The sequence below is a fragment of the Lemur catta genome, chromosome 4, assembly GCF_020740605.2.
Source record: "Lemur catta isolate mLemCat1 chromosome 4, mLemCat1.pri, whole genome shotgun sequence".
Lineage (NCBI taxonomy): Eukaryota > Metazoa > Chordata > Mammalia > Primates > Lemuridae > Lemur > Lemur catta.
Window position 1 is genome coordinate 15,013,731 of NC_059131.1, and position 1,153,433 is coordinate 16,167,163.

General features: G+C 37.4%; 1 long non-coding RNA gene and 1 other non-coding gene across 2 annotated transcripts; both read left to right on the top strand.

The window, feature by feature from the left end:
• The first annotated feature begins 201,998 nt into the window (after nt 1-201,998).
• LOC123636425 lies at nt 201,999-203,842 on the top strand. Its single transcript, XR_006734529.1, has 3 exons — nt 201,999-202,018; nt 202,153-202,274; nt 203,689-203,842. It is a non-coding gene; the product is annotated as an uncharacterized LOC123636425 (long non-coding RNA).
• A 105,970-nt stretch (nt 203,843-309,812) lies between these two features.
• LOC123637671 lies at nt 309,813-309,974 on the top strand. The gene has a single exon (XR_006735018.1). It is a non-coding gene; the product is annotated as a U1 spliceosomal RNA (small nuclear RNA).
• The last annotated feature ends 843,459 nt before the right edge of the window (nt 309,975-1,153,433 follow it).

Sequence of the window (1,153,433 nt, forward strand, 5' to 3'; positions counted from 1 at the left end):
CTTAACGGATCTCACTGGGCTAAAATAAAGATGCTGGCAGAGCTGAGTTGCTTCTGGAGATTCTAAGGGAGACTCCATTTCCTTGTCTTTTCCACCTTCTGGAGGCCACTTACATTCCGTGGTTCTTGGCCCCTCCTCCATCTTCCAGGAGACCTTCCTCCCTCGGAGTCCAGCTGAGTCCGTCTCACACTGGCCTCTCTCTGGTTCAGACCTTCTCTTCTGTCGCTCTCTTCCACTTATGAAGACTTCTGTGATTACATTAAGTCCTCCCGAATAATCCAGGATAATATTATTTTAAGGTCAGTGATTAGCAACCTTACTTCCTTCTGCAACCCCAATTCCCCTTTGCCATATAACCTAACATAGTCACAGGTTCTGGAGATGAGAACGTGGGAACTTTTGTAGGGAGCATTATCCTGTCTACCCCAAGGGGCCTATGTTCTTTTAGTCTTCATAACACAGGGCAAGGGAAGAATAGAGACTTGAGCCCTTGGGTCTGCTTTCCCAGCATTGGCCATTAGGTCTGGCCCTTGGCACAGATATGAACTCAAACTTGTTTGCTCTCCCAAAATTTCAAACAATGCCTACAGGTTGAGGTCTCCCAAATCCTGACCTTTAAAGCTGACCATCTTTCTGTGTTTCATCCCCTTGATCCAACTGTCTACTAGATACATTTTCTTGACTATCCCAAGATGCCGTCATTATTGGATCTGCTCCTTTGTCTCTTTATATCTACCTCCTTCTCTCCCCCCCCACCCCTTGCCACTACTCCCCTGGGCTGAAAAAATCAAAGTTTTTCTTTCACAGATCACCTACAGTTACTCACCAAATTTTTCAAGAATTATTATTGTTTTTAAGAGTAGTAGGAAGTGGGGATAAAGAGGAGATGGTTAATGGGTATGAAATGCAGTTACAGAGTAGGGATAAGATTTAGTGTTTGGTAGCACAATAGGGTGACTATAGTTAACAATAATTTATTGTATATTTCAAAATAGCTAGAGGAGTGGATTTAGAATGTTCCCAACACAAAGAAATGATAAACACTTGAGGTGACGGATATCCCAATTACCCTGATTTGATCATTACACATTGTATGATTGTATCAAAATGCCACATGTACATCATAAATATGTACAAATATTATATACCCATAAACATTAAAAATTAAAAAAAAAGATACTTGAGCTCACATTGTCTTCTTTTCTCATTCTCACTGTGCTGTTCACCATCTTTTCCTGGTCTACCATATTGACTATGGCCTCTGACCAAGCCTGCCTGTCTCAAACCCCCATTCCTTATGTTAAACCTTTGCAGATGCTGTCAAGGCAATTATATATAAATAAAGAGCTCTAATTCTATATTTAAAATATCCAGTGGTTCCTTGCTTCACAAAAATAGAAGTCTAACTCATCAACCCATACCAACATCATTTATCTTTAAACTATCTTTCCATATTTATTTTGTGCCACTACCTTTAGTTCCATCCAAGCGATGCTGTCATACTTTACTGTCTAATTACTCATGCATATGTCTGTCTGTCTTTCTGGTAGATTGGAAGCTTCTCAAAGGAAGGTGTGGTGTCTTATTCATTTCAGTATCCTTCTCATGTCAAATGAGACCATTCCATAGATGCTCAGCAAATATTAAATCAACCACTAAATTCTCCCTATTGTATTAATATTTACTTTTGTGATCCTCCAGATAGCAGTAGTAACCAAGTGGGCAACATGGCCCAACTGTTACACCAGCCACAGCCTTTTGCATCTTGGCCATCTCGGGCCATTTAAGGCCTTTCCTCCTCGTTGCTCTGGGTGAAGCTGCTCCCAATGTGACCAGTACTACTAATGAAGGTCACATCAGAGCCTTCTAGTTTTCAGCACAACAAGAAGTGGCTCTCAGGCAATGTCTCCTGCAGCTCACTGTCCTTTAGAGTTTGCTCTCTTGAAATTATCCTTGTCTGTTGCTTTGCTCTTCAGTGTCACCTGGCACAATTCCCTCAATGGCAGATGAGCAAACCGCAGACAAAGGCGGAGGTCAGGTGTGTCCAGGGTGTGGTAAACAGGAAGGGACCTTGACTCAGAGTCCTTTGTTCATGAATCTCACCATCTCCTACTTACTCTTAGGTACAGTGACAATTCTAAGAGGGAATGACAGCTTATTCTTTCCAAAACTCTTTTCTCACTGAATTAATTCATCTGGCCTCATCTTTGCAGGGGTCATAAGCAACTTTAAGCACTATTAACTCTTACTTTGGCAATAGGAAACTTTGAAATAATTGTTTTTTGTTTCTGTTACAATTTTTAACCCCCCCCCAAATGTCCATGTCCCACATATGTCTTATAAAGTATCTTTCAGTTAATTATGCTTATAAGAAGTGCCTTAACATTTGCATTATTAGTCACCCATCTTCAAAATATATTATGTTTTTGGCAGATTTTTGTGTGGTGTTAAGATGGTTCTGTGAATATGCAGATTATATCATCTGTGGCATAGATTTATGTGACAACTTCTGACCACAGGCACTTATAAAAAAAAAAGTGCCATAGAAATAGCTTATCGAGTGGAGGGCGAGTGACTGAGGGGGGACAGGGTTCCTCCTTGTTCCCGGGCAGAGCAGGTGTATGTATCAATTACGCTTCTGTATTCTCTGGGCCCATGGTCAAAGCAGTGGCTGTGTCTGGGAAAAGATCAATAGAGGAGCAGGGAAGGTTAGAACAGAGGAAGGAATGATGTTTTTTGAGACAAAGTGCCGCAGGCCAGCAGAGGCTTGTCAGCCACCCCCCACATCACTCATGTGCTTCTTCTGGTTTATGCTAAGAAACAGTGTAGAAAAGGACATTAAAACAAAACAGCAGCACACAACAGCCTACAATTCTCCCACAAGGAAATCTGAGACTGAAATATGGGCTGTAAACCTCAGCTCTGGAGATCAAGAGGCAGAGTTTGCAGATCTCCGTGCTGCCCCACATTTCTCTTCTCTTTGAAATGCTGAAAAATACCGGGCCCAGCAGCTGTTTGCCTGTGTACTCCGGGTCATGTGGGTGTTCTGGGAACTTGGCCTCCACCGTGTCCTCCATAAAAGGAGCTGAGTCAGGATTTGCCTGTTAGCTGGACAAGAGCAACAGTTCGAAGTTGAAACCAGAGACTAGACTTCTGCAAATACTCCTCCCATTTGAAACCCACTCTGTGCCCTGAGCCCCCATCTCTTTTCCTAATGATTGGAGGGCCCTAAATTTCTGTTGGCAAAACCAGCAGGCGTCTGAATCGTCGGGGACATCTTGGGCACTCAGCGACATTTCTCCCATGCTCCATTGGTCAGACTGACTTCTTTAAATACTCTAAGTCATTCCCAGCAGCTTGGACTTGTTTAAAATCATGATTCAGGTTTTGCTAAATTAATGCTTAGAGAGCTATTAAATCCCTCCCCAAAGAGAAAAAGTGATGAAAAATACATGGCAAAGGAGTTTTAAAGTATCCTCTGACTGTAGAATCACATTTGAAATTGGGTTCTTAGTATTTCATGCATCCAAATCCAACTTACTTGGTCCCACCCATTTTTAAGAACCCCAGAATAAAGAAAGGTGTCAGTCAGGGAGGCCTGTTGAGCTGTGGGGAATCCAGAGGGAATGCTTTAGGTTCTGTGCACCCCCTGGCTTAGGAGCACGCTGGGTTGACAGTGAAGCTAAACCTGGGTGGCTCTTTGTGAGGCTCTTCTCAGGGCAGATATCATATTCCCTCTCTGCCCAGCCCCGGGTGCCTCTATGCTAGCGGGTTGTCTCCAGAGCATGGGTAGGAATGTGGTCATATTTTTCTGGCAGTTTAGTGATTCTTCTACAATGCAGCTGGGAGCCCTTTGGATGAAAGGCAGTAAACAAATCACCTGGTGATGAATGCTGCCCTTCCGACTGACTGGAACCTTCTCGCTTGCAGAGCTGCCTACAGCCTTTAGGGAAGGCAATGAATGGGGCCTGCACAGGAGGCATGAATAATCCCAGTCTATTTACTTACAAATGTGTAAAGGTCTCACGCAGCTTAGGATGGTTTTGAATAAATATGCTGCTATATCAAGACCAGCAGCCCTATAGATCTGGAGACAGAGGCTCACGGCTCCCCAGTGCTCAGCTCATACATAAATAAAAGACGCTTGCTGGTTCAGCTGCCAAATGTGACATGGTGATGAATTTCTAAGGGTGTCACTCAGGAAGGTGACAATTGCAATGCTGATGGGCCTGGGAAGGCAGACTACAGGCAAAGAATCTGTGTTCGTGGGTCTTGTGCTAGGGTCCCTTGTGGGGTGGGTGACCTAAAATTCTGGTCACCAGCACAGCCTGGGCTTGCTCATGTACCTCACCTAGCACATGCTGTAAAAACGAGGTGAAGAGGCTAACAAGACCTAGTATAACAGACACAGAGGAGAAGGAATGATAGTGAAGACTCCATCCCAGGGCTGAGACAGCAAAGAGATAGTATCTGTGAGGCCATCTTTCACTGCCAACCATTTTGCCCCATCTCATCTGTCCTCTATTTGGAAGGTTTCAGGGAGTTTTTCTAACAGGTGTGGTAGTGCTTGCCCAAAATCTTTCAGTGGCCCCTATGCACTTATAGGATAAGATCCTACCATGGCCCACAAAGTTCTTGATAACGTCAATCTCCCTCATGGCTCCATCTCCTCCCACTCTCTGCACTTCTGCTACAATGAATCTCTTCTTCTTGCCTAAGCACCTGTTGCACCTGGTGTGTATCAGTCAGAGTTCTCTGGAGAAACAGAACTAATAGTTTATAAAATTGACCCTTGAATAATACAAGTTTCAAGAGTGTAGGTCCACTTATACTTGCATTTTCTTTCTTCCATCTCTGCCACCCCTCAGACAGCAAGACCAACCCCTTCTCTTCCTCTTCCTCCTCAGCCTTCTCAAGATTAAGCCACTTGATGAATAATACATATATTTTCTCTTCCTTATGATTTTCTTGATAACATTTTCTTTTGTCTAGCTTACTTTATTGTCAGAATACAGTATATAATACACATAACATACAAAATATTTGTTAATTGACAGTTTGTGTCATGGGTAAGGCTTCTGGTCAACAGTAGGCTATTAGTGAAACTGCCCTTTATAAAATTAATAAAGGGCCACCAGGCAGGAACTGTGGTAGGGGATATATATATATATATATATGTATATAACCAGCCATTGTTCACTAACTTGCTTTCCTATAACTGCTTGGTACTCAGGAGCATATAGCTGATGGTCATAAAGATTCTTAGCTTTCTTCACTGCTCCCATAGATAGCATCACCCTTGTGAAACCTAAGGCTAGTTTTTGAGATATCCTCCAGGCTCTGCTTTTCGGTGGAATGGCATACCCAATGGCTATACCAGGGAACTAGGTCAACTGGTCTTGCAACTCCCACCCAAGAACTGACTCAGCAAAGAACACAATTTCTACACCCCTATGATTTTGCCCAAAACCCAACAAATTATCAGACCCAATTGCCTATCTCTTTGCCTGCCAAACTATCTTAAAAACCCTTTCTTCCAAATTCCTGGGGAGATGTATTTGAGAACTTCCTCCTGTCTCCTTATGTGGTACCGGCGATATTAAACTCTTTCTCTGCTGTAACACCTGCTGTCCCAGCGTATTGACTTCCTCTTGAGCAGTGGGCAATGAACCTGGTAAGGCTGTAACATTAATACTTAAGTTTTGGGGAGCCCAAAATTATGCACAGATTTTCAACTGTGTATAATGAGGGAGTCAGTGTCCTTAACTCCTGCATTGTTTTAGGGTCAATTGTATATTCATAGATTTATTTTAAGGAATTAGCTTACACAGTTGTGGGGGCTGACAAGTCTAAAATCCGTAGTGCAGGCCACTGGGCTGGGAATTCAAGCAGGATGTCTATGTCACAGTCTTGAAGCCAAATTCCTTTTTCTCTAGGAAACATCAATTTTTGCTCTTAAGGCCCTCAACTGATTGGATGAGGCCTAACCATAGTATGAAAGGTAATCTCCTTTACTTAAAGCCAACTGATTATAGATATTAATCATGTCTGCAAAATATCTTCACAGCAACATACAGACTATTATTTGACCAAACAAAGGGGCACTATAGCCTAGCCAAGTGGACACATAAAGTTTAGCCAGCACATGATGTCTGTCTGCTCTGGTATGTACTGTTCCGATTGTGTAGAACCCCCCAGGCCCCCACACATAAGATGCACACTCTTCTGCCTGTTGAATGCCTATTCATTTTACAAAACAGTTCAAACATCTCTTCTGTAAAGCTTGTTCCTTATAGATGAAGAGTCTGACACTCACATCTTCCTTTTCCCAATTGTCCTTTGTCTTCCTTTATAGCACTCGGTGAATATTATAGCTCATTTATTAAGCTCGTCTCTGAGCTAGATTACCTGCTTCTTGAGGCAGGCATTTTATCTCATTCATCTATGCATTTTCTACTCTTAGCACAGAGCTTGGACCTACTATAGCTACTACAGTAGGTGGTCAATAAATATGGGTTGAGCAAAAGACTTATTATTACAATCCACTAATAAAACCTGCCATTTGGCAAATTTGTCAGACAAACAATCCGTCTGTTGCTTTGGCTTTGTGTTTTACCAGGAACAATGTAAAACATGAAGCACTTCTGAACTAATTAGAAGGTATTGGCCACTCAGTCTGGGCAAGTTTGAGATCAGTTTGTATCCAAGCCCTGCCCCCTCCCCTTAGCTTGCTCCTAGCTCTGCAGAGAGAGAGAGGGGTCTCTCTAATCTCCCAGTGTGCTGCTCACTCACCCTCAGGCCCCCATCCCAGCCATTGTTTTTCTTGTTGGAGGGTGACCAAAAGACCCTAAGACCAAAGACACCTATATAGCCCCTAATTTCTGAAAGGGTACTTTCCTTTTGATTGAACATGATCTCTACTGGAGAGAAGGAATTTTCCAAGTAATTATGGTGTGTGTGTGTGTGTGTGAGAGAGAGAGAGGAATGATTTGGAAAAGACTCATTCTGATAGGTCATTTCTCTGGTTAATTGATTAAAAGCTCAACAAGTCCCTTTGCTTAAGTAGTCACAGCCTTGCCCCATCACACAGTTTTTAACACTGGTGAATCCACAGATGCTGAATCTGTTGTCAACTCAACATCACCACTTTCCTCTTCCAGAGAAGCTGCGAGCCACATTGCACAGGCTCCCCTTGCTCCTGGGTTTTGGGGGAAGAGTCTGCCAAGGACTGACATTCACATGACATTTGGAAGGCAGAAGAGAATGAGAGGCCAATACTCTATGGAGACAATAGCAGGCAGTTGCGGGTGCTCTCTGTAAGCCTCTAATTTCCAAATTAATGCCCTTATGGTAGAAACAGAGCAGCTTCCAGCTACTATTTCCCTCGTGCTGCCCTGTCCATATTATTGTTTATGCCAGATCTTGATAAATCATTTGTTTTCATACTAGCCAGACAGTGGAAAGGATCCCAGACTAGGATTCAGGATTTCTGGTGATCTAACAATCATGGCAACCCATTGCCTGTCTTTAGGCCTCAGTTTCCCATCAATAAAATTAGAGGTTGAATTAGTTGCTTTTTAAAGTCTTTTTTAAACTTAAAAACAAAATAAAAATCTTTCTAAATGGCATAAAATGTGACATCTTGAATGTATTGCAGGTCGACTAAATTCTACCAAAGATAATGTTAGAGCAGTTCAATACAGAGGCACACCTGATTCCCAAAGCTTTGGAGTCAAATGCATCATAGTGGAAGACTGAGAACTGGAAGAGAGGATTGTTGGGTCCAAGGCAGAGAAGTGCAATAAGGCTTCCGGGAAAGAGCATTTTTCAGGGTGTGCCCCCAGAGTCTCCTTTCAGTGCCCAGTGCACAGTCCTGTGGGCGATCTATATGCTAAGAACACAAATTAAAAAAAAGCAGTGCTCATCACTCAAAGATAGCCCATCCCTCAGACTTGCAAATGAGGGTGTCCTAGGCAGCAGGGATGCTGAGTAAAATCAGAGTTTCCTGTGCTTTGGAGTCTTCCATCAATACCTGCTCTCTGCCCATGGAAACATGCCTTCTCAAAATAATCTTTGAAGACTGTCCTGGTCCAACAATAGCGTGTGCTGTTTAGAATGAAATCCTATGAGATGGATGTAAGGTCAGAAACCTTCAGATCAGGCACAGGACGTGGAGCTCAGCGTGGGTGTCTAAGCCTTCTTGGTGGAGTATCTGTGAGGACACAGCCTCTGCTTTGCCCAGGGCTGGCTGAAGCATCTTAAGACCCAATCTAGACTTTTTGCCTTGTCCTTGGTGAAGGTAAGGAGTTTCTTTCAGGTTTTCTTACTTACATTACCTGAAAACCAACCAAGATATACCTTATCTCTCTAAACCACACCCCCAAATCTCTGATAGAAGTACCAGGGTTTAAGTTAGATGTCACGATACTCTCTCCCAGGAACTAAAATGGCAGATGCTTAATAAGTGGTGACTATTAGCATTGTTTTTTGTTTGTTTGTTTGTTAGCTTTTTTTTCCTTGCAGAAGTAGCTAATGGAATGGCTTATTATACTTGGACAAAGATACAATTACTAAACCCACTTGACGAGATATCTAGAAACTCTCTTTGATTGTACAATTTTAAAGAGAAAGAATCCACCAGCTACTAGTTTGCAAGATTCCTCTGGGCAGTGAGTGCTCTCTGATTCTTTATTTCCCTGCAGCTCAGAGCTCCATTTCAAACACTAGGTGTTTAATGAATATTTGTGGTTGGTGCATTCTAAATGGGTTTCCAAAAATCTCCCAGAGGTATTCTTCAATGTGTTTTCTCCTATCCACCAGAGAGTCATTGCAGCCCACAGCATCACACAGTGTAAAACAGAGCCCCTTTGGAAGGTGTTGATTTTTATGCATAAAGCACAGGGTTTATTAAGAAGAGAAGGGGTCTCTCCCTTAGGAAACCCTCACCCCCTAGAGATAGGCAGATGTGAACGCAGGAGTTTAAGGAAGCGAGCTCCATCATTAGTGCTTCTTTTTCAGTACCTAGGTTGAGACAATCAGTCTGTCTCTCTGTGTCTCTAGAGAGAAGAGCCTCTGGTGATATTGCGTTGGTCTGAAGAAAACCTTAGATGCATTTGTTCTCATGTTCTCTTTCTGTGTTATTCCTCTTCTGACATTCCACGCTACTGTCATGTTGGCAGCAATGAATGTTATAATGGAAAACGCATCTGCACTTCCTTTCAGACCAACACTGTTTTCCCCTTAGGTGAAAACTTTCCAAAATTAGACTCTTTTGGTGTGATAGTTCTTGAGATGGAACTAAACTCAGTAAAGAATGAGGTTTGAACTTTAGATTGTTTTCGAGAAATATACATTTTTTTAAAAATACACTTTTCAACTGTCACATTTTATTCATTTTGTGAATGAACAAATACAGTGCTTGATTTTTAGATCCAATTTGTAATCAATTATGGCAAAAATATATATTTAGTTGTAAATATTTTAGCCTATGATTTGATTGCAGCTTAAGTATAAATACTGATAAATACTGTAGCTGGAAGATTATTTATCTAAGTTTTAAAAGTGTAAGATTTGATTCCCAAAGATGCCAATATAAGCAGGTAGATTCTATTTTAATGAATTCAGGATTACTGGTAAATGAACATATGTTTGCATTTCAAAAATTATGTTTGCATTATACAAGAACTATACTTAGTACCAAGGAGTTGAAATCAGCAAATCCTTTTATGTGTTATTGACTGCCGGCCAGATGACTATCTTTGATAATAGGCATGCAACGAGAGGGAGATGAATGATGCTATTGCTGTTTCACGATGTTAATATTGGATTTCCTTTGATTCTAATTGTGCTAGAGGCATTTTACAAACACAATGTCACCAAAGTTTCTGCTCTTATCTCCTCTTCCCCCTCAACCAACTTATTCTTCTGGCTTCCGTATTTTTATCAATTTTATATTGATACAATATTTTCTTATTTAGTGTCTCCAAAATCTGAAGTCATTGTAGGCTTTCTTTCTACTATTCAACCAATAAATCCTGAAGTTCAAATTTTAGCCTTTAGATATTTTAGAACCATTTAAGATTAGAAATCTATTTCTGAGGAGTTGGGAAGTATGTTTGAAGATATTATCCTTTTGATATAATAAATTGAATTAAAAATCCACATGATTTCTGATATGCCAAAGGATTTATACTATTATTTTGTCTATCTGATGCCAACTGCTTTTTGTTTTCTGGAACCCCAGGCTGTCCAAAGCATCTTTAGAAAATAATGAGCATGTTCATTTCATTTGGTCATGCACAAGTCTGTAATGATAACTGTCCAGCCCTTCTAGCTTCCAGCCCAGAAAATAAAATATTTCAAATGGCTGATGAGCCCAGAGGTCTCTTTCCTTTGTGGGGGAATCCTGGAGAAAGTTCGCTCCTGGGCAGGGCACTGTCGTCTTCTCAGGGACCCTATTCCCCCACGGTCTGAGCAGGCAGAGTCAATTCTAGCGCCCCCACCTTCTCTGCCACACCCAGCCTTTCCTTCAATTCAACCTTGGTAGCATTGCTAAGCTTAAGGATGGGCAGGAGGTGGCAGTTGGGGGAGGGAGAGAGAAGAGACTTCGAAAGCCTCTGGGAGACATTCTTTGGGTTTAAACAGGCCTGCCCATAACTTTTTCCTAACTCAGCTTTGCTGTCCCTCAGGAGGGGGATGGGGACTGCAGTGGGCTCCAAGAGGTGTAGAAGTCTTAGAGCCCAGGGGAGGGGGTGGAAGATGAGTAAATAGAGGACAAGGCTGGGCTGTGGTGTTGGGAGCTTTGGTGGGTGAGAGGGTTGAGAGGCCTGGGGAGGTGGAGCCTGGGCTGGGGGCATGGGCTGGGCAGGGGCAGGTGCAGGGCTGGGGACAGAACAAGGGTTTGAGATCAGGGAAAGTGCAGAGGCCCAAGGTGAGGGCTTTGTATATCCCCTCCTTCCCAATGTTCCCCTGGAGGAACGTTCACCTGCCGTCCACCACAGGGTCCTCCCTGAGGCACAGGGTCTTTCCACAGGGCACTCCCGATATTCCTGTTTAGGACCTTCTCACTATGGACTGCTCCCTGCCTGACCTCTTCTCTCATCCTGAGTTACAGCTCAGGCTCCTGTTCTTGGAAGCCATTCCTGGTAGACTGGGCAGTAGGGGTTCACCTCTTCTCTATGACACTGACCTATAGACCACAGTCCTGTGTTTATACGGATCCTAGGTTCAAGTCATTTATGCCAAACAGAAAGCCCGGGAGAACAGAAGTCTCTCTTTGCCATGCATGTAGATCAACTGGCAATAAAATAAAATAAAATCTCTCCTGCCTTGATAAGGGCCCATCTAGGTAAATACCGGGAGCTGTAAAATGTCTCCCCAAGACCAGGACATAATGCTCTAAACCAGGGCTAAACCCTGATTCACTGTGCATAGGAATTGTTAAAATAGAGATTCTGACTGAGTGGGTCTAAGCTGGAGCCCAAGATCCTGCATTTTTTCCAGCTAATGCTGAGGCCAAAGACCACGCTTTGAGTAGCTCTGACTACTTTTGCACCAGAAGCCCCAAGCCCTTAAGCTGACATGCTCATAGATGTGCATTCCAACCAGCTCTCACCACCATTCCAGTTGCTGGTGGTGTTAGGTTTTCTCTGCTCAAAAAGAGACTGATGATTCATCAGTGACCTAATTGCTCTGGTCAGGAGAAGCTCCTGGAAACTCTCACAGCCTCTGCCTTGCCCACCGTGCCTCCTGCTCAGACCCCTCTCTTGCCCCCTCCCTGCCTGGAAAGAGGGACAAGTGTGTTCATCATTCTCGTGGCCTGTTTGTGTTTCCACTGCCTGAGGCTGGGCTTTTGAATTTTTCAGCAGAAACACACACACACACACACACACACACATACACAAACAAAACAAAAGAAAACAAAACAAAACCAACAACAAAAAAACTTGCACTGGCAAATAATTTTCCTGTTGGTGGGTTCTACAAAGGTTATGTATGACAAAAGACATGCCACACAGATACTCCAGTTAACAAAGGAGACATGTTTCTTCTGTTGCTGACCTCATTGCTGGCAAGTGATGGTGACCAGTGACCCTTGGTGGCCTTTCCTACAGGACTCAGGACTCCCTCTCTGGCCATGATTAATTTTATGCTCTGAACTGAAATGACAATCATTTATTATTCTGTTTTACATATGCACCTCCAGGGAGTCCAGCTGAAAGCTATAATTTTCTAGTTCAATTGTAACGCTGTTCTTTAAGAGGCATTGACTGCAGAGATGCTAAAAGGATGTCAGTTCGGTGAATTATTGAGTTTTAGACGGAATCATATGCTTGTATGGATTCAGGTGGCGCTTACTGAAACATGATGCAGATCTCCCATTTGCCCTGGGCCTGGGTGTTCACAGGAAGAGCAGGGAGCTTGGGTGGGAGTGACCTATTAAGGAAATCAATGAGGTTGGGCAGCCCGCTGTCTGCCCACGGTGCCTGGCTGTCCTTCCACACAGCCACAGTTGTCAGTCAGCTCTGAGCAGACCTCGGCCGCCCATCTCCTCAGCCGTCCCCCAGCTCCTGGCTGTGGCAATGGAAATCAAGGCAGTTTTCTGCTTATTTAAATGCTGTCATTCAAGATTCCATGTATAAAAGTGTTTTAACAACATGAAATCTCTTAATCTCCTACTTAAAATGATGACAGAGCTTTCAGAGCAGCAATTTGGGGGCCAGTTGGATTCCCTGACCATGCACAAGATCGCAGTGCAACTGGTGAGCCGTCAAGTACTGGGAGCCATCAGTTAGGTGACAGGAGAGCTTTTCTACCTCAGCCTCATCCCTGAGTAGGCTTTGCTTTTACGTCAGCCCTCAGAAGGATGGAAATGTCCAGAACTGTGGTTCGGGTGATGAGCATATTACCTTGATATTTTAGAATGCTTACGTGTGCCACAGTTTGGGTTATTTATTCTAATAATAAATAAGATTGTGCACTTGTGACTTCTAGGTAGGAGAGTGAAGCAAGAAACAAATTTGTAAAGAAATAAATGCAGAGTCTTAAGGAGGAAAGCAACAGCAGGCAAGCGGGGATGAAAAGTCCTGAATAAAGCTTAGCGAACCCTCAGGGAAGTGAGGGGGGTGCAGGTGCCTCCCAAGCTATTAACAGGAGTCAGGCTTTAGCCAGGAGGGGGCGCCAGACCTGGGAACGGGCATTTGTAGGGGGTGGGGAGAGAGGCGGGAGCTGCCCTTGGCTGGGTCTGGTGGCATTAAGGATGGATTTTGACTAATAAAGACATATCTCAGGGGGGAAAAAAGGGCTCTGAAAGAGGTCACAGCATCTAGCCCATGCACTTTGCTACATTTCTGAATTTTGGTGTCTCCATCAAATTTCACCTGTTGAAGCCTAATTCTCACGGTATTAGAAGGTGGGGCCTTTGGGAGATGATCAGGTCATGAGGTGGCACCTTCATGAAGGGGATTAGTGCCCTTATAAAAGACGCCCCAGACAGCTGCCATGCCACTTCCACCATGTGAGCACACAGAGAAGGTGCCGTCTATAGAACAGAAAGCAGGTCCCCACCAGACACTGAATCTGCTGGCACTTGATCTTGGACTTGTCAGCCTTCAGAAATGTGAGCAACACATTTTTTTTAAGTTACCCAGTTTATGGTATTTTGTTACAGTAGCCCAAATGGCCATGCTTAGATCCACAAGGAGAGTCCATGAGGTCTCAGAATTGGGCATTGATATTGTACCATCTCCCTAACTCCCAGTGCTTCTGGGGCAAAAATGGGAGACATGCAGTGTGGCTTTTCTGTCCAGGCCCACCTCATGCATGCAGAATGACCCCGATACAGTGTCCATGGGTAACAGAGACAATGTGTGTGCAGCACTGAGCATGGCACGTGACCTGTGATGGGAAGGCCATAAACATTAGCTCTCACTGCTCATTTATCCATTTGGTGAACCTAGATCAGGAACCTACCCTGGTACTTGGAAATGCGGCTACAAAAGAAAAAAGAAAGTGTTTTCTCTGTCCTTTGGGAGCTCAAAGAGTTATGTAACAATTACTCCGAGGGAAGGATGTAAGTGACCAAACAGTAATGAACAGAGAGCCATGAAAACATGGCACAGGGGACACTCACTGCTCAAAGGGTCAGAGGGCATCAAGGAGGAGGTGACATTTGACCTGGTACATGAAGGATAAGTGGGTCTGTATGAAGTGGATGAGGAAGGGGGAAATACAGTCTTTGGGGGGCATTCCAGGATAACATGTCACCACAGGTGAATGACCCTGGAAGTTAGAAGTTCTCACACATTTTAGGAACAGTCAGACATTTGAGATGATTGAGGATAAGATGCACACAGAAAATGCTGGGAGATAAAGCTGAGAATCAATTAAGAAGAGCTCTGTGGCCCTAATAAACCATTTGACTGTATTCTGCCATCAATAGGAAGCCAACGGGGGGTTATTAGGAGGGTGTGGCACAGCCGATCATGACATGCCTCAGTTTGCCATCAGTGTGGCTGGCAGGGACAGTCTTGGGAATTGCCTGGTCACCTTCCTTGCGGGCTCAGTAGATTGGTCCTGCTGAACATGCACTTACTATTCACCAGGTGTCTGAGGAAAGGCAGGGTTACCTGCTCCCAGGACACCAGGCTGAGCGCAGTGCACTTCCCTCCGTCTCTTGTAACTGAGCCCAGCAACTTGTGCAGCAGCTGGCTCTGAAATGAGTCCCTTTATCAAAATCAAATTTAGGAACCAAAGATTTTTTTTTTTTTTTGGTAGTTGGAACTCATTCTTCCCTAGTTAGAATTTTGCAGCCAACCATGTATTTGTCACTTTACATGCTCTCAGCTGTGGCCCTGATCAGGCAGCTGCCCATCACTTGGAATCATCCCTGGCCTGAGGACCAGGATGACACATTAGGCGTAGCTGTCAAGAATCAGTCCCTGCCCTGCTGCCTCCATAGTCCAACAGTGTGAGAGTGACTGACTCTAAAGATTGCTCATTGGAACGATCCTTCAGGAGGCTCAGTGATGTTTTTGTCAAGCTCAAACCAAAGGCAGGTGGTACAATAAAGATTATACCGGCGTCCATGTTTGGAATTAGGCCCAAAACAATGTTGATGATTTAAGTCCATTCTCTCTTAGAGTTTTCATATTCATTACCTGTAAAATGAGGTGGTTGGCCTGTAAGACACCTTCCTCTCCAGAAATCTAGGGCTTCCTGAAATTCAGTCCCCACTAAAATAGACCTTTATGAGTCTAATGGGTGTGTAACACCAAGAGGTAAACGGGACCAACAGAATACACCCACAGAATGTTCTGGCCACGCTGGCAACTGCTCAAAGGCTCAAGACCCCCCAGGGGACAGGTCCTGTGGGCCAGAGCATTCAGCCACTCTCGGCATCACAGGCCTCTGGCCTGGAGTAGTGCAGAGCACAGTGCACTGCAGGGACAGGGCAAGCGCATGTATGGGTTACTCCTGGGAAATGAAGCCAGGGTGGCAGGATGTCAGGACCCAAGAGCTGGGATTTGGCACACTCTATGATTTCCTTGAATCACTTTCAGACAGACAGACAGAAAGAGACTGATTTTTTGATAATGACCAGCAATCAAAATTCCAGTAGTAGAACGGCCATTTAGGTTGCCAAAGGGCAGGGAAGATATTTGTTAAGACCAGAATTCCCAAGGAGAGTTGGATAATTTTATTAGTGTTTTGTGTAAGTAGTTTCATACATTTCAAACCATGTATACCAAATAATGGTGGCTATCTACTACGTTTTAGTTACTGTTCTAAGCATTTTTTTGGTAAAAGCAGCCCTATAAATACTACAGAGTATGTTGGGGATAACGAGAAACAGAAAGGGCATGAAATTTGGCTGAGGCCGCACAGTGCTGAGAGAGGAAATGAGAATTCACACCCAGGTAGTCCGGCTCCAGTGCTCATTCTCCTAACCGCTGCGTCATGCTGTTTGTGGTGGTTTCTCACAGCTGCTGCAGCCAATTGTTGCAAACTTACTCTCTTAAAAGAATACAAATTTATTCCCTTTTAGTTCTTGAGGCTAGAAGTATGAAATGGGTTTAATAAAACCCATAAAACTACAGTTTAATAAAACTGAAATTATAAATATAGTGCTTCCCTGAGTTCTGTGAGTCATTCTAGCGGGTTATCATATCTGAGGGGGGTCCTGGGAGCCCCTCCCTGTCTTTGTAGCAGTTAGTCTGAAGTGAGGGCGGGCTTATTGTGGACTGTGCCCTTTAACTTGTGGGGTCTGCAGTAACTCTCGGTTATTAGTAACAGAATTGAATTGCGGTTTGCCGGTGGGTGTCAGAAGACTCCCCATCTCAAAATCTCACATTTACAAAATCCCTTTTGCCACATAAGGTGACATAGTCACAGGTTCTGGGGATTAGAACGTGGACATCTTTGGGGAGTCATCATTCCACCTATTGCACTATTTCAAGGCATTTGTACTTTATTAGAAGACCTACATCTAATGGATTAGCTGTAATGTCCAGCAACCGTCGGTCGGCTCAGCAGGAAGCTGTGGACTCGGGGCCTCTCTGTCCAGCTCCTCCAAGGACTTGCTAGGTGCTCCAAGGGCATCCCACCTGACTTCTTTGGCCTCAGTTTCTTCATATAAAAATGGGAATAAAATTCTCTGCCTTCCACTGGACAAAATTCTGTAGGAATTCAATGGGATATATATGAAAAAATATTTGTAAATGGTTAAAAAGTATATTCTTATTCCTTATTTTCTGCCAAGTGGTAAGTAGAGAAGTTGGTTGGACTGTTTTTAGTTCCAGATTTATTTATTGAACCAATGCACTAGCTCTTGACAACATTCAGAGATTTAAGTTATCATAGTACCCTTTATACATAGAACTGTCCCATTAAGTAAGAAAATGTCACACATCACGAACTTGGTAAGTGCAGAACCAAAACTCAAACGCAGGCAGTCTGGCTGCAGAGTCCAGTCCCTTAACTGCTCCCTGTGGCCTGACCCGGTGGCAGGTGAGGTGGGTGGAGTACAGGGAGAACGTGGTCCCGCTCCACCTCCGCCAGTGCCAGGGAATCACTTGGAAAAACCCACAGCATCAGGGCCTCCAGCAGGACACTGCAAGAGCCCAGAGGGACACCTCCAGGACCACGGGCCTGTCCTGGGCTCTGTACATCTCGTCAACTAGGTGGCCAGAAGCTCAGATTGCCGGACGCTGTCACGCCCACAGCTGACGCACACTGAAGTGGGTGGAGAACTTTCTCCCAGGCGCCAGGGCATCTCCTCACCTCCTCATTTCCTTTCATCGCTGTGCTCTGAAGTGGCAAATTCATCAGGCACAGAAGGTTCTGACTTCGAATATTTAAATTATCCTTTTCTCCTCTTGAAATTCTCTTGAAATAGAAAAGAAGATAGACAAAACATTGACAACTGCTGCTTAGAACTGAGTTTCGTTTTATCTGTCTGTCAATCACCTTGCCTTGGACACCACTGCGAGCTTTGGTTTCCTTGTGGTCAGATAGGGTAACAGGTGGTTGGCAGGACAGATTGAGGAAACATTCATATTTAACGTTTCTCACACAGAGCTCAGCTCTATTGAAGACCACCAAGTCCTGCTTCCTACCCCTCCCTTCTTGCTTCGCTGCCCCCTCCCCTGGGCACTCGCCTCTTCCCTTCACTGCTGCCATTTATAGGCTTGGCCCTGCCCCTCCATGGCTCCAGCACCCTTTGCTCCCCCCTGCTCCCCAGTCTGGCCTCTCACCAGTTATTCCTCTGAAACATGCCTGGGTGGTCACCGGTGACCTCCTAGTTACCAAAGCGATTGTCTCTCCTTGATCTGGAGCCTGTTTGACCTTTCAGAAACACTGGACACCTAAGCAACACACAGCACAGTTGCCTGCAGTCTCCCACCCACCCACTCGTGGTGTGATCACTCCGCTGGCCTCTCTGTGGCTTCCTTCTGTGTCCTCTGTGCTCTGGGCTCCCACCTGGCTATCTGCATCTCTGCTTCGGATGAGCCCCTCTCACTGGCTTCTCTTCCTCTCCTGACCTCGAAACACATGGATGTTCCTCAGAGTTCTGGTGTCAGTACTGCTCTTTGCTGCACGCTCTTCATTCTTGCCCAGAGCTTCCACGTCACCCGGATCCTGCTGTACACCTGTGACTCCACAATCAAAGTTTGTTTTTTTCTTTTTTTAATGTCAGGTACATCTCTTCTCATCTCTAGACCCTTATTCCCAATTACCTAAATGCTGACAACTCCACTCCTGTTGTCACACTGGACGTGTGACACACCCTGGTCATTATCTCCACAGTACTTCGCAGATGGGCGCTTGATTTGACTTCTTCTTGGTTAATGGCCATTCACCCCATCCCCTCCCCAGCAAAGCTTCCCAGACCCCTCCTTCCATCAGCAACTCAGAATAAATAGCTCCCTCCTCTGAGTTGCTACAGCCTTTTGCTCTAGAGTAATGGACAGGCCAGGTTATAATTGATTGTCTATGAACCTGTTCCTCCTCTCTAGACAGTGAGTGAGCTCTTTGTGGGCAGAAACAAAGTACCATCCTACCCAGGAAAAATCTAAGTAATCCATAGCCCTCACCACTCATTGGGCTACTCTTTAATTCTTAATCTTTCCCATGTGTAGGCCTAATTTCACCAGAGAGTCTGTAAATTTATTAATGATACAGTCTATGTATTTTGGTGTGGTCAATAATATTTACTTGGAAGGGTAGGTACAAAAAATGTCCCTTAAATAAAATTATTTTTAGTTCCTTTACTAGATGGTATGCACTGAATTGTGTCCCCACACGCAAATTCAGATGTTGAAATCCCAACCCCCAGTATCACATGATGTGACTGTATTTGGGAATAGTGTCTTTAAATAGTGAATTAAAGTAAAATAAGGTCATATGGGTGGTCCCTAATCCAAAGTGACAGGTATCCTTACAGGAAGATGGGATTAGGACACAGATAGCACATTCCTGAGGGAGCAGCCCTGTGAGGACTCAGTGATGAGGCAGCTGTCCGCAAGCCGAGGAGAGAGGCCTCGGAAGGGACCAGACCTGCTGACACTGTGATCTTGGACTTCCAGCCACCAGAATTGTGAGAAAATATATTTCTGTTGTTTATGCCACCCAGTCTTTGATATTTTGTTATGGCAACACTAGCAAAGTAATACGCTAGTTAAATGCTACTCACCAGTTTTGAGGGTTGAGGGCCATGCTTCCTTTGGATTTGGCATTTGAAAACACTATTTAGTAAAGGAACTAAAAATAATTTTATTTAAGGGACATTTTTTGTACCTACCCTTCCAAGTAACTTTTATTTCTAGAGATGGACCAAATCCACCTAGACAATGGGTTAAATGGGTAAGATACTTTCCCACATAATCTTAAGCCAAGGGCAGAAGTTACTGACACTGAAATCAAATGATTCCTTCTATATATTTCTCCTTTTCTCTCCCCTTCCTCTCCTGTGCCTCCTCCTAGTGTTCCTCCTCCTCTTCCTGAACTTCTTCTTCTTGTACAAATTGGACAGAAATTTGCAATTTAAGTCACAAGATAGCCTATATTGGTGATAAAACAACCTGGAATATTTGGGCCATGAAAGATTCGCAGATTGATATTAAGGGAGATGGGAATGCCGTGTTCAATTTCTGTCCCAAAGTGGTTCTGCATGTATAACAGAGCCTAGAGACTGAATCATAGCTTTGCTTTAACAAAGGACCTGTCTAGGTGTGTACAGTAAGAATCTTTTGAGATGCTCTTGCTGTTAACAATCTGGTTTTATATACCCAGATGATTAGATGTCATAGACATCAGAAGGAGGTCAATAAAATTCAAGCTTTAAACTTTTGACAATAATTTGAGCTGAATAATAGTTGAATTTCAGAACTGAGTTGTCATGGTGAGAGCCATTGAAGAGAAATAATTATCTTATAATTCAGTTACTGTCCTGCTGAACTCATGGCAATATTCCTAACCCCATTTCTAACTCACCAAGCCCAGATCATATTAAGTCATGCTTAGGAAGATTATTTTTATATGTTTTTATGTGTATATTTGCACTCATAGCCAAATATATATAAAATACATTTGAATAAATATGCATTCAATGCAGCTAATGGAAAAATGGTACAAGTGGTTTGGTAGGCTATAAATTGCATATTCTGAGAAAAAATACTAAAGTACCATTCAAGTACTCTCAAGAGCCAGGTGGTAGAGAGATGTTAGCAATAATTCTTTTTGCGGTTGAATGTATAGGACAATCAAGCAATTATTTTCCATTATTTTTGTGGGCTAAAATTTTCATTTCATTTCTCTTGGGTAATACCAAACATTTTCCCTCTTATTAATCCATAACAACACTATGGTGTTCTTTGCTAATCAGAATTGCACACTGCATAATAATTTCCAATCTAATAACTTAAGCTTCTTCTCCATTTCATCAACTGCAGATGCAATTACTAAAGGATGCTAAAATACTAGGTATAAATTTGAACTAAGAGGAATTTTAGGTGCATCCAAACAGTAAAAAGTCAAATAGTAACTGATCTTATTTTAAATACAATTTAATCAATTATTTGAGGAAAATTCCCAGGGTGTTTTCAGTGTGAGTAAAGAATGACAATCTTTCCACTAAGGAGATTTTTTTTCAGTGATGCTAATAAATAAAGAGCAAAGAAAGGGAATGAAGATGACTATAACTACCCTATTTCTGATGCCAATGAAATGAAAGAAAAGTGAAAATTAAGAGTTAATGACTAGGAATCCCATTCATGTTCAAGACATGATGGTTTATCTCCCCTTCCCCTAATGGAATAACCAGTAGAAAATACAAATTATGGAAAATCTTTCACCAGCTATGGAAACAAAGAAAAAGGTGTCAACCACATGGCAGGAATTTCAAGGAATTTCTGCTAACTAAAGTTAACATGATACCATACTGAAGAAGTTTGGAGGACTAGTGTGTGGTCCCTCTCTGGGAACAAGAGGTATGCTCAGAAGAAAATAAATGAGAGGGTGTCAGCAGGCCAATCTCACTTCATCTGAGCTGGGAGAGAGATGGACATAAGGCAGCAGGACCCTCTGGCTGCCAGACCACCTGACCAGTGGCATTGGAACAGCTACAGGTTTTCTCTCAGGTATTGATGTCCAAACCCTGCAGAGGGATGGGAACACTAAGGTTTGTGCCTGGCCTGGGCAGCTTCCTATAATACAGGGGTGTAGCACTGAGCTCCCTCAGATCCAGCTCTGGCACCACCACTCTTCTGACACTGCTTGAGCTATAACAGAAGAGTATAATTTATTTTATATGTGATTCTTCTCCTCAACTTATTCCAGAGCCTAAGGACTCAGCCAATGACACAAATCTCTGACAGAGGCCAACCCAACTCCTCCTTGGCTAAAAACTAATAATACATAAACTCTATTCTCTCTTTCTAAGAGAGAACAAGGGAGGGGGGGCAGGAAAGGAAGACCTGTAAGCAAATACTACAGATTTAAACAGAATGGAACAAAACAAAAAGCAAGCTACCCTTGAAAACTAGAACAAGAGCCTTTGATGGAAATATACTTACTGCAATAAATAGAAAATTTGTGTTTTCAACAAGACAAAAGCAGATGCCGCAACCACGATGGCATTAGGGTAGAACACAGGCAGACTGTGGGGGTTTGTGTGGAAATGAGAATCCAATTCGTCCAATTAAAAACTCAGCGGGGTCAGCTAATGGCAAACTGGACACTGTATTAAGTCAGACTGGTGAATTAGAGGAGTGAATGAGAGACATTCTCTAGCTCAGAAGAAAAGGACACATAGATGAGAATGAGATGAATGATGAGACAAAGGTGGAGAACAGATTCACTGTCTGTATTGTAGGAATCCCAGAGAGTGTGAACAGGGAGAAGAGAAGCAGTAAGGGGAACATATGATCAAAGATGATGACACAGAAAAGATCTGGGGCTTCAAATTGTTAAGCGATGTTGTGTTTCAGAAAAACATCACAAAAGGGACACCACACACAGACATAACCTCATGGGATTTCCCAGTTTCAGAGCAGACAGACACAATGTTGTAAATTGTTCAGCAAATGTTAGTGGGGGCCACTGAGCTTGGAGATGGATGTTGTGCTCAAACTCTGGCTGCACAAGGTAATAGTTTTAGGATCTGGGGACCTCAAGTGATGTATTGAACCTCTACGAGCCTCAGTTTTTCCAACTCTGGAGTGGGGATAATAATTACTACTACACAAGGGCTTTTGTGATGATTGAACAAGAGAAAACACTTTGCTAGAGTGATCTGAAGTAATGCTGGCTGTGAAGCCATGCTTTTATAGTTTGGGGTAAAAAATGAAATAAGCTTACCCACTCTTCGTCATAAAAGTCAGACATAAGCCCATAGGTTGCCAGTCACGATGTCCGATAGCAGACACCACGATATACTCGAATTGTGCCTCTTTTCAATGGCCAAGGTCAAATTCACTGGTACTCAGAATTTGAGCATTTGGGAGCTCAGTCCATCAAGGCTGCTGACACGTCTCGAAATGTATGAATATATGCTAAGACCAAAGGTAGCACCCCTTCTACTCAAGAAATATTATATATATATATGGTTTAATAGAAAGTCATTTAGTAATTTGGAAGTACATTTGAAAGTATTGTCTGAGAAGGCAAAAAAAAAGGTCAATATTACTTTCAGAAGATATTATTATCTACCTGAAAAACCTAAAATAATTAACTGAAAAAAATTAGACACATTAGAACCAATAAAAGTTCACAATATGGTCAGCTTAAAATCAGTAAAGAAAAATTAATCTGTTTTTTAATATAGCAAAACAACCAGCAATATACTACAATAGAATATATCAAATTATAAACTTAATGTAGACTGTGGGACACAGGTGAGGAAAACTATGAAACTATACTGAGAAACAAAAAAGGCTCAAAAATTGGACAGCAACAGTCAATATCATGAAGCTGTAAATTTTCCCCAACCAAAATATCAAATTTTTCAGTTTTTTAAAAAATGTTATAAAGTTCATCAGGAAAGATAATAATGTCAGAAAAAGTCATAAAAATTTCTGGAAGAAAAATACAGGAAGGAGACTTAGCCTTGCAAGATATTAAAATATGTTTTCAAGCTATAGTAGATTAATCAGGGTGGTACTAATGTAAAAATCAGCAAACAGACAATGAGAACAGGATTAAAAGCCCCCAAATATACTTAGTTATATATTTTAAATTTCAAGCATGATCAGAGAGGAATGCAAAAGTATCAGGAAAAAGATGGTTTTGAAGAATTCTTGGCAAAGATATGCATTCTTATTACTGGGGAGAGTGTGAAAGGAACATGGATTCTGAAGGGGTGTTTGTTTTAGACATTATTTTAAGAATAAAACAATCATTCTGGTTTTACCAGCAATTCCACCTCTTGGCATATATTCACTTATAGGAATATACTTTTCAAAAAAGGACAAGTGGAAAACTTCTCTTCTGAGCACAGGAGAAAATATTCATCACACTGAAATTAAAATTAGCAAATATTTAGAAATATCTATTAATGAGTTTCATAGTTAAATAAATTATGCAGCAGCCATTACAATGAAATCCTATGTAGTCACATTGAAAATGATGACATGAATCCATATTTTACATAGATCTATGCACATGATAAATGTATAAAAGCCCACTAAACAGCAAGCATGATGCGATCCTATTGACAAATAATATAGACACATACACTTAGCAAATTGTGGAAATGTATGGTCTCACCCCAGTGGCTTTCTCTAAGTGGTAAGAGGATCACTGATGAATTTTAACTTTCTTCTCTGTGCCTTTATTTATTTATATTTATTTTTCTAAGTAGTTTTTGACAAATAATTGAATAGTACTTTTGAACATTAGATAAATAATACAATAAGTCTATTTCCATAACGAAAAAACATAGAGGAGAGCAAAAAGTGGGCCCTAATTCTATTGGTCCTTCCTTTACTTTGTTAAAGGGAAATAATGCATTCCAGAAACAGAAGGGTACAAAATGAAAAGTAGAAGCCCTATGCCCTTACCAACCTTACCCAAAGGTGGTTACTGGTAACAGTTTTTTATGTAGTTTTCCAAATTTTTACATCTGCATCCATACCCACAGACATATACCCACTCTCCCTACAAATCCTTTACTCAAGGGAGCATGTACGGTGCTCACACTCTTCCTCATCTCTCTCTTTTCACTTATGTATCTTGGTGATCTTTGCCCAGTTTGCTACATATGGATAATCTTCATTCTTTATCACTGCATGTTCTTCTACTGTACGTGCAATACAGTTTAATAAACACATAATTAATAGGCTATTTAGAAATATTTTTATCTTACAATTACTACAATAAATATATTTTTGAGATACTTGTAGTAAATTCCAAACAGTGGAATTTAAGACAAATAAAATTATAGTTTTTAAAATTGATACAAATTGATAAAATGCTCTACAAAACAATGCAACAATGTATATACTCAGGAACTATATATAAGGTTTGTATATCTTTGCCAGTACTGATTAGCATATTAAATAATTTACTTTTTATTAAATTAATGAGTAAGAAATGATATATTATTTTGATTTGATTTATTTTAATTGGGAATTGAGTTGAATATATTTTTGATGTCTTTATTGACCATTTATATTTCTCTTCCTATGAAATTTGTCAGTTTTTCTGTTGTCTTGTTCACATTGTTCATTAAATTTCCTGAATTTCTTGTATGTGAAGGAAGTCCTCTGTCTTGTGATATATATGAATTTGTTTAGTTTATTTTTTCACTCATTTTTTTTTTTTTTGCCATAGAGAAATCATTAATTTTTTCTCATGGCTTCTAGTGTTTTATCCTGCTTTAGAAATATTTTTATGACTTGGGATTATAGTAATTATATACATATGCTTTCTTCTAGGACTGTATTGATTTGTTGATTGATATAAGAAGTTAGGTATAGGCAATAAAGCTTTTTTTTTGTTCCCCCAAAGCATTAGCCAGTTGTCCCAATGTAATTTCTTATAAATTATCTTCAATATAAAATAGTACCAAACTGTTTTAATCATGATAACTTCATAATGTTTGAATATGTGGTAAGGTTTGAATCCCTTCATTACTATACATTCTCAGAATTTTCTTGGATATTATTTTATATACAGTCTTCAAGAAAATCTTTAGCAGATTTGTCAAGTTACTAAAAAAATCTCATTGGTATTTTAATTTGGACCATATAAAAACTATATATTAATTTGGGAAAAATTTATATTTTTTAAAATATTGAATCTCCACTTATGTCAGGACATGGCATGAAATTCCATCTTATTTCATGTTTCCCAGTAGTTTTAAAATTTGTTTCAATGGATTCTACAAATTTCTCAAGTTAATTTTAAGTTCTTTTATTTTTTGAAGTGGCATTGTGAATTAGATCTTTTCTTCCATTATATATTCTGGTGGTTATATTTTGTATATAAGAAAACTTTTAATATTAACTTTATGCATTTGTTAAAATGTTTTTTTATTTTTAATGGATTTTGTCTGAGCTATCCTGACTTTGGTAAAAAAAAATTATCATCCACAAAATAATAAAATAATAGACACATTTCTTGATTTCAATCTCACACCTTTATTGCTGCCTTTTTTCCCCTAATTGCATTGGTTTGTACTTGTTTAAAGATAAGTATGGAAATGGCGGACATTCTTGTATTGTCTCTGACATTCATGATAAGGCTTTTAGGGTTTCCATTAAGTATATTTCTAGTTTTCAATTTTAGATATATATTTGCAGTCTTAAGAAGTGTCTATCTATTTCTCTACAAAGTTAATGTCTTACTCCAGGTTAAAAGTGAGGTTTGGAACTAAAGCTGGAAGCTCTTTACCCCTCAGCCAGTGGGTTTTCCCAGAAATAGCCATTCTGTTCACTATATTCTAAATGACTCATGCAGACAGTTTATGGGTCAAAATCTGCCCTCCATCTCAAATGTTCTTACTCTGTCTTCAGCAGTCCAGATGGCAGCAAATGCAATTACACAAGAAGAATATAAAAGCTAATTCAGCACTTTTTATTTTCTGACTGGGAATTAAAAGAGTATAAGGCCCAAGCTTGGGCATTATGCTGATGAATACATGAAGATCCATGGTGAGTTTCTTTCTGTAGAAAATAGCTTTTCCTGTGCATGACCATCTCATCACAGCTACAAAGGGTTGCTCCCATAAATAATTTTAAGGGTACATACATTTTTTTAGCATATCCTGAGATATTTTTTTCAACTTGTGAAAGTAAAACCTTTAAAAATGTATAACCATATGTCCAGATTTGAAATCCAGTTTCAGTAAGAAGCCAAGCTTGTTGGCTATTATAATGATAAAACAGGCCAATTTCTATGTCATGTCGTGGCTAAATTGAAAATACGTGCAGTCCTCCCCGGATGGAATTATTTTGCGTGTAGGTTTTTAATAGCGCCTGCATTTTGTGCTCAAATAAGCTGATCAATAGTAGCTTTGGGAGCAAATCTTGTCTGTGCCCATTTCTCCTGCATGATTTTTATGGACAAATTAATACTAAAAAGACACTAAAAAGATAAGTGATCTTCCTGCAGCTCCTGGGGGCAGGCACTGAACAGAGGTGAGTAGGAAACAGATTTATGCAAACAGCCATGGCCCCTCAGAGAGAAACCAACCACATGGAGACAGTGACAGCCTTCATGGAGAAGGATCAAATGAGGCCCCTTCGCAGCCCCTCCCTCATCTTCGCTGTGGGAGACTGGGCAGAGGTCTCTGGCTGAGGGAAATATCAGTAACACAGGCCAGGCACACTTGTCTCTTTTTCCCCCTCCCCTGGGTCCATCCTCCACAGGCCCTACTGTGGGGAGCACAGGCCTCTCAGCATCCTCGTGTTACAGTCACTAGCTGTGCAGAGCTCCATGGGGCAGCCCTTCCCTGCAGGGAGCAGGGGAGGGATGTGGGACCAGTGGGAATTCAGTGTGTGCAAAGGTAGTTGTCTGTGGAGGATGTTATGGCTAAAACTATTCAAGACTTCATGGTAACCCACCAAGCATAAGGCTAAGTTGAGATACCCCTGCTGACCTGCCTGACAGCTGGGAGCAAGCTAAGCCTTGTATGATCAGGCCTGACCCCAAACTACATAAAACAATTACAATACTTCAGTCATCCAGGTCCTGCCTCTCCCCTTATCCCCTAGCTCCTGTCCTAGGAACACCATTTATCAAGCAAACTATACCCTCTATCTCTAGTGTATCACGTTACAGACAGGTAAGGGAGGAGATGCTCTGGCTGAAACAGGGAAAGACTGCATGATTCTGGACAGATTACTTCTTATGGATCACTCTCTCCTGGGATTCCTTCCCCATAGGAATTTGCACATGGTAAGTAAGTAACATCATTTGTTCCACGAATTAATGAACTTGCCAATAAATTGTTACAGATTCTGTAAACATGTCAATACATCAACAAGCATTTATTAAACTCTTATGGCATCTACCCCTGTATTTTATGGGTATGCGGAAGGAGTAGACACAGGCTGTGTCCTCCATGAGTTTTAGTTTAGTCTGAAACAGTAATTATCATCACCCAAAGCATAAGCACTAACTCAGTTACTCTGCCCATCAGTACCGTGTGGTAGGTCCCATCATTCCGCTTATACAAAGAGGCTAAGGAGGTTCTGAGGTGTGAAGCAGTTTGCTGAAGCCCCCTTAGCTGGAAGTGGCAGAGCTGAAGCTTGAACCCGTGTCCCTTAGCTTGACAAGCCTGTGTTTAATTATGTGGTCTGTCTGCCTCGCCAGTGCATGAGGAATAATGGGACCATACCGAGTGCTGGGTGGAGGTGGTTTTGCTGGTCGAGAGCAGTCATGGGAAGGGAGAAAGGACCGGCTCCTCCAGGCCCCTGCCTGGGACTCTGCCTGGGCCATGCTGCTGGGTGGCTTTTAGATGCAGTTTCCGCCCCATTGGAATCAGTCTCATTTTAATGTTATTAAAGCAATAAATCATCCCTGGCTGGGTTCCATGGGATTATGGCCACTTCTGACAGTTCCTGGAGAAGACACGAGCTTGTCCTCTGGGCACCCATGGGGAGGGTGGGTACTGCTGGGGATGAGTGATCAGCTCACTTTTCAACTGCTCATCGTTGCAGTGTGATTCCTCCTCTGCAAAGCTTCAAGCATCTCAGTCCTGTGGGCTGTGACCTTAGTAAGGTGTGGATATGTTAAACTGCTGAGAGGAGGGAAAAAGGGAGAGGAGAGGTACACCAAGCCCTTCTCTAAGAAGCCTTGTTGAGAACAGGCACTCCGAACACGTCACTTAATGATCTTCCCTCTGTGGACCTTGGGGCTTCCATCGAGCCATGACGAGGGCAGGCAAGGCCCCTCTGAGCCCCTGTCCCCCATCTGTAGAACCTCTGTTCATCAGCCTAGCCTCATGCAAGTGCCCTGCTCAGTGTGAACTGACTAAATTCCAAATGCTTCCCTGAGTTTAGATCCCACGGTATTTGATACATTTCTATCTCTTGCCATGTTTCGTGTCCTGCTGAGGTGAAGACACACTGGGTACACAGAGGCTGTGGCATCTGCCAAAGGCTTGCTCGGGGACACAGTCATGGACTCAAACAGCTCCCTCCATGCAGAGAAGCAGCAGCCACATCACCCTGAGCAGCCGGCTCCGCGGAGCAAGCAGCTGCCTCCGAGAGCCAGGGAAACGGGGATCACCGGTGCTCAGGGTTCTGTGTGTGCTTAAGCACGCACGAGCGCACGCACGAGCACACACACAGCAGCTCCGATAAATACATCTGCACGTACGTGAACAGCTGTGAGTGCAGATGGATGCATTTAAACACATTCCCACATGCATATACACCTTCTCATACAAATAGGAGAAAAATATAACTTTTCACACAGTCACCAGAATTACCTTTCTAAAACACAAACTCAACCATGCTACTTGATGATACTTAGCAATTACTGTTAGTTTTGTTGAGGGCGACCATGGCATTGTGATTATGTAGGAAAAATCCCTATTTTTGAAGATGCATACTGCATTATTAATATTTAGTAAAATTTCATATCTATAATTTACAGTGAAGTAGTTAATCAAAAATGTAGATGATGCAAATTAGGCAAAATATTAAAAATTGTGGGTTTTTTATTGTTTTGTACTCTTTCCGTTTCTGTATGTTTAAAATTTTTCCTTATAAAAGTGAAAAAGAAGAGGGAGGAATTCTGAATCTGCTTGTGCTACCCGTCCCTGCCATGGTTGTGAACTTCGCTACTCAAAGAATGGTCCTTACCCTAGCAGCTTTGGTGTCACTTGGGAGCTTGTTGGAAATGCTGACTCTCAGGCCCTATGCCCGAGCTACTGTGTAAGAGTGTGTGTTTTAACAAGATTCCCAGGTGGTTTGTATATACTTGTTATGGACTGAATGTGTCCCCCCAAATTTACAAGTCAAAGCTCTAAGCCCCAAAGTTCTAAATACCAACATGATGGTATCTGAGGTGGGGTCTTTGAGATGTAATTAGGTTTAGATGAGGTCATAATGGGATTGGTGTCAGTATAAGAAGTGGAAGAGACCAGAGTTCTCTCTATCTCCCTTCACCCTGGGAGGACACAGCCAGAAGGCAGGCAGCCATCTGTAAGCCAAGCAGAGGGCCTGCACCAGGGAGCTGGCTTGGCCAGCACCTTGATCTTCGATTTCCCAATCTCCAGCGCTGTGAGAAGTGAATTCCTATTGTTTAAGTCACACGCAGTCTGAGGTGTTTTGCTGTGGCAGCTGGATCAGACTAAGACAAAACTCAACTTTGACGAATACTGGCCTGGAAAATAAAAGTCAAGTTCCTTGTCCTGGTGCACGTGGCCTGTCATGACTGCACTCCCATCTGTTGCGTGGACTGTGTGACAACGCGGCCTGGTTGTCTGAGCCCTTACTTTGTGTGAAGCATGAGTCAAGCACTTTGCAGTTCCTGAACAGGCTACATTTGCACAGCTGCAATTTTGTTTAAAAAGTTTGCTCTGCCAGGAATGTCCTTTCATTGTATTCACTTACTTAGCACTGAATTAAAAAAAAAAATACCAAAACTGTTTTATCTATTAAGCTATTAAGCTTTTCTTGCCCTTCTCAGCAGAATTGTGATCTCCACATTTCCATAACACCTTGTGCTTATTCCTGATTAGAGACTTACCATCCTGTATTATTACAGCCTGCTCTCATCTCTTTCCTACTTCAGACTGAGTTTCATTAAGTGAGGGCCTAAATCTTATTTTAAATGCTTTGCCTAATACCAGGAAACTTATAGCCTTATAGATGCTCAATACGTTTGCTGAATGAATCAACAAATCAATGAACCCATGTGATATATACTTGTAAAAACAGTCACATAAATAAATGCAAACAGACAAACGTACAGGCATGTACACATGCAGCCTAGTTTCACTGTAAAAAAGGGAAAGGGGGTGGGAGGACCTTGTGAGCATACAGGTTGGAGAGCTGATCCCCTGACACCAGACAGAGCAGGGTGGTAGCACCTGGACCTCTGGCTCTCCTCTCGTGGGGCCCAAACTCAGCTACACATTAGAATCCTCCTGGGAGGTTTTAAAAATACCTTGGGGCCTCCTTGAGACAAAATAAATGAGAATTTGGTGAAAGGGGGCCCCAGGGATTGGTATGATTTTAAGAAACATTCCGGGCAATTCTAATTTGAGGCAGGGTTGATAACCTCTGATTGCTTTCCCTAAGTCTCAATATTATGACCAGTGAAAATAATTTCTACTTTTGTATAACTAATGAGATGAGAATTTTCCTCCACAAATTAACTTTGGATGTTAAACTGTGATATGGACACTGTATTTTCATTTTCTGCTGAAAGCAAAGTCTTCTTAAGACCTACACTTAGAAGGCTTGGTTGGCCTCTCTGGCAGACTTTTCATCTGCATTTTCATGTTGGCTGTGGTGCTTTGGGTTTGGGGACCACTTTGCTGCAACTCTGATGTTAACTCCGTGTCACTTCGTTTGCTAAACCCCACACATGTCTTTTGGGGCTCAGTGGCTTCTTCTCTGTCTCCTTTGTCATGTCACCTTTTTTCTCCTGGGCTTTCCATCTTGGAGCTCCTGGACTTGGATCCTCTCTGCTCTATGCTGAGATCTCACCACAGCCTGGCATCAGTGACCATCAGTTGGCCAATGACTGCCTGTCTTCATTTCCTGGGCTGCTATAACAAAGTACAACAAACACTGTGGCTTAAGACAACAGAGATTTATTCTCTCACGCTCTGGAGGCCAGAAGTTTGAAATCCGGGCATCTGTCAGGCTGTGGTCTCTCTGATGTCTACAGGGGAGGGTCCTTCCGTGCCTCTTGAAGCACCTGGTGGCCCCAGGAGCTCCTTGGCTTGCAGCTCCTGCAACTCCTGCACCACAATCTCTGTCTCGGTCTCCACATTGCTTTCTCCTCTCGTGCGTCTGTGTCTCTGTCCTCTCTTCTTAATATAAGGACACCAGTCTCACAGACACCTAAAATGCCACAAAAATAGAAGTAAACCCATCCTTTCCCACCCCTGGCCCTCCTCCACAGTTACCTGTCTCAGTGAATGGTGTGTTAAAATCTGCCTAGGTGGGCAAACCAGGATTGTGGTTGTCATCCTTGACACCACTCTCTTCTTAATGCCAATCATTCAGACAAATAAATCCAGAAACTTCTAGCTCCTAAAACATCTCTCAAATATCCTCACTTCCCATATTGACAGTCACCATATACCTTTACCCCACAACACCTCTAGCTCGGGCCACTGATCATTCTCTAGTGGCCTCCCACATCCAGTACTGCCCCCACCAATCCATTTCCTGCACAGTGGTCTTTCAAACACTAATTTTATTATATAATCTTCCTGATAGAACCCTTAACTATTTCTTGTTTCCATGACATAAACTTGGAATCCCTAACGTGGCCTGAGAGATTAAGCGCCAGCCACCTTGTCATTCGAGCTTTCCCTCCGTCCTTCCCACACTCCGGCGCACTGGCCTTCTCACGGTTCTTTGAACGTTCATGACCTTTCTATACTAGGGACGTTACACGTGATATTTTTATTTTCTTGAATATTTTCTTTCTCTATCTCTCCTTTTCCCAGCTAGCCCCTCCTCAGCCTTGGGATCTCAGATGAAATTTCATTTTCTCCAAGCAGCTTTCCCTGACTTCTCAGTTTGAGTCAGGTCCCCTGTGAAATGCTCTCTCACTCCTCGGTACTTTCCCTTCAGAGCGTAATTGTAATGAAATACCTAATCATGGAATTTGCCTACAGTCCATTTCTCCCACTGAAACACAAGCTCCTAGAACTATGGACAGAAGGATGGTGCTTTCTTCACTGCTGTAGCCCTAGTCCTTAGAACATAACCCAGCACATAGTAGGTAGTCCAGAAGTCTTCGCTAAATGGATAATGAATAAAAGGCAAGGCATGTTTCAGTTTTGCTTACAAGTATATCCCTGATGTTTGTGTAGCCCCGTGTAGAAGGCATTTTGTAAATATTGGTTGAATAAAGTATTGGATGAGCCCTTTCCTCATCCACAGAACTGGAACATGCATCTGTGGGACAGCCAGGGGCAACCACTCCGGAGAGGAGGACGTCAAACAAGCAGGTTAGTGAATGGCAAACAAGAGCAGCATCTTGTGTGAATATTCTGAAATTCCTAGGCCTTTGCTCTTGTTTTAAATTACAGGTTCACCCCGACAGCAGCTAATGAGTCATCCTGACAGCTCCCATCTAGCTGCTACAAGCAACGACAGGTTCTCTTGAAAACTCTCTTCCTCACATCAGACCTCTGTAGGGAAAACAGCAGGCAGGGGCTTTTTGGGTCAAGGTCCCCCATACCCAGTGTCCCACTCTGCCCTTGGAGGAAATGGTTTACAGTGAATACATTTAGACTATTGGCCATAAAAACTTGTGCTTTGTTGTCAGTGCAGATGTGGATTACCTAAAAATAGATACATTATATAGTAAAATAGAGACAGCCATATGTTTTTAGCCTTAATACCCCCAGGTGTACAGCTGCTGGGTTTGCTCAGTGTGCAGAGTGCTTTCACATGCATTCTCTCCATTGATTCCTACAACAAACCCGGGGTAAGAGTTCCTATTTTCAAAATTGTATACATTTATAGACTTAAGACTCAGTGTAAGGCAACTAGCATAAGTGTCTGGAATACAGTCAGAACAGAATGCATGGAACGTTGCTGGAAATGAAAGCCAGGTTCTCCGACTCCCAGGCAATTCTCCCTCCCTCTCTGACTCCCTTCCATGGGGAGGAGGATTTGGTGCACGTGGGTAGGTGTGGCTTGGTGCTCTTCACTCAGCTCCCTCTTAGGAAGGGGCCCCGGAACCTGCTCCCAGGAGTCCCTCCAAACCTGTGCCCTTCCCACTGGCACTGGCTAGTCATGATGGGCTACTCTTCTGAGTGGTGTATACCTAGTCTCTCTTCTGATACAACATGAATTTGAAGTGGAACTATCATTGCCTCTATTGTACAGGTGAGGAGACTTGTACAGAGACAAACTAGCATTTCCAGGGTTACACAGCACATTTTAGAGCTAAGTGTCATACTCAGGCAGTCTGATTGCAGAGCCTGAACACGTAACCATTGAGTCACACTTGCCTTCTGTACCGTGTGCAGTCTGTTGCCTTTGTGTTGCCATCTGGACCCTTCTACTCACTGTCACCTTCTTCCAGGGAAATCTGAGTTTATTTATACGAAGATTTCAGTTTCTCTCATTCCTTTTGTTTTCCTATAATAGGAAAGGAAGCAAAAATATATTCCTTGGACTAAAAGGAAAATATTATAAAAAAGTGCCTGTGATGTTCTTGTAGGATATTAGTGCTTACTCACTGGTAGTTCTTAGTGGGTGATTATAATAATTACACAAAGCAAACAAATTAGCTAAGTTAACTTCTCACTAAAGCTCATTTCAATGAGGTGTACAGGAGAAAATGAATTCTTCCACATATTGTTCAATTGAATGGGAATTCTAAAAGGAAAGAGCATTCTAACAGGGATAATTAAAAGAGACATCAAATTTAAAGTGTACACACATGCACACACACATAACTGCCACTTAAGACCTATGTGCAAAGATGTGGATTTGGAGATGGATTTCAAGGTGGCTTATTTTAAATAAAAGCAGTGAAAACTTGTGATTGAGAACTGCAGCAGCACCTTTAAAATGCTCATATTTCTGAAATAATGAGCTACTTTGCAAGATGACAGATTTAAATGGTGAAGCATACGCTTCAAAATACTTGCTGTCTAGGCAAGCTTGTGATATTTCTACAAATGGGGTTTTCATAGTCTGGGGGGAATTGGGAAGGGTACATTGAACACTTCTCAATTTTAACAAGCACTTTATATTGCAAAGTTCTTCATAATCACTTTTAATAATTGTTCCTTCCAACAGCTCTGTTATTCCCATTTCATAAATACAGTAACTGATGCAGATAGAATAAAAGGAATATTTTGAAGCCCACTTCGTAGTCAGTATCAGGGGCTTAATGATCTCACCCAGCTGAAAATTATGAGAAATCAGACTTATTACTGCAGGGTGGATCTATGGGATTCTGTCTGAAAAGGGGCTCAGAGGTGGGAGTCACTGCTGCATAGACAGTTCTGGCTGGACCTGCACTGCAGATAGCCCTGGGAGATTCAGTGATGTCCCTTGGAAGACCACAGGTGGGAGGGGTCACTGCAAAGCACTAAGGAGCTATAGTGGCTCAAGTCCGGTTTACCAACTGACACGCAACCTCTCTGAAGTAATGTATTTTCAAAGGAATCACTCATTATGCAGCAACTACTTAGTATCAACAGAGACTCTATATTAAAAGTCTTCTAAACAAAAAGCGACTTGGAAATCAGACTCTGCATCTTGCCATTCAACTCTCATAGACCAACCGGTCATGCTCACAGTACTTTGTACTTGCACTGTCTCAAGTCAGATACAATTTGGACATCAACTGAGAGGTGAAATCATCCAGGTTTTATTGACCTTGGTTCTAAAGATGTCATAAACCTTAGAAAATATTTGCCTAAATGTGTTCAAGATCAACTGATTTGTAATCTTGCCGATTGTCCAAAGCCCAGGATGAACTCACCTTCCTCTGATCTTCAGCCCTGGGGATTGGTACTACCACAGGCTTTCATTTCACTTCAATTCCATTCAACACTTGTGTGAGCATCTACTGTTCGTGAGATCCAGTGCTGGTTTCTGGGAATACCGCATCATATGTTTTATGGCATTTGTTATTTTTTCTTTCATGTTTTGACCTTGCTTTACCCATGAGATCATGAGCTCCCAAAGGACAGGATGCAGCTGATATTTCCTCCTAGCACAGCCCAGCACAGTATTAACACTTTGCACAAAGGAGAGGTGAGAGGATAGTAGCCAGTTGACTGAATTGCATAAGTAAATTTCAGTGTCCTTTACTGATTTACTAATATTTACCAAATTTCTATAAGCCAAAGGGAAAGATTGCATCTTGTCTTCTAAATGAATCTTCATTTCAAATTTCTTAGAGCATCCTTTTGCATCATAGAAACCCACTAAAACTTCTTTTTGGCTCCAATTATTACCTGGCATACATTACCCTTCTTTTTTCCTCTTTTTCACTGACCTTCTGCATAGCATTTACATTTGCGCAGATCTGTGATAAGACAGGGAATTCTGCCACTCCTTGACAGACATTCTGTCATTCCATGCATTTCATAAAGACAGAAGAGGCAGTAGAAATTAGCAATGTCACCTCCAACGTCAAACTCAGTTAACAATCCTTTCCTGTTCATTTTCATACTCCACTTAGCTCGAAGTTTTTACCGTTGTCTTCTTTTTTGAAACTGAAGAAACATGTCTGCATTTGCGAGGAATGGTGACAGGAGATGCAGCCGATGTGGAAAAGCTGATAGAGGGAAAAATTGTTTTAAAATACATAGTTTATTAGAGTTATAATATCGTATTTGAGAAAAAGAATTCAGAATTCAATACCCACTATTTGCAACAAGGAACTTAAAACACAAAAAGTAAGTGATTTTTCCTGGTCACCTAGCAAGTCAGTGAAAGGTTTTGGGTTGTAATCTGGGTGGGCAACCTTTGGACTGGCTACTCCGATTCATTTAACATAAAATCCCACTGTGAGGAGGCACATTCTGGGATACTGAACCCACCCTGTTAAGCTGCCTCTGGAGAGACATATATCATAGTAGTTTAGAGCACAAGATTTAGAGTTAGGTGGCTTTGGATTTTCAAAATCAGAGTCATGAAATAACCTTGAGCAAGTTACATTGTTTCTCTTAACGTCTATTAGCTCCTCTGTAAAATGAAGATAATGATAGTGTCTACAGGGTTGTTGTGAGAATTAAATGAGCTAATGGCCCACAATCTGGCATGCTGTGAGGCTCAAATCATGGCTCTTACTATTACATATACACCATTTAGAAATAATTGTGGAGCACACAGATGAGTTCTTTGGCAGAGAGCAATCCAATAGCACATGTTATTAAATCTCTAAAGTAGCCATTGGTGACCTATTAAACTAGGACATTACCCGCTTGCCGCACTTATTCATTTGCTTGTTCATTGGGTGCCTACACAAGTATTTAGTGGGTGCCTACTCAGTGCCATATACTGTGTTAGGGACCAGAAATACAGAGGTGATTTTGATGTGGTCTCTGTCCTTGAAATACGCTCACAGAGAAGTACTTGCATTAAACTGGATAAGGTTAACAGTAGGGGTGCATACAGGGTAGCCTAGAGAAAGGACTGAGCCCCATTTCTCTAAAACCAAGTGGGTTTTAGCGAGCCAGAGAGCACTTTGATTCACTGAACTATATTTATTTCCAAGGTTTGTGTGATCAGGCTCATGATGAAATAACACCAGGAAAATCTGTTCTCTCCTAATATGTGCAAACAAATTCAGAAATGACATATTGCAAAGGTAGGTCATATCTGATTTAACATGCTTCTGGCTTCCACCTAAGGAGTCATCCCTTTCCTTGTTTTCTCTGTTTCTTCCTTCCCCAGGGCCTGCCGAGGAAGTTTGCATTGTGAAGTGATGAATACATATAGGACACTCACTCTAGCAGGGATTCTATTTTTGAAGGACAATGAAGGGGAGTTTTAGGCTGAGTTTCATTTATGATTTTGCTTTTGAGTTAGCTCAGGTAGGAGTTGGAGTCAACTATGTACCATATGATATTTTTACTTATCAGAAATTGAAGAAGTTTTATGATGAAGATGAAAAGGAAGATGTCTTTGGGGAATAGAGGATGAATGTCACTAAGAATGTTATCGGGGTAACAGGAGGTATGCAAATCACCTTCTTTCTTGGATATTTGGGAGGACTGAGTCTGAGGAGGGTTTGCTAAGGTCACATAAGCTGATGCCAGGACCCAGGATTATTGCACGACTCCGTCCACTCCCCTTTGCACCATACCAATGCTTTGCTACCTGCGACCTGTGCTTCGTGATCTGAGAACACTTTCACTAACCTCTGAGGACCTTCAGGACATGTGGATCTATTTGATTCTGCAGTGCTTTTCAATGAAACTTCTCTGTCAAGCTTGTTCTCCATCGCCTGTTTCTCAATCACCCATTTTATTGCCTTGATGGACGTTAAGACCGACTCTTGCAAACACTAACATCCAGGACTCAGATTAGAACCTTGAGCCAGCACTTCCCTCCCCAGCACTGTGCTTCCTCCCACATGTTGTTCTTCCTCTTTCCTATCTTCACTTCTGCCTTTACCCAGTCCCGGTTAGCATGCAGCAGAGTACTATGGAACACGGAGCATTCAATAAATATTTGTTAGATTAAGCAAAAGCATGACTTGACAGTAGACAAAACAAATAAGCGTAATGGAAAGATAATGTTACACAGCACAGAGGATAAAATGGATCTTAGCAGCAACACAGAATTAACTGAAGCATCTTTTTGATCTGTTCTGTCCAACTTTAAAGGAAACAAGCTTCACTATAAAAGGTTAAAATTTGTTCTTTATTGCCCTGATTTAGTTTCTTCCTGTGTCCCTATGTCTTTGTAAGTGTCTCTCTCTGCTACATTTCTGGGGCAGTAAGCTCTGCAGCTGCTAATTGTGCCTTCATGGATCCACAGTGCTTCTCATGGCCTTGATAGACGACTGTTCCCTTAACATGTTTACATTTCCAAAATACTTTGTGCTTTTCCTCCCTTGAGAGTGCCTGGGATAGGTAGATAGGGATGGCTTTGTGCATAGCAGACTTCCTCTGCCCTGCCTTAGATTCAGTGCAGGAGCCTGCAGCCAAAAATTAGAATAAGGCTTGCAGAAGCTGCTTTGAGACCTGTGGTTTACTAAGGGGAGAGGAATTCAGTGGGAGTGGGGCAGTGGGGTGGGGCAGTGAAAATGGGGCTTCTGTGTGACCCAGCTGGAACTCTTTCTGAAAGACTTTTAAAGACTCCTTTCTCTTCAACTTGGGCTGGCATCACCTTGAAGTTCTGCATCATCTTACCCACAGGCTTCTGTAGGTTCTAACCTTTCTATATCTGATGCTTGCATGGGCTCTCTCATTGCCAGGGTGTGGTTGTCTGGATTCCAGACTCTACCTGTTCAAGCCCCTACATTTCATTTAGTGCTAGTCCTGTCCTTCTTGTTTTCAAGTCCTCTCCACATCATCCATTACACATCCACTGCCACCTGCCTAGGTTATGTCCTGGAAGGCTGTGATCCATTGCACTGTCTTCTAACAGGCTTTTCCCTCTAGCTACCAACCCACCATCTCCATAAGAAAGTAGCCTTTTCCGTGTGCCAGTCATCTGGTCAAGGACCTTCTGTGGCTCCCACTGCCTTTAGAACAGGCCCTCGTGGACTGTTCCTGATTGATGGATTGTTTTGCAAACTCTGCACAGTGCCTAAGTTTACGAGGCCCTGACACAGCTTTTAATGACCACTCACATTAATTGTGCTCTCCAAAAAGTCTTCGGAGCTATTGAATGTGCAGCCTTTGTCTATTTCAAGTAGATGGCTATGCCTGAGAGGTGGAAGTACCTCTAGAGAAACCGTTGAGTTTAAACAACATTCTGAATGACATGCCTTCTTTGGGGAGATTTCTCCAAACTGATCAGCTTGCTTGAAAGCGGAGTCTGCCTTCATTTTTAGCATCACACCAAATTTGAATGCTGTTGGTGTCTCTGAGTGCTGCGATGTTCCTTGTGACAGCTCAAGCAAAGTCTAATTATGGAAAGATAAATATGAGTTCCAACTTCTTGCTGTTCCCCTGGATGTCACAACCCTAAATGCTTTGTGAGTTCAGATTTTTGTGAGTCACTAGTATTGTGCAGGAGAAAAGTTTATATTATTAAATCTACTCTTCACTGTACAATTTCTTCAAAGACCTGGAGCTTTTCCTGCCTTTACAAATCTGAAGAAATTGGATAAAGAGACAATAACCTGAACGTTCCTGGAGACATTGGATATTTTGATCTATTTTTACAGTAGCCTATTTCCAAGGGCAACACATCTCTGATTCTTTTAATCAAATGGTGTGAATGGAAAGTTGCAGCCTGACCTCTGGAGCAGACACCGCAGGATGTCAAAGGCAGCTGTGAACAGTGTGAGCACCAAAAAGGAGTTGCCTGGGTCTTACTATGGGGAAATAACCTTGACCCTGCACAGAGGCAGCAGACTACCCTCTCAAAGAGCAGGAGGGCTGAGTTACATTTGGGATTGCTGCATTTTGCTCTGCTGTTCACTATCGACTGGGCACTGGTTAAGTCTGAGCCAGGAGGGCTCAGTACAAGAGTAGAAAAGTCCAACTTCTCACTGCTGTCAACTCTTTCTTTACTGAGTGTTGCAGGTAGATGCTGCTGAGAAATCTCAATGGAAAGGAGGGATAAGGGCAATTGATTGTAAAGAAAAATCACATTTTTATTTGTTTTTGAATAGCAGGGATAACAATAAGAAAATGTATGAATTAAGTTTTGTTGATACTTCTATTATAACTAGGATCCCATCTCTTTGTTCTAAGGTAGAACTTCTGAGTTTCAAATCTAAGAATCTCAATGCCTAATGTAGTTCTGGGCACACTATATGGAGTATAAAACTATTTGGTGTTAATAAAAAATAGGAAGAAGCATTGTTGAATATTCCCCCTTCCCCCAAGATTAGGCTCATCTCATGGGCTCTTGTAGCACCCCTGTTTCATTCCCCAAATCTATGCAAAATCTACAATCACTAGTCCTCTCTTTGTCTTACTTTTCCTTGATGAGTTCTAAGAGGGTGGGGATTTTACCTGTTTCATCATGTTCTGTGTAAATATCTAAGAAATGTGCTGCATGAATAAATGATGTTTGAAAGTGATGTGTGACACATTTGGCATTTTGGTTTCAGTCAATACTCTTCATTTGCGTAAACTGCATTAACAGGTATCACAGTGACTATCTCTGAGAGCCCAAGTGTAAATCTCTATCCTATTTTTACACTACATCACTCTGCCCATCAGCAAGGCACAAGACCTTACACAGCTAAGAAGACCTCCCCCTGCCCTGCCACACACACATTCCTCCTATCCCAAAGAAAAAAGGAAAAGAACACAGCTAAATCAGTTATCACCCCTGAGCAGGAGCAGAAGTTAGCTGACAGCTCTGGTGGCCCACAGTAGGTTAGCAGCTGGGGTGAAGGATGGAGCCAAAGACTGGCCATGTGGATCCTACGTCCAGAGGCAGGAAGGGGGCTGGCTCAGGGAACTGTTTTGAGGACACATTGGAGAAACTAAACAAATGTATAACCAAAGACCGGATAGGACAAGTTATATCTTAGTAGACACCAATTGAAGTCATAGGATAGTTTCCGATGAGGGTTATTCTTCCTAATGATTTCATGACACTGAAAAATCCCCCAGAATTTAGTTTCCACTCAAGAGAAAAATGGTAGTGGGAAAAGACTCTTGCTTAATGCTGTGTCTCCAAAAAGACCAAAAATGAATAAATGCAATGTCACAGTCACTTAAACATGATTAAAAAAACTTTCCTGTTCCCACTTGCTGAGAGATTGAAAGAAGAAATAAATTAATTTAGAGAAAAATAAAGGAAGTGCTTGAATTTTCAGGTCTAATTATCACAAACTGATCAGTGGACATTTTTGGAGAATTTAAATTAAAGAAAAAAACAGCTTATGGAAATAGGTGGCTGCTTCTGTTGTTAGAATAAAGAACACCTTAATATTACTTTCATTTACTAATCCACCTGTTCTTTTTAAGCAAATCCTCCCCTAATTTCACTGTATTATCTGCTAAGGGATGAATGATGAAGCTTAAATGCAGTATATGACCTCCAAATAATTAAACCTATTTCCTTTCAAAAATGGAATCTCTCTAAGAGCATAAGGTCCTCACTGCTAAGTTCTTTTTTATTTTTCTTTCTTTCTTTTTTTTTTTTCTTCTCCTGAAGAGGAGAAAGGGAGAGAGAAAAGAGCCTGCTGTGGCTGAAATTTTAATTTTTAGAGTAGGATGTTTCCAGAAGCTTCTCAATAGGACTTTTGAATTCATGTTCTTGAGGAAACTTTCTACATCCTGCTGGGGTGTAGAAAGAAGCTGTTATCCACTGGATACTTGAGAGAGAGGGCATAGAGCCTGCTGTGTACAATCTCAGACCTTGAAATAATGACTCATTTTGGTATGAAATTCATCCAGGAATTTGATTTTTAAAGCTTTAGTATTAAAAAAAGATCAGTTTCTATAGATTCTATTTATCTACATGTGAAGAGAGCAAAGTTTACAGTTGGATTGTTAATTTTCTTGGAAATGTAATGGTGGGTTAACTTGAAAAATATGTAACAATGCCTACTCTTTGAAAGAGCCAGTTCTGTTACCATGGATTGTAAAAGTTTGTTTTTGTTCCCAAATATTAGCATATAATCTGTCTTCGACACCTTGCCATTCCTTTCTTCCTCCCTTCCTCCATCTCTCCCTTCCTCTCTTCATTTCCCCTTCCCTGCTCCTCTTCTTCCTCCTACTCCTCTCCTCCTTCTACTCCTCTTCCCTCCCTCCCTCTCTCTCTTTTGGAGGTATGATTTGCATACAATAAAATTCACTGATCTAAATTGTTCAGTTTGATGAATTTTGACACTTACTTATACCTATCTGGCCAGTACCCAAAATGTGATACAGGATATATTCTTCACCTCGGAAAGATACCCTGTGCTCCTCCCCAATCCATAGGCACCCAGTATTTGGATTTTCATCATCACAGTGTTGCCTAGTCTTTGATTTCTTTTAAACATATGGTATGCATCTTTTGTGCTTGACTTCCTTCTCTCAACGTTTTTGAAATTCATCCATGTTGATAAGGAATTTGATCCTTTATATTGCTGAATGGTATTCCATCCTATGAATATACTAAATTTTGTGTATCAATTTTCTTGTTGAAAAAACATCAGTATGTTTCCAGTTTTTGACTCTTATGAATAAGGCTGCTGCAAGTCTTTTTGTGGACATGTGTTTTCATTTTTTCTTGGTAATACTTAGAGATATAATTGCTGGGTGATAGGATAAGTGTATGTTAACTTTTTTCAAAAGTGAACAAATAGGTCTTCACAGTTGTTGAATGATTTTATACTTCCACCAGTATGAGAGTTCACTTGCTCCAAATTTTCATTGACATTAGATTTCCCTCCCTCCCTCCCGTCCTTCCTTTTTTCATTCCTTCCTTCCTACCTGCCTCTTTCCTTTCTTTCTTCAAGTTCAGCCATTCTAGTGGTTATAAAATGGTACCTCATTCTTTTAAAATTTGCATTTCTCTGTTGAGTAATAAATTGAGTATCGTTTCATGTTTATGGGCTGTTTGTGCATCTTTTATTTATAAAACATTCAAGTGTTTTGCTCAATTTTTTATTGCATTGTTTAATTTTTTATTGCTGATTTGTAGGAGTGCTTTATGTATTTGGGATACAAATTTTTTGCCAGATACATATAATAGTTTCATATATAATATTAACATTTCATCCAATCTGGGGATTGTTTTTTCATTTTCTTAGCCATATCTTTCAAAAAGTGAAAGTTTTTATTTTGGTAAAGTTCAATTTATCAACTATTTCCTTTTAATGTTTATATTATATATTTTGGTGTCCTGTGAAATAAATCTTTGCCTAGCTTGAGATTGCAAAGATATTCTTCTATGTTATCTTCTAGAAGTTTTAAATTTAGTTTTATGATCCATTTCAAATTGACTTTTATGTATGGTGTGAGATAAGGATCTCAGTTAATTTCTTTTTCATATAGATATCTTGTTGTTCTGGCACTAGTTATTGAAAAAGTTACACTTTTCCTAGTGAATTGCCTTGATGCCTTTGTCATAAACCAATTTAACATATATGTGAGGACCTCTTTCTGGGCTATTTTATTTTATTGACCTATGTCATTTATGTATATGATTTATTTACAAGACATTAATACCAGAGTTTCTTGATTATTGTAGCTTTATAGCATGTTTTGAAATTAGGTACCCTAAATTCTCCAACTTTGTTCTTTCCTTTAAAATATTTTTTAACTTTTAGTTTTGAAATATTACCAGACTTACAAAAAGTTTGTAAAAATAATACAAAGAATTCACTCCATTTTCTAGAATGTTAATAACTTACATAAACAATACCAAACTCAGAAAATTAACACTGATATAATGATGTTATCTAATATATAAATATTATTCAAATTTTATCATTTCTTTTTGCTCATTTGAGTTTCCATCTGTTATTATTTCCCTTTAGCCTGAAGAAATTCTTTTAGTAGTTCTTGTAGGGCAAACCTTTTGAAAATAAATTATGTTAGCTTTTTTTTCTGTGTATAAATGTCTAATTTTACAGAATTTTTTCATTCAACCCTTTACAGATGCTTTTCCTATGTTTTCTGGCGTCTATCATTTTAGGTGACAAGTTAGTATTTTTTTTTGTAACAGTTTTCCCTTAGATATAATCTATTGCCTCTGTCTGCTCTTAATATTTTTTCTTATCTTGAGTTTTTAGCAGTGTAACTATGCTATGCATTGTTCTGGCTTTCTTTTTATTTATCTTGTTTAAGTTTCAATGAGCTTTTTAAATCTGTGATTGAAATCTTTCAACAGTTTTTGAAAATCTCATCCAGTAGCTCTTCAGCTACTTCCACATATCTGTGCTCTCTCTCCTTTTCTCTAAGAATTCTAATTATACAAATGTTAATCTATTAAATATTGTCCCACAGATCTTTGATGCTCTGTTCAAAATTTTTCACTACTGGTTTTTGTGTGGTGTGTGTGTGTGTGTGTGTGTGTGTTTCAGTTTGGATTACTTATATGCCCTAGTATTACACTGCTTTGGTTCTTTCCTGTTGTATCAGTGACTGTTAATACCATTAAATAATTCTTAATTTCTAACATTGTATTCTTCATTTCTAGCTTACTCATTTATACTTTTTTTTTGTATTTTTCATCTCTGTACTGAGATTCCTTATAACTTCACACATGTAGTTCTACTTCCCACAAGATTTTTAAACATATTTATCATAGTCATTTTAAACTTCTTGGAAATCTAACATTTGGGGCATCTATGGCCCTGTTTCTATTCACCATTTTCTCTCTTGACAATCCAACTCATTTTTTCCTTATATGTCCCATAACTTCATGATTTTTTATGAGTAATTTGTAAAAAAGAATATTAGAGTCAGACAAAAATATTATTTATTCCTAGAAAAGGATGTGCCTCATTAGCTATCAGGTTGTAATTGTAGGGACTAACTTAATCTAATGTGTTTATGTGTGTGTTTACATCAACATCAGCAGAAGAATTGGGATTTTAGCACAGATGCATTTTTGCCTGTCTCTTTGTGTTTGCATCCCAGTTGCCAGCTTTTTGGGTCACTGTGGCATTCCCTTTTTCTCCATTTTCATCTTTAGCTTTTTATATATCAGTAAATATCTCTCCTTTCTTACATTCCATCCACAGTCCTTGGTAACTGATGCCCTATATTTAAGAAAGGCCCCATTCACTCATAGGGACTATCTCTCATGTTCCCCACTCTGTTGACAGGTAGGTACAGATTCACTCCCTGAGGCAGCTCAGAATTCCGATTGGTTGAGGCAATTTCCACATGGCCATTAGACCTGGTTCAAGGTTGGCTGTTTTCTCCTTATCCTGACTATAGCGGATGCTCCTCCCTGCTGCTGTTCCACTAAGAATGAAAGAAGCCACAGTTTTCCAATCTTCTAGGAAAGGCTTGCCACTTGTAAAATTTTGTGTAATTACATTTTTCTGTGTTCTCAGTTGCCCAGTGAATTAAAACAGAAACAAAAACAATGGGTTCTAAGTTGTCCAGTCTTTCCTTATTGTTAGGGTGGCAGTAACTGTCTTTGTGATTTCTTTTCAGCCTAACCAGAAGCAGAAACTGACCATTCTGCCATTCTCACCCATAACTTCTGTTGTCTGAGTTTTTTATTTCCTACTTATAAAACTGTACTACTTTTTATTCCTGATTCCTTATAGAGATCTGCTGAGGTCATGATGTTTGAGGGTCTGCTGTCTTCATAATATCAGTATTTTGAGGTGGAAGGATTCCATCCTCTTTTCTTCTTTTATGGACATGGAAAATGTCCTTGTTGGGATACATTCCCTTGCAACCAGACTCCTCTCAGTCAATGGGAATTGGCAGTTAGCTCACTTGAAGCCAATCCCAGGAATGATTTCCTTTCTTGTACACTCCTGGAATCAAAGTCCTCCTGTACATTGGAACAACTGACCAGACTTAAGAGGCACTTCATTCTATTGCCAATCCTTGAAATGCCAGTTACTTACAAGTTAAGATTCAGGTTTAACTTTCAGTAAACAAACAAAAAACAAAAGCAAAAAAATGGACACATTGGCCTAGATTCTGTAAATAAAGTAGGAACTCTTAGATTCTTGACAATCCAGGTGGAGATGATGTTAGTGAATTTGAAGGGTTAGCAGTACCATGCTTGGTTCCTTGATCTGAGGGAGCTCAACATTTGAAAATTATCTGTACAAAGATGGTGCATGGTAAAACGGTCTTGTAGAAACCTGCAGACTCCTTGCTGCACATAACACTACAATCTGTGCATGACTGAGATGCACAGCATGTTCAAGGTACACATCTGTGGTCCTCAGAGGGCTTGTACATGATTCAAGGGAAGATAGAAACTAGAAGTTTATTTCAGCTTTGAGTCAGATGGTATAGGAAAAATATATATAAAAATAATTTAAACAGACATTCAGTGTAGTTCCCCCAGAGTCTATTTTTTTTCTTTTAGAAGAATTACTCACTATCAACAAGAAGTTCAAAATTTCCTTGAACTTAAATAGCAGGTAGAGACAACTAAACAACAAGCTTGTATTGAGTACTTCCTCTGTGACCAGCATAATAAAGTGATTGTAGTTACATGATGTGCTCTCTTAAGTAAAGGAGATTATACTCTAGATCAGGAAACTCATACATATAATTAGCCAAAATATCAAGCATTATTTTGTTGCTCTTTTTTTTGAAATTTTAATTGACAAATAATTGTGTATGTTTATAGGGTACAATGTGATGTTTTGATCTATGTATACACTGTAGAAAGATTTAGTCAAGCTAATTAACATATCCATCACCTCACTAACTTATTTTTTTATGGTGATAACATTAAAAATCTATATTCTTTTCACAATTTTTTGAGATATACAATGCATTATTATTAACTGTGGTCACCGTGCAGTGCAATAGATCACTGAAACTTATTCCTTCCGTTTAACTGAGACTTTGTACCCTTTGATCAACATCTTCTCTTTCCCCATCGCCCCCACCCACCATCCACTGGGCTCTGGCAGCCACCCTTCTACTCTCTGTTTCTATGAAATTGATTTTTTCAGATTCCACGCGTAAGTGAGATCACACAGTACTGGGCTTTCTGTGCCTGGCTTATTTCACTTAGCATAATGCTTGAAAGTTGTCCAACAAATGGTTCAGACAATGCAGTGAAGGAGCTCAGATGAGGAAGCAGATAGAAAAGTGCTGAGAGACAAAGGGAGATATCTCAGGGAGATGTCACATAGCAAACGGGACTTCAGCAGGGCTTTAAAGCACCGGTAGTGGGTTTAGACACAGAGACAACTTGGTGGTATAGTTAGTCACGTCGAAGAGTTGGAACTAGTTTGGCACTCGATACAATTTCACTTCTCGTCAGTCCCTACAGAAAGGCAAGAAGCCTGAAGTGTCAGACAAATGAACAAAATTGTGGAGGGAGCCTATTTATAAGGTCTAAATATGAAATCGAGACATTTGGCTATAGTGGTGATAATTTTCAAACAAATCTATGCACTTACTTCATTGGCATAGCGTATGTTAAAACTGTCTGTGGAAACTAAGTCCTAGGAACAACTCTTCCAAGCCTAATTTAGAGTTACTTGAAATCTCATTTCTCCAGAATAGTGGTTATCAACTCGAAGTCTCTATTAAAAACTCTTGGGAGATTTAAAAATGCAGATGCTCGGGTTTTATCTCAGCTCTACTGTATCTGAGCATTAGGAGTATATATAAGAAACACTTGCATGTACATGTTATTTAATACCTTAACTTGATATATACATACAGGCATTTCTGATATATTGTTCTGGGTATGAATCGTTGTTCTATAACAAAGTTGACAAACTTTAGCATGCATCAGAATCACCTGGAGACGTGTTAAAATACAAATTGCTGGGCTGAAACTTACAGAATTTCTGACTCAGTAGAGGATGGGCCCAAGAATTTGCATTTCCAATAAATTCTCAGATGATGCTGAGAGAATGTGGCTAGTCAAGAAACCACACCTCGTAGGGGTTGGAAACAATTCAAAGCTATCAGAGCCAATTGAATTATATAACCACACAGCTTGCACACCTGTGTTACAGGGTCTCTGAAAGGAGGGGAGGGTACTGGATTTGGAACATGGAATCTGGGGAGACTGTGTTCCCCATCTTCGCTCCTCTGTACACAGGGAGGGTTGTGACCTCTCCCAATCCCCTGCTGGGTACATTCTGGGATAGCAAAGAACAGTCTAGATTTCAGCATCAGTTGAGAAGACTGACTGAAGGCAGCTCCTGTAGGGAAGTTCCTGAAATGGTCTCTGCTTTGCCAAAATCACTGGGATAGGTCTGCACCCTCCCTCGGGGGCTCCTCTGAAGTGAGCACACAGGCATAGGGGCAGGGATGCACAGAGTTCAGGGTGACAGGATCCAGTGGAAAGGAATATGTTAACACTGACATTGTTCAGAAGTCCTGGATCAGCGTAATAATGAAAAGCAGACTGATTTTTTTTGGTCTGTTTTATTATTGTTTTAAAATTCTCTAGAGACAACATTCTCTTTTATTATTTGCACCTGCAGTGGACCCTGCCCATTGTTCTGGCCTTGGTGCGCTGCTGCTCAGAGGCACAAAGGTCCTTTTTTGTAAGTTATCCACTTTATTACGGTCATGGCCACACATCACTATTGTTCAAAGGATCAAACAGAAATAGACTTTCCAGAAAAGGAATTTCCACAAAGTCCCTGGAGATCAAAGATATTTAATTCGTGGGCATTGAACATTCTGTCAATTCTTCTCTGAGGGGCACCATTTAATTGAAGCAAAACAGCCTCATTTTCTCAAGACAGTGAGAAGAAAAGAAAAAGGAAACCTAAGATTCGAGCTAGTGTTGTCCTGCTAAGTCTGAGAGCCTCTTACTCCTTGCTCCAGTGTGTCCTCAGATACGCCGTCTCCTTTTGATTCTTGAGAGCTGTGTTTGATGCTGGGTATTGCTGGTAAAACCCAACCCAAGCAGGCAGAGAAATTTAGGCAGAGAGAATTTTAGAGCATTATGTGTTGGTCTCTGGCAAGGGAACACTTGACTGAACAAGAACCAGCCAGATGTAGTGTCTCCAAGGTGAATCTGTAATATTAATAACTTAGGTGGCTGTGATTTCCTAGGAGGCTGGCATAATTATACCCAAACAAATTGCCTGAACAGCCACATATTTATTAACATGAGATTAAAACTCTCAAGTCTGAACAAACCTGGAGAGCAACAGCAGTAGCACAAGCAGGAAGGGCCATTGGCACTCCCTCTGACACCCAGCACCAGAGAGCTGAACAGGAGGTAGGCCAGGGGTTTTCACCTGCTGTGAGGCCTCTGAGGACTCAGCCATGGGTTCCTGTTTATTGGAGCTGGAGATTCAAATAATCTGGTGTCAGAATTTGGAATTTGTATATCAGTTAATGAACTAATGTGCAACAAGTCACCCTGGAACTTAGTGGCTTTTAACAACAACCAAATAGATCATAATTTAGGCTGCATTCAGTAGTGGTCTCTCTTTAGCCCACTCGTGTGTCTGAAGTCAGGTGCAGGGGCGTTGAGCAGTGGTGATTCCGGGGTTGGCCAGCTGTTGGATGGGGTGTCAGGATGATTGGGACAAGTGCTTTCAGGCCTCCAGCAACTGAAGCCAAACTTGTCCTCATGGTTGTTAATGGTTCCAAAAGTGAGCAGAGCATGCAAGACCTCAGGAAGCCTCATTCAGAACCAGAACACCATCATTGCCACTGAATTCTATTGGCAAAAGCAAGTCATCATGCTAGCCCAGAATCAAAAGGAGGGGAAATAAACTCCACCTCCTGGTGACAAGAGCTGCAGTCACATTACTAAGGGCGTCACATTACAAAGAGGGATGAAGGGCTGTGGGCACTTTTGAAAACTAAAACAAAATTCCTAATAAAAACAAAAACAATCTCAGAGGTGGTGCCAGCAGAAGTGAACACTGAGCATTCAAGTCAGGGGTCTTCTTGATTCTGTATTTTGGACCAATGAAATTAGGCATGCATTTATTAAACAAGTTTTATAAGCAAGGTACTATGTTAGGCACTCTGTAGGGAAGACCAGTTTTAACAAAAGGGAAAATAAAGATATTGTTTCTGACTTCTAGGAGCTCACACTGTAGTGGGAGGGACAGATACATAGATAAATATGTATCACACAATGTCTGCAAAAATAGCAATACTGTGATATTTTACAATAAGAAATATGAAAAAGAGGAAGGGTTTAGGTAAGGGTGATAAGGGTACCTTGTTGTTGCTATAAGAGGTGGACAAGCACAGATTGGTGGAGTTGAAGCACCCCGCTGGTTGAGTTGTGCTAAGGTGAGTTAGGGAAAGCTGGATTGGAAATGTCTCTCTCGTGAGCGTGACATGTCAGAAGCAGGCCAATAGAGAAAAATGTGATTTAGCCTGTCACAAAGTCACCAAGAAGTCAGGTGAGCTCAGGTTTTTGATCAATTGGCTTAATTTACCATCCACCACCTGCCTGGTGGTGAGATGGATTTAGAAGATTGGAGGACAAGAAGCAATACAACTGGTAACAGCTGAGATGGCGGTTTAGCCAACACTATGGAGGGCTTTGAGTAGCTGAAAATCAAAGAAATACAACTTAAGATCCTGACTAAAGAGTAGTTATCAGGGTCCTGGGATTAAGGCATCAAACTGTGGTAGCTTCTTAGATTCTGGCAAACATGTGCTTACCTTTTGCATTGGTTTCCTGTGCCCTCCATAGACATTTATTGATTTGTCATATTCTAAGATATTAGCATTTCCATATGGATCACCCATGGCCTTTTCCTTCCAAATATTAATAAATATCTGTGTACTTTTTATAACTTTAACAATTATTCATTGGCTGATTTTATATACGTTAGACCTCATAGGTTCAGGTCATGAAAAATCTGCAGAAATGTTAAAGATATATCCATTTTGGTCCTGTTCTTGACATACCAAGATTCTGTGGCCATGCTGTGAGATTCACTCCTTCTAACTTGTAACAGAGTTTGATTCCTTGAGCAGTTAGTTTTCCTGATGTCAAGTTCCCCATCTTTGGCCTTGACGGGGTGTTCACGGTGAGGAAAGCACGTCTGTGGTACGAGGACCCTCGTGTTCCAGTATAAGGAACAATGTAGTGTGAAAATGAGATCAGCATTTCTGGATTTTGGCTTCCCTACTCAGATGAGGGCTCTCTCATTTTCTAGTCTCATAGTTGAGGGAGAGTTATTTGGCCTGTCTGTGCCTCAGCTTTTCATCTCTACAATGAGGAAGATAATAGTGTATTGTCCTGTAGGTTCTTGGAGGATTAAGTGAGATGATGCATATAAAGGCCTTAGAACAGTGTTTGTCAAGAACTAGATAAATATCTGTGATTCATAGTAATGATAGCAGTATCCATTCATTTACTGCCTCTCAGCATGCCCTGTGCCAAGTCTTTTCCATGAAAATTGACTAAGCACTTACAGTGTACCTTGCATTACCTATAAGTTACAGGGATAAACAATGTGCAGTTTCTGTTTTCAAGGATTCATTAGGGGTAAAAAATACATAAATGAGACCAATATCAGGCAGATGTGCTACGTGCTTTAGGGAGGTTGAGACAAAACGCTGAGGCAGCAGAGAGCAGGGGAGGAGCAGATCTAGCAAGGCTAAGGATGTGGCATTTGAGCAGGAGGATGCTTAGAATTAGGCAGGCTGTGACGAGTCGGGGACAGACATGGGGATGGGAAGAGAAAAGTCGCCTCAATGCTTCTAATTTAAAATGAGGAAATTGGTCCATGTAATTTTCAGTTGCATAAGAGCTCTAAAATTCAATTCTATGAAATCATGCTTTCATTTCTTGATGAATGTATGAGAATTCTGTAAATGAGTTGTTGCATCCAAAAATTTTGGCTGCTGGGCATGAAGTTTACCCAGTATTCACAGCAAAACAGATTACTAGTGGAAATTTGAATTAGAAAAATGCTGACACATTAGAAAATATAATTTGTACCCAATGGGTTGAAAAAAAGTAAAACTACCCAGTAATTCTGCAGTTACTAAATGGAGCCTAATGGCACTTTCGTTTTTCATGTTGGCATTTCAAGGTTGTTCTGACAAAGCTCACCTGGGAAGCAGGGCTTTTAGTAAAATGGCAAGACAGTGCTTCCTCTGACGTCTCAATTGAAACCAGTGCTTTCAAATCATTTAGATACCATAAGTGGCAGTGCCCTTATAAGTTAAGGTAGTGGTTTGCCAATTTCACTGTCAATAAGTAATACCTGGGGAGTTTGTAAAACAAATGCAAATCCTGGGAGCACTACCTTTGGAGATTCTGATCCAGTAGGTCTGTGACAGATCCCAGGAATCTGCAATTTAGCAGGGATCATTGTGGCCTCTGAGGCAGGTGGTCTCCAAGGGGCACTTACTGAAACGCTGCGTTCGTGTTTCATTTCCACCGTGGCTGGAGTTGCCTCAAAAGCAGTGGCAGAGGAGTTCCTGAAAGGAACTGCTCCAAATTGTCCCAAGATGGGTCAGTTGGGGTTCCAAAGAAAGAAGCAGGAAATGCCAGGGTGATCAGTCTGAAGCATTGATTAAGGGAACTTACATACAGATTGCGGCAGCAGACTTCCCAATCGACAGCAAGAAATGAGATGTTCTACCCCGGTAAGTCCACAACAAGGGGGGCAGGTTATGGAGTTTGTATGAAGGTTTAAGAAATTTGGCTCAGGGCTGAGGCTAGTTCCTACATGTTTGGTCTTTCAGTGTTTTGGACAACAACCTAGACAGGTTTTATCAGTGCCCGAGAATGTGCAAGGCTGCAGTGGGAATCGAGCAGCTGACCAGGCCACAGAGCAGCCACGGCCCTCTGTGTTTCTTGCTCAGGACAAAGAACAAAAGCGGGGGGAACTGGAGTCCTCTACACCAAGTTAAGAAAGTGGAGTGACTTCTCCAAGGTCACACAGAGTAGCCATTAAACCAGAATGCGTGCTCTGGGAGCGGCATCATTTCTGAATGCCAAAGGCAAACCTGAGAACTGAGTCTTTCTGATAATGACCCTTGAAGAGAAATAAATTTGAAGCTACTAACCCAAGACTCAGGAGCCAGCAGCGGCCCAGTGAAAAGCCCTGAGGCCAGCACTCGGTATCGGTCGCCCCGTCTTCCTCCCTACCTGGTGTCCCTTGGCCACTCTGTGAGGCCGTTCCCCATCCCTCCCTGGAAATCTACCCTCCACGTCTCCAGCTCAAGTGAACCCTGGTTTCCAGGGCTTCTCTCCAAAGGGGACTGACCTCTCAGAGTGATTAAGAGGCATAAAATAAAGCAATGACTTAAAAAAAAAAAATCCCAGAAATTGGCTAGCATAGAAAGATGTGGAAAACAAAATCCCAGAAATCCCAGCGCACCATGCTTTCCATAATAATGAGAGAAAATAGAGTCTAGAAGAAACATTCCCAGTGAAATCCAGTTTCAGGCTTCTCATCGGGCTCTAGGACAGCGTGTGCACGTGAAAAGCTCGCTGGGCCCAGAATGTGCACCTGTGCTGTGCCAAAGGCAGGCACGTGGGCCGCGGGGCGAAGCCTAGGGATGATCATCGGCACCTCCCCAGAAAGGCGAGGATGGGCGTGGCTTCTGTTTCAGCAGCGTCCCTTTTAATAACTCAGTTAATTTTAGTGGCAGTGCCTACAAAGTGCCTTATAAAACACTGTCGAAGGTGCCGTATAAAACCTACAGTTTAACAGACAATTTAGAATGGTGAGAAGTTTCAAAGCAACGCGCAGGGTCATTTGGGGTCTGGAAAAAGGGTAGTCTGTGTCTTTCTAGGCGTTTCAGCTGCAGGCCTATAGGAGAACGTGTGTGTCTGTCTGTTTGTCCAGGCTGGTGCTTTATGAAAGGGTCGCCAAGGGTTAAGGGGACAGAGCAGGAGCAAGAGGAGAAGGCAAGAGGAGGAATGACCACTAGAGGGCAGAGAAGAATTTTTTTTGGGGGGTGGTGGGGAGCAGGGATATATCTTAACCCCAAATCCCCCAAAAGGCAACGGAGAAAACCTCTGGGATCTGGCTGCTCCAGTGGCAAATCCAGACCGTGCAATTGCTCAGGCTGCTTCTCTGCCCTAGCGGCCACTCGGCCAGCAGCGCCATCCGAGACCAGGGAAGTTTCAACACGCGGTTGACGGCTGAGATGTCTTTGCCTTGAACAAAGCCGTCTCCAAAATGTCCATGTAGAGACAGCTTTTAAGAGAGAAAAGAGAGAGGGAAATGCCTAGATTGGTAGTTTGAGACCCCAACTCATGGTTGTTCTAAATAACTTTAATGCAAAAATTTAAGATAAAAATATTATTTTCCACTGTAAACTCACTTTATAGAAGTATTTATGTTACACACTGTAAGGAGATGAAGCATTATTTTAAACTGGCAGGACTGCCGGGCAGAACACAAGCAAGTGTCTGAGCTAGGCCCATGAGGCTGGACGTTTTTACAGTGTGAGTCCTAGAATCCTCCTGCCCTCCTCAGGCTCTGTCTCCTCACCTGGCGGAGTATCCAGCGCAGAGAGATGCTTAGCAGATGGGCAGCCTGACAGAGTGAGCCCCACTTGAGGGTGGTGGAGTCCTCAGGTTCTTTCTCCCAGCCCCAAGGAAAGCCCTGAGGATAAAACCCTGGGAGAAGCAGCAGTGCAGACCTGTCTCATTTGCGAGATGACATTCCTTTGCACATTTTGCTGTTCTCTCACCCACCTACATCACCTCAGACTTTCCAACTGTTTCCCATCGTTCAAGATCAGCTTGAAGCATTTTTAAACATCTTTTTTCACTGTCTTTCATTGTCTGAAAATCCTACAGTTCCTGTTGCTGGCACCCCACAATTAAAATTATATTGTCTGTGGTTATATATGATTCTCTGGTGGCTCCAGATGTGAAATCCTGTTTCCTTAATGACACTGTAACTGTCTCCAGCAAATCGGCATCTGCTCTGCTGGGCTTAGTCAGGGCCAGGCACATGGCTCTCAATAATTTGCTTTTTGGTTCTTATCACTCATCCAGGGACTGGGGTTTGTCAGCCAAATCAATCAGTAGACAGAGAGACAGCATGTTCCAGTAAAAATACCACTGGATAAATGAAAGGGGTTATGGGGTCTCCTGCTCCTATTATTTAACTAGATGAGGACCTTTGGTTGGACCACCGAACTGTGTGTGCTTTTTTTCTTTAAAAATAGAATGTAGTTTGTTCTGATGCCTGTTTTGAAAATTAAAAAATAGAAGTCACAGAGATTTCCAGAGAAGCAAATTATTATATAAATGGGAAGTATTATTATACCAACTCAGCACCATAGAGATGGTCTGACCACAGCCTACCCTGATCTGCATTAAAGAAATAAGATTTCGCATTTGGAGCCACCAGTGAATCATGTACATCTATAGGTAATATGACTGTTAACTGTGTGAGGTGACAGCTATAGGGGCTGTAGGCTTTTCAGAGAATGAAAGCGTGCTCAGAGATACCTAAAGACCCCGGAGAGGGGATTGGGGAGCACTGAGAGAGACACCTTCATGACAGAGGCTGTATCCCTCTGAACCTCAGGGCTTCCTTTGTTGGTTGGTCCCCCTCCCACTGGTTGACTGATACCTCCCTCTGGGGAATAAGTTCCTTGTTGCCAGTACTGAGGAGTCTCTAGCATATAAAGGTAAAGAATTTCACTTGTGTCACCTGCTTTCTTCAAGCCTCTTCTGTTTCCAAGTGCCTTGGTTAAGACTATTGGCATGTAAAACACAAAGCCAGAAAACTCCCAGAGCCTCCTGCTGCAAAGCAGAAATGGCAAGCGAGACCCGCTACTGTGCTGGCATGCACATCCTGCAGGAAGTAGATGGGAGAAATGTATTCACTGTGGGTTCCAGCAGTCTGGAGAACAAAACCTCAGATCTGGCCTAAATGTCAAGTTTTCTAAAAAGGTCCTGTCATGAAGGCAGCCAACAGTGAGTGGCAGCCTGTAGGTTACCATGCTTTGGCCTAAGGATCTCACTCAAGGAAATGTGGCCCCTGGGGCCACAGTCAACATGTGGGGAGTGGCCTTAGGAATCCCTTAGCTCTCTGTGCACAAGGAAACCTAGGATGCTTTTGGGACTTTACAAACTACAGAATATGAAGTTGAAAGGTAGCCAAGTATAACCAGCTCTGTGCCTCCAATATTACCCTCTTCAGCCCCTCCTGGTAAAGTAAAATAATCAATATTTCCTTACAACACCACAAGCATTTTGAAATAAAGGACCCAATGAGATTCATCTTTGTGTCACACGGATCATCTAGTACAATGCCCTGTTATAATGTGTGTTCAATAAATGCTTTTGGAATGGTGTAATTAGACACCTCTCTTTCTTCAATAATCCCTTCACTGGCTTATAACAGTGATACTTCTACAGGACTGTGGGCTGTCTGGTCTTTACTGGGCTTGGCTTGGTGGTTCTCTTTCAGGCAGAAGGTGAGCTGGCCTTGGCTCTGTTTCCTCCATATGTGGTTCATCTAGGATATAGGCCTATAGTCAGTGGCCACCTAGGACATGTCCTTCACATAGCGTATCACAGAGTTCAGGGACGATAAGCTCAACTCTGCAAGCTCATTTCAAGCTTCTACTTGGATCATCTCTGCTAATATCCCATTGGCCTAAGCAAATCATTCAGAGAAACTTAGTCAGTGGGCAGCTGCTCTTGAGGAAACCATGGCAAGGGTGTGGATGACTAGTCCTGTCACAGAGAAGTAGAGAATTGGGGCCAACAACATAAGCTATTACAGCATGGTCAGATTTTGATCTTTATTCTGAGTAAGATGAGAACCATGGGAAGAACTAAGTAGACAAAGCAGCAGCATCGTAATTCTTGACCTACAAGAGTCATTCTTGCATTAAATCTATACTCGTGTTTTTTGCCTTTGTTGAAAGATGCTTTGTCTTCTTTTCTAATTGAGACAAGAATAAAAAAAAATCGAATAAGGTAGCCCAGAAACAAATCGATGCATACAGAAACACTTGATTTATAGCAGAAATAGTTCTCATTCAGGCAGCTCACCCACAGCCTGAAAGGGAACCACCCAGCCAAGCCCAAGCAGAGCAGCAGAGGAAAAGGTGGTCTATGTATGTAATGGAGCTGCTATATTTGCATATCCATATGGAAGAAATGAAAATTGACCCACATGTTTTACCATGCTAAAAGAATCAACTCCAGGAGGAATTTATACCTAAGTATGAAAAGCCACACCGAAAGCTCTTAAAAGTTAATATAGGCGAATTCCTTCATAACTGTAGGTTAGGAAAAGATTTGTTAAATAGAATATAAACTATATTAAATTTAAAAACCTCTGTTCATCAAAAGGCACTATTAAGAGAGTAAAAGTTAAGCCATGAAGTAAAGAAAATTTACAGTAAAATATAACTATATTAATCTATATTTATCCATTGATGACATACTTATTTTCTATATCATCCCTCATTTGGTAAATACAATTCTGATTAGTTTAAATAGTTTCTGAGATATTCCAGTTGCTAAGGCTTACTATGATTATATATTTGCCAACTTTTCTTAGAATTTTGATGATTTTTAATTTATATATTTTGATATTATGTTATAACATAATGAGAAAAACTAACTAGCACTGATTTTATTTAGTTATTTGTGTTTGTTAATATTACAATGTCAGGGGTCCTGTAGTTGGCTTTTGCTTTATCTTTTTCTGTCTTTTAACTTCTATTGCTTCTGTGTCATTATTATGGAAGTGAACCTGATAAAAAACATGCAACTGAACTTTGAGGATTAAAAAATTCATCTGTCAGTTTTTCTTTTAACTGGCAAGTTTAATGTTTTTACTTATTGTGATTATTATTATATGCATTTGGCCTAGTATTTGTCAAGTTATTGTTAATTCTAGGTTAGTTTTAGTACCAAAAACATAGTCATTATAATGCTTATAATTCACAGTTTAAAAATATTTAAATGTATGAACTTGTTTACCAATTTATTGCATCATAATTGCTTCTTACATATCTCTTCTTCCTTCTGGATGTAATTTTGCTCTTACTGAAGTACACACTTTATTGTTTCTTTTAGTAAGGTTTGATGAATTAAGTCTGTCTGAACATGCCTGCTGTGCCCTCTTGAATGATAATTAATCTGGGAATAAAATTCCTCAAGTAATTTTTTTTCATTAGTATGTTGAGGATATGAATTTGTTTTCTTTTGACTGTTACTTTTGCTAAGGATAGGTCTAATAGTTAATTCTCTGTAAATATTCTGCCTTTTCTATTTGGTTGTTCCTAAGATTCTCTGCTTGTCTTTAGGATTTTGCAATTCCATGGCCATGTGTCTAGGTGTGGATTTTTTTATAGGTGTTCTGATTATGTTGGGGCAAAATTTTAATCTGAGGATTCACACATTTAATTGTGGAAAATCCTAAGACATTATTATTTCAAATGTTGACTTTTCAACATTCTCTCTAATATCCTGGTAGAACATTTATTAGGTATATGTTGGATGTCTCCTTCTACCATCCGTGTCTCTTAAACTTTGTCTCAGATTTCTCATCTTTTAATCATATGTGTTGCATTCTTAGAATTCCCTCAGCTTTAACTTCCAGTTCCCCAATTCAATTTCCAGCTGTGCCTACCCACGGAATGTTTATTCTTTCTGAAAATATTGTGTTTTTGTAATTCCTAGGCATTACTTTTAAGTTTTATTTCCAAAGCTGCTAGCTTTTTTCTATAGTCTTCCATAAAGTTTTCCTTTTTATTTTTTCTCTTTTTTTAATCTCTGTATTCATTTTGAATGTATCATTTCATGGAGCCTGATTTTTCTATTATCTCCAGTCATTTGGATTCTAATATTCTTGTTTGTCAGTATTTTCCTTACAGAGATCATTTCCTCATGTGGTTTGTGATTTCACTTAAATTATAGGCTTATGTTCACAGGCATTGTTTTATTCCAAGGGGATCTGGTCCCATAAATCTTGGTTATAGACATGTTGCTATGAAATGTTTTTATGTTTGTTTGGTTTTTTAAAAAAATTTTCCAGGTAGCCCAGGGGATTTATTGGTCTAGAACAATCTTTTTAAATTCACTTATCACTCTGGTGATTTGAATTACATATTGGTAGAATAAATTTAGGCTTTACAACTTTACCTAATGTGGGTTATATTACCTATTTTCTGTGCTAGATTTTGGTTTGTATTTTTTCCTTTATGTTTTCGTATATTCCTCCTTTTTTTAAGTTTCTAAGCTAGTGGATATACTCCTTCTAATCTTACAGTCACTGGGGTATCTAAATTCCAGCATCCTGCTTCATGCGTGCAACATATCACATATCTTCTCCTTATACATGTTACAAAACCCAACCCTGCAGCTCCTTTGTTCAGTATGCTGTGCAGTATTTCTTGGGCCACTATGGTTTTGACTTGTTAGCTTACCACTCATCCTTCTTTAAGTTTCCTCTATTTTGTGCTACCTAGGGATATCCCTTTCTTTCCTTTGAGTTCAAATGTAAATCACATTATAAAGTATATGTAATAAAAAAGTGCATTTGTTTCTTTGTTGGCTGAGTCTACCATGTTCCCAGAATTTCATGTTCTAGAAGTTCAATTGGAATTTTAAAATGCAAATTTTATTTAGAAAATATGTAAAATGAGAGACTTCTGGTTTCTATATTAATTACAGGCATACCTCTGAAATATTCTGAGTTTGAGTCCAGACTATTACCATAAAGTGAACACCACAATAAAGTGGTGAGGCATATATATATTTTGGTTTCTCAGTGCATATAAAAGTTATGTTTACACTATATTAACTGTGCAATAGCATTATATATAAAAATACAATGTATATATCTTAATCAAAAATGCTTTATTGCTAAAAAACACTAATGATCATCTGAGCCTAAGTGAGTCATAATCTTTTTGCTGGTTGATGGTCTTGCCTTGATGTTGATGACCTCTGACTGATCAGGGTAGTGGGTGATGAAAGCTGGGGTGGCTGGGGCAATTTCTTAAAATGAGACGACAGTGAAGTTTGCCACATCAATTGACTCTTCCTTTCATGAAAGATTTTTCTGTAGAAAAACACATTTCTCTCTTTACCCAACCACAGTAGAACTTCTTTCAAAATTGGAGTCAATCCTCTTGAACCCTGCCACTGCTTTATCAACTAAGTTTATGGAATATTCTAAATCCTTTGTTGTAGTTTCAACAATGTTCACAGCATCTTCACCAGGAGTTGATTCCACTTTAAGAATTCACTTTCTTTGCTCACTCACGAGAAGCAGCTTCTCATCCATTCAATTTTATCATGAGATTGTAGCAATTCAGCCACATCTTCAGGCTCTACTTTAAATTCTAATTTTCTTGATATTTCTACCACATCTGTAGTTACTTCCTCCACTGAAGTCTTGAACCCTTCAAAGTCATCCATAGAGGTTGGAATCAACTTCTTTCAAACCCCTAGTAATGTTGCTATTTTGACATCCTCCTCTGAATTACAAATGTTCTTAATGCCATCTTGAATGGTGAATCCTATCCAAAGTTTTACAGTTTACTTTGCCCAAATCCATGAAACATCTATGGCAGCTATAGCCTTACAAAATGTGTTTCTTAAATAATAACTCTTGAAAGTCAAAATTACCCCTTGATCCATGGGCTGCAGAATGGGTGTTGCATTAGTAGGCATAAAGACAACATTAATATATCTGTACATCTCTATCAGAGCTCATGGGAGACCAGGTGTATTTTGAAAGGAATCTTTTATTCCTTAGTAGTAGGTCTCCACAGTGGACTTAAAATATTTAGTAAACTGTGCTGTAAACAGATGTACTGGCATCCAGGCTTTGTTGTTCCATTGATAAAGCACAGGCAAAATGGATTTAGCATAAGTTTCAAGGGTTCTGGGATTTTCAGAATGGTAAATGAGCATTGACTTTAATTTAAAGTCATCACCTGCATTAACCTTTAACAAGAAACTCAATCTATCCTGTAAGGCTTTGAAGCTAGGCATTGACTTCTCCTCTGTAGCTATGAAAGCCCTAGATGGCATCTTTTTCCAATATAAGGCTGTTTTGTCTACATTGAAAATCCATTGGTTAGTGTAATCACCTTCATTGATAATCTTATCTATATTTTCTGGATAACTTTTTGCAGCTTCTACATCAGCACTTGTTGCTTTACCTTATACTTTTATGTTATAGAGACAGCTTCTTTCCTTAAACCTCATGAACCAAACTCTGCTAGCTTTCAGCTTGTCTTCTGCAGCTTCCTCACCTCTCTGCCTTCATAGAATTGAAGAGAATTAGGATCTTGCTCTGGATTAGGCTTTGTCTTAAGGAAATTCTGTGACTGTTATGATCTTCTATCCAGACCACTCAAACTTTCTCCATACCAGCAGTAAGGTTGTTTCACTTTCCTATCATTCATGTGTTCACTGGAGTAGCAATTTAATTTCCTTCAAGAAGCTTTTCTTTGCACTCTCAACTTGGCTAACTGTTTGGCACAAGAGGCCTGGCTTTCAGCCTATCTCGGTTTTCAACATGCTTTTTTCACTAAGCTTAATCATTTCTACATTTTGATTTAAAGTGAGAGATGGGCCACTCTTCCTTTTCACTCGAACACTTAGAGGCCATTATAGGGTTATTAGTTGCCTTAATTTCAATATTATTGTGTCTTAGGGAAGAGGGAGGACTGAAGAGAAGGATGGAGACAAGGAAATGGCCAACTGGTGGATCAGTCAGAACACAACATTTATCGATTGAGTTCACCATCTTATATGGACAGGGTTCATGGCACCCCAAAATAATTACAATAGTAACCTCAAAGATTACTGATCACAGAGCACTGTCACAGATACAATAATGAATAAGTTTGAAATGTTTTGAGAATCACCAAAGTGTGACACAGAGACAGGAAATAAACACATGCTTTTGGACAAATGGGGCCGATAGACTTGCTCCATGAGGGGTTGCCACAAATCTTCACTTTGTAAAAAACACAATAATCTGTGAAGTGCAATAAAGTGAAGCACAATAAAATGAGGTATGCCTGTACCACTAAAGTAACTCACAACAGGATAAATTAAGACTGACAGTAAACCTATTGTGAAATCTAGAAGGAATTTCTACTATTAAGTTGATTGAACTAGATTGAAAAGTGTAATTGATGGTCCATTTTCCAAGCTCATGAGAAATCTGCTAACTCCAATGTAGTTAGAAAATCTCTCCCTCCCTCATGTATTCTCTGCCCTCTTGTTTATAAACACACGCTCTCTCCTAACCAGATATCTCTCCCTCCACTGTACGTGCTTTTATTTGAGATATCTAGAGAGCTATTCTCTTTCACCTCCCACTTGCCTCCCATATTTCAACTCCATCTCCAAACCACACCTGTATTGCTTCTCCTTCAGCATCTAGCAAAAGACTGAAATTGTCAAAATGCAACTGTGTGAAGTATGTGGAGAGGGAAAGGGCTGATAACGACAGGCTGAATTTTGGGAGTCAAAAACCTTCAGGAAAAACATGCAGGATTGATTCGGCAAAAACACTGATAGCAGTGTATTCTAAAGATTTCAGTTGATGGCATCAATATATAGCATAATATATGGCAAAGCAATGGAGTTAGGAAAAGTCTTGAGATACATAAAAGGTGTCATCCAGTGGACATCCAGCAATCTAATGGCGTGTAAGAACACTTAAGATCTACCCTCTTAGCAAATTCCAAATATACAATACAATATTGTGAACTATAGTCACCTTGTTTTATATTGTCTCTAGAACTTGTTTATCTTGCAAAACTAAAACTTGGTATCCTTGATCATCTCTTCATTTTCCTCTCCCCCGACCATTGGCAACCCCTATTCTCCTGTTTCTGTGAGTTTGACTATTTTAGATTCCGCATAAAAGTGAAATCGTGCAGTATAGTATTTGTCTGAGTCTGGCTTATTTCACTTAGTATAATTGTCTAATGTTCTCCACGTTCATCCATGTTTCTGCAAAGGTCAGGATTTTTTATGGCCAAATAAAATTCCATCTCTCTCTCTCTCTCTCTCTCCCTCCCTCCCTCCCCACCCCCTCACGTGCGTGCGTGCGTGCGCACAGACACACACACACACACACACACACACACACACACACACACACACATTTTCTTTCTCCAATTATCTGTTGAAGGACATTTAGGAATGCACATTTAGGTTGTTTCCATATCTTAACTTTTGTGAATATTGCAATGAACACATAAGTGTAGGTATGTCTTCAAGACATTGATTTCATTTCCTTTGGGTATATTAATATATCCAGAAGTGGGACTGCTAAGTCCTATGGCGGTTCTATTTTTAATTTTTTGAGGAACCTCCACACTGTTTTCCATACAGCTGCATCAATTTACATTCCCACCAACAATGTACAAGGGTTCCTTTTCCCAGTTGTATGGTTTTTACACTCAATATTTAAAGTGCCAAAAGCGATTTGAAAAGATTTTTGGAACATATTTTGTTGTTGTATAATAAGATACAGACACATCATAAAGTGCATTCTTTAGTAACCACTACCTGGGTTAAGAAGCCTCATACTAAAGACACGAAGCCTTCAAGCCTTTTCATAATCACTATATCCTCCTCCTCTTCCTTTTATGATAATAATTACCTTTTCTTTACTATATAAGCCCTCATCACTAAATAGTATAGTTTAGGATTGTCTATTTTTGAGTTTTCTATAAATGTAACCATACTGTGCAAATTCTGTTGTATCTTTATTCCTTCATTCAACATTATGAGGTTCATTTATGCTGGTTATATGTAGCTGTGGTTCTTTCATTTTCATTGCTATTTAGTGTTTTTTAATGAAAACATTACAATTTATATATACATATATACATATATATATAAATTCTTTGAATGTTGCAAATAATACTTCTATAAAATTGCTGTATGTGTCTTTTGGTGATCATGTGTACATAACTCTGTTGGTTATATGCCTAGGAATAGAATTAAGGATAACAGGCTAGTGGTATAGGCTTCACCTTATCAGACAATATCAAACAGTTTTCTAAGTTTGTTAAAACAATTGGTAGTCTCATCAGCTGTGTATGAGAGTTGCATTTGCTCCAGATCACCACCAACACTTGGTATTATCAGCTGTTTAGATTTTATCTGAGCTGTTACATGTAAATGGTATCACATTTCAACTTCAATTTGCAATTCTTTGATGAGTAAAGATTGAACAAAATTTCCTGGTTTTATTAACCATTTGATCTCTTTAATAAGTGTCTTTTCACAACTCTTGCCTATCTTTCTTGTCTTTTCTTAATTGATTTGTAGGAAATCTTTCTGTATTTCAAATAAAAGCTCTTTGTTTGTATGCATGACAAATATATTCTCTGGCTTTTGTTCCCCTCTCTTTTTATGGTACCTTTTAAGGAACAGGTATCTTTAGTTTTAATTTACTTATATTTATCAATCTTTATGATTATCACATTTTTGTTTTATTAAAAAAACACTTCATATCCAAATTTATAAAATATTATTGTATATTGACCTCAGAAAGCTTTATTCATTTTCCTTTCAAATTTACATTTATGATTTACATGAATTTTATATCTTTTGTATGGTGGGGATCAGGGTTCTAATTTTATTTTATTTTTCTTATGGCTTATCCAATTATCCCAGAAACGTTTATTGAAAACATGTACCTGCTCCACAGCTCTGCAGTTTCACTTCTGTATAAGTCAAGTACGCATACGTGGGTAGATCTCTTTTTAGACTCCGTTTCTCTCCCATTTATCTATTTCATCATTATCAAAGCTTTATAATACTATTTTATGTCTGGAAAGCAAATCCTCCCACCTTGTTGTTCTTCTTAAAATGAATTTTGGCTATTTATTTTCCATTTTCTTTGAAATTGTACTACCCACTTGTCAAATTACATGCTTGAACAAACTTGTTGGATTTTGAATGGTAATACATTGAATCTATAGATTTATTTAGGAAAAATTGACTTTAAATATGAGCTCTCTCAACTCGTCAACAGGTATTTCCTTAACTCTCTTTTAATGCATGTCAATACAGTTTTATCATTTGATTTGTAGGAATCTTGCACATTTGTCATAGAATTATTTGATATTTTATAATTTTAGTGATAGTACTTTTGATAATTCTACTTTTAATTTTGATTTATTGAAATAAAAACAATTTTTGTATATTGACTTTTTTATGTAGAAATATTGAAAAACTCAGCAATTTGAATAAATAATCTGTGAATCATAATTTTTTTTCTTTTTTTCTTATCCTTTTCCCTTACATTTCTGTTTCTTGTCTTCCTGTTTTGGTCAGGACCTCTAGTATAACATGGACTAGAAGTTGTGAGAGAGTCCATCCTTATCTTTTTTTCTGATCTCGCTACAAGATTTTTATGCATATGCAGTCATGCACCGCATAACAGCATTTCAGTCCATGATAGACCAATATACAATGGTGATCCCATAAGATTATAATACCATATTTTACTGGATTTTTTTTATACATGTTTAGATACACAAGTACCATTGTGTTACAATTGCCTATGGTATTCAGTAGAGTAACATGCTGTGTATGTGTGTAACCTAGGAGCAATAGGCTATACCATATAGCCTAAGGTGTTTTGTAGGTTATGCCATCAGTTTGTGAAGTACACTCTATGATATTCACATAACTATGAAATCGCCTAATGATGCAGTTCTCAGATGATACTCTGGTCATTAAATGATGCGTCACTGTATTTTACTTTTAATCTTTTTTTTCTTTTTTCAGCTTGCTAAGAGATTTTATTTTCATTATGAATGGATGCTGAACTTCATCAAGTGCTTTTTTGTGTGTCATGTGAGGTTATAAAATTATCTTCACTTTTACTTTGCTAATGAAGTGGATGGGTTGCTCATGTGTTCATGGGGAGAGGCCAGAGCCCAGGATCTGCTGCAGTTCTGAATTGCCACTCAGGGTTTTCCTCCACTTAGGCCTGGTAGTTTCTTAGTATCTTTTCAGGTCTTTCCTAAACTTAAGATGATTGTAAAATAATTATTTAATGGAAATGTTGAAAGAATATTTTATCATTATCTGAAATATGAGTAACCTTGCATTGAAAAAATGGCAAAAATGTATTTTGTTTAAAAATGAAAATAGCTACTAAGGGAAAATATAACATAATACTTAAGCACTAAAAGAGTTAATGTAGCAGAACAAATGTTTTTTATAATAAAGGACTAAGGACTGGCTGGCTCCTAATTGTAGCTGAACCAAGAGACCAGATGCCCAGCTGTGGTTGATTTTTCTCTTGTACCCTCTGCTGCAACACAGACTTTGGGATCAGGAGACCGGGGTATTATTCTTGGCTTTAACTTTGGCTATGGTACTGCTTTTTTCTGGGATTCCTGGGTCATTTCTTCCAACTTTATCTTGCTGTTACCTAGTTTGTATCATGGCGTCAGATTACAGTTTTTTCCTCTGTTATTTTCCATCTGAAAATTTCTCCCAGTGTCAGCACACATCCTCTGTTCAATGCCTTTCCCTGTGATTTTCCATTAGGTCACACTCATTTCATCCAGTTTTTAAATGTCTCAAGAAGTCCTTTGGGATCCATATATTAATAAATAGCCACAGTTGTTTTTAGTTTGCAGGAGAGCAGAGAGCGACCTGGGAATATTGCAGCCATTCATTTGCAAATGATTTAAGAAATACTTCATCATGCTTTATTGTGTTTCATGTGATATAAACACACCTCTCAATTGAATTATGCTCTATATTCAAGTGGGAGGTTAAATTACACTGCAGACAGAAAGAGAAAAGTACAGTTATTTTAAACACAGTTGGGAAAGAAGGAGAAAAGTAGTTCAGGATTTTTTGTCATTAGTAAGAATGTGTAGATATAAAACTGTGCACCAAATCCTTTAGCTTCACAGCTTGTATATGGTATTTCAAAACTGAAAATACAATTTTTCCCCAGTAACAATGTAGGCTCTCTCTTGATTCCTGGTTACTACCTTAACTAACACAAGTGGACCTAACAATTTTTGATTTGTAGTGTTGGTATTGGGAATAGAAGTAGCTCTTTAGAATTTCTAAGAAGACAAAGAAATAAAAATTGAAGTTAACATATTAACAGAATGGATCTCAAACAAGATAAGAGATAGCTTCTTAAGATCAGGAAGAGGACATTGTTCCATTATGTTAGAAGGGGAAGATGGTGGTTCTTGTTGTACTCATGTCTCCACCAGTTGTGAAGGGGAGACATGCTTTCCACAAGGCAGTATATCAGACCAGCTCACCCTGGTCTGAAAGGCCACCCATTCTCAAGTTCAGGTTCCATCTCTTACTAGCTGAAATGTGAGGACCTAGAATAATCATTGAAACTTTGAAAAAGAACATAGAGGACTAGCACCGTCTGACAAATAGATTGTTTGACAGAAGAGAGAGCCCAGAAATAGTCACACACATATATAGGCAACTGATTTTTGACAAAGGTGCAAAGGCATGTCAGCGGAGAAAGGATAGTCTTCAACGAGTGGGGAAATGGTGCTAGAACAATGGGATATCTATGTGCAAAACAGAACAAAGAATTCTGTATACCTCACACAATACACAGAAATCAAGTAAAACTTGATAAATAGACCTATTTGTAAAGCATAAAGCTATAAAACTTCTATAGGTAAACACAGGAAAAAAATCTCCATACCCTTGTGTTAGGCACACATTTTTTTTGTATATCACACCAAAAGCATAATATGTAAAAGGAAAAATTTGATAAGTTAGACTTCATTAAAATTAAAAACTTGGCTGGTGTTGTGGCTCACACCTGCAATCTCAGCACTTTGGGAGGATTTGTCTGAAGCTAGGAGTTCGAGACCAGCCTAGGCAACATTGCAAGACACTTTCTCTACAAAAAAGTGAAAAAAATTAGCCAGGTGTGGTGGCACATGCCTTTAGTTGCAGCTACTCGGGAGGCTGGGGCAGGAGGATGGCTTGAGCCCAGGAGTTTGAGTTGTAGTGAGCTGTGATCTCACCACTGTTCTCCAGCCTGGATGACAGACTAAGATCCTGCTGTAAAAAACAAAAAACAAAAACTAAAAATTTGCCTTTGAAAAATACTCTTAAGAAAATGAAGAGACAAATTAGAGAGTGGGAGAAATAATTTGCACATCACAAATCTGAAAAAGGTTTTATATCTAGAATATAAAACTCAATATTAATAAAATAACCTAACGAAAGGTAGACAAAAGATTTTTAATAGGCCTTTCACCAAGGAAGTGAACGATGATGGGCAAAAAAGCTCATCATTAGTTGTTAGAAAAATGAAAATTAGAATCACTTTCAAATACCACTACTCACTCACTAGAATGACTATAATCAAAAAGACAGACAATATTAAGATCTGGCAAGGATGTAGGGAAACTGGAACTCTCATACTATGTTGATGAGAATGTAAAATGGTACAACCACTTTGCCAAATAGTTTGTCAGTTTCTTAAAAGCTTAACATACACTGTATATAAGATCCAGCCTCTCCATGCCTAGAAATTTGCCCAACAAAAATATAAGCATACATGCATGCAAAGACTTATATATGAATACTCATAGCAGCTTTATCTGTAGTAGCCCTAGACTAGAAATAATCCAAATGTACATTAATAGGTGAATAAACAAACTGTGATGTATCCATACAATGAAATACTACTCAGCAATAAAAGGAATGAACTATTGATGTACCCAAGAATATGGATGACTTTAGAGTGAGATCTGTTGAGAGAAGGAAGTCAGACATTAAAGAGTACCCACTGTGAATTCCATTCATATACAATTCTGCAAAATGCAAGAAACTCTGTTGTGATAGAAAGCAGGTTCATGGTTTCCTGGGGATGCAGTGAGTGGGTTGTAGGAAGGAGGGGGAGGGAGGGAGGGATGACAAAGGGACATGAGTGAAGTTTCCACTGGATGATGGATCATAGGTGTACATGTATGTCACAGCTTACCAAATTATACAGTAATTCTTTCAGTGTTTGTTTTATATCTGTTAATTTTATATCAGTTATACCTTTAAAAGCTGCTTGAAAAAGTAAACATTAAAAAATCTATTATGCAACCCTCAAATAAATAAGACCAACAGCCATACCTGCTTCATAAGGTTATTGTGATTATGTAATAAGATAACCTATAGAGAGTGTTTACCATTGTACCTGGCAATAGTAAATCCTCTTTAAATATTAGCAATTTTTTTATTATTGAATTACTAAAAGAATTTGTCTCTGAGAAGAATAGACAGGGTGCTTTTTGAAGCAATATTGCAGGCGGAGACTGAAGGGCAACCCCTTCCCCCTGTTATGAGCTAAATTGCATCTTCCCCAAATTCATACGTTCAAGTCCTAAAGCCCCTGCACCTCAGAATGGGACTATGTTTGAAGTCAGGGCCTTTAAAGAAGTAATTAAGTTAAAATGGGGTCATTAGAATGGAACCTAATCCAATATGACTGGTGTCCATATAAGAAGAGGGGATTAGGACACAGAGACACCAAGGATGTGCACATATGGAGAAAAAGCCACGTGAAGACAAGGGGAGGAGATGGCCATCTGCAAGCCAAGGAGAGAGGCCTCAGAAGAGACGACCCAGCCAAAACCTTGATCTTGAACTTCCAGCCTCTAGAATGGTGAGAAAATGCATTTCTGTTGTTGAAGCCACCCCTCATCCCCATTGGTGGTATTTTGTTATGGCAGCTTGGAGCAAATTAATTCACACCCAGGGACAGAAGGTCTCTTGCAGGAGCACTTCCCTGTCTACCAGGACAACGACTACTTGACATGCCTGTCTCTGCAGAGCACCCCGGTTTTCTGCCCAGAGCAGCAATAGACTGTTAATCCTCTCAGGGCAGAATGTGATGACACGCCTCTTAGCATCTAAATCCAACCAGGGCAGACCCTACAGCACCTCTGTGAGTGCCTGCTATGGTGGGGGCACCTGCTGAGATTGGGGGCACCTGCTGAGGTTGGGGGCTATCGTACCTGTGGGCTCCAGGCTCCTACTTGGTGCCATGGTCAAGTGCAGCTGAGCCCTGGCTTCATATAAGCAAGTGCTCTGCACAGTGAGACGTAAAAAAGCAGGAAACAAATGAAACTCACAGCATACTTCACTCGTGGGGATTTTATTTTCTAGTTCATTTATGACACCTTTCATCTGAAATTTTTATCTTGAAACGTGGAAGTTTAAATATCTTCAATGGAATTATTACACATTTTCTAAGACTCTGGTGTTCTTCTTTGTATAAAGTAAGGTCTGCTCTTGCTCTCTCTCTTAAGATACCATGTCCTCATTTATTTCTGTGCCTTTAAACTTTTCTTTCTATATAACAAGCCCCTTGAACACCTCTTAGGAATTTTTTTTTTTGATCATAAACCAGATTTTTCATTCTTTGAATGCTTGTTCTCTCCAACCCTCATATTAAACTTCCTGCAGAGTGACTCTGCAAGTGATCTGTCATACATAAGCACAGAAACTCCTTGGAGACAGAGACGTAGTTTTATATCTTACACACAGCCTTCTGGGCACTAAGTGTTCTTAATAAATCCCTGTAATGGCATCCTCAGTGTCTAAAGCATCTTGCTTCTATAGAACTCAACAAGTTTTCACATAACTCAAATTAACTGAAAAATAGTCATTCACTCATTTATTCACTGGACATGAATCCGTTGATGGGGCTGTGAAGTTGAATCAGAAACACTGTTGGCTCTAAGGGGGTTTTCAACTTAACATGGGGACTCAAAAAATGTAAATAAATGTGTGTTTATAAATAAAAAGTATTATAAATGTTAATCAAAGGACAAAGCAGACCCCTTTTTGTACCCAGATAGACGTACAATTTTTTGTAACTCAGAAAGACAGTCTGTCCAACTTTACTGCAGATACCCTCAGATGTGTGGGACAGGAGGCTTTTCCTTTAAGGAAACTTATTTGCAGTCTAGCTGGCACGTTTTATGACATCCCTGAATATTTTTTAAATATTTCTCATTTATAAACATGTATTGACCCACAAAGATTTGATAGAGAAATTTGGTCCTTAAAAGTGTGCTAAGCTGAGCAAAATATGTGAATTTATTTGTAGGTTTGTTTTTTCTTTCAGTTATATTTGACAATTTTGTCCTAGCTTTCTGAAGTATAGTCTACCTTTCACTAAAAGTGAGTATCAATTCTCTTGAAACACTGGCAGTTTAGAAATACACCACTTTGAAAGCAATCAGCTCCTGGCTGCTAGCTATTTCCAGAAGCCTCTTCTGACATTCCATATAGCAGTGATCTTCCTTCTGTTCAATTCTGAAATCCAAAAAATGCAGATTTGTAATGCAGCATCCAGTTGTTAATTACATGCTATTATGTTTTATTGTTTGCTTTTTTTATTAGTGTTACTCAGAGTTAAGGTAAGTTTCTGGAGAGCAGTGGCCATGTTTGTCCCCTAAGATTACCTTCCAAATGCCTGGTACTTGACACTGGGTTGTAAAAAGGTTCAGTCTCTGCTTGAGAAGGCCTTTTACCACCAATGTGGCCAACAGCTTTCTGGTGGATGGTTGCTTTGCAGTGAGAAGAGTAGTCTTACCTTGAAGAAAGATAAATTTTTTCCAGACACCTATCATGGAGTGCTTTGGTGCCCACTTTCTCCAAGGAAGAGATTTGTAGTGAAAAAGTTATGGATTTTGAAAGCAAAGAGATGTTGAAGTTAGGGCTAAATAATGACATTTTCATAAAGAACAGTAAATTCTCAGAGTTGTTGACGTCTCCTCCACTTCCCTTTGGCTCATTTTTCCTCTAAGATGGTCATGTCACCCAAAGTTCATTGATATGCTATTGTCAGGCTTATAATAAATGGCGCTGCCTTCCCCCAACCTTACTTTCAGGCCAGGAGAAAAGCAAAAATAGGCATCAGTTGAGATTCTGTTGCCTGTATCTATGAACTGGCACATGGTATACACAGTATAGCCACATGTTTCTTACCTATTTATAAAAATGGATATTCATTTTCTAGCTGAATACTGCACAGATCACAGTTTTCAATATCATTACTAATGAAGCTCACTGTGATGCTTTGATTGCCATCGGAATGTGAGCAGCTAATTAGATTGATTGTCTATTTGATGCCTGCTGATTAGCTTATGAAAGCCCTCTGAATTCCTGACTTTGTGAGAAAATGCCCCTGACTTTATGATTACTGATTGATGCTCAAATTTCTGATTGCCATGTGAATAGACACTTAATAGCTCTGTCACCTTGACAGGGGTTTTGGTATTCATCTGATGAGGGAAATAGAGCAGGCTTCTCTGTTTATCATTGTCTGCCCAACATTTAAAGTTCTTTAGAGTGTGAAGACTGCTATCAGTGGCATCTGTGGCCTCCTGACAAGGCCAAGTAAATAACGTCATGTGGTTATTGAGAGCAATGAGGAAGGAGGTAGGCTGGCAGGTGGCCCCTGTAGTTTTGCTGTTCCCCAAGACAAGTTTTAAGAATAGGATTAATCTGTGTGGCCTAGGAATCTCCAAGATGACGATTCACTTTCAGGAGTGAGTATGCATACTGTGGCCTTAGCCTCTGTTGCAGATGCCCCTGATTCTGCATTTGTATACCTAGGGAGATACCCAAAAAGAGAAATTACAAAAGCAACAAGAATTAGTACTGATTGTTGCATTATTGCTGGCATCTAGGAGAATTGTCACACTCTGTGGTATATAAAACTAGAGTGTAAAATGGAAGCCCCGATTTGACTTGATGATTTTTTAAACTAGGTAAAAAACTTCATCTTTCCTACTCTTTGTGCCTGGATTCAGAATAGTAAATTGTGCTCCAAGCAAAGCATCAGGTAGCTTTTCCTCTGCTATGTGGGAGCTGCTTTTTGAAACAGGTCTAACATCTCATTAATTGCTTCCATTTCTGCATTCAAACAGAGAATATGACATTCAGGCCTACAATTACCCTACATCATGTAAACACTCATTCCTGTTAGTAAGTGTTCCAAGACCTAAGAGGAGAGGATGCACGTCCACTTATAAACTGAAAGAGAATGAGAAGAAGAATATAAGGTCAATATTTAAGGGGAAATGGGAACAGAAGACAAGTTGGCCTCCTTTAACATTTCTCTTAAGGGCTAATATTGGTGATGACTCACTGCTATGGCTTGGGTGTTTGTCTCTTTGAAATCTCATGTTGAAATTTGATCCCCAGTGTTGGATATGGGGCCTAATGGGAGGTGGTTGGGTTACAAGTGTCCCTCTGAGTGAGTTCCCACTCTATTAGCTATTGCAAGAGCTGGTTGTTAAAAAGAGCCTGGTGCCTCCCCCCTCTTGATTCCTCTCTTGCTAAGGGATCTCTGCACACACCGGCTCCCCTGTGCCTTCTCTCATGAGTGGAAGCAGCCTGAGGCCCTCACCAGGAGGAGATGCCCAATCATAAATTGTCCAGCCATCAGAATTGTGAGCCAAATAAACCCCCTTCCTTATAAACTACCCAGCCTCAGGTATTCCTTTAGAGTAACACAAATGGACTAAGATACTCACCTTCAATGTGTTTAATACATTCCTAAAATATGTCAGTATTAGTGAGGACCAGACGGAATGCTGTCAGAATCAAAATAAAGTCACTTTAATTAAAAAAAATAAAAGGCAGACGACAAACCGGAGAAACAGAACCAAGAAAGGCCATGAAGGGACAGTTCTCACACATGAATGTCTGTTCCACGTAACTTTCTCCATTGCTGTTAAAGTCTTAGGTTATCATGTGGTTAAATTCATGCCTATTATTTCACAATGATCTCTGATACTGTTTTGATCAGATGTTAAACCTTTTGGTGTCTTTGGTAGGATTTCCCAGTATCAAAATTCTAAATTAAGTCTTTTTGACCTAGAATTAACTTTGGGAATTTCCAGCCAGGCCCCTAAAGAGTCCAAAAAGACACATCTCTCATCTCTTAGAGATATTCAATGATTAGGCATATTTTGTGAATTGTATAGGGTGCACGGTCAAATGATCAGTGATGATAAATATCCTTTCAGTTATATTTATGGATATGGTATTGATATGAATGTTCTAAAATTATATAAAACATTCAGAAATTCAATATATTTTCAGTAATAATTTTGGGTATTATGTTGTATGCCACAAAATAACTGAATTTCCTCCTCAATTTTTGGTTATAGTGAATTTTCATCAGGTTTTTAATCGTGGTAATTCCTAGTTTTTGTCAACCCCTTTGTCTCTAAAGGATCTGCAATCTGATTTTGTGGAAAATACTCTAAAAAATACTCTTGAATGCAGGTTTCTCCTAAATTTTAAGATCTATGAACTAAAGAAAAGTTTTCAGAATTCTAATGGAGAAACTGATGAATTCATAAAACTGCTAACAAGAACAAAATTTTATTATGTGATATTAAGTAATTGAGGAAGATAATGTTTTATAAGATGTTTACTTGAAAAACATACTTTACTAAATGTTTTGTTTTCCACATTTAAGGAATTTTTTTCTCTGAAGCTATCTGTAGTTTACAGTTTGGTGAAGTATACTTCTGTGATCAAAGGTGGAAGCATTTGCTTTTTCTCCTTACTTGATTCGTCCAAAATTCAAAAATTGTCCATGAGTATTCTTATTTTTATGGTAATATGGTTCTTTGCATAAATTCAGGAAGAATATTTTCTCTTTACAACAGGATACAACTGGAAGCATTGGTTATTAGCAAGACTTTGACTGAAATAGCATCTTTGAGAATGTGCATAGCATGCAGGGCTTCAAGAGTTCCAAACCTTACAGTGAGCTAGTAAATATTGTCACTTCCTGGCAGGTCCAGGAACCTTAAGGCTGTAGGTAAAATCTAAAGTCTGCCTTGGTTTGGCTTTCTGGCCCCAGACATTTTTAAATATGAGATTCCTTGTGATCAATATACAGAGAAAAAGTTGTGTTTCTAAAAAATAGCTATAATACACTGTCATTAGATTGTAGCCCTGTGCATTATTTTGGAGTTTTTATTATCTACCTGTAGACTAGACTAGATCATTAATTCTTCTAAATTCCTCCAATACAATTTTCTTGCATAAAATTACCAAACATGGGAACTGCTCTGCTCCTGGAGCCCTCAAAGCTGAAACTTGATGAATTTAAGGGACAAGTCCTGTGCCTGATGTATAAATCACACAAAAAGTTCACCAAACCACTCAATGACATAATCAGAGACATTAAAACTGCAAACTAAGACAAGAAATTGACAGTTTCGTGCTATAGACAGCTTTTCCCAAGATACTGAAACAAGATTCCATACCATACCCCTCCTGATACCTACCTTTTTTATTTGGTATCATAATGATGAATTTGAAATTTCATGATCAACAACTTCTGCTGGTAACTTGACAGAACCTGACCTAAGAGATCCTTTGGTATCTATTTGTTGAACAAGGAAATGTCTGTGCTATTGCTAATACTACATGCTGTACATGGATAAATTCCACTGGGAACACTGACACCCAAATACATGAAATAAAGAAACAAGCCACGTGGTCACACGTCTTACTTAATTTCCATGATCATTTGATTCATTTAATGGATTGCCTTTAAGCCCATGTTCATGGCTCAAAACTATTATGCAAACTGAGATGATCATTATACTTTGTGTTTTCTTTTTTAAACTTTGTACTGGCTACTAGTTAAATTTCTGCAGAAGTACAACTCTTAACAGAATAATGCTCTTCCAGCACATTGAGATGATGGCAAAATATTATGAAACAGACAAAATTGAACTTAATAATTGACTCCAGGTAGACTTAACCTGAGAGTCACTTTCTTCAAACCTCCCTCGTTGCTCAGTGTGGCTAGCTAAGATAAATTCCACTGGGAACACTGACACCCAAATATATGAAATAAAGAAACAAGCCACGTGGTCACACGTCTTACTTAATTTCCATGATCATTTGATTCATTCAATGGATTGCCTTTAAGCCCATGTTCATGGCTCAAAACTATTATGCAAACTGAGATGATCATTATACTTTGCGTTTTCTTTTTTAAACTTTGTACTGGCTACTAGTTAAATTTCTGCAGAAGTACAACTCTTAACGGAATAATGCTCTTCCAGCACATTGAGATGATGGCAAAATATTATGAAACAGACAAAATTGAACTTAATAATTGACTCCAGGTAGACTTGACCTGAGAGTCACTTTCTTCAAACCTCCCTCGTTGCTCAGTGTGGCTAGCTAAGAGGGTTTTGACACTGACTTCTAGTCAACAGTCACTCCCTCTGACATGGGACCAGAACAGTTCCATCTTGGCACTGAGAGCCAATCAAAACCTAACTGCAGGATGATTGATCAGTGATGTTTTTGGATAAAGGTTTTGATCAAAAGGGGAAATGAGAAAGTTGTTGGACTCAAAATGGAGTCACTTGTGTTAAAACCAAAACCAAAACCCTGAAAAATGGATCCAGGAAAGGCCATGAAAGGCAGGTTCTCATGCATGAATGTCTGATAACAAAAACCATCATAAAGGACTCTGCAAAAACCATAAATTTTCACCAAGGCCATCACAATGTTACTAAAAAACATACTTCTGCAAGGACATCCGCCCAAACTTGGATGGGTGTCACTCTTGTTATTGATCTATGTAACCAAGGATAATCTTCTCAAAATAATCATGTAAAATTCCTCCTTTGTCCTATAAAAATTTTATGTTTGTTATTTAGATTGACGAGATCAATACAACTTCTCATAGGTGCAAGCTGATATTTGCATGACTGGAATACTACTTTAAAAAACAGTCTGGCATATTTTTGTAACATTGAATAACTCCCTTGCCACACCCTCCAAACTAGAGGCCAGAAATAGCAAGAAGCACCATTGTGTGCACATCTGTGACTCAAAAATTCTTCTCTCGTAGCAATAAGCAATGAAAATGCACAAGTGGATGGGCTATATTTGAAGATGCTGAGGAAGATTTGAAATAGCATCTCGTGTGGATTTAATGCCCATTCACCTATCATTTTCTCATTCATGAATGCCTGATAACAAAAACTATCACAAAATTTTAATGCTGGCAAAGTAGTTTATCTTTTACTTTAGGGATAACACTTTCTATGTTTTATCTGAGATGTTCTCACTACCTTAAAATTCTAATGATTTCAGTGATTTTTTTCTAAATATTTTAAGGTTTTGTATTTACATTTAAGTTTTTAATCGATCAGGTATTGTTTTTTGTGTCTGAAAAAAGGCAGGGATTCAATTTCTTTCTTTTTCTATATGAATATACAATTTTTCAAGCAAAACTAATTGAAAAATCCATCCTATCCCTATTGAATGGCAATGCTAGCTCTTTAATGTACCCTCTTTTCATACGTATCTGTATGTATGTGTATTCTGTTCCAGGGATCTCTGTTGAGAATTTGATTAGAATTGCAATGAAGATATTGATCTATTTGGACAGAATAATTGCACTATTTAGAATTTTTATGTATGAATATGTTATGTATCTTTATGTAAGTCTTCTAAAATTTTTTAAATTAAATTTTATACCTTCCTACATAAGGGATTCAAATATCTTTTGTTGCATTTACTCCTTATTTTTTGTTGCTATTTAAAAGATTTTTTCAAAATTTGCATTTTCTGTTCCTGGAATATAAAAATTTATTGACTTTTATATTTTTTTCTTGTGTCCAGGAACGTAATTAATGTTCTGTTAATAATAACTTATTTATAGATTATTTGGGGTTTTCTATGTAGGTAGCCATATGATTGGCAATAATAATATATTTTTTTCTTCTCACTATACTTCTGCCTTATGCTTTTAGCTTCTTTTTGTCTTACTACACAAATCAATACTACGTTGAAAGTAAAAGGCAGTGTGGATGTTCTTGTTTATTCCTACATGTTAAAGAGAATGCTTCAATGTTTCATTGTTAAGAATTATGTCTATTCAATTTTTTGTAGATATTCTTTGTCAAGATATGGGAGTTTTATTCATAGTTTGCTATGAATTTTTTTATGAAGACTAGGTGTTAAATCTTTCTGAATATATTTTCTGCAACTATTGAGTTAATCATAAACAGATTTTTTCTTTAATGTGATTATGTGGTAATTACATTAATAGTTTTTTAAAATTATATTCTTGAAGGTTCCCATATTGATCATAATGTTTTATATTTTTAAATCCATTGCTGAATTTGATGTATGTGTATTTTTTAAGGATTTTGCATCTAATTACATGAATGAGATTGTCTTATATGTTTTCTTTCTTGTGTTGTCTTTTTTATGGTTTTGATTTCAAGATTTTACTACCTTCATAAAAAGCGTTAGAGAGTAACCTTCTTGTGTTCTTTAAAAATGTGTAAAGATACCAAATGACCTTTCTTACTTTTATGTGTTCTTTTAAATTTTTTGGAACTTGTCTCTAGAACCATGGAGGCCTGATGGCTTTATTTATGGGAAAATATTTTATTTACTTGATTGAATTTTGTTAATGTTTAAGAAACAATTCAGATTTTCCATTTTTTATTAGGTAAGATTTGTAATTTGTGTTTTTCATAGGATGCCTCCATTTTAACTAGGTTTTCAATTTCTTTGGCACCAGATTTCATAATAGACTAATTTATTAAAATATATTGTTGCATTTGTAATTTGAATCCTAATATTATTTGTGTGTCTTTACTCCTTTTTTCCATTATCAGTTTTGCCAGAGGTTTATCAATTTTATTTTTTCAAAGAACGTGTTTTCAATATGTATCTTGAAAACAAAATATAGTTGGATTTTTTTCAAATCCAGTTTGATGAGTTTTGTCTCTTACATAAACATTAAGTGTGAATTTCATATTTGTGGATTTATTTCTACTACATTATATTGGTGAATCTAGTTGTCTTACCTTTCCTGTTTTTGGTCTCTCTTTCTCTCCACAATTTGTTTTAGATTACCTTATTTTCTTTCTGATTGTATTCTTTTTTTCCTCCACTAATTTGGTATTGATAATCTCTTTTATATTTTTTGTGCAGTCACTATATTGGTTTCCTATTGCTGCTGTGACAAATGACCACAAACTCAGTGACATAATAAAAACAGAAATTTATTGTCTTACAGTTCTTAAGTTCTGAAGTCTGAAATGAGTCACACTGGTCTAAAATTAAGTTGTCAGCAGGGCTGTCTCCCATTTTGGAGACTCTAAGAGAGGATCTGTTTTCTTGCCTTGTCTAGCTTCTGGGGGCAGCCTGCACTCTTTGGCTAACAGTCTACTTCCGTCTTTAAAGACAGCAATGGCTGGTAGAGTCTTTCCCACGTTGCATCACTCTGACACCAACTTTTCTTTCTACCCCTTCTACATTTAAGGATGCTTGTGGTTACATTGTGCCCATGTGGATAATCCATGATAATCAACCTACATAAAGGATAGCACATTGGTAACCTTGAATCCACTTGCTTTCCCAATTCCCTTTTGCCATATAATGTAACATATTCACAGGTTTCTGGGATTAGGACATGTACATCTTTGGAAGGACTTTATTCTGCCTACCACAATCACCCTAGCATGCATATTTGACTTAACAGATCTAATGCTAATCTTTACCCTTCTCCCAAACAAGACAAGTCACGAATACTTGTTAATTTTTATCCATACCCCTTTTATATGCAATTATCATTCAAGATTTTAGTTCTATCTTGATTTTTTTTTCCATATCCAAAATAGAATTCACTGTTAATGTTTTCTAAAGAGAAGAATAATGTGGATGTACGTATAAACAGGTAGTATTCATTGTTTACAGTTCCTTCTTGGATATCATATCTTCCTTCTGGGATTGCTTCTCCCGTGTTTTTCTCCTTTACATATTCTGTTAGTGAGGGTCTGTTGCTACTGACCTCTTAATTTTTGTTAGACTGGAAATATCTTTATTTCACACTATTTTTTTAGATTATATTGCTAGAAATACAAGTCTAGATTGAAAGTTATTTTCTCAGTAATTCTGCCTTCTATTTTTCTGCTGTTGAAAAGTTAGCTGTCAGTCTAATTGTCCTTTTTCTAAAAGCAAACTATATTTTTTCATTTGCATGCTTTGTCGATTTGGAGCTTCTACAGCTTTATTAAGTGATGGTCTTACTTGATTTGATATTAGTTTCTTGTTTATTCTGCTGGAGATTTGTTGATTTTCTAGAATTTAAGAATTATGTCTTTCATCTACTCAGAAGATTCTTTGCTATTGTATTTCTAAATATTGCCTTTTGTGGGGAGTATTCTCTCCTAGTTCTCTGACTAGATATATTGGGTTGTGTTATTCTATGTCCTCTGTATCTTCACATCAATGTTATACTTTTTCTATATATTTTTCTGTTTTTGGATAATTCCTTCAATTATATTTTTCAGGACCTGAAAAATACCTGATGATTCTACTATCTGCAGACTTTGGGGTTGATTTTATATATTGTTTATATTTTTTCTGTTTTATTTGTATGTGAATTGCTTCTACACTTGTTTAGTGATTTCTTATTGTTAGTTCATGTTTCTTGAAAATTTATGTTTGAGAAAGGATGTTTTTGCTTTCCCTAGTTACTTGGAGGCCCAATCAATCCAGGACCATGTGGTTAGAGTTTTTCAGGCCATCTAGGCAATGTGAATTATAGCTACAAACCCATGCAATTCAGGGTTCTAGTTTAGGAATGCTCTGAATTACTTTTTCTTTTTCTCTCTGTTCCACACATTTACAGCCAAAATCTATGCAGCAAGCCTTCTATAGGGAGGAAGTTTTTATGTTCCTATTTCGTTCACTGAGAGTATTGCCCTTTGGTGGTCTAAGGTTTATTAGGGACTTAATACTGGCACTCTAGGCCTTGTCTACTTCTCTTGATTTTATGTGGCCCATTAAAACTCTGAATCTATCATATGTTTATGGGAGCATTATTCACAATAGCCAAAACATAGAAACAACCTAAGTATCCACCAGTGGATGGATGGATAAACAAAAAGCGGTACACATATACAACAGAATTTGATTTAGCTTTAAAAAGGAATGAATTCTTATGATGGTATTATATAGATGAACATTGAAAATATTATGTTAAGTAAAATAAGCCAGTGACAAAAGGGCAAATATTATTTCATGTATATGAAATATTCAAAATAGGCAAAATTTTAGAGACAGAAAGTAGATTAGAGGTTATCAGGGCCTGGGAAAGAGGGAAATGGTGAGCTACTGCTTTCTGTTTGGGATGATGGAACAGACTTGGAGGTAGATAGAAATGATAGTTGCACAACAGTGAAAATGCAATTAATGCCACTGAATTGTACACTTAAAATGCTTACAATGGCATATATTTTATGTTATATATATTTTAATCACAATTTTTAAAAAAATTTAAATTAAGCTGAATCTCAGTCCCCACATATAAACAGATGCCCTCCTGGCACTCTCCGGCTCCATGTTAGCTCTCCCACAGCGTCCAACACTTATGGCTTCTGAGTTGTGCCCTGTGTTTACCTCTGTCTTACTCATGTTTTAAAATAATTTTTAATACCTGCCCATCTTACCCAATATTGGGGTACTCAGTTAGAATATTTTTTTAGCAATAGTATTTCTCTGTGTAAATCAGAAAGCACATATAGAGTGTTGAGAGCAAGGGAAAGAGGTATCTATGATTTGCACCGGGAGCACACATCCAAAGAGTGTTGGGTGGGTTTGCCCAGTCACGTCATTCAATCTGGCCCCATAGCCCAGATGCCCCCAACACTGTGCCTAGTCAGAGGATTCAGAACGGGATGGCTACAATTAAAACCCACTCATCTCCAGCTGCCTGCTGATTGCTCTGGCCATTCAGGGGGAAATTCAAAATCTGCTCTTTTGTTCCTCTCTTTGGCTCAGTAATTATATTTCCTTGCACAAAAGGCTGACTGAAGGCAAAGTCAGAGATTTGTGTGGTGCAAGATGTCTCAGACTGTTTTCTGTCCCTAAATGGGAGATGAGGATTAATTCCTTTATTTCTCAAGTAAATCAATGTGGATCCATTGGCATGCTGCTAGCAAAAGTTCCTTGATCAAATACATTTTTCACAATGTACAGACTGCCAACTGTTGTTACAGCACTCTGAAAAGCACATTTTCTTGACTTCAGTGTCAGTTGTGTTGACTTTGAATTTAGAGGGGGGAAAAAAGCCATTAACCTCCAGAAATTAGAGAAAAATGGTATAGCTGTATGGTATGGCAAAGTAATGGATAAACAATTATATGCAAATGAATGCAGATACTAGAGGTCTCAGAGTGCAGACTCTAACTTCTCAAATGATTCCCTTGCCATAATCTTGTTAATAGTGGAGCACATGTTGAGTCCTGGTTGGCCTTTTAATACTTTAGTAAGGATGTAGTAGGATTAACAAGTCAGCCCAAACTATGGCTTTTTCAACTGTGTTCCTAGGAATAGTCATTTGTGTGAGAGTCCAAGATATTTTAAACAGACTGATTACATGCATTGATTGATGATTGGATTCAGAATAATTTTCTTTCCTTGGATGAGAAAAAGTGACATTATTGACCCTGTTTGTTCAATCAAAATGGTAATGCAACGTAAAGCATGCCTGCTTGCAGCAGTGGCAAGGCGGGGGGGGGGGGGACTCTGAATTATGCAGGGTCTGCCTCTAAGCTGTGTTTATGAATACAGTTGATTGACATTGCCTGTTGCCCCTCCTCAACACGCATGCATCCACATGAGCTCCTCTTATTATAGATAAACAAGACTCTGGGATTGCAGAAATGCTTTTTACTCCATATTTCATTGGGAAGATAATCACTACTATTCTTTATTTGTGGTTAATGTGCCATTATGTGTAAAAGGGAAAAAAATGATTAAATGTAATGTATTATCAGAAGCACTCAGAGCCTATACTTGGTAAAGAAAGTTGATTACTCAAAATATCTGTCAAGAGAGTGTTGTGTTCTCTAGATCACTGTAAATGCTACTCTAATTACAAAACGTGTCATTTTGCTCCATTTCCTCCATGTTTAACTAGCTACTCCAGAATTGCCTCCTTGGCCTCCCTGGGCAATTCAACCCTTTGTGATCTCTGTTTTAATAAACACTCTCCAAAGAGCACAGAATCTAGAAGGCATGTTGCCATCTGTGTTCACAACTTGATTTTTAAGAACAATTTCATGTAGTGTGGGTGGAGAGAGAGGGGAAATTTGCTATTAGGATTGACTGGAGATGGGGTCAGAGCAGGATTCAAGAAATGTGCAAAAAGATCAGAAAGGAAAGCAAAAACAATATAGTGGAAAAGTGTTATTTTTTCTGTTTATACAGAGCTGGCCGTTCTTCTGAGAAATGTACCCTCTTACTTTTACAAAATTCTCTTCCAGACCAATAACCCAGGGCTAGTGTGGGGACTTTATATCTTTAAGGACCCCACACTGTTATCACAGTTGATTGGTCCAGGGATGTAAACCCACCCACATTGCAATCATGTGTCTCTAGATATTGACTCAGGTTCATAGAGCGCAAGTATCATTAGTTCTTTTCTCCGTAGAGAACCTGCAACATGTAAACTTTGAAGCTACCATTAGGTATGGTTTCAGTTGTACCCTGGAAGCCCCTAAGGAAGAAAGAAACTGTCATACAGGGACAAAGGGAGGTGAAGAAAAAGCCTGGGTGGTATTTGAGAGCACATAGGCATCTGGTCGTCTCTGAGGCCCAGAGGCAACCCAACCCCTCTTGAAGCTTGTCTATTTTGTTGAAACTATTTTGGTTTATATTTCTAGCACTTTCAGCCAAAAAGGTCCTGATTATTAGCACAAAAGGAAATTTTCCCTGGAAACTGCATTGCTAAATCATCTCAAGGTTTTTATTACTATTCCAAGGTTTGCAGAATTTTCCTTGATACATAAAAATTCTTTTTGATAGACTGAACAAGAGCAAGACCCCCTCTCTAAAAAAAATAGGAAAAAACTAACTGGTGGTAGTGCCTGTAGTCTGTAGTTCCAGCTACTTGGGAGGCTAAGGCAGGAGGATTGCTTGAGCCCAGAAGTCTGAGGTTGTAGTGACCTGTGATGACACCACTGTACTCTAGCCCGGGCAACAGAGGGAGACTCTGTCTCAAAAAAAAAAAAGAAAAAAAAATCCTTTTTGATTGCTGGAATTTGTAAAAATTGGATGGTGAAAGCAGGAGTGATTGTATTTCCTTGTATGTATTCCCATTTTTGCATTTCTCACATATGTAATTATTTGTTAGCATCTATATCCCCTATACATTTGTGAGTTTCTTAAAGGAAGGTTATATTTTTGACTCTATATCTTCAGATCCTAGAAGAGTTATATTTGGGCTCAACATTAGTTTACAAAAAATATTCATTCATTGGGGTTTAATTGAGCATTGGTGTCTCTCCTCAGGATTTTGCACTGTGCCCTTACTGAATTACTAGGTATTTTTCTCTCTCCCCTTCCTAGGATCTTTCACTTCTGTGTGCACTGCAATTCCCAGCCCGGGAGTTCTGACTCCTGGGAATGTCCAGGAACCCCAGATATTTTTGTGGCTTTGGGAGGACCAGCTCCTTGACATTCTGTTGTGCTCTCTTCAGAAACAAAGCTCTAAATTTGGAAAGCAACAGTGAAACTCCACAGGTAAGGAATAATGTCAATCACTATTCATTCTACTTACCTAGTTGGACACTTGGATGGTTTATCTCAGCAGGTTTCTGTTCAAAGAACATCTGTTACTTTTTCTGAATCCCTGTAATGAAGGCACCATAAAGGTGCAACTCTCTGGAAAAACACAATTATTTAAACCACAAGACTACACCTTCTTAGCTTCCCATTTATTTTAGAAATGTAGCTTGGAGGAAACATTTTTTAAGTGTCTACTATAGAGTTCACATGTTTTCTCATTTAATCCCTCCTTTATAGAGAGGGGAACTGGCACTCAGAAGGGTCAAGTGTTTTACCCAAGGTTCACAAATAGTACTTAGTAGAGCAGGACGTCTTACAGAGGCCTAATTTTGTCACATATAAACCCTCAGAATGTCCACAGTCTTCATCATGCATTAGGTTCTCAGTGAATGATGCTAAAGTGAACCAACCTAGCTTTGAATCTAGCTGTCTCCTATTACCTTGTATCCTTCTTTCAGGAAAAAATAAAATGTTATTTAAATATTTACGGGCATCTGCCAAGTTCTTATTTGCATGGTTTCAAATAAGGGTGATTTGATTGGCACCTGCTACTTTGTTTTTTTCAATGTTGGACTTAAATTTCAATGTTACTGAGACATCCTTTTGAAAGTCTAACTTTTTGCCTTTGTGCGAGTTCACATCTGGGTACTTCAGTCTTAATCCATCAAAATGAGTTAATGATGGGCTTGAGGAAAGGGACTGTTTTTTATTTATGTATTGTAAATATACAAATCAGTATTTATTGAATTTATAGAGTTGCATAACTGTCACCATAATGCAGTTATAGAATTTTCTATCACTGCATCAACTTCCCTTGAGCTTGTTTGCAGCCTGTCTACACTGCAACCCCACCTGCCCTCATCTAGAGGCATCCACTTGTTTGCTTTCTGTTTCTATGAATTTGGGATTTCTTCTGGAAATTTCTTATAAATAAAATCATATGGTATGTAGTCTTAGGCATCTGGCTTCTTTTACTTAGTGCACTGTTTTTGAGGTTCATACATATTATATGTAACGTGTATCAATATTTCATTCCTTTATATTGCTGGATAATCTATTGTATGGATATAGACCACATTTTGTCATATTATCCATTTACCCCTTAATAGATATTTGGATTGTTTAGTTTTGGGCTATTATGAAAATGCTTCTATGAGCATTTGTGTATAAATCATCATGTGGACATATTTTCATTTCTCTTGGGCAGATTACTGAGAGCGGAATTGCTTGGTCAGATGGTAAGTGTATATTTTATGTTTTAAGAGACTGTCAATCTGTTTTCCAAAGTGACTGCACCACTTTACGTTTCTACTAGCAATGCATGATGGTTCTATTTTCTTCATAGCCTTGCCAAAATTTAGTATGGTCAGATGTTTTCATTATAATCATTCTGCTAGGTTTTTAATGGTATCTTATTATGGGTTTAATTTTATTTTCTGAATGACTTATAATGTGCAGAAACTTTTCATGTGGCTATTAGCCATTTGTGTGCCTTCTTTGGTGAAACCATGTGTACATCTTCCTTGGTATATACAAGCTTTCGGCAGTTTTAAAAATAAGTCATTTGTTCTCTTATCTTTGAGTTATGTTTTATATCATGCCATATTATGGTATTATGTTATTAAGTTGCAAACTATATATTATGTTTTATAATATATATTATGAATTAAAGCCCTTTATCAGATATATGTTTTACAAATATTTTTCCCTAATCTATGCCTTGTCTTTTTATTTTCTTAATGGTATCTTTTGAAGTAGAAATGTTTTTCATTTAATTAAATACAGTTTATCATATTTTCTTTTATGACTTCAGCTTCTGGTGTTGTATCTAAGAACTCTTTGCCTAAGTCGTGCAACTGTACCCCTATGTTTTCTTTGAAGAGTTTTATAATTTTGAGTTGTAAAATGTAAACATAGGTCGATGATTGACTTTGAGTTAATTTTTGTTTATGATCTTACCTAAGCATTTAAATTTATCTTTTTACATATGGATATCTGATTACAGCAGTACTATTCATTAGGAAGACAATTGAATTGCCTTTACCTAAAACAATTGCCCATAAATATAAGGGTTTATTTCTGAAGTCTTAATTCAGTTTCATTGACCTATGTGCTTGTCTTTAAGCCAATACCACACTTATCAGCTATCCTGTCATTCCTGTCATTTTATTCTAAGTTTTGAAATCTGATAGTGTCAGTCTTCTACATTTCTTCTTTTTTTTTGAAAAATTGTTTTGACTATACTAGGTGTTTGCACATTCATATAAATTTAGCTTGCTGTTTTCTCCAAAAATAATTCTTGCTAGGGTTTTGATAAGGATTGCTTTAAATTTATAGATCAGTTTGGGGAAAACTGTATCTCAAAAATATCAAGTCTTCCAATCCATGAGTATGGAGTATCTCCTCATTTATTTGAATTTAACTTATCTCTCTCAGTAATTTATGGTATTTAGTATAGAAATCTTGTTCATCTTGTGTTAAATTTATTCCTAGGTGTATTATTCTTTTTTGTGATTTCTGAATGGAATTGCTTTTTATTTCCTGCTTGCTCATTGCTACTATATAGAAAATATGTTATATATACAATATGTATAATTTGTGAGTGTTAATCTTGTATCTGCTAAACTAATTTACTCATATTAGTAAGTTGTGTGTATGTGAGTCTATTTCTTAGGATTCTCCATATATGAAATTGATCACCTGTAAATCAAGACAGTTTTATCTCTTTATACCTGAATTGCTTTAGCCCTCTATCGTGTTCCCTTCCCCTGCTCTTCCACTGCTCCTTTTTTCCTTCTCTTCTGCTTCCTCCTTCTTTTCATCCTTTTTTCCTTTTTCTCTTTCTTTTTCTTTTCCTTCTCTTCCTCCTCCTCCTCTTCTCCTCTTTCTCTTTGTTTTTCTTCTTCCTTTTCCTCCTCCTCCTTTTCCTCTTTCTCCTTCTCCTTCTTCCTCCTCTTTGGCTTAATGTACCAATTAGAGTTGTCAGTACAACGTTGAATAGAAGTGGAGCAAGCAGACCAGAGCATCCTTGCCTTGTTTCTAATCTTTGGGGGAAAGTACTTAGTCTTTCACCATTAAGTATGATGTTAGATGAGGATTTTTTGTATTGTTCGATTAGGGACTATTCCAACTTTCCCTAATTTGTAGTGAAATTTTATTATGAAAGGGTGTTACATATTTTTTCTCATAAGCTTATCCTGCACTTATGGGGAAAATCATGTATATCTTTCCCTTTATTTCATTAATATGGCTGGTCTATTATAGTATTTGATTTCAGACGTTTAACAAATCTTGCATTCATGGTAGAAATTTCACTTGGTCATGATGAATAATCCTTATTATATGTGGCTGAATTCAGTTTTCTAATATTTTGTTAAAGATTTTTGAATTTGTATTCATGATGGCTACAGGTTAGTAGTAATATTTTCCTGATAAAGTTTTTGGTGTCGAGATAAAAATGGTTTCATGTAAAAATTTGTGAAGTGTTGGTTTCTATTATATTTTTGGGGAGAATTTGTGAAGGAATGGTATTAGTTCTTTAAATGTTTAGAATAATTTGCCAGTGAAACCACTTTGGCCTGAAATTTAAGAGTATTTTGTATTGTTAATTAAATTTCCTTACTTGTTATAAATCTATTCAGATTCTAATTTTTGTTCTTCTAGGTGGATTTTGATAATGTGTACCTTTCTAGGAATGTGTCCATATACTCTTAACTTCCCTAATCTGCTAGAATAGTTAGGCTAATATATCCTCATAATCCTTTTAATGTCTGTAGAGAAGGTAGTGATGCCCCTTTTTCATGACTAATTTTCATAATTTGTTACTTTTATTTTGTTAGTCATTCTTGCTAAGAGTTTATAAATTTTGTTGATGGTTTAAAAGAATACATTTTTGGTTTGATTGATTTTCTCAGTGTTATTCTGTTCTCTATTACATTTTTACTCTAATTTTTATTATTTAGTTCTTGCTTTAAATTTAGTTTGCTTTTCTTTTTTAATTCACTAGGTTGGAAACAGGATATTTGATTTTTGATCATTTTTTTCTTTTCTGATATAGGTATTTAAAGCTACAGATTTTCCTGTGAGACATTAGTTGCATTCTGTAAATTTTGATATGTTATGTTTTCATAATTTCAATAGTTTAAACTATTTCATGTTTTTTCGTTTGACCCATTGGTTGTATAAAATGTATTGTTTAAATGCACAAATATGATGGTTGTCTCAGATTTGCTTCTGTTGTGCATTTTCAATTTAATTTTGAGTAGTCAGAGAAAATACTTTGTATACTTTCACTCTTTCAATTTATTGAGAATTGTTTCATGATCCAGAAACTGGTTTATTCTGGATGTTCCATGTCTGTTTGAAAAAAAAAAAATGAGCATTCTGCAGACTTTGGTTGAAGTGTTTTATTGATGTTGGTTAGGGCCAATTTTTTGATAGGGTTATTTACATCTTCTGTGTCCTTGTTGATTTTATTTCTAGTATTGGTATTAATTTTGGGGAGTGGGGCATTGAGATTTTCAACTATTACTATTAAACTGCCTATTTCTTCTTTCAATTCCATCAGTTTGGGCTATTTTGTAACATTTTTGTTAGGTTTACATGCATTCATAATTTTTATATTTTCTGATGTATTGTTTTCATCCTTATGAAATGTTTATCTTTAACTGTAATAATTTTCTTATCTTAAAATCTATTTTGTATAATATTAATATAGTCAGTTCAGCTTTTATTGTTATTGTTTGCATAATATATATTGTATTTCCATCTTTTTATTTTCCATGTATTTATGTCTTTGAATCTAATATACTTGTCTTGTAGACAGCATTTAGTGGGGTCTACTTTTTCTCATAGGTCTCCAAGACTCTGTTTATTTTTATTCATCCTTTTTTTCTCCATTCTTCAAATTAGATAATTTTTATTCATCTATATTCAGGCTTATTGATTCTTTCTTATGCCATATAATATCATTATATGTCTTATGTCATTATAACATCTTATTTCATTTGCTTTTTTACCCAGTCTGACAATCTGTACTATTTGAATGAGGTTGTGTAGACCATTCATATTTAATATAATTATCACTGTGTTTGGTATTGCTTGTTTTGATGCTTGTTTACTATTTATCTTATTTTTTCCCTTATTCTTTCTTTATTGTCTTTTTGTTAAGTCAATATTCTACATATGCCATTTAAATGCCTCTAATGATTCTTTACTATGTAGTTTTAGTGTTTTCTTTGCAGTTGCTCTCAGAATTACAATATGTATCTTGACATAACCCAGTGTACTTCAGAATAGTACTATTATAAACACAGTAAAATATCATCTTTGTTCTAATATATCTCCTATTTATTGCTCCTTTGGATTGATATATGTGTTACATCTATATTTTATAAACATGAAAACTATAATTTTTCTTAAATGATAAAATATATATTTATAGAATTTTTTTAATTTACCCAAAGCACTTACCATCTAGCATTCTTCAATTCTTGATTTGGAATTGAGTTACCCTTTGGTATCACTTCTTTGCAGTTTAGATTTCCTTTAATACTTTTTTAAGTCACATCTAATAAGAACATATTTTTTCAAGCTTTGTTTTTCTTGGAATGTTTTTGTTTCACAATATTTGAAATTTGAATATTTGAAAGATAGTTTACTGAATATAGTATGCTTACTTGACATTTTGTTTTTCAGCACTTCGAATGTGTAATCCCCGTGCCTTTGGGTCTCCCATGTTTTTATGGGAGTCAGCTAATTATCACATTGTTGTTTCTCTTTATGTGATGAGTTGTATTTCTTTTGCTACTCTTAAGATCTCTTTGTCTTTCAATAATTTGACCAAGATATGTCTAGTGTGACTCTTTGTAAATTATTCTACTTGATTTTGTTGAGCTTCTTAGATTTTTAATTAATGTTTTTCATCTAATTTAGGTAATTTGAGGCTATTATTTGTCAACTATTTACCCTTCCTTACCTCTTTACTCCTTCTGTGACTCCCATTACACACATCTGTTGGTGTGCTTCATGTTGTCTTAGGTCTCCAAGTCTTGGTTTACTTTCCTTATCTTTCTTCTCTGTTCTTCAAATTGGATAATTTTTATTGATCTATATTCAAGTTCACTAAATCTTTCTCATATCATATCAGATATAGTGTTAAGGCCCTCTAGTAAAATTTTAATTTCAGTTATTCTATCTCCAAAATTTCTATTTTTAAAATATAATTTCTTATCATTTTGTTGGGATTCTGTATTTATTAATTTATTGATATACTCTTCATTAATTATTAAAACATGATTTCCATGTTATTCTTTGAAAGAAATTATCATAGTTGCTTTAAAATCTTTGCCTGCAAAATCCAACATCTGGGGACACTCAGAGAAAGTTCCTATTGACAGTTGTATTTTATTTTCTTTGTTTTCCTTTTGAGTATATGTCATACTTTTTTTTTCTTTGTACATATCATGGTATTTTGTTGTGTACTGGGCATTTTAGATGTTATATCAACTCTGTGTTCTGATACACCCCTGCCCCTGAGAGTTGCTGTTGTAATTTTTATTTGCTTATATACTAATAAACATTGAAATTACCTAGACTAAATCTGAGAAATCTCTTTCCCCACAATGTGCATGTACTGATGTCTCTACTTAATTTTATTTTTTCTATTTTAAGTTTGGATTCATAGGGATTGGCCTATGTCTTCATAGGCAGATATTTTAAGAGGTTGTACTCAAATGCCTCTAAGTTTTTCGTTCTTTGTTAATGGATCTGTATGTGGACTAAAGACCACAATCATAGTTTAGACCAATTTCAACTCTTCCTTGCATTAATTTTCTGATACTCCTTCTCATGTCCTCTCTGAGCATGCACTTGGGTGTGTCAGGTAGGGATATGTCAGTGGCTTGAGCCCACTCTAGACTATACTGCATATGATATCATAGACCCAACACAGCCTTCCCAGAGTATGTGGAGAAATTATCATGCCTCGCATGGCTACCTCATCTTCTGGAGCTCCCTTCTAATACCCCAGCTAGTTCATGGGTCAATGGCTTATCGTAAACAGAACCACGATCTCAGACTTGTAGCGCTATTGGCCCTCACCTTTTGGTCGTCATAAAGATCACAACTTTAATGGACAGTGCTCCAAATCAAGTGAGCTCTACCCCTTCCCCCAGCAATAACAAAAAGGCTACTGGTTTTCGTGGCCTGCTCCACCCTGGTTGAACTGTCACACTTAGGGGAGCAATAATGGTAGCAGTACTGGGAAAGAGCATCACAGAACCCCATTGTTCTTACTTGCTGTTCAATAGTTTTCATAAATAAATACATACCAAATTTCGGTCAATTTCTAGATAGCTAAAATTTTTTTTTGACAGTTTTATACACTTTCATAATTACTTATTGAGAAGGAGATTTATTTTAACCTCTATCCTGACTTTATCATACTGGACATTCATTTGTTTTTATCTTCTTAGTGTCACTGGCTCATAGTAAACTACTAAATTTTATTGAATTAATAAATAAGCTAAGGGAATAAGAATGGAGTGTTATCTTATGCAGCTCAGGGATTCCCAAATGTAAGTTGATGGCTTTGGTATGTTTTTGCAAGAGTGTACAAGAAACATAATCTGGGGATAATTGGTCTTCCACTCAGAATAATTAACAGAACTAATGGTCCCTAGAGATAAAGTGGAACAAGTTGTATCTAAATGCCTATTTCTGACAGTTTCTATACATCTATAGACCTCATGTTGCTTATGACAGACTCCAGTTGTTATCCAAAGTAAGAGAATTGTGGTTAATGATTTAGACAGCATTTCCATTTAGATTTCAGCTCCCAGGGCTAGTTATTGGGTTGAAAGGGATTACTAATTCAGGATGTTTATAGCATACCAGAAATCTCTTATTTCATACCAGGAACTCACACCTAGCCAGACCATTTTAATATACTTATGTCTCTGAACAAGAAAAGATGCTGAAATAAATAATTGGTCCCATAAAAGACCAAATAGAAGAAATAAAATAGTTGTATTTTGTTTAGCTTACCCATGCTGCCAGTTTAAATTTTATAGAAAATTTTCCAAAATAAAAATGCTTAAGCTTTGCAAGAAGGCGAACAGAAGCTGAGTTACCAGTTTCAGAAGCTCTCACTAAAATTGTCTGCATAGCCATTTTCTTCTCACATTTCCAGCTTCAGAGAGAACATAACATCCAACCACTGTCAGTGGTTCATTTAAATCAACATGTAGTATGGTCCTGATTTTTTTCCAAACTCTTCAAATCTCTCCTTTTAGTCTGATCCCAAATATCTTCTCCCTCATTTAAACTCATCCACATAGACACACACACAGACCCATACACATTTCTATGGACTGCAGCATTCATTTATTTTCCCAGGATAAGTGCCCTTGAGCAAGATTCTCCCATATTCAAGTTCTAGCTCTGCATAACCATCTGGTGGAGCTCTTCCAAGTTTCACTACCGGAGCAGATGAGACTGTAGTCGGCTTTATACCTTTGAATGGCACTGGTATAGTAATAGTATCTCTATCACAAGGCTTCTGAAGACAAATATTCAACAAATAGTTATTTATGTTGTGGCTGAGCATCTACCATTTAGCTGAAAGGCTCCAAGATCAATCCAATATGACAATGAAATCAAATAAAATAAGAGCATCTGCCTTCATGATCAATCTAATGTGACAGTCAGTGCAAATGGCTTAAGAGTATATCATTGATCAGCTAAAATAACATGGACTAAGCAACCTCATAAACTAAAACAAGACAGAGAAAATGTCTTGATATCCAATAGGATAAGAGACTCTTCTTATTTCCTCATTTGGCTATGTCCATTAGGATTTTAGTGAAAATAAGAGAGATTTTGGTATAAATTAAAAAGCAGATCTGAGAGCCAAAGGAAATAGATGCTGCTGTTCACCCAGAAGTCACTATAGGTACTCTACAGGGGATTATATATGGAAGGCTCCCATTAATTTCCTTTGCTCCTTGCCCTTTGGTTTCTGTGTTATCTATAACTCTTAATCATACATAGTATGCATTTTTATGTCAATAAACCCCTTTTCTAAACAATAAGCTCCTTTAAGACAGGGACTCTGTTTTTATTAGTCTTTGAATCTCCCGTGCCTAGTATGGTGTATGATAAATGGCTCTCAAATGTGTATTGATTTAATGAAAGAACAAAGGAAGGAGGTGGGGAAGTGAGACCATGTGCTCACTCATATTTGGTTCACAATAATGCTCAGACACTTGGTGTAGAGTAAAGTGATAAATTGCACTTTTTAGATAAGTGGTGAGTGACTTTTAGTATAAACTATGTTATGGGGACTAATTCTATGATTCCAGAGTTCACCTTCTCATCTTCTTGCCTTGCTAAACTGCCTGTGTTATTTGGAAACAATTAAGGATCTTGAAAAACCTTAAGAACAATTATGAAAATAGAGATAGTAGCAAAAATGAAGATAGAAAGGGTATTGAATAATGGTTATACTGTGAACAAATTTTAGTTTTGGAGATTCTTTTAAAACTAAATTCTGATATAAGCAAAGATGTCTTATTTCTGTAAAGATTCTTCATTGTTAGCCTGTGGTACTATGTGATCACACTACGTATTTAGAGGAATTATTCCCTGAACATGCATGCACTGAGCACTTATTATGTGACAGGCATGGTACTAAGTGCTAGGAGTATAAATATGGGTGCAGCCTGATTTCTGTCCTGAAGGGTCTTGAAACCTAATTGGAGGAGAACCAAGGTTAAAGATAAATAAAGGCAAAAAGAGTATCACAGGTGCTATGTTTGAAGTATCTTCAGGGTTTTGAATTAGTTTAGAGGAAGTGCTCCAAGGGAAGATGTGGTCAATTGCAAAATGAGTCTCAAGGTCAAAAAAGCTTGGTAGAGGACATGACTTTGAGCTGAGCATCAGTGATAAATCAGGTCAGCTACGGAGATGAGAGGAAAGGCACAGGAAACCATGTGAGTATAGACATGACAATGTGATAGCCCAGAAGGCACGTGCAAGTGAAGAAGGCAGCTGTGGGTTTCATTGCAATGAGATCTGTACCATCAGGTGCTGTCAAGTGGAAATGGCAGGGTAAGTAGCATATTTGATAGCAACCAAGATAAAGCTTCCTTGCAAATTGAACTTGAATCAAGCTAGATATAAATACAGATCTATTAAGGCAAAGCGCTTCATGTGTCAGTATCTATTAACTTCTTGATGCTGAGATGTATTTGTGCTGAGTGGCAGGAGCTGGTGGGCCTGCCAGTCCCAGTAGGGTATAAGACAGAGAGGTTTTTCCCTAAAAGAAGTGTTTGCTTACAAGTACACACAACCCCTGTTGTATTACAATGTGATTATACTTTAGGCTCTGCTAACAGATAAAATTGTCTATGATGGGAATCAGAGGGAGAGCACACTGCAAGGCTGGAGGCTGGTTGGCAGCATGCAAGATCAGACTCTTTTAACTTGTAGACAAGGGATTAACATTGGATTTTGTGATATTTGTGACTGATACTCGTATAGTTCCATTAAGAATAATCTTGGGAAATTATCTGAATGCATCTACTTAAATGATAAGAATAGATGGCAAATTATATCTCCATCCCTGTCTTTAAAAAGAGAGGAGGATTCCATTGTTAGACACGAGGGATTAGGCTTTGCTCTGTCTTTTTACAATTACCTTATTTCCCTATCTCAAATTAATAAAGTGGAGCTGATGGATTTCCCTGGTTCCATGGAGAGCAAGCATATCACACTATCAGGAACCCAGAATTCTCCTTCTATTTTGTCTAAGTCACCTGTAAGATACCATGATACAAACTTTCCTTACTGTGGTGGAAAAATGCACATTTCTAAGAAGAATTATATCTGATTCAATGCTGTGTTTGTGTTTATCCAGTATACCCCTGTTGAAAGGACAAACACATGCATTTCATTTACCATCTGATCTTTATTTTATTCTAAACCTGTCTTAGTATATCCATACAGGGCCCTGTAGCTTCCAGTCAAGATTTATGAGATAATAGACCGGTACTGTTGCTGCAGGGATACGGCGATGCAACAATGAAAGTTCTCAGTTCAATAAAACTTTAAATGCTTTTTTTTTTGGTTTTTGTTTTCCAATATTTTTTATGAACTTTTACTGAGTTTCATGAAATCCTGTGGCTCTTTCAGCAATAACCAATTACAACTCTGTCCTGTTGCCCAGGGTTAAATTTGATTGAAGTAGAAACCAAGTCTGAATGTCCAATGACCATTTTAAATTTCAGAAAAATTAATAATGTTGCTTTATCTATGAAAGAGCTTGGGAAGGTTTAATTGTACTGATTATGTAGAAGTTGCAATATTGTTATTACACTATTGTAATTCTCATGCTCCAAGCTATACTAGTTTGGAGACAAAACATAGCATTTCAATAACAATTAAAAAACAATTGCATACTCACCAGTCTTTCTTCTTACTTCTCCCAAATAATTTTAGGATACCCCAGAATCTCTTATGTGATCCATGGACCAGTTAGTGCTTTTAGCAACCTCAATAGAATAAGCTATTTTCCTCCTATGTTGTGGTTTGTTCTAACCATGTCTATCATTTTAATATTTAGTCTTACTTTCTCAATTAAACCATTTAAATGTTCCAGAAATGTTAACATCTTCATTCAGGTCACATCATCCTAGCTTCTTCTTGCCCTTGAAAGCAAGATAAATATAAATATTCAGACCATGAGCTATACTTTCAGATTGGAAATACTGTCACAGCTTGTACCATCAAGATTTCCAGCAGGAAGATCACTAGTTGTTACTTGTAAACCCTTCTCCTTTTCAGATTTTGTATAAAATAGGATGTGATCTATAGTCAAACGAGGCAAATCTATTCTGGTTATTAGGTTTCACTGTCCATTGGGGGAATCAGGAAGGTGAGAGAAATACTCAGGGTTTGACAATGCTGTGTAATTTACCCATCCAGTGAAATATCCTCTCTGGGTCAAAATAAAATGAACCACATTGTCAATTAGCAAAGTGTCCTCTCCAGTAAATAGATCTGTCTCTCTGCACTGCTTCATTGTGTAAAGAAAGAGGTTCCTAAAAGTAAGCATTCATTGTCCTTTACAAATCTTTAGTTTTGTGATGGCTGAATAGTTTAGATTTCTAGAACAAAGGATCATCCCTTTAAAAACTATTTCCCTGGGGGTAACTGATTTCTCAGAAAATATATGGCAGATGAGATGGTTTGGGCAAACATTTATACAATAGGCATTCCAGTGGAGCTAGAACTAAACTTCTGTTAGTGCTAGAAACATCCCCTCCCCAGCAACGATTACATAGCCTGATTTATATGGGGTTGAAATATCTTTTGGGAAACGAACTTAAACAATAATGAGATTCAGGCATGTCTGAAAGACTGGAGGACAAGTAGACTCAATGGGAACCAAAATGCAAAGAGAGGGTAAATTTATCATAATGGAAGATGAAGTTTGGCTAAAGGATCAAGATTCTGTAACAGGACATGGGGGTGAGGAGAGGCGGTTCTCTTTATAACTTGTTGACTGGTGAAAATAACATTAACTGGACTGTAACAGGTGACCCGTGCTAGCTTTTTCATCTGTTTCTACCAGTAGTTACACATATGGGCAATATTTTCTTTCAAGTTAAACTAAAAATACAAATGCATATTTACACACTTATTTGTATTACAGATTAAAACCTCAATCTATGTATTGGAGCAGCATAATTACATCCACATATAAGCATTTGCATATGAAAGTCCTTGATTTGCATGGACAATTAATTATAAGTACTCTTTTTTTTGCTGATGCAAATGAAGAAACACCTTTGGAAAATTGGCCTCATAATTTCTAATCATATATCATTGAGTGGTGTACACAGTTTCAGGAAAGGAATCGGCATCATTTCAAGAAGAAGAAGGCATTTAGGCAGCTTTTCTCTGGGAAGAAGTGCTCAACAGAATAATTTTTCTTCCTATAAAAATAATGTTTAAAGACTGAGCATTCAGTAGTCCAAAGTAGAAAGGGAATCATTGAGTTGGTGGTTCTCAGATAAACATAGAATTGTATACTCCACTGCACCTTACTCATATCGAGAACTTTATAAAAGTTGTATTACAAGCAATCAGCGGACTGTTTGTTTATTATCTTTGCACCACCAAGGACTGAAATCCCTGAAAGGAATGAGTGGCAAGAAGTCCCTGGTAAAGCAGAAAGGGTCAATGCTCTTGGTCAAGCAGGTAAAGAACTACGCTAGGCATTTTTCAGTCATATTTCCCAGGTTTCTGTCTCTTCAAATAAATTTCAATGTGAGTTAAATATTTCCTAAGGGACAGTGAAACTCACATCAGGGTTTCAGCAGCTGTCAAACAGCCCAAGATGTCTGATTATTTAACATGATCTTTAATGTTGACTTTGTATCCAAAGTGTTTGGTCTGTTTTGGGGTGTTCCTACCCCGTTCTCAGTTATTTAGATGTGTGAAATCCCTTCTTGTCATGAGCATGATCAGGAAGAGAAATTTTCAGTTCTATCATTTGTGTGCTTTCAGTAATTACACTTCATTTATCGGGTCATGAGAAATGACATTTTGTTTCTAAGTGAATAGAGGTATAATGAATTCACCTCAGAGAGTTAAAGCTTGAGTCTGTAACTGAGGTGACTCTGCCCTTACTATCACTCTGTAGTGAGCCTTTTCTCCCCCTGTTCATCTAAGAATATGGCCATTTTGAACACATAAAACAGACACCCCTTCGATAGCAGCCAACTTCTCTTTCCAAAGGGAGGTTGAAAGATCTTTTCAAAGAGCACTGGGAGACGATACTGGGAATGCAGTGCAGGGACTCGGGGTCCAGGTGGGATGTATTCCAGACTGGGCCAAGCCATGTCCCCTCACTTCCTTCAAGGTCTACATGGATTTGTGCCTCTGCCAGGAAGGACACTGGGCATAATTCTTTCCATATATTTCATTCTTGCATTCAGGGTATGGTGCGTGTGTGTTTGTGTGTGTGTGTGTGTGTGTGTGTGTGTGTATTCAATGGAAGAGTTCATCCATAATAATAGTAAAATTTTTTTTCACTCTCATGAAAGTAGGTTTTGAAATCTGAAGGATTTCTGAGAGCACTTGAATACTTGCAAGAACTTTTTATATCTGTGATAGGTCTTATATTTACCACCTTGTTATGGAGGTGAGGCCAATATAATGACCCTATTTTGTAGTTGAGAATACTGAGGCTGAGAGAGTTCAAATGATCTGTTCAATGAGGTAATAAGAACCAGGGCTGATCCCTCCCCCAAGGACTCCTAGTTTGGTGCTCTTTCTTGCACCACGAGGCCTGTGTCTTCGACTCTTACACATTCAGTAGCAACTAGTATGGCCTTGAATAAAGCATAGATTCTAAGCTCATACTTGTCAGATTAATAAATATTTCTTCCTTAGGGATCACAAAATGTACCCAAAACTAGTATGCGTAATCTTGTCAGCTGTTAGCCCAACTATTAAATATATAACATCTTGAAAAATGATGAGAGAAACAGCTACAACTTAGAAGATAAAAATGGTCATTTTAAATACCCTGAATACAATAATTATATTTATATCACTTTGTATAAACACATACTTTGAAATGACTATGATCAATTTTAGGGTGTTACTATCAATCAGTATCTCATTAAACAACAACAGTAAATGCCACCACACTAGGGTCTGGTGTCATAATTTGCAGCTTCTCTTCTGCTTTTGCAAATTTCTTCAAGGGGCGCTTCAACTTCCAAATCTGCCATGCAGCCTTGTCTTCCTCTCCAACACACACTCTTTCTGTCTTGTCTGGTCTCCTCCAGGACTCACGTCCATTATTACAGTCTTTTGCACATATTTTTCTAGTGCTTCCCGTGTGTCTCTTTTGTCCCCACAACCAGATTATGAACCCTTGGAGTGAAGAGATGGAACCTTTTTATTTCCTTTATATTTGCCTCAAAGCCTACTGGGTTCTCAGTACATATATATATATATTTTTTGGATAAGTAAGAGAATGTGATAAACAGCTTTTCTGTTGCATTTGCCTGCCGTCTGTAAGCATACCATATCAACCACAGGTTAGGAAATATAAGAGGCTATGAAAGAGAAGTAATTATGATGAAGTGGACTAGAAAGGATGTCTTGAAGCAAGGTTAAATACCTGAAATAACAGCAGGTGTGGGTGAGCTTGTGTGGCATCTTGACACGCATATTTCTACAACAGATTGCAAGCTTTTGGAAGGTACCCGTGAAGCTTAACACAATGCATGGCAAAGAGTATGTACTCAGTTCGTATTTGTCAATCTAATTAAGAAAAGATATTTACAGACAGGTAAAGAACATTCCTCCACTCCTACTTTCTCCTTTGAGTCATCAAAATTCACCATTTGGTTAACCATCTGCCTCCTTTGCCCATAAGCTTCTAGTTTCGTGAGAGAGAAAACTGAAAAGTAGAGCACACAGATTATGCCACACAGAATGGGTGACCTGCAAGGTTCGTGCCTGACCCGCCTTCCTCAGCAGTCAAGGACTACATGGCTGCTGCCTCGGAGCTGAGACACACGTACTGTCGGCAGAGTACATGGAACGCTTGGTACAGAGACGGCACGTTTCATAGCACGTAGACAGGCCTTCGACCCACACTTGGGCAATGCCAGGACACCGTCTCAGACCCAGAAGATGAACTCTGTACTTACTCTGCTGTGCTAAAGCTTTGAAATATATTTAGTGGAGGATACATTTCAAAAAAGCCGGAAAAGCTACATTTTTAAAAAGGCACATGAAGGGGAGAAAGATGGTGCCAACTTACCCGTTTAATAAATCCCGGATGATTTTCAAGCACTACACCCTCATGTGGATTCCCCTTTCCCATACACAGAGGTCTGGAGACCACACTGGCTCCTTCTGGAAGCAGCAATTCCTACTGATATAGCCTCATAAGAAAGGGAAATCAGGATTTTCCCACATCCTGATGGAAAGCGGCCATCACCTGCCCCAGGATCTGACTGGTCAGACTGGGCCAATCACTGGGATTCGCCTGGGATGATCCTTAGAAGGATCTGGACCCCTGATGCTCCCACATCCCATCTTCTGCTTCAAAGACAAGTGAATAATGGCTGTGCACACAGAATCCTGGGTTTTAGCAGATAAGAATTCAGACTTAATGTTGCCCAGGATGTTCAAAATCACATCAGAGAGAATAATTTGACATGAGGATAAATAAATAATACATTTGCTAGTTATCCTGCAAATAAATGATGACTCTTGAAAACTGCACCTATTCGAATCCTATCTTTCTGAGCAAAATTGGGCCCACCATACAGGCAGAGCTGCTTCTCCCTTTCGAACTTTAATATTCCTGCTTTGGCACAGGTATTCCTTTTTCATTAGAGCTTTTCAACCAGAAAAGCTAATATCTGAATATATTATTCTACATATTTACTTCAAACTTAACAGGACTGAAGCTCAGTGAAGCAGTTTGCATGCATGGAATACTAACAGGACTGAGCAGAGGAGTGGCGTGGAAGACACAGCAATAAGATGGCTGGGGACAGTGTCCCGTATAGGAAAGTCATGGAAAAGGCAGGGCAGGCATCTCCCACAGTGAAGCTGGTCAGAAGCAAAGTATTTAAAGACGGATTAAAAAAATAGCAAGAAGTCTTTATAGTAGACATTTTTCATAACTTTTGCCAGATAGCATGTAGGATTGAAAAAAAAAGACACAAATATAGGTGAACTGCTAAGGACTATTAATAGAAATAAAAATTGACTAATGGATTCTGATATATCTGAAGACATATAATTAGACTCTGGATTTATAAAGAGGGGATAAGGGATACATCTTGATACTTCCAAACTAGAATTTACAGAAGATTAATTTTTGCTATGTATATATATATATATATATAAAATAAAATCACCTGTAGTATATCCAAATTCACTTGAGCAGTTATGTTGCTGATTCCTTTGCATGTTAGCAATTTACCTTAGAGTAGAGAAGCGTAATGTTCAAAAATGGCTGTAGGACAAGAATTGGTGATTTTCGTTTTATAATTCTCTTGTGGCTTTGAACTATGGTTTTCATGGTGTATTGCTATATAACTTCCTGGGTATACATTTATATTGTTATACCAACTAAGCTGTCAGCTCCTTAGGAGAAATATATTATACTTTTTATTCTGCCATATAGCACTTAGCACAGTGCTGGTCATGTTAGAACACACACATATACACAAGATAAACAAACGAACAGAAACATTCTCAAATGTGGAGAGGATGGGCTTGGAGCTGAGTGGTGGGCGGCCCCTGCAGTGCTGTACCCAGACACGGGGGGACTGGTGAAGAACACTCTTCTGAGAACACTTGAAGGACAGGGGCTTCTCAATCCCTAACATCCAGCATGAAGCTTAGCCCAGAGTGGGCAGCTAATAATTGGCAAAATGAAGAGACATGTTTGTTTGCAATTCTATTTAAGGTACGGACTCTCTTTGTAACCTGCATCCTTACAGCCCTTCCACTCATCCTTCTTTCAAGGAATCATTAGGCAAAAGATGGAACTAGAATTCAAGAGAAGAAATTGGGTCAGATAAGCCTCAAGTTTTGAATGCGACAGGAAAAGACATGTATGACTCCCCCTAGCTGAGAAACTTGAGGTGTCCTGAGATGAACTGGGCAAAGGAGGGGGGAGATTGACAATTTTGCTAGGAGGATGGAATAGAAACAGAGGCAGTGATTTGAAAATGGCCCAGATCCAAGATTCAGGAGCCCTTGTGGAAGCAGAGATGATTTGTGGAGCTATCTTAGTCTCCAACAGAAACATGGAAGGCAGTTTCTGCAAAGAAGTTTAAAGGGATAGAATATAATAAATCATAGGAAAAATAAATATGCAGACAGGCATACACATGAGCATAGTAAGCATGCTTTCACCTTGGGTTGCTGTCCAGTGTGCTCTCCCTCTAGAGAGCTGCATGGCTCCCTTCTTCCCTTTCTGCAGGTTCCAGCTCAGTGATCATTTTATCAATGAATTTTTCCTTGACCATCATAGTCAAGACATTTCCCCACCCCTCTTTATATCTACTTACCCTGCTTCTCTACATAGCATTTTTAACTTCCTAAAAATACCATTTATTTACTTATTTATGATCTGTCTCTTTCAAGAGTAACATACAGTGTATAAAGGCAGGAATGTTCTCTGTGTTTGTCCTCTGCTGCCTCCCCAGCACCTAAAATGGTGCTCAGTAGCAGGCACTGAAGGAATCAGTGAAGGGACACTCATTGGAGGAAATGTGCTGAGAACTGGGCTGTGCAAAATTCTGGATCCAACACAAATTCTTAATTTTCTGGATAACCAGGTTCTCTTCGTGGGCTTCAATGTGTCATCTGTAATATCGGGTGAATTAAGAAAGGTTGGGAATAGGAATAACATGTTTCCTCAGGGAAGTAACTGGACTAGTCCATCTCTTTGAATTTCTTCTGGTTGATAGTCCTATGACTTTGCAATTCTAAGATTTCATCATCTAAATGTTCTGTTTTCTACAGTGAATCCTCTGTCTTAAATCAAGTGAATATCTCAATTTTACATGAGATCTAGAGATGAACTTTTTTGGAAATATCTCTCTCCATATACATATACACACATATGTATGTATGTATGTGTGTATATGTGTATATATGTATGTGTCATGTGTGTGTATATATGTCATATATATATGATAAAAGAAACCAGAATGGTTTTTTGACTTTCTTAGTCTACCAGTTATTCTATATTGGCAAATTGGTTTCTATATCCAGTTGAACTAAGGGGAGAAACATTCAAAGTGGTTGTACTGATGTATTTCCTTTTTTTTCAATGTGTTATTTAAAGAAATTGACCAAATACAGTAGACAATTCCTTGGTTGTTATTTAGAAAAAGCTTTGAGCTTGAATCAATATGGTATTTTGTTCTGTAAGTATTGAAAATCATTCTACTGTTGTCACTAATTGCTTTGGTATTCTGCAAAAGTACAAAGTGTCATCTATTTATTAATAAATCTGTTTTTGTAGTAGGGGGTGCACTGTTTATCATGTACCAGCAGTTAAAAAAAAATACTAGAGCCTTGAATAGAGCATGTAATGAAGGACTCTGTCAGCGTGCAGCATATCTGTTGATTAAAAAGCAGGTAACGGATGTGCGAGTAGGACAACACATACACAGTGCTTCAAAAGCCCCCAACGCCAGCGATCACTCTTGTTTGGATTAAAAACTGTCAGATATAATCGTTTATCAGGTAATTATAAAATGGGAAAATATAAAATTAAGAAGAGATATTTGATGGCCTGTCACACTTAGCCATTGGACTAGGCTTGTATAGAATTAAATAGATGAAACACATATTCATTTGATTTTTCTGGTGCAACTAAATTGAGAGGTGGTTATGCAAGACAGATTTTTCATCTCTTTCACACAGCAGTGAGTGTAGAGAAGGCAGTCCTCTGTCTTCGTCTTTTCAACAGAGCTCTTCTAGAGACACAAACCATAGCTCGAAAGCATTTGGGAAAACAAGATTGTTTCCTCAGACAAGGAAGAGTAATGGAAGAATACAGTCCTCTATCATTGCATCATACCCATGCCATTGTATGTTCATTGAGTGCTGTATGTCATTATGCCTATAAAGCATAATTTGGGGTGCATAAAACCTTCTTAGACCCTAAGGATCATTTCCCCAGCTTACTCAAGTTTCAGAAATCATCCACACTGTTTGCCAATCCTAGGAACAAAAGTCTCCTGGATCATATTTTCCCCTGGTCCAGTTTAGGGATGGCACTGACTACTGAACTGTATTAGGGTGAGAAATAGAGACCCTCCCCTGCAACCTCAGAGGATCTAAACATGCTTGTGGATCCTCCAGCTGGTCCAGATAGACAAAAGTACTCTCCTTTCTGCCAAAAAATAAGTTAATTAATTAAAAATCAAAAGTTTTTCAAAACACATGAATTAAATGCTTAATACTGTGTGCCAAGCAATGAGGGAATGACTTCTGTTCTTGGCAGGAGGCAAGTATATAAATAAATAACTGCACATATGGAATATGCCATTTGAGGAACACATTATGTTGCTTGAGGTTTATTGAGAAATCAGTGGCACATCGGGCTTGAGAAAGCAGTTCAGTAAGGCTTTACAAAGAAAGCAACTTCAGAGCAAGACTTCTAGAAACATTAAGAGGTCACCAGGTGGACAGGCAGTTTAAAATATTGCAAAAGTAACGCAGAAAGTTACACAGTGCCTGCCTCTTCTCTTACCATGGCTATTTCCCTTCCTCCAGCTCAGTCTGCCTCATCTCTTTTTCTATTCTGTAGCAGCTTTCATTCATATAGTCCCATATAGTGTAAGAATATTTCCACATATTTCTTCATTTGATCTCTAGATACCTTCTGTGGTATGCAAGTATAGCAAAGATTGGCCAACATTACAGTAAGTTATTTGAGTGATGTTTTCTCAGTATTCCTAAGGAGAGTATATAGATTGTACTTTTCTATATCCATAGGTGAAAAGTTAATTCATTACATGCATGGGTGTCTTGGGACATTAAGACTTAATTCTCTGGTTGAGAAAGGCTAGGATAGACACTAACCAAACATATTACCTTTTTGTCCTGACCACAAAGATAGACTACATTTTCTAATCACTCTAGAAGCAAGGTGGGGCCAAGTGACTAAGTTCCAGTGGATAGAACACCTGTAGAATTGATGTGTGCTACTTCTCATCCAGCCGATAAAACACCCCCTGCATACTTCTCTATCTAGTTTCCCTATTCACTGGCAGAAATAGGGGGGACTCTGAGGATGTAGAGAGGTATAGAGCCACAAAGTGGAAGGATCCTGAATTCCCAAATTGCAGTATCAAAACTCACCTGCCAGACACCATTATTGGACTGTTATGCAAACAAGAAATAAAGTTTTATTGTGTTAAGCCATTAAATTTTTGGAATTGTTTCTTAAAGTGATTAACCTACCTTCATTAATATAGCTGAAAAGCTATTTTAACAGGTTTACAATTAAGAAAATAATTATTAGTATAAAAGAAAACTTGGTCCAAGGCAAAATGGCAGGCAGATAATGAAAACTCCACTTGAACTCAGGTTGTGTGTCACTCTAGAGTCACTGTTTTTGCCATTCTCCATAATATATCTCCTCTACATAGAGGGCAGAGGTTGACTCCTTGCCCCATAAGGCATAGGTCCAGTGCAAAACCTCTGATCTTCTTTAGTAACCAGTGATGGCGTGAATAAAACCAGCTGAGTATACCCTTTAGCTTTGGGGACTAAGCCCTGTGATTGTACTCCCTTCAAAAGCAGGCTGAGCATTTGCCATTCTGGTTACTGCTAGGGGACTGGCATGACTCCAGTTTTCTCTGATCCAGTGCCATGAAAGGCACATTTTTCTATTTGATCTAGAACTCTGCTGCTCAAAGCACGATCTACAGGGAAGCAGAGTGAGTATCCCTGGATAATTACTAAAAATGCAGAATCCCAGGCCACCCTCCAAAGAAAATCTGCATCTTAACCAGCTCTCCAGGTGATCCTTATGCATGTTAAATGTTGAGACATGTTTGATATACCCTGAAATTTGCCTTCTTGAACTAGAGGGCCCCCAGCACCTGTTGTCTCTTCCAACCAGAATCCTCTTCATCCCAGTAACTCTCTGTTGCATTCTCCTAACACACTTGCACTTTTATCTGGTTGCAATAACAGGTATGCTGACTTCTAGAGACCTGTTTTGACTTATAACTAACCTGACTCTGACTTTCCTTCACATGATCTAGTCATCCCAGACTGAGAATCTGGGGCCATGAACAGACATAAGCCCTTAAAAATCGGGTGTTCACTTTAGAAGAAATATTATATTTTAGGTGCTCTATAGTCATTGACAACTTAGTTTATAAAAGTGTCATATTAGCTTCAGGTACTCAATCTATTGGAAATGACCCCTAGTCAATTACTTTATAAGTCCCTGTTAGAGGAAGAAGATGAGAAGGAATTATCTTTGGAGCACCTAACTTATTGGGTTCCTATTTCTGTTCATTTATGGGCTAATTAGTAATTGATAATCCACCTCCTCCATATGATATGTTTGTTTACTTCTGCTCTTATAGAACTGTAAAAATAAAAATAATAATATCAGCTCTCTACCTTTTCAATGAGAGTATATCACTGTTTTTAACTGAAATCCCTCATGCATTGGCAGGAATGGGTCATAGCATCCTTCTCCCGTCCTCTGCATTTTATGGATACCCAGGCATCTTGCTCTGAGAGGCAGCCCAGGTCAGCCATTCACAGGTTCTACTCTGAGGTAACACAAACAGCTGTAGTCTCTGAACTGGGTGGCTCAACTATTTTAATGGGTCAAATTTATAGTCTCGGGACCTGAAATTCAATTACTTAAAATAATTCTGGCCACTAATCTGTTGGGAACCAGAGCATATGACACATTGTCCCCCAACTGCTAACAATATGGGATTTTTGGTGACATCATCGAGGAGCTGTGCTTGGAGTGTGGTGGAGAAGAGTGGGGTCCTTGGGCCGGATGCCTGGGTTTCACTTCTGGCTCTGCCCTCACTTGCTCTCTGAGCTTGAAGAAGTTGTTTAGTCACCTCTCTATGTATCAGTTTCCTCATTTGGAAATAGATTCATGCCATTCTTATGAAGTTAAATACGAAGGACAGGGAAAGCACTTGGAACAGACAGACAGCAGGACATGATCACCAAGGAAAATCAGTCCTGGTCTATCACGCCTATTTATGCCAGTGTTGTCACCCTCACCAGGTGTGGGAAGAAAGGAATTGAGATAAACAATCTTGTCCTTATCATTGGCTAAGATATTTCCCTGTTTCTTGACTGAAAAACATATTATGTAGGGGGTGGAAATGTTTTGGATGACAACAGCACCATAGATGGGGTGACTAAGGGACCACAAAAGAGCGCTGGATATGGAAATTTAAATAGTAATTGCCTAACTCATTTTGTGGAATATTGTGCTTGCTGATAAACTAGCTTTTATAAGACTTCCAGTCTGATTTCCCACATGGTTGCCATCATACATGGCCACAGCATTCTTGAGTTGATCCACGACATAGAAACAAAACTTTGTCTCTGAGTGCCTCTATCAGTCCCTGGCTTTGGGAGTTCTGCTTTGAGAGCAAGCTTCCTTACAGTGATCATTATTGGCGTGATGAAGGGCGATGGCTTAGTTGTCAACTATCATGGTTCAGATGCCTCTTAAGACGTTAAGTGTCTCGCGCGATTCCAATATTCCCTCTCACATTTCCCTCTTCTCTGTTGTCCAATCATCTTTTAATGATACCAAAGTGTAACCCACTTACACAGGGTGTTGTGTCCTCTTCACGTCTTTTCAGAACTGAGTTAATACCATTTTATGGGCCTGTGCAATTCATCCGAATCCTTAAATCATTTTTCTTTCCCCAGCTTAAAGCCTTTCAATTCTATACCTCCACCGATAAGGCTTAACATTCTAACAGTTTAAGTCATTCTTGCTCTGAGACGCGTAAGGGGAAATAACTGCTGTGTTGTTGCCAGTGTTTATCATGAGATTTTTTTTTTCTTTTGGAGGACATCAACAACCAACATTTACCAAATTCTATTTTCATATTTAGAAAATGTCTTTGAACAGGAAATGACAATTGTGGCCAAGTTAACTGTGACTCGCTTCCAGTATATTTTCAGCAATGTTATTTTTGGACTCACATTGCACATATTACTTTTCTTCAAAAACAAATATTGAAAAACAAACAAAAATGTTTTCATTATTCCTTGCTTATAAAACAAATTCAAAACATTTTATCTTTTTACTGAAAGTTATAATCTTCCCTAATCTACTCCATTTCTGTAAACACAATATTTTTCTTCATTTGGTATAATTACTTTTCTAGTTTTTGCCCTTTAAAAGTATCAGTCATGACTCATTTTCCCCTCTTCCTCTAACATTCTTATCAGTGTGGCATAATTAATAATATTTTGGCACCTCCTATATTCCCTGCTTTTTTGAGGATAATTTCCATGTCATATTCATTATTGCAGCCCTTCCTATACCTGGTACAGTGACTTGTATATAATAGATACTCATTAAACATTCCCTGAAAATGGACTGAGTGCATAAACGAAAAGAGCATTTAATAGAGACTGAAAGCACTGGGTTAGCATTCTGGTTCTGCCTCTAAAAATATGCCTTTGGGTAAGTGTGGCAGACAAACTCTTAAGGTGGCCCTGTGATCTGCATTTCCTGATGTTCATACCCTTGTGAGATCACCTCTCTTGGAATGTAGGGACCGGAGTACTTGGAACAGAACAGACGGCAGTACATGATCACCAGGAAAAATTAGTCTCGGTCTATCGTGCCTATTTAAGCCACTGATGTCATCCTCAACAGGTGTGGGCAGAAAGTAATTGAGACAAACAAACTCATCCCTCTCTTTGGCTAAGACATTTCCCTTACTTGTAATCAATATAATTTGGCAAGGTAACAAGATGTATGTGATCACATGATTACATTAGATGACATCGTAGTGCTCACCTTGCTGGGGTTTCTTTCTCCCTTGTTGACTATGAGGCAGCACGTTGCCATGTTGGGGCACCACATGGTTAAGGGACTGTGATGGCCTTTAGGAACTGAGGGTGGCCTCCAGACAACAGCCAGTAGGAAATGGAATCCCTCAGTCCTACAACTATCAGGAACTGATTATTCCAGTGCCTGAATGAATTAGAAGGTGTGTCTACCATAGTTGACCCTCAAATGAGGCTGCAGCCCTTGATTATATCTTGGTGACACCTATGGGAAGACGCTAAAGAGAGAACCCAGATAAACTGCCTAGACTCATGACTCACAAAAGCTGTGAGAAAACAAATGTGGGTTGTTTCAAGCTGCTAAGTTTGTAGTATTATTTTGGTAATAGCAATAGAAAACTAACATCACTGAGTATTGGTCTCTCTAGTTGTGAAATGTAAACAGAAATGTCTGTCCTACTTTAGCCATAGGATTTTTTAATAGTTGAAATGAGAAGACAATATACATAAGAGAACTTTAAAATGTTAAAACACTACATAAGGGTTACATTTTAACAGAAACACTTTATAAATGTGATCATATTTATTCCTCCAACAACACTTTGAAGGATGTAATACTATCATCTCTATATTCTAGCTATGGGAACCAATACACCTATTTTACAGATGAAGACTCTGAACATCAGAGAGGTCAACTAATGAATTTAAGTCAACATAGGCTGTACATGGTGGGGCTAAGATTTAAACTCACAAATATTAGATTCCAAACCCTGGGATTTTTCCACTGATTCCTAGTAAAATAGAGCATGTTGAAAAACTGTGTCAGATCCATACCTAAGTTTGTATCTTTTTGGGGGTCAATTGGGCAGATTCAGCATTTTATAATGGTAGTAATATTGAAATTCTTAGGTTTAATGAAGCAAACTCATTCCCCTAAAACACTGTCACAAGTGCTACATCCCTGAACAAGTTTCATTCAACAACAACAACAATTTATCTGAGCCTTAATATATGTGCATCTTCTAAGCATAGAACACATATTATATCAATTAATAAGATACAGAAAGTAAAATTTTTTGACAAAACTTTCAATTGATCTTTTTCAATAAACTTGTAACCTTCATGTAGCATTCTTTAGTCTTACAAAGTGACTGAAATAAACCTTGAAATCCCATTTTTGTTCTACATTATGCTAAGAGCCGGTTATTTTTTATGGAAACTCTCAATGAGCATCAAAGAAGCACAGAGAGGCTTGTGCAAATAATGCCAGTAGCAAACAATGTTAATCTCTAAATTCTGTTTGGTTTGTGAGTAAACGCTTGTTGGAAGGGTTACTTCTGGCCTTTTGCTATTACTTACTGAGTCTTTCCTAGGGGAGAACTTGACATCCATTGGGCCATTAAAATTATGATGACAGAAAAACAGGAAACAGGCCCCATTCTGTTTCTCTCTATAGACGCCTAACTTATTGATCGATTAGAAGGGCCAATGCTTTATCCATCCCTCCTCAGAAGGGACAAAGAGACTAGGACTGGCAACCTCTTGAAGGCCCAGATGTATTAAGATCAGGTGAGTCCTTTACCTGCGTTGCATTATCTTCAACCCTAATAGGAAAGGAGCAGGAATACCCACTTTGGCATCAGGTCTAAATTTCATTCTTCTATTCATTGCCTTCAAAACAATTGATATGTTAAGTCCTTTGTGTCTGTGTGTGCAGTTCTTAATCAGTTGGGATATGGAGGGCAAGAGCGATCTGCATCCAGAATTGCCAATAGTATTCTTTTATTTATTTATTTATCTTTGGAGATAGAGGCTTGCTGTATGGCCCAGGCTGGAGTGCAGTGGCCTGATCATAGCTAACTCCAGCCTCCAACTCCTGGCCTCCAGGGATTCTCCCACTTGGGCCTCCCAAATTACTGGGGTTACAAGCATGAGCCATTGCACCTGGCCACCAATAGTACTCTTGAACTATTAGAGATTCTGTCTCCCTCGTCTCCCTTCAGGGAGTGCCTTTATTGAATTCTTTTTGAAAATATATGAAAATGACTCCCAAACCTGTATCACTTCTTGTTTATTTAATTCTAGTCCAACTGTCTCCAACTTCCAACAGTTTACAAGGTATTTCCAGTTGAATGCCCTGTTGTACCTTGAAATTAAGGTTTGATGGATTCCTAAACTTTGATGATGAGCACCACTTGGAGAGCTTGTTAAACCTCAAACTTCCGAGCCCCTTTCCCAGAGGATCTTGATGGGATCCTAGAATTTGTGTTTTTAATCAGTCCTCCAGGTGATTCTTATGTTACAAGAATGTTTAATAAAGTGCTTGACTTGAGGGGCTGAGAGAACTCTCAATTACTCCTTGGCACTCTCTCTCCTTCCTCCTTAATGATCCATAGTGCACCAAGAAAACCATCCTAGACTCTGCACCTAGGGACCCATCTTACCTGCAGCCGTCTTTGGTGTCTTATGTCCTACTAATTCCTACTCTAACAGTGGTTTTATAACAAGCCTCTAGATATATCAGTACCTTGCTTCAATCTAACGTCCAAAATATTTTTAAAATTAATTATGGACAATTATAAACATACACAAAATTAGGGAGAACAGTTTAATAAAACTCTATATGTCCACTGCTAGCATCAACAATTAACTATGCATAGCTAATTTTGTTTCAGCTATACTTCACTGATTTTCCCTCACTCCTGATTTTTTTAAACAAGTTTCAGATATCATATTTCATTCATAAATATTTCAATATTGCTGCCTAAAAGATAATAAATCTTTTTTAAAAAATAAAAACAATACCATTATCATATATATACAATAAATAATAATCCCTTTCTTTTACCAAATTTCTGGTCAGTGTTCAATTTTTATCAAATGTCTATTTATCATCTATCTATCTACTCTATTATCTATCTTTAGTTTGAACAATCAGGTTCTGAATAAGGAGCATACATTAAATTTGGTTGATATATCTCTTAGGTCTGTTTTAAGTTCCCTCGCTGTATCTTTCTATTTATTTGTTGAAGAAACAAGGTTATTTTTCTTCTAACATTTATCGTAAATATTGCTGATTGCATTTCCTCTGTTCCTTTTATTTCCTGTAAGTTGATGTTAGACAGTTGATCAGATTCAGATTCTTATCTTTAGCAAGAATATTTCAGAGGTAGAATTGTTTATTTCCACTAGGAGGCATATTATATCTGCTTGTCTTTCTGTGATGTTAGTAACTATTGATTATCAGCATCTGGGCCTATTATTTCATTATGCTGCATTATATGTGATATGATGATATTCTGTTTTTTCATTCCCTCTTTATTCAATGTCTAGACTATTTCTTATAAGGAGAAACTTTACTGCATCAACTCCTTGTTTGCCCTGAGGTATATTTCTTTTGAGAAAGGCAAGACAGGTACCTGATTTTTTCCCTTTACCAGTTTTCAAAATAATAATTAGGTTTCTGAGCATCCTTCAAAGAAGGCCTTGTTTGTGAATTTTTAAAAATATCATGACAGATTTTTAGGGGTTTAAGCAAATTTGAAATTCTAGCATCGACTGCCATTATTATCCTTAGTGGTGCTCATATTTTTTTAAATTTTCTCTCTCAGGTATTTTTGAGTTTCTTGATACCTTTTTGCCTTTCAGTCTAATGTGTACAAAATATGATATGTGAACCCTGTACTGCTCTGAGAGCTTTTGCTCCTAATGTCTTACATGGTGCAATGATGCCTGGAAGAAGAGTGGGATTAAGTGTAAATTCTGCTCTGTGTCAGTCATGATGCTGATGTTCTGTAGGCAGTCCGAGTCTGAGTTAACAGAGGCTGAGCTTGGAACTAAAGGTTCAGAATTTACTTTCTTATGAGTAGTATTTAAAGCCATTAAAGACAATGAGATACCCCAGGGAAACTGAAGAGATGAGAAGAAGGTCACAGCCCCAGATTACACAAACATGTAAAGAGTGGGCAGAGAAAATGGAACAAGGAAAAGACACAGAGAATTGCATAAGAGAAAACCTAGAAACAAGGACAGGGCAATTTAAAGGAAGCCAGAGAGGAGGAAGGAAAGCACTTAGAGGATAACCACTGAATCAGGGCTTATAATTCTTTTGATTTTTTTTAAGAGGCATCAGATGAATAGAATAGCTCAAATTAATCAGGCAACATGCCCCCAAATTATAGAAGATAAGTAGCTGAGTGAGGATACAAATCCTGGCAGACTCCAAATACTCTGCTCTGGCCACGGTGCAATGCTGGTCAATCAACTGCATTGTAGTTTCCATGGCAGATTGCTATTCACATTATCCCTGGAGGTCTAATTCTTTATAATGGAAGCCTAGCTAAATGGGATGTAGAGTCTACTTGAAAGTCCCTGATGGCTGCAATACAGAACTGAAATCTCCACACTCCTGGCCTCATACAAACTATTAGAATGGAGGCATCCTCTAATCTTCTGACATTACTATCCTCTGCTCTGAAGTAGAATCCCTTGGACCATAGCTGGCCTAGAATAAACGAGTATATGCGTGTGGTAGGGTGTGTGTTGGGGAGAGGGAGCACCCATATGAGTGCATTATCTGTGTGAATACCTATGTGGCTGCCATTTCTCTGCACAGGGACTACCAAACCCTTTTCTCAGTACTCATCCACAGTTCTAAACACCTTGTAGGCTAAAGGACCTGCTCTTACTTGAAGTCAGAGCTCTGTAAGGAACACTAGGCTTGACAGAGAGAAGGCTTGGTTCATTCCAGCCTCCTCAACTCTGATCTTACAATAGCTTTATAGGTCAGGAATAATGTGATCCAACAATCCCACTACTTGGTATTTTTCCAAAGGAATGGAAATCAGTATAGTGAAGAGATATCTGCACCCTCATGTTTATTGCAGCACTATTCACAGTAGCCAAGTAATGGAAGCAACTCAAGTGTCCATCAACATATGAATAGAAAAAGAAAATATGTGTGTCTACATATATATATTCCATTGTGTATACATATATATATGTGTGTGTATACACATACAGACACACTCATATACATATATATACAATGGAATATGTTCAGCCATAAAAAAAGAATGAAATTCTGCCATTTGTGACAACATAGATGAGCCTGGAGGAAATTATATTAAGTGAAATAAGTCAGGCATAGAAAGATAAATACCACATGTTCTCACTCATATGTGGAAGCTAAAGAAGTTGAAGTCATAGAAGTAAAGAATAGAGAATAGAAGTAAAGAACTAGAGGCTGGGAAGGGAAGCGGGGGATAGGGAGAGATTTATTAAAGAATACAAAATTACAGCTAGATAGGAGGAATAAGTTCTGCTATTCTATAGTACTTTTGAATGACTACAGTTAACAATAGTATAATTTTCAAATAGCTAGAAGAGAGAATATTGAATATTCCCATCACAAAGAAATGATAAATGTTTGAGATGATGGATATGCTAATTACCCTGCTCTGATCACTATACATTGTATGTATAGAAACCTCATAATTATGTACAATTATTGTCCATTAAAAAAATTAAAAATTTAAAAAAATAAAATACAGATTCACAGAAAATAAAAAGAAGAAAGGAGGAAGCAGCGCTATTTCAGAAACAGGCTTCTAATCAGAGAGTCAGAACTCTAGACAATTTTCCCAGTCAACCTCTCTGCCTTTTTCCCTAAAATTCCTCTTCCTAATATTTCTAATATGGTGAAACTTGACTGTATTATCTGCTCTCAAATTATGTTCCTCTTATGGATTATCTTTCCCCTTCCAAATTCCACTCATTCATTCCTTCATTGGTTTCTCAGGGGAAGGAGTGTAAAGAATCCAGAGGAGAGAGATACTACTTCAAAGTTTAAAGGTGCAACTTTTGCTCCCATCCCCTTTTTATGTATTTGGGTCTCCTTGTATTGAATGTTTATAATATTAACTTATTGTAAGGCCCAGTAGATACTGGAATGAGCTTTTTCATATTGAGATTATACTAACTTTGTGCATTTTGAGCTACACTCTATGCAACAGGAGGGCCAAGGTGATGTCTTATATTTATGTGTTGCCCTCAAATTTCTAGACTGGAGTTGTCACATAGTAGAAGCTTAGTGAACTCTCAAAAAGGGATGGATGCTTATGGAGACCCCAAGTACCTATATCATATTAGTCTAAACAGCATGCAGACTCAGGGACAAAAGGCAAATGCTTTCTACTGGGGTTACTAGAATGTGCTGAATCTGTTCCTCAAGGAAAAAGAAAAGCTAGTATCTCTTCGGGTTTGGATTTTGTGCCCAACGTTTTTAAATCATAAACAGCCAATGGAAAAAAAGATAAAAAAGGAAAAGTTCTCTGAGGTCTTTCTCACAAGATCTCAGTGAAGCAAGATGATGGAATACTGATGACTGGATTTTTCAGAAGAAGCTTATCAAGCTCTATGAGAGTTTAGATGTGCGTGTAGTGTTTGAAAGACTTTTCAGATATGAAGAGAAACATTCAGCAAAAAGTCATTGTGTCTTGAATAATTGTAACACCACCGACAGAGACAAAAAAAAATGACCATCTATTTATATATCTAAGAATTATTCTTTTTCATTGTGTTGATGAAATGTGGTTTCTTGAATGTCCAGAAGAAATGTCATCCCTAAATATTTAATAATATTGGGTTTCCAACTTAAAACCAAGAAAAAATTGGAAGAAAAAGAATATTTTCAGTGACAACTCTTTGAATTTTTGATACCTGCTTCCTTTTCCAAAGACAGTGAATGCTTCATAAATTAATCTGGCTGTTACATATTAAGCTTTCTGGATAGCCTTTGCTGTTTTCATCTGGTGGGGTCCCTTTTTTAAATTTGTGGAGTCCCTTTTATAAAACTTGTGGGAATTTACCTGGTACCTTTGGTATTGGTATATCTTTGTGTCTCTTTCTACTTCTACCCTGTGAATAGCTCTCATTCCCCTAAAAGGGCAAGGACCAGTTTTAATAATGTAGAATTATGAGTTGTGCCTCTTTACTGACTGCAGCTTATGCTGTATTTAGGATAACAGACTAGGTACTCAGAATTTTAAGATCATAAATCTTAAAATCATAAATCAGACAAGATAACGTGCTAGTATCTATTTTATGATGCAAAGTAAACACTAATGGTGCTATATGAATGTGATTTTCTCTCAATTGAATGTAGTATGCAATTTTCATGGCTTTGTTTTAAAATGTAATATTTTTGAGGATTATCATTTTATTTACTGGGCTTGAAGACTAAATGCATTTAAGGTGTGAAAAAAAAGTTGCTTTGGTGCCTGGTGAGTGACCAGGTTCCTTTCTTTCTTCACTGGAGGACAAACTTCTGAGTCATTGATAGACATTTCAGTCCTAACAAAAGCTACACTCATAATTGTTTGATCAGTCTCTGTGAGATTCAATATATTGATCAAAACACTTGTTGACCATTTTCTCAATCTAATTGGTTTGTAGTCGTTTTGTACCTTTTTGCTACTGTTGCTGGACCATCACTGGCCACTGGACCAATCTCAAGTCATGTTTCAGTGTCTTCTCTTTGGAGAAATCAAACCACTCCATGAATATTTCCACCTGCATTTTGCCTTTTCCAACAAGTTAGCCATTGGTAACATCCAATTCTAATTCTGGCTCTAATATTTTGTGATATTGACCAAGTTGCTTGACTGCTCAAGGCCTCAGTTTTCTTATTTATAAAATGCAGGTCCCCAAAAGACGTTTTCTAAAATCCCTTCCAGCTCTGACATACTGTGGTTTTACATGAGCAAATTAAATAATATTAATTAAGCACCATATGAATAAAAGGGATGTAGATGAAGATGATTATATAAGAGGGTAGGTTGATATTTTGCATCAGTTTATCCAAAAAAATTATTTATTGGACCAGGATTCCACACACTGTACTCTCTGCTGTGAGAAAGGAGTGATCAGGGAGTGATCTTGCATAACCCGGTTTTATGATGCTATTCATTTTCTATTATATATTTAAGACCTGTGTGGATATTTCTGGCATTCTCTACCAAAAAGAAGGGAAGGAAGAAAGTTAGGAAAGGAGAAAGAAAGGAAAGGGAAAAGATATCCAATACCTAGTAGAGACTAGAGTTAAAAGATGTGTTGTCATTGGGTTTATTTTTCTCTATAGCTTTATTGTTGTTCCACGTTACAAGGCTATTGTGGCCAATGTTGGCTTTTATGCTTTTTCCTTTGGGCTGTGTGCCTGGGTCTTCGTACTATAATGTGACAATTCTAACTGTGTGCTTAATGTTGTCAAATTAATTTCTTTCAAGGTCTATTGTTCTACTCTAAGTATGTATAACCTGGAAAAAAATTACAATGTATTTTTCCCTTTCCCTCCTTTACTTTTTTCCTTCCTTTCTCTCTTTTTTTTTTTCATTTTTCCTGTCCCTTCCAACCCAATAAATTCTTCTGCTTTTGAATCAATTTTTATTCTAAAGACATCTATTGTGAAAATAAAGGGAGCCTTTAAAACCTGCAGGGCAGTGCCTGGCTTGGGTTAACAAGGACAGTAGATTATTAGAGGCAGGCTAGGGATAATCCGGGGAGAGAGAGAGTGTCAGACACAAGCTGTACCCAATTCATTCATCTCCTGCCTACTCCCACCCATCTCTGCATTCTAGCCATCTGGTTGTGGAATACCTCCTTATGCCAGCCTCAGCCCAGGACACTCAACACCCTGAACTGTTGCAACACATAATTCAAGTATTATAAGAATTCCTTCAGAAATTCTAATCCATGGAGGTATAAACTCTCTCCTTCTAGAGGATGTGATTAAACTCTGTTCAATGACAAGAGGCATATCAATGAACATAGAAATTCTAAAACTTATTCAATGAATATCATTTGAGTACCCACTAAATAATTTTACCTGATGTAGCAAATTTTCATACATTTTTGGTTGCTTAGCATCCATATCTCTTTTGATAATCATATTTTAATTTTCCACTAGGACACTGGTTTTTAACATTTTCAAAAGCAACCCACTATAAGAATGTATTTTACCCTGCAGCCTAGTAAAAACTGTATAATATGAAACAAAAATTTATAAAGTAATATTTACCTTCATTACTTGTGATGCTCTATTCTCTTTACATTTTTCTTTTCCATACCTTCCCTTCCTATTCCATCTACTTATTCTGTCTATTATAAGTAAAAATAAGAAAAACATGTAAAATAAAAGGAATGCTTGGTTGCATCTCACTAAATTGATTTCACGATTCACTAATAGTGTGTCCCAGTTTTTTGAAAAATTGCCCTGCAGAAGCATCCTTTTCTCTGTGCTCAACACATGTGCTTCTGGTAAAATTGACAAAACTCCTAGATTGAATCGTGGAGCACATGAAGTAACACAGTCGGCACATAATGTTCCCCGGCATACAGGGTTTGTTCAACTATGGAAATGTGACTCAAGCCTCTTCTATGGCCCTGAATGTTTGTTATGTGGTAGGTCATCCTCTCCTTTGTGCTGGACTTGAGTTGGTGACGATATGGTCTGGGCTGTGGACACGATCTCATACAAAAGAGAAGAGATCTGTCTGAGAGTGAAACTTACTGATGGATAAGAGCAAAGCCTGTCTGAAGCATAGAGGAAATTGGTCCTCAACTTGAAATTGAACCAAGCATCAAACTATAACTGAAGCCAGCCAGCCTGGTTCCTGGACTTTCCAGTTATGAGAACCAATATAGTTCATTTTGGCTTTAGTACAGAGTCCTAACTGAATTACCTCCAGACAGTGGAGGAGTAGACGATATGGTCTCCATTTTCCAAGTCTACTTTTGAATAACACCATACTGCTGCACAGGTAGTGCAAGTACCTTGTAACAGAGTACTGCTAATTCCTCCCTCCCACACCTTATAATATTGTCTATTCATCTCACCATGGACACTATACTCATCACACACACTGTTTTTGCTGTCATTATTTTGAACAAATTGATATTTGTTAGGTCAATTAAGGTTAAGAAAAATAAAATATTTTATTTTACCTTAATTTATTCTTTCTCTAATGCTCTGCCTTTTTTTCAACACAGATCTGAGTTTCTGACCTAAATACTTTTTCTTCTCTTCTGAAGAACTTCTTTTTAACGTTTCTTACAAGGTGGGTGCACTAGTGATGAATCTTCTCAATTTTTGTTTGAGAAAATCTTCATTGTTCCTTCACTTTTGAAGGATAATTTCACCGAATACAGAATTCTAGGTTGGTGTTTTCCTTTGAACACCTTAAATATTTCACTACACTTTATTCTTGCATGGTTTCTAAAGAAAAGTTCTATGTAATTCTCATCCCTATTTCTCTATAGGTAAGGTGCTTTTCCCCCTCTGGCTTCTTTCAAGACTTTATCTTTGATTTTCTGCAGTTTGAATATAATATGTCTAGGTATAGATTTTTTTAGTATTTACACTGCCAGATGTTCTCTGAGTTTCCTGAGTCTATGGTTTGGTATCTGTCATTAATGTTGGAAAATTCTGTCATTATTCAAATATATTTGCTGTTCCTTTGTGTTTTCATTTTCCTTCTGATATTAACATTACACATACGCTGCATCTTTTGCAACTGTCCCACAGATTTTTTACTCTTTTATTCTGTGTTTTTTATTCTTTTCTTCTCTCTTTGCATTTCAGTTTGAGAAGTTTCTATTGACATATCTTCAAGCTCATCAATTTTTTTCTTTGGCTTTGTCCGATCTATTATTGAGCCCATCAAAGACATGATTCATTTCTGTTACGTTGTTTTTAGTTTCTAGCATTTTCTTTTGATTTTTTCTTAAAGTTTCCATCTGTGTGTTTACATTATGCATCTGTTCTTCCATGTTGTCCACTTTCTCTATTAGAGTCACTAGAATATTAATCATAGCTGTTTTAAATTCCCAGTCAGATAATACCAGGATCTCTGACATATCGAAGTCTGATTCTGATGCTCATTCTGTCTCCTTAGGCTGTGATTTTTGTCTTTTACCGTAGCTTTTCATTTTTTTGTGGGAAGTCAGACAGGATATATTGGGTAAATGGAACTAAGGAAGATAGGCCTTTAGTGTGAGGTTTTATGTTTGTCTGGCTAGGGATTAGGTCCTGTTTACTATTTGCTTTAGCTGTGGTGTCAGAAGATGAAATTTTCTCTAGTGTCTTTGTTTTTGTCTCCTCTGTTGTCTTTGGGTGTCCCTAGAGACTCCCCCTTAAATAGTGTCTGAGGCTTGCAGTTTTCTTAGCTGTAATCCCCTGTTATTATATAGGAGAGGGAGCGTTCTATAGTCCTACGATTAGGTCTCAGTCTTTTAGTGATCCTGAGTTGGGTTTCTTTTCTCCGTGCCAAAGACTAGATGGAAACTAGAATTGGATATTTCCTTCCTCCAGGTCAGTTAGGCTCTGGTGAAACCCTAGTTATTTAGACTAAACTATTTAGGTTAAATAGTTTCCCTCAAGTGGACTCCTTAAAGTGCTTCTTAAAGAGAACAGAATTTGCTCAGCAAACTTTAAGATAGTTACCTTTCCCCTCCCCCTGCTGGATATATGAAGAGATTTTTCTCCAGTCTTCACAGTCAGAACTTGGTAGGGTTCCTGTAGGTAAAGCTCCAGTAGGGGACTTCTCTAAGAATGAGCCCTCCCAGAGGTTTTAACTCTCATGTTAGTCCACACTAAGCCTTCAACAAATCATCTACTGTTGTTTTAAAGTGTCTCTATTAATACTGGCTTTAGCTGTTGGCTTCTGCTCCTGGGCTCTGCCCCTAGTAAGCTGTGTTTCTCTGTATCTGCTTGTCTGTCTCTCCAGTTCGGGGGACAGCAACTGTAACTTCCTGTAACCTCCAGTCCTCTGACGGATCTAAGAAGAGTTGTTGCTTTTCAGTTTGTTCTGATTTTTTCTTATTATAAAAATGGGAGTGATGACTTCCAAGCTCTTTACATGTTGAACCAGATACTGGAAGTCCATATCCCTCATTCTCAAGAGGAAAAAGACTATCTTGTTCCAGGTACTTTAGATATATCAAGTAAGAGTAACAAAATACTTCTACATAGATCATCCATGTTTTATAGGATAGAGAACTTAGGTGGAGGAAAGTTAATCAATTGGTCCAATATTACATATGTACTAAGTGATACAGCTAGAATTAGCATAGGTTTGTTTTATTCCAAAGATGATGCTTTTTGTATTCTATTACCTTCCAGTAAGGACCTTACAATAATGCAGAATCAAGGGCAGCATACAAGCATTGTTGTGAGAGGAGAGCAGTTCTGGTGAAAGGAATATCATCATACCAGGGAAGGTGGCAGAGACATGAGTGTGGGTTCCTTCAGCTTAAACAAGGAGTTTGCTTTGTGTGGTGGAGCAGAAGGTTGAAGGGGTAGGATTTGCCTGGAAGATCATGGCATTTACTTGTTTAAGGTAATTTTACTTTATTTTTAATTAAAGGGAGGGCATTTTATGAGTCTAGAAAACACTCTCCTTCTCTAAGCCTAACTGGATAATCACTTATGCATTCAATTGTGCATGTCCCCAAAGAATGAACAATATTTAATGAACTCCAGGTGCATAAAAAATATCTTTCATTTTGGCAACATGTGTCCTCCAAAAGTGAAGATTTTCTGCAGTGTAAGGTGGGTTGCCAGTTTTGTAGGGTTGCATGTTTTGGGGGAAGGTGAAGAGAAGAGTATTGTTTCTCATTTAATTTTCAGCATTATAAAAGCTTATGTCTCCATTTCCTCCAAAAACATCTGTTAAACTACAAAGCTAATTCAGGCAAACAAAAGAACTTGAAAGAAAGACCAAATGCTCTGTCTCCAAGAAGACATATTTAGCCTGGCTCTAATTGACATTCATATGCATTCAAAAGCAATTAAACTCTCACAAAAGCATCACAACAACAGGAGTCTGGAACTCTCCTTGTTTTCAGGCATTTTAGAACTCCATTTCAGGGGAAGGAAGGCCTGCAGAGCCTGTTCCCATTAGCAGTATTTCTAGCTCTGTAAACAGACAGCCTTCTCAGGTGCTATTTTGTTTTTGTGAAAGTTCCAGATTTGATTAAAAACTATAAAAGAAAAAAAATCTTATCACTTCAACCACCAATCTAAAGTAGCCCCCACTTCCAGGGGGTTTATTCCTACATCCTAATTCCTTCCTGGCACTTAAAACTGTCAGGAATTATTTGTTTACTTTTTTATTGTGTATGTCCCCCATGATAATGTACATTCAAGGAGGGCAAGAACCTTGCCTGCTATATACCCCAGTACCTTGCCACTTATAAGCCTGCAATGAGTATTTTTAAATGAATGAATAAATGAGTGGAATTTCTGTTTCAGAGTAATAGAAATTATAGCCACAGCTTGCTGGAGTCTTAAGTTCCCATTATATTTCAGTTTACTGTTTTGCTTCTTGACATCAAAACTCTTGGCTGTGGTAGACTGATTGATGAATTATAATTTTGGTCTATGTTATACTCTTCCAACACTCCTGCTTTAGCTGCTCATAACCCTTCCAGCTTTGAACTATCCAGAGGAGAAATAATAAATATGCTATATTGTTAGTGTTTAAGTTCAAAAGGCATTCCTAGATATAAGGCAGCAAAAATTGAAAATGAAAATAGAGTGGTAGATCTAATTTACTTTTCCCACCCAGGTCCCTGAATAAAACCATTTAAAAATCTTATCAGGGAAAGGAGAAGAGAAAGAGGGAGGACAACTATTGGGTTTCTGAGACTGTTTGCATCACTCCTCCCTCCCCAGGACATTGTGGGTAGGGATGGGGGTGACAAATATGAGCAGGAGCAGAGTGTAGATGGGCTTTGCTTGTCCAGCCTGAGTCCCAGTGATAGCCAGGTGACAGTTGATATGTCTCTTGCATACAGTGGTGTGAGGATTCTAGAGAAGAGAGATGTTCAGAGACTTGTTAGGGGCAAAGTGAGTTTCTGCTGGCAGCCCAAAGCCTTTTAGGGCCACAGCATGGGCAGAAGAGGTTAACCTTCCCAGGGCTCATGAAAAAGATATAGAAAGGCTGAGGGAGGGCTGAAAATGCCTAAAAATCCTGAGGATATAAACAGGAAGACCCTAAGTAACTACTAGGCTACAACCTAAAGACGAAGGCAGGACTTCAGACACATAAAGTAGCAGGAACACAGACTATCAACCAAAATCCTTGACCCGACGACTGGTCACCTGAGTGGGTGTCAGCATGAAGGGATGTGTCTGGAGACCATATCAGACAAGATGCATCTCACAGAGTGCCAGCAAAGGACATAACCCTAATGAGACGTTGAAATACAGGTTCTTTCTCTCCATTATTGCTTTTGTAATGGCGGTTGTCTTAGTTTCCTAAGATTTGAATCAATATGGGGGATAGGGAGAGAGAAAATACAATCTGAGAGTGATTTTAAAATTAGAATATGGCTGCGTTAGAAACTTGAATTGACTGAGAAGTGCCTAAATGGGAAGAAATTTACCTGAAAGTAACTTGGTATCAGTTTTCTGCTACTGAGCAGAATAGGAGCTTAATGATTGAAATTATATTTGACTACAGAAAAATAAGTTACATTTTTGCATATATCAGTTTGTGACTGTAAGTCTGAAGCCATTATATAGTCCTAGCAATTTAATTTTTCTTATATGGTTTCAATTCCCAATGATTTGCTTTTTTTAAAAAAAAAAAAAAAATCTAACACTAATTTGTATGTTCCACCTTTGTTTCTGGGGCCATTCATCACTAAACTAGTTCAGAGATAGTTTTTTTTTTTTTTTAAACAATGCAGGAAAGTGGAGAGTCAAGGAAGTGTTTATGCACTGTAGTTAAAAGTATTTTTCTCTCTGGTCCTCTCTCCCTGGCTTTGATTGTGTTGTTTCCCTTGCTTGAAATATCCCACTTCTACCTAATCAAATTGTATTGATCAAGGCTTCATTCAGATTTTACCACTTCAATTAAGGTTTCTCTTGCTGTTCAAGCCCATACTGTAATCCCCTCTTCTAAACTCTGGAAGGATATGCAGTTTCTACTTCAAAGTTAGGAGCTGAATTATAATAGCCTGTCTTCATTGTTTTGTTTAAAAAGGATTTTTAAAAATTATTTTGTCAGTTAGACTGTGAGCTCCCCAAGATCTTCTTTATGTGTCTTTGAGTACTGAGTCTTGGGCAAATGGATAAGAGTTGTTGACTGATGTCATGCATAGATCCAAAGTAAGATTTTGATTTAGAATGAAAATTTAAGTGGGCTTACATATCCTGGATTGTTCTGTGTAAACCCAACCAACCAACCAACCAAGTACTTTCAAAGGAGGTGACCAATATGATCCCAATCTGAGATAGCATGACCCATACTGAATTTAAAGCATGCTTTAATCAGTTTAATATATGATATGCTTTCTAAATGGCATATTAGTGAGTGGATTTTTATGGCATTAGATATGTGGATAGAGTTTACAACCTAAATTGATATGATTTTTGTTCCTGATTCTAACATAGCCACGTCAGTCCAGCAAAACTCTGTCTTACCCCTATCTAGTTCCTCCCTCTGGCTTCTCCCACCACTTAGTGTTAGCTGTAAGTACCTGAGAACACATTCAGATCCAAATCCATTCAGAGAATGGCATGTATTTAATAAAAGTAGTAATGCAATTGCTCTGCACATTGCCCTCAGGGGAGTTTAAAGGTTGTGTTGAGATTCAAATCAAAGAATAGAATAAAAAGAATACTTCTTGCCTGGTCCTTAATTCTGATCTGAGGCACAAAGTTGAGAATGTGTTTGAATTCACATCAGCTTTGCTGATGTCCTATTCTTGATGCTGTATCTAGTTTCTTTGCAATCTTTTATTGGCATATGTGAATTAGATATTCCTACAAGTCACTTTTCATAGACCTCCAGGTGGGTGATGGAGATGGATTTGTACCCATCATCTGACCATCACTTTGGCTCTTATTTGACTTGGCAGCTTTGATGAAGAACTGTATTTACACATTGGCAGATTCTTTGATGGGCCCATTTTTTATATTGACAGCATGAGGTGACTTTCCCAGTTTGAGCTTTTTGTTTACTGAAGTTTGTCCTCCATCTTTATTTTCATATTCATAGTCCTTTTTCCTCTTTACATCTTCAGTGTTGGCAAAACCCCCAACAGTTACTAAACTTATTATTATGATGTAATCTTTGTTACAGTTCTAGTGACAAACATGTCTTTTGTTTGTTGAGAAGATTCAGTGGTTGTGACGTAAAAAAGGATGCTTCCATTTAAGTTGCACGGTGTCATCGTGATGCCTCCTTAATTTAAATCCTCAAATACTCTTCCTCTTCCTTTCCATTGTCTTCATTTAAAGGAGTTGCAAAGAAACCTTTGAATAGTGACATTAATTCTAAAGAAAACCAAATCAATGAATTAGGGAATCAATTTGAGGAAGTTGCCTAGGAATTAGAGAAAAGAGACAAAAACAATGAGAGAAAATATGAGATTGATGCAGACAAATTTAGGATATCTAATAAATGTAGAATGGAAATTCTAGGAAAAGGAAAAAGGATAGCAGGAAGGGAAGCAATAATGGACACAATAATAGAAAGCACAACTGCCAAAGAGTAAAAAGCTAAAATATCATTTTGGTGAGGCTTCTGGAAACAGATTTCCCCACAATACACTGGTGAGATTATAACTAATTCTAACCTTGGAGAAGAATGATATATTTCCCAAAATTATATATTTCTCTAAACATGGGTTTATGATATATCATATGAAATCCATGTCTAGTATTTAAGCCTAAAGAAAAGATGACAACACACATAACTTTTATATGATGAAGTAAAAATCTTATTATCAAGTGTTATATATGAGGGCAAAAGAGAAATTTAGATCACCAAAGGCAATATAGGGGAAGAAGTAATGTTGCATAATGATTAAAGATGGGGTTTCCAGAGCTGGAGTACCTGGATTTAGATCCTAGCTCCACTGCTTACTGTTAACAGCTGTGTGACACTGGTGATTTCTTAACCCCTCTTGGTTTCATCTTCTACATTTGCAAACTGGGGGTGGTGTATTCATATCTAACTATGAGGGTTGTTTTGAGGATTAAAATATATAACACACATAAAGCATGTAAAAGGTTACCTGGCAGCTAGAAATATTATCTATGTTTATTAAAGATGTGAATCTTGACTTCTGACAATACTCATGTCTGAATGATGAGATTATTGGTAGCTTTTATTTTCTAATGTTTGCTCAACTGTTTTCTATTCTGCTCCTGGAATGAGCCTCCTCACATCACCTTACATGTATCAGCAACAGCCTAGCGATGCGACTGCCTGGGAGGTCTGTGCCCAGGCTGCTCTGAGATCCTTAATGCATTCACTTCCCAGGCAGTGTTTCCTTTTCGAGATCTGACCACCAACTGTTTAAGGCCCTTCTCTGAGCCTTGGGTTCTGTCTGTGCCTACCTCTTCCCTTTTGTCCCTGCAGCTTGCACTGTAGTAAATATCTTCTGCTGTTATTATCTCTGGGTTACCTCAGTTTTTCTTCTCCTTTTTCCTGTATTAAATTCCCTGTATTGAAATACACAATGTAGTTCTTGTTTTTCTGACTGGACTCTGATGTTTGTGAATTTGGAAATTTGATTAACTCCTGAATGTGAAGGACATGTTGCATTTTTCAGAAGAGGAGATGAATTAGGTTTGATTTCTTTTCACATGACACCCTGCTGCAGTAAACAGTCTGCACCATGGAGTAAAAGAGATATGAAGTTCTTAGACAAAAGACAAAGGGTTCATAAGTCCTTTGTGTTCCCTATCATGAAGGAATGTTTCTGCTGTCAGGAACAGCAGAGCTAACTAACAGTTACTTAAAGACGTAGGAGGCTATGCTATGCACTGTGAGGGCGGGCCTGGACCATCCAGGGTTTGTAAGGTGAATCAAAGTATAGCATCAAAAAATCAGGCCTCTTCATCTTCGTCTTCCTGCCCTGCCATCTTCAGCATGTGGGTTTTGTCTCCCTGGTCCCAAGTACTCCTACGTTTCTTTATTTCCAGGTAGGAAGTAGGTGGAGCAAAGAGTGATTTCTCCTTCTATTTCATTGGTCAGAACTGTATCACAGGGCTTCACCTGAAGCTGCAAAAGAAGATGGGAAACTATGTGTTTAGATTGTTTTAGCTCTCTAAGTAGAGGCCGGTGAACAAGAAGGACAATTACACTACTCATGCGGATACACAGGCCCATTATATTTATTACATGGGCGCCCATGGTAAACTGCTGCATCCAAGCCCCAAGACCCAGCATTTATATTACTGATTCAAGGGGCTGATTATATATTGTTCGTTTAAGTGGAATCTTCAGTTCTTCATTATTGCTTTCTATATTTGTACAGAAAGAAAATTTTGTGAGTTCAAAGGGGCAGAGAACAAAGCCAGCTCCTACTAGCATACTCAGCCACCCATTCAGTAGCATTTGAACTTTCCTGATGATCGTTTACCACGCAACGGTGACTCTCTTCTGTACTTTCCCCATTTGCTACAAGGTCACTCTTGAAGAGCTGCAAGGCAAACGCTGCTGTCTTTAGAACAGTGCTTTACCCTCCTTCTTAATTAGCTGCTGGGAAGGAGTGAAATTGTTTTGCCATTCCAGTGTCCCCATTTAACTCATTGGGACTTGGCTCTGCTGGTGGAGAAGGGGCTGGGAACAGCTCTTGATGGCACAGCCTAATGAAGCTATCAGTAACACACTGATGCGATTAGACCTCAAAGCATCTCAAATATGTAAGGAGGCAACCTGCACAATACTAGGAAAGCCTGGAGCAAGAAAAGGATTTAGTGACTGTGTTTTATTTAACTAAGATGAAAGCAGCAATCTTCCCATCAGGAAGTATTTATGATTAATTAAGATAGATTTTGCAAAGCAATCTATGCTCTTTGTGCTCAAATGGAGGCACGCTAACAAGAGAGGACAGTCATGAAGCTCTACATTCTGAACAGTGATAAGCCTGGCTCCAGCCCCACCAGCTAAATTTCATCTCAGTGACATTCAAGGTTTGGCAGCCACCTCCAAGCTTCATCACAGATGCTAATAGCAAATCAACTGAAATGGGTGATGTGAGTAATGCCAAGCCTACAATGATTGTATCCTTTTACAAGCTCTCTTTCAATTTTCTAGAGATTTTCTAGGCATGGATGAACATGTACGTGACATCCATGTGGGTGCAGAGGGAGGGAAGCAGAGGCAAGATTACCACTCATCAAGGTGGGCTTCACAAAACAGAGGGAGGGGTAGAAGAGAAGGGATGCACCTGCAGGGGTGGGTCAAGAATTCATAGAGGGCCAAGATTTTCAAGTATACTTACATATTGATTGACATCTATGAACATCTCGTAGCATCCCTCAAAGTGACAATTCTGATGACGTTCAAGATGTTACCCTTAGTTACCACATTTGGCGAGACAATATATTTCCAAGTCACTAAACTAATCTAGAAAACAACAAAAGCAATAACAATAGCTGCACCACAGTGACTTTCTTGGTAAAATCTCCTACATATCACAGACCTTTTAGTTTTTTAAGTTATTTCAAAAGATTTGAGACTGTACATCAGTTACTTACTTAAAAAAACTGTGGCATTGATTAAGCTGTGCCAATTGGTAAAAGAAGGGAAAAAAGACTTCATTCTTCCATTTATTTTATATGTATTTATTGAATGGCAATGATGTGCCAGGAGATGTCATGGGTTTGGGGGACATATGACAAACCCGTACTAATGAGTTCTGACTTCATAAGACATGCGAATTACATGGGATTTAGAGAAGGAAGTAAGCAATCAAAACACAAGGTGATCCACGCTGTGAGAGGAGAAATGCAGAGTCCCAAGGGAGAGTCTGCAAGACCCATAACCAGGACATGATGGTGGCAAGGAAGGGGCAATGCCAGAACATTTCTTAGGATAAAGGGATGTCTAAGCAGTGACAGGAATGATGAACATGTCTGGGAAACTGGCTGGGAACAAGGGTAGGGTTTGGGAAGGAAGAGGGTATTCTGGAATGATAAAACAGCCCATGAAAAGGAAGGGGAGGCTAAAGAGAGAAAGACATATTCAGAAAACAAAATTCTTCCATATGGATACAGGCTAGTGTGTACAAGAGAATGTGAGATTTGGGGATGTGGCGAGAGGAAGAAGCAAGACATGGGTCTGGAGGTCCTGGATCACAACATTTCTTTGAAACCATGTTGAGTAGTTTGGACCTCTGCTAAAGTATTTTAAAGCAGTTGTATTCCTTGATCAAATTTGCATTTTAGAAGGAAGAATGATCTACAGTGGGTAAAACTGAGGACTAGGAAATCATCTTAAGAGGTTTTTGCAGGGATAAAACCAGGTAGAAGTAGTGTTAGGAGAAGCAAGGTAGAAGCAGGTGCAATTATGAGATGTGAAGGTCTTTGGGAACTCCTTAGGAAGTAAAATCATTTCGCATTGGTGACTAATTCTACGACAGATATTCTGGATAAACCAGAGGACATGGTGGATGACGGTGTTGTCTGAGGTCGGAAATGCAGTGTGAAGGACCTGGGGGCTGGGAAGAAGGGCATTAGTTCTATGTTAGGGATATTAACTTTTTCCCGTCTGTGGCCTAGTCCAGTAACTGTTGGCAACATATAATTATAGTCCTGGAACTCACCAGCAATGTTAGATGGGGAAATGCTGATTTGTCTATGATAATCTTACAGGTGATATGGAAGTGAATGAGCTCATTCAAGAATAGACAGCACTAGAAGACAACCTAGGTGAAAACTTGGAGAAACACTCACATTTAGGCAGAGAAAGAGCCCCCAAAGGAGACTTGGTATCAGGAAAGTTATCAGTGGTAAAAGTAAGTTTTCAGTGACAGAATGTAAATGACTTGTTAAAGATGTTTGACTGTGAAAGGGAAGGGAAAAGTTAGTTGATATTTGAGGTGAATCTGGGGGCTGAGGAGTAATTTCTTTTTAAGATGGGAGAAAGCTTAATATATGCACACAGATTTGGAGGTTATGATAATCCAACCTGGGGATAAAGTTTACCTTTGAGCAGCTCATGAAAAGAGGATTTGCTAAGCAAAGGAAGGATGTTAACACATTTGTGGAGAGGCATATTTAACCTACTAAAGAGAACAAAGTGTCTCTCTGCACTCTAACAGCAGCTATTTGCATAGACACGTGTGATTAAAGATCGCTCTTACCTTCTCCCTAGAGTCAGACTTGTCTTTGACAATACGTTGTTAGTAATGATTTTGAATATCAAAGTTTGTGTGTTCTCGTGTTGTTTCGTTCATTCTCTAGCTTTCCAGGTACTGTTCTAGGTTTTAAGAATTCAAGGAAGGCAAAGTCTTATTCTTCCCTCAAGAACTGAAGTGCTTGGGTAGGAGACAGACATTACAGGGCAGGGAGAGCAGGGAGGGAGGCTGTGCACAGGACGAGGAGCAGGCACCTGGCACCCACAGAGACGGTTAAACACTTCCCTCCCGTCTTTGTCCTGGGAAATGGCTTACTGCAAGAACCACCCTACCTGGTACCTGTGACTTAGATAGGTCTCATGGATTCTACCCTTGCTTATTCATTATAAGGCCAGACATAAACCCTCCAAATTCCCTTTTTTTTGCCTCATAAATAATTAGCTGAACTCTTTTATTCCCACTGATGACTGGTAACAAAATGTGTGTTACGGAAGCTTTGGTTGATCCTTTTCTTTCCCCCAGACCTCTGAACTTTGGCCTCACCCTCAACCTTGGCCATCATACAGCCCCTCCTTAAAGGTTGCTCCCTGAAAGTAGGCTGGCCTCAGTGTGTCCCATCTGCTGTGTGATCACACTTCCCTTTTAACCCACTTCCCCACACTAGGTTCTTTCCAGCCGTGGTCATTCCTCTCTAGAAAAGAGAATCCCTTTGTACCTCACCCTAAGACTCTTGCTAATCCTATGGTCAGAGCCTTTTTATTATATTATTATTTGCAATAGTCCCCCTCTCCCAACTGTAATGGTCCCCCACTCCTTCTTCCCTTGCAGTAATCCAATAAACTTTCTCTTTCCTAAGTCTGGATTTGTTAATAAAAATCCCCATATTGATACTGTGTTCCAATATAACACACTAAAATTTGCATTTTATACAACTTTGAATTGGCACAAAATTGTACTTTTCTTTTGAATATTTTTCTCAACCTTTTAAAAATGTAAAAATCATTTCTAGCCTGGCTGGGTTTGACCTGAGACCTGTAATTTGCGAATCTTTGCTTTATATTAAAGAGACTTCAGGTTTAACAGAACCTGATTCATCTGCCTTTTAGAGAATTACCTATCAATTCAATTCAATAAGCACTTGTGAGGCGTCTACTCCATGCTCAGCATTATTTTAGACCCTTGGAGATCAAGTCGTGAACAAGACAAATATTGTCCTACTTTCAAGGAATTTAGAAAGGTGAAATAAAAATAAACTCCTAAGCCTTTTGACAGGCTGAATGGACACTTCTCGGCCAAGGAGACCCTAGAAAAACTTTAAAAACTAAGTTTCTTAGTCATGACAAGAAGGGAGTTTGGTCACACCTCAGTACATCTCCCTCGCCTTCTTCACTAACCATCACCAGACACTCTTTCCTAAAAGTTCAACAGAAACCAGCCCTGAAAAGCAAAGACTGGAAGTCTCTTCACTGACTTCAACTGACCACTTGCCAACACAGCCAGACTCTCCTACCTTTTTGCAATGTTGACATGACTGCTGACCGGTTTTACAAAGCATTTCTTCCTGATAAATGACCGCCGACCGTGAACTGGTTCTGGCTGGTTTACAGAGGCTGCACACAAAGTACCTTTGTGTCACGTGTTTCGCCTTTGGATATACAGAGCCTAGTTCTGCATTTTGTCTCCACCCCACAGTGAACATGAGACATATGTAACATATATGTTTGCCCATCATGTATGCTCAAAATCCTCCTTCATGAATATGCATAGATCCTCTCATAACCTGTTAAATATGCATATTAGCCACACAGTTCAGCATAAAACTCCTGTCCCACCCTTCCCCTGGCAAAGTGCCTATTTTGGGTTTCAACCAGAGGCTTTGCTTCCCAGCCTGCAGGTTGGAACCACGTATAAGAAATAAAGGTCTCCCTTCCAAATTTATAGATTTCATGATTTTTAAGGCAACAGAAATCAAGACATAGTATTTAATTTCATATTCTCTACTGGCTGTTATAGGACATGATGCTATTTAAATACTGTAGATGTGTTACAACTACAAGGTGTTACTATACTGACTGCCTTGTTAAACTTACCCCACATTTTAAATCTGATTAAATGTTTTTGCCTATGTAAAAATCAACCTGGATGACTCTGCACTAATTCCAATAATACTGTAATCATGCAAAATAAATATTTAATCCTCCTTGAAAATTGTCTTCAGACTCTGCAACACATTCTTCAATTTTTTTTCTATATTAACCATTTTTTGGGTGTTAGAAACTGCAAAGGTTATTTGAAGCCAAGTCAGATGAGTAAGTCAGATAGGGAAGGATGAATAAAGAGGGCAAGCAGAACACAAGGTCTCTTACTGAAAGGCGATCCAGTGAAAATTTATGTGATTTTTCTTAAACTGCATTTTTATCTTGAGTGTTTGTATCCCTCCCAAAGTTATGTGTTGAAGCCCCAAACTTTAAAGTGATTGATTGTATTTGCAGATAGTGCTTTTATGAAGGTAATTGAGGTTAAATGAGGTTATCAGGATGGGGCCCTGGTCTGTTAGGATTAGTGCCCTTGAGCTCTCTGGCTTTCTTCTCGGAGCTCATGCATAAAGAAGAGGTCCTGTGTGCACGCAGTCAAATGACACAGTCAAATGACAGCTCTCTGCTCACTGGGAGGAGAGCTCTCATCAGAATGGAATCAGCTGGCACTTTGATCTTGGACTTTCCAGCCTCTAGAACTGTGAAAAATTAATTTCTGTCACTCAAGACACCCAGTCTATGATACTTTGGTATGACAGCCTGAGCTGACCATACATGGCTCTTGAGAAATTTCCTAAAGGAGGACCTGGAAAATTCTAATATATGTCAATATTTTTAGAAAGATTTTCTCCTCACCAAAATAAAAGTCTACTGAAGAGAAAGGCACTCATTCGCACCTATAAGTTCTTGTCAGTTTTTAAAATCACAACTCTTATTTTTTAGACCTCATTGTGTTTCCTGTACATGTGTATATGGTACATATCTGATTAGTCTCCCACTAGACTATAAATTCCAGGCCTGTAGTCACCTGTACACATTAGGAAAATAAGAGATACACCTATGGGCTGTGGCCATGTTGGAGTCTTTTTTGTTTAATGTCCCCCAGAAAAAAACTACCTAAAATTTCTTTAGAGATTAAGTGCTTATCTAAAAATACAAAGTGAGAAGAGGAGGAGAAAGAGATGTACCCACGAATAAAACCCAAACCTGAAATAACTTGTTTTCCTTGAATAAGAGGCTCTTTCTGACACAGTTCTCCCCTTGGGCTATGAGAGAGGCACTGGGTGATGCTTGCCTATATAACATACCAGAATATTTGTTACTTCCCTGCATGTAGAATCCCCAAATATGGCATTCCCATTGTAACTGGGAGCAAATGTACTACTAATAAAAAAAAGTAAGACCTAATGAACTAACACTGACACTGATTAGAAAAATTGATTGAATCAGTGAATAATGTATAAGACTGAGATTTACAGCTATCTGCTTTTTGGACAAATAGTCACTAATTATTGTATTTATAAGACTCAATAACTCTCCCTTTCACATAAAGCATTTTTGTTTCTTTTGCTAGCCATAGCATAATTTGATTTCCATTTTTTCTTTTATTTATTTTTCTTTCATCTCTTCAGAAAAAAAAAAGTTTCCAACGTGTCAGTATGTGATTGAAGCTGGGAATATGAAAATAATAAAATAAATAAGATTAGGGCCCAGGCTTAGAGAAATCAATGGTCTTGAGAAGGAGACAGCATATAAAAAGGATGTCAGGGTAAACTAAGTGCTATAATACAACATTGTCAAAGTGCAGTGGGGAAAAAAACAGAGACCTGAACCTTTCTCCGAGTACGGGTGGCAGAGTGTTCAGTAAACAAGCCCGAGTATTACTAGAAGAGGTGAGGCAATCATTGCATCCCATTTCTTCCTCATTCCATTCCTTTAATAAAAAGTACAGGGTTGGATAAGTTCAGGAGCAACCAAAATCAATTTACCAGGCAAAAAAGGAGAGGATAAGAATGACACTTTTTATGAACTCACTACTTTAGGAGGAAGACACATTATTTTGGTGGCAGTGGGCAACTAGGTAGAGAGAGCTTGCTATTAAGTGAAAAATGAGCTTCCACAGGAAACCACGACAATGAAAGTAATAATTAAATCTTCCCCTAACTTAGGTTGCATTGTAAGTGCTTAGCTGAAAAATGTGTCTGTACCTCCGGGCCTGCAGCAATGACATCTGTTATATTTTAGGAACAGAAAGCTAATGAGGTGGAATCTGGAGTAGTGAGCTTAATTGGGCTTGTTTTGATTAAGTGTATGTGCTGGGAATATTCTAATCACTTGTCTGAATTGCAAAACAGCCAACGTAAGCCCCCAAATTTCTTGCAACCATTTGTGAATCAGTTTTAAAATAGATAAGGAAATTGTATGGAGGAAACAGTAAACTGTAAAGCAAAAATTATCTAAAGTTCAGATTAAGTAAAATGTATGTAGTGTTCCTTGACTAATTAGCGACTTTCGGCCTAAATGGCAGCACAGTCAAACATGCCTGCTGTTCACTGTAAGTTAAGGCATCTGCCCTGAGAAACATGAATCTCAGAGCCTGAAGGACCACGGTAAATATTAGACCTTTCCATTCCCCCCACTTCTAGTGAATTTGAGACACAGAGAAGAAGGGGCTTTCTCAAGACCAGCATGGAATCTGTGGCAGGGTCTAAGCAGGAACTAAGGTCTCCTGATTCCTAGTCTGTGACTCTTTTCTCTCTCTGACTTCCCAGAGTCTTTGAAGTGAGGGGAGTCCTGAGGACAGGAGGGTTGGATGCCGCATTTCTCAACCCAACAGCCAAGATTGCTCATAGATGCCTTCGGCTTTCAGTAATCACTATAGGATTTTGTGCCCTCTGTTACATTCTTTTTTTCCACTCTGGTATTTTTCTCTGTAGAAGTTAAATTAAATATCTCCTTGTATAAATATTTGTTTAATATTTGTCGTCTTTTCCTGACTGCATGTTTCATGAGTGTGGCTCTTCTCTCTGCATCTCTAGAAGTAGTGCAGTTCCAGGCACATAGCATGTTTCCATACATACTTGCCAAATGGAAGGACAAACCTATGCATAAATAAAGGAACATCTTGATCTAGCAATAACGCAGAGGAAAAAGACCCAAATCTAAAAGGGACACTAATGAATACTCCTATGAGAGAGGCTTTTCTACTTTGGAGAAGAGAGAAATAGAAAAATAAATGTCCGTCTTGAAGGAAGAAAGGAAAGGTGGAATTAGAGTAAAGAAAAGAGCTCCTGGACCTTGGACAGATAGATGCCTAAGAGAGCTTTGGAATATTGAGCTTCAGAGTCTACCAGATCTGATTCACTTCTTCCATTCAATTCACATCAGTTCAAACAGCATTTCCTGGACAACTATTTAGTTTAGACCCATGAGCCCTTGGGAGACAAGGATAAGCAGACTCATGTCCTGACTCTCAGTCCTGCTCTCTAGGACCTCAGAGCCAAGACATGATCAACTATGACACAACTATGGCTTCTTATCTAACACAAATAGTGGTGGGAAAATATGATGCATAGATGGAAAAAAATGTTATCTTGAGATACTGAGACTATTAAATGAATGAGGTCAGAGGCCAGAGAGATAGAAAATAAAAACAAGAATGAGAATGAAAGCAAGCAAGCAAGAGAAATAATATTCCAAGGTCAGCAATGAAAGTAACTGGAATAAATACTCTTAATAAGGAGGCAGACAAGTGAAAGAAAAAAAATATAAAAGCGATATAGCCTTTGACTCAAGCAGCTGTGTCTGTGATAGAATTTGCAGAGCTGAATTTAAAAATTATCTTCATGATGAAGAGGTCCAGGCCAAACCTCTGCCTCTTCACCCCACCTTTACATTATTGACCCATCTCTCCTTCTTGCCACTTGCAAACCTATCTTGGGGTGCTCTTTGGGTGAAGCAGGAATCAGAAAGGTATGGGAGCTGAAAAGGTTCACAAATGAAGGAAAATAAGAGCAGATTATATGAAGCCAATTTCCCTTAACTGCCAGCATCAAGGGCCAAAAATGCAAAAGGAACATGAACAATTGAAGTAAATTTTAATTAGTTTTAATCCTTCCTTGTTCTCCCATAAATAGGGTGGGCTGTTTCCAAGGATCTGACTATTACCTTGGCATGTATGTAATATTTACTGGTACACAGAAACACTATGTAACAATTTAGGATAGATATTAAAGAAAAATGCCTTACTCAATGTAAATTGCAGAGATAATTTAGGCTGGCAGAATGTAATTACCCAAACTGGAACACATTCCTCAAGGGAGCAAGAAAGCATGAGAAGACAGTATGCTATTGCACCCCGTGATGAGAGCGGCAGTTTTGGAAAATGAAAAGAAAGTGAACTAGAGATGAAAAGTTACACAAGAAGACCTGCCCTATTTGGTGACCTTCAGTGAGAAGTGGGGACTTGGGGAAACTACATGGGAATAATTGCTGTATTGGGGAACCTTTAATTTCATTCCATCTGATACTATATCCTCCCTGGGTGGATGTTCAGTGTTTACTTGAGCACCACTGTAATGAGGTGTTGACGACCTCTCTACAATGGTCAAAATGGTCTCTTTTATGGAGTCAAGAATTTACATCCTGCAATGTCTACCAGCTGGACTTTGGCCTATTGGAGCCATCCAATATGCCCATTCCCTCCTCTACCAGATCACTTTCAAACATTTCAATACAATTTCCAGTAACTCTCAACATTATTCCCCTGGTTAAACATCTTCTCAGCTTTCAGTTGTACCCTATATAGTACATTGCTAGACCCTTCATTACTTTAGTCCAGCACCTCAAGACAGGCCATCATTATTTCCTTTTTTCCCAGTCTTATATCTAGAATGGGATATATTACTCTAGTACATGAGAGGGCTGGCTACCACCTTCATGGATCTAGAAATTGTAGTTCTGTTAATTCTTCTAAAGGAGTTTCTTTGGTAGTCACACCACTTTATTTAGTTGGGATCAAAAACTCTACAAATTCACTCCTTTTCTGATTACCTTAGTGAGGATCAGCCCTGAGGTTTTTTAGATTTTTCTTTTTTTACCCATTTTTAGATAGACCCTTTTTATGTGTCACCCCTTTTCTTAGTGTCTTAATACTTAAAGTTTCAAATATTTCCATATTATTAATGGTTAGTAATAATAATATAATTATGCTCACAAATAAAAGATAATCCCCATTCTGCCTATGCAAGCCAGGAACCACTTCAGAGCTACGTGCAGCAGTGCTTGAGGATTTGACCTTGCAAAGGCAAAACTAGTTGAGTGTGGTGGATAAAGAGGAGGCATCTCACACCCTATTTTCGGTAAAATGACAGGGTATCATGCAGTGGGTTGCATTCTCGTCTTTTCTGTTCTCCTTATCACACAGATAAAGCTTATAAGTGGCAGCAGTGGCCTAGCCAAAAATTTAGAAAAGAATTCTATAAGTCTATCAGTTTTCTTTTGGAATTTTCTCTGGCTTTGGTCCAAATTCTGTTAGTCTCTCATCATCTGTATTCAGATAGCAAAAATATGTCATGATTATGTAATAGAGACCTTGCTGATTAATCACCATTGACACTATTTACTATGGGTGAAATGTCATTACATTGATGTGAGGCAAGGTGTCAGGGTGTGAGGTTGGGTGGAAATTTCTATGGATGTCTGTACTGTCACTTGTCACAGAAGCAAATTTGTTATCGCTTTGAGCTTGTATCTTTGTGTGAACAGTGTTTTGCTATACGTTTCTTCCTTTCTGCGCTAAGTTCAAGAGAGACCCTCTTTCCCTCAACTGTTGTTTTTTTCTGTCAGTTAACAAATATTTATTGACCTCCTATGGGCACAGAACCCTTAGCCATACCCTGGGGGAGACAATCTGGTTGTGGCTTTGTTCATCATAACCAACACCAAGGTAGGGCCAAGCCCTTGAATGCCTCTCTGCCTCCAGCTAGGACTACGTGGAACACCACATCTGATGGTGATTCTTTTTTTTGAACTTTCCTAGGACTTCATACATGCTCTGGAGAGAAACCGTTACTAATGAGTCATTTTAACACACATCTGGGAGTCTGGCACAAACACTGGCTGTCAGTTGTTTTCTGATCACAGCAAAAGTACAGATTTTGGAAAGGAAGCTGTGTGAATCTAATGGTTTTAGTCCATTCTGGAGGTTCCTTGAGTGGTATGAGCCATCATTGTGCATATTAAAAAAAGACAAATGAGTGCGTCAAGGAGCCATACAGATGTATTTTTATAAACAATGCATATTTCAGTAAAGTGTCTTTTGGGATGATGGGGATGGTCCCACCAAGGTTTCACCAGACTCGCACACCACACTGCTCTACTCCACATACTCCCCTCACACCACACCACCTCCTGCCATCTTACTGCCCACCTGCTGGTATGGAGGAGTCAAAGGACAGAGGCTCTGCCTTTGCTGTTTTTCTCCTTCCAGGATCAGAGTCCAAATTTAAGTCCTTTAGGTTATTCTCCAGGCTAAAACATGCATTTGATTTTTGTAACATCTGATGGTCCCATGAGAATCATGATTTTCATGAATTTATCAAGAAGTCAATGGTCATCCCTTAAATAGGGCGAAGAGGCTCCTCAGTAACACAGTTGCCCATCCCGTGCGTCAGTACAGTGCAGAGACCACTATCACCAAGACTGAAAGGAAATCGAGCCGGGATGTCCTCTTCAGGGAGGATTACTCCGAATTAGAGCTTATGCATTTATTATCCAACATCTTTCCCCAGCAAATGTTTCATTTCAGAATTTCTCCACAGTTTACATCTTGATTTTGTATTCTCTGTTTTACCTTTCACTTGTTTTGGGTGTAGAAGTGATATTAAATTAGAGTAATTGTTATCCAAACACTGAGAGGAAAAAAAAAAAAATTATTGTCTCCAACTGGAAAATTAGATAATGGAATTAGATTTCTTTGCCTTTTTTCATTAACAATTGCTACTCTTGTGCCATTCTGAGGGAAATCAACAGCATTTAATTTCATTGTTTTTGGTTTTCTTTGCACTTGCTAAAGAAGAAAGAGGCAAATGAGATTGCAATTCTAGGCCTCCCTCCCCTTGGACAGCATGAGAGACTGAGGACACGTACGTACTAAGTTTTGCCAAACACAGGAGCCCAGGGACCTCTCCTGGCTCCTCAGGCAGACCCTGTTGCTACTGCCATCTGTGCCACGTGCCTGGCTGGCAAGGGAGACACAGCCTTTACTTTCAGGCAGTTGAGAGAGGGACTCAGTGACACCTTGCAGTTGCTCGCTCCTGGTGGCACACCTGGAATGTGAGTAGCAGACCAACACCTGGGCATTGCTATGTCTGCCTTGGAGAATGTCTCAGATCCAGCCTCAGTTCCTTGGAGAGGACCTTGGTCATCTTCCTTACGTTTTTCTAGACAGAGCCCCCTCAGGACAAAGGACCTGAGCTACAATAAGCAGACATTCTCACCTAGGTTTTAACCCCTACCTCACCCCACCAGCCCCTTCCCCACTACGCACCCCTGCTCCTCAGAAACTACCTTTCTGGGTGGAGCTGCAGCCCTTTGTTTTGCTGTCCTTAGCGTTACTGGAATTGCTTAAACCTTCATGACAGTCTTAAAAAGAAAAGGACTACCAGACATATCTTTTGGTTCCTAACCTATAGGTAATTATAGATAATATAATATAAAACAAATTTATGTATATTTATATAATTATAGATAATTGTAACTGAAAAAGTGAAAACAAAATTTATTTCATTTTCAACAATTTTCATGTCTCATTTTCATCTATTTAGATAACCTTTGTGACTCTCTACTGTGGCATTTAAAAATAAACCAAAAAATTTGTCAACCCATTACATATGTGCACACACCCCCCCACACAGACAGGTGTGTATACACCTATATCTACGACTATCTGTCTATTCCATGAAGCAATCATTTCTTGGTAGAAATCATTGAAAGATCACAGCACGATGAGAAAAAACATCATTATCATGTGGCATATCTAGCACAGAAAATAGTTGGAAATGCTCTAACCTTAAAGTGTTAAAAAGATTCCAATAAAGCAATAGTTTGAAGTCACAATAGTTTCCTTTCTTCTCCGTTTGGTTACTGAGGTGAATTAAGAATGCCCCACAGGTGGATATTTTAACATTTCCTGTGGGTTCTGACTCAGCCTCTTTCATCATGGCTTCCCCTGCTTGCTGAGGACTGACGCCTGAACACAGCTCTTCCAAAGTCTGAGCTCGTTCCTGGCAGTTTCTGCCTCGCTTCAGTATCTCCTCACCCAGGAATTTTAGTGTCCATACCATACCCAGCATGTGGCCATTTTCAACGAGGATTTGTTGGCTGAAAAACTGCTGATGAGTCAGACCCCAGCGTATATCTCCCAGCCATTTCTGGTCAGTCACTGCCATAGTGCTACTTCCTTCTTTGCTTTGAGACTATTTTCATCCTATCAAGTACTAGAAGGTATTGTTGTTTGAGCTGATTTCTAGGAAAACGAGCAAGTGTTTAAGCCAGCCAGTTCTACTAAGCTTCTAAACTCTTCTTTCTTCCTTTCCTTTCTTTAAAGCCAAGGATCTCAGGCTTCATCACCTGAGGGGTAACTTTATCACTTTGCTTAAATAATTATAATTTCTTTCTCTCTCTTTTTTTTTTTTTTTGCTATAAATGGATTTTGAAATCTTTATAAAATTTCAGCATAAGTGAAAAATACAATTCTGTCCATAGAAATGCTTTCACAGTACGTAAAATCTTGCCTGCAATTTGGGAAATAATCTTGTTATAAAACTGGCGCGTAAGATTAATTAGTGTTCACCCTCTTTTCCTGCTGACCTCTGGCAGACTGTGCTCCCCAGGAAACCCCAGGGACAGAGGAGGCAGCTTTCTAAAGGCACAGGCCTGGGGCCCATGATTAACTTTTGGCTTTGAATTAGAAATTTCTTTTTCTGAATAAATAGAAGCAACTGGATGTATGGAGGCTGCAGTGTGGTTTAATGATTGGAAAACATTGGAAATGTCACATTGCCTCTATACAATCCTGTTCATCACTTTTTTTTCTTTTTTGAGACAGGGTCTCACTCTGTTGTCTGGGCTAGAGTGCCATGGCGTCAGCCTAGCTCACAGCAACCTCAAACTCCTGGGCTCAAGTGATCCTCCTGCCCCAACCTCCCGAGTAGCTGGGACTACAGGCAAGTGCTACCTTGCCCAGATAATTTTCTTTTTTCTTTTTTGTAGAGATGAGGTCCTGCTATTGTCCAGGCTGGTCTCAAACTCCTGGCCTCAAGTGATCCTCCCACCTCTGCCTCCCAAAATGCTAAGGTTACAGGCATGAGCCACTGCACCTGTCCCTGTTCATCTTTTTACAATGTGTTGAAGTGCCGCCTCTTCCAGGAAGCCTTCCTTAATCACTCCTCTGGTACTGTGCTGTTTCTCCTCTAAAGTCCTATGGCACTTACAGCCTATAACACACAATTTTCCTCTGTTGGATACTTGGCAGAAAGGTGTACCACCTTTTCAGGCAGTTCCCTTCTCTCCTGGATGACATTGGGCTCGCTGAAGGCAGGGCTGGGGCTTTTTCTCTCTCTCTCTCTTTTTTTTTTTTTTAATTTACTGAAGCTGGCACAGAGCTTTACACATGATTAGGTACAACATAAATAAATATTCAGTATACATTTTCTAACTGGCTTTTTTCAGAATGTATACCAGGAGAGGCTTGGGTAGCAGACATAGATATGTGGAAATCTTTGAAAAGAGAATTCTAAGACAGGATCTGGAAGCTGTGAGTGGTTTTGTTGTTTATCTTCTAATGATGACTCCACTAATGCTTATAAGTTGTGTGTGCATATGTGTGTGTGTGTTTCATTGTATTGTTCTCAGTAACATGTTATCTAACAGGAAGCTTTAAGGATGTGACTCTAAAATAATATTTCAGATTTTCACATGTGCAAGGATTCCATATTTTGGGTCCCTCACTTGCATTCCAGGACAATGGACCTAAAAGCAAGGTGGGGAGCAAAGCCCAAGGATATCAGTTGGCTCCAAGGGCCAACTTCCACTTAAATTTCACAAGACTCTAAGGATGGTCTCCTGTCACTACTTTCGTCCCTTGCAGGGGTTAGAATGAGGATGATGTTGAAGGAATACACTGTGCTTGCCCTCATGTTGCTCGTGGTGTTCTTGGGAATCTTAGATTCATGCTTGAATTATTTAGAGACTGACACAAGACATTCTGGAATTAAAGTAAAACATGGTGGCTCTGCATCTAGCATATAAGCTTATGCCTGAAATGCAAAGCTTACTGTGATAAGCCATGACCTGCCCAGAGGCTTGTCTGGGTATAGCAGAGCAGCAGATGGCTCCCTTGATCTAAATTTTTAAATATCCCCTCTATCGATTGGAAGACAGATAGTTTTGCCTTCCTGTAGTAACACAAGATACAGGATATATGTCTGGTGGCAGAACAAGATTGTATCTTTGCACAATGGCCCACTAGCACATTAGCTGACCCACTGAGAATAAATTTGTAGGGAAGGAGAGAGTGAAGCTTTAAGGTATATGTTGTAGATTCATTTATATAAGTGATTGAGCAAATGCATCAAAAAGTGTGAATCAATATGTCTAAGATAACTTGGATCCGAGCCCTTGTCTTTTCTCTCTCTTCAATCAATGCCATGTCTGAAAACACTAGAGGCAGACTAATTACATTTTTATTTGGTCCACATTTAGGAGGGTCAGTTTAATAAGCTGTTTGACAGATAGGGCTCAAAGAATCTTTCCAAACTAGAATAATAGGCTGAAACATATAAACATTGTAAACATTTATTTAGTGTCTACTCTGTGCTAGACACAGAAGAAAGGGTTTTAATGCACAATCTCATTTATTATGTATAAAGATACCTATAAAATAGGTACTATAATTATGCCTAATCTATAGATAAGGAGACCCCTGATGTTAAGAAAAGAAATGTAACTTGCCCAAGCTAATAGGTGGCAGAACCAGGATTTGAACATGGGCAGTTAGCCCTTATGCTATTTTAAGTGTTTATGTCTGTATTAGAACTAGTTTTTGTTTTTCAAGGTTGGAAAAAACATTACTATGAGAAAAGGACTTCAGATTTCAGTAACTATAAGGTCAGCCTGAACTAAAGGCACAAGGTAACTATTTGAAAAATCAAATACAAATCTGAGCTGCCTAATGTCCAGCTCAAGGGAAGCAATAATCCCACTGTGTATCAAGCCCCCATTTGGAGTGGTATTGATTTTTTTTAAAAGATCCTTTAAAGATGCATTGTGTTCAGAAGAAGACAACAGTAAGATTCATGAAAGATCTGAAAAACATCATCAAAGTAATTCACATTAATCCAGTACTCTGTGATAGATATTACTGTATAGAAGAGGTAGCTTGAGAGTAGGATCAGGTATGATTCAATTATCAAAAACATTTAAATACCTGTTCTGTGTCGTGCATTATGCTGGGGACTAGGGATATAGCGATGAATAACTACATCACAGTGTCTGCTCTCAGGAAGACCACAGTCTAGGGGCAAGAGAGGTCCTGTACAGCGAACTGTGGTCCGATGAGTGGTATACAGTCACGTGCCACTTGACAATGGGGATATATTCTGAGAAATGTGTCATTAGGTGATTTTGTCATTGTGAGAATATCAGCGTGTACTTATACAATCTAGATGGTATAGTCTACTACCCAACTAGGGTATATATAGTCTGCTACCCAAATAGGGTATATAACCTATTGCTCCTAGGCTACAAAACTGGACCATGCTGAATACTGTTGGCAATTGTAACACAATGGTAAGTAGTTGTGTATATAAACATATCCAAACATACAAAGGTACCCCCAAAATATGGTGTTAAAATCTCATAGGACCACAGTCAAATAAGCAGTTGGTGGTTTACTGAAGCATGGTTTCACAGCACATGACTATGCTAGTAATATACACAACAGAATAACACGCTGTTATTCTGCACAAGGGAAGTCAGCAAAAGTGCTTTTGTTTGGGGAGAGGCATGAAAGGGAGTCATTTGATAGCTTTCTGCTAATATTTTAGGAGCTGCTATTTGGTACGGGAAACTTTTTTTGTTTGTTTTTAAGGAAAACCTCTGGAGGAACCATAAAGTTTGGAAATTGCAGGGAAAAAATATTTTATTAATAGATGAAAATTTTTTCTAACAGTAAAAGATGAGACAACAAAATAGGTTATCTTAAAAAAAGAGTGAGCTCCCCCTCACAGCCTGTGTCCAGACAGAGTCTAGCCCCCTACCCTGCAAGGCTGTTGTGAGCAAGATTCCTGCCTTGGTAAAAGGTTGGACTGAATGAATTTTAAGGTCACTCCAAATTCTGAGAGTCTGTTATTGGCATGAGCAACTTCCTAAATTAGGAAAAGATGCTTACAGGAAATGTTGATTTGGCTTGTTCTCTAGATATTTAGAGGCATTAGCTTTTTCTGACATAAGCCTAGCAATGCCTTGTGGGTAAGACTTTGCACCTGTATCTTCATATTGTCTGGCCTGAGCTCATTTCAGGACTGAAGCCTACCAATTGTATTATCCAGTAATTAAGTAAATGATTGTTGTCCAATAAGCCTGTATTCCAAAGAACAAAGCCAGAGATGGAGCACTGTAATTTCTAACTCGAGCAGTGCTGGTTTTCATAGTGGCAGCCTTGAAAAGGGTGCTTCTTACCTAGCCCTGGCAATCTGTGATCAGGAATTACACATCATATCAGCTGGGGACATCCACACTTTCCTGAGGAGATTCTATTACTCTAAATTTTTCTGGGGCCATTTACAATTCTATATTCCTCTCTTTTTGGAGCACTAGGAAGTACAATGTACCAGGACACGGGAACGCTGGATTCGGTTCTTTGCTTTGTCAGTTAATATCCATATGAATTCTCCTTTCTGAGATTTAGTTTCCTCTTCTATAAATCATGAGAGGTGCATTAAATCAGTAGTTTCAGACATGAGTCTGGCTTCTTTAAGGTTTTTTGGAGAGCTTTTAAACTACCCATGCCGCAGTCTTTGCCTCAGGGAGTCTGATTCAGTGGATCTTGAGTTGGATCAGGAAATTGTATTTTTCAAGTTCTCTCGAGGATCCTGATGGTACAGTCCAATTTGAGAAATAGGTTAGATAATTTCTCGGTTCCTTTTCAGTTCTAACATTCCATTAGTTTGTGATACTGTTGTCCCTCCTCAAAACTTCAGTGATTTTATTTATATATATATATATGTGTGTGTGTGTGTGTGTGTGTATGCTTTTAGATATATAAAAGTCTTGAAAAGACTTTATGCACCACAGCCCATGTGGAAAAATCCAATTCACCTGTGATTGTATGTGACATCATTTTATTTTAACAATTTCCCCTTCTAATGCAGCTCATGTAGTTGGAAGAACTGTCTGAAAAATGAAAAATTTGAGAAGAATTAAGTCAACATTTGGCCAAGTTAGTGCATAACCTCCTCCTAGTCTGCCCCCCATCTGCCCACCCTTCTAATTCCTCCTCTTCTTTCTGGTCTCAAACATTTAAGCAACACATAAGAGAAAAAAGCTCTCCCTTAAGCCCATTTCTGAAATGGTTCTATTTTTAAACACTGCAGTTCATCTCAATTGTGCTCAAATTCAATTCACTTGTGATTGCCTGCTATATTATTTTCTTTATCAATTTCTCCCCAGACTCAGTGGGGTAGTGATTGAAATTTGAAAGCTTATGGGGGGAATAAAGTCCAAAATAGTATTGAGGAAAATGTGTCTTGAGTCTGTTGGCTGCAAGAAGCACTCGCTTTCCTTCAACACCCAATCCACTTTTATCCACGGTCTCTTGATAAACACCATCCAGCCAAAATGACTTAGAAATAAGTATAAATCGATTCTTCCATCATCAAAATGCTTCTTCTCTCCTTAGCCTTGAAATATTTTATTTTCTATTGTTGCCTCATATGCTTAATGCTTTGCCTAAGATTGTCTTGCCTTCGGTTGCTAAATTTTTGCTATGGTTTAGGTGAAACAAGCGATAGCATGTAGCCACGCAAATGTTAGGGATGTTGGGCTTTGGAATCTTCTCGGAATGGAAAGGTAACACTCGTCCTGTTCCCAAACTGGTTTGGCCTCTGAACACAAATGAGAACTTATTTCTAACAATAATCCTTGTTAGCATCATATTTGCCAAAGGTATGATTTCATTTAGTTGCTAATTCCATTCTCATTTCTCTTACCTAGGATTCAATATAAGAGCAGCCACCAAGTATATTAAGGGTGGTGAAATGAGCAAATATTCACAAAATAAAGATGTGCAGTTCAGTGTAAGAATGTAGGGTTCTAAAACTTATTCATGCATATCCATGACATAATTCTTCTCCTTCATGTCCAAGATTCCCGTGTGATGGTAGAAATGCCCACACTCAGGTAATTATTTGCTATCTCCTCTGTAATGCATCTCAGTGTTTACCTGTGACTTCCTCATTGTGTGCTTTCCTAGCCCGTTCTTATGTCTCCCTTACTTTTAAAATACCTTTTTTTTCTTTCTCTCCCTTTCTTTCTCTCTCTTTCTTTCTTTCTTTCTTTCTTTCTATTAGCCACTTGGGTTTACTCATATCTGTGTGTACATAGAAGTTGGAAGAGAACACAATGATCCATTGGAGCTACAGAGGCTTATTTTATGGGTGTGTGGAATGTAAGAAGCTGATCCACTTTGTTCCAAATACATTGAACATATCCAAATCTTTGATCTAAGTAAGACCCTTTATCTATCTTCATGCTCACCCAACTCCACTTGCATGCATTTCACTCCTCTTTCCCTCCACCACTTACAAAAATCTGTCCTTTCTTCAGGTCTGCCACCTTCAGGAAGACTTCTCTGACCACGTACATTCCCAGTAGTGCACACTTCCCTTGTGTTCCCGTTTGCTTCTCATGCTATGTCATGTGTTCAGTAAATACTTTGAGAATTGTCTCATGCACTGATGGAGGCTGAGAAGTCCTATGATTTATCGGAAAAGCCAGTGGTTTCATTCCCAATCAGAGTCCTAAGTCCTGAGAAGCAGGAGCACCGATGTGATGTCTGAGAGCAAGAGAAGTCGGATGTCCCAGCTCAAACAGAAAGAATAAAGTCACCCCCCCTTCCCCTGCCTTTTTTTTCTATCTGGGCCCTCAGCTGATTGAATGATACCCACCCACATTGCTGAGGACAGTTTTTCTTTACTCAGTCTATTGATTCAAATAAAATCTCTTCTGGAAACACCTTCACAGACATACCCACAAATAGTATTTCACCAGCTATCCTGGGCATTTTTTAGCCCAGTCAAGTTGACACATACAATAACCATCAGGCTCCCCAGTAGACTATCTGTCCCTGCATGGCTAAACCATGTCCTGTCCTCATTGTCAGTGCCTGGCACAAAGTATGGCACAGCCCAGTTGCTTAAGCAATATTTGTGGGATGTAAGATGAATAATAACGGTTTTGTTGAACACTTATGTGCTAAGCACATTATACATGCTATCTCATAATAACTCTATGTGTTAGATACAATTAGTATTCCAATTTATAAATAAGGAAATTGAGAAGTTGGATGGTTTAAATAGTACACTAAGTGTCAGAGCTGGGATTTGAAGTGAGAGTCTTATCTCGGAGCAGATGAACTATGATGTGAGGAGCTTTCTCTCCAGGGCTTCACTTTGTGATTTATTCTCAGTTTCTTCTCCCCATAATCACCCCCTAGAGGGGGTGAGGGTAGAGAGTGGTATGGTTAAAAGAAGAGATGTGTGAGTGGCCAGAAATTCTCCGAGGAAGGGCTTATAGGAACGTGATGTTAGGGACAAGGAGTAAATAAATCACCGTGACTACACAGTTAGCTAAGATCCTTGAATTCCAAGTGATTTATTTTCATAATGATGGTAGTATTTCTAAAACATAACAGGGGAATCAAAAGTGGAGTTTTCACTCTCAGTACCACAAAAGGAGCAAGAGACTATGGAGTTTGTTGATGCTGATGAATCAGGTTACTCACCTGGACCTACTTGATACACTTGTGCATTCACAGCAGACAGAAGTAACTGCAGTATGTCGCCTCTCGCAGACTTGAGTAATTGTAAAGCATCAATGCATCAATGATGCCATTGCTTTTTCTTTTCTTGCTTTTTTTTTTTGCTGTTTCAAAATGATTGTTTTGAAAATAATTAGCTACTACAAGTCCCAGAATAAAATACATTTCCTGCCTTTACAAATGCCTGGGAGCAAAGACAATGGGCTAGAGAAACATCTGAGAGAAGCAGGCAAACATCTGCTAGATCAATAGCCCTCCCACAATTACCCTCCATGGAATGCAGACCTTAAAAGACCCAAAGCCAGAATTTTATTCATGCAGAGACTGATTCAAAGGAAGATGGTATATTTAAAGTACTTTGAATATTATAAGGAACTGTCCAGATGTGAGACATACTGTTTAAACAATTCATCAAAAGACTTACTAGAAAGGGTCTTTAGTACTTGTAGAATGGTGAAAACATGAAGAAAGATGCCTGTAGTTTAACATGTATAGGGAAGACCTGAGACCTATTAAAATAGAAGAAAAAATTGCATTGACTGATATATGCTAATCTATGATTATCTTTAGAATGTTCTGCATATTGAACACGTCTCTAAAATGGACTAATATTCTCTGTAGTCTTTGACAAGTGCCTTTGGCAGCCTCCACTATCAGAGTCCTTTGTTCTTGAATCCTGAAGTTCAGGTCATAGAGACAATCTAGTTTCAGGAAAGAAAATATCCTTTCCTAGTCCTGATCATTGGAAACCCACAAGGAACTCAGCTGCACATATTGAACCTAGAGAGGGTTCATGAGACATGGTTGAGAGATGTAAGTAGCAAGAGTGGCAACATTGTCCTGCCACTGTCCCTCTAAATTGGTATTGTCATGCCAAGAAGAACAGTGATGTCCCCTGAGTGGTGTGAAGACACTAAGGACATGCAGTTACCAGGACGTGCAGTTACCAGTTAATTTTCTAAAACAACTTTGTTGTGGTGTACAGAAGTGGTTTGTAAACACACACACATTTAATATTCGCTGAGCAGTTATTATGTGCTAAATGCTTGGGAACGTATTTCCAAAAACTGAGGATATTAAGGGTCCAAGTTGAGGCTAAAAGCTGAATGGAGATGGAGAGTGGTTCTGTTATATATCACTGTATAACAAACCACTCCCAAAGCTTAATGGCCTAGAACTATGACCATTTATAATCTCTTGCAATTCTGTGTGGGACCAGTGTCAGCTGGGCAGTTCTTCTGCTCTATGGGGTACTGGCTGGGGCTGCAGTCTTCCGAAGGCACAATGAGCTTGTAATGTCCAAGATGGCTCAATTACAAAGCTGGCAGTCCGTGCTGGCTATAGGGTAGCACTCGGCTGGGCTGTCAGCCAGAGCTCCCTGAATATCCTCGTGGCCTTCTACGTGGATTCAGCTTCACATAGTACAGTGGCTGGGTTCCAAGAGTAGAATTCCAACTTTGAGCAAGTGAAACATGAAGAGGTCAGCGTTGGAAATTACACAGTGTCACTTCTGATGCATCCTGTTAGTCAAAGGGAATCCCAGGACCAGCTAAGATTCAAGGTGAAGGGAAATAGGTTACATCTTTTGCATGAGCAGAGGTAAAAAAAAAACCAAAATGAAATTAAATAAAATATGGCTATCTTTAATCCACAATGTGCAGGAAGGAATATATCTAGAATGAGCTTTAGAAAAGAAAGTAGGCTTATCAGTAGATCACTGATCAGTGTTTGATTTTGTATATATATGTGTGTGGGGGGTGCGAGTTGTATTTTTTAAACATCTTATATATTTCATGGGAAATTTAAAGGCAGTGAGAGGTCAGTGGTCCATGTCTACAAAATCAAAGTCACCTAGGCTCCATTTTCAGAGAGGGCCAGAGTATCCTATCCCTTGTGGACTGTGGTTGGGGGCTCTCAGGGCTGTGGGTCCTCCTCCAGCCTTTCTTCCATGCCAAAGCTCTAGGCAATGTCTCCATCATCTATAGGGTATCTATAGAGTATCATGGTGATTCTAGCACAGGCGATACACAAGACTTGAAATAAATATCTCAATTCTCTTTTTCCTAATTTTAGTTCTTTCTGTGTTTAATTCTTTATTACATGTGAAGACCATGTTCCCAATTCTTCATAATACTAGTCCTTGCCTAAAACCTTATATACCATGAGAGTTTAATCAAGACTTTTAGATTGATTGAATAAATGTATCCTCTTAAATCTGAGAGCAGTTTTTGCCTTTCTTTAGTTATTGTGATGTCTCTGATTATTTATGACAATACAGTCTCAAGGTACATATAAAATCCACGGTAGAAATAATGTCAAAGTCACAATTTTGTTTAGGTACAAGTTCAGTTTGTTTTGCTTGGATATGACATCTGGTTTTTGATAGCTATTATGAGCTATTACTATAACTGTAACCATTGACCCAAAGCTGTAGCATTGGTTAAAAGGGGAGTCTGGTAAGAAATGAATACCTGGCTAAACAAAGATCCTGGTATTTTCTGGGAAAGCCTCAAAATGTCACAGTGGAATGCTTCTGTCATATTTGTATTCAAAGGAATATATGCATATTCAAATAAATATATACTCATATATGTATATATACTGATCAATAGATAGATATTTACATAATGCCTTGAAGATAATGATAACCCAGGAAATATTTGTTATCTGTACTGAGCTACTCATTTGCCTTCAGCTAACTCATATCACAAGAAAGGCGATTAACCTCTGATTCAAGAATTAGAGCATTGAGCTCTAGATCCATCTCTCTCCCTAAGTCATAAAGAAATGCCTCATTTGCCCATAGGCCATATTTCCAGCCACCCTATCCACACAAAGTAGTTGAAATTAGTTAAAGAGATTTCTAAGTAAAAGAGCTCTCACAAATCCTGTACCCTTTTGCTCTTTGGTGAGATATGACACTACCATTAGAACAGAGAAGACTTACCATGGTTTGTAAAGTTAAGCTTTTTAGGAGAGAAAATTAGAGGTAGAGGAGCAGTGAGGATTTTTGCATATAGACAATGTAGTCTATATGCAAACGTCTAAGGTAACAAAGTGCATAAGCAGCAGTTCCAAGTCTAATTTGCTTCACCTCCCTGGACTCAATTTCCTTATGTGCAGAATGGGGGTGGATACTTTGTAGGGTTGCTGGAAGTCCTTACATCACATAGCATAGTGCCATGAAACATAACAGATCAAATTGCACCTAAATTACACAGAAAGTCATGTATATGAAATAGGTAATTTCCTAATAATACTGGAAAAATAAGCCATCACTCTATACATGTACACTTCTGCATTTTATGTAAAACATGGCAGGAAGATGCTATTGCCACCATACCAATGATATGCATACAAGATGAATAGATTCAGCTCATTTCTGAGCTCCATGAAAGAGGATATATCAAAAATGGAAACAAACATACTCACATACACATGCACACACATGAAATTGTCACAGTCTCAAGAAATGTAAAAAGAAGGAGCCTGGAAACTTTGTTTACTCGTGAGTTTTGTTGATTTTCTGCAAACAGAATGATTGAAGAGAGGCACTTTTACTGTGCTTCCTGCCTGAAATTCTAAAGCCTGGAGGCCATCTGAGTTCCTTCTTTTAGGTTTTGGCAGTTATTTAAGACATGGCATGGGAGAGTAAGCTATCACAGCAGGTTCTGGGAAAGGGAGCATCACCTAAATTGCTATTCTGAGGTAGTAGACAGGATTCAGGCAACTTCTGAGAGTCAGACAACTTCTAAGAGGGTAAACCCAGGATGGAAACAGGATGTGGAGTGTTTACCTGTTCTATGTGCTTCACTCTGATATATAGCTGACTGATTTATTATTTTTTCTTTGGAGGGTACATAACATTCCTGTTTTTTGAGCTAGATAATTTTAGGCTGCATGTTGCAGAATCAAATTAATGGAGAACTTGCCTAAGGTTAGAGGTCAGGGTGAGATAAAAGTAAATTTGGGCTTCAGTGTCGAGACAGAGAGGTCAGGATTAGCTAAGTTACTGGAAATTTTGCATTATTGGTGTGCTCAGTACAGGCAGTGGTCCTCATGTCATTGGCAGATTTGTGTAAAGAAAAGGCTCAATCATGTTTTCAGTCCAGTCTATACTTGCACGCTCCAATATAGTAGCCACATGTGCCATTCAGCACTTAAAGTGTGGCTACTCTGAATGCATGTATCTGAAAGTGTAAAATACACATCTGATTTCAAAGATTTAATATTAAAAAAGGATATACAATATCAGTTTTTATATTGGTTATTGACATGGTGATATTTTGAATGTCTAGGGCTACTAGGTAAATTATTAAAATTAATTTTACTTGTTTCTTTTTATATTTTAATGTGGTTACTAAAAAGTCTAAAATTACACATATGAATCACATTATGCTTGTATAAGATAGTGTGTTCTGGATAGTGCCAGACTCAAAAAATAGGTAGTAAATCTACTACTAGCATGCCACTGCTCTTGTAGGAATGTGTTTTTACAACTGTAACATAAGGAATACTGGTAGTAGATAAAAGCAAGAAAGAGGGAAAAAAGAGATGGTGAAAAAGGAGGTAGGGAAAGAAGTAAGGAGTAGTAAAGTGGATAGCATAGCAATAACACATTTTTTTTTTTTTTGCAATATAGTCTTGGAAGTGGGAAAAGAGAACAGAGACCAAGCATACTCAAGGTGTCTGTTAGCAAAGGGGGATTAAGATATAGATGATGGAATGATGGATTTGTGTCAACATGCTGTGCTATATTTCAAAAGTATAACTGGCATAACTGAGATGGCATATTAGTGAGTGGTTTCAGTATCAGATGCAGGTAGAATGCAGACAAGAATGACCTACTCCCATCTCAACCAACGCCCAAGTTATGCTGAGCTAAATGAATTTATAACAGTTAAACCTTCCTGTATCATGAATTGAGATATTTTGTATCTCTTGATTCACTGAAAAGCCGAAAGCATTTCATACACTGGAACAGATCATTTCTGAACTTATTTCTAGTTCCAGTAACCTCTGGTCGATTTCCTTTGTGCTGGGCTGCAGATGGCATTATGGAGAGATCACTGGGAGCATGAGTGGGGATAAAAGGCAGAGATCCCTTCCACAAAGAACTACTCTTAAAAAACCTCATCACAGATAACTCAAGTTAAAAAAAATAGGGGGACTATAAAAATTGGAGAAAAGAGGAAATAATTTTTTCCCCCACTTATGTCTACTTTCTGTTACACTTCCATGGGAGACATCACAGAACAATTTAGTTATCCCAGGCTAATGGTTGAGGAAACAGAGTCTTAAAGATTAACTTTCCTTAGTTCACATAAAGAAGACAAAGGTAGACTTGAGATTTTGCTTGTAAGGTCCAGACTGTCTGCTTACTAAAATGTATAGAGCAGAGAACATTTTACCTGGAGAGAGCTCTCTTGTGGCAAACTTGTCACCATCTTAATGTCCCAGAGCTATAGAAATTGCTATTTTCTTTGAGAGCTCTAGTGAGGGAGTGAAGAGGACAGCTCTAGTGAGGGAGTGAAAAGGACAGTTGTAGACAGATTAACTTGATGAATGTATCAGGTTAGCTACTTGTGAGCAGTTTGACCATGACAAGTTACTTAGCCTCTCTAAAATTTAGTGTCCTCATCTTGGACATGACAATGGAATCTACCTATAATATTGTTACCATATATACACAAAATAGGTGATACATGTAAAATGCCTAAGAGAATAACTGACACATAGTAAATGCTAAGTGTTAACTGTTATAAACCTCAAGGTCTTATGAGGATTTGGCTTTGTAATAACATATTACTCACTGTTGAAGGTTGAGTTATTTGGGAAGCAAATTCTGAAATGGAGGGAACTCTTCATTCAGTTTTATTACTGAGAATTGTTGCAATCAGCTCTTGCTGAAGGAAGCAGAATTGGGCAGGATTGGAAAGGAAGCAGGATTTGCCAGAGGGAGAAGTTATGTTGGGATATGGTTTCAATCCAGATTTCTGCTGACTCCATAGGGAACTCTGAAGCTAGAATGGCTTTTCAGAATTGTCTGTAGTTAGAGTGAGGGCTGGGCCTTGACATCCCTATGTTAACCAGTCAGTGGATGTGGTTTGTTTTGGGGAAGGATGTGTCTTTGGTCAAGGTAATTCATGAAGACAGCAGTTTGAGAGCAGCACTCTCACAGCTGGGAATTAAGCTCTTGACTTCTGAAAGGAGCACTGGGCAGCACATGGCAGCATCTACTATACTCCCCATGACCTGAGTGGTATTATCACTTGTCAAGGAGCTCTCGGCACCCAGGAAGGCAATAATGCCTCTTGGGTTTTGAGTGAGGGAGTGATCCAATAAAAACATCCTATTTCTTTTCTCCTGAGTTTGAAGCCAGTTGAGAAGTAATATAAGAATCATACACATGGAGTTATAATGTCAGTTTTCTTATTGATGAAACTGAATTGGAGTGTGAATTGAACTCATTCCATAATCACTCCTATGCACTACACCTTCCCTCCGGAATTGAACATATCCCTCGATCTGCAGGCCTCGCTCTGCAGGATCAGGGCCGGACGCTGTCTGGAGCACAGCCCCTGGACAAGCAGAGGGGGCCTGTGTCCTGAGGGCGAGGCACGCAGACAGAAGCAGCATTCTCAGAAGTAACTGAGTCTCATACACTCAGTTCCTTCTGCTAATTTCATCAGAGGTCACGGGAGAGCACAGAAAGTGTTTTCCTGGCTTTCTCTCACAAGGAGTAGAAAATTTTTCATTCTCTAAAAATGAGAAGTGGGATTTAAGCATTCCTGCTTAATTCTGCTACTTCCTCTGGCTACTTTTGGTCTTCCTGAGAGGCTTTGTGTCCTCAGAATAGCTCAACAGAAGATGCTATGTTCATTGGCATCTTCTAACAAGGTCCTTCTGTCCCTGAGGCTAGCTGTAGGCTTCTAAAGAGAGACTGTGTAGCTATGATTCTGAACTTCACAGACATGCAATACTTTTTTTTTCCACATAGCACATAAAGACGAAAATAATTCTACAAGACTAATTATAAAAAAGAATGATTGCCTTCCTACAGCCCTTTAATTGCTGCACTAGGAAATGGCAATCTGAAAATAGTTTTGCTTTCCTATGGTATCTACCTTCATGTTTCTCAATATTATGCTTATGTTGACACTTTTCAATTTTTCTATTTAAGGGATTATCTATCGACTTATCATTATGGAAGAGAAAAAGCTAGTTCTATTTGCTGTTTACCTGCTACATGTACACTTCTCATCCTCTATCCTACCACAATAACCAGGACATAATTTTGGTTAGATCAGAAGTATAATGCATCATATTATGACAAATTTTTCTTTCTTGTAAAACTTCCTGGTTTCCTTGGAATTAAAAATACTCTTTTCTTCTGTATGTTTTGTGTTCCATGAATTACCACCAATTCATCTCCAAATTCTTATCTCTGATGCCTAAAATCTTTTCTCAATATATTAAAACTTGCCATATATTTGATCAGTTACATCTTCTTGAAGAATCTTTTTTGGGTCTTTCTGACCTGGTCAGCTCTGAACTGGTTTGTCTCTAGGACTCTTACGTATTAATAGTTTTTTGTCTAATATTTCCTTCCATTGTCAAATTAGGAGATTTCCTGGGTCTACCTTGATTCCTAGATCCCTAATGTTTTGATGCTCTGGTTTACTTCCTTATTTTGGTGTAACAATTCTTCCATTACTTTTCTGAGAACAGGTGCCTGGGAGGCAGATCTTTTGTGATAACTACATGTTTACAAATGCTTTTATTGAGTGTTTGCCTGAGTAAATAATTCTAAATTGGAGAAAATTCTTCCTTAAAGTTTTAAAGTCATTGTTCCTCTATCTTCTAAATTCAAGTAGTACTATTGAGAAGTCTAAAGCCATTCTCATTTTCCACTCTTTAAGTGGCTTGCTTTTTTTCCTTTAATCTTTGCAATTTTTAGTTTTAGGTTTTTCTTTTTATTCCAGTGTTCTCAAATTTCATGATGTTGTACCTTGTAGTATATTTTTTTCAGTTTTCAAGGAACTTGATGGCACTGTTCATCTTGCGAACTTGTGTAATCATTTCTGGGAACCTTTCAAAGATTATTTTATTTTATTTTTATTATTTATATATTAAACCTCCTGAACTGTTAGTAATGTTAATTTTTTGTTTTTATTTTCATTTCTATTGTCTGACCTCCATTGTCTTTTGTACTTTTCTGGAAGATATGTGCAACTGTTCACAACCATATGAGCAAATAGTCTCTTATTGAGCTTTTTCATTTTTACCTTTTTGTGTTCATTTCTAAACATTATTTTTCCTACAATTATTCTCTTTTCATTACACTCTGTTTATTTCACTAAGGATATTATTAAAGCTTTTTTTTCTAAGTTTTCCTTTCCTAGATGATATTTTTGTTTTGTCCAAGACGTTTCTTCTGTTTGTTTTGTTCTGTGTCTTTTGCATGCTATCTTCCTTGGATTTCTTGTGATTCTCTTTCTTTGTGGGTTTTTTTTTTTTTTTCTGCCTGATCATTTAAGATGATGACATAAAAACAGTGATTAGATGTTCTGTGTATATTGGTAGGTTTTATTAATATTACATTTGGAACTGGTTAGGATTTTTACTGTGAGCTTTAAGTTCGTTGGATTGCAAATTTTCTGCCTGTAGGGTGTAATTCTGGCTGCCAACATTCTTAGAGCATTGTGGAAGAAGGGTACAATATCTGTGCTCTCAACTCTGCCCAGTCTTTTACCCTATCCTCAGATGACACCTCTTGCTCCAATCTACTAACATGGTGTGAGACAAAAGTTGCCCATTTGATCCAAGAGGAGAAGGAATCTCTGATGTAGCTTCATAAACACACCTTTGCTTGATCTTTTTCTGTCTAGTAGCAACTTCATATCCACTGCTCTACATACCTGATAGTACCAACTATTGAGCTTATAGGAGACTTGGGGACTAGGGGGTAAGTTGGGGGGCTCATCTGTTTTCGCTACTACCAGCTGAGTGTTCAAAATGCTCACATCTGATAAATCAGATTCACTGACTCTTCTGCTATCTTGCCTGCAACATTTGGTTACTATGATCCTTTCTCCCATTCCTTTGTGTTCATGATACCAACAGTCCTCTTGCTTTGGCCAGGTTTCCAGAGAGGTAGCGGAGGAAAATATGTTTCCTAAATATGCCATCTTATAAAAATACCTTCTTTCAACATATCTGGGCTGTATTCACTCCAGATATAAGCATTTTCTCTTTCCTTTATCTTCCATATGTTCATCTCTCTATGTTTAGTAAATATGAATTTATAAATCTGAGAATCCTCTGAATCTTTTAAAATTAATATAGGAAACAAGACTTGATTTCCAATTGCTATCTCCCCTCAAACTATCCAGAACAGGTCTCACACATTTCATCTTAATGACTACTTCAGACCCAAAATAATTTTTATTGATAACAGTAATATGGTAATTCATTACGGTATGCTGTTACCCAAGTGCTAATTAAAAGGAAAGATAGTTGAAGGATAAAGGAGAGCTTGAAAGCATATCACACAAAAGTTCCTTCCTAATATATTTCCTGTCTATCACACTTATTACTGCAGGGTGGGTTGACAGGTTAATTATGTACTAGGCAGGAGAGTGAGTACAGAGGATGTTACAATCTCAAAAGCAAACACTTATAATCATTTTATCTAAATATACGACAAACTTACCTTGATGAAGGAGTGCATTTAGGATTATACGTAAGGCTACCTCCCCACCTATAGATTGCAGATGTCACCTAGTTAAATTTTACACAAAAGAACTGGTACATAAATGTTGACCCTGTGAATTAGCTATGACTCATATCTAGAGTTTCTGGATATTTGCAAATTTGCCTTATTCTTTTACTGCTAAGGGTTATGCTTTCTCTGTTTCCTTCTCAAGTCATAGTTTTCAATAGCAAGTCTCTCACATGGTATTTGTAAATACATAATGGAAAAAAGACTATATCAGTTGCTTATATTTAGTTTTAAATGGTGAGAATTTGTCATTTCACTTAGGAAGGATCTTTACCCCATGATGAAATCCTTTGTCAACATCCTGCTTGTAGCCCCATCCTCTCCTGTTCTGTCCTGAAACCTATCTGGTAGCAAGAAGGTCACCTCCACCTTGGACAGCCCATTGAGCCATTTGAGAGTCCCATTAAAAAGTTCTGGTTGCTGTCGTTTTATTTAGTTTTATAGTAGATTCAGAAAATGCATCCTTGTAACTCTTCCACTGGTATTAATTCTTGCATTCTGGACTTATAAATCTCTGTCAACCTTGGATATAGTGAACATATCTCTTGAAAGTACTGTTTTCTCTTTTGTACCCCTACTCAATTTCTTTGTTTCTACTTGTCACTTTTTCCTAGAATCTTCTTTATGTCAGTTGCCATTATCTGGACAATTTGTCATGCTCCTCCAAATGAAGAGTTTATAACAATATAATACACCAGATGTATGACTACACAGATTAGAGTGAACCTATTAAAGGTGTCTTTTTTTCCTTTTTCTATTTTAATAGATTTAGAGGGTACAAGTTGAATTCTGTTATATGTATATATGGTGTAGTGGTGAAGTCTGGGCTTTTAGTGTACTCAACACCCAAATAGTGTACGTTATACCCATAGATAATGTTTCATCTCTCCCCACTCCCCCTTGTGAATCTCCAGTGTCCGTTATAATATTCTTAAATTTGTTATTATGATCATTATACTTCTTGGTGCAAACCTTGTGCCACTGGAGCAGCAACTTTCCATTGTATTGATTTATAGGAATCACAGAATCTTCCCTGTTCCCTCAACTTACCCACAGATTGCTCCAGAATAAGCATGAGTTACCTAATTCTGATCAATATATTTTCAGATTTTAGAAAACTACAAATAACATACTGCTTTGTAATATTTTCAATTTATTTTCTCTCCCCAAATCACATTTCTTCTCAAAATGGATATGCTTTTCCAACATGCAGATTGCACTTAGTATTTTATTTTGAGTCACTCCTCTTTTCTCTTTGGCACCTAGAATATGGTAAATGGCTAATAATACTTAATCCATTTCAATTTATCCATGAAATAAATATTTATGGGACAAATCCAGCCTCAGGTACTGATTTAAGTTTTGCTGAGGCACATATTTGTAAACCAAGTAGGATCCTATTTTGGGGGGAAAGATAGAATATAAACAAATAGCTCTAACAGACTGACAACTGCTGTGAAAGGTACAGTGTAGATGTAACACAATGACAGTGAGGCAGAATGATTTCCCAACCTCCCAGGCTATTCTGGATGTGCTGTGTTTTGTGGTGGCCAAAATTATGCTGCAGGACCATGAATTGATAACTTTGCCTAGCATGGCAGATTGTGAATGATAATGCCATATCAGTAAGTCTACTGGCTTATTTATATTGTTTTATTAGTATCAGACACTCAAGTCTGAGAAAAATAGTAATCCACTATGAGCAAAACCAAGTGCAAGTTATTTATATTTATTAGTACATCTTCTCAGGAAAAAAATAAAGAATAATGTCATTCTCTTTCTGATAATCCTTCACCGAAGTACAATAATTTGATTCTTGCAAACCATTTTCACATATGCAATTCTATTTGATCATGAAAATAACACGGTGAGGTAATTAGAAAAGAGATTGGTGTCACCACTTTGCAGATGAGAAAACTGAGGAGATACATCCTGCTTGGCTAAAGTTGTAGGACCAGTATGTGACAGAGTGACAGGCTTCTGAATCTCAGTTTTTTTTTTCATTTTATCAAGAGCTGGTCTGACTAGAGAGTCATTTCCCTGTCTCTGCCTGGTGCATATGTTGGCAGAGAGACCATTTAGATGATGCTCAAAGGAGGTCACATATAGCTTGTGAACTTACTAAGCAACGCTCAGCACACATCCAAAAAAGCAGAGGTGTAAGAAGAGATGCTAGGCCAACCTAATTTAGACCTTCTTGTGAAAGCTAAGCCAGTGAAACCATGTGATGGATTCTTTTTAATATGGTGTTATTGTCAGGGAATAGCTTCAATATGCACCGTAAGCATTAAATGCTAAAAATAATAACAGCAGTTATAGATTGTTCTGACACCAGAAGAGCAGAATTATACTTCTTAACTGCATTGCCTTCAGCCAATAAAAATGCAAAATCACTTTTCTGGAAACTGTTTTCCTCTGTGCTAGATTACCAAGAGATGGCAGCATTCCATCCATCATTCAGCAACTATATATTCCTTGATGGAGAACTAAGATTTCTTCTTTTCCTAATGAAGTGCTGAGAACATAGAGTAAAATTTAAAGCATGAATCCTTTTCATAATCGCCTATTGTCACACAGTCACGTAGCTGTAGATTGCCTGGACCTAAGATTAGGTGTGGATGACACATAACTGTAAAGATTCAAATGACTCATTTTAAAATAATACACAGGATATAGTTGGTGGTAATGTACAAAATCAACTGAGTGATGATTCAAGGAAAAGAACGGTGATGTATGATTCCTTCTTGGATGCACTTGAAGGTTTCCATTTGCAGGTTTCTCTTTTCCACAGACACTTGGTAATCCAAAGTCAAATGTACTATTCATAAAGACAGGGTCACTCTCTGTTATCCAGCTTGGTAGTCTGTTTGGAGTTTGGCATTTGTCTGGCAGTGGAACATTTTAGTAAATGTAACATCACAGTCCATCAGTACATGCTAGTCAATGCATAGAGCCCAGATATGTGATCCTTTCTAGGGAAAGATGGAAGGAATTATTTATTTGGGAAGATTCAAAAATAGTATGAGGTTAAATATTTCAGAAGTTCATGTTTCCACTGCTCAGTTAGTCATAAAAACTTTCCTAAGATTTTTTTTCATAATTGAGTTATTATTTTTTGACAGAGGCCAATGGAAAAGTAATTTTGATACATTTCCCATAACGAAAGTATATGGATATATTACTAGTCTCCTTTTCTCTTTTCTTTTGATAACTATATAGTTTTATTAATACCAGTCTTCAATTGTCAAATATCACAGAGTTTTCATAGAATTAAGTTATCAACCCATGACCTCTGAAAGCGAAACACCTTAGCCACAGTTTTGGAAACTGCAGATTCTCGCTAATGTATCTCATCACTTTCTGCTTTAATGGTATAGTCATGGTAGCCCCACGTGATCAAAGAATCATCAAAATAGAAAGCATCTGGGTTATTTATCTTCATCTTTCCCAAAAGATGATTCATTTATTCCAGAGAGTTGAATGGAAGTACCAAAAGTCACACAAGTTAGTGGGATGCCGGCCATGGCTAAACCCTAACGTTCTGACTTCCAAACCAGTGTCTTTTCTACTAAATCATGATACATAAAAAATGTCCACAAAATGACACCTTTGGTTTTTAAAGTGAGCCAGTGCCACAGTCCCCTTCAGGCATCCTAGTTGACTGGCATGGTGGAATTGGAGCCATCATTAACAGCAAGGTTCTGAGCAGAGGAAGCAGCAATAGGAACTAATTGATCTCTGCATGGCAAGGGAAGTTGCTGGTAGGTTCTGGGTACTCACAGGAGGGCACAGGTTCTCTATCATAGGGTAGAAGTTGGGAATCCTTAGTATTTCTCCGCATGTCTGGAGGCAGGAATCTTTAGCTCTTGCAGAAGACCCCTCTGCTCCTGTGTCTATACACTTTTAAGAGAGAGGAACAACCAAGGAGGACCTCAGAGAAATCTCTAATTGTTTTCTGTGGATGGGGCATTTTGCCTAAGCCAAACTGAGAGCTTTGAGAGGGGAATATATTCTTTCCCCTAGGAAGATCCAGTGCTAAGTTTCACGCAGATCAAGGCCTAGGTAGAGACTTGCTGAAAAGCGTTACATGTGCTGCTGCGGTCAGAGACTGGGAGGCCCTGAAGGATGGCTCCTCCGTGGATGGTGATCTAATGGAATCAATATCTCCTTCAGCTTCTTCCTTCAGGGCCACAATGTCCCAGGTGGAAGACTCCCAGGGATGTGGAGTTTGATAAAGCACAGAGTCTTATCTCTTTGGTTTCCACGTACATCCCTTTAATACGGATCCAGGGAACTAAAATGAGCAGAAAAACCTTGAGCAAGGAAATGCTGTCTCCAAGGCTCTTTTTCCTACACATAACAAAGCCTTCTTGGGAGTCTGATTATCCAAAGGCCTGCAGAAGAGGACCCAGTTTTCATTTTCTCAAGTCCAAATTAGGCGGGAAATAGAGCAATTCTTGATAATAATGACAATATTGTGTTACATGTTAGCTATGATTCTGGGCATTTTTTGTATGTTAGTATTTATTTCCTTCACTAGCCCTATGCAATTCCTGCCATTATTACCTCCATTTTGCAGCTGAAACTGAGGCTCCGAGAGATTAGACAACTTCTGAGGTCATGTAGGTAGGAAGTGCTAGGACTAGAACTTGAAACCAGGGAGACTGAGATGCCCATTTTTACCCCATCATGGGTAGCTTTTTTTCTCTTTAGAAAGTCAAAACAAAGCTAGTTGTGATGTGGCCTATTCCTTACCTGTATTTCCAGGGGACACAAAGATAATTGGGGTAGGAACTTTGGCAAGGGGAGAGTTCAGTCCCAGCTGGGAAGTAGACAGTTTCCCTGACATGACCATAGATGGTGCTTGAGCCTGAGGACAGCAGCCTCCTGGCTGAGGTTGTCCTTCAGATGGCTGCAATTAATCCACTGAGAGCAGAGATGCTACGGACCAGGCCCAGGAGCTGACGTGGAAGGGTGAACTACCATGCCTTGCCCTGGAAGAAAACAGTTCTTACAGGAATTTATTTTCCTACAAGCCCCAGAGTCATCTATGGACCTGCTTTACCTGTTTGAGTCCATCAAGTTTATCTCTCTCTCTTCTGTTGCCGGAAACAGAAATATGACTCTGATTTATGCTTCTCACAGAAAGTAAACTTTTCAGCCATTGGTTTCCAAAGAGCTTTCTAAGGGAAAACAGAAAGGAAGTGCCCTAGTGGAACTATTTCCCCAAGGACTTTTCTACACCTCCCCACTTCATGCAGTGGATAAAGGTGGACAGCAACACACTTCCTTCTCCTGCTTTCCTCTCTGGAGCTGCTCACCACTTTTTCCACCCCTGAAGTTTTGATTCAGCCTCCACTTCAAGGTCTTCCCTCCATCAGATTGAGTTCTCTGTGCACCTGTTTGTGAATGCTTTAGCTGAAGAAGCTTGCCCTGATAAATTTTGCTATCTTTATATTTCATCTGTTGACCTTGTTTGGAGATCCTCAGAAAGAACCCATGCCCCCGTCCTGTCATATTAACAACACAGTTTATCTTCAAATAGGTAAAAGCTTACAAAAGGAAATTTACCACTGTGAAAAGCTTCTAGAGATATAGGAAATAATTTGTGGCAAAAGTTTGATAAAAATTCTTAGGAACCTCTCGCTCACTAAGTGTGGACAAAACAGTAGAAAATAGTGCATTTGTAGGAATAAAGAGTAGAAACCACAGACTTGGACAGGAGTCAAGATGACTAAAGGCATGAGAGCAAGTGGCTAGGCCATAAACACTCTACCCACCTTCCTGGTCTCTGTGTCATTGGACTCAGCAGCTTTCAGTCATGCTGTGTGCTGGACATTGACATAGAATAGTCAACATTTGAATCAAATCTATTTCTAAGATATATTTACTTTCTTGGTCATTATGGGGGGGGTTCAATTATAAGGTTTACTGTGTCTTAGTAGCAGTATCCACTGGCCAGAAAAATATATCCAATCTGTTAGATTCTGTTATCTCATAGGTGACTGTAGTTATCATTTCCTGGGAGAAAATGATGACAAGAACTCTATTAGGCTATATGCTTTATTATAATAGAAGAGCAATATCACTTACACTCAATATAATCCAAGAACTATACTAGAGTTGTAATCATATCATCTCACTTAAATTGAAAAATAACCCTTTAGGGAAAGTATTATTCATTATCCCCATTTTACAGATGAGAAACCAAAGGTTTAGCAAGATGAAGAAACTTGCCTAATATCACATTGTTAGTAAGTGACTGAAGAAAGATTTGAATCTAAGAAGTCTGACTGTGAAGGGTGCACTGGAAACAATTATGCCTCTCTCAGTGTCTCCTGAGGGCTTTCACTTGTGTCCCCGAGTGCAGGCCCTGTGTGTCTGGTTCTGCACATCTTTGGGCCTGAAGCATGGAGGAAGGTGCACAGGGGACAACAATGTCGACAGATTGGACAGATTGGCCCCTTCCAATGAAGCCTTGCCTGATTTACCTGATACGTATTTATGAACAAAATAATTTTTAGAATACATTCTGCTCTTTTGACTCTGATTACCTAGATCCTGTCCCATATTTGTGCTTTCTGTATAACTTTTTTCTCTTACAGATTATAAGCTCTCTAGCAGGAGGGATTTTTTTTTTTTTTGCTTCATTTTCTAACTAAGTTATTTGAGCAGAGATAACCTTATTTTATTTATATATATATAGTGTATATATGTATATACATAAATATAAAATATATTATAGTATAATATATTTAACATTATAGTATAATATATCACTGAGTCAATGTCATCAATAGAAACATCAAGAAAGAAGACATCAATGTGAGACTGAGGCATGGCTTGGAATGTGTGACTTGCTCAGGTGGAGTGTGTGGTCTGCCATGTTCTTTCACTTCACCCTGTATTTGCCTCTCAAAGTCCCTAGTACCTGTCACAGTGCATTTTACAGTAATTGTGTCTGTTCAGTTTTCTGTCTTTCTTGCTGGACTCTGATCTCTAGGAAGGCAAATACCATTTATCCCTAGAACCCAACATATGGTTGCTTATTACGTATTTGAAGAGTGATAGAAAATGCTTATCTGTGGTTATCTACACCTTCAAATGCCGAATACTCTGCATGAGTCATTTGAACTGGATGAACTAAAAGCACAATCCTGAGACTCAGGGATGGCAAACGCATGAGCGACTTTCAAAAATAGATTTAAAAAATGAGGTTTGTGGCATTACTCAACAATGAAACTGAATGAATTTAGTTGTATGTGGAAGAGTTTTGGATGCTCATTGTTTGATTCAGTTCTTATAAGCAGCGATTAGAGAACAGGCCAAAAATCAGGCATGTGACACTGATGTTGAAATTATCCACAGGCAGTGACCTGGGCCTTCTCGAAGGTGCAGGTCCTGACTTAATAAATACACACAAGCGAGACAGAGTGTGTGAGTTTTGAGGGCCCAGGTTAAGGTCCCATCACCAGAGGTACAAGAGGTAAACTGAGTTTCACAGACACTAGTGGCAGAATCACCTGCTTGATTCCTGGGGTTCAGCACTTAAGGGAAAAGCTGAAGAATCTCGTCTTATTTCCAAGGTAACAGCAGATGAAGGGTTTAATAGGCCTCTTTCCATCTATACAAAACTCCAAGCTGTGAGTGGCTTTTCTCCTCTAACACAGATCCCTGTGGAAACAGACTGATGGCTTAGAAATGGCAGCCCCAGAAAAAAAAAGCTGCTCTAGGCTGAATAATTATTTCATGTCTGATCCCTAGGTCTAATACCAAGTGAGCGAAGCAAACCCTTTAGTAAAACAAATACCCACATTACGCCTATAGGAGCAAAGAGACAAATAGGAAGAGGCAGCCAATTCTGTTGCCGAGGCAGGCGCCAGCGAGGATTGCCAGAGGGCATCTGCCGTGGCTAACAACAAAGCCGGCTCTGCCTTCGATGTGGGGTGCTCGCTGCCCGCGCTGGCTGACTCCTGCAGGGAGGACACCCTGCTTAGGACAGCTCTGCTTCCAGCGTGGACGTGACGTTTGGTAAATTGATTCCCATTTCTGCTAACTGAAAGCTAGTCGCTGAAGGGAGAGTGATGTCTGGGTACCATATGGGCCCATGGATATTTTCTAATTTAGTGGCTTGAATATTAACTGTTCATCTTTATATTAAGACATTTTATTATAATTATTTATACTGCCCCTAGCTGAAACAAACAGAGCTATTTGTTGAAAGGTTAAATGAGGAGAGTTGATGACTCCGCTCATGCTTGGGGAATCAAAGAAGATATGACACCCACATTATTTCAATTATGTTCAGGAAGCACAGCATGTCAGGAGACAGCATGGTCTGCAGCGTTGATCAAAGGACAGCGATGAAGCTCCCAGCTCATTTACAACCCTAGCATCATGGCCTGACAGAGCTGGAAAGACCTTAGAGATCATTTATGCAAAACCTTTTGTTTTGGAAATCGAGAGCCTGGAAAAGTGAAGTGACTCTACCAGGATCACACAGCTGTTAGGAAGATTTAAGAATGTTCCAGGTCTTCTGAAACACAGTCTTGTGAGATCTCTGCTTAACCCCGTTGCTTTTCCTCCCCTTCAGGTGGCTTTGGTTTGTTTCTTAGATGTGACTTAATGATCAAGGCTGGTTGAAAAACTGTTTCTTTTCTAAAGCATATATATAGTTTAGAAAAACTTTCAAAAATACAAAATGTGCATATATATATAGTTTTGGGAAAATAACCTACTACTTAGGAGGATGTGGTTGATAAAGCTGTTACGGAGTACAAACCATTCCAAATGTTCAATCTACACTTACTGCTGAGTTTTCCAAGACCACTGAGTCCTTGTTATGGTCTGAATGTTTGTGTACCCCCAAAATGCATATTTTAAAATCTAATCCCCAGTGAAGTGTTGGGTGGTACATCCTGTGGGAGATGATTAGGTCACAAGTATGTCATCTTCAAGAATGGGATTAATGTCGTTATAAAAAAGGCCTAGGGAGCTTGTTTGTCCCCTCCTCCATGTGGGGACACAGCTAGAAGGACACTTGCTTGAGGCAGAGAGTGAGCCTGAGGTATTGTATTATATCAGCATTAATGGTGCTTTGTTACAGACAGTCCTCTATCTTGCTCTGTGGGCTGCTGAGAAGTAAAAGAGATGTTAACACCAAGTTCTTGTCTAATGGGTCAGACATTCATCTACCTGATCAGGTTAAATTCTTGTAGACATACAAAACAACTTTATCTCCTCTTTCTCATACACACATATTTGTGCACACACACATACACGCATATGAATAAGGTATTATTTGACAATTGCTATATAACTGACTCACTAAGTATGGTATAACTTAAGCAAATGAATAGATTTCTTTCCCTGGGAAAGGTTTATCAACATTGCTGGGATCTTGGATTGTGAAAGAAAGGAAAATTTCAATAACAAAGGAAGGAAGAGGGAGAGAACATGATGTAGTAGGACTGGGCATGATATATTGGCGATGGGCTGGGGCTGGGATTAGAAGTGACTGGAGTTGGCTTCACTAGCCTTGAGCATACTGGCGAAGTGGAATGTGCTTTCAGAGAGGCCTGGTAGATTAAGACTGTAGAGAAGACACACTAAGACAACACACTAAAGAGCTGGGACCGAATATTCAGTGCAGGTCCATGAGGGTTACATGTACAATTAGTTGATGCCAAGAATTAAAATAAACTTGATTATATGTAAGAGTGCAGTCACTCTCTTTCATTGGTGACTTATGGAGGAAGCTATCTCTTCCCCAACTCCCACATCCATCTGGCCCTAACCTTATTCTCTGTCAATCTAAGTCAAATTTAAAGCAAGGAAAAAAAAATGCTGTAATTGAAGTTGTCTATTTTTGCTAGTGATGTCTATTTCCTCAATGCTGTCTATGATTAAATTAAATGCTCAAATAAAGTTAAATGAAAACTTTTTAGTCTCATTCAACACATATTTGTCAAATATTTATTAAGGCTTACTGTGTGCCTGAAATTAGGCTGGCACCTGGGACTTGGAACAAGAACAAAATAGGGTCTTATTCCTCAAGCAGCTTGAATCAATAAGGGGAAATAAGTGTTGGAAATTATTCCAGATGTGATGTTAGAAATCTGTGCCATGAACTTGGCGTGTAAGGAGCCTGTTTTAGGTCTTGGATCCCATTTCTCTGTCTTAAGTACTTTTCACTTGATCATAATGTAGAAAAAGAATCTTTCTTGCTATTTAGGTCTCATCTGAGCTTAGCGACTCCTCCCTGGGATCTTCTTTGAACATCCCATATAGTTACCATTCAGTGATTTCTACATCCTCCAACATTAACTCTCTCCATAAGACCTGAAGCTTCTGGTGCTCACCTAATGTGTATATTTACTTACATTCTGCCTGCCTCACTAGTATGTAATCTCCATGATTACAGGGTCCTTATCCATCATGTTCACAGCTGTCTGTACAGTGAACGCCACAAGCAGTGCCTAACACACACCAGATGCTCAACTGGAAAAACAAATCAATGAATAAAATAACATTTCCAGCACAATTGATCTCTGCTTGCTTACACAGTCTTTGTAATATCCAAAAAGTCAAATTTCTCAAACAAAACTTGTTTTTCTCCGTTCTGCCATTTTGCAGTCACCCATTTCCTAGCCTACAATGCTATACCTGTCCCTCTGCTCGCTAAATATCAATATCTCTTTACCCTACAAGGCTCCAATCATGCTCTTGCTTTTAAGAAGTCTTTTATGGTCATTCTAGACCATGGAGTCCCTCACCTCTGAAGAACAGCAGTGCATTTTAACTGTGTATGTCCCTGGTAATTGCTAACACACTGCCGAGTAACACCCCATGTTACTCTCTTGTCCTACGATTTATAACTTGTATTTTCATTTCATGTTTTCAATGCCCACATAGTCTTTCTGTCATTTGACTCTAAGCTCCTACAGTTGCACTATAGGCTTGCAGTTCCTTCAGTGTCCACTAGGATTCTTGGTGCCATTGCTTGGAGATGGTGCATGTTTAGTAAATGGATTTGTTTTACAGAACTAGTTTTGTTTCTCCTGTACATACACTCTGCATTCTTGTTTATCTTGCTTTGTGCCCTGGAAAGACTGATATGCATACACTTTATCAAGGAGCTCTCCTTCCTCCTGGCTGGGGTGTAGCTGAGCCACGAGCAGGAGCATGAATCTAGGAACCCGTGGGAGGAAGGAGAGTGAGGGCAAAGTATGCACTCCCTGGTCTCCTCCCCTCCCTACGTGCCCATCATAATTTTGCTTCACCTTTGGTGGTAAAGCCTCAGCTCTCATCAGGGCATTTCCCTACATAGCACCCTTGCTCTGGGTTCCAGGGTCCCCTGAATCCTTCTAGCCTAAGGGCAGTTTTGAACATGACCACTTGACCTGTGGTACTTCACCATTCCTTGGGATTTCTATACACGTTGCTCATACCTTTATAAATAGTCTCTTTTATTGAACTGTATTCAAATTACCCAATTTGTGGGTGCCTCCTGTTTCCTGCTAAATCTCACACAAACTCCCTCCCTTTTTGTAGAACCTAACCCATTCATTGATACATAGCTTGGGTCCTTCCCTTCCTTTCCAACTTTCTCTGATTACTTCTGATAGAAATGAGGCTCAACAAATGTCAGCTCAATTGTATTTGTCATGTCACATTTTTATATATTCAAATTCCCCTCCCTGTGACAAAGGAATTTTATGAAAACAGAGCTCATTTATGTACCTAAATATCTCTGTTCACTATCTTTATCACCTCCACCCTAGGATAGGCTGCTATCATCTCTCACATGGCTCATATCAAAGACTTTTCTCACTAACTTACCTGCATCCTCTCTGGATCTTCTCAAATCTGTTCTCCACACTGTGACAGAGCGATGTCTAAAAAGTGCAAATCTGACCATACTCCACCACTCACATCCAGAACAGGCACACACATGTCTGCCAGCAGTCCTTCCATGGCCTAAGAAAGAAAACAGAGCTCCTCATCTCGTCTCATAAGGTGTCTCATGGTCCGGTCGTCACCTGCTTCTCCCGTTGCCTCTGTACTCTGGCTGTTTCCACTTCAGTGACACAGGCTTTCTTTCAGTGTCCCAGATGCGCTATGTTCCCTCCTGATATGGAGGCTTTGATGTGCAGCCTCCACTCCCTGGAATGTTCTTTACCCCTCGCTCTTCCTCAATTAATTCCTGCTTAGCTCCAGATCTCAACCAAACTGTCATTTTTCTCCAGGAACTATCCCTGACTTTTCTAACTCTTCATATCTCTTTATTTCCCAATTTCTTCTCTTTAGAGCACTTTCATACTTGCAACTTCACATTTATTTGGGTAATTATTGACATAGCTACATCCTCCACCAGCTCCTGAGCTCTATACACACGGCGTCCAGACTTGCTCACTCTTGTGCCAGGAGCACCAGGTAGTTCTGGGCATTCAATAAGTGTTCACTGACAAACATGTGATCCTAACCCAGTTGTATTGGATGCCTCATACGTACTGAATTTCTCCACAATTGCATTTGTTATTCTTTCAATAAGTGTTTCCATTTTAATCAGACAGGTAGACAAATCATCATGACAAAGAGGAGTAAGTTTTTATAAAACTACTTAAATAGTTCAGGTTCATTATAAAGTAGTGGTAAACACAGGTGAGTCAAAGAAAAAAATTCGGAAATGTAATTAGGGAAGGGAGCTGAGTTAATGCGGAGTTAATATATTGGTGTACATTATTCAAGAATATATTTCTGGTTATTCAGTAGTCCTTTGGATACAAGCAACAGCAAGTGAACTAAATAGAGGTTGGATAAGAAGTGGATTTATTGGAAGGACATCTAGTCAGGTCACATAATCAAAGGAGAGGCTAATATTCCAATTATAGGAAGGCCAGGAGAGTAATTGGAACCCAGGTTTCAAACTCCATTAGCGGTCTTGCTCTTTGAATCTCTAACTGTCCCTTCTATCTGGCTGCCCAGTGTCATTATTTCTTTCTGCAGTTTGGCTTCCTCCATGGGGGTGGATTCTGATTCTGGACGAGAAAAGACTTTTCAATTTCCAGTTTGAAAAGAATTCTGAATCTGGGAAAAAAAACAATTCTGAGTGGTGTTATTATCTTGAGTCAGATTCTGAACGAGGGTGTTGGCATCATATGAGAACATGGCTGGACTTGGGGGAGGGACAATTACAAAAAGAAAAGTTCTGAGGAAGGTTGAGAGAGGTACCCACTACAACATGTGTGCAGAGTCTGTGTGAGGCTCATTGTTTCTGAGCCTCTGACCTCAAATAATGACATGACACGAGCACCTTTAAAAGGACGGCTCTGACGTTGTGGCATTTCTGTCCTCCCGACAGCCCAGACAAAAGCGGAACTTGGCCTAGGCTGGGCAGGGGAAAGCGGTTTTGCTCGTCATTTTCATTCTTTCAGTGGGAGCATCAATAAATAGGAATAGAAGGAGGTGAGGAAACCACAGGGCAAAGGGAGAGGCCTAGAGGGAGGCTGAGCAAAAAGATCCTGGATTTAGGCCACAAGGAGGAAATGTCATTCAAAGAAAAGGCAAGCAGCCCAAATGAGCTCATTTCTGAGAGAGGAAATGGGAGTTAATGAATAAAGATAGAACTAGGAATCTAAGGAGATAATTGGCCTTACTAGATATAGGGTCTCTTGCCAGAACAGCACATCCTAAAAATGCTAATTCAGAGCCCCAGACGATTGGAGCAGCGGCAGGTAAGAACAGACTCCTCAGCCCTATTTGCAGGAAAGTCAGGAGGGCCTGGAGAACAGGTAGAGAAATCAGTATCTTGAGCAGGAGAAGAAAGATGTATGTCGCTCATTTTCCTCTGGCCTGGCCGCTTCCTAAAATCTCCTGGGATTGCTGCTCCCGCACCCAGGTGGAGGTGATGGGATCAGGTCTTCCCGGTGGTGTTGTCTTCATGTGTCCTTCCATCCTGATGCAGCTGTGCTCCCAGAGCTCTTCATCACAGAGTTTTCTAGAAGTTCTGTGTGTCTGTTCTCAGCTGCCTGTGCTAATCCTTTAGGGACGCTTTCTCCCCCAGCGCCCTGCAACCCTGACTCTTCGGATTTGGGCAATACCACCTACCCACTGTGCGCTATTGGCATTATTTAAACACCATTTCACATTTTACACTCTCATGGCAGGTAACATGATCTCAAATTCATGAAGCATCTGCTCTATCCTCATCCATCTACTCTGGAGATAATTTTTAAAAGATTTTTTTTTTTTTCTAATGACTCTAAATTTAAACCTTTTTTTTATGTGGAAGTTTGGGAGACTTTGAAAAGTCATGCTCAGCAAAAAAAAAAAAAGTAATTTATACTCTCTCTAGTTAATAACCTCTTATGTGCTTTAATAATTTAAACCAATTATCAATGGGAAGGTCTACAGTGTATACTTCAATGATTGCTTTTCGTATATTTCCTCCTTTCTTTCATGCCGTATGCCACTTGTCCTCAATGTGTCTCCAGTGCCTATTATCTCAGCTACACACATAAAAAACTGCCTTAGCTAGGAGAACATGACCTTGACACTGAGATGAGAAAAGCAGTCCTTTAAAGGATAGCTCAATTAAAATCCAAGGCCTCTGCTCCTGATTGGATTTCATTACTATTCATAAGACCGTGCAGTGCCGAGCCACGTGTTCATAGGGTCCTCAAGGCTGGTTTTGGAGAAGGTGCATTAAAAGTTATAAGTGGGATGTACGCCTGGAGCCTGCCAGTGCTGAGTCACCAAAAAGCTCATTAGCCTGACTTGGCTCCCGGAGATTTCGTTCCCCTAAATGAACACACGTGTCTCTCTATTAGACTGGGAACACCTTGAGGGAGGCTGTGAAGTGGACCAGTTAGGATCGTGGGTTATTGGATTCATACAGATCTAAGTTTGAATGGAAGGTCTGAAATTTAAAAGCTGGTGATATTGAACGTCTTATTTAAATTCTCTTGACCCCAATTTACTCATCTATAAAATGAGAAGAATAATATGTTCCTTGCAAAATTGAGAGGGTACATATAAAATGCTTAGCACAGTTCTGGGCCCATAGTAAGCTCCAAAGCTATTAGTAATGATAATAATAACAACAACACAAGGCGATGTCTTACTTTTCTTTTTATATACCCAGTGTTCTTAATGACCATTCATGGCTGAGATAAAATTTAGATAGTCAAAAACCAGCTAACGCAAGGTGGGAGTGTGGGGAGGATGGTGCTCAGAAAAAGGAGAGGAATGCAAACTGAACAGTTAGAAAGGCTTCCTTGCAGAGGTGGGGTGTGAAACAAGTCGCAAAGGTGGGCTGTGGACATGAAACTGCTTAGAACATAAAGGACTAATGCTTTGTGCCAAGTCAAGAGAAAGTACTTCATGAGTGAAGCATACCTAATGCTAAAGATAAGACATCTGCACTGATCAAGAGGCCAGAGAGGGTATCATCTCTAGAACCCGTCCATAAATTATCTGAAGGCTTCAGAGAGGAAGCCCAGTGCTGAATTATGTGCTAAGTTCAAATTAGTAACTGTAATACTTTAAAGGCAAGTCCTGATCTTTACTCTCCTATGCAACTGGCCCTCCTGCCCCATTAACAATATTATGGGAAGTTGAGCATACCTAGAATACATGTGTAGTGCAAGTACATATTACAGGATGAAATGGGGACCTTTGTCCTAAGGGTGATGTGTCAGTGAGGGAGAGGACTGGAAAAAGGATAAAAACCTGCCATGTTAGATAGGTCATGCTAAGTATTGTGTTATGCTTCCCAGCTATATCTTGAAAATCTCAGTTCTACAATATTCTCATGATGCTAGGTCAGGGTTTCTCAACTTTGACACTATCAACAGTTTGGGCTGGATAATTCTTGGTAGTGGAGGGTGTTTTGTGCACTGTAGGATGTTTAACAGCATGCCTGGTCTCGCCTACTGGATAGCAGTAGCAACTTCGCAACAGTGACAATCAAAATAACTCCAAACATTGTCAAATATCCCTTGGATGGAGAGCAGTCACCACAGTTGAGAACCACTGCGCTATAGAAGTGATAATTATCAGGGGAAACAGGTGTGTCTAGACACCTGGATGACTACTGTCCAAAATCTCTGATCTGGGCTCTTAGCTGTAGCATTTCTGAGCCTGGTTGCCTGTAGTCTATTGACAGACAGGTGGGCAGTTACCTGATGTGAAGTTATGTGCTTTGGCCTAACAGAGGCAAGGTAGAACTGGTTACATATTTAAAAACTTTCAAATGAAAAAAGAAAAATCCCAAGCTTAATTTTTGCTCCCAGAATTCATTGTAGGCAAATAGCAGCAAGACTGTCCCATCTATACGACCCTATGTTGGGGCCAAGCCTGTCTGCAGTGGAGTTGTGCTGGTTTCAGGACATCCCAGCTTTGACTGCATCCCTGGATCTTGTGATCTCCTCTGCTCCATTCAGACTATGCAGAACTCACCTAAGTTCAGAGGCAATCATGTGTGGAGTAGAGTGTGGGGTAAAAAAAAAAAAAAAAAAAAAAAAACCACATTCCAACAGCACTGGATTTAGGCAGTGTTGCAAGAGGTTGAATATAAACCTCCTGCAATTGTTCTAACTGATCCGCCTTTACTGAGGCCATTTGAAACCAAGATTCTGGCATTTTCTTCCAACGTCCAGGTCCACAATTGCACACAGGTGAATACAAGCCTCCTAAAATGCTTTTTGTCAAAGACAGAGTGGAGCAAAATTCTAAAATCTTAATCACTTTCTAAACACAAATCCCGTCATCCCTCCTCTTCATATCCAACTCTTCAGCAATTGTCCTTCTCACCCAGAAGCTTTTGGAGGGTGTCCTGCCTGCCTTCCCCAGCCAAGTGCCAGGGTCAGCTCCATCACTCTGGTGAAATGTGACAGAGTCTCCAAGCTCCTTGGCAGCAGCACCAGCTACCAGCTCTCAGGATGCCCATTAGTCTGGACCACAACTAGAAGGCCAGGCACAAAACAGAGAGGCAAACCAGCTTCATTTTATGGAGCTGAGATCATACTTTGTGAATTGCTCTCTTGCTCTTAATTCATGTTTTTATTTCTCCCTTTCAGCAGACTGTTTTCCCAATGTCTCCAACACTCCAGTCTGCACTTGGCTTTCTTCTTAAGCTCACTGTCTTAGCCAGTGACCAAAATTTTTATTCAACAGCAAACGTCAAACCCAGCAAAGACTACAGGTGAAATAAAGTTCTGTAGCTTGGTCTGTGCTTTGCTGTAGCCTTGTCATTTTCTTATATTCCAAGTTCTTTAAATTAATTTCTCTCCCTTTAGATTTCCAACCCAGATGGGATTCTTGAGACAAGAGCTGAAACTCTAAGAGACACATTTTCATGAGTTACTTAGATTTCCAGATGGCAAACTTCAGAGTGACAAAATATTACAATGAAGTACTATAAAGAGTTCCAGTGTTCAAACCAAGTACAAACTTTGAAGTGCCGGATATGTTGTTCTTGAAATTTGAACTCCCAAAGATTGGAGGATGGTTGACACTAGATAACTTCATTTTTAGCTTTAAAAATTGAATTTTAAAATTTCTTACTATTGCCAGAGATAGACCATTGATCATCTTAGAATTTAATTGCTTTAGTAAGTTTTGATGTAAAGTTTTCCTTTAACATTGCTGTTGTTTGGCATAAATAGAATTAGAAATACAAGTCCTTTCTTCTGATTGATTGCTTGACAAGACCTACTTCTGTCTTTTGCTGTTTAATATGGACAGTGGCAAAGCCTAAGTTACTGTAACACAGAAAAAAAGAGTGGTGGTCATAAAAATTGTGAAGTTGACCGAGTACAAAAGCTCATCATAAGTGATAGAATGTCTTCCGGAAGAGGACCTAAGTACTCCTCATATTATATATGTGAGTAGATCTAAGCAAAGCAGTTTCACTTGCTTCCTAGTCAGTGTTTTCTTACATCTAGACATTGATTTATTGGCAGATTGAGAACATACAAGCACCCTGATGGTGAGAAGTGGGCTGTGAGAATACATACATCACCAGCCTTGCAGAAGGTGCTTGTTACTAATCACCATGTTGCTGGTCACCGGGTCCAGGGGAGAGGGTAACTGGTGGTCAGTGTTAAGCCATATGGCTCAAGAGTTCAAAAGATGAAAAACCACAGCTGCTTCCCTTATAAATTGTAAAGGCAAGACCGCTGCAAAATGCAACTTACGAGAGTTAAGGGAGGACTAAAATGAACATGGAAAATTGGAGCTGCCTTAATTTGCTGAGCCAGCATATGTTGCAGAATAAATAAACTGCACAGGCAAAGCCCAGGGCACACAGAGGCTCCCAGCCCTGGCCAGGCAAGGGTCTTGAAGAGAGACCCACACATCTGTTGGACTGGCAGCTGATGGTCTGAGCCCACGGGGGTTCCTGCAGCTGGAGTATTGGCATGTGGCTCTCTCTAGGCAAAAGCATCTCCCTGGGCTGGGGAGGGAGACAAGCAGGGGACCATCCCATGGGCAGGACTGGGCACTACAGGCCCAGAAATGTAATGGGCTTATCTCATGCTCCAGACGCCCATGAGCCTTGTGCTTCTGCCAGCGTTTCTTCCTTTTGTTATCATTAATACACAGATTATCACTTGCCAACTCCCATGAGCTTCCCGACTATAAGGAAAACGTTTCTCTCATCATCAGCTAATGAGGACATTTTGTCCCTGTAATCCCTAAAGAAGTGTACTCCTCTCCTAATTAATCAACAAATATTTATTGAGCAGCTTTGGCACACAATCCTGCTGCCATCCCCTCAGAGTCTGTCCTTCTCTCCGCGGAGCTCTCAGAGAGCTCACTGTGCCTGCACTTTTGAGGCACATTCACTGCACTGCATGATCGTGCCACACCCACGTGGCTGATTCTCTCCCAGGGCTGAGAGCTCTCAAAGTCAGCGACCTCATTTCATTCATCTCTGTAAGTCTAATGCCTAGAATAAGTCCTAGCACAGAGTGGGTGCTCCATAAATGGTTAAGGAATAAATGAATGATGGATGCATAGATGGTTCTCAGCACCTTAGCACTGTGACAGACATAAGAAAAGTACAAGCCTTGCCTTCTTGAGGGATTCAGTGTAGATATGGCCCTAATGAGAATAAATATAGCACACAATGAATTACTAAATAGATTCATGTAGTAAGTATTACAGGGGTTTAGAGGGGGTGATCAGGACATTCTAGAGAAATCAGGCAAGGTGCACAGGGTGGTGGGACTTGACTCGTGTTTGGAAATTGGAGATTACAGAGTTGTATTCCTAGAAGATAAAGACTCCCAGCCCTCCCACCTTTCTGGGCATTCCTCCAAAGCAATCAGAAATGCAGAGCTTATATCTGAAATGAAAAATTTGTGATGTTCTTTTTAGTGATATACAATCTTTTGGATTGGGGAAGGGCAGAGAAAGAATGAAACTGTAAGTTCTATTAGGGAAAGTTGTCCCCCCTCATCTCCTAAAAGAAGATAGCCGCCAAGTCCCTACAAATGTTCTCAGAGCATTTCCAGGCTCTGGCCCCCTCTGTAGACCAGCCAGCTGTCTGGACAAGGAGCTGGACTAGCTACTGCCCGCTCCAGGCAGGGGGAGTCCCAGGCATAGCTGCTCCAATTCCCTGGCAGAACCTGCCGTCCTCGTCCCTTTCCCACATCACTGGGCTGGGGAGACACTGAGGGTGCCTCTGGCCAGACATGCTCGGAACATAACCATGTGCATGTGGAAGCCCTGAGGGTGGGAGAGAAAAGACATTACAAATGGGAAATATGGCAGGCAGTCCACGATTTCAGTGGAGGCCAAACCTTAGGTTTTTCCTTCTCAGCTGCTCCTGCTGTGTTCTCCTTCCTCCTGGGGATGACACTTAAGTGAGTGTTCCGAAAATCCTCCCCTCTGAGATGTCCACTCAGAGCCAGGGTTTCCTGTGCTCCCTTCTGTCTCACATCTGGGGCAATGGCCGGCCTGCCCCACCTGACGGTTCCCTTCTGTTTTTCCTCATACGGGGACTGTCCCCCTGGCCCAGGGAGTTCGTGGTATGTAACAGGCCACGTCAGCCATGCCTAGAACCCTATCACTCACCCAGGCCTGGTGTCACCCGGAGAAAATCACCTCTTGTCTTTCTTTGAGACTATGATGGGTCCTATGGGTGAGACATTTGTAGAAATCCTTAAAGAAAGGAACTTGAGAAAACTTAAAGAAACTCACAAAGAACTGATTAAAAGACAACAGACTTATTTCTTGCTACTACTCATGGCTGCCTTCCATGGGACTCCTGAAGATGACTTGAGGGACTAGGAAGGATACAGAGGACCATCCTCTGCTGGCTGCTCCTCCTGCAGCCGGCACTTTCGAAGTTGCCATGTGAGAGTGACTCACAGACTGGCAGCCAGAACGGCCACCCCACCACGAGGTGTGGTTCTCAGACTTGTGGGAAAAAACAAACTTTCTAATTTTGCATTGCTTTTTAACCAGAAGAGGTGAGTCTCTCTTCACACCACCTGGCTCAAGCTTTTTTTCCGGGCTGCCCTATATTCCAACTGTGTACTTAGGCACTTGCAGGAATGAGGGCCAGATTAAAGGAAGTCAGGCAGGAGACTGAACTGTCTGAAAAGCTGGCTGTGGACCTAAAATAAGATATATGGACTCTGTTTTATGGTCATTTTTATGTGGTTTCTGTGGGGCTTATCATGCGTTGGATGGCATCATGAGTGGAATGACATCATGAGCGGGATGACATCATGAGTAGGATGACATCAGTCATCACCAGCAGATACCACTGTCTTTTAGCTGAGGGCTGGAGTAAGCATGAGGGCAGTGGGCTTGAGAGGAAAAGGACGGAGGCAGAAGAAAAGTCCTCAGGACAGGAAGGGAACTGATGGCCCTGACAGTCTTATGGCCCCGGGAAAGTCCATGCAATGCTTGTGAACACAGGGGACAGCCCCCCAAAACGAAGATGCAGCAGAGGAAGTCCTGCCATGGGGCTGATCCCCCTCCAGAGCGGGGCCTCCTCACTCTTCCCTCATCCGGGGAGAAGGGGACAGTGGTCTCTTTGTTGTTCAGAAGAAGGGAATGATCTGGTAATTCACAATAAGAGCTCCTGTCTAGAAGTCAGCAACCCTGGGTCCCAGATGACCCATCTCAGTGTGACATTGAGTGGGCTCCATTCTCATCTGCTGAGTCTTGGCTTTTTTCATATGCAAAATTAGAGTCTTGAAGAAAGTGGCCTCTGAGGAACTTTGTAGCTATGGTGATCTGTGAATTGATGGTATTGCATTAAGTCGTTAAGGAGAGCATTCTGGTGAGGTGTATTTTAGCTTTAAGTGTGGATTCTCCAACAGGGTAGTCCAGACATTATGGAGGGATAGACTTCTAAGCAACAGCTACTCCAGTTCCTTGTCAGGACAGCTGGCTGGACATGAGGCTCCTGGTGGGGTCCCATCCACTGGTCTTGGGCCCTGCACATCAGTGGGGAGATGGGCATGTGTGTTGCATCCATTGACCCATCTATTCCACAAATGTCCTTGAATACCTCCTACCACTTGCTCTGTGCTGGGGATGGAAGAGAAACAAAAGCCAAAACAAGACATGGTCCTTGCTCAAGGAGCTCTTTGTCCCGTGAAGAGGGCAGTGATAACACAGGAGGGGCCCAGCCCAGGGTGGTGGCCAGTGAAGCCTCTTGGCCACGGATTTTCAGAGGTAACCTTTGAGGACCGGTTAGACTTTGACAAGGATGGGGATGACTGTGGGGAAGCGAGTAGGGAAGGAGGATGCTGAAGACAAAGGGTCCTGCTTATTTGATTGCCCCACTGGGAGGGCGCTGGAGCCAAGACAGAAGGAGAGGAAACATGAGACACTCCCCCCTCAACTCCCCTACCTTACACAACAGACAAGACAAGCAGTGAGACTTGCACTGCAGAGGATAAAGAAACCTGAGTCTGGGATCCATCCCCGTTCCTGCCGTGCTTTGTGGCTTTGTGCATCTTGCCTGGGGTGCATTCTGCAGCTCGTGGACGCTTATTATCCATAATAATCATAATAATTAATAAAACCTTTTAAAGGGGGCTTTAATCATGTTTGTGCTTTGCTTCCAAACACATAATAAAAAAGAATTACTTATAAAAGTGACAAATTTATTCCTAATTATACCATTATTTTGTTATGCAATACAAGTAAAGCAATCTTTGAAGCTGGAAAAATGTCTCATGCAGAATTAATTAGAACAGTACACAGTTTGGAATTAGGCAATTATTTTATTGATATTTCACAAGTAGAACTTTGTAAGAGCACCTCAAATATTTTCATTATTGCCAGTAAATAGTTATTTTAAACACTTACTGGTATGAGTTCCAAAGATAAACTTTCGGACTGTTTTTTGGACCTTATAAAACTGTTTTTAATCTGAGAGAAAATTTGTAGGACACAGAAGTCACCGTGGCCCCAGGGAAGTTTTGAGGCAGCAGATGGCCACGTTCAGGGAACTCACTTGTTGTCTGACGTGACACAGCAAGAGAGGGGCTGCAGAGGGTCCCACCCACTGCTCGGAGGGAGTACAGATAGCACCGCTGTGCTGACAGGGAGTCCAGGGACGGAGAGCAACAACAAGGCCACTCGGGAGATCATGAGCCAAGGTCATCGTTCTCATCCCTGGACTCTCATTCCTATGTTCTCACTTCCTTTTAAAAATATAAGCTTGTTTTTCATGTTATAAAAGTAATACCTATTCATATCCAACGCTCTTTCCTACTGCCTTCTGTCCCAAGCCCACACTGACTCCTTTATTTCATTTTTGCTGCAGATTAAATAGCCCATGAGCACTGTCATGTGTTCTTGCTTTGCCTCATGCATGTAATACTTGCCTCCTCCCCCATCTACTCCAAGTCTGGGAATAAATCAAAGGCTAAGTTTACTTTTAGTCTCCTGCCTTAACCAGCTCTTGCTCAGGGTTGGGCACATGACACAGGTGCTAGGAAGGCTTATCTAGAAGCATCACCAAGCTCACACACCTGCCCAGTGTGTAGGAGACACTACTCCTCATGAAGGTCCTATGGGTTGGCATGTGGATGCCAGAGAGTTTGTGGTTTGGCACTGAGATGATCCCCAGCATTCCCGGGCCTCTGCGAGATGTGGATGCACTAATGTAGTGACCTCATCCTGAGCCCCGGTATTGCAACCCTCTACAGAACAGAGGGCCTCTTAGTTCCCTGGGTTATTAGGAAGAAAACTTCTTTTGTACTGGATGCATATGATTCTGGGAATATGCAGGCAGAGAAAACACCTTGGCAGTCAAGTGCACAGGTAGTTGGTTCAGTTGGGTCCACACTCCAAAGGAGGAAGAAAAGAAAGAAATGGCTGGAGAGGCAGAGAGAATGAGCAAAAGAACCACGAGGCCTCTGTGGTTCCCAGGGCAGACTCCAGGCACTGTGTGTAGTGCCCTCAGCTCTAGCCAGAGGGATGTTACTTACTCCCTGTGTGACCGGAAGTCAGGCAAGTTCGGTTTTGGGCCTCAGTTTCTCAAATTCTAAAATGAAGGTGTTGGGCTAACAGGAGCCTCCGGCTTGGGTGAGGTGCACTGGGGTTATCAGCCCCACCCTGCTGGTGGCTTTTCTTTTGCCAGAGGCACAGGCACAGTGAGCTTTGAGTAGTAAAATAATAGAAATGTTCTTCAGTCTCCCATGGCAGCTTGCTCTATCATTACAGCTCTCTTGCAGCTCAGATTTGCTACCTAATATTTAACCTAAACCTTTTCCCTGCTTTTGTTTTAGTTCATCATCACTTGCTCGGTTCTATCAATCTACCTATGCATTTCTATGCCACCTCTCACCAGAGTGCTTAGCACCTGTCCTCTCTGAGCAATGAGGTTAATATTGAAGGTAAAATCCATTTCGTAGAGATAATGTACTATAGACCTTTCAGAAAAGCTCTCTATGATAATGAGGAATGAGTTACCATGCTGAGGTTGTTTAAATGTCATTTATTTTAACAAGTGACACTCTGAATTTATTTAAAGTTGACTACAATGAAGGAAGGGTGGAAAGTTTTAAAGTTTCATGAAACAATAATAGAACTGCAAAGCAAGGAGCCCTGAAAGATAGATCTGAAAGGCGATTCTGATTACAAGCTCCCTGGGAGGGCTGGTTGGGTTGAATGTTTCCTGAGGCGTGTGAAAGACTCCAGGGATGTGGAGAATAAGGATGTCACAGAGAGAGCACTGGGCTGGCCCCTGAGCTTCTCTTTCCTTTCTGTTGTGCACCTGTGTGTGTACGTGTGCTCACGTGTACACAGAAGTCTCAGCAGGTGTATGTTTGCAAGTGAGTGAGCTCAAGGGGAAACAGTCTCTTTCCCCCTTGACTGTACTATTTAACTCTCCTCCCAGCAGCAAATCTGGATCTATGAGTCCTGAGGCAGCTGTCACTCAGTTGACCCTGCTCTCTTACTTGGCTGGAGCAGCGTTTGGCTCTCTGAGAATGAAGACCATGTTTTGTTCTTATCTTCACCAGCAGGGGCGCTGCCAGTGTTAGACATAAAGATCGATGCTTGTTCTATGAAAAATGGGGTTTAGAGGGCAGGCAATGGGCAAAGACTGCAGAGTCTCCTTAGGGAAAATATGGTCTGGGCAGAGGAATTTAGTAGCCTTTATCTGAATGAGCTAAGGGTTCTCAAGAGTGACGGAGGAGATTCTTTTGATTGCAAGAAACAGAAACTATGTAAAACTGGATTTAAGAAAAACAGGTGGGTAGAAAGGAAGTGGATGCTGGTGTACCTCATAGGACATAGAGCAGCCGAGCTTCTCAAGGGCATGGAAGGAAGGAATAGACACCATGTCTTAGGGAATCTTTTTCTCTCCTTTGTCTCTGTCTCTCTGTTCATTTTCTCTTCTTCATTCTTCCTCTCTCTGAGAATAGCTTCTTCTGTTTCTCTAGATATGCGTTGAGAAAAAGATGGATGCTCAACAACTTCCCAAGGTATATCCTGTGCATTCCAGCCATGCACAGAAAATGTACTGGCTAAATCTGAATCCTAATTCCATACTCCTAGGAGGGGGAATCAGATGGGTTTGGTTTAAGTCAGGAGTGTACCTCTAAGAGCTGACTAATTCTGTTCCTTCCCCTTGCTTCTAATGGCTCCTGGTGTAGATTAACTGCATCTCCCCATTGGTAAATAGTAATAATAAACATTTTTAAAAAGATAATGAAAAAATAATGTACTCTTGGTCCAATCGTTTTTAGTTAGGTAAGGTCAAAAAACGAATAAATAAGCAAACAAAGAAAAACCACAAATGTGGGCTTTTAGGGGCTTGTTTCTGTGTATGGAGGAGACAGTTTTTTCTTGGAAAGCAGCCATTTTGAGCTGGGGAGATACCACAAAATATTTCTAATACATGAGAGAACATTGCAGCATGCATAAATCTGAGCTCAGTACCAACTGCAATCTTGTCTTCCCGGAGTTGGGAGATGGCATATGGTGCTTTGCCAATCTAAATGAAACGCCGTCTGAAGGTGGGTGACTTTATGAAGAATTAGATCATAACAACATTTTTAAAGCTAAATAAGTTATTTTCTTTTCACTCCAATCAATTTCTTTATTCGAACATTTAAGATAATTATAGGCTACAGGTAAATTATATATTATCCACATGCTAAATTATAACCCATCTCCACCAATTAATATTTATTGAGCAGTGAATGGGCCAAATATGCTAAGTTAGGGATTCAAGACCTGAGTGTAATTAAGCATTTCGGCTGGGAAAGATTATAACTGCATCTTCCCAAACATCCCTCCCTTCTCTCCCCAGTGTATATGAAGGGAAATGTAAGGATAATATGGTAACCCTTAGCTTATCTCGAAAGTTGTTTACACAGGAAAAAAAATCAATTACTTTAAATATTTTAGATCCTATTTCTTAGTAACTAACCAATGACAATTTATGATGGTCTTAAAAGACAGGCAGAGGAGTCAAATTTAATTGCATGTATTTTTTCATTCCCTGGGGCTGCTGGTGGGTCTCTCGCAGGCAGGCAGAAAGGAAACTACAGTGACCCTCAGTCTGGTGCTCATGAGTTTGGGATCCAGTGAGGTTGGCAGACTAGAAACTAGTCTGCTCGGTACTGCTGAGTGTGCGGTAGAGCTAAGCAAAGCAGGTTATGGTTGGGCAGAAAATAGAAATGACGATATATCTATGGCTTGGCAAACTGACTGTGAAAAAATAAAGCACTTTGAAATTCAGAATTTAATTTAGACCATGGAGAAGATATTTATTTTATAAGAATGACTACAATCATGCAGGAAAATAGGATAGTGCCTGGCAATTTGGCGTTTGCCAACCCCCACGAACATCCTCTTCTCAAAATGGATTGACACATAAACCTTAAGGATGATCTGAGTCCTTGCGAACGCCCCAGGCAGGAGGGTTGGGGAGGGCAGAAGGGGGCAGAGAAGGGTCGTTCCTGGCAAAGGTGACAGAATGTGGCCTTGGGGAGAAAGCACATTGTCAGGGATATATGACAGAGAACAAATTTCCTGGCCTGAATCTGAGACATCTAGAGCCCTGCGGACAGTAGGAGCCAATTTGCACAGGACGTTTTCCGTTAATGCCTGTCTGTATTTGCATGATGAATTATTTCCTCCCCCTACTCATTACAGGCATCAGCTCACACAAAGGTTTCAGGAACCACCATTTGTGATGAATGAATCCATGCTTCAAGCCGTATGTGTTGGTGGAGTCCTTTCTAAGCCTTGTATGTTCTGTGTTCAGCCTCATGCTTGGATTCCTGGCAGCTCTAAATATCCCTGTAACTGCAGATTATAGGGATACTCTATAGCATACACAGATACTCACTTTTAGAGTGATTCCTACTTTCCGAGCTCCATTCTGTGTGTTTTCTCCTTTGAATCTCATGATTACCCAGAGATGGGCAGAGGCTGGGTTATTGTTGCTCAGGTATATTAAAGTACTTGCTCAAGGTGATCATGGTTGTCAGAGGCAGAGCCTGGACTACAGCTCAGATTCCCCAATCTCCAGGCCAGTGTTTTTCCTGCCGTACGAATAGCAAAGCCAAATACACACTGAGATCTCTCACCCACCTGGGTCTTCTATTACCCAGCACAATGCCTGGTATGAAGTCAGTGTCTCTGATGCTTAAAGAACCAGGGCAGAGAGGACAGAACTACACAGGAGGCCAGGTGGACTCTAGTTCTGCCACTAAGCAACTGTGTGACGTTGCCCCTCCCTCCACCTTTAAATACATGTGTGGGCTTTTATTTCTCTCCTATAAAGTAAGGGAAATACGATGAGCTCTCTCTACTCAGGAGTTATAACAATAGACATATATGGAAAGTGTGGGATAATATTTAGAAAAAAGAAAATACACAATGTTCAATATTTAAAAATAAGTAGATAAAAAATGTAATGGATTATGATTCCCAGAAAAGGACGTCAAATGATTTTAAGAGAGTGGTCCCTGTAGCCTTTGTTTGACACACATCCATGTAGGCCCCGAAGCCCTGAGTGCTGGTGGTCACCATTGTCACATCTCTGCATGTGAAGTGGAAGTGAGGGTGTGCCTGGCCACTTCAGAGAAAAAGGAGAGTGAATATGAGATGCAGCAGATAGGAGCCAGCCAGGCTTGGTCCTTTTAAAAGAAAATTGAAGGCAAATCCTAGGCATAATGTCCATAATTCACATTTTGGAATTGGGAAAGGCATGTTTGTGCTTATTACACCATATACAACCTTGCTTAACTGGATGTGGTTTTTCCCTTTCACTTCCTCACTGGAACTGTTGGGTGTGCTGCTGTTTTGTATTAGAGAAGGCATATCTGAGTCCAAAGGAAATGCTAGCAATTTAATAGGAGATAAAGGGATCCAACACGGCTCACACACACAATAAATGAAATGAGAGGAGACAGACTTGTAATGTGTCTTTAATGTAATCACAACTATATTCCAAGGATGAAGGTATAATCTCCATTTGTATGGATGTACACGGCTTTCTTATTTGCAATCATCATTAGCGGGTTGTGTGCACCTTGGTGTAATACGAGTCTGCCCGGTGGAAATCTAATACCCCCTAATGAAACGAGAAAACATCAATTGTGACAGAAGGGACCTGGCTGAGTCAGGCCACCCACGCAGCCCAGTGGCCTGATTTCCAGCAGTCAATACCAAAGATTCTAAATTCTGCCTCCGATTAAGAACAATGCAATACAATTCCTTCAAAACACTCATGTCGGAGGGAGAGAACCAAGCTTCTATCTGTGGTGACATTAAGGAAGACTGACTGCTCCTCTAGACCCTGGGTGGCTTGCCCAGGCACATCTTGGGTGGGTTCCTGGCAGCCACTTGACCCCTCCTGTATATCTGATTTATAAAGTGGATTCGGTCCTCATTCCTATCCCTTAGCAAAGGAAAGTTATTTACATTTTAAAGGAGGTTTACACTGCTGGCATTTCTTACTCCCCTAGATTAGCATGGCTTTTTATCTGTTTCTTATCACATTCAACCTATCTCGTAGTTATTTGTGCCTGAGGTTTATTTTTCCCAGCAGACTGTGAACCTTTCGATATGAAGGTCCACTTTGTAATCATCTTTGTAATCCCTCCTCACACCTTAGCACGGAGCCTGGCAAAGAGGTGACTAGAGTTGTGCTCGGTGAACTGAATTCTCTTATACCTGCAAGCAGGACTATTCCTCTGGATAAAAATCTGTTCAGGACTTAAATTAATCAATTTTTTTCCCATGTTAGCTCAAACCATAGCATGCTTACTAGCTATTAGTGAATTCTAGGAAAATAATCTCTTGCCAGATTTTCAACTTAGTTTACAAATAAATTTTATATTTGCCAAATTTTGCAAATATTTCAAACTCTTTAATAAATTATACTTATAATTAAACATAGAATATCCTTATCCAAACTTCACTGCTAGCTATAACTCAGAGATGTTTTGAGGATCAGTGTCATAAAGTAAAGGCTTAAGAACTAACACATAGCTGAGCTCAGTTCAGATTGTGCCACTCAAACATCATACAGCTCTGGGCAAGGGGCAGCTTCATGGGTCTTAGTTGCTTCATGATTAAAACACATTGATACCTGTGATGTGTATCCCATAGAGATATAATAAAACTAATGAAATGATTGGTGTCAAAGTACCTGCTAACCTGCAGAGCTGTGTATACAATAAAGGGATTACAGGAAATAAATGGGAAAGACTGGAAGTGCTAATGTCTTTTCATCCTATATAATAAAACAGGAGGCCATGTTCACTCGAGGATTCAAATGCACATAAGTGAGAAAGGCAAGCACATTAGGCAGGGCCAAAGAAGATCTAGTTGTGCAAATTACCCAGGAGTTCCCAAGGGGGAGGGGCAATTATAAGTAGGTGACATATCCAGCCTTTGGTCCCCACCTTTTCCTGTAACCTCCTGACCCCAGGACTCTTTGGGAAGAAGAAACTACAACAAAAACAAGGAATAAATAATGAAAAAAGAAAACTAATTCCGCTGAAATCTCTGCAAGACTATGTGGTGAGGCAGCTCTGTTCTGATTCTCGTGTAACAAAGCATAACTCCAGGGAGAGTGGAGGCCCTTTCCTGCTTCCGTGTGGGATATGGAATAAGCTGGAATGCAGCGAGAGTTCCAGAAGACAGAACCTGGTTTGGTCACATTGAGAGTCTCACACTCCAGTTTGCGCAGTGGTGCCCAGAACCTGTCATGGCAGTTGTGGCCCGTGCCTCTGGAAGCAGCACACACCAATAACTGTGGGAGCAATGGGAGCTAATGTCTTTGCCTGGGACATTATTGCACCCTCCCTAAAGACAGAAGGCATCAAGGTGGTGCCATTGAATGAGAGGCACTAGCGCACTGTGGGCTTAGTATTATGGAGTAGTTTTGGCATAATTGACAGGGATTTGGAGGAGTGACAATGACATCATCTAAGAGGATTGGTGTAGCACCGTAAACATTGGAAAAAATCCCATGAACTAATGGAAAAACACCAGGAATATCAATTGCAGAAAACTGAAGGAAGCCACTTGTTATGGTACATGTGGTAGCGAGAACCAAGTTTAGGAAAACACAGATAACACAGAACCAGGAAGAATTGAGTGTTGTTCAATTCTCATTGCTTTAAATAGGAAAGGACTACTGGCCACTGGCCAGTGTAGCTCCAACAGCATCCATGGTTCCAAATTAAGTAGGGGACCTATATGTAGCTAGTGTGCAATAAATGCTAATAAGGAATACTGGAGCCTTTAGCCCCTCGGGGAAAACTATCCTCAGCTGTAGAGGATGAGAGAACGCTTTACTTGTTCTTCCATTTACCATTTCACAGATTCACAGCCTTCCTGAGCTCAGGCAAGCACCTCCTCCTCATCCCTCAGAATTTACATTTCGCAATGTTAAAACAAGATCTGTTATAGATAATTTAGCCCCGGGAAGCTTAAGCCAGGGACAGTCAAGCAGGGCTTCAGTAACAGGGAACACCAGGCCTCTTTATTCCTTTACCCTGGGACTTTTATTTCTGAGCCAAGAAGATAACACATCTTAATAGCAAGCAGCTGAGTTAACTAGATAAAAGGTTTCATAAACAGTTAGTGAAATCTGGAAATCAGAGAAACCGGAGATTCACAGCCTTCCCTTGCTCGACTGGATCTAAATGTACATCACTGGGAGTGGCTCGGAGGCGATGGCGAGATACTCGCCACGCTCCCCCGAGCCGAGACGCAGCTCCCGTTCAGTCGTTCACTCCACAGATGTAAACTGAATTCCACCGCAGTTTCCTCTTGGCTTAAGTCTGAGGATAAAAGATGCCAAAAGAATCAATCAGCTAAAACGGATTTAATGATCTACACAACAAAGATTACATTAAACCAACGAGGACACGGAGCTAATGAAAGGTCATCTTTATATACGAGTTGACACTACAGAAATAGACAACCTAAAGAATTTAGGTCCATAGGTAAATAATGGTACTGGGAGTTAATAAAAAAAAAATGTGAAAAATGAGTTCAAATGAATAATACTGAAATGTAGCAAAAGGATCAGGATTATAAATTTTGGTGATTCTATGGTTAAAGAGGAATGATGGGCAAATAAAAGCAGAAAAACTGAACAAAAGGGTATGAAACCTACTTGGAGAGAAGAAAAAACTCAGGAAGGCTTTTAGGGGATTGATTTTGGTGGAGGAAGGGGCCTAAGAGAGCCTGGCGTACTAGATTAGGAGCCTCGGATTTGTGAACAGCTAGCTCCCAGACTGACCACCCACGAGCAAAAGATTTTAAATAAAAGTACAAATTCAAGAAAATTCCAATTACTGTGGCAGCAGTAGAAAAAGGGAATATCAAAGGAAGTATCGAGGGGAAAAATGATTGATTCTGAACAAAGAAAAATTAAAGATCAAAAGCAAGAAGATAAAGGACATCATACTGGTTTTGGACAAAGACTACATGCATTCAAAACCTATAAATAGATAAATGGGGAGCAATTTTCTGAAAAAAGTTAATGAAATGGAGCAACAACTGAGATATGGAAAATAATGATTATGTGATGATGGGAATAAAGCCAGTCAAATGCTACCACATCAATTAAGGAAACAGCAGGCCTCCAGAGTAGGGACAAAAATAATACAACTTCTGAAGACCCAACATTTACAAGACAACATAAAAGAACCAAGAGAAACATGTGCCTTTCACTACTAATCTGCCTTTACATGAAATATTAGGGGGGAAAAACTTAAAAAAACATGAGTATGATTGAAATTGCAAAGCAAATGCTTCAAAGCCGTGTGTGCTCCATCAGAGTCGCCTGTGTGATCTCTAAGCCATGTGCCCTCATTTTTGTAGGTGACCACTCCACAGGTGATGTCACCGGCTTTGTAGATGTTAAAACCCTTGAGTGGGGGCAGAAGGGCTCTGTGGGCTTGGTATCGTGGCACCGTTTTGGCATAACTGACGGGGATTTGCAGAATGCCTCTGCCTTCTCTGAGCTCCTGCGTTCACTCTCAGCTTCCTTTAGAGCCAGAGGGAATGTTTTTAGCCGTGACTTTTCTGTCTTCCCCCTCCCAATTTCTGACACTAATGAGTAATCTGTCCATGCAGTCAGTCTTCAGATACACCTGCTGAGCACACAGTTGGATGAACAGTTGGACTGAAGGATTCAGTGTCCCTAACGACCTCTTTCTTCCCAGTTACCAAACCAAGGTAGATACTAATGTTCTTTCTGATGTCATTAATTAGCTGTGCTTGGCTGGTTGTGGATGGCACCACCGAAAGTTTGTTCTCAGATGTTCTCTGTCTTCCTCTTTTCTCTAATGTTTGTTTTGACATCTGTTTATTTTTTCTGCATCTTCAGTGCCTAGTAAAGTGCTTAGCTCATGGTCAGTGCCAAGAATGAAAGAACTGTCACACACTCACCTTGTTTCATAAGGAGTCCACACACCTACCCCTGCCTCCACTGTCCCTCCTCTGTCCACTTTTCTGGCTCTCGATCCCTCATGCTCCAGCTCCAGATCGTGAGGGTTTCATCTTGTCCGACTTTGTTTTTCCCCCCTCTCTTACTTCACTTTCCCTTTTCTTTTAGAAAAGAAAAATAGTTCATTTCAAGGCAGTGGATAGAGCATCAAAGAAAAAAAGCAGTACATGCTATAGTGTTTCTTGTCTTTTTTATTTTAGTAGGATTGTCTTTGTAAAGCCCAAACTCAAGATCTTATTTCTCTTCTCCTAGGTTCTTCTTTGAGTGTCATTCCCTGGAAACAGGGTTTCCCACAAAGCTTATTTAAAAATAGCAAAACACAAACATACATATTTATAAAACTTATATAAATCCTTATAAATATTTATCACAATTTAAACAAAACTGAAACACAAATCTTAGTTACAATAAAGTATGACTTCTACCCATTTATAACTATTTCCAATAATGTCATCTCAGCTTTCCCTTCATGCTTCTTGTCATTTCTTTTTTAGCTCATCCTAAGTTTTTAAAATTTGAGTTATGGTAGTGGGTTTCATAGCTCCTAATATCTTATATAGATTTTGTATTTTTTAAAATTTTTTTTAAGGTTATACATGAACATAATCTGAGTTAAATATTTCTTCAAAGTTTCTTATGAAAAATTAGTCTCCCTCTCCTGCCATTATTTCCCATTTTTCATGTGTGTTAGTTTTCCATTGTTGTCATAACAAATTACCACAAACTTAGTGGCTTAAAACAATATAAATTTATTATCTTATAGTTCTGTAGGTCAGAAGTGCAACACGGGTCTCGCTGAGCTAAAATCAAGGTGTCAGCAGGGCTGATCCTCTCTGGGGGAGAATCTGTTTCCTTACTCATTCGGGTGTTGGCAGAATTTGGTTGTGTGTGGTTGTAGGACTATTGCTGGCTGTCGGTCCAGGGCTGCCCTGAGCCCTGGTCTTTGTATAAAGTCTCCTGTCACTCAGAACCAGCAGCAGGACATTAGCTCTTTCTCACGGGGCCATCTCTTTGACATCATCTTCTGCCTTTCTCTTCTACTTTTAACAATTCAAGCGATTGCTCTCAGCTCAGCCTGATAATGCCCCTGTTTCAAGTTTTTAACCTTAGTCAAATCTGCAAAGTCACACTTGCAATGTCCTTTTGCCATGTAAAATGGCATTCACAGGCTCCAGGAAGTACTGCTTGGGCATCTTTCAAGGAAGGGGCGTTATTCTACCTACCACACTATGGTACACATATTCAGCTCTTTTAGATATTTATTTGATATTTACCCCACTATCTCTAAATAGCATTCTGAATTAAAACTTGATGTTTTTTAGTTTTTATAATTATTTTTTTCTTACAATTATAGAAGATAATGATTTAACTACCTTTCACATACAATCTCCCATAAAAGATGTCCATTTCTTGTCCCTTTGTCCTCCTAATATGGTCACATTAAAATTAGATCAAATACAGTTCTTATACTACTATTATGTATACACTGTCCATAAATGAATTGTGTGTTATGCTATAACTTTTTCTTTTTTTTTCCTGGCAAAACGTTTTTGTTTGTTAAATTTCTATTATATCCATCTCGGTTATCCCATACTCTCTCTCAGTAATGTAAACTCTCCCTCATCTTCCCGAAGAGCTCTCTCTGAGAATGTTCTGACCTGTTCCAATCTGAACTTGTTGATTTCTAAGTGTGCTGCCCAACTGCATCAAGCGAATCTCCCTGTGACTTCCAGCCTGCAGGTTCCTTTCACCTCTTAGTGTTCGTTCCCTGTCATTTCAATTGAGCACATTCTTCAGGAGCTGCTTGATAAAGGAAGTATGGGAGGTAATATATTTTAGACACACACACACACACACACACACACACACACACACACACACACACATATACATATTTTTTTTTTTTTACATGCACGGAAATGTCTTTTTCCTCTTCTCATGCTTGGGAAAGAGTTTGGTTTAGAATTTTAGATGGATATTATTTTCCTTCAGAATTTTGGTCTTCATATCAAATCCACTCTGTTTACTGGGCCTTCATAATTCTTGTCCTTATCTTCTAGTCTGGAGACATTCTGTTTTGTTCTCTCCACAGACACACCCTTTCCGTTTCTCCTGTGGTGAAGAGTGGGAGGAGGTGCCTGTGGTCTATTGCTTCATAAAAAAGACTTCCCGTGAACCCTCCTGCTTTTGACCCTATATTCCACCCTCCAAACAAACTCCTTTCCTGGGTACCCTGTTCTTCCAATTCCAGGCCTTTGGGGACTTGGGGATGTAAATGAAGATGTTGCTTGCCTTCCCCAGATTAGGATTTAACATTCTGTCTGCTAAGGCAGGTAATGTTGAGTATTTTCAAGATTTTGTTTCTGTTGTCTCCACTTCTGCTCTCTTTGCTATTATGTGTATGACCTTTTACAATCACTGTTGCTCATTTCTTTTTGGTGATAACTGAATCCAACTCGTATGGTCAATGAGCTGTCTTTAACTGGAAGTCTTCATAGATGCTAAGAGTTCAACATTTTTTATTTTGTTGTTGCTGATATCAAGATCAAAGTTTCTAGATATGCCAGCTCATTCATGGTCTACTTTTAAATGGTCAGCTCCCTGCAGGACAACTTTACCTAGCTATCCTGCCAGACTGTAGCTAAAACCCAACTGGAAAATGCCAAAACATTCCTTCCAAAGTGGTGCTTCTTTCTGGCCTACCCTTGTAGCCATGGGTGGCACCATTTTTCTGATCCTCAAACTGTTCTACTATGTTTCCAATTTGTTTCTCAGATCTAATCTATTAGTAAGGCATATTGATTCTCTTCTTCATGCCATCTTTCAAATATGCCCTTCCTGACCCTGACCTTTTCTTTCTTCCTAGTCTAGGCTCTCGTTATCTCTAAATAGGATTATTGTAAAACAACCTATTGATAAGTTCTGATCACCCATTCCCCACTTCTTATTTTCCATTCTATTCAATCTTCCTGAAGATCACTCTCACCGTGATACTGTCTAGCTACATATATATATAGGGCTTCATCAATATCCCTCCATTTGAACCAAGTATTTATATTTCTCCCCCCTTTTTGGATCAAGTTTAGACTGAGCTTTGACCACTTGAATATAGAGAGCATTCAATAAAGGTTCAGAGAAGGAGGAGCTGGATGACATTCAAGGACTCTATCAGAGCCTTTTGCCTTATCTGACAGCAGTTTCCCTTCCTGCCTGTCACGATACCACCCCCCCCAACACCCCTGCATTTCCAATGTAAATCCTCATCCTGCTTTGGTCCTTGTGTTACTTCCTTTAAGGCTTTTTCCCTCCCCACATAGATCTACATTTCCTCAAGGATCTACTTTAACTGCTTCTGGAAACCAGCCCGGACTGATCCAGGCTACACAACCCCCATCTTTCTGTGACTATCAAGACTTGGAGCTTGATGTCTCAAAGTCACTTGTGTGTTGTTTGCTCTTTTCCTTGTGTGTGCATTTTTTCCCTCAAGCTCTTTGAGGGTAGGGATTAAATATAACATTTCTCTCAAACTCTTCGTTGTGCTGGGCACATGACTTGGCATACACGAACTAGTATGGTTTAAGCTTTTCTGTAAAAAATATCTTTAAGCAAAGAACAATAAGGACCTTACTCTGACTGACATAGAAAGTTCACCATTTCCTCAAATTCATGTATAGCATCTTTTTATTTTTTTGAATTTTGCATTTTAAACCATGATATACCTGTGTCAATAGACTGAGTCCCAAATTTGACTCCATCACTTAATAGTGTACAGCCTTGGACCAATTACTCAGCTTCTCTGTAAACAAGGATTACAGTTGTTCCTATCTTATTGTTCAGGTGAGCAAATGAATTCTTTAATACATACAGAACAGTCTAAACCATGCTAAGCAGTTAGGAAATGCTCAAAAATATTAGCTACTATTTTAATAAAAATATTTAGATTACTTTTCCTCTAGTAGTCAATATTCAGGTTGCTCCAGAAGCATGTGCCATATTTATCCTGTGGTCTCAGAGTACCAGGATGAAGCCATGCCGCAGACCCTTATACGACAGATTTGGGAGCCAACAGGAGAATCGCAGTGTGTCCCCTGTTGCAAAGGCTGAGTTCTATCAACCTCAGCCCTGTCCCACCTCACACAGGAGCTGAGACTGACACTCCTACTCTGTGGCACCCTCATGCATGGCCCCTGCAATACACAGACCTTCTCCACGCCTTAAAACACGCAGATTTGGATGATCTGTGTCTCTTGAAGATTTCATATAATGAAACCTCCACATGCCTAGATCTGGTTTTTGTTTGTTTATTGACAGAGTGCCCATAATAAAGAAGAAACACTTCTGTCCCAAGATCAGACGTGGCTCTTTTTCTTTACTGTTCCTTATGGGCCTCTTTCAGTCCATCTCCAAATTATGGTACACTTTTTCCCTCCTGTGATTTTCAGGGGAGACTGAAGCAGGGTAGTTTTAAACCAAATCTGGGCACATTGGTATTATGGTGAGAAGCGAGGAAAAGAGGAAATAGAGGGGCTAAAAAAGGGATTAAGACGTGCTGAGATTTAACCCAGAGTGCTGTAAATTACTTCCAGTTTGTCACTTGGCAGATTTGCTTCTCAATCCATGTCTGCTCTAAATATAAGTTCTCTGGGTTCCCAAAATACTTCTCCCTTCTCACCCCCTTCGATAATTTCATTCTCTGGCAGATCGCAGACTGGTATGAATCAGTAAGTGTCCATTTAATTTTCTAAGGCTAGATTCAGTGATGTTCTTTCAGCAGATGGAGAGATATTTTAAGCAGTGCTGGAGGTCTTGTTGCTTACTCAGTTATGACACATAGGAGACCACTTGATTATGAAGGCAAAGAATGATGTCTTCACTGTGGGCAAAAGCAAGTGCTATATACACCTCTCTCAGCACAATGCCCACTTGGGTGAAATACTCTGCCCTGTCTCTGCCTATGAAACTCATGAATAGCCTTCAAGGTCCCTCTTTCAGGAAGCCCACACTGGTTCTCTCTTTTTTGTTCCTTCAGCTTATTACTGGTACTGATTTTGTGATACTAAGGCCTATCTTGAAAGTGTAATGGTTTAGAGATATGGCAGGACTCATTACCAAATGATGAGTTTGGGCAAGGAATGTGCCCAATTCCCATTGATTTTCAAAATTTCATAGCAAATTGCCTGAAGCAATGAAGGGTCAAACGTAACTTTGCTAGTCAGTGGCCAGTGTAGCTTGTTTAGAGAGGAGACCCACTTGCATGGATGTTCTCTCTGGGTGCTCAGTGCCAGAGCCCTTCTGTGAGGCCAGGCCTTGAATTTAGGAAGGGGGCAGCTCTTCGTGGTACTTTTTCTTCCCTCTGCAGTCACTGGTGCCCTAGTGATCTCACCTCCAGCCCAGCCAGACTTGATCCCAGATCACCTCCCAACCCTACTTGGGCTCTTCTCTCTACGAATTATCTTTTATGGGGAAGAGGCTGATCCTTATTTGTTTTTACCAAAGGGGTTTAAGGAAGTAGATCAAACATTCCAAATGATTTCCTTTTTTTTTGGTACATAGGGGTCTTTGTCTAAGACATTTCTGCCTGCAATAAGGTGGTTGTAAAAGTGACAAAACATAGAACTTTGGTAGTTGCTTTTTTCCCTTGGCCTGAAATTCATCTCAATGCCGTTTTTTTTTTTTTTTAGTAAAGCATTCCCCGTTTAAAATTGGTTAACAATAGGCAGCATTAAGAGCACACCTGAAGCCTCTGTGCATATGAAATCAATGGAAAACTCACAGCAGCCTCCAAGGACTCTTTTTAAAATCACCTTGGACCCTGTGTCTCAGAAACTAAAAGAAGCAGCAGCTAAATATCATTGCCATGCACAAGGCATTTCACGATTTGCTACTTTAATTTCTAAAAACTCTACAGCTCTATTATAAGGAGCACATAGTCTATTATCTCTTGATAATAAACCTTAAATAAATGCCAAACACAGAGGTCTAAAATTATTTCTGGCCTCATGCATCACTTAGGTTGTAATGGCCCTGAGATTGACTAAAAATAATGAAATGTATTCATTATGCAGAATTTGTGTGTGTGTGTGTGTGTGTGTGTGTGTGTGTGCATGTGTGTGTATGTGTGTTTCTCAGACTCTTCCAGATGTTAGTGCATGGATATCCCCTTTGATAATACTGAGGCTTTGCAGAAATGCAAGGGCCCCTAAGTGAGCCAAATTGTAACAAAAATGCCTTTGTCTCCCTTTTTTCCTTGATTTGCCACTTGGAGTTGTTTACCAAGTCCTCTTAATTGATCCTCTTATCCATCCTACCTGAAATCCATACACTCTCTTCATCCTATCATCACCTCCCTCCAGATCCTCAGACTTCTCAAGTGAATTTCTGCTACAGTCTAACTCCAAGTCTCTCCATTGCTGCTGTCAGAATAATTTTTCTACCCTGTAAAATTGGGCTTTTATATTCCTGTTTACTTTTCCAAGGTTAAAGCTATACTTCGAAGTATTTCAAACAACAAACTTGGGTGATACTGCTCCCGCCTAGTTCTGCAAAGCTGTTTGGCAACACAGCCCTATAGACACACCCCGCTTCAGCCATTGCTATAATCTTGTAGTTGCTCAAATGCTCAATTCTGTTTCATGTTTCTGGACTTCCCGTTCACTCTATTTCATTTGTCTGGAGTTCCTTCCTTTTCACTGTTTGGCTGGCTAACTCCCAGATACCAATCCAAAGTGATCAGTTGTCATCATTTCCGGCAAGGCCACCAACATCTTCCCTGAGACTCCATTCTTCCCTTAGCATTCTCAATGTCCTATGTATACACCAATCCTGAAGACATCAGTACTTTTCTTTCTTTTTCTCTGGCTGCATTTAAAATTCCTTATGGGAAGAGACAGTGTTTGCATCCTCAGGATTTAACATGTCTTTAGGACTTCTTGTACCAAATTGATGTCTTTAGGCAAATTAATGTCTTTAGGCAAATTAATGAGGTTGACTTATGTTTTTAACAAATAAATGGGAACTCGTGACTTCAAATAAATGTTCTGTTTTCTGAGAGCATTTTCTTGGAAGTGTAGGCTGCATCTAGTGAGAAAACCCAAAACTTCATGGAAACTCCTCTTTGGGGACAGCTTTTGGATCCCATTTACAAGTCTTGCAAGGAAATTGGGCTCAGTTTCATAGGCACATGGCTGTGTGTGACACAAATGAACTCTTAGCTTCATCATCCAGCTTATTCATCAGACTTGACTGTGAATGACTTCTGATGAGGGTGAATTTTATTTTTGGCAACAAAAGACACAATTTTCTATCACTGAAAATTAAACAAAAAAAAGTTCACCAGCTCTGAAATTCATGCTTAAAGAGGAATTCAGATATATCCTGGGCAGGCAACATCTTTGAGACATATGTATTATCACCTGTTGGGACTGTTTGGAAGAATGGCTCTCAATTTTTGCTGATGAACTGGCTTGCTTATTTAATCAGGCTCTGTGACATGGAGGCAGCATGGGCTTAGTAATAAAAGAACAAATTTTAAAGTCAAATGATTTAAACTTGATTTCTTGCCCTGACTCATGCCACTTATATGGCCTTGGACAAGTGACTGACTTGGGGGGGAAATGGATTTCAGGTTATTGTGCTAAAATGAGGTCATAAATGTTCAAGAATGGTGATACTCATTACAGAATAACTTATAAAATTTATTTTTATTGAATGTCTACTATGTGCTAAACTGAGCTAAAATATTCATAATAATTTTATCATATAATTCTCTCAAATAATTTATAGGTAAGAAAACTTAAGCTCCAAGAGATAAGAATTTTGCCCAGGATGACACAGCTATTCAAGGGTAGAAAAAAATCACAGTTTGCACTCAGGTAGTTTGACTCCATAGACCATATTCTTAATTACCTTTTCCCCATTTCTTACAAAGCTCTCACTACATCCAGACTTTCTAGCAGTAGGGACTCAACATGTTGATGAATTTGAATTTTGGACTGTTTCCTTATTAAGCTGTATTCATATAAATGAAAGATTTTTGGTGGAGCTCATTAGAGAATATCTCACCTCCAGTACATATAAAATTCAAAACCGCATGTATGTGCACGCATGCGCACACACAAACTCTAAACTATTCAAGAGACACTATATAACTTCCCTGGGGGTTGATTGAAGATCACTTGCCAGGCATCTTTTTGGTAAGTGATGTGTTTCCAAACAGGAAGAAAATCTTTCTGAAGGGCTGTCATGTGTAAGAGGGTACAGACTGTTTGTGTGGCCTCCAAAAGGCACAATCAAGACAAATAGATGGAACGTACAGGAGACACGATTTCAGTTTTTTGTGAGAAGGAAGCAGGTGACAATCAGGGAAACCCGACAACAGGGTAGGCGGCCTTGTAGGGCACAGCACTCCCTGTCACTGAGGGTGTTTAAACAGAAGGTGAAAGACCCCTGTCAAGGATGCCATAGACATGAGCCCTGGGAGGCTGTTGGGTCACATGTCCTATAAAGTCCCTTACAGCCTTCAGGGGTTGAAATTTCATAAAGAAGCCAGGACTATGGTGACCCTCACCCTGCTCAGTGGACCACAGAGCTGCCAGACCAAACACTCCATAACTCAGAGTGAAAGGGGCTCTGTGCGGGTCTCTCAGGACATGAATGATGGCAGAGATGACATCTCAGTGCCCTTCTAGTTTCTGTCTGATGCAGAAATGTCAATGTTTAAGTCTGTGCACAAATTAATCATCAAGTAGAAAATCAGTAGCTCATGCTCTCATTGATAATTTTTACTTTAATGTTTGCATATCAAATGAACAATGACTGCTGGAAAAGTTGTCTAAAGATGTGAATGACTATTTTTAAATAAGTACTTACAATACCAGTCATTGTGTATAAATTGACTATTTAATCCCCTCAACAATACCATGGACAAGAGGTATTATCTTCATTTTAAAGATGAAGAAACTAAACCTTAGAGAACCAGGCATACATACCACGGCAATGAAAGGATGAAAAGTTTCTTTGATAAAAAGAACATGGAAATTTACTGCATAAAGCAATATGTGACATGTCTCCATCTGTAGGAATGGCTTCTCAGGTGTACACATTCCAGATGTTGGGATTCACAGTTTTTTAGTCTTAGCTTTCCTTCCCAATCACTCTCTTGATCCAGTGGTTCCTTGGTTTAAATTCCTGCTGAGACCCTCAGTGTCTCAGCTGCTTGGTCTGGGTCAATAGAAGCACCCACAGAATTACAAATTTGACCAGTTTATTTCAGCATATTATGGGGGTACAAATGTTTCGGTTATGTATATTGCCCTTGTCCCACCTGAGTCAGAGCTTCAAGAGTGTCCATCCCCCAGATGGTGTGCACTGCACACATTAGGTGTGTGTATACTATCCCCTCCCACCTGCCCGACATCTGATGAATGTTACTACAATATGTGCACTTAAGTGTAGATCAGTTAATACCAATTTGATGATGGTGAGTACAGGTGGTGCTTGTTTTTCCATACTTGGGATACTTCACTTAGTAGAATGGGTTCCAGCTCTATCCAGGATAATACAAGGGGTGCTATATCACCATTGTTTTTGTCGCTGAATAGAACTCCATGGTATACACGTACCACATTTTATTAATCCACTCATGGATTGATGAGTACTTGGGTTGTTTCCACATCTATGAAATTATGAATTGTGCTGCTATAGACATTGGAGTGCAGATGTCTCTTTTATAAAATGTCTTTTGTTCTTTTGGGTAGATGCCCAGTAATGGGATTGCTGGATCAAATGGTAGTTCTACTTGTATCTCTTTGAGGTATCTCCATATTGCTTTCCACCAAGGTTGTACTCGTTTGCAGTCCCTCCAGCAGTGTATGAGTGTCCCTATCTCTCCGCATCCACGCCAACATTTGTTGTTTTGGGACTTTTTGATAAAGGTCATTCTCACTGGAAATAAGAGATATCTCATTGTGGTTTCGATTTGATGATTAGAGATGCTGAGCATTTTTTCATATGTTTGTTAGCCATTAATCTATCTTCTTTTGAATGCTGGATTTGCAAAAGGCATTAGGCTAAGGTCACTCACTCAGCTCAGAAGTGGCTTCCATCCTTTACTTCCATGTTTTCAAAAGTGTGTTTCTTAAAACACTAGTGCCATAGGATGACAATGGATGCCCCAAAACACTAGTGCCATAGGATGACAATGGATGCCCCAGACAAAAGGGTTCCAGAGACAACTTAATATGTGAAAGGCCATGTTGCAGAATGCTTCATACACTGGTTTATGTCCAGGGGACTTGTATTGAGACTCACTGCATCTGATAGCCTTGGACCCTTTAAAAGCAATCTTAGTTACCTTGAGGGCTAGGAGGGAGGAAGCATAAACACAATGCATAGCTTTGTCCACATCACCAAATACTAATTTAATGTACTGGAAATTCTTAAGGGAAATATCTGCCATTGGTTGAATCAATTGAGAATAAGCATGTCAACAGAAGTACCAGAAGAACAAAAAATAAGTTTATAAATCAAATACTTTGGGATCAAATCCCAACTCCGTCACTTGTTTCTTATAAAAACTTTTCCCTCTTCCACAGATAGTTGCATAGTTTACTCTCTCATTTCTTTCAGGACCTAGCAGAAATGGTACTTTATACTTGAGCCTCTTCTATGAAATAGAACTCCCATCATTACTCTCTATCCCTTTGTCCTGTATTTCATAGCCCATAGTGCTGATTATCTGCTTATTGTCTGCCTTTCACAGGAAGAAAGTGAGTTTTATGAAAGCAGGGTTTTTATCTTTTTCCCTGACTACCATACTCTAGTGTATAGAACAGTGCCTAAATATTTGAAGTGCCTTTTAAAATAGAAAATGTTTGTGCAGATGTATTAGCATTTAGTGCTGGTTATTTTGCCTGTTTATTCTCTCTGGCTATAAGTCTGTCTATTCTTGAACTTTAGCCAGGACCGTTTGCCCTTGAATTTGCCAGGGTCTCCCGTGTACCATTTAGCCCTGTCTTATACCTTCGGGCTTTTGCAGCCAGACTGCATGATACCAGGGTAGACTGGCACAAACAACCTGCTGTGGTTTCTAAGAGTCTGGCTTCAGTAAATCATCTCAGCCCTCTCATAAGTGATCTCAAACCAGAGGCACTTAGCATGTTCTATGGGCCCCTCCTACATTCACAGCCATTGGAGGTGAATGACTTCTCTGGCAGAGAAATACATAGTAGGGAATCTAGAAAAGGTGGCCAGGATACCATCCCAGGATTCTTCCTTAATGAACGCATCAGGAGCCTTTCACAGATTTAGCCAGCCTGTGTTATCCTCAACATATTCTTCTGCTACCAGGAAACTGCTGGAAGAAGCTACCTGTGGCTCACAGTGAGTAATAGCTGTAGGCCTGGAACAGAACTCCCAGTCCCAGGGAGTTGTAGCTGGCTCAGAGGCTGTGAGCCCAACACACAGTTTCAAATTACTCCCAGATAATACTGTTTGTCCTTGTGCTTTGTCTTTAGGGCCCTCTGACCTGAAGCCTGGTTGCATGGACCATAATAGTCCATCTGTCCAAGATGGGTTCCTACAGTTTGGAGTAACAGATGGATCAATAGAGGAGTTCCTCTCACCTTTTCATTCTTAGGTATTGATTATGAAAGTCATGATAAAGCAATTCTAAATGTAACTGGGTTATCTTTCCTTCTAGGTTGGGGTACTTATGCTTCTTTCAATAGCAGAATCAAGCTGTAATCCTTACCTTTTGAGATTAATAGGAAGTCTTATCCACAGGACCAGTCCCTTTCTTCCCATGAGCCCTTTGAGCTCACTGATGTCCAGGTGAAGGTCAGGAGTCCAGTGGGGTGGGCTCTGCTCTCATATAGATGTATCAGTTGGGCCTGATCAGAGAAGCAGAACCAATAGGAGCATAATAAAGGGATTTATTATGGGGTTTTGACCTTATACAATTACAGAAGCTAGTTGAACAGTATTCGAAAGGTTATTGCTCCCATGTCTAGCAAAGGGGTCTGAAGTCAGCATGGCAGAAAGTTAAAAAGGAAAGATTGATATAAAGTAGAGCAGAGCAAGAAAAAAACTGAAGCCTGTGAGGATGAACCAGAACTCATGAAGACAAACTGGAACCCATGCAAGGCTCTCACTATCTCCAGACCTTTAATTTCAGTGATGTGGGTGTCCTACAGTGGAAGCTGGCCCCTGAATTATGATGTTACGCACACATGGCCCAGAAGTCAGAGTAGTTGAAGGAAGGCATGATCAGAAGCTGGAAGAGCAGCAAGTCTGGCTATTATTCTATGTCAACCAGGTGAGCCCAGCAGGAAAGTGCCTACCTGGCAACAGGTGCCCTGCACTGACCACTGGAAACTGAAAAGAATATGACAGCTGCTCCATTTCTGGTTTCCAAACCTAATGAAAAATATCTCCAGTTGCATATACTGACATAGACTTATGTAGGGTAGGGAATTCTAGGAAACATATATATAATTTACAAATAAATACAATAACAAAATCATGTTTCTCCTGGTCAAAACACAAATACATTTTGTACAACCTAAAACAAGCTGATTTTTTCCCCCAAGAGGAAACAAAATCTGTGATATATTCATCGTTTAACTTAGTCGTAATTATACTTTTGCAATCCTCTAGCTTAAATAGTGAGATATAAGGTTAACTACTTGTGACAGAACAAAAAAATATGAATTTGGTCTCTGTCCCCAGTTCCTGGCACAGACCTTTAAAACCCTTGTGCTGGGTGCATCCGTGTTCTAATCTTTGGTCTTGGTTTCTACACAGAACACACAACTCCTTGGAATTTTCCAGGTGATAGGAACAGATATTTTTTTTTTTTCTGACAAGGTGACTATCAATGGGGGCTGATCATCAGAAAGACCAAGCTATGATAAGAAGCTTAGCACTTTCAGGCACCCTCCAGGAAGGGGAGAGGAGCTGGATAATGTATCTATAATTGAGCATACTTACATGATGAAGTCTCCATAAAAATCCCTAAAGTCCAGGGTTGGTGAATAAACATATATCCACAGGCCAAAAGGGAGGAACATTCCAGCTCCATCGGAACAGAAAATCCTCTCCTTGGGAACCTTCTGAACCTTGCCCTATGTATCCTTTTATGTGACCGTTCATTTGTATCCTTTATAATGTATTGGCAATAGTAAATAAACTATTTTCCTGGGTTCTGTGAGTCCCTCTAGCATATTGTTGAGCCTGAGAAGAGAATTTGTAGTGAAGTCAGACAGATGCTGTGGGTTACCTACCATTGACAATTGGCATCTGAAGTGGGGAACAGTCCTGTGGGACTGATCCCTTAATCAGTGGGGTCTATGCTAAGTTGATGCTAGCCAGAATTGAATGGTGACATCTAGCTAGTGTTGAAGAATTGGTTGGTGTGAGGAAAAAAAAAAAAAACCCACACATCTTGTCACAGAACTCTTCTGCATTTACTCTTCTGTGAGTAAAGAGAAAAAGCACAGTTATTTCCTATTGACTGCTATTAACATATATCATGTTAAATGGTAGAAAAATGGAGAAGGAAAGGCAATATAGGATATAAAAACCAATATATTGATACCAAGACAAGGAATAAATTAACCATACCTGTTGCAAGTCTCATTACTACAATTCCTCACATGATCATAGTATTTATATAATTACCTTCCTAGATATCTACCTACCTAGGTAGTAGACTACCTACTGCATATTCACTTTGCCTTCAGCAAGATCCTTGGCTATTTTTTGTTCTTTTCCTAGTGAGGTGACTCAAATCTTCATAACTGAAGAGTCTGGGTCGTTAGTAGTTCTGCCTATTGAAGATATTTTAACAATACTTTTCTTTTACTTTAATCAAAGGACATGAAAGTACTAAGAGGACCTCAGTCTGCATTATATACATAGTCTTCCCTCACCCCATTGTGGAGTAGTTATTCAGTGTCCTCTTGATAGGATTAATCATTCATGGCTATATGTAACTCCCTTCTTTGCCAACTGAGTCACTAGAATGTGGACCCCCTAATGGCCCAAAGGCAACGTTAATTTCCAGTTTAATAAAACCACTTCGAATCTCCCTGGTGGAAATAATCACCATTTCACACTAAGACTTCTAGACATCTAGACTAGCAGAACCCAATGTTGTGAGGAAATGAAGCAAAACTTTTACTGTGAATCACTAGGAATAATAGTGAGAAACTTTAATTTCTACCCCTCGATTCTGGAACCTGTGAATACTGGCAATGGGAGAAACACACCATTTATTGCTCACAGATTTGGTTCTATACTACATTCTGGAGGCCATTACCCAAGCTGGTACCCTAAGTTTTCAAAAGGTCATTTCAGGAAGATTCTGGGAAAATGGCAAAGCAGAAAGCACTAGGAATCTGTCTCTTCAATCAGACAACAATAATGTTGGCAGAATCTATCTGATGTACTGTCCTGGAACATTGGAGACTATTAAAGTCTTACAACTTCTAGGAGAAAGGCTTAAATGGTAAACTGTGGTTACGCTTAGTTAATTTCAGTTCTTAGCTAGGTAGTGCCTACTGATCCCTCACTCCCCAGCACTGTGACAGGCAGTTGTGCATGTGTTCCCAGAGCAGTTTGCACATACATAGCCTGTGGTAGCCAGAGTGAGCAACATGGGGGATGGATGTTCTGATCACCTGTTGCCTCTAATCACAGTTACAGACACAAAGTTGGGGAGACACTGGTGTTACACCTCCTCCCATTGTTGCAACCCTCTCCCTACAGTTGATGTAAATTTCAAGGGATTTAAAGGATCATCACCTTTTTTTTTAATCCCCCCTTCCTTCATTTATTTATGTTTCTCTTTTTGGGAGTCAGTCAGACATTAAAGACTAAACTATTCAAAGCAACTGAATATATGGGGCACATTAAAAAGTTACCATGCATATCCAAGGACTAGTGCAGGATCAGAAAATGCCTAAAAAGACCTTGAGTTTATACCTACAGCTTAAAATCAACCTAAATCAAGCAAACAAAAATTAAAAAAAAAAAACCAGCAACCCCCTGGGAAGGGGAAGAATCTTATTTCCAGAGTTAACACATTATTAAATCAAAATGTCCAGTTTCAACAAAAAATCACAAGGCATACAAAGAAACATTCAAAAGAGAAAAAGTAAACAAACAGAAACTGTCCCTGAGACAGAACTGATGGCAGATCTAGTAGACAAAGACATTTAAAAAACTGTCTTAAAGATGTTCATAGAACTAAAGAAATACATAGAGAAAGTCAATAAAGCAATGTGTGGAAAAAAATGAACAAAAAGAAGAAACATACAGAGAAAACAACAACAACAAAAAAACCCAAAAGAGGTTCTCAAGCTATAAAGTATAATAACTGAAATCTAAAAAAATCACTAGAGGTTCTCAAAGGTAGATCTCATCAGGAAGAACTAATCGGTAAATGTCAAGAGAGGATAATGGAAATTATCAAGTCTGAGGAACAGGAAAAAAAAAAAAAAGATTGATGAAAAGTGAACAGAGCCTAACAGACCTGTGAGAGAATCATGCCAACCAACATAAGCATTGTGGGAACCTCAGAAAGAGAACAAAAAGAGAAAGGATTTGATGAAATGATGACCCCAAATTTCTTGAAAGATATGAATGTAAATATCAAGCTCAACAAACTTGAACTAAGATGAAATCAAAGAAACTTAGACACAGTATAGTCAAATTGTCAAAAGTCAGAGACAAAAAGAGTATCTTGGAAGCACCAAGAGAGAAATGATTCATCACATACAAGGGATCCACATTAAGATTATCAACAGATTTCTCATCAGAAATTTTGAAGATTTCCAGAAGGGAGTAGGATCATATATTAAAAGTGCTAAAAGGAAAGAGAAAACGAAAAACCCAAGAATCTCATATCTGGCAAAACCATCCTTCAAAACTGAGGGAGAAATTGAGACATTCCCAGGTAAATGAAAGCTGAGAGAGTTTGTTACCACTTGTCCTACTCTGTAAAATATTGTCATGGGAGTTCTTTGGGTTGAAATGAAAGGACACTAGACAGTCCTGTATGAATAAATAAAGATCTCAGTAAAGGCAAATACATTGGCAATTATAAAAGCTAGTATTATGGTACCTTTCGCTTATAGCTCCACATTTTGTTCTCTACATAATTTAGGAGATTAATGCAGTAAAAAAGTGTTTATAAAGTTGCAATTTTCGATTTATTTATAGAAATGTAATATATAAAGATGCAATGCTGTGTTAACAACCAAAAGGTGTAGGGACAGAGCTGTAGAGGAAAAGAGTTTGTATGTGGTACGGTGGTATAAATTCAAATTAAAGTGTTATAATTTTAAAATGTTAAATGTAATACCCATAGTAACCACAATGGAAATAGCTATAAAAATATACCCAAAAGGAAATGAGAAGGGAATTAAAGTATTTCACTGCAAAACATCAGCTAAACACAAAAGAAAAGGGATGAGAGTAATACAAGAAATAAGGAATAAAAAACTATAAGGCATAGAGAAATAACAAAATGACAGAAGGCCCTCCTTATCAGTAATTACTTTAAGTGTAAATGGATTAAATTCTCCAATCAAAAGACAGACATCATGAGAAAAATGATCTAACTATTGTGTCTACATGAGACTCATTTTAGATCCAAAGATACAAATACATTGAAAGTGAAAGGGTAAAAAAGATATTCCATGCAAACAGTAACCAGAAGAGTGGGAGTAGCTTTACTAATATTAAACAGAATAGGCTTTTTTTTTTTTTTTGGAGACAGAGTCTCGCTCGGTTGCCCGGGCTAGAGTGAGTGCTGTGGCGTCAGCCTAGCTCACAGCAACCTCCAACTCCTGGGCTTAAGCCATCCTACTGCCTCAGCCTCCTGAGTAGCTGGGACTACAGGCATGTGCCACCATGCCCGGCTAATTTTTTCTATCTATATTTTTAGCTGTCCAAGTCATTTCTTTCTATTTTTAGTAGAGACGGGGTCTTGGTCTTGCTCAGGCTGGTCTCGAACTCCTGACCTCAAGTGATCCACCCGCCTCAGCCTCCCAGAGTGCTAGGATTACAGGCGTGAGCCACTGCGCCCGGCCAGAATAGGCTTTAAATTAAAAAAAAAGTTTACAAGAAACAAATAAGGACATCGTATATTAATGTTCAACAGAGCAAAAAGATATAATTATAAACATTTGTGCACATAATAGCAGACCATCAAAATGAGACAGAAACTGACAGAATTGAAGGGAGAAATAGAAAATTCTGAAATAATAGTTGGAGATTTTAATACCCAATTCTCAATAATGAATAGAACAACCAGACAGAAAATAAGTAAGGAAATAAAGGACTTAATACCAACTGGATCTAAAAGGCATTAAAGAACACTCTACCCAAAAACAGCATCATACACATTCTTCTCAGGTGCACAAGGAAAATTTTCCAGAATAGACCACATGTTAGGCCACAACCTAAGTCTTAATAGATTTTTAATAATATATTTTATTCAAAGTATTTTCTCCAACCACAATGCAATAAAGTTAGCATTCAAAAATAGAAGTAAAAGTGGAAATTTCTGAAATTTATTGAAATCAAACAATATAATCTTAAACTAATTTTTTCCAGATTAAAGAAAGAAATCACAAGAGAAATTAGAAATTACTTAGAGACAAATTAAAACAAAACTAAACACAACATACTAAAACTTATTGGGTGCAGTCAAAGCAATGTTAAGGAAGAAATTTGTAGTTATGAATGCTTACTTTAGAAATAAGAAAGTTCTCAAAATAAGACCTAATTTTATGACTTCAGAAACTAGAAAAAGAAGAACTAAATCAAAAGCTAGAAGAAAAAGGGAGATAATAAAGATTAAAGCAGAGCTCAATGAAATAAAGAATAGAAAAACTATAGAGACAATCAATGAAACCAAAAGCTGGTTCTTGGAAAAGATGAACAAAAAAGCTTTGGGTTGATGAACTACAAAAAAAGTGAGGTCTCAAAAATCTAAAATGAAAATGACTACTGACTCTAGTAATAAAAAGTATAATAAGAGTATTATGGGCAACTGTACACCAAAAAAAAAAAAAAAGGGATAACATAGATGAAATGGACAAGTTCCTAGAAACATAAAACCTGTCAAAACTAAATCACCAGGAAATAGAAACTGTACCCACCTATAACAACTAGTAAGGAAACTGGATCAGTAATCAAGTCTCCCAACACAGAAAAATCCTAGACTTGATGGCTTCACTAGTGACTTCACCAAAACATTTAAAAAAGAACTAACATTATTCCTCCTCAAATTTTTACAAAGAATTGAAGAGGAAATACTTATTAACTCATTCTATAAGTCGAGTATTGCCCTTGTAACAAAGTCACACAAAAACACAAGAAAACTACAGACGGATATTTCTTAAGGACAAAAAAGTACTCTCCAAAATAATATCAAATTGAATTCAGTAGCATATTAAATGGATTATACACTATGACTAAGCTGGTTTATTCCTGGAATGAAAGGATGGTTCAACATATGAAAATGCATCAATATAATACAGCACATTAACAGAATGAAGAAAATGTATCAATATAATACAGCACATTAACAGAATGAAGAAAAAATAAAACATATGATCAACTGAATTGATGCAGAAAACACATTTGACAAAATTCAACACCCTGTTGTGATAAAAACATTCAATAAACTATGAATAGAAGAAAACTCCCTCAATAATAAAAGCCATATATGAAAAACAACCACAATCATCATATTCTATGATGAAAGAATGAAAGCTTTTCCTCTAAGATCAGGAACAAGGTAAAGATGCCACTTTGAGTACTTATATTCAACATAGTATTGGAAGTTTCAACCAGAGCAATTATGCAGTAAAAATAAATAAAATGCATATAAATTGGAAAAGAAGTAGTAAGACTATCTCTATTTACAGATGATATAATCTCATATGTAGAAAATCCTGATTTCACAAAAAGAAAATTGTTAGGACTAATAAGCAAATTTAGCAAAGTAGCAGGATACAAAGTCCACACACAAATCAGTAGCATTTCTATATAGCAACAATGAACAATCTGGAAAGAAAATTAAGAAAACTATTTCATTCATAATAGCATAAAAAACTACTTAGGAATTAACCAAGATAGTGCAAGACTTGTGCAATGAAAACTATAAAACTGCTGAAAGAAAGAAGACATAAATAAATAGAAATGTACCACATGTTCACAGATTGGAAGACTTAATATTAAACTATCAATATTGCCACCAGCAATCTACATATCCAATTCAGTTTCAATCAAAATCCTAATGACACCATTTTGCAGAATTGGAAAAACCCATACTAAAATTCATATGGAGTCTTAAGGGTCACCAAATGGCCAGAATAATCTTGAAGAACAACAAAGCTAAAGAACTCACACTTCCTGATTTCTAAACTTATCACATAGTTACAGTAATCAAAACAATGTGATACTGCCATAAAGACAGACATATAGACTAATGGAATAGAATGGAGAGCCTAGAAATAATCCTTAAAATACATGGTAAAATGATTTTTGACAAGGGTAGAAAGAACATTCAATGGAGAAAGGAGATTATTTTATTTAATAGTAAATGTTGCTAGGAAGGCTGGATATCCATATGCAAAAGATTGAAGTTGGACCTTTACCTAACACTATATACAAAAATTAACTCAAAATGAATCAAAGACCTAAATGTAAGACCTAAACCTATAAAACTCTTAGAAGAAAACGTAGTTCAAAAGTTCCACGTCATTTGATTTTGAAATGATTTCTTGGATATGACAACAAAGGCACATAAAATAAAAGAAAAAATAGACAAATTGGATTCCATAAAAATGTTTAAAAATTGTGCATCAAAAGGCACTAACAATGGAGAAAGAATTTAATCTACAGAACAGAAGCAAATACTTTCAAATCATCTTTCTGATAAGTGATTAATATCCAGAATATATAAAAAACTAAAACTCAAGAACAAAAACCCAATTTGAAAAAGGGCAAAGGACTTGAAAAGACATTTCTCTAAAGAAGTTATACAAATGATCGATAAACATATGATAAGATACCCAACATCACTAATCATTATGGAAATGCAAATCAAAAACCTCACCTATTGGGTGGCTACTATTAAAAAAATGAAAAAACATAGCAAATATTGGTGAGGATGTGGAGAAACTGGAACCCTTGTGCACTGTTAGTGGGAATGTAAAATGGTGCAGCTGTGTGGAACAGTATAGTGTTTTTATCAAAATATTAAAAATAGAAATGCCATATCAGCCAGCAACTCCTTCTGGGTATATACCCAAAACAATTGAAAGCAGTGTTTCTAAGAGACATTTATAGACCCCTGTTCATAACAGCATTGTTCAAAATAGCTAAAACAAGGAAGCAATTCAAGTGTTCATCAAGAGATGAATGCATAAGCAAAATGTGGCATATACATTCAATGGAATATCATTCAGCTTTAAAATGAAGAAAATTCTGACATTTACTACAGTATGGATGGACCTTGAAGACATCATGCTAAATAAAACAAGCCAATCACAAAAATACAAGTACTGAATGATTTTAATAATATGAAGTACTTAGAATGCTCAAAATATAGAGACAGAAAATAGAATGGTGGTTGCCAGGGGCTTTAAGGTTATTATTTAATGAGTATAGAATATCAGTTTTGCAGTATGAAAAGAGTTCTGAAGATGGTTGGTGGTAATGATTGCACAATGATATGAATATACTTAATACCACTAAACAGTACACTTAAAAATGGTTAAGATGGTAAATATTCTGTTCTGTATATTTTATCACCATAAGCAAATTGAAAAATAAGGTCATTCCACAGTTCCTTCAGGCCAGCTACTTGAAAGTGATAGAGAAGAAGGTAACTCTTATGGATTTCATACAAATGAGACCATTGCCATGATTTATTTGCTCTCCAATGAACTCCTTTGTCAAAAGCAATTCTGTGTATAATGCAATAATAGTGAATAAGGATGGTGATTTTGGTAAAAACATTGCAGGTAGTATGGAAGGCAAATCTATTTCTTCAGTAGTAGCAAAGACCTGCTACAGCCTAATCTTTATATCCCTTCTACTTGATGTGAATAGCCACATTTTTGACTGTATAGGTCAGAAAACATCAAGTTCATGATGGATTGCTCATATTCTATGATAACTTAGTGGTCCATAGTTAAATATTCACTCTCTACTAAGGCTAGAGTAGCAAGTCAGAAGCTACTTTTCAAAAGGACAATAGTTATTGTCAGTGGATGGCAAAGTTTTGCTCCAAAATCCTAAAACTCTGTGCTCAGACTCATAGGACAAAGCTCTTTAACACCATTCTTATATTACAGGCCCTTCAAGTACTGTAAGATCTAGGTCTCATGGCCTAAGTGGTTGAGAAGCTTGCATGGATATCTGGACCTATTGCAGAGCCTTCCTTGTTCTGGAATTTTGTTCTGGCAGATTCTTAGATTACTTGGAAAATGGGATTGAGTAGCATGCTCGAATGAAGTATATATTATCTGTAAAATCCGAAGAGACTTATGAGCATTGTGAGTCTTAATGAAGGGACAAAGAACAAGATGCAGCAACTTGTTTTTGGAAGAAATATCTTGATATACCCCAGACCTATGGGCCCCTAGAAATTTCACGGAAAAGGTAGGTTCCTCAATTTTTGTGGAATTTATATTCTATCCTCTGGCATCATGCACCTTTCAAGGTAAATAACTAACATTTATTTAGCAAAGATTATGTATCAGGCACTATATTTATATTTATATTCATTATCTCATTTAATCATCTCAACTACTCTAAGGGAAGGGTTATTACTATCTTTATTTTTCTGTGTAAGGAAAGTAAGTCTTATTAAATTTGTGACTTGACCCAAAGCTTTGAAGCTAGTAATTCTTTGTGTGGTAATAACATAATAAACTCTTATGTCAAAAGCTAAAATAGTTGCATGGTCTGAGGTCAGAAAAAACTACCACATATTCCTACTATACTACCAGGTTCTAGTAATAATATAATAGATCTACATAATGTACTCTGGAAAGAAAAAGCTAGCAAAGACCCTGGGGACTAGATTATAACATGGGGCTGATAGGTTAGTCCTTTGTGGAGCAGTAAAGATGTATGGTTGGCCCTGCCAAATGAAAGTCAACTGTTTTTATCAGTCTTTACTAACTGGTATAGAGAAAAGCATTTATGAGATCAACTGCTGCATAGGCATTCTCAAAGAATGTGTTGATTTGTTCCAACAATGAAACAACATATACAGTTGATGATCAACACTTAAGTGCACATATAGTAGTAACATTCATTAGGTGTCGGGCAGATGGGAGGGCGCAGGAGAGGATGGTTATGTACACACCAAATGAGTGCAGTGTGCACTATCTGGGGGATGGATACACTTGAAGCTCTGACTCAGCCAGGGCCAGGGCAATATACATAACCTAATCATTTGCACCCTCATATCATGCTGAAAAAAAAAAACTATCAAAAAATATACAGTTGATAAGTTTTCAATAATCAACTGTCATTCTACAAGATCATTTGGTCTTTTGTACAGGCAAGTCGAGTGGGGATGTAGACGGAATTGCTCTCCCCCCACACACATCTTTCAATCCTTGATGGTGGTGCTAATCTCTGGAATCCCTCCAGGAATGTGGTATTACTTTTGGTTTGCTATTCTGGCAGGAAGAAATCATTATAGTGTTTTACACTTGACTTTTCCTATAATAATAATAATGGTCTACATTCTACAGGACAGGGAACCAATGTGGAGATTCTGCCAGATATTTAATGTATCTATTTTAATTTTATACTCTGAAACAGGGAAAATGAACACAGGACATGATTGGTGACCCACTGGGTCCATTGTTACGCAGAACCCAGCAAAGTTCCATTAATTGTCCTACCTTCATTGCTGTTCTGATTAGTGGACCAAAGTAGTGTTCTGGGTCTCTGGGAATTAAAGTAAATTCACTCAAGTTCCAGTAATCTCTAAAAAGGGTGATTAGTTTCCCTTCCCTAGTGTATTTTCACCCTGGTAATATCAAAGTCACAGGTTCTTTAGGAATAGGGTAAGAGAGAGATGTACAGTATAAATTTTGGCAATATGGCAGTATCTTTGCTCAAGGGTCTCAGACACTCCTTCATTCAAGAGGCTTACACATGTGTGACCTGGCTCCAAACTGGGAAATAGTTGATGAACCATGACTGTCTTTTGTACTTATTCAAGTCAGAATTCTGCTTCTCAGATCTCGAGATTTTTACTAAGACAAATAAAGTAAGATTGTGATAGTCTGCTCATCTATTTCATTTCTAGAGACACTATTATTAATGAACCAACAATAAAACTGATGACTGCTTTAGCTCTACAATTTGGTATGGTTATGACTCTGACCTTGATTTTGGTGATTAAGATGACATCACTTGGCCCGAGCTACTCTGAATCAACCCCAGTGGATTCAGAAAGCTCAGCTCAATGGCAGCAATTTCCACTGTCAACTCCAGTGCACACAGAGTACTTACAACAGAGTTCTCCAAGGATATTGGGGTCTGCTCATCAATATATTTCTCATAGCATTAGTGAAGAATGTGTTGTCTGGTGTATATATTAATAGGGTGTGATTTTACCTGAAAAATCTATTCTCACATTCTAATTTCCATAAGCCAGTGGATATTTTCCTTTACAATATGCCAGGAAATTTTTTGGCACTTCAGTTTTATATAATTTAGGTCATTTTCACACCCAGCTTTCAGTCAACCCATCAAACAAGATAGTAGGCTCACTCCTAGATTCTCAACCTAACAATACAATCCAAAATCCCTTTAATAAGTCCATATCCATAAATTTGGCTCAATCCAATATTATATTCCTTTCACCATTATCCAACAGCCTTAGGATCCATTCCCACACTCATGGATGCTGTTGACATAAATTGAAAAAACTGTGAAATAATTTTGTTCTGTATTATGATTCCTTACAGGTTCCTCTGTGCACCTCACCTTCTGTGAGTCACTTGCTCAGACTTGACACTGGTTAATGGTTATTGCTAAAGAAATGAAAAACGACAGTGGGGATATGTCCTTAGGACAACCAGAAGCCCTTTGTATGGCTACTGCATGACAGGAGAGGCCATTATAAGTCCATAAGAAAGAGGAAACTAACCTCCGCAGACAGGGAGAAAAAGCCACTTATACTGAAAAGGAGTCTTGGCAAAATGTAGGCAAGCACTAATCTCACTTCTGTCACTGTATTTTTCTGGAGTTTCATATAAAATGAATCAAATAATACGTGGCCATTTGTGTTGGCCTTCTTTTAGTTAGTATAATGTTTTGAAGGCTCATCAGTGTTGTAGCATGCACTGGTACTTCAGTCCTTTTAATGGCCAAATAATATTCCATTGTATTGATGTACCATATTTTGTTTATCTACTTATCAGCTGATAGACATCTGGATTGTGTCCACCTTTTGGATATGTGTGTGACTAATGTTGCTATGAACAGTCATGTACAGGTTTTGGTACACATTTTGCATATGTTTTGTTTTCATTTCTCTTTGTCGCTATCCAGAAATGGAATTGCTAGGTCCTGTTTCTAACAATCCTGTGAGGTAACTAGTATAATCTCTATTTTACTGATAAAGAAACTGAGGTTCAGAGGAGTTAAACTATGCACCACGTCATAGAGCAAAGAGAAGGTGTGATGAAAACTTGGGGTTAAGTCCTCAGCTCACGTTTCCCTTATGCTTTTGTTAGGTGTAAGCACTGAAGATGCAGCAACATCTGTGTCTGCTATGCACGACAACATACAAGTACAGATACATGCAATGATTGAAATGACATCAGTTGTGGTTTAAAGCGAACCTGACATCATCATAACTATTCCCCCCTGCCAACCCCAACTCCCCTGCTGGAAACATGTGCTCTAGCTGGGTCTACCTCCCTTCTATGAATTTTTCACAAAATGAACTCTGGCTTGTCTTTAGGGAGCAGAGTCAGAATTACTTTTTGTATGAACCAGCCTCAGAGGTTGTGCAGGGGACGGCATGGCAGCTTCCCTAGCACTGGAATCTCTGAGACCCACAAGGAATGAACATGCCTGAACGCTGCCGGAATGTTGATCTCCTGATAAAGAGATTTCCAATAAATCATCAGGAAACTTGCTCCCCAGAGTCCCTGGCTTTATTTCTCAGCCTGGGCCATGACCTCTACACACACACTCGGGGGACTGAGGTCTCTTAACCTGAAATATGGCTCTTTAGGATTGACCACCATCTCACCAACTAAGGTGCAGAAATCCTACAAACTTTTATATATTTTTTTAAGAGCAAGCAGCTCAAAATTGGATTACCTTTCTCCATTTTCATACAAAGTGGATTAATGTGCCTCTGTCTTTATTACATTTTCCACCCTTGTCATTTGTGATTAAGCCAACACTATGAAGATGTATTACAGATCAGTATAAATGAGAACATTAAAACACTGGCTATATATCAAAGAAGCTCAAAGCAAGTTGATTTGTGCTACACACGCCCTTGGCACAGTATTTTTAGAATATTTCACAACTCTTTGGACAGAACAATCTTTCTATGGTACCAAAAGAAATAGGAGATATTAAAAAAAGAAGAAGAAAGAAAGAACAGTGCCAATTTTTGTTCTAGGTAATGGAGGAGGGAGGGCTACACTCCCTGCAGCAATCTGAATGTGGATTTTTTCATAGATGAGGCTTTCAAACAAAATCATCACCTGGGACAGAGAAGAAGGGAAAATGTGCACTATAACCAAGATTCCTAGTTCACATGAGGAAGAATGTTTGACCCCTACCTTATTCCCCTGAGCTTATGTTCCACCTCTCCAGAGTCATTTCTGCATTGAGGACACCTTCATGGCTCAGGTTTCCTGTAGAAGCACATGTCTGCACAGCTGCCACCTCATGCTTAGTTACATGAGGAATGAACTCAAGACTCAAAGATTCAGGCCACAGGATGAAGCAGTTCTGGTAAGAGGAGAAAGGGAGTAACAGCCACAGAAGTGCTGTTTCTGAGCAGAGGATGATCCTACTGCTCCTCTAAAAAGACTCCTCCCTGCAACACACTCTTGCCTCCACCTGATAACTTTTTCCCAAGTGTGTTCATGGGAGCTGGAGAGCTCTGGGGCCTGTGGATGCAGTACCTTCCCAGGATAGGCTGCCCAGGCGGCAGACCCAGGCTCTTCCTGGCCAGCTCCCACCTCCTCTTCTGCCCTTCTGACTCCCTTGGGCCCTTAAAGGGAAGAGTTTGTGAATAGATCAGAGCAATTCTCCACCTTCTTGTCACTTTCTTCACTCTAGGGAACCACCCTACAGGGAAACCTGTGACCTAGGGGCCACACGTGGCTTTTTGGATCCATGAGCATGCATGGCCTTTTGACTGAACCCAAATTTTACAGAAAAAGTCTTTTTAATAAAGGGATTTGTTCTATGAATTTTGGACTTGGTTGAGGGGCTGCACTTGGGGATCTGGATGGCCACATGTGGTGTTGAGCCTGCAGGTCCCCACCCCTGCACAGTTGATGATGAGGTGTTTCTATACCTCTCATTTGAATCTGGTCCAATCCAATTGTGATATGTGCAATACAGTGAAAACAAGAGAGGTAAGCTCCTTGTGGTCAAGAAGTTTGTGGAGGAGTCAAACAAGTATTAATAATAAGGAACCGATAGATTATGCTAATTACGAAGAAAATAAAACAGAGAGATATGACACAGTGCGTTGAAGAGGTTAGTTTATCAATGTCAAGGAGGTGGCTTTTGATATGAGCCCCAACTGGATCCTAAATTGATTGGGGGTATTGGGCAGTAACCTAAGGGAGTTGGCATTCTGAGAGGATAGGAGTCTTTAGACATAGTCATTGTGGGCAAGGCCAAAGAACGTTGTTTCCAGTATAAGCTAGGAGTTGTAATTTTTTATACACTAAGTGCTGTCTCAGTGAAGAATAAGGGAATCAGCTAAAATTCTACTTGAAATGTGGGATTGAATAAGGAATTGTACACTTTAACCTGCTTTCCAACTGCACATCTGAGAAAAAGACATGGAGATCAATTATCAATTCAATAAATGTTGATGAAACAGACACAGTCACTATGGCATGGAGATTTTAGTTAGATAAAATTAATTGATAAGCAAATAATGACATGAGTGTAGTTATACCTTGTGAAATGTACTATAAAGGGATGTAAGAGTACAGCCTAGGAACAGGTGGGAGGGGGACTAACTACTATCTAAAATCTCAAGAGAGACCGTCCCAAAGGATGTCATTTGAGCTGACAGATCTGGCAGATTTGCATGTGTGCATTAACAAGGTTATTTTGCATGGGGCAGGGACAAGGAGCTTTCAGGCAGAAGAAACAGCAAATGCAAAAATCCTGTGGCAGGAGGGAGCAGGTTCTGATTAAAAACCTGAAAGGGAAGCTCAGGGTGCCAGATGAGTCTGAGGATTTGAGCAAGTGCCAGGAAAAACAGAATCTTGTAGGTGATGTGAAGTTAATCTCTTTTTTTCCCCTAAGAGCAAAGGCAAGTCCTTGAAGAATTTTCACCTGGGGAGCCACAAGTTCATTTGCATTTTTAAAAGGTCACTTTGGGTAAGACAAGAGTAAATGTAGGAAAAACAACTGGGAAACTAGACAGTCTAAGTCAGAGATCATGGTGACTTGAACTACTGATATGGCAGCACATAAATGAAGAAGTGAATATAGTAATGATATATTTATTGGGTTAAACCCACAAAACTTGCTAATGCCCCAGAATATAGCAAGAGAGATGGAAGTGTCAAAATTGATTTCTAAGTTTTTGTGTGTGTGTTTTTATACAATTACAAGGATAGTGATTCTTTTCCCTTGCTAGAGAATTGGCAGGGATAAACTTTGGTGAAAAGAGACAAGTTTCATACTCTTTTGACAAATAATGACTATGAATTATTCTTGACTGGCTTAAGGATGAGAAGAGAAGGGATGGATTGTGGAGGGTGAGGCAGATTCTTCATGTGGCCAATGAAGAAACAACTTTTGACTAAGGGGAGACTAGAGGAAGATTTATGAAAATACTGTTTTATGTTTCAGGAGAAAATTTCAGGGCACTGTTTGGCATTCTTTTTAGAGTGAGAGGTTATTCTTTATGAAACAAGAATGAAAACTATGAGGGAAAAAGGACAAAGGGATGTATTGGAAAAGTAACAAGGCAAAATGAAAAGAGATGAAGGAGAATCTCAGGTGGACTGAGAGCACTATAGGGTGATGAGGCCAGTGGAGGTAGGCACAACAATGGAATAATTTAATCCCTGATGTAGAGGACAAATTTGGAAAGATCTCTCAAAATGCTGACAATAGGATAAAGTAATAAAATAATAATAAAAACATGACAAATATGGTGGACAGAGAATGGTTACACAAGACTAATTAATTACCAAATAAATAGCTGGGGGGAGGAATCAAACATACATTATTTTCCACTTGACAAAAGACCTAGATGTAGGTTACAGTGTCTCACAACACTGCAGGCACGATCAGTTAAAGAAAATACCGTGAATTATTGTAACTATAAATATACTCTGTATCTTATAAGCATTTAGCAAGGGAGAAAACAAAACTAGAAATATAGTATCTTAAAGGGAAAATATTCTTGATTTTTTTTTGTTCTGTAACACCAACAGTCAGAAGATAATAGAGAAAAATCTACAGAATTTTGAAGAAAATTTTTGTGATTTGAAACTATTTTATCTAGCTTCCCTTTTATAATGCAAAAAGGTAATAGGAAACCATTTTCAGGTATACAAAGTTCAGATCATCTACCAGCCAGGTACACTCGAAGCACAAACATGTACACATATGCACTCTTGAAGATACAGTCTTCTGATAGAGTAAGATAAATGAAGAAGGAATTAAAAGAAGCCAAAGCTCAAGAATGCAGATATTATGGCATAGATGGAATATAGCCCACTTCAAATAAAAGCAAGAATATGTATATTTTATAACTAGTTATAAAACTGAATATAAATTTTAAAAACACATTATTAAATTAATAATTTATTAAGAATAAAGCATTTATAAATTCCCAGATTATATTGACAGAGGAGGACAGGAGTATAGGAGAGAAGAAAACTTCATATTTTAAAAGAGTGAGGAACTAAACACATTCCATTTTGTCTGAACTCCAATACGAAAAATATGATTGAAGTGATAGGGCTTGATTTTATTTTCCCCTCTCTCTTTTTGAGAATAGAAGTAACACTGCCCTTCTCTTCCATTATATTCCTCTATTTATATCATAAATTAAACTAGACTTTTAGGAAGTTCTTGACTCGCATTGAGCTGTACTCATCAAAGCTGAAAGGGAAAAGATACTAGGATACAATTTATACACTGTGAAGACCAACACAAGCACAAGAGCTTTATATTGCTAATAAAAAAGTTATCTTCACAAAATTGCAGTGAAATGAAGTTCCACAACCCTGATGCTTGGTATGATGCTGTTTTGTACCTAAAATGTAAAAATTTACATTTATGCTATTTTAATTTATTCTTGTTAATTTCAGCCCAGCGTTGCCCCCCTCCATCAAGGCTCTCTCATCAGACATTGGCTCCATCCCTCCCAGCTTTGAACCATCTGGAGATTTGGCCAAGAGCCACTTATGCTTTCATCTAAGCTCATGTTTGGCAAACTTTAATCATTCAAGGACCAAAGTCACAATTTTGACACCGTTTTTGACATATTAACATGTAATAAATATTTTTCTTTAAATTATTTTTTACTTGTATAAATCCATTTTAAAAGAAATTTTATAGCATGGGTTTAATGTATAAGATATATCTATATAAACCCATATTGGCCTGGTATCAAAAGTCTCCCGTGAGCCCCCGCCAGTAGTACAATACCACCGTTTAGGAACCCAACGGTTCTGGTCATCAACACAGTGATAGGTCGGACAATGATCAAAGGTACGTCTCACTTGTGATGCCACTTTCTGTGCTAGTGTCTAAGACCAGAGCTTGGATGATATAGAAAGCCCTAATCTAAGCACAGTGACTGAAATAGTGAAGGCTGTGTGAAAGTTCTCTCACTCAGAGATACTTTTCAGCCTTGACGTATTTGCATTGGCTTAAAAAAGTTCATATTATTTTACATAGTTTATTTGGCTCTTTGGTTAGTGTCTGACACTAAAATTATCCCAATCCAACTTACATCTGACTTCACATTTCAACGGTCTTTCCGGAGCCTATACATTTTCTAATTTAGGTGTAAGTGTGTTCGGAGTACATCATCAGAATCTCTTTGCATTTTCAGCTAAAAATTTCAGATTCAATCATTTGTCAAATTCAATAGTGGTTTCAACCATATGTGTATCACTCCATGCAATTAAACAGGATAAAATATATTTTAATTTTTCATGCCATCAGTGGCCTGGAACAAAGAGATTGTGTTATTTGTTTGCTTTAAAGTCTGTCTTTTTCACACCAAACTATCCCATATATATTAGGCTACAAGTTATTATTGAGGCAAATATCTTTAATGTAATTTCCTTAAAATGGTTATAACTCTTTGATAAGGTTAGTGATGGTAATTTTCAATGAAGATATCAAAATGATAAGAGTTAGTCATCTTCATTCTGCAGGGCGCCAATTTGATCACCTGCTGGGGTCAGGAAGAAATTTTTCTTGCCAGAGAAAACGTGTCATATAATTCACTCCAATTGGTGCCTAATGCAAATACTTTCCTCTTTCAGACCCAGCAGGTGCAGCCTTTCTTGACAATGCATCATCCTGTTCTACAGTGATTTTTCTCCATCACTTTATTGATCCTTCTTCTATCTACTCCCCATTTCAATGTCTCTTTCTTTCATTGAGCCCTGCCCTTTGCCTCTTCCCCTTCACTAATGAATTGCATATGTATCTGGGCTTGGGAACTCTCTATCTGTCCTTTCACCCCTCATGGTGTGTTAGGCACCCACACCATCCTGCCATAATTTCTTCTGCCCAGTCATTATTAGGGCATTCACTAAAATTCTCGTGTGAATTGCAGAAGCCAGCTGCTGTTTTGACAGTGCTGCTGATGAGGGTGTAAGATGGAAAATGGCAAGTTCCACTCTACCTTAATGGGAGGTGTTAGCTTAAACAGGGTTTTCAGGATCTTGAATTACAGGTCAAATTCAGGGAAAATATTTTCTCAAAGGAATTAATATACTTATGGAATCTAAAATAAATAGCCAAGGTTCTATATATATGCTATAGAAATTTAAATCCATTTTAAGATAGACTACCATGTGTTTCATTATACATCTTACATAGCACTGAGAGATTTGGAATATTATATTTCATAGATGCCATTTCAAATATCATTGATGGAGAAAAATCATTAGGATAGTAGTAGTAATAGTAGTAGCAGTATTAGTACTATTAGGTCATTAAATATAAAATGTCTAATTTTGAATCAGAAGTGTAGGTTATTATATCTCAAACAAGAACCAGTACAATTAATCAAAGTATGTGTCTAAACTATTGACAGAGTTTTGCCATCTTAATGGTAGCTTGTTTATGCCAGCAGTGAAGAAGCCTGGAGAGTGAGTGACAATGAAATCTCCAAAGGTGTTTTCCATACCTTGTTGAGAATGAAATATTTTTCCTTGCAAGAACTGGTCCAAAACCTGGAAGAAGTGGTAGTCAGTTGGTGTAAAGTCTGGTGAATATGGTGGATGACAGAGCTTTCATGTCCACCTTCTGCAGTTGAGCAGTTATTTGTGTAACATGGGTCGAGCATTGTCTTGCAAGAGGATTGACCTGTCTCTGTTGATCAATCTCTGCTCCCTAATCACAAGCATCCTCATCATTTTGTCCAGTTGGTTGTAGTAGACAACCGCTGGAATTGACTGATCAGGTTTCATGAAGCTGTAGTAGATACCAGTGCTGGACCACCAAACAGACACCATTAACTTTTCTTTATGAATGTTTGGCTTTGGACTATGTTTCGACACTTCATCCTTATCCAATCATTGTGCTGAACACTTGTGATTGTCAAAAAGAATCCATTTTTCATCACATGTAATGCAGTGTAGAAATTGTTCACCTGTATGTTATGACAGCAAAGAAAGGCAAGCTTTGAGACAATTTATCTTCTGATGCTCATTTAATTCATGCAGAATCCACCTATCCAGCTTCTTTACCTTGCTGATTTATTTCAAATGGTCCAATATTTTTGGAATAGTAATGTCAAACCTTGCTGCTAATTCACACATAGGTTGAGAGGGATTCGCTTCCACTACAGCTTTCAGCTCATCATTATCCACCTTGATCTTAGGTCGCCCACGGGGCTCTTTTCAAGATTAAAATCACCAGAGTGGAACTTCTCAAACCATCAACGTACCGTGCATTAATTAGCTACATCCTTCCCAAACACTTTGTTGATATGTTGAGCTGTCTGTGCTACATTGCTTCCACGACAGAACTTATATTTGAAAATAACATGAATTTTTGACTTATCCATAGTTTCACAAAAGTTGCTCTAAAAAATTTTTGAAAGTTAATCACAAGCCAAAATGTGCATTTTGAAGACTGAGGATGTACCTTCACAATAAAAATAACACAAGAAGTGTCCAAGTAAAATGTCAAAGATATCAGGTGTCAAACTTAGTACTTAAGAAAATTGGACCCTTCATACTTAATAACCCAATAAGATAGTGATTTTCCTCTCCTTTTTTTGCAGACCTTCTTCAACTTTTAACCTCTTATATTTAGTCAACCAATATCCGATATGCACTTATTATAAGTTTGGAATTGTCCTAGGTGAACCATTTGATATTGCTCTTTTTTTTTGGTACATCAAAAATGGTCAACTATTAGGCATTTCATATGATTCTACAATTTCCCATTTAATAGTCACAACAAAGGTGTGAAGTAAATATTATTCCTGTTTGTATATGAAGAAACTGAGGATCAGATAGACTTCCATGGAGAGCACATGGCAAAGTAGGGCTTCAGATTCAAGTCGTGTGCATTTTCCCGACTGCCACACAGAGTCCTTCCCAATCTCATTTTGTTATTTGCATGCCTCGGTTTGGTAAGCTGAAAGTTTCAATAAAGAACCCAGTGTCGTCAAATTGCTGCTGACTCAGCATCCTGTGCATCATGAACATGAGCCTATTTCATTGGTTCCTGAACCCAGGAAGTTTTTTTCTCCTCTTGAAAGCATGAGTTCTATGTATCCATGTTCCAACAATAGGAAATTTACTAGAGCCATTGCACTCTTACTTTAGGGATCCCTATGAGAAAGAGGGACTATGATGAGAACAAGAGTGCTTGGTCCCCTTATGCTAAGTGGGCTGTGGCAGAGAAGGCACATGTCTACCTGCATCACCTTTAATGATGAGATCCAGAAGCTCAGGTACATACAGATCAAACCCGGACTGGAAACTATCAATGCCTAGAAACTATGCCGTAAGTGTTGGAGATTTCAAAGCGGAGGAAAGACGTACCCATATGTCTAATTATTCACCTTCTAAAAGAAGCAGTCTTATTAAATTTTTTTGTATTATTTAACACAAGGTCCCAGGCCAGATAACTACAATTGTTCCACATTGCCCAGCTCTTCATCCTGGGTGGATTGGGAACTCTAAGTTTGCCAAAATCTCCTTCTATGACAGTCTCAATCATTGCAGCTGAACACGTTAGAACCATTCGTGATTTCTGTAGCACACTCAGTTTTCCAAATGAATAATAAATATAATTCTGTCAACTATTTTGGGAACCCATGTATTATTTTTATTCATTTTTTTTCTGAGGGAAACAAGAAATCTATTTGCTTTTGCACAGTATATGGCAGTCAGAAGTACCTCATTCATTCACTTTTTATTCATTTGATGCATGAAAAAAAGGCATTAAATGTATTTCAGCGTGTCACCTCAAATTCTGTGCAGCCAACAGTGATGAATATGCTTGGTTCGTCAGCTGGGGTACTGTTTCATTTTTTTTTGTGACAATATCATTTGACAAGGCGATTCTGCATTGGCAATATTGTATCATATTTTTGTCTGCATGTAAATTATGTTGACAGTCTCATAAACCTAAATTGGCAGGCATACTGTCCCAAAGCAATGTTTGTTAAAATACACTAATGGAATAGAATAAATAAATTTTTCCAAAGCATTAATAACGCAGTGGTGTGTCACTACATTGTGCAAGAAAGTCTACAGGATATGTTACTGTCTATGTTAAATTAATATAGCATATATTTCTTAACATATATTTCATTTCACCTCATGCTTATGTTTATTGATCAGTCGTCACATTTCACAGAGCTCTGTGTAATATGGTCACACATTTGTGATACATTTTAAGAAGTCGGTGTTGTTTGTCACAGATACCTCTAATGGAACAAGCATAAAGTGCAATTCCAGGCTGGCATTTTATATCGCTTTGTTCCAGACTGGGCTTCCCCTTTCTCACCTGCCACCCTAAGGACACACTGTAGCTGGCCTCTGCCCTGATGGAGCAGGCAGATTCCAGAGCAGGCTGATGTAGAACAGGTCTCTAGAATACCAAGAGGACTGGGCATAGGATTTATTTATTTTTGGACCACAAAGATGAGACATGTCCCTTCCAGTGTCTGTGGACGGACAGCATGGAAGGTTGGCGAAAGTATGGACTATTTCATACTTTCAGTCCTTTCACTTACTAGAATGTGACCTTTGTCAAGAAATAAGATCTCTTTGAGCCTCAATTACTGTACAATGGGAATAATCACAAATAACAATAGGTGTTATAGGGATTGATTACACAGAGATGAATGTAAAGCAATTGGTATGATGTCTGGCTCATAAAAGGCACTCACACAAAGTATCTAAAAAGAATAGATGGAGGAAGATCAGACGACAAAGAAACAAAGAAAGAAAATGAATTTAACCATTTTCTTTGATGAAACAGAGGATGGAAATTTCACATGCTGTGTCCCAAACATGTACGTACTGGGAGCATAGAGAAATGGACACAATTTTGAATTTCTACAGATAGAGTCAAATCAGAGTGTACATTGGATTCTGCAGGTACCCTGACTCATATACTTCCTGAATAGCAGTGCACATGCCCCTCTTTGGGTTCTTTAAGTATCATCATTCTTATTAGCAGATGACTTGCATGGCTATGGCTTCTGATCTTTGGAAAGAGCTGAAGAAGAACTGGGATGTACTGAGAAAAGAATTTAAGGAAGAACAGTCAGGTTGGTTTCTAAGGGTCATACTTCTTGATCAGACTTGGGCCAGATGCTTGTATGGCTGTTGCCACCAATGCCTGTTACTCAGCTTTGTCTAGTCTCTCTTGGATTTTACCCTGAGACTTTGGATGAAGCACATTGCAAACTATTCATCTGGAAGACAATATGCTTGGACTTCAGTGCTAAACAAAGAGGGTTAGGCAGACACAGCTCTTGCCATCAGATGCATACATAAGTCCAAAACAAATAAATATGCAGGTCATACAGAAGGAGAGATTTCATATTTAATGCATGGCTTCACTTATAAAATATTGTATTCAACGTTAAACACCACATTGCTTAACCATAAAGAGAAAATCCACCATCTTTCTGCTAAACCTAAGGGATTTTTTGAAATAGGTAAAAATATAAGAATTGGTTAAAATGTAAGCAGTAGTCCCAGAAAGAAATTTTGAATGTTTAGAAAAAGATGGCAGCTATAGGCGAGAAAATAAATGCAGGGACAGGTAGTGCTTTGTAAAGTTAAGAGGTAGGATTTTGTCAAATTAAACAGCAGGTATTATTGAGCATCTTGTATGTATGAAACATTATGCTAGACTTTTGGGTAAGCAGGAGAAGTTTCATATACCTTCTCTGATCTCAGGAGTTTATAGTTCAGTTGGAGATAAAAGACCCATATATAAGTGAGTTACTGATGTGCATTCAAGAACTGGACCCCCATTCAGTAATGCAAGTTAGCTTGGATGCACAGTAGATTCTGGGGCATGCCTTCCCAGATTCTGCCTCTTCAGGACCTAGGTACTCATTTCTCAAGAGTGCTGCCTTTTGACTTCTCACAGATGTGTATTCTCCAGGAATTGCCCTTGGCCTGAGGTAGTTGCCTTATCCAAAGTCACTCTCTCTCTCCGTAGGGAAAACATACGTTCAAGGACTGGTCCATGGGGAGGTGCAAAGGTCCAGCCTCCTTGCCTCAATTGGGTCATCTCTGAAGCGTCACTCTAGCAACAGAGCACTTGTGGGGTTGGCTAGAGCCTGTGTTGCAATACGTCACTATTCAGCCTCTCTCTGTGCCCCATATTACTTTCCTCCCTTGGTTAGATTTGGTCTTCCCGAGAGCACTCCCCAAAAAGCCACCTGCACGCAAATCTCCATCCCAGAATCTGTTACCTGGGAAACCTAATCTATCTACCATAGCTTGCGTGTTTTAAGGTTTAAAGAGCGGGACACATGATAAATGCTATAGAGATATTGAAGAGGGGAAAACCTCTATGTTTTGTATAATTGAGCATCCCTTTCTTTCCAAAAACTTTCAAAGTGCTTTTTGAATGATTAGCCAATATATTTTATAGAGGAATGGCTCATGTGCTCAGGAAAATTGGCTGAATGGTGACAACTGGCAGGAGGGAGAATAAGTATAAAAGGATTGGCTTGTGTAGAAAGAATATTGTATCATTCTCAAAAATAAATGAACCAAGAGAGAAAATGTGAACTGATTGTTCTTTGTTATGTCCAGGTTGAGGACGTTTAATAGACTGGAATTTATGGAACTGAATTAAGGGTGAGTTCAGGGTTCATTGTATCTGTATGATATCTGCCTCTCACAGTCTCTGAAGGATGATTATAGAAAAGTCACCTATGGTCCCAGTTCTTGGACTCTGAGGTGTTATAAATCCTTCTCTCTCTGAGAATCCTAGGGAAGAAAGTAATATTATTTACCCAGTAAATCAATGCTAGATGAATATTATTGACTTGGAAAAATAGTCACATACATTTTTTTTTTCTTAATTAGAGATGGGGTCTCAGTCTTGCTCAGGCTGGTCTTGAGCTCCTGACCTCAAGCAATCCTCCTACCTTTGCCTCCCAAAGTGCTAGGATTACAGGCATGAGCCACTGGACCTGGCCTCAGTCACATACATTTTAAAAGGGCATAAAATATTAGCTACAGTGTAATATCATTTTTTGCTTGCAAAATAAATATATATATATATAGTGTGTATGTATATGTTATATATATGTACCATATGTGTATGTATATGTATTTGTATATATGTACATATATGCATATAAATATATCTATATATCTCTATATAATTTTTAAGGACTCAGAGGAAATACACCAAAGTATAATACTGGTTGTCATTGGATAGTGGCATTGTGAAATTTTTTTTATATTTTTCTGTTTTACTATTGTCTTTCTGTCTTTCCCTTATATTCTAAGGTTCCTCTCCATCCAGATTAGTCTCTGTTCTTTTGCTTTAGCTATTTTCTTACCAATATTTTAAACTAACTTGTGATTATTATATATTCCTGGCAGAATCTCAACTGTGATTGAATCTAACTATGGAAATGTATGGTTCTATGTCTATCTCTAGGCTGCTAATAACAGCTTGGCAAATGCACCCCAGGTCAGCTGGGTGTGCTGTCAATGCAGGGTCGTGCTCATTAGCACCCTGCACCCATCTGGCTTGTTTACCCTCACCGTTCTCACTCCCATTCCCCACAGCAACCGTTTCCAACTTCCTCTATTGTCTTCACATCTCTCATCACCTTGACCTCCACATTATGATACACTTCTCAATCTTAGTAGTCACCCTGGGCTTCAGATTTATACAGAAAATAGAAAACAATGGATGGAAAACTTCTCATTCTAAATGAGACAAATCTGTATGTCTGCCTGTATCTTTTCCTTTTTTCTCTTCAATTCCACTCGTTACAAGGGAAACCCAAGTCTTCCAATTCCTTGGGTCCAAGCTTTTACATATGATCAAGGGCAGTGCGCAACATGCTGTCCCCTTTTAATTTCTCTTCTGTATATCCTTCTCCAGGGACCCTTTACCTTCTCGTTTCTTGCCTTAATTTCATCATTCTGTTCACATTTAAAAAAATATGTTTAGGTTATAGGAAATATCTTAGATTTTATACAAGGTCAAGTATGTAATGTTTTCTTATGGGTAAAAAAGTACAGAGGGTAACATAACAACATTCATGCACACATTGACTTGTTTTTACATGTTGTCACATTTGCTTTAGATTATTAAAAAAATGAAAAAAGAAATAAAATATTAGCAGTTTAAAGGCTTTTCTAATCTCCTTCCATCTTTTTACCCCCACAGGGACAACTATTATACTGAAGTTTGCATGCATTATTCCTGTTTGTGTTTTTTATACTTTCTAGGACACATACTCTCTCCATTAAAAGGATAAATAATATTTTGTGGTTTTAAAATTAACTTAATTAAAACTAATTGAGAGTGGTAATACTGTATGCATCTTTCTACTAGTTTATTTTCCTATTCAGCATTGTTTCTGGATCTATCTAATTTATACATTTGGGTCTTGCTTATTAATTTTAATTGTTACACAGTATTCCATGGTGTGCATATATTATAATTTATGTGTCTATTCCACACTCATGGGCATTTAAGTTTGTTCCAATGTTTAGCTATTGCAAACCATAATACAGTTAATAATATTGGACATGTCTCCTTGTCAATATAGTACAAGTTTCTCCTTGAAGGATTAGATTTCATTTACAGACATCTGAGATATGCATATGTATATATATATTATATAGCATTTTTCTGCTGTCTTACTTGTATTCTCCATTTATTTCATTTTTTTTCTTCTCCTCCTCTGCTTACAGTTGCCCTCATAGACTTTCTGAAGTCCTTTTCTTTCTCCTGGCTGATTTGCAAGTTATGCATGCTATTTCTATTTTTCAATGACTATCCTTGCATTTTTAACAAACCTATTTAGATGATATATATCTAACAATGAGTGCTTGGCTATTTAATATCTCTCTCCTCCCCCAAAATGAGACAAAGTTCTAAGCATAATTTAACTTCCATCCAAAAATGCCACCTCTCCCAGTCCTTTCATTCTACTGTTGTTTTGTTGATGACTGCTTTTGAATCTCTTCAGTATAACCTTGTGTGGATTATGCTCAACTAAAGCAGTAGAACTACTTTCTCTTTCATATTATTCAAGATGAACATCCTCTTCTTAATGTAAAAGTTAGAAAATGGAAATAATGGACAATCCTATTTGTATAACATTATAATAAAGAGTCTGCATTTTTTTTTTTTTTGATGCTTGACTGCTGACAGCTTTTAAGTCTTACCCTTTTTTTCCCCCTTATGCTCCAGATCTGGGAAAGCTCATACAAAAGCCCTGTTGCTCCCTCCTTTGAACATCCAGAGGGAGGTTCAAACTATGTAAACCCCTTCCCTTGTGTGGGAAACTTCACTCCAGTCCCACCCCCCGAACCACAATAAAAAATTCAAGCCTGTTTGATGCCGAGTACATGTGGTGCCTATTCTTCCATTCCTGTGATACCTCACTTTGGAGGATAGGCTCAAACTCTATCCAGGAGAATATAAGAGGTGCTAGATCACCATCATTTCTTATAATTAATAGTCCATTGTATACATATACCACATTTTATTAATCCACTTATAGATTGACAGGTGCTTGGGTTGTTTCCACATCTTTGCAATTGTGAATTGTGCTGCCATAAACATTCAAGTGCAGATGTCTTTATTATAGAATGATTTTTTTTCCTTTGAGTAGATGCCTAATAGTGTTATTACTGGATCAAATGGCAGTTCTACTTGTAGGTCTTTGAAGTATCTCTAAATTCTTTTCCACAGAGGTTGCACTAATTTGCAGTCCCACCAGCAGCGTAAGTGTGTTCCTATCTCTCCACATCCTCGCCAGCATTTGTTGCTTTGGGATTTTTTGATACAGGCCAATCTTACTGGAGTTAGGTGATATCTCATTGTGGTTTTGATTTGCACTGAAATAAAAAAAAATTAAAAAATTCAAGCCTGAGGACTGAGGCATTTCCTGGCTCTCAAGTCATTTTCAGATCTGCTTGAGAGCCACCTGCTTTCCCTTGAAAGCTTTCCTTTGAAAGCTTTATTCATGGGAGTGATAAACCTTCCCATGCCCTCTTGTTGCTTGTGTGGCATCATCAATCTGGACATCCAAAGCAAATCTGAGATGGGGTCCATCCTGCTTCTCTGGAGTGGTTGTTACACCATGTAAGCCCAACTGAGCCACACCAAATTTTCCTCCCCAATAATCTCTAGAAATTATACTACAACTACTCATAACACCTCATCTTTCACTTTTAGGACAGAGCTACAAGAAGCCTGCATCTTCTATCTGAAGACAAACACTTGTGATAGATAAAACTTGCACTAAAAATATAAAATATAATGTAAAAATAACATTATTAAGATTCAGAAGCAAAGGGTACCATTGGTATGGATTACTGTAAATAAAAGACAAGGACATTCTGTAAACCATTATTCTTGAAGCTAATTAAATAAGAATATTTGAGAAATATAGGAGACCTTTTTGAAACTAAAGCATGACTTTATAAAGATTAAACAAGGTGAAATGAAAAGGAAACAGTTTGAAATGAAAGGCTCCAGCTGAGATGATGATGATGATGACAGCAACTATGACAACGATACCAACAGCAAAAATGATATCTGTTCTAAGTCATCCGGCACATGGTAATTTGTTATAGCAGCCCAAAATGACTAAGGCAGACACCAAGAATAATGCTCACCATTTAGATTGAGTACCATAAGAAGTTCAAGACGATCCAATAAATAACGCCCTTCTTCTCCACCCAAGTATGAGCCAAGTGTTAAATTAATATGTGTGTATGTATGTGTGCGCATGTTTTAATTTAGATAGGAGGGCAAAATATCACCTTTTTTACAGATATAACTGATAACTGAGAATAGTTTTCATTTATAGGCAGGTATATACTAATACTGATGCTGAATCTCAGAGTTAGACAGACTTCCCCAGCCAGTAGTGCGGGGCACAGGCAGACCTGCAAACGCTGACATTACTGCATGACAGTGAGCCTTTAAGAAGGTGGTCATCCCAAACAGGCATCTTCCAAAGGAAGAGAGTAGGATGGCCATGCCAAACTCCTTATTCCTAGCTCATAAGTAAGGTAAATGTCTCTTCTTCCCAAAAGATCAGAGTGACTGAAGGCCTGGAAAGAGGCCAGAAGTGTTACTGTTATTGGTGGTCCTCCACAGGGAAGCAAACTTGTGCTGGTAATACACATTTTCCCACTAACACCTGTCATGCCCATCAGCAATCACAGGTGTGGCCATCCCTCTTATGGGAAGAGGTCAACAGTTGTGAAAGTCACAGTCACACTTTTATGAGGGCATTCGTCCTGTAACAGACACTGTTCTTTGGATACTCTTCTGGGATTACCGGTGGGAAATATCAAATTTTACCCCCATAAGGCACTGAAATTCATCAGAAGATTACATACATTTATTAACCTAAAGTCTACTCTGTATTTAACATGGAAAGCTTAATTTCTATAATTTTTTTTCCAACCTAGGTATAACTAGGTTGCCCAACATAACCTATCAGGTTCTGCAGAAAAATAAATAAAATAAAATGCCCACATAGAGTTGTTTCAAATTTGAATTTAAATTCTTTTCAACATCAAATTCCGAGCAAGAAATTAAATTTCAAATATTAAACCCCCCTTGCATTTTACAATTCAAAGGAAATAAAATGTTTATTTTGCAACTGAGAAAAAAAATTTCCAAGGAGACTAAAACTTAAAATGTAACCTTAAAAAGGAGTATGGTAGAGTCAAGAAGAATATGGACTTTTGGGTCAAGATACTTTGGTTTTAATGTCTGTTCTACTGCTTAACAGATGTGAAATATGGGACAGTAGAATTTTCACATCAGGTCTCTGTGCTTTGCTTTCCTCATCAGTAAAATGAGGATAATTTTACTCCTGATATTAGTTTGAGGATTAAATGAGCTAACATAAATCAAATTGTTAAGGTAGTGCCTGACATTTATAGTATGTGAATGGTTAATATTATGATATCCTCCTAAATTTCTTATGCCACTTAATTTAAGCTAGAACAATTCTTGAATACTAGCATCTAGATTCTTTCGGACTTGTGTTAGCTCAATTCCAGTATCTCATGTGCTTCATATTTTTTTAATTGTGGGAGACACAAAATTATCATCACATTAATCCCAAGCAACTGAATTATACAACAAACTAATTCCTGTCCGCTAGAATAATTATTCCAATTTAAAATATTTTTCTAGGACACAGTTGTGTAAATCATCAGGGTTTTTAATCAAACACACACCCTTTCCCTTCCACCCCTGGTATGCCACTATTTTCTACCATCCAGGTTATCAAATAGTTGATTCCAGTTGTCTGTAATTCATAAAGAAACTAAGTTGGGAGAATTTAGAGGCTAATTTTGGCTGCTGATCCCAATGTGTTACCAATACTTGCAAAGGTAACTAGATTTGCCACCTGAAGAGATTTCTAGGGAATTTCAATATTGCCAGCTGCTCACTATTACTTTCTCATATATTTTAAATGCCCTAATTCCTGAGCTCCTTATATATCCTCCAAATTTTAGCTCATCCATGTCCAGTAATAAACTCAAATGGAAAAAATTTCTCGGTAGAAATTGATTTTGGCATTATGCATTTACTATTCTCATAATATCCCTTTCTCTGAAAGTAGCATTTCAGATATTGCTGCCTTCATAGTAAATTCTGAAATCTGCAATAATATCATTCCCAGTCACTGGGGCTTATCTGAGGTACATTTGTTTCCCAGTGAATATATTCAAAACTTCTTCAATTCTATTTTTCTTTTGAGCCCTGAATTGAAGGTGGGCTGTACCTAGTGACAGAGCATCCACCTCCCCCTTTGAATAGGCATCTTCAGTCTTGTGCCACACTCTTTCCTCTGCCTTCTGGTATAAATTTCCTTAGCCTGAAGCCACTTGAGTTATCTCCTGGGGAATCTCCCTCACATATACTGTATTAAACCAGACCAGAGAGAATTTGATACTAGCTATTGAGTAGAACTCTTGAGTCTCTGGAAATGTCACAGAAAGTTCCCTTAATGATTTTGATCCCGGATGCAGAATGGAATTTGGCAGCTGGTCCAGCGCTACTGACTTCATCCTGATCTTAACGTTATATAGGTAGAATGTCACTAGTATCCAGAAGCATATGAAAAACTCAGTTGCTTCATTGTTTAAAAGCAGCAATTTTTGTCATTTTCATCAATTCAAGCAAATATGTGCCAATTAGCCTGTGATACCACACCTACTGCACCTGTATAGTTCAAGGTCAAACTTCACAAGGACCATGAGGCCACATGAGGCTTCTTGCAGCTGTTGGAGCCAGAAATTCATTAGGTAGTGTCCTCACAGGCCACAAGCCTCGTTAGCACTTGGCTGGTCCCCATTGTCTACCCTGTGCCCTGTGCCATTTCTGAGCTTATGCATTCTGTTCAGGTTTGCTGAGTAATGTGTTGCCTTGCACAGGGCCTGATGCATATAGCTTTACTTCTATAGAAACTACCATTTATCCTTTTAGATAAAAAGCTTCAATGACCAACCAAGGTTAAAAATTCTCCAAATGTCCATAAGCTAATGAATGGATAAACAAAATATGATGCTTATACTCTCAAATATCATTCAGCCATAAAAACAAATAAAGACCCGATTTATTTTACAATATGGATGAACCTTAAAATATATTATTCTGAGTAAAATAAGACACAAAGGGCCACATATCATATGATTCTATTTATATGAAATGTCTTAGGCAATTACTTAGGGATAGAAAGTAGACTAGTGGTTGCCATGTCTAGGTTAGAGCAAATGAGGAACGACTACTAATGGGTACAGGAGTTTTCCTCTAGGGTGATGGAGATATTCTAGTAGTAATGGTTGCACAACTTTGTGGATACACCAAAAAACAATTGTGCACTCTGAAAAGATGAATTTTATGGTATGTGAATTGCATCAGTAAAAAGAAGAAAGGCTTAAAATTATATCATACTGCTAAAAACCTTCTAAATTGATGAGCCACATGAAAACCACATTTACAGAGGCTTTTCCATCCAACATCTGGCATTCTTCATGGGTTAAGCCATTCCCCAGCACGTTGGCAAAGGCATAAAGCATAGTGACTAGCTCAAGCTCAGAGAAATTCTCTTTACTCTTAGTTAGGTGGGTCCGAAGAACCAGAAAACAATGTATGCTATAAGACATATCATCTTTACTCATTGTTATTCAAATGTCAGCAAGAACTATAAACAACACAATAAAGACAACAAATATTTGAACATGGAATAAAAAATAGTGTTGTATTCACGTGAAACAATAAATCATTTCTTCCAATCTTGGAACTCTTAGTTTACTCTTAGAAGTGTTAAATTCTCTTAGAGTTTAGAAGCATTCATAGAGCTTGCTCTTAGAAGCATTAGAAGCATTAAATATATATAGTCACCATGAAAAGCAAATAAAGGAAAAATTCCCATGCGGCCACCACCTAGTACCGCCTCTCCCAAGCTGACAGCCGTGCCTCAGACGTGCTGTAAGCTTCAAATGCCAGCCATCATTTGACCTCTCAGAATACATTCCAAGTTCTTTTCCACAAGATTCTCAGCCTAATAGAGCAGACACCAGGATTTAAGGTGCCCCAATAAACAACACTCCTTTTCCCCATCAGAGTTTGAGCCAATTCATTAGTAAGAAAAAGCAGTAAAAAAAAAACAAAAACAAAAAACAGTAAAGAAACCAAATAACCCATTTATTAAGAACTTAAAAGTTTGGCCAATAGCAATCAAGAACACATGCTGGTCTCTTTAACTAGAAAGGAGATTTTAAAAGAAAGAGAGAAAAGGAGCTGAGAATTTATCTCTACCAACCCTTGAGGTAATTAGAAGGGAGGAAGAAAGGTGGGGAAGACAGGGATGGAGGTATTCCTCTATTGTATGCCTCTTTATGTGGAAGAAAACATCAGCAGTGTGGAATGTATGTTCTTTCCTGGAACATTTCCTACAGCTTTTTAAATTTTGCTTCATTTAATCTTGACAATAACCTTATGAGGTAGGCACTATTATTTTTTGCATTTTGCAGATGAGATAAGTGAAGCTCAGTGAGAGCAAATTATTTGCAAGGGGTCACATACAGTTGGTCTCTCTACCAACAAAGAAGTCTCAAAAAAAAAAAAAAAGTCTCTCTCCAGATACAATTTATTAAAAAAAAAAAAATCTAAACATTCTGAAAAAAAAAGGAGCAAAATTAAAATCCTGATAAGAAAGAATAAAATACAGAACTTCTACTGCACAAAATCAAATTAGGGTTGTATAAGTAAAAATTAGAATGTAAAGTAAAAGGTCACAGGAATGAATATGGAGAGAGAAAAAATAGATATGAGGGCAGAAAGCAGATAGCTAGTATATGAATAATAGGGATTTTAGAGAGGAAAGCAGAGCAAATGAAGCTGAAACAAAGAAATGAAAATAACTGAATATTTTTCTATGCTATGAAAAAATTGGAGTTTTCAGACAAAAAGGTCTTACAATGTTTTGAAGCTAAAAAACCCAACAACAACAACAAAACAAAAAAACCCAATACCCAAAAACCACCACATTACATTCAATAATATTTAGTGAGCACCTAATATATAGTAGATATATTGCTTAAAAAAAAAAAGAAATAACATTTTGCTGAGGATGGAGATAAAAGAGAATGCTTATACACTGTTGGTAGGAATGTAAATTAGTACAACTTCTATGGGAAGCAATATGTGGATTTCTCAAAGAACTAAAATAGAGCTACCATTTTAACCCAGCAATCCCACACAAAGGAAAATAAATCATTATATCAAAAAGATACCTGTACTTGTATGTTTATTGCAGCACTACTGCAATTGCAAAGATATGGAATCAACCTAAGCGTCCATCAGTGGATGACTGGATAAAGAAAAAGTGGTATATACACACAACAGAATACTATTCAGCCATAACCCAGAAAGAAATCATACTTTTTGCAAAGCAGCATGGATGGAACTGGAGACCATTATCTTAAATGAAACAGGTCGGATACAAAAAGGCAAATATCACCTATTCTCACTTATGTACAGAGTGTGGGATGACAGATAATGCAGAGCCTTCAGAAGGGTGAGGGTGTAGAAGTGGGGTGGATGATTGGAAATTACTTAATGGGTACCACACATGTTATTTAGGTGATGAACACCCTAAAAGCCTTGATTTCAATGCCATGCAATCTATGCATGTAAGAAAATTACACTTGTACCCTAGCAATTTATAAAATTAAAAAAAAAAAGAAAGAAAGGGACAGCAAAATATAGTTCTTTTCCTCAAAGTCTATTGGAAGAAACACACACAAAAAGGATGATTATTTAAAATATGGCAAAATCAGTGATAAGCATAATAATGATGAACACTGTTGGAGCAACAAAGCAAGGCAAGTGTTTGGTTAAGATGCTCATGGTGGGTCTAGTGGAGCAGGCTTCCAAGAAAATATAGGATGTAAAATATTATTTAATTATGTCCAAGCACTTGATGTAGGGAGATGGGAGTTATTTCAATAGCAGGACAATATTGGGGAATAAATAATAGTGAAAAAAGTAACATGTTTATGGGAAAATATACATAGTTTCTTGTTTCAGCATCAAAGGAGTATCAAGGTAGTGGCTAAGAAGCTCGGGGCCAGAAAAGTGGACATATGTGAGTTAAAAGGACTTTGTATCCCATATTAGGGGGTAAACACTTTATCCTGGCGTGAAAGGACTTCACTGAAGGGTTTTATGCAGGGTAAAAAATTGTCATGTTACATAAAGCACTTTGGCTACTTCTTAGAGGAAGCACTAGAGACAAGGTAACGAGTTGAGAGGCTGTTGCAAAAGTCCAAGTGAGAAATAACAAGGACTCGAAATGGTGAGAGGGAAATAGTTCTGGGAGAAAACAGGATGGATGTGAGAAATATTTAGATGGAAAAATAGAATTTGGTGATTTATTAAAATGTAAATGGGTAAGAGAAGGGAAAGGAAGCCTTAGTGGTACCTTCCATATTTCTGGCTTGATGACTTGGTTGGAAGGGTGGAAAAGGGTGAATTAAAATATCCCACATTAAATTTGTAATCCTCCCTAGGAGGAGACACAAAGTTATTGGTTTATTCCTATGTTTGATAATTATGTAAACATAGGTTCAACTTCCATGTTAAAAATTCTGAAACTAGTGACTAGGAGAATTACAAGTTTGTCTGCATCCCAAATTCCCATAGAAGGTTAAAAAAAAAAAAAAGTAGTCCATGCAGTCAAAGGCAGAGCCAGAGGAAAGAGCAAAGTGGCAAAAACAGAACAAACATACCCAGAAAGCATGAAACGGGATGACATAATCCAATATAGGCAGAGTTTTGGAAAGAAACATACTTTAAACACTTTTATTAAAGAAAAAGATGCTCTTAAATTGGGTCAACAAAATGGGACTTCTTGGATATTATGGCAACAGCCTGGTCATGCCTGACTTACTTTTCATGGCTTTCAGTTAAACACTCCAAAGTGTCCAGCCTAAGATAAAAGCTGACAGCAACACAGCCACTTGCTGAAAAGAGAGGCCCATATTTAAATTCTAGAACTAAGCCTGCTGCCAGGACGTTTGATGAGACAATGCCAGAAACACAAGCCTGAACTGAGCACATCCTTCTCTCTGGACCAGAAACTGGTTGCCTAAGTCACCTTCCACACATGTGCCTAACCGAACTTATGAACAACCCTGACTACCTGTCAACCACCTCTTCGTCCTGGGCAAATTTCAGTGTTCCTGCTCTTAGTCTATGGCATAATGATCCATCCAGTTCTTATAACCAATTCCTAACACTTTTCCTTTCCTCGTGTCTCCTATCCAATCTGTCACCAGTTCTGATGATTTTATGTCCAAAATATCTTTCACATTTGACTGCTTCTCTTTCTCCACTACCATCACTGTAGTTCAAGCTACTATCACTCTTTAATTTCTTAAGCAATTCCCCACTATCTCTATTTCTTAATCTTTCACTTACAATGGTTTTCCTTGAGTACCAGGATTACATTTTATGTGTCTGTCACTCTTTTTGGCACAGGACATGCAGCAGTGCCAAATAAGACACGATTTCTGCTCTGATGGAGCCTAAATTTTAGTTAGGAAGACTGACAGTTAGTGATTGTATAGCAACGCCAGGTAGCTACCTCCTGAGAGGAAAACCAAGCAGGGTGGGGCTGGTCCTTCCTGAAGAAAAGACCTTGGTGGGGAAAGTGGAGTGGGGAAGATACTGCAGAAAATATCAGAGGGTTGGCTTGGGGGTGTAGTGGAAATGGTAAGGAAAAGATCCATGCAAGATGCATTTTCAGAGGAGAAGCATAGAATTGGAATTGGATGTCAAATGTGAAGAGAAAAGGATTCATTGTTGAATGAAAGAGCATTGATGCTAAACTGGTGGAGCCACTGATGAAAAGAGAGAGACTTGGGGAAGATGTTTGTTGCGGAAGTGGAAAGAATTAAGTGGTATTTTTGAATTTTTTTTTTAGAATAGAAGGACATTAATATTATAACTTGTACATATCAACTTTCACAGGAAAAGTCTTTTAAAATGTCTTAATCCACTCTGCAATTTATTAAGTGGAGTCTAACGAAGAAATTGAATGCTCTTTTCTGCCTGATGCTCTTGTAGGTTATTATCATCATCACTCTGAGTATCAGTTGTCACTATTGAGGGCTCTGACCTGAGGCACAAAAGATGAAGGAGACGCTGCGCAAACAGAAGGACCACAGTGCCTGGATTAGATATTTTCTAGTAAAACCACGTGCATGTTGTACAGTATGCTTGCCATGAGTGAATTTTATGTAATTTTTGAGTGATTATTTTTCTGCTTTCTTACTGTTTTGCGCGTCTAAATTTTCTAAATGCAGTCTTCCCTTGGTATCCATAGAAGAATGATTCCTAGACCCCCACAGATACCAAAATCCACAAGTACTCAAGTCCCTTATATAAAATGGCATAGTATTTGCATATAACCTATGCGTATTTTCCCACATAGTTTATTAATAAATCATCTATAGATTGCTTAAAATACCTAATGCAATGTAAATGCTATATAAATGGTTGTCATACTATACTGTTTAGGGAATGATGACAAGAAAAAAATTCTGTACATGTTAAGCACAGATGCAAATATGCATTTTTTTAAAAAAATATTTTCCTCCTATGGCTGGTTGAATCCATGCATGTGGAACCCATGATTACAAAGGGCCCACTGTAGTATAATAATTTTATTGTTTTTATCTAGATATGATATATGAATACATTTTCACCATTTAAAATCCAGACACTACTTAGTCAGAATCAAGAAATTAATGTGCTCCCTGAGACTTCTCTTAAGGTATACAGGTCAGAACATTCAGAATTTAACATGTCACTATATATTATACTGTGTTTTTTTCCTATGTCTTTAAAGATGTTTATTGTATCTTCTTCTTGAGTTTTTCATATCTATATATCTATTTATACATATACACATTTTTTAAAAGATTATGTTATATGCATTAATTATAAAACTTGTATTTTTCACTTAATAATATGTCTGGATTTTGCTTCCACATTGAAACATATAGTTATTCTTCATTATTAAATAAAAATTAAAACAAAATAGAAGAAAATCTGCCTCATATTCCATATAATGGGTGAAACATCATTTATATAACTATTCTCCCATTGATTTACAGTTTTTTGTTTTCCGTTATGTGCTAGTAAAAGTGGTGCTACAAAGAACATTCTTAACTATATAATATTTCTACATTGGTGAGTGTTGCTTTAGGTTAATTACCTGGACATATTAGTATTAGATCTAAAGGTATGCACACTTTAAATCATTATAGATATTGACAAAGTGTCCTTCTTAAAGATTTACCAATATAAAGTCTCATCAATAGTACATGAGAATGTTACTTTCTCCAAAGCTGGTCACTATAGACTACTTTATACTATACGTTTTTGTTTGTTTGTTTTGGGAGGAGGCATGAAGGAAGGTATAAGAGAGAGCAGAAATTTAGATTTCCGTAACCCTGTTAGGATCTTCAAACTTGCTATCTGATATGAACAGAGATTTTTCTCCTTATATAAAGTGCTTTGCAAATACAGTTTTCAAGCTCTCTCTTTCTAACCAGGTCGATGCTTAGATTGCCTTTTCAATCTAATAGTTATTTAAAAGACAGTATAAAGTTTCCCAAGTTAATAGATTCTATGATGGTGTAATTTATATTTAATTTTTTGCTGCATGTGGTTAAAGAGCATGATTACAATTTATTGAGCTATTTTTATAGGCATCATGTATGGGAATATGTTTCACGGGTATTTGCAGGAATGCTTATTTTCTATTTAAATGGTATGGTGTTTTGTTTTGCAGGGTAGCACTTTCTATTTGCAATGCTGTTGTTTTATATAATCCTTGATACCCTTATTTACTTTTATTTATCTGTTTTTTTCCCAATATAGGGAGAAGACACTAAATTCTCCAACAATGCTATGAATTTCTCACTTTTTTGTGTTTAATGAGGTTTGTTTTAAATATTTTAAATCTATGTAGCAATTATAAAACATTTTAAAATATTATAGCCTTTTGTGTGAATCAATTTGTATGTTTTACTTTGTCTATTTACAGCTTTTTCCCCTTTGCATCCTGTTTAACCTTATTTGAACTCTATCTCATCATCTTTTCCCTGCCTTATTCTTTGCTTGACATCTTTCTCTAAACCTTCATTTTCAAGACATTGAAGTATCTATTATACATATGATCTTTTCTTAAAAAAAATATCTTGTTTGGTCTTTAAATCAGAAGTTGTATATCTTTAGGTTATTTTGTATGTGTGTGTCTGTGTGTGTGTACTTTTCTTATTCTATTTCTTCTTCTCTTTAGCTAGAATATCTGGATCTCTTCTCCATGTCTTTTAGTTTCAGACTTTCTATCTATTTTTCCTGAATCAAGGAGAATTCCTTGGCTATAAATCTCTCATAACTAATTTTATTTTGTATCTATGTACATTATGCTTCTTAGCCTGAATGCTATGACTGATTATGGAAGTGGTATATGGTGATACTCCAACAAGACCCACCCATTTGAGTGTTGAGAATTCTCAGAACTCAGCCAAGGAATAGTGCTTTGCATTTGCATTTTGTAGACTTTGTGAGTATCAGATTACCACAAAAGGACCTCAGCTTTATGGTTGTTTTGTTGTAATATATGCTTACCTAAAAACACTCAAAATTTCACAATCTACTGCAGTGAGAATTTCATGCAGAATGACCATTATAATAAAAACTTTTTTGAAAGTGTGATATCATTTATATTACTTTCATTGATTCATTTCATCCTTTTAAAATTGATTCTGAATTTAATGAAAGTGACTTCACCAACTTTGTATCAGATGTTTTGTTTGTGAGTAGTTCTTAAGTGCAAGTGTCTAATATCTAAAAAATACTTTAAGGAAAGTAAGTAACCAGCCAAATTATAGAGTAAAAATACAAGGAAAACACATTGATATATTATGTAACAATAGCTAATTATTGAAGCAATTTTTTCCATCTTAATAGAATTTGGTGCCGTTTTTGCATAAAGGTATGTCAAATTGGAGGCTTAGGAATACATACTTTTTTAAATGATCGAAACAAAAAAAATTTCCTAAATATATTTTTAATGAGATAATTACTGTCATAAAGTGGGGAAAAGTATTTTCTCTGGTTGTTTTCTCACTTTTGTTTGATTTTGTGATTTTTCCTATGCCATTGAGTGAGGGATCATTTTGAAAAACCTGGTCTGCCTTCAGTAATTCCAAGGGAAATAGGAACTTGCCAGAGGTAGAGAATAGTGATCACACCAATACTGGGTATGCTGACATCTCTCTGGGGATTAGGAGCTACCAGGGACAATGCCCTGTTCCTAGAGCAACACTCTCCTTGCCTTGGTAAGGATGGAAATTCCTCTGCATCCCTCTGCTGCACACAAGTCAGAAAGAGCAATTGGCCTAGCTGTTCTGCTGAGTTCTCCACATCATTATCCTTTTTAAGGCCCAAGATCTGTTCTCCCCTCTTCCCTCTTGCTTCTATTAAGTTTAGGGTTAAAGTTCCCCAGAACTGTCCTTGGCTCTGCAGTAGGATTCACCTGCATGTTTGATTATATTTTCTCAGGGATGCTTTTACACAGATCTAATTCTGCTTGCTTGTTACCTCTTAGGATGTTCTGAAACCTTCTGGTTTGTTAATAGCACTGGTATAGTCATTTATTTCAGAAATACATTTCCTATCCTTTCATTTGATTTGATGTGGTTGGGGTACGGGTAGACACAAACGCTTAAAGATCATCTAAGCCAATCTCCTCTACATAAGTATGTTTTACAAAAAAGAACACTAGCCTTATCAAAAGATTGGTATAATAAAAAAAATCATAATTACTATTCTCTTCTTCAAAAAGTTGAGTAGACTCTAACTCAGCCAGTGCCTGCTCTCAGGGAGGAACCTGGCTCTCTGTGTAGAGCTGATGAATATTTGATACTTGTGATGAAGGTTAAAATGCTTTTTATTAATAACTAATTAATGACTCCTCTGCCATTGTCATCCTGAGCAAGTAGAGAGCAGTGAGAAACTAACCTGAGTGAGTGTGAAGAGAGAGAATATTTGGAGGTGACAGCTTTTATTTTTAGGCTTTCTCTGTGCTTCGCAGCACTGCAAATTATAGCCACTGCGAGGTGAGCTGCAAAGGGCTTGCTGGACCCACCTTCCCCGTTGTACTTTGAACAAAGGCGGCATTAGGCAGAGCCGGCTGCATTCTCTGTGCTGATTGTGCACGAGGGCCTCGTAATGGCATCGATAGCAGCTCAGAAGCACAGGGATTTTTCCTCTTCTCTAAAATCTGTCTCAGAGTCAAGGGAAACTTAATGCTTGATATTCTCCAGGTCTTGCAGGCTGCTTTTTCCAGGCATTATTAATTGTAACTCCTATAATTTTTGTTAGGCAGAACTTCATGGGAAATCTTTTATTTTGTTTTCCCAGTATGTAGATTTCTGTCAACTTCGATTAACCAGAATTAAATGAAACAGAATTTTGAGTTCAGCGGTTCTGCTTTTGCTTTTAGCCATCTTTCCATCTTAAGATGAAGAGAGAGTCTCTGCAAAAGTGCCTGATTTAGTTCAACACAACACACACAGAGACACATTAAAGCAACTGATGGAGCGTGTCAGTTAAATTTCTATGAAGACTTCTATGGTTTTTGTGCCTTGAGCAGTAAGAAATGATGCTCAGAATGATGCCTTTAAGAGTATGCAAGATAGTCAACTGATCAAAAAAGAAATATTAAATATTGTTCATTAAAGTCTCCTTACCCAGCAGGGATGTGAATAAAAAGAGTTGTAACTAGGAGAAGTTTTGCCCAGTAGGAAGTCGAGTCATAGTAACACTGCCACTAGCAACTAGTGACCTGGCAGGAAGCCAGCCAGGGGGAGAAATACTTTGACCTCTCTCTTCTTTGCCCTTTGGTTTCCTGCTGGTGTCTTACAATAGTGGAAACCAACCAGAAACTGGAGGGCAAGGGATCCTGGTGTTGCAATTCAGAGGCCAACATCTCAGGGCCTAGCGCACAGTGAAGGAGTGTGGAGAGAGGGTCTGCTGCACAGCAGAGGGTACCCACCTCAGTACGGGAGGAGCTGATGGTCTCTCCTCTCTTCTGACTTCAATGCTTGATGGGGTTGCTGGTGCCTGTCAGTTCTGTTGGTAGCATTTCTTGCTTGGATGTGACTCACCCCAACTCTTGGTGGTTCCCTGGACTTAGCCTGGGATACATTTTTTTCCTCAGCTCTGACCTGGAAACACAGCACATTTCTCAGTTTCCCAACCATGTGACAATATCTATTTGCTAGTGTGGAAATCAAGTTTCTGCATGGTTAGTAAATTCAAACCAGGGCCCAGCTAATACCTGGTAGTGGAGCAGGAATTAAAACTGAGGTCTATTTGGCTCCCAAGCAATTCCTTTTTCAATGGTCTTAACAGTCTTTCTATTTTATCTACTGAACTTGGTTTTTATGCTCTTTATTTTTTCTAGGGTCAATCCCTTAAAATTTCTCAATGGAGTGTCCCACTCCACATTCTCCTGCCCTTCCGCCCCATCCATCTATGATATTTTAGTCAAGGCTTCTCCAACACCCTCAGGTCTTTTGACCGCTTGAACCTAAGCATGTGCCAGATCCCCAGCCTGGGGTCATTAGATCATCTTTCTTCTCCAAAAGCAAGTCATATAACCATACATAAATGCTCCACTCTACAGCAATGCTTTCTATTCTCAGCTGGACATGCAGAGCAATTTTAAATATCTTTTTTTCCATTTCTTTTTTAGATTTGTTTTTGTATCCTCAAGAGCCAAACTCTTACTGATTTCCTTAGGAAATAAACATAATTTATGTTTTTCTCCCCTACAACATATGACTTTGCTTCCTATCACACTGAGAAAATAATGACCCTCAGACATGAAATTTCTTAACTACCTTCATTCTGCCTAAAAGTCATCAATATTTTCATCTGTTCTTGTCTCCTTGCCTATGGATTCCATTCAATGAAATCCAATAGACCTTCATTTGAGCACCTACTGTGAGCCAATCAATATGCGAGGTGCTTGGGATATAAAGATTAATTGCATACAAAATGGCAGCAACAGTCTCCGTTTGTTCTCAGTCTGATTTGTGTATAGCAGAGGAAGAGGGAAGACAAAATTGAAACAGATCTAGATACAGAAAAAGTAAAAGTAAAACACAATACACTAAGTGCTGTTATGGACACATGGGCAAGGCACCACTGATCCAGGGCACTGAGCAGCTACCTTGGGGGAGTAGCTGGGGACTCTCCACCAGCTCCAGGTGACTCCTTCACCTGGGGGAATCAAGGGATGCCACAGAAGGGACGCTTTCCTGGTTACCCTTGACATCCCCTCCAGCCTGTCTCATTTCCTCCCCTACTCCTCTCATGGGAGTTATTGTTTCATTTGGAAATTGTGAAACCTCTACAATTTCTGTAAAATGACGTCCATACTCACTGGCATGCTTTTAAGAGGCATTAGAGACTTCATTGAATCTTTACTTTCCACCTTACTCCTTACCGTTTCCTTCTTGCATTCTGCACTCTAGCCATCCTGCAGCACTCACAATCTTTTAAACTTCTTACCGTCTGCACAATATCCTTTGCATAGAATCCTTTCCTCCCAATTTTTCTACCTGTATAAATCCTTTTCTTCTCCCAGGGCTAAATAAAATACCTCAGAAAAGATTTACCTGATTTCTCACCAATAGGCAGAGCTACTCTAGGCCTTGTCCTGTCTTATCATACTTTATTTACAGCTATTTCATAACAGGTGTGACTCTGAATAGTGATTGTTTACTTGTTTTTCTCCTCAATCTTCTAGTCAAAGTCCACAACTCATGCGTTGCTTCTCCACACATCACCTGGTAGGTACAATGTGAGTGTTCAATAGAAGCACACCTGACTGATATTGAAACACACACATTTGGAAGTAAAGGGTGGACTCTGTTATTGTTTGAGTAGTGTTCAGAAGATTTGCGAATGCTTTGACTCTCAATTTTCTCAGCTGTAAATGGGCATTGTAATGCCCTACCAACTTTACATCACTGTTGTGGAAAAATCTATGTGAAATTGCTTTTAAAGAAGGTAATCCAATATAAATGAGCATTCTTATAAGAGATGATGTCTGTAGTAAAAAAGAAAACTTAGTGAACCCAGAAATAAGGCTTCATTAATTTTATGAAGCGTTCTCCCTTTTACTTATTCAAGAGCTACATGGAAATGCTGCCTGAGCTGCACTGTTGCAATTGCAAAAAGGCACAGCGGGAGAAGCTCAAACACATTTGCTCCTGAACAATATGGCTTTGAATAAGAGCACGGCATTTTGGTTAGCAAAAATAGAAAGGCCTTGGAAATGGAAGGGTAACATAACTCTAAATCTTTCATTCATTCACTTCTCAAACATGAAGTAGGACAACCGCGTCTCATGCACTGGACAAGTTATTTGAATAGCAAAAATGTGCTGGTTCACCAACTGAAAAGCGAACTTTTCTATTAGCCAGATATGTATTAGTTAATGATATGCACATGAATACATGTACACTTAGAATGCATTTTACATGCAACAAATCTACCTGCACCCACACAAATATATATGTGCACACATGTCCATATATTACTTATTTGCTGAATATGAATGGAAGAGTAGTTAGGAGCCAGGGCTCCGGGGTCAGACGTACCTGAAGTCTTGGCTCTGCCTCTTCTGAACCATTCTATTCCGAGAGTGTCTCCTCATTCAAGAAATGGATGTAGAATCATTTGTTGATTTCGTTGTAAGAATTGGAGGAGTGACATAAAGTACTTTACTTTGTATCTGCCTCGTATGATAGATTATTTGATGAGGTCTGGATCAGAACCAACCTGAAAACTTCATACTCCTGACTCAGGCTCCGACAGCTGCCCTGTCCAATCTTTTTGCCAAACACAACCAGATTCACGGCCAATTCACAGCCCACGTGAATTAAATCGAATGTGCATTTCCCCACTTGTTCATCACTGTGCTTTTGATATAAATCCCATTTCCATTAATTTGTCACAGACCAAATTCCCATCCCATGTAACCAGACTGATTAAACTGGAAGAAGCCAAGTTTAGGATTTACCGGGTTTCAGCTTTGCACCAGGGCCCCTCGCGAGATTCGTGGTGCGTGGTGCGTGGTGGGTGGGCCTGCCCCTTAAGGCCAGCCGGAGGCAGGTGCTTCCTGTCTCAGGACTCCAGCTGCCTCCTGTAGAAGGAAGGTTTGAGCCCCGAGGGTATCTGAAACTCGTACTTGCTGTGCTTCATAAATCTTCTCCTGACTCCCCACACTTGTGAATGCTCAGCTTAACTTGCTGTGACTGGAGTTGATGGAAACCAAAGAGCAGAGGCAATTTACATCTTGTAAACCGTAGAACACTGGAAACACCCCCATGGCACATCTGGAGAGACGTGCATTATTTACAGCCTCTACCCTTCCTCGCTGTCTCTAAAGTCTTCAAGCACACAGAGCAGCTGTCTCTTAGACTTGCACCTGATTATATGCTGTCTTTTTACTCTTTAATTGGGGCACGAGACTCACCCCTTCCTCCCTGCAGATTATAAACCTCCCCTGGACAGGGCCTGGGTCTGACGTTTCTTTCACTATCTACTGACAGCGTTAAATTCAATGCCACCAGCAACTAGGTTGATATTGGCTGCTTAATCAGCCAGAGTTATTATGTAGTAAGGATATAATATGCTTTAAAAACTTAAAATGTGTCAATTACAAGAACTTCTCTACTAATTTAGCCTAAAGAAATGGCAGGTGGCCTTAATCTGGGATTTCTCCCACCCTGTCTTGGGTGGAGTTGCCTCAAAAGCAGATACTGAGGCAGACTTGAGAGCAGGTACTTTCTTTAGCTGGCATAAATGAGGCATAGCATAGATGAGGGAGGTGACAGGAAAGGTGAAAAGCCAGTCAAGGATGCATTAATGAACTGGTTACCATTGAGGACTCAATCCTGTCTATTCATTCCTCTGAGGAATCACACAGAATGCAACTCAGTATTGTCTCATCAAGGGACAGGGCACTGAGATGCACATCAATTGATATCCATCCCTCCCTGCTTAAGGCTTACCTTTGGAGGGGAAAATTTCCTAGTGCTCTGGGCTGCAAGATCTGGGCTGTGGAGAAAGCTCTCATGCAGAGCACCTGGGAGCTCACTGTGCTTGGAGTAGGCAGCTCTTTGCATGTTTAAAACGTCTCCCAGAGATTGTAAGTGGACTGACAGGTGAGCTGAGGGGCCATGGAGTGGGATATCAGTGCGTCTGCCACTCACCACCCCTCTACGGAAGAGTCAACATTCACAACAATCCAAAACGTAAAGAAATAGCAAAGAATGTTCTAAGCTCCATATAATTCCCCTATCTGCATTTTCCCAGAGCCTGCATTTTGTACATTTGCAGATCCTCTGTTTCTTCCCAAGATGTCAAAGGCAAGTTTGCCTTTCTCTTTTTCTGAGCTCCTTGCAACCTGTGCCCTGCACCCTGGGCACGGGTGATGTCTGCACTGGCTTAGGTGGCAGAGGAATGTCCCTATGTCTGCCTTTGCAAGGGGCTCTTGGGGATCAAGTACTAGGTTTCAACCAAACAAGTAAAATTCCATGATGCTTTGTAGTTTGACAGCCTTGGGATTCAGTCTTGGTTGTGCTACTTATGACTGTGTGATCTTGAATGCAGGACTTGTCACTTTTAAGCCCTGTTTTCCTTATCTGTAAAATTATGATGATTATATTGCAGGAATATTATTGGCACTCAGTGAAATAATGAATGTGAAGCACCCATTGTGTGCCTGATACACAGTAGATGCTCAAAAAACCATAGCTGACATCATTCATCACCATTTTTCATTTTACCCCCTTCACATAATAGATCTCAGAAAAAGATTTGCAGACTCAATTCATTTAATCAAATTCAAGCCAACTGCTGTCGTTTACTGTTGAAGACATGGTAAAAGTTGGTGATGGAGTAAACTCTAAGCAGTAGAGGAGCTGCTAGGTAGGGATTTCAGACCTCCAGGTAATCCTCATGTTCTCTCAGGATCATCGGTGGCGTTAGTCCTGTACTGTCTAGGGGCTGAAGCCCTATGCACCTCTGGGGTTGACTCAGCGTCCTTGTGGTTCTAGCATCTCTCAAAAAAAGGGGAGGTAGATGGGGAACAGGAAGTCATTGGAGCAGGACAAAGACTCATCACTTAATATGGTAGATAATAATAACAATGTTCTGAGTGCCTATTCTGTACTAGTAACTGTGAGGTACTTTAAATGTATCATTTAATTGTTAAAACAGACTTGTGAGGTGGGAGCTTGACTTGCTTGCCCAGGCCACGCAGCTACTTACTGCAGAATTGGATTTGAGCCATGTCTTTTTTCTTTTCTTTTCTTTTTTTTTTTTTTTGGAGACTGATTCTTTCTCTGTTGCCTAGGCTAGAGTGCAGTGGTGTCATCATAGCTCATTGCAACTCAAACTCTTGGGCTCAAGTGATCCTCCCGCCTTAGCCTCCTGAGTAGCTGAGACTATGAGTATGTACCACCACCCCTGGATAATTTTTGTCTAATTTTAGTAGAGACGAGGTCTCACCCTTGCTCAGGCTGGTCTCAAACTCCGGACCTCAAACAATCCTCCCACCTCTGCCTCCCAGAGTGCTAGGATTACATGTGTGAGCCACCACACCAGCCTTGAGTCATATATTAAAGAGTGCAGAAGTCCAACACACTTGGCCACTACCCACATGGGATAATGAAAAATAAACAAAACCCCTTTGGAGACAGCCAAGGAAGTTTGATCGGTACACCTGTCTTTCCTAGCAGATACTTATTCCTGTGTTGAAAACCTGCACCAAAAGCCAGGAGTTGTGTCTTGAACTCCTCCTCGCTACTAGGCAGCCATGTGAGAGTGCTTGGGGTAAAATGCTTCTGAAGAGCATAATCTGGCACGAGACTGCCTGGGCTTGAAGACCACCTCTGCATCTTATTAGCTGCACTACCTGGGAAAGGAGCTCCGTTTGTGACACAACTGTTTCATTTTTTCACGACAATGTATTCTCCATGAAGTCAGAGAGTTTTCTCTGTTTTGCTCACTGCTATATTTGAAGAACTTAGAATAATGCCTGGCGCATAGTGGACATTCAAAACTTTCAAGTCTCTGAGCCTCTGTAGACTCAACTGTGATTTGGAAATAGTCTTAATAGAGTTCACCACTTTGTTGTAATAGCCAGATAAACTGCTCGCTGCCTGAAGCCCTTTAGGAAAATCTCAGGAGCCTGCTAAATGGGAAGCTCTGCAACCTTTGTTTCGGTTACTTTCAGTAGAAAGGCTGGCCCAGGAGAGAAAGTGTTAATAAGAATGTCCGGAAGGTACAGATGGTGCTTATGAAGAAAAAGCCTATTTTTCAATTTGCAAAAATGATTAGCTAGGATCCCACTGAGTTCACTGCATGGGCCACTGCTAGTTTTAATTTGTGCCAATAGGATGGAGGGATGGACTTTAATGAGGATCTGTGTTTTCTAATCATGGGCAATGTTAGAGGAAGTGGCAGAGGGGGCAGGGAGGGTGAAAGATAATTGGGAGATTCAGAAGATGGGCTGTTTATCGAGGCTGGATGGATGCTTTGCTACCTGCCCAGCTAGAGTTCTATCATAGTAGTTCTCACCTGGCTGGGGAGGTGGGGGAGTCACAATTACCCAGAGAAGCAGGTGGCATGACGTTTCCAAGTACATACTCCAGAGTCAGATGTCTGGGTTTGCCGCTTTCCTACATGAACTTTGGGTTCTGTTTCCTCATTTGCAAACTACGGAAAACAATTATATTTGTCATAGGACTGTTAAGCATGATAATACAAATAAAGAGCTTAGAATAGTACCTTGCATGTATTAAGTTCTCAATACATTTCTTTAATATAAGTTTGTGAAATTATTTTAGTTATACATGTCCACCCATCCAGAGATGTAGCACAGTATCTCTTCACTTTAGAAAGTCACTTTGTTCAAGACAACAACCCCCATTCCTTAAATGTCCCCTTCACATGGAAGAAGAGAGTGGGGTATGTGGACTGTGATAAAAAGCTTCCTAAGTGAGTTTGTTATTATTTTCCACCCCTAATACCAGTTGAGAGTCTTTCCACATGTAGCATGGAGGAGTCTGTGATGAGGGGATTGCTGGTGCAATAGCAATTCAAACCACCAAGGAGAATTTCCTGCAGAAATGATTTCCACTTAAGTAGATGTCCAGTGCTGCCCCCATGTCGCTACACACGTCTGTCTCTGTGGTTCGCACAGTGCTCTGTGTGCTGGAGCAGCTTGTGTGCTGTTTTCTTGTGAATTTCAGAAATAAATATCTGAAACCTGAAGACAATGCCTATAATTTCCCTAGGGGATTCAAAACAACCAGAGTTTGCGGTACCCCACCAGAACTCAGATGCAAGACCATGGTTGCTTTTAATTGGTTTGCTTATGTCAGAAACTGAAGACCATTTTGGGGAATGGGAGCAGGGGAGAAATAGTACAAAGCTTCTTCTAGGGTAAGTGTCTATGTGTTTTGAAGGGTAAGGGGAGTCTATAAATTTCTTAAAATTTTATGAAAAAAATTACATATATATATATATATATACACACACACACACACACATATATATATATATATATATATATATGTGCATCTCATTTGGGAGGGAATCAATAGACTCACTTGAGTCTGAGATCCAGATGGTTCGAGGACCACTGACTTAAAGAACAAGTAAAATATTTTCATATGACTTTCTTTCAACTGGGTATAGAGATTGGAAGATGAAATTATACCTTCCGATAATGAGATCCTAGTTTAGTAGGGGAGACAGACATATCAAACACATATTGCAGCATAAGTAAAATATATGCTATGGGAGCACAGACTCCCTGGAAGGTCCGAGGAGAATTTAAGGCATTTGAACACAGCGTGAAGAGGTTTTGGGACAGGAAAGATTCCACAGATATTCTACTCCAGAGATGGAGCAGATGGAACCATGGAGCTTGGCGGTGCTCTGACTCTGACATAATCACTGGAGGGCCCACTGTCTCCCTACAGCATGGCTATCTGTATGCCTAAACTGAGGACCTATATAAACTTCATTCCAAGCCACATCAAGGAAATGTCCCCTCAACAGCCTCTCTCAGTGGTTTTTACCCTTCAGGGCTCTGAGTTTTCCTTTGAGGACACTTCAATTCATTTGTTCTGGAGACAAGGGTGAAAAGAATATAAAACAATTCTCTGAAACACATCCCGGAAACATATTGTTGTGCAAGCTAATTAGCTTTTGAAAAAGCAGTACTCTAATCAAGATTTCTATATACCGTGCATGGCCTAATTATAGCAACAATAATACCCTGGATTTACAAAGAGCCTTTCAATATCTATCTCTGCAATTATTTCAATTATTCACCAAATATCCTTAGGGAAGAAAAAGAGGTAGATGAAAAAGCTGAGTTTTGCAGGGGCCAGTGTAGTATACATTATTTTCATGGTTGGTGCTAGAGTCTTGATCCTTTTTCACCCTCAGAGTCTAAAACCCTAGTTGCTTAATTCATTAATGTTTACAAAAGAAAAGGAAAAGAAAACATGATAATATTAGCGATTATAATAGCCTTGATTATTTTTGTTGCTGGCTAAAAGATTCCAGGTATATAGTCCTGCTCATGCTTATCTATTAATTATTTTATGAATAAATGAGTAAATTAATGAATGATTTAATGAATGAATCCTACAGAACCATATGTTGACAGGAAAATCCCATACCGAGGTAGTGGTCCAGGCGTCCAGGGCGGATATGTCAGATAAGAACCAGTCACAAAATGATTAATGTTCAAACTGGCTTACATGATAGTTTAGAAAGGACTTCTGGGAGGAGAAGGAGCTCAAAGAAGACAGTACCATGAGAAATGAGTGGAACATTGCTTTACATATTTAAAGCTACAAAAAAACTGTGAGCAATGAGTATGAGAAAATGAAGGAAAATAGTCAAGCACCTAGTAGGCTTTTAATGAATGACATAGAAATTTAGACATATGCCTTTTCTTGAATGACACCAATGCAATTATTGTCTTTTTTTATAGTTTTTTTTTAAATTGGACAAATTTGTTTCTTAAGTTTATTAAGCTTGCTTTCTTTTTATTTTTTTTTTTATTTCAGAACATTTCGGGGGTACGAACACTTTGGTTACATATATTGCTTTTGCACTGCCTAAGTCAGAGCTACAAGTGTGCTTGTCCCCCAGACATCATGCACCATACCTGTTAGGTGTGAATTTATCCATCCCATCCTCCCCCCCACCTGCCTGATGCCCTATGAATATTACTTCCATACGTGCACATAAGTTTGATCAATTAGTACCAATTTGATGGTGAGTATATGTGGTGCTTGTTTTTCCATTCTTGTGATACTTCACTTAGAATAATGGGCTCTAGCTCCATCCAGGATAGTAAAGCTAGTATTAGTTCATAATTTTTTATACGGCTGAGTAGGACTCCATGATATACATATACCACATTTTATTAATCCACTCATGGATTGATGGACACGTGGGTTGTTTCAACATCTTTGCAATTGTGAATTGCACTGCTATGAACATCCGAATGCAGATGTCTTTTTTATAAAAAGTCTTTGGGTAAATACCCAGTAGTGGAATTGCTGGATCAAATGGTAGTTCTACTTTGAGTTCTTTGAAGTATCTCCATATGACTTTCCATAGAGGTTGCACTAGTTTGCAGTCCCACCAGCAGTGTAATAGTGTTACCATCTCTCCACATCCACACCAATATTTGTTGTTTTGGGACTTCTTGATAAATCCAATCTCACTGGAGTTAAGTGATATCTCATTGCGATTTTGATTTGCATTTCCCTGATGATTAGACACATTGAGCATTATTTCATGTTTGTTGGCCATTAGTCTCTCTTCTTTTGAAAAGTTTCTGTTCATGTCTTTGCCCACTTTTTAATGGGGTTGTTTTATTTTTTTCTTGTTGAGTTTCCTGAGTTCTATATAGATTCTAGTTATCAGCCCTTTATTGGATGTGTGGCATGAAAATATTTTCTTCCTTTCTGTAAGCTGTCTATTTGCTCTGATGAGAGTTTCTTTGGCTGTGCAGAAGCTTTCAATTTAATCAGGTCCCGTTTATTTATTTTTGTTGTTGCTGTGATTGCCTTTGGGGTCTTCTTCATAAATTCCTTCACTAGGCCAATACCTATAAGGGTTTTTCCAACATTTTCTTCTAGAATTCTTGTGGTTTCAAGCCTTAGGTTTAAGTCTGTTATCCACCATGAGTTGATTTTTGTGAGAGGTGAGAAGTGCAGATCCTGTTTCAGTCTATAGGTGGCTATCCAGTTTTCCCAGCAACTTTTGTAGAATAAGGATTCTTTTCCCCAGTGTATGTTTTTGTCTGCTTTATCAGAGATCAGATGGCTATATGAGGATGGTTTTATATCTGGGTTCTCAGTTCTGTTTGTTCCATTGGTCTGTGACTGTCCTTGCTCCAGTACCATGCTGTTTTAGTTACTATAGGCTTGTTGTATAGCTTGAAGTCTGGTAAATTGATGCCTCCCAATTTGTTCTTTTTGCTTAACATTGCTTTGGCTATATATGGTCTTCTCTGGTTCCAAACGAAGTGTAGAGTTAGTTTTTCTAGATCTGTGAAAAATGATGTTGGTATTTTAATGGGGAATGCATTGAATCTGTATCTCACTTTGGGTAATTTAGACGTTATAACAATGTTGATTCTGCCAATCCATGAGCATAGTATGGTTTTCCACCTGTTTACATCTTCTGCTGTTTAACTTCCTCTGTGTTTTGTAATTCTCCCTGTAGAGGTCTTTCACCTCGTTAGTTAAATATATTCCTAGCTATTTTATTTTCTTTGCTGCTATTGTAAAGGGTATTGAGTCTTTGATTTTGTTCTCAGTTTGACTGCTGTTGGCATATATGAATGCTACTAATTTGTGTACATTGATTTTATAACCTGAGACTTTGCTGAAATTGTTTATCAATTCCAGTAATATCTTGGCAGAATCTCTGGGATTTTCTAGATATATATCAGATCATCAGCAAAGAGTGACCTTTGACCTTTTCTGCCCCCATTTGGATGCCCATAATTTCCTTCTTTTGTATGATTGCTCTGGCTAGTACTTCTAGCACTATGTTGAATAGAAGTAGTGATAGAGGGCAACCTTGCCTGGTTCCAGTTCTAAGCGGGGATGCTTTCAATTTTTCCCTGTTCAGTATGATGTTGACTGTGGGTTTGTCATATATGGCTTGTGTCATTTTTAGGTAAGTCCAGTCTATTCCTATTTTATTAAGTGTTCTTATCATAAAAGGGTGCTAAATTTTGTCAAATTCTTTTTCTGTGTCTATTGAGAGGATCATATGGTCTTTGTGTTTATTTCTATGTATGTGGTGAATTACATTTATAGATTTGCATATGTTGAACCATCCATGCATCTTTGGGATGAAGTCCACTTGGTTGTGATGGGTTATTTTTTCGGTAAGCACCTGAATACAGTTGGCTAGAATTTTATTTAGAAATTTTACATCTACATTTGTAAAGGATATTGGTCTGTAGTTTCTTTTTTTGTTGTGTCCTTTCCTGGTTTTGGTATCGTGGTGATGTTGGCTTTGTAAAACTTGTTGGGGAGGATTCCTTCATTCTTAATTTTGTGGAATAATTTCTGCAGGATAGGCACCAGTTCTTCTTTGTAGGTCTGGTAAAATTTGGGTGTGAAACCATCTGGTCCAGGACTTTTATTTTTAGGAAGATTTTTTTATTGCTGCTTCAATTTTGGTACTTGATATTCATTGGTTCAGGAATTCTATTTCTTCCTGATTGAGCCTAGAGAGGCTGTGTACTTCTAAGAATTTGTCCATTTCCTCCACATTTTAAAGTTTATATGAGTAGATATTTTTATAGTATTCATAGATGATATTTTGTATTTCTGTAGCATCAGTTGTAATTTCTCCTTTTTCATTCCTGATTGAGCTATTAGAGCCCTTTCTTTTTTGCTTCCAGTTAGTCTTGCAAGAGGCATGTCAATTTTGTTTATTTTTTCAAAGAACCAACTTTTTGTTTTATTACTCTTCCATATAGTTTTTATTATCAATTTCATTTAGTTGTGCTCTTACCTTAGTTATTTGTTTTCTTCTACTGGGGTTATGTTTCTTTAAAGTGCGGAGTCTTGGTAGTTTCCAGAAGAGTTCAAGGCGATCCATGTTTAATGAAGTATCTCATCCAGTTTGCACTCAGAAGGTCTATAGTAATTTTTTTCATGATTTTCATTTTAGCTATATTTATGATTTTGAGGAGACTTAATCTTTTTAGTTGAACATTGGGCACAGGAATACAGGCTCTTCATTTTCTGATCACCATCAAAACTCATGCTCGCAGGAAGGCTTTTCTTGATTTAATACAATTATTAAGCCCATTTTTTTTTTCTGAGTTGCCATCACATGGGTGTATATGAGCGGGTGGGGCCAGACACTTGTATTGAATACTATGCTAGGTAGCAGAGTCCAGTCAGCAAAAGCAGAAAAGAGAAAGCAGTTGAAGTTTCAAGATTTATCCATGGATAGCAACAGGGATCAGGCTAGGATCAGCCATTATGAAAATTGAGCTCCTGCATTCCTTATGATATGTGTTGGTGGATATAGGCTGGAAAGTATACACTAGCAACCAAAGCATGGAATGTGCTTCAGTGCAGTAAAGTTGCTCCTTGTTACATCATACACAGTCAGCCAGTCCCTCTTGAGAATCTAACAAACATCCTACAAGTTATAGATAACAGGGTAGAGATTATAATGTGTCAAGAAGACCAGTCTTGGAATGACGGTCGTGGCATGAGGGAACCTGTGGCATTTTAAGACACTTATTATTCTTTCCTGGCAAATAATCCTACAGAAGCCTTTCTATTTTCCACTCATAGTGATTATATCCTAGTTATATTCCTAAATTCTCTATTCAGAAGTGTTCTTTTAAATGTAAACAAAAAATAATGTATCCTTTCATAGTGTCTATTCAAAATCAAGTAAAAAGACAAATGAAGACTATGAAATGGGTGAAGAATTACCAAGAAACTTCAATAGAGACACTCTGTTATAGAATGAAAATGCCAGCAGAGAAAACTGTTCATACATAGAGTGACTCTGAGAATGATTGATGGGTCAGCTTCCCAGATATTTGGGGCTCTACAAACTGTTCAGAAAATAAATTTCAAACGAGTACAAATTTTATGGATTCTGAGCTTGGAAAGTAAGCTTTGATTTTGACTGTTCATTAATGCCAAGAAATAAAATTTTAAATTGTAAACAATTCATAATACCAAAGGATTTTCTTCCAATTAAACTCATAGTAAATGTATTTTGCTCTAGTAGATAGATACATCCCTTGTAAGTTGTTCTGTGACATTTGACTTAAGGGAAGTGATGCAAGGTAATCATGGGCAGAAAGGCTGCCAAAGGGAGAAGTAATGTGATCAATAGGCTTCTTTTGTTGCTGGCAAACACTGTCAGGGGATGATCAGCGTCAGAGCTTGGAGCCAGAGAAAGCTAATAAGATGAGTGGCATGTTTCCCACAATATGCTCCAAGTATTTATGTGCTGTTCAAAGCAAGATCTGTAAACACAATGAGGACAAAGAGAATACAACATTATTGATGATATCCTCCTGATTTATGTTTACAGCATCTGTGGATAATAACTCCATTTGTCAGGGAGCCCTTTATGAATACTAATTTGGGGTGGCAATTCAACCATGACCAGACTGGCTTTGGGTGATGCTCTTCTGCTCTTATGTGTTTTGCTGAGACTGTAGTACTTGGAGTGTCCTTAATCTCTTAAAAAAAGCATACTTGATTTGGGAGAATTTAGGTACAGTAATTTTGCAGACGTTTGCAGGTGCTCACAAGGACACATTTAATAGAAAAATTAGAGGCTGTACAGCATCTTTGAAATCAAATTTGTGTTCCCTGAAAGTGATTTTGAGCTAAATTCTAAATGTCTCTAAGTCCAAAAGAAGAAAAGGCTGAATTCCAACTTTTGTTTTGGCTGAAATATGACAACATAGCAATGTCCTTAAAGTTGCTTTGTTAAAGTATAAATAAGCGATCTTGTTTTCTCCTGATGTTTGCTATAGTACTACTTGTAGTCTTGGATCTCAGGAAGGAACACACTGCAGAGATAGAATACGGAATTAGTAGGTCATTGGAGGGGTGAAATGAGCCATTTTCTGCACTGCTTGTGAATCCCCAGAAGATATCCATTCTGTTTGAGAATCTTAGCCAAAATTCAAGTAACCTAATATACTATCGGTGGTTCTGAAAATTCCCCTAGGTTTCAAGATTCTCAATCCATATTGGAGAGAAATGGCTCTACAGTGAATGCATATTTTCCATTGAAAAGATTCCTATGTCCATGCACAAGTGCACTACTGCCTCTCGCTAATCTTACCCAAAACAGATGGTCCCCTCTGCACATGCCTTTGCCCTGTTCCTTGGTACACAATTATGTGAGCAAAACGCATGGATCTTGTTGGAGGTGGAGGAAAAACAAGATAGGAATATAGACCATGTGCCTCTAGGGTGGCAGCCAAAGAGGATGCCAACATTTGGATGCACTGGTTTCCTGGGCTCTTGAGTGGGTCTATTCACTAAAGATATAGGTTGATTTTGTTTCTCTCCTAAGCTCACTCAATAGAGTAATTTTTACCACAAACATATTTAATAAAAGATGCTGATAATCACTGCTATTCTTCATGCATTTTACATGATTAAGTTTCTTCTGAGGTGGAGTTTCCACCATTTCTCTTCAGACAAATTCTATTTAAAACTTTCATAATGTCTATTCACTTTACCACATCACACCTATTGACCACTTGCACCTCCTTCTCTGGTTCCCCTGCTCACTTTCTGGGAACACCCTCGACAAACTGAAGTGCTCTGTATTCTTGCTAGTATCTCTCTATGGGGAATTTTACTGATGAAGACAGACTATGAGTTGCTAAATGTGAGCATTACCTGTTGGACCTTCTAGTCTCTTGAATAAGCTTCCAAATCCTAAGTCAAGGGAACCAAAATGCATTCTTATAATAGTTACAGACATCTAGGCCCAAGTGAGATTATTTTCCATTCCAATCACATTGGAGCACATCAGTAATAGCCACCCCAGAGCATACTCCATCCAGGCCTGAGTTCAGACTGAGCTTGTTTTGAAAGCTGCTCCTCACTGCATCACCACAGGAAATAATGATGCTCAGAAAACAGAAGGATTGTTCATAATGCTGGGCTGGGTGATCTTGAGCCAGACTGTGAAATGTCATTTCCCATCTTATCTGCTAAAGAAAGGGCCTTAGATAATAATGGATATGATATCTCAAGTACCTTGGCTGGGAAAGGAAAGCAAATTACATGTTTTCTGAAGAAGGAAATCTTATTAACTCTATTATGTAAAACTCAACTCAGATTTTAGTAACTTCCCCTGTAGTATCTCTGTATCTTTCCTGCTTCCTTCTATTCCATCTTAAGAACACTTCTTGTGCCCAGAACTGTTCAGCACTGACTTACCTCAGTTTCTGATTTACCCAGTTGAATGGGTGGCAGCTGTGATTGTCTCACAGCTGCCACAACTGTTGCTACCACAACAGAATGCGTTCAACTAACAGCTAAAAGCCAGGAGGGGAGAGATGTTAACCTAAAATGGCCTAACTGTCCACAATTGCTAATATCTTAGAAAACAACTCTATTCCAATTTCAGAACCAACAACAGTCCTGTTCTCTTCTTCTCCTGACCCTAAATTACATTGTAATTGAGTCAAAATCCCAGAGACTTGGGTAGTACATTGAGAAAAGAAAAATGAGGGTATCACTGGCTTTTTGTTGAGCTACATAGACTTTATCTGACCCTAACTGAGTAAAAAGATGATATATTATTGTCTGTCTGGGGCTTGTGTTTAGTCAGGTGTGGAAATAGCAATAGAAATATGATCTGTCTTCCCTCCAACAGTTTCTAAGCTGGGAATGGGCCCCTGGAACTAATTCTATATTCGTCATCTCAACCTTCTTTTAAAAACGTGTATTACACTGAGAAAGTTGAGTGGTCCACAGATTACTCATAACTTCCAATTTTAGAGACTGAAAGGACCTTGGGGTCTAGTCCAACCTCCCACCAAACATAGGAATCCCTTTTATAGCATGTTTAATATAAAAATGTTCAACTCTCTGAGAACGTCCAGCAGTAGAGCCAATTCCCTTAAAAATTAGCCCTACTGTAAAAAGATTTCAGAACATTGTTTTCTTACTAACACCAGTTTTAAGCCATTGCAATGATGAATGGGAGTTTAGTTTGTAAAGGGAGAAAATATTCAGTTGTTAGGGGGTGGGTGGGACAATCCCACTGGGGTAGACATTTGAAAGTGATTTGGAGGTTTTCCTGGTATTACTGACTTTTTGGAGATTGGAGAAGTTTCCAAAGTATATGAAAGAGGGACATAAGGTGTGGTTTGAGGGACCAAGAAGAAACAAAAGAAAAATTTCATATTCTTAAAATCTGCCATGAGAGAAGATGTACCTCACTCTGCCTAGCTCTTCGGGGTAATTAACAGCAATAAGATGAGAGGACTCTAGGGGCTTTACGGGAATAGCTATGATGCCTCAGTGGGTTGTTACTAATGCTGAAATGCTCTCTCATGGCATCATTGAGTCCAGGTAGGAACTAGATCCATAGGGTAAGAGAGAAGTGTTGGTCTACATTAACAGATTAATTGAAATCAGGCTACATATGCTGGGATCTATGGATGGCTTCCACCAGGGAGGTAAAGATGAGTTTTAAACCTTCCAACTCCTTTTTCAGATTGGTCATGTATTTATACAATTCTCTTTATTCCACTATCTCCTGTAGAAAAGAATCACTCCAAGAAATGAACTGCATAGGCTGTAATGGTTTCACTTTGGGTCAGGTCCTCTGCAGTATTAATCATACCTAAGGGCTGAGTTAGGTATCTACACATACAAAAGGCTTTTAAAATTACATTTCATAAATTTCTATTTATCTGAATTAAACGAAGCCTTATAACAGCATTGCCTATGGTGAGGACGTGGACCAGTGTGGTCAAATTCTATTTCCCAAAGCCTGGTTTCCTCTCTCCTGCATCTTCATCCTATCTCTCTTTTAGTTCATTATTATTAATCTGATTCTTTTATCTCTGATTTTAAAACACGTACATGGCTGTACACATACACACACTCACATACACACCAAAAATCTCACACTTAACACTGCATCTTCTTCCAGCCACGTTCTCTGTTCCTATTCCCCTTTATAAAGTCATATCTCTTAAAAGCAAGAACATCTACACACTGACATTTTTGCAGTTCTTCAGCTCACCCTTTCTGCATAAACAGTGAGTGTGTGAGGAGTGGGGCAATGGTACTAAAATTGGAATAGTAGCTAAAAATGGAGAATAATTATGCAAAAGACTGGCCAGACTAAGGCTGCAAATAGTTATAGAAGTTATGTCTCTTCTGGTTGCACAAAGTAGTTATTAGTATGATAACCACTGATTTAGAAAGCCAAAAATATGTATGCTGGAAAGGAATAGAAAATTCAAAGCCCTCCTCTAAAGCTAATTATCTGGGAACATTAAACTAGACAACATTTCGGTGCTGTTTTTTGTTTATTTTTGTTTTGTTATTTTGTTTTGATTCTATGGTATGGTCTGGCATTTCTTCTGACTGGCAGCACTTAGGGTCCCAAGCAGTTGTGTCTTTGGTAGACTTTGGCCAATGGGAGAGCAGGGCCAGCTCAATGCTCAGTGCATTTGTTCTTTGTTCCATCTGCAGATGCTTGATTATGGCCAGACATAGCTTGATGTGAACTTTTTGGAGCTTTTACAGAATTTTTTTTTTTTTATTTTCTTGGTAACATGCCAAGCTATGAACTTAATGTTAAACCAAGGTCTCAAGCCCTTAGGTGGTCAAATCAGGATAATGTCATTTTTAAAAGTTCTGCTGTAATTTCTAAAACGTTTAAATTAATTCTGTTGTATCAAAATCAATGTGAGTAGTTACAATGGAAGGAGACAGCCTACATTTCTGATGTAAGGAAGAATACTCAGAGCCAAGTACTTATTGAGAAAAAAACACATTGGTATACAGATTATATTATGGAAAACAATATCATTTTTGCAGTTCTTTGGAGTTTATCATGACTTAAATAAAGAGATCACGTTAAAAATTGTAACATGAGATTTTAAAACATTTTTGATTATATTTCCTCATTTTATAAAAATGCATTCAATGATTATTAAATATCCTTCTAATATACATCTTTACCTATAAGAGATAACAGAAAATGGATATTAACAAGTTATTTGTATATATGTGTGCTTTAACGTGTATATTTAATGTTCACTGGATAATGCCTATTCCACCAACCTTGCCTTGGGAAGGGCTCAGTTGCAGAGAATGTATCAACTTTAGCTAATTTAAGAAGACATAGAGTTATTATAGGTCCTTAAATGACTTACACAATTGTTGATAAGGCTAAAAGGACATTCTAGGATTGATTCCTGAAGTTACACGATAGAAATGAGCCATCAAGGGGGTTGATTATTCTGCCACATTCAGGAAATTTGCCCTTACAATTGGGAGTCCACTGATGCAGCTGCTAGCTTAGAACCCTGCCCCCTGCCACTTCTCTTATGACCTAGACCAGAAAAATCGATGTTCATAGCTTGCATCCTTCCGTTTTAGTCCTAATTTCAGCCTCTTGCTTGCGTTTCTGATTAATAGGACCAAACCATCTCAGAAACCACAGCTGCAAGAAATTTGGGGGAAAGTAAATTTAGTTTTGGCCTTTATATTATAGAAATAGATGTTGTGTGAGCCAACCCAGAATGACTGCCATGGACGCAAATCATCTCTGCAACTGAAAGCCAATAGAAACAATACAAGTAATATATATAATTTAAAATTATCTGATAGCTACATGATGAAAGTAAAGAAAAATAAGTTAAATTAATTTCAATAATGTTTTACTTTTATTTTTAATTTTTTATTTCCCCATATTACGGGGGTATAAATGTTTAGGTTATGTATATTGCTCTTGCCCCACCTGAGTCAGAGCTTCAAGCATGTCCATCCCCCAGATGGTTTACACGACACCTATTAGATATGTGTATACCCATCCCCTCCTGCCCCCTCCCTTCTGCCTGACCCCCGATGAATGTTATTACTACATAAGCACTTAAGTGTTGATCAGTTAATACCAATTTGATGGTGAGTACACGTGGTGCTTGTTTTTCCATTCTTGGGATCCTTCACTTAGTAGAATGGGTTCCAGCTCTATCCAGGATAATACAAGAGGTGCTATGTCACCATTGTTTTTTGTGGCTGAGTAGAACTCCATGGTATACATATACCACATTTTATTAATCCACTCATGTATTGATGGGAGCTTGGGTTGTTTCCACATCTTTGCAATTGTGAATTGTGCTGCAATAAACATTCTAGTGCAGATGTCTTTTTTATAGAATGTCTTTACTAGACCTACAAAGAGGAGCTGGTGTTTATCCTGAAGAAATTATTCCACAACATCGAGAAGGAAGGAATCCTCCCCAACGCATTTTATGAAGCCAACATCACCTTGATACCAAAACCAGGAAAGGATGCAACAAAAAAAGAAAACTACAGACTGATATCCCTTATGAATATAGATGCAAACATTTTCAACAAAATCCTAGCAAACTGAATTTAGGTGCTTATCAAGAAAATAATTGGTCACGACCAAGTGGGCTTCATCCCAGAGATGCAGGGATGGTTCAATATATGCAAATCTATAAATGTAATTCACCATATAAATAGAGGTAAAAACAAAGACCATATGATCCTCTCAATAGATGTAGAAAAAGCATTTGACAAAATTCAACAACCTTTTATGATAAGAACACTTAATAAAATAGGCACAGATGGGACTTACCTAAAAATGATACAAGCCATATATGACAAACCCACAGCCAACACCATAGTGAATGGGGAAAACTTGAAAGCATTCCCACTTACAACTGCAATCAGACAAGGTTGTCCTCTATTACCACTTCTATTCAACACAGTGCTGGAAGTCCTAGCCAGAGCAATCAGACAAGGGAAAGAAATCAAGAGCATCCAAATGGGGGCAGAAGAGGTCAAACTATTGCTCTTTGCTGATGAAATGATCTTATATCTAGAAAATTCCAAAGATTCTGCCTTGAGACTACTGGAGTTGATAAACAAATTCACCAAAGTCTCAGGTTACAAAATCAATGTGCAGCTATCAGTAGCATTCCTATATGCCAACAACAGTCAACATGAGAATCAAATCAAAGACTCAATACCCTTCACAATAGCAACAAAGAAAGTAAAATACCTAGGAATATATTTAACTAAGCAGGTAAAAGACCTGTACAGGGGGAACTTTGAAACACTGAGGAAGGAAATAGCAGAGGATGTAAACAGGTGGAAAACCATATCTTGCTCATGGGTCGGCAGAATCAACATTGTTAAAATGTCTGTACTACCCAAAGTGATCTACAGGTTCAATGGAATTCCTATTAAAGTACCTATATCATTTTTCACAGATCTAGAAAAAATAATGTTTTACTTAATCCAGTATATCTCATACATTATCATTTTAAAAATTAATCAGGCCGGGCATGGTGGCGGCTCACACCTGTAATCCTAGCACTCTGGGAGGCCGAGGCGGGTGGATCGCTCAAGGTCAGGAGTTTGAGACCAGCCTGAGTAAGAGCAAGACACTTTCTCTGCTAAAAAAAAATAGAAAGAAATTATCTGGCCAACGAAAAATATATATAGAAAAAATTAGCTGGGCATGGGGGCACATGCCTATAGTCCCAGCTACTCGAGAAGCTGAGGCAGAAGGATCGTTTAAGCCCAGGAGTTTGAGGTTGCTGTGAGCTAGGCTGATGCCACAGCACTCTCTAGCCCGCGCAACAGAGCGAGACTCTGTCTCAAAAAAAAAAATTAATCAATGTAAAATTATAAATAACATGCTTTACATTATTTTTTAATACTACGTCTTCAGAATTCTATGTATATTATACACGTGCATCAGGTAACAATTAAAAGTAGCCACATTTCAAGCACTCAATAACCACCTGTGGTTAGTGGCTACCCTATGGGACAGCACAGATATACAATTACTCAGTTTTGCATTTTGCATATACACTCAGTGGAGTAGTTCTGCTAAGTTCCTCTAAGTTTGATGCTTTTTCTGTCTTTAAATCTGTTACTTAAAGCAATTACCTTCTGTACATTGAATTACTAATATGTATGCCCTTGACATGTGCAGAACCTCAAAGTCCTTAACATTAAAGGCTATAAAAGCAACATGCACCTTATACACCATCATGCCTATAATAAACATTCAATACCTATTTTTACTGCATAATTGACTGAATGCCATGATGGATCGATAAATGAATGGAAATAAGTTAACAGTGGAGATTGGTTACTATTGTTGTTCTAGATGAAACAGTTAAATTAAAATTATGCAACTTGGATGATACTTGATAACTTTGCAGAGTGACTGTCAATCGCTCCAACTTCATGAAATTCTTGTTGCTTCTTGTTTCTGATTCTAGCCCGGCATAATGCAAATGATTCACACAATATGTGACATTTTATTTCTTCAAGTAGAGTGCCTACAACTAAACATAGAAACATTAAAAATGAGGTTTTCTGGGTGGGATTTAGGTTTCTGAATATTTGAGTTGATAATGATCTTTGAGGGGTAATTTTTTTCACATGGTTTAACAAAGGCTACTGATTCCCATGTGACTTATCAAATGTACTAGTTCTTAATTACAAGGTAACTAAAAGACAGCACATTGAATAATTTTCTTCATCATTCATGAGAATACAGTGCCTATTATCAAGCAACAACTTAGGAAGAACAGATGAAGTATAAAATACCATAGATGCTAGAGCCAAATCTGACAGTATCCCCTCTCAGCCACACAACCCTTGGCTTACTGTTCACCTATTTCCTCTATGAAGATTACAGAGAGAACAGTTTCTAGAAAAGTGTCAGTGAATTTTAAGAGACCTTGAGCCTCATGAATTTACCGCTGATTGGCAGTTAGTTTCAGAGATCTTTTAATCTACTTCTATGGATGCAAAAAATGCACAACAAAACTGACATTTTAAAAATACTTTCTTTAAAAAACAAAAAAGAAAACTCAAAACACGCTCCACAATACATGAAGTGACAAGACTCATAAACTTACTTAATAGATGACTTGAATGTCTTTTCTAATTCTGTGAGTTCATAGTTTCCTGACTCTAATAGCAGCCAAATTAACAGAACCACCATTTAGACAAACAAACGTTTCATCATTTCCATGGGGAGAAATCAAACCATTTTTATTTGTTTTCCATTGAGAAAGCATAATGCACTCTTGAGATAGTGCAAGGAGACGCACATTTGGAACTGTTTACATGGTATGTATGCTCCTTATACCTCAACAAAAGGAACGTTGCTGAATGAGCAAATGAATTGTCTTGTGAAATCGATACCTTCTATGGCCAGATACTCTGTTGGTTGGTGGGTATAAAATAATGAATAAGATGTGATTTCTTATCTCAAGGAGAAAACAGTCTAAGGGGAAACAGATAACTATATAGATAATATAGTATGGATGGCTTATTATAGACGGATAAATTTTAATTGATGGTATCCAAGATTAAAAGAGTATAAAATTTGAAATCTAGGCAGGTCTTGCTGAATAGATGTCATACAAGATAGGTGATAAAGAATGTGTGGGAATCTGTGGGTGAAACTGAGGAAAAATATTTTAGAGATAGTGACAGCATGTGCTTGGGAGTATTGTAAAGCACTTTGTAAGGAAACCTAAGACCGTTGATATTAATGAATATAATGTACCTGCATGGAGATGGAGAGGTTGAGAGAGAACAAAAGAGAGGTAAGTAAAGATGATCAAAAAACTATACTAAGTCTAGAACATTTTCTGATGTGCCATTCCAAATATGTCCATGTAAATTTTACTATAGATGCCTCAAACTACTCTATAGAAAATATTTTTGGGCACTCCATTAATATAAAATAAAATATAAAATTAAGTTAAATGAAAATGCCTAATTTCATAGTCAAATAAACTTGAAAATCTCTGGTTAAATGAAGTACGTAATGTTTAATGCAAAATTTCTCAGAGGGCTTAATATACTAATATTACATATATTATAAATCTTAAGTGGAACAAATTCAAGAAGCATTTCCAAAATGTATCTGACCACAGAGAAACACTGCTGAGCATACTGATTAATAATCTAAAAGTTCTAGGATTCCACGGAGAACCATTTAGGAAATGCTGCTCTATAGGTATCTGTCTATCTACCTATCATCTAAGTTCTGTTGACAAAGTACAATATGATTTGTATGAACAGATTAATTGCCAGAACATCATAATTTTCCAAGTCTACAGTTTCTACAGAGCACAACTTCTGTGGATAAGTAAAGCACTGTAAAAAAGTATTTTATATTCAAGTCAGTTGTGAAAAGATGGGATCAAGGGCTTTGTTATTGCGGTTCTTCTCAGAGTGAGACTGATGACTGCAGAGAGAGAGGAGAGGACTGTTGGAGGCAGGGCCTGGGATAAGGGTAGTGCCCTGGATTAACATGAGTGCCCATGGTTAGATTATTCTCACAAGGAAGGACCCACTTATTCACACAACATTGAAGGAAGAATATTCACAATCAATAATTCTGTGATTTTTTGGTCTATTGCTATTTAGACCAGTGAGACATTGCCTGGCCTCACTTACAGGGTAAGGTAAGACCTTGGCTATTTAAGTTGCTTCGAAGAATTTTGAGAAGGAAGTTAGACATAAAAGCCTGTTTTAAAATAGATGGCTACTGACTGGATAGATCTTGCAATAAAAGTTGACAAGAGAATGAAATATGGGCTAAAAGGCAGTGTAATTTGGTTGATTTGTAACTGGTTGAAAGACTATACCCCAAATGTAATCACTCATTCTTTCATTTGTTCATCATTCATTGATTGGCAAGGAAAATGAACAGGTGCTTCAGAAAAGACATACTCTAAAGACCAAAAATCATACGGAAAAAGAATTTAACTTTGCTGTTGGCTGCATAGCCCATATTCTAGGAGAAGTCTGTTCTTCCCTATCCCAGTCTATACCACTTCATCTTAATCCCAGTCCCCAGGAATTCTACCCCAGGGAAGGAGGAGCATTGCTGCTGGACAGGAATATGCTTTAGTGACAAATTGGTCATAATATTAAGTGTGATTGTGTGTGTATGTGTGACAAAGAAGATAAAGGACATTTAGGGACCACGCATTTTTGGAATGGTATGCCTGATGCAGTATGATGGGTCTAGAGCTGCATTCCATTTGGAAAGTGTCATCATCCTAGTGAGACCAAGTAAGAGAAAGACATTTTTAAAAGCACCTAAAGTTACCTCAAGACTAAGAAAATAAATCAATAAATAATAAATAAATAAATAAATCTTTTCTGTTTATAGACTCACCAGGGACAGATTTTCTGCTTCAGGCTTAGTAGTGTAAGTGTACATTTTCCTGGCCTTGCCCTTTAAACATATATCTCCTTTGTGGACTTATCAGAAAGTGGTTTTATGGCCTCAGTAAACATTGAACAAGGATTCAAGTATTCAGGGCACTCTTTTTTGCTATTAATCCAACAAATGCAAATTAAAACAGCAAGCTATCTTTTTGGTCTATCAAATTGGCAAATATTTAAAATAAAGACATTATGCAGTGTTGATGAGGGTGTGGGGGCATAGATACTCTCATACTGCTGGTAGGAGTGTAAATTAGCTCAATCATTTTGAAGAGTAATTTGACAAGCTGTATCAAAAGCTTAAAAAAAAACCCATGAGGCATTCCACTTCTAAGAATTTATCCTAATAGGATAATTCTAGGTGTGCTCAAATATTTATCTATATGCATATTCATTGGAACATTGTTTAATAGGAGAAAATTGGAAATAAGCTAAATGCTCAATAATAAATGCTTGAATAAATCATGCTATGTCCGTCAACTGCAATATTGTAAACCTTTTGAAATTTTCCTGTAAAGGAATGACTAGAGGAGAAATAGAACGAGATGGGGTGATTATAAGAGACAAGGGAAAAAAAAAAAAACAAATTCCGTATGAAGACTTTGGATGCTGATTTATAAAACCAACTATAAAACAATCATTTATGAGGCCATCAGGGAAATTTGTACACTGACTAGATATATTTGACTATATTAAGGAATTCTTTTAAATGATGTGGGGTAATAATGACATTATGTCATTGTGCTTTCTTGAAAAATTCACAATTCTTAGACACACATACTGAAGTATTTATTAGTGGAATGATATAATGCCTGCAATCTGCTGTAAAGAGCCCAATGTGGGAGTGGAAAAGTGGATTGAGAAATAGAAAAAACATAATTGGCTAAATGTTTATTATTGAAGTTGGGTGGTAGATACATTGGGATTTATTATGTAATCATATATATTTTGCATAGATCTGAAATTTCCCTAATGAGAAAAATAACTCTAATAAAATATTTCCATGATATAATGCAATTTAAAAATACATCAAGCAGAATGCATAATATAACCCAATGTTTTGATACATATATGAAGTCCACTCAAATATATTGGTTGGGTGAGGTGATAGACAAATACTTGATTTCTCCCTCAATGACTCTTTTCCATATGGCCAAAGAAGAAAATATTCCAGAAGAAGGTTTGTCAAAATAGTGTTTGGGAAAAGATTATGGTTGACATTGAATGACAATCCACTAGAGAAATAGGGAAGATTTAATTCAAAGGGGTTTTCAACAACAAAAATTTTCAACAAATGTTAATTTATTTCAAATAAAATAATTTATAAAATACTACTTTGATTCTCTTTAAATATGCCATCAGAATGACTATATTTATTTGAAAGATTGGGATACCATAGCATCAAGAAATAATTCTCCAATCTTCAGAATGTCCCAAATCTTGAGTAAATGAAGTATGGTGGTGATGGGCATATCTCCATCCAGTGTCTTTGTGAGAGATACATTCAATAACACACTGGTGGCAATAAGGACCAGAATGAGTAAGGACGAAGTTAAAATAATTTAGTGCAGTATTAATGATGGGCTAGCCAATATGTTACTTACTTGAGTTAGCAAAACCTCATATTTAATCTTTCTTTCTGTAAAATTTCAATGTGTTCTTTAAAAATCAGAGGAAATACATATGCATACAGAATAGATTACACCCAATTTCCCATCATATTGGTTTAGTTTTTCATAATAATTTATTTGTGCAATTCTCCTACATATCTCTGCCTAAATTATTGGCTACTAACCTTTCTGAACTTCATTTTCCTAATGTGTAAAACATGTTCATAAAAGTATGTAAAACAATGAGTTCACATAAAAATAAATTATATTCAATTTATGTAAAATTCCTTAGCACAATGCCCAATGTTCTTTCTCTTCCTTCTTTCCTTATTCCTGTTTCTCATTTTTTCTCCCTTTTTTATCCTGTTCTTTCATATCAAAAATTTACCATTATGTGGTCAAATGTCTTTACCATATAATAACTGGACATTAATTTTTAAAATAAGCATCCGAAAACAAAGAGAAAGGTATGCACTCAACAAATGAAATAGAGAGCATTTACTATAAGTAAGAAAATTAGATTCCCTCTTCATGTAATATAACAAAAGTTACCAAAAGATCAAAGAGTTAAATGCAAAAGAGTTAAATGTTTTTAAAAATACATAAATTACTACAAGCTATTGCAATATTTGATAGTAAGAAGGGGAATTTAAAAGCCTTCTGTGCAGAATTGCCATTAAAATTTGCAAAATGTTTATGCAGATTTTTGACTACATAAAAGTATGCATCCTCAGTTATTTCGGACACCAGTCTTTAGAAGTTCTTCCTTCTACATTTGAAAGTTTGCAAAGTTGTTTGCATCCAAGCTCCTCTTCTAAAATGGCAGTTTATCCAGAATTGTTCACAGAGCTTTAGTATCATTCAAAATAGTTAATTCAAAGCCTTGATTCAGAAGATCTGCTTCATTCATATGGCCAAAAATATCTTCCAAAGATTCTATGAATAAATCTCTCTCTCATAAGTGTTCTGAAATGGGCTTTCCCTTCACTCACATAAAAGTGAAAATTTTTCCTGAAGTTCAGTGAAGTACTCTAAGTATCTTTTTTTTTTCTAGAAAGCCAATAAAATTCTGCATAGTAGAGAGTAACTTAATATCAGGTTTTTTACTTTATCTTTTTGTTTTTGTTTTTTTTTTGACAAAAGCCTATGTGTAAGCAGTAATTTAAGACCCTGGGTTTGATAAAGCTCATCAAACTTCATGGCCTTAAGCACTAATTCTACCAGGACTATGCCAGAAATTTTGCCAACCATGAATACTAAGAAATAAAGCAGTGAGTCAAGGTGAATCACTTAGCTCCATTCTTTACCAACGCAATACCATTGCATTGCAGTCAAGAATTAAAGTTGTTCCACACATGCCGAAAATAATAAAATTTTTCTACCAGTAGAAGGTAAGTTGGTACAGGATATTTTCCATAATTCAAAGATTTCAACAACCGATGCAATTTTCAAAAGGACCTCTTAATAGACCTAAACTAGGAACTTGCTGCTCCAAGAACCATCCATAGTTTTACCCAGTTGTGTATTAATCACAGATAGTGTGGCTGCCAACCCTCCAGTACCTTTTACACAATTTTAAAAGGATGTCATTGATTCTGAACAGTGATGGAAGAACTGATGCAGATTTGTTTATTCTGAACAAAGTGAAAACCAGCTCCACAATTTCTAGGACATGTGGTTTCGATAAACCTCAATATTCATTTGTTTGTCTTGGCAATGTGATAAGAAATCTTATAGACTGTTTCAAGACCAAACGTTGTGTTGCAGTAATTTTCAGTACATGTCAAGCTCTTAAAATCCAGGTTTGAGTTCATGGAAAACATCCAAACTGTCAGCTTCCTGTTTTAGATGGAAGAAAGTAAAGCAATTTTTTAGGTCTATAAACTTCCCCTGATATAAAGTTGCTTTATCAAAACTACCATAATTTTTGTGTCCCAAGATTCCAGTTAAAATGAGAAATGCACACTCTTTCTAACTACTTGTTATTAACAAAAAACAATAACCATAGTCTTAACGGAAGGGTATGTTTTCATTGATTTTTAACAGTGGGAAGATGCACCATACATCAATATAGGGCAAGGCTAGTGATTCCATGTTCTCTAATCATGCAGACTATAATCTTATGCCTTCATTTGTTTATTGTAAAATATTCAACAGTTGTATAATTTTATAAGGACCAGGAGTCTTCTTATATTTGGTGGTTGAGAATCTTTCAACCAACTGACATTGTACTTGTTTGTAAACACACATAACTCTGCCAAGTTTTAGTTCTAGACTCTGAGATCTGGCTCTGTCAAGTTTTAGTTCTAGACTCTGAGATCCTGGATAGCTTTGATTGGGCATTATTCTTGTATCTGATGCAAAGCTTAGCACAAGCTCTGAATCACAGTAAGTATCAATGAGTATTTGAGATGGTGAATCAAATTTTAGTGCCAAAAAAAGAAGCCACGAGAGGGCTTCTAAAATGATCATGGTGGCCACTTAGTTCTTCATTTTCTCAATTTTCTTGAAAACTCCAAAAATGCACAGAAAGTGAAATTAAACAAAAAGAAGACTCATATTCAGCAAAATTAGAATACATAGAAAACATATACATGCCATTATAAAAGCCCTGGAGTCAGCGGAGACAGGCCATATATATAACTTTTGGGAGAAGGAGAAATGTGGGGCAATGAGAGAAAAGAGAGAAAGGACAAGGTGTCTGGAGGACAGATTTCAAAAATAATTTCTCCAGAAATTATACACTTCTGTAAAGAGGACTCCACTCTAGGTGGAAACTACCATGAGAGGAGCTGAGATTAAGCAAGGTTTAAGTGCTGCAGAAAGTAGAATGATGAGTGGCAGATCTCATACGACACTGTTAAAATAATATATAAGTACAATAAATGACTGGATAATTTGAAATTCAGGGGCTGCGTCCTTGACTGCAATTGATGTTGGAATCAACGATTATAAATGAATCATAGAACTAATGTTAGAGTCCTCAGAAAGTTTGATTTTAAAATGCAGATAAGGGGTAATTACACAGAGGGACCTTTTAAAAGAAGAGTTTATTCCCATAGCAGCTGACATGGGTAATCCTTCCCTTCCTTGCAATATTTCTCATCTACTGAAAGTAGCTAATCCAGTGAAAATCTAACTTATTGTTTTTTTTTTTATTAAAGGAACCAGCTTAACAGCTATACAAATATGTTACAAGAAGAAATGTGTAAAATAGCAATAAATTCTTCCCCATCAAAAGAAAAAGGAATAACACAAACACTTAAGGTAAAGTGTAGCTAGAAAGTAGAAATAAATTTATTGTTTGGTATTCCAATAAGAATCTTAAAATACCAAATGAAGAATCTTAAACTATCAAAGGCACCTATGAAGGAAAATACTCAGCAAAAGTAAAGAACTCAAGGAAGAGAAGGCCCAAGATAAATGCTAAATAACAGAAAGAGATTAAATCAATACTAGAAGAATATAGGAGGGAAAAGAAAGAAAAATAAAAAATCATTTAAGAAATGAAGGTTAACTTTCAAGGAGCCAACAGGAGATGGTAATTACAGTAAAGAATTCTCTTATCTATTGTTATATAACAAGCCATCTCAAACGCTAGTCATCCTAAAAATGATTATGCATTTTCCCTCCATATCTTTATATGTTGGCTGAGCAGTTCTTCTGCTGGCCTTGCCTGGACTCCTCATGAAGCTGCATTCAGCTGGTGGCTTTTATGGGGCCTGGGACTGGCTGAGATGGCTGGTACAGCTGGGTCATTCTCTCAGCATGGTCTTATGCCCTTAATGAGTCTAGACCAGGCTTCTTGAAATGGTAATGATAACATTCAAAAAGGAAAGATCCAAATATACAAGTACTTATTATTCCGATTATGTCATATTTTCTAGTATCCCAGTGGCAAGGAGGAGGAGGAGGAGGATTAAGAAGAAGGAGGAGGAGCTGAAGAAGAAAAGAAAATAAAAAAGCTCCCAAAATCACATGGCCAAGCCCAGAATCAAGGTGGGAAGAGCCTACTCTGAGGAATTCAGGAAGGTGTGATTCACCGGGAGCCATTAATATAAATATATAACACAGTCTGTCATTTGGCCCTAAAGATCTTATGTTGAAGTCCATTCAGGCTCAAAGGCTAGGGACTTTGTGCACTACATCTAGATACAGAAAATGCTCCTCAGGTGTAATTCCTTTATCCTGATATCTAATTCAAAGTTTAGTGCAAGCTCAGCATGACAGTGTGTATCTATGAGTGTTTGTGATGTTGAATCAAATCTTAATGCCAAAAAAAGAAGCCTTGAAGAAAGGATTTCTATTATAATCAGCCTCTATTGATCCAGAGACCCATAAACAAAAAGACAAGTTATCTGCCCCTCTTAGTCCCACAGACCCATAATAGAATGGTGAGATAGGAAACATATAGCCACAGTAGACATTCTCACTTAGAAAGAGAAAGAACTGGAGGTGTACAGCAATCACTGGTTCATAACAATTCTGAAATCCAGCCGAGTACATGTTATCGGGAATCCTCACTTGGCAGGGAATGCTCCTTGATTAGTTCTGCTCCCTTGAAGTGGTTTCCTAATCTATTGTTGCCCATGACCTTGGTTCTTCCCTGTGGGCTCTGGGCTCAGTTCTCTTAGAGATTTTTATTTTTCTTTAAGAAATAGCTGAGTTTTATCAGGCAGTTTTCTCTATGTAAAAAGATAGAGGCCCAGGACTTTTTTTCATTTTAAACTCTCTTTTTTTTCAGTCTGAACTGATACAACTACCTTAAAAATTCTAATGATTTCTTGCGAATGTGACTGGGATTCACTCTGTGCCTAAAGATCGCATCCATAATTCGTTTAAAGATAGACCTCACTCTATTTTGGGTGTGTCAGAATGCTGTACAATAATGTTTTTAAAATTCCTAGAAGCCCTTTTGTCTAGCTGAGAGAGTCTGCTAGAACTCACTTGAATTCTTACTGAGGTTTTGCAAAAGGATTTTACATTCATAATATCGATTTGATCTTTTCCCTAAGGCCATTTATCACACTGAAAATATTTTGCCAACTGGAAACACTGGAAATATGAAGTCATTTTATTTTCCAACTTAGAAATGTCTGACTCTCCTTCATGTCTAATTTCCTTTTGCAAACTAAACAGTCATCTTCTTAGCATATGTCTCTCTTACTATGCATTGACATATGCATCTAGAAGAAGCCAGTTGACACTTTCAATATTCTATCACAAATAATTCCTTAGCCAGAGCCACCAGTTCATCAGGTATAATTTTATCTTCTGTGTAAAGCCAGGTGACAGGTTTGGCAAATGTTCTGCTATTATAAAATATGGGCTGCCATTTTTTCTGCCACTAATAATTTCCTCAACCCATTTCTAGTTTGCCAAGTTTGTTTTGTTAGTTTGGTTTGGCTTTTTTTGTTTTGTTTTTGCCATGCCTTCAGCCTTTACCAATACATCCCTTACAATTCTCAAGCATCCATCTGCTGCCCAGTTCCACAGATAATGCCACGTTTCTGGTTTCATTACAGCCATGCCACATGTCTAGGTAACAGTTTTTCTATCAGTTACCTAATAGTGCATAACAACCCTACGATTTAGTGGATTCAAACAATGATTTAAAGTTTCTTATAATTCTGTGGGTTGGGTGGACAATTCTTCTACTGTCTCATCTGGGTTCACTCAAGTGGCTGATTGAGCCTCTCTCTACATGTGATCTTTCATTCTCTGGAAATTTAAACTAAGCTTCTAAACATGCTGATGTGATGGTAGCATTCCCAGAGGGCAAGTCCCTGTGGGCAAGTGCTTATCAAGACTCCATGCTTGTCACATTTGCTGATGTCCTGTTGGCCAAAACAAGTCACGTAACTAAGCCAAGAGTCAGTAAGGAAGGGGACTATAGAAGGATGTGGCTATCAGGAAGCATGATTAACTGGGAGCCATTAATTAACAATATGCCACGTGAACAATAAAGATAGAAATAAAAAAATAAGAAGAAATAGAGAAATTAGAGAAAAAGTGATGGTTTTAGAATACAGGCAAAGGAGAACAAAGAAAACTTTAAAAAAGAAACAAAACAGACATTATAGATATTTAATAATACAATTAATAATTTTTTTCTGAAATAAAAGGAAAATGAATCTACATATTGAAAAGTCACCAAGAGAAAACTGATCAACAATTATTAACACTGAGGCATAATTTAGATAAAAATGAAAGAAAAATATTTTTATTTAGAGGGAAGATGAATGTAAGGTAAGATAAAGAATACAACAGAAAAGATGATTTTTAGAAAGGCTATTCTAGGCAACCAAACCAAAAGATCAAGCCATATGTGGTTGGGGAAGCCATATGGCTTGGTGACCCAGGAACAAGCACAGTTTATACCTGTCATTCTAAACTAAACATAAATAGTGACCTCCTTCACTCCCAAAATGTGGTTGGGATAAAAATTTATAGTCACTATTGTTTTAGGGGAAAGACAATAAGATTTCTAACAGACGTCTTAATACTAATATTCAATGTCAGTAGACAATGCAGCAATATGTACAATATATTCCAGAAAACAGTGAGCCAAGATACTTAAATACAATCAAACTTTTCTTCAAATTTAAATATTAAAATAGATTTAACCCAGGGAATTTTTAATGAAGGAATGATGTCTTTTTTATTATTTTACTGAAGAGATGATATCTTCCTGGGGCAACTAATGAAAGATCAACTCTAGCCGAAAGAAAGACTTCAGGGGGAACTTTAGCAAAAGGACTTGTGGTGACCATCGAATATGCACAACTGTGATTAAGTTGAATAAAAATGTGTCATAATTGGATGTGTTACAGGTTCTGGTAAAGCAGAAATGAAAAGTAATAAAAATACAGAGAATAATAAAAAGAAAATATGTAAAGTAGAATAAGATTGACAATGGACTCACCTGTGCCTCATCTTAAAATTAAAGGATATAATTTTAAGTGGATAAATCAAACAGTAAAAATTTAGGCAAATTTATCAATACAGGGAAAGAACAAAGAAAGATAATTCTATGGATTAAACTTAGAGGGGGAAAACAGGAGAGATGGGTGGAAGGGAACATAAGCATAGTCAGTAGCTGCTCATGGTGAGGAGTTAGTAGATGCTACAAAAAAGAAGGAAAAAAAGTATTGCATAAATATATAAGTTAAAAGTAACCACTATAATCTAAAATACTAACCTTTATAAATATTAAAAGAACTACATAAAACACAAAGAAAACTTACTCTATAAATAAACTTAAATGTAAAAACAAAAAAAAGTGAAATTAAAAGGGAACATCCCTGTCATATTAATAAATGTAAAAGAGCCTAACTGACTTAAAGAAACAAGATTTGTACACAGAATTGTAAAGCAAATCAGAAAACTACAAGGAAAAAGAAGGCAAGTAGGGTAAAGATTTACCAGGTCAATGCAAATACAAAGAAAGCAGGAGTCTTGATCTTAATTTCAGATAAGATAGAATCCAAAAAGTAGTATCTGCCATATAGAAGAAGAATTTAAAATATTAAGAGGTATAATTCACAATGGAGATAAAACAGTTGTGAATACCTATGTACTAAAAAACAGCAGTAATTTTTATAAATCAGAAATTATGGGAGATACCAATAATAGACTTAAAAATAATCAGAGACTTCTATTCACTACTCTCAGATGAAGATGGAACAAATGGACAAAAACACTCTTAAGAATATAGTATTTCCTAACATAAGCAAGAAGATACATATGGAACTCATTACTATAGTAATATGCCCACATGATGCTTAAAAATACTTTTATATATTTCTATAAAGAAAGCCTCTATAAACTAAAAAATAAGGAACAGTGCAGAAAATAACACATTTTCTTATTCTAATGTAATAAAACTAGAGATGATAAGAAGATATTAAGAAATACCTAGGGATAATTAAAATTTTTTTCAAATATTCTTGTATTTAATAATTTTTTCAGAATTTCCAGAAAACAATACCCCAACCTGTGCAACAGAGTTAAAACAGGGCTCAGAGGAAAATTCATAGCCCTAAATATATATTTGTATACAAAAGAAAGATTCAAAATAAAATAAACACCTGAATAGATTTGTTTAAAAAAGAAAAAAAGTTTCACATATTTAACATTTTATATTTTTAAAATTACAAATATCATTTTTTAACAAAATACGACGGGTTAGGAATTCTCAGAATCTAATCAGAATAGACTGATCTAAATTGGAAAGTCAGTGGGCCTGGGGAATTTTAGGGGGAGGTTAAAATATTGAAAATACTGCATGTCTGTTTTCTCTTGTCTTTGGAGAAACTCACTAGAATTAATTTAAAAACTCCCCAATTCTCATTTGTAATTAAAATCCTGCTTTGGTATTATACTTTAATAATTCAAAGGCAAGTCAAGTTCTTAAACTTTATTACAGTCAATCAAATACTGTATTAGGAGGCAATCATGAAAATGACCAAATATCATCAGTGTCTCTGTGTGTTTTGTATGTTAGATAGATTTTTAACATGGGAAAACATTTAGTTAAAAAACATTTTTTTCCTTTTTCATAAATCAGAAATCTACTGTGAATCTACATTGAGCATTCTGAAAGTAATCAAGACATAAAAAAGATTATTGATAAACTTAATATGTTTTAATTTAAATTATTCTGGAAAAATAAGTTGTCCTCCATATCTGCCATGCTTATTGTTTGTATTTGTTGTTCCTCTGTCAGGATCCCTCTTCTCTTCTCAGCAGTTCCCTTCTCTCTGATTATCTAAATCATATCCCCTTTTAAAGAACTATTCAAATCTCTCTTTTTGCAGGAAGCTTTTCCAGACTATTTGAGGTTACGCTGGTATGTTTATTTCCTGACCTTCTATGCTTCGTAGTCTTTACCCTAAATTCTGCCATTTTATTCCATACCATTATTTTCCATGCTTCATATTCTGCAATGCAAAATCCTGACATTTTATGCCTATCAGAATAAGCATTATACATACATGCAGTAGGCAGTGTGACAATGATATGGAGATTTTATAATTGCAGAAGATCTTCTTTGCAAATGGTTGCCTGTGGGGTCTGAGGATCCACTGGGAACAATTATTCCACTGGGTCACTAGAGTACTTTTTCTGTTTGGTTCAAATGGAACTCATGTAATGTTAGGGAGTATAACACATTATTTCCTTGTATTGATTCATTTCTTCCCTCACAGTGAGGGTGACTGGAAGTTTTGAGTAGCATTGTTATTTGTTGATTGGGATATTGTCATACATAATGAAGAGAGAAAAATATACTATAAGAAAATTAGAAAAGAGTACAAAAATGGAATTTAGAGAGATATTAATGACAGTCTTCATCAATTTCAAAATTTCCCGGTATCAAACCTATCTGCTTTTATGTATATAAACAACATTTTTTATTTTTTCTCTCTACAAACTTGAACACTCTTTATAGAAAAGAAATATATCCAAAGATTATATACCTATTATAGTATCTCATATGGTCTTAGACATAGAGAAATTTCTGAGACATGACTGTTGTAATAAAATGTTTTCCATCATTTCTATTTTATTCTATAATGTAAAAAAGTTTAGTTTTTCCAAATTAATATAAATAGTTTATATAATTAATCTTAATGTGGCTAAAATTTAAAAAATAGAGGGAAAAATACAAATTGTATAAAGAATAAGAACAGCAAGATCTATATTTGGGCAAGAATCTGGGAGATCGCGCAATGTCAATATCTGTTCAAGTAACATTTTTATAATGGCTCTACCGTGCTGATCAAGTCTTTTTTTCCTCTGACTTTTATGGTCAAAAGCATGAGGGGGAAGATTGGGTGTGCTCTACATTTCTAAAGTTTTTGCAATTTAAGTGATGGGGCAGGAGAGAGCATTGGTAATGAATTATTAATAGGAGTTTTCTATGTGGCAATTTGAGTGCTAAGCCTTGGGCTTCAGTTGATATTGTCAAGACTACCCTGCTAAAACTTTTATTTTATTTTGAAAATTCTCCCCTTGGCAAGAAACAAAAGAAGAGGAAAGAACAACTGAAAGAAACAGCCAAAGCAACGCTTTCCCTTTTTCCTGGCATGTTTCCCTATCCCTTTACCTTCCAGGGCTTTTCATTCCTCCTTTTTTCGCATTGTCACTGTGCCAGTATCTACCTCTATAACAGTACTTATCACATTGTATTACACTTACTTGCTTCTGTCACCCATATAAGGGAGCGTGCACCTTGAAGTAAAGGCTACATTGTATTTATCTCTATATCCTTAGCACCGAACACAGGACTTGGAACAAAGTGGGATCGTTTCTTGAGTAAATAAATCAATGTTAGTTTCTTGAATAAAAAAGTCAAAGTCTACACAGAGAGCTTAGATGGATTATTCACAGAAATACAGGTTTCCTCTTTACCTCTCAAGGGTCGCTATGTACTCTGTGAAAAGGATTCAGAATTCTGGGGTTTTAGGTCCAGAAGTATGCAGGAATTAAAGACTAAGAAAGTGAAACACAACTCCCCATCACATTGCGAGTAGTAACTTTCACTCTAAGGAGTGGTGCATAATGAAAGAAGGTTTAGGGAAATTAATGGTGGTCCATACATAGTTATTTAAAGACCATTGGCATATTCCAGAAATAAACTTATCTCTCTACTTTAAGGTCAGCTTCCCAAAGAGGAAACATTCTTTTGAGCCCATGAGTGCTGGGCTGTCTCTGCTTGGTAGAGGACTCAGATCTGGGAGCAGGTTTTGACTCTAGTATAATCTTTTTTATTCTTTCCATTTTTTTGTGTTAAATGGTCTCTCAAGAGCTGCTCTCTCTCTATTTCTGATTTTCTTTTTCTGTGCTGTTATTTCAGAGTTAGCTCAGTGCAGTTCATAATAGTTGTCAAGATGAGAGAGAATTACTCTTTAAAAGACTTAGATTTTTTTTCTCTTAACCTTCCTTTTCACATCAGCTATTTCCACAGCTAATAAATTTTAAACTGTGAAAATTGCTTTGATCAATTATGTATTTAGGTTTTTCATAAACATGCTGATTTTATTACTTATGGAAACGATTAAGAACACACTTGTGTAGGATTTCTCTTGTACTGTCCCCAAGTGAATTCTTTATGTTTGCAGAGATTGTCCTATTTACTGATTTTATGAGGATCTTGCAGATATTTTTATTTTCATGAAATAAATAAGGATGTAGGTATTGTTTAAAAAAACATTTTCAATGCACAAACATCCACGCTGACAAATAATGGTTAGAAATGCAGCAAAATCTCCACTTCAAAATAAACAGGTAATTCTACACCTGCCCCCGACATCAGAGGTGGTTCTCAGGGGGGTGCCTGTAGGTGGCAGCAAAAATGCTGCAAATTGTACCTACAAAATAATACCAACAGCATAATTAAAATGAAAGGACAAATTAAAAATAGCTTCATTGTCATGTTCAAAGTACTGTATATTTAGCTTTAGGCAACAAATTTAAAGACAGAAAAAAAAAAGAGCAGGCATGGTGTGCATCTGGGAATGGAAATTAGATAACCTTACCACATAAAGAGCAAAAGGCGTACCCTGTTACTGCATATGACTGGATTTAGAAAGCAGGTAATAAGAGGTTCTATAAATGATTCAGCTGGCACCGAGGGTGGCTCAAAGGCAAATGGCAAAAGCTTGACGTTTCAAATTGCATTATGCCTGACGTCATTTCAGTTTCATTTTCCACAGCAATGAATTCAGAATGCTGAACACACACCAGCCACAGATTTGGGGTACTCAGTACATTTTAGAAAAATCAAGTGCACTATGAAGAAAAAAATACCCTGTGATGTTTTTTAAACTTGATTTTTGGCATCGGTATTGTCCATAATTTTAGTCCAGAAGGAAACAGCCTTCATCTTATAATATATGTCAGGGATGGTACATCCTCTGGGTGCTAAGAGACTAACACAGCCTCAAGCCTTGATTTCTATTGACCAAGTTGAGCTCTCTGAAAAGTTAGGTGTGGGGTAAGCAGGGAATGTTAACTCATAATGGCTAACTTCAGAGAGGGATCATGGTATTATTTTTTGCAGACTCGTTGGTAAGTTGTGAGAAAACTGACTTGTGGAATGGTAAGGTAGAAGAAGAAAATGTTGCTGAGAAAAAAATTCCAGAAAGAAGAACTATATTAAGCACTGGTAGCCAGGAAGTGCAATCATTCCAAGGAACAATATCTATTGAGCATCAATAATATGTGCACATTGGTATGGAAGATATGGAATAATTTAAAATTCATATAATAGGGGGTAAAATTAACTCGTTGATTTCAAAGATGGCTTCCCTGCAATTTGCTGAATGTCAGCCACTGATTCTGTAGTCAAATTGTATACCTTGTAGGATAATTGTTGATGCTACTTTCTAAATTGCAATCCAGAAATTGCTGTGTTCTCTCAGATAGTTTGAGAGTAGCTGCTTAGTCACTATAGATCTCATTTATGATGCTTTTCTCACTTGATATTTACCATCTTTGGGATATTTTTGATTACAATAGAGGAAATAAACAGGAATGCTTGTGAATTCTGAAAATGAGTGAGAAAGAGCTCAGGGGAGCAAGTGTTGGCAGACGCTGTATATTTCATATCCCCTCTCCTCTTTTCCAAAAGGTTGAAATGGTTCAAGAACAAATGACACCATTTTTTCCCTTCATCTTATCTTAATAGATCATTTTGTTCTTAATAAGGTCCTCTCTGTTTTGGTGACATATATTGAAAAGCAGGATTAGGGGACTGCCAAGTGATACAGGAAAAATTGAAATCAAAGTTGGAGGGGAGATTCAGTCAGGTAGAGTGGTTTATTTTCTTTTCATAACTACCATTGATACAATAGAGGACAGAAAATGGCATTCTAAACAGAGAAGGTGGATATAATTCCTCTGTGTTATCTGGAGAGAGCAGCCACAGCAATGTACTGACAAACACATTGGAAGCAGAACTGAATGGTAGAAAAAAAACGACACCCAGTTCCTATCATGGTAGGTTGTCTCGCCTTGTCTTGTTTTTGCATTTGTTAAGAATGATCCTGATGTATAATTGATATACAAAGAACTGCACATACTCAATGTGTACAGTTTGTTGATTTTGAACATATACAAACACCCCTGATATCAGTATCACAATCAAGGTTATAGGTAACAAAGCTGTTAAAAAAGAGAGAGAGAGAACTAAATTGACATTTAGCTCTGCCTTGTAGCTTCTCTCCTCCTTTCTTTCTACATGAACATTTTTTAGTAAATGTCAAATGTTCTATTTAAAATTAAAAAAAAAAGAATCCAAGTGTCTTAGTCCATTCCGACTACTATAACAAAAAGACCATATACTGGGGTGGCGTACAAATAGTAGAAATTTATTTCTCACAGTTCTGGGGGCTAAGAAACTCAAGGTCAACATACTGGCAGATTCTGTGTCTGGTGAGTGTCCCCTTCCTGGCTCACAGCTAGCTGTCTTCTCTCTGTGTCCTCACATGACATAAAGGTTTGGGGAGCTCTCTGTGGTCTCTGTTATAAGGGTTTCACCACCACAACCTAATCACCTCCCATAGGGCCTACCTCCTAATACATCACATTGGCAGTTAGGATTTCAACATGTGAATTTGGGGGGAACTCAAACATTCAGTCTATAGCACAAGGTTATGAGAGCCTGATAAAAAGTATGGAAGAATTCCATTTCTATTTTATAAAATAATTTATAAAATTTTTGCTTTATTTCTTCTGTAATTGTAAGTATTCACCTGTCTATCCATTGAACATGGGATTTTCTTCATGGGGAGGATATTTTTTAATGGGTGACCTTTAAAATAGATGAATAAAGGAAACATCATTCAAAAAACAAATTCCAAGAAGGACATGGCCATGGCTTTATACAAACTGTTGGTGCCAGGGTTTGATTTCTGAGACTATCACAGTTAAAGTAGGGTAGGAGAAGAAGGCTGGGACCAAGTTCAAGCCAGAGTTTGATAGGGTGAGTTGCAAGTTATATGCTAAATAGAATAAAAGCCCAGAAGGCAAGAGGGATTACAAAGTTTGAAGGGTGCAGCCAGGAGCTCTGAGTTGGCAGAGACAGGAATTGAAGAGAGAGCAGGTGAGGAGCAAGTGAGGAGGGCTCTGAATAATCACAGCAAATAGCTTTGGGCAAGTGCAACTTGCTTAATCAGCTGGTGGGTGGTGCTGCAAGAAAAGAGTCTGGCTGCCTGAAAAGACCAGATCCCCCCCCCCCCAAGCAGCAAACACATTAACGTCACATGTTGAGCTGAGAATTTCATCCACTTTTGGGAACTGTGGAATTGCATTTCCACCTTGGCACAGCCTCCTATTTTTGACAAGTAGTGATTTGATATAAATTGTCATCTCCTGGAGACAACCTGACAACAAATACTGCTAATCATTTCATTCTGAACTGCTCCTGGATGGTGGGGAGTAATTAGACACAGGCCTGTTGGAGACTTTGCATTATGAAATGTACGGGAATTTTCTTTGAAGGGAAGAAGCAATTAGAGATGGAGATTTAAAGAAGACTGTAAGAAGCAGGGGGTCTCTCATGTTTAGTTCATAAAGCCAAAAAAATTCCTATAAAATCCCTACTTAACTTACATTCTTAAGCTAGAGATCAAGCCTTTTGAAGAATAGGCATACCTTAAAATCAATCCACATGGCATTTCTAGGATCAAAGAAAAGATAATGCTCTAGGGGCCCCGCTGCTTGAATTGTTGACCCAAGTAGACTGCAGCTGACTTACAGGAGTAAAGGTAGTCTAGAAAAAATGATCTGCAATCCCTCCTCCTCCTTAGATACCTTTTGGGGTCAAAGAATGGAAGTCCTTCTAGGGTTGACCCCGGGACTTCCCAGATTCCTTGAGTCTTATTCAAAGGAAAATGCATAGAGGTGCCCATGTGTCCATATTATAACAATTATATCATGAATGGCATTCAAGGAAGTCATCATTTGGAAAAAAATACTTGCACTGCTTTTTTCTCTGATAAGGCAAAATCTGTTATGTGTCTAAGGAAGGACTTGTGCAGGCAGTGAGGGAGCACCTTTCTTCCTGCTCTTAGGCATGGGTGACAAACAACTCAGTGTCCCCAAACATACTTTAAATTGAGACTTCATTAACTGCTGTCCTTTTCTTAACAACACATTTGCATGATGCCATGGAAGGCTGCCCACAGAATATTTGTATGTTCTTCAAACTCAGAAATCATGTTTTGTTTTGGTATCAGTATTAATAAAGAAAACTTGAAAACATGCAAGGTTTTTGACCTGGCATCACTCTTTCCTCCAAAATTCTATTTAAATGAGTCTAAATCCTATAGGACCAGAAATTATTATGTTACTAAAATTATTATATATCCCTCCCTTAGTATTTCTGGGCATTCTGGAGGGAAAGCTCCCATGTCCCGGTTGCCACCTGCCACCTTTCGCTCTCTCCTGATGTGCTCTCTTCCCCTTCTTGATCGCCTGCTCTGGTGATCTCTGGACTCTGTCTCATCCACTTTGCTTCCAAAACATGGAGAGAGGCATGATAATGTGCTTCCAAGCCATCACTAATAAAAGTTGCTATGTTTAATTTCTAAGGGATGAAGATAAAAAAGGGAATCAGAATGCAGAAAAGATATTAAAAATTTATATCATTAGATACAACAACTCCAAAAATTTGTCATCTACTCTTCTTCACAGGGACCTCAACTGTCATTTCAATGACGTAGGGCATAGAGATGTCATTGAACAGGCTTCGCCTTAAATTGCACCTTCTTTTTCAGTCTCTTTTTGCCATTCTCTGTAGTAGAATACCCCAAATATGTAGCTTCCCACCTTAAAGCTAGTATAGTGTTTAGAGCATTTTTTCTCTCTCCCTTGTGCTGGCCTTGGTTGTTTTAGGGTTGTTCTTTTGCATATGCAAAAGGCCCATTAAAATATTTTTCCAAAACAGGAGAATGAAGCTAAAGAATAACTCTGATCTAGGGAATACTTCTCCAGCCCAGTTACTTGTCTGGTTTGTTTGGCTCCAAGCACAAGCAACGACCACTGTTAAGCACAAGGGGGAAAGATGGAATAGAATCATGGGCCTCATTATTTCAACACAGTTCAATTTTAATCTTCCTGCCAGTTATTGCCAAGTAATGTCCAGCTCTTTATGTCACTTGATGCTAAATCTGAGTCTCCTGTGCCTGACACAATTAGTTATCCACCTATCAGTTTTTGCCCTTTATTTCTTATTATGAAAAATTCATTTATTGGGGATCTGCTGTGTGTGGTCCCAGAGTTCAAATGATGATTGGTACCTAATCATGACAGGCTCTGTTGCCTTTGTCTGTACTTGTTCAAGAAGTGAAAATGTAGCCCAAATCTGGCTGTAGAGAAACATAAGATCCAAGGAAAAGAATGCTGAGGTCTCCTGGAAAGATTTTTCTTCTTCTTCGTTATACAAGAAAGAGTTACAGAAAAAGAGGTCTTTCCTCTCTCCTCCGTTTTTCTCCCTGCTTGGGAGATTTCATGTGAGGAGATGGTGTTTGGAGGTACAAGAAAATTACTACAACCTTGATAATATGAAGATGCTAGCAGAGAAGCAATATAGCAATGGCTTGAAGGTCCTTGATGTTGTACTGAACCCACAGAATCAACCTTGGAATGGTTCATATCCATTCTTTGTTGTAGATGAGCTGATGCTATAATTTTTTTCCTATTCCCTTATTTGCAGCTCAAAACTCACTCCACTACACTCACTGACTCTCTATCAACAGCTCTTCCTTTTCTGCACATGTTTTGGGCTGTCATTAAGTTTCCCTGTAGATCTGATTTTTATCTTTCATCCTTGATCTGATTGGAGTACTTTTTTATGTTTTCAGTCTTTTTACAGATTTTTTTCTTAATAACAATTATATAAAATTTTTTCATGCAGTTCTTCTGATATGGAAGGGGTTTGGAACAGAATTGGACTGCATAGAAATAATGCCCAGTCTATGTCATTCTACTTCCATCTGCTTCTAGCTTATGTTTACCCAAAACATAAGTTCTTGCCCTTCAAAATTCAGCTGTATTGTCATGGATTCTAATGATATTCCCTTGATGTCCCCAAATTTCTATTGTATCCATTGTGCACCCTGATTATTGTATTTACCACACAGTATTGAAATTACCTTACCTATGCATGTCCTTCCTTTGGGTTGTGAAATTCTCCTGTCACACCTTAGGTGTCATGAATATTTTAATTTTTGCAAAATGGCTTATTCATTGTTGACCCTCAAAACTTTCTGTTGAATTTAACATATTCTAATTCTTGATGGGCTTATTTTCTACAAGGAGCTTAGAATCTACAATGATACATCTTAACAAATTCTAAAATTTTCTTCTGAACTTTATCTTAAATACTTGAATCTAAGAGATTTGAACTTAGATCTTCAAGATAAACCTACCATGGAGAATTTCACGAATACAACTATAAAGTGACCTTCTTTCTCTCTCCGTATTTATCTTACTTAGCCCCTTTTGTGTGTTCTTTTGTTTATAAATTAGATTTTGTCTGAACATTCTTATTGGTGTCATATTAAATGATTTGCAATTACATCTTCCAGGTATCTATATTCAATTTGGTTAAGTTTTGAATTCAACTAAGTTCACAAAGCAGCTATGGGAACCCAGTATATGATAAGCTTTATGCTAAATTTGTGTACAGATATCAATTTCTCTTTGTTGGGGGACATACCTACATTTATATCTACATCTACATCATTGCATAGATATTTGATTAATATATATATGTATATATATTTCAGGACTTTGGTGCAAGTACTTTCAAATGTGATTGTGTGATTCGTCTAAATCTTTTTCTAAAAACAAAAAATTCCATGTATCCCATAAATAGCTAAAATCTATTAAGGGGTATATATTAGTTAAATTAGCACTATCTATGGTAAAGACAAGTCTTGATATTTCAGGAGCTTAATGCATAAAAATTTACTTCTTGCTCATTTAAAATTCAATCAGTGACTTTATTTGGCAACATGATGTGGTGATTTTCATGAAGTCATTCAGAAACCCAGTCTAGAAAAGTCTACGATATTTGATATGTGGTTTATAAGTCACCATGAGCCAACAAATTTAGGAGGAAAATGAGATATATAGAGAGACAGAGAGAGAATGAGAGAGAGAGATTCATATCAGATATGAAATGCACGTGTTTCATTGCTTGTATCTGAAAGTAGCACACATCATTTTCCTGAGCTAGATGGGAAATGAAGATGACAGCTGTTTTCATGGAAGGCCGGGAAATGCTGAGTGCAAGAAGGCAAAGCCGGGTTTTGGTGAATGCACTGCAGTCTGCCACAGACCTCCACCAAGTGGTCAGCATAATCTGAAAAAGATTGTCTGGGGGGTTCAGGCTCAGCTTCTGTTTTTCTCTACTAACTTTAAATCTCATCTTCATTTGTTTTATTAAAAACTTTCCTAATCAGGCCAGCGTGGGGAAATTGACCAGACTAATACATTAGAAGTTAGAAGTGAAAATGGACACTTACTCAGTAGGTGGCTCTCCTCGGATTCTCTGAGCTCCAATGATCAGTATATGAGAATGTATTTTCTCTCATTAGCCTCTGTAATGAGCCACCAGTCAACAAGGATGCAGTGTATCAGTTGATATATTTTTTCTCTTCAATTTAATGAGGAAAGAGAGAGAAGTTGTTTTGTTGATGTTGTAACCATTAGCCAACTGAAAAGGTTTTCCAGGATAAATTGGAGAAGACAGGAGGAGGTGGTGGTAACTGGCTGTGTAAATTTTCTAAGCTCTCCTTTTTTTTTCTAATTTTTAATAAAGTGAATAAAAGTTAGGAAGTATTGATAGAAAAGTACCTTGGTAATGAACATAGCACTTGAAAAATTAGGAGTGGGTTTCATTAACTCTATATGCTTTTTCTTCCTAGCAGAGAAGACAGGATTTTTTTTTTCTCCTCTTCTCCAGTTGCATAGCATGGTGGTGTGGGTGGGTCAGAGGTTTGGCGTTTAAGATATAGTTAGATCTTGAAGCCTTAGTTTGCTCCTTACCACTAATATGCATTTGGGAAGCACCTTACAGTTCCTGAGCTTCAATTTCTACATCTATTAAATTGGTATAACCACATATGACATATAGTATATTTACATACCAAGACCCTTTGCAGGGTTACACACAATTAGTTGGAACATCTGGCATGCACCTGGCTCCTAGTAAGCACTCTGGAAATGCTAGTTGTTTTTGGCTAGAGAAATAGGGTACAGAGTAGCTTTCTGGAAAATGTTCTCTGTGAAACAACAGATCCAGCATGTGAAACCCCTCAGACCATTTCTTCAACACTTATGGAACTACTCCCACATCCTGCAGGCACTCCAGCCTTGGTGATCCCAAAGCACTTTGAACATACTTTTCTTAAGGCACTACCACATGTATGCATCAGCCTTTGAGCATTGTGTCTCTTTAAATAGATTGTGAACTTCTAAGTGAATAGATCACATGTTCTCTTGTTTGCTTTTCCCTCTTCATCAGTGACTAAAAGTGACAGCCTTAATTTTTCATTCTACGCACCACAGGGATCAAGAATGGAAAGACAAGGCTCCACTTTTACAGAGTTTATACTCGAGAGCACCTTTGGCTCAACTCTGCTTTCTTAGTTATGCTTAAACCTGGCCCAGAAAAGCAACGATCGTTCAAATATATCTGGTGAAAGGAACCATATTTATGTTTAACCCATGAGGACAGAGAAGATAGAAATGAATAGAAGATTAGGCCCCACTTCTTCATTGTACTCCACCAAACCTGGATCATGGTGAAAAGGAACAAGTGGGAAGGGGACAGTTAGCCTCCTAAATTGTTCCAGTGCAGAATAGCGGTGCTCATGGCCCGTTACTTCCTGTCATAGCTCCTGATGTACCAAGACTTGGCCCAGTGTGTATGCTACGGCAATTACTTTTCATACTACTAGTTGGTAAAAAAAAAAAAAAAATCCAAAATGCATCAAGGAACATCTTTCATAAAAAGAATGGCCTTTTAGGAAAACTTGTGAAGTGGGACCCAGTGAATATTTCTACTAAAAAATACAAACAAAGAAACAAACAAAAAAACTCATCATATTTTGCTTAAATATGGACATTTTAAATGTGTCTGGAACAGTCACTCACAGGTTGTGCATGGAGTTTGATATAATTTTGAAGCACACCCCTGTAGGCACCTGTATGAGAACATAACAAGGAAACGGGTTGGCAAATAGAAAACAAGAACTCAGAGGTAAATCAAGACTGTGCTCAGGCCCAAGCAGTAGCAGTGGAATATTTATATTTTTGAAGTTAATTTTAAAAAAAACTGCTTGTCTACACATTAATTTGTAGTTTCTGTCCTTTTTCTGCACCACATGCACCAGATTTAGTAATTAACTTTTTAAGCCGAGTTCAGCAATTTATTGGGCTTAGTTTGCAGTCCAGAAACTGATCACATACCTACCCTGACAAGACAGTCTTAATGAGTCTGAAACCAGGAGCTGAAGCCCTGGATGAGCTAATTCTGCAACCCAAGGCCCTGAGCCAGTTGCTGGAAATTATCCCAAATGGATTCTGAGTCTTGCCACCTGCAGCAAAATACCCCCCTCCACGCATGTCCTTTCCCAGAGGTTGGATGATGTGGCACCACTGAAATGTCTTCAGAAAACTTTTTTCTTGTATTTTAATTGCATTTTAGGATAAAAAACGTACAGCTCTGCAATATTTATTGCTGTTCAAATGGAGAAAGAACCCTACATAATATTGTAGCAATTACAAAGGTCAAAAGATTCTCTCTCCTCAGGCTGTTTTATGGTTCAGAGAAGCAGCACTTCTGAACACATAATGAACACCACAATCTCCATTTGGATTGGGAAGAAACCCCCAGTTCCCAGCAAAGGTGTTCTAATGAGATACTGTATTAGTATAATACTGCTTTCAAAGCAATCACCGGCATGCTGATTGTTCCCTGGGCAGGGCTGATCCATGAGCATTATTTGTAACAAGATGAAGGCATGTTTGACAGGAAAGATTGGTTTTCAGAGAGGAAGAAGCCGCTGGGATGTGCACCACTGAGCCCAAAGAATCACTGCCCCTGCCTGAGGCTTTTAGCAGCTTTGTAATGGATGAAAAAAAAAATGTCAGAAATAAGAAATATAAAGCAAGATACTTTGACAAGTTTCAAGATACGAGCACACAAAGGTATCAGTTTTTCCTGTGATTTGAATCTTTATGAACAAAATCACTACAACTGGGACAGAGGTTGTTCTGGATCCAGGACCACCTTTGGGGACTGGGAACTTTAACCTGGTAGCCTCACCAAAGATGTGCACTGCCTTCTCACTCTACCCCCAAAGGGTTGGAAGTTCAGACTGGAGGAATCCTTTCTTAACACCTTCTGGTACATCTATTATTACTCCAGAGATTGTTGAAGATTTTTTTTTTTTGGCAATAATCAAGTAAAGCATTGATTATTATGAATAATTGATTAATAATAATAATCATTATGTTATTATGATTAATAAAACAATCATGTTGAGCATGATAAAATATTTATACAATAAACAAATAACTTCAGTGAGTCAAGAATTTTAAATGTTCCACCTAGTTTCGTGGCCTTCATCAAAACATCTCAGTTTCTATTCTGCAAAATGAAAGAATAAACAAAAAATGGGATACCTACTAACGTTCCATTTAGTCCTCAAATTTTATATTCTAGTTTAGTTACTTTAGACAGCCGGGAAGTCCTTTATAACTTACTTGTTATCTATAGTACAAGGATCTGCCACTGCCATGAAACTGAATCCACGTTAAGATCTATTACCTCCAAGAGTTTCAGTTAGAGCTGCTGCCTCCTGTATATAGAGGGCAGAACAAGTCTAAGAAATAGGAAATGCTCTTCCTCAGCTTGGGCATACCTGCCAATCAGAAAGACCATTTGGGGATTTGATGCAAAGTTATTTCTGGTTGATGACTCCACATGCCAGAATTCTCGCTGATATTTTTAAAACCCTGCAATAAAGTCTCAGTAGAAGAAACCACAAGATAAATTACACATGCTTATAGATCTGTCTCTGACAAACTTCAGGGTTTTCATTCATCTTCATAATTTCAACATTCGGTGTCCCAGTAAATCTTTGGGGAATAGAATTGAGAAGAAAAGCAATGATCTCACCCCACAAGTGATAAAGAGCAGAGGTTAAATATATTGTTTTTCTAATTGGAGGCAGAAAAAAATGTTTCTAAATCCTCTACAACAGTTTTTTTTTTTTGCTTCCCTTCAATTCCCTTAGGTTTCAGTTGATGAATGATTTTCTAAAGAATTTCCTTTGGAGATGCCTTTTCATTTACTGAAAAGAACTAATTGTTTTCACAGCTATATGTAAAAATATAGTGTGCTCAACTCACCATTTTGTACCAAGGCTTAGAAAAATATTGTTCTCAAGGCACTGTCTGCTCTGAGGAAATTTGCTTTTATAAAGTGTTCTCACAGCAGAGCTGTCCCTATTTAAGCAACCATTAGGAACTTTTCTGTATGTTAGCAGAATCGGGTTGATTGTTCACATCCTGAAAATAGTCAGGTGGAGCATATGAAAATTCACATCCACGTGTTTAACCATGCCATAACCGGTGCTCGTTATTGCTCTCCAGTCCTTGCACACTGAGGTCAAGTGTCGCACATTTATTACTCAGCCTATGTTTAACCCTTCTTGCATCAGGCAACTCTCACCTGGGGAAAAGCATTGTGTAGCTTAGAAGCAGCTTCCTTCCTCCCTTGCTAGCCTAGCTCCGCAGGTGCTGTTGCTTATCTGATTGTTCAGATACCAAGATGCTAGGGAAGCTCTGTTTACTAATAGGCAAGGTCAACTTGTGTTAAGAAGATACATATGCAGGTGCCCTATCCTCTTTAAGCCGTTCAGCTCAAGGCTCAAGACAGATACATTGCTCACTTGTCATTTTCTTTTATCCTTCACTCATGAGGTGTTGGGGTCCTTGCTTTCCAGGAGATGGCCTGGGATGGTAAGGTAGGGGTCTTTGAGTGAAGAACTTGGCCAGGCCTTGAGATTAAGCCAGTGGTCCAGACTCAGAAAGTCCTGTGTTGTGCAAAGCAGATGTTCGACTTATATAATAAAGTGCCATGTTGATTTCACATCGCTGTTGTCCCTTAGGCTTTTAAGTTCCTTTAGAAACTAATGAAGAGAAGGGATAAAAAGCCTTGAACTAGTACAAATGACAACAAACAAGAAAAAACTGTCTTATGAAATTATCAACAAAAAATAAAAATAGGGAAAAATCTGTAACAGCACGGTAAATTAGAAGGGGTGGTCTCCTAGTAACTTAAAAAAGATTACCCTATGTATAGCACACTTTGATCAGACTGAAGGAAGAAAGAGGAGCTCTTCACAATTCCAAGAAAAAGCAGCATTATCAGGCAGTCTCCCAGATAGCTATGATTTTTAAGTCCTTTAGCATTCATCATGTTCTATATTTATATTTTCTCTTACTTGTCTTTTATTAATATACTTGATGTGTCTGCATAGATATATTATTGATGTTTTATTTAAAAAGCTTTCACATGCATTTGAAACTTTCACTATTTTCTAATTTAATACTCACTAATTTATTAGGTTTGTTTTGATGCGACTTTTCTAGTTTCTGGAGTTGCATATTTATTTCATTTACTTTCATTCTTTCTTATTTAATGAAAAACATAATTAAGTAATGAATTTTGCTTTTTTGTAAGGCTCAACCACACCTGGAGGTGACTAAGCAGCTACAATGAGATCACTGCAATACACAATAATCTTATTGTTGTTAATTTTAATAACTTGTAACAGGAGCTTTGATTTAGGTTTTGATCTAAAGATTATTTAGCAGAGGTTTTTGTTTTTATTTCCAAGTGATTAGATTTGTTTTCTTTATCATTTTGTGATAAATTTTTGGTTTTATTACATTGTGAATATACCATTTATCATAACTACTATTTTGTTTGTAAGTGTATGGAAACACTATTAGGAAAGTTCTAATAATGTTTCTAAAGTTATAATATATCACTATCTATTCCATATCTTGGATGTATACATATGCATTTCCCCACTATCTGTCCATCTCTTTATTATTATAAATAATAATGTGTTATTTTGATTTCAGTGTGACTCTTGCAAAAGTTTTAAATCAAACTTTAAAAAAAAAATCTCAGTTTTGGCCTTAATGAGGAGGATTCAACCTTTTTTCATTTATTTTGAGGATAGGGTTGTTTTATTTGTTTAACCTTTTTTAAAACTACTAATAAAAATATGTAGAAAATTGTACAAGTTATAAGTATACAACTCAATGAAATATTTCAAAGTAAATATATAATTAAGATATATTACTTAATGGAACTTCCCTCATGCCACATTTTAGTCATTACTTAGCCTGAATGTAGCCATTCACATTACTATTACTATTACTACAGATTACTTTTCCTGTTTGTGAAGTTTATATAAAAGAAATCATACAGTATATAATTCTATCTGGCTTCTTTTATTTGTTTTCTTTTTTGTGTGTGATTCTTCCACGGTATTGCAAGAAGCAAGTTTGTAGTTTCATTGCTATATAGTGTTTGTCTCTCACAAAACATGTTAATCCATTCTATTGTCAATGGACATTCATTTGAGCTTTCAATGTACATTTCTTTTGAGAATACAGATAAGGGGAATTGGTAAGCCATGGGATAGATAGATAGGTAGCTCCTTAGTAGCCTTGTCGATTTTTTTGAAATTGAATTCTTGACACTGAGTACTTGCCCAGAGAGAGTTTTCCATGAGAGTTTCTACTCTAGGCATAAATGAAAATATGTCACCTTATTCTCTTATTCCAACCATACACTGATTGTGGTTGGGTTCAAAGGCTCACTCTACCTTTGGTTCATATGTTCTCCTGGGGTGTAGCTCCACAGGATTCCCAACCGAGAAACTGAGATGTTTTACCAGGGCCTCTATTCTTGGCAGGCCCTGGACTCCAATTTTTTCTCCTTTGCACAATGACGCTGCCAAAAACTCAGCTCTAGATTGCGGTGGATTTCTGTTTAGCCTTTTAACTGCTACCCTGCATAGCTTTAAATTCACCAAGTGCCTTATGAAGGAGGACCACCAGTGTTGGGCTAGTGCTTCTGTACCTCTCTTTCCTCTGGAATCTTGACCGTTCATGTCCAGCCTTTCACTGTGGCCCCAACTCAAAGGATTATCTCTCTTGTCCTGTAAGGTTGCTAAATATTAGTCTTTTAGCTATAGCCCTCTGACTAGTTTGCCATCCTTTTCTCTCCCCTATTGCCAAATTAGGAAAGACCCTGAGGAGAAAAGTGGCTTATAGAATGCCAACTCATTCACTCTTCTTTTCTCTTCTCTTAGACCCTCAAGTGCTGACAGCTGCATGAACTCACATCCCTTCATATAGATGATTTTCCCCTCTTTTATCCAAGTTTCCTAGTTGTTCTTCACAGAAACAACTAGCTGGAATTGGAAGTCCAAGTCCAACCTATGCTTTGCTTTCTGTTTTTATGCTTTTTTAGAAATCTCCTTTACTATCCCTATACTTTTAGTTCAAATTTTGTTCTTCCTTATTTTACCTTCTATCTTAAAAACACATCTCAATTGTTGTGGTAGCATCTTTTATGTTTTATGCACACATACTTAAGCCTCTATTTCTATATTTATTAGTGTCAACAAAAAGAACATTTATAGAACTCTACCCTTCTTAATATCTCAAAAATCTCTTGGCATTTTTCAGTACTTTTAAAATCATTTATACCAATAACTAACATTCTTTCTTCCTTTCTTTCCTTCCTTTCCTTTCTTTGCTTTTCTTTTCTTTCTTTTCTTTTTAACATAAAATTTGTTTTCCCTGTCTGGATGCTTATAAAATATGTTTCATATAAACATAAAAATTTCATCTATTTTGTATAGACCTGGGCCTTTTGTTGTTGTTTTTGATATTTGTTGGTTGGTTTGGTTCTTCTAGTTTTCCCAGTTTACTTGACTAATATTATAGTGAGCAATGTCTACATTAATCTGGTTGTCAATTTGAAACATTAAGTCATCGTATGTGTGAATGCCTCTATATCTAAGCTGATTCATGTTTAATTTAAATGATTCATCAGGTGTCATGGGCCAATTCCCTCCTGATCATAATTAGAGAAGGCAAATGAGACTATAAAAAATCTTTAAATGAAAAGATAATGTGAAAGAAGTATCAAAGTCCCTGCTTTCAAGGGACTTGTAACTGTTTAGGTAAACATAGCCATTAGTTGCCTGCCCGGTATCCATTTACCCCTTTTTCCTGACAAATAGAACCCCAGCCTCCAGTGTCATAAGGGTGGCCATGTGACACAGTCTTTCCGTTGAGATATAAGTGAAGTCTGCCGGATGTTCTGGGAAGATGTTTACTTTCAAGAACCAATGTAAATGAATGCAATGGGCATAGTTTCCCTCAGCCCCCAGCCCTCCAGCCTGACATGAGCATGAATTCTGCAGTTGCAGAAACCTTAATGTATCCTTAGAAAGACAAATACTAACAGAATCATGGAGTAGGGTAGGAGGAGTCCTAGAAATGTGTTCTGAATAAATACCAGAAGCTTCTTGCCTTTCCATATAGACTTCTTGAGATCTAAGAGAAACATGCCTCAACTTGTTGAAGCCACTGTAAGTCAAGTCTTCAGTATATGTAGCTAACTGATAACACTGGAGAAAATTAATTTAAATACCCACGCAGGACATACCTTGCTGAAGAACAGAATATGTGAGACGGCTGAAAACGGTTGTGCATTTCCTTGGCTTCCTCACATGCAGGTAGTCTTTGCGTGTATCTATGAGAAAAGCTCTGTCTGTCCTGCACTGCTGCACAAATGCATTTCCAACTGCATGCAATTATCTAAGCAGCAAAACTAGAATCAGGGGCCAGGAAGCACCTTTTGTGAGGTGCTGAGAAAAATTTTTTTTGCTTTGAACCATTCAATAAAGTGCATTGAGAGATCTTTATTTTCCCTAATGAATCACCATAGTGAAACACAAACGGTCACAACTGCTAGAATGTGCCTCCAGATGTTTTCGTTATGAAACCAAAAATATCCTGACTGAACACTAATATGTAAGAATGGAAAGAGTAAATCCAGGAAAATAAATGAATGTAACAATTCAAAGATCTCTGGAACTTCAATTTTTCCTCCTAGCACTATAGAGTACTAACAGCACAAGAGGAATCAGCTTTAAGTACTAAATTATTTAATTACATTAATTTTATCTTAATTTATTGTAATTATTGGCCTATAATGACATTAGGTACTTTGCTGAACATTTTAAGGAAAACAAATGCATAAACTGGATACAGATGTCTTGGTCTTTATGCTGTTGGAAAGTTCTATTATCACTTTGGTGATAAGAAATGACAGGAAAATTGTTCTGTAAAGTCTATTTGGGAACTACCATGAAGCCCAACTCATTGGAGGCACTTTTAATGCAAATGAAATTCATAGGAAAAAGTCAATACTAATCACCTTGTACCTTCCCCATATATATACCATGATGTTTCTCATTTTTGAACCTCTCATTCATTTATTAATTCTTTGCTCTGAGCACATAAATATATTAGATGCTGCTTTTTCTAAATGAATTAACTTCCTCCAGTTTATATCCCATACCTAGTAGCTCCGACTTACCATGCAATATGTGCATTGATCAGATCTCTTTAAATTTCAAGTGTAAGAAATCAAAGTTGAATTAGTTTAAGCATAGAAAGAGATTTCTTGGCTTGCATAATATAGAAAAAGTAAATGTTCATGGCTGAAATGAAATGGAGTCCACGGCTCAATATTCACCAGGAGTTATTTCTCAAGCCCTCTATCACCTCTCTCTCACTCAGAATTCTCAGTGTATGGCTCTGGGTTAGAATTAGCCACTACGAAAGCCATTTTTTTTAATGAACGGAAGGCAGGTGTAGGTTCAGGTGCTTTTGAAGTTAACCCATGTCATCTTAGGTCTGCTGGCTCACATTGGTGGTGAAGGGCATTAGCCAGGCCCACTTTTCCTCTGACAACCACTGGATCCCGTTCTTCTGGGTCCCCAACTCCTGGGTCACATATATGTTTAGCTCCATGAAGAAGGGCATAGCTTCTGTAAGTTAACTACCTCAACAAAGTTGAAGGCTTAGAAGCAGTGAGAAATTGATAAGGGCTCCAGCTCATTATCATGGGTTCCAGCATATCCTACAATGCCTATTTTTGCTTTTTCTTTAGAGCTTCATAGTCATCTTTCCTTTCTGAATTCCTACCATGTGGACTTCAGGCCCCAGCACCACATGCAAAAGCAACAGTCATACACAGACTGTTTAACCGGAGTGTGACCTTGTAGTCAATTCTCTATAATCAACCCCTTAATCTATTTTACTCCAAGCAGTTCTGATTCTCTAATTGAACCCTGACTGATAAATTGCCCATCTGAAATTTACAAAAAAGGAGCGTTTTGCTTTCAATGATTGCTGAATGAATAAATGAATGAATGTGATACATGCAGTTATTCTTGGTACATAACACTCATTCATTCACTTACCTACTTATTATAGGTATATAATATCCTATCTATCCATCTATACAACTAAGTACCTTTTTTAAAATATCCATGAAAGAAACTGTAAATAACGTACAGGACTCTCTTAAACATGCACCTGCACTCAAGTGGAAGATGACAGCAGAACTGGGTCAATAACATTTTGCTACTGACTTCTAACATGGGGAAATGAAGACTAGTTTTTCCAGCTGAAAGTACTGGAGAATTTTAGGTTGATGAAAAGTAATTACCTGGGCAATGAAGCAGCATGAAGCACTATAAATGGCTACATTAGAACACTGATTGGGAGTCAGCTAATTTCTCTGGTGAATTTTTCCGTGAAATCTCAGCTGAAATATAACAAAATTTAGGGCAATTTTCTTCTTTTCCTCCAACCAATATCCTTCTGAGTAATCTTTTATTTATGTATTTTTTCTATTAATGTATCCCTTGTCAAACTAAATATATGCCTGATCAGATTTATCCATCCTCATCCTGCTTAACTCCCCATCTAAAACCTCATTGCAAATGTTTGCAATGATGCCTGGGCCTTAGTTCTATTTACCTCTGGACTGTAACTCACGCAGAAGTTCCACTAAGGCTCAAGGTCATAACGTACGAGAGAGGGATGAGTCAGTTTGCTGCAGTTTCTCTCCTGGCCTCAACCGCCAAGTCCCATTCACTCTTTTTATCAGTCTTTGAGCTGCTTTTTCTTGCCAAGCACAGTGGAATAATGCTCCTACCCCATGAATATCTTTCTCCTATATCCTCTTCAGAGATCGCTCATACTTCCTATGGCTCCTGATATCTCTCTTTGACTTGCAGGCACATACCTTTGAGTAAAACTGCCGGAAGCAAATGTCATCCTTTTTCTTTTATCAATAGTCTTTCTGAGTTTGCACAAGTGACTTGCTTCTCAACTGCTACTGAGCAGTAGAGAGAGCACCGGAGGATTTTACGTGGAAAGAGCATTTCAACTGCAGAGAGACTCCACGACTCTCTGAAACACGATTCCCTGGGTGTGTAGCCTGGGAAGCTTGTGCTAAGCATGGAAATGAAGTTGTGGCAAGTGGAGTGGCTGCTCTCTGCTCTGAATAACAGTTCTCAGTACTGCGTTAAAGAAGAGAAAGGAGAAAGAATGACCTCTTTGAATCGTGTATTCATTAAATAAACATTGACTCTCTAGTCATCTGGGGGATATATGGAAATGACTTCTTCCCTGACCTCATGATGCTTACAATCTAGAAGAAAAGACAGTTAGAAATCAACTAAAATGACAAGATAATTACAAGTCAACTAAAATGACAATAAGATAATTACAAATTTTAGTAAGTTCTAAGGAGGTATAGAAAGAGCAACTGGGGGTCAGAAGAGAAAAATCTGTTTCAGTTAGAGTTGCCATGGCTAGCTTCTATAAAAAGGTGAAATCTGCCAGAAACATGACAAATCAGTCATGTAAAAAACATTAGTCCTAGCTGTTCCTCATCTTCCTCTTTTTTGAGCCTGGGGAGGGACCATGTAATACGGATTCTTCTAGGCCTTCCTGGAACCTGGCTGTGATCTCTGTCTTCTGCCCCATCTGCTAGGCCAGCTGCTCACAGCTAGAAAGCTGTAACAAAGTGTGAATTCTATTTTTCCAAAGACACAACAACCTTTATCATTATTGATGTACATGCTGTGGACCTACTGTGCACAAGTCACTGAGCTGGCACATTGATAAATGGATCAGAGGCATACAATGCAGATCCTGAACTCAAGAAACGACCTTGATTATTCCATAGGAGGAGGAAAGGGAACCAGGATATCTTTGAAAGGACAAAACTTATGTTTTGTTATGGCTTATGAATAAAACAAGGTGCTTCCCTAAGAGGACACCACTCACTTGGAAGCTTGATAAAATATATAATAGTAGCATCAATTTGTACTTTCCCAATGGGTAACCCTTTCAGTTCAAGAAATGTGTATGGACTGACTACTCTGCACCTACTAGTATGATTGACACTTGAAATAAGAGCATATTTGAGATGATGCTTCTACCTTTGAAAGAGTTATAGATGTACTTTATTAATGGCAAATGATTCCACAAAAGCACAGCATTACACATATGTGGCTTCTCTTGGAAACTTACAGATTCACACACACACATTTATTTTCTGTGAAGTCTCTGCATAACTTTCTTACCCTCCTTGTCCCCACTACTTTTTCACTTCAAAGTAAATTATTGTTCAGAGTCCCTAGTGTTACAAAGCAGTGTGCATGCTGTGACATTGATCGCCTGAACACAATAGGCAGCTTAGGCAGAAAATACTGAATAAATAGAAAGTCAGTGAGAAGGGAAATAAGGTGTTTATTAGACACTGTTGAATGAGCAGAGAGAAAGAAGGAAAATCAGCGAAAAGTGGTGCTGCTTGCACCACGCATCATGATAGCACCATGCCTTAAACACTCTCTACCTATGCACCTATGCACAAACACATAAGCAAGCACCCACATGTGCACAGACACTCACACAGCTCTGCACCTCCTTTAGGCATTGGCGCTTCTCTGTAGACTTTATTATTGCTCATGGAAGAGTGTTTGACTTACTGTAAATGGGCTTTGGAGATGGACAAACTTGGTTTCAAATCTTGGCTCTGTCAATCAGCAGAGTATTCATCAGAGTCATTTGTCTCCTCTGTGTGTCAGTGTTCCCATCTGTGAAATGTGGACAGCAATGCCCAACCAGTAACAAGAGTGTCAGGAAAAGCCCCTGGCCCACAGTTAGCATTCATTAAATGGTCATCATTGTATCAGGTGAATGGAGAGGCATGGTTCTTAGAAGTTGCTAGATTAAGTTAACTATGAAATTAACGTGAAACAAACATTTTAAAAAGCTAGATACAAGTTAACAAAAATGTTACTAAATATTTTAACTATATAGATGAACTCCTTTTTGTTTGTTTGCTTTTATTTGGAGGTGGTGTCTCACCATGTTGCCCATGCTGGCCTCAAATTCCCGGGATCAAGTGATCCTCCTGCCTCAGCCTCCCAAGTAGCTGGGACTACAGGAAAGCACCACTGCATTTAGCTTAAAGAAATTATTTTCCAAGAATTTTATACCCAAGTGAAAATGGAACTGAAATTAGGCACAAGAAGCACATGATTTTATGCTTTGGCCATTCGGGGAAAGGAACAGAAGAGGAGGATGCTGTGAAGCTGAGGGCACATGTCACTTTTGGCTTTTGAAGCCTCAAATGGGAAGGTTGATGCGACCCGGGTTTGGTAGGAATTGCAGAGTTTATGTTAAGGCCCCTTCACAGATGCAGTGACTCGTACAGGTTTCACTCTCTCTATAAAGTGAAATAACAAATACAGCAGTCTACATAAGAAAAGAACAAAGAAGCACCACATGCCTCTGAACCTGGAGGTGCATGAGGAAAGGCTAAGAAAATAAAGACTTGGTAAAATCTGTTGAGCATGTAGATGCCCTCACTTACTCCATGGCTTTGGGCAACTAAGCCATCCCTATCCCCAAAAGAAGTCTGGCAGTTTATTCTCCAGGGATGGTACAATGAATGGTCTCTGAAAGGGGGAATCCAGGCAGAGTCATGGACGAAAAGGAGCTTGTCCCTAATGAATGCTAAACCTGAGTCCTCTGGCTACCTCTCCCAGCATGGCTTCCAGAGCCTTGGAGGCCATGTCCTTGCCCAGGCAGAAGACTGGGAGGCCTCAGCCACCGAGCCAACCCCAGAGGAGAGGACTGGAGATACTGTGGGTGACATGGCGGGGCTGATTCCCAGCAAAAGGTTACCCAGATCACCCTATGCGAAGGTGAAGTCCACACCATGTCCTCACTCAACAGTTCTTTTCAGCAGTTTACTAGTTCTTCACCCTTATACTCTCAATTATAAGAAGAAAATGAAGAATCACCAGATATTGAGAAGATCTGCCAACAAGGAACAAAAGTACCAAAATAAAAAGAAACAGGCAACTTGGAGAAAACAGGGACTCTATGTAAGGAGGGGAAAAAAAGCCACTTTTATTAATGTCCTCAAAGAGATAAGAGAGGATCCTTGAAATGGGAATAAATTGCAATAAATAGGAACATGAGATTAGGATAGAGTGAAAAAATAATAATATATTTTCAGAAAAATAAAGACTGAGAGATTTTATCATTCACAAACTCTTATGGAAACAATTTCTAAATGGTTGTACTTCACAACGAATAACTGAAAAAAATAGATGGATGAAGTATAATGCAAAAACAAAAATGATGAACAAGGAAATTAGTCAGCATGTGTTTAACATGTTAACTTTTTAAAAAAACAAGAGTAAAATTAACTTATTTGATGATGTAAAAATAAAGTGAAATTATATTACTGCAAAATGATTACAGGAAAGCTGGAAGGAGGCTGTTCAGAGTTAAAGCATACTGAGGTTTGTGCATCATTCCAGAGGAGGGTAATAATGTGATTAACTTTAGATTTTGATAAGTATGCATGCTACAGAACAGAAAAAAAATAAAAAATAAGAATATATAACTTTTAAATTAGTGGATGGGAACAAAGAGCCTAAAGAAACTATAATACAATGGAAAGAGGAAACTGAGGCAAAGCTGGAGCAAAGACAAATCATGATAAATGAGGAGCACAGAAGAAGAGGGGATAGATTCTGAGCACGCCCATACATGTGTATGGGGTGTGTGTATGTGTGCATATATACCTACCCTGAGTTTTATGCAGGAAAATCAACTATAAAAAGACAAAGAGAATCAACCAGAATTTGGAACAAGAACAAAAAATGCCAATTAGAATCAATATAATATTGCATCTATTAAATTTATAGATATTTACAACCTGATAAAATGAAGTTTTGTAAAAATTATGTGGAAATTGGCAACTTTAGGCATGTGAGAATAAATTGACACAATCACTTTGGAAAGTGATTTGGCAGTATCTAGTACAAATAAAAATGTACATACCCGATACCACAACAGTCCTAATGACTTCAAAAGTATATTCTTGAGAGAAATTCTCACATATGCATAAGATATAAGTTGTCATACTGTTCACTGTAGAAATATTGGTGAGAGTAAAAAACAATGGAAATAACCTAACTGGTTCACAGTAAATTAATTAATAAGCTGATTTATTCACATATTGGAGTATTCTATTCTCTATTGTCATTAAAATGCATGACCTATATCTGTATAAACCAACAGAAACATAATTTGGGATTTGGCTGTGGGAAAAATTTGGGTAGTGTGGTAAATATGCAATACAATAGTATATACTTAGTATATGTACTTATGTTCATAAAAATATATATTATATTACAGTGTCTTATGTTATATTATGTGTAATATTTATGAATACATAAAGTATAGTAAGACTGTAAAACAACAAATGATCTACATCTCACCATAGGAGGCTAGATGTCTCTAGTGGGATGAGAGGAAGGGAAGAGATGGGGAAAGAGTTATTTTGCTAAATCTGAAAGATATCTTTCTTTTAAAACAAAAAGAAGAACTGAAGCAATTTGGCAAAATATAAATGTCTTTTTCATCTTGGTATTGAACGTACAAATGGCAATGGTATGATTTTCTGTGATTTAGGTATTTTTGAAATAATTCATTATTTAAAATTTTAAAAAATACATAAGTGAATGAAAAGGTAGACAGATGGGTAGAACTGGCATCATTTGAACATGTAAATTTCATATTAAGACTATTTATTATACTATTTCATAATAATGTAATTAAAATTAAAACTGTCTAGTGATACTTCCTTTGCCATGTTGTTCTACATAAAAAGAAAGACTGTCTCTATATAAATAACTTATGAAAGCTTAGTGTAGATGCTATCATCCTGGAATTTAGGAGATAAACAGGATTTTCTGAGTGTGATCTGGAATTCTTTCCTAACATGTTATGCTAAGAGACACTTGAAAGTAAAATTTTCTTAATATCACTTATACATTTATTTGTGGCTTAGTTTTTAAAGGGTACATTTAAAATTATTCTGAATGAGATAGTGCAAGGCAACTCTTTGGAAGGAGTGAGAGGAATGCAAGTTCTAGGGTTTCTGTTAAAAACCATAAACACAACTCTTACATTTGTTGATTACCCTGGCATGTCTCTGTCTTAAATAGGTTCTTAATGCAAAAATAGGAAATGTGCATGGGTTCCATATCAGGACAATCATGATGCCTAGTGTGGTTGGAGCATCCTTTCTCTGAGTTTCCTTGCACTCTGAAAGGAGCTCTACCATAGCACTGACCACAAATACTCTTTTAAGGGTGCTTTATTTACCTGAATATTTCGTCAATTGTGTAACGCATTGATTGTCTTAAAAAGCAATTTTATTTATTTAAAACAAACATTTACCTAGAATTCACAGTGTATGGGCCAGGAGTAAATAAGATAGAATATTTGCATACCATCATTTTACAATTTTACAGTTTAGAATAATCATCTTTAATTCTACGTGCAAACTGAAAATCTTGTGGAAGGTTTGTGTGCGTGTGTGTGTGTGTGTGTGTGTGTGTGTGTGTGTGTATGTGTATATATATATATATATACACACACACAGGCATACCTTAGAAATATTGCAGGTTAAGTTCCAGACTACCACTGTAAAGTGAGCATCACAATAAAGTGAGTTACATAAACTTTTTACTTTTCCAGTACATATAAAAGTTATGTTTACACTATACTGTAGTTTATTAACTGTGCAATATAGCATATGTCTAAGAAACAATGTACATGCCTTAATTAAAAATATAGTATTGCTAAAAAATGCTAATAGACATGCTTGAAGCTCTGACTTGGGTGGGGCAAAGACAATATATGTAACCTAAACATTTGTACCCCCATAATATGCTGAAATAAAAAAATAAAATAAAATCCCTGCAATACCAAAAAAAAAAAAAAAAGATGCCAATGATCACTGAAACTTCTGTGAGTTGTAACTTTTTTGCTGGTGGAGGCTCTTACCTTGATGTTGATGGCTGCTGACTCATCAGTATGGCGGTTGCTGAAGGTTGGGGTAACTGTGGCAATTTCTTAAAATAAGACAACAGTGAAGTTTGCTACATTGATGGACTCTTTCTTTCACAAAAATATTTCTCCATAGCATGGAACGCTGTTTGATAGCATTTTACCCACAGTAGCACTTCTTTCAGAATTGGAGTCAATCTTCCCAAATTCTTCCTATGCCTTATTAACAATTTTATGTAATATTCTAAATCCTTTGAAGCCATTTCAACAATGTTCACACTATCTTCGTGAAGAGTTGATTCCATCTCAGGAAACCACTTTCTGTGTCATCTGTAAGATGACAAATTAATATTTTGTTATGAGATTGCAGCAATTTAGTCTTATCTCTAGACTCCACTTATCATTCTAGCTCTCTTGCTATTTCCACCACATCTGCAGTTACTTCTTCCATTGAAGTGTTTAACCCTCAAAGTCATCCAAGAGGGTTGGCATTAATTCTTCTAAAATTCTGTTAATGTTTTTTGGCCTTCTCCTATGAATTACAAATATTCTTAATGGCATAGAGAATAATGAATCCTTTACAGAAGGTTTAAATTTATTTTGCCCAGATCCATCAGAGAAATCGCTGTCTATAGCATCTATAGCCTTATGAAATGTATTTCTTAAATAATAAGACTTGAAAGTCAAAGTTACCCCTTGATCTATGGGCTGCAGAATGGGTGTCATGTTAGCAGGCATGAAAACAACATTAATCTCTTTATTCATCTCCATCAGAGCTCTTGGATGACCAGGTGCATTGTCAATGAGCAGTAATATTTTGAAAGGAATCTTTTTTTCCCAGGAAGTAGGTTTCAACAGTGGGCTTAAAATGTTCAGTAAACTATGCTATAAACAAATATGTTCTCATCCAAGCTTTGTTGTGGCACTTATAGAGCACAGGCAGAGTAGATTTACTGTAATTCTTAAGGGCTTTTGGATTTTAGGTAAATGAGCCTTGGCTTCAATTTAAAGTCACCACTTGCATTAGCCTCTAACAAGAAGGTCATCCTGCCTTTTGAAACTTAGAAACCAGACGTTGACTTCTCTTCTTTAGCTATGAAAGTCCTAGACGGCATCTTCTTCCAATAGAAGGCTGTTTTGTCTACACTTAAAATCCATTGTTGAGTGTAGCCACCTTCATCAGTGATCTTAGCTAGATCTTCTGGATAATTTACTGCAGCTTCTACATCAGCACTTGCTGCTTCTCCTTGCATTTTTACATTACGGAGATGGCTTCTTTTCTTAAAACTCATAAACCAACCTCTGCTAGCTTCAAACTTTTCTTCCGCAGTTTCCTCACCTCTCTTGGCCTTCACAGAATTGAAAAGACTTAGGGCCTTGCTCTGAATTAGGCTTCCATTCAAGGGAATGGTGTGGCTGGTTTTATCTATCCAGACCACTAAAACTTTGTCCATATTAGCAATCAAGCTGTTTTGCTTTCTTATCACATCACTTGGGAGTTCACTAGAGTAGCACTTTTTAATTTTCTCCAAGAACATTTCCTTTGCATTCAAAACTTGGCTAACTGGCCCAAGAGCCCTAGCTTTCAGCCTGCCTTGGCTTTCAACATGCCTTTCTCACTAAGCTTAATCATTTCTAGCTTTTGATTTAAAGTGAGAGATGTGCCATTCTTCCTTCACTTGAACACTTAGAGATCATTGCAGAATATTTTTTAAATTTTTTAATATTTTTTTATTTCAGCATATTACAAGAGTACAAATGTTTAGGTTCCATGTATTGCCTTTGCCCCATTGGAGTCAGAGCTTCAAGCATGTCCATCCCCCAGATGGTGCAGGGTTATTAATTGGCCTAGTTTCAATATTGTTGTGTCTCGGGCAATAGAGAGACCCAAGGAGAGGAATAGAGATAGAGAAATGTTCAGATGGTGGAGCAGTAATGACACACTCATTTATCTATTGAGTTCACCATCTTATAAGGCCACAGTTCATGGCATGCCAAAGCAATTACAATAGTAATATCAAAGATCTCTGATCACAGATCACCGTACAGATATAACAGTAGTCAAAAAGTTCAAAAATTGCTAGAATTACTGAATCATGACACAGAGACATGACATGAGCACGTGCTCTTGGAACAATGGCACAGATAGACCTGCTCAAGGCAGCTTTCCCACAAATCTTCATCTTGTAAAAAGTGAAATATCTGTGAAGTTCAATTAAAAGGCATATCTCCGTATATATGTGTGTGGGTGTGGGTGTGTGCATACGTTCTACTTCTTATTCTAAAGATCACCCAAGTTTGAGAAAATTAATGAATTAAAATAGAAAATAAGTGAGAATGGCCAGGATTTTTCAATCTGCATTGAAGTAGACAGTGTCCATTAAAGGCTAATTTCATTTACACTGAATATACTCACATATATAATTTTATGAAGCTGAAATATAATAATTTACCATGTATTGGGCACTGACTCACAAAGATAGTGAATCATTCTGCAGCATTGCACAGGAATCTAGGGAATAAGAGAACATCTACTCCATATTCTTGCTTCCAAGCATGACGATTCTTTAAACTCCCCAGACCAATGACTCTTCTTTTATTTTAGGCCTTACAGTTCTGTGATGATCCTGTCTCTCTCATGCAGCTGGGATTTCTGGGAGAAGAGCAATGATCTGAAAAATGAGCCGGTGGGACTCAGCCAGAATGACTTCATCTTCCCACACACGGTGGGTAACTGAGATGCCCTCCTTTTTGTTCCTGTCCTTCCTCCACCTCACCTCATCATTTTCACTTTCCCCTGTTGTCCTCCAGATCCATCCTTTCGGGATCCTTCTAGTACAGTCAGCCTGCCTCCTTCTCCTTCCGTTTGCCAGCCTTCAAAGGCCTGTGCATTTGAAATAGGTGGCTCAGGGGGTTTCTGTCCCTTGTAGAGACCATCCAAAAGGCCTCATTCATTGATTTTTTGGCTGGGGCATGGCTGACCCAAAGACCTCTTGAGTCCAAATCTGTTCTACTTCCAATGTGCTTTCACAAAACAATGTTTTCTCTCTTTTTCTCTTTCTCTCTGTCTTTCTCTCTCTTTTTGTTTTCCTGTGTACTTACTAAATGGGTAGCATGCAATAGGATAATTAATCAAATGTCCCTTCTCTCTCGAGGGCTAACACCTATGCCTGCACAGCTGTGTACTGCACGGCCCCAGGAGAGCCATTCACACAGACTCTGATATGAACAGTGTCCCTGGAGTTGTGAGATGCAGTAGTCATGCATGGAGGCTATTGGAGGGGCTTCTGCCAGATTTTAATTATCTGCAAGCATGTCTAGAAAATTCAGACCTTTTGCATTTTCACATTTTTTTCCTGTTCATAGCTTTCAAAAGAATAAAATGGTGAACTACCTACTAGCATTTGCTTTTTCAAAGTACTTAAAGTGATACATTCTTATTCTACCTTAAAATCCCATAACAATAGAATATACGGACTAAAAAATCTTGGAGATTATTTGGCATATTCTTATTTTCTAAATAAAGGCATTGTTATAAATTGCAATAAGTATCTTTTTTTTAAGTTATAAAATCACAATGCCGTACTTCCCTGGAAGGAGAGATACCATGATCATGAAGATGATTTTCCAAGGGTGAGGCTTATCCATTACATTCCTGTTGTGCTGACCCCTGCAACTTCCCCAAATATGGGAAACTCGACTGCATAATTTGTGGTGGGGGGACTGCGTTCGTGCTCTCCTCTGTTTAAAAAAGAAATCACAATACCTAGGACCAATGTGCTCATTTCTTGTCGGGGTTTTGTGTTAAAATGTGGGTTTGTAGACCATTTTGAAGTCTTAAAATAAAAGCTATAATGCAGAGCAAAACCATTTCTACCTGAAATAAGAAATAACGTAAATGTGATGGAGTTCTCATAACTGTAATGGCAGTGTAATATGGAAGGTGTGTCCTTGAGTTATTCTGCGATGGACTAACGCTGAACCTACATTCTCTGTGATTTCTTTTACGTGTTAAAAAACTGACCCTAATTTTGACTAGATACTTCATTAATATTCATTTGTATATAATTGCCTTAATTTCAGTGATAATGACTTCAGCTACCAACTGTTTGATTGATGGGTCTTGCGTCTTCTCTGGGAAGAAGCTAAGATATAAAAATCACACCATTCATGCATGCCTGGTATTTTTAGCTGCCTTTAATTACTAACCAGCTAAATAAGCATGCAAACCACGCTGTGATTGATAGGATCTCTTGGTTGAAGTGATTTTTTTCCTCAGAATTTGGAAGATGCTTGAATCAATTGAGTACTAAAAATAACCTCTGAGAGCTGAATCTTCCAGAATCAGGATGCTCTTGAATAAAAGCATCTAACAGGAAGGAGGGATTAACCTGCAGTCCTTAAGACATTCTGACTGGAGAAAAAGCAACAGAAAGTTCTCACTGAATACAGCACTATAAAAAAACCCCATAGTATATCGAAATCTTTATTTACTGAAGACTCGCTAAGTAGCACCATGCCAGAAACAAAAGGAAACATAACTTCAAGTCAATGGGGGCAAAGAAAAGAACAAGACAGAAAGCACAAAAGATGCAATTGAGCCCCATGACCTATGGCTAAGAAGAACACGTTTTAACTCAGAACCATCCTCTACGCTGGGTGGATGATAGCATTTCCCCTATCGTAACCCAATGCTGGTGAGTAAAATGTTGAGGAAGGAGGTTAAAGATCTTTGGGAATATCAACATGTGTGAAAGGAAAAATGTTTTCAAACTAAGCTCACTTACTAATATATAATATATAAATATGTATATATTTGTTTATATAAAAATACATAATATATATTAATATAATAAAGTAAAATGCGACAACCAAAAAAACATATAATAAATCTGGAGGAGATGGCTCTAGCCAAGAATCCACTTAGCTAGGAAGTGTGTCTACACACTGTCTTTGTTAATAATAAACAGAATTATCCTAAAGAAATGTGGTGATCAGAATGATGCCACCCTCTGAAACTGTTTTCATTGTACTGAATATCTAGCATCGGGTAGACTGAGCAGTTGGCTTTTGGTACCTGCTGTATTCCTTTATGTCCTCTCTCTGCTGTCTGACTTTTGTTCATCACTGGGGGAGCTCTCTCTGTCTCTCTCTTTATTCTTGGCTGAAGTCCTAGACTCCAGTGTTCTTATCCAAGTCCAAAGTCTCCAAAATAACCCCCATACCATCATATTCTTTCCTCCAGCCATTCAAAACTTCTGTCCACATGGGGCTTTTGTAAGAGTTAGGAGGAAGGCAATCTGATGATTTAAATTCAAACTCTGGCTATCTTTCTCTTTCAACAATATCTGGACTTTTAAACAAAATATTTTATAATATATGAATCTTCAATGGATACGTCTGGGAGATATAAAAGGCAAGACAAAGAAAAAAGTTTGAGATAATTTTTTTTTCTTAAATATATCACCAAAGTGACCTAATTAGGTAATGAAGGCAGGGAGACAACAGGGAGAAGGTAGCTCCACTTGACATATTAATCCCCATTTAAGATGTATTAGTTGTTTATTTGTGCAAGTCTGTGGCCATTTGTTAGCTTTTGGGGAACCTCTCTAAAGGCTGGTAGACAAACATGATAATTAGGTAGTTAAGGCACCATTGGTTTTCCAACACTGACTGTCCTCTCATCCCTGATTCTATAAAAGTCAGAGTTATGTGCCTTTCTCCTTCTTAGAGCCTTACAGAAACTATGGTGGGGAAGAAAGCAGGTAACAAAATAAAAGCAAACCGAACATCAATAGTGAAAATGCATCTCTGATGCTCTGCATGTGTGGTTTTCAAGGCTTGGTTCCAAGGAAGCTGACCCAGGGAAAGAGGCCCAGGCGCTGCTCACTTCGCACACAGGATAAGGGACTCTCCCAGAGACCGCTCAGCAGTGGTTTTATGTGTCAGACATGTTCACTGGCTCCCTGCTCCTTCAACTGCGTGTCTGCTTTCTGTGCACTAAAAATAACTCTACTTTCTCCTTTTTCTGTAGCATATACTAGAAAATAAACAGAAACAGAAACAAAACGGCGAGATGTTGCATTTTAGAGTCTGAAGGCCATGTGGGAAAGGAGGGCAACTGCGATTATGTTAACATACGGGGGAAAGTGAGTTGCTAATGCACTTGGTTTCTTTTATTTATATTCCTCCTTCTGTTACCAAATAGCCTCACTGGGCTGTGTGCACCTGATGACACTCTCACGCTGTGCCAAGGTGTGATCTTGCTGCAACCGGAGCTGGATTGTGCTGATATTTTCAAGTGACAAATAAAAATGAGAAATTAAATCCCACGGCCAGGGTCTGTTGTCTACATTAGCTCAGAGCTGGTTAGGTCCAGAAGCTTCTAGCCCTACTGTGCTAAAATGGCCAGAAGGTGCCCACTCATCTCAGGGTGGGCTTCCTGTCTTGATTCCCTTGTTTACATATGACAGTCGCTAGCATCTGCCTCTTCTGCAGGTCGCCAATAAATCCTAACTCATGACTACTGAGACACTCAGAACGAGGGAAGGCAGCAAACGTAATAGTTCTCTGTTCCCAAAGTAATTACCACACTGAACATATGAGCAGTAGATGTTAGGGAAGAAAGTGAGTGATATTGAAGGTGAACAATAAATATTTGTGGAATAAATTAATGAATGGATGTAGGCTGAAAGTCTTCCTAGATGTGGTAGAACGGGGTTTGTTAAACAGAGAAAAGTGAGTAGACTACAGGAGAAGAAATGATAAAAGCTCCACTGGCCAGACCCTGTGCTAAACACTTACATATATCACTTAATCTCCAAAACAAACCAATCAAGGTCAGTTTTATTATTCTCATTTTACATGGGAAAAATTGAGGCTTCAAAAAATCAAGTAAACTTTATGCTGTCCCCTTGTTAGACAGCAATGGGGAAGGATGGGAACGCAGTTTTGTCTGACACCAGTTCTTGCTCTTTTCCCTGCTCTCTTGTCTCCACACTGACCTCCTGAGCTCATTCACAGACTTCCTTTTGTGCATTTGAAATTATTTCTCCCCATCTTTATTTATGGAAGTTCTTTCTATTCATTTTCCCAGGTGAAGCTGAAATATCAACTGTATATGAATCCTCTCCTAATTCTCCAAATCATACATAAAATCGCTCTCTTCTAAATCACGTGACACGTGTGATCTGTACCTGTCATAGGCACAGGTGATCTACACCTGTCATGCATCACTAACCATATTTTGCCTTGCATCAGCCATTCAGCTATGGTCTTATATTCCACAGTAGACTGTAGCTTCCGTGTGAAACCATGCTCTATTCCTCATTGCCTCCATGTCCCTAAAATGACTACTACTAAGTTGTACTAAGTATATTTTGAATTGAACGAAGATAGGAAATCTTTGGCAATTTTCTTATTGCTTACATCATTTGCTTATTAGATTTGTGGTTTTAAATATTATAGCCCATTCCTCTGATTTAAGTACAGATTATAAAATTATCCCAATTGATCTATGTCCATAAATTTATGACCAATATGGAAACAATATCTTTAGGGAACACTTTTATTCACAAAGCTCATGCATTACCTGTGTCTGCTGGTGCCATGTGACAAGAAATAGGGAAATCAACCAGAGGGTGCTTTTCAACACTGTTTTGAATGAACAAACAGTTGCAAGAGCTTCGTGAAAGCATGGATGATATATAGCTATATTAAATATAATGTTATCGCCTCCTATTTAAAATCTACTATACTTTCATTCATACAGTAATACTTAGTCACGCTATCCAAGTAGAAGGAAGACAAATGAAGACTGACTTTTCAGGGGTAAGAGAAGGTCATTTTGATTGAAGTGTTTTATTCTTTTTATCTACATCTCCCAATATCAGTTATGGAGGACAATAAATTTCCTTTCTGTCTCCAGGAGAATTATTGGCATAGACATAATATTACCCTTAAAGCTCCCTAACACACGAAAAGCTAAACAAGTGTTTCACTCTCTCACACACTGTATTCTTCCCAAGGGGAAAATGTTCATGTGAAATATGTTCTCCTATAGGAGTGGAGATGGAAGGAATCTTGGAAGACCATTATTTCTTCTCAGTGATGGGCTGTTGCCTACAGATGGCCTAGGGAGCACGTGTGGATGATCCACTGGGGAACACGAGTCTCAGTGATGTGGAAGGTACACCCAGTGTAATGGAGGAGGGGTGACTCCCCTCATCAGTCAACTCACAGGAATCCAGTGTGGTACATCTTGGGGTGACTGAAGGCACCTTTAGGATCCTCTCATGTACACCAGGACAGCTGACCATCTCCAGAACCTGAGATATGTTCATCTCCTTCTGTTACTTTCTCAAGATTTTGTCATCTCTAAAAGTTGAAATCTACCCTATGCCCCCAAAATTACAATACACTTTTTTGATTATTTGTGTTCATAAAGAAACATTCCCCTACATTCCTCTCATACAACCTTTTTGTTGTTATAAAATTAGTCATTTCTAGTGAACAGAAGTGATGCATTTCACTTTGATGCTTTTATAAGGCATCATATCTCTAGCATCCATCTAGCTGACACTCTTTGGCCTTTTGTCAGTTAGATGGATGCAGAGGTTGATGGGCACAAAGGAGCTGGCTGACCTATGTGATGGAAAGAACCTGGATGCCTGAATCACTGCATTGAAGAAAGCTACTATTGATTAACCAGAAACAATGTACTGGACTATTACAAGTGGGAGAAATAAACTTCTATTTTTTTTTTAAAAAATATTCATTTCTGAATTTCTATCATCCTTCATTTGTCTTTCCTACAATGTTTATCAATTTCCATTTTGAGTTATTGTTATTTATGTCCCTGGCTTAGCTCCTTTTGTAGGCAGCATGAATACGACTCGTTCTGAGTCAGCTTTATATACCTCAGAGTTGCTCAAAATATATTACAAAGAATGAAGAAACATTTTTTATAAAAAGATAAAAGAAAAAAGAAAATAACAGGTGATCAAGTGGAACCTCTCTAAACATTCTTTTTACTGGGCTTATTAGCCTTGGAAATAAGATGCAGAAAAAGAAGTATCTTAAGTCCAGCATCCCAAATTCATATTTCAAAATTGTTAATAAGTAGCTGTGATCTTGGACAATTTACTTAACTTCTTTGAAAAACTTCATAAAAAATGGGTTTAATGAATCCTAAGTTGTGGGGTTAAAGATGACAAGATTCTGGTGCCTTATAAAGCACACAGGACATAGGGTTAGTAGGCGATAATGTTAAGCATGTTGCCTTAATCCCTTCTCAACAGACCTGCTACCTTTCAAACCAACTAGTTGATTTCCTCTTTCTCCAAAGCATACTCCCGTAATAGAAAGACCTTTCCCAATTCTTATTTCTAAGAAATAGAGATTGCACATACTTTTATTACAGTGTATATGATAAATGAAGTAAGCTTCACAATACTGAAACATGACTTTGTTTTGAATGTCACATTTTAGAGCACGTGATCATTAGACTCTGACATTGGATTTTTTGTGAAGGAAGGAAGGAGGATCATCCAGGTTTTCTCTTCAGGTTGAGCTAATTCTAAATAATTAGGATAATCCTTTTGAAAGGGTAGACTCTCGCCTCTTTCCTGAAAGCAAAGTGACTCACTTATCTTTCTTCTCCTATCTTGCTTTGCCCCTTAAGACATGATGTGAATAGAGTAGCCTTTAAGTTTCTCCAAAAAAATAAAACACAGTGATTTTGTTAAAACCCACTGTGGCGAGTAACAAATGATCCCAACTAAAGTTGGCTTTAACAATAAGGAAAACCATAGTCTCAAATAACAAGAAATCTAGAGGTAAGTAAGCTGTGTGCAGGACGGGCCATGGATCTGGGTCTGAATCTCTGTGTTACTTGGTTATTTTCCCAAGTCCTGGCCTCACTTTTGGATAATATTGTGACTGCAGCAATTTCAGACATCAGATATGATCCAAATAACACTGGGGGCAGGGGAGAGCTTCACACATCTCATTGTGTGTTTTCCAAGAAACCCTCTACAGGCCTGTCTTTAAAGCTCATTGAGCAGAGTCCTGGCGTGGGCCCGCTCCAAGCCCGGGCCTGGTGAGCGGCAGCGGATGACCATGATTGGTGCAGACCAGTCAGGCTTGTGCACCTGCCGCCCTCGTGCTGCGTGAAGTACAGAGGGGTAACTGAAGCAAAGGAGTTTTCTTTAGGACCAAATATATAAAAGAATATGGGACAGGCAACCAACAGAATGGCTTTAGTGGCTTTTTGAGTATAAAAATGACTTTCTTCAATTTTGAAATTGGAGTCACTTGTTCTTTGATGAGATAATGCAAAAATCTATGGGAGGAACACATTGTTTTTAGTACATAAGCAAAACATAGGTTAGTTTAATTCCCTTTGTGAGGAGAAAATCAGGCATATTTTATTCCAAATATTTTTTTTCCCCACTTTGTAAACAAATGCTGGGCCAGACGCTTTAACTGACCTAATAGATATGGGTGATAAGAAGTAATTATTTATATAATTAATTCAGTGATATTTCAATGTTTAGAGATATCTTCAAAATCTACCTTAATGGCAATTGTGAACTGTGCATGACTTTCAGGATTTCTTTTTATCTGGAAAAACAAATGCACAGATCAGGAATTAGCATGTTTTGCTTCTCCCTAGCTTCTTTTTGTGCTCACATGTGTATTTCTCATTTTGTGTTTTAGCTCCTTAGAATTTAGATATCCTCTTCTGAAGTCATTGCCTGTTATGGACTGAATGTCTGTGTCCCCCTAAATTCATATGCTGAGCCCTAACCTTCAGTGTGGCTGTATTTGGAGATGGGGCCTCTAAGGAAGTAATTATGGTTGAATGAAATCTCAAGGCTGGGACCCTGATTTGATGTGATTAGTGTCCTTACAAGGAGAGACTTCAGAGAGCTCATTTGCTTTCTCTCTGTCTGTCCATCTCTCTCTCTCTTTGTACAGGGAGGGAGATAAAGTCATGTAAGGACATAGAGAGAAACTGGTCATTTACAAGCCAGGAAGAGACCTTCACCAGAAATCAAATTTGCTGGTGCCTTGACTTACAGCTTCCAGAACTGTAAGAAAATAAATTTTAGTTGTTTAAACCATTCAGTCTATAGTATTTTTTATGGCAGCCCAAGCACACTAATACATCCCCTAAAATGTAATTCTTGTGGAAGGCAGGGCCTATTTCCCTTTACAGAAGCCTAAAGAGGCTCACCAGTCAGCCAACACAGGGACATGTGGTCTGGGCTCAGCTCAGCTAATACTCCTGTCCGGGACTTTGAACCTGGAAGAAGCAAGGGGAATATCCAGATGGAGCTGGGAAATTATTCACAGGTAGTAGAATGTGAAGATTCTAACAAATGAGTTGTCAAGGACATGACATAGGCTGTCCCCTGCCACCTTGTTTTTCTTGATTCCTCCCTGTTTTCTGATCTGGTCCTCCAGACGTTTGTTCAATCTGTGAGTTGCCTCATATTCTTTGTTACTTAAATGAGCCAGATTTTGTTTGTGTGCCTGCATGCATGGATACTTTCTAATAATGGCTCTCTGCATAACCAGGAGACCCAGGGGGGTATTTAGAAACAAAAGTTAATGATCACATGACTGCTCCTTTTACTCTTTGAGGATCTGAAAAATCATGACTACTTTTGAGCCACACCTTCTCTGACTCCCAGGTTGGATCCAAACCATTTCTTCCCCTTCTGGAGCTTTTTCATAGAAAAAAAAAAAAAAGGATCATAGCTAAGTGTCATGAGGGCTCAGATTACAGTCCAAGGAAATAGTTACCTTGGATCAAAAATCTTCTTTTAAAGCTATTCTTATTCTGGAAAAAAAATAAAGAAAAGATTAAGAGCTGCAGTTATTTTGTTTTCAGAAGTCTGTTCTTGGCAGGAGAGACAAACCTGTCTGCTGGAGGAGAACAGAAGCCTGCTTGCTTTGCAGAAAGCAATAGTGTTTTGGTCCCTATTGAAATGTGTTTGTTTTGTTTATAAACAAAGCAATAGTCTTATAAATGAGGCACTTCATTTTTTTTTTTTTCCTGAAATGGAAATAACTGGAAAAAAACCTTTTTTTCAACCTCCTCTGCCAGAGTGGTACATTTGTTACAACTGATGAACCTACAGCAGCACATCGGCACCGCCAAGAGTCTACAGTTTTCATCTGAGTTCACTCTGGATCTCTTTATTATTTTATCAAGTTCTTTGGCCTATAATGGTTAAATATTGTATTCTTCAAGAACAAACACAAACAAAATCTTGTGTAGTGGAGACCAAAAAAGAGATATCTTTAGTATGTGAAAATTCATGCCATCTACATGTAATTTCCTGCACCACATGTTCTTCATGCACTGGCTGGGAGGGGAGGGGTAGGAGAAAGCTCTGGCTTGTGGCATTTGCTGATGTCCCTGGTGTAAACACTATACTTCTATCACCGTGGCTGATCTCAAGCTACCAGCTTCACTGAAACTGGAGTTGGGAAGAGCTGTGTATTATCTCCAGCATACCGCTCGAGTTCTAATTTTGAGAGTAAGAGAAATCACATTAGCTGGTAGTAACAAGGAAAATTTCAAAGAGGAAATAATTCTTCTGGGAAGGGTAAGAGTAGGTAAAGCATGATATGTAAGAGGATCTAGAAGAAGGTGGTATGAGTATCAGGCAATGGCAGGAACAGAAGGCAGTTGGAAGGGAGCTGTGGGGTAGGAAAACTGGGACAGGCATGTGTTAGGAAAATGGGGGTGATAAGGATGGCAGCAAGAAGCACCCCATCAAGGGGTAGAATGCTGTGTTGGTGTTCAACATATGGAGCCCCATGTGTATTAGGGCCTGCATGGACAGCACCTCATGCAAAGTAACAAAGACACAGAGCACATTTCTTGGGAAGGACACCAAGGCAGTAGCAGAGACATTAAGCATTAAGCTATCCAAAGATCATCCCATCAGCATTTGCCTGTTCATGAATTCAGCATCTCTTGGCTTTCATTAGGTTAAAGCTCTTTTGTGTCTATGAAAGTTGCCAAGATTTGGGTGCAAGAGCCGCATCAGTATCCTTGAGTCTGTGCTGTAATTGGAGGATGTGATGTTGACGGAGATATTTCACTGGAGAAAAACAAGTCTAAATGTCTAAATTTTTCTTAGTCATTTTGGACCTACCCAGGCAGCCAGTCTCCCTGCGATGCCGAGCCAGTAATTGTGTGGGCCCAGAATCCCCAGACAGCAGACATTCATCAGTGAGGTGCGTTCTGAGACACAGAACTCCCTGAACAGGGGAGACTGTGTTTCCAGGATCAGTTATCTCTTCTGCTTTGGAGAATCACATTCACTGGGGTAGAGCAGGATAATGATGATGATCTTATGCTCTCTATGGAGCCCAAGCCTCACGAGGAAACACTGAGCCTCTCCTTCATTTTCCCTGCTTGACTGCGCCTGAAGACACAGACAGCTTCACGGCGCATCACGTGTTTACCACCTCTTTTCTCTTTCCTCCCACTCCCGTGCTGCACTGACGTCGGGCTGCTTTCTTATTATTGTAAAATTAGATGCTATCTTTGAATCGATATTTCTTTACAGTTTCCCTGGAAGGGGTCTTACTCCATCTGCCATGTTCTCAGGCGATCTCATAGAGAGGAGCTAATGCCCAGAGAAAGTCATTTGCCCATGTTTAAAAGGCAGAGTTGGGATTTATTTATCACCTTTAACTGCTCCATCCATAAAGGGTCCTAACTCAGGTATTCACCATAAGGAGCACAGGGGACTCCACCTATAAGACATGGGAGGAACTGGCTAGGAGAGAGCCCAGGTGGAAGCACCTAGCAGCTCATAACAGAGCAAGTACCCATACAGGTGAGGTGCCTTCCTTTGCACGTGACATTTTTATTTTCAAACATGACCAAAAGCACAAACAATGAAGCAAATCTGTTTGATGTCCACTTGTTACTGAAAGTTATACTGTGGGGTCCTATCTCGTTTGTATTCAGCTGTTAAAGAGGAGGACCTTGACATTTTATACCATGTCTCCTTAGCTTTTACAATAGCAGTAGGTTTGTTTGGGTGGTAGAACCATGTTGTCCTGCAGCTAGTTCCTGGAGCATAAACTAAATTCAGGGTAGAAGATGATCATGACCAATGCAGTCTCTCTCATTTTCCTGCTGGTGTCTATGAAGGAAAGTCCACTTGACTTCCTGTAGCAACAGTCTCATCCCCTCAGTCATATTCACTTGTTGCTAAACACGGGTTCTTCCTATCCAGAGGCTCTAGGATCACTCCCCTTCCTTATCTGGGAAGTTTTGTTGAAGTCAGGGATGAGATCTCTGTCCAGGACTGCTGTACTGAGTCCCTCTGAGCTGATTCCCCAGGAGAGCATACTGCTCTATGGTGGTACTACATTGCCCTGAAGTTCTCTGCTTACATGTCTGTCTCTTCCCTATGGGCAGGGAATGTGGCCCACTCATTCTGTACACCTATCACCAAGCACAGCATATGGCAGACATTAGGAGATTTAATAAGTGGTTGGATTCCATTGCTATGACTACTACTAGGAACAAATACATACTGGATTAAGGCTGTACCTTGCAATATCTCTATCCTAGTCTCTCAGTCCTAGGCAGGAAAGGGTGATAATGAATTAAAGGCCTGACACCTCTATTAAGGACCAGCTAACAGCAATTCCCACCCAGGTCAATAAGTCTAACCCCTGCCCCCGTATCTCCCTGTTGCCCAGCCTGGATAGCCTCCTTTGTCTGTTGGAAGTTGTTCTCTGGTTGCCTGTACCACATGCAGACCCATGGAAACTCTGGGTCTGTCCAGCTCCAGTTGGTCCCATCATTAGATCAGCCCAAAGATGTGTTTGGGGAAACTTGAACTCCAAGACCAAACACAAGCAGAAATATGTGGGGTTTACTTGGTTGCTATTTGTCATTTCTGGCCCAGTCTGGCATTCTGTCTTCAAAGGGCCTGTGTGGAAAAACAGGAAATAGCTTTCTCAAGTACTTTGAGGCAGTGTTGAACAGTGGGGAGAAAAGGCTTTGGCCATTGAAGGCTGAAAAGCTTTTAAATATTGGCTTCAGCTTTCCCCCAACTAGCTGACCAATTGAACACTTAACTGTCTCAACCTCAGTTTCTCCATCTTTATTTACAAGTATTAATAGTGGCATTAGATAGTTTTTATGGTTTCTATAGTTTCATATCATGTAAGCCTTAGATTCTAGCTCTTCTTCTGGCATCAATGTAATTGGTTATTTAGGTTTAAATGAGCCCATCCTGACCTATCTTGGGCAAATGTCTTAATACTGACAGATTTTTTTCCCTGAAGACTATGAAACTAATATCTTCTCTGAGTCAAGGATACTGGTGTCTTACAGCCTAAATACAGATTTATTAGATGTTCCACTAAGATACACTGTGGTCATCTGTGCCCCAAATCAGCCATTATTATGGTCTAAAAAAGAGAATTGAGCAATGCAAGTTTGCGGTGGCCAAGAAGAGAGGACTTTTGCCCGCCCTTTAGAAAGTGCTCGCTTACATGCCCGTATCTGAAGTTGCTCTTTCCACAGGGCTCCCAATCTCAAGTAGTATTTTTAATTCACAGAGTTAAATCCAGCTGAGTTTGAAATCTGTTGCAACAAGTCACCAGAGGGACTATATATCTCTCTCTTTCAGAAGAGAAGCCAAGCACAGCGGTTCAATTAAACTAGCACTAAGTCCTGCACTCCGAAGACTGAAGGGCCTGAGGGAAAGGCATCAAGGGGAGAGTTATATGCTCCTGTTCACCCTTCTTGGCTAAAAAAAGCATGGTGCTTGTGACCAGAAAATTGAGACGGAATGAGATCCAAGATGGCAGCCACGGCCTCCTTTTCTATTAACCTCCAGGCTGGACTACTCTGCAGAAGGAAGGGTGACCAAGATGAATTACCTCTTGATTCTTAGCGCACTGTTTCACTGATATAAGAAGGCTATCTGAGAAGTTTTCGGTTGCCACTAAAACATGCCTAAGATTGTAAAGTCATTAGGACAGAGGTTTTTTTTAGCCCAGCCAAGCCAACCGGGGGCAAAACAAAACAAAACAAAACAAAACACAACAACAACAAAAAAACAACACCAAACACACACACACACACACACACACACACACACACACACACACACACACAAACACGTATTTCCAGGTTTTTAGAATAAATGAGAGATGAAATGGTAGAACTGCTATGATAATTATTGGCTCTCGAATTAATAGTAATAATTACCTTAGCAAATTGCTATGTAACTGTTCAGTGAACAAGTTCATAATCTAATCCTGTATTGTTGGCTTTTTTAAAAACCAGATTCTCTCTATTTTTATGCCATGAGGATAAAGCTTCTTGCTTGAGAATAATTCTTTCTTTAATCCCTGCTAACCTAAGCCCTTGTTGTGCATAATGAGAGTAAAATGGTTGAAGAAAAGTATTTAATGAACGTCAATCCTGTGTCCTGCACAAAAGGATCCTGAACAGATCATCCAACTTGTCCCTGCACTGGTGTGGAGGCATCAGTTCTTTAAGAATTAAAGAATTAATTGTGATCCCTGGGTCCCATTTCAGACTTCTATGAGCCCAGCGAAGGTGGCTGATATGAAGCACAGCTGTTTCACTTCACTGCATGTGATGAGGACCAGGTGGCTTTTTTTTTCTCAGCCCAAGCAACAGTTTCCAGTTAGAGGAGTTTTTCCTAATGTAAAAGAACTATTGACTTTATTCTCCCCTGGACTCTTTATGACTCCTTATGTTCTTATTGGAATTGTTCTTTTGGCTTTGACATAAGATACCATTTTCCCAAAAGATTTCAAATCTCTCTTTTTAAAATTATTATTATTTTTATTTATAATTGTCATCATTGTTATTTTAAGTATATAATCTTTCTCTTTCGGTTATTTGTTTAATCAGCTGATCCGTCAACAGGAATTTACCAAGCTGAAACTGTATACCCAATTTTGTACTCAAGGAAGATATTAACATATATTCCATGTAGCATTACAACCCAGCATGGGCAAAAAGACATCTGGTTCAAATAGGTCATTGCCAATGAAATGGTAAAATCTCAAATGTGGGAGAGATTTCTGTAGGTTTGGGTAGTAAAAAGAGACTCGATGCTGAGATGAGACTTGAATTTGTCTTAGAATAATTTGTTGTGGCTCAGTTGATGAATACATGGAAGAATGGAAAAATAAATATTACCTTAAATAACAAGAGACAAGGACCAAGAACTGATTTTTATAGGGAACCTGCTCAAAGGTTACTGATAACAGACAAGTGGAATTAAATTTCAAATTATGAATGTATATGGCTGTGTCTGAAGGTGGGGCTGTGTGTAAAGTTGCCAAGTACAGATAGTTTGGAAGTCATATTGCATAGTACCTGATACACAGTTACTCAACAAATAGCTGTTGGATGAGTTAATGTATCAGGTCACACTATGGACTGGTTAATAAACGGGTTTTAGAATAAGAGAAGTTATACTTTGGAGTCATTGCTCTGCTATTGATGGGAATTTGAGCAAGTTACCCAACCTCTAGGATTCAAGTTTCTCATTGGTAGAATGGATGTAATTATTGTAGTGTTATTTATCAAGTTAGATTTTTGTGAGGTGTAAGTGGGCCAATGTATATGAAATGCTTGATAAGTTGCTTGGACATTGTAAACATCCAATAAATACAAGTTATTACTGTTATTTTTCTTTTACCATTACAGCAAAAATGATCATACAGATACAAGAGGTTTGTGAGTGTTTGCATGTTGGTGAGTGTATATATGGGGTTGGTGGAAGAGATATATAAACAGGGTAGTATGGAGGTAAGTATGTGTGGATAGGGAGGTGGTAGGTGGTAGTATCAGTCAGTAGAGAGGGGAAAAGCTGATATTTCTTCACATTGAAATGTTCAGGAGCCCTTGACTTAGCAACTTTGGCTTTGGGGAAGCTTTCTTGTTATTAAACTATGCCAGTAATGCCACCAGGTTTGGGCTTACCCCATGCATCAATATCCTGACTAACTCTTTTGCCAACAATTGTCATCTTAGAGCCATTTTCACTGAACTTACCCAAGTAGTTGTCCGTGGAGATGGGATCATGGATTAGGGTATTATTTGTCTCAAATCCATTTCCATTTCCCAAATGTGTTATAAAGAGGAACAGTCATTCTGACAAATGCCATATTTGCTAGATAACCTTAGACTTGCAGGTCTTTTAGACAGCTGTAAACTTCTTGTACTATAATTCTAAACAAGTTTCTTATCTTTTTAACACAAGAGAACCCTCAACTGAAAATTAATTTGGGAAATTGAAAGTCCTTTTTCTGTGTGCACCTGTTTGTAAATGATAAGGGCCATAAACAACAGCTTTAATAATTCGGTCCTTTGCCCAGGAGCAGCAGTTTATGATCCCAACCACCATCTCATACCCACAGGAGCTGATCCTCCATTTCAAGCCAACGCTCACTTTCTGTGATGAAATGCAAGGGCTCATCCCAATTTAATACATGGCTTCCTTCATATGGAACATGAGAAACAGAATATCTGCTAGATACCCGGGCTGGGAGTGCTCCTCTCTCCACCAGACTGCAAGGGAGAAAATTAAATGGGGAAAGAAGTTGAACTTATTTGTGTTTTAAAAAAAAATTTAAGTGTTGCTTTTTTTAACTTCATTTTATGGAGTACCTTTTGCTAGAAGAATGTGAGATGCAGTAGACAGCAGGCAAAGGAACCAAGAACAGTATCCCCGAAAGGACACATGAACAACTTGAAGGATGAAAGCAATACAGAACCTGTGCATGGAAGCCATTTAGGCAGAAGTCTAATGTTACCATCTTAAGGGACAAAAAGTACATTCCTTCATAAAAATGAAAACCCAAAAGAATCAATATTTTACTAATATGCACATTCAAGCCCCCATACATCAAATTTTCACCAGAGGCTGGAAAGCTCTAGAAGCAATGCCTGGGTAGGAATTCATTTTATCAATCCTTTTATGCCCCCACCACTTTCTATGTCTTGGGATCTTTCAAGCAAGGTGATATGGCAATGACTGTAACCTGCCCATGCTGGCCTGGCCATCTTTGCAGCCACCCCAGCCTAGTGCTGCTTGGAACACTGTTCAGCCTTTGAGGGAGATTATATAGCACTTGATTTCCAGCTCAGGGAGAAATAACCTATGTTAAAATGAGTTCATTTTAAAAAGTAATGTCATGGGGCAGTTTAACATGGAACACCCTGGACAAAGACAGAAGAACTTGCTGAGTTCAGAAACAGGGGTTCTTCCCTATGGACTTGTAGGAGATACCTAATGATTAAAGTTACCACTGATGAAAATAGCCATTCCCCAATTTCTCTACTAAAGTTCCTTAAATCAAAATGTCTATCCTTGGAAGAAAATCATTCCATTAGTTATGTTTCTGCCAGTTTTATTTTTAAAAAATCTTCTGAGAATTAATCAATGTAATTTTTATTAACAAAATCAAGAGGAAAAATCAGATAATCACCTTAATATATTCAAAAAAGATATTTGAAAAAGTTCAACATGCATTCATGATATGAATTTTAAGAATACTACAAATAGAAGGGGAATTCCTTGACCTGAAGAAAAGACATTCATCAAAAACCTATAGCTGGCCGGGTGAGGTGGCTGAAGCCTATAATCCTAGCACTTGGGAGGCTGAGGCAGGCGGATTGTTTGAGCTCAGGAGTTCGAAAACAGCCTGAATAAGAGCGAGACCCCATCTCTACCAAAAATAGAAAGAAACTATATGGACAGCTAAAAATATATATATAGAAAAAAAAAATTAGCCGGGCATGGTGGCGCATGCCTGTAGTCCCAGCTACTCGGGAGGCTGAGGCAGGATTGCTTGAGCCCAGGAGTTTGAGGTTGCTGTGAGCTAGGCTGATGCCACGGCACTCTAGCCCGGGCAACAGAGTGAGACTCTGTCTCAAAAAACAAACAAACAAACAAACAAACAAAAAAAACCCACAAACCTATAGCTAACATTATGCATAGTATGAAAGAATAAAAGTTTTCCCCCTGCTATGGTTTGTATATATGGTTTGTTAGACCCCACCAAGTCTTATGTTGAAATTTGATCCCCAGCATTGAAGGTTGGGGCCTGGTGGGAAGTGTCAGGCTCATGGGAGCAGATTCCTCATGAATGGCTCGGTGCCATTATCATGGGAGTGAGTGAATTCTCACTTTTAGTTCCCATGAGATATGGTTGTTAAAAAGAGCCTAGCACCCACCTCCTCTCTCTCTCTCTCTCTTGCTTCCTCATTTGCCAGGTGATCTGCACACACTGCCTCCCCTTCAGCTCCCATCATGAGTGGAATCTTCCTGAGGCCCCGAAGCAGGTGTCGGCACTATGCCTCTTGTACAGCCTACAGAAACATGACTCAAATAAACTTTTCTTTATAAATTACCCAGCCTCAGGTATCTTTTTACAGCAACAAAAACCTACAAAGACACCCCCTAATGTCAGAATCAAGGCAAAGATTTCCTCCATCAGCAATCTTATTCAGTCTTGTACTGGAAGTCCTAGCCAGTGCAATAAGAAAAGAATAATGAATGACATAAGGAATGAAGAAATAACACTGTATCTATTTACTGAAGACATAACTGTCTTTAACGAAAATTCCATAGTGTCTACAAAAAAACCTTCTAGGACTAACATATGAGTTTTGCAAGATCACGGTATATAAACAATATGCAAAAATTAACTGAATTTTTATATAGGAGCAATGAACAATTGTGATTTAAAAAATTTTTAGAAATACCATTTACAATAGGACCAAACAAATGAAATAGCTATAAATCTACAAAATATGTGAAAAATCTATACACTGAAAACTACAAAATGATGAAAATTAAAGATAAGGTTTGATTAGTTGTGTGGTTTTGGGTAAAGTTGCTGACCTTTCCTTGACCTCAAAAACCTAAACCATTAAACAGAGTCCCCTGCAATTTTACAATACACCACTGCTTTTGTGCAATGTCTATAAAAGATGATAATGACACTTAACATTTACTGGCTACTTTACTAGATGGCAGGTGCTAAACTAAGTTGTTAACATGCACTATATAATTCAATCATTGCAATGACTCTAGGAGGTTGATATTATTATTATCTCCAAAACACAGATTAAGCAACTGAGGCTAAATTAGATTATGTAATTTGCAAAAAAATTGCACAGTAAGTATCGGAACTAGGAATCACATCTCTATGTTTCCAGTCCTATGTGCCCAGCTCTTAGTGTACATCATTTGCTTGGTGAGGCAGGCTGGCAAGAGAAGGAATAGGACAATTTTACAGCATATATAGTCAGAAATACTCCTTCTGCCATCTTGGGGATCATTAGATTTGAAGTTACTTGGCATTCTTACTCCTTTTGGCACACTGGTTTGGGACCATTATCTGCTTCTATATTCTGCCTCTTCTGGGAAAAATACCAAAGGGCCTTATTATCTTCAGGAGATGACATGGTATTCATATGTATCTCCTTTGAATGGTCTTCATGATATTTTCTCCATTAGGTATCTGACTCACTGGTTATCCCACATTCTCCCAATCTGCCTTCATTCCAGAACTTTAGAGTTGAAAGGAGTTGGGGTCATCTCTCCTCTTACCAACAGGTTTTACATCTGGCATCTGGAGACTGAGCCTGCCACTGGGATGGGATTATCTGGGCAGCCAGCTATCCTTTCTCCCTATGACCCACCCCAAAGCTTCACAGATCCCCCAGATAGCGGCATGAGGCTACTGAGCTGCATATATAGCCCAGCGAAGACTCCTGAGCCCATATTTATTGTACCTCGCTGGGTGTTTGCAGACTATTTCCCAGCCTTGAAATGCGAAGTGTGTTTTATCTAGAAACTGACAAGTAAAAATTTTTATTCATTTGCTGTGTCTTGTGTGATAGCACAAGCACTGTGTTTTGTACTTAAAACGCAAGCCGGTTTTACATACAAATGCATGCAAGTAGAAAGCTTGGGCCTAGGGAAGCTAGTTGATGAATGCATCCTGGTAGGCAATTAAGAAAGGGACAAGATAATGCAGGAAAATTATATTTCTCTCATTTTACACAAGATTCAGTGCTTTTCCCTTCTAATATATCACTATCTCTATCCTTGTGCCGCATTAGAATTTTCCCTGTTGAAATTTATGGGTGCACGTTGGCTATGTATCACTGCTCTTATTTAATTTCATGGCAAACACATGCACTTGCACACTCCCCTCTAAGCTGCACCTTGCTGCAATCTACAAATTGAAGAAACATATGCCTTCTCTTGGAGGATAAGACAGGGAATAAACATTGTTCCAAGGTGGTGAAGCTTCCCCAGATCCCTCTCTCTAGATCTCACACAACAGACACACAGCTAACCAAGGCTTTCTGAGCCAACAGGGCATCTACCACAACTCTGGTTACTGGAAGATTGCTCAAAAAATGGTTTCTCTCATTATTCTAATACATACCAAATTTCCAAGAGGCTAGCTATGGTCTGGAAATTCAGCTACCTTTCAACTACAGTATATGTTTGTCTCTTTACAAGTACATTCCAAATCCCCTAGTCTGAGGGCTCTCAGGAGACCCAGATTTTAGACTTGGTCCTAATGCTTTGTGAGTAATCAATCACATCTTTAGTAAGCAAAGGTGGCTGACTGCAGGGTAAGCACCTCCACCCCAAATTTCTCACCACTCTCACACTATTTCTGATATTCCTATGTGCAATGGTCTGAATGGTTATGGTTTTCCCAAATTTGTATGTTGAAATCCTAATCCCCAAGGTGATGGTATTATGAGTTGGGCCTTTGGCAGAGCCCTCATGAGTAAGTTTACTGCTTTTGTAAGAGAGGTTCCAGAGAGCTGCCTTGTCTCTTTCATCATGTGAAGATACAGCAGAAGGTGCTATCTATGCTGTCTATGAACCAGAAAGAGGGCCCTTACCAGACAGTAAATTTGCTGGCATCTTGATACTGGACTTTCCAGCCTACATAAATGTGAGAAATAAATTTCCGATGTTTATAAGCTACCCAGTTTGTTATTTTGTCATAGCAACCCAAATGGAGCAAGACACCATGATATTCCACAGCTTTGTATCCGGGTTTCAAGGATCCATACTAGGACTTAGCACATGTGTTCGCTTAGAGTTGAGTACAATACTCTACAAAGGTGATAATAAGCAATGATCACAGCTAACATTTATTAAGCATTTATTTTTCACTAAAGCATTCCTAAGCATTTAATGTGCATGACCACATTTAACTCACAGAGCAACTTTATGTGGTAATGTGTTGGATGATCTGTTTTAATTTTATTTTTTTGGAAACTGGGTCTCACTCTGTCACTCAGGCTAAAGCACAGTACCACAGTTATAGGTTACTGTAACCTTCAACTCCTAGGCTCGAGCCATCCGCCTGCCTCAGCCTCCTTAATAGCTGGGACTACAGGTGTCTGCCACCACCCCTGGCTATTGGAACTCATGGTCTCAAGTAATCCCCCCAACTCAGTCCCCCAAAGTGCTGGAATTACAGGTGTGAGCCACAGCACCCAGCCTTTTAGATACTCTCAATGTCCCCATTATACAGTTGAAGGAATTGAAAATTGTACAGATGAAATTACTTACACAAGGTCATTAATCTATTAAGCAGCTGGGTAGGACTCTAGCTTGGGTCTTTCTCTTACTAACTTCTGTATTTAGTCAAAGGACTACTACCACCCCAGCAACTGTCCCAGAGCACTAATTGTTGTCTGTCCCAAATTAGACTTCTGGAATCTGAAGGGATCAGAAGAGATCATATAACCAATGGGAAGCTCTGATATGTGAAGATAAAGGAGAATTGCATGTCAGCAAACCCTTGCCTTACCATGATTAGAATATCTCATGTCTCAGCTAGAGAGTAACATATAGAGAATTCTAATCAGATAAGAGAGTAAGAAACGGTAGTGTGTGCCGGGAAAGGGCATGGGCTCTGTCGGCATGGAGTTTAAGTCTTGGCTTTTGCAACAGTTTCCCATCGGTCATATCTGAAATGAGAGCAGATTTTGCATATTCGTGAGCATCACTGGGACCTGGACCAGGGCACATTGTTCCCCAGAGCATGGGTGCTATGATTTGAATGTTTGTATCCCTTTAAAATTTATGTTGAAGCTTTATCCCAATGCAATAGTAGTAAGAGTTGGGGCCTTTCGGAGATGACAAAGCCATGAGGCAGAGCCCTCATTAATGGGATTAGTGTACTTATAAAAGGCTATAGGGAACTAGATGGTCCCCTTTTTTGTCCTTTCATTTACCTTCTGCCTTGGGAAGCATTTATGCCTTCCTCTCTGTGAAGACACAGCAAGAAGGTGCCATCTTGGAAGCAGAGAGCAAGCCCAGTCCCAACACCAAATTTACTGGTGCCTTGATCATGGACTTCTTGATCTCCAGAACTATGAGAAATACATTTGTAGTATTGATAAATTACTCAGTCTAAAGTATTTTGTTATAGCAGTAAAAATAGACTAATGGGGAAAACCATCATTCTTAGGGGTGATGTATAAAACATTTAAGAGTTTTTATAGCACATCCCATAGGACAGACATCGGCCTGGGTGCTGCAGAGGGGTCCTGATTGGTGCCTGGCTCAGTCCCGATAAAGGAAGCCACAGTCCAAGCAGATTTAGAGACTTCAAGGAGAGTTGTGGGATCAACCTTCAGCCCTCAGTCTGGAGTAGAGTGGGTCCCTGCCATGGCCTCTCTCCACTCACCCTTGCAAACAAGCTTCATTTCCATGACTCTACTATCTGTTTAGAGTTAGGCTCCAGCTCTGCATCTTAAATATGCCCTCAATCTAATCTGGTCTATTGGGTCCCTGCCCCTATGTGCAATGGTCCCTTCTGGCCTAACTTCAGTAGTCCCTGGAATATATAAACAATTAACAATTAACAATGGATAAATAAATGAATAAATTAAATTGAGGTTGTACATATACTGATTAAGCTACATGGTTCCAGTCCTGGCTTTGCCACTTTCTAGTTATTTATCTTCAGGGAAGTTACATTTTTTTTTCTTTTTTTTTTTTTTATTTCAGCTCATCATGGGGGTACATAAGTTCAGGTTATATACATTGTCCATGTCCCGCCCATCCCCCCGAGTCAGAGCCTCAAGCGTGTCCATTCTCCAGACAGTGAGCCTGGCACTCACCATGTAGTCATACCTCCATCCCCTCCCCCCCACCTCCCTGAGTCAGCACCTTCAAGCATGACCATTCCCCAGAGGGTGTGCAACGTACTCATCATGTAGGGATACACTCATCCCCTCCCCCCACCCCCCATCTCAGTCTGATCACCTAAATGCACATCGGGGAAGGACACCAATTTTTTTCTTTTTTATAAACCATACCACTCTACTTTCAGAATGAGCTGTGGTTTGGGAAATAGTGCATTGTTTCCATCATGTACCTACGATAGTCACACTTTAGTTAACTATCCCCTGGAAATCAACTACCAAAATCTAGTTATGGTGGAAAAAATAATGTGTGAACACTTTGCCTTGTTCCCTTGAATGCTCATTTATCTGTTAAAAGATGCTTGCCCTCCATGATTCTCCCCCAGCATCACTTTGTCTGGAAAGTCTCTCTGACAACAACCTCTCCGTACCACCTCTGCTACACCACACGGGCTGCCCGTCACCTCCAAGCTTAGCCCTGTCTCAGTGCACTTTATGTAGACAATTCTTTCATCAGGTTGTAAAGTCCTTTGAGATCAGGGTTTGTGTCTTTTCTTTTCTAATCTCTGTTTTCCAAACACTCCACTCATAATAATGGCTGACACTCAGTGCTTATTGGAAAAATAAATGAATAAATGAAAAGAAATGAATTATTTTAAAAACACTCCTATTTGATCTTTACATGAATCTTGTAAACAGAACAAAAATTAGCTTCATAGCATAAAAAACAAAATAAGGCCCAGATAGGTGAAATGATTTGCTTGGCCAAAATAGAATAGAAAAATACCTGCAAGTTTCTGGGCTAGAAACTATGTCTACTAAGAGTCAGGACTATAACCTGGGTCCCATCTCCCAGTCCTATACTCTTTCAATTATATTTTTCCGCTAGATAAGTTACCTGAAATTTGTGTTTTCTGCTTCAATAATACTTTACTGATCTGCAATATTACCTTGAGCCAGATATAGGTCCTTGATGTCATGAAGTGATAATTATTGCAACATAGGAAAAAAAAGTGTTCACTGTGTTTTTGGAGGCTTGCTCCCTGTTATTAATTCAGGTGCTGAAGGTTGTGACACTTGTCATCTGAAAGATAATTTTCCTCAGATTTAATAATTGCAGTTAAGTCTCAGATTTGATTTTAATTTCAGACCTTGATGTCATGAAGTATTAATTATCTCCATTACCTACTGATAATATTCCTGCAAACATGCACACGTTTGATTGGCAGGAATTTTTATTAATTTACAAGGATGAACTCAATTAGGAAAGCTCATTTATCGGCACAATTCTACTTACATACATACAATTTTGAATGGAACAAAATCCTAGCCAACTCACAATTGCAAATATAGAAGGTCACGTCACATAAGTAGGGTGGCCACAGCTGGCTGACTCTACCAGAGATTGATTGACATACATTTCATTGTGTGATCTACCTGATTTTGCTTTAAAATGAGTGGAAAAAAAAAAAAACCTTTTGGGACTAATTAAGATTCTTATAGCAGAGTAATAAGAGAAATTTTCCATGTCTACTTAACTTTTTCTTCCCCTCCATTTCTATGCCTAGGGTTTTTCTTGGGGGTGGCATAGTCATACTTCATTTAAGGGACTACATTTATTTCCACAGTGCTTTAATCACACACAGTAAAAAAAACAAAAAAACAAAAAAACAAAAAACGTCCTGGTGAATGCTAATATTTTATGTTAAGTGAATTGGTTGCTCGTAGCTATCCACCATACACCCAAGAAAGGAAAAACTACATCAACGAAATGTCACACGATCACTTGATGGGAAAGGGACCTTGGGATTTGAGGAAGCCAATCCTGCCCTGCCTGTCACTTACAGGAGTAACATAGTTCAACTCGGATAAATTCCTCCTGATGAAATTAATATTTATGAAATTAACGAGGAGTGATTCAGTTTGAGCTGTATTCTCCAACATGAGAATATGGTGGAGATTGTATCTTGAACCCTCCTACTGAAGCACATCTTTGCTAAATGACTGTGTGAGAGCAGTGCATTCTTGTTCTGCATCAGCAGAGAAAACTCTACACTTAGGCTTGGGGAATAGCAATGCAGAATAATAAAACAAAAAATACCAACAATGCCTTTTACATTCATAGTTCCTCCCAAAGGGTTGTAGCTGCACTGTATGGCTACACAGAGCCAGGCAATACAACTCTAGATAGTGCTCAGAAAAAAATAACAATAATTCACTCCTGCTCTGTCATCTACAGGGCAATCTGGAGTTTGTGGGACAGAGTACAGCTGGAGTAAAAATGCTATCATAGAGGATCCTAAATCAATTTAGAAGAAAGAACGATTGTTTGTGATTTGGGGCTAAAGCAAACAACATATTTTTACTTTAAATATTTGCCTTCAGAATCACTTTAGCCTCTGCTGTGATAAAAGGAGTCCAATCCTTTTTGTACAAAAATAACTGTATAGGCTTTACAAAAAAAAAAATACATGTTATTAGAGTCATTTTAAAGCACCTTTAAAGACATTTAAAAGGGAATTGCTGGAAACATGGCCCCTGAACACAGCTGTGTGCTCTTCCACTCCTCCTGTCTATATGCTTGCTCTCTTGCCAATCTGTTGCTTAGATCTACCAGATACTGGGTACTATTGCTTGAATGTTTCTGTCTTCTCCAAAATTCATGTTGAAACTTCATCCTCAATGCAGCAATATGAAGAGGGGGGGATTTAATGGGTGATTGGGCCATGAGGGCTCCACCATCATGGATAGGATTGATGCCTCATAAAAGGTCTGGAGGGAAGTATCTAGACACTTTCTTGTCTTTTTGCCTTTTCACCTACTGCCATATGAGGACACAGTATTTTCCTCTTCAGCCATGTGAGGAGGCAATGATCTCATGAGTGCCAGCATCTCGACCTTGAACTTGTCATCCTCCAGAATTGTGAGTACTAACTTTCCATTATTTATAAATTACCTAATCTGCGGTATTGGTTATATATAGCAGCAAGAATGGACTGAGACATTGGTCAAGAGCTATCTTGGACCAAATGTCCCCACACAAAAATAACGTGTCTTACTCAACTCCTGGGTAGACTTGAGACCAACACTGAAAAATCCCAAGAAAATGACCTGGAGGTAGAAACTCTTGGGAGGGAATTACCATGTAGAGATTCCACCTCAGAGAACTTGGTGTGTTGATTCTATAAAAGATTAGAAAGAGCTAAAATGGTAGATTTCTTTCCTACCGCCAGAGCCTTGGGAAAAGAGCTTTCTGTTACTATTAGTTTATAAACTATGAAATGTCCAATTTCCTTACTAAGTTTGACAATTGATATCGCTGACATTTCACTTTGACTTCTTGTTTTATTTTGATTGTGAAAGTACATCCTCAGTCTTTCAAATGCATGGTTTGGCTTGTTATTATCTTTCACATTTTTAGAGCAATTTTTATGAAACTATGAATAAGTAAAATATTTGAGTTATTTTTGAATATGAGTTCTGTCCTGGAACCAATGCAGTGCAGACAGATCAAAATATCAATGAAAGGTTTGGGAAGGATGTTGCTAATGAACGCACAGAATATCTATGGTTTGAGAAGCTCCATGCTGGTGATTTTAATCTTGAAAATGAGCCACATGGGTGACCTGAGACCACAGTGGATAATGGTGAGCTGAAAGCTGTAGCGGAAGCGAATCCATCTCAATCTACGCGTGAATTAGCATCAAGGTTTGATGTTACTATTCCAACAATATTGGATGATTTGAAGCAAATTGGCAAGGAAAGAATGTGGATAGATGGATTCTGCATGAATTAAATAAATGACAGAAGAGAAATCGCTTTGGGGCTTGCCTTTCTTTACTGTCACAACATAAAGGTGAACCATTTCTGCACTGTATTGTTATGTGTGATGAAAAATGGATTCTTTTTGACAATTGCAAGGATTGGGCACAATAGGTAGATAAAGATGAAGTGCCAAAACACAGTCCAAATCCAAATATTCATCAAAAAAAGCTAATGATGTCTGTTTGGTGGTCCAGTACTGATGTTATCTATTACAGCTTCATGAAATCTGGTCAGTCTATTACAGTGAATATCTACTACAGCAAATTGGATGAAATGGTGAGGATGCTTGCAATTAAGCAGCTCAGATTGGTCAATAAAGAGAGATAGGCCAATCCTCCTTCAAGACAAGGCCCAGCCACATGTTGCACAAACAACGCTGCTCAAACTACAGAGGCTGGACTTGGAAACTCTCTGCCATCCACTGTATTCACCAAACTTTGTACTAACTGACTACTGCTTTTTCCAGGCTTTGGACCATTTCTTGCAAGGAGAAATATTCAGTTCTCAAGAAACTGTGGAAAATGCCTTTGGCGATTTCATCACAACTCACTCTCCAGGCTTCTTTGCTGCTGGCATAAACAAGCTACTGTTAAGATGGCAATACTGTGTGATAGTCTAGGCACATGCTTTGATTAATTGTACTGCTTCTTGTTTGAGATATAATAAACTATACTTTTGATTCAAAATCGGTCATTTCATATTTAATGACCCATAGTTGGGGAAAATGTAAAATAAAATAAATATTTTCCTAATGCTCTAGAGGTAGGAAGAAGATATTAGGGAGGGTTTGTTTATATGACTCATCAAGGAAATAGCCTTTCTCTTTCTGTTTTCCCGGCACATATGGATAGCGATAAACAAGGAACCTCTTGCCACCAGACTAGCTCTTCCAGAAATAGGTTCCATGGAAACGTAATATGTGAGAATTTAATAGATACTATAAAGAAAAATAGTACCATGTTTATATAAATATAAAATGCTCAATAAGATAAAATTAAATGTCTCACAATTATAGGATTTCTCAGTGTCTTTAATGTAGTAATTTTTCATTGTTGTAGATATCCAAGAAGGATAGGTTGTGCACACATCTTCTTAAACTTCTATAGCTACAGATTACTCATAATTTGTTCAACAACAGTTTGAGAAATGTCGCAATCATTACTATGCTATTTCTGCAAAATCTAGGAATGGTTATGTCTTGGTTTAAGGGAATGTAAAATATTTAAGATGAATTCCTTTTATTACACTGATTGATATAATGTAGATAGATTAAAGCAACATTAGGTGTCCCAAATCACATAAAATAGAGATTTAGTTCTTGCCCTAGCGAAGCTGCCAATCACCCTGAGGAAAAAAATTATATACATAAAAGTAAAATTCAGTGGATACTGAGAGCTCTATTTCACATACTGGTAAAATAGACAAGACTGGACAAATAGAACACCATGTTTTAACTCTCTAAAAGAGATCTGATTCTACAAAACACTGTTGGCCTAAATTAAGGTCATTAGGTTTCTTGCTACTCCTTGACCCTGAATTGGATTAGCTCAGCTACCACATAGCTTTTATCCATCACCATGATTCTAATATACCCTTTCTTTGGATTCTGGAATAGTCAATAAGCATTCAGGTGATCAAATTTGGTTTCACACTTAAAATCTACCTTTGCTCCTCAATTTCACATTGCCAATATACCATCCTTCTTCTACATCAGTGCTTGTCCAATAGAAATATAATACAAGTCATGTTTACAATTTTAAACTTTCTAATAGTCATATTAAAAAAGTAAAAAGAGGCCGGGCATGGTGGCTCACACCTGTAATCCTAGCACTCTGGAAGGCCGAGGCAGGCGGATGATTTGAGCTCAGGAGTTCGAGACCAACCTGAGCAAGAGCAAGACCCCCATCTCTACCAAAAAAAAAATAGAAATAAATTATCTGGACAACTAAAAATATGTAGAAAAAATTAGCTGGGCATGGTGGAGCATGCGTGTAGTTCCAGCTACTTGGGAGGCTGAGGCAGAAGGATTGCTTGAGCCCAGGAGTTTGAGGTTGCTGTGAGCTAGGCTGATGTCACGGCACTCTAGCCTGGGCAACAGAGTGAGACTCTGTCTCAAAGAAAAAAAAAAAAAAGGTAAAAAGAAACAGGTAAGATTAATTTTAACAATGCTATACTTAAAGTGTCCAAAAATGATATTTCAACATGTTATCATATAAAATTATTAATATGTATTTTGCATTCTATTTTTGTACAAAGTCGTAGAAATACAATATGTATTTACACTCACAGCACATCTCAATTGCAACCAGCCACATTTCTGGCACTCAATAGCCACAAGTGGCCAGTGGCTACCTTATTGGACAACACAGCTTTAGAAGAATGGTTTTCAAAGGTGGTCCCTGGATTAGCAGCATTCAAATCACCTAAAAGTTTTTTAGAAACACAAATTATTGGTCTCCATCCCAGGTCCACTGAAAGAGATTGGGGCTGGCAGTCTGTATTTTTACAAGCTGTTTAGGGGATTTTGAGTGCCTGTGAAATTGAAAACCATTGCTCTAGAAATTCAGAAAAACTCATTGTAGGTAGGGTGCTTATGGGATTTATACAGAAAGGTCATTTTCATATTATAATGGTCTCCATAAGATATTTCACTAACAAGTGAATAACATAGGTATTCTACAATTTACAGAAAAATAAACGGAATTAATAATTGTTTTTGAGTGAGAAGTAAGCCCAGCTCAAAAGTAAGGAACATGTGCATTTGTGGAAAATGAACAAAACTGGGCTGGATAAGACCTACACATAGAGGGTGGGGCATGTCCGGCTGAAGTATTTGAATTTTGTCCTGTAGAGAGAAAATGATACTATTTCTGCTCCAGTCAGTGGTTTCTTGATCTCTGCCTGACACCAACTCCCTCCGAGGGGCAAATTCTCTCCTGGGAAATGCAAATAGCTTTGTTTTCTTTAAGATAATTGCTTATTTTGAATAATATATGCTATACATAAGTAATGAGTGGAAAGACAGTGTGCAAACATGCCTTTCTTCAATTCCTCCTCCTTAGGCACTGGAAGAGTGACGCCAGGGTGGACAAGCCCACCTTCCCGGCAGAAGTCTTGTTCGTCTTTGCACTAGCACATCAGCATTGCCACCAGTCTCTCTGCTGGGCTTGGGAACAGCCAGTTTCAACCTGCTGTCTTGTTTACTAAATGGAATCAGTAGATAATTTCACGGTGGTATAGACAGCATGAAAATCCCGTTCAAGATTCATAAATCCTGCTTTAAATTTGGCCAGCTTATACACAGGCTGCCCTCTGAGTCCTGTCCTATTGGAAGCTGCCAAGTCACCCCAGCAATGGAAGATGGAGCTTGGGGAGGAGAAGTACATGTCCAGTCTCACTACTGAGTCCCAGGGAAGAAGGGAGAGTCTAAGATGATTTGGACCAGATGAGTGGGGAGAGAGGCATTCATCACAATCCTCCGTCACAAAGTGGAGGAAACGCAAGTCATAGGGCAAATAACTCTGATCTGCGAGCCAGGATCACCGAGGTCTAATTGGATAAACCTTCCACAGACCAGGTGCCTCCAGCCAAGAGGAGGTTAAGTTCATCCTCTCCTCGAAATGTATTTGACCTTAGGTTCAGAGAGTATCCTATAGGCTTAGATGAAAGTTCTGAATTTGGGAAGGAAAGAGGAGAGAGGGGTTAGGGGGAGGCAATTGGAATGAGACACCCAGTGAGAAGAAAGAAATCTAATTCTGACTGAGCTCCTGAAGTGTGGGTGGCTCATCTAAGAGCATTTTGGATCTTTGACTCTGCACAGTTTCCAGCATACAAGATGTTTCATGAATGCTTAAAAATAATAATTTCAATGAAAGTCTTCTACTCTGCATGAAACACACACACACACATGCACATAAACACACATCTTTAAAAAAGACATGAAACTCTATATCCTGAATCATTATTAGTATTTAGGCATGGTTTTCTAGTTGTTTTCTTGGACAGAATGGACTTGTTTATTAAATAATAATTGAAATTGACATGGGTCAATTTTGCTGTAAAATTTCTTGAGGGGCTGTGGACAGAGTGGCCACAGAAGTGGCTTGGTTCCTGCTCTATTCTGTGTGTCTACTCTTCTTAGCCAAGCACAGCCAGCCAGCTTTGTAGTCTAACCAGCCTAATGATTGAGCTGCATACATTTGGAAAAGGCTTGGTTACAAAAAACATTAGGGAATTGATTAGTTTGACCAACGTAAAAGTGAATAGAGAGCCCAGGCCAAGCAGACTGCCATCAAATCCTTACCTTGGCAAGATCTCATGAGCTGTGTGATACTGCCTCAGACCAGTACAAGACCACTGATTGGGAGAAGTTTCTTTTTCTTTGCTTTTTACCTGTTTTACATTTATTCAGGATAGTTCAAAGAAACAATCTTCAAGATTTAGGGACAATATAACCATGAGTATTTGCCTGAAGCTGCTAAATACAGGACCATGCATCCACATGGATTTACTTCTCAACTGCATAATTTCAGAGATTGTATTTTTTTATGTGGAAAATGAGTCCAGATTAATCTGTGATTTCTTTGGAAAAACTCCAAAAAGGTTAAGAAGGTTACTAGAATGTCTTATTCTTGTTCATCTGCATTAGTCTGTTTGGTTTAACATAACAACGTACCGCAGACCAGATGGTCTAAACAACAGAAATGTATTTCCTCAGAGTTCTGGAACCTAGAAGTCTGAGATCAGGGAACCAGCATTGTTGATTTCCAGTAAGGGCCTTCTTCCTGGCTTGCAGAGGGCTGGCAGCCTTCTAGCTATGTCCTCTCCTGGCCTTTCCTAAGTGCCTACATACACAGAGAAAGAGAATGAGCCCTCTGATATATATTTTTATAAGGACATCAATCCTATAAAATCAAGTACCCATCTTCTTTCCAGGCCCTATCTCCAAATACAGTCATATTAAGAGTTAAAAAGCTTCAACATATGAATTTTGGGTGTAAACAATCATATAGTCCCTAATAGAATATATCCATTGTGTCAGGTAAGAGCTTCTTCTAACACCACACATTTTAGGGTAGGGATATTCCATGGAGTGAAGATCATGAATATTCATCTAGGGCCTCAGTTTCACAAATCTCAGTGATGGCATATAAGGACATAAAATCTGCTGACTGTGGGAAGTGATTTCCAGTGGGAAATGGCTGCACCTGACCTCAGAGTAGAGGCTGAGCCAGACTGGATTTCAGAGTTTCTATCCACCCTGTCTTGGGATCATACTATCGATCAAATAATCCTTGCTAGGAGAAGCAACACTAAGCCCTAGCAAGTCTGCAAAACTCTAATCATCAGGGAATGGATTAAGGCCAAAAGATGAAGATTAAAAGAGAGCATTATCATTCTTAGAGATTCTTGGATAAATTACAAAATTCAATTTAGAGAGACTCAAGGGCTGATTGTCACCTACCTAATGGTTACTGAACACTCATCTTTGTGGCAGAGAAGACTTCACTTTGCCTCAAAGGGACAGCACGAATCATGCATGTCCAAATTTGGTTGCCTAGTTTGTAGGCAAACGAAATTGTCTGCATTCAGCTGCTTGGACTAGAAAAAGTGATGTGTCTCATTCACATAGCAAAGGGAAGCAGCAAGGGTCTCTGTAAAAGGTAGGTGTTACTGTGCCCAGGTCTGAGTGCAGGAGACAAGAAATAGATGTGACTGGTGATAAGAAATGATAAATACTAGGTGAAAATGTCATTTATTTGGAAGATACTCACTTTCAGAAAAAAGGTCAGTTTAAACATCTGAGTTAATGTACTGTAAATTGTTAACTATTATGTTTCCTAAGCAAACTGAGTGCATAAATGGCACATTGATTGTTTTTGTTTGGTGCATTGTGTGTTTTGGGTTACAGCTTGTTTGCAACTGAAAGTAAACAGTAGCAATGTGATGGATTTGCCTATGTGTGAAATGGATCTTCAACAAGGGAATCACAAAACGTTTACACTTCTAGACATGAGCACTCCCAACACACCATAGCCAGCCTTTCCAATTTCATCCAACTGTGATAGAAGGAAGAAAAAATTCCATAACATCAATGTGCACTTAATTGTCAGAGAGAAATAAAATTACAAAGTTTAGTAATACCATAAAAATCTGTGCTGTTATGCAAGAACCTAAAATTACATGCTCTCTAAAGGAAAATCATTACACTATAGGGACTCACAAAAGCTTTCCAAACAGAGCTGCATAATCTTACAGTTAAGAGCAGTTCTTTCTGGTTAAAAAAGACTAAAAACAAAACAAAAAAAGCAATCATTGTCAGGTTTTAAGGGTGGACAGATTCAAGGCTACTGCGGGTCACTCTGCTGTTCAGAGCCTGTGGATTTGGGGGTGTGAGGGTGAAGATAATTTGTTTTATAATTATAAATTTAAACTGTGTCCTAGCATTTGATTTGAACTCCAATTAGCACATTCTTTTACATTCTAATAGGTGGTTCAATCTTCTAGTGAAAAAAAGCAATTGGATTCTCTTAAAGTGGCCATAATTTAAGGAAACAAACAAACAAACAAAACACGAATAATTAGCTCATATAATTAGGGTGATTTTCCTAAAGGTAGGAGACCTGTGCCTTCTCAATAAAGGAGGGCAGGTGGAAGGGCACTGGGTTTTGTTAATGGATTCTCTGATTGAGAATTTGAGCTTTGTGTGTTCTATATGTGGTGACGAAGGCCAGGAGATGTAAGTCAACATATTCTGGGTCTCTGGGTATAGAGAAACGTTAATGAGGTTTCAAGCTGCTGCCTTGGGTTTCTCATCTGCCTTTATTTCTCTGCCTAAGGTGGCTCTTTAGTGCTGGATTCCCAAGAGATTTCCTATCAGAAGCAGCAGCGTGAGCTCAGCTATGCAACTTACAGAAGTCCAGGCACCACCATCCCTCTGGGGCAGCTCAGGGATCCCCAGATCATTATCTGAAGTTCTTTGAGATCATGTATGCTACCTCTGTCGAGGCTCCTTAATCTGTGCAAATCTGTGCCCTGCTTATCCATCGCAGGGTGGGCAAGTGGAAAGAGAATGACTGTGCACACGGACTACCCTGGATGCCAGGACTGACTCCACTTGCTAGCTATATGATGCCAGGTACGGTTTTGAATTTATATTATCCTCAGTTTTCTCCTCTGTAAATTGGAGATAATACCTACTTCCCAATTTTATTAGAATTAAAAAAAAAGATGCACATCTCTTTTGTCTTGGCAGCAGATTTAAGCAATGAAAAATTACCAAAAGGAGGAGACTCAATTCTGGCAAGAGTGAGTGGAAGTAAAGAATGCTAAGTGTCAACAGTCGTGACATTTAAGGTCAGGCTGATGTGGAATCCCCAGTAGACTTGCCAGACTTTTGCATAAGTCTATCCTATGCAATATTGGCGATGTATTTATTTTTCAAAAATTGTTCTGTATCTGAAATTCAAATGTAGTTGGGTACTCTGTATTTTACCTGGCAACACTAACCACAAAGTAAGTATCAGGAATGTGTGGCCAATGGGATCAGCATGCCTGCGAAGTGTGCCTAGAGTACTGCCAGCTGGCTGTTACTGGGCTGGAGAGCACTGGGTAGGGAGCTACAGGCTGAGGTTCTTGTAAGAATCAAGTTTAACTAATCACTATGGCATGCTAGCAGTTAGCCAAATAAAGAATTGAGAACTGCTAAGAGACCATAATTATCATATTGTGCTTAATTGGAAATTAATCTATAGTAAGAGATTACTGATGTTGATTTGTTGTACCTAGTTACATGATGTATATGGATTACCTTGAACAAGCTGTTTATGTCTTAGGAAGGGAGAACCCACCGCATGCTGGGTTTACTATCCTCTTCGGAAATAAAACATGAGGAGGAGAAGCCACTTAATCCTAGGACATTGTTGGGCAGCATTGGAACCTGGGGACTCTTAGAAGGACAGGTTCTGGGGTCCTCAAGATAGTCTTTGCCTCTGAAAGCCTGCCCTGGTGTAGGCCTCTTAGCCATTAGGGAACTAGGGGAAGCCTGCCCTAACCCCTCTCCTGTAGGAGGTGGGACTTGGCTCACTCACCCTCTCTCTCTGCTAGATCTAAAGTGCACACTATTAACAAATGCCAGCCCAGGGCACCCAGGACCACCTTTTGAGAACTGTGCACTTACTGTATCTCCCATCGGGGATAGTGCCCTCCTTAGAGGGTTGCTGCAGGGAGCCTGGGTAGCTTTTGGACATTGCATTCCCACTTGCAGTACACAAGAGGGAACATTTTCCCCACACATGATAGTCTTTTCTTTTTGGGCTTTCTTATAGATATAAAATTGTATTTCATTATTTTCATTTCCATTTCTTTGATTACTAGTGAGTTTGACAGGTTCCTCCTATGCTTATTAATCATTTTGTCCTCTTCTTTCTGTTACCTATTAATATCTTTGCTCACATTTCTGTTGGGGCTCCTGACTTATATTCTACATATTGTCTTAAGGTTTTTTTTTTGCATTTACATAACACTCTTTATTTTATTATTATTATTTTTTTACACAGAGAATTCTTTAATCAAGGCAAAAATGCAAAGTCTAGGCTCTAACACAGAAGCTTCTCTTGGCCTGAGGAGAAGCTTTTTTTTTTTTTATTCTTATTTCACCATATTGTAAGGTTTTAAACATGCTACGTACCTTCTCCCAGCTATCATATTTCTCTGTTTTCATTGTGCCAACGTCTTTCAATGAATAGATATTCTTAACTTCTATGTAGCCATATAGACTAATATCTCTATATTGTATATGCATTTTGTATATTGATAAATATGTTTTTCCTCACTTCTGGGTATCACAATTATTTTTCTTTTTTTTCTATTGCCATCTTAGGTATTTTTGTGCCACACTATATCTTTAATTCATCTGGACTCCACCTTTATATATGATATAAGTCAGGTCACATGATTTTTCTCCTTACTGTAAATTCGTTTCCGTTATATCATTCTAAACCAATGTCCTTTTCAGTTTTATTATTTGTCAATTAATCATGCTGTTTCTGAGCTTTCTATTTTAATCTGTTGGTCTCTTTGTTGCTGTGCCAACATCAGACTATTTTTAATTACTATGGTCTTTTAGTAAGTCTTAAAAACTGGAACATTTAGTGTTCTATTTTTATTTGATAAAATTGTAATAGCTGCTCACGGGCCTTCATTCTAGTATAAACATTTTTAAAGTGAGTTTGAAAAGTCTCCCCAAAACTCAATGCAGATATTTTAATAGAATTTATTTGTATTTACAGCTTAATTTGGAGACTTTCTCTATTTTTTTTCATTTCAGCATATTACAGGGGTACAAATGTTTAGGTTACATAAATTGCCTTTGCCCCACCCAAGTTAGAGCTTTATGAATGTCCATCCCCCAGACGGTGTGCACCGCACACATTAGGTGTGAATATAGCCATCCTTCTTCTCCCTCCCACCTGCCTGACCCCTGATGAATGTTACTACTATATGAACACATAACTGTTGATCAGTTAATACTAATTTGATGGTGAGTACATGTGGTGCTTGTTTTTCCATTCTTGTGATACTACACTTAGCAGAATAGGCTCCAGCTCTATTCAGGATAATACAAGAAGTGCTATACCACCATTGTTTTTTGTGGCTGAGTAGAACTCCATGGTATACATATACCACATTTTAGTAATCCACTCATGTATTGATGGGCTCTTGGGTTGTTTCCACATCTTTGCAATTGTGAATTGTGCTGCTGTAAACATTTGAGTGCAGATACCTTTTTTTACAGAATGTCTTTTTTTCCTTTGGGTAGATGCCCAGTAATTGTATTGCTGGAACAAATGGTAGTTCTACTTTTAGCTCTTTGAGGTATCTCCATATTACTTTCCACAAAGGTTGTACTAGTTTGCAGTCCCACCAGCAGTGTATGAGTGTTCCTGTTTCTCTGCTTCCACACCAACATTTATTGTTTTGGGACTTTTTGATAAAAGCCATTCTTACTGGAGTTAAGTGATATCTCATTGTGGTTTAGATTTGCATTTCCCTGATGATTAGAGATGTTGGGCATTTTTTCATATGTTTGGTGGCTATTGGTCTGTCTTCTTTTGAAAAGTTTCTGTTTATATCGTTTGCCCATTTTTTAATGGGCTTGTTTGATTTTTTATTGTTCATTTTCCTAAGATCTATGTAGGTTCTAATTAACAGCCCTTTATCAGATGTGTAGCATGCATGGGAATATTTTCTTCCATTCTGTAGGTTGTCTGTTTGCTCCCATGATAGTTTCCTTAGCTATGCAGAAGCTTTTTAATTTGATCAGGTCCCATTTATTTATTTTTGTTGTTGCTGTGATTGTCTTTGGGGTCTTCCTCATAAATTCTTTCCTTAGGCTGATGTCTATAAGAGTTTTGCAATATTTTCTTCTAGAAATATTATGGTTTCATGCCTTAGGTTTAAGTCAGTTATCCACTGTGAGTTGTTTTTTGTGAGAAGTGAGAGGTGTGGATCCTGTTTCAGTCTTCTACATGTGGCTATCCAATTTTCCCAGCACCATTTATTGAATAGGGATTCTTTTCACTAGTGTATGTTTTTGTGTGCTTTGTCAAAGAGTAGATGGCTATATGAGGATGTTTTTATACCTGCGTTCTCAGTTCTGTTCCATTGCTCTGTCTCTGCTCCTGTGCCAGTACCATGCTGTTTTAGTTACTATAGCCTTGTAGCATAGCTTGAAGTCTGGTAAACTGATGCCTCCCAATTTGTTCTTTTTGCTTAAGATTGCTTTTGCTATACAGGGTCTTCTCTGGTTCCACATGAAGTGTAGAATTATGTTTTCTAGACTTGCAAAAAATGATGTTGGTATTTTAATAGGGATTGCATTGAATCTGTAGATCACTTCGGGTAGTATAAACATTTTAACAATATTGATTCTACCGATTCATGACCATGGTATTGTTTTCCACCTGTTGATATCCTCTGCTATTTCCTTCCTCAGTGTGTCATAATTGTCCCTGTAGAGGTCTTTCACCTCCTTAATTAAATATATTCCTAGCTATTTTATTTTCTTTGTTGCTATTGTGAAGGGTATTGAGTCTTAGATTTGGTGGTTCTCAATTTTGATTTTGTAACCTGAGACTTTGCTGTATTTGTTTATCATTTCCAGCAGTCTTATGGCAGAATCTTTGGGGTTTTCTATATATAAGATCATATTGCCAGCAAAGAGTGATAGTTTGACCTCTTCTGCCCCCATTTGGATGCCCTTGATTTCCTTCTTTTGTCTGATTGCTCTGGCTAGGACTTCCATCACTATGTTGAATAGAAGTGGTGATAGAAGGCAACCTTGTCTGGTTCCAGTTCTAAGTGGGAATGGTTTCAATTATTTCTCATTCAGTATGATGTTGGCTGTGGCTTTGTCATATATGGCTTTTATCATTTTGAGGTAAGTCCCATCTAGACCAATTTTTACAAAATATGAATTAATTCTTTCATAGAAGTTTGGTAGAGTTCACCTATAAAACTAGTTGGTCCTAAAGCTTTGAAGAGGATGGTCTTTACCTTCTATTTCATTTCTTTAAAAGTCTATTATCAGTGGAAGTTTTCCATTTGTTTTCTACTTTTGACATTTATTCTAGAAACTTATTTCATCTATCTTTTTTACTACTCTATAAATTTAATACAACTATTTTTATCTATTTTTGTCTTTTGGGATTTCATTTTTTTCATTATATATTTTAAAAATTTATATCTTCTCTTTTTTCTTCATTGATCATACCACCATTATGTATTATTTTCTAAAAATTAGTTTGGGATATTACTTAACTTTACTGTGTTTTTGAATTCACTGTTTCATTGAAATCTGTACTTACATTTCTTCTTTCTTATTTATTTGATTTTATACTGTTGCTCTTTTTCCAATTCCTTGAGTTTTAATGTTAGCTCATTTTTAAATGTCTTTCCTGACAACTGCAACTAAATTTTTACTAGCATGACATTTTGTTTCCAAAAATATGCAATATTTAACATTATCTTTTTATTATTAATTTCTATTTTTGGGGGAGAGGCTCATATTAATAGATAATGGTCTATATGTTACTGCTTTGTTTCTTTTTTCTTCATTTTTTTTTCTTTTGTTCTCTCTCTCACCCCTCCCTCTCTCGCTCCCTCTCTCTTCCTCCATGTTTTTCTTTATCTATTTATTTTTTTAAAATGTAACTATGTCTTTTTCTTTCTCTAATCAAACAGAAGGACTGTGCTAAATTTAGTTTCATTACTTACCAAAACATATTCTAAGGAACCTTTTCCCTAGAGTCCTAAGGGTTGTCCATATTCAAAACTAGTGCTGGGGTGAAGGGATGTGCACTGTATGAAAGAATGAGAGATAAGCTCTCTTTTGGAACTTTGTAACAGATTTTAAAACTTTGTAGCTTCTAGCCTATGGGCCTTACCATGTACTCTACTATACACATTCTTTTAATTCATGATTGAAGTAAAAAAAATAATAATTTATTTTACTTTTATTTAATAATGTGCAGTCAATTTTCTAAATGTATATATACTCACAAAGAATATGCATTCTATTGTTTCTTAGGGGTACAACTTTCAATTTATTCCAAAGATTATTTGGATTTATTCATATAATTATCCATGTTTTCTAAGTTTCTATTATTTTGCCTTCCGGGTCTATCGAATTCTGTGAAACATATGACAAAGTCTCCAGAAACAATTGGTCATGTATTTTATTTCTCTCTTTAGTTTGGCTTTATGTATTTTAAGACTGTATTATTATAATTATGACTATTTATGGTGTATTTATTTTCCTGTTCAGTTGTATGTTTTATCAGCATAATGACACCCTTTTATCTTATTTTTTTAATCTCAAATTATATTTTGCTAGATATTAAGCAAACTTCTATTGATGTGTTTTGGTTAATATTTGCATGACATCTTTTTTCATCTTTTATTTTCAGTTCTTAGTTTATTTTAAAATACTACAAATGATATAGTTTTGAATTGTTTTTTAGTTCAAGTTATTGTCTTTTCTTTGGTGAGTATAACAATTATATTATCATAATTATATTAGGATTTGTTTCAGTTGTCTTAATATTTTCCTTTTAATGTCTTTTGTTTTTGTTCACTTTTTTCTTCTTCCATTTATTTTAATGAGTTGTATTAGGTTTTCTTCTGTTGATTTCAAAATGATATATTCTACTCATGTTTTTATGTTACTTATCTTTATATACAGAACCCTTCTCTTGTTTATATTCATATTGGTTTCTTAAATTTGTTATTATCTATATGTTTACCCTAACAAATCAGAAAATTCATCACACTCTCAAGTCCTTTTGCTCTTTTCTCCCATTTATCTCCACTGTATTTTAGTTGTAGGTTTATTGTACAATAGAGAGTTCTATTCTCCTCTTTCTTCCTAGTATCAAGAGGCAGCTGTAATCTTTGCTAAAATAGTTAATCATCGTTACTTCTTATACTCCTTGCAGCATCCAACTGTATATATTTTTCTTCTTGTTTGAATGACTCTCCCAAGAGGATCCAAGTAGATTTTTGTATGACTAATCTTCTAAGGTCAATATGCTTGTAATATTTTTATTAGCCTTCATATTTATATGACAATTGAGCAAAACAAAAAATTGTAAAATATAATGTTTATCTCATTCAGTTCTATTATAGTCAAGCTGCATTCTTTCTGGAAATGGGTCTGTGTGTTTGGTATTTATAATATATTTAGGTAGAGATATTTCCTTACCTATCCTACTGGGTACTTTCTGGGCCCTTTAAGTCTGAAGTTGTACAACATGTTTTTGATTCTAGAAAGTTTTCTCTATATTATTGTTTGCAAATAGTTCCTTTCCTGTGTTTATTATTTTTTGTTCTTCTGAAACTGCTACAGAGGTTGACACTGCTACTTCTATCTCCTGTATTGCCCAGCGTTTCTCTTTTATCTTCTATTTCATTATCCTTTATACTGTGTTCTGAGAGACACTCAGTCTGATATTTCAGCTTGCTCATTAACTCTTCAGTTGGACTCATCCTTTTAGACCATTGAAATATTCTCACCTGCTGTACTCTGCATACTCAACATTCTCAACTTTTTATGACTTCTTGCTTTTGCTTTATATTAATACTTTCCCTGCTATCTTTGAGAATATTTACTTTGCTTATTTTATATTCTTAGGTGATCTGTTCCAATAATTCTGCTTCATGTAGCATACTCTGTTTACTTCATAGTCTATCTTGTATAATCATAGTACTCTGCAGGTGTGTGAAAATTTGGCATGCCAGCTCATATTTTCATGATAGTTATCTTTTATGGTAATGGCCAGGCCCAAATTTGAGTCCACATTGGGAGTCTAAGGTGGGAGGCAATAAGTCTAAATGTGGAAAACCCTAATGCCTTGGTGGACACACCTTAGGTGACCTTATTAGTATGAGTCATGAGCAGAACCTATGACTTGCTTCTAACCAATAGACCATGGAAAAAGTGAAGAGATACTGCTCCTCCCACCCCATGACAGCATTTTGTTATATTACTCCACCTTGCAGACTGAAGAAAGAGATTTTCCTTCTGGTCTTGAAGAACCAAGTAGATGTTGTGAAATGCCTACAGAGAAGGTTACATAATAGGAAACATCAAGTCATCTTTAGAAATAGAGGTCAGCCCTGGATGACAACCAACAGGAAAATGAGGATCTTCATCCTACAGCTTCAAGGAGATGAATTCTTGTAACAGCCTGAGGGAACTTGAGAGTGTATCTATCCCCATTTTAGCCTCTGATGAGACTGCAGCCCCAGGCAACCCTGGATTGCCACCTGATAAGACTAAAGCAAGGGCCCTAGATAACCTACACCTACACTGCATATCATGCAGAAATTGAGAAACAATAAATATGTGCTGTGTTAAGCCTTTACATATGTGGTGATTGGTTATGCAGCAATAGAAAACCAGTGCAGCACTCATCCACTGTTGGGTACTCCTCTCAGTTCTCATACCACACAGCGACTCTTTTGGACATGTTTTGCCTTTCAATCATTAGAGAAAAGCACCATTATGAGAAGGAAGTTGTTTTAGATTGTAATCCACTAGCCATGAAGGTTTGAGAAAAAGGGAGATGGAGTAGATGTTCCCAGATGTTTAGCAAACTCCCGTCTGTTCTTATAATAACCTCCAATCAGGTATGAATTCTCTAAGTTGTCATCATGTTCTTCATTTTTAGACAACAATAAACTTTACTGAGGTATTTGATTACCCTTATTTCTCAGATTAAACAGAGCATCTTCTAGGATTCATTACTCCTTAAATTTTTTTTCTCTTATGGTATTTAAAGAAGGGTTTCATTATTCATGGCATCATCTGCACCTTAAAAATTAAAAAATATATATATTGCTTGATATAGGGTTGAAATTCTTTTCATTCAACACTTTGAAAATGCTATTCCTCTGGCATTTTGTTTCTAGTTTTAACATTGAAAAACTTTATATTAGTATGAATTTGTTTTCATTTTAAATAACCACTCTCTGGAAGCATTTGAAATATTTTCTTAAATTTTCCTATAATGCACATATGTGTGGCTTTTCTTTATCTATGCCGTTTTGTACTTTTTAAGTTCCTTTAATCTTAGGTGTTCATATTTTTAAATCTTGAGAACTTTCTGTGGATTATAGCTTTATGTGGTTCCACTTCTCAATTTATTTATTTTTTTTCTTTCTTTCTGGAACTGCTATACATGGTTGGTGACAGTTGTGTTTCTATCTTCCATATTTCTTAATTTCTTTTTTATATTTTCCATTATTTTATACCTTTCTGATGCCTTCTAAATAAGTGCCTAGATCTCATCTTTCTGTTTACTAACTTAAGTTGTAACTTTATCAGTTCTGTTAATTATCCATCTTGTAATTTATTTTATATTATTATATTTTATATCCAGTAAATTTATTTGCTTCTTTTTGATAAGTACTTATTGATTAATGTCATCAGTATATTCTACCCTATCTCTTTTAAAATATTTATTATGTTTATTTTTAAAATGTTAATCTCTGTATTACATATATTCAGAATCACAGAGTATACATTGTTAGGTTTGTTGCCATTCTACTGTAACGATTGTGCTTGGATAACTTTTGTATCTTTCTCTTTAAGCTCATTTACCTTAGTCAGTCATGTTTCCTAGGGTTACGGTAAGGGCTTCTGCTCTCTCCTACTGATTTTACTGTTGTTGGGTGGACCTGACATACACATTTGCTGTGTCCTCACTAGCCTACCCTTCTCCTTTGGAAAACCCTGGTACTGTATGAAGAATTTCTTTCTCTTGGCTGTGACTATCCACACTTGGGGTTTAGAAAAGATGAATATGCCCAGCGGCTACTGTGTCTCCAAGCCTTGTATCCACTCCTCACTCAGCCAGGCTTCCTCTCTGCCTTGTTGGTGTCTTATGAACAGAAAAAATGTTTAGCCTAATTTCTGAAGTCCAACCACCTGGCTTGGAATTCAGCCTCCATCACATACCAGCTGAGGGACCTTGGACAATTTTCTCAACTTCTCTGTGACTCAGGGTCCTTGTATGTTAAACAGGGTAGTAATAGTTGCTAACTATTAGGATTGCTGCAATACTTAGATAATGTAGATGAAGAAATTATAACACTACCTGACACAAATTAGGGCAGGGCCTGATAAACATTAGCTATAACTATGTTTACAGTACCTAGTGCTTGTGCACATTCAATCAGTGTCATTCATTGTTGCATACCAGTTACACCTATCCACAGGGCCCTTTCTGAATCTGTGCACAGGTTACTACAAAGATGCACCAATGTTTAAAATCCCCAGAAAACCCAAGTTTTTCCATCATGACCTCTGCTTCTAGCCATCCTGAAAATATGGAAATTTTTCCTCTGGGGCTGTTCAGGCAAGGGCATGAGAGCAAATATTGATAGAATAAAAAACATATGTAAAATCTGTAGCATAATATCTTATACCCATTAATTCCATCCTATAACTCTTTGCCTCAAAGGCAACGTGTGAACTCAAATTCCCTGTGTGAATGTAACACTTCACAGGTTATAAAGAAGTTTTCCATCCATTATCACACTTAGTCTCACATAATTTTTCACAAAAGGTGAGAAAGGCTTTACTGAACTTATTTTTAAGAGGAAACAAATTCTCAGACTGGAGGAGAAAATGAACTGAATTCTAACAGCCTGAGTGAGGCAGACATGTGAAGTCACTTAAATGTTTTAAATTCTAGTGCAGTGAACATCTCCCCTGCTTCACTGTCTATAGCGGAACCCAGGAGAAAGAGCCAGAAACCTGGGGCTTCTTTAGAAAACACATGTGTGGACAAACGTGAGTGAAATTTTGGATGTTTACCATTTGATCCCATTCCATCAGCAGCTGGAGCTTGGGTTCCTGCTGTCCCCTGCCTTTTCTGTAAAGGAAAATGCCAGTGCTAAATTGTTTGCCTTTAACTGGGTGTGTTTGGTGCTGGGCAATGATGGTGGCAATGGCCATCAGACACGGCTTCAGGTTTCAGGGTCCTTTCCTTGAGTTCAGTCTCTGACCAAAGCATCTAAATATGTGTGCCCTGCTGTGAGTCACAATACACTTTCTAATATTTTCTAGTAGTCCTTGGGCTCTGATGCCCAAGTTTGTGCTTAGTTAGTCGGGTAATGAATACAATGCCTCAGAGATAAACTATTCTATTAGCATCACATAAATTAGCCCACTAGGTTTTATATGCACTGTTGAGATCAGAGTGTGCTGTTTGTTTACTGGAGAGGTCAGATGTGGACACGTGTGGAGAAAACATGCCATTGAGCATCAGCAAGTGTGTACTAAGCACTAACTCTGTGCAGAGTCCTATGCAAGACATTGTAGAAGAGAACAAGGAAGACTGAGACACATGAGGTCATCAGCAAATATGTATACATTAAATATGTTTCTCAATGTGTGAGTACATGCTAAGGGACGTTGAAGAATTCATAGCTCTTATTCTTTCATTACCTAGACAATTTGTCACACGCAGTCAACGATGAATGTTTGCAGAATAAAAAAGGCAAGATCAGTTTGGGCAGATAACTGTAGCTGAGTTAGACTTTCTGGGAGAGATGGGATTTGAGATATTCAAAGAATGCATGGGTGGAGAGAGCAAGCATCCCAAGTGAGGTGCAGAAATGAAAACAAAAGGAAAGTTTAGAGAAGAGTAAGGTGAATAATGTGGGCAGAGTATCATCCATTATCAGAATATAGACATTGTATAAAGCTCCATTAAATTTACAGTAGTCTCATCATAACTGCATTGAGTCTGTAAGCCATATCTATTCCACTTTGATGTTTCAATGAATGAGGAAGCCCTTTTGTGCTGACAAAATATGGTCATTTCTTTTTCATCTTTGAAAATCCAAACTAATCCTTTTTATAGCCATGTATACACACTATTGGGAGATGATTTACTTCCTTTTTGCCCCCTGCATATTCTATTACATAAGTTGAATCGGTTATTTTGGACAACATTGGCATGTAATAATATATATTTCCTGACCAACATTTCTTGAGCCTAATATTTTACCCATCCAGGGCCACTCTAAGTTTGACATTATAAAACAGGTTGACACTTATCTAAGGGTATGGTGTCTTTGGTAGCCTCTGGAAGAGTGGAAAGTGGAAAACAGGACAAAGTTTTCTGCTGTAAGGAAACCTAGTAATTCATAGAAGGGTATCAATTGGGATGAGTGTCTGGATAATGGGATTCTAGGTGTTCTAGTTAAAGTAATTTGAGTTTAGTTTATCTTGAAGAACAAATCAGAATGCATCCATGGTCTAGGTCAGATAAGGATCTACTTCAATTGTAGCAGGGACATGTTTGATCTTCACATGCATCTGGGATAGGAGATTGTTGGAGATGCTTACAGAAGGTCTGAGAGCCTTGTGACATCATCTGAGATTCAAGCACGGGGAAGAGAGTTTAAATCTGAGAAGAAACTATCATCTTATGACTTTGTGGTCCCTGTCACTTCCAACATGTAGTTTCACATGCTTGGAAATTCAGAAGGAGAGCCTTGAGAACTGATGAAGAATCAGACCATCATGAATATAAGTAGGGTGTACTATTTTATTTTGTCACTGTTAGACAAATACTGAAAAAATCAGCGCTGGTTTCATTTGGCTTCCTTTAGACTCTGTTTAATACTTACTTTCAAATCCCAGAGTCTTGTCCCACTTCAAGTGGTACCTTATTTTAGTGATGAATTTTTGGGATGTAAGTGGCCTGAATCAGGTGATTTTTTCCTGCAGCATGGTACATGGAGCTGGGTGAAGGTGTAGAGGCACTGAGGGATTTTAGGAATTGTTCAGGGTAGAGGAAAAGGTAGTGGGAGACGTGACACTGGCTCAGGGATTCTCATTAGCATTTTAGCCAGAGCCCTCTGATTTTGTTTGTTTGTTTTAATATATTGGCTTTTAGAGGATTATTTCAATAGAAGAAATGTATCTAAGATGAAACAGAGATAGAAAGTCAGTGCTTGTTGTGGATCCATTTGTTGATTTCAGACATTATCAGTTCAATCATCCAGTGGGTCTGATATCTAATTTGATTTTTTTTCCATTTAATTGGTAATACTGACCAATTGATTTGGCAATATTTAGGAAATGTGTGTACATAGTATGTAGGCTAAATTTGCAAAGATTACCTGAATAGCTGAGTTAAGGGAAGGTTGGAGGTGGTATTTTAAACTTAGTGTGCATTTTGCCAATGATGGAATAACACTAAGTGGAAAGAGAGGCACAGATACATCTTCTCTTTAGGCCTCCATAGTAATATACTCCCATCACAGTTTACATTGAGAATTTACCCAGCCTGTTTTGGGTGTTTTTTCCTCTTGAGTCCTGAATAAGGTTGGCTCAGGGCCTAGAAGCTATGAATTTTTTCTTGTTCTGGCAATCTAGGAAGAGAAGGTATTTTGCAACTTAGCTCAGTTGTGTCTTAATGTTTGGAGAGAAATATGTCTTCTTGTAGATTTTTTTAAGAGTTGAACAGAAACATTTTCTCAATGTATAGAAATGCCTATTTCATATTCATATAGATTTGCATTTGAGTCCAAAAGCAATACAATGATTTTGTTCTCCGATAATTCACAAGAGCAAAAATTAGTGTGAGCCATTCTCCCAGTGGGATTCCAATGAAAATTGGATTTGTAGTAACTAGGGGGAAACACAATAAAACCTTCAATGTAGAAAGAAAAGATTTATGCTCCCTATATCCCTTTATTGTATGTCCTGGGGAATAATCATCTTTGACATTTGTAAACTACCCTTCATTCTACAGTCCCACAGGTCTTCCCCATTTGAGAGTTGCTCTCTGAATGTCACGTTTCTACTCAGTGACACGTTATTATCCTATGGTGGGAGGCCAAAACCTTTAAATGGGAAGGAACAATATGATGTGCTTAATGCAAATCTGAAAAAAACATCCCTCAGGGGAGAAAACTTTGGTACTGGGAGTTCCTGTGCTTATAAACTATACTGCCAGCCTGCATGACTGGTTGGGAGAATGTGCCTTGAAGTATAACTTCACACCTGGGAAATTGTTAAATATGCCTTTGGGTCATTTCAAGCCTTTGGGAAAAGCCCCTCAAAAAACCTGGTTAAGGTAAACTTCAATATTGCTGGTAGGAGACCGACACACTGGTTTACAATAGAGCAAGAGTTTCTTAAAATCATAACCCCCTCTTGAACATGAATCACACATAGTAACTGTTACCAACAGTTCTATTTTTGGAGCAGCTTCCAAAGTGATGAATACAAATGACAACAACCATTATCCTAGCTTATCCGTAGTATCATACTGTCCTGAGAAACAACGGTTATGTAAATTAAGGAAATACTGCTTAATATTACTATTAATAAATTACATGCAGAGCAGCAGTGGCAGTAGCTCACCAAGTTGATGTAACAGAATATATAAGCATGCAGATGATTCATATTCTACACAACCCAATCTTACTTTTAAGTTATTTGTAATAAAAGATGTCCAATTATAATTTTTCCTTTTATATACTTTCAATTATACCAGCTTAACTATATGTTTTCTAATTCAAAAATACTTCATATACATATATATATATATATATATATATATATATTTTCCCCCTTAAGTTGCTTTAACTGAACAACCAGAAATATCTACTTCCAGGTTCTCATTTTTCATTCTGTAGCAACCAAGACAGCAAAACTATTCTATATTGCCTGTGGTTTCAGGGTGTGGAGAAAGAATCATTTTTCATCTTTCACTCAAATTCTCAAACTTTTTTAAGGGAGGAAAGTTGCTTATTTTTTTCTTTTGGAAAAGAAAAGATCATCTAAAGCATATCTTTAAGGATATCTTTCCCTCAACTTCTTTAAAATCTGACATGCACCTGCTTTTTTCCTCTCCTTAAAATTTTCAGTTAGGACCAGTTCAAATGTACCATAATGTTTGATTTACTGCTTGATAAATACACCCAAACATCTTATATTTTTCTTTTAATACAATGAGCACAAAAATGCTGTTAATTTTTTAGAAAGAATGTTTACGGAATTAAAATTGAGTCAGGAAAAATCATTTTAGCACCTGGAGTCAGAAAGTAGTAATGATTTTTAACTTAATTTGAACTGATTGCTTTTCAATTGTTTGAAGGTGGTTTCAGAATTAGTAATGGTTTTCAAACCCCAACTAAATTGAGACAGGTCAACTAGGTCATCTTGTTTTGGATTTTTTCACATTTGGGATTTGGAAAGAACTAAGACCAATATTTTAAAATCCAATTCAATAGCTGTCTAGTCAAATATTCCTCTTTGTCTGTCTCTAGTATTGAACCAACAGTATTTATGTAGCTTAAAGTAAACATCTTATTCTATAAGGAATGGAGAAGTAATCATTCAAGTAACTGATACTAATTTCATCTCCTATATCCCATTGAGCCATTTACCTGAAGGACTAACACTGTCACTGGAATACCTGCCGTAGATTAGATAAATTATCTGTTTCAATACAGCATCAAATCAGGCCCAAGGCTTTTCTCTTGCTTTGAAGTTAAAAATAGAGTCTGAGACCACAGAAAGAAAGCATAATTTCAAACCCACATGATGCTTATAGTCTTTGAATGAGAAGTTGACCTTGGGGTAAAATGCTCATTTGCAAATGATACTCCTGGATGTGAAATGAATAAGTTAATACACTCATTTCATTATTTGCCGCACAATATAGTGAACTTCTTTAGGTTCCAGTTGAGAGATACTAATAATAGCAAAAGTTCAAGAAAGAGAAATAAGAGAGTTTATGCTCTTAATGCATTAATGATATAGAGTATAAGACCGAAGTATGAACACGTAATTAAATTTCAATATAATACTTCCACATTTGGTCAAGATAGAGTAATAGTAACTAGATGTACCCAGCAAATTCAGAAGGAAGATAAAAAACACATATTGAGCATCAGACATTAAAGTACAAGATTTCCTGAGATATATAAAAATAAGTGAAATCAAAATTCTAGAGACGGATACAATAATGTGTGATATGGAAATACACTGGATAGGGTAATGGAAGATTAGACATGAAGAACATAAGATGAGTGACACTGAAAACACAGCAATAGAAGGTACCCAAATTAAAACAGAAAAAACAAAAATGAAAACAGAATTGGTGATTTGTGTTACAGTTTCAAATGGCCTAATATATATGTAATCAGAGTCAACAAAGGGCGGATGCAAGACAAAAATATTTAAAGAAATAATGTAAGAAAATGTTTGAACTTGAATAAAACTATAAACCTAGATATCTAAGAATTTCAGAAGAACCCCCAAAATAAGAAAGATAAAGACAATCACATCAGGATATATCATAATCAAATTGCTCAGAACCAGTGAAAAATGTAATACATTTGGGATAGAAACACACACACAAGAAAGATAACAGATTTCTGGTCAGAAGCAATATAATGAAGATGATAATGGAGCAACATCTTTGGAAATAAAAATGTCAATGTAGATTTTCATAAACAGTGAAAATGTTTTTAAAAAATGAAGGAGAAATAAAAAAACACATTTTCAGACATATAAAAGCTGAAAGAACCACCATCAGCAGGCATACATTACAAAAAGGGTGAAGAACATCTTTCAAGCATAAAAAAAAATAACAGCAGAGAAATAAAGAGTATAAAATATTAAATATTTGGATTAATATATAAGATTTTTCCCATTTAAATCTTTTAAAATGATAGTTGATTGTTTTAAAAATTACAAATCACTATAGGGTGTATAATATGTTTAAAAGTAAAATATATTACAGCAATAGTATGAAGATTAGGAAACAAAATAGAAATATAGTATTGTAATTTCTTACATTTTACATGAAGTAGTACAATGTTTCTTGCAGGTAGTTTGGATAATTTTAAGGTAGGTATTACAAATCCTAGAGTAACTAGTTAACAAAAATACACAGATTTAATAAAAAAATAAATAAAATGTAATGTAATCTTAAAAATTATTCAACTAATCACAAATAAGGAAAAAAAGAAAAACAATACAGATGAGACAAATATAAGTCAAATAGCAAGAAGATAAACCTAACCATATCAAAATCACATTGAAGATAAACTGTATAAAAATTCCAATTAAAAGTCAGAGATTATCAGTTTGAATAAAAAATCAAGACCCAACTAAATGCTGCCTACAGGAAATATATTTGAAATATAATAAGTGAATTGAAAATAAAAAGATAGAAAAAGGTTTACCATACTAACATCAATTAAAATGAAGCTGGAGTGGCTATATTAATATCACTAAGTAGACTGCAGAGTAAAAAATATATTTTGGGACAAGAGGAGGTAATTATAATGACAAATGTGTCAATTAATCTAGAGATAATAATAATCTTAGACATTTATGTTCTAAATAAGACAACTTCAAATATATAATACAAACATGATAGAACTGAAAGAAGAAATATACATGCCATAGTTAATAATATATTCAGGTATGTCAAGACTCCTATATCCATAATAAATAAGTAAAAATAAAATTATTAAGGATATAAAAGACATAAATAAGACAACCTAACTGAACTTACTAATATTTATAGACTATTCTACCCAATGAAAGCAGATTATACCTTCTTTTCAAGTTCACATGTAACATTTACCCAGAACAAACATATTCTGGCCTTAAAACAGGACTCAATAAATTTTAAAAAGTCCAAGTCAAATGAAATGTGATCTCTGACTATAAGCAAATTGAATTAGAAATCAATAATAGAAATATTGCCAACAAATCCCCAAATATTTGTAAACTGAATACCAAGATTCTAGATAATCCATGTCAAAGAAGAAGCAAAAGAGAAATTAGAAAACATTTTTACCTCAATGAAAGTAAAAATGCAATATTTCAAAATTTATGGGATAAATCTAAAACAGTAGTTAGAAGGAAATTTATAGCATTAATGTCTGTATTGAAACACAAGAAATGTTTCAAGTCAATAACCTCAGCTTTAACCTTAAGAAACTAGAAAATGAAGAGGAAATTAAACACAGAATATGTAAAATAAAAGAAATAATAAAATCAGAGCAGAAATTAGAATACTAGAAAACGAAAACAGAGAAAGGCATTAAAACCAAAAGCTGGGTTTATTTTTGAAAAAAATCAATACATTTGATGAAATTTTAACCAGATTAATCAGAAAAAAAAAGGAAGAAGACAAAATTGTCAATATCAGAATTGAGAGAGATAGCATTGGCACAGATTTTTATGCATACTAAATGTTAATAAGATAATACTATCAAAAATCAAACAATCCTATCAAAAAATGGGCAAAGGACATGAATAGAAATTTTTCAAAAGAAGACATAAGAATGGCCAAAAAACGTATCAAAAAATGCTCAACATCCCTAATCATCAGGGAAATGCAAATCAAAACCACAATGAGATACCACTTAACTCCGGTGAGAATGGCCTTTATCAAAAAATCCCAAAACAACACGTGTTGGCGTGGATGCGGAGAGACAGGAACACTCATACACTGCTGGTGGGAATGCAAACTAGTGCAACCCCTATGGAAAGCAATATGGAGATACCTTAAACAGATTCAAGTAGACCTACCATTTGATCCAGCAATTCCATTATTGGGCATATACCCAGAAGAACAAAAGTCATTCTTTAACAAAGACACCTGTACCCGAATGTTTATAGCAGCACAATTCACAATCGCAAAGATGTGGAAACAACCCAAGTGCCCATCAATCCACGAATGGATTAGTAAACTGTGGTATATGTATACCATGGAGTACTACTCAGCTATAAGAAATAACGATGATACGACATCTCTTTGGTTCTCCTGGAGAGAGCTGGAACCCATTATACTAAGTGAAGTATCCAAAGAATGGAAAAACAAGCATCACATGTACTCACCAGAAAACTGGTTTCCCTGATCATCACCTAAATGTACATCAGGGAAGGATACCAATTGGATATCAGACTGGGATGGGGGGGTGGGGGGAGGGGATGGGTGTATGCCTACATGACGAGTGCATTGCGCACCCTCTGGGGAATGGTCATGCTTGAGGGTGCAGACCCGGGGAGGTGGGGGGGGGAGGGGATCGAGGTATGAATACATGGCGAGTGCCAGGCGCACTGTCTGGAGAGTTGGGAGCGGACGCGCTTTGGACTCTGACTCGGGGGGATGGGCGGGACAGGGACAATGTATATGACCTGAACTTATGTACCCCCATGATGAGCTGAAATAAAAAAAAATATAAAAATAAAAAAATAAAAAAAAAATAATTTAAAAAAAAAAAAAAGATAATACTATGAACAACTTTATGGACATTATTTCTACAACTCAGAAGAAATGGACGAAAACTTGACTGATTCAAACTGAAAGACCAAACTCAAAAAGAAATATAACAACTCTGTATCAAATGTATTGATGTAATTTCTAGTAAATGGATATTACCACACAGAAAATTCTGAACTCAGATCTCTTATTTGGTGAATTATACAGTAAGGAAGAAATACTGAAAATTCTATAAAACTCTTCCAAAAACTGAAGGGAAGGGAATTATCTTTAATTCATGTTTTGAGACCAGCACTACCCAGATACAGAGACTAAGAAAAGGTATTACAAATAAAATGAAACTATAGTCTGATATTTCTCATAACTTAATAAGAGGAAAAAATTCTTAAAAAAAATAGTAAATTCAACAGAATATAAAATGAATAATACATGATGTCCAAGTGGTACTTGTCCCAGTAATGCAGGAATGATTAAAAATTAAAAAAAAATTAGAGTAGAGGATTTTTAGAGCAATGAATATACTCTGTATGATACTATATGATAAATAAATTTCATTACATATTTGTACAAACCCACAGAATGTACAAACCAAAAGTGAACTCTAATATAAAGCATGAACTTTAGGTGATTATGATGTGTCAATTTGGGTTCATCAATTGATCCAATGTACCACTATGGTGGAGGATGTTGACAATGGAGGAGGCTATGAATTAATAAGGTTAAAGGGTAAATGGGAAATATCTGCACCTTCTCCTTAATTCTTAATTTTACTTTATATTTAAAACTGCTCTCTAAAAAAGTTAATTTTATACATACACACACACACATCTGGAAGTCAGACTGGGAGGGGATTTCTATTATTATTGTTTTAGGTAATTTAAAACAAGAACAAGTACACATAGTTTTGTAAAAGTAATAAAGTTTAAAAATTAAATGATGTCATGCTCAATATCTTTCATCATTAGAGAAATGCAAATCAAAACCGCAATGAACTATCACGTAACCCCAGTGAAATTGGCCTCTATCTTTTAATCCCAAAACAACAAACGCTAGCAAGGATGTGGAGAGACGGGAACACTCTTACACTGCTGGTGGGACTGCAAATTAGTACAACCTCTGTGGAAAAGAATTTGGAGATACCTCAAAGAGCTAAAAATAGAAATACCATTCGATCCAGTAATAGCACTATTAGGCATCTACCCCAAAAAGCAAAAGTCATTCTATAATAAAGACATCTGTGCCCGAATGTTTATGGTGGCACAATTCACTACTGCAAGGATGTGGAAACAACCCAAGTGCCTGTCAATTCATGAGTGCATTATTAAAATTTGGTATATGTATACAATGGAATATTACTCGATTATAAGAAATGATGGTGATCTAGCACCTCTTATATTTTCCTGGATAGAGCTTGAGCCCATTCTCAGAAATGAGGTATCACAAGAACGGAAGAATAGGCTCCACCTGTACTCGTCATCAAATTGGCACTAACTGATCAACACTACGGTGCTCACACTACAGTAATATTCTCCAGGCATTAGGGGGTTGAGAGTGGGTAAACTAACAACTAATGGACACAATGAGCATTGTAGGGTGGAAAAGGCACACCCCAAATCATGGTTTGGGTGTGGCAAAGTCATAACATTTGTCCAAAATGTTTGTACCCCCATAATATCTTGAAATAAATAAATTAAAAAAATAATGTAACTCACTATATTAACAAAAAATTAAAAAACACATATTATCATGTGTTTGAATAGACATAGAAAAAGCATTTCACAAAATTCAGTGTCCATTTCTGATAACAAGTCTTAAAAAACTGTAGAAGAAAACTCCCTTATTGATAATAAATGGAATTCATAAAATCCCTACGATTAATATGATACTTAATTGGGAAATATACTCCTTAACATCAGGAATATTACAGGTTGTAGCCAATAAATCAGGTTAAAAAACAAATAAAAAGCTGGAAAAGGGTAGATAACATTGTCTGCAGGAAATATGATTATCTTTTTAGAAAATCTAATGTTATTTAAAAAAAAAAACTACTAGAACTGATAGGTGAATTTTCAAAGGTTTCAGGACACAAGACGACTATACAAAATCAGTTGTATTTCTATATACTAGAAATAATCATAAATTGAAATTAAAATAACATTTATGAGGACAGAAAAGATGGCTGACCAGAGACACCAGCTGCCAGATCATCTCAGAAGACAAAGTTTTAGATGGAAAGGGAAACAAACATACATAGATCGGGTGTAATTGCAAGAGAAAAGTGCCAGAACCTACCAGAGATTCCACAGGAAGAAGTTTTGGTGCAGAACAAGAAGGAGCAAGATATTGGCAGAGATCAATCCCTGGGAGGCTTGGAGCCCTGGGAAGTCGGGGTTGGGGGTGGGGGTGGGGGACTGAGGCTTGTTTCTCCCTCCCTCACATGCTGGCAGTCATACAAGCCCCAAAGCTTCTGGGGCCAGTGAACTGGGAGCTTCCTGAGCAAACAGCACCAGTTTGTCAGCTTCCCATCACCAGAGAGACCGAGCTGAGACAGCAGGCTCCATATTGCTTCTCCATCCACTTGGGGTCCTTTGTCCTCTCCAGGGGGCTTCAGCACCTCAGTTTTTGTCTCGCTCATTCCCACACAAAGATTTCCCATATTTGGCCCAAACTGTGGGAGCCACAGGGGCCGGTGGGTCCCAGGGAATCTGTGTGACTCCAAAGCCTGGACATTCTTGTCAGGCTACCTTCTGGAGAGAGGGACAGAGACGACCATTGTTAGCCGTCCTCCATTCAGACTATTTGCCTCCCTTGCTCCTCCCCAACCTGCAGCTGCTGAGAGAGATGATTGAGCCAGGGTTCTCAGAAGCAGCTGCTTCCTCTCTGTTGGTGTGTCCCCCACAATGAGGCTTCCAAAGAGAGGGGGTTCAAACCTTTCTGCTTAAAGACCTGCAGCGAACTAAGGAGTGCTTGGACTGTGAGCTCCCTGCCCCCTCGCCCTTCCTGGTGCTGTTTGCCCTGCTGCTCCATCAGAGCAGGGGAGACCCTGAAGTGGAGGGACTTGAAACCTGCTTGAGCGTCCCCCAGGCAACTTGAGCATGCCCCAGGCAACTTGAGCACCCCCCAGGCAACTTGAGCACCCCCCAGGCAACTTGAGCACGCCCCAGGCAACTTGGGACCAGCACGCTTCTCTCTGGCATGGCCAGGGACTGATCTTCAGGGACCAGGGGACATGCCTGCAGGCCAGATCCCGTATCCCCAGGACTTGATCATGTTGCTTGGGGGCATGGAGGGGAGATTTGTGAACTAATCTTGGGGGAATTCCAACTTGGAATAGTTGTTGGATTTTCTCAAGTGTTTTTTTCTGCATCTATTGATAAGATCATGTGTTTTTCTTTGTTATCCTGTTGATGTGATGGATTACATTAATAAATTTTTTAATGTTGAATTAGACTTGCATACCTGGGATAAATCTTACTTGGTTGTAGTATATAATTCCTTTTATACATTTTTGGATTCAATTTGCTAATATTTTATTGAATATTTTTACACCCATCTCATTAGAGAAGTTATTATGTAGATTTCTTCTCTTATAATGGCTGAATCTGATTTTAATATTAGGGGAATGCTGGTCTCATAGAATGAGGTAAAAATCATTTCTTCTGCTTCCATACTCTTAAACACATTGTAAATAATTGGTATAAGTTCTTCCTTAAATGTTTGGTAGAATTCATTAGTGAACACGGCTGAGACTAGCACTTTTTGTTTTAGAAGGTTACTAATTACTGATCCAAATTTTTAATAGATTTAGACCTTTTCAGATTGTCTATTCCTTCTTATGTGAGTTTGGCAAATTATATCTTTTAAGGAATGATACATTCATTTAGGTTATCAAATAGGAGGACGTAGAGGTGTTTATAGTATATTTATTCTAATTTTAATGTCCATAGGATCTTTAGTGATGTCCTCTCTTTCATTTCTGGTATTACTAATTTGTGTCCTTTCTTATTTTTTCTAAGTTAGCCTGGCTAGATGCTTATCAATTTTATTGATCTTTTCAAAGAGCCAACTTTTGGTTTTGTTGATTTTATCTATTAATTTCCTATTTTCAATTTAATTTATTTCTGCACTAATTCTTATTATTTATTTTCTTTTCATTACTTTAGAATTCACTTGTTTTTCTTTCTATGTACTGAATGATTCCAACTGTGTGGCATTCTAGAAAAGAAAAAACGTCTATGGAGATAATAAAAATATTAGTGGTTTCCAGGGATTGGTAAGAGAATGGTTCACTAGGCAGAGCACAGAGTATTTTAGGACAGTGAAAATACTCTGTATGATGCTATCATGATGGATACATTTTATTAGATATTTGTTCAAACATATAGAATGTACAACACTAAGAAAAATTTTTTTTTTCTGAGTCACCAATGACCTTCTAATTGTCCAATCAGTCACCTCCTCTCAGCCTTGATTTCAATCTATTTCACCTGAGGGCCATCTCTTTTTACTTTTCTTTTTTTTTTTCCACTTAGTTTGTTGAGAGTGGTTTTAGATTTATGGCAAGAGTAAAAGGAAGACACAGAGATTTCCCACATACTTCCTATCAACACTAATGCATATCTTCTCTCATTATCAATATCTCCCTCCAAAGTGGTACATTTATATCAATTGATGAACCTACAAAGATACATAATAATCACTCAAAGTCCATAGTTTACATTAGGGTTTACTCTTAGTAGCATATCCATCACTTCAAACATTTATCATTTATTTTTGTTGGGAACATTCCAAATCTCTTCTATCCAATCTTTATTTAATTTTTACTTAGTCTCTCATTCCATTGCTTTCTTTAATGAGGACTGTCACTTACTTACTAAGGTGCCAGGTTTTCCTTTATTTATTTATTCATTTTTTGAGACAGGTTCTCACTATGTCACTCAGGCTGGAGTGCGACGGCACGATCATAGCTCACTGCAGTCTTTTTAAAAAATTTTTTTATTTCAGCATATTATGGGGGTACAAATGTTCAGGTTACATATATTGCCTTTGTCCCACCCAAGTCAGAGCTTCAAGCATGCCCATCCCCCAGACAGTGCCCACTGCACCCATTAGGTGTGTAAATACCCATCCCCTCCTCCTACCTCCCATCTGTCTGACACTCAATGCATGTTATTACTATATATGCACTTAAGTGTTCGTCAGTTAATACCAATTTGATGGTGAGTCCATGTGGTGCTTCTTTTTCCATTCTTGGGATACTTCACATAGTAGAATAGGCTCCAGCTCTATCCAGCATAATACAAGAAGTGCTATATCACTATTGGTTTTTTGTGGCTGAAGAGTACTCCATGGTATACATATACCACATTTTCTTAATCCACTCATGTACTGATGGGCAGTTGGGTTGTTTCCACATCCTTGCAATTGTGAATTGTGCTGCTATAAACATTCGAGTGCAGATGTCTTTTTTATAGAATGTCTTTTGTTCCTTTGGGTAGATGCCCAGTAATGGGATGGCTGGATCAAATGCTAGCAGTCTTGAACTCCTGGGCTCAAGAAATCCTCCTGCCTCAGCCTCCCAAGTAGTTAAGACTACCAGATAATAACCTTTACCTTTTTGTTTGCCACTAGGATTACTACTGCAACTATCAATGCTGCTAAGAGTGTGGCTTATCAAAGCTCTTCTCCAAATTATGAGAATCCTCTTCATCTGCAAAGCTGTTGATTTTCATGGATTGCCTCACCCTGGCAGAACTACCATACTGGCCAAGTCAGGAGTGGAGTAGGGATGGGAGCAGCCTCAAACAAGAACATCATAGATTTTCACTGCTCTAACTTAAAGGTCCATAGTTTTTCAGACTTCTGAAATTCTCAACTTGTTGTGTACCTTTGGTTGATTCCCACAGCCCTGAAATTTTTGACAATTTTCCCCAGTTTTAGTGTTCCTTTTTTTAGGGAGAGGATTTCTTGACCTTCTCACTTTAATAAATTAGATATCTGAATCTCTGGTGTTTTAAGTAGCAGGATTATAAGTTGTAAATGGGAAGAGTTACTATTAATATATATTATGTCAGTATTTTTAAGAGTAGTTTTAGAAAAATTATTACTCTGTAGTTTGTTGTTACTAACATTTACTCTGGTTGAAAGGAAAATGGTCATATTGTTTTTGTTTTAATAGATACAAAGAGTATTTCTATTGTCTGGAATTATTGGAAATGGAATTACACTTTTCCTGATAAAAGATTCACACAGAAACATTTTTTTGATGATCTATTGTTTCTAACCCCCAGAGAAGACCCTTAGAGTATTAAACATCTAAAGATTTTTCTCCACCTTCAAGGCTGCAGAAAACAATTGTCAGGGTACCTTTCTTTCCATGTCAGTGTCAACTTAGCTTTCCTGGAGCTAATTCAGTTCTTAGTAAGGGGTTATGTTTCTTTTGTTGGAAATATTCTTTCTAGGGCCACTTCTAAAGACTTTTGAATTCAACCATTCTTCTGGTTTCAGCATCCCAGGCTCATATTCTATGCTCCTCTTCTGGGAGATGCAAGTTATTATTTTTTAACCACTCGACACTTTCAAAACCTGCCTCCAAACATCTTAGCCTAATACACGTGGCTTTTAGTAAAACTGTTGAGATTTTTAGTCCAGAATGTTCTTGAAAATGCTACAGAACAATAGGATACTCTTCCATCTTTGTATACTATGCATTCTCATGGGCATACGCTAGGATATTGTTTCCAGGTACCTGGTGCTTTGAAAGGAGACTTTTTTTTATTTGTGGCAGACGTCTTAGTCTCCAGTTTACCTCAATGCTCCATTATGATTGTTTCCTCTCAGATATCCTTATTTCTAGGTTATAACCTGGATTCATTGTTAAACTATCTTGGAATTTTGTTTATGGCTCTTCTGATCTTAACTTTTATTCATTTCTCTCTGGTCCATCAGCTGAAATTATATTATTACAAACAACATAGAAGAACTATTCCTGTGAATTACAGGCACTTAGAGTTGTTCTGGTCCTTTTCTGCTTTAGCTTTGAGTCTAATTATTCAGAAGATCAATTACAGAGGAAAAAAATGAAGCAGGGCATGACCTAGGATTTCTATATTTTAGGGGATCTAATTTCTTGTAGTCCATAAGCAATAGTTTTATTAGTTATCATCCATCATGTTCCCAAAAAGGAAATATAGTTATTAAATACACAATCACATGCACATGCTCACCCTCACTAATCACATATATAATGCATTGGACACATGAGTGTGTATAGAGAGCACATCTCATTTAAATACTGGGGTCAATACCAAACCCAGTTTGTAGACACCCTGCCATATCTGAACCCACACAAATGGAGCCATTTTGGAATCACACCTCATAAAATATCCCTACTTTAATCTGAAAGAGTCCAATATTCATCTCTTTTTTATAACTTTATACCTATCTCTTGAGTGTTTTCTTCAGCTAAGGAGAGGAGGAACGTTTTTAATTCTACTGCTAAATAACTAGACAGAAATTGACAGAGTGACTCATTAGCTGAATCCATTAATCCCAGCTGAATAGAAAGATCCAGATGGAACTACACAGGTAAGATGCATTCTTTTCCCAGAGTTAGTGTACGACTACTCAGCTCAGGCAGGCAGATTCTATATTAAATTTTGGCTAAGGAAGCAGAGGTCATATTTATGTTTCTTTTGGGGATTACTAAAGAAATGAACACTGCAGAGACCATTTTCTTAATTCCCAGAAACATAGGAAGAATAAAAAAATCTCAAAATCTGCAAAATGTACCAATATTTTCCTATTTTTTGTATTATAAAAGGGTGATAACTTATAGTAGACTCAGACCTACAAACCCTTTTTTCCTATGAAATTCTTATTGACCTCTTAGCAAAGCTCTCAGAATTAAATTCTATAAGCTTTCTCTAAGAGAGTTGAATGTGCCTTACCTGAGCCTGGCACTATTCCCTTTCCGTGAGAAACAAAAGGTTCTAGTATGTTTAGTGCAAACAACATGAGGCTAGGTTTGATACAATTTAGTTGAAAGTTTTAATGGTTGGCTTAATAAAGAATTGCTCAGACAATTCACTTAATCTCTCTGAAACTCAGATTCCTTATCTGCAAATGGAGAATAGTAACAGCTAGTTCAGTGTTGTGAGGATTATATTAGATAATGTCTATAAGCTGCTAGCCCTTTCCTGGCCCTTGTGATAGATGTCCAAAAATGCCTGGCCCTTTGTTTCTTTTTCCATCCCTGATGGAAAAGAGCATGAAGCTGAAAGATGGGGGCTTTAAATGAAGAATGTTAAATCTCGAGAAGCAAGACCTTTCAAGATGTAATAAACCAGCTTTCATCCCATGGGAGTTGTAGAAGTCACGGAAGGGTAAAGAGAGTTATGAAAACGCAATGACCAGTGTACTGGGAACTGAAATGGCTAATAAGAAGGTGATGTGTAAGCTACCCCAGACCCCAGGAAAGGAAGGAAATGGGGCCTGGGTGCCATGTGGTGAAGATGACCAGGAGCTCAGGGCCCCCAATATGATTGTCCTCTAAGCCTCATGCATTCTGTGGAAGCCAGAGGAAAGTAGTACTAGAAGGGAAGAGAGTTCCCTTTTATTTTTCCACATTTAGTCCCCTGAATCCTGAGGCAATTCCTTAGATGGTGGTTCTGACACGGCTGGGAGTGGGCAGCGGATAAGCACTCACAAGGCAATTCTAACCGATATAGGATATAACCTGCTTCATGCTGACTCAGTCCAACAACGTGTCCTGCAACATTTGACTTCAGGCTGATGGAAAAAGTCTGAATTCAGGAGATAGTGGATGGCAATACCAGGGAGGCAATTGTCAGAATTTGCTTAAAATAAACCACTTAAAATATACATATAATATGCTTTGGTCTATGCATGTCCATTAATGTATTTATATATCAGAAACTGTCTACCAGCTTCTCCGATACGTACACAGCTGCTATTTGCCTCTGAAATACACCTTAATTGAGCATGGAATCTGCTCACAGCACCATTCTAGATTCTGTGAGAGACAGTGAAAATAGGTAAGCCTTGACATATTTAAAATACCGATAACAATAAGTTGCATCCTATAATTCGATCTTAATTATGTCCAGTGCAGCAGATGTTTTTTAGGTCATAGATGCTCAGTAACATTTGAAGTTGAATGGAATAAGCTATTTATGTTATTTATTATCACAATGAATGTAGTAGCATTTTTTTCCCAAATAATTATTACATCATAGAAAGCAAAGACAAAACATTATGTTCACTCTACATTCCCAGTTCTTGGAGGTGGATTGCATATTAGATGCTCAATAAAGACTTTTTGTTTGGCCCCAAGGGAATAAATCCCCTGGAAAGCAGAGCTATGGAAATGTCTATTGCTGGCCCTGACCCCTCTGAAAGTACAAACACGGGTGTTTTCTTAGTTTTCATAAGAACAAAACTCTAGGAATCTTGGTCCTTTGTTTACCATTCATCACAGCCAAAGTTATTCTTTATGTGTTTCGTTCTATATTTTCCTCTGGAGAAAAAAAAAAAAAAAAAAGAAAACAAATTCCTACCAAAGTCACACCCTAAATGACTTACCCATCTCAGAGAGTTATTTATCTTTCAGAAGGAAATGGAAATCATGAAAATGTAAAGTGACTAGCTACTCACAAGCTCAATCAATGATTGATTAATTTAATTGAATGATTCATAAGCACTGAAGGTGAGTGAGGAAAGTTGTCTTGCTAGGATTAAGCTCTGCTATAATACATGCATTGGGTGTAAAGAGGACATTCCATGTACCAGGAGAAAGCAGGGTTGAAGCAAAGACTTGGAAGCAGAGATGCACATACATATTAATAGGGCAATGAGAACTCCTAGCCATGTTTGTAGAAGCAAACGCGAGAGTCTTTTATAATCATTATAGAATTCATAGTCACTTCAATTTTTAAATTCCTTGTTCTGCTCTTCTCTCTCCTTTGTCAGACCTTGCCCAGTTTCCACTTGCTCCTAGAGAGACTGTGATGGATTCAGAGATATGTCTCTATTTTCAGGTGACGGTCATTTTAATTTTCATTGAGCAGCTACTATGAGCCAAGCACTGGGCATACGAAATAAGAGAAAATGCCCGTGTTATACGAGGGAGTCTACTGGGAGAGATGGAAGCAAGATGTCTTCAGCATATTAACTAAAACATGGTAAAGACGTTTTTTACTGAAAGGGAACAAAGAAAGCTGTGTGTACATGTGTTTGAGGGAGGGATAGAGGCGGTAGTTCTTAGAAACACCCTGGGTTTGATGAAAGAGTTTTGAGAGTAAAGGTTAGTACAGGTGTTAACCAGGCTAAAATAGGAGAGAACAGTATTCAGGAGAAGCTTAAGGACAAGCAGGTAGGAAGAAAATTGAGAGCTAGGAGTGAATTTCTTTCTCTTTAACTTTTAAAATTATATATTGGGTAGATACATATGGATTTATAAAAACACAGATAATATATAAAGAACAACGATAAAATGAGGACTCTCTATACCCTGCTGCATTTTTAAAAGGGGCCATTACTTTTGAACCCCATAGTGTGTTCCTCCCTGTTCCAACTCCTTCCCACCTGACTCAGGGAACGATGTCCTATTCTTTGTGTTTATGATTCTCTTGATTTTCTTTATCCTTTTTTTATTACCACACATGTTCCTATCTTTTAATAATGCATCATTCAACTTTCTATGCATTTGAATATTTATAAGAGTGGAATCGTACTGTATATTTCTGTTACCATTTTTTGTTTGTTTCAGTTTATGATTTACCAATATTGTTGCATTGTATTAATATATCATAATGGGGCCAGGCACGGTGGCTCACGCCTGTAATCCTAGCACTCTGGGAAGCCAAGGTGGGTGATGGCTTGAGCTCAGGAGTTCGAGACCAGCCTGAGCAAGAGTGAGACCTTATCTCTACTAAAAATAGAAAGAAATTAGCTGGACAACTAAAAATATATATAGAAAAAAAAATTAGCCGGGCATGGTGGCGCATGCCTGTAGTCCCAGCTACTCGGGAGGCTGAGGCAGGAGGATTGCTTGAGCCCAGGAGTTTGAGGTTGCTGTGAGCTAGGCTGACGCCACGGCACTCTAGCCTGGGCAACAGAGTGAGACTCTGTCTCAAAAAAAAAATATATATCATAATATATTTATCCATGTTAATAGGCTGCCTATTTACATTGTTTCCACTATGGGGCTATCACATATAGTGCTACTATGAATATTCTAGGACACATTTCTTGGTGCACATATATAAGAATTTTCCCTAGGGAGCATGGGTACAAGTAGCATTTGGGCTCCAGTGTGTGTGCATGTCCAACTGTCCTGAACTGGCTAATGCCAAATTTTCTAAATTGGTCATACCAATTGACACACACACTAGTAATATGTGAAAGGGTCTATTGATAGGAAATTCATACTTTTTTGTTTGTTGGAAAATGTGTTTATTATGCCTCATTCTTGAAAGATGTATTCACTGTGTATACAACTCCACACTGACAGTTACTGTCTGTCAGACATTGAGTATTATATTACACTGTACTCTGGTTTTCATTGTTGCAGTTCAGAAATCAGCTATCATTCTGATAATTTATCCATTGTAAGTAATATCTCTTTACTGTGCCTATTTCTAGAGTTATCTCCTTTTCTAGTATTTAGCACTTTCCTGTACAAAATACATATGTGATTTTTGCTAAAGCTGTTGAATTTTAACTGTTAACAGTCCTAGAAAATTCTTGGCCATTATCTCTTAAAATATAGCTCCTTTATATTCCTTTTCTATTCTCATCCCGGAATCAAATTAAATGTATATGAGATAGTCTCACTCTATGATCATGTCTCCTGCCCTCTTTCTCTTACTTGCCATCTCTTTGTATAATACTTTGGATAATTTCATAAGTTACTTCTTCAGCCACATTTTATTTATCTCTAACATTTTCATGATATATTTTCCAAAATTTCTAATACTACATTTTATTTTTAGAAGACATATTTTGCTCTTTTTCAAATATGCCTAGCATTTTATAATTTCTTACATTTAAAATTTTCTTCTGGAGTATATTAAAAATACTCATGTCTCATGATTCCCACAATTAAAGTTTTTGTACATCTTATTCTATGATCTGATGTTCTGCCTGTTCTCATTCATGATGCCTTGTTTCCTTGTTTGTGTTTTGTGACCTTTGACCATGATATCATAATCTAAAAATTATCTTTTATATTCTCTGAGGCTATAGTTGAAGGAAGGTTCTGAGTCCAGATGGTTTGTGTTTGCTTTTGTGAGTGCTTGGGATATTGTCAAACTGGGAAGTTTTATTATCTAGTATGTTGTACTATAGAAAATAAAAGTTTTCAAAATGGTAAAGTTCATAGCAAGGAGAGTCAAAGATCAAGAGCAGTAGAAAGGGTTATGGCATGCTGAAAATCTGACACATTATCCAGCAAGCAATCAACAGCATTTTAAGAGTTTTAAAGAGGAAATAAATGGCAAGGTCATTATTTGTGTTTTAGATAAATTTTCTTGATGAAAGTGTGGACAGTGGATTTAAGACAGGGCAAAGCCACAGGCAAGATGGATGAGATGGCTCTTTCCTGCAATATTTCAGGCAAGAAATGATGAAACCTAAACTAGAACAGCAGAGATAACATTGTAGGAGGATGGATTTAGGAAATATCAGGTGGTAAAATAAACAAAATTTGCTAATGGATCGAAGGAGGATGATACAGAAAGAGGATGAATGGAGTCTAGATGACACACAGATTCCTGGTTTGGGTAAATGGCTGTATATTGCCATTCACAGAGTGACAGTAGGAATATAGATGAGAAGCTTCTGCTTCTCCTCTGAAACTTCTCCTTAGAATAGTTTTGGCCTTTGAGGCAGGTCTGGGACATTGAAATGTTGTGACTAGTAGGCATTGCTTATTTATTTTTCTACAAATATGTATGATGTTAATAAGTGCCAGGTTCTGTGCTATGTTAGTCTGATGCTCAGGGGATAGGTTCAGGCACATAGACACCGACTGGGAAGTTATCAATAGAAACATTGTAGGTAAAACCAAGAATATTATGAGGTTCACTAATGAGCATTTTTTTGAGAGAGATAAAAGCAGTACTTATATGACAGGATCTTGGGGAACCTGAAATTTTAATGGTTGATGGGGCAGGAATCTGACAAGGAAAAGGTAGTAGAATGTTAAGTGTAGACAGAAAAATGAGAGTAGAATTATAGAAACCAAGGAGGTATAGATTTTTAAAATGAGACAATGAAGAAAATAAATATGAACCATGTAAAATAAGCCATTATAAAATTGTATTCATTTTAATAGAGAAGTCCAGTAATACAAATCATAAAAAATATTCTCTGTTGATATAAAGCTAATTGATAACTTTGTTAAAACATTCAAAGGAATGGCCTGGTCAGAAACTATTTGGGGTCTATTGAGAAATGAGGACGACAGAACAGATGGATGCAACAATCAGAAATTTAGTTGAAAATGAAAGAAGAAAGACCAGTAGCTTGAAGTTTGGAAATGGTCTGGGGAAGATTTTCCTTTTCAAGGAATATTAGAGATTTAACATGTTTTTAACCTCTGGTGGAAAGATCACTAAAGTATATTGGTAGTAAATGAAGAAGAAATAAGGGGAAATATGGAATATTATTCCAGATCAGAAGGGAAAGGAACAATAGCACAGGTGGAATGGATAAGAAGTAGGATACCCTGTTATCTGAGATACAAACAACATTTGTAGAAAAGAAGGTAGAAAGTTGGGGAAGTTTACACCTGATCAGTTCTACATGTTTCACCTATATTTAAATAATACCATAATATTTTCAATATCATAATCATCATTGAGAAAACAGCTAACACATTTGGGTACACAGAGTATGACAAGTAATGTATGAAAGTGCATTTGTTATTGCATTTAATTCTTATACCAACACTTTGAGGCAGCAGCTCCTTCTCCTCCTCTTTTTCTTCTTCTTCTCGTTTATATGATGAAGTGATGGAGGCACAGAGATTTTAAATAAATCACCCAGTGCCACAGTTAGTAAGGGGAAGAGTCAGAATTTGACTGCAAGCAATGGACTCCAGGGATAGCACTTCCTTATCTGAGGCTTTCCGTACCTCATCTCAATCAACTCTCAGATCAGTTCTAGAGGGCATCTATTATTGTTAATCTAAACTTTACTTTCTACTTCAAGTATGACTCAGGGCAGGAAGCAGTTCCTTGTGAGCTTATGGATCTTCTGGAGTCATGGAAGAGATTGCAAATCATGCCTGGACACCAGCCCATCCCAGCTGTGGGCTTTTCCCACTGTCCACGAATCGGCTCTTTGAGGGCCAAGGAGAGTCTGACCACTCTGGAGGGAAGGTTCTGGAAGGAAGCAAGAGGAAAATAGGATTTTGAAGATGATCCTGTTAAGAAGAAAGCAATACAATGGGAGGGAGAAAGATGAAACAGAAATAGAAAATTCTCGCTGATAAATGCTAGTGAATTTGTGAAATGACATATTTTAAAGAATGAATAATAAATTGTATGCTTTGCCTCCCACATACAGATGGTATAAATGTTTTAATTACTGAGAAGTTGATGTGGTAATTAAAAAAAAGTTTGAATAAAGAAATTATCTGTCATTTTAACATCTCAATAAAGCAATTGCTTGCATTTGTCGTATGCATTATACATGTATAGTTTATGTGAAAGAAATATTTTATTGTCTACTTGTTTTAAAATGGTGACAGAACTATTTCCATGTAGCAAGTTAATATCTTTCTAATGAGTTTATAATATCTCATCAAGTAAATGTAAGTTTAGTATTGGGCATTTTGGCTATTTTTTCACTATTATAGCTAATGCTGAGATGAACATGATTTTTATAACATTTATCTCTGATGAATGATTTCCTTAGGATAAATACTCATGGAAAGGATGATTAGGTTAGAGGGAATTAACCTACAGATCAGATAATTTGTAATGCTTAATTTTTTATTCAATTTTTTTCATCTTTTACACCTTCTTGGAAAGACTTTATGTACCTTCTCCATTTTTAGGAAGTCAAGAGTTGAGAGTTCAAGGGTTAATGTGTTACTATAAAGAATTTCTATGACTAAAGCAGAAACAAAAGAGAAACCAAAAGAGACAGGACCTTTGTGTACATCTCTGTTGACACTCTTGCCTTCCTGTGTTCCTCTATTCACTGTGCCCCTCACACACACGCCCGCCTCCAGTACCCCCAGTGCTCTTAGGCATGGGAGCTGGGTTGGCCGAGGCTCATTGCCAGCTCCTACACATGAGGAGGAGCAGGTGTTCAATTCGTAAGTCAGTGGGTGACTGGGGGAATGGAAGGATGGGGAATAGTTATCCTTTAGAATTTCTTTGTTGAAATAATAATTTCCTTTGGAGATTTTGTCACATATTCTACCATTATTCTCTCATTCTCTTACAAAGGATTTTGTAAAGTTAAACACAAATCAGTCACTTTATGTAGCAGAGACTGGCTCATCAATTCTGTTTTTCCTTGTTCCATGATGATGTCCTTCTTCTCTTTCCTAGTTGGCAGAGTGAATGCAAACAATCCAGTGGAGGATGGAGGGAAGGCCCTCGAATGTGGGGGCAACACAAGATGGAAGGAACTAGGACTCCACCCGAGGAAAAGCCAGCTGGACTGTGATTGCAACAGGACGACGCCTCCAAAATGTCAAACCTTGGAGACTGGGAGTTTGGTTGTTTCATATCTGGTGTTCACTACCAGATTGACAAACTTTGTACAGTGATGAGAATAAATCCACAAGACCTTGCTGAACACCCCAAGATGATCATCCCCAAGCTAGAAGATTGAAGCAAATCTTTAAGGAGCTCAGAATCTGGGACCGAGTCTCTGGCTTTTTTGCTGTGAGAGCCGAGGGCACAGAGATACAAGCCTAATGAGGTTGTCATTTATTTCCAAACTACCTGGAAGATCTGGGTTGTAGTATTCTGAATATAAATTGATAATTCTGCTTAGGTAAAAGGGCATGACAACTTTGTCTGCAGTTGTAAGTCTCTGTTCTAGGAGGGTTTTGTTTGTTTGTTTATCAGCACTCTCTGGCACAGTTACATGGACAAAGTGATTAGGTGCTAAGAGTGTGAGTTTGGTCTGTAGCTTATTAAACCACTACATTTGTGCAAGGTGAATAATCTGAATTCAATATCTGTAATGCCATGAGACATAAATGACTGTAAGATCTCCCATGTATGGTTGTTCAGATGCGACTCTGGGGAAAGCCACCTCACATGGAGAGATATCTGCCTGAGGTGATTAGGCTGGAATTTAATTTTATTTAAATGTGTGAACACTTTTAATAAGGCTCTAGGGGTATTATGAAGTTTGCAGAATCCTTATATTTGAAAAATGTTTTATTTTGCTTGATAACATGTAGAAAAGCCCTTATTGTGATTAGCATTTGAATAGCAGGATCATCTTAATACTCTTGTTATTAATATGACAGATTTGATTTTCTCAAAGGTGACAATTGAACCCAATTCTCAGATCAGTTAATCCATGTATTTATGTAAATTGAACTTTTCTACCTTGTAATTTGGTTCTGGAGTACATTGGATTTCTTCCTGCCCTGTGGGGCTCATACATCAATTTAAATCCCTAAGTTACTGTCCTACTTTCCCCTGTATATGAAGACTTAGGTTTCTTCCCTGAGTTTTGATGGTTGTCCACATGTTTTATGCTGGCAAAAGGCACTCTCACATCATTTGTGAGCTTTCGAATCTCTTTGAAGCTGCATCTGCTTCTGAACCTCATGCTTCAGTTGGGTCCACATGTGCTTTAAATTACTGATGGTGCCTGGGCACTCACTGGTGCCTTTTATGCAAAAGAAAGAAGTCAAACCATGGGGAGAAAACGATGAGGTTAGCATTTTTTTTTTTTTTTTTACTTCTCCTTGTACTTACCTTGGGTGTTAGACTCTTCAAGTTTCCTCCCTCTGAACATACAAACCATTTCTTTTCCTTCCTAAGAATTGTCCTACTCATTTCCATGGACTTCAGCTTCTTTCTTGCATTAGTCCAGGTTATATTACTTCTATCTTCGCCTGGGACCATATTCCAGAACATCTCTGGAGGCTAAGTCTGTGGTTCCTAAGTATGAGCCGTGAGTTACTGTTCAGTCAGTGCATCTTGCTTCTCAGAAAAACCACCTTCCCATGTGGGACTGTCAGCTTTGTTTAGAAGCCACAGGCAATGCATTCACCTCTGAGTATGGCAAGAGTACAAAATTCCTGACTGCTACTATGTGTCAGATAGAGAGCTGGACAGAAATTCAGAGTCTTAAAAAAATGCCATAGTCTCTCTGATTGCCATGGATCCTGTGCCTTGGGCATTCGTCTAGGCCAGGTCTCAATGAGTCCTTCACATTTAATCAGCATCTCCTCTGCTGTAAACTTCCAAGAGCCCCACATTTGGTCCTTCTGAATTCTCCAGCCTTTTGTCGCCAATCTCTCTCCTGTATACAGTGGTATGCTTACTATTCCTCAAAAGCTTCCACTCCTTTCTCTTCTGGGACCATTCTTTGAACTGTTTGTTCTCTTGGTTTGCCTGAATTTTATCCATTCTTCAAAGTTTAACTCAAGTTCCACCTGCCTTAAAACAGGGTAGAAATCTTCCTAAACTTCCTAATAAGAGGTATCTAGCTACCGTGGGAAATCTCTAGGAAGACAAAAACACAGCATTTCCAAGGTCTAGCCATCTTTCCATGTTATCTGTGAATATGGACTATGTTGTTAAAAACCAATTAGACTGATAGCCAGGCATTTGCAAGATGAGAACAGAGAAAGAAATGAGCTAAGTACCAGGAAATCTGGATTGTAATCCCCCATCAGTCACTAATGCAATATATGATCTTAGAAAACTTAATTCTCCTCTTTGCATATCAGTTTTATTTCTCTGCAAAAGAGAATGCTATATGAATAAATTCTCTCTTATATAAAGTTGCAATCAGAAAACTGAATTTGTTATAATTTTAGAATAGTGGCATTTTATATATTTTTTTTACCAGATCTCATATAAAAATCACAGTGTGTCCTCCAAAGTTAGTGGACATAGTTATTAGCTGATGTACATTAAGAAAAGAATAAATCTGTAAGGAGGTATGTGAAAACTACACTTGATAATCAGCATCATTATTTTAGAACCACACCACCACATATTCATCCTTTAAATATATGGCACTTTTCTATTATTTTGATAGCATCTTTTTTTTATTTTTTTGAGACAGATTCTTGCTTGTTGCCAGGGCTAGATTGCAATGGCATCATCATAGCTCACTGCAACCTCAAACTCCTGTGCTCAAGTGATCCTCCTGCCTTAGCCTGCTGAGTAGCTGGGACTACAGGTATGAGCCACCACACCCAGCTAATTCCAGCTAATTTTTCTATTTATAATAGAAACGGGGTCTCACTCTTGCTCAGGCTCATCTTGAACTCCTGGCCTCAAGCAATCTTCCCACCTCAGCCTCCCAAAATGGTAGGATTACAGGTGTAATCCACCGCACCCAGCCTGTTTCCTTAATTTTTTTTCAACAAATGGTTTCCTGCTATGCCTGTACACTGTATATCAAATGAAATTGCACCTAACTATAAAATGGTACAAAGTTTGTATAGGTGTTATGTTGGCAGATCTAGGTTTTTCCAAGGGAAATTATGGCATGCCCATCCAAAACTCATAGAAAAAGACTACAAACACTGCAGGGTACTATTGAGAACTTCTGTTATTTTGAATATTTCAGGGTCTGAGAGCTGGTGGCTGCACTCTCCAGCCTCTCTAGGGTTCATTAAGTCCCCCTGAGAATACGGAAGCAAGTTTTGGTGCAAGAATGATAGCTGAGTGAAAAAGTGAAGTCTTCGCAGTGAAGTTTTGATAAGGTGATTCTTGCAAACACCTGGCAGCGATTCTGCTAGGCATGTGGAGCAGTAAGTGTATTCAGCTTTCAAACATTAAAGAAAGCAAATTCTTTCTTCTAGGCCAGTCTGAAAGGAGAGTGAAATGGCCCTGGCAGGGCTGGAGAGGTTGGATCACAGTCTTCTGCTGACAATGACTGCTAACAGGCTGTAGCTTTTGTCACGTCACACTGCCAGCACGCACCCTATTGCTGACAAAGACATTGACCTTTGGTAGATTTGATTCACTAAAATGAGAGACCATGAGGAAATGCATTTGCATAATGTAAAGAGTGTATGTGCTACTGCCAGAGATGAATGTCATGTATAATAAAAATGCTAAGCATTTTGTCCTTCCTAACTAAATGCATAACCCTAGGGTCAGTCACAAACAAAGTACAAAACCTCGGAGCATAAATTGGATGAAGATCTGGTGGAGTTTTCAGTCTTTTTAGACATCTCTGAAACTCTGCTTGTACAGAGGAGGGAATATGACAATTACAGTGAAGAAGTTTGGAGTTAGAAGGCATATACTGATTTCACACTTGCTTATTGTGATCATTAACATAAATCATTTATTTTTTCTGAACCCCAGCTCTGAATGCAGAAAATGGGGACAAATCAGCTAGGGGAGCTGAATGATGCAATAATATACCAATTTTAAAATTATGATCAGTCCTATTTTTAATTTTTTGAGAAACTTCCAAACTGTTTTCTATAATGGTTGTATTGATACTAACTTATATTCTCACCAGCAGTTTGTCAGGTTCCCCTCTTCTCTGCATCCTTGTCAATACGTGTTATCTTTTGCTTTTTGATAGTAGCCATTGAGACTGGAGTGAAATGATATCTTACTGTAGTTTTGATTTGGATCTCCCTGATGATTAGTGATGTTGAACATTTTTTCATATATCCATTGGCCATGAGTATGTCTTCTTTTGAGAAGTGTCTATTTATGACTTTTGCCCATTAAGTAATCAATTTTATATTTTAATTGATTCTTAATAGATGTACATATTTTCATAATACATGTGATAATCTAATATATTGATATACTCTTAAAGATTAAATCAGTGTAATTGGGATATCCCTCACCTTAAATATCTGTCTTTTCTTTATGCTGGAAACATTTGAGTTATTCTTTTTAGCTATTTTGAAATATATGATAGATTACTGTAATTTTGTCCATTTTTTAATCAGGTTACTTTTTGTCCTTGTTGAGTTGTGTGAGTTTCTTATATATTTTGGACATTAACCCCTTATTAGATATATAGTTTGCAGATATATTTTCTCATTCTGTGGGTTGTCTCTTTGCTTTTTGATTGCTTGCTGCACAGCATCTTTTTAGTTTGATGCAATCCCACTTGTCTGTATTTGCTTTTCTTGCCTGTGCTTTTGTGTTTTATTCAAAAGATTCTTGCTTAGATCAATGTCATGAGACTTTTACCCTATGTTTTCTTCTTGAAGTTGTGTAGTTTTAGGTCTGATGTTTAAGTCTTTAATTCATTTTCAGTTAATTTTTATACATGGTGAGACATAAGGGTCTAGTTTCATTCTTCTGCATGTGGATATCCAGTTTTTCCAGCATCATTTATTGAATAGGCTGCCCTTTCCCCATTTTGTGACTTAGCACCTTTGTGAAAACTAGGTGGCTATATATGCTTGGATTTATTTCTGGGCTTTCTATTCTGTTCCATTGGTCTATGTGTCTGTTTTTATGCTTGTAATTCTGTTTTAGTTACTACAGCTTTGTAGTAGGTTTTCAAGTCAGGTAGTGTGATGTTTCCAGCTTTGTTCTTTTTGCTCAAAATTGCTTTGGCTATCCAGGGTCTTTTGTGGGTCCATATATATTTTAGGATTGTTTTTTCTATTTCTGTGAAGAATGTCACTGGTATTTTGATTGGGATTGCGTAGGACTACCATATGATTCAGCAATCCTACTACTGGGTATATATACAAAGGAAATGAAATCAGTATGTTAAAGGGATATCTGCACCTTAATGTTTACTACAGCACTATTAACAATAATCAAGACATGGAATCAACCTATATGTCCGACAATAAATGAATGAATAAAGAAAATGTAGTATATATACATGGTGAAATATTATTTAGCCATAAAAAGGAAATCCTGTCATGTACAGCAATATGGATTAACTTGGAGGACATTAAGTGAAATAAGCCAGGCACAAAACGAAAAATATTGCATGACCTCACTCATATGCGGAATCTTAAAAGCTGTTCTCATAGGAGTAGAGAGTAGAATAGTGGTTACCAGATGATGGGAAAGGGGAGATTGGGACAAGGGGGGAGATTAGTCAATGTGTACAAAGCTACAGTTAGCTAGGAGGAATAAGTTCTGGTGTTCTACTGCATAGTAAGATGACTATAATTAATAATAATGTACTGTGTATTTCAAAATAGCTACAAGAGAGGTTTTTGAATGTTCTCATCACAAAGAAATGATAAATATTTAAGGTAATAAATATGCTAATTACCCTGATTTGATCATTCCAATGTATACATGTACTGAAATATCACATTGTACCCTGTAATCACGTACAATTATTGTGTGTAATTCACAAATTAAAAAAACTATGATCAGTCCTGCACATTTTCAAAATTACTAATATCACAGGATCAAATATATATTATTTTAGTCTGGATCCTCCAAGAAGCAGACACAAAGAAGAGTTTAAGAGTGCATGGGTTTTACTAGGGGAAATCCCTGTATGGGAGAAAATAGGAGAGATTTGGGGGAGGCTGGGAGAGCTGACAGACCTTGATGCAAGTGTGACCCTGAGTGAAGAAGAAAGGTTGGACGAATGGGTAATAGACTGCTGTGCACTCTAGGGTTTGGCAAAGTGGTCCATGAATCTTCAAACCAAAGATGCTGTCAGGGAAGTCCTGTGTCTCCTAAGAATGAGCCTTCCTTAGTGTCTCTGCCATGCTTGTCTGGGAGAGGCATGGTTTTGGTGCAGTCACAGCAATGGATCCCAACATGCAACAGCTGGGTCAGTTGTGCTCTTTACAGTTGGAAGTCTGAGAAGAGCATTCTCATGGCCACATATATTGTACACTCAAGGAAGGTTTCTCAGAAGAAGCAACCTAGGCGATAAGAAGGAACCAGCCATAAAGAGATGTAGGGCACAGTGACAGGCAGAGCAAAGGTCCCAAGGCCAGATGAGCCTCACCATGTTCAAGGAGGTCAGTATGGCTGGAGCACAGCAAGTGAAGGGAGACTGCAGAAGGTGGTGTCAGGGAGGCAGCCATAGGTCAGATGATGTAGGGCCTTATAGGCCATGTGAAGAATTTGGTTTGGGGTTTTTAGGATAAAATGAAAAATCTTTAGAATCAGGAGATAGCCTGGTTCTAATCCATTGTTTTTAAATTTAGTTTGTCTAAAATGTGAGAAATGGATAGTATGGGACAAAAGTAGAAGAAAACGGACTAGTTAGAAGATCTAGTCCAGGTGAGAGAAGATGAATCAGGACTTGGACTGGGATGGTAATAGCCAAGACAGAAGGGAGTTACTGATGTGGGATATGTTTTGAAGCCTAGTCAAACAGGACTTTCTGATAGATTGGATGTAGGGAGGAGGAAAACATCACTCAAGGATTATGCCTGTATCTTTTGCTTTTGGAATGCTGTGGATAGCATTGTATTTACTTAAAGTGAAAGACTGAGGAGAAAACAGATTTTAAAGAGGGAAAATCAATTTTTCTGAGTTGGACATATTTACCTTGAGATGCTTATTAGATATTCAAGTAAAATATGTAAAGAAGATAATTGGTAAAAAGGTTTGGAACTTAGAGAGAAGATGAGATCTGTAGTTACAATTTTGGGAATCACTAACATATAGATAATATTTTAATCTGTGATACCAGATAAGATTATATACAGAATAAATATAACTGGAGAAAGGAAGATGTTCTAACACCAAGTCTTAGATCAGTCCAACTTTGAGAAATATAAAAGATATAGAAAAAATAGCAAAAATGTACTGTGAGGGGGCAGCCAATGGAGTAGAAGAACAAGAGTATGGTGTTATGGAAATTTTTTGAAGAGGAAGGGAAAAATCAGTGATATCCTATGACACTTGAAAGTTAAATAAAAAGTTGAAAATGTGGCCATTTAATACTGGAATACAAAATTCACTTTGATCCCCCTGCTGTAGGATTACAGAGGTTTAATGACTGGTCAAGGGCCATGCTGCTAACATACAGCAAAACCAGAGTACATATGCAGCTCTATTATTAAATGTATAATGTATATGTTAGCATTAAGTCAGTATTCATTCCTTCATGCGTGTTATTATTGATCACTCTATGTTAATGATACTGAAATTTTAGTTTTATCCCCTCAACTATGTTGTGAATGCTAAAGAAGTGACAGTGTCATACACACCTGCTGAATCTACCTTAGCATTTAACATCGTGCTCTATTTAGAAAAGGTGCTTGGAGTTAGCTAGTTGGTTGGGCAAGAGTTGCATCATGTGGTGACAAGCCATGGTGACAGTGCAAGCAGGAAGGGCAACAGCCAATAATTGCCACCCTGTTCAACCCATGTGAATGCTTCATCTCACTAGTGAGAAGAAATATTTTCCTTTTTTGCTTCAAGTGAGTTCAGAGGCTGCTTCTGAAACAAGCAGAAATTAATTGGGGAAACTTGGTATTGTTTGGGTCTCCTAAAGCAATTAATTCTTTGGCTTTACTTCAGTGAATTTATAGGATACAAGTGTTTTTTGTTACAGGGATGAATTGTGAGATGCTGAAGTCAGGGCTTTTGGTGTACTCCTCACCATAACAGTGTACATTGTACCCAACAGGTATACTTTCATCCCTCACACCCTTCCCAACCTCCCCCTTCATTATCCATTATACTATTTTATGACCATAAACACCCTTTGTTTAGCTCCGACTTATGAGTGAGAACATATGATATTTGTTTTCCATCCCTGAGATACTTCACTTCTTTATTCCCAAGTTTTCTAAGGTAGAAATTAGGAGTACAAATGTAACTTAATTCTGTGACAGAATATGATCTTTAAACACATTTGCTATATCTTGGTTCAGTTCACTTGACCTACAATGCTCATAAAATCAGTGTTTTATAATGGGTAGTTAACAATCATGAAATTATAATTCTTTAAAACCAATATACACATGGAGTGTAAAGTGTATTTGCTGCTTGTACAGCAAAGATGGAGCATGTGCCTATCAGTATGGTAGGTATGACTTTGGAGATGAATCATTTGCTTCTCCATATGCAAACCTGTCTTCTTATATGCCAGGGAACCCCAGGTGTGAATGCTTTCCAAGATTTTATTTATTTTACTAACATTTAGTATGTGAAACAGGTGTTGGTGGCTTTGAAAATGAGGGATACATCATCTGTGTTGCCATACTCCATCAATTCTGAGACAGCAAGGACCTAAGGGAGTTCGGCCTGGAGAAAACACTGATGACATGTGAACTGTCAATACATATTTGATGTGCTGTCATGTGCAACAGGAAGCAGGCTTGTTTTGTTTGTCTCCAGCAGGCAGAATGAGGACTAAGATATGGGAATTATGTGGAGGCAGAAGTGGACTCAAGATTAGAAAGAACTTTCTAACCATAAGGATTATTTGAAATTGAAGAGGGCAATGGGATGAGGTAGTCAGTTCTTTGTTGCTTGGAGCATTAAAGAAGAGACTAAAAGATTTCTTTTCAAAGATATTTTAGCAGAGTTCTTATGCTGGGTACATGTGGGGAGTAAGTGATCTCCATCACATCTTCCAGATCAAAGTAATTGAGGCCTTTTAAGGTTTACATAAGATTGGAGGTATACCATGAAGAAAGGTTAACACTTCCTCCCATCCCACATGCATGCCTCTATTAGTATGTGCCACTATTTTCAAGTATATTGAAAAATATGTCCTGTAAACTGAATAATCAAGGTCCACTCACAAGAATTTAGATATCCTCATTAACTCAGTTATCCTCGGTTAGACAGGTTAAGTATTGCTTATCTGAAATGCTTGGGACTGGAAGTGTTTGGGATTTTGAATTTTTTTGGATTTTGAAATATTTGCATATACATAATGAAATATCTTAGAAACAGGACCCAAGTCTAAAGACAAAATTCATTTATGTTTTCATATACACATATCCTGGAGATAATTTTATACAGTATTTTTTAATAATTTTGTACATGAAACAAAGTTCGTGTATATCAAACCATCAGAAAGCAAAAGTGTCACTATCTTGGCTATCATTATGGAAAATCTGTGGTTGTTTGGAATCACCATCATTCCTGACTCTGAATTTATATATTATAAGAAATCACTTTCTTAAACTTTTTCACACATGTGAAAAATAATGTGTTCAGGACAACTTGTGGCATCTAGTTGGCACTCAAAGTTTTGAATTTTGAAGCATTTCAGATTTTGGATTAGGAATAGTCAACCTGTATCTAATATTTTTAGTTCATTTGTTTATTCACTTTTTCTATAACCTCTTCTCTTCTCTTCTAATCCTACTTTCTTATATTCTTCCCCTTATCACATCTTTCAAAAATATTATGCTCTCTGGCATCCACTTTTTTTAATGGTGAAAAGCATTTTCTATATTCCTAAAGGTATCACTAGATCTGTCTTCTGTGTCCCACTATAACAAAAATATAAACCTGTCCTGCATATTCCGTTTGTTTTGCATTCTTCGAAAGTGAGGGATACTAATTTCTTGCAACACATCTGCCAAATTTTGGGGAGATGCAATCTTTTTCTCTTTCTTCCCACAGTTTTAATTCCAAATCATTATTTTTATCACTGTTATTTAAAAGTTTGTTCCATGCCTCATGCTACTCTATAAAATTTCTCAGCAGTGTTATCTACCAAATCTTTCATTCCACTCTCCAGTTCATTTTAGCTCAAAATCTTTTTCAAGTTCTGCCTTTATGTGGAGGTCATCTGATATTCATTTACACAATGATTCTATTTTCTTAGGATATATACCCAAGAGTGAAATTGCTGGGTATTTCAAATGATAATTCTAGTTTTACTTTTTTTGAGGAACTCCATAATGTTTTCCAGAGTGGCTATACTAATTTATATTTCCATCAACAGTGTACAAGATTGCTTTTCTTCCATATCCTCTTCAACACTTTTGTCTTTTTAATAGTTGCCATTCTAACATGTATGAGGTAATGTTTCATTATGATTGCATTTCTCTGATGATTAGCAATGTCAAGCATTTTTTCAAATACCTATTGGCCATTTATATATCTTCTTCTAAGAAATATTGGACAGGTCTTTTGTCCATAATTTAATTATTTGATGGTTTTTGCTATGGAGTTATTTTTCTTATATATTTGGAATATTAACCCATATTCAGAGGTATGATTTGCAAATATTTGCTCCAATTTCATAGGTTGTTTCTTCACCCTCTTGATTGTTTCCATGGCTATACAGAAGCATTTTAGGTTGCTGTAATCCCATTTTCTAATTTTGCTTTTGTTGCATGTACTTTTGAGGTCATATTTAAAAAAAATATATTGTCCAGACCAACATCAAGATGATTTTCTCTCCTTTTTCTTCTAGTAGTTTTATAGTTTGATATCTAATATTTAAGTTTTTAATTCATTTTGAGTTGATTTGTACATACATTGTGAGATAAAGGTCCAATTTCTTTCTTTTGCTTGTGTATATCCAGTTTTCCCGACACCATTTATTGAAGAGATTGTCCTTTCCCTCTCACGTGTTCTTTACAGCTTTGCTAAAGATTAGTTGACCATAAATGTTTGAGTTTATTTCTAGGCTCTATATTCCGTTGCACTGGTCTATATGTCTATTCTTATGCTAGTACCATGCTACTTTGATCATTATTGCTTTGTAGTATATTTATAATCAGGTATTATGATGCCTCAAATTTTGATGTTTTTGCTAAAGATTGCTTTGGAAATTCAAGGTATACTGTGGTTCCACATACATTTTAGAATTGTGTTTTTCCATTTCTATATAAAATGTCATTGAAATTTTTGTATGGATTGCATTCAATCTGTACACCACTTTGGATAGTATGGAGTCTTCAGATCCATGAACACAGGATATCTTTCCATTAATATGCACCTTCTTCAATTGCTTTCATCAATGTTTTACCTTTTTCAGTATATAGATCTTTTAATTCTCCAGTTAAATTTATTCCTAAGTTTTTTTTTGTAGCTATTATAAATGTCATTTTCTTGATATGGTTTTCAGAGAGTTTATTGTTAGTATATAGAAACATCATTAGTTTTTGTTTGTCAATTTTGTATCCTGCAAATTAAAAAAAAATATTTATTAGTTATAGGAGTTATTTGGTGGAATCTTTAGAATTTTTCATATATATGGTAATATCTGTGAACAGAGACCATTTAACTTCTTCTTTTCCAATTTGGATAACTCTCTCTCTCTCTCTCTTTTTCTTCTCTAATTGCTCTGGCTAGGACATCAAGTACTATAGTATATATAAATGGTAATAGTGGTCATTCTTATCTTGTTCCTGATCTCAGAGGAAAAGCTTTCAGCTTTTCATCATCAAGTAGAGAGTTAACTGTGAGCTTTTCATATATAACCTTTATTATGTTGAGATATAATACATTCTTTTTAAACCTAATTTATTGAATTTTATCATAAAATAATGTTTAATTTTGTTGAATACTTTTTCTATCTCTTGAGATAATCATAGTTATTTCTTTCATTATGTTAATGTGGTACATAATATTTATTGATTTGTTTATGTTAAACCATTCTTGCATCCCTGGGATAAATCGTAATTGATTATGATGAATGATACTTTCAATGTGCTTTTGAATTTGGTTTGTTAGTATTTTCTTGAGGATTTTTGCATCTAGGTTTGTTAGGGATATTGGTCTGCAATTTACTGGTAGTGTCCTTGTTTGGCTTTGATATCAAGACAATATCAACCTTGTTAAATCAGTTTAGAAGTCTTACATTAAGTTTTTTACAAAAGTCTGAGAAGGAACTGGAACTAACTTTTCTTGAAATATTTGGCATATTTCACCAGTGAAAACATCAGGTCCTGGAAATTTCTTTGTTGGGAGGTTTTTTTATACTGATTCAAGTGCCTTGCTTCCTTTTGATCTGTTCAGATTTTCCATTTCTTCATGATTCCATCTTAGTAGATTCTATATTTCTAGTAATTTATCAGTTTTTTTCTAGATTATCCAGTTCATTGGTATATAATTTTTTATAGTAATCTCTTATGATCCTTTGCATTTCTGTGGTCAACAGGCTCACATATCCACTAACTCAGGTACCTGCTGCCCACTTGAAGACTCATGCTGCAAGCCTGTTTATACATTCTGCCAGATGACCCACTCAGAATCTCTGGATGGGCTGAGTAATGGTAAAGGGCTTTTCCTACTGTAACAAGTTTGTAAAGGAAGGAAGAGGTGCCTACTTCTTTAAATGAGCAGACACCAACACAAATCCACAAAGATCACAAATATTCAGGGGAAAATGACACTATCAAAGGAAAAAAATAAGGCACTAGTAACTGACCCTAAAGAAAAGAAGATGTACAAATTGCTTGAGAAAAAAATTGAAAATAATCTTTAAAAGGCTTAATTTGCTACAAGAGAATACAGGTAGACAAGTAACTGAAATTATAAAAAAAATGAACAAAATTAGAAGTTCAATAAAAACATAAAACCCATAAAGTATAGAAATTCTGGAGCTGGAGAATGCAATGAACTGAAGAATTTAATAAAAATCTTCAGCAGACTCAATCAAGCAAAAGAAAAAATTAGTAACCTCAAAGCAAGTAATTTGAATTTATACAGTCAGAGCCACAAAAGCCAAAAAAGAGAAAAAAATAGAAATGAGTAAAGAAAGCATATAGGACCTATAGACATCATCAAGCAAACCAATATGTGCATTATTGGTCTCAAAAAGAATAGAGTAAGACAAAATGGAAGAAAATTTACTTAAAGAAATAATGAGAGAAAACTTTTCAAATCTGGAAAGAGAAATGAACATCCTAGCCATGAAGCCTAAAGAACCTCAAACTTATTAAATATAAAAAGATCCTCACTGAGACACATTGTAGTCAAATTATAAAAAGTCAAAAGCAAAGAGAGAGTTTTGAAAGTATCAGCAAAAAGCAACTCATCACTTACAAGGGAACCGCCTCTATAGCTCTATCAGAAGAATTCTCAGCAGAAACCTTGCAGGTAAGGAGAGTGGGATGGTATATTCAAACAATTAAAAACAAACAAACAAATAAAAAAAACTGTCAATAAAGAATATTATAACCAGCAAGGCTGTCTTTCATAAATGGAGAGATAAAGTCTCTCAGATAAACCAGAGTTGTGAGTGGTCATCACCACTAGACCTACCTTACAAAAAAGAGCTAAAGGGAGTTATTTAAATCAAAATAAAAGAACAGTAACCAACAAAATGGAAACATATGAAAGTATACAACTCAACGTAAAGGTAAGAATCTAGTTAAACTCAGAATACTGTAATACTGTAACAGTAGTATGTAAATCACTTTTAACTCTAGTATTAAAAGTATTAAAGGCCGGGTGCTGTGGCTCACACCTGTAATCCTAGCACTCTGGGAGGCCAAGGCGGGTGGATCGCTCAAGGTCAGGAGTTCGAGACCAGCCTCAGCAACAGCGAGACCCCGTCTCTACTAAAAATAGAAAGAAATTATCTGGCCAACTAAAATATATATAGAAAAAAATTAGCTGGGCATGGTGGCGCATGCCTGTAGTCCCAGCTACCCGGGAGGCTGAGGAAGTAGGATTGCTTAAGCCCAGGAGTTTGAGGTTGCTGTGAGCTAGGCTGACGCTACGGCACTCATTCTAGCCAGGGCAACAAAACAACACTCTGTCTCAGAAAAAAAAAAAAGTATTAAAGGCAAAAGCATTAAAAGTTACTATAGCTATAATAATTTTATAATAGGTACACAATATATAAAAGATGTAAATTGTTATATGAATAACATAAGGTATGGGGGAAGGGAAGTTTGTGTAGAGTTTGCATGTGGTCTAATATAAGTTGTTATCAGCTTAATATAGATTTTTATAACTGTAAGATATTTTGTGTAAGTCTCATGATGACCACAGACATAAAACTTGTAGTGGATACACAAAAGAGATAGAGAAAGGAATCAAAGCATACCACTATGAAATTCATCACATGACAGAGGAAGACAGCAAGAGAGGAAGAAAAGAAGAAACTACAAAAATGTCAGAAGTCAGTAAACAAAATCATAGTAGTAAGGCCTTAGCTATGCTCTGATTTCTTTAAAATATTATTAATACTTATTTTATAATCTTATCTGTTAACTCTATTATCTACTTCTGAGGTTGGAAAACTTGTTCTATAAGGGGCCACATACTAAATATTAATACTTTAGACTATGGGCCACATGACCACCATTATCAATTCTTAACCTGCCATTTTAGCACAAAAGCAGCCATACTTTAACACATCAGAGTGGTTTTGTTAAACAAACAAACAAACAAAATAATCCAACAACTTTATCTACAAAAAAGAGGCTATTTGCCTTACAGGCCATAGTTTGTCAATCACTGACCTGATTCATCTTTGGGTTGATTTTTATAATCTTGTACTTGTCTTGATTACATAAGCAGTCTTTCCTCTTTATTTGTCTAATAATTTTTGATGATATATTAGACATTATATATAAAAGAATTATAAAGGCCTTCTATGATTACATATTTCATCTGAGATTGTTTCTGTTTAGTAGACAAAGTATGGCTCTGATTGCTCAGTTTAGTCAAAGTTTTAGCTGCATTTGGTTTTATTTTAAAGAGCCTCAATCTTTTCTGGTTTACTTCTGTTCCTGTGAAACTATTCTCTCAAAATTGTTTATTCAAAGCCTTGAGCATGTTTGTCTTCTTGGCCCTGAAAAAATGTAGAGATTCATTCTTCACCTTCAGAAGTTTACAGCTCATATCTTTACCTTCCCACTCTGAAACAGTTTTAAAATTTATAAAATGCCTTGACTTAGCAGAGTGGTGATGTTGGACATAGGTCCTTTCCTGTGGAGGATCTTTTGTTTTTCCTAAGTAAAATGAGATGTGGATAATTTTATTCTGCCTTTAAAGGCTATCATTCTTAGCTCCCAAGACTCCATTTAGCATCAATATTCAGTAAATATTTTGTGGAGAAAAGAAGCCATGCATTTGAAGTCTCTTGAGTTTCCAAGATAGTTTTCTATTCTTTTGTAACTTCTAAAAGCTTTTCTTGTTACTCTTTCTCATAGTAGAATCCCTCTCCTTGTCTTAATACTTAGCAGATGCCCAGAACTGTCAAATGCTCCCAAGAAACAAAATAAATGCCAACCATCATCAGTTTATTACAACATACTTCTTCTTATTTTGGAATCTTAGTTCATCTAGTTATTGTTGATTCCATGTACACTAATATCTTAAAAAGTATAATTTTAAATACACAAACACATATATTTACCCAAGCTTGTAATATACACATTTATGTTGGTAGAACTTTTATTCTAAAAGGTAATTTCTGTAATTGAAATTATTGAGACAAAATATATGAATCTTTTATATTTTATCTTTAAATGGATATTTGAAAAATTTATTCAGAAAGCTTAACTAAGTCAGCACTGCATATTAACAAATATTTTAGTTATGCCAACCTAATGAGAAAAAACAAGATAGCAGATGGATATGTATTTGTTTAATTATTGATTGATTGATTCAATCCATCAGTTATTTATCCACTTAATCAAATAAATATATCCCAGGAATTAAACTAAGTTGTAGGATATTTTGATGAACAGGCTGGAAATCATTCTTGCCTTCATGAACTTTAAATTCTGATGGAATGAACAAAATATTTTCACTTGTTTCTTGCCTACTTTTATTTAATCTATAAATTGACTGTTTTTTGCCTCTTGCTTATGTTGCCACAATTACTCCATTTTTCCTTAGTGATTCATAATGCATGTGAAGTCCTCATGAATTATTTTCTCCTCTCTGTGTTGGGATTATGCTTAGAAACTTCTTCGCTGTGGTAAGATTTAAAAATCTAGGCACCTATATTTACCTCTGGCACTTTTATGTTTAAATCATATATTTAAACACTTAGGAATAATTATGATAATGATCCAGATTTCTTTCCTCACCCAAATAGCTAATTATTCCAACATAATGTCTTAAATGTAATATTTTTACTCATTGATTTTAAATGCCTTTATTATTACTATGTATTAAATTTAAATATGTATTAAGATATTATTAAGGCCCCTGTTCTTTTTATTTCTACATTTTTCAGTATCTTTAAAAATATACTTAATTATAATCAATTTATGATATATTTAATATCTGGAAACCTTAATTTTCTTTTTTTGGCCAAATTATAAAAATAAATAAGGGTTTTTAAAGGTTATTGCATTTTGATTCAGAATGATACATTCAAAAAGTGATAATAAGAAAAATGAGGAGAGGTAATATTCCAAGTATAGTTGGCTAAATATTTTTAGATGTTGATTAAGGGAACAACATTAATAAAACAATACAGGTGTAAAAATTCATGGTCTGTATGACTGGAGATAAGACTGCAAAAGTACGCTAAGGTTGAGAGAGAAGAATCGTGTTGGCCATTTGTCAGTGAACTCAAAGCTGGTTATTCTGACAAATTACCCTAATATTAGCATCCTTGCCAATAAAAGTTGAATCTTTATTCAAGAAAATTTCACTGTGGGTCACATGGCCCTTCTTGAGAGTGTTCCTCTAATTGGTGGACTTGGCAATTCAAGTTTATTCCATTTTCTGATTTCACCCTGTTAGAGTCCTTCAGCTGCTCAGATAGGGTGAATGAGAAAGAATATGGGGGAATTCATGAAATATTTTAAGGATCAAGTGTAGAAAAACCACATATCTGTGATCCTTAAGGAGTTACTACTAGAAACGATAAAATGAAATTAAGAACACACACAAGTTCACTTTTATATTTTAGATTCAATAACACATAAAATTGCTGTGTTAAATTGATAAAAATTTTAAATCACTCCTCTCAATTTCTACACTTATGTCATTGTGGACCAGTAAGAACTTCACAGACAGGCAATGTTTCACACACTACATTTTGAGTCATACTAAAATATAACCCTTTGGCACATTTCTCATTGTCCAGAACACAATGACATCATCTCAGCCTTACTGCAAGAGGGGCTTGGAAATGTTTCCTCTTGTGCCCAGGAAAAGGAAATAGATTGATGTGCATCTAGTCCATCTCTGCCATAGAACTTCAATTTAAATTGGATTTATGGCATGTATTAGTTAATGCCGTTGGCTGACAAACTATTGCCTAAATAATACAATCTGAATACCTTAGCATGACAAATACCTTAGTCACAATTTGATGTGCTTTCCTAACCCTTTATTTTTCTAATTAAAGCACTTAATATACTATAATATAAGTACTTTTTATGTATCTAACTGTCCCACTAAATTACTAAAGGCCAGTGTCCTACCAATTAATACTACAGTCATGTTTGGCTCATAGAAAACTTTCAATAGATGTTTAGAATTAAGCTGAATTAATTAACACTGAACATGATGTTACTGATATTGAGCGTGATATTATTTGATATTTTGGATAGCTCCCTCTATCATCAGGTTAGAGGAAGGACTGATAAGGAAGTTGACAAGACTGGAAATAAGAAGATCGTTTGGGACATAATTTTTAGTAGTCTCAATCAAATACAGCAAGGGTCTTAATGAAGAGAGTATGTATGGCGATGAAAGTGTGGAGTTAGATTCAACAAAATTTCTAGAGTTTGAGTAAGTAAAGACTTCTTTACTGATTGGTGATGTAGAGTGAAAGATAGTTCTCAGATTTCTAGTTTTTAGGGCTAGTTGCATTTGATCTCATTGACAGAAGAATACAGGAAGATATGTGGGGTTTTTTATATATGATCTTCCTCCTTATTAGAAACATTTCCTTTATTTTATATATAAAAACAAGAAAATATGACAAAACTTTTGTGGATGAATACACTGATGTTTGTGACATCATTGAAATTTTTTTTTTATTTCAAAACATTAAGGCAGTACAAATCTTTTTGATTACATGGATCATTTTGTAATGCATGAGTCATGGCTGTAAGCATGCCCATCACCGAAACAGTGTTCATTATACCTGTTAGGTAGCGTTTTGCTCCTCCCTTACACCCCCCCCCCCCGACAGTTCTGGAGCACGCTAGAGTGTTTGAATTGGGTTTTGTGGTTGTGTTGTTTTTTTTTTTTTTTTTAGTTTAGTTTTTTTCATCCACTACAGTATATATTGACAAGTACTTTTAAGTTAGAACTTAATGTCCCTCAGGTCTGGAAATATTCTTGATTTATTTCTTTAATAATTTCCCCTCTATTTTCTCTGTTTTTTTTCTTTCTCTACTGTATAGACCAATCCCATAATTTTTTTGGCTATTCTCTTTATTACCTGACACTTTGTCTCTTTATTATACATTTTTAGCATTACATTCCAAAATAAGTACTGATGTTTAAACTTTGGTTTTCATATTTTTGATTAATATGTGATTAATCCTCGATTAAAAATTAACACTTAATTTTCTCTGAGTGTTAAACCTTCTTATATACATGCCCTATCTTCTCTTTACTTCTTGAGATTATAATATATTATTGGGTTTATTTTTGTTGTCATCATTTTGTACTATACTCTTTGTTTTCTGAATATTCTCTGTTTCCTCTGATTTCCTTTTTGTCCTTACTTTAGACATTGTGGAGATTTTGAAAGACAATACAGATTATCCTTTTATTCTTCTATAATTTCAGACATAATTGAGACATAAGACATAGGAGGCAGATAAATGGAGATCAAAGTGATATTTATAATGCTGATAAAAGCAACCAGATAAGCCTTTGTACCTTCAGCCAAGAGGATTTTCTAATACAATACTGCCTGCTGCCTCCACAGACTGCTTTTGAGTCTACTTGAAACTATGCTTCTCCAGGCTTTTTGCTTTGTCCAAGTACAGACCAGTGGTGGAGAAGGAAGGGGTATTTCTTGGTGACTACCAATGACTGGTAGATCAGATCCTCTCAAACTATAAATGAGGACCAATGGATATCACTGTCCAATTACTCCAATTGTCAAGAGGCCAGATGGCAAGAAGTTCCTAGGCAATCCTTCCCCAAAGCAGTTTTATAACTAACTCATGATCTTTGGTTTCTCATTCCTGTTTATGCATAAAGCACTAAGATATTGATTGAACCTCATAAGCGTGGGGTTTGGGTTTGGTTTGGTTACAGGTGAACTTGATCCTGAGGTGATATGTTAGGCCAAATCTGGGGGAAATTCTCATTCTTACATTATTGTTTTAGTTCAACCTGCTACCACAATGATTAAATCCTCCACCATTTTCAATTAATTCTGCTATTTATAAACACAAATGCATCTGACTTTTAGAACTATTTAGTACCTAAACTTTTAGTTTTGCTGGAGTTCTATTATATAAATGAGCCTACCCCTGGTTTTTCCCCACTACTGGCTCGGATTTGAGCTATCTCCCATTTGCGGATCTGTTATCCCTATCCATCTGTTTCCTAGCTTGTAAAATTGTATTGCTGCTGTTTTGTCACTCTTTGTCTGTTTGTCTTATAGAAAAACCATTTATTGTTGCTGTGTTCACATTTCAGAACAGAAGAAGATGCATTTGTTCAACTCATCCTGTTTAACAAGTTTGACCTCAGCATTTAGAATGCAGAGACTTTCAGGATATTAATCCCCAAGCATGGGGAGATGGCACCCCTCTCTGAGTTCATTCCTGCACAGAATACATCTATGTAAAGTATTCTTGCTGTGTCTGCTCATTGTTTGGTTCTTATCAAAATGACTGGTCCTATGGATGTAGTCTACTAGTTTTTAGAAAAGATTTCCTGAAGGAAAAGTTTGGAACAGCACAACCTGGTTATCTTTAAAAAGAGGAATTGATAGGAAAGGAGGATATTGGTGGTGATAGGAAACCCTCACTCTTTCTTGTGTGTGCGTTTATTGCAAATATTGCATATCTTTATGATTAAAAGTGCATCTATATGATTAAAATAATTAAAAAAGATAAATCGAACATTTTTTTCATTAAAAGCTAGGAAGGAAAGCAGGAAGAAAGGAAAACAAAAATGAAGGAAAGAAAGAAGGACCTCTCGATAACACAGAGCCACACTTAGGCGCCTCAACAGCCACTTCATCCATAGTGACAATGACAATGATGATGATGATGATAATGTGATGTAATGATGACAACAGGGACACAGACCACTATTGCCTTCAGTTTTACTTTGGATTTGAATAGCATTTGGGTTTTGCTGCTTACTGCCCCAACGGCCCACATTTTCTCTCAGTTCTAACTAATCTTTGCTCACACTTCTTTGCTAAATACCAATGAAATTCATAGATCTTTGCAACCTTAAGATGTAACAAAATTCACTGCAAAAGCCTGGCTTATATAACTTTGAATTCAGACCTTGACAACCAGACAAGGATTTATCTCATGCATATGTATTAATTTTAAGTGCTTTTCTGTAACAGTCATTTGACATTTAATATACCATAATTGTATTATTAAATTTAAATGCATATTTGCAATTCTAAAAGCACTACTGAACTTTATGGGTGAAAAATACATTCTCCTTCACCTTGGTCCCTTCCCAACCTGCCAGTTCCTCTCTAGGCTTTATTTTCTCTGCTACCCTTACCTTGAGGGAGTCTCTTCTTCTTTCCTCAATCTCAAATTCTCGACTTACTTTCTTTTTCCATTTCTTAACATGTTTTCCTCCCCTCTCTCTGTGATTCATGTTCCTTTACTCTTAGCTTCATCTTTCTTCTTCCGGTGCAAGAATGTCCATTGCTTCTGTTTTCTGCAATCAGCCCCTCACAGTCAAATCCATTACTCCCCCGCGGGGCCATTGCAGGATGCTGCAGTGACTTTCACTCATCTACGAGCTTTCAGCATAGTCTGAGGGAAGCTTTTTCCAAACATGAAAGTGGCTGTCACTGAAAAAGCCTGCTCCAGTGGTAATACGCTCCCAATCACAATCCCTTCAGGAAGGGGACAGAAGCAATGCTGAGTGTGGGAAGTCGGGGAAAAATGACCAGGGCAACCTTGGAGCCCCTTTCTTCTTTAGGACACAGCATCTCTCTTCTTAATTCCTTTGTTCTAACACCTAATTTAAAAAGTGCTACCAGATCTCTAGCTCTCTACTAATAACTCTTTATTTAGACCTTTTATAACGTTAGATGTGAAATGAGTCTTAGACATCATTAATTGGACATTAGCATTTTGACCACAAAGAAAACAGAGGCCCAGAGAAGTTAAGTCTTGGCTCAACTTCCAGCTGACCAGTGGTAGAGTGGATACCAGGACCCTCGTCTGTGATTCACACTTGAGTGCTCTCCTGTCACCGTTCCCCCATTTCTACCAGCTTAAGCCACAAGGGTCTTATAGTGAGTTTCCTGAATATGACCTCCCATCGCATGCCCCTGCTGTCTCTAAGAACTTGCATCTGCTCTTTGTGCTGCCAAGTACAATGTTTCCAACTTTCCCTCATCTAGGTAAGTCCTAGTTATCATTTAATAGGAAAGTCAAGCTTAACCATTCCCAGAAAATCTTTCTTGATCTTCCTCCCTACTTTCCTTTTTCTTTTCTTTTCTTTTCTTTTTTTTTTTTTTTTTGGTGGTTCAGTGGAATAGAATTTATTCTTTTTTTTTGGGGGGGGGGCTTCTCTGGGTCTCTATGACCTTATTTTTTTAATTTCAGCTTATTATGGGGGTACAAAAGTTCAAGTTATATATATTGCCCATGTCCCGCCCTACTTTTCTACCTCTGGCTTATGTGCCACTCCTCTGCAGCCTGCATGTAGTTCTTTTGGCACTAAATCATATAGTAATGAATTGCCTGTTTATTAGCTATTGCCCCTACTACAATATAAGCTCATTGAGGTCAGATTCTGTGCATTATTCAACTTTCCATTCCCCAAACATGTCACGGAGCCTGCCACAGAAAGATTAGAAAATGTTGAATTGAGAAATTAATGTTGCTAATCTCACCACTTCTCATAATGACCTTGTAGCGCTATGAGGATTTATCAGTTAAAAAGAAAAGTATTCTCCTTTGCTTGGTTCGTGACCATCTGCCAGTTCTCCAGGCTTTGGTGTGCCTGCTTCTCTCATCCTGGTTGGAATCCCATTTTCATTGTTCACCTCCGACTCCTTAACTTACTTCATTTTCCCATTTATTAGTGTTCTCTTCCTTCTCTCTCTGTGATTTATGCTTACCCACTCTCAGGTGATGCTTTTCTTTTTGAAAGGAAAGAAAATCTCCATTCTGTATGGAAATGCCCAGTGCGTCTGCCTACTGGAAAGCACGTTCTGCCATCAGCCCTCACTCCCACCCCATGGTCATATCTCTCACTTACCACCATATCTCTCACTTTCCCACGTGGGGAAATTTCCTACTCGAGAAGAATACAATCTTGCTATTTTCTGATTCTCAGGCTGGGGAAGGGTTGATTTCAAGCACAGCTCAGGTTCTCTGATTTTATTGATACCTATCACCCTTCACAAAAACTATTCTGGGAAGATTCTCTGAGGGTCTAACCGTTTAAACTAGTGATTATCTCTTTCTTGCTCTGCCAAAATTCCTGACCTGTAAACCTAATGAAGATGCAGTAAATCAGTATTATTGGTTTCCTCCTTCTTTCTAGAAATTTCCAGTTTTTATGTTCATTTCAGAATAGCTTTTTCCAACCAACCCCTCACACAGACACTTAAGTTTTAGGGTGTTGCAGTACCCACCTTATTCCTGCTTCTTTGAGTATTCAACATAGTATGAGGGATCTTTTCTCTTTAAAGTTCTCTGATATAGAAAATATTTCATTTTTCCTCCCAGTGGTGCTTCTTCTTAAAGGAAAATTATATTTTCCATGTGCCTTGCTTTGGCTAAAAAAATATGAGCTGAGTGATGCATGTCACCTCTGAGTAGATATTTTCACAGTTGACCATTATTCCTTTTCCTTCTTCCACAAGACTAGTAAGAGTCAAGAGAGAAGTTAGTCCATGCACGTGGTCCTAGGAAGGGCTGTGAAGACGACATGAAACAGAGCTCCAGCTGACCTACTGCGAACATGCAGCATCAGCAAGAAATGATATGTGTTAACATAAGCCACTGTGATTGTGGCTATAACCAAGCCTATCCTGACAAACCCAAGTGGAAAGAACGTGAGTGCACTTGTAACTGAAGTGACAGGTGGAAACAGTTGTACAGTGTGCTTCCATTCAATATGTGTGATTTTCTGTAGTCGTGGAAAGGCCAGGATACTTCACTGCTGAAAGTGCTTGATCAATTTGCTCCTGTAGCCATCCTGTCTAATGGTATTGTCAGAGAAAGTCCTGGAGACATACTGGGACTTCTGTCTGTGGTCTGCTACACTGAGTCTCAGGAAAGGAAGACTACTCTGGGATGACAGCTGATTTGAGTGATGGAATAAAGAGCTTCAATATGAAACCAGATCAATAATGATTGAGGCTAAAGGGTTGGACCAAAAATCTAATAAGCACAGTCTAATTTCCCCAGGCTAATTTTCATATAACACATCTTCAAATGTCAAATACATTTTTGTGGGACAAATAGAAGCAGCTTGATATTATATACCACTTCCCCAGCAGGTCATGTAGAAGGAAAAATGTAAAAAATGTATAGAGCTTTAATAAAGCTTGGAGAAGTTCATGGATGACAGGCCAATAAACAGTGATAAGAAAACAACAGGCCACCTCAACCTGACACTGATTTTCAGAGATCAAGGACAGGAAAGACAAGCTCACCATGGGAACCCCATCAAAGATGGCACAGTCTCCAGAGGGTGGACATAGAGTTGAAGCTAGGGTGGGATTTATACTCTTCTTAAAATAGCAAAAGAGTTTGTCACTCAACTGGTAGCAGATTTTCTTTTTGCCTTTACACTTGCCACGTGAAAGCTGCCTTTATATGAGTGTCACTAGCTTGTCATTTTATAAATCACTGCTGCTTTGGCAAATAGATATGTGCATCGGTAAGACTGTCCTTTTTTGCATAAGTCTCATAAATCAACATCACTGAACAATTTCCAGCACAGGTAGTCTTTTAAATTTAAAATTGGGAAACATAAAAAAGGAGACTGTGATATGGAAAAAAAATCTCTTAAGAAATTATATGTGTTTGTTTCAGGGAGTGAGAGAGAGAGATTGAGACAGAAAGAAAGTTTCCCTCATTCAGATGCTCTGAGTTATGTGCCGGAAGGCACAGCAATGTTTGGACGATAAGTAGAATTTTCCTTTGTCATGTGGCAAAGGTTTGCATTTTGTGACTCCTGAAAGGGAGGTCGTTTTAATTGTTACCTCAAGTGTCACTGGACTCACTGGTCTTTCCTAAAATGCCTGTTTGTGAGAAAAAAGAACATGATGAATGTGATGTCCAAAGAAGGTGACAAATGGATTAATTTCAACTAAAAATAGTGATAACTTTAGCATATTGAGTGATTACTCTGTTGAGTACTTTATAAACACTATACCTACAAGAGCAAATTCAATCATTGCAGGAAATCTCTGACATAGACACTATTGTCATAATCTTTTTTTATAGAAAAGAAAACTGAGGCATACAGCTATTATTAAGTACCTTGGGCAAAGACACACAGCTGACAAGTGGCAGAGCAGAGTTTGGACATGGACACTATGGCGCCAGGGTCTATGCTTCTCCAGCAGCAAAATTGTTATCTACCTATAGATACTCTCAAGTTGAAAAATGAACTTCATGAGTAGGGCTCTGTTTTCTTTGATGATGAGTATAGATGTTCTTGGAACATGGTCTCAGATTTGAGATGTCCTTGACTTTGCTTTCAAGTTCTTTCCAAAATAGGTTGTATCTGTTGTGAAATCCTGAAGGAGACAGGGTAGACCATGACTCACAAAAGGGATACATGGGGTTGCCCAAGTTTAGTCTAATAATTTCTGGACAGACCTATGGCTGACTCAAGGGTGCTCCTGAAAGCCTGAAACCTGGGTAACACAGTGGTTCTGGGAACAGGTTTTGAAAGGAGCCCATGACCAAAGTGCTCTCTATCATCCAATTGGTGTATGATACATGGAGAAATTGTTTCTCCCATCCTTAGCTTGATTATTCACCTCTAAAACAAGGAAAATAATATTGGTCTCATAGTAGGCATTTTGGGTAAAATTATACATTCTTGGCCCTTAGTAAACATCAACAAATGGTAGATAGTCAGTATTAAATCGTGGACTGAATGCTCTTTCACATCTTTCGTTCACATGCTCTGAATTCTAGGATTAGGTTTTTAGAGCTTTACTAAAAGCCTCGTAGTGACGGGATGGAGCATCACTAAATTTTCCACTCAAATCATGAAAGAGAAGAGGATTTACCTGGAAGGACCACCTAAAGAAAGAAGAAACTCTCTGTACTCTTCTGTTCTTTAAAACAAGAACTTTTGGAGTCAAACTAGAGATGCACATCTCAGAAAAAAAATATATTGTTATAGTGCTCAGGGCAGTGAGGTGGAACTAGGATATTGCACACCTTAGTGAGACAGAATGAACACAGGATATGGGTAATGTTCGAAAGTATCCTGAGAAGGTCAAATATATCTTGCACATCCTGCCTGCCTAGTTTAAGAAACAGCCAGGCTGTTCCAGTGGCTGCTGTGTTTCTCCACCTCTTCCGGCAGAGATTCTCTTGTAGGGAGGGACATAGAAAAGGAAAGTTTATTTCACTTGTATTCTGGAGAACTGATCCCTTACAATTATACTCTTTCAATCAGGGTTTTTCTGGTGGGTGGGGAGAGCTGACATCTTTTCAAAAATCCCCCGTGCTAAGTCTGAGATGTAATTTTCTCTAGCGGGGCACCATTGTGCTCTAGGTGCCTTTGCATACATGTACAAACACATGAGCACATGTTTGTAGAGATAGGGTGGTTGTCAGAGCCACCCACATAAATAACTCCAAAGACTTTGTTCACTCCTCATGCATATATATCTAAACAAAGGTATTTAAATACAGTGAAGCATATTTTAGCACTCACTTCCAGAAAAATATTTGTTTCCCTCCATTAAACATGATGCTACTTCTCAGCCATTAATAATTAAATGTCTTATAATATTTTTGCTTTGGCTACCAGGAAGCTAAACACAATGATTTGTTGCTATAATAGTTTAGATTTTTTGGTATATTTATATCCTTTTCCATCTGTGTTATTCTAATTATTACCTGTGACTATTATTTCACAAGGTCTTTTTTTTTTTTGTAAAACATCTTGAGTCGTTATTAAAAGTAAATTATATATAGTTTTTGAAAAAGAAACAAAGATGTTTATTCTCCAAAAATGCATAAACCAGATTATATGGTAATTTCATATTCAGCTCTCAGATTTCTGCCTTCCTCTTTCTCCCAGGGCCCCACAGGTAAGTACCCTGGAGCTGCCTCCCTACTCATCTTGTGATAATAGCATAAAACACACATTAACCCAGAAGGTCCCTGTCTAGTATTAGAATGAATTTTTCAAGGAGGTCCATTTGAAAGGGCTCGGATGTTACGTGCTATGTCATAGCTTTTCACATAACAGGCCTGACGATAATCATTTCTGAGAAAAGATGAAAGGGACCCAACATGTAGGGCCTGGAAAAATAATGACAAGTCCAGAGAGCAGGCCAGATGAGAGGGAGGAAAAGGGCATTCAGCATGCCACACGGAGGCTTCGGTTCAATCGGAACTTGCTGGAAAAAGTGATACAAATCACACAAAGAGCACACCGTGCCTCTGTTCTCCCGCGGGCCTTGGTAGACGGTGGGCAGGGAGATGAAGGACCCCTCTCCCCAGAGCGAGCCACGCAGGTGCGCCCCTCTCCCTATATTTCCTGCTCCCTTCCCTGTCTCTCTCCTCAGCTCCTCTTCATTTCTTTTTCACATTCTCCGGGGCATTAGCACACTTTCTTTTCTGAACACCTTTGAGATTTCTATTTCGCCTCAACCCTGCTATTCACGTATCCAAATTTTTAGCGAAAAGTTGCTGTGTTTCGTTCAGTGATTTCCTCTAGTAGGGTCTGGTCTCAGGCTTGCATACTTCAGAAGCAGCTCTGCGTGTTTCAGTTTCTCTTCCCCCGGTGCCCCCAGGACCATTCCCTGCCACCCGCCCCAGACCTGTGCCTGAGCCCCAGTCCGGCCCGGGCTCAGGCTGCTTGCGCATGACAGGTATGAGGCCAGCATTCTGTGATTCACCTGGAAAGCACAAGTCCTCGCTCCTTTCCCATTTCTGTGCCTCTCTGGAGGGAACCCTGGCAGCCCTTTGCTCAGTTTCTGGGACAATCCAGGCAGCTCTCCATCACTGGAAAACACCAGATGGGATGGATGGAGGCAATCTTGCAGAAAGTGCTTTAAGAGCGGCTTCCTCAGTGGTCTTTCCAGCTGGAAGCAGAGTGGCCAGAAAGCACTGCGTTCTCAGCCCTGTTTCATCGCCTCAAGAGCTACAGATGGCTTCCCCGAGCACCTGAAGTCTGTGCCGCTTCCCTGGATGGAATAAGCTGCAAGCTGCGGAAACTCTTTTGTCTTTCCACAGTGCAACTCAGACTCCAGTTTCCTTCTGCCTTGAGAGTGAGAGAAAAGGAGAGGACACAGAGCAGGAAAGAGCCAGAAGGTGGGGAAATTAATGTTTAATGCTTCATACTCCCTGGGCTTAGCCAGCTGCTCAAAAAAGGTACATCAGGGGATATTTATAATGTTGCTTCCTGTGGGCACGTATAAGCAAGACTTTGAATACGACCCAGGTCTCTTGCTCCAAAAAGATGTGGGTTTACTAGTTGAGTCTGAATTGATTGCATGATTTTTCCATATTACTTAAGTGTAGCAGTTTTTCTTCTTTTCCTTTTTTTTAAAAATTTTATTTTCTTACTCTCTGACTCTCATTCCATTGTTCTATTAACATCAGCAGTGGTCAAATTGGTTGGGATGAAGGTATTGGCACAAAGAGCCATTGCCATTAAATACTTTTGGCTACATTAATAATTCTTCATTTGTTTTCTATTTTTGCTGAGCATTGAGGGTTGGGGCTGTGGGTAACTGGCAGATCTGGCATGGAAAAGGTTTTATAAGAATAAGAAACCCTGGGACAGCTGTCAGAAAGACAGGCAGAAGTGATCTTTGGTTTTGCAGAGCTGCTTTTAGGAGGCCACCAGTGGTTACTTGGAGCTGGGTCTAAGATAATTCCACTGTCAGTCAAGACCTTGCAGTTGCTGTCTGTTCTCATAACAATTATGTAGAGAAATTAAATGTTTTTTTCCTGATTGACATATGATTCACATCTTTTTTTCTTATTCACCCATCTAAATACAAGTTCCAAGTTCTGTGATCTCCCCTTCTGCATTCCACCTGCTTCCTAACCCTGCTAAATGCAGGCAGGCACCAGGACAGAATCTAGCTAGCTACGTATGAACCATTTCAGGCAAGGCTTGGCCTCTTCCCTATATCACTTCTCAACCACTGGGGCTGAGGAGCAAGGGGAAGGAGTCGTGTTGATGATCTTAAGCTAGAGATCCCCTGAAATCACTGGCGGTATAGTGATTACATTGGAGCAAGCCAGCTGGGGTACTGAAGCCCTTCCTTCTTCAAGATGGCAGCTGTAGGAGGATGCGGATTGCATGTTCCTGCCATGGCCTACACAGTGCCAGGGAATTCTGTTGATGATATCACATGCAACTCCAGTCTAAAGAAAAGTGCAGGGCAAGCCAGATAATAGGAAGGAGTGATCTCTGCCCTAACATAGGAACAACCAGTGTACAATAAAATATCTTTATATTAAAGGCCTTGGAAATTGTCATAGTACATTTGTATTTGATGATTCATTTCATTCCTGTATGAAACCTCAAGTATGACAAAGCAAACCTATTCCAGAACCTATTAGTTTTCTGTCTAAACCTGGTAGGTGAGCCACAGCTCCAGTACTTAGCGAGCAACTCAGGACTGAGGCTGAAGTCTTTTTGTATTGTGTGGATTCATTTGAGGGGTTCTGGAATGTGCAAAACAGAGCACTGTGCACTTTTTAAGTCCAAGAGATCAGTGACAGACATATGTACAAATAACAAAATAAACTGTGATAAAGAATGACATTGTGTGATTTGCTTCCTGCTATATACTCAATGATGGGTCCAGCAATTAAAATACTATTTAATTTAATGCCTACAAAAACAATCCTGTCTTAGCATTAATGTGAAGACACTGATGGACAGAGACAAGTAATTTACTAAGGCCACAAAGTTAGTGAATGATAATGCCAAAATACAGTTCTAATAGGCTACAAATTATATATTATATTTCAAACACTCAGCTTCCTCCAAATAATCTCTAACACTTAAACAGTGCTTTGACACTTATAAAAGATGTTCACACACTCAATTGCATTTGGTCCTTATCACCCCTATTTGAGCTAAGTTACATTATTCAGGAAGGAATTACTGTTCAAATAGTTAACTGATTTTCCCACATCACACGGCTAGCTGGTAGGATTAGAACTCAACTCAATTTTCCTTTTTCAAAATCTTTTTTACTATTTTACCCTGCCTTCCTGATAAATAATACCAACAGCCATCATTTCTGGAGCGATTAAATACTTCCTCCCAGACATTCTTCAAAGTGTTTTGCTTGACTTCTCCCACTTAACCTTCACAAAAAAAAAAAAAAAAACAAGTGAGGCAAATACCATTATTACTTGAATTTTTTAGACAAGAAATTTAAAGAATCTTTTCCAAGATTACACAGCTTGTAAGTGGTAAGACCGGGATTTCAACCCAGGTACTCTAACTTTGGATCAAAACCCTCACCACAGTACCACACTGTCTCTCAACTTGACACTTTCTGCATACCTCCTCCTATATGCTGTACAATACACTAGTGGTGCAATAGTTCTGTGGGAGGGTAGAAGAAGGAAATATTGATTCCAGCTAAAGAGATCTCTAAAAGCTTTGTGAAAGAAGTGACATTTGAGCTAGCTTTAAGAGATTAAGTATCTAAGGGATGGATAGGCTTAGTGACGTGTTTAAAATTTCATAAGTTCTTCAAATACAAGCTTTCTTACACTCAGATTCAGACTCTTTTCAAGAATGTAAAATATAGACCCATGTAGTTGTTTCTTTTCCTTTCCATGCACCTTACTTCCCTTTCCTTGAGCTACAAATAAAGAAATATAAAGAATTTGGAAGGGCCAGAGCCTCAGATTCTTCAAAGATTATGTACAAAAATATATCAGTGTCATTTCATGGAGTCGAATACAAATGGCACAAATTGAAAGCATATATTCATGCCCAAACTAATTCAGATCCTCTTGGTAATAAATATAGCTTACATTTGCTATATGCATATGTGGAATATAAAACAAACCAGTTAATCCAAAAGTGAGAAATGCCCTAGCAAGGGTTTCATTCGTGAAGTGATATAAAGCAGAAATAAAGCCTGACTGTATAGTCAAATTCGTAAAAGCTATATTTCCATACAGTTTTCAAACACATGTAAAACTCTTTTTCATGTAAAATAAATATAAGTCCTGAGCAGTTTTAATTAGCAATCTCAGAGACATGATGCACCTGTTCAAATTCATCTGCAGAGATGAAAACCCTTCACCCTTTTCATTTGCTGACAAGTTAATAGACATTTCCAACACATGCCGGCACACAGAATTTTACGGCTTTCCTGTGACAGGTGAGTAATAAAGTCGCACAAGAATATGGCAACTGTGCGTGGAAAACCCTCAGCAAGTATAAATTCCTGACCAGGGAAGATAGGTCCTCCCATTGTTCTGTGCATGTGTAGCTGATGCATCTTGTTGTTTTTATTAACAGATTTATTGAGCTATAATTTATATAGCACAAAATCTTACCATTTAATATGCACAATTCAATAATTTTAGTATATTTACAGTATGATGCAACAATTATTACAATCTAATTTTAGAACATTTCCATAAACCCCAAAAGAAAACTTGGCCCACTTACAGTAATTCCTTGTTCACATCACCCCTCACCTCTGAGCAAGCACTATGATGTTTCATTTTTACTACCTTTCAGTAGAGAGGATACTGACTCTTTCATATACTTCCTGCTTTGTCTGTTGGGTGAATGAGTAATTGAATGGCACATTTATGTATTACAGAACATGATATAGTATGGCTATTATATGGCTACATGTGTGCTATGTGTATGAGCACCTGTTTTCATGTATCCAGGCACATAGGCTAAAGGGAAACACAAGAAGTCACTCACAAAGAGAAGCAGATTGGAAGTCAGCTTACACTTAGAGAGCAAAGCTGTCAGTAGAGACATTCAAAATGGGTACAACCAGATGCATTTTACTGAGAAAAGAACAAAGACACAATTACAGTGGATTCTCATTATTTGGAAATTCTCTATTTGCAATTTGCCTACTCACTAACATTTATTTGTAACTGTAGAATCGATACTTGTGGATGGTCACATGGTTACATGCTCAGAGCAGTAAAAAAATTTAATTCCCATCCCCTGCCATGTTCCTAGCTGAGATCAGTGAAGATGATGCCCTGCGTTCAGCGTGATACAGAGATGACCAGGGGATGGAGAAGGTTGGGGGCAGTGCAGCAGAGTTCAAGAAGCTCCAGCTCAGGGCCAGTTGGATGGGATGGGATTTGAATTCAACTCTCTCACCTGTTAGTGGGACAGCTTCAGGCAAGTAACTTAAAGCTTCTCAACTTTGTTTTCTCTTTTGTAAAATAAAGAAAATAGAATTTACCAGGATGAGTTGTATTTAGGATTTAAAAGTCTAATCTATAGGAGAGTGTGTGTGTACACATGTGTATATACATACATACATATATGTATATGTATTTATATATATGTGTGTATATATGTATATGTATTTATATATATGTGTGTATATATGTATACGTATTTATATATCCCCTAGGAGCACTACTTCAATATCCACTAGTGCAGTGTTCATTGGATACTGTACAGGACATAATTACCATGGATAATGAAAATCAAGTGTCCATTCTCAAAAGTATTGATTTTGAGAGTGGGGAAGTGGAAGCTTTCCTCACAGAACAAAAATTTCCAGGGATGTTTTATCCTACAAACTAGCTACAACTCTCTCAAATTTCATTCTTTCTTAATACTCCACTATTGTATGCAGAAGTCATCCCTAAAGTTCAAAAGTAAGATAGAGACAGAGAAGAAATCTTTGAAACCATACCAATTAGGAACTTGTTTTGCTGCAAGTATTGTAAATCTGACTGGCAGGATGTGAACACAGTGGTTTGTTATTTACAAACAGCAAGAGATTTGAGGGGTGAGATATTGGTGTTTGCTTGGCTGCTCAGGGTAGAAACCGAGGCTCCTACTATTTTCATCTTCCAGTATTTTCAGTCAATGGCTCTCAGACTCATGGTTTTGCCTGATACTCAAAGAGGGCTGCACCATGCCCTAACCTCAGGGGCAATGAGTGGGGGGAGTAAGGCCAAGGAACTATACTCATTAAGTTTGTCCTCGCCTACCAAAATCAGGAAAGAAACATTTTCTCAGAAATGACTCTCAGTGACTTCTCCATAGGTCTTAGCTAGAAGTATCCTATATTGCCATTTAAGACTGATTTGGACTAATTATAATGCGTAAGTGGGGTAGGCATGTTGCTATCCCAAACAAAACCAAGATTTCATCAGCCATAAAGAAGAGGCAATGGGTATCAGATGCTCTGGAGACTAAATGGGATTGAACACAATTTCTGGGTATAAGTAGACTAGTGCCCTGTTGGCTTTCTGATGTGGTATCCTATTATGTAGCTCAGGGGCAGAGATATGGTCTGGCTTTAACCCTGTGCCATAGAATAAAAAACTGGTTTTCCAGGATTGGGATCTAATTTATCCTTCATCCCACTATAGCTCAGGGAGCTTCCTTTATGGCTATTCTGTGAGAAATTTTGTTCTCTGGAAAAAATGTAAGTCTATTGCATAGATACAAAGTTGAAGAATTATTTTTACAAGTTGAATATCTTGTTAAAAATAAGAAAAGAGACATTTTCAAATATAAATGTCACTCAGTCAGAGGATGAGAAGTTGAAAATCTTCATTCAGTTTCCCATGTGTATTTATAACTCTTGAGCCAAAGTAGGATATAAGGGCTGCCCTGTGACAATGGATTAGTCTTAGGCACCAGAATTTCCCAACCAGATTTATGAAAACTATTCCCACATTGATCTAGGGCCCGTTTAAAAACCATTTATTATTTTATTAAAATCTAACATGTTTAATAAAAATGTAATTATATTAATTTAATCAAACATAATACATGCATTTATTTCTTGGATCACTAATATTTTTATTGGTGCTCAAAAAGATTAATTTTCAAAACATTTAAATATTAGATATCTAGTTAACATTTTAATATACATGCTATCACTAAATAGAGCCTCTTACAAGTTCCCATAAAAATACCAACAAAATTATATAATTTATGAAAACCCAATAAACGTCTGGAACTTAAGAGCAAAAGAGAACTCAGACCAAAATATGGGAAGGGTATCCTCTAATGATGAGACTAATAAGTTTGGCTTGAAAAAAGATTATGCTTTGCCTATGGGGTGCTGCCTGAGCTAACACGTGCATTTACCCAGGAAAAAGGTAACAAAAGCCTTTGATTCGTTGTGTTAGTGAGGTCTGAGTGGAGGTTTTTCCAAGTTCTTGGTGATCATCAGGAGAAAAGAATTTCACATGCACCATGTAAGTCAAGCAACAGCGGTTTTTTTTTTTTTTTTTTTAATTGAAAGTGAAAGTACATGTTCAAGAGAAAGAGAGCAGGCTGGCTTAAAACAGAGTACCTGTCCTGAGAGGAAGTGGTTTTGGTCTTTTGAAGTCTTACTAATTGAGGGGAGGAATTTTCAAGGCTAAGGGGTTGGCTTTTACTAAGGGTTTGGGTAGTCATTCCTAGAATTGGGTTCCCTCCCATTTTTATACTTTACATGGTTGTCTCAGAACTGTCATGGTGATTTCAAAGGTGGAGAAATTTTCAAACTGCAAAGTAAGTAATTTTGTCATTAGCCAAAGTTCATGTAAGGAGATAGTTTATAAGCCAGTTGAAGCCAGTTCCTGCCCATGGTCATCAGCCCTTCTAGCTAGCTTCTGCCTGAGGGCTGTTGACTTTAACATCTGCGCCCAATCTTCAAGACCCTCCTCCAGTCTCAGCCCCGTCTCCTAGTCTCCTGCTCTAACAAGTGCACTGTTTAGCTCTTGTTGGAGGTCCAAGAAGGCCATTTAAGTGTAAAACTAAGTAGCCGCACCTCCTTATCCTCACCTCACCTTTACCTCATGGTGACTATATCCTGGGCCTAAATAAATTATTGTGCAAAATAACATGGTAGCCAGGGCCCCAGTATCTGGGGTCAGAGGAGTCTGAGATAAATACTAGCAGCACCACTTATAGTGCCATCTTAAGCATTTTACTTAAGCTAAGTATAAATTTTCTCATCTCTAAGATGGAAATGATGATAGTACTTATTTCAGAGAGTTGTGATGCTTACATGAGGCAGTACACATGGCAGAGTTAGACTATGATTTCACATTACCGTAAGTACTTAATAGCTCTGCTTACTTATCAACTATCAAATATTTGTATGATGCTTCTTGCTACTCTCTCACGCACAAGGAGAGAGGGAAAGGCAGAAGAGGAGGGAGGGGGCGGAAAGGGAGAGGGAGGAGAAAGAGGTTATACAATATGCAATTGAGCCAAGAGGACTGAAAGCATACTGTGCTCTGAAAAGAGAGACACTGTGTTGCTAGACATATTGTTATCCTCTTCTCCCTGATAACAATGCAAAACAGGAGGTGATACTAGGAAATGCTGAAGTACTTGATACTCTGGTGGTTCTCTTTTTATATTGCACGTGTCTCCTTACCTGGCCGTGGAAAGAAATGGACATGGGAGCCTAAGAAAAACCCACCATAGAAATATTGGCTAGGCAACAAACAAACAAACAAAGTGATTACAACATCAATGTAAAAAGAATGGGAAGCCAGAGAAAGCAAAGACTTAGATGAAGATTGATATAAAAAGAAGGTAAGAAACAAAAACACTTTTAAATTCTAAGCAAGTGGTTTTCAAACTGAGAATGGTTCTGCAACCTCTCCCCCTAGGAATATTTGGCAATATCGGGGGACATTTTTGATAGTCACAACTGAAAGGATACTACTATCCTCTAGCAGATACAGGTTATGAATGAAGCTGAATATTATATAACATGCAGGACATCCTCCCAAAACAAATAATTATCTGGCTGCAATGTCAATAGTGCTGGGGTTAAGAAACTCTGTTTTAAAGTAAGTTTGACAGTAAAAATCAGAGGTATTGATCTTTAAAAGTGACCTGAATCACAAAGAGGATAAGATTAAAGGTCTCTCCAGTCATTAAAAAGAAAAATAGAAAAATAACAAAATGGCTAGAAAGATATTATATATAGAATAGGAGAGATGAGATCCAACCTATGAAAAAAAGGTATATGCAGAGAAGAAAAAAAAGAAAGAAATACTGAGGTGTGTAAGTGATAAAAAGTTACTTGCACTAAAATTCCAATTGGGTCTATAGGTGAAAAAAAGGCATTCTCCTGTTTGCAACAAAAAGTGCTTAAAAATCCAGCTATAAAAAATGGATAGCTTTTAAATGAACAAAAGCCAAGGTATTCTCATATTTCTCCTGACCAAAGTAAAATGCCAAAACAAATACCACACAGAAAAACAAAAATCCTTAGAGTAATGTCTATAGAGATTTAAGAAGAAAGGCTTCAACAAAATAAATATGTACCCAATAAAATAACTATTCCTAGAAACACAAGGAGAGGTAATATAATCTCATATTTTCAACTCAAAAAATAATAAAAATCCCAGCCAGCAAAGAAAAAAAAATTGAAAAGTACTAACTTAGAAAATCATGATATAAAAAGTCTAGCCTTGAGCATTAAAAAGAGATAAAGATATCTTTATAATTATTTAAGTTTTGGTAACAAATTAGACTTCAAATATTAAACTTATTTTTGAAATTTAAATGATGTACACATCCCTTAAGAACAGAGATCTACATCTAAAACCTCAAAATGAAATAAAAAAGACCAAGGTAACTTCCCTGAAATGATGAAGACAAAAAACAGTATTTCCTTCATAACTTTTATAATTTTAGAATTTAATATTGGGATGAGTTTTTGCAAATCAAGCTATCCTGATGAGTTCTACTTATTTTCTTATTCTTTCAAAATCCCTAGTATTTTTAAAAATTAACAACTTAGTATATGTAGCAAGAGAAAAAAGAAACAGCACAAGTGTAAAAATTTTTAAACAAAAAGTCATAAAACAATATGACAGAAATAAGACCGAATTCATCATTGTTTAAACTTCAGATTACTTTGCATAAAGAGAGTAGTTATCTATTGAAAAATAAGAATAACAACCCTCTAATGAAGATAAATCTCTATGCATGAAATAGTTTTTTTCTGAAATAGCTAAATCAAAACCTATTATGCATACAGGGCTAAGAGGATAGAAACACTCAGCTTTTTAACAGATAAGCAGCTTTAAAAGAAATAAATTCATGAAAACTGGAAAAGATAAAATATTTTAAAATCTGATTCATTTAAAAAGAACACAATAGTTAATAAAGTACAGTTAAAGTCATTATCCAAAAGTGTATAACCTACAAGCTCAGAATATATCTTTTAAAGGACTGATGTGAAAGTTACTTTAAAAATCACTTCTTAGACTACAAGTAATACACTAAAATATTAAAAAAAATATGAAAATGCATATGAAAGACCCTCTGGCCTCAATGACACTGAGACATATTATTGGAAAACATTAATGAAAATTTAAAGAAGAAAACAAATTGAGAAAAATACACTTTCTATTATAAATAACTGGAATAAATGAGAGGAGAAGCCTTCAGTTACTATGCAGCAACCATAGAATTCTTTTTGTCAAAATTTATATAGTATCTCCAAACGCATGCTCACAGGTGACTGTCCATCCCTAAATCCTTGCATTATTCATTAACAAAAGTGAAAGTCATTCTTCTAAATTTCCACTTTCTACTTCTATAAAATAGCACAATAAGCAGGGAAAAATACCAAAATTAATTGATTTGATGTATGGAAAAAGGACATTTAAAAAATAAATTGAACAGTTGGTTGTGTGGGATAATAAAGAACATAATAAATTAACTAGGTAAAAAGCTTGCTCTTTCAATTCAGGGAAAAAAAACAGAAAAAGCACAAATATATAGTATTTGAATAAAAAAAGCTGTATTTCAACAGAGTGATCATTAAAAAGTATATGAATTTTTATGTAAAAATCTATGCTAATAATACAAGAATCTTAATAAAAAATTACTTTTATAGGAACATTTAACTAATGAAAAGTGATTCAAAACACCTTGGAAAACAAAAATGTCCAATACATATTGGAAAGATTGAAAAATAATCAAAGACTTACTAGGGTCTGATAATTTTATTGAGAATTTCTTTTAGATTATAATTTCAGAAAGTAATCTCAATGTAATGTCAAGTATTTCACTACTTGGAAAAATATAAAAAGATTACCAAATTATTTTAGGAAGCTAATATCACACTAAAAAGCAAACCATAATTAATATGACTTATAATTATAGACCAATAAAACTTATGAATGCAGTTACAGAAATTCTAAATTAATTATTAACAATAGCACATTAGTAGAAGAATTTATGATAATCAAGTAGGATTATTTCATTATTGATATGAAGAAATAAATTATTTTTAAAATGAGCATGGATAAATGTACTTTTTCAACATTATATCCATTCTAAGCTTACATGATATGAGTTTTCAGTTATTAAAGATAATATTATGGTTACTGAAAAATATTGATGGGAATTTTACTTCAATGAGGCTTATGACAAAATCACCTACTATTATTATTTCACATTGTTTTAAAACACTGACCAAGAAGATAAGGAAACATGAAACACACATAAAATCTTTAGTTATTGCTAGTGAGGAGACAAGTATCAATACATATGAGTTGCTTCTATGGAAACACAAGATAATTAACTGAAACATTATTCAAGTTATTATAATATAAATCAAAACCTTTCCAATCCACCAGCAATAACAAAATGGAGGCTGGAATGCAAAATGTGCTACTTATGATGCAACAAAACAGTACGTGGAACAACTCAATAAGAAATGTGGAGAACTTACGGAAATTCAACAACAACAACAACAAAAAGAACAAAATTATGAGGCATATAAAACATGATGAAGTATATACTGTTTCCAGATGGGAAAATGAAATTTCGTAAGAATGTATGTCTTCTTAAATCAATATAGAGTTCTAAGATAATCTCAATCAATTAGATTGTTTCATTCTTTCTGACAAGGACAAGGGAGACTGGAAAAAATGATTTGAAAATTTAGTTGGAAGAAAACAGATAATTTGGAAACAGAAAGTAACAATGAATGATAGATTATCCACATTTTTATGGATATGTAATTATAAAATTAAAACAATGAAAAGATAGTCGAATTGGTGCAAAATAGAGAACACATATTAATTGAATATACTAGTTAGCCTTAAGCTTCAATACAGAATTTATTAGACTATAAGTATGATAAAGAAAGCATCATGTCGGAACTAATTGATCAACACTCATGTGTACATATGGTAGTAAAACTCAATGGAAATCAAGCAGGTGTGAGGGAGAAGGTAGGCATGGGTAAATTCACACCTAATGGATACAATGCACACTATATGGGTAACAGAAACACTTGTAACTTTGACTCAAACTGTATGAAAGCAATTCACATAACTAAGACGTGTACCCAATAATATTCTGAAATAAAAAAAAGAAAGCATCATATATCAATGGGGCCTCAATTAATTATTCAAAAGATGGTGTTGAGAAAATGGTTATGTATATAAGAGAATGATAGTGTTAGTGTTCAATTTATTTATATTCCATATATTTAAAAAACTAATGTAGAAAATAAAGACACCCTCCAAAAAATCTACTAAATATAATCATGTGTGTATACGTGTGTACATGTGCATAGGACATAGATTTCCAATGTACCAATCATCCCAAAGATATTCAAGACATGTAGTTTAGTAAAACATGATGCACAAAATAGATACATGATTATAGTTATTTTAAAATGTAAAAGAAGGAAATATGTATTTTTATATGTATATGTAGATTTTTAAATATCTAGAGCACATCTGCAATGATATCCTAAATAGCTTATAAAAAAAGATTTGTGGGGAGGATGGCAAGATGGAATAAGTACATGTCAAGGGAGCTTTCTGCTTTATTTTTATTTTTCAGTATCTTACAGTAAGAAAGATACTTTTTATTATATAATTAAAATTAAATGTAATGTTAAAGGTAAAAATTAAAATAAAGGAAAACATCAACAAAGATCATTGTGTTAGATACACAATCCATAATTTATAGGTTAAAAACAAAAATAAATTTATGAAGCACATAGCAAACTAAGACATTATTGCAACATATATTTTCACCTTTTAAAGAGTCCTTAAAAAACAATTTTGCAAAAATACCTCAGTACAGAAGCGGTCACTCAAAAAGAAAAATTTACAGAGGCCAGAAAAGGTATTGAAAAGATCAGCCTTACGATAACCAGTGATGCAAATTAAAGTAATATCGATTTTTCATCCATCACATTAAAATAGATTTAAACTAAATATATATATGTACTATATTAAGCTATATATATCTGTTTCAATACTAGAGAGAATGAATTTTATAACAATTTTACACATTTTAATGGGAGTGTGAATTTGAATAACATTTTATGTAACAATTTTCAAATTTTGCCAAAAACCTTAATAGAAACTTATTCTTTGCTCCAACAATTTCACTTTTAGTAATCTATCTAAAAATGTTACAAAGGAAAAATATGTACAAATATTTGTGTAAAATGATGATTACTGCATCAAAATTTATTATAGAGTAAAAAATGACAACAACCCAAGTTTCCAATAGAGATTTGCAAAATATAGAATATTCCCATGAGGGGTTGATGTGCATTAACTAACAATCATGTTGTAGAAGACTATCTGCCATCATCATAATAGGTAAAAAGGTAGGATACAAATGGTTAAATATTTTTGTTTTATTGTAGAATAATACTCAGAGAAAATAGGACAGAATGTTCAAAGTTTGCATGAGTGTGTGTGAGTCTGTATAAACATGGAGATGAGGAGGTATAGATTATGGACACATAATCATATAATTATATGTAATTGATTTGGAGTTTCTGTTCATTTTCTTCTTGAAAACTTTCTGCTTTTAAATGTTTCTTTTTTTAATTAGCATCCCCTATTTTTAATTTTAAAAAAAGGAAATGAGCATAAAAAGAAGCAAAAAGTACAACTGACCTTTCCACAGAGAGTATCTGCCTCTTTGCTGACAGCACTGCACCCACTACGCATTCAAACAAGCATCTTCTGTGGCAGACTCTGTGGGCATTGAACAAGCATTTTTATGAGCATTTAATGACCAAATATTTATAAATTCTCACACTACCTCTGTAAAGTAGGTAAGGAAGCACATCATTCCTTTAAAATAATCCCTGCCTGAAGTCCCTTCTCCATCAAACTTGTCAAGATTGTCAAATCTCCCTCTTGTTGCAAATGGCAATAGTGGTAGTTTGTTTTTTCTCTCTAGTAATAATAATAAAATGCCATAATAACCACGAATAAGTTTACCAAAGAGAAAATTGATGCCCGCTTTGGTGTTCCATGTTTTTATAGACACAATAGAAAGTCTCCACAGATTCCCATACTCCATCTCCACCAACTCATTGATGCTGGTATCAGACACCATGGTTTTCATTCATTATTTAAATACATATATTAAGTGCCTAGCTTCTAGGTGCTAGGAATATAGCATGACAAACAACAGTAAAAACAAATCAAAGTTTCTGACTCTAGAAAGCTCACAGTCTAGTGTAATGAAAGTTAGCATTTCCCCTTCTTTTCTCTTCCCCAGACTTCCAAAAAGTTCATGGAATGGTATCCCTAAAGTCTTAGCTCCTTTCAATTGCCCAGACCAATCTAGACATAAAATAAGACTAACAATAAACACATATATATTGCTGAAAATTAAAACAAATTCCAAAGCAAACCTGCAATGTTTTGCTCTCTTTCCTGCTCCTGCTGTGGTTGGACCAATCAGCTCCTAGACCTGAAATCTATACTGTTGTGCTGTCCAATATGGCGGCCACTGGCCACATGTGGCTACTAAAACTAAAATTGAAGTTCAATTCTCTGTTACACTAGTCACAATGCAAGTACCTGATGGCAACATGTGGCTAGTGGTGACCATATTGGACAGCACAGCTATAGAGCCTTTCCATCATTGTGAAAGGTCTATTGGGCAAGTTAACTCTATGGTTTTACTAGGATTTTTATTTTTTGTTCATTTTTAATAGAAACTTTTCCTTATGGCCAACCTATGTTTCCACATCTGCTTGTATAGTCCTTCATCTCAGTTCTAGACTCTTCCCCAAATATCTCCAGCCTGCTACTTGCTAATGGGATACTCAGATGATCACTGCTGAGTACCTAGGGTTCTAAGACTCACACAGTCCACATTTTCACTATTTTCTTCCCAACCCAACAATCAAACAGGTACTAAACTTCTGAATTGTGGCTAAGTTGGCTGTGTACAGGCTTTTTAAGGAGACTGGTCCACTCCCTACTCCAGACCTCCAGTACCACTTCCCAGCAAGCTCATCATCCTTCTCCATCCATTGCATCCTTGTCTTTGCCAAGCCTGTCTTGAACCTCTCATTTCTTCATCTTTGGACCCGATACTCATTAATATAACTTTTCTGGATACAACTTGGTCTTCCCTCATTCTGTGCAATTCATCTTCTTTATATGAAGAGTTTTCCTCTGGCTTCCTTCAAAATATATCTTTCCCAATAAGCTTGATCCTCAAGATTGAAGTTTTGCAGGCATTAACATTGATGCCCAGAAGTTACCTTAATTTAATGAATTCCCTTGAACCCTGCAACTTGTCTCCCTTACTACACATGCAAAGTCAAAGTTCATTGGCCTAATGTACTGCTGAGAAGGTTTTTTCTTTTTTTTAGATTCTCTCCCTCTCCCAATCTAATCCCAGTAACTGTTAGCACATCCACCTTGCACCTAACTCTTAAATATTTCATCCAATAACATCAAAAGCTCATATTTCTTGAGCACAGATCCTATACAAGGCAGTGTGCTAGAACAAGTGGATATATAGAGAGGAATGAGACATACAAGGAGATTGCTGTCTAATTATGACAAGGAATTTTTGACAGGGGAGAAAGCCTTTCTTTCTTCAAGAAGATCATGTTTAAAATGCAAGTAATCCTCAGGAGAAGAGATTTACTGATCACAAATTTACTTCCATCATGGGGGCAGACTGGTTCAGAAATGGGAAAAAGAAGAACATAGAAGACAAACAAACTAAAATCTAACAACAATAATAACAGCAAAACACTAGAAGAAAAAAAAAACTTTTGTAAAGGTAGTTATTTTTTGTGAGATAGCTCTGGTCTTCACATATTTATACTCTTTTTTCATTTTCTTAAAAATCTTATGAGAAAGATGACTAGGGAAAAGAAAATTTTGCAGACTTTCTTAGTTCCTTAGCAGTTTGGACTGGTCTAATAAATTGGAAACATTCTCTAATTGTCTCCCAAATCCAAGCATTCAGGAGCCAGCCATTTCAACTTTAGATTGACTTGTACTATTAGTGAGTTTTATGTTTTTGGACAGATCCATTCTGAGTATCTATTCATTTATTTATTCAACAAATATTTATTAATTATCCAAAATGTATTAGTCCCTGTTCTGTGTATTAAGAATACAGTGGCCAAGAGAGACAAAGCCCTGTTTTCATGTAGATTAATAAATACTAACGTATCTGATACTGAAAAGCAGAGTAAACAGAGAAGAACATTTGCTCTTAGTGTGTTCAGGAATAGCATTTTTGAAAAGGTGACATCTGAACAGAGACCAAAATGGCATGAGATGGTAAACCATATGAATGCCTTGGGAAAAGTGTTTCACACAGAGAAAACTACTTGAGAAAAATCCCAGTAAAAGTTAGTAACATGCACTTATTTTTGTTTTAAAATTATTTCCCTGGCTTCTGTATGAATAATACTGTTATGTGGAAAAGCAAGACAGAAGCAAAGATACCTTTAGGGGGCTATGTATTCTTAACTTGGTGATTCAAAGCTATTATAAGTCCCAAATGTCCATTATTCAGGAGTCGTATGGGCTCCTAAGTAGAATGTATTTTTCTTATCCATGTGTTATAATCTATTGTCAGGAATGTCTATGTGCCATGTATCTGCTTTTTCGACGTTAAGTCTAAAAGCTCAATCATAATATTTTTGGGGGGAACAAGAAGAATACTTCACTTTGATAGTATTGAGCCCTCAATTACCAAATCATGTCAGTGCTTACTGGGAACTTCATTGTTTGTAGCCTTGCTGTTTGTACTTTTACATGAAAACGGTAACTCCAGCATGGCCTCCCTCTTGTTGCCAAGAATAAAATCTCATCTTTTCCAAGTCTCATCAAGACTGCCTTGCACTGATCCAGCTTTATGGCATTTATCGGAAGCTCATTTTTTTTTTAATTCAGAGAATGCCTGAAGACATTTACCCTTTCCAACTAAAAAGCTTTGAGTAAGGCTATAAAAATTATATTCATGCCAACTTTCCTAATGACAGCAAGCATACACTTTCTTCACTTCAATGACAGAGTGGTAAACACAGACAAAATACATTAGTTACTGTTAGCAACTGTATCAAAATTACAAATTTAGGTTATACTTGAAAAATTATATATACTTATATATCATATTTTAATAATCATTTTCTCAGTATGAAGTCTCAATGCAGATTGATGGGAAGATCTAAAAATAGATACATTCCTTGCATAAAAATCAGATGAAATGAATTAGCTGTAAGCTGAGAAATCTTAAAACAGAGATGATAATAAAACAAAAGTGACTTGATTCTGTTTTCACAAAGATATTATTTTCCACATTATAAATCTTGAATGTATTGGTAATAAACTTGACTAAACTTAGTTCCTTTAATTTTACTTTGATACATTGCTTTGAATTTAACCATTGACCTACAGATTATTAAAAATAATTAGCTCTCTGCATCAGCACTAGCAGAGAGATTTAAGCCTAATGTTGACAAATTATTCACTACGTGTCATGTCACATTCCCCGATATGCAACTACATATGAATACTTTAATAATTTCATGTGTATTTATTTTTCTAATAAAAGAAGATCATAAAGGTAAAGATTATATCCTTAAGTAGCAGGTTTATTTGTTAAAAAAAAAAAACTTTACTCAACATTTCAAAATGTGAATATTATTTTATATCATTCATCTGCTATTATTAAGTAATTTAATAACTAAATTTATATCAAAATGTTCTGGTACCTTACATATGAGCATACGCGAGCTTTCTTACGGAAAGCTCTCTCTTTCACAATGCTGTTCTTAAACGTGGATAAAGTGAGAGATTAATGATGTTTGAGGTAAAAAGTGAATAGCTTATTAGCCTGCATGGTTTATGTAAGGTCCTTCATGATTTGAGACTAATCCAGTCATGAGGATGCATGTTGCCCTGGAACTCTGCCGTCGGCACAGTGCGGCCTTAAATACTTTCGGTCATTATTCTCATTAGCTTGGAGTGTGCAGCAAAGGAATTACAGTTGCATTTTACTTCTGCCACTCACAATTGAGGTCAGATTGCAGGAATCCTTGAATGCACCTTTAGGGAATCTTTCTATCATTTAATGGGACTGTTAATAGCACTTTGCACTAAGAAGTTGGCTGTGAAAAATAGCTTTTAGAATTTTGACTTTCTTAATTCATATACCATAATCAATTCAAGAAAATCCTACTATATTGCAATCAAACTATTTCTGCTAATTTTTCCAGAATTTAGAAAACATTATCTTTGTTAAAGCATGTATGTAAAACTAGATGTGTTCAAAGAGATAAAAGAATCCCGCATCTATGGATCCCTTGCTTTATGGCAGGCATCGAGGCAGATGGTTACACCCAACAGTAAATATTTAGTGGGTACAGTACAACACGTTTGTCATTAGTCCTCTCATTTCTCTATTATTAGTAGTTCATAATCAACTAATCTGATGGTACGGTATCCAACAGCAAAGTTATTTCCATTTCAAGGAGAGAGTTGTGAGAAAAGAGATAATTAAAATAAGGCATAAATCAGAGCCAAGAAACTTGGCAGAAGAGTGGATTCTTTCTGTTTGTCTTCTGGGAAACATTTTTCTATGCTGATGAACCAACATGGAACAATACCATGGTGTTTTTTGTACTCCATGATGCTCTGTTTGTGCTCCATTTCCCTGTGATAAAAGTGAATCCAGAAAATTTGCTTCTGCATACGTTCCATGGCCCTTGCCACAAAGACTGAGTAAAACCACCTCTTCAGCCCTGGCCAATGTGCACTAGAAGCACCATGTGCCCTGAATGAGGTGGATAGCAGTACTCTCTGTGGCATGTGCGACTGGATGCTACTTAGTAAGGTTCCTTTACATTGGCCTGTGAAAATCCAATTCCAGCCAATTCCTCTCTTGGTGAAGGCAGTTCTATATAAACAACAAGGAGGCAGAATAATTATCAGGAGAAGCAGTGATCCTGAGATCCTCTTCTGCCTCCAGTCTTGAAAGCACTGGAGTGTGCGTGCTTGGAGAGATGCTGACATAGTTTTATGTTACATGGCATCATGACGATCCCTTCTGTCATGTAAAGAAATTGATACATTTTTGCAATTTAAATATGGTTGATGAATCTGCCATTTTGTTGTACATTTTTCTAGACAAGCCTACACAATGTGTATGGTATACACTTAACAAAGTGAATCTCAACATGAACACAATAAATTGAGCATGTGTTTTAGCAAGACATTGTTTATGCTTAGAAGTACATTCTCATTAAACCCCTCTCAAATTTGACAGGGTAAGTGTCATTATTTTCTACTTTTTTGCAGATAAAGAAACTGAAAATCAGAGATAGTAAATGAATTTCCTAAAGTCACATAACTCTTAAGAGACAGATATCAGATGTCAACATACACTTTTCTCATTACCATTAAATCAGTCACTGGTAAGTAGGAGTCCTTAGAACCCTCCCTTTAGCACTTTGATTTTTATTTACCATGATGTGATCTGAACCTGTTCAAGTTACTATCTTGTATTCCTCGTATACATATTGTTGCTGAAGGTGCACAGGTTCTACTTTACAGACATTTTTAACTAACTCAAAAGAACTCATTTCTCAATCAAATACCATTACATCTGTCACCAGGGGAGGCTATGGATGCATGTTAGACATTTGAGAAACTGTCCAAATGCTGGCATTCACAGTTTTAGGGTACACACAGAGCAGAGCAGGATTTGATTCTGTTATTTGACATGATTCAGGCACCTGGGAACATGTTTAACTTCATGTACCCAAAGAAAGAACAGTCCAAGGGGTGGAGTATTTTTCCAAAATGTCCTTAAGTAATAAACTGAGACAAGAGAGTGATAAGGAGAAGAAATATACAGAGTAACTAAAGAGAACCTAACAGAGCCCATGGAAAGACAGTGCACATTAACATCTTGAACCTAGAAAGTGACAGATGCCTGAAGAATAATGGGACATGTTAAGAGGACACAGGAATCAGCTTGTAGGGACTTCATTGTTCAAATCTGAGACAATTTGGGCCTCAAAATAAATAATGATACTAATGGATTATAATCTAATGAGTAAAACAAGAATTCCTGAGTCCATAAAGTAATATAAATAAACAACTGAATACATAAATAAATGAAAAGGGGAAAATTCTTACGGTGGAATGCTACCAAACTAATAGTTACAGAAGAAATTATGGAATTAGAAAAATCAATAAATTAGCAGGTGAGTTTGATGAAAGGTAGGGTATTTACATCATCCCAACTGCAAATTAGTGTAAGTGTATCTTCTTAAGTCACATTAATTTCAAATGGAAGATAGTGATCTTACATAGTGAAGGACACAAACTTAACCAAGTGATGAAAGCTAGGATCACCAATATATCAATGCTTGTATGAATAAACAGCCTGTGCTTTTTGCTGTGACACACTGAGACAGACATAAAAATCACATATGTAATACTTTTACCAAAATATGTAATTTGAATCAAACTATGGGTAAATATCATACAAACCAAATCTAAGGACAATTCTGCTAAATAACTGACGTGTGCTCTTCAAAATTGCCCAGGTCAAGAAAGACCAAAAAAAAAAAAAATTAAATAAATAAAAGAATGAAAGAAAGACTGAGTAACTGCTCAGGATTAAGGGAAAACAAACAAGCATGACAACTAAAAGTCAGGTATAATTCTGGATTAGACACTGAACTGGACAAAATAGTTAAAAGAAGATCAATGAGAAAACTTATGATATTTAATTGAGGACTGCAGGTTGATGAAAATATTATATCAATTTTTAATCTTCTAATTTTAATAACTATGCTATGATTATTTAAGAGTATTAACTCCTTCTTAGAAAATATACATTGAAGCATTTAGGGGTTAATGGACATGATGTCTTGAAATTACATCAAATGAATCAGAATTATGCCTGAGACAAAGAAAGTGCTCAATAGATATTGCTCACTGAATACCCACAATTATTGGCTTTCCCAGATTTTCTCTTGATGCCAAGTGTAAAATTTCTCTAACTTCTCCTCACGGGCATTTCGCCTCGAGCCTGTGAAAGCCCATTCCTGAAACCCAGGCTACTGTTTCATGACCCGTAAGACGTGGCTTTTATTATAACCCTGAAGTGAAGGAACATAACACTTGAGAATTAGGATAATAATGAACACTTTCCTTTCCATTTCAGAATTATTCAAATGTATAGTCAATGGATCCCAGTGGAAGCATATTTTTCTCTAATTTCTGCCTGAAGACTTTGTACCACGTTTTTCCCTTAGAACAAACATGGGGAAGTGTTCTGGGAAAAAGAGTATTTTAGTGAATCAATAAGTAGAATGTTTTCTTTAAAAGGGTTACAAATTCTTTCCATGTTTCTTTTTCTTTTCTTTTCTTTTTTTTTTTTTTGCCTTAGAAACATGGGTGCACATGTTTAGAATCTAATCAGCCAAATTAATAGACTCCAGTGGCAAAGAAGTGAATTGAGAACTAGGATTTTGACACTTTTACATTACTTCCATAATGGGCATTTCTATTGCTTGGTGATGTTTTAATCTTATTCTCCAAATGTGCCGGCACTATGCTAAAAACTAAAAGGGTGCTCTGAGAAATAGGAAAAAACACTCCATCACAAGTCATGCTGTATATAAGATACACTACACATTAAAAGTTCACAAAAAACGCAACGTGATTTAAAAGGAAAACAACCTATAACACATGCTACATATTATCAGCAATCTGAGTGGGCTAAATGATGCAGCCAACAGAATTAAGGGATCTGAGTGGAAAGAGAAGGGGTGAAGATCAGTAGTTTCATATACATAATATATTGGGTATCATCTCCAGCCTCCTGGGTAGTTTCATCTATGTCACTTCCATTTGTTCTAAGCATTGAAATGTTCTCAACACAAAGTAATGATACATGTTTGTGGTAATGGATATCCTAATTACCCAGATATGATCATTACACATTATATGCTTGTATCAAAATATCACATGTACCCCATAAATATGTACAACTATTATGTATCCAAAAAAAGTAAAAATAAAAAAGAAGTTGTGTCTATAATAATCCAGTGATTTGTTCAAATAATTTAGGGTGTAACTTTATTAAGGAGTACTTATCTCTGAGTTTTGAGTAAGGTTGGAAAGCTTGTTGTTGTTTAAACAGCATCACTTAAAATTGTGCATAAAAATGCCCCTTTCCTTTTGTGACGGCTGCTGGTAGAATGTGCCACTAATGTCAATCAGTTCCAACCAGTAGTCAATCAAGGAGCAAGCATGGGGGAAATAAAACTCAGTCATGCATTTAATAAATATTTGCTGAATCAAATTGGCAGCTTTAGGAGAGACAGAATACAACATGGAAATCAAACTGGGTTTCTAGCCAGACAATTAGAGTTTAAATTCTGACTCTCCCACATTCCAAATATGTGACCTTGTTTATTCATCTGTAAAATGGGAGCAGTGATGCCTCCAGAAGCATTTGCACAGAACTCTTATGAAGGTGAAACTAAATGCATACAAATTTGCTTTCTGAATTTTAAGAGGATGTGTCTGTATATCAGAATACTCCCTTAACTTTTCAGTAAAATCATATTAATAATGTTTTTCATTACTAAATATTTGTTTTATATTTTGCTATATATTTTGGGTCATTTTACATTTGTGACCAATGCAAAAGTGGGACTATGACATATTAAAACAATACAACTACTTTTCAGAAAAGGGCTCAGTATACTCCCAAATCGACTTGGATTGTCCCTTAAGACTTAGGGCAAGAAAGACCACAGAGGAAATAGTTCCAAAGTACAATTTTTCCTGGATCAATGTTTGTAGAACTCATAAAACTAAAAATCCCTTCCAATAAAGAATCTCTAGGAAGCCTTGTCTGTATAACATTATCACAGCTACTGCTACCTGGGTCAAGTGAACCCAGTTGTGCTATTCTGGTTGTTATTGCCTGGACCAAAGTTCAATTGTTTTGGAATAGCTACAAAAAAAGGCTAATTTTTTTTTTAAATGAAAGACTACTACAATGTAAGCTAAAAGAAGGTAGAGTATTATTCCAAAGACAAAGCAACTTCAGTACCTAGGACAGTTCTTAACACATAATAAGTTTTTGAATTAATACAAAAAAAGAACTTTCTGATGAAAAATTCTGCTCAATAAGGTAATCAATATTAGAGAGTGACAAGTTGATCCAAAAAGATCATCTGTTTTTGAAGATACAAATGTTGGGTGACTCATGATAAACCACTCAATGTCATGCTAGTTCTTGGTTGATACTCTAAATGATTTTTTTTCTGACTGAGGAGATACAGTCTCATAATATAAACCATTTCTGTGTATCCATAAAAGAACCTCCTTACTAATACAACTTACAAGTATTTTGTCCTTGCAAACTTAGCCTAATTATTACAAAGAGAAAAACAAATCTTCCCAGGGGTACTCAGTAAAAGAGATATTATTTTGTTCCATCTAAAGTCAGGAATCCTTTCAATATTTTTTCCTACAATTGCAATATAAAGCATTTTATATAAACCCAGGTACAAGCAATTTGCAGAAAGCATTAGCAGAATGCTTGCACTGGACAAGTGAGGCCTTGGCTGATTTTTTTCTTTCATAAACAGAAGCAATAATACCAGAAATGTCCAAAATAATGGAAATAACATCAATGAGTTCTTTTACAAAAACTAAAAGTATCTGTACTTTAAACACTGAATTTTGTAATACAATGTACTGTAACAGAAAAAAGAAATAACTTTCATGAAAAGAAGTGATCTTCCAACTGGAGTAGGGATAAAAGAGTTATAGAATCAAGACAAGGAAACAGGAGTAAAATTCAAATATAAACTACTTCATTACAGAGCATGAGTATTATGGTTAAGACAAGATTTACAAGGCAATTACTTCTGGATATCACCTGTAATTTAAAGTGCTTGTATACTCTGAAGTCATGTATGTGGCAAACTGTATCATTTACATTCAGTAGTGTGTGTTCACTCATTTTCAACTAAAGCTTGTCACCTAATGTTGATATTTAGGTTCTAATTTAAGAATGGACATACAACCAAGTATACCCAACAGAAAGCTACAGTTACTATGTATATGCCAATATTGAGCAGCCCAGAAATCAGTACCCTTTAAAGAGTGCCATCCAGATTGGGCTCCTTCTCACTGGAGAAAGCAACATTTTCCACAGACACAGGAACATGCAATTCTTTCATGTACTTGTTTACCACAGACCTTATTATCTACATTACCTTTTCTGATCATTTTATGAACACATAATACTATTAAATTTTTTTGTGTTCTTCTCCAAGAAGATGGATAATGTGTTGTTATTTTGGATGGAGGAGGGCATCCCTTATTTAATGTTTAGCAGAAAAGTGAGCTTGAAGTAAGGTCTGGATAAAAAGTTACTGGATGAATAGAAAGAGAAGAAAATGACTATTTTAATTGGCACTATATTTAAAAAGAATTTTTTTTTCTGGCTGTATATAAGTGGGAAATAGGTGACAGAGGAACAGACAAAGTGTCAAAGAGTTTTCCTCCAAAATTGCATGGCGGGCCTCATGCAAAATAAGTGCCTATAAAACTATTGGTTCAGTTCAGAATTTGGAATTGAAGGAGTCATCTAGGAAGCAAATAGATATATCAAGAGGTTGGCAAAAAGATGTAGAATGGATCTCTCTCACTCTCACTCTCTCCATCTCTCTTTCTGGACCACCAGACCAGGGTTAAAATGCAAAGATGAGTACAGTATTTACTTATGCATCACATAGTAGCAGCTGCTGCACATTAGAGAACTTCATATAGGTAAGGAGTAATTCAATAGTTTAATCTGCATGGGCCATTTCAACTACTCAGAGGATTAATGATCATACCTGGAAATACAAGCTTAAAATATCAGCCTAGATGAACAGAACTGTCAGGTCAGAGTTCTATGGGAATAGCTGTTGAGTTATCCTTACTCCTAGCTTAAGTGTCCCCTGGTCTGGAAAACCTTTCCTGGGCTAATGGGCTAGAATATTACTCTCCTTTGACCTCCAGCCTTTAAAGTTAATGGACTAGGTGGTAGACATGTCATGATATATGTTTCACTTTGCAATGTTTCCTATGAATTTTTTTCTAAATGAGGTAACATACCATAAAATTAATCATTTTAAAGCAAACTGTTCAGAGGAAATTAGTTCAATCAAAATTTGTTGTACATACTATGTTTATCTATTTCCAAAATCCTCTCATCACCCCTAAAAGAAACTCCATAACCATTAAGCAGTTGTTCCCCTATCTCCTTGACCCCAGCCCATGGAATCCATCAATCTGTGTTCTGTCTCTATAGATCTAACTATTCTGGATAGTTCATACATATTATAGCATTTTTCAATACTTCATTACTTTTTATTACTAAATAATATTCCATAGTATGTGTATACCATATATATATATTTTTAATTCATGCATCCACTGATGGTCATTCGGGCTATTTCTCCTTTTGGTTTTCGTTAATGGTCCTGCAATGAACATGAATGTATATATGTCTAATTCAGTAGCAGTTTTCAATTATTTGGGTATATACTTAGCAGTAGAATTACAGGGTCATAGGTAATTATCTATTTAATTTTTAACTTTTGAGGAACCGCCAAACTATTTTCCATAGTGATGAATCATTTTTCATTCCTGCCAACAATATATGAATATTTTAATTTCTCCACATCTTGCCAACACTTTATATTTCTCATTTCTTTATTATAATCATCCTCATGAGTATGAAGTGGTACCTCATTGCAGGTCTGGTTTGCATCTTCCTAATGACTAATGATGTTGAACATCAATTTATATGGTTGTTAACCATTTGCATAACTTCTTTGGAGAAAGGCTATTCAAGTCCTTTGCACATTTTTAATCAGGTTTCCTTTTTGTGTTTGTATTGAAAAAAGTTCTTTATATATTCTAGATGTGAGTAACTCATTAGATATACATTGAAGAATAATTGTATTGAATACTCTTGATTTGAAGAATTCTTGGTTGACAGTCTTTTTAAAAACTTTTCTCAGAACTTTAAATATATCATTCTACTCACTTTTGGCTGCCATGGTTTCTGATGAGAAAGCAGATGCTAATCTTATTGAGGATCCCTTATACATGATGAGTCACTTCTTTCTTATTGCTTGCAAGATCTTTTCTTCATATTTTGACAGTTTGCCACTTGTATCAGTGTGGTTATTTTGGGGTTCGTTTCTCTTGGAGTTTTGTTGAGCTTCTTGTATGTGTAGATTCATGTATTTAACCAGACTTGTTAAATTTGGGGTCATTATTTAAGTATTTTTTTATGCCCCTTTCTCTCTTTCTCTTCTCCTCTGGGATTCCCATAATGCATGTGTTCATATACTTTATGATGTCCCACAAGTTCCTTAGGCTCTCCTCATTTTGCTTTATACAAAAGAGAATAAAACTTCCTGCTCTCGAGACTGGATTTTTTTTTTTTATTTTAGTTGTTACACTTTTCAGCTCCAGAATTTCCATTTTTTAATATAATGTCTATCTCTTCATTGATATTCCTATTTTGCTCATACACTAATTCCCTGGTTTCCTTTTTTTTTTTTTTTTTTTTTGCCATGGTTTCCCTTAGATCTGTGAATTTATTTAAGGCAGCTTATTTAAAGTCTTTGTCTAGTAAGTCCCATGGCTGGGCTTCCTCAGGGACAGGTTCTGTTGATTTTTTTTTCCCCCTGTGAATGGGCCATACTTTCCTGATTGTTTATATGCCTTGTAATTTTTTTGCTATTGAAAACTGGCCATTTTTGAATATTTTAATGTGGTAATTTTAAAAATCAGAGACTCCTCTTTCTGTAGGGTTTGCTTATGTTATCTGATAGTTGATTCATTTGTTTCATGACTTTTTCAAACTATTGTAGCAAAGACTAGATTCCTTGTTATATGTGGGCACTAATATCTCTGTTTTTTACTTCAGTGGTCAGTCAGTGACCTGGCAGATATTTCCTTAAATGTGTGGCATCAAAATAAATAAATTAATTAGTTAATTAAAAGGCTAGTCTTTGCCTCTTGTTTTTTTGTTTTGTTTTTTCTTTCTTTTTTTTTTTATTTCAGCATACTATGGGATACCATGGAATACTACTCAACCACAAAAACAATGGTGATCTAGCACCTCTTGTATTATCCTTGATAGAGCTAGTCTTTGTGTTTTGAATCCTTCATTACTCTGCCAGACCACCTATGACCCTGCCTCAACCTTCACCTCCTAGGTATGTGGAGCCCACAGATCCACCAGGGCTAAAGCCTCTTGTCCTGGAAAGTCTTTTCTGAGATGCATCTGGTCCTTGGCATGTGCACTGTACTTTGCCTTTCCAGGATACTGGGATGGCCCTTCTAAGTCTTTATTTCCCAAATGACCTTCCTCCTTGAAATCCTTCTTCTTAGAATTTTGGGTTCTGTCTGCCAGTTGTCCCATCCACTAAGCCCTTGTCCCAGGTGGGTACAGGGCATGTATGCCTTTAAATCTTTTGAAAGCTACCACTGCCACCTAGAATACCACTCCAGCCCAGGGTGGGAGTTGAGACGGGGAAGTTCAGAATAAAAGTCAGCCTCTGTGTCGATCTCTCAGGGAATGATCACACAGGTCAAAATGCACAACCATATCATTTTACGAATAGGTCTATGTGAGGCCCTAGCATCAGCAAGCCACACCACGAATGCTGGCCACCATCCCCACAGATAAGAGAGTTTGAAAACACACATGAACAATATCTATGTGTTCATAGGAGAAAGCAAATAGGTAATATTGATTGTGATGCCCAGTTTTGTTGGGCTTATGAATATTGCTAATGCATATCTGGCTATGCTATAAGGCATCATGCTAGGACATTTAGATATATATTTTACTCAGAGCTGACGTTGGGTATTAAATTCTACTGGACTATAACGTGTGAAAAAGGACCATTCTAAGAAAATTAAATCTATGTTTTTTTTTCCTTCTTACATTGAATTGCTATGTTGTGGACTAAAGGATTCCTATTCTGGTAAAGAACTTAACCCAGACCATATGACTTGCCATTCTGATAAGATACACATTAGAAATAAACTTGAAAATCCAATAGAGCTCATAAGCATTTCAGAATGCTGCCTTAAAATTTGTTTATATTCTTTTAGGCACCCTATGTACCAAGCTGTTCAACTCCAGGAAAGAAAGGGTAAAAAAGAAAGAGAGAAAGAAAGAAAGAAGTTGACTTCTTGCTGAGGGATTTTTTTTTTTTTTCTAGCCATGTTCCTATCAGAGTATGTGGTACTTGCAAAAAATAACAACTAATTATGTGGTCTCCGTTATAAATTTCCTACCATTATTTCAGATGAATATCCCTTGTTATCTTCAAAAGGTTATAACAGCATTTGAAATTCAAAAGGAAGGTGTTACCTACTATCTTGCATAAATCTCTAACAATTGCAAATGGAATATATTATCGTCAGATCCAATTGCTTATATCCAATCTTGCCTTGGCCCAGCATTTGTAAAGGTAAATGCATGGTAACTTGCTTCTTATTTTCTTGGAATTCAAAATTGTGCATATAAATGAGAGTATCCCTCTTATACAATTCCTCACAGATTGTCTTTTTCCATTACCGCTTTCATACCAAGTACATTACATTGAATGCTGAGAAAGGCCAAAAAACTTTATTGATTCTAACTCAAATATAACAGCATATACTTTTTTTATTTAAATAAATTTAAGGGCACAAGTGGTTTTTGGTTATGTGGAGGACTTGCATAGTGGTGAAGTTTGGGCTTTTGGTATACCAATCACCTGAATAGTGCACATTGTGCCCAATGGGTAATTTCTCATCCTTCACTCCCCACCCTTTACCTCTTTGCATCCCCAAAGTACATTATACCACTATGTACACTCCTGCATATCCATAGCTTAGCTCCCACTTATAAGTGAGAATATGTGGTATTTGGTTTTCCATTCCTGAGTTACTTCATTTAGGATAATGTCCTCCTGTTCCAACCAAGTTGCTGCAAAAGATATAATCTCACTCTTTTTTATGACTGAATGGTATTCCATGGTATACACACACACACACACACACACACACACACACACATACACGCCCCACACACATTTTCTTTATCCACTCATCTGTTTGGGGGCACTTAGGTTGATTCCATAACTTTGCAATAGTGAATTGTGATGAGATAAACATATGGGTGCATATATCTTTTTGTTATAATGGCTTCTTTTCCTTTGGGTAGGTCTACTTTTAGTTCTATGAGAAATTTCCACATTGTTTTCCATATAGGCTGTACTAATTTACATTCCCACTGACATCATATAAGGGTTCTCTTTTCACAGCATCCACACCAACAATTGTTTTTTGACTGTTTAATAATGGCCATCATGACAGGGGTAAGGTGGTATCTCATTGTGGCTTTAATTTGCATTTCTCTGATGATTAGTAATCCTGAGTATTTTTTATATGTTTGTTGGCCATTTGAATATCTTCTTTTGAAAAATGTCTGTTCATGTCATTTTCCTACTTTTTAATGGGATTATTATTGCTGAGGTTTTGAATTCCTTGTAGAGTCTGAATATCCATCCTTTGTCATATCTATAATTTGTGAATATTTTCCCCCATTCTTTTTAAATGCAAGTAGGTGAAAACAAATATCAGCTTTATTCCTACTATTCAACATCAGCGCTGCAGGTACACACAATAGTTGCTTGAATGCTCCTGGATCCCTTAAGGGCATTTGTATTGATTTACTGCTGTGAAATTTTACACTGAAATCTCCTTGTTTCAATTTTTCCAGAATGTAAATCTATTGGGACTGTAATTTGCATACTATTAACAATATAGATTAGTAGATTAGAATTCTCTAAATCAATCTAATAAACATGTGTTGAGTGCCTACTCTTCCCCCATCACCGCACTAGGTGCTGAGAGGATAGGAAGGCAAGCAGGGCCCTGTCCTTGTCAAGTGCACACTTAAATTGGAGAGAAAATGAATAACCTCAAAATATTAATATCCCTTGGGTTGAAGCAAATATAATCAGAAGAGGAGTCAGAGAACTTCAGTGCTAAGTCTGACTCATAATCAGAATCACTGGGGGAGGATGAAAACAATAGAGATTGCTGACCCTGCTCCAGACTTGCTAACCCAAAATATCTCAGAATATTGGCCATGAATATGTACTTTTAAGATCTCCCTGAATGATAATGATGACGAGCTAGTTTGGGAACAACCAGACCAGATAACCTTTCATGTACTCTGAAAGCTTGGGAGTCTAGGATTCGAGAATTAAATTTAAAAAGTTAAAAATGGAGAAACAACGTGGGGGCTAACATATGCATACATATTCAATTTTATTATGATTGAAAAACAACACATTATTCTCAGCCCAACTCCAACCAAGTCAATGAAAATCTATGTTTTGGTAATATGCCTGTCACCCACAAGAGGGCTCTCCTGAAAAAATAAAATCTCCACTGAAACCCTGTAAATCTTGGTCTGTTTAGAACCACTTCACTGATGTACTCATTCATTGAAAAGCATACTTTTAATGTGTTTTGGACAGTCTTCAAACCCTATCTAAGGTGGCTTATTCTGAAGTATAAAGAAAACCAGTGATTTAGTCTGTAATTTTTAAGTATAAACCCAGGGGATATTATTGTTAGAAAATATGGTAACCTACAATATATAGTAAACAAAGACATCATCTTCATAGTCATGTTTATTTTCTGATTTTTCCTTAGCGTATCAGTTTATATACAGCTCATCTGTTTTCTTTACATTTCTATTCTAGTGCACTCAAGTGCTTAACCAGTGTATAGAAAGGACATATTCCACAAGAGTGTTAAATTACTAACATTGCCTCAGTGACCCAGCTGAGGCATCAGTAAGACCACTGAGAGAGGGGATAATATTTTTCAAGTATCCAAATCTGGTCCTTGTCCTCAATTCCATAAAGCACCTATCCAGCATTTAATCTATGGAAGTGCAAAGATGCAGGCCATTTAGGGGCTAGGTAGCCTACCTTGGGGATCCCCCATTGACAGATCATTTAGGATTCAATGTCACAACAGTTTTTCCCCTGCTCCCTTTCTCACTTGGCTGCTCCAGCGTATACAGTAGGAAAAACAAACTGTTTCTTCTCCTAATATACTCTTACCCAACACAAGACAGAACACTTCTGACACCAGATGTGTGTTTTGTTTTGTTTTGTTTCCCACGTATCCATTCTCCAGCACATGCCAACTGGTATTCTAAAATGAGAGTTAGTGCAGACCCCACAGATTAAGGATTCAATCCCACAAGACTGCCGCCCACTTCAGATGCTAACTGCAAGTCTCGGATTGTGACCTGTGCATATGATCTACTGGCTATAAATTATAAGTTTTCATGACCCCCTCCTCAAGTTTGAATATTTGCTAGAGCTGCTTGCAGGACTTAGGGAAAACTTATTTACATTTACCAGTTTATTAGGAAGGATATTACAAAGGGTACAGATGGACAGCCAGATGGAGAGTTATACAGGGCAAGGTATGTGGAAAGGGGCATGGTTTCTCCATGCCCTCTTGGGGAGTGCCACTTTCCCAGGACCTCCTGGCATTCAGCAACCTGGAAGTTTTCCCACCTCTTTTGGATTTTTATGAAGCCTTCATTACATAGACATAATTGATTATATCATTGACCATTGGTGATCAACTCAACCTTCAGTCTCTTTCCTGGGGCATGAGGCTGAGAGTCCCAATCCTTCCATCACACCTTTGGTTCCCCTAACAGCGCCTACCCTGAGGCTATCCAGGAGCCTCCAGCCAGATACCTCATTTGCTTACAAAAAGACAATTTTCACTTCAGAGTTTCCAAGGGTTTTAGGATCTGTGTGCAGGGAAAGCAGGGAACTGGACAAAGATCAAATATGTTTTCCTTATTATAAATCATAATATCACAGCTTCCCAGTAACATTTTATTCAGGAAAGTTCAGGGATCTGTATTAGCCTCAGGGCATTTTACATTCATTGAGTGTCTGCAATCAGGGGTTTCCTCAGAGCCTCCCCAAGGACGCATGCTCCTATTCTCATTCTGACTCTGCATACCTGAAAGGAGCTCCTATACTCTCTGGGTGGCAGTTAAGTGTCATTTTCTGGATGAAAGTCTCTCTACACATGAGCCTGGCACCTATGTGGTAGAGAACCCTTCCAGGCCCCCTCCCCATTGGGTCCTTCATCATAGATCTGGGTGCATATTAGACTTCACATCACACTTTGATTGGTGGCTCTGAGCATCCTATGTTGCATCTGGTGATCAGTTTCCATGGGACATCCATACCAGTTGATGATTTGGGGCTGGAATAATCTGAGTGGAGAAGAGCTAATCCATTGACCAGAGTCTCTAATTCCTAAATCATCTGGTTACCTGGAGCAGAAGTGGCACTGACATATTTAGTGTAGCTAATTTTGGTATCATTTGCAGGAACAAAGAAGGTAATCCCTTGGCTTCTGAGAGCTCACATATCAGCCAGCAGATTACATATGAGAAATGTATTTCCAGAACGGGAAAAGCAGGTAACTGAACTGTACAAACTCATTTAGAAGTCTATGGATTTCTGTTGCAATATACATTGATTGGCTATTGTGGGACTTAAAACCTTAATCTATTTTGCTAACTTAACAGCATACAAAGCTGTTGGGTATATAATTTACTGCCTATACATAACATAGTACTGCAGGGTAATGGTACTGCCTATCTCAATTTTACAAGCATTCATTGAGTACCTGTTCTGGATTAGGTTCCATGAGGGTTTTAGCAGGGGAGTCATAGGTGAGTAGAACCCTGACTGCCCTAGAGGAATGGAGAGTAACTTGTGGAAGAGAAGATCTATAAAGGAAGACCAATGCAGATAGGATATAATCAACTGCAGGAACTGTATTTGGAAGGGCAGTATAGTCAGGGGAAACTGAGGTTTCCTCAAGCCACAGGGCTGAGACTTCCATAATGTGGGCCGGGGTTAGGTGAGAAGTCCAGAGAGGAAGAGACTGTGTGGGCAGAGGTAGAGTTGATGCCTGAGGTCATTTTAAGGGAAACTAAGAGGCAGCCCTGCAGGTAATGACAACCATAGCTACTACCACGTGTCACACTCCCTGTGATTGTAAATTTCACCCAAAAAACAGAGGCTGCCTCCTCTTGGTTTCTCTACTTCAACCAGAGAGAGTCATCCTCACATAGGAAAGTACGAACTGCTCTGTCTTTAAACTGAGTCGCAAGCTGTGGGTGGTGGGCAGACTTCTAAGATAACCCCCAGGATCTGTGCCCACTGGCATTCCTCTTGTGATTGTTACCTTACAATATGGCAGAAGGGAGATTATCCCAGTGGTCCTAATCAAACCACAAGAGCACTTTAAAAGCAGAGAGATTTCTCAGACTGCAGACAGAAGGAAAATTTAGAGATGCCAAAGGCAAGGATTCAGTGAATCTTAGTGGTTTAAAGACAGAGGGGACCACCAAAGAAACCAATGTAGCCTTAAGAAGCTGAGGGGCCCCCAGATGGCTGCTGACAATGGAACGGAGCGCCCAGCCCTACAAATCCACAGAACTGAATTCTGCCAATAACCAGAACAATGCTTGAAAGTGGATTCCTCCCAAGAGACTCAGGTTAGAGTCCAGCCTGGCAGACACCTCGGTTTTGGCCACCTGATAGCCAAAGCAGAAAACTTAATCAAGTCCACCTGGACTTCTGAGTTATATAACTAGGAAATAATAAATGGGCATTGTTTAAAGTCCCTGAGTGTGTGGTAATTTGTTATGCAACAACAGAAAACGAATATGCTAGGTGTGGGCATGTTTGCACAATGACTCGACTTCCTATTATGCATTTTTACTTGTCTGTTCCTTTACTTGTACATTCCAAAACTAGAATGACATCTAAAGAAGAGTGATTCTGTCTTCTGTGCAGACAGACAATAGTCCTGCCTCTCCGTCAGAGCACTTTGGCTGTGTTTTGGGAGGTGGGGGTGCTGCACAACTTACCTACATGTCTTCACCCTGATTCTGTGGAGACTATTAGCATACATAATGGAGGCAGCTGTAAGACTTCCAGAAGACCACGGCCACGGCCAAAAGTCCCTGACCTTGGAGTCAGGAGTCAGGTTTATATTCTAAATTTACTCTTTGAAATCACTCGGTGAAATGTACTTTTTCAACTCAGTTTTTATATTTTGGTATTTTCCATATGACTCTGGTACATTTGTGCCTCCTCCCCTAGAAGAGTTGGTAATATGCACAGTTTGTTTCTATTCCACTTATTTTTATTCTGTAGAATACTTGAAGTAGTTTTGGGAGCCTGCGAGGATAGTTCCATAAGTTTACTGCTTCCATAATAGACATTCCAGATGGCCTAACCATTTAGGACAGGAAATGCGGATCCCTGCCACAAGAATTTTTGGAAGTCCTGCCATTATCGCAGGATATGGCTGGGACGTGGGCCAGACCCCTGAAGGCTGAGACTTCTGCTAATACCTCTTTTTCCTTGCAGGGTTGCCAGAACTAGAGGAAACACTTTCATTTTTCCCATCAGAATGAAGACACACTGTCAGCCTGAAACTTTTTGTAGTCTGAGGAGTCTAGCGCAGTGCAGCTGCCTTTTGACTGGAGCTGGTTTGTATGTCTTCAAAATCCTCTCTCTTTTCAATTCTTGCAAAGTGTAACTCCTTCTCCCTTGTGATCCTACTTCTGCCAGAAGAATGAACAAGTACCACTTTGAACTTTTGACCTGGTACTTTCTGTGCATTTGAATCCATCCCATGCAGGGAAAATGGCCTTTGCCATCGCTAACTTTCTCCCGCTCCTCAACTGACTGGTATGATATGACTGTCCTCCTGGCATGCAGGAGGCACAGCCAGGACAGGACAGTCAGACAGACATTTAGAGTTCCGCAGTAACCTCTTAGGTATAGTACCACAAATCCCCAGATCCCCGAGGGGCTCTACTGGACAGTTCTGGTCCACTGGGCTTTCCCTGCACCTGAGGATCAGGTGTCTGGTGAAGAGACTCCCTGTGTCCTGTGAACGCTGCTTCTCAAATACATTAGGAGCTGTGGGTTTAAAGGCCTTGTTTTGCTCACATTAGGAGCTGTGGATTTAAAGGCCTTGTTTTGCTCTTTCATAGAGTACAAAGAGGGAATAGGCTGTTTGACAGAGCAACCATCTCAAACAATCAGTATTGCTTTGCAAACACCAGCTCGACCAGGGGACAGGGACGGAGGCCAAGAGGGGGAAAGGAAGAAGACAGGTGTTCTGAGGCAGCAAGAGTAAAGGATAGAAGACAGAACACGAGACTGCCACACACACTTTCTGCTTTTGCTAAGAGGGAGGGCAGGTGTTTACTTATCTATTTTATGGGTTGTGAAACTGAGGATCAGAGATATAGGTTTTGCTTCTGAGTTTTAAGGGTGTTAGGTTATAAGTGACTATGAGGAGGTGTCCTCAATTTCTCTTATTCAATCAATTCAAACTCTGGCTAAGTGAATTATGTCTTTTTTTTTTTTTTCAGTAAATACTCGTTCACATTTTTCCCCATGTACCAACAGGTCCCTTGGATCATCATGCCATTTGCAAAGCGCATCAACTTAAGTGCTTGAATGTCTATTGGTGTCAGTGAGTTAATTTAACAGAATTTAGCATCCCCCACAGCTAGACTTAATGTTGGATTATTTTTGGTTAAACTGTCTTCTGGAAGAATATTCCCAGATTAGCTTGTATGTTTTCTTTTCTGGATATTTTCCAAAGCTATTGACTCTTAAGTCAAATTGTAGCCCTTCTTCCTTTATTATAATCCCACTACTGGGTATTTATCCAAAGGAAAAAAAGTTATCTTATAAAAAAGACACTTAAACTAGAGTGTTTATTGTAGCAAAATAAAATAAAATAAATAAAATTCCACATAAAGATGTGGAATCAACCCAAGTGCCCATCAATTCATGAATGGATTAACAAAATGTGGTATATGTACACCATGGAGTACTACTCAGACATAGAAAATGAATTAATACCTTTTGCAACAATCTAGATGGCGTTGGAGACAATCCTCCCAAGCAAAGTACTGCAATAATAGAAAAAGAAACATCATATGTACTCACTATTAAATTGGAACTAACTGATCAGCACTCATGTGTGTAGATAGAAGTAAAACTCAACGGAAATCATGCAGGTAGGAGAGGGGAGGAGGGGATGGGTGAAATCACACCTAACAGGTACAGTGTGCACTGTCTGGGTCATGGGCACACTTACAACTTTGACTCAAGCAGTACAAAAGCAATTCATGTAACCAAAACATTTGTATCCCTGTAATATTCTGAAATTTGAAATATGAAAGAAAAATATAATGACCATCTTTGTTTCTCATTACTTTTGTTGAAAAAAATAAAAAAAACCTCAAAAATTTCTGCTACTTCAGTGAATAACTGTGTGCAAAAGATATACAACTTAAGACTCATTAGCTTTAAAATTAAGTAAAGAGAATTCCTACTAATAGGGGACAGAGAGGGAAGATGTTGAAAAGAACCTATACCCCTGAAGGACATTTTCAGAAAGAGAATTTAATCAGATCCTCATGTTCTAATATTAGTAAATAACTGGTAAAGAAGTGATAAACTGATTTGTACCATCAACCTGGTTTATTTCTGGAAACATGAAGGTAGAAAGAGCTGAGATAGAAACAGTTTTTCATAGATTTAGGGGGTAAAAGTGTAGTTTTGTTTAATGGACATATATATATATATATATATATATATATATATATATATATATATATATATATATATATATATATATATATATAGTGTAGTGGTGAAGTCTGGGCTTTTTGTGTAGCCATCACCCAAATAGTGTATATTTTACCTAATAGATAAGTTGTTAATCCTTACCCCATTTCCCCACTCCCATGTTTTGAAGCCACCAGTGTCTTTTATACCACTCTGTATTGCCATGTATATCAGAGCCTCAGTTTTCCCATCTGTAAACTGAGACTGATACTACTGACCTCAGAGAATGGCTCTGAGGATTCAAGAGATAATGTATGTTATATGTAGCACTTTCCAAAGCATTTGTCACATACTGATCATTCATTCAATGTCAGAATGTATCTCCTTAGTTCCTAATAATGCCAAATCAACAAATTAATAATTCTTTCTTGAGTATCACCGGTGAGCTATGTGCTTGGAGAAAAGAGAAAAGAATGTATGAATGTCAAGAATTTTCAGTATTTTTAGAGACAAGATAAGGAACAACACAGAAAAGTAAAAAATCCCTGGGTCTATTTCTGTATTGTCTTCCTAGTGTCCCAGTGAAGTATTTAATTCCACCTCTCATTTCCAATGGCCAGTAGTTTCTCATGCAGTGAGTAATCCCCAGTGGTGTAAAGAGACGATTGATCTGTGGACAACTTCACTTTTCCTCATGAACCTCTGGCATTCACCACACTCCCTCAAGTTCTTACGTGGTGAGTTCAGCACATCATAGACAACTTGCATGAACTCCAAATTGCACTCTGATAGGGAATAGCATTCCTTTTAGCATATGATTTTTTAAAATGAGTGACAGAAAAGGAAAAAAAAAGATTATGGGACAGTTCCAAGGCACACAATTTGTTACTAAAATATTTAATCATTCAATTTCTCCACTAATGTAGAAATTCCTGAAGCTTTCTTCTGTAACTTACTCCAAAGGCAGACAGCTTCTCTGAAAACAGAAATTCTTAATCCCTAGGTTTTCTAAAGTTTGCATGGCTCTCTCCTATGGCAACAAATCAGTTGTACAGAATCCAGATTAACCACATGTAAGTAGATTGAAACCGTTCATAGATAATGTTCCAGTAAACCAGCAATTAAGGAAGACTGTTTTTCTATTTTCTTGCTCTTTTTTTCATTTTTCTTTTCTTTTATTTATTAAATTTTATAAGACTGCTGCTCTAGCCAATGAGAATGTTCATTAATGCAGTACCCACTGGAAGTAAGCATTACAATATCAAAATAATGGAGAAGATAATTTAAGGCAACGGTCATTTCAAATATGTTTCCTTTGCCTTCTAAATACAAGAAAGTTCATAAACCACACAACCTCCCGGCCACTCCCATGAAAATCATTCATGGATATTCAGATGTGAGTTTTGGACAGAATAGAGGGCATTGATGGAATCTGTTTTCATTGCATCTCTAGTTAATGATAATGAAAAAATAAAAACAGAATAGAAATAAATAAATATCAATCATTTTATATTTTTATTGCATGCTAGGAATGGTTCTGAGTGATTTATATTTATTAACTTCTAAAATTTTATGTATATCCCATTTTACAGGTAAGGATATTGTGGAGCAGCAAGGTTATGTTACTTGCCCAAGATTTATACATTGGAAGACTGCATTGCTGGGTTAGATAATGTCCCTGGGCAAAAATAAATATAATATAAAAATAATTATTTGATAATGTGCAAAGCTCTCCTGCTAATATATCAACTGAGAAGTAAGAATGTGAGGAAGGACATGAGCTGTCTAACAGAGATTTGCAAGGGCCTATATGTGATGCAGAGTTAATTCAACATGTACAATATGCATAAGTCAAGGTCACAAGAAGATTTGATGCAGCCAGAACCACCTCCCCTCCTGCCATCACTGGCACACTAAATCTAATAGTTTCTTGCATCTGTGACATGTATTGCACTTGATCTCCTATTTTGCACCATGAGCTCCTTAAGAGAAGGAGCCATAAGTGTCCTTCGCATGTTCTTCATCATTAAATTGTTAGCTCCTTTAGATCAAAGATTATGCATATGGCCGGGCGCGGTGGCTCATGCCTGTAATCCTAGCACTCTGGGAGGCCGAGGCAGGAGGATCGCTTGAGCCCAGGCATTTGAGGTTGCTATGAGCTAGGCTGACGCTGCGGCACCCTAGCCTGGGCAACAAAGCAAGACTGTCTTAAAAAGCAACAACAACAAAAAAAGAAAGATTATGCAAGTCATCTCTCATCATCGCTTTCCTCTGAATCCAGGCCTAGCAAGTCTAGCACTGTGCCTGAATGGTAGTCAGCAAATGTTAGATGAAATGCTGAGTGCCTGTCATAGGTTTGAGGATACAGAAAGTGCTTTGCAAACATATAATTTTCTTATAAATCAGGGGACATGGGAGGCACACTTGGGAAACCAGCAGTGACTATCGTTCAGCAAGCTCCTCTGCCTACTCTGACTTATCCTCCTGATTACGGTGAGCTTCGTGGCTGTGAAAATGGGCACAGTATATAAATATTTAAAGAAAACATGGAGAAAAATAAGTTGTAATATGATTAATGGAGTTAATTATCTAATTATATAATAATGGAGCATTATGTCAAAAGTACTTCATTAAAAAAAGAACAATTACCTATAATTAAATTTTAAATTTGATTGAAGAATGTTGAATTCATTACTGCATTGAGGAGCTCCCAGGATCATTTCCTTCTCCTACAAATTCTGTTGCTTTAAGGGGTGAGCCCTCATTTCATTTGTAAACATTTTTTGTGTGCTTTAATAAAAATTTGTATTTTAAAAATACTATTCCATCAAAGACACAGTCAGCTACAGAAAAAAAGTTACTGTGTTAGGGGGCGAAAGATTTGTTCATTGCTATGAGAGGCATTGCCGGAACTAAGCACTGGGTGACCTCACTAGGCACAGCTCTATTTGTCATTATCTCCTGCTAAAATGGGACAGTATGAGAAGAAATGCCAAATATCACCCACTGGAGAGAGTAGATACTTCAGTAACCACTGAGACAATTGAAGGGCATGAAAAAAGGATAGCTCTTATCCTTCAGTGAATACTCGTTTGTGATAATTCTATAAACCTAGGTGAGGTGTACTATATAGTTGAACCTTCTGGATCTTTTACTAGTTTACAGATTTCCCAGGAAACTGCTTCACTATAGTCAATTGAGAACTGGAGAGTAAGAAGTAAATGTTGCCTTAGCAGTTATACTAGTGGAGGTGACCACCGCCAGCAAGGGGGGCAAACAGGAGTCAGAAGAGATATACTTTACTTCTAATTCTCCTGGGAGAGGCTTATCCAATGTGCAATTTCTCTTATTCACTCTGAGACTTTCATCCACAATAATGAGGCTCATTTACTTTCTTGTTCATTTCACAGGGCTGCTCTGGCTGTCAAATGAGTGATGTGTACAACATCGTATCTTGGAAACCACAAAGTATTGCCCATGTACAAGGTATCAGATCAACAAGACCTAACCTACAGCTACTTTGTCCCGGACACCAGGATACCTGGTACTGATGTGGATCTTTGTCAAATGCTTAAGACATAAGGTACATGTAATGTTTTTCATAATTCCCAATTGCCATCAAGAATTATCGATGACTTAGAGAGAACATTGATTTTTCTGGTGGGTGTTTACATGCATTCTTTTTGCAGCCATTAGTGGTTCTCATAGAATTGATAGCTTTTTGAACCGTGTCAATGAGATTATTGATTCTTGGAAAGACCCTAATCTGGGAAAACTTTTTAAATGTTTGCTATTGGCTTTTATTAACATAAAATGTAGCAACAGGATTGAAAAATTCAAGTATTGTGTGATTGCCTGGAAATCTCAAAGTAAAAAATCAATGTAGCTAATCTAGTTAATAAATCATGAAACTCTCTCTCTCTCTCTCTCTCTCTCTCTCTCACACACACACACACACACACACACACACACACATACACACACACACGGGTTGGGAGGAGTCAGTTAAGATTCATTGTTGAGAAGGCGATTCTATGTGAATGTGCTTTGCTGCACCAGCTTGCTTTCCAACTGATTTCTTACCCTTACTTGCCCATCCACCTTAACTGGAACATAATACACCAACTTTTCTGGGGCTGTACTAGGGCCTCCTCATGCCCACATCTGAAGCTTATTTCTCTGCCCTGTCACATATATTCCCAGTCCCTCCATCACTTCATTCTATAGCCTCTTCCTCTAATAACCTAGCAGATTGGAAAACAATATTAATCAGGTCTTTATAATTCTGCATGAAGTATGCATCCTATATCTTCACAAACATGAGCTTAGTGAAGGCTTATAATATTCAGGGCACTGGGCATGGAAAAGTCACACACGATAATTTAAAAAAACAAGATAATTAACATTTAAATGTCCAAAGTGATAGTGAATCAGACACAAAGTGCTACAGGGCACAGCTTACTTAACCACAAAATTAACAACCAAGAGTGACCCACAAGTATGTCACTCCCTCCAGCACACACTTTTAATTAACAGAAGCTTGTTCACCTCTTTTTCTTTGGATCCAGAGATAGCGAACAATGTACCCTTAAAAAGTAATATATTGTTTTTTTAAAAAAAACTGATATAGGCAAAAAAAATTAAAATGTAACATGGACAATAATCTGTTCACAGTGAGGAAAATCTCCCAACTAATAATTTTGGAATTCCTACTAAGTTATCAAAAGAAGGAGAAAAATCCAATTCCATTTCTCTTTACAAATTCATTATCTCTAGTCCTTTGGAAAACAATGAAGTATACTATTAAGGTGGATAAATCTGAGTGTCCCTTGGTGATAATAGAACCATGATGGAAAATAAAACAGGGCAAGAAAATGGGATCATTTTTATATCCAAATTTCAAAATGGGTGGCTAATGGGTAACCAGTGGTTACAATGCTCTGATTTTTAGAAAAGCCTATTGAGACAATTTTCAGTCTTGGGGAGCTAATCTGAGCTCTGAGCATCTCATTAATAAGAAGATAAGAATGTACCCACCAAGCAATGTATTTATTTATCAGGCAAGGCAATGTCTTTGGAAGGTTTGCCTAATACATACACACACTCATAGCACAGACATGTTTGGCCATTTACCAATCTGGACAAGAAGTGGTTAAGGGCAATAGGCTACGGAGTATGATGGTGTTGGCCAGCTTTGCCCAGAAAGTGCTAAGGCAAATACAATGCTGCCCATGTAGGAGACCATATTTTCTCTATACTGATACACACTATACATAGTATGTGCTATATTCACTGTGAAGAGGAAGAAAAGACATGAGTTTTACAGGTAGGTTTGAATAGCAGATTTTATGCATGAACACATTTTTAATCCTCCTCTACCAAGCATGGCACCCACCATCATCACTACAGAACACAGGACATTGTGAAGCCATATGCATCCTACCTTTGCTGCCAATTTTGTATCTGTCAGCCAGAGTGCCTAAAGGTCGATTCCAACCCTCCTTATAATTAGAATAGAGCTTTTATTGGGTAGGCATGGCATAGTCTAGACTAGACACACATTAGAAAGGGTGATTGCTTTCTGGGATGATATAGGACCATACTAAATAATAAACTCCCTGGAAACTACATCATGGCACCCAAGTTCTTTCCTTCTCTTCCCTCCAAACACCTGAAATCCAATCATTAAAATAGCTCTCCTTTGTGTAACGCACAGTGCAACAGAGGAACAGTAAGGCACGTTCCTAACAAGCTGCCAGTAGTTACTCCATGAGAAGATTCTCCCATTATGGAGGCAGCAAAGACCAGGGAGTGTTCAGTCAGAGCTGTGACCTGCAGGGTTCTTTATCTGCCACAAGCTAGAATTAATTTTGTAATAAAATTATTATAAACACATTGTGAAGTAATTTACAAAATGTTCCTTTAATCCTCACAACACCTGTATAAGTATGGTTTTACTCATTTTACAGGTGAAGTCAACAAGACCCAGAGTAAAAGGGCTTTGCTTCAAAACACCTGGCTTACTGAGCAGAGCCAAACATGGGACTCAGATATTTCAAATCTTAATTTAATTTTATTTTAAGAAATCCTAGAAATGTTGCTCAGAAGATCTACACTCTAGTTCTGGATCCGATTCCAGATGACTGCCTGGCTTTGGACTAGCCACTTCCTCATTTCTTCATTCTTTGCCGTCTTTAACAAGAATAATCAGAAGCAGGTAAGTATTTTCTTTTTTCCAAATTTGCATTTGGGAGCATATACTCTACTAAGATACTGAAATCTAACCATTGACATTCTGATTTTTCTAAAGGCCACGGGCATTCTCTAACAGGAATCAGACAAATTAAAAAGATGAAGCTCCTATGGGAGGAAACCAGGCACTACCAGCTGGTCAAGGATTAATCACGGAATATCAAATTTTTAATAAGCCTTGGAAAGTTGAAAATTACATGAGCAATTTATTTGGGGAGGGCAAATAAACAATGTAAATATTTTATTTGTAAATTGAGAACTAAGAAACTGAACTAGACATTTGAAATCAGATATTTCAAAGATGAGATACCCACAGTGAGAGAAATGACGATTAAAAGTAATATAATAAGATCTGTGGTACAAGTAAGCATAAAGTGCTATGAGATTCCTATATAAGGACTTGCCAGAAATTTTACAGAGGAGATAACATTTGAATTAGATATAAAATTATGAGAAGTATTTTCCAATTAGATGTAGATATGGAACTAGGACGCTCTAGACAGAAGAAATAGCATAAACAAATGCATGGGGAATATGTATGACTGTAGTTTAGAACAAAGACTTAGAAACATCAAAAGGTGATGCTAGAGAAGTATATTGGGACTTGGTTGTGAGATATTTTCTTGCTATGCCAGAGGGTTTGGTATTTATCCCACAGGCAATAAAGAGCTAGCAAGGTTTAAAAGAACACACATTATATTTAAAAACAAACAGACTTTCTAGAGTTCATCCTTTTATCAACATCTGTGAAGTTTCTCAAGTCTAGATTATGTCATCTTCTCAAAACACAGATACATAATCTGACACATGGGTATTGTCAATCGTCCCAACCACTAAGGCTCAGTAATTAGCTAATACAAGGATTCACACACGTGATTTTGGGTCCACTTGCTGAATTGCTCTCAACAGTTATTTTGTCAATAAGAAAACATTGCAAATATGACCAAGGAGAAGGGAAAAGAATCCCTACTCACAGGCTTAAGGGAGAGAATTTTAGGAAATAAACCCTAAGGAAATATAGAATATTAAAGGAACTTCATGGAATAGAGATGATCAAAGATTGATTTTCACTGATCTATTGTCAATTTGTAATACTCTTTAAGAAATAGACAAAAATAAATCTATAACACAAAACAGAGTAGAAATAGTTTGATGACTTAATGCCTTTGATGTTGGAGATTTTAAAGCTCTCAGAAATCTGAAGACCAGGCAGCCTCAGAAATGGCCAATTATAAGTGGAAGACTGCAGAGTGCCAAGTCATTCTCCAGGGAAAAGAGCTTGATCTCTCTAGAGTCAGGCACTGCTCTGTTGGGTCACCCCTTGCAACAGATGCCCTGCAATAGCTACTGGGCTTTCTGCATGCTCTGGCCAACAGGCCTCTGCTAACTGAGTCCACCCACTCCCACTGGATTCTCCAAAAGGATGATTAAATGAGTTATATCTTAATTAAATAAAAAGGAAGTTAATATTTCTGCTTGAGGTCATAAGTGTGTGTAAAGAATGTCAGGAGGAAAACATTATTCCACTGATTTCTTACATCCTTCCTTGGGTTTAGCAATTTAAACAAGAATTTCCAATTGTCCTGGAAGGTCTTGCTCCTGGAAGGCGTGCAGATACCAGCACAGCCATGAACGGTGCAGGGACCTTAAGCAGGCAAGGACTATGAAGGTGAGAGATGGAGGGGTTTGAGAATTCCTCAGACTTCAGCATTATCACATGTTCTCCATCCTAGCTGAGGAAAAAAAAACAGACAGAGCCACGATCCAGGGTACCCTCTCTAGCTGCAGCCTAGTTTCTTGCCAATTCTTCTCATGCTAATTTCTTGAAAGGTTTTCTACGTTCTAGTTTCCTCCCCTTGCATTCAGTGCATAGTGCACTGGGCCAGAAGTGCCCTCACCAGGTTACTGAGGACCCAGATATTGCTAAAGCCAAGGAACTTTTAACATTTCTTATCTTACTAGACCTTTTTGAACCACTTGATAGCATAGCTTTCTCCTTTTGTTTCATGATCATAATAATAGAATACTAGCTAATTTAATATTAAATATTTACCAGGCACTAGGCTACACATGCATTAACACTCGTCTTTCTGTTCTGAAATGCAAATGTGGCATGTTTCCTGATGAAAAGACTAGGGCCCAGGGTATGTAGTGGGGGTTGAGCGGAGAGGCCATTGGAGCTGTTTGTACCTAGGGAGCCCTCTCCATCCTGGAGATCCTGTTGAAGAGTACATCATTGATTCTACCGATTCTACCCCTTCTGTTGGTCGTGCTGAGGCTCTGATCTTTTTCCCTACTGGATGACATTGGGGAGAGGGCAGAGATACCAGATAAAGTCCTTGGAGAAGCAGGAACTAACTCATCAGGCAATAAAAAAAAAAATGCAAGAATGCTGGGACACTCATGACCTGAGATTCATGTAGTGGTTTCCTATCTTCCCTCCCCATTCTGCTTCTCATCATGATGACTTTTGTTCTGAACTCTGTATGACCACACAGAGAACAGGGGAAGCTAAAACCACAGGGCACCACTTTCCACATGAGTCACTTGCATTCCAGGGAGCAAGGGCCACAGCCACACAGATAGCCCTAGAGAGAATCAATAAGGCCCAAAGGAAACAGAAATGGATCACCTTTATTGATATTGAGGGGCCACTAATAGAAAATAATATAATAATTGATGCAGCATAAATGCCAAATGACTATGCTCTTTGTTCTGGTGCAGACACATAGCCAGAGCCCTGCACCGAGGAGGCCACGCTGCAACCACACACAGTTCCCCATGTGCCCCGGGGCCTCTCTGTGTCATTTAGGCAGTTTCTTTGTAGTTTTTATTAGCGTGGATAATAACTTGCTAATGTGTTTGTTATAGCATGTTCCAATCGGCTTCATGTTTTCCCTTTCTTGGTCTCTAACAGTATTTATTGGAAATACCTTAAAGTCCAACTGGAATAAAACTTCATCAGATTTATTTCTATTCAAGGACATTACTTATCTAGAACAGTAATATATATATCCTTCTCTACATTCATGTATCAATGTGATCATATTATTTTCCTACTCAATTCTTTATTTATACCAGGAAAATAATGAATTCAGGGAAAATCACTTTGCACAAAGTGTCATGAGTCTTTCCCCTGGCTCTTGAGATATGTATTTTGCAAGATCACCCTCTGAGGACTCAACATTCCTGCTTAGTACACATGTGGGTACAATAAATTGAGGTCTCAAAATGGTCAACATGGATAATAAGAGATTCACTTGTGTGATCATCTCTGATGTGTTATGCCCAGTCCATAAACTTTGTGCGTCTTATCTCATTTAATCTTTATAATAATTCTGCCAGGTTAGTGTTATTGCCCCTATTTTATAGATAAGAAAACTGAGCCCAGAGAAATTAAAGAAAATTTACAAGACCACACAGTTGATAAGAGGTAGAATCTGTCTTTATGCTCATGTCTGTCTGTCTTACTCCAAGCTTTTGGTCTTTCTTTGTGAGGCTGTCTCTGCTTTCACACCTCCATAGCAGGTATATAGGTTTAGATCATGGTTCAGCCTGAGGGTGGGGTGGAGGGATAGTTGGTGAGCAATTCACAAACAAAAAGGTAATTAACACTGCATATGCTATTCTGCATATTAAAAACAACCAGATGGGTAGTAGTTCAGAGAAACAAGAGAAAGCTTTGACAGCTGGGGTGGCCAGGAATGAGGAACATTGAACAGAACCTATTGAACATAGCTATTGGTTTTGTGATGAGTATATGATTATTAAATGAGTTAATGAAAGAATGATGATGGGGAGATTCTTGCTTATGATCGTTGAGCATTTACCAAACCCTTGAGCTTTGTAAGAAAGTTTGCAAGTTTACTTTTAAATCAGAATGAAAAATTATGTCAATAATGTTAGAAATAATAGCCCTGGGATTATTTTTTACACTAGTTTTTAAACTTGGCTGCATTTTGAAATTATCTAGGGTGTTGTAAACAAAATGTATGCCCAGGCCATAATCTATACCAATTATGTAAGAATCTCTGGGGTGGGACCCAAGCATTGGTAATCTTTAAAGCACCCCAGGTGATTCCAATGTGGAGCCAAATTTGAGATCCAGGGATAGACCTTTCTATTCCAGCATAGCACGGTATGGAGTGCTCTGTGGTAGGGGCCATAATCTTGCATAGGGCATAGACTTATTTGAAGACTTTAGAGACCTGAAAACTAATGAATTGGGGCAAAGTTGACTTTTTCCAAAGTATAATCTGTGAAACACTAACTCTACGACATATTAGTAAGAATTAAATATAAGAAAAACAGGGCCCATTGTGTCTAATCCATTTGGAAAACGTTGGGTTAACCACATAGGTGTGTTTGTATTTTTTTTGTTGTTATTGCTATTTTTGTTAACCGTTTTACCTTAGACCTTTACAGAGCCTTTAAAATTTATGAGGCCTTATATCTATCAAAAAGAATTTAGTATGGAATGCTTTCTGAATTTATTTCAGTACATGTATTTGAACCAGTGCTTCATGGAAATATATTCACGGAAATAACAAAAGATTAATAAAACCAACCACAGCTTAGTGAGGCCTGGGTAGTCTATGAGTTGCTTTAAATATATAATACTGTTTGATTTGATCCACACAACATACTGTGATTAGATCTTAGCATACCCATTTTAGGGTTGAAGAAAGTGATGCTTTAGTGGTTAAATAAGTTGCATAAGTTCATACACTAATTGGCATAGCTGAAATTCACAGCAGATCTTATGATTCTTGGTCCAGTAACATTTCTTTGTGTTAACTGCTTCTATAGATGTTTTCAGTAAAGTACCCTGCACGCTAGATTCAGCCAAATAAGCAACTGTTATACTCTAGCAATACTGATCACCACCAAGTACTTTGCACTCTTTGAGGCAATGCAATGTTGGGGTAAATTTTCCTATTAGAAGCTCTCTGGGCTCTGCTTGTCTGACTAAATATATTTTGTGTGTATTGCAGAGTAAGTCCCCATAATCACCTTCAGCTCCTCTTTCAAGCCCCTAAGGAAATTGCCTCTCTCACCCATACCTCACGTGAGCCTTTTCCTGCCTCCCAGGGCTCTTAAGTTCTTAGGTGGTGTCTTCAAACAAACGAGCTCTGGTGACACTGACTTTTTTTTTTTAATGATTTAATGACTGTGCAGGGTACTATGGGAATATGCATGAACGCCTAATTATATTTCCTACCTCACTGAGTGAATGTTGGCTAGAAAGATGGTTCTGCCTATAGTGTAAAACATCACAGAGATCAGATCGGTTCCCCTGCATTTGCACAAGGCTGATAATCACCTTGCCACCTAAACAGGTAGACAGATGAAGCCAGTTATCTGAAAAGGTATCATCATCCTGTGAGCATCTGTATCTGTCTTGACTTTACACTCTCACTGCAAACTCCGCAGTGGGCTGGGCAAGCAAGATCCTCTCCTGATTGGGATAAGTCAGTGATGTTGCCTGGAAATAGTCAATGCCACACTTCATTTTTCTGGAATCCCAAGAGAATCAACTACTACCATGAGCACCTTTGTCAGATAACCAAAACTTGTGCTGTTAAGTGGCCAAGCACTAAACCCATTCACATTTTTCAGATTGGAAACTCTCAATATGCACAAATTGCTTTCTTGATGCAACATTCATTTCCTAAGCACTAACTATATTCCAGACACTGTGACAATTACTGGACACAGAAATCGTGTAGAAAGGTAGATGTTATGTGAACATTCAAGAGTATTTCATTGGATAAATCACAGATTTTAATTCATAGACCTCATTGTTACCACCATTGTCACTTTTGAGAAGAGCTTTGTATTTCCTTTCTGATTCTTGGCACTGATGCTGATAGGTAAGGCTGCTAGAAAAATGACCCTGAGATAGAAGAGATGTTTTTGTAAATACACTGCCACAATCATTGCCCGAGAGCCAATCATATGCATAAAACACTTTAGTTACTGTTGATACTACATTAAATAAAACAAAACGTCTTTCCTTTTAGCAGGAGAGACACAAGCTAATCAAACCATGGATAGAGGCATATGCAGAGGGCACTGGGAACATTAGAACTACATCTACATTCAAATATCATATGTTTATGCAATTTGCAGGTATTCTGCAGGGGCAGAATGGTACATTGCAAGTGGAATCAAATTAAGAGGGGTCCACAGAACCCTGTGATATGCCCCTACTTCAATTAGTGCAGCTTCTTCTATCTCAGAAGGAACTGACATCATTTCTATTCAGTTGTATGCTCACCAGCCTCCTTAATACAGCTTCAGGGATTAAATGTTTCCCAATAGACAATGCAGGTGTCACTTCTGAGAAATGTGCACACTCTGTTAACACTAAAGGTGGCAGCCAATTCTGGAACTATAATTGGAGCTTTTCTTCTCCATTCCAGTTGCATGATTTCTCTTTCTCTTCAGTGACTTCCCTAACTTTATAAATGAATACAAAGGCTCAGCCTCATGCTGCAGCAACGATATTTGCTTAATCCCTTTAGCCATCTGTAAAGCAGGAGTAATACACTCTATCAACTCATCAGTAGACTGTGTGTATGTGTATGTGTGCCAGCATGATGCAGACAATACATCCAATGAAGCCCACCTGAAAGCACAGTTGTGTTTATTTAAAGATTTAAATAATACAGGGCAAAGCCTTGGCATTTGAGTCTCAAATGACTCTCAGAGCTGGTTATTCTCATGCCAATTTGCATATGACTATGGTCACTGGTCTTTAATTTTTATTCTAGGCTTATGAATGACATGTGCTTAAGGAAGTATACTAAGTACAATTCTAGAATTTGCTTTAGCCAAATTCAAATTCTGTGTGGTGTTAACTCATTTGTTTTTCATTAAGTTCTTTATTAACAGCCAAATCCCTTGATTATGACACTTCTCTGAACTTTCTTCTTAATCTTACTTACAAGTCACATAATGCCTGAATACATTTCTCTGAAATGTTGTTGAGATAAAAGAGCTGACAGTGACAATAATTAACTTCTAAATAAATATTAAAATGAGAGGGCATTGTAAATACCCCCAGTGCAATGGATACATGACTAAGTCCCTAGGACATTAGGTGTCCAGTCTGTCACCATTTGAGCTGAGAGCAGCTCTTCCACTGATTTTGGAAGATGTTCCTTTATACTATTTGGACTATTTAGCCTTTTCTTTTAGTTCTCGGTTTTAGATAAAACACATATTATTTAGCCAGCTTTTCACACGTTTGGCCCTTTAACCGTATGTCCCTCCATATAATTCTCAGCTTACATGCACATATAAATTCTTTCTAGGTAGGGACCAAATTTAATGGTTTCCTTTTCCCACCTCCCACCCCATCATGGTGGATTCTTGCACACAGACAGCTAAAAACCCACTTGGTGCTCCACATGTCTGTGTTGAATTGAGGTTCATTTGCTCACAAGATATTCATCTCAAATCTGTCAAACAAAAACTGTGAAAGTGCCATGCGATTGGCTGAGGCTGTCTGTGCCATAGGAAAGAAGAAATCACACCCGCACAAGTGTGAAGTCTGGCATCCGACTGACAGGGCTAAAATACTAGCTCTGACACAGATTAAAAGTAACTTTGGACAGGTTACTTAAAATCCCTAAGTCTTAATTTCTTTTCACATGAAACATGGAAGAAATAGTACTTCTGTAATAGAGACATTGCAATTATTGAATGGCATAATACAAGTAAAGTCCTTCTTCACCTGGAGCTTGGCAATTGGTCAACTGTTGGCAGCTATTACAAACTTATTAGGAGTTCAGATGAGTGATCTCTGAGTTATGGTACTTTGGGAAAGCTTTTTGCAAAGAGCAAATACAGAGCACCTTTAGTTACCTAGATTTACCTGCATGTTTTTTTTTTATGGTAACAGCAATAAAAGCGATGAGACTGAAGCTGTATTCTCAAGAGTGTCTTGTCTTTTAGCTCACAGAGACAACGTGCTATTATTTCTCTCTGACCCTTCCCCGTAGCCTGCACCCATCTCCTGGAGGACAGGTACAGCAGGTGCGTCACCAGTACCCTACCTGTCATTAGTTTTGTTACCCATGTGGCAGCAGTGGGTGGCTGCAGAGTGTAAATTCCAAATCCTGCTGGAAAAAAACAGTCAACTCAAAATATCTCTTTCTGAATAGGGCAAGTAAAAGAATCCTGAGCATATACGAGGACAAAAATGCAGAGACGGAAGGCAACTGTTAATAAAATATGGAAGATGAGATCCAGGAGTTTCAGAGCAGATGGGGTGAATGGCAACGATGCATTGTGGAAGTGACCATGTGTGATGAGAGTCTGATGTTCACATGATGGGGGTAGATTAAGAGTATTTAAAGGGGTGGGTTGTAGTCTGCACCTTTGAACCCCTCTGACTCCACACCTCAGGCAGTTTAAGAGTAATCTGTTTGCAGAGCTTAACCAGTTTAAATGGTCTGTGTGTGTGTGTGTGTGTGTGTGTGCATGTGTATGTGTGCATATCTGTGTGTGGTTTATTTGAACACCAGGATGCTGAAAATCAGGCAAACAGAATTGGAAAGAGGTCACAGGGTCTTTCTGTCTTGTTGAATAATAGCTTAATTAATCCAAACTAGAAAATGCTGGAACAAGTAAACACACAGATTGATGAGTGCACTGAGCATGTAGCATGTAGGGAAAGGGGCGCCCTGCCGCAGAGAGACCTCTGTGCTGGCTGAGAGGTTGCCCCAGCTTCACTCCTGGCACTGCCATTCATCACTGCGTGACGTGCAGCGCTAGTTCTCAAAGGGTGGTCTCGGACAAGCAGCATCAGCATAGCCTCGGAATATGTTAAAAATACAAATTATCAGGTCTCACCCTAGACCTTCTGATTAAGACATGCTGAGGGTGGGGTGCAGACAAATGTTTTAACAAACTCTGCACGAGATTCTTATGCTCATTTAAGTTTGAGAACCCCATTGCAGTGAGGAGCACTGGGGAGTTGGCACTGATATTCTCTGTATTTGCATGCATTGTGTTTGCAGGTCATCATGTGTTCTATCAACGTGAAACGGAGGAGCTTCTCAGAGTCTGAATTTTTCAGCCACAGATAAAAACATCTCTTGTTATCAATTTCCTGGACTTTGATGTCCTTCTATTGTATCTAGTTCCCTCCAAAAGACAAAGTGGTCACCAGAGATCAGGATCTGAATGGGTTCTGTGGAAAACACACTCTTGGGGTTTGAAGACCATCTTGTTCCTTCCTTTAGAGAAGATGGTGACACCAATCTTCGGGGCCATTATCATTAGCTAGAGCCAGGGATGGCTGGTTATAAGATGAGAAGGATTTCTTCTCTTTGCCTACCTTTCAGGAAGCCATCAAGGAGCTACTTTCAAATCTCACCATAAAAATGCAGCCAGCAGTGGTACTCAGGTCATTATTTCTCCATCCAGATCACAAATTTATATTCATCATTGGGCCTCAGATTAAGCCAGATTGTCAGCTGAGGACTGAAATGCTACAACCAAGAGACTTTTTAAAAGTTAACACAGAGTTTGAACCCTCTTTTTATCTAGAAAGAGAAAATGATCCTTTAGACATACAATTAATGACGCTTAGAAGATCATACTGGGGAGATGGAAACACGTGGGTGGAATCGTCTCTCCATTCCGACTGCGTCCTCTTCTGTGAAATGTGCCTGTTGGGCCTAGGAGGGACCAACTTCTTCCAGAAGGAAGTCAGACTGCACTTTTAATTTCATGGCTGTCTCCTGTCCTTGCCTGGGATTTTTTTGTCCATTCATTTTCCAATCTTGTTTCTCTAAATTCATATAGTTTCTCAGTCCTAACCTACAATTTTTATGTGCAACCATTTATAATTTTTCATTTTTCTCCCAACATTTTTCTTTTTCTTGCATCATAGTCCCCCACCCTATTTTCTTTTCTGCTCTATTTCATTTTATCTTGTTTATAATTTATTCTGTAAATGTACTCCTTGTGATAACCTTATATGACATGTCATTTCTGTGATGACACTAGACCAACCATTCAGGAAATATTATTTCTGCATCTCTTTGACCACCTTCCACAAATTATTTCTGTATAGTATGGATTAATTTTGTAATCAGCACTTTGAAAAGCAGCATTCCATCTAAACCATGAAAAATATGCAATTTTAGATCATATTGAACTGACACACATTCTTAAAATAATTAAATGTGCTTAAAACCAAATGATGGAAGTGCCTTTTCAATAAGTAGAAGCTTTATTTTCAGGTCCTTTATAATTTTTTTCATTTTGCATGGTCTGCTTACTTCATCCTTCAATATCTCCAAATAACCTTGTACAAGATATGTGGTAAAATAGTCCACTGTGTTTTATACAAATAATTAAAATTCATCCAGTCTGCAAGCTCTTACGTGGTGCTCAATGAGAGGTTAAGAGCTCAGGGTCAAGAGCTCTGAACAAGAAATCAGGGGGTGAAGGGTCTTTCCTGCCCCCTCCTCTTCCCTTTCCCTTCCCTCCTCCTCCTTCTCCTCCCTTCCTCTTCCCTTCAACACTGTTTAAGTAAACAAAAGTGTTTATTTACTTATTTATTTTTATAGTATATATTAAGATATGTGACATGATTTCTTTTTTTTAGAGATAAGGTGTCACTCTGTTACCCAGGCTGGAGTGCAGTGGAACAATCATAGTTCTCTGTAATCTTGAATTCCTGGGCTCAAACCATCCTCCTGTCTCACCTCCCGAGTAGTTGGGACTACAGGTGAGTACCACCATGCCCAGCTAATACTTTTGATCATTTTGCAGAGACAGAGGTCTTACTATGTTTCTCAAACTGGTCTCAAATTCCTGGCTTCAAGTGATCCTCCAGCCTTGGCCTCCTAAAGTACTGAGATGACAGGCATGAGCCACTGCACCAGACAGCAACATGATTTTTTTTTTATTTCAGCTTATTATGGGGGTACAAAAGTTCAGGTTATATATATTGACCATGTACCGCCCATGCCCCCGAGTCAGAGCTTCAAGTGTGTCTATTCCCAGACAGTGTGCATTGCACTCATCATGTAGTCATACTCCCATCCCCTCTCCCCACCCCATCCCCTCGAGTCAGCACATTTAAGCATATGATATTTTGATATACGTATGCATAGTGAAATGATTACTACAGCCAAATAAGTTAACATATCCTTCTCCTCACATAGCTACCTTTTTTGTTCCCTTTTTGTGATAAGAGCACCTGAAACCTACTCCCTTAGCAAATTTCCAGTATATACTATAATATTGTTCACTATAGTCCTCTTGTGGTACAATAAATTTCTAGACTTATTTATCCTACTTATCTGCAACTTTGCATCTTTTGACCATCTCCGGCTACCCCTGTAATGACCATTCTACTCTCTGTTTCTATGTTTTCAATCTTTTAAGATTCTACATGTAGGTGAGAACATGCAGTATTTGTCTTTCTGTCTGGATTATTTTACTTAGCATAGTGTCCTCTATGTTCATCCCTGTTGACACAAATGGCAGGATCTCTATATTTTTTAAGGGTAAATATTATTCTCTGTGTGTGTGTGTGCGTGTGTGTGTGTATGTGTGTGTGTGTCTGTGTGTGTGTATACCACAATTTCTTTATCTATTTATCTGTCAATGGGCATTTAGATTTTTTTTCCTTTTCTTGGCCATTTTAATAATGCTGCAGTGAAAATGGGAGTCCAGATACCTCTGAGAGGTATCTAATTTCATTTTCTTTGGATGTACATCCAGTAGAGTGATTGCTGGGCCATGTGTAGTTCTATTTCCCCTTTGCTTTCTGTATGGACCTGGATGGTATATGATCTGTCTAGATCTCAGTTTTTTTCTTAAAATGTTATCTATCAATCTTACTTCCCATGATTCTGTGAATCAGATACTATGATGCACAAGAGATGGATTTTTTCATTTAGTTTTTATACTAAATTCCCTACTAGACATTACCACATGAAGGTCATGGAGGCATCTCAAAGCATACTCTGAACTCATCCTTCCCTCCCTAAAACTTCCTCTCTGTGCTGCTTATTTCAGTACATGGGACCACCAATAGGAACTCACATATAATCCTGGGTTCTTCACTTTCCCTCAATAATCACACCCAATCAATCAAGAATTCTTATAGATTGTACTACTTTGTCTCTCCTCTATCCCTTCTTTTTCATTCTAGCTGTAATAATGCAAAGGCTCAATTCTTCCAATGACTCGATTACTGGTGAGTCTTAATCCTGGTCCTACCTCTAGTCCTGCCTTAGTTCAATACTTTTTTTTTTTTTTTTTTACAAAATAAACAGTGGGAAGAATGATCCTTTCATGTTACAAATATAATGTTTCTATTTCTTCTTTAAATCAATCAGTGGCTTCCTCCTGCTTTTAGGATATAATTAACCCATTAAGAACTCTTAAAGGCTGTTCTTGGCCTGACTTCTAATTACACATTTTTGGTTTTTTTTTTTTTTTTTGGCCTTCTCAATATGCCGTGCTTTTCCTTACCTGTTGGATTTTGTTCCTCTTTTTTCTCTTCCTAAACTACTTTCTCTACAGTCAACCTTCACTTCCATTTTCCTATTTACCTTGCCAAATCCAACTCATTTTGGTTTAAATATTATTTTTCACAGGTAGCATCCTTAAATTCTTCCGTTAATCCCTCCCTCACCTGGATCCCATTGCTATGTGCCTTCATAGCATGCTGTGTATCCCGTTAAGGGTTCTTAATGCAGGTTATAATTACTTATTTAAGCATCCTTCTCCTGGACTGTAGGCTCTATGCGGTAAAGATAATGCCTATCTTGTGCACCATTGTTTCTCTAGTGACTAGCACAGTCCTCAATAAATGTCTGTTATATAAACAAATTGTTATAATTATTCAAATGAAAATGAGACATGGATTTTTCCTTTAAGAAGCTTAAGATAACTAAACATGGCAAATCACTGTGACGTGAGGTGATATGTGGTAGGTGACTGGCAGTAACAAAGGTAATAACAATAAGGCGATAATCTTTGCATAGTGCTTACTCTATTCTTGGTGCTGTACTAAGCCCTTCATATAGGAGCTCATTTTACCCTTACAACTGTTTAAGGTTATGATATGATAATATTATTTTCAACCTCATGTGACACTACGAGGGGTCTGTGGCTTGCCCACGGCTGCTCACCTGTACATGAGGGCCCACAGTCAAACTCTAAGTAGTCTGGCTCTAGACTTCCTGTTCTTAACCTCTATGTTAAACTGACTCCTTCAGTAAATGGTCACTGTATATTAATATTAATTGGAGGAGGGAGGTGATAAAGGAAGATAAAAGGAAGGAAGGGAAAGAGAGAAGGATAAAAGGAAGAGGACAATGAGGTAAGAATGGGTCTACTGTTCAGACACAGGATAGGCTGAGTTTGGGTATATAGGGGTAAGAGAAACTTTATCACTGTGATGAAATCATCACACACAGGGAAGAAGAGGAGAGGGACACTTAATAATAGAGAATAAACAGTTTATTTTGGTCCAGCCAAGACCCCTCCTCTGAATTACAAATACTTAAATCAAATGGCCAACTTAACTCTCCATTTGGATGGCTCCACCTGGAGCACGTGTGTTGAGATGTCCAAAACTAAGGCTTGATTTTTCCCTGACCCAAAATCTGTTCTACTTGAAGTCTTCCTACAACAGATACTGGCAAGTTCATTCTTCCAGTTGCTCAGGAAATTAACTTGGGAATCATCTTTAACTCCTTCCTTTCTCTCATAACTCATCCTCCATTGATTGGGGTGGGGAGGATCCTCTTAAATTTTCCTTGACTATAGTCCTACCCCTTCCAACTTCCCATTGCCAATTCCCCTTTCCAAATAGAGGGAAGACTCCTCAAGGTCCTCCCTCAATACATAGCCAGAAGTAATGCATATGAAACCTAAGTCAGAACTTTTCACCTTTCTGTTCAAAACCTTGCAGTGTTGCCCACTTTATTCAGAATAAAAGCTAACGTTCTTATGGTAGCCCATAACATGCTACATGATTTAGGTTCCATTATTTCGGTGACTTCATTTCCTATTGTGCTTACCCTCCCTCACTTGGCCATGGTCACACTGGCCTGACAGTTCTTCAAGTACACTAGACATTTTAGAGCCTTTAGCTGTTCCCTGTTCCCTTGGTCTGGACAGCTTTTCTCCCAAGACATTCATTCAACAACATGAGTCATTCCCTTCAAGCCTTTGCTTGAGTCTTACCTTCTTTAGGAGTCCTACCTCACCCATCCCCGTTAAAATTGCCTTCCCCAACACTTCTCATCACTCCTGCCTTGTTTTGCTTTTTTTTTTCCTTTTTCCTTACAACTTCTAATCTTGTAATATACTGTATCATTTCCTTATTATTATGTTTATTGTTTATTTTCTGTTCCCTGCCACTAGAATGAAAGGTCCATGGGACAGATATCTTTGGCCAAGAAGCAGGGCCAGTCCATGGGCATGTGCTAGGGCTCTTGCATAGGACCTGAGCTGAGAAGGACCCTGAACTTGTGATTTAATGCTTTGTGGTTTCTGTCTTGAAATCCTTAGTGCATTTACGTGTTCTGTCAGTGAAATGTGTTGCAACAATGCAACATGAGCCGGGGAGTGGCTTGGTGCCTTACTTCACACTCTGTCTTGATTCCTGCTACCTCCCTGCCTCCTTAGGGTAGTTTTTGGCTGCCTGGTTCCCAATTCCTGTCACTCTGGGCCCTGCCTGGCTTTTCTTTACCCTTGGGTTTGTGGTGACATTGAGGTCTATATCCTGCCATTGCCCTCCATCCCAAGGGGGACCTGGGTGCCAGGAGGGCTCAGATGCAAGCCCAGGGAAGGCTTAGGTGATAAGCAAGCAGTGACTCTTGCCTTGGGTTGGCAAGGCATAATATGTTCATTGGGTGACTAGGTGAGGGCCTCTCACCCACCCCCAATCCAGGTATTGAGCAGTAATGTTCCTGCATGGACATTTAAAATCCTTGGCCTGCCTGTCTGTGATGAGTTGGTGCAGTAGGTCCATGGGACAGGGAAAGCTGCACCAGGGTCCTTCATTTTTCATTTTCCACTGGACTGCAAAAATATATAGCAGGCCCTGCTCAAAGGGTCACTGATGAATCTCAATTGCTTAGATCTGAACCTTGAATCCAATAGGAACTCAGTAAATATTGCTGAATGGATTTACAGCAGAGTCAGACCACAACCCCCCCTCACTTCAGATCTCTTGAGCCATGGAAGAGGAGCAGAGCAGCTTTGAGGTAGTTATGCAATTTTACTTTTAAACTGGATGGAATTAAGTTTTAATGACTCTAAATGACAAGACAGTTATGGAGTCTTCTCAAATTATTATTAGGATTTATATTTGGCAGCAGGAAGGGGAGACCACTGTAATGCAGTTGGGAACAGCTACTGAAGAAAAGTAAGACTGTTTCAGGTTTGTCCCTCCACCGTTGAGCTGCTGAGCGAGCCAAGAAAGATGCTGGGTATGCTCCATGCTCTGCCTGGAAAGACGGCAAAACCAGAGCCAAATCAATTGGAATCAGAAGCTGAGAAAAGACTCATGAAGTGAGACCATGGGCAAACTGAAAAAAATGAGTTAGAAAGGTAATGGGAGAAAACACGAGAAGAAAGCTATTGGTGAGAGATGCCAGAGGGAAGGAAATGGCAGCTTGAATGCCTGAGTGCGGGCCAGGGCCCTGTGGGAACACTCTACACATACTCTGACATTTCCAAAATAAAGAGTGTTAAGCTTCCAGCTTGGAGTCAGGGTAGGGTGCTAACTCCGATCTAAAATTAGGGTAAGTAGTGGTCCTCTGCTTGTCTCCAATATGCTTTTTCAGTGCTCAGGAAGGAAGTACATTGGGATCTCACAATTGTGGTGGAGAGTCAAATTATCCTGGCATCCTGGGCAAAGTCGCATTTTATACCTGGCACCTATAAAATAGTGCCAGATCTGCCATCAAAGATGGGTGCCCTTCATCCATGGCAGCGGAGGGAGAGGGGATGGATCTAAGAAAAGGCAGCAACCCAGCAGCCCCTGGGCTACTGGACATAGACTCTTTTATCCCAAGCTGTACATCATAGGAATCTGTTTTGTTGTATTTTGTTTAATATAAAGTCTAGTATTAACTTGGATTCTCTTCATAGACGCTCTTCAGGCATTTGGATATCATCTTTACTGGCTTCCCCATTTTAAGAGGAATCATGATGAATTAAGATGAGCACGTGCTGGTTGGTGGCCCAATCCCTAGAGTGCTTGCTGCTGTCATATCACCATTAGAAGTGCTCAGGTTGGCTGTCACCCTGAGAATCAGCTCAGAGTTTTACAGCATCCTGCTCTCCTAGCCATCAGAGTCCCCCAGACAAACCCATTTCTCATGGCTACTAAAGTAAGATATTAATATGTCTATGCTCAGACTGTGGAAGAAGCAATAGAAGACTTAGAGCTAAAAATCAAAGTAATTTCCATATAGGAAGATAACCATTTAGGCTAAACAGGCCACAGAAATATCCTATGCAATAAAAAGAGATACATATGGTAGCTGATACATAGAAAAGGCAAGAATATTTAGACATAACCTAAAGATATCAAAATCTTAGTAGGACCAAGAAAGAGAAACTGTTTTCATTCTAATACTGCTGGGTTGATATATTAGATGAGTCAGAAACATCATGAGCCCTACCCTACCCTCAGTGTCAAATATCAACAAGGCCTGAGCACCGTGAAGTCTAGGCCTAAAACAATTCTATCTGGAAAATAAAAATCATTTATGTGCACTCTTTGAAGCCTCACAACAAAGGCTGCATTCATACTGAAACTGTCTTCATTATTTAAAAATATCAAGAACTTCTGAACTGAATTATAGTTTATATTTATAGTTTACATTATAGAAACTTACAGATCTCATACACCCAGGTCTCGATCACATTTTTTCTTCTTTTAAGGGAAGGTTTTTATTTAACTATTTATATAATAGAGAATTCCATGGAGAAATATGTCAATAATGGAAAAATCATAATGAAAAAGGTCAACATAATGAGAGAAAAAATGAAAATATGGGCACGAAAAAACACTGTAAAAATTAACAGATATAATTCTAACAATTATTACAATTGTTTCATTTATAATCAACTAAGATAATTTTTTAGTGACAAACATCTAAAATTAGATGACATTTCAAACACTACCAAGTCAATCTCAGTGTAAATCTCAAAAGAGTTTTTATGAACTTTGACAGGGTGTTTCTAAAAGAATCTGAAGGAGAAAACATATCCAAATAATCAAAACTTAAAGAAGAACAATAAATGTATCTGAGCCCTACAAGATGCCAAAAGATATCACTATCTGTAATAATTATTTTAATAGTACTAGTGTAGAGGTAGATCAACACAGAGATGAGGTAGAAAGTCCAGCAACAAACTCATACACATATTTTAAATGTATTCCTAAAATTCATGTCATATGAACACAATTAGAAAAAAAAATCAAAAAAGACAACTGTGAGGGTTCTTTTACATAAATAAAATATTTATAGGAAATATTTGAATTTCTTGAGGAATACAGAGTAAATTAAAACAACATAGAATATAATTTTTATCTGACCTGTCAACATCTTGGGATTACTAAATAGAATGTCATTTCTGACATATTTGTTAAGTAAAATAAATATGTGAATTTTATATAAGGGGGAATGTATATTGGTACAACCTTTTCAGAAATTAATTTGGCAATATACAGCAAGGGATTTAATATGCTTTTAATAAACTGTTCTTTGACACTCTAATTCTGCTTATGGGAAGGTATCCTATATGATGATCGTAAATGTAGATAAAAATTGTGTACAAATATGTCCTTTTTCTATTATATAAAAGAATAAAAGGTTCAATCTTATAAGATTGGCTAGGATATAGGGAATTTAGCCATCTCATATTTGATATGACTGTAGGTAAACTGACATAGTTTGTCTGATGATAAATTAGGATCATAATATTTGAAAGTCTTTAATATTGCATAAACTCTGTGACCTAGCAATTCAACTCTAGAAATTCACCCTGAAAAATAATTCCAAAAGTTCTTTTATGATCTATGTATGAATCATACTTCCAAATTATACCTTATAAAGAACTCAGCATACTTTTGCTTTAAGGTGCCAGATAGTATATATTTTAGGCCATATACTCTCTATGGCAAATGTTGTAGTACACAATCAGCTACAGACAATATGTAAACAAATGGGCAGGGATGTGTTCCATAAAACTTTATTTACAAAAACAGCTGGCAATTGAGTGATGCCTGCTGTATTTAATTACAACACAGCCTGTATAAAAATGTATTTCCTTTATTTGCCTATAGAAGATATAGTCTTCCTCATAATCTTCTACTCACTGTATTCATTCTGTTTTCATATTTATCCTAGTATAGTAATTTTTAAATTATTTTAGGTAATATTTATTACTTGGGAAAAAATGTTCAGTCTTCTTATGCTTATTCCCTACTCTGACTCTACTCAAAAATGAGTTTGACAAAGTAGTTTGCATGATCTCTTGCCCATCTGGCGAAAGAATCCTCAGATCAAGATGCCCCCAGATCTGCCTTGGGCTTGAATTCAGAGACACCTATTGTGATATGTTTAGATGGATCTCATCTGCTCTAGTGATCTTTTGCTGCATTACAAGCCACTCTGAAACTCAGTGACTTAAAACAAAAACTGATACTTTCCACAGTTCTGTGGTGGATTGGGCTCTGGTGGATGGGTCTAGCTTCAGGTCTCTCCGGGTTGCAGCTGTAGTGCTAGAATCATCTACAGACTCAGCTGGACTGAATGGCCAAACTCACTCACTCACATGGCTGACAGGTGTTGCTGTCCATGGATGAAAACTCACCTTATGTTGTCAAAGGGAGAGCCCACTCATGGCCTCTCCATGTGTCTTGGGTAGCTGGTGTCCCAACACACTTAACACACAAGCTCAAAAACTTCTAATGACTTAGCTTCAAAAATCCCAGCACATCCCATTTACCACATTCTATTTGTCAAGCTAGTTCCATAGGGAAGCCCAGATTCAAGGAGAGCAGAGTCATAGTCTCTACCTCTTGACAGATGAGTGCCATGCATGGAAAGGGAATAAAAGGTAAGAACGGTGGCCACTTTGGAGACAAGTTATCACATTAACCATTGACATTCTGCTGGCATCTATATCTCTAGTTGATAAAACATAAATAAATTTCTCTCATTTCAGTGAAAGCCTAATGGTCTCTTCCCACTTGCCTAATTAATACTTAGCTCTAGCTCAGAGTCTAGATATTTCTGATTCTGTGTCATCTCTTCCATTAGGCCACCTACCCTATCAGTCCTTCTCTGGCTATAGAGTTATTGTGACCCTGACATACAGTATCTAGGCCACAGAGGAATTAGGGGGAGCTTAGGAAAGCAAACTAGAATTCCCTCTTCTGACTACATGATGTCATTCATTAATTATGCAGGGTTCCTTAATCATGTTTGTAAAGGACCAAATGAAGTAAGTATTCAATGTTGAGTCTAGTCTACATTTGCAGTGGAGTGACATATGACTATTTTTAATAATACCTACTCTGTTTCCATGTGTACCTTCCTCATTTATTCATCTCTCTAACTTTATAATCTTAATTAGGGATGATTCCTAATGCTCAGTCTTTGTTCTTCTCTAGTGTCTCTCTCAGTAATCTCGTTCCATGACATTGACTACCATATCTATGAAGAAGTTTTCAAGACAGTCTGTACTGACTGCTCTTATGTGTTTCAAACTTTGTAACTATGTGCTGGCAGTTCCTTTTGAAAATTCCATCTGCCTGCCCAACTTGTGCAAAACCAAAGCTATCATCTTTCCATCAAGATTGACATCTCTTTGTTCTTTTCCTATTTCTCTCAATAATAATCTATTTTCCCCATTTCCCAGGATGTATGGGCTGTAATAGTTTCTGACTCATCTTCTCTTGCTCTTATCTCCAATCTCAGTATCTATATCACAGGCACCGTTTGTTGCCTACCCAAAGCCACTCCCCTGCCTTACTCGTGACAACAGAAATTTGCTTTTTGATGATAGAAAGCTGTTTTTGTTCCTGCAGTATCAGAGGTCAGGCTTGTCATGTCTCAAGTTCTAATTCTTGATAATTATAAATTAACGTCAGTGATTTCATTTTTCTTGTCCATAATTGGTTAGGATTGGACATGCAATTCCAGTCACTGAATTCTGGGGATATCTGCTTAAGAGTCTTCTAGGCAAGTGTTCTTTATTTTTCAGAAGGGACACGAGAAAGAAACATTCCTTTTTTGGGGGAGGAGGAGCACTTTAGGTATTTTAGTGTGAGGATGTGATGCTTGTAGCCACTACAGTCATCTTGAGACTATAAGGGGATAAGCCTCAGGACAAAAGTGAACTTGCTGAGGATGATGAGGGGAAAATGCAAATAATCCTGCCCCTGGATGAACTGCTGAGTTCACCGAACCCCTGGCCTTGCACATCGTTTTGATTTGGGTTGTTCAAGTCATTTAGTTGCAAAACTTTTAGTTATTTTGTAGAAAATTTCAATGTTATGGGAAGACTATTAATAGTCACAAAAATTTAGCTCAACCCTGGCTCTGCCACTTAAAAGTTCTGTGATGTTGGGAAAACTATTTAGTTTCTGCAAGTTCCTAAATCTATGAAGTAGGAACAAACTTACTCAAATAGTTACTTGTCTAAAGTAAAGGAAAGAAAGCATACGAAGTGACTTTGAAAATGTAAAGCACCAAATCACTTTACAATTATTATTTTATCTTTTGAGTTTTATGACTGATTGAGACACGGTTCCACTGCCACTACTCTTTTTTAGAAATTTATTCTATTTTATTTTATAGCAGATAAATGCTAGCTCTACCAGCATTATCTATGACCTCTAATTACCCATATTAATAATTATGAGATTTTTTTGGGGGGGCGGGAATGTAGTTTGCTAAGAGAATAAGTCTTAAGTGCTCTCACTAAAAAGAAAAGGTAACTGTGAGGTGATAGATACAGTCATTAGCTTGATTGTGGTGAATATTTCACAGTGTATATATATGTCAAATCCTCAAGTTGTACAACATAAATGCAACATATACAATTTTTAATTGTCAACTATACTTCAATAAAATTGGAGAAAAACAATAAAGATATGGAAAATTTGAATCAATTATCAAACTTGATTTAATTGTCAATATTGAACTTTGTGTTCTGTAAACAAAGAGTAAACATGCTTTTCAATTGCCTTTGGAATGTTTAGAAATAATATAGGTCATATTCTACTCAATAAAGAAAACTTAAACTGTAAATAGTAAATACACACAATGAAATAACAGTAGCAATTACTTACTTACTAGTGGATATCCCAATACTGGGTCACTAGGAAATAAATAAAGCACTCTGCTAAATAATTATTTCATTAAAAAGTAAATAAAACTGTGAATAAAAATACTATTTATAATAAGGACTATGCAAAATTTTATTTCAATCTTTTTATATGAGAACAAAGAAATAACTGGGGGAAATTTCATAGCTTTACCTGCTTTAATTTTTAAAGCTTATGCAATCTTTAAACTTAAGCAAGGTTATAACAGAACAGTAAATCTTATAAATCTTGAAAAAATTAGTTTAAGAAAGATAGAGCTATAATTAATAAAATTAGAGGAAATAATCACAGTATAAGTCATTTATTCAATAACTAAAATTTTTTGAAGACCCACAAAGCATCATCAGTGAAATAGGATAAAGAATACAGTGTTCTGAGCATGGTAAGTGAAAAAGAGGCTATAAACATAGTTACACAGAAAATTTAATAACATACGTACATACTATATATACGTCACACTAGAATAGCAGTCCTGCACTTTGTTCTGATGTAGAAAATTGCAATATCCTGTAGCACTCATCTAAACACCAAAAGAAGCCTGAAAAGCTGTAATATTATAGTTTTTGAAAACCCATCAGAGGACTGAGGATACAAAGAAACTGAAATAAACTAAATAACAGAAACTGAGGAACCTTTCATAAAAAGAAAGTGGCTGCTGCTCTCCTCCCTGGCAACACAGAAGGCGAAGCAATCTGCTGGAAGGGGTAAGCCAGTGGAAGGGTCATCACTCTGACCAGTGTGAGCTGACGTGGCACGACAGTGTAAAATCTCCAAAAGCCCTGCCTCCTAGTGGGTATCCTTCACCTTGCCAAGGGTGCCTTCACAGAGCCCTGGGGCAGTATGCCAAAGGTCAGGGGCAGTTAGCAAGGCAGGGCGGGGGGCAATTCTCCTTGCACAGAGTAATGGGGAGGGGCAGAACAGGGGAGCTAAGAGAAACCCATCCTGAGCACTCTGGGCTTCCCGGCTGAAGGCAGGGCACGAGGACTGAGAAACACTGGAGCCCAGCATTTTAAGCTTTGCCTAAGGAAGACTGGAGCAGAACAGGGAAGATAAGCAACAAACCTGGGGGATAGTAGATCATGAGTGGCACAGGCAGGATGGAGCCTCCTGCATGGTGGTTACATGGGCTTACAGTTAAACAAAATCTCAAAAGCAATGTACTTCAGATTTAGGCACCTCACTGCATACAAGTCCTTCCTCAATGTAAAACAACACTTTGAGGAAGAGGACTTGGGTGGACGTTTGTTATGAATGAAGGGGAAGAACATGAGAAAACCCCAGAAGTATATACTTCAGCATTTTACAATCAAACATATCTTTCCCCAAAGATTTAAATATAAGAATGTTATTGAACTATTGAAAAGACCTGTTGGAAGCTGAAATGCATATTACTAAGTGAAAGAAGCCAATCTGAAAAGGCTCCTTACTGCATGATTCCAATTACATGACATTCTGAAAAAGGCAAAACTATGGAGGCAGTAAAAGGATTAGTGTTGCCAGGGGTTCAGAGTGGGATGGGGAAGGATGAATGGGCAGAGAACACAGGAGCTTTAGGGCAGTGGAAGTACTCTGCATGATACTGTAATACTGGAAGCCTGTCATTGTACATTTGTCCAAACCCACAGAATGTACAACACCATTAGTGAACCCTAATATATACTGTGGACTTTGTGTTGTTATGATGCGTCACTGTAGGTTCATCAGCTGTAACGAATGAACTCCTGTGGTGGGAGATACTGACAATGGGGAGACTGTGCATGTGTTAGGGAAGGGGGCATGTGGGAAATCTCTGTACCTTCCTCACAGCTTTGCTGTGAAAGTAAAGCAGCTCTAAAAAAATAAAATATATTAAATTACAAAAATAATCAATTACAAATGAAGATGTGCTGTATCTTGAAAAACGCACGTCAAAAACAACCAGCAATGAAGGAAGAATAGAACCTAAAAATCCAACAGTAATCATTATGTTTCTTTTTTTTCCTACCATTTGATTTGTTTCTGTAATAAGTTTGTATTACTTTTGTAATTAAAAACAGGTTATTTCCTAATAACGAAACAAAACAAAACATACCAGTCTGATAATTATGATAAAGATCTCAGGGAAAAGACCTGATATATTATAATATTAAGTAATTAAGCTATGTAATTCAATATTACTCAATACATTAATGTTATACTTCATGTTAATAGTTTGAAGAAAAACTTATGATAATAATGGCATTAGTGGCTAAAAAATCACTTGATAAACTTGGGACAAGTAGCTAATTATTTTAGAAAAAATCAGAAAGCAATCTCCCTACTTCAGATCATTCACCAAAGTAAATCACAACTATGTTTTTGTAATTAAAACCATAAAGAATTATACAAAATAAGAGCAAAAAATTATATAATCTTGGGAGTAGGGAAAGTTTTTCTAAGCGTCAAACCAAATGTCAATATTCTGAAAGAAAATTGAAACAGTTGATTTTGTAAATATAAAAAGCTTTTTTACAACTAAAACATATAAAATTAAATCTCTAAGGAAAAATTTGCTTTGACAAAGGGAGTGATAATTGTACTCTGTGTAACACTATCACAAATAAACAACAGTGTGATCACTTACAAAAAAGATATAAATTACCATTGAATATATAAAAATATTTAACTTTTTAATTTATAATCAAAAATTAAAATTGAAACTATAGTAAATAATACTTAGATTGTCAAACTGTCAGAGATGAAAAAAAAACAAAGATCATCATTTCTGGTGAGGGTTTAAGAAATGTGATCATCTCAGTATCTGATGGGACAATGCAAATTTGGAAAATCTTTCTGGAGAGTGATTTAGGATAGGATATGTCAAAATCCTTAAAAATATGCATATCCTTTGATCCAGTCATTTCACTGCAAAGAACTGATTTTTCCTGGAGGTGTGTTTGTAAAGATAAAAATTCATGCAGCTCTGCTTATCATAGAATTTTTTTTAAAAAAATGGAAAACAAACTATTTACCAAAAAAATAACTGAGTACATTTTGATATATCCCTATTAAACAATATTATAAAACCACTAAAAATTATTTTGTCATAAAAATTGTTATTTCAAAATATATGGCAAACAGATATTAGGTGAACAGAAAGCATAGCAAAGCCATTTAGCAGGCTCTGGAACCCAAATACCCAGGTTTGGCTCCCAGCTGTACCTTTTATTATCTGTGCATTCTTAGGAAAGTTATTTAACTTTTCTGATTCTCAGTTTGGTCATCTAAAACAGAAATAATAGTAATCTCATCAAATTGTTCTGAGGGATAAATCAGTTCATAAAAATAAAGGAACAGTGCTTAATATACATTAAGTGCTAAAAAACAGTTTGCTGTTACCAATAAGTATTATAGATTTAACTTAAAACATTATGTTTATCATAATGCTCTTCCATATCAATGACATAGAGTGCCTTCTAGAGTGTAGAGATTGAATCAAAGCACTTCCACTCAGCAGAAAACTCAGCCTATTTTAAAGAGTAAACATGCAATTCCTTGTGAGTGGACATATCCAGATGCCTTCCGGCTCTCCTGTGGCACTTCTCTCAGGCACTCCTGCTAGACGGGGATCTTCGACTGCCTTCTTATCTTTCTGGCATCTGTGCCCCAAAGCTGTTCTGATTACTAGTGCCAAGCCCTTCCTCTACTCATCTAGACTACACCTGGCCATCAACACTCATAGGTCAACTTTCCCAAATAAATCTTTCTCTCCCCTCTCCACACTGTGGAAATTATAGAAAAAAAATTTTGACATTAAATCCTATGTCATATTTTCTGGCTCTTACTACTTACTTCCCTAGAGATATGATTATCTGATTTCCCTTAAAAAAAAAAGTCCCCAAGAATGGACACAATGTGCCTTCCCTCAAGACTCTTCTTAGGACTCAATATCAATTCTCTATATATACAAACTTAGCCGTGCATTTACAATATAAATTTAAAGCACACCAATACTGAAATGTACATTCAGACTTATGGCATCTGTGGTCCAATCTGCAGGAGTATTAGTTTCTCAGGAAGCAATTTCAGAAGGCTTCCGGACTGATTTTGATTGAGACGAAGAGCCCAGCCTCACACAATAGCAGGAATAAAATGGGAAATTTGTGAAATAAGATTCCTTCCTGAGATTTATGTCACGCTGTTCCTGTCTTTACAGAATCCACAGATTTTTTTGTACATTACAGAACTGTGCTTTCCCTCTCATATAAAAACTAAGGTGGAGAACATTTCAGAAAGAGACATGTGCACTGTGCATTAGTCCCTAAGTTGTCTGAAGGCTTAGGAAGTCAGAATAGTCTCCATTTAATCAGAACAAGTTTTCGCATCACTCTCTCAATTTGATATACCTGGTGGTTGCAGGGACCCCAAGAATTTCAAAGTCTTGCAAAACCTGTTCAACTCTCCAAAGAGTTCTTCAGTGTCTCTCAGACTAATTACAAGTAACTTTCCACTTATCAGATCCAAGTGACAATATCAAATCACATTATGCTCACGTGGCAAGTAATTGAAAGGCAACTCTTTAGCTCTGAATTCAAAAGTTGGCCCAAAGTCTAATATTTTCAAAACCTATATCATTTTGAGAAAGTGAATAAAATTACATTTTCTATCTTTCAAATGAATCAAATGGCATCTTTTATAGTATTTGTAAGGTACTTGGGCTTCTACTATGACATTGAAGGAACAAATTAAAAGCACAAGGTTGAGAGGTACAATGTGGCAGACTTCAAACAGAAGAGCTGAGTACTTTACTACCCTAACTTTTCTTTTTCAAATAAGGATTGAAATAATAGGAAATAACAGGAGAAATATGCAGATGGGTGAATACAACTGAAAAAGGTAGGCGATGTAAAGCAGTATTCCATACGAGCAGTAGCTACGGATCCATCCGTCTACAAATCCACCCTTCCATCTATTAATTCATTCTTTTTTTAAAAAAAAAAAAGTTTTATTGAACAACCTTTGTGCATCTAGGTTCTGTTTTAGGAGCTGAACAAGCAGCATAAACAAGGCAGACGCAGTCCCTGAGCTCATAGAACTTGTAGTCGGCAAAGGAAGAACACATCTGGCGGTTTCATTCATTCATCAGGAATTAATGAGGAAGCACCAGATGTCACTAGAATGGGAATGTCTTTGGGAAAAAGGAAAAGTTATTGGCTTCTCTTAGGACACTTTCACTTTTCTACTTCTGTACTTGTTTCAGCTCCCAAAGGAAACTCATAAGATCCTCAAAAGTAGGTTTTCTATGGGATCCATTTCCGTACTACGTAGCACCTGGCAGAGCTCCCTGACTTATAAGCTGCAAACAACTACACCCAGGTAAATGCATTTTACTGTTATATTTGCCATATTTATTAAGTATATATTCAGTAAACATTTTTAATGTAAGAAATTCATATAATTGGCTCTACTTTTGCACCACTCACATATTCCATAATCCCTTGAACTCTGGCTACCATACCGACCACTCTGTGTCCCATGGTCAGAGTTTTCCTTTCAGTTTGTGCCCTGTTTTACTCCGTGAGATTCCTTCTTGCTCCTCCTATACTCCTGAAATGCCGCCACTTAAGTATGTTGACGTCCTTCTAATTATTTGGCTCCTTTTTGTTCTGTTGTATTTGATGACCCTCTTCAATTGAATTCAGTTCAATGCAATTTAATACAGTGCAATTACTATCTGAGTAATTACTGTGTACTGGATACAACTATGACCTCTGTTTAGAATACTCTAAAATCCAGCCCTCAGCTACGTGATGGATCTGATCCACAAGCATCTATTGGTCATCATCTCCTGGGTAAACTACAATCGTGTCACTCTCAGCATTTCTAAAATTAAACTTATCACTTTACTCTGAAAATAAAAACCTATCTAATTCTTACTTAGGTTAAGGTAATGAATGTTATTGAAGTCATCAATGTATAAATCATTTTGTTGAATTTAACTCTTTCCTCAAAATTTCCCTGTAATGAAACTTACTTTTGTTCTACATACAACTTACCTGCAATCACAAAATGCTCTTAACTTGCCTGATAGTTTTTACAATCTCTTCCACTCCAAGCTCTACAGCACGTAGTGCTAGATAATAAAAGTAATTCAAACTTAATGACACTCGACTCCTACAGAAGAACAGGCAGATCCCTCAGTTGGGGTCATACTAGCTTGGAGGGCAATACCTTCCCATCATTGTCTAGCATGTTCTACTGCTATGCACGTGTTCTACATGCCGGTGACAGTAAAGGTCTTCTTGATTGCTATGTGATTTCTTGCTTTTGATTCTTTCTCTAACTACTCTCCCCCTTAGGTGTGCTTACCTCTGTCATTTGGGTATTAAAGTTTCCACCTTTTCTTTCTACCTTTTAGACCCTAGTTTAAGTTATACCTTCTTGATGATTATATGCCATGGTGAAAAATAAATCGTAAAGGAGAAAGAAAGAAAGAGAACAGTCTTTAGAAACATACAGACTTGAATTAAATTCCGTACCCACCACTTTCCTTGTAATTTGATCACTGATAAATTTCTTAAATGGTCCACTGCTCTAAGGGGGAAAAAAATCTTTCCCTTCAGAATGAAGATAATATCTACTTTGTACCTTAGAGTTAAGGTGTTTATATACATTATTTGATTGATGTAAGTGGGAAAACACACAGGGATCCTGGGTTTCAACTGGTTTGGAATTTTGGAGATTATTGGCTAAAATCTACCAGGACCTAGGATGAGTCATTCAAAACATGATTGTGATTCTAAGAAAGGAGAGGTTGCCTAGACAGAAAATATATATATATATTTTCACCAACTTTCATTGTAATTTGATACTTTTGCAAGCTTATCAAATTCTATATTTCTACCTTCACAAATCCCTTACTCCCTGGGAGATAATTTCCAAAGTATCCAGGCACATTTCATTCCTGGAAACCCCTTGGTCTCACCCTCTAACTTGGATAACACCTTATGGATTTATGCCGGGACTGAAATTCCAAGTAAAATCACAGCTACTGATTTAAGGTGGTGGCTCTTAAATGAGTTGTAGGAGTAATGAACTCTATTGGTTTTAGATTCTGACAGGTTAATTCTGGCAAAGTACTAAATGCAGATTCCTTAAGCTCCCTTCCATATATTAGAAAAACAAACAACAACAACAACAAAAAAAAAAACACCTTAAAGCACACAAACAAAACAAGATAGCGGAAACACTTTTCATCAGGATTAAAAGACCCTGGAAACTTGGTAAACATTTATGCCTATCCACTGAACCTCCAGCTAATGATCTTAGAGTGGGACAAGTTAAAAAGACCCAATCAAATCCATGTCTGTCCCTACTCAACCATGTACAGCAAAATATTAACACCACATTGACCTCTTTCAACTGAATGACTAAATTAAAAAATGAATGCCTAAGAAAAAATCTGACAACATAAAATTTTATTCAGATTCTTAAGGATAATCTAAAGCTTTAAAAATATTTACTCTAGGAAGCAGAGGAAATCTCAGCATCAATGTTGACTTCTCAATAAAATTAAAACATATATGCAAAATATACAAAATAAAGAAATAAGATACAAAATTAGGAGAGCTGAAGGCATACAAATTTCACAGCTAATCCAAGTTCAGTATGTTTATTCTGCTATAGGTTTCAACTATTTTTTTATTTATTGTCATAAAGCTTGTGTTTTCTCAAAGTTGATATAAAAAGAGAGTTTTTGTTATTGATATTTGGTAATTTTCCATGCTTTGATTCCTCTGAAAATTTATCCAACTCTCTCTTCCAGAATTTCCTAAAGTTTATGTTCTGCACCCTTTATTATTTTCCAGTGTTTACATAAAAGTATTCTTTCTTAATATTCTTCTGTAATTTCAGTTTAATTTTACTAGGGATAAAAGTAAAGAAAAAAGGGCTCAGTTTGCAATCTTGATCTAACTCCTCTATCATTTAATTTTATATGCAGGAAAACAATAAATGTTACTTTTAAAATATTGCAATGATTAAAAATAAATTAAAAAGGCAGTCTTTACTTATGTGAAAAAACAGCTATGTAGAACACCTCACTTCCCGGTGATGATCAATATAATGAGGCATTTCTGTGCCATAAGAAAAAAGCTTGCTGTAGAGAATTGTTTTTGAAACTCAAAGTGTAAATCCTTTAATTTTTCATAATTTGTTTTTTTCTACTTTATGCTGCTCTAGAAAGAGAACTGTAGGGTTTTTTTTTTTTTTAAACAAGATTTGTAATAACCTAGCAAATATGTGTGGCTCTCTTTCATGGGTATCAGGGTCAATATTTAATTTAAATATCAAATATTTATTATACCACAATTGGGGAGACAGTTAGTAGCAAACTATCAGTTGTAATGCAGTATTTCAAATCCATTCCAAACTGAAAAGAACTATAGTGCTAATATTATTTGCAAAACCTTTGCCAAATGAGATTAAAGTATAAGCCATATTAAAACATTTGATGTGCACTATAGCTAAATATGTCATGTCTTTAGAAAACATTGCATCCTCTATATCCCACTAATAAAAATCCGTATCAGTATTATTGTTCAGTCCCAGATATATAAAGACAGGAATAAACACACACTTATCTGATACTTACCTCTAGCACATTACCACCATTTATTGTAGTTACCTGTTTACATATATATGTATGTATATGTATGTGTACATACATACATATACATATCCTTGCCTTGTTCACCTTTCCCTACAATAACTAAAGCATAATATTCCAAATACTGTCTTCTTGTACTAAACCCCACTCCCACCCCCTGTTCTCCACTCTGTATTATAGGGGCTGGAAGACTGGAAACTACATTTTTGGATGCCTGTACCAGTTATATTCTGATTACATCCCACCATCAGTGATGGAAAAATTTGGGCTGAAATATCATTTATAGGTTGGAGTGAGGAATTAATTCTGCTTTCTCGCTTTTGCTTCTCTAGTTTTGGGAGGAGGTGGTTAGGTATTTACAAAATTTTCTGATCTCTGGGTAGCCCATCATTTCCTAGTATCCGTATAACCCTTTCCAACAATTTGTAAATAGGTTTCTGCACCAATTTGGTTTTTTTTTTGTTTGAAGTTCTTAGAATTGTTTCTGTATTTTTTGACTGGACCCTGGCATTTATATATAATAAATGCATGAACTATTAGTTGGATGAAGAAATAAACTGGAACCAAGTTGTAAAGTTCTCTGCAGTGAAGCACTAGGAGTACAGATTGGTGCTTTCTCAGCTGAGTCCATTCCACTGGATTCACTTGAGGAACAACCTAACTGCTCTGTTGGAGATGTCAGTCCTACAGCCCAAGTGGTGTAGGAGATAAACAGTTCATCTTTATGCTCACCACCTAATTACACCTCGCCCAGGTGATTTCTTGGGCATATCACCTCTCAAAGATTGCCTTTTGTCACTGCCTGGATACTGCTTACTTCTATGTCCGTAACAGATGTGGCCTTTACGTGGCCATCATATCACCAAAAAGCTTGAAGGATATAGACAAAACTGATGTGCCCTTTGAAGTAGTATCTTTACTAAAAGCAGGATTGGTTTCAGATGAGATGTCATATTTGTCACGTACAGCATTGCCTGCCTGATCTACTTTGTCACATTACTTCTTCCAGTGTGTGTCACATTATGTTAGGTCATGCCATCAGAGATAACAATGAGACATGCTATTACCAAAGCAACAGCACATAGTGGCCACAGATTCAAAAAGACTATACAGTTCTGGGAAACAACATGAGTTGGATCTTACAGCACAAAGTCCTGTAGCCACCATACAAAATAGACATCCTATTTTCCAAGGGAAAAAGAAAGTCAATTGACTTGAAGAAATCATGAAGTAACATCCCAGGGGAAACAAGCCCATCGTATTGAATTTTGAGCTCCAATGTCTTGTCGTAGAAGTGCCTCTTTACATTTAGCTCTTACTTGTAGCAATGGCAGTCATTTTGAATAAATTGTGCCTTGGTGCTTCAGCACTAGACAAATTTGCAGAAGCATCTTTATAGATTTCAAAAAGATCTTACATTTAAAGAGATAAGATAGTCTAGGTCTTGCCACTTTGATTCACATTTAGAATCAGAACAAATTTCCAGTTGCCTGTGGAAGACACATTTCTCTAAATCGATGTCTGGAATTGCTAAATAAATTTCAAAGAATACTTTTTCTTTTTTTTTTTTTTCCCCCTGACCTCATTTGAATGTCTAGACATTTGTGGCTTATGAATCTAAACCATCTAAAACATCAAGCCAATGTTTTCCCAGACAAAATTTAACCTGTAGATTAAGAACACAATTAAGAATTATAAAGAATTGTAAACTCAGAGTTTTGGTGACAGGCATGGTGGGGGAGAACAGAGAAGTGGAAGAAAAAGAAATGATCACATAAAAACTTTCCAACTAGATGGAGGGAAAAAAGGGGTCACAGACAATCAGAGAACCATCACTGACCAATTTATTGGTGCTGATATTAAGGCAAGAAGGTATTCAGGAAGAAGGGGGAAATCCAAGAAAGTTAATGTAATTGGGAAAAGGGCTAATTAAACCTATTCTTAGATAATCCATGTTTACATGGAAACATGTTTCACATTCACAGGGTACTCATCAATTTTCCTTCATTTGAAATTCAAACTATTTTAAGCCTGTTTTATTCTATTAGTAATTGCTATTAGACAGTAATTTAAAGAAAAATTATATAATATCATGGCCCATAGGAACAGATTGTATCAGCATAGCTGGAACGGGAGACAGGGATTCCTTCCCCATTTGCTCCTTGCAAGGAGCAAATTGCCATAAAGACAGTCCAGTGGGAGGGGCCTCTTGAAGGGGTGAGGGTCTCAGCCTGTTGGAAACCTTCACAAATTATTTCCTGTTTTTAATAAGTATCTCCTTTATTGTGAGAAGGAAAAACAATGCTATTTCCCTTCTAGCCCATATTTAACCATCATATTTGTGCATATGATTGCAGCTCTTCTGAAAGGACTTGGAATGAGCTGCCAGGCTGCAAGGGATTGAATCGAAAGCCCCCTAACAGTTAAAGTGTCCATTAGCTTCTCTACACTTAGCATCCGTCAGAGAGAAGAAGGGCTGGAAGCCCCGGGCGAATTTCTAACTAGCCTAATGAGGAGAGAGATTCTGGGAGCAGAGAAAGTTCATTTGCTGAATTTCCAGCAAGAAGTCACTTCAATATTGCTTCTAGGAAACACTGACAGGCTTTGTTGGTAAGAAATCATTATGCTGAGAGAGAAATGGGATATTGTTATATGAGGTTTTTAAAGAAAATTCATTTTGATAGATGTCTAACTGTGCATTCAATTAAATTTCCTTCTCTTTCTTAAAAAATAGATGTCAGGTAATTGTACTCAAGTTCTGTAAGCTGAAAAGTGTTATCCTTTCCTTCCAGTTATTAAAATTTCTTTATCAATATGTGTCTTTCTTGTCTTTATCCTTTGACTATGGGGGGCCCTCTGTGAAAATACATGGAGTTCTCCCCTCCTTGCCTTTGGATGTGTGCGTGCCTCCCAGAAGAATTAGTAAGGACTGCTTTTTCTGGGTGAAAAGTGACTTCCATATTTAAATTATATAAGGTCTAGCTCCCCAAAATCATGTTTAAAAATCCATCTACATGATCATTTGCTAGACATAAGTCCTCTTTGTTGTATAATCACAAATCATCATAATTTACTGTGATGTCCCACTACTTCCCATGTATCCTGACATTTGGTGGTAGTCATTTTGAAGCTTCTAACAATGTCCAATCAATTACTGTTTGAAGGACTCACCCCCTTCAAGCCATCCTCTTACTCCAACCAGATTCCTCATTCTAAAATATGGCTTTGCAGATAGTACACTCCTGCTTCTAAAACACCTAGACCTCCTAGCAGCTATGCTTCCATCATCTGGAACAACTAGCTTCTCTTCCTAATTATCTAGTTTCAAATAATGGCACCCTTATGTTCCTAATCAGCCAGACACATACTCTTGGAGTCATAATCGTTCATCCTTCCATTTTTCCTTAAATTCATCAGAGCCACTCACTCTGTTCCAAGTCATCTATGCCAAGTCACACAGAATTCTCCCTTTACAATATTTGCCTCACTTGCTCACATCTCTCACTGGGCATTCAGACATTTATTATATTTTGTCTTGGCTATTTTAATAGCCCATTATTTGGTTTCTCTAATATCTACTTGCCTTATTCAAGATAATCACACACAGGACAACCATGTTCATTTTGCTAAGATAAACTTCAACCATGTTACTGCTCTCTCATGAAACATTCTACAACTCTCCCACTGCCTAATGGTAACATATATCTTATCATTTAAAGCTTTCCAAAATGTGGTTGGTACCTACATCCAGGATTTCTCATACTTTTCCATCAATACATATTAAGTTCCCACAAAATATATTACTAACTACACACAGCCCCCATCATGTCCTAAACTGTTTTAGCTTTGTGCCTCCATCCATATTCTCTACTTCAAGTGGCATATCCTCTCTCTACACTGTCTCTTGCATCAAAATCTTAATCTGCTTTTAGCCTTCTTTTCAAATTCCAATCACTCTGTGAAGCCTTTCCTAATACACCAACCAAGCAATGATTTCTCACTTCTCTGAGAAATAGTACTTAATAGCACTTTGTTGGCATGTCAAGTGGAGTAAAATGAAGAGTAATAGTAGGTCTTGGTTTCCACACCAGTGAGATTTCCAAACTCTTTCTTTCCAATTCTCACTCTTTGTGAACAAAAGGTCTTTGCGTAATGGAGGACAAAAAAAAAAAAATACCTTTTCAGAATGTCTTTATCCTAGGGAATGAGATTTCAAAAAGGCTTTAGAGCCTTGGAGAGAAAACCAAGTAAGTTATCAGATCAAACTAACTCAGCCCAGCTATTTCCCAACCATCAATATGAAATCATACAGAAATCATAGGCAGTCTGGGTCTTTCATTTACAAAAGCAATGACACTAGGGTTAAAATGTTGCAGGCAGGTTGTTTCCAGAATAGAGTTAACTTTAACTTATTTCCAATTTCCCAACATAAAAATAATAGCCTGACTACAAACCTATACTTTTATTTTCATTTTCATATTTGGCCAATCCTTCTTTGAAGATTTATAAGCAACCAGAGAACAAGGGATGTGACTGACTCATCTCTGTGTCTCGAGTCTTCAGGAAGAGATAAGGACAGACATTTGATAAATACTGATTTACCAAATAAGAACAGAAGCCTGTTCTGTCATGCCACCCTTCACATATCCAACACTAAATATTATTAACCCTTAATTTACAGTGCACTACATCTGTAATAAATACTGTAGCATTCCCTTTTATTCTTATAATAGGTACAAACATCTCTACATAACATTAATTCCTCAAGTTCAAGAAGTGAAATTTACTCTTACACTGCTATTGAAGCATATGTCTCCAAGTCTAGGGCCACAATGCCTAGCACAAAACAGAGATGGATAGACTAAAGAAAGCTTATTTGATGCTTGAATAAAATATTCAATTATTATTATATTTTATATCCTTTTTAACAAGTTGAACAAAAAAGGAAGATAACATTCAAGAAGTTGCCTATATGGAGGAAGTCCCTTTGAGAACTTCCAAAGAGATTCTTCCTGCAGGAGAGCTGGGAACACCAAAGCTCCCTGTCACTAGCACACTCAAGGCTCAAGACAAACGCATTTTCAAGCTCAATAGGGTCTTGGATTCTAAAAGTCTTTGGTAGCCATAGCACTGCAAGTCTTCCTATTCTAACAAATAAATAAGTACCTTATTTTCTAGAAGTATTTCAATGGATGACCTTTCCTCAGGGTTCTAATACGACTACCCATCACCATTTTCTCTTGGTTTTCCCAGCGATCCTTTGACCCAAAAGTAGTGCACTTTGAATGGTGAATGGTGTCAGTAGCTTCCTCCCTTCTTTGTCATTGAATTGGTGCTCTTTAAGGCACAGTTTCTTTCTTGATCCTAGCCCCTAATAAGCCCAACATAAGCCACCTGGCATCTCTCCAAAAGCCACAGGCTGCTTCATTTAATTGCTATTACAGACTTTATTTTTAACCAAAGGAATTAAGTTTCAGAGAGAGTTGCTTGCAGAAACTCTAGCCTCTGATTATACTGTCTCTGGTTTTCCAGAAAGGAACACACAAACAGACACACACCCCAAACTGAGTTCTGAAAAGCCATGCACTGGGAGTGTGAGGAGCTCCTTCATGTGTTTGGAGTAAGATGGGCTGGTCTACTCAAAGCCCTTCCAAGACTCACTCTACAAAGCAGTTTGTTTAAAACCCAGAGAGATTCAGGAATTGGGCTGATAGGTAACCATGAGCCTTACATCTCCAATATTACTCAATATTTTAAAGCATAAAAGCATTGGTGCTTTTAATCTCTGAACTCAGCCCTAGATGGGCTGTTCCTAAAGCTAAAGAGAAGCTGTTCTTGGATGCATTTCCAGGATGCCTGTAACCTCTGTGTCTTGCTGATTCTTTGTTTCTGCTTTTTCTGTCCAACATGTTTCTTGGTTTCTAGAAGTTTTCTCTGATGTCAGGTGTTCATAGCACAGAGAGATTCCAATTACGTGGCTTTGATGTACAGTCAAGAGAGTCCTGTCAACTCTCATTAAATCCTTCAGTCTCATCTTTCAGTCAATATATTGAATATCCTCTGGATGCTATTCCTGTTACAGATTTTAATCATCTTGATTAAATGATTGCTTCTATTACGAATTTCAATATGGGTTCATATAATCCCACAGTAATAACAACAGTCTTACAAATTTGTATAATATTTCATAGCTTTTGAAGTTCTCTAACATACATCAGCCATTTTGTTCAATCAAAACAACCACGCGAGATAAAGCAGTTGGTGATTTTTTTCAAGTAAGTAGACAAAGGATCAGAAAAATAAAGGAATTTGCTCTAGAAGATATGAATAATGAGTAATATTTAATATTTAACATACAGAGATTTGGTATGAGACTTTAGCATAGTAAATTAAAGTGAAAAGGAAATGAAATAAAAACAATGATCATATGTAAAAATAAACAAGTTTGGCTTAAGAACAGTATCCACCATCCATGCATGGCACGTGAAACTTGAAGGATCAGCAATGCTTAAACTAATATTGTATAGGGAAGCAAAAAAAAAAAAAAAAGAAAGAAAGAAAGATCATATGTGAAAAAAAAGCAAACCTCAGAGATAATAACACTAAGAGAAGGAATCTTTAGTTTTTTGTTAAAGCTAAACTCCAGATCTAATTGTGTGTTGGTTCATCTAGCACTTTGAAGCTAAATGACATTCTGCATTCATTAAAAGATATGTAGAGTTTTATTAGAGTCTTTTCCTTACCAGATGCACTGACCAATTTCTTGACATTCTGACTAATTAACAAGAAAGTTGTTTATGAAAATGGTAGATGCTGGGTCCCATTGTCAAAACATCAGCATTTTGAACTAGGGAAAACATGTAACATTGAGATCATGTGTTATGAAAAATAGAAAAGATATCTCAGTATTTCAGGAAACTGCTGGCTTCATCAGTCTGTGTCAGGGAATTAATTTTCAGTCGTACATCCCTGCTGATACATCTGAAACCTGAGAAAGTCCAATTTCCTTCCTTCATATGTGTCTAATAGAGTATGAATAGTTCAAGTGTCTGAGGAAAATCAGAGGCCAAGCCACAGACTCTCTTCCTCAGTAACAAGGAGGACAGTGACTTCAACCTGCTGCCAACAGAGAGACTTGCATCTTCCTCTCCCCAGGAAAGGTTTTCACACCTGGGTGAGGTGCAAATTGCAGTCAGAAGGAAAGGGCCCAATGGAAATAGAATGGAGCACTGGGCACAGGATGGCTCTCTGCCCACCCTTTCACCTCTGCAAATCAGAGAAATGGCAAAAAGCTCTGGGTTTCTGGAGGAAGATCCTGTAGCTGTAGCTCTTTGTTGATCTATCTCCCTCTCTTTTCACTCCTGTAGAGTCCCAGGTTTGCAAATAGGTTCAAAGGTAGAAAACTTTTATTTAGGAGTTTAAAAGGAAATAGCAGAGTAGACATGTGTGATGCGTAGGGTACCCCAAATTCCTTCTCAGCTAAGTACCTGGGAGAGTGGGAAGGAAGCCTCACCGGATGCATTTCTAATTCCAGGCAACGCACACTTGAGATGTCAGATATAAAGTGTTCATCTATTAATATGTCCAAGTGAGCATTCACTGTGTGTCCTGCTCAGGGCTCATGTATTCTTCAAGAATGAGCATAAAAACCACTGTTTTAAATGTATGCTGTATCTATGAAAACCACTGCACAATGATATGGCCCATATCATAACAGTGACAGCTTTTCCACTTAGTATTCAGAAGCAGTTCACAAATGGTGGTGCTGGGACCAGTAGCACCAGCATCACTTGAGTATTTGTTAGAAACGTAAATTCTCAGGCCCCAGTCCACACCATCTCAACCGGAAACTGGGGGGTGGATGCCAGTTTTTACAGTTTAACAAATGCTCCAGCAGATTCTGGTGGACACTAAAGTTTGAGAACTACTCTACAGTGATGAGTGCTGGTAAATTTGAACTAACATTCTTTTTATTTTCAGCGCATTTACATGTCATCAAGGTACACTTTAGAAATAACCATCATGAAAAGAACTTACAAATACTAATAATGCAACAATCAGAAAGAGAAGTCACCCTATGTAATATTTCATTTATCATTAATTACCAGTCTTTTACAAAAAGATCAGGGATTAAATCCCAGGCTTTCCATTACACCGTGACTATGGACTTGTTAGTTACTTTGTCCAATCTCAGGTTTCCTTATCTATAAAGTCTCATAATCAAAGTGTTTCCATTATAGGCTTGTTTCAAGGATTAAAAATCAACATGCATTTAAAGAACAAGGTACATTGCCTGGGACATATTTTGTGTTCAATATAGATACATCTAAGAATATTATTGTATAGTTTTTGCATAAATCTGTATAATAGTAAAAAAAAGTAATTGAATTACAGAAATGCTGTAGGTTAAGCATCTTATGTTTAAAGTGTGAATTTTGACAACATGCACATGGAGAATGAGAATTATATGAAGTTAGTATGTGAATTCAGATCTACTGTATAACATGGTATCTTAGCCAGGCAAAATCTTAGCTCAGACACTTCTGACAAGTGAATTTGCACTATGCTCCTTAACTCATTTGCACCATGGATTGGAGTTATGTAGGGGCACCAGGGACCAGATTTCAGTGAAGAACAATGAAAATCCCAAAGGGAAACTCATTACCAAGGAAGTCAGGAAGACCAAGTGCAGACTATTGGACCAAAGTGAGTTATAAAACCAGGAACAGTGTCTCACCTCACTCTAGAACTCATCCAGATCCCTCCAGTTGGCTGTGCACACCTAGAAGGAGGGAGCTAGATGTGGCCATAGAAAGAGCTGTATCTTTCAATGTTATGGTGCTTTGAAGTGAAAAACTCCCTGCTCTGATTCTCACCTGAGCTCAGCCAAGGTGCACTATTCTGCTCCCTTCCTGCAATCAGTGCTAGCATGAAGGGCGGCAGGGCACGTGGATGTCTAGAGACAACAGTGATGAGGAATGCTGAATTCTGTCTTACGTGGGTGTCTCCTAGCATGACTGGGAGTCCCTGGCCTGCCTGAGATCATCAGGTGTAAACACCGTGTCAATAACCACTATAATTCCTTCAGTTCAGGCAACTTCAGTGGGACCCGAGCTACAAGGATAATGAATAACTATTTGTCTCCCTTTGCCTGGGTGGTAAAAGTTTCCTCCTATACCAAGGTTCATTTGTAGTGTGCTTTGATCATCAACTTAGGAGTTTTTTCAGGAAAAGGTGAGAGTACAAAAAAAAAAAAAAAAAGAAAAGAAAGATTAGGCAGAGGCACAAACCCACAGGAGTACATTGGGAGCATCTTTAAGACATGAAGCATAAGTCAGAGCAGTGAATAACAACCAGAGGGAACATCTCTGTTTTGGAGAGTATCTTAGAGTCTTGGGGGGGGGTAACCCTATGCAAGCCTGGACTTCCTGTAGTAAAGCAAGTGGGGACTTGGGGACAACTAATATCCGGTGTAAATAGTGATGGATCTCTTTCTGTCTTCCCCATTAGGACCTGAAAAAAATCATCTCTTATAAGGGAGCAGCTATTCGACACAGACTGACACCAGGTACACATGACATGAAACGCAAGAAAGAATAATAGTGTCTGCCTTGTAGGGAGACAAGCTATATTCTGTATTGCTATATTTGGTAATTCTCACAGCCCCTAAAGATAATATACTAATTACTGTTATCTCCATTTTGTATCTCACATATGTCAAAAGACAAGCCCATAATTTTCTAGCACATAAGTGGGAGAACCAAGATTTGAAATAAGACCAGTGTCATTCCACAACTCATTCTCTTTAAAGTCAGGGGTCTAGTGGGTGGAGAGGGGATGTCTGGTGAGCCTTAGGATCTCCACCCAACATGCCCTCTTTAGATGGACAGCTCTCAATCAAGCCCTCTTTCACACATGCTCCTCCTCTTGCTCATTTTTGTTTATGCACTTGGATCTCAGCTTAAGAATTTGTTAGAAGAGTCATGCTGGTTAAAAAAGAAAAAAGAAAGAAAGAATATATCAACAAAAAGAATAAAACAGAGTAATTGGAAAGCCTCTGCAGTGCTTTAACAATGAAAGAAGCATCTCTGCACACTTTGTAGTTTGCTAAATACATAATTGCTTAAGTTAGAAAACTATATAGAGTCATTTCTAGAGAACTGCATTTAGCCATTTTTATCAAATCTTTATTGCCTTTACATATGGTTCTGAGAACTCCTTCAGGGATTGCTAAATGTAGATTTTAGGGCAAGGAGGATAACATAGTGCAATTATAGTCAAATCGCAATGCCCAGATTGGTCAGGAGAGGTGATACCCCTGTTCTAATACCACACACAAATACACATACACACGTATATCTTCAGATACTGCTTTAACAAATCTTAAATCTAATCTGCATGAGTGAGTCACAATGTTAAAGAGTTCAGGTTACATAAAACAATGATGGGTGAGACCTCACAGTCTAAGTGGGATAACAGGTCAGAAGCAGGTAACACAATGAAGAGATGCCATGGTAAGCTGTGAGGTGCAGATTACCTGCATTGTGAAGTGGGGGAGAGATCAGTGTTGGCTGGAGTGGTCAGGAAAGGCTTCCGGGAGAAGATGGGTTCATCAAGTGGATGACCATAGAGAAGCAAGGGATGCTGCTTACTGAAGCAGGAACCGGGAAAGAGCTTGTCCAGGAATTCAATGATTTATCAGTCACCATTCGTATCATAATACAGTGGGGCCCTGACAAACTCCACACCCGGATACAAGTTAGCAGGTACATGTTGGTCAGGGCGTGTTCCAGGCTCTCACCACAGGCTTACCCATTTAAGCCTCACAACAATCCTGGAAGGATTAATGAACCCCCAAATTATTAATGCAAAATGCCTGATGCTGATTATGCATTTCTTGGTGATAAGTACTCTCCCTGTTGATGTCTGCATAGAAATCGGCTGAATAACTGTGTTTTGTGAATAGGAGCCACACTGTTCAAATTGGAATGTTTTATTGATCATAGTTCTTAAAAGATATTGAATGTTGGAGGGGGCAGATCAGGAAATAAACAATATATACTCTCCAAATGTCAATGGTGGACATCACTGGCATCAGTTTATAGCTGAGTAAATTGCGGTGCAGGGAGGTTTTGTAACACACCCAAGGTCAGCATGCTAACTTCACTGCCGTAGGTGCAGAAACCAGAGTTTATTTGAACTTGCCTGGATACTATAGATTTCTGAATCCAAACAAGCTTAGGGTTCCAATCTTTGATCTCCTTTCTGGGCGGGGGGTGGCCAATGAAAATTTTTCCTTAGGATTACAAAGTGCTCTGTGTGGTGGGAGATGGAGTGCATGTTGTCTGAGGCTACAAAAAGTTGTAAGTAGTGGAGAGGAGCGATTGCCCAGATCACCTATGTTCTTGGCACAATGTGCACAGCAAGAAAAAATAAGACTATATACCAGATCGTGCTCTTTAAGCACAATCCAAGAAGAGTTTGAGAAAAGATCTGGAGATGATTTTGCTGATTCCCAGAGAATGCTCACTTTATAACACAACAAATCACTTTGGGATTTGTTCAGTTGTCAGTTACCTCCATACAGCTCTGCTTACTATGAAACAGCACCTTCCAGAGGCTTGACCTGGCTCTCTGGGCAGTTCTAGTGTCAGAAAAACATACAGAAACATACAGAAAAACATAGAGGCCTCTATTCTCCGCCCCCATAAAAGAGCAAGACAGGTATGCAAATTTAGCAGCAAATTAAACAAAGTCCACTTTATATTTGCAATCATTTCAAGCCTATTGCTGTCGTTGGCTCTCATATACAAGACGGGGAGTGTTCACCCTTTTTACCACTCATTCAATACATGTCTATATTTTTTACTTTTGTAGAACTCTCAATTTATGTGAAAATAAAGTATTTGAAGATATAAAATATTCAGAGTACTATTAAATTGCTGAATTGACTTCTTCCCTTTCTAAATACCTTGTTCATTTTGAACGAGCTGAGCAATTTGTAAGAGAACATTTGTCTCTTGACCTCCATGTATTATTCCCCCTCCAGTGCCAGTCACACAGTAAGAAGTACAATATGAATATAAATCTGTTGATCCTACCATATAGGTTGGCTGTATGAGACAGTCACTAGCTTGTAGAACTGCAACAAAAAAATATCAGAAAAATTATTTCTAGAGAATATTCTTTCTGGATAATTGTTCAATATGATTTTCTTTGTAGGACTTGCTGGAAATTGGGATGTAACAGGAAATAAAAACATAGACCTTGTACTCAGGAAGCTTTGTGAGTTCAACAAGAAGTGTGAAAACCCTGAATTTCAGATAACAATGTCTGTTGTGAATTTGTTCAAAATTCTTCTCATTCTATCTTATATTTATTTCTCATTCTATTGTATATCTATATCTATTTTCCAAAAATGTACCTTGAGTAGAGTGCCTTTTATTATATACTTTTACATTCTCAGGGACTTGATCATAGTAGGTGCTGAAAGGTGTTTAGAAAAAGGAAACATTATATGTCTTTTCCTAAGTGTGATTCTCTATAAGAGAAAATCATAAGACTATTTACTTTTATTACAATCTTAACAAGGTTAGAAACTGAAAATATACGATGCATCATGTTTACTTAAACAAAATATACGCAGATGTCCTTTTTTTTCTATTTTGCAGAGTATAAGCAAAAAATGAAACCATGCTTGTCCTTAAAGTGATTTGCCACTCAAACACTAATCAATCAATTAATTTGTCTTTTTTCTGAACCTAGTATTGTATAAAGACATTGTATAAGGACACTGTCCTGAGCTCAGATATTGTTCCTACAGACATAAATAAGATGTAGTTTCCAGCCTCATTCTACTTGAAAAGACAAGTTTGAAATATGTCAGCAGATAATTAGCTATAGAAATAGTGGGAAATCTGTGAAAACAGCAGCCAGAGATATAAGGGCTGCTGAGAAAAGAGGGTTCCAGGGACTTGAGGTACCTGGTTACTAATCCCTGATCTCAGTAACTAGTTCTAAAAGTCAGGGAACAAGGCATATTGAATACTCTGATGCAAGATGACCTCCTGGGCACATACATAGATTTTTCAAAATCATTTTCTTTCTCTTTCCTCCTTTTTTTTTTTTTTAAAAAAAAACTATTAATGGCAGCTGCAGAAAATAAAATGTTCTATGTTAGTTTGTTACTGATAACATTCGCTAATTAGAGCAATTAGTTTTACACTGCTAATGTATGCCATGATAATTCTTACTAAAGAATAAATGCAATCAAAAATATTGTTCAAATTTGAGAAACACCTAGTTTTTGTTTTTATAGGTAAATAATTAAGAAGATGTAAACATATATATGCACGGAATAAATCTGACTGTTAAGTTAGATATACAGCAAGTCCTAGACATGATACTAAGATGATACCCACACCTTCTGTGCATACGGATTATCTCTTCTATTTTATATCATTTAATCACTCTTAGTGACCAAATGTGGGTCGATTGTTGTCTCAGGATAATCATCTATTATTTGGGGCTACTAATTGCCAGTTCACAAGACTCAAGGGACGATGTATTAACAGGATGAGCAAACCATAACCAGGGCTACTCTGGTGCAAATTAAAATGCTGTTTTGTTGTTCATCATTATGTGTGTTGAATATTGTGTCTTTACCTAAGGGATTATGTGAGATTTGTAATATTTATAAAGAGAACAGCTACTCATCTCAGGGACATTTCAAGAGTATGTATTATTTATTTCCTGATCTACCCCCTCCAATGTTCAATATCTTTTAAGAACTATGATTAATAAAACATTCCAATTTGAACAGTGTGGGTCCTATTCACAAAACACAGTTATTCAGCCGATTTCTATGCAGACATCAACAGGGAGAGTACTTATCACCAAGAAATGCATAATCAACATCAGATATTTTGAATTAATGATTTGGGGGAGGAGGTTCATTAAACTCTTTGCTCATCCCTAAGTGGGACTTCTCAATTAAGTATGAAGAGATTGGGAAATAGAAGGGACTTGCACATTAAAAATGGTGTGTCAAGCTCAGTTAAAGCTGTGTTAAAGCCTTTCATTCAAAATCTGTCAAGAAATCATTATCATCTTTTTTTTTTCTTTTTTCTCTGAGGGTTTTTTTTTTCATAACTGTGGTTTAATGTATTATTAATAGAAGAAAAGGAATAAGGAACGCTAGACAGTTATTGTGTAGTGCAGCAGCAATTTTCGGTTTGGGTGCAAGCACTAGGAGTCATTTCATCCATCTTTCATAAACGTAGGTGCTGGCGCACGGGGTTTGTGCTAATGTGAGGCACGCAAGGCAGGCCAGAGCCACTGTCACGCTATGGGAGGGTGTCCTTAGAGCAATTTACTTGGCCCTCATTTCACGAGATGCATTGAACTGAATCCATAAAAATATTTCGTTCTGCTGTGTTTCAGGCATAAAATGGCATTTTGCATTCTATTTAGGGATGGAACTGAAATGAAGCAAGTAAGTTGATCAACAGGCTGGTACCAAACTCCTACCTTGTGCCCTCTGCTGTGCTGTTTGCTTCAGGAGAGATAAAATGATCCCTGGAATGCAATGTGAAAGTCGCCAGTCTTGTTTCATTTCTGGCAGAAATTCAAGATCAAGCTTAAAAAAAAAATAGTCTTGAATTCTCCTTTGCTGACCTCAAAATCAGAGGCTGGGATAAGAGGTCCCTCTCTACCACCCAACTCTTAACGAATCTTAGAATCTTAGAAAAACTTAATTCCTTTTATCTATTCACTCTCAAAATGCACTATTATTTTCCCTGCTTTATCAATATCGAATCCCTTTCACTTCCCTCTATTCATGTATTACTCTGTTCTGAATATTGAACAGAAGAGGCCCTCTAGTATTTTGTAGCCTAAAGTTTTATATAAAAAATGCTACTGTCCTCATGTGTTCCTTAAAATATAAGTAAAAGTTTAATATTTGCTAAAAGTACTTAAAAAGTGCATTCCCATGAAATATCTCATTTAGTTTTCACAATAGCATGCAGTGTTATATGTTACACATATTGTTATTATAATCATGTTGATAAATGAAGAGAGGGAGTCATCTGACCAAGCTTCCCTGCCAGTCAATGAAAAGGAGGCAGAACTCAAATGCACCTCTAGCCCCTACACTCTGCTTTTCTAATGGGCTGGCAGCTGTTTGGGTTAGTCCTCTCAAAGAATCAAATAGAAATTTAAGTTAAAAGCAGATAAACCTTATGGTTTGGCAAAAACTGAATATTCCACACGGATATATAATACATGTAAACAAAGACCTGCCAGGTTATTGCAGATGCTGTCTATGTCATAGCTTCTATAAAAGAGAGAAGGAGGAGATTTTTACATACAGATCAAAGGTACCTCACTCACATTACCTGGTTTGTTTGCTAGATAGTACCATCTCTGAGAAATGAGGACAAACCCATAGCTTACAATGGTTTTCCTAAGCATTCATTTTGCAAAGTGACTTTAATTTAAAAATTCAACTTATTTCCTGCATTCAAACAGAGAGCATCTTCTATGGCATTGAGAATTTAACACAGCCATGGTGAGCAAGAATGTTAGCTTCTGGCTGAAATGAATGTGGCTGAACAGCAGAAGTGTTGTGTGAAATCAATCAGGGGCCCAGCTGGGACTCCTTGGAATTGTCAGGAAGTAGAATAGGGTCAGCGTTGCGTTGGAGAGCTCTGCCCTGGAGGCTGGGGCCCATCAGCATGAATGCATTAGTAGCTGGATCCCAAGACACTCCAGCACTCCCAGAGACCATGTTGATCACTATTGCTGGGTATCAGGGACCTTCAAGGGTATTCCAACACTAGATCTAGTGTAAAACACACAAGGAAATGTCTACTTCCCCTTCCCACTTGGTCAGGTTTGCATCACCCTGTCACAAGGACAGTGCATGAGACTAGACAGGAGGGAGACTGTCCATCTCTCCACTTTGGAAATTCTCTTGTTTTAATGAGTTTTGTCAGTTCAGCCAACACCTCTTACCTGCCATGGGAACATGAGGGTTTGTGTGAACATTATAGACAGTAGAACAAATTCAAGCCCATGACCTTAGAGTTCTTTTGTCTTAGATAACCAGATTCAAAATAAAACAAATGCTAGTGCTCTTTTGCCATAAAACACTGAAGAATCTGGTAGTAGGTGGAAGCCCAAGTTAATATCTATAGACCATGTTGTAGCCCTGAGTCATTTCTCCCTCCAGGCTAATTCTGTCAATGAAATGTTTTCAAGGAAATATTAAAGAGGACCCTGGTCCCTGTTCCCACTTGCTTTTTCATCCATAGTCTTACTCCTGGATCTCTGGAAAGTATGGAAGAAACACATTCATTCATGCATCAAATGCAATGAGCATCAGTGAATACAGAGCTTTTAGGCTAGTGAGGAAGCCAATAATAAAGTAATACTTATTTCTCTCCTTCAATTTCTAAGTGGGGATAAGTGCTAGGTCTGATTTTGTAAAGTGTTTTCATATGTGACTATGGCATTACATGGGATTAATTAATATCATAACAAACATATGGGAAGTATAAACTTCTAGTTATGAATAGCTATTTATTACAGCCAACAGTCCTGTATTGAGAAAGCAAGGGAAATAAATACTCGAAGTTCTCTCTCCTCTTTCTCTCCAACTTCTTGCTGGCTCCTCTTAATGGTTAAATCCAACCGAGGCAGGAAAGCAAGGAGGCCTGGTTGAACCATTCCTCCAATATTAGCCTCTGGAGCGCAGGCCAGGAGAGAAGATAGTGAAGAATATATAGCACACACATCTCACAGGTGTTTGGAAGGCTTGATTAAACCAGGCTGACTTTAGAAATGTTAATAAATCTTCTGTGATTGAGTGCATCAGATATCATTCCTTGAACAGATGATTTCATCCAATCCCACGGCTATAAATACCATCCATATTACGTTGACTCCCAAATTTTCTCTGATGTTTCCCTGAGCTCCAGCTGTGAACTTGACAACACCAGGAGGATGTCTCAAATGTCTCCACCTCCCCACAGGGGTCTTAAGCTATGTGCCTCCCCCCTCTGCAGCACCCAACAACACCGGTGCCTTCTTCCACAACCCCCAGATTTGTATGTGATAACATCATTCTTCCAGTTATTTGGGTCAAATATCAGTGAGTCATCCTCAAATCCTTTATATCTCTCACTTACTTCTTCCCACTCATTTTCAAGTTTACATTCAAAATATACCCTAAGTTTATGTCTCCCTGCAACTCCTACCTTAGTTCAAGCCTACACCTTGACAAATGCCACCACACTTCCCTTTCTGCTCTGTTCTTGCTCCTTGCCACATCCTGCTTCACATAGCAGTTGCTATTTCTGTCTTTATTGTTATTTTATTCTATTTCAGAATATCATGGGGGTACAAGCACTTTGGACACATAAATTGCCTTTTCACCACCCAAGTCAGAGCTACAAGCATGCCCAACCCCCAGACAGTGCACACCACACCCATTAGGTGTGAGTTTACCCATCTCCTCCTCCCCCATCTCACCTGCCCAACACCTGATGAATGTTAATTCCATATGTGCACATAAGTTTTCATCGATTAGTATCAATTTGATGGTGAGTACATGTGGTGCTTGTTTTTCCATTCTTGTGATACTTCACTTAGTAGAATAGGCTCCAGCTCCATCCAGGATAATACAAGAGGTGTGTGTGTGTATATGTATACACACACACACACACACACACACACACACACACACTGCATTTTATTAATGCAATCATGTATTGATGGGCACTTGGGTTGTTTCCATATCTTTGCAATTGTGAATTGTGCTGCTATAAACATTTGAGTGCAGATGTCTTTTTTATAGAATTTTTTTTTTCCCCTTTGGGTAAATACCAGTAGTGGGATTGCTGGATCAAATGGTAGTTCTACTTATAGTTCTTTGAGATATCTCTATATTACTTTCCACAGAGGTTGCACTAGTTTGCAGTCCCACCAGCAGTGTATCAGTGTTCCTATCTCTCCTCATCCACACCAACATTTGTTGTTTGGGGACTTTGTGATAAAAGCCATTTTCATTGGATTTAAGTGATATCTCATCGTGGTTTGATTTAAAAGACCCCCTTGGCTATCTAGCATGTTCCGGATCTGTTATAAACTCTTGGTCCTGGGCCTACAAGGGCTCCAGTGATCTGGTCCCTTATTCCTAGACTTTATCTTCTTCACTCTTCCCTGTATTCCTTTTGCTCTGGCCCCAGTAGCCTTCTCACTGTTTCTCAACAATATCAAGGGAATTCCAGTTCTAGGGCATTTTCACTCCTCTCTCTTCTGCCTGCTGTGCTTTTCTCTCAGATTCCAGATCGTCCACTCCTTCATTCATATCTCTGCTCAAATGTCACCTCCAGGTCTTTCCTAAAAAAACCTCTATTCCCACGTTACCTTTCTGATAGCACATGTTACTATTTGAAATTATATTATTTGTTTTGTCTATATTTGTTTAATGCCCATTTCCCATTACAATGAAAGCTTAATGAAGGGCTTTTTTTTCTGTTTTTATGCTATCCATGAGTTAGTATAAAGTAGATGCTCCAAATATATTTGTTGCATGACTAAATGAAATAATTTTACATATTTAAAAGTTTATATCCTTATTTGTATATATATACACATATATAACATACATATTCATAAAGTGCTTTTGAAACCAGAGCTTTATTTCCAGCTTCAGCCAGGTCAGATTCAGACAGCCTGCCACCACCCCGCCTTTGTCCTAGAGAAGCAGGAGTGACTGGAAAAACAGTATGAAGAAATATGCATCCCCCTTTTTAATTTCTCATACACAACTCTGTAACAATATCCTATTGCACTGAAAATCAAATCAGTTTCTTATTTACAAAGACGTATGTTACTGGGGAATAGAATAGTAAGTTATGATATTCTGGCACTTGGAACAACAAATGCCAAACCTTGGGGTGTGTGTGATTATACTTAGTGAGCAAGACAGGACTGTTGACATGTGTAGATAACAAATAGGATTTCTGGTCATTTCCAGGAGGACAAATGGATCAGACAGTGGGAGAGGGAATGCCAAGGCAATTTTGAATACACAGCCTTAGTGTGGACTTAAGTTAAGGCTCTCAGCTGATGGCCCTAGGCAGGGCCAAAGTTTAAGCCCAGCTTGTTAAGCCAGCTCTGTACGAGCATGCCTGTTTCCCACCGAACACGCTATCAATTCCGTCTTCCTCAGCCCCACTCAAGTGACACTTTCACCAGGATGCTTTCCTTGACTCTGTTGTGGCAGTGAAGTTCCTTTCTCAGAACCCCCAGAGTATTTGGTTTGCACCTCTTTTATGACCTTTATCATATGTAAACATTTTTATAATTACATGTATCCAGCCCTGGCCCAACCAATTGTGAGTTATCTGATGCCAAGGGGCAGTGTCTTGTGTTTCTCCTGATTGTCAGCATGTAGCCTTGTTCATTGTAAGTGCTCATAAAACACTTGCCAAGTGAATGAATGATTCCAGAGGTATACTTTTCTCAATGAAAATTAATAAGCATGGAGTGCCTATCCTCAAGACCAAACCTACAATTACAGACAGAGACATCAGTTTCAAAGAGGTAAAGATCTCATCAATATCTCCTCATTATGAAGCATAGAAGTGGCACTCCATCAGGCAGTACACGTCCCACCTGGTAGAGTGCTCGGCCCTGATACTGAGAGTCGCCACTGAGTTTCAGAGGTCCTCAGATGTCCACAACAAATTAATCAACATTTCAAGGCATCTACATGAAAGAGTGAAGGCAATGAGTCATGCCTTCACTCTAGCCTTACTAGCTATTTGAATCAGATTAGATTTCTTACTCTCCTTGAGTCTTAGTTCCCTCATCTGTAAAATGAGGATGGTATCCTTTAAATCACAGGGGTTGTGCGAGAAATAAATGAGAAAATAGCTGTGAATTTCTTTTATAAAAATAACTTTGTAAGCGATAAAGGATACTGCACATATGTGAAGGATTACCGTTACAATGGATAGCTATTATTCTTCCGCCCAGCACAACTACCTCGCTCTTTAATCTAGTAAATAAATCTCCTCATTCAATACTCAACATTGCCTCTGACATGCCCTGGAAGTACAAGATACCTTTTTCCTTATGCTTGTTTCTTCCCAATAGAGGTTATTGACTCACAATATGCCAAAGTTCTCTGGAATTTTGGAACCAAAATTCAAGGAAATTGTATTTTGCTCTGATTCACTAAAACAAAGGCCATTTAAATTTGCACCCTTTTGAGTCTATTCTTCTATGTGGACTAAGGGGCAGGAAAAAAGAGCTGATAGCAAGATAGAAAAATGAAGTGGGTGAAAGTAGTGTAAGTAGATGTGCAAAAAGAACATGGAGACAGAACATGCTGGGATGCTCACAGTAACAGGGGCTCTGGTTTCTAGGCACCCTGGTATCCTGCTTTCAAACTTTATTCATTTGTTTGTTTGCTTGTTTATTATAATATACTTATGGGAGTTATAGGAATTCTAACAAACAATTACTATTTGCAATAGGTTTTCTATTCAGGGAAAAGTACAAAGAAGCCAAACCTCAAGAGCTGCCTGGAGCAGGCTCCCTGACCTCTTGGCCGCTGGCTTCTGTGTTTGTAGGCCACAGAGTATAAGCAGTGCCCAGAACAGAAAGAGGATATGGACTGGAATATGATTTACACTAGGGTATGTGCCTGCACTCTCCTTTTTCCTCAGTGAGTTACTTTTTCCTCAGTGAGTTAAAAGTCAGGTGGTGGACACTTGTGAGCAAATATCTGTGTTATCAGAGGATATACACAGGATGATACAGACAAAGAAAAAAAAATCTATCCACTTTGAGGAGTTCCAGGAAGGCTTCTTGGAGGAAGTCATTTAAGCTACATTTTAAAAGACGAATAACACTTAATTAGGTTAAAAAGAGCTTAATGTCAAGGAGAAGTGCACTCAAGGCATGGGAACAGAATGGCCAAAGTGTGGGACTACGGGACACGGGCAGACAGCGGCACTGGGTCTGTACGCTTGGGCTGCAGGGAGAGAACACGGGACATGAATATGTGCCCGAAGCTAGGGGAGCCCCAGGATGTTTATAAATGTGAGAAATAAACATTATGTGACTTCATTTGTTATTGTATCATCTTGGCAAGTGTGTAGAGGAAGGGTGTCAGGAATTGCAACAAAGGAGATGGGAGGACTATGCTCAAGAACAGAGCCAGAGATGACTGTTTAGGAATAAACATTATGGCAAAAGGAATAAAAATTATGACAAAATCCTGAACTAAGAGGTTATTAGTTAGAACTGAACGGAGTCTAGAGAATGCACAAAGTTACAATACACGAGGCTTGTTTGATTCGGTTTTGGTAGTGATCAACATGAAAAAGATGGCTCTCAGGTCTCTGGCTGGGAGATTGAGTGCATAATAGTATCATTCAGTGAGTCAGGGAACACAAAAAGAAAATCAAATTTGGGGGTGCATGATAAGTTGAATTTAAAGTATGTATTTTCTAAAGTTCCTGTGATACATTCAATTATAGATGTTTACCAGCAATTTACGTATATAAATCTGAAGTTCTCAAGACAAGTTAAGGCTATAACTATAGATATAAGTGTCATTAACTGTGTCAGAGTGCAGTTAAAATCACAAGAGGGTGTTAGATCCCTGGGAAGTGTACGGTAAATTGATTTAACACTAAAGACTAAACCCTCGGGATGCTAGCATTTAAGAAAGACATGGGTAGGAAAATAGGTGTCAAAGAAAAAAGGAGTGGTCAAGAGTTTAGTTGGATAAAATGCTCATTGCATTGACCAATTAGCAAGTCACTAAGACCTTAGTCAAAAGGCAGCATCAGTAGAGTGGGGAGAGAGAAACCAATTGTTTTGGGTTGTAAAATGAAGGTGAGATGAGCAAATTAATCTAGCAAATGGAATTTACTATTCTTAAAAGATTGGCTATAAACAGCACACCAAAAAACGCCAAAACAGGCTTAAAGAGGAAGAAGGTATAGATAGAATGGCCTCCTGGGCAGCAGTGGCAGCTGCTGGTGGTGATTTCCAGTGTCCAGGGCTGGCGGCACCGGTGGTCCCAGCTACAGTTCTTAGTGCCCAGTGTTAAAGAAACTAGTTAGAACCTTATGTGTTATTATCAGTGTCCAGAAGTCACATGAGTATATTTGGCAAAGCTCCTTAACTTCCTAGAATTGACCTAACACCAATATTATGACTTTTCAATGAACTAAAGAGTATAATTCTTGAGAACTTCCAGTGTACTCAGTTCTATTTCTACTGCACTTTAATGAGTGATGCTTAAAAATACTGATTACACACTCCCAACAATGACGTGCTCACATTCTCATTTGATAAGAGTAGACTAGACAATGTTATGGTAATTTCTAAAATCTTAATTACTTAGCAAAACAAATTTGATTTATGTCTCTCCAAGTACCTATTACAAGCTAGTAGGACTCTTCTCCACCTAGTGGTTCAGGGCACTGCATTTTTGGCATTTCCATCTCAATGCACAGCCTTCAAGGCTGCCGCAGTAGCGGGAGAGCAAACTGGAGGCTTATGCACTGTCTCTTAAACACCTCAGCTTGGCACACACACCTGCACGTCTGCTCATGTTTTATTGGATAAAACTATTTGTCTGTCCCTGTTAACTGCAAAGGGGTCTGGAAATAAGGGGGAGCTCTTGAAACATCTGATTAATAATGCTCTCTCTTCCAGAACATCTTTGGGGGTGAACTAAGATTTAAAATTTTTAGAAAATATGGAAAAAGCATTCATTTGCCCTTGGAAATGCATCTAATATTTTATAAGCCTGCCTTGGTATGTGTTGCTAAAGATAAAAATAGTAAATAGAGTTTCTCTCTTAAGGTGTTTAATGCCTAATACAGGCTAGAGATCATATAGAGACAAGGGACATATTTATTTATTTGTTTTACAATCCAGGGAAAACAATACCTGCTTGATAATTTTTTGTGTGATTATACCTCTTTCAGATTTTTGCTTAAATATTTCCTTCTTCTTGAAGGATCCTCTGACCACCCTCTTTAATATTGCACAATGATCAAACACTTCCTTTCTTTGTTCCAATCTGTTTTTCTCCAAAGTGCTTATAACTATTATGCTACTTATTCACCTATTGCCTCATTCCACACAATACATTGTATACTAAAAGAAGGCAAAATATTGTTTTTTTTTAATTCACTGCTTTCATAATTTTCACAATACCTGGAATATAGTACGTTCAGCAAATATTTATTGAATTATATGAGTGAAGAAAATTATTAAAACATAAAAAAGGTAGAAATGATAAAGTATGTGATTTTAGTAGAGAGTATAACTTTCAAGGCATGGAGGGTCAGGGGAGGTTTGATGCATAAAGTGGGTATTGGATACACTGATGCACAGAGGCTTTCCAGGCAGAGCACGAGGGCCATCCAAGCGCGGTGCCACCATCAAGATGAGTGCATGGGAGGTTGGCTGAGAGCTGGGTGGATGAACCTGGGCAGAGGAAAATTACTCTGTACCTTCAGTGGCTGCATAATTTGCTCATAAGCTCTAGAGGGTGCCATAAAATTATTGCTGTATAGCCAGTCAGAAAGAGGTTCAAGAGACTCCCTCTAAGACCCTAGGGCAGGAGGAATGCTGAAATGATGTGCAACCTTCCGCACTGCAGAGTGCAAATGCTTCAGGAACTTGTCAGAGGCTGAGTAAGCTCAGGATTGGGAGACGAGGTACAAGGGTGGTTTTTGTTTTATTTCTTTGTTAGTAAGAAACTGCAGTTGAGTAGGTGAAGCAGAACAAGAACACACTGATAGATGGCTGGAAATGATACATTCCTAAGTGCCTCTCCTGGGTCAAGACAAATGTCACCTCCTTTCCTGGCCATTTCACTCTCTGTCTCTGAGGTGCATGTAGAATCCTCTATACACTTTTATTTGGGGATATAGGTGCCAAAAGTTAACTAACTGAATGCTCAATGTGCAAAGTAAATAATTTGTTGAAAATACAACTAGACATATATTGATTGCCATGTGTAACAGGAATATAGAGCAGTGCTCACAGATTTTAACAAATTGTTCTACTTTTGGTGGTCCAGTGCCTAGAACACAGTGTCCACTCAATAACTGCTCATTGGCTGAAATTTTATGTTAAAATAAGTAGGCTAAGATATCTTCATTACTGTCTCCTCTGAAGGTAATCTTTCCATTTAATAAATCAGAAGCCTGAACAGCAGCATTCCATAATATGGTAACTTACATTGAAAAGCAGTTGCTGGTAGGTTCATTTTTTTTGTTTCTGATTTATTGTTCATAGACAGTAGGTATGCATTAACTGGTTTTATTTTTACACTAGAATTCTGTGCCCTTTGTGCAAGATGTAGAAGTTTATTGGCAGCTAACTCACTTTGATGACAACTTTGGTGTGCTTGAGGGACATATTTTCATAAATTGCCACATTTTTGATAGATTTTACCATGACTGGTTTACTTACAGATTGTTATTACGCTCCAGCAGGATTCACTGCCTCTGCCCCTCACAGATGATAAGGTAGAAACTCATGCTCTCTCGCTTCTTAACAACAATGATAATAGCAATGTATATGCAGTGTGTGTTTTCACAGCAGAGTGAAGAAAGAAGAAACCCAAGAGAGCCCGCACAGCCATTGGAGCATTTACTGTGAAACTAGAACAAAGTACTATAATTTCAAAGATGCTGTTAGAGGTATCGTACTTTACCGAGAGGCACTGAAGAACACATCCATTAGACATGAACTTTCGTTAGATCTGCTAGGAGGCTTCTGTCTAACAGAGGTCAGTAATGTTTTCAGGCTGCTTTCTGCCTGAAAGCCATTACAATAGGTTTGCTAAGTCCCAAGGAACTGTGTTCCCAATGGTTTCATGGAGCTCAATTCTGAGAGCACTCAACTACTTTTATTTCCCATTCCCATGCTGACTTTGAAGACTTTGAAGAATTCTTAGGGCCTCAATCCTCTAATCTTTAAAAAGTGAAATGTATATGTGACATCTGGGTTCCCAATTAAATTCTTCTTGGATAATTATGAAGTCCCAGATGGTGTGTGTGATGGGAAGAAAGGTGTAGCTAAAGTATGATATTTCTAGGTGTTTATGACAGAGGAAGGGGGAATTTGGCCTTGATGATGAATGTATGCAGAACTGACCACACAGAGCTTTCTAACTTCATGAGAGGAGGTGGTAGGATGAACAAAACAGCTCCTCCCTCCAGGCCCCCAAGTGTGGAGGGGAACCCTGGGCAGGTGGCCTTTCCATTTGTAGAAATTCCTTACTATCCAGGAATGAACTATCATGACAATAAATAGTATTTCACTTTTAAACATTGTCCTATAAAGCTTAATTCAAGAATAGTTATTTTGGTTTAAAATTTCAACTAAAAACTGAATCACTCATCTACCTGCCTTCTTAAGAAAGGACCAAGAGCAGGTTTAATCTTTCTCAGTAACCAGGGATCATTATTATAAACATCCGCAAGTGTGATATGGTGGGAATGCTGCTAGGTCACCAGCGAGCTTGCCCCTCACCAGACTGCCCATTCTGGGATCCATCAAAACAGAGATCCAAGAATTCCTTATTTCTCCCCTGACTCCATTTCTTCAAAAGTTCTAATGGATGCACTGTATACTTATGTGCATGACAAAGGAATCTACATTTTCCTCAGACTCCCCAAGAGGTCCATAACCAAGTTGTCAGGAAACCCTGAACTTTGCCAGGTGGCTCAGGTAGTTATGCTTATGTGACTGAAGACACGGGTTAGGCAGATTCTACTACCTTCATCACCCAACACAGCACTAGGCACAAAATTCATGGGTAACAGTTTATTTTTTAGAAACATACTGACTTGAGACTAGAATAACAATATTGCCCTTGCTGACTTAAAGAATTTTTCTGATCAACAGGATAACTGAATTGCTTGGTGGTTAATTGACTAGTTAAAATCCACACGTTAGCTTTCCATGATCTTATTTCTCCTTTATAAGCCCCTGGAATCTTCCATGCTGCAAATATGCTGCCTTGGATATCATCAGTCACCTTAAAGCTTGCCTTATTATCCATCATTCCAAATAACCTAAACTGTGTATATAAACTTCCTTAGGCAGAGGCACAACATAATATCTGGACCTGACATTTGAGGCGTCATTTTTTTTAAAATTCAACTACATTGTAACTGGAAAGAATAACATCAATTAGCAATGTAAAATGTAAAAGTAATTAATAACCATAAGCATGTGTCAGCCCCATGCAAAGCCAGTCCCCACCTCGAGTCACTCTCACCACCCTCCAGACCCTCAATCTTGGTTATTACATTCCTCTAAATTCCAAAACTGCAAACGCTGCACTTACTTACAGTATGATTTATTACTTCCAACCCAAGCTCTGCTGAGCCCCTCTGGTTCATTATTAATAAGGTACCTGTGAGGTCACTATCAAATTGCAACAAGATACAAGGTTCTAGACTGCTAGCAAAGAAAAAAAAATATCTTGGCTGTGGGGTGGGGGAGAATTCTCTGCAAACTTAAAACATGATGCATATCAACAGCTTTGTGTATAGAATGTCACCTTTTATAAGATTTTTTTAAAAAAAATCCAAATAAAAAATTATGTTGTCATGCATTAAAAGCCTTTTCAATGAGCAACTACCTGTTTTCCAGTAGAATGCCAGAGTTTGTTTATCATGGGAAACAAATGTGGGTGCAAATTAACAGAATCCTTCTCCCTGATACTGGAAGCTGTTGAACAACATTGGAGATTGGAAATTTATCAAGAACTAAGAAAAAAACCACACAACTTGGAGGGCTGCAGTTACACACATGTCTTAAACGAAGAGGGGCAACTTAAGGGACACCCAGGTAATGGATGGCTGACTCTCTGGAAACAAGTCTAGTTAAAAATTATTGTGAATTTACCTAACAGCTGTAATGGACTCAGAACTGTAATATATTCATTAGAAAAGAAAAAAATGTTTTATCCATAGATCTTGTTATTCATAAACTTGCAGTCTATTTGGGAAAAAAGATAAACAGAAATATTTAAGTAGCAGGTAATCCCTGTGGTACACCCCATGTTAAGTGTCTGAGGAGGACAGGGGTGCTCAGGGCAGGTTTTCTGGAGGAGAAGAGGCTTGAACTCCACCTGGAGGTTAAGCATTAGGGGGACAAGCGAGGCAAATGGTCCAGTTGAGCAAAGGGCAGGAAAGACAATAAAGAAGTGGAGAAAGAGGAAGAAGAGAGAAACATAACAGAAAAATGCCATCAGTTCAAAGGATACATTTGTGAGTTACTTCAAATCGTAAACTGTGATTAATGTATGTGTCTGCGGCAGCCTTCTCAATAACTGGCACAAAGTGGAAGCTAAAGTAGACAAGATGAATGGACAAATGGAAGAATGAATGATTGGGTGAAAAGGGAGCTGGGCTTTTTTCATCTTGCTTTGTCTACCACTTCACACTGTCCTTTGATGTCCATTGCTGCATGAATAGAACATCAAGATCTCCGGTTTGATATCAAGAACCTTTCCTGCAATCTGGCAAATCTAAGATCAAATTGAGGTTTATTTGCTTACTAGCTGGCTAACCTTGGGTAATTTATCATGATACTCTATGCTTTACGTTTTTCTTATCTGTAAAATAAAAATAATATATTCATTTTATCATTTTGTTATGAAGACAGAATAAGAAAGGACTGGTACTTATTCTATTACTTGAGACATTATAATTTGATATTAAACTTAGACATACTAGAAAAGAAAATTCTGCTAGGAAAAAAAAAGTCTGCCCACAATTGAGTTTTATTGATGCATGTAAATTATTTTGAATTATATAGATGCTTATTTAGGGGAATAATTGGTAGAAGATTCTGGAGGCATCACCTGGGTACACAGGAAGGTAGCGTCTGAATTCTCCCCAAGCTCCTGAGACACTAGTGTTTATGTTAAGGTTTTGGTCATCATGTTTATATACACAGAGCAAAGAATGCCATCTAAGCACCCTGTCTTGAGTATTCTCCTTCCTTCCTATGCTTTTCTTCAGCAAACCTGGAACACAATGCCGTGTCCTCAAATCAACAACTTTATCACTGGAGTTGGTATGCAACACGAAAGCTTTTAGAGTCAGAGACAGACATCTACTTATAAGAGGGAAGCAAGGCTTTGCTGAAAAGTTTGGAATATTTAGCTTAATGTAAACCAGGAACAGTAAAGATTCACTGGTAAGCACACAGGCTGTCAGAATTCCTCAAGAATATGACCTTACGCTGCAGTCAGTTGTGTGCAAGACCCCATCCTTCACTGGCTTGTTAACTCCTGAAGGTAAGGTCTCATGACTTGCTCATCTTAGTGAAATTACATCATAGAAGTAACGCCTTTTATGAAGCAAGCACACAGGCTCCCTCCCTCCCCACCCTTCTTCCCTTTCTCGTTCCCTCCTCTACCACCCTATCTTCCTTCCTTCCTTTTCAGTGTTTAGTGAATTCATTCTCTGCTGTATCACTGTTTGGCTTGTTAAGTTGTTTGGATGTGTTTGATTGTCCTTCTGGGTAAAAAAGAATGAAGGCTTCTGGGTCTGTACAGAAATCTGCTAAGGCGTTATTTCTAGATACACTTGCTACTGACAATTCTGTGTGTAATTTTAGGTATTTAAAGCAACAGCGGGAATCCAGTTATAGAGTCTTGATGACTACAAAAAGATTTATAGCTTCGTGATGAGGAAGTTGGAGGGGAGAAGTGGATGCAAACAGAGATATTCCTGAAGGTCATTATGTAGATTAACACAAGTCCTCTGTCAAGAGAGAGGAGAACCAAGGAAGAAGCTGAGGAAGGGAAGAGATTTCTAAAAGCTGAGGAATGTGCCTCTGTCTCCTCATGCTGGTTGTTTCCCTTGAAAGTACACAGATCAGCCCTAGGGCAGAGCTTCCTGCATATTGTACTAGGCAGGGCTCTCCAAAGAAAGAGAACTAGTCGGATGTATGTATATGCACATAGAAAAAAATAACACCAATGTATACATGTATACAGACACACATATACACATGTGCATGCATGTGTGTGTATGTATGTATGTGTGTGTCTCTGTGTGTGTGTGTATATATGCCAGTCTGAGTCCCAAGGCATGAGAATCAGGAGATCTGATGATGCAGTTCCGGTCTGAATGGCAGCAGACGTGAGACCCAGAAAGGACTGATGTCTCAGTTCAAGTACAAAGGCGGGAAAGAACTGGTGTCCCAGCTCAAGGCAGTTGGGCAGAGGAAGCTCCCTCTCGCTCATGGGAGGGTCAGCCTTTTTGTTAATTCAAACCTTCAACTGACTTGGCAAGTCCTATCCACATCTGGGAAGGCAATGTGCTTTATTCAGTTTACCCATTCAGATGCTAATCTCATCCACGAACATCGCAAAGACACACTCAGGATAATGACTGACCAAATGCCTGGGCACCCTGTAGCCCAATCAAGTTGATACATCAAATTAGTCATCATAGGTATAAAAAGTCATCAGGAGCAGGTGACACAGGTGCTCTGAAAGCAAGGGAATAAAACATTCCACTTCATAGTGTGTTTTGTGCCGGTATCTTCGGAGGTGTTTTCCTTGGCTTACCATGCTGTGAAATACATCTTCCTTGCAATCCACTTATTATTTTCACCTATTCCTTCACAAATAGGGCCTGGATATGGGGCTTTTGCTTGAAATACTCAATTTTCTCATCTTGTGTCTTATTAATCTTTTGCTGGCCATCCAGTACCTACTGTGAGCCTCAGGTGGAGATGACAAAGCCTGTCTCCGCAGCAGCTCATTAAAGGACAAAGAGAAATGTCTATAAAGCATTATTTGAATACTTAGTTTTAGGGGTATCATCTATCAGGCTCCACACATTACCTGTGCTTGAAGGTTTCCTTCTTCCACTGCATGGACCTGGCTCATGTTGGAGCCAGTGAGATGATGAGAAACGGCTGTAAATTTGTGCCTGAGCACATTGTTATCATCATGACTTCTCTGCCAAAGCTCTTTCATTCACTATTAGCAAAATAAGAAAGGAAAGAAAAGCTTCCTAAAGCCACTTGAATCTTTTCCTCCAGAAACACAGGAGACTAACACAGATGGTAGGAAGACAAAATGTGGTTGAACAAGCTAGAGATTTGATTTTCATGTTGCTGCATAATTGATTTGACTGATTTCTGAATTTGCCAAACTAACCCAGTGAGCATCACAGATGCTGCATTCTTCCAATGTGAAGTTCTTTTCTTTTTAACATCTGAATATTTTAAGAAAGATACTCCTTTGCTCCATCTATCACTAGACCTTGCTCAACACAACAATGCAATGCTGTGACACTACAGACACTGTCCTCCTACCAATGGTGGGGCACAAGCAGGAAACCAAATACTCATTGCAAGAACCAGGTGGAGAGGTTAAAGGGCTTTCTTCCCAACTTAGCGTAATAAATGAGATAGAATTTCGATATTGTGAAACCTACATTGGCAAATTGATGGGAAAACAAAACAAAATCCTACGAAGTGGGATAGAATATAGATGATTTTAGAGAACAGATTTCTCAAAGCTTCAAAGTCACAAGGAGATCACATTTTTCTGCAAAAACCTTGGCTGCAAAAGTGAGCTGTGCTGAAGTCTGCAGAACAACTACCTACAAGATGAAAAGACTAAACACAGAAGTGTGAAAAGTCTTCTCAGGCAGTAGGCAATGAAAAAAAGAAACAAAACAAAACAAAACAGATTTTACCAAACCCTACCTAGTTTTAGCTCCTTTTAAAAAAATCCATTTCTGTATTTATTTTTAAAATTTGTATATTATCTGTTTCCATGCTACTCACTTTCACCCCACTCTCCCAAATATAAGCCCCACAAGTTTAGGTATATTATCTCTCTCTCTTTTTTTTTTTTTTTTTTCAGAATATTGCAGGGGTACAAATATTTTGGTTACATGAATTGCTTTTATTCATATTTATAATTTCAGAATCTAGAACAGTATATGGAACAAAATAGGTTTCCAAGAAACATATTTGAACTATTTCAACAAAATCATACAAAGACTAGGAAAATATTCCTGAGTAATTGAAAGTACAGAAAAATAAAATGCAATGAGTTTCAGCTTGGGAAAGCAAAGAGTCAATTGACCCAAGACCATCCCCAAGCAAAGAAAGAGCTCTCCTCAGAGGTAAATGAATAGGATTCCACAATGTGATCCCATTTGCACTCTCAGGGTTGGAGCTCTTGATGTGACCATGACACTGTGATGGGGAAATGTTTAACTGGTGAATTATGAAAATTAATCATATATATATATATATAAATGAAACAGCAGCAATGGTCCTCACACACAGGTAACTTTTAGCACACATGGTGTGAACTGAAGAGTGATGCCTTTCTAAGGCAGTATACAACAACACTAGGAGCAAAGGAAAAATGAAAGAAAGCATCTTCAGCTGAGGGAAGTACCTCCTGCTTCCTTGCTACGCAAAACTTGAATTCTAATCCAGCAAAGCAACACAATCCTGGTGGTCCTAGTATTACTTTAAGGAAGTGGTTTCAAATAATAAAATACAAAATGAATAAAGCAGAGAGGAGAAATTGAAGCTATGGGAGTGAGCATCAGTGAGCAGGGAAATAGTCAAGGAGGAAATGCAGGGATACAAGGCCAAGGGGATACATGGGCAGGATTTTCTCATAAAGAAGAAGGACACCTTATCTCTGAATCCTGGGAAAAAGAGGTAAAGATAAGTATAAATATACAACAGATTTTATCCCAATGGGAGAGAGGAAGTATTTAGAGAAACTGTTCATGAGGTTTCCAAACTTCTTCAAGAAATAAAAGGCAAATTTGCTGAGAATAAAAGAGTGTATTTGAGTTTGAGGTTTAAAAGAATATCTAAGTTTTAAAATGGGAATTTTAAGAGAAGGAATTTTAAGGAAGAATCAGAGCCATCCTATTTAGGAAGAAAAGCAGAAGTAATTGTTGGATGATGCTGAGGCTCTTCCAGTGGTAGGTGGTTATGGATTTACAGTGTCCCCCACAGGTGTGATGGTATTTTCTTCAGAAGTTTTCAGTCACCCAGGCATGCAAATAGAGAGTCCAGATTGTGGCGTCCCCCTGGGATGGGTCTGTTGTTAGAAAGAGGCAGCAGGTAGCAGGTAACTGACAGTTCCGGCGAGAGAGCGGTTCTGCTGTATCACTTCACTCAGTTGGCAGCACAACTATTCCCCCAGCCCTTGTCACTTCAAACCTGTCATAAGTAGTGCAGAGCGACCTACCCAAAACAGAATCACACCTCAAATTCTTTTGGCTCCTCACTAACAACAGGATAAAATCCAAGCACTTTTCTATGGACGCAATATGATATGTCCCTTCATGACATGGCCCCAACCTACCCTCCTCAACCTTACCTCCTAACATATGCCCCTTTGCCTAATCTTGCTCAAATGCTTCCTGTATTTTTTTTTAATAGGAACAATTTCTACGTTACAAGTCATGATATAATGACACCTACAAGTCACTGCAAGAATATTTCACTCCTCTGTGGTTTCGCACCTGTTCCCTTTTCCCAACAGTAATCATCTGTCACTCTCACTGTCTTGCTTTCCCTTCCTCATGTCGATGAGTTTTGACCTAGGGAATGTGCATCACTCTTCCTTTTATACAAATTCTAGAGTCTATCCATATTTCTAAGCTTACTTTATTATAATTATGTGTTTAGATAATATTTCTACTAGATTGTAATCACATTAATAATAATGACTTAGTGCCACATTTATTTCTTCATGCTCAGGACCCAGGCATTAAGTGAAACACAGGACTCATCGGATAAATATGCACTGGGCTGAAGACAGGATAGCTTTGTAGCTGGGCACCAGAGATGATGTGGACGTGACCTGGAAAAGGGAACCAAGAGGGCGATTCTGAGAGAAACAGAAATATGTGAAAAGTAGACTGTAGGGTTTGGACAGTAATGGCAGACTTGCCTTTCTAAGACTGCCTCAGATACGAAGAAACAATATGGATTAAAAGATCAGATGAACTAGACTGTAGAAAATGTTAAAAACTAGATGATGGACATGAGCTGAGATTTTGAAAATTAGAATCCCAATGATTAAAAGGCGTTTCATTCCCTTTTCTGAAAAACATTGGTTTAGGGGGTGAAATTACTTGATATCACGTCATACTAAGGTGTTTATCATTCCATCGTTTCCTACTACCATAGGTAAAAGTATTTTCTTTATTTGTTTAACTGAGCTTTTAAGGAATTAAATTATTAAAAAAAAAAACCTATTCTGAAACGAAAGTTTCTATATTTAAACAAGGTGAAATTACAAATGACAGAAGCCAGACACAAAAGAGTACAATTCCATATGGTTCCATTTACTCAAAGGACAAAAACATGAGAACACACTAATCTATGTTGTTTGAAGTCAGGGTAGTAGTTACACTTGGACAAGGTGGGGACTAGAGTGGACCAAGATGGGAGCTTCTGAGCTGCTGGAATATTTTCTTTTTTCTGTGCTTTGAGTGCTAGCTACACAGATGTGTTCAGATAGTAAAAGTTCTAATTGTAACTTTTTATGAATATATATTATGTTAATAAAAATTTTGAAATTATAAATGTGAGGTTAAGAGAAAACATTTGCAAAATCATATAATTTGCAGAAAAGGTTACTGTGTTTAGTAAAAAAAGAGCTCCAAGAAATGCATTCAAAAAAAACAACCAAGGAGAAAAATGGACAGAAAACATTAACAGGCAACTCATAAAATGCATACAAATGGTTAATAAACACATTTTTAAAAGATTTTTTATGTTATTATTGATCTGGAAACCTCAAATTCAAACAACAACTGGCTGCCATATTTCATTTAACAGACAAGCCAACATTAAGAAGATGGATAATAGCATAATGGCCAGCCTTTACTGAGTGTGTACTATCTTACAACACTCTCCCTTACATACTTATTTTTTCTTATAATCCTCATTTAACTCGTAATCTCATTTTTATCTCCATTTTATAAACAATATTAGTAATTTTCTCACATAATAAATGATAAATCTAGGCTTCAAATCAGGCAGCCTGTCTCCAAACTCATTATTTTAACTACCATTTCACGTGGCTCCTCTGTTAGAATTCTGCCCATTAGTAATTAATACACCTCCTCCTCCACAGACACTGGCCGATTCACAAACTAGTCACAGGAGCAGGGTAGGAATTTTCAAATAAATTTGTTCCGTTATGTTGTTTATGGAAATTGCTGCTTTAACACTTTTCCATTTTAGGTAACTGAGCACATGTATCCTAAAGCTAACTTAAAGACAATCCTCCCATGCTCTCTCTCTTTACTGTTTTAAAACTATTCACCCCTCAAAAATTCAAACTAAGTCTATAATCAAATGTTATCAAATTCATTTGATTGTGCAACTGAGGTGGAGCAAATGTTGGGATTATGGTTAAAAAAGATAATCTTTGGTTATAAATACTGAAAGTGCAGGAATCCTACAACAAAGTTATATTTATCCTACATACAAAGTTATAATTACCTATAAATGAACACTAGAAGAAATTCTACAAGCCTTCGCAGATACACAAAACAAAGCAAAGGAAATCACCATATCAAGAAAGATTTAAAAAAAACCCAAAATATCCTTAAAAATTTAAGGCCAATCTTATCTGTCAAAAATGTGGATGTGTAGATTGGCTAAAGCCACCAGTGGAAAGAAACCTTACTATTCAGATCACAAATCAGAAGCCCAAATGCTCCATACAAGAGATACACTTAAAACAAATGATTCAGAAAGGTTTTCAAAAGTTTTAAATTACAGTGAGTTGGTAAAATGTCCTTCACCCACACAGGCAGAAACAATAGGTAATGATGTGAATTCAGGGAGTGGAGATTAATCATAAGCCTCTTTCTCTCGTGGTTCTCTTTCTGAACCACATTGACAATTTATGCAAGAATACAGATGAGGCAGAATACAGTGCCTATTTTGGTAAAATTATACTGGGGACGTGGCTTGGACTCAAGGCTCACTCTTTAATCCCTAAATTAAATTTTCCCATCAGGGGAGGCATCTGGAGAACCACAGGCTTTGTAGGAGCCAGGACTGTGAACCTCGCACAGGACAAAGAGAGGTTAAAGTATGCTTGTTGCAGGTCCACATATGAGGCAGGGAGTGAAAAAGGGAGCAAAGTGAGAGACAGAAAGACATAGACACAGGGAAAACTCACACGTGCCTGCAGCTGAGAACCAAGAACACTTTATGAAAAGTGACCACTGAAGTTTCTTAAACAAGTTTATGGGTGAAGGGCATGATTAGTCATTGATAGGGAACATTGGAAAGGGACAAAATTTGGGAGAAAGACTAAAATCCAGTTTTATACATAATGAATTTGAGATGCCCAAGATAGATATCATTCAGAAGACTGTTGGGTACATAAGTCTGGAACTAAAAGGAATGCATATGATTTCTCCCCATACCCTTTTACCACTGTGGAATTTTTGTTAGTCATTTGCTACACCGAAGATTAAAAATGTAATTTCTTCCCATGCCAATTATTTGTTGTGTAATACTTAACTGACATCAGTGCTCAACACTGATCCTTTTTATGATTTTAGCTATATTTTATGGACAAGTGCTTTGTCTTTCTTTTTGTTTTTCTTTTTTTTTTTTTCACTTTTGTTCAAGATTGCTTTATAGATAGAATATTTCCCTGAGCTTAGCCCTGTTTGAGAGCATCTTCTTCTAACACTTGAACATGAAAGATACCTTTTTATGATATTTTGGTCATTTACTATTACCTGCTGAACTTGTAGACCTAGGCCCTTTTGTAAAAATTCAATATTGCTTTTGAGAATTAGAAAGTGAACCTGATAGTTTTTTACTTGGAGAGAGACAGTTGATTTTTTTTCTGCTTGAATAACTGAAAATTTCTTTCTGCCTTCATGAAGTTTAATGATTTCATGATGAGAAGCTTTGGTGGAGGCTGCTGTGTATGTATTCTTCTTCCCAAAGACACCCTCTCCACTTGTTAAAATCAGGTTCAGTTGCAATTATCAGTAAAACCCAAAATAACAGTAAATTAATGAGACAATTTCTTGTCCTCTCATGTTTAAGAAATCCAGAGGAAGCCACTATGACAACATCCCAGGCTCCATAAGGAGAAATGCAGGAAATGACAAAACTGTGTTCCTCTGAGGATACCTCCTGGAATTTGTAGCTACTCTTCTTGCTCACGTCCCCTTGGCCAGAACTTAGTCACATGGTCTCACCTGAATGGCAAAAGCAGTTAGGAAATGCTGCTTTTATTCCAAACAGCCTTTTCCTAATTTTTTTTTATATGATTTACTTTAATTCTCGTTGTCTCTTTCCGACCTCATGTGAGTCATTCACCTACTTGTCTGAGCTGCCATTAGCGGAGGTGAAAGTAAACTTCCTACCTTTTCTGTATCCTAAAGAGCATAGATGGAGTTAAGGGAAAGAAGATGGAAGGAAAACATAACTTTGGGGATGTGTAACCTACCCTGGAAGTTGTGGTCTTTGAGTTTTTTTCTGAGATCATTTAGTCTGCTCAGGAACTGATCCCATTCCTAGTCCCCTTGAATAATGCCCTTCAGTTTCAGTAGAAATAAGGCCTGAATTTCCAGCAAAGAAAACCAGTTCCATTATTTTTATTCTTTTGGTTCAGTGGTAGCACTCTAGCAGTCGTTTCTACCATGCCACTGAGAAGGCATCAGAGGAGTGACGTACTGAAGCCTGTGGGGAAAGACCCTTTCCCATTTCTAATAACAAGATAGGGGAACTTCCTCAAGGCTGTCAGGAAATGTGCAGAACCTGTACAAAGAAAACTGAGCATCTCTACTGAGGTCCACGAAAAAGGCTTGAATAAACACATTAACTTAAATGGTAAGAATTGATATAGTAAAAGTTGTAAATAAATAAACAAAACTTTAAAAAAAGAGAGAGCACGAAAGGTCTCCAAGTATTAGTCTATAAAATATAATGCAAACCAATCATACCCTGACATGTTTAACTTAAGAAATGAAAACAATATCTAATTATATGAATGATTTATATGGAAAAATAAGTATCTAAGGATTGCAAACGAGTTTTCATTTTAAATAAAGAGTGATGGGTGTAGGTTTTCTCTACCAAAGCATAAATTGTATTTTTAAGCTATAATAATTAAAGAATGTGGTGTCAGGCTAAAAAAAGGCAGATGCACTAGTGCTATATATTGGAAAATTCAGGAAAATTTATACACACACACACACACACACACACACACACACACATATATCTCCATAGTATTAAATATGTGGTCAAATAAACCTTTAAAATCCAAGGAGAAGGGCATTAAAGATATCTAAATACCTGAGGGGAGGGAACACTAAGATTCCTAAATCATATCTGACACCAAGAAGGGGAAAAAGCACTTTAAGGATTCAAACTTAGAAAATGTGATCAAATACGCATTACTAAAAAAATATGATTAAGCATATTCTTACAACTATTTTTTTTCCAATGAGCAGAACATTCTGATAAGCAAAACATCCATGGCAGAAATCCAGAAGCCATGATTGATAGTCTATGAAAAACTGAAACTGTTTACAAAATTAAAATTCAGACAAATAGTGGGTAATATTTTCACCATGGATGAATAATAAAAATAAAATTGCTACAAAACAAAGAACCTTGAGAGACAAACAGATGAGGAGGAAGGCCCATCATCCTGCCCAATCAACAAAATGCTGCTGATTGAGCTTTTCCGTGAGTTTGTCTTAAAGGTTTATGATTCCTTCCTTCCTTTCTTGTTACTTGTTAGCATCTCTTCCCCTATGGCCTCTATTTACTTCAAAGGAAATACACTCACCCCCTTTCTGGGCAAGTGCAGTCCAACAATTTTCTTTTAGCATGATGTTGATATATGCTCAATTAGCAAAGCATCATCATCTGAACCATTTGTTCTAAAAGATCAACATGAATATGAATGAAAGAAATGATTGAAGAGACATTTATATTTTTACTTAAACAAAATGTACTAAATAAATGGAATCTGGTGTCCTACTTATGTAGTCTCAGATGCTGTGCCCAGATTTACAGAGACAAAGCCCATCTCAGTAATGCGGAAAGACTTGAATTCATCCTTGACCCATGGCCTTATCTCTATTTCTCACCCCAAACAGAACCATGGGTTTGGGATGCTTTTCTCACCCCACTCAAATATTTGACATTTCTCAAGGTGCAGACTCCCAAACGATACTCCTGCTCAACAACTAGTCCATCATTCTGCTCAGTTTCCCCAGCCTCACAAGCCGCAGGATCTCCAGTTGTAGTTTCCTACGTCCATCTCAATGCAGAGCAGACCACACCTTTAGTGATTCTTTGTTACAGGACTGAAAGAGTTCACTACCTTGACCCACCCAGGCATTCACTTGCTTTGCTAATTTACTAGAAGCCCACTGAATATACTTTGTGTCATAAGAACCATTCTCAGTGTCACAGAGGACTTGAGAAAGATGTCAATGTGGCCACCAAGAAGTTACAGTCCAATTGAGGAACCTAAAATTGCAAACCCTATTGATAAGGCAAAGATTAGCAATCAAACGGTTAACCTGAATTTAATGTTAGGAACACTAACTCACAATCAGCATGGGACTAATTAGAAATACAGAAGAATTAAAACAAATCAATTCCACTGAATTTACTTCAGATCATACGGCTGACAGCTAAGTGCTTTGTGGTAGATTTCTTTCCCCGTTCATACAACTAGTGGATCAGTTTTTAGCAACTGCAGGGCCTGGTGCGGTGGCTGACAGGTCCTATGGGCGGGCATGCCAGGAAACACACTTCAGGGAGAATGAATGGCAGAAAGTAATCGCTGCACTCAGTGGAAATGTTGGTAGATGCAATTCCTGCTTCAATTAATAATTCAATATAGTTTACAGATACCCTTCATCTAGCTTCACCATGCAATACTTAGACAATGAGGTACAGGATTTGTAAAAAATCCAAAATTCAATAATACTGATAATCATATACATAAATACCATTATTGATTTTGAGTGGAGAACAGAATCACTCACAGTGACAGACAGGTCTTCCTTCTAAGACTAAATACTTTTAGCTACTCGCTTTAGGCCCCTTAAATCTTCAGAACTATGATTTTGTGATTTTTTGCCATTGGTAACATTAAGGGCAGGGCCCCTTATAAGGTTCATTTATGACTCAGTGACATTTCTGATTGATATCACGTATGCATGTAGAATTTATAGAAATAGAAATGTCATATAATTATAATGATGATAAAAAATAAAGCAGCTGCTCTTTGTGGAATATTTACTCTATGCTAGCTGCATCTAGACAATATTTTATTTTAAACATAATCATCAAGGAAAGAAAAGGACCCTGGAGATCTATGACCACATTCAGATACAGGATTTATTAATTGTCCCCACAGTAAGCTGAATATAAAGGTCATAGTCACCACAGTAACTGTAATTGCAAATACAGGTTTTAGAGATAGAACAAAGATGAAGACAAAACTCCATTATTTGCTAACTTTTTAGCCTGAGGCAAGGCCACACTTCAGTTTCCTCATCTGCAAAACAAGTACAGCAATAATATGGACCTCGCCGAATGTTGCATGGAGGATGCAAGCAGCATGATTCTCATAGTACTTGGATCAAATAAATGTTTACTGATACTATGAATTTGTTTGTTTGTTACTACTATGCATTCACTTGCACATTCATTCTTTAAATATCTTATTATTGCCTCTGACATGATCATTCCTGGGGTAGACATTAGAAATGGCCAGTGCTACCCTTTCAGGTGGCAATGATACCATTTCAGTAATGCCTGGATAATTAAGCCCTCCTAAAAAATGCATACTTCATTTGGAATAGCCAAAAGCTTTACATCTCCTCAATAATGGTCCATTTCTTCATTTCCTATGGTAGCCACCAACCACATGTGGCTATTTTAAAGTTACATTAATTGAAATGAAATAAAAATACAACTTCAGTTCCTTAGCCATACCAGCCACCTTTCAAGTTTATAGGCATCTGTGGGCAGGGGCTGTAGATGTGGACGGAATGGTTATGCGTCATCATCATCATGGCAGAAAGTTCCACTGAACAGCAACAGATACCTTTAATTGTTTATTAAAGTGTGAATAACCAAGCAATTATTCATTATTTATACATTTGGGTCAAAGTATTTTTAGAGCTTTTTCTAAGCCCCTATTTTGATACAGAGAAAGAGGAAGGAAATACAAGGGCACTGGGGAAAATCTTTCAGACCTTTTCATTTCAAACATATTCAACTCCAGTGCTACGTGCACACACTCACTGCAAATGAAATTAAGTCTGTAGATCTGACACCTCTGAAAGAAGAACCTCCGTGTGTGTGTCCGGATCCTACCACTTTAATTAGCACACCACTCCTTGGCGTTACCCAAGGATATTGGTGTGAGCTAACCTCACTCGTGAGGAAGAGCTATCAGCCTGAGAACAAATGCTCCTGAGTCAAGATGAAAAATCAATCTTGGAGAGCGTGGGAGGAGTGATATTGTCTGAAACACTCCTCTTGCCCTAGTGTGGCTCTCTCCCTCCCATATATTAGTAGCAGCACAGACCTTTGAAGGTTCCAGACATTATGCCTTGGTAAGATAAGAACTTGCTGTCAAAAATGGACCAAGGTCCCATTGCATGTGCACACACATACCCACAATTTTTTTTAAAATCAAACAAACAATAACACCCAAAGAAGCCAGCTACTCTATTTGAACAAATCTCAGCGTACTTTCCAAATGAAAGCAAAACTCATCACTTCCCAGGTTAGAACAGCTGAGACTCATCAACCAACGGAAAACAATTTGTTCAGAGTAGAAGCTGTCACCAGCTATTACCACGTGGAACGTGAAGAGCTGCTGCAGATCTCAGCTCCCCGATTCTGGAAGGCCTGCTCCCATTTCACTTGACAGCTGTGGACATCGGAATAATACAAAACGTAACCTAATCAACAGACTGTGAAAAATCTGAAAGCTAAAGACAGATGTTCAACCACCATCACCACCTTTCATATTTAATTATATTTATGTGGGGGGAAAACAAGCCGTAAGTCAACTCCTTTAAGAAGCTCCACTTTGCTGTTGACTTAACGATGGGGTGGGTCTGCCGTCCTCAAACAGTGGTCCTCAAATGGCCAAAATCTAAGCTCTGGTGGCAGATGAGCCTATGTTGGATTGGCCTGTGTTTCATACAACAACCTGCACCCTTCCTCTTATTTTCAGAGGTACCTCATTCGCCTGCACTGTTCTTTACCAAACTAGTCTACTGATGTTAAATCTATATCTAGCAGTGATTGAATGCAGTCAGCATACACCAAGCAGAATGGATGGTAAGTGATTTTTCTTTTGTCCACCTAAATAGAAAAACAAATATTTTCCTTTCTCTATTGTGAACTACAATGATCCCAAAGAAACCTCAGAAATCAAAAGAAGACTACTGTATCATTTACTCCGGTGTCCAATATCGGGAAATGGCTTGTTGTAAGATAAGGAGGGGTCACTAACTTACCTGCCTACACTTGGCAGGCAGATAAATCAAATGAGTGAAGTGTCCTGTCTCAGTATCCTCATTAAAGGTCCAAAAGAGAGTGAGGGTGATGGCAGAGAACTGAGGATTCATGTCTGCTCTTCAGTCCAGCCCTCAATGCCACTCAGGAATGTGGTTCAGCTACAGATACAGTGGAGAGAGGCTAGAAATTCAGGATTTTATATAAAATCTAATTTTTTAATATTTTCAATTAATTATAGTTTTCCAACATGGTCCATGGTATGGAAGCCAAAAAAAAAAAGTGTATATACTGAACATAGACTTAATTTTGCAAGCTTTGACTTAAGAGATTTCAGAGTTACTGTTATAACTTTTACAAAATATTGCTCCTCATGAGAGGTAAAGTCAAAACGGTCTGTTTCTGATGGGCAGTAATGGTCAGTAAAATGGTCACTGGGCTAAAACTGGGAGGTCTTGTGTCTTTCCCAGCTCTTTCATGTATAAGCTGAGTGACTTTGGGCAAGTCACACAGTCAGCATCTGTTTCCTCCTATTTAAATTGGGATCTCTCTGCCATGTCTACTTTATGGTTTTTGGATATAAAATAGTGAACACGCTTTTTAAACTGCAAAGTGTTCTACTGTAAGAGAATATTATCAATTGTTAATTTTCAACGAGTCATCAGTAAAAATGCCCATTGCTTATCATTTACATTACTCCCTCTATCCATCCGGAGGCAGGGGTAGCTCTCGAACACTAATACAAGTAATTCAAATCACACTGTAAGATTCAAAGTAAAAAATACCTGCTCTACCATTAATTTAAGCCATTTCCTTCACTTTTATGAGGGTAGGTTTTCCTGTTGTCAAATATAATAATGATACTCTCTATCTTTATTAGAAGAATAGTATGAGGCTGAAATGCATTAAAAGATATTAGGAATTGAACACCGTAAAAATATAAGGCAGCTTTTTAACTTTAATGAGTATTATTAACTATCATTTGTCCTTGTTTTCCATGGAAAAGGAAAGCAATGCTATCATTATACTAATTACTCTAATAATAATACTTAACACAATATGATTTGTCACATATCTATTATGAAAATGTATATTGTATACAATATAGTGCATATTGTATATATGAAAATGTATAATGAAAATGTATATTGAATAAAATATCTCTAAAAGCTGTATGAGATAGATTCTCTTGCTGTCTCTGCTAAGATCTACTGACATCTCCCCCACCCCATGATTCCCCTCCACCCCTGCCCCCCCAAGAATGACCCAATTTTATTTGGGGCAGTGACATTTGCAGCCCCAGGCTCCATGGCTCTCCACTTTCTTTTTCAGAGCCCTTTGCAGCAAGGGGTGGATACATAACAAACAGTTCACACTGTGCTAGAGAAGCGAAGTCCATGGGGGGTTACAGGAAGCTTTTGCTTTGTCTATGAAAGGCAGCAGGAGGCAGCAACTTTACTTCTTTCTACTCCAGACTTCTGAAGCTCCAGAAGCAATGACAAGGACAGGGGAAAACTAAGGGAATTGTAGATTTGTTTAGGGTGATATTTTCAAATGAGGGAACCAATGCTGGCAGTTGGCTAAATCCACATTCCTTTTTGTGTGAGATTCATCATCCCCAACTTGTTTACATCTCTGTAAATTATTATTTTTATTTTTGCCACTCAGCAAACTCAGGTGAAAACCAGTCCATGATTTGATTCTAAGTTCCATGATGTTAAAACCTATGCTGCAAGGCATAGGAGCCCACAGGTTGAACAATGAAGTGAGAAACGATTAATCTTTTTGGAAACCAGTTCTTTCATCAATAAAACGAGGATTGTAACAAATATCTCACTCATCTAAGTAAGACCCAAGAGAAAAGTTTACATAAAATCATTCCACAAAATCTAATGGGCAACAGAAATTAGGTGTTTGGTATTATTAATGCGGATTTAAAATTTCACAGTTCTGCTAATTATAAAATATGATTTTATAATATTAAGTGGCACATTTCTTAAATGTTCTACCTAGTGAAAATCATTGATGGCTGAATATATTTTATGATTCTTTCAAAAGAGCCAGAAATGATCTAACATTTTTATATTCTGTTAGATTCTCCATGAAAGCTATTTCCAATGGAAGATGCTTTCTTGGCATTTTGCAAATGGTGTTTACTACTGGCAGGTGGAGGAAAGGGGAGAGAGCAAACACTGCAATGAGCATCCTCTAATATTAACAGCCAAATTACTAAATGGTAGCAAACTTCTTTTCATTCTCACAGAAATTGAGAGGTAGGCTTTGTCACTCAAGTTGTACAAATGTAGTTCAGTGGGATTTTGTTCTTTGCCCAAATGCATACAGTTTTGAAAGGTGTACTTAAAATCCCAATCTGGGTGCCCTGAATTTGGATCACTGTCTCAGTCCCTAAGATGCACTCCCATAGCTGCACAGAGATGGATCAACGCCTACCAGGTGTCCATGAAGTCGTGGAGGTTCGTGAAGAACCATTCTTCTAAGAGTTTGCAGATGCAATTACAAATGCAGAGACTTTGATTTATGAGCCACTGGCATGTCTGAGATTGAAATAATACTTTCAGATGAGGGTGCTCCACAAATACTGGCTAAAATGAGTAAAATGGGCACATGTGTTAGTTTTCAGTTGGTGGAGTGGAAATATTTAAAGCCCAGGCCCCACACTCAGCCTGGGTTTAGATCTGGATTCTGCCACTTATTAACTGTGTGAACTGGGGCATTAATTTAAAATCTTTTTGCTTCAGTTTCCTCATGGTTAAAATGGGAATAGTGTTGATCCTGTGTCATGGATTGGTTGTAAGAATTAAATAAGGCAATTAATTTTAGCTATTACCTTTAAAGGAAACTTTAGACTGCTAAAGCTTTTGTATGTTTATTTGGTGTCAAAATTTACCCTAATCTGGAGGATGATGGATGCAAAAAGAAATAAAATGAACTATAGAAGTATATATATCACAATTTATCTTGTCAGAAATTGTTCTTCAGGAAATACAAATTAGAGCAATTTAAAATTGATGATTGAAGATACATGGAGGCACACTGGGGATCACGTGAAAGTGCTCATCAGATATGGATATTTACATTACAAGCTACAAATTATAGTAGACAGCTCTGGTGGAGGACTGTTTTGGCCAGATCTGCTCTATGAGAATTGTCCCTGAACAGGTCAGGACTAGACGGCCCCATCTCCCTTGTCCTGGCAGAGTGAACTACTGACCCAGTTTGGCCACACAGATTGTACCTCCCAGGAAGTTGGAAATGGAGCACAGAAAATCTAGTCAATCTTTGTCAGACGTTTGAACTGGGAACATGTACAATATTGGGCTGGGGCAGTCTAGTAAAGGTGGAAGCAGAAAAGTGGACAAGGCAGGCTGGTAGAGAAAGAAGAGGAACAGAACTCATGTCTGAAGCCAGGCAGCTGGGACCACGTCAGGACTCTCCTTTTTATTTTTTGCCAGTTTATGTGACCTTAAGCAAGTTACTTAACTTCTCCCTGGTCAGTTTCCTCTTTCATTGTGAGTGAATGAGTCAGCAGAGGTGAAGCACTTGGAAGGAGACATGGAACTTGGCGCATTTTCTATAATGTGTCTCTAATTATGACCATCCTCTTATTTCATTATCGTATGTCTGTGCATCTGTGTTAGACCTATTATCATGAGTGTGCCAGTCAGAGGGAACACGGGGGGACATCTCGTTCCCCAATAGCATTCTAGTTTCTTGATCTAGTGTTGTATAAGGAAACTCTCTGCTTTTGGATTCCTTGAAATATCCCTACATGCTCCCAATAAATTATCTTTTGTTTTTCTTCCATTAATGATAGTTGCAGCTCCTGTAAACACATAATCACTGAAGAAGAAACACCAATTTGTGCTACCCCTTGGGATAGTTTGAATAAACGATTTTTGACATTTTGGTGAAAAACTCAGTATTAAATGTATCCTCACTCCCTTGCACCTACCTCTAATGTAGAGGTTGTTATTGGAGACGTATAGAAATTTTGCAGTGCTCTATTAGAACAGTAATAATCGAAGAGAGTGCTAGGCATGAGAGTGATATGAAACTCACAGATCATAAAGATGCCTTCAAATTATTATTATAATCTACATCTAAAATCATTTCTGTTTCATAGCTCCCTCTGGTAAAAAAAATAAAACTCATAATTCAGTTAGGTAGTTTCTAGATGTGGTTGCTATTGAAAGAATCTCAAAACATATTCCCTAAGACCCTCTTATGGGTAAGACTGACATAATCATAAAAAATAAAAATGCTATTAAATAGACTATAAATTTCAAAATGATACAGGAATGCAATAACCAGCCAGATATTTGAGAGAAATAATAAAAGCAAACAAAAACTAAATAGACACCCTCCCCTCAGTAGAGGTAATACCAAAGCCAAAAGATACTGATCAAAGAGCTTCTATGGTACCACCTCGCTCAGGTAAAGACTTAGGGCTTTAGCGAAGGCCAGATAAAGTGCCACACTGGCGCTGAACTACAGTTCCTATAAATCATTAGGAATTTAAATAAAAGGATTCCAAAGTGGATATATCATTTGTTTGCATACAAAATAAATGCACTTTGTTAGAACTAGAAGAAAATCTATGTTTGCAAAATATGCAAACTCTTCCCATAAATCTCAATCAGGGATGATTTCTGGCTTTGAATCTATGTAGAAATGTGCAAAGCATTACAATATAAGATTCTGGTGAAACAAGTAATAAAATCAATTAAGAAAGTTTAGTCTTCACTGTTAAACCTAGCTAAACAAATAAAAACCAAAGTTCTTCGTAAAATCCTCGGAGACTGAACTGATCATTGCATTTGCAGCACTATTATTAAAAGCATCTATTTCATTGTAGGTTCTTCTCCAGGCCACCCAGAAAAATGTCTTGGTCAGAATTTATGATCAGTTACACAAGCTGAGCTAAACTGTAATGACTGTCAGTTGTAATATCTTTTCCACAAAGGTAGTGCTTACTATGCCACAGTGTTAATCAGGTGGCATTCATTGCCCATGCCCACCACTGGATACCAAGCTCCCAGGGTCAAGGGTACCTCAAGCATTTGCCATGGAGGCACTGAGATTTCACCTACGTGCCTAGAAGTATCACCTCAATGGAAAGGTAGGAGTGGTTGGTGATGGGTCAATGTGCTATAATTCTCTGATATACAAAATTCTACAAAGTTTCTTTCATTTATAAGTCCATTTTCAAACTTTTTGACCTTTCTGTGGGATGTTCACAGTGTTAGGACTCATGAATATTGTCTCCTTTTAATTCTCATGTTGTTGATAAAGAAACCTAGGATTGGAAATCTGTGATAACTGCTAGTGGCTACCCAGCTCATGGGAGATGCAGATCAGATCCAAGTTTCCTTCTGTCATTCTGGATCTTCTTCAGCCCATTCTTAGGAATCTTTATATGCTTTTTGTCTATCCTAAATTTATGTTTCATTTTAATTTTTCTTACATGAACTCAAGTCCATATGGCTACTGCAGGTCAGTAAGACTCTCCCTTACCTGGGAAGGGAGCACTGGAGAAGGAGTTGGTGGGAATTGCAACAACCATGCCCTCCCCCAAGCTCTTAATAACTTCATTTTGCAGACTTCTGGAGGAAAATTAGCTACTGCAAATCACTCTGCTTCTGTAGCTAGAAAATTACCTGAGAGAAAAGATACTGTTAAAGTCTAGTACTTCATGGCCTCAGATCATTCTGTTACCAAGTGAAAGGGAAACCGCTGGGGCTACAAACTGTTACAGTAGCAGTAACTACACAGGATCCTAAAGTCACACATGTTTTAAAACATGTCAGAAGCACCACAGACTGCAGCAGGAATGGCACTTTTACCTGACTTTCTAAAACACACAATAACATTTATAGGAAGAGGGAAACTCACCTTAAGTTCTGGGAGGCTGTAATTGTAGGAGCGGCATCATAGCAAAGAATTACCTGTTGTTACCTCTCCTGGTAGGAGAGGGTTGCATTACATATTTCTACTCCACTTTCCACCAAAAAGTGGGTAGTGGGAGGTATGTGTCATAGATAACATCACTTCAAAAATCCCCTCATATCTGCACACAGCTTTAAAAGTTCTTACTGCACAGGTTTGTGCTTCCATATAGAATAAATCACTGCCAAGCACCATGTCCCCAACAGGGGGCTGTTAATTAGTTTTAAAGGCTCCTGTAGTTCCTGTGGTGCTTCGAAGAAGTACACAAACCCAGGAATATATAAAAATACCTTTTTTTTTTTAATGGTCAATCACAGGCTGAGATTTTATGAGCTTCCCATGGCTGTATGAAAGTTAAGCTATATGCAAATGTGCAAAGAGAAGGCTGTTAACATTGACTGGGATAAATGCTTTGTTTATCTTGCAGCTGGAATGCTGGGGAACTTGAGTGGAAGGATGAGGCAATCCTGTATTATTAGACTGCAAGGCTGGGGCAGAGCAGCGCTGTTCTGCACCTCTGGATTCATTCCAGTTTGCACCTACCTAGCCAGTTTTGGTGCCATTCTTTGTACGCCCAGAGAGCAAAACTGTTTCATCCTCAAACTTAACAGACTAGGGATAGAAAGTCTGAGAATTCTCCCATCTTGGAACTGATGTGATTTCCTTAGAGAAGGAAATTTTCTTTCTCCTTCCTTCTCATATCACAAGAAAATGATATCCACAAAAACCAACCTCAATAATAGCCATGCATATATCAAAACATCACATTGTACCCCATATACGTGTATATATTTATTATTTGTTCACTAAAATATAGAAATAATTTTTAAAATAAAATACAAAGAAACAAACAACAAAAAAAACCACCCAGTCATGACAGCTCTCATAATAGCTTCTCTTATTAGAGCCAGCAGAGACCCTGGAGATAATTATTTATCAAGGTCAAAAACACTTTGGATTTGATTGTCAATCTAACAAAAACTTACTAATCATCTACTAGGAACCAGGAACTGTGTTCTGAATGTCAGAGGCTCTGAAGAAACTCAGAGCAACTTATTTGGATTTTGTTGTTTGTTTATTTCATTTAATTACATTTTTATTTAGAAATAATTTAGACAGAATAAGATGCACAAATCTTAAGTGTAGAGTTTGATGAGTTTTAACAAGCACAAATATCTGTGAGATTGTGTCAAGGAACTTACATATGTGTCAACTTTTCTTCTTTTTGTGATAAAATGCTGCTCCTGTAAGGTCATATAATCTCTCTTCTCCCGCATCTCAATAAGATAATATCTAACATTCCCCAGAAAGTGGGACATTAAAATCATAACAGCAAATGTAAAGTGTTTACCCCATGCCCAGGACTGTAATAAGAGCTGTTTAAGAGATATCATTGAATCCTCCCTTTACCCTTCCTCCCAAGAAACTTGGAACAGCTGCAACGATTTCCACCCTCATTTTACAGAGAGTGTTCCTGAAGCCTAGAAATTTGCTTGCCTGGTCAAGCAGGTGACAGAAGAATATATTGAGCCTTTATTTTCTGACTCTAAAGTCTAAGTTCCTTATCTTCACACAAGACAGCCTCAAAAAATAAGATAAGTACTTGTTTATAGATTAAAATTTCTTTGTCTGTGAGTCTCTCAATTATAGCTGTGGCTACTACTTGGTCACACAGAACAATCCTAATATACCTAAAAGAATATAGTAGAATTCTAGACTCTTTTGATTAAAAAATAACAAGATAGATGGATGGAGACATAGAATTTACCAAAAAGCCCATAACATAGTTAACTAAATGTCAGAACAACTAAGATTCACTTTTGAGACAATAGATGAAATAAAAGAGAATGTCTTATATATCCTCTCATTTACTCCCCACTGAGTTACAACCACCTCCGACTTCAACCCTTTCCCTTTGGTCAATTTTCTAAAGACTCCTAGTCCTCATGTGCTCATTCAGCCTTCATTAAGCCTCAAACCTACTTCCTTTTCATATTTATGGTTATGTAATTTATGACCTTTGGGAATAACAGACAACTTAGAGAACTTAGTGATTTCAGGTAACATAAAAACATACCCCAGATTTCCTCAATTATATAAAACAATTTTCCCTTGGTATCTCCTTCTGATAAAGAAGTGGATAGGCATTTTCTGATCTGCCTGGATATTACCACTGCTTTGTCCATTTTGTCTGGCTTTTTTCTATTATTTTTTTAAGACAATAAAGCCAAGATGTTTAGAGTTAGCAAATGGAATGTTTAAGAAATTAAATGTCTAAGGGGGCTTTAATATTTTTACCTCAGATGCACAGTATATTTAAAAACCTCTTTTTCAAAAAAAATCAGATGATTATCAGGATGATCAAGTCAAAATGGAGGTTAGAAAGATGGGGCCACAGAGGGCCTGAGCCTGAGTCGTAATGGGCAGAGTGCAGGGAGGCAGATGAGCTCTTAGAGAGCCGATTCCCCAGGAACTGAGGAGCAGTCACCAACCAATGGGGAAGGTTTGGGTATGCACTAAAAGTGGTTTTGGAAAATTGTCTATTTGTATGACCCAGTTATAACATGCCACGTAGTTATGTGTCACATAGACACATAAATTCCAGACAACTTAAAGTGTTACTGAAGGAGAATTACAAAACGCTGATAAAAGAAAGTGTGGATGACGCAAATGGGAAAACATCCCATGCTTATGGATTGGTGGAATGACCATTGTTAAAATGTCCATACTGTACAAAGTGATTTTAAACACAATCCCCATCAAAATACCAACATATTTCACAGATTTAGAGAATAATAATTCTAAACTTCATGTAGGACCAAAAAAGGGCCCGAATAGCCAAAGCAATCTTAAGCAAGGAGAACAAATCTGGAGATATCACATTACCTGACTTTAAATTAAACTGCAAGGCTATAGTAACTAAAACAGCATGATACTAACATAAACGTAGACATAAACCAATGGAACACAATAGAGAACCCAGAAATAAAACCATGTAGCTACAACCAACTGATCTTTGACAAAGCAAAAAACAACACACACTGGGGAAAGGAAGCCCTCTTTGATAAACGGTACTGAAAAAATCAGATAGCCACATGCAGAAGAATGAAATAGGACCCCTATCTCTCTATATATACAAAAATTAATTCAAGATGGGTAAAAGACTTAAATGTGAGGCATGAAACCATAAAAATCCTAGATAAGAAAATAGGAAAATCTTTTCTAGACATCAGCCTAGGCAACCAATACTCTGAAGGAAAATACAGCTACAAAAAAATAAATAAATGGAACTTAATTAAATTAAAATCTTCTGCACAGCAAAGGAAATAATCAACAGAGTAAATATTTAGACAACCTGAAGAATGGGAGAAAATATTTGCAAGCTATACATCTGACAAAAGGCTAATATCTAGAATCTGTAAGGAATTCAAAGAAATCAGCAAGATAAAAAAACACACCATTCCATTAAAAAGTGAGCGAAAGATATGAACAATTTTTTAAAGACAACAGACAAATGGCCAACAAATGTGGAAAAAAAAAAAAACGCTCAACATCACTAATTATCATAGAAATGCAAATCAAAACCACAATGAGATACCACTTTACCCCTGTGAGGATGACTGTTATTAAAAAGTCAAAAAATAATAGATACTGGCATGGATACAGAGAGAAAGGAATGCTTCACAGCATTGGTGGGACTGAAAATTAGCACAACCCCTATGGAAAACAGTATGGAGATTCCTCAAAGAAATAAATATAGACTTACCATTCAATACAGCAATTCCACTACCAGGTATTTACCCAAAGGAAAAGCAGTCATTTTATCAAAAAGGTACCTACAATGAAATATTTATCACAGCACAATTCACAACTGCAAAGATGTGGAATCAACCGAAGTGCCATCACTTCATGAGTGGATAATGATATGTGGGATACACACACACACACACACACACACACACACACACACACGCATACACACATACCATGTAGTACTGTTCAGCCATAAAAAGGAATGAAATAATAACTTTTGCAGCAATATGGATGGAACTGGAGACCATTCTGAGAATGGTGAAGTTTCCTAAGTGAAGTGTCTCAGGAATGGATAAACAAACACCACATGTTCTCTAATAATTGGGAGCTAAACAATGGGTACACACGGACGATATAAAGGACATTGAAAACCAAGAAACAGGGAGGGTGAGAGGCGGGGGAGGGCCAAAAACTTACCTATCAAGTACAATAAACACTAGTCTGGTGATGGGCAAACCAAAAGCCCTCACTTAATCATTATATAAGCTATCCATGTAACAAAAACATTTGTACCCTCTTAATATTTTGAAATAAATAAATAAATAAAATTCTAAAATCATCCATAATTAAATGTATCACTGACCTCTGTGATGACTAGAGGGTTGTGAAATCTCTTATATAAAAGAAAGAGAATTAAAAATCTCAACTCAGGAATGTAATTTAAATAGATTATAAACAAAAAAATGATGTCATGAATAAGTAATGTGCCCTTGATAGCAAATAAGAAAAGCACTAACACAATAATAGACCGATGGACTATGAACATGAACAAATGTTTTTAAAAGAGAAACTATAAATATAATACGGCTAATAAACATGTAAAAGAATGTTTAACTTCTCTAGAAAATAAGAAAAAAAATGAGTATTAAAACACATGGATACTTATCTGCTATCAAATTGTTCCAGGTTGGTGATAGTGCAGTGTGGCAGGCTTTTTGCAATGCTTCTATTAGGAGAATAAAACGACACAGTGTTTCTTGTGAATCAATTTGGCTCTGTGTTTCAAGATCATTAAACATACTTCTGTTTTACCAAATGATTCCATTTCTGAGAATTCATCTTAAAAAATACTCCTTAAATGTATAAAAAGACGCTCACAATATTTATAATAGCAAAAACAAAGAAAATGGAAACACTCTATTTGTCCAATACTTGAGGGTGATCCTGATCACTCTATTTCAGAAAGTTTATATAAAGGAATATAGCAGCTCATATTCCCAAAGAATAATACAGAGATGAGAAAATATGGTCATGCTAAAATAGTCAATTATCAAAAAAATATGAAAAACAATTTAAAAAATATTACCAGTGGTCAATGAATGAAGGGAATAGTTGGTATTTTTTATTTTTATTTTGTTAAAGAGTCAACATAAATACTTTAGAGAATTTGGTTGTTATGGAATAAACTTTTTTTTTTAATGCAGAGGAAATGTAACAAATGTACAGACTTGACAACTGCAATGCAATCTGTTCTGCTGAGAACAAGTTGCTTGTTTAGACTTGACTAAAATGTTGAATCTAGTTATCTGTAGAGAGTAATATATACCTATAACCTTTAATAATTAGACTATGACTCTTCTGTCTTGAACAAATGGCAATGTATCATTCAGATAATTGAGAAGAGAAGTGGGGTATGCCAGAGGCAAGGCCAGATATCATGACCCCTGCCTGAGAGTGGGGCAGCCAAACCAGGGTCACCACCAGCCCCACTGCTCAAGTGGCACATTTGTATGAATGAGCAAAAGGCACCTATTCCTCCAGACACTTTGCTGCCATCTGTCCAGAAGTATCCATCAGCTATAACTACAAAAGTAAATGGGGACATAGAATTGTAGTGCACAACCAGAATAACTTTACATGGCAACCTTAAGCCATGTAACATTGGTCCAAAGTGATTCAGACTACTATTGCCTAAGGAGATCAGGAGGCACTAAGAGGATGGGTCCAGATGAGGCTAGTGGGGAACAGGTAGTGAGGATTGAAAGGAGGAAAAGCTACATCCCACCTTCCATTTGTATTTTACTACTCTCCTTAGTGATGTAGGGGAAGTTCATGCCTAGAAGAGCAGGAAAGTGATCCTGTCCCAGAGATTCTGTGATGACAGAGGTTGTGATGGAGATAGAGGTAAACAGGAAGATTCAGAACATGGTTCAAAAATGAACAATTAGAATAAACAACCCAAACTTTAAAACTAGAAAGAGATACCTCTCTTATGGATTTGTTGTTAGGATCAAATTCCATGCATATGCATACATATGTATATTACTTGGCAAATGGTAAATGCTTACAAATGATAACAATGATGTAAAAACCTGCTTCATCCTACTAACATTTTAGTACATTCTGGAGAAACTCTTACTAGCCCTTCTAAGTATTTTTCATGCTGTGTTAGAAGGAGGCAGGCAGCCAAGAAACTCAGCATTAATAACAGTTCCAGTTCAACCACTTCTAGCTACAGGGTAAATCTCTTAGCTTTTGGGACTTCTGTGTCCTGATACATAAAATAGGAATAAGAGTAATTAAGTGTCCCTTCTCAATGAGATCTTGTCTATAGAATGATTCTACACACTAAAAAGACCTATATAAATGCAAAGGATAGTATGCATGTGCATGTGTTGTGTTTGTGTGTTTGCATGCACATTTCTGTGTATTGTATGTTTCTTCTTAACCCCTCTATTTCTTTGTTCTCATGAGCAGTAAACAAAACCTAAAAGGAGCTACATGCGTTGTTTTGGAGCAAAAAGAGGTGGTATCTGGGAAACTTCTGCTTTGTCGCTTTCCTTTGGGGAAGAGAGATGCTGACAACAGAGCAGAAGGCAGCAACCAAGTCCTTAAATTCTTGAGGGACAGGAACAAGCAAAGAGAACAGGGGCTGAAAAATGGTCCACAGTTCAAAACCTGAATGAAGGAATTCCCATTCCTCCAACAGCTTCCTGGATGCCCTACAGGAGCCATTTCCTGGTAACTCCTGGGAAGCTTTCCTTGAACTTGGTAAATACGGCCCTAGAGTTTATTGAGTACATACACTAAGTATTTTGGTTTTAAACAAGGGAGAGAGGAATACCCATTTCTGTGCACATGCTTTGACTAGTTAAAGACTGAGACTATGTTGATCATATATATCATGGGTTCTATATGGGCTATGAGCTCCTGCACCTTAGTTAAGACTGTAGGATTTTTTGTTGACTTGCCATATCTAATGCCAAGTGAATGGAATAAAAGAACTCATCACTCATTTCGTTCCTACATAATAAAAATGACAGAGATTTTGAATTAGAGTAAAACTATGTACAGGTGAGAGTTTTGTAAATAAAATGTTAGAGAAAAGTCAGTCAATGTTAGCAACTCTTTTTCTGGGAGCATTGTGAGATTGTTTGTACTTCTCTCTCTTACTCTGACTCATAGATTCAGAAATCAAAGGGTAGCAGATGAAAAAGTTTCTTTGGTCTGGATATTCACCTGTTTGCACAGATCTCATCTAAAAAAGTATTTGCACAGGTCCCTCTTCTTTTTCCTATGCTTATTTTTGATGTAAATGACTTGCTAAGATTGAATTACATTAACTCTAAAATATGTGAGACGTCTTTTTTTCTGTTTTCAACATTTGGAAAAGCATTTCTTAAATTATGAAAAATTATTTCTAGTGAGGCTGAAGTCACAGCATGCAGGTTATTTGGGGCACAGCCATGTACGTTTCATAATTCCTTAATCTAACAACAAATGTAAAGGCAAATGGTATTGCACATTTGCCACATATATAAAGGAGGTGTTTTCCAATTCCAGAGTTTAGTATAATGATATCATTCAGGTATTACTTTTCTTTCTTTTTCAAAGTTTTCTTTTCTCTGCTTTTTTTAGACTCCCTTAGGAAATGTGCAGGAGCACTTATTTCCTAAAGATAGCTCACAGGTGGCATTGTTTTTCTGCAGCATGTAGGGGAAGACTGTTCACACGGGACCTTCATGTCCCACATGAGTTGGAAGTAGTAGGGCTGTCAGGAAAGTTGAGGGAAGCAGAAACTGCAGAAGCTGGATGTTGGTACGGTTTAAAATCTAAACCTGATGTGGTTCCATTCTTCCAATGCATTTCTTATGGGTTGTACCAAGCCACCAGTGATGTAAATAAAACATTCCAGTTTCTTGCAGAAACGTTACTCCACTATCCTTCATGCAATAATGCAGCACTTTGTAACAAGCTTTATAATGAGGCTATGAATTAAAGTGATGCATGGCTTTTCTGAGGTACAATATGCATCACAACAGCCTGTATTAACAATTTAAAACCATATAATGTGCTTTATAAGCTAATAAAGTAGCTGCCTTTAAATGATTTATCAAATATGAATAATGCATCCAGAAATAACTTACAGGAACAGAGCCAGCCTCCTCTGCTCCTTTGCTTGCTGACTTTCTCCACAGATGATACTTAGGACACGTGGGAGCTGAGTTACTGAGCTCTCAATACCAGCCTCCTGCTCTGCCAGGCAGCCTGCCTGAATTCTCTCTGGAGCCTCCTTGCCTAATCTCCTATACCCAATGTTTCAGCTACTCTCTCTGCCTTCCCCACTTCTGCCTCTCTGTCTCTATCCCTTTATCCTTTCCTCTAGCTTTCTTTCCTTTTAGGTTCTTCCTTATTCCCTCAGCTTTCTTGCTTAGTCAAGAAGAGAGTGATTGGGGCTATCTCAGAAAGTGACTATCCAGGAGCAGCTGTATGTAGTAGATGAAGTAGTCAGTAGATTAAACAGAAGGAGAGCTCCAAGGGCTCATAGCCCAGAAAGAGCAAAGGTCCACATGCTTTCTAGACTTCTAAAATATATTCACATAAGAGTTTAAACCGCACAAACCCCTCAAAACTAACTAGACTTCATGCTCAGAGCATTGTCTGTTGAACACTGCCTTTACGAACTTGAACAGTAATTATCTGAAGACTCAAAGCATGGTGGAGCTCACTCTGGACTTTTTAAGGAAATTTAATTTTAGAAATAAATATACATATGTACCAAACCAAAAGCACAGTGTAGAAATTTGCAAGAGACCATTGTGTTTTTGTCTAACGTGAGAAACAGTCAGCTCCCTAGAAATTCATAAGATTGCTTCAACAAACTAAATTTCAAAAAATTATGAGCACTTGCTTGGGAAAAAAAAGACTCCAGACACTATAATCTCTAGCAGAGAATGAGCTCACCATAGGCCAGGATATTGAAGAAAAAGCCAACTTTATGCAAATTTATAAAATGTATGTTGAGTCTATTTAAATGGATTAGAATCCCAAAGAGCCCTAGCCACAAACTGTGGCTACCTCAACACAAAAACTCATTTCCATATGAAATGCAAAACAGGTAATGGGGCAAAGGCCAACAGGAAAACTGAGAGAAATCTCTTTTTCTCAAGTGTCCTGCAGCTGTTTTCTGAAACTTGGACTGGGCAGCAAGGAGGAGAGAGATCTCTGGCAGCGCAGACAGCAGGGGACATGGTGGGCACTGGCTAGCACAGAGAATTCCTTCACAACCAAAAGTCTTACAGCTAGTCTATAAAGGAGAGATCTCTCAGCATTCAGAAAACTGGCAGGTCATTTTTAAAGCAGAAAGGAATCTATGGAATATCTCTATTGTTTAGACCCCAAGCTTTTCTCAAGGAAAAAAAAAATCACAACGTGGCCCTAAAAAACTTGAAACTAGAAGTGAACAAAATCAATGAAAACTGCAATAATGCCCTGGCTCAGATCATCAAAAGATTAGACTCATTCAGACTCCTTCACCCAATATTGTCTTGAGGACAAAATGGTATGCTAGGTTTTGGAATTAGACACTGTGAACTGTCTTTATTGTTCTATTTCACAAAATGGCTGGCATTCAATCAAAAACTTGAAGGTATACGATGAAGCAAGGAAATACGTCTGTGGTCACGAGAGAAAACTCTCAAAAGATGGCCCAGGTAAAACCAAAAGACAGGAACAATAAAATAACTTTGATGACCTTTCCACTTTTGCTCATGATGGGGTAACTTTAACTGGACTAGCGCTTCTGCCATAACAACTACAGAACTGAATAACATACACCAGCCAACTGTTTTCTGGGCAGTAGAATACAGGAATCATGAGACTCTGAACCCAAGGGAAAGGAAATTCATGAAATGACCTTCTTGATCACACAGTTCTCTGCTTGGGAAAATTTCCCTATCTGGGCAAAAAAAAAAAAAAAAAAAAAAAGATTCAATTCTATTAGAATAGGCATGTAGCACTGAAATTAAAAAGCAGAAATCATAATTTAGGTTATTCAAATGGGTCAAATCTGCAGGAATGGAATATCGAGGAGGTAGAACTGCGAGAATGATCTGCACAGAATTTACTATGGGGGTTCCCTATGCATGTGTGGTTGAGAGACGGGCTGCCTGTGTTCAGGAAGAGCCCAACCAAGGCTTACCAGACAGCTGCTACAAGGTGGAGAGTTGAACAGAGATACTGAAGTCGAATACTGCTGGGGGAAAAGCAGTGCTGAGGGATATTGGAATCCTGGACGTGCCGGAGTGAGAATCTTTTACAGCATTAGCAGCCAGCTAAAATAACATAAAGACCACTCTTTAGGAGTAAAGATCACATGTTAGAGTAATAGCTATCCTATAACCCCCTTAAAGAAGAATAAAATCAAGCCTGAACAGGATCCCCAAGGAAGATAGAATTTGAAGGTTGTGTCTCACCAAGTTATAGGGGTTGGGAAACTGAGGATTCCATGGATCTGCATCAACAAACCAAAAACAAGCCAAAAACCTTAGTGTAATCACCCTTTAATGGCACTGCCTGCAAAAATAAGAATAAATATTCTGCAGAAGAGAATAGAAAAAAATACTTCATACAGATACTAAGCATGAGGAGGCTGGAATGAATATATTGAATCACACAGAATAGATGTCAAAACAAAAAGTAATGGTAAAGTGCTGAGTACTTAAAATACATAAGAATCATAAATGTAAATACACTTAATAAAAGAGTTTAAAATACACGAAGCAAGTGATGTCAGCAAAGTGACAGGAGAGGCAGCTATAAACACCTTCTCCCTACACAGAAACATTGGGAAACAATAAGAAATAATAAGAACCAATTCTATCAGAACTCTGGAAAACAAAGGTTTACAGCAACTAAGTGAATAGTAAATAAAAAAGACAACTTAAAAACAGTAGGAAATCTTTCTCGTGGTTCTACCTACATACATACTATCTGGCAGTATTAAAGCTGGCAGATCATATTCTCAGTGTGAAAATTTGGTCCCTGGTTCCAGGAAGAACAGAGCAGACCATATCCATAAATTATAGTTTCTGTCTCTGTAAACTTATCTGAGGGCTACCTGAAGGACTAATGCAAAGTGCTCTTCTCTATTTTACCTAAATCAGAACTCATTCAGGGGGGAAAAGCAAAAGGCACTTCTTAAAAACATGGTAAGGTAAGGCCATGTGCAGTGGCTCACATCCGTAATCTTAGCACTTTTAGAGGCTGAGACTTGAGTCCAGGAGTTCGAGACCAACCTGAACAACATACTAAAATCTGTCCCTACAAAAGTATAGAAAAATTAGTTGGTTGTGGTGGTGCGCACCTGTACTTCTAGCTACTTGGGAGGCTAAGGCAGGAGGATTGCTTGAACCCAGGGGTTTGAGGTTGCAGTGAGCTATGATGATGCCACTGCAGTTTAGCTTGTCAGCAGAATGAGACCCTGTCTCAAAAAAAGAAAGAAAGAAAGAAGGAAGGAAGGAAGGAAGGAAGGAAGGAAGGAAGGAAGGAAGGAAGGAAGGAAGGAAGGAAGGAGGAAGGAAGGAAGGAAAGGAAGAAAGAAAGGAAGAGAGAGAGAGAGAGAAAGAAAAAGCACAGTAAGGTAAATGAAGAATCTGATAGAATGTAGGCAAAACTTACAGATTGAGCCATACAATAGATGGCTTAAAGCCTGGGAGGGCAATCAGAGGAAAAGAAGTATTAGGAAAATTACAGCATTCAAAAGCCTATGTGTATGCTGGATAATTGAGGAAGCCACATGCATACCAAGAGCATTCAGAAGTCCATATGTGGCCAATCACTAGGCATAGCACAAGTAGAAAGTGAAGGCTAAGGCAGAGTTGTAAATGGCCTGGCAATATGCTAAAGGAATGCCCAACACAGAGCAAATCAACCAGGACTGGGCAAGAGTTTTGCTATTGTTGTTGATATTATTTTTTTTTTAAATCTCCTGGCATTCAACAAAATCTCCAGCAAACACCAGTTGAACATAATCATTAAGAACAGAGACTTGAGTGGCAACATGTAAAAAAGAATACACACTTTTAAAAGTGGTTTGGAAAATTCACTAAGCAAGCAGATGTCTGCAGCTATCAAAAATCAACATCAGCAAACCCTAATGAAGGGAAAGAAGCTGATTTCCAAACTTATAACATGCTTGATTTCCAGTTTAAAAAAAAATAAAAAGCACAAACCATACAAAGAAATAGGAAATTATGGCTCATTTTGTGTGTGTGTGTGTGTGTGTGTGTGTATATATATATATATATATTTTTTTTAATACACACACATACACACAGATACTGTCCCTAAAGAAGCTCAGATATTTGATTTATTAGACAAAGATTCTAAATCCACTGCCTTAAATATGCTTAAAAAGCTAAACAGTAACAGAATATAGTCATAAAATTACTGAAATGGAAAACTTACTACAGGGGTTCAACAAGACAGTTGAGTAGCCAGAAGAAAGAATTAGTAAACTTAAATATAAATTATTGAAATTATCCAGTCTGAGGAGCAGAAATAAAAAACAAAAGAATGAAGAAAGTGAACAGAGCCTAAGAAAACCTATGGCATGAAATCAAGCAGACAAGTATATGCATTATGTAACTATCAGCGGAAGAGACAGAGAAAAGGGATAAATAATACTTGAAGAAAGAATGGTCAAAAATTTCCCAAGTTTGATGGAAGGCATACATCTACACATTCAATAAGTTCAATGAGCTCCAAGTAGGATAAACTCAAAAAGATTTATATTGAGATATATAAAAATAAAATTTTTGAGAGCCAAGAAAAATAGAGAATACTGAAATCAAGAGAGAAGCAATTCATTACTTATGAGCTATCTTCGATTTGGTTAACAGCTGATGACTTATCAGAAACCATGTAGACCAGAAATTAGTGTGAGAGTGTAGTTAAAAGGCTAAAAAAAAAAAAACCAACAAAAACTCAGCCAGGAATTCTGTAACTCACATATCTATTCTTTCTAAATCAGTGTAGAATTAAGACATTCCCAGATAAATAAAAGTTGAGAGAGTTCATTATCAGTAGACCAGCCCTATGAGAAATAGCAAAGAAAGTCTTTCCAGTTTAAATAAAAAGACATTAGACAGTAATGCAAAGCCATATGAAAAAAAAATAAACATCTCCAGCAAAAATACATAAGTACATTTTTAAAAAAACAATAGTATATATTTTTGGTATGTAACTACACTTCTTATTTCCTAAATAATTTTAAGAACAAATTCAGAGAAATAGCTATAAATCTACGTTATGTATAATTTATATTGATGCAACCTGTGTCAACAACACAAAGAGTTGGAATAGAGCTGTATAAGAACATACATAACTCATAATTGTAAAAAAAGAAAATTCTCAGCAAACTAGAAATCTAGGAAAAATAGAATAATTCCTCAATATTCATATACTATATCATAAAAAATACACTTAAAATCATGTTTAATATTACCAAATTAGTAGATACTTTTAAGTTGGATAATGAGAAAAATTATTGATTCTCACTACTTCTATTAAATATGGCAGTGTAACCGTTATGCATTAAAGCAAAAAAGGAAATGAAAGGTACAAATATGATAAAAACATTAAAATATTCTTCAAATATGACTTATTTTGTATATATAACATATGAAATAAAAAGTACTAGAATGAGTAATTCAGTTTAACAAGATAACAGGATACAAAGTCAATGAACAAAAATTAATTACATCTTTATAACAAACAACTGAAAAATTATATATTGGCTACTATCTATAGAAGTATCAAAAACATTTAAAAACCTAGGAATAAGAATAATGAAAGGTGTGTAAGTCCTGTAAATTGAAAACTACCAAACACTGGTAATAGAAATTGAAGACCTAAACAAATAGGGAGATATGTCATGTTTATGGATTGGAAGATTGAACATTTTTAAGAAGTCAATTATCATAAAATTTTTATAGATACAACCTAAAGGCAATTAAAACTCCACTAGGATTTTGCTGTTGTTGAAGAAACTGACAAGCCAATTATAAAATTTATATGGAAATGCATATTATCTACAATAGCAAAAATTATCTTGGGGAAAAAAAACAAAATTGAAGAGCTTACACAATCTGATTTCAAAATTTAGTATAAATCCCTAGTAATAAAGACAGGGTGCCACTGATGTAAGATTAATAACAGAAAGTACACAGATCACCTGTAAATATTCAGCTAATTGATTTTTAAACAATTGCAAAATCAAGTGGGAAAAGATAAGCCTTAATAACAAAAAGAGTGTTGCAACAACCAAAATTCCATTTATAAAAAATAAATGTTGAACCCTACTTCATGCAAAACACAAAAATTTAAGAAGAGTCATAGATTGAAACATCTTACAAACATAAATTCTAGAATACTAAAGCTAATAGGAGAAAAATTCCAGAAAATGTATTCATGACACTTGGTAAGAAAAATTTCTTAAATAAAAAACAATCAAAAGGACAGAGTAGAGAAATAGAATTTTATTGAAATTAAAATTTCTTCTCAGCAGAAGACAGTATTAGAAAAGTAAATAAGTAAGCCACAAATTGGACCAAATATTCACTAAATATTTATTTTTAAAAAGACCACATATACAGAATATATAGAAAACTACAAAGAAACAACAAAGACAACTCAATATGAACCAAAATGAACAAATATTTGAATAGATACTCCATACATGAAGACATAAATGTAGCCAAAAAACACATGAATAGGGAATCAATCATCAGGGAATGAAATTATTACCTCAAGAATATCTTTTCACACACAGTAGAGCGGCTAAAATAGAAAAGATTGGCGATATCAAATGTTGACAAGCACATGTAGGAACTGGAGTTCTATTACTTTGTTGCTAGGAGTGTAAAATGGCATGACCATTTTGGAAGACTGTTTAGCAGTTTCTTACAAAGGTGAACATGCATCTACCCTAACCCTATGCCCTAGTTAATCAACTCTTTGGTATTTCCCGAAGATATACACAAAAGCATATGTGTCCCTTCATCACATGCATGTGTGTGCATGGGTGTGCACACACCCCCCCCCTTAAATAAGGATTCTTCATTAGCAGCCATATTCCTAATGGCCTCAAATTAAAAATAACCCAAATGAATGTCAGTAGGAAAGTATAAACACATGTGGGATGTTCCTATGAGAGAGTACCAGTCGGTGACGAGAAGGAATGAATTATTGATAATTGTAACAACATGAATGTATCAGAAAACATTATGCTGAGCCAAAGAAACCAGACACAAAATAGCACATACAATATAATTCCAAGTATGAGAAATTTAAGAGCAGTCAGGACTACTATGTGATAATCTAAATAAGAAAAATATTCTCAGGGCTGAGAGCACAGAGAAACCTGACTAGAGGGAAGTACAATGTGTCAGGATGGAAATGTTTTAAACGTAGTTTTGGGTGGTTAAATGCTTGTATAAAATTGTCAAAAATAATAGAACTGAATTTTTAAGATCTGCACATCAAATATAAATTATACCCAAGTAAAATACTGCTGTATCGAAAAAGAAAACCACAGTGATAATAAATGTAGTCTGTCACCACTTACCTTGACCCTTCTGGCAAAATTGTTTATCATAAAGTAAGGAGGAGAGAGGATTGAGGTCACAATACAATTTCAGTTAACATTTTAAATGGCTAATATAGGCCATGCAGGAGTATTAATAAATGGGTTACTTCATTTAACATTTAATAAGATCTTATCCACTTCACATAGGAGAAAAGAAACAGAAGCTTAAATAATTTGTCTAATATCACATATGTATGTAATAAAATGGATTTCATTTCCTGAGATTCAAAAAGAAATCACCTTTTAGGATTAATAAAAGTCACTGATCCCACTCCAGCAAACAATTTTTGGATCCAGTACTGTGCAAATACATAGAGACCAGCTCCAGAGAGTGAATCACACCTCAAAACAGTGAGTGTCACAGTTTGTCTATACAGTACATGTGTTTGTGCATGTGTGTATGCTTGTGTGCTATGGATGTGCATGTCTTGAGAAAGCTATCCTATGAGCTAGAGTGGAAAGGGTCCTGGAAATCTCTGCTGCCCAGCTAAAATTACAGCCCCATCCACCTGGACATCCTTAGTATCCAGCGTGCCCACATCTCTGCAGAGGCAAGATCTGATTTACAGTACACTTTGCTGAAGAACTCCCAGTGATGTTCCACGGAAACACCACCCACATAGAGAAGGGAGTGAAGTGTGAGTCATACTCCCTTTGTTACCTAAAATTTTGAAGTGTGAAATTCAGTTTCTATGAGGGACCCTATTGTCACTGGCCTAGGACATACAATGCTGAGAAAAGTGGCTTGTGTCTGCCTTCTGACCCTCCCCACGCTGATGAATGACCTGCAAATAGCATTGTTCCAGTTTCTACAATAAAATAAGCAAAGGCATCAAATGTTTAGATCCCAGAATATCTTCATTCCATTTAGACACTGCATCTCTGTCTAAGCACTGAGTGGACTTAGAGTTGGTTTTATTTCAGATTTCTATGGCAATTTGTGCCTTATAATGGATGACAGTCTCACGTGGGAGACTAATTTCTATCTAAGGGCAACAAATGACAGTCTGTCAAATAAATGATTAAACACAATACGTATTCCATGCCCAATTTTATGACACACACAAGACACCACAGGTCCTTTTCACTTACATGACACCTAAAACAGTAGAAACTAGAAAGCTCAAAACAAAAGGTGGATGGAAACATGGTACCTTACGCAAGTTTTGAAAAAGGAAAATGCTAAATCACTGCCTAAGAACTCCACTTGAAAGCAATGACAGGTCTCATCAAGAGGAGTACTAACTGCTTTGAACTGGCATTAGAGAGATTGTCTCTCACATGTTATCACTGCACATTCATATTGATTCATTCTCTGTAGTTGAATTATCTTTAAAAAATTTATGGTGCATTTTTATGGCAATAACCAATCATGCATATCATTAGTGTGCATAGCAAGGAGTTTAAGACAAGAGGAGACGGATGGGTTTTCAATTATTGATGTAAATGAATTGCCAAGTGTAGCTAGTTTAGGAAATGCAATAAAGAGCAAAAGTCAAATCTCTGGTCCTGTGCACACACACACAACCACGCTAAACAAACTCATATTTCATCTCAGCAGTAAGTGAAGATGGCAATTGAATTACTTAAAATTTCAGACACCTCTAGAATTTTGCATCAAGAAATGAAATTTTAAATAAAACTGTAATTGGCATTTAAAGGAGGGGGGTTACTCATAACCTCAAGTTTAGAAGGTGCTTCAAAGGTTATCAAATTCAGTCCTGCCCTTGGGAGAATCCCTGCCAATGCCTCTAGGCTGGGGTCACCAGCCTTTGCTCAAACACGTGCTCTAACTGGAGATGGGTGGCCGGTGCTACTCATAGAATGGAAGTCACTTTATGAGGAAAGCTAGCTTAATGAAATTAAGAAACATTGTTTGTCCAATATAATATAGTCTCATCACTGACTTCCTGAGTTTCGCCCATTGACTTTCTGGGTTTAACACAGTGAATTACTTACTCTCTTTAAATGTCATTTTTTATGAAAAATCTCTAAAATGGAAATAATAGTAGTGGGGCTATTTTAGGGACTTAAACAATACAATAGATTATAAAATGTTTGGATTCAGGTTACAGCTACTTGACATGATTTTGCTGGTAACATTCATCTCCATTTGAGTGTCATGTCCTTAAACTGGGCTATATCACTATCTGTCACCCTAAAGCACCACAATGAGTTTCTACTCTGCAAACTCAGTTCAGCTCTCCATATAACTTAGCAAATCCCTTACCTGTCCTTAATTGTTTTCTATTGCCTTCAGAACCTTTCCAAAATTTCACACTGTCTTCAAGCTGCTATCTAGTCTCACTCATTTCCTGTATAGTAGATACTATGAGTTCCTACATCATGAAGAGGCTTAGGAAATCAGATATGACCTACCTCAATTTTTCATGTACCCACTAACAGTAAATACATTTACATCCTTTACAGACTTGCCCTTTTTCTTCCAGTCTTAGAGGACACCTACTTAGGATCAACCAATGATCTTACACCTGCTCTTTGCATCATCACCTCCCCAAATCCAAATCTGAATCTTGAGTCAGTCCGTATATTCATTCTGTTCTCCAGATCTATACATCTAACTACCTACTGGGCATCTCCACTTGAATGTTCCTTGAAAAACTCATGTTCAGCATGTCTCAAATGGAATCCTAATTTCCATCTTCAACCAAAACCCCTGTGTTTACATAGTGAATCTACCTAGTTACTCAAGCCATATATTTTTATATCATTCTTGAGATCTCCCTTTCCATATACCTGGCATCTAATTGCCAAGTTACGTACATCAGTTTTACCTTTTAAACTATTTCTTAGAGTCTATTTTCTTATCTCCAACCTAATAGCTAACTATCCTAATTCAGTCCATCTCTGTCACAAGAACTAAAGCAATGGCCTTCTGGCTGGTCTTCTTGACTCCTGTCTTGCTTTTCTAAAATCTAATTTCCATGCCACTCTGAGAGTTCTAGTTCTCAAGGACTTATCTGACAACACTCAAAGGTAAGCCTTTTATGATCTGGCCCTGCTTACCTCTTAAGCCACATTTCTCTGCATTATCCTCTCCTCCACTCTGCTGCTGTCAGGCTAAGCTTTGTGCTGTTCCACTCTGTTGTCGTTGGTGATTTTGCACCATTTGTCTTCCTGACTTCTTGGCTGTCTCCTATGACTCATCCCTCAATATATTGGCCTCTTGGAATCTTCCTGACACCTCAGGCTGGGTTAGATATCTCTCTCTCTGTCTTTCATATTATTCTGAACTATATTTTCTCTTTCTTTGTTACTTTCCCACTGAAGTGTGAATTTTTAGAGGGTAGGAGTGTCCAATGAGTAACTGGAGAAAAATTAATAGATTTTTAAAGAACAGAGGGGTCTAAAATATATGATTATAAAATATAAGCATAAGTATGTGTGTTGAAGCATATGTATGGATGCAATGTAGCATAGAACAGCAAGACAGCTACAAACACAGCCCAGCCCTGGGGAACACTACCCACTACTCAGATCCTTTTGTATGAGATGAAGGCTATAAAAAAAGAAGAAAAAGCAATCTTCAGGTACACATGAGATTTCAGGGCAAGAAGAAAGCCACAAAGAAAAATGGAGATGGGGACATAAGGCAAAGGGATTTCAATGTGCTAAAGTCAGCTCACATTTGTAGAGCTACATCTAATCCATAGAGAGAATTATCTGCCTGCACTTAATAAGGATGACAAAATATGAGAAGCAAAATCAAGGACATTGAAATTTAGTGTGATATTTAGACTCCACAAATATAGAAGCATCCTATTAGGATGAATTTGTCTGGTGAAGAAAGTGAATGTAAGAAACAAAATGAAAAAAAATTGCATATCAAGACAAAGAAAGTAAAATGTAATAAATAAGATTCATAAAATATACAAAGGATAAATTTGGTCCTTTTTCAAATCCTTTATATTAAATAAAACTGGACTAAAAAAAATCACAATGTATAAAGCATGGCTGTTAAAGGACCTTTTGTTCTGAGCTCTCCTCTTATCAAAGCCTTGAGATTGCTTGATTCATTAATACCATTGGGTTATTTTTATACACATTAAATCACCTGTTGTTAGAATGTGGTTCTGGGTCATTAAACAGTGAATTTTAATAAATTAAACCTGCTGTCCTTTCCAACAACAACACATGGGTCAACAACTATGATTAAGTTGTCTATATTAATAAGTGGTTATCTCTAGGATAATTATAGTTTCCTCTAAATGATTTGTATGAATGGGGAATGTCTTTAAATACTTTCAGAGTTATTTATATTCTCACCTTTGATACGTCCTATGTGCTCAAACATCTGTGTATGGATTCCCAGGAGTTCTAACTTCAATTTCAATGTAATACCCTGAGTTACTTATTTTTTTTTTTTTTAATAATGGAAAGGTATAGCGTGCTTGTTAAGGACACAGTCAGTGGCACAAACTGTCTGGGTTGAAATCTCAGCTCACTAACCCTATCTTTTACTTTGGGCATGTTGTTAACCTTTCTGTGACTTAGTTGCTCATTTGTAAACTGGAGATAATGACAGTACCTATCCATTAGAATTATCCTAAAAATGAAATGAGTTAATGTATTTATAAAGGGTTATACAGAGAAAACATTTTGTAAGGTTCTCAGGAAAGAGTCTGGTACAAGATATGCACTTAATTTCAATCTTTTTAGTCTTTTTACATTGAGCAACATTGCTTGCTTTTTGTCTCATAGCTATTTCCTCAACAGCAAGAAGGTAATTAGGCAGTGAGGAGAAAGATAAAAGAGAAAACAGAAAATGCAAAAATAAAAAGGGCATAAACCATACCATATAACTTATATAATACACTATTGTACTCCCAGTACTTATTCTTTGCTTCAAACTCAGATAAAACAACATCTTCCAACTTGTATATTCTCTATTGCAAATTCTGAACTTTTATTATTGATGAAAACAAATTATACTTTTTAGATGATGGCTTGGTAGGCATGCCAAAGTTTTTCTGAGGAAAAATTTATTTGATAAGCTATGAGAGAAAAGTGTCCAGTTGCAATGACATAGGGAGATCTTCACTGAACCTGAGTTTCAACCTTTGAGGCTTTGAGAAATATTATGTCCTCAAGAATTGACATCTGGAAGCTAATGACAAGGCTGGATGTTATTCAAATGGTTTCTTTGGTGTAGTTCCTAATGTGATGCATGCTCCCTTACTTTTCAGATGTTCCTGAGTGCCTGTAATTTACTAGAAAGCTGCTAGATGCTGGGAATACAAAGATAAAGAACCAGTGGGCATCTTCACCCTAGATTTTTTTTTTTTTCTAATTACTGGGGGAAATATTACAGAGCTAGTTACAGAGATGGGAAGCTTAAAAGTACAATTCCAAAAGCAGTATATGGGATAGGACTGATGGGGGGAGAGGGTTGTAAAAGAATAATGTTTTTACGTACATAAAATGTATGATTAAATTTATCAGGGGTGTGGGGGGGGGGACAAGAGGACAGAGAGGTGTATTAGTACAAGACTTCACCAATTGAGTGATATCAGCATCAAATGCTACTCGGCCTTGTGAGGGGCATGTGGAGAATGAGGTCTGAAGTTCAGTAGAGACTAGGCTGAAGGTTCCCAGGGGCCCAGTTCGAATCTGGGTGTAGGTGGCCTCATTCACAAGACTGAGAGAGTTGTACTTTGTCCTGTAATCAGTGAGGAAACAAATACTATCAAGAGTTAGAATGATATGATACATTTTCATTTTAGAAAAAACTAAGAGGAAGGAAAAAGATGAATCAGGAAACTCTAAGACAAGAAGAGGGTGTAGGGACCAAGAGAAAACTTCCACTTTGTCATTTGGAGGTTTGATGAAAATCAACTGACAAAACTCAGATTAATAGGAGAAGAGACATACAGAATTTATTTTAACATGCATTTTAACATTGCAGGAGAATGACTGCACAATAACCCAACAGAGTACAGGCGTTTATATACTCTCTCTCATAGGGCAAGGGGGGATGGGGAGAATGTGGCTATTTGAGGGATAGTAAATGATTTTTAGGGGCAAATGAATGAGAATATGGGGTGGCCTGGGACACAGTCTGTTGGGCCCACAGAGCAGACAATGGCTGGTAAATGGTTCCCTTTGAAATACTGAATAGGACCAAAATAAAAGACAATGGTTTGTGACAAAAATCTATCCAGGTGTGTTAACAGAATTCCATCTTTTGTCCTGTGATATGAGCTAACTGACAACTCAGGGAAGGGACCAGAGGTCCCCATTGTTTTCTTCTTTGCCTGGTTAGGATGAGCCAGATAAGGGAACTTCAGAGCACAGCTCCTCCGGCGGCTTCATCAGTGTGCTTTGGGAGAGACAGAGGATGGAGAGACAGGAGGGGTCAGGATAGGCCACACAGACCTGGAGGATGCTTCTTTAGTCCAGCATGTCAAAGCGCCATATTTGGGGGTTTCAGTTTCTGAGCCCCAACAAGGGCTGAAACCACCAGAGCAGTGTTGGTGGGAACTGACTGGGCAGCTCTATAACTGGCATAAATCAAGAAGACACAGTAACCAATTAAGTGGAAAAGGATAATATAAGGAAAAGACTGGGATGACCCCATGATTTCTAGTTGGATGACTGGATTATGTCTTTAGAGATAAAAGCAACAAGTTTGCAAGAAAAGCTGATGACTTTAGTTTTGGCCATGTTGTACATGAAAGGGCTGTGGCAGAACCAATGGTAGATGTTCACAGATTGTGGAAATAAGGTTCTGGAATACAGAGATAATTATGGGCTCAAGGTACAGATTCACAACATGGGCAGGTAAGTGGCATTTAAAGCAAGAAGAAAATAAAAACTTAAGAGACAGGAATGAGGGCTTATGAAATCTAAAATTTAAGATATAAAAATAAGATACAAACAGAGGACGAGGAGATGAAAAGGGAGTGGCCAAAGAGAGAAGAAGGATTGGTGCCTCACAAGCTAAGAATCATTCAAAGGTATGCTGGGCCTTGTTATGGTGTCACAGTCTCTAGAAAGTCAAGTAAGATGAAGCTAATTAGACTTAACATTTGAGATGTCAGTTTCACTGAATTCATGGGTGGTGTGTTTAGACATAAATTGGAGGTTAAAAATAAAGATGAGCAGTTTAAATTCAAGATTTGGCTAATGCAAGGAAAGAGGGGCATTTTGTTTAGAATGGAGAGAGAAACTCTTATGTGAAGGCATGCTATAAATTTATAAAGACATTATATAAATATAATGGACTGTGAAATATAATGCTCTTAGGATTAGGGAAACCTTACTGAAGCCCCTCACCCCCTGCATACAGTGCAGTGCAGACTCCAAAAAACATGGTTTTTTTGGTTTTTTTTTTTTGACTTTATGTATGTCTTTTAGGGCAATGAACAAGATACAGCAAAATAATCTGGGCTCTATTTTTCCAGATTTTCCTCCATTTCTAACTTCTCCATAAGCTTTCTCTCAGTATATGAGCCTATGAAGAGCCAGACTACCCAGCTCTAGCATTTATAACACCACCACCACCACCACCCCCTGCTCCTCTTCCTCCACCACCACCACCACCACAACCACCACCTTCTTCTTCTCCTCCTCCTCCTCCTCCACCACCACCCACCACTGTTCTCCATTGGTTAAAAGTCCCCTGGAAAGTTTCTAGCTTGCCTTGTTTTCCACATAGGCTCATACTTAATGAGGACTACATTTCTTATTTAAATTCTAAACTTTGTGTCTTGTTGAAAACAAAGGGAACAAAAAACAAGCAATACTAAGTGTTGGCAAGTCCCTGGAGTCATGCAGTTCTCTTGTTCTTTAAAAGCTCTCAGTAGCCTTTGTGGAATTACCAGGGTTCATTCTAGAGACAAGTAAAAAGCATAGTTCTGTTGTGACAATTCCATTCACCTTTAAAGAAAAAAAAAAAATCAAGAAAACAAGACTATCTTAAAAGTCTGAATGTTTGGTTCCAGGCAGTATTTTACCTAACATTTCCTTCTAATCAATCTTGAAAACCAATTTTAACTTTAAAAAAATAAGACTATAAGGTATCAAAGGAAGCAATCCTCACCTAAAACATAGTCTAATGATTGAAGACATGGTCTTAGAATACTGAGATATTTTTGCCTGTGATTTATATTGAAGAAAAAAAATCAGTTGCATCAAGATGTCTGTTTATATTATTTGCATAATCTTGTTTGGGTCCTATACAAACAGATTTCTTAAAAATACCCACATTGTCATATTAAGAATGAATAGGAACTGATTTTATTTAATATAGAGACAAATGCATTCTTAACTAAAGCTCATGTAGGCATTCTGTCCCCAAACTGACCAATGTGCTACCAACATTCCCCTGAGGTTTCCAGAGATGATTTTCATCCCCCATCCCCATCCTCTTCAGACAAACTGAGCATCAGTTTTGTGGACTATGTACAAAACTATCCTTAGCATTAAGTGTGCGTGTAATCCCAGGAGTTTGTTAATATCTTGTTCTGCCACACTTTCCTCTAACATTCTTTTTTGTCTGTACAGCTCATATACTGAAAATGTGTGCAAAATATACCATGCTGACCCTGAATTTCTCATCTTTTCAATAAATACTACTTCCTTTATTTAGTCAGTCAATTTTTCCCAGCACTGGCCATTAGGAGCTTTCAGTTGACTCCTATGTACCTTTGATATATGCCTATCATTTTTGGTTTTGCTTTGATTTTTTGTTTTATTTTTATTTTGGAACACTACCTTCTTTTCTGGCACAAGATGCTAAGGATAAAAATATATTTATCTTGTCTCAGTCCTAGAATTACTCAATGTCCAAGAATTCTTGGTTCCTTTTATTAAAGAATGGCATTAAAAATCAAGATCTGAGTACTTAGTGTGCCAATGGCTATTGGGGTGTTGTTGCTTCTAGGCACTGTCAGCTGAGAGAACAAAAGCATATGTGTGAATACTAATATTTGTATTTACACATATCTATAAATACTCCTATATGTAATCATCTGCTAAACATGGGTTTATACTAATATCTCCAACTCTAATCGATTACCACATTAATTATTCTAGCCTACATCTCTTCATTACTTGTAACTTCCAATTTCAACAGTGAGAATTCTGGTTTCTACTTTCCCCATATATTTACTTAATTGTTAAATTCCAGTATATATGCACAGCAGTATTAGAATTGTTAACCTGTACCCCTATGGGAAACAACTTTAAAGTACAGTACTTTTGTGCAGTTTCTTTTGCCTTTAGCCTTATATATTCTACTCATTTTCAAAGTTACTTAGGTAAAAACTTATTTCTTCTGCCTTCTTCAGTGAGATTCTTTCATAAGTTTGTAATGAAAGTTTGGATATGGTTTTTGGGGTATTTTTTATTCAATTTACCACATAAATAGAAGCAAAAACAAAGACCATATGATCCTCTCAACAGATGCAAAAAAAGCATTTGACAAAATTCAACACCATTTTATGATAAGAACACTTAACAAAATAGGCATAGATGGGACTTACCTAAAAATGATACAAGCCATATATGACAAACCCACAGTCAATATCATACTGAATGAGGAAAACTTGAAAGCATTGTTTCTTAGAACTGGAACCAGACAAGACTGCCCTCTATCACTGCTTCTATTTGACATAGTGCTGGAAGTCCTAGCCAGAGCAATCAGACAAGAAAAGGAAATCAAGGGCATCCAAATAGGGGCAGACGAGGTCAAACTATCACTCTTTGCCGATGATATGATCTTATATCTAGAAAACTCCAAAGATTCTGCCATGAGACTACTGGAATTGGTAACCAAATTCAGAAAAGTCTCAGGTCACAAAATCAATGTACAGAAATTAGTAGCAATCCTATACACCAACAACAGTCAAACTGAGAACCAAATCAAAGACTCAATACCCTTCACAATAGCAAGAAAGAAAATAAAATACCTAGGAATATATTTAACTAAGGAGATAAAAGACCTCTATAGGGAGAACTGTGAAACACTGAGGAAGGAAATAGCAGAGGATGTAAACAGGTAGAAAACCATACCATGCTTGTGGGTCGGCAGAATCAACATTGCTAAAATGTCTATACTACCCAAAGTGATCTACAGATTTAATGCAATCCCTATTAAAATACTAACATCATTTTTTTGCAGATCTAGGAAAAATAATTCTATACTTTGTATGGAACCAGAGAAGAACTGGTATAGCAAAAGTAATCTTAAGCAAAAAGAACAAATTGAGAGACTTCAATTTTGCAGACTTCAATTTAATTAAAACTAACCAATGAGCAGACATGTGCACAGAGGGAAGTAAAACTCAGGGGAAATCAAGCATGGGGGAGGGGGAATGAGGGAATGGGTGAAAACCTACCTAACAGGTACAATGAACACTATCCGGGTGATGGGCACCCTTATAACCAGGACTCAAGCATTACAAAAGTGATCCATGTAACCTAAAACATTTGTACCCCTGTAATATTTTAAAATAAAAAATAAAATATGTCTCTGTTGTTGTGCCGGTACCACGCTGTTTTAGTTACTATAGCCTTTTACTATAGCTTGAAGTCTGGATTTTTACTTAAAAAAATGAGGTTTATGATAATCAAAGATACTATAGGTAGATGTGAAGAGATATTTTGACATCAGTGATAGTCTTTTAGGTTTCTGAGTTCCACAGAATTGGTTTCAAGATGCTTTATTTAGGAAAATAAAAAAGAGGCATTGCTACTTTAGAAATGTTTGGTACCCACAACATTTATAATTTATAATACATATTTGGCCCATCTTGAGCAATTTTAGATGATATATGATCTCTCTTTAGATTATGCCCTTCCCTCAAGAAAGATGAAGACTGAAGTAATAAACTGTTGTTTTACAGAATTGGAGATTTTTTTTTATTGTTTAGAAGCTCTGTTACATGATAAAAATATGCAATGTTATCTGTCAATTTAAAAAATAATTTAAAAAGAGGCTCTGTACCCATATATCAATGAGTAATAGAATCAGTGCTAAATTGTCCAAATCAGTGAAATATTTTTAAAAGTCATCATTGTTTTAGATCAGCACATTTAAAAGTTTGGTATAAGACTTGAGTGAAATAGAATAGAATTTCATATATCTGTGGGGCATAACTGTCCAAGTACACTGTTGACTTTTTTTTTCAAGTGAAAACAAGTATTGGATATACTCATAAATGGGGCCCTTAATGAAAGCTATGCGTGAATATATTAATATTATGGTAAAGAATTTGGCTACAGATAGAACCAAATGGCTATTGCAAGATCTGGAGAAGCAAGCTATAAGTATTTTTTAATTGCTCCAGATATCTTTGATAAATCTATGTCCTTAATACATTAACTGCCATGAGAGTTGTATTTAACTCACACTAGTTTTGAGCTCAGATCCATGTGAAGCAAAACCTCAGCAAAACCCTGCAGTTGGTTCATCAAAATCTTACTTGTTGATGTTCTTATTGTTACAATTAATATTGACAAATTAATTCTAAAAATGTGGATTAAATGAATAGAAGTCAATAAATTTCTTTTTTCATTAAATTAGAAAGGATCGTTTTGACTTAGAAAGGATTTTTTTTCGAAGTTTTTATTCTATTTTTGTAATAAAACACCATGGCCCCAAGGAAAAACTTTGTTTTCTAGTGTGGCAGTCAATGTGTTAAATGTTAATTATATTTTTTTTACACAAGCTTAGCATATTAAGGGACTGGTATGAGTGGTATATAGAATTTTTTTTTCTATTATTGTTCTAGATTTTGTTTCTGGGTGCTAATGTCTGAAGACCTTCCTTAGTGTCAGTTTTAAAAAGATATTGAGAAAGTTGAACTAGCAGTTAAAAATATTAAACTGAATTCTTAAGGGCTCCACTACAATTATTCTTCCTAAGTCTTGGGAGGTTTTTGGTTGTAGAAATTCTGAGACCATAGCTAATTCTTTGGTTATTTCTTGTATTACATATAGTATAAGTCTACTGACTTCCGGATCTGCTACAATTTGATCATATGCTAGAGAATTTTATGTGACTTCTAAAAATAGTTCTGCAGTACATTTTATCAGGCAGTTCCATTTGCAAAGTAGTTCTTTACCTATTAAATCTGCAAGGTTTTTATCAGAAAGAACTGTTCTCCTGTAATAGTCCCACAGTTAAATTATCAGGTTGAGATATGGAAAAATGCCTAGGATAGTTAGAATTCTCCCTACTTGAGTGAATTTAGCAATCAAAGGGATATGTTGCTGATGCTCTATATTAGTGGGAGTGATGATGGGTATAGTTGATATCCACGTAAAATAAGAAATGTGTATTAGTAGAGCCTCATTAAAACTATGTATCCATGTTTTCTTCATGGAATACTCTTTTATAATTTTGAATAGATACAAAAAGGGAAAACATTCAGGGTTAAAACAAAAAATACATGAAAGTAAAGAAAGCAGAATAAACAAACACATTCATTGCAAGAACATTCACCCCTGTAGTGCAACTATAACTCAGTAGGTCAAATTATAGTTTAATTATAATACAATTATGATTTTATAAAGAGCTATATGCGTGTGTCTAAGAGTTTTGAATTTATTGTTCTATAAAATTGACAGTTTCATTTAAGTTTTCAAAATAATTGATATACTAGTCACAAACAATCTCAAAATGAAACTATGAAAACAATGTGATTAACAACAGCATGAAAAAATAAATTATTTAGGAATAAATTTAATAAAGGAAGTATAAGATTTACATACTGAAAACCATAATATAGTGCTGAAAGGAATTATAGAGAATCTAAATAAATGGAGAGACTTTCCGTTTTCATGATTTGTAGGAACTACTCTAATGAAGTAGAATTAATTTATCTCAAAATTGTTTATCAATTTCATGAAATCCAAATCTAAACCTTAGCAGTATTTTCTGCAGTAATTGACAGGCTAATCTTAAAATTTATATACAAATTCAAAGGACCCAGAGTAATTAAAAAAATCTTAAAACAAGAAGAAAAATATGGGACAATTTATATTACCTGATTAAAATCCAGCAAATCATAATAATTAAAACAGTATGATATTGATACACTATTGATAAGTAGATGGGCATATAGATTAATGGAACTGGATTGAGAGTCCACAAAAATCTCTTAAAGTTATGGTTAGTCAATTTTTAACAAAGGTACCAAGATAATTTAATGGGAAAGAAACATCTTTTCATCAGTTGATGCTGAGGCAAATGGATATCCACATGCAAAAACAAACAACAATATACCCCTTATCTTACACCATATACAAATAATTCCTCAATGTAGACCATACCTCTAAACATAAGCATGGAAACTACAAACATCTAAAAAGACAACCTAGGACAAAATCTTTTTGACCTTGAATTAGTCAAAGAGTTTTTAGATACAATATCAAAAATATGAACCATAAAGTAACTTAAAAATGATAAATTGGACTTCATTAAAATACAAACAAAACTATACTTAAAATAACACGTTTACAAAAATAAAAATACAATTCATAGACTAAAAGAAAATATGCAAATTGCATATCTGATAAAAAACTGGTATCCAAAATACATAAAGAATACTTAGAACTCAATAATAAGACAACCTAGTTAAATATGAATAAAATATTGGAAAAAATATTTCACAAAATAAGTCATTACAAATTGCTGATGAGTATACGAAAGAGTGCTCACAATCATTAGTCATTAGAGAAATGCAACTTAAAACCACAATGAAATCCATCCACTGGCTGTAATAAAATGACAAATAATACTAAAAGTTGGTAAAGACATGGAGAAAGTACAACCACCATCACTTTGAACACATTCTGGCAATCCTTAAAAAGCTACATATTATTAGGTTGGTGCAAAAGTCATTGCAGTTTTAGCACTGTTGAAATTTGCCATTTGATATTGGAATACATTCTTAATAAATGCAGTTATGTTATATATCATTTTAATGTGCATTTCTTGCTTTATGTTTCCTTGCTTATGATTTATTACTTTCTGTTTTATTTTATGTTTACTTTAGACTATGGAAATGATGTTAAACCAAAAGCAAATTCCAGTGACTTTCTTATTCAAGTTCACAATGGGTTGTAAAGCAGTGGAGACAACGCCCAACATCAACAACGCATTTGGCCCAGGAACTTCTAACAAAGGTACAGTACAGTAGTGGTTCAAAAAGTTGTGCAAAAGAGACGAAGGCCTTGAAGATGAGGAGCACAGTAGCCAGTCATTGGAAGTTGACAATGATCCACTGAGAGCAATCATCGAAGCTGATCCTCCTACAACTACAGGAGAAGTTGCCGAAGAACTCAACATTGACCATTCTACAGTTGTTTGGCATTTGAAGCAAATTAGAAAGGTGAAAAGGCTCTAAAAGTGTACTTCATGAGCTGACTGAAAATTTAAGAAATTGTTGTTTTGAAGTGTCATCTTCTCTTCTTGTACGCAACAACAATGAACCATTTTTCCATCAGATTGTGACATGCTACGAAAAGTGGATTTTATATGAGAACTGGCAATGACCAGCTCAGTGGCTGGACCAAGGAGAAGTTCCAAAGCACTTCCCAAAGCCAAACTTGCACTAAAAAAAGGTCATGGTCATTCACTGTTTGGTGGTCTGCTACCAGTCTGGGACTGATCCACTACAGCTTCCTGAATCCGCATATCTGAGAATTATGCTCAGCAAATCCATGAGATGCACCGAAAACTGCACCACCTGCAGCTGGCATTGGTCTACACAAAGGGCCCAATTCTTCTCCATGACAACGCCCGACCACATGTCCCATAACCAATGCTTCAAAAGTTGAAGGAATTGGGCTACAAAGTTTTGCCTCATCCACTTTATTCACCTGAGCTCTCGCCAACCGACTACCACTTCTCCAAGCATCTCGGCAACTTATTGTAGGGAAAACGCTTCCACAACCAGCAGGATGCAGACAATGCTTTCCAAGAGTTCATGGAATCTCGAAGCACAGATTTTTATGCTACAGGAATAAACAAACTTATTTCTCATTGGCAAAAATGTGTTGATTGTAATGGTTCCTATTTTGATTAATAAAGATGTGTTTGAGCCTAGTTATAATGATTTAAAATTCATGGTCCAAAACCGAAATTACTTTTGCATCAACCTAAATATATAAGTGCACACAAAACCAGCAATTTTACTTCTAAGAATCTAACACGAAATCTAACAAAGAGAAAAACATATATTCACATGATGACTTGCATGTGAATGTTCACAGCAGCATTATTTATTGTGGCCAGAATTGAAAACAATCCTGATACCCATCAGCTAGAGGGTGAGTAAAGAAAATGTGACATATTTGTATCATGGAATAATATTCAGCCATAACAAGAAATTCAATACTTAATCAAGCTATAATATAAACATACTTCAGAAACATTAGGCTAAGTTAAATACTTTTCACATACACACACACACACACACACACACACACACAAAGTCACAAACGTGCCACGTACTATATAAGTTATAATTTCATTTATATCAAATACCAGGAAAGGCAGATTTACATGTGCAGAAAGCAGGTCCTTGGTAGCCTGGGGCTGAGGAGGAAGTGTGACTTGATTGAAAATGAGCTCATGGGAATGTTTAGGGGGTGACTGAAATATCCCAAAACTGAATTGTGTTAATGGCATAAAATCCTTATAAATTTACTAAAAATCATTGAATTATATTCATAAAATGAGTGGGTACATTTCATGTTATATAAATTTTGTTTGTATAAAGTATAAAAATAACCTCATAGGTACAATTTTTCTCTTTTAATATAAACTATTTATAGATAGGTTACCTTTTTTGTACCTAACAATGAAAAATGTATCATCTCTCCTATATTTTAGAATAGTCTTGTCAGAATTTCATTTATTAGTCATTTCAAATAATAAATTCAGTTTTCTAAATCACTTCCATTGTATTTGATTGTATTTTGTTTCATTAACTCAAAGATACCTATAATGAGATATTCATGTATAAAATTCATTTTTAGTGGTATATAATTCAGTGTTTTTTTGTATATTAACAGACTTGTACAACCATCATTATGATCTAAGTTTAGAACATTTCATCATCCTCCAAAAACCTGCACCTCTTACTAGGCACTTTCCATCCTCTCCCCCTCCCTCCCAGGCCTAAGCAACCATTGATTTACTTTATGTCTCTATAGACTTGCATATTCTGTGTATTTCATATGAATAGAATTGTATATCATCATGTTCTGTACTGGTTTCTTTCATTTAGCATGATGTTTTAAGGTTCATTTAAGTCATAGCATATATTAATGTTTCATTCCCTTTTGTGGGCAATAATATTTCGTTGTATGAATATATTACATTTTGTCTGTCCCTTGTGAGTAGATGCATGTTTGAGTGCTCTCCCCTTTTGGGCTATCATGAATAATAACTGCTATGAACATTCATGTGCATGCTTTTGTGTGACCTTAGGTTTTCAGTTTTCTTGGCTCTGTACCTAGGAGTGAAATTCCTGGGTAATATGGTAACTTTATGTTTAAGTTTTTGAGGGGCTGCCAAACTATTTACCAAAGTAGATATATCATTTTTCATTCCCACCAGCTATGTTTGAGGGTTCCAATATCTCAACGTCTTTGCCAACACTTTTTATTGGCCTGTCTTCTTGATTGTAATCACCTTTGTGAATGTAAGTAGTATATTCTTATAGTTTTGATTTGCATTTTCCTATTGACTAATGATATGTTGAGAATTTTTCTGTGATTATTAGCCATTTTTATATCTTCTTTGGAGAAATCTGTAGTAAAAATTTTAGCCAACTTTTAATTGAGTCATTTTTTATTATTGAATTTAAGAATTCTGTGCATATTCTAGATACAAGTATTTTATCAGATATAGGGTTTGTAAATATTTTCTTGCATTTTCTGGGTTGTCTTTTTACTTTTTTGATTATTTTCTTTGAAGCACAAGATTTTCTCATTTTTATGTAGTTTCATTCACTTATTTTTTTCTTATCACACTTGTGTTTTTAGTGTCATATCTAAAAAAATAAAACATATAAACCAAAGTCATGAAGATTACATCTGCTTTCTTCTAAGAGTTTTATTGTATTATCTCTTACATTTAGGTTCTTGATCCTTTTTAAGTTAATTTTTGTGTATGATATAAGATAGAATCCAAGCTCACATTTCACATGTGGATAACCAGTGGTTCCAGCACTATTTGTTTAAAAGATAATTCTCTTCAGCATTTAATTGCCTTGGCACCCTTGTTCAAAATCAATTGATGATTAATGTGTACCTTTATTTCTGAACTTTTCAATTATATTGAATGGATCTATATTTCTACCCCTGTTCTATTTCAATAATTTAAATTTATTTTATTTCCTTTCTTTTACTTTCTTAAAATTTACTCTGCTGACTTTTATATGGTTTTTGAGTTTAATGGCTGGCTAATTCATCTTCAAATATTCATAGCTGTTAAAAAAGCATTTAAGGCTATGACTTTACTTCTATTTACTACTCCAACTGAATCTGAATAAGGTAAGTGTTTTTCAAAAACAAAAATAAAGCTAACAGTTCAAAATTTTTACTTGGTTTCTGTTTTAACCCATGAACTATTTAGAAGAATGTTTTGCTATATTTACACATTTAAAAATTGTGTTTATTTGGTTCATTGGTTATTTTGCTTTCCTTTTTTTGTTGATCATTGTTTTTATTTTATTCTGGTCTGAGATATAGTCCAGATAATCTTAATTCATTGGAATTTGTTGAAAATATCTCTACTTCTAAAAGACTACCCTAAGAGTGATTTCCTGATTGCCACTATGAAGGCTTTCTAAGGAACATTTATTCTGAAACAGATTGTGAAGTCTTTAGACACTAATGATTCTGTCATGTCTCAGAAAAAATATCCCCAATTCCAGCACCAAGCAATGTTTTCTAGGTAAGTGTAAGTGCTGATTCTACCTCTGGCTTGGGGGTCTGAGCCTCATTTCCAGCCTCCCTACCAAAAGAGTGAATGGATCCAGAGTTCCAGTTTGCTACTGTTCATGCATCTGATGCTGGTGGTCCTTTGGCATTTAATCTCCAGCCCCTAATGCTGGTATCAGAATCCCTAGGGCGATGCAGCCTCATTTCCCACTCACCACTAATTGCTTCCACTTTGTTCATTATTTTATCAAATGCAGATATGTGTTTTTAATGTGTATGTTTATATATTTCACGTAGTATTATTACATCTCTGGAAAAGAAAGGGGAATTTAGGTCTGTGTTCAAATTGCCCTTTTAACAGAGAAACCTAGTGGATTATTTGTCAAATACATTCTGCAAATTGATATACCACGGTTTTATAACTTTTGCAGCAAAATGGGTCTATGGTTTTTTTTTGTTGTTGTTTTGTTTTGTTTTGTTTTGTTTTGAGACAGAGTCTCATTTTGTTGCCTGGGCTAGAGTGAGTGCCGCGGCATCAGCCCAGCTCACAGCAACCTCAAACTCCTGGGCTTAAGCGATCCTACTGCCTCAGCCTCCCGAGTAGCTGGTACTACAGGCATGCGCCACCATGCCGGCTAATTTTTTCTATATATATTTTTAGTTGTCCAGATAATTTATTTCTATTTTTAGTAGAGAGGGGGTCTCGCTCAGGCTGGTCTCAAACTCCTGACCTCGAGCAATCCACCCGCCTCGGCCTCCCAGAGGGTTAGGATTACAGGCGTGAGCCACCGTGCCCGGCCTATAGATTTGTTTTATCACAGTTTAATAAACTTATCTTTTTTTTTCCTTAGAGGAAGAAGGTAATCCAAAACCTGCTTAATAAATCGTGAGTGTTATAATTAAAATTGGAATATTCACTGTAGATGTAGGTTGAAAATTTCTCTAGTCACAATCCAAAATTTACTCAATTTTATATATCACCACATGGAATAATTATTTCTGATTATATGAGACTTGAACTTATAACAATGTTTTATATCTCTTATCACTACAACTGTACATTTCACTACATCTACTGGGTTTAACAAAAATTCTTTTTCAAATCTGATCCATTTTGTTAGCTGAGGAGAGAAAAGCAAATACAGATGTGTGTACATGCTAACAGTAGGAATCAGAGGGATATAACATTTAAATAATGATAAAATATCAGATCTCTAGAGAGATAAAATTATAGTATTATGTAAACTAGACAATATTTATTGCTATTTAACTGAACAAGAACTAGGCACAAATTGTTCATAATTTGTACAAGGTTACACAGCCTATTGGATTCAAATTTGGTCTTACTCCATTCTGTTCAATATGCCTATTGCACTGCCAATAAGGAATGAATAAATTCCTGGACTTTACAGTGTAATTAATCACTGTCCCTGATGTCACTGTGACATCACTGAATGTGGGATTTGTTCACATTCAATGAATGTGAATCTTTAATTGAATGAATCTCTATAGTGATTAGACACTTGCTTTTTCTGTCAACTCTGGAACTCTTAAGGTATCCTGCTCACCACACTTTGGGTGGGTTTGGTATATTAAATCATTGTTCAGCAAATATTCACTACATCCCTTCTGAGCTACATGGGAAGAATGTATTTCTGTGTTCCTCTGATATCGCACATAGACATGTAACTAGCTTTGGCCAATGTGATGTTAGAGGATACGGTGTAAACCAGAATCTTGAGATGGGTTTGCATAAATGTGCTTTTTTTGGGGGGGGGGCTTCTGTTATTACCATAAGGATATGGCATGCATAGACCATTTAGTGGACTCAAATAGGCTATAATAAACACATGAGAAAAGTACATTTCAAAAAATAATTATTAAGTGCAGCTTTAGTATATGAAGTTGTTTAGTATCAAATAAATAGAAAACTCACAAACTTTTTGTAAAACCTGTATTTGCAAATATATTACCAACTTAACCTAAAGAGTCAGAGACCATTCCAGTCATGAAAATATCTCTGGTCCATAAACTTTCAACAAACTGAAGCAGGCTGAGAAATCTGCTCAACGACCAACAAAGAAATGTTCTCCATTGTCTCTTTAGCAGTGACCCAGTAGACTGATGGCAAAGACAAATGTTCCAGAGCAGCAGAATCAAAAACTATAACAAATAAAAAATAAAGTGGTACATCCTTCCCAAGCAGCAGCAATGGGACCTAACCAAAGAAACTTTCCTATCCTCAAGGTAGTGGCACCTAACAAATTTGCCTAGTGTACATTATATGTAAAGACAAAATACATTTGTCTTTACAGTTTATAGGTTTCTAGACTCCTTTAAAAAAAAAACATGAAGGGCCGGGCGCGGTGGCTCACGCCTGTAATCCTAGCACTCTGGGAGGCCGAGGTGGGTGGATCACTCGAGGTCAGGAGTTTGAGACCAGCCTGAGCAAGAGCAAGACCCCGTCTCTACTAAAAATAGAAAGAAATTATCTGGCCAACTAAAATCTATATAGAAAAAATTAGCCGGGCATGGTAGCGCATGCCTGTAGTCCCAGCTACTCGAGAGGCTGAGGCAGTAGGATTGCTTAAGCCCAGGAGTTTGAGGTTGCTGTGAGCTAGGCTGACACCATGGCACTCTAGTCCGGACAACAGAGCGAGATTCTGTCTCAAAAAAAAAAAAAAAAACCCCATTAAGGTATATTCAAAGATTCAATGAGAAAAAAGCTTGGTGTAACTTTCATGAATGAATTTGCATAGTTGGTCAACAAATGTCCTTCTCCATCTCCGGTGAGCTCTTGTGGTTATGCATGTATCCTTGGTCTCTCTGAACTAAATAATCATCTGTGGGAAAGTAGGAAAATTCTCGAAGTTCTTAAGTCTTATCACTAAGTTTCACTTCTATTTTTTCTTACAATTCCTTTTGGATTGGTTTTAATATTTACCTTTTCCAATGTCAGTAGGTAAATTTCTTAAAGATAATATCTTCTTTATTATTAGTTTTTAGATACTGTTACTGTAGGAATAACTAACTCTTACATAATCAGCTATCACCTTCAAAAGCAGATATGCAATTTGCCCTTGCTAATCTCATAGGAATGTGGTTCTAAATTGCTTTGATCTCATTAAAATTCCTTTACATCTGGTGAATATGAGTGGTTATAACATACTTTAAAATATCCGTTTACCATTTTGTAGAATGTCCAGTATGTTATTTAGATTAATTAAAGCATATGTGACCAATATTTAAAGCAGCAAGTGAGTTAGAAACAAATCTTTTGACCTCTAAATACCCTTCACTACAATAACTGTCAAACTGCAACATCAAGATTTCACAAATAAGGAAGCAGACTAAAAATAGAACATAATTTGATCAATATCAGGTGACTAAGAGTCAGATCTGACACTAGAACTCAAATCTTTTGACACCATATTTTTTAGAAACAACAGATACATAGTGATTACAATAGACACAGAGAAAGCATCACGGTGAATTACAAAGAACACTTTTTATTACCTCTTCAACTAGGAAACACACTGCCAGACCAGTGATGGCTTGTACTTATATCAATTTTCACATTGAAGTGTCCATTTGATTTTATTTGCATGACTTAAATTTACTCACTTAAGGAAACAAGGTTTAATTAGACACTGGATGCCTAAACCTTCCACCTCTTACCATGTAAGTCAGTGAACTGTATAGTTGGATAGATACATAGAGAAATAGACAGAATATAAAAACTCAGTGAATTTTTCACAGTTCTAATTTTCAAATGATTTTAGATTTAGCTGTTTTTCATTAGAACATATTAAATGTCAAATCTCAATTAAATAACCAATAAGTTGTTTCAATTTTGGAGACTCTTGTGGTGGGAAATGACTCCTAAGTACTATGTATATCTCGTATTTAATCATCTTGCCCCACACCTAATGGTGTCAACCAGAATGGAGCTAGCCTTGCAGGATAGTGCCTGTCTCTGCACAGAAATATGAGTATATTTTTTGAGGTATAGAGCTCTGGCAAACTTGAATGACTTCTATTATCTATTACCTAACATCTACCATCTATATTATCTATTACTTTTTTCTAATGGATACATTGTGTTCAGTTGGCCTTATGCACCACAATGACTTTATTATCACTTGACTAACTTATACCTGCTTTGTCAACAGTATTTCCCATAACAGTACTGATTATACAGAAAAGCAATTACTATGCAGAAATTGGAGAGCCAGTAAGGAGATGGAGGATATGAGGAAGCTACCACAAAAAGATTAAGAAGACCACATGTCTGTTTTTCACACACGTGGCCAAAGAGAAGCAACAAGGAGAATCATAAATCATTAATGCTGTTTTTACAAAACAGCAGTGTCACTGTCTTCTCCAATACCACTTATTTAGGAAGTCATGTGTAGGGAACAATACACACACAGATACACATACATATATGTGCATGTATATGTATGCAGATATTTGTACACAAATGTATATATGAGAATAAATAAAAGTTTATTAAATAAATGAATAAAAGTTTAGAAGTTAGAAGAGAAACACTATAAATCAATTGAAGTAAAAGACAAAATATTTTTTAGGAGAAACGAAAAACCATCCATGTTTTGGATGGGAAGATGTCATGTAACAAAATTGCCAATTTTTCAAAAATTACTGAGTCCTTTTTAAAAAATAGGTTGGATTTTAACTTTATATGGAAAAATAAATGTAGAGATCATCCAATGAAAAGTTTTACAGCAAATGAGTAATTGCTTGCCCTAATCAATATTATTTTAAGTCAACACATTGCTTTTGTAATATTAGCTTCAGCATTATTAAAATTTTGTGCTAGATAATTATTTTGGGGGAGGTACTTCCCTGTGCATTATTAAGATATTTAGCTGCAACTCACCTTTACTAACTAGATAACTCTAGCACCTATCCATTTGTAAAAACAAAAATTTAAAAATGTCTCCAGAAATTGTCAAATATCTCTTCGAGAGAAAAAATCATTCCCTTTTGAGAACTACTGATCTAGATTGTATAATAGGCAAACATAAAAATCTCACTCCGCAAAAGTCACCAATGATTTCTCAACACACTTAAAATAAACCCAAAGTCATTACCATGTCTAACATGATCGTGCGCAGTCTAAATGCCAACTGCCTCTCCAACCTCAACGTCAATGACACTGCTTCACAATCACTGCCCTTTCAGCCTGCTTTGCCTTTGCTCTTCCCGAGCAAGGCCATGCACATCCGCACTTCAAATCGTCACACTTCATGTTTCCTATCCCTGGAATGTTCTTTCCTAAGAAATTCACGGGCCTTAGGTTTTCATTTCAAATTTCCTCTCTTTACCCTATTATTTTCTGTCTCTCCAGTAAAATATTAACTTTGTAAGGACAGAGACTTCATCTTATTTGCTGCTATAACCTTATAACCTAAAACAGTGATTTGCTTTGCACATAGGAGGAATTCAATTCATTTCTTGAATAAATTTTTAGAAAGAATGAATAAATTCCTATAAATCAGTGAACAAATAGAAAAGAGGTATAATTTTAAAAAGAGGCAACTGATAAGCAACGTACATGGGCAAAAAACATGAATAGGTATTAACCTAAAAAATAATCAGAGAAAAAAAATTATAAGAAGTAGAGGTCATATTGAATCTATAAGCTTGGCAAAAAAAATTCCAAAATAACTTTTATCAGAAAAGATGAGTTTAAAGAAAATCTCCTTCCTATATACAGCTATACATATTTTTATTATTCCTATACATAGCTTTTATTACATGCGTAATGCTCCTGTAATAAAATATTTGGAGTGCAATAATGGAAAAACTACATTAAAAATGCACATATTAATACATTATGACCTACCAATCTAAGTGAGATTTAATTAATTTAATTAATAGGTAAATAACATGTATTTAATGATAAGCATTGCTTAATTTTTAGTAACAAAGAAAGATTTTTTGGCTGGGTACGGTGACTCATGTCTATAATCCTAGCACTCTGGGAGGCCACGGTGGGAGGATTGCTTGAGCTCAGGAGTTCGAGACCAGCCTCAGCAAGAGCAATACCCCATCTCTACTAAAAATAGAAAAAATTAGCTGGTGAGACTCTGTCTCAAAAAAAAAAAAAAAAAAAAAGGAAAGATTTAGAAAATCTACGAAAATTTGACCAATAAAAGAATGCATAAAAATGTATACTTATGTTATATATTATAGCAAAAAAATTAATAAATTTGTAGATAACATTATTCTTAAAATAATAAATTATTAAGTTAAGTTATAGAAAAATTTATCATTCTGTATGCTTTATTTAGTAGTTTCTAACTAAGTTAGAAATACCAAAAATACTACATAGTGTTTGTAAAAACACACATAGGTAGTAGACCATAAGAACATGAAAGGAAGAATGCTCATCAAATTCATGATAATGGTTGTGTCTGGGAAAAATGAGGGGTTATACCTGTGGATGGGAACATATGAGTCTTTGGTTCCAATTGGGATCTTGCTTTCTCTTAAGAAGAAAGACAAATTCTCAAGCAAATATCACAATATCAATACCTGTTTACTCTGAATTAAGATACATAGGTGTTGTTTTATACTTATTTTTGTCTATGTTCTGAAGAGAAATAAAATTTTACAGGTTTAGTCCAATATATGTTAAATAATCACCAAGAAATGTGTTAGATGCTAAATCATAGAGTGTGGCACCATCATTTTTCAGACAATAAATTTGAGTGGGTCTGAATGAGAGTTTCCTATTTAAAAAATGATAAGGCAAAGAAAATAGAAACATCATCACTAACAGTGAGTAAAGAATGAACAGACGCACAATTTTTGAGGTACTCTAGGATTAATACGGTCTTAGTATAGATAAAAATTAATGTCATACTGAAATTCGTTTAAGGAACTGTGAGAAATTCACAGATGGCTTCAAATAGAGGGTCCCCAGATCCTTGCTTGGTTTACCACCACGTTTAAAATATTTTTTTTTATTTCAGCTTATTATGGGGGTACAAAACCTCAGGTTACATATATTGCCCATGTCCCACCCATCCTCCATAAAAAATATTTTTAAAATATGTTAGTATACAATCAATAACTTGTTTGAGTTCAGAAATGTTAAGTTGTATCTCTGGACACTTTGTAGCATAGTAGAGTATGGATATTAATTTAGCAATTGATGTGATGCTTTTCTGATTTCACTGCTTACCTCAGATTTGAACTAAGTCTCTATGGCTAGGACAAAGCCAAATTGACATATTTCTTACAACAATTAAAGAAAGAAGTTAAATGTACCCAGTGTGCCTCTATCTGAGGGGACTTTTGGGAGATGTCAAAAATAACAAATTTATTAAGGAAGAGCAATAATGTTAGAAACAAAAGCATTTTAAAATGTTTGTGGACATAACACATGGAACAACTGCTTCAATGATTGGATTTTATGGAGAAAAATTTCTTCAAATTATTATCTGACTCCATTTGAAAATAATCCCCTGTTTGTGATACCAACTAAGAAACTAGGGAAAGATAATTTATTCCTCAAAACATTTCAGTACAAATAACATAGCAAAAATTATTCATTCTAAATTTTGTTTAGTGCAATAATCAATTATTGTTTTTGCTTGCTTGTTTCTTTTTCTTGGCTTTGGCATCCTTGTGCTTATTAATAGCAAAATATTTGCCTCTCTTTTGCCAGAGTGGGTGTGTGAACTAAGGCACTTAACTGTAACTCAAGCTTCTAAAACAAACATCATGACACTTACAACTATTTCGGTTACTATTTTGATCTTCTGGAGTATAAGGTTGGGAATTCATTTTACATATTATCTCTTATTAGTATAGTAGACTGTCAGTGTACATAACTTGAATAAATGAGTGAACCTTCTTGAAATCTGATTAATGAAATGAAAAGTACATTATTTTTAGTGTGTGTAGTATATGTAGTTATAGAGATGAAGCATACAGTTTGTGGAAATTGGTTAAATATTATAATACTGATGTCTAGTACTTCATTGACCAGAACATTAACTACAGAGGAATCAAAAGTTGGCAGTCTTAGGATAGCATTATCGCCAGGAAAAAGTGAGGCAACTTAACAACAGAAAGCATCATTTAGAAGCTGAGTATGAAAAGAAAAGAAAAAAAAAAAGGAGACAAAGAAAATGGGCAATTAAGAAAAAGAAGATATGCAACCTACTCCTGTAACAAAATTACGATTGTACCCCATAAATTTATACAGAAAAAAAAAAAAAAAGAAAATCCAAAGGCACAACATCTCCCACCCCAAAGAACCAGAAAGAGAACCAGAAATAAACCCACACATATATGGTCAACTGATCTTGACAAAGGTGCCATGAATACACAGCAGGAAAAGGATAGTCTCTTCAACAAATCATGTTGGGAAAATTGAGTATCCACATCCAGGAAAAATGAAACTGGACTCCAACTTTACACTATACACAGAACTCAAGTCCAAATGCATTAAACATTTAAACATAACATTTGAAACTATAAAAGTCCTGGAAGAGAACATGGATCTTTCTTGACATTGGTCTGGACAATGATTATTTTAGATATGATACCAAAAGCATCGACAACAAAAGCAAAAATAGGCAAATAGGACTGTATCAAACTATAAAACTTCTTATCAAGGTAAAAAATCCACGAAATTAAAAAAAAAACCTTTATAATGGGAGAAAATATTTGTAAACCATATATATTTGAACAAGGGATAATTTACAAAATGCATAAGGAACTCCTTTAATTCAATAACAAAGAAACAATTAACCTGATTATAAAATTGGCAAAGGACATTACCAATAAATAAATAAACACTTCACCAAATAAGATGTATGAATGACCTACAGTTTTATGAAAAGATGTTCAACATCATTAATTCTAAGGGAAATGCAATGAGATATTACACTGCACCTGCTAGGATGGCTATTATATATATATAAAAAAGATAACAAGTGTTGCCAAGGATGTGCCTAAATTGGAATTCTTGTGCATTATCGCTGGGAATACAAAATGGTGCAGCAGCTATGGAAGAGTATGGAGGGAGGTTACTTAAAAAAAAAATTAAAAACAGAATTAACATATAATCTGACAATCCCACCCCTGGCTATATATCCAAAAGAATTTTAATCAGGAACTTGAAGGGTTAGCTGCACTTCATCTTCATTGCAACATTATTCAAAACAACCAAGATCTGGAAACTCCCCAAATGTCCTTCAACAGATGAAGGATAAAGAAAAGGTGGTATATATGTACGATGAAATATTATTCAGCATTAATAAAACAGGAAACCCTGCAATTTGTGACAACATATATAGAGCACAGTATGTCAGGAAAAATAATTCAGTCACAGAGGACATACAGTGTATCACTTCACTTATATAAGTTATCAATTATAATAGTTAGTTAATACAATAGTTAAACTCATAGAACCAGAGAATACAACAGTGGTTGCAAGAGGCTAGAGGTTTAGGGAAATGGGGGGTGCTTATTCAATGGATATAAAGTTTCAGTTATATTAGATAAATAAGTAGTAGACATCTGCTTTACAACATAGTGCCTAGAGTTAATGATACAATATTGTGTACTACAAAAATTTTTAAGAGGGTAGGTCTAATGTTACAAGTGTTCTTAGCATATACAAAAAATTTAAAAAGAAAACAAACTTTAAATTTTTTTTCAAAAAGGGCCACAATGAAAATTTGAAAGGTGTTGGATATGTCTATTATCTTAATTATGGTGTTTGCGTATGTCCAAACTCATCAAATTAACACATTAAATATGTGTAGTTCTTTGTATATCAAATATACCTCAATAAAGCTGTCAAAAATAAAAAGACATTTATCCCCACAGAAAGTATAACAAACACAGGAAAATAACATAGAAGAATAAGATATAACTGACTAAACATGTCAGATATATCAACAAATGTAAATAAATGTGCTTTAACTTCCTCCCAAAATAAAAAAAAAACACTTAGATTAGCTCGTAAAAAAAGCAGTATGAAAGTTACTCACATAAAGCAATGCGATTCAGAGAAGCTAAAAACAAATGGATGAGCAAAGGTCAGGCAAATATATTAAATGAAAGAAGAGGAAAGAAAATCAGGTCAAATGTATTAAATTAAACCAAAAGGAACACCTTGTAAAGGCCAGCATTTGCAATGCAGTTATCACTACCAGGAGTAAATCAACACGAAAGAACATAAAGTAGAAATTGCTAAAGAAGCAAGGAGAAACAGAGAACAAAGCAGTAAGAAATTTTAACACATTACTCCTAGTCCATGTCAACTCTGTTGGACAACAAATAAACTAATAAGAATGCATAAAACAAAATTATAATCAATTATCTTACTCTTACATATTAAAATCTAATAATACATCAAGTATAGATGATGAAAATGGGCTACTTATTGTGCCACAAAGAAAACATCAATAAGTTCCATAAAGTAGAATATAACGAACATCTCTGATCTCAGTGCAGTAAAACTAGAAACCGGTAACAAAACAGTTAAACATCTTTACTATCTAAGTACACCAAAATGATCACTGTCAAATCTTTTTGGTGAAAGTGGAAATAAAAATAATATTGTAGAATTTTAAAAAATGATGATACTCAAAACATTGCATAGGATATTACATAGGATAAAATCAAGTGATTTACATCAACATACTTTAAAAATTGGAACAAATAAATTAAATTTTCAAAATAAAACTATGCAAAAAGAACAGCATTAGACAAAACTAAAGATAAAACCTGAAATTTATGAAGTAACATATAAACAAACAAAACAGTAAATTTAATGAATCAATCAAAATACTTACTTTGGGGGACAAAGATAAAACATGTATTTAGGGCAATATGCAATAGGCTTTGCCAGGTCATTTTTTGCCACTGTAACAAATATATCTGGTTATTTTTGTTAAAAATAATGTATTTTATATATGTAAGTACTATAACAGCAATGAGAAAATGATAAATTAAATTTTAGAGGTGAAGAAATTTTCCAATTTAAGCTGATAAACACATGGCATCCAACCCACGCACCACTCCCTGGGCATTTGCAGACACAGGATAAAACAAGTAGAAAAATTATATCATCATTTCAATAGATGCAGAAAAAAGCATCCACAAAATTAAACACCTATTTATAATAAAACAGCAGCAACTTTTATCAAACTAGAAATAGAGGGACTTTTTAAAAAATTTAATAAGGAAAATCTTAAAAATCCTAAGGCAGACATAATATGCAAGCTACACATATTGAAAATTTTCTATCTGAAATTGTGAATGACGCAAGGAATCCTATTATTATCACTTGTACTCAGCATTAAACTGGATGTCCTAGCTGGTGAAATAAAGAAAGAAAAATAAATAATAAAGACTAAAGAAATAATCTTGTTATTTTTTCCAGATCCCAATAGTATATATTTGAAAATGGAAGAATTTATGAATAAGCAAAAATTAACAATTAATTTTGGAAAGATCACTGTATTGAGATCAATATAAAAATAAAACACATTTCTATATTCCAAAAAATTGAAAAATAATAATAAACAACACAAAGCATCAAAATCATGACAGATCTTGGAAAAGCACTTACAAAAGTCCATCCAAATAAATAGAAGATATGCTAAGCTCATGAATTGAAAGATTCAATACTTTAAATATGTCAATTCTCCTGATATGTATCTATAGATGCAATGCAATTTCAATAAAAATTATATTTCTTTTTTTTTAATTGTCAAACTGTTTGGGGAAAAATGGGGGCCAATAACAGCCAAAGTACATTGAAAGGGTAAAAACAAATCTAGAGGACTTAAACTACTAGATATCAAGAACAATTACAGAGCTATGATAACCAGAAAGTATGATATTGGCACCAGGACAGACAACCCATACAAAGGGAAAAGATAGAGTTCAGATAAAGACCTGTGTATATATAAAGGCAAGTGATTTACAAAGTGACACTGCAATGAGTACAGAAATGATGCTGGTTCAATTGTATATCTGTGTGGAAAACATAACATCTCCATTTGTTGTACTTCCCTACCTTAAACCATATACAAAAACTAATTTTAGATGTATTAGAGAAAGCTAAAACAAGCAAGCTTCTAGAACACTGTGATTGTTAATTTTATGTGTCAACTTAATTGGGTTAAGAAATATCCAGATAGCCTATAAAACATCTATTTCTGTCTCTGATGGTGTTTCTAGAAAAGATTAGCATTTGAATCAATAGATTGAATAAAGAAGTTCTGCCCTTAATAGTGTGGGAGGACACCACCCAATTCTTTGAGGGCCTAGATAGAATTAGCTTTCTCTTCTGGAGTTGGGATGTACATTCTCTCCTACCCCTTGGACATTAGAGCTTCAGGTTTTGAGGCCTTCAGACTCTGGGAGTTACATCCTTTCCCTAACCCCGTCTTTCTCAGGCATTCCATAGTTACATGAGCCAATTCTCATTATAAATCCCCTTTTATATATCTGTGTATAACCTATTTGTTTTGTTTCTCTGAAAAACCCTAACACAAACACCAAAACTTGGAATAAGTAAACATTCCTTAAACAGGACATAAAAGATGCTAAACATTAAATAAATAAAAAGTCAAATTAAAAACCTTCTGCACAACAAAGGAAATAATCAACAGAGTGAATAGACAACCTACAGAATGGGAGAAAAAACTCGCAAACTATAAACCCAACAAAGGACTGATATCCAGATTCTACAAAGAACTCAAACCAATCAGCAAGAAAAAAACAAGCAACCAATCAAAATGTGGGCAAATGACATGAATAAAAGTTTTTCAAAAGAAGACAGACACACATGAAAAAATGCTCAACATCACTAATTATCATGAAAATGCAAATTAAAACTACAGTGAAATATCACCTTACCCCAACAGAATGGTCATTATTAAAAAGTTAAAAAACAATAGATGCTAGCGTGGACAGAGAGAGAGAGGAACACCTATACACTGTTGGTAGGACAATCTCTATGGAAAACAGTATGGAGATTCCTCAAAGAAATAAATGTAGACCTACATTCAACCCAGCAATCCCACTTTGGGTAGATTTTCTATCTACTCAAAAGAAATGAAGTCATTTTATTAAAAGGATACCTGCACTCAAATGTTTATTGCAGCACAATCGCAATTGCAAAGATGTGGAATCAACTTAAGTGTCCATCAACTGATGAGTGGATAAAGAAAATGTGGTACATATATATCGTGGAGTACTACTCAGCCATAAAAAGGAACAAAATAATGTCATTTGCAGCAACATGCAGTGAACTGGAGAAGGTTATCCTAAGGGAATTATCTCAGGAATAGAAAACCAAATACCATATGTTGTCACTAATAAGTGGGAGCTAATAGATGGGTACACATAGACCCAAATAGATATAAATGGCATGAGAAACCAAGAAGGCAGAAGGGCAGGGGGTGGGCGTGGGATATGAACTTACCTTTTGGGTACAATGAACACTATTCTGGTGATGAGCACACCAAAAACCCTGACTTAAGCATTATACAACATATCCATATAACAAAAACATTTGTGCCCCCTAATTAGTATTTTGAAATTAAAAAGTTAGTAAACTGGACTTCAATAAAAGTAATACATTTCTTTATTAAAAGATATCACTAAAAGAGTAAAAATGCAAGCCTCAGACTGGAAGAATATCTATAATACTTGCATTACCCATACCCATAATATTTAAAATTTTCATAAATTAGTAAGAAAATAAAAATAAAATAATAAAAAGTGGAAAAAGACCTGAACATGCACTTCATAGAAGGCAATATTCAAACAGCATATAAGAATATGACAGAATAATCAATACTATTAAAATCAGGCAAAAATTAAGTCCTCAGTGATGCACCTCTATATACTTAGCAGAATAGCTAAGGTTGCAAAGATAAGCATTGCCAAATGTTGGCAAGAATGTGTAATAACTAAAGATTTTATGCATTACTATCAGGTGTATAAATTTTTACAATCATTTTGGGAAACCAGGGATATCTGGCTAAAACTAAATAGATGCCTAAGCAAAACAGCTGTATAAACTATGGCTCAGCAATTTGACTCCTAGGTATTTACTAAAGAGCTATAGGGCTATGTGCTCATCAAAACACAAACACAAGGATGTTTAGCACTGCTATTCATAATACCTCAAAGCCAAAAACAACCAAATATTCACCAACAGGACACTGGAAAAATAAATTGTTGTTTAACTATACATTATAATAATTTGAAAATGTCATAAGGACAAACTAAATATATACACAAACACTTCCACTTCTATCTGTAATGGAATAACAGAGATCAGATTTACTCTCCTACCTTAACTAGAAAAGTAGAAAAAATGTATGAAGAAAATGCCTCTCAGACTCTGGACAACAAACACTGAAAGGCTATGATTCCTGGGAGAAAGAAAACAAAAAAGATGAACTCTGCAATTGCCTCAGTTTATTGCCTGAAAAAGACTGTGAGGCCAGAGTGCAATTAGGGAACCTGAAAAGAATCTAGAAGTCTAATTGCATTAATAACTTGGAAATAATAGTTTAGTAAGCCAAGTTGCTTAGAATGCAATGTGACCTCTTAGAGAGGAGGGAGTTAAAAAGTAAGAGATTGAGTGAGCTGCAGATGGATGCTCATGAGTTTTTGGCTGAGTGCCAATCTATGGCTTACTAAGGAAAGACTATCTGAGAAATGAAAGAACCACTGGGGAACAGTCAATCGGACAATTTTTAGAGGTCACATGATCTGGAAATAGATTTCAAACCCAGCCATAGTGGAAAAACCTGTAGTACTTATGGCACTGTTTAGAGTTCTTGAAGAAAATATTGCCTTACTAGTGGGAGTAAATTAGCCCTAGGCTAAATATGTCTCTGAATTTGTCTTAATAAAGTTTAAAGGAAAGCCTCCAAAGGAACAATATTACTTCAAGTAATTTAACTGCATGTCAGAGCCAAATCCAACGTTATTTAAAGGAATGAGATAAAAAACTACTGCCAACATTATAAAATTAACAATGTCTGGCATCTATTGGAAAACTACCAGACATGTAAAGCAGGAAAATATGATTTATAACAAGAAGGAAAATAAATCATTAGAAACAGGAAAAGAGAACATGGATAAATTGGACTTAATAGATAAGAATGATTGAAAATATAAAGAATGATGGAAAATATAAAATCATTATATTTTCAATCATCATTATAAAATCCTCCATATAGTCAAAAACTAAAAGGAAAATATAAGCATGAGGAAAGAAATAGAAGAGTAATAAAACAAAAAATAAAATTTTTAGAAATAGAATATAAGATAAAAATGGGATAAAATATTTGGACAGGATTAAGAAGCAGCAGAAGAAAGATATCAAAAACATAGAAATAAATACTATAAGATAAAGTACAGAGAGAAAAAGAAACTCAAAAAAATAAAGCAACGGCCTGTGGACAATATCAAACAGTCTATCATATATGTAATTGGAATTTCAGAAAAAAAAAAAGAAGCTTGGTGGGAAGAAAGATAAAAACATTTGAAGAAATAGTGGCTGAAAATCTTTAAAATTTGTTGCAAACTGAATCTATAAATCCCAGAAGCTCAGTATACTCTAAGCACAATAATTACAAAAACAAAAACAAGCAAACAAAGAAAAAACAAAAACACCTTCCAAGATACATTATATCAAATTTGTGAAAGCAAGAGGTAAAATAAAAACCTAAAAAGCAGCTACAGAAAAGACATGCATTACTTAAAGAAGAAACATACAAATGACACCTGATTTCTAGTCAAAAACTATGCAAGGTATTAGACAATAGAGTAACATCTTTAAAAAATTGAACAATAAAAAATCCTAAAAAAGAAAACCATCAACAATTATTGATAATAGTACTCTCCAGAATATATAAAAAGCTCTTACATCTAACCAATAAAAAAACCCAATTTAAAAAGGTACAAAGGGCTTCAATAGAAATTTTTCTATAAAAAGATACAAAAATGGCCAACAAGCATATGACAGGATCCTCAACATCATTAGTAATTAGGAAAATATAAAGCAAAATTGCAATATGATGCCACTTTGCATCAACTATGTTAGTTATAAATACGGGGAAAAAAAGAAAAATAAAAATATTGACAAGCATATGGAGAAAAATGGAATGCTTATACATTGTTGGTGGTAGGAACTAACAACACCTAGGCCCTTAGTGAGAGACCTAACTGTAGAAGTTTTCAAGGTATTTTTTCAAACAAAGATATTTCCCTTTATTTGATTAACCCAAATGCTAGTTAGAATAATGCCTTTATTTTTCACAGATACTGTAAACGTATCTAGGAATCTAGGTTAATCTCTCCTTTGAACAAGGATGTGGAGATGCAAGGAGCAGCTCGGCTGATCATTACAAAGTTTGGGTTAATCATCGTTTAGTATCATGGTGGAAAATGACATACAGCCACTCATTAAATACACACACTGTTTATACTCATGCCATAGATTCTTTCTAGAAGTTCACTTGTTCAGTGTTTTCCAACTGCTAGTCTGAGCCATTAATGATTCAAGGTTATGATATTATTTTCAAAAAATGTAGTGAGAAATATATTATAAAATAAAATATCAGTGTGAGTACTTCACATATAGAACTGTTAACTTTTCTGAAAACTTTGGGTTGAATGTATACATGTACATTTATATATAGGAGTTTTGGATTACAATATTTATTTTTGTTCCAATTAACAATAAAATATTCAAAATAAACATTAGGTAGTTTGTCCTCTAATTGTCCACTTAAAAAGAATGTAGGTTTTTCCCTACCAATAACTGAATGCTTATTTTTTTAATCAAATTGAGAATTTATATAATTAAAATTGCTTAAATTTCCATTGTGAAGGAGTTTTACTATGGATCTCTTATTTTAACAGAAGGTTTTATTGAATTTGTATATGAGTAGTTGTGTTTTGCCTCCCAAACTGAATATAGTGCCTCTTGTGGATGCATGTCACACAATAAATACTATAACATAGACATCATGCAACTTTACCTATTTTGAAGAGATGAAACAAAGAATTTCATAGGAAAAGTTTTCTCAGCAGCCAAAAGTAGTTATCACAAATGCAGTCACCAATATCTATGTACATTATTCCTGTAAGAAACAGGTTATCGTGTATCAAGAAATTTAACTATTCCTATTATATACAAGTATTTTGCTAAATAATTTCTAAATATACCATCTAGTGGAATGTATTTTTTTCAACTACTAAATGTATTTTGGAAAGAGTCCAAATGGTAGAGAGGCTTTCAACATTTTCTTTTTTATTTGAACTATAAAATCCAATAAAGAGTTCCCCATTTTGTAAAACATAAAACTAAATATGTGTATTTCACTTGGACTTTGTGTAAGTTAGTTTAGGTTGAAATCCAAAATGGTAAGTCCTTTTTGTAGTAAAAAATAAAAACAAATAAAAAATAAAAAAAAATAAAATTTCCCATCGTATTCATTGTAACTATACAATTTGGTAACAGTAATTATATTTACAATATTGTACAACCATAATCACTATTTCCAAAACCACTCCAAATAGACATTCCATACCCATTAAACAATAACTCCTCTTTCTTCCCTAACCTTAACCCCTGATAACTTCTAATCTACTTTGTCTTCATGAATTTGCCTAATTTAGATGTTTTATATAATTGGAATTGTAAAATATGTGTCCTTTCATATGTGTCTTATGCCATTTAGCATAATGTTTTCAAAGTTCATCCATGTTGCAGCATGCATCAGGACTCCATTCATTTTTATGGATGAATAATATACCATTATGTTATATACTATGTTTTGATTATCCACTCATGTGTTGATAGACATGGGTTATTTCTACCTTTTGTCTATTGTGAATAATGTTTCTATCAACATGGTTTACAAGTTTCTGTTTGAGTTCCTGTGTTCAGTTCTTTGTGGTGTATACCTAGGATGGAATTGCTGGGTAGTACAAAAATTGTTTAGCTTTTTCAGGAATTGACAGTTTTCTAAACTGGCTGCTTTTCCCCCAGTAAAATAAACAAGAGTTTCAATTTTTCCATATCTTCATCACTTTGTGTTATTTCCACTATTATTATTATTATTGCCATCCTAGTGGGTGTGAAGAGGTACCTCATCATGGTTTTGATTTGCATTCTCCTAATGACTAATGATGTTGAGCATCTTTTCATCTAGTTATTGGCCATTTGTACATATTCTTTTTAGAAATATCTGTTTAAGTTCCTTGTCCATTTTCAAATGGGTTGTTTATCATTTGGTTTTGAGTTGTAGGAGTACTTTATTTAATCTGAATATTAAACCTTTATCAACTATATGATTTACAAAGTATTTTCTCTCATTTTGTGGACTGTCTTTTCATTATCTTGATAATGGTCTGACACACAAAAGTTTTTAATTTTTATGAAGTTCAACTTACTATTTTTTTTTTCTTTTGTTGACTATACTTTTGGTGTCAAATTTATGAAAAACCATTACTAAATTCAAGTATGAATATCTTCTTTTACATTTTCTTCCAAAAGTTTTATATTAGTAGTATTTGCTCTTAAATTTAGGTTTTTGATCAATTTTGAGTTCATTTTCTCTGTAGATAAAATTCTGCAAGGTACAGGTCCAACTTCATTCTTTTAGATGTGAATATCTAGTTTTTTCCAGCACCTTTTGTTGAAGAAGGTATTCTTGTCTCATTGAATGGTCTTAGCAGTCTTGTTTAAAATTAGTTGACCGTATATGTGTTTTTTACAGTAAAAATGAAACAAAAACCAGAATTTCTTACAATACCTTATATCTGAGCATCTAGAAGCAAAGAGACAAATTTGCTATCCTAAATATTCAGCTTTAATAACTTTCTAGGAGTTGGGATCACTTAGCAAAGGGATAAACAATTCCATAATAATTCAGTAAACTCACAAGATGAACACTGGCAAGCCCTTGTATCTTTCCCTAAATTGTAAGAAAGACACATTTTAAAACAACTACCTGAAAACCAAGCCTCGATGATAAATGCGGCTTTGCATGGTAAAGGTTGAAGAAAGTAGGAACAATTAGAAAGGCAATGACAACTTTTTTAATAAGTAAAATCAGCATTTAGAGAGAAAGTCAGTTTTATTTTCACCTCTGTGTAAAACTTTGCTCCAGAAAACTTAGGAGAATGTCATTGCATAAAATATTGGTTTGAAAAATACATTAGAATTTGGGTCAGGCTGATAAATTATACTGGAAATGGCATAACTACAAAATGTTATGTCTCATATAGCTACATCAAATGACTATGTGTAGAAAATTATGCCCCGTCCACTTAAAACTGGAGTTTTTTTTTACTGATTTTATTGAACAGGATTTACCATTAGAGTGGACACTGAGAGACCTTGGGTTTTTTTTCCATATCCTGCCACAATTTTCTTTGACACCTTGGAAAGTAATTTAAACTCAATAAAATGAAGATAATTGCACTTACCTCACAGAGATGTAGAGAGTGTTAATGAGATCATGTCTACAAAGTGATTCAAAGTCTTTAGTTTGCAATATAAATAGCAAGCATAACTATATTTTTCCAGATGTCTAATAATGATAACTATAAATATGATGAACTGAGAAGTTAAAAGGCTGCCAGTAAAAGTAAAATGTTTTCATTTTAATTGCTAGGCATTTAAATGTTCCCCCTTGTATGTTTGGATTATAGGAAATGCACAGAAACGTTAATTATGAGTTCCATTTTAATAAGGACATGTCCCCCAAGTTTAAACTCAAGAGTACTTAACTTCTACCCAGATAGGGAAAAGCTGAACTACCTCTATTTTTTTTTTTTTGCAATTATGTCTAATAAATCACTGTAGAAATTTAATAACATAAATCGGAGCATACATTTTAATGAAACCTATACATTATTTCTTCAAAATGTTTCTTAATATGAAATAGAAGATCATGGCTTCAGTTTCAAATCCCATTACTCAATTGTCATACCTTCAGTGTGTCTTTATTCCTGAGCAGATAAAGCCAAATATTAATATCCTCTATTCAGTTCCTATCTTGTTAAATATTTCTCAGTGCAGAAATACTTGTAATCAGACCCAAACTATTTTTAAGTTCAGAGCCTACATTATAATCCTACTGCTGTCAACCATTTGTGAATTAAAGTACTTATCTTTGAAACTGAATTGCATTTTACATTAAATGAGCCAGAAAAAGCAATGTTGATTCTAACGGGAACCGGCATGATAATCTCCTGGCAAAGATGCTCTTCAAAGTACTGATTTTTGGCAGCCATAGCGGTTCGCTGCCTACTGTACTTGGCCTTGAGATAGACATTGCAGACAGGGACTTTGAAATGAGACCAGACATTAGGACTGGATTCGATAATTACCATAGTAAAGGAGGTCACTCTCTAGAGCAACCAGCAGAGTAATTGTATCCTAAAGGACAGCAGAATCTCTTGTCATGTCCCGGGAGGGCAGTCTGAGTTACATTGAGCTGACTGGTTATTGTTGGACCATATCCAATGTGTTGTGGGGATTCAATAGTCACAGTCCACACACACACAAATGAGAAAAGTAGTCTGAGAGAGAACAATTTCAGTAGCTTCTTGTAATAGGAAAATGAGTTTTATTTTGTTTTTAACCTCTTTCTGCAACGGATCAAAATTAATGAGTTCGTTTCTGTATATTAGAGTTAAAACAAATGCATTCTTCATTTATCGACTAGACATTGCTTAAATGACTGTTGTTTTTCATCAAACTGATTCTGGAAATGTCCTTTTTTTCAATGTCAGCTATATTTCTAAGTAGCTACTGGAAAACTTCTGTTGATATTTCATATTGGTAAATGCTATTGATATTCAAACAAAAAGTCTAGGTTTACCTAAAAACACACACCAGTACACACACCCCACTCCAAACCATCACCATCTTCCATTTTCATCTCCAACACTGTTACCAGCACCTGCAGGAATGAGGGTTTGGATCTGATTCAGATGTGAGACAAACAGGTCAGGAGAAGATAGAAAATCCTTATTTGAAACAGAAGGTTTCTTCCATAATACAGGATTAATCTTCTGGCCAGGATTCAAAAGGCCATGGTAAAGAAAAACTACTTTCTAGTAAGAAAATGAGTCAGGCATTCTATATTAGGTAAGGATGTGTGTCCATCATATTAGAAGAAAATTAAACAAAGTAATATATATCTTTAATGAAATGAAACCTTTATTTAAATATAAGGAAAAAGAGAAAGTTTCTGCTTAGTTTCTGTAATTAACCATTCATGTAAAAGTCAATTCAATATAGTAGCAATAAACAATTTGAAGTGAAATTAAGAAAACAAATCCATTTGTAATAGCATAAAAAAGCACCCTGCCAGGAATAAATTTAACAAAAGAAGTGTAAAACCAATACACTAAAAACTACAAAGCTAGTTGAAAGAAATGGAAGACCTAAATAAATGAAAAAAATATCCTGTGTTCATAGATTGGAAGACAATATTGATAGAATGTCAATGCTATCCCATATTGATCTACCAATTCAATTAAATTTCTATCAAAGTCCTGGGTAATCTTTTTGAAGAAATTGACAGGCTTAGCCTAAAATTCATATAAAAATTTAAGGTACCTAGAACAGTGAAAATAGTCTTGAAAAAGAATGAAGGACTCACACTTCCTGAATTTAAAATTTACTATAAAGCTATAGTAATAAAGATCATGTGAACTGGCTTTAGGATAGAGAGATATACATCCATTAAACATAATTGAGAGTCCAGAAATAAACCATACATTTGTGGTCAACTGATTTCTGACAAGGGTCTCAAGATAATTCAATGGGGGAAAATGGTCTTTTTAACAACCGATGATGGAATAACTGGATATGAACGTGCAAAAGGGTGAAGTTGCAGTCTTACTTCACAGAATATATAAGGTTTAACTCAAAATTGCTTAAAGAAAAACCCACAAGGACTAAATTATAAACATCTTAGGGGAAAATAGGTGAAAATTTTCGTGACTTTGGATTTGGTAATGGTTTCTTACATATGGCATCTGAAGCAAAAGAAACCAATTTATAAACAGATATCTTGGACTTCATCAGAATTAAAAACTTTTTGATTTCAAAAAACACTATCAAGAAAATGAAAGAATAAACCACAGAATGTGATAGGAGAATATGTACACATATTCCCTATTACTCAACAGTAAAAAGACAACCAAATCTAAAAATGAGAAGACTTTGAAATAACATTTTCCCAAAGAAGATATAAAAATGGGCAAACAGGATGAGAAAGGATGTTCAACATTCTTTGTCATTAAAAAAATGCAAATCAAAACCTCTTCACAATATCAGGATGGCAAAAAGAAAGACAGGCAATAACAGGTTTTGGGAGGGAGAGTAACTGAAATTCTCATATGAGGCTGGTAGAAACATAAAATGATGCAGCCACTTTGGAAAACAGTTTGGCAGTTCCTCGAGAAGTTAAACAGAGTTGCCAGATGACTCAACATTTCTAATCCTAGTTATATACTCAAGATGAATAAAAACATATGCTCATACAAGAAAATTATACATGCATTTATTGCAACATTATTCATAATAGCTAAAAAGTAGAAAAAATCAAAAGTCCATCAATTAATGAATAGATAAATAAAATGGAATATTATTCAGCCATTAAAAGAGAATGAAGTACTGATACATACTACCACACAGGCAAACCTTGAAAACATCATGGTAATTGCCACACAGCATATTATTCCATTCATATTAAATGTTCAGCACGGGCAAGTGCATAGAGATACAAAGGAAACTAGCAGTTGCCAGGGGCTGGGAATGTGAGGACCAGAGGAATAAGTGTAGGGAGGGACTCTGAATGGTATAGAGTTTCTTCTGAGGATGAGAAAAATGTTCTGGAATTAGTCCTAATGATTGTACAACTTTGTAAAAATATTAAAAAGCACTAGATTACACATTAAATGGCAAATTTTATCATCTATAAGTTACATTTCAATTAAAAAATAAATCACTGAAGAATTATATCAAATTACATGCCAATGAGGAAATGGTATACAAGGGCACATACGAATCATGCCATTCAAACAGAAATGTAAATTATTTTCAATTCTGTCCTTTTTTTTTTTCTCCCAGTACTCCTATTCAAAAATTCTGGGAAATAAATGTTCTGGGAATTATGATCTTTTGATATGCAAAGTAAATATTAGGCATATTTTCTGGTATCAAAAACATACTTTGTGTGATGGGGACTATGAAATTTTATCATAGTCTGCGACTTTTCCTCCTGTGAACATCAGGGAGACAGTGTTGTGATTTGTGCTCACCACAAAGACCTGTTCTTCTAGTTATGAGATAAACGATGCCATCATCTTACTTGACCTATCAGTACTATTTTCCCTATTAATTACTCGCTTCTTCTTGATAAACTTTCTTTAATTGGATTTCAGGAACATACTTGATTTTCCTCCCATATGACTGGCCTCCCTACTGTGGTTCCTCCCCTTCTCTTGAACTCCTTACACTGGAGTTGCTCAGCGCTCATTCCTTGGTCCACTTACCACCTTTGTCTACATTCAGTCTATCAATCATCATATACATCTCATGGTTTTAAATATTATCTATGTACCAATGGCCTGCAAATATACCCCCAAACCAGATCTATCTTCTAAACTCCAAGCTCATATGTGTGACTGTGTACTTAACAATTCATTAGAACGTTTAATAGAAAAATTAGACTTAATATGTTCAAAACTAAAGTGGTTCCTTTTCCCTCCTAGCCCACACTTCAAAAAGAAAAAAGAAAACAAAAACACATAAAGACGTAAACAAAAAAAAAAACCAACCCAACAAACAAAAAACCACCATATGTTACTCACAGGTTTTTCCAGATCATTTTATGGCTCCCTCATCTCTCTAGTCTCTCAGGACAAAACACTTGGAATCATGTTTGATGTTTCTTTTTCTCTCACACCCCATATCTAATCTTGAGTGTTGGCTCTACCTTTAAAATATATCCAAAGTACGTCCACTTCTCACCGCATTGATTATGTCTTCTCTGATCCAAGCAACCACCAATTCCCAACTGACTTACTGTAATAAATTCCTAAACTGTCTCTCTACTTCTGCTCATTTCCTGTCTCATAACTTACTCTTCCCTAGAAGCCAAGGTAATCCTTTTAAAATATAAATTAGTTTACATTACTCCTCTGTTCTCTAATGGCTGCTCATTTCACTAAGTTAGTATAAAGTCCACAAGACCATATAGGATATAGTCCCTCTTATTTCTTTCACCTCCATTTCTGTTTTTCCATTAGCTCATTTTGCTATAATATTTTGCTTACAGATATACCCAGTGTAACTAAAAAAGTGTCTGTCACATAGTAGGTTCCCAATACAAATTTGTTCAACTTACTAACAGTGGAATTTTTGGTAAGGATAGTGAGATTATAAGTCTTGGTACAACATTAGGAAAGCTAATGTTCTCTTTGGGATCTGAATTATCCATATGTAAACTGCAGAGGGAGACTAGAGGATCTCAAAGGTCTTTTTCAATGATGACTTTTTCAGCTTATTTAAATTGTTTTTCATGTTTTTCATGCTCTAGCCAGAGCAATTAAGAGAAAGAAAGAAATTGCATAAAATTGGACAGGAAGAAGTTAAATCTTATATAGAGAATTTCCTAAAGACTCCACCAAAAAACTGTTAGAACTAATATACAAATGCAGTAAAGCTACAGAACAGAAAATCAACATAGAAAAATTAGTAGTGTTTCTATACATTAAGAATGAACTTCCCCAAAAAAGAAGTCAAGAAACCATCCCAATTACAATAGCTACAAATAACTAAAATATTTAGGAATAAATTTAATTAAGGAAGTGAAAGACATGTACACTGAAAAACTATAAAACATTGATGAAGAAACTAAATAAGATACAAATAAATAGAAAGATACCCCATGTTCATGGGTTGAGAAAATTAATGTTCAAATGTCCATAGAACAAAAGTGATCTACGGATTCAATGTAATCTTTATCAAAATTCCAATGACAATTTTTCTGAAAGAAAAATCCTAAAATTTATGTAGAACCACAAAGAAACCCTGATTAGCCAAAGCAATCTTGAGCAAAAAGAGCAAAGCTGGAGGCATCACACTAACTTCCAAATATGCTGCAAAACTGCAGTGATCAAAACAACATGGCATTGGCATAAAAACAGACACAGCAATAGAACAGAACAGAGAACAAATATATTCAGCAAATATATTCATGCATTCTAGGGTCAATTGTTTTTTGAAAATGTGCCAAGAAGACACAATTAGAACAGTCTCTTAAATAAGTGGGGTTAGGTCTAATCAATTGGATATCTAGATGCAGAAAAATGACATAGGAACCTTATCTCACATCATATACAAAAATCAACTCAAAATAGATTAAAGACTTAAATGTAAGATCTGAAACCAAACATATGGGATACAGTAAAAACAAAGCTAAGATAGAGGTTTATAGCAGTAAACAGCTATATCAAAAAATATTGCATTTTCACACTCATATATGGGACCTAAAAAAATTGATCTCAAGGAGTTAGTGAATAAAATGGTGGCTACTAGAGATTAGTAAGGGGGGTGGGAAGGGGTAATGAAGATGTGTTGGTGAAGGGGTAATTCTGTTAAATAGAAGGAAAAAGTTCTAGCGTTCAATAGTGCAATAGGGCAACTACAGTTAACAATAATTTATTATATTTCAGAATAGCTAGAAGTTTTCAAATGTTCCCAACATAAAGCAATGATAAATGTTCAGGTGCATCATGTCCCAATTACCCTGATTTTATCATTATATGTTATAAGGTTGTATCAAAATATGACATGTACTCCATGAATATGTACAGTTATTATGCATCAATAAAAAATTTAAAAAATATATTTTAAAAAAGAAAAAAAAGAAAAAAATAGAAAGCTATCAAATAAACAATCTAATGATGTACCTCAGGAAACTAAAAAAGCAATATCAAATCAAACCTAAAATTAGAAGAAAAGAACAAGCATAAATAAATGAAACTGAGACTAAAAGTGCATACAAAAGGACAATGCAACAATGGTTTTGTGAAAAGACAAACAAAATTGACACACCAGAAAACCCAAATAAATAAAATCTTATATGAAAAAGGAAACATTACAACTAATACCACAGAAATAGAAAGGCTCATTAGAGACTGCTATGAACAGCTATACACCAACAAATTGAAAAACTTAGGAGAAATTTATGAACTTCTAGACACATAATTTACCAATAATGAACCATGAATATAGAAAATCTGAATAGTCAAATAATAAGTTACAAGATCTAAGCAATAATAAAAAGCCTCCATAAAAGAAAAGCCCAGGTCCTGATGAATTCACTGCTAAAGTCTAGCAAACATTTAAAGAAGAACTAATACCAATTCTACTAAAACTAATTTTAAAAATTGAAGAGAAGGTAATGTTTTCAAATTTATTCTATGAAGTCACCATTAACCTGATACCAAAACCAGACAAATAAAGAAAGCTATATGCGAATATCACTGATGAATATATATGTAAAAATTTTCAAAAAAATGTTAACAAACCAAATTCAACAGTACATTAAATAAGTTCACTCATCATGACCAAGTAGAATTCATCCCCAGGTTGCAGGTATATTTCAGTATAGGTAAATCAATAAACATGATGCACCACATTAACAGAATGAAGAACAAAAACCATATGATTGTTTCAGTAGATGTGGAAAAAGAATTTGACAACATTCAACATGACTTCATAATGAAAACTCTGAACAAATTAGAAAGAATGTATTTCAATACATAAAAGTGATATATAAATATACATAAAACATATCTCATATAAAAACATATATATCTCATATATATACAGGCATATGTGTGTGTGTGTGTGTGTGTGTGTGTGTGTATACGTATATAAACGCAGCTAACATTATACTAAACAGGGAAAAGTTGAAATCTTTTTCTCTAAAATCTGAAACAAGAGAAGGATGCCCACTTTCACTTCTTCTATTCAACATAGTACTAGAAGTCCTAGCCAGAGCAGTTAGGGAAGAGAAACAAATTAAAAGGCATTCAAATTGGAAAGGAGGAAGTTAAATTGTCCGTTTGTGGATAACATAATTTTATATATAGAAAATCCTAAAGAGTCCATGAAAAACTGTTAAATTTTATGAATGAATTTAGTAAAGTAGCAAGATAGAAAATTAACATGCAGATATCAATAGCATTTTTATACACTAACAGTGAAGTATCTGAAAAAGATATCAAGGAAACAATACCACTTATAATAGCTATAAAAATATTACATACTTAGGAACAACTTTAACCAAGGAGGTAAAAGATCTCTATACTAAAAATTATAAAACACTGATGAAATAAACTGAAGACACAAATAAATGAAATGATATCTTATGTTCATTGATTGGAAAAATAAATATCAAAATATCTGTACTACACAAAGTGATCTGCATGTTTAATGCAATGGCTATCAAAATACCAAAGGCATGTTTCACAGAAATAGAAAAAAAAATAAAATTTTTGTGGAAACACAAAAGATTCCAAATAGCCAAAGCAATTTTAAACAAAAAGAACATTGCTGGAGACATCACACTACTCCAATTCAAAATATACTACAAAGCTATAGTATCCAAAACCCGCATGGTACTGGCATAAAAACAGACATATGCACTAGTAGAACAACATAGATTGCCCAGAAATAAATTCATGAATCTACAGCCAACTGTTTTTCATCAAAGGTGGCAAGAATACACAATGATGAAAAGACAGTCTCTTCAATAAACAGTGTTGGGAAAACTGGATATCCACATGTAGAAGAATGAAATTATACCGTATCTCTTACGATATACAAAAATAAACTCAAAGTGAATTAAAGACTTAAATTTAAGCCCCGAAACTATGAAACTATGAGAAGACAACATGGAGGAAAGCTCTATAACATAGATCTGGACAATGATTTTTTGGATATGGCCTCAAAAAAAGTAGGCAGCACAAACAAATACATATATAAGTTGGATTATGTTAAACTAAAAAGTTTCTGCACAGTGAAAGATACAATCAACAGTGAAGAGACAACCTACAGTATGAGAGAAAACATTTGCAGACTATACATCTGATAAGGGATTTATATCCAAAATACATAAAGAATTCAATAGCAAGAAAATAAATAATCCTGCTAAAAATAGGCAAAAGTGCAGAAAAGATATTTTTAATTAAAAGACATACAAATGGCCAACAGGTATATGAAAAAATGCTCAACATCACTAATCATCAGGGAGATGCAAATTAAAACCATGAGATAGCACCTCATTTCAGTTAGAATGACTATTATTAAAAAGACAAAAGATAAGTGTTAGCAAGTATACAAAGAAAAGTGTACCCTGTACCCTCACATACCATTGGGTGAGTGTAAATTAGTACAGCCAGCATGGAAAGCAGTATGGAGGCTCCTCAAAATATGAAAAATAGAACAACCATATGGTCCTTGGTATAAATGCCAAGGAAATGAAATCAGTATGTCAAGAGTTATCTTTACTGCCATGTTTACTGCAGCACTAATCACTGCATCCAAGATGGAGGAGCAATTTAAGTGCCCATCAACACATGAATGGGTAAAGAAAATGTGGTATGTATACACAATGAAATACTCTTAATCCACAAAAAAGGAACACAATTCTGTCATTTGTTACAACATGGATGAACCTGGACATTATGTTAAGTGAAATAAGCCAGGCACAGAAAGACAAATACTCCATGATCTCACTTATATGTGGAAGCTAAAAAAGTTGATCTCACAGAAGTAGAGAATAGAATTGTGTTTACAAGAAGCTGAGGTGTTTAGGGGGTGGGCTGGGGTAGATGTTGGTCAAAGGATATATAATTACAGTTAAATAAAAGAAGTAATTTCATTAAGATCTATTTTACAGCATGGTGACTATAGTCAATAACAATATATTGTATTCTTGAAAAATGCAAGGAGAGTTGATGCTATGTGTTCTCACAACAAAAATGAGAACTATGTGAGGCAATTCATTTGTAAATTATATAGATTTAACCATTCAACAGTTTATATACCATCAGTCCTCCATATCCATGAGATCCACATCTGTGGATTCAACCAAACAAGGATCAAAAATATTCTGGAAAAGAAAAAAAAAAAAAAGAATGGTTGTGTCTGTACTGAACATGTACAGACTTTTGTCCTTGTCATTATTTCCTAAGCAACACAGTATAATAACTATTTACATAACATTTACATTGCATTATTTATTGTAAGTAATCTAGAGATGATTTAAATTATATGGGAGGATATGCATGGGTAATATGCAAATACTATGCCATTTTATATAAGGGACTTGAACATGCACGGATTTGGGTGCTTGTGGGGACGGGTCCTGGAACCAATCCCTCATGAATACCAAGGGACAATAGTATATTTCAAAGCATGATGCTTGCAAATAATAAATACATACAATTTCATCTGTCAATGTAAAGAAATTAATGATTTCAAAAAAGAAATATGGAGATAATAAAAGAAAAGCAATATTTGAATTGTATAGTGCCCCAAACTAGTTTCTATAGATTCTTCACATCATGAGACATTTAAAATTATAAGAAGAGAACTTGATTTGCAAAGCAGCCTGGTCAAAAGATTTTTATGCTAATATATATGTATTATATATATTCAAAAATATTCTAAAATTTCACAGCTCATATATAAAGAAAATTGACAGTTTTCCCAAGATGCAGTTTTTTGACTACATCTCAAAAATGTAAATGGCATTTTCAATAACACATCATGATGCTGAAATATTTTTCCTAAAATATAAATTATTAAAGGAAATTAATTTATATTACTAGAGGAAAGAGTCAATTGAGTTTCTATTCTGATATCAGAAATATTTTAACAGCTTTATTGAGATATAATATGCATATCCTATAATTCATCCATTTGAAATGTACTATCCATTGATTTTACTATGTTCACAAAGGTATGCAACCATTACTATAATCAATTTTAGAACATTTTCATTATCCAGTAAAGGAGCTCTATAATCATTAGTAGTCATCCACCATTTCTCTCCCCACACCTCCTACCCTCCCTCTGACCCTCTGGCCCCAGGCAATCACTTACCTAGTTTATGTTTCTAGTTACATCAGAAACTTATATTACATAATCATTTTCATATAAGGGGAGAATGAATAAACATGCAGCCAAAATAAGACTAGGATAAATAAAGAGTTATGTGAGAAATTTTATAAGTAAAACATTATGTTGTTTTTCTGGATTTTATCATGATTGTGGTATTTATTGTGATTTCTTTTCTCATTATGAATAAATATTTATTTTACTAATTTTATATTATTTTCCTTAAAGAAGGATTTGTCAAAATTGTATATGCTTCAGGCCATAATAGAAGGAAAATTCATAAACTCAAGCATGCTTTCAATGTGGAAATAAAAATATAATTCATAATCTAAAAAATAAGAATATTTTGCAAAAAAGTAAACAATTTTTTACCTCAATAATATAATACAAACTGAAAAACAGTTAATATATTGGTCAAATTAACCAAAATTAAAAAAATATATATGTGCTGCCAGCTGTCATATTTTTCTAATAAGCAATAATTGCCACAAAATTTTCTGAAAATGAATGTATCTGCACATATGTCAAAGCCTGTATAGTATTCCCACTCTTTGACCCAATAATTGCGCCTTTGTGAATACTTCCTATCAAGGAAAAATACTATGTATTACTTTATCACTATATGATTATAATAACAAATGGGAGAATAGCCATTAAGTACCCAACACAGGAAAATTGGAAGATCTATTTAAAAAAATAGGGAAAATTTAAAAGAATGTCTAAAACTTCTGACTTTATCAAGCTAAATGATAACATCAAGATGTAGATATTAATACTGTAATCATAATGATTTACAAAATAAAATGAAATACATACCTAAGAAAATAAAATATAAGTGAAAGTGTTAATAATCTTCATCCTGGTTTAATTATGTTCTTGCTTATTTTTCCTCTTTCCTATTTTCTTCCTCTTCTCCCTTATCCTAGTCTTCTCTTCCTTCTCTGTCTTCTTCACATTTCTCTTCTCTCCTCGTCCCTGTCCCTCTTCATCCTTCCTCTCCATTATTTTTTCTGTTGTTCAGAATTTTTGGAATGCTCTGCTCTAAAACAGCACTACATTATTCACTTTAGTTTTTTAGAATGTTTAACCCTAGGATATACATGCTAACAAGGATGAAAACTCCAAGCACAAAACTGCATCAGTACTCTCAGAATGTGGGAAAAGCAGTAAACTAGAGCTTTTGACCCAACTCTGCCTCCAGTTAGTTGGGTTGCTTTGGACATGTTATTTGAACTCATGTATTTCAGTTTTCCCCTCTATAAAATGGAGCTGTAAAACTGTGTGTGTGTATGTGTGTGTGTGTGTGTTTAAGCTCAAATCAAGTAATGCATGAGAAAGCATAGGGGAAAAACTTTTAAATTTCTGAATTTTTACTACTTACTTGGTGTCTTTATAAAGGCTTCCTATGAAAAAAATTAAATAGAAAACACTGAAGAAAAAAAAAAGACAAAATACAAAGACAGAATATTTTTAAGACACATGTTGAAATAAAGAGGGCACCTCCAAGGTAAGAGTTGCTAGTTAGGAGAAAAACTTTTCCAAAGGACAGGAAGTTAAATAAACACATTTTTCTTGATAACCAGAGAGAAAATCTTGTGAAAGAGGCAAAGAGAAGGCTAAGTCCTCTGTTGTCCCAGTAATCACATTGTTGGTATCCTCCAGCTGGGACCACCGCTAACTCTGAGGCCTGAGACACATAATCAAACACCAGGACACAGGACACATGGAATGTAGTATTAAGGGTAAGAATTTTATTCCCTCCATGGTATCCGTTTTCCAGTCACTTGATACTTCCCCAAAGATGTCAGCTGTGCATCTGCTCGGTTGAAAGCATGGGTGGCTTGACATTTCTTCTGAGAATGAGCCATTAGGGCTCTGGGAAGGCATGACAGAGCCCAGCAGGAAGCCCTGCATTTTTGGGCATCCTCTGCAAATTGCCTCTCAAATGTTATGGATAGTATTACGCTTATATTTTGCTTTTCATAATTAACTGAAGAGGTAAATCACAGCCTGTTTCTAATATCATATCTGCTTGAGTTACAGTTCCTAGGATCACACATTTACAGCAGGCAAAGAATGAGAGGAAACTTTCTCTACAGAGCATGCACATTGGTGCAGGCCTCAAGGGTGGACATGGTCCAGACAGAGTTGATTATCTGTTTCTGTCACATTTTCCCATTATTAAGACAGTTTTCAATGCCCATGGCAAACATTTTATAACCATGCATCAATGTACTATAATGAAAAATAAATCTGTAGATCACTGGAAAAATAACTGTTTTTTTCCCACAGGGATGATTGGCTATCCAAACTAAACAAATGCGGTATGGCCCCCTTTTCATAGTACACACAAAATCAAATCCTGCTAGATTATATTTCTATATGTGAAAGTAAAACCTTTCAGAACATCATAGAGGAGAATATTTTCATTTAGGAAAAAAACATTAAAGGAAACTTAAAACCAATAGTCATAAAGGAAAGACTGATAAATTTGACTACCAAAAATAAAAACTTATCTTTATTGAAAGATAAAATTAAGAGTACAAAAAATCAAGCCACTGAGTAGGAGGTAATATTTATAACTCATGTGATCAACAAATGTTTTATATCCAGATTATATCAAAATGGCTGCAAATCAATTAGAGAAAGATGGATTATTAAAAAGTAGATAAGAAGTTTAAACAAGAACACCACAAAAGAAGATATCCAAATGGCTAATATGAAAATGTGTGAAGACCCATCAGTAATGAAGGAAATGCAAATTAAATCAAAATAAAATGTCACTACATATCTACCACAAAAGACTGACAATACCAAATGTGGTGAGAATGTGGAACACATTGCTGGAGGAAATGTACCACACTGATGAAATGGCATTATCAAGTGAAAGGCAATGGTAGCTTGGACCTGAGTGGGCAGCAGGGGTGGTAAAAGGCAGTCAAATTCTGAATGTGTTTTGAGAGGAGATGCAATAGATGTGCTGTTGGAGTGCATGTGGTAAGAAAGAGAGTGGAGCTGAGAAGAATTCTAAGGTTTGGTCTGAACAAATGGATGCATGAGGTTGTCATCAATTAGTGTGGGAAAGGCTGCAGAAAAGCCCTATCTTTCATGCAGGAGATGACGCTTCAGTAGTTCAGGATTTTGCCATGTTAATTTGAAATGCCAAATTTCAAATCCAAGTGGTGATGTCAAGTAGGCAGTTGCATATGCAAGTCTGGAGTCCAGAGAAAAGGTCCAGGCTGATGAAATATACTTGAGAGTCATTAGTGAAGAGAAAGTATTTGGAATTTTGTAACTGGCAATGATCACCAAGGCAATCAACAGAGGGAGAATGAAGAGAGCAGATCCCCAGACTGACCACTGGCGCTAAAACCTTTGTGGAGGTGTGGAAGAACCATCCAAGGAGTCTAATGGATGGTACTAAGTTAGGAGAAAAAGTAGAAAATCATGGTGAACTGCAAGCCAACTAGAAGGGAAAAAACTGTTTTTTAGGGGCCTGATAACTGACTATGGGATTTAATAAGGTAGAGATCGTTGGTGACCCTTGAAAAGAACCTTTTTTCAGGAGCCTGGTGGAGGTGACGTTCTGAATGAAATGAGTTCAATAGAGGAAGAGAGGGAAGAAATCCATAGCAGTGAATATAGACAAGACATTTAAAGAGGTCTGAAGAATGTTTTTCCCTCCAAGGGAAAGGACAGAAAAGGGAACTAACAAGAGAGGGAAACAGCAGAGAGAAGAGGATACAGGTGTGCTAATGACAGCGATCCGGCAGCTAGAGAGACATTACTGATACAAAAGACAGCAGAGATAATTATTGGCACAATATCCTATTTGGGGCAAAAAGGAATGGGATCCCATGTGCAAGCTGACAAAGCTCTGTTAGGAGCAGAGGGAACTCTGATGACAACAGGAGGGAAGAAGGATCGCTGGGGGGCTCTGCTATAGATGTGTGGCCAGGTGAAATAATAGAAGCTCATAAAGTGTCTTCTAATTGCTTTCATTTTCTTCCATAAAATAGAAAAGAAAGTCATCGCTTATACAAAGAGAAAGGGGAGAAGGTGATGGGGGTTTTAGGAGAGACAAAACGATGTGAAATTATTTTTCAGAAGAGCAGGTAAGTGAATGGGCATGGAAATTGTTATAAGAATGCCAGGAAACATTAAAATACTAATTTGCATAGATTTTAAATATGCTATAATGTGACTTTCTAAATCGCCGAACAGTATTTTTTTATCCTTTATAAACTAAAATTATTTATTCTGTTCTCTGAAAATATTTGATGAACCAGATAAACATGGTCTTTGGCTTTAGGGAGGTTACAATACTTCCTCCTTTATGGGAGTCTACTTGGAAGTTAAATAATTATTGCCATTGTTTCACTATTGATAAAAATAGATTTTGATTCACCCTTTATTCATTCATTCAGAACATGCAAATACAACTACATAAAGAAATTTAATTTCATATATATTTCATTTTAAAGAAAATTATAATCATGCTATTTCAAAGTAAATTAATCTCTCCATTGCTTATTTCCTATCTGTCCTTTGGAGATTAGGAGAAAAGAGGGTAAGAACATTGTCTTCAATGCCATTGAATCTTCAGATCCTAGAATGGTCCTGGTACATGGCAAGATCTCAAAAAGTATTTGTTGAACACATAAACTGATGAAATGAACATAGTAAATTAGGAAATAGTACCTGATCAGAGAAAAGAATTCCACTTTTCCAGTTCTATATCCTACACTGCTTTGTCAAAGTGGAGACTTAATAAAATTTGGATAAATTTGATTAACTTATTCAAAATATTTTGACTATAACATATATGTACCTTTAGAATATCATGGGAATACAACATAATGGAACTCAGAGAATTTTACTAGACATTGTTTTAAAAGATTAAGAAAAGTTTTCAGCTCATTGAATTTCAGTGTTCAGCAAATAAAGAAAATGTCATTAATTATTAATGAAATGCTTTTCACTTATTAATCTTTGAATTGCATGTGTAGAGATGAATCATTTGTTAATAACAAAATGTGAATATAAAAGATAACACACCCAACCATCAAGTTTGCTGAGCAAAGTAAAGTTCTTATTTCTTCTGGGAGTAATTTTTCTTGAAGAATGAATAGAATATTGCTAAGGATGGAGAAGAATTGGATATGGATAAGGAAGTTATGACACTGACACATATTCCTCTATAAATACTGAGATTTATTCTGTGCATCATTCAATAAATATTTGTTAAAAGTTTAAAGGATCTCATATCAGTGATCTACAGAACATACTGTGAGAAACATGATAAATTAAATGATTGATTGTTCATGTTTTATTGGCTCACACATCTACTGATACTGGAAAAAATGTTTTTTTTTTTTAGGCTCATTAATTATGAATTTAGGGACCATTTAGGGATTGGAAAAACACACCTTGCAAGTTAATCTTTTGCTGTCAGTTTTTGCATACATTAGTAAAGAAAACTGGTGAACTGATTAGCTGTGAAATCAAATATTTCAAGTAATTCATGTTGACTTCAATGTGAGAATTTACTTATTTATTTATTAAATACAAGCTGCTGTGGTAACTTATTTATATATTAAACACAAGCTAGTATATTATTTTAAAACTAAAAGCATCTGTAACATACATATGGTTTATATTGAAATAATATATTTTGTACTATGAAAAGTCAAACTTCTACATAACTGCAATGAATTGTTTGAGAGCTTTTTGAAAATTTGTTAACATGACTAATTCTGTTTTATAATTAATACATTAAAATTATGCAAACATAATTTATTTTGTCTTGGTGCTAATTTAGATAATATTAAATACTTTGGAATAAGCACACAGTTCTTTGTAGACAGTAGAATGTTTGAAATTATTCAGCTATATATTTAACATGCCCACCATTACATTCAGCACGTCTAAACAGATATTGTCTTGGTCATAACTTACTGAATCCTTTTACAGATTTTTGAATGCCTGCCCTGACATTGAGATGTCATATATTTTGTTTGAATTGGCTACTGAATTTAGGTTTTCCTTTTAAGTCTATGGAATCAGTAGCACAATTTTCCACCTTTATTATACAACCTGCACTATTTTCCCACAACCTCATCACTTTATTGATTAGGCAGAGTTCATCATACAGCTCCAGCATGGGCAGAGATACTCTGCAAGGAGAACTTGACCTTTCTCTATTTTCTTGCTGTTGACAATGCCCCAAAGTGAACTTACTCCTAAGAACCACATCAATTACCCTCACCCTTATGAGAAAGAGCCAGCTTTCTCTGTACTCTATGCACAGCCAAAAGCAATAAAATGCAGATGTGCTCTGTGATCCACATGTCCCTCAATAAGAGAATGAAGGGGGCTGGCTAACTGAATCCAGGTGCTCAAACTCATTCAATATGGTACCTTACCTCTATATGAGAATAGCGAAGGGGAATGGCATGAGCTGCTACAAAAATGGGGCTTTAACTCATGTAAACAAACAGCAGTTTGGAAGGAAGTGTCCTCCCCCAAATATTCCATGCCTTTTGTCTCTTAACTCATTGGGCTTAACCATCAAGCTATGGTCAACCAAAAACCTGGTTACTCTGAAGGCAATCAGCATTTCTGCTGGGCTTTCATGAGGCCGCATCCCCAATAATAAAACAGTTCTCCTTGATTATCTTCCTAAAATATTACTGAGTAATATAGATTTTGCCTTCAAACATCTAAAATATAACAGTACATTAATCAAATCTGCTATAGATTCATGCTGTATCCAACGCTAGAATTGTTCTTGCCTATTTCCCATCCCAAATTATTTTAAGCCACTTTGCCCAAAACAGTTTATCGAAGATTCTGTAATGGAATCAAATGACAACATCAAGATTGATGTAAACGCCAATAAAGATATGGCCCAATTTGAATACAAATCAATCGCTTTCTATCATCAGATTTTCCAAAACAAAATTATGTGCAAAGCCTAGGAAAATGAAATGAAAATACGCAATTTTCAAGCCAACCTTAAAAAGAAAATGGTAAATCACAATCCCCTGTCATCATTTCTTATGTTGTTATATTTTTCCTTAATACATGAAGTCACACATTATTGTGTTCCCTTACAAGGAGAAAAGACAAAGGAGAGAGGATGGGTGGGGATGAGAAAATGAGGAAGGCAGAAGAAAAAGGAGGAGGAGGAGGAGGAGGAGGAAAAGGGAATATAAGGAAAGAGAATAGGGAGAGGAAGAAAAGAATAATAAGAGAAAGACAAGGAAGAACAACATGTCCTGGTGCTCTCATTCTCCAGAAGGGCAGATGTAATCACACTAAATTAGGACACAGCATCTAACGTTAATTAGTTGCCCATACTCTAGCCCTAGCAAGGTACCAGATTGGGGAATGATGGGCTACCGTCTCATTGGTCCTGCTCTTCTTCAGAGCATACAAGTGTCTGATTTTTCTATTATCAAGTTTTCTTTCTGTACTCCCTATCTAAATCCTTTCTACCCAAGCTGCTTCCTCCTGACAGTAGGGTGTTTATACAGACAACAGACAATCCTACTGGCAAAATACATTGATTCATAATTTGGACAGCTCCGGTTATCTGCTCTCCAAATAATGCTTGACCTCATTCAGTCATATTTGGGTTGTTCAATTTCCTGATATCCCTAAACATCTATCAACCTAATTCTGTCTGTTCTTCCAACTTGGGTGTTGCCCTCACACTATTCCTTTGAGTCCCTCTTCATGTCTAAATGTGCTCATTGTTTTTATTGTTGGCAAAATAGCTATGCCTAATTTCCTCTGTTGAATTATCATTTACATTTTTCTTTGTAGTATATGTCTCAGATTCTACTGAAATCTCCCATAGTAAGAAATGTGCTGCCTTTCATTTCTGATTCTGTCAAAATAGTTCTGCCTTGTTTTCCTTTGTAGGGTAATGGCAGCTAAGAGTTATTCTTCTCTCAACCCCCAAATCTAGCCTTGGTCTGGATTCTACTAATTGATATCTGCTTGTTTTCATATCATCCATCCTTTATCTTACCTTAGACTTCCTCTTTCATAAAATTTCCAGAACATATTCCCTTGAGAGAATAGTTAATACCTGAGGCTATACTTATAATAATCAATTTACCTTGAAACGCACTCGACAATAATTTGCGCATTTTACACTTGTACTCCTAGTCTTTGCCTGTGACATTTGTTCAAATAATATAACCTGTTATTATAATTATCACAATATTCAAGGAGGCAGTTTTCCACTAGCTCTTAGTATGTATTCTGTCTGTTGCTTTGAGATAGCATTTTAAAATAATTTCCTGATTCTTAGCTCCAACCAGGAGAATTATTTCAGTCTGATTTCTGTCATCTTTCCTATACTCTTCTGTTAGGTTTTCTTAAGCCCTGATAATTTTTTTTCTGGCCTTGTTATCAATCAAAACATTTCCCCCTTGTCCAGTCAAAACCTTAAAAGTAGTTAAATCATCTTGGTATATTGTTCCCTAAGTACATTTTTATCCCTTTCATTTGAATTGTGGCCTTTGACAATTTATCTTTGACATACATAAACGTGTGTGTGTGTGTGTGTGTGTGTGTGTGTGTGTGTGTATTCTCCTTCAAGGCAGCAGTTCCCAATGTTTTTGGCAACAGGGACTGGTTTCATGGAAGACAATTTTTTCCACGGATGGTGGTGGGGAGGAGGCAGGGCTCAGGCAGTGATGGGGAGTGGCTAGTGGCTATAAATACAGATGAAAGCTCACCTGCCATTCACCTCCTGCTGTGTGGCCCAGTTGCTAAATTTCATGGAAGACAAATTTTCCATGGAAAAATTGGGGGAGGGGTAGCTCAGGCGGTGATGCGTGGCATGGTTCCTAACATACGTGGCACAGTTCCTAACATGATTTGGACCGATATCGGGCTGTGGCCTAGGGGTTGGGAATCACAGCTTCAAGGTATTCTTCTAAATTGTCCTTAGTCATTTTCAAAGATAGAATTTTCTTAAAATACCACCTCAGATTCATCTAGAACCTTCTTCCATCTCTCTACTACTTTCTGACACTGTTCCTGTGCCAAGCTCATTTCTAAGATTAAGTCACCCCAGGTATAAGCTTTCTTGAATCATAATCACTGAAGAGGTAGCTTAAGTATTTGTGACCAGCTCTCCTCTACCTTTATCCAAGTGCAAGTTGTATATCCAAACCTGGTAGGGGTTTCCATTTCAGTTTATTTCATTAGTAAAGTCTGTCAGATTATTGTGACTAGGGCTGCTATTTGTATCTCTAATATTCACAAGCATAATTCTCAACTGAGTAGGAGTATAATCTTAAGGATATGTTAATACAAAAATCAAAAACACAAATAAGATGCAATTTCCTCATTGATCTTGCCTCATTCCTGGTGAAAGATAAGTAAAATCTCAAAACTTTATAAAAAAAAACTTCTTAATGGCCTATAAACCTGGCTGAGAAACAAGAAGTTATTAAGTACACAGAAGTTACTCTAAACTGGGTATTAACAAATATTAAAGGAAGCCATGAAGATATGATACCATGTGCCTTGGCTTCTTTAAAATTTCTCCACAAGTAACTTTACACATCACAATTCTTTTGTTTCCCCCAAGAATTTATTTATTTATTTTTATTTCAAAGTATTACAGGGGTACAAATGTTTTTGGTTACATGGATCGCTTTTGTAATGCTTGAGTCAGAGTGAAAAGTTTATCCACCACCCAGCTAGTGTCCATTGTACCTGTTAAGTAGGTTTTCACCCATCCCCTCCTCCTCTTCCCCCTGCTTGATTTCCATTGAGTTTTAATTCCTTCTATGCACATGAGTGCTCATCAGTTAGTTCTAATTTAACAGTGAGTACATGTGGTGTTGTGAAGTATTTAAAGAATGGAAATTAGACATCACAATTCTTAGTCTCAAAATTTACTGCTCAATAAATGTGAGGATATGAAGATAAACTTCTAAAACTGCAAACATCACCATGGAAGAGAGTAGATCTATCCCTGTAAACCTTATGACATTGAGTAGAGCAATTGGTAGCCTTTATATGACCAGTATCCTCTTTCCAAACTCACTAACAGGTGAAGGTCTCCTTCCCCTCATGGAGGGTGCGTTATAGCGGGACAGGTGCCAGGCCAGGAGTGTTATGCTAGTGAGGCTCCTGCTGTACACATGGAAATAACAGGATGGGCCCAGGGATAGGGTGGGGAAATGCTCTGCTGCTAAAACTTGTAAACACATTTAGTAGCGTTCTTCAAGAAAAGGCTTCTGACCAACGGAACAAATTTTCACATTAAGATATATACTGTGTTCTCAAACTCCTTACATCAAAGAAAACCCATTTACCCCTTCACTCATGAAAAAGAGAGAGAGAGAGAGAAGAAAATCCAACTGTCACGAGAGGGCCCATGGCCATTGGATCTGCTCTCATTGTTAGCTTGACCCAGAGTAAGATCTTTTTACCTATGTAAATTCCCTTCTAAATTGGTATGATCCATTAAGGGATAAACTCATGCTTTTTACCTGCTGGGTCGAACTGTGGATCTCTACTGCTCCTGAAGCTGTTCATGGTGGTGAATATATTAAATGGATAAAAGCATTCTTTAATCTACTCTGTACTGCCCGTTGTTGGGTATTATCTCTATTTGCAACCAAACAAGCAGTCAGAAAAGCAACTATAGGAAATGTATGGACTTTTCTTTTTTCTGGATAGAAATTATGGTATGGGATTTGTATAAATTGAAGATTGAAAGAAAGATCATTACAGAGATATTATCTCTCTAAAGGTGAAGAAGAAGAAGAGCAGCTCATCATACTGAGGGGATGTGGCAGTCGTACGTGTCACCATAAGGCTCTCTATATTATGGAGAAGAAAGATGGCACAGTTGTTCTCATTTGAGTAATTGTGAATGGGAGGAATACATTGACACGGTCTGTGGGGTGGTCCTCACTGCCTTGAGAGTCACTGTCAGCTGGTTTGGTGTTGAGGTTTTCTAGAATGTGTCCATTAGATATAAACACCACATATGGAGCTTATCACTTCATTATGTGCTGATATCTAGACCACATTCAGGAAGGTAAAGCTTGTGCTGAGATGGAAACCTCAAGATGTTGAGTTATTTTCCTAGATAAGTTGACACATACTTCCTATCTATTTTTGTAGCTGGACTAAACTTGCATGTATAATAGTAGCTTCTCTAACTATTTCTGATCTAAAATAATAATAATTGTAAAAGTAAGTAAAAACCACCATTGATTTTCATAGCCATGGTTAAAATTTATCTGTTATCAGCTATCAGTTAAAATTAAATTGATTTATGGTCTATACTTTAAAACAATACATACACTCTCTTTCTCTTATTCCTCCTAACATTCTGAGAAGGGGATAAGGTTATTATACCTGTTTTAAAGGTAAGAAAACTAAGTGTTACTGAGAAATAGGGCAACTAGTCCATTGAACACTCAATAAATAAATGGCCATGTAGGAACTTGAGTCCAGGTTTATCTCTCTCCTAAATCTGCACCCCCAACCATTTCATTATATTAATATACACTATAGAATACTCTATACAAGCTAATAAGGCACTTCTTAGTAGGACCCTGGTAACCTATTTCATACAACCTTTGGTCAGAAATATAATTAGCTTTGAGAAGGAAAGTAAGTCTGAGCCATGAATCTATGAGATGCCCCCACCTGAACCAGCCTGATGACATCAGGTATGTTTTGACAGATGTGAAGCCTCAGCAAACATGGCAGTCAAAGCCACCTTCCTCCTGTACAACTCTCCTTTCTGTCTTGTACACTGTGTGCCTAGGTTATTACATACCTCAAAGACTTGATAAATCAAGATAGTTCCGGCAGCGAGGGGAACAAAATTTATGAGCTGTTAGTGAGCTAATAAATATTTGCCAAATATATGTACCAAAATGCAAAATCTGTATAAAGATCTGAAGAAAATAATGAGTAGGATGTCATGAGTGCAAAGACCACCAAGAATATAGCATACCTTTGAGAAGTTCTTATCCTTGGGAAATCCCATTACCAACCTGGAAGCTGCCCTTGACTATCAGAGAGTGGCCATGTGCCAGCATGTGATTTCCTAGGACAGACTTACAGTCTGTGGATGGAGAGAGAGATGGGCAATGGCCAAGGTGGGCTTATTTTTTGGACAGACATGGAGGGGACAGGAGCAATGAAAATCCTGAATGTCCCTTGTAAAGAGCATTACAGTAGTCCTGCCTTATCCAAGGAAATACATTCCCCATATTTCTCCAGTGGATGTCTAAAACCTCATATAGTACTGAACCCTATGTACACTATGCTTTTTCTTCTATACACATGCCTATGGTAAAGTTTAATTTATTAATTAGCCACAGTACTGCTGTGCTTTGGAGCCATTATAAATTAAAATCAGGGCTACTTGAACACAAGCACTGTGGTAGTGCGGCAGTGGATCTGATAACTGAGACGGCTGCAAAGTGACTAACAGGCAGGGAGATTAGAGCACATGGATACGCTGCACAAAGGGAGGATTCTGTCCCAAGAGGGGCGCAGTGGTAGCATGTGAGATTTCATCACACTACTCAGAACAGCGCACAATTTAAAACTTACAGATTGTTTATTTCTCACATTTTCCATTTATGGTTTCAGACCACGGCTGACCCTAGTGGAAAACGAAACAGCAGATAAAGGGGACTACTGTATTTGCCACCAACACAGCTCTTTCATAAGCTGACATCTAGTAACCTAGAGAAAAACACTTCGAACTTCCAGTTTTTAAAAACAGACTTCATACAAAACAAAAGATAATAAGATGGTATTTTTTTCTTGTCCAGTCAAATACTTTGCATCAGAAAAAGTAGGAAAAAAAAAAAAAACCTATCATAAGCTTTTTCTGTAATTATCTAAAATTATCTAGATTAAACTTGAATATATCTACTGTACCTCATTAAGCACACTGTTCCACTGCCTGCCCTTTCTATCTGAAAATGTTCTCTCATTTTCAAATTGAATTTCTCCCCCATTAACTTACTGCTTAGGTATATTTTAATGGCTTTCCTTTCAACGTGAGCCCACTTGTTTTGGCCGGGAAATTATCTCATTTCATTGTATAAAGCCCAGCTTCATTTCTAATTTTCAGTAATTGTGTCCATTTCTAGGTGAAAATGTATGCCCAAACAAAAGGTCTCTTAAAACTGGCCTGTCGTTTTCAATTCTTTCTCTCCCAGACACTGGTTAATTTTCCTTACAATAATGCCCGCTTGTTCTGTCTCTCTGATGTACTGTTATAACTAATACAGTGAAGCATCTGCACCTTGGTGTGTGAGATCACCTAGTGACCAGAAGCTGACAGCTTCACACAGCAATGGGAAGTGTAGGTGTAGTGGATTCTGGGAACCCATCATCCAATTGCCTTCTGAGTAAAAGCCTAAGAGAACCACAATCCTGCCTTTATTTTGCCATTAACTAGAAATCCACTGGCTGAAAGCTTTGTTATATAGAAACTCTGGGGAGGGGGGAAACACATTTTATTTTCATCCTAAATATATATATATATATTTCGATATATATATTCTCCTGCAGACTCTATCTTACATGCACACATACAGACATACAAATGCATGCATGCTCATTCATACACATACATACTCTGAAAAAAATGACATATATAATATTATATGATACACTCCATGCATAAACACACACACATACACAGTCTTTTAAAACTTGTCTGGAAGATGATCTGCCAATACCTTTCAATCTTTGACATGTGTCCATTTGCCAGTGGAGTGGGGGGAATGGTAGATAACGTTCCAAGTAGAGGAATAAGCCTGTGGAAAGACACTATGTGCCGAAAGGACCTTGACATTTTGCAAAACTTGGGAAGGTAAGTATGATACATCTGGGACAGAAAAAAACCCAAAATGAGATTATAGCTGTAATATGGAGCGAAAGTGAGAAGAACCTTATGTGCCAAGACTGAGACCCTGGACATGATCCAAATGCACAGTATATGAATCAAGCCTCTGAGATTAATCCAAATTTTATATAAAGAACATAAAATCATTTCAAGTAAAGTAAAACTTAACCATTTGTATGCATACACATGATATTAGTTAAAATGCATTTACTTATATTTTATTCCTTAATGGTCATAAAATACACAGGCAAATTAAAAAATAATATAAAACCTATACAGTGGTAGGATAGTAGGGTGATTATTATTATAAGAACGAGGAAACCAACACTGAAAGCAATTAAGCAAATTTTTAAGTTCACGCAACACCACGGAGTTGATGTCTTCAGACTCAATAGCTTGCATGCTACTATACCAAACTGGAGAATGTCATGAAGAGTTGGTAAAGGGTAGGGTTAGCTTATATAAATGGGTCTCAGTGGAGTTATTCCAAAAGTTTCCTAAGTTCCCATTGGAAGACCAGGCACCAGAAAAAAGAATTATAAGAGTGTGAAAAATTTATAGCAACCATATGCATGCAAAGATTTTGACAAGAATTATTGTCAGGGGATAATTTATAATAAAAATTTTAAAATATTGTATGTTACTGAATGTGAAGCTAAATAAATAGCATGCATTATATATTTTAATATCATATGGCCATTAGGAACATTTTTTTAAATTTGTTTTTGTTTATTTATTTAGAGACAGAGTCTTGCTCTTTCACCCAAGTTGGAATGCAGTTACCTGATCATAGTACACTGCAGCCTGGAACTCCTGAGATCTCAGGAACATTTTTTAATTAAATAGAAAAAGGTTCCCTGGACAATGTTAAGAAAAACAAAATACACAAAAATTAATAAAATAAAAACTATACACAGTACTACACTCGGTATGCTTTCAAATATAATTGTCATTTTCCATTTATTTAGCTCTGTATCATCTATTGATCTCTGAAACTGATAATACTTTCAACCTGTCTATCTGCCTTTGAAGTAGAGGATACTGGAGGAAACACACCAATTAGATATTGAGTGTTTTTTTCTTCTTTAATTGTTTGTTTTTCTCCATATACTTTCCAGTGTGGTAGAGAAATTGGGTGAGGGAACTCATACTTCACTAGTTTCTGAGGTGGATAATTTTGCCTTCTCCCCAAAATGCACACAATTTGTCTCTTGGTGGCTTGTATTCAGATGGCAAAGGAGGAACCTGGGCACTAAAACTAGCAACACAACAAGAGGTCAATAAGTATTTGCCCTGTGCCTACTAGGTGCTAGGCAAGGGAGATGCCCTGTCTTCATGGAGTCAAGTGGGGCCTACAGACGACAGAACAAACAATAGCAATGTAAATATGATAAACAGTGTAACAGCAATGCCACATATTTGGAAACTATACACTTAAAAAATAGAAGATGGTTTGGAAAGAAATTATGAAGTATTAATAGAGGAAAAGATATTGACACTGGGATCCTAAAGATATGTAAGAAATGTTCTTTTGGAAAGAAAGATCTGGATATGTGCAAGTTCTGAAATGAGAGACCTTTGGAACATTGAGGAATTAAATGGTTTTTATAATGATTACACTATTAGGTGCACATTTGAGGAGGATGAGTAAAAAGATGAAGCTATAGAAATAGGCATTGGCAAGTCCCAAAAGTACTTAGAAACAAAAATAAACAAACAAAAAACGACTTGGAATCTAGCCCCAGAGCAGTGAGAAGGCATTGAAAGGCTTCAAGATTTTAGCGGAGCTAGTTGGGGGTTAAGGGTAGTCAAATTAGCATTTCAGCGTGTTTATTCTGGCTGTGCTGTGGAATGCTGACTGGTCATCAGCTAGATTGGATGGAGGGGCATTGTTCAGGAGGCTTTTGCAGTAGTCTCAGAAAGAGATAATGGTGGTCTAGATTTATGTAGTAAAAACTTAAATATAGGTAAAATTATAATCTATGTATTAATAATTTAGATATAAAGATATCAATGGAGAGATGAGGGCCCTATCATGACTGAATTGTTATCTAGAGGGATTTAAGATACAAGTAGCAAAAAGTGAAAAAACAGATTTCTCTTATAAAAATCTTAAATTATCATTTAAAAATATTCCATCATGTACTCACTATTAAATTGGAACTAATTGATCAACACTCATGTGCACATATGGTAGTAAAACTCAAGGAAAACCAAGGAGGTGGCAGGGGGGATGAGTAAATACACACCTAACAATACCTGCTGTCTTGGTGATAGGCACACTTACAACTTCAACTCAAACTGCACAAAAGCAAATCATGTAACCAAAACATTTGTACCTTCCTAATATTCTGAAACTAAAAAAATAAATAAATAATAAAAATCATGGGTATTAGTGCTCACCTGACCAAATCTATGGAAGCACCAACCGTAAGACTCTCTAAAGCAGCTTTGGTTTGTGTGTGTATGGGCGGGGGGCAGGGAGTAATTCAAAAATTTGAAGGAAAAATAAGAGAGGATGAAGAACTACAGAAATCTTTGGAGGGTTGGGGAAAGTACCCTTTGGGTATTCTCAGAGATAATGAGGTGGGTGGGGGAAGGATTTGGAGGTTTATGGCCTTTCTTATGCTGGGGAGGAGTGCACTGTAGGAGATAAAATTGGAAGTGCTTAAAAAAGATAATGTAGGAGTATATGCAATTGATACTCTATGTGACATTTGGGTACATCTGTATCTTTCAGGTTTCCTACAATAAGCAGATATCATAAGACCCTTGACATTTACAAGGGATAAATCCCAAGACCTTTGCAAATTTCTAGCTTTGCAAATACAGAAAGGTTTGTATAGTCTCTTGACTTTCTCAAAAATTATATTTCCTTCAAGAGAAATAAGTTCCCAGTGCATTTCTTACATGATCAGCAAATCTTACTGCCTCTAACTACAAAACATATGTGGAATCCATCCTGACCTTTTCATCTGCACTACTACTACCATAGTCTAACTACATCATCTATTTCTTGAAGAACCACAATAACTGCAAACAGTGGTCTACTTCCATTTGGAATTGCAAATAGCCTACAACATTTATAAGATTTACATCATATGTCATTCCCCTGATTAATATTGTTCAATGTCTTTACTACTTTTAGAAAAAGAAAATCCGTATTCATTGTCATGACTTAAAAAACTCTTTATTTTTGAGAATTTCTCTTGAACTACCCTTTTTCACATTTAATATGTTGAGCCACACTTGCATTTGGGAGCACAAATTAACAATAATCAGCTCATGGCCTCACTGAGAAAAAGATTCAAATTCAACCTTAGAAAATATTTTATTTTGATTTATAAATAATTATATATATTTGTCATGGACAACATGATATTTTGAAATATGTATACATTGCAGAATGCCTAAATTGAGCTAATTAACATATGCATTACCTCATATATACTTATTTTTTGTGATGAGAACTCAAAATCTACTCTCTTAGCTATTTTTAAGAATGAAATGCATTGTTATTAACTATAGTCACCATGTTGTGCAATAGATCTTTTAAACTATTGATGTTTATTCCTTCTCTTACTAAAATTTTGTATCCTTTGACCAACATCTCCCTCAATCTCTATGTCCCCACTTTCACCAATGATAACTATGATTATACTCTCTGCTTCTATGAATTCAGCTTTCTTAGATTCTACATTTAAGTAAGATCACGTGATATTTGTCTTTCTCAGCCTGGCTTACTTCATTTAACCTAATGTCCTCCAGGTCCATCCATACTGTTGCAAATGATAGGATTTCCTCCTTTCCTGAAACTGAATTATATTCCACTGTGTGCACATACTACATTTTCTTTATTCATTCATCCATCAACAGACACTTAGACTGATTCCATACCTTGGCTATAGGGAAGAGTGCTGCAGTGAACATGGGAATACAGATATCAATGTAGTAACTTAATTTCCTTTGGATATATACACAATAGTGGGATTGCTAGATCATATGGTAATTCTATTTTTGACTTTTTGAGGAACCTCCATACTGTTTTCTATGATGGCTGTACTAATTTATATTCCCACCAACAGTGTACAAGGGTCCCCTTTTCCCCATTACCTGGCCAACACCTATTTTTCCCCTTTTCAATAATAGCCATTCTGATAGGTATGAGATGATATCCGATTGTGGTTTTCATTTGCATTTCTCTCATGATTAGTGATACTTAGCATTTTTTCATATACCAGTTGGACATTTTTATGTCTTCTTTTGAAAAATGTCTATTCTGGTACTTTGCCTATTTTTTAATTGAGTTATTTTTGTTAGCTTACTGTTGAGTTGCCTGAGTTCATTATATATTTTGTGTATTACCTTATCAGATGCATGGTTTGCAAATATTTTCTTCCGTTTCTTAGGTTGTCTCTTCACTCTGTTCATTTTCCTTTTCTTTGTTGTGCAGAAACTTTTAGTATGATGTAATCCCATTTGTCTACTTTTGCTTTTGTTGCCTGTGCTTTTGAGGTCCCATCCAAAAGATCATTTCTCAGACCATGAGGATTTTCCACTATGTTTTCTTTTAGTAGTTTCATAGTTTCAGGTCTTAAATTTAAGTCGTTAATGAATTTTAAGCTGATTTCTGTATATGGTAAGAGATAAGGGTCTAATTTTATTCTTCTGCATGTGGATATCTAGTTTTTTCATCATCATTTATTGAAGAGACTGTCCTATCATTACAGTGTGTTCTTGAAATCTTTGTTTAAAATCAATAAATTATAATATTTGTGGATTTACTTCTGTGCTCTTTATTCTGTTCAGTTGGTCTATATGTCTGTTTTTATGCTAGTAACATTCTCTTTTGAATACTGTATTTTATAGTATATTTGGAAGTCAGGTAATATGATGCTTCCAACTTTTTTTTTCCTCATAATTTATTTAGCTATTTGGGGTCTTTTGTGGTTCCATACTAATTCTAAGAGTTTATTCTTATTTCTGTGAAAAATGTCATTGGACATTTGGTAGGAATTATATTGAATCTGTAGATCACTTTAGGTAGTATGGACATATTAACTATACTAATCCTTCCAATCTATGAACATGGCATATTTTCCATTTATTTATCTTATTCAATTTCTTTCATCAAAAGTAGTCCCTTTCTTTCACCTCCTTAGTTAAATTCATTCCTAAGTACAGTTGTTCCTCTATAGCCATGAGGGATTGGTTAGGGGATTTCCCACAGATACTAAAATCTGCAGATTCTCAAATACCTGAAGCAAAATGGTGTAATATCGCATGTAACCTATGCACATCCCTCCATAGACTTTAAGTCATCTCTAGGTTACTTATAACACCTAATACAATGTAAATGGTATGTAAGTACTTGATATGCTGTGCTGGCTAGAGAATAATGAGAAGGGGAAAGTTTGTACATGTCTAGAACAGACTAAATATTTTTTCAAGTATTTTTGATCCATGGTTGGTTTAATTCAGATGGGGAACCCCCAGATATGGAAGGCTAACTATGTTTTAACTTTCTATAGCTATTTTAAATGACATTATTTTCTTGTTTTATTTTTCAGGTAATTCATTGTTAGTGTATAGAAACACTAATGATTTTCATATGTTGATTTTGTTCTTTGCAACTTTACTGAATTCACTTATTAGTTCTAACAGGTTTTTTTTTTTCTTTTCTTTTTTGCTGGAGTCTTTAAAGTTTTCTATATATAATATCATGTCATCTGCAAACAGGGACAATTTAACTTTTTTCTTTCCAATTTGGATACCTTTTATTTCTTTCTCTTGTCTAAGTGCTCTGACTAGGACTTCCAGTGCTATATTGAATAGAAGTAGTGAGAGTTGGCATTGGCATCCTTGAATTGCTTCCTATCTCAGAGGAAAAGCTTTCAGCTTTTTACCATTGAGTATGACATTAGCTATAGATTTATTATACATGACCTTTCTAGTGTTGGGGCACAATTTTTCTATACCTAATTTGTTAAGAGATTTTATTATGAAATGATGTTAAATTTTGTCACATACTTTTTCTGTATGTGTTGATATGATCATATGGGTTTTGTCTGTTCTGTTAATGTGGTGCATCACATTTATAAATTTTCATATGTTGAGCTAGCCTTGGGATAAATCCCACTTGATAACGGTGAATGATCCTTTTTAATGTGCTATTTAATTTGGTTTGCTAGTAATTTGCAGAGGGCTATTGTCCTGATGAAAGGTGTAATGGCTTATTTTTTTTTTCTAGTAATGTCCTTATCCATCTTTGGTTTCAGTGTAATGCTGGCCTTATAAAATGAGTTTGGAAGTATTTTCTTCTCTTTGTTTTCTTCTTAGAACTATTGAAAACAATATTAAGTCATAGACCTTTAGTAGTGCTCACTGTTTTAGTCAAGATAAGCTAAGTTATAATGCTTTAACAAATAACCACAAATCTCTCTGACTTCACACACAATATTAATTTTTCCTTCATAAAAAAGTACATTCTAGGTTTAGGAAATTCTTCATTGGAGCTCTCCTCCATCCAGCCTGCTACTTTGGGACTTAGCCGTCTCAACAGGAAGACTCTATAATAGTTGCAGGAGTAGGATAATGAAATTGAAAAATTCTCAGGGTCTTTTCACTGTCTCCACTTAAAAGATGATGCATTTTGTCAGCCATAACTAGCCATGTTGACTCGTCTAACTGTAAGGACACTGGGAAGTGCAGGTCGGGTAAGCCAATGCCAAAAATGAGAATTGGATACTAGGAACACTGGGAAAGTTTACTATGGTTTGTTCTTCCAGTTCTATTATGATAAGTTCAATTTCTTGGAAAACATATACTCCCTTGCCAAGGAGGACCATCCAAATATTATCCAATAACAAATCTAAAGTTTAGGTGTAGTACAATAGTCTCTTCATATCTGGATATGGCTCCTCTTGAAGTAGAACCTATGAACTTAAAGACAATCATTTGCCCCCAGCCCCAAACACACACTTAGTATATAATGGTGGAATAAAGCTAATTTCAATAATTTAAATAAGCACCTTCCTTCTGAAAGGAGAAGAATGAGAGATACACAGAGGTCATCAGTCTTTAGAAGCTCTGTAAGCTCACTGGGCAGATATCATGTGAGCTGCCTATTATGAGGGTAGAGAATATTTCTTGTTGGGACCCTTATTCTGTTCTGTTGGAGGAAGTTCCCTTTTCCATTGTCCTCAGAGGCCTCCTAGTTCCATCCTTTGAAAGTTGTTTCTCTCTGTCTCTCTTTCTCTTTCATTATTCTCTCTGTTCATATCTGAAGTGTTTGGGGAATATGCCATTCTTGGGGCCTATAACAGTTTCTCAACCCACTACCTGCCTGTAGAAGCATAGAGACCCAAAAATAATTTTGACACTAAATGGTAACATTTATTGGATGCTGTCTATGTGGCAGAAATTATACAAAGCAATTACATGCATTTAATCCTCACAATGGCCTTTTGAAATGGCATTATAATTATTCTCATTTAAATTGCCCAATGTTCCATAGCTAGTCCATAATGGCTCTTGGATTCAAACCCTGCTCTGTCTAATACCAATCTGTAAAGTTTCCTGCATGGTTCTTTATAGCCCTGAGTTAAAGAGATTGTTTCAGGAATTGCTAGAAGTGTTTCCTGGAGTGGGTGAACATAATCAATATTTTCGACAAATGAAAAAATCATTTTTCAGTCTCAAAGATTACAAGCTTTTACAGTCTAGCCTTAAAGTTGCTTTAGCAACACAATACTATTTAAAAAAAACAACAACAAACACTGTAGGACTCTTACATGCCTGAATCAATTCAGATCCATCTATCAGGAACCATACCTGTTGTCGCTTAAAGACATTCTTTATATGTTCTCAGGTCCAGTATGTTTCTGTGATGTTATTTATTGTTTCCTTCTTTCTCTTTATCAATTTCTAAGTTTATTCAGAATAGTAAATTAAAAGGCTATAGCATAAATCTGCTACTTACTTCAAGATATTTTTAATGTGGATACTAATTTATTGGGTACTGACTCTTGATCTGATTTTTAAGGTACTGAAGTCTGAGAAGTTTTAACAAAAGGTGGGAAGTCCTTAATTTAATCATTGTTGTATGGCTGAGTCTTTATAGGCTTATGACTTTCAAAGTCTTTATTATATTCAACACTTACAGTTTGGAATTTTAAAGCAGTTAGTTTCACCAATATTGTAAGGCTTGGACTGTCTGTAATTTCTTCATTCTGTTACACAACCAATTCTTCACTGACCTTATCACTATGTCAAAATGCCCTACAAAATATGGTCAGTTCCATTAAAAACACACTACAAAAATTTATTTTTCAAACCATTCTCTTTAGACTCCCAGATCTAGAAGACAAGTTCATTGTGTACATGATCTAATTCTCACATTATCCCAAGTAAGTGTTTTACCATTCTGTCATATATGACAAAAGTCCTGCCACTTTTTAATACAAATCACAATACTTTAGCCCTCATAATATCAGTATCACATACTTTGGAGTTTTTTATGGTAGTACCCCATTTCCAGTACTATTTTTTATATTGATTAGGGAAGTGTGGTGGTCCTCAAGATCACCCCAGGTATAGTGATTCATTAAAAGGATTCACAGTTCTCAAGAGTCACTTATGGTTAGGGTTAGGGTTTATTATAATGAAAGTTTACAAAGTAAAATTAGCAAGGTACATCAGGCAAAGTCTGAAGGAAACCAGGAGTAAGCTTCCAGGAGTTTTCTTCCCAGAGGAGTCACTCAAAATACACTTAATTTTTCCTGCTGTAAAACTGTTGTAACACAAGTGCAATGTCGTAACCAGGGAAGCTTGGTTGACCCTAAAAGTCTAGGGTTTTTTCACTGAATGCTGATCATATAAGTACTCAATGCCTTCATGACTGATTGCAATTACCCCAACTACAGACCCCCCAAAAGAAAGCAGGTGTTCCCATAAATCATATTGTTTGCACAAACTATCTAGACAAACTGGTATAGCTTACTTCAAGGCCCCAGGCATGCAAAACACTCTTATCAGTTAGAACATTCCTAGCACTCAATTCTCAGGAGCCCACCAAGGGCAAGGCAAAACAACAGGCCTTTCTGGGAATGTGCAAGGTTTAAGCAACTCATGCCTGATGAATTAATTCTTTCCTGCACATGCTGGCTAGACTGTACCAAGATAGCAAACAGCCCCCTAATAGCATTCACTTATCACAACAAAAGAATCCTCCCTAATTTATATAAAGTTCACTGCAAATGTGGGGCTTCTCCTGGGAACTTTGTCTCCACTCCATAGTTCAATGCCACTTTGATCCTTTGGCTCTGCCATACTGACACAGTGTGGTACAGCTGTGGCAGAGGAAGAAGATACTAGAGCATCCTTCAAGGATCTTCACTGCATCAGCCAAAAACATGTTATTTTTGCTCACATTTCATTGATTCTCACATGGCCCCATTTTACTGCAAAGGGGTGAAACTTTCAGATTCATGTATATAAGAAGGAAAAGAGATCCAGTTATTGGTGAGTACTAGTGGTGTCTATCGTATTTACAGATTAGTAATATCATAGTTGAGAAATCTGTGAATGACAGAGAAGTTATACATATAGTTTCTAATCAGGAAAATAACATAAAAGCTACCTAGAAGTATAAGAAGCATACCAAAAGAACAAATGGTAACAAAAGGCGTATCTCAAAAAGTTTTTTATTTTATTATTTTTACTTATATATCAAACCCTTTGAAAAAAAATAGTGTACTTTGCCCCTAAGTAGAGAGGTACCTACCTCCTAGTAATAAAAAGCACACAGCGTTTTAACGGCATTGAGAGCCTTTGGAGAAATTCCACCCGATCTTCTAAGAGAAAAGAGAATTTCTCCACAGCCTGCTGGTGTAAACCCTCCAGTGGGCTAGAGGTGACACTTCTACCAATTTTGAACAGCGTAACTATTCTACACTTTCTACCATCCTGACACTTTGGTAAGAAATTTACGTGTATTCAGTTCCTCATTCCTTACAATAATCTTTTGAAATAGTCATTCTAGTTACCCCATTTTGGAGATAGAGAGTAGGATTAGACAGGTAAATTAACTAGGTCACCAGCTAGGAAGGGTCGGAGTGAGAGCGTGAATCCAGGTGTGTCTTGCTCTGAAGCACACACTTGTAACTACTATAAAAATGGTTTTTCAAAGGACAATAACCACAAAGATTTGAATGAGGCTGTGCTCATCAGGTCTAGACAAACAGAGCAATGGAGACTATCACTCACTCTCAATAATTTTGCTGTCTTATTCATTCTTCAGCCATTATCAGAAAACTGATAAACATGTATCTGGAAATTAAAAAAATCTATTTAGTATAATGTCTCTTACTTTCATGCTAAGTTATTATCTAACTGATATCAATGTGTAGAAAATTGTGTTCTAAATTAGGGCAGGGGACATAAGGATGCAGATGGCATGGGGACAGGGCTATAGAGGTTACAAGAATGGGAGAGGAGGGCACACAGGAGAGAAAGGACATAGCAGGACCAGGATGGGGGTTATCACGGCAGTCAAAGAAGAAATAGACAAGGTTATTGCCCTCAGAGGCCTGACTGCTTAGTCAGAGGACTAGAATACATACAGAAAAGTGATAGCCAGTATCTCAAGCCTATATATTTCTCATGAAAGTCCAGTTGATGATCAGAATAGGATGTCACTCAAAGAAGGAGGTCATTATAGTCTGCCTCACAGATGTTGGAAAATGAGCCAATTAGGGAAGGAAATGACCAGAACAAAGAAGGTTCAGTACGATGAAACAGGTGAAACGTGGAATTCAAAATCAGATTTGAAACCAAGTTCTTCTTAGTAGTTACATGACTTTGGTTAAGTCATTTCATCATTTAATTGTTTCTAGCCACAACCGCTGTCATTAAAGCAGGGATGGTAACTGTGTCTTAGGTTTGGTGTGAGAATCCAATGAAAAATAATGTACACGTTGTCTCTAGCACCTTTCTTGGCATAATGTGGGCCTCAATATGTATTTGTTCTTTCTTATTTTTGCTTCAAGGCTGAAAGGACTACTGTTCTTCTGCCAATCAATTTTTACTTAAAAAAGAATTCTGACTGTGTAGTAGTCACTCTTCCAGTTGCTTGACAGCAAGTGGCGAGCAAACCAGATTTCAGAAGTTTACATCTTATGGAAGGACATATCAAATAATTATACATGCTTATTTCAAATGTTGCTAAGTTTTCTGAGGCAATTAAAAGTGATAGTAAAGGGTGGGGGAAGTACAAGCAGGGAAAATCTCAGTGGCAAGTTGCCATCTGAATGAGAGGAAAGCAGAAAAAGTTCTCAGCAACAATAGCATGGATTTAATGAATGAGCTCCTAGCTTTGGTGCAATGAAAGAGCGGCCAGGGCTTAGTAAACAACAGGGAAACGGTAGGAGAGAGGCTCGTAAGAAGGTGTGCTCCAGATGATATTGGTCCTTTTACACCTCGGTGAAGCATCTGGGTGTATCCTCGAGGGCAGCTGTGAGGACTGAGGAGCTTTAAGGAGTAGCCGAGGAAAAGGTGCAGAGGGAGGAAGACAGACTGTGAGTACCATGCTTAGGAATTTAAACAGTCTCATTACATCACTTCAAAAACCAGATCCACTCTTCCCAAGCATCTCAGCACCCTTTTTCTTGCTTGACCAAATGTGATCATTAACAGATTCACATTTTTCTCAACCAATTTCTTCCAGGCCATTGATCCATGTAGTCTGGTCCAGCCATGCTGAATTTTCATTCCAATGAATAAACTCCCTTTCACTGTCTCTCTGACCGTCCGTGGTGCAATTTCCCTGCGTGTTTCTTCCATTTGGTTCCTAGTCATGCCTCTGTTCCTGTTTTCATTATTTTCAAAATGGAGAGGATGTGTTTCTGCTAAAGTTGCCCAATCTTGTTTTCACTCTATTGGAATCCAAAGTGTGTTGTCTGGGTGCAGGCAGATGGATAAGGCAGAAAAGCCACTGATTTGATTTTCCTTTTCAATTTTCAGATCTTTCACTGCTTGCCTGGCTTTGTTTTCTCTTCTAACGGAGCATCTAAATATGTGCTTGCTTTTTCTTTCCTCTTTCTCTCCCGGTAATACCTTTTATTGCTTGTACCTGTAACATTTGTCTTTGATGGTTTCTGGATACGTGTTGAGGATCAAAGATGTTCTGTTCTGTGCTTAGTTATCATGTCTGTGCTTTAACTTAGTTATTTTTCCTTTGTACTGTGATTTTTTGGCTTATTTTTCAGCTCTTTCTTCTTAGAAATTCCTTTAGTTTTAGAGTGTCACAATAGTATTTTTTTAATAAACTTGTTGGTCTCCAGAACTTTTAATGTGTTGGGTGGTACCCTATTGTTGGTATTTTGAAAGAAAAATACCACCTCAGAGAAGCTCAATATACCTGTTCAGGTTCTGTGGTTTTCACTCATTTTTAATACCTAACAATCAATTTGTTGGTATACACTCCCTAAATCAGATCTCTACCCAAGCCAAAAGATAGCTACTCATCCATCTGTCAGTGTACAGTAAACCTAAGATGTTTACTCAAGTAAATGTCTTCAGGAAATTTAAGATTATTTCATAACTGCTTTTGCTTTGTCACTTTCCAGAAAGCACAAACACCACAGGGATTCAAAATTATGTTGTATGTCTATGGTGGGGGCAGGATGCACACAAACTGCATGATTATGAAAGGAGATCTTCATAGCTAGATATCCGAAATATCTATATTTGTTCAATATCATCCTTTATTATTTCCTTCCTTGGTTTTTCTTTTTTAGAACAGCTACCTCTCTGTATTAGCAGAAGGAGTTCAACCTGAGTCATACACATTTTTTTGTAACGATACTTATAGTTTTGATTTAACTAAGTTATCTGCAGTTTTCATGCCTTAATATACTTTCCAAGGACATCAGAGTTGGCTGCTATGGACAAGCATCATTGCTTTTGTATGTAAGTTTTCTTCCATTTTGACCCCAAATTACAAATAAACATTTAAGATTTTCTATGAAGCATATGGTAATTTCTGTAGGTAGTTCTAAAATTTGTGAGTTGAAGTAATATATTGACATGATTATAGACAGACATTAGTATGCATTGGCTTCATATTTCATTTTGCATGAATGCATATATTTTGATCATTATAAAAACAATACAACCACAGTATATAATTGTCGGCAACTTAGAAAAAGGAAACCATACTATCTTAAAGTAATCATAGTATCTTAATATAAACACTGTTTGTACTTTAGATCACATAGGTTCAGGTCCTGACAAGCTTATGATGCCTCCTACACGCCCAGCACTTGCTGGGTCCTGAGACTATGAAAAAGAAATAGAACACTCTTTGAGCTCTCCAGAAGTCCCAGTTAGGCATCAGCCCCAGAAGAGACATATTAGAATAATGTATGATACTTTAGGATAGAAAGATTAGGGGGAAACCCTACATGTACATAAAAAGGGGCAGAAAGTAATTCTCAGGAAATGTAATTTCTGGATTTTATCTTAAAGGATAAGCTGGGCTAACCAAAGAAAAGAAGGATGAGGTCATTCCAGGAAAAAAAATGCTTAAATCAAGGTATATGCGACAGCTTCATTTGGGGCACCACTCGCAAGTCAGTGTTGCAAGAATATAACATAAGTGAGGGAAGATAAAGAAATTAAATTTTTGGTGAATTGTATTTTAGTATGTGCATCATTCTTTGATCATGGATTTAATCATGGGATATGTAGATATAGAGCTGTATTCATTTTTATAAATATATACACATATATAGGCATATGTGTATAGCATACTGAATTTACTATTAAATCATATGGCTATATTTTATTTAATAGTTCTTCTTTCTAAATTATTATGACTACTACTCCAATTAATATCATCACACATTCTTCTTTTCTGTAGCTTTGTCTTAGTCCATTTTTGGTTGTTTATAACAGAATATCTGAAACTGTGTAACTTATAAAGAAAAGGAATTTCTTTCTTTCAGTTATGGATGCTGAGAAGCCCATGGTTGAGGAATGGCATCTGGTGACAGCTTTCTTGCTGGTGGGGGACTCTATGCAGAGTCCCAAGGTACAGGACATCCCAACGCCAGGGGGCTGAGCATGCTAAGGTGCTAGCTCAGGTCTCTCTTTCTCTTCTTATAAAGTCACCAGTTTCCCTCCCATGATGACCCATTAATCCGTTTATCCACGAATGGATTAATTCATTCATGAGGGCAGAGCTCTCATGATCCAGTCATCCCTTACAGGCCCCATCACTCAACACTGTCACACTGGGGATCAACTTCAACATGAGCTTTGAGAGGACATTCAAATCATAGCAAGCCTAGATTATTCGTTTAGAGTATGCTCCTAGACTTGCATACAGCCTACCAAAATAGAAAACAGTTTTATGGATTTTGATATAAATTATAAATCACTTAATAAATAGTTTTTATCAATTCAACCTCCCACCTGAAATACAAGTTTGAATGAGTACATTCCCCAACACATACTGCCAACACTGGGTGCTTTTCTCTCCCTTACATTTTGCTAATTTATTCAGCAGAATATTTCTTAGTCTTTAGTACCATATCCTTGTGATACAATGAAAATTATACTCATGTCTTAATGATGTTATGAGGATTAATTTAAGTAATGAATGAAAATTGCTTAGCACACTGGCACATGGAAGTGTTCAATAAATTATAGCTATCATGTTATTATTATCTCTCCTACTAATAAAGACTATCTTGGTCTATTTTTTATCTCTTCCTGAATCTATTGGAGAATTAATCACTTAATGAATACTTAATGTTCATGTAAAAAAGTATTTTTATTTTATACTAATGATTGACCACCAGCATGCATAGCCTACAGTTATGACAAAGTATAAAAAGTAAGTGATAATCTCCAATTTACCCCCCAAAATCAGTCTGTGTAGATGCTATAGCTTTAATACATTTAGTCAACTTCCTGTGGTTCAAATTAAAGGAAAAATTAGTAAGGTAGCCCAATGGATTCACCCAATCCCAGACAGGGAAAATGAGTCTTAACCGTATTTCTTGTATCCAAAAGTTTCTCTTGAATGTAATTAGAGCCCATATAAAAATATCAATAAAAGCCAATAAAGAAGTTTAAATATAAGACCTCTATTAAATAAAAATAATGGAGAAAAAAGTGTGAAAATGAATGTGTGTTTTCCAAATATTGAACGATTGAACTCCAAGTGCCACTGTATAATGCAGATGTTGTACATACATGTTGGTCTGAGATATAAATACAAAACAATTAAATAAAAACAACACTTAAAATAGCATACATTGGTGTTAATTATAATCCTGCCACATTTTGTTTATTCTCCTGTATAGATGAATACTTTTTTTTACAGTTGGGTTTATTTAAATATAGTTTATGTATAGTAAAATTCATGCTTTTCAAGTATATCTTTTTTACATTTAATCAAAGTTATCACATTTTGTCATAATGTTGTTCATAATGTCCCTTTATAATTTTAATGCCTAGGAAATCTGAAGTGATGTTCCCTCTTTTTATTATTGGTATTGGTATTTTGTGTTTTCTCTCTTTCTTTCTTAATCAGTCTGGCCAGAAGCTTGTGAATTTTATCATTGGTCTTTCCAAAGGACCAGTTTGGTTTCATTGATTTTCCTTGATTTCTTTGATATTTTTAATTTCACCATTTCTTCTCTGCTCTTCATTATTTCCTCACATTTTCTTGCTTTAATTTGATCGTATTTTTCTAATTTCTTAGGTTGACTCTTCAAAAATTCCTTTTTTTCCTAATGCTTTACTTTTTTTCTAAGCCCTGCTTAAGCTGCATCACATAAACATTTATATATTGGATTTTCACTTTTATTTAATTCAAAATATTTTCTAATTTCCCTTTTGTTTCTTTGTTTACACAGGGTTTACTGGAAGCATGTTTTAATATTTCTAAATATTTGGATATTTTTTCAACTATTTTCTATTAATTTCTATTTTCATTTCATTGTGGTCTGAAGACATAAGTTAGGCAAGTTTATTTTTCTAAATTTTTTGAGAATCTTTGTGTCACAGAATATGGTCTATGTTGGTGGGTAGTATATGTGCACTTTAAAAAAATGACATATCCTACTGTTGTTTGGTCTCTGTTCTCTGCCCTATAAATATTAATTAGTTCAACTTAGTTGATATTGTTGTTTAGATTTTTTATTCCTTTGCTGATTTTCTCTTTATTGATTCTATCAATTACTGAATATCTCCAGCTGTAATTGTGGATTTCAGACCAGTTATTTTTAAAATATCATGTTTAATGGCAGAGATTCTTAATGTTGAATAAATTAGAAATACTTTTCATTAGTTTAAAGCCACATAATTAACCAGAATGTGTCTGCTGATGCTTAAATGTATTTTAGGCTTTAGTCAAAATGAGAAACATCAGATACTTCTCATAGAGCAGTGCATAATAACAACTATTTACATGTTCATGCATAATTTAATCAAAGGCATATTTTGATATTTGGGGAACTGTCCCTATTTAAGATACTTTCTAAATATCAGTAATCAAAAGGCAAGACACTAGAATTCTGACGTTAAGATCCTGGGTAATGATTTTTAGAAAATTCCCATTTTACGGCTCAATTGCATTAGCAGTAAAAGGGGGGATGTTAGCTGAAATGAGATTTAAGAGTCTTTCTATCCTGCGACATCATTTTCATCAAAAGTCTGGAGACAAATCAGCATGCTAATTTTAGTTACAATTAGTTTGACATAGTATTTTGGGGGTCTTCCTACTTTTCCTCGGTGGGGTAACTTACTAAATTGAGCCTCACTTTGTCAGTTGTAACATGGTACAGTAACCACACCCCTATCTATACACTAAAAAGTTGCAATAAATAAGGAAATGAATAGAAAATGTATTTGATGATAGTAAAGAATTACACACAATGAAGTTGATAACGTTCTAATGATTATTATCAAGCTAAAACACTGACAAGCCATTGAAAGTTGCTCTTTCCTCTGAACCACAAAAAACACATCTGCCCCAGAAACTTATTATACCTGTACTATCACATTGTATAAGCCTTTGAATAACCTTTATTGTTTCTAACTCAACATTTTATGATCTTTCCTTCCCTCGGCAGCTAATTAAATCAGTGACTGAACTCTTCAGTTCATATGAAGGCAATCAAGAATTTCTATTTCTTCTCAACTAGTTCCTGGCACATAATTGCACATTTCCTTTTTTTTCCCCTAGAATCTGAAAGAAGGAAGATATAAAGGACTTAAACAGGTTCCTTGCAGAGCCACAAGAAAGACTGGCTTTTTAAGACCTTGGCCAACTGTATCCACCTAAATGGAAGATGGTTTGACTGGTCAAAAATGACCTTGCCAACGTCCCAGTGTGGCTTTTGATTAACCCACTCCAATAATTCTGAATTTGTGCCATCCACTTTAAAAAGAAATTTCACTTGTGAAGCATGATTTCTTATTTTTTATCCAGAGAGAATTGGTGGAGAGAAAATTAAGTTCCCTCATCTAAGTAAATACCTCAGGGAACTATTCACCTATTAATGTATCGGAGAGTTTCAGCTTGTAACTTACCCAATTTCATTAGCATTAATGGGAAATTTGTGTGAAATCCTGTGTGAGTCATTGGTTTAGGAGATGTGTGAAAGTTTGTTGATTACTTTTATTTTGCAATGCTCTATTCTCTGGCTCAAACTTTTAACACTTTAGGCTTGCAATGGAAGCTAAAGGTTGGAAGGACTCAATCTTGGATTTCTGATAGTAATGTAATCAGAATAGCGTCATATACAATCATTCACCATTGTGAATGTTAGACACGTGTTGCATGTCAGTTATCCAGACGTTCCACTGGCTTGCTCTCTTTAGTGTATCAGGACTCAAGTTTGAGTTTTCCCCAACTATTTTATGTTTTTTATTAACAAGTAGTCATTTATGAACATTCCTCCTCAAGCCCTTTTCTCTCTCTCTCTCTCTCTCATTTTTTTTAACCCCTCTCATTTCTGGGCCATGAATTTTCCACCCAACTGGAAAATGCAACTCTGGCCAATTTTGAAAATGAAAGGTAAGATTGAGTGGCAGCAGGCCCTGGCCATACACACCCACTGGGCCTTGGCTTCAGGTGTGATGCCCCTAGGTGGAAGGGGACGCAGGAGCAGGGACCTCTGGGAACCCAGGTCCTTCTGGGGGCTGTGCTGACACGTGTCACTAGAAGGAAGATGAAGAAAGAAGTCAATCCTGAGGGACAGCCCTATCCTCTCTGAACTAGGGCCTGCTGCTTTTGCCACCAGGAGAGCCTCTTTCTTCTCCAAATCTAGCGCATTTGGGCACACCAGTGGTCAGGCTGCAGATTGGGATGGTTGCTGAGGTTCACTATAGGCACAGAAAACCCCCGTATGGCAAATATGCGCTACCAGCAATTTGTGTCAACTGAAGGTACCATAAGCACTGAGCAAATTTCAGTTTAGGAATGAGAGAGCCCGGTTAAACCAAAGCCACTGCTTTTAAAATTGTTGAAGTCTGTTGGTGCAAAGAAAGACATTTATACTATGAAAACTTCTTGGGCATTTATGAGGCATAGATTAAGAACTTCTGCACCTGAGATATGTGAGTACAATACAGTGATCTTTCTGGGATAGAGGCTATATTTTACTGTGGTCAATATTTTATGACTAAACTGTTATATGATGCAAAGCAACAACATTTTGCATATCGTTCCAGTGATCTAGGGTTTGGGATGCCATGCTCTGTGAAAGAGCATGGGGAAACATATTCGGTGATATACAGAAACTTGGTGGTAGTCAATCAGCAGAAACCGTTGCACATCTATGAGTGAAAACAGGTGTCACTTGAAGGTGAGAGTGATCAAAGGGACCCAGTGCAAGAGCTACAGGAATGGAATCTTTTGTCTTCAAATTGATTTCTATACCATCTACCTCATCTAGAAGGAGAGCAGTTAGTGAGACAAGGAATACAGACGTGACTAAGAACTTAAATCCAAGAACTAGCGGTCTCGCTGTGGAGATAAACACAGAAATAATTATAGTATATGGCATAAGAGTATTTTGGAAATTCAGACAAGAGAGGACTGCTGACTAGAAGAAAACTCAAATGAATTACCTAGTGAATGACAGAGTGCCACAATTCTGAAGGTTATTTCCCTTTCCTTTAGTAAAAGCCCTGCTTTGTGGGTTATATAGGTTGAGTATTTCTCATCCAAAATGCTTGGAACCAGACATAGTTAGGATTTGTATTTTTTCAGATTTTGTAATATTGCATTACTGGTTCGGCATCCCTAATCTGAAAGTCCAAAATCCAAAATGCTCCACTGAGCATTTCCTTTGAGTGCCCTGTTGGCACTCAAAAAATTTTGGATTTTGGAGCATTTCAGAAATATGTTGTGAAAGCCACAGTAGCCATGCGTTGTTGGGGTTCCATGAAATCCAAATCTTGATGTTGGTGTAAGTGAATATTCGGGTGATTGGTTGGATCAGGGTTCAGTTTCAGGTCAATTCACTGTAGAATTTGAATTTGAGTCTCTCAAAAGTTTGTAGCTTTAGTGAAGAAGGGAAAGAACTCTCATATGAAGACGGTGAGGTGCATCAAGTTACTGCATATTAGGCAGGGGAGACTGGTGCAAACTCATTTGAGGAAAATTCTGAAATTTCCTTAGTTGACTTGGAAATGTATTTCATGAAATGCATTGGATTCCCCACCTTCTATCCCCCTACAGCAGATACTGGGCCCTCTGTGAGAACCGGCTTCCTGAAGATAAAGGGAGAGATAAAGGGAAAATAAGCTCAGTACAAGTAGAAGAGGGCTTTGGTGTTCCTGGGCTGTAAAAACCAAAGCACCAAACAAAAAACCTTTAGCGAATGATTCCAAAGAGTCAAATGTTGAGGAAAATGACGAGAAAAATCACATCAGCCTCCCAATTCCAAGAAAGTGAACACTGTTCTCAGCCATCGACTTCCAAAAGCATCATTTAGAGCAGCCAAGAAAATGTCAAAGATTTCAAGACGAAAGAAACAAATGAAAACGAAGAAAGTATGGAATCTAGTTTTCCCCTTAATGCCATTGAACTTTGTGTGCTTTGCTAAGGTTAACCTAAAAATGGTTACATCATCCATGGCAATATAGGGCACCCTGTGGCATGTTTTACACGTGCAAATAAGCTAAAGAAAGAGAAATGAGCCTCAGTATGAAAAAAAAAAAAAATCAAATGATTGTGCCAATGTATTTTCCCTACTTGGCCTGTTTATAAAAGTATTACATATTTCTAACTATTTAACTCTAAAAATTTAGATAAACACAAAATGCATTTTTTAAATTTTTTATGTGTTATCAAACCAAGAAAGTATTTCAGTCCACATGTTTCCTTTTTTTGGTTTCTTTTTTTTTTTTTTTTTTTTTTTTGTCTCTTTTGTGTAATTTACCTATTTCAGAGAGGAAGTAATGAATATTTACCTCCTTTTAGGGAAATTTCACTTCTGTTTATATTTTATATTTGCGATTTAGTGTAATTTGAATTGGATATGTAGCTCATCCTGGAAATTTAAATAATTTCCACTTTCTCATAAATGAGAAAAATCTGAAATTTTAAAAATATATAGGCATTGAAATGTAACTTATTTAATACTTTTCTTGTAAGAAGGTAAAGTTGGTATGAAAGATTTAATATTTAAATTTTAGATACTCTTAGATCTTCTGATCTTTAATTTTTCTTCTCTTTCAGAGGCTCTTAAAATACTCTTTCCAGATAAAAAATAAATTGGGAGTTATATAAGCAAAAATATACTTATTTTCCAGCAACTTTGGCATAGTAAGGGATAGGTGGTAATGATCTTGTCAATCGAGAAGTCTTTGAGAATAGCATCTTTTACCCACAACATAAAACTCTTAGGGCACTCTAAAATAATGTGGAATTGTCCTGGGGTGGGGGGGTCTGACCTGGTGTATCAGGCACCTTTTTAAAGCTGGTTTCAGGATTTAATGCAATCTACTGTTTACCCTAAGATGAAAAACAATTTTAAGACATTTAAAGTACTTTCTTTGTCTGGAATCCATGATTCCTGGTAGTTGCCTAGGTTTCTGATCTTTGCTTAAGACAAGTTTAGAAACCAATGAATTCAGAAAGATGAATCCATAAATTTGATAAACAGAAGATCTGTTCAAATTAAAACTAGCTAGATAGGTTGTAACTTCTCTCTAAATTATGGAGAAATTATGCATCACTTTCTTTTAAGAATGACACGATCACAACTTAGGATTCTAAAATATCTTTCAAACTGTAGATTAACTTCTTGACTTATATTTAAATATGAATCTTCAGCAACATAGTAAAAATAATAGCTTTGATTTAGGGTCCCAATATTTTTAACCCCATGTATCACAGTTGTACATATTCAGGTGTGGACAAAAAACTCAACTGAACTATTAGTTTAGAACAGAACTGAAGGATAACTTTATAAATCAAATCTATATGCCAGTTACTAACAATGTGTTATTATTAGGTCATTAAATATGAAATGTCCGATTTTGAATAAAAAATATAGTTTATTATATCTCAAACAAGAAGAAGTACATTTAATCAAAGTATGTGCCTAAACTATCAACATAGTTTTTTTTTTTTTGAAACAGAATCTCGCTCTGTTGTCTGGACTAGAGTGCCGTGGTGTCAGCCTAGCTCACAGCAACCTTGAACTCCTGGGCTTAAGCAATCCTACTGCCTCAGCCTCCCAAGTAGCTGGGACTACAAGGCATGCACCACCATGCCTGGCTAATTTTTTCTATATATATTTTTAGTTGTCCAGATAATTTCTTTCTATTTTTAGTAGAGACGGGGGGTCTTGCTCTTGCTCAGGCTGGTCTCGAACTCCTGACCCTTGAGCGATCCTCCCACCTCAGCCTCCCAGAGTGCTAGGATTACAGGTGTGAGCCACCGTGCCCGGCTGACACAGTTTTGATATCTTAACGGTAGCTTGTTTATGCCAGCAGTGAAGAAGCCTGGAGAGTGAGTGGCCATGAAATCAAGAAAGGCACTTTCCACAGCTTGTTCATAATCAAATATTTGTCCTTGCAATGAGTGGTCCAAAGCCTGGAAGAAGTGGTAGTCAGTTGGTTCAAGGTCTGGTGAATATGGGGGATGACAGAGTTTCCAAGTCCAGCCTCTATAGTTTGAGCAGCATTGTTTATGAAGCATAAGTTTGGGTGTTGTCTTGCAAGAGGATTGGCCTGTCTCTATTGACCAATCTTGGCTGCTTAATTGCAAGCATCCTCATCATTTCATCCAATGGATTGCAGTAGACATCCACTATAATAGATTGACTAGGTTTCATGAAGCTGTAGTGAATAATACTAGCACTAGACCAGCAAACAGACACCATTAGCTTTTTTTGATGAACATTCAGTTTTGGACATTTTGGCACTTCATCTTTATCCAATCATTGTGCCAAACTCTTGAGATTATCACAAATAATCAATTTTTCATCAAACAGTACAGTGTAGAAATGGTTCACCTTTATGTTGTGACAACAAAAAAAGACAAGCTTCGAGAAGATTTCTCTTCTGAGGCTTGTTTAATTCATGTGGAACCCATCTATCCAGCTTCTTTACCTTGCCCATTTGTTTCAAGTGGTCCAATATTGTTGAAATAATAACATCAAACCTTGCTGCTAATTCACACGTAGGTTGAGATGAATTCACTTCCATTATAGCTTTCAGCTCATCATTATCCACCCTGATCTCAGGTCACCCATATGGCTCATTTTCAAGATTAAAATCACCAGAGTGGAACTTCTCAAACCATCCACATGCTATACGTTCATTAGCCACATCCTTTCCAAACACTTCATTGATATTTCGAGCTATCTGCGCTGCATTGGTTCCATGACACAACTCATATTTGAAAATAACACAAATTTTTGACTTATCCATGGTTTCACAAAAATTGCTCTAAAAAAAAAAAACTTGAAAGATAATCACAAGCCAAATGATATTTTGAAAGACTGGGGGTGTACCTTCACAATCAAAATAAAACAAGAAGTATCAAAGTGAAATATCAGAAATATCAACTGTCAAACTTACTACTTAAGGAAATAGGACATTTCATACTTTATAACCCTATACACTTCAAAATCAAAAACCCCACACCATATGACTTACACTCATGCATATGTATGCAAATAGGAGACAAATGACTATAGGGATCAGCACTTTAGCCACAGTGGTCCTCAACTACAGTATAGTTTTTTTTTGTTTTTTTATTTGTTTGTTTTTTTTGAAACAGGGTCTTGCTCTGTCACCTGGGCTAGAGTGCCATGGCATCAGCCTAGCTCACAGAAACCTCAAATTCCTGTGTGCAAGTGGTCCTCCTTCCTCAGCCTTCTGAGTAGATGGGACTACAGGCACGCATCACCACACCTGGCTGACTTTTTATATTTTTAGTAGAGACTAGGTCTCCTCTTGCTCAGGCTGGTCTCAAACTCCTAAACTCAAGAAATTCTCCAACCTCAGCTTCCCAGAGTGCTACGATTACAGGTGTGAGCCACCACACCCAGCCAGTATGGCCATATTATAATTTGAAATTTATAATACTTCAACTATACCTAGTTAGAATTCATCCTGAAGAGAGTTGCTTGTATCAATAAGATTATAAACAATGTACATCCAGGATATTTGTATGCAATGATTATGCTATTTATAAAACATTCAAATCCATGTGCCAATGGAATCTCATTCCACATGTCTATGGATTACTAATGTATTCTTGGTTGTTCACATTTTTAGGTTTAATATACATATTTTATATATTGATTTACAAATATAATAATTTATAAAATGTTTGATTAAGAAACAAATGAAAGGGGAACTATGAATGACTATGTAAGGATAACAAGTGTAAAATGGGTCACCACCTTCCCTTTGACTCTACCTTCTGATATACCCACTCACGCTGGTACACCCCTGGTCCTTACAACATGGAAAAGACCCACATATAAAATACAAATACCCCAGTCTGACTGCAACTTCCTACCCTCCCAAGTCTCCAGTTAGTTTCATCCCAACTTGCATTTCTTCTGATCAAGGTCTCCATATTTCTGTCCTTTGTAATTTTTCGTTATTTATCTATATTGTATTCCACTCCTGTCCACATCCTTCTTAATTTTGAATAGATTTAAACTCAACTACTCTCTAATACAGTCCTTTCACTTAATCTATGATCATTCTCTCCCATCCGTCCACCTTACAGAACATTAAGTCTGGGCCAAGCCCATTGTCATCTTTTCCTAATCAAGTACCACACTAGCAGACATTGTTTAGAGAAAAAAGCAGAGCTTCACCAAGTACTGTTCCTTTGAATGGATATTCTCTAGCATCAAATTGACACTCAAGACTTTCTGACAATCCTGTTTCCTCAGTATACTTTCTCTCGCAGTCAGTAAAGCTGCTATTTTAAATCTTGGCCATCTTCCTCAAGCCTTCTACTCATCAGCTCTGCAACCTATTTGGAGCTGATCATCCACCTCTTATTTACTGAGAAAATAAATGCTCTTAAAATTGGAAATCTGTCGATGCCAGACTCATAAAGGTAAATGTACTTGTTTTGTCTTTTATACTCACAGCAGTGTAAGATAGTCTTCCTTTCTTTGAAAGATTAATTCATTCACCTGAGTTCTGGAGTCTATAGCCTTCTACCTCCCAAGGGACCTTGCTACATTGATTTTTTTTCCCTCTTTCTACAATGTCTTCAAAGAAAAAAATCTAGCTAACATTGGTAGAGAGTTTACTGACACACATTCGCAGATGAAGAAACTGAGATTTGCCATAGAAGAGTCCCAAACTGAGAAATATCCAAAGTCCTCCTGTGCTTGAAAATGGAAGAGCTATTAATAGAATTAAAATTGAAATGTGTGACTATAGCTAGAGAAAATATTTGCTATTACATATCGATTGAATCACATAATCATTTAAACATACTCAGGTCTGTAGTTCATTTTGTTTGTCATAAACAATATTTCACAAAATGGCCTTTGAATTCTTATCCACTCTTACTGTCTCACTTTTCACCTTTCCTGACAATCTAGCTTTACCCTGCTCTGTTCTCTTGACATCTTGCTTTTGCTATGTCTGTCTGTGAGTTCCCTGCTGTTGATACCACTTCTCTTTTATGAGTCAGTATCTTACTTGATATTTGGTATTTTTAATCTCTCAGTGTTTTCAAAATGCTCTTTCACTGAGTTCTGTGACACCTCACATTTTCCACCTCTTTGGTTGCTCCTTCTTGGTTTCTTTCATGCATCCCTATTTCCTTAAATGGTGGTCTTTGGTCACCTCATCTATTATGAAGACTGTGGAGGCTAGAACTTCATCTTGAATGCTAATCTGCCATGTTGACTTCTGATTAACCCCTATTCCAGGAGTGCCTCTAATATTTCTACTTTGTCTACTGTTATAGTACATCCTGCCTTTAGGAGGATTCACATCGCATTCTTGCCTTTCCCTGAAGGGTCAACCTCAATTGTCCCACACATTCCTTGCCTGTGGGATGTAAGCCATGGTTGGGGTGTTATATTGGCACAGGGCTCCCCCATATTGCTGGAGACATGGCCTCCATTTGTAAGTCCCTATGAAATGTTTCTTTCTAAGAAACTGGATGTGTCAGCCTCTTTCTTTGGCCTCTCAGTTTCCTTAGACTTTGGGTGTAGGTGTGCATTGATCTGCCCGCCATAGAACGATGACCCTAATGAGGACCTGTTTGCTGATGCCTCTCAAAAGTACTCAGAAAAGTCCACTTAGATTCTCATTAATCATCACCACCTCCCCTGCTCACCCACACCAGTAACTGCTATTTCTTTCTTGGCAGCTCATAGGTGTAGTGCAGTGTAAACCTTCGAATTATTAAGTGGCCTATAGCTGAGAAAGAACTTTGGTTGCCCCAGCCATAGATGTGAAATGTGTCAGCCCTTTAGTTCCTCAGTGTGTAGTTGAGCTTTCTCATGTCCACTCTGATGCAGCCTGATGAGCAGATTGTCACTCTGGTCCATTTTACCTCTTCATCATCTCCCTACTGTTACTGGTTTTAAGGTTGAAACTATTGCTATCTACAGCCTTTTCCTGCATTTAGGTGTTGTAAATGTCTAGATCCTAGCTTGACTTCTCTAAAAATTTCTGCCAATTTATGAGTTACAGGGAAGGGTGAGAGTTCCCAATTTTATAGAAACTATGAAGCAAGACCTATAAATAGGAATCTTAGGAGTTTCCTGATTGAAGACTGAGGACTGTGGGTCCTCCAACTGGCAGATATAGAAACTTTTATCTCTTCTTTGCATTCCTGGCTCTTCTCCAGTTTGGATTTGCAAACATCCTTAGCTGTACAACAAAGGCACCCTCACTGGTAAGTCAACAATGAATGATGCTAACTCACAAAGTTACATTGGTTTGCCTGGGGAGCAGACCTGGTTTCATACACAGCATGTTTCTCTCTGTCTTGCTTTTTAGCAGCTAGCAGAGAACTGTTATGCACTATAGTAAGCAAGTGCTAGGAAATACCAGTAGCAAAAATTTGCTGCCAAGTTCTTGGATTGGTCTTTACTAAAGGCAACTTAATTTCCATTGAAGAAAGGGTTTAGGTTAGAGTGCACTTCTGCTTAATTAGATTTGTCTATTTTCTGCTTAACTATTGTCCTTTAATTTCCCCATTGTACTATTGTTAGTTAGTACAGACTCAAGATAGAATAGGGAAGAAAGGGAATCTTAGTGAACATGGAAGAACATTCAGACAAAGGCTAAAAATCTTAGTGTCCCAGGGATTCTCACATAGACATCTGTGCAATATCTATATTGCTGCACAGGTTGCTACTTACTTTTCAGTAAGGATATTCTTTTATTTTTCTAAATAAACTATACTGTCTGGAACTGTGCCTAGGCCAGAGTAGTCATTCAATGTTCACATATCTCACTAACTAAACCTTTGCAAAACAAGAAAACCTCAATGGGGTATTTGCCTTCTTGAAAAATAATAGCAATAATTTTGCCCATATCTCTTTAAAGGTTATAGTTTTATTCTTTACCTCTGGATGAATTTCATACATGCATCTTTTAATGTAATGGTAATAGCCTACTAAAATTTTAGATTTTTATTGCTCCATTTGTTACAAAAATATTTGTGTAAAAAAATAGGGAAAGTAAGATACAGGTCAAGTGTGTCATTGAACTTTTATATCCCATACACCCAAGGTACAAGGGCTGGACTAGTCTGATGCTGCCATGTATCATTTACCTTTACACACCAATTTCATCCCCACAGTTAAGAGTTACATATAAGATAGGTCATGATAATACATGGTATAAGCTCCCCAGATTCTCTCCCTTTTCCTAGCCACTCAAGATATGTTATATGTATATGAATGTATGTGTACATATATGTATGTGTGCATGTGTGTGTATATATATTTATATATATAGAGAGAGAGAGGGCAGGGAGGGAGAGGGAGAGAAGGAACACCTATGGGGGATGTAAGAAACCACCCTGAAAATGAATTTCAATTTGGTAATAGTCATCAAAATTTCCCTCAAATATTTATATGCTTTGATCCAAGAAGTTTACATCTGACAGTTTATCCTAGACTTATTGAGAAATGCAGGCAAAAATGTATCTATAGTTATGTTTATATTGTATTATTTGCAACAGAAAAAAAATTGGATGAATAAAAACTTAATAACCATCTTCTGTTTAATTAATTATAATATGCTCATATTGTTAAAAATGATTCAGTTCTGCCTGGAAATCAGGTTACAAAAGAATGCTAAATAATGCAATAAAATACCCATAAATTAACTTTAAGTGAAAAAAGCAGCATATAAAACAATTACACCCATAGTTCCAAGGATGACAGGCTAGGCATTTTTTTTTAATTATTTTAACTTTTCCATTTGTTCTTCAGTAAAAGTGTTTTATTTTTATGACCATAATAATTAAATAGTTGTTAAAGGAAGACAAATAGTTAAAATCTGAAACAGCTAATAGAATGGAATATGATAAAGCTAAATATAATTATCTATGTTTAGGTATAAATATTTGAGGAGACAAAAAATTTAATGTGTATTTAATATGTATTCATGACCTTAATAAGTCAAGATCATGTTTGACTTAATCGTAGATCAATTTAATCTTAATAAGTCAAGGTTTAAGCAACAGTAGGTGATATCTCCCAGAAGATTAATGCAATTTTTAAATTATTATAATATTTCTATTAGGAGTATAGAAAGTGATAAGCCCTCTGTACTCTAATCTTGTTTGGTCATATTTGGAGTACTGTGTTCTATTCCAAGAACCATATTTAAAGAAAATCAATGATTTGTAAGCACATATGACAAATGGCTTCCACGTAGAAAATGGTTAGAATCACAAACTCCTCCATAGTAGTAGTCCTAGTGCAAGTATCTGTTTTGGTTGAATATAAAGGTATATTTCTCAAGAGTAGAACTATATAAAAAAAAATGGAACCAGTTTTTTTGTGACATCATTATCTTCTTTTCACAGAGCTAATAGAGCAGCATCCCAGTGGCCTCGTGGACATGAGCCCCCAGCCACAGATAAAGCAGATTAGCTCCACCCACACCATCCCTCCAAATCTGCAGACTCCTGAGACTGTAAGTCAAAACAATCTGTGTGTTTTCAAGATTTAGACACTTTCTTCATTATAAGGATTCCTTCCCCATTAATAAAACATGGAAAAATATCAAACAAACGGGGCTGAGTATGAATCACAGAACTACTTTGTAATGTGGCATGTTATAAAACTATTCAAGCAGATGTACGTAAAAATTGTTTGCCAAATTATTATGCAATAATATTGTAAAATATTTTCTTAATGAAAAAGGCTTATGGCCATCAGCCTATGAAAATCCTGTTGGAATGTATGTGTTCAAACCTATCTTCAGAAGATACTTAATATGTCAATAATTACCTATGGGTCTATTTAATGTCTGGTTTTGAATTGCTTTTTCTGTGATTCGCAAAAAAGTACAAGTATGCCAGATGGCAGTGCATAAGATGAGAATAATTTAATGCTTTTGCTTAACAAAGTACTGTAACTTGGCTTACTTTGAGAAGGAAATTTCATTTTTTTAGGATAAGTCAATCTTCACATCTAAATGTATGTATGTATATAAATACACACATATATATGAATATATCTATGAATCTATAAAGAAAATTTTCACATCTGTATCTTGTTTAAGTACTCAGTATTTTATGCGTTCATCAATGAAACTTAATGGGCACTGTTTTACAGTAAATTTTGTCTATGAGATGTTTTTCATTTTCTAGGTACACATTACAGGAGTGAGAAGATGGGTCTGATAAAAAACTATAAAAAAAATCTGTATTAAGATCCTTATTCAACAAATGCAACATGGCTTTTAACCAAACACATGAGGGTGATCGTATTTAAACCTTTTAATCAAAACTATATGGATCTTATAGTTATGAAGCATATTTATTAATAAAATGAAATCTGAGATTACATAGCATTAACATACTATTTATTGTGATTTTGTGCAGCAAAATTATATAACTTTCTTATTCCTTATCAGTAATAGACTTAAGGTAACATATACATTTGTAATAAATTGATAACTGTTTAAAACATTGGATAAAATGATTCCTAATTAATAATATGCTTTTTGTTATTTTCAGCTGCAGATTTTAGCCAACATTTTATATTTAGCTATACTATAACCATGTCTATTTAACTTTCAGTTGAAAGCAGATATATGTCTCCAAAGTATCCTATACTTCCAGTGCATTGCCATAGCCTACATTCTAATTTTTCATTTTGCAGAAATAAAAGTGATTTCAGAAAGTTATCTTCTCTTTAGTGCTTCTCTGATACCTGAATCTTCTCCATGCAAAATCACTGACCTCATCTAAAATTGCAAAACCTAAAGTTATCCTCATTATATTTGATGTCAAGTGAATTAACCTATCCCTTTCTATTCTCATCTCCTTTCAATAGTCTTAACTTCTTTGCTGCCAGTTGGTAAACATCTGCCATTCTGAACCACACCTAATTATTTTGGCTTTCCTCTTGATTTGTTTTCTGTTAATATTCAAATACATATTTCTTAAATTACCAAAAAAGGTCTTGAAGATTTGCAACTGTAGGTTAGCCTCAGAGACCTCAGTTACTTCAGGGTTTCTCTATCTTCAACAAGACAGCCTTTGCTACTTTGCCTGAAGCAGGTCTGCCCTTCTCTGAAGTTCCTTAGAGTTAGGTCTCCTCCACTGAACACTTTACGATTCAACTTTACCTTTCTTTTAATTCTAGTACACAGAGCTCATCTTCCTTGGATCTCCAATCAACATCTGGTGGCTAATAAACAAGTAAATTGCCCAACATTTAAGTTAGGTTGGGTCAAAAACCAAAATAATGTATGTAAATGTTTTCAATTTACTGAATTAATGGCTATATAACAATTGAGCACTAAATTGGACTTAATCTACCCAAGTGAACCAAAAAACGATACAGCAGATAGCCCACATACTCAGAAGGCTCAGAGGTCATGTTTCTGTTGCAAAATGAAGGAAGAGAACGAGGGTCCAACCTGCCTAGCTTCCCTTGAATTTCTAGGATTCCGGAGGCACAAGAGAAAGAATAGGTATACTGATGCCTGCTTGGCATTTGAAGTCACAATGCCAATCTGTCGCCATCCTGTAAGCAATATATAAATCCCTCCTGCAGCTGCAAAAGGGCCGCTGTCTTCTGCACTTCAATTCATTTATTTGAAAGGAAAACAAGAAACCTCATTCGACACCCTTTACAGGTATGGTGACTGCTGTCTCTGCAATTGATTAGGCTCCATTTGTTTACATAATATTAAGGAGTATTTCAGGCACCAATCTTTCAAGTTGCCAACATAAAAACACATTGTTTTCAGTTTCTTTAGACATAATTAATCTGTAGACTTCTGTGCTAGGTTAACTGAATTGATTTTTTTCCTGCCCCCTTCCCCCTTTGTCATTTGACAGCTTGAAACTGGGCCTGGAAAAGCTCATTTGCATTCCCGTAGCAAGGCTGGAGAATAAACCAAGCAAACGTGTCTATTTGTGTGCTTCGATATATGACTGTGCTTGCTTCCATCAAGACTTATTTTCAGTATCATCGCCAACAAAAGCATTAAACGAGTTTTCTCCAACATGAATGATAAGCTGTAGAATATATTTCTTTAAAGGATTTTTTTTTTCAGTGACGCTTATGGAATGCAATAAAAAAAAAAAATAGAAGCAAGAGTGCAAATCTCACTAGAAATTCACAGTGCTACCTTGCCGTTTGAACTCTTTCTCCTTATTTCCTGAAGTGTTAAGTACCTTCATTATAGTTTAGGTTGTAGCTGATTATAAGTTTAAAAGGTTACAGTTATATTTCAAAAGAAATTATTTTTAAAAATTAGTATTTCACATAAAACGCCAAAGATTGCATTTTCAACCCAAGATTTTCATTTCATATACTGATATATTTTTGGAGTTAATGCTGGTATTGACTTTTTAGAATGGAATGCATCTAAAGCATATTTTTCAGCCATTAATATTGTTTCGACATAATCCCTTCTGGATTTTTTTTTTTTTTGCTAATTCTTCCCCCATGGAAATACTTGGTACATTTTCATTTAAATTATTTCTTCTTTAACTAACCCCCACTCCCCGCCGGTGGCCAAACATTTAACTGAATCCAATTATTTTTTTGACTATAAACTCACATGGTTTCAACTATAAAGTCAAATCAAGAGAGAGAGGAGAGTGAAAAAACAAGAGAGTTCTTTGTGTTACTGGAAAAGTACTGGTAAAAGAAAAAAATCACTTCCCCTGTGTTTTACACAATGCTGTAGTATAGCTGTAATGACAGAGGTGATGTTCTCAGTTATTTCAGTCAACACATTCTTCTTTTCACAACTTAATCTCCTTTATCTGAAAGAGAAATATATTTTTAGCCAACTCTCTGGGACCAAGTCATTGATTTATGAATATAAGGTGAAGGACTTCATGAATTTTTTCCTGGCCTCCATCAGTCATTTCCTTAGTCATATCTATTTTAAGAAATATAAAACAAATTGTCCTAATGGGGCACGTAATCACCTTGATATATCACAGTGGAAGGACTCCCTCTGCTTCTTATCACATTCATACAGAAAATAAGCTTTACACTGTCCTAAGCTGATTTTCTAGTCTTTATTATTTTATACTGATGATGACACACATTACACAAATGCTGATGCACTGAATGTTCTCACAAAACATTGGCGTAAGTCCCTTCAAGCCTTCTGTGGATAAGGACAGATAACCACAAGTAACTGTTGCTGCAACTGGAAATTCCTGGGAAATTAATCCACCAAAGCTGCCCAACATCTCATTACACCAACTGCTCACTTTCCCTTTCCTATGAGTGAGTTCACATCCTCCCAACACTACCAGCTGTCTCCTCAACAGACATCACAACTGTTAGGCCTCAAGCCTCACCCAAAACAAGCATTAAAAATTACTTTTTTAAAAAAAGAAATACAACTACACAGGAAACAAAAAATTAAATTTTTGATTCATATTTGGGAAAAACTCCATATAGTCTCATTTTATAACTATAACTACATAAAGAAATTATAGTCTGTACACTTTTTTTTTAAATATTAAGGGGGTACAAATGTTAGCATAGATAGCATTTATAATGCTGAAGTCAGAGCTATTAGTGTGCCCAACACCCAAAGTGTTCATTACAACTGTTAGGTAAGTTTTTATCCCTCCCCTCCTCCCCATCTTGATTTCCAACGCCTTTTACTCCTCTCTGTGAGTCCTCTGTGCACATTAACACATTTTCTCTCTCTCTCTCTCTCTCTCTCTCTCTCTCTCTCTCTCTCTCTCTCTCTCACTCACACACACACATATCCCACACACGTACACATACACATACATCCACATCCCGTGGACTACAAAGAAAGTCTGGATGGAGGAAAATATGAGAACATTCATAATGGCAATTTATTACCTTGGTTAGATGCAAAGTGGGCATAAGCCAATATGATATTTTAAAAGAGAAAATCAGAAGTCGACGCAAGAATGCAGTCCATTTCAGGACAAGATACAATATATTTCAAGCAAACAGAAAATTTAACAGATGTTAAAGTTAGGTATTTCCCTTGTAAGGTACTGTATGATCTCCTGTGTGGACTTGGAAGTCCCAATAATATATTTCAGAATGAGAAATATAACTTTAATTCACATACTGAGACTTGGAACTGTCCTTAGAGGTTGGTATTGTCACTTCTGCAGAAACAAATGACAATTCATTGAAGGTACCTTATTTAAGGAAGTCTTGTTTATAAAGAAGTTAGCAACTAGAGCTTTGTTATAATAGTAAAGTCAAGATGAACAAATAATTACTTCTCTTTGTTTTGGTTATAGCTGAGCATTTATTTTGTCTTATTTGGACACTTTAAGAATTTTGATGAACTGACGTTTTACTAGAGAAGGCTGATTTGGAGGGTAAACTATCTAAAATCCAAATTAGAAATGAAGAAAAGCTATTGGTAAGGTAATTTACTCAGCTTGGGTACATGGAAAAGCCATTGTGACAGTTTTTCCATCTGAGGCACTGCCACAAAGAAAAAAGAATATCCTCATACTGTGTAACTTTAGAGAATAAAACTCGGTTGAATGAGCTAAGGTTGCAATAAGTTGGAGTTTGTCTCATGTTAAAGAAAGAGTTTTATTTGTTTGTTTGTTTGTTTGTTTTTAACAATTAGCGCTATCTAACCATACAATGCGACATTTTTGAAGTTCTGTTCTTCCTGTCACTGGCAGAATGAAGGTAGTATGGTCATCTTCCACTTGAGAGCCAAAGAGAATCCTGCATTGCTAGGAATTGGGAAGTGAGACATTAGATCTTTTTCTAACCCTGAGATTTCAATACCCTAATAAATCAGAAATATTGGAAGTTTGCGATTATCCCTTAGAAAAACTTTTATAGAATTAGAAATATATTTGGATAAGCCAGATTCATATCACTTTTACTATTAAAGAATAAGGAAGGTGATTTAAAGAACATTTAACGGGCTTAATGATCTCTAGAGTTACTCTGCATCATATTATGACGTAACTAAGCATAGTTTTTAACTATGTTTGGAGAAACATAGGAAAGGCCTGTTATATATATGTGAAAGTCACTATGTTGAGTGCTGAAGTTAACACAAAAATAAGACTGATCTGGTTCTTCTCAAGGAGATTTTTATCTAAAATGGATATTGGTCAATAATCATACAGAGGTGAGCCTGCAGGCAGAAAGGCTTACATTGCCCCAGGAGATATTCAAGATATTAGAGAACTGAATGAAAGGATTGAGGGAAGTACCAATGCTAGAATGGACACACTACGTTAATCTAAAGGACCTACCAAAAGATTATGTTCCACGAGAGGATCCGAAGACACAACAATCATGGCCAAAAGCAGGCTGTCAAGGAGCATCAGAATCACTAAGAAGTTAAGATGTGGCATCTGCAGGCCCAAGGATGTTGGTAGGAGAAGTAATCACAAAGTTGGGCTCATTGACATCTATGATAATCAATTATGAAGTTCTTAAGTATGAGATGATACCCCTTAACCACCAGACTTTATGAAGCTGCAACTTTCATAATGACTAGCAAGACCCTGCTCGTGGAGAGCATTGTGGGGGAGTGGAGGGTGAAGGGCACATCTCAAATCATGATTGGGATGTGGCAAAGTCATAATATTTAACCAAAATGTTTGTACCCCTATAATTTCCTGAAATAAAAAAAAAAAAAAACACTTCAAAAAAAAAAATGACCGCAGGTTCAGCTATGGAGACTTTTCTACAGGGAGTTGGGAATATGGTTTATAGAACAAAGTATCCCTAAGGGCAAAATACACAAATAGTCAACCAGGGTGCTGCTTAACATATATATTATTAACTTAAACAAATAAATCAGGAAAGAGGAATAAGTGACTGAGCATTGTCACCTCAATTTAAAAAAGTCATTATTCCTCATTCATTTTCCTAATCTGAGCTGATTTTCGGATCCAGAACCCACTGACTGTCCCATCCCTAGGATGAAGGATCCTACAATTCCATGACAAGTAAAAGCTGCGATGATTCCCCCAGACTAAACAAAAGTATAGACTGCTCAGTTACGTTTGATTTTCAGATAAACACATAATTTATTTAGTATAAGCATGCCCCAAAGCTTGTATAAGTATATGGATCACACATATACTAAAAAGTCTTTTGTTTATCTGAAATACAAATTTAAATGGGCGTTCTGTGAATAATATGGTATGCCTACTACTTGGAGATCCAAAGTGTCCTCCTGGCTCAAGTGGGAGCTTTCAGAGTTCAGATAATAACTGAGGTCTTGCCTAAATTCTGTCTCACAGTGAGCCCAAGCATCTGCAGGCCCACTAGGCGATCATTTCCCCAGCACCAGTGCTTAATTGGAATTGACATATGTGGCAGTTAGAGTGACTTACACATTGGGTCCCTGGTCTGTGGGTAAGGGCTGTCATAGAGGTGAAAGCAAAATGGAAACCTGTGAAAAAGCTCTGCCCCACCCAAGATAGTGTAACAAAAACAATATTGTACTCAAAGTTAACCTCATACTCAATGGTGAAAGACTGAAATCGTTTCCCCTGATATCAGGAAAAAGGTAAGGATGTCTACTTTCATCACTGCTAATCAACATTATACTGGAAGTGCTAGTCAAAAAAAATTAGCCAGGAAAAAGAGATAAAAGACATCTAAATTGGGAAGAAAGCAGTAAAAGTATCTCTATTCATAGATGACATAATCCTATAAAGGGAAAATCCCAGAGAATCCATAAAAAAGCTATTAGAGCAAAGTTGCATGATACAAGGTCAACCTGATTATCACTTGTGCTTCTATACACCAGCAATAAACAATCTGAAAAGAAAATTAGAAAGTAATGTCATTGATTATAGCATCCAAATGAATAAAATTCTTAGAATACATTAAAGCAAGGAGGTGAAAAAACTTGTATGCTGAAAACTATAAAATATCACTCAAAAAATTAAAGAATACCTAAATAAATGGGAAGAAAACTCATTTTTATAAATTGGAAGACCTAATATTATGAAGATGACAATACCCAAAGTGATCTACAGATTCAATGAAATCCCTATCAAAATTCCAATAGTCTTTTTTCCAGATATAGAAAAGCCAAAGATTAAATTTATATGGAACCATAAGGCCCCGGAATAGCCCAAATAACCTTGAAAAATAAGAACAAAGTTGGAAGAGTCACACTAAAGTAACCAAAACATCATGGTACTGGCATAAAGATAGACATATCGACCAATGGAATAAAAAAGAAAGTCCATAATTAAGCCACATATTATGGGTGTTCCCCCTCAAAGAAAAGATATGTAAATGTCCTAGCCCCTCAAAACTCCAAATGTAACTTTATTTGGATATGGGGTCACTGCAGATACAATTAGTTAAGATGAGGTGATGCTGGAGTAGAGTAGGCCCCTATTCCAATATGACTGATATTTTCAATAAGACAACCATATAAAAACACAGACACACAGAGAAAACACACCATGTGATAGTGAAGGCAGAGATTGGAGTCAGGCAGCTGCAGCCAAGGAATGCCAGTGACTGCCACCAGAAACTAGGAAGAGTTAAGGTAGGATTTCTCTATAGGTTTTAGAGGGAGCATGGCCCTGCCAACACCTTGATTTCAGACTTCTAGCATCCAAAACTGTGAGAAAATAAATTTATGTTGTTTTAAGCCACCTACTTCATGGAATTTTGTTATGGAAGCCCTAGGAAATTAATACACCACACATCTATGGCCAATTGATTGTCAACAAAGTGTCATGATAATTCAACCAGGAAAAAATAGTTTATTCAGCAAATGGTACAAGGACAATTGTAAATACTGTCTTATATATGCAAAATATAATTTAAAGTGGATGAGCAACTTAAATATAAAAGCTAAAACCATGAAACTCTTAGAAGAACATGTAAAAGTGAGTTTTTATGACATTGAATTAGGTAATGGATTCACAGACATGACATCGAAAGCATGAACAAAAAGGAAAAGAATAAATTGGACTTCATCGATGTTTAAAAAATTGTACATCAAGAAAAATCAAGAGATTGAAAGGACAATATACAGAATGGGAGAAAATATTTGCAAATCATATATCTAATAAGGGTCTATTATCTAAAATATATAAAGAACTCAAATAACTCAACAACAAACAAACATCTAATTTAAAAATGAGCAAAGGACTTGAATTGACATTTCTACAAAGAAGATATCCAAAAGCCCAATGAGCACATAAAAAGATGCTCAACTTCATTAGTCATTAAAGAAATGCAAATCAAAACAACAATGAGGTGTCACTTTATACCCACTAGGATGACTATAATAAAATAAAATGAAAAATCAGGCCAGGCGCGGTGGCTCACACCTGTAATCCTAGCACTTTGGGAGGCCAAGGCGGGTGGATGGCTCGAGGTCAGGAGTTTGAGACAGCCTGAGCAAGACCCCGTCTTTACTAAAAATAGAAATAAAACTTATCTGGACAACTAAAAATATATATAGAAAAAGTTAGCCGGGCATGGTGGTGCATGCATGTAGTCCCAGCTACTCAGGAGGCCGAGGCAGAAGGATTGCTCGAGCCCAGGAGTTTGAGGTTGCCGTGAGCTAGGCTGACGCCACGGCACTCACTCTAGCTGGGGCAACAAAGTGAGACTCTGTCTCAAAAAAAAAAAAAAAGAAAGAAAGAAAAATCATTATTAGTGAGAATATAGAGAAGTTGGAACTCTTATACATTGCTAGGGGGAATGCAAAATGGTTCATCTGCTGTGTAAGAGTTTGATGATTCTCCAAAAAGTTAAAGATGGAATTACCACATGACCCTGCAATTCCACTCCTAGGTATATACCCCAAAGAATTGAAAATAGGCACTGAAACAAATACATATATATGCATGTTCATGGGAGCACTATTGACAATAGCCAAGAAGTGGAAATGGCCAATATGTCCTCCAATAGATATATAAAGTAATTGTGTTATATAACTACAATGGAATATTCTTCAGCTATAGAAAAGGAATGAACTTCTGACATATGCTATAACATGGATGAGCCTCCAACACATAAGGTCACATATTATATGATTCTATTTATTTGAAATGTACATGATAGGTAAATCCATAGAGACAGAACACATATAGTTGAATACTTGCGGTTAGGGGAGAAGGGGAAATGGAGAAAAACTGCTTTGTGGATTTTATTTTGGAGTGAGAAACGTTTTGGAAACTAGATAGAGGTGTTGGTTGAACAACACTGTGAATGTTCTAAATGCCATTTAATTATTTTTAAATACTTAATTTATGTTTTATGAATTTTGCATCAATAAATCATTTTTAAAAAGCCAATATTGTATTCTGGAGGAGATGGCAGAGATTACTTTGACCTTTCAAGAGCTGAAATATACGAGTGCAGTGACTCCTTTCATATCTTCATTTATAACCTGGCCCCTGCAGAAACAAGATGGATCATGGTGAATGACTGTATTCTATGGCAGACTGAATTAAGCAGTAGCCCCAGTTGCAGCTGGAGCACTGGATCTGGTATCATTGCTTAAGCAGATGAATATGGCCTCGTGTATGTGGTATATGGCCATTGACTTGGCACATGTGTTCCTTTCCATTCAAATTAGAGAAGAGGATCAGAAACAGTTTGCATTCATGTGAGACAGAACGACATTTATTTACAGTTATGCCTCAGGTGCCATTCTTCAGACACAGTGCATTCATTAAAACAACGGTCTCTCTGTATGGTGCTCTGACCCTGATAGGAAGGATACACATGTTCAGAAGCCAAGGGACAGACGCATGCGTGGATCCACTTACCATCACTCCTAATGATTCACTGGAGGACCTTATGTTTTCTGTCCCTATAACTCTAGGCTCTATTGGGTTAGAGATCCTGGTCCCCAAACAGGTACACTTTTGCCAGGGGGCACAGCTAGGAATCCCACTGAACTATAAGTTACACCTGCTACCTGGGCAATTTAGACTCCTTCCACCCAGGGAAAGGCAGGCAGTGAGAGGAGTCACCATATTGGCAGGGGTAATTGAGCATAATCAACAAGAGATAATGCTCCTTTTACACAAGACAGGGACAAGGAGAAATATCTGTGGAATCCAGGTGATAGACTTGGGCACCTCCTGTTACTTCTGTGTTCCACTATATCCATGCATGAATATGTGCAGCAACCTAGACCTGGAAGTACAGTGACTATCAAAGCATCAGACTCTTCAAAGATAAAACTGTGGGCTGCACCACCACGTGAGCCACCTGAACCTGCTGAGGTGATAGCTGAGGGCAAGAGGAACTTAGAAGACATAGTGGGGGAGGGAGAGAATGAGTGTCAGTTATGGCCCGAGATCATCCACAGTAACAGAGCCTCTAGTTCATCTGATTAACTTTGTTCTTCTGGGTTTTCCCTCAGGAAAGTGGGCTACAGAAGACACATGCACGAGCTGCTCCCCACAGCTGCATCAGAATTAGATCTGAATGGTGCAGGAAGAGGAGTGTGGCAGCCACGAGAATATGCCTCACTGACCTCTGACTACAGAGAGCATAATTAACTGAGGGCTTCAGCTGCTGAACACTGAGCTCCGTAGCTGAGCTGTCCCAACATCATGCCTCTCTTAGGCAGATTCCAGCCAATGACTAAGAGTGGCAAGGGTTCTAAGAACTTCTATATATTGATATAAAGAAATCAACAGAACAACAGATTAGAGAGATAATCAGCTATTTATCAGAAAAGGAAAGCAAACGGTAAACACGAAAAACTGCTCAATCAGTAACAATTAGGATTCTCAAACAGAGATGACACTGTCATTTCACAGTTATCAGACTGACAGATAATAATGATAACAATTACAGTGAGGAAGAGAAGGAGGAGGAGAATTAGTAGTAATCTCAAAAGTCCAAATGCTGGTAAGAGGGAGAGGAAATACAAACTGATATATATGGTGGTCTGAATTGATCCAATTATTTGGAAAAGCAACATGACAAAACCTAGTGTAAACACGTGTAATTCCTAAAACCTAGTGCTTCATCCATGGTTCAGTTGAATAAAATGAAAATATATCTACATATCTGAAGCAAGAAAGCAATTCAAAACAGGAGTGCAGGGGCATATAAAATTTCAGAAGGCTGAAGGAGCAGGCCTTGGGAAAGACTCCCATCTCTTATCTGGCCTCCCAAGGATGCTGCTATCCTCACCACAGTGGGGACAGGGGAATCAGGATGTGACCAGTGGAATATACCACCACATGGCTATTTGCTCAGGGGCAGGAGGCTGTTGCCACAATTGTCAGCTCCAGGGCCACAACACATCTCCTAGTTCATGAGCAAAATAAAATAAAAATTAAAAAAAAAAAAAAAGTGCCATGTGCCCTGCCTCTGGGTGGCACAGTGGAAAGTGGGACATTGTCTGATGCTGGAAAAATAAGTAAGTAAAAGTCCTCTGTGACCATTTTCCAGCAGAGCAGTCCAGCTTTCACCTCCTTTTCCTTTCCAAATTTCCACGTGGCCATCCAACTAGGAAGTCTGAAATACATTTGCAGCTACAGAAGGAAGTGAATATCTAACTGCGTGGGTTTTGTGAGATGGTCAGGCAAAGAAGAAGTTTGAAATGGAAAGTAATCACCAACCTACTAAATCTACCACATCCACCAATTTCACTTTTAAGCACAGAACCTAGAGGACTCTTTATGCACAGGGAAAGTTTTAATGTTTTGGATTGCTAACTCTTTCTTGTTCTGCGTATTTATTTTAGGATGTTAAGCAACCCCTAGTACCAATTTTCAGTAGCATCCTCCAGCCATTGTGATGAATAAGCTGCACATACACATTCCCAAACACCCCCAAGGACTGTACATCCTCCAGGTGTGGACCATTTCCCTGGAGGATTTCCATCATATTTGCATATGGATATTTATAGTAGCATTGTCAATTATAGTGAAAATTTTAAGACACAAATTGTCTTGAATGTAATGGAATAAAATGTATACAACTCAGGTGTATAACCTTCAGCAATTAAAGTGAATAATCCATCTACTCCATCGACATGTATTAAGAATAATCCTCCAACAGTTAATATTTTGTAGGAAGAAACAAAGTTGTAAAACAGCTGTTGCTATTGATCCCCAAACTTAACAGTATTACTAGTATATATATAGCTTCAAGATACTTTGACAAACTTAGCCATTTAAGTCAAAATGAGTCCTGTCTCCAGAACATAAAGGCCTCTTGCTATTTTCTTAATTTTTTTACAAAACAAATGAAAATTGTATATGTTTATTATGTACAATATGATGTTTAGAAATAGGTACATATTGTGGAATGGCTAAGTCGAGCTAGTTAACTATGCATTAGCTCAGATACTTATTTTTTGTTGAAGAAAACTTAAAATCTACTCTCAGTGATTTTCAAGAATGCAATTTACTGTTATTAACGATAGCCATCGTGTTGTATAATAAATCTCTTGAACTTATTCCTCCTTTCTAACTGGAATTTTGTATCCTTTGGCCAATATTTCAGTAATGCCCTACCTCCACCCCAGGAAACCAACATTCTATTCTCTACTTCTAGGAATTCACTTTTTTCAGATTCCACATAAAAGTGAGATTATGTGGTATTTGCGTTCTGTGCCTGGTTTATTTCACTTAGGCTAATGTTATCCAGGTTCATCTACATTAGAGCAAATGACAAGATTTTCTTTGTTTTTAAGGCTGAACAATATTCCACTGTGAATACACACCACATTTTCTTTTATCCATTCATCTGTAGTTGGACACTCAGGTCGACTCCATACCTTGGCTATTGTGAATAATTCTGCAATGACTTGGTAGTGAGGATATTTCATCAACATACTGACTTTATTTCCTTTTAGACATGTACCCAAAAGTGGGATACTAAGATCATATGGTAGTTATATTATATTATATTTTAAAATCAGGGATTGTGATGCCTCCAGATTTGTTCTTTTTGCTCAAGATTCTTTTAGTTAGTTGGGGTCTTTTGTGGTTCTATATAAATATTAGATTTTTTTTTCTGTTTCTATGAAAAATGACATTAGAATTTTGATAGGGTTTGCATAAAATCTGTAGATTGCTCTGAGTAGTATAGGCATGTTAATAATATTAACTCTTCTAATTCATGAACATAAGATTTTTTAATTTGTCTTTAATTTCTTTCATCAATGTTTTATAGTTGTTAGCATACATGTCTTTTACCTCCTTGAGTAAATTTATTTCTAAGTTTTCTTATTTTATATTTTTATAACTATTGTAAATGGCATTGCTTTCTTGATTTTTTCAGACACATCATTGTTAGTGTATATAAGCAATACTGATTTTTGTATGTTGATTTTATTTTATGAATTTCACTCAAGCCATTTCTTAGTTGTAATGGTTTTTTGTTGTTACTGTATCCTTAAGGTTTTCTTTATATAAGATCATGTTGTCTGCACCAGAGATAATTTAACTTATTTCTTCCCAATTTGGATGTCTTTATTTACTTCTCTTGCCCAATTACACTGGTTAGAATGTCCAGGACTATGCTGAATAGGAGTGATAAGAGTAGGTATCCTTATTTTCTCCCAGTTCTTAGAGAAATAATTTCAACTTTTCATCATTGAGTATAATGTTAGCCGTGGCTATTATGTTAAGTGAAATAAGCCAGGCATGGTAAGACAAATATTACATGTTCTCACTCCTATGTAGGAGCTAAACAAACTTGATGTCGTGCTGGTAGTGAGCAGAATGGTGGTCACCAGAGGCTAGGAAGAGTAAGGGTAAGGGGATAAAAAGAGCTTGGTTAATGGGTATAAAAATACAGTTACATAGAAGGAATAAATTCTAGCATCTGACAGTACAGTAGGGTGACTATAATTAACAAGAATTTATAGTATATTTCCAAATAGCTGGAAGATTTGGGATATTCCCAACACAAAAAAACGATAAATGTTTGAGGTGCTGGGTATCCCAAATACCATGATTTGATTATCACACAATATATGCATGTATCAAAATACATATGGATTCTATACATATGTGTAACTATTATGTATTCATAAAAGAAGATCTCAAATAAACAACCTAATATTATACCTCAATAAAATAGAAAAAGAAAAACAAACTAAGCCCAAAGGTGGCAGATAGAGAGAAATAACTATCACAGCAGAAATAAATGATATAAAGTCTATAAAAATAAAAAAGATCAAGAAAACTAAAATTTTTTGAAAATATAAATAAAATTGATAACACTTTAGCTAAACAGAGAAAAAAAGAAAAGACTCAAAATCAGAAAAGAAAGGGAAAACATAACAACTCATACCAGCAAAATACAGAAGATCATAAGAGACAACCATGCACAATTATGTGCCAACAAAATTGGATAACCTGGAAAAAATGGGTTAATTCCTGGACACGTACAATCTACCAAGACTGAATAATGAAAAAATAGAAAATCTGAACACACTAATAATGAGTAAGGAATAATTAACAGTCTCCCATAAAAGAAAAGCTCAGGACCAGATGGCTTCATTGCTGAATTCTACCAAATATTTTAAAGAATACCAATCTTTCTCAAACTCCTTCCAAAAAAAACTAAAGAAGAGGGAATACTTCCAAACTCATTTTATGTGGCCAGCATTACCCTGATACCAGAATCAGACAAGGACACCACAAGAGAACTACAGGTAAACAGCACTGATGAACACAGATGCAAAAATCCTCAACAAAATACTAGTAAACCAAAGTCACATGCACATTAAAAAAAAAAATCATTCACCATGCAAGTGGGATTAATCTTAGGGATGCAAAGATGGTTCAACATATGCAAATCTATAAGTGTGATACACCACATTAACAGAATGAAAGATAAAAACCATATGATCATCTAAATAGATGCAGAAAAATTAACAAAATTCATCGTATTTTCATGATTAAAAACTCTGAATATAAATTAAGCATAGGAGGAATGTCCCTCATCACTATTTTCTTTATTTTTTGTATGTCTATTGACTTCAAAGTGACTGGTCTAGAGTTCACAAGGTATCACAGAGCTTAACAATATTGGTACACACAGAATATGATAATATTTGTACAGTAAACTGTGGTAATTTGATGAGGCTGTTTTAGGCTAGAGGTGACAAGCCCATGGGCTTTGGCTGCCTCTAAGCCTGTCCCAGCCTTCATAGAGGCTGAGAGGATCAATATTGCAACTTTAATCCATTTGATGCACAATCTTTGGGAATATCTGCATTAATAAAATCAGCAATGTTCACATTGGCCTCAAAGCATATTCTGCCAAGTTAGAATTTTCCTTAAAGGAGTTGTGTTTTTGAGACTATTACAATATAATGAAATAAAGTAAAGTAAAATAAAATATATCTAGAAGAAATATCCTGCAAGGGCAATCCTCATGTTAAATCCATTTTTGGATGTGCAGCTACTCCCTGAGAGCTAAGCAAAGTGCTTGCACCCCTAAATTTTTGTCGGCTTTAGAGGAGTTCTGTTTTCATGGTTGTAGATCCCCTATTGACCGCCATATAAATCTCTAGATTCAAATCATAGTCTTCATTGTGAGACGATGGAAAGGGCAAAAAAATGAAAAACTTCTAATTATATTCATATAATAGGGTTTTGCCCTAAAAAGTAAAAGGTCTAGGGTCTTCTGGGGAACAAACACAAACCACCAGGCTATTCCTAAATCCAAAAAATTCTTTCCAAAACAATCCCAGTCTCATCTGTTAGTATAAACCAAATCAGTTTATTAAAAAGTAACACACAAAGTAAGGTTGACCTACAGGGTGTTTAAAAAACTGTTACAAATTCTGACGAACCTGCTATGAAACAGAAAAATAAAAATTATAAAAGGAAAGAAGAAAGAAGGAAGAGGAGGAGGAGAAGTAGGAGAGGGGGAGGAAGATGAGGAAGAGGAGAGACAAAAACAACAACTTATTTTGGTGCTCTGAAAGGCAATTCAAAAATTCATGTGGATTTAATGCCTTTTTGCCCTTTGAGGCAAACACAAGGTCCTGGAGATTTCTTCTTTTTGGGGGACTCACGTCCCCTTCTTCCCTTCTTGGAGGGAGTAATGCACCTTTCCTCTGCAGGATGTTTGGGGGTGGTGTGCCCTCTGCCTTGCCCATTCTCTGCGATATTTTCTGAACCTTAAGCAGGAGAAGAAATGGCTGGGGAAGCAGTGCCAATGTGGGAACTCAGACGTAATATTGCTCCCATCATTGTATGTCCCTCCTTTCTTCCCAAAACTCTATTTCAGTGCCTCCTGCTCATGAATCAAATGTGTTCTGATTCTGAACCACATCATTCACCTGCCTGAAGCACTGCTTAGATTTTCTCTCTGGGGTATAGTTTGTGTGAAGCCCATTGAGTTGAAAGTGCTTCAGCATTTGTTCTTCCTGACACCTGGGAGGCAGAGCTGCAGCAGACCGTTTTGTATTCTAGCCGCTTAATGTTAGAAAGTCAGACAGAGACAGAAAGTTCAAGGCCTGGCCACATTAAGCTTTGGTATCACAGTGCTGCACACTTCGACTATCATTTGTGAGGCAGGACCACTAGCGTTAGAAACATTTTACATTTAAGACATAAGAACAGCCAAATCCTCTAAGTCCTCAGTTTTATTCATTCACCAGACCAAAATCATAAACCCTGTCACAAAAAAATCACTTGTTCTGAGGCACTGTCCAAATGAAAGGGCAGTTTTCTTATGTTTACAAGGAGACTGAACATGAATTCGTTCTGCTGCTAGAATATGAATGTGAGAAAAAGGGCCTGGGGTAGTATGTCCAGTTCATTGTTTTGAGAAAAGGCTACAGGGATGATAACACTAGTGGGAATTTGGCTTTGATATGGTAAAACATTTATCCTGAAATCCAAAATGTAGAAACTAAAATAACAAGATTTTTCTCCAAGCCTCATAAAATGGTAACTGAGAGAGAAATACCCTGGCCTGCTAGAAAGAGACTCGGCTTTAGATTGGCATGGAGTGGAGAAGTGAAGATCGATACAGACTCAGCTACCTTCTAGCTGTAGGGAGCTGGGGAGTTATCTTGCCCTTGCTGAGCTTAAGTTTCCTTATCACCAACATGTGTTTAATTCCATCTGACTTTCAGGATTATTGTGAAATTTGTCAATATATACACTATGTGTGCCTAATTATGACCTTAAGCACCCTTATGGAAATCAAACACAATATTTTCTCCTAATGGTATAGTGCTTGGTGTCCTGAATGCATTAGCAAAATTCAAAGCCTTTCTGAAAGCTTGATGGACTAAATATGTTCCTGTTTAATTCATTTATTTACTTAATATACACTTAATTGCTCACCAGGTTCTCAGCATCTAGCTGAGAACAATTTAGTAGATGATCCATTCTCACAGTACATACATTAATTCAAGTATCTGGGAAATGTAGGACAAGATTTCTGGATGAATTCAAAAGCCCAACCTAAATGTTCTCTTTTAGTAAAAATTATGAATGTAGCTTATAGAAATTTATGAGTTTGATCATTTTTAAGTAAAATTCACATATTTTTGAGTTAATGTCAATACTTTACAGTGTAGTAAGATAAAAGTTGCTGGAAAATTCTATGTGCAGAAAGGAAATTTAAGTAGGTTTTCTATAATGACTGGATGAAAATAAGACCCTACCCCCAGTGGGCGGAGCCCTGAGGCACAGCTCAGATCCAGGCAATTAAGCACTTATAGACTGAAGAGGAAAATTTGTAAACTCATTAGTTTTCATTAGTAAAGCCAAAGGGATATTTTATAATATAACGAGGAGGCTACTCCAGCCTTGCAACCGGGAAGCTTTAAGGCTCTGCCTTAAACTCCTTGAAGTCGTAGGGACTTGCCCAGTCTTTTCAGGGTAAACATTCCAGAGCCTCAGCTCCAGTTACAATTTCTCATTAATAGAAGGCCATTTTCTGTGAGTGTCTTTTGACCCATGCATTTTTTAACTTCTGAATCTGCTCTGAAATTAAGTCTCTGTAATTCATGCTTCCTATTCAGTCACTGTCCCAGGGGCACTACTTCCAGATCAGCTGAAGTTTCTACAATTATCTATCTCTCTCAGGAAAGTTTGGGTGCAGAGCCACCTATCTGCTAATGCATGTTTGTGTGGAACCTTATTAATTGCCCAAGGGAGTTCCATCAAACCCTTTAGAGTTGTAAATTTCATGCTTACAAGAATCGCTTCCTCATTCCTAATTTTACATGCCAGCTTACCTGCCTCTTCTCTCTTGCTGCCAACACTGACATCTTAGCTTTGACTCTATTTGGAGCTAGAGCAGAATGGCATGGAGTAAATTCAATTCTTGTCTCAGTTTTCCTAACCCATTAAGTCTGTCACCCCTTTTTAGTGTATATTCAATCAGAATCCCTTAGGTCTCCATTTCTAATTGTTTGGGCAATGTATCCTCTACCGCCTTATACCCTTAGGTTACTGAAGGAATGGAAAAGTTTCTCTCCCCTGAGGATCTGGGGCAGCATTGTAATGATGGACAATGAAATTTGTGAGGACAGCCCAGAGTCGAACAATTTATGTGAGATAAAAATAGGGAACTTCGTAGTGTTTCTTTATCTGACAGAGTGGAGCAATCATTATTAATAAAGTTTACTTGTATGAATTATTCACAGACTTAATGAAACATTAGAAACATAGACAGACATAATACTGTGGATTATACAACTGGCCTTGGAGCCAATTGAGCCAGCTTCATAGTAAATGTAAGCCCATGGGCTAGCTGAATAACCTCTACATGAACCTTTTTTTCATTTACAAAATGGGGATAATAATTTCTATTAAACCCTGTTTCAGTGTTGCTTTGGGAATCAAATGAAAATGCATTAAAAAGTGAATTGAAATGTGAAAAGCATAACCAAATAGCAATTCAATAATACTATTAGATCCTGAAATTTGTCACATTAAAAGGGGACTATGTATCATCAGAAACAGCAGCTTTCCTTTAGGAAAATTAATTACTCTTCAGGCAGATAGGGACTTACACATTGTGGATGAGCAAGAAAGATTCAATGAATTAAAATCTATGTCCATGGTAAATAAATTTGAAACTCACATAATAGTTTAAGCATTTGAAGACAGAAAAAAGAATTTGAAAGAGAATGCCAACAATGAAGGAATAAACAATGACCCTCCCAAGGAAAACAGACAAATCAGTAAACATAAGCAAACTTTTAAAAATATATTCTTAAACAAGACCAGACTATTTTAAATGAATCAATGTGAGAATAAAAATTGTATGCATCTTACATATACATGTATACAAAATAATTATACATGTGTTGTATATTAACTGTAAAATATATAAACTGCTTATATTTTTAAAAAGCAGGTTATCTGAATTACAAAATGGAAATAAGTAAAAATCAAAATGGTTATCATCAAAATGTAGTTGAAAAGGACAAAACAATGGAAGAAAAGTGAAAAGTAAGCTTATTAAGAAGGTACATACACTTTCTCAGCCTCATGTTAGTATGAGTTGCAGAATCAAAAAGCAGAGACAATGGACAAAAGGACATAATTAAATAAACAATGAATCTGAGTGAAAACATTGTCAGATTTGAAACGTTTATGTTATTTGAAGCAGAATTTATAAACACACCCTCAAACCTAGAAATTCATTCTTGATTTTTTACAACTCCAGCGGTAAATAGTATAAAAATCTTCCAAAATAAAGAGAATATATGTAATCTCTTATCAAACTTTTTATCAGAGATGCTGCATCTACAGAATAATTGTATTATCAAAATTTTGATGAAAGACATTTCCGTAGATGTTTATATCCAGTCAAATCTTCAGTAGGTACATGATTTGGAACACGTGTGAAAGGAGTCTGTCTACATGAATAAGAGGAAGATTGGTAGCTGAACCTGGCCCACAAACAAGAGACTCTACTGATCATTGACATTCAGTAGATTCTTCTTTGAGCAGTAACTTTTAATAACATTAGCTTACCTTTTGTTCATTCTATTTAGTTCTGTAGGGTACTTGAGGTTCTAAATTGATATTAGTCATAGAATATATGGTGTTAGAATCAAACTATAGATACAATCAAAAACCTAATCATAGCTCTAGGAGGTAATGTAATGTTATAACCCTTCATGTAAAATAATAAAATGGCTAAGAAAAATGGGAAAATAAGAATATTAATAAAACAACATTAAGTGTCCTAATTTCTGCATCTTTCGTAAGGGAGATCAACATTTTATGTCTAAAGTTGATGTGAGGAGAAATAATTATTTAAGCTTATTTTTATTAATGGTGTCAGCCAAAACACAAACAAAATACTGATTCACACATAAGTACTAAAAATCAGGTAGCGAAATTTGGAAGGTTAAGTGTTTGATGGCATAATATAATGCATCTCTAATTTTTATTGTTATTTCAAAAATTCTATCTATTGTGATGTATCATGAAACAGATCTGAGAAGTTCACTCTTTAAAGATAAAAGATAACCACATAAAAACAAAACATTATTTGTCTTTATAGAGTGAGACCAGGATTAGGTTGGGGGAAAAGCCTTTCAATATTTATTTTATTTTTCTTTGCTGAGTGGATTACATTTTTGCTTGACTGTGTACATCAGTTCTATAACTAATACACTACCAGTTTAATGAGGTGATTTTTAAAATTATGTATCCTGGCCTAGTTTGTTTACCATTATTGGATGTGAATGAGTCAAGACTGGTTATATAAATAAATCTATCTTCAAAGAATAAAGACTCAGCACTAGAGACTATTAAAAATGCTGTCTATACCAGGAGTTTTCCCAATAGTAGCCTCTCAAGGTCCTGAGGGCAAGATAGCGTGAGGATAAAAGATCTTGCACTATGTATGCTACTATCACAGTGCTAGGGGCGCCTAAATGGATAGATTTTCAACTAGCTCTAAAGAGACCATCATGGAGAATGCCGGTTCCCATACCGCAATGTCTGTCTTCTTCCTTATATGCCTTCTACTAATCTCAAGAAAACTCAAGCAAGCATAGGTTTACAAGTAGAGGTTGTTGATAATTATCTTCCCCAAATCCTCCATCACCCCCCTTTATATTTCATAACATCCCTACATTTCTATATTTTCCTTTTCTACATCATTTTATGTAGCAACAGGAAGGTTGTTATAGATAAACCAACAGAACAAAAGCACCATCTGTGCAAAAACTGAAAAGCATTTAGCCTCAGGGAAAAAATGGTCCACCTCAGGTGCCTACACAGAGAAGAGAATAGAGGGTAGAAGGATGTAAATCCAGACATTTCTGTTTCGCAAGGTTCCAAAACTTTCCACCTAAAACAGTAGACCTCAATACGATTGATGTCAATTACATCACTGTAGCCTTTGTATACGCAACACTCATCCTTTAATACTAACAAAAAGTAATTCAAGTATTTCTTGAGAACATAGGTTTTGTATCTTCAGTGCCTCACAACAGTGTGTGCCGGGTATGGCTGAACAAGGTTCAGACTCCAAAGGGAGTTCTCAGAACCTATGGCAAGGCCTCTGCCTCCCAAAAGGACTACTTTGTGGGGCATACCTTCTCATTAGATGGGCAAGTGTTTACTTATTAACTATCAGAGACACTGATAGTCACAACAGGGATTCCAGTGTTATCTGACATGTTTTAGTGATGATAATGAACAACCAGTACATCTCATTACGTATCTGCCACTAAATTGGTCATTCATTCTGTTTCTTAGGACTATCTCCATTCCAGCACCAGAGATGGAGAGGTTACAACCCTGGGGTATACCTTGCTTAATTACAAGTTTGAAATACATTTAAATATATCACATTCTGGATTTTATAACATGACTTGCATAAAAAGGAAGGTTTTATAGACTTCAGGAAATGGCTACACTAGGCAAATGTTCAATACTGGAACCAAGTTTATTCAGCTTTGCCCACTTATGCTGTGTAAGTGGCTTAAAGCCAAATGCAGAAATATTCCTAGGTCTGGTAAATGGTAATACCAATCTGATTTTTCTTTTTCCAAGTCAGTATCAACTTAAATCCCTTCCCACCTTTTATTTCCCAGTCATTCCTGCTTCATCAGATGCTCAGGACCGGAAATAGCTTAGAGCCCTTCCTATTAGTAAATCAAACTGTCTAGCTTAAATAGCCGAACCATATATCCTAACAGCACATTAATTCTGTTCATTATCCAACAATAGTATAAAGATCAGATGCCAAATCTTAATTCTAAAAATTGAGAAGATGAGACACAGAAAATAAAGAGATATGACAAAGCCTACCTAGAACTCAAATGATCAGCACAGAGGTCTGAGGATGTTTGAATATCAGCTTGAGCTAAAAGGGAGATAGTGGGTTGAGGGACAATATATTCATAGTCCAATGACCCACAGCATATAGTAGATTGCCCTTTTGTCCACTGCTCCTATATTAGATGACAACCGCCTCCAAATCCAGTTTAGAATCCAGTGACATTTGTGTTTAGAGTACCACATTAGGATTTAGAATATTCTGGGCTCAACGCCATGTTCCATAGTTCCCATAGACATCTTCTAAAGCCTCCAAGCCTGAAGTTATGACCAGTCTTCCCCTGCACATTGCCTTGATGTTCGTAGACCCTTTTTCTGGTGTTTCTAAAATGCTGCGTTGTAATCAAGATCCTTTCCTGCTTTTATTTGAGAATACTATTCTGGGAAAGAATATGAGTAGTAGAACAACTCCGCTTTGAGAACAATGTCAAACCTTACCAGCCTAAAGACATAGTGAAGACCTTTCATTCTAAGGAGAACCCTCGACTCATTAGCCAATACCAACAGTACCCTACTTCTCCAACTGCTACCAAACCTGAGAATTTATACCATGCCTGGGTCGCCTTGTATGAGATAAACATGAACTCTACTCTTTATTGCCTCACAAATCATTAATATGATCCCTAAATAAACTCAAATCGTTTTATAATACTATGTGCTTATCAACTTGTCAGAATTTGATCTGTAGACATTCTGGAAACTATGTGGAAGTAAACCACAATGAAGTTTAATATCATGTATGCTTAAGACACTTAGTTTCCTTCTGTTTTCTCTAAAATGACCCACACTGAGAAAATTGCTTAACACGCACAAGGTAAGCCCCATTTTATAAGCCACTAATGGAGAAGCTGCAGTAACTAATTAGCTCCAACCAGTACAAGTCAAACTGTTATTAACAAAATCTGAAAGTTAAATAGAGGTTCATTACTCCCCCAATCATTGGCTCCCCCTCCCTGGGGAGTGTTTAACTTGTAGCAATGGTTTTGGCTTTGCTTGATTAAATATCATTATGAGAAAGGAATAAGCACTTGTGCCCAAATCTGAAGGAACTCACGAGGTGTGCCAAGCCATCCATTAAGCTGTGCAGAAAAGGATATGGTTAGAAATAGGCATGCAGACACTTCTCTTCCAATTCAATCTGAAATGTGGTAAGAAATACTGTTCCAAGGCTTTTTGTTTTCCCTGATGGATTCCTTTTAGACCTCATTGAAAAATGGCCCATCTGCATTTTTCTATTCAAGAAAAACATGGTTAAATGGTTTGTGTTGTTTCCCATTTTTCTATGGATCTTTCAAGGGAACGTTGAGTTTGCAATGTTGGACAGTTGGCAATATATAAAGGAGGAACTAAGACTAAGACACTATAGTGTGTTTTCCAAAGACAGCAAAGGCCGAGGCAGGCATGAAGCTTAATAATTAAGGATGAGTCTTGGAAGCAGGCACAATCCTGCAGAAGCCAACCCATCACTTGCCATTATCCCCCTTTCCTGCTTGTAAGGCTATTTGTCACATCTAACAATAGAAGATGGGGTATTAATGGGCAGAGCCTCTATATAGGTCCATGGTCATTTCTATCTACTTTCCACCTTGAACTGGAAGGTAAATATATAAAATATTGTGTATATATATGAAGTTTGCTTTATCTCTGCCAATTGACTTAAATAAGATTTTTAAACAATGGTTTATTACATTTTATTATTAGATATTCAACTTTCTAAATTAATGGACGTGCAAAATTAAAAAAAAAAAACATCTCAAAGCTTTTAGAGTTGGTATCAAGAGAATTGCCTTTTCATTCTGGTTCTTTCTTCCAACACTGTGGGTAAGTCACATATGACTGCCATGACTGTCCCCATCTGCAATCTTAACTATGAATAACCTTAACTATGGTGTAAACAAAGGTAAGCAGGTGTCTTTGCCGTAGGCCTTTTCAGAATTTTAAATTATAGGTTAAAATAAGATTTTAAATACAATATTCATAGAGATTATTCAAAAAGGGAATAAAACATATAGTACTTTCCAATGCTTATCTATTTTTTAACCACAGCCTGTTCTTCATAGTCCATAGATGTTTCCATGGGACAGGTTGGGAAATGTTTGTCTAATCCAGGGTTTCTGAATCTTGGCATTTTGGACCCAACATTCTATGTCATGGGCAAAATTCTACACACTGCGTACAGCAGCAGCCTCAACCCCTACCCACTAGTCACCAGCATCACGCCTTGCGCCCCAGTCATGAGAACACAAAATGTTTCCAGAGATTTTCAAATGTTCCTTGGGGACAAAAATCACCACTGGTAGAGAACCACTGGACAAAATGATCTTTAGGTACCTTTCCGATTGGCATGCTGTAGGGTTTTCTATTCAGAAAACAATGTTCTACAGACCAGATCATGAGCACCACAGATTCTGAAATTAAAACTTTGTGCCTCAACTGTTAAGTACTATGGAACTTAACACCTAGAAACTTTAGTTTCTGTCTCTGTAAAATGGTAGTAATAATAATAACAGCACCTGCCTCATACAGTTGTTACTGGGCTTAAAGGAAGTAATGTTTGATAAGCATTTATTGCAATGCCGAGTACACAGTGGAGAACTTTACAAACATCAGTCCTCATTTTTCTCTCTGGAATTTAATATCTATTAACCTTAATTTACTTAGTAGCTTAAGTATTTCTAAAAGTCACTTGCATTTTCAGAAGCAGGTTATATCTCCAATAATTTCCTTTTTCCTATTAATTCTCTCATTTATTTCCTTATAGTACTCTCGTTCATGTATTCATCAAATGACTTCATTTTTGAATCTACTGTGCTGCCCTTCTGTGCTAAGCTCCTAATGATGGCTCCTAATGATAGGGTTTTAATGGACTTGAAGGAATGGAAAACATCTCTGTCTGAAGTTGTTGGTCTTAGAGCTCATATCATGATCCTTTCAAAGAAACTCTGAGTTCAGCACAGGTAAACAAACCACTCTGTTTTTCAAGCAAATGGGGATTAATGTAGAAATCACGGAAAAGGCTAGAAAGCTGAAGTCAGGGACCTACTACTAAATTTACTTTTCAAGGTGACACCTTCATGACACAGACCTACTGGCAGGAAGTATCTGCTTTTATACTACCACTGCTGTTACTGCCACAACTGTCTCAAACCCAAGAAGCTGGTGACAAGCAAACAAACCCACTGCAGACATGCATGTCTTGCTAGAGCTTCTAGTCAGCTAACATAGACACAGACAGGTGGGTCTGTTGTCCTAATCTCATGCAAGTGCATTTAATTGGCAAAAACTAATTAATAACCAGAATACTAGACACAAAGAAGTCTAGAAAACATATTTTTACCTTCCCAAACCTTCTGAAAAGAAGGAAAGTGAAGCAGAGGCCAGTCAAAACATTCAGCTACACGACACACATATAAAGCTTTATAGACATACATTTATAATCTTCAACAGTGCTGACAGTAAGATCTACTTGGCCATCTCTAATATAATTATAATAATCCCCTTTACAAATGAAAACCACTTTTTCCCTCCCTTAAAGAGAAGACCCAAGTTTTCATCACTCTATTATTTGATATTGTTCATTCTTCGTCTAGTCAAAGTCCCACCCTGAGAAACTAAAACCTAAAGACTGAGTCAGGAAGTTCAAAACCAATAGCGTACCTTATAGAAAATGAGAGAAGAAATGGGTTTAATATATAAAAATATGTATATAACGAAGAAGGAAAGAAATATACATAATTACTGGCCATGGTTAGTATTTATAATTTCCATCTCTCAAAATATATTTCATGCTGCCTTTACCCTAAGCTAGCACATCATATCGCTAAGGGTGCTATACTTCTTAGACAAGTGACACTTTCATTCCTGGAGAGTGTCAGCCCTTGTGTTGAGTTTCTGAAGTCTTCTAAGAATACCACACAGGCTCTTCTGTCCAGACATATTCTCCTGGCTCTTATTGGGTAGCAGCAAATCTATTTTCACTTAATAATCAGAATCATTCATTCCAGTTAATTTGGTAACTTCTCTCCTAATTACTAGTCTTCGTGGACTGGTTCTAATAAAGCACCACAACTACCATCTTTCTCTTCACCGGCATAAAATTCACCCTCAATTTCTTGATGTTTAATCTGAGTATAACTTGTGACAGCTATGCAAATTCATAGTACTGGACTATTGAGGGCTCAAGAGGATGAAGATAAGCTGGGTTTGCAGCAGCAGTATGCCCCAAGACCCTCAGAATCATTTCCTGTACCCCACTGTCCCTGCTCCTAGCCAAGAGCCAGGGCATTTTAGCAATAGAGATGACAGAGGATTCCTGAGCTATTACTGGCAAAACTATATCTCAAACTCATGATTTTATCCATAAACATCTGCAAACAATATTTTCCACATGGGATTTTTCAGACACAGTTATGCTTCTGTTCACTCCTTTCCTGTTCACCGTCTCCTATAAATTTTCAATTTAAGGATTACACCATAAAAAATGTGGTATTGCTATTATTAGCAGTATTATAACTATTTTAATTGTACTTTAAATATTTATCCAGGTATTGGGTAAATACTATAAATACATCACCTTATTTTATCATTACAACTTCACACAGGAATGATAATACAATTCAAAACTCTAAGGGTTTTTAACCCTTTGGACAGACAGAAGAGTAGAAATGGAGCCACTTTTAAGTTTTTCTCAAATTTGTCATATCTTTGATACAAATCCTCTAATATTCAATAGCAATATATATTTTCTTACCTTCATATGGATCACTGGAAAATGAGATTTCTCTTTTCGTACACTTCTCCTTTTTCTAAGTTGTCAGGAGGTAAAAGCCTGAAAATGCAATAATGACCCTAGATCAGGATAACTTAAATCCTTTTTTCTTTAAAATAGAAAAAGAACTTTTGATTTTTATCTTAATTCATCAGCAATTAACATAACTGATTTTAAATCCTATATTTCCCCTCTCTCAGAAATTTTACAAAAGGAGTTCTTTAAATGGAACTGTCTCTGTGTACTCAAGCAATGAAGCAATGATTGATTTCTGATTCACCTCTGATAAGGCTACTTTTGATCAATTATTAAACATCCCAGGAGTGCTCAGGGCTCTTGTATTATATGTCCTGACACCACTGTGTGACTTGGCCAATAAATTACTCTTGAGGCCTTTGTTGTGTTCCTTATTTGATGAATAGTTCAATATTTCTACAGCTCATATTCATAACAGATCTCACTCTGTGGACATACAGTCTGATCTCCTGTGTTTCATGAACAATTTGCATACAGTTAAAGAAATGTTCCCCTAGCTATCATTGATCAGTTGGAAAAGAAATATATCAAAGAACTATAGCTATCCTAGAGGAAAAAAACAGGTGTAAATCTGTTAAAATGTTTATTTGGAAACCAATAGTTTATCACCTAAGTGATATATCCCTTTACATTTTTACTTTGCATGGAGATGCATAAAACAATTCCAGATGACACAATGACAAAATGTTGTGTTCCCAACACTGGAATCTTTAACCTCTTTGAGATTGTGATTTAGATGGATTTTGCATTTGGGAAAGTACTTTAGATATATTTTGCATTTGAGATTAGCATTGAGAAATCCCAAAACTTAGGACTAAGGTATCTATAAAACTATGATTTTATTCAAGTGGCAAAATCCATATTATTATACTTACTAGAGATTGTCCTACTTAAAAACAGTTCATCATGAGGGTTGCTTCTATTGAGAAGATGTGCTCGTCATAATTGCTACCTGCCATGGATCTATTTTAGGTTTTTATGAGACAGCACGCTACAGATTTGTTTTGGTTTGGAAACAACTGTCAAGCTACATAATTGTTTATATAGTGTTTATTTTTTTCATTTATCCCTTCATTTGATCCTTCATTCAAGAAATTGACTGAATGCTCACTCTAATTAATAAAGATATACACCACTAGACACCTGAATGTTGACTTTGAATCACATTCTAAAGATTAATCCTGATGTCAGCAGAGTGGTTCTTCCCTGCTACAATCCATTTTTCACATAGTAGCCAGAGTGAATGTTTTGTTAGACACATAAGTGGATTGAGCAAACTTCATCTAGTGTGATGCTTTTCCTTACCAATTTCCTCCCTTTATGCTGGCCCCTGCTGTTCCTAAAACACAAGGTTTCTCTGCCCTGCCTCAGTGCCTTTGTGTTGCTATTTCCTCATTTCTGATCTCCATTTGCTTGGTTTTTTGCAGATCTGACCCCATCTTCTCAGATAAGCCTATCCAGACCACTCAATCTAAGATAGTATCAACTGAAACTCCATGGTTGAATCCTTACAACACTTAACACAATGAGTAACTATTGCCTCCCTCTCTCACATTCATCCATCCATCCATCCCATCATCATGTGTTGTCCATCCCGACCACCCCCTCATGCTCTTGCACATGTGCACATGCAGATTTTAATCCTACATGGGAGGGAACTTGTTCTGCCTTAGGAACATAAAAGCAGACGTATTTCACAACTCTAAAAAACTTCATGTGATACACTGAACATCTCTCCTGTCCTTGTGAGCATTTTTTTTCACATGGCCAAATTACTGGCCTAGTCTCCCCTTCTCCTCTCTCCCTTCTTTGCCCATTGGCTCTCGTCTCCAACATCCCCCCTACAAAGGAGAAAATAAAGAAAAGACAAAAACAAACATTTTTATTTTCTTAAGCAAAATCATTCAGTTCTCTGCAACAGCCACCTCAAACTTCATTCAAGGGCTCCTTTTTTATCCCTAGCGATTGCATTTAAAACTTTGATATTACAATTTGTGACTTCACAGAATACACTTCTCTTCCCCATTTCTCCTTGTGGAAGGGACAGGATCACACTTACAGTTTTCATAGCACTGTTGACATATTTCTACGATTAGCCCTACATTTCTAATCATTTTTACTCATTGGGTAGGTGATCTATACTGGATTTGGGGAATTTTTTAATTACTTCCTGGTGGAAAAGGGAACATTATGGTTCTTCTTGCAAGTATGATAGCATTACATGGAACAGTTTAAAAAAAAAAGTAATATCTCAGCTGACTAAATCTGACCACAAAATGTTTTAGGGTATCACCTTATTTAATCATCACAATCATTCCTTTAAGAATTAAAAAGAGTTTGTTATTCCTACTATATTTATGGGTGGAATGGGGAGATTAATGTTTTCTCCAAGCCATACATTCACAGCAAACACGAAAGGTCCCTAGGGTGGGGCCTACACGGAGGAGAAGGATGGAGTCAAAGAGAACAAGTTGGCGCAGCTACCCTTTACCCAGCACAGCACCTCTGATGTGTGCCCTCACCCTTCCTCTTACTTGGGATTACTGGAAATAGCTATTCATTTCCATGCCTCTAAAACCCAGCCATGTGGAATCTGACATTCAACATTACCATCACCTCTCCTTCCCAGAAGCGATGGACCTAGAACCACATTTAAATGTACTGATGATTGATTCTTAATCCACCTAAAAAGATGAATACTCTCCAATTGTTAGTTCTCCCTACAAGGGAGGATGTGAAAAATTTAAAGTGCCACAAAGATAGGCAGTGGAGGGGCAGGATCTCACATGTATGGAGTTTCCGGCCTCTCTGGTAGAATCAGCTTTCACCCACCTTCCCCCTCCTGCATGAGCATGAGCTCTATGGTCATACGTCTGCACTGAGCAACCAGCAATCACAGCCAGGTGTCAGCGGGTGTCTGCCTCTCCCTACTTGCCTAAAGTATTAACGAGCCGTCCACATAATTTGGTCACGAAACCTGTATCTAGGTCTCTGACCCGGATTGCTTATCTTCACTCTCATGACCATAAAGAATTCTCAAGTTTCTGACTAATCAGGAATCATCTGATTAAAAGTTAAAGCAGTTCCAGAATGAGTCGTCAGGGAGAATCTTTGCTCCAAATGATCTTAAATGTCGCCAACCAATGGAGCATCACAGCCCCGCAATCAGTGGCCTTTGTTAACAAGCCTGCCCTGAGCATGCCCATGTCTCCCTGTACAGACCAACTTGTTTCTAATCAGGAAATATTGATCTTCTCCACAGATCTGTTTGTTAAACTGACATCTACAACAAACATCAGACACCAAAACTAATATTCACCATTTTGCTATATCATTGAATGTCAAATTCAAGCAATGCCATTTTCAGCAATAAATAAAAGGCCCCGAAATAACTGTTGGTGAAAAATTTCTCCCTGTTAATCTCTCCTGTTTCCTGGAAACAGTTTATACCATCTGCTCTGGCCCTTTTATTAATTGCAAACCCTGTTCAAGCTAACATAGTTACCAGTTCATGTAAAGCACAGAGAAGTCACTGACCCATTTACAAAAGAAAAAAAAACAACTTGCATTAGTGTGTGTGGCACTGTGGTGTGTATCTTGATCACTTGAAAACATCTGCCTAACAACAGCTTAAAGTTCTAGAGAAATATCATAAAGTCTCTGTTACTTAGGGCTCTATAATCAGTAATCACCTAATTATATCTCTCTGGACTAATATAATTTGGATCAACAGAGTGGAGAAATATTTCATTTCCTATATGCTTTTGTGCTGAATCTATGAAACAAATGATGATTTCCTTTTTCAATCTCCTGCAATGCAGCACCTATGACATTTTTTCACTTGTGATAATATAGGGTCAGGGAATAAGGTAATTTGTATGTGGTTATTGAGCATATAGACTCTTACGGGAAAATTTCTAAGAGAAAATCAGAAAAAAATATATAAATTATGTTTTCTCCATTAAAATGAGATGATGTATCCTATAGATGAAAATTTTAAATATATAAGAATTATGGATTGATAAAATGGTCAGATTCCTCACATTGCATTGCAGGGTCTCTCAAACTCCAAACTGGCTCGTTCTCAAATGTATGGAGGGGTCTCTGAACAACATCACTCTTCCGGTCTTTACACAACAGGCCAGACGTGGAAAATACTGTTTAATCACTATCTTTTCCTCCTATATTGTTACATTTTTTTTTCAAACCAAGAGTACTTTTGAGATTCTATCTAAATATATAGTACTCATTTTTGGTGCTCCCAAATAGCAATTAGGAGAGGAATCATCATACTTCATCCTTCATTTCTTTCTTGCATTTTCCCCTACTTTTAATTGAAAATTCTAGCCAATATTTGATTTAAATGTTCATTTCAAGTACCCAAGACCAGAAATCTCCAATTAAGCTATTTTTCATACAAATTATTTTAAATAGCTAATTATATGTAATAATTGTTATAATAAGGCATAAATCAAGTTTTTTTATTTTTTTTATTTCAGAATATTGTGGCATGCCCATCAATCCATGAGTGGGTTAATAAAATATGGTATATGTATACAATGGAATACTACTCAATTATAAACAACGATGGTGATCTAACACCTCTTATATTTTTCTGGATAGAGCTTGAGTCATCCTCCGAAGGGAGGTATCACAAGAGTGGAAAAATAGGCACCACATGTACTCGCCATCATACTGGCACTGACTGATCAACACTAAGGTGCTCACACGGTAGTAATATTCATTGGGGTTTGGGGGTGGGTAAATCAAGTTTTTATCAGTATAAATAGGTAGTACAACTGTTGATAATTAAGCAGATGCTAAGAAATGAAAAAGCTTACCAGAGAGTACCAAGCTTGGAAACTTCCAGAGAGTCAGTCACTTCATTCAAATTAGAAGTCTTCTGTTGTTGCTGGGATCATTGTGGTATATTTCTTTGCTCTAATTCCAGGAAGAGAACACAAAACAAGCCCTTTAAAGGCTGCTCTGGGAAGAAAGAAGATGAAAACATTTTAGTACCTCTAGAGTTTGTAACTGTCACATCACTAATGTCAAGAAGAAAACACTTAGCACACTAACTGCTTCACCTGCAGTTGTAGCATAAACTTACCACTAGGGGAAAATGATGCCAGAGATTTAATAAAATGTACACTTGATAATGGCCATCATCTTACTAGGTGAGAATGTAAGCATAATTTACTTTGAAAGTCACTACGGAGAAACCAGGGACAGCTGTCACTCCTTGCCTGTCCCCTTCACAGGGCAACCACCATCAGCCCTCAAGTCCATGGGGGTTGGCGTGGTAACATGGAATTATTGATGAAAAGCATCCAAAAGAACAGATAAGTCACATGTAGGCTGTGGCCTGGGATGGCACTGGCGCAGCTGTACTCAGCACTCCCTGCTCAAGCTCAGAGTCTTAAATTTACAAAACCTTAATAAAAATTTTAAAGTAAACTTTTAAGTTTCAAAACAGTTTTTATCTTTCCAGAAGTTTATATTACCTTCAAATACTAGTATTTTATTTTCCCATTTTCCTGCCTCATTACATTCACCTTGGCTATGATGTAGAACCCTCTTAAGTAAGTTGCTATAATGAAAAAGTAGTGAAAAGAATGTTGTGTTTTTCTATCAGCAATGAGAATGGTGCATAAAGAACAGAGAGGCTGGATGTAAAGTGTTTAGTTCAGAAGTGACCCTAGTAAGTTACTGTAGTAACTTAAGCATGAAGAGGAAGGTAATGGAATGGGAGAGAAATATCTCTGTTATTCTAGATTTAAAAATGTGTGATAGTAGGAAATAGCAACATAAAACAACAAAACCTTAAGTTTCATAACCTGTGACAAAGAAATCAGCAATATTTTTAATAGACATTCAAATCTATCACAGATTTTAAATTAAAAAAGAGTTGAGAGAAAGGAAAGTAATTATACATCTCAGTTTAAACACAGTTCTAAGACAGTGGCTTCAAAAGAAATTGGCAGATACAGTAACTGTCTCCTGTTTTCTACTACTTAATCCAGGTACAGATAAAATTTTCTATAACAACATTTCCATGGTGCTTTTCCAGTTAATAAGGAAACTTTACCCTTACTGTGTTATTGATGTTGTGATAGAAATAGCTTTTATATTTGCAAAGTACTTTCATTTATTATTTCAACTGATAATAGTTCAATGACTTATTGATTACACCTGACAAACTATAGCCTAGCCCAGCAGAGGCCAACCACCAAGAAGAATACAACACACACTCAAGGATAGCCTAGAGACACAAATAAACCACAGAAGCCTGCAGACCTCTGGCCACCTTCTGCGGAACTCAGCTACTTTAGTTGAGGGCCCTTGAATAAAAAATTGACTTTAAGCAACATGAACACCAAACCCATTCATTTGGTTCCACTCTCCTACAGCAAATACTGGCCATCTCATTAATAATTAAAAACAACAGCTGCTAATGCCTTGGAACAAGATGGCTAATTTACATATCCTGAGCGCTGGCAAGAGTTTTCGAGCACGTTCTGCCAAACCTATGGAGGACTATGTTTTCTCCAAGGCAGGTAAAGGGCAGAAAGGCATCTACAGCTCAAACACGAATATTAATAAAGTTGTAAAGGAGCATATAATTAAACCATATCAATTATTTATCTAATTATGAGGTTATTAGTCATCTAAAATTACTCAGCAAGCAACTCCAGAGTCTATGGGGTACTAACACACAAAGTGTTGTCCAAAATCATCAGGCCTGAAAAACTCCATCTGACAATGCTGCTTCAACATTAATTAGCTGTAAGATTTGAAGGATGAGTGGAAAAATGGGGATATGGTAAAATATTCCATGTAGAAAAAGCTGTGGCTTTGAAGGCTGGAGGTAAGAGAAAGCACAGTGGGGTCTTTTACTAAATGCTTCCTTATCATCTGAGATTATTTCATTTGGGGAAACCATCTCTTTATTCCATGGGTCCAATTGGCTTCCTGGGTCTCAAGCTGCTTCATGGAGTTTTTTGAGTTTCATAACTTAACACTGAGGTCGGTTTCTCCATTTACTGCAAGACTTGGCAGTTTTCTTAATATCTTCATGCAGGTAATGAAGTTTATATTCACTGTGTAGACAAAATAATGATCTCCAAAGATGGCTACATCCTAATCCCTGAAATCTATGAATATGTGACCTTATGCGGCAAAAAGTATGTTGCACCTATGATGAGCTAAGAATCTTGGGATGGGGAGATCAGCCTGTGCTACCCAGGTGGGCAAAATGTAGTCTTGAGACTCCTTACAAGAGGGAGTTAGGAAGAGCCCTCAGAGAAGGTGTGACAGCAGGAGCAGAGGTCGTTGAGAGAGAGCAAGAGAGATTTGGAGATGCTCTGATACTGTCTTTGAAGATGGAGGGAGGGGCTACAAGCCAAGAAATACAGGCAACCTGTAGAAGCTGAAAGAGGCAAGGCTACAGATTTTCACCTGGAGCCTCCAAAAGTAATGTAATACTGCTGACCCGTTTTGGACTTCTGACTTCCCAAACCCTAAGGTAATATATTCATATTGTTTTAAGCCCCTGAGTTTATGGTAATTATTACAGCACCAACAGGAAACAAATACATTTGCCACTTCTCCTCAGAATAAATTCACTAATACTTGAACATTTCACATTTCTTTTCCAAGGCACTAGGGAGGATGAGCTAATTAAATAGCACAACAGTGGCAATAGTTCCCATTCACACTTAAGAGAAAGTCTTTTGTTTAAACAAATTAACTAATAAACAGAGTTTTGAAACTACCCTCATGAAAACATGGAGAAGTAATTTAAATGTACAGGAGACAAATCAGGCTACTCAGCTGGCCTTCCAGATTTACAGGAATATAAATTAAGTCACAAAATAAAACTATTAGTATGGAAGGGTTCTTTCCATCCATAGAAATGATGAGAAATTCCTATAAGACATATTACAGTTTACGACAGATAAAAGTTTATGATAAACATCGTAGAACGTAAAACTTCTGAATAAAAAATCTATCTGGGGAGAGTGAGTGGAGTCCCCAAAGGAACCTACTTATGCAGCCTAAATGAGAACGGCACAGGCTGGAGGCAACTGTGAGATTTGGTATTCATCCATGAAGTACAGTATTGAGTGTTGGGTCCAGGATTCACTGACTGTGGACTTAGCCTCAGCTTACCCTTGGCCCCAACAACATCCTATGTGAAGTAGAAGGACCATGGTAGTTGCTTAATGAGGGCACTTAGAGATGTTAAAGAGTCATTTCCACTTGTAAAAGCAAGCATAGTCTCCAATTCCTCCAGAACCTTCTCTTTAAAGGAAATAAAAATGACTTTAGTAGCCTTCTACTATACTGTGAAAGTCCAGTATCCTTCCTGACATTTCTGAAGATACCTAGGGGTGGGGTAAATGCTGTTTCCTTGGTCAGCCCTTATTCTACAGGCCGTATGAATGGCCATTGCAACTTCAGACATAGCCCTTCATTCCCCAGCATACCACTAATAAAACCCCATTGTTTGTAATATACCCCTTCTGAAGATTTGGGTGTAACTCAAGAGTTCTAAAGCACAGCAAATAAAGTGAATAATTTAAGATTAAATGTTAGGCATAATGATACTGAATTTCCTAGGCTATCCAGACAGAGACATTTTCTTACCAGACAACCTTCTTTGACCCCATTATGACATCAAGGGCCCCTTCTTCCTCCAAAGCCCGTTTACCCTGCCCACTCCCCGGATCTTTGCTTCCTTTGATCCTCCAGGGAACAATTCTAATCCCTGTCACTCCATTATACAGAGCTACTCACCTTCCTTTGTTATAGTTTCTCCCACCAAGAGCGATTGGACAACCTAGAAAAATGCCCGTTAAGATATTTTCCAAACAAGAGAGCAGCGTGCCCCCTACGAACCCTAACTTCTTAGGGCACAGGTACAAATGCAGGCAGCTTCTGAAATAGCGACTTAGTCTCCCCGGGGCACAAGGAAACAATCTCTTCGGCCCAGCAGCGATTCTCCGGTCAGGCAGCCACCAGCTGTCATTTATTTCTCCCTCTCAATGAGCACCTGAAACTCATATTAATAAAGACAGGCTATGGCTAGTTTAAACATCTGCCCCTTTCTTTGGGCTTAAAAGATTTGGTAGGAACTCACACAACTTCTGACAGAACCAGTGGCAAATCCCAAGATTGGACACATAGTCCCCTCTGAGAAAAACTGCAAGACACATGAAAACATTACATACTTCAAAAGAAGGCAACCCATATGAGGAGAGAATTGAAACATCACCCACTGCAAGGAATTTAGATAAAATAGAAACAATTTATCAAAGAAAGTTTAGAAATTATTTAATTCCTATTTACAAACACATTTAAGAGGACATATTTATGAGGCTAAGGGCATCACTCATGAAAATGTACTGACAACTTGAATACATCATACTCTTCCTCTGTGTCAGTGAATGCCAAAGAACAGTGGGACTTCTATAAGCTGCTGGGGGTGGGGAGAGGAATGTTTGGACCCAATTATTATATATTTAGTCAAATTTTCATTTGCACTTAATGACAACCCCCCAAAATTGTTGAGGATGAAAAAATTTTAAAGTATACCATTTACATTTACTTAAAAAAAAAGGAAATAGTGGAAAATGTTCAAATAAATGGAGAAAAAGAACAAGAAAACAAAATAGTGAAAATGGTACCTACAAAACACCTGATGACGAGCAAAGCAGTCAGCAGAACAGAGTAGACTAACTCAGTGGTTCTCAATCCTGCCTTCTCATTTTAATTACCTGGAAGACTTAAAAATAAAATTAAATAAATATATGCATACATAAAATAATAAGTAAAAGTATTTCATAGGCCACATTCCCAGAGGATTAATTGAATTGCTCTTGGGGAGGCCCTAGACATGAGGACTTTGTAGAGTGACCTCCGTGATTGCAATGTGTATACAGAGTCGGGAGCCCTAGCTGAAGTCACTTTTTGTGGGGGTGGGTTTATGGATATATGGGATGGTGACAGAGGAGAGCTGGAGGACATAATTTTTGAAATGCTATATTTCTCCTCTCATAAAAATAGAAGATGATTAAAACATCATTGAAAGCCTCTACTCTGCCAGCCTTTTTGATAAGTGATGGGAATAAATCCTGGTTAAAACAGGCCCAATCCTGAGATTCAAGGAACAAGAGTCCAGCAATAGAGATCAATCAGGAAACTGATGGACATGGTGCAATGTGATTCAAGGGGACCGGGACATACTGCTGTGGGAGCACCTGGGAGCCAGAGCTACTTGCCCAGAAGAGCTGACATCTAAACAAAATACCTGATTTGCTCTTCACTCATAAACAAGCTGTTCAGGCATAACTTAATGTATCTTGTTCTCTTATTCTAGCTTACTGTTACTTGTTTTCTCATTCATACTTGATTAGAGCCAATAGATTAAATAGAAAGAAAGAAACATCCAGGGGCAAGTCTACTATTCAGAAAAAAGTGAGTTTAAGAGCTGGTAATTACAAAAAAAAAAAAAAAAAGAGCTGGTAACAATAACTAAAGCCAGTAAGGTAATTCAAAACAGATCCCAAAAGCATCACAGTCTTGGGACATTTTAGGGAAGAAAAATCATCATGCAAACCTCAATATTTTTCAAAGGCAGTGGTGAGAGTGCATCATGCCTACAAAATACATTTAATAAAAAGCTAAACATCATTGTCACTTCTCCTTAAGTGTACAGGAAGTAAAATCTTGTGGGTACTTTCCCTCCTTGTAAGGATAAATTTTCTGTAAGGCATTTGAGAAGAGGGAGTTGTCTTCCTTCAGCCCCTGGGCTATTACTTACCTTTGTTATGAACTTCTGAATTGAGCTTTTTTGGGTTTACTAATCTTGGAAAACACCTAGAACTTTTATTCCACCTTCTATTCCTCCTCAACAAGATGTCACTCCCTCATCACTGACTTCAGAAACAGGGAAGAAGGATATGGTGTAGCCTGTGTGCCCATTAAATGCCCATAATACTGTTTATGAGTTTCTATGGCAATATTGATTTTACTGAGTAGTTTTGGTAACAAGAGAATGAAATGTATCGAAGAATATTCCAAAATAAAAACTGCATGTTGCACATGACTAACCCTCTAGTCTAAGGCTGGGGTGGGGACTTACCACAAAAATTGACACGGTCACTTGAGTTTGTCTTGGGATATATCCCATTTCCTAGCTTGCCTCCCTGACCAGAAACCCATTGCATTCCCAAAGAGTTCTTGTTCACACTTTAACAAGGCAAATCCCTCCTCCTTTTAGAGAAACCCCAGTTGCTTATCTAAGTTGCTTATCCATCCAGCTCTTCCTTGCCCAAGAAAATCTATGTACTGGAAAATCTTTTGTACTTATGTTTTCCAAAACGTAAGTAAGCCTTTCTAGGATAATATCGCAGAATAAATAGGAAGGGGAAGAATGATTAGAGAATGAGCTAACATATACGTGGCCCCCAGTCCCAGTTAAGACCCTGTGATACCTCCTCAATGGTGTGAGCTACAGATGTGCTTTTTCACTCTTCTTGATCATACAAATGGTAACTCTGGAGTCAAACACAGACAACACTTCCAAAAGCAAATCATGCATTTTTTGAGGCAGTCCAGTTGAAATCCACATTGAATAAGATAAACATTTCCTTCACTGCTATCTCCTCTGTTCAGCTGCCCAAGCCCACTGCAGAGGTGGCACTTTACACATATGTCAGCCCGTGCCAAGCAAGGCAGCCCTCCTTTGTTTCACACTGCCTGCATGTGGCACTTCCGTGCCTATCAACACCCGAGATGTGACTTGTTACAAAGGCATCCTCATTACCTTCAGTGCTCCTTTCCAGTAATAAATACCCAGTAAAATCTTTCTTTCTTTCTTTCTTTCTTTCTTTCTTTCTTTCTTTCTTTCTTTCTTTCTTTCTTTCTTTCTTTCTCTCTCTCTCTCTCTCTCTCTCTCTCTCTCTCTCTCTCTCTCTCTCTCTCTCTCTCTCTTTCTTTCTCTCTCTCTCTCTTTCTTTCTTTCTATCTTTCTTTCTCTTTCTTTCTTTCCTTTCTTTCTTTCTCTATTTTTTTTTTTTTTGAGACAAAGTCTCGCTCTGTTGTCCGGGCTAGAGTGCCATGGCATCAGCCTAGTTCACAGCAACCTCAAACTCCTGGGCTTTAGCAATCCTCTTGCCTCAGCCTCCCAAGTAGCTGGGACTACAGGCATGTGCCACCGTGCCTGGCTAATTTTTTTCTATATATATTTTTAGCTGTCCAGATAATTTATTTCTATTTTTAGTAGAGACGGGGTCTCACTCTTCCTCAGGCTGATCTCAAACTCCTGACCTCGAGCGATCCTCCCACCTCGGCCTCCCAGAGTGCTAGGATTACAGGCATGAGCCACCGCGCCCACCCTAAAATCTTTCAAATGAAAGGATTTTACTATTTTTTACCCATGTAGCTTTTAAGATAATTCAAAATTTTGGTGATGGCTTTCTGAAAGATTTTCCTATTGCCATTGTGTTGGCATCCGTACATTTGGCTTGATCTAAGACAGTAAAAATATATGAGCTTTCATAGTCTCTGGCTGGAAAGGTAAGTGTGTGCATATTGCCCATCCCAGGAGGCCTTTGCAATTATAAAGGGAAGACAAGGTTGGATGGGAGGAAGAAATGTTCAGAATTTTGGGACAGGCAAAAGGTCATGAGATTCCTAAGAACTGAATCAGTGCTCTCCAGAAGAAATAATGCGCCTTTTACTGATTAAAAGTGACAGCTAATTCCAACCTCAAAAGCAGCAGTTACTAAATAATGGCCTTGTAAACACCATTAACTAATGAAATACAGTAGAGCCTTCTTGGGAAGCAAGAGTTAGTCTGAGAGAGGTGTGTGGGGGGTGGGGGGAGAGAGAGAGAAAGAGAAAGAGAGAGAGAATTGGAAGCTCACCAACTCCATTGCCCATGCATCAAAACTTCAATTATCTTAGGCCATGAAGGAGCAGCTGAGTCTTCCTCTCATTGAATTCCTCTCAGACAGAATCCCAGTAGTAAGAAAAAAGAGAACAATATCTATCAATTCAGCATTCTATTAAATTAGATTTGCTTAATGTTATACTCTTGAAGGGTTAGGTGCACTTTAACTTTACTGGAAAACTCTTGGTTATAATCCTAATTGTTACAGAATTCTGTTTGCATTAACCCTTTAGAAATGCCTTATCAAATTAATTTGATACTTACACATTTTGTCTTTTAAAGTAAAGGAAATATAAAATAATCATAAGACCCTTGTAGCAGTAAATGCCCAAAATACAAGGTCCAGAATTGAAGAAGAGTATCACGTGGGATCCACGTGAAAGGTTGGTTTGGGATTTGGCAGAGGAATCATTCAGCTATAGCCTGAAGATAAAGAGATACAGAGGAAAATCAAAAGCTAACTGGTAGGGGAGAAGTATGCAAATAGGGCTGTGAGTTGGAGACAGCCTTATTAATTTTCAGGGGAACCTTGTATACAATATCATGAACAAAGAACATTCACATTACAGATTCTGTAGATATTCACTGAGGAATATGAAAGAAAAAAGAAAAAACAAAAACCAAAAACAAATCCAAATCCAGTGCTGTTAAAGGAGTATGAGTATGTGTGTGTGTTGGGGGGACACATATTCACATTTACACTCGCACATGTATTAAAGCTTGATGCTGTCTGCAGCATATACAATACCTATCACTAGAAATCTGTTTACAGTTTTCTTTTTTTAACACAACATCTTTTTGCAAAGAGCAGGCCTCCTGCATTATTTATATTCTGAAGACTTGCATAATAAGGTGCAGGTACATTTCCATTACATTGCATGCATTTCTATAAATGTACTCAATAACAAAACTGATATGGGGACTAATGAATCTTGGGTGAGGAGGGTGGCTTGGTGACTAAGTTAGGCTGCATGCCATTTTTACATATCACCACATTATTTTTATTGCCCACTGTTATTTCCTAACATTTATTTTAAAGAATAAGCATCCATGCCCTTATTTAAGATTTTCCATCTTCTGAATGATTCTTAAGATGATTCAGCTGCAAGACACTTCACAGAGTATCAAAAAAACAATTTATAGAACTGAATTCATTTTCTTAAGATTTCCCTAAGGTTTGTTCTACAAAGCATTTGTTTGAGAAAACAAAACAAGTGTGTGTGTGTGTGTGTGTGTGTGTGTGTGCAGGATAGGACAGGGTATCCATGGTAGATTTTAGATGGCATTTGGCTGTCATAAATGCCTTAGATGTTTCTACTTCTCAGGATCCCAAAGTTACAAAGTAACCTTTGGAGCACTGAGTTAATTTCATTTAAACTCTTTGAGGACAGTGCAGTACTGTCAAGGAAAGCTTAGCAGTCAATAACTTGACCCTGCCCGCTAGTAGATAGATTCTTTCTATGACATCAATGAAAAAATGCTGCTCACACTCACTTTGGACACACATATGTCTAAGGGATGGGGAGCTCATTCGGGTGAGAAATCCTCACTATTTATGTTCTTTGTTAAATTGTGCCCAAACATTCTTCCTTTTAAGTATGCCCTGCTTTACAATTTGGGGTGATGCTAATCTAGGATATAACTTTGTCAAGCATTGAAGGCTTCTACCTGAATCCACCTGAATATTCTCTTCAGCAAGCTAAACTCCCTTAGTTACTTCATTGTCCCTAATTTAATGTGATGCACCACAAATTATAATGATAGCAAAATAATAACAAAACCTTATTTCACTTGTGTTAGTGTATTAAATTACTATAACAAAATATGAGGTATGTGGTGCATATATTAATATCCCTAAAATGCAGAGTGGGAAACCGACTCTGAGCCATTAAAAATTACTAGCTAGTTAGTAGTAGCAGCAACAGGGCTGGATTAATAGGAAAAGTTTCATTTCTCTCATAATTTCCAACTGCCCCCAAAGCTATTACCTCAAATAAATATACGTTCTAAAGATACCATTGCATTTTCCCAAGCTAACAGAGCTTCAGGACAAATCCCGTAATCATCAGCTCCTCCAGCCAACCAGACTAGTGCTGCCAAGGCCTTTCTACAGGGAAATTCTAGAGTGACCAGAATAGAGACTGGAGCTCAGGGTGCCTCATCCTAGTGTGGGTGTTTTCCATTGCATCAGGTCAAGCCAAGGAAAACATGAATGGAATCAAGTCTTTGTTATAATGGAAGTCTCCAGAAATAAATACAATATAGACACTGCAGTGTGGACAGTTCAAAATACAACTGATCTGCCAACTCCTATGGTCTGGACACTCTTCTTGTTTAAATGTAACATGTACCCTATGAGCATTTTTAGTGTGCACACTGTTGTTATACGTTGAGCTCTTCAAAATTTTACAAAATAGTCTATCATTTCAGTCCTACTAGTATAAGTAATATTGCATGTATTTATTTTGGAGGATGGCAAGCTTTTCCTCCACACATGTAAAAACCAACTTTCTTTTCCTCTCATTAAACATAATAAAGAGAAGCTAGCTCTGAATATATTATCTTCCTAATACCTTTTTGTTTTCAGCATCCTAGGTTCTAAGATTATAACAGAAGTAAAGAAATTGGTTTGTAAAGTATTAATTTGTATAGTGAGTCATTAAGTCCCCACTGACACCAAACAATACACAGATGTGTAATATTTGCACACTTTTCATATGTGGTGGCCAAGCACCTCACCCTAAATCAGTCAAGAGGTCAAGGGCCATTTCTGAAAACCATCACTGTCTTCATCGAAGTGCCCTGCCATCTCCCGAGAACGCTCATTTAAACTCCAAACCCCCTTTACCATTTTCCATCTATTCACACCAAGATTCACAGGTATACTGGAACCACACAATTCCAGAGCAGGTGAGAATCCTTTAATATCTGTTTAGCCACAGAGATTTTGTAACTTCAGCCCTTACTAAGAGCTGGTAACATTCTTCTTGCTCAGGGAAAATGCTATTTTTTGTGTGTTGAGTTATACACATATATGAATACATGTGTTATCTAATTATATATGTAATTATGATTACAGAGGAGATTGTAGGGAATTTAGTAGGAATAATAGAAAACAAAACCCTTCCTTGTGGTCTGAAAGAAATGCATTCTAATTTCACATTAGTCACCTATAGTTGTGTTCCTTTAGGCAAACAAAGTGTGAGGGATAGTAAGTAGACAGCAATTTGTGCGAGCATTTTATTTGCACGTGGTCCTGACAACAAGTAGATAAGAAACCTATTAAACTTTTTTTGAAAAACAGATGGATTGAGATATCCTTGACATACAATTAACTCAGCATATATAAAGTGTACAATTTTCTAAGTTTTGAAATATATATATACCCATGAAACCATCATTACAATCAAGATAATGAATATATCTACTACTTCCAAAAGTTAATTCAGGCTTCTTAGTAATTCCTCATTCTCCCCAATCCCAAAGCCTCATCTCCAGGCAATTACTGGTCTGCCTTCTGTCACTGCATATTAATTTGCATTTCATAAAGATTTATAGAATTAGAACATATGTATTCTTTTTGTATGGCGTGTTTCATTCATCGTAATTCATCAACCCTGTGTATATCAATAGTTCAGTCCATTTTATTGCTAATTAGTATTCATTCTGTAGATATCCTACAATTGCTTAAAAGATATAAGTTCACGTATTCATTGATTTGGCTGTTCTCAGTTTTGGTCTATAACAAATAAAAATAGTATGAACAAGTCTTTGTATGAACATATACATATATATGTATGTGTCTTAGTCAGTTTGGGCTGCTATAACAAATAGACTATAGGCTGTTTAGCTTAACAACAAACACTTATTTCTCACTGTGTTGAAGGCTGGGAAGTCCAAGATCAAGGTGCCAGCAGATCCAGTGTCTGTCCAGCACCCGCTTCCTGGTTTGCAGGTGGTTGTCTTCTCATTGTACCCTCACGTGGCAGAGAACAAAGAGAGAGGAAGCAAGATCTCCTGGCATTTCTTCTTTCAGGGCACTAATCCCATTTATGAGGGCTTTACCCTCATGATCTAATTATGTCCCAAAGGACCCACTTCCAAATACCTTCAAATTGGGTTTTAGGCTTCAACATGTGAATTTGAAGGAAACACAGCATTCAGCTCATAGCAGTAAAGAACTACCAAACTCTATTCCGAAGTGTTTCACCACTTTGCATTTATATCAGCAATGTATGAGAGTTCTAATTACTACATATCTGCCATCAAAGAGATGAGTAGTAGTATCTCATTGTAGTTCTAATTTGCATTTCCCCAAAGACTGATTATTTGATCCTATTGTTACATGTTTATTTTTCATCCATATATCTTCTTTGGTGACGTTTCTGTTCAAATCATTTGGGTATTTTTTAATTTAATTGTTTTCTTATTATTTAGGAAATTCTTTATGACTCCTATGTCAGACAAGTGACTTACAAATATTTTTTCCCAATCTGTGGTATATCTTTCGGTTCTCCTGAGAATATCTTCCAAATGAAGAAGTTTTAAATTCAGATTTTTAAATTTGATTTTAAATTTAAATTTTGATTGTTCCAGTACCATTTATTGAAAAAATTACTCTTTGTCTACTGAAATGCTTTCGGACTTTTGTTAAAAAAAATAAGTAGTTTATATGTTCTGGTCTATTTCCATATGTACTATGTTTCATTGGTTTACTTATCTAACTTTATGCCAATGCTACACTATTTTGATTGACTTATAATAACTTTGTTCTTTTACAAAGTTGTTTCGTATATTCTTAAGTCTTTTGATTTTCTGTACAGACTTTATAATCAGTTTATCAAGATCTGGCTGAGATTATGACATAGCTTCAGTGAATCTGTAGGTCAAATTGGAGAAAGTTAATGTTTTAGCAATATTGGGTCTTTCTACCCTTGAACATGGTACATATGTTTCAATTTTTATAGATATTTTTACATTTTTAGAAATAATTTATAATTTTCAGTGTCAAAGTTTAACACATATTTTGTGAGATTTATTACTGCATATTCATCAATTTTATGCTATTTAAGTGGTACCTTTTTATTTTAATTTCCAATCATGTTATTATATAGAAATAAAATTGATTTTTGTGTATTGATCATGTATCTTACAAACTTTCTACAATAACTTAATAGTTCTAGTAGCTTTTTTTCTGTAGATTCCACTAAATATTTGCACAGAAAGTGATAGCGTAGAGGCCTTTTCAGTACACACAGATTTTAGCGAGTATTCTGTGTCATTCATTCTTCTTTTGAGATGCACAAGTTGAAGACAGTGGAGCCAAAAGATGAAAAAAAAAAAGTATCAGGTTTATTGAATCATGACTTTGAGGAATGCTGCTAACAGGAACACTTGTATTTAAGCGAGTGAGAAGTGTGTGTGTGTGTGTGTGTGTGTGTGTGTGTGTGTGTGTGTGTGTGTGTGTTTGTTTAAAGGCAAACTTTGGGAGTTTTTCCATTTCAGCTGCTAATATTCCTGAAATTAATACATGGTTAAATTATCACTATTTTATAACATTAAAAGTTGAAAGTTTTCAATTAACTAAAAATCACATATATAGCAAATTTACAAAAGCAAGATTCAAATTGAGGCATTCTGACTCCAAGGCCCCTTTTTGTAAGGTAAACTTTTTTTATTTTAGAAATTATAAATTTACAGAAAAATTGTGAAGACAGGACAGAAGGTTCTTGTACCACACACCTAGTTTCCCCTATTATTAATAACATACTAGTATGGCACCTTTATCACAATTAATGCATCTGTATTCATAGATTACTATTAACTAATATCCATACTTTATTCAGATTCCCTTAGTTTTTCTCTAACGTCCTTTTTCTGTTTCAAAAGCTCATCTAGGATGCCACAGGATACCGTGTTATATAGAGCTGCCGTGTCTCTTTACGCGTTCCTTCCTTGTGACAGTTTCTTAGAATCTCAGACTTTCCTTGATTTTGAGGACTTTGACAGCTTTCAGGAGTACTGGCCATGTATTTGTGCAATGCCCCTCACTTGGATTTTATCTGGTATTTTTCTCACAATTAGACTGGGATAGTATGTTTTTTGGAGGAAGAGCACAGATATAAAGTACTGTTATCATCATATCATATCATGGGTACATAGTGTGAATGTGACTTATTATTGTTTATATTAATCTCAATTATCTGGCTGAAGTGGTATTTGTCATTTTTCTCTATGGTAAAGTTATTCTCTCCCACCCTCACTTTCCATACTGCACTCTTTGTAAGGAAGTCACCATGTACAACCTACATTTAAGCAGTGGGGTGTTATGTTCCACCTCTTTAATGGTAGAATATCTACACTGGTTATTTGGAATTCTTCTGCATTGAAGACAAGTCTATTTACCCCATTTATTTACTTATTTATTCAATAATTTATATTAGCAATGGACTTGTGGAAAATTATTTTATAATTTGGGTTATAATTTAATGCTACTTTATTTTGTGTAAATTTTTCAATCTTTGGCCATTGGAAGCTTTTTCAATGAATGCCTGTGTCCCTTTGACATACCTTTTTCATTATTTTTATTTTTTGAGCACTTTTTTGCTTTTTGGCACTATAAGATGCTCTAAGCTCATTTTGTATATTTTCTGTCCCAGTCATAGAACCAACAGTTTTTCCAAGAAGACCTAGTTTATTTTATTGGAGAATGGTATTGGAAACCAAGATCTAAGCCTCAGAGTTTTTCAAAGCTACTCTCTATTACCTAAATCCTTTCCAAATGGGAAAGGTATAATAGTGATATTAGTAACAGAAAACATAGAAGAATACCAAAAAAAGCCCTTAGAGAAGGGGAAGATGTCTTTAACAAAAATAAAGAAACAAAGCATTCAGGAAAAAAATGGAATTTCCTGTATTAAAAATAAAAATAATTTCTGTTCATTGGAAGATATTGTGGAAGAGGAGATGATTTAGAATTAGCTCTTTGAAGTGTCTCCTACTGAGAGGGAATTAACATCTAAAATACAAAAATGAATCCTGAACATTAATAATAATGCAACAAATACTATATAAAATGGAAATGATAAGAATGCATAATACATAGATTGCTATATCCAGTTGGCCATCAAGTATATAATCTTATGCACAACTTCACTAGTTAATAGAGAACTGCAAAAGGACAAGAAAACTCCCTCTTCCAGCTAAGAAGGGGGAGGGGAGTTTGTGCCTGAACAAGGCTGTCATCAAGACCAATTAGGAAAAACAGCTAAAATAGGGGATAAAAACCCTGAAAAACTCTGAAGGCATTAAAGAGTTTCTGGGGCAGCCAGAAATTGAGAGAACAGGATCTAATAGAAGAGGAAACTTCAACAGAACGAACAGACATTCTACAGCTGCTTTTCACCTTGGGGCCTTTGTGAATTCTGGGTGCTAGGCAAGAAGCTGAGAATCTGTGCAAAGAACCCAGAAAGATTTGCTACTAAGAAGCAGAGAAAACAGTGTAGCACTGGAACTTTCAAGGAATTAGTGATAAAAACCAAACCAAAAAATTAATGGAAATAGATACCCAGGTACGTGAGGAGCTAAAATTTTGAGAAAATAGAATATCAATGAGTTCTGCAATCAGACAGTTGCCATATAGGTAAGTTGCCCATTGCAAGAGACTAAGAAAAAGCTTCTGAAAAGCAAAGCTGAGTATTTGGCAGTCTTTGGTACTGAGAAAATGAGGTCTAGAATTTAGGATTCACTAGAGGCAGAGGTCCCAATGAAACGATAGACTCTTAGCAGTAATTCCTACGGGGATATGTTCTAGGAGAGGCAATGAATCAGAAGCAGAGAACACTTACCTAAAGTACAAGTCGGCCTCAAGTGAACTCGCTCCCTAAGAATTTATGTGATAGGCTCTCAGTACATCTGCCTAACAGAAAAAGATGAACTTTTCTTGGGGAAGATAGTATCATCCAGATCACATATAACGTTTTCATTACAATATCCATCATGCAGTCACAATTACTGGGCAAGCTATAAGACAGAAACAAATGACTAAAAACTAATAGGATAAAGAAAATAATAGAAAAAGACCCACAGGTGACCCAGATATTGGAATTAACTCATACAGACTTTAAAGTAACTAACATCAATGTGTTAAATATATAGTAAAATAAAATAGCTAGAAAATACAGTTTTATCATAGAATAAATCTATAAAAATAAGCAAATGAAAATTGTAAAACTGAGAAAAGCCATGGTAAGCAAGACTGAGAACTCAATAAATGGGCTTAGCAGCAATTTAGACACAGGAGAAAGGATTGGTGATGTGGAAATCAAGTCACTAGAAATAAATAGAGTGAAGCAGAAGGGGGAAAAGGGAAAACACATAAGATTTTGTAAGAAAAAAATACGAAATACAATTTTAAAAAATGACCATGTCACAGATTAGAATCCCAGATTAGAGTCACAGAAAGTAAGTACAAAGTGTGAGGAAGCAATGTTTGAAGAAATACTGGGTGGACAAGGAAGACATTGATCCATGATTTCATGAAGATTCATGAAGCTCTGCAAACCCCAAGCAGAATAAATGCAAAGAAAATCACACCAATACACAAGTAAAGTAAAATTCTGAAATCTACAGAAAAAAGTAAAAACATCTGAAAACAGTAACATTTGGACAACGAATTGGCTTCAAAGCTACAACAGTAATATTTGCAAATATCTCAGCAAAAATGCTGGAAGAGAGAAAACAATTAGATGGTATATATTTTTAACGTTTTGAAAGAAGATGACTGACAATTTAGAATTCCACACCTAGGAAAAAATATATTTTAAAATTTAGACAGAAATAAATACATGTTCTGAAAGTTAAAGACTAAAAAATTTACTGCCAGCATGCCTACATTAAAATAAATTCTAATGAGATTATTTAAGACAGCAGTAAAATAATCACAGACAGAAACACAAAAATGAAGGCTAAAAGGAAAAGCAGAAGAAAACATCTATGCATAAACAGAAATGAAAACTGGCCAAAAAAATAACTTATTGTAGGTTCTTAAAAACATGTAGAATTAAATGTGTGATAATAGTAACATAAGATGCAGGAGTGGATAAATGGAATTAATATGTTTGAAGTTTTAGCATGTTGAGAAACTGGTAAAAGTAATAATGTGTATTAAACTGTAATAACCAAAAAATGCATGTTTTGATCTCTAGGGTAATCATTAAAATAATAATAAAAGAATATAAAACTAACCTAATTTATTAAAAGGGAAAAACATAACGATTATAAAATATATGATTAAGATTTGAAAAGGCAAGAAAAGTGAAAAGATACAATGAATTATCAACTTTACATGCATCATATTTTTAAAGTTAAATAATTCCAAGTGTTGATAAGGATGTGGAGAAATGGAAACCTTTATTCATGTATATAGAGAGAAACATGGCTAATACTTCAAGATATAGTATTAAATATAGTAATATGAATTATGTAAATTAAAATACACATACATACAGAATACTATATATTCTTCTAGGATATAACCAAGGACATATATTAAAAATTAGAAAGGATACTAATGTGGGAAAGGAATTAGAATGGGGGTAGAGGATAGCCTGTCTTGAATTGAGGAGGTAACTAACTCCCTGTACCTAAAATATCAGTTATAAAAAAATAAATAAATAAAAGAAATCAAACTACAATTAAATATGGTAAACATTTATTAAGCATTGACCATTATGACTTGCTTTACAAATACTGGTACAAACATAGGCACACTCCATTTAAATACGCATATGTGTATGAATGTAAGTACGTATTCACTCATTTATGAATTCAGTTATTTAATTATCTATTATGAGCCCAATGTCTTGTTTGTAGAATACATAGTATTTCCCTTTGAATATTTATTCATTCCAAATTACTGCCACCCCTTTAGTGAAAACCAAGTGAAGATAATTATCTTGATCAATCTATTAATATTATGAACATTGCTTAACACAATTCATGGGAAATCTGAACAGTGCTTCTGGAAGGCTTTCTCTGTCTAGGATGCTGTTGTCCTTTGATGAAAGAACATGAACTCACATATTCAGTCTCTTACTTTCAAAGGCACTCCACGTGTGAGTTACCAAGATTGAAGCTATTTAGTTTATACTTACTATTCCAGGGATTCTATTAAGATGCTTCCATTATTTCCTTGCTATTACACCGTACCTTAACACCAATCTGTGGTCATTATGTTGAGCTTGAGAAAACAACCTGAATTTTCCCTTGATTTAAGGTAATTTTTTTCTCATTGATCTCATTTCTTACATCTTATATTTGATCAAAGCTGGTCAGGTACCCCTAATTCAGATCAAGATCATATGACTCTAAAACTTAGGAAACAAGAATGGGTTATCAAACTCTGTCCTTTCTGGTTTTCTTGGGATCCCTATATATTTTAATCCATCCTTCTTTAATCTAGAAATTAAAGAGAAATTCTATTTCTGTCTTTAATCCAGAGAGAAATCATGTCTGTATATTGGATATTTCAAACTAGAAAAGGTTCTTTTGGCTTTCTGTATCTAAGACAGTGATTATTTACATGCCTTGTGCTGTTGTAACTAATGTGCCCATCAACAGATGTTACATAGAAAGATCTTCTGACTCTCCATTTTTAGAAGCAGAAGAAGCTGCCATTCTATTTACTCTCCTCAATGGAAGTCCATTAAATATTTTTTTGAGAGATTACATAAGAAGAGCAACTTACCCAATATTAGAGAGCTAGAGAAGATTTTCTAAAATAAGTGATTTCATAATCTGGCCTCTAAAAGATGAGAATAAGTCAGCTTCGGCTAAGGTGGAAGTCAAACTTCACAAATGGATACACTTAATGTTGGAAAGGGTCAGTTGTATTCAGTAAAATGCCAGTGGTCATCTATGATTGAAATTTAGGATAGGAATGCATCCTTCTTTTGGGATTAAGTCTTTAGGGATCCCTTTCCTCTTCCCAGGACTTAGGGAGGTAAAGACATGGTCCAGTATCTGCTTCCCATTGTCAAAAGATGATATCATTCTCTTTCTACAAACCAGTTTCTCCATCTCCATCTCATCGTCAATCTTACTCTTTCTCAGTGCTTTTTCTTCTATGTTGCTGACCCAGATAATTTATGCTAGTTTCTAAAACATATCACTTCTGAAGTCCCAGTAGCTGAACACAACAAAAATTTATTTCTGGCTTGTAGAGAGTCCAGTAGTACAGGAAGCATGCCTTGTGGCAACAGAACAAAAGGGTGGAGGAATTACCCTAGTTCAAACTGCCTCCGGCTGGTACAGACACACATCACCTCCACTCAAAGGCCATTTGCCAGAGATAGTCATCGGGCTCAACCTCACTGCAAGGCAGGCTAGGAGATACGGAGGAACACACAGGATATTACTTTCCTCTCCTTGTTTGGCTGCTCTAGAGTTCCTCTCTCCTTTGCCCTCTCCCTCTTTCTTTCTCATTAACAGATGTCTGCCTAGAGAGGTTTTGCACTTTCCATTGTTTAAGCATTTGCACATGCATTGTGTCTCATTTAAGTCTTTCAACAGCCAGGAGCAATAAGCTCATGAATGGTTAGTAACCTACCCAAAGTCATAGATAGCATCACTAAAGGGGTGATTCAAGATTTGAACTTAGATTTCCCTTTCTAAACTCTGCTTATAGTAGTTCTCAACCTTCAGCCTGAACCAGAATCACCTGGAGGGTGTGTTAAAGCACAGATGACTGAGCTTCACTCGTGGTATTTCCGTATTTCTGATTCAAGTGATCTGATGGTGCACAGGAATTTGCATTTCTAACAAGTTCACAGGTGACACTGATGCTTCTGGTCTTGAGACAAAAGTTTGGATACAGGGCTATATTATATCACAGCAACCGCCACGAGTGAAAAACTAAAAAGCATTACATATAAAAAAGCATTTAAACAAATAACTCTTTCCAAATCAGAAATGATTCTTAGGGGATGGGACATGCTGTGAGCAATGCTTGCAGACTCCTCATAGCCCCTCTTCCGACAAGTTTTCCTCTCTGCATGCCAAGTTGCAGAGCAGAGGCTAGGCTCTGGTATCAGAGGAAATTAGGTTCATGAGCCTGCCTCCTCTTCTTCTGGGGAAGGCACTGCCAACCTTTTTTTCTCCAAGCATCCCATCTGCCCCAACCCACATTGAGCTCTGGTGTATGTGTTCCCTGTTTAGAGGGGAAAAAGAGCAGGAACAGTTTTTCATTTCTTTCTGCCCATGCCTCTGGCAGGCATAACCACGGCCCATCTGTTCTCTTCTCAGATTCAGCCTACCCTTGATCTTTCTTTTTCTTCTAGACTTCACACTTCCCAGAAGAGCAGAATTATTAGCAGGTACTCCTCCTCAGCTCTCAACTTCTCAGACTGTCTGAAATGGCCCCTCCCTACACATTACAAACCTCACTTTCTCAAAGTAAAAGTCCCCAGGGGTTGGCAACAAAATCACTGATTTATACATATGTATAAGTAATCCTTCTTAGTGATACACCTGGTTTGGAAGTAATAAATGAATAACAAATAAATATATAAGCAATGGAATTTTTCAGTATCCAAACTAGTCTATACCAGCATGTACAATGAGAGAAATTAACAGAGATTTTTCTGGATATACCTCACTTAACACCTTCAAAGCCACTTGTCATCAAGAAATTCAAGGGTTGCAAGAAGAGATACTGCCTATGAATCTGAGAATTTGCATGCTATTTTCTAAGACTTGTTTCCTCAGTATCTTATCTAACAGATATGTTTTTAAACAAAATCTCAGAAAGCTGAGGTAGAGACACCTTGTGAGAGGTGAGCCTGCCTAGACTCAGTCCCCAGGGGGCTCTATTTTGAGACTGTGTCAAGACCAGGCCTCCCTACTTGTGCACAGGTGCTAGTGTTCAGGTAGTTTGGAGGCCCAAGAGAGAAGAGCCACAGTCCCAGAAGGACTCTACAAGCTCCACACTACAATAAAAGGTGATTACTATGCTCATTAGTGATGCCTGCGGCAACATTGCCAAACCCAGTCCCCACCCCCCCACTTGTTCACCCTCTGAGAGAGGGTAACTTCAACAAGAAGGATTACTCACAGGACTTCAGCTAGCTGTGTCCTGGAAATGAACAATGCTGCATAGAGAAAAGTCTTGAAATGTCATTAAAAAAAAAAAAAAAAAAAAAAAAGCTGAACTGGTTGCATTTCCTATACCAGGAGTGGAATCAGGTAACTTAGGCAGAAGCAGAGGTGAGAAGGTGAGGGCACATTCACATGGGATCGAGTTGGTCTTTGCTAAAATAAACAAACACACAAACCTTTCCCAAATCTTCAAATTCTCTTAGAGACTAATAGGCCAGAGTTTCTGGTAGATTCAAAGGAGGATACTGTGGAGCCATCATTCATGCAAGTAGATTAATCCATTCGGACAACAGAGTATTTATAGCAGCAGGTAAAGCCAATTCGCCTGGGTGGTAGGTGGGTGAGTAGGAAAGGGAGGAGAGAGATTTCTTATATATGACATTCAATTCCTTTTATTTCAAACTTGACATTTTTCTCTTTCTTCATTTAGGCAACATACACTGAGTGATCAACACTAAAGAAGATGCAGGGTAAGGCCAGGACGCTAGCCTCACACTGCTCATGTTCAGACATGGGGCATAGTATAGGCACACTCAACAGAGTGCCTAATAGTGAGGTGACATGTTCCTTCAGAGAGAGATGGAAAAACTATGGAAGACCCAGAGGAGGAAATTTTCAATTGTAAAGTTCAAAGAAGACTCACGGAGGAAGTGATTCTGAGCTGAGCCTCGAGGCTTAGGTGATACCTTCAGCCACAGAGGTATCCAAGATCAGGGTGGGGAGAGGGAGTCAGCTAAGCAGAGATAAGAAAAAAAAAAAAAAGTAGGGAAATATTGGGTTGATTGGAGGGAAATGTTAAAAATGCTATTAAGCTAGAACATCTAAGGGAGGAAGAGTGTATATAACTTGAAGGAAAAGTTGGGACTGGACATGAATATGGTCTAGAATTGGTGGAACACGTAATATATTAGAGAAGGAAAGAACATACCAAATTCTTCTTTGGAAGGTGATATTGAAGTGGAAGGCTGAAAGGGAGAAGATTTTAGAGCTGAACTAACAAATGGAAGGACATCCAATAGTACATGCGCACATTCATTCCACAATAATTATTGAACCTTTTCAGAGTGTGTGGAATATGTTTTCATGTTTTATTCACTTACTAATCCATTCAAACAGTTTTCATTGAGAGTCAGGTTCTATTCTAGGTTGTATATAGAGCAGGGGACCTGCAAACAAAAACCTTGGCCCCCGTGGAGCATGTCCTAGAACAGGCACAGATTCTGCTAGGCTTTGGGGATCAAGCCTTCCTTCCCTCCTCAGTGTCATTGTCTGAATCAGGGAGACAGAAATGCTGCCTGCAGATCTGCTGCATCTCCTGGCACAAGGCTTTGTAAGTTCACGGCTGGGGTGACTGTGAATCTTGTTAGTGATAGAAACCTGCTGATGACAAACAGGCCAGAAAATGAACACACAGCACCAAGGAGGCAGCAAGTATAGACTTCTGTGATTCAGAGGAGGAACAAGGATACTGATCATACTGTGCTTGAGCACCTTGGAACTCATTCTTGCCTTCCCTGTATGCTCCCTGTCTCCCCAAATCATATGTTTTTATTCATGATATTGCCCTGTTCATCTGTGCTACTACTTCACTTCATTTTATCAAAAATATGCTCATCCCCTTTTACTATTAATAATACTTACTAATACCAATTAACCATCATTATTGCTAATGATGATAATTAATTTTATTAATCAAGATAGTCCATGAATAATAAAATTAATTTACATTTGTTGAGTGTACATTGATTTCTACTCTTTTATTTAATCCTAATAATTCTGATCAAGAAAGGTTAAGCGACCTCCCTAAGGTCCTAAAACAGGGCAACACATTGATTCTGGATTCTGACCTAATGCTATAGAACCCCAGAGCCTGTCCTTCTGCATATTTACTGTCTGATTGTTTCCACTGCAAATGACACTGCTCCATGTTGAATTTCTCTAATTTATCAGGCCGTCCTTGCCATTGTGCCTGCCAGTGGCCTTAGTCATACACTAAGGCATCCACAGCACTTATATTGTTAATACCACAATTTGACATCTATGTGTATTACATGTGCAAAATCATCCTCTCTGTGTTTCCAGTTCCAGGCAAGACATTAGGAATAACAAAGAGCCTTTTAAGAGACCTTAATCTGCCCTGAAAAGCTCACAGTCTATGAGGATTAAGGGACATCTGAACAGACAACTCTGTTTGATTTGATAAGTGGTCAGGTTTCCTGGAGGAGGTAAAAGCTGACCCTTTCTAAGAGAAACAGGGAACAGGGAACAGTGCCACAATCCCTCCCACACAGAATGCTCCACTTAGAATCATCCTAAAGAGTGTTGTCAGAATGAAAGAGGCTGTGACATTTGAGCTGAGTCTACAGCGAAAAGTCAGAGACTCCCGGCTAATACTGAAAATCCCCAGCTGCCTTAGGAAAGAAAGGCTACATCCACACAAATTCTGGTTTGAGGTTCTTTCTCTGCCACTTAATCATGGTGGGCTTTTTCTCCAAAATATTTTATTCTTTAAAATGGCAGAACTTCATTTTATTGATAATATTTCCAAAAGGTGAAAAAACCAAAGTGTGTATTCAAAATGCACAGTGGCAGTTTTAATTCTCCTATTCTAAAAAATCCTTTTTGAAAACACAAATAAAATATTTAGGATATGTGGAAATATAGCCCAGACCATCTGAAGCAGGGGTCAGCAAACTACAGCCCACAGATCAAATGTAACCCATAGTCTACTTTTATAAATAAAGTTTTATCGGAACACAGCCACACTCATTGGTTGACATATTGTCTATGGATGCTTTCACGCCACAGTTACAACAGACCATATGTCCTACAAAGCCAAAAATATTTGCTATCTGAACCTCATCAGAAAAAGCTTGCCAATCACTAAAGAACTGAAAAAAAGATGAAGATATGAAACTTAACATTGTTATGAGCTTTATAGCAGTGCTCTTCAAAGTATGGTCTGTAGATAGGTGTCAGTTTGTGATGCAATAAACAGAAATTGAGAGTAAAAATTTAAAAACTTCTGTAGCAATTTGACAAAGTAATTTAATGTCTATTGAATTTATAGCAATTCAGACATTGGGTTTGTATTTTGTATTTTATTTTACTAGTTACATTTTAGTAATCCTGCCCTTGCAGTTTGTTTTTATTGCATTAATGCATTGAAGAATGAAATTTAAAAAAAATATTGTTTATGACAAAATCTCAAGAAGTACTGCCCTAGAGCACAGGTGGCCAAAGCTGTCCATCAAAGGGACCAGAATTCACCAGCACAAAATGCCCATGGTATGGTATTTTTGCTGGCAAAATACATAATCTTGAATATGTAAATACCTCTGTCCTTTGGTAGCTGAGGAAGCATTTATCTCTGCATTCAGTCATTTTTATTCTTCATCATAACATCAGTAAACCTCACAGTGACAATGTACGCTCTCTTCTTCAGCCAAATTGCAAAGAGGAAACAAAGAGAAACAAAAATACATGGAGTCTATCCTGATTCATTTGGGACTTGTGGCCAAAGAGTTCTCTAGCGTGTGTGTCTGTGTGTGTGTGTGTGTGTGTCCGCACACGGGTGCACATGTGTCACTTAACCTCAGAAGGGATCAATAGGGAAATAGAGTCTATGAATCTTAGAATTTCCAGTCATTGGCCTCTTCATTAATGCGTATTGAATTTACTCTGGAACTAGATTTTAGATCAGTAGATATTAAACAGAAAAAAAAGTGCTACTCTTTAAGTTTAAAAAAATAATTTCTAACTTGCAAAATAAGAAGAGGGATCTGTTTTCCAGGACTCTTACTCCCTTTGTAATATGCACGCCTCGCATCCTAATTGCCCAGCTTCTCCATACGCGGCCTCCTGGATTCATTTCTGCACACCAAAGCCTTCTGTAGGGAGAAGGTCCTTGCTGGCCACTGCTGGTAAACAAATTAGGGAAACTTCATTATGTTACGTGAAAGGCCTAGCATTTTTCTCTTGCTGATTGTAGTGAAGTTCATCTAAAGGTCAGCTGCAAAGGGCCCTCTGTGATCACGGCTGCTATACATGGAGGAGTTTAGCCATATTTAATGCTGCAGCTTTGCTGTGGATAGATCCTAAGAACTGGAACCCGTCCAGCCCTAGGGCTAGATTGCTTTGTGTCTGTGCATGCTTACTGTGCTTTCTGTTCTTCAACTCTCAACACTTGCAGCAGAGGAGAGAAATGGAGAGGAGAAGGGGTTCTGTAGCTGCAAAGGTAGCTGCTTTTGAGGAAGTAATTCCCAATTAATTCACTATTATAAGTAGCTAGTCCCCCCTACTCCTGTGTGACAAACCTTTGTAAGTTTAACATAACTGATATTATTAAAATTGTTTATAAGTGCCAAGTATAAGGTAGCCTTTGGCAAGTGCTTCCACTTCCAATTCAGATGCTTCTATGATGACACCAATGGTAGTAAGAGCACCTCTAGGCTCCACTGAGGAGCCCTCTGGATTTGTTGGTTGAATGTTCTTCAAACCAGAATGAACAGCTCATGCTTGAGTTTCCACAAAGTGTCTACCTGTTCAGCTCATGTCTGTCATCTCTCCTCACCCACTATTAAGAAAACCTCCTAACCTGCTTCAGAGATGATTCTAGGACCTGCCTTGAGCATTAAGGTATCTGGGCAGCCTCATGTAAATCTTTTAATTCTACTGGATCACTTCTTCCTTTGAGTAAAACGAAGAAGTGTTGTTAGTCTGTCATTTTAGGTGACAATATGGTTAATCATCCTAAGTGGGACATTTTTGAGGGGAAAATGGAGCACTAGGACAACAGGGCTAAAGGACTGTTCCAAGAAAAATGGAATAAATGGTCCTCTTTCTAATGCCAAGTGTTTAAGGAGACTGAGATGTTTAGACATGTTTTTAAAGCCTTCTTGGGCACTTACTTTCTTCACTCTCATTTCTATCCTTATCTTCCTTCAGAAACCCTTTAAAGCATAGTGTCAGGCTAGAAATGTTAATAATAACTAATATAACAGGGGAAAAAGTCAATTTTCTAGAAAGTAATATGCAGACTAACTGCAGGAAATGTACAAAGCTATGAATAGTGATCTCATTCAAGAAAGCTTAAGAACATTTTTAATTAGAGGTTATATATGTGTGTGTGTGTGCACATGTACGTGTGTGCATGTGTGTGTGCATGTGTGTGCGTGTGTGTGCATGTGTGTGTGCATGTGTGTGTGTGTTTCTTCCATGAGAATTAAGGTCATTAGCACAATGCCAAGGGCCTAAGTAGATTCAGAAAGCTGCTGATGCATCAGCACATTGATCCAGATGTTCTATGTTCTGTTAGCACAACAGTTTCCTGTTGCATAAGATCCTACATTCGGAAGTAAACTGAATGTTGTGGTTATTTTCTGGATAAGCGGTGCATCAGGTCAAGTCCAAGCCTTCACCCTTTAGGTAGAAAGAGCACTTTTCTAACCATGAGTGCCAGGTCGCTGAAATGTATAACAGGGCTACCTCAAGTATATGCTTCAAACATATACTCCAAATGGCCTTATTTTTTTAAAACAGTAACATCTTACGTAACCATGGTACATTTGTCAAAACTATGAAATAAACATTACTATATTACTATTCTCTAAACAATACACTTTAGATTCTTAATTATAATTTTTAATTATCTTTCCTGTACTTTGGCTCTCCATTAGGATTTGCTTTTAGAAACATCTTGATCTCTCCAAAAGTTATTTAGGCATATCTCAAACACTAGTTGAAGCAGGCAGCAGCAACAAAATAGTTAATTTCAATATCGGATGAATTGATTTTTTTTCCTACTAAAATTGCTGGCTTTGAGTATGTATGTGTGTATGGGATGAGGGGTGGTATTTGTTTTCTCCCCTTTAACCAATTTCACAATTGAATGAGCCTCAAGCTTATCTCTTGCCTCAGCAACTCAGAGAGACGCCCACCTCAGAGCTGTACCCAGCACTTACTGATAATCTAAGTACTGTACGTAATGGTCTCCTGTGTGCCCCCAGGGGACCATCCCCACGGAGTCAGGAGGTAGCGAAGCACAGCTCCTATTTTCAGATACAGCCATGCTTGTCTTTAGTCAAATTGTGCTTGCTTGCTTTCTTTATTTTTTCTTTCCCCAAATACTGCCCATTTCATCTTCCAAATCACTGTCTTGAGGCTTCCTTCACAAAAAGAGCAGAGCAGGCTCTCAGCTCTCATATGGCAAGGAATTAGAAACCAGAATTTGTGGCTGGGACCCTGTTTTAGTTGCATGAATGTTGTTTTCAGAATATATTTAGAGCTATTATGTAAAGTAGCACTTAGCTTTTTTGCAGGCAGTGTCAGTTGAAAGAACACAGAATTCAAGGACCTCCCTGCCCCCCGCCAACCTGAGTTTGAATTCTGGCTTGAACACGTGGCTGCTGTGTGAGCTTTAGAAAATGGCTCAAATTCTCTGCACCTCAGCTTCATCCGCTGTTGTTATGGTAATGACAATGCTCGCTTGTCCAGTGTTGAGGAGTAAGTTAAATGGCATGTGCTTATTTAGCACAGAGTAGACGCTCCACACACACAACTTTTCTTTCTTAACCAGCCCCATAGCCAGGACTAAAAAAATAAATAAACAAATAAATAAATAAAAATGCTGAATTGATATTCAAAGTGAGAAGGGGCATTACTGCATCTCTGCTTTTTTGGACGCCATGTTTTATTGAGAAATTTTGGCTCATTCAACTCTTGTGGCTGTTGGTTGCAAATTTTAAGCTTATCCTTTAACCCAAAATTGCCATTGCTAACTCGGAAAGACTGGTAGAAAATAATCAGTATCCAGTAACCAAAGATTATGCATCTGGCTCCCAAGCCCAAAATGTGTGACCGTCTTTACTCCCAAGCTCAGAGATCTGTGGCCCCTGATCTCAAGTTTTAAACTGCCTGACAAGACCTTGTACCACCTGAGCCAACCTTACACAGACAAACTTGGCCTCCACTGCTTTTCTCCACACGCCCTTGTCTTTCTCACTTGCTTGGTTTCTTCTCTGAGCCTCCTCAATCTAATGAATAATTCTCTCCTCTTTGAAAAGTTCTGCCCTGTTGCCTACCCAGCTCGATCCTGCAATCCTTCCTGAGGTCCTCTCTAACTCCCATCTCTCCTGACCATCAGTGCTCACCAGGGATTAGCACACACTGCTACATTTGTGCTCTCTTTCTTTGGTCTCTGCTTTGGTTCTCCAAATGAAGTGTAAACATCTTGTGTGCAGAGATTCCTTATCCCAAAGATTGTTCACTACCTCACAGTCACACAAACACGCATCTAGGATGTCTGCAATCAACACTTGAAATTAATTTTTCTGTAGGCATTTTTTATAAAATATATAATTTTGGTGGCTTCCTGAATCCAAAATAATTTTGATAGATTGCTGTGTTTTGTGATATTGGGTAGTCAGAGAAGAGTGCATTTTTCACTTCCAGGAGGAAATCAAATTTCAAAAGTAACTGTAGAGTCTCCAGCGAGGAAAGCTAAAGAATATAGAAATATTTTGCAATTTCCTGGATATCAAAGTAATAAAAATTATAAACTGAGCATGTTCACATGTTCAGAGCTTGGGTCTTTGGGCAGAACATATTTAATACTCTGAGTAATTTAGTTCCAGAAAATTCTACCTATTTAAATATATGTAAATCTCAGACAATAGAGATTCTAATTTTCATGTTAGTTAAAGTGATACATATTTTACCAAAATAAAATGTGGAAGTCTCTAACAATGGACCTTGCAATATTTCTCAAAATTATCAGTGCTATGTTTTGGAAAAAGAAGTCAGAAAACTAGAAATAATACTATGACAAATACTCATGAGTTTCCAACACAGTTGGTGGCTCTTTACATTGCATCATTTTTCTAGTCTTTATAATACATATAATGTAGCATAGTTTGTATATGTGCTTAAACATTTTCAGTAAGTGCTGTAGTACTATACTTATTTATCCACTGAAGCTTGATTTTATCTTTCAGTATTATGGTTTCTCTCTAAGTGTGTATATGAGTGTGTGTTTGTGTGTGAGAGAGAGAGAGAGAGAGAAAGAGAGAGACAGACAGAGAGTTTTGGTTTATTCCATAGTGTTAATAGACTACATTGTATTTATCTATTCAAGTCCAATGTGCATTTAGGTTATTTCCAGATTTGTTTGTTATGTGTTTGTAAACCATGAGGTAAAGGATACACTTATCCAAAAATGGAAATTACTACAACATGGAACATGTGCATTTTAAATTTTACTAGATAGTACAATATTGCTGTCCAAAGTGGTGACAATTTATAGTCCTCAAAACATATCATTTCTCTTCCAAAAACTTCCTATTGTCAAACATTTTATGGATTGAAAATTTGACCATGGAAATATGTCACTTTTGTTTTAATTTACAGTTCTTGTTATTTGGGGAGTTTGAGCGTCTTTTCATATGTTTAATTACTATTCAGATTTCCTCTTCTGTGAGTTGCCTGTTCATAATATTTGTACATTTTTCAACAAAGTGGTCTTTTTTCATTGGTTTCTATTGCTTTATATATTATAAATTTGAAATCTGATATTAAATTTGCAATTTATTCCAGTTTGTAATGCATATTCATTAGAATATAATTTAGGGGCTATAATAATGTGACACTAAAATACAGTGGCTCAAACTAGTTAGATGTTTAACTATTTCTGATATAAAGTCTAGGTTGGTAGGACAGGCCTGGTGCCATGGCTTTGTGTTATAAGACATATAAAGTATTTTTATCTTGCTTCTCCACAGTCCTTAAATCCTGGCTTCGATCTCACAGTCCAGGATGACTGATCCAGCTCCCACCATCAGAAAAGCATTGCACCAGTGAGAAGGGAGTCAATGATGTTTCCCAAATTATTGTAAGCATGAGTTTACATGTTCTTGCCATGCATACCAAAGCTTACTGTGAGGACCATTTGCCATTTGTTGTGGCAATTTGGCTAGGCTACAGTTCCCAGTTATTTGATCCAATACTAATGTAACTATTGCTGGGAAGGTACTTTGCAGATGTAATTAAAGTCCACAATCAGTTGACTATAAGTAAGAGAAATTATCCTAGATAATCTGGGTATGCCTGATCCAACCAGTTGAAAAAACTTCACAGCAAAGCCAAGGTTCTCCTGAAGAAGAATTTCCTTCTGTGGCCAGCAGCTCTGGCTTACCCCAAGAGTTTCAGCTCATCCTTCCTGATGGCCTGTGCTAGAGATTTCAGACTTGCCTTGCCAGCCCCACAATCCCATAAGCCAATTCCTGGACAGACAGATATCAATAGATAGAAAGATGCCGCTGGATGTGTTTCTCTAGCTGAAGGTTGAACCTTGACTCATGAGGTGACCATCTCTCTAGCTTACAGTCTGTGCCATGCTTATTTGCTACCTGGACATCAAGCCATTGCCATTTATCTTAGGCTTTCTTGTGACAGGATCCTACTTATACTAAACAAGTTCTGTATTAGTTAAGTACATGTGAAGTTTTTGCAACAGAGAAAACCCAAAATTCAAGGGCTTAAATGAGCCAGAAGATTGCTTCTCTGTTACATAAAAGTTTGAATAAGTTACCCAGGGCTAGCATGGCTGTTTAATGAAACATTAAGTATTTTTTAGTATCTCTTTATTTTTCTACCACCTCCTATTTATATTTTCTATCTACTTTTATTGTTTGCATGTTTGTTTATTTAATATCTTAACATATATATTTCATGTTTTTGAAACATTTTCTAAATATAATCAGTATTTTATCTTCCTCTGAAAATAAGAGCCTGAAATCTTTTAACTTCTCTCATTCTAAGGATTCTCTTTCCATCATTTATGCATTATTCTTAAAATATTTATTCTAGTTTAATTTACAATACAATAAAATAATTCATATTATCATATGTATAATTAATTTGCTAGATTATCCAATATAATTTATCCATTTGCCTTATAAGTATTTTTTGCATTTTATCCATCAATTCCAAAGTCATTTCTATTTTCTTCCCATTCAGTCTCCATGTAGTGCATTATCTTAGTTTTTCTAACAGTGGCAATGTCTTTGTACAAACATCACTCTTGAATACTAATTTAAATAAACATAGATACTTATATTGCTCAACCTTTGAGGTTAATGTGTCCTTAGCTTCTAATAGATATTACTGCTGATGAGAAATCTGCTGTCGTTCTGGCTGTTCTTTGTTTATAGGAATGACAGTCTGGCTAGGGTCAATGCCCTAGATAAATGGTACTTGTTTAGTCACAGTGCATGGGAAAGGTGCATGATTCTAGTTCTTTTTTATACATAAAGAACTGGGTTCTTATTCCCTACCAAGCATAAGATGTATTCAGCATCTGTTTCTCAGTTGGCATTGAAAATTGGACCAGATCATCTATATATGGTCCTGACTTCCCATAGATACTTTGGCTCTGGGTTCTCCTTTTTAACTTATAAATTTTTGCTCATGATTTTGAGTATAGACATGTCTATAGATGTAGATTTTTAAAACATTTTTAAATATATTTTATCTATCATGTCTATGTGTTTTGAATGGATGGTTAGATATTTACTTGTGCTTACAATTCCATTTTGTAGTTTTCAAATTTTTATTTTAAAAGGCAAAACTCCTGAGCCATTATTATTTTACTATTATTTCCTACTTATAAATGTACTGAGTGCTATTTATAAAAATTAAAACATTCCTGCATTACAGTTTCTTGAACTCGTTCTTAGAACATTAGCCACCTTTAATGACATTCAAATGGGATGCTCTGATGCCAGGAATGGTCATTCAACCAAATAACGCACAAACATTTAAAGAGCAATTGCATATTAAGAATTTTCTCAGATTTCTTTCCTCTAATTGTTTAATCAATCTAGGCACGTTCTCAGTTTGTTCTGATGGTCACTGATGCCTCATATTCCATTATTCAGGCCAATTTTGTAGCAATATTGACTGACAAATCACATGTTCTGATATGTTATTAATATTTACAGAGCACCCAGCTCAGGTTTAGCACTAATGTCACCTTGACTGGAAAAATGATGCTCAAACATTATTTAAATTTATGACAACAAGCAAAAGCAATTATTATTATTTTTATTTTAGAAACTGATGCAAAGAGTTCATCTCAAATGGCTATCACATAGAATATTCATAACCCAGGATTGCTGTCAACTTTTCTTTGAAGAAAGGGAACTCAGGAAAGCTAATAACTACAACCACAGATAAAGCAGTGGCCGTAAGAGAGAAAACTTTCCTTATTCTCATCTTGCTCTTCTTCAAATAAATTTCTATTTCTAAGATTCCTAAAAGAATGAGGGGGAGAAAAAGTGCTTTCTAAATTGTCCAAAAACTGGGAATGCAGTGAGAAGGAGCTGTCCCTCCTTGCAGAAAGGCAAACCTTAGGAAGAAAAGATCACTTCCCAGTGGGCTGGGGCAGTTACAGTTCAGCTGCTGCTCTTCTCACAGCAAGAGAGAAATAAAGCACAGCCCCTCTTTCTTCCAAATAGAGCGACATTTATATGCAGATTTTTCCAACTGAACATGATGACACCCGAGTTTACAAATGTATATGTGGCTTACAATATTTAGTGAGGTCAGAAACTCAGGACTCTTTTCTGGGGAGAAGCTGAGTATTAAACAAGAATTGAGATCAGAGTCCTATTTAAGTCAAAATTACAGAAGGTAGCCCAATGTTCTAAAGCCTCTAATAACCCTCCTTGGAGATTCTCCAGCCACCAAAAAGTATCATTTATAATAGTTTTGCTTCCATAAACCAACATTCAGGACTCTAAGCTTCAGTAGAACACAGTTAATTCAATGTTTGAACATAACAGCCTGGCCCTTATCCCATCCCCCAGACATAAAAGCCCCTGGTTAGCAGAGGGTTTAGCAGACCCTACCACGGTCCCAGGCTGGCATCATATGTAACAAAAGAGCATGGCTTTGAAATGTCTCTTTATTTCTGCCAAGTTTATTCTTTCATTTGAATTTTTTCCATTAGTTTTTAAATAATATTTTTGTTATATACTGCCCAGCATTTGTATATGTTTATATTGGGAGTCTGCCAAGTAGGGGTAAGGTTTTCAATAGTTTCTGCCCTGTTATCAGAAACCTACTTTTACTCTGAAAATTAATGTGCATTTCTGTAAATTAATAACTGTATTTTTGTTTCTAGGATTTCTAGTTGGTTATTGCTCTTTTTTCCCATCTTTTATGTCTTTGAACAGTGTAATAACAATTGTTTTAAAGTTCATTTCAGATTATTTGTAATTTATAATCCTTGGTCATTATATTAGTTAGCTTGGGTTGCCATAGCAAGGTGCCACACAGACTGGGTGGCTTAATCAACACACATTTATTTTTCTCACTGTTCTGGAGGCTAAAAGTCCATGATCAAGTTACTAGTGGGATGGTCTCTGGTGAAGTCTCTCTTCCTAGTTTACAGACAGAGGCTTTCTCCTGCCATGTGTCTTCATGAGCCATTTCTTCTTGGGGGTAGGGAGGGAGAGACAGAGCAAGGGGATATGGGGAGGTGGAAGAGGAGGAAAGGAAGAAAGAAAGAGATATATTAAAATACTTTTGGTGCCTCTTCCTCTTCTTATAAGGATACAAGTCTTATGGGATTAGGCCCCACCCTTATGACCTCAGTCAACATTAATTACCTCCTTAAAGGCCCTGTCTCCAAATAAAGTCACATCAGGGGGTAGAGCTTCAATATATGAATTTGGGGGAGACATAAATCAGTCCATGAAAGTGTTCGAAACTTTAGCTTTGTTCAGATTGCTGACTCTTCACTATGGTGACTTATGTCCTCAAGACAGAATATAAATTAAAAATTAAAAATCTGAAAGAAACCTTAAAATGGGTATGATGACAATGTTCAAAAAGATAAAAGAAAAAAGATCAAAAGGCAATAACTAAATTTTCTAGAATTGAAAGATATAATTACTAAATTAAATATATGCACATTTGTCATTTTTGGCTGAGAACTTAAGTATTAGGACAATGGAGGCATCTCTACAGGGCAGTTTTGCACTTTGCTGCCCAAAGTTCCACGTGTTTCAGCCATTCTCTGTGAGTTTTCCTGAATAATTTTTGCCCAGGTTCCCTACAAGACACAGGTATTTTGTTTGGGAGCTACCAAGACCTGAAATCTGATCCTAACAGAGCATCTGATAAAAATTGATGAATGGATGGATGGATAGATTGTTATCTATATAATATTGTTAAATATAATACATTTCCTCAATCACTGTGTCAGATATTCTCAAGCAATAAAGTCTCTTTAAAACATGTGTATGCATTTTAAAAAAGTATGTGTTTCTTGAAGAAAGCCACCTGAATTTCATAATACTTATGAAGATGTTCCTTCCACATCCTTTAGTTTTGCTGCTGCAGTGAAAACAAACAGAGAACCTCAAAGAACTAAAAGTAGACCTACCATTTTATCCAGCAGTCCCACTAATGGGTATTTACCCAAAAGAAAAAAATACATTCTATAAAAGAGATACTTGCATTCAAATGTCTGTTGCAGCACAATTCACAATTGCAAAGATGTGGAAACAAGTCAAGTGCCCATCAATATGTGAGTGGATTAATAAAATGTGATATATGCATATCATGGAATCTACTCAGCCATAAAAAAACGGTGAACTAATACCTTTTGTAACAACCTGAATGGAACTGGAGACTATTCTTCTAAGTGAGGTATTGCAAGAATGGAAAAACAAACACCATATGTATTCTCCATCAAATTGGAACTAATCGATCAACATTTATGTGCACATATGGAAGTAAAACTCAACGGAAATCAAGCAGGTGGGAGGCGGTAGAAGGGCTGGGTAAATTCACACCTAACAGATACAATGCACACTATCTGGGTCATGAACACATATATAGCTTTGACTTCAACTATACAAAAGAAATTTATGTAATCAAAACCTTTGTATCCCTCTAATATTCTGAAATAGAAAAAAAAAAAAAAGAAGAAAGAAAACCTAGCAATTGTAAGTGGAAGAACTTCACGACTTGTTTATGTGATAATATACTGTATGAAATGCATCTTTTGTGTGACTCGTTACTGAGTTGCTCTATTTAACGGATTATACACACTGGTGAAAGCTTTAAATAGCATGGGTCTGTTGTTTGTATTTGATTAAATGTTGACTTTGCAGTCCTTTCTTAAAGCAAGTGTCAGTAAGACTGTCTAGGCTGGGTCGGAATGCATGCTACTGCATTCAGGGCTGCTAATGTGTGTCAGACACTGGAGTATGTGCTTAAAACTCTTGATTGTTTTATATCTATAGCAACTGTTTGAGGTAGATATCATTTCATTTTACATATATTACAAATCAGAAAATGAGTCTCAGAGAAGTAGACTGGATCAAATCATCTAGCTACAAGTACAAAACAATACTTGAATCTAAGCTTTTACTCTAAAATACATACTTTCTACAGAAGATCATTTTGTCTCAGAATTTAATGCTCTATTAGAATGTGCTTTTAATAATAACATGCAATTCAACATACATCCTTTTAATTTAATCACCTTTTTTTTCCAAATAAAATCTTTTATCCAAATACTTTTATTTTTAATAGTGCCTGACAATCGTTACTTATTTTGGATAACAAGAAAGAAATTCGTAGAGGAGAAAATCTTATTTTCAAACTCAGAAAGAAACATAAGGTGAAATTTTGAGAGGCTGTATCTTGGAATTATATTAGTTTAAGTGATACAAGAAAAAAACAAATGCATTCTGAATACAAGAGAAATGTTTACAAAATATATTGTATTTGATGTACTTAAAATGTATCCTCTACCTTGGGCCCACTAGAAAATGTGAAAATAGCATAATCATCTAGTATATTAAATATAAAATCTAACTCAAAACTACCATATTTTTCCATGGCAAGAAGATCTCCCTCAGAAAAGGTTTCCATAAACCAGGTTGACATTAAGTTCCTACTGATCAATAGCATTTTTAGTATTGCTGAAGCATTTCCAAGCTGAAGGAGTAACTTGGGAGCCAAGAATGAACACAGGATCACACAAGCACATATCTTCTGAATATCAAGAGAAAAGTTCAGACTGCTAGTTGTGATAGCCAATTTCCCCAGATTTTTCAAAGCAGTTCCAATTTAAAAATTATTTCCTATTGTCATAGTATTAGTATATGTTTAATCAAATTTAATCTTCATGATCAGGTCTTTCTTAAAAATCAGATGTACATGTATACAAATGTATCCCCTTAAAGCATAATAAAAGAACTCTAGCAGGGGTCACTTAGAAAGTCTATTCAAGCTTTTGAGTTTCTTGTTCAACATGAAAACCACTCACCAAGAAGCAACTGTATCTCATTGAATGGATATAAATCTATTTATATACATAAAACAGGCATCTGAGTATGTGTCACGTAGTAGGTACACACAAATGACTATTTTAAGTATTATTGTTTCCATTCTGAGGCATTTTCTACTTTTTCAGGGAATATATAATACACATTGTAAAATACTAAGAACATAGAGCGTGTAAAATTTTAATGTGCACACAAAAGTCTTTTACAACCTCCTCACTCACTAAGTGGTCCCACATTAAAATAAAATAAATCTTCACCCAAAGAGAAAGCACTTAAAATGTGCAGCCTTTTCAGATTTTAGTTCCCCAAGGAATTCATTTTTCTTAATAGTGTCAGGTATAATAAAATCATCACTTCCAAGGAAAAATAATTAAAGCACTTAGCATGATGTTTAACTTTCAGTATTTAAAAATCAGCTATTTCTTATGATCAGTAATTTGGGGTTCCATTAGATTTTATGATACTAAATATAGATTTACACAATAGATACTAATGACTCTGGACTCTTCAGACACCTGTTACTTAAGTTACAAACCAAGATATCTGCCAAAAACTTGTTCTTAAAAATTATGCAGAGGATGCAAAATGATCAAAAAGTAGGCCATACACAAAGAAAGAGCACAAATCCTACCAAATTATACTTTTCATATGTTTCAAATTCCTTCAAACCCAGATCCATGCTTAGACAGAAACAGCCTTCGTTGAATTGTTGTTTTCATCAATTCCTTTTAACATATTTTTTTATTTAAATATTTGAGTGCCTGCTATAAATGAGGCACTATCCTTTGCACCAGGGATCTAAAAAACAAACAAACAAAAAAAAACAGTAAAAAGAAAAAAGAGTTACAGTCCCTGCCCTCAAAGAGCTGGGAAACTAGTTGGGGAAAATGTAAAACAAAATGAATATCATTTGGTGTGCTAAGGCAATGTTACTGTAAGGGATGAATAGTGAGCACTGGGGAGGCTCATCTTCTCTGCCGAGGGTGCTCCTCAAAGGTTTCACGAAGAGAGTGTTAAACCAGTAGAAAGAGAAAAAACCTTCAGTAGGGAAAAAGAAAAGCCATATGAGGGCACTTTCCTCCAGGTCTTTAATGGTAGAGAGGTGTTTTTCAGATCTAAGCTTCTCAATATGTTTCCCTTCAATAACCAAAATCAGAAACCCCTCAAGCACTGCAGTAGATTTCTGGGTTCTATCTCGAACTACTGAATCAGAATCCATAGGATGGGGCCAAAACACGTGCTTAACCTGTCACTAGGCAGAACATCACATGCACATGAAGCATCACATGCACAGACAGCACAGTGACATATCACCTAGAGCTAATAGTAGTTTCTTAGGAAGTCATCATCATCTCCTTATAGGCTACCGCTTATAATATCTTCTGCTACAAATAAAATTTTTTAAATAGGGTTGATTAAATTACATGTTTTTATAAGTAATAAAAATACAAAAAAAAATCCTTAGTCAAGGCATTCTTTATAATGGCATACATATATCATGCTTTCTTGAATAAAATGAGCTTCCTAAAATCTATGTCATTTTTAGAACTGTGCAAATTGTTCCACTCCTTGCCACTGGGTGAGGAGAGACACTAAGTGTTAGTGCTGCTTCACAGCAGTTAGGTTTCCAATGAGCAGAAATACTGTGAAGTCATTGAATAGCATGCATCATAGTTACATAAATTAGTCTACACCGATATCTCTGCTACGATAATAGTAATAATATAATAATAATAAATGTCTGCCAATATTTGCATAGCACATTCAAGACAACATCTAGAGTAACTTTCGAAGTAGAAACACCTGGCTATAATTTGCACTGCTGCACAGAACATTTCAGCTGTTATCTCTTACTCAATAATTTAAATCTGATTATATCTCTCTGATCTAAATAACAAATTTTCCCCAATGCCTGTCTTGAGTTTAGAAGCCTTCCAATCTTCCTTCACTTCAGTGATAAGCATGGACAGAGAAAATATTGTCTCATTATGGAAAAAGTAACAAAATAACAAACAAATACCATAAGTGGATCAGATGCAGTCTTTAAATGGCTGCTTAACTTTTCAATGAGAATTTGCCTTCTCGGCCTCCTTAAAAATCACTATATTTTGATCTTCACCTAATTTCCTCTTTGACCCGTGTATCATTCAGCAGTAGGTTGTTTCATCTCCATGACTTCGTGTAGAGATGAGTGTTTCTGTTGGAGTTGAATTCTAATTTCATTCCATTGTGGTCTGAGAAGATGCATGGAATAATTTCTATTTTTTTAAGCTTATTGAGACATATTTTGAGGCCTAAAATGTGGTCAGTCTTAGAGAGTGTCCCATGAGTTGATGAGAAGAACATAATATTCAGTGGTTTTTGAGTAGAGTGTTCTGTAAATGTTTGTTAGGCCCATTTGTTCTAGAGTTCCATTTAAATCCATTGTTTCTTTGTTTATTTTCTGTTGGGAGGATCTGTCCTGTTCTGTCAAAGGGGTGTTGAAGTCCCTGGCTCTTATGGTGCTGCAGTTTATCATTTTGTTTAGATTAAGTAGGATTAACTTTATGAATCTGGGTGCACCTGTGTTGGGTGCATAAATATTTAGAATTGTTATGTCTTCTTGTTGAATTGTTTCCTTTACGATTATAAAAATGGCCATCTTTGTCTTTCATTATTTTGATTTGAAGACCAAGTTATCTAATATGAGAACTGCTACACCAGCTTTCTTTTGGTTTCCATTAGTGTAGAATATTGTTTTCCTTTCAACTTGAGTCTGAATGAGACCTTCTGGGTTAGATGTGTTTCCTGAAGACAGCAGATACTTGGCTTGTGTGTATTTATCCATTCAGCCAGCCTGTTTCCTCAGTGGGCAGTTCAAGCCATTCACATTTACTGAAAGGACTGATAAGTGCGGTAGATTTCTGTTCATCCTGCTGAGCAGAACTTTGTTGCTTTGTGTTATCTCTTGAGCCATTGTGGTTTCGGGCCTTTGATCTTTAGCTTTTGGTAGGAAGCCAACATTGCCCTGATACCAAACCTAGGGAAGGACTCAACAAAAAAAGAAACTGTAGACTAATCTCCATTATGAATATAGATGCAAAAATTCTCAATAAAATCCTAGCAAATTGAATTCAGCCGCTCATCAAAAAAAATAATCCATCACAACCAAGTGGGCTTCATTCCAGAGATGCAGGGATGGTTCAACATATGCAAATATATAAATATAATTCACCACATAAACAGTAGTAAAAACAAAGACCATATGATCTTCTGCATAGATGCACAAAAAGCATTTGACAAAATTTAACCCTTTTATGATAAGAACTTAACAAAATAGGCATAGGTACATCTTATCTCAAAATTATATAAGCCATATATGACAAACCCACAGCCAACATCACACTGAACGGGGGAAAACTGAAAGTGTTCACACTTAGAACTGGCACCAGACAAGGTTGCCCTCTATCACCACTTCTATTCAACACAGTGCTGAAAGTCCTAGCAGGAGCGATCAGACAAGAGAAGGAAATCAAGAGCATTCAAATGGGGGCAGAAGAGGTGAAACTATCGAACTTTGCAGACGATATCATCTTATATCTAGAAAAGCCCAGAGATTCTGCCAAGATACTACTGGAATTGATAAATAAATGCAGCAAAGTCTCAGGTTACAAAATCAATGTACACAAATTTGTAGCATTCATATGTGACAAAAAGAGTTAAACTGAGAACCAAATCAAAGATTCAACCTTTCATAAAAGCAGCAAATAAAATAAAATACTTAGGAATATACTTAACTAAGGATGAGAAAGACCTCTAAAGAGAGAACTATGAAACACTGAGGAAGGAAATAGTAGAGGATGTAAACACATGGAAAACCATACCATGCTCGTGGGTCGGCAGAATCAGCATTGTTAAAATGTCTATACTAAAAGTGATCTACAGATTCAGTACAATCCCTATAAAAATATCAACATCATTTTTCAAAGATCTAGAAAAAATAATTCTATGCTTCATATGGAACCAGAGAAGACACTCTATAGCTAAAGCAACCTTAAGCAAAAAGAACAAATTGGGAGACATCAATTTACCAGACTTCAAGCTATATCACAAAGCTACACTAAGCAAAACAGCATGGTACTGGTACAAGAATAGAGACATAGACCAATGGAACAGAACTGAGAACTCAAATATAAAACTATCCTCATATAGCCATCTGATCTTTGACAAAGCAGACAAAAACATATGTTGGGGAAAAGAATCCCTAGTCAATAAATGGAGCTGGGAAAATTAGATAGCCACCTGTAGAAGACTGAAACAGGATGATATGCATTTCTCACCTCTCACCTCTCACAAAAATCAACTCATTGTGGATGATGGACTTAAACCTAAGCCCTGAAACCATAAAAATTCTAGAAGAAAACATTCGAAAAACTGTTGTAGACATCATGCTAGGCAGAAAATTTATGATGAAGACCCCAAAGGCAATCACAGCAACAACAAAAATAAATAAACAGGGCCTGATCAAGTTAAAAAGCTTCTGCACAGCCAAGGAAACTTTCATCAGAATAAATAGCCTACAGAATGGGAGAAAATATTTGCATACTATACAGCCAACAAAGGGCTAATAGCTAGAATCTATATAGAACTCAGGAAAATTAGCAATAAAAAATCAAACAACCCCATTAAAAATTGGGCAAAGGGCATGAACAGAAAGTTTTCAAAAGAAGATAGAGTAATGGCCAACAAACATATGGAAAAATGCTCAACATCTCTAATCATCAGGGAAATGCAAATCAAAACCACAATGAGATATCACCTAATTCCAGTGAGAATGGCTTTTATCAAAAAGTCCCAAAACGATAAATGTTGGCATGGATGTGGAGAGATAGGAACACTCATACACTGTTGGTGGGACTGCAAACTAGTACCACCTCTGTGGAAAGTATATGGGGATACCTAAGAGAACTAAAAATAGAAATATCATTTGATCCAGCAATCCCACTATTAGGCAACTAACCAAAGGGAAAAAAAAAAAGACATTCTATAAAAAAGACATCTGCACTCAAATATTTATAGCAGCACAATTCACAATTGCAAAGATGTGGAAAGCACCGAAGTGCCCATCAATACATGAGTGGATTAAACAAATGTGGTATACGTATACCATGGAGTGCTACTCAGCCATTAAAAACAATGGTAAACTAATTCCTCTTATATTATCCTGGATGGAACTAAAACCCATTCCTCTAAGTGAAGTACCATAAGGATGGAAAAACAAATGCTACATGTACTCACCATTAAATTGGTACCAATTGATCAATACCTATGGACACATATTGAAGTAACATTCATAGGGTGTCAGGCAGTTGGGAGGAGGGAGGAAGATATGGGTAAATTCACACTAATGGGTGTGGTGCATACTTCCTGGGGGATGGGCACGCTTATAGCTCTGACTTGGGTGGTGCAAAGGCAATATATGTAACCAAAGTGTTTGTAGCCCCATAATATTCTGAAATAAAAATAAATAAATAAATAAGCAAATATTAAAAAGAAAAAAAAGTTGCCATATTGTTCTTTTACTTCCTGAGGTAAATCTTAATTAAAACCAGCTTTATTGTGCCTGTCATTTATTTATTCTTCCCATCTAATATATATTCACTCACAGGAACTGTATAAAAACTTGGGATACAATTGTTCTATCTTCTTATCTTGATCTCCAAAATGATCTGTGCTATTAGTAAGAGTGACAATGCCCCTAAATTGTACTGACTACTTGAAAGTTTAAAACCTGCTAAGAGCTTTCCCATTTGAAATTTCTTTAGATGTGCCATTTTACTTTGTCTGAAAGTGATAAAAATACTTATTAAAACAGAACTAGGTATAAATGTGTATATCCTGTACTTTTATCATATCATCAATTCCAGAAAAACAAATATTAATATAAAAGAAGACTTGCATATCTGCAATATAAATAAACATACATTCATGGCAAAAAAGATGTCTGTCAAATATATGCTCAGTTCCTTATAGGAGTTCCTATGGCTTCTTTCTAAAAGGACAAAATTCAAAACCAAATAAACAATCCAATAATAGCCATTCTTATTCAAGCCAAAAGAGGAGACAATGTTTTATTACTTAAAAAAAAAATTGAAGGTTGGGCAAATAATGTTTCTTTCTTTAATTCTCAAAATGTTTATTATATACCAAGACACTTTTCCATATAACTGTGATATAAATATGAATACAGCATATTCCTTACACAGCTAAAAATCTAGTGGCAGGTGTAAAGAACTAGAAAAAAATAACTTAGGTCATTACCTTGGAACTTCTTGGTACAATAAACAGCTTTGAGTAGGTACCTTTCTCAGGTATCCTAAGTGTCTAATTTGCTCCAACCTTGGGCCTTTTACTTGTTTTCTATCAATACATGATATTGCTAACAATGCCCTTAGTTTGTTTCTTTGTAATGTGGCCCCATGATTCCTATACAGTGTTTCCCCACCTTTGTGTTTACTCACGAACAGGTAACTGGTTTCATGGATTCTCGGCCAATTTCTGTGGTTTATTCAGGTGAGAAGCACTGTGAGTTATAAAATACTAATTTAAGTTTGGTGATTCATGGAACATTTTTTACTACTTTCCCACATTCTTTAAATTAGCTTAAAACTATACACATTTCCAGACTTGCGCCAGATGCAGACCCAGAATAACCTCAAGAGCTCATAAACACTTTAATTTACTCTTATCAGCTCATAATGTTTTATAATTTTGAAGTTCACTTTCTTGTTTGAGGAATTGGAGTAAATTAAAAAGAAAGAAAAAAAAACTGTACACAAATGTAAAAGGCTTAAATAAGAACCAGATGTCAGGAAAATTGCAGCCAGAGTAGGGAGACTCTGAAATATATTAGCAAAATTTTCCAAGGAAAATTTTGAGGGAATAAGGAACATTTAAAAAGATATACCTTACCCTCTGTAAATACTAGTTAGCCTGTAGACTGAAGAGTACCAATTGGTTGCTCCTAGCTTGTAAACACTGGGATACTAGTACCAGCTGGTTTCCAGGGAGCCAAATGAGATTTGGTAGGTTCATAACAGGTGTGAAAATTATTGTCAAATAAAACTTTATTTGTTTATTTTTTCCTGGTGATTTACTTGCTGAGTTATGTGATTTTGTTTGTCCTTTAAACTTCTCTGTTAGCATTTTAATTATGCACTTTGGTTCATCCAAACTTTAACCTTATTGGCAAATGAGTTCAATCTCCTACAAAATAGAGGAGAGCACCTGACAGCTCCCCCACCTGGTTATTATCTACAGAGTCAGTGAACAGTGCCAGGGAAGAGAAGTCACGGCTTTGTGAAGCATTCATGTCAATGTGAGACTGATGACTACCCCAGTTCCTATTTTTCCAGTCCTTGTAAATCACTGACAACCATTGATTCAACATATATTTATTGTGCTAGGAAATAGAAAACAAAGAGGCAAACATATAAATAATTCCAGACTTATGTAAAGTGCTACATTTAACATGAGGAAGGTGATAGAAAAATCACATGTTGAGGGGAACTAAGACAAGGTGGTTGTGGGTTCAGATGAAACCTGAAGGATGAGAAGGAGCCAGCCAGGGAAGAATCTGGAAGTAGGGGGCAGTGGCACCACAATCCAGACAAAGTGTTGAGAAAATGCCAAGCTCTAAGTGAGAAAGGATGTGCCCAGGAGGGGGAGAGACTGTCACCAGGTAAACTGGAAAGAGAAGAGGGTAGCATCATGCAGGATCAAGTAGGCCAAGGGAGAGAGTTAGTCTTAGGTCTTCCTCTAAGATGGATAGGAAGCCACCGATGGGTTTGAAACTGGGAATGCTGTGATTTTACCCATGTTGGAAAAAGTATGTATCAGCCTGGTGGTTATAAATAAACTATCATAGTGGAGTCAATGTGAAATTCCCATTAAGAAGTTATAGGAATAGTCTCGGTGAGATATGATTGTTTCTGAGAATACGGTTATAGAAAAGCAGCAGCAAGAAGAAAAGGTGGGTTCAAGGCATATTCCGTAGGAACACTAATGAGTAGTCAGTAAGTTAGATGCTGTGGGTCAGGTAAAGAGAAAAATTAAGTATACATGACGGGTTTCTGACTTAAACAAGTGAGTAATAATGGTACTTTTAAAAGATATGAGGAAGAATAAGGTAGAGTTTTTGGAAATATTAAAATAAGTTTTGCTCATATTAAATTTGAAATGGCTTTGAGGCACTCAAATGTAGATATGTGGTCGATAATTCTGAAGTGTACGATTTTAGTCTAGTGCAGAAATCTCAGCTGGAGGTTTTAATTTGCTGCTGTTGCCATGCAGATGCTGGTCAAAGCCATGGCGATGAATGGATGGCCCTGCAACACCATCCCTGATTTAGGCAACTCCTAGAGGAGGAGAAACAAGTCAAGAAGAGGAATGAAAATAGTCAACTAAAAGCTGGGAGTGTCTGGTGTCAAATAGCCTGAGAGAGGAACATCATTCCTAAAGGAGAGACTGCAGAGATTGGGTGAGAAAAGGACATAAAAGTGTCCATCAACAAGAACACTTCTGGTGGGGTGATAGGACTGAAGCTGCCCAGGAGGTAAGATTGACAGGTGAGGAGCTGCAAACACTGCGCACAGGAAACTGTCTAGAAACGTGTAGTGCTAAAGGGGAGCAGAGAAATGGAAATGTAGCCAGAGGGACATGACAAAAAAAGGGACTTTGTTTTGGTTTGATTTGTTTGTTTTTATTAATGAGAAACACTACAGGATGTTTGTTTATAGAAATAAGAAAACAATAGAGCAGAAAGAGTTAGACCCAGAGGAAAAAAATAACTGAAGGAATAATGTCTTTGGCAAGGCAAGGGGATTTGAGACCCATGGTGCAAGGGGAGACAGTGGCCCCTCAGGGGGGGTCTTTGGGTAGGCAATGTCCTTTTCACAGGGTTTGAAGTCACTCTCTTCTAGATTAGGCCTGAAAAACTAGTCATCTAATATTTGAAGCTTACCAATTCATTTTTAGGGACATGTCCTTCAGTGTGGAAAAGTGACAGGCATTAGTTTTGTTCCTTCCAATATCCCTAACGAAGATCAGTGTTCTGGCTCACCAAGACCTACATTCAAGAGTTGCCTACATTCGACACAAGTAAGAAACATGCTTGGTAAAGATTATGAACAATCCCGAGGGATTGCGCAGAGAAAAGTCACCAGGGTTTTGAAATGAGATGAATGAAATTTAGTTGGGTTTTTATTTAATAATTATGTGGTAATTCTAACTTGGTGACAGGAGTATTAAAAAAATCCTCGACGACACCATGATATCACCACCCATTGCAATAATAGAAGTTGCAATTAAGAGAAAACCTAACCTGAAAAGTTCTAAGGAACAGTGGGATCTACCGGGATCTGTATATCCCAGGGGTATTTAGACATGCCTTGGTTCAGGGTTCAGAAAAGGTAATCAAGTCCCGCTTGTTCTCTCCCTTTGTGAACTAGTTTGCTGTCTCAGTGTTGCTTCAGCTTTCAAGGGAGCTTCCCACTTTTGCATAAGATGACTACATAAAACTTTTTAAAATGCTCATCAAAAACACTACAGGAAAAAGACAAGCAACAAACTGGGAGAAGGCACCTCAACCACATAACAAACCAGTAATATCTAAAATGTATCTTTACTAAAACTCCTATAAATCAATAAAAAAATAAGCAATGTAATACCCCCAAAATGGCAAAGGCATAACTAGGCTATAACTAGGAAGAGAACAAAAATGGCTCAAAAATATTGCAGTTGTACAATACCAGTAAAAACCAAGGAAATCCAAAATAAAATCACGATGAATTCATTCCATACGTACTGAAGTAACCACGTTTAAAAAGTGGTGGCAAGGACATGAAGCGATGGAACTTTCAAATTTGCTAGTGGGAGTGTAAATTGTCACAGTCGCTTTGGAAAAAAATTTGTCATCACCTAGTAGAGGTGAAGGTGCACATTTGTACACCTGGCCTTCTTATGCATCTCCTACAGAGATCTGCCACCAGGAGTCATGTACAAAACTTTCCATAATAGCAATAATGATGAAAAAATTCATCAACAGTAGACAAGATAAGTAAATAAATTATGGTATCTATCCCATTCATACAATACAGCACCGTAAAGCAGTGAAAATAAGCAGACCACAGCAAACCAGCCACAATACACATCTCAAGAATAAAATGTTAAGTAAAAATAACTGTTCGAAGGAAATACATAATGTATGATTTTATTTGTGTAAGGTTCAAAATGGGCAAAATTCCACCAAATATTATTAGGGTATACATACATATTAGAATTCTACAGAAGGATAAAGACTAAAACAACATTTAAGAAAGTGGCTGTCCCTCAAAATACAAAACCACAAACTGTTTGAAAGATCTCATGAAATTGAAAAACATTCTTTGAATCACCCAACTTAATTACCTAGATTGTATTAATTATTCTTCCTCGATTCCTTCCACATATGACATAGGACTGCTTTCCACATGGGATCATGGAATTACAAAACGAGCACTATTTATCAGCCTTGCCCATGTTTTACACATCTGAATTGGCTCCAGAACATTATAAACACAGATTCCTAGATCCTATCCCAAGTGAGCTGGGATGGTTCACCAGGCTTTCCTAGTTTTTAGAATTCCTCTGGAGATTTTTATGTATTGCTTGAGATGAAAGACACTTGCTTAGAACATGAAAGTCATTTTTTTAAATTTAACAAAAAGTTTAGTAAAATAAGGGACTCATATTTTTTTTTAAATGGCATTACATATAGTATCTTGGCATCAGTATGGGTAACCAAAGGCTCTGAAAATCAGGTCATCTTCATTTGATCACATGGTTTGTAGTGCTTGAGTTTGATGTGTCTGAAATCAGGGACTCTTTTATCTTTCACCTCCACTACCCAGCCGTGGTACTTCACTTCTGGCACACTTTGAATACTAGTTTGGACTCTCTAACTCTTCCCAGCTGAATCCATCCTGAATACCATTGCCAAATTAATCTACCTCGGGCATAACTCTGCTGACCAGTCTTCAGTAGGTCCTCGCTGATCACTGGAGAAACCCCCAAATCATCCAGCTACCACTTGCAGGCCTTTACCCTCTGATTCTCTCCCACCTTCTTCTTTCATTTTCCTTTGTAAACTCTGTATTTCATCCAAGCCCCTTGACGCTCTGTGTATCTATTTCTACTTTCCCCCACATATGGGCTTTTATTTTTATTCTTAACAGAGTGCATCCAACTGTACATATTCAAATCCCACCCACCCTCCTATTCCAGGTCAAGTTTTATCTATGTCCCAGGGCTTCCCCTGACACCTCTCCCACTGAAAAGTCTCTACTTAATCAATCCGACTATTATAATAATTTGTACTTTTGCTCCCTATAACTTTTTATCATTTAGAATCATTATTATCTTATCATCTGTAGAATTGTATGCTCTTTAAAAATAGGATTTCTGTCTGATTGATTGGTTGTCTTATTTCCAACAGCATTTTGCCACAATTCATTCCCCAGAAAACTTCATCAAATTAAGATGTACATTAAAGTACTTTTGACAGGAAACTCAAAGTATAAAATTATACAAAATTTTCTGTGTTATTTTTCCTTCTCAAAACAACAATAACAGCAACAATGTATTTCCTGTGCCTTCTGCCTGGTCCTGCAAATTTTTAAAGTATTTATTAAGCTTGTACAAAGTTGTCTATAAGCTTGCATCAGATTGCAGTGACACAAAAAGTAATAAGACCCTGTCCCCTTGGAATGCATACAATGAAAATATCAGAGGACATGTGTTAGGGGGTGAGATAAAAAAATACATATTTTATAATATTTATAATTGTCATGCATTATATTTAATACAAGATGGTTATGTACAATTCGCATATTTCCACAGGAGCATCGAAGGGGTGACTCTGAGTGACCTAGGACTTCAGGAATGCTCAGTTGTACTCTACTAGGTCTCCAGTAAGTGACATTGGGATTTCTTCTCTCCATCTATTTTGTCCCACCCTGTGCTGATCTACCAAGCCTGGGCTGACAATTACGCTTCTTCCTAGATTCCATTTTCCACATTTTGATCTCTGTACTAGCTTACCAAACATTATCTGGGCCACCAGAAAGAGTTGATCCAATTCCATGTTTGCTGGTCAGCCCATAAATTACTGATTTCAATTTGAGAAGGAAGGTGGATATACACATTCTTCTATGTTTTCCAGAAGAGGGATCATTTGTTACCCCTGTAGTGTGCATCACTGAGTGACTTTATGTCATTAAATGCATTTGCCCCCTGCTTCATGGATATTCAACAAGGGAGACCACATCCCATTCTTCTTTTGAAATCAAAACCCTTCAAAAATATTTGTTTCTCATTCTCATTCTTTTTTCCACTTCTCTAAAGGTCTCAAAAATCCTGAAAAGCCCTATACTAAGTTTTCTCCACTAGGAAAGGACCAATTTTAAACCACTTAATTACCAATCAATCTTAAGTAAGTCAAGCAAAAGCAACATCTGACCCAATTTGTTTAGAAACCCATTCATTCAGTCTTGTGGCTTCTCTGCCATGCAGGAGACCTGTCAGACTGGAATCAAGAAAAAGGCTTATTGAATTTTAATGTTTAACTAATGTTACTTCTGCAGTCACCTGCATTACAGGGGTGATGGGAGTCCAGGAAAGAAGTGAAAAATGCTCTTTCTCTCTATCACTCTTTTTTTTTTCCTTTGCAAAGAGTTCAAACATTCAGCCTGTCCTTTCTATGAACCTACTATTTACAGCAACCTTTTTTAACCTATATATAATGCATGAAGAAATCTAGGCAGAATAATATTGCATGTAGGCACTCATATGACTGATTGCATTGAACCCTGAAAGCTTTCGAATGTCAGGATCATGATATTGCCAGGTCCCCAGCTAACTCCACCTGCTAAGGCAACTCTTATCAACCCTCAGAACAATTATGCATAAATTTATAGTATGAGACTTCAAGTGTGGAATCTGTCTCAATGTAGGGAACTTATATGCCTTCCTCACTTCTCTGCATTATTTTTCATAATATAATGCCTTCAATAGGGTTTCATTAATGCTTTCCACTGAATGACAGAGTCTATAAATTTGTGCAGTGATTTAAAAAGCATCTATGACATCTGAACAGGAGGAAATATCATAAATGAATACCGATTTTCTCATCTCCTCTTTCCCAATTATTATAATAGCTAGTCCTTTTTCTTTACCCCATATCTCACCGTCTACTTAAGGCAAAGAAAAGTAAGAAAAGTAGTAAGTAAAGATGGTAGATACTCATTCTAAATTAGTCATCATTCAAGCTCTGCCTCAGTACCGGAGCACCTGAACCTTCATTTCTCACAACATACTTATATAAATGACTGAGATCAATCAAAGAAAGTGACTCCTAATAGCCTGTTCAGTTTTGGATATTTAACTTTATTATTATATTTCTACTGTGTCCTACACTAGATTTAAAATAGCTAAACTTCCATATCCCTGTTCCACCACATCTGAGAGTTGTTACTTGCTTTTTAAAGAAAGATCCATTGATAAAGTTTGGGTTCATCCAAAACAAAGCCTGAGACAGGGGCTTGTGCACAAGTAGCTTATCTGAAAGTAGGAGTGTTGGAGAAATGCTATCAAGGGTGGAAAGAAGCAAAATATAATAATGTATGCAGGTTACCACCGAGGACAACTGGGGCTCAGTGCCAGAGGGAAACCTCTGAATGACCATGCAGAATAGATATGAAAAATAATGTCCTAAAGGACTGGGAATCTCAACCATTTATCCACCAATTTTATCTCACATGGTTTAAAACTGTCTTGCAAGATCACTGATTTCCTCTCACTTCTGGTTTGCCCAGAATACATGACTTTGGGCTAACCAAGTTTCTCAGCCTTTGGAAAGTAAATCCTTGAGGAAAGGAAACACAAATATGGTTTGGACTAAAAGTGAGGCACTGACATGAACCTGATATCAGGGGTGTATGAAGAAGTGTGGTGAGGGTCACGGATTTTGTGTTTTACCCAGGGCCTCCCAGGGTTTCTCACTCTGAGCACTATTGACATCTGGGCCGCATGATTTCCTGTTTTGGGAAGCTTCCCTGTGCATTGTAGAATGTTAAGCAGCATCCCTGGCTTGTACCCCTTAGATGCCAGTTAACACTCCCCCAGTTGTGACAACCAAAAATGTCTCCAGATTTTGCCAAATGTCCCCAGAGGCCAAAATAGCCCCACTGAGACCATCGACCTAAATCAATTTACTTCAAGTGATCTGAGATAACCTTTTCATTGTCTAGTATGCCAGAGGAAACATAGAAAACTCAAGCAACAGGTAATTCTCCAGTCATCTGTCTCTACCACAAAAAATAATAGGATCAACTCATTCATTTATTCATTCCTGCATACATTCAAAAATATCTGTTTACCATATGATATCTTTGAGGCATGGTCCTTGAAGGCCCTAAGGATGTAAACAGCAGATTTTGCCCTGCCCGTAGGGAACCTGGTTCCCAAGATCAATGTAGAATCCTGAAAATATTCATGCCCATTTTGTAACAAATAGGATGACCTTTTTTAAAGGTAATATGGCAAGTTAGTCCTCTGGAGCACTTGCCAGAGCAGAATAATTATAAACACCTAAGGCAGATCTCAAGAAAGTAGGTTATGTTCTATAAATGTTGTACTGGTGTTTTTTATTGGTCTGGGATTTTTTTCCAAATATTTTTGATCCATGGTTAGACTAACCCACAAATTCGAAACCCATGAATAAAAATCAGCTGGTAGTATTTTATAGATGAGTAGCAGATACCTCCCTAAATTTTTTTAAGATTCTATTTGTATTACATTACTAAGCACTTAAGTCATACAAAATATTTTTAAATATGTGTGAAATATGTGATGTGATAGTATTAAGAGCTGGGGCATGTAGGAGGTGAATAAGTTACAATGGTGGAGCCCTCATAAATGGGATTAGCACCCTTATAAAAGAGAGTTTGAGGCTATTCACCATAGTCGAGATATGGAATGAAACTATGTGTCCGGTAACAGATGAATGAATAAAGAAAATGTGGCATATATACACATGGAATATTATTCATCCCTTTATAAAAATGAAATAGTGTCATTTGTGGCAACATGGGCAGAACTGGAGGACATTATGTTAAGTGATATAAGGCAGGAACAGAAAGTTAAACACTGCTTATTCTCACTCACATGTGGAAGCTATGAAAAAGTTGATCTCATAGTAGTAAAAAGTACAACAGAAGATACTAGAGGCTGAGTATGGTAGGGAGAAGGGGAGATAGGAAGATATTTGTTGAAGGATACAAAATTACAGCTAGACAGAAAGAATAAGTTCTAGTGGTCTATAGGATTTAGGATGACTATAGTTAACAGTAATGTATTATATAGTTGCAAATAGCTAGAAGGAGGATATTGAATGTTCTCAACACAAATGATAAATGTTTGAGATATAGATATGCTAATTACCCTCATCTGATGACTATATATTGCACTTATCACATCATTATGTACTACATAAATATGTACAATTATTATATGTCAAGTTAAATTTTTTTTATTAAATAAATAAAGTTCCATGGAGCCACCTTCCTTCTCTCTTTCTTTTCCATCCCTTCTGCCATGTGAGGACATCATTCCTCTCCTTCAGGGGATGCAGACAGCAGCCTTCACCAGACACCAAAGCTGCTGGTACCTTGGTCTTGGACTTCTTAGCTTCCAACAATTTATATTTTCTGATTATTTTTATTTAGCCAGTTTTATGGGTATTAAATACTATCTTAAAGCTCATTACATGTTTACTGGACATTCATATTTTCTATTCTGTGAACTGCTATTGACCTATTCTCCTATTGTTTTTACTTTATTTGAAATGTATCATTTCTTTGCATATTCCAAATATTAATTCCTTGACAGTTTTACATGATGCAAATATATTCTCCTAATGTATACCTTTACTATCAATATTGCTAATAGTTTACATTAATGAAGAAAAACTATTAATTTTTAAATAGTTAAAATTCATCAGCTCTTTTATCATGGTTAGTTCGTCTTATAATATTGAAAAACAAAACATGCTAGTAAAAAAAAAAAACCTTTCCTTATCCTGAGGTCAAAAATATATTATCTCATCTTATTTTATAAATTTTACATGTTTCTTTTTCTTTTGCATATAGAGACTTGACCCAAATTTATATTTTCTGTATAAGCTGTCTAGTAGAAATACAATTTTATTTATTTTTATATGGGTAACTAATTGTCAACACAAATTATATAAAATTCTTTCCTTATTTTACTCATCTGTATTGCTAGCTTTCTCAAAAATCAAATGTTTGTTTCTCTTTGACTTTTCCATAGATCAATATGTTTATGCTTCCACTGAAAAACACCATTTAATTACAATAGCATAAAAATAATTCTTGATATATGATAAGTCAAATATCCTCACCTCATTCTTATTTAGATATATCACTAATTTTGGCCCTCTATTCTTCTATAAATTTTATATTCAGTTTATTGAAATCCACAAAGTAATTATTTGGCATTTTGATTATAATTGCACTGTATTATAGATTATTTGAGGGGAAAATTGACATGTTTTGTATATTGTATCTTTTTATCCATTAACATGAGATATCTCACTATTTAGCTAGCTTTTTTTAATATTACTTGATAAAATTTACATTTTCTATAGATGTCAAAACTTTTTGATTAAATTTGTTTAAGGGTATTTGCATATTTCATGGTTTATTAGATTATACCACTTAAATTACTTTACCTAATTATTTCTATTCTATAAAAAGCCAATTAATTTATTTTTAATATATTGAGCCTTTACAGCAACCATACTAATTATTTTATTGATTTTATTATCTATATCCTTCTTGTATTTTACAGATAACCTAATCATCTGAAAATATAGATAAGTTTACTTCTTTCATTTCAAACCTTATCTATTATTTACCTTATTTATTAATTGATTTATTTCTAAATGTATTGTTTTATAGACCTAGCTAGGATTGCCAATATAACATTAACTAGAAGTGGGGTAGCATATACCCCTTTCTTGGTCTTTGTCTTAAAGAAATTGCTCTAAATAGTTATTCATTAAGAATATTTCTTCAGAGGTTTAAAAATATAGTTCATCACATTAAGGAAGATTGTTTGGTTCATTTATTATTTTGCCATTTTTTTTCATCATGAATAGATGTTGAATATTATAATATGCTATTCCTGAAGTAGTTACCCTTAATTTTATGGCTTTTGTACTTTTAGAAGGTGAATTATTTCAATAGATTTTCTAAACCTAAGTACCAATCTATATACAGAATCTAAATACCAATTTAAAATTTTGATCCTGTATTTATGAGAAAATTCAACTTGGTCATGTTATATTGTGTTATTTATTACAGGTACTGTTTGTCAATATTTTATTTAGGGCATGTGCATATATATTCATGAGTGAAATTGGCTAATAAATTCTAGACCTGTTATTTTTGTTAGGTTTTGGAATCAGGTTTATTTGAACTTTGAAAAATGTGTTGCAGAGTATTCACACTTTTTCTCTTTGTATCATCATTTTGTAACGTTAGATTTACTTGTTTCTTCAGTGTTTGAAAAAATATGGCATAAAACATTCTGTCTGATACTTTCTTTATGGGAACAATGTTAAACAACCCTGATCATTTTTCAATGATTATAGAAATGTTTAATTTTCTATTTCTTATTGAGACAGATGTGATAAGTTGTGTTTTCATTAGATATTTTTTCATTTTTCTTAAGTTTTAAAATTTATTAGTATAAAGTTGTTCATTATACACATTCAATAACATTTTAATCTCTGAATTGACTATAGTTATATCTCCTTATCCGTTCTTTTGTTGTTGATGTTTTTAGGTCTTGTTTTAAACTCAACTTTACTGAGAAAATTTTATATAAAATAAAATACTGCTATGTACGTGTATAGGTGTTTTGATAAATGTATGCACCCTCATTCTTAACATTGACTTTTTGAGCATTCTCTTCTATTCTAGATAAATCCTGCCAGTATTTTATGGTATACATCCCTCCTTACTTGTCTGCATTATTTTTCTTTTTGTTTTATTTGGCCTTAGGCTTTTCTTCTCCCGCAATCATCTCCCGTCCCGAAGACCAAAACCAAAACCAAACCTTATGTTGAATGCTCAGGTTGTTCATTTTCAACTGATTTTTGTTATCTAATTCTTTTAACATTTAAGTTTACAAATTTCCATCCAAGTACCATTGTAACTCATTCCACAATTTTAATATGTAACATATGCATTTTTTAGTTCTGAATATATTCTAAATTCCATTTTAATTTGTTCTTTAAATGTACATTACTAAAAAATGAAGCTTTTAATTTCTTAAAATATGAATATTTCTGGCAAACAAAGCTGAAGGCATCATATTACCTGACTTCAAATTCTATTACAAAGCTATTACAAAGCTATAGTAACCAAAACACCATGGTGCTGGTATAAAAATAGACACATAAATCAATGGAACAGAATGGAGAACCCATAAATAAAGCCACATACCTACCTATAACCAACTGATCTTTGACAGTCATACAAGACATACACTGGGGAAAGGATACCCTTTTCAATAAATGGTGCTGGGGAAATCAGATAGCCATATTCAGAAGAATGAAACTGGACCCATAGCTCTCAATATATACAAAAATTAACTCAAAATGGATGAAAGACTTAAATACAAGACCTGAAACTATAAAAATTTTAGAAGAAAACCTAGGAAAAACTCTTTTGGACATTGGCCTGAGTAAAGAATTTATGACTAAGTCCTCAAAAGCAAATTCAACAAAAACAAAAATAGACAAATGGGTCTTAAATATACTCAAAAGCCTCCGCACAGCAAAAGACATAATCAATAGACAAGTTACAGAATAGCAGACAATATTTGTAAACCACGCATCTGACAAAAGCGCTAACATCCAGAATCTGTGAGGAACTCAGCACAAGAAGAAAACACTTAAGCATGTGTTGAGAATTGTGTTTTGTACTTTTGTGCTGACTCCTTGTCAGTTGTGTAAATTTGGACATGTCATTTAACCTGTTATCTTCATGATGACCCTGAAAAGTGTATATTTTCGTTGATATGGTTTAGTTCCTTTGCAGAAACTGCAGAAAAGAAAACTGAAGTGACTTGCTCAAGGTCACAGAACTAATAACTTTCGGAACTGGAATTTACAACTCAAGTCTGTTTGACTCCAAATTCCATGTACTCTCAATATAATCCACACATCTCTCAGCTCACTTCAGGCCAGTCACTGATCTCTGACTCTAGTTTTCTTCATCTATAAAATAGGCATAATTTCACAGGATTGTTAGGAGAATTAAGAAGTCATTGGGTATGATGTGAAATGTTCAACGAAGGAACAGATACATTTTGAATAGGACATGCAGTTGGCCTTGGGTTTTAACAATACAGCTAGTAAATGTGGATTTCCATGTTCTTAGTTTCGTCTTTTCTGAGGCTTCTGTCTCCAACCTCCTCCCTCTCCCTCTTCACAGCTTTTTAGTCAGTCTGTTTCCTCATCCTGCTCTATAGAACAATGTATCAGATATTTCTACTTCAATGTTCGGTGGTCATCTCTGTCCACACTGAGGGATTTGACTTTTAAGCCCCTCTCTTACTATTAAAAGACAAACTCTTCCCAAAAAGGGATGTGCAAGGGTAGGTTCTGAGGTATCAGCAGGTGAAACGGGTGTTTAGGAAGCATCAGAGATTTGGGGGTTGTCTAAAAACACACTGCCTTCGTGTAAGGCTCTCCTCAGCGGGCAAAGCAGCTTCCTACAACCCCAGCTATGATCTTTCCCTGGAATCCTATCAAGCTGAGTGTCAGCATCTTCTCTGGTCAGATGCGAAGCACTTCAGGCCAATTGTTTCTCTACAGATAGGACCAGCCCACACTCTTGCCACTTTGCAAGCTGTGCAAACATGTGTGGGCTTCAGGCGGCTCAGTTTTGAGACAGCCCTTCACTGCCCGCCTCCACCTCCTGTGCAGACACAAGGCCAAGTTCTGAACTGGTGAATCCATATGACAAGGAGGCCTGTCGGGAAGATGTGGTGTCCCTCCAAGCTGATCTTTCTGCAGACATGACCCAGAAACACAGTTCTTTCTTTCCTCAGAGAAGGGGCACTATGCCAACTTCTCTAACAAAACCCTCAAGGGTGGGGCCTGCATTGCACATCTTTTGCTTTCAGCAGATGTTCCACAGGAGTGGCTGCCAGGGCATTTCTGTAGCAGTGAAGGTGTTAAAGCTTCAGGGCCTTCGGAATATGTCTGTGCTGACAGATTGGGGGAAACATGCTAAAGCGCTTATGGTGATGAGCATGTAAAAATAGGGCACAGATGTCTAATTTAAAAGACAAGAAAATTTCTTGGCATTTACATCTTATTAGTCATTACTATGTTGTTCTTGTATTTTATTCACACATTTAACTTTGGGTGTTCCTCTGATTTGCTTTGCCAACTGCAAGCTACCATCCCATAAACCAAAAAAAAAAAAAAAAAATGTTCTATACATTCCAAAGGATCATTAAGAGTAATGGAAATTTCCAATGATCTTTGCTTGGAACCTCACTTAGGCTTCAATGTAACTGTGCTCAAACTAATATGTCCATACACTGGGCCATCTTGACCCGATTTGGTCACAAGGAAGACGCTTGGATGCTTGTAAAATGTGTCTGTGGAGAGAAAAAAAAAAAAAAAAAGCTGACTTTGAAAATTAACTCCAGAAGGCTTGAGACATAACCTTTCTTTGTTGTAATGGTTAGCCCTTATGTTAACATATATGATGACTTTAATAGTTTTACCCAATTTGTATCCATGTTGTGTTGAGCAAAATCTGAGTACAATCAAAATTAGTGGTTCTACAGTTACATAAACACTTCTTCTTATATCCATTAGCTTTTATAAGCCTTATGATTAGAAAAGAATGCTAAGCTAAGATGCTAGCTCACAGACTAAATGGAAGGGAAAGATTTTAACTCAATAGACAGGGATACTTTGGGATTTTCCATATTCTAGAGCAGCTGGCTCTGTTCACATACAAAAAGAAAACAAAAGCAGAAAGAAACGGAAATCAGATGAATGGTTTTCCCTTTCCAATATACCTCAGGGCCAGTTTTTCTATAGTACAAAAGGGAAGGATCCTGGTCCATGCTGATAAATATCTCAGAGCAAAAAAGAGAAAAATATTACATGTTATCAACATCATCAAAGCATGTGCTAATTAAATGCATAACACTGCCTGGTGGTGTGAGAGGGGCTGTCCCTATTCTCTTAGGCTCAGAATGCAAAGGCGCATGCACGTGCGTGTGCACACGCACACACACACACACACACACGGACAGGCACACGCACACACAGTGGAGCTGAACAACTGAATAGAGTTGTGAGTGACGAGTGAGAATACTACATCAAACTACCAAATTAATTGATAAGTTAGTGGCTAAGACACTCTACAAATACTTATGCAGCTAAATCTCAGCCACACTACACGTTGTATGGCATTGGGTTACATCAACAACCTTGTTTAAGCCTCAGTTTCCTTACAAACAAAGTGAAGACCAACTCACTCAAGCGCTTTAAAATACACAAAGGGCTTGTCAGGTTCCCAGAACATTCTAAACAATCAATAAATGATAGCTATTATTGTTTGTTGATCTTTTCTTGATGCAGTATCTATAGAGACAAGTTCAAGGATAATGAAAAAATCAAGTAGAATCCTGTTTTTAGCACTTTTTTCTAATCATAAACTTTTATATCTAATTGCACATACCTGTTCTCCCTTTGCACAACACTTGACATTTGCAGAAGTTCCTCAGTATGCCAGAGTCAGGACAAAGCAGAACTAACCATTGGTGTAGTTTTGACGGGTAGCTCTGAGAAAGGGCTGCTCTCAGGACTGTGTGTACTGCACGAGCCTCCTAGTCATCCTTGTGGGAATGAACTTCCTGTGCAGCAGCCCATGGAGTGCTCAGAGTCTGCCATCTCAAATGTTCTACCCTTTTTTGTCCTTAGGAGGACATGCTGCAAAAGTTTTGCCTTCATATTGGAAAGTCCTTATATGTAGAATTCTAATGAAATCCTTCTTCAGCTAATTCCATCCTCTGGGAGCTTTCTAGGCCTTTTCCCCTTCAAAACTCATAGAGGGTCTTTTTTCTCATTAATCCACACCATCAAAATATTTTTAATTAGTTAAGGTAATGTAAATGAAGAACACAGCATAGTTTCTGATTCATGGTAAGCACTCAATAAATGGTAGCTATAATTATTGTTATTATTATTATTAGTCCATTTATAGAAAATCGATTTCTAGCACACTTTTACAGCAATCACTAAAATTAAAATCATTAATGCAATCACTATTTGTAGTACCTAATTTTATGATAATTATCTTTATCTTAATAATCCAAATATTACTAATAACTCACAGTTATTTCAATTATCATTAATTACTTCTAACTTTATAGCAATCTATAAAGTTCTGCAGGGCCAGCCCTCAGCTAAACACTGAAGGAAACATATTTATGTTAGCTTACTCTCCTCTATTCTTTCAGCACTCTTCTTTCCTTCCTCCTGAAAAGGATTTGGATAAATGAATCCTCAGTAAGGAGAATTGGCCGATGCAGCTTCCAGAGTGGTCCTTTATCCTTTCTCAGTCCCAGTTCTGTGCCACACTCTCTGTGGCCCTGCCTTCAGGTGGCTGCCAACAAACCCCTGGTGGGTGACATGGGAACACTTGACCACCGAATCTGAATATTCCCAGAGTCATCGCCTCTGGAAAAGTCCTCTGAAAGGCCAAAACTTTAAGTTCAACAAAGTTGATTTCAAATGATGGACTCAATGCCAGGAATTCTAACCAAGGGCATGTGGAGAGCGAGTATATTTTGAAGATGTTAATCCAATGTTACAGAATTTTTTTTTTTTTTCTTTTTACTCGGAAACCCTGTAAGAGCCTACAATGCTGAGTGGTAGTGGTTCACCTAAAAGGAGGGTAACAAATCCCAAGTAGCCTGGCGAGTGGCTGCCTGCTTCCTTAACAGGAACAGCCTCTTAGTGGCTGTGGCCTGAGGTAGAGGGGCCTCATCATTGTCATCAATGCTTACAAAAATCATGTTCTGGGAGTTAGAGAGGAAAACTGACCATGGCATGCTCAATCATAGGACTGAAATTACAGAAACTTATCACAAGCGTTAATTATCCTTCAGGGGTCAGATTTTTCCGCAAAGGGCTTTAATAATACCCCTTCCCCCTCCCCCTTTCCCTGCCCCCTACCCCTTTCACTACCCCCTCCTTTTTCTCCTTCCCTTACTCTTCCTCCTCCTCCTTGTCCTCCTTCTCCTTCAACAACCCATTAAAAAGGTAAAATACATTCTTAGCTCAAGAGCCACAGTTTGCAACTTTGCAAAGTGACCAGGGGAGTCATGGGGAGGAAGAACAAGGCGGGCTGTGGGATGGTTTGAAATGGTTTCTGGAAAAAAGAAGGCAGAGATGTGGGCTCATTCATCCACCTCCCCATCTCCAAACCCTACAGATGTGGCCATTATTTAGTTAGTGGCACTTGATATATCATCAGCGTAGACAAAACCTAAAAGTTAAAAGAAAAAGCAATATGAATTTCTATCCCCAGAGGCCTAACAAAGCTAGCTACCCTACAGAACAGGGAAGGGCCACCTTTCTCCCTGACTGAGCCTACTCTTTTCCACCATCCAGCTGAAAGGATCACACAGAGAAAATGACCTCTGGAAGAATGGTTAGCAGACAACAGTTAGCAATACGGAAACTAACAACCTGGAGGGGCTGTCAGAAAGGCAATGTGCCATTGGAGTTATGAACTCATTAATTAAATATCACTGTATCAAATGGGCTATGAGCTATTAATTCAAAAGCTATTACTGGCTTTGAAGTTGAAATTATAAGCAAAGGCAATTAAAAAGTAACTTCTCAACGAGAGTGTAAAGGGAGCATCATATCTGTTTACGTACGTCAGCTCTTTAATTGGGGACTGAATTGCTCCCTTAAAAGTAATCATTGTATAAGTGATCAAACTACTTATTTTATTGCAAAGCCTGGATGCTATACTTAGAAGGAAAATCTGCAGTCTTCCCTTTGTTTCAGTTATGCCATACAATGGCTGATATTCTCTCTTTTCCACACAAGTAAATAGGGATTAGCTGTGAAAAATACAAATCAGGGAGAGAGTTGTAATATTGAAGATCTTGGTTTTTGCTTTGGATTATTTTCTTTTATTCACCATACCTACAAGAGAGTCATCTGTGACAGATGATGGTAGGTAGTTTTGCAGTTCCGATGTAGACTTTTTTTTAAAGTACATCCTAACTCTTTAGTCTACAACATTGTTTTTTCTCAACATATATAATACTTTTATTCCTATCCTAATAGCCAATTTGAGCACTCATCTCCTAGGAAGTCTAATGGAATTCCCAGTCTTGTCAGTTTGCATCCTTCCCATCTTCTTTATTTTACTTGCATAGTCTTTTTCTTCTCCCCTTATACCTTTCTCTCTATCAGTTTTCATTCGTTCTCCTCTCTTGGTTTTAAACACATGTGTACCAGCAAAGCAGCTACTGGAATCCTACGGAAGTCAGGCATTTCTCTAAATTTCATCTTTACTAGAGAAACACTAATTAGGAACAAATAAACAAACAGCTTCTCTGAAAAGAAATCGTTTCTCTGGGCAGAGTTGCTATTCTGGTGGTTTATACCAAGACATCCTTTCATCCTATCATGTATGCACCAACACTGCTGGTAGGGGTTTGATTAATGGACTAAAACTTAGTCTGAAGGAAAATGAATGCTTTTAGTGGATTGGAGGCAGAAATGCCTATAGTTTATAGCAAGTGATGAACCACTCTAAAAGAGCAGCTGGAGACTTTACATCTACTTAGTTGTGGATGTAGTTGCAGAAACTTCTATTACTTTTTCTCAGTGAATTCTAAAAGGTTCCTTTATTGCTGCAAAGTACAACCTTTCTTTTCTGCAACAAACCAAAAATAATGATGGGGCAGTCCAAAGTTGGCATTGGAAGTCACCTCAACCTGGGAACTTCATCCATTTAATACCTATTTGTTGAGCATCTTCTTTTTGTCAGGCACTGTCCCAGGAACTTGAGATGCAACATTAACAATGTGGACAAATGACCTTACTCTGCCTTCATGGAGCTTACACTCTAGCTTGCATTAATAACATTTTAATCAAATACCAATAGTATCATATAACAATGGCATTCTTGGCACACAGTGAGCTAGAAAAACTTTTTTCCCATCACTGAGAATACCTTAAATTACTGTTAGTTAACCTCAGGCATTGTTATGAACTGAATGTGTGTATTCCACCAAAATTCCTGTGCAGAAGCCTAACCTCCAATTTGATGGTGTTAGCAGGTGGTGCCTCCGAAAGGAAATGATTAGGGCATGAGGATGGAGTCCTCATGAATGGGATTAATCACCTTCCAAGAAGAGACACAAACGATTCCTCTCTCTGCTCTCCACCATGCAAGGACACAGCAAGAAAACGGCTATCTTCCAACCTGGAACCTCGTCCTCACTGGGACCCATCCGTGCTGGCACACTAACCTTTGACTTCCTAGCCTCCAGAACTGTGAGAAACAAATTTTTATTGCTTAAGCCACCCAGTCTATGGTATTTTATTCTAGCAGCCCAAACTAAGAGAGGCATCGAAGGAATATGATGCAATGAGGAGGGTTTCAGAGCTAACGTCAGCAACGGAGCAGTTCTGGGAAGCATTATACAGCAGTGCCCACTTTGGTATCAAACATGGAGGCTCCCATCCCAACCTTCGCACTTAAAAGAAATACCTTGCTGAAAATCTAACCCTTTCTGAGATTCACTTTTATCATTTGCTTAATGGAGACCCTACTCAAAAGGCTTTGTAAGGATATAATAAGATAATATATGTAAAACACTTAACACAGTGTTTTCTCCTCAGCAGGCAAGTGTGAGCCTCCCCATGAGGCTTTCATTTGTTTTGACAGCCGAAAGCCTGCTGCAGAAATGCTGGCAGACTCCCTTTCATCCAGGTGCAACCAGAACTGGGAGTGAGGATATGGAGAGGGAGAGCGTCTGTCTGATGTCTTCCCCTGGGCTCAGGAAGACACATAGGTAGTTAGTGTCTCCTGGGCCAGACACAGAAATTTTGTAAGTTTTATGAGTGTTGGATTCTGCAATAATATCTCACATTTTCCTCCACAGCTCTTCTGGAAATAATTTATACTGTTTACCGAAAACAGAGCCAAGACCATCAGATTAGCGAAATCCAGGATTCATATTTATCCTGTTGTTAATGAATGATGGAACAGAAGATACGGCCACAATTATCCCATCATAACAGATTTGCCTCATTTCTGCCACGTGCTAGATTTTTGATCATTGAAACAAAAGGAGAGAATAAGTAGCTGCATTCTTCATCAGTTTTCCTGGTGCATCAATATTCTCTCCCAACTATATTCCAGATTCTTTTAATTAGGGGCAAACAAATCACAATCACAAAGGTATTAATGCTCATAAAGCTTAAAATCTCTTAAATCTCAAAAGAAATACTTGGTGTAATTAAAAAATGAAAATCTATCATTTAAAAAACATTTTGACATGGCATATTTGTATTTTGCATTATAATAGTTAGGACTGTGATATTTATTTGTGGTTTACCAGCTGAAAAGACAAAAGGGAAGGCGTATCTCCACTCTTACTCCAAATCCATTATTTTGCAGCTAGAAATGATTATAACCAAAAGTGTATGAGGGGACAAGAGTGTGTACGTGGGTTTCAGGGAGGGAGGTGGAAAAAAATCATGAAAGATAAGAATGTTCATATCATATTGTAATCCACAAAATGAACATGTTCTAACTCTGCTGGTTTTTCTCTTCCCCTGCAAAATTTTATTGTTCAAAGAATCTACAAGTGTAAGACGTAATTCAACCATGGCAGCAAGTAGAGGTCATCTCCTCTACGTCTAACATAATTAATGAAGGCAAATGGGCAGTCCAGAAGGGATTTAAGAAAATTAATTTAATAAGTCTTTGTGAGGATATTTTACATGGTTGGCTCTGTGCTAAGTGCTGTGGGAAATGCAGGAGCTCAATAATACAAGGTCGCTTGCTCGAATAAGACACATATCCAGGGCAAACACAAAGAAAGATGACAGGCTTATTAAAAATACTAACAAACTTTTAAAATCTTTAGTAAAACATTCTCCAATTAAGCCAAGATACAATACTTATAACCTATGGGTTCTATCACCTTTCTTTATTTGACCCACATTCTGTGTCACATTTACACTCTGATAAACTTAACATTTTTATAGGATTTGTACCATTGCTTCAGTATATCATGATATTTTTTGTATTTTACATCTAATATACAACTTCAAGTGGTCTGATTATGTGATAGTATGAAGATTAAAGATAATGACTAGATGAATATCACCCGAAACCTCCTCCAAATATAAATGTGTTTTTCAATACATACACTTTGGTTAGAATGATCCAACAAGGTATAAATTTATCTAACACTATAAAAACAAATTGCACTTCTACTAGCTACAGTTGGGGCCTGGCATTCTGCTGGGCCCTGTGCTTAGCCCCTATACCCACTGGGAAAACAGAATTCACTCTATATTCCAAGTAAGAAAGATTTTTATGTTTGTTTATATAAAAATGTCTTTATTTTAACCCATTTTTGTTACTTTCTAAACACATGCAGAAGCAGACACAATTGTACAATGAACCTCCGTATATCTAGCCTCAATAATGACCAACTTATAGTCAATCTTGTTTCCCACTCTACTGCCCACCTCCCACATGTATATCAGCATGAACAGGTAGAAATGATTTTAATTCAGTGTGTTAGAAGTTAAAAAAAATGTTGAAAGAGATGAGTGAGTGAAGATCAAAGAAGCTAATGTAAGATTTCACAAAATCTGGAAGCCCAGGCAGTCACAAGTCAGTTTCTGGAAGATGCTGTCAGTTGCCTACAGTAGGGAGCATGGAATTTGAAGGAGTTTGTCCAGGGAGGCTGTGGTTGTTGATCTCAGTTGGCTGTAGGACTGAAGTGGGTGGACTGAGGGAGCTGAGCAGGAAGGGACCCTATATGGCACAGCTGTCATTTGTTTACAGCTCTGCCTGCAGCTGCCTTTACTTCTGCATTGAAATCTCAGACCAGTGCTTCTCATTAGCAGAATCTCATTTAAAGCATAATGGAAAACGATTTGGAGAGATGGAGCCCCAGCTTCTCCACTGTAATGCAAAGGACAATACAGATGAGGGTGGATATGAGTCTAAGCTGATGGCAGTGTGGCACAATATAATACATACATTCCCCTGTTTAAAACCGTCAACAATCTTAATAAACAGGCATTATTAATCCTGTTTTCACAGATGAGTACACTGGTACATAAAAGGTTAAGCAACGCATCCAAGACCACACAGCTGGCAGAGCCATGATGTAATCCCAGGTTCCGTATAAATCCAAAGTCCTTGCTCCTATCCACTACACATCTTATTTCCCAACATTATGTCAACAAACATACCTCCAAATACCCATTCTATGATTTATTTTATTCCACCTAATGCATTTCATTGATCTGCCAGGTTAGTTAAGTTATTAAGATAGGAAATTAGGAGAGATCAATAGGACCTATTCTTGTTAAAACCATGTGCTACTTCCCTTTCCAATCACTCATACATTTTATTTTTAATGTCAGATTCTAGGTTCTAGCTCAATACCCACACCATGGTCATCTTTCAAAAATTTAATTTCTTTTTTTTTCCCCTAAAGTGTAAACTGAGACTTCTAGTGAAACATGAAAATTTGAACTCTTGTGATTGCCTTTAGTGAATCCCAAATCCTCAGTGACAAAGGAAAAGGAAAATTAGGGAACAACAACAACAACAAAAATTGAAAGAGATTAGGTGAACTTAACAGACCTAGAGGATGAATATATAAGCTAGCAATAAGAATAACAAGAGTCAAGGAAAGCTGGACATATGCCAGAGAAATCCAGGAAAAAAACACATATTAGAGATTCAATAATCTCTAAAAGTGAGTTCCAAGGGGGGCTAAGAAAAATTGACTAAAAGTCTATATGAGAAGTTAGATTCTGTAAGAAATGGTCCCACCTCATTAGCCAAGGAAAACTGGCAGCTGCCTTTGCTCTTTCCTGGCACACGTGAGTGTGGGTTTGGAGCATTAGACCAGCTCAGGGCAGAGGTGCTATGATGAAAAGGAGGACTAACCCACAGTGTGCACACTGAGTGTGGAGCCTCAGGCTTTCATATCCACCTTGATTCCCCTTAATCCCTAGCAGCCAGATTTATATTCTTAGGCAGACATGATATCTTGATTCTGGCAAAATTGCATGACTAACATAACTAAATAAATAGAGATGCAGATAGCAATGGCTATGGGTCCTCCAGTGAAACAGCCCCACTCTATCACTCTGCCATCACCCCGCTAATATGGAAAAAAAAAACAAAACATTCATGAGCACAGAGCTTTCTAGAGTTTCACTGCTATATATGAAAGGAAAAACAAGAATCAACAGAAGGAGGAAAAGAAATTAAGAGCTAAAAGGATATATGAGCATAAATGAGGAAAGATAATGCAGAGAGAGAAAAATCTAAAACAAAACAAAAACAAACAAAACCAAACCAAAGCCACAGCCGTCTTTATGCCCTCCTATCTTCACAGCAATAAAATAAATATTCAATGCACGAACAAGAACAGAATGTCATGAAATGAAATGTCTGGAGAACCACACAAAAAAAATAAAATCAACTCTTGAAGATTAAATTTACTGGAAACGATGCACATTAAATTTAGGAAATCTTCCAGAAAGAAAACAGAAAAAGACAAAGGTGGAAATAGAAAAGACAAAACAAAACAAAGTAAAAGATAATCAAAGAGCTAGTTTACCTTGTTCAACAACCAAATAATATAAATTCTGCAAAAAGTGAGCCAAGATATTAAAGGTGAGAAAGAGAATAGCAGCCCCTGATGGCAGAGAGCTGGCTGGTGTTGCTAGAAGCTGACTGACCACCAGGGTTGGCCAGGTCTTGTTGTTTTCCTATTCAGCCTACATGAGTTCATAGGAAATTAACATCAGACAAGGCTACTCTATGACCATGATGGAGCAAGACAAAAATAATACTACCCTATAATCATGATGAGCACAGATAGAAATAAGAACATCATCTAAACCATAAAAATACCCAAGTAGCCCTGTTCCTAATATGAAAAAATGCTGCTTCTTTACTATGAATAATTACAATTTCAGCAAGCCTTCATTTCTCCCACCTTCAAAGGAATGATTAAGATACCCCATATAATCGTCCCTACTTTGTGACAGCATCCAGCTGAGAGCTCAGCTCAGTTCCTTTAGCCCTTCCCAAACTCACTCACCACAAAACCAAACCTTATAATTAGTCCTTTAGTGAACCCTACTTCTGAAATGCTCAGTGGTTTATCAAGGAAGTTTTTTAAAAAAATGCTATCAAAGATCAGGAAAATACTGCAAAACAAAACAAACAAAAAATGACAAGCAATCCAAGACATGGAGAGAAGGAAAAGGAAATTCAACCCCAAAAAGGCTCATGAAATCCCAAGATGACACTAAAAGGAGATCTCAGGACAAGAGCTGGGCAGAAACTCTAGAAAACAAATAGCCAGACGGAAACAGGAAAATGGGGAATTTCTTTAAGATACATTAATTAATTAAATTTAGCAAATTTAAATCAACAAATTCCCTGATGTGTTTAAATATGTCAAGAGGAAATGTAAATTGTTACCTGAAAGTTTGGGGATGAATTAATGATAAGTATAATGAAAAGGGTAAATAAAAAATAAGGTAATTATTAATTCTAGCAAAATAATAAAAATAAAGAAAATGTATAATCATCTTATACTGCATCACTCAGCAACAGGTATTTTATAGACAAATAATAAAAATTCTGAAATTAATTTAACCTGTGATATAATCACATTTTAGGATGGAAAGATGAGAAGCTTGTGTGTAGAGTGATATAAGACAGATAATTATTTATTTTAAATAGTAGATATTCAAGGAAAAGTTTTTAAATACAAATAGTAATAATATAAGCATGTCACTTAGAATTATGAAGTTGACCAATTGGTAGAAGAACAGCTTTAGAAAACAATGTGTATGGATAACTTTTATGAAAATAAAACTTAAACTAAAAACAGAACAACAAAAGAGCCGATGGACCATTATTGTGACAGAAGCCCTGGAAGCAAAAGTCAAAAATTGTGGCAGGTGAGACAAGAGAGATGGCTGAGGCCTCACAGGTTCTGTTAGGAAGTTTGGAAGCCAGGCTAATTGCAATGAGGAGTCACTGCAGGTTTTAAGCTGAAAAGTGATAACCTCCAAATTTTATTTTACATAGATGCTTTGGCTGCCATATGAAGATCATTTCTGAGAGGCCCAAGACAATGAGGAGACAGAAGTTAGGAGGCTCTTGCTCTAGTTGAGGTCATGGGTGACGGTTTGGGAACAGGATGGTCAGTGATAGGGGAAGAGTTAGCCATATTTAAGACATATTTAGGAAGAAAAATTAGCAATAGGTAGTGATAACTACCATGAGTGGTCAAGCATAACTGAGATGTTTCTAGTTTGTATAACTGAGTAGAACACCGAAAACAGATGAGCTTCAGCCATAGAAAAGATCATGGGAAGTTCAGCCTGGGACCTATAGAATTTAAGTGGAATTTTAATGGAGTTGCCAAGTAAGCAGCTCTGAGGAGAAATCTGAGCTGCAAACCTGAATGTAAGAAGCAGATCTAGATTGATATCATGATATATACAAGTTGACACAAGAGGCTTGATAAGAAAAATTGGTTATAAAAGAAAATACAGAATGGGAAGAGAGAGGGGGGCTAGGACAGAGCGATGCTTGAGAAATGCAAACATCTTCAGGTTAACTAGAGAGGGAAGCATTGTCATAGAAGACCGTGGAGAAAGCAGAAAACCATTAAAAATGTATTTTTTAATGCTGCAAGGGGAAGTAGGGTGAAAACATCCTTAGGATTAATGTTTGAAAATGATACTGTGCGAATACAGTGATAGGAGTAGAAGCCAGATCAGAGTGTATTAAGAAGTAAGTGGAACATCAGGAAATACAGACAACTCTTCGTAAGTTAGGCTAGTAAGGAGGTAAAAGAGAATTCACACAGAATTCCCAGGTAGTACAGCTTCCCTTTCTAGGTCATCTTCCTCTCCTAGACAAAGTAACTAGGTTATTTTGTTTAGGATAAGTGGGGCTTAACATTTTTCATAGCTTTCAGTTCCTTGAGGGGTTTTAATAGCCCTGTCATCCTTCTTATGAGCCCTCATCACCATATCATATCATATTTGTCTTTGTTATGTGTTGTTGTCACTTTTTCCTCCTGCCCCTTTTGAAAGTTGACATGAGCTCTTTGGTATCTCTGTAGGAATCCTGGGGCATCTCCATTGGTGATACTCATCAGAATAATTTACCACTGTGAACCCAGCCTTCATTTCTGATATCTCTGCCGCAAGATGGAGTCACCTCCGCATTTAACACATTAACTGCCCTGTGAGTTGTATTTAACTCACACTAGTTTTGACCCCAGGGCCTCGTGAAGCATATGTAACTCACACATCTCTTACAATTAATATTGACAATTTAATTGCATGTAACTCATGCACAGAAAACCATAAAAAATAAGAAATCTTTCATCAACTGAGAAAGGATTGTTTTATTTTTGAAGTTTTTATTCTATTTTTTGTAATAAAACACCATGACACTGAGGGAATATTTTTTTTTTCCTAGTGGGGTAGTCAATGTGTTAAAAACTCACATTATAAAATCCTGTTTACTTTTTCTCTGGGTTTTCAACATCTAGGTCCCTCAAGTCCAGTTCCTCTTTCCTCAGCTATCACAGATTTTGGACAGTGTGGTCTCTTTCTCCAATACAGCAACCATTTCTTTTTTGTCAGAGGTAGAACTTTGTTTAAAATTCTCCTTTGGGGAGATTAACTTTTCAGTAAAGCAAATTTATAGTCCATTAGATTCTCTGAATTTAGCTGAATAAAACTTCTAGCAGATATCTAATAACTTGAAACCTCTATCATTATATTCTGCTCTGTACCATACTTGAGACCCAAAATTGAAATAATTTTCTCCACTGAGTTGAGTGGCTTGGCATATACACATATGTTCATCCACTCATCAAATATTTATTTAGTGCCTACTGTGTGTCAAAATGATATGATTTGTTTTCCCTTCTCCTATCATCTGTTTTTATGATATATTTCAAATAAATTTTCTATATATGAAGGCTAGAGTATTTGAAAGGATAAATAAATCAATAATGCTCTGCCCTGGCTCAATTCAAACCCAAAAGGAATTTTAAAATGCTGAGCCTGTGGGCAACCCAATTTTAATGCTGTGGAGTTTCAAAAGAAAAATATTTTAAAATAGTTACCATACAGTGATGTTTACCATGTTCCAAGCAGTGTTGTATGCATTTGTCCACATGTACATATGTCATCCCCAAAACACTTTATGGTATATTTTTATTTTTTAACACATGAAAAAAATAAGATATATTTAAAAATTAAATAAGTTTGCTAATATCACATAGTAATTGGTGACCCTGGGTTTAGAATCCAGATCTGTCAGGCCTCAAGCTGCCTTTCAGAAATTTACGGTGTAGTTTGAAGGAATAGAGACCCCTACAGAGCAGTCAATGAGAAAATACTGAAAAGAATAGAACAACAAAGATGATGACAATAACAACACCGACAAAACCACTTCCTATAAAAAGGACACTAGTTCCTCCACCCATTCAATTTCATCTGAGGTTCACATATTGGAGGTTCACACTCTGCTCCTGAACCTCAGCAGATAATGCCTTGCACTGATTTGCATCACTCAGAATATATGATAAGATTTAATGTCACTTAATACTCATAAATTTTAACATACAGTAGGAATCTCCTTGATCAGGAGAGAACCCTGATAGATCATAGAAGTTGAATTTCTTCCTCTGCTATTTTTAACTCAAACTTGAAATTATTAGTTGGATTTCACTGGCTCTTGTAGATGATTTTGTGTTTTGGTAAGAATTATCTGACACAGAAAACAGATAACAATAGTAACTCGACAGGTAAACGGTGAAATGTGAAGCTTTGTAAGAACAAACTAAACCAGGGCTTAACTGTTGTCCTCGAGTTTGTTTGGCCTTCCACTGTCCAAGGGGGTCAGAAGTTTGAAGCATTTGAGTTAAATGACCAAGAGACTGACATTCTATCAAATAAGCAAACCAGAGGGTTTTCTAAAAAACACTATACTTGGGTGAAATCCTGATGAAAAAGGTAGAACATCTGCTGTTATGGAAGTACAGAGTGAGACCACTAACACCCTAACTCCTGTGAATTAGTGGTTATTATACGTGAAGGAAAACACAAACTTTGTTAATACTTTTCCCATCCACTGTGAAATATCGAAACTCAACTGTGATGTAGCATTTAACTGCACGTCGAATCAAGAGTCCAGTAATAGAAATTGCCTTTTTGCAGTAGAAAACAGGGTTAGAAGCAAACCAAAATAACACATAAAACAGATCTCCATGGAGAAAATTGAAGGCTGTTTCTAGCATGTAAAGATCGAGGATGCAATTCCTGTTCTGTGAAAAGCTTTTTCCTGGGGTTTTAAATTTTCCCCTTGATTATGTGTGGAATCAAGGGGTGTCTGTGTGATTGCACCCATGCATGACTCCGAGAAACAGAAACGGGGCAGACACAGACAGATGGTGACAGGCTCATTTTTAAGCCCAACCAGCAGGGATAGAAGTCAAGAACGGAAGGCAGATCATAAAGTTGGCACTAAATTTTCATTTCCAAATTCTATATCCTTGATTGGTTAAAACTAAGTTCACTTCACTAGTAAATGATAGATTCAGAACAAAATACTCTTTTTTTCTTTAACCAGCTTATTCACCAATTTTTAAAATATCATCCATATTCAGTGTTAACAAGCGTGCAGAAAAATGGATGTTCTCTTATGCTACTACTGGATATATAAATTAAAGCAGCCTGCCTGGAAAACAACTTTGTACACAAATAATTATTCGTAATGGATAAGAATGAGAAACAATCTACTTTCTAAAAAGCAGAAAACTTCCCTATCCATTAGAGTACATCAATACAAATTAGGTTTTCAACTAATTTTAAGGACAGAGGAGCCTGCTCATGATGCCATGTTTTATGAACCAAATGAGATACAAATCAAATATCCAGTATTATCCTCATAGAAGACTATATAGTGAGTTTTTTTTTTCAAAAGACCTGATACATTTAAAATATTATCAACTGCAATCTTTCAACATTGGATAATGAGAGATTTTATTTTGCTACTGTAGCAATTTTTTTTAATTTTGCTTTATAATATATATCATTTCAATGAAGATGTGATTAAAAACAATACACTCTCTTCCTTTTGTATGTGCCAATGCATTTTTCAAAGTATATCCCTATGTAATGTTAGAGAAAGAATCCTCCTCAGCCAGGAGAAGCGCATCTATATTGCTTTTGTTGAGTCTGGGCTCATAATCCTTTTCTTCTACTGTGTGATAGAACCAGAGCTAGACATCAGACTCGGGTTCACAGCTTGTAAAAAATAAATACAAACACTATAGCTGCATCTCTCAATTACTTCAACTCTCCACAAGACAACGTCCACAAGAGAGGAGTTACCAAAGGTTCAAGGGGTATTCTCCTCAAGTATGCTCTCTAAAGACAAAGTGTCTACCAGTAGATTTTTAAAGAGAAAACAGAAAAGAATCAAAATATTCAAACTGCATAGGGGTTAATTGTCTATGACTTTGTTCAGGGACTCTGCTTGCTGTGCTCTATGTCTTTCTCAGGTCATTGAAAGCCACCACAGGAAAGGTCTCCTGAAGGCTTCTCACTCCCTTCCCTCTCGAGTAAATCCATTCTCCCCAAACCCCCAAATCAACTGACCTGTACTAGTACTTCTGCCTGCATTTTCTAGTGCTTCTGCATCGATTTTGTTAATTTATGAATGTATATTAATATTACATACTATAAGTTTACCAGGCTGCACTATTCTAAGTCCTCCCCCTCTCTCTCTCTTCTCTTTTAATTAGAAACAACCTTATAAGGTAGGTACTGTGATTAGCTCTATTGTGCCTAGGAGAAATGAGAAGCCTAAGGAGACTAATTTGCCCAGGGTGACAGAGCTAATTCATAGTGGAGTTAGGAGTCAAATTCAGGCAGTTTAGCTCCTACGACTTACCTCTACCCCTACACTGTATAGCATCTGTGTCTGTTATCTTTGTACAGATGTCATTGTCCTACTCAGTTAAACACATGACAATTTGTCAGGCCACAGCAAAATATTGGATCCACAACTCAATATGCAATATGCCTTCTCAAGTTAGTAAAAACAATTTAAAGTCAGTAAGGATCCTCAAAGTACTTGAAGATTAGCATGTAGTTTCAACTATAATAATGTGAAAAATAGACTTTTGTTCTCCCCACCCCCTGCAGGTCAACTGAACCAAAATCATCTCTGGATATCAAATGTATATATATATATATATAAATATATATATGTGTGTGTGTATGTATCAGACTGAAGTTTTCACCCATTAATCCAAGGAGTTGAGGCTTTCCCTCTGGATCCTTTGGGTGGTCATTAGTAGAAGGGACAAGACTATTTGCACTTAGGGGACAAACAGGATTCTTGGTTTAAGATTTCATTCAGCAAGTGTTTAACATCAGGCCCTCTTCCCCTAAGTTTTATACACTTTCCAAATGCTGATATGCATTATTTTAGGGTAATCTATGTACACAGATATGTGCTTTTTTGGATGGGTGGATACAACTCTGCATATTTATATTTGGGGTAAAATAAATATAGTATCAAGATCTGGAAAAGACTAATCATGCCTATTCTTTTTTGTCAGAAAAAGAGAATAAATATTAATGTAATTTTTATGTTATTGATATTTCCCTTTTTATGTCTTCTTAAATCAATCAATGGAAATTTTTCTGCACACTTATGGTATTATGGTGTCAATTATGTGGTACAGTTGATTTGAGGGCCTTTAGCATCGCAATGATATCGAGGTGAATTCCACTGAATCAGCCATTTCTTCCACTAGTTTCTAGGGAAGTTGAAAATATCCTGTCAAATCTGATGAGAATATTGGATATGCGGTTTTGTCAACATTTGAGATACCAAATGACAGTCATAGACCGTGGAAAGAGTTTATTTCTTAACTTTGCCATATGGTTGTGCCATTTGAATCTTGGTCTATACATAAACTACTTTGACCTCTGTTTTCTCATCCTTAATAGGGCTGGTTTAGATTAAAATTTTCTAACAGGGCTCTTCTATGTTTTAGGACTGTTGAGTTCATCTTAGCCACTGTTTTTATAGCCTATTTCAAAGTTTACTGTATTCTAGAAATGCTTTATTTGGTGGTGGTTAGATCAACCGACTAGAGAAAAATGTTTAGAAATATTACCAGTATGAGCACTTTACCTCATTTAAGACCATTCCTGTAGGAATATTTTCTAATCAGCTAAATAAAAATGATTCAGCCTGTGTAAGGCTACTTTCTTTAGCCAAGACAATGAAAAATGGATTTATCACTTTTCCTAGAAAATAAAGGCTTTTGTGTGGGAAAAAAAAATTATGACATGCCCATATAGAAACTGTTCATGGGGCAAAATTTTCAAATAAAACTCTTATTATATTGATAGACATTGAAATTGCTACTCGTGGAGCAGGGACATAAATATCCATTCTGCCCAAAACAAATTTAGCAAAATCAAAATATATAACACTAAGAACATTTCAGCTTTTCACTAACACATGGAGCCAGCCTTACATGCCAACCCGATTCTATCGCCTCTCCTCATTAAGCTTGAAAGCATATTTTGTGTTGCTTTTAGCAGCTCCTAAAATTTCTTTGTCTCTTCACACAGCACCATAAAAGTTCCCACCTGACAGATCATAAATAGTTCTCACAAAGCAATCTGTCCTCTGGCACACTCTGGTTACATCCTATTCTCCAGATACATAACTAACAGCATTTATGCACTTTTGCACAAAACTTAGTTTCAAGATCTGGAAAATGCTTGACCCTATCCTATCAATTCATAGCAGGGAATGGCCCACTTTTGACAGAACATTTATTCACACTGAGAGTGAAAGGAGAGAAGGTTTCCTCTGTGATGAAACACATTTGGAACGATACAGAGTGAGCTATGTGAAGTCAAGGATATCTGGGCACACAAACATGACCTGGAGATTTAGGACTGTCTTATACACTACAGGATCCATAATGGTGTTTTTTTTCACCCCTGTCTCTAGATGACATTAAAGGGTTCATAATTTGTATGTCATTCTGGTATTTGTTCCTTCGTTTCCCCAAGCGGTTTTTTGAGAACCCACTAGATTCTAGACACTTTGCCAAGTGTCAGTCTCAAAGATAGGACATAGACCCACCCACAGTTGCACAGAGGTTTGCGGGTGACGCGTGCAGCTAGGCAGGCCTATTCAGCAATGTGTCATAGAGATGTTATTAAGCAAGAAGAATCATATTCTTTGGAAGAGAAAGAGAGGTCAGGAAAAGCTTTTATAGGGGAAGTAAAGTGTAAGGAAAATTTTGAGATCTGAATGGGAATTTCTTAGTTGGTCACTGGGTAACCTGTAATATATAAAAAGTACACTAATGTGAAAGTGTAGCATGTTTGTATAACAGAACAGCAAGTAGTTCAGAACGAGTGGAATCTGTGTGCTATGTGGTGGAGTGGAGGTGAGCCTGCAGAGGTACGTAAAGTCATATCCCAAAGGGCCCTGGATATTAGTACAGTAGTTCTGCCTTAACCACAGCTTTACTTTCTGTGGTTTCAGTTCCCCATGGGCAACTGTGGTTCACAAACATTAAATAGAAAATCCCAGAAATAAACAATTCATAAGTTTTAAATTGCATGTTGCTCTGAGCACCACGATGAAACCTTGAGCCATCCTGCTCTGTCCTGTACAGGACATGTTCCTTTGGCCAGCATCTCCACGCTGTACATACCACCTGTCTTTAGTCACTTAGGAGCCTGTGGGGTTATCAGATCCACTGACATGGTACCACAGGGCTTGTGTTCAAGTAACCCTTATTTTGCTTAATAATGGCCCCAAAGAGCAAGAGTAGTGATGTTGGCATACTGTTATAATTGTCGTATTGCATTATTCATTATTGTTAATCTCTTACTGTGCCTAATTTAGAAATTAAGCTTTATCTAGGAACATATGTATAGGAAACAATATTATATATATATAAAAATAACTGATTACACATACACATACACATAAAGGGTTTGGTACTCTATGTGGTTTCAGGCATCCACTGGCAGTCTTGGAACGTATCCTCCAAGGATAAGGGAGGGCTACTGTATAAAGACTTTGAGCATTTTTCCTATGTTAATGAAGAGCCAATGAGGGTGTGGCATATGGAAGTTAAATGGACAGATGTGCACTCTTATTCAATTATTATTAATAAAAATAACTACGGAAATAATAGCAAGTATGGCAATTTGCAAAAAAAAGATCACAAATTCTCTCTATCCCCATATATGGCCCTTTCCAAAATGCCTCAGAAGCTCCTCCCATCCAGAAGTGGAGTAAGTTTCCCCATGCACAGAGTCTTTGTTTGCTTTGTGATGTCCTTTAGTCGATGGGACAGTAGCGAGCACATGCCATCAGAGATTTGAAAACAGCTTTCATAGAGAGACTTGCTCACTCTTGCTGCTCATGAAGACCTTAAATTGTAGATAAAGTCATCTAGACTAGCCTCCTGAATGATGGAAGACATATTTCCTGGCCACCTGCTGCTTTGGCTAGCAGCCTGCTAATAGCAGACGAGTGAATGAGGCCATCCTAGATCATCCAGCCACCAGCCAATTCAAGATGTGACCTGAGAACCGACTACAGAAGTATGAGAGAGCCCAGGAGAGCTATTGCAGACCAGAAAACCTACCCAATCAGCCCAAATAATTGTGAGTGAAATAAATGGTTGTTTTAATTCATTGAGTTTTAGAATAGTTTTTTTTAACGTAACAAAGCTTGATACAACAAATAGCATTATTAAATACGGAAGGAATTACAGTGACTATTCCAAAATTTTTAAGTATGTTACCTCATCAAATTATTTGTAAAACCTTATGAGTTATGATTTACCTCCTCATTTTATGGATGAGAAAACTGATTTGTAGCCATTCTTTCTGACTATTGAATAAAATAAGTTACTGAGAAAGCAGAATGAGAAAAGCAAAACTAACAAACAAAACAAAGACTGAAAGTAGAGTAATTCCCGATTAAAGCTGACGATGCTTATTCCTACTGAAATTCTGTTTACCTCCAGAGATTTGAGTAAACTATCTAGACAGCCTTTCTGATACGCATCAACTTTAAAAACACTTGTGTACCTGGTTTGAAAGCTTAATTTCTGACTAGGCCCAGGCAGGACTATAAATGAATGGAAGAGAAGTATGTTGGATATAAGAAGAAAACAATGTATAACACATGTTGCACTCAAAGTGGGCAACCTACATCTAATTGTTGTCATGTAAAATGTGGGCCAAATATTTCCTCAACTTCTAAGTTTTTAAAAAAGCAGAAATTCTTGGTTTAATGCAAAATATTCTACCACATTTGACCCTGAGCAACACGAGTTTGAACTGTGTGGGTCCACTTATAAGTGGATTTTCCTTCACCTCTGCCACTCCTGACACAGCAAGGCCAATCCGTACTCTTCCTTTTCCTCCTCAGCCTACTCGATGCAAAGATAATGAGGATAAAGACCTTTATAATGATCCACTTTGACTTAATGAATAGTACATATATTTTATTTTCCTTATGATTTTCTTAATATCATTATCTTTTCTCTAGCTTACTTTATGGTAAGAATACAGTATATACTACATATAACATACAAAGTGTGTGTAAATTGACTATTTATGTTATTGGCAAGGCATCTAGTCAACAGCAGGCTATCAGGAGTTAAGTTTTAGGGGAGTTAAATGTTATACATGGATTTTTCAACTTCATAGGGGGTTAATATCACTAATTCCCATATTGTTCAAAGATCAACTGTATTTAAATTCTTATAACAGATTTATAGCAAAGAAAAAGCCAGGTATTATGGACTGAATGTATGTGTTCCCCAAAATTCATACGTTGAAGCTCTAACTCCCAGTTGATAGTATTAGGAGGTGGAGGGCCATTGGACAATAATTAGATTTACATAAGGTCATGAAGGTTGAGCCCCCAAGATGGGATTAGTGCCCTTATAAAAAGAGGAAGAGACACCAGAGCTGCTTCACTCCATCATGTGAGGCTGCAGCAAGAAAGCAGTCTCTGCGAACCAGAAGGTTCTCACGGGAACCTCCCCAGGCCAACACCCTGATCTCAGACACTCCAGCCTCCAGAACTGAGAGAAATAAACATTTGTTGTATGAGCCACCCAGTCTATGGTATTTTGTTACCACAGCATGAGCTGAGTAAAACATAAGGTGTGTCACAAACAAAACACCGTTGCTAGTATTTGGCTGGTGGACACCCAGTTTGTGATCTCAAGTCAACACTTTTGATGATGGTGGGGATGACAGGTTGAGCTGCGGATGATCAAGCTGCTGAAGTCCTTCAGTACCCTTCTAAGTTCAGGACAGGACTGCTGGTTTCACAGGGACAATTTACCTGGAGGACCTAAGTCACTCCGTCTAGACTTTTTACTCAAGAAAAATACCCACCATTTGGGAATCATCCCAATACTGGAAATGGTGAAAACTTAGCATCTCTGACTACTAAGTTGTGTTTTTAAAGATTCAGTGTCATAAGGCTTTCCCAGCTTTAAACCAGGAGACATCTGGGCACCCTCGTCCCCAGAGATCCCTGCCTTATAGCAACTAGTCCCTGTCCTCCCCTAAGGCACTAGTGCTCCTTGGCAGTTCTACCCTCTCCCTTATTTACCTCTGGAAGCACGTTCAGTTACTCTTGGTTTTCAGTCATTTGGTCCTATCCACATTTTTTTTCACAAAATTGCCATTCTCTGTTTCTGTCTCTGTCTCTCTCTCTCTCTGAATGGTTCTCAGAGCTCTGAGCTGTCCTCCTCATTCCCACCTCTGCAGGGCACAGAAGGGTGGGGCGCGGGGGGGAGCAGGAATCTAAATAAACTCAAATTCTGCTGAGACGTCCTGCACATCACACCATGCCCCGCAGAGGGCAGCATTGAGAAAGGCCGAACCGCCACCGCAGAGACCACTCAACGTCAATGAGGACCCCTGACTTGATAAATTTTATTGCACCTTTTATCAACAAATCTTATTTCCTCTTTGCTACCAGGCTGTCTGCCCTATGCAGGTGACACTGGCAAATGGGACAGAATTTCAATGTCTTCTTTGTATTGATTTCCATTTATTTTGATCTTTACAGTCTTTTCTCTTTGCCAGAGAAAGTTTTTGACCAAGGGAAAGGCTATTCAGGGTTGGCTTCTTTCTAAGTTGTAGCACTTTACCAAAAAAAAAAAAAAAAAAAAAAAAAACAAAAAACAAGTAGGTAATAAAACAAGTGACAGGTAAGGGTCAAAAGAGGACTGATCAAGGGTAAATTGTAGGAAAGTACATCAAGGCAGTGTTTGGGGAAAAAGGAAAACCTGATATGAAGGTCCCTGCCTTTCCTCTCTGTCTCAGGCTCTAAGAACAATCGTACCCTTGGACAAGAGCATTTGGCTTCGCGCAATTTCAGCTAAGGAGCTCAGACAAGTCAAGATTAAGTCAGGTTATGTTCTGATTCCACTCTGATCAGTGCAACAGTACTAGAAACACGTCTGTGCCTTTAACCTCAGTTCCAATACTTGCACCCTGCTTCAACCACTTCCCAGTAATTCAGTTCCCCTAGACACAAGGTTCTGCCTTCCTTACTCCAGGCTCACCCATACACAAAGGTGCCTGAAACTCAGCCAAATTTTTGAAGCCTCATATTTGTTGAGAATTTTTCCTAATGTTTTCCTGCCTAAATCTTTTGGTATATTCTTTTCCAAAATCCCTATCCCTATGTGTAGCTTTTTTTCCCCTTTTTTTAACACTATGCTAGTTGACTTTCTATGGGCTGCCCCTCCATTTCTCATCTGGATGTGCCCCACCTGGGTTGCAGGGAAAGCCAATAGGGCCCAAAACCTTCTTCCATCTCTATTCTGCCTTAGCATTCTGGGTCTGCTGCTTTTTAACATTGTATGTCCAAGTGTGGGCACTTTTCAATTATTGATTTTAGGTAGAATGCAGTAGATCATATCTGTTCAACAAAGTTCAATTGTAAGATAAGGTATAAATGTCCTATTTTAAAAGACATGAGAGAGTTGTCAAAAGTAATGTGGACTAGATGAATTAAAGAGCTGGGAATTTTAGGGAGTTGACATTTACAGGCAATTTTCTCCCTTGCAGGTATTTGTTCACTCTGGGTGTGGGCCAATAATGAGTGTTGGCCTAGGCTGAGAGTCTCTGCTGGAAAATAGGTTTTTTTTTTTTTTTGTTTGTTTGTTTGTTTTTACTATTGCATAGAGTGATGAAACAGATTGGAATGTAGTAGAGCCCTCAAACACACAGCTGGTTTCCCACAGGGCATTTGCTAGGTTGTGGGTGTCACAAGAGCTTGGGGAGTTAGACCAAAAACTTTTAAAAGGCAGTAAGGAATCTCGTATGTTCTAATAGTGTTTTGAAAATAAAGTCCAACCAGAAGAACTCAATCTATGACTAGTCCCTCTTGAAGACTTTGGGGAGGAAACTAAAGAACTAAAATTAAAACTCTGGAGAGCAGAAGTGAATCTTTCAGTCTTCCAGAGCTAGATGAAAACCCCAAGAATGCCTCACTCTAGAAATAGAGATGAATCATAAGTGGACACAGCCTTACTAAGATGGAAGGTGAAAACAGAACACTCTAACTTTTGGTTGTAGCGATTAGTTGCTCATATTCTCTGCCTAACAGAGGACAAGGTGAACATTCTCTGGGGGAAAATTAGCATTGTTCACAGTCTCCATGATTCTTTTTATGATAAAAAATCATGAGACACTTGAAGAGGCAGGACAATGCGTGTGAAAATCAAGAGAAAAGACAGATCATGGAATCAGACTTGCAGATAATCTCAATAGTGGTTTCAGCTGACAAGGATTTTCGACTGCCTGTGTTAAACATATTAATATTCTTAGGGTTTGTTGGGCTTCTTTGGTATTTTTAAATATTTCTGGAATTTTCCTCAACTGCTATTCAGATAGGACGTCTTCCCTGTCACTGCCTCTGGAACTCTGTTTAGACATGCTGGACTACTCTCTTGAAGCTGGGATCTTGAAATTAATTCTTATTGTCCAGGCATAACGCACTTCTCAAAAGAACTATTCTAGACTGTTTTAATGAACTGCATAATGACCACATAGCAGGCACTCAAATAGCCGTGAAAAAAACACAAGTAGTGGGCCTATTTGCCTCTTTGAAGGTGAGCATGGGTTGGAGAGAGCTAAGTGGCAGAATGGAAGTCACAGTGTTCCGCTGACTGCTGTAGTTGGCTTTATTAACTCTTTTGTTTTCTGAATTGACTAATTGCTGATGTGTCTCATTCTGCAAAACACCAAACAGTAGACCTGGTAACAGATGTGAGAATGTTTGGGGGTGGAGGCACGGGGTTATTTAGTGGATTTTCCCAAAGAAGATCTAGTCACCAACAACAGCCTGCCTAAATTAGGAAAAAAGAATAATGGACCTATAGCGTTTTTTGCCTAAGCAATGCAGAGGAGGCCAATAGCCCAGGACTTCAGGACTGGAAAGGGGCAATGTCAGGTCATACCACCCCAACCAGATACTGCAGCTTATCCCTGGACAAGGGCACAAGGGGGACCTACTCTCTGATTTCTTCCATAACATGGGCATTAGGAATGCCAGCTCTGGTTTAATTTCCATAACACATGCTGCTCCTTTCACTACAAAAGGCAAAAATTCAGAGCAAAGTACTATAAACAAGTCCTGTTCTCCAGAATGATCCTACAAAAGTGAACTCATGGTTGCTTTAAAGTTGAAAACAGCTTTTCAAAGAGGCAGTCTCTGGGATTCTTAAAACTGTCATGAACAAAATCGCCTTTTCATTGGAATATGCTAGAGAGATCATTTAGCTCATGATGATGGGATTTTTCATTATGCCACTTCTGCTGATGGCAGCCACATTGCCTAGTCTGTGTTCCCTAGAATGGGCTTTCCCCTGTGAGGAACTTGGGTTCTGTGTGGACGTTTATAATGTGAGACAGAAGGAGGCTGTACCCCAGGACATGAATCTCAGGGCAAAGCTCTAATTTGCCCGTTTCCATTACTCAGCAGCCAGTAGAAGTGGGTTTCCAAATAGACAGCCCTACTTTTCTCTCCCCCATAACCTTTTCACGCCTTTCACACTTCCTGATGGAGAACGTCCCTCCCTTGATTGCAGCCTTCTGTAGCCAGAGGGCCCTGTGCATCCTTTCTTTCCTTCCTTTGTACATCCAGCTGGGCAAAGTTTATCCTGTTTTATGTACCATAATCTGTCATGGCTGATTTTGTTATAACAAGATCTGAACAGATGGGGAATAGTTTACTCAAGAATTACTTGCATATGAGTGACCTATAGAAAAAATTGGAAGCTGGAATGCAATCCCTGCAATAAAATCCCAAACTCGTTATCCTCCCCACAGGATGCCCATGTATCTCACCCCCACATGAAGGTGTTAATGACTAATCCAAAGACCTATAAAGGAGTCCAGTCCTCTGGCAAATAGCACACAGGCAAACAAAGGAATAAGCAACAGAGAAAGGCAGTAACAATTCTTTGTCATAACTTGTCTTTCTGATATTTTTTTTCTATCAAGTGACACATACTTAAAATATACAAACACAATCAGTTAACAATGGAATGAAAATACTGTAAATAAGGCAATTTCCTTAGAACTGGAAAATCTCCAGAATTAGACAGATTCCCATCAGCATTTAATAAACTTTTTTAACACCTACTGAGTCCAATTTCGTAGTTCTTCAAAGTTCTTGCTAAGCATAACGGGGAAGATAATCAGAAATCCTTATGGACAATATGCTGTCTGAAAAGAGTATTAAAAAAAAAAAACAGATTAGGCAATGAGGGTGCCATTAATCCTCTAATCCAACTGCCCATATTTATGTTGATTTTCAAAAAAAAAAAAAATGCCATTCTAAGTTGTTAATGCCTCCACTCCAAAGAGATCATACAAATAAATTTTAAAAATCCTTGTCTGCATAAGTTCTCTGTGGTTTAATATGTTTCACAATGATTGCTCAATTAGATCCAGCCTGAAGCCATTTCTACATTTAAAAAATTGCAACATTAGCCATATGATCTTTGAACAGCATTTGTGGTCCAACTACATATTCTCTGCAGGATCTAAAATAACTTCATAGAGAAAATAAAGAAAATAAAGAGAAAGGACAATTTTACTTTTTATTATGCTCTAATATGGCCTTATTCTTCTCCTTTTGAAATGTACTATCCCTTTTAATCTGCCTACCCACGTCTTAGGCATTTTCCATCTCTACCAAGCTTCCCCTGTCTTTAGTATATATCAAAACTAGGGCATCGTTTTGTTTTGTTTTGTTTGTATCTCAAAAGTCAACCCTTGATTAAACTATGCCTCTATTTTCCTTTTCTGTTTTAGGTGAAATAGTTTCTTCTGCATAAGTAAAATTAATTTCTTAAAGGTAGAGACTACTGACTTTCATCTTCCATCATTAACACTAAATAACATGAAATAAATAAGTGCTAACTCCCATAGTTAATACTTAATAATAGAAGATTGATGTCTAAATTTCCTTTCTTATGGCTAAATAATTCCCATTATGCCTATGGAAAAACAGCACAAAGGACAGAAAGCTATTTAGGGAATGGTTAGATCTGAAGCTGCTTCATTAGTTTTAGTAACAGCAAATTTTGGCCGGGCGCGGTGGCTCACGCCTGTAATCCTAGCTCTGGGAGGCCGAGGCGGGTGGATCGCTCGAGGTCAGGAGTTCGAGACCAGCCTGCGCAAGAGTGAGACCCCGTCTCTACTAAAAATAGAAAGAAATTATCTGGCCAACTAAAAATATATATACAAAAAAAAAAAAAAAAAAAATTAGCCGGGCATGGTGGCTCATGCCTGTAGTCCCAGCTACTCGGGAGGCTGAGGCAGTAGGATCGCTTAAGCCCAGGAGTCTGAGGTTGCTGTGAGCTAGGCTGATGCCACGGCACTCACTCTAGCCCGGGCAACAAAGTGAGACTCTGTCTCAAAAAAAAAAAAAAAAAAAAAAATAACAGCAAATTTTAGGGAGCACCTTGCACATTCAGCACTAGTCCACAGGTAGCTTAATGTCTTCTGAAAAACTGAGCTTCAGACTTATTATCCTGAATTTTTAATGTGCTCCCTGCACCCTGAGTTCAGCATGGTTAGAAATCTGGGGCTTCAAACTCTGGAAACTTTACCCACCGTGACTCACAACTTTGCCAATCATTTTGCAAAGCTACTGTAAAAAATGAGTCACCTGGGTAATGACACTCAACATTTCAACAGCTCTTTATCCCTGTTAGTTAATTATCCTGCAATGCAGAAAATGACAATGGTTCCTATTTAAGAGGAAAATGAATGGTTTTGCTAAAGGTGGGAAAGTCATTCAAATTGGTCTCTAGAACACTGGGCATTTTTCCTCTTATATACCTGGAAGGATACATTGGCCTCCACTTCTCGACCTCCTTCCCAGCCACCTCAGGAACCAGGACTTTTTTTCCCTGCTTTTTTGGCCTCTATTTACCAAGAATTCAGGCAACTATTCTTTCATCAAATTTCCACCTGCTGCATCCCTTCCATGAACAAAGTAAATGCCAGTGAGCAATTGAGGGTCATTGGGCTAATGGTTCAAAGCTTTGTTTAAAACTAGGAAAACATTCATGACTGGAACAGAAGAAGAAGCTGAAGGAAAAATCCATTGGAGCTTGCTACTTTTCCACCAAATCTTTTCACCTACATTTTCTAAGTACTATCACTTACTCATCAACCCACCACCATCACCACCCACACTGCCACACACACTCTCGCACACACTCACACACTAGCACAAACAGGCACACACACTCATGAGCTCACACAACACACACACACACACACACACCATTAATTGCATATCAAGGGCTTTTGGAATGTGATTTAAATATGCATACTTAGTATCATATTTTATGTATTGTTTTATAACTTGCTTTCTTTCCTTAACACACATTTTAAATTTCTCCAGAGAGAGAGAGAGAAAGGGAAGAAGGAGGAAGAAAGAAAAGGAGGAAGGAAGAGAGGGAGGGAAGGACTTCATTCCTTTCAAATGCTATAAAATATTTCATTGTGAGAATGTCACATTTCATTAATTAAAAATTATTACTGTAATGATTCACTGTTAGGTTCATTCCAGATTATTTTCACAATTGCATACAATGTTTCTATACTGTATGTGATATGACCATTTTTCTTCCACCATTTATTAAACAGTTTATCCTTACCTCATTGATTTCACATTTTGTAAAGAAGGAAAAATTGTTTTTCCATTATCTATTCAAATATTCCTTCTTCCTGATTCTCATTTACCTTACCTTTTAAAACAGTTCTTAGTCGGTTCTTCACCAGAAGTTCTCACTTCCCACACTGATCATATCCCATTTTCCTAAATATCCCTGGGTCAGTGTCTTTACTCTCTTTTCTCTTCTGCTTATGTATTGGTTACCCCTACATCATTACCACACCACTTTTATGACCACAATTATATACTATCTTAATATTTAAAAGGACAAGATTCATACTCCCTGTTTTTTTGAAATTTCTTTGGCAATCCTTGAAACTTTACTTTTCTGTGGGAATTGTGGTGTATCAATTTCTTGGGAGATTCACCATGATTATGGGACAAACCATTCTCACAAGGTATTGGAAACCCTACTCAGGTAACAAATAGGTGTCAATGGTGCTATGACTTTTCCTACCCCTAAGACTGCTCATGACTAAATTATAACAATAGACAGCTATGTGTGGTTTAACAGGGACTTTCTAGAGCAGACTGTTCCACTTCTGTTCTCTTACTCCCTAGAGTCACAGCCGTAATGGCACTGAAGCAAGGAGCAGGCAGCCTACCATCGATGGGAAGACCTTTCAGAAATGCACGAATTCTTCCTATGGAAAGGTCAGGGCCTGGAAGTGCCTAGGCCTGGAAGCAGCAACTCTGTGGAGGAATCATCGATACACCTCCGTCATTAAGGAACGACAAACACCAGGATATCTTCAGTTAATATTTATAAGCTTTCAAGTTAAAGCAGCAATTCTGAGATTTTTGAAACCAAGATTAATTCTCAATAGAAGCCTGGTCATTGAACAAAAGACGGTTTGATTGAGAAGTGTGGGAAGATTATTCCCTTCACTGTATCATATCTTTTCTTTCCCGCACCTCTTCAAGCCAGGCAGTGCAACATCTTCCAGGCTATGACAGTAAGGAAGGCATCAGCGTATGCTGGGGGCACAGACGGAGGCTTTGTGCAACTCCCAGGGCCTGGCTAATGTCTCATTTCTTGGGGGAGGAGGGGTGCAGGGAGAGTGTCAAGAAGGAGAATGAATCACCACGCAGGATCTTCATCAATCTTACCCGTGGCCTTTCAGCACAAATAGAGGCAGGGAACTGCTGTAACTCTAACCATGTTACAAGGACAGTGTATTATCACAAAATTACTGATTTGTTGAGGCGACAGTACAATTTACACATCTTCAGTTCCATCTCTAATTGTCTGACACTTATTTGGTGCTGCAAAGAAGCACACAGCAGGAGAGGGGCGAGAGGCAAGCCGATCCGTGGACGGCTTTCAGGAGCCACAATGGACACAGACCTGGCTTGCGGGACTTCACAAGGAACAGTTTCAAAGGGAAAAAAAAGAAGCCCCATTTCTGATGAGAAGAGGAATTTTTGAAACAGGAAACATTGTTTGATAGAGATAATATAAAAATTGGGACAATTTCGGCTTTTTCTTACTCATAGGTCTGCTATGAGGGAATTAGAGATCATGGAAAAATGCTTTGTAAATCCAGAGCGTTGAGATGTGAGGGAGGCAGGCATAGGTTGGAGGGGGCTGTGTCATTCATCAGGGCTGGAAGGTTAGCAGATTCTCCATCTTATTGGGTAATCCATTGATTCCATTCTTCCTGTAGCAATGCTTTGCAGGAATTGCTTCCTCTTATCTTTTTTCCCCCTTTTAAAATCTCTAAATAACTGATCAAACCTAGGCTTCCTGCTTTCATCCCTTTGAATATTCTGGCAGACATGCAAAGAATGATGAGACTGGTGTCAGCCATCTTTTGTTGCCACCGAGGCAACTGGGAGCTTCCCGAATTAATGGAATCCCACCCCTGATGGATCAAAGTCTGAATGAACCATATGTAGCAAGGAATGGGTCATCTTTCTCAGCTCCCCAAAGACTACAAAAGTAAAGGGGAACAATAAATTGAGGATATCTCACCTTAGAAGTTAAATGTAAATGGCAGCCACTTAAGTTGCAGAACAATGGTGCAAAGCTGAAAAATATTAAAAACCTATGAAGACAAATTACATGAATTCTTTGTGGAATTAAAAGGTAGCCTATGCTAACAAGGAACCTCAGTCTTACAGGAATATATATACACAAGGACACATATGCATTTGTGTGTGCAAAGAAAATTAACATTACAAAGCAATAATGTATTTGAGCAGCTATCAAACATATGATGCTCACATAAAAAAAAAAAAAAAAAGCTCTGAGATTTTATAGAATGAAAAAATTTTTTTCCTGTTGAACAGGCCAGGCTCCATGGAGAAGGTCTCAATTAGGTAGACCTTGAAATACAGGTGTGTGTATATATATGATGTATGCATATATATGAAAAGGAAAAGGAAGACATAGATCAGTTGGAGATATCATTTGCAAAGGTTTCATAGTGAGTCTGAGCAATCCTTATAATGAAGACAGTGGAATCAATTAAGTGGGAGCAGAAGATTTGTGGAAGGGAGAAGAGTGACATCATAAAGAGTCATTTAGTGAGACTGTGGAGGTTTCCATCACCAGAATAAAAGGAAGGGCAGAAAGAATTAAGGAGCAGAGATTTAGTCATCATCCTCAGCATCAAGCTGCTCCAACGTTGGCAGCAGCAACTGACTGAAAGGAAGATTAGTCTCAGGGCGTGTTGGAAATGTTGCTTTACCCAGCGGCTGCCAATCAAGTGTGTGTTTAACTGTTTTGTAATTCATTATAATACTCAGTGTTTCCATTGTTCTTATCAAATAAGCTTGTTGAAAACCTGCTTTACCTTGTGACAATTTCACTTTGTTGAACCATTTTATTTATTGCATCTGTATGAGAGAATAAAGATTCTGGAAGAATCAGCAACGGGTATGGCTTGCCATAATGTCAACAAGATTTTAATTCATTTAGAATGAAACTATCAAAAAACTAATTGGAAAAATAGTTTACATCTACCCTCTATCAAATCATTAGCCATCAAAATAATTGGAGTTAAAAAGGTTGGCATGATGCATAATCTAGGGAGCTATATATGGGTCACTGTGGAACCCAAGCTCGCCGTGCATATCACACTTTTATAGTGGCCATGAGATAAGGCTGTATAGCTAATTAAGGGGCAAGTGATGAATCAGAAACTATTCAATATGAACTGGTCAAATCCCAACATTAACTTATTTCACATTTAAGAATACAAGACACTTAAAGAATAAACCAAAACAAATTTAATTTCAACAATGGAAAATAGCATTTAAATGTTAATTTATTAGACTTGTTTATCCAGAGAGTTGTCCAATAATATTTATCAAGAATATGCATAAATTTAGCTAGAAATTATGAGGAAATGATGAGTCTCCTATGAAAAAAGCTGAGGGGAAAATGATATTAAACATCAGGAGCCAAATTTTGAACTATATACCCACTTGATCCATAGATTCATTCATTCAATAAATATTTGAGTGCCTGTCATGTAACAATTACTATTATAGGTGTTGAAAACATAGCAATGAACAAAAATAATCTTTTCATGGAGTTTATATCCTAGGAGACACAGAAATAAACAAAAAAGGCATTTAATGTTATGTAAAGGAATGGTAAGGTCCTTGAAGAAAAATGAAGCAGAGTAGGGGGATCTAGAGTTATAGAACCATTTTGTTAAGTAAGTTGATCAAGGAAAGTCTATAAAACATTTACGAAGAAACCAGACTAAAGAAAGGAAGATGGCCCTGAAAATATCTGGGGGAAGATTGTCATTGGCAAAAGGGATAGCAAGTGCACATGTCTTTAATAGGATCATGTTAGCTGCAATGGAGGGAGAGAAACAAGCCAATGGAACTGGACAGAGTTCAGAGGCAGAGAGTGGATGAGGCTAGCGAGTTAGCCGGAGAGTCGATGTGGAGGACCTAGAATTTGAATCAAATTATGGTGGGAAGTCTTAGAAAAGTTTTATGCAGAAGAAATAGCATTTGATTTATTTTTTAGAGAATGCATTCTAGCTGATCTATGAGAAATAAACTTATGAAGACAAATACAGAAGCAGGGAAATGAGTTAAGAAACTATTGCCAAAGTTTAGGTAAGAGGCTACAGAAGCTTGACCTTTGGTGGTAGCTATGGATACGGTGACAAGTGCTACCTTTGGGGATAGATTTTGAAGCTAAGACCAACAGGATGCATTGAATGCTGAGGGAGTGCGAAAGAGGCATGAAAATTAATATCTAAAGTTTTTTACTTGAACTATTGAGCACCATATCTTGTTGGGGACCCTGAAGGGTGGGCTCCAAGGAGATGTGGATGGAACTGAATGCTTTTTATGGAAACGTTATGTTTGAGCTGCCTGTGAGACACCTAAGTGGATACACTGAGTAGGCACTTGATTATAAATCTGCGATTCCTGAAAGGTCTTGACTGGAGAGAAAAATTTAAGAGCCTTCAGCATGAAGATGCTTATTTAAAACAATGAGACCGGTTGAGAACACATCTGAAGTAAGTGTAGATAGACAAGATTATATGACCAAACCTGGGGCATTCCAAAATTAACAGGCTGAGAAACTGAGGAGAAATCAGCTAAAGAGACTGCAATTATAGACCAGATTAGAAGGATTGCCAAGAGATGTCCCAGAAGCCAGGTGAAATGCTTCAAGAAAGATAATGTGATAAATTGCACCAACTACAACTGATATGTCAAACAAGAGGAAGACGGAGAAATAATGAACCAGTTTTTAAATGGAACTTATTCGTATTAGGGGAGAAATGTGTCAGTGGAAAACTAGGTACAAAAGTACAAATGCAGTGGGCTCAAGAGACAGTGAGAATGGAAAGTTCAAGAAGATTTTATGTGATGGGGAGAAGAGAAATGGGAAGAAAACTGGAGGCAAAACTTGTTTTCTTATTTGTTCTGTGTGGAAACCGGACAACTTACATTAATGGAGTAAGTGCAAGTATATTTCTTCAACTGGGTAAAAATCAAGCCCAAATTGGCTATTGTCCAGATTACAGTAATGAATGCCAGAGGCCTTCTTTTAAATTTATTTTATTATTAAATATATCATACATAGAAAAGTGAGCATATGTACATGTATTTATATAGGTATTATATATACATATATTTGCACATGGATATATTTATAGGTGTGTGTGTGTATATATACATAGATATATAAATACACACATGCATAGAAAGAGAGAGAAAATGCATTCACACTTTAATATTAAAAGGAACACCATGTACCTATGGCCCAACTTTTAGAAATATAACCTTAGCAGTATCAAAGATGCTCCAAGTGTGCTCACTTCTGAATGTATCCCTGTTCCTTTCTCCTATAACTCTGAATTTTTTATTAATCATTTCATTGCTTTTCAAAAATAGTTTTATCACGTATTACTAATATATCCAAAAACAATGTCATTGTTTAATGTAGTTAACTATAATTTTTATTTAAATGGAAACATATTGTATAAGTTGATTTATAACATACTTTTTCAGTGGACACGGTATTTTTGAGATTCATCTATTTTGATTCATGTAGCTATGGCCCATTAAGCTTCACTGCTATACAGTATTCATTGTAGTATATAAATGTCCTGGTATTTATTTATCCATTTTATTACTGATGGACAATTTTTAGTCACTATTAGTGCTTTGCTTTGCAAAATAATGCTGCAATGGACTTTTTTTTTTTTTTTTTGGACATAGCATCTAATACACATGTATTACTTTCTTTTGGGTATACACCTAAAAATCAAATTTATAGATCATGTAATTCACTCATTTTCAACTATATTTGGTAATGGCACACTGCTTTTCAAAGCCACTACACTAATTTACATCGCTCTGGCATTATATCACAGTTCTTAACACTTCAAAACCTTGCCAGCACTTGATTCTTTCAGACTTAAATTTTATTTATTTTGTGAGTATGAAATGGTAATGCAGTGTAAGGTAATTTGCATTTCTCTGGCTACTAATGATGTTGAGCATCTTTTCATATTTTTACATGCATTCAGGTTTTCTATTTTGTGATGCCTACTTTCTTTTCCCCTCATTTTTCTCTTAGGCTCTTTGTCTTGTGAGAATTTCTTTAATGGCAGTATCCAATCTCATTATGAACTATTCTATCTCCTACAACTTCTAAGCTCAGTGAGGAAACAAGCCTGATACAATCCTCCACAGAAAGAATGGCACTGGAAGGTTTTGCTTTGTGGATTCCTATTATTAATTGGGAGCTTCAACTCCCAGAAAGAGAGAAGCAATGCAGGAGCTCTCACTCACCCAAGCTTATTGACTTCATGGGCTCTAAGTGCCATGTATATTAACAGAGCTGATTGACTATAAGCTTGCAGCCTTCTCTTACCTGGCACTTCATCACTCCAAACAATGTCATTCCCAATGCAGGACTGACAGGCACTCTTGTCCAGCCTTCATTCTATATCCCTAATCCATTAGTATTGGCTTGAGGTCAGCTTTTTGAATACAAGATCAATTCTAATATAGTAACATTGACTTCTCTGTCTATAAGAGAGTAGATAGAAAGTTGAAAGAGATCAATAAATTCCAAACAACAAATCAGAAAATACATAGTGTCTATGAGCCAGTGAGCATGCATGGATTTCTCTGTGCTAGTCAATGATTTAAATATAGGTAGTCCAGAAATAGTGTGTTTGTATCCACATCTGAAAGCCAAAATGGAAATCAACTCCTCAAACTATGTCCTTAGCTGAATAGAAAATAAGAAATGCCAAGATCTTTGGCCTTTTGCTCAAAATCTTACCTTTTCTGGGTCTATATTACCAATTCACATCTCATTTGTGTCTTCAAGTCTTTTTGTCGAACTAGTCTAATTCTTCATACAAAAGAATATGTGGCCCTTTTCACATATTTCAAAGATTCCAAAAATTATACCCCTCCCTATACCTGTCTACTCTGCCACTATCATAGATTTCTTTCCCATCTCTTTTCTGCCTAAAGAAACCACCCTAAATGTCTTCTATGAAGACTTTCTTTAACTCCATTGCTCTGAGGAGACCCTCAAGCTACCAAAATCCTGAAGCACTTATTACCATTGGCACTAATTTAGAGGCTTGTTATGTCTCCATTCTCATGTCTGCCTCACATGGTTGGTTTTCTATCTGTGTTTTTTACCCACCAAATTAATGACACCTGAAAGTCTGGACTGCGTCTGAGGTGTTGGCGTGTGTCCCACCCATTGTAGCATATCACCTGAATAACAGATCATGCCAACTAAAACTGAGTCGTTAGACCAGATAGGAGCTTGGACTCATACCCTTGCTGATATCATGTTAATCAAAGTGAACCAATCTCAACTAGGATCCTGCTCTCCTTTTAACCTGAGGTATCAAGCCTGGCAAGTTCTATTAACACATGTCTGTTCTATTCTTCCACCCATCCTAACTGTAGTTTACTCTGTTAAGGTGAGTACCTGCTATTGAACAAAGAATAATCCAGCTAAAATAGCCCAACATTTGATCTAATGGGTATCCTCTTCCTTCCTAATGTCTATTAATACAGCATCCTCATATCTCAGAGATTCTAGCTTCTTGTTTCTAAATCTCATTATAGATATTCTAAATCATTCTAAAGATGAGACAATTATGTTCTTATAAAATCTTGAGCTGTCTTTAAGTCTGATAACTTATGGAGATGATCATTATAATAATAAATATTTTTTAAAAAAATGCTTATAAATTCCTCCTATATACTAGGTCTCATTCCTAGTGCTTTGAAAATATTAACTCATTTAATTAGCATTAAGAACTTGATGAGGTAGGTACTACTACTGTGCTGAATGTTCTCCCTTAGCCACCTACATCCAGTCTTCCCCATTCTTCACCTGCGTCAGGACCCAGGGCCTGACCTCATGGGCTAGGGTGCTCACCCTCCGGCTTGTCATTGAATCCAGCCAGCAGTAGGTACCAGCAAGATATTAGACAGTGGGAGAAGAGAAGAGTAATAGTTTACTTTATCAGCTTCCTTTCCACCAGGCTGTGTCTTGACAATGAATGCTTTTCTCTACAAAAGTCTACAACTTCCATGGCTAGTCCACTCCTATAGCTACAACCCTCCTAAGATTCCATTAACCACTCTCTCCTCTTACCCTTTTAGACCTAGGGGGGTAAAATGTTTGTATTGTCAGAGTACTTTACTACTCTTTATTAGTTTGCCTTAAGCCTGATCACAAATTTATAAATATTCTTATTGTTAAACTCTCTTAAATTTCCCCCTTTGAGTATAGCATCTTACTGTCTGAACTCCAGCCATTACAAGTAAGGAAACTGAGGCACAACATTATTAAGTTACTTGCTCGAGATCGTATAACAAATGAGTAGCAGAGTTGGGTTCAAATCCTGGCTGTGCGGCTTCTCAATCTGTGCTCTGACAAATGTGCTCTGACCATGCTGTCTCTGGGTCTGCCTGTCTCCACATTTAGCCAAACAACTGCCTTTTAACTTTAATATAGGCCTCCAATTTCTCCTTGCCAGCTGAAGTCAAGAGCAACGGCTTCTTCCTTTGCCAGGAGAGAAAGATCATCAGATCTATTTCAGAAAGGACGTGGGCTGAGTTAACCATGAAAATGGAAAGTGTTACGTTTGGCCATGGTTTTCATATAATCTTCTGGGTGCTACTGCTATCTGTTTTGCATATAAACTGTAAGGAGAGAAATGAATTTAAGAAAAAATAAAAATAGTATACGATTATAAACAGAAGACAAGTGAGTAACAGAGAACTACAGTAGAAAGTAGAAAGTCAAAATGCCAACTGGACACTTCAAAGGCTCAAGCCAATCTTTTGTCCAAACTAAAACTAATGAGGATGAATTTTAATCCAGAAGGGAACTTTGGAAAGGAAACTCCCATGAAGGTACTAAATGTGGCTGAGACACTCCACTCAAATCCTGTAATAAATCACTCAAGTCCTACAATTAAACCACAATAAGCCACTGCAAATAAGTTGCAATGTTCTTCTTGCAATTTACCATGAAGACAATATTGTTTTAATGCCACTGTATATCAAATGCCTACTCTATGTGAAGGACTTTATCTGTATATTATTGTTACATTTCTCCACACTCTTGAAAATAGATAAAATTACCCCGTTTTCAGGTGGAGAGTAGAGGATTGGATTGATTAAATTATTCTCTCAAAATCAAAACATGAGTGGAGAACTGGGATTCAAACTCAAGTATGACCTTGAGTATTGTGTTTGTGTGTGCGTTAATTATGATTATACTCACAGATGTAGAATTACACAATCATTCAAAATCTCATACCCTAAGATGAAAAACACCATGAATTCTACTTCAGCTTTTCCTAGTTCTGCAGTACATATGTCATTTTGCCTCACTTCTGAGATTATGCAAATGCAATAAAACGCAATTTTTATAGTCCCCTGAAAACAACCACAAGTGCGGTTAGGAACAAAGCACACCTCTATGTATATAGTTGACATCTTCACAGCTGATAGTTGGAAGAATTAAACTTGTTAGCTCTACAAAACTCTGCCGATTGCAGGTTGTACCTGGCTTTATGAAATACACAGGTTTCTGAAATCTTTTATAATCCGAGAATATGAGGAAATCATGTCTTTTTTCCCTGATGACTTCTAAGATCATTTAAGAAAGGGCAACCTCAGTTTTTGATGTAGCTCCTCTCACATTCTTTTCCCCTTCTTTCCCCCGTCCTGGGCAATGTGCTCAGGAATCAATCGAGCACTTTATTAAACGTCATTTTGTAAAAATATGGTCAGGTAGGTATAAGCCAAGAGTTCCTATAATGGTTGTTCAGTTTGGGGAAACTCCAATAGACATAACCACAAGATCTGGCACATGGGTTTTTCCTTGTTGCATATGATTTTTTTTTGCCCAGCGGTAGAGAGATTGTAGGCTTCTGCTGTTGTAGGCAGGGCTGCTAACAGTGTTTACAAAAATGGTTGAGAAAACCCATGTCTGTCTAACAGCTTTTTACCACATCAATTATAAATGCATTTTCCCTTGGGTGGTATTATCTCTCGCCCAAGGAATTTTCCACTGTCCTGGAGCATTTGCTGAGGAGAATTGATTAGGAAGGCGGCTTCCCAGTAGATGGAGAGAAACTGCAAATGCTTCTGTTTGTTGATGCTGTTACCCTCGCAGCATAAGTACTGCAAGAATGTGAACAATTACAGCCGAAAATTCAAGCGGAAGCTGCTATGATAGAATTGGCAATTCACCCCTGTGGAGTGGAACAGACTCAGATAGGTGAAACTTGAATATATCTACCTGAGCCAAGTGATATTTGCTGGTGAGGAAATTAGAGATGTCAGTCATCTGTAGGGGCAGGAGGGAAACACGCATTTTGTTTGGGGTGAGATGTAATTATCTGGATTGCCCTCCCTGAAAGTTTTTCTCTGATTATATTTGCATAGACCCAGTTTTCTTTTTTGTGATTATGGTCATGGGATATTGATGTTTAATATAAATCAATTTTAGTAAGGAGTCTATATAAAAGTAATATAAACAATTGGCTATGTTTCTTAAGGTTTTTTGTTTATGAGTATAACTTTTTAAAATTAATACATTTATTTACTTATTTGTATGATGTAAAACTTGGTTGTCTTTGATTCTGAAGTAAGGTAATTGCATCTCAATCTTCCTTTCAGTGTTATTTCATACTGGATGTGAATGGCAAAATTTTGTTTGATAAGACTTTTTATGTAACATCTGGCTCAGGATCAATACATACTAAGTACTGAATTAATTAGCTACCTAGAAGAAAAATGCAGCTTAAGGTAATAGACTTATCTGGGAAAGTGAATAACTATGAAGCAAAAATCTTGAAATTGTTCAACTTTTAAACTAGTAATCCCATGACTATGAATTTCTCTTTAGGATACACACTAAAGCTCTGCTGTCCAACACAGTAGCCATAAGCGACATAGAGCACTTGAAATTTGACTCGTCTACCTTGATATATGCTTTAAGTTTAAAATACATACTGAATTTTAAAGATAATGCAAAAATAATGTAAAACATATCTTTAATAATTTTTATTTTCATCACATGTGGAAATGAAATATTTCAAATATATTGAATTACATAAAATATATCATTAGAATTAACGTCACCTGTCTCTTTTTACTTTTTAATGTGGGTATTAACACTAGAATATTAAAGGAAATTTAATTATGTATGTGGCTTGTGTTTCATTTCTATCAAATAGATGTTTCAAAAGGAAAAAAAGGACTACATGCCTATGAGGATGTGCACTGTTACATTGCCTGTGATGCAGGCATTTTACTGTGCTGCTGAAATATTTATCAATGAGAGAATGGCTCTGAGCACTGTGATATTGATATATCATTGCATGGTATGCAGACAATGGGAATGGCAATTATGACTGCAGCAATATACGAAACCTATAGAATACATATATAAGTGAGAAAATATAAAAAGAACTTGTATGTATAATAGATACAGAACTTTGTAAAAATATGTATATATAACAGAAAAAAACTGAAACAAACTATAAAACTATAATACTTTTTATAATGTAAGATTTTGGAAGAATTGCTTTTCTTTTTAAATGCCCATTATTGGTAATATACTATTGTTTTCACAAGTAAAACAAATAAAACAAAAAGGTAAAACTTGTATTAAAAGATGTTTTGGCCACATCTGAGTTGTCTAAGTTAGGAATTTTCCAGTATTTTGCAAATCTGGGCAGCCCATCACTGCTGCCAGGAGCAATCGGTACTACTGGTGTTAGAATGTAGTCAACATTTGGTTCACCCTGGGGCCTTATGATGGAATTGCTACCCTCCCACAACCCGACCAAGATACAGTTTGAATATTATAGGAGAGCTATCTCTCTCTCTCTCTCACACCCCCCCCAGAGAGAAATTGATTCATTTCAACCACTAAACAAATAAACACGAGTTCTTAAACAAGCTCTGCCTGCCCATCATTTCTATTTCTATTATAACCCCTAGGTTTAGGCCCCCATTGTAATTCCCATTATCTCATTGGCTCATATTTTCATCACTTGACGTAGCCTTCTACCTGAACTCTCTGACCCCATTCTCCTCATTCTCCAGTCTCTCCTAGACATTGCACAAGATCAGTTTCCCTAACGTACCTATATTCCAATGTTTCCTTTTCCCTTTCTGATTAGGAAAAATCATGAAAACATAAATAACAACTACTTTCTTACCTATAGACTAACAACCATTTGCCTTTCTATGGGTTTTTATTCAACGTAACCACTTCTGTGCTCTCTCACCATGATTGCACAAATTAATAAATTCCAATCTTCAACTAACCTGGTCTAACAAATACTTCGTGGTCTCCGTCAACGAAAACGATATTCATCCTTGAAGGCTAGCCCAAGTACCACCTTTAAATAAAGTTTTTCATCTACTACATGCCAGTGATTTGGGCAGAGATATAAAAATGAGCACCTAATTTTAACAAACACATTGTATCTGTATCACTGAAATCTATCTGGTCCTCATGCTAGACACAGGAGTTCAAAACTTCATTCTGCCTTCTTTACACCCTTATCAAAGTGCATCTTTATGTTGGTTTTACATCCCAAATAGCTCTCCATTTTGTCTCTCCATTGTGCCTAGATTTTGACAACTGCCTCCTAAGAGGTCTCCCCTGCTCTGATGTACTTCCACCAGCCAAACCCTCATAACCACTAAAGAATCATGGAGAAAACACAAATCTGATTATTTATTCCCCTCCTGGAGGCCTCTACTTCCTCTAAATCACCTTCAGGGTAAAGTTATGGAGGTTTACAAAGCTGTCCGTGACGGGCTCTCTCTGTGTCTAGCAATATTTCCCAGCACTTGCTGTTTTATAGTTTAGGCTCCAGCAACACCAATCTACTTACTTGTTGCTAAATATAGCATGCAGTTTTTAGGTTTTATATCTTTGCTCCTGATCTTCTCTCCGTCTATTGTCTATTTGCCATTCCCCGCCCCCGCTACATATAAATAAACCACATATGACTTATTCCTCATCCTTTGAAATTAAAATGAGCACGTTTTTCCTAGGAATTATTTAAAAAATTACTTCTGATTGATATTAACAGCTGGTTTCACTGCATTTCCTTTATTCTCTAAACATACAACTATTTATTCATTATCCCAATGTTTCAAAAATATTTGTGTTCGTCCCCCCACAGTGAAAACCTTGAGAACAGAGAATATATTTTATCCACTTCTTTGTCACCAGCCCCTAATAAGTTAAGAGTACTCAATAACAGTTTGTGGAATAAACTAGCAAAGAAGGTTAGCCTGGCTCATTGCACAGAAGAGGGTTATCAGGACAAGATTGTAACCTAGATCTTATTGCATACTGCCAGTGATGAAAGTGATATTTGTTTATTTAATCGAAGAACTCTTTTCTATTTTCACCAAAATATTGGTGCTAAGGTGGACAATTCTCTTGGCTTCTCTGGCATGTTAGGTTCCACATAACAAAAAATCTTGACACAGACAACCTGGAGAGACAGAGAGTGAAGGGCTACATAGGCAGAAGGCAGCTCATGCTCATACTCATTTGGTAACTTTCAAGTTTATAACATCAGTCAGTTACAGCTTGCAAGGGTGAATCCAGGTTCAGGTAAATGTTAGTATTAGATATGTGAGTTTTGCAAGGAAAACATTTTCCATTGAGTTGTTCCTTTTAAATACCATGACCAGAAATGTCCACCGGGAAATAAAAAATAAATAAATAAAGTGTTTGCCTTTATTTCTCCTTGCTATATGTTCCATCTATTCCAAGATTGTGACATTGTACTGTTTTTGTTTGGTGACTATGGATTTCCTAAGGGGCCCTGAGGCAACTTTTGAAATATCAGAGAAATAAATCATCATCTTATACAATTAATTGGATAAGAACCTATGTTACATTTACAAAATACATGTCAAGGGACTTTTTAAAATATAGCTACATTTGCATAAATTTTCTTCTTCTTATACAATTTATTATAACAGGAACTAGAAATAAATGTTTCCATAAAATGAGTAAGTAACGCATTAAGACCTGGTTCCAAGTGACACAGAGGTATTTCAAAAGAAAACAAAATAAGTCTTGTCAAATAAAAATATGTTTAGACTATAATACTAAAAGCTAAATGTAATTATGAAATGGCAGGTCTTGATAGTTCGATAATTCCTTCGTAATTCTCCACTAAAAGAATAAGACCATTCTTGAGTTTTACCAAATAAAATATGAAGTGAAAAATGTATTGAAAATATTGGTAGACTACAACATTAATTTTTTAAAAGAAATATCTTCTGAAGACTGTGACTCTATATTTCAAAAGCAATTTTATTCTTATTCATGTCATTCTTTTTCACGCATCGCTCTCAATAAACTTTATTTTTGACCAATTAACAAATTTCTTCTAAATATCTATTGTTACAAACCTAATATGCTAGGATGTTAGGACTCTTAGGAGTACACAGAAATTCAAAGAATCTTCTCAGATGATGGGGACAAGCCCCCAGTGCAAATATTCAGTAAAATCACCAAGACAATTTGAAACACTGGTTTTGCAGCCACACCATACTAAAGGGTGGGAAATGAATAAAGCACAGCAATTTCCCCATTCACCAAAAATATATCCTGCATAAATTGCCATTTGTGATCATATGTCCACATTTCCCACTAAAATGTTTTAAAAAGGAAGTGATATAGTGAGGAGTGCAAACAAAATAAAATAATTTTAATATTTTAAAGTCTGTCCTTGCCAAGCCCTGTGGGTGGGAATCATATGCTGTGTGCAAAGCTGGGTCAGGAGTAGAAGTGATCATCTCCATTGCTCCTATACTTTTTTAAAAAGGCTCTTCTAGATTGAGGAGCCCAGGCTACCTTTCTGGCCACTAGCCACCTCTACTCTAATGCCGATAGATGGCACTAACTCAGGCTGTACATCGCAGCTGATGGCCAAATTATTCAAGTGTAATTAAAAGTCATGTTCAGAAAACAAAGAGAAATCCCTGCAGAGCGGTTTCCAGGAGGAAAGCTATCAGGCATCCACATGGAAGGCCAAATACAAAAGATGTACGAGCCAAAAATGACTTGGGAAAGAAAAGGGATCTGGCTAAAGATGGAAACACTAAGGAGGGAAGCTGGAAACTCACAGGCTCCAAAAGCAAAGGCTGCTCAGAGCTGATTAGCTCACCTGAAGGTGACAGGAAAAGAAAATAAGAAAAAAATCCCTGCCTTGGACCTGAAACAAGAGAAATGCCCTAAGCTCATTAGCATCGGGGAGCCAAAAAGCTTTGTTCCCACACAAAATTAGCAGGGAGAATTACAGAATAATGACCATCTTTGGTAAACAGACTTAATGCCTGGACCCAGCTCTGGCGCTGGGTCCATTATTTCTCCTGTGGACATGGAGGAGCATTTGTATTGAAGTCTCTGACGTCAACTAACAAGCTTGGCTGGATTTTCCCTAGGGGGCATGAGGGATTTATTGAAGCAGTGAAAAATTATAAAGTGGGGAAAGAATTTTGACAGAAAAATCCTTTGGAAACAAATAAGAAAACAATCCTTCTTTCATCAAGGCAAGTTTCTGTGGTTTGGGGTAGAAAATAAACATGTCAAATATGTAGTCCAGGAAAATTGTATTACCTGAGTCTCCTTGTTGGGTAGGTTTGTAACAAAATACATAAGGATGCATCTTCTGGTGGACACTTTTTTTTCTGGATTATCTCCATTTTATAGAAGACATGATCTCTTAATGAAATATTTATCCTATAGGTAGGGAGGCAAATTTCCCTTCATATAAGTAGAATCATTCTCTAAAATTACTATCAGACTATCTGATTTCTGCCTTGTTGAAGAGAAATAGGCCATTATCTGGATAACCACTTGTACAGAGCAGAAGCTAGCACAGAGCCTGGGCTGTTTTGTGAAGAGTGTGGGAGAGTGATATTTTGGTTTTTACAACGGCTGCTTTTAAATAGCTACAGAGTGCTTAGTAACTATGTAGACAAAATGGTTATTTTTCATCTAATATTGTTTTAGTCCACAAAGCTCCATAAATTGGCACCACATTTGGAGGATGTGCTTAGGGTGGTCTGGCTTAAAATATGTACTATGAGGCATTCATGATATTCACTTTGGGGAAAGTGCCTTGGAGGACCTAAAAAATGTCACTTATCTCCAGAGCAGCTGAAAGTAAGGCCAATTGGGAGGATTCTGTGACTGTCAACCAGGAGAGGGGACTCATACATAATAAAATACTGTGTACAGGAAAAACAAACCATGTGAACTCTAAACTGGAAACCACAAGCACAGATATTTTAAATCGTGGATAGTTATATGTGATCTAGTTCTTTCTCCTGTGGGAAACTCTAACAGGAGGGGCTGCAGTTTTATTTGGGTTTTACACAACCCTTAAATGGTCTGAAGAAATCCTAGAGACACCAGATATTTTAGAGTCACCATGACATTTTGTTCAAAAATATTTTATATTGAATGAGACTGCATGTTTTTCTAGTACAGGTAGCTGGTTTTGGTCTGACATACACATACAGATGTGTTCATGGAAGGCTATGAAGTAGAGCAGATAGAAATAAAGATTATGAAGTAAAATAAATCTATAAAAAATGCTACTTTGGCCTGTACATTACTTAATTTTTCTAAAATCTATTTTCTTCTTTTATGCAATGGAGATAATAATAATAGAGCCTATGTTAAGAATTATTGTAATGATTAAATGAGATAATGTGTGTTCCATGCTTACCACAGCCTCTGGGAAAAGATAATCATTTAAAAATCATACAAAAAATAAAATAAATAAAATACACTCAGTAAATCATAGATGACTTTCTCTTTAGTGAATTGTTTTAGAGATTCACAATGACTAGCATTAAGTAAAAGGTTTCTGTGACAAGGAAAACTTGTTGAATATAAAGTCTAATTGCTCCATGGAGAAATAAGATTACAGCAGTTGCTATTATTATACGGGTATCCAAGAACTCAAAAGAGCAGAGTTCTTTCAAGTGCACCTCTCCCTCTTTATCTTCCTGGATTTTTCAAGGTGGTAAAGACCAGACCTTGCCAAGTGACCTTTCTTGTTCTTCCTGTTGTTTTACCAATTTTCTGTTGCATACCTCTTACACTACCTTAACAAGACTCAGTCCCACCCATATGTAAACTTTACGTAATTTATTTCTTCAAATCTCAAAGCCAATTTTGAAATATTAAAGTGTGAGTTAAGTAACCAAACAAATAGCACGAAAAGCCTTTTCATTTATGCAATAGTGGTGGAGTTTTGTAATTGAGGTAATTGAGAAGAGATAGAAACAGTTGGTAGGATGCAGGAGCTCACAAATTCCTAAGGGGAATGTTATCTTTGAGTCAAGCAAAAAGGATCATTTCCTGCCTTCCTCTAGTCACCTGCTGGATACCACATGACATTATACGTCTCCCCAAAAAGGGAATGCTTATAAATTAAGCCAAGATACCCTATTCAGCACCCTTTTCTGATGAGAACGCTTAACAAAATAGGCATAGATGGGATTTACCTCAAAATGATAAAAGCCATATATGACAAACCCACAGCCAGCATCATACTGAATAGGGAAAAATTGAAAGTATTCCCATTTAGAACTAGAACCAGACAAGATTGCTCTCTATAACCACTTCTATTCAACATAGTGCTGAAAGTCCTAGCCAGAGCAATTAGACAAGAGAGGGAAATCAAGGGCATCCAGATGGGGGCAGAATAAGTCAAACTATCACTCTTTGCTGATGATATGATCTTATATGTAGAAAACCCCAAGGATTCTGCCATGAGACTACTGGAATTGATAAACAAATTCAGCAAAGACTCAGGTTACAAAATCAATGTACAGAAATCAGTACCATTCATGGATGCCAAACAGTCAAACTGAGAACCAAATCAAAGACTCAATACCTTTCATGATAGCAACAAAGAAAATAAAATATCTAGGATTATATTTATCTAAGGATATGAAAGACCTCTACAGGGAGAACTATGAAACACTGAGGAAGGAAATAGCAGAGGACATAAACAGATGGAAAACCATACCATGTTCATGGGTCAGCAGAATCAACCTTGTTAAGCTGTCTATACTACCCATAGTGATCTACAGATTCAACACAATTCCTATTAAAATACCAACATTATTTTTCACAGATCTAGAAAAAATAATCCAGTGCTTTATATGGAACCAGAGAAAAGTCCATATAGCTAAAGCAACCTTAAGCAAAAAAAAACAAATTGGGAAACATCAATTTACCAGACTTCTAGCTATACTACAAGGCTATAGTAACTAAAACAGCATGTTACTGGACAGAGACATAGACCCATGGAAGAGAACTGAGAACTCAGACAAAAAAACATTCTCATATAGCTACCTGATCTTTCACAAAGCAGACAAAAACATACACTGGGGAAAATAATACTTATTCAACAAATGGTTCTGGGAAAATTAGATAGCCACATGTAGAAAAGTGAAACAGGATATGCACCTCTCCCCTCTCACAGAAATCAACTCACAATGGATAACAGACTTAAAGCTAAGGCTTGAAACAACAAGAATTCTAGAAGAAAATGTTGGAAAAGTGCTTTTAGACATCAGTCTAAGGAAAGAATTTATGAAGAAGACCCCAAAGGCAATCACAGCAACAACAAAAATAAATAAATGGGCCCTGATCAAATTAAAAGCTTCTGCAGAGCCAAAGAAGCTATCATCAGAGCAAATAGCTTACAGAATGGCAGAAAATATTTGCATATCATACATCCAACAAAGGGTTAATAACTAGAATCTATATAGAACTCATGAAAATCAGCAAGAAAAAAATCAAACAACCCCATTAAAAAGTAGGCAAAGGACATGAACCAAACTTTTCAAAAGGAGACAGAGTAATGGCCAACAAACATATGGAAAAATGCTCAACATCTCTAATCATCAGGGACTTGCAAATTCAAACTACAACGAGATATCACCTAACTCCAGTGAGAATGGCTTTTGTCAAAAAGTCCCAAAACAATAAATGTTGGCATGGATGTGGAGAGATAGGAACCCTCATACACTGCTGGTGGGACTGCAAACTAGTACCACCTCTGTGGAAAGTATATGGAGATACCTCCAAGAGCTAAAAGTAGAAATACCATTTGATCCAGCAATCCCACTACTAGGCATCTACTCAAAGGAGAAAAAGACATTCTATAAAAAAGACATCTGCACTCAAATATTTATAGCAGCACAATTCACAATTCACAATTGTAAAGATGTAGAAAGCACCCAAGTGCCCATCAATACATGAGTGGATTAATAAAATGTGGTATATGTATATAATGAAGTAATACTCAGCCACAAAAAAAAATTGTGAACTAATATTTCTTGTATTATCCTGGATGGAGCTGAGGCCCATTCTTCTAAGTGAAGTATCCCAAGAACGGAAAAACAAACACCACATATACTCACCATCAGATTGGTACTATAATAATTGATCAACACTTACGTGCACATATGGAAGTAACATTCATCAGGTGTTGGGCAGGTGGGGTATGGAGGAGGGGATGGGTACATTCATACCTGATGGGAGTCTTGTGCACCGTCTGAGGGATGGGCACACTGTAGTTCTGACTTGGGGGTGCAAAGGCAATATATGTATCCTAAATGTTTGTATCCCCATAATATTACAAAACAAATAAAAAAAGCAAAGATATTCTAGATGACTACACATTTTCAGAAAATGTAGTAATTTATGTGTAAAACATATACGATTTGTGTGCTTTGGTGCAGAAAAGTTATTATTATTCATTGCTTTCTAGAGCTACATAGTTTGACTTAAAGAAATCTTGCCTTATTGCCAAACCATTATATTTACCAGCCTCAGACCTTAAATCATCACCATTTAAAACAACTTTTATGAAATTAGAGTTGAATGTAAATATTATTGCCGAACAGAAATTATTTGACTTACTAGGGGAATTCTTAAAACACTTGAATGAACTTCATGGACATTTGTGGGTTTTTTTCCCTCTTTCTTTCTTTCTCTCTTTTTTTCTCTCTTTATTTCTCTCTCTCTCTCTCTCACTCTTTCTTTCTTTCTTAGAGAAACAAAAAATCCATCTCTTTGGGTAATTTGGGAACACTTTCTTCATACATTAACTTACTTTTGCATGTATTTGACCTTATAAATAAAGCAAAAGTTTCCATATACAACCTGGAAATCGTTGTAATAACTATAGCAGTGAAGTGGGGCAGGGAATAAAATATAAAACAAAACTATGATCTTAGACAAGTTAAGTTTCCACTCTGGAAGGAAAGATCATGCCTCCCTAAAATTTCAAATATTTGAGGAAGCACTTCCATTTGCTATAACAGAGAGGAATTTTTTTTTCTTCGCACAGTAATCAAAAGTCAGCTATATCTAAAAATAACTTGGAGAGGTTAGTTCTGCTAAGGAATTGTAAAATTTAGATAGATTTATAGAGTTAATAAATGTATAACCTCTTTCATGCTGATATAAACAATATCAATGGTGCAGATCTTGCCAAAGATTACCTAATTGACTTGAGAACAAAGAAATAAAATACTGGCACATGAATTCAACCAAAAGGGTTTTAAAGAATTCTCTCGTTCCTTGAAGAAAACCCCTTCCATCTGCAATGTGAGAGCCACGAGAACTCTGACACTCTTTGCTTATCCTTATCTTTGTGAGTCAGAGCTTTCAGTATTTGTTGGCATCAAAACAAAAAGTCAGAATCAGCTGGATGTCAAAGCTGGCATCTCATTGAAATTTACTTCTGAGCCACAGAATGGTTTATATTCTGTCTTGTACAGTTTGGGTTTATTCACCATTTTGGAGAAAGAAGGCATTTATTTTTGCATGAAAAATGAGAAGCATAATATTTGTGAAGATTTTTATGGTCAATATATGTGAAGAAAATACATTCCCATGGCAAAAGAAAGTTATGTAAAAAAAAAAATTGCTAGCATGTCTTTATGTCCATTTTTCTTTGAAGGAATTTTATAGATTTTTATCCAATTCCCAAAAAGTCCTGACAATAAAAACATATTGAACAAATTATCTATAGGAAAATTATTTTGTATAATTGAAAACTATATTGAATAAATGAGCAAATAAATATAGGAAGTTTGGATTTTGAAGAATATTAGACTTGCAGTTACTTTTTATGTTCTTATTAATAGAAGGGAAAAAATATAAGGTTATCTTTTCTGAAATTGTTCAGGAAATGTCAAAGTTTTGGGTCCTATGCATCTAATTTCTCAAAGAAATGAAGCCAATCAATTTTCTATAAAGGAAGAAAATTTTTTTTCTCTCCGTGCTACATTTGAATTTGAAAATAGGTCCGTCATTAATCAGAGAAAAAGAATCATCTAGAGAAATTATTAAAATGCAGATTCTTCTTTTGTAAGTCTGAGCAGGGCCTGAGATTCTGCATGTTTAACAAGTTCCCAGGTGAGATCACTGCTGCTGCTTGGTCACACATTGAATAGTGAGGCCTAAGGCTAGCAATAAATGTTGTGGTGGGCAAAGAAAGGGTTGTCTGATGTTTTCTCTGACTTGCTAATTTATCTTGTTTTGGCATTTGGTTGACTCTTTCCTGTTGCCTGTAGCCTCAGGGCAAGCATCATTGCCTTATATCTACATTAATGCCATGACCTACTCACTGTTCGCCCTGATTCCCATCTGTTCTCTTTCTAAAAATGATTAATATTACCATCATTATTATTGTTATTACTATTACTATATGCCAGGTACTCTTTTAAATACCTTATAAGTATTGACTCATTCATCTATCCTGCTGCCACATTAATCAAATTCCAAAATGTTATCCATATCATATTACTCTCATGCTCCAAACTTGTCAGTAGTTCCAGCAGTTCTCTTAGACTGGGCACAGATTATTTTCCACTGGACTTTCCCATTCATCATTGTTGTTCTAGACTCAGACCTTCTGAGGTGAGACAAATTTCAATTGACATAACTTTGCAATTACTCATTGCTAATCTTACCAATTCAAATAAACCTACATATTTAATAGAATGTGGAACCTTCCATTATATGATTTATCAATAACACAACCTCATTTCACATAGCTCCCCAAAGTTAACCTTTGCTCCATACAGACAAATCACCTCAGGATTCCATGGTTGTGTCGACATTATTTTAACCTTCATACCTTTCCTGGTGCTATTAACCCCAGCTGGTATACTCCCCCCTCTCTACTAAACACATCCTATCCATTCTCTAAGTCCTAGCAGGAGTTGCATCAGCATTTATTATCACTCTTTTCTGAAAGATATTGTTTCCTTCTGAATTGATAAGGTAGGTCCAACTCTCATAGCTCCATCAAGGGTTTTCTGTGGTAGCCTTGCCTTCTCAACTAGTTCATGAGTGAAATATCTACCTTAAACTACCTCAACACATACCCCAAAGCCCTATAAATATTCAAATTCTGGTTTCCCCAGTGCAGGCATTGCTGAAACTCAGTCAAGATGGTCCTCTCTACCATGTGACCCAGCAACCCCCTTTCTGGGCATATACACAAAGGAGATGAAATCACCACCTTGTAAAGACATCTGCACTCCTATGTTCATTGCAGCATTATTCCCAAAGGCAAGATATGGAAAGAACCTAAATGTCCATCTACAGATGAATGGGCAAGGAAAATGGTACATATATACAATGGAATATTATTCCACCCTTAAAAAGAACAAGATCTTTTCATTTGCCATGACATGAATGAGCCTGGAGGACATTATGCTAAGTGAAATAACCAAGACACAGAAATAAAAACATTGCATTATCTCACTTATACATGGAATAGAAAAAATAATAATGCAAAGACAGAGAAAAAAACAGTGCTTACCAAGGGTGGGGAGTGAGTAGAAAATGGGGAGATGTAGGTCAGAGGATACAAAAGTAGTAGATATGCAGGATAAACATATCTAGAGACCTACTATACAACATGAGGGTTCTAGATGATAACATTGTACTGTGTATGGGATTCATGCTGAATGAGTAGATTTTAGCTGCTCTTGCCATCAAAAAAATTGGTATGAGATAATATCTTAAATTGCTTCATTATAATAACCTTTTTACTATCTATATGTATCCTATGCCTTAAATATTTGTACCTTAAATATTGTTGTATACTTTAAATATTTATAATAAAAGTGATTTTTAAAAAAGACACTGAATCTTAAATCGTAACAGATTATTACTAGGGTTCAGCAAATTAACTCAACCAATTGATCCTTCTGAAAAGAAACTATTAATACTTATTACAGTCCCAAAATAATAATAATAAGGAGTGCATTCTCCCTTAGTGCAGTAAATCTTAACACATTTAGTTTTTTTTTTGATTAGCAGCCTTCTAGTGATAATTTGGAGAGTTCAACATCCTAATGTGTGCATACGGCTTTATTATACTCTGTTCATACACTGAACCCTGGCAGATACTGAGGGATGAACTTCATAGAGGAAGGATAGTGAGAAGGCAGGACTTGCAAGTGAAGTTAAAGCAAAGCAAAGCAATAGTCCAGGGTGCCATTTTGTAGACAAATCCCATGATGTGAGCCATCATCGTGCAAACAGCATATGTTATTAACAGCTAAGATCCAGGAAAAATCTAGTTGTGTCGGAGGTTATTTTTCAATTATGCACACAATTATTAGCCACCTTCTGGGACATATGTTTTCAAATAGATAAGTTTCTTCCCAGGAATTTTAAGATAATTCTTCTTACATTGTAGCACATAACTCTCTAAGGAAGCCAGGATCCATAGGAAGACCTCCTGACGTTGCAGTGAGGAAGCACATCTGGACTGGGTTCTCTCTTGTGAGAATGCCTAAGGGGCTTGAAGTGTTGAGGTGATGAGACCATCATAGATACCTAGAATGCTGTAAAGTGAGTTCCTCTCCCATTAACATGTATATGACTGATTACCCCCAATTACATTCTTGTGCATCACTAGTGGTAACTACATGAATTATTATTATATTATGACACGAAAGTTAAAAAAAAAATGAAGTTTTATAAATTATGGAAACAGCAGTGACTCAGAACTTGTACCTCTGGGGAACCAATAATCCTACACTCATACCCTGGATGGAAAAAGTACTTAATGATACTTAGAATTATTGCTAAATAATAAATTATAAAGAATCCTGCATTGCGATCTCATAGTGGGGAATGCCTGTTTAGGTAGTACGCTAAATCCTATCCACAAAATAGGTAAGCAAAAGGGCAGCAGACCTTCTGCACCTGGCCTTAGTTATATACCACATAACAGGAGACACTGCAGTCCATGGTGGGTAGGATTCTCCATCCATTTGTGGGATGAGTATGCTATGAAGCACATATTATGCTATGGAAACATATCAGAGGATCCTTACCTGGAGGTCAGCTACCTGTACTGTGCTCCCTCCTTTGTTTTCCATGGCATCTTTCTGCTACTCTTATTATAACACTTTGTACTCTTATGTAGCTTCTTATTTATTCCAACTTGATTGTGAGCGATTTAAGGGTGGGGACCTTCTTCTACATTGTTGCATTCAAATACTTCACAAAGTGCCTGGTATTTATTAGGTACTCAATCATAACTAGTTATTGCACAACTAGATATAGTCTTAACATTGGCTTTACCCTTGCTTACTTCACAACCTTAGAATTTCCAAAGATACTAGGACATTATGGAACATCTGGAAAATTTTAGAACCACCTTTTTTTTCTAATTATTAATACTGCAACACTTCTTTAGGCCTAGAAATTCCCTTTGGAGGGTCTTCTTAAAAAATCTGTCTTCTACCTAGGGTTCAAAAAATGGGACCATGCCATTCCAATACTTTGGGAAAAGAGAAAAAAAAAAAAAAAACTTGCTCCTCTAGTACTTGGTCATAAGTTACATAATAAATGAATATTTAATTTATAAAATGAATACATGAGTAAAATAGAGATATGCAAACTACTTTAAAAAAGAAATACCTTCAGGCCAGTGAAATTTTATCGTAAGAGTAACTGAATACATTAAGATATCCAGGAAAAATTATATTGCCTAGGAGCATTTATCCCTGTGAAAGCTTAGCAGGAGGATAGCCAGAGAAGCCAACACTTATCATGTCCATCTAGGTGGGAACTAGGGGAGAATACACAAGGCCCACCCAAAAGACCTTTCCTGGAAGTACAGAGCGTTCTTCAAGTTACTGTGGCCGAGAACTACTTTATGAGATTCTGTCTTATTGGGATAGTTCCAGTGCAGGCCTTCCTACAGAGAGATGCTGGTCATGCCCACATGAGCTCTGCTTTCTCTGTGGACTTGGTCCTTCTCAACACACATTACTAAGCTCCTTGTTTAGAGCTGAAAGTCTTCACCAACTTCTTATTGTAATATCTCTGAAAGATAGAACTATTCCCAAGTGATGATGAAATCAGGGTTCTGATCCTGCAAAAGTGGGGGCCACGCTGTTCACTCTTTAGTATAAATTCTTGTACATCATTACATTCCTCGTAAATACCACCACTCTCTTCAAATGTTTTAACTCTTACCCAGTCCTCTTCCAGGTTTTAGAAAAACTAAAAATACGTTAGAGAAGAATCTCTCATCTCCTCTATTCCAAACTCACCGACTCAACTTACCCACATTTTTACCCATGTTGTCTTCCTTCTCTGTGAGATATATGTGTGTGTGTATATATATATATATATATACACACATACATACATGCATGTGTATACATGGATATATATAGATCTACGTGTGTATGTATGTGTTTATCAATCATCCCTTTACTCCTTTAAGAGTAAATGTTCCTACCATGCTTTGAATTCCATTCTTTCCTTTTTAACTGGGTCCTTTGTGCTGCCAAATTTTTATTCAGCAAAGTTTTATAAAATACTTACTATATTCCAGATACTATTCAGCAACATAAAGTTCCTCTTATCCTCATCACAACCTTTCAAGGTCAACATTCCTACCTCAATTTTGCAGAGAAAGAAATAGTCACAGTTAGATTAAGGACAATACAGATGGTGAGTGGCAAAGCTAAGATTTGAAATCAGGACATTCTGACTCCAAAACACTTCTTGTTTATTTTTTTGTATTGCTTTTTTCATCCATTAGAATGTAGGCTCTGTGAGAGCTGGAACCTTGTCTCTATTGTGGATGACTTTATTCTCAAATCCTAGAAAAGTGACTGCAGCCATAGTATTTATTATATGAATAGTAGTTGAATAAATGCATGGATGAAGAAGTGAATTCCCTTCTACTCTCAAGGAAATAGAGGCTGGGGATTTTTTTTTTTCTTTCTTGAACCTCAGGTTCCCACCCTACCCATTGCCTTGTAATTGACTTACAGTTCTTCCTTTTTCCTTGGAATTGATTAACTTTGCCAAAATATGGTTTACTGCTTTTCTTTTTTTTAATCTTTTTTTTTATTCCAGCATATTATGAGGGTACAAAAGTTTAGGTTATGTATATTGCCCTTGCCCCCTCTGCCCCCGAATCAGAGCTTCAAGCGTGTCCATCCCCTAGACCATGCGCATCGTACTCATTATGTATGTATACACCCATCCCCTCCACTGTTTTTCATTTACAGGTTTCCTCTTGACTTACTCCCAATTATTTCTCATCTTGAAAGATTCTGGCTATTTCTGGCACATCCTGTGCAGAAGGCTGAAGGAGAATAATTTGGTACAGTTATCAGCCTCTATGTGACCTTCTTGTTTCAAACACCCTGGAGCCAAATCTAATTTATCTTTTGCCTCATGGGCACATATTACCCCAGTTTTCAGTATTCAGTAGGTTGGTGTAGCTCAAGTCAAAGTTCTTTAGCTAACAGAGTCTCTGTATCCAACTAACTTCCTCAACCAGATTTTCTTCTCAGCGAGCAGGTTATGTTTCAGAGGATAGAAATAGCTGGTAGGCATCCTTTCTCCTAAAGCCCCCTTCTCTTACTAGCAAGAGCCATTGAATTATTTTGCTACAGGAATTTTTTTTTACCTCTTCCTTACCCTTTTCCTGACCCTAGATCTCATAACACTAATTAATAGATTGTTAGATATGCTTTTGGATAAATTTCTGAGCTGCTACAAGTCTGCAGTTGCACCTTTCTTGTTATTATGCTCTTTCTTTGGGGCCAGATGCATGAAATTTAGCATATCAGCTTTAAATGTTTGATCTGTAGCAGTTTGTTCCACGGAATTCAGTGCCACTCCCCCCACTTTCTTTACTATGTCCTTTTTCATTGTATCTAGTAGCTAATGTAAACTCTAAGAAAGATAGTGGTTGTTTAAACACAGATTCCCAGGGCCCACTCTTGGAGAGTCTGATTGCAGGTCTGAAGTTGGACGTGTAAGGTCACATTTTTCAAAGCTTACTAAGGGATTCTCATGCATTTCGTGTCTTAGTAATACCCTACTACTGAGATAAGTGCTCTTCATACATAAGCAAAAAGAAGAATGGGTCTATTATTTCTATCTTAGCTAGAAAGCAAATTCTTATAAGGATAGAGATTTGACTTTATTTATCTCCCTTTCCAACACACTGCTTGTGAAATAATAGTTAAAACATCTCATCAAAGCTTTCATGGATTTGCTGAGGCCTGGGGTTCTGTATAAATAAAGGAAAGGCTGGAGGTAAAGAGTTAAGTCAGTTTTCACTTAAACATAAACGAGGTAGAGGAAGAGAAGGCAGAGTCTGCCCCCAGAGATTTGAAAGGACTTAAATGTTAGCACTAACATATTGAACCTAATTCTCAGCTTCAGAGGTAGTCAGGGCAATCACCCAAGAGATCAATGCTTGTTCTACCCTGAGGACAGATGCATGCCTGCCTTTCCTATTCCATACCCCAAATCTCATTTCTGACCAACTGCCCAAGACAGAGAATAGTTGTTGTTTTGTTCCTCTTCTTTTTCTGTGAAAAATTCATTTAGGACATAACATCATAATTCTCCACTCCCACTCGTTTTTCTTCTTTTTGTGAAAATCAATAACCTATAGGGCTGGATTTTATGAATCCTGAAGCACTTAGGAGAAAATAATGAAATTAATCTTTTGGCTCATCCTATGGACACACTCACATGCTTACTGCCCTTGGGCCAGCCAGAAGAGGCTTGGGGAACACCCAGATCCTGATGCCATGTGCCTGGGTGGTGTGCATGACTGGACAGATGGAAGACACATCCACTAAGAAAGAGGAAAACAGAGACAGAGGCAGAACAGAGACAGAGAGAGCAAGCCATGGACTCAGATGCCTAAGTTCCACTTGCAATGTTTGTTCCATGAATAGATGCCAACCATGAAATATATGTTGACTATGTGACTGCTAACTAATTTAATAAATGAATTGATAAATGAATATAGAAATTGATATTTAGTAGCAAATGAGAGGATTTCAGTTGGGAATATATTAGAAATGTACCAAAAGTCTCTACCTTTCATGTTAATGGTATAGAGAGGCATTCTACCTCTCTGATCATAGGGTATCGTGATCAAAACAGTTTTGAAGGTTGCTTAACTTACCAGAGGTGTTTGGATGTATTAGACTATGGAATAAAAACAACAGTCACCTCTGGAGACAAGTATGCTCTAGGCATGTGATAAAGGTGGGTGCTATGATAAGGACAGGAATGATGGAGAGAGGGGGACAGATGGAGGTAGTATGTCAGAAAAAGAAATGAGAGGTCCAGAAAAAGATTAGACTATGAGATGAAAGACAAAGAAAAATCTTGTAAGACATTTTCTTAGAATTCAAGAAGTTATTATCTCTTCTTGGGTAAATTTTCCATATGCTTAATTGCTACCCTCTCTGAATTTTTGCTGTAATTTGTATGTGTTTTGTGTAGAGTTTGTATTGTAGGCTTAATTACTATTTATTTGCTTTTATCATTCTTTATACTGAATTGTTAGCTTTTAGGGGAAAGATATCTACTCCTCCAGAAACAGTAAACTGATTCCAGGAGTTTGGGGTAGTTGTCAAGGAGGGACAAGAATTGCCTAGTGTCTGCCAAGTGCTTCAAAAATAAAGACAGGTTGATTAATGGGTACAGACACACAGTTTGAAAGAATAAGTAAGACCTAGTATTTGATAGGGTGATTAATAATCTATTTATATTTCAAAATGGCTAGAAGAAGATAATTCGAATGTTTCTAGCATAAAGTAAAGGCAAATATTTAAGGTGATGGATATCCCAGTTATACTGATTTAATCTTTACAAATTACATGAATGTATTAAATTATCACATGTACCCCCAAAATATGTCCATTATTATGTATCAATTTAAAAAATAGAAAGTCAAAAGACAAGTTCCAAAAGTAAGTCATGATTTAGAGCTAAATAGGATACCATGATGGAAGTTCCACCTGCAGAGTTAGGATGAACACAAATAGAACATCTATATCAATCGATGATGATGATGATTTACCTTGAACATTTTCTACGTGCCAGCACCATGCTAAATACTTAAACTTGTTAATTCTTACATTAACATCACAAGGAATATATTCAAAATTAGGAAGCCTAAGTAACACCTTTTATTTTACCACTTATGTTTATCTCCTCTCTTTCCTCAGCCCATTAAAGTTACAGTAAAGATATTGTAAAATATATATTATCACAGAAAGACATAATGAGTATAAAAGACTGCAGCAAAGGGCAAAACTTTCTGCATTTTTTTCTGTTATAAGAAGAGGTTGGAGAAATTGATACCTGCTTAGCTACATGGAAGTTTATACTCTAAGTGGCTACCTAACTCCAGAAACTTCTGTCCTCCTTTGTCCTTTCCCATCACATGATGTTGTCATTATGGAACCAGAGGAGACTCCACTGGATGCTAAGAATGAAATCAGAAGTGTTTTCATGTGATTCTGCTGAAGTTAAACCTGAAGTAGCTTATTGTTAGAGGGAAGGGTTGAGGTTCCCTCATTGGATACCTCTCATTTATTTTTTAAAATTTATATTAATTGAATATTTATTGTATATATTTTAGATACAGTCATACATACCCTGAAAATATTCCAGTATAATTGGGTAGTCAGCAGTGTAAAGTCAAGGTTAGCATCCAGGGTAGCAAGTCCCATGATAAAGGAATCTGGGAATGTGACAGGAACTCAGAAAAGAGGTATCTACATCAGACCGGAAAGGCCACTGAGATTTCTGCAGAATCTTGTTCCTGAACTAATCCTGAAATTGTCTAAGAGAGTTAAGTACAGCCTATGAACAGAGAACATCTCAGAGATTTTAGGCAGGTTGGCAGATCTGGAAAAGTACAAATAGTTTATCCTATGTCCATATTGGGAAGTTCCTTCTTCTGCATTGTTAGGAAGATCACAACAACTAGAGCAGGCCACCAATGCGGTGGGCAGCAATTTGTCCATCAGACCATATCATTAGGGTAATTTTTAAGAAGGACAATTTGCCTTCAACTGGTATGCTGAAATGACATAAAAAGTATGTCATTTTATAAGATGAAGGACTAAATTAATTTTGTTCTATTTAATAACACATATTTCTAGCAAATAACCACACAAACACTGTTGTACAACCTTTACCCTAATCTCAACGCATTTAGCTGTTCCACAGTGAGTTTTAATTCTCAGTCCTTTGTGTCATGATATTACTCAAATTATTTGTGAGAGTCATGTACTTGGGTCTCCCTGTAGAATTAGGTTTATTATCCCATTGAACATTTTCCTAAATAAGTGTCCTCATCCCCCAAATTTTCATCCTTTGAATTGTGATAGCATTTTCTATGAATGATGATGGCACTTTGGGTGAGGAAATGACACAGACATGGCCCAGAGAAGAAGGAAATGCCTCTTTTGTCCTATTCCCTAACCTTTCTTCCCTTCTTCATCCCCTAGTATGACCACTGCAGTGTCACGTCAAATCAGATCACCGGCATGCTCATAATTTGACAATGAGTCCAAAGTTTTAGGCATTTATAGACCTGATTAACTTAGGTCTGTGGAAATGATTTCTTATGAGAGATATTGCTCTCCAATACTACTTTTCACATGATCATGATTTTGTACATCTTGAAATAAATTTCAGTCATGAAAAGGCAGAAGCTTCAATGACCACCCACTGTATAGCAGGAAGAAAAACAAGGGGGAGATTGCGTTGGCGTGCAATTAAGGTGACAATGATAGCAATAATATGAAGGTACAATAACAAATATGAAAGTTAGTGAATTTGGAGAAAAGCTGCCAAATATTCATTTCCCCAGTCTGAGTTCCAGAGTTCTTAAAACAGAATATTTTTGAAAGGCTAGACATTAAATCATGATGATTCCTCATTCTCTTTCTCATGCCAATAATTGTGTTAGAATTTGCCTTCTGCAAAAACAAGACCTCAGTCTTTGGGGTTAGTCACAATATGTTTTCACAAGGGTAAAGTAGAAAGAGATGAAGAATGTATCTTTCCTCTCATGTACTATATCAAATTTTGATAATTTATCATGGCTTTTCTATATTTGTCATTAAATTGTATGCTTTTCTATATTTGCATTAAATTGTATGCAATAGACTATTTGAAATTTCAAAAAATTATATCTCCTCATCACCTCAAAATTATTTTGTGAAGACAGAGACTTCTCCAACAAAAGCAAAAGCAAAGGTAAATCGATCTTTCCTCTGCTAAAAATGTTCCTTTCTTCCGCACCATCCCCCATCAGTGTTAGGTGGTTACAGTCCAGGCTGGGGAGGCAGGTGTAAATATTAGCAATTAGATGATTTGTAACTGTAAATGCATAATATTAAGTAGTAATATTAAGAAGTAAATGTAAATGCATGTTTGGTTAAGGCTACTTTAGTTGTACTTAAAATAAAAAAGTTTTAAAAGCTAAAAAACAAAAATAAAATTATACCTAATTCATATATTTTCATGTTTGGAGGAAGCCTCATAGGTCACTTGGTTCCACCTACTCCCATTATCCCTGATAAGTCACCACCCTGGCTAGTCTTAGTATCATCCAGTGATGAGAAATCTCACCCCCACTAAAAAGGTGCAGTGAAGATAGCTTTAAACTGCACAGCGTTTCCTTTTTCATCTCTTGACACAGAGTTTATTCATTCAGTCATTAACAGACCTTGATTGAATGCCTCCTGAGTACAGGTCCTTCTCTTAGCATGAGACCCTATACCTTTTGAGTTTTAGTTAATTGGTGATTCAGTGACAGTTTCAACATTGACAGCTCTTCCTGTCTACATTTTCTGTTCTGTACAAGGGTCTTGATGGTTTTAAACCATGCAGAACCTTCTCTCCAAAGAAACCTCTAAGCTTGAAGTAGTATCATAGCAATGAGACTAAAGCAACCTCTATTATAACGCATGTCAAGATATATTCATTAAGCAACTACAGAAGCCAGGCACAGACAATACTGCATGACCTCACTTATATGTGCCATCTAGAAAGGTTGATCTCATAGAAGCAGATAGTAGATTGATAGGTACCAGAGGATGAGGCTCAGTTGTTCCCTTGGTCAATGGGTACAAAGTCACAGATAGACAGGAGAAATATGTTTTGAGGTCTGTTGATCAAATAACAAATTGACTATAGGGTGACTATAGTCAATAATAATGTATTGAATATTTCAAAATAACTAAGAGAGTACATTTCAAATGGCTCACCACAAAAAATGATAAGTGAACAAAGTGATGGATATGTTAATTAGCTTGATTTAATCACTCCACATTGTTTAGATATATCAAAACATTGTATTCCATAAAAATACAAACTTATGATTTGTCAACTAAACTCTAATTTGTAAAATGGAAACTAAATGGAAATTGACTCCTTTTTTTTTACCTCACACAAGGATTTTGTGAAGAGAATGGGGAGGCAAATATAACTGGGGTCATTTATAAGATTCAAGGGAAGTTTAGATGCCAATGAAGCAGAGTCTTCACCCAGCATGAAGTACAAACAGTGATCAGCACTTGGATGTGGTAAAGCATTGAAATGTAAAATCAGCCAGAAAATGATCTTAGAAATCCCTGGATCTTTAACTAATTGGGGAGAACAAGTGGAAACAGATATTTGGTTATAGCCCTAACCTTGGAAGATGCCATATGCCTTCCCCACCTCTGCCTAAAGATGGCCCCACCAAAGCCAGAATACTGGTAGATATGTCCCATGGCCACAATTCTGTAACCACGGTTCTCTGTAATTTTGGACTGCATCTCAGAGCCTCTAAAATTACTGTACCAGAGAAAAAGCCCTGCCTTCTGGGTGACCAAACACCCAAGTTTTCCTAGAATAACCCTAGTTATAGCACCTTCTTTCACCCTCAAAAATGTTCCTGTTTAGATGACTAATTTTATGGGCACCCTAACTACATCCTGTTTACCATAGGACTCACAGACGTGGACCACAGACACCCATTTTTCTATTAGCAGAGTCCAAAACAAAGTCATGAAGATAGATTGATACATAGCTATGTAAAACACAAACTCCCTAGAAACTCTGTTGTGGGCAAAAAGGCCTCCCATGGTTTGCAAAAGATAAGCTGTAATCATTTCAGTCTAGCTTTGTTCTAGCAGATGATATTTGTCCTTGTATACGTTTTTGTTTGTTTGTTTGCTTAACAGATTATCAACTGTCTTAAATTTAGATGAGAAGCTTCTGGGAGACAACTACTCATGTAGCATATTCACAGTGATGCCAGTGATGAGGAGTGGGCGTGTGTGCCTTGTTTTATACTTTACAAAGAATCTATGAAAATTATTTAAACTGATTCTCAAAATTTGTGAGTCATCCTAATTCTCCAGGCAAAGAAACTGAAGCCCAGTTCATGACTGAGCATCAGTTAATGTTAAATTGACGATGCTAGGACTTAATCAGGTCCTCCGAATACAAATTCTAATCTCTCTCCACCAGACTACACCTAGTGAAGTGTTTTTGTTGATAAGGATTATGGTCGCAACCAGTACCATGGAGGAAATGGAATGGTATCAGGAAACCTATTAGGCGCTTTGGATACTTTGTAAATTCTCTCATAGCCTCTTCCCTTGCCTGCCCCTAACTCTCACCCTGCTTCTTTCCCCTGCCAGTCACTTGATCTAGCCTGGAAGGATCTCCCTTCACCAGCATGCTACCTTCCACTTGTTACTCAGGTCCTCACCTCCTCCAGGAAGCCCTCATTTGTGCCTCAGGTCCACGGGGATGTCTCTCCTCTCTGAGCTCTTACACCCTGGGCAGAAGTTGTACCTGTTCATTGCACACTACAGCCAGGATTCAGAAACTTGGTGTGACCTGTAGACATAGGCAGGAAGTGTTTGATAGCAACTGGGTGCTCCTGGGACCCTCTGGCAGTATTGTCTCCTACTGTAAAACCCTTCCCTCTGGCCAAGATTAGGCTCCTTGATGGGAGGGATGTTAAAAGGAATAAATCAGGCTCAGGGACCCACCATCCCAGGCCCCTGCCCTCTGCCCTCCTTAATCCCTTACACCTCCAGGGTCCAAAGTGCTGTCGCCCTGAGCAGATGGAGGGAGGCAGACCTGGACAGATCTCTACCGGGAAACCTCTTTCCCTGAGGGTGGGGTGTGTTAATAACTGTGGCAGCTCCTGAGTTCTGGCATGTTCAAGGCTCTAATGATCATGAGGGCTAAGCCTCATTCCTGCCACAGGCTGTCGTGTCCATTCTGTGGGGTTTAATATCAGTCATGACAGGTGCTACCATTTCAAACTTATTAATTTAACTCATATTTTAAAGTCCCTGAGTAGTTCCTCTTTCTGGCATATCTTCCTCAGAAATCCACATGGCTAAATCTCTCCCTTCACAAGGAGTCCTATCCTGACCAGTTGAAAATTGCCATTGCCCCCATCCTGCTAGCTTTCTGTGAACTTTCTCTTTACCTTACTCCTTTTCCAAATATCTAAAAATGTTTCTATAAAACATTTTTATTCATTCTACATATTAATTATTGTTTCTGCTCTCACTGGAATGTAAACTCTACATGGGTGGGAATTTTTGGTTGCTTTTGTTCACTGATATATTTTAAGTGCCTAGGATAGTTCAAGCACTTAGTAGATGCTCAATAGATAATTTTTATATGAATAGAAAGATAGAATGTATAGTGCATCCCTACCTAACCTTGAGTGTTTCAGAATGGCTCACCTAGAGATGGTACAGTAAGTGCAGACGTCAGGAGACCTCCAAGGGTACAGCATTACCTGGGACTATGCAAGTCAGCTTAGACATGTGGTCACTAAGAATAGATCCCAGACTCTTCTCTACCGTATGAGACTCCATTGGGATCTTTGCTGTTACAAGTGTGAGCCAAGCTGGGGGCATGCCAGTACTACCACTTTCTACAGAACTGAGAGTTTGAGAAGTTAAAATTGAAAAGATGCACAATATACTCACTCATCTCTCGTGGACAGGGCATGTGTGTCATGTTCCCAGCACCAGGCTCAACACTTCAACAAGGAAGAATGCCAAGGAGCAACCATTGACCCTGACATCAAGGTATCTACAGCTAGGACCCAGGAGATAACACAGGAGTAATGAGAAATAATGACATGGTAGGACAAATACACAGAACCCAAGCACTCACTAAATCTCAGTTATGATTCAAGCTCTATTCTGGGTATTGGAGACACGATGATAACAACATATGGTTTCTGCCAGGAATCTAGGCAGGGCGTGTAAATGCATCACTATAAGGCAATGCTGCAAGATCTGCATACAGAGAGTGCTATGAGAACACAGAGGTGATGGTAAACAATTTTTTCCATAAATGTAGAAAAAGATACAGGGACAGAGTAACATTTTATTTGAGCCTTGAAGGACAAGTAGGAATTTTACAGAAGAGAAGCACATTTCAGGCAGAAAAACAATGGTGGAGGCAAGACACAGATACCAGAATGACCGTATTTCGGAAAAGCAGGACCCTACACTTCCCCTGAGGAGCTGTCTCTGCTCTCAGTCCCAGAGTATGTCTGTTCCTCTTGGTCTCTCTCCCAGGACATTGGACAGTGCCTGCTTCACAAGACACACTCAAGTACAAATTGAGTAAATGCATGAAAGGATAAAAGCAATCAGGTCTTAGCCAGCTCATCAGTCAAGGCTCCCAGCCCATTTTCTTCCTTTTAACAGAAGGGCTGATGTTTTTGAAGACCCATAGTTTTATAAATGTGTGTTCTGACTTTGTCAGTAATTCCTTTCCACTCTGAAGATGGTGATTAGACCCTGAGATCAGGGCTCACACAGCTGCTTCTGACCCTGGAGTGCTTGGCACAAGTTTGGGCATGGGGTGGTCACTCTGATAATGATACAGAGGGAGGACTGTACAGAAAAGCATTAAGAGAGTCAGCTTCCCCCACCAGCTACTAGTGTGTGCTTTTGAATAAGTACTTAATATCCCTATCACTCTATTGGTAAAATAGGAATAAAGGGATCTATGTTCTAGTATTGTTAAAAAGTTCACATGTATAACAAAAAGCGTTGAACAGCACCTAATATTAAATAGGCACCTGGCAGTTAGATGGAATTATTAATAGTTATGACACTGATTTGGATGCCTCTTTGCCTACAATGCTGCTTTGTCAGATCTCTCTGACAGATTCAGCAGAGAGAAGGAGCTGTGTACCTGGAGTCAGAAGGCCCAGGTTCTACTCTTGTTTTTACCCCCAAACTAGCTGTTTCATCAAAGGCAAATAACTTTGCTCTCCAGACCTCAGTTTCTTGCAGGGGTTTCAGTCAGGCTCAAATAAAACTATAGGGACAAAAGAACTTTACACACATTTTTATAAGACTCTTTGGGTTTTTGGTTTTTCCTGGACCCCAGGATAGATGCCAGAGTGCTGATAAAATTCCCCAGGGGGCTGATGCTCTTCACAACTGGTTGAGGAACAACCACAGTGAAAAATCCTGGACTCTGAGATGAGAACCTGACCCCGTGCCCACTAGAGTACGTGTGGAGGCTCCACTGCCACCCCCCTGTTGCTGTGGTTCGGCTGCACCTTGGGCTGACCAGGCACAGGGAAAAGCAACCCCTCTCTGCTCCTGGCATGGTGCTAAATGCAAGAGAAGCTTCCTCCCAGCAGCAAGCACAAAATGATGGGAACATGACAGTTAAAGTATCTACCTTCCCCTCCACTGAGGCACTTAACTTATTGAACCATAATTGTACGATTTACTTGTCTGTGCTTCCTGCCAGATCAGGAGCTCACTAAGGGCAGGGACTGCATGTTATTTGTATCTGTATTTATAGCATCTTGCAAGGTGCCTGGGACAATAAGTATGTGTAGCATGCATAAGGTAATAAATAAACAAGTAATAGTACTGTAGTGCTATCAACAAGAAAAAATTGACTACTGTATTTACCGTATTTTACTCTGTGCAAGCACTGTGTTAAGTGCCACATGTATTAATACATCGCTCCAATTAATCCTCAGGGAAAAACTAGGAGGTGGATACACCTATCCCTGTTTCATGGATGGGAAAACAAAGGTTCAGAAACAATAAGAAACACAAACAAGTTTACACAGCCAGCTGTCAGAAGAACCAAGATTTACACTGACATCTGCCTGAATACGAAGTGCTTGTTCAATCAGGGACAAGGTATTCAACACGTGAATGGGCTGAGTGAGGCCCCAAACCTGGAGCAAACCTAGGCTGAGCTAGAGTTGGATGCCCACAATTTTCTTCTGCTCCACCTATTTTTTTTTAAGTAAAGCACATATGGCTAACATCTTTGAAATCTTTGAATTCTTAGTTTTCCAGCACCAAGGTTTTATTTGGATTTGATTGTTAAGTACATGAGGAACAGTCCTAAAAAACCACCCTTGGGAAACAGAGGCCAGAGTGGTGTATGTTTGGAGGAAGGGGCAGGGCGACTTTCAGCACTGAGATCTCAGCACCGGGGCTTTGCTCCTCCAAAACACTCCGTCTAACTTAATCTGAGTTGAGCATCGCATTGCAAGCCCGAGTTTCACTAAAATTGTGCACCACGCAAAGTCCACTCTAGTAGGAAGCCTGATTTTTAGCCTAAAGCCAAAGGTTACCCCTAGCCTATTTGTTAACAAGGCTATTAGGTGGACACTATGCAAAAACGGGGCCCTTCAAAGCACTGATTTGTAACTTAGTGCCTGATAATTGCAGACATTGGAAATTCTGAAATCAAATAAAAATCTACTGATGTTAGGGACTAATTTAATCTAATGGCAATTAACTTGATTAATCTTAAGTGAGAGGTTGGGGGAAGAAAGGAAGAGCAAAATAATCCATTTTTAAAGACCTTCTCATAAAAGAACTGATTCATGACTATTTATTTGCAGTCACTTTATAATCTGAAAAGGAAATAAATGAAGCAATAATGGTTATTTCTTGAGGTTATTGTTTCCATTATTGTTTTTATGTGGAGTAAATGTGGAAAGGAGATTGACAGCCCTGGAAAGTTAAGATGTCTCAAAGGATAGGAGCAGAGATGAAGCAGGAGCCCCAGAACCAGAAGGCTAAGAAAGGATGTTTAGGGAATGGCGGGAAGATGCAGAAGCCCCTCCCACCCCAGGAGCCCTGGATGCTGAACTCAGGGGAAAGAGGCTCTGCCTCCTGGGCCATATCTGGACTGCAGAATAGCAACTTCCCTGGGCTCATTCTGATTAGTTGATTCAAATCTGGGTGTTGAAGAGATGGAATGTCCCCAAACCCTAAACATTAAGACAGGCAAAGTGTCACCAACTCTAATTAGGAGTATTACTAAAGAAGAGATAACTACAACCTAGGGAAAAACTGCATCCTACAAGAAGACTTACGGTGACAAGGAGTAAACTCAGAGCAAGGGAAATACCAGTGGAGGCCCCAGTGATGAGCAAGGTCAGCACAGGACCTGCCCAGCATGATACTGTTTGGACCTGAGTCCCAGGTTCAAGTCAATGGCTGCCTATCGATTTACCAGAACTTGGTATGGGATATAAGCCAAGAATAAAAAAGTGAACCTCACAAAAGTGGTCTTGTTACTCCTGAAGTTTATATTGTAATGGAGGAGATACAAAATATGAAATATACAGATAATTTCAGGTTTGGATAATTAACCCATGCTAAGTTACTTAGTCCTATTGTGTCTCTTCCTTCAATATGCAAAAATATGAAAATAATAGTGCCCACCTTGCCGAGATTCCAGTGTGGCCTAAGAATCAAATGCAAAAGCTCCTGAAATACATTAATAGTCCTATTCAAATAAGAGGTTATTTCATCATTTTAAATTGCTTTGAACAGGATGTTAAAGAATTATGATAATTAACATAAAAGAAAAGATTAATGTGGATATTGGCTTAGAAAGATAAAGGATGCCTACAACTGTTAGAGAAGGAGAGAGAATATTCTGGAATCAAATAGAGATATTAGGCATTCCAAAGGGTGGAAAATGACTCAGCTAATACCGGTGGCCAAACCTGTGAAGTAGCATGTGGTCCCTTCCATAAGAGAGCTGTCATTTTTGGAATCTCTGAGTCTCCTTTCTGTGCCAACAGGAAATGACTGAAGAAGACAACTTAGAGGGTTGCCAAGCACCCAAGATCGAGGGCTAGTGTTACCAGGAAACAACCACAGATGGACCTTCACCCACCTGAGATAGCAGGGTACATCAGAGAGCAGAAGGATAAAAGAAAGATGACAAGAAAGCAACAAATGATACTCATGAGTACCAGAGGAAGATGGTAGAAAGACAGACAGAGGGAGAGAGAAATAGGCTAGGGATAAGGAATACCTATAAAGAGCAGCTCTGTGGGGAGATTCTCACAGGAAAGGTGTTTAGTAGTAGGTAAGAGAAATGATGGAGACCCAAGAGGGGCTCTAAGTCTGGCTCTAAATAGGAAATGCTTGGAAGATTAAATGCTACACTTCTGTAAGTCACCAAGCACCATCTTTGGCCCAGAACATGCACTGATGAAATGTTAGTTTCATTTCATTTTCCCTTTTCTTTACTACTGTGAGTAAATTGCAATCAGGTGTCATCTCTCACATTTCTGCATGTTTCTCAGGATCTTCTCTCCTGCCATACAAAACAAATGCTTGGTGTTCAGGGAGAGTTTGTTGCATTTCCATTGTCAAGCTCTCCTGCCAGGTAACAGACGTCTAAAAGCCTGGGACACCTTGGTTAAGAAGAACAAATATAACTCCAAAGCACTTTAGAAGACAGCAGATTGGAAGGTAATGTTTTGCTATACCGAAAGAAGAGGAAGTGGAAGTCGGGCCGCTCTTGGAGATTTTACTAGAAGACGTGGAAATAAAGCTTGTTAAAATAAAGAGATGGTGGTTATATGCATGTGCACATATACAAAAATAGATCAAGCTGTTTACCTAAACTTTTTGCACTTTTCTTATGCCACTGTATGTAATTGATGCCTCAACTAAGAAAAAAAATAAAAAACATGTACTAGAAGGTCAGCACCCTTTTTGGATCCCACAAAATAAATGGGGTTACTGCCGCTGGCAGTCCATAGAAGAGCTGGGCACATGTTAGACTGTATATAGCTGTCTCAGGGACAAGACAGCAATTCCGGGTGGTGAGGAGGACATCCAGGAGTGAGGTGGTGTCTCCTACACGGCATAGGCCCAATGTTTGTGTATTCTTGACACCAGAGAATCTGAGGGAAGGAGAGTGAACACTATGATTCTCTAAGGGCTCAGGGCATGTTTTGTGTGATTACTTCCCTTAATGCTCACTCATTAACAGGTGAAATCACTGAGATGCACTCAGTAGAGTTAATTTTCTCAAGGGAGCAATGTGACCTGAGGAATCAGAGAAGAGAATGTCCCTGGCATAAAACTCTTCTTCATCGCAAACCAGGATATGTGTTTCTATACTTTTTAATTTTCTAACCTGGGTGATTCCCTGAAATTCTGGTGGTGGCCAGAGAAACTTCTTTTATAGACAGAGGTCGACTCCCTCTGGTTTTATAGAGCAAAGCAAACCCTTTCCCCTGGATTGGAATTCCTGCATGAAAGCCGTTCCGCACTTCAACTGTCTCCATTACCAACCAGATGAAAAATATTGTTAGTCCAGGAAAACATTAAATGGAGGCTGCGTATAGGAGCTGCACTTTCTCTTCAAGCCCCATGCATAACTCCCATTAGCAGTAATGGCTGTGATATGTATGAGCCCAGGGAATACTCCACTTTATTAAGAGGTAATGATATATACAGTTACTTATGGAGTAAAATCAAACAGCAGAATTGCTGTCTATAGGAACTGTGTCTTATTAGTGTCATATAAATGCAAGTAGGTGCTTGAAAAATAACACATGGGCTGGGTGTAGCTACACTATCTGATTGACTAAAAGCCAGTTTGAAAAACAGAGGTATGACTTTTTCCTACATCTTGTAATAAGAATTTCCCAACTCTAGAACCACGATCCCACTTGTTAGCATGCAGAGAAGAATGCAACATTTCTAGCTTTTAAACAAATCTGGAGGGCAAAGTGCAAAATGTGGTGTGGTAAGCATGTTTGCTCTCACCCCCACCTTTCCTAGTAAGCAAAATAAGTTAATGAGTCAACTCATCTCCAGCCTGCGTGTCATGTGCCGATTGCTTAAATTAAATGAGAAGCTCTTTCGAGCTCAGGACCCACAGCTCAAGTGAAAGTTGTCAGATTTGATACAGTAGATTTGTTCTAGAAGAAAACATTCCCTTTCTATTTTCCAGGGTACATCTGTTTGCCAGAGTACATTTCCCAGGTAATACCAGTTTGTCGACAGCATTTGCAATGAACTTTAATTGTGTGCTTTACCTGACAGTCTTAATTGTAATCTGACTTCCTTCAGGTAGCAATCAGCCGAGTGAAGTAATCATATCTCCCTGAAGGCCATAAACACAACCACCTGCGCCTCTTCTGTTTCGTGTTCCTCTTTTTAACTCCAGTGTCACATGGAGAAGGGACACAGAGCCTGAAAAGGTGCAGTGTCCTCAAAATAGCTGCTGTTTCCCTATCATCAGTGGGTGCATCATCACAGTGGTGCATAATTAAACACAGACAGAGTAACTGGGGACAAAAATAATCCTATCATTTTAAATTGTAATAGTTAAAGCTGCTGTATAAGCAGAGATTGGCTTTTTTCTTAGGGAAGGAATTGGTTCTGATTCATACTTCCGCCTACCTTTGCATGTTTCTCTGAAAGTTCCTCCTGGCATGTGGTTTTCTGTGTGAAGATCGGGGGCCTTCCCTTCACACCCCTCATCCCGAACCTCCACGCGGATACGCATTCTCTATTCCCACTGCCGACTTCGCTGATGCTCATTACCTCTCACACCGACTCCTGAAATGGACTCTAGTTGGTCTCAGTGTGTGCAATTTATCTCTGTCCAAACCACACCACTTGTGGTACTTGTGTAATCATTCTAAAATGAAAATCAGTTTGGGTCACAGATCTAGACAGGAGCGTTCGGTGAGTTGAGCTGCCTGGAAAGATGGCACTATGATGACCAGTTGATAAATTATCACCACTCCCTCCTCAAAACCCATGTAAATGAACAAAAGGAAACAAAAGATCAAGACAAACTTGATCTGGGTGAAAATTAATGAATGGGCCCAAATGGCTGTAAAAATCGTGTATAATAAATCTCATGTTTACATTATAAATAAATGCACATATAAAATATATACATGACATTTTTCAAAAAAGGATGCTACTTAATTAATTAACATCATGAGTTCATTCATGTATATCACAAATTTTTAAATTAAATATTCATCTACCATTAACGACATTTTACTGGTTGTATGTAATCACCTTTCACAGCAATTTACTTATGCAGTTTCCTTTTTCCAACAATTACTTTTTTTTCCCACTGTTCAGAAATAGTAGAGATAAAAATATATAATTAAAAGTTTTCAAGCATAATCAATTATTTCCTTGGGGGGAAAAATTCCTTAAGGCAAGTGAAAGGATAGGCATATTGTTGAAACCAAGGACACCTTTTACAAATTGCTCTCTAGAAAAAAAATGTGCCTCCAGTGGTATCAACCAATGTATTAGTTATCTTAGACTAGGATTGAGGTTAGCAATTATTTAATTTGATTAACGGCCATCCATGTGCGTGCGTGTGTGTGTGTGTGTGTGTGTGTGTGTGTGTGTGTGTACTGTAGATACAGGTTCTCTCTCATATGTTCTTATTGGCATGTTCATCTATTTCCCGTTCATCTGTAAGAGCCCTTTATACGTGAATAGTAATTGTAATATATTTCTCTAGTCTGTTAACCCTCCCAATCTCAGAGATGGCTATTTTAGTTATCTTCCTTTTTGGCAAACCTACTATACCTCCTCCACTATCCTTACTTTTACTCAGTGTTCTTACCCCCTATTTGATGGAAAATCTGAAGCAATTTCACAAGTTCCCATGTAAACACTCACCAATACCTGCACTCACGTATGCTACCTTTTCTGCTATTAGCACAGATGAGCTCCATGCTTCTAGCTAAAATCAACCCTTCCTCTTGGACGCTAGCTCTTAATTCCTTCACATGTAATCAAAAAGATTATATCAGCAATTTTCATTTATTCTTTGTATAACCAGTACTGGATTATTCTACAAGTACATAAAATTTATGTTTTTATTTCTCCTACCTAGAAACACCCACTGTTGTCTGCATTCCATCTCCAGCTATCAGTTCCCACTTCTTCTCCGCTTTCCAGCAAAAAGCCCTTGAAACAGTTGCCAATATGTCTGCTTTACTATTTCCAAATCCTATCCATCCATTCATTCTTAAACCAATTCCAACTAGACTTTTTTCCCACAACTCCAACATAAGCTTTTACATATTACTAGCATTTGAATATTTCTTTTGGAACACTTTCAATTAATTTCCCAGATTCCACAATCTTCTGATTTTCCTCCTACCTCATTGACTTGTCCCTTGCCGAGAAAGACAGCAAATCTTTACGTATTTGGGTTATAGTGCCACAGGCCTGGATCCCTGGGCTTTTCTTTTTTAACCCTTCCCTCTCCTCTCTTCTCTGTTTATACCCAGTCCCCCTCTTCATCAATTTCTTGTCTTTAAATACAGTGTGGAAGCTGAACAGTCTCAGAATTATCTCTAGCTGAGACTCACCTCTTGAACCCCAGACTCACATTTCCAACTGCCTATTCCATGTGGAGATGTATTAATAGCAAGCATCTCAACTATAATAGATCAAAAACTGAGCACCTGTTATTCCTCCTCAAGCTGCACTGCCAAAGTCTTTCCTATACCTGCTATGGCATTTCAATCAATCCAGTTGCTGAGGCCAGAATTTTCCTGGACTCCTCCTTTTCTCTTTTAACCTACATCTATCCACAGGAAATGCACTTGGCCCTCCCTTCAGAATACATTCAGAACCACGTGGCTTCTCACAGCCTCCACGGCCACTACCTTTTCCATGCTTTTATCATATTTAATAAAAAATAATTCAATAGCTTTATAACTTCTCTGTCTCTGTTTCTACTCTTGCCCTTTAATTGATTATTTGAAATAGAACAATCAGGATGATCCTGTGAAACACAAATCCAACTAAGAAACTCTTCTTCCCAAAGCCACCTTATTCAGACTACAGTCTAGAGCCCTTTAAAAGGCCTAAAATATTCGCATGCTACACATCTGATAAAGGGCTGATAACTAGACTCTATATAAAACTCAGGAAAATCAACAAGAAAAAATCAAATAACCCTATCAAAGAGCGGGCAAAGGACATGAACAGAAAGTTTCAAAAGAAGATAGACTAATGGCCAACAAACATATGAAAAAAATGCTCAACATCTCTAATCATCAGGGAAATGCAAATCAAAACCACTATAAGATATCACTTATCTCCAGTGAGAATGGCCTTTATCAAAAAGTCCCAAAACAATAAATGTTGGCATGGATGCAGAGAGATAGGAACACTCACACACTGCTGGTGGGACTGCAAACTAGTACAACCTCTGTGGAAAGCAATACAGAGATACCTCAAAGAACTACAAGTAGAATTACCATTTGATCCAGCAATCCTATTACTAGACATTTCCCAGAGGAACAAAAGACATTCTTTAAAAAAGACATCCGCACCCAAATGTTTATAGCAGCACAATTCACAATTGCAAAGATATGGAAACAACCCAAGTGCCCATCAATACATGAGTGGATTAATAAAATGTGGTATATGTATACCATGGAGGTCTAGTCAGCCACAAAAAACAATGGTGATCTAGCACCTCTTATATTATCCTGGATAGAGTTAGAGCCCATTCTACTAAGTGAAGTATCACAAGAATGGAAAAACAAGCACCACATGTACTCACCATCAAATTGGTATTAACTGACTTAATTGACCAACACTTAAGTGCACATATCATAGTAACATTCACTGGGTGTCAGGCAGGTGGGAGGGTGGAGGAGGGGATGGTATATACACACCTAATGGATGCAGTGAGCACTGTCTGGGGGCTGGACACGCTTGAAGGTGGGGCAAAGGCAATATATGTAACCTAAATATTTGTACCCCCATAATATGCTGAAATAAAATAAAATAATATACTAAAAGGCCTAGTGAGTTCTACACCATTAGATGCATGGTATCTTTCTGACTGTATCTCCTACTACTGTCCCACTTGATCACTTCTCTACAACCTTGGTGGCCTCAATGCTTCATTCAAACATGCCAGGCATACTCCTCTAATTCAGCTTTTACATTTTCCGGTCTCTGCCTAGAAACTTTTCCCCTATAGGTATCCATATTGCTCACTCTCACATATGTGAAGACTCCCCAATCACATTTATTAAAATTTCTACTCCAAATATGAGATTCTGCCTTACCCTTCCTGCTTTATTTTTCCCCATAGAGCTATCACCATATCACTTGCTAATAATTTACTCATTTATTTTGTCACTTGTCTAACTCTCCAAACTAGACTATAAACCCCATGAGGGCAGGGGTTTTTATCTGATTCATTCACTAATTTATATCCTACACCTAGAACAATACCTGGAACATAGCAAGTATTCCATAAATATCTGTTGAATGAACAAATGGATAAACAAAACATATAACTAATCTAATTAAAACATCCAAGTATCCACCTCGGCCCACAGACATGGGCTTATTATATGAAATTGCAAAAAATGGTCAATGATAAGCAGATACATTTAGAAGCTATAAGGGAGAGAAAATAGATCTTCAAAGACCAACAGACTGACACCAGTCTAACTCCTCATCAGGACAGTGATGCCTTTACTTGAAGAAATAATATTTTCAAAGGGCTAAGGGAAAAACTGTCAAGTTTAAATTTCTTGATCAGCTAAACTACCATTTGAAAGTATGCAGTGGAAATAAAGAAAGTGCAGACATAAAAACTCTAAAGGAAAAAATATAATAAAAAATCTACATAAATGTTATTCCTTTAGGGAATATAATTAGCAAAATTGTCTCAAAAATAGCCAGGAAAACTTCACAAATCAAAAATCATGGAAGCAACTACAAAGGTAGTTTTAGATTTACCCATAAAATAATATCAGGTCTAGTTCACTTCTAGCAAATAGTTCATTTCAATTAGTAAAGAAACATTATTAGACTTAAAAATGAAGACTCCAGAATTGTGCCATTTCCTGATTGTGTGACACTTTCCAAGTTACTTAACATCCTAGCTGTTATTTTGCAATAGGTGGATAATTACATTATTGTTTCACAGGGCTTGTGAGAATTCAGTGATATGCAGGCAAAGCTTTTAGCATATTCTGAAAATTTCAGCCATGTTTATGCTTAATATTATTTTAATATTAGAAAACTTGGAAATCTCTCTACTTCATATTAAAAGCTTATGAAATCCTAATATTCACCTTGTCTAGTAAAATGAAATAAAATATATTAATTTCACACATAACTCTAGATGAAATATCATAGATAAAATAATAGCAAATCAAATACCCCAGGGTGTCATTACCAAGTAGGGTGTATTCCAGGAATGCAATTCATGAATGGATTAACATCAGGAAATCTATTAATGTAATTCAGTATATTAAAAGATTAGAGGTGAACAACCATATGATTATCTCCATAGAGTGCTGATAAATCTCTTATGTGCACATATAGTAGTAACAATCTCAACATTTGTTCTTGATAAAACCCTCAGTGCACTAAAAGAAGAAAACTTTCTTAATTTGAAAAGGTTTTCTATCCGGCTCATACAATCTGGACAGTGATGCCTTTACTTGAAGAAATAATATTTTCAAAGGGCTAAGGGAAAAACTTCCTAAATCTTGGATTCCACTGTCTATTAATGGTGTGCAACATGCAAATTGCTTATTTATTCCTTACCTCAGTTTCCACCTATGAAAAGTGAATATACTGAGAATAGCATCATTAGTTGTTATGAAGATTAAATAAAAAAATGAGTAAGTGTTCCCTAAATAATGGCTTAAAAATGTAATTGTAAGATATGGTTCTTACTAAATTTGTGATGAAAGCAACTTAATGTCAATCTCTGTTTTTACATTTTACTCAGGGTCCTAGAAGATGTATTAAAATGTCCAGATTCCCCCACTATATCTACCTAAATGGTACAATGAACACTATCTGGGAGATGGGCACACTTATAACCCTGACTCAACCATAACAAAATTGATACATGTAACCAAAAACATTTGTACCCCACAATATTTTGAAATAAAAAATAATAATAATATATTATTGCAAATAATATATTTCATTGCAAAATAATATATTTTGCAATGAAAATGGCTAAACTGTACTGAAAGAAAATATAAATCCTTATATATTTATTTTTAAAATGACAGAAAATGAATAATGGGTGAGGGATGAAAAATTACCCATGTGGTACAATGTATAGTACTCAGATGATAGGTACACCAAAGCCCAGATTCCACCACTATACAATATATACATGTAATGGAATTCAACTCATACCCCCTAAATCTATTAAAATCAAGAAAAAAATTTTTAAAAGACAAAAAAGAAGAAAATGTATTGAAACACGAAATCAATGGGAGGTACAAATATTGGAAAAGAAAATTCAAAATAGTCCCAAATTGAAGCCAATATAAATATTTACATAAAAGTTCCAAAGAGTCAACAAACTGGTAGAACTAATATGAGAATTGAATTATCTGAATACAAAATTAGGGTAAAACATTGCACAGTTAAACATGTAATAATTTTAAGAATATAATTTTAAAAAGTCATTCACAAATGCTACAAAGAGGTATTCATTCCTAGGAACACCATTAACAAGAAGCAAACTATTTAATACATCTATGTTGAAAATGATATGGACATTTATAAAAGGCCTAAATAACTAGTTTCGTTAGGAAGATACATATTGTACATATGTCAATTTCTTCCATATCTGTTAATAAATAAATCCCAATACATTTTAAAATAGACCTCTTTATGCTGTTTCCACAGTTGATAGAGAAGAAAAAATACACAATAGTAAAGAAGTTTACAGCAAAGAATGATATGGTAAAACTTGACCCAATTCTAACTATAGAGTAACTTACAAAAAGATATGGAAATGTGTACCAATAGAACAAAGTTCAGATCGAATAGAATTTTACTTCCTTGTCTTAGTGAGAAGAAGATAGACAAGTTAGCATGCTTTGGGGAGAATTGGTCATATTTTTGAGGAAAGCAAACATAACCTAGGTTTTTGTGCTTCTACTTTTCTACCTTCATGCTGTAGACCCACAGAGCAGCAGAGCAGCCTTTTAAAATGCAAATCTGACCATTTAGATTTCCTGCTCAAAGCCCTCTAATAGCTTCTCACCACACTTGGAAGAAGACTTGATGTCCTACTTACATTCTCGCAGCCCCTAGATGTGATAGCATCCCGATTACTACTCTGGACCACTTTTCTTCTCCACCACTCTGCCTTCTCCTCACACTGCTCCAGCTTCCCTGGCTTCCTCCAGGTCCTCTTCCTAGAACGTCCTTCTACTATTACAGATCTCTGCATGGCTTACTTGTTCATCTCATTCTGACCTGCACACAAACGTCACTTCCTCAGAGAGCACATCTCTAAAAAAGCCACCCCTTATCCCTGATTTATTCTTCGTGAGTCCACTTTTTCCGACCTAATCTCATATCACATTTTAATCTTATGTTCGTTTGTTTCTCATCTGACACCCCCCACTAGGTTTTAAATGCCATGAGAAGAGGCACCTTGTGGTGTTTTTGCTTATATCCTTAAGGCCTAGAAAACCGTGCAAGACACATAGTACACCCTTAGCAAATAACTACTGAATAACAAATTAGTTAAGCTGCCTTATGCCATATATATAAAAATCTCTATTAAAATGGTTTAAAGAGTAAAATGTAAAAAAAAAACCTCCAAAAATATTAGGATAACATAGGAGACAATTAGTTCTATTTTATATTGGAAAATGGCTTTCAAATATAAAACTCATAAAGGCAAAGAAAGACAAATTTCATCTAAGAAAAAAATCTAAGCAAACACAAGAAAACCTCATACATTTAAATAATAAAGTTTATATGACTAGAAAAGATGTGCTAGACAAACTATGAAGAAAGCATTGGCATCATGTTTATATTAACAAGTGATTCATTGAAGAGAGTTACTTAAGAGATTTTATAAATAAGAAAGAAAACTACAAACAATTCAACAGAAAGAATAAATCAACAAAACATATAGCTAATTCAGAGAAAAAGACATTGAAATGGCCTTTAAACGTGTTCAAACTCACTAGTAAACATGAAAATATAAGTTGTCCATCAGGATGGCCAAAATTAAAAAAATCAGTAATTTCAAATATGGGTATGAAGGCTACAATGAAATGAACATTCACATATGTAAATGGCAAAAGTATAAATGTATTAATTTGGGAAGAAAATTTATCTATATTATTCAAAATTAAAGGGGCAAACTTTAGATATCCCTCCCTCAAAGACAGAGGAAAATTAATTATAATATATCCATGCCATGGTATTCTATGAAGCTATTAAAAAAAAAAGAACAGAAAGATCTTTAAAATTATATTATTAAGAGAAAACTAAGTCACAAAAATATAAATTATATGATATGTAATTACATTATGGCACCACAGATAGGCATATATACATTTGTAAATATAAAAATGAAGATCACTAAAAATGACTTGCTTTATACATACCAAGTTTTTCAATGGTTATTTCTTGGTTAGACGGGGGAGAGGAAATAAGGGGGCTATCATGTTTTATTCTACATTTATAAAAATTTGCTGGAATTTTTATAATAATAAAATATGTATTTTGTATTACTTATTAATAATTATCTAAAATAATTTTAGAATGTAAGTACAAGAACGTTTAAAGCAAACAAGATACAATCATTGATAAGGAAAACCCCCATCTATTACTTAGAACAGCAGCCACCTGAGACCCCCATCCCTCACAAGACCCACATTAGCATATCACTAACCTAACGTCTAGCACATCAGCATAACACTAAACCTAATTACCTGGTGCAAGACACTAACCTAACCTATTACTTGGCGGGCATTAGTCACCTGAGACCCCTCCCCTTGGATCACCCCAACTTAATAAAAATAGGAAAAATTGGGTTGAGGGGGCTCAGAATTTGGTGGTGAGACCCCTCTGAGCCCACCGGCAAACAAACCTTGATTCTCTGACTCTCCGTGTGTCGCTCGGTTTGTCCTCGGGACCACTCGCTGTAACGCTTGCCATAACACCATGAGAAATTGAAGGAAACTAGCATGTGTTGATGTCTTTTTAGACTCTACTACATGCTACTCAGCATAAGGCATTCTTTGTAAGGCTGAACACTCCTACTCCTACATAAATCTTCTTAGGGAGGTATTTTCACTTCCAGTTTTCAATTGGGGATCCCAAGTTTTACAAAAATCCAGTAACTTCTATTTTCTAGTTCAAAGAATATTCACTTAATGGTATAAACATCAAGTCAAGACCCTGCCATTGTTATCTAAGCATAACCATTGGCCAGGGTCCTGGCAAACATTCTCCAGTAGTTCCCACACAGACAGTTCAGAGCAAAATTTTCTCTTAAATCAGGGTGTGGCCTGGGCTTCTGGAAGTGCACACTCAGTTAGACTGTCTCAGAGCACCTGCCCCCACCCACATTCCTCATATTCCAGCCGGGTCAGGGAGCCACGGAATTAAATTGTCTACAGAAGGCGAGCTATTTCTTTCTTTCTAACCCCTTTGGTCCAATATAATACTAGCTCAGAGGATATTGCCATTTGCAGAGAATTAAGACAGTTACTGTCTGTAAGTGCTTCTTAGAAACAAAGGGACAGCTTAGGGGCTGGGTGCGGTGATTCATGCCTAAAATCCCAGCATGTTGGCAGGCCAAGGTGGGAAAATTGCACGACCAGCCTGAGCAACAAAAGGAGACCCTGTCTCTAAAACAAATGATTAAAAAACAAACACAAATAAAGGAAGGCACATATCAAAGTAAAATTTTACTCCTTAACAGATCAGACATTTCCTTTCTTTCATCTCCAAAAGCAAACAAACCTAATCAGGAATCATTTAACAGATTAACTTCTCTTCGATTATTATTTTAAAAAAAAAATCAATAAAAGAGGATTCTTTTAAGAGAGATTTTGTAGACACATGTCATAAAAAATTTAGTGTCATTTAGTTCAGGATAAGAGATCTTTAACAATTACCCTGCCAGTGAAGGAATGAGGAAAGAAAGGCTGAACAGGAGAAAGGGTTTAAAAAAGCTGAGTTTAAGCAGGATGCTATTTACAGAAGTGAGATTGACATATCTATTCAACAAATATTTACTGAGTGTCTGCTATGTACCAGGCACTGGGCTAGGCATAAATGATAAGTGTTAAGCGAATGAGGAATAAAATAGATCTGGCTCCCGCCTTAATTGAACTTTTGGTGAATTAGAGATGATGGTGACTTTTTTTCCAAGATGAAATACAGTTTTCAAGAAAACTGCAGAATAAAAATCTCACTTCAAGACATAAATCCAATAATCCCAAGTAAAATATCAGAAAAAATAATCAATATAACAAAGCGATACACATTTTAACCAATTAGAGTTTAACCTAAAAATGTAAGAATGGTTAATAATAAGAAACTATTAATATTCTTATACTTAGGGCAAAAAAGAAAACTATCAGATAGAAAAATATGGTAGGAAAATATAAGTTAAAATGATAAAAGTAAAAAATATCTATAATTTTATCATTCCCCCAATTGAACACATTTCTGGTTTTCTAATATCCTATTATTTCAAACAGAAATCTAATGAACCTATTTGAACATGTCTAATATGATAGTACACATGTTCATATTTTCATCCTTTTATAATAATCTTTCAAAGGTAGTTTTTTTATATGTACAGCTCATTTGAATAGCATGTGGCTGGATTTTAATTTTTCAATCTCTTATTTTCTGGTAAAACATATAGTTTACTAACTATGCCCTATTGTGATTACTGGTAAATTAGAACTATTTATATCACCTTATTCTATGTTTTCATAGCTGTTTATTGTCTTCCTTGTTTTCTGCCCTTCATTCAATTGGCCAGGTTTTTATCTTGTTTTGTTTTTCCTCTACCTGTTTGAACTACATACATTCTCTTTCTTTTGTTTTTGTAGTTACACCTAAATACTTAACCTAAATACTCAAAACAGGGAAAGTTGATCTATCTCTCTTGACTCGTTTGTTTATAAGGACATTAGAACCCTTTAAAAACAATCTATCCCAACTCTCACCTTACCTATGTTTGTTTGGTGTTTCAGTTCTACTAGTTTCTATACTTTCCAATATGGTCAGAACTATTATTTACAGCCAAGGTTTATTTAGATTTAGCCACATTTAGGGTTTCTTTCATTTTATTCTTTCTTTTTGGATTCAATATCCTTCTTGCTGAAGCATATCCTTAGTAGTTCTTACAGTAAGAATCTACCGGAAGTAAATTCCCTCAATTTTTGCTAGAAAATCCCCTTATTTCACTTTTACTCTTAAAGTTTAGCTTGATTTTAAACTCTTAGCAATCGTTTATTTTCCTTCAGGACTATGAGAATAGTCCAATACTGTGTTGGATGTCATTACTGGTGACATATATGTTGTAGGTCAATTTAGTATTGCTTTGTACATAATCTTTTTTTTCAGGGAACATTCTTATTTTTTTTTTACTTAATACTATGTGATTTTATTATAACCAGGTTTACTATAACCAGGTATGGATGTTCATATTCACCCTGTTCAAGACTTGGAAGGTGCAACTACTCTGAAAATTCAGACTTTTATCAAGATGGAAAATTTCTGAATACTATACTACTCCTCCATATTCTCTATCTTTTTTTTCATTTGAAACACTCTGAATTCATTTTGTCCTCCATATCTCCTAAGACCTCTTTTCTATGTTCTTGTCGTTTGGTATGACCCCAGATGATTTCCTGCTCTCTGTCTTCCAATTAATGTATTCAGTCTCTAACTATATCCAATCTGCTAATAAATCAAGCCAAAAAGTTTTTTATTTTAATTTTAATAATTTTGTGGTTTGATTTTTTTAATATGTTTGTTTATTTTTCAATAGTGTCTCTTTCTATATAATACTGTACTTTCCATAGAGTATTTCCTTTATCTGCCTACACTTTTTGAAATCTACTATTTTAAATTCACTTTTAAATTAGTTCATTATCTCCAGTTCTCTTCCATTTTGTATGGCTGCTGACACACACTCTCTTTCTCTCTCTCCCTTCTCCCCCTCCTTCTGGAAATTTCATTTCATATTTGTAATTTTTTTAAATATAAGTTTGTCCTCATCAAGGGCTATATTCAGCAGAAAGTTCTGTTTTTACTGGGTTATAAGAATGTCACTTTAGAAATATTTGCCTCTAATAGGCCTTTTCCCTGAACTGCGTGGGAGTATGGATTGTGGATTGTAAATTCAGACATCACAGAAGAGGTAAAAGCCTGACATTATGATTTCTTTTGGGTCACTTTCTGACCATGACTTCAGGCAGATTATAAGATTTTGAGCCATTTTTCTTGATTTTTATGAGTTTATATAGTTTCCATTTTATGCATGGATTAAACCTGATAGATGTCGGCTTTATATAGTAGCTCATTTCTAATTCTCAGCACAGAGTGTCTTCCTCTTACAGTTCTGGAGTCCAAGGTCCAGCCAGGAATAATGCCCATGAGCCCCTGGGCTTCAGCTTCTGCTCACTGCTCCAGCATTAAGTTCCCTCTTTATTTTGAGACTTTTTAAATATTTTGAGCTCTGCTATATTTTTTTCATTTGTGGTTGTTACATGTTAAATGGCATTTCTATATGTTTAAAATGGTAAAGATTTTCTGGATCAGTTCAGTCCAGCTATTTAATGGAAATCAACTTCATATTTACATGAAATATTCTAACTGTCCATTTAAGCTTCAGTCTTCCATGCAGAATGATTTCCTTGAGGGCAAGGACTATATTGTATCGATCTGTGTTTCTATTTGTTGAATGGATGAACTTACCACTTCTGTCCTCATCTCTTGCCATTTTCTGGTGTTTCTAAATTTGGCTGGCATCTGATAGAGTTTTTGGAACATTTAGTTGCTACAACACAAACATACGAAAACCACAGTGACCTTTAGTGTTTGGTGGCGTTTAATGAATGATGCTTGAATCCAGATGTAGAAAGTAGGCTTTTCCAGTCTGCATTATTAGGAGGAAATGAAAACAGAAGCATAATTATAATGTATGTCTTTAGTAAAGCTGCCACCTGGGATTAGAGGTAGGCTTATTTTTATTGAAAATGTTAAATAGTTGCTTCAAAAGTTCAATGAATCAATTAACATTTCTTCATATTTAAGTCTGCATTTTGGTGGGAAAAAAAATTTGAAAGCACTTTGTATCTGTTCTATTCTTAGCAAGAAAATAGGTTTAGGTTTTGATTCTTAAAACAAAATTGAGCAATATAATTTTCTTAAATATTTTCAGAAAGTCTCAATCCTATAGAATGATATTGTTTTAATTTATCAACTATATTAGACATTTTTATTTTTATGGTTACCTTTAAAAACTCCTATGAAGATTCAAAAGATATAGACATGGTCACCTTTTGTGTATAATATGTGGCTAAATTGTGATTGTGTCTATTTAGATGATAGATAGTAAGGGAGCAATGTGCCTTTTCCAGGATGATGGTGAATAAGTACCATTTCCAACTAACTACTCCCTTTAATTCTACTATAAGAATTAAATCAGAATTCCTCATTTTTTTCTAATTCATGTCCTTTACAATGCCTCAGTTACCTGCATGTTCCCATCAGCAAGCAGATTTCATAAAGATTTTCTTTCATTAGCCTATTTTAAGAAAGCAAGTACATTGAAAATGATTTTTCAAATTATACCTTTGCATCTCAGAATATTTTTCACAAAATGGACAGCTATTAAAATAAATACGGTTTGCCTTATGCTAGAACAGGACCCCCCATAGACAAAATTTTGCAGTTTTTATCCATTAGTGAAACTTCTTTCACAATAAGAACAGATAAAACCCCAGAACTAAACAGGCTATTCTGAATTTCTACTCTAACCAGATAATACAATAACTAGTTTACCTCTGGGTTCAGCAAATGGTCAGCAAGACAAACCAGCCCATGGCTTTTTTTTTTTAATAAAGTTTTATTGGCGTGCAGACATGACAATTTATCTCTGTAATGACTAAAGCCACTTTCTGGCTATATTAGCAGCCTTGAGAAGTTACAAATGCTGCCGCAGAGGCTGTATGACCTACAAAGATGAAAACATTTATCTGGCTCTTTACAGAAAAAGTTTTCAGACTCCTACTTTAAATCACTTAGGGCTGCATTGGGGTCAAATTTCTTAAGCTAATTAATGCATATGAGGCTTTTGAACTGGCATTGCTTTTAATCCCAGAGCCAAATATTAGCAAACTGCTTGAACAGATATGGTGATAGTGTCACTGTTCAAAATATTTGCTGTACCTTTCTAGGGGGAAAATCACATTTTCTGGATCTTTTAACATCAGGCCTGGCCATATAACTTCTTTGTCCAGTGAACTGTGAATTGAATAATATATTTCACCTCCAGGAAGAAACTTTAAAATCCAATGCATTATTTGCCATGTGCTCTTTTCCTTCTGCAAGAAAGTTGGTGATGTCTTAGAGGTTGTTCTGTCAGCCTGAACCCTGAATGAAGGTAACATGGAATAGAGCTACAGCCAACCCACAATAGACATAAGCATAGGTGAGAAATAAGCCTTTATTATGTGAAATCCACTGAGACTTTGGGGTTGTTTCTCACTATACAGTAACTAAACTTAAGCTGACTAATAAAAAGTTCTTAGAAAAAATATGTTTTCATTTGTTCCCTGAAAGATCAGAAAGCTACAGAAATCAAATAAGCAAAATCAACACCAAACCAATGAATGGATTTTTTGTTTAAGTCTGAGCCCAAATGAAAAACAATTTAAAACTGTCTCTTTTTAATGAGTCAATATCGTGTCTAGTAAACAATATCAAGATAGATTAAAAGAGAACACAACTTTTTAAAAAAAGCATATAATGGAAGCTGAAATAAAACAAAAATCACTAAGGTTCAACAATGCAGAATTAAAGACAAGCCTAATTTTGTCACATATTTATTACATGCATGTAATAAAGAAATAGATATTTAATTTCTTTATCTGACCAACCAGGTAGGTGTCTGTTTTATTCCTCATTGATTCATGTACTTGCATCTAAAAAAAGCTAAACTAATATTAGAGATTTAAATTTTACAAAAAGGAGATCATCTTTGACCCAACAGTCATAACAGACTTTAAAACTTAAAAGTAAAAAAAAAAAAAAAAACACTAGTAAATCTATGAAAAGTCTACACATGTTAGATATATTAATTAATGAGAAGATACGATTTCTGCTCAAGTCCTCAACTCCCAGGCTGCAGCCCCTACCGGTCCCTGGCCTATTAGGAAACCAGCCGCCCATCACCACCTGAGCTCCACACCACACCCCCTGCAACCAACCCTCAGCCCTATCCTACCTGCCGTCCATGAAAAAATTGTCTTTCATGAAATTGGTCCCTGGTGCCAAAAAGGTTGGGGACTGTAGAATACTTAATATTGACAAATATGTAGAAAAAAATGTACTTCATCTCCCACACATTGCTTGTGAGACGGTGTAATGGTAGAATCTTTCTGAGAGGCCAGATCATGATAGGTATCAAAGATAGTTATAATATTCATTACATTGGATCCATCAACTCTGCGGCTAAGAATATATCTTAGGAAATAATTAAGCAGGTGTAAAAATATTAATTTACAAGAACAATCATCAGATCACAATTGATAACAGAAAATTGAAAATATATTTCTTAAAAAAATACAGAACTGATTAAATCATGATATGAAGTCTTTGTGTGGAATTTTATTTAGCAATTAAAGGAAAGGTAATAGAAAAATAATAATGTTAAAATAAGGCCATGTTATATTATTAAGCAAAATGAAAAATGAACAATAGGGTAAAAATCATTATGCATAATATGATTACATACTAGCATAGGAAGTACTCTAGGAGATATACACAAAAGAGTGACTAATGACTAGCTGCAAATTGTTAGATTAAGGTTGTTATTTAATACCTTCTCCTTGTCTTTATTTTCCAATTTGTCCATAAAATGCACAAATTGCTTCAGGTAAACAAAATTTATATTAATAAATAACTAAACAACACTAAATAAAAGTAGAGCAGAAAAAATATATGTAATATATAATATTTAATAATTTCTCTGTATATATATGATTTCTCTTTATATATATAATTTATCTCTATGTATATATACACATATATGTGCACATATATTCATAGGTCTCCTAAAAGATTTCCAGAGAGATTATAGACTATGTATTATATTTAAATCTGTGATAAGAAAGGCATCTAACTCATATAAATATAAAAATAATATTCAATATATCAAATTATAATATATTTAAATATTTTTAAAGTAAAAAGAAAACTACAGGAAATAATCTCTAAGTTGATAAAGTTATATCTAATCACATAAATCATGTAATTTTTATATTATTTGAATATACTAATTATTTTTCAATGAGAATTGAAATTATCGAAGAAAATATTGATACGGCATCCAAATGTTAATTTTTATAAATTAAAGTAAATTATATTACCTTCAGAGGCACTTATATCAAAAGTATTACACCTAAAATAAAAATACACTCAGAAAAATATATGTACTACATTTGATAAATTGATCAGAAAACCTTTGGACATAGGAGAGAACTGGGCAGTTCAAAAAAGATGAAATGTAACAAATAGAAAAATGTTCCACTCAAAAAAGCATAAATTAAAATTAGGAATTATAAATCTATTAAAGCAGTGACACATAGACACATAGAGTGGAAATGGATGGAGAGCAGGTTGTGAAAAGCTAACAGGAGAACACATGTCTATGCAAGTTATGAAGCGTCCTATCTGGAAAACTAATTGACACTGCGTCAAGAGCCATGGCTACATGATATACCTGCACCTAGAAATTGACTGTTTGGATATTAAAAACCCTTTAATATTTTCCCGTATGAAAATAATAAGTGGGCCTCATGAAATATTGAGAATAAAGAGTAAAGTGAAGAAAATAAAGAAAATTATCTGTAACCACACCTTTGAGGGGTATTCACCACTGCCATTCTATAATGAAGTTTTTGCTTCCATCTCTTTATTTCTCTCCTTTCTTGCTCTTTCTCAGTCTTTTCCCCAACCTTTTATCCCCTCCCTCCCTTTCTCTTATCTAGCCTTTATTTACATGTCCCTAGTTGTGAGATGAATCTGTGTTATATATTTTCATCATACAGAGGTATCATAATATTTAACCATCCCAGTGGTGCTCAATTATGTTGTTAGATTCAAGTTTTTTTTTTTTTTTTTTTTTTTTTTTTTTTTGAGACAGAGTCTCGCTGTGTTGCCCAGGCTAGAGTGAGTGCTGTGGCATCAGCCTAGCTCACAGCAACCTCAGACTCCTGGGCTGAAGCGATCCTACTGCCTCAGCCTCCCCAGTAGCTGGGACTACAGGCATGCGTCACCATGCCCAGCTAATTTTTTTCTGTATATATATTTTAGTTGGCCAGATAATTTCTTTCTATTTTTAGTAGAGACGGGGTCTCGCTCTTGCTGAGGCTGGTCTCAAACTCCTGACCTCGAGCCATCCACCCGCCTCGGCCTCCCAGAGTGCTAGGATTACAGGCGTGAGCCACCGCGCCCGGCCTAGATTCAAATTTTGGTAATTATAAATAACTACTCAGTCAAATTTTTGTACATAAATCTTTATTCATATCTTTGTCTCCTGAAAATAAAATTTTAAAAGTGAAAACACCGTGTCAAACGATCCTGATAGCTATATAGGTACATATAAAGTACATATGTGTAGTTATAAGATATATCAGTAGAAAATGTAACAAGCTAAAAAGTCTCTTTGTATTCCCAACACATCATTCTCTTGCTTCCACATTATCCAATCATGCTACCCAGAAATAATTGTTTTGCATAAGTCTTTCTGTATTGTCTTATCAGAACCTTTACATACACGCACAAACAGAAGGGATGATACAGAATTAATCTCGGATACATTATCTTAAAACAAAAATGGGTCTGTTTTGTTTTTTAATGATTCTGTGGTTATATTAATATAACTTATGGTTATAGGGTTATTATATTTAATGCAATGCACCTCCACTGCTGAACAGTAAGTTTTTATTTTCCCCTAGCCTGTCTTCCTAAGCTTTTCTCCAGTGCAAGAACGTATGTGAATGGAATCGCCAAGACAAAGAGCACAGATATGCTAATACTTGCCAAATATTTCCTATCAATGTTGCCCAAATGAAAAAATGAAGACGACATTCAGCGATTTGCTAGAAGGACTCATAGAATCCAACGTATACTTGTGCACATAGCTAAGATTTACTGCATTGACATAGAGCACGCAGTTGGATCCGAAGAACAAAAGAATCAGGCAATTTACCCAAACGAAAAAAAGTCATTTCTCAAAAAAATACCTGCACTCGAATGTTTATTGCAGCACAATTCACAATTGCAAAGATGTGTAATCAACTCAAGTATCCATTAAATCATGAGTGGATTAATAAAATGTGGTATATGTACACATGAAGTACTATTCAGCCACTAAAAATGAATTGAATACCTTTTGCAACAATCTGGATGGAACTAGAGACCATCCTCCTAAGTGAAGTATCACAAGAATGGAAAAACAAACACCACATGTACTCATTATTAAATTGGAACTAACCAATCAGCACTCATGTATACAAATGGAAGTAAAACACAATACAAATTATGCAAGTGGGAGCAGGGAGGAGGGGATGGGTGAAATCATACCTAACAGGTACAATGTACACTATCTGGGTGATGGACACATTTATAACTTTGACTCAAGCAATACAAAAGCAATCTATGTAACCAAAACATTTGTACCCTCGTAATATTCTGAAATTAAAAAATGAAATTAAAAAAATAATCAGGCAGTCCTGAGGGACCCAGGTGCAGGCTTCCTTCACTCTCTAATATTTGGCCTATTATTTATACATTTTGTAATTCCCTAATATTTTATTTTAAATGTGTGTGTATATAAATGTGTGCGTGTATATACTCCTGAGCATTTGAAAAGAAGGTTATTTTTTTCCTTTTGCTTCTTTTTTTTTTTGGTGTTCAATTTTTGAGTTTGATATTTCAATAATCACATTTTTATTATATTTACATTCTCCTATATTAATATTCTCATCAATTTTAGAAATTTACACTAAAGCAATACTTAATCTTCTATATTATAAACAAATAATGATTCTAGGTCCTGCCATCAATTTAATATAGCTTGTAAATAATATGTAACAACGATGTTAAAGGTACACATAGATTTTAAAACAATTCTGATTTTAGAATAATTAAGATATTAAAAATATTTATTTTAGAATTAAGGGTTTAGAGTGATTTATATGATGAAAACAGAATGACATTCACAAGGATATTTATGGTAGAATTATTTAAAATAGCAAACTGATATTTAAATAAATACCTAAAATTAGAGAAACATCTAAGTGTGGTATATCAAGTCTCAATCTTAGGTGGCATTATAAAATAATTATGTACATTTAATTATAAGAAGAATATTTATAAAAGATTATTGAATGAATAGTAATAACAGAAAATTACATCTATACTAGAGATAAAACTCTAAAAGCATGTTTGTATATGGATAAACACTAGAAGGATATACACAAAAAACATTTAAAGAGCACTTTCAATGTTGATAGTAATGAGTTTGGAGAGGATCCTACTCTCTTTTTTTCATACCCTTCAACCAAATTTTGTTCTAAGGGTATTTATGCAGCAAATAAAGCAAAATGTAGCAACTTCAGAGATACAAAGTAAGCAGCAAAGGCCAATTTTGCCTCATCTACCTCCCTATTCCCCCATAGGGGTAAGAAAAGGAAAGAAGAGACTGGGTGCAGAACGGGCTTTTTCCTCAATTTCCTAGCGGAGACATCCGGACAGGAAGAGCTGTTCACAGACTGGTATGAGCTAAGTTTTGTGGATGGGATCAAGGGCTCCCCAGAATGGAGGAGCTTCGTTGACCAGATCAAGACCTCTATGCACTTCAACTAGTATTAATCCAGTCATTCAGTTATCTTCTCTGTTTTTAAGAATTTTTCTAAACTAAAGATTGAAGGCAGATATCCAGAAGTTTTTAGGAATGGCCGTAATTATCTTTGTCATCTGAGAAACAACTGTTTCCCATAGGTGGTTTTCCTGAGAACCATTATTATCACGACTTTCTTTCTCTGTTTTATATTGCAATGCCTTGCATTCCCATTTAGTTTCACATCTTGGAGGAAAGGCTCATGTCTTATTTTTTTATTAATAAAGTATATTATGTTCTTTTTAAAAGTTTGGTGTATATATATATATATATATATATATATGTTAGAAAAACATATATTTTGGCATTGCATCCAATTTAATTGTGTCACCTCTTAACTGACACTGCTGTGTTTTGAAATGGCCCCTGAACTTCCTACTAATAACCAATTTTAAGGTGGATCTTGAATGAAACATTTCATAGAAAAATGCCTATAGAATTATGCTGTTACCATTTTTGTTTAATTTTCCATGATATTAAAAGTAGAATGTCTCAACAATGTCAGCTTTGCATATAACACCTCAGCATGTGCCCATCTTCTCTTACTGGCGTGTGTCCTGGCCTGCTGGTATTTTTGTTTCATGTTTTCCATATTGACAAATTCATCACTTTCCCACTGCCATCCTCATTTTCAAGATCTTATTTTCATCACTTGTCTCATCTTGTTTTTCCTAAAAAGAATTATATGCAAAATCCAACCTGTACTCTTTATATTAACACATGCACATGAATGAGAGAGCACACAAACACACATTTGACTTTTTATGTCAATTTTTAAAAATAAAACATTATATGGAAATATACTTTGAGATCTGGATTATTTCTGTGTTTGTCAGTACTTTTGAAACATGATTATACAAACTAAATATATATGAATTTTTCTTTGTCAAAATATAAATTTCAAAAACCTAAAACAAATTGTATGCAAATATAAAGTGAGCACGTCAAAGATTTTTTAGCTCATTAATGATGAAACCACCAGAATGTTAAAGCTGGTTCAAAAACTATTGGAAATATAGAGATGTGAATAGCAACTACAAGAAAAACAAACTTCCAAATGAGATTTCTAGTTCAGGTACAAAACTGGTTATTATTTGTAAAGGACACTAAAACTTTAATCTTTGCTCAAAAATCATTTACATCTTGTACACAAAATTCATTTCCATTACTATTGGGTGTGGATCACCTACATTGCTATCCATTTTCTGCAGGTTAACTTATACCCTTGCAAAGTTATAAAATATCCTAAGTAAGTGTAAATAGCAAGTCTAACAGGAGAATACACAAGATAAGAAAATTGGCTAATCCTTTGCCAGAGCTGTTAGATATTGTCTAGCAGGACATTGAAAAGACTCAGTAATCCTTTCCATGTTTTGGATAATTTTCCTAACAGTTTGAATTTCTGAATAATTAACAATTCTTCACCTATATAATGATCTGACTATAAACATGCCCACGAAAAGAATAGCATTTTTACCCTTAGTAGATTTAAAGTATTTCAGAGTTCAGGGCCTTTTAGCCTTTATACAGAAAACCAATGTAGAATGATATGGGCTATTCCAAGTGGCTACCCTTCCTCCAAGAAACACTTCATGGAATGCCTACTGGGTACCTGGTGCTGTCTTACATGGAAGAATATTCAGCTTTTCTCTGGAGCTGACAGCCTAAATTGAGAAGACAAATATACAATCAATTATTGTAACTCTGAAGGGTGTCGAGGGTCCCCAGGGAAGTGGCACCTGCTGCAAAGGCTTCTGGGTCAAACCTGCCTGAATTTTACCACTGAAATCATGTTTTTTATTGACTGCATAAAGTATCCATAATATACTTGTATACTTCAATTCCAAGTTTGAAATATTTTAAAAACATGTATGACACAATTCTCTGACTCCCTAACCTGAGGATATAAAAAGAATTTAAATCGATTAGATGACTCTGGGTCATTATGCAAAATGCACAATACAATGCTGGACTGTCACTCAGCAATGACCCAGAAAGCAGTGAGTCATAGAGGACATATTTTTCCCTATAATAAATAACCCCAGCCTGATATGTTTTTAAATTACTGTATCTGCTTTATATGATTTTATGTCTCCTGCAGTGCTATCCAACATCACTTTGATATGTGCAGCAAAAGTATTCATCATAGTTTAGTGGTGTTTTGTATAAAGATGATATAAATATGTGATCATTAGACTGTTATTTCTTACATCATGATAAATTATGTTGGTATCACAATGTGAAGGATATATTGATCTTTACGTTTGTCTTCCTTTCTGAAAAATGGGTGGACTGCAAGACAATAATGATAGGGTACTTACTAAACTAATAAAGAGCTTCAAAGAAGTCCAAATAGTCTTCTCTAAGACAGGGTTTTGAGCATTATGAAGCAAGAGCAATACTATTCCAGTTTTGTAAGGGATAACTGAATATTTAATCTTGTTCTATATTACTTTGAAAAAGCTTTCAACACCTCATTGTGTTCAATTAAACTCCTGATTGCTCAGATGGAGAAAATTTGGGAACGTTTCGAGATGCTTAAGTGTAAATTGCAGACGAAGTGTTTTCTCACTGCCCTTGTCTCCAAAAGGGCAGGATCAGGGTCTTGGGCCCTCTTACAGCATCTGTGAATTTTAGTTATCAATTGAGTTCACGGTATTAACAGGTAGTGGCTTTCATCAAAGATTCAAGGGGCAGTTTTAATTAAGATTTCTGATGAGCCCCAAAAGCCCTCCCTGCCCTCTGGACATTACTTGACGTAGGGACATTCCAGGGCCCCCTTGGGCTGATGGATATCTGCACTCCATGGATTCTCTCTGCACCCCTTTTGGTTTGTTCATTTCCTCAAAAATCATACCCTAGAAATCTGTGGGTTGCATGGTCTTTCAACAGCAGTGGTTTGCTAGATAAGACAATGTGAAACAGAATTCCATTTCCTCAGCCATACTCCTCTCCTGGCTTCCATGATATAACTGGAGGTGAACACATTTAGGAAAAGAAAATACCCCAAAGATGGTATTAAGGGCACACAGTTTGATCTGTAATGGAAATACAAGCTTTAGGTCCACAATCAGAATTTCTGCCTGGCTGGGAGGCCAAAGACTAAAGATGTTTGAGTTTGCTTTTTCTTTCTCAGAGAGATAAAGGAAGATTCAAGAGCAAGAGATAAATTGAGGCCTTTGATTCATTCAATTATTATTTCTTGTCAAACATCTAGATGGAAAGAAAGAGTTCTTGTCTTCACTGAATTTATAAGCCAACAGAAACGATTGACATTAGGCAAGGTTAGTGTAATTGGTGCCTTGTAGGAGATGGACCAGGAGATATGGGAATGTAGACAATGAGGACTTATCATGGCCTTAGAAAAAGGAAGGTTTTCTCACGAGAAATGATGCATACGCTGAGATGTAAACATGAGTTAGATGGTGGGTGACTTAGGTGGTGGATAAGGTGAGGTCTCTCCAGGCAGACCAAAAAGAACATGCAAAAACACACGGAGGCTAAAGTACATGGTAATTTTAGAGGTCCTGAGAGAAAACTCACGTGGATAAAGCCAAGAGAACAATCGCAGGGAGTTCCAGGACTGAATGCGGGTGTGGGTGAGAGGAGCGGGCTCCCGTGGACTAGAATAAACCATGACAAGCCATCAGAAGGCTTTATGGCATAAGCCACAGCTAAACTCCCATCGAGTCAGGCAGCTCAAAACACAGAGCTGTCCATTAAGTGTAGGGTCGGCAAGAGAATCAGCCCTGACAGCCACGTGTTCCTTTTGAAGCCATGGGCTGAGAATCTAGGTCTCTTCTCAATGCTTCTTGAAGTGACAGGTGCCTAGGGCAAGCCATGGGAGTGGTAGCTGACATCTATATGTTATGCCTTAGTCACCTGTCACACAGTTTTTAAAAAATGAATTGTTTCTACAGGCAGGGTAGGCATTTTGTCTGTCCATGAGCACATAGTTGATGCCTAATAAATATTTAGGTAAATCAAGTATTTCAAAAGCATCACTCCTGCTTTGTTACATATAAAGGTAATTTTAGATAACAAATTCAAATACATTTGTCAACCCACTTTTATATCAGCAACTTCCTAACCAACATTTGGACACAAAATCAACATACTGAGAAGTTAACAGATTTTTTTTTTTTCCTCTTAGGCAAAAGTCTTTGGTGATTCACTGTCCTTTTTGTCTTCTTTTTTTTTTCTTTCCTGAGCATACATCTTTTCTTTTAATTTTCATCCCTCTAGATTACAAAATCTTGCAGAAAATTAGGTCACTATATGCCTCCCCCAAAGGGAAACTCCAAAACTGTAGAAAAGAAAATTAGTTCACCTTCAGGAAGTAATTTTAACTTGACTCTAAAATAAAAACTCAGAACTTTATAATGACAAAAAAATGAAGAGCTTCCTCTTCTTTCAGGTTTGTCTTTATTTTTCAAGTTTCAGGCCAGATGCTCCTGCCACAGACCCTATCCTTTCTGTTGTGGAAGACATTGTGTAGAACATAATGGTAGGAGTCTACACGGCTCTTACTGATGTCTCCCTACATGAAACCTCAGCCATTTATTTTAATCATTGTTTCCTCTGTATCTCAAGCATCTAGAAAAATGAAGGGTACAGAGTAGTCACTCAATCAGTGTAACTGAATAAATGAGTGACATACTGTAAAACCAATACGTACCAATTGTAGAAATTTTGGAAAATGTGTGTGTGTGTGTGTGTGTGTGTGTGTGTGTGTGTGTGTGTGTGCAAGATTACTGCCCTGAGATAACTGCTGTTAAATTTTTTGGATGATTCATTATTAAAATTACTGAAACTCCTGAAGAGATCATGATGATAAAATTGTGGAAAAGTTAATCAGGGCAGCCAAGAAGGCCAGGGAAAGGCAATGAACTGTGCTTGGAAAGAGAAGCTGAGAGGGTGCATTAGGATGAATCTTTCCAAATAAGCTCATGCAGGCAATAGCATAATTTACTCCAGAAAATTTCACTTAGGTGCCCTCAGGAACACGGTTTAAAGGAAGAGAAGATTGTCTCTAAACACATGAAAAAAAGCTGTAGGTCTTGAAGTTTCTGTTTATGCCAGATAGTACATAGCCCTTGACCCTTCTCACCCTGTAATCTATCAATCTCTATTATTTCCCTTGGTATGTCCCAGCCTCAAATTTAATTCTGCTTTGATTGGCAGTGAGAGTTGTTCACAGTCCAATATTTACAGAAAACATCAATTTCCATAAGCCTAGATATTTATGAATTACATTAGAATTATGCATGTGATATATGCCAAATGTATTGCTGACCTAGTTAGAATTCTTTCAAAAGTGCTTTGTTAGTGCATTTGAGAAGTTTAATATGCAGGGTGGGCTGTTTAGAGCAGGTACCACTTAATTCATCATGGCCGGCTGTAGTGACAGGTACCCTAAGTTTTGGGCCAAGAACAAGCTTATTCATTCCCAAATACTTACTCATACTCCTCCTAGGGAGCAACCCCCAAGTCACACAGCAATGGCCACAGCCCCCTGAGTTGTGTAGACTCCTCATTCTTCTCCAACAACCTCCTTCTGTTCACAACATGGCTGTTTCTCATTCCTAATCATCTCATAGATCTACTGTAAACCTTATTTCAAAATCCCTGATCCTTTGTTCATCAAGACCCCCCAAAAATAAGAAAAATAGGAGAAAAATCTGTCAGTAATTCATTCAACAAATATTGATTGAAGGCCAACTATGTGTTAATTACTTAGCTCAGTGTTGAAGGTACAAACAGTGAGGAAAATGGATGCAGTCCCTGCTCTGAGGAATCTTACAGTCTATGGTGGACGGAAACGTTAGTCAAATAACCAAAAGAAACATGGCAAAATGTACAACCGTTGAGATGTGTTGGTGCTATGAGAGCATTTGCGTAGGGAGTGTGATGTGGGCAGTAGGTCTTGGGACATTCCTCCAAGAAATAAATGACTGAGCTGAGATACAAAAGAGAGTAGCATGTATTAGGGCTGCAGGGCGGCAAAAGCATTGCATGTTTGAGCAAAGGAACAAAGGCCCGTGTGGTTGGAACTGAGAGAGTTTAGCTTTGCGAGGGAGGTAGGGACCAGACAATAATGGGGCTTTTAAGACATGTTCAACTACAAGCAGTGTGAGGTTGTTCTCTTGATTTATATAGGATATAAAACTGCAGATTCAGTCGCATGATTCATCACCATTGCTTTCTTACTCATTCGTCCATATGTAATAATGGCACTTTGTGTTAGGGATGCTTATGAGAGGAAATGCTCAAATGGGATTGGGGTGAACTGTACTGTTTATTCAACTTCAAGGCAAGGTCCTAATATGGATAGTTCAAACCCATTGCCTTGCATTCCTCTTCCCAGCTTGTTTCTTTTTAACTTTTTAATTTTTATTTTCATTTTTTAAATTTTATTTATTTATTTATTTTTGAGACAGAGTCCTGCTGTGTTGCCCAGGCTGGGCTACAGTGGCCTGATCATAGCTCACAGCAAACTCAAACTCCTGGGCTCAAGCAATCCTCCTGCCTCAGCCTCCCAAGTAGTTGGGACTACAGGCATGTGCCACCATGTCCAGCTAATTTTTTCTATTTTTAGTAAAGATGGGGTCTCACTCTTGCTCAGACTGGTCTCAAACTCCTGAGCTCAAGTGATCCTCCGCCTTGGCCTCCCAGAGTGCTAGGATTACAGGCGTGAGTCACCGTGCCCACCCTTGTTTCTTTTTAAACAATTTTTTTATTAGTCAATTTAGCATGTAGTGATGTGATATATTATCCTTTATTTGTGATTGCAGCAATATGTCTCTGTACCCTGTCCCATGGAGTTAGCTGTCGGGTGGCCCCTTGGAATGATTTATGTCTCCCTGTCAATAATCACAGCAGAATTAGCCTGAGACATTCACACAGGGGTCCTGTCACATTCTCTGATTTTCATGAAGTCTAGAGTTACCATGGTTAAAAAAAAAAAAAAAAATTGAAACTCGTTTTTAACTAGCATCTGGAAAAGTATAGAAAAGGGGTAAAGCAATTGGCAGAATCCAAATTTTAAATGTGGCAGCAATAGCCTGAGGGCATCAGTACCCGAAGGCTGGGTGAGAAAGAACGGCATGGGGAGGCACAAAATACTGCATCCTTTGGAGACCCCCTCCCTCTGCTAAAGATATGTATTGTAATACAAAGAGAGATTTGTGGAGGGCATTTCCCCAGTAGACAGAAACATGGAGTCCTAGAAGCAGTGGAAAATAAAGCAGAAAAGTCAAGGGGCCTTAGAAGTTAGCAGTGGGACAACCACGAGGGTGTCCTGTGAGGGCCACAGTGAGCAGTGGCCTCTGCACACAGACACGCACGTGAGGGAGACTTGCACACGGGAGCAGGACTGACAGGCACAGTCCAGAGCTCCAGATACGTGAAGAGGAAACCTGCCCTGTGTTCCTTTGGAGACCCCAAGAGAGACACAAGATCCTACCATTCGAAAGTAGAAGCTATCGATGTAGCATGCACAGGGGAAAACTGGAAAGTGGTCTTCCTCAGAGCTCACACGCTAGTGGGGTATACAGCACAGCCAAGTTCTACTGTGTTAGACTATCTCTCCCTATGCTTGAAGCATAATTAGATCATATTGTTCACATGTGTATGTGTGTTTATGCACATTTGCACATGCATAGTCAATGTACTATTAAGAGTAATTTAATGGTTTGAAGATTCTCATCTTAAAAAATTTCTAATGCTAACAAATGGAATACTGCATATCACAAAGTATCAAGGTCACATAAGATGACAAAATCACCTTTAAACTGAGAACTGAGGTCCTATTCATAGACCCTCTTCTCCTATATTTCCTTATAATATATCCCTTTGCTGATTTTGACGTGAAACTTATGTGATGGGAGAAGACATGCTGAACTGGAGGGTTTGCACAATGTGGAGGGAGGGGTGCTCTTCACACCCCTTGGACTGAGGTGAACTGTGAGTGCAAGATGCCTTCACCCCTGCCATGGGGTTAGGAGGGATCGTGATGTCAATTAGGTTTCATGAGATTCTGTGAAGCAAATTTGTTTATTTTCTCATTGAGTTATCCAAAGACAAAAGGAGGTCTGTGCCGCCAGCACAATAATTAATTATAAAGTCATCACACACATTGCATTAATGTTTGCTTGCTTCTAACAATTCCCTCTTAGAGGGCAGAGGCCGTGTGTGAGTATAACTCTATTTAGCATCCACAAAAAAGACACTTTGATTGTGATCTGTGTGATTATGAACTTCTTTACTACACTGTGTGCTCTTGAAGAAAAGGATTTTATCTTTCATGTAGTCAACACATATGTATAACTTTATAAAGCAGTAAATAAAATAGTAAAACATCTTCCTCATGCAGCTTATGTTGTTTTCAAATTTTATTTTATTAATTGATAAATAATAGTTATATATATTTATGGGATATGATGTTATATGTAAACATTGTGGAATGATTAAATCAAGATAATTAACATATCCGCACTTCACATATTTATTTCTTTGTGGTAAGAACATTTAAAATCTCTTTTAGCAATTTTGAAATATGAAATACATGATTATTAACTAAAGTCATCATGCTGTACAATAAATCACAAAAATATATTACTCCTATCTAAATTAAACTTTATAGTGTTTGACCAACATTTCCCCTTTTTCTGTTCACCCTGCCCCACACCCTACCTCCCAGCCTCTCGTAACCACCACTGTACTCTCTACTTCTAGTAAGTCTAACTATTTTAGGTTCTATGTATAAGTGAAATCATGTAATGTTTGTCTTTCTTTGTCTGGCTTATTTGACTTAACATAATATTCTCTAGGTTTATCCATGTTCTTGCAATGACAGAGTTTCTTTTTTAAGGCCGCATAGTATTCCATTTGTGTATATAAACCATATCTTCTTTTTCTGTTCATTTGTTGATGGACAATGGACATTTGAGTTCCTTCTATATAACTTGGCTATTGTGAATAATGATGTAAGCTACACATGGGAGTGCAGATATCTCACAGACACACCAATTTCAGTTCTTTTGGCTACATACCCAGAAGTGGGATTGCTGGATTACATGGTAATTCCATTTTTAGTTTTTTGAGGAACCTCTACAATGTTGCCCATAGTAGCTATACTAATTTACATTCCCACCAACAGTATACAAGGATTCCCTTTTCTTCACACCCTTGCCAATACTTGTTATCATTTGTCTTCCTGATGATAGCCCTTCTAATAGATGTGGGGTGGTACTGTGCTTTTAATTTGCATTTTCCTGATGAATAGTGATGTTGAGCATTTTTTTATATATTTGCTGATCATTTGTAAGTCTTCTTTTCAGAAATGTTTATTCAGATCCTTTGCCCATTTTTTAATCAGGTTGTTTCATTGCTATAGAGTTGTTAGAGTTCCTTATATTTCTTGCATATTAAACCCTTATCCAATGCATGTTTTGCAAATATTTTCTTGAATTTAGTGGGTTGTCTCTTCACTCTGTTAACGGTTTCCTTTGCAAAATACTTTTAGCTTGATGTAATCCCAGCTGTCTATTTTTTCTTTTGTGTCCTGTGCTTTTGGTGTCATACTCAAGAAATCATTGCCCAGACCAATACCATGGAGCTTTTCCTCTATGTTTTCTTCTAGTAGCTTTACAGTTTCAGATCTTATGTTTTAGTATTTCTCTAACACTTCTATAATGCTTACTGTATTCCAGGCACTGTTCAAAGCTCTTGACATGTATTAACATCTTAAAGCAACAACCCTATGAAGCAGGTCATAATACTACCTCTCTCTTACACATGGAAGAAGACTAAACCAGAGGGAGTTTAAGTGCCTTGCCCAGGGGTGCTGAGATAGTAAGTGGTGATGCTAGAATTTGTACCCTGGCAGTTTGGCTTCAAATACCATGTGCTTTTCCACTTCACTCTACCATTTCTTCCTTTTTATATTACCTTTTCATTGCTAGTATCTAGCACAGTTCCCTGCAAAGAGTAAAGGTGTGCTTATTGAATAAGCCAATGAAATAATGATGTTCATCATGCTAATTGTGAGGATGGTGAGAAGACAGTAATAATAATGATTTATATTCATTGAGTGAACTCCCATATTGTGTTTCATGTCATGTAGTCCTCTCAGTAGTCATAGTGCTGGTGTTTACCAGCTTCACTTGACTGATAGCAAACCTGAGACTTAGAAAAACTAAACTAACCAGATAATGTCTCATAGTAACATGTCACATGGTAAGCCATGTATAACCGGAATTTGAAGCCTGGTCTTCCTATCTACAATATGCATGTTGTTTCATCATACCTAAAAATTACCAATTCTGGAATTACTCCTGTTTCTTACTGGTTAAATTACTTGAGACTAATTATTTATAAATTCTTGTTGTACATGAATCTTACCTTATAAAATACGATTAACATATATTTTGCCAAGTGCAGAGTATTAGAAATATAAGATCTCTTCGATAACAAAATAAAAATCGTCTCTTTTTCCACACACAATCATGCATGCATGCACACACACACATATACAGCCCCACCCCACAAGACAGCAAGTTGAAAGTCACTGTGTATCAAGCTTAAATCCCTGTGGGTCCAACGGAAAGAGTCTGAATGAAATTGAGATAAATATAGTAGGCACAATGGATAGAATATAATTTGTGATTTAAAATCCATAAAACAACTCTAAGGGCATTTTGATTTATTCTATATTTAACCCATTTCCCAATCCTAATATTCATGCCCACATGTTTTTAATATGCTATTTAACCACACATTTTACAGATATAAACATCACCATATGAGCTTTCAATTAGCATTGATTTTTCATCCTGAAGAAGTACCTATTGGAATGAAATGGTAGGAATGGCTGGGAACTGATGTATGTGGAGTTAAAGTGCTGTTAATTCAATTGCTTTATCTGATCCAAAGTCACTTAGATTATATTAAATTAGCCATCTGCTTGGCTTTCACCTTGGAATGTCTGCCAGATGCTGAATGTGTTTACAGAGTTCATTAGCAGATCCAACCTTAACAACAACTTTCTTGTGGTATAACACCAGTGACCAGAAGTTTTCCTGAGAAGACATCAGGAAAAGTGTGTAAGCTACACTTTAAATGTTTTTAGAAAAGAGCATTTTAATCTATTAACGAATAAGAAAACCTTTATTGGAAGTGAATTTGGGCCAAGAATTCCTACCAAATACTGACTGATCTTTTACTTAATTCTGTTTTGACAAGCAATGACAATTGATCATACTCTAATATTAATAAAAACACCAACTTTCACAGATCTCAATATTTATTATGTTAGAACCATTTATGAAATATATACCAAAGGGAATCTTGTACCACTTTACACTTTTCATTTAATTGTGTTAATTCCCATGAGTGTAGAACATTATAGTGCATTATAGTCTTGTAGAATATTATAGTGCATTATATTCTAGTGATGGAAGTACATATGTAAAAATTAATTTCATTACTATGACAGAGAAACTATTAGAGGGATGATGGCTATAATCTGCCTGAAGAAGTTATAAACAGTAACATTTCACTTGGATTTTGAACACTTTAGAATAACTACATGTAAGGCATCCTAGACAGAGTAAATATTTATGAAAAGGCTTTTTTCACTTGGGACATTAATAATAGAATGTGGGGACTGGAGAAAGATGAGGCTGGAAGACTATCAGAGGCCAGATAATGAAGATCTTTGATTGCTTTCTAAGACATTTGCTGTTATAAACAGGGAGCCATTGAACAATTTTAAGCAGAGAAGCTACAAGGCGTAGCATGCAATTAAGAAACATGGGGAAAGTGTGAATTATATGGAGGAATTGCCTGAATCAGGGTCACCTGACATAAGAGACTATTGTGAAGATACAGGAGAGAGATAATGGAAACCTTATGTTAAACAGAGAAAGTGGAGATGCAGAGGGGACAGATTTAATAGTTATTTAGGAAATAAACTCGATGGAATGTGTTTCACAATGATAAATAAGAATGTAAAAAGAGGAAGATATTTAAGATAACTTTAAGATTTCTGACTTACACAATAGCTTAATATGAGTTGAAATTTGGGAGGAAGATTATGGAAACTAATTAGAGGGGATATGGGACCATGACTTTATCTTTGGATATTTTGAATTCAATGTGCCTATTAGATATTCTGGGAGAAATACCTGTAGGTAATTAGCTTTGTAAGTCTGAAACTCTAACACAGTGATCTGGGTTACAGATACAAATTTGAGGTTCATTGTTATATACTATAAACTTGGGACAATAAAAATTAAATGAAGCTATCCAGGAAGCATATGTGTAATGAGAAGATAAGGACACTAAACAAAGAACTCAGAGTAACACTGTAGTCTAAGGCATAGGAGGAAGGAAAGAATGCAAAGGACTGTTCAAAATAGAAAGGAAACCAAAAGAAAGTATGATGGCAGAAGCCATTGGAAAAGAGAGTAAGTACAATAAGCAAAAATGGTCGGGACAGTCTAATGCTTCAGAGACATACTCTCTTCAATTCTCAGGGGTATAAAGCCTGATAAGTCAAATTAAAGTACCAAGAAAGCAATAGGGAAAAAACGAGGAGGAAGACAGGTACAGAAGTTGATAAAATATAATCAATCTACCTTAATCTGATTATAAATAAAATAAATTTTTAAAATTCTACAAGTATGAGCCTCATGGTTTAGTTACTAATTGACGCATCCAGAAAGAGATAATCAGAGGTGGGAGGTAGCAGATAACATTTAATAAAATAAAACAATAATAAGTTTGATTTAGAGTTTTAAAACATCATCCCAGTAAATATCATAGAAACTTTAGTCAGTATTATGAAAAATTTAGACAATTATTATTATATAATCATTCTTATTCTCATTTCATAGTGCAAAAAAATAATACTTAGAAAAATAAAAGTTAAAGAACTAGCTTATCCTCACACAGCTTTTGAGGAGCACATGCAGGACCAATTCTCTTGGCTTCAAATTCTAAGCTGCAGTAGAAAACTAAAATGTATCTGAGTTCTGAGGCAAACACTGTGACAGTCTTGGCCAGGCCACTTGATTTTTCTCCTTAAGGGAGTAAAGAAGATCCTTGAACCAGGTGCTCCCCTTCCAGCTCTCTGAGGCTGCATTTCTGTTAAACATTCTGAAAGTTGTACAATTCTAAATGTCCCCCGGTATTAATGAATAGTTACCCAAACCTACAAAAAATATTACTTTAAATTCAATTAATTTTCTAAAGAACTAAAGTTTATATCTTGGAGCAATGTATTTCATTTTGATTAATTATCATTCAATATTTATAAAAGTTTCTGCTAGGTTGTAGCACTAGCTCCCAACACAGGTTGTAATAAATGATGATGGATAATTATTATTTCAATTACCTTGCTCTTTTTTATGATATGTTCACTTGTATGGCAAATTGCACAATGCCCACCCATTTTGATGCAATGGTTCCAGAACAACGTGTAGACATTCATTGAGAATTTAGGGGTATTGCTGTCTTCAGGATGTAAAATGTATTGAATGGTGATGTATCTCAGTCAAGAGATACTCAGAATTGAATTGACAGCAACTTAAAAACACATCAGCTCTACACATTTCACCAGCTTTATTTATTAATTTTTATTAATAGACTTTAGTTTTTGTTTTTGCTTATTTATTATTTATGTGTGATCATTAACTGGGCTTTTATGATGTTCCAGGCACTGCGCCAAACACTACATGGGTTATGTCATTCAATCCTCAGATGACCCTATAAGGTAGCTACTTTTTATTTTATTATTTCAGAGTATTACAGGGGTACAAATTACAGACTTTAGAACAGTTTTAGATTTATAGAAAAATTGAGTAGGTAATACAGATAGTTTCCATATTCCGTATACCCACAGTTAACATCCTACGTAAGTATGTTACATTTGTTACAACTAATGAACCAATATTGACATATTATTAACTAAAGTCCATAGCATGTTTAGTTTTCCAATATTGACACATTATTATTAATTCAATTACATAGTTTATTTGGATTTTCTTAGTGTCTTCCTAACGTCCTTTTTCTATTCCAAGAACCCTTTCAGGATGCCACATGAGGTGTAGTAGTCATGTCCCTCTAGGAACCTCATAATTGTAACAGTTTTTTTGAATTTCCTTGTTTTTTATGACTCTGACAGTTTTGAGGAGTACTTGTCAGGTATACTGTAGACTGCCCCTTTATTGGTATTTGTCTGATTTTTTTTCTGATGGTTAGACTGGGATTATGGGTTTGGGGAAGGATCAAACTAGAGAGAAAGTGTTGTTTTGATTACATCATATCAAGCACCAAGGGTGCATAATAGTAACATGATTAACATGATTTATGCCTGTTGATGTTGACCTTGATCACTTGTTGGCTGAAGTAGTGTTTGTCAGGTGTCTCCACTGCAGTGTTACTCTCTTTTTCCACTTTCCATACTGTACCATTAGAAAGAAAGTCACCATGGGAAGAGGAGTTATACTCCCCCTCTTTGTGAATAGAGTATGTAGATAATTTATTTTGAATTCTTTTCTATGGAAGATTTGACTCTTCTCCTCTATTTATTACTTTACTTAGGTAAGTATGAACTGATGGATATTTATTTCATATTTTGGGTAACAATCTAGTGCTATTTCATTTATCTTATTGCTCAAACTGTTCAAGCTTTTGCCCTTGGGAGCTCTCTTAGTTGACTTACTTGCTTCATTTTTAAGGAACATCAGTATATATTTGTGTGCTCTAGAAATAACCTTCTAAACAGAGACCATGAAAAAAGTTAATAGGGAGAAAAACCAAGTTTCACTTCAATAGATACAAAATGATATTTCACAAAATTAAATAAGCAAACAAAATATAAATATGTTAAGTCATTATATAAAAGTATTTCTAAAGTATTGAAATAAAAGCCAATATTTAAGTCAATTATCAAATAAAAAGTTATGTATTAATATTATAGGTAATTACGACATTATATGAAAAAGGTACTGGAAATGAGGAAAAAAATTAATACCTATGAATAACATAACATCATCTCTAAAAAAATCTAAGGAAATCCATTTAAAAAACTATAATTGATATGATAATGGAGTTGAACATAAGACAAATAAACAAATCTCAGTAACATTCCTGTACATCAGCAAGAGAGAAGATAAAAGACTCCATTTACTCTCAAAAATAAAGCATAAAATATACTATTTTCATGTGTACATTTTTTTGTTATCAATATAATTAGACTTTTTTCCATCTCTATGGTAGATCAGATACCTTGAATGGCCTTTTTTATATAACAAAAAATAATAACACTGATTAAAACAAAAAAGTAATTATTAAAACAAAAAAGTATCATCAATATATTGCTAACCAGGTATAAATCGAAGATATCTGCAAAGGCCAAAGTCAAAAACTAAGTTAAAGCTAGAAACTTGGTAGATAAGTAGTACCCCAAAATAGATTTATCCTGAGGATTTCTGACAATCTCTACTAAACTTGAGCTTCCAAATTTCTAGCTACACAAATTTCTAGGGTGGAAGGTAAGACCTAGGATCATACAAGATAGAGAGTCTATCAGGAAAACCTCACATAAACATTGGTCAGTTATGTGCACCCTCAGTATAAGTGTAAACAAAATCTAAATATACACATAAGGGAACAACAGGACATTTTATGTCTAGATTTTGAGGCTTGATATAAAGGGAAAATATCTTCACTCAGAAGTCAAAAAAGCAATGGGTTTATAATCAAAATTACCTTGAATCCAAAACATTCAAGCTAAGAACTTCATTGAAAGAACTTTTCAGGTGACAGTGACTCTAACTGACTGGAAAAATTAAAAGTAAATTATCTCTGGAGCAGTATAATTTCTATGTGATTCTCAAGATTTTTCCACAGATAAGATTTTAGAAAAATCAGTTCTTTGTCCAGAATTTGAAAAAGAAAGATATTAGCCTGACACATACTTCAAATATTTAAATCATCAACTAGAATGTATCTTGTAAAAATATTTTAGTTTTTATGAATGAGCTATAAAAATATCACATAAGTTATCAAATTGATTTGAAAAATAAAATAATTGGAAATAATTATTTATAGACGTAATGGAACTTCAATAAATAAAACTTCTGAATATTAAAAGCTTAGTATAAGCTTTAAGTAATAAATTAGACATAGCTGAAGAGACAATTGGTAAACTGGAAAACAAATTTGATGAAACTATGTTAATGCAGCTTAGTTAAACTAAGAAATGGAAAATATGAAACATAGAAGGAGTAATGAATGTCTGATATAAGTTCCATAAGAAGACAGTTGTAAAGAGAAAATATATGAAGAAACTACATTAAATTAAAAACTTCGGTTCATAATAGACACCATTAATGGTGTGAAAAGGCAAATCAACAAGTGGGAGAGAATATTTAAATTACAATGACAGAGGACCTATATCAAGTACGTAGGACAATATCTCATGCATGTCAATAAAAAAGTGACTGGCAATCTAATTGCTGTTAAAAAACAAAAGGTCAAAGAGATTACCAGGTATTTCACAAAAGAAGACGTCAAGTGGCCAATAGGCATGTGAAGAGGTGCTCATACTCATAAAATATCAAGGAAATACAAATTAAAGCCATAATGAGATATAATTACACACAAAAAAAATAAGTAAAAATGAAAAGTGTATTCATACTAATAGAAAGAGCAAGAAACAACTGAAACTCTCATGCATTACTATGGAGAAATAAATTATTTAGCCAATTTGACAATATATACAAAAGCTGAACATATGCATACCCTTTGAAAGCCTATAAACTTTCATTTATAGGTACATACCCAACAGAAATACACACATATGTGCACCAGAAATTTTGTATAGGTATGTTCATAGCATCATTTTTACTAATAACCAAAATCTGAAAATAAAACCAAATATCCTCCAGTATAGATGATATATTACTAAAATGGACTAATGTACAAACTTCTTAATATATTGCTAAGTATTAATTTCATCACCAATATTATCATCATTATCAGTATTGAACAAATAAAGCTGACCCCCATAAAGTGTACACTATAATCCAAAATATAAAGTTCAAAAATAGTTAAAATTAACATACGCTATTAGAAATAAAGACAGTGGTTGGGATTTGAGAAGGGAGGCATAATGAAGAGAAAACTACAAGAGGAGAATTTTGGGAAGCAAAATGGGGAAGAATACTGTTTACAGTAGCAAGGACCATACAATAGACTTAGAAATAATACTATTAATAATAGAAGGTGCACCAATTCTTGAAGAAAAAAACTTACAAATTATTTTGAAGATATTAAAGAAGACCTAAATAAAATAATAAATATATTTCACTATGGGACAGGAAGACTGAATATAATAAGGATGTAAATTTTCTCTATATTTACCTTTAGCTTCAATGAAATTCCAAACAAAATATCTACAGAATTGTCCATGGGAATGACAAAGTGATTCTAAAATTTATATGAAAACCCAAGAAGAAAAACAAGACGCTGCTAAAAGAGAACAGGGTGGAATGATTTGCCCTGGCAGGTGGTAAGACTTAAACTACAGTATTTAAAATTGATGCATGCGTGCAAGTATGATTTACAGCTGAGCTAGTCCTCCAGCTCAGTGGAGGAAAAAAAAGAGACTACCTAATTTTGCTTGAGTGGGTTAGCCATACAAAATAAGTAATTTGTACCCCTCTATCACATCCTGCAAACAACAATTTTAAATGGAATAAAAACCTAGTATAAAAAGCAACATTATAAAACTTTTAAGAAATAAGAAAAACAAATATTTTCACAACCTCATGATATGAATGATTTCTTTTTAATATCGAGAGGGTACAAATGTTTTTGTTACATGGCTTGAGTCAGAGCTATAAATGTGCTCATCACCGGAATAGTGTTCATTGTATCCCTTAGGGTTTTGCCCCTTCCCTCCTCCCCTCTCCCCACTGCTTGATGTCCAATGACTTTTACTTCCCTCTGTGCACTTGTGTGCCCATTGGTTAGCTCCAGTTTATTAGAGAGTACGTGTGGTGTTTGCTTTTCCATATTTGAAATACTTCTCTTAGATGATGGTCTCCAATTCCTTCTAAACTGCTGCAAGATGCAGAGAGAAAGGAATGCTTATATACTGTGGGTGGGACTGCAAATCAGTAAAACCCCTACGAAAAACAGTATGGTGATTCCTTAAAGAACTAAAAGTAGAGCTACCATTCAATCCAGCAATCCCACTACTGGGTATCTACCCAAAGGAAAATAAGCCATTTTATCAAAAAGACATCTGCACTTGAAGGTTTATTGCAGCACAATTCACAATCGCAAAGATACGTAATCAGCCCAAGTGCCCATCAATTCATGAGTGGAATAACAAAATGTGTTATATGTATATTATGGAGTACTACTCAGCCATAAAAAAACGATTTTTAAAACAACTAAAAAATGTGAACACTAAGACAAAATATTGCATATTTATGAAGTTATGTTATCACCCAGTGAGCAAAAGGCAAGCTTTACATTGGGAAATATATTTGCACATCATATAATAAACAAATTATTAAACTTTGATATTAAATAGATTATCTCAAAGCAATACAAAAAAGCTAAATCTTCCCACAGAAATATGGACAAAAGACATGAAGCAGAGAGGAAATAAGAATGAGCCACAAATACATGAAAATAGTTTGGCACACATCAACAAAGAGAAATATTTAAATTTAAAACATGGTATGTGATAAAAAATAATTAGGTACTGTTTCACATTCAACTGATTGGTGAACATTAAAAATTATAACAGTACCAGATGTTGGAGAAATTCTGAGGCAAAACAAACTCATATATTTATTGCTGTGCAATTGTAAATTGGCACAACCACTTTGGAAAACAGTTTAACATTACTGAGTGAAATTGGCCACAAGCACACCCATCCATTCCACTTCTAGGAATACATGCCGGAGAAACTCTTGGCCACATGCAGTGTGAGACACGCACAAGAATGTTCATATCAGCACTTTTCACAAAAGCAAAAAAAATGAAATATCTAAATATTTATCAATCATGGAATATAAACTCTAGTAGTACATTCTTATAGCAATAACAATGTGAAGTACACTATGACTACACAGTGACTTGTACCCACATGGATGAATAACTAAAAGCATAATATTGCTGTGAAGGGGCAATTCAAGGAAGCATTCATACTGTATATTGCTTTTTTTTTTTTTTTTTTTGTTACTGTTGTTTTTTTCAAGACAGAGTCTTGCTCTGTCACCCCAGCTAGAGTGCACTGGCTCATCGTAGCTCACAGCAACCTCAAACTCCTGGGCTCAAGCAATCCTCCTGCCTCAGCCTCCTGAGTAGGTGGGACTATAGGCACAAGTTACTACACCTGGCTAATTTTTCTATTTTTAATAGAGATGTGGTCTCGCTCTTGAACTCCCGACCTCAAGCAATTCTCCTGCCTCAGCCTCCCAATGTGCTAGGATTACAGGAGTGAGCCACCACACTTGGCCCATACCATATATTGCTGAAGCATGCATGAATAGATGAAAACTATCTTTAAAAATAGTGTGAGGCTGATGAACACAAAATCCAGACTAGTGGTTCCCTGGGGTAGCAATAGCAGTATACAGTCAGGGAGGGACACTCTAATCATCTCTGAAGTCCTGGTAATATTCTTTTTTACTAAACTGGGTTTTGACTACCTGGGTAACCATATTGTTATCCTTGAAATTTTACATATTCATTTTCTAAACTTTCTCTATTTCACTACAAAAAGTTTACATTATTTTAGAGAGAGAAAAATGCTAAGTTTTTTTTTTTTTAGCTATTGTAAAGATTTAAATAAAAGAACTCTTAAGTCTCCCAGATGAGAAGGCAAAACATAAAAGATTTTTGAGATTTCTGAACAGGTCTAAATGCCAGAAAACAATTGTTCTTTGGAATCTGACTACATGCAAATAAAAACAAAAATTATCAGCATCTTATAATACCAAGAATATTCTGGAAAGACCAGAACCTCAGTATATTTCTTTGTGTGTCTTCATAGGTCTCCCCAGGTGGGAGTTTGAAGGGCTCTGATAAAACCAAAAACCTTGGGATCTGTCTCGTGCCTCCACGGCAGCTGCTGCCCCTTTTTTCTCCTTGATTTTCCCTTTTTCTCAGGCGCGTCGTGTCCCTTCCTGTACCACTGTCAAACTGTCAGACCACACGTTATCTTTCCATCACGCGCTCCTAAGGACCCCCGTGCTGAGGTAGAGATGGACATGTGGACACCCTCATCAGCCTATAAGCCCCGGAGTGCCCCATGTCGTGGGGGCCAGTGGTTTTGCATATGTTGCCATCTTGGGCGCTTGCCGGTCTTAGATGTCTAATAATAACTCTTTTGTGCTAGGTAACTATCTGTCCCTTCTCACGTGGGGATCTTTCAGAGGAGGGCTACAGAGCAGAATGAAACTGTTGTTTTCCAATTATAGCCTTCTCCTTTCAAAGATCCAAAGTCAGAGAGTGGCGGAGCCAGGGAATGAGGGTCTTATGGACCAGAAGAGACCAGACACATCTCCACACTTTATGTGTCTCTGCATCTCTGGGGCGCTGTTACACGTGGGCTACTCTGAGAAATTTCTTCCTCCAGTGATGTTCTATTCAGGGGGGTGCTTTTGCTTCTTCACACATGTGTGTTTGCCTTGCCAACCCCCCTTCCCACATTTGTCAAACCTCTCTGTGTGGGTCTGTGCCAAAACTATTAAGACATGGAAAAAAATTAAAGACTGTAATAGAATAAATGACCTCAAAATATTAACAGATAATTTACCTAGAAACATTAGGTCTCACTAGAAACACCATAAATTTAAATTATTGCAAATGAGATAGTGTTATATATGTATTAACATATGAAGATAAAGATAACTGTCTAATGTAAGCACAATTAATGTAAGCACTAATTGCAATACCATTTTAAATTAGTACTTTGGGAAAGCAAAATGACAATATAAAGAAGCTATAGAGATATTTGTAAGCAAAAACTATGCAACATATGTTACATGTAAATATGGTTTATGTCAGGGGAGAATTTTACTATATCCTATAAAGAGATAAACATTTTATTCTAACCTGTTAAAGCAAAAGCAAACAAAATTCAGTCTACCAGAGCCATGAACAAGAACAACAACAAAAAACAAACCAAAATTAAGAAAGTAAACCATGTGCTCATAGTGTGAAGATACATTAATAAATTATGGCATATCAACAAAATAAAACATCCTTTAAAGATTCTAGCATTTGAGAACAAAAATACATACCCATAAAATATTTATGACATAATAGAAACAGAAGCTGATAGTTATGATATAATTATAAATCTATAAATATACATTTTGCATATTGAATCTGATGTATTATATGTTTATATGATTAATATATGTTAGAAAGTAGCTATTCTGTCGTGGAGTACAGTTGGATTGCAAATTTTAAGGTATTTACTTGAACATTATGAAATTGCCAAGTTGCAACTGTTTTTGACCTGGTAAAAAGAAAATGGCATATGGTTATGTGTAATATAATAAAAAGGCTACCTTGGGGAAGAATGAGAATACTGTTTGCTCTCAAGGAATATGTGTCAAGAGTATCTAAAACAGTAGCAAGTGGTAGAACCTACAGATTTCCTAACCCTCTTCACTTTAATTATAAGGCCTCTGACATCTTAAAATGCATTTGCAAAGTTCTCTGAAGCCATATATTTGTTTACTTGCTACACGATACTAAATATTTTCTAGTCTTCCCCTCACTTATGAAGCCGCAAGCATATGACAGTGATGAACACAGCACACCTAAGGGCACGTAAGCCCATATTTCTAATAAAATTCTAACATGCCCTCCGACATAGTGCTTCAAGCCTAACCTGCTGTCTTTTAGCTTCTCCTGCCTATGCAAATCGATTTGGCCGAAACAACCTGAGAAAACTAGAATTATTTGCAGAATCACTGCAAGGGAGTTCAAGCATGGAAGAATCATTATTCATAATTTGCTGCCTATGGTAAAAATCAGTACCAGTCTGTTCATTTTCACTTACTTATTCACTTAATAAATCATCGAGTAGACATGATTTTCAACCTCCCCCAAGAAAGACAAAATTCTTTCAGAAAATAATCACTCAATGATTTAAGCTGAAAATATAAATGTACTGCACACAGTACATAGAAATCTCTGTCAGCTATATAAATCTTATGTGCATCCTCCTTCTCTTCTGTAGTATGACAATGCTAAGAGACCAAAGAGTGTTTATAAGCAAGATTTTTTAAAATTCTCAATGTCAAGAGTTTCTCGTGAACATTTTCAAAAATAAAACAAGTTGGATATAAACTCCACCCAGCTGGGTCATTTGGGAAAATGGACATTTTTATTTAACCCTGGATGAGACCAGATTCCTGACAGGGTCATTTTTTTTTTTTAAAGAAGTGGGTTGAGAAGGTTGCTAAATAAATAGGCACAAATGAGATAATTTATCCATTAAGGTAAAAAATGGCATTTATTCATATGATACGGTCTCAGCAAATATAAAAAGAGATACAAAAAATCAGTAAAAAAAGAGGAATGAAATTTCAAGTTCAATTACTTTACTTATAATAATTAATTCCCTTTTTGAACATATTTTAAGCATCTTGATCAATTATCACAGGCTGAGAAAGGTCTCAAAGGAAAAATTCTCTGCCAGAGAATATCTCGTTTGTAAGGCTATTGATTCCAGTGCATAAATGTTCAAATTTTATCTATTATATTTCTATTTTCTCTATTTTAGTTCCACTGAGGAGTCATCCAGGCCATTCTACTTGGCCATGAGTAAGAGGGGACCCAGTGGGTCTCACCTGAATGTTTCATGACCCACTGTATCTCTTCTATTCCAGAAAAGTTTCCCAAAGTCTCAAAAATTCATGGCTAGACAGTCATGTAATAAATCTGCATGGCTAGATATCATTATAAATGCACATATCTTCTCTCAAACAGATGTGAGCACTGCACAGGCATAATGCATAATATGGGTACTTTCAGGATGATCTGAGGTCATTTATAATAAAATTACATTGAAGGTAGAATAACTAAAAATAAACATCCGGAAAAAATATTTGTAAATTCAGTAACCATCAAATCAGGATCGATTTGATATCCTATGCTAAATTATAGACATCTGTGTGTCCTTGACCAATAAGATGACCAGATGCAAAGCTGGCATTCAGCTATGCAAGTAAGAAAGTCTGACTTATTTTCCTGGCATGATATGCAGGTATCCTATCACCACCTTGTACTCATAGAAGTACTTCTTTTTTTTTTCCCCTAAATGGTTCTTGTATTCTTCATCATTGGGTAGGGATGGCACAAAAAGTGTCTGGCCATACTATTTTTGTTAAATCAAGTTAACTGTCTGCCATTTCAGAGTGCCTTTTGTAGAACATATGAATTTTAACTACATATATATTTTTTTCAAAATAAGTCATTATAAAATCAGTCCCTAATAGATATTTGGTGGAATTCACTGTTTGCACATCTCAATGTTGAGGAATGGTAGACAAAAAATAAATTTTATAATCCTATTCTACCTATTAAAAATAATGAAATACTTTGCTGTTTTAAGTGGTTCTCTTTACAGGAATAGCCAGCAGAATTAGGTAAATTCTGAAAACTATGTAATTATTATCTAATTAATTATTCTATTATAAAATATTTATTACTATTTAAAGATCCTATGTAAGGAGTTGGGTTTACAAAGACAGAATGGATGCAAACAAAGATTTAGTAAGGAAGAAAAACATTCAAATGTATAATCATAATATGATATGTTAAATGTTAAAATAACCGTGTGCACAGTGAGGTTATGAATGGTCCATTGGAGGATTCTTGATTTTGTCATGGAAGATGAACATGCTTGCAATTTATCTAAAAACTGAGTCATCTTATTTAAGGATGTGTTAATGTGTTCAGGATTTGGGGAAAAATCCCCACTATATTATTTCATAATTACATACACACAATCAATGCTCTATTTGTTCTCAGTCTGATTCTGGAAGATATATAAACATATAATCTTTAAAGCTACACTAATATCCTAGGAATTATGTCTAAAAGTCTATGTTATATACTTTTCCTTGAATCCTACTTCAAGCTAGGCTTACTGTCAATAATCAATACATATAAATACATATTATATCAAGTAAATATGCAAATATATTTAAAATATTGATTATTTATTGAATGACCTTTCTATAGTATTTGGATATTCATTGTAGTTTTCTACTATTTTTGTTTTCAACTCACCTTCAAGTACATACAGGAAACACTGTGACAATCAAAAGCTCATTAAGAGATTGAATATGGATTATGTAAGTTACAAAGCAGAATATTAATCAGATGAGTTTTTTTTTAACAGATTTGCCTTTTAAAAAAAATTGAATTACTTAGAGGATTTTGCATCATGTCTGTTAACTTTCAAAGTGTCCTTCGACAGCAATAAAAAGCAAGGCTTAGAAATTAGCAAAGTACGCAGAGTGACACCATTGTTCTAGCTTGATCCAAAGATTTGTACTTCTTCAAATTAACTATTCAGCACTTAGTCTCACCCCAGCCTCAATTCATAGTTAAGAAACTGTTTATCAAATAAAACAAGGGCATGATTATCCTCAACCCATCCACAGCCCCACTTCTGCACCACTATGAGAAGCACGGGAACACAGAACAAGAAATCCCACACTGGCAACCCTGGCATCATCATTACCCATCAGCATTCTGGAAGTGTCTGACACATGCTTGGTCTTATGCCAGCCAGGGAAGTTGATGAGATAATAAGACATGTTGCTTATTTTGGTAGAGTCTAAATTCTTAATTCCTCTCCTCCCCTAACCCCAACATCAAAGCAGTCATTATACTGAATAAGGGCCTTAAACCTTCTTGCATAAAGGATTTCTATCATTCGGACTACTGCTTCTCGCATTATCCACTTATTGAATAGTTGTATATGTGGAAAAGTGAAATTGAATGTAGCCACAGTGATACACTGGCCTGCCCATACCCCTCAATTTTTCAGTCCAAGCAGTGGATACTTCTTCCCTTGAAAGCAGTAGCCTGCCAGAACTTAGATTTATTTGAATATACAAACAATTATAAAAGAAGGGTAAATGGTTTATTAATTCACCAAGTTCATAATAGCCTATGTTTGTCTTCAGTCAGAAAACATTCACCAGTGGGAGGTTATAAAGTATGCTTTCCTATATCCAAATGACATGTATACTCTCTTAAGCACTTAGAGCTGCTCTGGTATGCTAGCAAACAATGCTAACCATCACCCACAAGATCTGAGATGTGACAAATGATAATGAGCTAAAGCTCTGCTCCATCCCCACATTCAATTTGGGGATCTTTCTGGATAAAAGGCTATTACACCCAGAGATGTCACTGTCATCACAACAGTCAATAGAAAAGTCATTTATTTTTAAGGAGCTTTACTTCATATGTTAACCTTTCCAGGCTTAGGTTCTAAATTCTCCAGGATCAATTAGAATTAATCCAAAGCATAATATCAGAATATGCTTGCCTTTTATTTAATTATTTTTAATTCTCCTGACCGACACAGACAGGCGTGCCAAGCATGCTGTTGAATAGCCCTCTATAAAGGAAAACATTTCCTGCCTGTGATCATTAAACAATGCAAATATTTTCCCTGACAATCTTATAATCCATCATGCTAAGTAGGGAAATGACATGGCCTTTGCGCAGTCAAGTGTAAGTACCAGGAAGAAAACTCACTGGTCCCTTGATGAGTTAGGACCAAGGATGAGTTGGATAGGAGTGACTCCCTCCAAGCCCATCTGCTGCCACTTCATTCCACTAGAGATTAATTGACTTGAACGGAATCAGCAGATATTCCCTGTGTGAGTGCTTGATGGGTTGATGACGATTTCAATTCAACCACTTATTAATTTGTTGGAATGCCCAGGTGAAGTGACAATTGTTTTAGAAATCTGAATTTGAAATTTAAAACTAAGTTTCTGCCAACAACAGAGAAGAAACAGAACTTGACCAGGGGAAGCCTGTGCTAATTACTTGCTGCAGTAGTAAGGAAGCTTGAAAGATCGGTTCTACCTTTGAGGCATGTGCTTCAAACACCAATGACATTTCTACCACCCATTTTGCAGTCTCAGAAAGACAGGAATGGTTTAAAATATTATGTAAAGAATGTATAGCAGATTTTTGAATCAACAACTGTGAAGAAACAATGTGGATAACCAAATTAAAGATGTGACAGTTGAGAAATTGGAAACAAGTTATTATGGAGCATGTGTACACTCAAGGTTTGTGAAATGTTCTTAAAATAGAATTAATCCTTACAAGCCACTAATGTTTCTGTACTAGATTAATGCTACTATTCACAGAGGCTGATCATCCCCAAGGAAGTTCACAGTACATCAAACTAACACTGTTCACTAAAGGGCAATTATATTTGGTAGAAATAATCCCCTTGAAAGTAGAAAAGGAAAAGAAAATCAATCACTTCACGATTTAATGAACTACCCAAAGAAATGCTGGCTATTACCAAATATGAACTGCTGTGGTAATAATTAGAACACACCTTATTAGGGAAAAAAATATGCACATTTTGGACTACTTTAAATTAAAAATCATTAAAATTGAATTCATATTGTCTACACAATAAAATATCAGCAATTTTGAAAATGCCTCACAAATTCTAGATATACAATAACGATTTGATAGTTCATTCATTTAAGAAACATTTATTTATTACCTGTAATAGGCAGGCAATATCTTCTATACACATTTTTTAAAGTTCTTTTTTTAATATAGATGCACTTTCTTCTCATCAATATCTGTCTTGGTACTGGCAGTTAAATCTTATGTTAAAATTCAAGGACATGTTGAATGGAATAAAGAACTTGCATCTAACAGTTTGTTTTGTACCTAGCACAATTCTAGCCTTATCTTTCACCTCCATTTCTATATACCCTATACAAAAGTCTTTACCAAACATATCCAGTGCTGAAACATGGTCTACACTAGCTGCATTCACACCTTTCTTTGCACTGCTCTTTTGCCTATAAGATTCAGCATTTCCATCTCTACTTTTCCTCTAGGCCCTATGTAAAGTACAGGTAGAATTAGTAGATATTTTCAGTTAGAGCTAATATCTCCTTTTAGGGCCTCTCATGTCCTTGCATGTTTCTCTCTATTATAGAACTTTTCATTAGTTTTTCATAGATGGGAACCTACAAAGCTTTCTTTCCCTAGATCTAGAGATCCTTGAAAGAACAGCCTACAACTGTCTAGCTCAGAGCCAGAAACCTATGTAGAAAATGTGAATTAGAGAAATTAGTGCAGAAAGTTACAAACGCATCTGGGAAAGAATCTATCATCCCTCACTAATGATTTAAATTAGTCTGACTTTTTACACATTAAAGCAAAATCAACAGATATAAAATATAGTAATTGATCTCATTATGAAAATTTGATCTTTACCATACTCATATACCATAAAATTCTATTTCTATGAAGGTCGTTGCAGTATAATTGGTGGCTAATCAATGTCATTCATGGATATGGGGTTCAAGATCCAGCTATGCCACTTAACTGCATGAATGTGGAGAAATTCTTTAAATTCTTTTTTTTTTTTTTTTTTATTTCAGCTCTTCATGGGGGTACAAAACCTCAGGTTACATACATTGTCCGTGTCCCGCCCATCCCCTAAACTCTCTTAAGACTCAGGTTTCTCACGGGAAAATGGGCATGATAAAAATATCATCTCATAGGACTTGTGTGAGAATTAAGTGAGTTAAGTACACAAAGCCCAAACTGTAAAGTGGTATATTAAACATATACTGCTACTAGGCTGAAATTCATGGAATGAGTACAGAACTCATGATCACCCCATGTAGAACGTTTGGGAGCATAAAGACCTCCTAATGGGGTTTGAAGCTATCACCAAAGAAATTTTTAAGAATTATCTATACTGCCTAAGGCATCTGAAAAACTCTCCTTTCCCTCCTGTGTTACAGGAGAATGATTCAAAAACTGAGTCCCAGTTGGAGATCACATGTTCCATAGCAGGTTTTCTATCTACATTTCTACTGATTATTTTCATTCCTATCTCAAGTAACAGATATTCTGACCAGTAACAATTTTAGCTATAGTTGCAAAACCAAAGGCAGAACTATGTTTATGGTTCTAGACGATACCATGATGGTTCTAAGTGATATAAAAAACAAAACAAAGCTCTCACCTACTTCCCCAGACATAGGCAGATTTTGCAGATTCTCTGTATCCAGACATCCTAGTTTCTTTCTGCAATATGGAGAAGTTTTAGTCAATAAGAAAAATATTCATTATTTACAACTATCAATAAAAAGAAAGTAATTTTTATTGATTTCTATTTTCCAAACATAATTCTGTGTTTATTATTGATATGCAAAAACTATAGGGACACTTCAGGAACATGGTGAAGAAGAAAGCCTAAATAATCCTGGCATTAGACACAAAAGACACAAACAATGCTTCAATGTGTAAGTAAATCTCCCTTCTTCCGTATTAAACCTTATCTCACCATTTCCATAGTTACAGAATGCTTGAGTGATCTTGGAAAGAACTCAATGCACAGAGAGGTTTAATTGTTGTTTCCTTTAAACTAGGGGCCATTTTTCTAGTTCTAGCAATACACAAATCTCTTCAGCATTAAGACCCTTGATTTATGCCCTTGCATAAATCCCCTCCCTCATTTTCCTAATGAGTAAAGCCTGGTAGAAAATAGAACACATTTTGATTAATAGTGCTTTGATAGTTATCACTTCTTTGTTTATGAGAGAGCTTGCTACTTGCCTCTTAGTTGCAAATTAGAAAATGATACTTCAATCATCCAATCCTCTCTAAGGTCTCTGAGGCAATTCTGCTCTAGTTAATTAGCATTAATGAACTGCTACTCTTTTCCTGGCACTGTATTTAGCAAGTGTAAACACAGGAAAGATCATAGTGCCTGCCCTGAAAGAGCTTGTAGTTTAGTCAGGGAGACAGGCATGTGAACACGCAAGTAAAACTGTTACTGAAATGTTGCTTCTACACACTACACAGACCACAGGGAAAAGATGAGGCACAATGGTGAAAGGAATAAATTCTAGTAGGAATGGGAATGTGTAACAACCAAAATTTCCAAACTTGCCAGTTTGTGGGCATAAATGTGGTCACAGTTACACATTAATCACCCTAACCTGCTGATGAAATAGCTGCCCTGCGAAGTCTCTGAGAAGTCTCCTCAGCTGTTTCTGGGAGAGTCCCAAGGTAGTGTCTCATGTGCTCCTAACATTTGTGGTTTCCTTTTGCTCTTTGTTTCCTATTGATGTTCAATGTGTCCAAACCAATTGAGGAATCTGCCCCTCACCGACATGGTGAGAGGTGCCTTCCTGCGCAGCATGCCAAATCTGCACACCATGGAGGTGCTAAACAGCAGTGGACTCCCTTCAGGCCTCACGCAGTGGGAGACATACTGTGTTTCATGTCCCTTTCCAAACGCTATTACATTTTCTTAGCTGCTACTGAAGCACTACTGTTTGTTCATGATTTGCACAATATCCTGCATGATTGTTTTCTCTATATTTTACATGTATTCTCTTCCTCTAATGAATTCAACAGTAAACACTGGCTGCAACACACACTCTTTAATTTCTAGAGATCTGAACATCAGAATTTTCTCTACCAAGCCTTCTCCTCAACTCTCCTGTCCCATCATTATTGATGACTGTTACCATACATTACATGGGGAATGATAGCTCACCCGTTCATGAGAAAGTCCCAGACCACAAACTCTACTTGGACTTAATTCCTGCTATAACTCCTAGAAGAGATGAAACCTGAATTTAAACTTAACCAAAGACTAGACAGGAAAGATGGAAAAGCCATTCCCGGTAGAGGGAACTGTATGGATGCAGGACAGAATGCAAATCAGTCTGGCGTGCTTTAGGAACTGTGAGGCATACAACATGGCTGAGAGAGAGCATAGGATCAGATCATAGAGAGGCTTGAATGCTCTGCTTAGAAACAATGGCTTATGTGGGTTGACATTAGGGAGCCATTATTCTATTTTACCTGAAGGAAATAGCATGGTCTTATCTGTACCATACAATGAGATCATTGTGATCTACAAAAATGTGAAGGCTGAAAAGGAGAATGAAAATACTAGAGAGGGAAATAGCATTTGGGGAGACCATTGTTATAATTTATGAGTAAATAATTACCAAAATGCAGCATTAGCTGTGTGATAAATATAAAATATTTTAAAAAGATGTAGGCAATTAGGGGAGAGTAACATCATCAACAAATTCCTAGGTCATATAACTTAGAAGGTGCTGATACCATTAACCAAAACAGGAAATTGAGCTAGAGAAGCTGGTTTAGGGTAAGGTTGGGCAGTGGAGAGAATAGTAAGCATAGTTACAGATACGTTGGGCTTATAATGTCTGTGGTACACTGTGAAGAGAGAACCTGTAAGTGTTTCTACACTGTGTTTCTATCTTAAACTGGATCCCAGCAGGCAGCTGAGTTGAAGATGTAGATTTGAGTCATCAGCATGCAGACGGTAGTTTAAGCAGATTAGCAGGCCAGATTGCAAAGTGATGCAGAGCTTGAGTGATAAGAAATGAGGACCAAAGACAGAGCTCTTAGGAGCCTCAATTTATAACACATATTTGCTAGACTAGTACATGATCCTAAAAGTAATTTGTCCACATTCTCTCTTATTCATATAATTTACTACCAGACTCATTAGATTCTATTCCTTTGATATTTTTCTGTTTCATTTTTGTATTCCTTTTTTTTTTTTCATAAAGAAGCCAGGTAAGTGCTGTGCTGTTACTTGTTCTGAAGATGTCTGTTCTCTTCAGAAATGAGGCTGAAAACAATGTTCAGAAGGTTGGTTTTCTGACAAATAATTCTAAGTTTTGAGAAGCTGTTCAAATGAAAGGCCCTAGGATTCAATACATGTCTACTGCCCACTAACTGCCATGTCAAGACATGTAGATGATTTTATTGAGATAAAGTTACAAGGCAGAGGTGTCCAAACTTTCTCAGACCATGGAACCCTGGTGTCTGCTATTTTTTCCCTCACAAAGCCTATGTTGTGTGGGTAAATCCTCCAAGGCCTGAAATTTGGCTAAGTTGTTTTGATGAACAAGAGACATATCTTCAGGACACTTGCCTTTGGCATAAATCAGGGCATAATAATTAATAATATAACTTTGTAACAACAGGCCCAAGGTGTTTGTATCAATTTGATGGCATAGTTTACTAATAAAAACATTTGACAAAATCCAGCACCCTTTCATGATAAAAACCCTTAACAAAATAGACATAGAAGGGACATATTTCAAGATTATAAAAGCCATATATGACAAACCCACAGCCAACATCATACTGAATGGGGAAATGTTGAAAGTGTTCCCACTAAGACCCAGAACAAGATAAGGATGCCCACTGTCACCAACTCTATTCAACATAGTGCTTGAAGTCCTAGCCAGAGAAATCAGGCAAGAAAAAGTAATAAATGGTATCTAAATTGGGAAATAGAAGGTCAAAATATCGCTTTTTGCTGATGATATGATCTTATATCTAAAAAAACCTCAGAGATTCCACCAAGAGACACCTGGAATTGATAAATAAATTCAGCAAAGTCTCAGGTTATAAAATAAATGTAAATAAATCAGTTAACATTCCTATACACCAATAATAGTCAAGCTTAGAGTCAAATCAAAGACTCAATACCATTCACAATAGCTACAAAGAAAATAAAATACCCAGGAATATGCTTAACCAAGGAGGTGAAAGATCTCTACAGAGAGTACTATGAAACACTGAGGAAAGAAATTGTAAATGATATAAGCAAATGGAAAAACATATCATGCTCATGGATCAGCAGAATCAACATTATTAAATGTCCATACTACCCAAAGTGATTTACAGATTCAATGCAATCCCCATCAAAATACCAATGTCATATTTCACAGACCTAGAAAAAAAAATAATTTTACCCCTCATTTGCAATCAGAAAAGAGCCCGAATAGCCAAAACAATCTTAAGCAAAAAGAACAAATCTGGAGGCATCATATTACCAGACTTCAAACTATATACTACAAGGCTATTATAACCAAAACAGCATAGTATTGCCACAAAACAGAGACATAGACAAATCACAATAGAGAACCCCAATATAAAACCATCCACATACAGCCAACTGATTTTCAACAAAGAAGAGAACAATATACATTGGGGAAAAGAAGCCTTATCTAATAAATAGTACTGGGAAAATTGGATAGCCAAATGCAGAAGAATGAAACAGGATCCATATCTCTCACCACTCACAAAAATTAATTCAAAATGGATAAAAGACTTAAATTTAAGGCATGAAACCATAAGAACTCTAGAAGAAAATGTTGTAAAAACTCTTTTAGATATGGATCTTGGCAAAGAATTTATGGAAAAGACCCTAATGGCAATCACAGCAACAACATAAATAAATGAATGGGACTTGATTACATTAAAAAGTTTCTGTACAGCTAAGGAAATAATCAACAGAGCAGATAGACAACCTATAGAATGGGAGAAAATATTTGCAAGCTATACAACCAATAAAGGGCTAATAACCAGAATCTACAAAGATCTCAAGTAAATTAGCAAGAGAAAAACAAACAACTCCATTAAAAAATGGGCAAAAGACATGAACAGAAGCTTTTCCAAAGAAGATAGACAAATGGTCAATAAACATATGAAAAAAAATGCTGAACATCACAAATCATCAGGGAAATGCAAATTAAAACCACAATGAGATATCAGCTTACCCTAGTTAGAATGCCATTCATTAAAAAGTCCTAAAACAATAGATGCTTGCATGAATACAGAGAGAAAGGAACGCTTATACAATGTTGGGTAGTACTGAAAATTAGTACAAGCTCTATGGAAAACAGTATGGAGATTCCTCAAAGAACTAAAAGTAGACCTACCATTTGATCCAGCAATCCCACTGCTGGGTATTTACTCAAAGGAAAAGAAGTTATTTTATCAAAAATATATCTGTCCTAGAATGTTTATTATACCACAATTCACAATTGCAAAGATGTGGGATCAACCCAAGTGCCCATCAATTCATGAGTGGATTAACAAAATGTGATGTGATGTGTTTGTGTGTGTGTGTGTGTGTGTGTGTGTGTGTGTGTGTGTGTGCATACATACATATGTACTGTATGGAATACTATACAGCCATGAATAAGGATGAATTTTACAACAATTTGAATGGAACTGGAAAACATTCTCCTAAGCGAAGCATTTTAGGAATGGAAAAAACATATGCTGCATGTTATTGCTATTAAATTGGAACTAACCAATAAACACACATGTGCACAGAGGGCAATAAAACTCAGCAGAAATCAAATAGAGGGGAGGGGAAAGGAGAGGAGGAAATGAGTGAAAACCTACCTAACTGGTACAATGAACACTACCTGGGTGATGGGCAGACTTATAACACTGACTCAAACATAACAAAATTGATAAATATAACCAAAAACATTTGTACCCCAGTAATGTTTTGAAATAAAATCTCATATGAAATAATAAATAAATAAACAATAAGACTCACAGATTGCACCTAGTTTCATTGAGATCTATGGAGGCCTCTATCATGGCAGATGATTATATTGTAACAAGTATGCCCAGATAACCAACAGGGTATAAGAAGCCTGGTCAAGACTCCATTTTGAACTCCCTGGTTCTGAGGTGCACCTTGCACTCAGTCAGATGGATCTTGATCCAAGAGAGGAAGTGTGCCTAGTATGGCCCAGAAGAGAGATGACAACTGGAACCATGCCTGATCCCTCCATACCTTTTGCTGTGAGGCAGCCTTTGACTGAAATGCATATCCTTACTTTAATGATGTTTCAAAATTATATCCTATTCCTCTGGTAAATGATACACTTATAAGTACTGTCATTTTGGGTCCTGTGAACCTTTAGAAATTGAACCCTGCCTGGCTACCACCATTAGTGCAGTGCCTCTAAATCAAATAAATTAAATAGTTAGATCCAAATAACTTAACAAGTATTTATTAACAACTTAGCAGTCATTTGAAATAAGATAATATGCATACATTGAAAGAACATACAAAATTTTCATTTCATTTTTAAGTAACTACAGTTAGTCCCTAATGGGATATGTGCACCTAAGGATACTGCTCAACTTCTCAAACTTTGAAATCAAATTGGAAAATGTCACATTCATGTCCTGTTCGTGATGATTTTTACAACATGTTTACTTATCACAGCAACCTTCCAAAGCACAGCAGACACCAGGAAGGTAGCCCAGGAAAGTAGTCCACTGTAAGGTTGAAATGGAACCATATTAAGATAGTACTTGTGGCACATCCAACAAACATTGTTGCATTTGGATCAAACATTTAAACTAATCTACACTGCCCATGTGAATTCTCTGCAGCACCCTGGGACATTTCAGCAGACATTTTGGAAACAGCAGATACAAGAGAATGACACTAAGAAATCCCCTGTTCACAGAGTCTTCCAGAAAGAGTCAATAGTTAGAGTTTGGAGGTGGCAAAGTGATAGGGGTGGGTATAGGCAGACAATATTTTTTTAATAGATCCTGGTATTGATTTTCCAGAAAAAGGTGGCTGAAATCAGAAACTTAAGACACACCTGAAAAATATTCTTTTCCCAGAAACAAGCAGTCTTGTCACCTAAATGAAACCATGCTATTTCCTTGCACTTTTTGCTCTGGAAAGCTTGTGGGTAGTCTCTTCACAATGCCTTTGTAGGGTAAAGAAGCCAAATCTGTCAGGAACAGGTGTTTTCAGCAGGAGAGAGTCATATTCCAACAGACAGGGATTTCCCTTTGTGAAAATTTACCTTTGAAAGACGGAGAAGGTAATTTTAGGTCTATAGATTTCTAATCTTTGAAAAGTCAATAGAGAAACTTTCTGAATGAGATTCTTTATTATACAGTACATGTCTGGTTCTTGCCCTCCACTGCTCCTAAAAACAGCTATCAACTTTTTCTATTCATTCATTCACTCAGTCCATCATTAAACATTCATTGGCTGTCAGCTTTAAGCCAGGTGTACTATTTCAGACAGTGTAGAAAATTCAAGAGTGGGATGTTGAGATGTGACACCCTAGGAATTTAGAGACTGGGTCATCTTCTACTTTTTAAAATATTATGTTTGATTCTATAACCCAGAAGGGACTTAAGAGTTTGTTTGCCTCCAAAAGGAGATGAGAAAATGAATCAGTCAGTTCAAACGCTCTCTGTTCATCGAGGTGCTTATGGACATGAATTCTCATGTGCTTGACCTTCAGTGCAGTGATCTTTCTCCCGTGGTTTCAAAAATGAGTGTCAGCCAAACGTTCTGAGAGTATCGTGGAGGCACCATGGCGTAAAAGGAGGTGGTAGGTGATGGTGGCTTTTCACCCAGACTTTATTTATGACAGCATCATTTTTATTCGCTCTATCTATCGGACCTAAAATAACTTTTCAAACAAAGGGATTATCTTGATAAGAGGAAAAAGAGAAAAGAAAATGGAAAACCATTACTCTCTATTCTGCTACCTTCCCTTTGTCCAAGATAAAATAGTCTGCAGTGGGGAAGTTCCAGATAAATCGCATGCCTCTGGGTTTCCATGTCCTGGTTCACGTTTGTTAGCAGTGATGCTCATGTTAGGCACCACCATGCCTGTCCTGGCCACAGTGCTTTTCTTTCTTGTTATAGGATGGAATTAATACACTGAATCGAGTTCACTAACTGAAGCAAAAGAGTACAATATAGTGAGATCATTCTCATTTCATAGGAGGGGGATTCAGAGAAGTCTAACAACAAGTTATGGACAAAAAAATACAGTCATATTTTTGGAGTTGAAGGCAGCTGATCAGCCACACTCCCACCTCTCTCAGTTTGATCACACTGAAAGAGAAAAGGTTCAGGAAGATAAAGCTGAATATATCACATCTATCGCTGTCAAAGGCTGGATTGATGAATGTGGATCTGGGCCTGTTAACTAGGTGGACTTGTAACTACTATATCCCTGAATTTAAATGCTCCACCACATTACAAGCACTGCTGGAAAACCACAGGCCTCACCTGCAAGTCAGCACAGGATGGCCAAGGTAGAGGGAATCTTTAGCTCTTCCCAGGCAGGGATATTCTTCCAGAGAGAAACGGCAGCATCTCTAGTTACTACTCCCAAAGTGTTAATCAACACTCGCTGCTTTTCCCTTAGGAAGGAGCAATGAAGTGATGGGACATGAGGCTTGGAGTGTGAAGGGAAAGTCTCTCCTGGTGGAAACCAGAGGGGTAGGAATAAGCACTCCACCCAATGTCACATAGCCCTACCGTGCAGCAGGAATCAGGATGTGTAGCCCCCATTCGTAGAGGGTGGAGCGTGGGGAGAGTATGTGAATCAACATCCAGCCACCCAGTACTGTGGAACTGCACCTGTGACACTGAGTCACCCAGCTTGGTCTCCCACAGCAGCAAGCAGCTGGATCAGGCCACCAAGTAACAGCTTTAGAAACGTGATCATGAATTGACAGGCAGCAGAATTCTTGGTAATAGAAAGGCAAAGAGGATGCAGGTCAATACGGGGATAGAAGCATCCCAGTGCTCCCCAGCACTATCCCCAGAATGAGTTTGTGTCTGAATACACTGAATTGCAAAGCATCCTGGGTACATCCCAATGATTAAAAGAAAAACAACAGCTAAGGTTATGTGAAATGTGAAAGAGAACATTTGGGGAGGGAGAAGAGGAGGAAGAGGACTGAAGGCAAGAATGACAGTAGGAAGGGCCCACTGGAGCTTGTTCTTACCCCACATCCTTGGTAAAACACAGGAGTTTTTCTTCTCATTTCTCATTTACAAAGCACACCATTTTGAGAAGAGATAAGTTTTAAAAAAATCATCGTATTATCTCCCTCACCACCCATATCCTAAGTATAATCATTCTATTGATTACATAAGTTATGATCTATAAAGAAATCTGAGCCAAATTTACATTTTCTTTAATACCCAGTAGGATTTGTTTCCAGGCTGTAGAACAGTGGGCTCAGATGCACGAGTAGGCCTTTTAACAACCCACGGGCTGCTCCCTAACTGTGTCCACAGGCTGATTCTGAAGGCAGCTCTGGAGGCACAGTTGCATGTCTCCAGAGCTCCCTACTGCTGGAGCCTGGCGCTGGCTCTCCAGTTTATCACAGAAGGGGCATGGCCTACAGCCTTTATGATCAGGTGATCTTAGGGACAAATATATACTTCTTGCTGCCCTTGATCTTGATCATCCAGGATATGTTCCATATCCTTGATCTTGATCATCCAGGATATGTTCCTGGGGTAGAAGCATCACACAAACAATTGCTAAGAAATATGAAATTGACCAGCCAAGGGTCACGGAACAAAGAACCCATGTGTCAGATACAGAAGTAGTTCAGGGCTCTTACAAATTTCATCTTTTATTTGGTTCTACTTATATTGCTCGTTGAGAATCGTTTCTCTGAAATCAGAATAAATGCATAGGTTTTTTCGACTATCAAAACCTTATCTTCTTCTTTTTTTTTTTTTTTCTGTAAAAGGGATTCCAATATCCAAACAGCTTATCTCATAGAGTTGCCATGGGGATCAATATTTTAATAAAATGTAACCAAAGTGCTTTGTAAATGGAAAAATTTAAATGTGAAGAGGTGTTAGGATAGCTATCATTCTTTCCACATCAACCATAACATGATATAAACAAAGTACGTAATAAGAGTCTTTATTCCAAAATAGACAAAAATTCACAAGGATAGGGTGAACAAGTAAAATGACAAAAGTTAAATATGTATGACATGGTTGAAATAATTTATGAAGGCAATTTATATTTAATTATATAAATGAATGGGAAGAATATTTCTTTAGAATACCTCTTTTGGGACAAAATAAATAAGAGGATATAATTTCAACAAATACAGTTTTCCTTGTGAAAGGACCTATAGGACAAGTCCTATTAATCTAATAATCTATTCCTCATTAATCTATTAATCTTTCAGTTAGTCAATTCCTCTCTTCTTCTATTAATCTTTTCCTCTTCATCATGATTTTCAAAGCCTACATGCAGAGTTTCATCATCCAAGGTGCCAGCCAATGTTCCACAAACCCTGCACAAATGCCCTCACATTTAGCTTTCCAAATAATCTGGCACATCTGAACAATCTCATTCATTCAGCAATCAAGTATTCAATAGTTGTTTTAAATTAAATGACCACATGGTAAGTGTCTTAGGCAGAGTTTTAAGAGAGCAAGTATTATCATGATATTATCCTATTTTAAATCCTTCAACAGCTCTCCATTGATTAAAGAATAAATGCTAATTTTCTTTCTGTGACATCCAAACTCCTCCTTACACATTTTCAGGAGTCCTCTACATGCCTGCCATTCTATCAGCCACGTGCAATGCCTCCCTGTTCCCCAATCCTATCACGTAATTGCATTGCTTTAGGACTTTGCATAGGGTGTTCCCTCTGTCTGGAATACCAGTCACTTCATTCTCTTTCTGGAACATACTGATTCATTATTCAAAATTCTTAAATGAATGACAAAAGGAGAGAGTTGGAAGAGACCAGGGGAAAGAGGAATAAAGAGAAACATATATGTTCTCTTTCTAGTGTGGGATCCTGCTGCGTTCCGGTTGTCATCTCCACTAACGGGTTTTCCCATTGCTCATTTACTCATTCAATCAACAAATATTCATTAAAAGCTAATTGACTGAGATTTCCTTCAAAGATGACCACCAGCAATCCTTCCCATCCTGGGACTGGTTTTCCACTCCTCCCTTGCAGAGGTGGGCTCTGTTTCACTTCTGCTTGAGTCTGGGCTAGCACTGCAATTTGTTTTGACTAGGAGATTGCAACAAATGTGACACTGTGCCAGTTTTAGGCCTCGCCTTTAACAGGTCTCACAGCTAGAGCTTTACTCTCTGGAATCACCCTCCATACACTACGGAAGCCTATCTGAGCTAATGGAAGAAGAGAGACCATGCGGAAAATGGAAGTGCCCAGCCAACACCCAACACTGTCTGACAGTCATGGGAATGAGGCCATCTTGGACTTCCCAGCTGAATGCAGGACTGCTCATCAATTCACAGAATCACAAGAAACAAGAAACTGTTGTTGTTTTAAGCTACTAATTTTTGGGGTATTTTGTTATGTAGCAATAGATAATTGAAGAATTATGCCAATCACTAAAGATAAAAGGTAGAAGTATATATTCTGGAATAATTCACTGACTAGCAGAAGAGATAGGTGTATAAATATTTAATGACATATTACAAACACATGTATAAGTAGGATGGAAACTGTCTTATTAATAACCTATTTTTGGTACAAAACATTAAAACATGGTTTTCTTTGCAGTGGTGAGAAATTACAAACAAATAAATAAACAAGTAGTGAGATGGCCCATGGACCAGTAGAGAGGTTTCTTGGAAGCATCCCCTAGGTTTTCAGATCTGTCCTTTCCTTAATTATTAAATAACCACAAGGCAGGGGTCTGAACACTCCTTCCTAATTTCCATGTGGCAACATGAGAAGGCAAAAAGAATTGGGGGAAAATTTTTCATTTCTGTCTTGCAGTTTTTCCAGCATCCTCCAAATTATTCTTTTATTAAATTATTATTAACATTTCCAACCAAGTCCTGTGGTGCCAGAAGGAAGTTTTCCTTTTGATTCAATACATAAGTGAAAATATAGAATCTACAGAGTAGAAAAAAAATAATTTCTTAGCTGGCATTATCATCCCCAGAGAATGTGTTTTCTGCAAAGCTAGAATATTATACTAAGCACCTTCTGTATGCTCAACACTGCTAGTCATTTACGTGGAAGAAGAGGCAAGATAAATATTCTAGAAGAACACACATGTGTTGGACCAAGGATGGTATTAAAAGGCACAGGATGGGAAGAGAAAGGGGAATCCAAAGTGTATTAGGCACAGCCTTGATTCTTCATGAAGTTATTCTCTAGTGGATAAATCAAGATTGTATATACAGTAATTCCATATGCTACTGCTACTACTACTACTACTAATAGGTCCATAATAAAAAGAAAAATTATGTGTAAATATACTTTACATTTTAAAATAACATGAACATTGCAGAAAATTATGTAGGCAATAAAATTTATACTGAAGTAGACACTTTTGAAACTGACCCTAATTTCAGGGAATATATTTCAGCATTAATAAAATGCTGCAAATGCATATATATATGTATATATGGAATTTTTTTCAACAGAAAACATACAGAAAATAAGACATGGTATTGCTGTTATTGTTGTTGTTCAGCATTGTCCATGTGAGGTCAGTGGGTTTAAACACTCTTTTTAAAAAATATTGTTATTAATGGCATCATCTTGTGACCTCACTGAGGGCAGCCTGCCTGAAAGGGGAACATACAATTCTTCAGCTCTCCACGGACCTTGAGGACCTTCAGAAAAAGAAAGATTTGCCTTCTCAAGGATAATGAAGGATTGAGCTGTTTAAGTTGGTGCCAGAAGGGCAGTGCCTTCTGAGAGCTCACTGTTAGCATTTTAAACACACTTCTTCTAGAGTCTGTGTTTATAACACGTTTGCTTTGCTGTTCTTTTGACACCATTGGGGATTTTGCATTGTTCCTGCATGCCAAGGTTCTCGTATGGATTTTTTGTTTTATTGTGGCCAGGCTTGAATGGCCTGTTATTACTTTTAAAAATCCCAAATAAGCAGGCTATAGAAGACATATTTAAGTGGTGAGCTGTCAACATGATGCTTCCCTATGTAACTCATGGTTTTTTTTTTTTTTTTTTACATAACATTTCAAAACATAGATACAAAAAATGACTATATATCTCCAGTTGAAATATCTCTTTACTGTTGAAAGTATTTCAAAGTTTAAAATTATAACTCAAAATTAAAATCTTTTTTTACCACACATAAAAATGTAGAAGTTAGAAAGGCTCTAAGATCTTGCTAAAGTGCTTAATAAACTTAATTAAATTAGGATTTGACACCTGTCAAACTTTAATAAAAAAATAAAAGACCAATAAAGACAATAAGACATTTTTTCATATTTATAAAAATAAACAGTCAGAAATAGCCACAGTAAAATAGTGAGCCTCCAGGGTTATGTCAGTTAGCTTTACTGCATAAACCACCCCAACATCTAGTGGCTTAAAACAACAATTCTTATGCTAACTACCCTGATCTGATCACTATACATTGTATGTGTTGCAATATCATTATGTGCCCCATAAGTATGTACAATTACTATGTGTCTATTTAAAAAATTAAAAAATTATAAAACATAAAAAATTCTTTAATAGGTGACTTATGTGGATCAGCAACTTAAGCTGGGCTCAGCTGGGCAGTCCTTCTGCTATATTTTCCTGAGCTTATTTTATTCATCCAGTTGTACTCAGATGATGGGTTATCGGAGAGCTAGTTGGTCTTGGATGGGCTCGCACACATTTCTGGCATTTGATAAACTATTGATATGAGAATAGTGTTTCTCTCATATGTCTGATGGGGTGATGCATCATGTCAGCTGGGGTGATACATCTGTCTTTCATTACCCCAAAATTCATTCATATGATGGTGAAGAAAAAATACTTTTCAAGCTTTTACTTGCATCATGTTTTCTAATTTCCCATTGGCCAAAGAAATTCATATGGCCAAGTTCATATGAATGGTGGAGAAAGAGAACTACTTTTTATGGGAGAAACATCAAAGAATTTGTGGTCATTTTCTACATTTGAACAAAATGGTCATAACCTTTTTCCATATTCTCATGCCTGGTTATAAAATATAAATACTGAACATTTGTTTATACCCAGTAATTTTCTTATGTGCAAAACAATTTTATGTGCATTACCTTATGTCATCTTCACAATGTCATCAAGTATCAAATATAATTTACAAATGATTAAACTAAATTGCAGAAAGTAAGTTGTCCCACACCACACAGTTTCTGTGAGGTGAAGTCAGGACCCTAAGCTATAAAGTCCAAATCTAAAGTTCATTTTCTTACCCAGGACTCTGTATACAGAGTTTGTATTAGTTCTCTTTTCAGTAAGATAAAAATTGAAACTAATATTGAAGGTAACCATCTAGTTAGTTCAAAGATGCATATTTTTCACATTTTAACATATCTGAAATGAACTTTATCTTTCATATTCTGGTATATCATTATATTGTTAATAGTGGTACCTATTTATTTCTTAATGGTACATAAAATAGTGGTACATCTTACAATCTATGGTATCTTACACTCAGTAAACCTGATGGTATCATCAGATGCCACTTAGTTATTATAATTTTTAGCATCGATATATTCAACCACAACAAGCTGTTAAGCCAAGGGAGCTTAGCGTAAGCTCAGTGGCCTAGACAATGCTTAGTTTACACTACATGGTGAATGAATTTTCTTATAAGCCCAGGTACTGGCATTTCTTTGCATTTTATTCTAAATGACATCATTTTTGAATGAAAATATTAGTTTTTATGGTACATTGTTACATGAAGACAAGCAAGCTTCCAGAAAAGGCATTTTTATGAACACGTCATAAAACCTGTCTCAATCATGTACCCCAGTGGTTTATCCTAAACACTTTGTTCATTTGAAATATTCAATGAACACTCAATATATAAAACTAATGAACTTTACAATTTCATTGGGGTTTGGAGAGTATTAGGAAAGTGTACGAACAATATAGTACTTAAAATTTAGAGAAGGTAGTGATTGATCAGAGGTGGGGGCTCTGGAATCCAATTTTTCACTTGAAATCTTAACCTTGGACAAGTCACTTTACTGTCATGCTGTGATCTCCTCATATGTAAAATTTGAGGCCTGTAGTATCTGACCCTTAGTTACAATGCCTAGTAAACAATCAATAAGTATAAACTATTATTATTGGCACACCTCCCCTATCTGTGAGTTCCTGAGGTAGGGGTGTGTGAAGGTAGGGTTTATAAACTACGGAGTGACATCTCTTAAAGTTAAGATCTTTGAATCACAGGGCCATAACCACACCAACAGTATCAGTAAGATTTATTAAGTGTACGCTATACACTAAGCAGATAATGGTTCTGTGCTACACAGAAGAAAAATAAAAAATAGAACATAGACTTTGTCCCAAAAGGCTTAAAGTAGCTTAAATTGTAGGCATAATGTCTTTGAAGAAATGGGCTAGTGCCCATACAGCCAGACTCACAAATCCTAAACGATCAGGCGGGGGCAAATTACAGTGATCGTGGGAAGGTGTCAGAGCTAGCAGACTTGATGTCATTTTCCTTTTACCTGCACAAAACTGCAGTTTGGGCTCTTTCTTTATATAATGCTTCTTGGTAGAGAAAAAGAGCAGCATAATTGACTTCTTTCTGTTGCAACTTTCAATCTTAGAGTCAAACATAGTTTCAGAGAAAAATAATCCTTGCCAGTTTTATACAATGTATTCATCAGAAAGGTCTTGGCCACGTCAATTACCAGCAGGGGATGAGAGCAGGACTTTGAGGTCAATCCTGGGGAATGGTCCCTCATAAAATGTTATTTTGTTCTTAGTGACAATTAACTTAGCAGAGCACTTTAATGAAAGAGCAAGCAAGGTCAGTCTGCAGTTGGTTCTTTCTCCTCCATTAAATGACACATGGTACCTATATTTTTAAATTATGCATAAGAGGTAGCAGGCTCCTGAATGCATTCCAAAACATATCACAGACCAGGTGTTAAAGCACATTGCTATTAAGCTCAAACTATGAGCTGAAATCACAGTACATAAAAGTCAGAGACTTTTCTATAGATGTGTGATATGTTGTGTAATTTTTTTTTTCTAATACTATACAGATAAAAGGAACCATCCTTCCCAGGCAATGTTAGTGATAGCTGATGGAAATGACAAATAAAAGTGAGTCAACTTCCCTAAGCATAAAGGGCGTGAAACCTACAAACCCAGAGTGAAAGATGTTGGAAGGGGTGACCTTAGAAGAACAAGGAGGTGGAGGAAGCACCTTCTTGGTTCAAACTGCTGTGGCCCATGCATGCTCTATTAGAGCAGTGCTTCCTGAAGAAAGTCTGTGAACCAGTTCACAAGAATCCACTGAAAAGGGCTTTTTGTTTTTAATACACAATTCAGGGTCCCAACCCAAGAGTTTCTGTTTCAATACATCTGGAGGAGGCCAAGAGATGTGGATTTGTATCAAATATCTTGCAAAAATCTAATTCGGAAACAGGTCTAGAAATCCAAATAGTCACAAATTATAATGCATTTCCTATCCCTCCCTAGACTAAGTCTTAAAGGTCAAGACATAAGAGTTCCTACTCTTGAGACTGTCACAGTACTTAATACAGAATAGGTACTTGTAGGTATCTGCTGAGTAAATGAAATTCTATGTAAGGTGCAGTAATGTCTTTTCTCTTACGCTCTCTAGAAGATTCTTTTCTCCAACCCTGGTTCACTATCCCCTAAGTTTCTGGGTTAAGAATTAAATATTGGTGGCAAGCCTAAGGGAGCCATAGGGCATAGAAGACAAAGTACTATAAGGAGGCTATAATTAGCAACTAGGAGGGCATAATAGCAACCTAGCTGAGAAGCTACAGATTCAGGCTACTGTATGCACTTGGGGTACCAAGGAGACAGACCCCCATATGGAATGGAAAGTGATGGGCAACATAAATGAAGGGCCTGCTCCTCTTTTTCACTTTGGCTATAGCCCTGCATGGCATTGCTTAATTTGGATAGTACCTAATTGTCAAGCTTGCTGCATTCCCCCTATCAGATGTTTAAGAAGCTTCTAAGAAAGGATCATTACCAAAGTTCAAGTGCAATCTGAGTCTTATATTCTTCATTCATATATATGGCCTCCTGCCTTAAGATTCCATTTCAAGACAGAACACTGTGTCTTACTCAAGCCGCTGGCTTCAAGAGTTCCTTTATACTTTTCCCATCTCCAAAAGGGTTAAAGATTTTTTGGAAAAAAGATCTGAGAAAAATGATTAGTGCTCAATTTCCCATTTTATCCATCCTGGATTTATGTAATTGAAAAAAACAACAATAAATAATCAGTTGTGATAAATGACTGTTAGTTAGCTCTTTATTACCCAATAATCCAAGACCCATAGGTTTAAGGGTAGTAACAATCCGTAATTTGAGTTTCTGATCTTTCCCATGAGATCATTTTCAGTTCGGGTTAAATATGTTCCTGGGGACTAGTGGTATCCTGGAGAAATGGGGACAGAGATACTGCAGGCAATCTCTCAACTGCAAGCCAGGGATTGAGCTGGGTAGAAAGGTCTGCACATAATCAGCTTTGCCCTTACCTTATTGCAACCTCATCTCTATAAAAATAAGCACTTCTAGAAAATATGGACTTTTTATTCATCATTTTATGCTATTGCACTACCTCATAATTTCAGAAACAACTGTTTTACAAATATGGCCCTTCCCCATTGTAACCCTTCTAAGTTAGCTTCTTTCAAGTTGACCACATCCCTCCTCTGTGAGTGTCTGGCATACAGCCAGAGCTTAATCATTTCTAGATGAATAAGCAAATGAAGAAGGAAAATGTTACAGTGTAAGAAATGAACCTGTCAGTTGCTAACTATTATCAAGTGCTTATTAATTCAAAAACAATCTCTGCCCTCCTGGGACCTGGAGTCTTAGGATGAGGGAGGCAGAGTGGTGGGAAATGACATAAGGCAGGAAGACTTAAATAAGCAAGATAAGTTCATCAAGATATAAATGATATGAAGAAAATGAATTTTGATGCTCTTGCAGAGTGTGACAAGAGAGATGGGGAGCTACTTTACAGAGATGGTTAAAGAAGTCTTCTCTTAACCCCAAGAATATGTGGGGAAGAATGTCCCAAGCAAAAGGCCAGGACTTAGAAATACATCAAACAACAGATGAGCTTAACACAGCCTCTACCCTCCCAGAGGCCTCATGCTGAGCCTCTCCCCACTCTCAGTGACTAGATTCCCTTTTCTACATGGCTATAGCAACCGGGTCTTGCCTTGCTACCTAACCTCCTGATTTTCTGATGTATTCTTACTAATCATTCATTCAAACTGCATCAGATGAACAGTCTGACTTCTTCTGTCCCTGGCAGTGGGGAGAGGGCATAGCAAATGCATTTCTGATAGTTTGTTCAAGGTGGAGAGCCATTGTAGAAGGCATTTCAGTTATTTCAGTGGAATTTCTTCCATCTCTCTCCTAAGAACAGGTGTGAAAATCATCATTCCGAATCCAGAATAGACGTGCTATTAGCTAAAGTTGAATTTAATTGATGGGTATTTTTCCTTCCTTCATTCATACATGTCTTCATCAGGTATTTGTATAGTGTCCCAGACACAATTCTAGGCACGGAGAGACAAGTGGAATATAGCCCTTGCCTTGTAGAGGTGTACACACAAGTCTGGGGATAGGCAGGGAGTCCTGATCACAGGAATATGATCTGCGCTCTGAGAAACTGAGAGAGGTTGGTGTGGCCTAAGCATAGATGCATAAGTACTTAATGCAGCCTGGGGAGGTTCAGGCAGCTTCCTGAAGGAGGTGATGCTTAGCCTGTATCTTGAATGCTGAAGGGAAGTTTCTTAGGTGGGAAAAGATGTGGGCAGGAATGGACATTCTTTAAACAGATGATGTCATTGGGAATGCTGGTGTAAACATGCATAGTGTGTTCAGGGAGCTGAAAACCTGTCAACAAGAAGCAAGAAAACTTACTCAGTGACATAGGGGGAGGTCATTGCCTCAAAGGCCAGTTTTCTATAGCCATCATTTTCCACCAATTCCTTCTAATAGTTTAATGTCTTTAAGACAGTCATTTCATTAACATACTAGTCTTGTCTGGGTGTGGCACAGAGTCTCTTTTTCCTTGAGTGTTCACCAGCAACCTCTGGTCCTCTCCATCATCCCAGGGGACAGAAAGGTGGGTCCAGTGTGCCAGGGAACACGGAAGGTGCTTAACAGCCATTATCTCATCTTCTTATTGTGCAAAGTTGTTACCGTTCTGAGAATGGAGGTGAGGAAATGAGGGCTCAAGGGTTCAACCACCTTCCCTAAGGTCACACAAATAGGACTGTCACAGTTATGATTCAACTTCAAACCTGGTGTTCATCCTATTCCACTGGGACAGAGCTGGTTAAAAATCCTGCTGGCAGTCTATTGAGCCTGTGGTTTTGGCTGGTGTGAAGATGTTGAAGGAAGGTTTGTATTAAGATACTCTGTGATTTTGGCACAAGAGCAGTGGAAGCATATGGGCCCCTGGAGAGGTTAGCAATATGAGCAAGAAATAACAGGATGAGATTCAACTGGAAAAATGCTTACGAATACATCTGGAGACCAACAAGCGGAAACACACATGGTTAATGGGAAGCAAAGCAGCAGGGACCACAAAGGTTTGAAGAAAGTGGACATTTTATCATAAAGACATTGCCAAGAAGAGATGGGAGCAGATAAGGAATCACTTGGGCTGTGAACAAAAAAGGCCTCCTCCAACCAAGGAGAGGGAAAAACAGGCCTTTGGCATGCCATGCTTGGATCTGCAATACTGTTTTCACTTTGAGTCTCTCCATATTTTAAACAGAGGCTGACCAATGCTGGGGAATTCAGAGAGAGAATCACACATATAATTTAATACCAGAGGAGATGAACTCAAAAGGAAAAACACAAACAAGCAAACGAGGTCTTCTTACTGCTCTATAATTCTGGAGAAAGGCAACTTTAAAAAGGTATGAAATGAAAAAAGCTTAAATGCAGAGGGATGGGCAGTTAACATGGCTCACATTAGTATAGCTTAGGGCACTAGGTGGCCAGAGGTATTTGATCTTCTGCCAAAGTCCTCTCATTGGGAAAACTGTCTCCTAAACTGTGGAAGCTACAAATCTAAAATCCAGGACTAAGACTGGGGAGGCTGATTTCATGCTGTTAGCAGATGGGAGCTCTGGGCCTCAGAAGGCAGCCTGGTGTATTTCTGATAGGCTTTCAGTCTTATTTGATGATCACTCATGAATGATGCCTATGCATGCCTTGTGTTTGTTCTAGATGTAATCCAACAGATCTTAATTTCTAAGCTAAAGCCATGGAGCAAGAAAATGACACCATCCCCTAGTTTTCACTCTATTTTTTTCTCATTTTATCATCAGACACTGGGTTGATTGTAAGTAACCTGAGTGTGCTGTCTTAGTAGTTCCTCAACCAAATGTTGTTTTCCGATAACCATTTATCTTGGAAACTGACTCTCCTATTATCTTTTTCCTAACTGCTTGAAACAGATGGTACATTATACTTTAAATTCATGTCCAAGTCATTTCAACCACCACTGCCCTGTGATTTGGGACTCTAGACTTGGGAGGGAAAAGCACATTCACATTGTGAAGTGCACAAAAAAATGTGTTTGATTTTGTAGAGGAGCAGAAGGCAATTTTGGTGCCTCATGGCATGTGCCTCTAAGTAAAAAAGAGTTATGTTCTTGGTGGAAATTCCCTGAGTAAACCCTACCAGTATTACATTAAAATATGAGATTCCCAAATGGAATGCTGGCATAGAATGATGTATCCTGTAAGTGGCATGAAATGAATTAAATCACCACCTGCTGTAAGCATTCAGTCTTCTCATTCATTTAGGACTCTGAAAGGCAAATGTCTCCCATTGAACATAAGAAGCGCTTAATAAACATTTGCTGAATGAATAGATGGGTGACCAAAAAGGTAAAGCACAGTTATTACTTTGTTAGTTTGTTGTAATGGAAAGATACAAGTTCAGACTTTGAAGTTAGATAAACTACTTTAAAACCTTGCCTTGCCATCTAAAAATTATATGATTTCAGAATAGTAACTTCAATTTTAATGTACTTGATTTGTTTTTTTTTTTTAAAAAGGAATAATTTTACTTAACTCAGGGGGCTCTTATGGATATTAAATGGAAAAGTAATGTGTTTGGTGACTATTGTAATTCTTGGGGTATAGGAGAGAGATAGAAGAAGTTCTTCTTTTGCCCCTGTTTTGGGACCCTGCCAGTGACATTTTTCTGGCCAGTATCTCTTTTCCTCTGTTCCTATCCATAGCCCAAAATCCCAAGGCAACTTTCTTGAGGAAGTTTCCCTATATGGCTCTCCAAGAGCTTTCTCCAAGCTCTTTCAGCACTTTCTCAGTTGGACACTATGCATATCTAAGTCATGACACCATAATATTTATTGAATTGGTATTTCACAGATCATGTTCTTGAGGTGAGAACTTGAGAGCAGGGGTGACAACAGGCTCATCTTGGCTCAATGCTGACTGATGGGAGGTACCTGTAAATAAGTGCCAACTGAACACCATGTCACTCTTAGTCCTTTTGAATTGGAGAGATTACTCAGCCATAAAAAACAATTATTGGTATTATCCTCTGGTATTATCCTCTGGTATTATCCTGGATGGAGCTGGAGCCCATTCTACTAAGTGAAGCATCACAAGATGGAAAAACAAGCACCACATGTACTCACCATCAAATTGGTATTAATTGATCAACACTTATGTGCACATATAGAAGTATCATTCATCGAGTGTTGGGCAGGTGGGAGGGGGGAGGAGGGGGTGGGTATACACATACGTAATGTGTGCAGTGTGCACCATCTGGGGGATGGACACGCTTGAAGCTCTGACTCGGGTGGGGCAAAGGCAATATATGTAACCTAAACATTTGTACTCCTGTAATATTCTTAAATTAAAAAATATATTGTTTTTTTAAAAAAGAAAGAAAAAGAAAATAAGGATATAATATGCAATCTATTTACTTTGTAGCTTTGTTATAAGGATCAAAGGAGACAACACATGGAAAAATTTTGTAATTTTTAAAGTTTTTATAAATGTATATAATGCTTCTCTTACATTTATTTTATCCTATTTGTTATTTAACTACAATCTCTGGAGAAAGAAAGAAAAGATGGTTTCATACTTAATTTTGAAGAACCAAGGCTAATTAGGTAGGCAACATCAGATCCAGAAAGGTTAGGTGGGCAGTATCAAATTCCCTATATCCAAACATTGACCTCTCTTACAGCCAAACATCTTCTTTCTGCTGTCTGTGTTTATAGTGACCATGTTATTTGAACAATACAGCAAGGCACTGGGTGTTTTTTTGAAAGACTGTGTCCGCACAATAAGCAGATATATATTGCATGTTCCTTCCTTCTCTGCAGCACCCAATGCATATCTCTATTAGTGGACTTTTTATATTTTATTGAAAAGATCCGTGAAGGCCTCTCAGCTGTGGCCCTGATATAATATTTATGAAAACATACACACACAACGTTGCCAAGTTAAAAAAAGGCACCGGAAACTTGAAATTTCTCAATGCTTCACCAAAACCATTGAGGAAATTTTACTAACCAAAGCTCAGATGAAGTTTGGAAGCAAAAAAAATGGCTAGATAAAAGGGCCAAATGTGAAGATTTGGAAAATGAGGAACTTTCTGAGTTGTAGTTTTGATTTCAGCTTTATAGCAAGAGAATAACTGTAGAATGCATCTAACTATTCAGAAATAAATCTCTCTCTGTACCATCAGTTGACCAAGCAATGGAAGCAAGATATAATTCCAAATAAAGTCCAGACATAGAAATAAAATACACTTAGATTTGCATGCCAACCCGGCTACTTACTAGTGGTGGGGCTTTGATAAATTTATTATCTCTAAAATTCAGATTTCTAATCTATAAAATGAGAATAATATTAGTGACTCCTTTATGTAGCTCCTATGAGAATACACATAAAGCTCCTAGCATAGTGAATAGAACAAGGTAAGTTCAATACATGTTAGTCATTACTTTTTATATCATTATTATTATTATATGCTGGAGGTTGTCTGTTAGGACTCAGCCTTCTTAACCCCAAGTCCTGAACATTTGTCCCTCCCTCCCTCTCTCTCTCTCTCTCTCTCTCTCTCTCTCCCCTCAAACCCACACACACACTTCAAAGCCTCACAATGTCTACAAACCTAGAAAGTCCCTCTCTCAGATTCCCTTGGGTTCTGACTCAGATTCCATCAGTGAAAAGTCATCTTCACAAAATTAGGAGGACAAGAGAGAAAGAGAAGCTATTATTCCTATCCTCCAGTGGCAGGTAGATGAGAGGGTAGTGGGCAAATGAGGGGTTCAGAAAACCTTCTGGACCTGGTCCTGTGACCCACCCACTCTGCAGCTGTGGGTCTTTGAGATCCCATGATGAAATTCCTGTAATTCCTGAATTTTCTGATTCTCACAAAGCCAGCTGCTTTAACCAACTTCCACTCTTAGCTTCCTCAGCTTTCACAATAGTTTTGTAAGCAGCTAATTTCCTATATTAAATCCTTCCTGCTTGAAATATCCAGAGTGGCTTCTGTCCTCCTGACCACATCTTGCACGATGCATATTACTCCTTCTATAAGCACGATTGATTCTGGATTCAGCAGTGTCTGTTGAACAATTGATGGGCAGGTGTTGACAATTTGCCTGTGGGCTCTGCACTCGAGCCAGCCCTCCATCTCAACCTCTGAGCGAAACGGCCTCACTTGAAAGGGAAGCTTAGTTCTCCCTAGACAGAGAACAGCAAAATTGTAAAGATCTGTCCTCATTAAGGGAAGAGTAACGGGAAAACCACCACTGCCACGACAACATCAACAAATTTGGCTTATAAAAGGTACAGCAACCTTGCAACCAAGGTGCAGATGAAAAGAACCATTTTTCTGACTTTTAGAAAATGTTTTCCACTAACTTTCTATTGCCTATGCAAATAAAAGATAACATATTTCAAAATTAAATAATACCTCAGGAAACATAAAAGTGAAAAAATTTTAGCTAATAGGTTTCTTTTTTTCCTCTGCAATGCCCTGAGCAACTGGAGGGGGGAAGTCATATTTAATTTATATTTGTATCCCAAGCACCTAGCATAGATTCTGGAGCACACACATTTGTCGAACTGAGGGGAAGCAGAAAATCAGGATTAGCCTGATAGCTTCTGGAGACAGAGAGGCCAGTGTGATCCTATTAGTTCCAGACAGGCTCCAGGGCTAGGATCTTTCTTCCCCCGACCCCTTGCTTCTCCTGCCGCCTTCCCGCAAGGTCACCTTTTAAGGAGCCTCTTCTCAGTGTCCAGCAGCACCAGCCCAGGGCCCCCACACCAGAACAGCCCAGGGCCCCTGCCTTTCCCACACCACATACGAGAAAGCCACTTCTAATAAACACGCTTTTGCAGACTGGCACCCAGAGTCCCCATTCCGCACTTTTGATGTTCATGGCTACCTAAAATAGAAAATGATAATTAAAAAATATTCCAGAAAGCTTAATTATTTAAAAGATGTGCTACAACTAGAAGGTTACAATAACATTTCCTTCCCATTATAACTGACAAAACAACTAAAAGTTGTGAAGAGTGTTATAGCGTTTTTGATGAGATAAATCTTTATTCTCAGAGACATAATTAACTTCTTCTTTGAGGAAGCGCACGAAGTCTAAATTCAAGGACATTTATTTTAAAACTTCTGAAGGTCTGAGATGCTACATTGTTAAAATCAGGCAATGAATTTTACTTCTGTTAAAATATTTTAATCCTTACCCCATCCTATCTATGCATTTTTGGTTTAAATGGTTTTTTAGATCTATCCTTAAGAAACTATAGAGTCTTTGAAGCTGACCTTCCTCTGACTAGGAGAACCCAGAGGACCAAACCCCCATGGATTCTCTAGTTTTGTTTCTCCAGGAGATGGGTGAGGTAATCAGGTTATTGCCAAGGTTCCATCCATCAAGGTGACTCAGGAATGCCCCTGGTCTGTGGTTAATTACTAAGCTTTCTGTGTCTCTGCTTTCACCTGCTTTGCTGGATATTTTTGTGTGTGAGAAGTCCAGACCCCACTCTTTGGCTTTCACTTTGATGCACAGCACCTTTGGAATGTCCATTCTCCACAGATGTGACAGGACAGTTCTTGCCACAGACTACTTTCCACAATTCAAGGAAAAAAAATATCTTGCAGCTAAGTGTTTACATAAAAGGGGAATCCTGAGGATAAAGATTTCGAGATGACAGATTATTCAATAATTACGGCAACCAAAGCTACTAATGACCTGCAAAAAAGCTTATGGATAGAGTACTGGTTTTATGTAACTGCACAAAACCCAGTTATCATAGTGAAACAGAAGGTTCGTGTGGCATTCTTCTGTCTCAGCAACAAAAGGATTGAAGGCATCAGTCAAGAGAGAAATGTAGGATATATAATAGATGCAGCCCAACTGCAGCTAGAGATGTCAGGATTGCTGAAACAAAGACATTCTTCATGCAGATGCAGGCACGCTGTAAACATCGGCGTTAATACTTTTTGAATTCAGGTGAGAGCTGGAATTTTGCACCTCTAATGTTGCCATCATCCATCACTGCCTGCTGCATGATTCTTTAGTACTTTCATATATGAAGTATAACAATTAGAACTAATGATTTCACCATTCACAGCTTCAGAATGTTTCAAGATTTCTTAAGCTGAGAAGTAGTCCAATCTAAAACAAGCCAAATATAAATTAAACTTTACATCTTTTAGAAAGGGATCCTCTGTGTGTGTTTTTTTTCTTTGTCTGGCAACTTACTATAGACACAGTAAGTCAGGTATAGAGGGAACGCTGCTACCAGTGGTGCAAGAAGTTTGAAACCCATGCAATGCTTTATAGATTAGGGACCCATCATTACCTCACATCCCACCATTGAATTCAGACTTTCCTATAAGAATTTGGGAAATACTGTGGTTTTTCTTTCCACATTATCCTGATTCCCCCATAGATACCATTGTTGAAATATCTGTATATTAATATTATATACCCCTAAGTCCCAGTGAGTCTATAAGGATTGCCTAGAACCTGAAAGGATAGTCATTTAGCCCTTCCATGTTGACAACCCAAAGACTTGTCCATGATCTTGCTCCATATCTAGGAGTTATCTAGGGATTCCATAAGCTGCAAATTCTTGTTCCATCACCAAGAATAGTCCTATAGTTCCTGATGCCCTTGTGGGAACTGATCCTATTTTCCTGAGGATTTCAGTGGAGAAGAGAAGATCAAAGAAACCTGACAATTGCTAGGACAGATTGCAACAGCATTGAGCACACCAGAGTGTGTTGCCATAGCTTCTATATTGTAGTAAAAATCAATATACCCTACATTTTACATTGTAAAATACACTTTCCAGAAGGTATTTTCTATTGGTGAAATCTGCATAGATCATTCAACTTCAAACTGTTTCTATTACTTCAAACTGACACATTTTCTGTAGGCATCAAAAAAAAAAAAAAACCTTTCAATCTCCTGCTAAAAATGCAATTTTTACTTATAGCACCATTTATACCACCTCCAAAAATATCACCAAATGTGATATTAGCCACAAGACCTATTGCTTCCTATATTTGAACTTATTGTTCCTGAATTCTATGGCTCCATCTCCCCGTATTACAGGTATAAAACTAACTGAAATGTGCCCTGTGTTCTGGTGGTGGCATTAGTTTCCAGATGGGCAGAGGTAGTTATTAAGAAATCAAAGGTCATCACAAAATATTCAAAATAATGACAACTGATCACTAGTATCCAGAAGTAAATTATAAGGTAAAAGGGAGAAAGTAACAATCTTAAATATTTAAACTCACAATTCAAGACCATGTCAGCTCCCTGGTGGAGAGTGCCAGGACGTGCAAGGGAAGGGATCATGGCTCTACGGCCTCAAGATGTTTTCTGGAACCAGTGATTCTGTCTTGGGTTTCCCTAGGACACTCCAGTACATTACTCATGGGAGTACTCAGCGGAGTAGGGAGGCTGTGAGTTGAGAGCGCTCACTACTGGTAAGGTAGGATGATGAAAGAGGGGGAAATATGCACACTTTATTGTATATCAATTATACCTCTAAGTTATTTTTTTAAAGGAAAAATAAATACTACCTAATGATATAGTTTATCGGTGACTGCAAATAAGAAAAGTAAACATTCAGAGTCAAAGACCTGAGAAAGAGGGCAGAGTAGAACAGATGAACAGTGAGGTCCCAAGGTGAGGGTTGATGCGTGCGTTTCACTTTTCCGTGCTCTGTGCACGGTGTGTGCCCATCCAACTCTGTGTGAAGTGGCAGGTCCAAGCAGGTGCAGCAACCCCCTCTACTGTGCAAGCAGCGTCTTAGAACTTTCCAAACTGGACTAGGTTCAAACCCTGGCTGTGACCCCTCTTAGCTGTGTGATCACAGACAATTGATTTTAAACTCATTGAGCCTCCATTTTCTTAATTACAAAATGAGGATGATTACAGTCTTTAGGATTGTTGCGAGGCTTATTCTGAGAGAGCGTGTGCACATTACTTGTGTACTGAACATCCTTGAGTACCTTCATCCTCATTGGCAACCTACGGGTGGGCAGACAACAGCCCAGACTCAGGAGGCCAGAAGCCCCATGGTCGGAGTGAACAGATCCAAGAAGCAGACACAGAATGACTGTGAAGACTCGGGCTCCCAACCACGTTCTGGTTCTCTCCGATCTGTCCTGTGATTGTAAAACAATCTGATACAAAGACAGGATTATTTTGGAACAAAGGGGGAAAAATAAACATATCTTATGTTACCAGTGCCCAGAAAAATGCCAATACATCATACGATAATTAATACTAAACTAATTTTTTCTTAACTGAAAATAATAAACTCATATGTAAATGTAATCAGAAGAGGTATTCGGAAAATAATCACACGTCTATCTGTCGGGTACCAATGACAAATGAAGCCTCAGAACACACGGGGTAGTATTTGCTTGCTGACTTCGGGGCTCTGCTTCCTGCTGTGCTTTATGGTGCACAAGTCACAAGGCCCACGGCAGCAAAGCCTCTGTGTTAACTCCTCTTAAGACCCCCTTAGATTTATGTTAAAAATTGTGTCCTCTTTCTTCTGAGTTTTCAGCATTAGCTACAACTGTCTACCTGTTAGCAGTTTAGTCTTCCAGAAGGAAGCAAACAAGAGGTCACTTCTTCCCCAATTTATTCAACAATGACTTAAAAATTAGCCACATGTGGAGTTTCAGTATATAGGTTCAACTATTATCTTTTTTTTTTTTTTTTTTTAGGAAATGGCTATGAGGAGAAAATGTATATAAACTCTCACCAATTTCAATTGTTTATTAATGTTGTTGTGATTCCAAGTCCCTGGGTGTTCTGTAGCCTCAGTCACCCAGTCAAACCAGGGTGATCATGGCTCACTAAAACAAAGGAAAGGGAGCACTTCTGTCTTTTGTTTCTGGAACACAGAGAGGCTATCTCTGAGTTGCCCCTGGAACCAAGAGGAGACTTTGTGAATGAAGACACATTAAAAAAAGATCCTTGGAACAAAGACCCTGGATGTGATCAGGAAGAAGCCCAGGTGAGCCCTACGGCAGATGACATCTAGGGGGAGGTCGTGGGCCTTCTGTCCTCAGGAACGCGTGAGTGCCTCTGGTGGAGATACGAGGGCAGAGCCCAGGACAGAGGAGCTAAAAACATGGTGCACTAAATAGCATTTACTGATTTATCATCTTGTTATGCAAGTACGAGAAGTGAATTATAGGAACATTAAACATAGAAAAATATAACAAAAAAATAAAGACCTGGTGCAAACATAGCACTCAACATTAAATATTAATAGTCTCATCTACTTTTTTCTAAAGATACACATATAGGCTTGTATGTGTAGAGCGTTTTTTAAAGTGAGATTATATTGTAAATATTTTGTACACTGATTTTTTTCACTTCCCATATACAATAGAAGCCCTTCCATCTAGAGCATTCACAGTCAGGAACGAGCCAATTAATCAAAAAAGGCTGCAAAACAGAGAATCATTTAAAAACACATTTGTTGCTTAAACATTTTATTTTTACTTAAGACATATATACATACATAATGAGTGTGACGTGCACCGTCTAGGGGATGGACACACTTGAAGCTCTGATTTGGGGGGCAGGGGAGGGGGGAAGGGCAATATATGTAACCTAAACTTTTGTACCCCCATCATATGCTGAAATAAAAAAAAATAATAATAATAATAAAAGACATATAAGTGTGCATTCATTAACTGTGCTTATGATGCAAGGCCAAGGCCTCTGCTTTGTTCTCAGGTTCTCTGATTAGAGTTTCACAGAGTTTTCTCGTGAAAGGCATATTTATAATATGTGGTCCACAATTTCATTTTTTGATGACTTTAAATGAGTGTCAGGATACAAAGAGGCAATCAGAGCCCCAGATCCTAGAATTTTACAATGTCTTCCCTTACCTTTTGTAGTTGCCTAACCACATATAATCTGATAACAATTTTTAAGCACCTCACCTTTCCAGAAAAACAATCAGAAACATTTATAATTCAGTACTCAATGACTCCTTGATTTACATGCTATTTAACTGAGCTATGTAATATCAGTGGCAAGGACAACTGGCTTAAACATATTTACTGACCCATGGTAAGGGCATTACCAATAGTGGGAGCAGATACACACAAGAACAGGGGACAGTAGCCTGCCGTCCATGAGACAACAGCACCATAGACACTGCTCGGTATGTTTACAGATGAACTATTAATACATTATTCTGATGAGTTGGCTACATGGGGGCTGGTTTAAGCATCTTCTGCAATTATCAACTTCACCATGTTTCAACAATGAAAATGTTCCTAGTCATTTGAACTAAATGGAAATGTTATGGAAGTATTGGAAGAGACAGATAATTCTGCACTTATGCTTAAAATATCTCTAAGTGGTACGATTATGGTTTTAGTGATATTGAAAACTAGTAGCATCAACCTAGGAACTTTCAGAATGAAGAGTAATATTAGGTTTGGCAGTGAAGTTTAACTCACATGCAGTGAGTTAATTCATCTTTGTGTTAACAGAAAACTTTATTTTCCCTCAAATGAAGCCCATTCATTGCCCCAAACTCAATAAACACATCCTTCTGCTTCTACCACATTCAAGTATCCAGTAGTCAACTTATATTACTTATATTGATGTTTCTTGCATAACAATTCAGCAAGAAATGTTGACATCATCTTAGATTAAGTTAACTTCATGGGCTTATTCTTTCTCTAAAAGAACCTTAATACTTCCACTTTTTACTGCCAACATATCTTCTCACAGGAGTCAGCAGTGTTCTAAGTAATGTGCCCGACCAAAGTGCTAACAAGTAATTAACCGCACATTCATTAGAAAGGCAGTTAATGCATTTAATGATCTTTAATCACAAAATGGAATGTTTGTTATGAATGTTTTATTTTACAACCTTTTCTACACATTATTTATTGTCAATTAGTTACTGTAGAGTAATGATCATTATCTTTTGATAAAAAGGAATTATCCAAAAGAACTAAAGAACTGCATTATTGATAATCCTGCAATTTAATACCTATCTATTTTAATCCTCTGTGTCTGGAACCTTAGTCATATGATTCTTTATCTCAACACAAGCTCTCTCTCCTAGGATATAAATGGCAAGTGTTTACATATGGTCCAGTTCTTGTATTTACCTATTTCCTATTTAAAACCAAACTGCTCTAGGGTACCTTAGCCTGGGGCTATGCTTCTGATAACCATTCAAGAAGTCAAACTCTGTAACTGAGCTTCTTTGGAAGATTGCAGAAGCTCTGCTTAGCTGGCACAGTTTAAAAATGTGTCTGTAATTACATACATATACATAATATGTAAAATAATACATATATAATAGTACATATACATATATAGTATAAGTATGTATACATGTATGCTTTAAATAATGTTTTTAAAAAGTCCCTTCTTTACTAGTGATCTTTGATAATGGTTTCACCACCCATGGAGCAGACAAGCCAGAACTCACAGAGGCATCCTCTATGCCTCGCTCTTTCATGTACCATATTTAATAAGTCATCGTGTCACTAGAGTTTTACCTTAGAAATGTCTCTTACATCTATCCTGCTCTCGAACTCCAATGCTTTTGTTCTGGTACCATCATTTCTCACGGGGATATGTGAACAGACTCAAGTTCCCTTCAGGAAAATATTCCATAGCAGCCTCTCCTCTCTCTTAGCAATCTATATTTTTATCATCCTTATTTGAAATTCTTTTTTAATTAACATAAGCAGAATTAGAACAGGTTTTGAATAGGGATGATGGTGAGAGTGGGGAGACAATTCACAAAACAGGAAGTCATGTCTCAAGCCTCATTCTTTGGGGAAAGCTGGTGTCATCTGGCCAATATAGAGCAAAAAGATAGATGGGAAACCACCTGTGCATGGAGTCTATTTTTTAAGAAGTCATAGATGAGGCAAGTTCTAGAATCAGAGAATTGTATGCATATAGATCTAAAAGCGGCCTCACACATCATCCAGTCTAACCCTGAAAGCAATCGTGCTTTGTTAGAGCTGAATTGTTTTCTTCTACCCCAGATTCACATGTTGAAGCCCTAACCCCTAGTCCCACAGAATGTGATTATTTTGTAGATAGGGATTTTAAAGAGGTGATCAAGTTAAAATTAAGCCATTAGTGTGGGCCCTAATTTAATCTGCTGGTGTCCTTACAAAAAGAGGAAATTTGGACACACAAAGTAGCACCAAGAATGCACACACACAGAAGACCATACGAGGACCTAACAAGAAGGTGGCCATCCGCAAGCCAAGGAGACAGGCCTCAGAGGGAACCAAACCAGCCAACACCTTGATCTTGAACTCCCAGCCTTCATAGCTGTGAGGAGATAGATTTCCATTGTTTAAGTGACTCAGTCTGTGGTATTTTGTTATGAAAACCAATAGACACACTTTTACTTGCTCCTGGGAAGGCATACTATTCTTTTCTATATTTCTCCACATCCTACTTTTTCAGGCAAAACAATACAGGAAAGAATACTTTTCAAACAGGAAAGCTTTTAGGGCTGTGTAAGTCTCACAGGAAAGCATGATAACAAGAGATTTGCAGCAATTAAACTTTAAAAAGCCTCTCAAGATCTCCCAAATTTACTGTGCACATTTCAACAGCGCCAAGTACTAACAAACATATACCCTGAAGCAACACCACTAGAGAAACACCCTCTCCACTCCCTGGTGATTCTAATTGTTTACTGGATAACCTCTTATCTCAACCAAATTCCCAATGTGGAATCTGATAGTGGCTGGGTTGAAGGTATAATGTACCATATTGAAGATATTAATCGAAATGTGAAAAAGAAATCCGGTTGTTCAGAATTATTTATATCATTGACACATTTAAGACCAAATTTAGTGAGATAATAGTCAGACAGAAAACATATTTTACCCCAAGCCATTTTTCCAAGAATCTGAGCTCAAGTTTGAATTATTGTTTTACTAAATAACTGGCTAAGGAATTGATTTTACTCTCACCTTGTGTCATCACCGTCATTGTCCAAGGCCACCTCTCCTTCCTGGGGACCACAGGGGCAGAGACAGAAATATGTCTTTCTGCTATGCCACAATGCCTATTCTTATCCTTGCTCTGCATAGTGTATAATTCAAGGTTCCCACCAGGCCTTAGTGGGCTGATAAGCCTTCCACAGAACGCACTGCGCATCAATCTACAAGATTCATTGCAGACTAAAGAATCAAAGCTGAGCTGCTCATCTGTGGCCTTTCTGATTTTTTTTTTTAATTTCAGAATTAATTTTCTAGTCCAGATAATATTCACAGGTTTTTAAACTGAAGGTTTTTGGGCTCCTAATGGCTATAGATTTGCTTTGTTCGTTTGGATGGTGTAGTGTCTTATTTTTTAAAGATATGCATTTATATCTATAAACTTAAGTGCTTGTATGCACATTATGCCTGCTCTCATTTGCCACTCACTGTCTTTATGGCCCTTACCACTACCTGCCCTCTTTAGAAGATATTTGAAGGTACCCTGAAGGCATTTGAGTTTTTGTGGCCTTCCAGAGCAATTTTGAGATCCCACATCAATCCAATTGGAGGACCCAAAGGTAAGAATTTTATCTATAAATACAAAAATTCTAGCAAACAAAACAGTTCCAAAATGGTGATACCACCTAACAGGACTGATCAGGGTTAGCTCCTTAGGCATCGTACCACCTGGTCACCAAAAACTGGGCAGTCTTCTAAGCTTTGACTTATATTCTCTCCACAGTAAGCCGACTCCAGCATGATTTCCAGAAAATCCCTTTCTAAAGTACAAATATGGACTATGAAAAGGGTAACAAATTAATCTATGAGATTGGGAGTCTATATTATTTTCTAGAAGTAGAAATATACACATCACCTTTTTCTAATATAGGTCAGGGAAATGCTGACTGAGAACTGAAGGGACCAGGAATAAGCGTTTCAGGGGAGGACTGACAGTGAGTGAGAAGGTACGATTCACAGTTCTTGAATTCACCAGAGACAAATCATCTAATTTCAGTCTAGACTGGAAGTTAATCCTTGTGTGGTAGATAGAGCAACAATATAATCTCAATTTTCCAGCACTATTTTAGGTTTAGGAACTTTTATTCTCTTGAAAAAGGACATATGTTGCTGATTAAACAGGTGTATACATAAATTCAATTTAATTTTTATGTCTGATACTTTCCCTGTAAACAGATTATTATACCAGAAAAATAATACTTGGCAAAATTAGGTGTTTTTATTTAGAAAATTTGCTCAACATGATCTCATCTAGAAAACAGGCAAAAACCATTCTGACCTGCTTAGTATAATTGAGATAATGTTAGGGAACAATTTTGCATTATATAGATTTAGAAGATTTACAATATTATTTTTGCCATCTTGGCTTATGGAAAGCAGACGAGGTAACATGCCAAAGATTGATTAATTAGAGAACATAGGACGAATCTGAAGGAAACATTGGGTGGGAATATAACACTTAACCTGACCATTTAACTGTAACATTGTTTATAACATTTAATAACATTTTAAATAATCCTGGGTGATTTCTGTTCTTGACATGTTAAGATGAGAAAAATCAACCTCTTTGCTGCTATCATTAAATAGCGAAATTGTCCTGCACATGCCACTAGAACTGCCAGTGACCCAATATTCAAAGAAGCAAGAGAAGGCCAGCTCTCCAGGAGGCTCTGTGCTCTTACCTCAGCAAGCAAAGATGCTGGCCCTGGCTGCATGGCCACCTCCTGCTCTTCACAAGCTGATGTGTCACTTGTTCCCTGCCCATGAGAACTAGGAAGCAAAACGCAGATCTTCAACACTCTTCTCAAGGAATCCAGTCACACCAGTCACTTTCTGCATTATGTACAAGAGATCTGTGAAGTCCTGAAAAGGGCTCTGCTAAATGATCTATATTCATATCTCCACTACACAACGTCCCTTCTTGGCTGGGCATCGGTGCTGAGGGAAGTTTCTCTTTCCACCTTTCACACAGTACTGTTTCTAGCATCTAAATTGCTACCTAGCTCTTCTCTCCTTCATTCTTGAATTTCCCTGAATTTCTAGTCCCTTCTGTTTTCTATATGTGGAACAATTCATCTCTGTCCAAATTATCTCCTTTCCCCCATGACTTCATTACCAGTATTTTCCCTTTACTTTCCCAGTGGGAAGAGCAGTGCATTGCCTGAGCAGTTCCACTATCCCCTTTAGCCTCACACCCAACATCTCCTTAGTTCTAGCTTTGTGCTGGGGCTGGGAGAGGGGAAGACACTGTGGATGGAAAACGATGTGAGGCACTTCCCCACTTACCCCCGACCCCTACCCGTATTAGCTTCAATCCCAACCCTGAACTACTTCCAGCTTCTACTCTTGACAACATCCTTGTAGTCTCAAAACAACTCTTTCTCCCTCCTTCCTCAGTTGGACTTAAGGTAGGCAGATTCCTAAGATGGTCCCCAATGACCCCTGCTTCCCAGTGTCTGTGTCCCTGTGTCAGTAATCCCCTCCCCTTGAATGCGGGCTGGACCTGGTTCCTTGATTCTAACCAACAGAATATGGTAAAAGTGACAGGAAGTCACTTCCAGGCTTAGGTTACTGTCGCCTTGCCTGTGAGCCCTCTGGGCTGGGCAGGGCCTCCCTGGATCCCCCAGGAGGAAACATCTCTGCGCAGGGTCTTTCAGTGTGTGTTTAATTCATGCTGGAAGTGTGAGCAAAACCGGCCCAGAACCTGTGGACTGAGACATCCTCCACCCTGGAGGACCCTCCTATCACACTCCCTGATAGGAAGTGATCCTTCGGCATCAGAACCGACTCTCAAAGGCTGCCACAAATTCATTCCCACAATGTCCTCACACAGTCACAGAGCCCTATAGCGATGGTGTTGTCATGGCAACCAAGAGACAGCCAAGAGCAGAATGGATCTTATCACCCCACAAGTGGTGCTTCAAGTCTTCCACCCCATCACTCTTTTTTCATGTGACAAACTGTGTCATTAAGAGGTCTCAGATAGTAATTAATTACTACATGTGGCTCTCCTACCCCTAGTTTGGTCATGCCAGTATCACCCTGAGGACATGGGAAAAGCAAGGTTCAGCTACATGGTAAAAAATATTCAGATTAGGATGCGAGGCAGGATCTTAGGGTGGGAGATTTAGGGAGGGAGACTCCTGGAGGTCATCTCACTCAATGCCCTCGTTGCAGCCCTCTGTGTGAGCATGGAGATGAAAAATCATGCGGTGTAACATCTGATTGCCCTTTTCAAATTCCCAGAACGAAGCAGTATGAATCAGCAATGTCCCCTGGAGTGTAGGAGAAAGACTCCCAAGACAGTAGCCTGAGGCTGGCCAAGGTCTCAGGAAATCTATTTATTCTCTGTTTCAGCCAAAGCAGAGTTGGAGTGAGAAAACTGGGATAGCAAAGTCCTTTGGGGGCAAGTTATTTTAATAAGGAAACCATTTTGTATAATTTAATAAATTCTAGGTTTTACCGCATGCTTTTTTTTCTATTTTGTCCCTTACTGCTCTCATCAAAAAAAAAAACGTTTCCTTATTTTTGGAGGACAAATGGAAAGGTCTCTCCTTGTATGACTCAGCCAGGAAAGCATAAAGGGTTATGTTGTGTTGCAAGGCCAGGTGTGATGGCATCAGGGAGAGGGGGCTTGGTGAGGTGGGGGATGGGGAAAGGGTGCCTAATTGCCTGCTGCCCCGCATTCTTCCAGGTTGAGGAAATAGAACAGCATTTTACAAATCTAGCATCCTAGCACATAACAAATTTATGTAACTTCAAATACATCTAAGTGGTGAGACATAAAGTCAGTGAGGTAGGCAGTGTCTGGTCATGAGCAGTTTTATCTAGCTAAATAAAGGCCTTAGATTTTGTTTTAAATGTTATGAGCGGACACTGATCAGGTTTAGTCTTAGCTAGATTGCTCCAGCAAGGCTAGGAAGGCAACTGCAACTGGGAGTGGTATTCAGGAGGTCCTGAGGGAGAGTAAAAAGCAGTAGGTTCTAGAAAAGGGTTTACACAAATACACAGTCGAGAACAGAGTTTCCACTACAGTGTTGTCTAAAAGGGTAGAATTTGCCCCTTACAGGTGACAACAGAGCCATTTCTTAACTGTGATAGACCAAGTTTCAAGTGCACCCCACGAGAGGGGTGAATTAGGCCCACTGGAGGTAGAGTCACAGGAATGAGCTGGCAGGGGCAGAGGAGCCACAAATGCGGGAGAAATCTGCTCATTTCCTTCTTTCTTGCCCCAAAGCAAAGCAACAGAATCTGGTCCAAAGGGCTGGTGCAGATGGTGGAATAGCACAGCATATGTTCTGCAAGTACTTCCAAGAACCACCTATATCTTGGCACTTAAATACTTCACAACAGAGAAAATGTGCTGATAATTTATATATTCAATATGTGTTCATGTGTGTACATGCCCAACATTAACACACACATGCACAGCCAACACTCAGCAAACTCTGCATCAGTAAAACTTAGCGCATGGGCCCTGCCTCCTTTTCTTATGCTTTCCCTAGTCCTAGTATCTTCACACTCTCTAGTCTTTAGCCCTATTCATGGGACGTGTTCTTACATCAATTTCTTACCTCTTAGGAAGTTCCAAGTTTCTTGGGGAGCCCAATTGCTACTCTCTGCCATGTAGAAAGAGAAGCTCTTTCCTCTCACAAGAAGAACTTCATGCATCAGTAAGCATGGGAGGGGAGGGCCACTGATTGGGCTTGACCTCGTAGTACATAGTCCTCTAAACTACCTAGTTCCTTATAACTAAAGCCAAGTAGAGTCCCATGGAGGTACATCAGTTATGCATGCCCCATAAATACCAGGATCTGTTAAAGTAGATCTACCACAATACCTCCCTGTATTCTTCCTCCACTTCAGTCTTCAGTCTCCAGTGACCCTGGCAAGTGGGATAATGACCACTGTTTGACCATAACAAAGCAAATAAAAAAAATGGCACTAAGAGACCCTGGATGGGGACTGCCTACCTTCCACTGTTGGACTTTTGATTCTGATTGAAACTCTCAGAACCAGTGTTACTCAATAGGCTTAAAAATAGATTCCTTCTATAGTTATTTTTAGGAGGAGTCTGTATCCTCTCTCCAATATCCATGTGACTCTGAGCAGGTCACCCACCTCTTCTTGCTCTGATCTGTTCTATAAAACATCCCCAAGATCCTTGTCTGCTCCATGTTTACATTTATTATGATTAAGTAGACTAGGCAGCAAGTTCAAAAACTTCTGGTTGTGTCAATCCTTTGTTACTAAATTCTTGCCAGCACAAGTGTGTTCATGACAACACGACAACCCCCAGCCCCTCCTCACACACTGACATACACCCTGACTCCACACACAGATATAGAGACCTACACATTTGCATTGTCCCCAAGACATCCAGAGCTATGCCCATTCCCACACAGATGCATCTGCACACACAAATGCACACCCTGGATGCAAACATGGTCCCCACATATATTTATGCATGTGTTTTATAAACAGCAAAACCTTGTTAATTCACAAGCCTCTTTGGCTGGCAGATTACTGGAGTGTGCAGATTAGAATTAAAACAAATGATTACAAAGTCAAGGATAGCCCACTGCCAAATACATTCTGTTCTTTTGCTTAGCGTTGTAGTTTTGCCTTAATTTATGGTAATCCTACCCACGCTGCAAGTTAATGTATGGCTGGTTCATAAATGGAGTGCAATCTACTACTCCATTTTGGCTGGGAAGGAAGAGAAGACTGCCAGGTTTTTAAACACGGCTTTAAAAAAACAAAAATTACAGTTCTGCCACATATTAATGTGAGAATAGTTGTGATTCCCCACTGTTCATATATATGGTGTGTGCGGACCAATATATATACTCATAATGAACTCCCAGTTCTATGAGAACTCTTAGAACAGATGTTGAGTTTAATTTCTGTCATAACATATGACAGTTTGCTTTAATAAAAAAGAATTTACAGGCTTCAGCAGCTCCATGTCCAAGGGCGATATTCTTTGCACCAACTGTCCTTAACTCCATCTTGTCTCTCCTCTTCATTCCTTGTTGTATTTTGGACCCCACATCCAGTCCTTCTGTCCTTCTACCCTGTCCTGTGGTTTCTTCCTCCATGATGGGACCCGATCAAACTCTTTCAATGCCTCTATCTATAAACATGACCTACAGAATCCAGTACAAAATTCTTAGAGTTCTACCGGAACCTCACGGAAGCTACCCTTCCCTCCAATTTCTGGTCTGGCTTGCTTATACCTAAATCCAGGAATACATCATAAATAATCTACTTTCTTCAATTCCCTGATTCTTCTCCATTAAATTCAAATTTATATCAATTTTTCTTAGCCTGAATTTGTTCCTTGACTAACATGGGTCATAATTTCTCTTTCTCATGCATAGAATTTCTGATAAGCAGAATATATTTCTTCCCACCAGAAAAAGTCCCTATCATTTCTGAATCCCAGCGTCTTCTGGGAGAGCATCATTTTTAACTTTGTATTGAGATATAACATACACAAAGAACGGTACACAGACCATAAGTGTTCAGAATTTTCAGAATTTGAATACGCCCATGTAACTAGCCACCCAGCTCAAGAGAAAGAACACGGCTAGTGTCACAGACGTCCCCTCATGGCCCCTCACAGACACTACCTCCCACTCCAGGAGGGAATAGGAAACGAGCCTGTCTTCTATACCCACCAATGAATTTTGCCTCTTCTGGAACTTCATGTAAATGAAATCATGTGATATTTATTTTTTCATATCTTGCTTCTGTCAATGTCACATTTGAAAGTCAACCATAGTATTGTATGCAGTTGTACTTCATTAATTCTCATTGCTGTATATCGTTCCCTTGTATAAAGAAACCATAATTTTTTATCTCTCTGTCGGTGGATCTTTGGGTAATTATTTTTTATGGTATTATGAATAGTTCTGCTGTGAACATTTTTGTGTATGTCTTGTGGTTAATATGTATAAATTTCTATAACAAATTCTAGAAGTAGAATTGCTGAGACACAGGGTATGCAGTAGTAGACATTCCAAAAGAGTATGTTAAAGTTAGTGATCATAAGAATTAACTCCCTCATCATTACTGTTTGAGGGTCCCAAGGCCTTACATACTCACAAACACACAGTGTTTATGGTCTTTGTTTTTGTTGTTGTTGTTGTTTGGTGTTCTTTTTTCTTCAGCAATTTTGGTGATAGTGTAATGATATTATTATTAATACATTATTACATTTTTATCAATTCACATTCTCCTTGCCGAGCACATTTTCACACATTTATTCACTATTTGGACATCCTCTTTTGTGAACTGCCTACAGATTAAAAATCAAGAGCTTTATCATTTGTTAACTGGTCATTTGTATATCTACCTTGAAGGAGTTACTGGTCAAGTTTTGCATATTTTCCTACTGTGTGATCTGCCTTTTCTCCTATTGATTTGTAGGAGTTCTTTATATATTCTGGGTAGGAGTCCTTGTTGGAGAGGTGCATTGTGAATAACTTCTCTCAAGTGAGGGTTGCCTTTTCCCTCTCTTAATGGCTTCTTTTAATGATATATTAATATAATGAAATATCAATCATAATATAATTCATTTACCATTTAACAGTTTAACCTTTACGGTTAGTGCTTTATCTGCCTATTTAAGAAATGATTGCCTAACTCCAAGGCAGGACAATTTTAAGTTCTTTTACATCCTCTATCTACTTTGATGCTAAGAACATACCTGTGAAGTAGGCAGAGGAGGTATCATCATGTCTATGTTGCAGAAGAAAACAAAAACTCAAAGAAGAGACTAAGTAAAGCAGTTCTCAAAGCAAGTCTTCTGACTCTAGCAGAGTGGCTTCTGAATATCCTGGAAACTAAAGGACATCCAGATCTCTTGCGATTCCTGAACTAGGGCCACTATTCATGCCCAAACTGCACCTCTCATGGCATAGCCTGAAGGGAAGCTGCTTGGGGAATATAGAGCCAAGAAGAAGATCATGGTTATGTGCATGTACAGCAAATGATTTGCATTAAAATATGATGGCTGTCTTATTTCCTGAACCTGAAGACTCTTCTCTACAGGGTAGATGCAGAAGTTTTGAGGAAATCCCGAAGTCCACTTCTCTCATACCACTGAATGAGGTAGGAAGGAAGGAGACTCCTCCTGGTTTTGGTTCTCTTTACGGCCATTTCACTAAGAAGACGAAAAGAGAAGGGAGAGGAAAAGGAGTGTGAAGTACAGGGAAAATAATGGAGTGAGAAGGACAAGCACAGGAGGGATTGGGGAGAGAGAGAGGAAGAGCCTTGAGAGGCAGAATGAATCAGAGAAACAGAGGAAGTCGGTGAAAATGAAGACATTAGAGATGAAAAGAGAGAGATTAAGAGAGGCAGGGAAGACAGAGAGAGAAATTTAAAATTAAAATTAAAGAGAAAGACCTTTTTCATCTGTCAGCGTTGTGATCTTGACCACACTGTTTTATCTCTTTAGAGTTTTCACCTCTTTAAAATGAAGCTAATAATATATATTAATACCTCCTGTGGCTGCTGTTGGAATAAAATGAGATAATGCAGCTGCATGTATTTGCCTATCCACTCCTCCACTATAGGGGCTAAAATAAAAAATTCATTAAACATAACCATTTAAAAAGTCTTCAAGAGTGGCCAAATCATAAAGTTGATGATGGATAGCATGTTTACACCTACAGCCTACCAAATAGAATTAGTTTTGCCATTAACAAAAATTGACTTGATGACTCCTTGTAGATAAGAATCTACTACATCTGGAGGTATCTGGGCTCACTCCGTGCTTAGCTTCAGGGATGATGAACAACTTTAGATTGAGTGCCAAAACTCAACGAGCAGCGGAGTTTCATTAACACTCTTATTAATGACCAGATTGCATGTTAAACAGAAAGATAATTACTTTCCTTGATGACAAATAGGAAGGTGTCATAATCACCAGGTATAAAAAATAATACCTCATGTGAAAATGTATAAAAAGAGGAGAAAAGTGTAGCAGTTTTCCTTCTTCAGGCTCTTGGAAGGAATTTTGACTAAGTTTTGGCACACACACACAGGCACACAGGGACACACACAAAACCAAAGAAAATATCTTATTATTCTAGGAGAAATGCCTTTTTTTTTTTTTTTTTTTTTGAGACAAAGTCTCACTTTGTTGCCCCGGCTAGAGTGAGTGCCATGGCATCAGCCTAGCTCACAGCAACCTCAAACTCCTGGGATTAAGCGATCCTCCTGCCTCAGCCTCCCGAGTAGCTGGGACTACAGGCATGCGCCACCATGCCCGGCTAATTTTTTCTATATATATTTTTAGTTGTCCAGATAATTTTTATTTCTATTTTTAGTAGAGACGGGGTCTCACTCAGGCTGGTCTCGAACTCCTGACCTCGAGCGATCCACCCACCTCAGCCTCCCAGAGGGCTAGGATTACAGGCGTGAGCCACCTCGCCCGGCCGAGAAATGCCTTTTATTACAAGGTATTTAAAATCATTCTAAAATTTAGGAAAATTCCTGGGAAACGAATAGAGTGGATTCTCTATTCTTGATCATAATTTCTGTTTTTCTAAGACTGACACCTTCTCTCTAATCCTATTGCTTTTATGACTAACCTGGGTTCCCCATGTATTTATTTGCCTTTTTGACAGTTGCTATTTATATCCAGAATTGTTTTATTCATTTAATCACTCAAAAATCATTTATTGTTTAATAAATAATCTTGAGCACCCCATTGGGATTGGAGCTCTACGGACAGGGGAGGGAATGAGAAGCTATGGTAGGTCTCTTTCATGGAGCTCAGGGCCAAGCTCAGGTATCCATTCCTCGAACTGATAAAGAGGTAAAAAGCTTATTCAAAGATACAGCAAGGCCCCTTATTGATATTTTGCAGCTCTACAACTAATGGGGAATATGACTTGCTTTTGAAAGCAATCTCAGAAGCCTCAGAAACTATATCTTGACCTCTATAAACATTGCTGCCTGGGGCAAAAAAAGTTCTCAGACATGACTCTCTTCCATGCTCAGGGAAACCATAATGCCAGGTTATTCTGACATACAGAACAACAAAGAAATTTCTTTGCATTTACTTTTTCTGGTGCTTACAAAATCTTTCTCTCTCTTCTGGTTCCACTCTCAGATGATAGAAAGAGGGATTTTTGAAAACCTCTTTATAAGGTCAAGGAACATCCAGAAAAACTGGAAGTCATTTGGAGAGATCTAAAGTCTACTGTTATATGTAAAAAATGTAATTAAAAATAATTTTTAAAGTGCAATTTTAAAAACATTAATGTATGCCAACATTAGAAAAACACCCAACACCTCCGGATAGATTTAACAATTAAGAAGGGGAGGTTTTTAAGGTGGGGTGGTTGGATACATTTAGGGAAAATGAAGTGACTTCAGGTAAGGGCTACATGCACTGATCTCAAAGTCATACTTAGAGGTCTGAAGAGGAGCCTGAACCTCAGTGATCCAGGCCAGAAAGAGCCAGGCAGGGTCATCCTAGAACAAAAGTTGTGTTCTGTTTGGTATCTAGAGAGATGCTTTCTGAGGAGGCCTAGGGAGTAGTGCAAACCCATACGGGTCCCACAGTCCTATGGGGAGCTCTGAGATGAAGGTGCTATGCTTGGAATGAAGCCAGAGGGAGCATCTGACTTCACAGCCAGTTCTCTTTAATCTTGATGACAGCCACACCCCACTTCTACTGCCTACGGCGCCCCCGCCCAAGGCAGTTCTGGCTTCCTGCTCACCTCCATGCAGGCAGCAGCGGAGCAGAGTGCCGGCTCCATTCCACTCTCCCCAGAAATTCCCAAAACTCCCTCTGATTTGCAGAGGTCTGTGGGATTGAGATTCAAGTTACCTTGGAAACATCTTGAAGGTGAATGGAAAGAACCTGAGTGGAAATTTGGGGACGGAGGCACAGCATTTGCTTAGCTTTGACTTGTCTGTTTGCTTTGTGCAGTTTTTAATGCACAGCACTCTTGTTCCCAAGGCTATGGGGGGCCCATACACACTCACAACTGCACTGTCTTCCCGTGTATAGACTCACGGTGCTCAATTGTCCACTCCAGACAAAAGCATCACAGTATAAAACTCTTTAACTTTGTCTCTTTCTACAAAATCATGTGGTAAGCAAGTTTGCTGTCACATGCTTATTAATAATTTATTTCGGTCTAACAGTGCTTTGAGCTTTTTAGGCAAGCATCATGCCCCTCAGCATGGAACTGTAATCTCTTCTTCGGGTTCCACAATGAAATGCACACCATATTGTCTCCAAGGGGCCTCACATCACTTTATTTAAAATATGGGGATAAGGGTCAAGTTGACAACAGGGATTAAATGATTCAGAAACATAATTTTCTAAGAATAAAAAGAAAAAAATCTCAAGTCTCAGGCAGTGAAATCAGAGATAAGTTAGGAAGTTCTTAAAGGGTTTTCTAAGCTTAGAGGCACAGAGGATGCTTTTGTGGCCCTGTAAGGCTACATTCAACCTTCCTACCCTTGAGGCTACACCCCCTAAGCAATCACACACTGTGATGACTGTCTTTCTGAGATGCTGACAGTCAAAACGACCATCCCTTCTCTCCACTACAGTGCTTCTACTTTCCAGAGAAAAGATTCCCTGATAATTAATTCACATTTCTCCTCTGTACCAAAATGGAAACACCATCATCTTGTTTTATCTTATTTGTTAACTTTTCACCAGCAAGGGAACTTGTGAGAATCTTCCTGGAAACTTAGGCTAGGGATGGCAACAGGTGCAATCTAGGAAGCAGGAAAAGGTCAATGAGGTGCAATTATTGTTTGGAACTAGTTTCAAGGTTACTCTAAGGCCTTCCTTAGGACATTTTAAATAGTATCTAAGAACCAAGCTTATCAGAGCTTCTATTGGCCTCCTCTCCACACAGCTGATATCAAATAAGTCATAACTACAGGGTTAATTTCACTCCCACCAAATAAAGATCCCTGGCCCAGTACTCTAGAACTCAGCATCATTATATCCCACTTTCATTGTCTGGCCCTAATGTCGGCCCCATGCTAGTGACTGGGCCTACACTTTGTTCCATTTTGAACACTAGTTGGGTAACTGGATCCTTGCCTAGTGACTGCTACCAGAGTCCTTGTGTATAATCCAGGCAGAGGTAGGGGTTCTCTGGGCCCACCTGCAATCCTAGTCTTCCTTTATCATAGAGTATAATGCGGATTATAATTGGCCATTTTATTTATCCCTCTCTAGTGAAAGTTTGTGTGTCAATCCCCCAGAGAAGAAATGGTGCTTTCTGATCTCTATCCTTGGCCCCCAGGCTGTTTCTCTGATAGTGTAGTCTATTATGCATCATATTATATACTAATTTTTAATTTATTTGACCCCATCTACCCATCAGTTTTGAACTGACAGAGGAATTAGGTCTTACTTTGATTTTACTCTTTCTTCAAATGTATGCCAAAATTGAACACATTCCTATCTACAAAACACCTTACAAAGACACATACTTTAAAATCCATGTAGAAAATAACTGTGGCCAGAAATATGTGTGAAAATTAGAATTCTGTGTGTTACTTTATTCAGTATTTATGTAATTATCTAGCCTGTACTATGTGCTAGATATTGTGCATATTATTTATCTTATTTAATCTATTCAATCCTGGACCATTCAATAATATGATGCACTTAATAGATACTGACTACATTTGTATAAGGGAAAGAAAACCTGGACATGTAAAATACCTGGTTATCAATGGCAAATATATTAACTTACTATCAAAATCAATGTATGAAAAACAAACACTAGCATGGTACCTCATTTTCCATTCCATTTCTAACCAATTCCCTTGTGTCAGACTCAGGTATTCCTGACATGAATGTGGCTGCAGTGGTCACAGCCCACAAGCACAGCCTCTCCTATCCAGATCTCATTTTCATTAATATTTACTCTATTGTTACTATTGTTACCAAAGGCAACACTACAGTTTCATGGGTGAAGAAAAACACTTGCCATGGTGTATTACCTATGAGAGAAAGCCTTGTTTAAGCTTGGCTCACTTTCTCAAAGATGGAATAAAAGCCCATATAGAGTTCAAGTGCACAGGACATGCCTTGATTCTCAACCAAGATGGGCTGCAGCAGTAGGACTCACTTGCCGTTCTGGCCTGTTGTGGGAAAGCCCTCCTGGGGCAGCCTCCCAGGAAACCAGTGGAAAGGGCCAGAATAATCACTCTCTCAGTGGCCGTGCCATGACATGCCAGGCTCAGAGAAACAGTTTCATGGTAGACTAGTATAGTCACGCTCCACATTTTAACATTTTGATCAATGACGCATCCCATATATGACAGTGGCTCCATAACATCATAATGGAGCTGAAAACTCCCTACCACCTAGTGATGCAGCAGCCATCAGGAAGTCATGTTGCAATGCATTGCTCACGTGTTTGTGGTGATGCTGGTGTAAACAAACCTACTGAGCTACAAGTCATATGAAAGTACAGCACGCACAATTGTATACAGTACATAATACTTGATAATGAAAATAAGCAACAATGTTACTGGTTTATGTATTTACTATACTACACTTCTTGTTGTTATTTTAGAGTGCACTCCTATTATTAAAAAAAAAAAATTAACTGTAAAATATCCTCTGGCAGGACCTTCAGGAGGTATTCCAGAAGGCATTGCTCTCATCTCCTATGAGATTTTGAATGTGTAATTACCCCATGTGTGTGATTGTCCCTGATGATCTTCCAGTGGGACAAGATGTGGAGGTGGAAGACAGTGATATTGATGATCCTGACCCTGTATAGGCCTAGGCTAATGTGTGTTTGTGTCTTAGTTTTTAACAAAAAATTTAAAAGTTAAAAAAAATTAAAAATTTTAAAAATAGAAAAAAGCTTATAAGATAAAGACCTAAAGAAAAATATTTGTATACAGCTGTGTAATGTGTTTATGTTTTAAGCTAAGTGCTATTTACAAAAGGGAGTCAAAAAGTTTAAAACAATTAAAAGATTATAAAGTAAAAAAGGTTATAGTAAGCTAAGGTTAATTTATTATTGAAGAAACAAACCATGTTTAATAAATTTAGTGTAACCTAAGTGTACAGTGTTTATAAAGTCTACAGTAGTGTAAAGTAATATCCAGGCCTTTCACATTCACTCACTAGTCACTCATTGACCCACACAGAACAACTTCTACCCTCTACAACTGTAGCATTTTTTGTTTTTTATGCCATATGTTCACTATACCTTTTCTACGTTTAGATATGGTTAGTTACACAAAGAGTTACCATAGTGTTACAATTGCCTACAGTATTCAGTACAGTAACATCTGTACAGGTTTGTAGCCTGGGAGCAATAGGCCATACCATGTAGCTTAAGCTTGTAGTAGATGTACCATCTAGGTTTGTGTAAGTACACTCTATTATGTTTACACAACAAAAAAATCACCTAATGACGCATTTCTCCATCGTTAAGCGATACATGACTGTGTCTCATTGATTGTGTCAAATTAAAGCAGGCTAACCAGAACTGTAAGTGATTTATTGAAAACAAAGTGTCAGGAAAAATCAAAGCCAGGGCTTCTTTTTTCTTCCTCTAAGCAATACAGGCTTCCCCCAACAGTTTTTAATATATTAGAAATGGAAGGAAAAGGAATCTTACCAATAATCAGTGAAAGGATGATGGATGCCTTTCTTCAGGGTTTAGAAAGCTTTAATGCTCTCCCATCCCCACCATCTAGATGGGACAATTTAAAAACCTGCATCTATTCTTAGTCTAGGGCTCTCCACAATACCCGCCCTCTACCCAAAATTCAATGTGAAGCACAGAAGTCACCTCCCTGGAATATATCTCCCCTCCCTGCTTTGTAATTGCCTATGTGCTGCTTAACTTGCAAAGCCCATCTCCACTTGCACCTTCCCATGGTCACTACACTGACCACACTGGGACTCCCTTCTCTGGATTGTGGGAGACACACACGAACTCCCAGGGCAACCGCTGCCCAGCACCAGGCTTTGTAGGTACGCTATCCCCCCAAGAGCAAGCCTCTCAAAAGAAGAATCTTGTATTTACTCCCTAGGGGTTCTATAACAAATTACCTTAACCCAGGTGTCTTAGAACAACATAAATTTATTCTCTCACATTTCTGGAGGCTAAAAGCCCAAGATCAAGGTATCAGAGAGTCATGCTCTCTCTGAGGGCCCCCGGGGAGGATGTGTTCCCAGACTCTCTCTTAGCTTCTGGTATTGCCAGCAATTCTGGGTACTCCTTGTCTTATGGCTGCATCACTCCAGTTTCTGCTCCCATCTTCGCATGGCCAGCTTCCCTCTGTGTCTGTACCTTTGTAGGTCCTCTACTCTTCTTACAAGAACAGAAGTCATATTGGATTTAGGGCTCATCTTATCCCAGTCTGATCTCATCTTATGCTAACGAATTATATCTGCAAAGACCCTATTTCCAAATAAGGTCTGGGGTTCTGGGTGGACATACATTTGAGGGTGGGGGGCACCACTGAACCTAACAGAGAGCTCTGCCTCATCCCGCTTTGATGCTCAGTGTCTTCCTCCCTCTAGGAGGGAGAACTCAAGGACAGGGCCACTAAAGAAGACTCTTACCCTATTTGTAGAGCTTGCTTTGTGAGGGGTGGCCTGCTGGACTACGCAGGGGACCTGCTCTGCACCAACTCTGACACAGAGAGGCAATAAAGGTACCCTTCCTAGAAGTCTCAGTTCTACTGAGAAAAAGCCAATCACTTTGTTGTGGTAATTGCTTTTGACCTGCTCTTCCCAGAGGCCTCTGGTAGGTACAATAGAGTTCACTTAAGCAAAGCTTCAGCGTAAGAGATCAGGAATAATTAAGGCAGGGAGGGTGGAGAGAGAAGGCAATCATGGCGAAGGCTCATCTTAAAGCATGGGAAATGTCAGCCTGGATTCACTCTGTGTAAAGGTCAGCCCTAACATGCCAACCTTTTAAAATTCCATTTGAAGGACTGTGTTTAAAATACCAGGCTACAAATTTGCTAAAAAAAAAAAAAAAATTTGCTCTGGGAAAACCATTTATATAGCCACAGAAGACAGAGACACCACATTAGAGTAATAAAACTAAATAAAAACAATACACATCCCCTGAATTCCCAGGCAAACAAATTAAAGAGCACACAAGATTTTTAAATGTCTGGGAGAAAACCTTGATATAAGGGAAGCAGGCAAACAACAAACAAACAAAACCCCACTTATCGTGGAGCCAGAAAATGTGTTTTCCTATTTCAGTTTGCTATTTGCTGGCTCTGTGACATTGTAACTGGCTGCATGAACCCCTGTATATTTTTTATGACCCTCTCCCTTAACTAACTACTTGACACTTTGAGTTGTTTCCCAGAAATGATAGACTCGAACTCCTGGCCTCAAGTGATCCTTCCACCTTGGCCTCCCAAAGTGCTGGTAAAATTGGCATGAGCCACCACACCTGGCCTGAAATAATGGATTTTCTATAAGATGTCTATCATATTAAAAATTCCTTTCTTCCTTGGCAGTCCTTGTTGTCTCAGTAATTAGGTTTTTGTGTGATGAGTAACTAGACCTAGACTAAACCCTCTTGTGGTTTCAACAACAATGTTCAGCAAATAAAGACATCTCACTTTTCTCTAATATGGATTAACACTTGGCTTACACACTGGAAATGAGTGCTTCGTGAAACAAAATGAGACCTTATAAGTAAAATGTTTTGAGAAATCATCAATCCCTCCACAAATATCTGTGCTCGTTTGATAGCTTCCAGATAAGTTGTTATCTTAACAGTTATCGAAGTTACAACCAAATGTTGTCTGCCATTTTGAAATAAAACCAATTTTATTTCTTGAGCAAGGTCCTCAGAGATCAGCCCACACTGGTTGCCTAGCAGAGGCATTTAACTAAAGGTTATGCCAAATTGAAAACCACAATCAAACATTCAAAAATAGAATTTTAAAAGGTGATCTAGTCAGTGAACAAACAAACATGTTTATTGAACATCTACTATATGTAGGTATTCTGTAAGATTGAAAGAGAAGCAGAGCTAAAATAATCAGTATCCATGACCCTAAGGAGACTGAATGTAGCATACAGTATTAAAAAACAGGTAAAATACCAAGGTAGCACGTGAAGAATACAGAGGCATGGATAAATAAGAGTGTGGTGAATTTGATGGAAGGAGGGGATATATACCTATGGATATAACGATGAGGAAATTGTCATAGAGGAAAAGTGGTAAACTGCACAGTAGAAGAAATCTTGGTGACAATCTTGAGTCTCTATAATAGAGCAAATACTTAAACATCACAGAGAGAGTGGAGATTGGAAGGTATGATGATGAAGAAGGAGGGGAAGAGAGAAAGATACTTTTGTTTTGATACAAAAGGCATTGCCATTTTAAGTACTCCTCTGTCACTGAGGTTATTATCCACAATATCAGTGTGGACCCTCTGAATGGAAACAAAAGGGAGAGCAAATTACTCAGACCTAGAAGATAGTTTAATAAGATATAACATCTTTATGCTCTATTCATTTCAAACAAGAAAGAAGAACCAAACCCACTTACCTTTGAGGTGCCAAGACACTTGGCCAGCATTCCCATTATTTGTGGCCAAATGAATCCATCCATTTATTTTAATCTCCTTAATTATAAAATATATGCAGATATAAAAATCTTATTTTATATACATGTACACACATATATTTAAATATATTTATTAGATATGTGACTATGCTAGTATCCATTGGAAAAAGAGAAAAAAAAAAAACCTTGATGAGAAATGAAGTATAAAAAAAATCAGAATGGAATTTAGAGTTGTAAAATGCATGCTTTTTTAGAAGATTGAACGGAAGAAAATGATCGGACTGAAATTAGCTGTATTGGAACAATGCTTTCTAAAAAGTGACCTATTCTGAGATGGGAAGATCATACCCCTTCAGGAAGAAACAATCAGCTTTTGTGTGCTATGTCAGTGTAAAAGCTGCTTCCAGCTGAGAGAAGAGCAGCCCAGCACTTGCTTTTCAGAGGAGATGGTAAGATGACAGAACGATGAACTTTAATGGGCTATCAGATATTTTTAAACAGCATTTTCCATTTTAAATGTGGATCCAAATCCAGTGCTTAGAGAATGAGGGTTAAAAGCTTTAGTTCACACCAGCAAGGCCTCCACCAGTATCTGCACCGAAAGCTCTCCGACAAGAATACACTTGATTTTTAACCAGCAAGAGACTAGCTATTCCATTTAGGGAAATGACATCCTGATGACCTAAAATTACCCTTGCACTTTCTGCAGAATGAAGCTTCAGCAACGTGTCCATTCCATGTTGCACAAAAGAGCTTTGTTAAGGCTTTTGGAGAACCCTTCCCGGGGTGGGGGGGAATCATGCTTTCCCTGGCTCCTCTGCTAAAGGTGATATGAATGTCTGTGAACAGGGCACTTAGCCACCAGATCTGATCATTCATTCATGTAGGAATAGTTTGTGGACGTTTACCATGTACCAAGCTCTATGTTAGACAGACACTGGTAATAAAAAGATTAAAAACACAGTGCCTGCCCTCAAGAACTTACTGCCCTTTGGAGAAGAAAGTCAATTAAACAAATAATCAGAATACAGTAGAGAGATGACCAGCTAACTTGACTCCTGAAAAGATGATTGACTTCATCCTCCTCTCTTCTCTCTCATTCACTCCCCAACACTGCACTCTGGCTCAGGGCCCTACCTGATGCTAATCTTCCCAAGATCACCAAGGCTATACAACCTTCCAATCTGATGGTCAGTTCAATCTTTTCCATACCAATTATCCAATAGAATTTGTCGCTTTGTAGCACTCACCAATTTTCTCAACTATCTCTTTCATTGGTTCCCAGAGCTGTGCAATATCTTTATTTTTCTCCTTACAACCTTGAAAATGTCTTTTAAATTTTTTGAGTAGAGTCTTTTCCATAATTCGGTCCCTAAATGTTAGAGCTACATAGAATTTTATTCAGTTCTCTCTATATGTGTTTTCCTCATATAATTTCATCTCTCAGGCTACCAAACAGAACAGAACCTCCAAATCACTCCTATATATAATCCATTGTCAATTCTGTCCACGAGATTTTTGAAATGCCTCCAAGCTTCCATTTAAAATGGTAAACAGAGCCCACATATTTAACTGCATGATAGTAAATTTCCATTTATATTCACAATGCTATATAAAAACATATATATTTTTAAAAACTACATCAGTGTGACCAAACAGGGAAGGATGCCATTCACATATTCAATATTGTGAGGGTGTTATTCTAGGATATAATATAGGGTTTGGATTACTAGAAGGAAAATTTACTAGCCTATGATACAACGCATGGGAAGGAAATTCCCCAAATCTCCAAAACACACATGGGAGAGATTGGAGAGATCAGAAGCCTTAAGTAATGAAGAGAACCCAAACCTCACAATGTGAATGACTTCAGGACAGATAGCAGGGAAGTCCTTGAGATGCCCAGGCTTGGAGTTTTACTCCAGGGCTTTTTGACCATAGGCGGCTTCACAAGAAATGCCAAATAAAATGTGGACATTTCCTCAGAACGACACTGATGATGGTCTGGCTACTCTGTGTTACTTTTATTTTGCCAGATAAGGATGCAAGTATAAATGGGAAGTAGGAAGGAAGCTAGAACTGCAGTTCCTTGCTGCTGTTTATAAAATAGTTGTTTTTTTAATTTTTTTTTTTTAATCCCTTAAATTGGTCGTAGCACACTGAAGTTAGCTGGGCTACTGCCTCCTCTCTCTAATTTAAATGACTTTGTTCATTGCTATGGCCTAAATCTGTGTTCACCCCTCCCCCACATACACATTCATATGTTGAAACCTAATCACCAATGTGAGTGTATCACAAAGCAGGGCCTTTGGAAGATATTTAGTTCACGAGGAGGAAATATTCATAAATGGGATTAACTCCCTTATAAGAGAGGCCCCAGAGAGCTGCCTTTTCCCTCACACCATGTGAGGGCACAGCAAAAAACATGCCATCTATGAATCAGAAAGCAGACCTCACCAGAATCTGAATCTGCCAGTGCCCTGATCTGGGACTTCCCAGCCTCCAGAATTCTGAGAAATAAATTTCTGTTGTTTATAAGCTACTCAATCTATGGTATTTTGTGATATCAGCCCAAATCAACTAAGACACTCACGAACAAACCTTCAGTAAAGCCCCATTTTAAGTGGCATGTGCTACCTGCCATGGTGTATCAGTAAATTATTGCCATAATAATATTGTGTGACAAACCCCAAGAGCTTAGTGAGTTACAATAGCAACCACTTATTTTTCTTGCTTCTGTAGGTCAGCTACAACTTTGCTAGGATAGAATGGGCTTGTCCACAGATCAGATCCACATTATTCCAACCATCTTCTCTTTTTTGGGCAGTAGATACCTGAGTTTTGTGCTTCCCTTGAGGGATCACAGGAGCATAAGATGGGAAGTCAAAACACAGAATACTTCTTAAGGCCAAAGCTTGGAACCATACACTGTCTGTCGGTCCGCTGTGTCTATAGTAAGCCACATAAGGTGAGACGGATGCAACCTCAAGTAGACAAAAATAAAAGTGGCAGGTAAGAATAGGTAATGGTTGATGTGAGTGGGATAAAATGCTAGTCTATGAATGATTTTCGGAATACAACAGGTGTCTTTCCAAGTTGCGGTTGGCCATGTCTGATAAATTTATTGTTCCCTATTTTTTTTCTCCTTCCCAGTTACAAGATTATACATTTATACCCTTTGTGATATGGATTCATAGTTATTGGATCTTAATCAGTCTAGCCTTCAATTTAATATTGTCAACAGGACATTTTATATACATTCTTCCTTTTCTTATATACGCTAATGCAAATTTCTCCCAATTTGCATGTTTTTATGTGATGCATACACATATGTATGCATGTTTGGCTCAGACATACAGATTATTTATCTATTTATATATGTCTATACCTACATATATATTCATGTAAGGGTAAATTTGGAAGGGAAGAGAATTAAACACACAGGGCTCAAACTGCCATCTTGAAGCAGAAGACTTATATATGTGGTTTTTCCATATGTGTTTCTCCCATAGGAGCTATATATCATGTGTGTATCCCAAGCACGCAAAATTATTCCCGGAATAGGCATACAATATGTGTTTAATAAGTGTTCAAATTATTGATCAAATTAATGATTTGGGTCTTCTCTGTTCAAATATTTTATGATGATAAAAATTAAATCCTCTATGGAAATCCTGCATCTCTCTGTCTACACCCGTTCTCTGATCCAGCAGCCTGATCCTGTCTTACTCACCCTGTAAATTCTCTAGTTCTGTGTTGCCAACTTTGAGATGGGGAGATATATGGACATAGTAACTCAGGTGTAAAGTCACCATTACCTGTTCACAGAAGACTGTTTCTATGAGTTTTCTCAGAAACCATACATAAAGAAAGTTAACATCAGTAGACCACAGTTCTGAATTTTCTGCCACTGTTGGACTTTTTTTTAACTCCACTTCACATCTCTAGTCCTCAGTTTTTCCAATGCAAAATGGAAACACGTTTTTAAAATCTACCTTTCCTTCCTTCCTCTCCCTGCTACATGACATGAAATGTTTGAGCATATGCTTTGAAAAAAAAAAGGGTTACAAAAATATGCTCTGCAATTATTAAAAGAGAAATTTAATAAATCCAGAGACTATTGTTTAGAAAGTAATTATGACTTGTGTCTCTCAGGGCAAGGAGAGAAGAACAGAAAGATATAGAGAAGCTATTTTTAGTTCACCCCTGCCTAGATGAAATGGCTTTATGCACGGTATACAATTGCTGAAAAAGTACAGCTCCTTGAGATATATAATGCTCCCCATATTACTTCACCTACCACCCACACCCATGTCAAGGAATCCAGGATGGGGATAAGCAAAGAAAAAAGGGGATCTACAGCTACAGAAGGGAGTTTCTATGGGAGGGATTTTTCAGACTCTGTCAGCCTCACTCAACCTTCAGGGTGCCAGCTAATGAATTTTGGCAGGAAAGAGAGCTGACTCTGATTAAAAGGATCGCTTTATGTAGGCAGGTTTTGGGGAGCAATGCAGAAAGAGAAAAACCAATGCCCATGACTCCCCCAGTATGCAACTCTGAGCTGATGCTCCACATAATTCCATGTAGAAACAGGGCATCTCTTACAATGCCATCCATATTCTAGGACTGAAAAAAAAAAATGTGTTTCAAAGACTAAACCCCATGCTGAGCAGCTAATTTCTCATAACAATAGCTAATGATGAGTCTCCTTGAAATCCCTTTCCAATCAAAGGACAGGGATTGTCAGAGCAGATATCACTGTATTAAGGCCAGACTAAAAGCCTGATCAGGACTTCTATGCTATGGATAAAACCACTAATAAAAGCAGCTCTAAGATATTTCTATGAAAGATTCAGAAAGAACACTAATTAACCCAGACAGGGAATCTTCCAAAGATGTATTCCTTCTGTTGAAGAATATCCTGTATTGGCATTTTTGTGAATCGTTCTTGACATTTTGCCAGTTCTGCTGTCAGCTTTCAAGGGATACAGAAATAGTGAGTAGATTTTTAAAAGCAAAAATCTATAAAACAAAGCCTGATTACAACACTACTGGCTGGCTTAAAAAACAAAACAAAACAAAACACAGAGATAATCATTAAAAAACAACACCTGTAGCAAAGTCGCCTGTGGTAAAAAACATTGCTTCATCTGCTGTGGTAAGACCATGTCTGAAAAAGTCAACTTGGATTAAATTAGAGTGCTCTTCAGGTTATAGGACTAAAAGTGTTTCAGGTTATTATTGGTGTGCATGCCTGCGTAAGCATGCAGTCATGCTTATATACATACCTTCATACAATAAATGTTTACTCAACACGTATTATGTGCCAGACACAACTAATAAACACTTACGAGAGCTACTGTTATCACTTTTTATAAAATACTAGCAATTGTTCTAAAAAGACTAATTGCTAAATGTTTAAATGTTTATGCTTTTAATAACTGAGCATTTTAAAAATGTAAATAGTATATATAAGTTTATTATAAAAAATTAAAGTAGAATATCACCTACTGCAGTGGAAGTGAAGTGTCTATTCACTAGTCGCTATATTTTCCACAGCCCCAACTGCCATTTCCTGTGAAAACTTTATTCATGGAGCAGGACTGGAAATATTACTCTGAAACATTATTGCCACCAGAATTTTCCAACAGCTTTCAAAAGGGACATACCACAAATCACATTTCACTTTCTCTTTATTCTCTTTATTTCTCTTTATTCTCATGGTCTGGAAAACAGTCTTCCCAGTTCCCTCACTTAATCTTCCAATGTGACTAAGAAGCAAAGTTTGTACTCTTCCCTCTTTTCCTTCCTTCCTTTTTGGTTTTCTTTTAAATCACATATAAATGCCAATACAACCAAGACATGAGTTTGTGGGTCATCAGAAAATCAATGAGAGACAAACTTTCCACTAAGAACTCAAAAGTTGAACCAAAATAGAGTACACAGTGCATTTCTTTGTACCATGGAAAGTGAGGACATGGAGAAGCTACCGTATAAACCAGGGAAAGGAAATTTGGGCATTAAAGAAGATTCTTCCTCAGCCAACGGCACATGGACTGGAAAAGCTGGTCTAAGAGCTTGGTGCCTTAGACATTACGCTCATATTCTGATTTCATTTTTTTGTAAAACAAACAAACATAAAACAAAATAAACCTAAAGCAGCCCAATACTCACCTGCCACATACTACAAAACATAGGCCTGAGAGAATGTATGAGAAAAGGCAGGATGTTTACTTTAAATATGTTTGTAGAGCATTTGGAGCCCTCAGAAAGCAGGGCCTGGGTAAATAAAGCACTACCATTAATAATATTTCACAAAGCCCCGTGAGAGGGTGGCTGTGGACGCCAGCCACTCCCTAGGCATTTCCACCTCTTGTCAAATTTCCTTTACAGTCTGATGGGGGCACCCTGCCCTTGTCCTCCCCATCTGATGACTCCCGCAGATGCAGGGGAGGATGGGAACTTCAGCAAGGGCTGGGGTTCTCTGCCCACCTCCCCTGTTCCGGCACTCAGCCCTGTCGTCATCCCCCTAAATGGCATTGTACAGACCATCGCTGAAGAAAAATGGTTCCTGGGCATAGGCTGTCAGCAGGAGGTTTGGCTGAGGGAGAGAGATAAAGAGAGTTCTCTTCCAGCATCATATTTCTTTCTCTGCCTCAGTAACAGCCAGAAGAATACTGAAAATGACTAGCTGAGTAAATTGCTTTCAGAATAAATGTGCTCCTTCCTCCAGTCTCCTCCTTCTCCTTTTTGGTCTCTGGCTCTCTCCCCTCCCTCCTTGTCTCTTCCTAGCCCTCTGCAAGCATGAAAACCTCTCCTTTCTCTTTCAGATGATACATGTCTACTGACAAAACTCAAGAAAAACATATGTAGGTATGTATGTAATTTTTCCCTAACAATTTGGGATGTAGCATCCAGCTTTCTAGGTCACAAGGTAGATGAGGTCCAGGTCAGAAACACTGTCCATCTTCACATGCACTCAGCCCAGCCAGCAGGTAGGGGCCACTCACACATCATTGTCCAAAGAACATGGTCCATCTGTTGAGGCTTTTCCACAAACCTTAGCCTGAAGCCCTTTGGCTGGTAAAGTCACAAAAGAGATAGTTCAATTTTATGGCTAGGTACATTCCATAGAATAAAGTCGTTAGCTTTGCTGCCACAATGTGCTTTGTGACTGCAATCAAGCCACCTCCAGTTCCCTCTCACTTCCAGCCTGGGTTCTCCTCTGTGAAGCTCGCTCTGGATCTCTTTGAACACCTTCGTTATCAGCTGCACAGATCCTGTAATCCAACCCTCTATGAGCTTGGCTCTCTCCAGTAATGGTTAAAATTATACTGAGATACACTTTTATCAGAAAGTTACTGCTGTGAACTTCCTTTCCACTAGGGAAATAATACAACTCACAAAGCAGGTGTCTGCCAAATTAATGAGCTCAGTCTGCACTGTTTTCTGACACCAACAACCAATTCTCCAACTCTCTAGACACCACCTAGGTGTCCTACAATTCAATTCTGACATTATCTACCTAGACTTGGTGTCAGATCCCATGAGTTAAGGGCTCAGTCCCACAAGACTGCCCCCACTTCACATGCCAGTCCCAAGTCCCAGGTTGTCACCTGTATTTTTGACCAACTGGTTACAAAATTGGAGCATTTCCGTAATCCCTTCCTCAGGTTCAATAATTCGCTAGGATAGTTCACAGAACTCAGGAAAGTACTTTACTTGCTATTATTGGGTTATTATAAAAGATATTCTTTGGGAACAGCCAAATAAAAGAGATACACAGGACAATGTCTGAGAGCAGGGAGTGTGTACAGAGCTTTCATGTCCTCTCTGGGAGTGTCACCTTCCCCACCCCCAGCGTCTCAATATGCTCACCAACCCAGAAGCTCTCCAAACCCCATTGCTTCGTGTTTTTATGGATGTTTCATTCATAGCTATAATTGATTAAATTATTGGCCATTGGTGATTGGTCTGAACCTCTACCCTCTCTCCCCTCCCCAGGAGTCATTGGGTAAGGCTGAAAGTTCCAACTTTCTAACCATGCCTTGATCTTACTGGTGAGCAGCTGCCATCCTATAGCTGTCTAGGGACCCCAAGTCACCAGTCATCTCATTAGCATGCAAAAGACACTCATCCTTCTGGAGATTCCAAGGGTTTTATGACCTGTGTGCCAGCAGTAAGGGACAAAGACCAACTATGTATTTCCTCTTATGCCACAGGAAATAATACAACTTATAAAGCAGGGTGTCTTCCAAATAAATGAACACAGAGATCTACCCACAGAGGTGTCATTATGTGTGCCCCACCTCCTCCCCATCCACATACAATAATGTCCCTTAACAAACAGGCGAGTTAACTCAAGGCCTCAGGACCTACTTCATCTGAGACCCAGTCTCGAGGGGCCTCCCTCCATCTCTGTCATCTGGTGTCACTGAAATAGATTGAACTTGACTTTCTCTGCCACTCTCTGGCTCCTATTGCCTGCAGCTCTACTTACATGTGTGTATGTGATTCCTCACTCCAGTGAGATTACAAATTAACTGAGGCACAAAACTCGTGCAAAATTTTTCTCCTGCCATCATCCCAGCATCTATTTTAGTGTCTTTCCAGGCATCAGTAATTGTTTCCTAATCAATTAATAGATTTATAAAATGACTATGCCTAGGTATAATTATGATGATAAAAATAATATTTAAATAACATTTATAACTTGCCAAGAACTTTAGTAGACATGATACATTTAATAATTAATTTAATTTACATGAACCAGCTATGAAAGAGAATGAATACATTCTCTACACAGGAAAAAACTGAAGTTTAGAGAAGAGATGAAGAAAGTACCTCAAGTTCGTGCATATAAGAGGTAAAAAATTAGATTCCTGCCTCCTAATCCAGAATATCAAGCCAAAGTGGAATTTTGAAGGCATCATTTATAAGATTTTTCAATGCTCAGTAGGGAAGATTGATTTTTCCCAACAAAATGGAAACTCTCTAATCACAAACTTATCCAGAAAGTTCTCTTTATAAGCAATCAGGATTTGCAATGTGCTTATCCAGGTGCCCCTAGATTTTTAGTAAAAAGCGTCTTTATATCGTAGAAGGCCTGAGCAAGAAGGACTATAAAAAAGAGTTTAGTCTAGTTGATAGCTCTAAGAGTCTGGGGCAAAAATACCGTAAGGCTTGAGTGTGTGAAATGCAAACCGTCCCTGACTTACAGCGGTTCGATTTAGGACTTTTGACTTTATGATGGTGCAAAAGCAATGCACATTCAGCAGACCCCAGGCTTTGAACTTTGAACTTTGATCTTTTCCAGGGCTAGTGATGTGGGTCACAGTACTCCCTCTCCATGCTGGGCAGTGGCAGCCAGCTCAGTTCCCAGTCAGCCACATGAGCGCAAGGGTAGGCCACCCACCCAACCATCCTGTTTCTCACTTTCAGTGCAGTATATTTAATAACTTACATGATATATTCAACATTTCATTATAAAATAGGCTTTGCGTTACACGATTTTGCCCAACTGTAGGCCATTTAAGCCAGGCTAGGCTAAGCTATGATGTTTGGTAGGTTAGGTGTATTAAATGTATTTTCAACCCTGTATTTTCAATTTACAATGGGTTTACTAAGATGCAACCCCATCATGAGTTGAAGAGCATCTACACTTCAAACAATCCTGGGCAACACAGATGCTATTTGGTACAATGAGTTGAACTGTGGTGTACACTCCACAACACACATGCCTCCCAGTACCTCTGCTCTTGTCTACTAATTCTCAATTGTTGACTTCATTTTTAGAATGCAGTTTTCAGGATAGCCCTTTTTGGGATCTTAGTGTCTCCCAGTGGTATACAGGTTATGCCTAGTCTTGCCTATTGTCCACAGTCTGGAAACTAGTATCACAACCTGCTATACTCCTAGTTTCCAATTTGGCTCAGTTATGTATGTCTTTGTAGCTTGGCAAGATGTGTTATTTGTTCATACATTTCATAAGAAGTGAAAATCAAATGGGATCTTCAATCCAAAAGTCATATTTCCTTTTTGCAATGCCATGCAATAAAGCGCAAGTGTGTTTGCCAATGGAGAATCTCCTCCTTGATATAAATTAAGCACTTGATGAGAAGAGATATGGATGGATGTCTGACATAAAAGGACAGCCGCACATGAACTGTTTCAGATATCAGATATCATTATATAATCATAATTTACTTTATGAGAATAAACTAGATCCCATAGGTTTAATATTAGTTTCTACCTGGATTTAATTATCCACAGAACCTATATAAGATTATGACTCCATAATTGTAGGGATTTTAACCTAAAAAAAAAAAAAGAGGAACAAGGATACAGCAAGAGTGCTAAGGTGGAAGAAAATAGAAGAAATTAGCTTTAATAAAATTAGTATTTTAAGAACAAAAACAAAGACATAAGCAAAGTAACAAAACACAAAAACAAATTCTGAAAACCTCTGGGCTAAGGGGTTTGAAATCAGCTCAAACATCTACCCTAACCAAGATACAAGGTGGATATAGATCTACTTCTCTATACATATCTTTTGGCACCTGGCTCTTATTCCCCTTCAAGACTATTTTGATATCCTTATAATATTCTTTCCCCTGTGAATGGTCAGAAAGCACAAGGCCACTTCTCCTGAAGATCAGAAGGAGACAATATCCCTAAGCATCTATTAATAGTTTCCTTGCATGGCGTTAGACCCATTTTCCTTCCCCAAACCCAACTACAATTCTATCTATTTGTCCAAGGTATCAACCCCTTTAACAAATTCAACTGTCTTTAAGTAACAGGTTACAATCTTCTATGACATTGAGAGATTAGAATTATGTGTTTCATGAACAGTTGGTTGAATTTGCCTATAAAACTAGTAGTGCTTTTTAGAAAAATTTAATATAATTTTCTTTAATGACTTTAAGCAATTGATGCCTTCTAGTTCTTCTTAAATCTATTTTTGCTACTTATATATTCCTAGAAACATGTTTCCTACATATATACTTTTAATGTCTTAGCCTATCATTAATTTGTGCCACATGTGTAGTTATGACACATTTTAATGCCCAATATTGTTTATTTTGGTTTTTCTTTCTACTTTTCTTTATCAGGAAAATTGAATTGTATATTTTATTTCTCTTTCCATAGAACACACTTTGTCTTTTTGATCCTCTCTCCATTATGTCTTTGTTTTCCTCTTGATTAATTTCCACTGCTACTATTATTTTTAAAAATTGTCTTTCCTTAAGTTTGTGTTTATTTGACATTGTTGAGAAAATTCTAAAATTGGCCTCTAAGGTGCCACGTCCTAATCTCCAGAATTTGTCAGTATGATAAGATAGCTCTCCCATAATTATGTTATGCTATATGGCACAGTTGAATATAAGATAGGAAGATTATCTGAACAGATGTAATGTTATCCTATAAGCCCTTTTAATAGCAGAGTTTTCTACAGCTGGTAGCAGAAGACATAGTCAGAGACTGGAAGCATAAGGGAAATTTGAGGTGTCATTGTTGAGATTGAAAATGCAGCTAAATATGTATGACTGAGTTTGGAATTCTGGCCCTTAGTACAAGAGTAAAGGCACTGTGGGAACTTCCAGGTCACTTTCCTAAAGACAAAGTACTTGCCCTGGAATTTCTCATTCCCATATATTCTTGGCAAGATACAGTGAAGATTTAACTTTGGAAAACATATATTGAAATGTCAGAGGCTTTTTACCACTTCTAAACCATTTATTTCTAGATTATTATAGGAGGAAAATATAAACTCCATTTCATTTATGCTGCTGTGTTTTAGGATCTCTAATCAGAGCAGCTTGGCTTATACTCTAACCATTATAATATAATTAGAAATGTATTAGTCTTCTATGTTTTTAACTTCTCTTTCAAATTTTCTATTTCCTCCATCTCTCTGTGGAGCATTCTAGTGTCATTTTGTGTTATCAGATCTATTATCCAGTTTACTAATTTCCTCTTTAGCTATGTCTAATTGAACGTTTAATCTTTTCATTAAATTTATAATTCCAGTCACCATGTTTTGCAATTGTAATTAGTTCTTCTGTAAATATACCCCTGTTGATTTTAATGTTATCTATCCATTCATCATATTTTAATAGTCTCTTGTTTATTTAAAAATATCAAATATACTGATAATCCCTAATCTCATAATTAGTAGTCTTTGATGCCTCAACTCTGTAATTTTTTATTTCTGCCATCTATATCTCATGGTGGTTAGTTTTATGGCTTGTTTAATAACTTTTTATTGTGAATACATGTTCCTTGGTACTCTATTTGTGGGCATTTTTTGAGATAAAATCTAGGCTTAAGAAAACGTTATTCTAGAGAAGATAATCATTTTCTTTTGACTAATGCCTGGACTACTACCAATTTAGAGCACCTCTAATTACATTTTTGTGGAAAAGAAGTTGGGACGTACAGAAAGCATGAATTCTAAGCCTCAGAACTCCCAGAGAGAACTTGTGGTTTGGGATATTCATTACATTTTTTTAAAAAAATTATCACTTAAACACAGTGCCAAGAGGGGTACAAGTCCATATATCTTCCACTGTAGGGTGCATTTATGTCGTCTTTATGCCAATTGAGAATGTGGACCTTCCATCCACCTAGATTCATGTAGTTGTTCCAACTTTTCATGTATCAGGTCATCAAGAATGAATGGAATTTCCCAGATTGATATCAGTTCTTGCTTTCTCCTCCTGATTTGGGATTTCTTATATTTCATGACCTGTAACACATTTCTTTACTTTTCTACTAGCTCAAAAATACATTTAGAAAACATATATTTAGATATGACTTACTAGAGGATGCTTTCTTATATAACTGTACTTCCATACTTCCAGATTAGCTTTAACTTTTTCTAGAGCATGAATAATTATGTTAAAATATATTCTATTTTTTAAATTGTTGTGATTTTTCTGTCTCCCCTCTATACAACGTAACTTCCTGGGACAAGAAACTTGTTGTTCTAGTGCCTATAACAACACCTGGCACATATAAAATGCTCAATAAAAAATTTCTAAATAAATAAATATAATATGTATATATACATACATTGCACAAACATATAATACCTATATAATATGAATTTGAAATTTTTGTTTATAAAACCATCTAACTGGTTATAGAACACTGCAATTTTATTATGTGATGAATATAATTCTAAGTGTAAAGATATATCAGAAAAATTAAGAAAGTTATTGCATTGTGGGTTTAGTGAAAAGGTAAATGGGAGTCCTTTGGACAAAATTGGTTATTAACATGACAGAAACAGCAGACAAATACATACTTTTAAAGTCCTGAGTTATTGTAATATATATATAGTCACTGAATGTTAACCTTAATTTCAGGTTGTCATTCAGATTTGCATCCTTGATGCATCATTTCCCTGGTGGGTTTGAAAGGTGCTGTATTAGAGATTGTCACTTGTAGATTTGAGACACCTGGAGTTACTGTAGTATGAGTGACATGAGCATTGAGCAGTCCCTCATAGCCTCTGCCAGCAAGCCTTTATTCTGAGTAAAGGGAGTAGATTAGATAATTGGATGGTTGAGCAAGAATTCATGTATGTGTATTTGATGGAAGCAAAAATATGTGTTCAAGAATGCAAATTTGAGGATAAACTGTGTTTGCTGTGGGAAGAACACTAAATTGGGGTTTGAAGACTTGAGTTTTAATATCTACAACTAGGTATTTCCCTTAATCCTTCTGGACCTCAGTCAATTTATCTGTAAAATAAAAGAATGTTGTAGTAAATTTCCCTTACAATACTAAAATTCTATTATCACATAATCCTCACACTTACAGTCTTCTCTGCAGATTAAACAAAAATCTTGGAATAAATTATTCCTCTTTTGTGGAATTCAGTCAGTATAAGTTGAGCCTTTGCTGGACTTTCCAACATTTGAACTATAAGTACAACATGATGACTATCTTCAAGTGTTTCCCCAAAGTAGTTGATAATATGACCCAAAATCAAACTCTATGTAGAAAAAATGTCTTATTCTATCACCTGGAGGAAGAAAGGCTAGGGAGACCTTAGAAACATTCAGGGTTATTAGCGCTGTCTCTCACCTAGCCTGGGGTTCTTGGACTGTGGATGATGCTTCCTAGTTAGAGCCCACCTCCTGCTTTCTAAATCTCATACTCCCTTGCTTTTCACCATCACTTACTTCTGGCTGGATTCTATTCCTTCTCTTCTTTCTTCATCTTGCCAGTATGTCCAGTCTGTACCACCTACTGACTAGTAGAGAATGAAAGCAAAATGCCTTAACATAAGACAATGTTAGCCCTTCAAATAGATCTAACAATGCATCGACCCTGACCTCTGTCTGTTTCTCACCAGTGGAATACTGATAGGGAAAATAAAAATAATTGATATCAGAAATGAAAGAAGGGTCATCAATACTGATCCCATACACATTAAAAAGATAATAAAGAAATATTCTGAACAACTCTATGCCCACACTTGGATTGACTAATTCCTTGAAAGACATAAAGCACCAAAACCACACAAGCTCTGTCCTCCTTAACAAGACTGCAAGAGGCAAATAGTACACTGTCAGCCTTAGCTCACTAGCCTTAGTCCCACTAGCTGATGGAACTGAGTCTGTGGTAAGACAATGTCAATGAACCCAAGGGTGCTCTGTTCACAACTTTTCATGCATCTACCATGTTGGTTCAGGTTGTTTTCATGCCTAGAAATTGAGACTTTCTCTGTGACCAGAACCTTGGCAATCCTCAGTGCTGTTTGGCTAATGCTTGACCTTCCCATAGTCCTCTTCTCATGAGATTGGACTGTTCTGTCTGTACCCTTAGCTGTTGATGACAGTCCTGTCATAAGCAGATCAATGAGCCAGACCCAACATGCCATCTGTAGCCTCATTTCAAAAGCTCTGCCTCACCCACAATCTTACTGCTTTAAATAAGAAATCTTGCCACCCCATGACCAAACTCACCAAGCAATGCGTTTCTTGAATTCCTCTTTGGTTGTCATAACTTCCAATCAGATTAATTTTTGTCTACCTTCTTGTTCTTCTTTCTGAGTTTACTTTCTACTGGTCCATCGTGACAATCTCTAGATATTGCCAGTGTAGGGCATAAAGTCTCATTTTTTTATATACAGATACAGTAAGATGCAAAAAGCAGTTTAATGCCTCAGCCAATTGGAGGTATATAATACTGGTCAAGAATGGTGCAGCACTGGATTCAGACCTGGATCAGATACCTAGTTCTGCCCTGTGGCCTCCACGTGACCTTGGGCCACCACTCATTCTTTTCATTTGGTCAAGTCTAACCTGAACATGCAAATATCAACTTCATATAGATTCTAGAAATTTGTTTTTTATTTCAGCTTATTATGGGGGTACAAAAGTTCAGATTATATATATTGCTCATGCCTCCCAATCCTCCCAAGTCAGAGCTTCAAGTGTGTCCATTCCCCAGACAGTGCACATCGCACTCATCATGTTGGTATACACCCATCCCCTTCCCCAAAATATATATGTAAATGTATATGTATAATATGGATTATAACACATAACCTGTCATCAACATTCAACAAATAAAAATTAAAGTAAAACCTGTCCTAATATTTGCTTTACAAATAATTATATCTTCTGTCCACTAGAAGCATTTTATTTGGATGAATCTTGTTCCTCCCATTGCTTCTTTTCCTCCTCTCTTCTATATGTAGAATTGAAAAGGCTCTACGAAACCTGATCTTGCCCTTTTGTTGAAGAAAGGATAATAGTTTGTTCACTATCCCATGTTGTTTTGAAAACGGAGTTAGGATCAGTGCCCCATCTATGCCCCAGGCTAAAGAACCTGGGGGCTGGGAGAAGGGAGCTGAGTGCTGAAAGCCAAAGCACACTTGTCCACATACAGCGTTGGAAGGTGGGGTGGATCCCTCCAGTCCTGTTCTTTGCTGAACATGATACAAGAGAAAAGTAGGAAGTAGCAGAGAGCCAAAAAGAGAGGCAAGCACCCTGGTTATGTAATATCCACCAAATAACACTGTAATATATATTAATATCAGCCAATTACACTTCTCTCTAGCAGCCTGAGTGAGCAGCTTCTCCAAATATTCTTGTCAACACAATCAGGTACTCTTCAGAAAAACAGCTGAGCTAGGACAAATGCACCTCTGAGTGTGAATTGCTGAAAATTGTAGGATTTAGTTCAGGACTAACATTAACTAGAAAACTTTTTAATTTTAATATGGACATAATACAAGCAGAAAGGAAGAGAACTTAGGTTGAATGGCTGAAAATCAGTAGGATGCTGAAGTCCATGGAGCACTGTGAGGGTGGAGCTGGCTTTCACAGGTAGGCATGGACCATCTGCCCGAGGTGTAGTGAGCTTCTGCAGCAAACTTCCCAGGGACCCATAACCTGTCTGTCTCTAGCTGTATCTGGGATCCAGAATGACAACATCTTCATTAGGGCTGAAGGGTAAAACTGCCTCATTATTACGTTCCCTACATGGTCTTCTGAGTAAGCTGAGTTACCTATTGTTGTCAGAGACTTGAGGTCACCATTACCATCATCCTTCCCAGGTACATATCAGGATCTTACTGTAGGGAACCACCTAATGTCTTCCTCACCATGCTTTAGTCACATATTGGCATCTCTTAGTTGCCATATGCATCCTGAGTACTATCTTGGGCCTGAGAACTAACCTTGTCCTATGGTGGGGAGAACTGAGGAGTTTTCTTTCCAGAATAACCCAGCACCAAGTCAGCCCAGAGGCAGTTTGGCTCTGGCCAGAACCCCAGTGCCAGAAAGAGAGACTTTTGCTATCCCTCAACGGCCAAGGTCCCCTCATCTCTTTTAGTTTCACTCTCACTAATGTGGGTCCCTCTGCCTCAGTTCTTCTCCAGTTGAGACTTCCCACCTCTTCCATTCTGACTACAGAAACTGCCTTCACTCTCTCCAATTCTCCGGGGGAGTGGGTCCTGAAAGCTGATCCTGATCTTAGACAGGCCTCTCTAGTAGGCACCACGTTCTCCCCACCTGGACTGTTAACCTCACAATGGGCCCCACTCCTGTAACACAGTGCTCACCATCTACTTGACCAGCTGCCACCTCCAGGAGACTTCCCAGGTTCCAGCCTGCCTGGGCTACTACCTCCAGCTCTTAGCTACCCTCCTTTCACCTTCACTTCTCTTTCACTTCCTATCACCTTCTCTCTGGTTCTTCTCCTGATCTCTATGCCACCTGTCCAAGGCCATCCTTGCCCCATTGTCATTGACTCGCAACTCTCTGTAGTCCAATTGGACTCTTGATGTCAAATAATTCCTGCCTTCACAAAGGTTGGAGTATATAATAGATCCTACTGTGTTGTGGTACTATCAGTAGGGCTAAGTAGGAGAGAGCAATTAGGTACAAATGGGAACCAATGCGGTTGGGGGTGGGGGGGTCCCGGATTAAGAGTGTTAGCATTTCACTGGAGAATGTGGCAATGAAGGGGTAAGTCACAACCCAAGGCAAATTACACTAAAAGACAATAGACATGGAAGATCTAGAATGGTCCTTGTTTCTAGCTTCCAACTCTGTTCATTCCATTCCTTATTTGTTCCTAGCATGCTCTGAAAACATTTACTTTGAAGGATTATTAGAGAGCTCCCTATAGCATCATTACCCACTTCAGCCTATTCATAGGACTATACTGAGAGAACTTGCTCACAAGAAACATGAGAAAGTAACGCCTTTCACCCCCAGCATAGCCTTCCTTCCCCTTCATTCAGTGCCTTGGATCTACATGCTGGGCCCAAATCCATACACTACACGTTTGCTTCATATCTTTTGAATGCTCAGTTCACCTCATGAGTGATAAAAAAGCATTTCCTCTCCTGCCCCCCATCCACTTCATAAAGCAGGACAGAAAGTATCTGCATCCTCCATCTGATATCTGCCTTCTGCAAGAATCTGTGATCATCTCCTCTATAGTGACACAAAAATTTGACTTAGGAGTGAGTCATAAATTGTTCTTTAAGGGTTAGATCAAAGGAGCGTGGAAAGCATAGGTTGTTGTTAGGCCATGTGCAGAGACAGGATGCTCCAGTGTATGGCAACAGGTGAATGGTTCAAATGTAAATGTCTAGGGAAGGGGCCTGGACCCTCAATGCCTTTACTTCTACCTAACAACCACCATAAGCAACAATCTATACAGTGCTGCAACCACATAACCATGTAAGTTTAATAGAGGGTGGCATGACATGAGCAGAAAATGACAAATGTTAAAAAACAGACAAACAATACATCAAAGTCCGCTCTTAATCTTATAGTTGTTATCAGCCACTTCCTACCTTCCTTTGAGAACTAGTTCCTCAAGGATAACTTATAGTCTGAAATTTTCATAATCCCACTATCAGGATAGATCAGAGGGTCCTTTGTATGGTTACCATTTCTTGTATGAATTTCTAATCCCTCTGTAACATAACCATCTGCCTATATTCCAGGGTTCCCTATTAGATGGTGAATTATTTGAGTGCAGGCAGGTGTCTCAATAACCTACTCAAAACAGGTAGTTAAAAAGTGCCTGATACATGCTCAGTAAAGGATCATTAGATGACTGAATGGAAGGATAAAGAATGTAGTTACTCATTTTCCATGAATGGAAGTTTACATTTGGTCCAGAATGTTTTATTGGTTCTGGGAGGTTTCTGTTTGCCAAAAAATGTGACAACAGCAAAGGGAATCATAATTACTAAGACTGAAGAACTTCATTTCCCCAAAGAATGCTTTCCAAGGCACTCTTACATTTTCCTAATAGGTTGGCGAGTTTAAGAGTTTGCCTGGTTCCAACAAGAAAATTTACTTGATAAATGAAAGGAAGATGGCTCCACTAATTACTGTGTCATCACTGCTAGCTGGTGATTTTGAACGAAATAACATTTTAATTTCTTAAGCCTACTCCCTTTTAGGTACTTGCTAAACACTTTATAAATAAGAACCCATTTAATTTTTCCCCAAACTCTGTAAAATAAATATAATTATTTCTATGTTATAAGATGATGGAATTGAGGCACAGAGCGATTTGAACAACTTGCTCGCAATCACACAGCTGGTAAAAGGCAGAACCCAATTTTCTTTAATGCCCCACATTTACTAGACTCTTAAAGTTTTGAGTGATTGTCAGCATAAACACATTTCCTGCTAATGATCTATCACATTATTTTAAATAGAAAAATATATTCTTTTGACCCTAAGAGTTAAATGAAAAGTACTTTTTTGTGATGAAAGGCTCGGAATCCACGATAGATATGTTTGCACCTACCAATCATGGCTAAGCATGAGATGATTATTGGGTTACAACCAGAGTTTGGAAAGTGGGCCATTATGATGTCATCTGGCATGTGATGATATAGATCAGACCTGCACCCTCACTAATTTGGGGATAAACCTGAATGACAACCACGATGTCAACACTGACATGTATATTGCATGCCCTGTTTGTTATTTCACTTAATGAATATTTTCAGAGCACCTACCTATTATATGCCAGGCACTGTGTAAGTTAGTAAGGACATGAAAATTAATTTTTATACATTCAACCTTCTCAATGTTTCTTTAATAATTTCTTTGCTTCCTCTACCCATTGTTCCTGGTATGATCTGGGTCCTTATCTGCTCTTTCCTGGACAAAAACTTCCTGTCTTTCCTCTCAGCTTTCTGACTGGTCTCTCAACCTCTAGTCCGTGTTCTTTTCCATTCATTTCTGCCTGATGTCAAGGATTATTGGAGGCCACCCGTCTGTATTTGGATGGTATTCTTAACCTGTAACATGGCACACAAGGTTTCACTTAATGGCATCCACATTTTCAACAAGTTCTACCTGAAACTCCTCTCAGCTAGTTTGGTCAACTCCCTTCCTGTTCATATCCCCGCTCCTCTGTGATACTATGTCAGACTCCATTGCAATGGCTAGTTCATTGTGAGTTTCTTAACTACCCTCTGAACTTATCAAGGGCAGGGATTTGAATATATACATTTCATCTCCATTTCACCTCTCACAAAACTGAGACAAATGTTTATCAAACATCTGATGGCTAAATAAATTCACCTTTCTGGATTGTTAATCCAAAGTGGTTTCATAAGACCTCTGCAAGGACGGAGATATTTGGTGGCACTGCAGCTGATGATTATATAGGTATTATTTTCACAAGGTATTATTTTGGATGAATGATTATTATAATGATCTTATTTCAAATGGCCACAGTCTGCATTCATCAAGACATTCTAGCCTTTTGTACAGACCTATATGTGCAAACTCACAGATTCTTAGCAATAACTTCTACCCTCATTGCTTAGCCTGTTCCCTATCCTGCCTTTGCTACCTTCCTTTGCCCTTTTTTTCCTTCTTTTTGCCATCCCTTTTTCTTCCCTTGGCTAGGAACACTTGACTATTTGATTATTATGATACAGTCTTCTGAAGATTCACCATCAGAATGATTTAGCTGACATTTAAACATATTATTAGGAAAATAAGATGTCGCTTGAAGGTCATAGTTTAGATTTGAAGTTTAAAGGTTTTCACAATGTTTAGTAAAGGTATCATAAATGTCATCTCTCTCCACAACCAGCACTCTCATAGTCAATGACAATTGGATTTATTCAGGACTTAGATTTCTTTAGCTTTGCCATGTAGTATTTGTCAAAGGAGATTGCAGTTTCCAGGAAGTTATTGTTCAGCATACTTGCTTCTTTGACTAACCTTGTCAGACACATGATACCCATGAAAACACTCTGTGCAATGTGCTGCCAGATCCTCATGTTCCTTCTCAGATAAAGTGTAGGCATAAACCAGACCGTCCATCCTCATCCACTGCATGGCTTCTTATTTCCTCAAGGCAAACATCTACATCATAACTGTGATTTGGAGCTTAAAGTGGGAGAAGTTTGGTGGGGCAAAATTGACTTATTAGTCTAAGCCTGAGTAAATAGAAGACCAAACTCTTTCCATGGAAAAACTATATACATGAGCACTCAGTGATACATGAGGTCATGAACTAAGACTTCTCACTAAATGAATAGATTCGCTCTATTCACGACATATTCCAAAGGCTACTGTCTGTATTATGTCCAAGAGGCAGCTATGTGTGGACACTTAAGTCAGATGCAGGAAGCCAGAGGGAAGAGAAAACGAGTAATAAATATGACAAAAATCAACCTTGATCCTCCCACCAGGACCCATTAATTTCCATATAACATCTGATAGGAGGGAGGATTCCTACATGTCCAGGTTACCACAAAGATATAAATTTTGAGTATTAACATATTAAATCAAATTGAAAATAACTGAAATATACAAATGTTTTGCCATCCATCATATTTGCAAAAATAAATCCATCAAGACACTCAATAAATGAGTCTTGATGAGATTTGTAATGAGGCATTAAAGATAAGCTAAGTAAACTGTTGAATTGTTAGAAAAATATATTGCGGCATAGCATATCTAGTCATAGCTCATATTTTACACAAATAATTAGATGAGAAATATTTTTAAATAAACAATAAATTTAAATCTTAAGAGAAACTACACAAAGCAAATTTAATATTTTTGATTATCCAGCAGAGTTCAAAGCCATTATACTCTGAGTAGGAATTACATTGGCTGGAAAGAAAATACTATTTTTTTTTCCTTCGGTGCTCAAATCCATTGATTCTGTTTTTATCACCAGTGAAAATTAAAGACTTTTAGTATAAATGAAGTCATATTTAGCTTTTTAAAATTCCAGGGCAGTGTGAAGTTTAATATACTCTGCGGTTTCTGGAGAAAACTGCTCGTTAAAGGAGCTAATAGAAGAAAAAACAATTATTCCTGTTGTTGTTTCAGTGGTACATCGGAGATACCATTTCACATAAGTCAGAACTGTTGATAAGGTTTCTAAAAAGATCACAAAGGATCACTTGTGAGCAAATATTCTCATTTCTGTAAAAAGGCCAAAGTTATTTTATTTCTGCAATGGGGTGGACTTGCACAGGGTAACGAGATTCACCCAGTGATCCGGGTTGCAAATGGTTGTAAGTACAGCTTGTGCTGGGGCAGGGTCTGCCCAAGTGTCACGGCCCTGTATTGGACACACTGACAGTAGATGAGAATGACTACTCTGACATGGAGTGAGAAGGCTCTATATGCTGCCAGGAAAGAAGAAAGAATGAGTACAGAGAGTGTGACCCCAATACCTCTCCCACCAAGTCACTACTTTCAGGAAACTCTCCGCTCCCAATACCTTACCTCCAAACCCCACTGTATGCGTGGACATCCTCTGCTCACACAGAGAATGACATTAGCTTCACTTCATTGCTCCAGCACAGAGACACCACCACCAATGACAGCAGGCAGCTGAAAACTTAGAATGGAGGGGGCAGAGAGAAACTTTGGCCTAGAATCCTTCCTACATCAGATCCCCTGCTCTGCATTGTCAGAACCCATGATGCTTTCTAGGGACAAAACGCTGCAGTTGTACGAACTTTACCAACTTGTATGTCTTTTGTGTGTGTTTGAGAATGTCTCAAGCATCTTCTTTCTGTCCTTGCCTTCCTGACCCCATGGGAAGCTTCAAACCTCTGTAATTCACATTCAAACCCATTGAACGCTTCTAAAGATTTAAAAGTTTATTCTGAGCATCCTGAGGTACAAACCTTTCTAATCAACAAATCTGGCCTCATGTCTCAAGATAGCAGGAATTCTCATGCGATTTTACAGTATTTCATTCCTGATCAAGCTGAAAACACCATAAGAATATTCAAATCTCTTTCAATTTCTCTCTCTTTCTGTGCTTGCATGTATTTTCATGGAATCTTGCAACTTCTGTCACTTCTATTGCAGGGTATCACAAAAGACAAAACGTATGCTGCAGTTGAAGTGGAGAAATTGAAGGAGAGAAACGCAAATGAGTCTAGAAATTTGGGGAAATATCTAAATAGAACACCAACTTTTGCGGGCTTATTATTTCTGCTAAATTAGCTAAGGTAAAATGAATACATGGAAGAGGAAAGTGATCTTAAGAAAAGAACATGAATGGTCTTGCCCTTAGCCAGAGAGGGGCTCTATGCCAGTTATCTCCAAGCCCACCCACCCCCAGGTCTGGTGATTTGCTAGAAGGATTTGCAGCATTCAATTATAGTTATACTCATGGCTAAGAATTATTACAGTGAAAGGATACACAGAAAACATAGCAAAGGGAAAAGACATGTTTGGGGAAGGTTCTAGCTTCAAACTGCCTTCTGCCAATGGAGTCACACAGGACATAATTTCCCCAGCCATGAGTTGTGACAACACATGAGAAGTGGTGTCTACCAGGGACATACATTAGAGACTTGGTGTCCAGGGTTTTTATTGGGGGCTGGTCACATAGGTGCCTTCTACCTAGCATATTCCAAAATTTGTAGACGCCCAGAACCAAATCAAGTGTTCGGCAGAAACAAATAGTTTACACACTCTCTGCATAATAAGTCACTCTTATTACTTAGGAAAAAGTTTTATACTGCATGCAACTGTTTACCAGCAAAGTTCCAGGCACCAGACAAAGACCGAGCTTGTAAGCGGGACTTTCTAAGGACAGGCAGCCCCAGGCCTGCTATGTTAACTCACCTGTGCTCAGACCCTCAGCTTTGCCCCCGTGCCACGTGCAGAGCTTTAAGGAGACCTCATCCCGACGTAGTTTACCATTCACATTTTGAAAATATCCACACTATTTACATGTATTCACATCTGGAAAATAAACTTCCCATTCTTTATTCAAGTGCTTTAAGGAGAGCAGGATTAAGGAATCCTGAAACAGTTGGTGTTTATAATAGAAGCTTCTCTTCAGATAATTTTGGTACTTCTGGGATTTCAGGTATGAGTTGAAAGCTTTTGATATATATTTTTTTTAAGTTGAGAACATTTACTAAAAACTCACAGTTCAACTGAGCAAAAGGAATCATTCATGAGCCTCTGGGGAGTTCCAACAGTCTGGATTAAGTTTCCAGACTTCTGTTTTATACAGTTTGAGCTCTTCCCATGACAACGTCAGGCAGAGCACAGCAAACTCAACATACCCACCTTGACTTGGCAGCTTCACTGTTCCCACCCACATTTTGGGCTCCAGGAATCAGGAGATGATGCAGTCAGGCATAAGGCTCTAGTGTCTTTAGCACAACTTCCATTCTCTTCTTCTAAAGCTGAATTGAACAATTTTTGCCATATCTTTCTCTTTTCACCTGGCATTTATCTGTCTAAACTCCATTTTCTATTTTTCTGAACTAACAGATTTTGGTTAGAGACTTCTTTCAAGAACCATTCCCTGACTCCCTGACTGCAAATTTCCTTCCTCCTTTGAGAGTTCTGCCTTTTCTTCTTGGTGCCTCAACTAGGACATGTGAGACATGGGTGCTTTAAACTGATCCTTTAAATATATGCATATAATATACCAAGGCATATTTTGGTATATGCATTCAATCCCTAAGTAAATTTGAAACCCTACAGGACAGAGGCTCTTCATGTATGCATCAACATGCTCTCTGAGAAAACTTTTTTATGTCTATCACACAAAAGGAAGAGAAAGAAGAAAACAAAGTCAAACTAGGTGTGAGCAAGCAGACACCATGAAAATATGAGCAGACACCACACACTTCCCACAAATTTGAACCTGGAATCGGGAAAACAGGGGTAAAGTACAGATTAACACAGCAGGAGATGGCCACACTACATTAGGGCATGCTGGAAAATCCAATTTTGTGGATAAACTCCAAGATCAATACCGGCAAAACATTATCAGGAGAAATTGCATCCCAATGTTTCCCAACTGATACATGAAACATAATCCTGTTTCATGTCCATCAGAAAAAAGAAAAATTTTCATTTCTAAATAAGCCTGGGGAATGTTGTATAACATATTCTTTTCTTACAGCTATCTCAGAAATTATCATTTTAAAAGCTCCTAGAAGACCTACAGTGAAGGTCGAAATACACCATCTTATTTCTTTTAACGTCCTGTAATTTGTTTTTATTAATACAAATCTAGGTTCCATGGAACATACTTTGGGAATCAATGTTATCCATGCATTTTTAAAATTAGTGTGTTATTGTCCTTGATCTCTTAGGAAACACTAATTTATCAGCTGACTTCTGACCATCTGAAAGATACAACTTGATGAATCTTGCCTCAGACTCCCAGTTCTTGCTTAATATGTAGTTGTTTTATGAATTAAATAGTGACCTGATGTCATGAGTATAGTTGCATGAAAAAGGCTCTATACTTGGACAATCTTTATAAAGGGATGGGGGAAAAGCAAATCCCAAAAAGGAAAAAGAAATAGATTCATCTCCTAATAGAGCTATTCAAGGGTTCAGAAGCTTTCCATTGTCAAAACCACTTACAAGTGATTAAGTGTGAGAATATTGGGTCCACTTTCTCAGAGGCTGCTGAGTCCCAGGTTTTAAAACCACAGTCTGACCCAGGAGTTCTTTCCCCAGCTTTGTGATTCATTTGCTGTGAAGCCAAGTGTAAGTTACTTGATTTTACTATCTTTGGTCTCCTGCTCTATAAATGAGGCTAGCAGTGCACACCCACCACAGGCATGGGGAGGAAATTAGCATAAATGATTTCAAGCTCTTTGCAAATATGAAATACTGGTGATCTGTGCTAAAAAGCCTAACTCTGTCTTCATGCCCCATTTCTCCCTCCTACTCCCTCAGGGAGACTTTGCTAGTCTGAGGGCACTGTGAAAAAAATCACCATCCTGAAAGGTCATTCTTCCTTTGTGTGTGGCCAACCAAATGTGATATCCAGCTAGAACTGCAGCTTATTCTAACGGAGCATTAAGTAGAAACAAGGCCTCTCAGTTAGCCATTCACTTTTCTGTCTCTAAGATAGCTATTCACCTTTCCACAGGTTTCAAATAGGTTCCAAAGTCTGTCTGCAGTGATGACAACTTTTATCATCTCAACACCTTGGTGACCCGAGTAGAACCAATTTTTATCTGTCTTTCCAATAATAAAAACCATACTCAAAGTAGTTGAAAGAATTAGATCGGTAAAGACTCAGGAATACTGGCCTTAGGCTTAGCTCCTGAAAAAGAGACACTATGTCATGTACCTCTCTCTCAGTGGTATTACAGTGGCCTCATTCAGGTTCAGAACTTAACTATCAGGGCCCATGGGTGAGGGGAAGAGAAATCATTGCTCCTCAACCATGCAAAAGTCTATCAGATTTCCCAGTCTCCATGGCCGTGCAGGCAGTAGGTAAGCTCACAGCCCTATGCTGCCAAAATCATAACCAGCTGCAAGAAAGTCTTTTGAGAGTTTTGGTCGCATCACGGCATCCCATACTTGGAAAGGATCTCAAACGTTATCTGTGCAGTTTTCAGGCAAATGCATTCTGGATGCTACCCTCTCACTCACTCAGTCTTTGTTCCTTCTCTGAAAACAGCATCTCTACCTCACCATGAACCACCAGAATTATTTCACAGCTGTGTACACCTATTCCCTCAGTAGGCAGGGTGCTGCAAAGTACACATTTTATTTTTGTCTCTGTATTCCCAGGAACCAGTCAAAGGCTGGTCCAGAAGATGTGTCAACAAATAATTTGATAGCATCTCTTGCCGCCCAAACTGCAGGAATAGGCATTTATTCTTTTCCCTGCGTTCACCTAATAGATGCCCTTAGCTTAGCTCTGTTACCCACAAAGGAAACAACATGGTTTTATAAAATGTAAAGCAGACTATATCCCCAGTCCCTGACTGAAACCTGTATATCTTGTTGAACATATTAAAATAAAATCTGAACCCATCACCATGATGTGTAAGCCACGTACTTTGCCCCTACTGTTGCCTCTTGTGCTCAGCATCCTCCCACCTGCCCCATCACTGGTGATGGTCACGCCAGCTTCCTGCAGGCAGGGCACACTCCCCCTGACTGAGCCAACGGGCCTCGTATTGACTGTTCCCTCTGCCTGAAACCCTCTCCCCGCACCTGGCCTGATGTTCCCTGCCCTAGAGGGAGCTTCCCTGGCCGCTCTGGGTCCACGGCTGCAGACAAATACCGCATCCGTCTCTATTACCCCAGCTTGTGTTACTTCAGGTCAATAAACTGATTTTTTTGGTGCCTGCTTTTGTGTTTGTTGTATATCTCTCACAATCAGACAGAAACCTGGTCAGAAGAGGATCTTGCCGGCTTCTCCACCAATGTCTCAATCTAGGCCTTAAAAACAACTCTCGGCGTATAGTAAGTGGATGCTCATTTACTCCCTTCTGAAAGAATGACTAAAAGAATGAATAATTCATCCAATGCTCAAATCCCTCTCAAACATACTTATTGATATCTTAACCAAGCGCGATCCTATTTTTCTGAGTACAAGCAGTGATAAAGAACTCAGTGGTTTTCCATTTTTATACAGCCTTTGGTATTAACAGGTTCTCTTTATTTAGTGGTTGTTTGTCTTTCTGAAGTATTCTTCCCTTTGATGAATATTCCCGCCCCTTGTAAACACACAAAGCAAGCCTGCTCCCCTTTCCACATTATGGCTCTTTGATTTTTGCCTTTGAATCCTTTGTACTGGATCTTTTATGCAGGCTAAGAATACCAGGCTCTTCTTCCATTTCACATTTTGTACTTTTAAATTTCCTTAACTTTCTCTTATGAATATATTCCAGTTTATATATATATATTTCTCATAAAATATGGAGCTCTAAGTTGATTTAAAAAAAACCAGCTAAGATTTTACTGGTACACAGTGGATAACATGCGTGTGCATTGAGTGCGCACGTGTGTGTATTTGATGCCACCTGATTTCCCATAAACTTTTTTGGCAGCTATATCACACCAATGGCTTCCACTTTTTATGAACCAAAAAAATTCTCAAGCTATTTTTATGGAACTGCAGCAAGTCATGCGTGGTGGCCAACCAACCTCCAAGATGGCCCCATGATTCCTTCTTGCCCTTGTGTAGTTCTTTGCCACACCACATCAGAACTTGTTTATGTGACCAGTAGAACATGGCACAAGCGAACGTATGTCACTTCTGAGGCTATGTTGTAAAATATATTTTTGATGTCTGCCATGCTTTCTCTTGACTTCCTTACTCTGGAGGAAATCAGCTGCTACCTCATGAAGACACAACCTCATGGAGAAACGCAAGCAATGAAAAACTGAGCCCTCCACCCCTAACGGCCATGTGAATAACTCATCTGAGAAGCAAAACCTCTAGCCCGGGTCAAGCCTTGAATACAACCTCATGAGAAACCCTAAGCCAAAACCACCCAACTAAGCATCTACTGGATTTCCACTCTCAGAAACGGTGTGAGAAATTATATCTTCATGTTTTAAGCTGCTAGTTTTATGTTAATTTGTTTTATAGTGGTAGATAACTAATACATAGTGCCTCTCCCATCCTGCGTTCAAGCAATTGGTTTTTTTAGATCTAAATTTAGATTCATACACTTATTCTTGATAATTTCACATCTTTAAATTTGGTTCTTGCCAATCTACTTAGGTTTTTTTCCCCAATAAATAATTGGATAATCGACATATCTGACAATTGACACAGTATTATGCAATAATTGGAAACATCTGTTAATTTTCAAATTACTATTGACATTCAAGTTACTGATAAAAATGCTAAAATGAAAAATGTATTGGACAGCATCCTGGTGGCCTTTAGCAATTTATCCAATTCATACTTTCCTAAGCTCTTTTCAAACATACCTTTTACTAGCTAATAATCCACCTTATTTTCTTTGTATCCACCCAATGTATTTCTACTTTATCTGCAAGGATATTAAAATATTGGTGTATGTCTGTTGAATTTTCTTGAATTGATGCCCTTAGCATTGTTAAGTTAAAAAAAAAAAAAACCTATAATTTGGATGTGACTACTTCCTTAGCCCATTATGGCTCCTTGAGATATTTTCCTATCCTGGGGACTCAAAGGACATTGTTTTTCTACAGTTTTAAAATAATGTCTTGAGTAGCCAGGAAGAATATCTGTTTCTCAATTTCTTATTCCATCTTCTTTTTGTATTAAATATGAAAATGGCATTTGCCCTTTTCCAGTCCCAGGCCACCTCCCCTATTCTGCAATACTCAGTAAAGGTTACTGTTTGCAGTTCTCACACCAGTACTTACTGGAAATCTCTTCTTGTATGTTGCAATGGTCACCCTGCTTCCAAAGGAAGTTCGTTCTGTCAAGATACATTTACTGAGACATGTTTTATTATATTGAATTAATCTCTATTTCTTTTCAGTAACCTACTTTTTGGTACACCAACCAACCAACAAACAAACAAAAACCAAAATGGAGAACAGAAGGAAAGAGAATATAATAGCCATTCCATATTTAATAACCACTACAAACCCTTGTTAAATGAATAAATTAATGAAGAAATGTGTGAAATGGCCTCATTCAGAAAACCCAATTCTGTTAATCCATACTAAAAATTCAAAAACTTATATCTGAATTTGGTTAATATACTATATACTCTTTGCTTTAACATACAACAAGGTGGTCATAACTTATTTGTTTTCCTGCACTTTCTTCTGAAATATATTAAGGTTTTCTGCCAAGGTTAAAATCAATAAGCTGAGTATTTCTGCAGTTACTTACAGTGCATGAAAAAAGAAAGAAATAGAACATAATTTTGAAAAATAAAGACCAGTTATAAAATAGTTTCAGATTTGGTTATATTTTCCATTATTAGCTTCAAATAGACTCAATCAAAAAAGGATTGTCATGTCTATCAGCAAAAGAATAAACTGTTATATGCAAGTGATAAGCCAATCTGAAGAGATATAAAATAAATTGTTCCACAATAAATAACTCATCCCCAAGCAGTGTAGAAGGATAAGAATAATGAAAAATGCTAGGGTAATAGATAATTTATTTTTTAAAATATGGATCCTGCTATTAGACTACACCTCAGAACATACTCCAGATGCAACAGTTAAATTATAAAAAGGAAATAATAAATATATAAATCTATCAGTAAATAAATGAGCAATGTATGTAAGAAGATAATTCCAAATGGAATTAATTCAAAAGAGAAATAAAACATTTTAACAAACACATTGAAAGAAAGATACTCATCCTCATGAGGAATCAAATAAATACCAAATAATATAATAATAATACATAGTTATTAATCCAACGAAATATCAATTATTTATCTTTAATATACACAGCAATACCAGTTGGTGGAAGGTGAAAGAGGTACATTTATATTAACATAAATGATAGTATAAATTACTTATAAACCCTATTGAAAAGTCATCTGTCAATATCTATTTTTAAAAACCTATTAAGGCTTTTTAGTATATTTTACTTAATACTTTTAAATATTAATTGCTTTTAACTCACTAATTCCATTCCTGAAAATTTCACTAGAATGCACTCCTTCTTTCCGTGTGGGAATGTCTTAGCGAACATTGATTTCTCCTTCCACAGCCAGTTCAGGCTTCATTCCCTTTCTGGAGCTTACTGTCTTAACATGAGAAATACCTTTTTACACCCTGTTCAAGCTGATCTGGCCTCACAGGAGGGGAGGTCTCTGATTATTCAGAAGACAAGGCTGTGTGTATTTGTGGGGGGAAGTAGGAGGGGAAGACAGGATACAGCAAGAAACTCACATTTCCATCAGGAGTAAATGAGATACTCTTTGAAATAGTGAGCGGTTCTTTGGTCTTAAGAGCATTATCACCTTAAATTACAGAAAAGCAAGGTCAGAGCTAACATAGCAAAGAGAATAAAGGAGATGATAAGAAAGGTAAAGGTGTCTGCTTTGGTTGCTGCAGATGAACGAGAAAGGCCAAAAGATGAAATCAGGAATGGAAAAGATCTAGGTCAAAAATGTTGCTTCCAACTGGAGTGATGAGATACCATTTAAGGTAACAACTTTGAGCCAGCCTTAGAAAGACAGGCAAGATTTTAATCAGAAGAGTAAGTCAGTGGGGAAAAGGTGAGTACCAGGCCATGCTTTTCCCGATATTAAATGAAGGGTCTGATTCCAAGCTTTATAGGTTGGAAGGGAAGAGAAAACTTAGAGAAACTTCAGAAAAAGTTTATCGAGGCATGGGAATAAACTGAAGCAAAAAAAAAAACAAAGTTACAAACACGTGTGCTTGCACACACATACACACGGCTCATAATGTCTTTGCTCATCTTTTCGAATTTCAGGTGTGTACAACTGACCTATGCATACTCGTTAGTCAACAGCACACTATAATTATCAATACAAGTAAGGCCATCACATTGGTTGTGTTTTTATCATTTTTTACCTTTCACATCCTATCACCAAACTCATTTCCCTATATGACTCCCTCTAGCATATTGATTATGTCTCTCAAGTCTGCCTTCTCTATATTTACTTACATAGAGATATTTCCTTGAAAAATGCGAATCTTTGATTTCTTAACTTTAAAATTAATCTGAGTGAATTATTATAAAATATTAATTTTACACTGGAGATGGATGAATTGATATTATGTTCTCTATAATTTTCTGCATATTTGTACTATTTAAAAATTAAGATATTAAAAACATACATAGTGACATGTGTACCAAATAAATGGTACATACTACAATTCTCATTTTTTTAACTTTTTTCCCATTAATTTCCATGTTCTTGGTAGCTTCTCTGCTATTTTATTGAAATATGTTTCTTGGGACTAAAACATATTCTGAGTCATGAATATTGCACATTTTACATATCAATAGTCATGCTTTCAACCCTTTCCTACAAAATGTCTTGCTATGGATCTAAGACTTTTTCTGAAGTTTTGCAAAGCTCCCAGGTACACACATACTCTATTTTAACAAACCCTGCTAGGATGGCCATACCAGTTTACACTTTTACGAGTAGTGCATAAAAATTGCCACACTATCTTATGCCCTTAATGTTAAGGTGCTTTTGATTTTTTACCATTTGGAAGTATATAAAGTAATGTTTCAGTGTTTTAATTTACATTTTTCTGGTTACTAAGAGAATGAACATGACTTCATAGTTTTATTAGTTATTGGGATTTTCCTCTCTATGAATTGCCTTTTCATATTCTTTGCTCACTTTTTGCCCTGGAGATTGTTCATTTTTCTTGCTTATTTGCTGTTGTCCTTTGCCCTTTCTAGTTAAGAATACCTTCTCAGTCTTACACTTTGCAAATGTCATCGCTCAACTGTCATCCTTCTGTTAATTTTTCTCTGGTACCATTTGTTGATCAGTTTTCTTTAATTTTCATGTATATATAACGTTTGCATATATTTTAGATCTTTCTAATTTTCCCCACCCAAAGACCCTGAAATATTCTTCTACTTTTTTATGTTAGTTTTTTTAGTTTTATCTTTCACATTTAGGAGTTTAATTTCATTTGTATATGCTGTTATTAGATTTTCAGCTAATAATTTCACCATCTTCAGAAAAAGAAACACTCTTAAAAGGATCTCTGTGGAAAGCTGCAGAAGTTAAATGGCATTTCAACTAAAAGAAAAGCAGCGCCTTCTTTTGGGATCATTTGTGAAATGGACCCATGCATTTATTTTTACTTTTTAAAATAGAGTCATTCACAAAGTGTGAGATTGATGAGATTGGCAGCTTAGCTCAGAGGGGTCTAAGGAAGGGAAAGTTTAAATTGATTAATAAGGAAATAAAAGTTAAATCAACTAACAATGGATAACAGACTTAAACCTAACACAGGAAACCATAAAAATTCTAAAAGAAAACGTTGGGAAAAGTCTTATAGACATCAGTGTAGACAAAGAGTTTATGAGGAAGACCCCAAAAGAAGTCACAGTATCAACAAAAATGAATAAATGGGACCTGATCAAATTAAAAAGCTTCTGCACAGCCAGAGAAACTATCACTAGAGTGAAATAGAAAACCTACAGAATGGGAGAAAATATTTGCATGCTATACTTCTGATAGAGGGATGATAACGAGAACCTTTATATAACTCAGGAAAATCAGCAAGAAAAACTCAAACAACCCCACTAAAAAGTGGGCAAAGGACATGAGCAGAAACTTTCGAAAGAAGATAGACTAATGGCCAACAAACTTATGCAAAAATGCTCAACATCCCTAATCATCAGGGAAATGCAAATCAAAATCACAATGAGATATCACTTAACTCCACTGAGAATGGCTTTTATCAAAAAGTCCCAAAACAATAAACGTTGGTGTGGATGCAGAGAGGTAGGAACACTCAGACACTGCTGGTGGACTGCAAACTAGTATAACCTCTGTGGAAATCAGTATGAAGATACCTCAAAGAACTAAAAGTAGAACTATCATTTGATCCAGGAATCCTTCTACCGTGTATATACCCAAAGGAAAAAAAGATATCTGCACTCAAATGTTTATAGCAGTACAATTCTAATTGCAAAGATGTGGAAACTACCCAAGTGCCCCTCAATACATGAGTGGATTAACAAATGTGGTATATGTATACCATGGAGTACTATTCAGCCATAAAAAATAGTGATGAATTACCTATTGTATTATACTGAATGGAGCTGGAGCCCATTCTTCTAAGTCAAGTTTCACAAGAATGGAAAAACAAACACTGTATGTACTCACCATTAAATTGGTACTAATTGATCAACACCAATGTGCACATATGGGAAGTAACATTTATAGGGTGTCAGGAAGATGGGAGGGGGCAGGAAGAGATGGGTAAATCTGCACCTAACTGATGCACGATATCTAGGGGATGGGCATGCTTGTTGGGTAGTGCAAAGGCAATATACATAACCAAAGCTTTTGTACCCCAGTAATACTTGGAAAAATAAAATAAAATAATAAAGTAAAATAAAATAAAATAAAATAATTAGATTTTAAATGTTCTCACCACAAAAATTGGTATGTGAGATGATGGATATGTTATTAGCTTGACTTAATCATTCTACAATGTAAATATACATAAAAATATCACATAGTATTCATAAACGTATACAACTATTTGTCAGTTAAAAATAAAACAAAACTTAAAAAATAAAAAAAAACTATTAAGGGAAAAAAATCACTTTTTCTAAAGCAGATCTAAACCAAGGATGAATCAAAGAAGAATTGTGGTTCTTTATTCAATATCTATAGCAAAGGAAGCAATATTTTAACAATCAAGGGAATTCTATAATTATGGGCTGATGAATTTTTTTAAGAGTACAGTTGGGCAACACCCTTAGGAGAATGTGATCCCCAAATTATGTTGCTATTTAGGGAACATTATCTCTGGGTATAACTTTAAAATGCAGCCTCATGCATAGCAAAAGATGAGCCAATTGATGAAAGGACATTTCACCACAGAGAAGGCACTCAAGTGCTCTCTCCACGCACTGTGTCGGCTGCTGCGTGTGCCCTCTTGAGGCAGACATGGTCAGATGGAGCCGCTCCCTCCATGAGGTCATCAGGCCCGAGAAAAGTCCCTCTGCATCTGATCAACTCAGTGATGGGTAGAATGAAGTTTTGGTGTTAGTCCATTTGATTTTAATTTTTAACCATAAAGCCTGGCCTCCTTAGCTATGGCCTTGGTGTTTGAATATCCTTTTTCTGTGATAGCTAAATGGCTACTATTGCCAACACGTTCCAATAGGAATGGTCTTGCTATGGAGAGACCACTGACCGAGAGAACACTGACCCTTGAAATATACCCTCTTCAAATAAATATTATATTAATGTGGTGTGTGTGTATGTGTGTGTGTTACTCAACCAATTTCTAATTCTCTCCAATTGGTCAAAAAGAAAAATTCCATGTCTCTGTGAAGTACCCTGCACTGGGCTAGCTACTGAGTTTATGCCAATGTATATGACAAGCACAGCCCTTGTCTCCATTAAAAATAGATATTTAAGACAGTGACATTAATTACAAGTGAATTTTTAGATAATTTCAAGTGGACAAAGTGCTGAGAAAGGGAATTATGAGATGTCCCGAGGCCCGTCACGTGGACCCTAATGTAATCATGTTTGGAGGGGAAACCTATCAGAAATCTATTCATACGCATTCAAACGAACAACTGAAAGAGAAGTCAGAATTAGTCATGAGAGGAGGAGAGAGAAGAGTGTCTGTGGCATCAGAAACAGCACTTGTGGCTCCCCAGAGGTCAAAGGAAATGAAATATTACCATGAAGCTTAACAGATGCTGAGCTGTCTGTCCCCCCCTAAAATCTGACTTTTTTCACCGTCTTTACCCAGGATTCAAATTATATGTAGATTCGAATGGACTTGATCCCTCCCTCAAGGGTTCAAGTTTTAACATCCAAAACTTTATGTTCAGATCAAACTCATTATTCTTAAACTCTAAAATAGCCTTTCTTATTATTCCTTTTTAAATTCATTTTATAATTTCCCTAACAGAGCCCAATTCTCCTATTTTAGCATAACTCCAGATCAACCACCTAGGATTATCCGATGGAGTTATCTGCATGAAGTAATTACTTTTTTTTTTTCTTGCAACCATTTCGTATTCCAAGATAAGTCTTTAGACTTTAAGGCACGTACTATCTGTTCAGTTTGCAAATTTTCTTGGGAGTTAAAAGTAAGGAGTCAGCAATTTACTTCAGCGACTAAAAAAGAAACTTTAAAAAGCCATTCTACCTATGCATCGTTCCACACTTATAAAATCTTGATTAATTCCTTAAGATGTCAAAAATGGTAGTTAACTGTATGTCTTTTGTTGAAGATTAGGAAGCTTTGTTCAGAGCATTTGAATAATAGTTTTATGATAATGTTCAATTGTGGTGAGTACAAGTCACATTGAATCATTTACTCATAAGCTGAAATCCGGGAAACTGTCCTGCATGTCAAAACAATAGGAAAGTGGCTTCTGAAGTGATATTGGAGGTAAGGCATTTTATTTCAAATCCTTCAGATGACAGCAATGAAAGATTGGAATATAATGGCTTAGGATATATGTTCTTTTTCATCAGTAATTCATAAGTGTTTACTACATGACAGTTGAAATTGAATATGCAGGTGTGTGTTGTTCACACAACAGATCTCTCCCTGAAAAGATATACAAAAATTATTGAAAAGGAACTCACATTTTATATGTGCTAGGTATACTTCCTATTAAAAGAATTATTATGAACTCTCCTTTGCAAATATAAGGATATTTCTGCTATGCAAATGACTCCCATTAATTGACTTGGTTCATGAATTAATATATATATATATATATATGGCCTGGTTTAGTTTTGCCCAACCAGTGTAGAAAATAAGTCTGATACAAATGTTTCAGGTCTTGGAACGGTATCTAGACTTTCAGATTTCAGCTTTTGCAAAAGAGAAAGGATTGAAAGGCGGGAAGAAAAATGACAGAAAAAAGGAGGAGGACAATGAAAAAAAAGGTGATTTGTAATATTTATATGTTGAGCTTTAAAGCAGTCAGGGAAGCAGTTTCAAGGTCTGAGAACACTTGTCTGTAATCCATTGCCAGTCATTTTTTTCTTTCAGATGTTAGCATCTTTGTGTAGGGATATGTTTGCCGTTAGAAGCTGGATACACACTCAATGGGCAGCCTCTGGCTCAGGCCATCTATGTTAGGCCAAGAGGTGGTATACACAGGGTGGATGGGAAAAGAATGGTTGGGAACTTTGTCTGAACTAACTTGAAGTTATCTAATATCCAAGACTTGAGTTCAGAAACAAAAGCCAGGATGATAGCAAGAAGCCCCCATTCAAAGACTGGAAAACCTGCCTAAATAGGCAGTACAGAGCTGTACAGGTTTCCCTGCCCTTTTCCCCCCATTCTCTTGACAGAGACAAATCCCTTGGTGATAACATTGCACTGGTCATCTGTAGTCATCACCCCTGTTATTCCCCAGCCGTATCACCCAATTCCTGTGTTTTTAAGTAGTCATCTTGTTGCCCCAAGTAGATTATAGGGACTTTGATGGTTAAGATTCAGATATGCCTATAATTTTCAACATCCAAATTATACACCAAGAGCATCATTCACTTCTATCAATGTATTAGTTCATCTAATCTTTATAAAATCTGAAAATAGACCTCTTTTTTTATTTTCGGATTAAGATGCTGAGGGTTTAAAGAACTTGTCCACATGTTCATAACTTAGAGGCAAAGTGTATTTCAAAAGCATGTTCTAAAGTTCTTGATCTTTCCATACTGAAAACATAGTGGAAAAATAAGTCAATAGTCAAGTAAATGAAGATATAAATAAAAAATCCTAACTACTTAACAATTATCAAAAGAAGAAATCAAAAACAGGATTTTAAAACTTCCATGTGTAATTTCAGGGAAAAAATATATGGTATTGATTTTTCTTGAAAATAGTGACCTCCCTTGCCAATCTCATTCCACAAGTCTTCCTAACCCAAGTGGTCAATGGGAAGAAGGGGTAGAATTTACAAGCTTCTCCTTAATGTGATAAACTTTTCTCTTATTCAAGTCTTCTTTCCTGCAACCACCAGCTCTACCTACAGCTGTCCAAATCCCTGCCCTTTGGTATATATTTTCCTAGGGGTTAGCTCCCCTCTAAACTGAACAGTCATTTTGATCGTGTTTTATTTGTATTTGTGTCCACATTCTAAATTAGGCCCACTTAGAAGAGTCTCAATGAATATGTGTTGAATAAACAAATAGGTGAACAGATAGCATGTTGTTCAGTTTTTCTACGCAGTCTTGTTTCTTAGAACAGTGAACACTCAAGAGAGACATGGGACAAGGCAAGCCTCACAGGGTCTTGTGAATCACATATTCTTTTCCATGCCGCTGTCTGTACCTAGCTCAGACCTGGGTATGGTATAGCACTTAAGTGCTGGTCATTTTATAGATAAGGTCAGATTGTGTTGGCTAATAGGTAGATCCCATATTTGAAGACCTGATGAAACAGAATCAGGAGGTCATTAGCATAGCTGTCAGTTACCACAATCTCCTTTCTAAGCCTTTCTGCCTTCCTCTGATATTCCCTGATGGTATCCTCATGCTCCTGGACCTCTTGCCAGGCCAAATATTACTTTGATGAAGGACCATTAGTAGTGCCATAAGTGGGGCCAATGGGGTCATAGGTCCCCACCTATGGTCTGCATAGAGCAAGGATTTCTCTCCTCCCTCTTCTCTCCCTCCTAAAGTAGAGGGGTTTCAGGATCTATGCAGAAAATAAGGGAATATTCTGGGGTGGGGTGGGGTTGGGGGTTGAATGCCCTTTTTCTGTAGTCCTGAAACAGAATAAATAATTAACTCTCACGCACAAGATTATCTACAGAAAAGCATCTTAACGGATGGACTCCAATGCTTATTGTTTCCCAAGCAAGAAATTATCTCCGATTTGTAATCACACACACCATTTCTACTGTGCATGGCATGGGCCACCAGCTCTATTCACTCATAATTTTTCCTGATAGAATTAACTGAAAGTAACAAAAGTTATCAGCTAGAGTTGGCCTAAATTAACCAAGAAAATATGAATATAGACTGTCAACAGTGTTTTCATTTGTTTTATTTTGTTTCCCTCAACTAAGCCAGGACCCCTGAGTGTCTGACAGCAAGAATGTACAAGCTTTCAGGACCCAACAGTGAAACCAAGATGCGAGGCCAGCAAATACTTATCTCTAATGGGCTTTGCAAGGCTTAATTAACTCCTGCAGGAGGAGAGGAGTTCTTTGTCATGTTCAGATTGCATATATTCTCAAAGGTCAAAGATTATGAAGATGGACAGGAATAATGACTTACTATATATGCCTCAATTGGATCAGAAGGACACTGTTAATACTTTAAATCTTAGTTATTGTTTTATTATTAAAATCCCAGAATTAACTGATTGCCCTTAGAAGGTCCAGTTCAAGAAATATATTGCAATGTGTGGTATTTGTTTGTTTTAAAGGTAGTGGTGGATATGTCCATAGGGCAAGAGGGGTGGTAAGGAATTCTTTTTTTTTCTCTCTCGTATTATTTCCATAGATTGGACCTCTGAGACCCAGTTATCAGCACAGGTAATATCTGAGCCACAATTTTGTTTGTGGTCTTTCTCACTGCACAAGTGGATTCACAATGTTTGCAGAAGAACCTGTGTTGTTAGAGTGTTTTGAAAGTCGTAACTGACATGACTGAGCTTCCCGTTCAGGCAGAAGGAGGGGTCTGTAAAGGTTTTAAATGTGTTATTTATCGAGATCTATTAACTAATTCATTCATTTTATTTAAGAAAATAAATTCTGTTCAAGAAAATCTAATACCTACTCATGACAAACTCTGGGACAAGAATGGTAGGGAAGATACAATCTTAATTCTCAAAGGTTCCCAGTTTCTTACAAGATCAAGACCAGGATACAGTGAGGTGTGATATGTGGTCAGGGCATACAAAGGCTCATACTGACGCAAATCAGAAGCAAAAGTCAACTAAGTATTGATGAGAGAGCCACATGCTGCCCAGAATAACAGACCTTTTAGCTGAAAACTAAAGGAAAAGAGATGTTGACCTAGTAGAGAGGGTTGAAAGCATTTTAGTCAGAGTGAAGTTATGCAAAGGCTTTGAAGTGAGAGAGCACAGGGCATTTGGGAACTCCCAGAAAGCCACTCTGGTAGCAGCCTAGAGCCTGTGGCAAAAGGGAAAGGGTTGGAAAGGCAAACAGGGACCATTCACAAGGGCCCTCGCATTTTATCTTGAGGCTCCTTGGAACCATTTAAATATTGTAAATTTTAAAAGTAACAATTTAATATTATTGCATCTTGGAAGCCTGATGCTGGCTTTTGAAGGGAGTAGATGTGAATGAGAAACCTCAGGAGATGCGGGGACCAGTTAGGAGGTAAAAGTTCTTGAGGAAAGAAGACCTTGGCCTGAGAAAGTATAAGGCAGACAGCAGAGGAGAGGGAATATATTTTAAAGAAGTTTAGGATATAGAATAATTTGGATTTTCTGCTAGACAAGACAGAAAGGCAGATAAAGAAGACAAAGTTCAATCTAAGTTTCTGGCTTACAGCTTCGACTAGGTGTTACAGGTGCCATTCACTGGGGCTGGACATGTAGGAAGAGGAGAATTGCTGCTGTTGTTTGGGGGAGTGAGGGTAGAAGAGTGGACATGTTCATTTCTTTTTATTTTATTTTTTTTAATATAGAGCTCAAATATGAATTTTGTCAAATTCACTTTTCCTGCCTGTTAGGTCCCGGATCCAAAATTCCTAAGTCAGCACAAAATCTTTTATCAGGTAGTTGTTTGATCAGTAGGGTTCCTCAATTAGATCTTGGTATTCATTACTTATCCTGAAATCCAATTAATGTGCAGTTTATGATATCCTTAATGGAGGTTATATGATTAGAACCAACCAAGCTTTGCTTTTTAAAAAGGCTGGGACATTTTCAATAATTCAAAAGTAATGCTTCTTGTTTGTTTGTTTTAAACAACAACAAAAATACTACATGTTAATCTTGGTTTAAATTCACAACATCTCTGTGAGGAAGACAGAGTGGGTTGTTATTTGTAGTTATAGTGGAGGAAGCCCAACGTCTAGAAGGTTCACAACTTGACCAGGGTGACCTACAAGCAGCAAACTTGCCTCTGGATCTGTTCTCGCACTCCACGTCTGGGGCTAATTACTCATCCCCACTGTCACGCCCAGATGTTGAGTTCCGCAAAGATGTATCTGTCATTGGTCACTAGAATCTAGCACTATCACCACCATCATTAATATTTTGACTTGAAAAGTTCACTGCTTTAACCAATCTTCTTATAGGGAGAATTTGCCTTATATTTTAAAGTATAATGCATAAAAAAATACCTAAAAATAAATGCTATCAATGATGTTTGTAAAGTGTTTTCCCTCAAATGAACTTTAAAGCCTGGTTCGGCAACAAACTGCCCACATTGGGAATGCATTCTAATAAAAGCACAAGCATTATGGTCGTGAGAACACTTGAAACAGCATTTGCATCTGCTACAAGACTTACAATGTAATGGATTTCGAACTAATTAGCATGATTTCCCAGACTGAATTATCCCACATGTAGGAGTAGCTGGATATAAAAATAAATTTGATTATAATAGGATAAATTGCTCATTTCTTACAGAATTATGGCTTTTTCTTAAGTGAATGCCCAACTTCCCCAAATTGTCAATGAAAATGTGTTTCCAAATGGCTGCTCTTTTGGGGGCTGTGCTGCTTTCCGGGAGTTTGGCTACTCGTGGCAGCTGCTTTGTTGGAACATGACATGCACAGCACATCAGGCAATGAGTGTGACCTACATTCAGGATGTTCATGAGTTCTGCAGAAATTGGGTAATTTCACTCACTGTTTTGTTCTTCTGCTGATGTGAGGGGTCTTGAGCACCATTTTGGGCAATAAATCCCTGGATGCTAAAAGGAAAGAATAGTGCCTATAGAAGAACAAGATAAAAAGGTGCAAATCCACCATGGTCTATCTCTCCCAGTCCTATGCCAGGTTTTGTTACAATGGCATAAAATCAGTGACAAATGTGCTCCTCTAGTCCTTGGAGCTGCCATTATGACTCATGCACAAGACAATTATAGAACAAAGCAAGACAGAATATAACCAAATGCTAAATGACAGGTGATGGGTAGTATATTCTGTAATTCAGAAGAATTATTTGCTATAATTGCAAATACATAGCACTTAATCTGGAAAGTGAATAGGTAAGATTTGGATGGTAGGAGTGTAGAAGAGACATTCCACATCTGTAACCCAGTATGAGGGTAAGAAAAGCATCATTCTTTCATGTACACATTCACCGCTTCATTATTAGGCTGTGTTACATGTGAATCTTAATGATTATATACATATGATGTGTCATTATATTTACTACCCTGTATGCAGTTTGTTAACAGGTTTTATACTTACCCACAAAATGTATTCCTATGGCTGGGCGCAGTGGCTCACACCTATAATCCTAGCACTCTGGGAGGCCGAGGCGGGTGGATCGCTCGAGGTCAGGAGTTCGAGACCAGCCTGAGCAAGAGCGAGACCCCGTCTCTACTAAAATTAGAAAGAAATTATCTGGACAACTAAAATATATATAGAAAAAAATTAGCCGGGCATGGTGGCGCATGCCTGTAGTCCCAGCTACTCAGGAGGCTGAGGCAGGAGGATCGCTTAAGCCCAGGAGTTTGAGGTTGCTGTGAGCTAGGCTGACACCACGGCACTCACTCTAGCTCGGGCAACAAAGTGACACTCTGTCTCAAAAAAAAAAAAGAAAAAGAAAAACGTGTTCCTTTGTCAAATATGTTTGGGAAACATTGGGTAAACAAAGTTAAACATGATTATTTCAAGACTTCTCAGTATTCAGTGCTTTCGAGTTTTTTGTTTTTTTTTTTTTTTGAATGAGGAAAGGCTCTCTTTTAAATCTCCAACTTAATAGATATATAAGGAATTTTTTAAACCATACACAGATTCCACTTAAACAAAAGAAGTTATAAAGAGAAGGGGGTAGTGAAAGTTTATGCTATTAAGGAAAGTTTTATGTCCCCTCCTACCATCAACACCAAATCACAATAGTATCATACCAGCCATAACTTATTGACTATCTACTCTGTGCCAGGAACTATGGTGGGTACTTAATATGCATTTTTGTGCAGCTATCACAGCAACCTTCTAGATTACCTGTTGCTATTCCTATTTATAGATGAGAAAACTAAGGCTCAGAGAGGATAAGGATTTTGTAGAGGGTTGCACAGCTTGTAATTGTCATCACCTTTACATGGGACAATTGGTAAAACCAATCCTTTAGTTTTGTGTATGAATCACCTGGAATAGAAATTCTAAGAAGGAGGATGGATTTGGTCAAAGGAGCTTAACACAAGTAGCAGTTGAACATTAGTCTACAGACAAGTTCCATCAATGTTTGTAGATTAAGAGGACAAAACATTGTTTATGTCCAATAGGAGACATATGCAAAATCTAAGAAGTTTGCTTCCTATGTACCTTTTCTCAGGAGGTTATGTAATGATATGATTCAGAAAAACCAAGGAAAAGACAGGAAACCTTTGGATCCAGGAATGAGTGGATTCAGCAAAGTCAAACAATAAAGAAAGTTTTTGGATTCATATTACTCAGATTCTTGTTCTAACTTTGGACTTGTAGCCCCAAATTTGAAGTTAGTAGAGAATAGATCCTACTCCTACGGGGAGGAATGATTCACTTGCTCCAATCTCTTCTTTTCAAAAGTATAAACATTTGATATTCTGTTGGTAGATGTAAAATGACATCATTTTTTTACCATATTCCATAATCTATCAGTTCTTATAAATCCCAAGCTACTATTAATATTAGGAGGCCAAGTTAAACTTGAGATTGGAGGGCACAGGTAGGTTCCACAGGCACCCAGGGACCCCACTGTAACATAGTAGGACTAAGGCTAGTGCTCCACATGACAGAATGTAACCAAATCAATCAAACACTGTTTCTTACCACAGTACCAGTACCTCTCATTCCAAACTGGCCCTGGCAAGCAGGAAGGAATGCCGTCCTATGGTGGGCCTCAGCAACAACACCTAGAGGGAAGTTTGCCTTCAGCCTGGAGTGGGCAGTCACAACTGCTGTGTAATTAGTGGTGACCAGCAGGAATTTCAATTGTGTTTTTCACAGGGTCTGAAGAAGCTGATTTGCCCTCATTCAACTAACCCAATAGGGAGCGTTGGATGTAAAAAATCAACTGATTCCCAAATCCCATTTTAATTATTTGTTGTAGGCCCCAGTGGCCAATTTCATCAGAGAGTTTGTTCCATTTGGGTAAGAATGCTTACGCAGAGTACTGCGGAGACTTATTTCCAGAGATGGCAAAAAATGTGTGTTCCTGAAATGAAACCTCTCCATTATTTGCAGAAAATATAAAGGCACTGCTTCTATTAACTTGCCAGCTATCACTGATTTCATTTAAGCCAAAATATTAGATTTAGTCTATTCACAATACTGTAATCACAACATAGTTATTGCTTTGAATTGCTGGTATTTCTACCTACCTCATTTTAGTACTTAATTTGTTTTTTTTTTAACATGTTACACCTCAGTATTTTAATTATACTCAGCTGAATGTATTTGAATGCTCTCAGCATGCTTCATTATTTATATTAGTGGAAAAGCACATAAAATCAAATTGCATGCTGACATTCTATAATTTGTACTTGCATATCTCCAAAATAGATTTCTATAGATACAGCAACTATTTGCAGTGGCTCAAGATATGCTGTGATTTTAAAATTTAACTGAATTTTAATGTACTCCCAAAATAAAATTTATGAGTTTTCACTAGAAAATGTCTTATCTGATTATTCATATTCTACAATTATTAACTGCTCCTATTCTGCGTTTGATTGAATTGTAAAAAGGTGAATTCCTTCCCTTCTTACCCCAGGCAATAAGCTGTAATTTCTGCACATTTTCGGTTTTCCATATCTAAATTGGAAATTATGTTAGATCTACTGAAATATCAAATATAAATAAAATATAAACCTTTTTTTTAAATAGAAATGGACATTATCATTTAATTTAGTTAGGAACTCTATGGCCATGTCACATTTCTCGTCATAATTTTTTTTTGGATTAAGTTGACATTCTTTATCAAAAAGTTGGTTTAAACTCTTTCCATTATCATTCATAATTAAGAAGCATATGCCCCAGAAAGAATTATGAATGCCTTTGCTTTTATTTTTAGTACTTCTCCAGAGGAGTCAGCTGTGTTCTTGGGTTTGGCAAAACCACCTCTCAGTCAGCTTTGGTCTGTAGGTTTATTTTCAACACATAAAAGGCAGATAAATAGCAGAGAATACTGCCAAAATGTGTTTCTTCTTTGAATGACCAGTGGCACAGAGGATATTAGCATAAATTCCTTCTCTGATTAGAATTGTCTCCACTGTGGCCATATACTATTGTGAGAGAAAGAGGAGGGACAGTCCACTGAGTTGTGGGTATCAAGGAGGATATAGTAAGTCCTTAAAGAATAAGCTAACAATTGGCAAAATGAGAAATATAATGGCTTTTCATGTGAGGAGAATCCCTAAGTGATTTCCTAGAGAAAGACGAAAGCATACTATAAATTTAAAAAACAACACAAATGTAAGTAAAATGTTATAATGGGACTTGAGATTGGTTAAAACGCAAAGCAAGTATGCATGAGCAGTAAGAAATAAGGCCTATCATCTGAGAACAGAGAGCCCTTGAACAGGTGAACATCAAAGCTGCATCTACTTAATGTGACTGGAACTGGCGAGTTCTTGAATATTTGTGTGCAGGAGGTGAAGATGACAAGGCTGTGTTGCAGGAAAATGAATGTGGCATTGTGTGGGGGGGGACAGTGAGAATATTAGTGGGGATAGAGCAAACAATTTGGAGGCTATTAAAGCAACCCAGGAAATGGTTGGTTCAATTTAAGTCCAATTTGGCAATTTAGTAAGCCCCTAAATTGAGAAGGGCGCAGTGCTAGACAGGTGCATAGTCATAAGTGACAAGACAGTCTTTATGTCACTGAAGTCATGGACATATTATACACTTAGTAAATGCTGGGAGAAAAAAAGAAAGGAGAAAGATCAGAAAGGAAGAGCAAGGTAAAGAGAAAAAAAAGCAGGCAGAAAGGAGGAAAGATGAAGCTAAGGAAGGCAAGGCAGGGATCTAACCATGAATGGAGAATAGCAAATAAAAAATTAATCTATATAACTATCTGTTTATAAAAAAATTTAAAGAATGACATAATTTCGTAGAAAAATATGAATGATAAAAATCAGTTCATTTGACAGAGGATATTAGTGTGTAGAAATATATGTTTTCCTCTTCTTTTTGATTACAGAGATATGTATGAGCAGAAAGGGTGTGGATCACATACAGCATGGTCCATAACCCGCCACATGCAGTTCTCTCTCTTTCCCCACATGTTGGCTTAATGCAGACTCCAAGAAGCCACACGAGGGCCAGTCTATGCAATAGAAGGAACGAATGTGGAACTCCAAATGATTGAGTAGGGCAGAATCCCCCCATCCCAACATGCTACATTGGATAGTGACTTGAATTATAATTAGATGTTTATTCTGTTAAGCCATTTGAGTATATTAGCCTACTCTCACTGAAATAAAAAACATGTATAAAAACTACCAGTCAGATAGATAATTGACTTCATTGATCTCCTAAGCATGTTCTACTAAACATCCAAGAAACAGATAATTACAGATAATAATTAAAATATCTAGGTTTTAGAAAAATATCCCAATCAATTTTAGAAGTTACAAAAGTCCAACAAAGTATATGTGTGTTTATGAAACAACCTAATTATTTAACATAAATCTATATAAATGTAATATATAATTTCATAAATAACATTTTAGGGATTATAATTCACAACTGTGCAAAATTTATCCGGACAAGAAAGGATGATGCAAAGTTATAAAAAAATTCATATATTTTATTACCCCAGTGAAACAAATAAGAATAATTATAAATTATCTTGAAGATTAAGGGCATTTGATAAAAATCAAAATTCATTTATGAATTAAAACTTTTTTTCTTTGTAAAATAAAAATAGAAAGTCATTACACAATGAAGAATAGATACCTGATTATCAACAGTAAATATCACAATAGAGGCACTCAGACACATTAAAGCCTATCATGGGGGGGGTTCCTACCACCATTATTATTATTCTATGATATTATTAATTTTCCAGGGGAAGAGGAAAGAAAAAGATCAAGAAAAATGGAAAATCAAGCTTCAATATTTATAAATAATATAATTGGTGAAATATGCAATGTAAGATAATCAATTGAAAAATAGTTGACATCACTAAATAATATTTCAAGACATTAGTTGCTTAAATAATAACAAATCCTTCAGCAGCTTACTGAGGAACACACACACACTCTCTCTCACACACACACAGAAAAATGAAGAGTCATACAAAGTTCTCATATAAAGAAATGATTTTACCTCACTCCAACTTATTTTTTTATTAAGTTAAAATTCATATAAAATTCTACTTTGTTATTGGGACATAATTAAATGATTAAAATGTCATCAGGAAGAATAAGCATGATACAACATCTAAAATCATTTCTCAAAAGAAAAGTCTATGTAGGATACTGAAATTTGTTGCAGGATAAAATATGATGAATTGTAGTGTTTTAGTATTTAAGGTAATATGGTAAAAGCCACTTCAGATAAGAAAAGGTATGTTTTTCAATGATTATAATTGACATAAATAGCTAATTGTTTAGTAAAAGAAAATAAATAACATCCTACCTCACACCTTATTCACACGCACATTTCTATCTGGAGTAATGTATAAATGTAAAAATAAATTAATCAATGAATAAAAATGCATTTACTACTATAAGGATGAATATTAATATAATATTCAGGATAGAGTAATTAAGATTAAATAATATATAACAGAACACTTTTCTAAATCTCTTCAAATTAAAAAAAAACAGATAATTGAAATGAAATAGATATACAATAATATCATAAGCAAAGAGCAATAGTTTGACCTCTTCTTTCCCATTTGAATATCCTTGATTTCCTTCTCCTACCTGATTGCTCTGGCTAGGACTTCTAGAAGTATGGTGAACAGATGTGTTGACAGTGGGCAACATTGAATGGTTCCAGTTCTAAGTGGAAATGTTTTCAGTTTTTCCCCATTCAGTGTGATATTAGCTGTGGGTTTGTCATATAGGCTTTTATAATATTTAGGTATGTTCCATCTATGCCTATTTCCTTAAGAGTTCTTAATACAAAAGGTTTACATATTTTGTCAAATGCTTTTTCTGCATCTATTGAGAGGATCATATGGTCTTTGTTTTAACTTCTGTTTATGTGGTGAATCACATTTATAGATACACATATGTTGAACCATCCTTACATTTTCTGGGATGAAGCCCACTTGAACATAGTGGGTTATTTTTTTGATGTGCAGCTGAATTCATTTTGCTAGGATTTTATTGAGAATTTTTACATCTATATCCATAAGGGATACTGGTCTGTAGTTTTCTTTTTTTGTTGTGCCTTTTCCTGGCTTTGGTATCAGGGTGACATTGGCTTCAAAGAACAAGTTTGGGATGATTCCTTCCTTCTTTATGTTATGAAATAATTTCTGCAGTATAGGTACCAGTTCTTCTTTGTAGGTCTGGTAAAATTTGGGTGTGAAACCATCTGGTCTGGGACTTTTTTTGTTGGGAGATTTTTTATTGCTGCTTCAATTTTATTACTTGATATTGGTCTGTTCAGAAGTTCTATTTCTTCCTGATTGAGCCTGGGGAGATTGTGAGTTTCCAAGAATTTGTCCATTTTCTCAATGTTTTCAAGTTTATGTGCATAGAGATTTTTATAGTATTCAGAGATGATATTTTGTATTTCCATGGTATCAGTTGTAATATCTCCATTTTCATTTGTGATTGAGCTCATTAGGGTCTTGTCTTTTCTGTTTCTGGTTAATCTAGTGAGAGCCCTGTTGAAATTAAAAAGCTTCTGCACATCCAAGAAAATAATCAACAGAGTGAATAGACAACCTACAGAATGGGAGAAAACATTTGCATGCCATATATACGATTAAGGGCTAATAATCAGAATCTACAAAGAACTCAAGCAAATCAGCAAGAAAACATCAAACAATCCCATTAAAAAGTAGGCAAAAGACATGAACAGAAGCTTTTCAAAAGAATGTAGACTAATGGCCAATAAGCATATGAAAAAGTGCTCAACATCTCTAATCATCAGGGAAGTGCAAATCAAAACAACAATGAAATATCACCTAACTCCAGGGAGAATGGCTTTTATCAAAAAGTCCCAAAACAACAGATGCTGGCCTGGATGTGGAGAGAAAGAAACACTTATACACTGTTGGTGGGACTGCAAACTATTACAACCTCTATGGAAAGTAGTATGGAGATACCTCAAAGAACTAAAAGTAGACCTACCATTTGATACAGCAATTCCACCACTTGGCATTTACCCAAAGGAAAAGAATACATTTTATAAAAAAAGACACTTACACTTGAATGTTTATAGTGGCACAATTCACAATTGCAAAGATGTGGAAATAACCCAAATGCCCATCAATACATAAGTGGATCAATAAAATGTGGTATATGTATACCATGGAGAATTACTCAGCCATAAAAAATAGTGAACTAATACCTTTTGTAACAACCTGGATGGAACTGGAGACCATTCCTTTAAGTGAAGTACCACAGGACTGAAAGCGCAAAAACCACACATACTCAATTCTACCAAATTGAAACTTATAGATAAACACTCATGTGCAAATATGGTGGTAAAATTCAATGGAAATCAAGCAGGTGGGGGGAGGTGGGGATGGGTAAATTCATACCTAATAGGTACGATGCACACTATATGGGTGATGGACACATTTATAACTTTGACTCAAGCTTTGACAAAAGCAGTTCATGTAACCAAAATATTTGTACCCCCGTAATGCCCCCATAATATTCTGAAATTAAAAAAATAGAAATGAAATGGAAAAACATTAAATATATTGACAGACAATATATATCAACTCAGTGGGTGATTATATTATTATTGTATTATTATAAAGATACATTGCTGAGTGGTAGGAAAAACATGAACAACCTGAAAGAATTTAAAGGGTTAAAAACAGAAACGGGCAATTCACAAAAGCCTATGAACATGCGAAAACTGTACAAGTGTATTCATAATGAAAAGAATGCAAATGACAACCAGAATACACTATTTTTCTCTATCAAGCTGGCAAAAACTATAAAAAGAGAACTGCCAGTGTTGTCAAGGGTTGGAGGAAAACAAAAATGCTTCCATAGTGCTGCAGGTGTATGAATTGGCACAACCTTCCTGAGTGCCCATATGCAACACATTTTAAAAAGAACTAAGAATGCACAGACTTCTGATTAGTAATTTTTCACATCAGGTGACTAGTGGTATGGGTATAAGTAATAATTTACAAACACCATCACAAAGATTTTTCTGGCAACATTGCTTATAATAGCAAAAAATTAAAAAAATGAAAAACCAATTAAATCTTCAATAGTAGCATCACGATTAACTAAATGTGCTCATAATATATATTTTAGGTTTAGAGATAGAGTTAATGCATATCATAAGATGGAATGCTGTCAATTTGTATCCCAAACACAAGTATAATTTATGCATGTACACACATACCCCCCACACACATACATGCACACACACACACACACACACACATGCACCAAACTAGAATCATAAGGGAAGGAAATTTTTTTCTAGTTATTTCTGGGAAGTGGACTTATAAATTTTTATTTTTTATTTCTTTGGCTTACATTTATTTTATACTTTTTGTAAGGTGCACAAAAGTTTAGATTTTTGTTTTTTTGCATTTAGAAAAACAAATATGTTATTTTAAGAAACAAAGAAGCTCAGAAAAGATGTAAGGAAACAGTTATTATGTTCTTCCCATATGGTAAAAAAAATACCTGACATGGGTAATAGAAACATGTAATTCATTGTTGGTCAGGCATCTCTGTTTAACTAGATCAAATTAGGTTATACCCTATGACAAATCACTCCCTTTGTCTGAGCTTCTGTTTATTCCTTGGCAAAAGGAGAGGATTCAATGAAGTGATTCCCAAAATCCTTTGAGATTCCATGATTATTAAAAATGTTTTGCACATACATGTAATTTATTTGCATTGCTTTAAACTCTTTAATTTTCTCCCTAGACTGTAAACTCCGGTGCCCTGATTCTTTAATCATACTATGCTTCCTTTTTCATTATCAAAATACAAGTTCTGGCTCAAACAGGAGGTTAAGTAGACAAATTTTGTCTAAAACAACATTTTGAGCCCCATCTCCATTGCTCTAATCAGACAGTAAAGAGAAGAGCTACACAGAGGGTCAAGGAATCTCTGTGTCTGTGGACGGCTTGCTAAAGAACTGGTGTATCACGTGAGGAGAAAGGCACGTGCATGGGCCCCAAAGAACTCAGAGCTGTGTAAGTTGGATGACCATATAACTCATCCTTCAAGTAGGGACATTTTGAGAATGAAAGGGGGATTTACTAAAAATTATGCTGAAGCAACAGATAAAATGGGACTGTCCTAATAAAAATAAGACTTAAGATCACCTTAAAGACAAGTCCTGGGATATGGGAAAAGAATATTTTCCCTGAGTAATATCTAAGAAGAAAAGAGGGAGGTTACAATTGGGACACAACATCTGTCAGTGAGAGGCATTTGAGAGAGGTTTGCAGACAACTAAAAATGTGCCACCACCCGTATAGTAAATTAGAGATCTGTTAACTTTCCACAGATGTGAAGCCTTCCTGGATTCTATTCCATACGCATACGGAGGCCTGCTTGCTTGAGCATAATGTGAATTCCTAGTAAAATTTTAACACAAGAACGATCTTGTTTTTACCATACCACTGTAATCCCTCGGATCAATCACTAAACATATTCCTGCGTGTACAGAGTATGCAACACATGACCATGAGTGACTGACCATTCTGGTTTGAGGAGGGGATATAGACTTTCGGTGCCAAATCAGGACAGTCCCTAGAAAACCAGGATGGTTGAGCACTCTACCAATAGATCAGAACCTCCCTTTACTCAATTTATTTCCTCTCTATGAATTTTCATATTTGGATGTTTTTGTTCTCTAAATTGTGTATGATTTGTACATTGAACATTGTTATAGGCTGAACTGTGTTCTCCCCAAATTCATGTGTTGAAGCCTAATCCCTGGTACCTGAGAATGTGACTGTATTTGGAGATAGGGTATTTAACAAGGAAATTAAGGTTAAATGAGGTTGTTTGGGTGGGCCCTAATCCAACATGACTGGTGGCCTTATTAGAAGAGGAAGAGACACCAGGGATACACTTGTACAGAGTAAAGGCCACATAAAGACACCAGAAGAAGATCACCATATACAAACCAAAGCCAGAGCCTCTCAGAAGAAAACAACCCTGGTGACACCTTTGTCTTGGACTTCTAGCCTCCAGAACTGTGAGGAAATAAATTTCTGTTGTTTTAGTCCCCTCAGCCTGTGGTGCTCTGTCACGGCATCCCTAACAAACTAATACAAAGATTCTATTAAAGTAATTTTGTCCTAAACCTCATTGCCTAGAAGACTTGAAAACTTAAATTCTCTAGAGGAACAGTTTCCTGGTGGTTGAAAATGTGGCAATCCATTTTGTTTCAACATATTTTTTTTCAGCAATTTGTACACTAGGAATAGCTATCCAGATTTTTCATAAGGCTTCAAATTGCATTTCATTTCTCTTTCATTAAGAAACCTGCATGATTTGCATTCTGTCCATCTGTCCAAGTTAATTTCATCTCTCTGAGGAGTTGACCTGTCTTTCTGCTTAGTACATATAATTGGTTTTGATGTCCATGTTAGATCAGGTTTAATTATCAGGTGGCCAATAGTCCCCAATGGCTTAGTTATTTCAAGTTTACTCATTTAGAATATATTGTTATTTAACAACACATCAGGGCTGAAATTATCCTAGTTAGATTCTGTCATTTAAGCCTTTACAAATCATATCCACAGTACATTATAGTTTTGTTCACTAATTACTAAGTATATTATGAAAATGCAAATTAACATTTTGAAAATAAGCAGCATTATACTCACAAAAGGGGAAAAATACCTTTTTTCTTCTGATTGGAAAGATTTTAAATTTAATCCCTTTATTCTTACTTTAACATGTCAAACTTGGAGTGAAATAGAACTAAAGGTTCTTGGTCTCAGATGATGAGAAAATCACTTACTTCACAGAGTATCACTGTTAGACCAAGTAACTTGTGACCAAGACTGGTGTTGGTTTTAGTCTCTGCCTCTTCATCTCTCCTCTGACGTTTTCCTCAACAGGTAGGGTGATCTCAGGCATTCATTCCTGATATTTATATCTGCCATTCTTCTTCTTTCAGTTCACCATTTGTTGTAACCTGAGATATTCCGCTTTCTTTATTTTTTATGAGAATATTTGCAAAAAGGTCATGGATGTGAACAAATATTTTCTCCTCTATCCAATGGTGCAACAGAGGCATACATCATTGAAATATAACTTCCAAAGAAAATGAGAAGGGAGTTAAACATTAGATAGACTGGTCTAAAGACAGGATAGAAGATTGAATCTTTTTCTCTGGATTGCTTAGACCATATAGACCTGATGGACCTTAACCAGTGCCCAGTACAGCACCTGCCATGCAGTGGGCCCTTGATAAATGTGGGTTTTTAAAATCAACTTAGCTAATATTTTAAGAATAATCATGATAAGAAGGCAATTTGGCAAAAGAAACTATCAAGGTCAGATGTAAAATATATTCTGAAGTATCAAAGGGGACATAGGATATGAACAACAGAGTCAGATGACCATGAGGGAAGAGAATGCTCACTTACCTAATAAGGACAACATTGCATAAGATCAAACCTGGGCAGCAGACGGTAGGAAAAGCAATGCTGCAGGCAGCTAAAAGTAAAGAGGCTCACAGTATCTGAAATCTTGATAATGGGGACAAACAAATTCAAGAGAACCAGTTTCTTTTTGATATCACTGTTTATGGCTTAGCTTTGGTGCAAGCTGTGCTCAAAAGATGGCACTGGTACAATTATCTCTGATTGCCCCAGCCCGTCCCAAGGATGTAACATCAGAGGCCTACTCTGTAGACAGTGGTGGTGATGTGATCATTTCTGCTGGGGCAGGCTCAGTGTACCGTTGTCTTTTGAGTTGAAAGAAATGAGAACAGAAAATATAAATATGATCCAAAAGTTAATCTCTTTTATCTATTCAAGACAAAATGCTTGCTTAATGTAGGAGAACATTTATAATCACATGCCATTGTTCTTGAAAAATCAAAGATTACAATCTCTTTTGCCTTTTTAAAAATATTTTACTCCATATTGCCTTAGAATCATCTGTTAGGATTTCTTATACTGTACTTTCAATTTGATTTTATTTTAAAATTTGATTTTTCTTTAATCTTTGCATATTTACTTAGGAGATCATTTTTATAATACATAATTCATGCAACACTAAAAGATGGGATAAATGATCTTAAATAGAAAAATGTCCCATGTTTCAAATTTGTTTGGGCTAATACTTTTATCAACAGTTCTTTATTTTATGAACTATATCTTATTTGTAGCTAATCTTGCCTTAAAAATCACTTATCCAATTGAAAGGCTTATTTTATTGGCATATGTGATTTCTCTTTTGATGTCTCGTGAAGCCAGAAGACTTCCTAATGTTTATGTATCTTTATTTCTTTTAGGATAAGTATCACTGAGGGTTATATTTGCCTACAAGTTAAAACAGCCCCAGAAAACAATGGCTTCCTGCAAGACACCAGTGAATTTTGTCTTAAGTAAAAGAAGAAAAGAGGTAATCCAGGATCAGCACAGTTTCCAGTGTGGACTTTGGCTGACTCCAGTGATACATTAGGCTGTGGCATTTGACCTCAGACCCGTGATGGATGCTTGAGCTCAAGACCTCACTCACACATCAGGATAGGTGCATAGAGAAAGAAAAGCACACCACTCCCCTCTACCCCTAAGGAGAACTTATAGCAGTCCCATGTAACACTTCCACCTTTCTTTATCTTACAAAATTGGTTTCAGGGCCACAACTACATTCAAGGGAACATGGAAATGCAGTTTTTGATAAACACATAGGCATCCAGGAAAAATCAACATTACCTTTCATGGAAAATCAGGAGAATAAATGTCAAGAGGAAACGAATAGTTTCTGATAAAGGAATTTAAGGAGATGCCCGTTGCCATTCCAAGGTCATGCTGAAACCCTAGGCCAATATCAGCAGATGCAACCAGAGACAGTATTAGGGAAGTAGGAAGTTACATGAAAAATAAATGTTTGCTGAATGACAAAAAAATGAATGATGAAGTAATTCTGATGTGACTTAAATGGATAACAAGTATTTATTTGACTTGACCCCATTCTGTTTCAAGAACTCCACAACTGTCCCTCACCCTTTGATTGTTAACCACCAGGAGGTCAGGTTGAAATTTGACTGTAATGGGGGTCAATAGGTATCAGCCTGGTCACAGTCTGTCCCTACTCGCTAAGTGACCTTGAGTTATTTACTTTTGTTGAGACTGAGTTTCCTCACTTACAAGCTAGTCAAAAATACGTTTTTATTGATCCATCCATTCATTCAACAAATATTTATTGATTGGTTATTAGGTACTAGCACTGTGCTGGATACTGGGAAGGTAAACAAAATAATCCCCAAATAAATGTATTTTTACAAATGATTCTAACGGAAATGAAGGGTGGCATAAAACATAATGGAAGATCTTAACTTGATTCACAAGGCTTTTGTAAGAACATTATGCAAGGTGTGATCAGTATGGTGCCTGACACTAACGAGAGCTCAGTGCATGTTAATTCCTGCCCCTACACTCCTTAAGTTGGAGAAGTAAAAACATGTACAGCTGAATACAGTATAGCATCATCTCTAGGACAGTGAGCTCTGACAGTGTTGTACTGCGTTCAGTTGCATTCATGTCTTCAGTTGGAGGATTGAGTCTGTGCAGAAGGAAGAGTCAAGGAAAATTTGAAATAGGATCACTTTTAAACCAGAATGTGAATGGATTGAATTCCCCACTCAAGAGACATAGACTGGCCCAATGGTGAAAAAAATACAAGCCAAGTTTCTGCTGTCTTCAGGAAACTCATCTAACCTGCAAGGATGCATTTAGACTGAAAATAAAAGGGTGGAAATCAATATTTCAAGCAAATGGAAGCCAAAAGAAAGCTGGCATGGTGGTGTTAATCTCCAATAACTTAGTTTTTAAATCAATAAAAGTAATGAAAGACAAAGATGGTTACTATATACTGGTGAAGGGTACCATTCAACAAGAAGACATAATTATACTTAATATATATGCACCCAACTTAGATGCACCCAGATTCATAAAGCAAACACTACTTGATTTGAACAAAATGATAGATAACAGCACTTTAATAGTCGGAGATTTTAACACACCACTGACAGTACAGGACAGATCCTCCAAACAAAAAATAAACAAAGAAATAATGGACTTAAATAGAATACTAGAACAAATGGGCCTGACTGACATCTACAGGACATTCTACCCAAAATCCACTGAATATACTTTCTTCTCATCAGCCCATGGGACATTCTCCAAGATTGACCATATCCTAGGACGTAAAGCATGTCTTAAAAAAAATTAAAAAAATAGAAATTATACCATGCATCTTCTCAGATCACAGCAGAATAAAAGTAATAATGAACCCTAACAGAAATTCTCATTCCTACTCAAAGTCATGGAAGCTAAACAACCTTCTCCTGAATGATTATTTTATAAATGAAGAAATCAAGACGGAAATCAAAAGATTCTTTGAATTAAATGACAATGGAGACACAACTTATCAAAATCTGTGGGACACAGCTAAAGCAGCCCTGAGAGGAAAATTTATTTCCATAAATGCCTATATCAAAAAGACAGAAAACTTACAAATAGACAATCTAATGAATAGACTCAAAGAGCTGGAGAAGGAAGAACAGACCAACCCCAAACCCAGCAGAAGGAGAGAAATTATTAAGATCAAATCAGAACTGAATGAAAAGGACAACAAACCAACCATAAGGGAGATTGATAAAACAAAAAGTTGGTTCTTTGAAAACATAAACAAGATTCACACACCTCTGGCTAGGCTAACCAAGAGCAGAAAAGAAAAAACTCTAATAACCTCCATCAGGAACATGAAAGGAGAAATCACAACCGATGCCACAGAGATACATGACATCATCTATGAATTTTACAAAAATCTTTATGCACACAAATTGGAAAATGAGGAGGAAATGGACAGATTTTTAGAAACACACAGCCTTCCCAGGCTCAACCAGGAAGAAATAGAATTCCTGAATAGACCAATATCTAGATCTGAAATCAAAACAGCAATAAAAAACCTTCCCAAAAAGAAAAGCCCTGGACCAGATGGGTTCACACCTGAATTTTACCATACCTACAAAGAAGAACTGGTGCCCATCCTACATAAACTATTCTCCAATATCGAGAAGGATGGAATTCTCCCCAACACATTTTACCAAGCCAACATAATTTTAATACCAAAACCAGGAAAGGATACAACAAAAAAAGAAAACTATAGACCAATATCCCTTATGAATATAGATGCAAAAATCCTAGCAAATTGAATCCAAGTGCTTATCAAAAAAATAATCCATCACGACCAAGTGGGCTTCATCCCAGAGATGCAGGGGTGGTTTAACATACACAAATCTGTAAATGTAATTCACCACATAAATAGAAGCAAAAGTAAAGATCATATGATCCTCTCAATAGATGCAGAAAAAGCATTTGATAAAATTCAACACCCTTTTATGATAAGAACACTTAACAAAATAGGCATAGACAGGGCCTATCTAAAAATGATACAAGCCATATATGACAAACCCACAGCCACCATCATACTGAATGGGGGAAAATTGAAACCATTCCCACTTTGAACTGGAACCAGACAAGGCTGCCTACTGTCCCCATTACTTTTCAACATAGTATTGGAAGTCCTTGCGAGAACTATCAGGCAAGAGAGCAGAATCAAGGGAGTTCAAATAGGGAAAGAAGAGATCAAACTCTCACTCTTTGCTGATGATATGATGTTATATCTAGAAAACCCCAAGGATTCAACCAAGAGACTCCTGCAATTCATCAATGAATTCAGTAAAGTCTCGCGATACAAAATCAATACACACAAATCAGAGGCATTCATATATGCCAATAACAGTCAAACGGAGAACCAAATTAAGGACTCAATACCCTTCAAAATAGCAACAAAGAAAATAAAATACCTAGGAATATATTTAACTAAGGAGGTAAAGGACCTCTATAGGGAGAACTACGAAACACTGAGGAAGGAAATCGCAGAACATGTAAATAGGTGGAAAACCATACCATGCTCGTGGATCAGAAGAATCAATATTGTTAAAATGACTATACTGCCCAAAGTTATCTACAGATTCAATGCAATCCCTATTAAATTATCAACATCATTTTTCACAGATACAGAAAGAATAATTTTACGCTTTGTGTGGAACCAGAGAAGACCCCGTTTAGCAAAAGCAATTTTAAGCAACAAAAACAAAATGGGAGGTATTAATTTGCCAGACTTCAAACTATACTACAAAGCTGTGATTATTAAAACTGCTTGGTATTGGCACAAGTGCAGGGACACAGACCAATGGAACAGAACAGAAAATCCAAATATAAAACCATCCTCATATAGCCATCTAATCTTTGACAAAGCATACAAAAACATACTCTGTGGAAAAGATTCCTTATTTAATAAATGGTGCTGGGAAAACTGGATAGCCACATGTAGAAAACTAAAACAGGACCCACAGCTTTCACCTCTCACAAAAATCAAATCACGGTGGATAACAGACTTAAATCTTAGGTGGGAAACTATTAGAATTCTAGAAGAAAATCTAGGAAAGACTCTTACAGACATTGGCCGAGGCAAAGAATTTATGAAGAAGACCCCTAAGGCAATCACAGCAACAAAAAAAATAAATAAATGGGACCTGATCAAATTAAAAAGCTTCTGCACAGCGAAAGAAACAGTCACAAGAGTAAACAGACAACCTACAGAATGGGAAAAAATTTTTGCATACTACACATCAGGCAAAGGACTGATAACAAGAATATATTTAGAACTCAGGAAAATCAGTAAGAGAAAATCAAACAACCCTATCAAAAAGTGGGCAAAGGACATGAATAGAAATTTTTCAAAGGAAGATATAAAAATGGCTAACAAACGTATGAAAAAATGTTCAACATCTCTAATCATCAGGGAAATGCAAATCAAAACCACAATGAGATACCACTTAACCCCAGTGAGAATGGCCTTTATCAAAAAGTCCCAAAACAATCTATGTTGGCGTGGATGCGGAGAGACAGGAACACTCATACACTGCTGGTGGGGCTGTAAACTAGTGCAACCCCTATGGAAAACAATATGGAGATACCTTCAACAGATTCAAGTAGACCTACCATTTGATCCAGCAATCCCATTATTGGGCATGTACCCAGAAGAACAAAAGTCATTCTATAAAAAAGACACCTGCACCCGAATGTTTATAGTAGCACAATTCACAATTGCAAAGATGTGGAAACAACCCACGTGCCCATCAATTCACAAATGGATTAGTAAACTGTGGTATATGTATACCATGGAGTATTACTCAGCTATAAGAAATAACAGTGATACGACATCTCTTTGGTTCTCCTGGAGAGAGATGGAACCCATTATATTAAGTGAAGTATCCCAAGAATGGAAAAACAAGCATCACATGTACTCACCAGAAAATTGGTTTCCCTGATCATCACCTAAATGCACACTGGGGAACGATACCAACTGAATATCAGACTGAGGCAGGGGGTGGGGAGAGGGGATGGATGTATGCCTATATGATGAGTTCATTGCACACCGTCTGGGGAATGGACACACTTGAGGCTCTGACTCAGGGGGATGGACGGGACATGGGCAATATATGTAACCTGAGCTTTTGTACCCCCATAATAAGCTGAAATAAAAAAAAATTTACTAAAACAATTGGAGGGCAACATAATCTAACTATTATATAGCCTACAATTGTGCCTAAAAGATTGGCAGTTTAGAGTTCTTTGATATTTATTAATTTATGTATGCATTCACTTTACTTATTTGTATAGTGAATTGACTTCTTTAAAACTGGGTTTATTTTATTCCTCTTTATCTGTTTCCTTCTATTTCTGAGAGTACCATCTGGGCTGAATACAGTAATTCATTAGGGCAAAAATGATAATGGTTTTGATGAAATTAAACAGTCATGTCCTCATTAGGATTCCTTGTTAGTAGACTTTTGAATACTACCCACTAATTATTGGTTATTTTCTTTTAAAATATTATCTAGATTTTATATTGTGAGAATGCTATAATGATGAATGAGGCAGCATCACAATCTCTTATCTCTTCTTTAGAATGATTTGGGTTTAGGTATCTTATTTTGGTCACATTCCAGAAACACATTGTTTTCTTAATTGGTATGCTAGTACTCTCCTGGCGCCATTCCTGCATTCAAAGGCATATTTGTTTTTCATATCTGAGATTTCTATTTTTATATTCATCAGATTTGGTAACTGATTTTGTGTTTTGTTGTTATTTGTACATTCTGTTCAGTTTGTTAGGCTCCTCTAAACCTTATGTTTTAATCTTATTCTTTCTCTCTTATTTTTCCTCTTTATGTGACTTCATTTTTTAAACAAAACAATTGTCACTGAATTTTCTCTGTTAGTACTATCATTCAAATATTCCTGAATTTTAACTTCCATAAATTTTTAAAGTACATCTAGTTAATGAATTATTTATGGCATTCTTTTTAGCTGGGAGCTTCATTTTGCACCAGATTGTCCAACTATCCCTTGATAAACCTAATGGTGAATTTGTCATTTGCAGGTACTACACCTCAAGCCTGAGTGATATTCTCAGCAGTCGGCTTCAGCTACCTGCCAACTGAGCTGCTACCTGGGTTAGAAGAAGGTTTAAAAAAATGTGGCAAAGATTATAAAGGATTTCCAAAATATCAGCAGTCTATCATCACTCGACATTGTATTAGTGTCAAAATCGCCTGATACAAACAAATGAAAATATTAAAAAACAACCGAGTATAATCAAGGATATCTGTGCAAATTCAAACTTAAAGCAAATATCGATTTAGGAACAAGAAAACATTTTGTAGTGCAAAAGAATAACAATTTGAGAACAATCAGAGCTAAACTTGACTTGAAAAGATTTTCCACTATAAACAAAAAGACTTTAGAGACCCTCTAAAATCTATTTTAAAGAAACAAAAGAGGGCTTTGGCACTATTAAACAAGAGAAGGCAATGCATCTTTACAAATGAAAAATATGCAATAGAACAATTAGGATAATCATTGGAAGTATTAAAATGTACAATAAGAAATGTAGAAAAACAATAGAAAAGAATAAAGAAAGGAAAATGCTAAACAGGTCATGGAGAAAAGACTGTGGGTGCCTCGCTTGTGAATAAGACAAATTCTTAAAGAGAACAAAAACTATGAAAGTGATAATCATAATTACATGCATTTCTTAAGTGTTCTCTGCCTCATAAATTCATAAAGGATTTCAGGCAAAATACAAAGGTATTGTATGCTCTGTTTTTACATTAAATAATATGACTGCTCTAGTTATTTAGGTGTTTGGTAACTCACAATTCCATTTTACAGTTGCATGTAGATAGTTCTAATATATCTCTTATCAAGGCTACTTTTATGTATTTTACATTTCGTTACTAATGTGAATAAAATACCAGTTTTCCTATTTATTTTTCTAACAAATTATTGCTTTAGAACATGCATCTTATAAACCTCCTAATATACTAAGCCCTGCCCTTGCTACACTCAATACATTTTAGCTTATTTTTTTAGATTAATTTGATATATTGTCTTATTCGAATCTTCCTTTGACTATTAACCTCTTTAGCTTTTCCATGTCTTATTCCGAAATTTTAAAAATAATTAAATAGAAATGGTAATACTGGAAATGATTTTTATGAATCTATTTTTGAAAGGAGTGCCTAGGATTTCTCCTGCAAGTAAAAAATGGATTCCTAATTTAACATAGATCAACTTTGTTACTTTATGTAAGTAATTATATTTTTATTTTTAAATGAATTTTTGTTCTCAATAGTGGTTAAATTTTACCAAATGTTTTTTGCATTGCCATTTTTCTTTTTTAAGCTTATTAATTATTGGTATATTAGTGATTTCTCTTAATTTACTATCTTGGATTTGAAGTATTTTAGAAATTGAGCACAGTCCCATCTAAAACCCTACAGATATTTTTATTTGCTTGTCTGTTATATTGTTTTCCATAAGTAGATAAAGAAAACTTTATTTGTATTTGGAAGAGATAAGTTAAAGAGAATCTGAAAATGAAGATGAATAAAGTCACCTTTAAGCAACTATTGTGAAAGTATAGTAAAGAAATGCTAGAATGTATTACAAAAGAACAATCAATAAAAGTGTATAACAAGCAAAAAATAATATGACAGTGAGAACAATTGAAACCAAAACTGGAAAACATAAGATAAATAACTAAAATACTTAGTGAAAACTATTTTAATAAAATCTGATACAACTAAATAAGAGTAAAATATCATGTTGTTAAACTGTACCATCAACCAAAAGAAGTCCCCAGGGTCTGAGTCAACTATTTCTTTCTCTAACAATCTGCACGCTCCTTACTAAAGAGATTATTATTTTTTAATTGTAAAGAATAAAGAGAAAATATCTTCTTCAATCTTATTGTATGTGTATGAGTACTGTGCTTGCCTTTGTGGTCATGTGTATGCACACGTGAGTGTGTGTAAGAGAAAAAGACTCAGAAGGCACATGGCATTCTTGTTGACCAACAAAACTTCTCACTCCTATCAGCTTTTATATTTCTGAAGGTCTTGCAAAATTGATATCATAATTTATACTGAAACGTTTACTTGTTCTTTAAATGTCCTTTTAGTCCAAATGATCTTCCTCTCCAATTTTATCTTCCCAAGTGGCCATTCTCTTGCACTAACTTGACATACTCTGAAATGTTCACCTTAACACTTTATTACAAAAGGAAATAGCCTTTATATATTGAAGTAAACCAGACACATTTAGTTTTCTGGGTTATTTGCATTGCTTGTTGCTGTTTGAAGGTGATATCTAAGAGTTGGAAACACTTGACTCACTAGAGATTTCTAGATGACTATAATAGTGAAGATGGGTTTTGGGAGAAAGAGAATAATGCCCCATGATTAAACATGAAGTCCATTAAGGTCTGATGGTGCTTGAAGGCATGTGAGGGCCCAGAGGAAAAAGGATGGCACTGGTGAACATGGATTTAAACCACCCTAGATGTTACAAAACAAATGAAGTGTTGTAAAAGTGCAGAGCGGAAAAAAAAAACTTAAAATATATATTCCGATTGTATCTTTTGTCTGCATTGAGAGATCTTCCTTTCAAATTTAATTACTTGATATTTTTAATAAACATTATGGAGGATAGAAGAGTGAAAAATGAGACCACATAAACAGGAACATTAGACAAAGGGGAGGATAAAGAGAAGAACAAGAACACCTAGTCCCCAGAGGAGGAAGAAACAGTGGGCTGAATTGAATTAACCTACCAAAAGTCAGGACAAAACCTCCTCTACTCACTGTTTTCCTGCATATGTTGTAAAAGTATAATAAGTAAATGCTAGAATGTCTTACAAAAGAACAATGAATAAACGTGTACAACATAAACACAAAAATAGTATGACAGTGAGAAAAATTAAAACCAGAATTGGAAAATGTAAGATAAATAACTAAAATAATTAGAGAGCAATATCAGAAGAGTAAATTCCCTGTGGGCAAGGCTTTCATCTTTCTGGTCACCGTAATGGTCTGTAATACAGGCATTCACCCTTCAGCTAATAGGCACTGAACACTTGCTATGTCTTGGGCACAATTCTAATCGTTCATATCAGTGAATGAAATAGAAACATTTGACCTTGTAAACTTTAAGTTCCAGAGGAGGGGTACAAACAATAAACACAAGTAAGTAAATTATTTAGTGTGTTAAAAGGTGATCAGTGTGTGGGAAAAACATTAAACCGGGGTAAGGGAAAATGAGAACGCCAAGAATGAGAGGTACAATGAAAATGAAATGTTCAGGAAGATGCTCTTGAGAAGGTGATATTTGAGTAAAGACTCGCTGGGAGTGAAGGAGTAAGCTGTGCAACTACCTAGGGAAAGTGAATTTCAAACCATTTACCGTCTATTAGGATTGTAAGTTTTCAAAGTTAAGTTTATAAATTGTTAAAATAACTGTTACACTTTAAAAGTAGAATGCTCAGTATTTTGAAAGCAAGCACTTTCTAAAAGTCTTACTAAAACATAACTAAAACCTGTCTTAAGCCCATTCCCTTTTCCTTGGACAAATGAATGCCCTTATTCTGGCCTCATTTCCTCAACTTTAAAATGAAGTTTTAAATAATATCTATCATTTAGGTGTACGATGCAAGGCTCTTCTCACAAGGCTTATCTCAGAGTGCATATTAAAGTAATTCATTCACACAACAAATATTTATAGGATGATAATAGCAATCTTGAATCAAAACCATTCTCTTCTGTTCACAGAAAATTGACCTTTTTCCTCTTCAGTAGGAAAATTTTAAATAGCTTTAGAATTACCTAGATTCCTAATATGACCGTTACATAACTTAAGATCTATTAACTTGTCATGTTTTAAATGTGCTATTCAGGAATTTATCATTAATTATTTAAATTTCTTTTCATCCTCACAGAACTTCTGCTCAAATTCAAATATAGTAGTATGTACGATGAGGACACCCATTCATTAATTCATTTATTCAATCAGCTTTCATTAATTTTACCAATATTTGTTGAGTGACCTGTACCTCAAGCTGTCCCTTGGTGTACCTAGCAATCATCCTGTAGTCTCTAACCTATTTCATATGGAATTCTCCTGGAAATTGCTGTCCATATTCTTCCTATGTGGAATCTTAGACACCCAAGTATGATTGCTTCAGTGGACAAAGACTTTTATGACCTGGCCTTGGAAGTGCTTAGCGTCACTTTACCATATTCTATGGCTCAATTACAAGTTTTCTCAGATTCAAGAGAAGGGAAATTGTACCACTCTCTTGATAGAGGTGTATTAAAGAATTTGTAGGCTGTGTTTTAAAATTGCCATTGTCTGACCTCTGGCCATGAATTATTTATAGTCCTTTCACATGCAAAATAGAACTCACCCTCTGAAAACTGTAAAGCTCTCTGCACATAGCAACTCCATCCAAACCTCTGCATTAAGACATGACCAAACTCTACCATGGGTTCTAGCAGCACAAGATCCTGTGTTTCTACAATAGGATGACCCCTCAGACCATCATGAAAAAGGCTGCTTGAGAAAGTTCAACCCAGGAGAACTCTGTGTTTGCTCAAGCCGATACCTAATATAGGCCCCCGATCTCCCTTTTTTAGAGCATTTCCTAAGAAGGGCTTACAATTGTGGATCCTTCCTCTGTCTCTTTGAGATGTATGTGTATCTCCTACAATCCAGGAGTGTCTTTCTCTAGGTCCTGAGAGCCATTGCTTTGAAATATAATTATCAGGAAGGATGGGGGGCCTCCATCTCCCAGTCTCCTTGGGAGCACGGAATCCTCATTTGCATACTTGCTGCAGACACAGCTGAGCTGATCCCATTTGCACTGACTAAACCTTTGTGATTTTTCACTTGGGCTCTGATTGCTTCCCTCCCTGTTCCCTCATTACCCCTTTAAGACACTCAGGCACCTCTGCACAGGTCAGAGTGGAGCTCAGCTCTTCCCCTACTGTAAGTAGTTACTAAGTAAAACCTGTTTGCAATACTTTAACAAATGTCTGGCTTTACCTTTGACATGCTTCCTCCAAAACCCCCAATGTCTCATCCTATTACACTGTAGACTGTAATTCCAGGATCATAACATTTAAATCAGCTCTAGATACCAAGAGGCTGTGGAGGTGTGTTACCCTTTGGTATTCTATCTGTCAATCTGAAGAACTGTGAACTAAAGAAAGAAAGTCTGTTTTCACATCCAGAGCACAGGAGTGGGGCAGGCCTAGACAACGGCTATAGATGCTCAGTGGACAGCACACAGCAGTCACCTGTTCATAGCAATTTTTAAATTCAGCTGGGCACGTGTTGCCAGTTCCTTAATTAAGGTACAATCTTCCTTCCAGGAAGTTATTAGCTCTGGCTCTTGGTTCTGCATCTGGTTTCTTGGTTTCATCATCTAAGGACTCTTAGTTTTATCATCTGGGTCAACTTTTCTCTTTTCAAGATAAATGAAACTAAGTAGACTTCCTGGCTGCCTCCTGCCTTCAAAATGTTGGTGGTTGGGGGAGAAGGAGGGAGCTATGTTTCCAAAGTCCTCTTTCCATTTTGTGCTTTCATTTTCTCCAAATGGACAAAAAATGCCCTTAAAATGTTTTGGATTTTCTGTGTATCCATTTGTGAATCCACTCCGTCAATCAAAAGTCATGTCCACAACTCTCATGAAGGTAAGTCCTTTTCTTACCTTCAGCTTCCTATCAGGTTGCTGTGATTAAACACCTTTAAAGTCCTTTGAAAGCCTATCATTAACAGAGAGGTTAAGCAAGAGATGTCCTTACCATCCTGAGAAAGCAATTTGTTTATTTAAAAGGGTTATGAAGCATCTCCTTAAATCTTTCTGAGGTTTTAACAAAGGGTTTTAAAGTTACACCTTTGGCTTCATCTTTATCCTAAGAAGTATTTCTGATAGTGTGCTGGATGTTATTTTCCCCTAAGGTTCTTTCTTACTTTGAAAAAGGCTTTTGCTGAAAGAGACAGGGGGTGAGAAATAGTTTTATTTTTGAACCCAGCAAGTCCTGTCTCCTTTATGTTTTCTTGAAACTCTTTTTGAAAATATATACAATTTTTTTCTCATCTCTCTATGTCTTCTTATACATAGATAAAAGAAACCAGAGGGTACTTTCAAAATCTGCATGAAAATTTCTAGTGAAATTCATCAGTTAATTAGGTAAATATTATATTTTTCACATCAGCACAGATGACAGTGTTGCTAAAATTTCTGCCACTACAGAACAAGGGTCATTTTATTTTCTACTCTTTGATGACAATTTCTTCTCTGGCCTGACAGCTTTGACCTAAAGCTTTTCTGAGGCCCTCCTAGACTTTATGAGTAATTTAATCTAATTTCTTCATGCTTTAACTAACATACTAACTTGTATAACTAACATCAAAGGGACATCTAGCCTATATAGCTGTCCAGTTCCAAAGCCAATACTCTATGTTTTAAGTTTTTTACAATAGCAGAACCCCACTACGGTACTAGATTTATGTTAGTTATTATTACTTTATAATAATAAACTTGGTAGCTTACAATAATTATTTATCACAGATTTTTAGGACAGAGTCTTTATAAGTTTTGGCTGCTGTAAGAGAATTCCATAGACTGAGTAGTAGCTTAAACAACGGAAATTTATTTCCTATAGCTATGGAAGCTGGGAAGTCCCAGATCAAGGCGCTAGCAGGTCCAGTGTCAGGTGAGGGCCTGCTTCCCAGTTTGCAGATGGCTGTCTTCTCATTGCATCATCACAGGGCAGAGTGCAGAGAGAGAGGGAAAGCTCTTGTATCTCTTCTTATAGGGGCACTAACCACACATGAGGGCTTCACCCTCATGACCTAATTACTTACTGAATGCCCCACTTTCTAATACTATCATATTGGGTGTTAGGATTTCAACATATGAATCTGGAGAGGTGATGACATTCAGTCCACAACACACAGAAATTAATATAGGGCTCACAGAGAATGATTCATCTCTGCGCCAACATGTCTGGGGTCTTAGATGGGAAGACAGTGGTGGGGGTGACTTACACTGGTGACTAAAATCATCTATAGGCTTGTTTACTCCCATGGCTGGTGCCTTGGCAGGGATGAGTTGAATAATGGGAATCCCAACCAACGTGCCTACACACAGCCCTTCCTCTTCATAGCATACCAGCCTCAATACTGATGGAATTCTTACAGGGCAGCTTGAAACTCCAAGTGTGAACATTCCAGGAGACAAGGAAGAAGCCGCATTGTCTCATGATGAAGCCTTGGAAGTTCCATCGCATCATTTGAGATGCTTGGTTGAAACTGTCACAAATTCACTCAGATTCAAGAGGAGGGAAATTAGATCAATTCTTAATAGAGGTCACAAGTGGAATGGAAGATATTAGTGTGACAATATTTGGCAAACCTAATTAGTGACACTTATCAATAAACTAATCACATATGTGGTGAAGTAATTAACTTATTCATGTAACACACACATATGCATATATCTAGTATGCATTCGACATGATGTAGGCTGCCTCCATGCAACCACTGATCTACTTTTAATAACTATGGATTAATTTTCACTTTTTAGATTTTTTAATAGATTCTTATACTTTTTAAACTTTTTGCATCAGACTTCTTTTAATTAGCATAATTTTTAGGTTTCATTAATGTTACTATGTGTATTAGTATTTTATTCCTTTTAATTATTGAGCAGCATTCCATCTTATGGGTATAACACATTGTGTTTGTCCATAAATGAAGCCTTTGGGCAGGGCCACTGCCAAGACCTCAGACTGGTAGAGCCACTGGCATGCAGTTCCAGTCCAGGGGAGTCACAGGCACTGAATTCTAACTAATGAGAACAGCAGCATGGGCAGAGCCCATCAGAGCAGTGGGAGTGGGGTCGCCTGAATACTTGTGGGCCCAACTCTCACCCTACGTGGGACATGGACTCAAACAAGATTATTCTCAAGCCTTACGATTTAATGTTGTTTGTCCTGTAGGGTGTTGGACGTACTAGGAGCCTGTGACCCCTTTCTTCTTTCCTATTTCTCCCTTTTGGAAGGGAATGTCTATCCTATGCCTGTCCCTCCATTGCATTTTGAAAGCACGTAACTTATATAATTTTACAGACTCGCAGCTAGAAGGGAATTTGCCTCAGGATGGGTCCCAGCTCGAGTGTCACCTATATCTGATTTAGGTGGCATTTAGATGAAACTATGGACTTTAGACTGTTGAGTTGATGCTGGAGTGAGTTAAGACTTTTGGGGCTACTGAGATGAAATTAATGTATTTTACATATGAGAAGGACATGAATTTTGGGGTGGCCAGGGATGGAATGGTATGGTCTGAATATTTATATCCCCCAAATCCATATGTTGAAATTTAATCTTCAGTGCAGTGGTGTTAGGAAGTGGAGCACCTGGGAGGTGATAAGGCCGTGAGGGTAAAGCTTTCATCAGTGGGATTAGTGTCCTTATAATAGAGTCCTCAGGGAACTTATTTGTCCCTTCCACCATGTGAGAGACATTAGAAAGTACCATCTATGAGGAGCAACCTCTTACCAGACATCAAATCTGCCAGCCCTTGATCTTGGAATTCCCAGCCTCCAGAACCATGCACAATGAATTTCTATTATTTGTAAATTACCCAGTCTAAGATTATTTTGTTAAAGCAGGCCAAATGGACTAAGATAATAAACCTATTGTCGGACATTTGGATTATCTCCTGTTTGGAGTTATTATGAATAAAATTGCTGTGAACATTCATATCGATCTTTGCATAAAGATATATTTTCACATCTTTTGGGTAAGTTTCTAGTAGTGGAATGGCTGCTTCATATGATAGGTGTATGTTTAACTTTTTAAGAAAACTGCCAGACTGTTTTCCAAAGTGCTTGTATTATTTTTATATTCCTACCAGCTGTGTATGAGCATTCCAGTTGCTCAAATCATCAATTTTTGCACCTGTAACATGGGAAATATCTCAGTATTTTGGGGAAAACTACATAAATAATGTAATCAAACTGTCAGCACAGGGCTATGTGCATACAGGTACCAGTAGCTGGCTGTCATTTGTTCAGTGAGACAATAGATGATACATCAATCAGGGGATAAAAACCAAAGACAAGAAAGATGCAAATGGGCTGGGGCAAATAAGGGTGTCTCCAGGGGCAGTTGGAAATTAAAGCAATTATTGAATAATGAATAAGACATGGATTAGTGGAGAGGAGGAATCAAGCACAACATAAAAGCATTACTATTAAATTAATGACTCAGGGAAAATATAGGAAAAGACACATAGCAAAGGCTTAACCAGTTTCCCTTAGAAAAGTGGGATGTTGAAGTGGGGGTGGTAAGATGCGGAGGAACAAATTTTGTCTTTTAATTTATTTATGCATTTCATTCATCTTCCATATAATGATATCAATGGGAAATTTGTTTTGCAATCAAGGAGGTACATGCTAGGCGTTGTCTCTGCCTTCTTATAGCGTACATTAAATTTAGGGGCACAGATAAAATACACATAAATGGAAAAACAAAAAATCATAAACATTGTAAAAAGTGGTAGTGAAGAAAATAAAAAGAGGCTGTCACTGGAAATGAAGAGTGGAATTCATTTCACATAAGGTAGTTATGGAAGGCCTCTTGGTGGAGGTGGCATTTAAGGTGAATTCTAAAGGGCAAAAAAGATTCTCCATGTGGACAGGGTAGAGAAAGAGGCTGGGAGCAGATAAAATAATGTTTGCAAATAATTTTTTTAAAAACTTTGAATGAGAAAAAGTGAGATATATTTTAGAAACCGAAAGAATGATTTCTTGGCAATTAGAAGAAAGAGAGAAGTGAGGGTTGGCACGGACTGAAGTTAGAGTCAAAGGCTTACACGGTTGCAGACATAATACACGGTGTTTAAACAACAGCATAATGGGAAGAGCTAGTAATGAAAGAAGTGTTTTGGGTTTTGGAGATAATTGCTTCAAAAATTGTGAGTTAACAGAAGCTACTAGAAACAAGACTAAAATTTAGGCTAAACATTCTGGCCATTGAAGCAAAAGGCAAATTTAATGTATTAAATAATAAAATAAAGTGTCATTAAAAGAGACTTTTTTTAATTAAGGGATACATTTATTATGACAGATTGTTTCTAAAAGATGAATGATGCTAAAGAAGATAATGGATAGTATCTTCTATAGAAGTTTTACAAAATACCCAGAGATAGTCTTTAAAGGGACATTTCTCAAATTGATTCTCAGGAAAAAAAAATTTTTTTTGAGACATCATTTTCTTTTTTTTCTTTCTTTTTTTTTTTTTTCTGAGACAGGGTCTTGCTCTGTCACATATGATCTGGTATGCCATGGTATCATCAGAGCTCACTGCAACCTCAAACTCCTAAGCTCAAGATATGCCCCTGTCTTAGCCTTCTGAGTAGCTGAGACTATAGGTATATACCATTATGTCTGGCTATCTGGCTAATTTTTCTGTTAGAGATGGGGTCTTGCTATGTTGCTCAGGCTGGTCTTGAACTCCTGGCCCCAAGTGATCCTCCCACCTCGACCTCCCAAAGTGCTAGGATTACAGGTGTGAGCCACCATGCCCGGCCTGAAGACATCATTTTAATTTATGTTCCACAATACATTTCTGTGAGGAGCTAACTCTCTCTCATTCAGGTACTTATCAGAGAGGCAATCTGGTGATTTAAAATCAAAAAGAAATAAACAACTCCTGAGGAATGGTATGCCTTTGTCTACTCTCCCCTGTTCCTCTCTTGTATCTTTCCAAAGACTCAGTTGTTTCCTGCAGAGTCGGGAGTGGAACATTGTGTGTGTGTCTTATTTGTGAGGGTCAGTGGCTATGGGTGATCGGAGGCAGAGATCAACAGTGGCAGGATGGGTGGGGCCTGGTCTCACCTGACCACAGCCAGGGTGCTCACATCCTCATGGGATGAGACCTCTTGGAACTGTGTGACTTGGAAGCCAACTTCCAACGAGTCCCGGCATCTGAGAGGAAAGGTCGTAATTGTGTTCACTAGGCAATGAGAAAGCTATGGAATTTTCTTGAGCAGGGGGATAATGAGGTAAAAAGGCTTTAGGTGTGTTAGTCTGATTTACTCTTCACCTTGGGCTGGGAGGAAGAGGAGGATGAAGTAGTGTGGCTTCTTAGGCTGCAAGCACAGTAATCCAGAAAAGTGACAAGGAACAGGACTTGGTGGTGGCTTCAGAGGTAAGGAGAGGAACAAAGCTCAAGAGGTAGCTTCATGTATAGAACACAAAATTCTATTGACTGAGCAAATCTGGCAGGTAAATGGAATTTGTTAGGTAAAGATGTGTGTCCTGGGAGAATCCCTTATCACCGAAAGGAGAGCTGGTCTAAGGAAAAGCAGGTTACCTATTTGTGTGGGAAGCTAAGACTGCTTTGCTAATTTCTTTCCACCTTTGAAGAACTTTCTAATGACTTGCTACTTTAAAAACCTGACCTTTGTGATTAAAAAAAAGTTAAATAGTCCTTTCCTCATTCAATTCTGCCTTTGGTGTCATTCCCTTGAATAGCTCAAAGACAATTTAATCTGTTTTGGTTAATTAATTCAGGTTCAAAACACAGGGTGCAGTTGCTGTTCCCAATTAGTAAATCAGATAGACCATGAGCTGTAGGTTCTATTCTATGTCCAGGTATATTAGAACGTACAATAATGGATATTTACAGGCACTAATTTGAAGCACCTAATTGCCAAGGCAGTTTCTCTTGATGTAAAAGACAATTTAAACTATACCTGGCCCAAATTTAATTAATTTGAGGTCCTATTTTCCCAAAGCAGGAATCAAACATATTGACTACAAAACTGATACTTGAACAGATAAAGACGTGCTTTTTCTTCCTCCTTTTGAAATGTTAGTGAAATCAAGAAAAGGTGATCTTGGTGAAGTCAAATATGTCTGTAGCTATTCTGACGATGATGATGATGACGATGAAGGCAATGGAGGCGACAACGACAGTGACAGTGATGACCACTGTGATGATGGCGGTGGTGGTGATGATGGATTTTGGAGCAATAGACTGTAAGATTTAGGAATCCAGCAATGTTTAACAAATTGTATTGTCAGCAGTGACTCACATTAATGGAGTCATTATCAGAAAATTGCATATAATTCCTGTTATTGCAAGTCCTCAGGATAATATGGCTGTTCTGCTAGGAGATTTAGAAGCTGTGTGCCCTGTGTAATTTTGGAAATTGCTCTGATATTGCTCCTGTGGATACAGAGCTCAGAGCAGGCCCGTCACATGTGCAGCCACAGAAAGCTGGCGCTCCTCTGGACAGCACACTTTCAGAGAGTCACCTGTTCAGTTGTCAGCACAGGCTGGCTCTGTCCTCTAACAATAAATTCTTTCACTTATTTAGTACACCCAAGTCTCTTGCCTGCATTTAACAGTGCAAAAGGAGTAACACGTTCATGTCACTCTAATTATGCTTTAGAAAATTGTCCCACTTCAAAATTATAATGTCAGAGATTACCTGCCACCAGGTCGTTGGAAGGTGAGCTGGGGGGCCCTCATAGGCCACACGGTTTCTTGCCAATGCCAGTGCCAGGCTCTCTGGCTGTGATCATCACACACAGGGCTATGGCCATCTCTTACAATCATTTTTTTTTTTCTTTCTCAGATAGTATCTCTCTTTAGATAAATTCTGGTTGCAATATTTTACTATTTTTAATCTTCCAGGAGGAAGCAATAATGTCCTTCTCCCTGTCCTTCACACCGATTTGTCTTTGCTTCTCATTATACAGAGTCTGCTTAAGTCGTGGTGCCTGCTGCCAGTTCTATTAAACTGCAGAGGGAACTGCCAGGTCACAATTTATGCTGCAATATCATAAAATTAACTTTCATGCAGAAATCCTTCCCCCTCCTCTTTTATTCATTTTTATGCTTAAGAAATCCTGATAATTTCTGTTAGAAGGATTAGTTGTCTTTTTCTTTGGGATTGACAAGCTGGGTAGAATTTTGGTTTTAAGAGCACAAGAAAATAGAATAAAAGCTCAATTCAAAATTTCTTCCTAACGATTACAAAACTCTTCCTGCTTCATGGCACTAGATTTAAAGTGAAAATGCCTGCTGTGGAGCTGGGCAGGGTGGGGGACAACGTGGCGGGGGGACTTAAGTGGAAAATGATGCTCTCGCTACCCAATCTACCCAATCTTGAATCAAAGATCTCCATCCCCAGTACAAGCCCTGCCTGCCCCTTGCTCTTCCTTCAGGATTCAGCAGAAACCATTCTTTACATAACTGGAAGGCTGTGCTTCTACCTCCTGGTCTACCCAGAAGAACCAGTGCAGAATAGGATGTGTTCCCATCTTCCACTCCTCTCTTCCAGTAGCCAGTGGGCTCAAGGCTGGAAACACATCTAAAGGGGCGTAGGCCTTTAACTCTAAATGAACCCCATGAGGTCTCCACGAATACCAGAAACAGCCAAAACCTTTGATAGGGTTTGAGAAGTGAAATATGGAAGATTCAGGATTTCACTTTTCCTATATGAACTTTTTATTTTGCCCCTAAAAAATTACACCCAAACCTCCTCCTCCCATTTTCCTTTCCATCTTAATCAAGTAAAATATTCTCTTCCTGGATATAAAACATAATAGTAAGTTGTTGTCATCAAAGGGCTTTCCAGGAAGAAAATCCTTTTCTAATAGTACAGATATCAATGAAAACAAAATGACTTGCTCTTATACCCAATAATAATACTTCAAACTTATAACTGTGCTTCAATTATAAGTGAAGAATGTATCATTTGACAAATTTTTATATAGATACTTTCTGGTATTTTTGCTATATTGGAATAGCAAAACCTAATCTAAAATGTCCTCTTTAGCATGAGCCTTTCTTTCTAATACAAGAAGAATGTTCTATGGTGAATGACAACTATCACAAAATTGATATTATGTTTCCATATTATATCATTTTATTCATTTTTTTCTGAATTGTATGAAGAGAATATTTATATATAAAAATATTGAATAAAACATTGTTACAGTTGTTAAGTGTTTCACACTAAAGGCAGACTTGGGCAACCCTTTCATTGCCTGAAGTTTAAAAATGTAGTTGAATGTGATATAATTACTAACCTGCTTAGAAGAAAGTATTCAGCATGTTGCGGACAAGGCACATAAAACATTTACCGTGTAACAGCAGTGAAGAATCAGTTCTGTTGGACACTAATCATATCAGTTTGCATTAGCATAATACCATATTTAGCCACTATCTGCTGAGCTTCCATTTGTAGTTTATGTGTAAAGAAAAGAGTGCAAAGTAAACCAACTATGAAGGGGATGAGTATGAGAAAATGCCAATAAGCATAAAAATCCTGGCACCTATCAGCTAAGTATATAATCCCAACTTAAAATAAATATAACAAGTATGTATTATGCAGAGTTCTCAAAAGGAATTACTTGAAGGAATCTTGTGCCAATCTTACTGGTTAGACAAGTGTGTCCCTGAGCTGGATTTTGATCTAACAGGGTCTACAGAAAATGATTGCCACTGGGTGGCATGACTGAAGCTATTAGAAAACAGACATAGGTAATATCTCATTAATTTGAATAAGTGTTTTTGAACAGGCTCCAAATCTGGTGTGAATTACAAAGACTCTATTGCAGTTTGAAGCCAGAAAACAAATATGTTTTCTGCCAAATGCACTTAAATAGTTAGCAAATTGCCAGTTATTTAAATTATAAGTCCATGCTAAATTATGCATTCTTTTAATATATTAAAGATAGCATGGCTACCTGAGGACACATCACAGAAGCAAGGTGAGCCTTTCTTACATTCATCACTGGTGTGTTGCAGCCGCAGGCTATGAGTGTGTCATCTTGGGGCGAGGAAGCAGCTAACCCACTAAAAAAAGCAAGATGAGCTCATTCTTAATTCTAGATAATAATTGCTCATTACACCAGGAATCTTTCTTTACCTGACTCCCATATGTATATCTTGGCAATTCAACAAGATTATAAGCTCACATGCAGAAAACATACGTGTATATATGGTGTGTATGTGTGCATGCACGTGCATGAGTGGGTGTGTATCTTGCAAACAATATCATAGTCCTGCCGAGTGCTTTGTATTTCACCCACGCATGCTGTTCCTTTGCTCGCACACAGGTCTTTTCCTGTGCTGTTCCCGTGTCTTAGAATGGCTGCCTTTTCCCTTTCTCCAAACAAAAATCTTACTAATTCTTTAAGCTCTGCATAGATGCAAGTTGCTTCATGAAACTTTTCAGACACTCTATACCCATCAAATCTTTCCTAATTAGAAACTCCCGCAATCTATATTGTATGTCTCTCTTCTGCAGAGCAGATTTCATTCTGCTTTGTGTTAAGGTTACTTTGTTACACATCCATTCCTATAAATACAGAGTCAATCCATAGCAGACAAGGTCCAAAATTTACTTATCTTTGTATTGTCCCCAGCACTAAGCATAATGACTTATATAACCTAAACACAGATTATATGCCTATTAGAATTAAACTGTATTAAAATCTGGTTCTTTTCCCTGAGAATAAAAAATAATTAATAAATCTCAAGATTATTAATTTTGTGTTATTAAGATTTACAACACCAGGAATTACTACTTATACAAAGTCTGTCTTAATCACGATCATTGATGACAAAAGTATGTTTCTTCAGCCTGACGGAACAAAGTGAAATGGATGAGTTGTGAACATGCAAACGTGTTGTCATGTATTGGGGACATTTGTTTTAAAACCCTGTGTCATATCCCATTTTCTGCTTCTATAACAGAATACCTCAGACTGGGTAATTTATAAAGGAAAGAGATTCTTTTCATTGCCTCATAATGGATCACATGGTAAGTAGGCACACATGCAAGACAGAGAGAGGAAATTGACCCGAAATCATCCTTTTGTCGGGAGCCCCCTCCCAGGATAACTAACCCACTCCCAAGATGATGGTATTAATCCATTCGAGAGGGCTCTGTCCTCATGACTTAATCATTTCTTAAAGATCCCACCTCTCATTACCATCACAATAACAATTAAATTTCGACATGAGTTTTGGAGGGGACATTCAAACCATAGCACCCTATTTTAAACATTAACTTAGAGACTAGAAAGTTCAAGAGCAACACAATCTGAGTCTGTGCATCGATGGCTTTGGCGGGCATGACGGGTTCTCTTCTGTCTCACAATCTACTGAGTGGCCTCGAGGAGTCATTTATTCTCTTTGGGCTTCAATTTCTTTGAATTATTATTTTTTTCCTGATATTATTACAATGCACTGTTTCACTGGAGCAAAACAATAGAAAGAGCCTAAACTAGATGAGGAAGTATGTGTTTTGTCTCATTTCACCATGAGCAGATTGTATGATCCGGGCATGCCCCCTGCCTTCTTTGGGAGGCCCTGCCGTCGGATAATGTCGAACTAACCACGTTTCTCTATATATTGACATATCCATTGTTCATCACCGGATACGCTTTTCCTGATGTAGTTTCTGGTGGTCAAACAGTTCAAATGAAAGGACTAATTTCCTGGACAGCTAGGGCTATTTCATGTTTACCTTCTTGAGAAAATATATGTTCCTCCTCAGACAAAAAACAATTGCTAAGATTTTAAAAAGGACACTTCCTTCAGGGCTTGACCCCTTGTGAACAACCACTGACCTTATCAGCGTGTTATTCAGAACACACTGAGACACCACAGAAGAGCTGAATTTCTGAAGATGGTTCAGTTGGATAAATTGCAGTTTATTAGCATCACAGACACGGACCACGGGTTCCTCTATCACCTGTTCTTTTAATATCCCCTTCCCATCCTCCACACATTCACATGAATGAATGCTGGTTCTCATAATTACCACTTCGACTCACTTGTTCATCAAAAGAATGATCCTTCTTTATTCCCTCGGCACTTCTACCTGAGAACAACATGTAAATCCTCCACTCCTTTCCGATAAAAACTACTAGATTTTTAGAGTAGAAAATCCGCCTGCCTCCTGCAAAAATCAGAGGGCTGGTTTCAAACAGCATAATAATGATTTCATTTCATTAATTAATTCATCAATGCAATAAAACTTGTCATTTTAACTTGTTTCTGAGATTCCAATCAAAGCCTAATTAGCATAAACATTTCAACATGTGTCCTATGTTAGCAGCAGGCATCAGGAAATGAAGACTTCCAGCACGGAGGGGTAAGGAGGCAGAAAAGGTCATCCTTGTAGCCAAATGGATATGTTTTTGTTCAAACTGAGCATCCAAGAGAATGTTATGATTTGATGGATACTAACGGCAACCCTTTGTAAGGGCTTGATGAATCAGCGCATCTGCAAACTTTTCACTCTACCAGCAGGGAAACCTCTGTAATAGTCAAACTTGTCCTAAGATGTTGTGAGTTAATTTAAGGGGAGTGAGATGCCTACTATGGTACGTACCTGTAAAGTAGACTAAGGAGCTGGGACAAGCCTGATGATCCCAGCTGGAACATTATGGTAGATATGGCTCACAGGTGGAAGAGGAAGAATAAGTTCCTGTATCTGAGGAGCTTTCCCAAGCTCAGTTGGCCAGCAAATAGCAAGACCCAAGCAGGGGTCAAAGGGTCTATTTTAACTACCTTGCTGTGTCACTATTCCATGCAGGGCAAAGGCCCCTAGGGGTCTTAACCTTTGCTCACTGAGGTAGGTTGGATAATGAACAGCTTGTCTCAGATCCAATACAGACTTGCAGGAATATTAAATAGATTAAATGCCCGGGGAGAACAGAAGATTGAAAAATGATACCCACTCAGGGGATGGCAGAGAGGAGCCCCCCACCCCCCATATCCACACTTCCCGGTTTTATCAAGGCCCAGCCCAGGCTTCCAGACACCTATCACAAAATGCCAAACAGCCTGACAGTTAGCAAGGGAACAGAGGAGGTATAATTCTCCAGTGTAAACAGACATTCCAGCTCTGCCTCTGCAAGGTAAACCTGAAGGAATGATGGACAGGGCTCCGGGCTTTGCCCTGCAATTGTATCAGTGGTGTCAAGGTCCCGCCCCTTCCTCAACTCCCTTGTCTTCCAATTTCTCGTGTGGCTTAGATAAGACTGAAAGAAAAATTCTCCCCTTGTTCACCATCTCACAGCCTGGGCTGTGGCTACCAATTTCACAGTTTCTCCTCAAAGCAATGACAGGTTACCTCTGTTTTATTTCTGAGTTTGATGCCCTCAATTGCTGCCCATTTCATATCTATGTCAATGCAGAATTGTCTATTTTTATTTGAAGTTTTCAGAAACACAGAAGAGAAGCCTCAGCCTTTTCCTTCAAATAACTGCTCCGACAGCTTTATGGATGGCTAGTTAGTTTCTTCCTGACCTCCCTGAGAGGTCTCATCAGCTCTAACCCAGTTTCCTCTAAATTCTATATTCCCGGCTCTGGGATAGCAGACGGTTGTATCTTGTTCCACAATCCATAATTCTCAGCTTCAAAGTTCAGTGCCAAATAAGATCTCACGTTGTTGGATAACCTTTTGTACCAGCCCTTCAGCAGCAATTAAATCCTGCTCACTCCTTGATGCCTGGAGAGATGCCTAGGCACTCTGCTTGTTTTCAGGTGCAAAAATGAAACGAAACAGAAGAAAACACAAAAACAAAGAACAGCGGCACAAGGATCTGAGGCGTCCTCTCCATTAGCTGTTCCAGTGAGCAAAGTCAGGGAACAAAAGACAGTCCCCGGGGTTAGAGGTGAGGAGGTGGCTAAGCTGAGGTGGATGAATCAGGGCCCCCTGGGGGACTTCTGCAGGAGCAGAACCAGATCTCAGTCTGTAAGTAGCAGGCCCATGAATCCTTTAAAAACTAAGTCAGATAGTGCCAACCAGAGAGGCTGCGGGATGGCCTGAGGGTGACACGTAATCAGTGTGTGCAGCTTCTCTCTGGTTTGGGAACAGACAGAACTGACTGAGCGACTTGTGTGTACCCAGGAGGTCATTACCACGCCTGCCATATATACAGTGCCTACTACAGGATTTACTTATTGGATATTGAATCTTTATTGCATGCCTGGATCTCCTTTTGTTTACAAACGAGGAAGCAGACTGAGAGGATTGAAAAGACTTATTCAAAATTTATGAACAGCAGCATGGGAATTTGAACTTGTTTTTAATATCAAAGTCTATGCTCTCTACTCTGCCACGTTGCTGTGCCCTCTCCGAGGGTCCATCCTTTCTGTCTGCATCTGTGTTGAATTCCTGCTTTCACAGAAACACGTTGCTCAATGGTTTGCCGAACGCTTGCTAACAGCTAACTTACTGAAGTTCACAAAAGCTCACGGAAGCAGACATTGCTGTCATCCCAGGTCCCATCAGGGCACAGCTCTGTAACCACCATAGAAAAGGACTCTAGGGAAATGAAAGACACAGACCTTGCCCCCAGGAGCTTGGGATCAAGTTGGGTGACAGTCAAAGATTCATGCAGAGTGCACCACCTCAGCACAAAGAGATCAACATACGTGATGTCGAATGGGTGACTACAAATTCTTGGGTAAGTGCCCAGGACAGGGCGAACAGTTTGCATTACAGTGTCCAGAGAATGCCGTGTGGATGAGGATATCTTTGAACTGGTCTCTGAAAGTTGGTTATTGTTGGGAGAAACAGAAACAAAGTAGTGGGACCTTTAAAATATTAAGAGCCACAAAGCCAAGTTTGCTGAAGTGCAAAGAAAAAAAAACAAAACCTAATCAGTGTTCCCAAGGGACACAGACATTATGCAAAGTGTACATTTTAGAATATTTTAAAAGGATAGGATACATGAGCTTAATGTCAGTTTTAATATTTATTTTTGTATTGAAATGAATTTTGGGGGTGTGCATGCTCTATTTTATAGCTAAATGCCCAACCCACATTCCTTCTATGGAACTCCCCAAGACCTCCCTGCCCTTTGGATCTCCCCTCCTAGAGAAAACCACCCCCCTCACTCATATTACCTTCTCCTGTCTTTTTAATATCTTTGTGTGGGTCCTTTTCTCCCAACACAACTAAGTTTTGTGAGGGCAGAGAATTTGTTAATATGAATTGGTAAGTCCCTCAGCATGGAGCTAAATGTTATTTAGAAAGCTGAGGTTTATTCAGATTTTTTTTGTGTGATTGGGCATCTTTAACCCTGTAGATAAGGAGCTAAGGAAAACTACTGCAGAGGGCAGCCATGAATTGCTTCATCTGAGGGTATACAGTCAAGGCCCAAAAACTGGGGGTAGAAGGTATGCCCCCAACAGTACGAGAGGAGAGAGTCTCCCTAAAGGATGTGAGCCCACCCTGCCAAGCCATCACCACCAGAGAAGCTGCAGAGCCCTGAGCCCATGGGGGATTTTGAACAAATTCATCAATTCCACAAGGGAAGAAGAAACAAGCCAGACTGGCTCAGGAGAGAGCTTCCTTCAGAGATAGGCAGGGGATTTTCTTAGAGATTAGAAAAAATAACAGTATTAGATGATAGCTCTGAATCCCTGAAGAATCAGATAAAGCACCTTGGGAGGTCAAACAGATGACCTTGATCTAGGTGCAGTTTAGAATAACCCAGTAATTGAAAAATGAAAAAGGTTGTGTGCACATGTGGGCATACTTATAAGTAGTAGAAGTCTGAGTAAGAGAAACAGTTAAGTATTGAATTTTTACATAACAAACAATCTTCAGTATAATATAAACCACAAAAGTTCAAATTAATTTGGATGATAATATACAGTTCTTTGCTGATATTTCTTAGCTTCACAGTGATTAAAAGCAATGGATATTCTTGTTGTTTTTGTTTATTAAATTTGGATTTTCTTTGTGTGTTCTATGAAAAACCAACTCAGAACGTTTTCTCAGTTTTTGGTTTTGCATACATTACAACATGTGACTCTTACATTTAACTCTAATCTAGACCACTAACAAAACCTCTTCCCTGGTCTCTGTTTCCATACTTGCCCCTTAAAACAATTCAAAAATTGCTTTTAGTCAGGGACAACTTATCCATTAGGCCATAGGCACAGCACTTCGGGTTCAAAATACTGTTAGGGGCCCATGAAAATGGTTTAATTTTCTTTAAAATCAGCATTTCTAAAAATAAACTTTTAGGTAAAAGAAAATGTTTTAATGTATAATATTAATATATTCATATTTATACTAATGCATTCATAAAATATAAATTTTAATATATATATTTTTTATGGAAGAAATGGCCCATAAAGGCAAAAGTGCCTATGGCTCAAGAAAGGCATAATGTGGTCCTGCTCATAATGGAATCTTTCTGAAATCAAGATCTTATCTGTGCCACTACTCTGTTCTGAGGGCTTAGAATTTCATGTTCTGGTAGCAGAGAGAGAAGGCAAATGCAACATCTCCTACAGCGTGGCCCCTATCGGGACTTTTCAGTTTCCTCTCAACTCTATCAAGACCCCCTCCCACCTTTGCTTGGATATCCTTTGTGTTGATCTACGTGCTACTCTATTTCCCTAAGTCATAATCCCCCCTTCTCTGTTCTAGATGTTCCTCTCAATCAATGCCACACCCTTCCTTTTGGATGTAATTATCATCACGTCCCTCTCCGTATCTGCCAATCAAAGTCCTGCCCTATGTACATTTCCCCTGAAAACACCCTTTCCTCTGAGAAGTTTCCCTGCATCCCCTCCTAAAGCCTAAAGCCTGCTCTTGGTATCTGCAGCACCCGTTTTGTTACCCTTCTCATGAACTCTGAGACTGCAGCGCCTAATCATTCTCATTACATAATTTAATATTGAGCACATGGCACTGTCCCCTAGTATGAGCCAGGGGTACACCTATCCATCTACACTGGAGATATCAGTGGGAAATGGGCATATTCTTTTTCATATTTTCCCCCTTATTTAACCCAACACAGTGTCTTATTTACTCATTATAAATGTTCAGTATGTTCTTTGTAGTTGAGTACAATACAGGCAATATCTGCAGCCTGTTAGTCATCATTACCCACTTACTGCTATTTTACTAAACGGAGAGGCAAGAACAATGTCCTCTCATTTCTGATACTTCCTGCACTTCCCAGTGTTTGCTGTGGCAGCACATTTTGGTAAGTAGAGCACTGGACTGGGAGTCAAGAGCCCATGTTTCTACTCTGGGTCTAGCCTAAAATTAGCAAAGGCATCTCATCTATCATTCCATCCCTCTGGCCTTCATCCTGGTCTGTAGAAAGAGGGGATGAACAAGAGCTGGTGTCATGACCTCCCTCCCAGCTCTGTCATTCTCCAGTTTTATAACCCACTGCTGCTGGTCCTAAATTTGATCAAGTACCAATTAGGACAGGCTTCCTAAGGGCCTCAGGAGATGCAAGAAGAGAATACATCCCGTATGCTTGCTGAGGACTCCTTCCACAGGCGAGCTGGGCGTAGCCTGAGCCAGGATTAGTCCATGGGGCATGGTACGGCTCCCTCATTTGAAAAAGCTCTTCCTAGCTCTTTGTGTGCCAAGGTGTTAAGTAATTTTTACTTTCAAGCATAAGAAACGTGGGTTCCTAAGTTGTGGGATCAGTCTAAGAGGACACTAAATGAGACTTTTCCCTACCAGACCTGTATCCCAAAAGACAGTATCAAGCAAAAGAAATAGTTTTCCATTTCTTACCAAAACCATATACAAGTCTTATTAACACCAATCCACAATGCACAGAATGACTCCACAGCCCGGTGAGAGGGGCTGTGCAAGGAAGGGCCTCCCTTTGCTTGTTTTAAATCTGCATTTTGATTTGGATTTTAGAGATTTTCTTTGTTCCCTTGCTTTTGCTTCAGTAACACCAAATGAGAGACAGCTGGGGACCCCAGAGAATAAGATATTTTAGAAGAATATTCTCTAGTAAGTCCCCCAGAGCAAAAATTTGTGTAGTTAATCTTTTAGAGAACTAGTCCTCGGAGCTTGCATTGTTTTTATTCACATTTTCCAGACATTCACTGCCAACCCAACCTCAACAACCTGAGATAGCCAAGATTCCGTGGGTTTGCTGTCCTAACTTTCTTTAAACCAAAGAAAAGTCCTATCTCGTATCCATAGTCATGGGTTTCCAAAAGAAAGGTTGAAGATGCCCTGATCCATCCATAATCTTCATTCTTGCCCCCTTGAGAGTAATAAACATTGGGTGGCAGATGAGGCCGACCTGGATTTGCTAACAGCCTTAAATTGTGGCAAACATGTAATCAGAATCTCTTTAACCATTTTCAGCCTGACTACCAACTAGAAAAACGGTTATTTAGCACCCGCTATAGGTCAGGCTTTACTATGCATTTTGTGTTCATTATCTTATTTAACATATTTCAGACTGATTGTTAGTTTTATAATTTTAAAGGATGGAAAAGCTGAAGATCAGAGAACTGACCTGTCTGTAATGACAGAGCCAGGAGGATAAAGTAAGGAGCCCGTCAGTTTCACTATTGTGAGCCTCTAACATCCGATTCACACATTTCTCCCTGCTGCCTCCCACACCACACTGTGAGCCCCTAAAAAGTAGGAGTCACATGTGATTCTTTGTGCCCACAATGGATTCGATAGCACAATGCCTGTCGTTGCGCTGTTACTATGGTTTTTTTAGTTTTTGTGCAATATAAGACTTTATCAGAGAGAGACAGATGCGAGCTGTGATAGTCAAAGAAGGCTTTTTGAGTATGTGAGCAGAGGTGGTGGAGAAGGGTCTAGAACAATGAGTGGGCTTGGACTGGTGAATTAAGCTGCCCAGCATTCTCACGAGGGGAAGATTTCCCGGGCAGAGGCACCAGAGAACTGAAGCTGTATAATGTGACTATGTGTGAACCGGGATGGTATCGTTAGTGTCAGATGTAAGAAATGAGAAATTACTGACTGATGGGATTAGCCTGGGCTCAGAAGTATCCTACTACCTCTCTGAATGCCTAGTTCTGGTCCTGCAATTTCTCAAGCTAGCCCAAGGGCAATGATTGGTCTCACCCACACACCTCCTCCTATTTTCCATTTCCACTAAAGAGAGAAAGCTTAACTTTAAGGTGAGCTCTCTTTGCCATCAGTATTCTGACAAGAAATGTACATTGCTGTTTGCCAAACCTCCCCCTACTGACCTGCCCTTATTCTTAGAAGGAAACAAGGAGGAAGCAGAGGAAGTAAGGAGGGGGCTGATTTCAGGCACAGTTGCTCATTTAGAAAAGTCATTTCAAATTTCACTAGGTGCTTCAATTGCCCTATTTTCCTGAAATTAATTCTAAATTTTATGGGTACAATTTGTTTCCCTTAAGTCTCTAATTATGCTTTTAACATTCAATCTTTCAAACTCCAGCCATTAGTGACTTAATATGGTGTTATCAGGAGATAGAGTGGGGTTAGGAGTGTGGGTGGGAATTATAAGAGCAGAAGTTGCACCTGTGCTTGTGATGGTTTGAAATTGAAGTCCCCCGGAGGAAAGCTAAAAGAAAAATCTAATAAGTCACCAAAATAGACTAAAGTCAAGTTGGAGAATTAGTATCTAAGGTATTAGGACAAGGAGCTGGAAAGGGCTTGAGAGGTAATCACAAAGTTCCATTTAAACTTACTGAACATGTGGTGATGGTGTGAGATTCCAGGCCAAGTGAGAAGAATCACAGGAAATGCTAACATCAGTGAACAGGCACATGGTGTAAAATGCTAAGGTCGGAACATGACTTTCAGGACATTAAAAAACTAAGAAAGAGGACAGGTAAGAAGTGGCTCAGAGATATTAACACAAAAATTGAAAGCTGAATCAGTAAATAGCTGGGAAGAGCCTGTAGGAGGAAGGAAACAAGTTAATCAGGAAAGCAGAATCATCATTCCTTATGGAATCGTCAATAAGCACTGGCTGAGCAGCCGCACTGCTTCCACTTCTCAAAACAGCAGGTATACCAGATGGCCTCTGACCTCAACAACATCCCCACAGCCCCCAACACACTCACACACCCCTCCCATTTGTGCCAACGTAATCTGCTTCGTGGCTGTATATGATTTAAACCCTTAAATGCGGTAGAGTTTCAGGAAGGGACCAAGGAGCCCTGATGTAGGCATGAATGGCTTCGTGAGGTGAACAGAGGAACAGAAGACCTAAAGCGGACAGTAGAGAACTCACAGCGAGAAACAGAGGAGGAAAAAACACAGACTCTGCTTTCAGGAAACTCTCAGACTGAAGATGCTAGAATTGGAGAAGACCAAAATCCTGCTATGAGGACCTTGGAGAGGAGGAGAAGCCCAGCCAATCCTCATAGGTATCCATTTCTTCAAGTCAAGGGGGTAAAAATTCAAGATATTGTTCTTATCCTCAACAAAGTCACCCACTGAGGAAGGCAGAAAAGGGAACAGTCAGTGTTTGGTATGAGAGAAGAGAATTATACCTGTGAAGCAACAGTGAATTGTTTGGAACAGAAAAATTCCGTATTAAAAAAAACAGTTTTGATTTTGTATCTTGCAACTTTACTAAATGTATCCATCAGTTCCAATAGTTTTTTGGTGGTGTCTTTAGGTTATTTTAGGTATAAGATCATGCCACCTGTGAAAAAGGCTAATTTGACTCATTCCTTTCCAATTTGGGTACTTTTTATTCTTTTCTCTTGCCTAATTGCTCTGGCCAGTACTTCCAGTGTTATGTTGAATAAAAGTGGTGAAAGTGGACATCCTTGTCTTATTCCAGTCCTTAGAGGAAAGGTGTTTAGTTTTTCCCCATTCAGTATGATGGTAGCTATGAGTGTGTCATATATGGCATTTATTATTTTGAGGTTTGTTACTTCTATATCCATTTTGATGAGGGTTATCATAAAGGGATGTTGAATTTTACCAAATGCTTTTTCAGCATCTATTGGAATAATATTTCAATATCTTCATCTAGTTTTGTTCTTGATTCTGTTAATGCGATATATCAGTAGCATATGTGTGTGTGTGTGTGTGCATATGTATATGTCAACAGTGAACAATCTGAAAAAGAAGTTGAGAAAGTAATCCTATTTACAATGGCTACAAAAAACTATAAAATACCTAGGAATCAATCAACCCAAAGAAGTGAAACATCTATATAAGGAAAAGTATAAAACTCTGATGAAAGAAATTGGAAAGGACAAAAAGGAAAAAAGGGAAAGATATTCCATGCTCATGGATTGGAAGAATTAATATTGCTAAAATGACTACTCTATTCAAAGCAATTTACAGATTCAATGCAATCCCTATCAAAACACCAATGATGTTCTCCACAGGAATAGAAAAAAAATTCTAAAATTTATATGGAACCACAAAAGACCCCCAAACAGTCAAGGTAATCCTGAGCAAAAGGAACAAAGCTAGAGGCATCACACTACCTGACTTCAAAATTTACTACAAAGCTATAGTAACCAAAACAGCATGGTATGGGCATGAAAACAAACATGCAGACTAATGGAACAGAATAAAGAAAACAGATATAAATCCACACATTTACTTCCAATTCATCTTTGACAAAGGCACCAAGAACATATTAATACAATGGGGAAAGAACAGTCTTTTCAATAAATGGTGCTAGGAAAACTGGATAACTATACACAAAAGAATAAAACTAGACTCCTACTCTTACTATACAGAAAAATTAAATAAAAAATGGATTAAACACTTAAATTTAAGGCCTGAAACTATTAAACTACTAGAAGAAAACAATGTCCTGGAGAAACATTCCAGGACATTGGTCTGGGCAAAACTTTTTGTGTAAGACCTCAAAAGCACAGGAAACCAAAGCAAAAATAAGCAAATGGGATTACATCAAGCTGTCAAGCTTCTGCACAGGAAAGGAAATAATCAACAAAGTGAAGAAACAGCCCACAGAATGGGAGAAAATGGTTGAAAACTATACATCTAACAAGGGATTAATAACCAGAATATATAAGGAGCTAAAACAACTCAATAGCAAAAAAGTGAATATTCTTATTAAAAATAGGCAAATAATCCAAATAGACATTTGTCAAAAGAAGATATGCAAACAGCCAACAGATATATGAAAAAATGTTCAACATCACTAATCATCAGAGAAATGCAAATCAAAACCACAATGAGATATGATCTCACCTCACTTAAAAGGGCTTGTATAATAAAGACAGTCAATAACAGATGCTGGTGAGAATGAAGAGAAAGGGAGACCCTAGTAAATTGTTAGTGGGAATGTAAATTAGTGCAGCCACTATGGAAAAATATGGAGGTTCCTCAAAAACTAAAAATAGAACTACCATAGGACCCAGCAATTCCACTACTGGGTATATATCCAAAAGAAAGGACATCAATATATTGGAGAGAGATCTGCATCCCCATGTTTATTGCAGCACCATTCACAATAGCCAAAATATGGAATCAACCTAAGTGCCCATCAACAGATGAATGAATAAAGGTCAAATATATACACAATGTAATATTATTCAGCCATTAGAAAGAATGAAATCCTGTTATTTGCAGCCACATGGATGGAACTGGAGGCCATTATGTTAAGTGAAATAAGTCAGGCACAGAAAGACAAATATTGCATATTCTCACTCATATGTGGGAGCTAAAAAAGTGGATCTCATGAAGATAGAGAGTAGATTGGTGGTCACCAGAGGCTGCGAAGGGTAGCAGGAAAGGGAGGATGAAGGGGGAAAAAATACAAATTTATTATCACTGAACTGTACACTTAAAAATGGTAAAGATGGTAAATTTTGTATGCCCATTTTACCTCAATAAAAATACTTTAGAAATACATTCTGTAGAAGTTCAGAGAAGTGAAAAAAATAATTGGATCTTGAGATATCCAATTGAATGCTCCTCCTCAGATGACAGAAATTTCTAGCTGGAGAAGGATGAATATACTTTGGAAAGACAGGAAAATTAAAATTCTCAGAAAGAAGAATCACCTGAAAAAAGACACAAAGTCAGGGATAAGCACTAATTTACATTCCCACTAACAATGCACTAGGGTTTCCCTTTCTCTTCATTCTTACCAGCATCTATTGTTGACTATTTTTATGATACAAGCCTTTTCAACTGAGGTGAGATGGTGTGATGACAGTAAAGACTACACCTGATCGAACTGCTCAGTGCCTACGGGGTGAAGACGGAGAGGCAGTTGCAGTGGAGTTAGAAAACCAGATTATGGTGGGTCTTGAATGCTATGTTAAAAATTTTAGACCTCATGCAACCAAACAAGTAGATAATAGTATAGATTTCTGAGCACAAATTTAACATTAAGATGATTTGTCTTAATCTTTCAATATTTTGCATGTAATTTTGATCATGACTTCTCACCTTAAGATCCTGACAATTTTCACAGGTGTACACATGTGTGTGGAGGGTAACAGAGGAGGAAATTATTTCCAAAGTTTTTGAGTCCTAAATGGTGTACCCTTTAGGAAATGCACATGTTGTATATTTTAGAAAAGCATGGACCAATTGGCTAACCAAAACCTAGACGTGAGGATTCCCATCTCCATAGGTTTGCCATTAAAATAGATGCCCCATCTCTGCCCACAAAGCTGTGCTATTGACACAGGTGTACAACAGCTAACTCACCTATGGTAAAAGATGAGCACATGCAACTCCCCGCTTTCCAGCATCTCTGGACATGGATTGCTCCCGAAGAAGGACAGGCGCATAGAATTTCATCCACAGCAGCATGAGTTGCAAAAGGTGAGGACACCTGCCTCCCCTTCTTAGTTTGGTGCCAAATCACACTTTCTTCTTGATTCATCTTTCAAGTCCTAAAAGGAAGAAAAAAAATTCCTTCTAAGAATCCCACATTCCAAAAATTTATTCTGAATAAAACTGGAGAAGTCGGTAACATATCCATAACAAAAACAATTAAATGAAACAATAAGCTTGACAAATATATATATTTGCATCAACATCCATGCATATGTAAGGAAAAGGCATTTAAGGTTTGCATCAACATCTGTGCAAATGTAAGGCAAAAGCATGAAATACCAAAGTGAAAGAAGAAGAATCTTTCCAATTTTCCCCTTACTCTCTCTCCCCTTGCATAGGAAACAAATATAACTCAAGACTCACACTTGGGGGAAAGAAAAAAAAAACTTTCTTTAATTCAAAGATGAACTTGAGTATGACCTCAGAGAATTCAGAACTGATGCCATGTTAGTTCTTTAATAAACTGGACTCGGCAATAACTGATCTCAAGGAAAATTCAATCAAAACCAAAGTCTTATCTTTCTTCAAAAACAGGACAGTTGAGAATTGAATGTGATGTCCTGGAAAAATCGAAGAAGAAATAACATCAAACTAGTTTGTTCCTGAAAACAAGGCAACAAGAAATTGATGGCATTTTCACCTATGGTTTTACTATAAAAGATTCTGATCTTAGAAGCCATGTCATTTGACTCTCTTAAAATCCAAAACAGAGATAGAGACAGATGACAATGGTGGGACATTTCTGGAGTAGTTTTGAATCCAAGGAAATCTTGAAAACCAATAACTATTAGTTCTCTGAATAGGTAAAAATTTTCCACTCAGAGCATTCAGTCTCTCTTCTCAATTTCTCCTTGAGAGGAAGCAATGGGAAATTAAGACAAAAGAGAGACTTTGCAACTTCTTTTTCACATTCTGCTTAGTAATATCTGTTATGAAGGAGAAATGACTTGCATTTTATATCTTTTCATGACTTTAAATGTGGATAGTTAAATGGGAAAGTCAATTTCTAAGTAACTAGAAAGTTCTTACCCACTTGCATGATATATCACATTCCCCAAATAATTAAAAAACAAAACAAAACAAAAAACAGCTATAGTACTAAATTCTGTTTACATTTTTTTTGTAAAATAAATTAAAATAGGGCTCAGGCTATTCTAGCCCTATGACATCACTTTTTTTCAGTTTAGTAACTTGCATTGTTGACTAGGAGAAAATATGACATTGTGCAGAACCCATGCTCAGTTACTTCAGCCCATGGAATATAGTAGCATAGGAGGAACATACATATGCTATGTGGATTCTGGTGAAAAAAGATTACAGCATGTTAACAACCTCAGGTTATCAAAGGAAGAAGGACTGTGAAGGAAAACGAGAGATCTGATAAACCACAGAACAAAGAATTAAACATGCTCATTCCCATGCAATTTACATCCTCAAACTGAAATGACTCAGAAAACACTTACAGGGCTAGTTTAACCCAGAACAAAGTTTTCATCTAAAGGAATCAGTCTTCTAATTTGGACTTCCACATATTAAGTGCAAGATTTTTCAAATTAATTAAGTGAACTAAGGTAAACTAAGATTCTTATTACTGAATAAAACACTAAACCATTCCACTAAATTTGACCAGTGTGATAAGCTGTGTTTTGAGAGTTATGAATCACTATTATGCAAAGATGGAAGAGATGTAATTTCTACCCTTGAGGAACTCACATTTTAATGAGAGAGACAAATAAAAACACATACATCCTACTGCAGCAAAGGGCATGACTAGTATATGTAAAGGATGTGATGTAAACTCAAAAGAAGGAAATGGATCCCATAATAGGGGCCCAAAGATGCTTCCTTGAGCTAAGAGTCTTGATGGACGGGTGGAAATACGCCCAAAAAAGGTGGGCAGGTGCTCCCGGCAGTGAGGCAGCATGAGCAAACCAGAAAGATAGAAAGAGCACGGTGTCTTGGGAAATCAAACAGACAACTCCTCACGAGTAGAAGCAAATAAAATTTTGTCAAATAAAGTATATCAGTTAAGGTCTCAGCAGGAAATAGAAAGGACAGCAAAATTACAATAATCTGAGTAAAGTTTAATAAAGGGTCTATTTATAAAGGCGCATGAGGGCACTGAGAAAGGACAAGTGTTAATGCAAGGACTAAAGGGGTGGAGGGGGAAGCAATAATGGGAACCCAGAAGATAGACTGCTCAGCAGAATTGGGGACCCGAGACTGAATTTGAGTGTGCATCCCGCACACTGCAGCCCTGCAGGGAGGGAAACAGGGGTATGAACACTCCTGACTTCCCCACCCTCTCCCTCCTGTCTGCTGAGGGTGTCCCCATTGGTCAAAGCCAAGCTGGAACCCCAGGGCAAGGGAGCCATCGACACTGTCTCTCCTGGTCAGAAACCCTCAGCACAGAGCAGAATGGGGAGGATGGAGTGAAGGTCTTCAGGGCAGTCTAAGATGCCCACCACAGAGGGGACAGGCTGAGATCAGTCCCGTGAGAGTTCATCCAAATTATTTCATCGAAGTCTGTTAATAGTTTACCCTTTCCCAGAAACCTTTCCAGATCTCCTTAGAATCAGCTGCTACCTTTCTGTTGTCCTCAGAATTTTCCTTTCTTTACATTTAACCCTTATTTCATTGTGACATAGATCACAGTCAGTTGAGTGTGTATTTGTTCCCCTACATGGATTCTGAGATCTTCTAGGAAAAATGTCACATGTCTGAGTCAGTTTTGTACTTCTGGTGGCTAGCATGGGTAAGCGATCACCCACTTTCTGTTAAGTTGCATGTAAATAACTATGTCTGTCATCTGAATAATTCACCATATCAGGGAGCTATGCTGGGTAGAAAAACTACTCTGTGCATTCTTACTCAGTGTTTCCAGATAACCTGCACCTGGATGTTCATGCATCAGAAAACAGAGATTATTTTATTATCCAGATGATACACAGAAGTATAATGTAATATAATTATCCAGCAACCAGTAGAACAGCCAAATGCTTGCAGTGCTAAAGGTATTTACTAGACAAAATCCTACTTATTAACTCAATAAATGCAAATATTCAAAATCATCCAGATTCAGTTTTAACAAACACTTTCTTTTAAGTGACTCTTCTACATCAGATGCCTGTGCTAAAGCACTTTCACACTTGTGGTCTTGTATGATGGTAGAAGAACTCCAAGGGATAGGGGATTATTATATCATTCTATATACAAGGAAACTGAGCTAGAGAAAGATTAAGAGATCCAATTGATAAGTGGCAAATATAAACACAAATCTTTTTATTTCAACTGAGATCAACTTTTTACCATGCTAGAATGACCTCTTTTCTTAATCTGATAAATATATGTAAATGGGATTATATATGTATGTATATACACACCAATATATATTATATTGTATATATACAAGAGAATGTTTGGTGTCTCTTGCAGGTATGTTTATTAAGTACATAACTATAAAGATGTCAAAATCTACTACTAATTGATTTTGCTTATTTAGGGAAAAGTGGAAAGAAAATATGTTTCTAGAAAATTAAAATAAATAAATAAATCCCACGACTATTCCTATTCTGGTAAAACCCCTGAAACATTGATTAATAAACACTTTATAAACAACCTTAATGGTACACATGAGATTGATGTGACCTTCAATATTTTCTTGTTTACTTTACTATAAATCTGTGAAGTTGCAGGCCACTTGGTCAGAGCTCATGGTGATGAGTTTTCATGGGAAAAACTGAAAGTCACTCTGGGAAAGCAGAAAGTTTGTTTAATAGCTAAAGAAAAACACTAGAAAGCAAAATAGACTGTGGCAGAGAAAAGTTAAAAAAAAAAAAAGCCATGCTTTGTAGCTCTGGGTGCCAACTTCATTAATTAATACAGACTTTAAAATCCTTTCAAGGATATGTGCTAAAGAACTAGAACCACTGCTGGTGTAGATAGTAAACACAGATCAAATGGGTTTCATTTAAAATATGGTGGCTTCAGATAAGACTAATTAGCAGGATGACAAAAACAGTCAATAAAATAGAAACAAATCTTATTCTTAAATGTTGGCAACAATTAATGGAATTAATTGAAAATTGTTCCTCTTGTCCATTAGTATATGAAAACTATTCATTTTTGTTGTTGTTGCTGCTGCTGCTGTTTTGGTATTTTTTATTGTTTTCTTGTGTTTTGGTAGAATCTTTCTTGTTCTGTGTGACCAGAGGTGAGGATGACCTCAGGGAAAGATGCAATGAGTGTAAGTGATTGGGCAGTCAGGGAGAGGGGCAAAGGACAGGCCGCAGAGGCACAGGGGCCAGGCGGATGGAATAGGCCAGAAATCTAATAACCATGAATAACAGCTTTTTATTTAATTCGTCATTTTTTCCAAGCAGGGTTATCTATTCTGTTTTTTTTTGATGACTTTCAACTCCCTGGTTATTTGTTGCTTTGGTTTTATATATATATCTAAAAATATATTTATATATATTTATATATCTACACTGTAAACTATTCAAAAAATTTAGTGAATCTTAAACAACAACAATTTTGTTCATTTTCTCACAATTCTGCCATCTGCATGGTGGTAAGATCAGTCTACCTCTGCTTCATGGGGCATCCGCTAGAGTGTCTTGACCAAGGATGAAGACTCCATTGCTCCGAAGACCTCAAAGGTGAAGTCAGCAAATTGCTGCTGGTTGTTGGCTGGGGTCCCAGTTCTCCACAGAGCCTCTGCACGTAGCTAGGTCCGGCTTCTCACAGCACAGCGGTCTCACAGTAGTTGGATTTGTAACATGGAAGCTAGATTCCCTCAGAGCCCAAAGGTGGAAGTTTTCAGGTCTTCAGACTTCAGCCCGAAACAGGCCTAGCATCATTTTTGCCACCTTTTGGTCATTAAAGCAGGTCACAGCCCAGGTTCAAGGGAAGGGGTCACACACAGGTATGCACAGGGACACACGGTTCCCTAGGGATTGTGACATAAAAAGTGACAATCTACCCCACACATCTATAAAAGAGATGATTGACACTTGAAAAGAATAATAAGCTTTCAGACTGTTAACGATATTAAAACCACCCTCTCTAACAGAGGCTCCAGATCATTCTGAAAAGTAAACACCTTTCCACTGAGTTCATGTCACCCCTGGCAAAAACCCCACCGAAGAGCACAGTGTAATATTATCCCCCTAATGTGAAAGGTGCCTTTTCCCCCCAGGTTTTTGAAATAAATTTTTATGAAGGGAAATTTACCAGCCAGAAGCTCATAGATCCCAGCCCCAATACCACATTTACGTAGCTTATACACACTCACCTGCTTACTCAACAACAAAAAAATGCATTGCTCATCTGCTTTGTGGGTGCGTGGTACATAGGGTACAATGACATATTTTAAAACGGAGTTATCTACTAAACAGAGTCTGCAAATATCAGTCTCATGTGGATTTGAACTTTCTGAGAAAAGCGTAAGGAAGAATTCTCAGCTTGGCTCTCTCCTATGAGTAATAAAGCCCTCCAGGATTTGTGTTATGGAATTATGGGAGAGGAAACTACCGTGGTAGAAAGAAGAACAAGCAACCTTAATTAAATTTCTGCCACAGATATTTTCTGTTCATCTTAGACAGCTCACCACCACCACAACTTTTAAGCCTTGGTTTCTTCATCTTTGATAATGGATGGAAGTCTAGATATAAGGATTATGGGAGATAAAATAAAGTAAACAAGGACAAAATAAGAAATGTGACATGCATTGTACGCTGTAAAGTATTATACAAAAGTATCACTTCATCATGATGGTATGGAAAGGTCTATTTTAAGCAACTCAATCACTTTTTTTCCCCCTGGCAAATGCTTTACCTAATGCTTTTGTACAGTGGAATTGCAGATTCCAACTGTTGCAACTGGCATTGCAGGTGTTTTTGAGTACTCCATAGAAGGAAAATATTTTAGGATTTTTACAGATGTTAAAGAAGTATCCAAAATATAAATGCTAATTGTAGGTGTGGAAAGCCACTTGAGAGACGCTGAATGAGAAGCATGGTGTCTCCAGGCAACTTGACATTTTCATTAAGAAAACTCTTGCCAATGGTAATTACCGTAACCTCACCTGGCCATGCCTAAAGATGAGAATGTGTCCTCTTTCCTAAACTATGCTGCTTTCTTTCTGAAATCATCAAGTCACCAAACATCGATGAAGCTGTGTGCTGCACACTTTCTTAGGCACTCTGGGGAATATAAAAGAAGTATAAGCTATGTTTGGAGTTCTTGAGGGCTTTATGACCTATTGCCACTTTAAAATAGCTTGTAACACTGCAGTGGGCGGGTGAGAGAGCTGTGGGGTTTGGGGGGTGCTCCGAGAGCTTAGGAAAGGGAGAGACAGACCCCGGCTGGGGCATGAAGGGATGGCTATTTGAAGATAGGGACTAAACCTCTGTTCAATATCCATTTCCATATCCAAGCATTAAGAAGTGGCTGACAGTAGTCTATGGACTTTAATAGGTTCTGGAAAATTAAAATGCTTGAGAGAGAGGTGCAAAGGAGGTATTTAAAATGGAGAGAGAAACTCGAGGTGAGGATGGCCACACCAGATGGTTCCTGCTCAGCACTGAAGGAGATAAGGACAGGGAACTCCAGTGACCGGGGCTTCTGAAGCCAGGCCCAGGAGTTTGTGCTTTCATCTGAGAGGCAATAAAAAGCAATTATTATATGCTTTAAAGTATGGGATTCTACTTTGTTAAAAAAAAAATTCTGGAGTGAAAATTTTCTGTCCTTTTACTTTCAATATTGAGAGTTCAAAGTTTTACAGAATTCTAGTCTTAAAGAGCAGAAGAAAACCTTAAACACTGAGTCATTTTTCAATGACGGAATTATTTGTCTTTGATTAATCATGAGGATATTTCCTTTCTGATTGTGTCTCCTTTCATCTATTTCTGTTTCATACATTTCTTAGATACTGAAAATCTATTCCTTTGAAACCACAATAAAAGATTTCTTTTTGTGCTGATTTCCCACTTTTGCACAAAAAGGAATTATATTTGTGAAGATGCTAAAGAGTCTCAGCGGTAAGTGAGGGCAGGCCACTGGAAGCATGGTGGCCTGCTATCATAGTTATTGTCTTGAAACAAAGCACCCACTGATGCCTCCTTTAGGAATTTCAGTACAGGGGTAAACAATTACTGAGTCAGGTGTAAATGAAACTGTGTAAAGAGAATTATGTCTCACGGAAGAGTTTGTTTGGATGTGAATTATGAAAACAGGATGTGACTTCTGATTTTTTGTGTATGTTATCAGAATCAAATCAGCTCTGCAAGATCAGTAAGTGAAAAGTCCCTCGTGCATTCAAACTCACCTACGCTTATGGATGGAGAGGAAGCTAGGCTAACAGATAACCCTGCACTGACAAAACCTGCCTAAATATCCAGATAAACACCAGAGTCAGTGAGCAAGCATGCCCATGCAACTCCCTGAGGTACAGCCAAGCTAGCCTTGCCTACACCTCAGCATTCTACAGGAATGCTAATTTAATACCAGCCTGGATCTGCACTTAGCAAATCTCCAGCTCTTGCATACAGATTTAGAATTGTACCTGACATATCCTAAAATGATACTTTGATTTTTTTCATTCTCAAACCATGCAATTTTACTTTCTAGAACTTCAGCTGAGAATGAAAAGTATTTAACATTTGGCTTTGGCAGGAAGAAAATATTTTAATATGGAAATGTGTGTCTCTATGAACACAATTGTTAATTCAAACTCTGCCCAGGTACTTAGAGAGAATGGGTATGTGGCACATAGTAGGTATTCAATTACATTGTCATGTTGAGTTCCATGAACTAAATGGCCAGAACTCAAAACTGCATGTGTAACTTGAACAAATCAGAAAGAAATTAAGCAATGCCAAGAACAATCAGAGACAGAAGATAAATGACTAACGGTTGCAAGGCAAGATAGACACAGAGAAGCTGGGAGGCCCTAGAGAATGATCCATAGGAAAAGCCATGCATGGCATCCAGTTTGCTCTTTAAAAATAGGATGCCTGAGTATAGGAGAGCTGCCTCCTCCTCCTTCCCCCGTACAAAGAGACCACAGACACATGGTCCTAGGATTTGATTCTAAGAACAGAATAGGAAAAGAAAAAAGCACTATATTTGAGTTCTTCCAAACATGACTTGCTGTGTGACAGCAGAAAAATCACCTCACTTGTCTAGGCCACAGCTTCACGTGCTAAAGAAAGGTTTTGAAATAAGTGGCTTAGGCAATGCCCCGATTACATATAATGTCACTAGAGGTTATTTGTAGATGAGTAGATACAATAGTAAACACAACAGTCAAAGTACTTGTGGAGCCCAATTCCAGTGAGGGGAGATCGATACTAAATGAAAATGAACAAGACACTGGGCATGACAAACACGGAGGAGAGAAATGAAGCAGGAGAGAGACAGAGAGACAGAGAGAGAGAGAGAGCATGTATGCTTGTTGGGTGCTGCCAGAGATAGGCTGGTCCTCACCGGTCTCTCTGAAAAGGTGATGTTTGAACAGAGATCTACAGAAAATGAAGAAGCAGCCATGTAGATTACTCAGAAGTGGTGATCCCAGCCTAGAGAATCAGAAAGTGCAAATGAATCCCTAAGGCTACAATGTGATTGGGAGCTTGAGCAACCATAAAGTTACCCCTATGGCTGTAGTGGTGACACAGGGAAAGGTAGACAGTGCAGGTGGTCAGTTTACACAGGACATTATGGATGGTTCCACTGCTGGTAAGGACCCTGGCTTTTAATCTGACTCAAGTAAGAAACCATCAAAAGAATTTCAGTAATTAGTTCTAACTCAAGCTTTAGAAAAATCACTCTGAATGTTTCATAGAGAAAGGATTTCAAGGAAGCAAACATGTAAGAGGAAGATCAGTCCAGGAGGCTATTGTAATACGCCAAGCAAGCCACAAGGGTGCTTTGGGCGTAGCAGTGGTGATAGAGGTGGTCAAAGGTGATATGATTCTGTATCTATTTTACAGGTGTAATTAACAGGATTTGCTGATGGTTTGATAGGACACCCCCAGAGAGTGATGTTCTCTCCCCGCACGACTTTACAAGATGAATCCTTGGCAGAAGAAATGGCAAGTACAAATGAAATCCCAGAAAACGTGGTCCTCCCACTATATGAGTCAATGCAACATCTGAGACATTGGGCTGAATGTAAAGGGAGGAAGGCATATCTGAGGAGTCTAATTTAGCATCCTGCAGTGCATATGAGCTTCCAAGGTTGGTGAGTCACAAGGAAATTCCTTACAGCTTTGTGATGCATCATTCATTAATATTCTGTTTCTCCTTAAAGTTTGCAGGTGTTAGAAATAAAGCCCACTGGTGCATGGGGTAAAATTGGCCATGTGGCCATCAGTGACAAACTGAGAAAGAAAAAGCAGTTTTGCCCAGGCTGAATTTGGGAATCAAAATCTGATTGGGAACTCAACCCCCTGGAGACTAAAAAATTGGCAATCTAAAAGAAATCATGAACTTGACTTTATACTTGGTTACTTTGACTGTCAGTAGTATTCAGATAATTAGCAGTGGCACCATTTCACCATAATTTTCTTTGCAGAATATGTCAGAATATAAAATGCTGTTTTAACCATTTCACAATGGATATGTAGTGAGCTAGTTGACTATTCCAGCCACTGATTTGTGTCTGTGAGTTACATATCTCATCTAATAAAACCTGGTGCTGACCATGGTGACTGGTAGTATAAACCGTCCCGGAAAACTTTGCATCATGCTGCCACACACATACACCTTGCTCATTGAGTTATGCAACTTTGATTTGGTTTAGTCTGATGTTTTAATATTGTAGATGATATTTTAAAAACATTGTATTTTGTGTCTACAGTTATTTGTGCATAAATTCCATTGTAATCTCATTTCTTCTAGGACAATGTTTAAGCCCATGCCTCACTTCAAAATCTCTAAATGTTCATGATATTTTCTTAGATTAACATTAATAAGAATTAGCTGACAGCACATGGTTGATTGATCCATGCTTCAGACTTTTCAAAAAATTTTGACATTTAGGAGAACAGACCAACAAGGCAGGGTCAGAAAGAGACACAAGGACGGAGGGACGAGCAATGTTTCCTATTTTTCTCCTGTCACCTCTGTTGTGTGTCACTTTCCGGCTATACTTCCAGTCCCTTGAATTTCCTGTCTTATTCAATCTGAACAGGTAAACTCATAGTGGAGGCAAACATCCAGCCAGGTTGGTATGAAGTAAAGGAGGCTGGATTTGCATAGTGTCTGTTTTAAGGAACACAGGAGAGCCTCCATGTAGAGAAATTTCTCCCGATGCCTTATTCAGACCCTGAAATTGTAGCATTATGGATTCATCTTCTTTGTTATGGATTTTCTCTCTGGACTTTTCTTTTAAATTCCAAGTGCACCTGAAAATGTCAGTAAACTAAATCAATATGGATAGGTTTATTGGAGCCTCTGCTCAGTGACTAGTGGTTTGCAGTAAAAGCACTAGGAAAGGAAGAGGGATGGCTGCTGCTAAAACTTCAAAATGAACCTGAGAAGGGAAATGATAAGGAAGGGGGCAGATATCAAACAGAAGACTCTCCATCTAGGCTAAAACTTGGCCTTTCACAATGACGATGACAGAGGACAGAGGGTTGAACTAGGTGGAGGATGGAAATTGGACATTGGATTTGGCAAGACGAAGGTAGTTGGTGACATTAAGTACACTGGTGGGAAGGACAGACCAGAATGAATGGGTTGAAATGAGAATGGGACTTTCTGTTTTCATAGTTAAATAATATAACTGGGAAGCAGTAAACAGCAGGAGTCCTTTGAAGGATTGGTCTTCAATCACTATTGCCTATGCATGCCCAGGATCTTTGCACTGTATGACTACCAGGATTCAGAAAGATCCAAGTAGTGCTTTAAATTTCAAAATATTAAGGGAGTACAGTGGTTTTGTCATATGGATGAATTGTATAATGCTGAAGTCAGGGCTTTTAGTGTACCTGTCACCAGAATAGTGTACATCGTACCCAATAGGTAAGTTTTCATCCTTCTCTCCTCCTCTACCCTCCTCCCTTCTTAGTTTCCAATATTCTTTATATGACTTTATGACCACATGTACCCATCATTTAGCTCCCACTTATTAGTGAGAACATGTGGTGTTTGTTTTTCCATTCCTGAGATACTTCACTTAGGATTCTGTTTTCCAGTTCCATCCAAGTTGCGACAAAGACATTATTTCATTCCTTTTCATGTCTGAGTAGTACTTCATGGTATATATATACACACCACCTTTTCTTTATCCACTCGTGAAGTGATAGGCACTTAGGTTGATTCCATATCTTTCCAATTGTGAATTTTGCTGCGATAAATATTCAGATGCAGGTGTCTTTTTGATATAATGACTTTTTTTCCTTTGGGTAGATACCCAGTAGTGAGATTGCTGGATCAAATGGTAGGTCTCCTTTTAGTTAGAGCCAAGTACTTTGAATAAATACTATGTCCAATGATGTGAACTGAAAAAGTGGGATTAAAGGAAGGACTGGAAAGATGACATAAAAACCCACTCAAGAAGTATAGCTGTGAAGGGCAAGGAACAAATGGAGGATTATGTGAAAAGAAAAGCTTCAGCAAAGGAGTGTGTGTCTGATTTTTTTCTAGTCCCAACAAAAATAATAGCTAACATTTATTGAAAGTTTATTATATTCAAGGTATAAGCCCATTCACGTAAATTAACTCATTTCATACTTAACCGTATCAGGAAGACACTATTTTCCCTTTTTTACAGAAGGGAAACTGAAGTGCAGAGAAATTGTCAACTTGTCTAAGATCACACAAAAAGCAAGTGGAAAAAAATCGAGATTTTTATGCCAGGTGGGCGACACCTAACTGTTACAGTTTACTGGTTCCCTAAGAAATTATTACATCTCACAGCATTTTTTTCCTGTTCCCTATTTTAGCACTATAACAATATACTGCTATTTATATACTTATATGCCTACGTCTCTATTTCTCTGGACTAAGGAATTCTTAAGGGTAGGAACTCACCCTCCTTTGTGTTCTCAACAGCCTAAACAATGCCTGGTATATGACAACAACAACAACAAGGACAACTGAAGCTTTATCTGGAATTGACAATATGCCAGACACTCAAGAAGTGCTTTGTTCGGTGTATGCTGTTTCAAAGGAGAGAAGGAAGGGATGTAGGGAGGGAGAGAAGGATTGGAAACAAATGCAAGGAAAGGAGAGCACAGGGAAGATGAGTTGATTCTAACCACAGAGGCCACTTGCCATAAAGAAAACAGAGGCTGCAGAGCCAGTAGAGGAGCAGATATTTTATGAGAACATGAACTACATTTTATTTTTGCTCTGCTCAATGTTTCTAAAATTCAGTCTAAGATTTAATGTAAATCTATTTGAAAGGAGTTGCTAAATTTTAACTGGAAATACTTCTTTGTGCTAAATAATCTTTATAGCATTCTAAATTATAGCCAAGTAGCAATATCATTACAGAGCTGTTTAGCCATAGCAGTTTATGTGGAAAGTCAGGAGAAGGTGATGATGCATATCAAAATATATAATAAAGAACTTTTAAAAATCATGGGTATCTTTATTTACTCAAAATACTTTTTATTTAGCCATTTTAATGCATTCAAGATTAAAGGGGAGAATGAAACTAAGCACTGGGAACTGCAAAATGTCCATGAAATGATAATAATAATATTGTGTACTCCTGCAGCACTTTTCATGAGAGAAGGTCAAAGCACTTTAGCACTTTACCGCCATTAACACATGCAACCTTACAGAAGCCTGTGGGATAGTAGGTGGTAAGCAGTTTGAAGTCACTTTGTGAGAAACAAAAATGGAGATGAAAGCGTTAAGTAGAAACTCTCAAGGCTGCAAGGCATTGTTGATCTTGGGTGCGTTTGTTATCCTTGGATGGCTTACCCTGGACTCCTGCTGTGCACCGAGGGGGCTAAAGAAGACCGCCTGCAGCCCCTCACTATTTCCATCTTCTTTTCCACCGCCCTGCGACACAGCTCTTCTCACACAACATCCAGAGAAAATATGTGTACATTGGAGAACCACAGAATAGGAGGTGGCTGACCTAACTCATTTCCCCACCCACAGTATGTCCCCCGAGAGACACTTGGAAACCTCTGCTCCAACACTCACATTCACTAGAAGCTCACTGTCCTGAAGTAGCCCCTTCCAAGTTGACCAAGTAGAAAGATGAGGGTATGGAATTCACTCAAGCCTTGTTGACTAAGGGAAGATGAGGTAGAACTCAGGAACCAGGATAATTTCCATAATTCCTGGGCACTCCTCAGCTCTCTGATGCTGAATACAGAGGAGTTGTGTCTGATGCTGTCAAACTTGTCCTTTAGGGGTTGTGTTTAGGGAGAAAGACCCTGAAACCAGGAATAAGACCAACGATAGTTCGTGCTTAGGCCAGGTGCAGTGGCTCACACCTGTAATCCTAGCACTCTGGGAGGTCGAGGCTTGAGGTCAGGAGTTCAAGACTAGCCTGAGCAACAATGAGATCCTGTCTCTACTGAAAAATAGAAAAATTAGCCAGGTGTGGTGGCACACGCTTGTAGTCCCAGTTACTCAGGAGGCTGAGGCAGGAGTATCGCTTGAGCCCAGGAGTTTGAGGTTGTAGTGAGCTGTGATGATGCCACTGTACTCTAGCCAGGGCTACAGAGCAAGACTCTGCCTCAAAAAATAAGTTCACGCTTATGGCATTTTTTCCAGCCAAAACCACTCTAGGCAACCCAAAATTCTCTACTGTCTGCCTGAATGTTTATATTCCAATAAGGAGACCCCCCTGCCACCAACACACACACACACACACACACACACACACACACACACACACCAGAGCCTAAGAGAGCTTCAGAGGTCCTTCAGTGCACTTCTAGCTCTTTACATACACATCACCTGTGAGATCTTCATGATAAAGTCAGATAATATTTTTTGAGGTAGGTGCTGAGGCATCTTCAGGTTCAAATTAATAGATTATTATAAACAGTATTACATTAGAATGACCCCCCCCCCATGTATTAAGAGACGTTGGAGCACAACCTGAAATTTAGGGTATATCTGCACATTAGGATCCACTATTTTATACAATCTCTGGAGAGAAAATGTCCATTCTCTTGTCCACTTGACACCCACTATATACAATATACTGCAGCAGGTATAACAGGTAATGTTTAATCCTTTGAAGCTTATGATGCTGAGAGACTGAAATATCACCATATTAAGAATTAGATAATAATCTAACTCTGTACAGGAAAAGTCTCAAAGCAAGTGTAAGGGAGCAATACCCGAGGACAACGCAGACGGTGAGGCTTCGGAAAGCTCAGAAGCAGGAAGTGTTCCTGAAGGAGGCAGGGCTGAAGCTGAGTCTTGAACAATGGGTAGATGTAGAAAGAGGTCAGGAAATTTTGTACTTTTGTTTTCTGATGTATTCTCATCACCAAGAAGAGAATATCTGTTTGAGTGAGGGAGGGACTGAATAAGTGAGTGAATGGTGATGATATTCCAGGAAAAGAACCTGTCAAGAGTAAGGAGGAAGTTGGAAGATACTGTCACTTTTCAGAAAGAAGATTAGTATATCTCCAAGTCTCTAATATTATCAAATGGTGCTCATATCAGCAGTGATGATGGAAAATATGAGAGCAAAGAATAAAGATTTAAAAAATATCATGCCATGATTCATTTCTACCTGAAAACAGATAGAGATGCAATAGCCGCTATATAAATGTTAGCTGACTTGAATGAATTACCACTCCGGGAAACCTACACTTTCAATTTAGCTCTGAGGTGCCAAAAGGACAAGCTGTCCAGCTCCTTTGAAAGCCACCCAGAATCAAAAAGGAGTGGGTGCATCTCGCATCTCGGTCTGAATCAAGGCCTGACTCTGAGCGGCCTGAAGGGCTAGGCTTGGAGTCTAGAATTCCTCCTTCTGGCCAGGAACCTCCCCTGCCTACACTAGAAAAAAACGCACCCATGTTCTTGCCTCGCTCTTGCTGGTAAGAAGTACCATGTTCATATCACATGAGGCCTGGGTGTTTAACATCCTCTTAAGTAGGATCACAATGGGTAAATGGAATATATTATAAAACTAAAATGGTTTTTCCTTCTCTTCTGATTATGTGAAAGGAAAGGTCCAACACAGAAAGATCTACTGATGCAGAAAAATTGTTCCCCAACCAATCTCTCCTACCCCATGAGATGTTCTCTCCTAATCTCAGTCTGTACCAAGACCTAGGAGATGATTATTTTGGAGATAATATTTATTTATTTATTCCTTTTTAAGTAATATTTTATTCCATTTGTTATTAAGGTATAGTTTATTGGCAGCAAAATGCAAAATCGTAATTGCCGATACATGCAACAACATGGATACGCCTCAAAGGCAACATGTTGAGCAAAAGAAGCCAGACACAAAGGAGCACTTAGAGTATCATGCGTTTATGTGAAGTTCAAGACGTGGAAAGACTAATTTATGGTGATATTTGTTTTTAATTGAGGTTATGTAAACGTCTTTCTCCTTGAAGATGCCAGTGACTGTTTATTTGGTTTAATTTGCACTAGAATCATCCCTTCCTTAAATGAATACTTGATATGACCTCCAATATTGCCTCATAAAGTGATCATAGAGAGATGGATGGTGCTCAAGGATGATGCTTAGTTCCTTCACTCTTTTCCTGTGTCAAAAACACAAAATTATAGGATCCTTGCTAGGGTGAGACCATCATAATGTCTTGTACAGAGGCCTTATTTCACAGACAGGAACGTTAAGGTTAAGCAGAAGGTCACAGTGACAAAGCCACCACCAAAATCCACATCTTCCAAGTCATAATTCACATGACTTTAGCAAAGGCCAAAACAAACAAACAAAAGCCTCTTTCTACCCACAGATTCATGTGTATACACACACATTTCAGTTGATTTTGGAGTTTAGTCAGTCTCCACTTTCTCAGAACAGTTTAGCAAGGTTAAGAGTCTAGAAAGGTATAAAATATATCTGTTTTCTTTATTTGGATTTACTTACAATCCCACCAACATAATTGAAAGGAATTTTCAAATATGTGTCTTAAGAACACGGAAGCAGGTAGACTCAAAACTGAACTCTCATTTAATTGGGATATTCCTGCTCATAGTGATTTGTGTCTCCTGTAACTCAGGTTTAAAGCCAGATAAAATGGGAAAGATATTTATCCAGTGTGCAAAGCCAATTTGATAGCTATAGCATGGAAAGTTAGTGATACCACAATAAAATTCCAGCTAGCAGATTCAGGTTTTTTTTTTTAAGATTTTATTTTAAGCTAAACATAAACCTTCCACTTACTTGACCAAATAGATCAGCCTCTGAAGTAATGTGTTCCCACCTCTGCCATAAAGCTTATTCTCGGCCCCCAGCCGCATCTCTGCTGAGGAACACTTGGCATGTGCATCATTTAAAACATCTTAATAGCAATTCTCACACTGTCGTGCATCTGCAGGTTCTTCTTATGTTTTTAGTGACTATCTGCACTTATGAGTCCTCTCTCACTCCGAAATAGTCAAGGGTAGAAATTAAATCTTATAATTCTGAGCCTCAGTTTCTTTATCTGTAAAATGGAGACAACATCAATCTCTTATTAGAGTTGAAGAAACGATTAAACGCTTGGATTGTGGCACATTTGTAACAGGGCCTGGAGTATATTCCATTTTAGTAAACAGTGTCATTTACTCATTATCTTGAATGAATTTCATTGTATCTATCATTCATTGAAATGAGTATCATTGAATAATTTATTCAAATCATTATCATCGTCATCATCAACATGAGTATTGCTAGCATTACATTCCCCAAAGCACAGAGTGTTCAGAGATCTGGGCCTGTGGAAGCAGCATAGGATGCTTAATGCTTTGGAGGTGTCTGACTTAGCTCAATACCCCACCCACAGCACATGCCCTGAGAAGTATTTGTCTAGCCCCTGCCTGAGTACTTACGGTGCCAAGAAGCTCACAATTCTCTAGGTAGCCCCTTCCAAAGTTGACACCCTCTAAGCAAACCTTCTCCATGCTTACATTTGCATCCTTGAATTTAGGAAATACTGAGTGAATCAATAGTTTCTCCTCATTAAACTCTGCAGAAGTGACTGATGTTGAAGGCTCTCAGGCTCCCTGGAGCTTGAAACACTGCTAATGCCAAGTAAGTGTTGTGTAGAATTAGAAAGGCCACCACTTGCTTCTGGTCTTTGTTTGAGTGGCCCTCTCTTCTCCTATTTCACTACACAGAATATTTCCCCAGGCCCTACTTGCCATAGATTCTGCAGCCCCGTCTTTGAGCCTCCTCAGTTAATAGTCTTTGAAAGTCTGTTATGGGGCCAGAAATCCTGGCTTTGCTGGCCACTGAAGGAAAAAAAAAAAAGCAAATATTATCACTCTGAAGTGGGTGGACCTTGTTGTCAGAGAAGAAAGAGCGGCACCCACTTTCCAAGTGGAATATAGATGGTACTTATTTTTATATATGGCTAAATACATAGATTATACCAAGTTATTTTGTTTGCAATAAAACTGAAATACTACTAATAATTATTTTTATCACCAACTCTGATCTTCTCTGGCTCATGGCTTAGTGAATATATATATTTTTCAAAAATCAATATTTAATAAAGTTATCAGTGTCTGTGCCCTAAATTGAAGCCCCTCCAGCCCCACCCCCACATTCTTCCAGCTTCTCTGAGAAACCAAAGAGATGGCAGCTTTCTCCCAGCTGCTTGTGGCTCTTTACTTTAGGGAGCGATGTTTCCTGATGGTGGTTGGTTCCCCAAATGCGCAGCATTTTACTGTTCTAAAAAATTAGCTACCTCCCTACTCCTGCAGCAAGGATGGAAAGAGGTTTTGGTTGGTCCCCTGCTTTGTGCCCTGTTCTATGCAGTACACCATCCCCACCAGGTCAACTCCCCTCGTCATTCCTCAAAACTCTTTGTCTTCCAGGCCAATCACAAAGCAAAGATCAGAATTACTACTCGTGAGAGAGTCACTGCCGTTTCTCACACCATCAGTTACTATTGCCCACTTATCCCAGAAATTTTTATAAATGTCTCAACTCACACCTTGAGTCTCTTTAAGAAACATTTTCAGGAAGAAATGTGCAAAGAAACAGGATAAATAACCGTTCCAGATAGCATTTAAACATCTGCTCCATAAAGTCACCTCTGCTTTCAACACCTTCCTTTTCCAAAACAATGCATGTGAAGGTACAAAAGGCATATGACACAGTGGAGCCAACTGCAAAGTGTGGTCAGGTCCCCAGGGAAGATGTAAGATCTCCAAATTATGTGACGACTTTCCAGAATCATCATAGATGTACAGGTTACATCAATGGCATTTATCACACAGAGGGCACCCCAAGTCAAATGACAAGAATGATAAAATAAATGATCACGACAGTAGTTACCGTGTTGTACATTCTGCCATATGCTAGAGGTGATATGAAGTACTTTAAATGAATTATTTTCTTGGTCATAACAATACCCTATAAAGAGATATATTATCATCCCCATTTTTCAGATGAGGAAATAGACGCTGCAAGAATTTTTTTTTTGTCAAAATCATTTCTTATCTGAATTAGGATAATGATCCAAGCAACGTGTTAATTTCCCAACATGGAAAGAGGTTCCATGCAAGTTTCTCAGCTTTCCCTGCCAGTGACCTCCTTGGCCCCATATCCCTGAGCACACTGTGCTGTTGTCGCTATGACAGCGAAAAGCAGCACAGAAAAATAAACCCCTTACAGGACAATCCGTTTTTCTGAAGGCTGATCGCATACATGAACTAAGCTACTCTTTCCAGGTTGCCCTGTCCTGTACCTTATTCTGATTCTGTTACACTTTTTAAGGCTTCAAGCCCATGTAACTCTAGTAGCCCAGAGAGGATAATATGAAAGGGCAAATGTGATTCAGTGAAACAAAATTTCTTAATCACTGCCAGTATTTCAATGTAGAGCCTCTCACCATGAAGCAGCCTATGTTGTTATTGTTCTTCATCATATACCATGTGCCTTGTAAGTTATTTAACCTCTACGAGTTTATTTTCATCATCTATAAAATGCAGGTTATAATGATACCTATCTCATTGAGAATTCATGAGTTTCAAGTTAAATAATGTATATGTTGCACTTAACAGAGTGATTGTCATATAGTAATTGCTCAATAATGCAATATTTAGAATTGTAATATACCATCATCAAAGTATAAGGAATTTTTCACTTTGGATAATTTATTCACAGATATTTACTTCTCATGAAATTAGGAAAGTTACCTCAAGATCAAGAAATCATACCATGTACCCAAAGAGGGAATTTCCTCTTTAATTTCATAGTTGACTATGAAATTCTTATTCATAAGAATTCCTGAGGGAAAAATAAACACTACTTTTAACTTCAAATATTGAATTGTTTAGTTATTACCTAAATGAACATAGATATTTTCTTCCATATTTTAGATAACTTTTTTCCCCCATATTATTTCTTTAATTCCACTTCAGAAGTCAGTGGAAACATTGCACTTCGATTTTGTTACTTAAAATATCACCACAGTATTCCTCAAAAATGATTGCAATTTTCATTTAAAGTAGTTTTAAAATATTATCGAAGTTTTGGAGAACCTACAAATGTTCAAGTTTTAAAAACCATTTTAAAACATTTAGGACAAGTGTAGCCCATTTTTGCAGGAAATATAGTTTAAGAGGTTAGGCTTTCGGTTGAAACCATCCTGTGTTAAAATTCTGTGTCTGCCATGTAAAAGGTGTGTAAACGAGAACAAAATATTTAATGGGCCCCAATTCATGTACCAATAAAAGAATATCCTACGTACTTTAAGCACCTGTGGTTAAGATTAGAAATGACAATGTATGCAGCACAGGGCCTGATGTGTGATAAGTAAGGCACGTTAAATGCACGGTGGTGGTGATGCTAACGGTGGTTTGTAACACTAGCACAGCAGCAGTGTGCAGCTGCCAGTGTGGCCATCAGTCGACCTGGCTCTTGGTATAATCTAATTCCCAGAGGATTTAATCTGAAGTCTGCTCAAATAAGGGGTGACTAGATAAATCCATATGGGCCATACCCTGACCATCTGTTTATGATTATCTACAAAAGGGAAACAGAAATAATGCTAGCTGTAGTATCTTATGTTTTTAGTGATTTTTAAACTTTTATTTTATATCCCCCTCTAGAGTTTTAGAAAACATATATAATCTCTTCCACAGTGATAAGTGGACATCTAAATTTTTTCATCATAAGAATGTACAGTTGCCAAGGATATAATTCCTAGTCCAGTATATATTCTGAATGTGCTTTAAATATGTGCTACTTGTCAAAACTTTGGAGCAGGAGAATTATCTCACTCAACTTTTGTATACTCTCTTCTACATAAGCTAATTGGCAAAAACAATTTTTTGGCATCCACTCAATCAAATAAGAATTATGATTATTTTTTTGTCAGAAAATGCCTGACTCAATTTTTTAAGTTTAGATAAACTTGTTAATAAATGGCTGCATGACAAGCCTCTCTCTTCCAAATTCTGATGCAAATATAGATTGACAGGTAGAAAAAAACACAGAGTTGTCAGGAATTTGTCACCTGGATAAAGCAGAGCCGACTTCTCTCTGAAGCAAGACATTTCTCTGTGGCCTCTTGTTTGGTGCCTCAGAAGTTTTTACCTCCCAGAGCAACAAACCAGTGAGAGTCATGAAGGGGAGAAACTGATCTTTTTTTATTAAGTGGAAGCAGGAAATTTGTGAAAAGTAGGTGGGAAAGAAGGACGGCAATGCAAAAGAGCTTTTGCAAGAATCAATTTTTAAAAAAAGTGGACATATGAACCTGAAAATTGATTTCCTTGAGGTATATGCTCCCACATAGCCCTGGACAGTTTCTGTGTATGTCCAAGTAAACAGACCAGTTGGAAGATAACCACCTTACACAATCCTTTTCCAGTATGTGGGAAAGTAATCTATTAATAGATTCCAACATTCACTTAAATATTCATAGAGACTTGAAAAGTCCTAAAATGTCAGTACGGGACACTTGGAGAACGTTTCCAAATCTAAAGTCTCAATTGTCCATTTTGCAGATGAGAAAATTGATTCTCAAAGAGTTGAAATGATATAACCCTGACTGACAAAAATAGTTTGTATTTTGAAAGAAGATTCAAGGTCTTATGGACCTAGAAATACCCATGAGTAAAATTTTATAGTAATTCATTATCCACTCATCTCTTCCAGAATATAATTGGGCCCCCCCTTCTTTGTTCCTGGAATTACAAGGGACACAATGATAATTTGAACATATATCATGCCCTTCAAGAGCTATCAAAAGAGGTAGTATGTGTAACAACAACAAAAGTATAAATCAAGCAGGAACATAAAAGTAGGAATGTGAGTGCTAGAAACAGTGTCCTGTCTGTCTGGAGAAGCCCGAAGAGTCTGGTTTTACCCTTATGGGTAGAGTACCCAACTGTGAATTGATTTCCAAAGCCACCACATTGCTCATTAAATACAGGCCAGGAGATGAGTATCTTTCCAATATTGCTAAACCTCTCCTGTGTGGAGTTAAAGTCTTTATGGAGCAAAAGCTGAGCCAATTTCAGCCACTGACTCACTGGGGATTGGGAACCCAAAGCCTAGCCCTGTTTTTCTCCGTCTCAGTAGGGGTGAGGGCTATCCATTGCTGTGCAGACAACTCTCTTGTGATGGGCAATGGATGGTGAACAGGGTGCTCTAGTGGCAGAAAAGGGTGGAAGAAGTGCCTTTAGAGGTGGGGGAGGGGATGGGTAAATTCACACCTAACAGGTGTGGTGCACGCTGTCAGGGGATGGGCACGATATAGCTATGACTTGGGTGCTACAAAGGCAATTTATGTAACCAAAGCATTTGTACTCCCATAATATTCTGAAATTACAAAACAAAAGATGCTAGAAAAATGGGACAAATATAAAAAATTTAGAAAACTCTTCCTTAAATTCCTTCAAAAATAACTTCTGGAAAATCTGTCCTTTAATAACTACAAAAAGCATGGAATACACACAATGGCACTGAAGAGTCTGACCTTTTCTCACACCGCCAAACTCTCATAGCATTTTGTCTCTCCCTCTCTATAACACAGGTTCTTGTCTCACCGAATTAAGGTGTATACTCTTCCTGAGCTTTTTCCCTACATCTACTCTACGAGCTCCTTGAAGGAAACATCTGCGGCCACCTCACTTTTGCACCCTCTTGAAACATGACCACATGATAAATGCTCATTTAAACTAAAATTCAAGGCCAAGTAATCGGTTGGCACCATGCACACAAAACAGAGTTTAGGACTTCTGCTGCAGACTCCAATTTGGCCTCCAGACAAAAACTAAATTATCCCACAAACATTTTTCCCCCTAACTTTCTTAGTCTCTGCTGGTATAAACTCCATGTAAATTATAATGTCTATTTTCAGTTATTTCCCATAAGCTGGTTGTTCTGCGATATCGCACGCCTGTCAGGTTATGCTAAAATCCAACAACGGCTTGTGAACTCCATTGCCGTGACAGCCTCGGAGCCAATTCTCAGAGATATGGCTACCAAGTAAATCAGGAACGATATTTCCATTATGGCTCTTTGTGGTTCAAGATAGTACTAGCTTGGATTTAACCCAAAGCAAACTTTGGGGATAAGCTGGGCTCTCTGCGAAATTCTCATTTACGACAGACGAGCTGGCAGCCCCTTTTCTGTAACCTCACAACCCGGTTTCTCTATACTACCAACCCCTAACTTGATTCTTTGCCTCTAATTCAATAAGAGGTTTTTGCTTCCAAATCACTTTCAAATCCTCCAGCTGTGCTTTCTCCTGGTGCGTAATAGGTACATTGCCTTCTGATTGAATTATCACCCTATTTATCTATTTTTCTATATTAAAGTCTGGTTAGCTGTTCTCTTTCCAATGCCCTGGGGTCTGGCCCCTTCCTTGGCAGAGCTTACCATTACTTTCCCAGTAACAGCACTAGGTAGACTCATTACGTTTCAACATTAAACAAGCTGTAGGAAACTTTCAAGTTTCTTCCACAAAAGAGAAATGAAATCTTGGTAAACCTATAAATACATGGTGTTTTGCAGCCCCGTTCCTGTTTGTTACATTTTAATGCACATTACTTTATGCAAAATTAGCTCTCAAAAGTAAAACCGTGTTAAGAATGACAAAGCGCACGACTAATTGAACCCCATAAGGGACTTGCAGATAATTTGAAATGATAAATTCTTTGCCTCCTCTCCTTATTACTTAAGGAAAAGCCGGTGCACACGGAGGTGGGGGCAGGGAAGCAGTGAGCCTGAGATAAAACGGTTCCAAAAGGTTATCTGCACAGGAAGTTCCCTTACAGCAGCATTGATTGTATTTGCTCCTCACCAGACCACCCAACAGACTCACTTCAATACGCACATCACTGTCTCTGAACATCAGAGATGCACTCCCAGCCTTCCCCAAGAAAAAGCACAAATTTCCCTGGCTTGGAAAGGGCTGTCCAAGGGTCTCTCCATCTTTGGGTCTGATACCAACCCTAGAGGGACATTTGAGAAAGCTGATATTAAGTGCCTGTGACCTCACTGGGCATTACAGGGACCCTTCAGTCTATCGGTCCCCTAGACACTTTACGTTGCCAGCTCAGTCTCTGGATGGTCCAAAATTCACAGAAAAGGAGGAGATAGCCAAGTAATTGCAAAAAAAAAGATGTTGAAGGGGAATTATTTTATACTAAATTACTATATCCTTGTAAATGAATGGGATTATTTCCAGGAGAAAAATATTAAAGAGAGAAAAGAGAAAAAGAGAGACAGAGAGAATTATGTTTACCCAAGTGGAAAGTTTTATTTTCAGTCATAAGCTGAGGCTTCATATCCCATTAAGCAGCACAGGGAAATAACTCTTTTGGCCTGTTCTTTTTCCTATCAGTTTCGATTTAAAGGAAGTAGAAAAAAATAAATAAATAACCAAAGCCACAGGTCAAAGGATTCTAGCTTTCAAAATCAGAACACTAGTAGGGATGTTTTGAGGCAGTCAGCCACCCTGGGGAATGAATGTAGGCTCTGTAGGAACCAGCAGACACTGCAGGGGCTTAAGGGGGCCTCAAAATCCTCTATCATGCTGGCTGCCAAGGCTCTGACCTGGGCTAGGATCAGCGCTGCCTCTCCTCATTTTTGCCTCTCCTCATTTTTTCCTTGTAGGGAAAGTGAGACAATTTAAGCCTCCATAGAGGATGCTACATAGTAAGGACAGTCTTTTTTTTTTTTTTTTTTTTTTTTGAGACAGAGTCTCACTTTGTTACCCGGGCTAGAGTGAGTGCCGTGGCATCAGCCTAGCTCACAGCAACCTCAAACTCCTGGGCTTAAGCGATCCTACTGCCTCAGCCTCCCGAGTAGCTGGGACTACAGGCATGAGCCACCATGCCCGGCTAATTTTTTTTTGTATATATATTTTTAGTTGGCCAGATAATTTCTTTCTATTTTTAGTAGAGACGGGGTCTCACTCTTGCTCAGGCTGGTCTCGAACTCCTGACCTCGAGCGATCCACCCGCCTCGGCCTCCCAGAGCTAGGATTACAGGCGTGAGCCACCGCGCCCGGCCTTACATAGTAAGGACAGTCTTTATACACAAGGCTGCAGGATAAGTGTTGGGAGGGAAGCCCTCCACGGTGCATTGGAGTCAAACGTGCATCTGTCTCTGTGGATGGGGGCCTCTGCCTCCAGCCACATACCTGCATCCATTATGGAAAATACAGAAAAGCAGAGTTGAGAGGCTAAACAGCCTCAGGGCACTGGGAAATGCACAGCAGCAGCAGCAGCAGCGGCAGCAGCGGGAACAGGCGGAACTCAAAGGGTCTCTGAAATGAAAGACTTCAGGCAGGCTGGCACAATAGGATTTCACTGTAAATACAAGTTCCTTCTGAATTCACCATCTCTCCCCCACCTGATTCAGAGGGAACACCACCGGGTCTATGCTGGTAGCATTTTCTTTGCCCCTGAGCTCTTAAGAATGGAAATCTACAGTAAAATATTCCAATAGCTATGGTCCAGAGAACATGATTATTACACCATTGGCTTTCGTTCAATTCCTGAGGGGTTCCTGATCAATATCTTGGTGAAAAAAGGTAACACTCAGAGAGAAGAAAGCTCTGTAAGTAACTCCACCAGCCTTCTTTCCCGGATGGTAGTATGAGCTCATAAAGATTGTGCATTTTCAGATAAATTTTGTGATCTTTTCCCTTAGGGTGTTACCCAGCTGAGTATATTAAACACCTTCCCAGACACACAATAACTCCTTCTCTTCATCTCTTGTCTTTTCTCAAGGGCTGTTCCTTCCCAGTCTTTGATATGTTGTTCACCTTGTTACTACCTAACTTGTCAGGCATTTCCTCTGTGGTTTCAAACATTTCATGCATCGTTGCTCCTTATGTCTTTTTCTCATATTTTTTTGCTTCCTAGGCCTTGAATCGTTTTTTTCTTTAACTGCAATATTTCACGGCCTTCACTTTTCATACAAAATTTGCAATATATTTCCATTTTCTTTCTCATCATGCCATACCTCATACTCTTTAAGACACTAAATAGGATCCTTTTCTGGATGAAATCTCCCATGAAAAGAAGGCAAGGAAGAAAAATAATGTTGATCATCATAAAGCCAGTGTATACACCAGGATGACTCTAGAGGATGCTATGCTGACCAAGAGTAAAGACGTGATGTTTTTGGTCAATGACGAAGACAAACAGGGCTGCACAAATGCAGTTAAGCTCCAAAGGAGAGAGTTTGTCTTTCTCTAACGTGATTAGCATTTTAATCCTTGGCATCAATCTCAAAGCGTATGCCACCAACCAAGAGTTAAATTCTTTTTAAAAGACGGTCTTCAAGGTTAGCAGACGTTGAGATAAAAATAAATTATAACTCAAGGAGAGGTGAAAATCAAGAGATCTTTAGCACAGAAGAAGGAGATATGTTTTTAACTGAGTTTTGAAGCCATATGGAGAGCTGATGAGGTGGAGAAATGTAAGCAGGATTTTTTTCCAGATGGTGGGCACTTGAGTTGAAGAGCTGAATTTTGTGGAGGCCAAAGATCTAGGGAAAAAGGATTTTGAGGCTGCAGAAAATTGATTCTCAAGGTCGAAGGAAATGAAGTATTCAATTGTGAATGAGAGTCTAAAAAATGGAGGGTCTAGGCAAAGAAGGTGACATGTGGAGCCAGCTGGTGGTTTCCAAAAAATTTCCGTGTACTGTATATGTGAAATTAAAAGGATATAAGGAACACCCACTGACGCAACAACACAAACTCCATGTGTTCTTCTGGAACAACGAAAGGGTGATCTTTGCACAGAAAGCATACTTAAGTGGAAGAAAAGATAATCAATGCTCCTCAAAATGGGATCCCTAAACCATCTGCGTTTGAATCACCTGGAGTATGTGCTTTTTAATGCAGAATTCCAGGCTTTGATCCATTTCCTACCGAAAAGAAACTCTTTGTAGAGACAGAATTTTTAAAAGTTCACCAGGTGATTCTTATGGTAATGAGAATCAGTCTGCCAATGACAAATATGCTAGAGACAGTTCCACGTGCTAATGACACCCCTAGAAGAGCTCCTGGTGCCCCCCAAACTGGTGGCGATTTTGAAGGCCACTAAAATATATTTAACACTGTGAGCAACACCGAAATGCTAAAAGATAATTATGTGAATGAATATTATCACATGAAGAAACTATAAAACTTTCATTAACAAGGCTGATTATATGATGTGGGTTTCTGAATAATGTCATTTTCTATTTATTTGGTGTTTAAATACAACATACTTTCTGATTTTAAGGCTTTGCTGGTTTGTTGTTTTGTAGAAGAGAAAAAATTGCTTTTCTCTGCCCTGCTAGGTTCTTTGGCTGGTCTACAAGTTAGATTGACCATAAGACAACAGAACAACAATCTTAATTATGTGTGTTCACATGCACAGGAGTCCCCAAAAAATATGAGACTCAAGGAAGTGGCCAACAATTGAGGTTTATCCAGCAGCCTGAACTATATAGAAAGCGATGGGGACTTGGGGCTCCTGGGGGTGGTGAAGACAAATTATGGGAGGGTGAAGGGAAGGAATATATGGTGAATAAATATTGCCTTGTTATGAAGATAAAAGTCTCTCGGGTGATAACAGTTGTCTCTGAGTAGCTCTCTCCCTGGTACAGATACCTTCACTAATGAAAATTCCCTTTATAGATACAAATTTCTCTTTAAAATGGGAACTTCATTTTAGACAATTGAGGAGGAGCTGAAGACCTGTTCCTGTGTTGGTTGGTTCTTGATCACTTTTAGCTCAAAGTGACCAATATTCCAGGTGGCACAATTTGGGATGGTGTGTCCTGAGCCCCAGCAGTTTGTTGGAAGTCTACATTCCCTGCAGAGTGACCATGGTATACTTATGTGTGGGTCCCTGGGGACCTGGTAGATTTTTTTCGTGCTAATCAATGGGGAGAAAATGTTTTACAGTTGATTTCGTGGCTACAGAAAAAGTACAGATTTGGATGACTGCATACTTATTGTAAGACAAATCTGAAAAATTCCTCTTGAAGATATGCTTTTTTATGTGTTTTGTTTACTTTTTGTTATTCTTAGTTTTTAGTTTTCTTGTAAAGAAAACTATCTCTTATAAAGGTAAACAAAGGGGGCACTTAAAACTCTGAAAATATTATAATAAAAGAGCCTTTTAGGGACCTGTAGAATGTGGATATTGTTTTGCGTATTGCCAGGAAGTCCTGTTTGCTAAGATTTACCCTAAAGTAAGTCTATTACTTAGCTGATAGGCTGTTCAAAAAGGCCATTATAAGTCAAAGGGTAATGGTTAAAAATTCTTTTCACTGATTCATTGTAAAATGGAAAATGTAAAAATACTTCCTTTTCATGAAGACAAATTGCATTTTTAAATTCTCCTAATGAAGCAGCATTCATCAATGCTTGCTCATTTGTCTTTGCAGGGGGAGTTCTGGGGCATAGATAAGAAGATTAATGTCTCTGAACTTTTCAACACATTGAGTTCAGTCATGGTCCTTCCCCAGTGAGCAAAATTAAGTCAATATCATTACTAACATTCTCAGTAACATTTTTAGACTTACATTATGTTTCCATCTATTCTTTTTGTTTTCAGACTCAGAGAATCTATCCAGATATCACAGCTTATGTTTCTAATTCACCAAGAATATAGTTTTAATTTGTTTTCATCTTGGTGAAAATAAAATTGTGGCCAAAAAGGATGGGATGGTAATATACAAAGTTAATAGTGCTTGAAGGCTTTAAAGAATAAGAAAGAAGACAAGTCCTTTGTTCCCTTAAAAATCATTCATTTACCAAACATTGACTAAACATTTACTCTGAGTCAGGCCTTGAAGAAGGCTCTAAAGAAGCAGATAAATAATAAACTAGTCTTTCTCCAAAGATTCAAATTTGTTGGAGCCAAGAAAACAACTACATGTGGTATGTGAGGGACAGGACACTACTCAATGGAGGGAGAAAATATTGTATGAATGAATTAGAGAAGTATGTAAAGAGAAGATTCTTTTGATTGGTAAATAGCAAATAAGGTAGAGTTATTGTACTGGGTTTAACATTATCACCCCAGAATTCATATTCATCAGTAATTTGTGAATGTGACCTTATTTGGAAATAAGTCTTTGCAGATGTAGTGAAGTTAAGACGAAGTCATTCTGCATTAGGGTGAGCCTGAATGCAATAACTGGTATCCCTAGGAAAAGAGGGAAATTTGGACACAGACACACAGGAGAATACCTTGTGTTGATGGAAACAGATTGCTGTGATGTGTTTACAAGCTAGATCCTCCCCCTTAAGCCTTCAGAAAAAGCATGGCTCAGTCAACACCCTGATTGAAGACCTTTGCCCTCAAGAATTTTTTTTCTAAGCCGCCTTTGTTTATGATACTTTGTCCTTAGTTTTCCATAGAAAACTAACACGGATACATCTAACAATGCCATATATGCCATGCTGCATTTGAAGGAAAAACAGAGTTCCATAGGAAGCCTGAAATACAGAGGTTAAAATGGAAGGCATCATCAGGAAATGTAGCTGGAAAAGAAGATGAAGATGTCCAGAAGAGGAAAAAAAATCACATGCACGACTGATATTCACCTGGTACAACCACAAGGAATGGAACAATGGCTGTGATTATTTTTATTTATTGGTATCATGGATCATAAATTTTTAAATATTTTAGGTCTTCTTCTTGTACATGTGCCATAGTAAGTGGTGTACACTTTAAACTGGAAGCAAAGAAAAGCCCTGGAAATGGTTTACAGTGGGACCTCAAAGAAGCAGGATTGTTCTTGTTTTTGTTGTTTTTAGAAAAGCTACTCTAAATGTTCTATGCACAAAATCACTTTAACAGAAGAAATAACACTATAGATAGTAAAAAGTGGTAAACATAAAATATCTTTTCTTTTTTAAAAATTCTTTTAAAAATAATTAATGATAAAAAGGCTGAAATCCTGTTAGTAATCATTTTGTAAGGAATGTTATTTACAGTGCTTTTCATTTCTTCCTTTAAAGTGATTCTGAAGGATATTTTCACTGGGTATGGAATTCTAGGTGTTTTGTGTATTTCAGATTCAGTGTATTTCAGATTTTGTTCTATTGGCTTCTTTTGCCATTTTCCTAATGAGAAGTCAGCCATCATTCTTATCTGTGTTCCTCTGTGACAACATGGAAGAGCCTGGAGGACGTTACATTAAGTGAAATAAGCCAGCCACATATATACAAATACCACACAATCTCAGACATACGTGGAGACTAGACTCCACATATGTGTGGAGTAGACTAGTCATTACCAGATACTGGGGAGAATAGGAGGAGGAGGAGAAGAGGGGAGCTGGGTAAATGGGTACAATGTTATAGTTCGATAGGAGGAATAAGACCTGGTACTGTATTGCACAGTAGGATGACTGTAGCTAACAATAATCCACTGTATATTTCAAATAGCTAGACGACAAGATTTTACAAATTCTCACAACAAAGAAATGATAAATGTTTAAAGTGATGGATATGCTAATTACCATAATTTGATCATCAATGTATACATGTATACAGGTATCAAAACATCACATTGTATCCCATAGATATGAAATTATTATGTGTCAATAACTAAAATAAATAAATAAAAATTAAAAAGATTGAATATTTAGAAAACAGTAGTAATTTTGTATATCAGAGTTTAAAATATGTGTAGATGTAATAATATATTACTAAATTAATACTAAAAATGGGAGTGATATGTAGATTTATATTTTTGTAAGATTCTTATATGATAGGTAAAGTATTAATATGTTCAGGATGCATATTATAATTCTTTTAGCAAATGCTAAAAATACCATATTGAAGGAAAAAAATCCATAGAGAAGTATAATAGAATATTAGAAAATACTTGATTAACTTAAAAGTAGGTAGAAAGAAGGTAAAGGGCAGAGGACAAATAGAAAAAAAATATCAGTATGATAGACTTAGATCCAATCATATCAAAATATAAATACAGTCCATCGATTAACAGAAAATCTCTTATCCAGCCAAACTGGATAAAAATTCTAAACAAAATATATCTAAATATATTAAATACAAAGATACATATAGGTAGGAGGTGAAAGAATAGAAAATGCCATGTTCAAACATTAAGATTAATAAAGTTGAAATAGCTCTAGCAATATCAAACTTTGATATAAGAAATGTCACTAGAAATACAGAAAGGCATTTCATGAGAACAAAAGGGATACCTGGTCAAGAAAACATGACAATACTCATAATGGTTAACTTTGTGTGTCAGTATGACTGGCCACAGGATGCCTAAATATCTGGTTAAACACTATTTCTGGGTGTACTTGGGAGGGTGTTTCAAGAAAGATTAGCATTTGAATTGGTAAACTGAGAAAGGAAGATGGCTCCCCTCAATGTGGGAGGCAGGCATCCTCCCTTTGAGGGCTTGAATAGAACAGAAAGGTAGAGGAAGGTTGAATTTGTCCTGACTGCTTGAGCTGGGAGATTGATCTTCTCCTGCCCTTGCAATTCTCAGTCCTCAGGTCTTCAGAACACCACTGGCTCTGGGTTTTTGGGCCTTCTAACTACACCACTGTCTTTCCTGGGTCTCCAGCTTGCAGACCACAGATTGTGGGCCTTCTCAGTTTCCATAATGATATGAGCCAATTTCTTAATAAAAAAAAAAAACTCTCATTTTATATACATATACATATATAGAAAGGTTTTATATATATATTTCCTTATTATTGTTTTATATATAATATATATATATATATATATGTATATATATATTTCCTATTGGTTTTGTTTTCCTGGAAAATCCTAATACAATACTGAATGAATGCACATCATCTAAATGTGGACCTTCAAAATGCATAAGGGAAAATTTAGAAGGGAAAATAAATGCACTCTACAGGAAGAGATAAACAGAGATTTCAACCCTCCTTTTTTAGTAATTGATAGATAAAAAAATTCAATTAAAATGAAAAATATTTGGGTAACAGAAACAGTCATCCTGATTTAACTATTTATGCAATACTACATCTAACCACCTTGGACATATTCTTTTACGTGGGTATGGATAGTTCATTAGAAAAGGCCAGATGCTGGGTCGTAAAACTTATCTCATTACTTTTTTTTTATTTCAGCATATTATGGGGGTACAAATGTTTAGGTTACATATATTCCCTTTGCCCCACTCAAGTCAGAGCTTCAAGCATGTCCATCCCCCAGATGGTGCGCACTGCACCCATTAGGTGTGCATATCCCATCCTCTCCTCCCCCTCCCACCTGCCCAACACCCAGTGAATGTTACCACTATATGTGGTAACATATAGTGTTGGTCAGTTAAGTCAGTTAATACCAATTTGGTGGTGAGTATATGTGGTGCTTGTTTTACCATTCCTGTGATACTTCACTTAGTAGAATGGGCTCCAGCTCTATCCAGGATAATACAAGCGATGCTAATCTCATTACTTTTAAAAAACTGAAATCACTCAAATTGTATTCTCTGACAACAGAATTAACTTCCAGTTAGCCCTCCATATTCATGGATTCTGCATATGCAAATTTAACCTGCGGTGGATCAAAAATATTTGGGGAAAAAAACAGTAAAAACAATACAAATAAAAATATAATAGAGCAACTATTTACATAGCATTTATATTGTATTAGGTATTATAAATAATCTAAAGATGATTTAAAGTATACAGGAGGATGTACATAAGTTATATGCAAATACTATGCCATTTTATACAAGCATCTTGAGCATCTGTGGATTTTGGTATCTGTGGGGAGTCCTGGAACCAATCTCCCATGGATACCACGGGGGGTGACTATACAACCAGTAACAATAACCGCCACTGTTCTTACAGATCTAAAAATGGTAAAAAGATAGTATAAACAGCTTTATAGGAAGAAAATCAACAACCTAAAATGAAAACATTCCTCAAAAAACACAATTTCCCAAATTGGCCTCAGGCAGAAATAGAAACTATGAATAGCTCTATATTCTTTAAAAGAAATTGACTTTGTAATTAAAATCTTCCCCACAAAGAGAATTCCAGGCCGGAATAGGCTCAATGGTAAAATTTATATCAACCATTTTAGTTACAAATAACACGAAACTCACACAAACTCTTTCACAAAGTAGAGGTGGAGAAAACACTTCCCAACTCACTCTATGAGGCTAACCCAACCCTGCTACCAAAACTGGACCAGGACATGACAAGAAAAGAAAATTATGAATAAAACCAGTACAAAAAGCAATTCAAGGTAATTTGAATACTGATCAGATAGAAATATGATTTTGGAAATATGCATCGAAATATTCCTGGGTAAAGCGGTAGTAAGTTGAGACACAAATCTGATCTTCTTATGGTCAAAAATTGTCAAATATCAGAAATTTCACAGGTCAACCTAATATAATGTCTGGAATTTGTTTCATTGTAATCAAATGGGGAAGGTAGAATGAGTGTATGAGGGTAGGTAAAAGAAGAACACGAGATCAAGATTGCTGTATTTGGATATACTATTTGCCCTGTGACCTGTATCATCACACAGGAAAGGTGAGATTTGCTCTGCGTATCACATGACTGTCATCACTCACACCCATCAGCCCCCAGGGAGACGTGCAGCACACAGGACCCATCATGGTTCACGCAGATCAGACATTGTTGTACTGGGAGATCCGTGTGTGCAAACTGGAAGCTCTAGTCATAGAGCACTTTTCATAAGATATCCCATCCTTTTCATAACATGTAAGAGCCATTTCAATTCAGCCATTCTCTCTCATGCATTCCATTCTGAAATTCTTAAGCAAAACGAAGTCTCTTTATAAATCACTGCACATTAGTAAATTGTTCTGAATTATACTTGAATTAGTCAATTTTTGAAGAATGTTACACACATTATCTTTCTTGTAAAATTTCAAAAGGCATCACAAAGTGCAATCTAGTCATTGATTTATGGACTTGAATCTTTCAAAGGATGGTTTCAGATTCACTTTGTGTCCTTGAGTTGCTCAATCTGGCGTTTAGATAGGAAATATTGTCTAAATTTGTGGGAACTCAGTTCCTCGTACTTCTCTTCCTGGGACAGAAATTCATCATTAGACTATATAAGCATAATCTCTAGTTTCAATGGCAAAATTTACACAGAAAGACACACACACACAGTAACATAACTTTCTTTCTCCACCATTTCCTATACTAAGGGACATGCTCCCTCATATGTACTTCATTTGTGTCATAGTACTCCATCCATAGCACTCAGTTTGCTTGGCTTTTGTATTAGTCTAGATATAATCAGGAAAGAGAAATCACATGATAATTTAAAAACGAGAAGCTTAATATACATAATTATTAAGCTATGAATAGAAGAATAACTGTAATACTATAAAGAGAACTCCAAAGAGTGCTCTAAGGCTGATGGCGAATGTTCAAGGAAAGACTAGCTTGGAAGGTGATGCCTCGCTGCAGTTCAGATCGCATTAAAAAAGGTGTGAATCAGACTGCTAGAGGGTGTGCTTGGCTTGTTTTTCCAGGCCAAGGCTTGTCTATGGTTGCAGAGCAAGTAGGAATGAATCTCCAAGACTAGTAAGCCACCACTGGTGAGCAGACAGGCAGAGAAAGTTGGGGCATTAGTGCAGGCACATGGCCAGCAGAGCAGGGTTCTCATGTCAAGAGAACTGCAAGAAAGTGGTCATCGGGCATGGGCTGGGGCTGTGAGTTTTTCAAGGTACTATACGGCTGGGGCAGAGCACCCTGGATGTCTACACACATCTGTGACATAGATATTCATGCAGCAGAAGCAAGCAGGAGCCAACACAGCAATCAGAGCCAGGAAAAGAAGTCCTCTTTCTCTTCCAATGTCCCTCCATGCCGTCCACTGACCAAACTTCCCATTGTGCCCACTGTTAAGAAGAAATGTTTAGCATCCAGTCTATCATTACAGAGCTGGCACTGGAGAGTGAATTTCAAGCTGAGAAGCAATAAATCCAATTCTGGACAGCGGATTTCTGGGTTCATATGTAAACATAGTCTCCCAAAAGTGAGCCAAGCTCTAATAACTTAGTGATTTCCATGACATTCTGAGTTCTATAAAAACAGCTTTACATCCCAGTATCACCAGATTGTTTACATAGTGGTTAGGAATCTCATAGTGGACTCTTGAGCTAGGCTTCCTTGGGCTAAATCCTGGTGGGCCCACCTTTCAGCTGTGTGACTTTAGGTTTGTCATCTACCCTCTCTGATTCCTCATCTAACAGCAGGGATGACAACCTCTTTCCTTGGAGAGGTTGGAATGATAAAATGACTTAATATGTATTAGAGCATAGAACAATGCCTAGCCCATAGTCAGAACACAATGAATATTAGCTTTTAATAGTATTTGTGACTGAGAACCAATGAGGTAAATCTGTCACCTCTCTGGAAAGAGGAAACAGGGGTCTGGGAAATATTCTTCTAATCACATTGATCCACAGAGTCAAGTGTCTCTTACATGGACTCCTCTTGGCTTTATCATGCCTTGTCCTGCAACCCACAGCAATTATGTTGGTGTTGCTCTGTGCTTGAATTCCACAGATTACCAACGGTTCAATATAGCCACTCAAAATTCTCACACCATGTTTATCCCCCATTGATTCTCCCCAAAATGTGTTCTTCTTTCTTCCTCCATGTCCATTATACAACCTGGGATATTTTCCCAACCATTTTATTCTCTAATTTATAAGCCGACACATTGAAACATACTCTATAAACAGAAAGGCAACTTGTTTAGGGGTCAAAAAAGTGATGCTCAATTTTGAAGTTCTAAAATTGAACGTCCTCATTTTCTGAGAATATTTTCTACTTCGTTTATTTAAAACCTAATTTATGCAATGAGATTGCCAAGAACATATGCCAGTTAGTCTTAAATGCTAAAATGAGACTCACTGGGTTCTCCACTATGACCTTTGGGTACAACTCTAGTCTTCCAATTTTTAAATAGTCACTTCTTTGGGGGATGAGAGGGTGGGGAGGTGGGTGATAAAATTAACACTGAAATATTTCTACTTTACAATTCATTCTCCATTTCTGTTCATTATCTTGAATGTGATACCTAAACTTTCACTTCATTATCTTTCAAAATTATTCACTTTAGGCCAAGTCAAAAATCTTTTGTTTCCAAGTTCAAAGGGCCCCAAGTGACCATAGCCAGGCTAAAGACATGCTCCAGGCCAGTGCGACACAAAGAAGTAGAGCCTGGGGGTGAATTGGCAGCTACTGTGCACACCTCCCGTGCAAGAGTGACACAACACATTACAATCATTTTAATACTTCTATTTACTTCACTATACTGAACATTCACCTGCAGACAGGGACCACGTCTTATTCACTCTGTAACCCAAGTAAGTAGGGCATTTTAGCACATAGTACGCTCCCAGTAAATGTATTACATAAACGAGTGACTGAAATTTGTAAAGTTGAAGCTTCCCTTGCTCGTATTCCTAAATCCTTTCCAGGAAACACAATCCTTCCAGATATATAGCACAGACAGAGGATCTTTTTCAATCTGCAGTACACAATAAAACATTTCAACCAAAGCTGAATGGCTCACAAGATTTATTTTTGTGTCAACTGTTACAGGCCAAGAAAACCCAAACCTCTGCAGGGTGACTAAATAATCATTTATCCTTTCTGGGGCTATCCAATGACAAAGATATCCAAAGTCAAGAATGAGAGTCTCTATAACAGTCAACAGCTTTTTCCATCCAACAAATCTCTGTGTATGGAAGGCAAGTGTACCTTAGTGAAGAAATTTTTAAGTAAAGGATCAGGGGGCCCTCAGGAGAATTCAGATATAAGCATTTGAAGATGCTAATCCTACTTGCATTAGAGCAAACCCAGCTACAAAGAAACATCAAAGGATGAATATAAAATGCAAATACTCAAATGTGGTAAATCGATCATGACCTGTGGTACCAAGCTACAAATACAAGGCATCGGCAAAGATGTTGACCAGTTTTCCAAGCAGAGCCAAAAGAAAGGAGAAGCATGATTCATAGAACCTGGAGAGATAGAAAACACATTAAGTGGATAAATCAAAGTGAAATGTAGGAGGATTTCTTGGAGCAACAAATAAAGAAAGTGACAAATCTTAACTTCCCTGAGGCAGACAGACAGATGATGTTTCTGTATTTCTATAGATTATCACCAGACACGGTTTCGGTAAAACCACAAGGATGAACAATGGAGTCCAGAAAAGTTCAGAACAAAATTGTAACAGCCACATTGTATTTTTGTAAAGATAACATATTCATTTATTCACTTATTCATTCATTCAACAAGTCTTTGTGGAGTACCTCCAGATGGCACACATTTCTCTAAAAACCGGAATAAATTAAATAGTGTTCCTGCCACGAAAGAGCACAGCATCTAATGCATAGACATAGACGCAAACAGAAATTATTGTGCAATGTTCTAAGTGCTATAATAGAACCAGGGACACTTCTTTTCATAGCACTTAAAACAGAGAAGTGTGAAATATTAAGCAAACATGGTATGGTCACAGATGCGGGATGCTAAATCACTGTGTAGACTACCTTCATGTCTTCACTGGACTGCTGCAAAAGCCTTCCCACGGTTCTCCCCTTCAGCCTGGATTCTCTCCAAGCCATTTCCCATAAAAAAATTAGACTGATCTTTGTAAAATGTCGATCTGATCATGTCATAGGCCTGCTTTGAACTCTCCAATTGTTCACCATTCTTCCTAGATAGAGAAGGTAACCCATTGCATGGTTATAAAACCTTCTGGAACTAGCCTCGTTTGTATTTACTCTCATCTTGCTTCACTCTACCATCCTCCTTGCCTCTCAACTCCATTTATACACGTGTATTAGTTTGCTAGGACTGCAATAACAAAATACCCTAGACTGGTTCCCTTAATCAACAGATAATTATATTCTCACAGTTTTGGAGGTTGGAAGTCTAAGATCAAGGCGTTGGCAGGTTTGGTTTCTCCTGAGACCTCTCTCCTTGGCTTGCAGTTCACTGCCTTCTTACTCTGTGCTTTTATGCTCTTTCCTTTCTGTAGATACCTGGTGTCTCTCTTTGTGTTCATATTTCCTCTTATAAGGATACTGGTCCTATTGGGTTAGGGCAGAGGTAGAGAACCTGTGGCCTTAATGCCACATGCGGCCTTCTAGGTCTTTGAGCGTGGTCTTTTGACTGAATCCAAATTTTATTTTTATTAATACAGTTTTGTTCATCTTTTATATTTTATTTTTCAAAGGAACATATTTAAAATACCAAAGAATCAAATAAGTTTCAACAAAATAATCCTCCCAGATTGACCAACACAATTAGAACATTAGTAAGCCATAGGGCTAAATTGATGGCTGCTATGCTCATGATTTAGTTCTAACTTCCCCACCTGACTGGCACCACTACCTCACAAGACTGGGTGGTGAGAGTTTATGGGGGTTGAGTATGCCAGTCTGTTATCAGCTTTGACAAGGTGCACTGTGGTTCTGTTTGAAAAGGAATTTGTGAATAGTTGCACAGCTCAACAATATTTTTTTTTAATTTTGTCATGTCAAAGAATACCAAGAGAAAATTGAAGGAAGGAAACAGATTTTTAATGAGGATTGGGAGTTGCAGTATTATCTAGTTTCTGCTAAAGATAAGGTGATTTGATCTCTCTGTGACACTATTATATCAACATTAAAGAAATTCAATGCCTATCAGCATTATAACACTCATAAGGACCACAAATATTTTAAATTAGAGGGAAGGACATGAAAGGTTATATTGCAGAAATTAGAAGATGAAAAACAAAAGCAAAGACAATTTTTTCAAGCAGCAATAAGATCTGGAAGCCATGCCACTGAAGCAAGTTATAAAGTAACTTATATATTCAGTGGGGGGGCGGGGGAGGAAGGAAGCCCTTGAAATTGTGAAAGAATGCATTGTCGAAGTTGTAGGATGCTTAGACGCTGATAACGTTTCAAAGTACAAACAGCAGCCTCTTTCAAGTAGAACCGTAACTGATCAGCAGCATGAATTGGCCTTCAACTTAACAAAACAACTTCATGCAATAGTTCAAAGGGATAATATGTATTATTCAATTGTTTTGGATGAATCAACTGATACTACTGACTCAGCACAGGTTTTATACTTCATCTGGATCATAACAGAAGATTGTCTTTGATATGAAGAGTTACTTGTTTTGGGCACTCTTGTGAACAGAACACAGGGAATAGATATCTTCAACAACTTTCAAGATAAATGTCGTGAAGTTGGACTGAATTTGGTAAATTTAGTGAGTGTATGTACACACAGTGCACCTTCCATGACAGGAAAACATGAAGGATTTATTGCACAGATTAAAAAATAGTATTAACAGATCCAGATGTTCTCATTACTTTTCTTTGTATCTTGCATCAGCAAAATCTCTGTGCTAAAGCTACTATTTTAAGTGGCACCTTGGAACAAATATTGTTAACTACATTCATGCAAATGCAACACAACATCATCATTTTCATAACATGGTACAGTTGAACCATGAGATACTCAGTGTGGATTTGCTGTATCATTCTAGAGTGTGTTAGCTATCACAGGGACAGGTGTTAGCCAAAATTTTATCTCTGCAAGAACAGATGGTTAAATTTTATGAAGAACAGAATCAGAAATGTGAATTATTGAAAGAATATTTCTATAGGAATGTAGCATTTCTGTGTGATATCATGTCAAATCAAAATGACTTGAATATTTCTTTGCAAGGCAAAACTAATTCTATATATGATATGTGGCAAAAACTCCAAGCATTTTGAAAAACACTATCTTTTTTCAAAACACTTTTTCAAAAGGAAATTTTGGATGAACATTTTCCCCAATTAGCAAAGGTCATTGATTAGCAGGATGATATATGCAAATCACTTGAAGAATATGAAGCTATTAATTGGAGAATACAATGAAAGTTTTACTGACTTTGAGAATCATGACATCACACTCAAATTAGCATTTCAGCCTTACCTCGTTGATATTACCAAGGCACCTAAAGAACTACAGATGGAATTGATTGAGGTTAATTACTCATTATGGTTATATTAAGCATCTCTTACTCTTAAACAATGCATTGTATAAACATAGGAACAATGTCTTTTATGCCTATATTCAGTTTTTTATTCACTTCATGAAATTATACTCAATTTTATTTTGTTTTGGTTGCATTTGTTGTATTCTCTACATTAAAGAAATTATTCTTATATTTAATTACAAACACCTATCTTCTATATCTTTTATCTTATTTATAGTTATTCTGAGTTATTTGCCTTCGTGTTCTGTATTCTTTTTATTAAAAATATAGATTCACTTGTCAATTGTGTCTATTCTTTTGCCTCTGGTTTCTATTTTGTGTGTTGGTTATGAAGTGGAGTTTGTTTCCTTACATGTACAGTCTCCATTTATATGCCATTCTATTATTCTACTCTCTTATCTATAAGACATACACAGAATTTAGCAATGATAGAATAAATGGTAGCCACTAAAACAGTAGGAATAAAATCTATGATTTCTATACAACTAAAAGGAAAATTAGTAATAAAAACTAATCAATAGTAAAGGCAGAAAAAAATGTAATAAAAGCTAACTCAATCCCAGAAGGAAGAAAATAAGAGAGAATCATTGAATGTAAGAGGCAGTCTGATTTTAGGGATGATACATTGTAAAAATATAAAAGAAGTTCACAACAAATTCAAATTTAGTAGCTATTCTACATATATAAATGGAATATATACCTATTTACCTATTGCATGCAATAATAAATATTTTTTAATCCAGAGAAACTGATTAAAGAGTTAACTTTAGAGGAAAATGAAGCAGAAAGTTCAATACAGAGAGATAGAAAAATTTCTAAAAAGGCAATTCTATTCAAAAATAAACTGTTAGAACATTAATGTCAGAAAAAATTCAAGGCAAAAAGTATTAATGGCTATAAAGAAAGACACTATATATTGTTAAAAGTATATCCACTAAGAAGAAAATAATTGTGAACTTTAATAGTCTATAGTCTATAGATGCAGAAATCACAAAGCAAGATTATAGAGCTGAGGTAGAAATTGAAAGAGAATGTTAATAATGAAGAGATTCTAATTATTTCTTCCAGAAACAGATCACTTATACAAATAAAAGTAGCAATAATGTAAGATTTTTGAAAAAAAGTTAACAAGCTTAATCTAATTTTTAGAGATAACCTTTGACCTAATAAATATATAAATTTTTTCCATTACATAGAACACTCCTAAAACTAATAATGCACTACAATATTTCATCATATTTAAAGTTGTTTGTAAGATATTTGATTATTTTATGGAACACCAAAAAAAAAAAAAAGATACCACAGATAAATAGCCAAAAAGAGTAATATATAGCCCAATTTCAGGGATGGGGAAACACTAAAAACAATTATTTTACAATCAATAAAATATAGTAATTAACAAAGTAATTCAACAGATCTCAAATATTTGCCATGGTTTCTCACTATAATAAAATTAAACAATAATGTAAATATACAATTATCACTAAATAAGAATAAAATATATTTGTGATAGAAAATGCAAGGTTTTAGCCCCAATTCATGTTCTTTCTCTCCACTTCCTGGACACACAGCCACATAATATTTCCCAGCCACCCCTGCCTCCCACACAATTAGGCGTAACCTATGACAGAGTCTAGCTAAAGAAAGGTGACTGGCTGTGACATAGGTAATTCTAGGCCAAGGCTCTTAAGAAGTGGGTGTGCTCTCCCCATGTTCTCTTCCCTCCCTATATATAGATGAAGGAAACACAAGACGATGATGAGTGAATAAGGTGGAAGAAGCCTTGGCTTGATTTACCTGTGAATAATTCAACATGCCACCTACCAAACAAAAAAATTCATTTAAACAAGCACATAAATTAGAAATAAACTTTTATTATATATGTAGGCAATGACATTTGGGATGTATTTATTGCAGCAGGAATCACTATCATAACTAATAAAAATGCTAGGATAGAACGTATAGGAGAATTTATAGTGGTAAATAACATTAATTAAGAGAAAACATTAAAAAATAAAATCATTATACAAGAAATTGTTAAAGCAACAATAATAAAACTAAAGACAGCAAAAGGAAGAATATAACATGGAAAAGCAAAATACATCAGCAAAAAGACAAAATAGAAGACTAGAGATGATCATCAAAACAAACAGCTGGTTTATTAAAATGACTGGTAACATACCAAAATTTTTATGATGACCAATCAAAAGAAAAAATAAAGGCATGAACAAAATAAACATCCTTGTAGAAAAGTAGTTAAATATTAATGTCCTGAAAAAATAATATAAACATCATCATGACACTAAATTGGGCAGCATAAATAGTCAATTTTCTAAAAGTATATGAATTATCAAAGTATACTAAAAAGAACATGGAAATGGGAGAAGAAACTATTAAACAAAATGTATTTGCAAAAAAACTCAATGCAAAATGATAACAAACCCATAACATTTCACTGGTGCATTTGACATAAAAGCAATAAGTCACTTTGCTCTTATAAAAACTCTTCAGAACTCAAAGAATAAAAGCTAATAACTAGCATGATATCATTGTATTACCAAAGAAGGAGGGGACAAAGAAACAGAAAAATCTTCAAATGTAATTTTGAATACAGGTTCAAAAATTCTATAGAAATAGTAACAGGTTAAATCTGGCTTTATATTTTTAAAAAATTACGAATAGTCTAGTTTATGTAAAGATTACAAGAAGTAGTTTAATCAAAAAATCTCCAAACCTAATAAAATTATTAAAACAACTGATAGCATATCTTTCAGAAGCATTCCTACTAGATCCAGAAATATTAACAGAATAGTGGTTACCAGAGGCTGTGTGGTAGGTGGAATGGGTAAATGTTGGTCACAGGCAACAAACTTTCAGTTATAAAATGAAGAAGTTCTAGGGATCTAATATACAGCACGGGTGATGATATATGTTAATTTGACTGTGATAATCATTACAAAATGTATTTGTCTATCAAATCATCACATTTTATACCTTGATTATTCTAGATACTTAAACCTCTCAATAAATTATTTTTAAACAATTAGTAATTAGTTCTTTTAATATTATTTTTATATCCAGAAGCCTTGCTCAAGTCACTTATTAATTCTACTAGATTTTTTGTAGAAGCTAAGGTTTTCTATGTAAAGCAATCGTATCACTTGTAAATAGAGTTACATTACTTCGTTTACAATCTTGATGTCTTTTATTTATTCTTCTTGCCTTTTTCCATGAGCCGGATCTCCAGTATGTTGTTGTTTTAGACTGGTGATAGCGAACAACCTTGGCTTTTTCCTGATCTTAGGAGGAAAGTATTCAGTCTTTCACCTTGTGGTGTAAGTTAAGGGAATTTTGGAGACTCCTTTAGTAGACTGAGAAAGTTTTCTTCTATTCCTAGTTTGCTGAGAGTTTCATTATAAGTGAAGTGATGTTTTATCATTTTTTTTTTAATTTTCAAGTGCTTTTCTGCATCTATTAAGAAGATTAGAGTTTTTAATATATTGAAATGGTGAATTTATTAATTTTAAAATGTTCTAACAACCTTCAATTAATGAGATAAAGTCCATTTGGTCATTATATTATTCTTTTCATATAGTGCTGGATTTGATTGACCAATATTTTGTTGAAGATTTTCATGAGATATGTTAGCTTGTGTTTTCTCTCCTTTTACCATTTTTATCTGTTTATGTTTTTGGAATGATACTGGCCTCAAAATTTGAATTAGGAAGTATTCCCTGCTTTTACATTTTCTGGAAATTGATTGTTTAAAAACAATTTATTGAGAGGTTTAAGTATCTAGAATAATCAAGACAAATGCTATTATTCTGAATTCTTTAAAAACTATTGTCAAACAAAAGTGACTACAAATTAAATATGATCAAAATTAAAAATAAATGAAACCAATTATTTCAAAATAGAGAATGCTAAATGAATTCCATACACATATATGATATTATCTGATACAGGGTACAGATATACTGTAACACTGGAAAATTCATAGTATTAGAAAAACAAACATAATTTTTAAATAAACTGCAAAAAATTTATTGAATACTGATGCAGAATAGTCAAAAAAAGCTGCAGTTCTGGTGTTCAATAGTTCTTTGCAGCACAGATTTCAAATAGTGATATAGCTCTCCCTTATAAGTCACAGACAAACTTACTCCAGGTTACCTGAGTTATGCAGATGTTACATATATGATATTTGCTTTTGCAGACATATGCCCAAGATCCTTTGGAGACAGCTGGAGAAGGATGTCCAAACTTCAAATGACAAAACCCAACAGTTATGTGATTACCAGAAAACTATTATTGTGTTTTTATTACCCTGGATGTTATAAAGGTTCTGATGTGTAAATAATGGCTGCTTATATATCAGAAGCAATATGTAATTTGTTTGTTTGTTTCAGTTTCTTTCAGGTAGGGAGAAAATAGCAGTATTTTAAAACATGAAATCATTATTCTTTACAGAATAGAAGTGATTTTATTTCTACTATTACTTTTCTTGTAGCTGGTAGTTGTTGCTTCTAGTGGTTCGGTAGGGGGCTGGTTCAAGCTAAGCTATTGACTAAAAGGTCACAGTGAGGAAATGAGAGAACATGGCATAAAAATGAAACTACGTTTCTTAATTAACATTCAAATTTTATTGAATGTCAAATTAAGCCTAAAAATATTTATGATTTTAGAACATTAGAAAAATGTGGTGTTTCTTTGATATGGATATCCAGAAAGAAAAAAAATACCACTAATGATATCTACAACTTAGACAGTAAGCTCAACAAGAATATGAGTGTTAAAATATATGTTTATGTCCTTCAGGCCTAGTCCCACACCTGGCATATACTAAGTGCTCAATAAATGTTATTTTTTCTTAGCAGTCACAGGTGATATAAAGAACTTTTGTTCATGCATATTAGATTTTATATCATTTCCAAGAAGAACCTGCTTTTAAACTTTTATATATAAACCACTGGGAACTGTCAAGTTAAACCCTACTCCAGCAAAGAGGGGAAATTGGTTTAACCCGTTCATATTCACCCCAACAGTTGTCATTGTTCTTTCTTCTAGGGGTATCATATTCCATTCTTTGCTAATTTTCTTCTTTATTTTTTTAAATCTGATTAATATATTTCCATTTTTATTAGGTCTAATAGATAGCTGATCTAATTTGAAGCTTATAAATTATACAGTCATATGTGAATTGATTATAGCACATAACTCTAATAGACTGGCAATCTTTTCAGAGATTAGAAGTGCTGCTTAGTTCCCTTTCTATGGATGGTTAATTTTCAGTGGTTATCAACTCTCAAAATGAAAATTAAGCAATACATATTTGCTTTGTGGATGACCAGTTTTATTAAGGTAGTAGAGTAGATGCAATTAATTATCAATATCCCTGTGAAGAGGAACCGAAATTAAAACGTCTTAAAGGAAGCAGGCAGGTATCTATTGTCAGTGGTAAAATCCAGTTACTGTTGTAACAACAACAACAAAAAAATAGTGCCAAACCGTTCATGATTTACGCAACAATCCAGGAGTCAGTCACAAACTATTCCCAGAGTTCTTGGCTTTTATATCTTTTAAGAAAAATTGACTTATATCAATACCATTTAAGGTAGAATGACCTGAAGATGATAAATGCTTCATTTGACTCAACAGAAATCTTTTTCTGTCAACACTTGTGCTCGGAGCTGCCGCTGTCTTTGGTGCTGACCTCTGCTCAGGATAAGAAAAAATTTCCTACTGAGTCCAAATATTTAGCTCCTATGCTTGCTCAGACATCATGTTTGAACAAAATAATGTAATTAGTGCTCTGATGACTGAGAGTGGGTACTTGGCCTTTCATTCTTGGTTCTAAAAATTCCGAGAACTAGAGATTCAGTGGCAGCCTTCCTGTCAGGGAAACCACGTCACAGCTACAGGCTCCCCCTCCCTGGTAGTCTGGTCCTTCTCAGAAGAGTAATTGGCCCAGACAGGTCATCCTGAAAGGGTCCCTTTGTAGTGGGGAACTCTTTCTATCACACCATCATTAATAATATCGTTAGTGAAAGTTGTGGGTAAAATTTAAAATTCGCTATGTTTGTGGGTGTGGAGGGTTTGGGGTCATAGCATTGAGATTATTGATCACATATTTCATGGTAATGAAATCAGATCTTATACTTTGTGACAACTAGTTGAGGGTGTGATGCTGGGTAGAGTTTTGAAAGGGAAAAGATGTAACCAAAAGAAATTTCCTGAAGGGGAATTGGGAGAATCCTGAGGGACAGGGATTCCTGAGGCTGGGGCTTCCAGAATAAAGAACGAAATGACAAAGAAAAATGCTACAAGTCTATAATCTTTCCCTTCATTCTTGCTCATGACAAACAAAAACGTGATCATGATTTGTGACAATTACTGAAAAATCCATCTACATTCCCCAAACAAATCAAGATTTAGCTCCCAAATATTCCTCATTTTAGTGTCATTATTATATCAGCTAAGTAATTCTCCAAAGAACAAAGGCAAATGATAGTATTTATTCTTTCACCTTATAATACTATTTCCACTGGAAACACAAATACCCAATAAGCAAATAAATGTACAAAGAAGACACTTTCTCTGCTATTCCAGCTCGCATTTAAGCCCAGCATCTATTTGCAACCTCATCCTATATACCTAGGGCTCCTGCTACATTGGACAATTTTCAGTATTTCTTTATTGTCTCTTAGTACATGCTATTTACAAGAAGTTCTAACCTCCTCTCTTCTGCCATGTAAGGTTCTATTTTCCTCCAAAGTGCAGTAAATGCCAAATATTCTGTGAATATTTGTGACCCCTCTCCCAAGCAGCATTATTCCAGGTAATCAACTGCTAATAATTTGATCTCTAAGGCTGACAGAAGTCATGCCCTCAGCTGGCCAGGAAGAACATTCACTGGACACTTATTATTTGTCATATACTATGCATGGGACTTTAAATGCACTATTTTATTTAATATTAATAACAAAATTATGAGTTAGGTATTATCATAATCCCATTTCACAAGTCAAAAAACTAAGGTTCAATAGTTTAAGGAATAGACTCCTAGTTACAAAATTTATAAGAGGTTAAAGCCGGGTAGCCTGATTCCGAAGGCCAGGCATGTAACTAACATACATCACTGTCTCTCATACTCTGAGGAAACATACATAAACTAAGGTTTATTAAAAGGGTTCTGAAATAAGAAAAAGATTTTTTAATCCATCCTGGACCTTAAAGAAGATGAAATATCATCAGGCATGAGAAGGCAGCCATCAGACCTTGAAAGATGAATCTAGACAAGGATAAAAATAAAATATACCAATAACTAACATATTGGTTGTGGTTCTCAATAAATTCTTTTATAAAAAAGTGACCAGATATGCATTTAAGAATCCACTGTATTTTTATAATTCCTTGTACATTTATTAATATAGTAAATATAGTTAACCTCTACTGAACATTTATCATGTACCAGATATATGTCCTTAGTATTGTACATATGTTATCTTAAGTAATACTTACAGTAATGCCACGAGACAGATACTATTATTATACACCCACCCCCCCATTCCTACTGAGAAAAATTAGTAAGAGAAACGGAATGACTGGCTCAAGGTCACATGACAAATAAATGGAACAAGGACTTGAATTCAGCCAGTCTGGTCCAGAGTCCAATTTGCAAATATAATTTCTACATTTCATATCATATATACTCATACAGCACACTCCCTAAGCATAAAGCTAGAGCATATTTCTCATGTTAAATCAGACTCAGTCTCCTCAAAAAATACTTTTGTCATCTCCATAAATCCTCAATGTAAAGAAAGACTTGATATATTATTAAATATTGATATTAAGTGTCCCTGATTTTTTGATTAAAGAATCTGGTACAAAACCAGGCAGGTAATTTTTTAAGTATAGTTATAGGAAATATCATTTTAGTCTTGACAATAAATGATATTAACAAATACTACTAACTGGCCTTTCTATTAATGGTGGTTCCGAAATTCAAAATATAATTGTGATAGACAGAATTATGCCCCCCCCAAAGACATCCACAGGGCTCATTAATTGGTATAGAGTTTTCCTTAATCTCCTCATTTTCTTGTTGGCATCCTGCTTTCACATTTGGCTGGTGCCTCAATCACTTATTTTGGTTTAACCTCTCCAGAGAATAAGCCTCCACTACTCCTTTTGGTAGAAGAAAGGCAATCTTTATGTTGTGAGGGGTGAGGGAGGAGAGGTGAGTGTAGAGGGAGGGAGGGGAGAGAGAGAGAGAGAGAGAGAAACTACCCCAAGCCCATATTAGGCCATAGGACAAAATTAATTTAAAACAAAGGAAATCCTTAAATTGTCATATCATGTAAATGTCTATAGTATCAAATTAGAAACAGGGATAGAGTTATTAAAAATAGTTGATTTAAAAAGCAATAAACTTGGAATGATTGCAGATGGAAAAACTGAAAATTGTCCTGGGGGATAAGGAAAAGCATTTAGACTTTCTAGAAACAATGTTCCTATTGTCGTAAGCTATTAAGGCTGAATTCCAAGTATCAGTGAACCTGAATGTTAAAATATGTTGTGGGGATGAGCAGGATGGAGTGAGTATTAGGAAGATATCTGTCTCCTGCTGAAAAACTATCACATCAGTGAACAAAGACTCTCTGAGGGAAAAACACGCACATATGCTTAAAAAAAATGCCTGTGATTTATGCCCACTGGGTACATTTGGGAGTGGAACAGGGACAGATGGTGGACACCCTTATCTCTGGTGTCACTGAAATTCTGAGACGACTGTGCACTTCCTGTCCAGTCTCAGATATCACAAAAGATGTTTCTAGTCAGCGTGACTTCTCAGTTGGTTCACTTTCTACATATACCCATACATATTTTTATTGCAATTGGAAATGACCCTAAGTCTCATAACAGCACAAAATTTAGACAAATTCTATAAGAATTTTTGAGATTATTCAATTTATAGGCATATACCTTTTACTAACCAATTATCAAGCCTGTACAGAATACAAAATACAAATTACTAAAGAATTACTAAAATACAAATCCTGGCAAAGACTTAGCTGTACCATTTGTTACTTTATCCCATGATTGTGGTACAAGCTCTGTGTTAACAAAGAAGTTGCTTTTTACTTAGATGAATGGTTTTAGTGCACTGTTTTGCCTTTTTATAAAAAATGTTTTTCTTTAAAAATATGAGTACCAGTCTAAAGTATCTATTAAATTCACATTTAATTAATTGTAGAGTTCTAGAGGCTACCCACATACAGGGGGCTTTTAATCAGCAGGTACAGTGCACAAAAGTAATTAAAAGTTTTAACTGTATTGCACAGCATGGATATTTCAAGTACCTGTTTAGATTGAAAATACACGAGTGAAAGAAGGATTGAGGCCATGAGATATAGACTCAAGTTGCTAATTAGTTGTGAAACCTTCACCCTGTTATTCAAACTTTCGTTGGCTCAGTTCTGGAGAGGACTGAGGAAAGATAGATCAAAAGAGGTTTAGAAAGAAATCCTAAAATTCTATACTTGTGCTCTCTAAGACCTGTGAAGGGTCTGAGATATCATCCTACTTGCAAGCTAGAAGTTAGTTTGCCACAGTTTCATGGATGCTGGTGGAAGACATGAGATTCTTGGGTCAGAGATGAACAAAAATTTATTACTCATAGCAAAATAAGTAGCCAGAGTATCAGCATTTCGGGGGCTGGTTACCCAAGACCCAATTCCCATAGGGCAACACAAAAAAAGTCAAGTGACACATGTACATGCTATTGGTTGTGTTACAAGAAAAACCCTGAGCATAGGAAACACAAGTCTTTTATAATGGGCAGTAAGCAAGCCTGCCCTCTACTCGAAAAGGAAACACTATCTCTATCTTCCAAGTCTTTTCAGTTTACAAACATCCTTCAAAAGATAGTCCAAAAGAATGGGAAGTTTCTCTTTTATAGGACATGCAGAACAAACATGAGAAACACATGGAGAAATATCTCTCAGCAATACTCCCTTTTTTCTATATCATCTTAGCATCTGGTGAATTTTCCCATGAACGTGCCACTGCCAGCCACTCTGAATAATCTGACTGATGGAATATTAAGTCAAACCCTTCAATTTGACTCATATAGCATATAATTATTATCAAAAGGATACCAAGGAGCAGGAGGAAGCCAACTTGTAAGGTTGCTCTTAACAATGCCCACCCAGGGTCCTATACCCATGGAGAATTATCTTTTAAAACTACTTGGATATGTCTCACTCTTAATATTTATAATGTGCCTTATTTTTAGAAGGAAAATTTCTTCTTTGAATAATAAATTAATTCATAGGACTTATTTTACCTTCTCAGAAAATCTAGATACCTCAAATGACAGCGTCAACTCCTCCTTTTACAGATAATAAAAATAAAACCCTAAAAGAGGAAATAAAAATTGTTTAAAATAAAAAAACAAAGAATTAGCCCAAGTGCTTGGCTTCCAGTATGCTTCATGGTTAGAAATATCTGTCAGCAAAGTAGTGTTCCCTGGAACACTGCTATGCCTAACACTGTGCCTGGGAGTCCCAAGAGGTATGCCCATATGTCTCTGCCCATAACCTGTTAGCAAACACCTTAGTGCTAAACCAGACAATTCAAAAAGAGATTGTGAATAAACTCCATTGAATAAAGAGAGGGGTGAATAAGCATTAAAAGCAAAGAGAATTCAGCTAATGAAAGGAAAAAAGTGAAACACACTAAATGCAGGAATGGTGCCGGACAAGTCAGAATGGGCTGAGGAAGCCCTGCCCATGTGGGGAGGCAGAGAAGGATCAGTTAAGGGAAGGAGGGAGTGGAATATCTGAGAGGTCAGGAAGAAGAGCCTATTCCTATAAAACTGGCAACCAATAACCTTTATCCAGACTCAACATACGCTCTAAGCTAAATTATTACTTTAAGGACAAATGGGTTATAACTCAATAAAAAATAAATATTTATAAAATATTCATAAACAAGGATTTTCTTTTTTTAGCCATTATAATTTTTGCCAGACCTTAGAAAGTAAATTCCTTAAATTGACAATATATCTGAAATTTTAATCTCATATCCTCATATTTAATAAAAGATATCGAGTCATTCGAGAGAAAAATGAACATATATTGCACATACTATACTTAAGATTGCTTTGTGCTTATATACATATACATACACATACACACACGTTTGATTTGCCAGTAATCAGACATATACCATGTTCATCACTGTTCTCACCACTCACCAAACTTTCATTCCCTGTCTACCAACTATATAATGGCCTAGCTTTCTAATAACCACTGGAAAAGCTGGCAATGCAATACAGATAGGAGTTCCTGTCCCTGGGGTGTGTTTACATTTCAGCTGGGAAGCAAGACTGTTTCATCATGATATACCTAACAATGTCAGTCTGCGAGTGACAGAGGACAGAGACTCAGTACGTGCAGAGGTGAAGAGGGCTACAGATCCACAGCCCAGCCCCTCCACCCACTAGAGAGGCAACGCAACTGCTCTGGGCCTCAGTTATTTCCTCCTTTGTTCTTCTTTTCTAGCATGGAATTTTTCTGAGGTTAAAATGAATTAACATATGCAAAGTGCTTGTTATACCACCTGGCACATAGTAGGCCCTCTGGGAGCATTAGATGTTACTATAGCAGGTAGGCGGAGGAACAGATTATTAAATGCTGATCAGAATAGGTCAGATTCTGTTATTTTGCTCCTCAAAAGTCTTCCTTTTTCTACAAATTGCCTTTGAGACCCTGAGCTCCAAATATACCAGGTTCTTCATCTGTCTCTAAACATGACCCCTGCCAATCTCACACACACACACACACACACACACACACACACACACCCCTGTGACATTTCACAGGCTGTGTTCTCTGATTGCCAGCTCAACCATGCCTGCCAACTCCTGCTGACTCTCCCTTCATGAAGGCTTCCCGATTATTGTAGGTGCAATTATTAAGTATTTATTTAGCTCCCCTGCATTCCTAAAGCTCTTTTTCTATGCTGTTTCTCAGCTATGGGACTTTTGGCAAAACACTTAACCTTATCTGTGTTTTAGTATCCTTACTGGTAAATGAAATACACCTAATCCTACTAGGTTACTGTGAGGATTAATGTATGTAAAGTGCTCATTAAAATGCTTGGTACATAGCAGATCTCAGCAAATGTAAGTTCATTAACATTATTAGCATTGCTTTTAGTATTATTCAAGCTGTACATAACATGTTATAATTATGTATTTTTGTCCCTTCTTCTCAGTAGAGTCTATGCTATTGGTGTGCAAGAAAGGGAACATATCGAGTTATTTTCATCTTTGTATCCTCAGCACCAAGGATAATGCCTGGAACATGAAAAAACCAAAGAAATTTTGGATAATTGATTCATTGTATAATGCCAGCACATTAAACAATGGGAAATACAGAGTAGGAGCCCAAAAGTGTTTTCAGAAAAGAACTTGAATGAGTTCTTTTGGGGACTTTGATTGGAACATGTCAATTCATGTACAATCTCTATAATCACTTTTACTGTTCCATGAAAAAAGTTTGTTTTGATTTTTCTAGGAAGTAGTAAAGTGGCTATCATGTTACATCATAAGGAGTTAAGAACACATTTTTTAAAGGGATACACTTAAAACATTAATAAAAGAATGCACAACTTGTGAGGTCAGGGGAAAATGTAGAAAAGTACATGTGCACACATGCACGCAGGTGTGATTAGTAGGAAAGAAGTTAAAAAGTCAGAAAAGAAAAAGAAATAGGAAACAGGTAGTAAAAATACAAACCAATTAGTAATAGTTGGAAGATACACGTGTGACATTAATATTAATACATTAAAAGTAATTGTTTAAATGCTCAATTGAAAGATAAAAGTTGCCAGAATGGATTAATAAAATAAACCCAACTAAGCACTGTTTACAATAAACATAAATATAAAAATATAAAAGTTTAAAATAAAAGAATCAAAGTAAGCATAAACAAAAATAAAACTTTGGTTAATATCTGTTATGATAGACTCTAAAGTAAGAAGCATTATCAGAGATTTTAAAAAGGGGGGATATTATATAGTAATGAAATAATCCATTCACTAAGAAAATATCAGAATTCTAAATATTATATACTTAGCTTCAAATATAAAAATAAAAAATTGACAAAACTAAGTTGAGAAATACAAAAATGCAGAATCATAGTGGAAAATTTCAACCCACCTCTCTCAGAAGTTTATATTAATAGAACAAGTGGACAAAAAGTCAGTAAAGTCTAAACGATCTGAACAACATGATTCTCAAATGAAATTTAATCAATATACCCAATATAAGAGAAAGAGAAAACATTCCACCCACTGCAACAGAATATATATTCTATTTAGTACACTTGAAACCTTTGCCAAAATTAGTGTTGTCCTGGGACATAAAATAGTTTCAGCAAATTCAAAAGGATTGAAATCAGAATATGTTCTTTCACACAAAATAATTAAGCTAGAAATCAGCAATGAAAAAATAAGTAAAAACCTCCAAATGTTTGAAAATGAAGCAATATAGTTCAGCATAATGTTTGGATCAAAGAAGAAATCAAATAAAAATTAGAAAATATTTGGAACTAAATAAAATAGCACAAATGATGTTGAAGGTCATCAGTTCCTACTCAGAGGCCAGGGGATGCAGGGGAGGAAGCAACTGTGGTCTGGAAAGACTTCTGAGAGGAAGAGGGCTTGGAATAAAGGGATACAACTAACATTTGCCTAAAAGGAATCTTACAGTTATAAATGCATGCATAAAGATAGCAGAAAAGAGAAGAAGCAGTGTGCTAACAATCCATTTAATGAAGTTAGAAAAATAATAGCAAATCATATCCAGAAGGAAGAAGGAAATAATGAACCTGAGAAAGGAAATTAAGAAAATGATGAAATACTATACAACAGAGTAAATCAACATATCCAAAGGCCAATTTCAGAAATACAAAGGGTGAGGCTTTGTGTGTGTGTAAAAATTTACAAACAGATTCTAAAATTTATATGAAAATGCGAAGGACCTAGAAGAACCAAAACAATAGTGAAAAAGAACAAAGGTGAATGTATTACAACTCAACAATAAAAAAGACAGATTAATAAAAGTGGGAAAAACACTTGAACTTATACTTTACAAAACAAAACGTATAGATGGTCAATAAACATGTCTAAAGAGATGTTCAATATCATTTGTCATTAAAGAAATTATAAATTAAAATATCAAGAGATACAACTCCAAACCTATTATACTAAGTAAAATCAGTAGCTGAACAAATTATTGTATACTCAGATAATGGAATACTACTCAGCAATAAAAAGATACAAACTAATTATTTATACATCTACATAAATGAATATTAAAAATACTAGGTTGTACAAAAGAATCTCACAAAAGAACATATAATATATTATCTCATTTATATGAACCTCTTGAATAAGCAACATTAAGGTAGAAGTCAGAAGGATATCTGCCTCTGGGAAGGAGTGGGGGTGTTACTGAAAAGAACTATAAGGAAATTTATTGGAATTATGGGTTATTTTTTCTCTTAAATGGGGTGATGGGTACACAAGCATATACATTTGTCAAAACTCATTGAGTTGCACATTTAAAATCTGGCCTACTGTATTGTGTACATTGTATCTTAGATAATGAATTTGATAAACAACTTTTTCTTATAAATGTCAAACTTTAGATGAGCAACCTTTTGAAAAAATATAACTCATCTCAACTTATTCAAGAAGAAAAGAATTATGTGAATAGTCTTACATAAAGAAATAGAATCTATAATTAAAAACCTTTCCACAAAGTATTTTCCAGTTCCTTGTGACTTTATATGGAATTTTTCCAAACATTTAAGGAAGGAGCCACCACTGTGGTGCAAACTCTTCCAGAATAGATAAATATAATAAAAAATTCCTAAATTAATTTTATAGGACCATGATAACCTTGATAAAAAAAACTAGGCATTACTGGAAAGGAATATTGAATGCATGCATTGCAAGTATCTTCTTAATGCATGGTTTATGTCTTTTAATGAACAGATTTTCTTGATTTTAAAGCAGTCGAATCCTTTCTTTTATGGGTTAGTGCTTTTTATGTCCTAAAGACTTTACTTTGTAAATGATGGCATTTGAAATTTTTTTCCTATTTGTTTTGGCTTATAGAAACACAATTGATTTTTACATAATAATTGCAAAAAGTGAACTTGTTAAATTCAATTCATAATTTTAATAGTTTGAGTAGATTATTTTAGATTTCTTTATGTACTCTTCTGCAACTTGATCTTCAACTTGATCTGCAACTTCATCTGCAACTTGATTGTTTTTATTACATTCTTTCCAAATATTGTGTCTTTCACATTTTCTTGCCCCATTGCATTGGTAAGAGCTCCAGCATGACATTTAATAGAAGTGAAGATAGCTGGCTTCCTTGTTTCATTCCCCATTTTAGAGGAAAGCATTTACATTTTTTGCTCCATGCATTTCTTGTAGCTATTACTCTATCCCACTAAAATGTTTTCCTTTATTCTCAGTTGCTAAGAGTTGTTGCTTTTCTGTTTTTAATTATGAATAGATGTTTAAATTTTAACAAGTGCTTTTCAGAATCTATTGAGATAATCATATGAGTTTCCTCATTTCCTGATAATGGGGTGAATTATAGGGACTCTCAAATATTAAAATAACCTTGCATGCCTGGAATATACATAATTTTGGCATAATGTATTAGCTTTCTTACATATTACTAGATTATCTTCCTTAATTTTTTGTGTTCTTTTTCATTATTATTAATGAGATACATTGGCTTATAATTTTCCTTTCCTGAAAAAATTTGGTGTCTGGATCCAAAGTTGGAGGTCAGACACTTGACCCTGAGACTTTGATAATGTAATTGTGCCTGCCACGTTCCCCATGCATCCCTCCTAGGCCCTGCCCAGATATTCAATGTTCCCCCTGTTCAGTTTCTCAGTACTCCATTACTCTTACTATGGGAAAGAAAGACTTTTTTTTTTTTGGTTGGGAATGGAGGGAGATAATACCTTCCAACTGAATTTTCAATGTATTTGAAGTAGGATAATGTTTATTATTAAAATTAGGTTTTTTTTCTTTTTTCAGCAAACTTTGATTCAACATGTTTATATCTGTGAAGTTATTTAACATCCTATCCCAAAATATTTTCATAGCTTTTTAATAAAAAAGGTCTTATTGCACTGACTGTGACTCTAGACTTCCCAACAATCTCTACATAATCCTAGAATTACTTTAATTACAAGCTCTTTCAGACCCGATGGATTGCATATTCTGGAGGAATGGCATTTGGTATTGAAGCATTATCCTTCTTTTACATTCACTATATTTATAAAACCTGGTTCAATACAGCTAAATCTCTTAATACAGCTCTCTCTCTTTGTCATCTATACATGTACATACATACATATAGAAACTTTTTATTGAAAAAGAAGATACATGAAGAAGAGTGCACCAATCATAAGGGTACAACTCACAGAATTTTTAACCTCCTTGCAGTCACTATCCTCTCCAAAATTCACCATTAACTTCTATCATCCTCATTTAATGTTGCCCATTTTGGACATTCACAGAAATGAAAGCCTCCTTGTTGTCAACATTATATTTTTTAATTTACACTGTATATCACAAATGTTGATTCTCATTGAATACTTACGAGTTTCATGAATCTACCATAATTTATTCATCTATTTTATTGCTGGGGAAAATATTGGTTGTTTTCTGTATTTAACTATTAGGAAATTGTGCTGCCATATTCTGGTGCATGTCCATTAGTACCCAAATAGACACATTTCTGTTGGGTTTATACCTAGGAATAGATTAGAATCCCTGGATCATAAGGTAAAATTTATGTTAAGCTTCCATAAGTGTTAACAAAACATTTTCTAAAGCAGTTTACAAATTTACATTCCCACCAGCATTGAATGAGAGTTTTAGTTGCCTCATATCCTCTGCAACACTTGGTAGTTTTAGGTTTTGAATCTGTAACCATTATGAATTATGCATAAATCATGATTTATTCATCTAATTGTGGTGTTAATTTGCATTTATCTGATGATTAGTGAGGTTGAGACCTTCTCACATGGTTGCTGGGCCATTTGGATGTGTGTGTGTGTGTGTGTGTGTGTGTGTGTGTGTGAGAGAGAGAGAGAGAGAGAGAGAGAGAGAGAGAGAGAGAGAGATGCCCATTTGAGGCTTTTGTCTACATTTCTATCCTATTAAGTGTCTTTATCTGATTGATTTGTGGAAATTGTTCACATATTCTGAGGTGGGATGCACAGGGTAGTGTGGGGCACAACTACATTGTCAGAGCCCCAAGGACAAGTATCTGAACTCCAATTTTGGATCCAGATGCCAGATTTTTTTTTTTTGAGGGACCCAGACATGACTGAATTTAAGGATATGATTCAATTGATGAGATTCATAATAAACTGATATAGAACTTCATTGCTGTACAGTTTAATAGTTTTCTTCCTCATTAATTAACAAGTTAGAATTTCTCATTATGCTGTCAGTATATACTTTCACTGACTAAATAAGGATATGAGAGTGAGGGTATGCTCAGAATTTCGTAAGATAGACAGGTGGTTTAATGTGATGACAATGACGTTGACCTATGAGCGTCTGATGGATCCATCTCCACAGTAGGGCCATACACAGCTGGCCATGGAACCAGACACCCATGCAGATGCCTCCCCCTTGGAATAATGAGAGGGGAACACAGATAACTCTGGGCTCTTGCATCAATTTACTAACCTTCATGCAGGTCCGTCCTGCTCGGTTTACATACACAGCCTTCTCTAGAGGTAATAATACAGTCACTCAAGCCTGTTTACAAAGTGTGAGTTTTATTAGTTGAATCCCCCAAAAGAGATCTCCAAGTTCCAGGGATGTTTTAATCTAGTTCACTGTCAGCTAGCTACAGAACTCTATCAGAAAGGAAAAATACAATGCAGAGAAAATAACCTATATTTAATTATTAATAATAATTTTCATCACTATATGTGAAACCAGAAGTTTCTTAAGAATGATTATCAGTTATCTAGTTTAAAAGTAACACAAGAGCACACATCCAGTAAAAGTATTCTAGTAGCAGGAGACAAATATTTTGTACTTGCTTAAAATGGGTTTTTGCCACAGCTTGAAGCCCAAAAGCTCCCATGAGGAGATCCTACACCAACCTTTCAGACAGGTCTGAGAGACCTAAGCTGACACAGTTTATAATGAGGCCTCCTCCTTCCACGCTTGGAATCAGAGGATACATTTTATCCTATAAATTGATTTGATGCCAACAGGTAAAATGTGACCTGTGAAACAATGTGAAATTTAATTATATAGAGAGGAAGAAATCACTTTTTAAAAAACTTCAAGCCAGTAAAACCTGCAGAGAGTAACAGAGGAGATAACTACACTGTTCAATTTTTCCAGGAAAGGTAGTCAGTAAATCACTAAATCACTCAGATTATGGCCGGCCTAATGCCAAGTATCTGAATATGTATATTCAAATGTTCAGTGTAAACGACTCTTTGACATAACCCAATAAACACTGGGTACTTTCTAGATGCTGTAGTGTCGTGCATATATCACTGGATACTGGCAAACACTCTGGAATGAAAGGGTCCATTTTATTTAAAATCAAGGCAATGATATACAGTTATATAGGGTGTTCACTGCAAATCTCCAGGGGGCACCATTTGCATAGACTATGAAGGGATTATATGAATGAAGCCCCAGGAGTCCTGCAAAGTGGAAGTCTTAAAACATTAATGAGAGAAAAATTTATTTCATAAAGATTGGCATATTGCCACATTATAAAAATAGAAAAAAGTTTCAAAAGTACAAATTTTTTAATTTCCCGATGCCAGCATAACTACTTCTGACCATCCCCTTGGAATATCATATCACATCAACCCCACTGACACAAAGTGCACCAGGCTGAACGAAGACACTGTAGGCCACTTTCCTAGCTGAGGACTTCTTTGCTTTCAATTATACTTTCCCACAGACACAACTGTTTAGTATATTTCTGAAATATCTTTGGTATCCCTTCCATCCATATTTATAACCTCTATAGCTCTATTTGTATTATTTATATTTCTTCCCAAATGTTTTCAACGCCTTCCAATTTAACATCACTGAGATGACATTATTGTATTTTCAGTACCGCTTCTTGATCATTAATAAAGACATCACATTTAAAAAAAAATCCACACTTGTTAAACACATTTTTGCAACTTCAAATTATATAAAGCTTAAAATATGAATAATTTGAAGACATTGCCACATATTGTTATTCTTTGCTTACCATCTTTTAGCTCATTTTCAGTTCTTGAGGCTGAGTTTTTCTGGTTTGATTTGAATCAATTTTGCCAGTAAAATCTCACTGATGTTATATCAATTACTGTAAGAGGAGCATATAGGATGAGCATTATACTTAATCCTCTCTATTCATCGCTGAATTTACTTATTCTAACAAGAACGCTATTTAGTTGTGTGCATGTATGTGTGCGCGTGCGTGTGTGTGTGTGTGTGTGTGTGTGTGTGTATGCTTGCACATGTGTGTTGACAGTGGTAACAGAGGGTGGGAAGTGCTTTTCAAAAATATACAACCATGAAAATAGAATTACTATTTTGGGAGAAATCAGAATTAAAGTAAAAAAGAAAACAGTTCTGGCTCTGATCATCATCAACATTGACAAATTAAAAAAAAAATGTAGGCATCGGAGCAGTATCTTAGACCTGCACATGCCTCAAGCAGAGCCTGGTGCTTTGGAGCTCCTTCTTCAAAGTTTTCTACATCTGACTTGGTTTGGCTCTGGTGCCTGGGACTAGCTAGAGTCAACAGTGCCCTCAAGTAGAGCCCTAGAGCCTGAACCAAATTCCCATCAGAGCCCTGGTCTTACTTCTCTCCTTCTGGGCATTCTGACATCCACTTCACACCCACCTCTCCCTGCATGGCATCGACCAGAGACACAAGCACTCTCATGCACTGGACACTAGGCTGGATCCAGTTCCAGGAAGGTGACTTGACAAACTAATGGTTCCCATTTGTGGGCTTAGTATGTCTTTCACAGGTTCATAAGTGATTGGTCCATCAGGATGGTATACACACGCCAATTTGGAAATGCCATGCAGGGAACAGTTTTTATAAAAGATCTTAAAAGAATCCAGCAACAGAGTGGCTGCATTTAGGTTGAAATCACAATATGAAGCCTGGACAGTGACCAATTAAATAAAAAGGCCCCTTTGCATTTTATTTCCTTCAAATTTTTGGAAAATGCCTACCCAGGTGACCCCTACAAAACACATTCTGGTATAGATGTGGTTAACAACTATAATCACTTGAGTTTAGGTAGAGAAGAGTATCCTGCAGTCCACAATGCAGGTGGGCCTCATCCAATCAGTTGAAAAGTCTTAAAAGCAAAACCAAAGTTTCCCTGAAGAAGAAATTCCACCTCTGGACTGTGGTAGCAGCTCATGCCAGAGAGTTTCCAGCCTGCGATGGGCCCTGCAGATTTCAGATGAGTCAGGCCCACAATCATATATGTCGATTTCTTAAAATCTATGTATCTATCTTCTATCTATCCTACTGGCTCTGTTTCTCTGGTAGAACCCTAACGGATACAGGATGAACATCTCTCTCCAAAATGCTCATGTGTTTCCTGACATTGGGTCTCCTTGGGCCAATGTGGAGGATGCCTTACCTGCATCCACTACTCGCTGTGCCCAGAGGAGCTAGAATACCCACCCCTAGAGTCAGAGATTGAGTCATCTCTCTTGATAGTGTAAACAGAGAGTCAGGAGAAATAACTCAGCAAAGAATGCACAGATTATTTTATAGGAGGAAACAGTGTGGGGTAGGCATTCACACCAAGTGTCCAACAAAGAGGATGTAGTTACTCGCCTTATCTCAAAACTGAAATTAACACCATAGGCGCAAACAAATTCAAGCTGAATAAAACTTCTGTATGTATGGAGATCTTACCAACCTGAATTATACATGCTTGTAAGAGCCAATTATTTCCTAGAACATAGTTCACTAGTAGATAGAATAACTTAAAGAGGATATACCACAGTCTTTAAATTTATACCTTGAATTTTTTTTTAACAGGCCAATATATGGTCCTGGTGATTGCAGTTTCCTGCAGTTTTTCATCCATTGATTTCTCAGCATCTGGCTGTATTTCCTTTTTCCCTCATTGCCACATTGACCTCTATTCTTCTATGTTTGCACTGTGTTTTTTCTGGTCTTGAGCCCATGAAGACTAGCAGCTGGTAAGTTAGCACTTTATTGGTGGGCTTGATTTTATTCACAATGGAGTCACATTAGGTCTAAATGAAGAATTGATCTTAGGGGTGACGGAGGAAGGATCCAGCATGGCCCGAGGATCCAGCTGGATTTAACTTTGGCATTGATGACAGTCCTGCCCTAAAGGCAGCATGGCCCCAGAAATCAAGAGATTTTCCAGGCCATGTGTTCCAGGTGTCAACGTTTATCAGAAAGAGAGATCACTAGAGCTAGAGAAACCCCAAAAGTCCTGAGTCCTGAGTAGGACCTTGTGCAGTGGGTCAGACTAGCTATGGCAAGGTTGAGTTAATGGAATTCTGGGTCAAGTCAGAAAGATCAAAGATACCATTGAGAATAATCAATCTCCCATGTGAAATTGTGAGGTGCTCAGCCTGGCTGGAAAAGGGGGTGTACTGTAAGACCTAGAGAGACAAGTATGAAAAGAAAGGCTATAGCCAAACCGTGAAGAACTAACCAGGGCTGTCACTCATAATAGTATGAGCTGAGAAAGAAGGGAAACCTGGTTATCCAGGAAGGAACATAATGAAATGGATCTTTTAGGAAGAATTGTTTGGTATCTCTGTTATAGAGACAGTCTGGAACCAAGAGGAGGTTCAGAACACTGTAACAAATGTAGCTTGAAATCGAAACAAACAGTCATTATCATTCATTTGGGATTTGTGACACTTTGCAATGCTCAAAGAATCCTTTCAGAAATATGGGATAATAATGGAAAAATAATGGGAAAATTGAAATATATTATGAAGGCACCAGAAATACGCACAGATTTTCAGCACAGTAATGTTAGTGCAGTTATAACGTATTGATTCCTCATTCAAATACAATTAAGCTTTGAAGTCAACTGCGTATGGATTCAGACAGTTGAAAATGATATATTTCTTCAGTACTTAACAGATGTCCAAACTGTGTCTAGGAATGATAGGGAAAATGGATCAGTAAATTGCTCTACCTTAACTTTAGGATTTAACCCTTTCTGGCTTCTGTTGTGTTTTTAATTTGTATCGTGCTTTATGGTTTTCACAGCATTTCACACTGTTAATCTCTTTGGATCTCTATACTACCCCATTTTATAGACAAGAAAAATGAAGTCCAGAGATGGCAAATTCTTTATCCCACATTTCAATTGCTAGTTAGTGGCAGACCTTGCACATAAGTCTTTGTTCAACACAGTATAAGCTATTTGGCTAAGGAGCAGCTGTGAGCTCAGAGTAAGGCGAATCCTGAACAAAGGCAAACTGTTCTGGAGAGACTGAGGCTGAGCGCCTGAGTTAAGGGGAAACAATGAACAGATCTAGGTTTGGAAATTTGCAGAAATGACTATTCAGACTTGTCTTTTTTTCCCCCTCAAATTCAATGTACTTTCCAGCCAGTAAGGATCGACAAGCTGTGGATTCCCAGGAATCCAGGAGTGGAAGTTGCTGTCCTCTGCTTCAGTCACCCAGCACCAAGACATGCTCAGTTTTCCTGGAAAAATGATATCCACCTGGAGAGAGGAACCTGCTACAGTCAGTGAAACCCAGCATAGCAGATTAGCTGGCTCTTATCCCATTTGGCTAGGAAAGACCATATAATTAGGGCTTCCACTGTAGTCACGTGGGCTGGGCCCTACAGAATATCCAGCTGATTGGCTAATAGCCAGTCTGTGTCCTTGTCCCCAGCCAGGCACGCCCAGGTACAGGGCTGTATCAACTCTTTTTTTAATGTGCACAGACTTCCCATATTGTCTTATGGCAGCCCTGCTATAAAGAAATTCCTGTAAAAGGATAGTATGTTCTATCATATGTTCTGTGGATGTTTCTGTTCTATGAGCAAGAAAATTAATCAGATTAGTAAAGCTGTAAAGCTATCAAAAATGTTATCTATTTTTTAGAAAAAGAAGTTGACTTGTTTTATTAACAAGTCTAAAGGTATATATCATTTGTATTACACAGAGATCCAGAGGGAAGACAAAAAGTAGAGAATGAACTAGCTCAAGGTCCTTACCAGCTTTATTCTCACACTGGGTAAGGCTACTAAACACTTCACAGGATCTGGAACCTAAGGGAATCCTGGCTGGTTCTTCTAACTGCTCATCTGAAACTGTCTATTCTAGTCTGTATCCCACACTCAATCTCCCTCTCCACTCCTGGTCCCTTTGTACTAGCATATTCTCAACACTGACATCATTTCTAGACAATGCTTAATAGATTACACTTGGACTGATGTCCCTGGCCTACAAGTCACATCCACTCCTTTTCTGTTCCCAGGCTCTGCTCCCAGAACCCCCGCAAAGGGCTCTGCCCTTCTGAGTTTGGAGGCATACACTCAGTATTGTCCCACCGGAAACAGCAAGACCTGGCACTGATTCAATGTCTAAAGGCATGTTTTGAGCTACACATATTTTATACTTGGAAAAATAGAAGGCTGCTGCTATGGTCTGAATGTGTCCCATCAAAAGCTTAGGCATTGAAACTTAATGGCCAATGCAATAGTATTAAGAGGTGGAGACTTTAAGGGGTAATTCCATCCTGGGGGCTCCCCCATCATGAATGAGATTAAGGCCCTTGTAAAAGAAGTTTCATGCAGAGTTTGTTCCCCTCCTGCCCCTCCACCAGGTGAGGATGCAGTGTTCCCCTCCTCCAGAGATTGCCAAAACAAGGCGCCATCTTGGAAGCCAACAGCAGCCCTCACCAGACAGCCAAACCTGCCGGCGCCTTGATCTTGAACTTCGCGGACTCCAGAACTATGAGGAAATAAACTTCTTTTATAAATTACCCAGTCTCAGGTATTGTGTTATAGCGGCACAAATGGATGGAGACAGCTGCCATGGTGGGACTAAGATGAGTAATATGGAAGGACAGGGACAGCCGAATATTTCTGAGGAAAAGTTCCCCATCAAAGTGAAGCTCTCCTCTCATCACCTCACCTGTGAGATGGGGCCTCCGTGTGCGCGGGCTGTGAACAGTAATTATCTGTACCAGTGTGCACGGTTAGTGGGAGTCAATAAAATGTCCACTTCGGTACACCTTGTCAGTTGCGATTTGCATCAACCCTCCTTCCTCATCACAGGATGATGGGGGCTGAGAGGTAGGAGAGGCTCAGGAATACTCAAGTCTAATTAGCTGGCATTTGAATGGAAGATGATCTGAGCCAAGAGCAAGAGACTCCTCAATGGGAATCAGGAAATCAATTGAGGGGAATCAACAAGACATGTAATTAAGTGAAAGACAGACTTCAAGACAGATACTTGTGAGGGTCTGACTTCATTCTAGGGGAAGGGAGTCAGGCCTGAAGTTAAATTTCAAAGGGCAGAAAACAGATCTACCCATTCACGTGGTGTCTGGCCTTGCTAGACATGGGAGTTCATGTGGTAACGATTGCAAAGTGGCACTTCTTACATGCCAGGCGCTATTTTAAATGCTTTACATATTTTAACTAGTTTAACTATCATAAGGGAAGTCCTATTATTGTCATCCTCATTTTGAAGATTAGTAAATTGAGAAACAAAATTGTTAGGTAAATTTGTCCAAGATCACCTTTCAAGTAAGTGACAAAGCTAGTATTTGGTTGCAATGCTAATAGTATGGTCTTAATTACTATATTATACTACAATTTAAAATTAGGAAGACATATCTTTCTTTTCTGAAAATTATGAAATACATATCAGAGATAGTGATGGCTGAAAAATGAGAGTCCCATAAACCTGCCACAGCAAAGGAGAGAGAAGATAGACTTCACTATGGAGAACGGCTTGAGGGATACTGTCTCTCCCTTAAAATTTATTCTTCCTGCCCTGCCCTTCTGCCTGGAGTAGCTCCATTGATTTCTTGACCAGGTTAAAGCTTGTAATATCTGGGTTTTTCCTTTACATTTTTGTTGACCCTGGCATGGATTATAAGGTTTGTCATCCTAATAGGATCTCCTTATTCAGAGAGAGACTCAGCATCAAAAGAAAGGAGCTTCTGAACTGGGTGGGCAGGGTAAAGAGGTGGGCAGAAAGAACTGGGAAGGGGAGGACTGTAATTATTAACACAAAGTCTGTAAAGGAAAAAATGGTGGAAGTTTTCTTTTTGTTTTTAATTGATGTCATGATACTCCAGATCCAGAAATAAATTGGCTTGCATCATCCAAACAGGGTCAATGCCCAGATGGAGAAATACTAACGTCTGTGTTTCAAATGCAAAGGCAAAATAGCATCTGTGTGTGTGTGTGTAATGGCTTTCCATAATTAGTACTTCTTTTTTCACTTTAAATGCCAAGGGCCTAGGCAACATAGGGAATAAAGATGGATGCATACTATTATTCTCTACACTCTATAGGTCAGGACAGTGAAGTTCAGAGAGGTTCAGTAACTTGCCCAAAGTCACTCAGCAAGGGAGTGGCAAAGCCAGAATGTGTACTTAGGCAGCATAACTCCATAGATCATACTTTATCTATACTTTATAGGCTCTATGCCTCCTGTGTCCCAGTTCTTTGTTGAATAACCTTGGGAAACAAAGGTAAGTTAAGACTCAGTCTTTAATGCAGGAGACACTTGGCATCTCAGAATATGGGAGGAAACACAAGAACATTTTTGTGCAAAGCAATGTGTCCTAAGCCCACTTAGAGAAAAAAACACAGCATCCAGAGGATCTAGGCAATCCCTCCAACTTGGAGACCAGGTAGAATTGGTGACGAGAAGAATTTATGTTGTATCAGGTAAAGGTGACTGGGTAAAAGGTTAAACAAAGGTCCACAGGAGAGCCTGGGGCTTGGTGTGTACAGGACACACTCTTCTGGCTGGAACATTGAGGCAAGAAGAGACATAGGAGATACAGCTGCAGAGTACATGTGGTTTTGGTTCCTGCCTGTGGAATCTCTAATTTGGGAAGCAGCACCTTTTGAATACATGGTTGATAAGACACCTAAAAATATATTAAAATAGAGAAATGGTAGTAAGTGAAAGATGCAGACACATTTCAAAATTCATTGAGAGGAATAAAGACAAGAAAGTCATGATTAAAAATATATTGACTGTGTAGTTTAAAGGGGGATACATCTGTGCCATTTTATCTTTTGAAAAGTAATCAATTAGATGGATGCATAAAAATTTGATGCATATAAATACACCAGGTGAGTGGGGCAAGAGTGCGCAGTGATAATGAAGAAAGGAGAAAAATTCGGAGGCCAGCCCAAGGTGGGCATGTGGAGAAGGCTCCAGGTTGGAATTCTAACTGGGAGAGAAGCTAAAAGTACACAATTTTATTCAGTGCAAGAACTCTGATCTCCAAGTACAAGTCTCCTCCCACGGCTATTAGAAGAATCCCTGAAGAGTCACTCATGCAAAAAATGCCTCATTGCTATTGTTATCAGGCTCATAAGTTTGCACAGCCAGATAAGTAGACACACGCTTCATTGCATCTTGTGAATATCATATCTTTTGTTCAAGCATCACATTCAGATCCTAGGACTATGTCATTTACCCTTCCATATTTTTTTTACTCGATTTAAAAATACAACATAAAAGATATGCACAATGGCAAAGCAACCACTCCCAAAGATTGAAATTGATTTTAAAAATGGAAATTGGGAGGTACCCAAACTGTTCAGTTGATAGCCACCACATGAAATGCAGAAAACATAATAATTTTGAATTAAATAGTCACAAATTGATAGTTTTATAGATCGTCCTGTTTTCCTTACTAAGGTGAGGTAAGATGAATAAATTCACAACACTTTGTTGGATGATTCGGGTAATATATGCAAAGTAGAAAGGATACACTTCCTTGCCCCCCCCCAAAGACTTTATAGCTTTATTGGGAAGATGGGTTTATACTGTGGACCTGTAATAGGGACCCTCTATTGATGGATAGACAGAAGGATATGGAATCACCACAGCTTCACAGAATTATATACTCACAGGGTAAACAGATACTGCTATAATGCTTTAAAAACTCCTCATTCAAAAACAGAGGAGTACATGTACGTATATTTTTGAATGTCTGGTATGTCCTTGATACTGGAGAAACAGAGAGGACCAAGAAGGGTTTCTGCCCTGCACAGCCCACCAAGAGACATGACTGACATGGAAATGCACAATTAAAGGACCACGTACAGCTCTGTATACCAGGAGCACAAACCGTATGTTATAGTAACAAAAAGGGTGGCTTACTACGTCTTCCTTTTGCTGTATATGATTTTATTTCTTAAATTCCATCTACGAAGATGATTCTGGTACACTTCTATCTAGCTTTTGCCACCATAATCACAAAATCCACATGAGGGGAGTATATTTGGGTGACTATATTTGAATGAGCAATGTAGCCAGTGCTTGTCTTATTAATTTTAGACGAATATATGTTGGAGAGCAAGATTCATGCCCAGTTTCAATTTAATTCCTGAATAATTCCTGATGACCATTAGACAAGATGATTTATCTAAGCACAAAAGCGTGTTACAGAATCAAATTCTAGACTTTTAAGACGTAGATCCTTCTGGAAGTGAGAGTCAGGGTGGTGAACAGGGGTGAGCAAGCAAGGCATCCCTCGAATGCTCCCGACGTGAGCACCTCTGTAAAATTCGTGCCCTAGGGACCTACCAGGCCTTACTCCAGTCTCAGCCTTAGAGTGAGTAGTTTAGAGGGAGAACAAAATAGAAAGAAACGTTGTTTTTAAAAAAGCCTATAGCAGCTGGAGAAACGAACCCAGACCATCCAATTCAGAAAGGCCTTTCTCTGTGCACCATTGCCCCCTTTGGAATAGCTTGGCAATAATCCTCAGTGATTTCCTGTTGCAGATGCCAGGCTTAAAATACATATTGGGCCCCTTTCTTCTTTTGACTAAGCCTGGTCAAAATCACCCTTGACCAGTCCCTGACTTGGCTATAATCAATGAAGGACACCTCAAAGTGATTAGATTAGAGCTACTTTCCAGCAAATCTATATGTACCCAGTTTCGTTTTAATCAGGTGTGATAGGACACACAGACACTTATACGAAGGAAGAAGTTTTTACACTCACAGATCCTTAGCACCGGAGGCACAGCACGCCACGCACGGCCACGCAGGAAGGCACCAGAGTTGGCCAAGAAGCAGAGGGAGCCAGGGGAGACCATGGGCCAGAGCCCCTACTCTGGTTTCCGTGGTAAGGAATGGGTGAGGCAGACTAGGCAGGCGGCTCTGTGGGTTTAGGATTGGCTGGTCTGATTCACTTCTGCACAGGCTCTATGGTAGAGGGGCTGCCCCTAGTTATCTCATATCTGGCCCTGGGGTGGGGAGGGCACGAGGGGGAATAGTGGCTCCACCTGTGACAGCCTGTTAAAGGACACAGCTGAGAGCTTGGGCCTTAGCTTGGTTGGTTTGCATATGAAGGGAGGGCCAGTTGTTTGCTATCTCTAGGAATTAGCTAACCCTGGGAGGAGCAGTCCCTTCCCAGTGTCAGCAGGTTCTGAGATGTCAAAACATCAGAATAAAAAGACATATTTAATGCATACCCACATCTTAGTAGTGACTGTTCACAAAATTTCCAGAATTCCTGAGGTCTGAGCCTTCTTTTCTCCGAAATAATGCATAGGCATTAGTGCAGTGAAGTTGGGAAAAACCTATCTCACCACGTGGGCTATCATCAGAGGGCCTTGGCATCCCAGAGTTTTCAAGCCAGCATTATTCACAGCCCTGAACTCCTTTTAAAGGTGCATAGATCATCAGGGAAATGCAAATCAAAACCACAATGAGATATCACTTAACTCCAGTGAGAATGGCCTTTATCAAAAAGTCCCATAACAATAAATGTTGGCATGGATTCAGAGAGACAGGAACACTCATACACTGCTGGTAGGACTGCAAACTAATGCAACCTCTGTGGAAAGCAATATGGAGATACCTTAAACAGATACAAGTAGACCTACCATTTGATCCAGCAATCCAATTATTGGGCATCTACCCAAAAGAACAAAAGACATTCTATAAAAAAAGACATCTGCATCCAAATGTTGATAGTAGCACAGTTCACAATTGCAAAGATGTGGAAACAACCCAAGTGCCCATCAATACATGAGTTGATTAATAAAATGTGGTATATGTATACCATGGAGTATTACTTAGCTATAAGAAATAATGGGGATATAGAATCTCTTATGTTCTCCTGGATAGAGTTGGTACCCATTCTACTAAGTGAAGTATCCCAAGAATGGAAAAATAAGCACCACATGTACTCACCATCAAATTGGTTTCACTGATCATCACTTAAGAGCATATTTAGGAATAACATTAATCAGGTGTAGGGCAGATGTGGTGGGGAGGGGATGGGTGTATACATACATAATGAATGTGATGCGCACTGTCTGGGGGATGGACACACTTGAAACTCTGACATGGGGGGTGGGGGGCAAGGGCAATATATGTAACCTAAACTTATGTACCCCCACAATATGCTGAAATAATAAAAAATAAAAAAAATAAAAGTGCATAGAGAGAAAGCTCTTCCTGTGCTCTAGGTACACATTTTTAACATTATGCTAACTCAACCCCTAGGGTTTTAATCACCAAAAAGCTTATATAACAGGTGCAAAAACCGTGGGCTTTTTTCATGTTGTGTTTTGTGAAAGAAATGGAGAAACAAAGCATACAAGTAAAAGCTGTAAAGACAAAATTCAGATTTCCCTGAAGCCCTTAGAGACAAAGTTGCTGACATGAACACTCAGCTTCTAGATGGAATTAAATGTGTCAGAAGTCCCTTCGCAAGCAGAGGTGGCCACGTCTTCGTTCCCACTATTGTGAGGTACAAGGTGAGACTTTTAGTGCGAGGAAAGCTGTCACCTGAGGAGAAAGCTGAAGAAAAGAGCAACTTACAATTCTTAAGGTGCTATAGGAGCCAACTCACCAAAAAGGCCTAAAAGGACTAAATTGTGTTCAGCTTATGTTAACAATGTTGAAAGTGTGAGAAATGGAAATGATCTCAGTTTCAAGAGGTGGAAACATCAAAGGGGCACAATTAGAAATAACTAGTTAGAGGGAAAAAAATGACAACAGAATCATGGCTGATACTCAGGAATTAGTCTCAGGTCTGCTATGGCGTCAGTCACCCGGAACACTGAACAATCCCTTTTTTTTCCCAGGAACTCTCCCTAACAATGTCAGAAGATTGAGAATTCTTGTTTGTAAAGATTGCTAGAGAAACTGCCCAATTTAGAGTGCCATAGGTTGAACTGTATTCACAAAAAAAAAAAAAAAAAGAGATATTGAAAGTCTACCCCACAAAACCTCAAAATGTGACCTTATTTGGGAATAGGGTCATTGCAGATGCAATTATTTAAGATGAAGTCATACTGGAGCAGGGTGGGCTTCTAATCCAAGCTGCCCGCTGTCCTTATAAGAAGACAGCTATGTCATGAAGACACAGAGACACACGGAGAGAGCCTCCTGGGGTGGTGAAGGCAGAGACTGGAGTTTCGCAGAGGCAAGTCAAGGGATGCCAAAGGTAGTGGACAAACCACCAGAAGCTGAGAAGACGCAAAGAAGAATTCTGCACTAAAAGACTCAGAGGGAGGACAGCCCTGCCAGCACCTTGATTTCAGACTTCTGGGCTCTAGGATTATGAGACAATAAATTCCCATTATTTTATGCCAGCCAGTTTGTGGTACTTTGTCATAGCAGCTCCGGGAAACTAACATGCAGGCTCTAACTACTGGTTAGAAATCTTTTAGTCTATCCTAATTCCCTAATTTTGTACACTGAAGCCAGTCCTCTTTTGCTAGCTTTGGGGAGGAAAGCTAATTTCTAGCTCTGACTTTGTTCCATGTTTTGCTATAGGATCATGAATAAGTCCCTAAAGAGCATTGTGTTAGTCAATGGAGTAATACTAAAAACTTGTTCTTTGACTGAGAGCACGAGACTTGGACACTTTGCGGACCATTCAGACAGGAGCCGTCAGACAGGGATCTCTCCTTGCAGCAAGCAGTAAATGCCCTTTAAAGAGATGAACACGTGTCACACTGCCAAATAATGGTAAAGACATGTCTTCTGAGGAGTTCTAGAGCTTGCATGTGAACAGGCATGCTGGGTCACCATCCTATGTCATTTTCCTACCAGAAGTAAAAGAAATTCAAGCTATTCAGGGGTGTGTCCAGAGCCAGGATTATATCAGTAGGAGGCTGTCAAGAGCAGGCAGCATTCTGAGCATGGTGCTTATAGGTGGGGCTGTATAATAAAGATAATCATAGTAATCTTTCCAGGGCAATGAGACCACCTGTGGGATTTAGGGCCATTAATGAAATAACTAGCAAGAATAAGAGCTTACCCTGGTAAACAGATCCAGGACGGGCACTCGGCCATGCCCGGACAATTCTGCCTCTTCCTCAGTGATGCTGGTGTCATGAACTGAAGTTGACACCTATGCAGCACCACTGTGCACATTTGCTCAGATAGTCCCCCTCTCCTGGAATATATTATTCCTTCTACCCTTACAAGTCTTAATTTATCTTTAAAACAAAACAAAACTACTGTATGGCTCAGCAATTCCTCTCATAGAAATGAAAATATATGTCCACAAAAGACTTGTACAAAAATGTCTATAGAAGCTTGATTCATAATAGCCAAAACCTGGACACAATCCATATGTCCATCAACAAACTGAGGTACAGTCATACCATGGAACACTGCTCAGCAATAAGGTGGGACATATGACTCATGCATGCAACAGTGTGAGTTAATATGTAAAAAATTATGGTGAGTGAAAGAAGTCAATATAATTTCATGTATATGAAGTTCTAGAATAGGCAAAAATAATATAAGGTGAAAGAAATTAGAATGATGGTTGTCTGATGGGGAGAGATTGAGGATTGCCTGGGAAGGGGCATGAGAGAGTTTAAATATTTTAGATATGGATGGGGTATAAGTTACACAGTCATACGCATTTGTTAAAATTGAACAAACTGCACATTTAGGATCTCTGCATTTCACTGCAGGAAAGTTATACCTCAATAAAAAAAATCAATAAATGAGTGAAAATTTCACTTTAAGTTCCTAATCTAGAGATGCCTACAGTTTTTGAATAAAATTGAGATTTGCTCGCAGATCAGGAAGAAAGAGAAGGCTGCTATGGGTGGACAACGTGTAAGAGAACAGGGTGTTTATTTCAGGGCTCCTGGGCAACTCTGACCCAAATACACCGCGCTAAATGAACGAAAGGAGGTCCTTTCTCACTATGCCCAGCTCTCAAGACCCAGCTCTATCCTCCTGCTCCCTAAAATTCAGACTTGCCTTGATGTAGGGCTCAGCTGACCAAGGTACACAGCAAGGACCTGTGATGCTCACAAGGTGCTGTGCCCCTCAGTGAGGACATACACCATCTTCCCCTCATCCACTTCCAGTATTTAATACCCCAGAGAGGAGTTGGCCTATGTTACTCATCCCTTGAACACTCAAGAGTCTATATAAGTTCTCGTGCATTCCCCAGCATTTAAAGCAACTAGAAGAAAAACTTTCAGGGTGGGGGTGGACACAGGAAACACCAGGGAGGCCATTATAAATGCATTGATGGCCTCAGACTAACAGATTTTTGTGGATGCAGATTCCAGAGACAGTTGGCTAGACAAACCTGAAGGTACCTTAAAAGGACAATGTGTGATAATAAAACTTTTATTGTCCTAAGTTTTCCCATTCACTCCACTGCCCACCAGTACTTATGATGGCCTCATTTATCCTGCTTTTTATACTATTCAATCATTGGTTAGGAGAAAGACTCAGAGAGCTAAGGCCAATGCAAATGTCCAGATTGAGGAGAGCTATCTTATCAGCAAGGCTGGATACAGAAGCAGTATAGTAAAGTAGCTAAAAGCACAGACCCTAGAATGCTTATCTCTCACCTTCACCATTTCTAGCTGTATGAACCTAGACAATTAACTTAATCTCCTCTTGCTTCAGATTTTTAATCCGTGAAAATGGAAATAAATATTGACCTTATAAGGTTGTTAGGAGAATCCAAAAGGTTAATTAAATGGGTAGAGTGCTTAGAAGAATGTTGTGCAAATGGTAAGCACACAAATATTATTAATTATTGTTAAATCTTCTCTTCTTGATCCTGCACACTACACAAATGTGTCAAATCTGCTACAAATAACACAGATTTCATCAGTCTTAAAGATCCGAAGAGATTAAGAAGCAAGGATAAATCACCCTAGGAAAGTCATTTTTTAATTTCCTGATTTAGTAGATATTCTGTCAGGACTAATTGTATTCTATTTCTGGACAACCACAGCCATTACTTGAAAACTGTCACCTATATCTAACAGTCCCACCCCCAGCCTTCATCCGCATTCTCAGCATTATCCAGGTATATGTAGATCCATACCTTCTAAAATCTCCAAGATACACTTTTCCTCTGCAGGAAGCACATGCCGAAGAACTTTTCTACAAAAGCCTGTTTTCATTTATTTTTCTAGAAGCCAAATTTTTCCCTAAAAACATTTCCCTTTCTTCTTAACTTTTTGGGTTTGTTTGCTTACAAGTTTCATTTGTAATATACAACAGCTATATTAGGATGAAATCCATCTCACTGATTTAAGATAAGTTCACATCCTTCTCACCAGGGAAACAATAGTACAAGATTAAAGCAAATATTAATAGCATTAAAAGCATAATTAAAGAGGTAAGAGAACTTTTTTATAATTTTAACTATAGTTGAGATTATTCTCTGTATTTTGCTTTTAATTCTATGTAGTATTTAGAAAATATGAAATGTAATTCCTTTGTTCTTATTTTTATGTATATCAGGAGCAAAGATATAGAAATGAATAATTTGCTTGACTATGTATTTCGCTTAAAAATTTCACTTTTATGTTTCCTTGTTTCTTTTTTATAAGCCATGAGGCAATTTAGTTCATATTATCACAAATGTTGGAGTTATAAGAGGACCACTCAATCCTGATAGTCATAGCAATTTCTGTAATTTCTGTTCTATAGAAGATATAAAAATTCTAGACATTTTAGTTTGGTAACAAAATAAATCAGATGCCTGACTTTTGGCCTGTTGCTATGGCCTCCATATTCTATGTTGCTTTCCCAGAACTATTAATTTAATTATGATAAGTACAGGGTACTTTTGAATTCATTCAAATGGTGTATATGCACACTACCTTGCTGACTGCTTCTGTAATGTTATTACTAGCTATGTGCTAATTATGTCAATAAATTAATTGGACCTATACTCATATTTGTAATGGCCTTGATGTCTTTTTGCTGCTCTCCTCTCCTCTTCCTTTGTACTTTCAAAGCCAGGCTCTAATAAGCTGCCAGTTTGCTCCTCGTGTATAAGTTTTGCCTGGATTAATATATTTTAATGTATTCTTTGCCCAGCATTGAATATCTTCTCCTTTAATTCATTTATTGACTCCTGAATGTTTTGCAAGAAACATTGTGTGGTTTAGAAATTTATTTGGTAAATCATTGATTGACCCTTTCAATCACCTAGTTAACCATAAATAAAAGATTGAAATGGGCTTATTTTTCTTTTACATAAAAGGCTGTATAAATTGCAAGCCAGGGTAATACAAATTAACAATGTGACTATATTATTATTGAATCAGCACTGTTAGAATCATCAAGTATCAAGAAATAGTGCAGAGGTTTGGCACCTCTCTCTAACATATATGTAATGTTATGCTCTTTCCTCTCAAATAGCTTTCAGATCATTGCACACACAGAATGCAATTACCGAAAGGCAGTAAAGGGATGACTTTTAAAGGAATATGATGCCCCAAGCAATCAGTCGCTATATAAGATATAATGAAATGCTATGCCTGCCAGTTAAGCTGAGGAAACTAAAAGAGCAATTTCTATGAAATGCACGATGCTCATCTTACAAGGATATTTTCTTCAGCATCAGGTTGTAAGGTGTTACTGTCAGAGAAGTTTCTGGTTTTCTGACTTTTTACATCCATTACAGATAATGTCTATTATGTATCTTTAGCAAAGTGGATTATAGAGAAAATAATAGCAGCAGTTTGCCTTGTGCTGAAAAGACAGGACCTAAAGCATAAAGCATCCTTTCCTCTTCCTCTAGCCTACTCATCCTAGAACAATACACTTGGCAAAAGAGCAAGTCCCTTTGTCCCTTTCTCTTCCCTGAAATAGCCACACCGATGGCAGAGTTTCTCAGAAATGACTTCCTAAGTTTCAGGGTGGAATTCACCTCAGGTAGCCTTAGGTGTTGAGCAGTCCCTGTGGCCAGATAGAGAAAGAAAGCAAGGAAGTATGAGACCCTACATCCTCACATGGAGTTTGCTGTCTGATAAGAACTCAACTTTCCTATGCTCCTGAATATATCCAAGGCAGAAATTCACCAGATAGTTCAGAGAGTCAAAGGATTGAAGTAAAATGCTCATCTAATTTCCTTTTTTGGTTTCTTAAGTGAATTTTTCATGACTTTGGCAAAAGCACCACTCATGGCAGAAGACATAGGATGGAGGTCACAGGTCAGTAATCCCAGCGGGACCAGGAAGGGTTTAGCTGGCTTTCAGAGGCAGAGCTTGACCTAAAATGGAAAGGGAGAGGAATCCATGTCAAAATCCCAGGTTCTTAAATGAGCTTCAACACTCATTTCTAGCTCTAACTGAGCCAGAATAACCAGAGCAGCCCATGAAATAGTCAATTTCTGTGATTTCCTGTGTGTAAGGTAGAGCAATGTTATAATTCACATTCAATGAAAAGATACTCTTTAAGTACTATATGTAATTATTTTGAGTGCGTGATTATTTTAACCATTCATTTTTATTTTTTTGTGCAAGTACTTATAGAATTATTTTTAAAAACAGTTTTCAAAACTTGGAAAGTTCGACTCATCTCACTCTTTACTTTGGCCTGTGAATCCAGAAACAAAGACATCTACACTAGCTGAGAAATTTGAAAATCGACTAGGTATTTAAGGACTCATTCCTCTAAGTTAATTTTACATTGGGACAAATGTTATTCTGTGTTTTCTAATCATTACTATGACCTACATGCAAAAGACTTTTAGAAATATTATGGGTTACTTACCTTGTACTAGTGTCCGACCTATAATTATCATTTGACCCTCGATAACCATGTAATGACTATTTTTGCTTTTAATTTTCAACAAATATTAATACTTAATAAACTTTCTTGATCAAGCATTTAAATAACTTGATGGAAAATTCTGGTAATATTTTGTGCACTGTCATAATTTCAAATAGCATGGGAAATCTTCCAGCTATTACGATATTTAGAAGTTGAATTTCTGGTGAAATAGTAATTTGAAGACAGTTTATAAGGCAACATGGTGCTATAATCTCTTGACTGAGGAAGATCCCTTTGAGTAGATTATACTCATTAAAAGCTGTTTTCCATACTATAGTTTAAAGAGATAATTTTATCCACCATGGAAAATTATAGTAAAGCAAGGTCTGCAAGGGACTCCATGATGGCTGATTAGAGGTATCCAGCACTCACCTCCACAAAGAAGAACCAAAATGGCAAGTGGATAATCACACTTCGGCTGGAGCATCTAAGCAAGAACACTGGAATTCAATAGAGAAGTGACGGGAAACACATGTGGCATGGAAGGAGCAGGAAGTGAAGCAGCTATTGTAGCCTGGCTGGGATTGGCTGAGAGCCCAGAGAGGTTCCCCAGTGCAGGGAAAGGATGAGAGATCCATAGTGGTCCATGTTTCCACTGTGGACTCCTGCACCACTAGCTACAGGAGATCCCCTTAACCCATGCAGGTCCTGAGACTAGAAAAGGGAGCTGCTGAAGACAATGTGGCAGCTTTGATCCTGAGAGGGAGCTCACACTGGGTCCCACACACACCTCAAGCCCCAAGCAGCTGCTCCATGGCACCACTTTGAGAGCCCTGCCCCTACCAGAATGCATCCTGCCCTGGGGCCCTATAGGCCCTGCATCGCCACATCCCTAGAGCCCCACTGACATTCTCCCACACCCACACGAGGGCCACAGTAGCACAATGCCAGCTGGATCCAGCAGAGTCGTGGAGCCCCAGCACTCTAGCACACACAGTGTCCCGCACCCCAGGGAAAGGTGAGGTAGCACAATGGGAAGGCTGTTGCTGAGACAAAGGGAGTCTGACACAAAGTGCACACTGTCCAGAGCCTGACACCCACCTGCCTGGGGCCACTGCCACTGCAACCCAATCTCTACCAGAAGCATACTTGTATGCATCCTGAGACCAGGTACTCCTTGCCGATAGCCACCACAGCTGCTGTGCTGGAGGCCAAAGTCCATGCCACTGGCAGCAACCCCACAACCCCCCTCAGCATCACGGCTGCTGCGTCTTGCATGTGCCCTGAGGATTGGCTCTCCTTGCTGCTGCTGCTGCAGCTGCTGCCACTGGGGGCTGAAGCATGCATTCCTCAAAGCCTGAGAGCTGCCTGCCTGTGGCTGCTGCCACTGACAGCAACCACTTCCCCCCCAGCAGCAGGGCCACAGTGCACTTACATGTGTCCTGAGGATGGGCTCTCTCTGCACATCACCGCCACTGCTGCCACCTCCAGCACTCTGTTGGGCAGCCTGGGAATCACCTTGCCCTTCCCTCCACAGCCTGCTCTATGTACAGAACTAAGCAGCCTTAGGACAGGACCACCTGGCCTGGCACCACCTTTCCCAGTGCCCAAGCACAGAGCCTGGAGGCCTGGTGATCACCCTGCCCCATCCACTACCACTGGCATCTGTGCACACCTCCTCAAGGCCTGAGGACAGACTCACCCAGCATGCCATTACCATCACAGTGTGATCTACCTGCGCATGCTACCTGGGGGCCTGGGGACTGGCCCACCATGCCTCTCACAGCCACTGCTAACACAAGTGTGTGCCACTGGGAGCCTGAGGATTGTGCTGCCACTTCTATGGATACTACCACACATGCTGCCCAGGCATTGAAGGACCCTCTCACCCAAACGGCCCTCTGCTGTCCAGATGCCCAAGAACCAACCTACTTGGATCCACTAACACCAAAGCCTGTGTATGCCACCTGAGGGGTCCAAGGACAGTCACTGCCACTGCTGGGGGCTAAGGACTGGCCCACCTGACATCTCCACCCCCAGAAGACCTGAAATTATACAACTACTAGAAGAAAACATAGAGGAAACACTATAGAACATTGGTCTAGGCAAAGATATATGGCTAAGATATCAGAAGCATAGGCAATGAAAACAAAAATAGACAAATGGGACTATATTAAACCAAAAAGTTTCTGCACAGCAAAAGAAACAATCAACAAAGTGAAGAGACAACCTGTCGAATGGGAGAAAATATTCACAAACCGTTCATTAGACAAAGGACTAATATCCCAGGAACTCAAACAACCAAACAGCAAAAAACCAAATAATACCATTAAAAAGTGGGCAGAGAACGTGAACAGACATTTCTCAAAAGAAAACATACAAATGGCCAACAGGTATAAAAAGAAATGGTCAACATCACAAATCATCCAGGAAATACAAATCAAAACCACAATGAGATATCATCTTCCCCCAGTTAGAATGGCTACAATTGAAAAGACAAAAAATAAAAGATATCAGGATGCAGAGAAACATTATTAGTGAGAATATGAATTAGTACAGCCATTATATAAAACAGTATTTTTTTTGGAGATTTCTCAAAAAAGCAAAAACAGAGCTACCATACAATGCAGCAATCCCACTACTGAGGATTTAACCAAAGGAAAGGAAATCTTGATGTGAAAGGGGTAGCTGCACTCCTATGTTTATTGCAGTGCTATTCACAACAGCAAGGATATGGAATCAGCCTAAGTGTCCAGCAATGGATGAGTGGATAAAGAAAATACAGTATATATATATATATATATATATATATATATATATATATATATATGCGCAATGGAATACCATTTGGCCATAAAACAGAATGAAAGCCTGTCCTTTACAACAATGTGGATGGAACTGGATGTCATTCTGTGGAATAAGCCAACCACAGAAAGACAAATATCGCATGTTCTCACTCATATGTGGACATTAAAAAAGTTGATCTCATGGAAGCAGAAAGTAGAATGACAGTGCTAGAGGCTGAGAAGAGTGTTTGTGGGGGAGGGAATAAAGAGAGGTTGATTAATGGGGAGAAATATACAGTTAGATAAAAGGAATCATTTCTAATGTCCGATAGCAAAATTAGTTTGACTATAGTTAGCAACAATGTATCATATTTTTCAAAATAGTTAGAAGAGAGGACTTGAAATGTTCCTAACACATAGAAATGATACAAACTCAAAGTGATGGATACCCTAAATACCCTGGCTTGATCATTACATATTCTGTGCATGTAATGAAATATCACATGTATCCCATGAAAATGTACAAATATTATATATCAATAAAAAATTTAAAAACAACCCCTAGAAAAGGGCTTAATGTGATTTGTACATGTGATTATTTACATCAAAGATGTCCAAAAGTCGATGTTAGAGCTAAAATAAAACACACACGCATGCACAGACACACACACACACAGACACACACACACACACACACACACACACACACACTGTGTGAAGGGGCAAAGGAAATATCAGAACCAGAATCAGAAATTAGATATGACATAGATTTTGGAATGATCAGACAGGGTATCTAAAATAACTATGATTAATATGTTAAGAGCTTTAATGGAAAAATTAGATAGCATGCAAAAACAGATTGCTAATGTAAGTAGAGAGATGGAGACTCTAGGGACGATTAAAAATAAATCCACACCCAAACATATCTTAGTGAAACTTCAGAAGCTCAAGAATAAAGAGAAAATCTTAAAAGACATCAGGGAGAAAAGTCATCTTAACCACAGTGGAAAGGCAATTAAAGTGACAACACTAAATGTCAGAACACAAGGGCATCTGAAGGAAGGAACCTGGCAAAAAATTACTAATCTGCAATTTCATATCCAGCCAAACTTTTATTAAGGAGTTGGGGTTAAACAGGAATTTGCTGATGTGTACAAATACAAAAGTGAATTTTCCATGATAGATTTTCACAGTCCTAGACCATAAAATAATTCTTAGTACAATTTCAAATAATTGCTCTCAAATGCTGTATGAATCTCTGTCCACATACGTATAAATTAGGAATCTGTAGAAAATGATAGTCCCCCAAAACCATATATATAGAAAGAAAGTACTCCTAAATAACTAATGGATTTAGGAGGAAAACACAGTTGAAATTATAAAATATTTAGAGCTCAATGACAACAAATGAACTACACATCAACAGTTGTGGGATAAGCATAAATGGAACTAGAGATCCATTATAGTATTAAAAGCACTTTTTAAAAAAGGATGATTAAAAATAAATGAGTTAAGTGTTCAACTTAAAAAGCTAGAAAAAGAAAAATAGCATGAATCAAAAGATTGAAGGAAGGAAATCATATAACTAGTTTTAGCATGAATTAATAAAATAAAGAAAATTAGAGATAATCAGCAAATTTGAAGCTGATTCTTTGAAAATAGTCACAAAAGAGACCATCGTAAAGTATGGCTGATCAAAGAATAAAGAAACATGAGAGAGGCTGAGAGAGAACTCAAATCAGGGATTAAAAAAAAATCAGGATATGACTACATATGGGAGATTTTTAAAGCCATGAATACAATAACAAAAAATACTATATCTATGGAGTTGGAATTTTAGTGAGGGGGACTAGCAATAATCTATAAGTCATATAGAGTAACATATAGAACAAGGGTAAGGGGAACTGAAGTGAAGGGTGGGGGTGGAAGGAAGAGAGGTGAGTGTGAGCAGGTGGTTTGCCTGAGGTTTTAAACTGAAGGCCAGAGTAGGCCCACCTGAGCAGGGAATTTCAGGTGGGAGGAATTTAGCTGTGCTGGTATCTGGGGAAAGAGCATTCCAAGCAGAGGAAAGAGCTAGATAAGAACCCTGATGTGGGCAGGTACCGTGCATGTTCCAGGTACAGCAAGAGGGCCAGTAACACTGGATCAGAGGGAACTGAGGGACAGAGGGGAGGAGAAGATGAGGTCCAGTTGGTAAAAAATTTTACTCATAAATTTTCTCTAAAGTGCAATGAAGTGCTAATTCTGCAAACCAGTTTCAAAGAACAGAAAAAAAAAAAGCTTAAAAAAAACCCAACTTTTTTATGAGACTGATTCAATCTTGACACCAAAATTAGATAAGTAGAGAACTAGATAATTATAGACCAATCACACTTACGAACATAGATGAAAAAATCCTAATACAATATTGGCAAATCATATCTAGCTGTGCGTCTAGATTTAATCTTGCCAGAGAAAAGATTTTGTTAAGAATGTAAGGCTGGTGAAACATTAGAAAAATTTATCAATGCAATATATTAATAAATTAAAGAACAAAAAATATTATTATCTTAACAGACCTGATCCACGGTGCGGGGCTAATAGCCAAAAAACATAAGTAACTCAAACAATTCAACAGCAAGAAAACAAATAGCCCATTTACAAATGGGCAAAGGGTCTGAACAGACATTTTTCAAAAGTAGCAATATGAATGGTCAACAGATATATGAAAAAATATTTAAGATCTCGAATCATCAAATAAATGCAAATTAAAACCACAATGAGCTATCACCTCACACTGTTAGAATGGCTAATATCAAAATGGCAAATGATAAGTGTGGGTGAGAAAGTGGAAAAAAGGAAACCCTTGTACCCTGGTTAGTGGAAATGTAAATTAGTACAGCCATTTTGGAAAATCGTATAGAGGCCCCCTGAAAAACTAAAAATAGAATTACTATATAACCCAGCAATTCCACTTGTGGGTACATAAGCAAAGGAATTGAAATTGGTATGTCAAAAAGGATATCTGTATACCCATATTCATTACATCATTATTCACAATAGCTAAATTATGAAAGCAACCTAAGTATCCATCAACAGATGAATAGAAAAGAAATGTGGTATATACACAATGAAATATTATTCAACCTTAAAAAGGAAGGAAATTCCGTCATTTGTGACAATATGGACAAACCTACGGACATTATGCTAAGTGAAATAAGCCAGGCACAGAAAGACAAATACTACAATTTCACTTATATTTGGAATCTAAAAAAGTTGGTCTCATAGAAACAGAGACTAGAGAGGCTGCAGGGGAAGGACGAGAGATGGAAAAGGGGAAGATGTTGATTAAAAGGTACGAAGTCTCAGACTAGAGAAATAAGTTTTGGTGATCTATTGCCCTACATGGTGACTGTAATTAATAATAACGTATATTTCAAAATTGCCAAAAGAATAGATTTTTAACATTCCCACCACCAAAGAAAAAGAAAAAAAAAAGGCAAATTGGTGTGTTAGTCCATTTTGTGTTGCATGAAGGAAATACCTGAGGCTGGGTAATTTATAAAGAAAAGACATTTATTTGGCTCACAGATCTGTACAAGAAGCCTAGTGCCAGCATCTGATTCTGCTGAGGGCCTCAGGAAGCTTCCAATAAAGACGGGATTTCAAGGGAAAGTAGGTGTGTCACACAGCAAGAGAATGAGCAAGAGAGAGAAGAGGGAGGCATCAGTCAGGCTCTTTAAACAACCAGCTCTGGGGTGAAGTAATAGATCCAGAACTCACTTGCTACCTCTAGGATGGCACCAAACCATGCATGAAGGATCTGCCCCCAGGACACAAGCACTTCCCACTCGGCCCCACCTCTAGCACTGGAGATTAAATTTCAACATGAGATTTGGAGGGGACAAACATTCAAACTCTATCAGTTGATGAGGTGATGGATATGTTAATTAGCTTGGCTGAATTTTTCTACAATGTATACATATTAATAGATCAAAATGTCCATTGTACCCCATAAATTAACACAATTATTACCTGTCAATTATAAATAAATAAATGCATAAGAAGTAAGTTGCAGAATAGTACTTACATGATTCCATAGACATAAAGTCTTAAAACTCAAAAGTAATACTATATATTATTTACCTTTGATACATATATACAAACATGATTAAAACATAAATGGCAAAGATATGCACCAACTTCAGTGTAATGTGTAAAATATAAACCTTTTTTAATCCAGGGGATATTTATATGGAAGTTAGTTTTCTACTTTTTTGTGCACTGGAAATATTTTGATATATTTGCATTTTAATAAAAGGAAACTACAGCTGTTTCTGTTTGCCCTCAGATTACTATTAAATTTCATTTTGTGAATTACATTATGGATCTTTTAATAATCTAAACAGAACACTGGGATTCGAGGTTCATAGACTTCACCTGAAGACAATAGCCTCAGTTAAAAACTTATAAATGCAACTTTCGCTTTTTAGATGTCAGTTTCACACCCACCAAACTATGAAAAATAGGTCTTAGCCTGAACACTTACCTGTGGATTAGACTACCCAAAGGATCACTCAAATATGGGAATTTTTGATACAAACAAAATCTGGTAGAGTGCTTAACCTAAGTCTTTGTAATATAGTATTTATTTAAAAACAAAAACATTATGAATTAAAATAACCCAAGCTTTAACTTAAATCATTAAATTAATCATATTCATTTTATTATATGTAGGAGGTGTTTAACATAATATTCTGATATACATAATGAAATAATTACCACAAACAAATTTACATATTCAACACTTTTCATAGCTCCCTCTGCATGTCTGTGTGTGTGTGTATGTGTGTGTATGATAAGAGCACCTAAAATTTAATCTCTTAGTAAATTTTTGGTATACAATAGAATATTATGACTATAGTCCTTATGCTGCACATTAGATCTCTAGACTTTTGATTCTAAAATAGCCATGCTGTAGCAGAGGAAAAGACAAACATAGTTAGGAAACCCACATTCGTGTTCTCTCTGGAGGTTGCATGACTTTGATAAGGTTAACCTTTTTGATCACCAGTGTAGTTATCTAAACACAAGAGATGATGATACCACAGGAGTGCTGTGAAGAAAAATGTGTGCTGAAAGATAAAAATATTTGTAAACACAACAAAAACCATTTACTGATTGATCATTATGTACTACGTTTTATTTTAAATGAACTTCTTAATTTTATCCTCACAATACCCTTATGGAAATGGTGGTGGTACAAACAATACCCCATTTCACAGATGGGCTCTCTGACAAGTTAAATCCCTTATTAGTATTTCCAGCATTTGGTGGTGAATGGAGATTCACATCAAATCTAACTGCAATCTTGAAATCTCAACAAGACATTGTATCTTTGCAGTGTACAGCATTATAAAAATACCAGGAGTTACTGTACACATTTAAGATTCCTTTGAGAGGTGCCACTTAGAATTTCTCTTCTCCATGCTATCTTTGTTATTTCATTATGATTTTAGTTCATTTCATGCAAATGGTACTGATCCAAAAAAAAAAAAAAAACCCAGCAGAGACACATCTGGAGCTTCATTGTCCTTTTCTGTGTCCCTCAGCACTGGTAATTTCTTACAGCTTTTTTCTTATTTCTGTCTCTTTTCCTCTTGCTTTTGTACTGAAAACTGTGCACTTTTCTCCCCTCCTTCACCCTCAGTGGATTTTGCATTTTTGTTTCATTCATGATTTCAGAAGCCCTATTCCCTAAGGAAACTCGGAGATTTCTAAAGAAATGACAGCGTCCTCACAGCATCACCCATCTTTTGCACACCCTTATTTTTGGGAACAGCAGGTTGCTTCATTTTCAGGTTCCAACTACAACTTTGTCACAGGGACCTGAGACTCTAAAACAAAGACCAGCAGTGTGACTGATGATCCCTCCCAAACCAAGCCAGTGTTGCCCATATTAAAAAAAAAAAAAAAAAAATTCACAAACTTTTCCACTGATGTAAATAACACAGTTCCATGTGTTTCATAAATTTGTAATTTTTACTTGAAGTGTCTCATGCAGGCTGAAATCCCTCGGGGAAATGGGTGGGCTTTGAAACCAAACTGGAAAGTGTAAGCTGTGGTCACGGATGGGTCAGATAAGGTATCTCTGCTTTTTCCAGCACCAGACATCAGTCTGAGAGAGTTTGAATGCATCCCAAGGGCAGAAAAATAAGCGTAGTTCTGAGAAGAGAGCCAGATTAGTATGATGGGTATTTTCAACTCACAGCAAGCCATCAGTTCAGCATGGCTTTACTATTTTGTTTAAAGCAGCATTACCTAACCTATATTATGCAGAATATTGATTCCCATTATATATTCTGTCAGAAAGGAGTTCCCTGTCAGAGACACACACTTCTAGATTAACATACAGAAAACTATAAAAAGCCCTCCTTTAAGAAGTCTAGGTAGTTGGGCAATGCAAAGGCATTATACGTAACCAAAATGTTTGCACCCCCATAATATTCTGAAACTTTTTTTAAAAAAGGAAAATAAATAAATAAATTGGAAAAACAAATGAATGAGCTATATTTGGCCACAAAAAATAAAAAAAGCCAGAGGAAACTTAAATGTATATTTTTAAGAGAAAGAAGTCAATATGAATGGGGTAAACACCATGTAATTGCAGCAGTATGGCATTCTGGAAAAGTAAAAGCTATAGAGATGGTAAAAAGATCAGTGTTTGCCAGGATGTGGGGGTAGGGAAAGAAGGATGAGCAGGTGGAGCACAGTGGAGCTGAGGGCAGTGACACTGTCCTGCATGTTCCTGTAAGGTTGGGTAGATGACACTATCCACTGGGAAAAACCAATAGAACTGCACCATGCAAGAAGTGGACCTAACATAATCCATGGGCACAACTTCATGATGATGCATTGGTATTGGTTTATCAATATTGATTTATACAATGTTATCAAATGTATAGCACCAATGGAAGATATTAAAACAGGGGAACCTGATGGTGGGTGGGTGGGACACATGGGTACTCATTGTACTTTCTGATGAATTTTTTTATAAATAAAACTGCTTTAAAATAAAGTCTTAAAACAACTAAAAAAAAAAAAAAGCCTATTTAGCTTGGTATATGTAGTATTCCCCAAACATTTTGATCTCAGAATATATCTTTTCAAGCCATACCTTTTAGTATTCCCATAGAAAGTATGTTGGGAATCCCAGTTACTCTCAATGCCCAGATATCAGACAATCATATTAAAATAGAAATAATAAAAAATTACTTCTTTTGCAATAAGCTACCCATTGATTATTTGTATCTATGTTTCTATTCATGAAAAGTGAAACAATATTACAAATAATAATACAGCTATATATATATATAGCTGCATAATTATTTATCATCTCTTTATGAAACCTTTTATATCTATGTCTGAGTTTTTTATTTTTCCTCTTGGGATATGTACTTAAACATATTCCCTTTTCATCATGCCTCTTTGGTCATAGACTTCAGTAGATTCATTCCTTTTAAAATGATATGACATTGATTATAGAGACTTATGAAATGTTCATTTGAATTACAATAAAAGCTAAGCTGCTTTTATGTTTTTGACTTTATACGAAGAGACACCAAAATTATTGGCTCAGGTGAGGCAGACATTTTATCTCTCTTGTGCAGCTCCCCAGAACAAATAGGTGGTCTGTGTTCCATTAAGTGATACAGGCAGTTCTGCTACTCTCAACTTAAGGCTTCCACGTCTGTTCCAGTCATCCCACCTCCAGCTGGGATTGAAAATCCAGGGCAAGGGCTTTGACAACGATAACCCAGAAGTTACATACAGTAATGCTTATCCTCACATCCCATCAGTGAGAAACATAGTCACATGGCCACACTTCACTTCAAAGAAAGCTGAGAAATGAAGTAGTTTCTTGCTTGGTGACCATGTGATCAAGAAGAAAGGGAGAACAGAGCTAGAAGTGGGCAGCACCCTGGCATCTGCTACAGCTTATCACTCAACATAACCATGTTAACAATTTACACTCTCTTCCCCAATCCGGCCTTTCGCCCCAGGGGAGACAACACAAGGACCCCTCCCATTACTGCATCTATTCCAAAATTCTGGACCCCTATGTGATCTACAGGGGGTCCAGAGACATACCCTGTTGAAATATCAATTTATGATCTAAAAGAAAATTTGCACACTTCCCTTCACAATACACAATTGTGGAGCAAGAACAGAATAACCCTAGTAAAATCTTCCATTCAGAAAAGGATAAGAGTTGCAAGCACAAAGCAGGTACTGATCGTGACAATGAATAAACACAGCTGGACAGAAATGGAAAATTCTCCCTGCTCTGGCAGTGGAGCAAGTTAGTAGGTTAGACCAGCTCTGCTCTCTGGGAAGAAATGCCCTGGCCATTGCAGCCTGTGCTTCTCAGCCCTGACATCCGGGGGCTTCTTCCTGATCCATTATCCTTGTGCCTATGTCTGAGATGGGTGATAGAGGGTATGCCCTCCTTGGGGGGGGTGGCGTATATATTTTTTTCTTATTAGGCTTTTCACTGAAACAGTTTTGAGAAACTTAAAGCTTTCGTTCACCAGCTTTGTGACCTACAATTCCCTCAAAAACTTAGTAGGTTTCTGATCTATTTGATACCAGTCAGGTCCATGTTCAAGTAACCTCACCCAAAGTTCTTTTCTGGACACCTTTTAAAGTCTGCCTTAGACATTAGGATCAGTATTCAGCCCGTACCTCTCCCCCTCACTTTAATGGGAATACCCTATGGATTTTATTAGTTGGATACAAATATTAACCTGATTTTCTGGAACAAAGCTGTATCCTTTAGTTTTGCTGAAAGTGTTAATGACAGGGCTTTTGTGAAAGACTCTGGGCAAATAGCCTTATCTCTTACTCTTTGCGATCCAGAAGTAAGCACTTGTGTTTTCTAACACTGCTTACAAACTTTCCAATTCTTGCTTGCATTCATCTTTTTCTTGTTATGCCTTTCTAAAAGCAGCAAGGAGTAGATAATACACCATAACATTCTGGCTCTATTCAATTGCTTTCCATAGAGTTATAATCTCCACAGGCGCATGGTCTTCTTTCTAAGTTGTCATGAATGACAGTTTCACCAAACAGTTTGCTATAGAATAATACGGCATAATCAGAATAGCCAGTTTTCTAGCTTGCAATATCTATTTCTTTACCACCCAACAGCTAGTCACTGAGCCAATGCCACATAGTGTAAATTTTCATTATTTCAGAAACCTAATTCCAGCTACCAATTATGTGACTAGGAAGAGTCACATCTCAGTGGTAGTAACAAACTTCTCAAATAAGATGTATGTTTATTTCACTTTCCTAAGACAAAACTGTCTGGGTAAACAGCCTCTGTTTTATGGAATAATCCCAGTTCCTGGCTAGTGGGACTGTTTGCCAACTCATCAGGTATATCTAAGATTGGTACAGTTGCTGCCTTGTCCACCCAGTGGGAAGGAAAGATGGGATTGAGTAGAGGGATGCTGGAAAATGTAGTGTCTAGCTGGGTGGGCAGGTGCTCAGGAAGAAAGCATAAGCAGATTTAGAAAGAAAACCTACAATCTACTTTATAGTACATGATCAAAATCATCATATATATAAAACCAATATGATATATGATATGATACATTCAAATGAGCTGCTACAAGTCTTACTACAGTTTAACAGAAGATTTAACAAATTCATGTATAGAACACAGATAATTTGTTCTTTGATATTACAAACAGTACGATGGCATTTAAAAAGGTAGTGATTCCACTTAGAATGAAGAACCCAGGAAATCATGTTCTTGTACACTAATAAAAGCAGGGAAACAGTAATAGCTTCATAAATCTCAAAATAAAATCAGTAACCTTATTCAATTATGGAAGAAGTTTTTTAAATTATAGTCATGAACAAAAAAGAGTAGAAAAATGAGATATTTTGGCATCACTTCAGAAAACAATGGTCTGGATGCCTGTCATATGACCCAACAAAAGATCTTTATAATGCTTTCAGCTAATATAACTTGAAACGATTAATCAAAGCTACAAAATTAAAAAATGATATCATTAGCTTCCCAAAGCCCTCAGATTTCTGGATTTAAAACTAGAAAGCCTTTGGTAAGATTGTGGGGACTAACAAATCCCATTTTATAGAATCAAAACAAAAACTTTAAAGGTAGATTTATTTTAAGTAGTTCACTGAATTATTATCTGCATCTTCACAAATCTTTTCTTTTCCCCTCTCCTATTATCATTTAAGTGACCAATCCTTCTAGTTCTATTGATGTTTCTTTCACCAAAGGAATATTTTAATGTAGCAAGAACAGTTAACATGAGATCTAGTCTAAATTTTTAAGTGTACACTGTAATATTATTAACTATAGGGATAACATACAGCAGATCTCTAGAACATATTCATATTGTATAATTGAGACTGTGTTGAAGATACAGACTGGCTCCTTAGAGTCTACTCAGGGGGAAAAGAAAGGAGAAACTGGGAACCCTGTGGAACCATAAAAACAGTCCCAAGGACAGGGTAATACAAAGTCTCAAGGATTCCCAATAATCCTTCAACATATAAAGGAATGAAAAATTGTAAAGATTGCAAGAACTACGTAAAAATAATGTATTAGTCTTATCTTTATGGTTAATATTATACAGAAAATTTGAACTTATTACAAAACACCAGTGATAACGTCCCTCTGAAAAAGACCAAGATAAAACGACACTGAATTTTCAAGGAATGGCAGGGCCCCAAATTTCATTGCTTGTATATCTGTGCCCTATGAGTTCTATCCTTCTTCTTAGCATTCTTGATTTGATCCCTTTATTAATATATAACCTGAAAGGAATTTACCTGGATCCTATTACCTGGACCCTAGTCTTGTACAGAAACCTTTTTCCTGAATATTTTAAAATATTACATCCTTGTCTTTTCGTCAAGGGTCAACTAAAAAAATTCCATGTATGTCAGCATAATCTGCAAAATCATCCTTGAAGATAATGTATATTTTATTCAGACACAAATATTACATTCTAATACTTATTTCTAAGAGAAGTGTTTCTCTGTCCTAAAGATATTGTGTCTCATTTTTTAGACAATTAAAATAGTGTAACTCTCTCTGTTCTTTTTTATAATTCCAAATAATTCACTATTAATTTCTGTTTGACATGTCATTTCCTCTTCTTATGTTTTCTTTCCTATTTCAACAGCCTTATTTTTAAATTTTCTTTCATTATGAACTCTTTCAAATACATAGGAAGCAGAGAGAATAAACATAATGTATACATAAATACCTTAAGGATAGATGTAGTGTTAAACTTGAGTCTGAGACAGACTGAAAGAATTTGATAAAGCACCGTTTGACGGGGTTTGTTAGGTAACGTGGGTGCAAAATGCAGAACTCTAGAAATTAATACTTGTCTATCATCAACCACGCAAGAAAGATATACCAAAAAGACTAGCTTCATATCACTTTGGAACACATTTTACTGGTTTTTAGGAATTTCCAGCAGATGGAGTACAATAAATGCATGCCTTTTTGCTCCTCAGTGACTACAGGACCTACAGAAATCCACAGAGGTATTTTATGTGCAAAGAAAAATAAAAGAAAGTAAAAAACTGCTCAAATAAAATGTGAATTCAGGTAAGGATAGAGACCTCAGATTATGCCAATCAATTCTTCAAAGCAGTATTCTAATGACCATTTTGCTTACATGTACCCAAAGATCTCAGAGAAAGGACATGACTCCTGCTATCTTAAAAATAATTTCAACGACTTCAGATGGCAGAGAGAAAGAAAAACTAATTGTATAAAGATAAAGCCTCCAGAGAGTTTTTGTTGATATTGCCTTCATGGAAGAGAAGTTTAAGACACAGTGATTATTAAAACAGGAAAACTCATCCACGTTCTCATTAAAGTAGATAACAAAATGATTTTGCTTAGAGCAACAAATGTGAAATCTCTTAATTTTCTTCTTAAACCATGTGACTCTTTAGCAGCTTAGATAAAAGAAGCAGTTAGAACAGATGAGCATCAGATCTCCTGTTAATGCAAAGTAAATTGAATTCCAGAGAACCCTGGTTCTTTTAAGTTGGCTGAGGGTGCCACAGTTCAATACAAAAACCATTATGCTTACTTACCCCGCCACAAAGTCCTCCCAATCGTTTATAAGGGCTGAGCCCAAACGAATGGCCCCCAGAGTGCCTACTTCATTCCCAATAAATCCAAGCCCCTCTCAGGCATGATTGAATTGTTCTGGCACTCAGACACAGCACACTTCTCCTTTCTCCTGTCTTTTCAAATCTCATACTTGCCTTTTCTTGCCGACTACCTTTTTTCCCTTTTTCCTTTCCCAGCAACACCCTTCATTGTGGCCACCAGTGTTCTCAGTTCTGCAGTGCTTGGCACACACCCTGGGGTCAAGACAGGTTACCTGCAATTAACAATGGTCTGTTGGGGAAGACTTAGCAATAAATCATAATGGACCCCCACTGCGTCCCACTAACTTCTTATTTCATACCTTGCAAACTCTCCATCGGAATGATGTAAGATTTCACTCCACCCTGAGCACTCCTACTGTTCCAGTGCCAGGACAGCAGGCCTGCCTGGATCACTTTCATTTCCAGTTACCTAAACTAACCAACTAGAGTGATACCAAAAGCAATCCAAATAGACGATAACCCAGAAAACATTTAATTTTAGTTTTGGGATTTTTATAAAATTTCTTTTATCATCAACCAAAAAATCACTGTTTAAAATTTGAATTAAACTTGCATCATAGACCTTCAAGGGACATCAAACTGGATAGCACCACACTGATTAGAAGATAGCCCACTTTGGATATTAGCCAGCACGAATCTTTGAAATGAGATATACCTGGTATGCTGGATTGTCAGGCCAACCCAGCTTTCCCATCCCTGCTTAAGGCTGGGAATTATGTTTCCCTGAATCTTTCCTCTATGTGGTTTTGGGTTAAAGCAGGCCAAGGAGATGAACTCACATGAGATTTAAGGGTGATCAACTGCCCTGGTTTGCTCAGGATGGAGGGGTTGCCCAAGATACAGGAATTTCAGGACTAAAATGTAAAGTTTTGAGCAAACCAGGATGGCTTTGCTAGATTTGGAAAATGGAAGTGATGCCAAGATCATTCCTCTTGGAAGACCATGGGGGTTTGACACAGTGATGAAGAGGCGCAGGGGGGTCCAGCAGTCCCCAACATGTCCGCACCCTCTGTCTCTCTGACTTCAGCTAGTCCACCACCCTCTGGCTCTGCTAACCAATAGGAGCCACCAGCCCAGCACCAGATACTTGGCTGCAAACCCACAGAGGTGACATTCCCATAAGGGTAGGGATTGCCCTAGAGTCAGCAGTTTCTGCAGAGCTGTTACCACAGACCTCACCCTTTTGTGATTCTACTTCAACAGTAAGATGTTCATGGCTTTTGATGTATTCCTGCAATCTCTCTTGCCCAAGTGCACCAGCACTTTAGATGTTATTAGCTATTGCTTGACTCTCCGACTCTCACCTTCGAGATCCTCCCTTCCTAGCTCCCTACTTTTGTATAAGCTCTAACTCCTACATTAAATCTCATAGTCCCATAATATTGGTGGTTGCTCAGTTTTCCTGACTGAACTCTGACTGACACACCTGAGTGCTGAGTAATCATGATGAGCTGAGTACTGAGAACCCCTGCTCAGGAATCAGAAGCAGGTACCAGGAGTCTAATTTACGCACTCAACAACAGAAAGCCAGGAAATAAACTGACAGAAGTGAATCCCACTATCCTCTTTTCCCATCTCTCCCCCATCTCTGGTTTTTCTTTTCTATAAAAACTCATTCTTTTTCCTTTTAGCATTTATTACAATTTTTTTAATTTTATATTTACTTGGGCAGTTATTAGTTTAATGCCTGTTCTTCCTTGCTACTCCACTGAAGGATAGAATCACCATTATGCATTCAACACCATATATGCTGTGCACCTGTAGACTACAAAATTCCTGGCACATAGTAGGTGCACAATAAAGTACAATGAATATGTTTAAGTGAATAGATTAGGGGAACTGTGATCTGGAATCTAGGTCTCTCTTAAAGGAACACACACTCATAGATTTGTTCGTTAAATTTTAACCACAATGTGCCTCTTAGAAGAAAGAAATAAACAATTCTCCAGCTGTAAACATTGAGAGCCTTTTTATATTCCATCAGGAACATAACCCATGACCAGGTAAATACTTGTCTTCTTTATTTCCCCCAACAAAGAGAATCAATTACAAACTTCTCTGTTAATCCCCTAAGTACAATGTGAAGTCCATTAAAGACTGAAAAGTTAGTAACCCTGGGATAGAGAGTAATGTTTATACTATTAAATGAATAATGGCTCCACATTGTCTCGGAGTGGAGAAGGTTTCTCAGTTGCCATTTGGTTTGCTAGTTGGTTTTAAATCATTTAACAGGTCAGGAAGACGCTAACACTTGGCATGAATACTAATGTTCCAACAAAGCTACTAAAGAGCAACAGGCATCAGTGAAAGTTAGTAACAATTTCTCACTGTCACTTTAGGATGTTGCCATCTATAAAGTTTTGGAAGTCATCATAAAATTACGTTAATGTGTGCTAAGTGAATTTAAAGGGCTGTTGACTTCCCAATCAATCGGACATAAGACAAAGACAAAGGTGGCAGCTCATCCAAAACTTTCCTCAGCTCTAAGGCTGGTAAGTGCAATTCTTGAGGACAAACATTTTCTAAGATGAGTTTCTATTTCCCTTTCAGAACCAGTCCATTTTGGAAATCATTCATGTATTTTTTATGATCAAAGTTGATAATTATTCTCAGAGCATTAGCCAGAAATAGAGTTTCCTCACTACTCCCTGGGACCTATGTATCAGCCCAATCTTCTAGACATCTCCTCTCTCATCTAAAGTTCCAGAAAGGGCAAGTGCATATGCAGAATAATGACAGAGATTCTTCAAGAGCTTCAACCAATACATCAAATTCAGGCCGGGTGCGGTGGCTCACGCCTGTAATCCTAGCACTCTGGGAGGCCGAGGTGGAAGGATCGCTCAAGGTCAGGAGTTCGAGACCAGCCTGAGCAAGAGTGAGACCTCGTCTCTACTAAAAATAGAAAGAAAATATATGGACAGCTAAAAAATATATATATAGAAAAATTAGCCAGGCATGGTGGCACATGCCTGTAGTCCCAGCTACTCTGGAGGCTGAGGCAGAAGGATTGCTTGAGCCCAGGAGTTTGAGGTTGCTGTGAGCTAGGCTGACGCCACTGCACTCTAGCCCGGACAACAAAGTGAGACTCTGTCTCAAAAAAAAAAAAAAAATTAAAAAAAAAAAAAATTCAGCAGCCACCAAACTTTCTTCTGAGAAGAAAGAGATGTTAACCAAGACAGAGAAGTTAACAAATGTACTTTTCCACAGAAAGTTGCCAACATCTCATGGTGAGTGGGTCTGTAAAGGAACCATTGTGTGGTAGAGGAAGGCTGGCCCCCTGGGAGTCCATCCAAACATGGCACTCATCTTAGAGACAGGGAAATGAAGACACAAGTAAAGAGAAAATTAACTACCAAATTTTCTTCCAAAATAAAAAAAATTAAAAAAAAAAAATAAAGGCAGTGCCCTAATTATTATCACCATCCTCACTGGCAGGAGGAAAGCCATTTACTATGAGCCACAAGTAACGTGGGGAAATGGAGGGACCAAAGACAAAACCACCCAGTGAGTGGCGACTTGGCAGGGTTTTGTTTGCTTGTTTCCTGGCTACCCAGCACCTGCACACCCTTCCTACACTGTGGGAGTCCTAGTCACATCTGCCACACATGGCAGAAATCAGAATGGGGCCAGATATTCTCCCCGACCCGCTCCCAGCACCTAGGGTGCAGGACCTCACCTCAGCTGATCAGATGCTCCTGCCTGGGATTTTGGATAGTAAAGGAGTAAAGAAAAAACAATGCAGGGACATTCGAGAAATTCAGTGGAAGAGCACAGTGGTGGCAGAACTGTGAATCTCCTGGGAAGAAGCCAAGGTCTAATGGCATCAAGTGTCCAGTGCCAAGGCAGCCTCCTAGCCAGATCATTCCAAGCTGTGACTTATTTCAAATTGGGATATGTCTCAGTCTGTCCTTCCAAATGCCTCTCCATTCTTAGTTCTTGCCCTTTTTCCAAATCTGGTTCTGCAGCCTTCTTGGGATTCAGAGGTAATAAATTCCTCTTATGTTTGATTTTGCCGGGACAGATTTGTGACTTCACAGTCTGGCAGTGGCAGTTATGGTGAGGCAGAAAAAGACAGTTCTAGGCAAGATAAATGGAGTCTAGTGTTGGCTTAACTGCTCAATGGCTATGTGGCCTGGGGCAAGTCAGTCTCCTTCCCTGGAACTCAGCTTCCTTATTCTGTCATAAAAGCACATTGGAGTAGATGGTTCCTATCACTACTGTAGTATTATGGCCACCTTTTGTTTAGCACATTCTTATTGATGGCTAAAATGATGTCCCTAAAGTTCTTAATACCTCCAATGAATTATTTCAGTTTAACAAATTTATTGATCACACATTTTGTGCCAGGAATTAGCCTAATGCTGGTGATATCACAATGAACAAATCAGTCATGATTTCTGCCCTCTTGGGGCTTAGAAGGAAGACACAGCAACTGCCAGTCAGTTACCAGGGAGTAGAGTAAGAGTTATTCTATACCAGGGACACGATGTCCTTAGACAGCATCTAATGGGGCCCTCACACAGACTTTGGGAATCAGGGAAGTTTCCCCAGAAATTGTGACTTCTAAGATTTTGTGGCAAGAACAGAAGAATGAGTTAGATATGCTGAAGAATGAGTTAGATAAGGTAGGAAGATAAATTGTCCCAAACCTAAAGGACAGCATTAACATCAGAGGCCAGGAGGAAAGGAGAGGAGGTCACCATCACTGGACTAAAGAGAAGATGTTGATGATGGTAAAGGGGCCAGGTCAGACTGCAGCAGGCAGGCCATATTTGAGATTTAGCCTACAATGTTTTTTCAATGCAGGAGAAAACAGCTTTATTTAGTCGGTCATTGTTAGAAAGCCTTCTTTATACAAAATAAATATATTACAGATATTAATATAATACATAATTAAAGATTCCGTTCACCATTAAATATGCTTCTTCCATGTTCTTCCAAGTAGATAGCTGAAGATTTGGTGTCACAGGTTCTTAGGAGTATTCACAATTCAGTAGTGAGTAGGAAGTGGGCTCAAGGAAGGGGATTCAACTCCACAAGTGTAATGAATATTTGAAATCTTTGGTTTTCGATGTGAGGGTAGAGAGGGAACGAAAGAAATGATAGAGCAAAGTGCTACAAGGAGTCCAGTTTGCATGAAGACTTGTCCTTAATAAATAACTTCATAAACCGTGGCCCTCTAATCCCCAGAGCCAGTGACAATGTATTTGTCATCCACAGAGATGCCACAGCTAAGCACACATGAGGATTCTTTGGACTGGAATATACGGACCCACAACGTATCCCCAGGCATTCAGAAGGTTGTCCTCCAGTGCTTATGCACCATTTGCCACAGTGGACAAACTTCAGCGATGGCACACGACCTTCATGAAGATGTGGCTGATGTTTGTCTGGCTTGGTGACATGCCACACTTCCACCTTACTGTTCTCCATCCCCAGCGCAGGCCACTCTCTTGTTGGCAGTGGACCAGAGAAAAGATCTGGGAGACGAAGTGGTGCTGCTGTAGCTGGTGCCCTTCTCACAGGTCCCAGGACCTGACCATGTTGTCCAAACTGCCTACCCAGAGCTTGGTGCCATCATTAAAAATGTCATACAGCTGGCTCCATCTGTATGGCCCTGGAATTGCCTCACCAAGGTAAGCAATGGACAAAATTAAATTATTAATAATAATATATCTGTTAACATGGTGAGCATATAATGGGAAATGAAATGAAATAAATATTAAACCCAATTCATTGTCAAGAAAACTCAGCAAGTTTGGACCCATAAGTTACAAGCACTGGTACAGTGGCAGGACAGCTTTGCAAACGAGCAGAGATCTTTCTCTTCAACTCCCCTAGCCTCATCAGAAGGTGGGAAGAAGTCGAAGCAAGACTAACCCTAAGAGGCTGGCACAAACACAGCCAGCTCGATCGAACAGGCAGCAGAACAAGTGACATGAGGGGACAGTCCAGGTATGCGTGCTGATGTCTGAGAAACTAAACCAGCCTCACTTGGTGCCCTGGCTCCTTGCAGCAGGGCTGGGCCTGGGAGGTGCCCAGGCTCCCGCTGCTTCCCAGAGCAGAGTGGGCCCTTGTTCTTGTCCTTGCTGAGAGGCTGCTGGGGCTTGCTGCAGCGAACCCTTACCTCTCCCTTGCCGGGGTTACACAGCAGCCCAGAATATGTCTTGCTTAATGGCTTTCTGATTATTCTTAAAAAAAAAAAAAATGACTAATAGTACTCTGACAGTTTATTTTCCACTAGAAACCTGATATATTCTGATTTTAGATAAGATACAGCCCACGTGCTGTCAGGGAGATTGAAGGAGAGCTGGGAGCACCTGGCCACCCAGCAGGGAGGGTGTCCCACTGGGGAACCAAGAAGGTGTCATGAAGGGAAGTCCCCGATGTGGTGTTGGCCTCGCTGAGTGCTGGCCCCTGTCTCCTAACCACGATGGTTCACTTCTCTCGTGTCCAAACTGCTCAGTTGCTTTTAAAGTGAGAAGATCTCTTTGTGGACATCCTGTTACCCTATTTGTAAACAATCTGTAATTATGTGGCATCAGCACTTTACAGAAAAAAAGGAAAACATTTGAGATTCAATATTTATTCATTCATTCGTTCACTTTACCAAGAAAGTAAACAAATGTGCTTTAAAAAGATTTTCAGCAACAAGGGTTGCATGAAAACATATTTTCAGAGTTAACCAGAAAATTAAATTAAATTCTCCCTTCCTTGAGCCCACGACTCCCTGAAGCTTCTCTGAGAATCCAGGTTGAATCTGTTCCTTGGGGAGCATGTGTCTGGCCCTCAGTACTAAGCTTCTCAGTCGGCCAGAGGCTACCATTCCGCTCACCTATGTTACACTTGAGTTATTGAAGGCAGAATTTTTTAAATGGCTCATGGAGTAGAGAGGCATGAAACCAGTATGGAAACCCACCGAAACAAAGCAATTTAACACATGCTCCCCTGGACTCCCTACAGCATCTTTTTTTCCCAGAGGGTGTGCATTTCAACAAATATCTACTCACCCTCAGAGAAGATGACAGTTTTGCTGCTAGAGGAGCAGAGGCCATTTCAATGAGTTAATTCTGCCAGTTTCCCCCACACTGTGCTCTGTGGAGGGATATGGAACCCCTAAGTCATCTAATGAGTGCATAGCCTTTATTTCCTTACTCAACTCCATGTTCTTAGGTTTCCTCACTACTCGTTGAGTTTTTTCCATTTGACTGACACAGAGTCTGTCCACATCCCTCAGAACATCTGAAACTCAGAACCACACGTGTTTGATCCAGTCATCACCTGGTGCCATAGCTCAGTCACCTCCCTCGCCCTGGACACTGCCCTTATAGCAGCATAGCTGGTCTGCACTGGCGTGTTTGACATTCACATCACACTGCAGACTCCCACTGTGCCTGCTGTCAACGAAATCTCTAAGGCTTTCTCCCATGTATTACGGTTTAGCCACTTTTCCCCCATCTCATGTACAATTTGACTTTTGAACCCAAGTGCAGGACCCTCCATTTATCCCTATTAGGTTTCATCTTGTTAGATTCAGGCTATTGTTCCAGTCTGTCGAAATCATTTTAGATCTCAGCCCTGTCAGCTGTCTCCCTCCTTGCTTTATGTCATCTGCAAATTTGATCAGCATGCTTTCCATGTTTTCATCCATGGAAAGGTTGGGTAGCACCAAGGCAAGGACATGGCCCTCTAGGTCACTGGAGATTGCTCTCCAGGTTGCCGGTGATCCATCAATCAGCATCGCTGAGTACTGCCTTTCACCCAGGTTCCAGTCCACTGAGTCACATTATCTTCCAGCCACATCTCTCCATCCAGTTCGTGGCAATACCAGGGGGACTTTTTCAAACAACCTGCTGATATCCAGATACACTATGCTAGAGCATCTCTTTATTTAATGTTGTACGGAGATTCTGGGTGCAGAAAATCTAAGCATACTACCGCAGACGCTGATAAATGAGCTTTATGTGGAGCAGGGTTTGTACAAAAGGGTAGTGACAAATACAGCTCTCTCATGATTTAAGGAACATTAGCTCCTTAAAGCCAGGAATGTTTGTCTATTTTGCTCAAAGCTGTTTCTCCATCACCCAGAACTGTGCTTAAGGACAGCAAACACTGGAATATTTATTAAATGACGTAATCAAAGAATATAGTTTGGGGTTAGCTGTAAGCTAATCAGTTTATAAAGCAAAATATTTGTGAATATTTCTAAGTGAAGAAATGATATGACAGAATGCTAGATTCACTCCCTGTCACCTAGACCAGGGGTTGGTAAGCTACAGCCTACAGGCCAAATCAGGCTCACCGTCTGGTTTTGTAAATAAAGTTTTATTGGAATACATTTGTTTACATATTGTCTATGGCTGTTCTCATGCTGTCATGCCAGAGTGGAGTATTTGTGACAGAGACAGTCACATCCACAACACTGGAAATATTTATTATCTGGATTTTTTTTTTTTTTTTTTTTTACAGAAAATGTTTGCTAACCTCTGACTTAGGAAATTAAGTCCAAACCACCGATATCTAAGACTTTCCATGATCTAACTTTCTCCTAATTTTCTTACTGAACAAGATTAATGTTCCAGAAAAAATATTCCCAAATGTAACATGCCTATTATTTTTTCTGTGCCTTTTCCCACTGTTGGATGAAACCAGAATGTCCTGTACTCCTATCCAGGTCTTTTCGATACTGCAAATACACAGATACAAGAACTATATACAAAATACATGTAATTATGCAGCAAACCATTGCTAAGTATCTGCTATAGGCTGAGCACTATAGTAGACACTTCATGAATGTCTTCACAATAGGCTTTCAAAGTAGATATTATTATCCCCCTTTTTTCCATTGAGGAAACTGAGGAATTAAGCAACTTATCCAATGGATCATAGAAAATAAAGGATATGACTGAGGTTTGAGCTAAGGTTTGCTTGAATCTACTTGCAATGTGGTTTGTTTTTGCTCATTGCATGTTTAGAAGTAAACCAGTTAACAAAGGAGGAAATGGGACATGTCCAATTTTATAGAAACTTTGATTTGAGGTTTAAAATGTAATCAAATTAATTTTTAAAATCTCCTATTGATGTTTAAGCCAGCCAAAGGCAATTTTATTTTGAAAAGCCATTAACTAGCATGACTTCTAAACAATAAAATAAATCCAGAAACTGTTCATTCAGTTAAAAATCTGAGATGGCCGTATTAATGCAATTGTATCTGAACTATCCTAAGTATAATTTCATTCATCTCCAGCCCTAAATCACACTGTGCTCTTCACTCGGGCAGCTCCCATCCCATCTGCCTATGCACAGATGGGCTGGGCTGCGCACACAGGCTTTTCTTTATATGCTGGATGTAGCAGCAACAATGATGACGCTGGTGTGTGTCAAGAGCCCAGCATGCAGCCCGGTTCTACTTCACATCATCCTTGGGCAGCAGGAAGTGAGTGGCATTATCGAATCACAGTTTCTATTTATGCCCCTCGACTTCACATCCCTTCCCTGGCCCAGGCTGGCCCTTTCCCTCCACTAATAACTGGATTTCAGCTTTCCCTTAAGATCGTATTTCATCAGCCGCTAGCACATCTCTTCTGCTGCTAATGCCACACTGATCTGCTCTGGCCGGTTTCCAGACCTTCTTTTATCACCTTAGGGGCTACATCCTGGCCAGGCTTTTCTCTCCATCCCCGACCCTTCCATATGTCCCATCCCCCCCCACAAGCTCCAACATCAACCCCCCAGCCAGATTTAATTTCTTATCCATGTCTATTCAAGCAGACACGAAAACAAAAATAGCATTTCCCTGGAAAGATCTTCATTTCCCATGGCCAAACTTAGCATAGCTCTCACTGTCAGGAAGCGTCTTCCAGGGTTCGGCTGAGTCCCCTGAGTGGACCTAGGGAAACAGTGAGACAGATGTGGGGAAAGGGAAAATAAAAGTCTTATGTGAAAGCACGTTCAGGATCTTCCGAGTATTATGTTGAATAAACACCACAGGGTAATTCAGTATTTATGGAAGGGAAGAAACCCAACTTTAAAGATGATAGGGCATCAGAGAAATTTAATTACTCCCTCGGGTCTCTTCTGCACAAGGAAGTGTTCACATGACAACTGGGGTGGCGTGTTGTCTATGGTGTTGCTCCCTCCTCCCAAGAAGGCGCCGATAGAAAGCGCTTGTGGATGAGGCAGACGCGCCTCACAAAGAAAAGCCACCCCCCATCCACAGCAGCTCTCACGAGGCAAGAAGCAAACTTTCCCAAATGCATGTGCACAGCCAGCAGGCACTAGGGAGCCCTGCCCAGGAGGCCAGATGCTCTGGGGCACTGATGCCAAGGCAGACCCTGCAGGGCTCGAGTCGCTCGGGAAATAATAGTGAGAGCTTCTGAGAAGGAAGAATCTACAAGCTGAGATTTCCCTCATCCAAGATGGCAATGTTGTTTGAAACGGACTATAAAGGTGGTTAATGTGGGCATAATTCTTTCTCTCCCTAACAGGGAAACCCCAGGAGAGCATCTGTAGATCCTCAGAAACTCTTGGGAGTCCATAGGCAGGATAGCACATGGCCACTAGAGTCTGGACAGGGCCTGCTTGAGTCAGAGCTTTAATAAATACATGTGGACATAGTCCACGGTACATTCACCCTAAACCTCTCCTCGGGACAGAGCCCTGTGCTATTTCAGTGTATGAACAATATGATGTTCCCACTTCTTCCCCAAAATACAGTGCAGTAACAGTTATATAGAGAGTTTCTAGGTAAAGATATAGTCTTTAGATATCTTTTTCCAGATGGAAAAATATGACATTTAATTCCACAAATAGGTCAAGGAATAGCTCTCTTTCAAGAATGCTGGGATTTCTGGATAATCGGTATGCCATTTCTTTGAGAATTCATGTTCATGGAGTTAGGAAGCCAAGATTTTTATGCTAGACCCACTTCCCCATTCTGGACCAGTTTCCCCAATAGAAAGACAATGGGGTGGTAAGATGACCAAGTCCCAGACAACCCGACTGGACTCTTTTTCCCGCAGCCCCTCAATACTCACAATGGCCTTTCTGCAACCCACTCATCAAAAAGTAGCACCACCATTGCCTCAAGAGTCTTTTACACAGCATTTTTTTTTTAATTTTGATGAGGTCTGATTGATCTACTTTTGCTTTTATGGATTATGTTTTTGGTGCCAAATATTTGTCTAGTCCTAGATCACAAATATTTTCTCCTGTTTCATTTTACTAAATGTTTTAGTTTTACATTTTACATTGAAGTCTACAGTCCATTTTTCCTTAATTTTTATAAGGTTTTAGTAAGGTTTTATAAAGTTTTAGTAAGGTTTTACAAGCTTTTTTTTATAAGGTGTGAGGTTTAGGTCAATGGTCCTCTCCCTCCCTCCGTCTGTCTCTCCGCTGTCTCTCCCTCCCTTCCTCCCTCTCTCCCTACCTTCTTTCCTTCCTTTCCTCCCACCGTTGTTTCTTTTTTCCCTGCCCCTGTCTGTCTGGTTGTTCTGGCACCATTTGCTGAAAAGGCTTAGCAGGCACTTTTCCAAGGCATCTGTCCATGTGGTCTTCTCCCTTAGTGCCCTGTCAGCTGAGCTCTCCCTTCTCTGGCTTTCATGAGGTCTTGCCGCCTCCTCTTTCACCCAGACCTCCAGAAGCCTTAACTGTGGCCTTCTATCAAGACCAAAGTCCCTGGAGCTTCCCTACTGCCCAGTGCCTCTTCAAGAAGAAGATAAGCACATCCACAGGGGCAGACTGAGAATCTTCAGTGAAAACCCCCCAGGAACCTCAGCAAGAGCTGTCCTCTATGCTGCAGGCTCAATTCCCTTACATTTCTTACCCTTCAATGACCCAGATCCCAAAGAACTAAAGGAATGTCACCCCTGCTTAGATGTGACAACTCATTTTAGGAAACAGAATTTTTAATTTAAAATCTTCCCTGGTCTTGGTTCCTCCACTTCACACCACACCAGACTCCCCTGGCTCCTTGTTGACTCCTTCATTCTATGGCTGCCTTAGGAAGGAATGTGCCACGCTCTGATATCTGGGTAGTGCATTGAGTAGATACTTGTTTACGTACTAATGGACGAGACTGCAGGGAACCATGTGGGCTCCTCCTTTGCCTTCTTCATTTCCTAATGTACCATGTGTGTCACGGTTGTCCTCATGCTCCATATACACAACACTGGTGGACAATCATCTAAACCTAGGTGTGCTTGAAGCACATAAGGATGACATAAGGCTGTCAAGGCCCATCCCTGCCCTGACAGTTTAATCTGAGGTGGCACATGGAGACAACGTGGTTATCCAGACGATCCCCTGGGAATTCCTGGTCACACCATCATGCAGTTCCATCCCTTGGGCTATAAAAACATGGCCTCTGAGGTCTGTTCTGAATCAGTCTATGATCATTTTTGGTTTTACTTTGCCAAGCCCTGGATGTAGTGAGTGTAGAGCTGAGACTGCTCTTTGTCCCTAGGTCCATTTTAATGGGCCCTGGTATTTCTGTCCCCGTCCATTCTGATTCAGTGTCGCTATCATCAATGAATTTGATCATACTTATGCCTGAGGCATTTTAAGCAAATTGGACATTTTTTTTAAATAATAAAAAGCTGACAAATGAAATGTTTAAAAATAGGATGGTGCTGATTCTGAGAATATATCTGAAATGGATATGTAAAGAGGAGAATGGTCTTTGTTGGGCTTTTTTTGTGCTCTTCCATGACCTTAAACATTCTATATCCATTAAGCGGTATTATCCTTCAGTTTTTCTCAAATTATTCATACATTCCTTTAGTGTGACTATATGGAGAACTCTGTCAGGGAGTCTTGCATATAGCTGCACTAGAGGAAGGTACATATAGATGAGATACCCCCCATCCCTAACTTTCCAGCCTATTAAGACTCTTACCTTCCTCCAATACTTACATTCCTAGGATGTTTGCTTGGTCACTATCCTATATGTTTTTTCCCTCTTCTAGTGTTTCATAAACTAGTGCCCATCACAATTATCTAGCATACAGAAAACATCTCTAGAACCCCTCTCTTATAATGTGTATGTAGCTTTAGTGAAACCTTACATTGCTATTTAGTAACCCAGGTGGGATTTCCCTCTCTACCCCTCCTCCCCCATCATAAATTCTCCATCAGTAGGGTCATTTTAGCTTTCATCATAATTGAAAGTATAAATGTAAAGCATAAAGCTTTATCTACATTGACTATCTGGTCGAAATTTTGGTTTAGTTGTTTATTTAGTTTTTTTGATTTATTATGTATGGCTGGAGGTTAAACGGCTTTGTTTGCAAGCTGACTAGAAGGTTTTTAGCAAAGTAGCAGTTCAGTGCCTGCGTGAGGGTCCTTCAGGACGCATCACTTGATGGCATCACCCTCTCCAGCTTTCAAAATTATATGATAATTTCTATATGTAAATTTAGCAATTTACATCACCTTTAATTGCATTTGGTAAAGAATCTTCCATATTCACAACAACTTTATTTTCAAGGTTGCATCATAATATAACCTTGTAAAGGCATTAAAAGCCATTATTAGGGGTCCAAATTTATATTTAAATCAACAGAGTATAATGTTACCAATGCAAATTATTTTACGGAAGTACAAATCAGTTAAACAACTACCTCCGATAGAGAGCTAAGTTTTCATTTAAGCCAAAAATCATCACAACTTACTCCTCCACTTGCTATCATATAAAAATCATAGTGCAGGGAAACAAGCAGTGGCTTTGCAGACTGGAGTTAAAAAAACAAAAGAAAACATAGGTTTGTATGGGACGTGCCCCTCGTACCAGCTCTGTGTACTTATTTACTTCTCTGGGCTTCTGCTTCCTTAAGGATAAAATGAGGGCTTTCAAGAACCTACCTTGAAGGGGCATTGTGAGCTCTGTACAAGGTCTGGCACAAAACAGAGCTCAAAACATAATAGACACTGGGTAAATGGTAGTGCATGATACCATGAAACCCCTCTCACCCTTTCTTATTCTTTTCCTTTGATCGCCAGAATGAAACATCTAATTTGATTTTGGATTGTGGCACAATGACTAAGTTACAGAAAACACCTTGTTGAGTATTTGTTTTAATTGGCCAGGTGATATAATTAAGACCTGGATGATCACTGGTCTATGGATAAAAGTGTCACCTGGAAACTATACTGGAGGAAGCACTTCTTCATTTGCTATATGTATTTCCTCTCCTGTAGCCTACTCAGGTGCCCTGGACAGGTAAGGCTGCTTAACAGTTTGAGAAAGAAGACAAGAAAGCACACCTAAGATGGTCTCCTACTATTGCCTCTACCTACCCTGTGACCGCTTCAGTCACAAAATACAGGACTGAAATTAACAGAGAAATCAAAGTCAGCATACAGGAACAAACCTGTAAACATAGGTCTGTATCTGCACTGATGATCTCTTTCTTCACTTGTTAAATTAGAGTTGTCCCTATTCCTGCCTAAAGCCAGCATCTCCACCTGAGCTTTGCTTCTTTCTCATAGTGGCCGTCTCTGCTGACACTGCCCAGATGGTTCTATATGTCATCTACTTTTTCCATTAGAGCTTCTTGCATATTAATCATAATACTTCTAATCTCCTGTCTGATAAATCTAACATCTCTGTCATATCTGTGTCTGGTTCTGAAAATTATTTGTCTCTTCAGACTGTCTTGCTTCCTGACAGGGCTTGTAATTTTTCGTTGAAAACCAGGGTTGTTTAGGATCACAGATACTAAAGTAGATAGGCCTTTAGTGGGAGGATTTGTGTTAATCTGGCTTGGAGTTGGGCTGCGTTTAAAGTTAGTTGTAGCTAGAGCCAACAGAGGCTTCACATTCCTCTAGCAGTATTGTTTTATCCTCCCCTCTTGGCATCAGGGCTTCCCAAGTACTCCTCCTGAGGCAGAGTCTGTACCTTGCTGCTTTTCTACCTGTAATCCTGTTATTATTACTGTAAGTTTATTAGTTTAGTGGAAAGGTGTGGCGGAAGGAAGCATTCCATAATTTTGTAATTTAGGCTCAGTATTTTAATTGACCTCTGTCTCAGGGGTGTGACCTTGAGAAGTGTCTGTCCCTCTTCTAGGGGTAGAACTGGTTCCTCAATCTTCCTAAGTCCCTTTCTAGCTACAACATTCCCTGTTTTCTTGAAGCCCTTTCCCATGCTGACTATTATTAAAATAAAAGAAGATGGAGACTGTCTTGAGAATTCCTGAGCAGACAAAGCCAGTGGTGGTCACTGTGACTCACTTGATTTGCAAACATAAGCAAAACTTAAATTGGGCTATATCTGGTAAATGTTTATATTAAAAAAATAAATAAAACTTAAGATCAACTAATCAGAAGCTGCTACACTTGCAACAGAAGCTAACTCATACAACTAGGGACTTCCCAATGCAAAAGGCCAAATAGGGCAACTACATAATTGTAACCACTCAAGTATTTTCTTGGCATTGCTCCTGAGTTCACCTTAGAAAAGCCTTCTGCTTGTATTCCTGTGGTGGTGCTCAAAACCACCTTCCAGTTTGGTGCTACCCAATTCATGAATCACTGTTTGCTCAAATAAATTATTTAAAAATTTTTTCATGCCTCAATTTACCTTTTAACTCTAAGATTTTATTTATTTTTCCCTTAGGTAAGACAGGAAGCCTTCAGTGTGGCAGTTTCCTTCCTGCAGCTGGGATATAGTTTCAGAATGGCCCTCTAATGAAGTCCTTCACCCTGGAGATTAAGCCTTTGTTTTGGAGAAAGCTCTGAGAGGGTTTCCTATGGGTACTCTTCTTTCCTCCTCCTTTTGTCTATCGGGTCCAAGGGAGCTTTCTCAGACCTTCCCCATGAGAATATGGTAGAGTTTCTAGAGGAAACCCTGGGAAAGTGGGGGGGCCACATTATGACTGATATTCTTGGGAGTTTCCCACTCTTATGCTAGTCCAGACTCAAGACTCCAGCAACTTGTCAAAATCACCATTTATGCATTCCTACCCCTTGTGGTCCCAGCAGCTCCTAACTCTCTGGTGGGACCAAGAAGGTCATGATTTTCAGCTAATATAGCTTTCTGTTATTGTAAAGACAAGAATAATGACTTTCAATTGTCAACATATGAAAGCTGAAAGGAGAAATCCCTCCACCTGTGTTTTGAATCCTTCCTGTCCTGCTTTCTTAGGAATCTTATCCCAAACCACTAGTTTCCAATGCTGGTTGTGCACTGGAATCACCTGAAAAGCTTTAGAAATTACTGATGCCTTGTTCCTTCCCTAGAGGGTTTGATTTAATTATTCTGAGACTGAGAACCATTGTCCCAGTGGTCATACATTTTGCAGATCAGAGTGGTTTTTTGTACTAAAATCTAAATTTGATCACATCAGTCCCTCTGCTTAAAGCACTTCAGTGGCTACACATTGTTCTTTTAAAACAAACTTTATGCGGTTTACAAAATTCTGTACAGTCTGGCCTCTGCCTAATTTGCCATCTCCCATGGTTGTCTCTTATTTCCTCAAATGCACTATGCTCCTACTCACTGCATTCATTTATTCCACAAATATTATTGAACATCCACTTATGGTTTAGGCACTGATTGCGGTATTGAATATATAGCAGTGAACAAAACAGAACTAGTGCCTGTGCATATGGAGCTTACATTTTTGTTGCTGGGAAGATACAAACTATATAAACTAAACAAATATGGTACACATATATATATATATATATATGTGCATATATATGGATGTTTAGGCATAATGTTGTACTTACTCATCTTACAAAAGTGAAACTTTTTACTCACTGGAAAGTAACCCACTATTTCCCTTTCCCCATAGTCCCTGGCAACCACCATTCTACTCTCTGCTTCTATGAGTTTGACTAGTTTAGATACTTAATATGAGTATAATCATGCAGTATTTATCTTTCAGTAATTGTTTTATCTCGCTTAATATAATGTCCTCAGCTTCATTCATGTTGTTGCATATGACAGGATTTCCTTTTTTAAAGGCTGACTAGTAAAATAGTATTTTATACACACACAGAGAACTTTTAAAAATCTATTCATACATCGATGGCCATTTAAGTTGTTCCCACATCTTGACTATTGTGAATAATGCTGCAATGCACATCACGATGCATATATCTCTTCAAGATCTTGATTTTAATTCTTATGAATATATACCCAGAATTGGGAATTGCTGGATCATAGTTGAACTTTTAGTTTTTTGAGAAACCTTCATACTATTTTCCATAGTGGCTGCACCAGTTTATTAATAATTCCTATCAAGAACATACAAGCATTCTAATTTGTCCACATCTTTGGCAACACTTGTAGTCTTTTTTTGTTTGTTTTTCATAACATCTTAACAGGTGTCAGGTGATATCTAACTATGGGTTTGATTTACATTTCCTAATGATTAATGATGTTGAACATCTTTTCATATTGTGGGCCACTTATATGTCCCCTTTGGAGAAATGTCCAAAGAAATATTTCCAAAAAAATATTCCAGAAAAATTTCCAAAGAAATTTCCAAAGAAATATTTAATTCCTTTGTCCATTTAAAACAATCAGGTTATTTGGGTTTTTTTGCTATTGAGTTGTAAGAGTTTCTTCAACATTTTATATATTAACCCCTTTTCAAATATATGGTTTTTAAATATTTAAATATTTTCTCCCATTCTGTAGGTTGCCTTTTCACTCTGTTGATTGTTTCCTTTGCTGTACAGAAATTTTTTGTTTGATGTAGTCCCACTTGTCTATTTTTGCTTCTGTTGCTTGTGCTTTTGTTGTGGTATCTAAGAAACCATTGCCAAGATCAATACCATGAAGTTTTATAGAACAGGGTAAGAGAATAGAGAATGGTGAAGGTACTATTTTAAATAGGAAGAACATGGAAGGCCTCTCTACTGAAGTGACACTTAAGCAGAAATATAAATGAACAAGGGAGAAAACCACTCAGATATAAGGAAAATAATGTTCAAATTAGAGAGAACATTGAAGTATGAAGGCCCAACAAAGAAAACCAGAGTAGCTGCAGTAAAAGGAATGTTCTGTAGAGAAGTTGGATATAAGAAAATAAAAGGGCTTGTTAGGGAGACAAATTCACAGAAGGACTTTTAGGCAATGGGAAGGATTTCAGATCTCATTTTTAATGAAATGGAGATGCAGATACCATTCATTGGGTAGTTTCGAGAAAAACAGTAACATGAACTAACTTAGGTTTTTAAAATATTACTCTGATTGCTGTTTAAGACTATAGTGGAGCAATAAACAAAGAAGAAATTTGAGTTAAGAACTAATATTAAACCAGGTGAAAGCTAACAGTGTCTTGAATTAGGCTGGTAGCAGAAAAGGTGGTGGAAAGTGATCAGATACTAGACACATTCTGAAGGAAAGCAGAGAAAATTCTCAGGGAAACTTGATAAGGAATTTGAGTTAAAAAAAATTGGAGTCACAAATTACAAATTATTCTATGGCTTGGGGACTAAACAATAGCATGAATAAGGTTAATTCATAGTGAGAAAAGTCAGGGAAAATGTCTTCTGGGGAAAAGACCAATAGTTCAGACTCCAGCATAATAAGTTTGAGATGCCCAATAAGTTTAAAAGGCCAAGGGAAGATTTTGAGAAGATAGTGAGGTTTATTACTCTGAAATTCAGAAGAGAGATCTAGTTAGATATAGTGATATTAATTATGAAAACTTTACATAGTATTTAAAGTCATAGTACTAGATGAGGTCATCTCAGATGTGACTATAGGTAGAGAAACAGAGAAGTACCAGGTCTGAACCCTGGTACCTCTAAGATAATGTAGTAAGGATATGAGTTTTGTAAAGAAAGAGACACCAAGAAGGGGCAATCAGTGTAATAGAAGTAGATTAAATAGTGTTGTGTCCTAACACTAAGTGAAGAAAGTCAAGAAGGAGAAAAAATACCAAGGTCACAAGTTGTAAGTAGATCGAGTAATGAAAGGACTGAAGACTGATTATTGAATTTGTCAATGTGGAGGATATTAAAGACTTTGATGAGAGCATTATTAGTAGAGTGGAGGGTATAACAGCCTGACTGGGATGGGTATAACAGAAAAGGAGTTCTGCTTCGGCTAATGGTAAAATAGTTTGTATTGTGATAACCCTGCCATGGGTAATAACTACAAATGCTACACAAGATGTAAAGTTTGTGAAAGTACAGGACAGCAACCAAAAATCCACCAGCAACTGGAAAGAGATATGATCTTTCACTTAAGAGGACAACTACCCTGAGTAAGATTTGCATTCAATGGCCCTCTTCCTAAGAGATCTCAGTAAGTGTAGCAAAAATCTGCAGGAACTCAGGCAGAAAGTCCCAGTGTTACAGCTTGAGAAGTCTAATAATGGAGGTTGGGTCTTCCAAGTTGCTTTGAATGTGAGGAAAAAGGAAGAAGCCATGAGAGGGAGCCCAAACATCTGTCTACAAACTCTGCCCAAATCCTTGGTTGGGCCTCAACCATAAATATGTGGGGAAATACCATGGACCCAAAGGAAAGCAAAAGGTGGGTAATTGAAATAACTAAGCAGAGATTCCAGCTGCTATCCATCGTGTAGGAAACAGAGTGTGGTGTTAGAGTCTAATCAAATGCCCTAATCAGTATGTGCTTATATAACAAAGTACTATAGACTAGGAGGCTTATCAACAACAGAAATTTATTTTACACAGTTCTGGAGGCTGGATGTCATATATCATGGTTCCAGGATTGTCAGGTTCTAGGAATGGTTCTCCCAGTTTGCAGAGAGCAGACTTCTCATTGTTTCCTGACATGGTGGAAAGAGAACTAGCTATCTCTCTGGCCTCTTCTTATGAGGGCACTCATCCAATTATGAAGACTCCTATCTTATGATATAATTACCTTCCAAAGGCCCCACCTCCAAATACCATCACACTGGGATTAGATTTCAACATATGAATGGGGAGGAGGGGCAACATTCAGTCCATGGCACTAATTACCAGCTAGAACAAAAATGAACACTCTTCAGGAGATGATGAGAGAATCCAGAATCTCTGCAATGTATCATCACCTCTACTGTCCAGGATACTGTAAGGAAATGACTAGACATCTGAGGAAGCGGGAAACTATGCCCCACAATCAATAGTAAAAGTAATCATTAGCAACTTATCCTGAAGTAAACCAGATGTTGGAATTAGCAAAAAAGGACTAGAAACCCACTTTTATAAATATGTTCAAAGGCCTAAATAACAATATGGTAATGATAGTTAAAAAATAAAATAAAAAATAAATATATGGGAATGAAAAAATCAAATAGAAATTTTAGAATAAAAAGTAGAATAGTTGGATTAAAATTTTCACTAGATAGGATTAAGAGTCATCAGTGATTAAAGTACAAAGAGTCAAGGAACTTGAAAAGAGATCAATAGAAATTATCTAATTTGAACAACAAGATTAAAAAAAACAAACATGAACAAAGCCTCTGTCACCTATAGGACAATATCAAGCTAACCTGTAATTAGAATCCTAGAAGAGAAAAAGATTGGGAAGAACAAAATAGATTGAAAACTTCTCAAATGGTGTGAAAAACATCAACTTTCAGATCTAATAAGTTTAGCACACTCAAAGAAAGATAATTATAAAGAAAACCATGCCTAAAAATATCCCAGTCAAATAACTGAAAACCAAAAATAAAATAAAAAAGCAGTAAAAAGATGGAAGAAAACAGCACTTCACTTACAAAAGACTAACAATATGAATAATGGATGACTTCTCATCAGAAATAATGGGGCCCAAAAAACAATAAAAAACATATGTAAGGTACTAAGATAAAAATATTTATTCAAAATTTTGCATTCAATGGAAAAAGTTGTCAAATATTAAGGTGAAATAAGAAAGATAAAGTACACAGATTGAATAGGATTTCACTAGTCAAATTTGGGACATTGTAGGAAGCAAGATAATTCAGAATTAAATTATAAAATATAGGAAGGAAGAAACAGGAATTCATGAACTCCTAGTGATAATTAGTTAATTAAAATGGAGGAAAGAGAAAGAAAGGAAAGAAGGAAGGAAAGAAGAAAGGAGGAAGGGAAGGAGGAAGAAAGGAAGGAAAAGAAAGAAGGGAGGGAAGGAGGAAGAAGAAAGGGGATGCTTTTTTACTGCAGAAGGTAAATGTGTAAAAGTGCTGGATTTGGAAAATATTGTGCAGTTGTCAAAATAAAGAGCAAGCAATTCAGTAAAGACTCATCAATTTGTTCTAAATCTAATGTGAGAGATGATGATAGTCAGGAAATTTGTAACGTTATGGATTTCTTATATGGAAAAAAGTAGATACTATACACTAGAGAAATCAGACCATTCTTGGGCTGGGTAATCAAAATTGACATCATCAGGGAAGGGGTAAATGGCCATCACATGCCTCAGCTATAATATCTAAAAATGACACAACACCTCTTGTGTAATATCGTAGCCTGGAATGCACAAACTAAATTCATTATAAAGAAACAATAATCAAGCCCAAAGTGAGGAATATTTTCTTCTCCAAACTTGATATCTTAAAAGACAAAAAAGAAAAAGTTAATAAACACTTACATATTAAAGATATTCCAAAGACATGAATACTAAATACAATACTTGATCTTAGACTAGATCCTCTATTTGAGAAAAATGCTTTAAAAGATGTTACTGCAAGTGGAACATTGATGACACCCTAGATAAACTCATTGTAGCAATGTTCAATTTACTGAAATTGATAACTATTCTGTGTTTACATGAGAGAATAACCTTAATCTTAGGAAATACACACTGAAATATTTAGAAGTAAAGAGAAAAGACAGAGCACAAATGATAATGTAATTTGACAAGTAAATCTTGATAAGTGTACACAACTATTTTTAATAGCATATATATTTTCTGAAATTATGAAATTCTAAATATAAAAGTATTTTTTAATGAAGAGGAAGTAGACATTCTCAAACAAAAGTAGAATTCTTCACCAACAGACTTATACAACAAAAAAATACTAAAAGAATTTCTTCAGAGGAAGTGAATTGAGATTATATAGCAATTTGGATCAATCAAAAGTGAAAACAACAATGTATGAGTTGAAAAATATACTGAAGAGTATTAAACAATTAGGCTTTGCAAAATAACTTAGTGAAACTGAAGACATAATAATAAAATTTATCCAAAGTGAAACATACGGAGAAAAATACTGAAAAACATTAACACAGTATCAGTGAATTATCAGACAATTTCAAGCAGCTAAGTATGCATGTAATTTGAAATTCCAACAAAGACAAAGAAGGACAAAAGATTGGAAGAACTGCTAGCAAAAATTTTCCAAATTGGTTAAAAAAATGTAAATCCAAAAATCTAAGCTCAATGAATTCTAAGCACAATAAATGTGACTATACCAAGGCACATCATATTCAAGTTGCTTAAAACCAGTGAGAAAGAAAAAAAATATTTAAAACAGCCAGATAAAAAATATCATAATAAGTACAAAGGAATAAAGATAGAGATAAAACGTTCCCTCAGAAACCATCCAAGAATGGCACAAAATCTTTGATTTAACTAAAAGAATAAAACTATAAACCAAGAATTCTACTTTCAGGGAAAATATCATTCACAAAAAAGATGAAATACAAATTTTCAGACATGAAAAACTTTCTAAAAGAATTCACCATCAGAAGACCTGAACTGCAAGAAATGTCGAAGGAAATCCTTCACGCAGAAGAAAACTAGAATCAAGTGGATACCTGAATTGACAAAAAGAAATGAAGAGTACAGGCAATGTTAACTACCTTGGTAAACAAAAATAATTTTATTCTTATTATTTTGATCTCTTTAAAAATAATTGACTGTTTAAAGCAAGAATAACATATTTTAGGGTCAAATTAAAGTATGTGATACCAATAGCACTGACAATAATAAAAGAGAAATGGAAGTATACTGTTCTGAGATTCTCATATAGTTGTAAGATTTTATGTACTTAATGGAATTGTATATTATCACTCGAGGGTAGACTGTGACAAGTTAAAGATGTATAATAGAATCCCTAAAGCAACCACTAAAATAGCTTATCAAAGATTTATAAGTAACAAACCAATAAAGGAGATAAAATGGAATCATTAAAAATACTCCATCCAAAAAAAGGCCAAAGGTGGGCAGAGGGAAGAGAGAAGAGAAAAGAATTGATGGCACAATAGAGTCCAAACAGCAAAACAGTAGATTTAAATCCAACCATACCAAAAATCACATTAAATGTTAACGATTGAAACACTATTAAAAGGAAGAGGTGGACAAACTCAATTATAGTAATACAAAGAGACAAATGGATAAAAGTAAAACAAATGAAAATGATATTCCATATGAACATCAATAAAAAAGAAAGATGAGTGGCTAAGTTAATATCAAAGTATATTTTAGAGTAAAGTTTATTATATTATTATGATGTAGGATATAATAATCCTAAATGTTTATGTACTTAACATAATTTCAAAATACATAAAACAAATATCAACATAATACAATATAGTATTTTCCAATTGAAATTTTCTGATTATATTTCTACATTATTACTTTCAATAAAAATACTTGAAATAAAATCACTAAATGGAACTTCAAGGATAAACAGACAAATCCAAAATTATAGTTGGAGATTTCATGACCCCTCACTGTATAATTGGTAAACAGACAGAATATTAGCAACGCTATAGAAGATTTGAAAAAGTGCTCTAATTGACTTAAACTGACTGATATTATCCCACTCAACAAGAGCAGAACATACATTCTTTTCCAGTGCACATAGAATATTTACTGGAAACAATCACATTCTAGATCATAAATCAAATCCCAATAAATTTTAAAATATTCAAGTCACACAAAGGATGTTCTATAACCAAATTGGAATTTAAGTTGTAATCAATAACCAAAAGATATATGGATAAACCAGATATATAAAAACTAAATAGTACACTTCTAAATAACTAATGGGTCAGAAAAGGAAACCAAAGGAAAATTAGAACAAAATGAAAATTAAAACACAGCGTATCAAAATTTGTGAAATGCCACTAAAGCTTTATATAGAGTAAATTCATGTAACCAAATGCTTGTATTAACAAAAGAGAAAAACTTTCACCTTAAGAAAAAAGTGGAGAATAAATTATATTCAAATTAATGTAAAGAAGAATGGAAATAATAAATATCAGAGAGAAAAATCAAGAAAAAATAAAATATATAAACAATGGTTAATAAATAAAATTATATTCAAACACTGCTTCTTTGAGAAGATCAATAAAATTCATAAACTTCTAGCCAGATTGATGAGGGAAAAAGAGAGAAATGGAAATTAACAATGTCAGGAATGAGAGGGTGACACCATCACAAAATCTACAGACATTAAAAGGATAATGAGGGACTATATAAACAAATGTATACCAATTTGTTCAGCAACTCAGATAAATTTAGAATGTAAAATGGAAGACCCAAACTATCAATGCTCATTCAAGAAATAGATAATCTGATTAGCTCTATGCTAAGAAAATTGAATTTGCAGTTAAAAACTTAACTATAGGAAACCCTAAGCTTAGATAAATACACTGTTCATCCTATAAAACATTTAAAGAATAAATAACAGTAACTCTACCCAAACTATTCCAGAAAACTGAAGAGAAGGAAATAATTTCCAACTCATTTCATGAAGCCAGCATTACCTTGACACCAAATTGGACAAAGACATAACAGGAAAAGAAAAGAATGTACCAATATCCCTCATGAACATAGATGCAATGATTTAACAAAATAGCAAAACAAATCCAAAAACATACATATGTTCCCTGACTTATGATGGCCTTATATCCTGATAAACCCACTGTAAGTTGAAAATATCATAAGTAAAAAAATACATTTAATACACGTAACCTACTCAATATCATAGCTTAGCCTAGCCTATCTCAGAACACCAATGTTAGCTTATGATTGGGCAAAATCATTTAACACAAAGCCTATTTTATAATAAAATGATGAATATCTAATATGAGACTATCTTACCACATATTGCTATCCCTAGAAAACATCAAACTGGGAACAAAACGAGGATTCTAGGTCTCACCATTTCTTCACAATTTTTTTTTTACTGGAGGTTCTTTCCAGTGCAGTAAAACAAGAAAAATAAATAAAAGCATTTATATTTGAAAGGAAGTAGAAAAATATGTCTTCATTTGCAGACAGTATGATCATCCATATAGAAAATCTTATGAAATATTTTTTAAATTTACTAAAACTAGTGTTTAGCAAAGTTATAGGACACAAATTCAACATACAAAAATCAATTTTATTTCTATATAATGGCAAGAAAAAGTTAGAAATCAATATCTTAAAATTTGAATTTTTAGAATGGAAGCAAAACCTATGGAATACTTCGGGAAATTTTTGATGAAATATGCACAAAATCTGTACAACAAAAAATAGAAAGCATTGCTGAAAGATATCAAAGAATACCTGAATAAATGGAGAGATATATTGTGTTCATGAAGACTGTTGTTAGGATTTTAATTCTCCCCAAATTATCTAAATGTTCAATTAAATCTTTGTCAAAATTACAGAAAGGTTTTTTTTTTTGTTCAGAAATTGGAAAACTAATTCAAAAATCATATGGAAAATCAATGGATCTAGAATAGCCAAATGAACTTTGAAGAAGAATATAGTTGGAGAACTAACAATACCTAATTTTAAACCATATTATAAAGCTACTGTAATTAAGACTTTGTGTTACTATATAAATAGTTCAATTAAACAGAGTGGAGAGTCCAGGAAAAGGCACACAAATATAAAATTGATTTTTTTAGAAAAGTTTTACAAAGGTAATTCAGTGGATAAATTATGGTATTTTCAAGAAATGGTGCTGGAATAATTGTATATCCATATGCAAAAAGAATGAACTTCAATCCACTGCTTGTACCACATGTAAAAATTATAATCTAAATAAAATATGAAGAAAAAATATAAACAGACACTTCACTAAATATGATATACACATTAAAAAATGCTCATTAAAAGCATGTAATGTGATACCATTATATACAGATTAGAATGGCTTAAAAAAGGGAAGGAAAAAGACTGACCAAATTTTATCAGGATGTGGACCAACCACCTCTCACACGCTGCTGCTAGACACATAAAATGGTAGAAACGCTTTAGAAAACAGCTTTGCAGTTTCTTAAAAAAACATATACCTACCACATGACCCACCCCTTAAACTCCTAGATATTTACTCAAGAGAAATGAAAACATCTGTCCATACAAAGATTTGTACATTGACCATTTGTATCAGCTTTATTTACACTGTAATAGCCCAAAGTGGAAACAATCCAAACGGCCACTAACAGGTAGATGAATAATCCAACTGTGATACATCCATTTCACAGAATACAACTCACTTAACACGGAATGAACCATTGATACATGCTACAACGTGGAGAAAATAATTAAACTTGAGTAAAAAAAGCCAGTCCAAAAAAAGAGTAAATTTTATTTATATAAAATTCTGGAAAACCCAAACTAGTCTATAGTGACAGAAAGCAGATCCGTGGCTGCCTGGAAGAAGTGGAGTAGGGGGCAGGAAGGAAGGATTAAATTTGTCAAAACCTGTCAAATATTCTGCTTTAAATATGTGCAGTTTATTGTGTGTAATTCATAATCAATACAGGTAATAAAATTTATAGAAGAGAATCACTTGTTTCCTATTAAGATATTCCTGAATGTTATTTAACACATTCCTGTATGTTAAAAATTTTAGTTGATCCAAAGGGAAAAAAGCCATCTTTGGCTACTGTGTATCTAACATCAGGGTCAAGACCTAATACTGGCCTCTTCCTACTTGCCTCCCTACTCTTGAGACCAGGGACAGGGACGGTTGCTCCATCGCCATGTGGAATGGAATTTAGAGAAGTTAAATCTAGTTGGTGCTGTGTTCTATCCCACAGTCCTAGAACAGGGTTTATTTATGTATTTATTTAATTACATGATGGACCCTGAATCAACCGATTTTTATCACCCCACACCCTGCTCTGCTATGTTTACCCCATCGTAATAATTATGGTCAAAAATAAGCTCTGTGATAGAAGGAACCTTCTCTGTCCTGCTTGTGCTGAATTCAAGCATCTGAAATGTAGCCAGCCACATGGTGGAGGTCATTGTGTATTGCTCAATTGATGTGTTACTCACAATATTTGAAACGTCTTTAAGGGGAGCAGTTATCTATTATTTATCCTTGTACCTCCTGAGAGTAAGCACTTAGTGTTCCTGATATTCTGTGAATGGTGTATGAGTCTTGTGAGATACAGCAAATCAGTACTGATGTTTCTTTCTTTGAAATCTGAGATTTGGGGGCATAGGATTGAAGGAATATGGTGTTAGAGTGATGAGTTTAAGTAAAAACTATGAATCTCTGAATTGGATTCAGAAGTATTAGAATGAATTCAGGATGTACTTAATATTTTATTTTTTAAAAAGTACTTAGTAATTCCGTTCATAAAAAAGTCCTACAAACAATAACACATTCTCTACCAGTGAGCACTCCAAGTGTCTGAATTATGCTCTCCCTCCTTGAAAAATTGCTGATTCCAGGTACGAGATGAATGTAGAATACTTTGTCAAACCTGAAAGCCAAAAATGTCATCAAAAACTACTGTCAAAACTCCTGAGGAGCCAACTTAAAGAAGTCCCTGCTAGCAATGATTGTGCAATTTGTTCATCATTAAGAATAATAACTGCAATAGATTGAAACATAAATATTTTTCAATCCATGGGTTCAAAAGGATGCTTAAAAAACTCCCATTTGTTACCTTAGAGGTTGCTAGGAAATAATTCATTCTATTGAAAACAGGTAACTAAAGGGAAACAGAATATTTCTCCTGCCTTTCCTATATGAACTCAACCTTAACACCATTTTTGCACATTTAATAAAATAATGAATCTAAGCAATGACCATCAATGGCTGCTAACATCACAGAGAGATAACCAGACACATGTCTTCCTGGTGGAAGGGTGTAGCATCACCCATGAAGCATTCTTGCCAAAATATTGAACCTGAATCTAATCAAGCCTATACACCTAACTACCAGTTTATTAAAAATACAGGGAAGAGAAATGCATGTTAAACGCCACTGCATGGATTCAAGCAGCAAAACACAGACTTTAGGAAACTCTACAAAACAAACAACTCAGTATTTTCCCCAACAAGATGCAGAGAAAAACAAGAGCAATAGAGGAGGAACTAAAAAAACATTTTAAGTGACACATCAAGAAATTACATCAAAAGAATGTCATATAGATCCTGATTCAAACAAACTGCTAAAAAAAAATGACAAGACAATTGGGAAAATTTTAGCAGTGACAATATTTGATAATAATAAAGTTTTCATTGTTCTATGTAATTATGGCACGGAAATTAAGAATTTCTGAAATATTTCTATATTCAATGATATAGTGTTTAATATTTGCTTCAAGTTAAAATAAAGCAATATGGGGGTATAGTTAAAACATGATGGGTCATGAGTTGCTAATTGTTGAGGTTGAGTGAGGGATGTATGGGGTTCATTATACTATTCTTTCTATTATTTTATATGTATACATTTTTATATTAAAATTAATAAAAGATAAACCTAATCCAAAATCCAACTTATAAAGCGAAAGAATTAGGAAAATTATATTTTACTTCCAAAAATATTCACTACGATCTGCTTAAAAAGAAACAGTTTTGTCAATGCTTTAAAGTGGCTGCTTATAAATCATTCAACATTAAACACAGGGCAGAGGGAAGGGGGCAAAGAAATGTAAATGGTGGGAGCCTACATGAATCGGAAATTGAACATAAATGAAGCATACCTGCCTCTGAAATGATAATGCTAGTTTATGGTAAAGCGGCATTGGATTAACAAACACCACCTCAGGATCAGAACTGTTTTGCAAAGCAAAGTACACTACCAAACAAATATGTGAAAGATGTTTACCCTTTAGGAAAAGACAGGAATAGGTAATTGTAATCTGGCTCTAAGCCTGTTTGTAAACAGAGATACTTTATTTTCACTGCCTCTCAGGTTGTGGTCTAAATATTCTACATCTTTAATGTCTTTCAAAGATATTAAATGTTTCAGGCATGTGAGAAAGGTCATATATCATTTCTGATTTGTTGTTGACATTGCTGGCAAGTGTGCATCTGTGCACAGCTATCTTTAATAAACTGCTGGCTTTCCTGTGTTATACGGCTTCCCCCACTTTGAATAATTTATTGCCCCCCACATTATTGGCACCACTTCTGAAAGATGTGAGTGGAAAGGGGATTCTAATATATCACATTAAAAAATAAGTCAGAGAAAACTCTAAATCAATATGTTATTTTAAACAGCTTCTATGCGTTAGGAAGAAAACTTATGAATCCAGAGTAAAAATGCCTCCCACATCTATGCAGCGCACCAAAGGAGAGCAATGGAGACCTCCATGTTTGCTGATCACCCTTCCAATGCTGCTTTGCCTGTCTCCTGCACTCTGTGAGCTAAGCCAATTGGCCTCCCAGGTTTTATTCTTTAATTTCAGCTAAGTTGGCAGGGGATGAACTGTCACTGTTCATGGATGGCTATCTGGCAAAGATGCTAAAGACCTCTGGTTTTTAAGCCTTATAAGGGTTTTGAACACCTTTGTAAATGCATTAGAGCTATGAAACATCTCTATGTGAAAATATGTATATTGAACAGAATATTACATGACATGTTGGGGACTCATGGGCTCCATGCCCCTATAGGTGGTTCAGAATAAGTTTGTGCATTTGGAGGTATCTTTAAGTAGGTAACTCCCAGGGCATCTGTCTGCTCTAAGATTCTATTTAGGGAAGATTTCTTAAATAAAGAAGAATTAAAAGTGAGTTTAAATTATCCCGTCCTGCCATTTCTAATTATTTGTAACCTGGCAAAATGGCCCTGATTTATTGGAAGTGAAATAATTACATATGATTCTGGCTTGCATTTCATGAGAGCCAGCGATGGAGACAAACCCACAAACATCAACTACACATTTCTCCCATTGGCGTGAACACCTCCTGCCAAAATGCTCTTCCTGGAGCAGCCAGGCAACTTGTTGCCCACCGCTTCCCGTGCCACTGGTCCAGATTCGGCACCTCCCTCATTCCCTCCGAGTTTCTCCTCCCACTGTGGAACCTTCGCTGCTATTTCAGACCTCACTCACCTCCCCTCATCCAAACTCCTCCTACAAGACGAAATCTGGTGCACGGGGCCATCCATAATTACATCCTGCCACAGGCTGAGTTCCTCTGCATTGTGGGTTTCACTTCTGAGAAAAGACTGTAAAATTCTAGATCATAGGTACCTCGTCAGATCTTCCTCTGCTTTTTCCTTATATCTAGAGCACACACTAGATATGTAACAAATACCCGTTGACTGAAACCCATTGTTTGGTTTCTGTGTATGATGGTTTCACCACTCATCTGAGAAACAGTAAGATCTCAGTGAGGGTAAAGGACAACATTTTGAAACAGAACTGAAAAGTGAGAGTATGCAGGTGTGAGAATCGATGCAAGTTCAGAATAGTATGTTTTATAGAAATAATTATTAAGATAAACTATGAGATTGGATTAAAAAGTTGAAAATACTGATGAGAGAAAATAGGTAAATGCATTTTAAAGGTTTGCGATCTTACTTTTCATCATTTTTTAAAAGCTAAAACAGTTGTGTTATAAAAATTATTTTTTAAAACATATCTTGAACTTGTTTGGCTAAAGACAGCCTTTGAAAAACACAGGCTGTGTTAAATTCACTGTGGTTGTAATTATCTAGTACCCCGCCCTCCTTACATGGCTCCGTGTCACCTTAGAAGGAAGTTTTTCCTTTCCTTTCCTTTGTTGTGAATATTCTCAGTTGCTGTCGTATTAAACAAGGGGCCAGCAACACTGGAGAATCTAGAGTCAATTGTGAATTCTCAGCCTCAGTGTCTAATTAGAGGTAGTGTATGGAATGCTTTCCTTAATTACCTTAAAGTCATAGGGGTATTTCATTAGTCTCAGTTTTTATCTTGTAACTTCATTCATAAAATATGTTCCTTATCAATTAGCTTTGCTGGGAACTGATCACTAGCCCTGTGTATCTTGCTCTCTATGTGATCTCTCAGCCCCAAAGGAGAAGGTCAGAATTCCTCTACATAATAACACTTTCAACTCTATTACCACACTAAGAATATCATGAAGGAAACAGAAAAAAAAAAAAAAAAAGCAAGATATGTTGCTTACAAGAAAAAACTACTGTCCCTAAATTTTGCTGAAAATATTAGGTAACATTGATGTCTTCAAAGAAGTTAAACAAGAAATCTTACTTATACTTAAATTGATCATAGGTTCAGTCCATAGTTTTCCTGGGATCAGTAGAAAGATGCTCCCCAGAGATGTTTTAGAAAGAGAAATTGAAATGTTCTCTTTCACTATGAAACTCTATTTAATCAGCAGACAGATATATAGGTCATGCTAAAGAGAAAGATGGTTTCAGGGCAAAAGAATGCTAAATTCAAGGTATTAGCACGGCTACAGAACACTGAGGCAGGGCAGTTAAGTCACAGAGGTAGGAACAGAGATATGCGGAGGATTGGCAACACCATCCAGTACACAGGGCTTCCTCTCCCTGAGATTGCCCACACCAGGCAGAGATGGCATATCTCCCTTGATGTCTTTAAACATTTAAATTCTATAGTTAATTTTCTGTTATTCTCATTCCATGCTCACAAAGAAACTTTTAATTGCAATTTGTTTCTAAGTTTCCTGGATACTGGGAAGAAAGTGATCCTGGCTGGCTCTGGACCTATGAATTAATTGCCTCCAGTGACTTTAGTTACTACAAGTCCTGCACTAAGAGACAAGGTTTCTATCCCAGCCTTGGTTCTTTGTTCCACCTTTTCTTATTTAAATATTATTTCTATAAGATAATTTTGGAAATAAAGAAAGGAGTTGTTGCAGTCTCTGTGGTATCTCTCAGCATTCTATCACCAGCTTCAAATAGTGGCTCTTCCTTGCTGCAAACTTATCTAAAGGGACTTTTGTGATTGTGGAAGGCAGGAAATATGTTTCCAAGGAGTGGAAATCCACTCAAAGTAGCTCCATAACAAGGTAGTATCAGAGCATTCAGACCTCCAAGCACCCAAGAAAATGGTGATCAGACCTGAGGAATTATATATTGATTAGCTATTGCTGCATAACCAACAAGTACAAAACTCGGTGGTTTATGACAACAATTATTAAGTTGCTTATGAGTCTATGGGTTTGGTGGGGTTTAATTGATCTATGTTGGACTCTGCTAGGCAGCTCAGCTTTAAGTTGCAGTGGTTGGCGTTACTATTTCTCTCCATGGTCTGTCGGTTGAGATAGTTCTGTTCCAGGTGTCCTTCATACTCCTTCACCCAGCAGGCTAGCTGGGGCATGCTCTTCTTATTGCAATAGCAGAGGCACAAAAGAGAGTGGAAATATTCAAAGCCACTTAAAGCCTTAACTCAGAACTAGCATATTATCAATTTTATCCCATTCTATTGGCCAAAGCAAGTTAAATAGCCAAACCCGATGTCAAGGGGAAGGGAAATATACCCTGCTCTTTTAGTAGGAGGAATTGCAAAGTGACACAGCAAAGGACTTGAGCAGAGAGAGATGTAGCATCAGGGCCAATAATGCAACCCACCATATCTGACCACTTGCACAGCTCTAGGAACCTCAATGGCTCCGCAGTAGCAGTAGTACTTGAACCTTTATTCTGGTATCATGATTATTTTAACTCAGCCACAAACTTGCATAAATTTCTGTCTCTTCATTCAAATTTTCAAAAGGAATATCTACTTAGATCAGCTTGGTTTATGCATTCATTTCTCTGCGGTCAGTGGTGCTCCCTGGTTCAATCAAGGGAACCAATCCTCTTAAAGGAGGAAGCAAGCAGAGGTGTGGTGATCACCGTGCATCCCCAGGATAGTTTTATTTTGGTTGTCATCATTTTCTGTTGTTAACTCTCTTGGTTTCTGGTCATTTGATTTCTCCAGGTGGCAACTTTTCCTTGATTGTCCAAGGCAGGAAACATGTTTTCAAGGAAAGGAAATCCACTCAAAGTAACTTTATAACAAGGTTGTATCAGGATTCAGATTTCAAGGCATTCAAGAAAATGGGGATCAGACCTGAGAATGTATGCATCTTCTTTTCCAAAATTTCTATATTAACAGAAATTGGTTCATTTTATACCATTTCCCAATGATTTACTGAATACCTAACCATGGCCAGAAAATGATCTAGTCTTGACTCAAAAACATATTAATACTATTCACAGAATGAATTATGTCTTTGGCTACTCATTGATCCCTGACCCTGACCACAGATCAGGTACTGACTTCAGCTTGTTGCTCACTTTCATTAATGGGTACCACTGGTCTCATAGAGGACAGAGAATCAGACTATGGATGGCTAAACTTAGCTTCTTTCCTCTGCTAGAGATACAAGTGAAGTAAATAGGAGGTAGGGTAGTGGCACCATCTTTTCTTACATCATTCCTTTGAAGGAGCAAATTTTTCCATCTCAGACTTGCATAATATACACATTACTTGCAGAATGCTCACAATCCAAAAGGAACGTGAGGTCAAAAATTACAAATGAAAAATATTTTTGTCCTACCACAGTGTTTCTGTTGTTGTTCAAACGCAAAATTACCCATAAAATACAGGAAACATTTGAATGTGTTGATGTAGAGTGGAAATTATCTATCAAATAAGTTGGCAGAATACATTTCAATCTATTGTCATTATCCTGAAGGAAATGGTACCATTTCAGGTGACAATTTGCAGAATGAGCAATGAGATGCAGGTTATATTTAAGGCATGATTTTCCTCATGGGAAGACACTGGGGAGACGGCAGAGGAACCCTAAGTGTGAGCCTCCCTCTGCCTGAGCCAATTATGGAAAACGCAGACATAACCTAATGTATAAGTACTATGTACATGATATATTGTTATTTTGTTCAAGGGCCCCAAGGCAAAAGAAAAATCAAAATAATTTTTACAATAACACCTGTTTGAAAATAAGCAATTTATTCCATCCTTATAAAATATTTATGGATTTCAAATAGATGTCCTTGAATAAGGCCATTTCATTTCTTTTCTCTGCTGAGGGCAGGTTAGTTAGAGAAAACTCTAGACCTATTTCCTGTTAATTTAATACAGATCCAAACCTTTTGTGAAAAAGCAGCCACCCAATAACTTTATTTACTAAACTTTATTCTTAATGATTCCACCTTAGTAGTTGTACAAGCAACAGCCCATGCATCATTTCACCTATTGAATAGAGAGAAATCACTTCTGTGCAATAAAATAATTTGATTTCCATCGAGAAAATGTATTTCAAAAAACCCAAGAGATTGAAGGAAACTATTACTTTTTATTACCCATATCATAATGTTCATCTTAATTACTGCTAAAGCAGGTTCACAGATGTAGTCTAATTGAATGTATAACTTTTTAATTGAAAAAGGGAAAAGTATGAGATTTGAGTTCCAACAACAGGGTGTGACTCAGGTTAGAGCCTTTCCTTCTAACAAGCTTTCCTGGGAGAATAGAGGCTCTGAGAAATGTCCTAATCGTCAGGTACCAACAACACACAGATCAAGCATTTTGGATTTTGGAGAAATTAGTCATTATCCTCTATTATAACCAGGTTTAGAGCCAGGGCAAAGTGACTGGACACTGAATAATGTGGCAAATAAGTTGAGCTCAGTGTCAACTCTGCCTCTGACATTCTGACCCATCTCCTGGCAAAAGATTTTTATATTTCAAATAAAAAATAAAAGATGAGGTCCTAACTTACCTCATTTGGATAGTCCAAAGATCAGTCTGTCTGCATGAATTCCAGTGAGGGACTTCTCCGCATTTCACTGTCAGATGCTCTCGTGGAAAAGCAAGCTTTGAGGACACTTAAGCTGGCAGGACCGTTACCTTGAGCCTGTTGAAATTCTGCTGCCTGACCAGAAAAAAACATCAGGAAAGTGAGCTCGGCTGTGTTCCATTTCTCCCTCATCCTCAAAAATAGAAATTCCTAGGGGTCTACCCAAATTGGTTTGCAAATAATGGAAATCACTGAATGTCTCTGGGTCTTCAGTTCTGGCCTTTATCATCCAAAACCTTTACCTCTCTTCATACTTACAAACAGCCATGTATTTGGTAGCCTAAATTATAGCCATTCTAGTATACGTTGAGGAAAAGAACCTTCCAGTAGTATCATTACACTATTGCTATATCTTTCATCTTTAATTAAACAGTATTTCCTATTTTTGTTTTCTTTTTCCATATGAAATTATTTCATTTTTCCCTGATGTACTACAATGGAACACGCCATGGCTAAGCTTCCTGAAAGAGCATCTGATACTCTCAGGAATAAAAAAAAAATTATTTGTGGCCGGGCGCGGTGGCTCACGCCTGTAATCCTAGCACTCTGGGAGGCCAAGGCAGGTGGATTGCTTGAGGTCAGGAGTTCGAGACCAGACTGAGCAAGAGTGAGACCCCATCTCTACTAAAAATAGAAACAAATTAGCTGGCCAACTAAAATATATATAGAAAAAATTAGCCGGGCATGGTGGCTCATGCCTGTAGTCCCAGCTACTAGGGAGGCTGAGGCAGTAGGATTGCTTAAGCCCAGGAGTTTGAGGTTGCTGTGAGCTAGGCTGATGCCATGGCACTCACTCTAGCCAGGGCAACAAAGTGACACTCTGTCTCAAAAAAAAAAAAAAAAAAAAATATTTGTGATAGAATTCTTACATTTCAGATTCTTGTGAGCTGGGTATGCATGTGAATGTGTAACTTTTTTTCAGAAATTCCATTTTGCCAAAACATCAATTAGTTTGACTCATCAAATCCCCTCTTTATAATCTGTATCATGTATTTGACATGTTTCTATTTATGCACCAGAGAACACCACTCGAACTTCCACTGAAAACAGCCTCTGAATACGTAGATGGTAATCATATGCTTAGACAGCAAAGGAAGCCTTTCATGACTATTTTTAATGTATCTCTAACCACTTCAGATGTCTTTTCGGAAACCAGCTGCAGAATCAATGTGTTCAAAATGGTATCCTTCAGTTGCTGCTATGTGTGAGTTCCCTTTAATTTCTTAAAGGCCAGGTTCTCTGCTTACACCAAGGCAGAAGGACTAATATGACTTTAAGGGTGTGGGTGATAATTCAAGTATGATTGTATTAGCATAAAAGAACATAAGCTGCTTTTTCTGAATGCAAACATGGTCCCTAAACCAAGGATGTAAATTAGTATTACAATGAAAGCCGCCAGAAGGACAGAAGCTTGGAAGTGTTCTCTTCTCTGAGCAGCAGGAGACTGTTCAGGTCCTGCTGTTTTGAAAACCTTTCTCCCCCCATGCAGGCTGCCCTGCTAAGAGAAATCCATTTGAATATTTTGGCAATCACAGAGGCCCCCACATAAATTATGGATACAGAAATGCAGAAGACAGTCTAACAAATGGAACATGGTGGAATCTGTTTTTCCGCCGCCATATGGTGTCGACAGAATGCCACTTTGTTTCTCTGGGAAACAGCTCATCATTAAAAAATAAATAGCATCTTTTCTGTGGGGAGAGAACCCACAGTCATTATTTTGAAAAATAACAAACAGGAAACTCTGTCCTTTCATTTTACAATCTTTTTTCCCCTTATATTATTATTATCGCTGCACACACGGAATTTTTCTTCCAGGAAAACTCATGATGGCTTGTACCTTGTTGATGCACAAGGACTCAACATCATGTTTCCCTGGCTGGGGAGCTAAGTCCAGCCCGACACACACAATGAAAAATCAGGGCACTGTGGTATCGATCTTCTTCCCTTTGGAAAACTATCCTTTCAACCCAACATACGGACTTTACTTACAGTTAGATTTCATACTTATAGGTATTATACATATAAACCATCCTGGTTTATAGGAGGTTTAACAATTTCCAAATTGAATTAGGATGCCTTTATTATTTATGGATAAAGTTGTTAGTGGAATTCATTCTATAATGTATTTGATAATTTACCTGCTCTCAGACCCAGGAAAATTTTATCACATTCCATAATTAAATGTAATTCAAAGCTTGCCCATGTCTTTCTCCCTCCTACAACACTTCTCTGGGGTTGTTCCCTTTTTCCTCCAAAAAAATGTTTTTCACCAGCACCTGCATAGACCTTTAACAAATCAGACTGTTGAAAGTTTATATCTGCAATGCTATCTGTACACAAATCACAGTACTTTCAAATCAGCATAATTCCCAAAGTATTTTCACAAACAGTGTTTCTGATGTTCAAATAACACAGAGATATGGGTAGGAAAGGTTGTCATCTCTTCCTTGCAAATAAAGAAATGGAAAGATGGGGTTGAATAACTAACCTAGATCGTAGTGCCCGTGTTGGTCCCAGGTCTTCTGACCCCTGGATGAAGACTTTGCCTATAGCACTCTGTTAGCTGAGGCAGAGACACATGAGAAGACCTTCACCATTACTGCTCATCTTCCATTGTTCCTTCAGTGATGGTTTCTGACCATGTGACTAGATTGGTCTTGTTATTGGTAATGCATCACCTACCTATCTCCTCACATATCAATCACATATTCTCAGATACAACAGGGAAGTAAATGGTTTCTTAAAGTCAGTTGCCACAGACCAAAAGAGAAGCATGTATTTATAAAGGTTAGGCCGTGTTTCAAAAGCAATTTTTTAAAAGATTCTAAGGCCAAATTTATCTGCTCCCATTTGGTGAACTCTGTGAAATAGGATTTGAAAAATGTTTGTGTCCATAAGCCACTTTTTATTATGGTATGTTAGTACAATGTTGTCCTAAAATAAGGAATAATTTTATAATATGTTGTTCTATTGGAACAGATGACTAAGAAATTTTCACGGACATCAGGTAAATGAGGAGAGCATAAAATTTGATCCCCCTGTGGACCAGAAGTCAAGAACGGAAAAGGTGCATTCCCTCCTCTCTCCAAGTTGTCTGTCAACACTAAATTCTTTTCTGCAATATAATATTGAGTCTCTGCCAATTGAAAGAGTCCTCACAGCTTCATCTGATTGAATTCATTTCTATCACTCCTAGAGAAAGCTTATTCAAAAATATAACTAATCTCAGTATGCATGTTACTTTATTTCTTTTATTCAACTCTTTTAGCTTTGTTCTTTAATACCCCCTCAATTGATATCTGAGATGAGGATATTGCAAATTAATAAGCAGAAAAATATTTCATATCTGCAACATTGCAAGTCATATGCTTTGTTCCTTGTTACTGGAAACACTGTTGTCAAGAAATCACATACAACTGGCAGATAATTCCACAATGTTGTTGACAGCTTGTCAATAGTAGCTGCTGATGGCTATGTGGCACCAAGTAAAGCAAGCCAAAGATCCCGTAACATGGAGTAAGAACCAAAAGTAAAGATTTAAAAAATAGAAATAAAATAGCAAATATATCGTATCATTTTGTATTGTTTTAAGATTGCTCACTTTCAGTGCTAAGGCTAATGGTTTATACAAATCATTTTTGAGCTAACCTCCCCAACAATGAACTGAATGTATAGAATACAGCTTTGGATGTTGTATCTGACAGAGAGTGCAGAAAGAATATATTTTGTGTCATTATTAATTGAAAGCTGGTCACCAATCACCTGCATCCAGCATTGTATGATTTTAAGCATGAGTTCCAGACCAAGAGGAAAATATTTGGGGAAAAAAACATATGGATAAGGTAGTTTGGGTAGAAGCTAGACCATATTATTAAGGTTGCCCTTTTATGAAAACAATTGAGGTTATGGTAACTATAATTATTATAATTAAATTTAGTTCCTCATTTTGCAGTAGCCACATTTCAAGTACTCGATAGCCACGTGTGTCTAGTGAGTTTAGTGAGTTACTATATTGGCCAGTACGGAAACAGAACATTTCCCTTGTCATAGACCCTTCTATTGGACAGCACTACTACAGTGAGCAAAACATTTCTATGTGATTCTTTCATTTATTCAACAGTCTCCTTTATTGAGTGTATGCTTTTCAAGGGAAGCATCATGCAGATCAGAGAGATTTAGTTTGCAAACTCTAGCTCTGACTTCTCTCCTAATTTGCTGTAGAGCCTTAGGAACTCTTGTTCTTAGTTTCCCACCTAGTAAAACAGAAGCCACAATGACAGTGACTGTATGGGCTGCTGTGAAAATATTCTAGAAAAAACAAGCCCAAGGTACTGTCTGGCTTCTAAGTGCTCAATAAGCAGTTTAATTACACTAGTAGTTATTCTTACTAGATTGTGTCCATAAATTTAGTTCTGTGAAACAATTGTTGAATCATCTTTTCTCTTATTATATTAGGGAAGGGTTTCTACTTTGTGAGTTGCTAATAACCACTACCATACAAATGAATGTTTTTTGGGTTATTTAATATGAGCCAGATTCATATATTTCTAGATTCAAGTTACTTTTTTGCTGCATACTTCCCAGTGGGTTGCGTACCTGAGGAGTAATTATTGCACCTTACTAACCCTCATTTTCCTAATATGTAAACCAAAGATGATAATAGTCCTTGTGAGGATTACATTAATGTTACACATAAAGCTCTTAGGGCAGTGGTTAAGACATGGTGAATACTCATTAAACGGTAGTCATTTTATTACCATTGTCTAGGTGCTTTGACAACTACTTACATCTATTATTTTATGTTGATTCTTAACACAACCCTATAAAGTATATATTATCATTAGCTTCATGTAACAGAGAGAAACCGAGACTTGAAAAGGTTAAGTAATTTCATCAATTTCATGCAGGAGAAAAGAACTGGAGCCAGAATTTGAACCAGGCACTCCACTCTGAGAGCTGGAGCAACTAACCTTGATCATGGCACCAACTTTATGGACTTACTATGAGGATTTTATGGGATAATGCAGGAAACCGTTTAGCACACATATTTTAGCAATTATATTATTATTATGCTTAGGTTTATCAAGTAATATTTTTAGTTTCGTGGTAATTTCAATGTTTTGAGGTGAGGAGATAGCTACAGTATTATCAGAATGGAGGTTGTATCTTATGTTTTAACATTACAGAACATTTTAGAGTATCTAATAATACATCCTGTATGGTCAACATGACATTCCTCTTCTCAAATTTCTTTGTGCTTAAAAATAATAACAATAAGTCATTCCATGCAAACAAACCAGAAAGCAAGTGCTATAGAAAACAAGGGCAATGATAATATAGTTCTTTTGAAACCATGAGCTGTCCTTTATGGATAAGTCTAAAATTAAATGAAAGATAATATCTGTGTATAGGGGGCTGTCCCCAGAAGTGGTACTGAAGTAAGGAGTTCCGAACTTCGAAAACTACACCCAGATAAGGTTGTGCAAACTCCCTGCCAATCTGCCGTGGAATAACATCAAAGGAAATGCATGGCAGACCACAATTTTCCAGCATGTTGTTCCAGCCTGAAGCAGCCTGTTAATATTAGCATAAAGCAACATAAGTCATTTTGGAAGGCACAGTGGGGGAGACAGTATTTTTTATTGCTCCTTTTCAGAAATGTGTTAAACTACAGCTCTGGATACTTAAGCTGACTATTTCTGCACCAAATAACATCTGACCTATGAAAAGGCAAACTCTTTAGGAACCAAATTCATATCAAAGAAGCCTTCATTTTAGCCACTGAGGAAAAATAAAAGGCAGTGATAGAAGACCATTTGGAAATTTCGGTTGAGGCCAACAGATTGTTAAGGTTTAAAAAAAAAAAAAAAGGTCCTTTTTGCAATATGTGGTATTTTTCCTATGGCAAGGAGGGTGAATAAATCTAATTTCTGAATCTTTCTAAGCAGTATAGAATGAGATTTTTTTTTAAAAAAAAGCATGAAATTCTAAAAAATTTTGATAGTGGTTACCTAAAGGCAGAGACGAGTCATTAATACATATAATATTATTAGAATCTTAAAAAAAATGTGATTAGTTACAACAGTAGGTCAAAACAAACTGGATATATGTTAACAAAAATAAAAGTTAATCCTGTACAAAGATTCAAAATTTCAATTTTCCTAATTCTCTTGGAAGATATGGTTTAATAAGAACTTGTGTGGAAAATGAAGCAAAATCCTTAGCTGCCCATAAGCTGAAAGCAGGTCTACAGTGTGATGCTGCATGACAAAACTTGATGCAATCTTGTGTTAAAAGAGGTAGACTCTCCAGCTCATGGGAGGTGATAGTTAGAATATGTTCTGTGCTGGAGTGATATACTCTAGAGTTCAGGCATTTTATGCACAGGCAATAGAAAATATTAGGATGATGGGAGAGGGCATGCTTCCAAAAGAAGTTACGTGAGAAAGGTGCGGGAACCTGAGAAATTTGAGCTCAGCAAGAGATGCCTAAGAGTACAAAAGAAGAAATTATATCAATTCTATAATGACAATTGTATTTAGAGGCACTTTTTAAAAAAATGTAATTTCAAGCTGAGTGCAGCATGCCTACATCACTATCTGACACATCTACCTCCCCTGAAATTGGACGATCCAGGCAAGTTTGACTTACTTTTTAGCCCCTTTTCATTCTCTCCTTGTATTTAATTAGTCTCCTCAAATCTCCTGTGAGCTTCCCAAGACCAGGGATACTGTCTTGTTTAGCTCTCTATTTCCCACAGCAAAGGAGACTAATTCTGGGAGGTACTCAGTGACTATTTGTTGATTTTCCCCAACATGTCCTTTTTTTTTTTTTTTTTTGCTAGTAGGTTAAACACTGTCACAATCTCATCATAGTCTGGAGGAGGCTTTCTACTCCAGCTTAGCTGTTACTCCCAGTCTTCCATATGGACCATCAAGACTTGTTATTATTAGCAACCTCTTTAATGCCTTAATTGGAGAAGTTAGCATTTTGTATCAAGGGTGCATAGAATTCAATTGAGTTACATACTCTAGCATCTACATTTCAAAATCCAAAAGAGGAAATAAAAAGGCTTTGGGGTAGCAAAAGCTATAATTTAATTGGTAACACCTGCAGAGAGCAGGTCATATAGGTATGAAGAGGATGAGGGATATCTTCAATCTTTTTTGTTGCCATTCTCCATGTACACATCGCTGTTGAGCAGTATACCTCTCACTGTTCAAGTCAAACCAGGACAGGAAAAGGGAACATATCAAATAGAAAACAGATATTCTAATATTAACAGCTCTTTCTGAAATGCAGTTGAAATTCTTAATAAAAACTATTTCATCTCTTTCCTTTTTTCCCATCACAATCTAAGTTATTGAGGGTAGAAATTCAAATGAACATATCTTACCAAAATATTTATTCAAATAGGAATGTTAGTGATTTTCAGATGCTTGCTGGCAGAGTGGAAACAGAAAGATAAACGACTTTCTCACCCTATTCAGGAGTTATTGTTATCTTCCAGTCTGTGATGTTCCCTCATTATCCAGGGGTACACAAATCCAGGCAGTGCATAATTTGGGAACCAAAAGCAAAATAGTAAAACATTTTTCAAGCTGCTTTCACCATTTCACCACATTTAAAAAAATAATTTAAATGCAGGAAAAGAAGTATACCTCATATTGGATTTTCCCAGACATTAAAATTCCATGCGCAAATCCATGTGCATCTCATCTTCACAGGATGCTATCAACTAACAACGCTTTGCAAACAGCAGGCTGAAATCTCAATCCATATAATGCCTGGGCCTTCTGAGGCAATGCTAGAGTCTCCAAAGTTCATTTACCATATTTTACAGATTGCCAAACTGAGGCCCAAGGATGGGAGGCAGCCATGTTTTCTTAGACCCATCTGGCAAAGGTTAGGAAATGAATGTCTTCCAATCTTCTTACCAGTGGACAAAATAATCACCTGAGCCGTTCGCTTCCATTTTAATCAGTCAGCCAATCAAGTCGGAAATTAAAGCTTGCTTAATTATGCTCTCAGCCCCGTGCTTAACTCTGCTTAGCTCTGCCGGGAAGAACCGAGAAAGCAGAGTGCAGTTTTTGCCCTCTAGGAAGCCTGATTTAGACACACCTGAGGCAATTAGAGAACAATACAGGATAAGATGCAATTAAGTGAGAAAATGTTAAGTAGAATGATTGTAAGTGCATTAAAGGGCTCAAAGGTGTAGCTCCAGCAGGGGGAGAAAGTTGTAAAGAAAGGGTCCTTTCTCTGCCTGCCTCGTTGTCACCCTCTCCACCTCTTCCTCGCTGCATTGTGCAGGATTCACGGGAGGAAGCCGCTTCAGACACGCCCCCGAAATACACTGCCGGGCTCCTCTGCTGCTCTTTCCCCATTCACTGTGGCTCTGTTTCGGCTGATGCTGCCTGAAATCTCCTTCCACGGGCCCATTTCAAACTCCCCTCGCAGCTGTGTCGATACCTTCCCCAGGTGATTCATCTTGACTCTTCTCTCGCCAGCATTCCCTCCTTAGCATTGCCAGAGTCCTACTCCGTAATGTGACAAGCGTGCGTTTGCTCTCTTCTCAACAAGACTGTGGGGTCCTTAGAGGGCCACATGGGCCTTTGGCAATTACAGATGTTTAAAAATGAAAGGATATTTTAGTAGTCCCCAGGATGGTCTCAGGGGTGTGATATGATGTATTTTTTCAACAGCACGGAGTAAGACACCGTGAGATGGAGCTGAGCGAAGGCCCGAGCTGCAGTCTGCAGCAGACTGGTCTATAACGAAGGAAGCTAATAAAGTTGTCTGTTTTGCTTTTTGGCATATTCAAATGAAACATCTCCATCAGTCATCCATGTTTCTGTTCCCCTCTTCCAACAGCTACTAGTATCTGAGCTTCAAGCAAACCCTAACCAGACAATGTTCTTATCTTTGTATATGTAGAAAATCGGAATGTTTGAGACTGATACTTGAAGAAAATAGTAAATATTTCTTTTTTAAAGAACCTCTTTGCCCACTTTCAAATTATTTCTTCCTCTCCATATTCTTCTTAGGCTGTACACCAGTCAGTGGCCTTCATGCCATCCTCATCATTACAAAGCCCCTGAGTGTGAGTTTCTTGCAAAAGCTCTCTTTTGCAAAGGGGAAATATAAGGAATAATTATTTCAACCTGACACTTTTTTCTGCCTCTATTTTTTTTCCAAACTAATACGTCAAACTAATTCAATTTATTGTGTCCATTTCTTCCCAAAAGATCTGAAGTAAATGAATATGCTCTATATAATCTGGAAGGCAATGCAAATACAGAGTCAAACTTACACTATCCCAGGGCTATAATATAACCAGAGATAGAAAATTTTAATTCAAAAGTTAACGATTCATATATCACTTGTTATCTTCACCTGTCAACACTTCTGACAGGCTATTTTAATATTTGGTATTTTTTCATACTTTATCTTGTAAAAAGAATTTTATCCCTTTCTCACTGTGTTCTTCAACGTGGAAAAAAAGAAGGTCAGCCTAGAGTTTTAAATTTTAGACATGAAGGATGATAACAATGGTTTCTAATGACAACAGAAGTTCCTATCCTTATAGGAAAGGAATGATTTCCTTCAGCAAGTAATCACCAAAACCAGCTTTAAATCCATCCTGATTGATCAGTGACAAATTCGCATTATTAACCATGCTTCTGAAAGCCAACCAATCAGTGATAGCCCAATATTTCTGAAAATCAGCCAATGAGTAACACTGATTTTTAAGTAACCATGCTTTCACAACTAAAGGTCAAGCAGTAATCTAAACATTTTCTCTTTTAAAATTCTTCCAATTCCTGAACGCCACAGTTCCTAAACCCCTACACCAGATTAGGTCTCTGTTTTGCTCAGAGGGGTCTTGCGAGCAAAGCCCACTCTCACTTAGCAAGCAACAAACTTGTTTCAGATAAGAAGTGGTGGCCTCTTTCATCTTAAACTAGTTTGATATCTCACTGGTACATTGTATTTAAAGGTTTTTTTATCATTTGTTTATTTATTTATACCCCTTATACAGAATATGGTAGTTAAATATAAAAATCTGAGGAATGGCCCCAGCTGCAATATGTAGAAGGTTGGTCTCTAATGAAGGCAGCCAATAAAATTGTCTGTTTCAACTCATTGGTTTATGCAAATGAAACATCTCCATCAGTCATCCATGTTTCTGTCCCCCCTATTCCAATGGCACGAATATCTAAGCTTCAAGCAAATTATCACACAGGGAGGTTATAGAATATCACAGTATTGAAACAGTGTGAAAACTCCCTGAGGCCCTCCAAGGTTAGCTTCCATCTCAGAATGTTCAGACACCATATACTTGAAAGAGGTTCCAAATTTTTGTTCAATTTGTTCAAAACAAAAGGTAAGGACAAAAGTGCATTATTTCCCTTACATAAATTTGAAGCATTTGAAATCATGAAATTTTCTTTGAATAGCAAACTGTTTTCTTAACACCAAAATGCTTCAGTGATATTGTGCAAAGGACCCCATGCACCATTTTGTTTAAAGTAGACAATTTATATTCGTTAAAGAATTACAAATAAAATACTATATATATAATTACAGACATTGTTTTCCTCTTTATTATTTTTTTTAATTTCAGCTTATTATGGGGGTACAAAAGTTCAGGTTATATATATTTCCCATGCCCCCCCATCCCCCTGAGTCAGAGCTTCAAGCGTGTCCATTCCCCAGACAGTGCGCATCGCACTCATCATGTAGTTATACACCCATCCCCTCCCCCCACCCCCCACCTCAGTCTGATACCCAATTGGTGTTATTCCCAAATGTGCACTTAGGTGATGATCAGGGAAACCAATTTGCTGGTGAGTACATACTCTTTATTAATTTTTAAAAAATGCTATTTATAGATTTTTTTCTCCTTTAGTTAGGCTTATGGTTGTGAAAGAAACAAAAATTTGCTGGAGACCCCATATGATAGAACAACTTATGTACAGTGATAGCCTGACCTCTGTAAGACTTATTAAGTCCAGAGAGAGCTCATTATCTATTTTACAAATGAGAATCAAGTCCCCCCACACATCATGTTTAGCTGTGATAAACATCATGATGCCCCAAGATCCTTTACGTCCCCTGGGTGACCCTGCCAGCCTTCTAGTGCAAACCACCCCGTGGCCTCCCCAGTCTCTCTGGCTCCAATCTCAGTGCTCCTGCCTACACTCTCCCCCCAAACGTGTGCTATTCATTCGCCCTCCATCTCTATATGCCCAAATCCTCTCTTTCCTATCCAATTTCATGTCCAACAGGAACGTATATGCTGTCACTTCATGAGGTCCCCTTTCTCTCCTCTGAAGTCACATACACTTTTCCAGTCAATGTCTTCATTTATTTATTCATTCAAAAATATTAATTTTTACTGTGCTGGGAAATACGCTAGACATTTGGAAATGATCACCTGCTGCCTTGCATCACTGTTCTCTATGTCTCTGTCTTGTCGTCCCTTATTAATGTTAACTTCCTTGAGTGCAAAAGGAGGTGCCTTTTCTACCATATGGTGCTTAATACATGCTCTGTGGATGAGCAAGTTGGCCCTTGGCATGGTGGGAGGGTTCACAGAAGAGAACCAAATAAACCACATGTAACTCAGTTATCAAACAAGTAGCTGACCTAATCCAGTTTATTTTGTTCCCCAAATTTCCCTTGAAAAATTGAAAAATGTTCTTTCTGCAGAGGATGAATCATGAGCCCTCTAAGAAATATAAGTTGAAGCGGCGTATCCACAGAGTACATGAAATAAGCTTTCAAACCTCCAGCTATTGGTAATTGTCAATCATTTTAAAAAGTCTATCAATTTAGCTCAGATGCTGCAAGAATTCTGTGTGTTTGAATATCCCTAAGGACACCATGTATTCCTGAAATTATCATGTTTACAGATCTCTCAAAAGCACAAAAGACACCTCACTGAGGCTTGTTAAGATAACTAACAGTAACTACCATCATACAAGGGAGAGTAACAACATTGTACCATTTGTCCTTTGAGTTTGGAGGGCAGAGAAATTGATACTGTTTCTTCACAATCACCAGAGGCTGCAATGGGTACATTAAGAACTGGAATTTTTATTCACATGTATACTGCCTGGGGTGATTTAGGAATCAGAGCTGAGCAGGAAGAGTGAGAAAACAAATTCTGGGTAAAACAGAACCTGCGTCGTCAAGGTGCTCCTGTGTGCAGGCTTGCCAGTCTCCTTCGCTTGGTGACATTTGTGCCAGGGGCTCCTTCCTGTGTAGACCCCTCTCATGGCCCAGGTCCCTGCAGAACCAGGGCTCCCTGAAGTTTGTCCTCACTTGGCTCCAGCTGGCACCTTGTCGCCAACCCTCTCCTTCTGTGGAGGAGTCTCCCGAGACTGTGGATTCTATCCCTTCCCTTCCCCACCTGTCTTCTCTGAGAGCTCATCTGCTTTCAGCACTTCCTCGCTCACCAGGATGTAAATGACTCCCAAATCTATTTCTCTGCTTTGCATGTCTATCTCTCTACATCACAGGGTACTTACTGCATGCTGCTGGCAGGCAATCATTACTCAGTAAATACTTGCTGCCTGATTGTAGGATAAGATGGAAGTGATCTTCTTTTGAGTAAATGCATAAAGGGCTTTTCTGGGTCAAGATGGCCTTGCCCTTCCTAAATTCAAAACTAGAAAGAAAAGGATAAAATGACTATAGGTAAACTCCCAGGAGGAAAGAACTGTATAATTTTTGTTCAGCATCTGCTCTTTCATCTGCTCAGGACATTTTGTTCTAGGATCACCCCCTCTCCCTCCATCCATCCCACATCCACAAGGGCCATATTAGCTGTGGTCCTGTCCCATACCCACTGTGTGAGTATTTGACCCAAACTAGGCCAAGGACACCCTTCTCTGGTATATTTGAACTTGAAACTGATAGGGTATTCTCTCTACTGGTGCCTGAAATTGGAAAACATAAAACCCTAGAGATGGTAAGCACGGTGCAATGAAGAATCAGAAGAAAATCCCCTGCCTGCTAGCAGAGGAAGACAGATGATAAATAAATATAAAATTAAACCTATAGATTGGCAGATGGGGTGAGCCAGAAACCCACTGTCCAAAGAAATCCTTGCCTGTGATGTCCAAACTCAGAATAGGGAGGAAAAGAAACAAAGCGAAAGCAGAACATTCATTGTAACACGTGCCTATTTCCCATTCTCATCTCTGTGGTTTCTTTGAACATGAAAACAGTAACAGTAAACATAACTGTAGTATTGACTTCCACGTAGTAAAGGGGTTCAGGATGTCTAGCATTGCATTCAGCATAGTCTGTATCTCAGTTCATCCAGGAACCTGCCTTCTGTGATGAGCACTAAACATTTGCCTGATTTTATAGATGACGAAATTGATGCTTAGAAAAGCTTAGCAACTTGGCCAAAGTCACAGAGTTGGGGGCAGAACTAGTATTAAAACCCAGCCTGCCTCGCCCCCAAATTCTTGCTGTCACCACCCACTGTGCCATACAGACACTGAGCTGCTTCCAGGTGCCGGAAACGGTGCTAAATGAAGAACAGGCTCCCTCGGGGAGCTCACGGGCAAACTGGGGCGTTAAACCCAGAAGGGGCCAAGAGGGATGCGGTGGCTGTCATTATGCCGGCAAAATTACATACTAATATAAAAAAAAGTATGGACTTGAATTTTCAGCTCCATTTAACCTTCTGGAGTCATCCAAGGGCTAAGCCTGCCCACTTCCAAGCAGACCAGCTCTGGCCTCCGGCCCTGCTGCCTCAGGAGCAGGCTGGACAGGAGATGGCTCTCGTGGGTGAGATATGGAAATGGCAGCCGTGTCTGCCCTGACACTTGAACAAGTTGTCCCTGGTGTACCCTGGTAAAGCGCAAGCAGCATGGTTTCCGTGGAGCACCTCCCCCCTAATTCTTCCTCACACCTTGTTGGAAGGAAGGCACTTAGAAATGCCCCTAGGAGCTCCTCCAGGCCAACGCACCGAGCAGTGAGTGCTGAAGGGTGGGTCATTCCAAATATTAATTCAGCATCAAATAAATGCAGAGATGCTTTTTAACTCTCCACCGAATGCAAAATTATCAAACCACAAATATTTTGATGGGTTGTTGCTGTTTTTAATGTTTTTCTTCTTCTTTTTAAGGTAATACATTTCCATTAAATCGGCTACCAGTGAATTAAATAAGGGGCAAGCAGGAATATGCAGTTTCTTCATTCAGTCATCTGTTGTGTTCTCCCCCTGTTCCACCCTCCATTTTGGCCTTCCTAGTACAAAAGCCTAGGTCAGAAATTCTGTTTCCCCAGATCCAGGGCGTGTGGCTTGAGCAGCAGCCTGCAAGGGGGGGTGAGAGGGGTGTCGGAGAAGGGACGGGGAAATGTAGCAGAAAAGTAGGTTAGGAAGGCATCTTTAGAGTTCTCTTAGAAGCTAAAGTGCTTGGAAATTGAATGTCAAAGCCCAGCCAGGTTTTTCTTCCCTAAGGGCACCTTTTCTCATCTGAAGAAATATTAAGTTCATTTCAACACTGCTTTCCTGGAATTCACAATTGCTATCAGTTCAGGGAGGGGCGGCAAACCCAGGACAGGTCACCTCCTCCACAGGCCTGCCCGCCCCTCTTTCCCCAGGCAGGACTAGTCTCCCCCAGTCCCCCAGCACTGGCTCCCAGGCCTTCTCCTGTCCTCAGGTGCCCTAATTTTCATCTGGATATCCATGCTTCATAGTTCCCCTCCCTAGACTATGGAATTCTGATCATCAAGAACTTTGTCTCCTTCATCTAGAATCCCCCAGAGTTTGCAAGAGTGGGCAGAAGCATGGGCTTTAAAGTCAAGAAGATCCCAGCTTGAACTCTAGCCCTTGGGTCCAATCCCGTGACTGACAGGTTACTGGATCTCTGGGGTCCCATGTCCTTCACAGTACAAGAAGTGATAATAACACAGGCCTAGCCAGGTTGACAATCAGAAGAAAAAGTAAAAATAATCACATTTATTGAAGGATTCCTTGTCCTAGGCACTCTCCTGAGCTATTTGCGTGCATTGCACTCCTGAATCTAACAGACCCTAAAATGCATACTAGTATGAGTTCCATTTTATAGATTTGGAAATTGAGGCTTAAAGGAGTTATATAACTTTCCTGAGGTACTCAGTCTGGAAGACATATAATAAAAACAATAATAATGATAGCTATGCTTTATCGTACACTAACTATATGCCCCAAACATGCTAAATATTTCATATGTATGAAATCATGTGCTCCCCATTTTTTCAGCTGAGGAAACTGTGTCTGAAAAAGATGAAGTAACTTGTTGTGGCTGTTCAACCATCGTGGAACAGAGCAGAAACATAACTCCAGGTGTTCCTGAGTCTGAGCTTTTGAGTTTAACCGCTACTATCTCCCTGTACATGGCAGTTTCACCATATAGTAGCCCCTTAATATATTTTGTTAAATCAAATTGATACTATGGGAGTTTTTCTTTCAAACTGATTTATTTTGGAAAACATGGGTTTCAAGTCCGATGCACAGTGGATTTGATTTCCTTTTTAGGGAAATCTTCACAGAGAGGGACCCAAAAGAGAAAACAGAGAGGAAGAGTCAGGGAGTGTGGGATTCGACCTCTATTGCTCAGCCAGTGAAATGAAGGCCAGCTCCCATCTCTTTAATGTGGGAACCAAAAGCCACAACATTGGTTACAGGCTTCCGAGCTGCTAGACTCCAGAGCCACGTTTATGAAAATGAATACAAAGCACCTCTTCTGCAGGCGTCACCGCCAAAACAGTGGTAATATCAATACCCAAGAAGAGGGACTGACTAAGTATGATCCGTCAACTTGATGCAACATCATGCATCTATGAAAACAGTAATTATAAAGACTAGGGAGAAGCATGGAAGAATGCTTAGAATGTTTACCACATGATGTTAACTGAAAAAATACAAAGTAATGTAATTGCATCTATTTAAAATATTTAAATCAAAAGTTAATATAAAAGGAATTAAACATTTGTATTAAGATGGTAGGATTCTGGGTGGTATTTTTTAAAGATTTAATAAAATATTCCATTGTTTTGACAGTAAAACATCAGAATTAAATGTCAGAATACACTGGAGACACTGCCCCAAGAGGAATACCACGGAAGAACAGCCAATGACTAATGACAATTATTTTTCCTGCCATTATTTCCCTGCTCCACAGACACAAGAGAGACTAACAAAGGAAGTCAGCACGGATGGTAATAAATTGTTCTGTAGCTCACAGAACATGTCTATATGCTACTTTAATGCATAAGTGAGGCAGGATATGATAAATACTTCTCCAACACCACCATTCAAGTGAAATACAGAATATTCAGGACATTCTTGTTCAGTGGGACACAGGGATGAAGTGATGGGCCCCTGATTTGAACCAGGACTTTTTGCACCTCACACAGGTCTTTTCCCTGCACCAGACAGTCTTTATACGGCAATGACCGCAAACAGCAGTCTGCGCATTTTTTTGTGGGGTGAGGTGGGAAGGGTATAGAGTCAACATGCTGGTTCTCTGAAGGTTATAGGAAATATGCCTCATATTTTACTTTTTATAATATCAATTTGGGTTGGAGGTATGAATGGTATTACAAGACTGAAAGAAAGATGTCATTGAAAATGGGGGGACATCTGGAGCAGTGACGAGTGTGCCCAGGTGTGCACTTCCCAGCATTTCCCCTGAATGCACACTTACAGCAATCCCCATTTCCCTTCAGGTCCCCAGGGAGCCCCTTTAATAATCTCCCCTCCTCTTCCTCACGCAGCCTCACATCCCTAAGCCAGGAGGGCTTGTCTCTCTTCTCCCTCCTGGGCTGACTCAGAGTTTTAGCCCTGATCTCTCTGCAAAATTAAAGGCTTAACTCCTGTGTCAGAGAGCAGGATTTGGGAAAAGCACTTGGGAAATCGTAAAATTACACAAGTCTGCTCGACAGCCAAGATATCATTGCCCCCACAGTTACTGTGTGCGCACCGCTGGTCCCAGCAGCACAGGACTACTCAGGTGGGACACCTGCTCTGGGCAGAGCCCCAGGGAAGACAGCAGTGGGAGGGAGGGCTCTCTGCTCAAAGAGGTCATATTCCAGGGAGTGTAAAAGGCTGATGTTCTGTGTGATAGGGCCACCAGTGCATCCTACATGCTCCTCCCTGACCAGCCTACGTGAAAGATGCTGCCTCGAGCTCTTATGAGACCCCTCCAAAAGGTGCAGTAGTTCCCCCTTGTCTACAGGGACTTGTTCCAAGACACGCAGTGGATGCCTGAAACCACAGATAGTACCAAACCCTATATACACTATGTTTTTTCTTATGCATACATACTTCTGATAAAATTTAATTTATAAATTAGGCACAGTAAGAAATTAACAAGTGGTAATATAATAGAACAATTAAAACAATATACTGTAAAAACGTTATGTGAGTATATTCTCTCTTTCTGTCTCTCTGTCTCTCTCTCCCCTAATATTTATTGTAGTTACTGTGCTATACTCATCTATTTTCAGAACATGGTTGACCTTAGGTAACTCAAACCATGGAAAGCAAAACCTCGGGTAAGGGAAGACCACTGTACATGCTAAAGGCACACTTAGGAGTCATACAAACACACACACATACGTAATAATTCCAGCAAGTCAAGTCCAGGCCTTTTGAAACGTATCAAAACTCTATGTCCACACTAACCTGGGATCTAATTTCCTGCCCCAACCCCTCTATTTAATAAAGTAAGAGGCTGCCTATCTTGTAGCACTTTTCCTTTTATTCAACTTAAGCCTTCTCTTCTGCTTTGGTTGTAGGTCATGATCTTGGCAGCTCCCTGCAGATTGAAAAGGTTGACTTCTAGATCTATACGTGACCAGCTTAATTCTAGACAGACTGCCTGAAGTACTTGACCGTGTTTTAGTTTCCACGTCATTTATCACTGACATCGTCTCATGCATGAAAGTGCAAGGAGATTTAAGGCGCTGGCATTTGCTCACAAGGTCTTCTTTAGTGGAACAGTGCCTAACATGCTACTTAACTCACGCTGCCACTGAAACATAACTCTCCTCTCCCCAGCACTTCTGTCTCCCACGGAACAGCAAAGCCCTCGGCGAATGGGGAGCTCTACTCAGAACTCTTAGTCCCATTGTGCTAAAATGTGCATGACATGCACGGGGTTAGGTCACAACCTGTCTCTGCACTTCACATCCCAGGTCTCAAAAACAGCTGGACAGAACCAGGTTTTGTAAGAACAAGTCACCTGAATGACCAAGAAATCCTCTAACACCACAAAGAAGACAAAAAGAAAACACCACTTCTTTGAGTTTAAAGAAGACTGAGTTGTATGCCTCATTTTGGACTTTTCCTTCTTCAATTTTTTTTTTCATTCTTCTAACCCACCACTTACTCTCTTAGAGCATTAAGCAAAATTAAAACCAAGGATAAAGTCTGAATGGCCCTGTAGCTGGTTTTACTTGATGCTTGGTTCTAGAAGTAGGATTTCTTATTTCACAAAAACAAGTCCCTGGAAATAGGATTTTTTGATAAAAGAGCCAATAACTAGGATTCTGTAAGTGCCAGGGTCATACAAATTATGTTTCCATAATCAGAAGTCACAAGGAATAGACATTTTCTCCAGAAATGCAGATACTATATTCCAAAATATTAATATTCTGTTCAATCAAAAGAATGTCCTCCCACTGATTCTTCCCACCTCCTTCCTGAGTGTGACAGACTTGGTGAGGGTCTAGGCTACTATACAGGAACCCCGAGTACTACCCTCAATACACACACACACACACACACACACACACACACACACACACACGCACGCAAAACCAAGAGACGTTTCTGCTCTTTGGTCCCATATTGTCTCAATTAAAGAGATTTATTTATTTGAACACCAGCAACAACTGAAATTATGATGAGACATTGAGAGTGAGCAACTCTCAAAGGACATGTTTCAAACTGATAAGACTTCTGCTTATACCTAGAAATAGAGCTTCTGTGACATTTATATGATATTTGACTTGCTACGTTATTTTCAAACCTTTTGACAATTACACGTGAAGATGCATCTCATTTTATCTATTTGTTTCTAAGTTACAGAAAAGAAACAATGAGTCCTTATTCCATTTTGCTCATATGACTCGGATTTGGATTTCTCTCTATTTCATAGTGGATCTGCTCACTTCCTTCTAATTGCTGTGTAAACGTATGCTCTATCCATTTCTACCCATCAGGGCCTACTCTAGGCTAAATCGGTTGCAACCTGTAGGATTAATTGCAAGTTTCTAGGAAGTGCCAATGTCTAATACTGCCTCTTTTCCCAGGTTGGAATTAGTGATAAAATGTCATGATTTAAGAAAATTCTTTTGGGTTAAGAGAATGCCCCTTGTTAAAATGGCAATTCTCCTGGAAGGTATAATGCAATGAGTCATAATCTGACATAATCTGATGTTGTATGGCATCCTTGTATGTGGCAGTCATTAAATGGACCAAGCAGGAAAAAGAAAAATGGGTCTGGAGTCTGGGCATTATGTGAAGGGTCTTAATATCCCTGAGGGCAATAGTCATTCGGGAGAAATAGATACAGAAAGGGGGAGGCAGGAGGATGCCAGAACTCACTGACTTTCTTCTTTGTCCATTGGCCGTGTTCCAAAGCTGCTACCCATAAGCCAGGTTAGAAAAAGAGTGTTGCCATATGGATTGCTGTGATATTGTCAAAGAAAAATTGTACCAGACAGAGTTAAATAGACCAGGAAGACTTTATTTAAGGCTACTGAAATAGGGGAGAGAGACTGAACTCAACTCCACTGGGAAAAAAAAGGTGGGAGGTTTACAAGCGCTGGGGTGAGCTAGCAGAAAAGTAGGAGGACTTTAGCAGGGAGGTCAGTCCCTGTGCTGAGGCCATCTGTGTTTGCAAATTGTCCCTTATCAAAGTTCGGCTGCTACCCTACCTTGGAGGCTGGGAGAGGGTTATCTTCTTCAATTACATCTCAAAGGGGTGGCTCCCAGATCCTTGATAAACGACCTTCAAGGGTGGTAAAAGTGACAGGGGCCTGGGGGGAGATTTACATCTCAAAGGGACTTAGAAAGAATTTACAAGGGTAAGCTTTCCAAAGTAAATGCTCTAGGAAAAGAGAAGTCAGGGGCCAGTGTAAGGTTTAGTCAAGGTGAAGCAAATGGGAAGGCCTCCTCGGCCAGTGTGTACTGTCTTAGTATGTTTGAGTTGCCAACAAACTACCATAGACTGGAGCTTATAAACAACAAAAAACTATTTCTCACAGTTCGGAAGCTGGGGAGTCCAAGATCAAAGTGCCAGTACATTCAGTGTCTGGTAAGGGCCCATTTTCTGGTTCATGGATGGCAGCCTTCAGCTGTGCCTCACATGGTAGGAGGCGACAAGGCAGTTTTCTGGGGACTCTAACAAGGACACTCATCCAATTCCTGAGGGATCTGCCTGCATGAACTAATTACTTCCCAAGCCTAATCACTTTCCAGTGGCCCTACCTACTGGTACCATCACATTGCTGAATAGGTTTCAATGTGTGAATTTTGGGAGGGACGCGTAGCAGAGAGTAATATTGGAGAGCATATAATCAGCACCTACTAAGTTCTAGGCACTTCACGTCTACTACCTCATTTAACAGCAATGCTTTATTTTCTCCATTTACACATGAGGACACTGAAACACAGTCAGACAAGGCTACCTGCCCATGGTTATATGGAACCCAGGCAGTCTGGCTTTATCGGCTACAATCTTAACTGCTCTACTTAGTTTCCTTGCTGCTGGGATGGTACAGTTAACACTTTCATCTCAATGTCTGACCTTACAATGGGTCTCTAGGCTCTGTGTCTTCAATGAGTGACAACTCGTGTATTTCCCTCCCCTTGGGAGCAGGCAGAACCAGAGACTTGCTTCTAGGTGATAGAATATGGATAATTTCCCATGATTATATTCCATTGTGCAGGGCTCAATCTTAGCAGCCTGGACTGAGAGGTTCTCCTACTGGTTTGAAGAAGTGAGCTGCCATGTTGTGAGAGGGCCAGGAGGAGGCCATGTGATAAGCATCTATGGATGTCCTCTAGAGCTCAGAGCAGGGGAGCCGGGTCCTGCACGACAGCCAGCAAGAAAATGGGGACCTCAGTCCTACAACTGCAAGGATCTGAATTCTACCAGCAACCACATGAATTTAGAAGAGGCCCTCTGGCTCCAGATGAGAACATAGCCTGGCCAGCACATAGTGAGGTCCTAAGCAGAGGACACGGCTAAGCCATGCATAGATTCTTGACACACAGAAACTATAAGAAATGTGTGTTGTTTAAAGCTGATGGGTTTGTGGGATGTTGACATTCCTGTTTTCTTGGTCAGTGCTCTGGCTCACATTTACTACAACACCCTCCTAAAAGCTCTTTCTATCTCTAGTTTTGTTCTTGAAATTTTCCTGTCATTGGTATATTTTGAAAATGCAATCTTGATATGCAATTCTTCAATGTCAAATGCAATAATTGCACCTAAAAAGCTACCGGATAAAGCCCAAACTCCTCCACACATTTTAAAAAGCCTTCTTCAGTTGGTTCCAAATTATCATATGTTTCCTAATCTCTTGCTACCTTCTTCATGCACTATTCATGCATCGGTTCTTTCAATCAACCTATGGTTACCCAGTGCCTACCTTTTGCCAGAAGCTGTTCTAGGCACTGTGTCTATAAAACCTAAACAATTACATTTCTCCCCAAATACACCTCTAATTTAGTTGAAGGGATGGACAGTTTACTCAAATGATAAAATTCCCAATCCACCATTTACTGTTTCTGAGAATTTGAAGAAGTCAACATTTGTCTCTGAACCTCAGCATTCACGCTCATAAATATTGGAAATAACTCCTATCTAATAGCGTCATTGAGAGGGATTGAACTGGATGATATAAATACAGTTATCAGCACAATGCTGAATACGGAGTGAGAATCCAGTAAGTACTGGTTAAATTTTGAAATGCTGTTTGTGTTTGTATTTATCAATGCTTACATATTGCATAGGAAAGACAAGGATCACAGAGGGGGCAGTGAGGCAGAGAGCCCGGGCGCACGAGCCTTGGGGTGATCTTGGGAGGATGAGGGAACTTGACCCAAACGTGGCGTTTCTAGGCAGGAGGACAAAATGTGCGAAGATACAGATTCCTGAAATAGCAGGATGTGTTTCAGACACAAATAGCTAGGTTTGTTTGAGAAACATGTGCATGGGGGAGAATTCATTCAAAGCCTCTTTCATTTCTTTTCCCAACATCCGTCTCTATGTCTCAGTACGATAAAAAGGAAGTGTAACCTGACACTTACTATGCACTAGACATTGTTCAATTGTCTTACACATATGAACTCACTAAATCCTACTCAATGAGGTAGGTACTACTCTTATTTTCATATGGCAGAGGAGGAAAGTGAAACCAAGAGGCCGTAAGTATTTTTTCCAAGGTCATATAACTATTAAGTGGTAGGTCTGAGATTTGAATCTAAGCAATGGGAGAGCTATGTGTGTAGATGTTTCCAAACTCCATCAAAACTAATAGACCCAAATAAACACATAAATAGAAAAATTAATCAGGTAGATTGAATCATTACAGCTTACCTAGATGAGCTCCTTTAGCATAAATTAGAAAGCTGAAACTCAGAAAGGCTAAATGACTTTCCTTTCACATTGAAGCTACTAAGTGGCAGTTCTAAGGCCAGAATCCAAATATGTTCAGCAACATAAACGACCTTGCTCTGAATCAGTGACTACATATACATATATGTAGTATGCACACACATGTGTTTATACATTTATATGTATGTACATAGGTATATATGTATGTATGTATGTCAGGAATATATATTCATTTAGTAGAGCAAGTAAGTTGATGGGGCTTTGTCCCCTGCAACTATAGGCTTAGCATTTAAAATCAATCAGACGTGGCCTTCCAGCCAAAAACAGCATTAGGAAAGTAGCATCTCATAGCACCTTGGAGCATATACAAGTAATATCAGATGCAGTGTTCCTTGCAAATAGCATTCAGTCTTACTGAAACAAAAAAAAAATATTTAAAATTAGTAAAGTAGAGGCTACTAACATATATGTTAAAAAGTTATCATTGTAGAATACAGATAATTAATTCAAAGGACCCAAGGTCATCAGATATCACTTTTTTTTTTTTTACTTTCCAAAACGCATTTCTAAATGCATCTAGCTGTTGCACATAATTTCTTCATTTCATAATCTAACAAGTATTTCCTGAATACCTACTGATATGACATACTATTCCTAGGCATTCAGGATGTAAAATGGACATGATTTCAGCCCTCATGAAACTCACATTGTAGCAGGGGAAGATAAATGATACATAATACATATAACAAAAATTATATAATATGTTATATCTTGGTAAATTATAGGAAACAAAATGTGGGTCAAATAAGGGGGATTTGGAGGTAGAGTCTACAGTATTAAATAGGACTTTAGGGTGACCCTTTGAAGAAGGTGACAAGTGAGGAAAACCTTAAAAATGTTAAGAGAGAGAGAGAGGCAGATCACGTCTGGGCTAAGAGTCTTCCAAGCAGAGGAAACAGCGAAGGCCAAGGCCCTAGGGCAGGAGTTTGCCCCGGATGTTTAGGAAATACCAAGGAGACCAGTGTGGTTGAAACAGCATGGCTATGGGCAAGAAATAATAGGAGGAGAGGTAACAGGACCAGATCATGCAGGCCCCTCCACCCTACTTTGAAATGAAGAGTCATGGTAGGCATCTGAGCAGAGCACTATCACAATGCAACAAATATTTTAATTTCTTTCTCAGGGAGAGCTACATAAGAATTTTACCCTCGTCTACATGAGAGATGATGGTGGCACCCCGCCTAGAACATGCTGTATGATGGTGAATAAAAGTGGCGATCATAGTTTGTTCCCAATGGCAGAGGGACACTTGCAGCACTTCACTATTAGGCAAGATGTTTTCTGCAGAGTGCTTGGAAGCTAACCATTTATTATTAAATTCTATTCCTATTTTCCTAAATTATTTTTAAAAACATGAATAACTATTAAAGTTTATAAGATGCTTCTTCGGACTTTGTATACTTTTTATCTTTAACTAAATGTGATAAATTACATTGACTGATTTACTAGTATTAAAATAATCTTGCATGCTGACAGTGATCCCCTCATGGTGCTTTGTTTCTTTGGTCCTTAATTATTTTTGACTCTGTACTCTGCATTGTCCTTAAAAAATATTATTTGTGGCAATTATTTTAGTCATAGGACAAGGGTTCTTTTCTTCAGAGAAATTCTGTGTTTGCTTCCCAACATTTGAAATTGTCAAGTTTCTGATATTTTTGACATTAATACAGTTCCTGATATTGAGGTATATCCTCACATTATTGAGATAAAATCTATTTTGTGATAGTTTGCTATTGTTTAATACATTGCTGAATGCTATTCCCTGGCATTTATTTAGGACCTTTGAATATATAATCAAAAGTGAAATTGGTCTATTTTTGACTTGTACTGGCCTTTTCTTGTTTGGGCACAAAATTCATATGTCTCATAGAATAAGTTGGGTGATTTTTTTTTTTCCTCTTTCTATTTGCTGAACTAAATTGTATAGTGAAGGGATTTTAAAAATTTGTTTATCATTTCTTTGTTTTCTCTTTTTCCCCCCTGATTTCTGTTGGACTAATAAAGATTTCTATAATTCATTTTTTTCTCTACTAGTTTAAAGCTATAAATTGTGTTTCTAATATTCAAATACTTTAACCAAATTTAACTACACATTTGTTTTCTAATAATGTCTAAAGTTATTCAGTGTTTTTCTCCTTTCTAAAACTTGTCAAGAATTTTAGCATGCTTTAAAAATGCATTAGTACTCCCATTATGTTGTTGCTGTTTATATTTTTAGTTTTACCTTTTTAACACAAAAAGTCTTTTTTTAATTTACAGCCATAATTTGTGTATGTATGTGTGTGTGCATGTGCTCACTTTTATCCTCTTGGCCATGCTCTGAGTTCCCAACTCCTCTATCTGAAGTGCTCATTGTAATAAATCTTCTGGAATTATTCTGTAAGCAGTCTTCCTGTGACTAAAACATCCCTTTACAAAACCTTCTCACAGGAATGGAGATTCAGCTCAATGCAAAGTCGAGGTGAACAGTGAGTTTCCCTCAGGGTTTTGAACACAAGAATCCGCTGTCTCCTGGACATCCTACTGGGTGCTACATCTGCTCTCAGTCAGACTGCACTTCATCTGGAGGCAAACTACCTTTGCTCTCCGCTAGCTTTTCTCTTTTTCTTAATGTTTTATAATTTGGCTCCTATATGTCAAGTTGTGGCTTTGTTTTTATTTATCCTGAATGGCATGTAGCATGTAGTTTTTGACCAAGAACTCAAGAGCTTCTGAAAAAATTCTGCCTACTAGATATTTATATATTGCTTCTCCACAAGAGTATCCATTTTTTCTTCCAGAATGTTCTTACTAGATATATGATGAGGCTCATCAATCTGCAATCTGTTTACTTAAGGACCTTACTTCCTCCAATCCACTGTGTTCTGTAATTTCAATTTTGGGGAACCAACGATTCTTTTTCTTTCTTTCTTTTTTTTTTTTTTTGGAGACACAGTCTCGCTCTGTCACCCGGGCTAGAGTGCCGTGGCATCAGCCTAGCTCACAGCAACCTCAAACTCACCGGGTGTCGGTGCAGGTGGGAGGGGGGAGGAGGGGATGGGTGTATACACACGTAATGGGTGCAGTGTGCACCATCTGGGGAATGGACACGCTTGAAGCTCTGACTCGGGTGGAGCAAAGGCAATATATGTAACCTAAACATTTGTAACACCATAGTATGTTGAAATAATTTTTTTTTTTAAAGAAAGGAAAAAAAAAAAAAAAACTCCTGACCTCAAGCAATCCTCCGGCGTCGGCCTCCCAGGGTGCTAGGATTATAGGTGTGAGTCACCGCGCCTGGCCCTAATTTCAATTTTTATAAATGCCAAGTGTGTTGGAGTTCTCCAGAAAAGCAAAATAAGAGACTATTTAAGAGAAATCTATATCTTTATCTATTTCTATCTATCTATATAGATAGAGAGAGAGAGGGAGAGATTTAAAGGAGATTTGAAAGAGACTTATTATAAGGAGCTGGCTCAGGTGATTGCGGAGGCTGAGGAGTCCAGACTCCGCCAGGGCTGGCCGGCCAAGGCTCCAGGGGGGCCGGTGGTGGCTCCAGCTCAAAGGTAGCAAGTGGAGCCCCAGGAGAGCTGACAGTGCAAATGAAGGCCCAGCACAGTCTGCTGGGGAATTTTTCTCTTGCTTGGGGCACTCAGTCTTTTATTCTCTTTTGTCAGCCTTAAACTGATTTGATAAGGCCCACCCACGTTATGGAGGGCAATCTGGTGTACCCAAAATTCATCACCTTAAATGTCCATCTCATCCAAAAATATCCTCCGAGTTGATATGTAAAGCTAACCATTACACCACGATTTTAATTTGATGTTTGTTTTTTCCAGTTTACTTTTTTCATGTTTTTTGTTCAATACATGTTATTTAGTTATCTTTTGATCTCCTAAACATATATATATATTAATTATTTACAATAATATAAAATTCATTTCCTAAGAACGGATTGATACTGGAATTATTAGTTCTTTAGCCTTCTTTCTTAGCATCTGATCTCTTCGTGTGGTTCAGAATTCTATCTGCAGCCTCGTTTGAGGTGGCGGGACCCTCACCCTCCGTGCTCAGCGCTCTTGGTATAGACGGTCTGAGACTGTGCCGGGGTCCACGGCAGGGTTTAAACGGCGGGCCTGGGCTTCACCTCACAGGGGTGCTGGGAGTGTCACCAAGTCAGCAGGGGACTGTGCTCCTTTCCTTGCTCATGAGGTGGTTTTTCTTTCATCCTCCTACCTCCGAGTCCCACGGCTGTAGGCCGTGGATCCCACAGACTTTCCTGCCAAAGACTTTTTTCCAGCTTCCTCTTACCGGCTGCGAGGGAGACCCTGAGCTTGTCCCCCTGCGATCTAGCGGGGACACTTTCTCCACGGTTCCTCCTCCTCGGGGCTGAACCTCCGTCTCCTCTCTCACTTTCTGGTTTTTCATCAGCTACGAGGATAACGGCCTCTAGCTATAAAAAGGGTAGCTCGTAGAGACCAGTGATCCGGTCAAGATCAACTAGATAAAATTCTGAAAACGCTGAAGACATTGGAAATAAAATAATGAGACGTGAGAAGCCAGATCCTAGAGGCGGCACGAGTATCTGGAAGTCACGGTGGCCCCGGGGATTTGCCTATTCTTGGCAGAGGAGGTGCGCGTGAGTTGCTTGGCAGAGCCTCCCCGGTGCAAGGCAGAAAACCAGCAGAGATTAAATACGTCACGAGGCTGAAGATCTTTTTAAAAATGGAGTTTTGCAGCTGTCAAGGCAGTCAGAACTTGAGGAAACAAGATCTGTGAGAGAAGAAAGGTAGAAGGAAGTGAACCTGACACTCAGCGGTGTAGCCCAGGGCTCCTCATCCTCCGCATTGTTGACGTGTCATTGCAGACAGCTCCGTACCGGGCTGTGTGCGGGAAGGCCCTGCGCTCTGCAAGGTGTTTAGCAGCAGCCCCGGCCTCTACCCCCCAGATGCCAGGAGCAACCCGCTCCCCACTCCCACCCGCCCGGAGTTGTGAGAACCAAAAGTGTCTTCAGACGCTACCCCATGTCCCTTGAGGAACAAAATCACTCTGGTTGAAAATCACTAGTTTAGACTCTTGAAGTATTTGCCAAATCCTTAAGCTGTGCAGGATAAGAGGCTAAGACGCCAAGCCAAAAAAAAGGCTGGATAACAGAGTAGAATTTTCAAGACACAAGGTACTGAGGAGAAAAATATTAGAGGTTCCTGAAGTCAGGGCTGGAGGTGAGAGATCCCAGCAAGCCATTCAAATCGGTGCCTCTGGAGAGCTGAACAAGGGGACTGGGGTGAGCCTGAAGATCAGGGCAACCCAGCCCCTAACAAACTTAGGTCTCGATCAGAGGCGATTTCCTCCTGATTAGAGGAGATCCACTCTGCTAGCTGTCTTCCCAAGAGCAGAGGGAACTGCACCCAGAGGAAGATCATGTCAGTCAGAAACTCTACAATTTTTTATGTACAATGTCCACATTCAGTCAAAACTTACCATACTTGCCAAGAAACAGGATAAAGGCAAACTAGATAATAAAATGGATCCATAGGCGAACCAAGCATTGGTGTTATCAAATGTGGATATTAAAATAACTAATATTCAACAGATCAATAAGGTCAAAATGTAGGTAGCAAGATTGAAACTATAAATCTTAAATCTTCCAATAAGTATTCAAATATAACTTTTGGAACTAAAAAATATAATGTTAATGAGAAATTAAAGATAAGTTTAACAGTAGACAGGACACAGCTAAAGAAAGAATGTTAAACTGACAGAAACGTCAATAGAAAATATTCAGACTGAATCTTGGAGAACAAATGAGATGAAATATGCAGAAAAGGACAAACCAATTGTATAGAATCTGCTGAGGAAGGTCTAATTGGAACTAGATCATGAGAAATGAAAAGAAAAAAAATAGAATGAAAGCAGTATTTTAAGCCTAATAATTTTCTAAAATATTAAAGGATATAATTTACATATTCATGAAGTGCTATAAGCCCCAAGCAGATTAAATAAAAAGAACAAAAATGAGGTACATTGTAGTAAAATTTTTGGAAACCAACAAAGAAAACGAAATTTCTAAAAAGGACAGAGCAAATAAGATGTGTTACCTTCCAAGTTAATATGAATGGTGTACCACTGGAAATTAATTCTTTAACAAAATAACAGAAACCAAAAATAATTGAATGGCATTGCTAAGGTGCTAAAACAAAAGTACTATAATTTTCACCTGGAATTCTATAGCCTCCAAAAATATTCTTAAAAAGAGAAGATACAATTAAAACATTACCAAACAAACAAAAACCTAGAGTATCTGTTGCCAGTAATGTGTATTAAAACCAATACTAAAGGGAAGTTTTCAGGCCAAAGGAAAATGATCCCAGATGAAAGTACAGAAATGTGAGAAAGAATGAAAAGTTATTGAAAAGGAAAACATGTAGTTAATCTAAATATTAATTGCACAAAACAATGATAAAGAAAATGTTTTGGGGAGTTTAAATATTTGTTGAATTACAATATGAGCAAATAAGAACATCAAGGATGAGAAGGGGATAGATGGAGTTTAAAGTATTCTAAGCTCCAAGACCAGTCTGGGAAGTGGTAAAACTGATAATTAATAGTGGGCTTTATGTTAGTTTTCAATTTCTCTTATAACAAATTACCACAAACTATAGTTCTGTAACTCAGCAGTCCAAAATAGGTCAGCAGGGCCACGTTCCTTCTAGAGGCTCTAGGGGACAATCCTGTTCCTTGCCTTTTCCAGAGTCTAGAGGCTGCCAGTATTGCTTGGATGGTGGCCCCATGTCACTGTTACCCTTGCTTCCCTTGTCATATCACCTCTGACTCTTGCTACCTTCTTATAAGGACTTTTGTGATTACATTGAGCCCACTGGATAATCCAGGATGAGCTCCCATCTCAAGTTCCTTAATTTACTCCCATTTGCAAACTGTCTATTGCCACATTCACAAGTCTAGACATCAGGATGTAGAAAACTTTGGTGGAGAGAGGTGTTCATTATTCTGCCTATCACAGCGGGCTCTCTAGGCTCCAAAATTTGATTGTCTCACATGCAAAATACATTCATCCTCTCCCAACATCCCCAAATTCTTAAACCATTACTGTATTATATTTCCATTTCCACCGGCATTGACTTATTTCATACATTCTTTTTTTTTTTTCTCACTTTGTTTATTGCAGTAAACTTCTAACTTCCTTCAATTACCATCCAACACGTTTACTCCAAGGAGTCCTGAGAAAGGCTATGCCAGGGACTGGTTAGATGTTTACTCCTATTTCCCTTAAAAAGAAATTATCTGGAGCATTTCAAGTGACAAGATTTGTATTAATATAAAGAAGTTTGGAGAAGCAAATCAAGCTTGGATTCTGGGAAAACCAAAGAGCTGGAGTTGTAAAAGGAAAACAGTCCAATGTTAGCCTTGAGGAGGAATACAAAATAAAGTTAAGTTGGAGTGGGCAATGTGCTGTGGTCTCTGCAATATTGGGACTGAATAATTGGCCACCTTTTGCAGCAGGTTTAGTGTGCCTTGCTGGACAGCGGCTAGAGAATTAATTAAGTGCTACTGGCTCAAATAACCCCTTTCATTTTCTTCCACAAAGGACCAAAAACCTCTACAATACATTTTTTCCTTTGCTATCCCCAGCATCTGTTAGAAACGCTTTTAAAGCCTACAGTAAAAAGCCAAATGTCTTGAATTAGGATATAAGATTTCTTTTTATATTGGCTTTGCCTCTCTCTTTTATTGTTCCCCCAATAATCAGTTGTACTTCTCAGGTACAACCAATAAGTTCCTTGAACACACCATGTTCTCTTTGTGCATATTTGCACACGCTATTACCTCAGCCTGGAGGTTACATGTTAGCATTTCTTACATAAAGATGTATGTTTTTATTAAGAAATGATTTACATAAAAATTCACAGATCTTAAATGTGCATGAAATTTTATAATTTTATATACATGTGTAATTACCATACAAAAATAAGCTACAGAACATTTCTGAGAGTTCTTTTATGCATCTTTCCAGGTAATAAAGCTGTAATGTTTAATTCACATAATTTATTACCCACCATATTGTTGAGGGAAAGAATTATTTCTTATTTATCAATGCATTTTTAGTGTCCATCATAGGATGTAAGCAATAATAAGTATTCAAATACTATGTACTAAATACATGAACAAATTAAAGATGTTAGCATAGGTAGTAATCTCACAAACAAAAAGGAGAGAGAAACAGAAGTAGGGAAATATAAAAATGTATAGACATGGCAATGATATAATTACCCATATAGTTAGAGTAGAGATCATGTGTGTAAGCGTGTGAAAATAGACTTCTGAAACTGTCTGTGATGGAGCAACAAGGCTCACATTTACTCTTCCACTTTAAATAATTAGAAAACTGGACAAAGTATATGTGGCGACATTTTAAAGACATTGGATAACAGGCGGCACAGGACTGTGATCCTGGAGGGAAGGCAAGCAAACAGGGTTAGCCCTAACATTGCCACAGCTTACTGGGGACTGGGAGCAGTTTCCAGGCCACAGTTAGGTAGCTGGAGTTCAGAGATTGATCAACAGTGTCACTGAGTTGAGGAAACACGTCAGGGTTTCAGGAAGCCAAAGAAGCTAGGACTTGCAGGGTAGAACACCAAACAAGACGATGCTGTATAGAAAACTAGCTCCAGAGATCAACAGAAGGGTTCTCTTAAACCTTAGGCTGAGTAGTAATTTGCACACGTGTGAGAAGAAGCTACCTGAGGCTGGAAACCACAGAAAGTCAATAGGACATAAAACTTCCAGAATTTTCCAAGAGCTGGGAACAGTTAGTGTTTCTACCAGCTAAAGTGGAAGGACCTGATAATACACAGGGCAGCAGGTAGACTCCTCAAAAAGGTATCACCTTTGTGGTGGAATAAATTACCTGCCTTAACAAAAATTAAAAGCAATGCTTGAAAGCTTTTAACTGATTCAAAATAATTTAACTTAACAACAACAACAACAACAAATGTCCAATGTTATTTAAAGGAATACAACAAAAGTCGGCACCCAAAAATATAAAATTCATGATATCTAGAATACAATTCAAAAATTTGAGGCATGAAAAGAAACTAAATTATATGACCTATAATTTTGATCAGAAGAAAAATAATCAATATAAAAGAAAACAAAAAGGTAAAGATGCTGGAATTAGCAGACAGAAACATTAAGACATCTATCATAAATTGTCCCCATATATTCAATGAAGTAAAGAAAAACATGAACATAATGAGAATATTAGTAGGAAAATATTTTTAACAGACCCAAAGTGAACTTCTAAATATGAAAATACAATGTATAAAATGACTAATATAGTAAATGGGATAAACACCAATTCAGAAGCTGTATAAGAAAAGATTGATAAAACCAAAAACATGGCAATAGCATAGCAGTAGATACTATCCAAAATAAAGCACAAGAAAAAACTGAAAAAAAAGAAAATAGCAGGGGACTAAACAGATTTGTAATTAGAGTCTCAGAAGGTAGGAAGAGGAAAAGAGTGACAAAAAGTATTTGCAAAAATAATGCTGAATATTTTCCAAATTTGATTAAAAATTATAAATTCACAGATTCAAGAAGCTCAATGACCCTTAAGTAGAATAAATATTAAAAAATAATGCCAAGCATAACATAATGAAAGTGCTGAAATGCCAAGATGAAGAGAAAAATCTTAAAAGTGATCAGAGGAAATTATGTACAGAAAAATAAAATAAGAATAAAGGCAAGGATAGAAGACTTTTCACCAAAAACTCTGCAAGTCAGGAAACATAGAAACATCTGTAAAGTACTGAGGAATAACAAAGTTATCAGCCTAGAATTCTGTACCCAGTGCAAATACTTTTAAAAAATTATGGTGAGATAAATAGTTTTTCAGACAAGAAATAGAGAAAATTCATCACCAGAAAACTGGTGCTACTCTTAAGCATTGTGAGAGAGGTCCTGGTCAGTGATATATAGAAAAAAACATAACAAAAAGCCTAAATATTGGAAAGGAGGAAGCAAAGCTTTCTTTGCAGATGACATCTTGTCTAAGTATAAAATCTTACACAGTCTACAAAGAATATTAAGCTACAAGAAGTAATAAGTCAGTTTACTAAGGTCACAGATACAGGGTCAACCCACAAACACCAAGTGTATTTCTATATCCTAGCAAAATAAATGTTAAATTAAAAATTAAAAATTAAAAAACAATACTACTTACAATGTCATTGAAAATGAAATACTTAAATTTGAATTTAACAAAAATATGCAAAACATGCATTGAAAACTATAAAACGTTGTTGAGAGAAATTAGAGACCTCATAAAAGGGGAAAATACACCAGGTTCTTGGATCAGAAGACTGAATATTGTTAAGATGTCAATTCTTCCTAAATTGGTCTAGAGTATTTGTTTGTTTGTTTTTTTGTTTTATTTTGTTTTTGCAGAAGTTGACGTGTGGATTCTAACATTTATGTAGAAATGCAAAATAACCTAGAATAGCCAAAACAATGTTGAAACATAACAAAGTTGAACGAGTAATACTACCTGATTTCAAAAATTTCTATAAAGCTACAGTAATCGCTGGGCACACTGGCATGTGCTTATAGTCCCAGCTACTTGGAAGGCTAAGGTAAGAGGTTTATTTGAGCACAGGATTTTGAGACCAACCCCAGGCAAGACCCCATCTCTGACCAAAAAAAGAAGCTACAGTAATCAAGAAAGTATTGTACTAGTGTGAAGATATATACATATGGATACGCACACACACAGATGCTCCCTGACTTACAACCTGATAATCCTATCATAAGTCAAAAGTATCCTAAGTCAAAAACACATTCAATACCCGAATGAACTCATTGTAAAGTTGAAAAATTTTAAGTGAGACCATTGTAAGTTGGGAACCATCTGTGTGTGTGTGTTTGTATGTGTGTGTGTGTACAGCAGTAATCGCCGGAATGGAATAGATAGTCCAGAACTGGAGTGACAGATATATAGTCAATAAATTTAACAAAGGTGCCAAAGTAATTCAGTGGGACAAATGCAATCTGAAAAGAAAAACAAATGATTATGGTACAATTAGACAAGTGAAAATTAACTTTGACCCTTATTTCACATAATATGCAAAAATTAACCTGAAATGGATTATAGAACTCAATATTAGAGCTGAAACTACAAAAATCTAAAGGAACACATAGAAGAAAATCTTTGTAATCTTGATGGGCAAGGATTCCTTAGCTACCATACTGTGATGTGCTGAAATACGTATTTGGTGTTTGTACTCCTAACATCCTTGGATTCTCCAAAGTGATAAGTGCCTTTTTGTATGCTAATGCCTTGACTGATGGCTGGATGCTCCTAGGTAGCTTCAAGATGGGGCCTGGTTACTGGAAATACCAAAGCAGGATCAGAGGGTTGGGTCTCTCAGCCCCACCCGTCAACCTCTGAATAGCGAAGAGGGGCTGGTGGTTAAGCTGATCACCAATGGCCAGTAATTTCATCAATTATAACTATATACTTAATGAAACTTCCATTAAAAACCCCAAAAGACTGGGTTCTAGGAACTTCTGGATTGCTGAAAACATGGAGGTTCCTGGAGGGTGGTGCTCCCAGAGAGAACTTCACACCCTATCCCATGTGCCTTTCCCTATGCACCCCTTCATGTGTATCCTTCATAATATCCTTTATGATAAACAGTAAACATAAGTAAGTGTTTCCCTGAGTTCTGTGAGCTACTCTAGACAATTCACTGACCCCAAGGAGGAGGTCTTGGGAGGCCCAACTTATCCCGCCGGTCAGTGAGAAGCAAGGGTGAAATAACCTGGGGCTTGCAACTGGCATTAGAAGTTGGGGGGCAGTCCTGTGGGATGGGGCCCTCAACCTGTGGGATCCGATGCTATCCCCAGGTGGAAAGTGTGAGAATTGAATTAAGTTAGAAGACACACAGTTCACAGTTATGTGTTTCTTAATAACCAAAAATCAGAAACACCGTATATATCCATCCACTGATGAATGAAGAAATTATGGTATATCCATACAATTGAATACTACTCGGTGATAAAAAGGAACAAGCTATTTATACATGTGGCAATCTGGATGACTTACAAAACATTATGTTAAGTAAATGACATCAAATACAAAAGACCGCTTACTATTGGATTCAATGTTTATGAAACTCTAGAAAAGCTGAAACTATAGAGTCAGGAAATATTATATTTGTCTGAAGTCCTATAGATAATTTTGACAGGGCAGGTCCACTGGGAAAAATTTTGGGGTAGTAAAAATATTCTATATCCCCATTGTGGTAGTGGTTATATGACCATGTATATTTATAAAAACTAAACGAATTGTGTACTTTGATATGGTGAATTTTATTATATGTAAATTATATTTTAATTTAAAAACAGAAAAGAAGTAGGTAGAGATTAATATGGTAGAGATCAATTCTTATATTAAAATCCAGACATACAAGCATGACCTGTGGTAGGGTGAACAATATCAATAAAATATCAGTATATCTTTGTGTCATAAATAAATGATAATTCTCAAGTTTACAAGGAACTTGGATTGTTTTCTGCACCAGTGTTTTCTTCTTTTCCTAGTGTGAGGAGTCCTAGGAAATTCCTTAGTAGAAAGAGTTACAAAAATATATTCATTCTACTTATATAGTAAAACTGTGCTTGTTAATGCAGAGGATGGAAGCAGGTGAAGCTAATTTCCCAAAGCTACTAATGAGTTAATGGATTCCCTTAAGATGATGTAAATTGGCTGAATTTTACATCTGACATTCAAATCAAACAAGAGCAGAAGGAAAATGCACCTGCAAATATAATAAATATCCTCTGACCTAGTAGTCTGAAATGAAAAATTAAAGGGAAAACTTTAGCCCTGTATATTACCCTTCAGATAATCTACCTGCTACCATATAATGGGTGTTCTCATAATGCCAGATCAGACGCAAGTGCAATTTGCAGGTGTACAGTTTCTCTCTTGAAAGAAGTTGTTAAACCATGAAGGGCATGTCAGAATCACTATCATGTTTTTCAGAACACTAAGGAGTTCACCAGAAAGAAAGCAGCACGTGCATATCAAATCAATCCAGCTTAGTGCACAATTTCATTAACTATTCAGCATTATGAGGAACTCTTTGTTTTACATATAGGATTTGATTCCCTTCGGAGCTGAAGTGGTGTGAAATCCTTGTTATACAGCACCATTGGGATTGGAGGGCTCTGGCTAATTCTTGTTGACATGGAAGTACTGTGCAAATGACACGTGGATCAGCAACTATCAAGAAATTACACTACATTAAACCGTGAATCTTTATAAGAATCTTATCCAAGATCCTAGCAAATGACCAAGAGAAATTATTTACTGCATATATAATAGACACAGAGTTAAAATCTTTAATATAGTAAGATACAAGTATGAGTAAATGATAGGGACACATAAATTCCAAGAAATGATGAATATGTATAAAATGATATCCCAACTCATTGGTAATGTAGTAAATGCAAATTAAAATGAAAATTGACCCAGAAGAAAAGTTAAACCTGAAAATATCCAGTGTTGCCAATGGTGCAGAAAATGTTGGTGAAAGTGAAAATTGTCACCTCCTTTTTGGAAGACATTTTGGCATGATCTATCCAAAAGTTAAAGCACATTTGCTTAGATCCATCAATTATTTTATAACAATTAGTTCTACATAAATATTGATTTGTGTACAAAGATATTTATTGCAATAATATTTGAAAAGGAAGATATTAGAAACCATTTCAATAGCCATTGACAGATGAGTGAAAATTTAATTCATGTTCCACCCACACTGCTGCTTTACAAAAATAAATTAATAGATCTACTTGTAGGACTATTGAAAGAGGCCTGATATATATATATATATATATATATATATATATATGCACACATACATATACATATATATAAAAATATTTTATATTTTTATATACATAAAAATATTTATTTATTTATTTTTAAGAGACAGAGTCTAGCTCTATTGCCCAGGCTGGAGTGCAGTGGCCTTATCACAGCTCACTGTAGTCTCAAATTCCTGGATTCAAGTGATCCTCTTGCCTCAGCTGCCTGAGTAACTGGGACTATAGGCACATGGTACCAACACCCAGGTGATTTTTTTTCTTGCTTTTAGAGACAGGATCTAGCTGTGTTGTCCAGGCTGGTCTCAAACTCCTTACCTCAATCAATCCTCCTACCTTGGACTCCCCAAGTGCTGAGATTACAGTCATGAGCCACTGTACCTATCTCTGATACATATATTTAAGTATAAAGACAAAAGCATAATTTCATTTTCTAAATTTTAATTCTATATAATTTTGTTGACTGGTTATAAAATCAGTATACACAAATCAGTAGCATTTCTATATACCACCAACTATAAAGTTGAGAGTCAAATCAAAGACTCAATACCATCCACAATTGCTACAAAGAAAATATTAAAACAAAATACCTAAGAATATACTTAACCAAGGAGGTGAAGATCTCTACAAAGAAAACTGTGAAACACTGAGGAAATAAATCACAGATGATACAAACAAATGGAAAAACATATCAAGCTCATGAATGGGTAGAATCAATATTGTTAAAATGTCCATACTAACCAGAGTGATTTACAGATTCAATGCAATCCCCATCAAAATACCAATGTCATATTTCACATATCTAGAAAAAATGATTCTATGATTGTGTAGAACCAGAAAAGAGCCAAATAGCCAAAGCAAAGGGAACAAATTGGGAGGCATCATATTACCAGACTTCAAACGATACCACAAGGCTATAGTAACCAAAACAGCATGGTTCTGGTAGAAAAATAGAGACATAGATCAGTGGAACATAACAGGAAACCCAGATATAAAACCATCCACATACAACCAACTGATCTTTGACAAAGCAGACAGCAATATACACTGGGGAAAAGAAGCCCTATTCAGTAAATGGTGCTGGGAAAATTGCATAGCCACATGCATAAGATTGGAACAGGATCTATATCCCATACCACTCACAAGAATTAATTCAAGATGGATAAAGGACTTAAATGTAAGGCATGAAAACCATAAGAATTCTAGAAGAAAATTTTGGGAAAACTCTTGTAGATATCGGCCTTGGCAAAGAATTTATAAAGAAGACCCCAATGGCAACCACAGCAACAACAAAAATGAATAAATGGGACTTGATTAAATTAAATGATTATATTTTCTTTGTATGTTGTTTTAAATACAAAGGAAAAAAGAAAAGGAAGAAAATTGCATTTTTAATTCTTCTTGTCCTTTGTTTCTTAGTCCCTTTATCCCTTTGTCTCTCTTCTCTCTTTTCCTTCAACATTTGTCAGATGGTTTCTATAAACTACTAAGGACATAAATATTAGTGCCTATTGTAATTAGTGCACAATATTAATAGGCGATGACAGTGCCAAAGCAGAGATATATGCAAAGCCAGATCTGAGCTCAGAAAATCAAGTGATTTGCTTTGACTTAGAAAAGGGGAGGGAGGAAGAGGAATCAACAAGGATGTAAAAGGTGCTTCATGTAGAGGGGACCAGAATTTAGTATCATCAAACTATCAATCCTTCCTGATTTTATTTGAGTCAAGGTAAAAGAGGAAAACAAACAAACAAAAATCTGTATAAAATACTCAGTTGAGGGCTACTTGAATTCATTACATAGAGTGCTAAAAAAATCTGACCCCACAGTTTGCAAGCCTGTGAATGCTTTAAATTTTCTATCTCTAACTATGAACATCCTAAGCATCCAGAAAGTGCTCTTTTCCCTCAGGGTAATGGAGATGCCTGAGGTTGTGTTTTCATCTATATGTGTTTGTGAAATTTCTCACCACTTTTTCAGAATTTACAAGCCTTCATAAAACCAGAGGTCAGCACAGCTTAATAACACAACCATCAAATATGGGGTGCCTCTAATTCATAATTCATGTTAGTCAGAATGACTACATGATCTCAAAAGAATAGCAGAATAATTCTGGGAAGAATTCCTTATTCCCTCTACTTTCAGATAAGGAAAAGAAGAGACTTTAAGTAATTTGTCTAACATGAAAGCATTCATGGCCTGAATTGAACAACTGCTGTGTGCTTCTCTGCTGGCCTAGCTCTGCCATAAGTTCTTTGACAATCAAGTTGTTGTGTTTTTCTGCTTATGAGGACATGGACTATATCCAAGATGGCACAAAGGAAGAATATAATTCTCTGTTGAGTATATCAATAAAGCATCATGGCAGCAATGACCACTGGTCACCAGTCAAGCTTACATTTGTATTAGAAAGGTTCTAAAATCCAAAAAGAATGCCCATGCTCATATCTAGATGCTATCTCTACATTAAATATAAATTTATAAAAAATTAGTTTATAGGCAAGTGCTATGGTTTGGATACGGGTTTTTTTGTCCCAAATAAATTTCATGCTGTAATTTGATCTCCAGTGTGGCTTTGTTGGGCAGTGGGGCCGAGTGGGGGGTGTTTGGGTCATGAATAGATTAATGCCCTCCACTGGAGGTGAGTTTTCATTGCATTAGTTTCTGGGTGAGAGCTGATTGTTAAAAAAGTGTCTGGCACCTCTCTACTCTCCCTCTTGCTTCCTTTCTTGCCACGTGATCTCTGCACACCTTGGCTCCCCTTCCCCTTCTTCCATGAGTGGAAGCAGCCCGAAGCTGTCATCAGATGCCAAGCAGATTGCTAGAGCTATTATTCTTGTACGGTCTGCAAAACTCTGAGCCAAATGAACCTCTTTTATTTATAAAATACCCAGCCTTGGGTGTTCCTTTATAGCAACACAAAATGGACTAAGATAGAAAGCAATAAAAGTATTAAGAAAAATGGAAAGATTTCCCCTTTAACTTAAAAACAGAAAGGAAAAATTGATTATTCTTACTCCTCTCTATAACTCTTTTTTGCCATAATCAACTTTAAATTATACTTACTTTTGTGCTGTATATTTCTTGTCAACAAGATCCGTTTGATTATCCTTCTAACCTCTTATTACTTAGCATCACAACTTACTTGATGTACAATAATCATTTGTAGACTGAATTAATAGAAGATTGCATATCAATGAATTAAACAAGCTAGACTTTTGTACTAGATATGTGTAAGGCAGGCTTTGAAGAGCTCAAACATGCTTGTTGACTTTTGAAGAAAATTATGTTTTTCTGTAATAAAATAAACACAATATTCATCTGGAATATCAAACTAAGCCTACATCAAAGGGACATAGAAAAACCTGGGGCAGTACAAGAACATAGACACATACTCATCTCAAGAAAAGAGAAAAAGACGAGAAAGTATTGAATATCCAGGGGGGAAAATGAGGAATTATTCTAAGAAAATATTTTAACATATGTTAAGTATTTATTTTGTGGTTTAAAATATAAAAAATCATGGTTCAATATATTTTAAGAAAATGAAAGTCCCTCTGTAGTTTTTACAGAGTTCACTTTATGTGCAAGATCTCCGCTATGACATGTGAAAAGCCAATGTACAAGGACTAAGAGGGAGTGACTATATATGGGTCAAGCTTTGCCTTGCCAAATACGGGGACTGGCTGACAATCTGGGAGCAGCCACTCTAGAAGAAGGCTGAAGAAATAGAACTCTGCATCTATTTGTACTTCACTCTTGCCAGATAGGGTCCCCGCCTAGAGAGTGAAGGTGGGGGACAGACCAGCAATAGGACTGGCATTTTGAATGATGTGCCTCTAGGTCACTGGTTCACAATCTGCTCAAGAGTGTGTTGCCAGGAAGATGACACTGCCATTTGACATCCCAATAATTTCCTTGGTAACATATGCAATCAGTTCACAATCCCTGCCCCAGCACAGTTGGCCAGAGTTGGGGGAATGGGTGGGAACTTGTTGGCACTCCCAAGAAGACAGGTGGAGAAGCTGAGGATTAAGCTGTTTGCTCAGCCAGCAAAGAGAGAGATGTGTCAGAAGCTTCTTCAGCCCTTCTCACACTGGGCTAGATATATTGCCTGTTAAAAAGCCTTAGCCTGACTATATCATAATAATTCCAACTGTAGAATCATGAGTTGATTATTTTACATCTGTCTCTATCCCACTAGAAAGGAAACTTCTTGAAGGCAGAAAACTGATTTATTTTTATCTCCCTCCAAGGAAGTTTTCTGTGTTATAAATACTGTTTGAATAACAGAATGTGCATGAATGTACTTTACAAACTATAAAGTGCTGTTTAAATGCTTTTGTTTATTTATAGAATTAAAGCCAAAAGTGTAAAAATGCACATTTTAAATTACAAAATAAACAGGGAATTTAAGGATGCCAGTGTCATACCCTAGAAGCATAGTTTTACACTCCATAAGAATTCTTAACATCACCATGTTTCTCTAAGGACCCTCTTTTATCTCCTTTTTTTAATAAAAATTGAGTGCACATTAGTGCACTTGAGTCCTCTTTGAATGCATCTAGAATACAAGTGCAGTCATCAGGCAATCATAAAATGTGAAATGGAAAAAAAGCTAATGGTGCATTGTTATCATCATGGATGAATCCCAAGATGTGCGGAGGTTCACAGCCCAATTCATGAGCACAAGATTAAAAGGATCGCACTCTGCCTTTCAGAACTGCAAGTACATTAGAGTAATTTAGGGCCCCAGCGAGCAGAGATGTGGACTGGGCCAGTGAGCCCAGGCAGGGTGAAGCACTGTTAGAAAGCATAGACGAAGCTGGGCAGGACATACCCAGGATTTAGTGATCTCCTAAATCATGCAAGGAAACACCTAGCAAGCCAAGAACATGTTGGACATGCTCCTTCCCCCAGGAACCCACCCTCAAAACGCTCACCCTCACAGGGCAGCTGAGGAGTCAGCAGTGGGAGCTGCACCGGGGGCTTGAGGGACGGGGAGAGAGCGGGGACTGCACTGGCAGCCCAGCAAGCAGCGAATGGAAGCAGTCGGCTGGAGAGGCTCTCTGGGTGACCTCTCTGGACTATTGGTTAAAACGCAAGGACAGGAACAGAGAGGGGAAAGTTCGGAAAGAGCAAAGGATGAGAAAGAGCCATTAGTAAAACTGTAAGTAGGTATAGGGGTCTAATGACATTCCCCAGGGTCGGGTTTTGTTTGCACGGCTTTGAAATCTAGAAAATCAAGAGTAAGGAGGCTTGCAGAGGGACCAAGGAAATAAAACAGGGGAAAGAAACCTTTTATTTATTTATTTATTTAATACTGGGAGGCTTGAGTGGTGAGGAGCACTTGGAGGGCACAGAAAGGGAGAAGAATGAAGAAGCTGCGCTCCACAGATGCTGGGAGCAAAGTATTTGAGACCTAAGTACAGCTGCAGTAGACAGGTTGAGAAGGAAAGCTTTTGGAGTCGGACAAGAAGAACAGAATTGACTAAGCCTTTACTGAAGACTTAGATGTATGCATGTGCAAGAGTTTAAAACAATTTTAACAATAGCTAGCATTTACTGAATCCTGCCTACATACCAGTCACTGCACGGAGTACTTTTCACGGGTTTATCTCATTTAATCCTCACCACAACCCTAAGACAAGGATGCTGCTCTTATTTCCATTTTACAGATAAACAAACTGAGGCAAAGGGAGAGGTTCTGTAATTTCCCAAAGCCACATACTTATTGAACCAGGAACCAGCCTGAGACTGTCTCATTTCCTTTTTCTTTATGGTATAATGTGGCTTTTGACCGGAGGGAGAAGACTGGGACATCGAGAACACATGAACCTTTATTGCTGGATATAAGAATCTGAGGAGCAGAGAAGTTTAAAACATTTGCAATCATTAGTTTCAAGCTTTCCTAAGAGGATGGTTGTAACATACATTCAGATTCTGATTTTTCCACCTCCATTATTTCCGCCTGACATAAGCCACGATCATCTCTCTCCTGGGTGACTGCAACAAGCTCCCAGCTTCCTCCCTTACCCTTATATTGTCTGCTCTTATCTCACAGCCACAGTGATTCTTTTAAAATGAAAGTCAGATTATGTTATTCTATGTAAAACCCATCCAGAATCTTCATATATCACTTGCAGTAAATTCCCAAGCCCTTGTAATAGTTTACCAGACCCTCCAGGATCTAGCTTTGGACCTGGCCTCATCTCCAACCTTGCTCCCCCGTGCTCTCGTCCCTGCAGCCACGGTCACCCTGCTACTGTCCCCAGGCCCTTTGTGCTTGCTCTTCCCTCTGCCAGGAACACTCTTCCACCAGATATCCACAGGAATTCCCCATGCACTTCCCTCAGGCTTCTGATCAGGTGGCATCTTACCAGTGAGATCTTCCTTAGTCGCTCAAAATAAAATGACACCCCCAGCACCTCTGTGCTGCTGTTCCCAGATTGCTTTGCTCTAGAGCATGTGTCTGTGTCTCACTTTCTAATCATTTGTTTGTTGTCTGCCCCACCCCAGGAGCATGAGCTTCATGAGGGCTTTTTCTTTACTGATATATTTCCAATGCCTGTAACAGTGCCTAATGTGGGGTCAATAAATGTTTGTTTAATGAATCAATGCAAAACAGTTTCCACTTTAGTGTTGGCATAGCCTTGATATTTCATTATGAATAATGAAAAGGCTAGCAAATTACTGTGCGAGAAGGAAGCAGGACCTCTGGTGGGAAAAGCAGAGAAGAGGAGTCTAAGTCAGGAAACTGAAGGACAGCAACAGATGGGGCAGGTCGATGAGCAACAAAGGAGATGCTAAAATCACTTTATTCCATTATGAGAAGCTGGGAGTATAACTCTCAGGAACAATGAACAACACTCTTTGAGGCCTGTTCCTTCTGCTATTGATGTATGGAAGTCTAGGGACACACTTTCCGAGAAAATCCTTATAACCCATCGCTGTCCAATCAATTGCAGCTCTCAAGTAGAGGAAGGTGATGAGGAGGCCGAATGGTCCAGATTAGAAGCCATGCAATTAGATCGTCAAGCACTCGGGAAAGGCCTTGTGGCCACAGCACATGCACTTACATAAATGAAGCTCATCTTTTCCAGGTGGGTGGGGGACGTACTTTTTCATATAGCTGCATTACTTCTGAGAATTTAGCTATTCATGTCAAATCTCTTTTAGTAAAAAGCATCAGCACACGCTGTCTGATGTAAGTTTTCACAAAGGTGCATCTGACAATCTGGAGGTGACTTTCAGGTCAAATATAACATGGTTAAATATGTCTATTGTTGAAGTCCAATTTAAATCGATCAAAACAGCATCTTTTTCAAGAATAACAGGTGTGCTTTTTATGGGTTTCATTTTACTAGAAGGCCCTGCTATTTTGGGTGAATTTCATTTTAGAGGTGTTGATTGTTTGCAGATGCTCAGGAAAAGACAACAGAGGAGAAATTTTAGAAGTTCTTCTGAAAGTTTTAAAAGTAGGAATAAAGAACTTAAAGTAACATAAGGACACAGAGCCTAATAAAGTCCAAGTCTAGAGTAGAGTAGTATTTTAAAAACTGGATTCTGGACTCCAAGTTTGAAAGCTTGTTGTGCAATGTCTTCTTTGGCAAACAATCTAATCTCTTTAAGCTTCCATTTCTTCATCTGTGAATAGGAAAAGTAACTACCCAGTAAAGAGAACATTTGTGAGTAATCAATGAGATAGGGTATGTGAAGTGCAAAACCATACCATGGTAAGCATTCAATGAATGATAACTGCCACTGCGTGTTTCTTGATTTTCTAGATTTTGAAGCCATGGCAGCAAAGCCTGACCCTGAGTAATATTTATTAGACCCCTGTATCTACGTATAGTTTTACTTATGGCTTTTTCTCATCCTTTGCTTTTTCCAGACTTTCCACTCCTCCACTTATTGTTCTGTCTACATCAGCTTTGTCAAAACTATGGCAACAAGACCCAAGTATCAAACATTTACCAGCCCACCACCCAGTGAGGCAAGACTTTATGTCTTTGCTCTCTCATCTGGCTATTTACTCATAGAAGACACTGGGTACTTCAAGAATTGAGTGAACTCTTGAAATGCCACAGAGATCTTGCTTCACAGTTTTGTCTTGGAGATCCCCAAAAGCTGGGCATTTCTCTGTAAAGCTGCCCCAACAATGGCTCCTCTGTGGGAGCAAGCAGACATACTTGACCTCCGCAACAGTTCTGGTGTTTCTTGTTTTGTTTTGTTTTTAATTTGTTTCTGGTAACTATCACATCCTCTGAACACACTCTATCTTTTTCAGTTTAAATAAAACAAGTGGTAAAACTATATCGACATGTAGCTTGAAAGAGAGAAAAAGATCCTGAAACCATTTAACATCATTTTTAATTCTATAAAATTTAATGCGTTAATGATATATAATTTAACTTAGGCAAACTGGGCCACTAGATAATCATATCTTGAACAATCTTTCTCCTTTATTAAAAAAATGAATAAAGTGAGAGAATTATGAAGCCTAAAACCTTTTTTTCCTCCCAAATTACAACCATGCTGCAATTGAAATATGTTTGCCAATAAAATTAATCAATTCAAGCTTTATTAAGGACAAATAGTACCTCTCAGAAGACCGATGAGTGCATGCGGATGGAGGGTGGACAGAGCAAGCCTGGCCCAGGGAAGTCCAGTCTTTGGAAATCGTGACTGCAGAGGTCAGAGGCTCAGAAAGTGGAACAGTTGGCTTCCCACTGGCCTCCCTCATGCTTTCACATCTTAGCGTCTTTCATTTTCTTGGCAAATGTTGGTAGCCCATCACTAAGTCTTTTTAACACTTCTTCATTCCTTGGTATTTCAGTTTCAAGATCATTAATAAAACAGCAGCTTGAGAAGGCATCCCCCCAGGCAATCCACTATGATAGCAGGTAGGGCAGCTGCCTGATTTTCACAGCCATTAGCATAGTCGAAGTTGAATTTCATAAATAGGGTGTAAACTTCATGGAAGGATAAGTAGGAATAAGCACTATTTTTGCTCCTATTAAATGTAAAAGGAAAAAAGGTAAATTTATGAAATTTCTAGTTTCTTCTGTGTTCATTAAAGTTTACTTTCCTATTATAAAAGTAATTATACTCATATTAGAAACATTGGGAAAACATGGAAAATTATAGAGAAGTAATTAAAACATTTCCTAGTTGCCTAAGTGCATTTTATTCCTGTTTTTTAAAATATGTATAATTTCAAACTCTATTGTGCTTAATACCTTATATACAATATAATTTTTGCATCCTGTTTTTCTCACTTTACGTATTTCCCCCTCTGTTTTGCTCAACCCGACTATCTGGTAGTGATATTTCTCTAACATAGGGCAGGCTCTGAATTAGTTTAATGAATCACTGAATTTTCTCCCAAAACAGATAGCTCACCCACAATTAGAGTTTGTTTTTTTATTCATCCTTAAGTTTTTTCTGAGCTTACATGAACACATTCCTGTGAACCACCTCTGAAACAACCCAACCTGGAGGTAGCTGATGCCACCAGAACTCATGTTCCATCTGGGATACCAGCCCCAGATGGTGGGTGTGAGTCAACTGCTCCAGCCTCTGCTGACACTGAAGCATGCTTGGGAATTAAATCAATCAATCCAAACTTTGTCAAAGATAAAGCACATCTCCCAGGAAATGAAGCTGTTTCCGGTTACAACCGTCTGGTTTCCATTCAAGCCAGTCTAATTGTCTCTCAAACATCAATATTACCTTCCCAATGCTGAAAATCATTGCTTAGTAACTTATAGAAAATTCCAAAACCTTTTAGCTATGGTCATATTAGAAATAAGGGATATTAGATATCAATCCATTTGATATTAAATATTAACCTGATAGTTAATTTATTAGTTATCATATTAGTGTTTTATATATTAATGTATTTTTATTTGATTTCTGTGATACCTTCTTACTTGCTCCTTTTCTTATATCACTAATTCCTCCTTTTGAATCTCCTTTAGCAGTTTCTCATCTCCCCAACCTCTGCCTTTGGAGTTCTTCGGGGCTCGCACCTTGAGCCTTGTCTCTTCTATCTACACTTTCTTTTTGGTGAACCCGTTTAACCTCATGTCTCTGAATGCCTCCAATAGGTTGACAATGCCAAAATACGTATCTCTAGTCCCGAATTGCAGGCTGCAATATCCAGCTGCCGAACTGCAAACTCATCATCTTGATCTCAAGGCCTCTTAAATTCACCTGCTCTGACTGCTCTTGATCTCTTCATGGCCACACAGCTCAGTCTCTTGCTTTCTATCCCACTTCCTCTGGGTCATTGTTCAAACACTGACTTATTAGAAAGGTCTTTCCTTTAAGGAATAACTCTCTCACTGACACTCCACTGCCCCTTTCTCTGCTCTGTTGTTCTGCATTGTACTTTTCATTATTTGACATACTATATATCACTTGTTTAATCAATATTTTCTCCACTTCTTCCTAGAGTATAAACTCTTAGAGGGCAGAGGTTTTGTCAGTTGTGTTCACTGTTACAACCTAGCACCTTGAACAATGCCTGGCCCATCGTAGGAACTCAATAAAAATTTTGAATAAATAAATGGATGAGTGAATGAATGAATATGATGTAGTCCCATAGCAAATATTTCTACAGAAATTCCAACTCTATTCCAGTGAGGCCAGTGTGACTTAGGTTGTTTTTCTTTTTGTCAAGGCTAAGCACAGATGAGCTATTTGTATGACTATTTTGGAATAGGCCTGGATTTGTGTTTTCTAATAGGTGTCTGTCTGGGTTCTTTTAAAATCTAGAGTTATGCTCGTGCTCTAAGAACCAATATATACCAACAAAAGGCTTAAGAGACACCTTTGAGAAATATGTAAGGTTATTTGTTTCTTTAGGGCGCTAGCAAATCTGAAAGCAATCCTTTTATACAGCCCCACAAATGGTTAAGTTCATGAAATTACATCATTCTCTGGTATGCCCAAAATATAAATGCTAATACTGTCAGTTTCTAAATACCCTAAAATAGGATAAAAGCCACTGGGACAAGAGAAGGAATAATAATAACAGACAATTTTAGTTAGCATGTACTATGTGTGAGATACAATTGCAGATAATTTATGTGTTTTAACTCATCTAATCCTCACAATATATTAGAGGAAACTTTGTCATGAGCTTGGGAGTTTTCTGTCTATATTAAAAACTCTGTGTTAACCCTCCTTGAAGTCTCATTCATTTACTATCTTCCAAACACACTGACATCTAAGAATTTTAGGGAAAATTTCTAACATTGTAGTTGTCAAGAATATTTTGAACCACACTTAACAGCAGAATGCCTCCAGTCAACCATTAATTATGCCAAATGCACTCATTTTTAAACCAGCTGTGTGATCCCTAAGTGCAACATGTGAACTCTGAAATTTCTGTGTCTCTTTTCAACAAATAGGGCATGCTCTAGGGAGAAGACATTTACCGTTCAGTGCATTTAGATGAAAACTGACATTTCTTATGGGAGTGCTTTAGCCTGGGCTACTATGGTGTGAAATGAGACCATGAATTCATAATTTAACAGGTCGATTTTCAGCAGGGGTGGTGACATGAACATAGCACGTTCATACTCGAGATCATTTGCAGCTCCATCAAGAGACATCGAAGATGGAGACTAGAAGGAATAATGATACAGGAATACAGTTTTGAGAGCGCTGAATCCTAACCACTAGACCACCAGGGAACTTAGGAATACAGTTTTGAAATGGAGACAGGAAAAATTAGTATTGAATTAAAAAAACAAAAGAGCAACTTCAGCCCCAGCTATTCTTTAAAATAAACGTCTCTTGAACAGGCAATGTTTCAAGCACATAATAGGTTTAATTTTGTACAGATTACATATTTACACTATAATAAAATGAAGAATGGCTTAGTGGGGATACTTAATGCCAGGGACATAATGATTAATCAATACGTCTGCTTAAAGTTGTCAAGTCAGTTACTTGAAGCCAAGTAGAAATTCAGATTTGCCTGTTGTCATCCAGATTCTCTTCAGGACTATATTTTACATTTGAAAGATGAATGAGATATAGCCAAATCCCTGCAGAAGGAAGGAAGGAAGGAAGGAAGGAAGGGAGGGAGGAAGGAAGGAAGGAAGGAAGGAAGGAAGGAAGGAAGGAAGGAAAGAAAGAAAGAAAAGAAAAGAGAAAAGAGAAAACAACGCTTTAGCTTTCCTCACAGAGCAGATGAACAAACACGTGTTCCTTGAGCTGCGTCTGTCCACACCATTGGGTGAGCAGCCTGCCTTGCAGCTGAACAGTTTTTTGGAGGGCTGCCTTGATTGTCATCTAAGACCATGCCCCCAGCCAGAAAACACAGAGCACCATTTTCTTGTAACCCAGTCTGCCCTTTTTCTGTTAGTATAAGACAGAGCACCAACAGGAAACCAGGATTTCTACTACAACTTAAATTTTGAAACTCACTTGGCTTTGCAGATAGATGCACGACACCACCGCCAGGGCCAGCAAATTGCTACCACGTTCCCTCCCCAGACTCACATTTTTCCTGGGCTTTTGTGGGCGGTGGGAAGGAAGGGGAAAGAAAGAGACTTTCTCTACACATTTAGGTTAAAGGAGAAAAGAGTTGACCTCAAAGTCTCCTTGAAACTCTGAGACTTGAAATCACGTTCTCTTTAGCTCATCTTTAAAGGAACTAGAATTTTTCTGTCTTATGCAGGAAGTTGACCCTTTTTACATGTGAGACTTGGCAAATTCATTACCAGTTTCTTTTAGATATACCTTTTCTCCATGCCCCAGTCCTAATAAGAAAAGACAAACCTCAAAGGAAACTTAAAATATTTAATGACTTTGACTTTTAAACATAACCCAGATTAGGTAATAATGTCAAATGATAATTCAATATACCAAAATATAAAACTGAACAAACTGTACTCTTTTACAAAGTTTAACTTCAGTAAGCTCTTACAGATTTAGGACATTCATTATGAAAAAGGAGACAGGCACCAGTGCAAAATTTGAGGGTATTTAAGTCATTCCGTTCGGTTCAATAGAGACAACTAAACAAAACAATTTTACCTAGTAAAACTTAATAGAAATGCACTTATTTAAAATGACCTTGAATATTTAAGAAAACACACATATTATTCTACACATATCTTCTAAAAAGATAAAATGTATGCATGTGGAAGAACTGGCCTAAATTATGTAAATTGGCCAAAACAGTCATGGGATTTTTCTTAATAACATTAAAAAATTTTCTTTGATA